Source organism: Mobula hypostoma, chromosome 4 (genome assembly GCF_963921235.1).
Source record: "Mobula hypostoma chromosome 4, sMobHyp1.1, whole genome shotgun sequence".
NCBI lineage: Eukaryota > Metazoa > Chordata > Chondrichthyes > Myliobatiformes > Myliobatidae > Mobula > Mobula hypostoma.
This window is the reverse complement of record NC_086100.1, coordinates 105,400,818-106,554,250: the sequence shown is the minus strand read 5'-3', so window position 1 is coordinate 106,554,250 and position 1,153,433 is coordinate 105,400,818. Positions and strand designations below refer to the sequence as shown.

Genomic DNA, 1,153,433 nt, shown 5'->3' with positions numbered 1-1,153,433 from the left:
GACGATGCTGGAGGCTGGAGGCAGGAGATGAGGCGAAGCGAGACTGGAGGCTGGAGACTTGTGGCGAGGCGAGGCTGGAGGCAGGAGTCTTGAGGCGAGGCTGGGGGCTGCAGGCAGGAGACTTGAGGCGAGGCTGGAGGCTGCAGGCAGGAGACTTGAGGCGAGGCGAGGCTGGAGGCAGGAGACTTGAGGCGAGGCGAGTCTGGAGGCTGGAGGCAGGAGTCGAGGCGAGACGAGGCTGGAGGCTGGAGGCAGGAGACTTGAGGCGAGGCGAGTCTGGAGGCTGGAGGCAGGAGACGAGGCGAAGCAAGGCTAGAGGCTGGAGACGTGGCGAGGCGAGGCTGGAGGCTAGAGACTTGAGACGAGGCGAGGCTGGAGGCTGGAGACAAGGCGAAGCAAGGCTGGAGGCTGGAGACGTGGCGAGGCAAGGCTGGAGGCTGGAGACTTGAGGCGAGGCGAGACTGGAGGCTGGAGACTGGAGGCTGGAGGATGGAGGCGAGCTGGAGGCTGGAGACTTGTGGCGAGGTGAGGCTGGAGGCTGGGGACTTGAGGCGAGGCGAGGCTGGAGGCTGGAGACTTGAGGCGAGGAGAGGCTGGAGGCTGGAGTCTTGAGGCGAGACGAGGCTGGAGGCTGGAAGAAGGAGACGGTGAGGCGAGGCTGGAGGCTGGAGGCAGGAGACGAGGTGAGGCTGGAGGCTGGATGCTGGAGACGTGGCGAGGCGAGGCTTGAGACTTGAGACATGAGGTGAGGCGAGACTGGAGTCTGGAGACTGGAGGCTGGAGGCTGAAGGCGAGGCTGGAAGCAGGAGGCAGCAGACTTGAGGCGAGGCGAGACTGGAGGCTGGAGACTGGAGGCTGGAGGCTGGAGGCGAGGCTGGAGGCTGGAGACTTGTGGCGTGGTGAGGCCTGAGGCTGGGGACATGAGGCGAGGCTGGAGGCAGGAGACTTGAGGCGAGGCTGGAGGCAGGAGACTTGAGGCGAGGCTGGAGGCTGGAGGCAGGAGATGAGGCGAAGTAAGGCTGGAGGCTGGAGACTTGTGGCGAGGCGAGACTGGAGGTAGGAGTCTTGAGGCGTGGCTGGAGGCTGGAGGCTGGAGACTTGAGGCGAGGCTGGAGGCTGGAGGCAGGTGACTTGAGGCGAGGCGAGGCTGGAGGCTGGAGACAGGAGACTTGAGCCGAAGCGAGGCTGGAGGTTGGAGACATATGACAAGGCGAGGCTGGAGGCGGGAGACTTGTGGCGAGGCGAGGCTGGAGGCTGGAGGCAGGAGACGAGGTGAGGTGAGGCTGGAGGCTGGAGGCAGGAGACTTGAGGCGAGGCGAGGCTGGAGGCTGGAGGCAGGAGACGAGGCGAATCAAGGCTGGAGGCTGGAACGTGGCGAGGCGAGGCTGGAGGCTGGAGACTTGAGGCGAGGCGAGGCTGGAGGCTGGAGGATGGAGGCGAGCTGGAGGCTGGAGACTTGTGGCGAGGTGAGGCTGGAGGCTGGGGACTTGAGGCGAGGCGAGGCTGGAGGCTGGAGACTTGAGGCGAGGAGAGGCTGGAGGCTGGAGTCTTGAGGCGAGACGAGGCTGGAGGCTGGAAGAAGGAGACGGTGAGGCGAGGCTGGAGGCTGGAGGCAGGAGACGAGGTGAGGCTGGAGGCTGGATGCTGGAGACGTGGCGAGGCGAGGCTTGAGACTTGAGACATGAGGTGAGGCGAGACTGGAGTCTGGAGACTGGAGGCTGGAGGCTGAAGGCGAGGCTGGAAGCAGGAGGCAGCAGACTTGAGGCGAGGCGAGACTGGAGGCTGGAGACTGGAGGCTGGAGGCTGGAGGCGAGGCTGGAGGCTGGAGACTTGTGGCGTGGTGAGGCCTGAGGCTGGGGACATGAGGCGAGGCTGGAGGCAGGAGACTTGAGGCGAGGCTGGAGGCAGGAGACTTGAGGCAAGGCTGGAGGCTGGAGGCAGGAGATGAGGCAAAGTAAGGCTGGAGGCTGGAGACTTGTGGCGAGGCGAGGATGGAGGCAGGAGGCAGGAGACTTGTGGCAAGGCTGGAGGCTGGAGGCAGGAGAATTGAGGCGAGGCTGGAGGCAGGAGGATGGAGACTTGAGGCGAGGCTGCAGGCTGGAGGTAGAAGGCTTGAGGCGAGGCTGGAGGCAGGAGACTTGAGGCGAGGCTGGAGGCTGCAGATAGGAGACTTGAGGTGAGGCTGGAGGCTGGAGGCAGGAGACTTGAGGCGAGGCGAGTCTGGAGACTGGAGGCAGGAGTCGAGGCGAGACGATGCTGGAGGCTGGAGGCAGGAGATGAGGCGAAGCGAGACTGGAGGCTGGAGACTTGTGGCGAGGCGAGGCTGGAGGCAGGAGTCTTGAGGCGAGGCTGGGGGCTGGAGGCAGGAGACTTGAGGCGAGGCTGGAGGCTGCAGGCAGGAGACTTGAGGCGAGGTGAGGCTGGAGGCAGGAGACTTGAGGCGAGGCGAGTCTGGAGGCTGGAGGCAGGAGTCGAGGCGAGACGAGGCTGGAGGCTGGAGGCAGGAGACTTGAGGCGAGGCGAGTCTGGAGGCTGGAGGCAGGAGACGAGGCGAAGCAAGGCTAGAGGCTGGAGACGTGGCGAGGCGACGCTGGAGGCTGGAGACTTGAGGTGAGGAGAGGCTGGAGGCTGGAGGCAGGAGATGAGGCAAGGCGAGGCTGGAGGCTGGAAGCAGGAGACTTGAGACGAGGCGAGGCTGGAGGCTGGAGACAAGGCGAAGCAAGGCTGGAGGCTGGAGACGTGGCGAGGCAAGGCTGGAGGCTGGAGACTTGAGGCGAGGCGAGACTGGAGGCTGGAGACTGGAGGCTGGAGGATGGAGGCGAGCTGGAGGCTGGAGACTTGTGGCGAGGTGAGGCTGGAGGCTGGGGACTTGAGGCGAGGCGAGGCTGGAGGCTGGAGACTTGAGGCGAGGAGAGGCTGGAGGCTGGAGTCTTGAGGCGAGACGAGGCTGGAGGCTGGAAGAAGGAGACGGTGAGGCGAGGCTGGAGGCTGGAGGCAGGAGACGAGGTGAGGCTGGAGGCTGGATGCTGGAGACGTGGCGAGGCGAGGCTTGAGACTTGAGACATGAGGTGAGGCGAGACTGGAGTCTGGAGACTGGAGGCTGGAGGCTGAAGGCGAGGCTGGAAGCAGGAGGCAGCAGACTTGAGGCGAGGCGAGACTGGAGGCTGGAGACTGGAGGCTGGAGGCTGGAGGCGAGGCTGGAGGCTGGAGACTTGTGGCGTGGTGAGGCCTGAGGCTGGGGACATGAGGCGAGGCTGGAGGCAGGAGACTTGAGGCGAGGCTGGAGGCAGGAGACTTGAGGCGAGGCTGGAGGCTGGAGGCAGGAGATGAGGCGAAGTAAGGCTGGAGGCTGGAGACTTGTGGCGAGGCGAGACTGGAGGTAGGAGTCTTGAGGCGTGGCTGGAGGCTGGAGGCTGGAGACTTGAGGCGAGGCTGGAGGCTGGAGGCAGGTGACTTGAGGCGAGGCGAGGCTGGAGGCTGGAGACAGGAGACTTGAGCCGAAGCGAGGCTGGAGGTTGGAGACATATGACGAGGCGAGGCTGGAGGCGGGAGACTTGTGGCGAGGCGAGGCTGGAGGCTGGAGGCAGGAGACGAGGCGAGGTGAGGCTGGAGGCTGGAGGCAGGAGACTTGAGGCGAGGCAAGGCTGGAGGCTGGAGGCAGGAGACGAGGCGAATCAAGGCTGGAGGCTGGAACGTGGCGAGGCGAGGCTGGAGGCTGGAGACTTGAGGCGAGGCGAGGCTGGAGGCAGGAGACGATGCGAGGTGAGGCTGGAAGCTGGAGGCAGGAGACTTTAGGCGAAGCGAGGCTGGAGGCTGGACGCAGGAGACGAGGCGAGGCGAGGCTGGAGGCTGTAGGCAGGGGAATTGAGGCGAAGCGAGACTGGAGGGTGGAGACTTGAGGCGAGGCTGGAGGCTGGAGCTAGGAGACTTGTGGCGAGGCGAGGCTGGAGGCAGGAGACTTGTGGCGAGGCAAGGCAGGAGGCAGGAGACGAGGCGAGGTGAGGCTGTAGGCTGGAGGCAGGAGAATTGAGGTGAAGCGAGGCTGGAGGCTGGAGACTTGTGCAAGGCGAGGCTGGAGGCTGGAGACTTGTGGCGAGGCTAGGCTGGAGGCTGGAAGCGGGAGACTTGATGCGAGGCTGGAGGCTGGAGGCAGGAGACTTGAGGTGAGGCTGGAGGCTGGAGGCAGGAGATGAAGCGAGGCTGGAGGCTAGAGGCAGGAGACTTGAGGCGAGGCTGGAGGCTGGGGGCAGGAGACTTGAGGCGAGGCTGGAGACTGGAGGCAGGAGACTTAAGGCGAGGCTGGAGGCTGGAGGCAGGAGACTTTGGGCGAGGCTGGATGCTGGATGCAGGAGACTTGAGGTGAGGCGAGGCTGGAGGCTGGAGGCAGGAGACTTGAGGAGAAGCGAGAGTGGAGGCTGGAGACTTGTGGCGAGGCGAGGATGGAGGCTGGAGACGTGTGGCGAGGTGAGGCTGGAGGCAGGAGATGAGGCGAGCCAAAGCGAGGCTGGAGGCTGGAGACTTGTGGCGAGGCTAGGCTGGAGGCTGGATGCGGGAGACGATGCGAGGCTGGAAGCTGGAGGCAGGAGACTTGAGGCGAGGCTGGAGGCTGGAGGTAGGAGATGAAGCGAGGCTGGAGGCTAGAGGCAGGAGACTTGAGGCGAGGCTGGAAGCTGGAGGCAGGAGACTTGAGGCGACTCTGGAGACTGGAGGCAGGAGACTTAAGGCGAGGCTGAAGGCTGGAGGCAGGAGACTTGGGGCGAGGCTGGATGCTGGATGCAGGAGACTTGAGGTGAGGCGAGGCTGGAGGCTGGAGGCAGGAGACTTGAGGCGAAGCGAGAGTGGAGGCTGGAGACTTGTGGTGAGGCGAGGATGGAGGCTGGAGACTTGTGGCGAGGTGAGGCTGGAGGCTGGAGACTTGAGGCGAGGTGAGGCTAGAGGCTGGAGACTTGAGGCGAGGTGAGGCTGGAGGCAGGAGACGAGGCGAGCCAAAGCGAGGCTGGAGGCTGGAGACTTGTGGCGAGGCTAGGCTGGAGGCTGGAAGCGGGAGACTTGAAGCGAGGCTGGAGTCTGGAGGCAGGAGACTTGAGGCGAGGCTGGAGGCTGGAGGCAGGAGACTTGAGGCGAGGCGAGGCTGGAGGCTGGAGGCAGGAGACGAGGCGAGGTGAGGCTGGAAGCTGGAGGCAGGAGACTTTAGGCGAAGCGAGGCTGGAGGCTGGACGCAGGAGACGAGGCGAGGCGAGGCTGGAGGCTGGAGGCAGGGGAATTGAGGCGAAGCGAGACTGGAGGATGGAGACTTGAGGCGAGGCTGGAGGCAGGAGACTTGTGGCGAGGCAAGGCAGGAGGCAGGAGACGAGGCGAGGTGAGGCTGTAGGCTGGAGGCAGGAGACTTGAGGTGAAGCGAGGCTGGAGGCTGGAGACTTGTGGCGAGGCGAGGCTGGAGGCTGGAGACTTGTGGCGAGGCTAGGCTGGAGGCTGGAAGCGGGAGACTTGATGCGAGGCTGGAGGCTGGAGGCAGGAGACTTGAGGCGAGGCTGGAGGCTGGAGGCTGGAGATGAAGCGAGGCTGGAGGCTAGAGGCAGGAGACTTGAGGCGAGGCTGGAGGATGGAGGCAGGAGACTTGCGGCGACTCTGGAGACTGGAGGCAGGAGGCTTAAGGCGAGGCTGGAGGCTGGAGGCAGGAGACTTGGGGCGAGGCAAGGCTGGAGGCTGGAGGCAGGAGACGAGGCGAGGTGAGGCTGGAGGCTGGAGGCAGGAGACTTGAGGCGAGGCGAGGCTGGAGGCTGGAGGCAGGAGACGAGGCGAATCAAGGCTGGAGGCTGGAGACGTGGCGAGGCGAGGCTGGAGGCTGGAGACTTGAGGCGAGGCGAGGCTGGAGGCAGGAGACGATGCGAGGTGAGGCTGGAAGCTGGAGGCAGGAGACTTTAGGCGAAGCGAGGCTGGAGGCTGGACGCAGGAGACGAGGCGAGGCGAGGCTGGAGGCTGGAGGCAGGGGAATTGAGGCAAAGCAAGACTGGAGGGTGGAGACTTGAGGCGAGGCTGGAGGCAGGAGACTTGAGGCGAGGCAGGAGGCTGGAGCTAGGAGACTTGTGGCGAGGCGAGGCTGGAGGCAGGAGACTTGTGGCGAGAAAAGGCAGGAGGCAGGAGACGAGGCGAGGTGAGGCTGTAGGCTGGAGGCAGGAGAATTGAGGTGAAGCGAGGCTGGAGTCTGGAGACTTGTGGCAAGGCGAGGCTGGAGGCTGGAGAATTGTGGCGAGGCTAGGCTGGAGGCTGGAAGCGGGAGACTTGATGCGAGGCTGGAGGCTGGAGGCAGGAGACTTGAGATGAGGCTGGAGGCTGGAGGCAGGAGATGAAGCGAGGGTGGAGGCTAGAGGCAGGAGACTTGAGGCGAGGCTGGAGGCTGGAGGCAGGAGACTTGAGGCGAGGCTGGAGACTGGAGGCAGGAGACTTAAGGCGAGGCTGGAGGCTGGAGGCAGGAGACTTGGGGCGAGGCTGGATGCTGGATGCAGGAGACTTGAGGTGAGGCGAGGCTGGAGGCTGGAGGCAGGAGACTTGAGGAGAAGCGAGAGTGGAGGCTGGAGACTTGTGGCGAGGCGAGGATGGAGGCTGGAGACTTGTGGCGAGGTGAGGCTGGAGGCAGGAGACGAGGCGAGCCAAAGCGAGGCTGGAGGCAGGAGACTTGAGGCGAGGCGAGTCTGGAGGCTGGAGGCAGGAGACGAGGCGAAGCAAGGCTAGAGGCTGGAGACGTGGCGAGGCGAGGCTGGAGGCTGGAGACTTGAGGCGAGGAGAGGCTGGAGGCTGGAGGCAGGAGATGAGGCGAGGCGAGGCTGGAGGCTGGAGACAAGGCGAAGCAAGGCTGGAGGCTGGAGACGTGGCGAGGCAAGGCTGGAGGCTGGAGACTTGAGGCGAGGCGAGACTGGAGGCTGGAGACTGGAGGCTGGAAGATGGAGGAGAGCTGGAGGCTGGAGACTTGTGGCGAGGTGAGGCTGGAGGCTGGGGACTTGAGGCGAGGCGAGGCTGGAGGCTGGAGACTTGAGGCGAGGAGAGGCTGGAGGCTGGAGGCAGGAGACGAGGCTAGGCGAGGTTGGAGGCTGGAGACGAGGCGAAGCAAGGCTGGAGGCTGGAGACGTGGCGAGGCAAGGCTGGAGGCTGGAGACTTGTGGCAAGGCGAGGCTGGAGGCTGGAGTCTTGAGGCGAGACGAGGCTGGAGGCTGGAAGAAGGAGACGGTGAGGCGAGGCTGGAGGCTGGAGGCAGGAGACAAGGTGAGGCTGGAGGCTGGATGCTGGAGACGTGGCGAGGCGAGGCTTGAGACTTGAGACATGAGGTGAGGCGAGACTGGAGTCTGGAGACTGGAGGCTGGAGGCTGAAGGCGAGGCTGGAAGCAGGAGGCAGCAGACTTGAGGCGAGGCGAGACTGGAGGCTGGAGACTGGAGGCTGGAGGCTGGAGGCGAGGCTGGAGGCTGGAGACTTGTGGCGTGGTGAGGCCTGAGGCTGGGGACTTGAGGCGAGGCTGGAGGCAGGAGACTTGAGGCGAGGCTGGAGGCAGGAGACTTGAGGCGAGGCTGGAGGCTGGAGGCAGGAGATGAGGCGAAGTAAGGCTGGAGGCTGGAGACTTGTGGCGAGGCGAGACTGGAGGTAGGAGTCTTGAGGCGTGGCTGGAGGCTGGAGGCTGGAGACTTGAGGCGAGGCTGGAGGCTGGAGGCAGGTGACTTGAGGCGAAGCGAGGCTGGAGGCTGGAGACAGGAGACTTGAGCCGAAGCGAGGCTGGAGGTTGGAGACATATGACGAGGCGAGGCTGGAGGCGGGAGACTTGTGGCGAGGCAAGGCTGGAGGCTGGAGGCAGGAGACGAGGCGAGGTGAGGCTGGAGGCTGGAGGCAGGAGACTTGAGGCGAGGCGAGGCTGGAGGCTGGAGGCAGGAGACGAGGCGAATCAAGGCTGGAGGCTGGAGACGTGGCGAGGCGAGGCTGGAAGCTGGAGACTTGAGGCGAGGCGAGGCTGGAGGCAGGAGACGATGCGAGGTGAGGCTGGAAGCTGGAGGCAGGAGACTTTAGGCGAAGCGAGGCTGGAGGCTGGACGCAGGAGACGAGGCGAGGCGAGGCTGGAGGCTGGAGGCAGGGGAATTGAGGCAAAGCAAGACTGGAGGGTGGAGACTTGAGGCGAGGCTGGAGGCAGGAGACTTGAGGCGAGGCAGGAGGCTGGAGCTAGGAGACTTGTGGCGAGGCGAGGCTGGAGGCAGGAGACTTGTGGCGAGAAAAGGCAGGAGGCAGGAGACGAGGCGAGGTGAGGCTGTAGGCTGGAGGCAGGAGAATTGAGGTGAAGCGAGGCTGGAGGCTGGAGACTTGTGGCAAGGCGAGGCTGGAGGCTGGAGAATTGTGGCGAGGCTAGGCTGGAGGCTGGAAGCGGGAGACTTGATGCGAGGCTGGAGGCTGGAGGCAGGAGACTTGAGGTGAGGCTGGAGGCTGGAGGCAGGAGATGAAGCGAGGGTGGAGGCTAGAGGCAGGAGACTTGAGGCGAGGCTGGAGGCTGGAGGCAGGAGACTTGAGGCGAGGCTGGAGACTGGAGGCAGGAGACTTAAGGCGAGGCTGGAGGCTGGAGGCAGGAGACTTGGGGCGAGGCTGGATGCTGGATGCAGGAGACTTGAGGTGAGGCGAGGCTGGAGGCTGGAGGCAGGAGACTTGAGGAGAAGCGAGAGTGGAGGCTGGAGACTTGTGGCGAGGCGAGGATGGAGGCTGGAGACTTGTGGCGAGGTGAGGCTGGAGGCAGGAGACGAGGCGAGCCAAAGCGAGGCTGGAGGCTGGAGACTTGTGGCGAGGCTTGGCTGGAGGCTGGATGCGGGAGACGATGCGAGGCTGGAAGCTGGAGGCAGGAGATGAAGTGAGGCTGGAGGCTAGAGGCAGGAGACTTGAGGCGAGGCTGGAGGCTGGAGGCAGGAGACTTGAGGCGACTCTGGAGACTGGAGGCAGGAGACTTAAGGCGAGGCTGAAGGCTGGAGGCAGGAGACTTGGGGCGAGGCTGGATGCTGGATGCAGGAGACTTGAGGTGAGGCGAGGCTGGAGGCTGGAGGCAGGAGACTTGAGGCGAAGCGAGAGTGGAGGCTGGAGACTTGTGGTGAGGCGAGGATGGAGGCTGGAGACTTGTGGCGAGGTGAGGCTGGAGGCTGGAGACTTGAGGCGAGGTGAGGCTAGAGGCTGGAGACTTGAGGCGAGGTGAGGCTGGAGGCAGGAGACGAGGCGAGCCAAAGCGAGGCTGGAGGCTGGAGACTTGTGGCGAGGCTAGGCTGGAGGCTGGAAGCGGGAGACTTGATGCGAGGCTGGAGTCTGGAGGCAGGAGACTTGAGGCGAGGCTGGAGGCTGGAGGCAGGAGACTTGAGGCGAGGCGAGGCTGGAGGCTGGAGGCAGGAGACGAGGCGAGGTGAGGCTGGAAGCTGGAGGCAGGAGACTTTAGGCGAAGCGAGGCTGGAGGCTGGACGCAGGAGACGAGGCGAGGCAAGGCTGGAGGCTGGAGGCAGGGGAATTGAGGCGAAGCGAGACTGGAGGATGGAGACTTGAGGCGAGGCTGGAGGCAGGAGACTTGAGGCGAGGCTGGAGGCTGGAGGTAGGAGACTTGTGGCGAGGCGAGGCTGGAGGCAGGAGACTTGTGGCGAGGCAAGGCAGGAGGCAGGAGACGAGGCGAGGTGAGGCTGTAGGCTGGAGGCAGGAGACTTGAGGTGAGGCGAGGCTGGAGGCTGGAGACTTGTGGCGAGGCGAGGCTGGAGGCTGGAGACTTGTGGCGAGGCTAGGCTGGAGGCTGGAAGCGGGAGACTTGATGCGAGGCTGGAGGCTGGAGGCAGGAGACTTGAGGCGAGGCTGGAGGCTGGAGGCTGGAGATGAAGCGAGGCTGGAGGCTAGAGGCAGGAGACTTGAGGCGAGGCTGGAGGCTGGAGGCAGGAGACTTGAGGCGACTCTGGAGACTGGAGGCAGGAGACTTAAGGCGAGGCTGGAGGCTGGAGGCAGGAGACTTGGGGCGAGGCTGGATGCTGGATGCAGGAGACTTGAGGTGAGGCGAGGCTGGAGGCTGGAGGCAGGAGTCTTGAGGCGAGGTGAGGCTGGAGGTAGGAGACGAGGCGAGCCAATGCGAGGCTGGAGGCTGGAGACTTGTGGCGAGGCTAGGCTGGAGGCTGGAAGCGGGTGACTTGATGCGAGGCTGGAGGCTGGAGGCAGGAGACTTGAGGCGAGGCTGGAGGCTGGATGCAGGAGATGAGGCGAGGCGAGGCTGGAGGCTGGAGGCAGGAGACTTGAGGCGAAGTGAGGCTGGATGGTGGAGACTTGAGGCGAGGCTGGAGGCAGGAGACTTGAGGCGAGGCTGGAGGCTGGAGGTAGGAGACTTGTGGCGAGGTGAGGCTGGAGGCAGGAGACGAGGCGAGGTGAGGCTGGAGGCTGGAGGCAGGAGACTTGAGGTGAAGCGAGGCTGGAGGGTGGAGATTTGAGGCGAGGCTGGAGGTAGGAGACTTGTGGCAAGGCGAGACTGGAGGCAGGAGACTTGAGTCGAGGTGAGGCTAGAGGCTGGAGACTTGTGGCGAGGCGAGGATGGAGGCTGGAGACTTGTGGCGAGGTGACGCTGGAGGCTGGAGACTTGTGGCGAGGCTGGAGGCTTAAGGCAGGAGACTTGAGGCGAGGCTGGAGGCTGGAGGCAGGAGACTTGAGGCGAGGCTGGAGACTGGAGGCAGGAGACTTAAGGCGAGGCTGGAGGCTGGAGGCAGGAGACTTGGGGCGAGGCTGGATGCTGGATGCAGGAGACTTGAGGTGAGGCGAGGCTGGAGGCTGGAGGCAGGAGACTTGAGGAGAAGCGAGAGTGGAGGCTGGAGACTTGTGGCGAGGCGAGGATGGAGGCTGGAGACTTGAGGCGAGGTGAGGCTAGAGGCTGGAGACTTGAGGCGAGGTGTGGCTAGAGGCTGAAGACTTGAGGCGAGGTGAGGCTGGAGGCAGGAGACGAGGCGAGCCAAAGCGAGGCTGGAGGCTGGAGACTTGTGGCGAGGCTAGGCTGGAGGCTGGAAGTGGGAGACTTGATGCGAGGCTGGAGGCTGGAGCTAGGAGACTTGTGGCGAGGCGAGGCTGGAGGCAGGAGACTTCTGGCGAGGCAAGGCAGGAGGCAGGAGACGAGGCGAGGTGAGGCTGTAGGCTGGAGGCAGGAGACTTGAGGTGAAGCGAGGCTGGAGGCTGGAGACTTGTGGCGAGGCGAGGCTGGAGGCTGGAGACTTGTGGCGAGGCTAGGCTGGAGGCTGGAAGCAGGAGACTTGATGCGAGGATGGAGGCTGGAGGCAGGAGACTTGAGGCGAGGCTGGAGGCTGGAGGCAGGAGATGAAGCGAGGCTGGAGGCTAGAGGCTGGAGACTTGAGGCGAGGCGAGGCGAGGCTGGAGGCTGGAGACTTGTGGCGAGGTGAGGCTGGAGGCAGGAGACTTGAGGCGAGGCTGGAGGCTGGAGGCAGGAGACTTGAGGTGAGGCGAGGCTGGAGGCTGGAGGCAGGAGAAGAGACAAGGCGAGGCTGGAGGCTGGAGGCAGGAGACTTGAGATGAAGTGAGACTGGAGGCTGGAGACTTGTGGCGAGGCGAGGATGGAGGCTGGAGACTTGTGGCGAGGTGAGGCTGGAGGCTGGAGACTTGTGGCGAGGTGAGGCTGGAGGCTGGAGACTTGAGGCGAGGTGAGGCTAGAGGCTGGAGACTTGAGGCGAGGTGAGGCTGGAGGCAGGAGACGAGGCGAGCCAAAGCGAGGCTGGAGGCTGGAGACTTGTGGCGAGGCTAGGCTGGAGGCTGGAAGTGGGAGACTTGATGCGAGGCTGGAGGCTGGAGCTAGGAGACTTGTGGCGAGGCGAGGCTGGAGGCAGGAGACTTGTGGCGAGGCAAGGCAGGAGGCAGGAGACGAGGCGAGGTGAGGCTGTAGGCTGGAGGCAGGAGACTTGAGGTGAAGCGAGGCTGGAGGCTGGAGACTTGAGGCGAGGCGAGGCTGGAGGCTGGAGACTTGTGGCGAGGCTAGGCTGGAGGCTGGAAGCGGGAGACTTGATGCGAGGCTGGAGGCTGGAGGCAGGAGACTTGAGGCGAGGTGAGGCTGGAGGCTGGAGGCAGGAGACTTGAGGTTAAGCGAGGCTGGAGGCTGGAGACTTGTGGCGAGGCGAGGCAAGGCTGGAGGCTGGAGACTTGTGGCGAGGTGAGGCTGGAGGCAGGAGACTTGAGGCGAGGCTGGAGGCTGGAGGCAGGAGACTTGAGGTGAGGCGAGGCTGGAGGCTGGAGGCAGGAGACTTGAGATGAAGTGAGACTGGAGGCTGGAGACTTGTGGCGAGGCGAGGATGGAGGCTGGAGACTTGTGGCGAGGTGAGGCTGGAGGCTGGAGACTTGAGGCGAGGTGAGGCTAGAGGCTGGAGACTTGAGGCGAGGTGAGGCTGGAGGCAGGAGACGAGGAGAGCCAAAGCGAGGCTGGAGGCTGGAGACTGGAAGCGGGAGACTTGATGCGAGGCTGGAGGCTGGAGGCAGGAGACTTGAGGCGAGGCTGGAGGCTGGAGGCAGGAGATGAGGCGAGGCGAGGCTGGAGGCTGGAGGCAGGAGACTTGAGGCGAAGTGAGGCTGGATGGTGGAGACTTGAGGCGAGGCTGGAGGCAGGAGACTTGAGGCGAGGCTGGAGGCTGGAGGTAGGAGACTTGTGGCGAGGCGAGGCTGGAGGCAGGAGACTTGTGGCGAGGCAAGGCTGGAGGCAGGAGACGAGGCGAGGTGAGGCTGGAGGCTGGAGGCAGGAGACTTGAGGTGAAGCGAGGCAGGAGGTTGGAGATTTGAGGCGAGGCTGGAGGCTGGAGGCAGGAGACTTGAGGTGAGGCGAGGCTGGAGGCTGGAGGCAGGAGAAGAGACAAGGCGAGGCTGGAGGCTGGAGGCAGGAGACTTGAGATGAAGTGAGACTGGAGGCTGGAGACTTGTGGCGAGGCGAGGATGGAGGCTGGAGACTTGTGGCGAGGTGAGGCTGGAGGCTGGAGACTTGTGGCGAGGTGAGGCTGGAGGCTGGAGACTTGAGGCGAGGTGAGGCTAGAGGCTGGAGACTTGAGGCGAGGTGAGGCTGGAGGCAGGAGACGAGGCGAGCCAAAGCGAGGCTGGAGGCTGGAGACTTGTGGCGAGGCTAGGCTGGAGGCTGGAAGTGGGAGACTTGATGCGAGGCTGGAGGCTGGAGCTAGGAGACTTGTGGCGAGGCGAGGCTGGAGGCAGGAGACTTGTGGCGAGGCAAGGCAGGAGGCAGGAGACGAGGCGAGGTGAGGCTGTAGGCTGGAGGCAGGAGACTTGAGGTGAAGCGAGGCTGGAGGCTGGAGACTTGAGGCGAGGCGAGGCTGGAGGCTGGAGACTTGTGGCGAGGCTAGGCTGGAGGCTGGAAGCGGGAGACTTGATGCGAGGCTGGAGGCTGGAGGCAGGAGACTTGAGGCGAGGTGAGGCTGGAGGCTGGAGGCAGGAGACTTGAGGTTAAGCGAGGCTGGAGGCTGGAGACTTGTGGCGAGGCGAGGCAAGGCTGGAGGCTGGAGACTTGTGGCGAGGTGAGGCTGGAGGCAGGAGACTTGAGGCGAGGCTGGAGGCTGGAGGCAGGAGACTTGAGGTGAGGCGAGGCTGGAGGCTGGAGGCAGGAGACTTGAGATGAAGTGAGACTGGAGGCTGGAGACTTGTGGCGAGGCGAGGATGGAGGCTGGAGACTTGTGGCGAGGTGAGGCTGGAGGCTGGAGACTTGAGGCGAGGTGAGGCTAGAGGCTGGAGACTTGAGGCGAGGTGAGGCTGGAGGCAGGAGACGAGGAGAGCCAAAGCGAGGCTGGAGGCTGGAGACTGGAAGCGGGAGACTTGATGCGAGGCTGGAGGCTGGAGGCAGGAGACTTGAGGCGAGGCTGGAGGCTGGAGGCAGGAGATGAGGCGAGGCGAGGCTGGAGGCTGGAGGCAGGAGACTTGAGGCGAAGTGAGGCTGGATGGTGGAGACTTGAGGCGAGGCTGGAGGCAGGAGACTTGAGGCGAGGCTGGAGGCTGGAGGTAGGAGACTTGTGGCGAGGCGAGGCTGGAGGCAGGAGACTTGTGGCGAGGCAAGGCTGGAGGCAGGAGACGAGGCGAGGTGAGGCTGGAGGCTGGAGGCAGGAGACTTGAGGTGAAGCGAGGCAGGAGGTTGGAGATTTGAGGCGAGGCTGGAGGCTGGAGGTAGGAGACTTGTGGTGAGGCGAGACTGGAGGCAGGAGACTTGTGGCGAGGCGAGGCTGGAGGCAGGAGACGAGGCGAGGTGAGGCTGGAGGCTGGAGGCAGGAGGCTTGAGGTTAAGCAAGGCTGGAGGCTGGAGACTTGTGGCGAGGCGAGGCGAGGCTGGAGGCTGGAGACTTGTGGCGAGGTGAGGCTGGAGGCAGGAGACTTGAGGCGAGGCTGGAGGCTGGAGGCAGGAGACTTGAGGTGAGGCGAGGTTGGATGCTGGAGGCAGGAGAAGAGGCAAGGCGAGGCTGGAGGCTGGAGGCAGGAGAAGAGGCAAGGCGAGGCTGGAGGCTGGAGGCAGGAGACTTGAGATGAAGTGAGACTGGAGGCTGGAGACTTGTGGCGAGGCGAGGATGGAGGCTGGAGACTTGAGGCGAGGTGAGGCTAGAGCCTGGAGACTTGAGGCAAGGCGAGGCTGGAGGCAGGAGACTAGGCGAGGCAAAGCGAGGCTGGAGGCTGGAGACTTGTGGCGAGGTGAGGCTGCAGGCTGGAAGCAGGAGCCTTGATGCGAGGCTGGAGGCTGGAGGCATGAGACTTGAGGCGAAGCGAGGCTGGAGGCTGGAGACTTGTTTCAAGGCGAGGCTGGAGGCTGGATACTTGAGGCGAGGCTGGAGGCAGGAGACTTGAGGCGAGGCTGGAGGCAGGAGACTTGAGGCGAGGTGAGGCTGGAAGCAGGAGACTTGAGGCGAGGCGAGGCTGGAGGCAGGAGACTTGAGGTGAGGCGAGGCTGGAGGCAGGAGACTTGAGGCGAGGCGAGGCTGGAGGAAGGAGACTTGAGGCGAGGCGAGGCTGGAGGCTGGAGGCAGGAGACTAGGCAAAGCGAGGCTGGAGGCTGGAGACTTGTGGCGAGGCGAGGCTGGAGACTTGAGGCGAGGCGAGGCTGGAGGCTGGAGACTTGAGGCGAGGCTTGGCTCCTCCTGGGCAGGATGAGGTTCACCTGGGTCGGGCGCGGATCACCACCCGACGGAGGGAAGGGACAGGAAGGGACAGAACCAACCCCAGGAAATGGCAAGATGGCCTGGCTCACCTGGGCAGGGGCAAGGGACAGGAAGGGACAGAACTAACCCCAGGTAATGGCAAGACGTCCTGGCTTACCTGCGCGGAGGCAAGGGACAGGAAGGGAGCTAGGTACAGGGCGGCTCCAGGACAAGACAGCAAAACGAGGCAAGATTTCAGGCATAGCAAGGCAAGACAGAACTTCAGGCGAGGCGAGAGTTACTGGCAAGACAAGGCAGGACTTCAGGCGAGGAAACAGAAGGCATGGAAGGGATACAGGAGTAAGGACAAGAACAATCCAGCAGCCACGCCCTGGTCTCTGAAGGTATTTATGCAGCCAGCCCCAACGAGCATCAGCTGCCTCAATTAGTTCAACAAGAACAGAAATAGGGTACATAGGAAAACCTGGAGCAAGGGTCGTTGGACCGGACCGTGAACTGGAATACGGACTTCAAGGACCGAACCATGACAGTTCCCACTCTGTTTCCTGCCAATCAGCCAATGCCCTATCCATGTGTGTAACTTTCCCGTAATTCCATGGGCTCTTATCTTGTTAAGCAGCCTCATGTGTGGCACCTTGTCAAAGGCCTTCTGAAAATCCAAATATACAACACCCACTGAAATCTCCCTTGTCTAGCCTACTTGTAATTTCCTCAAAAACTTGCAATGGGAAACCATGCTGAGTTCTGCCTATTTGTCATATGCCTCCAGGTACTCCATAACCTCATCCTTGACAATTGACTCCAACAATGTCAAGCTAACTGGTCTATAATTTCCTTTTTGTTTCCTTGCCCCCTTCTTAAATAGCGGAGTGACATTTTCAATCTTCCAGTCCTCCGGAACCATGCCAGAATCTAATAACTTTTGAAAGATCATTGCTAATGTCTCCGCAATCTCCACAGCTACTTCCTTCAGAACATAAGGTTGCATTCCATCTGGTCCGGGAGATTTATCTACCCTTAGACTATTCAGCTTCCTGAGTACTTTCTCTGTCGTAATTGTGACTGCACACGCTTCTCTTCCCTGACACCCTTGAGTGTCCGGTATACTGCTGATGTCATCCTCAGTGAAGACTGATGCAAAATACTCGTTCAGTTCCTCCGCCATCTCCTTATCTGCCATTACAATTTCTCCAGCATCATTTTCTATCGGTCCTATATCTACTCTCACCTGTCTTTTACTCTTTATGATAAATCAGCTGTAAAAGTAGATCACCTATGCCATATTTTCATGAAACTTCTGAGCCAGTGCAATAGTATAGATCCAAGTCAAGTCAAGTCACTTTTTATTGTCATTTCAACCATAACTGCTGGTACAGAACATAGTAAAAATGAGACAAAGTTTTCCAGGACCATGGTGCTGCATGAAACAATACAAAAATTACACTGAACTACGTAAGGAAAAAACACAAAAACTACACTGGACTACAGAGCAACACACATCAAAGTTGCTGGTGAACGCAGCAGGCCAGGCAGCATCTCTAGGAAGAGGTACAGTCGACGTTTCGGGCCGAGACCCTTCGTCAGGACTAACTGAAGGAAGAGCTAGTAAAAGATTTGAAAGTGGGAGGGGGAGGGGGAGATCCAAAATGATAGGAGAAGGGCTCCTGTCCCATGATCCTCTCATATCCCTTTTGCCAATCATCTGTCCAGCTCTTGGCTCCATCCCTCCCCTCCTGCCTTCTCCTATCATTTTGGATCTCCCCCTCCCCCTCCCACTTTCAAATCTCTTACTAACTCTTCCTTCAGTTAGTCCTGACGAAGGGTCTCGGCCCAAAACGTCAACTGTACCTCTTCCTAGAGATGCTGCCTGGCCTGCTGCGTTCACCAGCAACTTTGATGTGTGTTGCTTGAATTTCCAACATCTGCAGAATTCCTCGTGTTTGCGTTTTTAAACTAGACTACAGACCTATCCAGGACTGCATAAAGTGCACAAAACAGTGCAGGCACTACAATAAATAATAATAAATAAAAAACAAGACAGTAGGCACAGTAGAGGGTATAGTAGGTTGGTGTCAAGCTAGGCTCTGGGTATTGAGGAGTCTGACGGCTTGGGGGAAGAAACAAGGAACATAGAACATAGACGATAGAATATTATAGCACATTACAGGCCCTTCGGCCATGATGTTGCATGGAGCTTTTAACATACTCTAAGATTGAGCTAACCCATCCCTCCTACATTACCCTCCATTATTTTCTATCATTCAGGTGCCTTTCCAAGAGTTTCTTAATTGTCTCTAATCCATCTTCCTCTGCCTCCAGCTGGCAGGATGTTTCACATACCCACCATACTTTGTGTAAATTACTTACTGAGATTCCAGTAAATTCTGCATTATAAACTCATCAAATCCAGAATTAGAATGGAAAATGGAAAAAAAATACCTCCATTTTATACCATGCTAACCGACAACTTCCTCAACATTGCAAACTTTGTAGATAGGTGCTTAGTAAACTGAGCCATTGCATGGATGATTGTTAATCCCATCTGAGGTAGCCAACAGATCACTCAATTGTGAAATCTCTTTAGAGTAAAATACTAGGCTGGTATTGCAGCCTAAGCATGTTCCAAGGACAGAACAAATGAGCAATTTGGCATACAAATTAAATAATATTGAAAAATACAATTTACCTCAATCATATCATTAAGGACATCAGCAACAACATTACAATTTGTAGTAAGCCGTACAAACAATTACAGCTGTAAATCAGTAAATCAGTTGTAAATATAGTTCCAGTTGGTTAAAAGACTGGGTTCATAAACCAGGCAGCATTAACAATTGAAAACCTTGTGTTCAAATCCCACCTTAGCAGCTGTGGATTTTAAATTAATTTAATTAATTTATCTGGCATTGAAAAAAAACCTGTTTTGATAATGATCATGAAACTGCTGGATTATCAAAACAGCTATCTGATTCCTCAAGAAAAGAAATCAGTTGTCCTTATCTGGTCCAGTTTACAATATTTAAAGTCTGTCACGAGCCTTGTGGCCTATCAGGCTGGTGCTTATGCCGGTTTCCGTGGTGTGAAGTGACTGAGAGTACGAGACTCCCCCCTCCCCCCCCAGATAGGACGCCAATCTATCGCGAGGTTAACCCCCAGCATTTTTGCCCATACCCATTCTCAGCTGGATAGACTGGAGCACAACCTTCAGATCGCTCGTCCAATACCCCAACCATTTGGCCACGTGCCACATGGTTTACGATATGATATGCTACAATTACATTGTTTGCAGCAATATGAATTACAACATGAATTGTCCTCTGAAATGGTCCAGAAAACAGCCACTCAGATATGGCACTTGCAATTGAATAAATTTAGTACGCATCTGGCAACTCTAAGTAAGGTCTCCATGAGACTCTTGAAACCATCAACATTGGCAACAATAGAATAGCTTTCCACCACAATCGAAATTATAATGGCCTGGCATACCTTCAGTCTATCATTGCAACTAAACTGATTGGGAGGGATGAATCAATGTGGAGTATAGGTCATGTTAGGATCAGAACATCCCATACATGATAATGAGGTGAGAGCCTGACAAAAATATAGTACATAATGTAATTGGCAAGAAGTAGACAGACTTAAGCACAATGATGGATTAGATCAAATTCTACAGCTTTGTAGTATTGGATCATGAATGGAAATCCATAATTAAATAACTAACAAAAGGAGGAATGTTCAAGAACAATAACATCCTTAAAAATGGTGGAACATAAGTATGGGGAACATAAGTCAATGCTGTAACATTTGCCACTACGTTTAGCCGGAGTGGATATTCCCATCCTGAGATCTGCACCAAGGGAGAAACCACTTCTTCACTCAATTTTAGTCACCTCATGTGAATTTGAGAAGCATTAGGGTTATAGAGTCAGACAACAGACTGCCACAGATACTAAAAAAAACCTAAATGCTGGAAGAACTCAACAGGTCTCACAATGTAATTCATTATGATCCTTAACGTTATTGCTTACCCACACTGTACTTCCTCTGTAGCTGTTACACTTTGTTCTTTGTTGAGCAAAGGAACACGTACAAAAATGCTGGAGAAACAGGCTGGTATTTCTAACAAAATGGTAAATATCCTTGGAATGCTTAGAAACATTTTAAAGGAAACATTGAAAGAAGGAAATACATATGAACTATTATAAAGTGTATATGCAATTTTGCAAAAGCATTGCAATTAATAAGACTGCAATGCAGATTCATCACATAATTAATATATTTTGATGTAATGAAAACCACCATGGTATCTAAGTCAATTAAAAGGCCCATGGTTTGCTCTCACTAGTAAAACCAAACTGAAAATGTCACATCTGGTTAATCTGAATTTACTGACAGCTTCTAATGATCTCCCTTGGGCTGTATGGTATTTATTCACTTCACAGCTCATCTTATTTAGTATAACTCAGACAGTTTTATAATGCAGATAATAAGTATGTTTCAACAAATTGCAAATGATTCATATGAGAAAAAAAACGAGTATTTAAGCAAGGTGCTTTGGTAAAGTAAAAGTATGCACAGCAGCATCAGTATTCTTCCTACAATACTGAAGATTTCATTTGGATTTAAATTATTTTCTGCACATGGCTGAACAATTATGTACTTCGAGTAACTTGTGAAACAAACTTGTGTAAAGTATTATTATGCTGGCATGGAATTTCCTACACAAAATAATTTTTACTGTCTTGAATAATATTCTCAGAGATGAGAATTGACTCCAATATTTAAAGGATCTTAATTTAAATGAGCCACAGGGTGGATGTAAATGAGTCTGAGTCATTACAGCTAACAACTAAAATACTTTCAGGAATACAATGCAATAAAACAGATCAAAATACCTGATGCTCATCTCTTACTTGTGTTTAATTATGAACTGAGCTCTTGTGATTAAAATGAGGGTTGTGATTCTATCTGGACTATTCTGATTTTCCTGATTTCAGATGTGCTGCAAAGTCTTGAGAAATGTGAATAGTTTTGCTGACCCACAAATGTAGTTCAAAGTTTCCAATCTCTTGTCTTTTTAATTCTCCACCCACTCGGACTTGCTGGCTTTGATCATCCACACTACTGAATGTCAGCCTAATTATAAAAGGAGAACCTCATTTTCCATTCATTTTATTATCTTCCCATAAAATACAAGGCCCATGAATAGTAAAGCCTACATAATGTAGTGGCCACGGACCATTACATCATGGGTAAAGCCTCCTACTCCAACACCATTGAGCAAATCTACATGGAGCACTGTTGCAGGAAAGAAGCATCCACCATCCAGGACATGCTCTCCTCTCAGTGATGCCATCAGGACGAAGGTACAGGAGCCTCAGGACACACACCACCAGGTTCAGGAACGGTTATTACCCCTCAACCATCGGGCTCCTGAACCACAGGGCATAACTTCACTCAAGTTCACTCAATTTTCCCACAACCTATGGACTCACTTTCAAGGACTTTTCATAAAATGTTCTCGATATTTGTTGCTTATTTATTATTATTATTACCATTATTATTAATCCTTCTTTCCTTTTCTATTTGCACAGTTTGTTCTCTTTTGCACACTGATTGTCCATTATGTTGGGCATCATTCTTTTATTGATTCTATTGTGTTTCTTGGATTTACTGTAAATGCCTGCAAAAAAATGAATCTCAGGGTGACACCTATGCACTTTGATAATAAATTTACTTTGAACTTTCCAAGATCAACACTGAGTCTAATATTTCCAGGCCCATCTCTTGTTCTTTGCTTGCTCCCCTTTGCTTTGATCAGTTATCATCAATATTATTTAATCTCTCCTGTCTTCCATCTATGTAACTTCCTTTTCAGTTTTTCATCTCTTACTGAGTTCCTGTTTAAAAATTGATTTACCTTTAATTCTGATGAACTTCAATGTATTTTAAACTCTAGTTTGAACTCCAGAGATGCTGACTGACCTGTTGAGCAGTTGGAGAATTTTCTATTTCTATTTCGGGTATTCCTTTCAGTTGAGAAGGTGCCTGGTTAGTACAGGTTCAGATTAAAGGATGTTGCTGAGTCAGGTTCCATCTATTAGCTTAATCTGTGTTGATGCCTGAGCATGTCTAAACATGTTTCTGTTCTTGTACAAATTGTCCTCTGATAAGTAAGCTGACTGTGCCAAGCAAATGATGCCCTTCAGTACCAAAGTAACAACTTTCATATTATGCCAGCCATTTTCATAGACATATAGAACTTTACAATACATAAAGAGCCCATTCATCCCATTAGATTTGACTGCCATGGAATAACTATTCTGCCTCATCTCATTTTCCATCTGTGGTTTATAACCTTTCAATTTATTTATTGTATTCAAATACCTTTTAATTAAGTTTTCCATTCACCACCTTCAAGCAGTAATCTCTATTCTGCCAGGTCCTTTCGATGAAAAAACATCTTCATTTTCATTCTAATCTTTGCCCCAATTACTTTAAATATAAATCCCCTGTTACTAATCTCTCTGTTTAGGAATATGGGTTCTTTCTGTGTACATACATCTATTGATGCTTCTGGACACATCTTCAGTGATGTTCCTGGAATCATCCAGTGTTTCGGGTCTTTCAACATCATACAACCTCCTCCAGGTGACCCAGTTGGGGCTGATCAGACCCCAGCTTGTGTCCAGATGGCTAGCTACTTATGACTGCATGGCTCCCTTCTTTTGAGCCACAGCCATCTTGAGGCCCTCTCTGCTGCATCGGTGGTACTGCGGATGGCTCTCCTCTTCCTCTCTCCCTCGATGCCCAAAATGCTGAATGCTCTAACGAAAGAACGGGCTATTAATACCCTACAACCAACCTCCACTGGGAGACACCTCGCTCTCCATCCAGCCTGCTGACAGTTGCTGACCAGTTTTGCATACTTGGAGAGCTTCCTTTCAAAGGCCTCCTCCAAGCTATCTTCCCATGGGACTGTCAGCTCCAGCAGCACCACTTGCTGAGTAGACTCAGACACTAGGACAGTGTCTGGTCGCAGGATGGTGGCTGTGATATGGTTGGGGAACTTCAGCTGCCGTTCGAGGGCCACCAACAACTGCCAGTCCCTTGCAGAGGTCAGAATGCCTGCAGATGTCCTTTTGGCAGGTATTGGCTGCTCCCCAGCTCTGACAAAGGCAATGGTCTGCTTGGAGGGTCGGGACCGCTTCGCCCACTCAACTCCTGCGCTGACGGCTTCAGCGATGGTCTTCAGGACTTGATCATGCCTCACCTGTACCGTCCCTCACCAAGTGCCCTTGCACAGCCGCTGAGGATGTGCTCCAAGGTTCCTCGCTTGGAGCACAGTGGGCACGCAGATGACTCTGCTTTGCCCCATGTGTGCAGGTTTGATGGGCTTGGAAGCACATCATACACTGCCTGGATGAGAAATTGGATGCGTTGTGGTTCGACTTTCCAAAGATCAGCCCAGGTCACTTTCCTCTCAATCGCATTCTCCCATCTTGTCCAAGCTCCCTGTTGCTTCATTCCCACCGCCTTGCAGGCTCTCATGTCCTCCACTACTGCCCTCACCTCCTCCTGAACTAGACAACGCCTTTCCTTCCCTCTGGTGTCCATTTGGGGAGTTGGAAAAGATCCTAGCCCAGCTCGGCCTTGTGTGACCACTCCCACCAGCCTCCTGTGATGCAGCCTCGCCTCTGCCTCCTGAACAGCTTCCTCCGCCCTCCACTTCCTGCCAGTACTTACTTGGATTCCTGCTCTAGCCACCTTCAGGTCACTTGAGTCCCTATACTGTAGCACTTCTCTGACTCTTGTTACCTTGAATTCTTCCTCCAAGGATTTGAAGGGCAGTTGCAGTTTGTTGTGGTGTACATAGAGTGCGATGCTGCTCAGGCTCTTTGGCAGCCCCAGCCATCTCCTGAGGTGGTTGCTAACCCTCCTCTCTAAGGTTTCAACTGTCGAGATCGGAACTGCATAGACGAGGAGGGGCCACAGGATTCTGGGAAGAATGCCATGCTGATACACCCAGGCTTTAAACTTCCCAGGTAGGCCAGACCTGTCCACAGATTTCAGCCAGCCATCCACCTCGGTGCAGGTTGCCTGAATGGATGTTGGGTCCCTTAAAGAGCTGTCAAAAACTTTGCCTAAGCTCTTGACTGGCTTTTCTGTGATGGATGGGATGGCTGTGCCTGCGATGCTGAACCGGAACTTGTTCTCCACCTTCCCTTTCCTCAGCACTATCGATCTTGATTTGGCAGGTTTGAAACACATCCAGGCCCACTCCACCAGCTTTTAGAGCCCTTGCAGAATCCTCCGGCAGCCTGGGACTGATCCTGTGGTGACTGTGAGGTCATCCATGAGTGCCCTGATAGGTGGTTGCCGTTGAGCGGATTTCATTCTGGGCCCTCTGCACTCTGGTTCAGCAGACTTAGTGAGCATGTTCATGGCTAGGGAGAACAGTGTCACTGAGATAGTGCACCCTGTGATGATGCCGACCTCCACCTTGTGCCAGGTTGATGTAATTGCTCCTGAAGAGACCCTCATCCTGAAGTTGCTGTAATAATCAGCGATAAGGTCTCTGATTCTGCTGGGGTCGTGATATTTGGTCAGTGTGAGCTGCACCAGCTTGTGCGGAATGGAGCCATATGCATTTGCCAGGTCCAGCCACAACACTGACAGGTTGCCCTTGTTCTCTCTGGCCTCCCTGATGAGCTGTGTCACCACACCGATGTGCTCCAGACAGCCCGGCATCCCTGAAATGCCACCCATCTGGACTGATGTATCAATATAGGTGTTCTTTGCTAGGTAGGTGCACAGCCGGTTGGAAACTGCACTGAAGAAGATCTTCGCCTCGACACACAGCAGGGAGATGATGCAAAACTGATCTATCTGGGTGGCATTTTCCTCCTTCAGGATCCACACCCCTTCAGCCACTCTCCACTGTTCTGGGATCTTCCCCCTTCTCCAGAAGGTTCTCAGGATCTTCCACAGACGCAGCAGGAGTTTGGGGCAGTTCTTGTACACTTTGTACGAGGTGTTGCTTGGTCCTGGAGCCGAGCTTGCCCTTGCTTTGCAGACGACCTCTCTGACTTCCTTTAGTTGCAGCTCTGACGTGTCGAACTGCACATCCGGTTCAGGTGGGTCTATTACGATGTCGCACTCTCCCACTCCTGCTCTCTTTCAGGATCATTATATATCTTCTTCAGATGTTGGTCTATGTCTTCCTGCGAACAGGCCAGTTTCCCACTGCGCTTCTCCCCCAGCAACTCCTTGGTGAACTTGAAGGGGTTGGCGATAAAGGCAGCACGTTTTCGGGCCCTTTCACGCCGCCACCTCCGATGCCACTCTGCCCGGCGGAGGACCCTGATCTTCTTTCGTAGTATGCACATCAGCCTGGCCAAGCCAATGCGCTCCTCTTCTCCTGCCTCCTTGTATTGGGACTTCAGCGCTTTCATCTCCTGCCTGATGTTGTGGATCCTCGATGCTCTTTGGTTCTTCGAGTAAGATGTTTTGGAGCCTTCCTTCTCCTCTTCTCCGAACCGTTCAGCTGCGATACTGACAATAATTGTTATCATGGTTTGCAGCTTCCTATCAACCCCTCCCTTTGCCGTTGCCTCCAGAATTTGGTTAACATCTTCATCAAACTGCCTCCACAGTGAAGTCATGTTAGCTGCAGGCCATTTGATCCGCCTCCTGTTAGACTTCATGTTAGAGGGATTAGTTTGCAACACTTGGAGGTTCCGGGCACTATGGGGTGACTCCGGGCCTGGCCCCTCCTTCATCTCACCAGGTTGGACACCTGCGCATTGTGCTGCTCCTGCTCCCGCCAAACACTTCATCCTCGCTTGGTGCATCTTCAAGCCGCGATCGTTCTTGCAGATTTTGCCACATGCACACTGCTTCCTCATCATCGTTTGTTCATTGCCTGGGTCTGATGTCGTTGTGTCCATCCAACTGGGGTGCTCATCCTCTCCCCCCTCTTGAGCACCCCTGGGGGTATCTTTTCCTTAGATTCTTTGTGGCTTTTGTGGGGGTCCTCCTCTCAGAGGACGCAGATTGGGTTGCCAGCCCGTTCTGCCCTGGTTGCCGTCTCTCCGAGCTGTCACTGACTCTCCAGTCATCATCACTCTTTTTGTGGTTGTCACCCAGTCTTTCCTGGTTGTCACTGATTAACTCAGGGTGTAAGCTGTGTACATACATCTATTGATGCTTCTGGACACATCTTCACTGATGTTCCTGGAATCATCGGGTGTTTCGGGTCTTTCAACATCATACAACCTCCTCCAGGTGAGCCAGCCGGGGTTGATCAGACCCCAGCTTGTGTCCAGATGGCTAGCTACTTATGACTCCATGGCTCCCCTCTTTTGAGTCACAGCCATCTTGAGGCCCTCTCTGCCGCATCAGTGGTACTGCGGATGGCTCTCCTCTTCCTCTCTCCCTCGATGCCCAAAATGCTGAAGGCTCTAACTAAAGAACGGGCTATGAATACCCTACAACCAACCTCCACTGGGAGACACCTCACTCTCCATCCAGCCTGCTGACAGTTGCTGACCAGTCCTGCGTACTTGGAGAGCTTCCTTTCAAAGGCCTCCTCCAAGCTATCTTCCCACGGGACTGTCAGCTCCAGCAGCACCACTTGCTTAGTAGACTCAGACACTAGGACAATGTCTGGTCGCGGGGTGGTGGCTGCGATATGGTTGGGGAACTTCAGCTGCCCTTCGAGGTCCACCAACAGCTGCCAGCCCCTTGCAGAGGTCAGAATGCCTGCAGATGTTCTTTTGGCGGGTATTGGCTGCTCCCCAGCTCTGACAAAGGCAATGGTCTGCTTGGAGGGTCGGGACCGCTTCACCCACTCAACTCCTGCGCTGACGGCTTCAGTGATGGTCTTCAGGACTTGATCATGCCTCACCTGTACCGTCCCTCACCAAGTGCCCTTGCACAGCCGCTGAGGATGTGCTCCAGGGTTCCTCGCTTCAATACATACTGTGCAAAGAAGTTAAGTCTTCCTTGACCGCCTTTGTCGAAAGAAATGTGGTATTTTCAATCTTTCTTCACTACTGTTTTTAAATATTTTCATAAATTTCCTTTGAAGCATTCCCAGTAACACCATATCATTTCTGCAAAGCAGTTGTCAGAATTATGCATAACACCTTCCTTTGGCCTTCTCCTTGCTCTTATTGTCTGTACTTTGACGGTTCCTCAAAGAGTGTTGGAAGCTGAATAATTTTAAGGCCCAGAGGTCCAAATGGCCTAATCCTGTAAACAATTTGGATGTTTATATGCTCCCATCTAATTATTAGGCAGACTCAGCTTTCAATTAATGAAATTCTGCGTACATTGCTTGATTAATAACAATAAATACTAATCCTCAGAAGATTTTCAAACAATTATACCACCATCGATGTCTAATATTACTTACTTTATTCCAGTCATTCTTCTTCAGCAAAACTATGATATCAGCCAGAGAGAATTAGAAAATGCTAATCAGAAATATTGCTATATCTTAAACACAAGAAATTCTGCAGATGCTGGAAATCCAAAGCAACACACGCAAAATGTTGGAGGAACTCAGCAGGACAGGCCGAATCTATGGAAATGAATGTTTCGGGCCGAGACCCTTATTCAGGACTAGAAAGGAAGGGTGAAGAGACCAGAATAAAAAAGGTGGGGGGAGCGGGAGGAGGATAGATAAAAGGAGATTGGTGGGTAGGAAACATTAAGGGCTGGAGAGGAAGTGGTCTATAGGAGAAAGGGAAGGAGGAGGGGACCCATGGGGAAGTAAAAAGAGGTAAAAGATCAGAGTGAGGAATAATGTGGGGTGGGGAGAGAGTTGTTTACCGGATGGAGAAATCAATATTCATGCCATCAGTTTGGAGGCTACCCAGATGGAATATAAGGTGTTTCTCCCCCACCCTGCAGGGTGAGTGCTTCAGATTGTGGCAGAGCTAGTTTAGCCTTTTTAAAAGCCTCTGCACAGCAATTTGTCCTTTACCAGTGTGCGGATTTATTTAAAAGCTCAAAACGTGGTTTCAGCTGGCTAGGTCAGTAACAAACTTTACGTATTATTTTGGTAGTCCTAAGAAAGATCTTAATTGACTTACATTCTGCAGTGGTAGAGCCTCCATGATTGTCTTCATCTCTGATTGTACCACGTGTTGTGTTGATCACATGGCCCAAACCTTCAATTGAACGTTGAAAAGACCACACACTTGGCCTTCCAGACCCTTAGCCCATATTTCTTGAGTCTTTGTAATGTTGTATCCAAGTTTTGTGGGTGCTCATGCTCACTTTTCTCAGTCATTCAAATACCATTGCATCCCTGTCAACCCACTCAGGATCGATCCAAGCCTTAAAACCCATCCCTTTTTAGGACAGCAATGACTGGAGTTGCTCATTTACTTACACACACAGGTTCCAGTACCTTACTGTGGATTTGTCTTTCCAATATTGCTATTTTTGGTTTGAGGGAATATGGAGCAGGGCTTGCCTTAGGCATCTGGGTTTTTTTGTTGGGCATAACTGCCCAATTCTATGTTGAATACTTGCACGTGTTTCTTCAATACCCTGTAGACCACTTCTCCCACCAGTCAAGTGAGTTTGAACTGCTCCAGCCACAGGCAGTCCAAAAGTGATGGATAATTACCTTTAACAATGTGCAGTGGAAGCTTCTTTCTCAATTCATTAATCTCCACTGTAACATGCTACTCCCCTCACTGGAACAACCTCACGATTGTAAGTCTTTAAACTGAGGTGAGATACTTCAATTTCTCCTTGCAACCTGCCTTTGATGCCAGCAATACACATCATCCGTGTCCACCTGCATACTTACTGTGGCCCCATGCAACCGTGGGGTCACCCAATAACTGTCTCTTTGTCCTGAAACAGATAAAGCAGGCAAAGCTAATTCAACCTCAGAATAAGAGTTACTCAGTCTGTCCTTGTTATGTTCCATCTTATTCACATGTTTCTTTTTGTTTTTCCAAATATTATTTTTCTTTATTGCAGTATTTTAGTTTACAGTATCTTTTTACTTTTATGGTCATGTTCATTATGTTCCTTTTTGCCACAGCTTTGGCAAACTAAAACCTTATACCAATGTTCTTTTGCTGAATACCCAGTTTTGTTACAATGGTAATATTGATTGCCAATACAGAAGGTGCCTTATTCTTTTTTTTGTAATATAATTTTTATTGAGTTTTCAAAAAGAATACATGAAAAGATAAAATCTACCCTCCCCCTCCCCTTAACCCTCCCCCCCCATATATATAGTCCTACCTAAAAAGAAAGAAAGAGAGAAAAAAGAAAAGAACCGCCTGGGTATTGGAAGGTTTCCACATGCTCCATGGGATTCAAAATAAATTTGGTATAATTATTCGTTACTTTCCCCAAGGGACCACGGTCTTTATCGGAGCACTTAAATATGCCATCCTATCTTTTGTAAATAAGGGCACCAAATATTCAAAAATGTTACATACTTATCTCTTAAATTATAAGTAATTTTTTTGAGTGGAATAGAACTAGCCATTTCATTATTCCAACGATCCATACTTAAATACGAATCAGATTTCCAAGTAACTGCTATAGTCTTCTTAGCTACTGCCAATGCAATTTTTATAAATTCCTTCTGATATTTATTCAATTTAAGTTTCGGTTTTATCCCTTCAATATCACCTAATAGAAATAATACAGGGTTATGTGGAAGTTGAGTTCCAGTAATTTGTTCCAAAAAGACTCTTAAATTTATCCAAAAGGGTTGAATTTTAAAACAAGACCAAGTAGAATGTAAAAAAGTACCAATTTCTTGATTACACCGAAAGCATTTATCAGATAGATTTGAATTTAATCTATTTATTTTTTGTGGTGTAATATATAATTGGTGTAAAAAATTATATTGTACTAATCTAAGTCGAACATTTATTGTATTTGTCATACTGTCAAGACAGAGTCTTGACCAATTTGTTTCATCAATATTAATATTCAAATCTGTTTCCCATTTTTGCTTTGACTTATGGATTCCTTGTTTAATTGTCTGTTCTTGAATCAAATTATACATACAAGAAATAAATTTTTTAATTTTCCCTTTTTGAATTAAAATTTCAATTTCATTAGGTTTTGGCAAAAACATTGTTTGACCCAGCTTACCTTTTAAGTAAGCCCTTAATTGAAAGTAACAAAAGAAAGTATTATTAGATATTTTATATTTATCCTTTAATTGTTCAAATGACATCAATATACCTCGTTCAAAACAATCTCCTATAAATTTAATCCCTTTTTGGTACCAATTATATAAAAGTTGATTGTCCATTGTAAAAGGAATAAGTCTGTTTTAGAACAAAGGTCTCCTTGCTAATAGAGATTTCTGTGTTTCATTATCAACATTTATCTCATTCCATAAATCAGTCAAATGTGTTAATATAGGAGATTCTTTCTTTTCCCGTATCCATTTAGATTCCCATTTATATATAAAATCTTCAGGTCTATTTTCTCCAGGTGCCTTATTCTTAAAGTCAGTAGAAACTTTATGAACTTGTGAGATGCACTTAATAGCTGTGCTTCTTTAGCTGCCATCTCCAGAGATGTACTAATCTCACTTGCCCTCTGTAAAGTTAGTCTGTCATCTGTAAGCAAATATTTCTGAATTGCCTCACTACACAGAACATATGTCTCTATCGCGTAACATGTCATTCAACAAATGCCCAAAATCACAGAGTTCAGACAATTGTTTCAACGCCACCACAAACTGTGAAATAGACTCACCTTCCTCTTGAATCCTTTTATGAAATCTGAACCTCAGCAACAGTTAAAAGCTTAGGTGTATAGTGGCCCTTTAACACTTTAACTGTGTCCTCATAAGGCTTATCACCAGGCTTAGCAGGTTGCACGAGATTGCGTAATAAATTAAATGTTTTTGCACCCATCACAGTCAGAAAAGTTGGAACACAAATACCATCTGAAATTTCCAGAATCTCAAGGCTTTCCCCTGTTTATCATCTGAAATTCAATTTTCCAGTGCAAAATATTTTAATCCTTCAGTATATGAACTCCATTGTGTTGTTGTTTTGTCAAAAAGCCCCATATTTCCAAACATTGGCACCACCTTCAAATTCAATCACATTCCAGAAAAGTTAACTAGTCTTATCCGTCTCTCCCTCCCTCTCTTATTTGTTTCATTTAACCTTCCTATTCTGGTTCCCTCCCCTCGGATTTTTCACTCACCTCACTTCCTGTGGCCATTTGTTTTTCAAGTGTGGCATCTTCATTTTGTTCACCTACATTATCCAGCGGTACACTACCAGCAATGCACACAGATTTTATTTTTGCTGAATGGAGCAAAACAGTAAATACTGCATGAGGACTTGTCACCTCATTGTCAGTTGTTACACTTGTGGTACTGGGAAGCTGGATGGCCCTGAACAACACACACAAGAGACAGAGAGGTGAGGAAAAAAATGTGCTGCTGTTTATTTTACTTGTAACTTACCTGCCCAAAATGTCCTCACAATATGTTCAGTACATAACACACAGGGAAGCTGGAAAGCAACCTGTAATGGTCAAAATATAGATGACTACATAACAGATACCTCTTCAAAAAACTCCACAAGGTTTGTTAGATATGACATCCCACACACAAAACCATGCTGACTCTTCCGTATGATGGAATATTTTGTCCCTCAGAATTCCCTCTAACAATTTAACTACAAAAGAATTCATGATCATGGCCTCAGATCTAGTGCTTTCCTGGAGTAAATGATAAATAGTCTTCTCAGGCTTCCAACCAAGTACAGGTATTGATTATAACCGACATTTTGATGAGAAACTCTGTCACCTTCTAGAGTTTGTCATTGGAACGTTGATTATACTGTAATCAATACCTGTACCCAGCTGGAAGACTGAGAGGGGTTTATTCATTGTGGCCTTGTGGTTCCTCAGTCTTTGATTGAAATACAGTGGAAACACAGTAGAAACATCCCCATGCAAGTCCGGCAAAGGACTTTAAAAAACAGATAGTTTTTCAACAGGAGTCTTTGATTGGAGCATGGTACAGATGCAGTAGAAACATTCCTGTGGATGCCTGGCGTAGAGCTTTAAAAACCCAATCTCCATAAAAGAGAGGTACGTCCAGGGGGAGCAGTCATCAGCCGAATGGTCTGAGTCAGAGCAGTAAGGCTTTGGCTCAGAAGGTGTCAGTGAGATCAGGCAGAGGCAAGATAAGTAGGTAAGTTCATTCCTTATTTCTTATTTCCTTTTTCTAATTTAACTCTTGAGAGAATAGGGGGTATGTCTACAGGGCCAGTGTTCTGTTCTGGGTTTCAGATGTGGGATTTCTGGAGACTACCAGCTTCTGTTATGGTCTGCACCAGGAGCACTGAGAAACAGCTCCTAAGAGACTGTGTTAAGGAACTGGAGCTGCAACTCAATGACCTTCAGCTTGTTAAGGAAAGTGAAGAAGTTCTAGACAGGAGCTACAGGGAGGTAGTCACCCCAAGACTATAGGAGACAGATAAATAGGTGGCTATCAGGAGAGGGAAGGGAGAACATCAGATAGTAGAAACTGTCCTCTCCAACAATAAGTACTCCATTCTGAGTACTATTGGAGGGGGGGATGACCCACACGGGGAAAACAGCACCGGTTGTGCCTCTGGCACTGAGTCTGGCCCTGTGGCTCGGAAGGATAGGGAATTGAAAACAATAGCAGCAGTAATGGGGGACTCTATAGTTAGGGGGACAGATAGGAGATTCTGTGGATATGAAAAAGAAACATAGATGACAGTTTGCCTCCCAGGTGTCACGGTCCGCAATGCTTCTGAACGCGTTCACAATATCCTGAAAAGGGAGTGTTAGCAGCCAGTACATGTGCTACATATTGGTAGTAACTACATAGGCAAAAAAAGGAGGAGATCCTGAAAACAGAATACAGGGAGTTAGGAAGGAAGCTGAGAAGCAGGACCTCAAGGGATTGCTGCTTGTGCGAATCAACAGTGAGGATAGGAATAGAATGAGGTGGCAGATAAATGAGTGGCTGAAGAATTGGAGCAGGGGGCAGGGATTCAGATTTCTGGGTAATTGGGACCTCTTCTGGGGCAGGTGTGACCTGTACAAAAGGGATGGGTTGCACTTGAATCTGAGAGGACCAATATTCTTGTGGACATGTTTACTAGAGCTATTGGGAGTGGTTTAAACTAATATGACAAGAAAATGGGAAACAGTATGATAGAACTGAGGATGAGCCAGCAGGTTTACAAGTAGATGATGGATGTAACATGAATGCAAGGAAGGACAAGCCAGTGATTGGGTACAAATGCAGACAGAGCAAGAGTTAAATTGTTCCACAGGGGCAAAATTCAAAAGGGTAAAGAATGTAGGACTCAAAGTGTTGTATTTAAATCCATTTAGCAATTGGAATAAGTTAAACAAACTCATGGTGCAATTAGAGATTGGTCAGTATAATATTGTGAGCACTGAAAGACTTACTCAGTGGTGTAGCTGTGGTAGTAAGAGATGGAATTACATCTTTAGAAAGAGGTGATATAGGGTCAGAGAATGCTGAATCTTTGTAGGTGGAGTTAAGAAATTGCAAGGGTACAAAAAACTTTATGGGAATCATATATAGGCCTCCAAATGGTAGACAAGATATAGGGTTAAGATTGCAAAGGGAGCTGGAAAAGTCAGGTAATATGGGTAATATCACAATTGCAATGGGGGACGTCAATATGCAAGGAGATTGGGAAAATTAGGTTGGTGTCAGATCGCAAGACTGGGAATTTGTTGAATGCCTATGAGGCCTTTTAGAGTAAAGGCTATCTTTAGATTGGGTGTTGTGATCTTATTAGTGAGCTTAATGTAAAGGAACCTTTAGGATGCAGTGCTTGTAATATGATTGAATTCATACTGCAATTGGAGAGGGAGAAGCATAAGTCACATGTATCAGTATAACAATGGAATAAAGGGAATTAAAGAGGCATGAGAGAGGAGCTTGACCAGGTGGATTGGAGGAGGAAACTGGCGGGGATGACGGCAGAGCAGAGGTGGCTGGAGCTTCTGGGAGTAGTTCATAAGGCCAGAGTAGATATGTCCCACAGAAGTAGTTGTTCTCAAATGGCAGAGGTGGGCAACTGTGACTGACAAGGGAAGTTAAGGACTGCATAAAAGCCAAGGAAAGGACATATAAGATAGCAAAAGTGAGTGGGAAGTTGGACGACTGGGAAGTTTTTAAAATCCAACAAAAAGCAATTAAAACAGCTGTAAGAAGGAAAAGATAAAATATGAGGGTGAAATAACCAATAATATAAAACGGGATACCAAAAGCTTTTTCCAGTTATATGAAGAGTAAAATGGAGGTGAGAGTTGATAGTGGACCACTGGAAAATGATGCTGGTGAGTGTGTAATGGGGGACAAAGAAATGATAGATGAATTAAATGATCTACTTTGCATTAGTCTTCGCTATGGAAAACACTAGCAGTTTGCCAGAGGTTCATGAGTGTCAGGGAGCAGGAGTAAGTATCATTGCTATTACAAAGGAAAAAGTGCTAAGCAAACTGAAAGGTCTTAAGGTGGATCCCAGAGTTCTGAGAGAGGCTGCTGAAGAGATAACGGATGTATTGGTCATGATCTTTCAAGAATCACTTGATTCTGACATGGTCCCGGAGGACTAGGAAATTGCAAATATCATTCCATTCCTCAAGAAGGGAGGAAGGCCAATGAAAGACAATTATAGACCAGTTTGCTTAACCTCAGTGGTTGGGAAAGTGTTGGAGTCTATTATTATAGATGAGGTTTCGGGGTACTTGGAGACTAATTATAAAATAAGTCAAAGTCAGCATGATTTCTGTAAAGGGAAATCTTGCCTGACAAATATGCTACAGTTCTTTGAGGAATTAACAAGCAGGGTGGATGATGGAGAGGCAGTGAATTTCATTTACTTGGATTTTCAGAAGGCACTTGATATGAAGCTGCTGAACAAGATAAAATCCTGTGGCATTACAGGAAAGACACTGGCATGGATAGAGAAATGGCTGACAGGCAGGAGGCAGTGAGTGGGAATAAAGGGGGCCTTTTCTGGTTGGCTGCCAGTAACTAGTGGTGTTCCTCAGAAGTGTGTGATTAAATACAATAAGGGTCCTGTTTCAGTGCTTTACCACTCTGTGACTGTCTTTGAATTTATGACTCTAAAACAAAGTGGCATAATCTCACAATAATGGATTGGCCATTTAGGATGGCAATGAATAGAAATGTCTTTGCTAAAATGTTTGGAATTTTTTCAGTCTTTATTCCAGATCACTGTAGATAATAACTCAGAGTATGTGCAATATGGAAATTAATGTATTATTGAACGCTAAGGAAATCAAAGGCAATCAGACGGCAGAGATAGTGTAAGAATCAATGGTGATTTATCTGAATAGCAGAGTTGTCTTGAAGGAATAAATGGTCTACTGCAATTCCTTGTTATTATGTTCTTTCATGAAAAATATAAATGATTTTGGACCCATTCAGATAGTCAGCCTGGGGAGCTATTTCAAACTCAATGACTTTGGGTGTAGTGTCCCCTTGGGGTTCCTATTTACAGATTATATTGAAATTATTCCATCTGTAATCAATGTTCTTCACACAGTTGTGTTATCTACACTGTCAAAGCCTGTACATTTGGAATACTATTTGCAATGAAGCAAGGTGAGTCAAAATTGCAAACTTATGATTGCCATCACTTATGGTGAATACTTCCAGAAGTTCCCCCATGAAATATAATAATTTAACTCTTGCTAGAATTATCACCAGATGCTGAAATTCAAAGTTGTGATGTCACCTTTTAATTTGAAAATGCAGTGCAAGACCAGCAAATCAATTGCCTCCACTCAGATTCTGTGATTATTTTTTAATCCAAATCCTTAATAATGGATCTGATAAAGTGCCTTTTCTTTCTTTATTCAACCCAAAGGGTTAGATAATATATTAACCTTTTTGAATCAGTCAAATGTTTGGTCTATTCAACAAAGTACCAGTTATAGATTGAACTACATAGAGTCTGTTAATTCAACGAGCCCTGCCACAAAAGAACACCCAGTATCAGACAATTCTATGTGTTATTTTTAATTTTATTCAACTCGTAGATCAGATTTCAATCTCATTCAGCAAGATCAAAGTGGGATCAGCTTGGTTGCCAGTATTAAACACCATTCAATTTTACATTCCCTTTAAGTTAATGAAGCGCAAAATCAGATGTAGTGCAAAACAGAGATCGAAGATGAGTGTGTCTTATACAGTTATATTGGTTAGATTGAAACCGGACCTTATATGCCTGTAGAATTATTTTTGCTAGCACAATGAGCATATGCCTCTTGTTGACTGTGGAAATAAGTATGCTGAATATATGCATTGCATAAACTAAAGCCTTATTGTCTCAAGTATGAATCTGCAAAGTGACAGATTAGAAATGTATCTCCTTCCAAAGAGGGGTATTGAAGCAGCATTGTATGTTGTCCTTGTGATGACTTTAAATAGAGCCTAACTCAATAGTTTTTGTTCAAACATTTCCTCTTTGGCAGATCTTCAGCTGAATTTTGTGCAGCTGTCAGCTCTTAGACCCACAGCTGTGACTTCGGGGCTCCAGCCGTTCAAGTGGCGGCACTACAAATCAAACATCATTCTGCAAGTGGTAATTATCCACAAAGAGTCCAGAAGAGTCAGGAGATGGGAGGGAGAGAACCCACGCTTCACTGATTTAATGGAGGCAATGCACACAAGCCAAGGGGTCCTTTAGTGTCTGGGCAGAGGTACAGAGCCATCTGGGGCAACAGCTACAAGAAAGTTGCAGGAGTGATGGTTTCCTAGAGCAGCACACCCGACAGATGGAGCAATGTAGAAATAGAAGGAAGATATGTGATGGTGAGAGCGCTACATAACAAAATCACATCAGAAATCAGCTCTTACATTTTCACTCTCGCTTACACCCAGACAAAGCCACAAGCTTCTTCTCTCCCCTTTATGCACTGACAATCCAGAGAAGAACATATTCAATAAGTAAGCCACTTCACTAATTCTCCCCACCTTTGCATAAAGTATAAACTTGCAAGAAATCAGAGCTTTTCACTCCAGAGAGGAACAGAAAGCATCACCTCAAACATCAACACTCACCCCAGCTCCCGGCCCTGGGTCTGGTTACTCTGCAACCACTGGGCCACGTGCCCTGGAAAACAAACAGTCTCTATTGCCACATCACTCCCTCCCAAACTGAAGTGAAATCAGCTGGCTACTCTCCATCCAGAAATAAAGCATGCATGCACGTTGCTCTGTCGAATTGTGGTGGAGTGGGGTGGTTACTCCTTTCAATAACAATGGTGGGTGGACCACACATGTACTGTATACTTTGTAAAGCCTTTTTCCAAGTTCTGAACTACAGCTGATTAACAACTGGTTTTAAGAATGAGCAAGCAGCCGTCAAGCAGACTGGAGAAGTGGAACATGAGAGTTCTTTGTAAATCTACTTTTCAAGATTTAGGCCACAAGAGCAGATAGAGCAGAAACAGGCTATTCAGCTCTGTCATTCAACTACAGCTGATTTATTTTTCCTCTTAACCCCACTCTCCTGTCCTTTCCCCATAACCTTGGATGCCCTTACTGAGCAAGAAGCTACCAAACTCCCCTTTAAGTATACCCAAAGACATGGCCTCCACAGTTGTCTGTGACAATGAATTCTACAGATTCAAACCCTTTTGCTAAAGATATGCCTCCTCATCTCTGGTCTAAAGAGATGACCTTCTATTCTGAGGCTATGCCCTCCAGTCCTAGCCTCCCCCACTATTGGAAAAATATTCTGTAAATCCACTTTTTGTAGGTCTTTCAACATTCAGTAAATTTCAATAAGGTCCTCCCAACTTCACTCTTCTAAATTCTAGCAAATACTATCCCAGAGTCATCTAACACTCCTAATAGATTAACCCTTTCATTCCTGGGATCTTTGTTGTAAATCTCCTTTTGACTCTCTCCAATGCCAGCACTTACTTTCTTATATAAGGGCCCCAAAATTGCTCACAATACTCCAAATATGTTCTAACCAAATGCCTTATAAAGCCTCAGCATTACATCCTTGATTCTATAATCTGGTCCTCTGGAAATGAATGCTAACATTGCATTTGTCTTCCTTACTACTGACTCAACCTGCACATTAAAGTTTAGGGAATCTTGCACTGGGACTCCCAATGCTCTTTGCAAGTAAACACCACCCACTGACACTCTTTGGGCTATCCTGCCTTTTATTTTATTTTACTTTTAAAATTTTATTTTATGTTATTTTTCTTCAAAGAATTCCTGCATGTTTGTCAAGCAAGATTTCCCCATAAGAAAATCATATGACTTTGACCTATTTTATCATATGGTTCCATGTGTCCTGAAATGTCATCCATAATAATGGACTCCAACATCATGTCAATGATTGAAATCAGGTAACTGGCCTATAATTTTCTGTCTTTTGCCATTCCCCCTTCTGAAAGAGTAGAGTTGCATTTGCGATTTTCCAGTCTTCCAGAAAAATTCCAGAATTTAGTGATTCTTGAAAGAGGATGGGCTGAGTGTCTCTCTCTCCGTGGTTGATGAAGCTTTATGATGTTTTATCTGTTTCAGGACAAAAAGACCGCTACTGGGTGACCCCACGCTTGGATGGGGCCACAGAGAGGATACAGGTGGACACGGGTGCTGCAGTATCACTGATGTCAGACAATTTACAAGGAGAAATTGCAGCAACACACTCCGGAAGTGGAAAGGTTGACTTTAAAGACACACACTGGTGAGGTTGTTCCAGTGAGAGGAGTTGCACATGATAGAGTGGAGATTACAAGCAGAAAGAAACTTCCACTCTGCACTGTTAAAGGTAGTTGGGCTGCTCGTGCGATGGGAGTTCTTGATGAAGATGGCTTGAACCCAAGTGCTGGAGTATCCGAGGCTGGAATCAAGACACAATATCAAACGGGATGAAGAAACTGAGCACAAAACAAGTGTAGACGAAATCATTGATAAACCTACAACTGAGCACTGAACCGATATTCAGATACTCCTTAAGTACTCAATTCTTGGTGCCCTAAACATGATTATTAATTAATGGGAACATCTTCTGGAGGGAAGGCCTCAAAATCCCTGGCTTTGCCTGCTGTTGGCGCCTGAGATTGAGATCAAATCGTTTGGACAGAGATGGCGCTCAGTATTCGGTGTCAGAGAGCTGAATCGGAGGCTCGAAGTTTTCGGACGACTCAGAGTAGGACTGTGGTCGGCACGGCAGGGAGAGTTTTTCTTCCTTCTCCTGTCTGTGTGCGATGTGGGACATTTGAGGAGCTTTGAACTTTTTACTGTGCTCTGGACTTCTTCATCAAGTTATGGTATTGTTGCACTGTTGTAACTATAAGTTATAATTATGTGGTTTTGTTAGTTTTTTCAGTCTTGGTCTGTCCTGTGTTTTGTGATATCACACCGGAGGAAATATTGTATCATTTCTTAATGCATGCATTACTAAATGACAATAAAAGAGGACTGCATGTCTTCATAATCTAAATCTAAATCCTAAACCCTTAAAGAGGCCACGCCAGCTTTCTGTACTCCGGAGAGTTAGAGTGTTAAAATCTTGGAACCTGGTACGGTTGGGAACGTCTCATAACAGGACCCCCTTGCCCATGGCCGACACCTGACGGCCCTGGTTGCTCAGAGAGGCAGTAATGTTAATTGTGGATGACAGCCAGATCCAGGATGTCTCTTTACAGCACTCAGCACCTTTCCTCCAGTCCAAATCCTCCCCAGTCAAATAGGTATAGCCGAACACCTCGAACAGCGTGTGAGTCAGAAAGTATTTTTCACCATGAAGACCTGTTCCCCCTTGTTAAACCTGATGGTGGTGGGGATAAAGGGATGGTGCAGGGAAATTTTATGTTAGAGATGTGTTAGGTGGGGTTCAAATGTAGGGACTTGGGGAGCTGCAAAGTGTAAGCCACTGGGTTTACTTTCCTCAGGATCTTAAAGGGACAAATTAACTTGGGGCCAACTTTCTAGATCCCACTCAGAGAGGCAATTCATGAGTGGCCAGCTAGACCTGTTACGTGCATCCCCGGTTTCTCCTTCAGTTGCCTTGGTCTCCACTCTCTGAGTAGAGGCCAGCAAAATCTCTCTTGCCCTCATCCATTTCTCCTTGTAGCATTGTATCTTCTGCCACAGGGACCTCAACCTCAGCTTCTTGTTCTGGAAAGAGAGGTGGAGGATAACCAAACTGGCACTCGAGTGGTGACATCCCATGTGCCGAATGCTGTAAAGTGTTGTCAGTGACCTCTGCCCACACCACTCAATGAGGTCTTTCCAAGGCCAGGCATCTCAGGGTTCATTCTAAATCTTGATTGGTCAGCACATTCTGGCCATTGGACTGTGGATGAATCCCAGAGGAAATGTTTGCTGGTGCCCTTATCAGTTTACGGAACGCCTTCCAGGAATGTGATGAGAATTATGGACCACGATCTGAGACCATGCCCACCAGGAATCCATGGACCTTGAAGATTTAGTCCAGGACAATCTTGGCCACCTCTACTATGAAATGCAACTTCTCCAAGGTAATGAAACCGATTGATAACCGCCATGATGACCAACTTCCCCATGGATGACGGGAGACCCGTGACAAAGTCTATGGAACAGGTAGGGGTGAGGAGCCCTTGAGATTGCAAATGGGGCTCCTTGTTGCAGGCACACACCTCGCATGTTTGCTCATACTGCCAAACTTCTCTCAGCATTCCGTGCCATCAATACCTCTTCTTGATAAACTCGAGGGTCCTGGCAATTGCTAAGTCATTCTATAACTCAGCATTTAATACCATCATTCTCACAATCCTGAATGAGAAGTTGCAGAACCTGGGTCTCTGTACTTTCCTCTGCAATTGGATCCTCGACTTCCTAACTGGAAAACCACAATCTGTGCGAATTGGTGATAATATATCCTCCATGCTGACAATCAACACTGGCGCAACTCAGGAGTGTGTGCTTAGCCCACTGCTCTACTCTCTGTATATACATGAGTGTGTGGCTAGCCATAGCTCAAATACCATCTATAACTTTGTTAGTGATACAACCATTGTTGGTGGAATCTCAGGTGGTGGCAAGAGGATGTACAAGAGTGAGATATGCCAACTAGTGGAATGGTGCCGCAGCAACAACCTGGCACTCAATGTCAGTAAGATGAAAGAGCTGACTGTGGACTTCAGGAAGGGTAAGACGAAGGAACATATACCAATCCTCATAGAGGGATCAGAAGGGGAGAGAGTGAGCAGCTTCAAGTTCCTGGGTGTCAAGATCTCTGAGGACCTAACTGGTCTGAACATATCAATGTAGTTATAAAGAAGGCAAGACAGTGGCTATGCTTTATTAGGAGTTTGAAGAGATTTGGCATGTCAACAAATACACTCAATAATTTCTATAGTTGTACCGTGGAGAGCATTCTGACAGGCTGCATCACTGTCTGGTATGGAGGAGCTACTGCACAGGACCGAAAGAAGCTGCAGAAGGTTGTTGTAAATCTAGTCAGCTCCACCTTGGGCACTAGCCTACAAAGTACCCAGGACATCTTTAGGGAGTGGTGTCTCAGAAAAGCAGCGTCCATTATTAAAGACCTCCACCACTCAGGGCATGCCCTTTTCTCACTGTTACCATCAGGTAGGAGGTATAGGAGCCTAAAGGCACACACTCAGCTATTCAGGAACAGCTTCTTCTCCTCTGCCATCCGATTGCTAAATGGATATTGAATCTTTGGACACTACTTCACTTTTTTTAAATATACAGTATTACTGTTTTTGCACATTTTTAAAAATCTATTCAATATATGTGATTGATTTACTTGTTTATTATGATTATTACTTGTATTTTATTAATTATTATTATTTTTTTATTTTATTTTTTTTTCTCCTCTGTTAGATTATGTGTTGCATTGAACTGCTGCTGTTAAGTTAACAAATTTCACGTCACATGCCAGTGATAATAAACCTGATTCTGATTTATTCTTGATGAATGTCCCCATTGCAGTACCTGGGACTAGACGGAACATGGTACAAACAGCTGACCTGGAGGACCATTCTCAGGAATCTCTCCTTGTGTTTGGGCCTTGTGAACAAGCACATCGATTCTCCAATGAATTGGTGCTCTCACCCTGGCTTGGAGCAAAATGCTGGTAGGCTGTTCCTTTCATTCTGGTTCGTCAAACTGACGGGATGGGGCACTTGGCTTCTGGTTCTTGGATCCCGGTCAATAGGTGACGATGAAATTAAACCGGTTAAAGAACAAAGACCACCTTGTCTGCCTGGAATTTAGCCCCTTGGCCTCCTGAATGTAGGCTAGGTTCTTATGGTCAGTCCAAATGCTCACAGGGTTCTTGGCCAGTGACACCATTCCTCCAAAGCTAACTTAACCGCAAGAAGCTCCTGATTCCCACCGTCGCAGTTTCTCTCTGCCAGAGACAGCCGCCTGGAGAAGAATGCACCCAGGTGCAGTTTACTGCCTGAAGGTATCCTTTGGGACAATATTGCACCCACTTCGATGTCTGAGACATGCAGCTCCACAATAAAGGGGAGGACCAGGTTAGGAAAAACCAAGATGGGAGCTGTAGTAACTGCTGTTTAAACTCTGCAAAAGCAGCCTCCGCTTCAGTAGTCCAGACAAAAGGGCTCGTGGATTTCTTAATTATGGCATCAGTGGAGCTGCCATTGAGTTGAAGTTCCTGATGAACTTCCGGTAGAAGTTTGCAAACACAGGAATTATTTGATATTGGATGGTGGTGGCCAGTCTCTGTGTGCCTGGGTCTTGGTAGGGTCCATCTTGAGATCACCATTGGAGATGATGAAACCCAAAAATGAAACAGTCGTCACATGAAACTCGGGCTTCTCCAACTTGACATAAAGTCCATGGCATAGTAGCCTCTTTAAAATATCCCTAATGTGAGCGATATGCTCCTCCATGGACTTCAAGAAGATCAGGATATCATCCAGGTGGATGGAGTCATACTTATGGAGAGTATCCTAGAGTATGTCATTTATAAATGCTTGGAAAACTTGCAAGGCTAAAGGGCATAACCTGGTGCTCATAGGGCCTGCTGGTGTATTGAATGCAGTCTCCCACTGATCCTCTGATACAGACCAGATTGTCGGCATTCCAGAGGTCTAATTTTGTGAATACCCTCACCCTTTGGAGCATCTCGAAAACCATATTCATGAGGAAGGGGGTCACAATCTCTCGTAATCAATGCACAGCCAGGGACTCCCATCTTTCTTTTGTATGAAGAAGCAACCTGCCCAGGTGGGTGAGGTGGAGGGCTGAATGAAGCCTGTGGCAAGAGCTTCCTTTACGTACTCCTCCATGTTGCTTCTCTCTGGGCCTGAGAGCACATACAAATGCCCCCGTGCAGGACAAGTACCAAGCAGCAGGTCTATGGTACAGTTGTAGGGTCGGTGAGTTGGAATTGTCGAGGCCTTTCCCTTGCTGAAGACCTCCTATAAGTCCTTGTAAGCAGAGGAGATTTTGATCAGTTTGGGTGTTGCTAACTCCTCCAGACCTTCCTTTGAGGTCAGCTTCTGAGAATTCTTTGGTGACAAGGGTGATTCGATGGGCTTCAGAGTCCTCTCTCTGAGCTCAGAAAGTTCATCCATGGGAACAGAGTCCGACTCCCCGTCTGTATCCACAGGTAGTGGCAGCGAGGTATTACAGAGGGTTCTTGCATCCCCGGGAAAAGGCTTCAAGGATCAGCATAAAGGAGTCTTTCCCTTCCTTGAGAACCGGTGGCTGTTTCCCTTCAGCTTAGTGGCAAATCTTCCTGACTGCTCGGGCATCCCCATGGTCTTCGCCTGACCTAGAAATTCCCTCTCTCTTGTTCCTGTGTGATTCTGACTAGACTGTGTTGGGAGTTGCCCTGTCCTGTTAACCAGAATTGGCATGTCCACTTTTGAGGACTGCACTAGGTCTCCAGAAGGTCTCAGGTTCCTTTGCACTGAAGCCTGCCTTCTTAGAGGATATTGGTCACTAGGAAATCTGGGTGTTGGAACATTATGCTGGAAACAAAGCCTCTTACAATGACTGGACCAAGCAATAATTCTCCCCTCTCTCCAGTCTCCAGATGTGTTACACTGGGACAGTCAAGGGTACTCAAGGAACAGGGGTATGAGTGGTGAGTCAATGATATAGAAACTAATGTCTTCCATATGATCCCCTGTCCTCATCTGCAATTCCACAGTCTATTGCTGGATCAGCTCGGACCCTAACGGGCAGCTGTCCAAAATAGTTGCGGGCAAGAACTGGCTCAACTTTCGTGGTGGTATGTTGTACCAACAGGCGGTTTCTAAATCCAGAAAATTAGCCGCTGCACCCAAGACCACAAAAGCCTTTACCTGCCTCAAGTTCTTACACCAGGTAAACTTCGCATTCGACTGGAACGTGAGCAGGTGGCAGGCTGGTCATGGCTCGAGGTTGGAGGGTGGAACTGCGATGTGTAGGGACTGGGCTCTGATCAGCTCTCTTTGACCTTCTAAAGTGGTTCCATATTTGCTCTGCCAGATGAATATCGAGACGGATGGACTGGTTGATGAGAACCTCTAAGTTCTCTGCTGGCTCTCTCAAGGCGAGGGCATCCTTCAGTTCATCTCGGAGTCTGTGGTGGTATAGCATAGCCAAGGCCTCCCCATTCCAATCACTCTCCTGGCTCAAGGTCTGAAATTTAATTGCCTAGTCATCCAGTGACTGTCCCCCTGTTGAAACTTCATCAGGCAGTCTGAAGCTCAGCTGACCCCAGTGGGTTGATAAAGCACCTTCCTCATGACTGCCATTAACTCCTCCAAATCCACATCGAACTCTGACCTACATTCCCCAATGCGCTGTGGCCAAGGCCAGGCCTCTTCCAGTGAGGAGAGAGATAATGAAGACCACTTTTCCACGCTCTGAAGGAGACTGGGACAGCTGAATTTCAAATACTAATGAGCATTGAATGAGGAGGTCATGCTAGAACACAGGCTACCGTTGAATCTCTCCGGGGTTAGAAGATAGACTGGTTCCAGAGCGGGAGCAACTGGTACCCCCAAGCAACTCTGTCTTCCTCCTTGGAAAAGTTGACCAATACCTACCTGAAGGTCATGAATCTCCAGGCTCTATCTGGAAATATCTTCGCTGTGGCTGGTCATAGCGGACCATAGACTCTGATACTCCACTAGGTCCATGTTGGCGCAATCGTACTGTGATGGGAGTTCTTGATGAGGATGACTTGGACCCAATTGCTGGAGTATCCGTGGCAGGGATCAAGACACGGTCTCAAATGAAATCAAGAAACTGAACACAAAGCAAATCACTGGTAGGCTTACAATTGAACACTTAACCTATGGTCAGGTGTTCCTTAAATACTCAATTTTTGGTGCCCAAAACATGACTATCAATTAACAGGAACATCCTAAGCCCTTAAAGAGGCCTCGCCAGCTAGCCATGCTCCTCAGAGTTAGAGCATTTAAATCTCGAAAGCTGGTGTGTTTGGGAGCATCTTATAACAGCTCGTGGTTGGAGCAGCTCAAACTCATCTGGCATGAGGTGCATTTGATTAATGGAAGCCCTGGTCGACAAGAAGTATTGAAGAAACATCCAGAAGTATTCAACGGAGAATTGGACAGTATGAAAGGAATCACTGTTAAGCCTGGATTCTTAGCGGAGTGGTAGAGGTGGGCGCTGAGCCTCAGGGGCAGCATGGAAAAAAAGGATGCATTGAAGAAAATATCAATTAAATGATACAATAAAAATGTGTGACATGAAGAAACCATATAGCTATTCCAAGGAAAATCTGCTGAAAATCAAGGAGTACCCATATGCAAAGCATAGACCAGCATGTCATGTGGTAAAATATGACTGGCAGGAGTCTGACATTGAATGGAACTAAGAAAGGCTATGCTTTAGATTTGGTGACAGCAGTTCTCAAGCGAGGAATTGCAGATCCACAAGAGAGAATAAAGGAAGATGTTCCTGGTATTGTACCCAGTCCTCAGCACCAAAGCTTTGGGGTGGCTGTCACTTATCCAACATCTTCAATATTCGATGATCTGGAAGCCCATTGGAAAATAAAGAGAATGAAAATATTCGTGGGGGGGGGGAGAGGTTTGTCAGTGGAGAATTAGAAGTGAGCACGTAATAACATCAAGAACCTTTGATCAGCATGGCAGAGACAAAGACTCGCATGACAGAGATGCTAGAGAAGGAAGGGAAAGAGACTACAAGGAAACATGCTTCAGGTGCCCAAGACCTACTGTTTCTGTATCGGATGCTAACCAAGAAGCTCCTCAGGAAGCAGTCCTGCCTGAACCCTCATTGACGGACTTTGACTTCATTAAGTTCTTCAACATGGAGAGAAGTATACGTGGACTAGCATCGATGATTGAAGAGGTGCTTGGTGAAGGATCAGTGTCACCCAGGCAGTTCAGTAAGTGGCTGTCAAGTAACCTATGTAGACCAGATAGTCGCTCCAGTACCCAGAGGTCTACCTCACATGAAGAACTTGAAAGACATCTTGTCTATTGCAGAGGATTGCAACCCCTGTTCTGCAACTTGAAAATTACTTTGCTCCCATTCCATCATGAGAAGATAATAAGGGGATTAATAAAAAGGCTGATATGTTAGAAATATTGCAAAAAGCAAATATGGATGTGAAACCACTGCTATCCAATCTCACTGCCAACAATGAGAAACTAAAGGAGAGTTCGCAGACTGGAGTGGTTTTGTCTGTGGAAGAGATCCAAGCAGAAGTGAAAAATCTCAAACAAGAGAAAGTCTGCAGATACTGGAAATCCAAGCAACACACTCAGCAGTCCAGGCAGCATCAATAGAAAAGAGTACAGTCAACGTTTTGGGCTGAGAGCCTTAATCAGGACCAGGGGCAAAAAAGAGATGAGGAGTCAGAGAAAGAAAGTGTGAGGAGGAGAGGAAGAGCCACGGGTGATAGGTGAAACCAGCAGATGGGGGGAGGGGTGAAGTAAAGAGCTGGGAAGTTGATTGATGAAAGAGATACAGGGCTGGAGAAGGGGGAGAGGATAGAAAGCCATGGAAGAAGGAAAAAGGGGAGGAACACCAGAGGGAGGTGATAAGGTGAGAGAGGGAATGGGAATGGGGAATGGTGAAGGGCAGTGGGGGAGGGGTGCTTTACTGGAAGTTTGAAAAATCAATGTTCCTGCCATCAGGCTGGAGTGTGAAAGGAAGTTTGCCACCCTGTTCCTGGTGGAATATCTACAACATACTGTAACTGCATCAATTTGTCCAAAACAGATACAAAAATAATAACACCAATATGACTGCTTTCAATAAGCCAGTTAACAGTATGAAGTGGAACCTTGCCTTTGAAATCAAAACACCCAGAAATTCTACCACCCTCTGTAATGTGGCCTCCATCCCCAGATATTCTAGGTGATCTGCTTGGCAGTCATAATCAGCAAGACCTTTCATCCCTTATCACCTGTGTTTTCTGAGGTTCTCCCTACAAATAATGCAAGATCTATACACACTGCACACCACCAAGTGATAAAATGACTTTGGCGTCACCTCCAGGTCATTGGCACCTCCACAGGAACAGAAAGCCTCTCAACAGATTGAATCTCTAGTTTCGTAAGAACTTAAGAAATAGGAGCAGGAGTTGGCCATCTGGTCTGTCAAGCCTGCTTCACCATTCAATATGATCGTAGCTGATCTGACCATGGACTCATCTCCATCTACCTACTTTTTCCCTATAACCTTGAATTCTCCTATTATGCAAAAATCTATCCAACCTTGCCTTAAATATATATACTGAGGTTGCCTCTACTGCTTCATTGGGCAGAGAATTCCACAGATTCACCACTCGTTGAGAAAAGCAGTTCCTCCTCATCTCTGTCCTAAACTTATTCCCCCAAATCTTGAGGCTATGTCCCCTATGTCCCCTACCAGTGGAAACAGCTTTCCTGCTTCTATCTTATCTATCCCTTTCATAATTGTATGTTTTTGTACGATCTCCTCTCATTTTCTTTCATGACTAACCCTTAGCCGATGGGGCAGAAAAATCCCTGGGGTTATGCCTGGGAATAGAGGCAGTCTAATGTCTTTCCCTAGTTTAGAAAAAAAATGTTTTTTGTTGTTGGTTGAATTGGATGTTTACTCCATTAAATATTAATAGCTCAGCAGCTGATCTGTGTGTGGGAAAGGAAAGAAACCTTTAAAATAAGGGAAGTTGCTGCATGGCATGTTTGCTGTTTGACTGATTTAAGCGCTGAGCCAGATTGTAAAAGTCAGGGTGTTGAGCCTTGAAGGCAAGGGCTGGGCTGGTGTTCAGCTCACCATTCATGAGGTTTACTCATCTCTGCGCTGAACTGAGGCTGTGGATTGCAACCAATGGACTTCAGGATCGGCTATGACTGGCTTCGTGGCTGTGGATTCACTTTCGTGAACTTCAGTTTTAAATGTTGTTTTCTTACTTTAATTGTTTGCACAATCCTTTTTTTTGCGTATTGGGTGTTTGACAATCCCTGTTTGCTTGTAAGGAGACAAGTCTCAAGGTTGTATATGATATATGTACTTTGATAATAAATGTACTTTGATCTTTATATATGGTTGAATGAGAATGTACATGAACTTAAACTTCTTGCAAACACAGAACTCTAACTTTGATCATGGAACCTGCCAATGACTTGCTAACTGGTGGAGAGGGTGTTGGGGCCATCAGCTTGCATTCTCATCAGTCTGCTGGGCCAACCACACTTCACCTTGAATTCAGCTGCATGGTAAAATGGAAACTCTGCATAAGTGAGCAGAATATTAAAGATTCAGTGGCATTTGATAGAACTGTTAATGACATATTCCAGCTCTTTACTGATGACTGAAGGTTGATTGATTGGCCAGTAATTAACCTGACTGGATAGGTCCTGCTTTAGCAAAGTGTTGAGTTGTCATGTTGAGTGAATCTAATTAACTCAAGATTGACTTCATGCACACTGAGTGTTATGAGAGAAAACTGCAGTGGATTATTCCCTCAATGGTTGTGAACGCATCATCCGTGTTGTAGGAACCATGTATCTGTTCTTCATCCACTTTGTAGTCTGCACTGTGGTGCTTGTTATAGTAGATTGCCACATTGTAGGGTGACGTAATAGAATTCACAACCACTGACATTGGGTTGGCATTCACTTTAAGAGGCTGGTCTGTCGTGAGGAGGAAATTATGTAAAGGACTTCTAGCACGCTTTGTGTTCAGGGTTTAGAGTTTAACAAGCGTGTTGTTACAGTCTTCTTGAATTTAAAATACCTCACATCAGGTTGTTTACAAAAACCTGCATTGGTGACCTCGATGCTCTAGGACGATTCCAGAGTTAATAACCATATTGGCCAATATAGTCACTTTGAAACTGCTGGAGCTTTGGGAGCAAAATGCTTGGTTTCTGCAAGACGAGGCCCAATTCAGGCTGTGAGAAATCACTGCTGGTGACACCAGTTTCTACTGTATGGTAGCATTACTCAGAAACTTCACAGCTGCGAGAGTAATGAATCTACTAGAGCACCCAATTGAACATGATAAATACCGATTGCTGAAAACTCACCTGCTACAGACTTCTGGACTATCGAGTCCAAGCACACCAAACAACTGCTCTCCTTGCCCAGCCTTGGTGATGGCAAGCCTCCGGAGCTAAGGGGTCACATGCTATCTCTCCTGAGAAATCACCATAAAGAGCTCTTCGTTGAGCAAATGTCTAATCAAGTTTGCATACACCTCACTAATGCACCCATGATGGACTATAGGGAGCTTACTAAAATGGTTGGTAGTCTGCATGCAGAGGTGCTTAATTCCTCCTCTTTTCCTTGCCTCAACAAGCCTGGTCAGCAAGGACCCCAATGTAAGTTTGCCCTCGCCTATGAAACAGACAATGCCAGGGCTGTGTTTTTACCACGCTCGCTTTGGTATGAACATTAGGAAGTGCTGATGGCCTTGCAGCTTCGACAGTGCCAGCACATCAGGACATCAGAGGTCTGTGAACACCATTGGTTCCAGCTGTCAGGGTCATCTACCATTCATTATGGACACCTTTTCAGGGCGATGCTTTCCTGTGTGACACGGGTGCTCAAGTGAGTGTGCTGCCAGCATCACCTATTGATGAGAACGCAGAGAGCAATGAAACCTCACTGGAGGCTGCCAATGACAGCGGGATCCAGAACTACGGGACAGGATGAGTGATGTTCTGCTTCAGTGTGTGACTTTACGCATGGGACTTCCTCCTGGCTAAAGTGGCTCACCCGCAGATCAGTGCAGATTTACTGTGTGCCCAAGGACTGTTGATCTTAAGATCTGCTGGATTTGGGTTATTACACTGCTCTACCAGTAAGTTCCCCATAATGACTCTGTCAAGAACGTGCACCTCCGCATGTGAGTTTACACGAATGCTGGGTGAATTCCCAAATCTCACCAAGCCCACATTCTCCACTACAGTCACAAAACATAGCAACAAGCATCATATTTCTACAATTTGCTTACGACTTATTGACTCCGAGGATCTCCCATCCACCACCACCAACCTCGTAGTCCCTGCACCCTACATCTCCCGTTTCTACCTCCTACCTAAAATCCACAAACATGCTTGCCCAGGTAGACACATTGTTTCAGCTTGTTCCTGCCCCACTGAACTAATATCTGCATACCTCGACTCTGTTTTATCTCCCCTGATTCAGCCCTTCCCACCTGCACCCATGACACATCACATGCTCTCGATCTTTTCAAGGATTTCAACTTCCCTGGGCCCCATCATTTTACTTTTGCTATCGACTTCCAGTCCCTATACATCTCCATCCCCCACCAGGAAGGCCTCAAAGCTCTCCATCTTTTTCTGGACACCAGAATTAACCAGTTCCCCTCCACCACCACTCTCCTCTGCCTCAGTCTTAATAATTTCTCCTTTAGCCCCTCCCACTTCCTTCAAACAAAATGGGCACTCGCATGGGTCCCAGCTATGCCTGCCTGTTTGTCAACTATGTGGAACAGTCAATATTCCAAGCCTACACTGGTGACCGTCCCTCACTTTTCCTACGCTACATCGACGACTGCATTGGTGCTGCTTCCTACACCCATGCTGAACTTATGGATTTCATCCACCTTGCCCTCAACTTCATGTGGTCCATTTCTAACACCTCCCTTCCTTTTCTTGATCTCTCTGTCTCTATCTCTGGAGACAATTTATCGACCAACGTCTATTACAAACCCAAGGACTCTCACAGCTACGTGGACTATACCTCATCCAACCCTGTTACTTGTAAAAACACCACCCCCTTATCTTAATTCCTTTGTCTCTGCCGCATCTGTTCTCAGGATGAGGCTTTTCGTTCTAGAATAAAGGAGATGTCCTCCTTTTTAAAAGAAAGAGGCTTCCTTTTTTCCACCATTAATGCTGCCCTCAACCGCATCTCTTCCATTTCACACATGTCTGCTCTTACCCCATCCTCCTGCCACCCTACCAAGGGTAGGGTCCTTCTTGTCGTCACCTACCACCTCACCAGTCTCCACGTCCATCACATAATTCTCCGAAACTTCCGCAAGCTCCAATGGGAACCCACCACCAAGCTTTCTGCAAGGATTGCTCCCGACATGAATCCCTTGTCTGTTCATCCCTCCCAACTGATATCCCTCCTGGCACTTATGCTTGCAAGTGGAACAATTGCTACACCTGCCCCTACACCTTCTCCCTCACTACCATTCAGGGTCCTAAACAGTCCTTCCAGTTGAGGCAACACTTCATCTGTGAGTCTGTTTGGGTCATATACTGTGTTTGGTGCTCCCGGTGTGGCCTCCTGTATATTGGTGAGACCCGATGCAGATTGGGAGACTGCTTCACCAAGCATCTCCGTCCAACAGAAAAAACAAGATCTCCCAGTGGTTACCCATTTTCGTTCCACTTTCCAGTCCCATTCCAATATGTCCATCCATGGCCTCCTACGCTGTTGTGATGTGGCCACACTTAAGTTGGAGGAACAACACTTAATATTCCGTTTGGGTAGCCTCCAATCTGATGGCTTGAACATCGATTTCTCATCTTCGATAATGCCTCCCATCCCCCCACTTCATAATTTCCCATTCCCTTTTAACTTCCTCCCTTATCTCCCTGCCTGCCCATCACTTCCCTCTGGTGCTTCTACCCCCTTTTTCTTACTTCCATGGCCTTCTGTCTCTTTCACCAATCAACTTCCCAGCTCTTTACATCATCCCTCCCCCTCCAAGTTTCACCTATCACCTGGCATTTCTCTCTCACTTCCCCCACCTTTAAAATTTACTCCTCAGCTTTTTTTCTCCAGTCCTGCTGAAGGGTTTCGGCCTGAAACATCGACTGTTCTATTTTCTCATAGATGCTGCCAGGCCTGCTGAGTTCCTCCAGCATTTTGTGTTTGTTGATTGGCAACCACAAAGGCTGAGTTTGCCAACATGGAAAGTCTTGGCATTGTATGCCTGTCAAATAGCTACAAGCTTTGCACCTCCAGATGGTCCCTAAGCCCAGTGGCTGTTGCCACCTGTGTGGTGATTTCCGACACCTTAACAAGGCCACCACCCCGATCATTACCCGATCCCACACATCCAAGACTTATCGGCACAACTGGCCAGGACGTAAATTTTTTCCGAAGTCGATCTAGTTAGAAAATACCATCAGGTACCTGTGTGTACTGAGGACATTCCCAAAACGGCTGTGGTAACTGTTTGGCCTCTGAATTTCTGAGCATGCTATTTGGGCTGAAGAATGCAGCACAGAATTTCTGACAGCTGACGCACTCTGTATTAAAAGACTTAGATTTTCTTTTTTTTTAACCTGGATGACACACTTGTCACCAAAGCATCCAAATCCAAATACATATCTCATCTCCACTAACTTTTTGAGTGCTTAAGCCAACACAAGTCGATTGTTAACCCTACTAGATGTCAGTTTGGGTTGTCAACCATTGACTTGGCCATCGCATTTCTGCAAAAGGTTTGAAAGCCCCTCCATCAAAGGTACCACTATTATGGATTTCCCACTGCCTTGCATGACAAAAAACTAAAGGAGTTTGTGAATTTCTATTGCTGTTTCATTCTGCAAGCTACTGAACTTATGCTTTCCCTGTATAGTGCACTTAAAGGCCATACCACTAATCATATGCTTGACTGGTCAGCAGATATAAGCAGGACATTTGATGATACCAAATGAGCTCTTTCTAGCACAAACCTACTGGCACACCTGCTCCCCAATGCACCCGTAGCCATTACTACTCAAGTTTCATTCCATGCTGTGGGTGCAGTGCAAGCACTTGCCTTCTTCAGCTAGCTTCTCCTTCCCCCTAAAAGGAAATGCAGCACATTAGACCATGAGCTCTCGGTCTCTATCTGGCTGTCCACTACTTTTGTTTTCTTATAGAGGGTCACCATTTCACAGCGTTTGTTAACCACAAACCCCTTGTGCAGATGATGACCAAAGTACCAGACCCTTGGTTTGCACGGCATGTATGCCAACTGGCCTACATATTAGAGTTCACAACTGATTGTACAACATATCAAGGGGAAAAATAATGCTGTGGCTGATTGCCTCACACAGCAGGCTGGTGAGGCCTTATACATAGGGGTTGACAGAGGGCATGGCGGCGAACCAAGCTACTGACCCAGAGGTCCAGGCTTACTGAATAGCAGTCACAAACCTGCAGTTGGCTGACATTAAGTTTGGGCAAGTAGGGTTTCTCTCCTGGGCGATGTCTCAACCGGTCAGCCTCTTGCCACAGTGCCTGCAAACTGGAGGCTGAATGTTTTTGACTCCAGACATGGCTTCTTGCATCCGGGACAGAAGCCTCACAGAAACTGGTTGCAGTAAAGTTTGTTTGGCATGACTCAGAAAGGGCTGCGTGATTAGACTGCAACCTGTGTGGAATGCCAATGGGCAAAATTAACCGTCATGCCTAGGTGCTATTGGCACCTTTTGAGGTTCCTGAGCAACAGCTTGACCATGTCAGTGTAGACCTTGTTGATCCTCTTCCTGTGATTTCACGCACCTCCTTACCATGGTGGATTGTACCACCAGATGGTCAGAGGACGAACCTCTAGCGGCGATGACAGCTGCAGATGTGTTTCAGGCATTCATCAGCACCTGAGTTGCTCAGTTTGGCACCCCATCTGATATTCCCTCTGACTGTGCTCCCCCAATTATATCAGACCTCTGGGCTGTGATGGCCCAGAACTGTGGCTTTAGGCTACATCACACCCACAGTCCAATGGCCTAATCGAGTAGTTCCTTAAAGACTGCTCTGAGGGCTTCCCTGACCGAGGAGTTTTGGCACAACTGTGTCCTCTGGGTCCTGCTGGGGCTCAGTAAAGGAGAAGGGGTATACTTCATGGTCAACAATGCTTGGTGAGACCCCCAGAATGTTCACGTTTTCAAATCTTTTTGTTCCCCAGAACTGGAATACCTGGGGCTGCTGTGCAAACCCTACTGGCTGCCTAGGGAGTTCACAGCTGTTATCATCATAACGGTGTACATTCTGCCACAGGCTCATACTGACCTGGCTCTCAAGGAACTGTACGAGACCATCAACACGCTGGAGACTGCACACCCGGAGGCTGCCTTCATCATCACCGGTGACTTTAATCAAACGTCACTGACGAAAATCTTTCTGAAGTTTACTCAGCACATGCAGGTGAGCACTCGTGGAGATAAGATACTTGACCACTGTTACACTCCCTTCCACAATGCTTACAAAGCTATCCTTATGCCAGCTTTTGGAAAATCAGATCACTCTTCGATCCTACTTTTGCCGACGTACAGGCAGAAGCTGAAACAAGAGGCGGCCATAGTTAAAACCGTCCACTGTTGGTCCGACCAATCAGCCTCCGTGCTGAAGGTCTGCTTCAATGACATCGACTGGAATGTCTTCCATGATCAGGATGTCTCCGAGTTCACGGATGGAGTCACGTGCTTCATCCGGAAGTGCATCAACAATGTTGTCCCCCAGAAATTGGTCAGAGTCTTCCTGAACCAGAAACCCTGGATTATTATTTCCGTGCGAGCGACACTTACTGCACGATAGAGAGCTTACATTGCCGGCAGTCATCTGGAGCTCAAGAACACCAGCTACGATCTAGCAAAGCTATCAAGGCTGCGAAACATCAATAAGGGGACAAGGTTGAGTCAAGATTCACTACAAATAGCACACGTGACTTGGGGCGAGGGTTGCATACCATCGCAGACTTCAAAACCAAACGTTGTTGAGCCGCCAACAATGCAACCTCTCTCCCCAATGAGCTCAATCGCTTTTATGCTCGGTTTGATGTTGCCAATTCTGAGCCTCCAAGGAAAGCCACCACTACAACCTGCAGCCTGGTCATCTCTGAGGCTGATGTACGCAGATGTTTGCAATGAGTGGACAGTCGCAATGCGGGACCGGACGGCATACTTAGGATGTGCGTAACACATCTGGCGGGTGTGTTTACAGACATTTTTTAATCTCTCCCTCTCCCAGTGTAGAGTGGTCTCCTGCTTCAAATCATCCACCATTGTCCCTGTACCAAAAAGACCAAGGTAGCATGTCTGAACGACTGGCGTCCTATCGCACTCACCTCAATAATAAGCAAATGCCTTGAAAGCCTGGTCAAGGATTACATCTGCAGCTTGCTATCACCCAAACTGGACCCCCTACAACTTGCCTACTGGCACAACCCACTGCTCTACACACTGTTCTTACACAGACGGAGAAGAAGGATGCTTGTGTGAGAATGCTGTTCTTGGATTACAGTTCAGCAATCGGCACATTAATTCCATCCAGGCGCAACAGGAAGTTTAGAGACCTTGGCCTTGACCCTGTCTTGTGCAGCTGGATCCTGGACTTCCTGTCAGGTCGCCAGCAGGTGGAAAGAGTGGACTCCCTCACCTCCATCCCTCTGACTCTCAACACAGGACACCCTCGGGGCTGAGTACTAAGTCCCCTCCTTTACTCCCTGTATACTCATGACTGTGTCACCACCTACAGCTCTAATCTGCTAATTGAATTTGTTGATGACACTACACTGATTGGCCTAATCTCAAACAATAATGAGGTGGCCTACAGGGAAGAGGTCATATCTCTGACACAGTGGTGTCAAGAAAACAGCCTCTCCATCAATGTCACAAAAACAAAGGAGCTGGTTGTGGATTACAGGAAGAATGGAGACAGGCTAACCTCTATTGATATCAATGGATCTGGGGTTGAGAGGGTAAACAGCATCACCGAGGACCTCATGTACTCTATACACACCAGCTATATGGTGAAAAACGCACAACAGCGCCTCTTTCACCTCAGACGGTTGAGGAAGTTTGGTATGGGCCCCCAAATCCTAAGAACTTTCTATAGGGGCACAATTGAGAGCATCCTGACTGGCTGCATCACTGCCTGGTATGGGAACTGTACCTCTGTATGAGTGGTGCAGACAGCCCAGTGCATCTGAAGTTGTGAACTTCCCATGATTCAGGACATTTACAAAGACGGGTGTGTAAAAAGGGCTTGAAGGATCACTGGGGACCCGAGTCACCCCAACCACAATCTATTCCAGCTGCTACCATCCGGGAAATGGTTCCGCAGCATTAAAGACAGGACCAACAGGCTCCTAGTACAGCTTCTTCCACCAGACCATCAGACTGATTACCTCACACCGATTTGAGTGTATTTCTATGTTACATTGACTGTTCTGTTTATTATAAATTATTATAAATTACTATGATTGCACATTGCACATCTAGATGGAGACATATCGTAATAATTTTTGCTCCTCATGTACTTGAAGGATGTAAGAAATAAAGTCAATTCAATTCAACAGCTCCAAAAGAGGACCGGCAGTCATCCGTGGCTGAATTGGCATTCAGGCAGCCATTATGATTGCCAGATGATTCTATTCCAGAAGCCATGACCGCCTGGTTAGTCTCTCAACAGTGTTCCACCCTCCGCAAGAAATTCAATTCCTTTACACATATTCCTACCTCCCATCATGGCGTACAGCGCACTTGGATTCTTGTTGACATACGTTCAACCTCGTTTGTTTTCATCCACCACGATGCACAGAAAAATCCCCTTAGGCTCCCTTATGAAGGACTGTTCTGAATTTTGGAATGGAGAGAAAAGACTTTTATCATAGATGAGGGGTAAATCTGTATGTGTTTTGGAAGATCAGCTTAAACTGGTCCACCGAGGTTTGGAGGATTCCACTACCATGCCCCTGCCATCAAGACATGACCATAAGTGTGTCAACGCACCTCTGGATGAACCAGAGGCACCTGCTGTCCTGCTGGTCCTCCACCCGTGGAACGTAGTGTCTGAGCTAGGCAGCTCGTCCAAGCTCCAGCCAGGATCACAATGCCATTTTCAGTGAATCCTGGGGGGGGGGGGGACAATGTGGTGGGGTAATGTAATTGGTAGAAACGTACAGAATTCACACCACCAACTTTTGGGGGTGGGGTATGCTAAAGATGAAGGGAATAAATTATGTATTCTTGCTTATTTCATGGCAGTTTGTGGCTTGGGATCAGCAGAGGTTGAATCTTTGCTAACCACTTAATATTGCCTCAAAATTGTATGTTTGCTAATTGCTATTAAAGGTTCGACTAAAGGATGTGACTCTTTTGGACCATAATTTCCTTGGAGTTGAGGATGCGTCATGCAAGTGTAACAACCCTGTGGCGGTTGCGGGCTAGCGGCAATCGTTTTGTTGTGATTTATGGGCTAGTTTTGCTGCGACACATCTACTTAGCACACGTATGTCGGGACTGCCATCACCAAGAATGCAAATGTATTGGGAGCTTGCTCTTCCTGTTCAACAGCACTCAGAACTGGAGCTTTGCACAGCAGAGCAGAAAGGGCAGTCTTCCATTCCTTGAGGAGCACCTTAGAACAAAATAGTTGTTTGTAATATTCATTACTTACAATGAGATTATTTTTTTCAATTTTAGACTGCTAACTGAATTCCAATTCCACAGCTGCTACTGTGGGATTTGAACTAATGTCTCTAGCTTATTAGCTCAGGCTTCTGATAATTTAATAGCTACACCATCACAATACCTAAAAGTGTCAAAGTCTCAGAGTATGATTGCACTCGCAGAGCAATCATATTATGGAATTTGATTAGCTGGTGGGCGGCTGACAACAGGCTAGTTTTGGAAGATATCAAGCTGCATTAAAGATCAGCATTTCAAATGGGCTGGTATCACTAGGGGAACAACTGATATGACGACAGCTTCACTCCCAAAGTGCAACTCACACTAGAAAGAGCCCAAATAAAATTCTGTAGTGACTTGAAACATTAAGAAATGGTGATGATTATGCTTTACTCTGGGAAAAGCAATTTCATTTAAGTAGAGAAATAAACAAACCTTCCTGAAGAGATTTATAAAGCAAATTCTTAATTGTCATCCTTTGATATGGGGTAACTCTGAATGAACTGTTAGCCTTAGCCTGTTTTTGAAATCTGCACTGGTCCAAGTGACTTGGTTTTTTTAAAGCAGGTGTATGGGTTTTGACCCCCTTTGTTCACTCTACACAATTGCATATTAGAAATATCCAAAGCCTGCAATGGTTCTACTTTGGGTGAATGCCAATATCCTTTTAGCTTCAGTGTCACAGGCCAACATGTGGTTTTTTTTGTAAGCTTTGGATTGAACACTTTCTCCCAGATATCAGAAACAGTGCAGATGCTTCCCACTTTGATACTAAACATCTAATCAAGAGGAAAAGAGAAGCATACTTAAGGATTAGGAAGCAAGAATCAGGCAGGGCTCTTGATAGTTGCAAGGAAGCCAGGAAGGTGTTTAAGAATGGATTTAGGAGAGCTAGAAGGGGTCATGAGAAGGTCTTGGTGAATAGGATTAAGCAAACCCTAAGGTGTTCCACATGTTCGTGAAAAACAAGATGATGACCAGAGTCAATGTAGGTCTGATCAGGAATGAAAGAGGAAACATGTGCCTGCAGTCGGAGGAGATAGGGGAGGTCCTTAGTTAATACTTTGCTTCAGTATTCACCTGTGAGAGAGAGCTTGATGAATATGAGGTCAGCGTAGAACAGGCTGATATGCTGGAACATTTCAATGTTAAGAAAGAGGATGTGCTGGAACTTATCAGGATAGATAACTCCCTGGGGCGGATGGGATATACCCCAGCTTACTACGGGAAGCAAGGGAAGAGATTGCTGCACCCTTGGTAATGATCTTTGCATCCTTACAGGTCACAGGAGTCGGAGTAGTACCAGATGATTGAGGAGCGGCAAATGTATTCCTGTGTTCAAGAAAGGGACTAGGGATAACCCTGAGAATTATAGACCAGTGAGTCTTACATCAGTGGTGGGCAAATTATTGACAGGATCTACTATACAAGCATTTGGAGAAGCATAGTCTGGGTAGAATAGTCAACCTGGCTTTCTGAGTGGCAGGTTGTCCCTCATGAGCCTGATTGGATTCTTTGAGGTAGTGACAAAACATTGATGAGGGCAGAGCAGTGCATGTGGTGTATATGGATTTTAGTAAGATATCTGGCAAAATTCCCCATGGCAGACTCATTCAGAAAGTCAGGATTCATGGGATGCAGGGAAACATGGTCGCATGGCTTGCCCACAATATGCAGGGGTGATAGTAGACGGAGCTTTTTCTGCCTGGAGGTCAGTGACTAGTGGTGATCTGCGGCTATCTGGTTTGGGACCCCTGCTCTTTGAGATTTTTATAAATGACTAAGATGAAGAAGTAGAAGGATGGATTAGTATATTTGCAGATGATATGAAAGTTAGTTGTGCTGTGGATAGTCTAGAAAGTTGTCATAGTTTACCAAAGGACATTGATAGAATGCAGAGCTGAGAAGAGACAAGGGAGTGGAATTCAATCCAGAAAAAAGTGAAATGATCTACATTGGAAGGTCAAAATTGATGGAAGAATACAGGGTTAATGGCAGGATTCTTAACAACGTTGAGGAACAGTAGGATCTTGGGGTTCATGTCCATAATCCCTGAAGGTTGCAATGCAATTTGATAGGATGGTTAAAAAGGTATGTGCTGTATTGGACTTCATTAGTCAAAGGATTGAGTTCAAACTCTTGACATAATGCTGCAGCTATAAGAAACTTGTTAGACCACAGGGAGTATTCTAAACTCAAGAGATTCGGTAGATGGTCGAAATCCAGAGCAACACACAAAAAAAATTCTACACAAACTCAGAAGGTCAGGCAGCATCAATAAAAATAAGTAAGTAGATGTTTTGGGCTAATACTCTTCATCAGGACTGGAAAGGAAAGGGGATGATACCAGAATTAGAAGATGCGGAGAGGGAAAGGAGGACAAGCTAGAAGATGGTAGGTGAAGCCAAGTGCATGGGAAAGACAGAGGGCTGGAGAAGACGGAATCTGATAGGAGAGGAGAATGGACAATGGGAGAAAGTGAAGAAGGAGGGGCACTGGGGGAAGTGACAGACAAGTGAGGAGGAGAGTGAAGAGGCTAGACTGGGGAATGGACGAAGAGGGAAGGGGGAGGGGAAACAATTTTAAATTGCAGGAGAAATCGATGTTTATGCCATCAGGTTAGATACTACCTAGACAGAATATAAGCTATTGCTCCTCCACTCTGAGAACTGCCTCTACACGGCAAAAGATGAGGCCATGGACAGACATGTTGGAATGAGGATGGGGTTAAGAATTTAAATGGTTGAGCACCAGGAAATTCCACTTCTGTTGGTGGAGTGGGGATGCTCGACAATGTGGTCCTCCAAATTACATTGTGTCTCACTAGTGTAGAGGAGGCCTCTACCTGAGCACTGAATACCATAGACGACCACAACAGATTCACAGGTGAAGCGTTGCCTCACTTGGAAAGGCTATTTGTGGCCCTGAATGGAGGTGAAGGAAGAGGTGATTGGGCTGGTGTAGCACTTCTGCCACTTCCAGGGATATGTTCCAGATTAGTGGAGAGGGATGAATGAATAAAGGAATCACAGAGGGAATGATTCCTGCAAAAAGTAGAGAGTGGGGGGAAACTAAAGGTGTGTTTGGTTGTAGAATGCCATTGTAGATGCCGGAAGTTGTAAGAAATGATGTGTTGGATGTGAAGGATCATGGTGTGGTAGGTGAGGACAAGAGGAACTCTATCCTTGTTAAGGCAGCAGGAAGAAGGGATGAGCGCAGATGTCCAGAGAATGGAGGAAATGTGGGTGAGGGTGCATTAGTGGTGGAAGAAGGGAAACCCCATTCTTTGAAGAAGAAAGCCTTATCCTGGGAACAGATATGGTGGAGACAAGGGAACTGAGAAAAGGGAACAGCATTTTTACGGGAGACAGGGTGGGAAGAGGTACAGTGAAGATAGCTGTGGGAATTGTCAGGTTTATAAAAGTTCTCAGTAAACATTTTGTCTCCAGAGATGGAGACTGTGAGATTGTGAAAGGAGAGAGAGGTGTCAGAAATAGACCAAGTAAATTTAAGGGCAGGGTGGAAATTGGAAGCATAGTAGATGAAATTGATTAGCTCAGCATGGGTGCATGAAACAGCACCAATGCATTCTACAGTGTAGCACAGTAAGAGTTACCAAGGAAGGCTTGGAACATGGACTGTTCCACACAGTCAATGAAAAGGCAGGAATAGCTGGGGCAAATGCAGTTGTCTATGGCTACCCCTTGAGTTTAGAGAAAATGGGACAAGCCAAAGTACAAATTGTTGAGGGTGAGGTCCAGTTCTGCCAGATGGAGGAGGGGAACTGGTTGGGCCTTTTGTTAAGAAAGAATCAGAGGGCTTTAAGGTCTTTTTGATGGGGGATATAATTTTATAGGAACTGGACATCCATGGTGATAGTTAGGTGGTCAGTGCCAGGGAATTGAAAGTTTTTGAGGAGCTTGAGAGCATGTGAAGTGTTGCGGATGTAGGTCGGGAGGGATTGAACCGTTAGATTCTGGGTAGGTGGATACGGGTTCAGTGGGGTTGGATTAGGCAGAGACAATGGGTCTACATGGGCAGTCAGGTTTGTGGATCTTGAGTGGAGGTAGAAACAAGCAGTGTGGAGTATTGTATTCATTTCTGGTTGCCATATTATAGGAAGGTAGTCAAAGCTTTAGAAAGGGTGCAGAGGAGATTTACTGCATTGGAATACTGCATTTAATGAGGATAGGCTGAACAAGCTAGGACTTCCCTCGGCGGAGCGAAGCAGGATGATCTGTGAATTGTTAGAGGTGTACAAGATGATGAGGGGCATAGATGGAGTGAACAGCTAGAGACCTATTCCTAGTGTGGAAACGGCTAGTACAAGAGGGCATAACTTTATGGTGTCTGAAGGATGTCAGAGTCAGTTTTTTTAACACAGAGAGTGGCAGGTGTGTGGACTGCACTGCCAAGGGTGGTGGTACAAGCAGATACATTAGAACAGTTAAGAAACTCCTTGATAGGCACAGGGATGAAAGAATAATGGAAGGCTATGTGGGAGGGAAGGGAGAGATTGATGTAAGAGAAGGTTAAAGGGTCAGCATAACATCATGGGCTGAAGGGCCCGTACTGTGTTGTTCCAAATATCCATTCCAGCTGAGAAAGCCAAGGAATGCCTCAGGACTGGAACACTTTACAACATTTGTCACTCTGTGTCAGTATCAAGGATTCCTCTTCTGTACAGCAGAGATTAGATAGACCAATAACCTCGGATGACTCTCAAGATCATAATGTAATGTTTTCTTGACTTCCATACCACATAGATTGTTGAAGTAATTTTTTTTACTGTATTGGATGAAGTCCAAAATCCCAGCATCCAATGGTTTTATTGGGAATTCAAACTGGACAATGCCTATCCAGTACTTACTAGTACCAGGTTAGTTTGTTGATGGACTGCAAACACATCAGTCTCTCTCAGAACTGGGCACATCACCCATCTGCATCTCAAACTGAAAGCATCTTTTTGCTGGAAAAATACCAGTTACGTAACACTATTACAACAGCAGTGATCATGAAAGGTTTGATCCCTCCACTGTATGTAAGGAGTTTGTAACCATGTGGGTTTCCCTCAGGTGCTCCAGTTTCTTCCAATTTCCAAAGATGTACCGTTAGGGTTAGTGAGCGGAGGACGTGCTATGTTAGCGTTGTAAGTATGGTGACACTTGTCTGCTGCCCAGCGCAGTCATCATTGATTTGATTTGATGCAAACAATGCGTTTCACTGTTTGTTTTGATGTACATGTGACAAATAAAACTAATCTACAATCTAATGCTAAACCTACTCTGTCAGATAGATTTAAAAGAGAGCACCTTTTGAAGGAGGAGTAGGGAGTTGCCTAGGTGATCAGAAGGTAGATTGTGGGTAAGTACATTTGTATTATCAAAATAGATTATTTGGTTATTTGCCTAATTGCTCTTAGTGGGATCTCTTCTTAGCCAATCAACTACAGAATTTAAGTATGAAACACTAAATAATTTCTGTTGACAGTAAACAAGGAGCTCATGTGGGTTCATCATATGTCCCAGTTCGTTGTTAAATTATGGCAATTTAAACAAATTGCTGTTATTATTTTTCCCTATTAAATGTCAAAAATACATCATGGTTTTAGAGAGGGTACAGAAAAGATTTATTTGAATGGTTTTGAAAATGTAAGAATTTAGTTACATGGAGAAGATAGAGTAGAAGTGTTATCTTTAGAGCAGCAAAATTTAAAGTATTTTGAATGAAAACATTTCAATCATGAATGATTTTGATGGATCATTACAGTGGCCAAGCTGGCAGTTAATGGAAGACACACAAAATGCTGGAGGAAATCAGCAGGTGAGACAGCATCTATGGAAGAGAATAAACAGTCGACATTTTGGGCTGAAGAAGAGTCTCGGCCTGAAACGTCGACTGTTTATTCATTTCCATGGATGCTGTCTGATCTGCTGGGTTCCTCCAGCACTTTGGATTTCCAGCATCTGCAAGAGTTGCTTGTGCTTATAGTTAATGGAAGAAACTGATTTAAGAAGATCAAGCAAAAGTCTGAATGTTACACTTAGATTGTTTTCGTAAACATCAGATTGAATATTTTGCCCCGTTTTATCAAAAAACTGTGTGGAGACTTTCCACCTTGATGCTAAATGACTAATCTAGCTTAGAAAGCCATAGGAGTTTTAGTACCTGAGTGAATGCTTGTGATCTGGATGCACTGGATGAAAGGGTAGAAGCAGATTTAATTGTAATACTTATAGCAGAAATTGAGTGAGGCCAGAAGTAATAAGGGGACTAATTAAAAAGCTTCTACAGGAAGCCAATACAGTCATGAAGGATTAATGGTCCCCTTCTGCGTTGTGTCATTCTACAGATGACTCTGCAGAGCATTACAATATATGAAAATTTCACTCAGTATTAAACTTATTGTTTTATGTAAATGCAAACAACATGCCCTTACACTTCCTCCCTTACCACCATTCAGGGCCCCAAACAGTCCTTCCAGGTGAGGCGACACTTCACCTGTGAGTCGGCTGGGGTGATATACTGCGTCCGGTACTCCCAATGTGGCCTTTTATATATTGGCGAGACCCGACGCAGACTGGGAGACCGCTTTGCTAAACACCTACACTCTGTCCGCTAGAGAAAGCAGGATCTCCCAGTGGCCACACATTTTAATTCCACATCCCATTCCCATTCTGACATGTCTATCCACGGCCTCCTCTACTGTAAAGATGAAGCCACACTCAGGTTGGAGGAACAACACCTTATATTCCGTCTGGGTAGCCTCCAACCTGATGGCATGAACATCGACTTCTCTAACTTCCGCTAATGCCCCACCTCCCCCTCGTACCCCATCTGTTACTTATTTTTATTCACACATTCTTTCTCTCACTCTCCTTTTTCTTCCTCTGTCCCTCTGAATATACCCCTTGCCCATCCTCTGGGTTCCCCCCCCGCTTGTCTTTCTTCCCGGACCTCCTGTCCCATGATCCTCTCGTATCCCTTTTGCCAATCACCTGTCCAGCTCTTGGCTCCATCCCCCCCCCCCCGACTTCTCCTATCATTTTGGACCTCCCCCTCCCTCTCCCACTTTCAAATCTCTTACTCTTCCTTCAGTTAGTCCTAACGAAGGGTCTCGGCCTGAAACGTCGACTGCACCTCTTCCTAGAGATGCTGCCTGGCCTTCTGCGTTCACCAGCAACTTTGGTGTGTGTTGTTTTATATAAATTCTCCTTTTCATATTCATAAAGTGAAAAATCATTACTGTTAATAATTGTTTGTTGTCTCCCTTTAACTTTTCACTGTTCTTCTAACACCGTAAATTGCTTCTTGGATCTAGAGATTTGAGTGACGCAAACACAAAATGCTGGAGAAACTCGGCAGGAAAGGCAGCATCTATGGAGAGGAATAATGAGTCAATGTTCCATGCTGATAGCCTTCATTAGGACTGGAAAGGAAGGCTTCCAGGATCTAGGACAGGTCCTGTGAAATAGTAACACCAAGTAATTGAGAGTTGCTAACCCTCTCTGCGTCTGAGCATCCAATGAGAACTGGCTCATGGACCTCTGGTTTCCCTCTCCTGAAGTCTATAATTAGTCCTTTGGCCTTGCTGACATTGAGTGAGAGGTCATTGTTATGACACCACTCAGTCAGATTTTCAATCTCCCTCCTATATGCTAATTCATCACCACCTTCGATTTGTCTTATGACAGTGGTGTGGTCAGCAAACTTGAATATGGCATTGAAACTGTGTTTAGCCACACAGTCATAAGTATAAAGTGAGCAGAGCAGGGGGCTAAGCACACAGCTTTGTGGTGTACCTGTGCTGAAAATATTGCTGCCAATCCAAACTGACTGAGGTCTACAAATGAAGAAATCCTGGATCCAATTGCACAAAGAGGTATTGAAGCCAAGGTCTTAGAACTTATTGTTCAGTTTTGAGTGGGGATGATGGTATTGAATGTTGAGTTGTAGTCGACTTTATCTTTATCGACTATGCATCTTTGCTGTCCAGATATTCCAGGATTGAGGAAAGAACCAGTGAGGTGGCACCTGCTGCGGACCCTTTTGCTCCAGTAGGCAAATTGGAGTGGATTCAAGTTGCCTCTCATACGGGAGCCAATATATTTCATCACCAACCTCTCAAAACACTTAATCACTGTGAATGTAAGTACAACTGGGTGATCGTCATTGAGACATGTCATCACACTCTTCTTGGGCACCAGCATAATTGACGTCTACTTGAAGCAGATGGGTACACACACTGCTGAAGTGAGAGGGTGAAGACCTCAGTGAAGACACAAGCCAGTTCGTCAGTGCAGGTCTTTAGCATGTGACTAGGTACCCCATCTGGTCCAGATGCTCTCCATGGATTCATTCTCCTGAAGGCAGCCCATATGTCAGTTTCAGACACTCAAATCATGGGATCATGGGGGATGTGTCAGTTTGTGATGGCTCCTCCATGTTCTGATGGTCAAGGCAAGCAGAGCTCATCTGGAAGCAAAGCCCTGTTGTCTCCCACATCGCTTGATTTAACTTTATATGCAGTGATAGCATTCAAGCCCTGCCTCAGCTGTCAAGCTGTCATTGATTCAAGTTTGGTCCGGAATTTCCACTTCACCTGTGAGACGGCTTTCCGGAGATCATACCAGCATCTCTCGTAGCTTTCTTGATCTCTAGACTTGAATGCCTCTAATCTGGTCCTCACCAGATTTCAGACTTCATGGTTCATCCAGGGCTTCTGACTGGGGAAGACTCTGAATGATTTTGTGGGAACACACTTGTGTACAGTTGTTTTAATAAAGTCCGTGACAACCATCATCTATTCATTCAGATCCCCAGTTGAGTTCTTGAACACGGCCCAGTTCACTGACTTAAAGTAGTCCTGTAATAACTCCTATGCCTCCTGCGAACACCTCTTTGTTGCTCTAATCTTTGAAGCTTTGTTTTTTTTTCAGCCTCTCCCTATATGCAGAGTGGAGAAGGGCAGCCAAAGGTTCAAAGATTCATTTATCATAAAAATATATAACTCTGAAATTATTCCTCTCCAGATAGCCACAGAACCAAGAAAGAAAAGAACAGTAGCACAATCATCAACCCCCAAGTCTTCCCTCCTCGCACAAAAAAGAGAGCTAAAACAGAACAGGTACTTTAACCCCCAAATCTCCCTCCCCCACATACAAAAAAAAAGATCGGTCAAAAAACACAGAATATAAAAAACTACAAGCCACATGATTTGATTTACCTAAATGTGGTCTGGGCAAGGAATGATAGGCATTCCTTATCTTGGAGTAACAGTAGTCTAATGTGTTGGGACCTCTATTGCTACAGGTTATGTGCTGGTGGTAATTGGGCTGGGATTACTTCAAACAAGCTTGGTAAAGTCTTTGACTATAATTTGAAATGCATCAGGATGGTCTGTTTCTCATTTGCAGATGTCATCATGCAGTGTCACAAGCGCTTGATTATAGTCAGGATAGCACAGGAGAAATCCTGATGTAAATCAAATGGCTGCATTTGACCGTCAGATGTCCCAAGTCAGGGGAACACGAGTTTGACAGAACCACCACGTCGGACCACCAACAAGATTTAACCATAAAACACACACATCCTGCATTTGCCATTTCTTAAAACTAAGTATATTGCACATGTATGCATAAGCATTATTGTTGCATATGATAATACAAAAATGAAGATTTGTGATTTTTTGGAGCTGCTTTTAAATGCTAATTTATATTCGGCAAGATATATCAAATAAAGAGAAATCTAGTGAGCTTTGTCTTAGATTTTCCTCCAGCACATCTAATTGTTTAACATCGGAACCAAAAATACATATGCCTTCATATGCAGCTAAGATAAGTCTAAAGGGTCCAGTATAACTGAAGTCACTCTGTCCTGGCCTTGTTCGCTGAATAGTTGTTCATTAAATCGAAGTCAAATCTGAGGTCATTGTCATACACATGTCTACATAAGTGTGACAAACACTTGCAGCAGCATCACAGACACATACTGTAGCAACAAGTATACAATATTCACAAGAAAAACATAAACTAAACATCAATTATGTACTTGTTTTTACAAGAAAGGTCACAATTAGAGCAAAACAACAAAGTTCATTGGAGTGTAACTTGGTCATAGTGTTGTTATAATGAGCTAGAGATCAGGGTTGTGTTGGTTAGTCCAAAAAAACATTTGGTTGAAGGGAAGTAGCTGTTCCTGAAGCTGTTGGTGTGGTCTTCAGGCTTCTGCTCCTCCTGCCTGTGGGTGGCAGCAAGAAGACAGCATAGCCTAGATAGTGGGGATATTTGATGACAGATGTTGTCATGTTGGGGCAGTTCCTCACATAAATGCTACCAGTGATGGGGAGGGATCTACATATGATGTATTGGGCTGAGCTTTGTACTCTCTGCAGCTTCTTACGTTCCTGAGCATTCTAACTGTCATACTAGAGCATGATGCATCCGGTCAGGAGTCTTTCAACAGTACATTTGCAGAAGTTTGTTAGAGTTCTTCGTGACATGCTGAATCTTCTTAACTGTCCAAGAAAATAAAGATGCTAGCACACCTTCCTTGTAATTACGTCTATGTGCTGGGCCCAGTTCAGGTCACCCAGGAATTTAAAGCTCCATTGGCAATCCCCCAATATAGATGGACAGATGTTCACCCTCCTTTCCCTTCCTGAAGTCACCAGTCAGCTCTTTCATATTACCAACAATGAGCCAAAGATTGTCATTTCATTACCACTCAACCAGGTGACCTGCCTCACTGTTATTCATTGACTGATCACCACCTGCAATTCATCTAGCTGTGGTGTTGCCAGCAGTTAAAATTTGTATATGACTAACTGTGCTAGTGTATGATAGGTGGAGAAGGAGGCTATACCATGTAACGTGTGGTTTCAGTACAAATTATTTGATCTGTTACTATATGAAGGTGAGATATAGGAGCATCCAGAGAAAACATGTTAGACATAAAATATCCCTTGTTGAATTCCTCTGTATCGCTAAAAACTGAAATTTTTATACAGTTGTGAAGGTGGTAAGTGAATGTAAATTCAAAGACAAAATTTTCGGAAGAAACTGGGTGAGATATAGGGTTACATTGCATGACATTAGCAAGAGATTATCCAGTGACATGATTCTCTGGAAGCTCCAGGCAGTTCAGCTTGATAGCCATCTCATCTACTGACCTTATCTGCAACCCCTGAATGCCTATGCATGCTAATGACTCGATGTAAAGTACATGATTTGTTACCACAGAGCTGTATAGAGTAGGACATCCTAAATAATCGAGGTGCTGAAATCTCTACTTTGTAGTGCCATGGTTTCCCTCAATGTTTATTTCTGTTGGAAGTGTGCATTGCTTCTGTCCGCTATTGAATGCAAAAGTTAACGCCATGCTATAGGACAAAGTTGAAAATATTGACAGAGTAAAGTCTAAATTTGTTAACAAGTTTCCTGGCACAGGAAAATATACTGTACATGAAGGAAGACTTGCAAAATATGAGATTTATTTTCATTTAGGTGGAAATGATGACATAATTTTACATTTTCTTCTAATTATAAAATGACTGAACAGCGTGGTATAAATTGTATCCAATGAATTTGGGAACTGGAGTAGATGGTACAAATAGTTCTGAAGGTGTAAAATATCCCACCACAGTCCATAATTGAAACAGATGTTATGTCAACATTTAAGAATATAGGTGTTACAAGGAAATGAAACTCGACCATGGTGCTCGTTTGAATATCCCAAATGACTGAGAGGCTGAAATCTCAGCCATGATTTTGGGAGTTAACTGCAAATGAAGCTAATTCTGGCTAGTTTTTAAATTACCCAAGGCCTGGAAATCAAAGGAACACGCTCAAAATGCTGATGTCATAAGGAGGTGGCTGGGAACGGACCCAAGAGCAAGACACAGACACTGAAGGACTAGGGACAGGACTAGGATACAGGGTGAGGGCTAGGACATGGACAAGGAAAACAGGGAACCTTGAACAGGACTGGACAAGAGAGCTAGGAGCCAGGGCTTGGACTCCAAGCTAGAGACTGGACAAGGACCCAGAACCTGGGTCTTGCCTCTGGCTCGGACCCCAGAGCTAGGCAAGGACATGACTTGGCAGGCAGGCAAGACAAGGCTGGAGACTTCAGACTTGAGGCCAGGCTTGGCTAGAGACCAGATACTTGAGGCAAGGCTGGAGACAGAGACTTGAGGCGAGGCTGGAGACCAGAGACTTGAGACAAGGTGGGAGACCAGAAACTTGAGGCGAGGCGGGAGACTAGAGACTTGAGACTCGAGGCTCAAGGTCTTGAAGCTTGGCTTGGAGCAAGGCTCGGCTAGAGATTTGAAGCGAGCTGAGGCTAGAGATTTGAGGCAAGGCATGGCTAGAGACTTGAGGCAAGGTGAGGCTAGAGATTTGAGGCGAGGCTTGGCTAGAGGCTTGGGTTCTTGAAGCTCCTCCTGGGCAGGGCGCGGATCTCCACCCGACAGAGGCAAGGAACAGGAAGGGACAGAACCCACCGTAGGGTAACAGCAATCTGGCCTGACTTACCCAACGGAGGCAAGGGACAGGAAGGGAGCTAGGTACAGGGTGGCTCCAAGACAAGACTTCAGGCAAGACGAAGCGAGAGTTACCAGCAAGACAAGGCAAGGCTTCAGGCAATGCAAGGCGAGACAAGAACTTCAGGCGAGGTTAGAGTTACCGGCAAGACAAGGCAAGGCTTCAGGCAATGCAAGGCAAGACAAGACAAGAACTTCAGGCGAGGCGAGAGTTACTGGCAAGACAAGGCTAGGCTCCAGGTGAGGAAACAGAAGGCAGGGGAAGGGATACAAGGAGTAAGGACAAGAACAATCCAGCAGCCACACACTGGTCTCTGGAGGTATTTATGCAGCCAGCCCCAATGAGAATCAGCTGCCTCAATTAGTGCTCAACAGGAACAGCAACAGGGTAGACAAGAAAACCTGGAGCGAGGGTCGATGGACTGGACCATGAACCGGAATGCGGACTTCACGGACCGGACCATGACAGTTGGATGAACTCAGCAAGCAGCATCTATGGAAAAGAGTTAGTCAATGCTTCATGCCAAAACCCTTCATCAGGACTGGAAAGAAAGAGAAGTCAGAGTAAGAATGTGGGGTGGGGGGACTTCACTGCAATGAATGGTGGCAAATCGGGAAAATAGGTTCAACTCTCTGACAGCCACCTGGCAAGTATGACCATTTAAGCAACTCCTAGTTGCTTAAATCCAGCAGTGTACATCATGACCAAACTCGGCATTCAGCTGTGTTCTACATGTTGGTTCTCTCTACTTTAAAAAAACTTCCATTGAAAAATATTGCTGTTCTACATCTTTCTGCTCCTTTCTCCTGACAGCATGAGTAAAATAAAACCAAAAATAGATTCCTGTCCTGAAGCTTCCATGGTGATCTCACATGCTTGTGGTTACCCCACCAACATATTTTTCTCAGCTGCAATGTCAGTAGTTTCTTTATGAGTGGAAGATAAAAGAGCTGGTAGTGAGCATACATGGACCCCTGGCAAACCGCAAGAGTAATTGCAGAACTAGGAGGAGCATTTCTGCTTTAGCTAGTTCCACAAACAGATCTATTGTAAAGGAGAAGCTTAACATTTTATTGGCACCCGGAAGGCATCATTAGTTAAGTAGCAAGAAATACCAGAAAGCCTGAAATCTTTTGTGTCTTCTGTCTGAAGATTTTCTTGCATGCTCTGCTCAGCATTAGCCAATTTCTAGAAAATGTCCTTAGCTGACTGATAGCTGCTAATTGAAGTGGCTGCCACAAACTCTTATAGTCAAAATGTGAAATGGAACAATTTATCCCTTACTCCACACACAGCAGGGAGGAACATTGAGGTCTGATTTTTTTTACTACTATAAAACACAAAAGTATGAATTGTTTTGGGACATATGTAAAAAATGTGCCATGTCTTACTAACTTGACTGAATATTTTGAGGAGTTGGCAACGGAGATTGATGAGGGTAGAGCTGTGGATGTTGTCAATATAGATTTTAATAAGGCATTTGACAAGGCACCTCAAGGGAGGCTCATTCAGAAGATTAAGATGCAGAGGATCTATCGTAAATTGGCTGCCTGAATTCAGAACTGGATTCACATAGATGACAGACATGTGGTTGATGTGACTTATTCTGCATCAAAGACTGGTGTTCTGAAGAGATCCATATTGCTGTTTGTGATATATGTATAAGTTATCTAGATGAAACCATAGATGTGTGGGTTAGCAAGTTTGCATATGATACAAAGATTGGTGGTGTTGTGGATTGGGTAGATGACTGACAACAGATACAGGGGGATACAGGGCAGATATGGGTGGAGGCAGATGGAGTTTAACCCCACCAAAAATGAAAGGTTGCAGTTTGGGAGATCAAATGTAAAGAAACAGAACATGATTAAAGGCAATATCCTTAACAGTGCTGATGTGTAGAGAGATGTTGGGTTCATAGCACCCTGGAACTGGTTACACAGGTTGCTAGGATGGCAAATGTGTATAACATGAATTGAGTTCAAGAATTGGGAAGTCCTGTTGCGGCTTCATAAAACAGTAGTTAAGCTGAATCTTGAGATTTGCTTCATTTCTGGTTGCCTATTAGCCGGCTGCTCGACCATAGTTTTTGGTCGGGCGCCAGACACTCAGTGAAATTCAGCGGGGGCCGGGGGCCGGGCGCCCGGCGCTCGGCCGGAGGCCATGGTTGAGTGGTCAGCGACTTGGGCTGGCTCCCCCACCAGACTTAGTCTGCTGAGGAGGGTGTGAGGACACCCAGCAGGACTAAAAAAAAACAAGACCTGACAAAGGGTGGATGAGCTCCTTGTGAGCCAACGGCCATCTTCAGTGGAAAAGATTAAAGCCTCACCACGTATCTACAAATTGTATGCTATGCACTTAGTTAGAAGAGACATGATGAACATGATTAGCCTCTTCATGGCAGTAGAGGAGGCCGTGTATGGACATATCTGAATGAGAGTGGGAAGCCGAGTTGAAGTGGGTGGCTACTGGGAGATCCTGTCCTCTCTTGCCACGATTCAGGGCCCCAAACAGTCCTTACAAGTGAGGCAACACTTCACTTGTGAGTCTGCTGGGGTCATCTATTGCATCTGGTGCTCCCGGTGCGGCCTCCTCTACATCAGTGAAACCCGACGCAAATTGGGGGAACACTTCGTCGAGCACCTCCGTTCCATCTGCCAAAACAGACAGGATCTAAACTCAGGCTAAACTCAGGTTGGAGGAGCAACACCTCATATACCGTCTAGGTAGTCTCCGGCCCCTTGGTATGAACATAGAATTCTCCAACTTCCGGTAATTCCCTCCCCCTCCCTTCCCCTATCCCTATGTCACTCTGCCCCCTCCCCCAGCTGCCTATCACCTCCCTCATGGTTCTGCCTCTTTCTACTTCCCATTATGTTTTCCCCTATTCTTTCTTCACCTTTCCTGCCTGTCACCTCCCTGCTTCCCCTCCCCCACCCCTTTATCTTTCCCCTTACTGGTTTTTCACCTGGAACCTACCAGCCTTCTCCTTCCCACCCTCCCCCAACCTTCTTTATAGGGCTTCTGCCCCTTCCCTCTTCAGTCCTGACGAAGGTTTCCGGCCCAAAACATCAACTGATCTTTTCCACGGATGCTGCCCAACCTGCTGAGTTCCTCCAGCGTGCTCTGAGTGGTACAGTCTGTCATTTGACTTGAACTTCAGCCCCTGATGTGATAGCACAGGTCTGCATGTGAGCCAAGTGTCTACTTCAAATTCTAATCTATTTCATGATAACTTATCACTTCTTGATAATCAAATATCAGCCTTCCTCAGCCTTGAAAACACTCAACATCTCTGTATCCCCAACACCTTAGAGAAGATTTCCAATGACTCACAGCCAACTGAGAGAAAAAAAGGATCTATGTCTTAAATAGGCAACATCTTATTTTTAAACAGATTCTCCCACTTGAGGAAATATCCTTTCCACATCCACCCTTTCAAGACTCTTCAATTTCTGATATATTGCAATCAACTCCTGCTATCCACCCCACTACCCTATCCTATCTGTTCTTTCCTTATTAAATAATCCAACTATTCCAACTGCTGCTCCCGTGGCATCAACAGATTTTGTTAACCAAGAAGATTTATACAATAATCTGATCTGAAGCCACTGAAGCACACATTGCTTCTTCTTTGAAATCTTCAATAAATTGGATGACAGAACTTCCCGCTCACAAAACCATGTTAATTTTGCATGACAGCCATGCTGTCATGCTAAATATGTACAGCTATAGAAGTCTGTTGAATGTGAGAAAGAGAAGCTAGTGATGCTCCAGGATTGAATTTGCCCTTTGGTGCTAAAGTTCAGATCCCTTTTAAGGGATCTATGGTGACCATGCAGAATAAGTTGATCTGAACTGGTGCTTGTAACCTTACTGATACACTGTGCTGATGAAAATATAGCTAGTATTGGCTGAGTGTGAAAGTTATGATGTTAATTAGGCAGGGCAAAATTTGTTGTGCTGCCTGTTTCCAGTCAGAAGACAATAATTCAATGTTGTATCACAAAACCTATGAACATTTTCAAAGATTATCCAATTAAACCCCATAATCTTTTTTAAATCTGTAGCTCAGCTGAGCATTGCATCCAATCCGTTATTGAGGAAACTTAGTTGCAATCTGAAGTTCATCCAATGCAGGAAGATTAAATTAATGAGTATTAAAAACCATTATATTCACTTATCTGTACAAATGACAGTAGAGGAAATTTCTAGCTCAATAATAATCTGGGTTTGCATAGAATCACTGGGAATACTTCTATTAAAAACAATCTCAAATCAGTCTTGCTTGTTTTGCACAGTGATCACTTCAATTCATATATCCAAACAAGCTACTGCAAAGTGATTGAAGGAATTTCAATCACCGAATGTTGCCTTCTCATGTGCCAAGACGAGGCCACCCTCAGGGTGGAGGAACAACACTTTATATTCCATCTGCGTAGCCTCCAATCTGATGGGACGAATATCAATTTCTCCTTCCAGTTAAAAAAATCCCCCCCCCCATTCCTTACTCCTTTCTTTTACCTCCTCTCACCTGCCTATCACTTCTCCTTGGGTCCCCTCCTCCATCCCTTTCTGCAATGGTTCACTCTCTTCTCCTATCAGATTCCTTCTTCTTCAGCCCTTGACTCTTCCCACCTACCTGGCTTCACCTATAACCTTTCAGCTGGCCTCCTTCCCTCCCCACCAACTTTTTATTCTGGCATCTTTCCCCTTCCTTCTCAGTCCTGAAGAAGGGTCTTGGCCTGAAACATTGAGTGTTTATTCATTTCCATAATGCTGCCTGATCTGCTGAGTTCCTCCAGCATTTTGTGTGTGTTGTGAAGGAACTTTATGTTGTGCAAACCATAGTTCAGCATTTATAAACACTTAAGTTGTTGTATCTCAAATTCACTTTCCCTGAGTATATTACAGTAACTCTGCATAGTAGCTTTCATGTGCACTTGAGCTAACCTTTACTTTTGAAACCTGCATGTGTAGTAGCATATACGAAGTTAGCTTTAGATTTAATACTGAGATCACATCTGTAACAGTGCTGATGGTAGCTTCATTTGGATAATAAATACATTTTTCTTCCCAATGTCAGGGCTGCGACTGAAATGGTGTACATTACTGCAGGATTGGGAACTGAAGGTAGATGATGAATAACAAGTTTTATGCCTCTGGCAGAGACAAATAATTTGTGTACTCTGAATTCAATCTCCTATTGCAAGCTCTGTGCAGACAGCATTCAAAAATCAAGCCAAGCACGAACCATGTGGATTTAAGATATCTAGTAGCCCTCGCAATGTTTTGTGCTGTCACAGTTAGAGGGAGGTAAGGAGTGCCATCTGGGCCATCTGATAAAATGATACAACACTCCTTAGACCTCATTTCTAAAATGACTATTTTGTGCTGCTGACAGACTAGACTCAGACTTGGAAATCAGTTTCATGTAAGCTAACACAAATGCAGCCCTATAGTCAAGACATAAGCATTCCAAAGCCAATGACCAATGCTGTACCCTTGTCTCTGCCTTAATTTATTTTAGCCAAGCAATTACAGTCGATGTTATTGTACAACTTTTTAACATGAGAGAAGTTTGGATAGGTACATATCTGGATGGGAGGGGTAGGGAGGGATATGGTCTGGGAGCAGGTCGATGGGATTAGGCAGTTAAATGGTTCAACATGGACTAGATGGGCAGAAGGGCCTGTTTCTGTGCTGTACTGTGCTGGTTAAACTTCCAATTTAAGATGGCACTACCGAAGGTGTGTGTCAGCTTGCTAGTAGTTTGGACGACAGGAGATCTGACTAAAAACTTCAATTATAACATTGATCCTGAAGCAAATTGTGAAGAACATCTGCCGCAGAGAGCGAGGAGGCAGTCGGAGCTGAGGCTAGTTTGGGGAATGAGCCATGCGAGGTGCAATGTGTTCGAGCTGGAGTCGTAGACGGAGTTGGTATTGCTGCCGGAGAGGAGTTAATTAAGAAGAGTTTCGGTGCCCATTCACCAAACTCGGGTGCAAGGTTGGATTGCCCAGGCACTGAACCAATTTGGTGAGATCAAGAATGGCTTCAGGTTGGGCGGCCCAAGCGTGTCGTAGTGCCGGCGTCCGGGTCCTGGAGTGAGGCACTACCCCGTACTTGGACACTTTAAAGACCAAGCCAGACAGACTGAAATCCCGAGTGCCGGGAACAGGGAAGAGGGTTGGGCTGGTTTTGCTCACCCTCTCACAAATGTTCATTCTTTTCCTACGGCACTGAGGCCGTGTACTGATCCGGCTGCTCTGCGTTTTTACCATGTTGGTGTGATGAACTGAGACCAAGGCTTGGCCCTATTCCGACTGCTCTGTGAGTGGATCTGGGAACTCGGTGTGGTTCGAACTGTTGTTAGCTTGCCTCTATTGTTTGCATGATTTGTGTTTTTTTTCTCTCTTTCTCTGCGCAGTGGTGTTTGGTCTTTCTTTTTTTAATGAAGTTATTCAGGTTTCTTGCTTTGTGGCTGCTTGTAGGCAGACAAATCCCAAGGTGTATAATTTATACATTCCTCGATAATAAATGTGCTTTGAATCTGCTGTTCTATGACTCTCTGACTCTATATTCATATCTTATTCCTTTTCTTCTCTATGATTAATTGAAGGACAAAGACTACTTGGTTCGTGCCTCCAGTTGGAAAATGATCTTACTATGTTTGCATTCTCCAACCCTTCTAGTCAATAAGCACTGCTAGGCAGCTTGGGGATATTGATAGATGGCACAGTAGCATAGTGGTTAGCACACTGCTTTACAGTAACAACGACCCAGGTTCAATTCGCCCTGCTGCCTGTAAGGAGTTTGTACATTCTCTCTGTGACTGCATGAGTTTCTTCCGGGTGCTCCAGTTTCCTGCCACAGTTCCAAGACATACTGGTTTGATATGTGAATTGATCATTGTAAATTGTCCCATGATTAACCTATGGTTTCTGGGTAGCGTGGTTCGAAGGGCCAGAAGGGCCTATACTGTGCTGTACCCCAGGAAATAAATAAATAAATAAAATCTAATGCACACCAAGTTCAACCAGGTCCCAATGCGGGAGATTGACAATTTGGCTGAGTTGTGTAATAACAACAACCTCTCACTCAATGTCAACAAGACCAAGAAACTGATTGTAGACTTCAGGAGAGGGAAACCAGAGGCCCATGAGCCAGTACTCATCAGAGGATCAGAGGTGGAGAAGATCTGTAACTTTAAATATTGGGTGTCACTATCTCAGAGGACCTGTCGTGAACACATCACTTAAGGATTGAAGGGCGCCCATTCAGAACAGAGATGCAAAGACATTTTTTTAGCCAGACGGTGGTGAATCTATGGAATTTGTTGCCACGGGCGACAGTGGAGGCCAAGTCATTGAGTGTATTTAAGGCAGAGATTGATAGGTATCTGAGTAGCCAGGGCATCAAGGGTTATGGTGAGAAGGCGGGGGAGTGGGACTAAATGGGAGAATGGATCAGCTCATGATAAAATGGCGGAGCAGACTCAATGGACCGAATGGCCGACTTCTGCTCCTTTGTCTTATGGTCTTAAATGTAATTGCAAAGAAAGCACACAAGTACTTCTACTTCCTCAGGAGTCTGCGAAGATTTGACACGTCATCAAAAACCTTGGCAAACTTCGATAGATGTGTGGTAGAAAGTGTGCTGACTGGCTGCATTATGGTCCAGTATGGGAACACCATTGCCTTTGAATGGAAAAAGCAGTGGATTCAGCCCAGTACATCCCTGGTAAAGCCCTCCCAACCATTGAGCACATCCACCGAAACATTAATGTAGAAAAGCAGCATCCATTACCAAAGATTCTCACCACCCAAGCCATGCTTTTTGCTCACTGCTGCCATCAGGTTGAAGGTAAAGGAGCCTTAGGACTCATACTGCCAGGTTCAAGAAAAGTTACTACCCCACAACCATCAGGCTCTAGAACAAAAGGGAATAAATGCACTCCTATTTCTGGTGTTGCCACAATCAGTGGTCTTACTTTAAGGACTCTTGTTACTTCATGCTCTTTCATTTCATGTTATTTCATTGCTGTTTATAGATATTTGCATTTGCACAGTTTGTTATTCATTGATCCTGTTTACAGTTACTCTTCTATAGATTTGCTAAGTATGCCTGCAGGAAAATGAATCTCAGGGTTGTATGTACTCTGATAATAAATTTTACTTTGAACTTTCATTTGAACACTCATTCACTCCAATTGTTGTATTAATGGCAAATTTAATGTAATTCTTCAGTCTGGGAAACATGGTATTGGAAAATTGCAATTGTTTTTGACTGCAACATCCCGGATACATTTCTGGTAAAGCCTTGGAAGGTGGAAATAGGTGCCTCTTTGACAGTCACTTGTAAAGCCACCAATATACCAGCTTATGGTAGATTATAATATGCTGAAAAATACCTTTCTTTCATACTGACTTGGTTTGATATTGCTTACAGACATGTATAGGATGCACAGCTGCAGGTAGCTGAGAGCAGCTTGCTGCTGCTGAAGATTTCCTGTGATGCTGGACTAATATGGAATCCATCTGACCAGTCACAAGGTGAATACTCTCGTATCGAATTCAATGGAGATGAAAGGTTGCTGGGGATTAAGATGTTAGTATTCTCTGATTTATATTAACAGTTTAAGTCTTTTTCAATGCTTTAAGGTGCTTTAATTTGTTTCAGTTATTCCTACTTCAATATTAAATGTGTTACAATTACTCAATCTTTTAAAATAGTTTAATTAATTTTAAGTTCAGCCATTTTTTAGCAAAATACGACTAATAGTTATTTCCAAATTTGGCTGCCAATTCAATACTCAGTTTTGAGCCCAGAAGGCAGTAATGTGCCCAGTTAATAATGAAGTCTTATTCCCTGACGTATATTGATCTTCACTGAAACATGTAGTGGCCAAGGATAGAAGTGTTGGAATAACATAGAGTGGCAGTAACAAACTACTATGCTAAAGGTCCAAGCTGCTGAATATTGTTTCTGTTGAAATTATGCTTCCTTGATTTATCAGACCGAACTTGACAGACTTTGCAGATTTGTACTCTCAATGATTTGTGTACTAATAACTTGTGCTTTTGCTGTGAGAGTCAGATCACTTCACAGGAATTTTAATTTTGACTTTTGTCTACCCACCAGTGAATGTTGAATCTTGAATGTTGCAGCTGCCAGGACACACCACCAAAACTATTTAAGAAGATAGTTCACAATTACAGGTTAATTGCTGATTGATACATCAGGCAATTGCTGCAACTCTTTGTGGTACTTTGTTCTTCCTTTTATTGATTCAAGTTTTAAAATTTACGTTTTAAAAATGGCGTTTGTAGACATTGAAGTTCTTTAAGTCCTCTGCAGTAATCTATCCTTTACAGAGTGAGTCCAATACTGTTTTCCCTTACAACATGAAGACAAAGGAATCTAGAGGAGGAGAGAAGAGGAGAAAAAAGGAGGTATGGGAGGCTATCTTTGCTCCAGGTGATGAGGAAGAAATTCTTCAACAAGGAACTGTATGGAATTGTGTGAAGTCAACAGTTTCTGCAGCCATAACTGTAACCTCATAGCAGGAAAAGGACCATTGCAACTAGCAAGCATCAAAGCAATATGCCAGTGCATTTTTTGGTACTTGACTTGTTTGCGTGGTACTAGAGATGTTCACAGCATTTAATTGTTTGTATCATAACAAACAGTTAACGATAACCGGGTTAGGTGCTTGTCCACCTAACCCAAGTGCAAGGTTAGATTGCTCTAAGCACTGAGCCAATTTGGAGAGGTGGAGAACAGCTTTGGGCTGGGTGGTGAGGTCTAGGACCAGAGTTTATTGCTGTGCCAAGGCCCAGGTCCATGAGCGCGGCACAATCCATCATTTTGATACTCTAAATGGTGGCCCAGATAGACTGGAAATGCAGGGTGTCGGGACTGGAAGCAAGGGTCATGTTGATCTCACTCACTCTCCCGCGAGGTTCATTCCTCTCTCTGTGGCGCTGAGGTAGTGAACTGCCATGCTTCGTGTCTGCAAGCTTTACGGTGATTTGTCCCACCATATGATGAATTTGGGCCTACTCCAGCTGCTCCAGGGAATCGGACCCATGGACTTAATTTAGTTTGGAATGCCATTGCTTGCTCCTACTGTCTGCGTGATTTGTGTTTTTTTCTCTTCCTCTGCACATTGGGTGTTGGTCTTCCTTGTTTTAATTGGGTTCTTTCGGATTCCTTGCTTTGTGCCTGTCTATAAGCAGGCAAATCTCAATGTTGTCTAATTTATACATACTTTGATAATAAATGTACTTTGAATCCTTTGAATCGTAATAAAATTCACCAATGATTTCTGTGCTGGAAGAGCTGACTAAATTTTGTTTTTCTGTCTTGCCCGAAACCAATAAGTGAAGAAAGCACATGACTTTATAGGCTTCCCCTCAGTACAGGGTGCCATTAACTGTGTGTACGCCATTCTGTGGGCACCATCTCTCATGTACTCAACACAAGCCTATCCCAATCTGTCAATGTCCACCTAGTGCATAGTTATAGGAAACAAACACTCCAGATCAAAGCACTGTATTCTGGATACAGTGCAATATACTAGTTGCATTTACTGTTAGCTTACAAGAGCAGTCAAGAAATCACATGACTAATAACACCAGTGGCTAACTCAACCTACATGGATACAATAAGCCATTCTACGGAACAAAATCTGAGAATGCAAACACGGGCATGGTGACACAATGCATCTGTACCTGAGTCTCATTAGAGGTGATAGTAATACTTGGCAGAATAGCAGGCAAGATTCATGGTGACCTGCTGCCTTCTGAACAGCCTTATTGTAATGTGAACATAATTGTTACCAGCATCTATATGAGAAGGATCAGGAGAATGAGAAGAGGAGGAGGTGGGTTCTCAAGAAGAATGCAAATAGGCATGCTAGATAGCCTTGTTATGCTTCATATGCCTTAAAGATCTCATCCAAGCGGCATATCAATAATTGTAAACCTAGTTTCCCAGCAGTCTCTCACCATTGTCCTTGACCACAACTTGGCAACAATGTAAAAAAAAAGGCAACTCACAATAAATAATTCAAACTATAATTAGAAGCATCTTGCCGCATATACCAGCCAGGTAATTTCATTCTTGCATCTGCTTCCCAGCCTATCTCCTGCGTGCTTATGCCAGTCCTAATTCTCCCACACATTGGTTGCAACTTGTCTACTAGAACACTGCTGAATTTCAGTGGAGGGCACTTCAGGTAGCCCTGAAGAGTGACCCAGAGCAGACCTGCATCTACAGGATCTTGTAGACCATCTTCAGGCTGTGACAACTCATGGGGGAGACTATAATCTCTGTTGGCTGGCTGAGATGCAACAGCTAAGTCATCTCTAAAATGAGGAAAGGTCTTCTGTGGACTGTTTCTTTTTCAATGCCTGCTGTCTGACATGTTGAGTCTTTTCAGCATTTTCTGTTTTTGTAGTCGTAAACTCTGCACTGAGAATAATGAAAGGTGATCTTATAAGAGCATAATTGATCGAAAAATGTAGGATAGGTGCTAAAAGAACCTAGACAGCACAATTACAAGATAAGGAGTTTCCCATTTAAGCTGGAGGTGGAAGTGATGGGCAGATGGATGTGAGGCCATAATCAGATCCATATCATCTTATTGAGCAGGCTTGAGAGGCCATTTGGCCTACTTCTGTTTCTCCTGTTATTTTCTTATGTTCTTATTGATCAAGAGATAATGGCAGGAAGAGCAATATTGTGTTTCCATTAAATGGTGTGCTCCAAGTGGCTGCTGGCCCTTCTCCCTGGATGGTGTCTCAGGGGTGCTTGTATGTCGCATGATGACAGATGGTGGACTGTTGTGATAACGTATATCATTTTGCAGACTTCAGCCAGTTCATCTGGTTAGAATATCTGGGCCTGCACTCGCTGGGATTTAGAAAAATGAGGGCTAGCTCATTGAAACCTACCAAATATTGAAAGTCCTATGTAGAATGGACATGAAGAGGATGTTTCCAATAATGGGAGAGTCTAGACCAGAAGGTATTTACTCTGAGTAGAGTCTTCTCTTTAGAGTTGATATGAAGAGAAAGATCTTTATCCAGAAGCAAGTGAATCTGTGGAATAAATTGCCACAGATGGCCATGGAGATTGACAGATTTTTGATTAGTCACTGCATCAAAGGTTAGGGTAGAAGGCAGGAAATTGAGGTTGGGAGGGAAAGCAAATAAACCATGAATGAATGACGGAGCCAGCTCAAAGGGACAAATAGCCTAATTCCGTTCCGTTATCATATGGTCTTACTATGCACCGATCACTCACTGGACCTTCATCAGTATGTGGAATAAAGATTCTTAATGCTTAAAATTCTCAATGTTCATCAGTGCCTTGGGTTATAAAGGGAGTGTTAGTAGTATCTTCCAGATAAACATGCAAACTGATGAATGATTTGTTTTATCAGAATCTGTTAACAAATACACACCACTCTGAATGCTGTCAGATTAGTCAGCCTTGTACCATAGAATCATCAAACTTTTCACATACAAAAGGTTATTTATAATCTACATACAGAAGGTCACTTGATCCAAATGATCCAAATTCACTCCTCCGCTCCATTGAAGATACCTCTCACCTTTATCTAACCTGTCAAGATAACCTTATATTTATTTCTCCCTCATGTGTTTATCTTGCCTCCTCTTAAATGTACTCTATATAATCTTTCTCTGACTTACTATGATTCCCTGAACTCTATTATTCCCTTTAGCTTATGTTCAACTCCCTCACAGCACTAGCGATGGTATTGAACCCATGAGCCTCATCTGTTTTGCAAACACAAAGTCAATGAGATAGATGTAGACAAGTAATTGCATTGGCAACACCAAAACATGCAACAGAAACAAATTATTTTTAATAATGTAGCTTATTATTTTAAATGACACTTATGTTTTCAGTATTTAAAATTAGAATGAGCAGCAGAAATACAGAAATCAGTAAATAAAGCTATTTGACAAATCGATTGTGTTCTCCAGTCCTGCGGAAAGGTTTCGGCCCGAAATGTCAACTGTACTTCTTTCCATAGATGCTGTCTGGCCTGCTGAGTTCCTCCAGCATTTTGTGTGTGTTGCTTTGATTATGTTGGTGTATTTAACCGAATGAGAAAGTTCCTTCCCTCTGCTTCCACTATAAAAAAGCAAGATGGGGCATGACATATGTGTATTGTCCTTCTTTCCCTTTCTCCTACAACTGTTTTTCAGAGTTGTCACCTATAAGTTAACAGCTATGCCATGCAGCTGTTGCCAAATCTTTGTCTGTCCTGGGACCTGCCTTCTGAAGACATTGTTGTCTGCTTTGCATGAATGAACTTTTGACGTTCTTCATTGGTTCTTCTGTTCTTCCAGAAACAGATCTGCCACTCTGGGTCCTCTGGGACTCTTCTTTCTCCAGTTGTGGACACTCTTTTTATTACAGGCACCCCAAAATGTTTACTTGTATTGCATTCCACAGAAAATAACAAAAGAGAGTGTTTTGTGTTTGACCGTGTTGATCACAAATGAACCCTAATTAAGAACAATGAATTAGGCTTACGATGGACACAGATGTGTAAACCAGTAGAAGATATAAAGGACTGCAGATGTTGGGATCTAGATCAAAAAAATGAATACTGAGAGATCTCAGCAGATCAAGTAGCAGCTGTGGTGGTAAATGACGCAAGTCAGCATTTTGGGTGAAGACCCTGTATCAGAACATCCGGGTGAATCAGTATACTTTTCTGCAGGAAGTCCACACTGAAGAGGAGAACCATGTCTTTATAGTACCTAGGTCCACACGCGGAGTAATCTGAAACTAATCTCACACTTCTGCTCTTAGTCTTTTTCCTTTACTTTACATCTCACCTGCATCTGCTTCTCACAGTTGTTATGTGAAATTGGCAGCTTTGTCGCAAAACAATGCATTTTCCAACAATGCCCTCTGCAAATATATTTCTCCAAATCCCTTTCATCTCCACATCCACTTAAAGTCAGTCTTTTCCTTTTTGTTGGAAATAGTTTCTGGAAAACCTGAAGCAACAAACAATCTTCTGGCGAAGCTCAGCAGGTCGAAGGTTCAGAGGAAGTAAGGTTAGAATGGGCTAGGAGAATGGAGAAATTGATTCACTGATGACACAGTAGCAACCAAAGTTGAAAATATCAAGAGAAGGTAAAAGGCCTGGAGGGTGTGTCAAAGAGTAAGGGGTATTTGGAGAAAATCAGCACCCAGGCCATGCTCTTTTCTCACTGCTGCCATTGGGTAGAAGGTAAAGGTCCCTCAGGACTCACATCACCAGGTTCAAGAATAGTTGCTACCTCTCAACCATCAGGCTCTTGAACAAAAGAGGATAACTACATTCACCTATTGAGATGTTCCCATAGCCAATGATCTCACTTTAAGAACTCTTTATCTTATTATTTAATGCTCTCGTTATTTATTGCTATTTATTTATATTTGCATTTGCACAGTTTGTTATCTTCTATGTTCCACATGCTCTTCCAATGATCCTGTTTAAATTTACTATTCCATAGATTTACTGAGTACACCGACCAGAATAAGAATCTCAGGGTATTATGTATGTGCTGACATGCATGTACTCTGATAATAAATTTTAATTTGAACTTTGAAGATGAAATTGGAGCCAGCCAGGGAGTGGAGAAGCAGTTGATGTCATACCTGCAATTGGATATGAGAGCATCAAAAGAGGATACAAAACCTAGAAGGGGTGTCCAAGAGGAATTCTGATTCTTTCCTACTTCATAGACTCTGCTTATTCATAATTTTTGGATACTCACCAACTTAAACATTTTATTCCCATATCCAACATTTGCAAGCTCTACTCACTCTGTCAAAATTTGCTGATGGAAATCAATACTTTCCTCTGGCAGACCCAAGAGATTGCCGGTGTTGAAAATCTAGAGCATCACACAGGTGAGCTGAAAGAACTCAGCAGGCCAGGCAGCATCTAGGGAGGGAAATAGACAGCTGTTGTTCCAAGTTAAGACCCTTCATTAGGACTGGAAACAAAGAAGAGGGATAGCCAATAGAAAAAGGTAAAAGGAAGGAAGGCAGTTGATAAGTGGATCCAGGAGATGTGAGGGAGCTGATAACAGGCAAGTAAAGGGAAGAGTGGGAATTATGTAAGAAGCTGAGAGGTGATAGTCTGAAGTGACAAAGGACTGAAGAAAATGGAATCTGATAAGAGGAGACAGTCAAATATGGAATAAAGGGAAGGAGATAGAAGAGGAAAGAGTGGCAGGGATGTGTAGGTGATAGCCAGATTGAGAGAGCAGGGAAGTGTAAAGAGATGGGATGTGGGGGCAGGTGGAATAAAGAAAGAGAAAGGGGCAGAGGAGACTGGTTACTGGAAGTTAGAGAAGTTGATGCTCAAGGCATCATGTTGGAGGGTACCAAGGCAGAACATGAAGTGTTGTTCTTCAAATTTGCATCTGGCCTCAACTTTGTAGACTCTGGCATTTCTCCAAATATTCCAATATCCCAAAAATGCCCTGTTTGCTTATTTACTTTATTCAGAATCACATAATATTTTTAACTGAATGCCTCGCATGGTCTTCATGATGTTACTGTATGCTAATCTAAATTTCAGACCATCCAGGATGTGAACTCCAATTTCCTAAACCTGGATAAAGATTTACCAAACCAGCCTTTCCCCAAGTGGAGTTGAGCAATGTTACCCAAAATCACTGAATTTATTCAATGCCTTTGGTGTGTTGCATAATTTCTCTTGGAGCTCTAAGTATCAGCAAACTGATATTAAGCAGCTCAAAAATTTAACAGAGTCAGAAATCAATGGGTACTTTTGCTCCATGGTAGTTTGACCACTTGGCACATGACAGGATGGGTGGACAGTACAACACACTACTCTGCTTTGATTCTGCAATCTTTTACTGGATTGGGAAGGATGAGAGGAGATCTATGGCAATGATGTCCAAAAACCTGGAAACAGCCATTCTTAAGTAAAGCTATGTGGAAATATTGACAAGAAGATACAACTCTCTGTGGCATTGTTACTATCAGTCAGCAGCAAAGGAATTAAAACAAATATTGTTATTTCTGGAATCCTTATTTTTTTTGCTTCTGTTGTGAAACCAATAGCCTGGCCTTCATTACTCAGGGAATTGAGTATAGGAATTGGGACATTATGCTGCAGTTGTGTATGACATTGGTGAGACTGCTCTTGGCATATTGTGCACAGTGCTGATCTTCCACTTATAGGAAAGTCACCAATAAACTGGAAAGCAACACCCACAAAATGCTAGAGGAACTCAGTAGGCCACGCAACATGTATGGAATAAAGTACAGTCGCGTTTAAGGCCGAGACCCTTCAGCAGGATTGGAGAAAAAATGGTGAGAGGTAGATTTAAAAGGTGTGGGGAGGGTAGAGAGAAACACAAGGTGATAGGTGAAACCAGGAGGGGGAGGGATGAAGTAAAGAGCTGAGAAGTTGATAGGTGAAAGAGATACAGATTTGTAGAAGGGGGAGTCTCCTAGAAGAGGACAGAAGGCCAATGAAGAAAGAAAAGGGGTGAGAAGCACCAAAGGGAAATGATGCGCAGGCAAGGAGGTAAGGTGAGAGAGGGAAAAGAGTATGGGGAATGGTGAAGTGTGGGGCATTACCAGAAGTTCAAGAGATCGATGATTATGCCATCAGATTGGAGGTTACCCAGACAGAATATAGAGTGTTGTTTCTCCAACGTGAGTGTGGTCTCATCGCAACAATGGAGGAGACCATAGACTGACATATCAGAATGGAAATGGGAAGTGAAAATAAAATGGGTGGACACTGGGAGATCCCACTTGTTCTGGTGGACGGAGGGTAACTACTTGACGAAGCGGTCTCCCAATCTACCTGATATACATGGTCTTACTGATATAGAGGAGACCACACTGGGAGCACCCAATACAGTAGATGACCCCAATAGACTCACAGGTGAAGTGTCACCTCACCTGAAAACACGGTTTGGGGCCCTGAATGTAGGACCGTGTTGTCTCCATCCTCAGTTTTTAATGCCAGATAGGGGCGGCCGTTGATAATTGGTGAGCACTATACTGCGTGGAGGGGAGGACAGTAGGCTGACAATTGGCAAGCACTGTATTTCACAAAGGAGAAGACGGTAGGGTGATAATTGGGGAGCACTGTACTGCGTGGAGCAGAGGACAGTAGGCTGATAATTGGTGAGTGATGTTTTGCACAGGGAGAGGATGGTTGGCTGATAATTGGAGAGTGCTATATTGCATGGAGCAGAGGAAGGGAGGCTGATAACTGTTGAGCACTATATTGCATAGGGGAAGGACGGTAGGCGTGAAGTGTTTTCCAAGCATTGAATGGATTTGCGCCACTTGGGCTATGACATCAACCTCTCCCTCCCAAATTACCTCCCCCCACTTCCCCTTACATACCACCGACTGACTTATGGGAACGAAAAAACATTCGGTTTATTAGAAAATTGGAGGGAAATTTTCAGTTTAAAGACAGTCCAGTGTGGCGATTTTTGAAGAGGAGGATTCAATGCTTAGGCTTTTGGACAATTCTGATAAGGTTAACAATGAAGAATTGCAAAATTCTGAGTCATTTCACTGCACTAGTGCAACAACGGACACAAAAATTCCGTCTTTTTTTTACAAAACGATAGAAGTTTATTTACCAACAAATACACAAAATACAAACATTAAGTTTTTACAAGAGTGAATAAATTCAAATTAAAATATGATTCTTCTTCTTCATGTGCCATGAGCGTTGCACGCTTGGGCGATCATGGCTCTCCACATTGAACCATCCCGCGCAACGTCAATGATATCTCGCAAACTTAGATCTGTCAGTTCTTTCACAGTGTCTATATATTTTCTTCTTTGCCTTCCTCTTCCTTGTTTCCCAGGCATATGGCCTTGTAAAGTAAGGCATTCTATTTCTCCCTTTCTGATGACATGGCCCAGGAATTTAAGTTTCCTCTTATTTAATGCTCTCATTAAAGATTTTTTTGTATGGGCACATTGGAATACTGTCTCATTCGTCCCCTGTCTCTATATGATATTTTCAGCATTCTTCTAAGAAACCACATTTCTGTTGCTTCAAAATATGATTATTATTGTTTATAAAGCAGTCAATTCCCCGGGGGCCCACCGCTCTCGGAAATCCCCCACCGTACCTTTGTGACTGCAGGCTCCCTCTCCAAGGGTAGCCAGGCATGGACGTATCGTTGGAAGAGGGGAAGGCAGTCGGCCTGCTGGAACCCTTGACTATCTGCTGCCTAGCCCGTGAATGGCCATATTGGCCGAGCCCACCAGGCGCTCCAACTTGCGACCCGCCCCCTTCCGTACTGTGCCCCCAATTATAAGGAGCACAGGGCCGAAATGAAACCAGAACCTGAGTATTAGCTCCTACAGATACACAAACAAGGGATCTGCAGGGGATGCATCCCCAGGTCCCCAGTGTACAGGGGATGTATGCCCCTCCATAAAGAGATTTCTACTGGGGACCTCCTTCACTGCCAGATGGTAAAACAGACCGCCAAGGCGAGTCTGCTTGGCAGACGGAGGTAAGGAAATGAAAGGTCTGCAGGAGCAGCCCGTACAAGAACCGCTTTGGAGCATCATGGATAGGCATTGTCGCCATCCCTGTGAGACAACTCACGTTATGTGGGACCTTCTCCTGAGTGGTATCCTGAGGCCTGGGTCAAACGAGCACCTCCCCCGCAACTGGAACCCCTCTACTTCTCCAAGCCTCCTCGATACGCACCGTGATAGGATGGGGACCAGTCCCCTCACAGCTAGAGTACCGTCCCCCACCAGCGCAGGAGCACCCAGTTGGGATGAGACTAGACCCATACCCTCAAAATCTCTCGGTAAAAGCGAGACAGTTCTCTCAAAGCAGAGTGGCTGCCCTTTTCTCACTGTTACCATCAGGTAGGAGGTACAGAAGCCTGAAGGCACACACTCAGTGATTCAGGCACAGCTTCTTTCCCTCTGCCATCGATTCTTAAATGACATTGAACTCGTGAACACTACTTCACTTTTTTAACATATATTATTTCTGTTTTTGCATGATTTTTAATCTATTCAATATACGTATACTGTTGCTTATTTATTTAATTATTATTAATATTATTTAACTTTTTTCCTCTTCTTCTATATTATGTATTGCATTGTACTGCTGCTGCTAAGTTAACAAATTTCACGACACATGCCGATGTTAATAAACCTGATTCTGATTCTCATTGATACCATCAGGAAGGAGGTAAAGAAACCTGAAGGCACACCCTCAACGATTCAGGCACAGCTTCTTTCCGTCTGCCTTCCAGTTTCTGAATGAACATTGAACCCATGAACACCACCTCACTATATTTTTTTATTTCCATTTTGCACTACTAATTTAAATGTAGCCTGGGGAAAAGTACACACTCAGGACAACAAAGACTTTTTCAAGTTTTAATTCCTTTGTCGGTTTTCGATGCTTAAGTGCCAGAAGAGGGTCGCAAAACAAAGCGAATGAATTTACAACCAGTTCTTGCCGTTACAATCTTGGCTTAACTTTCGATCCACACCCTTGTGTATGGACAGAATTGCATATGATATAAAAATACCAGAACTAATACGGTACTAATACGAGAATGGCAAATCTACTTGGCCAGTGAGGAACTTTGCCCAAGCCACGCAATCCAGCGTTGAGTCACTTACTCGAGAAAATCTTTCCTCACCATGCCCAGCACACTCTGGGTAAAACCCAGTTCCAACGCCTTATCACGTCTTCAGCAGAAAGCAAAATGTTCTCCCCACTATCCCGCGCGTGCGTAATGTCATCACCGTCTCCCTTAAAGGCAATGGCATCTATTTTAGCATTACCCGGATGGATGCCTAAGTACACTTTTAACGATATTGAATATGATCCGACGGTCACCCGGTTAAATGAATATATAATATTTAATATATACTTACTATAAATCAGTTTTTTTCTATTTTACCATGTATTGCTTTGTACTGCTGCAGCAAAGTAAGCATATTTCACGACATATGCCGGTGATATTAAACCTGATTCTGACTCTGACCTTGATACTGTCTGCTGGAAGCCCCATACCCTCCTGCAGGCAGTGTTCCCCAAGGAGAAAGTGTGTTGCCAGTGCTTGCGATCTCAGAAGGTGGTCGCCTTACAGATACAGTGCTTGCAATCTCAGAAGGTGGTCGCCTTACAGATACAGTGCTTGCAATCTCAGAAGGTGGTCGCCTTATAGATACCTCTGCAGGGTCCTGGGACAGAGAGCCACCAGATGGGTGTGCCTGCGCGCGCGCACGCGCGCACACACACACACACACACACACACCAATGACTGACTGCTCTCTGCAATCAGAACACTCAGGACCACAGTAGTGACCCAGTGCCTCCTGTTGCCCCAGAAGAAGCCAACATCCTCTTCTGATTCGTGGAGACAAAAGCAATGGGTGGGAGTAAAGTAATCAGCTGGTATCATATCATTACAATGAAAGCTACTTATCAATGGGTTTTACATGGACTGGTGATCCAAGTTGTCCTATTCCATTGTGCCAAGACTGTGGCAAACAACTTACAAATGTAGCAATGGCTCCCGGAAAATTAAAAAGACACTTAACTACATATCACAGATTATGACATGTAAAAGTGCTGATTATTTTAAGACTGTTGGAATCTGAAAACAAACAGATTAAGGCTTTTGAAAATAAAGTCACAGTCAGTAAAAATATTCAGGAAACAAATTTAAGACCAGTTTACTCGAGAGTGTTTAAAAACTGTGCGAAAACCTGGACAAAGAGCACACCAGTCTCCTGTAGAGAAATTCGGTGGCTTAGCAGAGGAAGAGTTCTCAACAGGGTGTTTGAGCTGAAAGGTGGTAGCGATATTCTCATCAGGCTGGCAGCTGAGACTTTGAACATGGACCAGTCTACCAATTTAAAACAGTCATATGGAATCTCATGTTTCCTCAGACCAGCACTGTACAACTCTCTGTTCTGAATTCTCTCATTTCAGCTCTGTATGCAGAGTGTAGGAGCACAGCCTGGTGGTCTGATTTCCAAAGTGGGGATGAAGGAGGGCTCAGGAGGCATCTTTGATGGTTGCATAGCAATGGTCAAGGGTGTTTGGACCCCTGGTGAGACAGAAGTGTTCTGGACCTATTGTGGTAATACACTCTTGAGATTGGTCTGGCTGAATTCACCAGCAAAGTTTAAAAGGGCCTTTTGGTATTCCTTTTCTAAGCTGTTGATCACAGAGTAGAGTTTGTTGAGTGTAGGCTTCATTTCAGTCTGAGGTGGGATGTAGACTGCCATCAGGATAGCTGAAGAGAACTCCCGTGGCAGGTGGGTATGGATGACACTGCAGCGTTTGATATTCCAAGTTAGGTGAGCAGGAGCTTGGCAGAACTATCACCTCCAAGCACAACAAGGAGAAGACCACTCTGCCACTAACTTTGCCTGAGAATGCTGCACAGTTTATCTGGTGAATTGAGAAGCTCTCAGGTTGAATGGCACAGTCAGCTGAAGCAGGTGTAAGCCATATTTCAGTGAGACATAACGCGTGACAGTCCTAGTTCTCTGAGCTGCCCAAACAAAGAGAAAGTAAATATTTCTTAAAGTAAGAAAAATATAACTAAGCTGATTTGTTATACATTGAAATATTTTGAAATAAATAGTTGTGCTACAATAAGGAGTCATAAAGACTCAGGAAGAGTTGTTGGAAGTGACGGAATGAGTAGAGATGAGAAGGAAATTAAAGTCTTAAAGGGAACATCTGAAGATAATCTGGGTGTCAAAGTTATCAGTGGTGATGGATTAGATAAGTTATACAAACATGAACTGCACAGACCTCATCCTATTAAACAAGCTCACATCCCAGAATAGGCTTACTTCAGGATCCATTTAATTTGGCCAGGAGAAAGCCTCCTGCTGGGTGTAACCTATATTTGCCATATTTACTTAAAATGCTTTGAAGCACACATGGCCTTACATGGACAGAAATATTTTAGATGATTAATATCCAAATGTACATGGGACATTCTTTGACACCATTCTGCAAGTCCAGGTGCTAATACACAGAAAAAAGTCCCATAAATACAACACCCAAAACCATTGCAAGCAATATAGTTAGAATCTATTGTATTTACCAGTCAGAGTTTTCATAAAATTCGATAACATATTGCATGGAAATATTGAACTATATGAAAGAATCTCCCAGCGAATGTCTTTGTTATACAAAAACATCTTAAGATAATTTGTAGGTGCTTTATGAGGAGGCAATAAGATAATGAGGACAAGGGAGGTGGAGAAGTGGAAAATGTGCTGGGGGAGGGGGGATTCCAAAATAGAGCCATGACAGATTTATGCCCAGCTACAAGTGTTGAGGTAAAAGTATTCAAGAATGTTGCACTGGAAGATTTTTACCACATTAATTATGTCCACTTTCAACTGATCCCACAACCTATGGATGAACTTTCAAGGAAACTACAACTCGTGTTCTCATTATTATTATTATTATTTATTTACCTTTTTCACAATTTGCCTTCTTCTGCTGCTTGTCAGTCTTTCTTTGTGTGTAGTTATTCATTGATTCAATTGTATTTCTTTGCTCTACTGTGACTGCCTGCAAAGAAATAAAACTCAAGGCAGTATACAGTACATATCCTAGGGGGACCAATATCCTGGCAGGGAGATCAGCGAGGGCTACTGAGGTGACTTTAAACTAGAATGGTTGGGGGGTGGGAATCAAATTAAAGAGGCCAGGCGTGAGGAGGTTAGTTCACAACAGGGGGATGGGAACCAGTGCAGAGAGACAGAGGGGTGTAAAGTGAGGGTAGAAGCAAAAAGTACTAAGGAGAAAAGTAAAAGTGGCAGGCCGACAAATCCAGGGCAAGCATTAAGAAGGGCCACTTTTCAACATAATTGTATAAGGGCTAAGAGAGTTGTAAAAGAGCGCCTGAAGGCTTTGTGTGTCAATGCAAGGAGCATTCATAATAAGGTGGATGAATTGAAAGTGCAGATTATTATTAATGATTATGATATAGTTGGGATCACAGAGACATGGCTCCAGGGTGGCCAGGGATGGGAGCTCAACGTTCAGGGATATTCAATATTCAGGAGGGATAGACATGAAGGAAGGGGAGGTGGGGTGGTGTTGCTGGTTGAAGGGGAGATTAACGCAATGGAAAGGAAGGACATAAGCCGGGAAGATGTGGAATCGATATGGGTAGAGCTGCGTAACACTAAGGGGCAGAAGACGCTGGTGGGAGTTGTGTACAGGCCACCTAACAGTAGTAGTGAGGTCGGAGATGGTATTAAACAGGAAATTAGAAATGTGTGCAATAAAGGAACAGCAGTTATAATGGGTGACTTCAATCTACATGTAGATTGGGTGAACCAAATTGGTAAAGGTGCTGAGGAAGAGGATTTCTTGGAATGTATGCGGGATGGTTTTTTGAACCAACATGTCGAGGAACCAACTAGAGAGCAGGCTATTCTGGACTGGGTTTTGAGCAATGAGGAAGGGTTAATTAGCGATCTTGTCGTGAGAGGCCCCTTGGGTAAGAGTGACCATAATATGGTGGAATTCTTCATTAAGATGGAGAGTGACATAGTTAATTCAGAAACAAAGGTTCTGAACTTAAAGAGGGATAACTTTGAAGGTATGAGACGTGAATTAGCTAAGATAGACAGGCAAATGACACTTAAAGGATTGACGGTGGATATGCAATGGCAAGCATTTAAAGGTTGCATGGATGAACTACAACAATTGTTCATCCCAGTTTGGCAAAAGAATAAATCAAGGAAGGTAGTGCACCCGTGGCTGACAAGAGAAATTAGGGATAGTATCAATTCCAAAGAAGAAGCATACAAATTAGCCAGAGAAAGTGGCTCACCTGAGGACTGGGAGAAATTCAGAGTTCAGCAGAGGAGGACAAAGGGCTTAATTAGGAAGGGGAAAAAAGATTATGAGAGAAAACTGGCAGGGAACATAAAAATGGACTGTAAAAGCTTTTATACATATGTAAAAAGGAAAAGACTGGTAAAGACAAATGTAGGTCCTCTGCAGACAGAAACAGGTGAATTGATTATGGGGAGCAAGGACATGGCAGACCAATTGAACAATTACTTTGGTTCTGTCTTCACTAAGGAGGACATAAATAATCTTCCAGAAATAGTAGGGGACAGAGGGTCCAGTGAGATGGAGGAACTGAGCGAAATACATGTTAGTAGGGAAGTGGTGTTAGGTAAATTGAAGGGATTGAAGGCAGATAAATCCCCCGGGCCAGATGGTCTGCATCCAAGAGTGCTTAAGGAAGTAGCCCAAGAAATAGTGGATGCATTAGTGATAATTTTTCAAAACTCGTTAGATTCTGGACTAGTTCCTGAGGATTGGAGGGTGGCTAATGTAACTCCACTTTTTAAAAAAGGAGGGAGAGAGAAACCGGGGAATTATAGACCGGTTAGCCTAACGTCGGTGGTGGGGAAACTGCTGGAGTCAGTTATCAAGGATGTGATAACAGCACATTTGGAAAGCGGTGAAATCATCGGACAAAGTCAGCATGGATTTGTGAAAGGAAAATCATGTCTGACGAATCTCATAGAATTTTTTGAGGATGTAACTAGTAGAGTGGATAGGGGAGAACCAGTGGATGTGGTATATTTGGATTTTCAAAAGGCTTTTGACAAGGTCCCACACAGGAGATTAGTGTGCAAACTTAAAGCACACGGTATTGGGGGTAAGGTATTGGTGTGGGTGGAGAATTGGTTAGCAGACAGGAAGCAAAGAGTGGGAATAAACGGGACCTTTTCAGAATGGCAGGCGGTGACTAGTGGGGTACTGCAAGGCTCAGTGCTGGGACCCCAGTTGTTTACAATATATATTAATGACTTGGATGAGGGAATTAAATGCAGCATCTCCAAGTTTGCGGATGACACGAAGCTGGGTGGCGTGTTAGCTGTGAGGAGGATGCTAAGAGGATGCAGGGTGACTTGGAGAGGTTGGGTGAGTGGGCAAATTCATGGCAGATGCAATTTAATGTGGATAAATGTGAAGTTATCCACTTTGGTGGCAAAAATAGGAAAACAGATTATTATCTGAATGGTGGCCGATTAGGAAAAGGGGAGGTACAACGAGACCTGGGTGTCATTATACACCAGTCATTGAAAGTGGGCATGCAGGTACAGCAGGCAGTGAAAAAGGCGAATGGTATGCTGGCATTTATAGCGAGAGGATTCGAGTACAGGAGCAGGGAGGTACTACTGCAGTTGTACAAGGCCTTGGTGAGACCACACCTGGAGTATTGTGTGCAGTTTTGGTCCCCTAATCTGAGGAAAGACATCCTTGCCTTAGAGGGAGTACAAAGAAGGTTCACCAGATTGATTCCTGGGATGGCAGGACTTTCATATGAAGAAAGACTGGATGAACTGGGCTTGTACTCGTTGGAATTTAGAAGATTGAGGGGGCGATCTGATTGAAACATATAAGATCCTAAAGGGATTGGACAGGCTAGATGCAGGAAGATTGTTCCCGATGTTGGGGAAATCTGGAACGAGGGGCCACAGTTTGAGGATAGAGCGGAAGCCTTTTAGGACCGAGATTAGGAAAAACTTCTTCACACAGAGAGTGGTGAATCTGTGGAATTCTCTGCCACAGGAAACAGTTGAGGCCAGTTCATTGGCTATATTTAAGAGGGAGTTAGATATGGCCCTTGTGGCTACAGGGGTCAGGGGGTGTGGAGGGAAGGCTGGGGCGGGGTTCTGAGTTGGATGATCAGCCATGATCATAATAAATGGCGGTGCAGGCTCGAAGGGCTGAATGGCTTACTCCTGCACCTATTTTCTATGTTTCTATGTTTCTATATCTTAATAATAAATTTATGTAGAACTTTGAACTTTGAACCATTAAACTGGTGATCAGATAGCTCATTAGTCAATCGTTTAGGAAAGCTATGCTCCTTTAGCTTGAAAAGTCATTTGAATTCATTAATTAATTGATGGCTTTGTGGCCAGATTTGTGGACAATACGAAGATATGGTGGAGGGGCAGGTAGTGTTTAGGAAGCAGGGAGGCTGAAGAAGGACTTAGACAGGTTAGGAGAATGTGTAAAGAAGTGGCAGATGGAATGCAGTGTTGGGAGTGTATGGTCATGCATTTTGGCAGAAGGGATAAAAACGTACAATATTTTCTAAATGGGGTGAAAATTCAAAAATAAGAGGTGCAAAGTGACTTGGAGTTCTTCGTGCTGGATTCCGTAAGGGTTAATCTGTATGTTCAGTCAGTGGTGAGGATGGCAAATGCAATGAAAACATTTATTTCTCGAGGACTAGCATATAAAACAAGGATTTAATGCTGCGGCTTTAAAAGACACTTGCGAGGCCTCACTTGGAGTATTGTGAGCAGTTTTGGGCCCCTTATCTAAGAAAGGTTGTTCTGACATTGGAGTGGGTTCAAAGGAGGTTCACAAAAATGATTCTGGGAATGAAAGGCTCGTCATATGAGGAGCGTTTGCTGGCCCTGGGCCTATAATCACTGAAATTTAGAAATATGAAGGGGGATCTCATTGAAATCTACCAAATATTGAAAAGCCAAGGTAGAATGGACTTGCAGAGGATTCTTCCAATAGTGGGAGTCTGGGACCACAGCGCACAACTTCAGAATGAAGGGACGTCCATTTAGAACAGAGATGAGAAGGAATTTCTTTAGCCAGAGAGTGGCGAATTGATGGAATTTGTTGTCACAGAGAGCTGTGGCAGCCAGGTCATAGGGTGGAGGTTGATAGGTTCTTGATTAGTCAGGGTGTGAAACATTACCGGGAGAAGGCAGGAGAGGGAAATGAACCAGCCATAGTGAAATGATGAAGCAGACTCAATAGGTCTAATGGCCTAATTCTGCTCCTATATTTTATGGTCTTGATTCATTTGAAGCCCAGTCAAATTAACATAGATTCAGAAATCAGGTATTTATAAAGTATACATTCATAACATAAAACCCAAAAAGGTCAGAAATCCTGATTTGGGTTTAATTCAGAGAAAGAAGTCTGAGAATCAGAGCAGAAGTGCGGTGCGAGCCATTTTGATTTTTTCTTCTTATCATTGGAGTTCAGAGAGGCGGGACTGCGCAGGCATGTGACGTCGGGCAGTGAAGCGCGGAAGATTTAAAAGGAACACAGCCTTATACAGCGAGCAGCATCGTTTTGTGGGCAGCAGAGTGAGCCGGGAGCAGAGTGAAGGCTTAAGGGCTTTGGCTCAATGAGCTTAGGCGGAAACGGGCAAGGCAAAGTAGGTTTGGTTTTCAATTTTTACTGTTATTTGAGGAAAGCGGGAAGTATGAGTGTGAGGGCAGCTTGCTGTTCTCGGTGTCAGGTGTGGGATGTCCTGGCATCTCCTAGCCTCCCGGATGTCCACATCTGCGCCAGGTACACTGAGCTGCAGCTCCTAAGGGACCGTGTTAAGGAACAGGAGCTGCAGCTCAATGACCTTTGTCTGGTCAGGGAGACTGAGGAGTTGATAGAGAGGAGTTACAGGCAGGTGGTCACACCAGGGCCATGGGAGGCAGACAAGAGGATCACGGTTAGGAGGGGGAAGGGGAAGTGTCAGGTACTAGAGTACTGAGTACTGTTTGAGTACTGTTGGGGGCACAGCTTACCTGGGGGAATCAACAGTGGCCGTGCCTCCGGCACAGAGTCTGGTCCTGTACCTCAGAAGGGTAGGGAAAGGAGGAGGAGGGCAGTAGTAATAGGGGACTCGATAGTAAGGGGGTCAGATAGACAATTCTGTGGACGTAGTCCAGAGACCCGTATGGTAGTTTGCCTCCCTGGTGCCAGGGTCCGGAATGTTTCTGATCGCGTCCAAGATATCCTGAAGTGGGAGGGTGAGGAGCCAGAAGTCATGGTACATATAGGTACCAAAGACATAGGTAGGAAAAGGGGAGAGGTCCTGAAAGGAGAATATAGGGAGTTAGGAAGGGAGTTGAGAAGGACCGCAAAGGTAGTAATCTCGTGATTACTGCCTGTGCTACGCAACAGTGAGAGTAGGAATGGAATGAGGTGGAGGAGAAATGTGTGGCTGAGGGATTGGAGCAGGGGGCAGGGATTCAAGTATTTGGATTATCAGGACCTCTTTTGGTGCAGGTGTGACCTGTACAAAAAGGATGGGTTGCACTTGAATCCTAGGGGGACCAATATCCTGGCGGGGAGATTTGCGAAGGCTACTGGGGAGACTTTAAACTAGAATGGTTGGGGGGTGGGAATCAAATTGAAGAGACTAGGAGAGAGGAGGTTAGTTCACAAATAGAGAAAGCTAGTAGACAGTGTGTGAGGGAGGATAGGCAAGGGACAGAGAACGGGAGCATATAAACCGAAGATGTAGGGGAGAAGGAAGAAAAAGATAACAAAGTTATTTGCACCATAAGGGATAAACAGAAGGTAAGAGGTGGAGAGTTTCTTTAATGCATCTATTTTAATGCTAGGAGCATTGTAAGAAAGCTGGATGAGCTTAGAGCATGGATTGATACCTGGAAATATGATGTTGCAGCTATTAGTGAAACATGGTTGCAGGAGGGGTGTGATTGGCAACTAAATATTCCTGGATTTCGTTGCTTCAGGTGTGATAGAATCGAAGGGGCAGGAGGGGGAGGTGTTGCATTGCTCATTAGAGAAAATATTACAGAAGTACTTTGGCACCATAGATGAGAGGACTCGTCTAGGAGGCTATTTGGGTGGAATTGAGGAATGGGAAAGGTGTAGTAACGCTTATAGGGGTGTATTATAGACCACCTAATGTGGAGCGAGAATTGGAGGAGCAAATTTGTAAGGAGATAGCAGATATTTGTAGTAAGCAGAAGGTTGTGACTGTGGGAGATTTTAATTATCCACACATTGACTGGGAATCTCATTCTGTAAAAGGGCTGGATGGTTTGGAGTTTGTAAAATGTGTCCAAGGTAGTTTTTTGCAGCAATATATAAAGGTACCAACTAGAGAAGGGGCAGTGTTGGATTTCCTGTTAGGGAATGAGATAGTCAGGTGATGGAGCTTTGTGTTGGAGAGCACTTCGGGTCCAGTGATCACAATACCATTAGTTTCAATATAATTATGGAGAAGGACAGGACTGGACCCAGGGTTGAGATTTTTGATTGGAGAAAGGCTAACTTTGAGGAGGTGTGAAAGGATTTAGAAGGAGTGGATTGGGACAATTTGTTTTATGGGGAAGATGTAATAGAGAAATGGAGATCATTTAAAGGTGAAATTTTGAGGGTACAGAATCTTTATGTTCTTATTAGGTTGAAAGGAAAGCTTAAAAGTTTGAGAGAGCCATGGTTTTCAAGGGATATTGGAAACTTGGTTCAGAAAAGGAGAAGGATCTACAATAAATATAGGCAGCTTGGAGTAAATGAGGTTCTCGAGGAATATAAAGAATTTAAAAAGAATCTTAAGAAAGAAATTAGAAAAGCTAAAAGAAGATATGAGGTTGCTTTGGCAAGTAAGGTCAAAATAAATCCAAAGGGTTTCTACAGTTATATTAATAGCAAAAGGATAGTGAGGGATAAAATTGGTCCCTTAGAGAATCAGAGTGGATGGCTATGTGCAGAGCCAAAAGAGATGGGGGAGATTTTGAACAATTTCTTTTCTTCTGTATTCACTAAGGAGAAGGATATTTAATTGTGTAAGGTAAGGGAAACAAGTAGAGTAGTTATGGAAACTATGATGATTAAAGAAGAGGAAGTACTGGTGCTTTTAAGGAATATAAAAGTGGATAAGTATCCATGTCCTGACAGGATATTCCCTAGGACCTTGAGAGAAGTTAGTGTAGAAATAGCAGGGGCTCTGACAGAAATATTTCAAATGTCATTGGAAACGGGGATGGTGCCGCAGGATTGGCGTATTGCTCATGTGGTTCCATTGTTTAAAAAGGGTTCTAAGAGTAAACCTAGCGATTATCGGCCTGTGAGTTTAACATCAGTGGTGGGTAAATTGATGGAAAATAATCTTAGAGATGGTATATATAATTATCTGGATAGATACGGTCTGATTAGGAACAGTCAACATGGATTTGTGCGTGGAAATTCATGACTGACAAATCTTATTGAATTTTTTGAAGAGGTTACTAGGAAAGTTGATGAGGGTAAAGCGGTGGATGTTGTCTATTTGGACTTCACTAAGGCCTTTAACAAGGTTCCACACAGAAGGTTAGTTGGGAATGTTCAATCGTTAGGTATTAATATTGAAGTCGTAAAATGGATTCAGCAGTGGCTAGATGGGAGACGCCAGAGAGTGGTGGTGGATAACTGTTTGTCAGATTGGAGGTCGGTGACTAGAGATGTGCCTCAGGGATCTGTACTGGGTCCAATGTTGTTTGTCATCTATATTAATGATCTGGATGATGGGGTGGTAAATTGGATCAGTAAGTATGCAGATGATACTAAGATAGGTGGCATTGTGGATAATGAAGTAGGTCTTCAAAGCTTGCAGAGAGATTTAGGCCAGTTAGAAGACTGGGCTGAAAGATGGCAGATGGAGTTTAACGCTGATAAATGTGAGGTGCTACATTTTGGTAGGACGAATCAAAATAGGACATTCATGGTAAATGGTAGGGCATTGAAGAATGTAGTAGAACAGAGGGATCTAGGAATAATGGTGCATAGTTCCCTGAAGTTGGAATCTCATGTGGATACGGTGGTGAAGAAAGCTTTCGGTATGCTGGTCTTTATAAATCAGAGCATTGAGTACAGGAGTTGGGATGTAACGTTGAAATTGTACAAGGCATTGGTAAGGCCAAATTTGGAGTATTGTGTGCAGTTCTGGTCACCGAATTATAGGAAAGATGTCAAAAAAATAGAGAGAGTACAGAGAAGATTTACTAGAATGTTACCTGGGTTTCATCTCCTAAGTTACAGAGAAAGGTTGAACAAGTTGGGTCTTTATTCTTTGGAGTGTAGAAGGTTGAGGGGGGGACTTGATAGAGGTATTTAAAATTATGAGGGGGATAGATAGAGTTGACGTGGGTAGGCTTTTTTCATTGAGAGTGGGGGAGATTCAAACAAGAGGACATGAGTTGAGAGTTAAAGGGCAAAAGTTTAGGGGTAACATGAGGTGGATCTTCTTTACTCAGAGAGTGGTAGCTGTGTGGAACGAGCTTCCAGCAGAAGTGGTTGAGGCAGGTTCAATGTTGTCATTTAAAGTTAAATTGGATGATATATGGACAGGAAAGGAATGGAGGGTTATGGGCTGAGTGCAGGTCGGTGGGATGAGGTGAGAGTAAGAGTTCGGCACGGACTATAAAGGCCGAGATGGCCTATTTCCGTACCATGATTGGTATATGGTTAACATATAATTGATTATAACTGAAACCTCAATGTACAGCAAACTGAATGATGATAAACTAATTTTAAAATTGAGCACACGGCATTCACAGTTAGACCTGAAATTTTCTTCAGCCAATTTATCACCGTGATCAAAAAACAAAATGGTTGCTTTCAGAATAATGGTTATCAGTGCAAATATATTTATTATTGCTCGTCTTTTACATGAAAGAGAAGAGGAGCTATATAAATGTCTGCAGCTTTAAATGAAAGAACAGAGTGATGCTACGATGCTTATTTGCTCTGGGAAGATCTGCAGACTTGAAACTATTGAAAATTTTCATCTCTATAAGAGCCCTTTTACCAGTAAGATAAAATGAAAGGATTTACTATAATATCCTGTAATGCTGCATCTTTGGTATTATGGTCAACCTGCCCCCTTGACTCCCAAGGGGAAAGTTTTCTGTTCAACAAAACCAAACAGAAAATGTTAAAACGAACCTCTTCTCACATTTAGTTACCACATAGAAACTGGAATCTCAAGAAGTAAATTTGGACATAGCTTTTAATGATTACATAGATTTTACAACAGATTTTAGTAAACTGGAATGGGAATGTAGATCCACAGTTAACGAGGCAGATCATCCTTTCTGTAATCCGTGACCTCATATGAACAGCTGCTTTTCATCTATTCCATGGAAGTAAATGCCAGACTTTTGCAGCAATGAGACCATAAGATATAGGAGCAGAAATGGGCCATTTGGCCCATCGAGTCTGCTCCACCATTTCATCATGGCTGATCCATTTTCTCTCTCAGCCACAATCTCCTGCCTTCTCCTGATATCCCTTCAAGTCCTGACTAATCAAGAATCTATCAACCTCTGCCTTAAATATACTCAATAATTTGGCCTCCACACATGCCTGTCACAATGAATTGCACAAATTCACTACTCTCTGGTGAAAGAAATTCTTCCTCCCCTCTGTTCTAAAGGGACATCCCATTATTCAGGAGGCTGTGCCTCCTGGTCCTAGACTCCCACAGTCATAGGAAACATCCTCTTCACATCCACTCTATCTAGGCCTTTCAATATTCGATAGATTTTGAAAGGATTTACTATAATATCCTGTAATGCTGCATCTTTGTCATTATGGTCAACCTGCCCCCTTGACTCCCAAGGGGAAAGTTTTGTGTTCAACAAAACTAAACAGTAAAAGTTAAAACAAACTTCTTCTCACATTTAGTCACCACATAGAAATTGGAATCTCAAGAAGTAAATTTTGGACATAGTTTTTAATGTTTGCATAGATTTTACATTGATTATAGGCCCAGTGCTTTCAATCACTGCTCATATGATAACCCTTCCAAGTAGTCCAGTGTCAGAATGAATTCTCCAACATTATGATGAGATGTTACCTTTCTCATCTGAACCCAGTCGTTGGATTGGAGATCCCATTCATTTCAAAGAGATTTCTCAACTTGCAGATTAAGAAACAAATAACTTTCTTATGTTACTTATTTTAACGTTATCATTTATTTCAATATATTTCAATGTATTCCAAATCAGCTTAATTATATTTTTTTACTTAACTTTGTTTAAAAATATATTTACATTTACTCTGCAGCCCCAGAATCCAGGGTGGTATATGCTACTTGCAAAGTGGTGGAACATATACCATTCTGGAAGTAATAGAAGGCATCACATGAAAGAATGTAAGCTGATTAAGAGAGACAAAAATAAAATAGGAAACAATTAGTGTTCATTGGAATAAAAAATTGAGAACGTGTTGTTGTAAAACAAGGGAGATAGAAGGGGAAGTATGATTATGTAGTCTTTGCTGTTTGGAGAAGGAAAATGCACTCATCAACCATTTTATTACGTACCTGCCGTACCTAATAAAGTGGCCACTGAGTGTATGTTTGTGGTCTTCTGCTGCTGTAGCCCATCCACTTCAAGGTTCGGTGTGTTGTGTATTCAGAGATGCTGTTCTGCACACCACTGTTCTAACTCATGGTTATTTGAATTACTGCTGTCTTCCTGTCAGTTTGAACCAGTTTGGCCATTCTTCTCTGACCCCTCTCATTAACAGGTATTTTCCCCCACAGAACTACAACTCACTGGATATTTTTTTTGTTAATTGCACCATTCTTTGTAACCTCTAGAAACATTGTGCATGAAAATCCCAGGAGATCAGCCATTTCTAAGATACTCAAACCACCCCATCTTGCATCCATCAATGAACATTACATGGTCAAAGTCACTTAGAGCACATCTCTTCCCCCTCTGATGTTTGGTCTGAACAACAGCTGAACTTCTTGACCATGTCTGTATGCTTTTATGCATTGAGTTGCTGCCATATGATTGAATGATCAGAAATTATATTAAAGAGGAGGTAACACACATCAAAGTTGCTGGTGAACGCAGCAGGCCAGGCAGCATCTATAGGAAGAGGTGCAGTCGACGTTTCAGGCCGAGACCCTTCGTCGAGGTATACTGGTGTACCTAATAAAGTGTTCACTGAGTATATAACCCCTCTATTTTAAAACAAGGAAGATAAAGTAACGAAGATTGGTCAGTAGTCTGGGAAATGCTGGAATCCATTGTAAAAGATGCAAGAAGAGGCCACATGGGAAATATTGATATCCTCATGCAAGTCAGTAGGTACTTATGAAAGGAAAATCATGTTTGGCAGACTAACTGGGATTCTTTAAGGGGATAACTGGTAGAGAAGATTTGGATTTTCAAAAAGCCTTTGACAATTTTCTAAATAAGATTAAATTAAAGCAAACAGGGTTGGGGCAATGTAATGGCATGGATTGAAAATAAGTTGACAGACAGGAAACAGAGAGTAAAGGTAAAAGTTTTTTTTTGGTAGGGGTGGGGGGACGGCAGGTAGTTATTCATGGGATATCGCAGGGGTCATCACTTGAGTGCCAGCATTCCAGTAACACATCAATGATTTGGATGCATGTACCGAACATAAAATTTCAAAGCTGGCCGATAATATGAAAGTGGATGGGATTATGACTAGAGAGGATGCCAAAAGAATTCAAGGTGATTTAGACAAGTTAGATGAATAGGGAAGTACACAGTGGATGTAGTGTAATCTGGATAAATATGAAGTTATTCTTTTTAGCAGGACAAGGAAAACTGTGGAATATTACCTAAGTAATGATAGATTGATGAAAAATGGGTTTTGTGTGCTCTCAAACAAAGGTTTCTGAATACAAATATGCAGATATTGCAAATGTTTAAGATTAGTGATATGTGAAGTTTTCACTGCAATAAGATTTAAGTACAGGAGCAAAGTTTTCCTATAATAATCACTCGTGATGCATTGTGTGCAGTTTCGATCTCCATACCTAAGAAAAGTGATGTTTGGCATAGAAAGGCTGGATGGAGATTCACCAGACTGATCCCTGTTCTGGGAGGACTGTCATAAGAGGAAGACTTGTTAGTGATTATACACACTTCAGTTTAGAAGAATGGGAGGAGATCTAACTGAAACATAAATTTGTGGAAGGGTGCAGCAGGCCAAATAAAGACAGAATACTTACTCTAGTTGGATAGCTCTACAATCAGGAATCACAGTCTCAGGACAAAGGGTAAAACATGGGAAGAGGGGAAAATTTCTTATTGCAAAGGATGGTGGACCTGTGGAATACTTTGCTAAACTGGAAAAAGACCGAAATATATGGCTTTCTATCCACACAGGACATCAAGGGATATGTGGAGAGGTGGCGAATATGATATTGAGATACGGAGGTGAAATATTTTGCCTGCTGTCAAAACTTTCAGTGGAATTCCAAGGAGCTGAGGGGTTGTTTTGCATTAGATTATGAAGACACGTAGTCCCCTTTTATTGTCATTTAGTAATGCATGCATTAAGAAATGATACAATATTTCCTCCGGTGTGATATCACAAAACACAGGACAGACCAAGACTGAAAAAACTGACAAAACCACATAATTATTACATATAGTTACAACAGTGCAACAATACCATCACTTGATGAAGAAATCCATGAGCATAGTAAAGTTCAAAGTCACTCAAATGTCCCACATCTCACGCAGACGGGAGAAGGAAGAAAAACTCTCCCTGCCATGCCGACCACAATCAGACTCTGAGTCATCCGAAAACTTCAAGCTCTGATCAGCTCTCCAACACCTAGTACTGAGCGCCATTTCTGTCCGAACGATTTGACCTCCTCCTCGGTCGCCAAAAGCAGGCAAGCCCAGGGATTTTGAGGCCTTCCCTCCGAAAGATTCCCGACCATGCAGTAACGACAGCAGCGAACGGGCGTTTCAGAAATTTCTCCAGATGTTCCTCTGTGCTTTCACATCCATTGTTTTACATTTAAAAACATTACATTGTTTTAACAAAAGATCATAGGAACTAGGAACAGGGAAAGGCCATTTGGCCTGGTGAATGTGTTAATAAGATTACATCTGATCTTCTGCTTGAATGCCATTTTCATGCACAATCCTCATTTTCCTTGATTCCCATAATATCTGGAAATTATTTGATATGCATTCAGAATGAACTCAGTCACTGAAGTATCACAGCGCCCCAAGGTAGAGAATCCTAAAGATTCACCATGTACAGCGTGACAAAGTTTCTCAGCATCTCAAGTTTTAAACGGCCTATCCCTTATTCTGAGAATGTGCTGCACACTCCTCTGCCAAAGGAAACATATTCCCGGCACTGGTACCATTCAAGTCTTGATATTGGATTTTAGAGTCTCCGCCTTGCAAGGCACAGTTGAAGTCAGAAGTTTACATACACCTTAGCCAAATACATTTAAACTCAGTTTTTCACAATTCCTGATATTTAATCCTAGAAAACATTCCCTGTCCTTGGTCAGTTAGGATCACTACTTTATTTTAAGAATGTGAAATGTCAGAATAATATTAGAGAGAATGATTTATTTCAGCTTTTATTTCTTTCATCACTTTCCCAGTGGGTCAGAAGTTTACATACACTTTGTTAGTATTTGGTAGCATTGCCTTTAAATTGTTTAACTTGGGTCAACATTTTGGGTGACTTCCACAAGCTTCTCACAGTAAGTTGCTGGAATTGTGTTCCATTCCTCCAGACAGAACTGGTGTAATTGAGTCAGGTTTGTAGGCCTCCTTGCTTGCACACACTTAGTCAGTTCTGCCCACAGATTTTCTATCGGATTGAGGTCAGAAAATGATGTCAAGTCTGGTCTGCTTGGAAGCAATTTCCAAACGCCTGAAGGTACCACGTTCATCCGTACAAACAATATGGTACGCAAGTATAAACACCATGGGACCACACAGCCGTCATACCGCTCAGGAAGGAGGAAAGAGACGCATTCTCTCTCCTAGAGATGAACGTACTTTGGCGCAAAAAGAGTGAATCAATCCCAGAACAACAGCAAAGGATCTTGTGAAGATGCTGGAGGAAACAAGTAGACAAGTATCTATATCCAGAGTAAAACGAGTCCTATATTGACATAACCTGAAAGGCTGCTCAGCAAGGAAGAAGCCATTGCTCCAGAATCACCATAAAAAGGCCAGACTACCGTTTGCAACTGAACATGGGCACAAAGATCTTACTGTTCGGAGAAATGTCCTCTGGTCTGATGAAACAAAAATTGAACTGTTTGGCCATAAATGTTTGGAGGAAAAAAAGTGAGGCTTGCAAGCCGAAGAAGACCATCCCAACCACAAAGCATGGGGGTGGCAGCATCATGTTGTGGGGGTGCTTTGCTGCAGGAGGGGCTGGTGCACTTCACAAGATAGATGGCATCATGAGGAAGGAAAATTATGTGGATATGTTGAAGCAATATCTCAAGACATCAGCCAAGAAGTTAAAGCTCGGTCGCAAATGGGTCTTCCAAATGGACAATGACCCCCAAGCATACCTCCAAAGTTGTGGCAAAATTGCTTAAGGTCAACAAAGTCAAGGTATTGGAGTGGGCATCGCAAAGCCCTGACCTCAATCCAATAGAAAATTTGTGGGCAGAACTGAAAAAGCATGTGCGAGCAAGGAGGCCTACAAACCTGATTCAGTTACACCAGTTCTGTCTGGAGGAATGGAACAGAATTCCAGCAATTTATTGTGAGTAGCTTGTGGAAAGCTACCCAAAAAGTTTGACCCAAGTTAAACAACTTAAAGGCAATGCTACCAAATACTAAGAAAGTGTATGTAAACTTCTGACCCACTGGGAAAGTGATGAAAGAAGTAAAAGCTGAAATAAATCATTCTCTCTATTATTATTCTGACATTTCATATTTTTAAAATAAAATAGTGATCCTAACTGATCTTATACAGGGAATGTTTTCAAGGATTAAATGCCAGGAATTGTGAAAAACTGAGTTTAAATGTATTTGGCTAAGGTGTATGTAAACTTCTGACTTTAACTGTAGATCCTGCAAGTATGGATTTGGTGAACTTGGATAAGTATTGAAGATAGACCACCAGGGCATGTGGTGGGCACTTACAAATGAAATCCAAGTGATTGTAATGAAACATATCAGCCACCAATAAACTTTGTGTTACATCATTATTAACACCCGATTAAAATTGGCTAAGGTAACAAGGCAAAATTTTGTGGGAAATCGGTATTAAAATGGGTTGAGTCTCATGCTTTAAAGGAAAGCAAGATTCTTGAAGTTAATATCAACAAACTATTTTAATTTGGTCCATGACCCCAACATAATGAAGATACAAGGAAACTAGACAGAACAGAAAAAGAAAATCAAAATAAGAATACAGAAATATAAAATGACAGTCCTGATTTTGGCAAACTGTGACTCTGTCTGCACAAGGGAGTTGAAATATACTTCAGCATTGCCATGAAGTAGCTAACAACAGGCTACAAGTTATTTCACAACTATTAGGAGTGGCAGAACACCTGGGTTTGAGTTCTGTCAAAGTAACTTAGAATGTACAAGATAGCAGATGAAGTACAAATCCTCCAGCACAGATGAAATTGCAGCAGCATTTCTGAGCTCTTAACTGTATAGTATGAATGTGAAACCAAGGAGGACAAAATTGATGTGATTAGTCGGGTGGAATTTAAACCATAACACTTTTTTAACACTTTGAAAGCACAACATCATTTCAATTGGTTACTTGCTGAAAATTTTAGGAAAGGAATTTAATGGTCAGAGGCAGATATTCAATGTGCTTTTCCATTAACTTCATGTGGGAGTTTCTGCATTAAATTTATTGTAAAGTAACCAGACATAAATAATTCACCCTTAAAAATGAACCTGGGAGCTACGTAAGCAACTCTATATCTCTTTAACTAATCTGACTGAAAAACTGCTATTAAATAGCATTGAGTGAACCAGTATATGTCAGAATACAGAAAAAATACTTTTACCTTTTACTTACACCTCAAACAATAATAAATTTCAGTAGGAATAAGGCACTATGCTGAAATCTATTAGTTTTCAATGCCAAAGGGTTTGTCAGTAAGTACTCTTCCAAATCATTGAATAGATACCTAGGCGAGAATAGATTTGCCCCAAATTAGTGTACTAAATTTAATCTCTATTTCAGAAGTAATTCTGGAAACGTAATGTTGTTGAATATATTAACATGGAATAATGTGATGTTCAGAATCTTTTCCAGGAATGTTGCAGCTGAGGCAGTAATTTCAGATTTCCTCCTTTAATTGAATAGTTCCTTTTGCCAGAAGCTGCTGTTAGATTTCCACTTGGTGTTAGTCTACATGTCACTTCTATGAGCCAATATTTTGTTGGGAGATGCTTGTTAAAATATAAGAATAAATTTCTATTCTCCTATTTCCTCAAAGCTGCCAGTTTTGATTCTTATCTACAGAGAACCGTGGAAACCCTCAGCAGATCTGTCTTCCTGTTAACACATTCTTTTCCCACAGATGCCGCTAGGCTGAGGAGTGTTTTAGAACTTTCTGTTTTATTTCAGACATCAGCAGTTTGTTTTAATTTTAGTTCTGGCCTCTCCAGTTGTACTAGAGAATCACAACAAATGATTCTTCATTTCACTTCCACCCCTCCCTCCCCACCACCCGCCCTGTCCCTAGTGCCTGTTAATTCATTGACAAACTATCTCTTGGCACTTCTCCATGGATTGTCAACTTGTCGCGGTGGAGAAGCATGTGTGGTCCTGAGATCCCGAGAGCGATGCCGTCCGGAGCTATGCTCCTGGTAGGGTCACCCGTGGTGGTAAGGTTGAGGGTGAGGTCCCTGCCGAAGAACAATCCAACCAAGACTTCAACGGTGGAAGTCTTCGAACTCAAAGACTGTGAAGGCGGACGAAGGCTGCAACAAATCCATCGGCTCCAATCGTCATGGTCTCCATGCCATTGGAATCAGTTGGTTGATTTGTGAAGTATCGTGTGCTTCTTAGAGTGCAACATCAAGTACACTTCAAATAAATACATGCACAGGCATCTTCGCTCTGTGATCAATGGAACGAAGACCATCATCCTCAACCTCAAGGGATAGCCACAACGATCACGATCTCTTGGCAACATTATTTAAAGCACCACTGCAGTTTCTACATGACTGGTGAACTTTCTCACCACCAGTTCTCTGGATCATTCCATAGATTCTATATTGCCTAACTTTGATATCTAGTAGTCAGCAATTTAAAGTTTTGTTTTTAAACAGTTGAAAGATTGAACCCATCATTCAGAGTCTCCATCATTAACAATCAACTTGTTAAAGATCTGCCCCTTAATAATAATCATCAGAGAGGCATGGAGAGAATCTGCATTTACTGACAAGTAACATCTATTGTCTCAGCTAAAACACACGTGGGTTCATGAACTAACTGCCTGCGCATAACCACTAGGATTCCCTGACCTTCTACGAACAGTCAATGAAGAGAAAACGTATTACCCAGGAAAGGAGTATGGCTGGCCAGGTGTTCCTCATGGTCCTGCTCCAATCTCCACATGTCTGTGAAATACTCCACGATGGTCGGTCTTTGGAGAGATGTCGATCCCTTGCATTCAAAGCTCAACAATCTCCATTCCTATTTTTGGCAACTGCCTGAAACCATTGACAACCTCATTGACCTGAACATAGAATGCATTGATTTTGAATGTATTTTCCTCTCTCTTGCAGGACACTCTGGCATACAATGAGCATTGGCAACAACAAGCTGCTGAATGAAATGTGTGTCCTGCACAAAATGTATCTCACACAGAGATGGAGTGGTGGAAAGGAATTCTATACAGAAAGAGAAAGGACTTGAGAAAGACTGAGGTATGGGTAAAGAAAGCTGGAAATGGGCTAATAAAGATAGAATGGGGAAAGAGAATTGATAGCAATCTACTTGAGCCTTAATAGACCCGAGGAGGCAAATGTCTGCCAAGACTATCTCCAGTCTCCTCCACTGGCTTGATGCAGACGGTGTGGAAACACTGCAGAGATCAGGGTCAGGCAAAGCTATGTTGGCCAGTCACTAAGGAATAGGAAGGGATCATATTTGTTATTTGTATGCTTCCTGTCATGATTTGGTGCACAGATGTGGTTTAAAATGTTGATCTGCTGTTGGCTTTTAGTTTTGAGTTGTTGTCAAGTCATTACAGGAAAGAGTAAATAATGTAATCTCACATGCAATTGTGGTTGTTGTGTACATCCCTCCCTCTGCCAACCCGATGTCGGCATGTAACATCATTTACACCGTCATAGCCAGATTATAAACCCAGCACCCGAGTGCCCTCACTACCATCTCAGGTGACTTCAGCCAGGTTACCATGGCTAGAACACTGCCCAACTTCACGCACTATGCGAGCTGTACAACCAGAGGGGAGAGGACTCTGGATTTGATGTACGCTAACGTTAAGGATGCATACAGCTCCTCTCCCCTCCCCCCACTGGGAGGTCAGATCACAACCTGGTACATCTAAAACCCAGCTACGTGCCTCTGGTGAAGAGTAAACCTGCAACCTCGAGGACAGTGAGGAAATGGTCAGAGGAGGCTTATGAGGCGCTCCAGGATTGTTTTAAGATGACAGACGGGCAGGCATTCTGTGAGTCACATGGAGAGGATATTGATGGGCTCACAGAGTGCATTATTGACTACATCAATTTCTGTGTGGACTGCAATGTTCCGACAAGAACTGCCCTTCGTTATTCAAATAACAGCTATGGGTAACAAAGGACATTAAGGACATCCTGAACGCTAAAAAGAGGGCGTTTAGAGGTGGAAATAGGGAGGAGCTGAGGGCAAAACAGAGGGACCTGAAAGCCAGGATCAGGGAGGCTAAAGACAGGTATAGGAGGAAGCTTGAGTGGAAACTCCAGCAGAACAACATGAGAGCAGTCTGGGGGAGGATGAGGACCATCACTGGTTTCCGGAAAACTAGGAACAGAGGAGCTGAAGGCAGTGTGGACAGGGCCAACGAACTTAACCTGTTCTTTAACAGATTTGACATTGTGGCCCCTGCCCATCCCCCACATGAGTCATCTGTTGTTGGCCCCCAACCAACACATATTCCACTCTCCCCTCCTACCCCTCCTCACAGTCCACCACCCTGCTCTCATGACTATGACCAAACAAGGCTGCAGGACAAGATGGTGTCAGTACCAGGGTGCTCAAAGCCTGTGCCCCTCAGCTATGTGGAGTACTTCGCCATGTATTCAACCTGAGCCTGAGGCTCCAGAGGGTTCCTGTGCTGTGGAAGATGTCCTGCCTCGTCCCTGTGCCGAAGATGCCGCACCCCAGCGGCCTCAATGACTACAGACCAGTGGCATTGACCTCCCACATCATGAAGACCCTGGAGAGACTTGTTCTGGAGCTGCTCCGGCCTATGGTTAGGCCACACTTAGATCCCCTCCAGTTCGACTACCAGCCCCGACTAGGAGTTGAAGATGCCATCATCTACCTGCTGAATCATGTCTACGCCCACCTGGACAAGCCAGCGAGCACTGTGAGGGTCATGCTTTTTGACTTCTCCAGTGCGTTCAACACCATCCACCCTGCTCTGCTGGGGGAGAAGCTGACAGCGATGCAGGTGGATGCTTTCCTGGTGTCATGGATTCTTGATTACCTGATTGGCAGACCACAGTATGTGTGCTTGCAACACTGTGTGTCCGACAGAGTGATCAGCAGCACTGGGGCTCCACAGGGGACTGTCTTGTCTCCCTTTCTCTTCACCATTTACACCTCAGACTTCAACTGCTGCACAGAGTCTTGTCATCTTCAGAAGTTTTCTGATGACTCTGCCATAGTTGGATGCATCAGCAAGGGAGGTGAGGCTGACTACAGGGCTACAGTAGGAAAATTTGTCACATGCTGTGAGCAGAATTATCTGCAGCTTAATGTGAAAAAGACTAAGGAACTTGTGGTAGACCTGAGGAGAGCTAAGGCACCAGTGACCCCTGTTTCCATCCAGGGTGTCAGTGTGGACATGGTGGAGGATTACAAATATCTGGGGGTACAAATTGACAAGAAACTGGACTGGTCAAAGAACACTGAAGCTATCTACAAGAAGGGTCAGAGCCGTCTCTATTTCCTGAGGAGACTGAGGTCCTTTAACATCTGCCGGCCGATGCTGAGGATGTTTTACGAGTCTGTGGTGGGCAGTGCTATCATGTTTGCTGTTGTGTGCTGGGGCAGCAGGCTGAGGGTAGCAGAATCAACAGAGTCAATAAACTCATTCGTAAGGCCAGTGATGTTGTGGGGATGGAACTGGACTCTCTGATGGTGGTGTCTGAAATGAGGATGCTGTCCAAGTTGAATGCCATCTTGGACAATGTCTCCCTTCCACTACATAATGTACTGATTGGGCACAGGAGTACATTCAGCCAGAGACTCATTCCACCAAGATACAACACAGAGCATCATAGGAAGTCATTCTTGCCTGTGGCCATCAAACTTTACAACTCCTCCCTTGGAGGGTCAGACACCTGAGCCAATAGGCTGGTCTTGGACTTATTTCCTGGCATAATTTACATACTGTATTACTATTTAATTATATATGGTTTTATTACTATTTAATTATTTATGGTGCAACTGTAACAAAAACCACTTTCCCCCGGGATCAATAAAGTATGACTATGACAATGACTATGACTGTGAAGAACTGCTGTGGAATTGGGACTGTGCTTAATGAAAGTGTAGTCTGATAAATTGTTTGTCGATCCTACCGTCATCTGCTAATGGGGAGAGAATACCAGCCATAATATGAAGGATTATGAAAAGTTCATGCCCAGTGTTGGAATAAAACCATTGAAGATGACAGTATGCTTTGACCTAATCTTCTGACCAGCATCATCCCAAATCCAATTATCCCACACTCAATGTTGATTTACAAGTTACAGATGATTTAAGCATGTGCTTCCCATTAACAAATCTCCCCACCACCCTTCTCACTCAACATAACACCACCCTTGAGTATTCACCTTCAGACACCCAAGAAACCTAACATGGCCTTGACTAAAGAACAGACAGTAAAAGTTGAGGGTCACTGTGAGTTGAAGTGATGCTTAGAGCTACCAGCACCAGCAGGGAAAGGGTGTTCTAGTTTACTGTGGTGATTAGCTTAGAGGTGGTGACTAATCGAGAACCTTATGGCCTACTGCATCCGAGCAGAGAGGAAAAAAATAATTTTGCCGTGCTGATCCCTGAAGGGCAAGATATGTGACATTATCTGCCAAAGTGCCTAACTAGGAACATTAATCAGTCACCCTATTGAAGGTAGATGCCGGATGTCTGAAACCTATGGAAGTAAAAACATGTAATGCCAAGCAGTGATCGGAAACATGAGAAGACGTGGCTCACTCAGCTTTGCAGATTGAGTACATAGGGTATTAATTTGCAGCAGTTTGGTGTTTTGAGCAGCAGCCAATCAGCAATCAGGATTGATTGATGAGAACAAGCCTAAGGGGTGAGTGGAGCGGCCATTACTGAAGTGGACAAAGTTACAGTGGTATTTGAAGCTTTAGCTCTTCGAAGTTTCAGGGAGGAGGGGTTTGAGTAAGAGAGGCAATAAAGCTGTAGGTGGATTTCTTTCCCCCAGTTTATTTATTATTTCCCTTCTTTATATTTGCACAGAAGGGATGCCGGGCAGGATAGTTGAATGCTTCTTTGCAGGATGTAGGAGTGCAGGAAGACAACGGACAACTCACCTGCAAGAAGTGCATCCAGCTGCAGCTTCTAACACTGCAGTAAGGAGCTGGAGCTGAAACTGGGCGGACTCTGGATCATTTGGAAGGCTGAGAGGGTGACAGTCAGGAAGGGAAAAAGAGGATAAGGAGCCAGTGCAGAGTACCCCTGTAGCTATACCCCTCAACAACAGGTAAACAACTTTGGATACTGTTAGGGGAATGACCTAGCAGAGGAAAATTACATCAGTAGGGTTCTTGGCAATGAGTCTGGCTCTAACCAATTTCCCCCGGGATTAATAAAGTATGACTATGACTATGACCGTGACTATGTGACTCAGGAGGAAAGTGGGGAGAAGAGATGTGGCGATAGGGAATTCGTTAGTTAGTCGAACAGAAAGGAGGTCCTGTGGATGAGAATGACATTCCTGGAAGGTGTGCTGCTTCCCAGGGTATGGGCCATTTTGGATTGAGTCTGCAGCATCCTTAAGTGGGAAGTTGAGCAGCCAGAGGTCGTGGTCCATGTAGGTACTAATGACAGAGGTAGGCAGAGTGACGAGGTTCTGCAAAGTGATTTCAGCTAGATAGATAACGCACACAAAATGCTGGAGGAACTCAGCAGACCAGGCAGCATCTATGGAAAAGACTAAACAGTCGACGTTTCAGGCTGAGACCCTTCATCAGGGAGTTAGATGTTAAGTTAAAGGACAGGACCTCCAGGGTTGTGATCTCAGGATCGCTACCCGTGCCACCTGCTAGTGAGGCCAGAGGTAGGAAGATCGTAAGTTTAACATGTGGCTAAGGAGTTGGTGTAGGAAGGAGGCCATCAGATTTTTGGATCTTTGGGCTCTCTTCTATGGAAGGTGGGACCTGTACAGAAGGGGCTGTTTGCACCTGAACTGGATGGAGACTGATATCCTAGCAGAAAGATTTGCTAGTGCTACTGCATAGAGAGGTGGTTGTGGGTTAAACTAGAGTTTCAGGGGGATGGGAACCAGAGTGTCAGAACAGATAGTGGAGAGGTTGTGGAGACAGATGTTGTTAAAACCGCAGACAAGTCATGAATCAAAAGGTTGAGCATGGTGTGACCATGTCCTGTGCTTCATAAATTTCAATGCAAGAAGTATTGTAAGAAAGACAGATGAGCTCAGGGAATGGATCAACGCATGGAATTATGATATTGTAGCCATTAGTGATGTTCAGTTGCAGGAGGGGCAGGATTGGCAGCTCAGTATTCCAGGATCTGTTTGTTTTAGACATGACAGGGTGGAAAGGATTAAAGGACGAGTGGTGATGTTACAAGTCAGGAAAAATGTCACACCAGTGCTCAGTCAGGACAGACAGGAGAACATGTCTACTGAGGCTTTATGGGTGGAACTGAAATATAAGAAAGGTTTGACCACGTTAATAAGGCTGTATTATAGACCACCCAATAGTCCACAGGATTTAGGGGAACAAATTTTTTGAGATCGCAAGACTGTTGCAATAAACATAAGGCTTCTTATAGTAGGTGATTTTAACTTTCCACATTTTGACTGGGACTTCCATACCATAAAAGGACTAGACGCGATAGTGTTTGTCAAATGTGTTCAGAAAAGTTTCCTTAATCAATAAGTGGAAGTCCCAACAAAAGAATGAGCGATACCTGATGCTCTATGAAGGAATGAAACAACCAAGTGACAGAAGATTGTGTAGGGGAACACATTGCAGCAAGTGATCATAATGCTACTATCTTTAACGTAAATATGGGAAAAGATTGGTCTGGTCCATGGGTTGAGATTCTAAATTTGAGAAAGGCCAATTTGGAAGGTATCAGAAAGGATCTGGCAAGTAAGGATTGGGAGAGGCTGTTTCTGGCAAAGGAGTACTTGGTAAGTGGAAGGCCTTCAAAACTGAAATTTTGAGAGTAGAATGTTTGTGTCTGTCTGTCAGAATAAAAGATAAAGATAACAGGTTTAGGGAACCTCGGTTTTCAAGATATATTGAGGCCCTGGTTAGGAATAAAGGGAGATGTCTAGCAGGTAGGAACAAATAAGGCTACAATGCAGTATAAGAAATACAAGAGAACACTTAAAAAAAATCAAGAGAGCTAAAAGAAGGCATGAGCTTGCCCTAGCAGACAAGATGAAGGAAAATCCTAAGGGATTATACAGATATGTAAAGAGTGAAAGGATTGCAAGGGGCAAAATTGGTCCTCTGGAAGATCAAAATGGTAATCTATGTGTGGAGCCAAAAGAGATGGGTGAGATCTTAAATGCTTTTTTTGCATCTGTATTTACTCAGGGGATGGACACAGTGTCTATAGAAGTGAGGCAAAGCAGCAACGAGGCCATGGACCCTACACAGATTGAAGAGGAGGAGGTGTTTGCTGTTTTGATGCAAATTAGGGTGGATAAATCCCCAGGGCCTGATAAGGTGCAAAAATTGCAGGAGCCCTAGCAGAGATATTTAAATCTTCAGTAACAGGTGAGGTACCGGAGGATTGGAGGATAGCCAATGTTGTTCAGCTGTTTAACAGAGGCTCTAACAATAAGCCAGGAAATTATAGGCTGGTGAGCCCAACATCAAGTTTCCATCGAACTCAATATATAAGTTTGCTGATGACACCACAATTGTAGGCCATATCTCGGGTAATGATGAGTTTGAGTACAGAGAGCAAATTAAGAAACCGAAGACAATAACCTATCCCTCAACGTCAGCAAGACGAAGGAATTGGTTGTTGACTTCAGAAGGAGTAGCAGACCACACAATCCCATTTACATCGGTGGTGCACAAGTGGAACAGGTCAAAAGCTTTAAGTTCCTCAGAGTCAATATCACAAATGACCTGACTTGGTCCAACCAAGCAGAGTCCACTGCCAAGAAGGCCCACCAGTGCCTTTACTTCCTGAGAAAGCTAAAGAAATTTGGCCTGTCCCCTAAAACCCTCACTAATTTTTATAAATGCACCGTAGAAAGCATTCTTCTAGGATGCATCATAACCTGGTATGGAGGTTGTCCTGTCCAAGATTGGAAGAAGCTGCAGAAGATCGTGAACACAGTGCAGCACATCACACAAACCAATCTTCCGTCCTTGGATTCACTTTATACCACACGCTGTCGGAGCAGTGCTGCCAGGATAATCAAGGATACAACCCACCCAGCCAACACACTTTTCATCCCTCTTCCCTCCGGGAGAAGGCTCAGGAGCTTGAAGACTCATATGGCAAAATTTGGGAACAGCTTCTTTCCAACTGTGATAAGACTGCTGAACAGATCCTGACCCGGATCTGGGCCGTACCCTCCAAATATCCGGACCTGCTTCTCGTTTTTTTTGCACTACCTTACTTTACCTTTTCTATTTTCTATTTATGATTTATAATTTTTTTTTTAATATTTACTATGGATTTGTACTCCAGGGAATGTGAAGTGCAGAATCAAATATCACTGTGATGATTGTACGCTCTAGTATCAATTGTTTGGTGACAATAAAGTATAAAGTATAAGGTAGTGGGAAAGACTTGGAAGGTATTCTAAGGGACCAGATTTATGAGTATTTGGATAGATAAGGACTGATTAGGGATAGTCAGCATGGCTTTGTACATGGTAGGTCATGCCTACCAAATCTTATAGAGTTTTACAAGGAAGTTACCAGAAAGCTGATGAAAGCAAGGCAGTGGATGTTGTCTACATGAACTTTAGAAAGGTATTTGACAAAGTCCTGCTGGAAGGTTGATCAGGAAGGTTCATTCACTTGGCAGCCAAGAATTGGATTAGACCTGGGATTTCATCTTTTTTTATGCAATGGACCAATACCATTAAGCAAGAGGTCAGAGGACCTAGGCTTGAGAACCCCTGGTTTAGATATTGGCTTTTGGGAGGAGCCAGAGTGTGGTAGTAGATGGTTGCTTCTCTGACTGGAGGGCTGTCATTAGTGGAGTGCCTCAGGGATCAATGCTGTTCCATTGTTTTTAGTCATCTATATTAATGATCTGGATAACAATATGGTTAACTCATAGAAACACAGAAAACCTACAGCACAATACAGGCCCTTCGGCCCACAAAGCTGTACCAAACATGTCCTTACCTCAGAACTACCTAGGCTTTACCCATAGCCCGCTACTTTTCTGCGCTCCATGTACCTATCCAGGAGTCTGTTAAAAGACACTAACATTTCCGCCTCCACCATCGCTGCCGGCAGCCCATTCCACCACGCATTCACCATTCTCTGCCTAAAAAACTTACTCCTGACATCTGCTCTGTACCTACTTCCAAGCACCTTAAAAATATGACCTCTCGTGCTAGCCATTTCAGCCCTGGGGAAAACCTTCTGACTATCCACACGATCAATGCCTCTCATCCTTCGTTGCTCCAAGGAGAAAAGACCGACTTCTCTCAACCTATGCTCATAAGGCGGGAGGAGAGAGAGAAGCGCCCCACGCATGCACAGCCCTCCAATGAAAAATGATATCGTATCTGTTAAATTGGGGCCGTGGACAATTCTGATTTGATGGAGACGGACATGAAAGCACAGAGGAACATCTGGAAAAATTTCTGAAACACTCGTTCGCTGATGTCGTTACTGCGCGGTTCGGGAATCTTTCGGAGGGAAGCCCTCAAAATCCCCGGCCTTGCCTGCTTTTGATGACCAAGAAGGAGGTCGAATCGTTGAGACAGAGATGGCGCTTAGTACTCGGTGTCGGACAGCTGATCAGAGCTCGAAGTTTTCAGATGACTCAGAGTCAGACCGTGGTCGGGTATGGCAGGGAGAGTTTTTCTTCCTTCTCTCCGTCTGCGTGAGATGTGGGACATTTGAGAGACTTTGAACTTTACTGTGCTCATGGACTTCTTCAGCAAGTTATGGTATTTTTGCACTGTTGTAACTATATGTTATAATTATGTGGTTTTGTTAGTTTTCTTCAGTCTTGGTCTGTCCTGTGTTTTGTGATATCACACCAGAGGAAATATTGTATCATTTCTTAATGCATGCATTACTAAATGACAATAAAAGAAGACTGCGTGTCTTCATAATCTAACCTAAGGCATGCTGCCCCATCCAGGCGATATCCTTGCAAATCTCTTCTGCACCCTATCTATGGTTTCCACGTCCTTCCTGTAGTGAGGCGACCAGAACTGAGTACAGAACTCCAAATGGGGTCAGACCAGGGTCCTACATAGCTGCAACATTAGCTCTCTGGTCCTAAACTCAATCCCACGATTGATGAAGGCCAATACACTGTATGCCTTCTTAACCACAGAGTCAGCCTGCACAGCAGCTTTGAGTGTCCTATAGATTCGGACCCCAAGACCCCTCGGATCCACCACACTGCCAAGAGTCTTACCATTAATACTATATTCTGTCATTATATTTGATCTACCAAAATGAACCACCTCATGCTTATCTGGGTTGAACTTCATCTGCCACTTCTCAGCCCAATTTTGCATCCTATCAATGTTCCACTGTGAACTCTAAAAGCCCTCCACACTATCCACAACACCCCAACCTTTGTGTTATCAGCAAATTTACTAACCTATCTCTCCACTTCCTCATCCAGGTCATTTATAAAAATCATGAAGAGTAGGGGCCCCAGAACAGATCTCTGAGGCACACCACTGGTCACCGGCCTCCATGCAGAATATGACCCATCTACAACTACTCTTTGCCTTCTGTGGGCAAGCCAGTTCTGGAACTACAAAGTAATGTCCCCTTGGATCCCATGCCTCCTTACTTTCTCACTAAGCCTTGCATGGGGTACCTCATCAAATGCCTTGCTAAAATCCATATACACCACATCTACGGCTCTACCTTCATCAATGTGTCTAGTCATGTCCTCAAAAAATTCAATCAGACTCATTAGGCACGACCTGCCTTTGAGAAAGCCATGCTGACTATTCCTAATCATATTACATCTCCCCAAATGTCCATAAATCCTGCCTCTCAGGATCTCCTCCATCAACTTACCAACCACTGAAGTAAGACTCACTGGTCTATAATTTCCTGGGCTATCCTTATTCCCTTTCATGAATAAGGGAACAATATCCGCAACCCTCCAATCGTCAGGACCTCTCCCATCCTCATTGATGATGCAAAGATCATTGCCAGAGGCTCAGCAATTTCCTCCCTCCCACAGTAGACTGGGGTACATCCCGGCTCGTCCCGGTGACTTAGCCAAACTTGATGCTTTCCAAAAGCTCCAGAACCTTAATATCCACATGCTCAAGCTTTTTAGTCTGCTGCAAGACATCTCTATGAACGCCAAGGTCCTTTCCCGTAGTGAATACTGAAGCAAAGTATTCATTAAGTACCTCTGCTATTTCCTCCGGTTCCATACACACTTTTCCACTGTCACACTTCATTGGTCCTATTCCCTCACGTCTTAACCTCTTGCTCTTCACATACTTGTAGAATTCCTTGGGGTTATCCTTAATCCTATCCGCCAAGTCCTTCTCATGGCCCCTTCTGGCTCTCCTAATTTCATTCTTAAACTCCTTCCTGCCTTCCTTATAATCTTCTAGATCTCTATCATTACCTAGTTTTTTGAACCTTTCATAAGGTCTTCTTTTCCTCTTGACTAGATTTACAACAGCCTTTGTACACCACAGTTTCTGTACCCTACCATCCTTTCCCTGTCTCATTGGAACGTACCTACGCAGAACCCCACACAAATATCCCCTGAACATTTGCCACATTTCTTCCGTACATTTCCCTGAGAACATCTGTTTCCAAGTTCCTGCCTGATAGCCTCGTATTTCCCCTTATTCGAATTAAATGTTTCCCTAACTTCTCTGTTCCTATCCCTCTCCAATGCTGTGGTAAAGGAGACAGAATTGTGTCACTGTCTCCAAAATGCTCTTCCACTGAGAGATCTGATACCTGACCAGGTTCATTTCCCAATACCAGATCAAATACTGCCTCTTCCTCCATCTCTTCCCCAATAGCCTTAGTAAACCTCCCCACCAGGATATTGGTACCCCTGGGATTCAAGTGCAACCCATACTTTTTGTACAGGTCACACCAGCCCCAAAGGAGGTCCTAATCATCCAGAAATCTGAATCCCTGCCCCCTGCTCCAATCCCTTAGCTAGGCATTTATCCTCCACCTCATTCTATTCCTATACTCACTGTCACGTGGTACAGGCATTAATCCCGAGATGACTACCTTTGAGGTCCTGCTTCTCAACTTCCTTCCTAACTCCCTGTAGTCTGTTTTCAGGACCTTCTCCCTTTTCCTGCCTATGTCTTTGGTACCAATATGTACCATGACCTCTGGCTGTTCTCCTTCCCGCTTCAAGATATCGTGGACGTGATCAGAAACATCCCGGACCCTGGCACCTGGGAGATAAACTACCATCCATATTTCTTTCTTGCATCCACAGAATCACCTGTCCGATACCCTAATTATAGAGTCACCTATCACTGCTGCCATCCTCTTCCTTTCCCTACCCTTCTGAGCCACAGGGCCAGACAGCGCCAGAGGTGCAACCAGGTAGGTTGCCTCCCCCAACAGTACTCAAACAAGAGTAAAGGGGACAGCCACTGTGGTACTCTCTAGTATCTGACCCTTGCCCTTCCATCTCATGACTGTCACCCATTTATCTGTCTCCCGAGTCCCCGTTGTGACTACTTGCCTATAGCTCCTCTCTATCATCTCCTCACTTTCCCTGACCAGGCGAAGGTCATCAAGCTTCACCTCCAGTTCCCGGAGCTGCAGCTCAACACACTGTGAATGACACCAAGTTTGGATAGGTACAAGGACGGCAAGTGTTCGGAGGGCCATAGTCTGGGTGCAGGTCGATGGGAGTAGGCAGTTTAAATCATTTGGCACAGAGCAGATGGTCAAATGTCATGCCCTCTCCTGCTCTCCCCCCACCTCCCTCCCTCTCCCCTAATTTGTTTCATTGCCGTTGCCGACAAAGTCCCATTTGGTTGAAAGGCCATTCAACATACAGCACTTAAGTTTGCAAATAATTTTCATTTCTGCTCTACAAGGCAATATTTCCACTGGAATGTTTGTTTAGTCTGAGGTATAACATTATGGGAGATGGAACAAAATTTGCTGTATACATATTGTCCTCACACACATAAATGACACAGTAGTATTAAGTGTATATATTATTTGCAAACCTTAGGTTCAAGTTTGGAAGATAGGATAGTGGTTTTTGATGCAATAGGTAATGGCTGTTTCCTGGATACCAGACAACATGAGATGTGGTCGTATATCATGTCCTGTGAAGAGAGACACCTTTGAGTTCACATATTCTACAAAAGGTGATGGCCATATTAACTTTAGCAACTATTGGCAATACAGTTCTGGTTTTGCTGGGTTTTGCTTCTGCCTTATCATTCCCTGAACCAGAGTCTAGAAACTGCAAATTGCACCTCATTGCAAACTTCATAAATCAATCACAAGTAATCTGCAACGAGTTAATGCTAATGTTAAGTAGCTTAGTTATGTGTATCCATTTCCTGCCTATGAGTGGAACTCAGTGTTAATATTCAATTTGGTAACTCTGGAAATAATACTGTGACAGTGCCAGCGATCCAGGTTCAATTCTGCAGCCGTATGTAAGGAGTTTGTTCTCCCCACGACAGCATAGATTTCCTCTGGGTGCTCCAGTTTCCTCCCACACTCCAAAAATATATGGGTTGGTAGGTTCATTGATCACATGGGTGTAATTGGGCAGCACAAGCTCATTGGTCTGGAAGGATCTGTAATGGTGCTGGATCTCTAAAAATAAAAATATAATTAAATCAAAATTGTACATGGCTTTGAATGTGCATTCTTGCATCTCAAACTAATTTGGAACCAATTCCCCGCAGGGTGCTCAAACAACAGACAGCACATGGCAGAATTTTTTGTCCATTATTGCATCCGGCATGAGACAGATAGTTACACTTGTCTCATCATACAAATATTGACCCAGCAAATATCAGGAGGAGAGATACAATTCTGGCATGTCAGTGTGGATTATGCCTTTGGATGATTGTTCATTGAAACAGGATGAAAAATCATACTTGACAAAGTACTGTTGTCACTGATTGAATATCTGACTAAGTTCTAATATATTGAACGTGTAATTGTACTGCACTGGAAGCCCAACAAAAGAGAAACACAATCCACACCATACTAGGGATCTTAGGTCTGAATTAACTTAATCTTCTTCGACAGCAAGTGTATGTTGTGCATCTGTCCAATCAAATGTCACATTCCGCTGTGTGAGGTCTTTGTTTTTTTTTCCATATAAGGTACATTTTAGTAATGTATCATAGCTGGAACACAGTATAAAAGTTTCCTTGGGGGAGGTTTCCTAATACGACATTGATGGAATATTTGATTTGCAGTACTACAACAGTTAATGCATTAATAATCATAACCACCTTTTCCTGCAATCCAGCAACAATAATTCTGAAAGAATGAAGAACCTTTCATCCATCATTTTCCAATATCTTTTACCCATGTCGTGAGTCTGAAAGCAAAATATTGCAAATGTTAAATATCTGAAATCAAAATAGAATAGTAAGACAAAACCAGGCAAGGCAGAGGAAGGATTATGAATAAGGTATCAGTAAAGGAAGAATGAATAAGCAGACAGAGTCTCAGCTGATGAGCACCAGTGAAAAGGGATAAAGTGTTCCCATTCACCTTGCTGCTCTCGTTGGGATAGTAAGATGTCCTCCAGCACAATTCCAGGAGATCTGAGATATGGCAAATGTTTAGGGAAACCCTCTTCAGTTTACAAAAGACAACAATCCCATACTTAATATTTACCTCATGACATAGAATGAGGCCTTTTGGACCATCGTGTTTGTGCCAGCTTACAAAGCAATCACAATACCTGCATTTTCATTGGTTTTCTTCCAGATTCTCCCTCTTATCTACACTCTAGGGACAATTTACGATGGCCAGTGGCCACCAACTTGCACACCTATGGGATGTGGGATGAGTACCTGGGGGAGTTCCCCATTGTCACAGAGAGAAAAGGGTAAGGTCCCAGAAGTGTGCTTGCTAGAGTTGTTTGTTTTAAATCTCCAATCAACCTCAGTTTATGCTGGACCTTGACTATTCTATGCCCGTGTTGCAGACTTAGCAGGACATATAATTATGAGCAACATACATCAAAGTTGCTGGTGAACGCAGCAGGCCAAGCAGCATCTATAGGAAGAGGCGCAGTCGACGTTTCAGGCCGAGACTCTTCCTTCAGTTAGTCCTGACGAAGGGTCTCGGCCTGAAACGTCGACTGCGCCTCTTCCTATAGATGCTGCTTGGCCTGCTGCGTTCACCAGCAACTTTGATGTATGTTGCTTGAATTTCCAGCATCTGCAGAATTCCTGTTGTTTGCATATAATTATGAGAATGGGTTACATAAGCCTGGTTTGCAATGAATTTAGAAAGCTGAGTATGAACAAACTGAAGCCATTGAAGTGATTTAACTTCAGAGTCAGAGGGAAAACATTCAGCCACTCACGCCAGGATAAGAGTTTTCAATCTTAAAATCAAAGTAGGCTATCATGAAGTTAGGGAAATCTGGAAGAATTCCTGATATTTATTCTTAGATTTTAAGCACGTTTTCTTTCACATCATTAATCCACTGATTAGGCCACTAGCTTGAGGATAATATGGGATATAGACAGCCCATCGTACTTTATTAGAGACAGGCCACTCTTGTACCCTAGAACCTGAAAAGTGTTAAGCATTTTTGGACAGAATTTCAACAGGATTGCCATATGCAGAAACAAGATGTTCTAATCCTTGAAGTGTACCATCCTGATTAACTTTAACAGAAGGGATTGCCATCGATATGTCTACCATAGTGAAGAGGTACTGGAATCACTTCTACTTCTTCGGCGGTTCAACAGGGCACGATTGTGCAAGCACGTGAAAATCAGACCGTGAGGCAGCGGGAGAGTTAAAAAGTGAGCAGATTAATGGAGCGGGCGATGTTGTAGCAGGTGACAGAGTAGTGGGAGACAGAGTAGGAAGGCTTTGGCTCGAGATGTTTCGGCGAGCAGAGGCTGAGGACGAGCTTCACTCCAAGTGAGGTAAGGCCAGGTAAGTTCCTTTAATTAATTTAATTACCTTAAGAGTAGGTAATGGAGGCAGCAGTTAGGGCAGTTGAGTGCTCTGTTTGCAGGATGTGGGAAATCAGGGTGAGCATGATTGTCCCTGATGACTACACCTGCGAAAGGTGCATCCAGCTGCAGCTCCGGACAAACCGAGTTAGGGAACTGGAGCTGGAGCTGGATGAACTTCAAATATTTTGGGAGGCAGAGGCAGAAATAGAGAGGAGTTACAGAGAGATAGTCACCCCTAAGAGTCAGGAGACAGGTAGCTGGGTGATTGTCAGGAGAGGGAAGGGGTATAGACAGAATAAGTAGAGCACCCCTGTGGCTGTTCCCACCAATAACAAGAATATCATTTTGGATACTGTTGATAGCGATGACCTACCAGGGACAAGTTGCAATGGTTACATCTCTGGTACTGAGACTGGACCCTCAGCTCAGAAAGGAAGGAGGGAAAAGAGCAGACCAGTAGTGATAGGGGATTCGATAGTTAGGGGGACAGATAAGAGGTTCTGTGGAAGAGATTGAGAATTCCAGATGGTCTGTTGACTCCCTGGTGCCAAGGTCCGCGATATCTCGGATCGAGTTCTCAGTATTCTCAAGAGGGAGGGTGAGCAGCCGGATGTCATGGTCCAAGTAGGGACCAATGACGTGGGTAGGAAGAGTTTGGAGGTCCTGAAGGGTGAGTTTAGGGAGTTAGGTGGCAAGTTAAAGAACAGGACCTTCAGGATAGCAATCTTAGAATTGCTACCAGTGCCACATGCAGGTGGGTTTAGAAATAGTAAGACCACGCAGATCAACAGGTGGCTGAAGACATGGTGCAGGAGGGAGAGCTTCAGATTAATAGATAATTGGGCAGTTTTCCAGGGAAGGTGGGATCTGTTCCGGCGGGACGGTTTACATCTGAACCAGAGGGGGACAAATATTCTTGCAGGTAGGTTTGCTGGAGAGGCTCCAGTGGATTTAAACTAGATATAAGGGAGGAGGGGAACCAGAGTGTAGGAACAGATGTAGGGGAGAAGGAAGAAAAAGGAGATGGTAAAGTTGTTTGCACCGTCAGTGATAAACAAAGAGGAAGAGGTGGAAAATTTCTTAAATGCATTTATTTTAATGCTAGGAGCATTGTAAGAAAGGTGGATGAGCTTAGAGCATGGATTGATACCTGGAAGTATGAAGTTGTAGCTATTAGTGAAACGTGGTTGCAGGAGGGGTGTGATTGGCAACTAAATATTCCTGGATTTCATTGCTTCAGATGTGATAGAATTAAAGGGACAGGAGGGGGAGGTGTTGCATTGCTTGTCAGAGAAAATATTACAGTGGTGCTCTGGCAGGATAGATTAGAGGGCTCGACTAGGGAGGCTATTTGGGTGGAATTGAGGAATGGGAAAGGTATAGTAACACTTATAGGGGTGTATTATAGACCACCTAATGGGGAGCAAGAATTGGAGGAGCAAATTTGTAAGGAGATAGCAGATATTTGTAGTAAGCAGAAGGTTGTGACTGTGGGAGATTTTAATTTTCCACACGTAGACTGGGAAGCCCATACTGTAAAAGGGCTGGATGGTTTGGAGTTTGTAAAATGTGTGCAGGATAGTTTTTGCAGCAATACATAGAGGTACCAACTAGAGAAAGGGAAGTGTTGGATCTCCTGTTAGGGAATGAGATAGGTCAGGTGAAGGAGGTTTGTGTTGGGGAGCACTTCGGGTCCAGTGATCACAATGCCATTAGTTTCAATATAATTATGGAGAAGGATAGTCTAGACCCAGGGTTGAGATTTTTGATTGCAGAAAGGCTAACTTTAAGGAGATGCGAAAGGATTTAGGAGTGGATTGGGACAAACTGTGTTATGGGAAAGATGTAATAGAGAAATGGAGGTCATTTAAAGGTGAAATTTTAAGGGTACAGAATCTTTATGTTCCTGTTAGGTTGAAAGGAAAGGTTAAAAGTTTGAGAGAGCCATGGTTTTCAAGGAATATTGGAAACTTGGTTCCGAAAAAGAGGGATATCTACAATAAATATAGGCAGCATGGAGTAAATGAGCTGCTCGAGGAATATAAAGAATGTAAAAAGAATCTTAAGAAAGAAATTAGAAAAGCTAAAAGAAGTTATGAGGTTGCTTTGGCAAGTAAGGTCAAAATAAATCCAAAGGGCTTCTACAGTTATATTAATAGCAAAAGGATAGTGAGGGATAGAATTGGTCCCTTAGAGAATCACAGTGGACAGCTATGTGTGGAACCAAAAGAGATGGGGGAGATTTTGAACAATTTCTTTTCTTCGGTATTCACTAAGAAGGATATTGAATTGTGTAAGGTAAGGGAAACAGATAGGGAAGTTATGGAAACTATGATGATTAAAAAAGAGGAAGTATTGGTGCTTTTAAGGACTATAAAAGAGGATAAGTCTCCAGGTCCTGAAGGGATATTCCCTAGGACCTTGAGGAAAGTTAGTGTAGAAATAGCAGGGGTTCTGACAGAAATATTTCAAATGTCATTAGAAATGGGGATAGTGCCGGAGGATTGGCATATTGCTTATGTTGTTAGAGTGTTTAAAAAGGGTTCTAAGAGTAAACCTAGCAATTTTCGGCCTGGGAGTTTGACGTCAGTGGTGGGTAAATTAATGGAAAGTATTCTTAGAGATGATATATATAATTATCTGGATAGACAAGATCTGATTAGCAACAATCAACATGGATTTATTCGTGGAAGGTGTTGTTTGACAAATCTTACTGATTTTTTTGAAGAGGTTACTAGGAAAGTTGACAAGGGTAAAGCGGTGGATGTTGTCTATATGGACTTCAGTAAGGCCTTTGACAAAGTTCCACATGGAAGGTTAGTTAGGAAGGTTCAATCATTAGGTATTAATCTTGTCATCGTAAAATGGATTCAATAGTGGCTGGATGGGAGACACCAGAGAGTAGTGGTGGATAACTGTTTGTCAGGTTGGAGGCCGGTGACTAGTGGTTTGCCTCAGGGATCTGTACTGGGTCCAAAGTTGTTTCTCATGTACATTAATGATCTGGATGATGGGGTGGTAAATTGGATTAGTAAGTAAGCAGATGATACTAAGATAGGTGGCGTTGAGGATAATGAAGTAGGCTTTCAAAGCTTGCAGAGAGATTTAGGCCAGTTAGAAGTGTGGGCTAAAAGATGGCAGATGGAGTTTAATGCTGATAAGTGTGAGGTGCTAAATTTTGGTAGGACTAATCAAAATAGGACATACATGGTAAATGGTAGGGCATTAAAGAATGCAGTAGGATAGAGGGACCTAGGAATAAAGGTGCATAGTTCCCTGAAGGTGGAATCTCATGTGGATAGGGTGGTGAAGAAAGCTTTTGGTATGCTGGCCTTTATAAATCAGAGCATTGAGTATAGGAGTTGGGATGTAATGTTAAAATTGTACAAGGCATTCTTAAGGCCAAATTTGGAGTTTCGTGTACAGTTCTGGTCACCGAATTATAGAAAAGATGTCAATAAAATAGAGAGAGTACAGAGAAAATTTACTGGAATGTTACCTGGGTTTCAGCACCTAAGCTACAGAGAAAGGTTGAACAATTTAGATCTTTATTCTTTGGAGCATAGAAGGTTGAGGGGGAACTTGATAGAGGTATTTAAAATTATGAGGGGGATAGATAAAGTTGACGTGGATAGGCTTTTTCCATTGAGAGTAGGGGAGATTCAAACAAGAGGACATGAGTTGAGAGTTAGGGGGCAAAAGTTTAGGGGTAACATGAGGGGGAACTTCTTTGCTCAGACAGTGATAGCTGTGTGGAACAAGCTTCCAGTAGAAGTGGTAGAGGCAGGCTTGATATTGTCATTTAAAGTAAGATTGGATAGATATATGGACAGGAAAGGAATGGAGGGTTATGGGCTGAGTGCAGTTTGGTGGGACTAGGTGAGAGTAGGCATTCGGCACGGACTAGAAGGGCCAAGATGGCCTGTTTCCGCGCTGTAATTGTTATATGTTTATATTAAGAAAGGGACCAACATAATCTGTTTGCCAAACCTGAGTAGTGGCACTCTCTCGGCAAGTGGCAGCCAAGGGTCATTTTAAAAGCTGTCGGTCCTTAATTTCTAAACAAAGCCTACAATTCCCTACCGCTGTATGAGCTGTATCAGAGGGAAGGAATAATCCCCAGTGCCTAGACCACCCATGATATTCTGTACCCCCAAATGCTCAGGAGACTTCCTTCTTTAGAACTTCTTGGGTAAGAGGGTTAAAGGCAGCAGCCTTCCAACAACAATGACCATTAGAACCAGAGAACCATAGAACATTACAGCACAGAAACAGGCCTTTCGGCCCTTCTTGGCTGTGCCAAACCATTTTTCTGCCTAGTCCCACCGACCTGCACCTGGACCATATTTCTCCATATACTTCTCGTCCATGTACCTATCCAAGTTTTATTAAATGTTAAAAGTGAGCCCGCATTTACCACTTCATCTGGCAGCTCATTCCATACTCTCACCATTCTCTGTGTGAGGAAGCCCCCTCAATGCTCCCTTTGAACATTTCCCCCTTCACCCTTAACCCATGTCCTCTGGGTTTTTTTCTCCCTTAGCCTCAGTACCCATCATAATTTTATATACCTCTATCAAATCTCCCCTCATTCTTCTACGCTCCAGGGAATAAACTCCTAACCTATTCAACCTTTCTCTGTAACTCAGTTTCTCAAGTCCTGGCAACATGCTTGTAAACCTTCTCTGCACTCTTTCAACCTTATTAATATCCTTCCTGTAATTTGGTGACCAAACTCCAAATTCGGCCTCACCAATGCCTTATACAACCTCACCATAGCCTTCCAACTCTTATACTCAATACTTTGATTTATAAAGGCCAATGTACCAAAAGCTCTCTTTACGACCCTATCTACCTGTGACGCCACTTTTAGGGAATTTTATATCTGTATTCCCAGATCCCTCTGTTCTACTACACTCCTCAGTGTTCTACCATTTATCTTGTATGTTCTATCTTGGTTTGTCCTTCCAAAGTGCAATACCTCACACTTGTCTGTATTAAATTCCATCTGCCATTTTTCAGCCCATTTTTCCAGCTGATCCAAATCCCTCTGCAAGCTTTGAAAACCTTCCTCACTACACCTCCAATCTTTGTATCATCAACAAACTTGCTGATCCAATTTACCATATTATCATCCAGATCATTGATATAGATGACAAATAACAATGGACCCAGCACTGATCCCTGTGGCACACCACTAGTCACAGGAACAACTCAGAGAAGCAATCCTCCACTGCCACTCTCTGGCTTCTTCCATTGAACTAATGTCTAATCCAATTTACCACCTCTCCATATATACCTAACGACGAAATCTTCCTAACTAACCTCCCATGCGGGACCTTGTCAAAGGCCTTACTGAAGTCCATGTAGACAACATCCACCGCCTTCTCTTCATCCACTTTACCAGCAACCTCCTCGAAAAAATCTGATAGATTGGTTAAACATGATCTACCATGCACGAAGCCATGTTGACTCTCCCTGATAAGCCCCTGTCTATCCAAATACTTGTAGATCCTATCTCTCAGTACTCCTTCCAATAATTTACCTACTACTGACGTCAAACTTACCGGCCTATAATTTCCCGGATTACTTTTAGAGCCTTTTTAAAATAACAGAACAAAATGAGCCACTCTCCACTCCTCTGGCACCTCACCCATAGATACAGACATTTTTAATACATCTGCCAGGGCCCCTGCAATTTCAACACTAGTCTCCTTCAAGGTCCGAGGGAATACCCTGTCACGTCCTGGGGATTTATCTACTCTGATTTGCATCAAGATAGCAAGCACCTCCTCCTTCTCAATCTGTATAGATTCCATGACCTCACTACTTGTTTGCCTTATTTCCATTGACTCCATGCCAGTTTCCTTAGTTAATACAGATGCAAAAAATCTATTTAAGATCTCCCCCATTTCTTTTGGCTCCATACATAGCCTACCACTCTGATCTTCAAGAGGACCAATTTTATCCCTTACTATTCTTTTGCTCTTTATCTACCTGTAGAAACTCTTTGGATTATCCTTCACCTTGACTGCCAAAGCAACCACATGTCTTCTTTTAGCCCTCACAGTTTGAGGATAAAGGGGAAGCCTTTTAGGACCGAGATTAGGAAAAACTTCTTCACACAGAGAGTGGTGAATCTGTGGAATTCTCTGCCACAGGAAACAGTTGAGGCCAGTTCATTGGCTATATTTAAGAGGGAGTTAGATATGACCCTTGTGGCTCAAGGGATCAGGGGGTATGGGAGGAAGCCTGGTACAGGGTTCTGAGCTGGATGATCAGCCATGATCATACTGAATGGCGGTGCAGGCTCGAAGGGCCAAATGGCCTATTCCTGCACCTATTTTATATGTAGCCCTCCTGATTTCTTTCTTAAGTATTTTTTGCACTTTTATACTCCTCAAGCACCTTATTTGCTCCTGTTTCCTATACATGTCATTCATCTCTCTCTTCTTCTTGATCAGAGTTCCAATATCCCTTGAGAACCAAGGTTCCTTATTCTTATTCACTTTGGCTTTAATCCTGACAGGAACATACAAACTCTGCACTTTCAAAATTTCGCCTTTGAAGGCCTTCCATTTACCAATCATATCCTTGCCAGAGAACAACCTGTCCCAATCCACGCTTTTTAGATCCTTAAACAAGAGGAATTCTGCAGATGCTGTAAATTCAAGCAACACACATCAAAGTTGCTGGTGAATGCAGCAGGCTAGGCAGCGTCTCTAGGAAGAAGTACAGTCAATGTATCAGGCCGGGACCCATCCTGACGAAGGGTCCCGGCCTGAAACGTCAACTGTACCTCTTCCTAGAGATGCTGCCTGGCCTGCTGCGTTCACCAGCAACTTTGATGTATGTTGCTTTTTAGATCCTTCTCATTTCATCAAGTTTGGCCTTTTTCCAGTTTAGAACCTCAACTCGAAGACCAGATCTATCTTTATCCATGATCAAGTTGAAACTAATGGTGTTATGATCACTAGAACCAAAGTGTTCCCCTATACACACTTCTGTCACCTGTCCTAACTCGTTTCCTAATAGGAGATCTAATATTGCATCCTCCTTAGTTGGTACCTCTACATATTGATCTAGAAAACTTTTCTGAACACATTTTATAAACTCTAATCTGTCTAGACCTTTAACAGTATGGGAATCCCAATCAATATGTGTAAAATTAAAATCCCCTCCTATTGCAACTTCATGTTTCCTGCAGTTGTCTGCTATCTTTCTGTAGATTTGCTCCTCCAATTCTCGCTGACTATTGGGTGGTCTATAATACAACCTCATTAATGTGGTCATACCTTTCCTGTTTCTCAGCTCCACACATATGGCCTCGGTAGACAAGGCCTCATCAGTCCTGCCTGAGCACTGCTGTAACATTTTCCATGACTAGCAATGCAACCACCCCCCCCCCACCCTTCATTCCTCTGCATCTATCACGTCTGAAACATCAGAACCCTGGAACATTAAGTTGCCAGTCCTGCCCCTCCTACAGCCAAGTTTCACTAATGGCTATAATCTCGTAATTCCGTGTGTCAATCCACACCCTCAGCTCATCAGCCTTCCCCACAATTCTCCTTTCATTGAAATAGACACACCTCAGAAGATTATTACCACCACACACAGCCCTTCTATTTGTGACTTTGCATGAACTTTTAACATCATTTATTTTCACCTCCGCTCAACTATCTGTTCTGGCACTCTGGTTCCCATCCCCTTCCAAATCTAGTTTAAACTCTCCCCAAAAGCACTAACAAACCTCCCTGCAAGGATATTTGTCCCCTTGTAGTTCAGGTGTAACCCATCTCTCTTGTACAGGTCCCACCTGCCCCAGAAGAGGTCCCAATGATCCTAAAGTCTGAAACCCTGCCCCTACACCAGTTCCCCAGCCATTCTTCCATATCACAGAACCATTGTTGAACCATGGGCGCTGCTGCTGAGCAGGAGTCAGAAGATCAAAGGGAACGTCCCACACGCCGGGCGAGACTTCGACCGGTGTAGCTTCAGGTGTGGGTGACGGAGCCTGAGGGGACTCAGCAACCGGTTCATGTATTTTACTAATTCTGTCCGGTACCTTTATGTTTGTTCAGAAATATACCACTTCCACTTGACAATTGAAACACAGTGTATCTGGTGCCAGCATCAGGAAACTTTCGGGATCAGAAATCCAGAGGCATATCCTTTCCTCCATGCTTCTGCCAAAGGTTCCAGACAATCACATAATCCTTAACATAAACTTGCAGTTCAAAGGGGAAGCCCTCTCAATGAGGAGATGGATAAGGTCACAGCAACTGCCCCCTTTGCAGCCTCAAAAGCTGATTGTTCTTGTGGCCCCATACAACACTAAATTTCATTCTGGTCACAGCATACAGGGACTCGTAGAAGCATAGACAAATGGGTATGTAGTGCCACCAGCATCCCAAAAGGCCTACAAAGCTTTGAGCTTCCTGTTTTGTCATAGGGGTGCTATGTCCAGGATCTTATTTCTGACCTTATCTGGAATTACCCTGTCATCCTTAGCCCATTGTATTTCCAGAAAATCAACAGTTGTAGCTGGGCACTGTACTTCATTGTGGCTAACTTCCCACCCCCTCAATTGAACGCAATCAACCAAAGTATTAAGGGCTTCGGAAAATTCCTCTTTAGAGGATCCCTGCAATAGCTCATCATCTGTATAGTGAGCTACTTTAATATTGATGATAAGACACCTTCACCCAGATCCCTTGCCTCCACACTATGGTAGAACTGTGGACATATTCCTGTGGAAGCCAAGTAAAGATGTACTGAAAGCCGTTTCATGTAAAAGCAAACTGATCTTGAAACTGCTCAGCAACAGGATGGAGAAGAAAGCATTTGCCAAATCAATAACACTGTAATAACTGTCGGTCCTACTTGAAAGTTCCTCAATCAGGGTCACAACATCAGGAACAGCTGCAGCCAGCAGAGGGTCAAATCGATTTAACTGGTGATAATCAATGGTCATATGCCATGAACCATTAGGTTTCTGAACTATCAGATAGGGCTATTGGAGGGGATGAGGCAGAATGAAGAACCCCCAGGTTTATGAGAGACTCAACTGTCTCATCGATTTCCTTATGCCCTTCCAGGATACAATATTGCTTAGCAACTACTATTTGTGGTTGCAAAGGTATAAAGACAGGTTCCCATTTTGCCTTTCCAACCAGAATAGAACCCTTCCTAATCCCAAAAGTGAATTTGCCAAACTGTGTTGTGATAGAAGTTCCTGTTAACGAACCAATTAACAAAAATTTCTCAAGTGCCTGAGAGATGATCATGGGGACAGAGCCAATAGCGAGACAGATATTTCTTTGTACAGCATCCGTAACCACTCCCTCATATCCCTGAATATGCACTTGTTCCATTGTAATTAGATCTGGATTCCCATGTAATAAGGTAACCTCGGCCTCTCTGTCTAGCCACTGCTTATTACAGTGTGACAATCGAAGTGTAATAGGTACATACGGCCTCATGTCTCCCACAGGCATGCCAGAAATATGAGTTGCCATAGGAACTACAACAGTCCCAGAGCCCTGGCCACATCACTAGGCAATGAGTTGAGTATTCTGCCATCCAGTGTCCAATTAACCCAAGTCCATATATAATTGGAGAATGCCCTGTCTTTCGGGATTAACATTACATTCCAGTGTAGGGGCCAGAAGACAAACCAATCCCTTTGTCTGGGCTATAGAATGCAAACCACCTATGACACAATGCTCATGGTACAACACATGAAGAGGTCCAGTAGGTACACTGTAAATTTTTCCTTATCTAGCCCTGCCTTCAGCATGGACCAAAACATTTCCTTTCTACTAAGATAGGAAGAGAGATGTTGTATATTTAATACCTCTGTAATATTTGAGTTATATTGCAAATATATTGTATGATTAAGCATTCTTTGTTTAAATAATCCATTACAGTTATATGTAGAAGTATGTGAATGGTATACATCATTGTGCCACCATGTCATGAGGGTGCACCTCACTAAAGTAAAATGAAACTAAGGCATTTTATTCATGGCTCCATGCTTTTCTATCAATTAGTTTTAAGTTTTGGAGTTACAAAACATAACATTGCCAATCAGGCAGTTCAAAATGAACCTGAGACAATGAGAGTACCTACCTATTGAAGCGCAGCAAGATGTTTTAAAAAAATCACAGAGAGATATACTAATTTTTTAAAAAGTACAGTAGGTGTTTTGTCTGGAAGGGACAGAGATGTTCAAGTTTAAAAAAAGGCACTAAACAGCCAAAATCCATGGGGTCATAAACAATAATAATAAAAATAAATGTAAAAAAAACAGAAATGTCTGGCTACATGAGAAAGATTGACGTGTTCGATTGCACAAGAAATAACTGGTTGATTTGACCAGTACATTGAAGCAAATTAAATAGCCAATGAAAAGCGAGTTATACTTAGTACATTGAATGAGAGAGCATACAGCTTGCTTAAGTGTATGACTGTTACAACCAAACCAGCCAAATTTATCTTTGCTGATATGATGAAATGAATACATGAACACTTTGAACTGAAACCATGTCTGATTGCAGAATGCTTTTGTGGAATCAAAAAGGAGGACAGTTCATTTCAGCTTACGTGGCTGAATTGAGAAGATTGAGCATTGTCAGTTCAGTAATGGGCTTAATGATACACGAAGAGATCATTTAGTTTGTGGAATCTTGCAAGAAAGCATTCAAAATGAGCTCCTAACTGAAGCAAAACTTACATTTAAAAGAGCAGTTGAAATTGCTGTATCAATGGAAAGAGCATTGAGTTGCAGTCAGGAATGAAAATAAGCGTGAACTAAATTGCAATGTCTAACAGAAATTGGCCTGTCCAAAAGAATTGTTACTGTTGCGGCAGGGGCTCACATACACCAGATCAATCCATATTTAAAGGCTAAACTTACAGAAAATTCAACAAAATACAACATATACGAAGAGCATGTCATGCAGACAAAAATAAATGGATTGTATAGGGAAGAGAAGAAGATTTTAAAAAAAGTCAAGTTGTAGTATCAAAAAGACCATAAGGTATAGGAGCAGAATTAGGCCATTTGGCCCATCGAGTCTGCAATTTTATTGTGGATGATCCAGTTTTCCTCTCAGTCCCAATCTCCTGTCTTCTTCCCATATCCTTTCATGCCCTGACCAATCAAGGATCTATCAACCTCTGCCTTAAATATACATAAATACGCCTCCACAGCTGCCTGTGGCAAAGAATTGCATAGATTCACCACTCCGGCTAAAGAAATTCCTCCTCATCTCCATTCTAAGAGGACGCCCCTCTATTCTGACGCTGTGTCCTTTGGTCCTGGACTCTCCCACCATTGGAAGCATCCTCTCCAGTTTCCACTCTATCAAAGCCTTTCACCATTTGATAGGTATCAATTAGGTCATCCCTCTTTCTTCTGAATTCCAGTGAATTTAACAATTTATTTAACAAGGCATTTGATCCTGGAATTATTTTTGTGAACCTTCTTTGAATGCTCTACAGTTTCAGCACATCCCTTCTCAGGTAAGCAGCCCAAAACTGCTCACAATACTCCAAGTGAGGCATCATCCTAAGTCCTTCTGTAGCTTCTCTACTTGCACAAAATTATGTTCCCTTCCACCTTTCTTCATATTGTCTGCAAACTTTGCAACAAAGCCATCAAATCCATCATTGAAATATAACGTAAAAAGAATTGGTCCCAAAACCAACCCTTGTGGAACACCACTCATCACTGACAACCAACCAGATACGGCTCCATTTATTCCCACTCTTTGCCTCCAGCCAATCAGCTACTGCTTTATCCATTCTAGAATATTTGCTGTAATACCACGGGCTTCTAGCATGTTAAGCAGCCTCGTGTGGCACCTTGTCAAAGGCCTACTGAAAATCCAAGTTCACAACGTCAACCGATTCACCTTTGTCTATCCTGCTTGTTATTACTTCCCAAGAATTCCAACAGATTTGTCAGGCAAGATTTTTCCTTTCTGGCCATGCTGGCTATGGCCGATTTTATCATGTACCTCCAAGTTCCCAGAAATGGCATCCTTAGTAATTGACTCCAACATCTTCCCAGCCACCGAGGTTGAACTAAGTGGCCTATAATTTCTTTTCTTCTGTCTCTTTCCCTTTTTGAAGTGTGGAGAGACATTTGTAATTTTCCAATCTTCTAGAACCATTCCAGAATCTAGTGATTCTTAAAAGATCATTACTAAGTCCTCTATGATCTCTTCGGCTACCTCTTTTAGAACTCTTGGGGTGTACACCATCTGGTCCAGGTGACCTATCTACACCAGTTTGTACATTTAGACCGTTCAGTTTCCAAAAAACCTTCTCTCTAGTTATGGTAACTTCACACACTTCATGTCCCCGACACCTGGAATTTCTACCAGACTGCTAGTGTCTTTCACAGCGAAGACTGTCGCAAAATACTTATTCAGTTCATCTGCCATTTTGTTGTCCCCCATTACAACCTCTCCTGCATCGTCTTCCATTGGTTTGATATACAGTCTCACTTCTCCTTTACACCTTATGTATCTGAAGAAACATTTGGTATCCTTTTCAATATTATAGGCTCGCTTGCATTTATATTCCATCTTTACCTTCTTAATGACTTTTTGTTTGCTTTCTGTTGGTTTTTAAAAGATTCCCAATCCTCTAAATTCCCACTAATTTTTGCTCTATTATATGCCCTCTTTGGCTTTTATGTTGGCTTTGACTTTTCTTATTATCCTCAGTTGTGCAATCTTTCATTCAGAATTATTCTTCCTCTTTGGGATGTATATATCCTGTGTCTTCTGAATTACTTCCAAAAATTCCAGCCATTGCTGTTCTGCCGTCATCCTTGCCAGTGTTATTTTCCATTCAATTCTGGCTAACTCCTCTTCATACCTTTGTAATTCCCGTTATTCCACTATAACGTTGATGGCCCTTGTGGCTACAGGGGTCAGGGGGTATGGAGGGAAGGCTGGGTTCTGAGTTGGATGATCAGCCATGATCATAATAAATGGCGGTGCAGGCTCGAAGGGCCGAATGGCCTACTCCTGCACCTATTTTCTATGTTTCTATGTTTCTATGTTTAGCTTCTCCTTCTCAAAATTTCAGGGTGAATTTGATCATATTATGACCACTTGTCCAGCTTTAATTACCTTGGTAGCTTTATATCACAAGATGCTAGAAGTAAAGTAGAAATACCAAGAAGAATTGCTACTGCCAAAACCAACTTCCAAAAAAATGAAACCCATTTTTACCAACAGACACATTTCGATGACAACAAGGCTTAGGCTACAAAAATTTTATATCTGGTCAATCTTGCTGTATGCTTCCGAAACATGGACTGTAACACTAGAATTCCAAAGAAACTTAAGAAGCAACAGAAATGTGGTTTCTTAGAAAAATGCTGAAAATATCATATAGAGATACGGTAACTAATGAGACAGTACTGCAACGTGCCCATACAAAAAGATCTTTAATGAGAACATTAAATGAGAGGAAACTTAAATTCCTGGGCCATATCATCAGAAAGGGAGAAATAAAATGTCTTACATTACAAGGCCGTATGCCTGGGAAATGCGGTAGAGGAAGGAAAAGAAGAAAATATATGGACACTGTGAAAGAACTAACAGATCTAAGTGTGCGAGATATCATTGACGCTGCATGGGATCATTCGATGTGGAAAGCCATGATCGGCTAAGCGTATAACGCACAAGGCACATGAAGAAGAAGATGATCACTTGTCCCTAGGGGTCTTGAGCACTTGTCAGGAAACATATTATCCCACAAGAGTAAGATATCCTCCACAGTGACTAAATCTTTAGGCCTGATTGGAACAATTTAAACCTGTACTATGTCGTGGATGTTGATGTTGTAGTTGTATGATACAGTTGTCACTACGTTCGGATATGGACTAAGTGCATAGCGAGAGACACTGAAGCAGGTCGATAGTTCACAGACTTTAATGCGAACAGAGTTAGAGGGAAAAGAAAACAATAAACGCTAGGCTAAACAGGACCATTAACTAAGACTCTCAAATGTAAAATAAAGCCAACACTGCTGTTGAAATGAAAAACTAGATATAAGACAAACACCGCTAGTCTTCAGAGCCAGTTGATTGAACAGTCCAATTTCTCAGGCAAGGCCGAATGGAAGCAGGCAGCGAAACATTACTGTGCTTTGCTCGTCTTGACTAGCACTACGACAAAAAGAATGGAGTTAAATACCATCACAATGAAATAATAGTTAGTTGACACATACATATTCACGAGCTGAATTGCTCTATCTGCTGCGCTGCCGAATCTGTGGTTGTGACAATAGCATAGGGTGCATATAGTTGAGATGCATTCTATATTCAGTTGGAGTTCATTGCTAAGCAGGAAGAAGAATTTCAGTAATATTTGAGCCATATTGTAAACATATTGTTTGATTAACCTTCTATGTTCATTTAAATTATTCATTATGGGTTATTTGTAAAAGTATGTGAATGGCTTTCATCATAAGGGCACGCCTCACTAAATAAAATAAGACACACGTTATTCCCATCTCCGCACTTTTCCTTCAATTAGTTTCATGGTGAGGAGTTTCAGACATAATGAAGGGCTCTTTGATACTGATAGTAGAGGCACAGTTGTTGGCTGCTTTGGGGCATTTCTACTTCCATTCTGCATGTACTCAGGCCACTCCTGCTGTTGTGGCCATGATTTAAAAGTAGCTCTAAGCTGCTTCTGACCCTTCAGCTAGCAAGATGTCTCTCCATCAACGGTCCCATTTCATCCATTGAGTGCACATACCAAGGGGAAAGGGGACAGTCTCAGGGCTGGTAAAGGATTTATTCTTAGAAATGGCAGATTCTGCTGCCATATCATGGAGGCGAGAAATAACTTCCAGTGGGGTTTTCCAGGGATGAGGAGACACATCATAATCCAAAGGAGATATATCATAATCTAAATGAGCAGGATAGTGAGCACGGACAGCTCATATGACCACTGCCCCAGGGGGAGCATTCAGCTCCACCACCCTGACCAGCCCGCAATGCAGTCAGGACCAATGGGTCTGTCATTAATGACCCAAACTGACTCAATTCATGCTCATTAAACAACAGTTGGGAGGCTCCTAAATCCCATAAGTGGGTGAGTCAGCTGGCAAGGATTCCTCTGGTTGCTGGGCTAAATCCTGTATCTCGGTGTTCGTGTACTTACAGATAATTGTCCTGGCAGTGGGGACAGCCGCTGCAGCGTGATTGTGTTCATCAGCTTCGTATTCCTGCTTATGACAGGTGGGGCGTGTCTCAATTCCACTGTCTTCATCCCCATTGAATCACCATCATACCAGTCTGCTTTGGCTCAGAGCATTTAGTGTGCTCCTACTCCCTCAGTGGCATGTTACATTAAATATATTCTGAGAGCTCAAAGAGGCCAACTCGAGCTGCAGTCATTTCATTTCCTCAGAGAAGCCAGTTGTTACAATACTCACCTGTCACAATAGAGTCATAAAAACCCACCCTACTTGAGGCAGAGAATCCCACTTAGAGGGAAACACCATGTGCTTAAGTCATTGTGATACTACACATGGAAACATAACATCAGAAAATCCAGCAAATACCTTCTCCCAACATCTGGAAGGATCCCATTTACTCAGAACATTAACCAGTGGTCTAAAGCATCAAAGTTATCTGTCCATCCAGCGACAGTATTGCTCAACTTGTTTGTCCACTTCCACATTTTCCTGAACCCTGCTCTCAATGCTGATAGGCTCGGTAGATCAGACCCAACCAGTCACATGTCCAGGAGAAGTGTACAAGCACAATAAAGTAACTTAAGCCTAATTTATTATCATAAAAAAGAAAGTACAAATAAATGACATTAATACTACATGGCGAGTCATAATGATTCCACAAAGATTTCTGCCAGCCACAAAGATTTCAGGGCTCACATTCTTAGTCACCACTTGATTGTTGCTGTTATTGGGGGCACTCTGAATGTCAATTCACTCAGGAAACCAGCCATCAGTTAAAGTTCAACAAAGCTAGAAAAGGCACACCCATAAATAGGAGTTTCACAAATGCAGAGACACAGAGACAGACAAGCTCTTTGATCTTTTGTCTCAATGCAGCCTGTTTTTTTCTCGAACACATCCCGTATCCATTAACACAATTTTCAGTATACTCTCCTAAATCAATTAGACATTGTAATGGTCACTCCTCATTCATTATCCACCAATGTTTTGGACGCAGTATTCCTTTGGACTTACAAAAGTATATTAATGGTTACATATGAGCGAGAAGACTGAATTCAAAAAGGATCCATCAAACCAACTATCAAATCATCTGACAGACATCTATATTTTACCCAGCAAGCGTCCTGTAGACATTAACAGACCTACAATGTTTAACTTGTACAGACACTTCATAAACATTACTCATTAACAGACTCCACATGCTAACATAACACAATAGTGATAATTATAAAAACAGTCTCCGATATTCAGCGATGTTATAAATTTTTAAAACAGAATTATTCTATAAATTGAAAATGATTAAAACTAATGTTGACAAAGTGAATTAAACATATAAAGCATTTCTTAATAACTAAAATATTAAACTAAAGAAAAATATATTTACAAACAAATTTACCATCCTCCTTGCCACCTAAATTTTTGCTCTAAACTCAATATTTAAATCCAAAGGGAATTGAATCCTGGGCATTCAGGAAACCCAGCAATGTTCATCTCAAAATCAAAGGCCTGTTCCTGTTCTGTATCGTGCTCTATATTCTATGCTTCAAGTTGGGTCATATTTGACTGCTTCTGGAATACAGCGATGAAGCAAACAGATTGATGTAGTTATCAAATATGTTGGCAAATCTTGAACTTCAGTGATTCACAGGTCATATGAATATATAGGACAATTCAAATCCAGTGACTGAATCAGCATGATCTTGCTCTTCGATTACGGCAACGTTGGTGGCAATATTTGGTCTCACCTGAGCTCTATACTGTACCAGTGGCTATTGACACTCCCTACAAAATCAATAAACCCCACTGATTATACCTAAAGTCTTTCTTGACAGGCATTCTTTTGTACAACTCATAACTTGTTTTCTAGTTTAATAACAACGCCATGCTGTTACCAAGTCACATCAGGGAGACTTTCAGAATAATGTGCATAATAGAGAAGTACATTACTCACAAGGGATAATGTAAAACATCATGGAAAAACAGATTGCCAGCTACCAGCAGATGCACACAAATTCAGCGAGCATTTCTTCACTCAATAATATTGCCAGCATGAATATATCAAGTAGTTTTTCATTCTTTTATTTTAAAGAAAATGGAACATCTTTGCACAGTTTGCACCATTATTACATAGCTTTCAGTACTCAGTCTCTAAATAATAGCAGATAATCAGGAAAACTGGGATAACTTATTTTCTTTGTTCAGTGGTTATGTAGAATTTTGTAATGGGCACTTTAGGGATAATGTTACATCATTTAAAATATTCAGTAAATTGAGTACACACATTTCTGATGTGTCTCCTAGGAGACAAAGCACTTCACTGCTCACAGACAGGCAAACAATTATCCAGACAGAATTGTTTAGCTGGTTGTAAAAGAAACAATCTCTATGACTCCTTTCAGAATATCTGTAATACTGCTTGACCAATGCTATACGTTGCTGTGCAAGCAACTACATAATAAGTCCTTGCAAATATAATTGAAATTAACGGCCAGATAATCTTTTCTATCAATAGAAAGACAAATGCTGGAATCACTCAGCAGGTCAGACTGCATCTGAGGGAAAAGAAGACAAGTTAGTTTTACAGGGCAGAGTAGTAAAGTTTGTCAACTATGAACAGCAGTAGATGAAGTGAAGTGGACATTCACTAAACAGATAATGACATTGTTAATCTATGAAGAGTCTGAAAGATTTAAGCCATGTCAAAATGTGCAAAGACCATTTGGATTGACAAGAGGCACATGTTCTGTCCTCCATTCCCAACACTTCCTTTCACCCCACACACCCTGCCTCAGTCTAAGCTCTGCTAAAATCTGGGAGAATTGTTTTTTTCTTTAACAACACCCCAAGTATTATTTTATCCATCTTTTTTTCCTACTACATCACACAACTACATGCCCATATCTTGATTATGTTGTAATAATGTATCTCATGGTCCTTAACGTGCAATATCCATAAAGACCATGTTCAATCAGTATTGAAAACATGCATTTTGATCTTGGTGCATGATAAGCTCTTGTCTTTTTACCATTAACCTTCTTGATTGCTTTATACTGTATATGGTCGTGTCTAGCTTGTGACAAGATGCCCAACATCACGTCACCCTGATTACAACAAATGCTTAAAATTAGTTTGCACCTCCTAAAAGGAGGGGCAGCTGCTCTGCAAATGAAAGTGGCCTGACAAAGAACATTTAAACATGTGAGAGGGCAGGCTCCAGGTAGGTGGGTGTTCCAGTCAAGGCCAAGGAACATAGAAATGGAAGCAAATCAACAGCTTGTTCAATGACCTTGCACTTTGTCATATGAATGCATTTTCGAATACCATTTTTGACTACCTGTACAACTAGCCTCAATCCATTGCACCCCCATGGCTCACCCACCAATAGTGTCCAAGAACCAATATTGATATCCTTCCTTACTTCATTACATGAATGTGTGGCATGGTGCAAGCCTCATACCCACAATTCACCACTTACAAACACCACCAGATATTCACCATTAGCCACTAGGTCAGTCAAACATTATAGGACACACATCACTCTCTCTTGCAGATCCTGCATTAGCAGGAGCAGATCGAAGAATCAGAGTAACACGCACAAAATGTGGAGGAATGCATCAAGTCAGGCAGTATGTGTTGAAAGGAATAAAGAGTCGACATTTTGGGCTGAAACCCTTCATCAGGACTGGAAAATAAGGGGGAAGAAGCCAGAATAGGAAGGCAGGGAGAGGGAAAACAGTACTAGCTAGAAGGTGATAGGTGGAGCCAATAGAGGGGGAAAATAGATGTGTGGAGGAGGAGAGATGAATTGAGAAGTTGGGAAGTGATGGGTGAAAAGGTTAATGGGATGAAGAAGAAGGAATCTGATAGGAGAGGAGAGTGGACCATGGGAGAAAGGGAAGGAGAAAGGGCACCAGATGAAGATGATAGGCAAGTAAGGAGAAGTGGTAAGAGGGGAGCCAGGATGGAGAATGGAACGAAAGAGGAAAGATGAGAAGTTACCTGAAGATAGAGAAATTGATATTCATGCTCTCAGATGGTATATGAGGTGTTGATCCTCCAACCAGAGTTTGATCTCATCTTGACAATAGAGAAGGCCATCAATCAACATATCAGAATGGGAATGGGGATTGGAATAAAATGGTTGGCCACTGGGAAATCCTGCTTGTTGCAGACAGAGTGAAAGGGCTCGACAGAAAGATCCCCCTTACCTCTGTCAGGTCTCACTTTTGTAAGAGGGATGCACTGGGAGCACTGGACACAGTAGATGACCCCAACAGACTCGCAGGTGAAGTGTTGCTTCATGTGGAAGGACTGTTTGGGGCCCTGAATGGAGGTGAAGGAGGAGATGAATGAGCAGGGATGAGTGCCAAGAGGGAGATCAGTGGGGAGGGATGAATGGAGTTTTCAGAGATGTCAGTGACATATCAAATCTCCTCAAACTTGTAATGAACTATAGCTGCTGGCATGATTATATCAATGTGTTGGGCCGAGGATAGGTCCTCTGAGAAGATGACACCCAGGAACTTGGAGATGCTCACCCTTTCCACTGCTGACCACTCAATGAGGATTAGTGTGTGTTCTCCCAACCTTCCCTTCCTGAAGTTGACATTCAATTCCTTCGTCTTGCTAATACTGAGTGCAAGGCTGTGATTGCAAGACCACTCAACCACCCAATATATCTCCCTGTATGCTGCCTCATGGCCACCTGAGATTCTACCAGAACAGTGGAGTAATTGGTGAATTTATAGATGGTGTTTGATCTGTGCCTAGCTACACAGTCATGAGTGTAGATGGGCTAAGCATACATCCTTGAGGTGTGCCTGTGTTAATTGTCAGCAAGGTGGAGATGTTATTTCCTGTCTGCACTGACTGTGGTGTCCTGATGAGAAAATCAAGAATCTAATTGCAGAGGGAGTTAGAGGTTTTGAAGTTTGCTGATTAGTACTGATGGGATGAGGATGTTGAATACTGAGCTAATTTTAATAAACAGCAGCCTGATGTAGATTTTGCTGCTGTCTAGGTGGTCCAAAGCCCAGTGGAGAGTTAAATTGTGGCAGGTACTGGTCCTTGCTCAATCAGAGATAATTCTAGTCATAATCACCCTCTCAAATCACTTCATCACAGCAACAGAACAACAGTTTCATCAAAAATTAAAGGAGAGCAAGAATAAAGTTGAAACATTGAAACTGCTATTCACAAATTTGCAGACAACCATGGCCAAAATGACATTAAAAAGGTTATTGCTGAAGAGGGAATAAGTACAGTGTAAATAAAAACAAGATTCAGGATTACTTACTTTCATTTTCAGTACACAAGCATAAAGGAAATGAAATAATTGTTACTCTGGATCAATAAAGAACACAATAATAGAAACACACAACTATAAGATAACTTATATACATAGAATGATTGTATGTACTGTACATAATGCGACACTAGCTACAGGGGTGTCTGTAAATTAGGCGACTCTGACAGGAAATGATAAAGTCGTTGTGGTGGGGGGAGGTATGGTGGGGTGGGTTAGTTGGTGGAGCCTTATTCCTTGGGGAGAGTAACTGTTTTTGAGTCTGGTGGTCCTGGCCTGAATCTGTAGCCTCCTCTCTGATAGAAGTGGGACAAACTGTTCTTGAACAGGGTGGGTGGGATCCTTCATGATGTTGTTCACATTTTTCCATCACTTTTCTGTATATATATATATTTTTGATAGTGGGTAGGCTGGTGTTCCTATTACAAAACTGAATTGGACTTGTTGAGTGCAAATTAAAAGTCTATTTATCAGACTGTAATTCAAAATACAGAATATATGAATATGAATGTGCCTTTTAAGAAGTGTGAATACCACGTGGTAACGCTTTTGATACAATATTATTTCAGCTATTGCTGTTAGTTAAGAACTGATTGCCTATAGTAAAGAATATTTTTATCGGTAGCTCAATTCTTATTACTATTCTTACTGAAGAGCAATGCCAAAGATCTTGCCGACACTACTTTTTCAACAAGTTTGAGATATTGCTGCTTCAGAGACAGCAGGACATTATATAGTGTGAGGTAATAGAGAACAGGATTCTCAAGACAAAGCATTTGTCATAGCCGACAGTGGATTTGTTGCATATTATGTGAGCTTGTGAAATGCAAGAAGTCATAGGTGAATATCCTGTACATGTTGCAAGGAGGCATTGGAAGCAGACCCAAATGGAAGGCACAGACACTGAAGTACTAAACATGGGGACACAAAGAGATAGTTCCGAACTCAACAATAGATAGCTCCTTATCTTGGCATGACAAGGCTCCGGTCTCACTCCAGCAGTTGAACTTGACAGGGATGCAGGCAAGGCTTCAGAAGGAAGGGGAAGGGAGCAGTCCAGCAGGGAATCCTTGGTTTGTAGAGGTATTTATGTGCCAGCCCAAAACGAGAATCCAGTGCCTCAATTAAGGCACCCAATAGAACAATGGCAAACAGGAAAACCCGGAATAAGGAATCGGTGGACCAGACCATGAACCGGAATGTGGAGTTCACGGACCGGACCATGATAGTACATGAAATGGGCAGAAATATTCCTGGAGAAAATTATATGATCAAACAGAGGCTCAAACAATATTAAGGAAAAAGAGGGAGGCACACCTATGCGTTAGCAATTGATAACTAGTAAACCTCTGCATGACTACCAGAAGCATGAGAGTGCACTTTAGAGACTAATTAAGAGGACAAAAGAAGGTATGGATACGAGGATGATCTGACAGATAAGGTGAAACAAAACCTCAGGTTCTATCTGTATATTAAGGGTAAAAATATGGTTATGGAGAAAATAGGTTCCCTTAAAGAACAGCATAGCCAACTGTGTGTGGAACCAAAGGAAATAATGAATATTTCTGTCTGTTTTTACTGTGGAGAAAATTAAGGAAGCTACAGAAATGGCAGAAATGAGTGGTGCTGTCTTGGATCATGTGCACAATAGCAGGGAGATGGGATTGGAGGCCCTAAAGTGCATTAATCTTGAAACTTGTGGGAAGCTAGAGAAGAAATTGCAGAGGCGCTTGCAAATATTTTTGCTTCATCTCTGGCCATACTTGAGGTTATGGAGGATTGGAGAATGGACATTGTTTAAAATGGGTAGCAAGAAACAAACCAGAAAACTTCAGGTTGTTGAGTCTGACACCAATAGTGGGTAAGTTTCTGGATGATATTCTAAGGGATAGGATCTACTAACTTTGGAGAGACAGGGTTTGTCTGTGAGAAGCTATGCTTCACAAATTTTTGGAGCCTTTCAAGGAGGTAACTAAAAGGGTAGATGCGGATAGGGAAGTGGATGTGGTCCACATGGATTTCTGCAAGCCTTAACAAAGTTTCTCATGGCAGGCTAGTCTGGAAAGTTATATCACATGGGATCCAGGGGGAGAAAATGGATTGGATTCATAGTTGGCTTAGTGCTAGGGGGCAGAGGGTAATGGTTAAGTGTTCTTTCTTAGACTGGAGGTCAGTGTCAAGTAGTGGTGAGACTTTGCTGTTTGTAGTTTAAACAACTTGAATGTGAATGTACAAAGCACGGTTAGTAAATCTGTAGATTGTACTAAAATAGTTGGTGTTGTAGGTAACGTAGAAAGTTATGAAAAATTACTGGGAGATCTCTCTCATCTAGGTATGTGGTCTGAGGATTGGCAAATGACTTTCAGACCAGATAAAAGTGAGGCATTCCATTTTGGGAGATGTAACCAGGGTAGGACTTACACAGGGAATGTATAGTGGGGAGTATTACCAAAAAGAAGAACCTAGGAATTCAAGTGCATGGCTTGCTGATAGCACCTCTATGGAAGACATGATTAAGGGTCTTGGCCCAAAACATCAACTGCTGATTCCCTTCCATAGATGCTGCTTGGCCTGCTAAGCTCCTCTAACATTTTGTGTGTGTTGATCAGTCAAGACACTGAGTATAGGAGCTGGGAAGTTATGTTGCAGTTATATAAAATGTTGGCATGAGACCACGATTGAAGTATCATGTACACTTTTGGTCACTCTGTTTAGTGAAAGATGTCATTAAAATAGAAAGAGTGCAGAAAAGATTTACCAGGACATTGCCAAGATTTGGGGGCTTGAGTTACAAGGAGAGGTTGTATTGACAAGGACTTTATCTCCTGGAATGTAGGAGATTGATAGAAGTATTTAACATAATGAACATCAGAGGCAGGGTGAAAGCACATAGTGTTCTTTCCAGGAAGAGGATGTTAGGAACAAGTGGTATGGGTTTGAAGTCAGAGGTGACGGATTTATATAGGATATCAGGTACAGTTTCTTCAGGCAAAGGGTGGTCCTTATTTGGAGTAAGCTGCCAGAAACAATGATTGAGGTGGACATTGCAACTGTTAAAGTTTCAAAGGTACATTTAATTTCAGGGTAGGTATACGTATATAATTTGAACTTCATCCTCTTTTCAAACATTCATAAAACAAAAAAAAAACAGAATGATAAACATCAAAGCCCCAAGGCCCCCTCCCCCTCGCTTCTCACAAGCAGAAGCAAAAAGATCAACACCCCACTACCCCACCCCCCAACCACCCACACCAGCAGAAACCCCATCCCCTCCCACCATGGAAGAAACAACAAAAACCCCAAAGAGTGCTTGATCCAGAGTCCATCAAACAACAATCTATCCAGGTAAGTACATGGATAGGTGAAGTGCAGAGAGTTATGGGCTAAATGCGGGCAAATGGGGCTGCTTCATTGGGCAACACAGTTGGTATGGATGGGATGGGCTGGAAGGCCTGCTTGCTGGTTGCATGACCCTGTGATACTCTATGTGAACGTAATGGCGTGATAGTCATTGAGGCAGCTCCCCTATTCTTTTGGGCACCAGTATGATTGATGACTTTTGAAGCAGGTGGGAATCTCCGACTGCAGCAGTGAGAGGGCAAAGATGTCCTTGAACACTCCATCCAGTTGATCAGCACAGGTTTACAGCACCCTGCCAGGTACACCATTGGGACCTGACAGCTTGAGAGCGTTCACCCTCTTGAAGGATGTCAGCCTTTGAGACAGAGATCAGAGTCACCAGATGCTGTGCTGATTTGCACAGATGTAGCTTCATCCTCCCTTAAAAAGTGTGTATAAAGGCATTTATGTTTCATCCATGACCTGTGGTTTGGTATGTTCGGTATGTTCTTAAAAGCACATACTCATCCTTGCAAGTCTTGTTGTTTGGTTATGACTGTGGCACGTTCATTCAGGTCTGAAGATGAATCCCTGAATATGAGATGGACAAACAGTACCACATGTCGCCCGCTTCCGCCATTTTGGGAAGGAGGGGAGGAGAAGATGGCGGCGCGATGCAGTGCGCGGGGTCGCTCTGAAATGATATCGTATTTGTAAGTAGGTACCGTTCAAAATCCTGATTTGATGGAGACAGACGTGAGACGCACCGAAGAACAACTGGAGAAACTTCTGAAATGCCCGCTTCGCTGTCGCTGCTATTGTATGATCAAGAATCTCCAGAGCGGAAGGCCCCAGATCCTCGGCTTTTCCTATTGCCTGTTACCAGGGCCAGGATCAAAGCACTCGGGAGGGATTGTGTTTGGTGCTCAGTGTTGGAGGGCTGGTCAGAGGCTCGAAGTTTTCGGACGGACTCAAGAGTCGGCTGTGGTCAGGATGCTTCCAGGGTGCTGCATCGGCAAGTTTGCGGCGCAGGAAGCTCATGGCAGGAAGAGTTTTTCTTCCTTCTACTGTCTGCGTGAGATGATGGGACTTTCGAGAGACTTTTAGACTTTCTTTACTGTGCCCATGGTCTGTTCTTTATCAAATTATGGTATTGCTTTGCACTCTTGTAACTATATGTTATAGTTATGTGGTTTTTGTCAGTTTTTCAGTCTTGATTTGTCTTGTGTTTCTGTGATATCATTCTGGAGGAACATTGTATCACTTCTTAATGCATGCATTACTAAATGACAATAAAAGAGGACCACGTGTCCTCATAATCTAATCTAATCTAATCTAATTTTCAGACCTCTGAGGTTTGCCAAGGCAGTGCGAGGGGGCTGAAAGTATCAGGGATTTCCCTTCTCATGTGCCAAATCTTATACTGCAGTTCTTCTTTAAACCAACCTGTTTACAAGCCGCAGGAGATAACCCATGCACTTCTCCCTTTCATGCTCTCTCAGAAGAATAGTCTTATTTCAGGGATCCAGGAGTTTCTTGTAGCCAGATGGGGCAGAAGCAGCCAGGAGATATGATGATGAAAACTTGCAAACCTTCGGTTTCACATCTGCAAGCATCATCTTAAACAGGGACAAATTATAGACGAGGAGACAGGCTAGACCTTTGTGTGATGTGCCAGGACAGAGGACCAGAGGATAGCACAAGCATCAGTGCATCAGAAGTCCCATATAATCTCAGCATAAAGCATTTGGATGAAGAAATTAATTGCAGGAAGAGGTGATGTGAGAGAAAATGGTTGAATCTTTTCTTACCCATTCAGTTTTCAAGATCAGAGTAATGGCAAGACCAGCAGCTGTTGCAAGTTTTTAGTTGGCTTTTAGAAGGTGCTGGTGAGTTGTGGCATCTACACTAATTTGTCTTCGGCCCACAAAACACATGAACACTACCTCATTATTCCTGCTTTCACAAACAACAAATTTCACAACATATAAATTGGTGATAGTAAATCTAATTCACATTCTGATTCAGCTCCTGTAGCCATATAGTTATGGGACTAATCTAGTTGAGTTTCAGGTCAATGGTGATCCCCGGATGTTGATGATAAAAGATTTAGTCATGGTAATGCGTGGGACGACAAGGACAAGTGTAAAAATTCTCTTCATTTTCAGAGGGGTTTTGCTTTGTATTTTTATGGGGTAAATGTTAATCAATACTTACTTCCCATGCCTCTTCGTTGTCTGCGTCTTGTTGGGTGCAGCTATGTGCTGCATAATTTTCTGAGGAATTACAAGTGGAACAGAATATTCTCAGCAAGTATTGCTGCTACTGACCGTATAATAGAATTAAGGCAATTGACTTTGCAGTTAAACCTAGTTGAGCCTGTGATATTGATCTGGGAAACTCCTGAAGTGATGCCCTGAGGTTGAGATAGGTGAGAGAAAGCAACCATTACTATCTGCAGTAACACACACAATGCTGGAGGAACTCAGCAGGTCAGGCAGCATCTATGGAAATGAACAAACAGTCAACAATTTGGGCTGAGACCCTTCTTCAGGACTGCAAAGGAAGGGGGAAGACGCCAGAATAAAAAGGTTGGAGAAAGGGAAGGGGAATAGCTAGAAAGTGATTGGTGAGCCAGGTGGCTGGGAATGGTCAGGGGCTGGAGAAAAAGGAATCAGATAGGAGAGGAGAGTGGACCATAAGCCAAAGGGTAGGTGGAGGGACACTGGTGGGGTGATAGGCAGGTGAGAAGAGGTAAGAGGCAAGAAGAGGGAATAGGAAAAAAGGAGAGGGCAAGAAAAAACTTTTACTGGAAGGAGAAATCGAAACTCATGCCATCAGGTTGGAGGCTAACCAGATGGAATATAATGCGCTGCTCCGCCACCCTGAGGGTGACCTCATCTTGGTACAAGAAAATGCAATGGACCAACATTTTGGAATGGGAATGGGAATCAGAGTTAAAATGTTTGGCCACTGGGAAGTTCCACTTTTGCTGGATGGAGCAGAGGTGCTCAACAAAGCAGTCTCCCAATTTACAATAGGTCTAACCAATGTAGAAGAAGCTGCATCGGGAGGACTGGACACAATACATGACCGTAGCAGATTTTCGGGTGAAGTGTTGCCTTGTCTGGAAGGACTGTTTGGGGCCCTGAATGGCAGTGACAGAGTAGGTGAGTGAGCAAGTGTAGCACTTAGGCTGCTTGCAGGGTTACGCGCCGGGAGGGATGAATGGACAAGGGAATTGTGGAGAGAGCAATCCCCGTGGAAAGCAAGATGGGGGTGGGAGAGGTTACACTTCAGAGAAGGCAGAAGTTGTGGAGGATAACTTGTTGGATGCGGAAGCCCATCAAGCGGTAGGCAAAGAGAAAAGGAACTATCACTGTTAAGGTGACGGAAAGATAGGGTGAGCGCAGATATTTGGGAAATGGAGAAGATGCAGATGAGGGCAGCATCAATAGTGCAGGAAGGGAAACCCATGTTCTTTGAGGACAGAAGACGTCCCTGATGTCCAGGAAAGGAAAGCTGCTTCCTGAGAACAGGTGCAGTGGAGGCAGAGGAACTGGCTATCCCTCGAGTCTGGAGAAAGTGGGAGGAACTGAAGGAAAAATTGCTGAGTGTGAAGACTAGTTCTTCTAGACGAAGCAGGGTGTTGATGGAGAGGAACTGGTTAGTTCATTTGTTGAGAAAGAAGTGGAGGGATTTGAGACCTTCTTGATGGGGGTGGGGTAGAAATGAAGAGGAGCTGAATATTTATGAGGTGGTCAGGCCAGGGAATTGAAGATTACTGAGGAGATTGAGAGCATGAAAAGTGTTGCAGATTTAGGTGGAAGGGACTGAACCAAAGGGTATAGAATGGACTCAAAGTATGAGGACACGAGTTCAGTGGGGCAAGAGCAGGTAGAGACAATAGGCCTACCTTGACAATTTTGTATGTGAATCTTGGTTAGGAGGTAGAAGCAGCAGCGCAGGGTAAGGGAACTATAAGCTTAGTGGCAATGGGTGGGGGTTCTCCAGAGTTTTGATGAGGACCACTACTATCTCCCTTTGTAGAGAGATGGTCCAGCAGGTAGATCCTTTTCTCCTTGATGTCCATTGACTTCACGTTTACCATAGCACCGTGGTACCATAATCATTCAAATGCTGCCTTGATGAGAGCTGTCACTCTCAATTTACTTCCAAAATTCATCTATTTAGACTACAATGCACAGGCGATTGGCGAGACAGTGCAACAACTTTAGTCTCCCCACCCACCAAACCCAATCACACAGTTTCTGAGAGCTACAGTGGAAGCTTGGACTATTACTATGGTGACATACTGTGTGTCATTGGACAAGGACTGTAATGGTCAGTAACCATTAACATTCCTTTCTTGCTGAATGGAAAATTAAGGTTTGTGTTACAGGAATTAGTCCCAGGTGATTTCCATAATAGGAAGCTCATATATAATGTAGTAATTACTGTAGTAATTTTATATATTGCACTGTACTGCTACCACCAATTAAAAAAAACAAATTTCATGTCATATGTAATGATGATAAATGTGATTTTGATACGGGTATCTATTGTGGACTGAGAGTGGGAAGGGGGCAAGGAGTCATGTGGAATCATGGCTGGGAAAAGTAGAAGAGAGAGGGGTGGAAGCAGGAAACAACAGAGAGACATTCTGTAATGATCAATAAACCAATTGTTTGGAATCAAATGACTTTGCCTGGTGTCTCAGGTCTGTGTGCATATGTCTGCACCCACGCCGTCCCAACACCCCGGGCACTCTTTCAGCTGCCCCATGCCATTAGGCACCCATCCTAGCTATAGGCACGTACCTAAGATGTTTGCACAGTACTGTGCCTATTTTAACATTTTGAGTGCAGACAGATAATTTTTGCAGAATAACATATTTACAATGGCAAGGAATCCCAACTGGATTAGTACATATAATTTCACCCCCCCAGAATAACCCCTAACATGTTCTATCATTTCATTAAAAGCCAATATTTTCAAAGCAAGGTATGTGACTTACACATCAGATGAATGCAAGAAATTAGGACCACAGGTAGGCGTAACACATTATCTTGTTGATCTAAACCAGGTTTCAATTCCTGCCCTCTACCAGATTCTCTTGGCCCTCAGGAACCCAAACTTCCAAAACTGTATCTACCTCCAATTTTAAAGAGATGGCCACTTTTTTAATGAGTTATGCCAAATACTCTTCACTAAGCTCAGAAATCCTATCAGCTATTCATTTTTGTGGCTGAGGAGGAGAATTATTCGCTTAATAGTCTAGACACATCTCAGGCTCCAGATGAGAGTTCATCTCTCCCTCCTCTTAATCCCCCTTTTAGCAGGCTGCCCTGCTCTTCTCTTCACACTATTATGCAACCATAACTTACAGCTGAAGCTTTGTGCAGAAGCTTCCAATTCAGTGGAGAAATACCAGCACTCACTACACAACCTCCCGGAGACCAGGGGTTCTTAACCATTTTTATGCCATGGACCACTTTGGTAGTCCAGGGAAGCCTATGGACCCCTTCAGTAGTCCAGTGAAGCCTATGGACCCCTTCTCAGGGTAATGCACTTAATTATAGAAAATAAAATGCGTAGGATTATAAAAGAATCAATTCCATCGAAATACAGGTATCAAAATATTAAAAAAACAGATTTGTAATATGGCAATATATGTACTTCTTTATCAATTTTTTTAAAAGAACAAGACTATACATTTAAAATATAGGCAAATTAACACTAAATTTTAATTTTTAAAGGCATATCAGTGTGAAGGCTGTTGTTGCTTAGCAAAGTCATCAGTACTGCTAATACCACTGTGGTTTGTTGTCTACATGTATAATTGAAGAAAATGCAATATTTCATTTAGAGGGTAGTGAAAATAAAGATGTAATATTTTTCTCATTTAAGTTCACAAACCCCTTGGAATCTATCAATGTACCTGAGAGGGGTGGCCCTGCCATAGACAATTGCAACTTGATGAAAAACAAGTGAGAACACCAAACACATATGGAAATGTAAAAAAAACTTGAAAAGTATTCCAACAGCTAAATGCTAATCAGCTAAATCCACTAAAATAGTGAAGGTCACCCTGTTAATAGATAAGACTTACTCATGTTGATTCAAGTGATGATGTCAGCTGAGTGTGTAGATTCAAAATGGTTGGCCATGATGCCAAGCCTCATGCTAAATATTTTGTGAGGACTTGCCTGCTCTGGAAATTTCAGTCAAGCTCAAAACCCTTTAACTTTGAAAGGCATCCATTAGTCTTGCGAGGTCATGGATCTGCGTCTGGAAAGTCTTCACTCTCCATGGGCAAGGTTGTATGGAAGACCGGCAGTTGCCCATGCTGCAAGTCTCCCCTCTCCGTGACACCGATGTTGTCCAAGGGAAGGGCATTAGGACCCATAAGCTTAGCACCAGTGTCATCGCAGAGCACTGTGTGATTAAGTGCCTTGCTCAAGGAAACAACACGCTGCCTTGGCTGGGGCCTGAACTCACGACCTTCAGATCGCTAGTCGAATGTCTTAACCACTTGGCCATGTGCCCACACCTTTTAACTTTATTGGCTTCTTATTGATACTACATTTTGCTTTTTTGGAAATGGTGTTAATAACTTACAGCTGGAAATGAAAGTAAAGACTAATTCACTCATCTTACCTAATCTCTTCTGGACATTTTATTTCAAGAGGTTGTTTGTTTTCTGTATATTATCTGCTCCCTGCTCTGGCCCTGATGTTACAGCATTCCTTTGCTCACAGAAACTTGGCTCTGGAAATGGATTGTGAACAGAGATATGACTCTCTCAGAAAAGAAGAAAAGGTCTCCTTTTGCATAGAGCATATCTGTAGCAGGGAATATAAATTTAATTCAAACAAGAGTGTTGGAGCTCTTCCATGAAAATGTTAGTCGTCTTTAATGATCACTGGCATCCATGTTCAATTGAGTGTGAGTAGATAAAGCAGGAATTCAAGCTGAGGATCCCCTGCAAATTGTTTTGCAGGAGTGAAACGTACCAAGTGAAAATGATCCCTGGAGCAAAGCATCTCTAATGCCAGAACAAGTATTGAATATTTACTGTCACAGCCTCAGCTGTTTGCAATTTAGATTGTTATTTTTGAATCACATTTCTGTCATATCATACCCAAACAATGAATACATTTCATTGCTCATTTCAGATGGTTTGTAATAAATATTCAGTAGCTTATAAAAATCTTCAAGAAATAATTGTATAATACTAGATTATTTATCTTATAGAGTATTCAAACTTTATAAAGGAAGCAGAGATAATAGCCACTCATTTGATCCTTGTTATATATTTGAATAATTTGTTATATATTTGTATATTTTGTTGCTATTTTGGGTGATTTTGAATCAGGTTGGCCTGCAGATAACAAACTCTGAGATGAACTGAATATGCTTGGACTCTTCCAATTTTGTATTTTATCTTCTGTGTTTTTCACTCTTTTTTTGTTGCCATTTGCACGACTTGTTGTTTTTGCACATTGGGAGGGGGATTCGATGTTTTTCTTTGAACGGGCTCCATGGTTTTCTTTGTTTTGTGGCTGTTTGTGGGGCAGATGAATCTCAGAGTTGTACACTGCATATGTACTTTGATAATAAGTGTACATTGAATCTTTGAACCTTAAAAACTCAAACAAAGATCATTGTGAATTTTGGTCAGTTTTGAATTGTGGAATTTAGAACTATATGGCACAGCAGAATGTAATCTGGACCATCTTGATTTTGCCTGTCTTTCTACAGGTCTACATTCATGCACTCTTTTCCCTAAATTTTGCAGGCTTTATCTTTCCACTCTCTTTTGCAGGTCAAAGTTGAATTAGTTTCTGCAACACTTACAGATGACACTTATAGATTTAAAGTGAGTGGGGAAAATTTTGAAAGGGTCCTGGGAGGCAACTTTGTCACACAAAAGGTTTTGGGTGTAGGGAATGAGATGCCAGAGGAAGCTGTACAGGGCTCAATTGAAATATTTAAAACATTTGGACAAGTACAGAGACAGGATAGGTTTAGACAGATATGGGCCAAACGCAGGCAAATGGAATTAGCTCAGGTAGAGTACTTGTTCAGTACAGACAGGTTGGGTTAACTATTAATGCAGTATTGATCATAACAGCTCACTGCATAAAAATCCATTTCTTTAGCTAATACTTCTGCCAGGCACCTTAAATACTTGTTCCTTAGTTATTAACCTATAATAATGCATCAATTAAAAGTAGAGCTGGAATTGCTATAAACACATTATATAAGAACACAATGAATTGATAGAAATAATTTCATCTATGAAATGGTTAAGAAATGGCAGAGCAGACTCGATGGGCCAAATGGTCGTGTTCTGCTCTCTATATCTTGTGATCTTACGGCCTTAATAAATATAAGTACCTCTCTCTGTCTGGCTCTTAACTCTGTCTGCCCAATCCATGACTTTTTTTTTGCTTGGTCTCATTGCAGATGCTTCTATTAATTTCTGCTGTGTGATGTATGAAGTACTTGAAGAGATGACAAGGAACCAAAAACACTTTTCCAGTGATATTTCTGGTGATGTATTGGCTTAAACTGGCAACTTCAGTGTTGTGTCTGAAAAAGAAGAAGCTACAATGTCTTAATACTGTACTGGAGAACTTGAGTTTCATTCAAGTTAATGTCTCAGATCGGGTCCAGAGTATTCTGATGAGAGAGGGCGAGCAGCCAGAAGTCTTGGTACATGTTGGTACCAATGACATAGACAGAAAAAAAGAGGAGGTCCTGAAGAAAGATTACTGGGAGCTAGGAAGAAAATTGAAAAGCCGGACCTCCAGAGTAATAATCTCAGGATTATTGCCTGAGCCACATGCTAATGAGGGTAAGAATAGCAGAATTAAGCAGATGAATGTGTGGCTAAGTAACTGGTGCAGGGAGAAGGGCTTCAAATTCTTGGACCATTGGGATCTATTTTGGGGGAGGTATGACTTATACAGAAACAATGGGTTACACCTGAACTCAAAAGGGTACTAATATCCTGGTGGGATTGTTTAATATAGCGGTTAGGGAGGGTTTAAACTAAGTTGGCAGGGGGAAGGAAACCAGGGCGTTAGGGTCGAGGAAGAGGAAAATAGAAATAAGTCAAAGACACTGTGCAGCAAAGATGGCAAGAAGGACAGGCAGGTGAATAGACAGGATAATTTGCTGTGTGATAGAAATATAGCAAAATTAGTAACAGATACTGATTTAAATGTACTGTACTTAAACGCATGCAGCATTAGAAATAAAGTGGATGACCTTGTTGTACAGCTACAGGTTAAAAGATATGACACTGTGACCATCACCGAGTCATGGCTAAATGATGGATGTGATTGGGAGCTGAATGTCCAAGGATACACAGTGTATAGGAAAGATAGGAAGGTAGGTAAAGGGGGTGGCGTGGCCCTGATAGTAAGCATCAATATCAAATCACTAGAAAGAAGAGATATAGGATCAGAAGGGGTAGAATCCTTATGGGTCGAGGTAAGAAACGGCAAGGGTAAAAAGATACTAATCGCAGTTATATACAGGCCTCCAAACAGCATCCGGGATGTGGACTACATGTTACAGCTGGAAATAGAAAAAGCGTGTCAGAAGGAAAATGTCAAGATAACTATGGGGGATTTTAATATGAAAGTGGATTGGGAAAGTCAGGAAGGTACTGAATCTCAGGAGAGGGAGTTTGTAGAATGCCTATGGGATGGCTTTTTGGAGCAGCTTGTCCATAAGCCCACCAGGGGACCGGCTGTTTTGGATTGGGTGCTGTGCAATGAACCTGAGGCGATTAAGGAGCTGGAGGTAATGGAACTCCTTGGAAGTAGTGATCATAATATGTTTGAGTTCAGTTTCAAATTTGAAAAGGAGAAGATAGTATCAGGTGTATCGATATTTCAGTGGAACAGGGGAAATTACAGTGGTATGAGAGAGGAACTGGCCCAAGTCGATTGGAAAAGTAAGCTAGATGGAGGGACAGTAGAGCAGAATTGGATGAAATTCCTACAAGAAATAAGGAAAGTGCAGGAAAAATATATCCCAAGAAAAAAGAAAATCATGAATGGAAAAATGGCACAAACGTGGCTAATGAGAGAGGTTAAGACTAAAATAAAAGCAAAAGAGACGGCGTACAAGGAAGTAAAAATTAGTGGGAAAATTGAGGACTGGATGACTTTTTAAATCTTACAGAAGGAAACTAAGAAAGTCATTAGGAAAGAAAAGATGAACTATGAAGGGAAGTTGGCAATTAACACAAAAAGGGATACTAACAGTTTTTTTTAAATATATGAAGAGTAAAAGTGTGATACAGGTAGATACAGGACCAATTGAAAATGATGCTGGAGAAATTATAATGAGTAACAAAGAGATGGCAGAGGAACTAAATGAATATTTTGCATCAGTCTTCACAGTGGAAGACATTAGCAACATACCTGATCGCCAGAGGTCTCAGGGAATAGAATTAAGTACAGTCAAGATTACTAGAGAGAAAATGTTTGGGAAGCTAAATGGACTAAGATGAGGTGCACCCATGGGTTCTGAAGGAGATGGCTTTGGAGATTGTGGAGGCATTGGAAATGATTTTCCAGGAATCAATAGACACTGGCATGGTTCCAGAGGACTGGAAGGTTGCAAATGTAGTTCCGCTGTTTAAGAAAGTAGGGAGGCATCAAAAAGAAAATTACAGACCTATTAGTCTGACATTGGTAGTTGGAAAGTTATTGGAGTCAATCCTCAAGGACGAGGTTATGAAATACCTCGAGGTGTATGACAAGATAGGCCCAAGCCAGCATGGTTTCATGAAAGGAAGATCCTGCCTCACCAACCTATTGGAATTTTTTGAGGTAATCTCAAATAAGATTGACAAGGGAGAGGCTGTGGATGTTGTGTATTTGGATTTTCAAAAGGCCTTCGATAAGGTGCCGCATAAGAGGCTGATTAATAAGTTGAGAGCCCATGGAATTACAGGAAAGATATTGGAATGGGCGGAGCATTGGCTGATAGGCAGAAAGCAAAGGGTGGGAATAAAGGGATCCAATTCTGATTGGTTGCCAGTTACTAGTGGCGTTCAGCAGGGGTCAGTGTTGGGACCGCTTCTTTTTACAATGTATATCCATGATTTAGATTATGGATTAAATGGTTTTGTGGCTAAGTTTGCAGATGACACCAAAATAGGTGGAGGAGCAGGAAGTGTTGAAGAAATGGAAAGGTTGCAGAGAGATTTGGTCAGTTTAGGAGAGTGGGCAAAGAAATGGCAGATGAGATACAATGCCCAGAAATGTGTGGTTGTACATTTTGGAAGAAGAAATAATCCGGCAGACTATTATTTAGATGGGGAGAAAATTCAAAAATTGGAAGTGCAAAGGGACTTGGAGGTCCTCATGCAGGATACCCTAAAGGTTAACCACCAAGTTGGATCGGCAGTGAGGAAAGCGAATGCTATGTTGGCATTCATTTCAAGAGGAATAGTGTATAAGAGTAAGGAGGTGTTGATGAGGCTCTATGGGGCACTGGTGAGAACTCATTTGGAATACTGTTTGCAAATCTGGGCCCCCTATCTTAGAAGGGATGTACTGATGTTGGAGAGAGTTTAGAGAAAATTTATGAGGATGATTCCTGGAATGCAGGGGCTAACATATGAGGAGCGTTTGTCGGCTCTTGGACTGTATTCATTAAAGTATAGAAGAATGAGAGGGGATCTGATAAAAACATTTTGAATGTTGAAAGGGCTGGACAGAGTAGTTGTGGAAAGGTTTGTTCCCTTGGAGGGTGAGTCCAGGACAAGCGGCCACATTCTTAGAATTAGAGGGTACCCATTTAAAACAGAGATGAGGAGAATTTTTTTTAGTCAGAGGGTTGTGGATTTAAGGAATATGTTGCCACATACAGCTGTGGAGACTCGATCATTGAGGACGTTTAAGGAGGAGATTGATAGTTACCTAATTAGTCAGGGTATCAAGGGATATGGGGAAAAAGCCAGAAATTGGAACTAGATGGGAGAATAGTTTAGCTCATGGTGGAGTGGCGGAGCAGACTCAATGGGCCGAATGGTCTACTTTTGCTCCTTTGTCTTGTGATCTTGTGATTCCCATCCTCCAAACAAAGTTTCAGCAGGTGGGAAGAATCCTCTCATTCTCATGTGTTCCATCCTGCCTTTATTTATTTAAAAACAAGCTAGAAATGGGCAATAATAAGGTAAATCCCAAGAACAGCATTGAAATGATAGCTTAATTTTTCTCTCATTCTCTGCCACATCATAATTATGGAAAAAAATCCACTGTTGAGTTTTTTGATTTTATACATTGAAAGGTCGAATTACTTTTGTTACTGCTTATAGGCTGCCCGGGGAAATCAATGCTGACTGAAATTATACAGTGAATCAAGGACATTGTGAGGTGGGCAACATGTGATTGGTTTTGTAATAGGCAGTATGAGGGTTGATTTCTCAGATGCACAGTGAGGTGTTAGTGGTGGTGCTGTCACTTAATGTTCTTTTATAAGAAGCAGTGTGCTTTTGCAGTGGGCAATAAATGATGGGAAGTTTGATTTAGCAGGTCATCTGACAACTTTAAATGATAGGCAGATGAAGGAAGGAGTGTGGCAGCAGAAGCTGGAAGATAATAGGTGGAAGTGACAAAGAGCTGAAGATAATGGAATCTGATAGGAGAGGAAGGTGGAGAATGGAATAAAGGGAGGGTTATGAGAGGGCAGATATAAGCAGTGGGGAAGAGGAGACTGTGGGAGCAGTGTGTAGGTGATGGGCAGATGGAGCAAGTGGAGGAGGAAAAAGAGACAGTGATGGGGCTAGTTGGTTCAGGAAGAGAGAGAAAGGGATGGAAAGGTGCAGTTACTGGACTTAGAAGAATAGCATGTGTTATATTCTGTATCAAATGACTTTTCTATGAGAAGCATTCTTCCATGACATTCCCCTAAAAAGGAAATAAATCCACACTATAATTACTTATTTATATAATAAAACCATATACCTAGCATTAATCTAGACACCAAATATAGAAAGAGCAAAGTCACTTCCAACTGAGTTTGCCTTGCTAAGTTGTCTTCACCAACATTTGGTCGTTGCTGCTTGAATTGGGAGAGTTGTCTTATAATCCAGTCAAGCAACAACCTGATACCAATGCATTCAGAGAATCAGCTCCTAGCTCACAAGGTCTTGGGTATGCAGAGCAGACCCACCAGAGTTGGTGGAACAGTGGCAGACATAGAAAGAAGTTGGCCTTGGAGTTCCCAATATTGATACAGATCCCATGAAATGTTATGGCACCTGGCTTAAAATGGACAAGGAAACCCCCTTATTTCCATTCTCTGTCTTTTCTCTATTGATGAAGCAGAGTTTCATGTTCAATACCTTCAATGCCAAAAAAAAAAGAGTTCTTGTAAGGTCAGTATTCTGAATGCTAAGGACATAGTTGCCAGGCTATGACTAAGGGATACATCTACTTGACTATAACCCTGTAGCAGAGACATTTGTTCAAAGTAGCATCGATAGAAGTGATCCCTTCACAGGTGGAATGGAGACAAGGTTGCTTGAGGATACTAGCCATCAAGTGTGGTGCTAAAATAATGCTGAATGGAATTGAATCACTGAGTCACAGAGCTGTTGTGTTCTGCAGCACAGAAATAACTCATCATATCAGGCCAACCTTTCTGCGCTAATCCCATTTGCCCATATCCTTCTATTCCTTGCCTATTTAACTGACCATCTAAAGGTTTTTTTCAGTGTAGTTGTAACGCTCAGGGCTATCGGCTTGTGTTTATCTAGGGGAAACACCGTCAGCCCGCCAAACCGTGTCTCACGTTTACATAGTTACTGTGTAATGCACCCTGGCACAAACTCACACATCAAATATCAGAAAGCACACAATGAACGATTTACAGATTACATTTTATAGATCTTACTGGAACTATGTAATTAATAGAGATACAATATAAAAGGAAAGTAAAAGCTGCCAAATTTATCAGAGTTCAACCATTTCGTGCACAACCATTGGAGCTCAATTAACGGGGTCCTCTTTCCACCATTCGATCTCCTCCGATCTCCTCAACCCGCCGCCTGGGACCACCCACGGTGGTCAGCCAGAGCGCATCCAGCACGTCCTTCCTCTTCGGCTCTCCTCCTGAGAAAACCCCGCACTCACACATACAGATAGAATAACACAGCTTCCATTGGTTAGTTCCTCCGTTATCTATAACTATAACCCAAACGTTTCAGCTACAGCGAACATTACCTTATAGGTAACAGTGCAAAGAAGCCATTTCATTACTGCACTTCAGAGGAGCCATTTTATAATTAGCTGTTAACAGTTAACATTACAGTTGCTATTACTGAGAACGCTACATTCTCCTCCCACCGAATTAAGTCATGCCCTCATGACTTTCAGATAATTCGCCAACCCTTCCTGCAGAACACACAGCCCAATCCAAGTGCAGAAAGCAGTGATATAACTCCCCAAAACAGTAGCGATTACACCCTGCTCCCCAGGTGCTACATAGGCCAACTTCTCTGGGGGGTTCCTAATCCTCTAAGACCTCTGTACCCCCTCTTCTAGCTCCTCCAGCTCAGCCACTACTGGGGACGCTTTGGGGCTACCTGGCAAAATCTCTCGCGATCGGTCACTCAAACCCCTCTGAACCTCGGAGGCCCCTGCCTCAGGTTCAGGCCTCCCTCCCTCTCCTCCAGAGTCTGGCTGCACTCCCTGTTACACACTAATTGCCCCCTCACCTCCCCTGACGCAGTGGGAGAAGGGCCTGGAGTCTCTTCCTCTGTCATGGGGGAGTTAGCGAACGGCAGCACGTACCACACATCTGAATCCTCGTCCTCTGATTCAGTATCCCTTTCCGGGGCTGGGCCCAGCCCTGCCTCTTTCAGGGTGGGCTCCTCTCTTGCCCTGTGCCTCCACAGAGTCCTCGTACTAGATGTAAACTCCAATTCGGGCTCTTGATCCACCTGCACCTCTTGGCCCAGGGGCAATAGGTGGTTCCGATGGAGTATCTTGACAGGCCCCTTCCCGTCCTCTGGCCTCACCCAGAAAACCAGTAGGTTGGGCATCTGACTTTCCAACACATAGGGTGTGGCTGCCCAGTGGTTAGCCAACTTGTGCTTTCCAGGTAAACCCAAATTCCTTATAAGGACTCGGTCTCCCTGCAGGAGTTGGAAGAACCTCATTTTCTGGTCATACCTCCTCTTATTTCCCCAATTCTGCCTGGCAGCCGCCACCCCAGCCAACTCATAAGCCCTTTTCAGCTCTCTACTCATATCAGACACATACTTCAGATAAGGCTTCGGCTGTACGTCACCCGCGTCAGTCCCCAAACAGAGGTCAATGGGCAACCTCGCTTCACGCACAAACATCGGATAATAGGGCAAATACCCAGTAGCTTCATTGCGTGTACAGTTGTAACAGTGAATCAGATGCCCAATATGTTGACTCCATCTGCTCTTTTTGCTGATCTCTAGAGTCCCGAGCATGTCTAGTGTTACGTGGTCGGCAACAATGAATATAGAATTGAGTCAGGCTTTATAAACAAACATAAACATTTATTAAACTCTGCTCAACTATAGTGAAAAGTAAACAAACGACTAACTTAACCAGAAGTTAACTGCTATACGACAATTTAACAAACAGCCAATCTCAGGAATAGTTCTTAAAGTGGTAAATTTGAACACAGTCTTAAAGTGGTAAATTCGAAAGTCCAAGTGATTTACACAGTCAGTAAGGAGAGACTTCCCTGAAAACTGATTTCTTCGAAGACGTAACGTTACTGCTGATCCCAGCCGAGAAGTGCCTTGTCCAAAGGTTTCATGACGAAGGAAATAAAACGGCTTAAAGGAACTGACCTTTTTGCTGGAGGATGAACACTGCACAAACCTTCTTGATCTTGCAGGGGTTATCTCAGATGCAAGCCACTATTCCTGAACGAAGATTCAATAAGGTTGATCTTTTATAAGACCACTGAACGACACCAACTTTACTCAATCCTTCGGGTTCCTGTAGTTTGGTAAGGTCTTCACTCTCCAATACTAGACTGTAAAGGTGCAGCAAACAAAAACTGGCGAAACTGCCGGCAACAACCTTTGCACCTTAAAATGGAAAGTAAAACTCCACATTAAAATGAAACTGCATCATGAGATGAATATGCAGCAAAACTAACTAACGAACTATCTAATAAACTTACTGCATGACAGCAGGGGTTTCCCCTTACATACCTGTTGGAACATGCCATCAAGTGACCTCACACCAGCAGGAAAATTACATCATGTCACCTCACACTGGTGGGAAAATTACATCACTCCACCATCACAAGACAATTACATCATGGTCATAAGACAGTCACAAGATACCCACGGGGTATGTAATACCAGCAAGGTCCAATTAAACCTCTCTGGCTGGGGATCGCCCTGCGGATTATAGGGTGTGGTCTTCGATTTCTCAATTCCCAGCATGCCCAGTAACTCATAGATGAGTTTGCTCTCAAAGTCCTGTCCCTGATCACTATGTATCCGCCAGGGAAGGCCATAATGCACGAAATACTTCTTCCAAAACACTTTTGCCACTGTAGTCGCCCTCTGGTCTTTGGAAGGAAAAGCCTGAGCATATCTAGTGTAGTGGTCCGTGATGACTAAGACATTCGCCGTGTTGCTGACATTGGGTTCTATGGGCAAAAAATCCATACATACTATGTTCAGGGGTCCTGCACTCTGCAGGTGTGACAAAGGAGCAGCCTTCACAGGCAGTGTCTTCCGGCGTATGCAGCAAATGCATGACTTGCAGTACTCTTCAACCTCCGACTTCATTGGGGGCCAGTAAAACCTATTTTGAGCAATCCATAGGTCTTCTCCACCCCCAAATGTCCAGACACGTTGCACAGTGACTTCAACACAATCTTCCCGTACTTATCAGGCAGGACCAACTGCCAACACCGAGGTCGGTCCAGGGGTGACATGACCCGGTATAAAATCTGTTTCCTCAACTTCAACCGAGGCCATTCCCTCAGTAACGGATGCACCAAAGCGTGTTTCATCTTCTCCGCCCACGCCACATCCCCCTTTTCTACCGCGTACCAAAAGGTGCCAATGCCCAGGTCATCTCGCTGAGCAGCTGCCACTTCCCCCGGACTCAATTCCAGCAGCTGCTTGGTCTTCAGAGCAGTCAAGTCACAGTAAACTGGGGATAGGGCATTGTCGGAAGCCCCCAATGGGTCCACTGCACGATCCGGCATCTCCTTTTCCTCAGCCTTCACAGTGACAGAAAACTGACATATGGCCTTCACCCCAGAGGCAGGAATGCTCTCCCACTCCTGGTCCCTCTCCAGTTCCTCATGTGCCTGTCGGGACAAAGCATCTACACTGACGTTCCGGCTTCCCGGCCGGTACCTCAGGCTGAAATCATACACCGACAAGGCCGCCAACCACCGATGGCCTGTAGCATCCAGTTTTGCCAACGTCAGGATATAAGTAAGTGGGTTGTTGTCTGTGCTCACCTCAAACTTGGCCCTATAGAAATAGTCACTCAGCTTATCCACCACCGCCCATTTCAATGCCAGGAACTCCAACTTGTGTGTGGTATAGTTCCTCTCGGAGGGCGACAAACTCCGGCTGACAAACGCTACAGGTCTCAACCCAGCACCCTGATCTTGTTACAAGACAGCCCCTAATCTCTCTCGGCTGGATTGGTGTGTAGTACATAGGGTAACCAGGGGTCTGCAAAAGCCAGCACCGGTGCCTGGGTCAGCAACTCCTTCAGCGATTTAAAAGCCTCCCCACATTTTGCATCCCACCTCTGTCCGAAGGGCGCCAACGGGTTGAGATAGTCTCCAGTCTTCTGTCCCCTTTCACTTTCTGCCCCAGGGGGGAAGGAGGGTAACCCCACAGAAGCTGGTTCAAGGGGTGACTCACTTTGGCGTAGCCCTTCACGAATCTCCAATAATTACCACAGAACCCCAAGAACGAGCGCAGAGCGCTCACAGCCTGGGGCCTCAGCCACCTGGTCACTGCTTCTATCTTAGCCGGGTCTGTACCCACTCCATTCCGCGAGATTATGTGCCCAATATAGCTAATAGACGTCTTGCAGAACTGGCATTTGTCCAGGGAGAGTTTCCGTTCTTCTTCCAGGCCACTACTAATAATAATCCCAGCCTCCTTTAACTTTCACAGGTGCTGGTGCACATCTTCCGCATCTGCAGAGGCCAGTCACCGTGACTTCTCTCTGAACGGTGTGTCCTCAGTCACCCGGATGGTGTGGCGAGTGCTCTTGGAACAACCCACATCAAACTCGCCAAGGGAAAAAACATCTTCCAGCTTCAACATCTTCTCCACCAGCCTCTTCTTCCAAGCCAGTGGCACCAGCGAGTCCCCAAAGTTAAAGGCCTCAGCAGTCAGCTTTCCTCTGTTTTCCAATCATCCCCCCCAGCAGGCCTCACAGGGGCGCTCGACATTAGACTCACCAGGAACAAATGCACCAGCGGCATCCCTCTCTTAAAGGTGATTTCTCTCGTCGTGGTGTTCCTGACAGTCACAGCTATCCTGCTCGCCTGTACCACCAAGGGCCTCTGCATTTCGGGCCTCACCAGCACCCCAGCCAGAAATCGTGACTCCCCCCAAGGTCCACTAAAAGGGCCTCGTCATCAAGCATGCCGGGAAATCTGGGGGTTCCCATCACACTCGTTACTTCCCCAGACCTTATTACCTTAGGCTTCGACAGTCCCTCGCTTACATTCAGTATCTGGCCCAGGGTGGCTCCACACTGCATCAAAAGCAGCTGGAAACACTGGGTGCACAGCCTGCATCTCCAAAAAGTTCTCACCCGCCCTCTCCTGACAGGCCCCCATGAGCCTCCGCACCACAGGGGTGCTGGTCCCCACCAGAACCGAAACACCCCACATCTCAACCGGGGCTGGATAAACCAGCACTAACGTCTCCAGAACTTTGGACACTCCCACATTGGCTTCTGAAAACTCCAGTCTCACTGACAAATACCCGTCATACGGATAATCACCAGCACTGACGCCCCAAATCTCCAGTGCACTGAATGGAGACAAGAGTAAATGCTTTAAATACCGGTTGTAAAACAAATGGTATAGTAACGTGACCTGTGACCCAGTGTCGAGTATGGCTTTAGCATAGATTCCCTCTATCTGTAGCAACACGCAGGATCGGGGTCTCACTAATCCTTCCGGAATCGGGTCTTTTGCTTTCGGGAGTTCCTTGGTACATCGCTGGGAACGTGTTCCTCTAGAGACACCAGGCGGTTCCCTCACTGGGTCTCCTCTAGGTTTCCCCACCTCTCCCTGCTTAGTCGCCCACGGGCTTGCCCTCCACGGGCATCTTGTCTCTCACAATCCCTCTGGAAGTGTCCCTCTTCCTCACAGCTGTAGCACACCCCCTGCCGCTCACATTGCCACTGGAAATGCCCCTCTTTCCCACAGTTATAGCACACGCTACCCGCTGCCCTTCTCCTCCCGGGACACCCGCCATTCCCAGCCCATTGCGCAGCCCACCCCCTGAAGGGGGTGCTCTCCCTGTCAATCCACTCATGCGAGGGATCCCTACCCACCTGGGACCCCTTGGGTCACTCAGTTCTTAACCCTGCCACCACCTCCTGTACTGCTGAGGGTCGTCCCCGGTGGCTAGAGTCCTCTTTCCGGCCCAACGCACTCTCATTCTCCCGCACCTCTCTAATCAGCTGAATGAATGATGGAAGGGGGGGGGGGCCTTTTATAGGACTGCCGGAGACTCCAAGCCACCTTGTCCTCTCCCAGGGAACCCCTAAAAATCCGATTCATCCTCAACTTCGCCACCTCGTCCGCCTTCACTACCCCTCGGTGCAGCAACCCAATAAGCTTTATCTCCAGCCGATAAATGTATTCTGTGAGCTTTTCCCCTCTTCCCTGCTGCATGTTTTGAAACTCCCCTAAGAGCTCCCAGGAACCTCCCGTCAATCCAAACACGCCCTCCAAAGCTACCAGATACTCTGCCAGGGAAGCCGAGGGCTGTTCAGCTTTCAGCCCCTGGACGACACCAGCCGCCACTCCCCGCAAACTTTCCACCAATCGCCGTCTCTTTTCCTCATCCGAGCCTGGACACTCCCCTAACAACTGGGATGTGTTTTCAATCTACGTCTCATAACCGTCCTCCCCTTCTGGGATGGGCGTGGCTCCTGAGAAAATTCTCAGCTTCAGGCGGGGCCCCTCGGCCCTTCTCGTCAGGAAGGTAATGGCAGCTGCCAGCTCAGAGGTCTCACCTCTAGATGGGAGACGGGGCCTGACCAATCCTTCCCACTCTGACCCCTCTTGCCCCTCCTCCCTCATTACCCTGAGAACTCATTCCCTCGCAAATTCCTTCAGCTCTCCACCACTGGCTACTGGCACCTCCCCTGGTGCCTCATCAAACTCTTCCTTTGGTGTCCCCTCACATTCGTCCTCTGGGAGGGTGTGAAGGCCCCACAGCCCCGCCTCCCCTGGGATGCTGACTGTCGCTGGCAGTTCCAACATCATGACGTCAGCACTTATACAAACCAACACCAAGCTGGATTCTACTACTTTACTGTACCTTCTAGTTATCAGTTCTACCTTGCTGATAGCTTTCATCAGACTCAACCCTCACACTAGCACTTCTTCCAAAGTGCGAAAATCCACCCCACTTAACATGCACGCATAATTAACTGGTACTTCCTCGGACTCACACCAGCTTGCAACCTTATCCACGTCCATCTCCGCACTAACTTAACTTGGCGATTTACACAGCTTCCACAGAATTCAATCCCAGACAGAAATAACTCATCATATCAGGTCAACCTTTCTGCCCTAATCCCATTTGCCCGTATCCTTCTAATCCTTGTTTATTTAACTGCCCATCTAAAGGTTTTTTCAACGTAACGCTCAGGGATATCGGTTCGTGTTTATCTAGGGGAAACCCCGTCCGCCCGTCAAACTGTGTCTCACGTTTGCGTAGTTGCTGTGTAATACACCCTGGTACAAACTCACACATCAAATATCAGACAGCACACAATGAACGATTTACAGATTACACTTTATAGATCTTACTGGAACTATGTAATTAATAGAGATACAGTATAAGAGGAAAGTAAAAGGCACCAAAGTTATCAGAGTTCAACCACTTTGTGCACAACCATTGGAGCTCAATTAACGGGGTCCTCTGTCCACTACTTGATCTCCTCCGACCTCCTCGACCCGCCGCCTGGGACCACCCACTGTGGTCGATCAGAGTGTGACCAGCACGTCCTTCCTCTTCAGTTCTCCTCCCGAGAAAACCCCCGCACTCACCCAGGTTCTCACACATACAGATAGAATTACATAGCTTCCACTGGTTAGTCCCTCCGTTATCTATAGCTATAGCCCGAACATTTCAGCTACAGCAAACATTACCTCATAGTTAACAGTGCAAAGAAGCCAGGTCATTATTACACTTCAGAGGAGCCATTTTATAATTAGCAGTTAACAGTTAACATTACAGTTCATATTACTGAGAACCCTACATAGTGAACGTATCTGATGCTATCACCTCCTCCGACAGTAAGTTGCAGATGACAACCACTCTGTAAAAAATAGAACTTGCTACTTAAATCCCCTTTAGAATTCCTACCTCTCAGCTCAAGCTCAGGGCAGATCACTTGTGTGGTTTCAATGTTACTTGCCACTACTTGCCTTGTCCAGATGTTGCACAGACCATATTTATTCAAGCACAGATATTTTTATATCAGAATCATTTTAATGAAACTGAACACTTTGCAATTATCCTCATAAATACCTTTATATCTAACCTTATAATAGACAGAGCTGGGTCACTTTCTACTTTGTAAAGTTATTGCCAGAGTTGTCACTGTATTGAAATAGTCCTGAAGCATTAAATGTTTACTCTTTTCCATAAATGCTTCTGACTGCTGAGTTCCTCCAGCATTTTGTGTATGTTGCTTTGGATCTCCAGCATCTGCAGATTTTCTCATGATTGTAATAGTTTGCTTAGAAGCAAGCCTTGTTCTGAATCATAACTTCAGCAAAATAGTCAAAATGTCTATGCAACCCTTTGCTATTTCAGTACACATGTGGAGTGAATCAACTTGTCTAAAGAGTAGCATCTAAAATAGTCATGTTCTTATGAGGTAGATGCAAAATGGTGCCAAGATCTCAATCTCAGCTTTGGGACTACAGTGGACTAACCATAACTAAAAGTGCCACTGACAATGAAGTTTTGTGCTTCTACAGACAGAGTAGGTTCACTAAAGTCCATTACCAAGAAAACATGTTGCTTTTAATCAGTCCTGTTTATAAATGATTCCAGATGAACTGCAATGCCGTTGATTTTTCCTGCCCTTTAAAAATGTTTCAATCTACTTTGAAGGTTACAACAAGAAGTAAACTAGACAACCCATCTGTCACCAACCTAGCCATCAATTCAGGTACATGAATACCACTGTTCCTGCTAAGCTATACATGTGTATGGCTGCACACTATCTAAAATACTCCCATGCACATAGCCTTTGTGGCCTTAACAGCTGGAATTTTCTTTTATCATCATCATCAGGCGCCGTGCCCAGTTTGAGCTTTGACTGCCATGGCCCATGCACTCTTGTTTCAGATCACTTCATTGGTATTCATTTCCAGTTCTCTGTCTGCTGTCTCCATCATCATTTGTCTTTGTCTTCCCTTCAATCTTTCCCATAATTACCGTGCATTCTAACTCCTCTTTCCTAATTACATGTCCAATGAAGTTACATTGCCTTTTCATGATCTCATACATTATTTCTCTTTTTGTGCTTGCTCTGTTCATGACATCCTTGTTGTATATTTGTTTTGTCCATGATATTCTTTGCATCCTCCTCAAAAACCACATCTCTGTTGCTTCAATTTGTTTCCTCATGTTACTAGATATTGTCCAAAATTTTGAGCCATATAACATAACTGGATAAACGCAACGTTTCAGTGCTCTGAGGTGGGTTGTCATGCCTAGTGTAGTTTAAAAACGCAGACACGAGGAAATCTACAGATGCTGGAAATTCAAGCAACGCGCACAAAAGATGCTGGTGAACGCAGCAGGCCAGGCAGCACCTATAGGAAGAGGTACTTCTTCCTATAGATGCTGCCTGGCCTGCTGTGTTCACCGGCAATTTTTGTGCGTGATGCCTAGTTTAGTGTTCATTCTCATAATTTCTTTTATATAATGTTAATATAGTTGTGAAATACCCTGTGATTAATTATGTGTTCATGAATAGAATCCATAAAGTTTCTAAATAATAAACATCCTACAACCTTTACTTTGAAACATTTTGGAGCTTTAATTGTCAGTATTTCAAATTACAATATTACAAATTCTAACAATAAACCTCAGAATGGAAGTCGGTAGCTCAATGTTAATAAGTAGACTCCAGCCTGCTGAACACCAACATTGTCTAGTCAATATTCATAGTGTGCATATTACAAAAGAAAAATCATTTAAAGGGCCATGCAGTTTTCAGGCCGTGTAAAATTCCTTGCACAGAACAATAGTTGGTCTGCGCAGCTGTAAAACAAATTAGAGCAAACGTCAATACCACACCTAACTACATAGCCCTCTTGAGCACCTAGGGACATGTCGCACAATTGCTGCCAAGAATCCGCGCACCAAGGAGAAATTGAACTATGTGAGAATGAGGGTTCTATATGGCCATATAATTATGTGTTTGCAAAAGTAAATCATATATAATTTTAACATATTAGCTTTGCAGATCTTTTTAATCAGTGCTACAAAGATTCAACATAGCCAACAGTAAATTTCATACAATTATGTTATAAGTAATGTATAAGTGTTCAAATTATAATGAGTTAAGGTTACTTAAACCCTTAATTTCCATTGATGCCTTTTTTATGTGCATTGATAATTTTAATTATGCTTCATTTGGACTCAAGAGACCATAACTGTATTCAGCATCAAATCATTTTATTTTCGTTATCTATCAATGTCATAGTTAATTGGTTGAAATAAGCCAAGAAATTCATCACCACAGGATAGCTCCTCAAGTATCTGTAGGATCTTATATACTTTAAAAGGAAGAAAAGAAAGAAATTTCTACAATTAATCCAGTGTCTGAATGTACTGTTTATTAAAAATTTGTAGCCTTTTTAATCATATTGCCAATACAAATGTTTTGCACTTTTACCTGACATTGACAGAGAAATTAGGAACTACTCTGTTGCTGAAAACCTGGGGATATGATGTAAGCACATGTAATCTTCTTTTTCTTGGTCTTATCCGAATTGTAAACAAACAAACATAAATTAATCCTCTAACCAATGATAGGAAAAACTATGGGGTTTCTACCTTTAGTAGTTGCATGATAGAGATATTACACATATTTAGGTGGACACATCTTTGGGTCCTGGTTCAATCTTTCCCAGGATCTTACAAAAGCAAGGTAAGAGAATGCCTGTGCTCTGACACAATATGCATCACCTGTAGCTGTGGGTGAGGTACCAGAAAACTGGAAAGTAGCTACTGTTCCCATGTTCAACAAGGACAGTAGAGATAAGCCAAGTAACTTCAGGCTGGTGAACCCTTTCATAGATCTGCTGGAGAGGGTTGAAACTAATCTGGCCAGAGGATGGGAACTAGAGTGATAGGGCTGAGGATGGGGCAGTTGGTATACAAGCAGAGGCTGTGCGTTGCAAGGCTATGAGGAAGGATAGGCAAATGGTTGGGAAAAATTGCAGTCAGTGGGATGAGTTGAAGTGTAACATGGGGAAAAATATCAAAAGGTGATGAATACAGGACTGAAGGTTTATACGGATGGAATTGTACAGTTGAAGATTGGCAGGGATGATTTTGTGGGCATCATTGAATCATGGCTGAAAGGAGATCATATCTGGGAGCTTAACATACACGGATACACTTTGTATCGAAAGGACAAGTGGTAGGCAGAGGAGGTGAGGTTGCTCTGTTGGTAAAAAATGAAATCAAATCATTAGAAAGAAGTGACATAGTTTTGGAAGGTGTAGAATCCTTGTGGGCAGAGTTAAGAAACTGCAAGGGAAAAAGACCCCGAATGGAGTTATATACAAACTTCTGAACGGTAGCCAGGATATCAGGTACAAATTATAATGGGAGATTGAAAAAGTATGCAATAAGAGCAATGTTATGATAGTCATGGGAGATTTCAATATGTAGGTAGAGTGAGAAAAATCAGGTTGGTGTTGGATCCCAAGAGAGGGAATTTGTAAAATGCCTACATGATTACTTTTTAGAGCCACTTGTGGTTGAGCCCATTAGGGGAAAGGTAATGCTGAACTGGGTGCTGTGTAATGAACCAGATTTGATTAGGGAGCTGAAAGTAAAGGGCTGCTTAGAAGGCAGTGATCATAATATGATAAAATTCAACCTGCAGTTTAAGAGAGAGAAGCTAAAATATTATGGTCATGCACTTCGGTCGAGGAATGAAGGCATAGACTGTTTTCTAAATGGAGAGAAAATTCAAAAATTAGAGCTGGAAAGGGACTTGGGAGCCCTCGTGCAGGATTTCCTTAAGGTTACCTTACAACTTGAGACATTCATTTTGAGATGACTAGAATATAAAAGCGAGGATTTAATGCTGAGCCTTTATAAGCCATTGGTCAGACCAGACTTGGAGTATTGTGAGTAGTTTCAGGCCCTTTATCTGAGAAAAAATGTGCTGGCATTGAAGAGAGACCAAAAGAATGATTCTGGGAATGAAGGGCTAACGTATGAAGAATGTTTGATGACTCTAGGCCTGTGCTCGCTGGGGTGAACAAGAATGAGTGGAGTTCTCATTAAAACTATTGAATATTGAAAGGCATAGATAGAGTGGACCTGGAGAGGATGTTTCCTCTGAGGGGTCTATGACTATAGGGCACAGCCTCAGGTGCAAAGATAGAGATGAGGAGGGTGGTGAATCTGTACAATTCTTTGTCGCAAACAGCTGTAGAGGCCATGATGGAAAGGCAGAGCAGACTTGATGGGGCAAAAGGCCTAATTCTCTCATAATCCTTATGGTCTTTAGCAAGTAGTAGAGAAATTACTGGAAAAAAGCTTAGGGATATTGGTATTGGTATTAATTTATGGTTGTCACATGCACCAAGTTACAGTGAAAAACTTCTCTTGCATAGCGTTCATACAGATTAAATCATTACAGATCACATTGAGTTAGATGGAGGTAGAACAATAACAATGCAGAATAAAGCGTGAAAGCTGCAGTACAGAGTGCAAGATCACAATGAGGAAGATTGCAAGGTCAAGAGTTCATCTTCTTATACACTAGATCCATTCATGGGTCTGATTACAGTGGGATACTAGTGGTCCTTGAGCCTAGTGGAATGTGTTTTCAGACTTCTGTGTCTTCTTGTGAATGGGAGAGAGGAGAAGAGAGAATGTCTGGAATGGGTGGGTCTTTGATTATGCAGAGCTCGTAGAGGGGAGGCTTGTTTCCATGATGTGCTGAGCTGTGGCCATAACTGCAGTTTCTTGCAGTCAAGTGCAGGGTGGTTACCACATCAAGTTGTTATGTGTTCAGATGAAATGCTTTCTATTATGCACCAATAAAAATTGATAAGCATAAAGAGGACATGCCAAATTTCTTAAGCCTCTTGTGGAAGTAGAGGCATTGGTGAGCTATCTTAGCAATGATGCCAATGTGGTTGAACCAGGGCAGGGTATTGGGGATGTTCACATCTAGAAACTTGAAGTTCTCCTCCTTCTCAACCTCAACACCGTTGACAGGAGTGTGTGCATCTTTTTGAAGACAATGACAAGATCTTTTGTCTTGTACTTTAATAATATAAGGCAGAGTTTCTCAACCGAGGTTCCGTAGAACCCTTGGGTTCTGCGAGAGGTCATGATTAATACAGAAATAAACACCATTTTTTGAACTTTGCATAACACGCGATGCAAGTGCTCGCAGTGGTGGGCAGTGACCAAGCAGCCATTTAGCAGTCTCGCTAGAGGTCACCCAGCCCAGTGTGACAGGGTGCAGTTAGACCGTGTTTATTTGTTTGAATCCATTCTTAGTTTTTAATGCGAGATAGGAGTGGCTGTTGATAATTGGTGAGCACTATACTGCGTGGAGGGGAGGACGGCAGGCTGATAATTGGTGAGCGCTGTACTGCATGGAAGTGAGGATGATCGGCTGATAATTGGTGAGTGTTGTATTGCACGGAGAGAATGATGGATGGTAAGCTGATAATTGGTGAGTGTTGTATTGCACGGAGGGGGGGACTGTTGGCTGATAATTTATGAGCGATTTATTGCTTGGAGATTAGGAAGGTAGGCTGATAATTGTTGAGCACTATATTACACGGAGGGGAGGGCCGTAGGCTGATTATTTGTGAGTGTTATATTGTATGGGGGAGGACGGTAGTTTGATCATTTGTGAGCACTATATTGCACTGAGGGAGGACAGTAGGCCTATGAGTAGCACTGTATTGCACGGAGCGGAGGTCGACAGGCTGCTAATTGGTGAGTGTTGTATTGCACAGAGGGGAGGACAGTAGGTTGATAATTGCTGAGCGCTATATTGCACAGAGTGGAGGACGGTGGGCTGATGAGGAGCATGGAGTGCATTTTCTGAGCATTTTATGGACTCCCCAACTCGGGGTGTGACATCAGCCTCTCCCTCCCGAATTACCTCCCCCAACTTTGCCTTACCTACTGTTGTTTGACTTATGGGAGTGAGCAGATCCTGGGGGGCTCACAGCTCTAGAAAGCCCCCAGTGTACCAATTGGGACTGCATGCTCCCTCTCCAAAGACAGCTGGTCACAAATGCACCCTCAGAAAAGAGGCAGGCTGTTGGCCTGGACAAAGCCCTTCACTTTCCACTGCCTAGACCAGCGAACGTCCATCTTGGCCACCCTCAGGAGCAAGCCCACCAGTAAATCCTCCTTGCGATCTGCCCCCTTCCATACTGGGTGCCCGTATATGAGGAGTGCAGGGCTGAAGGCAACCAGAACCTGAGCAGCAGCCCCTTCAGGTACTCAAACAGGGGCTTCAACCTCTCACAATCCATATACGTGTGGTATACTGACTCCTCCTGGGCACAGAATAGACAAGTGGATGGGGTGTCAGTGAAGGCCTGTTGCAAGGTACTACTCTATACAACACCTTCCACCCCAGGTCCCCAATGTACAGGGAAGGACCCCACATAAAGAGATTTCCACTGGGGACCTCCTCTGCTGCCAAATGGTAAAACAGACCGCCAAAGCAAGTCTGCTCGGCAGACGAAGGCAAATAAGTGAAAGGTTTTTAAGAGCAGCCAGTACAAGAACCACTTTGGCGTGTCACAGAAGTGCACGGTTAGCATCTTGTGAGACAGCGCACTTTATGTGGCAATGGCTACAGCAAAATTGAAAAGACACTATAAATCACTGCCATATGACATGTAAATGATAATCATGTGGAAGAATTGCAGAACAAAATTGAACACCATTTTTCCTCCCTTTCAACATAACTGCATGATTGGGTTGACAGACCCTTTCTCTGAATCTTCTGCTTAACCTGAGAACTTGACTTCAAGAGAAGAAGAACTTTGTGAGCTGCACTCTGATCATGTACTCCTGCCCCTGGACAAGTTCTGGATTTCTGTGAATGAAGACAACCTGCTACTGATAGGAAAGCAATGAACATTTTGCTGTGTTTTCAATTTCTTACATTGTGAGCAAGCATTTTCTTGTTTACTAAGCATCAAGAACCAGGATAGAAATCATCTCATTTCAGTTAAAGGTGAATTCCTTGAGTGCTTATCTCAAGTTTGACCCAGAACTGAGAAATTTATTATGTTTGCTATATGAGTTTTTAAAATTAATGAAAGATAGAGAAAGAATAATTTCAAGAAAGGTAAGCTAATCTTAGCTATCCGAATTTTTTCAAGAAAGGTTGGATAAAATTCATTCTCTACTCAAAAGAACATTGACAATTATTTTTGGACTATTATCTCTACAACTTCCTGATCATGCTAACGTACCGTGAGCTTTAGGTTGAATAATTTTTATGCAGATAAAAATTTTAAGGGTTTCCTCAGTACAAAAAGGTTGAGAAAGTTTGATATGTGGATTAATAAACTCTTGGATGGGCAAGGATATGTTAGGGGGTGTATGACTTGGAACATTAGTAATCATGCCATGAGGACCATTGCTATTTGAAATATCCATAAATGATTTGAATATTTATGTTGGTGATCTGATAAGTAATTTAGTAGGTAATGAGGATGGTTGCCTAAGGATACAGAAGGATAAAGATCAACTGGAAAGTTGGGGCGAGTGCTAGCAAATGGAATTTAACCCAGACTATTGTGAGGAAATGCATTTTGAGTCATCTATACAGTATATAGCATGGACCTCAGAAGGACCTGCTTCTGTGCAGTATTATCTATAATTCTATGACATTATACATATCCGCTGATATTTGCAATCCAATTGACATTTCCCATTCATCACTGTCGATCTATAAAGTCAACCTGCTGACACTTACAAGCATTCACAACAAGATAGTAACATTGTGCTTCCTCTTTGCTGTCATCCACAGTCATCAACACAATTAAATACATGACAGCACAGGATAATGACAATGACGCTTCTAGTTTGTGAAATCAATGTGGCAAAGTCATATCTTTCTCATGTTGTCATATGTGGAAAAGGTGCTTGAAAATATTAAAAGAGCTGAATACATTACCCTTTCTTTGGATGTATTTGGACAATAAATTGGTCAATGCAAGTTGAGAGAAGTAGATAATCTTGACAGACACTGCCTGTTATGTTTTGTAACTTCAAAACATTGAACTAATTCAAAGGAAGACATAGCAGTCCAAAACGTGGGTCTGACTTTGTGTTTACTTTAAGTGAGGCTTGCCTATATCACGTGGTAGTGGGATGACGTATGCAATTCTTGTATTTTACCTATAACTTGTAATGAATTACGTAAATAAACAAGAATACTTTATCAAGCAATATATACAAGATTACTCAAATATTACTAAATTACTAAATACTCAACACTGTCCAACATTTCAATCAAGAGCATATGCAGGCCTCCTGAAAGTAGACAGATTTGTTTAGGAATAATCAGATAGAAACCAGTGCCGAAATTAGCCCAGGGCTCTCAGTTGTTGCTGAGTGTCATGTTAAATATGTGTAATCTGAATCTGTTTACTACTTACTACCTGTACACTGCTGGTGTTTAGGGCACCAATGAAGGTCCTCCTTTTCTGGTAGTGCTCAGGGCTTCCTTTGTTATGTCAGTAGAGTCCTCTCAGATTTACTACGTCAGTCATACCAGTCCTGCATGGAGACTCAGGAATACCATCGCACTCAGAAAGATTCATCACTGCTGTTTCCATAACAGTTTTGTTTTACCACTCAGGATTGTTAGCACTGAGCTGAACTGCGCCCCCTCCCCCCGCCCAATCCTGGAGGATCGATGGCCCACACTTAGTCTGGTCTCTGACCTTTGGCATGTTTGGCATGGGTGATCCTACCAAGAGCCAAAGCATAAAGCCCTGACTCAAGCCAACATAGTGCTCCAGGTCATTGAGATATACAGCCCTCCAACCACAATGAGGTTGTGGACCTCCTGGAGGAATCTGAATCTGGCACAGCTGTAATCCCTTTACTTCTAAATTGAGAACCTTTCATGTTTACATGTTTGTTTTCAATTTTCTATCAAGGACAGCATGGTTAACATGAACATTTTGCATAGAATAAGGATTTGCAACTTGGAGTCAGAGTCAGACAACTTGGAAACAAACTGTTTAGCTTAGCACGCCCATATCAACTATCAAGCAACTAACTGTGTGCATTATGCCCATTTTCCTCTCACAACCCAACTCATCACGCAGCCTCTTCTCATAAAGCTATTGCCACCCATCAAGACAACAACAAGGGCAATTTACAGTAATAACTTAATCAGTATGTCTTTGGCATAGAGAAGAAAATGGAGCCACCAGGAGGGGAGCTACATACAAGATATTACAACTTGAGCAAATTGATAGCACCAGTTTTGAATTTTTTAAAAAACGTAATCTGCTGTGTGGAAGGAATGTATTGGACCAGGAGATGAAATGGATAAGGCCCTTATTTTTGCATCTATTCGGCAATATGATTGACATAAAAAATAGAAACAAACAGAAGTTAAACTCACTGTACAATCTAAAAATCTGATCATCTAAATGATAAGGTAGATCTGTGCAGATTCTAAATGTTGTAGATGTAAGTAAACAGCAGCAAATTGCAGAAGAGTCGATTTGCTGTTTGTCACTTTGGGAGCATGAGAATCATTAAAAGAGACAGCTGTTTCAAGCTTGTAAATCTTTATTCAGCAATTTATCTAAGGCATTCTGTTAAATGGGTCTGATAGAATTTTGTTAATTATCTACTTAATATAGTTCCTAACAGTGTTTTGTTGGACTTCAATTAGTGAAGTAATATATCAAACTGACAGCATAAGAGTTAATTAGTGCATTAAACTTAACAAGAACAATCACAAAATGAGTCCCCTATTTAAACTTATCAGCTGTTTTTTAAAACCATTTTTTTCTCCAATATATTTTCTATAAATGGAACATTTGAGTGCCATATTTCCCTTTATTTAAATTTGGAAGATAGTTTAATGATTCGTTTTAAGATCTTATGATTGACAAAGGAAAGTGCAAAGAGCCACTTTTAAAAATTACACGCTTTGAGTCATCATCCCTGCTACATAAAATGTCAGAAAGTATAAATGTCAAGAATTTGTTAATGGGGTATATGCAATTTAGACAGATAAATGAACAGTTCAGAAAAGCAACAGTCTTTGCGCATTATACTCTCTTCATTTGGAGACAGATTATAGAGAGACAAGAAAAAACAATTTGCATTGAATTGGAGAACCACTTCATCACACACCTCTGCACCATCTGCCACAAGCAGGACTTCCCAGTGTCCAAATGTTTTAATTTTGTTTCCCGTTCCCATTCGAATGTGCCGATACATGGCCTACTCTTGTGCCAAGGTGAGGCCTCCCTCAGGGTGGAGGAGCAACATTTTATATTTCATCTGGGTAGCTTCCAATCTGATGTCAGGAATATCGATTTCTCCTTCCAGTAAACAAATTTCCCCCCCCCCCCCATTCCTCTATTCCCACTCTAACCTTTTACCTCTTCTGATTTTTGGCTTGTGCTGGGCTCATGTGTTGTTTATTTTGTGCCTATAAGCTGTGTGTCTTGTTGTTTATAACTGTGTTTCTTGTATTTGTGATTTTAGCTACCTGTTATGGTTTGTATAGCACTACAGTCAACATGGGTTGTTTTTAAATGTGCTTGACAAATAAATTTGACTTGACTTGTCACCTGCCTATTACTTCCCCATAGTGCCCCCACTTCTCTTTCTCCTATGGTCCACTCTCTTCTCCTATCAGATTCTTTCTTCTCCAGCCCTTGACCTTTTCTACCCATCTGGCTTCATTTATCACCTTCCAGCTAGCCTCTTTCCTCTCTCTCCCCCACCTTTTTATTTTGGTATCTTTACCTTCCTTCTCAGTTCTGAAGAAAGGCGTCAGCTCAAAACATCAACTATCTATTCATTTCCATAGATGTTACCTGATATGCTGAGCTCCTCGAGCGTTGGATGTGTGTGTTGCTTTGGATTTCCAACATCTGCAGATATTCTCATGTTTATGCATTGACATAGTGCCTGTTTTTTCAATCCCAATCAACCAATGAAGAACTTTGGAATCCAATGGCTGCAGAGTAGCTAATGCATATGCAGTGGCAATGGTGCAACTAGTATAACTACTGGTTCATAACTCCTCTCCTCAACACTAACTGTATTGAGCTTGATGGATGTTCCAGTTTCCCCCAACACCCTAAAGGCATACTAATTGTTAAGTTAGTTGGTAAATAATGGTAAAATCTGGGGAAATTGGTGGGAATGTGAGGGGAATACATTGATAGAGAATGACTTAATCAAAAGCTTGCAAACAGTAATGCGAAGATGATAAAACAGCATTTTTTAAAAATCCATACTAAACACAGGAAATGGGCATTGTTGAGTAGCCCAGCATTTACCGCTTATCACAATTGCCCTTAAGAAAATTATGGTCTGTCAATGCAGCTTCCAAAGCAAAGTAGGGAAGGAATTCCAGCAGTTAATGAAGATGAAACAATGGAATAATATACAATAGAAGGTGCTTTGTGCAGGAGGAGAGCTGAGGTGTAAAAGTTCCCATGAACTTCATGCACTCCTACTTCTAGATGGTGCAAATCCCATTTAGCAGGTGCTGTGGAAGGAACCTTCAGCAGTGAATGGTGCACAATACAGCTCTGGTATGAGAGAGTGGTATGGGAGGGCAGACCATTCATCCCAATTATTTTGTTCTGGATAGAGTCCAGTTTCTAGATGCTGGAGCATGAATATCCAGATAAGTGTTAAGTTTTACACCAGATGCCTGACTTGCTTCTTGAAGATGCTGAATATGGTGGTCACGGCTACTTATGCATCTGATGTGAATATCACTTGCCATCATAATGCTATGCTTGGATGATGTGGAGATTATCCTGCACATGGGCATGAAGTAGACTTTTGCGCCGCTGGTAGAGGGAAAATATTTGAATACTGAGGATAGCTTCTTTTCTTCTTCAAGAATATTGTTATGTGATTGTTCATATCTACCCGAGAGAGTAAATAGGACCATGTTTTAATTTCCCACATGAAAGATCGCCTACAGATTTGCCAAGGACACAACAAACTTGCTTTATTTTAATTTATTCATGTTTTGGGATGTGGCAATCACTGGCAAGACATTAGCTTCACATCTCAAGGATTTGATTGAAGTTGCTATTGAGATAATACATGCATTGGTTGACGATGGTCTCAGAGACTGGACAATTGTAAAAAGTCATTTCACTATTTAAGAAAGGAATCAGAAAGAAAATGGAAAATGACAGAGCAATTAACCTGACATCAGCAACAGGAAGGAGCAGAGTCATCCTGGACTTACAAAAGGAAAATCAAATTTGACAATTTGTCAGGGCCATGAGACCATATGACTATAAGACATAGGAGCAGAATGAGGTTATTTGACCCATCCAGTCTGTTCTGCCATTCCATCCTGGCTGATTTATTATCCCTCTCAACCCTACCATCCTGCCTTCTCCCTTTAGCCTTTGATGTCCCTACTAATCAAGAACTATCAATCTGTGTTTCAAATATACCCATTGACTTGGCCTCCATTACGGTCTGTGGCAATAATTTCCACAGATTCACCACCCTCTGGCTAAAGAAATTCCTTCCCATCTCTTCTAGAGGGACGTCCTTCTGAGGCTGTGTCCTCTGATCCTAAGCTCCCCGACTAGGTGAAACATCCTTTTCATGTCCACTCTATCAAGGTCTTTCAATATTCAATAGATTTCAATGAGAAATCCTCCTCATTCTTAAAAAACTCCAGTGCATACAGGCCCAGAGAAGGCGGCCTTCATTCTCACTCTTTGCCTCCTGCCAGTGGCCAATCTTCTACCCACACTAGTATCTTTCCTGTAATACAATGAGTTTTTTGACATCTGTAACAATATGGGGTGGGGTAGCGACCAAGAGATGGGTGGTGTATTTGGGTTTTTTAGAGGCTTTCAATGAAATGCATACAAAACCTATAAACAAATTTAGAGCAGATGAGATTTGGATAGTATATTGGCATAGATTGTATGTTGGTTAAGAGGCATACAGTAAATGGGTTATTTTCAGGCTGCAGTGAGTGAGATGTTGTAGGCATCAGTGCTGGGGCAGAAATGTTTACAATGTCTGAGAGAACCAAGTATACGATATCCAAGTTTGCTATTTGGGAGCAGTGCAAATTGTGAGATGATGCAAAAATACTTCAGGAGGTAGGAACATGTGAAGTGTTAGACAGAATATAAGATGATAAAATGTGAACTCCTTGGCTTTGGTTAAAGAAAATACAAAAGCACAACTTCTACATGACAGGAAATTGAAGAAAAAGAATTTGAATAAATTATTTAAACCTACTTACTGAAATTATTTCAAGCTGTTTTAGGGTCCATACCTTAAAATATTGTGCAATATTCTGATCCCCCACTTGGGAAGAATGTAGTTGTGATAAAAGGATTGTCATAAAGCTTTACAAAATTATCTCTAGGTTGAGAGATCTCTTTGAGAGATCTGAGTAATTCAGCAGCAGGGATCCATAGCAAGGGAACATCTGAATCAGAATCAGGTTTATTATCACCAGCATGTGTCATGAACTTTATTAACTTAGCAGCAGCAGTTCAATGCAATACACAATGAATATATAAAAGAACATAAATGAATCAATTACAGTAAGTATATTAAATACTTAAGTTAAAAAAAGTGAGGTAACGTTCATGGGTTCAAAGTCCATTTAGAAATCGGATGGCAGAGGGGAAGAAACTGCTCCTGAATCACTGAGTGTGTGCTTTCAGGATTCTGTATCTCTTTCCTGATGAGAAGAGCACATGTTCTGGGTGGTCGGGGTCCTTACTGTTGGATGTACCTTTCTGACGCACTGCTTCTTGAAGGTGTCTTGGATACTAACACAGGCTAGTACCCATGATGGAGCTTCTTATGGTCATGTGCAATCGCCCCCATCCCATGCCAGACAGTGAAGCAGCCTGACAGAATGCTCTCCAGGGTTTTCGAGTGTTTTAGGTGACAAACCAAATCTCTTCAGACTCCTAATGAATTATAGCTGCAGTCTTGCCATCTTTATAGCTGCATTGATATGTTGAGACCAGGTCAGATCCTCAGAGATATTGACACCCAGGAAGAAATTGTTCACTCCCTCTGCTTCTGATCCCTCTGTGAGGTTTCGTTTGTGTTCCCTCACCTTAAACTTTCTGAAGTCCACTATCAGCTCTTTAGTCTTACTGACATTGAATGCAAGGTTGCTGCTGCTACACCACTCAGCTAGATGGTTTATCTTACTCCCGTACGCCCTCTCGTCTCCATCTGAGATTCTATCAGCAATGGTTGTTTCATCAGAAAATTAACAGATGGCATTTGAGCTATCCTAGCCACACAGTCATGGAATAGAGGGAATCAAGCAGTGGGTTAAGCACACATCCCTGAGGTGCGCCAGTGTTGATCATCAGCAACGAGGAGATGTTATTACCATCTATAGGAACAATGGTGTTAAATGCTGAGCTGCAGTCAATGAACAGGCATTCTGACATAGGTGTCTGTGTTGTCTAGGTGACCTAAAGCCCTGTGAAGAGTCCTTGAGATTGCATCTGCCATAGACCTATTGTGGTGATAATCAAATCGCAGTGGGTCCAGGTGCTTACTGAAGCAGGAGTTGATTCTAGCCATGACCAACCTTTAAAAGCATTTCCTCACCATAGATGTAAATGTCACTGGACAATAGTCATTAAGGCAGCTCACACTATTCCTCTTGGGCACTGATACAGTTGTTGTCCTTTTGAAGCAGTTGGGAACTTCTGACTGTAGCAGTGAGAGGTTGAAAATTTCTTTGAATACACCCACCAGTTGGTTAGCGTAGGTTTCATTTGTGCACAATATCACTGAAGCACATACAGTTTTTATTGGCTTTTACTTTGTGTCTAGAACCAAGTATCACAGTTTAAAAATAATAGATGAACTACTCAGAACTAAAGAAAGTAGAAATTCCTTTAAATTCTAATGAGAGCGTTAAAGGCACAGCTGCTGAGCAAATGCACTTCAGAAGTCAATAGAAATTTGGACATGAGGAGAATCAAGTGATATAGGTCTAAAACTGAAAAGTGACACTGAGATAACAGATCAGACATGATCAGATTGAATAGTGAAGAGGTAAATTGGTAAACTGTTTTTTTTAAAATATACCAGTAAAATGAAAAACTAGTCTTGCATTTAAATACATTCGTTACAAAAGTGCATTGAGATAGCACAAGGTAAAACAAAACTGAGTGCAGGATTAAAGTGTTACCATTACAGAGAAAGTACAGTGCAGGCAGACAATAAGGTACAAGGACATGATGATGTAGACAACCACTGATGTAAGGCTCACTTCTTCAGGCTGTGAGGTAAGAGTCCATCCTATCATGTCAGGGCATTATTCAATAATCTTATATCAGTGGGATAGAAGCTATCCTGTAGCCCGATGGTACATGATTTCAAGCTTTTGTATCTTCTACCTGATGAAAGAGGGGATACGAGAGAACATCCAGGGTGAGTGGGTGGACTAGGTTATGAAAAAAAGTCAAATTACTTTGACAAATGTCTCTGTAACCTCTTTAGCCACAGAAGTCCTACAGAACTGGAGAAATGGTTCCTCCATTTAAAAAGAGCAAATAAACAACCAAGTGAGCCTTACATCAGCGGTGGTGAAAGTATTGGAAAAGCATAGACTTATTAGGGATAGTCAGCATGGCTTTGTACAGGGGAGATCATGACTTACAAGCTTGATTGTGTTTTTTGAGGAAGTGATGAAAACAATTGATGAGGATAGGGTAGTGGATGTTGTATACATGGACTTTAATCCATGTATACATTGATAAAAATTGTTGATAAATTAAAAGGACATGCCTCCTGAGGAAGCAGAGTTGCTGGTGAGCTTCTTTAGCCATGGTGTCAATGTGGTTTGACTAGGACAGGCTATTGGCTATTGACTGAATATCGATTTCTCAAATTTCCAGTAATTGTGCACCCCCCCCCAGATTCACCATTCCTGTTTCCCTCTCTCACCTCATCTCCTTACCTGCCTATCACCTCCCTCTGATGCTCTGCCTCCTTCCCTTTCTTCCATGATCTTCTGTCCTCTCCTATCTGATTCCCCCTTCTCCAGCCCTTTATCTCTTTTACCTATCACTTTGTCCCTCCCCTTCTCCCAATTTCACCTATCACCTACCACCTTGTACTTCTTCCTCCCCTCCCCACACCTTCTTGCTCCAACTTCTCATCTTTCTTTTCCAGTCCTGATGAAGGGGCTTGGCACAAAACATTGACTGTTTACTCTTTTCCATTGATACTGCCTGGCCTGCGGAGTTCCTCCAGCATTTTGTGCGTGTTGCCAGGCTATTGGTAATGTTCTTTTCTAGCAAGTTGAATTGTAGAGTCATCTATCATTTAGGTAGGAGGTACACAAGCCTGAAGGCACACACTCAGCGACTCAGGAGCAGCTTCTCCCCCTCTGCCATCCAATTCCTAAATGGATATTGATCCCATGAAGACCACCTCACTTTTTGAATATATATTATTTATGTTCTTGCATGATTTTTAATTTATTCAATAATGTATACTGTAACTGATTTATTTATTTATTTGTTTGTTTTTCCTTCTATATTATGTATTGCATTGAACTGCTGCCATGTTAACAAATTTCATGACACACGCTGATGATAATAAACCTGATTCTGATTCCGATCCCTAAGTTAGTTGAATAGGCTAATTCTTGCTTTTACTTGTAATGTTTTTGTATTTTTATTTGAATGTCAATGTGCTAAACATCAATGCAGAAGATGCATTCTATTTAATTTTATTATGTAAACATTCTCCAAATGTTAATATCAATGTTCGTCAGTCTCTCATGATATCTCTACCATTACCTGGTAATCCTGTCAATTGACCATCTGATCTGGATTTGACATGTGTTTGGACTGGAAACAGATATTAATAAATTCATAAAACCCACAGTTCAGATCTTTTGAAAATTACTTATGAGATCCCTATAAGAACTATACTATGTCATTCTGCCACATACTAAAAGGATGAAAATATTTAATTAACTACTACACATTCTTCACCTCCTTTCCTGCCTTATCACCAAGTAATCATGAACTCATTATTATCCAGCAGACGGTCACTTACATATTCTGTTGCTGATGTGTCTGTTTCTTTGTCTGCAGTAGTTTATTGTTGAGTCCAGTATTTTGCTATTAATTTTCATGGAGAAAGTTTTGCCCTGGAAGGGAACGATGGATTTCTCATTGGGGATACTTCTACTTCAATGTTAAAAGACGATGGAAGTGAAGACTGGAAAGGACCAGAAAAGGCTCGGCCCGGCTCTCTGAATCATCAAAGCTTGCTCATCTCATATGAGGATTTATTCAACAGTAAGCTTTAGGCAAGTTATTCTTAGCATCACTTTTTTAAATATTTTAATGTAAATGCATGGAATTAATAATAAATTGCTTTACTTAACATTTAAAAGTTGCAGACTTGCACTGAAGATGGGACTGGGGGTGGTAAGGGGGGCACATTGGAGTGAAGTGATGCTGAAAAAGTTATACAATCATGGAAAACTAACAATGCAGAAGGAATCAATTCAGCTCACTGTGTCTTTGCCCACCAAAAGGAAAACTCAACGTAATCCCACCTTCCAGTACGCAGTATTTAGCCCTGCAGGTGAAAGTTCTTCAAATACTCATCAGTTACTTTTCACATGTGGCAGGTTTTTCATCTCTTCCACCCTTTCAAGGCTTCCAGGAAAAAAAGAATTTCAGAAGCATGCTTTTATTCTGTGCTCCCTGGTTTTTGACCTCTCTGCTGAGGTGAAAATAGTCCTTCCTTTTTACTGTAGATGGCTCTCTCATTATTCTATCCAGCTCAATGAAGCCCTCACTCAGAGGCTTCTGTAGAAAAGAAAACACAGCCTTTTCTCTTGACTACCTATTCCAGTCCTGAAAACATTTTCATTCATTCTCTTTAGATACAACTAACACTTTATATGTGACTGGCAAAATAAGAAAGAGATAAGACCATAAGATATAGGAGCAGAGTAAGGCCTTTGGCCCATTGCATCTGCTCCGCCATTTCATCATGGCTGATCTCATTTTCCTCTCAGTCCCAATCTCCAGCATCCCTTCATGCCCTGACCGATCAAAACCCCATCAACCTCTTCCTTGAATATACATGAAGTCTTGGCCTCCCCAGCTGCCTGTGGCAAAGAATTCCACAGATTCACCACTTTCTAGCTAAAGAGACTCCTCCTCACCTCCATTCTAAAAGGATGCCCCTCTAATCTATGGCTGTGTCCTCTGGTCTTAGACATCCCCACCACAGGATACATCTTCTCCACATCCACTCTTTCAAAGATTTTCACCATTCGATAGGTTTTAATGAGTTCACCCCTCGTTCTTCTGAATTCTAGTGAATAATGACAAGCCATTCAATCCTGGAACCATTTCTGTGAACCTCCTTTGAACCCTCTCTAGTGTCAGTACATCTATTCTAAGATAAGGGGCCTAAACCTGCTCGCAATATTCCAAGTGAGGCCTCACCAGTGCTTTACTAAGTGCCAACATTATGTTTCAACAAATAACGAGGTCGAAAATACCCTAACCCTCGAAATTACATGACTTTCATTATCTTGCTCCACAAGGAAAAACACAAGCTGATCAACCCTGGTTGGGTCGCCTGGGTGAGGGAGTCTAGTGTTCAAAGACCCAAAAGCCCAAATACCCCAAGTTACATTAACGATGATGTGTCCCAGTGCACACTTGGTTATTAAGCCAAGTAGTGCTGAACCAGGATAATGAAAGGCATGGGCCGAGTCAAAGTGGCAGGATCAAGTGTCACTGAAATTTCTATAACGAGATCAAGAAAAACAAGATGGATAATTTTCCACCTGCCCACATAATTACACCCTAATCCTATGCTTAAGCCTAAATCTAAAACTAGCCATCACGCTCCCATCAACCCTTGCCTAGACACCTCAACACCTAAGCATTCATTCCCTACAATACAATATCATCTCTCCGACACCAATCATGTCAGAAACCCATTACGGTAGCATATTCATAATCATAAACCTTAAAATTTGTGTAAGGAGAACGAAGATCCCAATAAAGGCAAGTGTTGGACCCTGGTTAACGAAGGCTTAGTAACAAGATCATGACCAACAAAAGGGGCAATTTTCCCACTGCCCACATAATACATTCATAGAAACATAGAAACATAGAAAATAGGTGCAGGAGTAGGCCATTCGGCCCTTCATGCCTGCACCGCCATTCAGTATGATCATGGCTGATCATCCAACTCAGAACCCTGTACCTGCCTTCTCTCCATACCCCCTGATCCCTTTAGCCACAAGGGCCATATCTAACAATTCTTTTCCATATCTAACATATCTATTCAGAAGGCTGGCTGGTCATTCAGGTCCCCAGGAAGAATTGTTGTAGTCAAGATATTAATGAGATCCATACACTGTCATTCATGAATTTTGAATTTTGGATTACTGCTGCCCCATTACTTTCAGTCCCAATGAATCAGCAGCTTCACTGTTTTTAGTTTAAGAGAAGCCATTTTAAGCAAAGCAGTCTGCATTGACACAAAATATAGAAAACAAAGTAACAGAAGATAAACCACCAGGATTACTCTAACCATAACATTCTGGGTTTTATGTTTTTTCTTTGATTTGGTATCACATCATTTGAGTTGAATTTATGACCCAATAATTCCCTTGCATACCACAGCATTTTAAAAAGTCATGCATATAAATGCTCTCAAAAGGCTGATAACTAAAGCTTTCTGGTACTTTGTGTGCACCCAGCACACTCTCAGATATTCAGTTCAAACCTTCAGTGCATGTGCATAGATTCTTCAGAAGCAATTATGCATAGGCAGTTCCAGATCTTATCTTGCTTCTGCTAGGTTAAAGCATTTGTCTTCTTTTCAAGCTTAGTGATTACCCCAACCCTCCTGAACCACCACCTCCACACACACAAATCTTCTCAAAGCCCCAATTCTAACCATCTTCTCATTGCTGTCCAGTTTTCTTTCTCTATGACCTTCTGTTTCTGTAATTGTAGAATCTTATGGATGAAAGGCATTTGTGCCTATTTATGCAAGAAAGGATTATTTTGGCTTGGGCACAATCAGGATATGCTGGAGATACTCAACATATCTTTGGGAACAGAAACAGAATCAATGTTTTAGGTTGGAGAACCTTAATCCTAACTGACAATATAGACCCAATGGAGGTACTACCAATGCCCAATGGCTTCAAGGGCCTATGTGGATCAGCACTGAAGTCTTAAGTTGAATATCTGATAGTGAGCTGCATACTCTCAGAGTATCTGAAACTATTTAGTGATTTGACTTTTGATAACATTTCCATACAAAGCTTATTGAAATGATGTGGTATGAAAGAGAGGAATGGAAGATGGGATTTAACTCAGACAAATGTCAAATGATACATTTTAGGCAGGACATACCGTATATAGTAGTGGGCATGTGGCCAAGTGGTTAAGGCATTGGACTAGTGACCTGAAGGTCATGAGTTCGAGCCCCAGCCAAGACAACGTATTGTATCCTTGAGCAAGGCACTTAATCACACATTGCTCTGCGACGACACTGGTGCCAAGCTGTATGGGTCCTAATGCCCTTCCCTTGGACAACATTGGTATCGTGAAGAGGGGTGACTTGCAGCATGGGCAACTGCTGGTCTTCCATACAACCTTGCCCAGGCCTGCTCCCTGGAGAGTGAAGGCTTTCCAGGCGCAGATCCATGGTCTCGCAAGACTAACGGATGCCTTTACTTTTACTGTGTACAGTGAATGACAGGCCCCTGGAGTGTCTTGTAGAACAGAGAGACTTAGGTTTACAAGTATATCACTCCCTGAAATTGACAACATACAGTAGTTAGAGTAGTGAAGAAGATATATGGTATGCTTGCCTTTATCGGGCAGGACATTGAGTACAAGAGTTGGGACATCATGCTACAGCTGTACAAGTTATTAGTGAGATAGCACTTGTAATATTGCATGCTGCTGTGATTGCTATAAAGTAGAAAGGATATGATTAAACTAGAGAGAGTAGTGAAAAGTTTCACAAGGATGTTGCCAGAAATGGAGGGCTTATAAGGAGATACCAGAAGATACCTGAATTCCGTAAAAGGGGCTTAGGGATGACCTAGTGGAAGTTCATAAAATCAAGAGGAGCATAGATGGTCACAGTTTAATTTAAGGTAAGAGAGAGAAAGAATTTAAAGGGGACCTGACGGGCACCTTTTTCACAGAAGGTAGTGGGTCTGTGGAACAAGCTGTGGAAGTGTAAAGAATACTGGAAGAGACTTGTGCATTCACTAGGAGAATGTGCAAGGTCCGCACTAACAGTTCCTGAGCTCAGATTGAAACCTGAGCTGCTGGAGCTAATAGACAACTGTCTCACTTTGTCTCACTGCTGGCTGGTGACAACATTAAATTGTAGGAAAACATTAATAGAGCTTGGAGAAATTACCTGTGAGGGTCGGCATGAAGGAACTGAGACTGCACTGTTGCTGATTGTGGCAAATTCTGTCCCTTCTTTCATTATGTCAGGGACTGGCTACACAAATTTTGCAAGGACATGAAAAAGATGGTTGCGCGCCTAGATGCAGCGGCCCAGCGCTCTTCGAGTTTTGGCAGCTATTTTATTTTCACAGTGTTTCTATGTGTTTTTATTTGTGTAATAGCACATGTACATTGCAATAGGGCCGAGATTCTAGCGATGGCGGACTACTGCACACCAGACTTTAACAGCTGGAGCTTTATTCCTCCGGAGATACGGTGCTACCCCACGAGCGAAGGAATCAATATCCCCCCGCTGAGGTGGTGCAGACGCCGGCGACACAGGAAGCAGAAAAGGGGTAAAAGAGGAGGCCTACAGGCTAGGCTAAAAGCTAATCCCTATAAACCGGCCATCCCAAGCCTTTTTCTCGCCAACACCCGGTCACTAAATAATAAGGTGGACGAGCTACGACTGTGGATTACTTTGCACAGTTTGATTCATTGTGTGATGATAATAACGGAGACGTGGCTCAACCAGTATATTCTGGATGCGGCTATCGAGTTGGCGGGCCGCGCCGTTTTCAGGGCGGACAGGGCTAGTCACTCCGGCAAGATCCAAGGAGGGGGACTTTGTATTTATATACATAACAGTTGGTGTACAGAGTTACAGTTATAGATACTCACTGTTCCCCGGACACTGAATACCTGATGTTGCAGTGCAGACCTTTTTACTTGCCGAGAGAGTTTACATCGGTTGTTATAGCAGCTGCTTACATACCACCGCAGGCTAACGCTAAGCTAGCTATGGAGAAGTTACATCACTCCATTAGCCAGTGTCCATCCGCACAACCAGACAGCATTGTTATAGCAGCTGGGGACTTCAAACATACCAACTTGAGTCTGTTTTACCTGAATTCCATCAGTATGTGAACTTCCCGACAAGGAAAAAGAACACTTTGGATCAAGTCTACTGCAATCTTCCTCATGCACATAAAGCCAGCCCTCTGCCACATTTGGGACTCTCAGACCATCTGTCTCTGTCCCTGACCCCGGCATATAAACCACTCAGCTGTAGACAAAGACCATATATGAAGACAGTCAAAGTATGGACTAAGGAGGCTACCTCTGCCCTACAAGACTGCTTCAATAACACAGACTGTGAAGTTTTTGATGAAGGGGGAGATCTGGAAGGACGCACATCAGCTGTTCTTTCGTATATAAACTTTTGTGCTGAGAATGTCATGAACACAAAGTCTGTTAAGGTGTTCCCCAACCAAAAACCTTGGTTCAATAGCATGGTGAGGACCTTGCTGAGAACACGGGATGCTGCTTTTAAACCTGGGGATCTACAGGCCTATGGGCAGGCAAGAAGAGCCCTGAAAAGCAGCATCAGAGAGACCAAGCGCAGATAGAAACAGCGTATAGAGGAGCACTTTACCAATAACAGCTCCAGATGTATGTGGCAGGGAATAAAGACTCTTACTGGCTACAAGGACAGCTGTACAGTCACAAACTCCTCAGATAGGACACTGCCAGACAATCTGAACCAGTTCTTTTCTCGCTTTGACAGTCAGAATGCAGAAGTTGGCATCCAGTCAGCACTTACAGAGAAGGATGACCCTATATAATTACACCAACACCAGGTCAGATCGGCCCTGCACGGAGTCAATGCGAAGAAAGCAGCTGGCCCAGATGGAGTCACTGGGAGGATTCTTAAGGACTGCGCAGATCAACTAGCGGGAGTATTTACTACCATCTTCAACCTCTCGCTACTACAGTCTGTAGTCCCCACCTGCTTTAAGCCAGCCACAATAATACCCATACCAAAGCAAAGTACAGTGAACTGCCTTAATGACTATCGCCCAGTTGCTCTAACTCCTATCATCATGAAATGTTTTGAGAGACTCATACTGTCTTATATTAAGTCTGCCATACCTGCTGACCTTGATAAATACCAGTTTGCGTATCGTGCAAACAGATCGACAGAGGATGCAGTCATCACAGCTCTCCACACAGCTCTTACAAACCTGGATCAGGATAACACCTATGTAAGAATGCTGTTTGTGGACTACAGCTCAGCTTTTAATACAGTCATCCCTTACAAACTGGTGCAGAAATTGAGCAACCCGGGCCTTGGCAGCTCACTGTGCTCATGGATACTGGATTTTCTGAGTAACAGACCCCAAAGTGTCAGGATGGGAGAACACACATCATCTACTCTCATCCTGAACACCGGTACACCACAGGGGTGTGTTCTCAGCCCCATCCTCTATTCTCTTTTCACCCATGACTGCTCTACCATTCACTCCACTAACACCATTGTCAAATTTGCTGACGATACCACCCTAATAGGTATCATATCAGACTGTGATGAGACAGCCTACAGGGAGGAGGTACAGCATTTGACAGAATGGTGTTGTCATAATAACCTGGACTTGAACATCACAAAAACCAAGGAGCTGATAATAGACTTCAGGAAATCAAAACGCATCGAGCACTCTGCCCTGCACATATACGGGAAAGAGGTGGAGAGAGTAGAGAGTTTCAAGTTCCTCGGCGTCCACATCTCGGCTGACCTCACCTGGACTGCCCATATCTCTTATCAGGTGGGGAAGGCCCAACAGAGGCTCTACTTCCTAAGGAAGCTAAAGCACGCTCTCCTCCCTCATCACCTGCTGATCAACTTCTATTGGACAACTACAGAGAGCCTCCTGACGTATTGCTGTGCAGTGTGGTTTGCCAGCTGCATAGAACAGAACAGGAAGGACTTGCAGCGGGTGGTGAGGGTAGCAGAGCGGGTTATTGACACAACATTACCCTCCCTCAGAGACATTTATACTGGCAGACTTCAAAAGAAGGCTACTTGTATTTCAAAGGATCCTACTCATCCTGGACATCACCTGTTTTCCCCTCTACCTTCTGGGAAGAGATACAGAGCATTAAGGATGAAAACAAAGAGTCTCCTTAACAGCTTCTACCCACAAGCAGTGAAATGTATATCATCCCTTTCCCTTTTCCTGCCCCCCTCCTAAGAGAGCGGCAGCTAAATGCATCACACTTCCAGGAATGGCAGGTGTGCAATAGTCCTACCCCACCACCCCCCCATCCATATATTATTAATTTTGGACTGCACTCCTGAGGTTTTAGAGTTTATTTTATGTATTTATTCTTTGTCATGCTGCAAAACGTTGAGCTGCTAAACTGTGTTTCATTGTTCCACAACAATGGCAATAAAGATATTCTTCTTCTTCTTCTTCTTCTTCCTAAGTTTTTAGTTAAATACAACACCCTCAGGATCAGATGAGTTTTAAAAATGGTATTCAAAAGTAATCTGAATATAGTGGCTTTACTAGCCATAATGGTAACATGTAAGTCAACCAGGATTTCAAGCCATTTGTGCCAGCCTTGGCTTGTGCCTTATGCTCTTCAAACAAATGTGAAAAGATAGATTTGATAAACAAGTTAGCTTTAGTTGTCACGTGACAGAAAAAAACCAGTTAAATGCCTTGTTTGCATCAATAACCAACGCAGTCTGATGATTATGTTGGAGGCAGCCTGCGATTATCATATGCCTCCAGTGTCAATTTAGCATGCCCACAACTTACCAGCCTAAACCTATACACCTTTGGACTATAGAAGCAAACCAGAGCACCCAGACGAAACCTACATGGTTATGGTGAGAATGTACAAACTAGGTTAAGGATCAGCATATAGATGGTTTTAAGATCAGGAAAAAAAACACAGAATTTTGAGATGATTGCAAGTTCACCTGAGACAAAACTATTGACAGTGAGCAATTCCGATTGCCTGCATCTCAGCACTATCTTGAGGGGCTGGCAGGAGACAATGTTTCTATGAAGCTGAATCTATTTATGTGCCTTTAGTCAGAACAGGCTAGTAGGGCAGTTGGCGCTATTTGTGTGATGTTACTCAATAAGACCAAATCTGTTGTAATATCTTGTGTAACTGGAACACACTGTAAGGTTTCACTGCCAAGGTAATGGCCTCTCTGTAATGTTTCACTGCTAAGGTAATAGTTTCTCTGTAGCAGCAATGTTTGGGTTATGATTAGAGATAACGGGGGCTTTGGAATGTATGCTAGGCAATGAGAGGCATGTTGTTCTTTCCTGTGGGTCTGGGAGCAGGGATTTTGCAGTCTTTTGTCAGTGAGAGATGAAGAGGGAAGACGCGAGTGGAGAGAGTTGGTAGACCACCAGATGGAGTGGACTAGGAGCGAGGGTCCAAAGGTCAGTGATGCTCGGAGGAGGTCGATGGGTGTTGAATGGACGATTCCGTGAGCTCCAATGTGCACAGTAGGCTGTTTCATTAAAATGGGCCCTTCTTCTTTTTATCTCCTTTACTAACCCTGTAGTCAGATTAAGATTTATAAAGATCAATCATTTCATTGTATATGGTGTAATAGACAATATCCTGCGGTTCAGATTTGTAACCAGGCAACACATCATGCAGCATCCACACAAACGAGATTTCTCAGTTTGGCTGGGCCAGAGGCTGTCTTCCCCTAGACAAACGTATGCTGGCCAAACCTGAGGGTGACACACCAAATACATCATGCTAATGTTAATGGAGAATAAGGACAAATACAAAATGCTCTGGACAAATGTTGGAAGAATCTATACCATACACTCTGCCTCTAGAGGTGCTGTCCATTTTGTATGTAGTCTATTTTGGATGAGTACACTTCCTGTTTGTAAGCTATTCTTTACATAATTTCCTGTGCAGATAATTTGGATTTCATTTTGAAGCACAAGGTGAAAAGACATCTCTATCTATAAAACAGCAATATTGGTGAGTCTTAAGCTTTCTTACTATTGGTAAACATTTAGTGGATGTACTTTGAAGGAAGTATTATGTTTATCGTTCATTGCTGTTAAGCTATCCTTGCACCTTGAGTTCACTCTAGTCCACGGCATAGCTATATAATGTGGTGTGTGTTTTAACTTGTTTAATGCTAATCATGAGAATAGTCAATAATATTAGTATATTTAGGAATGCAATGATTTTGTATTGAATCTAATATGTGTTTTACTTAATTTTCTGCAATTTCAAAAAGCTTTCTCATTAAAACCCCTGAAGGATGCTTCTGGCTTGGGTGATTTTTGAGAAAGTGTTTTAACACCTTGCCCAACTTTGTACTCATGCACTGCAAGGGTAGTAGAGTGAAAAGGTAACCCTTCTTCAAAAGCATTCAAAGGATTGGAGATGCATCTGAACACCGCCTGCTACAATGTCAGCTTCCGACCCTTGCAAAATCTATCACCAGGCTCTGGAAATTAGGGAATTGATTTTGTCTTTGTGACACTCAAACAGAACCACAATTAGCATAGCTGCAGTGCAAGCCCACACCAGAGCTGTAGTGGCAAAAATTAGAACAGTGTATGCTAAGCAGGAAACTGAAATGCTAGTTGAAAAGGCTTATGTAAATGTGGAGAAAGAATCCACAGACATGCTGAAAGCATGCACAGATTTAGTGAAAGCTTGTGTAGAAGCAATATTAAACACACACAATGAAGAGTGAAACTGAGGCTGCCTTAACAGAGGCAAAGGTGTATGACACAGCAACTGATGTAGACAGTGGTCGTCATCTCTCCAGGAACGTGACTGAAGAGTGGACCATTGTTGTAAGAGCTTTAATAAGACATGGTTGCCCAACAGAGAATGAAATCAAAGCAGCAGTAAAGACAGGAACCAGCTTCCCATCTTGCTTCACTACAATCTTTTCCCAGTTCTCCTCCTGAACCTACCTCCTCTGCTTCTGATTCAAACCCAAAGATAGATGAATCCTTATTTAAAGTAGAAAGTGAGAAGATCCAAGGTCACCTGACTTGGAAGCACATGGATGTTCACCACTCAATCAGAGCACACCAGGACTGAACAGTTCACCAGTGCATCAGTGGCTCACCCTTCCACAGGAGCTATGGCAGAACCAACTGCACAGCTGTCATTCGCTGCACCAGGCTGTGGTGATAAATCACCACTGGACAGCAGTTTGAGTGAGATGCTGAGAGTGGCCAGAGAAGCCCAGAGGCAGTCATTTTGAATGTGGACAAGGCAGTCATCTAGAGAGAGGTGGGGCGTGTGGGGAAGAGTAGCAAGGAGAACTGGAAAAGCAGTAACTATATATTGCAGAACACAGATGGGCACATGGTGCAGCAAGCACCAGTGAACTCCAGAAAACTGAGCCCAGAACCTATTGACACTTCAGAAGAATTAGACCCAGCACCTTGGGCTACTGATTACAGCACCCATGACAGAGCACGACAGGGAGTCAGCTGATGTACCCCAGACACTCTGAAGACATATTCTGGAGCATCAGAAGTTTCTGGAAGCAGAGCCATTGGATTTGTTACAGAGTCAATAGGAGGGAAGGTCTGCTTAATCCTGCCAATGCTCATTGACTCAGACATATTCAGAACAAAAGAGATGAAATCCCAAATCCTGAAGCAGCATACGATCGTTCACATCTTAAGAACATAGCTGACAAGATTCCCCCCCTTCCCCACTTTTCAGCTGAGATTCTCCTGTTGCTTAGCAGAGGCATCATCCATACACATAAGGTATGTGAACAGCACATTGGTTGGTACAGTACACCTTATGCCCTATTACTAGACCTGGGTTGGGTCATAGTGGCTGAAGTCTGTCTCGATGCTGCTTGTCAGCCAACTGTCAGTGCATTTAAGACTAATATCCTGGACAATGTGCATCCAAGTCATTTCAGACCCTATGAGACTAGAATCCATATGAAAAAGAACACTGTGGCATAGCTAAAGACAGCCTTTGCAGTGAGTGACACATTTGCAAACAATCCTTCAGTGCATAGCAACACTCACAAAATGCTGGAGGAACTCAGCAGGCCAGGTAGCACTTATGGAAAAGAGTAAACAGTCAACATTTGGGGATTCTGATGCTCCAGAATATGTCTTTAGAGTGTTTGAGGTAGTAAATACATCAGCTGGCTCCCTGCTGTGCTTTGCCGTGGGTAGCCCAAGATGCTGGGTCTAATTCTTCTGAAGTGTCAATAGGTTCTGGGCTCAGTTTTCTGGAGTTCTTTCATAGCAAAGAAAGCCCAGCAACGTCCTACTTTCTACGAAGGCTGAGAAAAATCCATCTCCCACCCCCCATCCTCACCACATTCTACAGAGGTTGTATTGAGAGCATCCTGAGCAGCTGCATCACTGCCTGGTTCGGAAATTGCACCATCTTGGATCACAAGACCCTGCAGCGGATAGTGAGGTCAGCTGAGAAGATCATTGGGGTCTCTCTTCCCGCCATTATAGACATTTACACCACACGCTGCATCCGTAAAGCAAACAGCATCATGAAGGACCCCACACACCCCTCATACAAACTCCTCCCCCTCCGGCCATCTGGCAAAAGGCACTGAAGTACTTGAGCTCTCACGACAAGACTATGTAACAGTTTCTTCCCCCAAGCTATCAGACTCCTCAATACCCAGAGCCTGGACTGACACCAGCCTTCTTCCCTCTATTGTGCATATTGTCCTGTTTATTATTTATTGTAATGCCTGCACTGTTCTATGCACTTTATGCAGTCCTGGGTAGGTCTGTAGTCTAGTGTGGTTTTGTGTTGTTTTACATAGTTCAGTGTAGTTTTTGTATTGTTCATGTAGAACTATGGTCCGGAAAAATGTTGTCTCGTTTTTACTGTGTACTGTACCAGCAGTTATGGTCGAAATGACAATAAAAAGTGACTTGACTTGACTTGACCTTGAGGCTCTTCTTCATGACCAGAGAGAAAGGGGGAAGGAGTCAGAATAAGAAGGAGTGGGTAGGGGAGTAAGAAGTACCAGGTGGCAGGTGATGGGTGAAACTAGGAGAGGGGGAAAGACCTGGGAAGCTGATTAGTGAAAGAGATAAAGGGCTGGAGGAAGGGGAATCTTATAGTAGAGGATATCAGACCACGGAAGAAAGCGAAGGTGGAGGAGCACCAAATGGAAGTGATGGGCAGGTAAGGAGATAAGATGAGAGAGGAAAACAGAAATGGGGAAACCTTCTCCTAGTTTCCAGTTCACACACCAGCCTGAACTTATTCCTCCTCTCCCCCCAATTTCTCCCCTTTATTTCTAGTCCTGAAGAAGAGTTTCGACCCAAAACATTGACTGTTTACTATTTTTCATAGATGTTGCCTGGCTGGCTGAGTTCATTCACCATTTTGTGTGTGTTGCTTTGGATCTTCAGCATCTGCAGATTTTCTTGTGTTTGTGAATCAGACCAAGGTTAGGTCTTGTAACTTCAAAACATTAAACTAATTCAAAGTAAAATACTTTAGAAGTCATGAAACCTAACGGTGGCAATGAGGTATTTTTTAAAATGAACTCGAGAAGACTACATACCCACTGAAGCATTGAAATGTTTGAGTTTTTAAAAAAGCAGCATAGTGAGAAAGGGTTGAATAAAAACTAAACAGCACAGCATTTGCAGAGATAGTCAAGTTTTAAAAAAACAGAAGTATTCATGGGTTCATAAACAGTGAGTACTGGGTGATAATAATTATTTAAAAAAGAGCAGAAATGGCTAGCTACATTGGAAAGATAGACATGTTTGATTGCTCAACGGGTAACTGGCTTATGTGTACTGAGTTAATTGAACAGTATTTTGAAGTAAGTGGAATAGTTAATGAGAAATGAGTGCCAATTTTGCTCAGTGCATTGCGTTTAAAGACATACTGTTTGCTTTGAAGCTTAACGGCTCCAATCAAGCCAGCGGAAATGAGATTGCTGATATTATTTTAACCTGAATGGGACAATCTAAAATTTACATAAAATGGAGTTTATAGCTAAGCAAAGAGAAGTGTTGTGTAGTTAATTTTTCAGTAATATTTGAGTAATATTGTGAATATGCTGTTGATTAAGCCTTCCTTATTTGTTTAAATAATTCATTATGAGATCGATGTAAAAACATGTGAATCACATATGTCATGATGCTACCAAGTGATACATGCGTGCCTTACTTAAAGACAAATTTAGACTCACACCTCTCAGCTCTCATTTTCCTTTGAATAAGTTTATTGTTTTAAAGTTGCAAAACATAGCAGTTATAATCCTTGTTGTTTTTCAAAGACAGGTGAATGCAGAAGGTATGCAGTGCATCACAAAGCAGGAACCTCACCCAATACAAAATTACCTGAGTGAATTCTGTCCCTTTCTTAATTCTGAGGCACTACAGCAAGTTGCAGGGCATATTAAGAGAACACAACTTATTTCAGAGGTACGTCACTCAATTGTCATTCTGGGTGAGCACCGTGTCACCACTCCGATGTTACCACATACAAGTATGTCATCAAGGCCCACATTTTCAAAGCGAGAACAGTTAAAGGCTGTGTGGTAAAACTGTTTCAAGACCAGTCTTTCAGACTATCAAGTCTTTTGCTTAAGACTTAATGAAATGATCATTTGACTTACAGTTTCAGTAGTTAAGTTTGACATCATGGATGTCATAAGGCAGGGAGTGTTCTGCCTCAAGAATTCATTTTGTGTGCAGTTTATTTTGTACAAACATCACTGCTGTCTGTAAGCTGTTTTTACATCATTTCCTGCGCAGGTTAATTTGGATTTTGATTTGAAGCAAACACGGTAGAAAGATATCCATCTCCATCCATTCTCTTGAAACAATATCTGTGAAACTTAAGCTTTCTCAATATTTGTAAACATTCAGTCGATATACTTTGAAGGAAGTATTATGTTTATCATTCATCACTATTAAGGTATCATTGTGCCACAAGTTTGCTCTAGTCCACAGCATAGCCGTAGAATGCTTGTATTACCTTGTTTAATGTTAAACACGAGAATAATTGATAGTATTAGTATATTCAGGCATCTGACGATTCTGTATTGCACCTAATATGTATTTTACTTAACTTTCTGCAGGTTCAAAATACTTTCTCATTAAAAACTCTGAAGAAAGCTATTGGTTTCGGTAATTGTTGAGAAGGTGTTTAACACCCTGCCCAGCTTTGTACTCATGCACTGCGAAGGTAGTAGAGTGAAAAGATAACTCTTCTTCAAATGCATTCATGAAGAAATTTATACAGAAGACACCTTAATAAAACAGTGAAAGCAGGAAACACTTAGCTGGTGGTGCAACATCTATGGAAAGATACCTGGAGTTAATATTTCAGGTTGGAGACCCTTCATCAGAGCTGGAGGGTGAATAGCACAATGGGAATATTTCTGGTAGGATGAAGCCAGGATTGTCCAGATGATCCCTGGATTTACAGTGCTAATTTGTTAATAGATCACTGGAGCCACTGAAAGACAAGGTTGGGGTGGGGTGGGGGGAGAGAGAACATTTTGTAGGTGTGAAGAGAGAAAAGTTGATTTAGTTTTACAAATTAACAGCTTTGCAGCAGAACTGGCCCAGCCACCCAAATCTCTAATACAGACATGAAGATGTTTTACCATGATAATTTCAGCAGTTACACATTGACTATTTTTACCAAGTCTCCATTATTTCTCCATCACTATTGCCAGTCACTCCAAGTGAATCTGACCCATCTTACAGCAACTCACCTCTGCATTGACTAAATAGCTGAGCAATTTTTGCTATTAACAGTCTATCAGAGGTGATTTCAGCCATTAGTCGACAGTTCCATTCAACACATTTTAAGACATCCAATGGCATTCAGTAAATACCTGTATCCAACATCAGGTGCTCTCCAAAGTCTGAATCCTCAGTTTGGACTGCCATCTAAATTTGAAGAAATAAATGCCGAACGTTAGGTCCAATCTGTTCATGAAATACAGAATTGCAGTGTTAGACAAAAGCAGAGGACAACCCTTCACTTCAGATAGCATACATGAAATACACCGACAGCAAAGATACTTGGGAATACAAAGGCATTAGAGAGGTCAAAAAAGTAATCAGGAAGACACAGAGCAACTCTGAAATCAAATTATCAAGCAAGTTAAAGCAAAGTAGTAAAATACAGAGACATCAATAAAAAGGTAGGTTAGGATCAGTATACGGCCATTAATGAATAGACAGAATAATATCACAGGTAACAATAGGGAGATAGCAGAAATCCTAAATCATTATTTTGAATTAACATTTAGCTGGAAGATAGAACAGTTGGTCACGACATTGGATGATGAGATAGGTAATGAAATACATGCATTTAAGTAGATTTTAAATGTATTTATTTCATTAAGTGGATATAGTAAATAAATGAGTAAAAGGTTTAAGACCTTGGCTTGAATATATTGATTACCACTTTTTCCAAAGAATCTGAGAAGAGGGATCATTGTTCATTCATTTATTCATTTTTAATATGCAATACTTCACCATACATGCAAAATATTATTTAGGTGTTATTATGTGAATATAGCAGATGTTAATTCAAACAAGAACCAGGCTTCATTTCTTATTGCAAATGTAAGTAAGTTCAGGAAGCTTGCAATTAGCCTGCAGTTTTTTTTTTGATGATTGCAAGCAGTAATTTGAAGACAAAAGCACAGGCTGCTCCACAGACTAAGAGATTGCATATGGAAGAGCCAAAAATTAAGACAATGGGAGTTTTATTAATTGGCTTGTATCAAGCCAGGCAACATGGCTAAGTTATTTACACCATTGTGACTTGAGTGCAAACTGGCAGGCAGAAGTTTGTTGTCACTTAGCACATCAAGCATGGTCACAGGTATAGGCAATCAATCGTTTTTGGATACTTATCATATTTATGTACTCAGAGACAGCCCTGACAACATTAATTTTTGGTGTATGGCTCTCCGTCATCAAAAAGCTTTAGAATGTTTGTGTTAATTAGTTTCTCCCAAAGATGTTTGGACCTTCAGAAGTGCCATATTGCCATATTGCTTCATCAATTGCCATATTCTTCTACGGTATTTCAAAGGAACCATTTATCAACCCAAAGTATTGAAATAAACAATGTCATTGTAACTATTGAATTTGTGTTGAATCACCTACTGTTGCCTTTGATTTCAAGGTATAAACATGTAATGTACTTTTGGGTTTGTGAACCTCTACCCAGAGTATCTCCATGAGAATGCCTGCTTGTTGTGATGAATAAGCTTCAGTGTCTCTCTGGTGACTTTGTTCAGTTATTTGGGGGCTTCTCCGGGATAAGTTGATGATCCACTGTGTGGCTAACGACTTAAGCAGTCCAAGGAGGTAAGTACATTTAAGAGTAGCACCAACACATAGGTCTGTTCAGGTTAATGACCACTGGATCACAAAGTATCAAGGAATACAGCAGAGAGCTGAACTAGTTCATATAAAAGTGTGGTGTCTGTGTACGTGTGCTTGTGTAAGGGACCAGAATTTGTTTTGGGTAGCTTGATGAAACAGCTGCAAAAGATGATTGACTGACAATTTGGAGTGCCAGAAGGGTGTGTGTATATTCATTCAGAGGAATGATATAGTAGCATATTTGTTTTTGAGTGTAGTTGTGTGTTTTAGAATAAGTTTGTAAAAAGAGTTTTAAATGAAAGGAAATACAAAAGGCATCATGAGTTCAGTGGCACTAATTGGTGTCATGGTCTGGTCCGTGAAGTCCACATTCCAGTTCACAGTCCAGTCCGTGGACTCAGGACTCCGGGTCTTCCAGCTGTCCCTCGTTTGGTTGAGTTAATCATAGCACCTGATTCCCATCTTTGGGCTTGGAATATAAGTAGCCTTGGGGTTGAGTGTGGGCTGCTGGTTTGTCTTGTCAGTCTCCCTTGGAGCAACCTGCTGATGGAAGGCTAGTGAAACCATTTGTAATGTCTAGGTCTGGTTGGAGGACCACTGCTTTGTGGAGCTGTTTTGCTACTTGTTGGAGTAGTCTTTGTGGTATGGATTTGGCTGTTTCCTGGGCCAGTTGAGTGGTCATCAGCCACTCTGAGCTAGGTAGGGCTCTGGCTGTTTTTGTAGCCAGCTGAGGTTGCTGGTTGAACTGAGACTTGGAGCTACCCCAGAGCAGAGATGGAACTGTCTGTCATCCTTTGGTGTTGTCTCTTCTTGTCCTTGCCTCCATGGGGTAAGCCAGGCTGTTTTGCTGTTGCCCTGTGGGTGGTCTTGTCTTGTCCTTGCCTCTGTGGGGTAAGTCAGATGTTCTGCTGTTGCCCTGTGGGGGAATCTCTCTTGTTTTGTCTTTGTCTCTGTTGGGTACATCTGGCTGTTCTGCTGTTACCTGACAGATGGTCCTGTCCTAGCTTGGTGTGGAAAAGAAGTTGAGTCCTGGCTTGTTTAAGTATAAGTCCTGGCTCTATGTCTATGTACTGCCCTGTCTCATGTTGGTGCTGTGTTAAAGATGAGTCCCAGTCTTTTGAAGGTTAAGTCCTGGCTCTGTGTTAATGTATAGATCCCAGTCTGTCTCTGAGTTCCAGCCTCCAAGTTATCAGCCTCTGCATTCCAAGACCCCAGCTCCCAGCCTGCAGCCTCAAGATCCAAGACCCCAACCCGTGGCCAAGTTCAAGATCCAGGACCCCAGCCCGTGGCCAAGCTCAAGATCCAGGAACACAAGCCTTGAAGACCCCAGCCTGTCACCAAGCTCTGGCCTTTAGACCCCAGCCACGTCCTGTCCTGAAGCCATGTCATGTCCTTGCCTGGTTCTGGGGTCCGAGCCTGAGGCAAGACCCAGGTTCTGGGTCCTTGTCCAGTCTCGGGCTTGGAGTCGAAGCCTTGTCTCCTAGTCCATGGTTTCTAGTCCTGGTCCCGCTTTCCCTAGCCCAAGTCTGTGTTCTTGTCCCTGCTCCTGGTCTGAATCCTGTCACGTCCCTACTCTAATCAAGTCCTGTTCCTTGTACTTCAGTGTCTGTGTCTTGCATTTGTCTGTTACCAGCACCCCATTGTGACAAGTGGAAGATTACAGTACATACTCAGTGGTTTTAAGCCTGTACTGTATAATTTATATCAATCCTTTATATTATGCTTAGTATGGAATTTAGTGTGGAGATATTTGAGGGAGAGGTTCTACCCAGGTATAACACCAAGGGATCAATTCTTGGCCCTCAATTACTTACCATTTATATTAATGACTTGGAGGAGAAATAAGACCGTAAGGTTCCCAGGTACCTGAAGACATGAAAACAGACGGGAAGGCATATGGCAGTGAGGATGTAGATAGCTGAATGATTGGATAAAATGGAGCTTACATTGTAACACCACTGTACCATATTTCCAGTTTCAGTTAAGTTCTTACTGTCGCAATAAACAGATGTTTCCTTCCTTTATTAGTCTGAGATACGAAATGCTACATAATGACACCAGCAAAACAAATGTGCTACATCCCCCTCAAACCTATATGGTTCATCTCCAGCTGTTTTAATTAGTCCTCTCTTAAGCGGGAGTCTACTGACAGCATAAGCTTATGACTTGCACAATTATGTTGATAATACTTCACTGAAAACGACTTAGACCATAAGACTATACGTCACAGGAGTTGAATTAGGCCATCTGGCCCACGTCTTTTCCACCATTCAATCATAGCTGATTCTTCTCCCCCCTCTGCAGCCTCACTCCCTGCCTTCTCTCCGTAACCTTTGATGCCATGTCCAATCAAGAACCTATCAATCTCTGCCTTAAATACACCCAATGACCTGGCATCCACAGCTGCCTGTGGTAATAAATTCCACAAATTCACCATCTTCTGCCTAAAGAAATTCCTCCATATCTTTGTTTGGAATGGATGCCCCTTTATCCAGAGGCTGTGCCGCCTTGTCCCAGATTCCCCCACCATGGGAAATGTCCTTTCCACATCTATTCTGTCTAGGCCTTTCAACATTCAAAAAATTCCCCCTCATCCTTCAAAATTCCAGCCAGTGCAGACCCAGAGCTATCAAACTTTCCTCGTATGATAAACCTTTCATTCCCAGAATCATTCTTTTGAACCACCTCTGAACCCTCTCCAATGCCAGCACATCTTTTCTTAGATGAGGAGCCCAAAACTGTTCACAATACTCAAGTTGAGGCCTCACCAGTGCCTTGGAAAGCCTCAGTATCACATCCCAGCTCTTGTATTCTAGACCCCTTGAAATTAATGCTAACATTGCATTGCATTTCCCTTCCTTACCAATGACTCAACCAGCAAGTCCACCTTCAGGGTGTTCTGCACAAGGACTCCCAGGTCCTTTGCATCTCAGAGTTTTGGAGTTTCTCCTTGTTTAGAAAATAGTTCACACATTTATTTCTACTACCAAAGTGCATAACTATGCACTTTTCAACATTGTATTTCATTTGTCACTCCCTTGCCCATTCTCCTAATCTGTCTAACTCTTTCCTCAACACTACCTGTTCCGCAACCAATCTTTGTATCATCTGCAAACTTGGCAACAAATCTATCTATTCCATAATCTAAATTATTGATACAGAGCATAAAAAGAAGCATTTCCAACACCGACTGCTGCGAAGCACCACTAGTCACTGGCAGCCAGCCAGAAAAGGATCCTTTTATTCCCTTTTGCTGCCTCCTACCAATCAGCCAATGCCTTACCCATGCCAGTAACTTTCCCCTAATGCCATGGGCTTTTAACTTGGTAAGCAGCCTCATGTGTGACACCTTGTCAAAGGCATTATGAAAGTCCAAATATACAAGATCCACTGTATGGCATACCATTTGGGTGTCCCGCTCACATCCACAGAATCTAATAAATAGCTAGGGTACCTAAGACTTTTGCACAGTACGGTAATTGCCAAAATGGAGTAGAGAGAGAGTTTGTAAATATGGAGGGAGCAAAAGATGTTGGGAATAATGAGGGTGGAGTGCTGTGGGATAGGTGTGGGACAGGTGGCAGAGGAGTGCCAGGGTAGAGAGAGGCATGGGTTCAGAAACACCCAGCACTGATATACCAGGCAAGATCATTAGCTTCCAAACAACCAGTTTATTGACCGTTACAGAATGTCTCTCTGATGCTTCCCACTCTCTTCCCACTCCCATCCCCTTTTCCCAACCGCGATTCCTCTCTCCCTACTCCCTTCCCATCCTCACTCCACAATAGAGACGCAGATCAGAATCAGGTCTATCATCACTCACATATGTCAGTTTTTTCTTGTGGCAGCAGTACAGTGCGATACATAAAATTACTATAGTTATGTGTAAAAGTCTTCTAGGAAATCTACTTTTCCATTTGATGGTGTATTCCCCTCCAGCATATTTGCTCTATCCCTTTTCCTGCACGTCAGTCTCCCTTGAAGGATCACAACAAAGTTGCCTTTGATTTCATCCTTTTTCTTACCAGTTTCTGCTTTCAAATAATCACCTTTCATCATTTCCATAACCTCAGGCATTTTGGCATCATCACTCAATCCACCAACTATAAACTCCTTTCAGCTAAAGCATTGACACCTTCATTCAAGTTAAAATACGGTAATCTTTACTTAACCCATTACTATCCATTTTTAATTTGCAATATTTGCAGCATTTAATTACTTATGCCTTCCCACCATATCATGATTTTTCTTCCTTTCCTTGCATCTTTAACCTTATTAAAGTAAGGCCATAATGTCAAGACTTTATAAGGCATTGGTGAGGCCTCACTTGGAGTGTTCTGAGCAGTTTTGGGTCCCTTATCTAAGAAAGGATGTGCTGACATTGGAGAGGATCCAAAGGAGGTTCACAAGAATGATTTCAGGAATGAGTTACCATATGAGGAGTGTTCGATGGCTCTGGGCCTGTACTCATTGGAATTTAGAAGAATGAGGGGGGGATCTGTTTGAAATTTATTGAATGTTGAAAAGCCTCAGTGGAGTGGATGTGGAGTGGATGTTTCCTATGGTAGGAGAGTCTAAGACTAAAGAACACAATCTCAGAACAGAGGGCCATCTATTTAGAAAAGAAATAAGGAGGAATTCCTTTAGCCAAAGAGTGGTGAATCTGTGGAGTTCATTGCAACAGGTAGCTGTTGAGACCAAGTCTATTTAAAGTAGAGGTATATTGAAGGTAGAGGTTGATAGATTCTTGATTAGTCATGGCATAGAGGGATATGGGGAGAAGGCAGGAGATTGGGGCTGAGAGAGAAATGGATCAACCATGATGAAATGGCGGAGCAGACGCGCTGGCCAAGTGGCCTAGTTCTATCTAATGGTTTTTACTAGTTCTGACTGAAAGACAAGCCCTGAAAAGCTAACACTTCTTTCTCTCTATACAAACATCCCTGACAAGTTAAGCTGTGGGATAATGGAATGAATGTTCAAGATTATTTATGAAAGTATAAACTATCTCAATATTCATGAATAGATTGGCTATAGGAATGGTAAAAGAGGGATTAAAGGAATATTGAAATAGGGTAGGTAATGTGTTTGGGACTATTTTCTTAAGTAGATGGAAAATGCCAATATGGGCTAATTAATCTAATTTACTGAAAAGGCCTGTTCCTTGCTGAAACTACTTTGTATTCCTTGGAGAATTCTTCCACCAACACATACAATGTTAATGTGCAGGAGACAATTCAATCAATGTGAATATCTTCCAATAAAAGGAAAATTGGTGAATGATCCATCACAGCACATACATAGAAATTTTGAAGGTGCAGTAACTTATAACATGCACTATTGGTCCTTGCTTCCTTAAACTCAGAATGCTTGCATAAATTTCAGAAGGTCCAGACCACTCATGGAGAACCATATCTTTGTTATAGATGGGAGTATTTTTAGGTTACATCATCCCCATTGCTGTCAATCTACACACCAGAGCCCCAAACCTCCACCCAATGTAACCCTATCAAATCAACTGCGTAACTGAAATCCCCATCCCACAGCTGTTGAAACTTCTTGATGTCACAAATGAACAACATCTGCCCCAGCAATATCCACCTCTCTGCCCTGCTGGCAGTCTCTCTATTCCACATTTCTTTCATAACCTTCAAACCAGACCAGCACACTTGGTTTCCATCCCACAAATGGCAACGGCAGAGAATCAGATTGTCAGTGCATTAACTATCAGTGACTGTCCTATGGTATGGTGTATTTATTTCTAAAATCAGTTCACTATGCACTGCAAATTAAATACTCCCTTGGAGTGTTAAAGCACTTCTAGGTCACAGCTTTTGCCAGAATTATATATTTTAATATCAGATCTGCTGCCTTTGTTTATTCTTACCACCCCCTTCTAAATCACTGGATTGCATCTCTCCATTGCCTCCATGATAATCCTTGACAGCAGGATGAATCATGTTCAGTATGACCACTAACTCACCCTCATCAGCATTAGACCCTACTCTGACCTCCTGTAGACACATGCCTCTCAACAATCTCTGCAACCATCTGTAGCACCTGTGTAGCACCAGTCTTATCGTGTGCGACTAGTTGTCGCGCTCATTTGAGAAAATCAAATTACACTGGGTGCATGTAGGCCATCAGAAGGTTCTAGATTACTCCAAGTTCTCAAACTAATTAGATCTAGTGTTACTCTCTATTTCAAAGTTTACAGACTGAGCTTCCCTTTTTACTTATCCCTAGTTGGTTAGAAACCAAATTCCTATTCTCAAATAACTTCAGTTTCAGTTCCAGACAGTATATCTACAAGTGTAAACTGAAGTTCAAAGATTGTATATCTATACAGTTTAACTCCTTTCTCAACATTTTCCCAACATCACAACTTTTAAACACAGTAAATCTCATTCAGTAACTTAATGTTCTCGCAAAAATAATCAGTTCTTGCAGAAAATCAAATTCATATTCTTTGAATAAAAATAAACTTACACATCCAACCATATTAAATCCTCTGCGTCATTTACACATTTCATTCCTATGCTGGTTCACCGTCTTGGGTGGCTCGCCATCTTGTTTCTTGGTTCATTAGATGAAATAATTGATCATCCACAGTAAGTTAGTTCACAAATTTGTACAAATCTTGACCAAATGCCTTGGTATGATTTTGCAGAACTAATTCCCAACTACACAGTGGGGATATGGACACTGGTCCCTGTCGATATAGTCTCATAAAAGCTGCTGCATGTCATAACTGTAGCTTCAATAAATCATTTATCACTATTGTCTCTCCTCCAGGGGTTTCACCCTGAGGTTTTCAAGTCAGTGGGGTAAAGATACTTACTACTAATTCCACTCTTAACAGTTCATGTCTTTTAGCTTCTAATCGTTGCTGCGTTTCTCTCTTTGTCCGTCCTGTGTCCAGTCTGCCCCGCCCTCGCATAATGTTTTTTTCAAATTCTCTTTTTTTTTTAAGTCAATAAACCTTGTTTTCATCCCTCCACAGGTGACACTTTCTAACATTACAACTCCAGGTTTAATTAACCTGGGTTACACATCATTATGGTAAGAAGACCAAGGATGGTCAATAGACCTCTAAGTGTTATATCTTGAGATCCTGGACAACTGCCCTTCATTTTCAAAGACATAAAAAATACTGTTAAGTAAGAAAAGATAAACAAAAGAATTAACTTTTTTTTTGATTTAATGACTTTCCCAGGTAGACGTACCAGCTACAGCTGGTGTAGTACAAGATGCATTTTGTTCCTCAGATGACTCATCGATTCAATGGTGATTGAAGCTGGAGGTTAAATACGTCCATATCTGATCTCCACCACGTTACGTGCTACTTTGCTAGAGTATATGGGTGCTGAAATATGGAATGAGCTGAAGTGTACAGGATTTATAGAACTAATTGGCCAGCAACCCAAACCAGTCCATTATATTCTGCTTTCTATTCATCACTCAAGCCATTCCCTCATGCCTGTGATTAATATATCTGTCCTTGGCTGCTCCCCTTTCAATTGTGCTTTCCTAATGCAGTCACGCACATGCTTACGTTCTACTAGTCAGTTCCAAGAAAAAGTGCATAATCAATATGCCATAAATTGTGAGTCTTTTTATAGGTGCTGCCAAGTCTGCAAATACTTACATTATCTTCTGATTTTAATGCTTCCTGCATATTAGCTGCTCTATTAGGTACTTAGGTGCTGAAAGACACATAAATATTACTCTACATGCATGCAAAATCAGACTTTGGCATGTTACATCTCTGAGTTAGGGGAGACTGAAGTTGATAGATTAAAAAGTTTTGAATTCATCATGACAAACAAGCATTCTCTTTGAGTTCCTTTAAGCAGAATCTTCCTGAAATCAAAGTACAGAAAATTTTTTATACTTCTCAGAACTAACTCAGAACTAGGTGAATAATCTCATCTTGGACTTCCAGCTCTGTACAGGTATCAGTTATAACCAACATTTCAATGACAAACTCTGCCATCTTCATCAGATTGCAACCATGCCTTATGCCAGAAGCCCGAGACGAGTTTATTTGTCTCTGCATACACAAGTATTTCAATAATTGATAGACAGGAAAAATATGCCCATGACCATGTTTGACATGCTAAGTGCCAGAGATCAAGGTTGGCCTGGAACCTTCTTTGATCTCTGACACAATGATGCCTATTTAGATGTAGCCCAGTTAACATAACTCCTTGTCTTACATTTGGTTGATGCATCTGATGACCATGGTGGTTTACAAACCATATCTCTTGACCAGCCTATTAGATTTAGATTATGAGGACACAGTCATCTTTTATTGTCATTTAGTAATGCATGCATTAAGAAATGATACAATGTTTCTCCAGAATGATATCACAGAAAACACAAGACAAATCAAGACTGAAAAACTGACAAAAACCACATAATTATAACATATAGTTATAACAGTGCAAAGCAATACCGTAACTTGATAAAGAACAGACCATGGACACGGTTAAAAAAAAGTCTCAAAGTCTCGAAAGTCCCATCATCTCACGCAGATGGTAGAAGGATGAAAAAATAAACTCTCCCTGCCATGAGCTTCCAGCACAGCAAACTTCCCAATGCAGCACCCTGTAATCACCCGACCACAGCTGACTCTTGTGTCTGTCCAAAAACTTCGAGCCTCCGACCAGCCCTCCGACACCGAGCAACGAGCACCATCTCTGCCGAACGCTTCAACCCCAGCCCCGGTAACAGGAAATAGGCAAAGCCGAGGATTTGGGGCTTTCCCGTCCGGAGATTCTTGATCATACAGTAGTAGCAGCAGTGAAGCGGGCATTTCAGAAGTTTTCTCCAGATGTTCTGTGCTTCTCACATCTGCCTCCATCAAATCAGGATTGTGCACGGCCCCCACTTAATAAATACGATATCATTTCGGAGAGGCCGCGTGTGCTGCGTCGCGCCGCCATCTTCTCCTCCCCTCCTAGTACTGTTTATCTGCAAAGCTATCCTTTAAATTTCAAAACTGATAGCAGTTTGGAACTGACATTTACTCAGGTTTTTATTTGATGACTGGCTCTCATTTTACCGGCTATACACAATATTCCATAATTATTAATTATCCATAACACACCATTGAGTGAAATGGGTGACAACAGATATTGGTTAATACTCTTTCATGAGGAAACGCAGGTGAATGCACTACTGTGTGGGAGTTGTCCGTCATGTCCACTGATGACAGGAAACCTATGTGGGAGAGTTTTTAAGGTAGAAAGGCCGTGGCACTGAGGCAGCTCCTCTTGCTTGACCTTAGAACTCCAAATCCAGTGGTTCAAACAAAAGTCATACAACTGGGGTCTTCCTTGGTTGCAGTGGATGACCATGACATCTTCTGTGCCTTCTCCTGCCCTTTGCTCTCCACGGAGTGTTGCAGTATCACCTGCCTGGCCGTTGGATCTCACTGGAGATCTCATCTGCCCTGTCTGCTGGAGATGACTTTGCAGGCAGGGACAGGCCAGTCCCTAACTCATTGGGGTATGAGACCCCCGGCTACATTCATCTGGTTTAGCTCGCCTGTTGAAGCAATGTACGAGGTGAGAGCTGAGTGTCTGGTGGGGACCAAAGGTGAGTGAGCTGCCCCAGAATGAACCCTTCACAAGAGGTGCTTTCCCTCCTGGACACCCCATCTGTACCATAGAGCCATATTAAATATCAACAAATGGAATGCACGGTACAGGTCATCTGTCAAAACAGCACTTAGACTCCACAGTAGCCCCATTGCACCCTTCTTTGTTGAATCCTATTTCTGCATCATTTATTTTCCTTGCTGCTTTTGCCCATTATGCTCCGGCATTTAGGGTAGCAATGAAGTCCTCCATCTCTGGTGGCATCACAGTTTACTTCATCATGTCAGTAGCTTCCTCTCTGTTTACTGTCAGTCATGCAAGTCCTGGGTGGAGACTCAGGAATACTGTCATGCACTGATGTAGAAGGATTCTTTATTGCTGTATCTGTAACAGGTTTGTTTGGCTAGTCAGGATTGTTAGCCGGGACCTGAACAGCGCCCCCCCCCATCCCCCGAACCTGGAGGAACAGTGGACCACTCTTAATTTGGCCTCTACCCTTTGACCTGTTTGGTATGAGTCACTTTACCAAGAGCCAATGCATGAAGTTCTGACTCCAGCATACAAGCCTCCAAACCACAACAAGATTGTGGTCCTCTTGGAGGGTTCAGTTTCCTTGCCTCTGGGATATTCATCTGGAATCCCTTAAGATAAACCACACTATTTGCTGCAGTTTCTCCTTGTGGCAGTGAATTCCAAGTTTTAGTCTATCAGTGACCAGAGGGAGACAGAAATTCAGTTATAGTTTAGGAAGAATTATTAATGCAATAAATGTGCACTGGCCTTTAGCCAAACTACAACTGCTTTGTTTTTCGTTATTAGGACAGCAATAATATAAAATAACCAAGGGGCATTATGAAATGAAAACGAGATTTGCTGGAAACACTCAGGAGATCAGGCAACATCTCTAAAAAAGAAACAAAGTTAATGACAAACACAAAAAAATCTTCAGATGCTGGAAATCCAAGCAAACAAACACAAAATGCTGGAGGAACTCAGTAGGTCAGGCAGCATCTATGGAAAAAAGTAAACAGTTGATGTTTCAGGCCAAGACCCTTCATCAGGATTGAAGGAAAGTTAATGGTTCAGGTCGAAGATTCTTCATTATAAATATTGTCACACTATCAACCCCTGGTTATTAGCTTCCACCCCACAAACCTTCACATTCATTCTTGACAATTTTGCCAACTTCATCAATATGTCACCAGAAGACCCACCTTACTCTCTCTTTTCCCATCAGCATTTTGCAAGGACCATTCACTTTCATCCCTTCCTGATCCGATCTTCCACCTGCACTAACATTCTTCAAACATTCAGAGATTCAAAGTACAATTGTTATCAAAGTATGTATACAGAATACAACTCTGAGATTCACCCTCCCACAGGCAGCCACACAACGAAAAAATACCATGGAACCTGTTCAAGAAAACATTGAACACCCAAGGCGTGATAAAAAGAACAAAGTACACAAATGGCAAAAAAACATGCAAACAACACATGGAATATCAAACATCAAACCAGGAGACCAGTAGTACACAATTTCATTCAGCACCATGCCTCTAGCCGGCTGCAATCTGTGGGGCCATTCTTCGCTGAAACTCTCCAGTCCGCATTGATCAAACTGTTCAAAAACAGCAAAAAAAAGTCACAAACATAAGAAAATATGCAGATGCCGGAAATGCAAAGCAACACACACAAGATACTTGAGGAACTCAGCAGGCCAGGCAACATCTATGGAAATGAGCAAACAGTCGTCATTTTGGGCAGAGACCCTTCATCAGGATGTGATGAAGGGTCTTGGCCCGAAACATCGACTGTTTACTCTTTTCCATAGATGCTGCCTGGTCTGCTGAATTCCTCAAGCATTAGACCATAAGACCACAATAAGCAGAATCAGACCATTTGGCCCATCAAGTGTGCTCTGCCATTTCATCATGGCTGATCTAATTTTCCTTCTCAACCCAAAATCTCCTGCCTTCTCCCCATATCTTTTCATGCCCTGACTAATCAAGAATCAATCAGCTTCTGCCTTAAACATAGCCAGTGATTTGACCTCCACAGCTACCCATGGCAACAATTTCCACAGATTCACCACTGTTAAGAAACTCAATAGCGATCGTTATCTGGAAGTCCCACATGTACTTTAGTTGCTTCCTTCCTATTTACATATCCATAAAGAGTGAGTTTTGATATTATGTGTGGCATCCGTGAATAATGCCTCCATTGATGCTGCTTGTCTCGCTGAGCTCCTCCTGCATTTTACATTTAGTGTGCTGCTCTGCAAAAAAATAAAGAGTAACCAGAATCGAGGAATGCATGCAACATGAACATCAAAGTCCCCCAAAATGAGTCCACAGCCTTGTTGATCAATCCTTGCAATGTGGATTCCAAGACTCCTGCAATTTTCCTCGAAAGCAGAGAGAGAGAGGGACACCAGTCAGATGTCACCAAACACCTGCCCGTCTTCTACTTTTGTACTTGTCAACTTCAACCTTGCTTGACACCTCAATCAGAGAGAAGCAATGGAGTCAGCCATGGGTTCATGCTTGTCTGCAGGCTTCCAGGCTACACACTTGACTCCAAACCTCACTGAACTCCCTCAGAAACAACAATTCCCCATATTGCCCAATCGGCCCAAAAATACACCATCAGAATGTAAATCACAGGTTCCAATTGCACGCAACTTAGTAGCAGAATCATATTTGAAAGAAGAAGAATTTGTTTCATGAATTGTCTGCAGCACTCTTGATTTAAATCCCTGACTCTGAGGGTAGATTAATCCTATCCCCCAGAATGTTTGCTGATACTTTACCTACCAGTGATGATGGATTCACTGTTCCTATAATTACCAATGGCAATTTGTTCCCTCCCTAAATTCTCTAACTTTATGTTCTTCTCTGTATCAATATACAATTCACAGATTGTCTCATTTGTACCTAATGGGCCTTATTCTTTCCCTGGTTACTTTCTTCCATTTAATCTAACTGCTGAATGTGTTGGGAATGTTTTGAGATAGTTCTTAATCTTGTCTATCAGTGCTACCCATCCTTCACCCAACTCTACTAATTACTATTCTTTAATAGCTCTTTCTATAGACCCTCTCTTGTAAGAGTTTTCCTTTTATCTAATGCTGAATATCATTTTAATATCCATGGATCTAGGTTTTCTAGGATCTGTTGATCTTATCTTTCACCTTTATTGGAATGGATGGCCCTGAAATATCAATATTGTTTGCTCCTACTACTATCAACCCCTCCTCACCTGAATCCACCTATCACCTGCCAGTACCTGCCTCACCACTTTATACTGACCACCACCCCTTTACACACTCTGTCCTGGGTTTTGACCTGAAACATCAACTACCCCTTTGCCTCTACAAATGCAGCTTGACCCATTCCTTTCCTCCAGCAATTTGTTTCTTTGCTGTCGGTCCCAGCATCTACTGGCACCTGTGTCTTCTGTTTACCACTATTACTTGGAAGTTGCTGTTCACTTTTCAAGATCTTGTCTTACTTACCATGCTGAAATCAATGTTTCCTCTAGTGCAGGACTATAATTTCCTGTTCATCTTTTTCCTTAGAGAGGTATTGGATCATAAAATTAAACAGTCTGTGAGAAGGTCTTTCTGCCCATCTAGTCCATGCAAGCCAAAATACCTATCTAAGCTACTCCCATTTACTTGCATTTGGTGCAGATCCTACCAAATCTTTCCTATCCATCTACTTGCCCAAATGTATTTTAAATGTTGTAATTGTATGACAACAGCTATATTTCATTAGGAGTTTGAGGCCATTTGGCATGTTACCAAAAACACTTACAAATTTCTACAGAGCATTCTAACTGGCTATATCACTGTCTGGTATGGGGGAAGGTGGCTCAAAATAAGCTGCACAGATTTGCAAGCTTAGTCAGCTCTATCATGGGCACTAGCCTCTGTCGTAACCTGGACATCTTCAAGGAGTAATGCCTCAAAAAGGCAGCATCCAACATTAAGAACCCCATCACCCAGATCATGCCCTGTTCTCAACTGGAAGGAGATACAGAAGCCTGAAGGCACAGACTCAACGACTCAGGAACAGCTTCTTCTCCTCTGCCACCCGACTTCCAAATGGATATTGAACCTGTGAACACTATCTCATTACTTCTCTTATTTCTATTTTTACACAACTTGTTTAATTTAACTAGTTTAAAATAAATTATATATATATATATATAGAGAGAGAGAGAGAGAGAGAGAGAGAGAGAGAGACACACACACACACACACACACACACACACAGTATACAGGTTTCCCCCGCTATCCGAAGGTAGAGCTTTCCTGTGAAACGGTTTGTAAGCCAGAATGTCATAAAGTGAATAAGCAATTGCCATTTATTAATATGAGAAAAAATTTTAAGCGTTCCCAGACCCAAAAAAATAACCTGCAAAATCATGCCAAATATCACATAAAACCTAAAATAACAGTGACATATAGTAAAAGCAGGAATGATATGTTAAATACACAGCCTATATAATGTAGAAATACTTTTCTGCAGCACTGTCTAGCGCAGCGAAAATCTCACGGCAGCACTCTCGGCGGAAACACGGCGCAAGCGCTCTCGGCAGAAACACTCTCTCCAGTAACCATTCAGCTATTAAGTTGGCAGATCATGCCAAATAACACATAAAAATACACAGCCTATATAAAGTAGAAATAATGTATGTACAGTGTAGTTTCAATTACCAGAGTCGGGAAGACTCCAATAAATTGCAGTTTTGTCACAGTTAAACACTTGCTTATACGAGTAACCTGTAATCTGTAATTATTTTCTTCAGTTCTGCTGGGAACTTTTCGGCAGCTTCAGTATCAGCTGAAGCACCCTCTCCAGTAAACGTTAAACTATGAAGCTGCCCTCGCCTCAGAAACCTATCAAACCACCCATCACTACCTTTAAATTCCACTTTCGCAACACTTTCATCACCATCATCCAGTGCTTTCTGTTTTAGCTTATTAAAAGGACTGACTGATTTCTCCTTAAGTATAAGAAAACTTAACGGAACACCACGCTTCATACACCCATCAATCCACTCAAGCAATAGACTTTCCATTTTATCCATTATTGGATGCCAACTAAGAGAGACCACTTTGCTACGAACACCACCAACAGTAACATCGGCAGCTTTCAAACTTCTTTCTCTCTGTGCATTAATAGTGTGAATGGTGGATGCAGGCAAGTTCAATGCCTGGACAACGTCCTTACGTCATTCACCATGATCAAAACGCTTAATTATGTCTAGTTTTACGCTAAGTGTAACACCCCTACGAGCTCTTTTAGGTACTTCCGATACCTTAGAACTGTTCGGGCGCACGCTGCCTTTTTTCCTAACAGTGAAAACACTTCCTGTTAGCGAACACAGGTAACTAATATAGGTCTTTCGTAACAGCGAGGTATCGTAAAGCGGATGTTCGGAAAACGGGGGCCACCTGAATACTTACTGTAATTCACAGATCTTTTCTCAATTATGTATTGTATTGTAGTACTGCCACAAGGGCAGCAAATTTCACAACATATGCTAGTGATATTATACCTGATTCTGATTCCTCTGGCAGCTTGTTCCATATACCCGCCACCCTCTATATGAAAAAGCTACCCACAGATCTTTATTAAATCTTTCTCCTCACATCTTACAACTAAGCCTTTGGTTTTAGACTGGAAAAAGACTGGCGATCCATCTTGTCCATGCTGCTTGTGATTTTATCAGCCTCCATAGGATCACTCCTCAGCTTCCTTCATTCCAGTGCCAACAACATCCTTCTGAATATTTTATGTACCTTCCCTATCTTAATTACACCCTATGGTGACCAGAACTGCATACAGTATCCTCGGGGCAGTCTCCCTAATGTCTTGTATAGATATAACATGACATCCTAACTCTTGTATTTAGTGTTCCATCCGATGAAGACAAACTTTCCACATGCCCTCTTCACCACTGACTAACCGTGTAACCAATTTTAGGAAACAAAGTACCCAGGGTCTCTGTTCACTACACTGGTTGGCCTAATCTCAAATAATAGTGAGGCAGCCTACAGGGAAGAAGTCATCACCCTGACACAGTGATGTCAAGAAAGCAACCTCTCCATCAATGTTGCAAAAACAAAGGAGCTGGTTGTGGATTACAGGAGGAATGGAAATGGCTAACCCCTATTGACATCAATGGATCTGGGGTTGAGAGGGTGAACAGCTTTAAGTTCCTTGGCATAAACATCACCGAGAACCTCACATGGTCTGTACGTACTGGTTGTGTGGTGAAAAGGACACAACAGCGTCTCCTTCACCTCAGACAGTTGAAGAAGTTTGGTGTAGGCCCCCAAATCTTAAGAACTTTCTATAGGGGCACAAATGAGAGCATCATGACTGGCTGAATCACTGCCTGGTATGGGAACTGTACTTTCCACAATCACAGGACAGCCCAGCATTTCTGTAGATGTGAACTTCCCACTATTCAGGACATTTACAAAGGCAGGTGTGTAAAAAGGTACTGAAGGATCATTGGGGACTCGAGTCACCCAACCACAAACTGTTCCAGCTGCTACCATCTAGGAAACAGTACCGCAGCATAAAAGCCAGGACCGACAGGCTCCGGGACAGCTTCCTCCACCAGGCCATCAGACTGATTAATTCATGCTGACACAATTGTATTTCTATGTTATATTGACTACCCTGTTGTACGTACTATTTATTCTAAATTACTATAAATTGCACATTACACATTTAGACTGAGATGTAACATAAAGATTTTTACTCCTAATGTTTATGAATGATATAAGTAATCAATTCAATTCAATTTTACAACAAGACCCTGCCATTTACTGTATAGGCCCTGCCTTGACGGAACTTCCCAAAGCTTCCCACTTGTCAGGCTAAATTCCACCTGCCATTCCTTGTCCCACTTCCTCAGTTGGTACAGATCCAGTTGAAGCCTGAGGCACCCTTCACTGTCTACTATACCACCAGTTTTGGTGTTATCTGCAAACCATGCCACCTACGTTATCATCCAGGTTATATATATATATATATATATGTATATTTGCCACTAGCAACCCCCAATTTAACCCTAGTCTAATCATGGGACAACTTCCGATGACCAATTAACCTCCTAACCAGTACACATTTGGATTATGGGAGGAAACAGGAGCACCTGGAGAAAACTCACACATTCCTTGAGAAGGACATATAGACTCCTTACAGAGGTCACCAGGATTGAATTCCAAACTCCAGTGCCCTGAGGTGCAATAGCGTCGCACTGACCGCTACACTGCCGTGGTGCCCACAGATTCCTGAAGCTCACCAGTTGTCACACGCCTCTAATCCAAAAAAAACAATCTCCATTATCGTAAACACAAAATAATCTGCAGATGCTGCGGTCAAAGCAACACTCTCCACATGCCGGAGGAACTCAGCAGGTCTGGCAGCATCCGTGGAAACGATGACTCGACGTTTCGGGCCGGAACCCTTCGTCAGGACTGAAGAGGGAAGGGGCAGAGGCCCTATAAAGAAGATGGGGGGAGGGTGGGAAGGAGAAGGCTGGTAGGTTCCAGGTGAAAAACCAGTAAGGGGAAAGATAAAGGGGTGGGGGAAGGGAGGCAGGGAGGTGATAGGCAGGAAAGGTGAAAAAAGAATAGGGGAAAGCACAATGGGTGGTAGAAGGAGGTAGAACCATGAGGGAGGTGATAGGCAGCTGGGGGAGGGGGCAGAGTGACATAGGGATCGGGGAAGAGAGGGGGAGGGAATTACCGAAAGTTGGCGAATTCTATGGTCATACCAAGGGGCTGGAGACTACCTAGGCGGTATATGGGATGGGAAGAGGTATAGTTGAGGTAATTATGAGAGTCAGTGGGCTTGTAGAAGATGTCAATGGACAGTCTGTCTCCAGAGATGGAGACTGAGAGACCGAGAGAGTCCCGTACCATCACCGCCCTTATCTCCCGTACCATCACCGCCCTTATCTCCCGTACCATCACCGCCCTTATCTCCCGTACCATCACCGCCCTTATCAACCGTACCATCACCACCCTTATCAACCGTACCATCACCGCCCTTATCTCCCGTACCATCACCGCCCTTATCTCCCGTACCATCACCACCCTTATCAACCGTACCATCACCACCCTTATCTCCCGTACCATCACCACCCTTATCAACCGTACCATCACCACCCTTATCTCCCGTACCATCACCACCCTTATCTCCCGTACCATCACCACCCTTATCAACCGTACCATCACCACCCTTATCTCCCGTACCATCACCGCCCTTATCTCCCGTACCATCACCGCCCTTATCAACCGTACCATCACCGCCCTTATCTCCCGTACCATCACCGCCCTTATCTCCCGTACCATCACCGCCCTTGTCTCCCGTACCATCACCGCCCTTATCTCCCGTACCATCACCACCCTTATCAACTCCAGAGACCTTCCATCCTCAGCCACTAATCTCATAATTCCCACACCCCGTACCGCTCGGTTTTACCTCCTCCCCAAGATCCACAAGCTTGACTGTCCCAGCAGACCCATATTTTCTGCCTGCTCCTGTCCCACCAAACTTGTATCTGCCTACCTGGACTCCATTTTGTCACCCATAGTTCAGTCTCTCCCCACCTACATCCCGGATAAATCCCATGCCCTCCACCTCTTCAATAACTTCCAGTTCCCCAGTCCCGACTGCTTCATTTTCATTATGGATGTCCAATCCCTATACACCTCCATTCCCCATGAAGAAGGCCTCAAAGCCCTGCGCAACTTTCTGGATAATAGACCTCACCAGTTCCCCACCACCACTACCCTCCTCCGGTTGGCAGAACTGGTTCTCACACTCAATAACTTCTCTGTTGACTCTTCCCACTTTCTTCAGACCAAAGGTGTAGCTATGGGAACTCGCATGGGCCCTAGCTATGCCTGCCTCTTTGTTGGTTATGTGGAACAGTCTGTGCTCCAAACCTATTCTGCTACTGCTCCCCAACTTTTCCTTCAGTACATTGACGACTACATTGGTGCTGCTTCCTGCACCCATGCTGAGCTCGTCAATTTCATCGACTTTACTTCTAACTTCGACCCAGCCTTCAAATTCACTTGGTCTATCTCGGACACTTCTCTCCCCTTTCTCGATCTCTCGGTCTCCATCTCTGGAGACAGACTGTCCACTGACATCTTCTACAAGCCCACTGACTCTCATAACTACCTCAACTATACCTCTTCCCACCCCACCACATGCAAAACTGCCATTCCCTATTCCCAGTTCCTCCGTCTCCGCCGCATCTGCTCCGAGGATGAGGTTTTCCATTCCAGGACATCTCAATTGTCCTCTTTCTTTAAGGATCGTGGTTTCCCTTCTGCTGTCATCAATGATGCCCTCACCTGCATCTCCTCCATTTCCCGCACTTCGGCTCTCACCCCATCCTCCCACCACCACAACAGGGACAGAGTTCCCCTTGTCCTCACCTACCACCCCACTAGCCTCCGGATCCAACACATTATCCTCCGCAACTTCCGCCACCTTCAACAGGACCCCACCACTAAGCACATCTTTCCCTCTCCACCCCTCTCTGCCTTCCGCAGGGATCGGTCCCTCCGCGACTCCCTGGTCCACACGTCCCTCCCCACAGATCTCCCACCCGGCACTTATCCCTGTAAGCATAAGTGCTACACCTGTCCCTACACTTCCTCTCTTGCCACCATTCAGGGCCCCAAACAGTACTTCCAAGTGAGGCAACACTTCACTTGTGAGTCTGTTGGGGTCATCTATTGCATCCGGTGCTCCCAGTGCGGCCTCCTCTACATTGGTGAAACCCGATGCAGATTGGGGGACCGCTTCGTCGAGCACCTCCGCTCCGTCCGCCAAAACAGACAGGATCTCCCAGTAGCCACCCACTTCAACTCTGCTTCCCACTCCCATTCAGATATGTACATACATGGCCTCCTCTACTGCCATGATGAGGCTAAACTCAGGTTAGAGGAGCAACACCTCATATACCATCTAGGTAGTCTCCAGCCCCTTGGTATGAACATAGAATTCTCCATCTTCCGGTAATTCCCTCCCCCTCCCTTCCCTATCCCTATGTCACTCTGCCCCCTCCCCCAGCTGACTACCACCTCCCTCATGGTCCTGCCTCCTTCTACCATCTATTGTGTTTTCCCCTATTCTTTCTTCACCTTTCCTGCCTATCACCTCCCTGCCTCCCTTACCCCACTCCTTTATCTTTCCACTTACTGGTTTTTCACCTGGAACCTACCAGCCTTCTCCTTCCCACCCTCCCCCCACCTTCTTTATAGGGCCTCTGCCCCTTCCCCCTACAGTCCTGACGAAGGGTTCCGGCCCGAAATGTCGACTCATCGTTTCCACAGATGCTGCCTTACCTACTGAGTTCCTCCAGCATGTTGTGAGTGTTGCAATCTCCATTATCACACTTTGATTACTTGCAACAAAAAATAGATCAGCAGGAGATGGTAAAGTTGAATTTTTCAAAGAGGCCCAGAGAGCCTGATGTCGGTTGAGTTGGTAGGTATAGATATGAGACTCTTGTGGTCAGTCCAGGTCAGGAAGGGCTCAGTGTTTCCCATCAGACAATGTCTCCATTCCGCCAAGGCCCAGTCAATAGTGAGTATTTTCCTATTTCCTACTCCATAACAGTGTTATGCAGGGTTGAACTTGTTCAAAATGAAGGTTCAAAGGTGTGTCTTCCAATCCAGTCCTTGCTGGGAGAGGATGAATTTGGCAACCACATCAGATGCATCCACCTCTGCCACAAAAGGTCCAGAGAGCTTCCAATGGAGGAGACTGGGAGTAGCGGTGAAGCGTCTCTTGAGCTCCTTAAAACCATGGTGAGGAGCAGCAAGCCAGGTTATCTGTGAGGTAGGTGACTGGGTGAGGGAAGTGAGAACAGTGGCAATTTGGCTGTAGTTTCTGATGAAATGGTGGCAGAAGCTGAAGAAGCCCAAGGTGGATGAACAGATACCTGTGTAGCATGTCTCAGAAGATCTTGCTTATGATGACTTGAAAAACGGCTGGACTGTTGGAATGTCCGAAAGGCATCACCAGATATTCGTAGGGGGCAGTGGGTATTATAGGCGACATCTTCCAGTCATCCCTCTGGCAGATGCAGTTTGATGAAGGTTCCTTTGTTTTGTTAAGTCCCTAGTAGTCAATGCAGGTAGAAGGACCCCTATCTTTCTTCTTGACAAGTACTGGCCCAGGTCAAAGCTTACATAGCTGAGAGGTGAAGAATGCGATCTTGGCCTGGTCCACAGGAGACAGAGATGTCTGCAGCGTGAAGTGCTGGGACAGGTAGTTGCAGTATCAGGTTGGGGATCTATCAAAGCATTTGGACACGCGAATCTGGGGCTCACAGGAAGGAGATTGAATGGCACAGAGTTGATACAGCAAGGTGGACAGTTGTCTGCCAACACAAGAACATGATCCAAATGGGCAATGGTTTCTTGCTGCTTTTGGATCATGTTTCCTGTGTCAGCAGACAACTTCCTTGAAGTGAGCATACTCTGCTGGGTCAATCGATGGTTCACTCAACCTGTCAGGGAATTTAAAGGAAGTTTGTCACAAAAGCAGAGCAACAGAGACAGTTTAGCAGCAAATGGTACTTTACTGATTGACCACAAAGTAACAAGCCATGTTGGGACACAAAACAAGAGAGGACAAAAATTAAACACAACAGGCAACAAAGCTAGGAGCAACTGGTTATGGGCAGCAGATTCAAAGAATGAACAAGGACTGTGGATGAGAACTGGAGCTAAACAGGCTGCAGGTGATGAGTCTGGAACAAGTGGCAGGTGAATCCTGTTAACTGGGTGGAGACTGGGAGATGCCTGCATGTACAAACTGTGAGGTGTCAGCAGGAGGAGGCCTGACACTGAATACTGAAAGGCCTGGATAGAGTGGACATGGAGAGTATATTTCCAGTAGTGGGAAAGCCTAGGTAGGACCAGAGGGCACAGCCTCAGATTGGAAGGATGATGAGGGGGAACTTCTTTAGCCAGAGGGTGGTGAATCTGTAGAATTCATTGCATTGGTCAGCTGTTGAGGTAACTCATCGGGTATATTTAAAGTAGCGGTTGATATGGTCATCTAAGATTATGGGGAGAAGGCAGGAAAAGAGGTTTGAGAAGGAAAATAAATCAGCCATGATCAAATGGCAAAGAAGTGTCAATGGGCCAAATGGCCAAGTTCTGCCCCCATATTTTATTATGATCTTATGATTTGCCCAGTTATCTGCTTCTTTATTTCCTACTGAGTGTGTTGGCCTTAAGAGTTAATGAGTGTCTGTGTGAAGGTCCTAAAGAAGACATCGACATAATGATTGATGTGTTCAATAGCAAGACAATGGCCAAAATTGTTTAATATATAAACAGTATATGCTGGACTTACTCAGAAGGTCATGCCACATCTGTGGCAAGAGCAAATGAGTTAATGTTTCAGGTGAAAGGCCATTTATCAGGGTTGTTTTTTGGAGTCTAGAGTAAATAACAAAGCAGTAAAGGTAATTGAAGTCACCGCAGAGATGAGACACCATATTAATAAAACTGGAGCATCAGCAAGATAGATGGCATCAAGCAGATTAACAGCAGCATTAGGAGAAACTTGATTTCTGTACAGGATGAAAGAATTACGGTATCTGTGAAGAATAGAGTGGAACATTTCCTGCTGGAGTGGAAGCACATCAGCAACAGGCTAACAATAACCAGAGTGAAAGGGTAAAACAACAGCATTAGTGTGATTCAGTGCTTTGATCTGACAAATCAAAGTGATGAAGATACAATGGACAAGTTCTATCTCATATAGAGGGCTTATCACGCTCTTACCAGCTATCATAATAGGAGAACTGAGGGGTTGTAAGAACAACACAAATACTGACAGAAATCAGGGATAATGTGTGGGACAACAATAAGAAAAAAAAACAAAGAGTTGTGTTGACGTCTACAACATGAACGATTCAGTCATGCGCAAACCCAATGAACCATCATTTTAACACAGTGAAATTCACAAATTCACATGGTGTTGCCCAGATGACAGATAAAAGGTAGCACCAAAAATAATCACTGGAAAATGGCTCGTTTGCTAACAGGTGTAAAAATGAAAAGAGGAGTCACTGTTGGCAGTGACCACCACTTTGCAACAGCCTCCTCAAGCTAAAAATGAGAAGTGTAGTTTCACCAGATAAGTAACGTAGACATTCTGATGTTAACTATTCCCCCAACATTATAGAAAGCCTCTATTCTGCTGTTAAAGGTTTCATGCACTTGTATACCTTGACAAAGGAGGAAGACACAGATAATACGATCAGCAAGAACTCAAAATAGTTTCAAAAACCCATCAACAGATCAGTGAAATGTGTTTAGGCTACAGGCGAAAGAAATTACTAGATTTCATCAAGTTAATAGATGCTACATGGAAACAAATCTGGAAGGAAAAGATTCTTGGCACAAAATCCCAGAGGTTAAAGGACAAGTATCACAAACAATATTACAAGGTACACAGGGAGATCAATTGACAGCATCATAATACCCAACTACGTATATTAGCAGACAATGCAGTTGTCCCTATGGCAAACAAGAAAACATTTATAAATTGATATAGTTGAACTGTGTAAAAAGCAGCCATCAGAGGGCGAAACAGCAATAAAATAACAAGAAAGTAACTGGATTAGTGTTACGTGTCCACAGTTTCATTTTCCTGGGAGTCCATAGATTTGTTTACTGAGGGCATCACGCGTCCCCAGTTTTGTTTTACTTTGAGTCCATAGTTTCATTTCTGTGAGCATTACCTTATGACGTATGCCAACGGTATTAAAGAAATGTGGTCAAAGTGATGAGGAGAAGTCAAAGGAAAGGGAGAGAGAGAGTGAAGATCGCAGGCTTCAAGCTATCCGGGAACAGCTCACAATCGAGAAGGGTAAAATCTAATGCTTACCCAAACCCAAAGGATTGGGTTAATCAACAGCACACTGTGCATTGTGGAGATGTGTCTGTCTTTCGTTTGATCCATTCGTGTGGATTTCATGACAGACACTTTGTGAAATCACTCTTCATGGACTTTGGAACAGTATTCCTTGGCTGGGATCTTCGGTAACCATTTCTTCGTTTGCTAGCCATGGAATCTTTGGAATTCATTGTAATTGCCTAGTTGCTGCATTGTGAATCCACAAGTCTCTCCTCACACCTGTTTTGTGAATTACTGGGACTCTCTGAACTGCCACTTTATGACTATGCTTGAGTAAAATTTGTTAAGAACAGGTTCTAAGTTTGACCGTAAGGGAGCTATAGACGCATAACACTGTTACCTTCTGTTTAAGAAAGTAGTTCATTTAATTTTTCTATATTTTTGAGTAGATGTAAATAAATATAGTGATTTTAGTATTAAAACCCGACTCAATTTGCTGCTGGTATGTCACAAAATTGTGAAAAAATTGGGGGCTCGTCCGTGAAATGAACAAAATTTGGAACTTATTTATTGATTGATTGTCGATCTCATTGGCTACTACACTTTTGATTGACTTGTGTGGGGAAACCAGCAGTAATGGATATTGCAGCATTTCTGGCTTCTCCAGACCATAAGGCATTAGGGGATGCCAGAAAGGACGACTTGATAAAGTGCCAGTAGGGTATTATTTCAAAGATGGAGTGTTAATGAGGAAGTGGAGACCACCTGATGTTCCTGCAAGTGAGGAATGGGCAATTGTTCACCAGGTTGTAGTTCCTAAAGCCTATAGGAATGAGATTTTAACTTTGGCGTATAGTAAACCCTTGGGTGTCCATCGAGGTGTGAAACAAAGTTTTAAAACAATTCTTCTGGCCTAGTTTGAGGAAAGATGTTGCAACATTTTGCAGGACTTGTCACACTTGTCAGGTTGTGGGCAAACCTAACCAGGTCACCCCAGTGGCCCCACTGCAGCCTATTCCTGCATTTGGTGAACCCTTTTCTAAAGTTATTGTGGATTGTGTTGGCCCATTGCCAAAGACTAAAGCTGGTCATCAGTATTTGCTAACTATCATGTTTACAGCATCCAGCTTTCCAGAAGCAATACCTCTCAGAAATATAAAAGCCAAGACTGTGTTGAAGGCTCTCTTAAAATTTTTTACTTTATTTGGTTTGCCTAAAGAAATTCAATCTGATCAAAGGAGTAATTTTATGTCAGGGTTATTCCAGCAAGTAGTTTATAGACTGGGAGACAAACAAATTACATTGTCTGCGTATCATCCAGAATCCCAAGGAACCTTAGAGAGATTCCATTCTATCCTCAAAACCATGATTAAGACATTCTGTACTGAAAATAAGAAGGATTGGGATGAGGGAGTTCATTTGCTTTTATTTGCAGTAAGGGAGTCAGCACAAGAGTCCCTAGCCTTTAGTCCCTTTGAACTTGTGTTTGGTCACCAGTTCCGAGGACCTTTGGCATTGTTAAAGGAACAGTGGGTTAACAATGACCTGCATGTTAATTTGCTAGATTATGTTTTAAAGTTTAAGGACAAATTGCAAAGGGCTTGCAACCTAGCAAAGGAAAATTTAAAATCAGCCCAGAAAAGAATGAAAACTTGGTATGATAAACAAGCCAGAATGAGGTCATTCAAGCTGGGAAATAAAGTGCTTGTTTTGTTTCCTGTGCAAACAAGCCCTGTACAAGCTAAGTTTCTTACAAAGATTGATCTCTTAAAAGGATATTGGTGTGTTCCATTAACGGGGAATGACACCTGAGAAACCCATATCTCTGCAATGGAAAAGCTGTTTGAAAGGCTCTCAAGAGCCAACCTTACAATTAACCTAGCTCAGAATGAATTTGGCCATGTCGCCGTGACTTATTTTGGTTATGTTGTAGGTCAAGGCAGGTTGGCTCCTGTTCAGGCAGAAGTTCAGGCAATTTCTGAGGTTCCCATTCCAACCAGGAAAAGGGCTCGTAGAAGATTTCTGGGAATAACCGGATATTATCACAAGTTCTGTAAGAGGGCGGGAGGGAGGCGGGGAAGTTCCCCTCTCCCTCCCCTCCTCCTCCTCCCTCTGTAAGAACTTTGCTGATATTGTCCTCCCATTAACTAACCTCCTGAAGAAGGGTGAAAAGTTTGTTTGGACAGAGCCTTGTCAGGAGGCATTTGATAAAATGAAAGCTATCTTATGTCACCAACGTGTGCTCAGGTCACCAGATATTGCCAAGTCATTCTCCATAGCTGTGGATGCCAGTGATGTAGCTGCAGGAGCAGTGTTACTACAAGGGGATGATTACGATGATGCTGACCATCCTGTGGCTTACCTTTCAAAGAAATTCGATGAGCATCATCATCAATGAGTATATTATTCCACCGTAGAAAAGGAATTATTATCACTTACTTTGGCTTTGCAGCATTTTGATGTGTATGGTTGCACAGTTCAGAAACCACTTGTGGTTTATACAGATCATAGTCCATTGGTGTTCTTGAGTAAGCTGAAAAACAAAAATAGAAGGTTGCTAAATTGGTGTTTGATTTTGCAAGAGTATGTTCTCATAATAATTCACATTAAAGGCAAAGATAATGTAATTGTCGATTGTCTTTCCAGATGTTAAACTTGCAATGCAGTTTTAATAATGGAGTGGAACTTAATATTTGTATATGCTCCTGCAATATGTTGTATTAGTTTGTAGTGTGCTGTATGATAACTGTATATGTATTGTGCCACATATTGTAGATTGTAGTTAAAAGTTTTCTCTTACAGATCAAACTTTTCTCTTCTTGGGGGGAGGTGTTATGTGTCCACAGTTTCGTTTTCCTGGGAGTGCATAGTTTCATTTACTGAGGGCATCACGTGTCCCCAGTTTCGTTTTACTTTGAGTCCACAGTTTTGTTTCTGTGAACGTTACCTTATGACGTATGCTGATGGTATAAAAGAAATGTGGTCAAAGTATTGAGGAGGAGTCAAAGGATAGAGAGAGAGAGTGTGAAGATTGCAGGCTTTGAGCTATCCAGGAACAGCTTGCGATCAAGAAGGGTAAAGTCTAATGCTTATCCAAACCCAAAGGATTGGGTTAATCAGCGGCACACTGTGCATTGTGGAGACGTATCTGTCTTTTGTTTGATCCATGGGTGTGGATTTCGTGACAGTCACTTTGTAAAATTGCTCTTCGTGGACATCGGAATAGTATTCCTTGGCTGGGATCTTCGGTAACTGTCTCTTCGTTCACTAGCCGTGGAATCTTTTGAATTCATCATGATCGCCTCATCACTGCATTGTGAATCCACAAGTCTCTCCTCTCAACTATTTTGTGAATTACTGGGACTCTGAACTGCCACTATACGACTGTGCTTGAGTAAGATTTGTTAAGAACGGGTTCTATGTTTGACTGTAAGGGAGCTATAGATGCATAACACTGTTAACTTCTGTTTAAGAAAGTAGTTCATTTAATTTTCTATATTTTTGAGTAGGTGTAGATAAATATAGTGGTTTTAATATTAAACCTCGACTCAATTTGCTGCTGGTATGTTATGAAGTTGTAACATTAGGTACTTCAGACATTGATGAATTGAGAGACACCTGAAGAAAAACCTAATATGTTGGAGAAAGAATATTGTGATACCTACAGAAACACTCCAAAAAAGAAAAACATCGTCAAGAGCATTAAATATTTTAAAAATAGGAAAGCTCCATACAAGAATGCAAATCTGTTCAGGATAAATCATGAATTACTAGCATTGATCCTGCCACCCTTAAACACATCACTCCAGAAAAATGAGAAAGTGCCAGCTGAGTGTAGCAATAGGTTTATAGTTTATAGGTCAATGATTACAATCACTGGTATGATATTACAGCTTTACTTGTGCCTAGCATGATATTGTAAGAAATACTAATCTAGTGCATAACAATGGCCATTGATAACAGTTTTAGTAAATTGGAGCCTGTTTTTAATAATCAATGTGATGTGCTGGCTAACTCTTTATGAAGGACAATATAATGATGCTAATGTAACAGCCTGGGTAAAGTTTCACTGCTAACATAATAGTCTTCCTGTAGAAGCAATCTCTGAGTAATGGTTAGAGATAATGAGTGCTTTGGCATGTGAGCTGTCCAATGCAGGGAGTAAGTTTTTTCGTGTTGTGTGCCTGACACCGGAGTGAGATCAGTCTTTTGTTCAGCGGCAGATAAAGGGAGAAGACGCCGGAGAGAAGAGGTCATAGGACTCGACCCGGAGCGAGGCCATGATTCAATGAAGTCCAGGGAGGTCAAAGGAGGATTGGCGAAGGGGAAACCGTGAGCTCCAACTTGTGCACATTAGACTGTTTCATTAAAGTGGGCCCTTTTCTTTTTTTTTGCTTTTCCTTTACTAACTCTTTAGCCAAATGAAGAATTATAAAGGTAAATTGTTTAATTGTATGTGGTGTACTGTCTGTTATTTCATGGTACTGATTTGTAACAGGATAACAAATCACACAACATCCACACAAAACAGGGAGTTTCAGGGTGGGCACGCACCTCAACCACACACGTTTGGCTGGGCCAGAGATTGTCTTCCCTGGACTTACACAGCCAATGGAAACCAGAATGTTTCACTTGGAATAGCAGTGACAATCCTACATAACCTTCCAAAGCTTTCAGAAGGTTTTGACAGTATTCATAGGACTTAACTATGCTGCATTCTGTAGGGATACATGGAATCACCCACCATGTAACCAATGTCAGTTAAAGCTTCTGGTCCAGCTTGAGCTCCCACTTGCATGCTATGTCAATTTGTCTTCTCATTCCCATATCAATTTTTCTCTCTTCAGTCTACTCCACTGCCAAATATAAACTAAAAGAACAATACCTCATATTTTGCCCTAGTTGTCTACAACCAAATGAAATGAACATGTTAATTTTCAGTTTCAGGTGACCCACATCCCATGTGGTTCTCCCTCTCTTGTGATCCACACGAGGTTCTCTTTCTTCCCTTTTTCCAACCTGACCCCCAACCCCAAGCACCTTTTTCCCAGCTTCATTTTCTTCCCCTGCCTGGTTACATCACCCTACCACTTAACCCACTGTCTCGTTTGTCCACTCCCTCAACAAGTTCCATCTTCCAATCACAGTTTCTTTATCAGGATCCATTTATCACCTTCCTTACTTACCAGATTCCAGCATATATAGACTTTTGTGTTGCGATGGTATTAGGTTCACTAATCATTAAGTTTGAAACTCAAACAAAGCCCTTTCAAATATAAATAGCCATGAGTACTCTCACCAAAGAGAGATTATACGTAACTACCCAATCTTCAAAAGTTAGTTCGCTTCCCTGTTATTTCTCCATAGTAAGCTTAGCTGCTAACACCCACTATTTGAGTGGTATTTCCCTCCTCCCTACCAAGGAGAAGATACGTTCAGCCAACAAAATAGTTTAAAACACAGCTCACAAACTTTAGAAGATCTGTAGATGCATTTATGTTCAGTGACACACATATAAATCCAAATATTCTCACAAAAGATTTCTATCTTAAACATTTCAAAGTTGTAAACCGTTTCTAAAATATAAAGCACAAGGGATTTCCATAACACAGCTACAAATCCTACAAACTAAAAAGACATACCAACAATGCAGACAAATAAATCAAAGCCAGAGGAATGGGTTCTAGTTCACTGCATGTTTCTAATATGCTTCTTAATGTCCCTTACCCAATTTCTAATAAACTTGAACTGTAGTTTAGATTGAAAATCTTTTTCATCAACTTGGGTAACTACACACACATATGATATTCCTTCAGATACCAATTTTACACCAAAGGACAACAAGCTTTTTTGAAGATATGGTTCACAATTAATGTCATAAAGCTAACTTTCTTGAGTACATAAAACTCCAAACATTAATAGATAAGTTATTGATATGCTAAATGATATTATCCATCCGGTTTGCAAGCTCTCTTGAACTAAACAGCTTAGTCAGTTTCTCTGTTTTGAAAGAAGGCAAGTTATGTAACCCATTATCTCATATTGAATCTCTTGAGCAATAAGAAATGAGTTATGAGCCAATAAGTCTGAGCTATAAACACAGCTTGTTTCCAAAGCTGTTTTTAACTCCAAGCTGATTACTACTTTCGATCTTACATTTTAAGAACTGAATACTCACTCTCATTTTAAGCCCAGAAGCTAAACAAATCAGTATCAGTTGGATGTCTACTCACAATTGTTTCATCCTACAAGTGGCAGCTGCTGTGTTTAGAAAAAAAAACTTAGAAAACATGAGCAAGTGGCCTAGTAAGCAAATATCTGTCACAATGTCACCAGCAGAGATGTCCCAGATGTTGGTGAGGTGGTGAAGTTTATCCAAATGGATGTGAACATCAGGCATGTAAAAAAAATGTGGCACTTCACTGTTAGCTGTCTTCTTCACAATCAATGAAACTTAATGAATCAATTATGTTTTTCTACATTTTACAGAATATCATCATCATGGAAAATGAGTACTTGGTGAAAAATGTATTAGTTTAATTGAATTTTAAAATTTACATTTCACAAAGCTCAATTAAAATGAAGGGTAACATGGGAAAAGTTGTAAACCATTTTTACATTGATTTCTACATAAGAATAAGGGATTAGTTAATTATAATAGATACCCAAGGATAAAAAAAAAACAGATTTTGTGTAAGAAATAATGAGAGTAATTTGATGTTTCCTCATAGTAATAAATCATGAGCCAACCAAAATGTTTGTAACAGATGTAATTCATGCAATATAAAACTAAACTGTTGAATAAAGTTTTACACCAACATTTACAATAATTACAACACCGATCTGAATATATGCTTTTTCCAAATACACTGAGAAACAGAAAATATTTATCCAATACCAATCATTTTCCAGGCAGCACACTAACTATTTACCTGGGAGCTATTGCGACAAAAATAAATATGTATGAAACTATTGCCTTGTATGAGAAGAAGGCACAGCACATGACCCTGCTGCCTGATTAGATCACAATGTGAACCTACACATTGAGATAAACATAAACAGCAAGTTCAATGTTTAAATATAATTTACAACATCGTATCATTTAGGAAAAATGAGTTTTGACAATTCCCAACTTCCTACCCTCTCACTTTTCTCAAGGCAAGATTTCTTGTAGCACTTTCTCAAGCTAGAAAGGGTAAGAAGTATACATTTTACCTTCTTCCTTTTCCTCCATTCAGGGTTCAAACTGTTCTTCGAAGTGAAACAGAAATATTATGGTGTATATGTCATTCAATGTTCACAATATGTTTTCCTCTACTATGGAGTAACAAACATAGAAATCTACAGCACATTACAGGCCCTTCGGCCCACAATGTTGTGCCAACCATGTAACCTACTCTAGAAACTGCCTAGAATTTCCCCACTGCAAAGCCCTCTATTTTTCTAAGCTCCACGTACCTATCAAAGAAGCTCTTTAAAGACCCTGTTGTATCCACCTCTGCTATTGTTCACTGGCAGTGCCTTCCACACACCCACCACTCCCTGTGTGAAAAACTTACCTCCGACATCCCCCTTGTACCTATTTTCAAGCACCTTAAAATTATGCCCCCTCATATTAGCCATTCAAGCCCTGGGAAAAAGGCTCTGGCTATCCATACGCTAATGTCTCTCATCATCTTATACAACTCTATCAAGTCACCTCTCATTCTCCATTGCTCCAAGGAGAAAAGGCCAAGCTCAACCAACCTATTCTCATAAGACATGCTCTCCAATCCAGTCAACATCTGCCTTGTAAATTTCCTCTGCACTCTCTCTATAGCATTGACATCCTTCCTGTAATGAGGTGACCAGAACTGAAAACAATACTCCAAGTGGGGTCTAACTAAATTCTTATATAGCTGTAACATTACCTCACAGCTCTTGAACTCAATCCCACAGTTGATGATGGCCAACATACCAGACGCCTTCTTAATGACACTGTCAACCTACACGGCAGGTTTGACTGTCCTATGGACATGGACTCCAAGATCTCGCTGATCCTCCACACTGCCAAGAGTCTTACTATTAATATTACATTCTATCTTCAAATTTGACCTACCGAAATGATTTACTTCACACTTAACTGGGTTGAAGTCCATCTGCCACTTCTCAGCCCAGTTCTGCATCCTATCGATGTCCGCTGTAACCTTTGACAACTCTCCTGACTAGCCACAACAACCCCAACCTTTGTGTCATCAGCAAAATTACTAACCCACCCTTCATCCAGGTAATTTACAAAAATAACAAAGAGGAGAGGTCCCGGAACACTATTGGGCATCGTCCTCCATGCGGAATACAAACCATCCACAACCACCCTTCACCTTCTGTGGTCAAGCCAATTCTGGATCCACAAAGCACGGTCTCCTTGGATCCCATGCCTCATTACTTTCTGGATGAGTCGCGTATAGGGAATCTTATTAAATGCCTTACTGAAATCCACATACACTACATCCACTGCTCTACCTTCATCAATCTGATTTGTTACATCCTCAAGGAATTCAATCAGGTTTGTGAGGCATGACCTGCCCTTGACAAAGCCATGCTGACTATCAGATGATGTCTCTCCGAATGCTCATAAATCCTGCCTCTCAGGATCTTCTCCAACTACGTGCCCACCACTGAAGTAAGACTTACCAGTCTATAATTTCCTGGGTGAACTCTACTCCCTTTTTGAACAAGGGAACAACTTTTGCAACCTTCCAATCCTCTGGTACTTCTCCCATCCCTATTAATGATGCAAAGATCATCACCAGAGACTCAGCAATCTCCTCCCTCACTTTCCACAGTAGCCTGGGTATATTTCATCCGGTCCCAGCGACTTATCTAACTTAATATCTTTCAAAAGATCCAGCACATCCTCTTTCTTAATATTTATACACTCAAGCATTTCAGTCCATTTTAAGTTATCCCCACAATTGCCGAGGTCCTTTTCACCAGTGAATACTGAAACAAAGTATTCATGAAGAAGTCATTGCGGGGGTGGGGGTGGGGCACAAGCCAGTGTTTGACCCCATTTCACTGAGAAGTGCTTCCATTCTTCACTGATTAAATAGATGAGAGAAATTGAAACATCACGGCAAATGCAGAGGGTGGGAGACAGCTGCCTGCTTCTCGATTTTTGGTGGGATCACTCTGCCACCAGAGAGGAGAGACTGCCTTTTGATCACTGGTGGGATCACTCTGCTGCTGGAGACAGGAGACTGCCCTTTGAGCATGGATGGGATTGTTCTGCTGCTGGAGAGAGGAGACTGACTTTTGATCGCTGGTGGGATCACTCTGCTGCCAGAGAGGGGAGACTGCTTTTCGATCGCTGATGGGATCATTCCACTGCCGGAGAGGGAAAGGCTTTTTGCATTTTGGATATAGTTATTAATAGGGAACTGGACTATGGACTTCTTTTCAGTCTTATAGTTTTTTATATTCTGTGTTTTTCACCTGTTCTTTCTTGCTTTTTTGTATGCAGGGGAGGGGGATTTGGAGGAGTGTCAATGTGCCTATTCCATTTTTGTTCATCTTTTTTTGTGCAGAGAGTGGGGATTTGGGGGTTGATATCCAGCCATCATTTGCTGCCATCCTCTTCGTTCTTGGTCTCATGACAACCTGGAGAAAAAGAGTTGTATACTTTGATACCAAGTGAAACTTTGTAAAGGGGTAGGGATAGTATCAGAAATGAAGAGGAGGACATCCTACAGGCATTGTTTAATGAGTGTGGATAGAAGTCAGAAACAGAAAGGGTGTAATCATTCTACTGGGAGTCTTATAGACAACTCTGAGGGACAGATCAGGAGGCAAATTTTGGAAAGATGCAAAAATAGTCATAGTCATACTTCATTGATCCCGGGGGAAATTGGTTTTCGTTACAGTTGCACCATAAATAATTAAATAGTAATAAAATCATAAATAGTTAAATAGTAATATGTAAATTATGCCAGGAAATAAGACCAGGACCAGCCTATTGGCTCAGGGTGTCCGACCCTCCAAGGGAGGAGTTGTAAAGTTTGATGGCCACAGGCGGGAATGACTTCCTATGACTCTCTGTGTTGAATCTCGGTAGAATGAGTCTCTGGCTGAGTGTACTCCTCTGCCCACCCAGTACATTATGTAGTGGATGGGAGACATTGTCCAAGATGGCATGCAACTGGACAGCATCCTCTTTTCAGACACCACTGTCAGAGAGTCCAGTTCCATCCCCACAACATCACTGGCCTTACAAATGAGTTTGTTGATTCTGTTGTTGTCTGCTACCCTCAGTCTGTTGCCCCAGCACACAACAGCAAACATGATCGCACTGGCCATCACAGACTTGTAGAACATCCTCAGCATCGTCCGGCAGATGTTAAAGGACCTCAGTCTCCTCAGGAAATAGAGACGGCTCTGACCCTTCTTGTAGACAGCCTCAGTGTTCTTTGACCAGTCCAGTTTATTGTCAATTCGTATCCCCAGGTATTTGTAATACTCCACCATGTCCACACTGACCACCTGGATGGAAATAGGGGTCACCGGTACCTTAGCTCTCCTCAGGTCTACCACCAGCTCCTTAGTCTTTTTCACATTAAGCTGCAGATAATTCTGCTCACACCACGTGACAAAGTTTCCTACCGTAGCCCTGTACTCAGCCTCATCTCCCTTGCTGATGCATCCAACTATGGCAGAGTCAATCAGAAAACTTCTGAAGATGACAAGACTCAGTGCAGTAGTTGAAGTCCAAGGTGTAAATGGTGAAGAGAAAGGGAGACAAGACAGTCCCCTGTGGAGCCCCAGTGCTGCTGATCACTCTGTTGGACACACAGTGTTGCAAGCACACGTACTGTGGTCTGCCAGTCAGGTAATCAATGATCCATGACACCAGGAAAGCATCCACCTGCATCGCTGTCAGCTTCTCCCCCAGGAGAGCAAGGTGGAAGGTGTTGAACGCACTGGAGAATTCAAAAAACATGACCCTCACAGCGCTCGCTGGCTTGTCCAGGTGGGCGTAGTCACGGTTCAGCAGGTAGACGATGGCATCCTCAACTCCTAGTTGGGGCTGGTAGGTGAACAGGAGGGGATCTAAGTGTGGCCTGACCATAGGCTGGAGCAGCTCCAGAACAAGTCTCTCCAATAACATGGGTGACTTCAACTTCCCTAATTGTATTCATGGGGATGTTTTTAGGGACAAAAAGGGGAGAAGGGACAGCAATGTGGGGGAAATCAGAGGATAAGCTAGAGCAGATTGATCTTGGAATAAGTTAAAATGTCAGCACAACACATGGGCCTGTATGGAAGAGCCTGTAATATGCAATGCTGTTCTATTTCAAGGATAAGCATCTTAACTTCCATCTGCATAGGTTATGATACTTTGGACTCCTTTATTGAATTTAACATTTTCAAGTAACCTTTGCAGTTCTCTCCTTTCATAGATATGCCTGTATCTTTCAGTTTTTTTCGCGGCCAGTGCCACTTTTCAGAATAAATACTGACTTGACAGTTTTGATCTGTGCCCTATCACAGGCACCTGCACTGTTCCCTCCCCCTTTCTGCATATTAAAATAAACTTGTCTTCTCACTTCTCCAGCTCCGATGAAGGGTCCTTGACCTGAAATGTCACCTTTGATTCTTTCCCAAGTGATGTTGCTTGCCCTGCTGAGTGCTCCCTGGATTTTCTGATTTGATTTTGTAACTCCAGCCTGCAGTTTTTCTCTCCAAGAAAAGTTGGTAGACTTCGTTTGTTGTGCTTCTTATTTAATTTGAGTCTACGGTGCTATATTGAAAGGAAATTTTAAAATTCTTCTGTCGTATGGCATGTTATTTGTCAGTTGATAAATAATGATGAAAAAAGTTCTTAGCTCTTGTGTCATTAGCATAATTTGTCAGATTCCTAACGTTGTTTGTCACAAAGTACGAAATATCATGCTAAGTCTGTCACGTTTGTAACGGTGTCTGACCCTGATCCACTGTTTACTACCAGCGTGATTCACTCAGTGTCTTGGGTTTTCTAAGTCTTTGGTGAGAGTACATAAGAAATCATAGTTCACAGTCAGATTTTATTAACATCAGAAAGAAGATTTTAATAGCTGATCTGAAAATTATATTGTGTCAGTGACAGAAAATATGGGAGTTAGAGCTGTTTGTATATAATGGCTGAGCATTCCCCACGTCACAAGCATTCATTCACTTCACATTCTCATGAAGATGATATTTGTAAGTCAGATTCCATTTTCCATAGATATCCTCAGATTTAAACATCTTAAATTATTAACCTAATGTAGGTAAATCATAAATATATTTTGAAAAATGCACTGCTACAGTACCTATTTCAGATTATGAGATTGGGCCATGGTACTGACCTCACCTCAGAATCAGAATCAGTTTTAATATCACTGGCAGGAGTCATGAAATTTGTTGTGTTGCAGCAGCTGTACCTTTATTTTAGATTATGAGGACACTCAGACCTCGTTTATTGTCATTTAGAAATGCATGCATTAAAAAATGATGCAACATTTCTCCAGAATGATATCACAAGAAAACACAGGACAAACCAAGCCTAAAACTGACAAAACCACATAATTATAACATACAGTTACAACAGTGCAAAGCAGTACCATAATTTGATAAAGAGCAGACCATGGGCACGGTAAAAAAATGTCTCAAAGTCCCGATAGACTCATCATCTGACACAAGCGGCAGAGAGGAGAAGCTCTCCCTGCCATGAACTTCCAAGCGCCGCCAACTTGCCGATGCAGTACCATTGGAAGCATCCGAACGCAGCGGACTTTGAGTCTGTCCAAAAACTTCGAGCCTCTGACCAGCCCCTCCGACACAGCCTCTCCAAGCACCATCCTCTGCTGAGCACTTTGACCCCGCCCCAGCCGCCGAGAAACAAGCAAAGCCAAGGACTCGGGGCCTTTTCCTCAGGAAATTCTGGACCACACAGTAGTAGCAGCAGCGAAGCAGGCATTTCAGAAGTTTCACCAGATGTTCCTCCGTGTTCTCATGTCTGTCTCCATCAAATCAGGATTGTGCACGGCACCCTACTTGACAAATAACAAATATCACCACCGGAGCGGCCGCTGCGAGCTGCGTCTCGCCACCATCTTCTCCTCCCTTGCAATAAAAACTGCAAATTACGGTAAGAAGTGTGCCTGTACATTCTCCCCTTACTGTGTGGGTTTCCTCTGGGTGCTCTGGTTTTCTCCTACAGCAGTTGGTAGGTGAATTGATCATTGTAAATTGTCCCGTGATCAGGCCAGGATTAAACTGCGGGGTTGCTGGGCAGTGTGGCTAAAAGGGTCAGAAGGGTCTTTTTACCCTTTTTTCCTCTTTTTCAAGGTACCAGACAAGGTTGTCCTCTTAGTCCTTTATTATTTGATATAGCATTAGAACCTCTTGCAATTGCTATTCGAGAATCTCCTAACATTATTGGTATAACTCGTGGTTTAAAGTCTCATAAAGTATCACTTTATGCTGATGACTTACTTTTATATATTTCTAATCCTCAAAAATCTATTCCTGCAGCTTTAGATTTATTAGCACAATTTAGTCTTTTTTCAGGTTATAAGTTAAATCTCAATAAAAGTGAACTTTTCCCGATTAATAAGCAAGCTCCCTTATATCGGAACCTGCCGTGTAAATTGGTTAATAATCATTTTTCATATCTTAGGATTAAAATTACCTGTAAACATAGGGATTTATTTTAGGCTAATTTCCTACCCTTAATTGACCTCATTACACAACTTTCATTAAAATGGTCTCCACTTAATCTAACTTTGATTGGTCATATTAATGCTATTAAGATGTTTATTCTGCCAAAATTTCTATATATATTTTAGGCATTACTGATTTTTGTTCCAAAATCCTTTTTTGACAAAGTTGACTCTAAAATTTCTTCATTTATTTGGCAAAATAAAAACCCGAGACTGGGTAGAATACATCTACAGAAAGTTAAGAGAGATGGAGGTTTGGCATTACCTAATTTTAGATTCTATTATTGGGCAATTAATATTCGACACATGAAATTTTGGTTACTTGATCAAGATACACTATCCATTCCTAAATGGGTAGTATTGGAATTACAATCTGCTCAAGGTTATGCACTTGGCTCCATTTTAGGTTCTTCTTTTCCTTTCAATTTGAAACGCCATAAAACAGGTTTGTAACCCGATAGTTAAACATACCTTACGTATTTGGTTTCAATTCCGAAAATTTTTCGATCTTAATCAATTTGGGCTAGTGATTCCTATTTTAGGCAACATATTCTTTCCCCCCTCTTCCACGGACCGTGCCTTTCAAATTTGGAAGACCAATGGTATATCACGGTTTTTGGATTTATTTTGGGATGGCTCCCTTATGTCTTTTGAACAATTATCTAACAAATATAACATACCAAGAATACATTTTTTTAGATATCTCCAAGTTAGAAATGTCCTAAGTACCACACTTTCTTCCTTTCCGGCGTTACCCCCTACATATATTTTAGATACTATAATTAACCTTAACCCATGTCAGAAAGGTGTAACGGCTATTATTTATAATACTGTCATGAAACATAGGATAGCTCTATTCGAAAAGATTAGGTCCCATTGGGAAAAGGAATTGGGCTTTACTATTTTGGCAGATGACTGGGCGCATATTTTACAACTAGTCAATACCTCCTCTATCTGTTCCAAACATTCCCTAATTCAATTTAAAGTTGTTCATAGAGCACATATGTCTAAAGATAAATTAGCTCATTTTTACTCTCATACTAACCCTCTTTGCGATAGATGTTATGGGGAGATAGCTTCCTTAACTCATATGTTTTGGTCCTGTCCTACTCTGGAAACTTTTTGGAAAGACATTTTTAATATTATCTCAAAGGTATTGAATATAGATATTTCTCCCCATCCTATTACTGCTATCTTTGGATTACCTAAAACTTCCAGTAATCTTTCCCCTTCAGCCCGTAGAATGATTGCATTTCTTACTTTAATGGTGAAAAGATGTATTTTACAACATTGGAAGGAGATTAATGCCCCAACTACATTCTTTTGGTTTTCTCAGATGATACTATGTTTAAATTTGGAAAAAATCAGAAGTAATCTTTATGATATTTCAGTTAAATTTGAACAGACCTGGAGATCTTTTATTCAACATTTTCATTTAATGTAACTTTTTTTTCTCTTTGATCATATTTACATTCCCTTCTTGGTTTTTAACTGTTTTTAATGGAGGTTGGGTTTGAGGACGTGATTGTTTAAGTTGTTTAAGTCTACTTGATACCTAGGTAGCCCACTGTTTCGCTTTGCTTTTTTAGGTTAGTTGCACAGTGGGTTTTTTTTGGGGCGGTCTTTTTTTGGGCTATTTCTTCTCTTTATTGATATATATGGAAAATTAGTATAGTACTATATTACCTCGTTATTTTATAACTAAACCGCACTGTTTGTACTTTTTTTATGTATTAATATCTCTTGTAAATTTATATCGCAACAGTGTATTAGTTTCTATATGTTCTACCTTTTGTGTACTAATTCAATAAAAAGATTTAAAAAGAAGGGTCTATTCTGTGCTGTAGCTCAATAAATAAATACATATATAAAGTTAAATTAAATACTGTATGTACTGCGTAAGAAGTGCAAAAAGAGCAACAACCTTAAACATAAGTATTAAAATAAAATTCTTCTACACATTGTCAATAACATCATTGACATGTAACAGTGCTGGAAAATGACACCTGATAATAATGGGACACTGTAGTTAAGAGTAATAAATAGGCAATAATTTAGGACGTTCATTTAAAGTGTAAAGCTGTGCCATTTTGTTTGTGCTTCCATGAGGTTTGAGCTATTGCAAATTCAGGGATTTATTTGATGAGAAAATGGAGAGAAACAATGAAGTACAAAGAAGAAATTTTGTAAAAGTGAACTTTCAAAAGTTGCCACAATTAAAGGCACAGATGTAATGTGGAAACATAATTGTCTATGGGATGGAAATAATTAACATAAGCTAACCAATACTTTTTAGACTCCTGACGTGTGTGTAGTGGGTTCTGCCAGAGACCAAAATTAAAATTTTAAACTTTGGATCTTGCTGGTTAATGACAGTGGTTCCAAAACCGAAATGTCAGCATTGATCCTTTTCAATGGAAGCAAGTTCAGGGTGTCTGCACCTGCAATACATTGTCAAAAGCAGAAATACTAAATTTACTGATAAATCTGGACCACTAAATCTATCAGTTTATCCACAAGGAAATCAGCAGCAGAGCTGTGTCTTGGAGAGATTCTCTGATAGTTACACTGGGGAATTATCTGTTGGATTCTGTGTCAGAACATGAAGAAGGCTAGAGCTATATCAGAATCTGTTACCCCATTAATTCCATTGGACTGCTATACCTTCTTATAAGGTAAAGGGGAAAGTTAGCTCCTCTAATAATCTCAGTCTAGTAGCATTAATAATTTGTGTTTTTAGTTTTAGTTTGTTTAATTTCCACAGAAGGAGCAAAATGAAGATTTACCAGACTAAATTATGATATGGTGGAACTGCTGTGTAAGGAAAACTTAAATGAAATGGAGCTTAGAATAATAAGGGAAGAACCCATTGAAACTTGTACAGTTCTGACAAAGCTAGACAGACTGGATGAAAGAGGTGACAGTTGTAACAGAACTAGACAGACTGCATGAGGGAGGAAGTTTTTACCTGTGTCTGAGGTGTCTAGAATGAATGGTCAGTTTCTGGTTACAAGATAGGATATTTAGGACAGAGATGAGGCAAACTGTTAGCACAGATTGCCATAGAATTAAATTGCTGGACAGTTTCCAAAAAAGAGATGTGCTTATAGATAGAAAAGACATCGAAAAGTAAAAGAGAGAGTTGGAATAAAGTATTGAGCCATGATGGTATTGTATGGCGGAGCAGCCTTGAAGATCTAAATGGTCTACTTCAGCATTTATTTTCTATTGTTCTGGGTTGGAAGTCACCTTGGCTTGAAAATACAATTTGAAAGTTTGCTGACATATAGAACTACAATGTGATGAACATTGAGACAGCTTCAGAAGGACAATAACAGACTGGGTGTTAATGAATTATTGCAGTTAAGGGCAGCATGGTGTACTTCTGAGGAATTATATGAGAAGGAACTACAATCTAAGGTGTGCTATTTTGGGGGTGCTCATGAAGGTGGGAATCCAACTCATTAAATTTGAAGCTATCAAAGGAGTAGACAATAAGCTTAAGAAAGCGTATGAGATACTAAGTTTTGTAAAGTAGAGGATGTAATGCCATAACTACCACAGCTTAAGGTTCAGCCGAAGACATGTTTGCAACTATCGCCATTGTATTTTAAGAAGGATGTCAAAGTCCTGGTGATGACACAGAAGAGTTTTACCAAGAGAAAAGCAGTAATTAAGAATTTTTATTTGTTTTTCATGTCCTTGTTGATCTGGAGAAGTAGATGATCTCTGATCCCCAAAACAAGCTTCAGGAACCCTCTCTGGACAGTGATCAGAACCTGCAGTAGAAGTAGCTCTCATTCCATGCCTTGCTAAACTCTCCCTAATCTTGAATGCTTCCACATGGTTTCTGTTTTAAACTGAACTCTTCCACTGTCTCCAATCTTAACACCTCTGACAAGTGGCTGACAACCTGAGATCCACAAAATAATCAGCAGAATTAATGGAAATGAGGAGAACTAAATTGATACTGAAGTTTGAAGGAAGAATGGTTAGTCATTTTTGAGGATAGTTCATTCAAATACCTTAAGAACCTTCAAAAGGCTATTTGACATCTACTTATAGAGGGCTAATTTTCAAATTAAAGTGGTAAAAGCTAGGAGATGGGGACTAAACTAGTCAATAAGTTCAACAAGAAAACCCCCTTCTGTGCAATAATATTTTACTATACATGTATTTGTAATGAGGCTAAAACCCAAACAATCCATAGTTCATGGACATTTTGCTTTTTTGTTTCAAGAGACCATGGTTAGAACCTAAGAAAATAACTGTCTTGGACTGGAAGTTCCAGAGCAGAATTTCACCACTACTGTCAGTGTTCCTGAGGAACTTGAGACCAGACTGGAGCAAACTCCCAACTCACTCAGAATTCTCAAGAATATTTCCTTCCTTCCCTCTGTCAGATTGCCAGCAAAGTCTAATGTGTTCACAGAATGAGGCCACTTGGCCCATTAAATCATTGCCAACTGCATATCAGAGCATTTCAGAAAGTCTCAATCCCCCATCCCCTGTCCATTTCTTTTCCTTTCAGATGCTTATCTAGTTCCTTATTGAATTCTATGATTAGACCTGTATTCACAACTGTCAGTGTATTCCAGACCCTGGCCACTCACTCTGCAATAAAAATAACTCATGATATTTTTGGCTGTTTTACTTGCATTTGCTGCCACCTACTTCCTGACCTCTCTGCCCATAGAAACCATTTTTTTCTCTCTCCCTTGTTTGAGTTGTACCCATTGCTTGAATATTCCTGACTTTCTTACCTGTGGTAAGAGTCTCAAGAGTGTTGAAACCCTAATTTAAGATGGTGGCAGAAAGGTGGATTAGCCAATACTGGGATACTGGCATCTCAGTGATTTCAACATGCCAATTAAATGCAGAATTGATAACAATATAAAACATATAAAATCATATAATTATATGCCACAAACTGACATCACTGAAACAATATGTTGCAGGCTAACCCTCTGAGCAATGTATGTCATTGAATATTTCTTAATAGCAAAATAAATTAGTTTCATGAAGCAGGAAACAAGCAGCCACAAGGATTATTTTTTTCATGTTCACTTCTTTATTTGTTTATGTAAATCTGAAGAGAGAACATCTGATGACATGCTAAATTAGCAGACGAGTAACCAAGGTGATATTGTGATTGAATAGGGAAGGTTTCTTAGGGAGGAAACTGCAGAGTTTACATCAGAAAACTTGACTGCTTGGATTTCTCTGGATCCTGTGAAGTTTTCTGTGCAGGCATGGATTGCATCTCCACCTGAAAATCATCCTGATTCAGTGTCAGCTGGTAGCAAGTACTGCACCACAGAACATAACCACAGTTATGTCAGGAGGAGTTGGGATGGGTTGGAGGGAGAGATTCTAAAACCATCAGGAACTGCAGTAGAAGTTCTGAACTGGAGAGGTGTTGTGGGCACTCTAATGATATGAGGCTGTGGAGCAGAAAAGCATTTATAACTTCACACCAAAAGAGTTTTCACCTCCTTTCAGTGTGCTACACAGATTAATTTAAATATTGACAAATCCCATTAAAATGCTGCCTGCCTGCTTGACTGCCTACTCTTTCACCAAGTGCAGTTAAGCCTGGATGTGACTTGGAGATGGATTAGGTTTGGATTTGCAATAGTTTTCTTTAGCAACTTTCCAAATCACAAATCACCTTGTTTTGAGATCACATCATGTTCAAGTGCAATCATTAATTCTTGCTTCTTCCTGCTGTGGAGCATAAATTTACTGTCCTTGACCATTTCATACCAGAGAAAAGAAAAACACAGAGCTCACAAGAAAAAAATAAAGGAGACTCTGATGGAAATGTTCAACAATTTGAAGAAAATTTTAGATTAGATTATGAGAACACTCAGTCCTCTTTTATTGTCATTTAGAAATGCATACATTCATTAAGAAATGAAACAATGTTCCTCCAGAGTGATATCACAGAAAAACAAGACAAACCAAAGACTAACACTGACAGAACCACATAATTATAACATATAGTTACAGCAGTGCAAAGCAATACCATAATTTGATAAAGAACAGACCATGGGCACGGTAAAAAAAGTCTCAAGTCCGAATCGATCCTTGAGTCCCCAATAGCAGGTGACAAAAGGAAGAAACTTCCTGCCATAAACATCCAGACACAGACAACTGTCGATGCATTGGAAGCACCCGACCACAGCCGACACTGAGTCCGTCCATCCAAAAACTTCAAGCCTCCGACCAGCCCCTCTGATACAGCTTCCCGAGTGCCATCCTCTGCCGAGCGCCTTCAACCTAGCCCCGGCCGCCGAAACAAGCAAAGTTGAGGACTCGGGGCCTTCTGCTCCGGAGATTCCGGTTACCACACAGTAGCAGCGGCAGCAAAGCGGGCATTTCAGAAGTTTCTCCAGATGTTCCTCCGTACTCTCACATCTGTCTCCATCAAATCAGAATTGTGCATGGTACCCTACTTGACAGATTACAGATATCATTCACTGGAGAGGCCGCGCGCACTGCGTCGCACTGCCATCTTCTCCTCCTCTTTCAAATCGGTGACCAAATCGGAGAGCATGATCGGGTGGCTGACAGTCTCTGACTGTGACTGAAATATGGTGGAAAGGGTTGACCAATGAGGGAGAGGGGAAAGCCAAAGATAATGTAGTTACTTAAAGTTCAATTGCATCACATAAATAAACTATCATTGACTCGGTAATCAGAAGTTACCATACTTCCTGACAGAGCCCATCTGTCTGTGTCAAACATGGTCAAATGGGGAAAATCTTTAACAGTTCACTGAACTGATAACCTTCTAACCAATCACTCCCCATTCCCTAATCAGCTGCCATCTGGAGGAATTGAGATTGGTTGAGGTGGGGAGAGACTTCTCCCTGTGTTTCAGAGAAAGAATCAGAAGAACTAGATGGGTAGATGAACAGAAAGGTTTGTAGAGGTTGGACAGATCACTGGAAGCCATAGCTGTGAACATCATGATGGTTACAATGAGGAGATCTCTAGCTGAGTAAGACCACAGGAACAATTGGGTTTCCTAGAGAAGACTTGAATTTTGCAATATTTGTGAGCCACAACTTAATCGATAATTGCTGGCGTTGGCAGTTCACGACCAATGTTGTTTCCAGATCAATCTCAGTCAAACCAACCTTCATTGCTTCATAGCTGGCTTTGTTTGTATTGAAATTTTGAGTTGAAAAATGAACCACATCTTTTCAAACCTAATGTAAAATTCTACCATCCTATTGTCACGCTTTCCAAGGGGTCCTTATATTTAGCCTGATTATTAATTATATACAGCTAATATGACAGCAAATATGAATGAAGTGATGCTGTGATGGACACCAGTCTCTGCCCTGGGCTCCTCCATTTGCACTGTGAACACACCTCTTAACAACACTCACCTCTCATACACAGAGACATGGTGTATAACAGCCAACTCCATGGCCTAATGCCAAATGCTTTTTGCTGAAGGAAATTGATCACACTCCACCACTACTTCTAAGTTGAGATAGTTTTTGTTTACAAAGTTAAATGTGCATGAAGACACTTTAGGAATTTTAAATCTGCAGAACTAGTAGCAGAGTGAATAGAATTGCATATTGGGCATGTTCTCGCCAAAAGCAAGCCTCATCAATTCCCTGGGAAGATTGAAAAGTTTAATGTTATCAACAAAACAGGAACTTTGCTGAAACAAAACAAAACCATATTCAAACCTCATTAAAAAAAATAATTACTCCAGAAATCAGAAAGTAATCAACATAAGTTATTAGGTTTAATATAGAACAGAATTCTCTGCATTATATTCATAAAGTAGGACATAAAATAATTTGCTGTTTCATAAAATTAGCAATAAAGTAATTCCCAGGGAGGAAACTTTCATCCCAGTTCCTCAGTATTCTTAATAATAAATATCATAAAATCAGAGACTCATAGATTACCTAGCATGGAAACAAGCCTTTCGGTCTATGCCAGCCAAAATTCCCATCAAAGCTATTTGCCATTTGCCTGCATTTGGCTCAAATCCCTCTAAATTTTCCTATCCATGTGCCTGCCCAAGTGTTTATTAAATCTTGTTAATGTACCTGCCTCAGCTCATTCAATATCCAGACCACACTCTGTGTAAAATAATTGCCCCACAGGTTCCCATTAATTCATTTGCCATGCGCTCTAAACCTATCCCCTCTAGTTTTTGATTTCCTAACCCTGGGGAAAAGCTGCTCACATTTACCCTATCTCTCTGTTGGTCAGGATTGATCCGGGATGTTGCACCCCAGCTGTCTAGATACGCAAGCCAGGGTAGCACAATATGGAGAGCAGGTTATTGCCCGTGCAGCAGGCTCCCCCCTTCGCGCTTCTGATGAACCCAAAGGAACATCAGAAACCAATATAGTCTGACACCAGCAGTGTCACAGAAGCTTCCAGTTAGTGTTGAACTCAACATAAGACTGTCTCAGGGACTCCAGCTCCAAGTTTTTCCCTTGACGTTTACTCCTGAAGCCTTCCCCATGAGTGGGATAGCCACAAGGCAGTGGAGTTTTGCAATCAGAATTTTCCTTCTCCTAGGTGAGATGCCAACCACGGCTGATAAACCCTATTTGCCCAAAGCACCTGGTTTTAAGGCACCAGTAACCCACTTTTACCCCTTCTCCTGACAGTAGAAATGGTGCTGCTGGGCTTAGTAGCTAAGCCACACATGAAGGCCAGGAGCTGGTCTTGAGGTGCACACCATTAGCAGCATATAATAGGAAGTGGGAGTTGGTACCTCTTACCACCCCTGGCTATAACAACCTTAAGGAACTAGCCTTACAATTTATAATTTTATATACTGTACCCCTATAAGATCATCACTTATTCCCTTACACTCCAGTGTATAAAATCCCAGCCTGCTCAATCTCTCCATATAACTCAGCAACTCAAGTCCAGGCAACATCCTCGTAAAACTGCTCTGCATTCCAGCTTAATAACACCTTTCCTATAGCACGGGACAAAAACTGACACAATATTCCAAAGTGCCCCCTCATTTATGTTGTGTACAACAGCAACATAACATCCTAACTTCTATATCCAATACCCTGACTGATGGCCAGAGTGCTACAAGCCTTCTTCAGCGCCATTTCTGCCTGTAGTGCCACTTTCAGAGAACCACGCACTTGTATTTCTAGGTTCCCCTGTTCTATTACACGATTCAAGTCCCTACCAATCACTGTGAAAGTCCTACCCTTATTTATCTTCTCAAAATGCAGCATCTCTCAATATCCCAACTAATCTCCATCTACAATTCCTTAAAACCCACTTTACAAGCTGATTAAAATCCCTCCATAACCATCTTCACTGTCTACGATACCACCTATCTGCAAGCTCACTAGCAATGCCTTGTACACTCTCATCCAACTGATTGATACAGATGACAAATAGCCACAGGCCTAGCTCCTGGAGAACATTACGAGTCATGGGCCTTCAGTCTAGAAAACAACCTTCCATCATCACACTCTGCTTCCTACCATCAAGCCATTTCTGTATCCACTTAGTTAGCTCTCCCTGAATTTCATGTGATCTAATTTTCCATAGCAGCCTGCCATACGGACCATATCAAAAGCCTTGCAGATGTCCATATAGACTATATAAACCTTATCAAAAGCCTTGCAGATGTCCATATAGACGACATCTGCTACTCTGCCCTCATTGACCTTCTTGGTTGCTTCTTCAAAAAACTCAAACAAATTTGTGAGATATTGTCATCCAAGTACGTAGCCATGTTGAGCATTCATAATTAACCCCTGTTTTCCCAAATGTTTATATATTGTATCCATCAGAATCCCGTCAAGTTACTTACCTACAACAGATGTTTGGTTTGCTAGTCTACATGTAGGGTTCTCAGTAATACTAGATGGACTGTTACCTGTTAATTGCCTATTACAAAATGGCTTCTCTGAAAATAAAATGGTTTCTCGTACTGTTAACTGCTGAGTAAGAAGTTCTCTGTGACAGCATGTTTGGGTTATACTTGGTGATAATGGAAATTGTATTCATTTGCTAGCCAATGAAAGTCATGTTATGCTATTTTGCATTTGTGCACTGAGCTGAGGTTTGCGGGCTTTTCGGGAGGAGAACCGAAGAGGAAGGACGTGCTGGATGCGCTCTGGTCAACTACCGTGGTTGGTCCCAGGTAGTGGGTCGAGGAGGTTGGCGGGGATTGAATGGTGGAACGAAGACCCTGTAAATTGAGCTCCAACGGTTGTGCACGAAGTGGTTGAACTCTGATAAGTTTGGCGCCTTTTACTTTCCTTTTATATTGTATCTCTATTAATTACATAGTTCCAGTAAGATCTATAAAGTGTAATCTGTAAATCATACATTGTGTGCTGTCTGTTATTTGATGTGTGAGTTTGTACCAGGTGGTGTTACACAGCAACTACGCAAACGTGAGACACGGCTTGCCGGGCAGACGGGGTTTCCCCAGATAAATACGAGCGGATAGCCCTGAGTGTTACATACGGTCCCCAGGATTTTCTTAACAGCCCTTCTTAATTAAAAGCACAACATAAGCAACCCTCCTGTCTTCTAGCACCTCACCTGTCACTAACGATGGTGCATATCTCAGACAGGGCTCCCATAATCTCTTCTCTTGCTTCCCATAGCAACCAAGTGTACATGTATATAGCTCCACCATTGAAGTGTCAGAGCATTGCAATAAGAGCAGGATAACAACCGAGTGTTTGAAGGAATCTGGCAGGTAGCAGTGATAGAAGTGGGACAGTCCTTCAGTAAGAGCCAGTGAGTATCCCCAGAATGATAGCTCTGTGCTGCAGGCTGGACAACGTTGTGCAACAGAGGTGGCAAAGAGCAAGGCAACACATTACTCTTTCTTTTAGGTGGAATGGGAGGAAGAAAAAATTACCCCTACTTCTCCAGATGCATTTATAGTGCTCCTAGGGCTCCTTGTTTTCTATAGAATCTTTCCTCATCTGTCTCAAACCCCTGGGTTTTCTGAGATGTGATACTTGGTTTAAAACTGTAAAACAGGCTCCTAATTTCAGTACAATTTTTAAATGGTCTACCCATCAGAATCAGAATCAATTTAGTATCACCGGCATATGTCATGAAATCTGTTGTTTTGCGGAGGCAGTACAATACAATACATAATAATAGAAAACTGTAAATTACAGTAAGTATATTTTTTAAAGTTAAATTAAATAAATAGTGAAAAAAGAGAAGAAAGGTAGTGATGTAGTGTTTATGAGTTCAGTGTCCATTCAGAAATCTGACGGCAGAAGGGAAGAATCTAATCCTGAATCATTGACTGTGTGCCTTCAGGCTCCTGTACCATCTCCCTGATGGTAATAATGAGAAGAGGGCATGTCCTGGCTGACGAGGGTCCTTAATGATGAATGCCTCCTTTTTAAGGCATTGCTCCTTGAAGATGTCATGGATGCTGTGGAGGCTAGTGTCCACGATGGAGCTGACTGAGTTCACAACTTCCTGTAGCTTATTTCCATCCTCCATACCAGACGAGGATACTGCCAGTTAGGATGCTCTCCATGGTACATTTGTAGAGATTTACAAGTATCTTTGGTAACATAACAAATTTCCTCAAACTCCTGCTGGGCCCAGGATAGATCCTCAGAGGTGTTAAGACCCAAGAACTGGAAATTGCTCACCCTTTCTACTGCTGATCCCTCGATGAAGACTGGGGTGTGTGTCCTCATCTTACCCTTTCTGAAGTCCAAAAATCAATTCTTTGGTCTTACTGATGATGAGGGTAAGCTTATTGATGCAAGACCACTCAACCAGATGATCTAGCTCACTCCTGTGTATGTCTTCTCATCTCCATCTGAAATCCTGCCAATAATAGTTGTGCCATCAGCAAATTTATCATCCTCAGAAAATGTTTTCTTGCTGGGAAACATGGGCTCCTCCCTTATATGAATGGTGGAAAACAATGAATCCAGGGAGGCCAGTAAATTTGGGTGCTGCCCTTCCTCTGTGTGCAGCCTCCATTGGGAACAACTCATTCCTCTTTCAATTTCTGTTGGTGCTTTGACTCATTAAATCCAGCAAGATTATATTATGTAATTACATCAACACTGCTGCTCCTAGAAGCAAAATTGACCAATCTTCATTTGCTTTAAATGTGCCGGACTTACAAATTCTGACCCATTAAACTGGCTTCCAATTTTCCGGCCTGTCCTGGCCGACCTATTGTCTCAGCTTGCTCCTGCCCCACCGAACTCGTTTCTGCATACCTCGACACTGTTTTATCACCCCTTGTTCAATCCCTTCCGACCTATGTTCGTGACACTTCTCACGCTCTTAAACTTTTCGATGATTTTAAGTTCCCTGGCCCCCACCGCTTTATTTTCACCATGGATGTCCAGTCCCTATATACTTCCATCCCCCATCAGGAAGGTCTCAAAGCTCTACGCTTCTTTTTGGATTCCAGACCTAATCAGTTCCCCTCTACCACCACTCTGCTCCGTCTAGCAGAATTAGTCCTTACTCTTAATAATTTCTCCTTTTGCTCCTCCCATTTCCTCCAAACTAAAGGTGTAGCTATGGGCACCCGTATGGGTCCTAGCTATGCCTGCCTTTTTGTTGGGTTTGTGGAACAATCTATGTTCCGTGCCTATTCTGCTATCTGTCCCCCACTTTTCCTTCGCTACATCGACGACTGCATTGGCGCTGCTTCCTGCACGCATGCAGAACTCGTTAACTTTACTAACTTTGCCTCCAACTTTCACCCTGCCCTCAAGTTTACCTGGTCCATTTCTGACACCTCCCTCCCCTTTCTAGATCTTTCTGTCTCTGTCTCTGGAGACAGCTTATCCACTGATGTCTACTATAAGCCTACTGACTCTCACAACTATCTGGACTATTCCTCTTCTCACCCTGTCTCTTGCAAAAACGCCATCCCCTTCTCGCAATTCCTCCGTCTCCGCCGCATCTGCTCTCAGGATGAGGCTTTTCATTCTAGGACGAGGGAGATGTCTTCATTTTTTAAAGAAAGGGGCTTCCCTTCCTCCACTATCAACTCTGCTCTTAAACGCATCTCCCCCATTTCACGTACATCTGCTCTCACTCCATCCTCCCACCACCCCACTAGGAATAGGGTTCCCCTGGTCCTCACCTACCACCCCACCAGCCTCCGGGTCCAACATATTATTCTCCGTAACTTCCGCCACCTCCAACGGGATCCCACCACTAAGCATATCTTTCCCTCCCCGCCTCTCTCTGCATTCCGCAGGGATCGCTCCCTACACAACTCCCTTGTCCATTCGTCCCCCCCATCCCACCCCACTGATCTCCCTGCTGGCACTTATCCGTGTAAGCGGAACAAGTGCTACACATGCCCTTACACTTCCTCCCTTACCACCATTCAGGGCCCCAAACAGTCCTTCCAGGTGAGGCATCACTTCACCTGTGAGTCGACTGGGGTGATATACTGCGTCCGGTGCTCCCGATGTGGCCTTTTATATATTGGTGAGACCCGACGCAGACTGGGAGACCGCTTTGCTGAACATCTACGCTCTGTCCGCCAGAGAAACCAGGATCTCCCAGTGGCCACACATTTTAATTCCACATCCCATTCCCATTCTGACATGTCTATCCACGGCCTCCTCTACTGTAAAGATGAAGCCACACTCAGGTTGGAGGAACAACACCTTATATTCCGTCTGGGTAGCCTCCAACCTGATGGCATGAACATTGACTTCTCTAACTTCCGCTAGGCCCCACCTCCCCCTCGTACCCCATCTGTTACTCTTTTTAATGCACACATTCTTTCTCTCACTCTCCTTTTTCTCCCTCTGTCCCTCTGAATATACCTCTTGCCCATCCTCTGGGTCACCCCCCCCCCGTCTTTCTTCCCGGACCTCCTGTCCCATGATCCTCTCGTATCCCCTTCTGCCTATCACCTGTCCAGCTCTCGGCTCCATCCCTCCCCCTCCTGTCTTCTCCTATCATTTTGCATCTCCCCCTCCCCCTCCAGCTTTCAAATCCCTTACTCACTCTTCCTTCAGTTAGTCCTGACGAAGGGTCTCGGCCTGAAACGTCGACTGCGCCTCTTCCAATAGATGCTGCCTGGCCTGCTGCGTTCACCAGCAACTTTGATGTATGTTGCTCCAATTTTCATAGCAGGGTTAATATGCAAACTAGAAGAACTGTGGCTCTCAAGCCTGCCCAATAAGATCACCACTGACCCTTGTCTGCTGGAAACAGGTCTAGCAGTGTATGTGGAAAGAAAAACAGAGTAAACATTTCAGGTTAATGACTCCACTCAGTGTTGGTAAAAAGAGGAAGCTAGATAGTTTTAAGTTGAGGAGGTGGGGAGAATGGATAGAACATTGGAATTATTTCTGATAGGGTGACGGCAGAGTTGCCATGTGGAGAGATATTAATGAAGTTACCTGCCCTCATTTCAAAGTTTCTGCATTCCTCAGTCCCTTTTATCTCTCTCTAACTGTTCTCATCAAGCTATTAACCAGACAACTTCAACATATTTCCCTCCTGCACCTTTAGCCTCACCCTCATCTCAGTCCTAACTAGCCAAAAGTTATTAGACTATTATTATTATTAAAGCTATACATCTAGCACCACTCTCTGGACAGTCAAAACAATCTCTCAGGAGCCACTCTATCAGTTACTTATAATAATTACTGCATCATATGCTTCAATTAGGTCACTTCTCAATTTCTGAAAATGCAAAGATTTTAGGCCATTCTATTCAATATCCTCTCGGGACAAACACCTTCCTCCCAGGAATGAATTTAATAAGCCTTCATCCCACTGTTGCTAATTACAGCTGTCATTCAGTAAGGAGGCTAAAATAATCTAATATCCCATGCATCTTTCATTATGCCCACAAATTCCCTCTCTCTTTCTTGGAAACTATTTTCATTTTAAAAACTGAACTCTTGCTTCCCATGGTTGAACTGAGCAGAACTAGAGCTCTGCCATGTATAAGACTAATAACACTGGACACAAAAGATTTTGCTTCATGGATACTTTCGAGTGTACCTTATGGAATTTGGGTTGCTGATCATGAAAATCACCATGAAATTCCCCTATCATGCACCATTTTTTTGAAATTGCCTATATTTGTTAATTCAATTCATAATTCAGGTCACTTAAAATGCTGCCCACAATATAAACTGCAAAGTTTTCTATCTTGTCCAGACACGCCTGGGCATGTTTAGGCAGGAAGGATACTGCATGACTGGACAGGTTTTAGAAAGCCTTTAAAAGCATCACACACACCATTCTATGCATTGCGTTGACAGGTATATCCGTTTGCGATCCTGTTGATGTGCATGCTCTACATGCGTAGCACTTTGTGTGCACTCATTATAATAAAGTAAATGTTTTTTCAGGAATTGTTGTGATAGAAAAATATCTCACCAATGTTGAAACAGCCACGATATTTGTGATGAGTATACACTTAAATCTCAAAGAGGCATGATTCTTCGTATTAAGAAAGCCTATGAGCTCCATTCTGGGTGTAAAACTAGCAACCACGACAAAGCCTGGCCTCCTCACCTTTGTTACGTAACATGCGCTGTCGATCTTTGAGGTACCCAGAAGTCAATGCCCTTCACTGTCCCGATGATATGGCATGAGCAGAAGGATCACGTGACAGACTACTACTCCTGCCTGACCAGTCTGACTGGTTTCTCTGTTAATAACAAGAGATCTATTGAATACCCCAATCTCCCTTCAGCCATGAGATCTGTACCGCATGATGATAGTCTTCCAGTACTGAAGCCCCCACCGCCCCGAGACATGGAGGCTAGAGGAGACAAACGAAGCTGCCATGATGCACGAGCCAGGAATGCAAAACAAAACTGATATACAGTTGATATACAACATCTGCTAATGCCCCACCTCCCCCTCGTACCCCATCCGTTATTTATTTATTTATATACACACATTCTTTTTCTCTCGCTCCTTTTTCTCTCTCTGTCCCTCTCACTACACCCCTTGTCCATCCTCTGGGCTTCCTGTCCCATGATCCTCTCATATCCCTTTTGCCAATCAACTGTCCAGCTCTTGGCTCCATCCCTCCCCCTCCTGTCTTCTCCTAACATTTCGGATCTCCCCCTCCCCCTCCCACTTTCAAATCTTTTACTAGCTCTTCTTTCAGTTAGTCCTGACGAAGGGTCTCGGCCCGAAACGTCGACTGTACCTCTTCCTAGAGATGCTGCCTGGCCTGCTGCGTTCACCAGCGACTTTGATGTGTGTTGACTGATATACAGATTTTGATCCCTTTATGTCAAGTGAGCCTCATCTGATAACTCAATCTGAGTTAAATGACCTGGTCAGAGACATGGATTCATCAAAGGCAAAAGCAGAATTACTGGGTTCAAGATACCATATACAAAAGACACCAGAGACATTGATAGGATGCAGAAGTGGGCTGAGAAGTAGCAGATGGAGTACAACCTGGAGAAGTGTGAGGTGGTACATTTTGGAAGGACAAACTCCAAGGCAGAGTACAAAGTAAATGGCAGGATACTTGGTAGTGTGGAGGAGCAGAGGGATCTGGGGGTACATGTCCATAGATCCCTGAAAGTTGCCTCACAGGTAGATAGGGTAGTTAAGAAAGCTTATGGGGTGTTAGCTTTCATAAGCCGAGGGATAGAGTTTGAGTTGTGAGGTAATGATGCAGCTCTATAAAACTCTGGTTAGGCCACACTTGGAGTACTGTGTCCAGATCTGGTCAGCTCACTATAGGAAGGATGTGGAAGCATTGGAAAGGGTACAGAGGAGATTTACCAGGATGCTGCCTGGTTTAGAGAGTATGGATTATGTTCAGAGATTAAGGGAGCTAGGGCATTACTCTTTGGAGAGAAGGAGGATGAGAGGAGACATGATAGAGGTATAAAAGATATTAAGAGGAATAGATAGAGTGGACAGCCAGCGCCTCTTCCCCAGGGCACCACTGCTCAATACAAGAGGACATGGCTTTAAGGTGAGGGGTGTAAAGCTCAAGGGGGATATTAGAGGAAGGTTTTTTACTCAGAGAGTGGTTGGTGTGTGGAATGCACTGCCTGAATCAGTGGTGGAGACAGACAGACTAGTGAAATCTAAGAGACTACTAGACAGGTATATGGAGGAATTTAAGGTGGAGGGTTATCTGGGAGGCAGGGTTTGAGGGTCAGCACAACATTATGGGCTGAAGGGCCTGTGTTGGCCGCAAATCAAACTAGAACTTCTTGTGGGACAGGAGAAAATCACATGGAAGGCATTCAAGGATGTTGGCTGAAAATTTTCCTGGCAACTATAGATCACCAAACTACATGCATCTGGTTGACAACATGCTTCCAACATACAACACCATGAAGTGCAATATATCACTAAAGTTTAATTTTCTACATTCCCATTTACACTTCTTCCCTGCAAATCTTGGTCCTGTCAGTGATGAGCAAGGTGAAAGGTTTCACCAGGACATTACGGTCATGGAGAAACGGTATCCGGGCAACTGGAATCCATCAATGCTGGGTGATTATTTTTGGACACTTAAGCTAGAAGCTTCAGACACTGAGTACAAATGAAAGTCATCAATAAAACATTTTTGCCTTAATTAAACTTTTGCACAGTGGCAGCACTGTTATGGAATTAAACACATTACATTCAATAAAAGCTATTTTCTTGTTTCTCCAAATTCCTACATGATACGAGTAGTCTGAAATTATATTTGTGTTCAGCTTCAAGCAGTTTATCATAAAAAAAATTCTGAGGAAGCAACATTTCAAAAAAATTTGCTATTTAGTGGTGGTCAGTGAGGTCATGGACCATATACAGATTACAGAGGAGGAGACGTTTACTGTCTTGAGGCAAATTAGGGTGGATAATTCCCCAGGGCCTGACAAGCTGTTCCCTCAGACCCTGTGGGAGGCTAGTACAAAAATTGCAGGGGCCCTAGCAGTGATATTTAAAACAACCTTAGCCACAGGTGAAGTGCCAGAGGATTGAAGGATAGCTAATATTGTTCCATTGTTTAAGAAAGGCTCTAAGAATAAGCCGAGAAATTATAGGCTAATGCATCTGACATCGGTAGTGGGTAAGTTATTGGAAGGTATTCTAAGGGATCAGATATATAAGCATTTGGATAGGCAGGGCTGATTTGGGGTATTCAGCATCCGGTGTAATGAGAGCATCAAAAAAAGACAGGGAGAGTTACTTGTCATACACAAATGATCAAGCATGCCACAGTGATTTTGGATTGATATGATAAGGAAGTTTAGACAGCTCAATTGTCTTAATATCATCACCTTTTTAGACAATATAGTGAGGAGTGACAAAGGGAGAGTTGCAATAGAAATTAATATTTGGCAGATGGTCAAATTTGACCAGTGGGGCAGAATTGGTCATCACGGGAATTAGGGTTCGTTACTTTCATTACGATCCCAATCTAGTAAGGAATAATTTTATAAACAGCCTGCTTCTCCAGTCAAACCTGTATCCTGTTAAAAACATCCTTGCACTGGCCAGACCTACTATGTCTGGAGAATGTAGGTGGTGGGGACTGGCCAGGGAAACCATTAGCTACATTTCAGGTGCATGCCCTTTGTGAAGCGGCCAAGAAGGATTTATTGTCACAACAAGATCATGGAAATGCTTTGTGAGAAAGGATCCTCAATGGGATTCACGATTAACAGAGATGGGAACACAGATAGGGTCACTGTTCTTGATGTTTCTGTTCATTTTAAGAACAATGACAGCTTGCTGGGAGGCCAGATTTTTTAGAAAAGTCAACTAAATACAGTCATCTCGACCCAATCTTAAAGGACAATTTTAAAATTGCCAGGGTTGAGAACCAATAATGTCTCTGCAAAATCCTTCATATTCACTAGAAGGATTGGCAAATCACACTCACCGTCTGTTCTCAGGCTACCATCCTCACAATGAAGTGCTGGTTACACCCAGTAGACTATTTTAGACAGGTCACATCATTAGATGCCTGATACCAGACATCCAAAGCAGACACTTTCATCCAAGCCTTGCCATGTAAAGAGATTACAAGGCAGACAGAGAAAGAGATTCAAAGACATGCTCAAAGCCACCTTAAGGTAATACAGCAGGAGTCTAAAGTCCCCAGATTGATCCAATCAGTCACCACAGAATCTACAAAACCATAGCCAAATAATTGTTTCAACCATGCACTTTTATTGTCCTAGCCTACATTAAAATCTTTACCCATTTTCAGCATGGCCTCTCCCTTATTACTGTCCTTTTTCTAACTTTTTTTTGTTCAGGGAGTGGAGACGTGAAAACCTACAGAGCTCAGGTTTTTATTTGGATACTTTCTATTGCACCTGTCTGAAGCAAATCCAGGTGAATATCAGTCTGATTTTTCACCACTGGCTTATCTAATATTAGATGTGTGCACATGGAACATAGAGCACGGGACATAGGACATAGAACACAGAACACAGGACAGTACAGCACAGGAACAGGCCATTCAGCCTGAACCAACTATAAAGCAAATCAAAAACACCCAAACACTAATCCTTCCTACCTACACCATGTTCATACCCCTCCATTTTCCTTACATCCATGTGCCTATCCAATCATCTCTTAAAAGCCTCTAATGCATCTACCACCGCACCGGGCCGTGCATTCCAAGCATTCGCCATTCCCTGAGTAAAAATCTTACCCCTCACATTCTCTTCGAATGTACCCCTTTCACTTTCAATGCATGCACTCTGGTATTCAACATTTCAACCCTGTGCAACAGATCCTCTCTGTCCACTCTATCTCTGCCTCTCACAATCTTATAAACCTCTATCAGATCTCCCCTCAGCCTCCGGCACTCCAGAGACAACAACCCAAGTTTATCCAGCCTCTTGTGATAGCACATGTCCTCTAAACCAGGCAGCATCCTGGTCAACCTCTTCTGCACCCTCTCCAAAGCCTCTACATCCTTCCTATAGTGGGGCAACCAGAAATGTATGCAATAATCCAGATGTGGCCTAACCAGAGTTTTATAAATTTGCAATATAACCTTCTGACTTTTGAACTTAATGCCTCAACTAATAAAAGCAAGCATTCCATAAGCCTTCACAACCACCTTATGAACCTGTGTAGCCACTTTCAAGGAGCCATAAACTTCACTCCCAAGATCTCTCAGCTCAGCAACACTGTTAAGGATCTTGCCTTAAAGGACAGTGTACCTTTAAGAATGTTATCATGTGATCTCTATGTGTATTCTGTTATATTGCAGGTCTTGAAATGTCTTGAACTGATTGATTGTCGAGCAATGGCACAAAGTGTATCACAGATGCTCATCTGATTCTTCCTGACAGTACCTCCCAAAGTCATGACCTGTATCATCAGAAAGGACAAAGGTAGCAGACACATGGGAAAAGCAGCATCAACACACAGCCATCCAAGTTAAACATATCCTGACTTGGAAATATATTGCTATTCATTATTTATTACTGGGAGTAAATCCTGCTGCTCTGTAACCAAAATCATTGCGACAGCAGTTTTTCCAGAAACTCTGTTGTGGCTCAAGGTGTCTGAGTTCAAGGTGCTCTTCCCAAGAACAATTAGAAACAGGCAATGAATGCTGGCTCATCAATGATATCTCTGCTACCTGAAAAGTGAATTAAATAAAGCACAGCAAAGAAAATGCTCTGTCCTCTGCTGTAAATTATTTTGTTTAATAAAACAATTTGTTTGTTTAACTTCTTGGCAATCTTCCAAAATCTTCATCAGTGATTCTGATGTATGGTGCCTGAAGTGGTAGTTAATGAAACTTTGAGATTTAGACACCATGCTTGAAAATTGCTCAGATGACATAGGTGTGCAGAGAGAAAGAGTGTTGTGTGTGATTGAAGTGAGATACTGCATCATGGAATAAAAAGGATTTCCAGGCAAGTTACCTGTCTACAGCATGGCAACAGTGAAGAGAAGACTTTGCATTATATTGAAATAAATGAGACAGACCAAAATGAATGTGCTATTATACACAATATGTATTTTAGTGGTTACAAGCTCAGAGAGCTGTATGATACCATAAAGCACTGAAATGAGAGTGAAGAATGCATTAGATGTATTACAAACACTTCACGACCCACCCAGTTGATCATCACTTGTTGCTAAGTCTGGGTGAAAAAGCCATTGGTTGCCTTTGCACCAGCATCATAATGCAATCAGAAGCAGAATGCACCTTTTGATCCTTTCCTAACTGAGTTAAATCTGCTGGCATATAATTGCAGTTGTGTAGATTTGCCCGCTCACTGTGGAACTCAGATTGTTTGTGGAATCTGGGACTCAAAGTCTGAGGAGCAACTACTGTGTGAAATAAGATAAACTCTAGAAAGGGGCATTCAGACAACCAGAGCCACATCCTTTCCAAAGCCTGGACAGAGATATAGGAGGTCAACCAGAAGAAGGAAAATGTGATGAAGAGTGAGGTGAAAAGCAGAATGGTGGCATACTGTAGATGCTCAGGAATTGCAAATGGCAGCCTGAACGTTAAAGAAAGAATCACCTGAATATAAGAAAATGTATGCAGCAAAATTATTTCTACAAATATATATCAATAAATATGATTTTGAGGCTCAAAATTCCTTGGGGTGGATGAGTTGAGCTGTGTATGGAAAGTCTGTCAGATTCAATTGTACACAGTGTACCTGCTGACAACAGAAATTTTTTTTTGGGAAGAACACCTATCACAATGGCGTTAATGCAATAACAAGCATTTATAGAAAGAACATAGAAAACCTACAGCACAATACAGGCCTTCGGCCCACAATGCAGTGCCGAACATGTACTTACTTTAGAAATTACCTCGGGTTACCTATAGCCCTCTATTTTCCTAAGCTCCATGTACTTATCCAAGAGTCTCTTAAAAGACCCTATTGTATCTGCTTCCACCACCGTCATTGGAAGCCCATTCGACACACTCACCACTCGCTGCTTAAAAAACTTACCCCTGACATCTCCTCTGTATCTACTTCCAAGCACCTTAAAAGTGTGCCCTCTCGTTTTAGCCACTTCAGCCCCGGGAAAAAGCCTCCAGCTATCCACACAAACAATGCCTCTCATCATCTTATACATTTTTATCAGGTATCCTCTCCTCCTCCTTTGCTGCAAGGAGAAAAGGCTGAGTTTGCTCAACCTATTCTCATATGACATGTTCCCCAATCCAGGCAACATCCTTATAAATCTCTTCTGCATCCTTTCTATGGTTTCCACGTCCTTCCTGTAGTGAAGCAACCAGAATTGAACACAGGACTCCAAGCGGGGTCTGACCAGAGTCCTATATAGTTGTAACATTACCTCTCGGCTGTTGAACCTAATCTCACGGTTAATGAAGGCCAGTAAACCATATACCTTCTTATCCACACAGTCAACGTGCACAGCAGCTTTGAGTGTCCTATTGACTGAGACTCCAAGATCCCTCTGATCCTTCACACTGCCAAGAATCTTACCATTGATATGATATCCTGCCATCACATTTGACCTATCAAAATGAACTACATCACACTTATCTGGGTTGAACTCCATCTGCCACTTCTCAGCCCAGTTTTGCATCCTATCGATGTCCCACTGTAACCTGACTGCCCTCCACACTATCCACAACACCCCCAACCATTGTGTCATCAGCAAATTTACTAACTCATCCCTCCACTTCCTCATCCAGGTCATTTATAAAAATCACGTAGAGTAGGGGTCCCAGAACAGATCCCTGAGGCACACCACTGGTCACCAACCTCCATTCAGAATATGACCCGTCTGCAACCTCTCTTTGCTTTCTGTGGGCAAACTAAGTCTGGATCCACAAAGCAAAGTCCCCTTGGATCCCATGCCTCCTTACTTTCTCAATAAACTTTGCATGGGGTACCTTGTCAAATGCCTTGCTAAAATCCATATACACTACATCTACGGCTCTACCTTCATCAATGTGTCTAGTCACATCCTCAAAAAAATCAATCAAGCTCGTAATGCATGACTTGCCTTTGACAAAACCATGCTAACTATTCCTAATCATATTATACCTTTATACTTTATACATTATTGTCGCCAAACAATTGATACTAGAGCATACAATCATCACAGCGATATTTGATTCTGCGCTTCGCACTCCCTGGAGTACAAATCGATAGTAAATATTAAAAATTTAAATTATAAATCATAAATAGAAAATAGAAAAGGGAAAGTAAGGTAGTGCAAAAAAACCGAGAGGCAGGTCCGGATATTTTAAGGGTACGGCCCAGATCTGGGTCGTACAAATGTTCATAAATTCTGCCTCTCAGAATCTTCTCCATCAACTTATCAACCACTGAAGTAAGATTCACTGGTCTATAACTTCCTGGACTATCTCTACTCCCATTCTTGAATAAGGGAGCAACATTTGTAACCCTCTAATCCTCCAGAACCTCTCCTGTCCCCATTGATGATGCAAAGATCATCGCCAGAGGCTCAGCAATCTCCTCCCTCATCTCCCACAGTAGCCTGGGGTATATCTCATCCAGTCCTGGTGACCTCTCCAACTTGATATTTTCCAAATGCTCCAGCATAACCTCTTTCTTAATGTCTATATGCTCAAGCTTTTCAGTCCGCTGTAAGTCATCTCTACAATCGCCAAGGTCTTTTTCTGTAATGAATACTAAAGCTAAGTATTCGTTAAGTACCTCTGCTATCTCCTTCGGTTCCATACACACTTTTCCACTGTCACACTTGATTAGTCCTATTCTCTCACGTCTTATCCTCTTGCCCTTCATATACTTGTAGAATGCCTTGGGGTTTTCCTTAATCCTGTCTGCCAAGGCCTTCTCATGGCCCCTTTTGACTCTCCTAATTCCATTCTTAAATTCCTTCCTGCTAGCCTTATAATTTTCTGGATCTTTACCATTATCTAGTTTTTTGAACTTTTCGTAAGCTTTTCTTTTCTTGTTGACTAGCTTTTCTGCAACCTTTGCACACCATGGTTCCTGTATCCCACCAACCTTTCCCTGTCTCGTTGGAACATACCTATGCAGTGTGCCATGCAAATATCCCCTAAACATTTGCCACATTTCTGGGTACATTTCCCTGAGAATATCTGCTCCCAATTTATGCTTCTGTTCCTGTCTGATAGCTTCATATTTCCCCTTACTCCACTTAAACAATTTCTTAACTTGTCTGTTCCTACCCCTCTCCAATGCAATGGTAAAGGAGATAAAATTGTGATCACTATCTCCAAAATACTCTTCCACTGAGAGACCTGACACTTGACCAGGTTCATTTCCAAATACCAGATCAAGTACAGCCTCACCTCTTGTAGGATAATCTACTTATTGTGTCAGAAAACCTTCTGGAACACACCTGACAAACCTCTTACTCTAGGGAGATCCCAATTAATATTGGGGAAATTAAAATCTCCCATCACGACAACCCTGTTATTAATGCACCGTTCCAGAATCTGTCTCCCTATCTGCTCCTCAATGTCCCTGTTACTATTGGGTGGTTATATAAAACACCCAGTGGAATTATTGACCTCTTCCTGTTTCTAACTTCCACCCACAGAGACCCTGTAGACAATCCCTCAATGACTTCCTCCTTTTCTGCAGCCATGACACTACCTCTAACCAGCAATGCCACGCCCCCACCCCTTTTGCCTCCATCCCTGTCCTTACTGAAATATCTAAAACCTGGCACTCCAAGTAGCCATTTTTGCCCCTGAGCCACCCAAGTCTCTGTAATGGCCACAACATCATAGTTCCAAGAACTGATCCACACTATAAGCTCTTCCACTTTGTTCAAGATACTCCTTGCATTAAAACAGACACATCTCAAACCATCAGTCTGAGCGCATCCCTTCTCTATCACCTGCCTATCCTCCCTCTCACACTGTCTCCAAGCTTTCTCTGTTTGTGAGCCAACCGCCCCTTCCTCTGTCTCTTCAGTTTGGTTCCCACACCTCAGAAATTCTAGTCTAAACTCTCCCCAATAGCCTGAGCAAAACTCCCAGCCAAGATATTGGTCCCCCTAGGATTCAAGTGCAACTCATCCTTATTGTACAGGTCATGCTTACCCCAAAAGAGGTCCCAATGATCCAGAAATCTGAATCCCTGCCCCCTGCTCCAATCCCTCAACCATACATTTATCCTCCACCCCACTATATTCCTATACTTAATGTCGTGTGGCACAGGCAGAAATCCCGAGATTACTACCCTTGTGGTCCTGCTTCTCAGCTTCTTTCCCAACTCCCTGTAGTCTGTTTTAAGGACCTCCTCCTTTTTCCTATCTATGTCGTTGGTACCAATATGTACCATGACCTCTGGCTGTTCACCTTCTCACTTCAACATATTGTGGATGCGATCAGAAACATCCGGACCCTGGCAATTGGGAGGCAAGCTACCATCTGCGTTTCTTTCCTGCGTCCGCAGAATCAGCTGTCTGACCCCCTAACTATAGAGTCCCCTATCACTGCTGCCATCCTCTTTCTTTCTCAACTCTTCTGAGCCACAGGGCCAGACTCTGTGCCAGAGGCGTGGCCACTATTGCTTTCCCCAGGTAGGTTGTCCCCCCTAACAGTACTCAAATAGGAGTACTTATTGTTAACAGGGACAACCACAGAGGTGCTCTCAAGTATCTGACTCCTGCCCTTCCCTCTCCTGACTGTTACCCACTTATCTGTCTCCCAAGGCCGAATGCAACTACTTGCCTATAGGTCCTCTCTATCCACTCCTCACTTTCCCTGACCAGATGAAGGTCATTGAGCTGCATCTCCTGTTCCCTGACCCAGTCTCTAAGGAGCTGCAGCCCGATGCACTTCGCTCAACGAATTTTGTGAAATTTCTTCCTTAAATAAGTCATCAGTTTTGTGGTACAGCTGGTGCAGTCGCGTCCGACAGGTCATGTACTTTCTATATACAATAAGACCACACTGAAGCTGACTGGGAGATGCACTCTGAAGGTGATGAAGCCAAGTATTTAAGTGCAGTGCTGTGGATTTCATTATAGGAAATGAGAAAGGTGTCATCCCAGGACTTGGAAGTATTACAGTACAGTAGTTGGGGTTGATAAAGCTGCACCATGTCAACAGCATGATTAATTGAATCCAGACAATTATCTTAAGGAAATGAGTAAGCAAATAACTTCTAGTCCTACATGAAATTAAGCTGCTAATTAAATATAAACAAAGGCACATTCCACCAGCTTTCATGGAGAAAATAAAAGCCAGGCTTTTTTTCAGTTACCCCAGGTATCCAGTTTGGCATGCATTGAAAAATCAAGTAAAAATCTGAGAACTAGTCCATATCCAAGAGACGTGAATGGGGTTTTGCAAGTGGGTCTCAATAAAGACAACTGAAAATATTTTGCAACACCTGTGTAAAGTGAAAGTTTCCAGTGTGCTGAATACATAGATTGGGCCTTGCCATGTTAATGTTGATGAGATCTGCTTTAACTCATCACTTGGGAAAAACTGTTGGAGAAGACCTAGGTCTACATCTCCACTATGTCCCATCCAGTCCTTAAGTTATCAGATAATTTGTCCAACCTCCATCTTTCTCAAGAACACTCTCGTAGGCCAAATCAAAAGAGGTGATGAATCAGCATATAGGAGGGAGATTGAAAATCTGGCTGAGTGGTGTCATAACATTAATCTCTCACTCAATGTCAGCAAGACCATGGGACAGATCATTGACTTCAGGAGGAGGAAACCAGAGGTCAATGAGCCAGTCCTCATTGGGGGATCAGAGTTGGAGAGGGTCAGCAACTTTAAATTCCTCTGTGTTAGTATTTCAGAAGACTTTTGTGAGCCTGGCAGGCAAGTGCAATTATGAGTAAAGCACAGCAATGTCTCTACTTCCTTAGAAGTTTATGAAGATTCAGCGTGACATCTAAATCTTTGATAAACTTCCATAGATGTGTGGTGCAGTGTATATTGACTGGCTTCATCAGCAGCCTAGTATGGAAACACCAATACTCTTAAATGGAAAATACTACAAAACATAGTGGAAGTGGCCCAGTCCATCACAGGTAAATCCCTCCCAACCATTGAGAACATCTACAGGAAATGCTGTCGCAGAAAAGCAGCATCCATCATCAGAGATCCTCATCACTCAGGCTGTGCTCTCTTCTCACTGCTGCCATCAGTAATAAGGTACAGAAGCCTTAGGACCCATACCCACCGGATTCAGGATCAGTTGTTACCCCTCAACCATCAGGTTCTTGAACCAGAGGTGATAACTTCATTCAATTTCATTTGCCCCATCACTGAACTGTTCCCACAATCTATGCATTCACCTTCAAAAACTCTTCATCTCATGTTATCAGTATTTATTGCTTATTTATATATTAATATTATTGCTTTTTTTTCCTTTTGTATTTGCAGTTTGTTGTCTTTTCCAAATCCCTTGTTTTTTTGTCCTGTTAGGTGCTATCTTTCTTTGATTCTGTTATATTACTTGGATTTTCTGTGTATGCTCACAAAATGAGTCTCAGGATTATATGTGGTAACATATATGTACTTTGATAATAAATTTACATTAAATTTTGAAAGCATCTTCTCAGAGATTTACAATTGGGATTAAGCAGATTACACACAAGCTACTATCATCTTTGATCTCAAGATGACTTTTTGGCATTTATGTTTAGCATCACTAAATCCACACTTATTCGGTCTCATTCTTGCTCATCTAAATACTTCCAAAGACTTTGTTTTGACTTTATTACCACTAGACTTGATTATTATAACACATTCATGCCTATCCTCCATCTTTGAGCTCCCTATAAATCTCAACGTATCCAGACCCCAGTGTTTCTGTCTTCACCCATACCAAGTCTCCGGATAATTAACTGACAGCTACAATATTTAGAAAACTTGATTTTAAAGTACTCATCCTTGGCTTCGAACTGCTCCATAATCATGTCTCATCATATTCTTGTAATCTCTTCCATCACTTGAACCATCTTAGATATTTGCATTCCTCTAACCCTTAAGGCTCAGCCCTTCTCAATTTCAACTGCATCAGTACTGACAGCAATCCCTGCAGCTGCCAAGATCTTGGAATCCACTCACTAACACCTTTCCTCTTCTCTACCTTTCTTTCTTCCTTTAAACTGTTCTTTATAGTCTGTTTCTTTGAAACCAAGCCTTTGATTATCTTCTCTCATATCTTCTGAAATGTCTAGCGGGTTCCATTTAACTCTGTGATATGCAGCATTGTAGATGCTGTATCAATAATGTTTATAGGTGTTTATCTGCCATATCAAAGCTTCATAATTTAACTGACCCTTATTATGTCACCTCTCCACATTTCCTGTTCTGTCCAGTAGCTTTTCAGTTCTTCCTGTTAAGTACAAACTGCATCAGGCAAACATAAGAATGTGACAGACCTGAAGAGCAATCAGTACCTGCATGGAGAATAAACTGTCAGCGAAGACTAGCCCAACAATTCTTGTTCCACCTTTTCTTTTAATTCATCAACTTTTTCAAGGAAACCTTTCCAAGAGATTTATAACTACAGATAACTCCACGCTCTATAGTTCAGGAAAAAAAAACCCTTAGATAAATCTTGATATATGTACCCTTTCAGTTCTGGTATCAGCATTAGAAATCTATTTTTACAACTTTACAAGCAACACACACACAAAATGGAGGAATCAGCAGACCAGACAGCATCTGTGGAAGAGTACAGTCGACATTTCGGGCTGAGACCTTTCAGCAGGACTGGAGAAAAAAAAACTGAGGAGTAGATTTAAAAGATGGGGGAGGAGAGAGAGAAACACAAAGTGATAGGTGAAACCTGAAGGAGGAGGGATGAAGTAAAGAGCTGGTAATTTGATTGGTGAAGGAGATACATGGCTGGAGAAAGGGGAGTCTGAGAGTAAAGGACAGAAAGCTATGGAAGGAAGGAAATGGGAGAAGGAGCACGAGTGAGAGGTGATGGTCAGGCAAGGAGATAAGGTGAAAGAAGGAAATGGGGATGGGGAATGGTGAAGGTGAGGGGGGGGTGGGGGGCGTCATTACTGGAAGTTCAAGAAACCTATGTTCATGCCATCAGGTTGGAGGCTACCCAGGCGGAAGATAAGGTGTTGTTCCACCAACCTAAGTGTGGTCTCATCGCAACAGTGGAGGAAGCCATGGATAGACATATCAGAATGGGAATAAGAAGTGGAATTAAAGTGGGTGGCCACTGGGAGATCCCACTTTTTTTGGATTTTCAGCATCTGCAGACTTTCTCTTGTTTACAATTTTACCTACACTCTTCTTACTCCATAATACTGAAAAGAACAGTGTGCAGTACCAAGATTTTCACAAAATATTCGAGGGAAAAAATAAATGTTGAAAATATGAGGCATATTCGTGAATTAAAACAGTGAAAATAAATGATCAGCAAGTTCTGCAACATATCACTGATGAATATACCGCAATGGGAACAAAATTGAAGATAATCCAAAGGTGAATCACAGGGTATAGAAACATAGAAAACCTATAGCACAATACAGGCACTTGGGCCCACAAAGCTGTGCTGAACATGTCCCTACCTTACAACTAGCTCGGCTTTACCCATAGCCCTCTATTTCTCTAAGCATCATAGAAACATAGAAACATAGAAAATAGGTGCAGGAGTAGGCCATTCGGCCCTTCGAGCCTGCACCGCCATTTATTATGATCATGGCTGATCGTCCAACTCAGAACCCCGCCCCAGCCTTCCCTCCATACCCCCTGACCCCTGTAGCCACAAGGGCCATATCTAACTCCCTCTTAAATATAGCCAATGAACTGGCCTCAACTGTTTCCTGTGGCAGAAAATTCCACAGATTCACCATTCTCTGTGTGAAGAAGTTTTTCCTAATCTCGGTCCTAAAAGGCTTCCCCTCTATCCTCAAACTGTAGCCCTTCGTTCTGGACTTCCCCAACATCGGGAACAATCTTCCTGCATCTAGCCTGTCCAATCCCTTTAGGATCTTATACGTTTCAATCAGATCCCCCCTCAATCTTCTAAATTCCAATGAGTACAAGCCCAGTTCATCCAGTCTTTCTTCATATGAAAGTCCTGCCATCCCAGGAATCAATCTGGTGAACTTTCTTTGTACTCCCTCTAAGGCAAGGATGTCTTTCCTCAGATTAGGGGACCAAAACTGCACACAATACTCCAGGTGTGGTCTCACCAAGGACTTGTACAACTGCAGTAGTACCTCCCTGCTCCTGTACTCGAATCCTCTCGCTATAAATGCCAGCATACCATTCGCCTTTTTCACCGCCTGCTGTACCTGCATGCCCACTTTCAATGACTGGTGTATAATGACACTCAGGTCTCGTTTCACCTCCCCTTTTCCTAATCGGCCACCATTCAGATAATAATCTGTTTTCCTATTTTTGCCACCAAAGTGGATAACTTCACATTTATCCACATTAAATTGCATCTGCCATGAATCTGCCTCCACCACCACCACCGGCAGTCCATTCCACGTATTCACCACTCTCTGTGTAAAAAACTTACCCCTGACACCTCCTCTGTATTTCCAAGCACCTTAAAACTATGCCCTCACATGCTAGCTGTTTCAGCCCTGGGGAAAAACCTCTGACTATCCACCTAATCAATGCCTCTCATTATCTTAAACACCTCTATCAGTTCACCTCTCATCCTCCATCGCTCCAAGGAGAAAAGGCTAAGTTCACTCAACCTATGCTCGTAAGCCATGCTCCCCAATCCAGGCAACATCCTTGTAAATCTCCTCTGCACCCTTTCTATGGTTTCCACGTCCTTCCTGTAGTGTGCTGACCAGAAATGAGCACAGTACTCCAAGTGGGGTCTGACCAAGGTTCTATATAGCTGCAACATTACCTCTCGGCTCTTAAACTCAATCCCACAATTGATGAAGCCCAATGCACCATATGCCTTCTTAACCACAAAGTCTACCTGCGTAGCAGTTTTGATTGTCCAATGGACTCGGACCCCAAGATCCCTCTGATCCGACACACTGCCATTAATACTGCATTCTGCCATCATATTTGACCTACCAAAATGAACCATCTCACACTCATCTGGGTTAAACTCCATCTGCCACTTCTCATCCCAGTTTTGCATCCTATCAATGTCCCGTTGTAACCTCTGACAGCCCTCCGCACTATCCACAACAACCCCAACTTTTGTGTCATCAACAAATTTACTAACCTAGCCCTCCACTTCCTCATCCAGGTCATTTATAAAAATCACAAAGAGTAGGGATCCTAGAACAGATCCTGAGGCACACCACTGGTTACCGGCCTCCATGCAGAATCTGACCCGTCTACAACTGCTCTTTGCCTTCTGTGGGCAAGCCAGGTCTGGATCCACAAAGCAATGTCCCCTTGGATCCCATGTCTCCATAATTTCTCAAAAAACTTTGCATGGGGTAACTTATCAAATGCCTTGCTAAAATCCATATACACTACATCTATGGCCCTACCTTCATCAATGTGTTTAGTCACATTATCAAAAAATTCGATCAGGCTCATAAGGCACAACCTGCCTTTGACAAAGTCATGCTGACTATTCCTAATCATATTATGCCACTCCAAATGTTCATAAATCCTGCCTCTCAGGATCTTCTCCATCAAATTACTAACCACTGAAGTAAGATTCTCTGGACTATAATTTCCTGGACCATCCCTACTCCCTTTCTTGAATAAGGGAACAACATCCGGGACCCTCCAATCCTCCGGAACCTCCCTCATCCCCATTGATGATGCAAAGATCATTGTCAGAGGCTCAGCCATCTCCTCCCCTGCGTCCCACAGTAGTCTGGGGTACATCTCGTCCAGTCCCGGTGACTTATCCAATTAATGCTTTCCAAAAGCTCCAGCACATCCTCTTCCTTAATATCTACATTTTCAAGCTTTTCAGTCCACTGCAAGTCATCCTTACAATCGCCAAGATCCTTTTCCATAGTGAATACTGAAGCAAAGTATACATTAAGTACCTCCACTATTTCCTCCGGTTCCAAGCACACTTTTCCAGTGTCACACTTGATTGGTCCTATTCTCTCACATCTTATCCTCTTGCACTTCACATACTTGTAGAACACCTTGGGGTTTTCTTTAATCCTGTCCACCAAGGCCTTCTCATGGCCCCTTCTGGCTCTCCTAATATCATTCTTAAGCTCCTTCCTGCTTTGAGATTCCTATCACTACCTAGTTTCTTTTTCGTAAGCTCTTCTTTTCTTCCTGACTAGATTTTCAACAGCCTTTGTTCACCAGGGATCTTGTACCCTATCACCCTTTCCATGTCTCATTGGAAAATACCTACTCAGAACCCCACGCAAATATCCCCTGAATATTTGCCACATTTCTTCCGTACATTTCCCTGAGAGCATCTGTTTCCAATTTATGCTTCCAAGTTCCTGCCTGATATCCTCATATTTCCCCTTACTCCAATTAAACGTTTCCCTAACTTGTCTGTTCCTATCTCTCTCCAATGCTATGGTAAAGGAGATAGAATTGTGATCACTATCTCAAAATGCTCTCTCACTGAGAGACATGACATCTGACCAGGTTCATTTCCCAATACCAGATCAAGTACAGCCTCTCTTCTTGTAGGCTTATCTACATATTGTGTCAATAAACCATCCTGAACACACCTATCAAACTCAACCCCATCTAAACCCCTTGGTCTAAGGAGATACCAATCAATATTTGGGTAATTAAAATCTTCCACCACAACAATCCTGTTATTATTACTCCTTTCCAGAATCTGTCTCCCCTTCTGTTCCTCGATGTCCCCGTTATTATTGGGTGGTCTATAAAAAACACCCAGTAGAGTTATTGACCCTTTCCTATTCCTAACATCCACCCACAGAGACCCTGTAGACAACCCTTCCATGACTTCCTCCTTTTCTGCAGCTGTGACACTATCTCCGATCAACAGTGCCATGCCCCCATTTTGCCTCCCTCCCTATCCTTTCTGAAACATCCAAAGCCTGGCACTTGAATTAGCCATTCCTGCCCCTGCACCATCCAAGTCTCTGTAATGGGTACAACATCATAGCTCCAAGTGCTGATTAACGCTCTAAGCTCATCCACTTTATTGATGATACTCCTCTCATTAAAATAGACATATCTCAAACCATTTGACTGAACGTGTCCATTCTCTATCACTTGCCTATCCACCTTTTCTCACTGTCTCCAAACTTCCTCTATTTGTGATCCAACCTCCCTTTCCTCTGTCACTTCGGATCTGTTCCCACCCCCCCAGCAATTCTAGTTTAAACTCTCCGCAATAGCCTTAGCAAACCTTCCCGCCAGGATATTGGTCTCCCTGGGATTCAAGTGAAACCTGTTCTTTTTGTACAGGTCACACCTGCCTCAGAAGAGGTCCCAATGATCCAGAAATCTGAATCCCTGTCCCCTGCTCCAATCCCTCAGCCACACATTTATCCTCCACCTCATTCTATTCCTATACTCACTGTCATGTGGCACAGGCAGTAATCCCAAGATTACTACCTTTGAGGTCCTGCTTCTCAACTTCTTTCCTAACTTCCTGTTGTCTGTTTTCAGGACCTCCTCCCTTTTCCAGCCTATATCATTGGTGCCAATATGTACCACGACCTCTGGCTGTTCTCCTTCCCACTTCAAGATATCGTGGACACAATCAGAAACATCCCGGATCCTGGCACCTGGGAGGCAAATTACCATCCATGTTTCCTTCCTGAGTCCACAGAGTCACCTACCTGACCCCCTAACTATAGAGTCGCCTATCACTGCTGCCATCCTCTTCCTTTCCCTACCCTTCTGAGCCACAAGGCCAGACTCTGTGCCAGAGGTGCGACCACTGTTGCTTCCCCCAGGTAGGCCATCCCCCCTCCCCCAACAGTACTCAAACAGGAATACATATTGTTAAGGGGGACAGCCACTGGGGTACTCTCTAGCACCTGCTTCTTGCCCTCCCTCTCCTGACTGTTACCCACTTCTCTGTCTCCTGTGGTCCCAGGCTGACTACCTGCCTATAGCTCCTCTCTATCACCTCCTCACTCTCCCTGACCAGACCAGGATGTCACAATTCTGAAATAAAATCAGAAACTGCTGGAAACATTCAGCAGATAAAGCAGCATCTATGGAGAGAGAAATAGATTTAATATCTCTTGTTGATGAACTTTCATTAGACAATAGATAAACTTTCACAATAGAATTCTGACCCTTTCTAACTTTGCAACCATAAAAAGGTGAAGTGTATTATTACATTTTCTTTTATAAATCGGAGGATACTGATGTCAGCCAGAAGACACACATCATTATCTGCTCATTTGCTTAACTCAAACTGTCAGATGATAGTTTTTTTTCAGGCAGTCACACTGATGAAATATTGATGATCTTGCCAGTTAGAAAATGGAACACATCACTGGGCTAATTAGCACTCTGTCACAGATGCCCAACATGTTAATATATCACTTGTGTGCTTTAGGTTGGAGGCTTTCTGTGTATTTAAATAATTGGCATTACCTTGTTAAGTCAATTTATGTATTCAGGCTGACAAAACTAGTACAATCCATTCACCAGTGGTTCTACTGAAAAGTAGAATGCACTTGAAGTGTCCGTAATGGTGAAATAATTCATTTGTGAAAAATGCTAAAAGCTACTGTATTTGATACAAGAATTACCAAGTTTACTTTGTGTGTGTGTGTGTATATCTGTGTTTGCGTGTGTATGTGTGTGTGTGTGTGTGTGTGTGTGTGTGTGTGTGTGTGTGTATCTGTGTGTGTGTGGAGTGTGTGCGTGTGTGTGTGTGTGTGTGTGCGTGTGTGTGAGTGTGTGTGTGTGTGTGTGTATCTGTGTGTGTGGTGTGTGTGCGTGTGTGTGTGTGTGTGTGTGTGTGTGTGTGTGTGTGTGTGTGTGTGTGTGTCTGTGTGTGTGTGGTGTGTGTGTGTGGTGTGTGTGTGTGTAGACAAACATTAAGCTCATTGGGAAATACTCTAATCCAAGAGACAGAGAATAGTAAAGCAAGTATCACTTATTGGCTTGGTGATTTGTAATAACTATATTGTTTTGATATACGATGTAGATTGTTGATATGTTACATTGTATTGAAATAAGTGCTTTGAGATCAAATGTGTGATGAACCCATACTGATTTGATGAAATTTGTTTTACCATCGCATTATTGTAATTTAAATGGCTGTAGCTATGTTCCCATTCAATATGTACTGAATAATTGTATTCAAGGTGTGACTCTAATGAACAGACCCAATCACAGTATAGACTGGGATCAAAGAGGGCTGTGTTACCAATTCAAATCTTTTCTCATCTTCTTTTACCATAGTCTTGCAGCTGACATCTAACAAACTTCCTGTTTGAGTGGACAAGACAAATTTGAATCCACTAAGTTTATGTTACTTTCACATCAGAATGAGGGTCTGTCCAACCTCCGTCATGAGCCACGGTATGATTTTGATCTCCAAGTCACTATCAATTCATTCCCCCAGGTTTATGACCCTTAACAACTACATAGTAAGGGTTCTCTATCTGTCCCCACAGTGAATCCAAAGACTGACAAGAAGCGTTTTCTGCAACTTCAGAGCCAGTTCTCAGCGGAGGCAGGCATTTCTGATGAGATCCACAAATGCATAATTTCAGTGCACCAGCACAACATTAGCAATTCTGAAGACGAATATACTAAGGTAAGGACCTCAACTGAGCCCAAAGCTCATGAGCTACCAGGGAGCATTGATCACTGACACTTAGCATCTGAGACCTAGAAAACCTACATCAGGCAATTTAGAGAACAGGAGAGATACCGCCAATCATCCCTTTTCAGAATAATTTGAATCCATTGCAGAATAAACAAAAAGTGTTTGTAGGCTGCTGGCCAACATTCCCAGTATTGAGGACCAGGATATACTCCATTAGTCCTGTTGGGCAGGAAATATTGTTCGCATATTCAGCACTGGGCTTATGAAACAGATTCTTCACTCTGAATCCATCACAAGAGATTATACAGAGGAAAATGAAAACACTCAACAATGTCCCTAAAGTGTTTTTGAAAAAATTGCAACACACACTCGCACACAGCTGCCCAATAACAGTGGCCCAGCTTCACACCATCTACCTGACTACCAAATAACCAGCTGTCCTGCCTATGGCAGAGGCTTCAACAGCCTGGAAAGAATTGTTGCTTGGAAAATTAAATTGACTGATACTTTGATACTGATTGGCCCTTCTAGAGAGCGTGCAACATTGGACCTCCTATTAGGAAAATAAGCCAAGGCATGTGACTGAGGAGTCAGTGTCGCAGCACTTTCAGATCAGTGGCCATAATTCAATGAGTTTAAAAATATTTATGGAAAACAATAGGACTGCTTATAGACATAAAGCATAACATTGAGATAGGTTAATTTTGGCATGATAATGGCATTAGAGAAGAACTCGCAAAGGGTAACTGGGGGAGTCACTTTGCAGGTAAAAGCAAGTGGGAGGTTGTTAAAGTTGAGGTAGCATGTTCCTATTAGAGTAAAGGACAAGGCTGGCAGGTTTAGGGAATATGAGCTCCTGAGGAACATCGAGGTTCTGATCTGGAAAAAGAAGGAGCCACATGTCAAGAATAGGCACTGGGATTAAATAAATCATTTAAACATAGCAGATGTAGCAATACACTTAAGAGACCAAAAAGCAATCATGAGAAAACTTCAGCAAATGAATTGAATTGAATTGACTTTATTTCTTACATCCTTCATATACATGAGGAGTAAAAATCTTTATGTTACATCTCTGTCAAAATGTACAATATGCAACTTATAGTAATTTATAATAAATAGAATGTGCAACAGGACAGTCAACATAACATAGAAATACAATTGTATCAGCGTGAATTAATCAGTCTGATGGCCTGGTGGAAGAAGCTGTCCTGGAGCCTGCTGGTCCTGGCTTTTATGCTGCAATACTGTTTCGTGGATGGTAGCAGCTGGAGCAGTTTGTGGTTGGGATGACTTGGGTCCCCAGTGATCTTCCGGGCCCTTTTTACACACCTGTCTCTATACAGGTCCTGAACAGTGGGAAGTTTACATCTACAGATGTACCAGGCTGTCCACACCACTCTCTGCAGAACCCTGCGATTGAGAGAAGTACAGTTCCCATACCAGGCAGTGATGCAGCCAGTCAGGATGTTCTCAATTGTTCCCCTGTAGAAAATCCATCAGATCTGGGGGCCCATACCAAACTTCTTCAATCATCTGAGGTGAAAGAGTTGGTGATGTGTATGCCGAGGAACTTAAAGCTGTTTGCCCTCTCAACCCCAGGTCCACTGATGTCAATAGGGTTTAGCCTGTCTGCATACCTCCTGTAGTCCACAACCAGCTCCTTTGTTTTGTGACATTGAGGGAGGGATTGTTTTCTTGACCCACTGTGTCAGGGTGATAATTTCTTCTCTGTAGGCTGCCTCATTATTATTTGAGATTAGGCAAATCAGTGTAGTGTCATCAGGAAATTTAACTAGCAGATTGGAGCTGTGGGTGGCGACACTGTCATGGGAATACAGAGAGTAAAGGAGGGGGCTTTTGACACAGCCCTGAGGGGCACCTGTGTTGATGGTCAGAGGGGCAGAGGTGAGGGAGCCCATTCTTACTACCCGCCAGCAATTTGACAGGAAGTCTAGGATCCAGCTGCATAAGGCAGGGTGAGGGCCAAGGTCTCTGAGCTTCTTGTCGAGCCTGCAGGGAATGATGGTGTTGAATGCTGAACTGTAGTCCAAGAACAGCATTCTCACATAAGCATCCCTTTCTCCAGATGTGTAATGGCAGTGTATAGAGCTGTGGTAATTGTGTCATCTGTCCATTGGTTGTGTCTCTGTAGGCAATTTGTAGGGGGTCCAGTGTGGGTGATAGCAAGCTGCAGATGTAGTCCTTGACCAGCCTCTCAAAGCATTTGCTTATTATTGAGGTGAGTGCAACAGGATGCCAGTCATTCAGACATGTTACTTTGTTCTTTTTAGGTACAGGGACAATGGTGGATATTTTGAAGCACTCGCACTCTACACTGGGAGAGGAAGAGATTAAAAATGTCTGTAAACACACCTGCCAGTTGTGCTGTGCACATCCTAAATACCAGCCCTGGGATGCCAACTGGTCCCACAGCCTTGCGACTGTCCACTCATTGGAAAAATGCGCGTACTTCAGCCTCAGAGATGACCGAGCTACAGTTCACCTCAGCAGATCCCCTCAGGGGCTCAGTATTAGCAACATCGAACCGAGCATAAAAAAGATTTAGCTCATCTGGGAGAGAGGCAGCGATGTTGGAACTCCACTGCACTTAGCTTTGAAGTCTGCGATGAAGTGCAGACCTTGCCATAAGCTGCGTGTGGTAAAGGAAAATCATTCAGTTAATATGAGTATATTAAGTGTAAAAGGTTACTAGGGAGATAATAAATTTCTTTTAGGATCAATGTTGATGATAGGTGAGGATTCACAGAAGATGGGCAAGGCCTTAAATGAGCATTTCTTGTCTATACTTACTGTAGAGAATTTCATATAAGCTAGGGAATTCAGCGAAGAAAATTGGAAGTCCTGAATCATACCCATATTACAAAAGAGGAGGTGCTGAGGCCTTAGCCTGACCAGGAATATCCTAGAATATTGTGGAATGCTAGGGTTCAAACTGTTGGTCCCCTGGCAGAGATACTTGAATCATTATTATCCCTGGGTGAGGTACTGGAAGACTGGAGGATGGCTAATACCTGTATTGTGCTTTTATTTGAGAAGGGTTTTGAGGATAATCCATGGTCAGTGACCCTAACAGTGTGACAAAGTTTCTGCAGGTGACTATGAGATATAGGATTTATCTGCATTTGGAAAGGCAAAACTTGTTCATGGATATTCAGCAGTGCTTTGTGCATGGGTAATCAAATCTTCTGAACTTGGTTGTTTTTTGAAGAGACATGAAGAGGATTGCAAAGGTAAGGCAGGAAGTGTTGTCAGTGTGGACTTTTGTAATGCTTTTGACAAGGTCCTGCATTGCAGGCTGGTCTGAAAGTATAGATCACGTGAGATTCATGAAGAACAAGCTATTGGAGATAAGAATGGTTTGGTGGTAGAAGTCAAAGTGTGGTAAGACTCAGTAGTTGCTAGAAGGATGATTATTGGGTCCACTGTTGTTGTCATCTATATTAATGATTTTGATGAGTATACAGTAAGTTTGCAGGTGACCCCAAAGTTGGTGATACCGTAGACAGTGCAGAAGGTTATCCCAAATGGGAAAGAGGGCTGAAGAATAAAAGATGAAATTTAACTTGGACGACTGTTCAAATGTTACGATTTGGGAAATTAAGCAAGGGCAGCAAATGACTGTACCCCGAAGAATGTCGGATAGCAGAGAAAACTAGGGATACAAGTACATAGTGCCTGAAAATGTTAACAAAAGTAAACAGAATGGTCAACAAGTCTGTCTTCATCAGTCAGGACCTTCAGCCCAGAAATTGGACAGAATATTACAAGGTTGCACATTTGAAATACTGCATACAGTTCTAGTCACCTAGATATAAAACCATAAGACATAGGAGCAGAATTAGCCATTTAGCCCACTGAGTCTCATTCAACCCCATACACCTGTTCTCTCACCATATCCCTTAATGGCCCAACCAATTAGGAATCTATCAACTTCCGCTTTAAATATAACAGCAGTCTGTGGCAGAGCATTTCACGGATTCACCACTCTTTGGCTAACAAAATTCATCCTGTTCTAAAGGTTACCCCTCAATTTTGAGGTTGTACCTTCTAGTTCCAGATAATCCCATCCTCTCCATTTCCACCCTATCTAGTCCTTTCAATATTCGGTAGGCTTCAATGAGATCTTCCTGCATTCTTCTAAATTCCAGTGAATACAAGCCCAAAGCTGCCAAATGCTCCACATGTGTTAACCCCTTCATTCCCAGAATCATCCTCGTTAACCTCCTCTGGCTTCTCTCTAATGACAATATGTTCTTTCTGAGATTAGGGGTCCAAAACTGTTGACAATACTCCCAAGTGTGGCCTGACTAGTACCTTATAAAGCTTCAGCATTATCTCCTTGTTCTTATACTCTGTTTCCCTTGAAATAAATGCCAAAATTACATTTGCCTTCTTTACCACAGACTCAACCTGTAAATTAACCTTCTGGGAGTTTTGCACCAGGACTCCAAGTCCAATTGCACCTCTGATGTTTGAATTTTCTCCCCGTTTTGATAATAGTCCACACTATTGTTCCTTTTCCCAAAATGCATTATCATACATTTCCCAACACTGTATTCCATCTGCCACTTTTTGCCCATTCTTCCAATATAGAAAATAGAACATAGAATAGTACAGCACAGTACAGACCCTTCGGCCCACAGTGTTGTGCCGACTCTCAAACCCTGCCTCCCATATAACCCCCCCACCTTAAATTCCTCCATATACTTGTCTAGTAGTCTCTTAAATTTCACTAGTGTATCTGCCTCCACCACTGACTCAGGCAGTGCATTCTACGCACCAACCACTCTCTGAGTAAAAAACCTTCCTCTAATATCCCCCTTGAACTTCCCACCCCTTACCTTAAAGCCATGTCCTCTTGCGTTGAGCAGTGGTGCCCTGGGGAAGAGGCGCTGACTATCAAAGACGGGAGGAGAAGATGATGGTGCACCTGCGAGTGAGCAGCCCCCCGGTGAAAAATGATATCGTATCTGTTAAATAGGGGCCGTGGACAATTCTGATTTGATGGAGAATGGACATGAAAGCACAGAGAAACATCTGGAGGAATTTCTGAAACACCCGTTCGCTGCTGTCGTTACTGTGTGGTCAGGAATCTTTCGGAGGGTAGGCCTCAAAATCCTCGGGCTTGCCTGCTTTTGGCGACCGCGAAGGAGGTCGAATTGTTCGGACAAAGATGGCGCTCAGTACTCGGTGTCAGAGAGCTGATCAGAGCTCGAAGTTTTCGGATGACTCAGAGTCGGATTGTGGTCGGCATGGCAGGGAGAGTTTTTCTTCCTTCTCCCGTCTGCATGAGATGTGGGACATTTGAGAAACTTTGAACTTTACTGTGCTCATGGACTTCTTCATCAAGTTATGGTATTGTTGCACTGTTGTAATTATATGTTATAATTATGTGGTTTTGTCAGTTTTTTCAGTCTTGGTCTGTCCTGTGTTTGTGATAGCACACCTTAGGAAATATTGTATCATTTCTTAATGCATGCATTACTAAATGACAATAAAAGAGGACTACGTGTCTTCATAATCATAATCATAATCATAATCCACTCTATCTATTCCTCTTATTATCTTGTACACCTCTGTCATGTCTCCTCTCATCCTCCTTCTCTCCAAAGAGTAAAGCCCTAGCTCCCTTAATCTCTGATCATAATCCATACTCTCTAAACCAGGCAGCATCCTGGTAAATTTCCTCCGTACTCTTTCTAATGCTTTCACATCCTTCCTATAGTGAGGTGACCAGAACTGGAATCAGTACTCCAAGTGTGGCCTAACCAGAGTTTTACAGAGCTGCATCATTACGTCGCGACTCTTAAACTCTATCCCTCGACTTATGAAAGCTAACACCCCATAAGCTTTCATAACTATCCTATCCACCTGTGAGGCAACTTTCAGTGATCTGTGGACATGTACCCCCAGATCCCTCTGCTCCTCCACACTTCCAAGTATCCTGCCATTTACTTTGTACTCTGCCGTGGAGTTTGTCCTTCCAAAGTCTAAGCCTTGCCTCAATCACATTGCCTCCTCTGCACCACCTACCCCTCCACATACCTTCCTATCATCCACAAACTTTGCCACATAGCTATCAATTCCACTATTTAAATTGTTAACAAACAATGTGAAAGGTAGCAGTCCCAATACTGACCCCTGAGGAACACCACTAGTCACTGGCAGTCAAACAGAAAAGGCCCCCTTTTTTCCCATTCACTGCCTCCTGCCTGTCAGCCATTCTGCTATCCATGCCAGTATCTTTCCTGTAACACCATAGGATTTCATCTTGTTAAGCAGCCTCATGTAAGAGACCTTATCTAATGCCTTCTGAACATCTAAGTAAATGATATCCACTGCCTCTCCTTTGTCTACCCTGCTTGTTACTTCTGCAAAGAATTCTAACAGATTTGTCTGGCAAGATTTCCTTTTACAGAAACTATGCTGACTTTGACTTATCTTATCATTAGTCTCCAAGTACTCTGAAATCTCATCCTTAATAATGGACTCCAACACTTTCCCAACTACTGAGGTTAGCCTAACTGGCCTATAATTTCCTGTCTTTTATCTTTCTCCCTTCTTAAGAGTGGAGTGACATTTGCAATTTTCTAGTCCTTCGGGAACATGCCAGAATCAAGTGATTCTTGAAACAGCATGACCAATACATCCATTATCTCTTTAGTAACCTCTTTCAGGACCCTGGGACGTAGTCAATCTGGTGCAGGTGACTTATCCACCTTAAGCCATTTCAGTTTGCCTCACACTTTTCCTTTGTAATAGCAATGACAGTCACTGCTGCTCCCTGACAGGTAGAGACCTCAGGGATACAGCAAGTGTAAAGAATGAAGCAAAGTACTTATTAAATTCATCTGCCAGTTCTTTGAATCCCATTACTACCTCACCAGTATCATTTTCCATTTTCCAGTGGTCCAATATTAACTCTCACCTAAAATAGCCTAAAGTAGGCTCGAGCACAAGCTGTTCTAAAAAACCATCTCATAGGCATTTAACAAATTCTTGAGATCCGACACCAACCTGATTTTCCCAAACCCCTTGTATATCAAAGTCCCCCAATTACAACTGTGACATTACCCTTATTACATGCCTCTTCCTGCTCCCTTTGCAATCTCAACTCCACATCTTGGCTATTATTTTGAGGCATATATACAAAATCCCATAATTTTTCCCCCTTGCAGTTTCTTAACTCCACCCATAAAAATTCAACATACTCTGACCCTATATCACCTCTTTCTGAAGATGTATTCCTTCTCTTATCAACAGAGCCACAACAGTGCCTATGCTTTCCTGTGTGTCCTTTTAATACGAAGTGTTTCCTTTGATGTTAAACTACTAACTATGACCTTCTTTCAGCCATGACTCAATGATGCCTGCAACGTTATACCGACCAATCTCTAATTGGGTCACAAGTTTGTTCTTCTTATTCCGAATGCTACGTGCATTTAAATACAGCACTTTCAGTCCTGCATTCTTTGCCCTTATGAATTTTGCCTCTGTGGTACAACTTAACACTTTGCTCTATCTGCTGTTGTACCCAATCACTGGCTTCTCCTTCCTTACATTAATATTGCATATTACATATTACATCACCTACTTGCAAACCTGCTTGTAAATCAGTTCTATTCTATTGGCTCCCATCCCCCTACCATATCAGTTTAAACCACTCCCAATGATGTCATTAAGCTGGAATGGGTGCACAAGTCTCACAAAAAATAATTGCTCAAGACTAAAACTAAAATCTAAGTTAAAGAATTAAAGATTAACATCCATAGAACCAAAAGAAACAATGGTGTGGCAATGCATTTTACATTGGTCAGTATGTGAAATTTGTAAACATAGGAACTTAACTGTTTCTGTTTTTATTTTGAGTATGAAGTTTTGTGTTCCTGTGGATTATGTCAAACATATAATAATAGGTCTGTCCACGGACCACAATATGTTAATTTTATTTGAAAAGCATTATATAAAGATATTTTGGACAGCTATTTATGGATTCACAGAGTAACCAGTCCTCTTATTTATAACTTAGAAGCAACTGAGTGTTATTGAACCATACAAAATTCATAGAGGACTCAATGTGAAGGAATTTTTCCCTGACTGAGGAAGCTAGAACTAGGGATCTTGGGCCTCTGTTAGTCAGGGTCAGCCATGGTTGTTGTATCCTAGCTGTCTAGATATGCAAGACAGGGCAGTACAAAATGGAGATAAGCTGTCGCCATGTAGCAACTCCCACTCTCCACACATCTGATGAACCCAAAGGAACAGCAAAGGAACCAACATAGTCTGGCACCAGCAGCATCACAGGAATTGCCGGTCAGCATTGAACTTAACATGGAACAGCCTTAGGGAATCCAGCTCCAGTTTTTTTTCCATCAGGGGTTACTCCTGAAGCCTTCTTCGTGTGTGGGTATAGCCGCAAAGCAGCAGGGGTTTCAGATCAGAATTTTCCTTCTTCTAGATGAGCTATGAACCATAGCTGATTTGTTCCATCTGCCCAAAGCAATTGGTTTCAAGGTGCCAGTAACCCACCTTTGCCCCTTTTCCTGTCAATGGAAATGGTTCCGCAGGGCTTGGTAGCTAAGCCATAGGTGAAGGCCTTAGACTGGTCTTTGTTTTCAGAGGCTACTTGAGATGCATGCCATTGAGAGCATTTAATATCGCCACTACCAACCCTGGCTATGACAACCTTAAGGAAACAAACTAGGGATCACAGTATTAAAATAACTGATAGTCATTTACGAGTGAAATGAAGGGAAATTTCTTTTCTCAAAACATGCTGAATCTTTGTAATTTTCTAACCTGGATTGATTTCATTCCAACCTAATTGATAGATTTCTGAAATTAAAGGAATGTGTGGCTAAGGCGGGTAAAAGAGATTGAGTTAGAAGATCAGCATTGCTTGTACTGAATTACAGAGCAGGGTCCAGAAGTTGTGTAGTTTTCCTCTATTCCTATTTCTTATACTTTTTGATTAAGTGTTGATAAAATGATCTTTTATTCATTTCACTTTCAGCCGTGGAGGAATTGAAATTTTACTCATAAACTTGCACTTCCAGACAAATGTAAATCAAGCTCCTGAGCCAAATTGCTGATAATTCAATGGACATTAAAGAAACCTACCTATTCTTTTAAAGAATATTTAGAGTAATAACAACATATAGGTAAATGATAAAAGCTAGTGTAGAAGCCAATCATCTGTTCTGTATCTGCATTGTATTCTGTGTTGTGTGTTTATTATGGTAACTGGTCACATGGGTGCATGGTAAAAGCGAAGGAATAAGTTACGTATTCACGCTTTTTCTCATGGCAGATGCGGCTGAGGACTGGTGCACGTCGAATCTTTTGTTGACCGCTCAATTACACTTCATTTCACTTAGATACATCATTTCAAGTTTGTATGTTTGCTAATTGGCAATAAGGGATTGAATACATACTCTCAACTTTGGAACAATCATATTGGAGGTGAAGGTGCATCATACAAGTAAGGGCCACCAGCAGCGGCAATTGATTTGGTTAGAATTGGCCACTATAGCTAGCAAAAGGTGTCAGCAGTTGTTCTCCCATAATAGTTATGATGCAAACATTGGCAAATGATCCTTGTGTGCGTTTATGTTCCAAATGTAAGCTCATCACCTTGTGACTGGAAGCTAACTAGCTGATCCCGATAAATAAATCAATTAAAATGCATTCAGATTTTTGATAATGGAGATAAGTGGTTGCACGGGAAAGAAAGTATACATGGGTGGAGTGCAAAGACAGTGGTGTAAAGATAACATAGCTGGAGTAATTATCAGAACAAAATTAAAGCAGATAGATGTATCATGATGAACACAAGATAGAGACACAGTGCTTGAAAATGGTAGAAAATATATTGCAGTAGTAGTTAATGCAGGTGAGAAATGTGAAGATTGGATTATCTATCTCAAAAATTTAGATAAAGTGCTTAACATATCTCATTGCCCGAAGGAACTTCTATTTAAAGATATTTTTATGAAGAACTTCATCATTGCCAAAGTCAAGGGATTACAAAAAAGGGAGAAAGCTTTCAGGAATGGTTATCAATCCCCCAATTAAATTATTTACAGTAAAAAGCACTGGATGTACATGTCACCTTCTGTGAATTGGAAGATTTAGAGCCTATGAACAGGAACGTTACCATGGGCTAATGAGCGTTGAGTCAAATTCTGTTGACATTTTCTTTCCCTTCTAAAAATACTGATGTCAAAAATCTTTCATGGGTGGTATGCTTTTCAGTTTAATGCCATCAAGTAGAATTTCACTGTCAGCTTGCTTTAAAGTAGCTGTCACAGTCACATCGGATAATCAGACATTGATCTTCATTTGTCCATGAGGATCCAAAACTTAGTGAATAACTTCGCCTTGCTTCCAGAAGTCTGGTTCAAAATCACATATATCATGATCCTGACTGTGGCACCCTAACTGCTCAGCTATTCAGACAGTGCCTGATAGGTTGGAATGAAACTGCATCCCCAATTTCAGGTGTTAAATGCTCTTTTGAAGATCTTTAAATATTGATAAAAAAAAGGATTACAATGATTCGCAAAACAGTTCGAGTGGACAGGCTGAAGGTAAAATAACTGTCTGCCTGTAACCCTACTTATTTATGTAAAATATACAACTATATGGTTACAACATAATTTAGCTCATTAAAAAAATTAGTAGAGCATATTTTATTCCGAAATCATTGTGGGAATGTGCTTTATAATTATTATAATATCTGAGCTGTAACATTACCAGGAAGAACATTTCACAATATTGTTCTGTAGTGTCAAGTAAGACCAAGGATTGTAAATTATGTCTTAGTAAAATAATGAAGGATTGATTCAAACCAACTTCATGCTCTTCCAAGGTAAAGCTTTTAAGAACAATTTAACCAGATGTTAACAAATAAATGATGAAGGCAATCAAATTACATTCACATGACAAAAGCTGTCTGTTCACCCAAGGTATCTGTGCCTGGCTCTACTGAAGCAATTCAAAAATGACATGACAAGAAACATAAAATTACACTGATGTTGAATGTAGAAATAAAAACAGAGAACTCAGCAGGCCAAGCAGCATCTAAGGCACATTCATATTTACAAACAATAACCTGATGTCACAACTAATCCCAACACACTGTACACTTCTTACAATTAACAGTATTTAATACCATCATAAGACCTGGGCCTAAGTATCTCCTTGTGCAATTGGATCCTGGATTTCCTCACTTGCAGACCCCAGTCAGTTCAGATCAGCAATAACATCTCCACCATCTCCTTCGGCACAGGTGCATCACAGGGCTGTGTGCTTAGCCCTCTGCTCTACCCATTTTACACCTGTGACTGTGTGGCCAAGCACAGTTCTAACACCAAATACAAGTTTGCTGTTGACACCACTGTTGTGGGCCATATCAAAGGTGGTAATGAATCAGCATAAAGGAAGGAGATTGAAAATTTGGCTGGTGTCACAACAACAACCTTACTCAATGTCAGCAAGACCAAGGAACTGATAGAGTTCAGGAGAGGGAAACCAGAGGTCCAAGAGCCAGCTCTCATCAAAGGATCTCAGGTGGAGAGGGTGAGTAACTTTAAATTCCTGGGTGTTACTATCTCAGAGGACCTGTCCTGGACTCATCATATAAACGTAATTGCAAAGAAAGCACAGCAGTGCCTCTACTTCCTTAAGAGTTTGCGGATATTCAGAATGACATCAAAAACTTTCACAAACTTCTATAGATGTGTGGTGAAGAGTGCAATACATCACAAGTAAAGCCCTTCCAACTATTGAGCATATCCACATGAAATGCTGTCGTAGGATCCATCATCAAAGATCTTCACCACCCAAGCCATGCTCTTTTCTTGCTACTGCTTTCAGGTAGAAGGTACAAGATCCTCAAGACTCACACCAATAGGTTCAAGAGTAGTTACTAGCCCTCAAACATCCAGCTCTGGAACAAAAGAGGATAACTACACTCATCTATTGAGATGTTCCCACAACCAATGATCTTACTTTGAAGACTCTTTATCTTTTCATTTCATGCTCTCATTATTTATTGCTATTTTAATAGTATTTGCATTTGCACAGTTTGTTGTCTTGTACGCCCTATGTGATCTTTCATTGATCCTGTTATCATTACTAATCCACAGATTTACTGAGTGTGCCAGCAGGAAAAAGAACCTCAGAGTTGAATGTTGCATGTGGTGGCACATATATACTCTGATCATAAAGTTTACTTTCAACTTTGAACTTTAATATATATTATTGGACCAAATTTTGAATAAGCAAGACTAAACTTGGCAGCTTTTCAGCAAGCTGTCACATATGGGAGTAGAGCTTAACCATCTGGTTTAAAAATGGCAGGAGTGGATTAGCTGTACAGCTTGATTTCAATGGAATGGATAATCGGCTCTATGTCTAATTGGAAACTGATCCTCAACGGCCAGTCTGCCAAACAGTGAAGGCAAAACAAGCCAGTGATGGAAAAGGTATGGAGAGCTTTATTCCGATGTTAATACGAATATTAAAATATGGTTCTGTATTATTGGTTTCTAAGGGCTACTTATCCTTCATATACGGTATAGACTGTACCACATGAGGATAGGAGTCACAAGCCTTTTCAATTTAGAAACCATAGAAACCATAGAAAAACTACAGCACAGAAACAGACCTTTTGACCCTTCTTGGCTGTGCCAAACCATTTTCTGCCTAGTCCCACTGACCTGCACACGGACCATATCCCTCCATACACCTCCCATCCATGTATCTGTCCAATTCATTCTTAAATGTTAAAAAAGAACCCGCATTTACCACCTCGTCTGGCAGCTCATTCCACACTCCCACCACTCTCTGTGTGAAGAAGCCCCCCCTAATGTTCACTTTAAACTTTTCCCCCTTCACCCTTAACCCATGTCCTCTGTTTTTTTTCTCCCCTTTCCTCAGTGGAAAAAGCCTGCTTGCATTCACTCTATCTATACCCATCATAACTTTATATACCTCTATCAAATCTCCCCTCATTCTTCTACATTCCAGGGAATAAAGTCCTAACCTATTCAACCTTTCTCTGTAACTGAGTTTTTCATGTCCCGGCAACATCCTTGTAAACCTTCTCTGCACTCTTTCAACCTTATTTATATCCTTCCTGTAATTTGGTGACCAAAACTGAACACAATACTCCAGATTCGGCCTCACCAATGCCTTATACAACCTCATCATAACATTCCAGCTCTTATACTCAATACTTTGATTAATAAAGGCTAATGTACATGTGCATGTTCTATGTGCATCAAATATGTGATGTGTATTTAAGGGTTCAGATTTGATGATAACAAATGAAGTTAGAGCATAAAACATAACTTCAAATTGCTACACTGCTTCCCTAACCTGCTAGTTCATGGAAGCGTATTCTCTACGTACTTAATTTGACTTTTACAACAACATATTCTATATATATAATGATGGCATGAAGGCAAATTTCCACACAACAATGCTAATACACACAATGCCTTAACAATCCCACTGACACTGTGCTGAGACCTTATAATCAGCCCTCACATTCTTTGAGGTATTACACCGCGTTTGGAAGAGTTCAGATAAAACTAATACAGGACTGAGCTCCATTTGCATATTTTCAGGCCAATTATGTTTGGAAGTGCCTGCAGTCCTACTGACTCTGACATCTCAATAACATTTATTAGCATAACGTAACATATTCATACTCAACATTTTGTGTCAAATGCCAAGGTATTAAAAGCATAGAAATTCTGACAGAACTCAACAATTACTTTTGCTGTTCAACTAACATTAGTTCCTTTTTTGTTGCTTATCTGATTAAATGGCAAGCTTCCTGAAATTAAGATATTCCTAAGGAGGTTATTATTATTATGTTCAGGCAGTAGTACAGATTTTAAAAGCTTTTTACCCTACATTTGTTAGGTTTAAGTGGGAGCAGATCTTTAAAAAGCTATGGCACACCTAATTCCCTTTGAAAGCTGGTGAAGAGGCAGCATGACTGGGAGCTCTCCATAGAAGATAACAAGGAGTCCATTGAGATCAGAGTAGGGAAAGGTGCACAAATTCTTGGGTTATTGTACTTCTTCTGGGGCTGGGGCCACCTGTACAAGAGGGACTAGTTGCATCTTAACTGGAGGAGACCCAATATACTGGTCATGGGTTAGGGACTACTCTGGGAGGTGTGCATGGGGAAATGAACCAGAGAACAAGGTCAAAATATGGAGGGATTGAGATGAATTTAGATGTCATACCAGTAAGCAAGGTAATGGGTGGAAGAATGGATAGGTTGAAGTGTGTGTGCTTTAATGCTAGAAGTATTATGAACTTACAGCATGGATCTGGGATGAGAGTTCTTGGCAAGGATGGTTTGGACCCAAGTGCTGGAGTACCTGAAGTAAGGATTGAGACATGGTATCAAATTGGATCGAGACTGAGCACAAAACAAATACTGGACGATATCACTATTAGGCTTATGACTGAGCACTGAGGCTCTGTTCAGGTGCTCTTTAAATAATCCATTCTTGGTGTGCAAAACATGATTGCCAATTAGTGGGACAGTCCTGAATATTTAAAAAAGGGTATGCCAGCTATCCATACGCTGGAGAGTTAGAGTGTTGAAACCCCAGAAGTTGGTGCACTTGGGCGCATGCGGTAACAGAATCTCCTCTCCCATTGATGACTCCTGACGGTCCTGACTGCTCAGAGAGGTGATGGTTGTAGTCATGGATTACAGTCAGATCCAAGATGTCCCTTTCAGGAGCCCAGCACTGTTCCTCAGGTCTGAATCCTTCCCAGTCTATGAGGAATTGTCGATCACCATGAACAGTTTGTGAATCCAAAATTGTTCTCACTGTGAAGGCCTGTTCCCCATCAACAAACCTGGGTGACAGTGGGACTGATGGTGGTGGTGCTGAAGGGCTGGTGTTCACAGGTTTTAAGTGGGAAATGTGGGAAGTGGATGGATCTTAATGATCTTGGGAATCTCCAAGGTGTAGGTCACTGGGTTTACTTTCCTGAGAATCTTGAAGGGTCCAATGAACTTGGGTGCCAATTTCCTGGACTCTACTCAGAGAGGCAAATCCTGAGTAGACAGGCAGACCTGGTGTCCAGGCTGCAAAATTGGTCCCTGTCTTCTCTTGTGGTTAGCCTTTATTTCAGCCTACTTGGTAGAGGCTACCAAAATCTCCCTTGCTCTAGTCCATTTCTCCTTGCAGTGTCCGAGAAGATCTTTGGCCACAGGAACCCAATTTTGGCCTCCTGCTCGGGGAAGAGTGGGGAAAATACCTAAATTAGCACTCAATAGGGGACATCCCATACGCCGAATGCTGTGGGAAACCTCTGCCCCATCAAATGGTCACACCACTCGTCCGGTCTTTCAGAGGCCAGGCACCTTAGAGTTCATACCAAATCTTGGTTAACCCGCTCCGTCTGGCCATTCAACTGTGGGTGAAACCCTGAGGAGAGACTCACTGTTACCCCAATTAGCTTACAGAATGCCCTCCTAAAACGTGAGACAGATTGCAGACCACAATCTGACACAATGTCCACCAGAAAACCATGGATTTTCAACATCTGGTGCAGGACAATTTCGGCCATCTCCGCTATAGATGGTAGATTTCCAGGGCAATGAATTTTCAGTCCTTCAAAAAACAATCCACAATTACCATGATAATGGCCTTCCTGTTGGAAGGAGAAAGACCCATGACAAAGTCTACGGAGATGTGCGCCCAAGGTCTGTCCAGAACAGGCAAAGGGAGAAGAAGCCCTCAAGTCTGGGTGTGGGGGTCCTTGTTTCAGGTGCACACCGCATATCGATGAACCTCCATCACCATTCCAGGCCACAAATATGTTTCTCAATGAACTTGAGAGTCCTGGCAATCCCTGGGTGAGTGGTCATCTTCAATGCATTGAAGAACCTGAAACCGACAGGTGTAGGAATGAACAGCCAACCTGAAGGGCCATTCTGAGGTATCTCTCCTTGCTCCTGGGCCTTGCAAACAATGAATTGACTCTGTCACCTGGCTTGGGGCAAAATGGTGGTAGGCTGCTTTACTCATTCTGGTTTGTCAAATTGATGGGACAAGGCATCTGGCTTTTGGTTCTTTGACCCTGGTGGATAGGCCAGGATGAAATTAAGACAGTTAAAGAAAAGACACCATTCGGCCTGTCTGGAATTCAGTCTCCGAGCCTCCTAAGTATAAGCCAAGTTCTTGTGGTCCGTCCATATGATAAAAGGATTCTTGGCCCCCTCAAGCCAGTGACACCATTCCTCTGGAGCCAACTTGACCACGAACAGCTCTCTATTACCAATGTTGTAATTCACCTCTGCCGGGGATAGTCGCCTGGAAAAGAACACACGTGGGTGCAGTTTATTGTCTGACAGTGTCTGTTGAGACAACACTGCACTCACTCTGACATCCGAGGCAGCCATTTCCGCATGAAGGGAAGGTCCTATCAAGGTGCAACCAAAATGAAAGTTGTTGTGAACATAGAAACATAGAAACATAAAAAATAGGTGCAGGAGTAGGCCATTCGGCCCTACAAGCCTGCACCGCCATTCAGTATGATCATGGCTGATCATCCAACTCAGAACCCTATACCAGCCTTCCCTCCATACCCCCTGATCCCTTTAGCCACAAGGGCCATATCTAACTCCCTCTTAAATATAGCCAATGAACTGGCCTCAACTGTTTCCTGTGGCAGAGAATTCCACAGATTCACCACTCTCTGTGTGAAGAAGTTTTTCCTCATCTCGGTCCTAAAAGGCTTCCCCTTTATCCTCAAACTGTGACCCCTTGTTCTGGACTTTCCCAACATCGGAAACAATCTTCCTGCATCTAGCCTGTCCAATCCCTTTAGGATTTTATACGTTTCAATCGGATCCCCCCTCAATCTTCTAAATTCCAACGAGTATAAGCCTAGTCGATCCAGTCTTTCATCATATGAAAGTCCTGCCATCCCAGGAATCAATCTGGTGAACCTTCTTTGTACTCCCTCTATGGCAAGGATGTCTTTCCTCAGATTAGGGGAGCAAAACTGCACACAATACTCCAGGTGTGGTCTCAACAAAGCCTTGTACAACTGCAGTAGTACCTCCCTGCTCCTGTACTCGAATCCTCTCGCTATGAGGTGTAAGCTCTGTGAAAGCAGCTTCCACTTCAGTAGTTCAAACAAAAGGGCCCGTGGATCTCCTGGCTAGTACTGAGAGTGGAGCTGTCATTGAGCTGAAGTCTCTGATGAATTTTCAATAAAAGTTGACAAATCCCAGGAATCATTGGATTTGTTTCACATCGGATTGTTGTGGCCCATCTCCAGATGCCTGTGTGTTACTAGGGTCCATCCTGAGATTGCCATTTGATGATGAAACCCAAAAATAAAATGGTGGCTACATGAAATTCGGACTTGTCCAGCTTGACGTAAAGTCCATGATCAACAAGCCCCTTCAGAATATCTCTGACATGAGCAACGTGCTCCTTCATGGAAAATCAGGATGTCATCCAAGCGGACAAAGGTGTACCAGTGGAGAACATCTTGAAGCATATTCTTTATAAAGGCTAGAAGTGCACTGGCCTTCACAAGGCTGAAGGGCATGCCCAGATACTCATATTGCCCTGTCAGTGTGTTGAATTTTGTCTTCCACTCATCACCCTCCTTTATGCGAACCAGACTGTGTGCACTCCACAAATCCAGCTTCGAAAATACTCTTGCCCCTTGGAGAATCTTGAAGGCAGTGTTCATGAAGGTAACAATTCTTGACCGTTATACAATTCAGCCTTCTATCATCAACAGGGCTCCAGCCCATTTTCTGTACAAAGAAGGCAGCACTGGTTGGAGAAGTGGAGAGCCCAATAAATCCCAGGGCAAGAGCCTCCTCCATAGCGCCTCTCTCTGGGCCTGAGATCACAAATAACTGACCCCATGGAAGACAAGTACCAGGCAGTGGATCTATTGCACAGTCATAGGGTCGGTGCGGAGGAAGAGTTGCGGTCTTACCCTTGCTGGAGAACTCTTCCAAATCCTTGTAGATAGAAGGGATTTCTACCAGCTTGGGTGCTGCAATTACATACAAACCTTCCTCTGACGATGACGCCTGAGGCTCCTCAAGTAGGGGGGGAGATCCAGCAGAACCCAAAGTCTCCTCCATAGGTTCATAGAATTTTTCATGGAAACACAGGCCAAATTATAGTCCAAATCCTTGCCTGTATCCTCAGACATCAGTGAAGTGCGACAAATGGCCCCTGTGCTCCTGGGACTGGGCTCCAAGGGTCTCTGTTTTGGAGCCTTCCCCTTTGATAGGACCTGGCAACAGGAACCTTTTGGCTTAGTTGCTGGAGTTCCAGACTGCATTCACCTCTCGCTAGTTCATACCCCAGGAGATCGCCACCCTCAGCGTGACACCAAAATCCATGAGGCTGGGATGTAGTGGCTGCTATCATCACTGTCCTCCCAATTCCAGATGGTCTTAACAGTTCACCCGAAAGCTTCTGACATTCGGCCCACAGGTAATCTGCTTCCCCACAGTAATTGTAATGACTTTGACTCAAATGCCGGAATTCTCTTCGACGGATATTCTTATCCAGTTTGCATGGGCTCAATAGGATTCTGAGTTGAAGACAGGCTGGTCATGGTCCAAGATCTGGGGGTGGAATTACAATGCTTTGAGGCCAGACTTGGGTTAGCCCTCTTTGACCTCTTGATGTAGGCCCTCTTACACTTTGACAAATGAATTGGTTGATCAGCACCTCTGTCCTCTGTTGGCTCTTCCGAGGCAAGTGCATCCTTCAGTTCATCTCAGAATCTCTGGCAGTATAAAGTGTCCAACCTCTCTCTTGGGCCATGGTTCAAAACTCAATAGCAAAGTTGGCCCTGTCAAATCTTCATGAGACAGTCCAAGGCTCGGCTGGTTCTGGCAGGGTGGTGGAACACCTTCCTCATGACAGGCCTGAATTCCTCTGAATCCGAGCAAATCTCCGACCGTTGTTCCCAATGTTTGGTGCCCAGGCCAGGGTTCTTCCAATCAGAAGAGAAATAATGAAGTCAATCTTTCCAAGCTCTGAAGGGGACTGGGATGGCCAGAGTTCGAACACTAACGAGCATTGAATAAGGAAGTCTTGGCAAGAGCCCGGGTCACATCTCTCAGATGTACTGGCTCCGTAGTGGGACCAACTGGTTCTCCCAAGCAACTCTGGCCTCCTCGTTGCAAAAATTGACCAATGGTTAACTGGAAGTCATGTATCTCCAGGCTCTGTCTAGAAATATTTTCACTGTGGCTGGCCACAGTGGTGAAAAGACTCTGATACCCTCCTGGGTCCATACCGACTCAATCGTACTGTACCAAGAGTCCTTGTCGAGGATGGTTTGGACCCAAATGCTGGAGTATCCAAAGCAAAGCTCAAGACACAGTATGAAACTGGATCGAGAACTGAGTACAAAACGAAACTAGATGATATTACTAAGGCACTGTTCAGATGCCCTTAAAATACTCAATTCCTGACACCCAAAGCATGATTGGCAACTAGCAGGACAGTTCTAAATCTTTAAAGAGGCCACACCAGCTATCCATACTCTGGAAAGCTGGAGCATCTAAATCCCGGAAGCTGGTGCGTTTAAGTGTGTGGCCTAACAGTATCAGCATATTGAACCATGATGTTATGGCCATGACAAAGGCTTGGTTGAAGTAGAGACAGGAAAGGAAGCTTATTGTTCCAGGATTTTGATGTTTTAGGAAAAATACAGAAGGAGGTAAAAGTTAGGGTGGGGAATCACACTGTTAATCAAGGACAATGTCAAACTGCAGTCAAAGGGGACACAATAAAAGGCCTTATAATCAGTCTATATTACAAATAGTAATCAAAATTAAGAAAGATGCAATCACTCTGGAAGACAGAGGGAAGTAGTGAATTGGACTTATTCTGACTGGAATTCTGTGACCAATGGTGTTCTACAGGGATCCGTACTAGGACTTCTGCTGTTTGTGGTATGTACAAATGACCTGAATGAAAATGTAGATGGGCAGGTTAGTATGTTAGCAGACAACTGGTGGTGCTGTGGATAGAGTAGAAGATTATTAAAGGATACAGTGGGATAGAAACATAGAAAACCTACAGCATAATACAGGCATTTCGGCCCACAAAGCTGTGCCGAACATATCCTTACCTTAGAAATTACCAAGGGTTACCCATAGCCCTCTATTTTTTCTGAACTCCATGTACCTATCCAGGAGTCTCTTAAAAGACCCTATCATATCCGTCTCCACTACCATCACCAGCAGCCTATTCCACGCACTCACCACTCTCTGCATAAAAAAACTTAACCCTGACATCTCCTCTGTACCTACTTCAAAGCACCTTAAAACTGTGCCTTCTCGTGCTAGCCATAAATCCATTGCAAATATGGGCAGAGAAATGGAAGATGGCAATTAACCTGGCCAAATACGAGGCACTGACTTATGGAAATCAAATGTAAGGAGACGGTGCACTGTTAAAAGCAAGCCCCTTAGTAGTGTTCATGTGCAGAGAGATCTTGTGGTCCGAGTACACAGCTCCATGAAGATGGCTACACAGGTTTTAGAGTTGGAAAGAAAGCATCTGGTATGCTTGCCATTATTAGTTGAGCAATTGAGTTGAAGTGTCACGAACTTATTTTGCAGCTTTATAACACTCTACTTAGGCTGCTCCTGGAGTATTGCATACATTTCTGGTTCTCTCGTGATAACAAGAATGGGGAGGCTTTGAAGAGGTTTACCAAGGCTCTTCCTGGATTAGAGAGCATGTGCTATAAAGAGAGTTTGGACAAACTTGGGTTGGTTTTCTGGAGCAGCAGATGATGGGGGGAGTTCTCACAGAAGTTTACAAGATGATGAGAAGTATAGGTGGAGTAGACTGCCGAGATCTTTTTCCCAGGGTTGAAATCTCTAACATCAGAGGGCATACATTTCAGGTGAGAGGGGGTAAATTCAAAGGAGATTTTTTTACATATGTAAATAAGATTTCTGTTTGTGTGGTATCTATTCATCCAAAGTTTCTTCAATAATTATTGTCTCATATTTTTCAAAGATATCAGTATGGGCAAAATATTGAAATTAATAACAAATGATTAAATAAAACACATTATTCCAGAAACATCTTGCTGGAGTCTCTAAGTTGTCTTGAATATCATTGGGGGGTGGTTAGCAGTGCAGTGGTTGGTGAGGAACCAACAGTGGGGGGACAATAATCAGAAGTAGACAACCAGATTTAAGTGTTCAGAGGCTTTGGTAGAGAAAAGACTTGAGTATACTTTGAGGTGTTTTAAAACTTGATCAAAAAAGGCTCAGTCAAAATGATATGCAAATATAGACGTACTGTGTAGCTGTATGATTTTACCAATACTGAGTTCCTTAAGTTCTTTCATATCTGACTAACTGAATATGCACGACTCTGTTAAATGGAATTTTATTTTTGATTTGTGAACTATTCAGGTTACAATAAGTTCTCAGAAAAAGAAACCTGACATAAAATTGGGTGGAACCCTATGCTAGAGTTGATACTTAGTGGGTACAGGAGCACATTACCAAGCTTAAATGAAACAAACACACATTTACGTAGCCAGAGTTTGTGTTTCTGCAATTAAGTATCAACAGGGATGAGCAGTGACCTGCCCTGGATAAAGTAGCAGTGATGAATGCAAAAGAATGGTACTAGAGTTTACTCCTTCCTTGGAATGTTTCACTCTTAAAAGTTTCTATGAACTTAGCTACCACATTGAATCACCTTCACAGGTTATTGAACGAAAGGAAGCCCTAGCTTTTGCATGAATGACTTTCTTGTCCTGTGATGAAAAATGAAAACCATTACAGTAGCTGCCACTTGATGCCTCCAGCATCTGGATGAATGCAGTTATTACCTTTGTAATGGAATCAGACTAATAGCAAATGCTTTCTTCATTGTCATTTCCAGTTGGAACAGGATGTGAAGTTTGAAATAAAAGGTCTGCCTGGCACTTCTGGAATTGTTGATTTGACAGGCACTTCTGTCTGGTGGTGTACCATAAATCACTATCAAGAAGGAGCAAATTGGAATTGGGAAATGAGAGAGCAGCATGAACTGTCAGTGATTCAAGGTTGCATGAATTGGAGCAGGAGTGGTGACTCCAAAGGTTTTACGGGTGCAGATTCTGAAGGATCTGCTCAGTACATGGGAATAGTTCACCTGACTGTGGTAGCCAGAGACAAAGAAGTCTCTTTGCTCTTGTCAGGACCAGAGGTCACAACTGTTTGGAGGCTGCTGGTTCATTCTTTCATTTGGGTGCACTTTGATTTTCTTTTAGTTGGGACAAATTATTTCCTCCAGCTAATTGTTGGGTAGCCTAAGCTAATTGAACGGTTGCTCTTCAAGTTATGTAACCCTACACAACAGATCACAGAGACTTTGAGGTCAATCTTTACAATGTTGTTCATCATTGAGGAGTTTGTTTTCTAAAAAAAAATGGTCCACAGTTCACATTGGTACAATTTGTCACTTTCTTCTAGTCAAAAGGAACCTGACACCTTTTTGGTCCCCTTTTCATCCAATATCTAATGGGGAAATTGGAAGATCAATCTGAACTGTGAATGAAGCAATGATATGGGTACTTACTAGACAAAGAATCGTTGGATTGCAATGTTACTGAATATGTGCAATGATCTTCCTCTTAAATTGTCTCTTGGGATCAAGGCTTCCATTCTGCTTCTGCAGACTTTCAGGTGCATTCTACAAAGCACGAGACAAACATGCAAAAGAACACTTCTGCAATACATCAAATAAAATTAGTAGTTGTTCAACAGTGTCTGAGATGTTGAAACAACCATATAGATCAGGGGTTCCTAACCTGTGGCCCACAGACCTATTGATTAATAGTAAGGTTCCATGGCATAAAACTGGTTGGGAACCCCTGATCTAGAACATCTACAATGTCACATTCCTCCTATCACTGACAAAAGCTGCTCTATTCCCACTGCCAGGTAGATTTTGCACTGGTGCAGGCAAGTTAAACAACCAACAATATTAAAAGCAGACAACCTGGCCACTTACACCACACTGTTTGTGGATCCTTACAAGTCAGACTTGGACTAAAATCAACCAGTAAATATAATTGTTGGATATATCCCACTTTGGAACAACATAATAAAATCAAAAACCTTTATCAATCTGTTCTTTATTCTTCATCCTTTGTGACTACCATTTTTTCTGAATCATTTCATTCTCTGAGTTTGAGATAAGGACATGTGGTCCCAGTCCGGCCATCACCACAATCTAGGGACCCTTGGAGTGATTAGACAAACTGACCAACTACAGATATTTAAATCTGATTTTTACAATGTTGATAGAATGGTGACATGACTTTAATACTTTGAAAATCAGCTGCCACTGAAAGGCTGCCCACAATATATTAGTCACTTTGCCCTAAGCATGCAAAATGGTAGATATGTATGTTGTTCTCCACTTTGGCGTGTAGTCCATCTGGTCCAGGAAACATATCTACCTTCAGATCTTTCAGTTTCCCAAGCATCTTCCCCTTAGTAATAGTGACTACTCGCTCCTCTGACTTCAGAAGCTCTAGAATTTCTGGAGTATTGCTGGTGTCTTCTGCAGTAAAGACTGACAGAAAATATTTGTTCAGTTTTTTCACTATTTCTTTGTTCCATCAACTATCTCAAAAATCTTACAGTATTTTCTTATTATTGTACACTTTTATAATGCTGTCTTGCTGTCATAGTCCCTTCTGGCAATCCCTCACCTTGCCATTTGCCTCAAGAATTGGGCCTCAATCACCGTTTGTGTTGTGGACTGATCATAAGAACCTGGGGTAAATTCAGACCACCAAACGATTGAACTCCCACCAGGCACGTTGGGCGTTGTTTTTTGGTCGGTCCAAGTTTACCCTCACATACCATCCAGGGTCCAAGAACGGGAAGCCGGACGCACTATCCCGCCAGCATGACTCCAAGGAGGACACCTCCAGTCCTGAGACTATCCTCCCACCATCCTGCGTGGTTGCCACCCTCATTTGGGAGATAGAGGCTAAAGTAAAGGAAGCCCAGCAGGATGACTCCAACCTGGGCATTGGACCCGGCGATCACCTGCACGTGCCCGTCTCCGTCAGGTCCCAGGGTCTCTAATGGGGGCACACATCCTGGTTCGCCTGCCACCCCAGGAGTGATCGGACCCTGGCTCTGCTGAGGAAGCACTTTTGGTGGCCGTCCATGGAAGGGGACACGCGTTCTTATGTCTCAGTTTGTTCCATCTGTGCCCGGGGAAAAGTCTCTCATCGACCACCTGCAGGGCTACCTCGTCCTCTACCTGTCCCTGGTTGCCCCTGGTCACACATCGCCTTGGACTTTGTCACCGGTCTACCCCCTTCCCACAGAAACACCACAGTCCTCACTGTGGCAGACCAATTCTCCAAGGCGGTGCACTTTGTGGCCCTCCTTAAACCCCCTTCCTCTCAGGAAACCACAGATTTTCTCATCCGCCATGTCTTCCGCCTCCACGGAATCCCCGCGAACATCGTCTCCAATCGAGGTTCTCAGTTTGAGTCACAAGTATGGAAGGCCTTCTGCCAAGCCTTGGGCGCATCGGTCAGCCTGTCTTCCGGCTTCTACCCCCAGACAAACGGGCAGACGGAACGGGCAAACCAAGACCTTGAGGTGACGCTTCATTGCGTAACGGCAAACAACCCATCGACCTGGAGCGACCATCTCCCGTGGGTTGAGTATGCCCACAACTCTCTGGTGAGCTCTGCCTTTGGGAGGTCTCCGTACCAGTGCTCCTTTGGGTACCAACCCCCGCTGTTCCCCGTGCAAGACGAGATTGCAGTACTATCGGTTCAGGACCATATTAGTCGGTGCCTTAAGATTTGGAAGGAGATGCGCATGGCCCTACTCAAATCAACAAATCGAAATAAGAAGACAGCCAACCGACACCACATCCCGGCGCCGGAGTACCAACCTGGGCAGATGGTGTGGCTGGCCTCCAAGGACATCCCACTCAAACACAAACATAGGAAACTCGCCCCTCGCTTCCTGGGACCATTCAAGGTTGAAAGGGTAATCAATCCCACAGTGGTCTGCCTAAAGCTGCCTAGATCCATGCGCATCCACCCAACCTTTCATGTATCTCAGTTAAAGCCAGTTTCCATCTCCGTAACTTCCACCACCTCCAGCGGGATCCCACCACTAAGCACATCTTTCCCTCCCCCCCCCGCTTTCCGCAGGGATCGCTCCGTACGCGACTCCCTTGTCTATTCGTCCCCCCCATCCCTCCCCACTGATCTCCCTCCTGGCACTTATCCTTGTAAGTGGAACAAGTGCTACACATGCCCTTACACTTCCTCCCTCACCACCATTCAGGGCCCCAGACAGTCCTTCCAGGTGAGGCAACACTTCACCTGTGAGTCGGCTGGGGTGATATACTGTGTTCAGTGCTCCCGATGTGGTCTTCTGTATATTGGCGAGACCCGACGCAGACTGGGAGACCGCTTTGCTGAACACCTGCGCTCTGTTCGCCAGAGAAAGCAGGATCTTCCAGTGGCCACACATTTTAATTCCACATCCCATTCCCATTCTGACGTATCTATCCACGGCCTCCTCTACTGTAAAGATGAAGCCACACTCAGGTTGGAGGAACAACACCTTATATTCCGTCTGGGTAGCCTCCAACCTGATGGCATGAACATCGACTTCTCTAACTTCCGCTAATGCCCCACCTCCCCCTCGTACCCCATCCGTTATTTATTTATATACACACATTCTTTCTCTCACTCTCCTTTTTCTCCCTCTGTCCCTCTGACTATACCCCTTGCCCATCCTCTGGTTCCCGCTCCTTGTCTTTCTCCCCAACCTCCTGTCCCATGATCCTCTCATATCCCCTTTGCCAATCACCTGTCCAGCTCTTGGCTCCATCCCTCCCCCTCCTGTCTTCTCCTATCATTTTGGATCTCCCCCTCCCCCCCACTTTCAAATCTCTTACTAACTCTTCCTTCAGTTAGTCCTGACGAAGGGTCTCGGCCTGAAACGTCGACTGTACCTCTTCCTGGAGATGCTGCCTGGCCTGCTGCGTTCACCAGCAAATTTGATGCGTGTTGCTTGAATTTCCAGCATCTGCAGAATTCCTGTTGTTTGCAACGTTTCATGTGTCTCAGTTAAAGCCAGTTTCCATCAGCCCTCTGTGTCCCCCAGCCAAGACTCCCCCACCTGCCCGTATCATCAACAACCATCCGGCGTACACCGTCCGACGACTACTAGATGTGCGCCATCGGGGCAGGGGTTTCCAATACCTGGTAGACTGGGAAGGGTACGGTGCAGAAGAGCGTTCCTGGGTTCCTCGCTCCTTCATCCTAGACCCTTCCCTCATCCAGGATTTTCATCAGGACCATCCAAACAGGCTGGGAAGATCGCCTGGAGGCTCCCATTGAGGGGGTGTACTGTCATGGTCCCTTCTGGCAATCTCCCACCTTGCCAATTGCCTCAAGAATTGGGCCTCAGTCACCTCATTTGGATTCCAGTCATTCCCAGGTTCCACTAACTACCCGCACCTGCTTCCCATCAGAAACGGCAGGATAAAAACCCTGTGACCACAGCAAGAAGCCGCCAGTTCGGTGGTTGACTCTTGTGGCAGTAAACCTTGTTTCCTATTCCAGAGAACTGTTAGCTCTAAGCTTCGCATCGTCTCCTGGATTTCGGCTCCCCGTTCGCTGAGGTGCTACGCCTAACGACTCTGCCTCAGCATCTGTGTCCTGCACCTGGGTTCGTCCCCAGCCACGTCCTTGCAACACTTGCTTACCTTTGTGTTTCATCTTTCTCTCCTTGCTGATTTAGTTGCCTTCTGTTTATTTTTAAAGGCTTCCCGATCCTCCAACTTCCCACTAATTATAAGTATGTCATCTTTTTTGCTTTTATGCAGTTTTTGATTTCCCTTAACAGTCACAACTGTCTCACCTTACTTTAGAATGCTTCTTCATCTGTGGGATGAAATGACTGTGCATCTTCCAAGTTACTTCCAGTAACTCCAGCCATTGCTGTTCTAACATCATCCCTGCTAGCGTCCTTTTCCAATCAACTTTTGGCCAGTTGTTCTCAAACCTCTGTAATTATCGGCAATCGCCTCTGATCTGGGCCGACATTTACGTGCTGGGTGGTACCTAATTAATTAGTTTGTTTATTTCGGCTTTTTTCTTAAAGATGTGCTGGGTGCGTTCTGACTACCGCTGCACCACTGCATTCTTCGCAGCAATGTATCGGTCCGTGGCCCGGAGGTTGGGGACCACTGGCATAGAGTACTGAAAACTGAGAAGTGATCTTATAGAGGTGTGTACAATCATGAAGCACATAGACAGGGCAAATGCACTCAGCCTTTTCCGCAAGGTTGGGGAATCAAGAACTAGAGAGCATAGTTTCAGGTGAGTGGGAAAGACTTTATGAGAAACATAAGGGACAATTTTTAACACAAAGTGTGGTATCCTTGTGGAGTTTCCAGAGGAAGTAGTTGAGGCAGATACAATAACAGCTTTTAAGTGGCAGACAGGCACATGGATAGGAAAGGTTATGAATGAAAGCAGGAAAATGTGACTACCTTTTAAGTGGCATCTTGGTCGGAATGAAGCAGTTGGGCCAAAGGGCAGGGGTGTCGTATGACTCTATCTTTGTGGGCCTTATTCTATCCAAAATTACTCTTTTACTATTAATACGCAGGTATAATCTCTGGATTCTCATTTCCCTTATCTACTAAAGCTACCTTCCTCCACCCACCCCACTCCCTCCCCTACCCTTTTTCTTTCCTGCTTGCCTCCTTAAAAACGCATTTACACTCTGTATACTCCTTCAAGGTTTCACTTGATTCCAGCTGCCCAATCTAACATTTGCCTCTTTTTCACTACAGCCTAAAGATGTCTTGTCATAGAGGATTCTCCACTCCTACCAGCTTCGTCCTTCACTCTGACAAGAACATTCTGGCCTTGAACTTTCACTATCTCATTTTTAAAAGCCTCCCACATTCCAAATGTCACATTTTTTTCAGTCTTCCTCGATCAACATTTAAAAGTTTCTCTTGTTATTTTACAGTTTATTAGTAAAATAACACTTACTGCTAAATTGTCTCCACTGTTCTGCTTTTGGGTTAACCCTCTTCTGCATTTCCTGACAGAACCAGCCAGCCACAACCAGTTGCTCTTAGCCTGTTGCCTATTGTATTTAATACCATCAAAATTGGCCTTGCCCTAATTTAGGACTTTAACTTATGGACCAATTCTATTATTTTCCATAACTATTTTAAAATAACTAAAATAGTGATATCCCAAAGTGCTCCCCACTAACACTTCAGTTACTTGTCCCGCCTTATTTCACAACAGGTCAAGTTCTGCCTGTTCTCCAGTAGAGCATTCTACGTTTTGTTCAAGACAATTTTCCTGAAAAGACTTCAACAAATTATTCACCATCAAAGCTCTGAGCATGAGGGTAGCCCAAGACAACGTCTGGAGTATTAAAATCCCCAACTGTTACAACTGATATTATTCTTAGTTATCTCCCACATAATTTGCTCCTCTAATTCCCACTGACTATTGGGTGAGCTAACGTACAATCCAACAAAGTGATCATCCCCTTCATCTCCACCTATATTGCCGAACTGATGATTCCCCAAGGATGTTGTTGTTGTTGTTGTTGTTGTTCGTCCTTCGTAGTCGAAGATGACCATGGCTTCAAAGTCAAATGGGAGATTGGTGGCTGTGGGTCCGGAGGTGACTGATGAGGCCAATCCGGGCCCTGAAGGCTCGCCCACATGTGGGACACAAGTGGGTGGGTGCTGTCATGGCAGTGGATGCTGCTCGGGCCTTGTGCACAGCACGCTTTCGTTGCGCCTCGATGATGCGCCTGACTTCAGCTGCACGGGCTCCTGTGGTGATCTTGCTGCGCCAAGCTGGACGGTCGAGGGCAAGCGTCTCCCACGTGTTGATGTCGACACTCAGGCCTTTGAGGGACACTTTGAGGCAGTCTTTGTAACGTTTCTTCTGCCCCCCGACTGAGCACTTGCCCTGACACAGTTCTCCGTACAGCAGCTGCTTAGGCAATCGGCTGTCTGGCATTCTGACCACATGTCCAGCCCACCTGGCTTGGGCTTTCAGCAGGAGGGTGTAGACGCTGCAGAGCCCAGCTCGTTCCAGGATTTCCGTGTCGGGGACTTTGTCCTGCCACCTGATGTGGAGGAGTCTGTGGAGACAGCTCAGGTGAAAGTGGTTGAGCTGTTTGGCGTGTCTGCTGTAGACAGTCCAGGTCTCGCTGGCGTAAAGGAGGGTGGTAAGGACCACTGCACAGTAGACCTTCAGCTTGGTGGTAAGGCTGAGTCCTCTCCGCTCCCAGACGTTCTTACGGAGTCTCCCAAAGGCGGCGCTGGCTTTGGCAATCCTGTTGTTGACCTCAGCGTCTATATTCACTGCGCGAGAGAGTATGCTGCCCAGGTAGGTGAAGTTGTCGACTGCCTGGAGGTTCTGGTCCTTCACCATGATGCGCGGCTCCTGGTATGGCTTTCCTGGGGCAGGCTGGTACATAACTTTGGTCTTTTTGGTGCTGATAGTGAGTCTGAAGTTGTCGCAGGCTTGTGAGAAGCAGTCCATTTCACGCTGCATCTCCTGCTCTGTGCTGGTGTTGAGTGCGCAGTCGTCAGCAAACAAGAAGTCTCTGATGACAGTCTCTCGCACCTTTGTAACTGCCTGCAGGCGCCTAAGGTTGAACAACCTGCCGTCAGCCCTGTACCTGACATGGATTCCTTCTTCGTAGTTACAGAAGGCATCTGTCAGCATGGCAGAGAATACCATACTGAACAGAGTCGAGGCAAGAATGCAGCCTTGTTTGACGCCATTTGTCACTGGGAAGGCCTCCGACTCGTCGCCGTCATCCAGAACTTTCACCATCATACCGTCGTGGAACTGCCGGACGATTGTGATGAACTTGCTGGGGCAGCCAAACTTCTCCATGATCTTCCACAAGCCTTCTCTGCTGACCGTATCGAAAGCCTTGGTTAGATCGACAAAGGTCACGAAGAGGTCACTGTGTTGCTCCTGGCATTTTTCCTGGAGTTGGCGCGCAGCAAAAATCATGTCCGTGGTCCCACGTTCAGCACGGAAGCCGCACTGGCTTTCTGGGAGCAGACCTTGCTCAAGATGTTGGAGAAGGTGGTTGAGCAGGATGCGGGCCAGAATCTTCCCCGCAATGGACAAGAGGGAGATGCCTCGGTGGTTGTCGCAAGACTGGCGGTTGCCTTTCCTCTTGTAGATGTGGACTATGCTGGCATCTTTCAGCTGTTGCGGGACCTGTCCCTTTTTCCACATGGACTGGAAGAGTACAGTCAGCTTTTGCATCATGACAGGGCCTCCTGCTTTGTATACCTCAGCAGGGATTGCATCGGGTCCTGGCGCTTTGCCACAGGAGAGTTGCTTCACTGCCTTCCTGACTTCATCTACTGTGGGGAGGGTGTCGAGGTTCTTGTTGATCTCTACCTGAGGCAGGCGGGCAATGGCCTCGTCGTTGATGTCGGCAGGGCGGTTAAGGACGTTGTTAAAGTGCTCAGCCCACCGATCCAGAATCTGCTTCTTCTCTGTCAGCAGCTGTGTCTCATCTGCGTTGAGGAGGGGTGAGGAGCCGGAGGACTGGGGTCCGTATACAGCCTTAAGCGCATCGTAGAAGCGCTTTATGTCGTGGCTGTCTGCATAGCCCTGGATTTCATCGGCCTTCTTGCTGAACCAGCTGTCCTGCATCTCGCGAAGTTTTTTCTGCACCTTTCTTCTTGCGTTGGTAAAGGCATCTTTCTTGGCTAGCGACATGGGGTCGTTCTGATGCGCTCTGTAATGTTGATGTTTCTCCGTTAGTAGTGCCTGTATTTCTTCATCATTCTCATCGAACCAGTCTTGGTTTCTTCAGGTTGCTGGTCCGAGATGTTCGAGGGCGGTAGTGTAGACAGCGTCTCTGAAGGCCGTCCACTGTTCCTCAACGCTGGTCCCATCATCCTGTGGTGTGTCTGGCAGTCTGCCTTCAAGGTCATCGACGAGTTCTTCTGCAACCCTGCTGCTTTTCAGCTTGGAGACATTCAGTCTCTTTGCAGTCTTCTGCCCTTGGGGTCTTCTCATGGCCAGAATGCGAAGCCTGAACTTGGACACAATGAGGCGGTGGTCGGTCCAGCAGTCGGCACCACACATGGCTCTCGTCACTCTGACATCCATCCTGTCCCTCTTCCTGGTGATGATGTAGTCAATCAGACGCCAGTGCTTCGAGCGTGGGTGCATCCATGACGTCTTCTTACGGGTGGGTAGGCGGAACAGGGTGTTGGTGATGACAAGGTCGTGTGTGGCACATGTCTTGAGGAGCAGAAGGCCGTTGTTGTTACACTTGCCAGTGCCGTGTCTTCCAATGATCCCTTCCCAGGTTTGGTAGTCTGTCCCTACTCTGGCATTGAAGTCCCTGAGAACGATGAGCTTCTCTGACTGTGGGATTGCTGAGATGAGGGTGTCGAGTTCTTCATAGAACTTGTCTTTAATGTCATCTGGGTTGGTCATGGTGGGAGCGTAGGCACTAATCAGCGTAGCACTCTTCTTGTTTGCAAGTGGGAGCTGAAGTGTCATCAGGCGGTCGTTGATGCTCTCTGGGTGCTTGGTGAGTTTACGGGCGAGGTTAGAATTGATGGCAAATCTCACGCCTGCTTTTCATCGTTCAGCACTGCTGTGACTGCTCCAGAAGAACGTGTATCCACCACTACGTTCTGTCAGCTGGCCCTTGTCTGCTAGGTGTGTTTCGCTGAGAGCTGCTATGTCCACGTTGTAGCGAGCTAGCTCTTTTGCAACCAGTGCAGTTCTTCTCTCTGGTCTGTCTGCCTTGACGTTATCTCGCAGAGTTCTCACGTTCCATGTGCCAAGGTTGAGCACCATCACTTTCTTCTTCACTGTTGTAGGTCGACCGCTATGAGGTGATCCCCACCAGCCGCGGTAAGCTGGCCGGGGTGAAGTGAAGCAGACTATGTTGGAGGCACCTTTTCCAGCCCCTTCCTCCATGGAGGTGAGCAGAGCCATCCTAAAGAGGGCTGCTCAGACACCCAGGGGGCTGCCGAACTCAACTGCTGCTTCGGTCCAGTAGAGAGCGACCCTATGCCCTGGGCCGCCTGTGTGCAGGTTTGTGACTACAGCTTCCAGTGTCTCCGTACCTGCTGCTTCGCCACTCCCCCATCGCCACAGGACTTTAGGTTGCGCGTTGGGTGTGAAGTCATGACTTGCGCTTGACTTGGATTAAAGTGAGGGAGAGTTGCGCATGTCGTCAGCCTCACTCTCTCGTCCCGGCCTATCTGGACCCAGTGGCAAGACATAGTCGAGACGGCTGGAGATAGGTCAGGATGCAGTGGATGGCCAGCAGTGTTCTATGTGTGTCTCACTGAGCCCTCTTAGTGCTCCACGATGCATTGCTGAGAATCACCTTTCTGCCCGTTGAACCAGTGATGGTTTCTTCCGCGCAGTCTGTCGAATCCAGGCTTCACATGCTAGGTAGACAAGCCCTGAGTGTTGTGGGTCTACGGCAGTTCTTGCGGTGTGCTCGCAAGCCTCCCTACCCATTGTTGCGCGTCCTCATCCGCCTTTGCAGCCGTTGGGAGATGACTCCTCTTCCACCTGCTCCGCCGTTGGGATGATCACCTTGGTTACTGGCCTATGGAAGTGGGCTCGCAGCTGGCCACTGCACTGGCCGTACCAGGCGGCGGGGGCGGGCAGCAGCGGTCACTACGAGCGGCAGGCCAGCTCCAGGCCTCGGGCCTCGAGCCTCGCCCTCTCCGCCTGCCGCCGCCTCGCACTGGCTGCAGGCCGCCGACGGTGCGGTGGCGGTGGGCGGCCCAGGGCTGGGTCCCAGCCTCGGCCTCACCAAGAGGCGGCATCAGGGTACGCACCTGCTGGGCCCACAGCTGCTGAAGGACAGCGCCCATGTGGTCCACCTCCAGGCAAATGTGGTGGATGCCGCCGCCAGGGTTCTTGCGGAGGAAGCCGAGGATCAGGCTGCGCTCGCCCAGCGGCTCCAGCAGTTCCAAGGATACGCTCTCCAACTAAAACCACATTGTCACCCTAAGATGGAACACTACAATTGTACAGTTTTTGGATCAGTTTTCTCTGAATTCTGTATGGATTTTAGAAGGATATAATGTACTTATAAGGATATATGTAAGCATATCTTTAAGAACTTAATGTACATTATACCGATGAAAGACAAGCACTTTCATTTCTGTGCCTACATCTTTGGCAAGGACTCTCTATCTGCACAGCTGAAAGACAAGTCACTCCACCATTCCTGGACAACACAACCCTCCCCTCTCCTCTGACACTAGCAACCTTCTTTCCCACCCCGCGCCCCCCCCCCCGATCCCAGATCTCATCCATTCCAGGTCTTCACCATACCTTCTGACTTACCTCTCTCTGAGACAGAACATTCCATCCTCAGTAAGGGCCTCACCTTTGCCAACCATCCCCTCCAACCTTCCCTTCTTTGAGGCAAAATGTTCTGTCCTCAGTAAAGGCCTCACCTTTGTCATCCTGCGCCCACACCTCAGTGAGTTCCACGTCCACCACGACACTGAGCTCTTCTTCTGCCACCTCCATCTCGATGCCTACTTCTTTGGCAAGGACTCTCCATCCCGCACCAATGACCTCTTTTCCCGTCTTCAACCTTCCTCCTCTACCTGGATACCATACCCTGGTCTTCTGCCTACTCTGGAACTTCTCATTGACAACTGCCAATGGTACATTAACCATCTAGACGTCAACACTCCTCTCTCCAATTCCAACCTCACTCCTTCCAAATGCTCTGCTCTTTACTCTCTCCGCAATAATCTTAAACTCACCATCAAACCCACAGATAAGGGTGGGTGCTGTAGTAGTCTGTCGTACTGACCTCCACCTTGCTGAGGCCCAGTAACAACTGGAAGACACTTCCTCTTAGTTACCCATTGAGCAGAATCCTATTAAGGAGCACCAGGCCATTGTCTTGCACACCATCACCAACCTTATTAACCCTGGGGATCTCCCATCCACTGCCATCAACCTCATAGTTCCCTCACCCCACACCTCCTGTTTCTACCTCCTACCCAAGATCCACAAACCTGCCTGACCAGCTATACCCATTTTTTCAGCTTGTTCCTGCCACAATTAACTCATATCTGCATACCTCAACTCTGTTTTATCTCCCCTTGTTCAGTCCCTCCCTACCTATATTGGTGATAATCCTCAAGCATTTGCCATGTGTTGCTCAGATTTCTAGCATCTGCAGATTTTCTCTGGTCACCTTGTAGATTGACCTGGATATATTCTTGTACCTGACACAGCTGTTCAGCTAAGAATTACTGCCTTCAGTGAAGGATGTTCTGTTTATAGTTCTAATTCTGTTTATTTGCTTAAGCAAGCAGGAATGCAAACAGTCAGGGGACAATATTTTTAAAAATACCTGTTGTGTACATACATCTGTTGATGCTTCTGGACACATCTTCAGTGATGTTCCTGGAATCATCGGGTGTTTCGGGTCTTTCAACATCATACAACCTCCTCCAGGTGAGCCAGCCGGGGCTGATCAGACCCCAGCTTGTGTCCAGATGGCTAGCTACTTATGACTCCATGGCTCTCCTCTTTTGAGCCACAGCCATCTTGAGGCCCTCTCTGCCGCATCGGTGGTACTGCAGATGGCTCTCCCTCGATGCCCAAAATGCTGAAGGCTCTGGCTAAAGAACGGGCTATGAATCCCCTACAACCAAACTCCACTGGGAGACACCTCGCTCTCCATCCAGCCTGCTGACAGTTGCTGACCAGTCCTGCGTACTTGGAGAGCTTCCTTTCAAAGGCCTCCTCCAAGCTATCTTCCCATAGGACTGTCAGCTCCAGCAACACCACTTGCTTAGTAGACTCAGACACTAGGACAATGTCTGGTCGCAGGGTGGTGGCTGCGATATGGTTGGGGAACTTCAGCTGCCCTTCGAGGTCCACCAACAGCTGCCAGTCCCTTGCAGAGGTCAGAATGCCTGCAGATGTTCTTTTGGCCGGTATTGGCTGCTCCCCAGCTCTGACAAAGGCAATGGTCTGCTTGGAGGGTCGGGACCGCTTCGCCCACTCAACTCCTGCGCTGATGGCTTCAGCGATGGTTAACAGACTTTAAAAAACCTTATCAGAGTTTTTCTTAAGCTGTGTTTATTACGTAAAGAATAAGAGTCCTGTTGAGAGTATCTTCATATAGTGAAATTTGTCATAAAGATGAGACAAAGTATTATTCTTCCACTAGTTCATTGCACCCTTCACTACAAGCTGCACTTGACACCTCTGAAGAGTGCGCTCCAGGCACTAGTCATTCCCATGGACTACTTCCTCACAAGTTCCTCACACACATCTGGCTTCACATCCTCTTGTACTTTGTTGTCTCAATGTAATTGTCTTCAAGATGTCAAGCCTGCTCCTGCTGACACCTCCCAACCTCCACATGCAAGGACCTCCCAATCACCACCCAGCTGATAGGATTCACCTGCTGCTTGTTCCAGACTCATCACCTGCAACCTACTTAACCACAGTGCTCATCCACAGTCCTTGTCCACCCTTCGAACCCGTCAGGCCCCCCCAGTCTCCACTCAGCTAACAGGAGAAATCTGCCACTCAATTCGTCACCTGCAGCCTATTTAAACCCAACTCTCATTCACAATCCTGGTTTACTCACATGAACCATCCAGCTGCACCCTGTTGCTCTTAGCCTTCAGTTACCCTGCTGCCTTGTAATGTTAAGTATCTGTTCTCTCTTGCGACCCCTTGTGGCTTGTTATTTTGAAGTTTGTTGGGCGCGTGGCCAAGTGGTTAACGTGTTTGTCTAGTGATCTGAAGATCGCTTGTTCAAGCCTCAGCTGTGGCAGTGTGTTTGTGTCCTTGAGCAAGGCACTTAACCACACATTGCTCTAGTGTCTGTGCGAGGAGTGGTGCCCCACACAGGCTTCCAATCTGCGCCTCGTAAGGCATGAAAATGCCCGACGCAGGCCTCTCATGGTCTGAGTCGATATTCCCTCCCCTCGACATTCCCTCCCTTATTAAAATATTGCTTACTGCTAATTCATCTCCACTGCTCTACTTTTGGGTGAACCCTCTTCTACATTTCTTGACAGAACCAGCCAACCACAACCAGTCGCTCCTAGCCTCATTGTCTGTTGTGTCTAGTTTCAGTCCTCTCTCGTTTTATGGCTCCTCGTGGCTTGTTACTTTATAGACTAATAGTAAATAATTGTTTGCTGCTGAAATATCTCTGCTGCTCTACTTTTGAATCACGCCTCCTCTACACTTCCTCAGAGTTTGAGTGAGCCATCAATTGACACAACAGAGTCTGTTCACCTGAAGGAAGTTATCCGCCGACACGAGCAGGCAATCCAGAAATAGCTCAAAACCATTGACCATCTGCCTACCACTCCTAACCAACTCTCCACCTCAGTGCAGTGACTCCATCCTCCCCCGAGCCTCAGATTCCCATGCCCGAATACCTCGACAGGTTCCTCAACCAATGCCCCAAATCCCCGTCCCAGTGGATCTTACAATTCGAGCTCTGTCTATCGCTGTATCCCATGGACCAGGCAGTGACTCTCCTCATCTCTCTCCTGACTCAGCGAGCTCCAACTTGGCCTACTGCTAACTGGGATAACAGGGCCACCACTTGCCACAAATATAAGCTGAGATGTGCCGGGTTTTCAACCAGCTGAGAAGTGGAAGGGAGGAAGGGAGGCATTAGGATCTGATGCTTTGCCTATGTCAGGGCTCCCGATCTGTACTGTGGAATTCGGAAGTCACAATGGAGTGCCACTGGAATATGGAAGTGTTCCTGGCCAAATACCATTATGGCCAGTCAGTGCTAGAAAGCTCTCGAGCCAGGGAGATGCCCAGCAACCTCGAAAGCTCGTCACTCTGGACCTCCATATTGACAAGCATCTTATGGAATGAACTTCCAGGTCATCAGTCAGACCCCTAGTTTCATTCCCAGAACCATTTCAGGTTAAAGGAATCTCATCACTAACACCTCCAACACACAGGGACAGTTAGGGAGATCTTCCTTCGCACCCACCCACACAAGTGCAAGCTTCGGTGGAGAAACAACTTGGCCCACCTGGACAAGCCAGCGAGCGCTGTCAGGGTCATGTTTTTTGACTTCTCCAGTGCATTCAACACCATGCATCCTGCTCTCCTGGGGGAGAAGCTGACAGCGATGCAGGTGGATGCTTTCCTGGTGTCATGGATTCTTGATTACCTGACTGGCAGACCACAGTACGTGTGCTTGCAACATTGTGTGTCAGACAGAGTGATCAGCAGCACTGGGGCTCCACAGTGGACTGTCTTGTCTCCCTTTCTCTTCACCATTTACACCTTGGACTTCAACTACTGCACTGAGTCTTGTCATCTTCAGAAGTTTTCGGATGACTCTGCCATAGCTGGATGCATCAGGAAGGGAGATGAGGCTGAGTACAGGGCTACGGTAGGAAACTTTGTCACGTGGTGTGAGCAGAATTATCTGCAGCTTAATGTGAAAAAGACTAAGGAGCTGGTGGTAGACCTGAGGAGAGCTAAGGCACCGGTGACCCCTGTTTCCATCCAGGGGGTCAGTGTGGACATGGTGGAGGATTACAAATACCTGGGGATACGAATTGACAATAAACTGGATTGGTCAAAAAACACTGAAGCTGTCTACAAGAAGGATCAGAGCCGTCTCTATTTCCTGAGGAGACTGAGGTCCTTTAACATCTGCCGGACCATGCTGAGGATGTTCTACGAGTCTGTGGTGGCCAGTACGATCATGTTTGCTGTTGTGTGCTGGGGCAGCAGGCTGAGGGTAGCAGACACCAACAGAATCAACAAACTCATTTGTAAGGCCAGTGATGTTGTGGGGATGGAACTGGACTCTCTGACGGTGGTGTTTGAAAAGAGGATGCTGTCCAAGTTGCATGCCATCTTGGACAATGTCTCCCATCCACTACATAATGTACTGGTTGGGCACAGGAGTACATTCAGCCAGAGACTCATTCCACCGAGATGCAACACAGAGCGTCATAGGAAGTCATTCCTGCCTGTGGCCATCAAACTTTACAACTCCTCCCTTGGAGGGTCAGACACCCTGAACCAATAGGCTGGTCCTGGACTTATTTCCTGGCATAATTTACATATTACTATTTAATTATTTATGGTTTTATTACTATTTAATTATTTATGGTGCAACTGTAATGAAAACCAATTTCCCCCGGGATCAATAAAGTATGACTATGACTATGACTAACTTGTGCACCTAATGCAGAACAGCCGATCGAATGCCCACTGTGTCCACGACAGCACCTCCAGGTAGCGTTGAGGAGCCTCCTATCTGCCAAGCTCTCTTTGGTCCCTCTTTCCAGCACCATAGACCACCTCACTCACTCTGTCCTCCTCCACACTCTGTCTGCTCTACTCACACAGGAGGCTCTGGTAGCTTCTAGCACAGCATCCAACTCTTTGGATCGAAACCTATGTATGCAGCTTGGATTCCCTACAGAACATATCTCTCTCCTCTTCACCTTCATGCCCATTGACAGATGTCCTTTGTGATCTAGGACCATCAGAGCGTGCACACGGTCTGTACACAGGAGCATTGGAGAGCACCGCAAGTCCATCCATTTCCTCCTGATCGACTCACTCTGTACTCCTTTCCTCATGGGTCACTCCTGACTCTTCTCACTTCACCTGGTCATCCAGCTCACTGCTGAGTTGAGGACCTATCTGCCTGACCACCTGCCTGCAAGCTCATCTTGGAAACTTCCGGTTTAAGATGGCGCTACCGAAGATTTGCAACAACTTACTGGTCGATTGAAAGCAAAGTAATTTGATTAAGAACATCATTAATAACATTGTTTGGAGTAAATTGTGGTGAACTATCACCATAAGCAATGAAGAGGCAAGCATTCGCAAGATGTGCCTTGCTGGTGCGCTGCAATATCGACACACTTGGAGTTGAAGCCGTGCTGGCTGGAGTAAATGATTCAGAGAGGAGAAGACAGTACAGAGGTGTTCCAATCCCATCCAGCGGGCTTGGGTACGAGGGTGGATCATTCTAAACGCCAAACTAATTTGGAGAGGTCAGGAACGGCTTCTTCGGCATCAAAATCCAGGTCCGAAGCGAATCACTGGGTGCCATGTTGTAGGCCCGGAGCAAATCGCCATGGCGAGGCCCAGGTCCTAATGTGATGTATAATCTGTGGTTTGGACAACCTAAATGCCAACCCAAGTAGACTGGAAGGCAGGGTGTCTGGCGAGGGTGGATTGTTCTGGATGCCGAGCCGATTTGGAGAGGTTGACAACAGTTTCTCCAGCATCAAAATCTAGGCCTGGAGCCATCACAGGGCTGGCCCCTAGTATGAGGTTTGGACAATTTAAGCACCGGCCCAGATAGTCTGGGGGCTACTCTCTCCACACCACTGAGGCTGCGACGTCTGCTGTGCCTTGCATCTGCAAACATTGCAGTGATTTGCCCACTAACATGATGAACTGAATACCAAGGCTTCGGGCCTAACCCGGGCTGCTTTGGGGATTTGGATCGAAGGACTCAATTTGGTATGGAGTTCTGTTGTTGTTGCTTCTATAGTTTGCATGATTTGCTTTGTGTTCTTTTTTTCCCCTCTTTCACTGTGGGCACTGCAGGCTAGCCTTATTTTTCTTTTAATTGGGTCCTTCGGGGTCCTTGCTTTTTTACTGCCTGTAAGCAAACAAGTCTCAAGGTTGTATAATTTATATATTATTTGATAATAACTGCATTTGGAATCTTTAAATCTGACCACCATGTAAATCTGTGGAAAGAGAGGAAATCTTTGACCTCACCAAACTCCCATATGAGTATCACAACTTAGTCATTGCCTTTAGCAGAAGGGAAGCCAGCACCCTATTGTCTCACAGACTACATGACTACACGATCAACCTCCTCCCAGGCACCACCCCTCCCCAGGGTCAACTGTTCCCCTTCCTTGTACTGACACCCCAGTGATGAATGACTACACCGTCAAAGCCCTACAGCACAGCTTCATTCACCCATCCCTGTACCCAGCCAGTACAGGATGCTTCCTGGTCAAAAAAAAGACATGGGTTTTTATCTCTGCATTGACAACAGTGGACTCAATTAAGAATCGTTACCTTCTCCACTTGATGGATAGCCCATCAAAAACACTCTGTGGTGACCGGATCTGCACCAAACTGGATCGACGGAGTGTGTACAACCTATGCACATCCACCAGCGTTATGAGTGGAAGATGGCATTCATAACACCTACTGGGCACTACAAATACTTGGTGATGTCTTTTGGACTCTCTAACAGTCCAGCCATTTTCCAAACCTTCTTTAATAACGATGGACCTGGTTTTCCAACATGTAATTCACCTGCATGGTTTCCCTTAGGATATTGTCTCAGACCAGGGTCCACAATTCATCTACCACTTCTGGCGAGCCTTCTGCTTCCTCCTCCACACCTCAGTGAGTTTGTCCTCGGGCTATCAGCTGCAAACCAATGGTCAGTCAGAAAGATCCAATCAACAAGTGAAGCAATCCTTGCGATGGTTTGCTGCATCTAACCCTTCCACATGGAAGACGTATCATCTCTGGGCTGAGTTGTCCCACAATCTACACACCTCCTCAGCTACAGGTATGTCAGCCTTTGAAATGCTTCATGGTCCATCCACCAAGGCCGTGGATTGTCAATGTCAGAGTGCTTGGAGGAGGGACATCCTTACAGCCCAATTTCTGTCCCCGTGCACCAACTCCCACAAGCTCATGTCTCGCCTCATTGATCCCTTCAAGATCACCCATCACACCAACATAGGCACGTATCCAGCTGCCTCTGTCCCTCAGGATCACAACTAGCATCCACATGTCCTGCCTCAAGTCCCTCTATGGACCATTCAACCAATATGAGCTGGCACCTCCAGAACCTAGGACGATAGAAGGTGGTCCAGTGTACCCGGTTTGCCTGTTGATAGATTCCTGATGCTCTGGACAGGAGTGTCTGGTTGACCAGTGGAGGGATATTAGGTGCTGTCCAGTTACATTCTGGATCCATTGCTCACCAACGAGTTCCACCACATTAATGGTAAGACTCTTGGCAGTGTGGAGGGTCAGAGGGATCTTGGGGTCTGAGTCCATAGGACACTCAAAGCTGCTGCGCAGGTTGACTCGGTGCATAAGAAGGCAGACAGTGCATTGGCCTTCATCAATCATAGGACTGAGTTTAAGAGTTGAGAGATAATGTTGCAGCTATACAAGACCCTGGTCAGACCACACCTGGAGTACTGCGCGCAATTCTGGTCACGTCACTACAGGAAGGATGTAGAAACCACCATAGAAAGGGTGCAGAGGAGATTTACAAGGATGTTGCCTGGATTGGGGAGCATGCCTTATGAGAATAGGTTGAGTGAACTCAGCCTTTTCTCCTTGGAGTGACAGAAGATGTGAGATGACCTGACAGAGGTGTATAAGATGATGAGAGGTATTGATCGTGTGGATAGTCAGAGGCTTTTTCCCAGGGCTGAAATGGCTAACACAACAGGGCACAGTCTTAAGGTGCTTGGGAGTAGGTACAAAAGAGATGTCAGGGCTAAGTTTTTTATGTGGCGATTGCGTGGAATGGGCTGCCTGAGATGGTGGTGGAGGCGGATACAATAGGGTCTTTTAAGAGACTCTGGATAGGTATGTGGAGCTTAGAAAATTAGAGGGCTATGGGTAAGCCTAAGTAATTTCTGAAGTAAGTACATGTTCAACACAGCATTGTGGTCTGAAGGGCCTGTATTGTGCTGTAGGTTTTCTATGTTTCATCCTGTTGGTCCTGAGTCGTTGGGGGTTGGCTGTAGAAGGGATGGTCCTATCAAGTCTTCTCCTGTTGGCATCTTCCCATCTGCACATGAAACACCTCCCAGTCTTCACCCAGCTAATAGCTTTCACCTGCTGCTCATTCCAGACTCCTCACCAGCAGCCTATTTAACCCCAGTTGTTATCCACAGTCCTTGTTCACTCACTGAACCAGCAGGCCACAACCAGACACTCTTGGGCTTCACTCTTCCTGCCTATTATTGTTAGTTTCTGTTCTCTTGTTTTGTGGGCTCTCTTTACTTATTATTTGTGGTCTATTAGTAAAGTTATCTATTATACCAAATTACCTTTGCTGCTCTGCTTTTGGGTCAAGTTTCCTCCACATTGCCTGACTCGTGAATTTGAATACATTGTTTTCAATTCTCTCCTTCTTCATCTCCTTGCCGTCATCTGGGTACATTCAACTGTGCATGCAAAACTTAACTAAGAGGCTAATAACTTTTACAAATGATGACATTGTTCACAATCATACATAGTATCCAGTAATTTACCAAATACGATGAACTCAGTTGCAAAAGTCTCAAGATTGGAATGACCTTTAAATGTTTTTATGGAATTCTAGTATGAAATTCCATCTGTAGTTTGTGGTTTGGTAAACCACCATCTCAGTCACCTCTGTCACTGTCAGCAGCAACAGTATCAATTTCTTCTCTTCATGTATCACAGCACATTAGCAAAATTGTTTGTCTTTAGAGATTCTATTACTTGTTCTATATACAGGTGAATTGCTAAGCCTGTCCGTATCTCTCAGATAACTGACACATCCAGTACCTAACAACATCACCAGAATCAGAATTCTGTTCATTCTTTTATTTGCCCTGGTCACTATCCTGTTACTTCCTCAAATATCGACGTACTGTCCTCTTGTCACTGTAGAATCTGCAGGTGCTTTGGTGTGACTGTTTCAAGTTCAAGGTTCAAAGTACATTTATTATCAAAGTATGCATGCAGTACTCTGCAAGGCTGAAATTCATCTTCCCAATAGACAGTCACAAAACAAACATACATATCAGGCCCTTATTATATGTCTCAGATTAAAATGGAAAATGTTGGAAAGGCTTAGAAAGCATGTAGCGTCTGTAGTTACAGAATAATGTTTGCTTATTGGATGGATATGGGAGAGTTTTAAAATGCAGTGGAAGGAAGTGGGAAGGAAAAGAACAAAGAATTAGATTGGTGATACAGTAGGTGGATGGCTTGGAGATTAAATAATAAAAGGAAATGATCCCCAATCACTAGTTCATTTTAGAAGTTATATATCAAATTCATAGTGAGATTGAAAGAAACTATAAAATTACATTTCCTGTAATATCATTAATAAGAAAAACACTTACAAATGGGAGATGACCATTGAGTTTCTGGAGCTTTTTCTGCAAGGAGACCAAAGCCTCCATATTCCTTACTATAATTTACTTGTCTCATTCCTTGAAACTTTTATCTAACACAAATCTATTGATCTCAATATTCAAAATTTCAAAGGATCAATTGATCACAGCCGTTCATCAGGGAAAAGAATTCCAGATTTCCACCTACTCTGCATTCAGAAGTACTTCTATATTTCACTCCTAAATAGATTTGGTCTAGTATTGTACCCCCTTTTCAGAAGACCTTAATTGTTAGAAATTGAGTCAGAGTCATAGAACACTACAACACAGAACCAGGCTCTTTGGCCTATCTAGTCCATGCTGAACTATTAATCAGCCTAGTCCCATTGACCTGCACCCAGACCATAACCTTCCATACCCTTCCATTCTATGTGCCTATCGAAATTTCTCTTAAATATTGAAATCAAACCCACGCCTTCTACTTGTGATGGCAGCTCGTTCCACACACTCACCACCTGCTGAGTGAAAAAGTTTCCCCATCTATCCTTAAACCTGTCACCTTTCACTCTTGACCCATGATCTCTAGTTCTAGTATCACTCAACCTCAGTGCATTTACACTAACTATACCCCTCATAATTTTGTATACCTCTATCAAATCTCCCCTCATTCTTCTGCACACTGGGGAATAAAGTCCGAACCTATTCAATCATTCTCGATAAGTCAGGTCCTCAAAATTCTTGTAAAACTCTCTGTCCTGAAGAAGAGTCTCAGGCCGAAACATTGACTGTTTATTAATTTCCATAGATGCTGCCCGATCTGCTGAGTTCCTCCAGCATTTTGTATGTGTTGCTCATCCTTGCAGTTTTCTCTACAATCTTTCAATCTTATTTACATCTTTCCTGTAGATAGGTGACTAAAACTGCACACAATACTCCAAGTTAGGCCTCACCAATGTCTTGTACAACTTCACCATAACATCCCCAACACCTGTACGCAATACTTTGATTTATGAAGGGAAAATGTGCCAAAAGCTCTCTTTACAACCCTGTCTACCTGTGACACCACTTCAGAATCAGAATCAGATTTAATATCACTGGCATATGTTGTGAAATTTGTTGTTTTGCAGCAGCTGTACGTTGCAATATGTAATAATAAAAAACTGCAAATCATGGTAAGAAGTGTATATATTAGATAAATTAAATACGTAGTGCAAAAACAGAAAAACAAATAGTAAGTGTACATGGGTTCAATGTCCATTCAGAAACTTGATGGCAGAGGGGAAGGAGCTGTTCCTAAATGATTGAGGTGTGCCTTCAGGCTTCTGTACCTCCTCCCTGATGGTAGCCATGAGAACAGGGCGTGTCCTTGGTGATGGGGGTCCTTAATGATGGAAGCCGCCTTTTCGAGGCACCACTTCTTGAAGATGTCGTGGATGCTGGGGAGGCTAGTGACCATGATGGATCTGACCAAGTTCACAACTTTCTGCAGCTTATTTCACTCCTATGCAGTGCACCCAACACACACTCCACCCCAGTCCAGATGTGATGCAGCCAGTTAGAATGCTCACCATGGTCCATCTGTAGAAATTTGCATATGACTTTAGTGATATACTGAATCTCCTCAAACTCCTAATGAAATATAGCTGTTGTTGTGCCTCCTTTGAAACTGCATCAAGATATTGGACGCAGGATAGATGCTCAGAGATGCTGACACTCAGGAACTTGAAATTGTTCATCCTTTTCACTTTCAATAAATTATGAATCTGTATTCCCAGATCCCTCTGTTCTACCACACTCCTCAGGCCCCTACTGCACACCATATAAGTCCTACTTTGGTTTGTCCTCCCAAAGTGCAACACCTCACACTTGACTGCATTTAATTCCATCTGCCATTTTTCAGCCCATTTTCAGCTGGTCCAGATCTCATTGCAAGTTGTGATAGCTTTTATAGCTGTCCACTACACCCCCCAATCTTGCTATCATCTGCAAACGTGCTGATCCAATTTACCACATTATCATCCAACTTGTTCATATAGATGACAGGTAACAATGGACCCAGCATCGATCCCTGCCGCACACTACTAGGCACAGATCTCTCATCAGAGAGTCAACTATCTAGTATCACTCTCTGGCTTCTCCTTGAAAGCCAATGTCTAATCCTGAATGCCAACCTCCTATGCAGTTGGTTGGTCAAAGGCCTTGCTAAGGTCTGTGTAGATGACATCCACTGTCTTGCCTTCATCAATTTTCCTAGTAAGTTCTTTGAAAAAGTCGACGCTGTTACAATTTGAGGTGTTGGAGTTCAGAGTTTAGTCCTGGCAACCCCTGTAGGGAACTTGTACATCTTTCCCATGGAGTACGTTCAGGTTCCTGCGGATACTCTGGTTTCCTCCCACAGTCTAAAGGTGCACCCGTTAGTGAGTTAATTGGTCATTATAAATTGTCTCGTGATTAGGCTGGGGTTAAATCGTAGATTGCTGGCAGTGTGGTACAAAGTACCAGAAGGGCCTATTTTCAGTGCCTCTCCAAATGAATAAATAAATAATTGCCTGGCTTATTCTTAGAGCCTTTCTTAAACAACAGAGCAATATTTGCTATCCTCCAATCCTCCAGCACCTCACTTGTGTCTACGGATGGTTTAAATATCTCTGCTGGGGCCCCTGAAATTTTTGCACTGACTCCCACAGGGTCTGAGGAAACACCTGGTCAGGGCTTGGGGGTTAATCCACCCTAATTTGCCTCAAGACAGCAAATACCTCCCCTTCTGTAATCTGTCTATTGTCCATAAATTTACTACCGCTTTGCCTCTCTTCTATAGACTCTGTGTCTATCTGCTGAGTGAAGACAGATGCAAAAAAAATCAATTTAAGATCTCCCCCATCTCTTTTGTCATTCTTAGCTGCCCTATCAAATACCGTTAACATTTCAAAAACTTCAATTAGGCTGCTTTTAGACACTAAAAATTAAAATTACATTCATCAGCTCACTTCTCACAAGTCTTTGCAGCTCTCAGAATAGTTGCAGCAATCCCATTTTGCACTGACAGCTTTGCTGCTTTATTTATCCAAGACATTAAAAAAATCAGTTCAGAGGCTTAGATTATTTTAAAACAAACAAATATAAAAATAAGGAGTACTTTGAGATTAGATAAAGTAAATGAAATTGACATTTCCCTGGACGTCAATTTTCAATCAAGGTAGCAACCCCATTTATTTGAATGCATTAGGTACAGTGGTGGAGCAGGACATCTAGTGCACCGGCAACTGACCTTTGGCTCACTTCTGACTTCTGCTTTGCAATGTTCAGGCATGGAAGTTACACATAGCAATTGGCCCACCATTCTCAACAGAACCACTAGCTAAAGATCAGTACACTCGAGATAGGCATCTCTCCCGAAGTGGTTGATAGGATGACAGGTGGGGACAAGGGGAACTCAATCTCTACTCTATCAGCAAGTGCAGTGAATTGTGAGAAGTGTGGGAAATGAAGGAAATGTGAACGAGGGCTCCATTAATCAGTGTAGAGGGAAGCTATGTTTCCTTAATAAAGAGAACATTTCCGATCTCCTGGAACAGAAAGCCTCATCTTGAAAAGGAGAATATTATCCTTCCGATCCACCCAAGTTCTCTGACACCTCCTTTTTTCCACTTCTGCCTCCCCACCACCACCACCCAAGCCTCTGACTACCCAGTTTCTTTGTCTTCCATAACCTTGTTATGTTTGCCCTTCAACCCTTCCTTACCTGGTTCAGTGTCACATTATTTATCTATTAGATTCCGTAATCAATTGTCCCTTCTCATTTTTGCATCACCTTCCAGCCTCTACCTCACCTAGCTCCACCCGCTCTCACCTGGTTCCACCTATTACCTGCGAAATCCTGGCTCCTCTCTCCTGCTCAGTCCCGATGCAGCATCTCAATGCAAAATGTCAACCTCCTTTGTTTCCCTAAGTGCTGTATCACCCACTAAATTCCTCCATAGCTTTTATTTTGCACCACATTCCAGCACCTGCAGTCTCATGTGTCTCTCTTGTATGATGTACATTTTTCTCTTGTGACGACAAACCAAGTTATCAGACGATTGATGCTAATGAGAGAGATAAGGGAGACAATGGAGAAACGTTCAAAATGTTAATGAGAGAGGAGAGAGAGATAATGGAAAAGAAATACAATTCAGAATATTGACAGACTGGTTGCTTTGAACCTGAACTGTTTGAAGTTTGATGGACAGGCGATACCCCAGCAGGGAGATAAAAAGAACAGGTTTGCTAAGGCACACACACACACCACAAGATCACGAGATAACGGTGTGCCCTCACAAGTTTGTGGAGTTTGGAGGTCTGGTTCGTGGGAACGGACCATAGACGCACGGGCTGCAAGGGTACGATCGGTGAGAACCTGGTGTGTGTGTGTCCGCCCTTGCCTGGGTGCCGGGTTCACCGCGGAAGAACGGTCGTATTCGGAACGGAGGGGTCACAGTTGGTGACCACAGCGGGATAGAAGACATAAAAGGGTCCGCCCGAAACCAGCTGCAAAGAACATCAAAGGTCTGCCTGAATCAAATTAGAATCTCTCTCTCTGTCTCTCCAACAGCACAACAGCGATCACTGCGAACTGCAGTAAGCTGAACTGAACTCTGCATCACTTAAGACTGATCATTTTACCCCTAGACTGCGATAGAGCTTGGTTGATTCCTATTACCCTAGTTCTGTGTACATGTGTGTTTTATCATTGCTAACCTGTTGCATTTGTAGCCTTATGATTACTTATTTCTTCAATAACACCTTATTAGTTTCTAGTAATCCAGACTACAACTAGCGGTCCATTTCTGCTGGTTTGGCAACCCAGTTACGGGGTACGTAACACTCTAGAGAGTCTTTTTTTGTGTTAGTGGGCCACATAATAACTCTAGAAGTATTCCCCTCTGGCCTGCTCATCTACCCCGAAGTTCAGTGCTCTCTTTTCTAACAAAAGGTAAAAAAAAATGCAATGGGTAACTGATACACCTGATTGCTGCTATGTTAGGACACTGTGAATCATATGCATTTCTTTGCATAAGGACTCAGAAAAGCATTAATGCTCATGGGCAGACATGCTCCCTGTGCTATTCCTTTTGATTAAGTATACCTTACTTCGGCTCTGGTTTCCTGGTTTCTGAGGTGTCCGATCAGGATCAGTAGAGTGCCTCTACTTTCTGATGAGTTTGTCAAGATGTGGCATGTCATCTAAAACTTTTACAAACTTTTATAGGTGTGTGGTAGAAAGTATACTGACTGGATGTAATATGACCAGGTATGGAGCACCAATGCCCTTGCTTGGAAAAGCCTACCAAAAGTATTCCACTATCCAGGCCAGGCAGTCTTCTCACTGCTGCCGTCAGGAAGAGGAGTCAGGAGCCTCAGGACACACACCACCAGGTTCAAGAACAGTTAATACCCCTTAACTATCAGGCTCATGAAGTAGGGCAGATCACTTCACTCAACTTCACGTCCTATGACTGAACTGTTCCCATAACCAGCTGGTCCTCTATTGCCACAAGGATCCCCTCTATTTCTGGGTGGAGTCTAGAACTCTGAGTCAGGCGTTCGAAGCTTCCTTGTTGACATCTAGTCTGCTCAGATTGTAGTGATCTCTTCCATGGAGGGTCATGCTCTTCCACTGGTAAACATTTTCGCCTATAGTGATGATTTTTTAAATTTTTCTGTGTTGTGCTTTCCTTTAATTTTAATGGTGTGTAGTTCTGATTAGAATTGCATATGCTTGCATGAAGTGCTGAATCCTACTTTCATTGACTGTTGGGTGGATTTTAATATTTGTTATTCCTCTTCTTCCTTCTGCCCTAGGTAGTGTTAATCTAAGTGCATTCAAATGTACATCGTGTTTTCTATAATTTGCCATTTCAGGTCTTATTTTTCCTTTGCAAGTTTTCCAGACGGTTTTGGACCAAGATATTTATTGCCTTTATTATATTTTTACTACTGAGCTCTATTTGGCAATTTTTCTTCAGCCTTTATCACACTATGATCTATTTTCTTTGCTTGTTGATATCCCAGATACTTACGTGTTTATATTCATCGATCAGTTGTATTGAATCCTGCTGCTCTGTTTTGTATTCTATTAACTCTATTGCACCTTTCTTTATGTTTAATGTTCTGCACTTATCTAGTCCAAAGTTCATGTTTATTTCTTTCAAAAATATTTCTACTAATTGAATTAATTGCTTTAGCTTTTCTAATGAAGGAACATATAATTTAAAATTGTCCATGTATAGAAGATATAATTTGTTCGATTGTTTCTGATTTAATACCTATTTTTGTTCAATTCAGCAAATTAGAGAGCAGTTTAAAGCTATATCTTAATTTTTTTTTCAGCTCAAGCTGGTAAAATCTGATGCACGGGCATACGCTTTTCTCAATTGCTCAGAAATTTCAGACTATTCTGGTGGTGTTTAATATTGTGGCTTTCTGAAGATTTACATAGATATTGCTATGTTGCCCTAATTATTTAATGCTATTGTGCAGTGACTTTGGGATGATACCAGTTTTAAATATTAAAACTATTGGGACAACATAGACCCTGTTCATATTCCATATTCTTTCAATTTCCTCTTTTAATTTGGCATGTTATTGGTGCTTCTCACTTTGATTTCTGTATATTGTGTGTGTTTGGAGTGGCTACAACTATTAAATCAGTTGTTCTTGCTTGTTTATACTGCAATAGTACATCTGTATGGTTATTTTGAATTGTCCTACCTATAATAACAGATCACTCATAATATAATTTGTACTACTCTAGCTCTAAAACTGGATCAGGCTTCTACATATAGTAGGGTATGCTGTCTTTTATGAATTTGTATCTTAAAGCAAGAATTTGGTGAATAATCATCATCATTATATTTATTATTATATTATTATTTCTTTTGTTTATAGAAACATAAAAAACCTACAGCACAATACAGGCACTTCGGCCCATATAGTTGTGCTGAACATGTTCCTACCTTAGAAATTACTAGGCTTACATATAGCCCTCTACTTTTCTAAGCTACATGTACCTATCCAAAAGACCCTATCGTATTTGCCTCCACTGTTGCCATCAGCCCATTCCACACACTCACCACTCTCTGAGTAAAAAACACCCCTGAGGTCTCCTCTGTACCTACTCCCCAGCAGCTTAAATCTGTGTCCTCTTGTGGCAACCATTTCAACCCTGGGAAAAAGCCTCTGACTATCCACACGATCAATGCCTCTCATCATCTTATACACCTCTATCAGGTCACCTCTCATCCTCCGTCGCTCCAAGGAGAAAAGGCCAAATTCACACAACCTATTCTCATAAGGCATGCACCCCGATCCAGGCAACATCCTTGTAGATCTCCTCGGCACCCTTTCTATGGCTTCCACATCCTTCCTGTAGTGAGGCGACCAGAACTGAGCACAGTACTCCAAGTGGGGTCTGACCAGGGTCCTATATAGCTGCAACATTACCTCTCGGCTCCTAACTTCAATTCCACGACTGATGAAAGCCAATACACCATACGCCTTATTAACCACAGAGTCAACCTGCGCAGCTGATTTGAGTGTCCTATGGACTCAGATCCCAAGATCTCTCTGATCCTCCACACTGCTAAGAGTCTTACCATTAATACTATATTCTGCCGTCATATTTGACCTACCAAAATGAACCACTTCACGCTTATCTGGTTTGACTCCATCTGCCACTTCTCAGCCCAGTTTTGCATCCTATCAATGACCCACTGTAACCTCTGACAGCCCTCCACACTATCGGCAACACCTCCAACATTTGTGTCATCAGCAAACTTACTAACCCATCCCTCCACTTCCTCATCCAGGTCATTTATAAAAATCACGAAGAGTAAGGGTCCCAGAACAGATCCATGAGGCCGACTGGTGACTGACCTCCATGCAGAATATGACCCGCCTACAACCACTCTTTGCCTTATGTGGGCAAACTAGTTCTGGATCCACAAAGCAATGTCCCATTGGATCCAATGCCTCCTTACTTTCTCAATAAGCCTTGCTTGGGTACCTTATCAAATGCCTTGCTGAAATCCATATACACTGCGTCTACAGCTCTTCCTTCATCAATGTGTTTAGTCACATCCTCAAAAACTTCAGTCAGGCTCGTACGGCATGGTCTTCCCTTGACAAAGCCATGCTGACTATTCCTAATCATATTATACCTCTCTAAATGTTCATAGGTCCTGCCTCTCAGGATCTTCTCCATCAACTTACCAACCCCTGAGGTAAGACTCACTGGTCTATAATTTCCTGGGCTATCTTTACTCCCTTTCTCGAATAAAAGAACAACATCTGCAACCCTCCAATCCTCCGGAACCTCTCCTGTCCTCATTGATGATGCAAAGATCATAGCCAGATCTCCTCCCTCACTTCGCACAGTAGCCTGGGATACATCTCATCCAGTCCTGATGACTTATCCAACTTGATGCTTTCCAAAAGCTCCAGCACATCCTCTTTTTTAATATCTACATGCTCAAGCTTTTCAGTCTGCTGCAAGTCATCCCTACAATCACCAAGATCCTTTTCCATAGTGAATACTGAAGTAAAGTATTCATTAAGTACCTCTGTTATTTCCTTTGGTTCCATATATACTTTCCCACTGTCACACTTGATAGGTCCTATTCTTTCACATCTTATCCTCTTGTTCTTCACATACTTGTAGAATGCCTTGGGGTTTTCCTTAATCCTGCCCTCCAAGGCCTTCTCATTGCCCCTTCTGTCTCTCCTAATTTCCTTCTTAAGCTCCTTCCTATTAGCTTTATAAACTTCTAGATCTTTAACATTACCTAGCTCTCTGAGCCTTTTGCAAGCTTTTCTTTTCTTCTTGACTAGATTTATTACAGCCTTTGTACACCACGATTTCTGTACCCTACCATAACTTCCCTGTCTCATTGGAACGTACCTATACAGAACACCACACAAATATCCCTTGAACATTTGCCACATTTCTTCCGTACCTTTCCCTGAGAACATCTGTTTCCAATTTAAGCTTCCAATTTCCTGCCTAATAGCCTCGTAATTCCCCTTACTTCAATTAAACGCTTTTCTAACTTGTCTGTTCCAATCTGTCTCCAATGCTATTGTAAAGGAGATAGAATTATGATCACTATCTCCAAAATGCTCTCCCACTGAGAGATCTGACACCAAATCGGGTTCATTTCCCAATACCAAATCAAGTACAGCCTCTCCTCTTGTAGGGTTATCTAAATATTGTGTCAAGAAACTTTCCTGAACACACCTAACAAACTCCACCCCATCTAATCCCCAGCTCTAGGGAGATGCCAATCAATATTTGGGAAATTAAAATCTTCCATCACGACAGCTCTGTTATTATTACACCTTTCCAGAACTGTCTCCCTATCTGCTCCTCAGTATCCCTGTTGCTACTGGGCAGTCTGTAAAAAACACCCAGTAAAGATATTGACCCCTTCCTGTTCTTAATCTCTACCCATAGAGACTCTGTAGACCTTCCCTCCATGGCGCCCACCTTTTCTGCAGTGGTGACACTATCTCAGATCAACAATGCCACACCCCCACCTCTTTTGCCTCCCTCCCTGTCCTTTCTGAAACATCTAAAACCCGGCACTTGAAGGAACCATTCCTGTCTCTGAGCCATTCAAATCTCTGTGATGGCCACCACATCATTATCTCCAAGTACTGATCCATGCTCTAAGCTCATCTGCTTTGTTCACAACACTCCTTGCATTAAAATAGTTGCATCTCAAACCTTCGGTATGAGCACGTCTCTTCTCTGTCACCTGCCTATCCTCCCTCTTGCACTGTCTACAAGCTTTCTCTATTTGTGAGCCAACTGCCTCTTCCCCAGTCTCTTCAGTTTGGTTCCCACCCCCCAACAATTCTAGTTTAATCTCTCCTCAGCAGCCTTAGCGAACCTCCCCGCCAGGATATTGGTGCCCCTGCGATTCAAGTGCAACCCGTCCTTTTTGTACAGGTCATACCTGCCCCAGAAGAGGTCCCAATGATCCAGAAATCTGAATCCCTGCCATCTGCTCCAATCCCTCAGCCACGCATTTATCCTCCACCTCATTCTATTCCTATTCTCACTGTCGTGTGGCACAGGCAGTAATCCTGAGATTACTATCTTTGCGGTCCTGCTTCTCAACTTCCTTCCTAACTCCCTGTAGTCTTTTTTCAGGACCTCTTCCCTTTTCCTACCTATGTCATTGGTACCAATATGTACCACGACCTCTGGCTATTCTCCCTCCCTCTGCAGGATATCTTGGACGCAATCTGAAACATCCCGGACCCTGGCACCTAGGTGGCAAACTACCATCCAAGTTTCTTCCCTGCGTCCACAGAATCGCCTGTCTGACCCCCTAACTATAGAGTCCCCTATCACTACTGCCTTCCTCTTCCTTTCCCTACCCTTCTGAGCCACAAGGCCAGACTCTGTGCCAGAGGCATGACCACTGTTGCTTCTCCCAGGTCGGCTGTCCCCCCCAACAGTACTCAAACAGGAGTACTTATTGTCAAAGGGTACAGCCACAGAAGTACTCTCTAGTACCTGACTCTTCCCCTTCCCTCTCCTGACTGTGACCCACTTGTCTGTCTCCCGTGGTCCCGGTGTGACCCCCTGCCTATAACTCCTTTCTATCACCTCCTCGCTCTCCCTGATCAGACGAAGGTCATCGAGCTGCATCTCCAGTTCAATAACTCGGTCCCTTAGAAGCTGCAGCTCAACACACCTGGTGCAGGTATGGCCGTCCAGGAGGCTGGGAGACTCCAGGACCTCCCACATCTGACACCGAGCACAGATAACTGGCCTCACACACATACTTCTCCTTTCCACAAATAACACTGGTAAACTTAACTCGCCTCATCCTGTTACTGCCTAAGCCCTATCACTCTGCTGCCTCTCACCTTGCTACCCACTCCGAACACTGCCCGCTGGGTATGGCAATCTTCTTTTTAAACCTTTCGCGCTCTACTGGCTGACGTCACGTGCTGCGCAGTCTTGCCTCTCTTTTATCCCGAGTGGTAAAAACTGCCTTGGCTCTGAAAAACAGCTGTTCACTTGCAGCCTTCGTTTTGTATTGGTGCAGTTTATTGTCTTTCGTACATTGATTGTCTACCTGTCCTGTTGGAGTCATTCTTTCATTGTTTCCAGTGTGTTTCTCATATTTACTGTGAATGCTGGCAAGAAAATTAATCTCAAGTTTGTACATAGTGACACATATACTTAGATAATAAATTTACTTTGAACTTGCAAAATGGAACAAACTCAGATCTTCCACAGGAGGGCAAGAGGTGCCTCACAGATTGAGCGGGTGGATGTTTGTTAGGTGGCATGTTCCTTCTGCCACTTACAGAGCTTCAGTGTTGTCCAACGTGATGGAGGAGATGAAATGCATTGAAATTGAAGGTTATTGGCGCTGTGGTTATGGAGAGTCATGAATGTTGAAAAGACAAAATGAAAGGATGTGGCCTTAATGTGTGGGATATGCTGTATCACCAAATATGTTTTCTTATTCTCATTTGATTATATCATTAAACCGTTCTTGTATTGTATTCATGATCTGGGAACACTCTGGCTGCTAATCTGATTATCTACTTCCAATCATATCTTCTCCACAGATTTTCTCTCCCATATCTGTGAAGAATATCCTTTATTCTTGTAACTACATCAGGCAGTAATTCCAATAAGGCATCATTAAATCTTATAATATCCGTGTGTTGTGTCTTTCACTCTTCAGCAGTGTCAGAACTTCAAATGAAACTGAGTCACTCGGGGAATCATTTTGGCAGCTTCACTGAGTCACAAACTATGGAAATCAAAAGCAATTAGTATGGTTAACAGGAGATTTCAGGTTCAACCAATTCTGCTAACTTTCTGTTTTGTGTAAGAATAATTGCTTGCTATCTATTCAGAAGCCATCAGATAAACTTGAACTACAAGGGGACCAATATCCTTTCAGGGAGGGTTGTTAGTGCTTTTGGGGAGGCTTTAAACTAGATCTGTAGAGGGATGGGAACCAGAGTGTCAGAGCTGACAGTGGGGCTGGGGTGAAAATAAATGATGTTAAAAGTTCAAGCAAAGCCGCTAATAGAAAGGTTGTGAGTGGTGGTAAAAATCTTCTGAGGTGTATATATTTCAATGCTAGGAGTATTGCCGGGAAGGCGGATGAGTTGAGGGTGTGGATTGACATGTGGAATTATGACGTTATAGCAATTAGTGAAACTTGGCTACAGGAGGGGCAGGACTAGCAGCTTAATATTCCAGGGTTCCGATGTTTCAGATGTGATCGAGGCAGAGGAATGAAAGGTGGGGCGGGGGGTAGCATTGCTTGTCAGGGAAAATGTTACAGCACTGCTCAGGCAGGACAGATTAGAGGGCTTGTCTCCTGAGTCCTTATGGATGGAGCTGAGAAACAGGAAAGGTATGGCCACATTAGTAGGGTTGTATTAAAGACCACCCAATAGTCAGCGAGAATTGGAAGAGCAAATCTGCAGAGAGATACCAGGCAAATGCATGAAACACAAAGTTGTGGTGGTAGGGGATTTTAATTTTCCACATATTGATTGGGACTCCCATACTGTTAGGGGTCTAGATGGGTTAGAGTTTGTAAAATGTGTTCAGGAAAGTTTTCTAAATCAATATATAGAGGTACCAACTAGACAGGATGCAATATTAGATCTCCTATTAGGAAACAAGTTAGGACAAGTGACAGAAGTGTGTGTAGGGGAGCACTTTGGTTCCAGTGATCATAACACCATTAGTTTCAACTTGATCATGGATAAAGATAGATCTGGTACTAGGGTTGAGGTTCTAAACTGGAAGAAGGCCAAATTTGAAGAAATGAGAAAGGATCTAAAAAGCATGGATTGGGACAGGTTGTTCTCTGGCAAGGATGTGATTGGTAAGTGAGAAACCTTCAAAGGAGAAATTTTGAGAGTGCAGAGCTTGTATGTTCCCGTCAGGATTAAAGGCAAAGTGAATAGGAATAGGGAACCTTGGTTCTCAAGGGATATTGCAACTCTGATAAAGAAGAAGAGAGAGTTGTATGACATGTATAGGAAATAGAGAGTAAATAAGGTACTTGAGAAGTATAAAAAGTGCAAGAAAATACTTAAGAAGGAAATCAGGAGGGTTAAAAGAAGGCATGAGGTTGCCTTGGCAGCCAAAGTGAAGGATAATCCAAAGAGCTTTTACAGGTATACTAAGAGTAAAGGGATTGTAAGGGATAAAATTGGTCCTCTTGAAGATCAGAGTGGTCGGCTATGTGCGGAACCGAAAGAAATGGGGGAGACCTTAAATGGGTTATTTTGCGTCTGTATTTACTAAGGAAACTGGCATGAAGTCTATGGAATTAAGGGAAACAAGTCGTGAGATCATGGAGACTGTACAGATTGAAAAGGAGGAGGTGCTTGCTATTTTGAGACAAATTAAAGTGGCTAAATCCCCAGGACCTGACAGGGTATTCCCTCGGACCTTGAAGGAGACTAGTGTTGAAATTACAGGGACCCTGGCAGATATATTTAAAATGTTGGTGTCTACAGGTGAGGTGACAGAGGACTGGAGAATGGCTCATGTTGTTCTGTTCTATATGGAGAACATAGGGAGCTAGGAAGGGAGTTGAGAAAAAGGACCGCAAAGGTAGTAATCTCGAGATTACTGCCTGTGCCACGCGACAGTGAGAGTAGGAATGCGATGAGGTGGAGGATAAATGCGTGGCTGAGGGATTGGAGCAGGGGGCAGGGATTCAAGTTTTTGGATCATTGGGACCTCTTTTGGCACAGGCATGACCTGTACAAAAAGGACGGGTTACACTTGAATCCTAGGGGGACAAATATCCTGGCAGGGAGATTAGCGAGGGCTACTGAGGTGACTTTAAACTAGAATGGTTGGGGGTTGGGAATCAAATTAAAGAGGCCAGGCGAGAGGAGGTTAGTTCACAACAGGGGGATGGGAACCAGTGCAGAGAGACAGAGGGGTATAAAATGGGGGTAGAAACAAAAAGCGGTAAGGTGAAAAGTAAAAGTGGCAGGCCGACAAATCCAGGGCAAGCATCAAAAAGGGCCACTTTTCTACATAATTGTATAAGGGCTAAGAGAGTTGTAAAAGAGCGCCTGAAGGCTTTGTGTGTCAATACAAGGAGCATTTGTAACAAGGTGGATGAATTGAAAGTGCAGATTGTTATTAATGATTATGATATAGTTGGCATCACAGAGACATGGCTCCAGGGTGACCAAGGATGGGAGCTCAACGTTCAGAGATATTCAATATTCAGGAGGGATAGACATGAAAGAAAAGGAGGTGGGGTGGAATTGCTGGTTAAAGAAGAGATTAGCTCAATAGAAAGGAAGGACATAAGCCGGGAAGATGTGGAATCGATATGGGTAGAGCTGCGTAACACTAAGGGGCAGAAAACGCTGCTGGGAGTTGTGTACAGGCCACCTAACAGTAGTAGTGAGGTCGGAGATGGTATTAAACAGGAAATTAGAAACGTGTGCAATAAAGGAACAGCAGTTATAATGGGTGACTTCAATCTACATGTAGATTGGGTGAACCAAATTGGTAAAGGTGCTGAGGAAGAGGATTTCTTGGAATATATGCGGGATGGTTTTTTGAACCAACATGTCGAGGAACCAACTAGAGAGCAGACTATTCTAGACTGGGTTTTGAGCAATGAGGAAGGGTTAATTAGCAATCTTGTCGTGAGAGACCCCTTGGGTAAGAGTGACTATAATATGGTGGAATTCTTCATTAAGATGGAGAGTGACATAGTTAATTCAGAAACAAAGGTTCTGAACTTAAAGAGGGGTAACTTTGAAGGTATGAGACATGAATTAGCTAAGATAGACTGGCAAAAGACACTTAAAGGATTGACGGTGGATATGCAATGGCAAGCATTTAAGGATTGCATGGATGAACTACAACAATTGTTCATCCCAATTTGGCAAAAGGATAAATCAAGGAAGGGAGTGCACCCATGGCTGACAAGAGAAATTAGGGATAGTATCAATTCCAAAGAAGAAGCATACAAATTAGCCAGAAAAAGTGGCTCACCTGAGGACTGGGAGAAATTCAGAGTTCAGCAGAGGAGGACAAAGGGCTTAATTAGGAAGGGGAAAAAAGATTATGAGAGAAAACTGGCAGGGAACATAAAAACTGACTGTAAAAGCATTTATAGATATGTAAAAAGGAAAAGACTGGTAAAGACAAATGTAGGTCCCCTGAAGACAGAAACAGGTGAATTGATTATGGGGAGCAAGGACATGGCAGACCAATTGAATAATTACTTTGGTTCTGTCTTCACTAAGGAGGACATAAATAATCTTCCAGAAATAGTAGGGGATAGAGGGTCCAGTGAGATGGAGGAACTGAGCGAAATACATGTTAGTAGGGAAGTGGTGTTGGGTAAATTGAAGAGATTAAAGGAAGATAAATCCCCAGGGCCAGATGGTCTGCATCCCAGAGTGCTTAAGGAAGTAGCCCAAGAAATAGTGGATGCATTAGTGATAATTTTTCAAAACTCGTTAGATTCTGGACTGGTTCCTGAGGATTGGAGGGTGGCTAATGTAACCCCACTTTTTAAAAAAGGAGGGAGAGAGAAACCGGGGAATTATAGACCGGTTAGCCTAATGTCGGTGGTGGGGAAACTGCTGGAGTCAGTTATCAAAGATGTGATAACAGCACATTTGGAAAGCGGTGAAATCATCAGACAAAGTCAGCATGGATTTGTGAAAGGAAAATCATGTCTGATGACTCTCATAGAATTTTTTGAGAATGTAACTAGTAGAGTGGATAGGGGAGAACCAGTGGATGTGGTATATTTGGATTTTCAAAAGGCTTTTGACAAGGTCCCACACAGGAGATTAGTGTGCAAACTTAAAGCACACGGTATTGGGGGTAAGGTATTGATGTGGATAGAGAATTGGTTAGCAGACAGGAAGCAAAGAGTGGGAATAAACGGGACCTTTTCAGAATGGCAGGCAGTGACTAGTGGGGTACCGCAAGGCTCAGTGCTGGGACCCCAGCTGTTTACAATATATATTAATGACTTGGATGAGGGAATTAAATGCAGCATCTCCAAGTTTGCGGATGACACGAAGCTGGGTGGCAGTGTTAGCAGTGAGGAGGATGCTAAGAGGATGCGGGGTGACTTGGATAGGTTGGGTGAGTGGGCAAATTCATGGCAGATGCAATTTAATGTGGATAAATGTGAAGTTATCCACTTTGGTGGCAAAAATAGGAAAACAGATTATTATCTGAATGGTGGCCGATTAGGAAAAGGGGAAGTGCAACGAGACCTGGGTGTCATTATACACCAGTCATTGAAAGTGGGCATGCAGGTACAGCAGGCGGTGAAAAAGGCAAATGGTATGCTGGCATTTATAGCGAGAGGATTCGAGTACAGGAGCAGGGAGGTACTACTGCAGTTGTACAAGTCCTTGGTGAGACCACACCTGGAGTATTGTGTGCAGTTTTGGTCCCCTAATCTGAGGAAAGACATCCTTGCCATAGAGGGAGTATAAAGAAGGTTCACCAGATTGATTCCTGGGTGGCAGGACTTTCATATGAAGAAAGACTGGATGAACTGGGCTTGTACTCGTTGGAATTTAGAAGATTGAGGGAGGATCTGATTGAAACGTGTAAAATCCTAAAGGGATTGGACAGGCTAGATGCATGAAGATTGTTCCCGATGTTGGGGAAGTCCAGAATGAAGGGTCACAGTTTGAGGATAAAAGGGAAGCCTTTTAGGACTGAGATTAGGAAAAACTTCTTCACACAGAGAGTGGTGAATCTGTGGAATTCTCTGCCACAGGAAACAGTTGAGGCCAGTTCATTGGCTATATTTAAGAGGGAGTTAAATATGGCCCTTGTGGCTACAGGGGTCAGGGGGTATGGAGGGAAGGCTGGTGCAGGGTTCTGAGTTGGATGATCAGCCATGATCATAATAAATGGCGGTGCAGGCTCGAAGGGCCGAATGGTCTACTCCTGCACCTATTTTCTATGTTTCTATGTTTCTATGTTTAAAAAAGGATCGAAAAGTAATCTGGGAAATTATAGGCCAGTAAGTTTGACGTCAGTAGTGGGTAAGTTATTGGAGGGAGCACTAAGAGACAGAATCTACAAGCATTTGGATAGACAGGGACTTATTAGGGAGAGTCAACATGGCTTTGTGCGTGGTAGGTCGTGTTTGACCAATCTATTGGAGTTTTTCGAGGAGGTTACCAGGAAAGTGGATGAAGGGAAGGCAGTGGATGTTGTCTACATGGACTTCAGTAAGGCCTTTGACAAGGTCCCGCATGGGAGGTTAGTTAGGAAAATTCAGTCACTAGGTATACATGGAGAGGTGGTAAATTGGATTGGACATTGGTTCAATGGAAGAAGCCAAAGAGTGGTAGTAGAGCATAGCTTCTCAGAGTGGAGGCCTGTGACTAGTGGTGTGCCACAGGGATCAGTGTTGGGTCCATTGTTATTTGTCATCTATATCAATGATCTGGATGAAAATGTGGTAATTTGGATCAGCAAATTTGCTGATGATACAAAGATTGGAGGTGTAGTGGATAGTGAGGAATGTTTTCAAAGTTTGCAGATGGATTTGGACCAGGTGGAAAAATGGGAGATGGAGTTTAATACAGACAAGGGTGAGGTATTGCATTTTGAAAGGACAAACCAAGGTAGAACATACAGGGTAAATGGTAAGGCACTGAGGAGTGCAGTAGAACACAGGGATCTGGGAATACAGATACAAAATTTCCTAAAAGTGGCGTCACAGGTAGATAGGGTCATAAAGAGAGCTTTTGGTACATTGGCCTTTATTAATCAAAGTATTGAGTATAAGAGCTGGAATGTTATGATGAGGTTGTATAAGGCATTGGTGAGGCCGAATCTGGAGTATTGTGTTCAGTTTTGGTCACCAAATTACAGGAAGTATATTAATAAGGTTGAAAGAGTGCAGAGAAGGTTTACAAGGATGTTGCCGGGACTTGAGAAACTGAGTTACAGAGAAAGCTTGAATAGGTTAGGACTTCATTCCCTGGAGCGTAGAAGAATGAGAGGAGATTTGATAGAGGTATATAAAATTATGATGGGTATAGATACAGTGAATGCAAGCAGGCTTTTTCCTCTGAAGCAAGGGGAGAAAAAAACCAGAGGACATGGGTTAAGGGTGAGGGGGGGAAAGTTTAAAGGGAACATTAGGGGGAAGCTTCTTCACACAGAGAGTGGTGGGAGTATGGAATGAGCTGCCAGACAAGATGGTAAATGTGGGTTCTTTTTTTAACATTTAAGAATAAATTGGACAGGTACATGGATAGGAGGTGTATGGAGGGATATGGTCCATGTGCAGGTCAATGCGACTAGGCAGAAAATGGTTTGGCACACCCAAGGGCCAAAAGGCCTGTTTCTGTGCTGTAGTTTTTCTATGGTTTCTATGGTTTCTATAAATACTGGACTCTTGGTCTTTGACTTGCATGATGACAAAGATCAGAATTTCAGTGATTCATGGTATGAGGTATCCCAGCAGTTTACATCCTAAAACTATTAGCTATCAGCACTACAATGCAATATACTCTGTTGCTGGATACAAAAATAATGTTTTTCAATAAAGGGTTGACAATGAAATAATAGATTAACTCTTTATTTTCATCAACATGTTTAAAACATAGCAGTTCCTTTTTATTCAAATATTTTCCTATGCACCGCAATAAATTTTTCTTTGTGTATGTTTTCTGTTTAATCCTACAATAAAATTAATGGCTGTGATATCCTGGTTACTTGATGACTGAAAAGGGGATCAGGAACATTAGATTGATAAAGCCACCACTAAGCTTCTGTAAAGTGGATAACCATAGCTGATCCGACATTATAAATTTTGATATCAATTTGATGGCTATTCTCTATCCTTTTACTTCCATAGCTAATTTTTTGAGCTATACTCCAAAATAGTCCTACGATATTTATATGACTGTTTCATTCACACTTTCAATAAATTATTATTTATTGCACACTGGTACAAAATATTTTTAAAAAATATAGCCAATTTTCCCAAGGCTGATAATGGTTTTTTAAAATCTAAAAACACTTTTAAAGATAGATTAGCCCTGGAAAATGATAGATTAAAATTTATCATTTTGAAAACACATTTGCAACATGATGGAAACATACTTTTTTTCATTTTAAATATACATTATAATACAATATATTTTGGATCAAAAATATTAAATTTGAAAGTAGCATATGTTCAACATGATGAATTTAGATGCAAACTATACACTTTGAAAATCTTTATATTGTTATTAAACATTTTATGGTTCCCCTTCACTTCTCTTTTAGATCTTTCTTGTAAAATGTTTTACTATTGAAAAATCCATTGAAAATCAATAACAATGGAAGATTTTTTAAGTTAGATCAAATATAACCTGACAATCTTATCAGTTAATGTTATCATTTATAAAGATGATACAAACAACACCATTTAGGAGAGCAGATCTTCCAAATTGCTGCCATAGCGGCAAAGCTATGAAATTTGAAATATGCTTTCAGTATCGGCCAGGAGAATTGCAAAAAGTTGTAAACCTTCACAATTAAATCGTGTGTCAAACAAATAGAATAGGAGATCTGCGAATTTAATAACACGGCATCAAAATGTATTTTCTTAACCAATGTTCTAACAGAGTGGCAGTTAGTAAATCCACTCATCACAAATGTCTCAAATTTAAATTTTATTTCAATAATACCAGAACAAAGAGATACACTGAGATCTATGAGGGAAGTGGCTTCAATGCTCAAATCTTAACAATAAAGGGACTAATGACACTAACACCACTAAACACCACAAAGGTGTTTCTTGCCCTTGATTAGACCATGTTGTGGTAATGATAACACCATGAATTCACATCTATTCCATGATCCACTGAAACATTAATCCTTTGTTTTTAAATTTCAGTATATGGGAGAGCCGGAGATTCAGAACAATGCAATAGATATTACCAATTCAGACTGCCAGTATAAAGCTTTATCACCAGAAACAATTCCAAAATTAAAAGTCAGTGGATTCTGCAATTTTTTTTATTCATTATCTTTCAGGGCTTCCTGACTTTCACATTCCATTTGCCAGAATGTATCCCTAGTGCTCAAACTTCTGCTCTATAAAAATGAATTTGTACAAATGACATATCTGTGCTTGGAGAGAACTGCACCATGTAGTTTTATAGATTTGTGATTTATTAAAAATAACTGAGTCAGAGCAGGAGATGGCGAACCAGAACATAGCATCTCAAGACATACCTCCATGCCTCTTTTGTTGTATATATTTAGGCTGGTGGGCTACCTGAGATTTCAATGAATTGCCAGATGATCGTGGGCCGTTGGTGTTCAATGCAAGCTCTGTGTGCTGAAGGACAAGCTTCCCCACTGTATCCCTCTGTGACTCTATGAATGGAATATCTCCTCAGCCACAACAATTGAGAGTAAAGAAACAAAGGACGGCAATAAAAGAAACAAAAAGGATGAACTGGGATGAAATTGTACGCAGTGGTCCAGTGGGGGGGGGGGGGAAGGGTGATATGGAGTAAGCTGGGAAATCAGGTAGAAAGGTCATCACTCAGGATAGAATGGTGCTGAGGTGAGTGCAGAGTCAAGCTGATGGTCGGAGCCAAGCAATGTGAGGGAAAAGGGAGACATGAAAGATCAGAGGAGTGGAGGAAAGAAAATGGCCCTTGTGAAATGAGACTGGTGGTTGGAGAATGGGAGAAATGGGTTAACTGTAGAAATAAGGATAGCTTGTCATTGGCTGCAGAAAATTTGAAGGATTGTTCGAGAAACTGGACAAACACTCCAACGACTCCTGCAACAAAGAGCCTCAGCATCACCATCTGCTTCACTGCAGCAGAATTCAGCTCCAAGGAGAAATCAGAATCCATCTCGGCCGGTGTGTGTTGAGATAGAGTAACTGCCTGTTGTAGCACAACTTCAGACCTTTAAATTACAGCACCATTAACTCCATAAGTGGTGGTTTGTGAGATTGTATGGCCAAGAGAGCCCTGTTGTTTTAGCAGAGTGCAGTTTACTGCTTTGCAGCAAATAATGAGAGTGTTCATGGGAAATCTACATTGTCCAAAGCCAATGGTTGCCATTTCCCCTCCCAAGATATTGTGCTGCTGCAAGGCAGGTTCACCATTACTGAAACAATGCTTCAACTGTATCATTGCTGCAGCCCGATAAGCCTGCAGATTGGAAGGTGAACTGGATACCACCTCCAGACTCCTGATTAAAATATTAATGGCTGTCAGTCTTACAATGTGTTCAGCATTTAACCCATACATAGGTGTGACATAAAGTATCAGAGGGAAGATGATTGGCATGCAAAAGCAATTTACAAGGGGTGATTGATAAGTTTGTGACCAAAGGCAGAAGGAGTCAATTTTAGAAAACTTAGCACATTTATTTTTCAACATAGTCCCCTCCTACATTGACATACTTAGTCCAGCGGTCGTGGAGCACACGGATCCCTTCTTTGTAGAAGTCGGCGTCTTGGGCCTCCAGAAAGTGGTCCACAGCCGAAGGTAGAAGGAGATGAGTTACTAACTTCAAACTTTCTGCATAATCACTCAAAGAGTTGAACTGCACATGCATGTAACGAGAGCTGTATAACTCATCTCCTTCTACCTTAGGCCACCAACTTATCAATCACCCCTTGAACATAGTGTCTTGACTGTTCTAGTGAAGGCCCTAGAGTACATGATCACGGTCCGGGACAGACGATTGTCGATTTTTGGGCCCAGACCCTTCATCAGGACTGGTGAAGGATCTCTGCCAAAATATCAACTGTACTTTTTTCCATAGATGCTGCCTGGCCTGCTGAGTTCCTCCAATACTTTGTGCGTGTTGCTTGGATATCCAGCATCTGCAGATTTTCTCTTGTTTCATGGAAGCAGGTTAGCTTGACATCATGCTAATTAGCTTTGACAGATGCTCTCCACTCATAACATTGTTCGCTTGCCAAAACATTTAGCCATTGAGTAGCAAAGATGTAACATTACCTCCGTCTCTCTCGATGGGTGTAGGTGAATCGTATATCAGAATCCATGTTCACACCCTCATCATTGAAGTTAGTAATTTTATTTTGTACACATGGATTCATGAAATTAAGTGTTATTTTGCCAAAGGATTTCATTTAGTTCTTACAGAACTGTGGAAATTAGAGAAAAAAATACACCTACTATATATTTGAATTAAAAGTTTCAAAGTTCAAAGTCAATTTATTATCAAAGTATATATACATTATACAACCTTGAGATTCATCTCCTAGCAGGCAGCCACAAAAGAAATAAACCTAAGAGAACCTAAGAAAACCTAAAAGAATCCAAAAAGAAGACCGTCAAGCACTCAATGTGCAAAAAGAAATCACGGAAGTAATAAAGGAAGCAAACCACGTTCTGAACTGAAGTGCACAGAGCATCCATCCACTGACCTTTGTCCAACACAGAGCAGTAAGCTGAACTCTCCCGACCCTCGCTTCAGGCCCTGACACAACGACCACCTATTCAATGTGGCCCAGCCCCTCACTCATTGTCCAGGCATTGGGTTTAGCAGCCTTGATACGCTCTGGGGACTGGACCTCGCCTCCTTGATTCAGCCTGTACCCAGCCTGTCAGATTCGGCACGGCACTTAAATCGATTGAATCTCGGGTCTCCTCACTCTCGGTGACGGGCGCACTGCCTCGGCTTGTCATCTCAGTTCTGCCACATCAAATTGCCTCAAAGTCCAAAGGGTAGTCACAGACTATTGCATGCGGTGATCATTTGCTAAAAGAAGAGTGATTGACGAAGTATTTAGTTATTTTCTTTGTTTCATTAGCCACCAGCTAGAAGTCGCTGAGATTACCAGTGCCATCTTAAACCAGGATATTTTTCTTACATAGCAGATGTCATGCAAGGTTGATCTTAATCTATTACTGATGCATTCATTATTTTTTAACAAATTGTGTCACTAGAAGAACATTATAGAAGCTGGATGTGAGACAAAAGAAATGAACTGCAAACCGCTGTTGCAAATTTGTAACTCCGTAGATATATTTATATGAGCTAATAAGATGTGATAAAATTCAGTAAATTTTGACATAATTAAAAACCACAGATTGTAAAAAGAAATCACAAAAATGAGTCATTACTTCAGAACTGAAGCTGTGCCAGCAATTTTCCCCAGACAGTATTGTGTTTGCTTGCAATGCACAATTTTCATTTCTATCACAGAACCAAGAATACCCCTGCCAAGAACCTTGTTCTTCAACTACTTTGCAGCTGTATAATCAGACAGTCCAAATTGCTGAGGATATGCATTTTAAATGACAGTCATGACATCTGAGGTAGCAGTCAACTAAATTGATGTAAATTCTCCTGTACATAATCTCATTTTCATCTTCCTTCACCTGCAACTAGCCAGCCAATAAAACAGAAGCAAAAACAATTCAAATTTGTACTTGTCTTATAACTGCAACACAGTTAAGCTGATTATAATTTATACAATGGAACATGAGATTCAAATTATATACATGCAGCTTATTATTGCATAAATATGCAAATTTAAACTTTTTAGTGAAAAGTGGTTTGGAGTTTTAAGAAACATCTTGTTATGTGCTGTTCTTTCAATGGGCCGAATGCTACTGACACCAGCCAAAGGAGTTGTCATATTCCCTACCCACCTGTACTCACTCAAACTCAAATGTGCAGGGTCAATTTTTGGGCCTCCTAACCTCCTGGTCAGATGGCAAGGTTCATTGGGCATTGGGCAGTGAGACTCTCCCACTGGATGGACTTTGGTAAAAGTCAAAACTTGGGGTGAAGCTTTGACCTCTATCAAAGCTGTGAGGCTGTTTACATCAGTGGTCCCCAACCACCGGGCCACGGACCGGTACCGGGCCGCAAAGCATGCGCTACCGGGCCACGAGGAAATGATTTGATTTGGCAATAGGAGTCAGCTGCACCTTTCCCCATTCCCTGTCACGCCCACTGTTGAGCTTGAACGCACGCGAGGTCATTACCTGCGTGTCATCCACATCAGTGCGGGAAGGAGATCAACTCCTCGAGCTTGCAAATGACGGCGGGCTGAAAAGTATGTTTGACATAACACTCTGCCGGCATTCCAGATCAAAGTCAAGGCTGACTATCTTGAGATAGCCACGAAAGCACTGAAAATGATGCTTCCATTTCCAACATATCTCTGCAATGAATGCAACGAAAACTAAACTGCCGAGTAGACTGGACATAAGGAACCCCTTCGAGTATCGCTGTCTCCCATCACCCCTCGATGGGACCGTCTTGTTACAGGAAAACAAGCCCAGGGCTCCCACTGATTCAGCGATATTGGTGTGTTGCAATGATTTTATATGTTCATATGGGCAAATTATGTGCTGTGTGTTTAATATCCAAACGTTACTTAAAATGTTATGATGCTATTGACTTATATAACCATATAACAATTACAGCACGGAAACAGGCGATCTCGGCCCTTCTCGTCCGTGCCGAACATTACACTCACCTAGTCCCACCGACCTGCACTCAGCCCATAACCCTCCATTCTTTTCCTGTCTATATACCTATCTAATTTTTCATTAAATGATAATATCGAACCTGCCTCTACCACTTCTACTGGAAGTTCGGTCAACACTTACTTCAAGCTCTCCTGTCCTCCCCTGATAATTGACTTATCGCTATATTCATGCGAGGAAAATATGCACTGTTTGTTTAATATTAAATTTGATAGATAAACCCTTTGAGAAACGAAATTGAGTGTATTAGTCACTTATCACCTATATTGCGGTCATGATTAACACCGCACCCCCCCGAACAGAATCGCCAAAAACAATTTGCAGAAAAGAAATTGGCACAAACACGGATGCGCAAGTCACGCATGCGCACTGGCACCCGCGCAAGGCTTCATGGTCATTGTAGTCTTTCTGGGGTAACCCCAACATTTTGACTGCTACTCTTGTCCATTGGCAAACCTACCCCCCAACCCTCGGCCCGCCCCCCCGGTCGGCCGGTCCACTAGAATTTTGTCAATATGAAACCAGTCCGCAGTGCAAAAAAGGCTGGGGACCCCTGGTTTATATTATGATATTTAAAAGTGATTAAAATTAAAGTAAATATTGACGCATTCTTTCAGGAGCTTCATGGAGGAGCAATAGTAAGAAACTCCAGTGAGGGAAGAAATTCTAGTGAGGTTCTGCAGGCCTTATGACTGAAATATGGTGGAAGGAGGAGGATCTGGAGACTCATTGTCAAGTGATATGTGTGAGACTGTAACACACAAGGTCAACACAGTGATACAGTGAAAGTTTTGTAATCCGATACATGTGGGATTTGACAGCAGCCAGTTAATCAGATATCAAGAATCGAGATTGTTTAAAGTCATTTCTCGTACACAAGTGTAAAAGAGAACAAAATAATTTTTACTCCAGATCTGAAGCAGCACAAAAAGAAAGACAATAAGATAAGGACCACAGTATTAAAAAATAGACAATCAATATAAATGCATAAATGCTTACAGATTGATTGTATGTCCATAAAGTGATGCTTGGCACAGGAATATCTGTACATAAGGTGGCGGACAGGAAATGATAAAGTAGTGGTGGTGGGGGCTGTAGAGGGTTGGGTTATTGGGTGGAGGTGTTGATCAGCCTTACTGCTTGGGGAAAAGTAACTGTTGTGGAAAGTTTGGTGGTCCAGCGTGAATCCTTCCTGATGGAAGTGGGACATACAGATCATGAGCAGATTGGGTGGGATCCTTCATGATGTTACAAGCCCTTTTCCAGCACCTTTCTGTACATACAACGTGTGTTCATCCATTGGCGGCGTCGATGAGGACCTCGACACCATTATGATGGTGTCGAGACCAGTGCGTGATTTGGATTTAAGTGAGGGAGAGTTGCGCAGCGTCAGCCTCACTCTCTCTTCCCAATTCCCATCTGGATCCAGTGGCAAGACAGAGGCGAGACGGCTGGAGATGGGACTCGGCGCAGTGGATGACCAGGATGTCTTCTATATCTTGTCCTGCTCTATACGTTCCACTATGCTTGCAGAGACTGCCTTCTTGACCGTTGGACCTTCCATTGGTCTCATCTGCTCAATCTGCCAGAGTTTGTCTTCACATGCTGGGATAGTCATCTCCCTATCTCACCGAGGGTTTGAGACCCATCGGCTACCCTCACCTGGTTTAGCTGGCTTGTCGAAGTCGTTGCCCGGGGTGTGGCCGCTGTCGCATGCAAACTGAGACACTGGCCCGAAACATCGCCTGTTCTCTTTTCCATAGATGCTGCCTGGCCTGCTGAGCTCTTCCAGCATTTTGTGTGTGTTGCTTGAATGAACTACACACACTTTGAACATATTCTGCTTAATACGTCATGCATATGCATTCAGCAATGTCCTACCATTGAGGTTAAGGACACAATGAGCACACATTCATAAGATGGAGTGAGGTGGGGTAGGGGTAGGGGGGAGGGTTATGAAGTTTGGAGACAGCTGCTAGAAGAAGGTAGTCAGAAACACAAAGGGAAACTAGTACTGTATTCAGTTACATAAAAGAGGTGAGATTGGGAACCATTAGGGAAGAGGTGAATTACAGAGAGAACCAGAACCAAAGAGGAGAGAGGCGGGAGGAGTCTGTGGATGAACTGTGGGTGTACTGAGAGGACAGACCCAAGACGGGAAAGGGGATAAAGATGGAAATTGCTATGCAAAATGTGCTCTTCCTTCTCACTCAGATAACGAGATAATCCATTGTTTTTCTTTATTCTAAAGAAATCTTCCAGCCTGACCAATCTCTCATCGTTCTAATTCCCAATCTTTATAAATTTCCTTATACCTTTTCCTATGCTGTCACATATTTCCGGTACAATCATGAGTCAAACTAGAACATTGAGCAGTACAGCACAGCAATGGGCTTACTGACCAGTGAAGCTAGACTCCAGCCATCACCTTTATGCAGTTCTATCTTGACCTTGATGAGGTGAAGTGTGTTGCACTACTAGAGCACAAACGCCACCCCACCCAGGCAACACTGCAAGCGCTAAGGACAGCAAGAAGCAAGCCCCAGGAAACAGCCGGACGCTGTGCAAGTGACTACTGGCTACAACTATGCGAAAGCATTCAGTCATCTTTTGACAACATCCGTGGAAAGTACAAGGGGATCAAGAAAGCCACTGGGCCAACCCAGAGTAAGACAGCACCATTGAAAACCATAACAGGCGAGACCATCAATGACAAAGGCAAGCAGATGGAGAGATGGGTGGAGCATTACTCTGAACTCTCCTCCAGAGAAAATAGCATTTCGGTCAGCGCGCTGGCCGCCGTGGAATGCCTGCCTATCATGGAGGAACTGGATGCATTGCCGACTGCCGAAGAGCTGAGTAAAGCCGTTGAGAGCCTGCCCACTGGGAAGGCACCAGGACTGGATGGCATTCCACCAGAGGCCATCATACGCACAAAGGGCATCCTGCTAAACCACCTGCATGAACTACTGTGCCAGTGCTGGACAGAGGGAGCAGTGCCGCAAGACATGAGAGACTGCAACATTGTCACCCTACATAAGAACAAAGGGGAGAAAAGCGACTGTAACAACTTCAGGGGAATGTCCTTGCTGACCATCGTTGGGAAGGTCTTCACCAGTGTGGTCCTGAACAGACTGCAGAAAATAGCTGAAATGGTATATCCCAGGTCTCAGTGCAGTTTCAGGTCGGAATGCTCCACAATCGACATTATCTTCTCCCTTCGACAGCTACAAGAGAAATGCAGAGAGCATAGACAACCACTGTATGACCTCGTGAGCAGAGACGACCTGTTCAAAATCCTCGCCAGGATTCGTTGTCCCCCAAGGTTCCTCAGGATAGTTCAGTCATTCCACACAGACATGAAGGGCGTCGTTCAGTTCGACGGCTCTTCTTTGGAGGCCTTCAACATCGGCAGCGGTGTGAAGCAGGGCCGTGTGCTTGCCCTCACCCTGTTTGGCATCTTCTTCACAGTCATGTTGAAGCACGCCTTTGGAACATCAACTGATGGTGTCTACCTCCACACCAGATTGGACGGGAGGCTGTTCAGTCTGTCCCGGCTGAGGGCAAAAACCAAGGTTTGTGAAGTACTCATCAGGGACATGTTGTTTGCAGACGATGCAGCACTGGCAACACATTCTGAAGAACAACGGCAACGCCTCATGGACAGCTTCTCTACAGCCTGCCAGGACTTCAGCTTGACCATCAGCCTGAAGAAAACCAACGTGTTGGGCCAAGGCGTTGAGCACCCCCCCTGCCATTATCATCAACAACTACGAGCTGGAGGTAGTTCATGAGTTTACATACCTTGTCCCCACCATCACGGACAGCCTCTCCCTAGACCCCGAGATCAACAGATGGATCGGACGAGCAGCCTCAACATTCGCCAGGCTGACAAAGAGAGTCTGGGAGAAGAGAAAGCTGACGACACACACCAAAGTTGCAGACTACAGGGCCTGCGTCCTCAGCACACTGCTTTACGGCAGTGAGACCTGGAGCCCCTACTACAGACAAGAGCAGCATCTCAACGCCTTCCACCTTCACAGCCTGAGACGCATCCTGGACATCAAGTGGACTGACCAAGTCACCAACAATGAGGTGCTGGCCCGTGCCCAGATACCCAGCCTCTTCACCCTGCTTCAACAACGCTCTCTCCGTTGGCTGGGCCATGTACACCGCATGTCAGATGGGAGGATCCCGAAAGACCTGCTATACGGGGAACTGGCCTCTAGCAAGAGAGCACAAGGGCTCAAAGACTTTCCAGATGCAAATCCATGGTCTCCCAAGACTAACAGATGCCACCTAGAATCTTGACCTCTCTGCTCTTAGACCCTGTGAAAACTGATAAACAATGATCAATTTCAAGAAAGTCCATTTATTTTGGCACTATTACCACTGAATTCCCCACTCTCATATCCTGGGGTTGGAACAACTGAATTGGCCATATTGGACTGCAAGAGTGAGTCAGAGTTTGGGTAACCCAAACTGAGCAACTCACTTCGTAGCACCTCCACATTTTCCACAATCAATAAGGCACATCATGAAAAATGGGAATACTCTTTACTTGCCTAGATGACTGCTTGTTTGTTATTTGCATGTTGTGTGACAGAGGCAATCATGGCCTTTCCATGACCATTATTGTTCTTGGAATATTTTCTACAGAAGTGGTTTGCCATTGCCTTCTTCTGGGTAGTGTCTTTACAAGACGGGTGAATCCAGGCATTATCAACACTCTGCCTGGCAGCCCGGTGTCAGTGGTCACATAACCAGGACTTGTGATATGCTGCTCTTATGATCATCCAGCTCCTGCTCCCATGACCTTATGAACCCCCAATCAGGGGGCCAAGCAGACGCTACATCTTACCCAAGGGTGCCCCGCAGGGTAGAGGAGGGAAGGAGTGCCTTCCACCTCCTTTGGTGGAGACCTGTCTCCATACTCCCACCCAACAACTGCAGCTTCAACAAAACACAAGAAGCTTGAAACAAATGATGGCAAAGTGACCTGTTTGAATGACACAGCATCCACCCCCTAAAACATTCTCTCTCCAGCACAGAGAATGCAATATGTACCTCTCCCAAACTAGAAATAAAAGGCTATCACTGGTTGAGTGCACAGTCACCTCACTCTTGATTCTGTTAGATGGTGGAGCGGACTGGAGGGATGTATGTGTAGTCTTGTAGGTACACTGCAGTCGCTCACCAAAGCCACTGTAGCACTACTTTTCTAACCTTCAGTCTCTATCAAGATTGAAGAGGAAGGCAAGCACATGGGAACACCAACACTTCTAGTTTCCTTCTAACTTGCACACTGCCCTGATTTGGAAATAGATCACCATTCTTTCATCTTCACTGAGTCAAAACTCTTGCACTGCCGACCCTATGGGAATGGTTACACCAGGAGATTTGTAGCTGATCATGAAGTCAGTTCATCAGCACTGGTTTAAGTGCTGATTGTGTTTGTTTGGTGGCAGTGTGAAAGAATAATATGTAGAATAAAGGTAGTGTTCTTTATGCCTTCTTATCCACGGTACCTGCCCTATTCTAGGGGATTCATCGACGTTCATTTCCATGATCCTTTACACTGAGATCCAACCATTTTTTGTATATTTTCCTTGCCATGTTTGCCTTGATCAAATATTTTGCCTCAAACGTTACTTCTTTTTGCCAGCTTTGTGCCCATTTAACCAGCTAGTGATATATCACCCTATGCAAAACCTTCTTGCTTTCCACATGTCACCCTATAAGGTTTGGTATAATATACAGATTTTTAATTATGCTGCAAGATTTTAAGTCCAATTATATGTCGCAGAATATAAAAGTCCTAGTACTGAGCAACACACACAAAAAGTTGCAGGCAGCATCAATAGAAATGAACAAACAATTAATGTTTCAGGCCAAGACATTTCTTCAGGACTGGAAAGGAAAGGAAAGGGGAAGATGCCAGAACAAAACGGTGGGGGGAGAGGAAGGATGATAGCTGGATGGTGATAGGTGAAGCCAGGTGAGTAGAAAAGAGGAAGGGCTGGAGAGGAAAGTGGATCACAAAAGAAAGGGAAGGAGGAGGGGACACAGGCAGAGGTGATAGAGTGGTGAGAGGAGGAAAGAGGCCAGAGAGGAGAATGGAAGAAGAGGAGAGAGGGTGGGAATATTTTTTACCAGTAGGAGAAATCTATATTCATGCCATCAGGTTGGAGGCTACCGAGATGGAATATAATGTGTTGCTCCTCCACCCTGAGGGTGGCCTCATCTTAAATTGAATTGGATTGACTTTATTACTTACATGTTTCACATACCTGAGGAGTAAAAATCTTTATGTTACGCCTCCATCTAAATGTGCAACGTGCAATTTATAGTAATTTGTAATAAATAGTAGGTACAGCAGGCCAGTCAATATTACATAGAAATACGTCAGTGTGAATTAATCAGTCTGATGGCCTGGTGGAAGAAGCTCAAGAGGAGGCCATCGACTGAATGTCAGAATGGGAATGGAAATCGGAATTAAAATGTTTGGCCACCGGGAAGTTCCGCTTTTGGCGGATGGAGTGGATATGCTCAAAAAAGCATTTGTTGTCCTACTGCACATAGCAACTCCAGTTCCTCAACCGTCTGTTGACTAGAACATTTTGCCTTCTCCCACTAAATTTATTTTTAAATCCAACTTGCCATTTCCCTCAGATCCCATGGCCTTTTACTTTTCTGACCAATTTGAATTGTATGGTTTTGTCAAGAGTCACCCTAAAATCCATGTGGACACATATGTGTTATTTTATTGAAATTCCTCATTACCTCCTCAAAAAGATTAAAGTTATTCATAGACAGTATTCCTTTAACGAGTCTAGACAACTGTCCTTGATTATCTAGAGTATAAATGCTGATTGTGCTGTTTTGTTAGAATTTTTTTTCCATGATTTGTCCTATCCCCCATGTTAGTCTGGCCAACCTGAAATTCCTCAGTCTTCCCCTCTCTTTACAGCACCATATTAGTAAACTTCTTGTCCTGTACAGTACAATCATGCCAGTAATCAAAGAAAATTCAAAATTAAAAGCCTGAATTTTCTGTTTTTGACCCTAGTTTCTTCTATAAGCCTGTAATAGACTTTATTCAGTTCCACTAAACAAACCAAGTCTTTGCCTTCACATATTTATAAACATATGTGTATTTTCTTTGATTTCAGCTCCAAATACATTTCATTCTGGGCCTTGATCTCTAAGTTTCCCATCTACATTGACTCCTTCACCTTCTATAGGTTTCTCCAGAATTGAGCTCTAGATTTTTCATGTTTCCCCTTTTCCAACTTCTCCTCCCCCCTCCTTTTTACTTTTGATTTATGAGGAAAGAATTTGATCTGAGCCCTCACTATTCTCCCCCCCTTAAATACCCCTAACACTAAGGAAGTTACTGCATTGTATGACACTGAAATCCAACATTCAACAGGAACATCTTAAAGCATCCTTTGTAACATACTGGAAGGTACTACCAACACAAACAAGAAACAGTACATTAAGAACTGAAAGATTGCTTTATTGCAATTTCTGACATTTGCCTACTATGAAGAGCTAGGTTTTGGGATTAACCAATCCCATTTAGTCTACAAAAATGGGTTAAAAACATACAATTTGTAGATAAACAATTATTGACTGCTTCTAAGGTATTGGGATTTGACTACCAAAACATTGTGCAAATGGTCATAGACCAGTTCTCAATACCTCCTTGCGCAATTCTTGATTTCCTCACTTGCAAACCTCAGCCAGTTTGGAATGGCACCAGCATCTCCTCCACCCTCAGCTCCAGTGTCATATTCAAGTTGATGACATCACTGTCGTTGGCTGAATCAAAGGTGGTGATGAATCAGCATATAGGAGGAAAAATGGAAATCTGGCTGAGTGGTACCACAACACCAACCTCTTACTCATCATCAGCAAGACCAAGGAGCTGATTATTGACCTCAGGAGGAGGAAGCCAGAAGTCCATCAGCCAGCCCTCATCAGAGGATCAGAAATGGAGAGGGTCAGCAACTTTAAATTCCTCGATGTTGTCATTTCAGAGGACCTATCCTGGGCCCAGCACTTAAGTGCAATGGCAAACAAAGCATGGCAGCACCTCTTCTTCCTTAGAAGTTTGCGAAGATTCAGCGTGACATCTAGAACTTTGACAAACTTTTATAGATGTGTGGTGAAGAGTATATTGACTGGCTGCATCACTGCATGGTATGGAAACATTAATGCCCTTTAATGGAAAATCCCACAAAAAGTAGTGAATATGACCTAATCCATCACAGGTGAAGCACTCTTCAACATTGAGCGCATCTACTTGGAGCATTGTTGCTGGAAAGGAGCATCCATCAACAGGGACCCCACCATCCACACTAAGCTCTCTTCTCACTGCTGCCATCAGGGAGAAGGTACAGGAGCCTCAGGACTCACGCCACCAAGATCAGAAACAGTTGGTTACCCCTCAACTATTGAGCTCTAAAACCAAAGGAAATAGCTTCACTTTCCCCAACACTGAACTGTTCCCACAACCTATGGACTCACTTTAAAAGACTCTTCATCTCATGTTCTCAATATTTATTACTTATTTATTTATTATTATTATTTCTTGTTTTTCTTTTTTGTATTTGCACCATCTGTTGTCTTCTGCACATGGATTGTCCGTCCTATTGCGTGCAGTCTTTCATTGATGCTATTATGGTTATTGGATTTATTGAGTATGCCTACAAGAAAATACATCTCAGGGTTTTATGTACATGATGACAAATATGTACTTTGATAATAAATTTGCTTTGAAATTTGAACTTTGTAGTTCTGCCCTATTTTCTGGCTGCATTTCTGGTCGATCTTTGTGAGATCCCTCCTTGATCAGTTGAGTCTCCTCTTCATTCCTAAGCTCTCCTAGGCCTTTTCTCTCCTAGGGCATATGTGCTCAGTACCTCTTAGTGAAAGTGTGGCTTCTCCCTTTCTCTATTCTGCAGGTAGTCTATTCCACGGGACCTCTTGACATTCATCCTATTGCATTACTTTCTTATTGAACTCCCAGATGAATAGTCACCAGTCTCCATGTGAGGTAGTAAGCTTAGTTTCAGTTTCTTCAGCCACGACACTATCTGAAAACTGCTAATACCAAGCACCAGCAAATCTAATTAACCAATTCTCCTTGCAATTATAAAATTGTGAGCAATCAATAATCCCGCTAAAGAATGCTGCCTGACTTGTGTTTGCAGAATGTGTGGAGTCGGTCAGGTACCATTGACCGTGATTAACGTTCTGGGATTGCTGTTTAAAAACCAAGTGATAGCTGGATTATCAAGGCCCAATTGTTGTTAAAATAGTATCACATGAGGATTAATACCCTGGTAACTTTGTTTCTGGTTGCATGGGCAATGCACAAACCGCCACGTTCCTAGGTGTGATGGACTCAGAAGACAACAAGTGCTGAAAACATGTTTGTACATATCATACATATAATTCAAGCCAAATTAACAAAGGGTTTCAAAACCCTATTCCAGTTTATGGAATCAGAATCAGAATCAGGCATATATCATGAAATTTGTTAACTTTACAGCAGCAGTACAATGAAATACATGATAAATAAATATAGAGGAAAAAAAGCTGAACTACAGTAAGTATATCTGTCTATTAAATAGTTAAGGTAAAATAAGTAGTGCAAAAAAAGAAAAATGTAGCGAGGTAGCGTTCACAGGTTCAATGTCCATTCAGAAATCAGATGGCAGAGGGGAGTAGCTATTCCCGAATTGCTGAGTGTGTGCCTTCACACTTCATGCTTTTGTACCTCCCTCCCAATGGTAACAATGAGAAGATGTGCTAGATTTCAGCTTTTTTTAATTGATGAATAAATACTATAAAGCAAACATCTTTTACATCAATAAAAACAGGAAATCCATTATTCACACCAACTGCAAATCAGTTCATATCATAAGTGACAGGTCAGCCAGTTTTATGAGAGACTGAGAACATGGTCTGGTCTAGTCATTTTTTCTAATGACTTCAGCACATTCTGCTCTTCAAGTGGAAACAAACCAAAAACAGAACACACTGATTCATTAGGGAAAATTGGTGCAATGCAATAAACATTGAGCCTCAGGTGTGAGTGTTTTTGTTTTCCTCAGAATATTAATAAGGTAAAAGGTACAGGTGGTTAAGCAGGGAAAAAAGTGATAAGAGTGTGACAGCAGAATTTGTTATCTTTGTATTGCCATCTCTTAAAATCTGTTAATGAAGCTTAGCAGAAAAAGAGAACAAAAAGAAGTGTTAAGTGCTATTAAAATCCTATTAAAGATTGGTCATGGGATTTCATACATTATTACAAAGGGGAATAGAGACAAAAACTGATTTCTGAATGCAAAACTGATATTAGTCAGATAAAAGAAGGAAAATATTTTACAATGTCGTTGTACTGACATATGAAAAGTGCAGAAGAGCTTTCAGCACTAACCTCTGTGTAATGGCTATTGTTGTTTGCTGCAGTAGAAGAAGAATTGAGAATTATTGGAGTCATTCAAGATAGTTCGTTTTCAAATAATCTATATGAGGCTCAGCTGGTGGAGCATAAGATTCAGCAATGGATAACCAGTATCATGGATGGCAGGGAATTCACTTTTAGATAATCTACAGTCATTGTGAACCTGTTATTATATCACAGCTACGGCTGCCCTTCTGTCCATAGAATGCTGCAACAAAAACAACAAATTTCACGGAATATGTGTCTGATACTGAACCTGATTCTTATTCTGCGATTGTCAACCATCTACACTGAACCAAGATCACCACGGCCATCAGCATTGTAACAAAATTACTTTCAATTTTTCTCATTTAAAGGAATAATAGGGAGAACTTAACCTCTCTTCCAGAAAGGTGGCAATTATGCCCGTTCTTTTTTAATTTTAATGTCACTTTCTTCATTATTTCAATAACATGATGTCAAATTAAATTAAATAAGAAATTTAAGGACTGTCAGATTTAAATAATAGTTGTGCCATTACATCACAGTTTTACAGTGGAAGAGTTTTAATAATTGTTATAAAAATACTTACTTAATTCCCAGAAGTATCTATTTGCAGGCACATTTATTGAGCCCAATATTTAGCTTCATGCAATGTCACATGAACACATGAAACAGAATATTAGATATATTACGCAGGACTGGTCAGCAACTGTCAGCAGGCTGGATGGAGAGCGAGGTGTCTCCCAGTGGAGGTTGGTTGTAGGGGATTCATAGCCCGTTCTTTAGTTAGAGCCCTCAACATTCTGGGCATCGAGGGAGAGAGGAAGAGGAGAGCCATCCGCAGTACCACCGATGCGGCAGAGAGGGCCTCAAGATGGCTGTGGCTCAAAAGAGGGGAGCCATGGAGTCATAAGTAGCTAGCCATCTGGACACAAGCTGGGGTCTGATCAGCCCCGGCTGGGTCACCTGGAGGAGGTTGTATGATGTTGAAAGACCTGAAACACCTGATGATTCCAGGAACATCACTGAAGATGTGTCCAGAAGCATCAATAGATGTATGTACACAGAGCCCAATATTTAGCTCCATGCAATGTCACATGAAACAGAATATTAGATATATTTCTTTGCAAATGTGGAATAAAGATTCTACCTCTTTCCAATTACTGTTTTATGATTGTTCTGTCAGAAACATGAGAAGATAATGGGCCAAAATATACTTGCCTTTTGACAGCAATTAAGACTAGACCTGTCAGCATGGATTTCATGGTTCAACAAATTCCTGTGCATTGCACAGGAACTTAGTATGTTCAGGAACATACTAAGGATCAAATGCCTGTGCATTCAATCTCCCATTCAGTCTCGATGCCAAATCCAGGTGAAAATTGCAAACAAGCTGAATTAAGGGGTCATTGATTTCATTGCAGACATATGAATGAAGAGCAGGAATAGGTCATTCAAAACTTCTAGCCTGCTTCTTCACCATTTAATAATATTATGGCTGATTTGATTGTAACCTCAGCTCTTAATTCCCTTCTACTCATGGAAACCTTTCACTTCTAGCTACTTCTGCCTTAAAGACAGTCTGCTTTCCCTTTGAGGAAGAAGCTTTTAAGTTTTCCACAGTACTTTTGATGTAACATCTTATTAATTGCCTTCTGGAAATATTAAGTATGCTATATCCACAGCAGATTACTTCTTCAAAGAAATACAAAAAATTGATCAAACATGATGTTCCTTTAACAAACTACATTCAGCTTGCCTGATTACCCCTTGAGTTTTTTGAAGGACCCTTTAGAAATTCTTTAATAATAGCTTCCAACATTCTTCCCATTACTGATGTTAAACTAACTGGCCTGTAGTTTATTGCATTTTGCGCTCCATTTTTTTTGAACATTTGGTATTTTCCTATCTAATAGAAACTTACTCATATCTCAACAGTTTCAGAAAATTCAGATCAATATATGAAATATCTCTCTCACGTCAGACCAGAGGATAAATTTAATTGCTCAGGGCTCCGACAATTTGCACAGCACGTGTCTAGTGACTATAAATTTCTTGCGTGTTTCACTTCAGTTTAATTCTCAGTGTACAGCTATTTCTAGAATGTTACCTATATCCTCTGTACTAACGACTGATAGAAAATACATATTTAATTTATCTGCTATCTCCTTGTTTTTAAAGATTAACTCCCCGGACTTACTTTCTTTCGGAGCAATGTTCACTTTGCCAACTCTTTAAATATTAATAGAAATCATTGCAGTATATCTGTCCAAACTTTTTCTGGCTTGCTGTACTCTGACTTTTACTCTCTTAATTTTGATTAGGCGCATCTGATCTCCCAATGTGAATTTGGACTAGATTGAGCATAATCTGGTCCGTCGTCTCATCTCAAAGAGATTAAAAGATTAAAGATTAGTTTTATCTCTCACATGTATATTGAAACATCAAAACATACAGTGAAATGTGTCATTTGCACCTGAAGAAAATTTATGCAGTCATGGGGACAATGTATAATCTCCTTACAGTCAGCAGCGTGAATTGAACCTCGATCAGTGACCAGTGTTGTTGTAAAGTAATGCACTAACACACTATGCGGTGTATGTTTACTAACATTATGAACTCTGTTCAAGGACAGCAGCAGGAATTGAACATGGATAGCTGGTACCGTAAAGCGTATGGTAACCACTACACTACTGTGCCACGCAAGGATGATATAGGAATCTGAATGCACATGGAATTGATCCTAAAATCAAAAGGGATGGAACTAGACACACATATAAATGTGCCTAGGATCTCATATCCTCAAACATCTGAGTTGAGGCCATTTCATGAGCAGCAAATAGAAAAGAGGCGTTGCAGATGGGGTTACTCTCTTCATTGCTGAATCTACAAAAGAGTGGCATGAGCGGGGGACCCACAAGGCATGGGTGATGGCTGTGATCATGTGGGTTAGCGGCTGGGGTCAGAAGAGCAGGAGTCAGATTGGTAAAGTGATAGTGGGAATAAGGAAATTAGCAGTCCCAATAAATGGAGCTAAGGGTGTAAATGGACAAGATGGAAAAAACAAGGAGTAACTAGTGGCTCCCAGTAATAAGCGAAGTTTTTGAACAGTGGAATAAGATGTGAAGTTTACTGGCGGGGTAGAGATGCATCTCTACCAAAGGAGGTGTAAGAGGCTTCTTCCCTTTGCTAGTTTGCAGGTTACCCTTGGGCAAGGTGTAGCACCTGCCTAGCAACAACCCCTCCCCCGCCCAGGATCAGGATCATGTGAAGCCTTGGGAGCAGGTGGTGAATGATCATATTAGCAGCTGGTGTATATCACAAGTCCTGGTTATGTGACCACTGATACCAGGCAGACAATCTCTGCAGAGTATTGATAATGGCCAGAGTCACCCGACTTCTGTAGAAAAATTTGCCAAGGACAATCACGGCCATGGAATGATTGCCCACGTCATACGACATGGCACACAACGAACAAACAAATTTGATTCGCCTGTCTTTATATTTAGGTAAATATATTTTACAGGTCTTTTCCAGCTTACATAAGATTAATAACCTTGACAATCCACAAATCGGGAATGTAACTACAGATTGAGTTCCGAGGCATTTGAAGATGCCTGCAGCCTTGCAACAAATCTATCCCTCCTGTCTCCCAAATATTTGCTCAGACATATAGACTCTACAGAAGCTGGATGTTCATAACCTAGGGACAACTGTAAACACAACATTTTGATTATAACTTTATGGACCACTTGTAAGCAGAACCAACTGGATGTCTGAAGCATTCAAGGCACTTGGGTGGTACGGCGTAGACCACAACATTTTTCAAGTCCCCCTTTTTTATGCCAAGGATGCAATGTCTATTTTAGGCAAAGTCAGAGATATTTTTGCTATCTATACTATTATGGAAAATTACATGCTTTTCATTTGCAATGCCATTCCCTTTCTTCCCACTTTAACCACCTGCTTGGATCAGCTAGACTTGGAGCATTGTTGTAAGGAATCAAATATCAAAATTATCAATCCATTTATACACCAACTCTCTGATGGAGAGACGAAAGTACAAAGAACAATCTGTATAATTTTCAGATGTGATAGACTGGATTAAATTGCCTCAAGCAGAATACAGCACACTCCCTAAGATATCAATTGGAGAAGGAGGTAGCTACAATTCTAGCCATCAAACATTATAAGTAGTACACATCTAGATTTAGATAGTTTGGGTCTATATCTTTAAGAAATGAAATGGAAATGGTAATTTAGTGAACGTGGAAAGGAGCATTCTATGCATGCTAATACCTTCCCCATGTATGCAAGCAGTGAGCAAGCTCTTCTACATTAAATTGGAGCACACCGGGGTGGATTGACGCAAGATTTCCAATTGTGCTTGCTCCGAGTGACATGAAAGCCAATTAGGAGATTGCAAAGTACAGATAATAACAATGACTGATCTGCTTAATACCTCCTACAAGTTAACCATGAGCACATGATGGAAACAAGTATGTTGTTTAAAATTACAGCACAACTTTTCCTTCATTAATTAAGTAATGAATTATAGACAGAACGATCACAGCTGCATTTGAGAAAATTAATCCCTACTATTCATAATTAAATTAACCTTTCTCAAGCAGCTAAACCTACATAATTCATGACATGCCAATAGTAAATCTGATAATTTATTAACTTTAAATTTTCACTGGAACAATTACGATCAGCATTTCAATATTCAGAGATTTGATAGGGCACCATAATTCAGCTGTGAATTTTTCAGTTACAAGTTTTATTACAAACTTGAACTCTACCTTTTAGCTCAGTTCTTAACATGCTTGCATCTGCTCAGAAGGTGGCTCTTTTGTTGCTCACACTAAGACTGCTTATGTTACTTTTTGAGAAGGTAGTAGAGTTAATGTTCAGATTCACCTGTAGAATCCTTTAGCATTTTCAGCTTTTAGTCAGATTTCCATCCTTTGCAAACTTTTGCAATTTGATGCTGGATGACTTTCCAGTGCAGCATTGAAGGAAATGTCATCCCTCTAATAAGGTCCCAGGATACATTCATTGGTCACAACATTGACCATGGGTAGACCGTTCTTACCTCCACTGATTAAGATCTACTGATGACAAGATGCAAAAGCTATGGAGGTGAACATAATCAGAAGCCAGTTCCAACTCACATACTTGCAACCAAAGGTGGATTTTGCAATTGATTTACTTATTTATTATTATTATTATTATTATTATTATTATATTTTGTTCTTTTCTTCTAGATTATGTATTGCATTGAACTGCTGCTGTTAAGTTAACAAATTTCGCGTCACGTGCTGATGATAATAAACCTGGTTCTGATTCTAATTCTGATTTTTTTCCTGCCTGTCTCTACTGTTCCCCACTTATTCAGATGAATGTACAATTCCACACCACTATTATAATACATAGACAAAATATTTCCACTTGCCAAGTGGTTGTTATTACTGCAACCAATAAAAGATATGGATTAGCCAGTCACTTAACCTATTGCTGTATGTGCTACTGAAGACTACTATATTCACTTAATGATGACTATTACACTTTCAAATTCCTTCATTATGTATGAATTGTTCTAATCTAATGAGGTGTCTGATCAACATAAATGTTATAATTTGTACTACAACTTCAACTCATTTCAGGATTGCCATACAATTCCTTGTGCAGTCTTTGTTCAAATTTATCCCAACTCCAAAGCAACCTACTCTCATCAGATTAGGATTTTACGGCTTCACTTAATTCCTATGAGATCTTGTTACAGAAACACACATCAGACACCACACTAACTTGAAAACACATTGCTATTTCTATATTGTCATTTTGAAGTAATCCTTTCATGAATTAAAAAGACACAATCAGTTATTCTCAAAGTTAATACCTTTCTGGAATATGAAGTACCAGATCATCAGTGTAGAATTTCTCGTTACATCCCCAAGAGTGCTGTTCAGAGCTCTACAGTAATAAAAGATGAGATATCAGTAGTTCCGATGCAGAGCCCGGTAAGAGGAACCTTTGTGACTATTCAGTTGGCTGGTATAAATATTGCTAGTTTTGTATTTTTCAGTATCCATATGGTATGAGAAAGAGCTTCACGATCTCCCTTGTGAACTAATGTCTTCTAAGTGGATATATTGATGAAGATCCCTCAATTGGGAATGACATGGCTTTGACTGAAGTACTGTATACAGTACGTATCAGACAAGGTACAGTGTACAAGGTACACAGGATGGACCGGACTGCTGATTCGCAGAAGGCAAAAGGTAGCCGTCTATGCTTCATGATGAACTTTTTGTGGTGCACAGACACAGCAGTTTTGTCACACTCTCATTCACCTGACCTGGAACATCGAACAATTAAGTGACAACCATTCTACTTACCAAGAGAGTTCTCCTCCATGATCCTGACTGTAGTTTGCATACCTCCAAAGGTAGATGTTAAACAAGCACTTGAAGTATTGAATGCTGCCAGCAGCAAACAAGAAACAGCCTACTCTGACACTTTTCAAATCCTTGTCATGGACTTCTGTCAGGCTTGTTTGAAGAAATCTCTGCCCAATTATCATCAGCATATAACCTGCAGCACCAGGGGTCCCAACACACTCAAACTCAGCTATATTATAATTAGGAATGCCTACCATTCCATCCCTAGACTGCATTTCAGGAAATCAGATCACTTGGCTATCCTCCTCCAACCTGAATGCAGGAAGAGGCTAAAGAGCAAGGTTCCCGGAATAAGGACAACCAAGGGGTAGTCACGGGAGGTGGAGGAGCAGCTACGGGATTGCTTTGAGTTGGTAAATTGAGCTATGTTAGGACTCATCAGAGAATCTGAACGAATACACCACAGTTATCATGGACTTTATAAAAGCTACTCGTAGTGTTCTATGTGCAGTCTTATAAAGCCTCAGCATTACATCCTTGCTTTTATATTCTAATCCTCTCAAAATGGATGCTAAAATTTCATTTGACTTCCTTACCACTGACTCAAGCTGCAAATTAACCTTTCCAGAATCCTACACAAGGATTCCCAAGTTCCTTCCCACCTCTGATTTTTGAATTTTCTCCCCAATTACAAATAGCCCACGTCTTTATTCCTTCTACCAAAGTGCATGACAATGTACTCCCCTACACTATATTCCAAGCACCATTTTTGGCCCATTTTGCTCATTATGCCCATTCTCCCAATATGTCTAAGCCCTTTTGAAGACACCCTGCTTCCTTAGCTCTAGATGCCCATCAATCTATTTTTATATTGTCCACAAAATTGGCCACAAAGCCATCACTTCTGTTATCCAAATCATTGGCATATAAAGTGAAAAGTAGCACTAACCCCTGTGGAACACCAATATTCATGATAAGCCAACCAGAAAAGTTCCCCCTTATTGCTACCCTTTGCCCCTTGCCAGTGAGCCAATCTTCTATCCATTTTAATATCTTTCCTGTAATACTATGATCTTTTATCTTGTTAAGCAGTCTCATGTGCAGCACCTTGTCAAAAGCCTTCTGACTATAAGGTAAATGATATCTGCTCCTTTGTCTAGCCTGCCTGCTATTTCCTTAACAAGTGCCAACAGATTTGTCGGGCAAGATATCTCCTTAAGGAAACCCACCTGATTTTGGTCTATGTTGTCACATGCTTTCAAGTACCCCAAAATCTCATCCTTAGTAATAGACTCCAGCATCTTTCCAGCCACTGAAGCCAGGCTAAATTTCCTATAGCTTCCTTTCTTCTGCCTCCTTCCCTTGTAAAGAGTGGAGTGACATCAGTCTTCTGGAATCATTTCAGAATCTTGTGATTCTTGAAAGATCATTACTAATGCCTACACAATCTTTTCAGCTACGTTTTTCAGAAACTTGGGGTATAGTTCTTCTAGTCCAGGTGATTTTTGTCTGCCTTCAGACTTTTCAGCTTGCCAAGCACCTTCTCCTTATTAGTAGCAATGGCACTCACTTCTGCCCCCTGACACTCTCAAATTGCTGGCATTCTGCTCCTGTCTTCCACAGTGAAGATGAACACAAAATACTTAATAAGTTTGTCTGCCATTTCTTGGACCCTCACTACTAACCTCTCCAGCATCATTCCGTCAGTCCAATATCCTCCTTCATCTCTCAATTACTATTTATATAAATATCTGACAAACCGCCTTGTATCCTCCTTTATATTATTGGCTAGCTTAACTTCATATTTCATCATTCTTGTCTTTATAGATTTTTAGTTGCATTCTGTTGGTTTTTAAAAACTTCATAATCATCTACCTTCCCACTAATTTTTGCTACAGTTTTTGCTGCTGACATCAGGAAGAAAGTACAGGAGCCACAGGACCACAAGGTTCAGGAACAATTATTACCCCTCAAACATCAGGCTCTTGAAGCAGAAAAGATAACTTCACTCAATTTCACTTGTTCTATTACTGAACTGTTCTCGTAACCTATGGATTCACTTTCAAGGACTCTTTATCTCATATTCTCAATATTTACTGCTTATTTTTTTTTCTCAGCAAAAGTTGGTGAAACCTGAGGTGCTGGCATAGCCAAGCATGTTCTTTTGTCAATTGTTAGGAACTTTCAAACTATTCTAGTGCTGTTTTTTATTGTGGTTTTCTGAAGATTTAAGTAGATATTACTGTGCAGCACTAAATGCTATTGTGTAGTGCCTTTGGGATGATGCCAGTTGTAGATATTACTATCCGGACAACGTATACCTTGTTCAAGTTCCAAAGTCTTTTAATTCAGCATATTTCTGCTGTTTTTCATTTATTAATTTCTGTAAGTTATGTGTGTTTGGAATGGCTAATGGCTATATCAATTAAATAAGTTGTTCTTGCTTGTTTATCCTGTATTATTATATCCAAATGGTTATTATGGATTGACCTATAATAATCTATCAGTCGTAATTTTTTGAGGATGTAACTAGTAGAGTGGATAGGGGAGAACCAGTGGATGTGGTATATTTGGATTTTCAAAAGGCTTTTGACAAGGTCCCACACAGGAGATTAGTCTGCAAACTTAAAGCACATGGTATTGGGGGTAAGGTATTGGTGTGGGTGAAGAATTGGTTAGCAGACAGGAAGCAAAGAGTGGGAATAAACGGGACCTTTTCAGAATGGCAGGCGGTGACTAGTGGGGTACCGCAAGGCTCAGTGCTGGGACCCCAGTTGTTTACAATATATATTTATGACTTGGATGAGGGAATTAAATGCAGCATCTCCAAGTTTGCGGATGATACGAAGCTGGGTGGCAGTGTTAGCTGTGAGGAGGATGCTAAGAGGATGCAGGGTGACTTGGATAGGTTGGGTGAGTGGGCAAATTCATGGCAGATGCAATTTAATGTGGATAAATGTGAAGTTATCCACTTTGGTGGCAAAAACAGGAAAACAGATTATTATCTGAATGGTGGCCGATTAGGAAAAGGGGAGGTGCAACGAGACCTGGGTGTCATTATACACCAGTCATTGAAAGTGGGCATGCAGGTACAGCAGGCGGTGAAAAAGGCGAATGGTATGCTGGCATTTATAGCGAGAGGATTCGAGTACAGGAGCAGGGAGGTACTACTGCAGTTGTACAAGGCCTTGGTGAGACCACACCTGGAGTATTGTGTGCAGTTTTGGTCCCCTAATCTGAGGAAAGACATCCTTGCCATAGAGGGAGTACAAAGAAGGTTCACCAGATTGATTCCTGGGATGGCAGGACTTTCATATGAAGAAAGACTGGATGAACTGGGCTTCTACTGGTTGGAATTTAGAAGATTGAGGGGGGATCTGATTGAAACGTATAAGATCCTAAAGGGATTGGACAGGCTAAATGCAGGAAGATTGTTCCCAATGTTGGGGAAGTCCAGAACGAGGGGCCACAGTTTGAGGATAGAGGGGAAGCCTTTTAGGACCGAGATTAGGAAAAACTTCTTCACACAGAGAGTGGTGAATCTGTGGAATTCTCTGCCACAGGAAACAGTTGAGGCCAGTTCATTGGCTATATTTAAGAGGGAGTTAGATATGGCCTTCATGGCTACGGGGGTCAGGGGATATGGAGGGAAGGCTGGGGCGGGGTTCTGAGTTGGAGGATCAGCCATGATCATAATAAATGGCGGTGCAGGCTCGAAGGGCCGAATGGCCTACTCCTGCACCTATTTTCTATGCTTCTATTTTCTATGTAACATAATTTGTTGGACTTTGACTCCAAAACTGGATTAGGCTTGTACTTATAATAATGTATGGTGATTTTATGAGTTTCTATTTTCAAGCAAGATTTTGGTGAATGATGTTTGCAACTTGATTGTGACTGTGCAAGTAATCAGATTGAGTTAAATTGCTGCAGGATCCTGTAATGTGTTGGATTGTTTCTGGTTTCTCTTGGAATTTTCAACATATATTATCTTGAATTTGTTGGTCTTTTACTATGCATTTTTGATTTTTTTTGTGTGCTAACCACCTGGTCCTGTATTGCCACAATGATGCTCTCTGTTTCTGATAGGAGGTCTCAAACTCTGAACTAAGTGTTCAGTGCTTCCTTGTCGACATGTAATCTGTTCAGACCATGCAGATGTCTTCCATGGAGGGTCATGCAACTCCAGTAGTCACCTTTTACTTCTGTAGCAATTAGTTCTTCAATTGTCTGGGTTGTGCTTTCATTTAAGTTTAGTAGTGTGTACTTCTTATCAGAATTGCATATGCTCAAGTGGAGTGCTGAATCCTACTTTCATTGACAAAAATAGAAACTTAATCTGACTGTTGTGTAAATTTTTTATGTCTGTTGTTCATCTTCCTCCTCCTGTCCTCGTTAGTGTAAATCTAAGTGCATTGAGTGTACATAGTGTTTTCTAAAAATTGTCATTTCAGTTCTTATTTGTAAATTTTCCAAGTCATTTTTGAACCAAGATATTATGCCAATAGAATACGTTAATAAGGGTATAGCAAAAGTATTCATTGACTATGTTATACTTTCACTAATGAGTTCTGTTTGGTAGATTTTCTTAAGCCTTCAAGTACATTTCTGTCCAAAGTTTTTCCCTTACCATGCTGATTTTTTTTCCTTTGCTTGTTGAGATCCCAGATACTTATATGTTTCATATTCATCCATCAGTTGTATTGAATCCTGCTGCTCTGTTTTGTATTCTATTAGCTCTATTGCACCTTTCTTTATGTTTAATGTTCTGCACTTATCTAGTCCAAAGTTCATGTTTATTTCTTTGGAAAATAGTTCTACTAATTGAATTAGTTGCTACAGCTTTACTTATGAAGGAGCATATAATTTCAAACTGTCCATGTATAGAAGGTGTGTTAAGGTATATTCTCCCTGGTTGTCTCTGATTTGATATCCAGTTTTCATCTGATACATTAAATGATAATGTGGGTTTAAAGCTAACAAGCATAGTATTCGTATTTTTTTTTACATTTTTTCTCTACTCAGGCTGGTAAAACCTGAGGTACAGGCATAGCCAAGCACACTCATTTCTCAATTGCTAGGAACTTTTGGACTATTCTAGTGGTGTTTAGTATTGTGGCTTTCTGAAGATTTACATAGATGTTACTGTGTAGCCTTATTGTTTAATGATATTGTGTAGTGTCTTTGGGATGATACCAGTTGTAGATGCTACTATCGGGACAACCCTGTTCATGTTCCAAAATCTTTCGATTTCCTCTTTTAATTCAGCAAATTTTTGGTGTTTTTCGGTTTATGATTTTTGTAAGTTATGTGTGTTTAGAATGGCTATACTTATTAAGTTGATCTTGCTTGTTTATCCTGTATTGTTATATCTTGATAGTTATTATGGATTGTCCTATCCGTAATAACTGAGAGTTTGTAATATGATTTGAGGTATTCCAACTCTAGAAGTAAATCAGGCTTATATTTATAGCAAGGTATGATTTATTTTATGAGTTTGTATGTTAAAGCAAGATTTTGTATGAATGATGTTTTTGCCACTTGATTGTGCCAGTGTAAGTAATCAGATTGAGTTAAACTGCGACAGGACCCTGTATGGATATGTTGAATTGTTTCTGGTTTTTATTGGTATTTTCTTCATTTATCATCTTGTATTTATGGGCTTTTGTTTGGTATTTTCATAATGTATTGTGTGTTAACCACCTGGTCCTGTATTGTTACAAGGAACCCTTCTGTTTTTGGGAAGAGGTCTCCAACTCTGAGCCAGGAGTTTGACACTTCCTTGTCAACATCTAGTCTGCTCAGATTGTGGCGAAGTCTTCCATGGAGGGTCATGCTCTTCCATTGGTTAAGTTTTCCTTCAATTATGGTAATATCTTCATTTTTCTGGGTTGTGCTCTCATTTACATTTAGTGGTGTTTATTTCTTATCAGAATTGGATATGCTCATGTGGAATGCTGAATCCTGTTTTCGTTATGAAAGTACATCCTCAGAAGTTTTATCTGACTGTTATGTAAATTTTTAGTGCTTGTTATTCCTCTTCCTCCTTCTTTCCTAGGTCGTGTTAATCTAAGTACATCTGAGTGTGCATAATGTTTTCTGAAATTTATCATTCCAGTTTTTATTTTTCTTTGTAAGTTGTCCAGATAAGTTTTGGACCAAGATATTATGCCAAAAGAATACATTAAAAAAGGTATAGTGAATCTGTTTATTGCCTTTGTTATATTTTTACTGTTGAGCTGTTTATGGCAGATGTTCTTAAGCCTTGAAGTAAATTCTATCAAAAGATTTTCCTTGATTGTGCTATAATCTATGTTCTTTGCTTGATGATATTCCAGATACTTATGTTTCATATTCATTCATCAGTTGTATTGTATTGTTTTGTATTCTATTATCTCTATTGCACCTTGTTTTATGTTTAATGTTCTGTACTTATCTCGTCCAAAGTTCATGTTTATATCTTTCAAAAACAGTTCTATTGTTTGAATTAATTGCTTTAGCTTTACTGATGAAGGAGCATATAATTTCAAATCATCCATATATAGAAGGTATAGGTCATTTTGTTGTTTCAGATTTGATACCTAATTTTTGTCTGGTTCAGTAAATTAGAGAGTGGGTTTAAAACTAGACAGAACCATAGTGGGCATAGAGAGTCTCCTTAGAAAATGCCTCGGTTAATTTTCATAATGGTGGTTGTTCTTTTTAGGTTGTTAATAGATATGGTGACTATAGGATGCCAGTACTTCATTGCCTGTTGCAGGAATTTCACAGGTATTGGGTGGAGTTTATAGATATTAAGAACTTCTACTGACCATGAGTGTGGGATAGAGTCAAATGCCTTTTGGTAGTCAATATAGCAACATGAGAGATTTCTGCTTTTCCACTGAGCTTGATTTAAAATTACAGAATCTATTAATCAGTTGTTCTTTATGTGCTTTCATATCCTTACACCACCTTTCTGCTCTTCTGTAAGTATATTGTGGTTATCCAATTGAGTGGTAATTAGTTGTGAGATGCTTGATGTTACAATATTATATATAGTTTGTCAACAAGTAATAGGACAATATTTCGATGAATTTTTTGTGATTTCCCCTTTAGACAAAAAATATGTTTTATCTTCTATCAAATATTCAGGCAGATTTTCAGGATTTCTAAGAAAATTGTTGGTATGCATTAATGGGTACAGATGAAGGCAAGCAAATTTTTATACCAGTAATTATGAATATTATAACTGTCAGTACTTTTCCATTTGTGAGTATTTTTTATAACCTCTTTCAGCATAAACATTGTAACTTCAGGTACTCGCATTTCTTTAGTTGTGTGCTTGTGTTCTTTGTCCTCCCTAATCCAGCTTGCTTCTTGATTGTGTGTCACCTTGTTTGACCAGGTATTAAAGCAAAAGTTCATTATCTCTGTGTTCGTTGTTAATTATGTGTTGGGGTTGGTGACATTTTGGTCCATTGAATTTAGTTCCTATGTCCTGTATAACCCCTTTTTATTGCTTCTGAACTGATAATTCTGTTTTCTTTGTCTGGTGCATTTCATGTATCTATTTAGTCTGGCTTTTTACACACCAAGCTTTTATTTTGGTGTATCTATAAACTCTACAGTGCTGTTAGGCTGATCATGTCTTGTGTGGACCTTATACTTCCTTAGTATTTCCTCAGCTTTTCTCTTAATTCTCTTGTTCGGGTTATCCATTTTATACTCCAACAGGTGGGCTATTTCTGCTCTTAAGGATTCAATTTCTGCTCTTAAGGATTGGAAGGATGAATTTTCCAATCTCTGCTCCTGTTGCCAGAGCTGCGGCTGTCGTTTCATCCCGTCTGCAGTGGTGCTGCTACTGGCCGCCCCTGGTTCTAGTGCTGCTATTATTATTAGTAGTAATAATAGTAGTATTTTATTATTTTCTTTTTGTATTTGCACAGTTTGTTGCTTTTTTGCACATTGGTTGTCTGCTTATCTCGTCTGCTCATCTGGTCTTTCACTGATTTCATTGTGTTTCTTGGATTTACTGTGTATGCCCGCAAGAAAATGAATCTTAGGGTTGTATATGATGATATATCAGACTTTAATAATAAGTTAACTTTGAACTTTGAAGGGTTATCTCTCATGTTTCATAATCACTACTTATTCCTATGCTGTACAGACCTCCCCCCACAGAACTATTTAAAAGGACTTTACCACCTTCAGGTAACTTCCTGATTGATTTTGTTTGGTTGTTATTACAAATCCATGTTTGCTTGCCACTATCCAGGATTCAGTTAGATTCGAAATATATTCAGGGAGCAGTGTACCATGTTCTGCAGAACAAACAAATTCTGATTTCAAAGCCTTTGCACGAATCAATTTCTCTGAGACACACAGAACGGAGGCAGGAGGAGAGTGGTAGAATTAGCAAACATTCCAAATGGAATTCAGTGTAACGGAAGAGGAGAAAGGGCAGGCAGAACTGGAAAATCTGCTGGAAGATGGAGCAGAATAACAAAAAAAGACTCTCAGAATAAGGCTACATCTGCACAGTATGTTCAGGAAGCAGTCCCACTAGTTGACCTCCAATGAAAAATGTGGGACATAAATATCTTTCAGCAAAGCCTTATTCACTTAAATCTGAAACCAGCTGTAGCCACAACTGCAATTCAGCAGGTGCAGACCACTCTGTCACGGGCTCACATCATTGACCGGCTGGCAGAGGTGAAATATGTAGCAGTGAAAATATTGTAACTTGTGATACAGCACATAAGTTTGCTACAAATCCTGCTTGATAGTCATTGTTGATGGATTGTTGCCTTTTAAGAATTATGCACTCAGATGCCAACATCCTTCAGCAACATACGACGGGTGATTGATAGGTTTGTGGCCTAGGGTAGAAGGAGTCAATTTTAGAAAACCTAGCATATTTATTTTTCCTACATTTACACAATTAATCCAGCAGTCGTGGAGCATACAGATCCCTTCTTTGCAGAAGTCGGCATTTTGGACCTCCAGAATGGTCCACAGCAGGGGTGATTGATAAGTTTGTGGCCTAAGTTAGAGGGAGATGAGTTATTAACTTCAAACTTTCTGCATTTTCACTCAAACAGTTGAATTGCATGTTCATGTAAGAAGAGCTGTATAATTCATCTCCTTTTACCCAAGGCCACGAACTTATCAATCACCCCTGCTGTGGACCACCTGGAGGTCCAAGACGCTCTCATTACATGCACGTGCAGTTCAACTCTCTGAGTGATAATGCAGAAAGTTTGAGGTTAATAACTCATCTCCTTCTACCTTAGGCCACGAACTTATCAATCACCCCTGCTGTGGACCACTTCTACAAAGAAGGGATCCGAATAATCCACAACCGCTGGACTATGTGTGTAAATGTGGGAGAGGACTATGTTGAAAAATAAATGTGCTAGGTTTTCTAAAATAGACTCCTTCTACCTTAGGCCATGAACATATCAATCACCCCTCGTATTGATAGATGCAAAAAATTGAGCTGCATACAAAGAGCTAGAGGAACTCAGCAGGTCAGGTAACATCTATGGAAGGAAATGGACAGTTGATATTTGAATGGAGATCCTTCATCTGGACTAGTTTTTGTTGAAACTTGTTTTGGTAAATTGGATGGCACACTTTCAACATTACTGCAATGAGTCAACTTCAAATTTATTTTCTTGTTAGAAAAGCAATGTAGAACAAACTAATGACATGAGAGACAGATAATTAGAGAGTTTTAAAAATCAAAGAATGATTGGATAGAAACAGTATAGTTTTATGAAGGAAAGATGATGTTTGAAAACTTAGGAGAGCTCTTTTGAGGATATATTCAATGTGGTAGATCAAGGAAACCTGTGGTTGAAGTCTATTGGATTTTCAAAAGACATTTGATAAGGTGCTGCGTAAAAGGCTGTTAAATTTAAAAAAGGCATATCGGTTAAGATATAGGAAAAGAAAGAGTTTGGTTAAAAAAAACACTGAGGAAAAACTAATGTTCTTTTCTAGCGATGTGCCAAAGGATTCAGTATTGGTCTCCCAGATATGCGTAATTTATATAAATGAATTAGATAAAGAAGCAGAATATATCATCCACAAATATAAACAGATTACAATAGTAAGCAAAGAGGTAGATGGAGAAACAGGTTTAGTAGCCTATTCTTGTTTCTGTTATGAAAGTAAGGAGATGGAATGAAATCTGTGAGCTACTTCTAGTGCAATTAATGGTATGTAATATTTGCACAAAACGTCCTTTTGACTCAATAACCTAGAAATTGGAAATGGTATGGCACATGTTTCTTAAGCTCCGTGAAATCCAAAATAGATTTTACTTGGAGGAAATCATATTAGTGATTATCCTCCAGTTAAATTATGCTAATCACAAGATTGGAACAGGTTCTTCTGGTCTTGATCTTTGCTGGTGACATGCATAAAGTATCTAATTATATCATTAATTGCACAGTGCTCTTTCAACCATACTGATATGACCTGGATTTCAAAACTCCATAACGTGACCATTGTGGAACAGTTTCACTTTAACCACGAGTAGCTTTACAGTACATGCAACCCAGGTTCAATTCCCGCAGCTGCCTGTAAGGAGGTAGTACGTTCTCCCTGTGACCATGTGGGTTTCCTCCAGGTGCTCTGGTTTCCTCCCAGGGTCCAAATATCTACCAGTTGTTTGGGTGATTGGTCATTGTCAATTGTCCCATGATTAGGCTCAGATTAAATCAGGGGATTGCGAGGTGGAGAGGCTCGAAGGGCCAAAAGGGCCGATTCCACGATGTATCACAATAAATAAATATTGACTAGTTTGTTGCTTTAGTCACTATTTAAAGGGACTCTCTGAGGTTCCCACAAAGTCAGCCGAGTTGTGATTAAAAGATCACATTTGGTAGCTGAACATCCAAGGACAAGCAGGAGGGCAGAAAGCGTGGGGTGGCTATGTTAGCAAAAATTTAAATAGAATTCTTAGAAAGAGCTGGCATAGGATCTGAAGATGTAGAATCCTTGTGGCTAGAGCTGAGGAACTGCAAAGGTAAAAAGACCCTGACTGGGAGTTATATACAGGCTTCCAAAAATAGCAAAGATGTGGTGTACAAAGAACAATGGGAGATAGAAAAGGCATGTAAAAAAGGCAATGTTGCAATATTCATGAGGAATTTCAACATGCATATAGTTTGGGAAAATCATATTGGTGCTGTATCCCAAGACAGGGAATTTGTGGAATGCCTACAAGATGGATTTTTAGAGCAGCTCATGCTGGAGCCCATGAGGGGAAAGACAATTCCGGATTAGGTGTTGTGTAATGAACCAGATTTAATTAGGGAATATAAGGTAAGTAAACCCTTATGAGGCAGTGATCATAATATGATAGAATTCACCCTGCCATTTGAGAGGGAGAAGTTAAAATTGGATGTATCCGTATTATAGTGGAGTAAAATGAGAGAGAGGCCAGCCAAAGTTGATTGCAATGGGCCACTGGCAGGGATGACGGTAGAGCAGCAATGGGTGAATTTCTGGGAGTAGTAGAGAAGACACATGATCAGTTCATCTCAAAAAGGAGAAGCATTATAAAGGAAGGAAGAGACAACTGTGGCTGGCAAGGAAAATAAAAAAGAGGGCTTACAATATAGCAAAAATTAATAGGAAGATAGTGGATTGGGAGGCTTGTAAAATCAACAGAAGCCAGCTAAAAAACAATAAGAAGGAAAAAAGATGAAATATGAAGTAAGTTAGCCGATACTGTAAAAGAGGATACCAAAATATTTTTTTCATTATTAATAAGGAGAAGATGCTTAGGAAGCTGAAAGACCTGAAGATACACAAGTCATCTGGACCAGTTGGACTACACCCCAAGGTCCTGAACATGGTAGGTGAAGAGATTGTGGAGGACTCAATAGTGACCTTTCAACAAGAATCACTAGATTAGGGAATGATTCTTGAGCACTGGAGAATTGCAAATGTCACTTCACTCTTTTAGAAGGGGGAGTGGAATGCAAAAGACAGGAAATTATAGGCCATTTAGCATGACTTCAGTGGATAGCAAGATGTTGTAGACTATTATTAAGTTTTGGGGTACTTGGAGACACACAGTCAAATAGGCTAAAGTCAGCATAGTTTCCTTAAGTAGAAATCTTGCCTGACAAGTCTGTTGAAATACTTTGAGGAATTGACAGGCAGGATAGAAAAAGGAGTGTTAATAAATGTTCTTTACTTGGATTTTCTGAAGGGCTTTGACAAGGTGCAGCACATGAGGCCAATAAACAAGATAAAAGTCTATGGTACCACAGAAAAGGTGCTAGCATGGATAGAATATTGGCTAAAAAGCAAAAAGCAGAGTGGGAATAAAGGGGGCCTTTTCCATTTGGACGCTGCTGACTCATGGCATGTATCAGTGCTATGTCTGCTATAGTTCTCATTAATGACCTGGATGACGGAATTGATGGCTTTGTTAGTAAGTTTGCAGGTGATACAAAGATAGATAGAGGGGCAGGTAGCTTTGAAGAAGCAGTAAGTCTACAGAAGGTGTTGGACAGGTTAAGAGAACAGACAGAGAAGTGGAGGATGGAATGCAGTGTAGAGAAGTGTATGATCATGCACTTTGGTAAATGGAATAAAGGAGTAGACTATTTTCTAAATGGGGAGAAAACTCAAAAGTCTGAGGTGTAGATGGAGTACCCAAGCAGGATTCAGTAAAGATTAAATTGCAGGTTGAGATGGTAGTAAAGAAGGCAAAGGAAAAGTTAGCATTCATTTCCAGAGGTCTAAAAGCAAGGATATAATGCAGAGGCTTTTTAAGGCAGTGGTCAGACCACATTAGGAGTATTGTGAGCAGCTTTGGGCCCTATGTATAAAAAAGGATGTGCTGGTATTGGAGAGAAAGTTTACATGAATGATTCTGGGAATGAAAGAGTTAATGTTTGAGATCTGTCTGATGCCTTTGGGCCTATACTTACTGGAGTTTGAGAAGAATGAGGGGAGAATCTCTTTGAAACCTATCAAATATTGAAAGGTCCAGATAAAATGCACGCAGAGAGGATGTTTCCAATAATGAGAGAGCCCAGTACCAGAAGCCTCAAACTCAGAATAGAAAGACGTACCTTGTTACATACCTCATGGATATCTTGTGACTGTCTAATGACCATGATGTAATTGAGTAGCTGATGAGCATGATGTAACGGTCTTGAGGAGGTCACATGATGTAAATTTTCCCACCGATGTGAGGTCACGTGATGACCTGTTCTCACCAGGTATATAAGGGTGGACCCCTGGTGACGCAGTTAGTTTCAGTTTAAATCGTCAGTCAAATACTCTGCAATGTTGTGCATTTGGTCCCATGATGCAGTTTAGTTTTAGAACAGAGTTTTACTGACTATTGTAAGGTACGGAAGTGTTGGGCCTGCAGTTTCACCAATAGCTGCCAGATTTGTTGATGTACCTTTTCAGTAGTATTGGAGAGTGAAGAGGGGAACCTGAAGGAGTCGTTCAGCAGTTTTGGAGAGGATCGACCATTATTGAATTTGTTCAAGAAAGAGTGATCTGCATGAGATAACCTCTGCTAAAGCAGAAAAGGTTGTGCAGTATCTAGACTATTCTACAGAGAAAAATGTCAGTGCCTTTAAACCATTTTATTTCCGTCGTCGTGAATCCTGCGGACAAGGCAGATTCTGACTGGGATCGACAGTAACATCAAGACTTCGAGGAATTCTTTACTTCAAGAAAGTCTCTCCTAATGACTGTATAAATCTCCTGGACTTTCAAATTTACCATTCTAAGAACTGTGTTCTAATTTACCACTTTAAGACTGTGTTCGCATTTACCGCTTTCAGAACTAGTACTGAGTTTAGTGGTTTGTTAATTGGCCGCATAGCAGTTTACTTCCAGTTAAGGTTTTGGTTTGTTTGTCTTTTCACTAATATTGAGCAGAGTTTAATAAATGTTTATTTGTTTATAAAACCTGACTCATTTCTATATTCATTGTTGCAACCTTCAGAAACTAGATGATAAGGAATTTCTTTAGCTAGAGAGTGGTGAATCTGTTGAAATAATTGCTACAGATGGCTGTGGGAGCCAAGTCATTTGAAAGAAAGGTTGATAGGTTCTTGATTAGTAGGGGTGTCAAAGTTTTCAGGGAGAAGGCCAGAGAATGGGATTGAAAGGATTACAAAATCAGGCATGATTGAATGGCAGAGCAGACTCGATGGGCTGAATAGCCTAATTCTACTCCTCTGCCTTATGGTTGTATGATTGACTTAACAGTTTAACAACCAAGTACAGACAGCTTAAACACTTTCTAAAATCTATGATAAGTACTTAATCTTGCAGCAAATGCTTTGTCCAGTCAATTAGACTAAGAGATATTAATTCAATGGGTGTCTAAGTTATGACAATGCTGGCAGTGCTCCATTACTAGAGTTATTATGCACATGCTTGGCTGTTTAGTGTCCTATGAGTAGAAAGTAAATGCCCACCACCCAAGAGCTCCCTCCAGAGACTGTTGCTCAGTGACAACACATTGTGCCTACCTGGCCCCCTACAGTAATCATGACAGGCTCAGGTTTTCCAAATCTTTTATCACATATCTATTGAGCATTCTGCAGGAGACCTTTGACTGCACTGGCCTTTTACTTTTCTCTTACAGGGGTCCAGCTTACCTAACTCTTAGCATCTTTGCCAAAAGCTCTTTCTAACCACTTGTAGCTTGCAGCAGATGTTTGCCATGTCCCCCAATTTGCAGTCCATTGCAGCATGAGAACAGTCATCCCAGGTATTGTACTCTTGAGGAAATGATTTCATCTAGTTTGACTTCAGTTGCAAGCAGGTTGACATCACAGGCTTTTCAGCTTTCCAGTACATTTGGGTTTCACAAGTGTAGGCAGGCACTATAAACACCTATTAAGAAAATGGATCATTTTATGAATATGAAAGGTTTCCTTATCCTTAACATAAAGGTTGTTTGTGGATGATAAAGAATAATTTCCCAGCGGTGAATAGCCACAGTTCCATGCAGCACATAAGTTCCTTCACTCTGAGGGAGTAGGCAGTCCTTGGCAGTTTTCAGTAGCTAGCATTGCTTAAATGGATGGGTCTGGGGAACAAAGTCTACCTTCTACATTGCATCTCTAGTTCCTCACCCCAATGCACTAACCATGCACGACAGTGAAGTGAAGAAACAATAATTACAAGTACCATGGACCGCATGGTAGCATACCGGATAGCACAACACTTCACGGCACCAGCGGTAAGATCGACATTCAATGCCTTCCACTGTCTGTAAGGAGTTTGTTCCTTCCCCCATGACTGTGTTGGTTTCCTTTGGGTGCTCTGGTTTCCATTCACTCTCCAAAGACATATGGCTATGATTAGTCAGTTGTATGCATGCTGTGTTGGCAACAGAAGTGTGGTAACACCTGCAAGCTACTCAGCACAATCCTCACTGGCTTGATTTGAAGCAAGTGACACATTTCATCGTAAATTTCAATGTACAATGACAAACAAAGCTAATCTCTCTTCTTTAGGATCATAATGGAAAAGGCCATAGTTGTTTTGAAGTTGAGATTTAATTGCCTGGATTAGTCTGTGAGCATCCAGGAGTACACACTGTGCAGAAATGAAGCCTTCATCAAAGTCCACTGCATGCAGTACCATCTTGCAGTTGGTGTCAGAGAAAAGGAAGTAAGGATTCAAGGACAATTTCAATCTCTCACTGCTACAGGCAGAAGTTCCCACTTGCTTCAAAAGGGCAACAATTCTACCAGTGCCTAAAAGGAATAATGTGGGCTGTCTTAATGACTATCGCCCGGTAGCACTCAGATCTACAGTGATGAAATGCTTTGAGAGATTGGTCATGACCAAACTGAACTCCTGCCTCAGCAAGGAACTGGACTCATTGCAATTTGCCTATCGCCACAATAGTTCAACAGCAGATGCAATCTCAATGGCTCTCCACATGGCTTTAACCACTTAGATGACACAAACACCTACATCAGGATGCTATTCATCAACTATAGCTCAGCATTTAATATCATCATTCCCTCAATCCTGATTGAGAAGTTGCAGAACCTGGGCCTCTGTACCTCCCTCTGCAATTGGATCCTCGACTTCCTAACCGAAAGACCACAGTCTGTGTGGATTGGTGATAACATCTCCTCCTCGCTGACGATCAACACTGGCGCACCTCAGGAGTGTGTGCTTAGCCCACTGCTCTACTCTCTCTATACTCATGACTGTGTGGCTAGGCATAGCTCAAATACCATCTATAAATTTGCTGATGATACAACCATTGTTGGTAGAATCCCAGGTGGTGACGAGAGGGCGTACAGGAGTGAGATATGCCAACTAGTGGAATGGTGCCGCAGTAACAACCTGGCACTCAACGTCAGCAAGAAAAAAGAGCTGATTGTGGACTTCAGGAAGGGTAAGATAAAGGAACACATACCAATCCTCATAAAGGGATCAGAAATGGAGAGAGTGAGCAACTTCAAGTTCCTGAGTGTCAAGATCTCTGAGGATCTAACCTGGTCGCAACATATCGATGTAGTTATAAAGAAGGCAAGACAGTGGCTATAATTTATTAGGAGTCTGAAGAGATTTACCTTGTCAACAAATACACTAAAAAACTTCTATAGTTGTACCGTGGAGGGCATTCTGACAGGCTGCATCACTGTCTGGTATGGAGGGGTTACTGCTCAGGACCATAAGAAGCTGCAGAAGGTTGTAAATCTAGTCAGCTCTATCTTGGGCACTAGCTTACAAAGTACCCAGTTCATTTTTAGGGAGCAGTGTCTCAGAAAGGCAGCGTCCATTATTAAGGACGTCCAGCACCCAGGGCATGCCCTTTTCTCACTGTCACCATCAGGTAAGAGATACAGAAGCCTGAAGGCACACACTCAGCGATTCAAGAACAGCTTCTTCCCCTCTGCCATCCGATTCCTAAATGGACATTGAAACTTCGGACACTACCTCACTTTTTTAATACACAGCATTTCTGTTTTTGCACATTTTAAAACATTTATTCAATATACATAAATGATTTACTTGTTCCTTTATTATTATGTTTTATCTTATTTTTTTTTCTCTCTCTCTGCTATATTATGTATTGCATTGAACTGCTGCTGCTAAGTTAACAAATTTCACATCACATGCCGGTGATAATAAACCTGATTCTGATTCTGATACCTGCTTCCCATAAGCAACAAGCCTAAGGCTGGAAAATAAGAAGAAGAGCAGGTGGTATAGGAAGCCCATCGATGTGTCCCAGCTCTGCATCCATGGCTTCATCTTAAAGCTGGCCATGTATTTGCTACATGAGAAATAAAGGACCTTCTAATACAATTATAATTTTCATAAGAAATCAGCTAAATCTGTCCACAGTGCAAACTCAATGACACCTTGATCTTTGGGACCAATGTGCTTCAAAATAATCAGCCAAGAAGCCCAGATGATGGATGCAGTCCCTTCATATCCTGCTGTGTGTGTCGACTTTCAGTGAATATATCAGCTGATCTTATAAATAAAATGTATTTCTACATGATGTCCGTATTTCCTAATGGGCGTACTTGCTTAATCAACTATAACCTCTGCAGAAAATAGACTTTTGCTGAATCAGCTAGCCACTCCGCAGATCCAGACATGGACGCAAGTTTCAACCCTGTGGACTGCTACTTAACTGCAATATCACCATAAAGGCTGAGATCAATGACTGTAGTTACGTATTGGTTAGATTGGCATTCAATACATGAGAAGCTCTGAGAAGCAACCATTTCAAGCCAGTGAAGTTCACGATCATTCAGTAAGGAGAAATTATGATGAAACTCCAGTTATGGTTTCTCTTAAGCAATTGCTCCAATTGACCATTTGGTTCTACGCGGTGGGGCAGAACTAATGCAGTATGAGCGGGAGAAGCATTGAAATTCACTGAGACTGCAACAATCCAATCTGATCTGATCGCTACTTACTAATGGCTGCTTACCTGATTAAGGCACTTCCAACCTCTCCATACAGAGACTCTCCTAGGGAAGTGGCAACTCAGAGCAGATGACCCTTGTTGGAGTTCCTTCCTCGGAGTTAGTCACAATACTGTTAGAACAGAATACATAGCTCAGCTCATCCTCTTCCACCATCTTACTGTAGTTCCAGTGCCACTGAGCCTTGACAGATCAGCAACATACAACTCATGGCACTTCCAAAGCAAGTTTTATTAACGTAGGTGTCACTGGAGAATGGATGAAAGATAACATTTGCATCTGATGGCTTTCACAGATTGAATGTTCAACATTTACTCAGGGAGTGCCACTAACTCATAAGGCTGTGATATTCACCTGAAGCTTACTCTGCTCACAGTGATCCTCCATGTGCATTACCTTGTGTAGACAATTGACTCATCAAAGGATTATATCACATGTCAGTGCTGTTACAGTCACTGGCCTAAATCAAAAGTTATGGGGAAAAAAAAGTTTGTATCTCCCTGTGGTTCATATGACTCCAACTTAACCTGCCCATCTCCCACAGTGCCAGTCTCTGGGCTACCAGTTCTTTTCATCACCATCTCCCTCATCCATCTCTCCCTCTGGTCTTCTCTGCTGCTTCGACTAATGGGACCTCTCCTGATGCGCTGCAAAAGCAAAATAGAAGACAGCCCCACACAAAAGCTGTGCCCCAAAACACCTTCATGTCAACATGACAGTGCACAATGGAATACTGCTGTTGATGAAAGCAAAGTGGACTTAGCAATCATAATGAGTTACTGAGCACACTAGCACATGTGGCAGATTCATGGAATCATAGAGAGATACAGGATGGACGCAGGTCCCTCAGTATCATCTCCTCCTCCAAGTCCATTCTGACCATCAGCCACCCTTTACACTCATTCTATACTAATCTTAGCAACACACACAAAATACTGGAGGAACTCAGCAGTCTGGGCAGCATCTATGGAAAAGAGCTCAGTCGACATTTCAGGCCGAGACCCTTCATTAGGACCTGAGAAGCTACTTAGATCCTCTGCAATTTGCCTACTGGAGCAACAGGTCCACAGCAGATACCATTTCATTGGCTCTTCAATCAACCCAGGAATATCTGGACAGCAAAGATGCATACATCAGGATGTTCGTCATCAACAACAGATCAGCATTCAATATCATCATCCCCTCAAAACTAATCAATAAGCTTTAAGACGGAGAAGGAAATCGCAGGTCCTCATCAGAGGATCAGAGATGAAGAGGGCTAACAACTTTAAATTCTTAGGTGTTATTATTTTGAAGGACCAGTAAATCCAATTACGGCAGCTCCTCTGCTTCCTTAGGAGTTTGCGGAGACTTGGCATGACATCTAAAACTTCGATGAACTTTTATAGATGCGTAGAGGGGAGTATATTGTCTGGCTGCATCACTACCTGGCATTGTAACACCAATGCCCTTGAACAGAAAATACTACAAAATATAATAGATATGGCACTGCCCATCACAGGTAAAGCCCTCCCAACCACTGAGCACATCTACATGAGAAGCTGTCGCAGGGAAGCAGTATCCATCGACAGGATCCTACCACCCAGGTGATGCTTCCTTCTCACTGCTGCCATCAGCTAGAAGGATCAAGAGCCTCTGGACACACACATCCAGGTTCAAGAACGGTTACTCCCCTCCACCATCAGGCTCTTAAAGCAAAGGAGATAACTTCACTCAATTTAGAAACATAGAACATAGAAAACCTACAGCACAATTCAGGCCGTTCGGCCCACATGCAGGGCTGAACATGTCCTTACCTTAGAAATTACCTTGGGTTACCCATAGACCTCTATTTTTCTGAGCTCCATGTATCTGTCCAGGAGTCTGTTAAAAGACCCTATCATATCCGCTTCCACCACCATCAGCGGGAGCCCATTCCACGCACTCACCACTCTCTGCGTAAAAAAATTACCTCTGACATCTCCTCTGTACCTACTTCCAAGCACGTTAAAGCTATGCCCTCTTGTGCTAGCCATTTCATCCCAGGGAAAAACCCTCTGACCATCCACATGATCAATGCCTCTCATCATCTTATACACCTCTATCAGGTCAGCTCTCATCCTCCGTCACTCCAAGGAGAAAAGGACGAGTTCATTCAACCTATTCTCACAATGCTCCCCAGTCCAGGCAACATCCCTGTAAATCTCGTCCGCACTCTTTCTATGATTTCCACATCCTTCCTGTAGTGAGGCGACCAGAACTGAGCACAGTACTCCAAGTGGGGTCTGACCAGGGTCCTATATAGCTATAACATTGCCTCTCGGCTCTTAAACTCAATCCCACGATTGATGAAGGCCAATGTACTGTATGCTTTCTTAAACACAGTCAACCTGCGCAGCAGCTTTGACTGTTCTATGGACTGGGACGCCAAGATCCCTCTGACCCGCCACACTGCCAAGAGTCTTACCATTAATACTATATCCCATCATCATATTTAACCTACCAAAATGAACCACCTCACACATCTGGGTTGAACTCCATCTGCCACTTCTCAGCCCAGTTTTGCATCCTATTAATATATTTCTGTAACCTTTGACAGCCCTCCACACTATCCACTACACCTCCAACCTTTATGTCATCAACATATTTTCTAATCCATCACTCCGCTTCTTCATCCAGGTCATTTATAAAAATCACAAACAGTAGGGATCCCAGAACAGATCCCTGAGACACACCACTGGTCACTGACCTCCATGCAGAATATCACCTGTCTACTCTTTGTCTTCTGTGGGCAAGCCATTTCTGGATCCACAAAGCAATGTCCCCTTGGAGCACATGCCTCCTTACTTTCTCAATAAGCCTTGCATGGGGTACCTTATCAAATACCTTGCTGAAATCCATATACACTACATCTACAGCTCTTCCTTCATCAACGTGTTTAATCACATCCTCAAAAAATTCAACCAGGCTCATAAGGCACGACCAGCCTTTCACAAAGCCATGCTGACTATTCCTAATCATATTATGCCTCTCCAAATGTTCCTAAATCCTGCCTCTCAGGGTCTTCTCCATCAACTTACCAACCACTGAAGTAAGACTCACTGGTCTATAATTTCCTGGGCTATCTCTACTCCTTTTCTTGTATAATGGAGCAACATCCACAACCCTCCAATCCTCCGGAACCTCTCCTATCCCCATTGATGATACAAAGATCATTGCCAGAGGCTCAGCAATCTCCTCCCTCGCCTCCCACAGTAGCCTGGGGTACATCTCATCTGGTCCTGGTGACTTTTCCAACTTGATGCTTTCCAAAAGCTCTAGCATATCCTCTTTCTCAATATCTGCATGCTCAAACTTTTCAATCTGCTGTAAGTCATACCTACAATCGCCAAGATCCTTTTCCATAGTGAATACTGAAGCAAAGTATACATTAAATACCTCAGCAATCTCCTCTGGCTCCATACACACTTTCCCACTGTCACACTTGATTGGTTCTGTTTGCTCACATCTTATCCTCTTGCTCTTCATGTACTTGTAGAATGCCTTGGGGTTTTCCTTATTCCTGTTCACCAAGGCCTTCTCATGGCCTCTTCTGGCTTTCCTAATTTCTTTCCTAAGTTCCTTTCTGCTCACTTCTGGATCTCTATCATTACCTCATTTTTTGAACCTTTTATAAGCTCTTCTTTTCTTCTTGACTAGATTTACAGCAGCCTTTGTACACCACGGTTCCTGTACCCTACCATCCTTTCCCTGTCCCATTGGAATGTATCTATGCAGAACTCCACACAAATCTCTCCTGAACATTTACCACATTTCTTCTGTGCACTTCCCTGAGAACATCTGTTCTCAATTTATGCTTCAAAGTTCCTGCCTTATTGCCTCATATTTCCCCTTATTCTATTTAAACACTTTCTTAATTTATCTGTTCCTATCCCTCTCCAATGCACTGGTAAAGGAGATAAAATTGTGATCAGTATCTGCAAAATGCTCTCCCACTGAAAGATGTGACACCTGACCAGGTTCATTTCCCAATTCCAGATCAAGTACAGCCTCTCCTCTTGTAGGCTTATCTACATATTGTGTCAAGAAACCTTCTTGAACACACCTAACAAATTCCACCCCATCTAAACCTCTCGCTCTAGGGACATGCCAATCGATATTCGGGAAATTAAAATCTCCCACCACGACAACCCTGTTATTATTACACCTTTCCAGAATCTGTCTCCCTATCTGCTCCTTGATGTCCCTGTTACTATTGGGTGGTGTATAAAAAATGCCCAGTAGAGTTATTGAACCCTCCCTATTCCTAACTTCCACCCACAGAGACTCCATAGACAATTCCTCCATGTCTTCCTCCTTTTCTGCAGCCGTGACACTATCTCTGATCAGCAGTGCCATGCCCCCACCTCTTTTGCCCCCCTCCCTGTCCTTTCTGAAACATCTAAAGCCTGGCAGTCGAAGTAGCCACTCCTGCCTGTGAGCCATCCAAGTTTCTGTAATGGCCACAACATCATAGCTCCAAGTACTGATCCATGCTCTAAGCTCATCCACTTTGTTCATAATACTCTTTGCATTAAAATACAGGTATGCATCGCTTAATGTCCACAATACTTTCTGTGAAATCGGACGTTATGTGGTTTGAACGTTGTGTGAACACCATATCATATACTTAACAAAATAAATCCATGCCATGAGCAATTTCTCCATATCCGACATAGGTCCCTCTCACATTTTCGTAGCTTTGTAGTTTTCAGTGAAGCCAGTCTTTTAGCAGCTTCGAGAATTTTTTCTTTGTTTTTCAGGATCCTGGTGATTGTCGAGTGCACAATGCCTAAATCCCGAGCAACAGCATTCACTGGTTTTCCACCTTCATATTGTTTAGTAACCTTTTGTTTCACTTCTAAATCAAAACTTTTCCTCTGCCTCTTGCTGCTGCTATTACTAGGAGTGGTTTTGCTGTGTTTGGAAGCCAAGATGCACTTTACGGTAATATTTTCGAAAGAAAACTAAACAGAGAGATAACGCTACTACACTCAAGAGACGCACGATACACGAGATAGGTTACGTCCACTATGTCACGTTCTCCGATCAGGACTATGGACGTATATGTGATCGGATGTTAAGTGGCGCACACCTGTAGACACAGCTCAACCAATCAGTCTGAGCATGTCGCTTCTCTATCACCTGCCTATCCTCCCTCTCGCACCGTCTCCAAGCTTTCTCTATTTGTGAGCCAACCACTTCCTCCTCCATCTCTTCAGTTTGCATCCCACCCCTCAGAAGTCCTAATTTAAACTCTCCCCAGTAGCCTTAGCAAACCTCCCCGCCAGGATATTGGTCTCATGGGATTCAAGTGCAACCTGTCCTTTTTGTACAAGTCACTCCAGCCCCAAAAGAGATCCCAATATTTCAGAAATCTGAATCTCTGTCCCCTGCTCCAATTTTTCAGCCACATATTTCCACCTCATTCTATTCCTATACTCACTGTCATGTGGCACGGGCAGTAATCCTGAGATGACTACCTTTGTGGTCCTGCATCTCAATTTCCTTTTTAACTCCCTGTAGTCTGCTTTCAGGTCCACCTCCCTTTTCCTGCTTATGTCTTTGGTACCAATATGTACCATGATCTCTGGCTGTTCCCCTTCCCACTTTAAGATATCGTGGATGCAATCAGAAACATCCTGAACCCCGGGATCTGGGAGGCAAACTACCGTCCATGCTTCTTTCCTGCGTCCACAGAATCGCCTGTCTGACCCCCTAACTATAGAGTCCCCTGTCACTGCTGCCATCCTCTTTCTTTCCCTACCCTCCTGAGCCACAGGGCCAGACTCTGTGCCAGAGGCACGACCACTGTTGCTTCCCCCAGGTAGGTCGTTTCCCCCCCCCAACAGTACTCAAGCAGGAGTACTTATTGTCAAGGGATACAGCCACAAGGGTGATCTCTTGCCTCTGACTCCTGCCCTTCCACCTCCTGACTGTTACCGACTAATCTGTCTCCCCAGGCCCTGGTGTGACTACCTGCCTATTTGCTCCACCATTGCAATGTTCCCACAACCAATGGACCCACTTTCAAGGACTCCATTTGTTCTCAATATTTAATGCTTATTTATTTATTATTATTAATCTTTCTGTTTGTATTTGCACAGTTTATTGTCTTCTGCACTCTAGCTGAGTGCCCTAATTGGGCAGTCTTTCATTGATTCCATTATGGTTATTATTCTATCTATTTATTTGGTATGACTGCATGAAAATGAATCTCAGGGTTGTATATGGTGACATATACTGTATGTACCTTGATATTAAATTTACTTTGAACTTTGATGGTGATCCTGTCTCTTGCTCCATGGCACACATGCCTCATTTTTAGCAGCTATCTTAGTCCAAAATGTCCGTTTGAGTGAAGCTGGAACTGTCTCCCTTTCCCACGGAGTCCTCCTCTCCTCCTGGCACAAATAACGTGTGTTGCTGCAGTCCCGTTGTCAGGGAAAGGTGTTTAAGCCCTCTGGTTTTGCCATCCCTATGAGAAAGCAGACTCAAAATTTTCTTGAACAAGGTGGCCCAGTGCCACACGATCATACTGTTAAATGCATTGTTTCCTGCCCTTTGGAATAACCTTGTATGCAATACGAGGTGAAAGCAGTGGACATCAAAACAAGAAATTCATGAAATAGCCTGTAATTTGCTTGTGCAACCTATTGGAGGGATTTGTCAGATTCTGTCCAGTACTGCCCAAAGTCTTAGTTATTATTTCTTTTTTATCCTTCTTTTTCCTATTTCAAATGATTGTGAATACTTGCAATAATCTCTATTTCATACATGTATTTGGAAGATAAAATAAATGAGTTTAATTCTCAGCATGTAAGATATATTTGGCTTTTAATCTGCATTTGAAATAGCCAGATTATTGCATCAGAGGTGTTGGTGAAGCAAATGAGAAAATTGTGGACTTCCATTGACTAGTGTTCATGAGCATCTTTGAACCAATAATAAAGCAAGTTCACAACCTTTGTGAGAAGCTGCAACACCATAATGTAACCCTAATCACAAGTTTTTAGGACTGCACACGGCAGGCATGAGGAACGAGGTCAGGAACGTACAAAATGACTGTCCCCACCTGCATGATTTCCAGCGGTGCAGGAAATTAAGGGAAAAAAGCAATTTCCAGGCTATAAAGAGACCTGCAGTATACGAAGGTGAATCTATACCAACTATCTTACATTAATTTAGTTCCAAGAAGAATATCTGCCTGTGCAGCCAAGACTAGAATATTAAAAAAAGGCTTTTTTCTCAGATATTTGATTTATTTTTGCTCTATTTAACTTTAATATTTATCAAGTACACTGGGAATAGTACCTCATGTGTAGCATAGACTAATTTGATGAAACATAACTAATATACAACGTGCACTAGTTTCTGCTTAAAACAGATAATAATCAGTCATCAATCAGCAACTCATCTGTGTGATAAAGCAATATTTAAAAAGTAATACATATTGACATAACAGAATAATTTAATCTATCATTGGAATATAACCAGCAATATAAACCATTTACAGAGCGAGAGTCTTTTATCATTATATGAAAAAACTTGCCATAAATGATTAGATAGAGTAGACTTTCATTCTGACTCTCAGGCAGTAGTACTGAGATTATTAGGAATCTCAATGGCTAGAAATTGCACCAGATTCTTCAAGGTGATATGTGATTTCTTACTTGTCAAATATTAACTGTTCTCTACTTAAATAGATTGAAAACGATTGAAATGGAATTTTGAGTGGGATTGGGCTCAAAGTGCAACAAAGTGCATATAACCTGAGGCAATAGCAACTGCCTCCACCAGCAATGCAAGAAAATAAAGAACAGGAATATGAAGAGCAGGATTTGGAAGAAGGAGAGGATTGGGAACAGAAAGACCTGAATTAGGGGAAGAAAATATCAATGCAACTGAGCCAATTCTCAACAGCCCCCCCCCCCCACCGTTGAGAACCACTTCAAGAGTGATACAAGTAACCTTACAAGCCCCTCCCCACCCCCGTTGAGAACACCTTCAAGAGTGATATCAAGCAACTCTGATAAAGAAGAAGAGGGAGTTGTATGAAATGTATAGGAAACAAGGAGTAAATCAGGTGCTTGAGGAGTATAAGAAGTGCAAGAAAATAATCAGGAGGGCTAAAAGAAGACATGAGGTTGCCTTGGCAGTCAAAGTGAACGATAATCCAAAGAGCTTTTACAGGTATATTAAGAGTAAAAGGATTGTAAGGGATAAAATTGGTCCTCTTGAAGATCAGAGTGGTTGGCTACGTGCGGAACCAAAGGAAATGGGGGAGATCTTAAATAGGTTTCTGGCGTCTGTATTTACTAAGGAAACTGGCATGAAGTCTATGGAATTGAGGGAATCAAGTAGTGAGATCATGGAAACTGTACAGATTGAAAAGGAGGAGGTGCTTGCTGTCTTGAGGAAAATTAAAGTGGATAAATCCCTGGGACCTGACAGGGTGTTCCCTTGGACCTTGAAGGAGATTGGTGTTGAAATTGCAGGGGCCCTGGCAGAAATATTTAAAATGTCGCTGTCTACAGGTGAGGTGCCGAAGGATTGGAGAGTGGCTCATGTTGTTCCGTTGTTTAAAAAAGGATCGAAAAGTAATCCTGGAAATTATAGGCCAGTGAGTTTAACGTCGGTAGTAGGTAAGTTATTGGAGGGAGGACTAAGAGACAGAATCTACAAGCATTTGGACAGGGAGAGTCGACATGGCTTTGTGCGTGGTAGGTCATGTTTGACCAATCTATTGGAGTTTTTCGAGGAGGTTACCAGGAAAGTGGATGAAGGGAAGGCAGTGGATGTTGTCTACATGGACTTCAGTAAGGCCTTTGACAAGGTCCCGCATGGGAGGTTAGTTAGGAAAATTCAGTCGCTAGGTATACATGGAGAGGTGGTAAATTGGATTAGACATTGGCTCAATGGAAGAAGCCAAAGAGTGGTGGTAGAGAATTGCTTCTCTGAGTGGAGGCCTGTGACTAGTGGTGTGCCACAGGGATCAGTGCTGGGTCCATTGTTATTTGTCATCTATGTCAATGATCTGGATGATAATGTGGTAAATTGGGTCAGCAAATTTGCTGATGATACAAAGATTGGAGGTGTAGTGGACAGTGAGGAAGGTTTTCAGAGCCTGCAGAGGGACTTGGACCAGCTGGAAAAATGGGCTGAAAAATGGCAGATGGAGTTTAATACAGACAAGTGTGAGGTATTGCACGTTGGAAGGTCAAACCAAGGTAGAACATACAGGGTAAATGGTAAGGCACTGAGGAGTGCAGTAGAACACAGGGATCTGGGAATACAGATACAAAATTCCCTAAAAGTGGCGTCACAAGTAGATAGAGTCGTAAAGAGAGCTTTTGGTACATTGGCCTTTATTAATCAAAGTATTGAGTATAAGAGCTGGAATGTTATGATGAGGTTGTATAAGGCATTGGTGAGGCCGAATCTGGAGTATTGTGTTCAGTTTTGGTCACCAAATTACAGGAAGGATATAAATAAGGTTGAAAGAGTGCAGAGAAGGTTTACAAAGATGTTGCCGGAACTTGAGAAACTCAGTTACAGAGAAAGGTTGAATAGGTTAGGACTTTATTCCCTGGAGTGTAGAAGAATGAGGGGAGATTTGATAGAGGTATATAAAGTTATGATGAGTATAGATAGAGTGAATGCAAGCAGGCTTTTTCCACTGAGGCAAGAGGAGAAAGAAACCAGAGGACATGGGTTAAGGGTGAGGTGGGGGGAGTTTAAAGGGAACGTTAGGGGGGGCTTCTTCACACAGAGAGTGGTGGGAGTATGGAATGAGCTGCCAGATGAGGTGGTCAATGCGGGTTCTTTTTTAACATTTAAGAATAAATTGGACAGATACATGGATGGGAAGTGTATGGAGGGATATGGTCCGTGTGCAGGTCAGTGGGACTAGGCAGAAAATGGTTCGGCACAGCCAAGAAGGGCCAAAAGGCCTGTTTCTGAGTTGTAGTTTCTATGGTTTCTATGATTTCTATGGTCATCAGTTTTCAATTCACTTATTAAATATAAAAATGAACTAATCATTTTTGTTTGGTCCACTAGAGTCTGTCTTTCAGCTTTCATCACACAGGATACCACCCTGATAGTTGGTGCAGAATTTGTATGCAAACTCACCGTCTGGCACATGGGGCTTGGCTGAAGTACCTTTATACCCAGGTCTAATGTCCTTATGGATGTACAAACTCCTTACCTGAAACACAGACTGCAGATGTAAATGAAATGACCAATCTGCCTGCAGCAGCTCTCTCTTTCCCATCTATTGGCACTGTCTGGGGAGGTTGTGCCACCTCAATATCCAAAATTACTCAGAGATAGATCATGTTGAAGAGAGTTGGGGTAGAAAAATGTTCATGTTCACACTTTCAGCTACTTATTAGGGATCTGAAGAAAATGAAAGGAAAGAAGGGATACAAATTGCGGAAACAATAGGGTCTTTTAAGAGACTCCTGGATAGGTACATGGAGCTTAGAAAAATAGAGGGCTATGGGTAACCCTAGGTAATTTCTAAAGTTCGGCACACCAATGTGGGCCAAATGGCCTGTATCGTGCTGTAGGTTTTCTATGTTCTTTGTTCTATGCTCAAATTGTTGGCATTTAGTCATCTTCATTGGATTTAGTGATGCCAAAGGCTACAACTTCAGCATGGCCTGGACTGCCTCCTGCAGGGCCAGAACATATTGGGACTCCCCTCTTGTCATTGGTTAGTTCCTACTTTCTTCAGTTATGCAGAGTTTTCTTCTGCAAGAGAAGGTATGAGAAGTTCGAACATGGAACATAGAACAGTATAGCACAGAAAGAGACCCACATTGTCAAGTGCCATGATGCAAAGTTAAACTAAAACAACCTGCCTTCACATGGAAAACACACAAAATTCTGGTAGAACACAGCAGGCCAGACAGCATCTACAGGACGAGGTACAGTCGATGTTTCAGGCTGAGACCCTTCCTCAGGAAGGATGAGTCCTGATGAAGGATCTCGTCCCGAAACATCGACTGTACCTCATCCTATAGATGCTGCCTGCATTTTGTGGTGTTGCTTGAATTTCCAGCATCTGCAGATTTTCTTCTGTTCACATGGAAAATATCCTTCCAATCTCTGCGTGTTCACGAGCTTGATTAAATACCTCTTAAATATGCCCATCATGTCTGCTTCAATTATAACACTTAGTAGTGCATACCAGACACCCCCACACACGTGCATATACGCACCTTTCTGTGTGAAAAAAAAACTTATCCTCAAACCCTCCCGGACGTCGGGTCAGTAGAGACCCTAAGGTCAAACCCATGATTGACAAGCCCTGGGGTCGAGGCTCAAAGGTAAATCCCATGATTGGCAATTCCTGGGCGTGATATCCTGAGGTCAATGAAGTCCAGAGTGCAAAGCTTGAAGGTCAAAGCCTAAAGCTCTGTGAGTCTGGACATAGAAAGCTTGGCAGGTTGAAAACAAAGCCAGCAAGTCTGGAGGTAGAGGGCAAGTCTGGGCCAGGGACAGGAGGTTGCAGGCCCAGTTTTGAGAGTCTGGGACCAAGGACTGGAAGCCCTGAGGTGTCTTGTCCTGGCGTTGGAGGGTTACATGTGTGAGGGGTGGGAGAGTGGCAAAGGGGCTTGCAGTGCTGTTGGCTTGGCTTGTTCTATTGTTGCTGTTGCTGTTTGTGTTGATCTGTCTGATGTGTTCTTGCTGTATTCAACATTGTAGACGTGATATGTTGGCACCAGAATGTGTTGTAACACTTGCAGGCTGCCTTCAGCACTTCCTTGGGTGTGTTGGTTGTTAATGCAAAGGACACATTTCATTGTATGTTTCAATGTACATGTGATAAATAAATTGAATCTGAATCTGACTCTTAAATCCTTTAAATTTCCCCACTTTCAATTTCAAGGTACGCTCTCTAGTATTTGATGTTTCTACTCTGGGAAAAGGACTGGCTATCAGCCCTCTCTATGCCTCTCATAATTTTATAAACCTCTATCAGGTCTCCACTCAGCCTCCAATGATTCAGAGAAAATAATCTAAGTTTGTCCATTCTCTCCTTTTAGCTCTCCTCTCTAATCCAGGCAGCATCAGAGTGAGCCACTTCTGCACAAACTCCAAAAGTTATCCTTTCTGTAATGAAGTGACCAGAACCACAATCAATACCCCAAATGCAACCTAACCATAGTTTTATGCAGCTGCAACGTGACTCCGCTGTCCTTGACACTGAGGCTGAGGCTGTAAGAATGCTCAGCCTGCTACGTGCTTCATGTCTGTGAACTTCGCAGGGATTTACCCCACTATATGATGAACCGAGAATGAGGCTTTCCGCCTACTGCAGCTGCTCTGGGATTCAGGTCTATTGTCTCAATTTGGTTCAGAATGCTGTTGCTCGTTTTTCTTTTCTTTTACGATCTTTTATTAGTTTCATAATGATAAACATACCGTTATATTGATACAGAGTTGTTGGGATTACATTGTTAGGATTAACATAGTTAAATATAAACTCATTTAACACATGGGTATTAAATCTCCAAATCATACAGGATGCAAATGTAATAAACAAAAAAAAATTTTAAAAATCATGAAAAAGGAAAAAAAAATAAAAATATACCCCAAAAGGAAAAGTAACCTAAACAGAGTTACTCAACTAAACTAAGAGAGGAAAAAAAAGCCATTGGCTGTTATATAACATCAAAGAAAAAGGAACCACCGGTGTAGTTGACTCCGCTCCTCTCAACATATATTAAATAGGAATAGAATAAGTTTGGAAAGGTCAAATTACATCACATGAAAATGTTGAATGAATGGCCTCTAAGTCTTTTTGAATTTAATAGAGGGATCAAAATTAACACTTTTATTTTTTTTCTAAGTTTAAACACAACATAGTTTGAGAGAACCAATGAAATGTGATGGGAGGATTAATCTCTTTCCAGTTCAGCAAAATGGATCTTCTAGCCATAAATGTAAGAAATGCAATCAACCGACGAGCTGAAGAGGTTAAATGACTTGGTTCTGTCATTGGTAACCCAAAAATTGCAGTAACTGGGTGAGGTTGTAAGTCAATATTCAGAACAATTGAAATAATATCTAAAATACCTTTCCAATATTTTTTCAAAAAAGGACATGACCAAAACATAGGAGTTAAAGAAGCTATCTCAAAGTGGCATCTATCACATACAGGATTTGTATGAGAATAGTAACAAGCTAATTTATCCTTAGACTTATGAGTCCAGGGCACTACTTTAAACTGTATCAATAATGCATGTTCAGCACATATAGAGGATGAGTTAACTAATTGAAGAATTTTTTCCCATTTTTCAAACAGTAAAGTGATCTTAAGTTCCCTTTCCCAATCAGTCTTAACTTTATTAAATACATCTGGATGTATTTTCATAATTATATTATAAATAATTGTTATTACTCCTTTCTGAAAAGGATTTAAATCTAAAATTTTTTCCAGAATATCCATTGAATATAAATTCGGGAAGGTAGGAGAAACAGTATTTAAAAAGTTTCTAATCTGTAAATATCTAAAAAAATGGAATCTAGGCAAGTTATATTTATTAGTTTATTGTTCAAAAGACATGAAACAATTATCCAAAAATAGATCAGAAAATCGTACTATACCTTTAGTTTTCCAAGCCAGATATGCTTGATCCATAGTAGAGGGTTGAAAGAAGAAAATAGATATAATAGGACTTGCTAAAATGAATTGATTCAACCCAAAAAATTTTCGAAATTGAAACCATATACGTAAAGTATATTTAACTATTGGGTTATCCATTCATTTATACAATTTAGAAAGAGTAAAGTGAAGCAAGGTCCCTAAAATCAAACCCAATGAAAACCCTTGTAAAGAATTACATTCAAGATTAACCCAATGTGGACTTGAAGTTACGTCCAAGTTCCAAAACCAAAATTTTAAATATCGAATATTAATTGCCCAGTAGTAAAATCTAAAATTCGGCAAAGTTAAACCCCCCTCCTTTTTAGATTTCTGGAAATGTTTTTTACCTAACCTAGGATTTTTGTTCTGCCATATATATGAAGAAATTTTGGAATCAACATTATCAAAAAAGGATTTTGGAATAAAAATTGGCACCGCTTGAAATAAATATAAAAATTTAGGCAAAATGATCATCTTGATAGCATTGATCCGTCCAATCAATGACATAGACATTGGTGACCATTTAGTAAACAAAAGTTTAATCTGATCGATTAAAGGTAAAAAATTAGCCTTAACTAAATACTTATGCCTTTCCGTAATTTTAACCCCTAAATATGTAAAAAAGTCAGTAACTAATTTAAATGGTAAACATCCATAAACAGGAACCTGCATATTTAGGGGAAATAGTTCACTCTTATTAAGGTTCAATTTATAACCAGAAAAATTACTAAACTGAGCCAGCAAAGATAAAATAGCAGGAATGGATTTCCCAGAATTAGAAATATGCAATAACAAATCATCTGCATATAATGATAACTTGTGTATTTCATTTCCATGGGTAATACCAAAAATGTTAGTTGAGTCTCGGATAGCAATTGCTAAAGGTTCAAGGGCAATATCAAATAATAATGGACTAAGAGGGCATCCCTGCCTAGTACCCTGATATAAGCGAAAAAGGATCTGACTATTAGTACAAACCAAAGTTACAGGGGCATGGTATATCAATTTAATCCAAGATATAAATACCGGACTAAAACTAAATTTCTCAAGCACACTAAACAAATATGGCCATTCAACTCTATCAAAAGCTTTCTCAGCATCTAATGAAATAACACATTCCGGAATAGTAAGTGAAGGCCTATAAACAATATTCATTAACCTTCTAATATTAAAAGAAGAATAACGATTTTTAATAAATCCAGTTTGGTCCACAGAGATAATTTGAGGTAATACCTTTCCGAACCTAGTTGCTAATACTTTAGAAAAAAATTTTGAATCTATATTCAAAAGAGATATTGATCTGTAAGATACACAATCAGTAGGATCTTTATTCTTTTTAAGAATTAAAGAAATAGAAGTTCCATAGAATGATTGTAGTAATTTACCTAATCTGATTGCTTCTTTAAAAACTCTAGACAACCAAGGAGAAAGAGTAGAAGAAAAAACTTTAAAAATTCCACTGTAAAACCATCCGGACCAGGTGCTTTGAAGAGCTCATTGAAGAAATAACAGCTGTTATTTCTTCATCCTTAATAGGAGTTTCTAATGTTAAACATTCTTCGGGTGATAACTTCGGAAAATTCAATTTCCTTAAAAGCCATGCATGGTATTGGGATCATAAGGAAAATCAGATTGGTATAAGGAAGTATAAAATTCTTGAAAAGATTTGTTTATCTTGTCATGATTAACTATCAAGGTGTCATCATGTTTGCGAATCTTGATAATTTGACGTTTAACCGAATCAGTTTTCAATTGATTAACTAATAATTTACCTGATTTGTCACTATGAATATAAAACTCATTTCTAGTTTTCATTAATTGATTTTCAATCGAGGATGTTAAAAATAAGCTGTGTTCCATTTGAAGTTCATCTCTCTGTTTATAAAGCTCCTTACTAGGAGCAATACAATATTTCTTATCAATTTCTTTAATTTTATCAACCAACAAATGTGTTTCATTCTTAATACGTTTTTTCGAACCAACAGAATAAGAAATAATCTGTCTGTGGATATAAGCTTTAAAAGTGTCCCATACTATCCTGTTGGAGATTTCTTCTGTAATATTGGTTGAAAAAGAGATCAATCTGTTCTTTTATAAATTTGACAAAATCCAGGTCTTGAAGCAAATTAGAATTAAATCACCATTGTCTAATAGTAGAAGCAGTATCCATTAACTTGATAGAAAGCTTCATTGGAGCATGATCAGAAATGGCAATAATGTCATAATTGCAGTCATTAACAGATGGAATTAAACGAGAGTAAATTAAAAAGTAGTCAATTCAAGAATAAGAATGATAAACATGTGAAAAGAATGAAAACTCTTTATCCTGAGGGTATAAAAATCTCCAAATTTCTGAAATTCCAGAGTCAATCATAAAAGAGTTAATAAGAGTAGCCGACTTATTCCATAAAGCCTGACTAGATATGGCTCTATCTATTAGGGGATTTAAAGAACAATTAAAATCACCACCCATTATTGACATATACTAGTTTAAGTTAGGAAAAGAAGTGAATAAGTGCTTAAAAATTCAGGATAATCCACATTTGGAGCATAAACATTAACCATAGCAACTTTTTTGTTAAAAAGTAACCCAGTAATTAGCAAAAATCTACCATTCGGATCAGAAACAATGTCTTGATGAGTGAATGTAATTGAGGAACCTATAAAAATTGAAACTCCTTTAACTTTATCCATAAGACCATAAGACAAAGGAGCTATTCGGCCCATCGAGTCTGGGAGTTCGAGTGGTCCTGTTATTCCTTCCAAAACCTAAAGAAACGTTGATTATCCTCTTTCCTCACATGAGTTCATTGTACAAAAATAATGTGAGCATTCAGTCTTTGGAATACTTTAAAAATCTTTTTCCATTTTATTGGATGATTTAAGCCATTTGTATTCCAAGAGACAAAATTAATAATCTGAGCCATAATTTAATGTCAACTCTTTGGTACATAAAGAGTTAACCATAATGTAAACACATGGAATTGGAAGAGGAATATATATTCAGAGCGGAACCGGAAGTCACAACACCGCAGTCACCTTTGTAGGACTGAATCAGCCCAATAGAAAAAATTAATAAAAAAAGTAAAGACACCCCCCCACCCTCCACCCTTAAAGTCCCGAAACTAAGCCAGAAAAGGCTACAAAGAGAACTAATAACAAACACTAAATCTACCCCCATTTCTCCAGAAGGCAACTCCAATGATAAATGTTAAAAAGAGAACCCCCCAAATTCATAAAAAAAAATTAAACGCTATGCTGTAGTGGTGTGCTACACACAGCGCTAGAATAACGACACGTAGTCGGTGAGTTGGAGTTGCGATAAAAGAGATTTATTCAAACTTCGCGGCCTCCTTTAAAGCCTTCCTCTTCCTGCCCTCCCTGGGCGGGACTGCCATGGGGGAAGCATATTTGCAGACCCTTCCTGCGCGCGGGATTTTCCCCCTGCTGGTGAAGATAGCCTGGCGCCCTTTTTAGGGCCAGCCTCTCTGCTGGCGCGCGCCGGTTCGTGTGTGCTAGAAAGTGGGTCGCCACATAACCCCCTCCCAGAACCGTCGATACATCCCCCAATGTCCACAGTCTGGATCGGCCTCTGTTTGGGAGGTCTGCCCCTGCGGCGCGGTGCCTGAGCCTGGACCGGCTGCGCCAAGTCCACATGGGCCGGTTTGAGTCGGTCCACCGTGAAAACCTCCTCTCTCCCCCCAATGTCCAGCACGAACGTGGACCCGTTGTTCCTGATCACCTTAAACGGCCCCTCGTAGGGCCGCTGTAACAGTGCCCGGTGTCCGCCCCGTCGTACATAAAGAAACTTACAGTTCTGCAGGTCTTTGGGTACGCAGATAGGGCTCTGTCCATGCTGTGAAGTGGGTATGGAGGCCAGGTTACCACGTCTCTCATGTAGTCTGTCCAGGACTGCTGTGGGTTCCTCCTCTTGCTCCCTTGGGGCTGGTATGAACTCTGCTGGGACGACCAGGGGTGCGCCGTACACCAACTCGGCCGACTAGGTGTGCAGATCCTCCTTGGGCACCATGCAGATTCCGAGCAGGACCCAGAGAAGTTCATCCACACAGTTAGGCCCCTCCAGGCGGGCCATGAGAGCCAACTTCAGATGATGGTGGAAACGCTCCACTAGTCCGTTCGACTGTGGGTGGTAGGCAGTTGTGTGGTGTAGCTGTGTTCCCAAAAGGCTGGCCATAGCCGACCACAGGCTGGAGGTGAACTGGGCGCCTCTGTCGGAGGTAATGTGGGCCGGTACCCCGAAGCGTGTTACCCAGGTTGCGATCAGTGCTCGGGCGCAGGATTCGGAGGTGGTGTCGCTGAGCGGGACTGCCTCTGGCCATCTGGTGAACCGGTCTACCATAGTTAGGAGGTACCGCGCTCCTCGCGACACTGGCAGGAGCCCCACGATATCCACATGAATGTGGTCAAACCTCCGGTGGGTGGATTCGAACCGCTGCGGCGGAGCCTTGGTGTGCCGCTGCACCTTGGCCGTTTGGCACTGCATGCACGTTTTGGCCCGTTCACAGACCTGTTTACGAAGTCCATGCCACACGAACCCGTTGGAGACCAGCCGGACGGTTGTCCTGATGGAGGGATGCGCTAAGTTGTGAATGGACTTGAAAACTTGCTGCCGCCAGGCTGCCGGGATGACGGGGCGGGTTTGGCCGGTAGCTACGTCACATAGTAGGGTCCTCTCACCTGGGCCTACGGGGAGGTCTTGAAGCTGTAAACCGGAGACTGCAGTCCTGTAACTGGGGATCTCAGTGTCTGCCTGCTGTGCCTCTGCCAGCCCTGCATAGTCCGCCCCCTGGGACAGGGCCTGTATGGTAGGTCTGGAAAGTGCGTCCATCACGATGTTGTCCTTTCCCAAGACATGTCAGATGTCCGTCGTGTACTCGGAGATGTAGGACAGATGTCGCTGCTGGCAGGACGACCAGGGGTCGGAAACCTTAGTGAACGCAAAGGTAAGCGGTTTGTGGTCTGTGAACGCGGTGAAGGGCCTACCTTCTAAGAAGTATCTGAAATGCTGGATTGCCAGGTATAGTGCCAATAGCTCCCGGCGGAAAGCACTGTACTTAAGTTTGGGTGGCCGTAGGTGTTTGCTGAAGAATGCCAGGGGTTGCCAGCGACCCTCGATGAGTTGCTCCAGCACTTCACTGACTGCTGTGTTGGATGCGTCCACCGTGAGGGCAGTAGGAACGTCCGTTCTGGGGTGCACTAGCATCGCGGCGTTTGCCAAGGCTTCTTTGGTTTCTTTGAAAGCATCTGCGGCCTCTTCATCCCAGGTAACGTCCTTGTCCTTACCCAACATTAGAGTGAACAGGGGGCGCATGGTTCGGGCTGCTGAGGGGAGGAAACGGTGGTAGAAATTCACCATACCCACGAATTCCTGCAGGCCTTTGACTGTGTTGGGTCGGGGGAAGTGGTGGACCGCGTCTACCTTGGCGGGCAGCGGGGTTGCCCCGTCTTTAGTAACCTTGCGGCCCCGGAAGTCGATGGTGTCGAGTCCAAACTGGCATTTGGCTGGGTTGATTGTAAGGCCGAATTCGCTCAGGCGGAGTAGAGCTGGTGGAGGTGGGACAGATGCTCCTGATGACTACTGCTAGCTATGAAGATGTCGTCCAAATAGATGAACGCAAAGTCCAGGTCGCGTCCCACCGCATCCATTAGCCGCTGGAAAGTCTGTGCGGCATTCTTTAGGCCGATCGGCATTCGGAGGAATTGAAAAGGCTGAACGGGGTGATGAGTGCTGTTTTGGGGATGTCGTCCGGATGTACCGGGATTTGATGGTATCCCCAGACAAGATCTACCTTGGAAAAAATCCTTGCGCCGTGTAGGTTTGCTGCGAAGTCTTGAATGTGCTGCACAGGGTAGCGGTCTGGCATTGTAGCCTCGTTCAGTCTGTGGTAGTCGCCGCATGGCCTCCACCCCCCCCCCCGTTGCCTTGGGCACCATGTGCAGGGGGGAGGCCCATGGGCTGTCGGACCGTCGTATGATCCCCAATTCCTCTATCTTCTTGAACTCCTCCTTCGCCAGTCGGAGCTTGTCCAGGGGGAGCCTTCGAGCACGAGTGTGGAGGGGTGGTCCCTGGGTCGGGATGTGGTGCTGTACTCCGTGTCTGGGCATGGCTGCCGTGAACTGCGGTGTCAGTACTGATGGGAAATCCACCAGGACCCTGGTGAATTCGTCGTCGGACAGCTTGATGGAGTCCAGGTGTGGGGCTGGCAACTTGGCTTCACCCAGGGAGAACGTTTGAAAAGTCTTGGTGTGGACTAGTCACTTCCCTTGCAGGTCGACCAGCAGGCTGAGGGCTTGAAGAAAATCCGCCCCCAGCAGTGGTTGGGCCACGGCGGCCAGTGTGAAGTCCCACGTGAACCGGCTAGAGCTGAACTGTAGCCGCACCGTGCCGGGGCCGTAGGTCCGTATTGTGCTGCCATTTGCAGCCCTCAGGGTGGGTCCCGGTTCTCTGTTGCGGGTGTTGTAACTCGTTGGAGGTAAGACGCTGATCTCCGCTCCGGTGTCGACCAAAAAACGGTGTCCCGACTGCTTGTCCCAGATGTACAGGAGGCTGTCCTGATAACCAGCCGCCGTAGCGATTGGCGGCGGCTGGGCCTTGGCGTTTCCCGGGAATTTGCAGGGTGGTCTACAGCGGCGGGCCTCTGTGCCCCACCGCTGGTGGTAGAAGCACCATTGTTCGTTGGGCTTTGCTGCCGGGCCTGGTCTGGTCTGTCGTTGGGCATGCAGCTTGGTGATCTGTGTGACGGATGCCCCTCTCTCCTTCTTGGCATTCCACAGCACATCTGCCCGGGCCGCCACCTCCCGGGGGTCGCTGAAATCTGCATCGGACAGCAGCAGGCGTATGTCCTCCGGCAGTTGCTCTAGGAACACCTGCTCAAACATGAGGCAGGGTTTGTGTCCTTCAGCCAGGGCCAGCATTTTGTTCATTAATGCCGACAGCGGCCTGTCTCCCAAACCATCTAGGTGCAGTAAGCGGGCAGCTCGTTCGTGCCGTGAGAGTCCAAAAGTCCTTATGAGCAGGGCTTTGAATGCTGCGTATTTACCGTCCTCTGGGGGCGACTATATAAACTCCTCAACTTGTGCAGCTGTCTCCTGGTCGAGTGAGCTCAGCACGTAGTAGTAGCGAGTGGACTCCGAGGTTATCTGCCGAATGTGGAATTGGGCTTCTGCTTGTTCGAACCATAATTGAGATCGCAGCGTCCAGAAGCTTGGCAGTTTTAATGAAACTGCATGAACAGATGCAGCATCGGTCATCTCTGGTCCAAATATCGTTTGGGCCATCGGGGTCACCAATTGTAGCGGTGTGCTACACACAGCGCTAGAATAACCACACATAGTCGGTGAGTTGGAGTTGCGATAAAAGAGATTTATTCAAACTTCGCGGCCTGCTTTAAAGCCTTCCCGTTCCTGTTTTCCCTGGGCATGACTACTGTGGGGAAAGCATACTTGCAGACCCTTCCCGCGCGTGGGATTATCCCCCTGCTGGCGCGCGCCGGTGCGTGTGTGTTAGAAAGTGGGTCGCCACAATGCTATAATAATCTTTATATTGAGATTTCTAAAATGAATGAACAAAAACGAAAGCACCTATGCATATTATTAATCAATTACAAACATGAATAATTGACAATGGCACTTCTAAAAAACAAGAAAGAAATTATGGGAAGAAGGAACCTGAGAAGATGGCATATTCAAAAAGAACAAAAGATATTACGAAAGAAGAAAAACAAACCGCCATCTTAATTATACGAAGCGAAAAATAAACAAGATGTTCCTCCATACAGTATAAATTTACCATCAAATCATTAATGAAAATCAAGTAATTAAAAATTAGCAGAGTAAAGAAAAGTGAAATCATCAACAGGAGAAAAGGACTTTAATTGAGATGTGAAAAATACCTACACTACTAACCAAAAACGAAAATCTTGAACTTATAAAAGACCTTCTTCATATGATAATTATAGGCCTAAAGAAAAAGCACATAAAAACAAAGCCGATACTGCGACAGCTAGACATTAATTAGAATGAAGTATCCGAAACAGTTGAATAGTGCTCATCCAAAAAACTTCAAGCCACACTTGTGGAATGGAAGGCACGACATGATCCCTCTGAAAGAGAAATTCTTAAACGTGCGGGATACAAAGGGGCTGGTCTGAGTCCTTTTTGGTAACATTCCGACATCAGAGGTTTAAAAGCCAGCTGCACCTTCATCACTTCAGGAGAGTAGTCTTCCACTAAACGGAACTGATATTGTCAAAGTTTAATCATACTTTGCAGATGGGCGATTCGAATGAGATGCCCTTTAACGTGAACATAATGGAAACAGAGGATCACTGCCCTCGGTTTAAATTTGGAGGCCAATTTAGGACGCAATGTATAGTGAACACAGTCAAGCAATGGAGGATCGTCAGGGAATACAGAACTAAACGCATCCTTTAAAAGTTGAGAGAAGAATTCTAAAGGGTCTCGTTCCTCGACATCCTCAGGGAGACCAATTATACGTAAGTTCTGTCTGCTAGATTGGTTTTCAAGATCATTAATCTTGGATTTAAAATGTTCCAGTTGTTTCGTTGTCAAAGATAGTTTCTGCTCCAAATTTTCAATTTTCAAATCTCTCTTCTGAGATTCAATGTCTAATTCAGTAATTTTACTTTGATGTTCCTTAACTTCACAATCAAGCGATTTCAAAGAGTCCGTGATTGACTTTAAATCTTCTTTAAAACTTTGATGTTGTTGTTCAAATTTTTCAGTTAAACTTCGACATTGCTCATCAAATTTTTCGTTTAAGAGATTCAACAGAATATCATAAGTTAGTTCAATTTGCTTGGATTCACCTTTTTTTTACTGTTCCCATCGGAATCCTTCCCAATTTTAGGATCTCGTCCTTTAGATCTTGTACTACTTCTTTGCTCATTTCTTCGAATTTCACAGTTACTGTTCAAGAAAAAATCAATAGTATAGAATACATCTTCTAGTGTAGGTAAACATAAATTAAATAAGGGAGATCATAAGTTAAAGAAAGTACTGGTAATGGAGCAAAGCCAGAAACAACTTCACTCCATGAGCGCCTCCTGGAGAATCTGTTGCTCGCTTTTATTGTTTGTATGATTTGTGCTTTTTTTATCTTCATTTTCTGTGCACGGGGTGTTGGTCTTTTATTGTTTTCTTGGGAGGGTTTCTTGCCGTGGCTGCCTGTAAGCAGGCAAATCCCAAAGTTGTATAATTAATACATAGTTAGATAATAAATGTACTTTGAAATTCCTGACGCTTAAATTCAATGCATTGGTGTTATGACATGCACCCAACCGTGCCAGCTTCATAGTCATAGTCATACTTTATTGATCCCGGGGGAAATTGGTTTTCGTTAGTTGCACCATAAATAATTAAATAGTAACGAAACCATAAATAATTGAATAGTAATATGTAAATTATGCTAGGAAATAAGTCCAGGACCAGCCTATTGGCTCAGGGTGTCTGACCCTCCAAGGGAGGAGTTGTAAAGTTTGATGGCCACAGGCGGGAATGACTTCCTATGACGCTCTGTGTTGCATCTCGGTGGAATGAGTCTCTGGCTGAATGTACTCCTGTGCCCAACCAGTACATTATGTAGTGGATGGGAGACATTGTCCAAGATGGCATGCAACTTGGACAGCATCCTCTTTTCAAACACCACCGTCAGAGAGTCCAGTTCCATCCCTACAACATCACTGGCCTTACGAATGAGTTTGTTGATTCTGTTGGTGTCTGCCACCCTCAGCCTGCTGCCCCAGCACACAACAGCAAACATGATTGCACTGGCCACCACAGACTCGTAGAACATCCTCAGCATCGTCCGGCAGCTGTTAAAGGACCTCAGTCTCCTCAGGAAATAGAGACGGCTCTGACCCTTCTTGTAGACAGCATCTAAACCTTCTGGGGTTTAGATGCTTCTGACTCTCCGGAATATGGATCACTGACACAGTTCCTTTAATGACTCAGGACTGTCCTGCTAGTTGACAATCATGTATCATAACTGAATAGTTAAAGAGCACCTGAACAGAGTCTCAGGGCTCAATTGTAAGCCTAATTAGTGATGTCATCTAGAATTCGTCTTGTGTGAAGTTTTTGATTCAGTTTGATACTGTGTCTCGATCCTTGCTTCGGATATGCCAGCATTTGGATCCAAACCATCCCAGTCAAGGACTCTCACAGTACGATTGAGCCAGTATCGACCCAATGGGGTATCAGAGTCTTTTGTCCACTGTGACAAGCCACAGTGAGAAGATTTCCAGACAGAGCCTGCAGATACATGACTCCCAGGAAGCCATTTGTCAGCTTTCACAAGGAGGAAGCTGGAGATGCATGGGAGAACCAGCTCTTCTTTCAAAGCTGGAGAGATTCAACGGTGAGCCAAGTTCTTGTCTCAGCTTCCTCATTCAATGTTCATTACTGTTTGAACTCCACCTGCCCCGGTTCCCTTCAGAGCATGGAAGGGTAGTCTTCATTATCTCTCTACTGACTGGAAGAGCCCTGGCCTGGATCACCACGCATTGAGAACAAAGGCTGGATGTTTGCTCAGATTTGGAGGAATTCAAGGTGGCCATGAAGAAGGTGTTCCGTCACCCTGCCACAGCTAGCTGAGCCTCGGACTGTCTGATGAGGATTTGACAGTGTGGATGCTCAGCAGACGACTACGCTATCAAGTTTAGAACCTTGGACCAAGAGAGTGGCTGCAATGGGGAGGCCTTGGTCTATAATGAACTGAAGGATACCCTCACCTTAAGAGAGCTAACGGAGGACTTCGAGGTTCTGATCGACCAGTCATTCACCGCGATAATTGTCTTCAGAGCGTAACTGGGACAACATGAAAAGGTCGAAGAGGGTGAGCCTGAGCCCATCATAGTTCCATGCCCTGATCTTGAACCATAACCAACTCATCTCCCACTCAAAATCCTGTCAAGCTCATACAAATCGGTCGCATAAGAATCTCCGCAAATGTAAGGTTCCACTTCGGTGTCAAGGTTGCTGCCATTACAGTGGGGAAGCAGGTCACCTGTGGGCCGAACGTCCAAAGCTGCAGCTGTGGGAGAGCTGCTACGACCATCCAGTGTCGAGAGGACTGTGACAGCAACAGCTATTACCACCAGCCTCATGGATTTTGGTGACATGCTGAGGGCAGAGATCTCCTGGGGCATGAACCGATGAGTACTGAATGATTTTTTGGACTCTGGGGCAGCTGGAAATTTCCTGGACTGGGGACTGCCTGTCGGTTCAACCTATCACTAGAGGAGTTGAGTCAGCCCATGCCTGCAACTGTCCTGAACGACCATCCGCTTGGTTCCGGGCAGATCTGGCTGCAGACATTGGTCTTGCAGGTGATGATAGAGAATCATGTGGAGGACATTAGTTTCTATATCATTGAGTCTTCTCACATACTCGGGCACCTTTGGCTGTCCCAGCATAACCTTCCATGACCTGGATGAAAGGGAGGATCACTACATGGTCCAGACCCTGCAAGAAGGTATGTTTGTGAATCCCAACGCTGTCCAGTCAGGGGTGTGATGGAATTAGATCTGTAGTTCAGGAGCAAACCAAGGATGTGCCCAAGCATTAGGGAACTCCAGCAGCTAAACCAAAGAGATCCGGTTGCCAGGTCCCGTCGAAGGGGAAGGTTCCAAAACAAAGACCCTTGGAGACTAGTCCTGAGAGTACAGGGACGACTTGATGCACCTTGCTGATGTCTGAGGATACAGGCAAGGATTTGGACTATGATTTGACCTATGTTTCCATGAAAATTTCTTGTGAAACTATGGAGGAGACTCGGGGTTCTGCCAAATCACCCCAGCTACCTCAAAAGCCTCAGGAGTCATCTTCAGAGGAAGATTCAGGGGTAATTGCAGCATGCAAGCCAGTAGAAATCCCTTTGGTCTACAAAAATTTGGAAGAGGTCTTCAGCAAGGGAAAGGCCTTAACTGTTGCACGGCACCGAACCTATGACTGTGACATAGCTCTACTGCCTGGTCCTTGTCCTTGTCCTCCACTGGGTCAATAATACGTGCTCACAGGCCTGGATAGAAGCACTATAGATGAGTATGTAAAGGAGGCTATTGCCCTGGGATTCATTTGGCCCTCCACCTCTTCAGCTGGTGCTGGCTTCTTCTTTGTAGAGATAAAGGACAGAAGCCTGCAGCCTTGCCTTGATTATAGAGAGTTGGATAACAGTCTAGAACTGTTACCCTCTTCCACTCATGAACACTGCCTTCAAGATTCTCCAAGGGGCAAGAGTGTTCTTGAAGCTACACTTGCGGAGTGTGTACATCTTGGTTCAGATAAAGGAGGGTGATGAGTGAGTGATGGCATTCAACAAACCGACAGGGCACTATGAGTATCCGGTCATGTCCTTCGGCCTTGAAAACACGCCAGAGGTTTTCCAGGCCTTTATAAACAACATGCTTCAGGATACTCTCCATAAGTACGTCTTTGTCTACTTGGATAACATCCTAATTTTCTCGAAGTCTGTGGAAGAACACATTGGTCTCATCAGAGATATTCTAAACAGATTTCTTGATCATGGACTTTACGTCAAGCTGGAGTAGTCTGAATTTCACGTAGCCACCATTTCAGTTTTGGGTTTCATCACCTCAAATGGCAATGTCAAGATGGGCCCTAGTAAAATGCTGGTAGTCAGATCTTGGCCACAACCATCCAATGTGAAACAAGTCCAACAATTCCTGGGATTTGTCAACTTTTACCAAAAGTTCATCAGAAACTTCAGCTCAGTGTTGGCTCTGCTGACAGTACTAAGAGATCCATGGGCCCTTTTGTTTGGACTCCTAAAGTGGAGGCTGCTTTCACAGAGCTCAAACAGTGGTTCACAACAGCTCCCATTTACGTTGCACCTAACCCGGAGCTTCCTTTCAGCATGGAGGTAGACGCCTTAGACGTCAGAGTGGGCGCAATGTTGTCTCAACAGGCAGCTTCAGACAATAAACTGCACCCGTGTGCCTTCTTTTCCAGGTGGCTGTCCGCAACAGAGGTGGACTACGACATTGGAAATAAAGAACTGCCTGTCGTCCAGTTAGCTCTGGAGGAATGGCTTGAAGGGGCAAGAACCCTTTTATCATATGGACAGACCACAAGAACTGGCTTTTATTCAGGAGGCCAAAAGACTGAATTCCAGACAGGCCAGGTGGTCTCTTTTCTTTAATGGCTTTAATTTCATCCTGATCTTATCAACTGGGGTCAAAGAACCAGAAGTGAAATGCCTCGTCCCAGCAGTTTGACGAACCTGAAGGAGAGGAGCAGCCTAGCTCCATTTTGCCCCAAGCCGAGGTGAATAGCACCATATCAATGGGGAATTGACACACTTGTTTCCAAGGCCCAGGTGCAAGGAGAGATTCCTCAGAGTGACCCTCCGGGTCAACTGTTCGTTCCTAGTCCCGTCCAGTCTCAGGCTCTTCAATGGGGACATGCGTCGAGAATGACCGCTCATCCAGGGATTGCCAGGACCCTGAGAAGAGAAGATATTGGTAACCTAGTATGATGAATGAGGTCCGTCAATATATGCAAGGTGTGCACCTGGAACAAGGAGCCTAGCACCCAATCTCAAGGGCTCCTTCACCCTCTGCCTGTTCTGGACAGTCCATGGATGCACATCTCCATGGGCTTTGTCACGGGTCTTCCTCCTTCCAAGGGGAAGACTGTTATCATGGTAATTGTGGATCATTTTTCAAGGGGCTGCAAATTCATTGCCTTGGACAGACCACCATCTGCTACAGAGACAGCCAAAATTGTCCTGCAATTTTTGCTGTCTTCAGGATCCATGGTTTATCAGTGGGTATTGTGTGAGGTACTGGTCCACAATTTGTGTCATGTTTTTGGAAAGCGTTTTACAAGCTGATTGTGGCAACAGTGAGTCTTTCCTCTGGGTTTCACCCACAGTCGAAAGGCCAGGCAGAGCGGGTGAACCAAGATTTGGAACAAACCCGAAGATGCCTGGCCTCTGAAAGACCGGACGAGTGGTGTGACCATTTGATGTGGGAAGAGGTTACCCATAACACTTTGCAGCATTCGTTACATGGGATGTCCCCTCTCGAGTGCTAATTTGGGTATTCTCCCCACTCTTCCCTGAGCAGGAAGCTGAGGTTGGTGTTACTGTGTCTGAGGATCTAGTTCAATGCCACAAGGAGAAATGGACTAGGGCAAGAGAGATGTGTTAGCTTATACTCAGAAGGCTGAAATAAATGCTAACTGAAAGAGAAGACAGGGACCAATTTTGCAGCCTGGGCAACGGGTCTGGCTGTTGGCTCAAGATTTACCTCTCCAAGTGGAATGCAGGAAACTAGCTCCTAAGTTCATTGGACCCTTCGAGATTCTAAGGAAAGTAAACTTGGTAGCTTACACCTTGCAGCTCCCCAAGACCCTCAAGGTCATCCCACTTTCCACATTCCCAAGTTAAAACCTGTGAACACCAGCCCTTTAGCCCCACCACCATCAGTCCCACTGCCACCAAGCTTTGTCAATAGGGAACAGGCTTTCATGAACTGTTCGGGTGATGGACAGTTCCTTGTGGACTGGGAAGGATTTTTACCCGAGGAACGGTGCTGGGTTCCTGAAAGGGAGATCTTGGATCCGGCACTCATCCATGACTACAATCATTGTCTCTCAGAGCAGGCAGTGCTGTCAGGAGTCGGCCATAGGGGAGGGGGTTGTGTTACAACACACAGCCAACTGTGCCATCTTCCGGCGTTTAGATGCTCTAATTCTCCAGAATATGGATAGCTATTGTGGCCCTTTTAAGATTTCAGGAAGGTCTTGCTAATTGGCGATCATGTTTTGGGCACCAAGAATTGAGTATTTAAAGAGCAGCTGAACTGAGGTTTGGCACTCAATCATCAGTTCTGTGACTGATATTGTCTAGTGTTTGTTTTGTGCTCAGCTCTCGATTCAGTTTGATACCGTGTCTTGATCCTTGCTTCGGATACTCTAGTACTGGGATGCAAACCATCCTTGTCCAGGACTCTTGTTGCAGTTGGCTGATGAAGGCAGTCATGCCACAAGCCCCCTTCACCACCCTATCTACTTCTGCTGCCACTTTAAGGGAGTTTATGTTCCTAAGGGTCCTGCCATTTATTGTAAACACCTGACCACCTGAAGTGCAATATCTCACAGTTGCCCGGATTAAACTCCATCTGCCATTTGTCCACACATATCTGCAAATGATCTATATCTTGTTGTATACTTTGACAACCTTTGTTCACCATCCACAGCTCCAAAATTTCAGTGTCATCCATAGACTTACTAATCAGGCCATCAACACTTTAATTCAAGTTATTTATTTATATCACAAACAACACTGATCCTTACAACAATGCACACTGATTTTTTTTACCGTTTTTACTAAACATGCAACATCTCTTTTCATCCAAAGTTTCCATCTTCATCATTCCTCCTTAGTGGAACATGCCAGTGCTAAATTCTGATCATGTAGTCTTTAAACAACTCCCACACGGCAGGTTTGGATAGCCAACAACAACTACTATCAATCTACTCTCCCTAGTTCCTGCCTAATAACATTGTAATTTTCTTTCTCCCAATTTAGAGCATTCCCTAAGGCCCCAATTTATCCTTGTTCAAATTATCTTAAAACTTAAAGAGTTATGATCACTGTCCCCAAAATGCTCTCTCACTGAAACCCCTCTCTCACATCAAATGTCCAGAATCGATTCCCAATACGTGATCTAATACCATCTCTTCTTTAGTTGGACTACCTACTGTATATACTGTTTCAAGAAACCCTCTTGGATGTACCTAAAAATATTGTCCATTTTAAGCCTGATGCTTACAAATAGTTCAATATGTAGAGTCCTCAATACGTGGAGTATACAGGCTGTGAGGTGTGAGTGAAAAGCTTAAAATACTATGCCATGAATCAATCTGATTAATCTTCACTGTCATAAGTACAAGGATATCCTTTGTTAGTTTGACAGGCTAGACCAGTACACAATATTTGAGCTCCAGTCTTATCAGGGTTATATATAATTGTAGCAAGATGTTTACTTTTACACTTGAAGCTTTGTGCAATACTGCTTGCTTCTTAATTGCTACCTGTACATGCACATTAATTTTCAGTCATTTATGTGCCAAAATATTTAAGTTCCTCTGAACATCATACCTTTCAAACTTGATTACTTAAAAAAAATCTTCCTTTCTATTTGATTCATAATTTTTCATCTTATATTATATTTGCTGCATCCTTGTCTATTTATTTAAGCTGACCACATCTCTCTGAAGCCTCCCTGGATTCTCTTCATGATCCACAATGCTACCCAGTACCCAGGCATCATCAACATACATGAAGATATTACACTTGATGCACATCCAAAGCATTGACGCAGATGTTCAATATCTGGAACCTCAGTTCTGCTTTCTGTAGTACTCTCAAATAATGAATCTTCTATTCCATTAAGCGATCCTCATTCCACATCAGTATATAATCCCATGGCCAGGTGTTCTAATTTTGTTCACTAAATCCTTGTGCTGCAGCTTACTGAAGTCCTGCATAAAATCCAACTGTACCATATTAACAGATTTTCCTCATCCATTCTTCTGGTCAGAAATACAAAAAATTCCAAGCTAATTTATCAAACATGATTCCATAAATCCATGTTGATTATGCCCAACCCTATTATTTTTTTCTAAATTCTGTATTAGCTTTCTTTTAGTATTAGATTCTAGCATTTTTCCTATTAGTGATGTCAGGCTGCTAACAATATTATACCCCAGCTGATGTATGAATCCAATGAACTGCAACACTAAGCACTGACTGTGTGCAGAATTATTGTAATAATCAGGCAACGCAAAGTCTGTCCATTATCTGTATACCTCTGCATGTGCTTGAGTTAATTGCACATCATAATTTTCATGAAAATATTCTATTTAATCCCCTTGGGTTTATTTGACATTTAGTACAAATGATCATGTTTGGTAAATTTGAAAATCGTGTACTCCTGGATTGGTAAAACAAAAATGTGAGACAAGCATTGAGGGAGTATGGAATATACAGTAGCTCCCAGAAGCCAAATAATACACCATTCTATTAACAAACAGATTCATCACACTCAGGTTTTTTGCATGGTCAGTTCAAAGATTCCCTTTGGGAATACAAGCAGCTACTTTTGAATTGTAGGAATCATGGAATTTCCATGGGAAAGGCCATTCTGCCCATTGTATCTAAGTCAATTAAAAGTTACAGCTATTGAGATTACTCCAACTTCCCAGCTCTTGCTCCATACCATTATAGATTTTAGTTCTTCAAATCCTCATAGAGCACTATGGCACAGAAAAAAACCCTTTGGCCCATCTTGTCCATGCCAGCCTGGTCCAACCTACCTTCACCTGGATCATAACCCTCCATACCTCCCTCATCCACATACAATTGAATATTATTTAAATGTTACAATTCAACCCACATCTACAGCTTCCACTAGCAGTTCTTTCCACGTCTGCTATGCCCTTTGAATGGAGTTCCCATTACATCTTTCACTTTTCATCCTAAACAAATGACTTCTAGTTCTAGTGTCACCCAGTTATTTCCTATAGTACAGGATTCTAGGACAAGAGGGCACATCTTCAGGACTGAAGGACATTCATTTAGAACAGATAGGCGGAGAAGTTACCTTAGTCAGAGGGTGGTAAATCCGTGGAATTTCTTGCCACGAGCAGTTGTGGAAGACAAGTCATTGGGTGTATTTAAGGCAAAGATAGATAGGTTCTTGATTATCCAGGGCATCAAAGGGTATGAGGTGAAAGTAGGGGAGTGGGGAGGACTGGAAGAATTGGATCAGCCCATGATTGAATTGCGAAGCAGTCTTGATGGGCCGAATAGCCTACTTCTGCTCCTATATCTTATGGTCTAATCTGAGGAGAAAAAGTCTGAATGCATTCACTCTACCCTTCATAATGCATACCCTTCATAATTTTGTATATCTCTGTAAGATCTCCTCTTATTCTCCTGCACTCCAGGAAATGAAGTCCTAACATATTCAATTGTTTCCTGTAACGTACATCCTCAAGTCCTGAGGACAGTCTTGTAAATTTTCTCTGCATTCTTTCAAGCTTATTGGTAGTTTTGCTATATGGAGATGGCCAGAACTGCACCCAATACACTAAATTTGGCACTAATGTCTTATACAACTTCAATATAACAACTCCTGTACTCATAGTCCTGATTAATGAAGGCCAATGCATCAAAAGTTCTCTTTATGACCCTATCTACTCACGAGGCAGCTTCCAAGGAATAATGATTTGTATTCCCAGGTCCCTTTGTTCTATTGCACACCTCAGTGCCCTAATGTTCTCTGTGTAAGTCCTACCTCCCAAACTGTAACACTTTACACTTGTTGGCATTAAATTCCATCAGCAATTTTTCAACTCATTTTCTCAGCTGGTTCAAATCACTTTGCAAGCTTTGATAGTCTTATTCATTTTCCACTATGCCTTCAATCTTGCTGTCATCTTCAAATTTTCTGATCTAGTTTACCACATTATTATGTTAATCATTAATATAGATGACAGATGTGACGAATACACATAGATAAGATGTTAGCTGTCCTGTGTGATCAGCAGTTGGTCTGCCACCTGTCTTCAAGAGAGAGATAAGGGACACAATGAAACAGCACCTGGGGATGTGTAGAGAGCTGTCTGGAGCGGCTCCCCCTTTGAACCCTGAACTGTTTGAAGTGATGGACAGGCGATACCCCAGCAGGGGGATAAAAAGGGACCGGTTCGCTAAGGCAGGACACACACGCCACCCGAGGTAACGAGACCCTGGAAGCGGTACGCCTCTCACGAGTCGGTGGGAAGTACTAGACAACGGCCAGGGTGGAAAGGTACGATCAGCGGGAACCCGGTGTGTGTCCGCCCTTGCCTGGATGCCGGGTTCACTGCAGAGGATCGACCGCATCTGGAGGAGGGGTCACAGTCGGTGACCTCAGGTGACATCACCAAGGACCTGCCCAAAAGCTGCTTGTGAGCCATATCGCCGGTCTGTGAGTGAAGCCGTGTCTGAATGATCAGTTGTTCCTGTTCTCTCTCTCTCCCCCCCCCACGTTGTCCATCGCCATGGCAACGATTACTGCGAACTGAACTACTAAACTGGACTGAACTTTGAGTCACTTTGAAATTTGGTCATTTACCTCTAGACAACGATAGAGCTTGATTGATGCTGTTATCTTAATTCTGTGCACATGTGTGTTTATCATCGCTGAACTGTTGCATTTATTATCCTTTCGATTACTGTGTTGCTTGTTTCTTTAATAAAACTTCCTTAGTTCTAGTACTCCAGACTCCAACTGAGTGATCCATTTCTGCTGGTTTGGCAACCCAGTTACGGGGTACGTAACACAGGCAACAAAAGAATCAGCACTGATGATCCCTGTTGCACTCCACTAGTCACAGAAATACAATCATCTACCACTGCTCTTTGAATTCTCCCGCTTCACTTACTTTAAATTCATCCGATTTCTTCATCCAAAATCCTGAATGTCAAGCAACTTAACCTTCTGAACAAGACTCCAATGCAAAAGATTGTCAAATGCCTTGCATGTAAACGATTTCCACTGGCTTCGCTTCTTGGTAACTTCCTTCAACATTTCTAGAAAACTGGTTACACGTAACCTGCCATGCACAAAGCCATGTTGACTATCTTTAATCAAGTCGAGTCAAGTCACTTCTTATTGTCATTTCAACCATAACTACTGGTACAGTACACAGTGAAAACGAGACAATGCTTGTCAGGACTATGGGGCTACATGAAACAATACAAAAACTACACTGAACTATGTAAAAACAACACAAAAACTACGCTAGACTACAGACCTACCCAGGACTGCATAAAGTGCACAAAACAGTGCAGGCATTACAATAAATAATAAACAAGACAATAGGCACAGTAGGGGGCGGTAGGTTGGTGTCAGTCCAGGCTCTGGGTATTGAGGAGTCTGATGGCTTGGGGGAAGAAACTGTTACATAGTCTGGTCGTGAGAGCCCGAATACTTTGGTACCTTTTGTCAGATGGCCGGAGGGAGAAGAGTTTATATGAGGGGTGTGTGGGGTCCTTCATAATGCTGTTTGCTTTACGGATGCAACATGTGGTGTAAATGTCTGTAATGGTGGGAAGAGAGACCCCGATGATCTTCTCAGCTTACCTCACTGTCCACTGCAGGGTCTTGCGATCCGAGATGGTGCAATTTCCGAACCAGGCAGTGATGCAGCTGCTCAGAATGCTCTCAATAAAACCTCTGTAGAATGTGGTGAGGGTGGGGGGGGGGGGGCGCTGGAAGATGGACTTTTCTCAGCCTTCACAGAAAGTGGAGACACTGCTGGGTTTTCTTTGCTACGGAGCTGGTGTTGAGGGACCAGGTGAGATTCTCTGCCAGGTGAACACCAAGAAATTTGATGCTCTTAACGATCTCTACGGAGGAGTCGTCAATGTTCAGTGGAGATTGGTCATTCCATGTCCTCCTGAAGTCAACAACCATCTCTTTTGTTTTGTTCACATTCAGGTTGTTGGCTCTGCACCAGTCCATTAGCCGCTGCACCTCCTCTCTGTATGCTGACTCATCATTCTTGCTGATGAGACCCACCACGGTCGTGTCATCGGCAAACTTGATGATGTGGTTCGAGCTGTGTGTTGCAGCACAGTCGTGGGTCAGCAGAGTGAACAGCAGTGGACTGAGCACACAGCGCTGGGGAGCTCCCGTGCTCAGTGAGATGGTGTTGGAGATGCTGCTTCCAATCCCAACTGACTGAGGTCTCCCAGTCAGAAAGTCTAGGATCCATTTGCAGAGGGAGGTGTTCAGGCCCAGTAGGCTCAGCTTTCCAATCAGTTTCTGAGGAATGATTGTGTTGAATGCTGAACTGAAGTCTATGAACAGCATTCGAACATATGTGTCTTTTTTGTCCAGGTGGGTTAGGACCAGGTGGAGGGTGATGGCAATGGCATCGTCTGTTGAACGGTTGATGCCATATCTATCCAAATACAATCCATTTTACTGTCCGAAATTCAATACATTCCAAGGTAATTTATTGGACATGATTGAGCAGTTCCACAGATGCCATAAATCCATGTTGATTTTACCCAATCCTTTTATAATCTTCCAAACTCTGTATTGCCTTTTTTTGTATTAGGTTCCAGTATTTTCCCTTCTAGTGATGTCAGGGCTGCTAACAATGTTAAGTTCCAGCTGATGTATGAATCCAATAAACTGTAACACAACAACTTTATTCCTGTACTCAAAACTATATATCCTGGCCCTTCTAATAATTTATCCACAACTGATATCAGGTTCACACGCATAAGCACACAAGAAATAGGAACAGGAATTAGTCACCTGGCCTGTCCAGCCTGCTCCACTATTCATTAAGATCTCCCTCTAAACTTTGAATCAAGGACCTACCAATCTCTGTCTTAAATACACCCAATGACTTGGCCTCCACAGCCACCTGCAGCAAGAAGTTACACAGATTCACCACCCTCTGGCTAAAGAAATACCTCCTCATCCGCATTCTAAACAGACATCCTTCTATTCTGAGGCTGTGCCCTCTGGTCTAGCACTAGAGGAAACTTCCTTGCCACATCCACTCTATCTAGGTGTTTCAACATTCTATAGTTTTCAATGAGATTCCCCCCTCATTCTTCTCAATTCAAGCAGGTAAAAGCCCAGAGCTATCAATCATTCCTCTTATGATAAGCTTTTCAGTCCTGGAGTCATTCTTCGGAGTCTCCTCTGAACCCTCTTTAATGTCAATACATCCTTTCTTAAATAAGGGGCCCAAAACTTCTGAATAGGTTTCAATAGGTACATTTAATGTCAGAGAAATGTAGACAATATACAGCTCAAAATTCTCCTTCTTCTTCGCAAACATCCACAAAACTAGAGGAGTACCCCAAAGAATGAATGACAGTTAAATGTTAGAACTCCAAAGCCCCCCCGAACTCCCCCTCCCATGCATAAGCAGCAGCAAAGCAACCCCCCCACAAGAAAAAAAGCATCGGTGGCCCCCTCTGAGCACTCAAATGTGCAGCAAAGCATCAAATAAGGCGCAGACTCGCTGTAACTGAAAATCTACTCGTTCACCCGGTTTTCGACATATCACAGGCTCTCTCTGTCCCTAATAAGGGAAAAAGAGGTGTCCCCATTTCACAGCGAGAGGGGAGACATAACAAAGCATCTCGCTGATTTATGGTGTTAAAAGTCTGTTGTTTCACTTCTTCCGAACTCTGTGCCCAAAGAACTTGAGTCTCTGGGCACACAGCCAGCAGCCAGCTTGCTGCTTTCGTTCTTCCATATACTCCCACGACACATCAGGTGGCAGCAGCAGCCTTGAACCAGCTCGTCTCCAGAGCCACAGGAATCCGGCACCCTGAAGGCGTGCTTGTCTTCCAGGCTGCATCCTCAGCATATCAAAAGGGAGCCGGTCAGGAGTCCCCGAGTGTGGGTTTCATTTCCACAAAGAACCAAAGTCAGCATGTAATTCCAGGTCAGGATCTTCAAAAGAACCTTGAAAAGGAAAAAAAGTAAATATCGAAGATAGAAACAGAGCTGTTTCGGAAGATGCAAGCAAAAGAGTCGCCGTTACGTGCCATCGTCCTCCTAAGCTCTGCCTAAAAGGCTCACAATACTCTGAAAGAGGCCTCACCAGTACCTTATAAAATCTCAGCATTACATCCTTGCTTTTATATTCTAGTCCTCTTGAAATGAATGCTAACATTTTACTTGCCTTCCTCAACACCAACTCAACCTGCAAATTAACCTTTAGGAAATCCTGCACAAGGATTCTCAAGTCCTTTTCCCCTCGGGTTTTTGGATTTTCTCCCCATTTAGTAAATAGTAAGCCTTAATTCCTTCTATCAAAGTGCATGACCATAAAATTCCTGACACTGTATTCCATTTGTCACTTCTTTACCCATTCTCCTAATGTGTCTAAATCCTTCTGTAGCCTCTACTTCCTCAACATTACCTACCCCTTCACCTGTGTTCGTATCATCTGCAAACTTTGCCACAAAGCCATCAATTCCCTCATCTAAATCATTGACGTACAATGTTAAAAGAAGCGGTCCCAACTCTGACCCCTGCAGTACACCACTAGTCACAGGCAGCCAATCAGAAAAGGCTCCCTTTATTCCCACTCTTGTTGGCGCGTGGCCAAGTGGTTATGGGGTTTGTCTAGTCATTCGAAGGTCGCTAGTTCAAGCCTTGGCTAAGACAGCATGGTGCGTCCTTGAGCAAGGCACTTAACCACACATTGCTCTGTGACGACACCAGCGTCAAGCTGTATGAGTCCTAATGCCCTTCCCTTGGACAACATTGGTGGTGTGGAGAGGGGAGACTTGCAGCATGGGCAACTGCTGGTCTTCCATACAACCTTGCCCAGGCCTGCACCCTGGAAACCTTCCAAGGCGCAAATCTGTGGTCTCATGAGACTAACAGATGCCTATATTCCCACTCTGCCTACTGTCAATCAGCCACTGCTTTATCCATGCTGGCATCTATCTTGTAATAACATGGCTCTTATCTTGGGAAGCACCTTGTCAAAGCCTTCCTTTCATAATTTTATATTTTTCTACAAGGTCCCCTCTCCTTATGAATTCTGGCTTCACCAGTACCCTATACAGTTGGAGTATATTCAGTTATTTTTTAAATGTGATCAGGGTTTCTGCCTCCTCCACCCTGACAGTCAGTTCTAGGCACTCGTCATTCTTTGGCTGAAAATATTTTGAATCAACTTACTTCTAAACCTTCTGCTAATTAACTTAAGCCTACATCCAAAGTAATCTCTCTCTACGAAGGGAAATAGATCCTCCTTGTTTTTCCTCTCTAGGCTTCAAATAATTTTGTCTACCTCCATTTAATGTTCCTTCATCATCTCTTTTCTAAAGAAAACAATCTTCACCGGCTCAGGGGCAGGGATGTTTACTTCGAGTGCGGAACTTTAGATGTTTCAGAAAGGACAGGGAGGGAGGCAAAAGAGGTGGGGGCATGGCACTGTTGATCAGAGATAGTGTCACGGCTGCAGAAAAGGAGGAAGACATGGAGGGATTGTCTATGGAGTCTCTGTGGGTGGAAGTTAGGAACAGGAAGGGGTCAATAACTCTACTGGGTGTTTTTTATAGACCACCCAATAGTAACAGGGACGTCAAGGAGCAGATAGAGAGACAGATTCTGGAAAAGTGTAATAATAACATGTCATGGTCCCGTCTGGCAATTCTCCATCTTGCTACTACCTCTTTAATTGGGCCTTAATCCCCACGTCTGATTTCCAATCATTCCAGTTCCACTAATTACGGCACACCTGGCTCCTATTAGCGAACGTAGGATAAAACTCGGGCAGTACAGCCATGCTTTGCCAGTTCGTTGGTTGACTCTAGTGTGAGTAAACCTTGTTTCCTAATTCCTTGGGACTGTCAGTTCTAAGGTCTGCATCATTTCCTGGATACTCTATGTAAACCTTGTCTCCATGTAAAGGCCCTCCTGGATACCGGTTGCCTGTTTGCGGTGGTGTTAATGCCTCACGACTCTGCCTGCGCGCCTGTGTCCTGCACTTGGGTTCGTCCTCAGCCTCGTCCTTGCAACAGAACAAACTGGCCAGGAATGAACCCAGTGGACATGGACCCCGTGCAACAGGCCCTCGCCGGTCAGGGCTACCTACTGGGTGCCCATGACCAACTGCTCAGAGAAGTCACGGAAAACCTTCATATTATAATGCTCTTTGGTCTTTGAGCAACAGCCACGTATGTACACCCCGGATAGATCAAAGATTGCATACATAATGGGGTTGTTATAAGAGGATGCCTTGGCATAGGCCACTGCGATCTGAGATAACCGACTAGACATCTGTTCCTCCTTCCCCTCCTTTGTCTCTGAAATGAGAAAGGTCTTTGAACAGCCCATCTGCGGTAAGGATGCTGCTAAGCACTTGCTAACTCTCTATCAGGGTTCGCAAAGCCTAGCAAAATGCTCCATCGAGTTCCGAACATTAGCGGCCAACTCCCAGTGGAATGACGAGGCACTACGGGAAGTGTTCCAACAGGGCCTCTCAGATAAGATTAAAGATGAACTGGCAGCGAGGGATAACACGGACAGCCTGGACTCTCTGATCTCTCTAGCCCCCAGGCTAGATAATCGACTTCAAGGGCGTCTGAGAGAAAAGACCAGTCGCCCCGCTCCTCGGGTCAGCCCACGTCCCAGCTTACCATCTTCAGCCAGCCTCCCTTCCCCAGCTACTCCAAGTGTAGCTCCTGCTCTGACCGACCCGCTACCCTGGGGGAGGAACCGATGCAGCTGGGACGGAACCGTCTCTTCCCTGCCGAACGACTCCGGAGGCAGAGAGCTAGGGATTGTTACTACTGCTGCCAGTCGGGTCATTTCCAGGATACCTGCCCTCTGCAGCCAAAAGGGAGGGCACACCAGTAGAACAGGGGACCCTGGTGAGCCGGATGACACACACTGCAGTCCCCCCAGACCCAGATGCAGATCCTGGCCACCGTGAATTATCAACAACTGTCCCTATCCCTATCTGCCTTGGTGGATTCCAATGCCGAGGGAAATCTGCTGGACGAGAACATAGCCTCTCAGTCTGGAGTACCTCGGGAGCCATTAAGTACCCCTCTGGAGGCCCGGGAGCTGGATGGAAAACTGCTGGCTTGGGTTACCCACTGTACGCCACCCCTGACCTTGATTCTGTCTGGAAACCATTGAGACGAGGTATGATTTAATCTCATCCATTCTCCGCAAGCCCCTGTAATTCTAGGATATCCCTGGCTGAACCATCACACCCACTACATTGAGGACAGCCAGCTGGAGCCTGTTTTGCCACGCCACCTGTCTGCGGTTGGCTCCATCCCCTAGGGAGGCTACTGTGACCCCGCCCGTCTTGGAACCCCTCGACTTGTCCGGAGTCCCTGCAGAATACCATGACCTGGGACAGGTATTCAGCACGCAACACTCTTTCCCTGCCTCTGCATCGCCCGTATGATTACGCTATTGACCTTCTCCCTGGGGCCTCGTTACTCAGCAGTCGTCTTTATAACTTATCCCGACTGGAGAGAGAGACCATGGAAAAATACATTAGTGAGTCCCTCGCGGTGGGCATTATTAGACCTTCATCCTCCCCAGTGGGCACTTGGGGTTACCACCAATTTATTAGGGATTACGGTTGGGTGGCGGCACCCCTTACCCGACTTACCTAACCTACCACACCTTTTTGTTGGGACTCCGAGGCTGATTTGGCATTCACTGACCTGAAGAGGCCGTTCTGAACCACTCCCATCCTGGTCCAACCGGACCCCTTCTGTCAATTCATTGTTGAGGCTGACACATCCGACTCTGGGGTAGGAGTAGTCCTATCCCAAAGATCAAGTCCGGATGAAAAGCTTCATCCCTGTGCCTTCTACTCGCCGACTGTCCCCCGCCGAGCAGAATTACGACGTGGGGAATCGGGAACTACTGGCTGTCCAGCTAGAATTGGAGGAATGGAGGGACGGAACACCTGTTTATTGTTTGGACTGATCATAAGAACCTGGGATATATTCAGACCGCCAAACATTTGAACTCCCGCCAGGCCCATTGGGCATTATTTTTTGGACGGTTCAAGTTTTCCCTGACATACCGTCCAGGGTCCAAGAACAGGAAACTGGATGCGCTCTCCCGCCAATACGACTCCAGGAAGGACACTTCCAGCCCAGGGACTACCCTCCCACCATTCTGTGTGGTGGCAACCCTCACTTGGGAGATTGAGTCCATAGTAAAGGAAGCCCAACGGTATGTCCCTGACCCCGGCAATGGACCCGCCGATCGCCTTTTTGTGCCTGATTCCGTCAGATCTCACGTTCTCTGGTGGGGGCACTCATCTTGGTTCACCTGCCACCCCAGGAGTGATCAGACACTGGCTCTCCTGAAAAGACACTTTTGGTGGCCGTCCATGGAGGCAGATACCAGTTCCTATGTCTCTACATGTTCTGTTTGTGCCTGTGGAAAAGCCTCCCATCAGCCACCCGCAGGATACTTCATTCCCTACCTGTCCCTGGTCCTCCTTGGTCCCACATCGCCCTAGATTCCATCACCGGTCTACCCCCTTCACACGGAAACACCACCGTACTCATCATGGTAAACCGGTTCTCCAAGATGATGCACTTTGTAGACCTCCCTAAACTCCCTTCTGCTCAGGAAACTGCAGACCTTGTCCGCCATGTCTTCCGACTCCACAGAATCCACGCGGACATCATCTCTGATCAAAGTCCCCAATTCATTTCACAGGTATGGAAGGCCTTCTGTCAAGCCTCAGGAGCCTCGGTCAGCCTGTCATCCGGCTTCCACCCACAGACAAACGGGCAAATAGAATGGGTCAACCAGGACTTGGAGGCGATGCTATGTTGTATTACAACCAACAACTCGTCCACCTGGAGTGACCACCTCGTGTGGGTTGGGTATGCCTACAACTCTCTGGTTAGTACTGCCATCGGAAGGTCTCCCTTCGAGTGCTCCCTTGGGTACCAACCACCACTGTTCCACATGCAAGAAGAGGAGATTGCAGTGCCGTCTATTCAGGCCGATATCGATCTGTGCTGCAAGGTTTGGGAGGACACACGGACGGCCCTGCTCAGATCAGCCGACCGCAATAGGAGGATTGCCAATCGACACCGGATGCCTGCGCCTGAGTATCAACCTGGGCAGATGGTGTGGCTTTCATCCAATGATATCCCTCTCAAAAACAAGCCTAAGGAACTCGCCCCTTGCTTCCTGGGACCTTTCAAGGTCAATAGTATCAGCAACCCCACAGCAGTCCAACTTAAACTACCAAGGTCGATACATATCCACCCTACTTTTCATGTTTCCCAATTGAAAGCACTTTCTGTCAGCCCTTTGTGTCCTCCGACCAAAACCCCTCCACCTGCCCGGATCATCGACAACCATCCAGCATACACCGTGCGGCGGCTACTAGATGTGCACCGTCAGGGCAGGGGCCTCCAGTACCTGGTCGACTGGGAAGGGTACAGCCCAGAGGAACGTTACTGGGTTCCCTGCTCCTTCAGCCTGGACCCCTCCCTCATCCGAGACTTCCATCGGGACCATCTAGACAACACTGGAGGATTGCCTGGAAGCTCCTGTTGAGGGAGGGTATTGTCATGGTCCCGTCTGGCAATTCCCCATCTTGCTACTACCTCCTTAATTGGGCCTTAATCCCCGCATCTGATTTCCAATCATTCTAGTTCCACTAATTACAGCACACCTGGCTCCTATTAGCGAACATAGGATAAAACTCGGGCAGTACAGCCATGCTTTGCCAGTTCGTTGGTCGACTCTAGTGTGAGTAAACCTTGTTTCCTGATTCCTTGGGACCGTCAGTTCTAAGCTCCGCATCATTTCCTGGATACTCTATGTAAACCTTGTCTCCATGTAAAGACCCTCCTGGATACTGGTTGCCCATTTGCGGTGGTGCTAATGCCTCACGACTCTGCCTGCGCGCCTGTGTCCTGCACTTGGGTTCGTCCTCAGCCTCCTCCTTGCAACATAACAGGGTTGTCGTGAAGGGAAATTTTAATTTGTCAAATATCGATTGGCATGTCCCTAGAGTGAGGGGTTTAGATGGGGTGGAGTTTGTTAGGTGTGTTCAGGAAGGTTTCTTGACACAATATGTAGTTAAACCTACAAGAGGAGAGACTGTACTTGATCTGGTATTGGGAAATGAACCTGGTCAGGTGTCAGATCTCTTAGTGGGAGAGCATTTTGGAGATACTGATCACAATTCTGTTTCCTTTACCATAACATTAGAAAGGGATAGGAGCAGACAAGTCAGGAAAGCATATAATTGGAGTAAGTGGAAATATGAGGCTATCAGGCAGGAACTTGGAAGCATAAATTGGGAACACATGTTCTCAGGGACATGTACAGAAAAAATGTGGTAAATGTTCAGGGGAGTTCTGCATAGGTACGTTCCAATGAGATAGGGAAAGGATGGTAGGGCACAGGAACTGCGGTGTACAAAGGCTGTTGTAAATCTAGTCAAGAAGAAAAGGAGAGCTTACAAAAGGTTCAAAAATCTTGGTAATGATAGAGATCTAGAAGATCATAAGGCTAGCAGGAAGGAGCTTAAGAAAGAAATTATGAAAGCCAGAAGGGGCCATGAGAAGGCTTTGGTGGACAGGATTAAGGAAAACCCTAAGGCATTCTACAAGTATGTGAAGAGCAAGAAGATAAGATGTGAGAGAATAGGACCAATCAAGTGTGACAGTGGAAGAGTGTGTATGAAACTGGAGGAGATAGCAGAGGTGCAGTACTTAATGAGTACTTTGCTTTAGTACTACCCATGGAAAAGGATCTTGATGATTGTAGTAGGGATGACTTATAGTGGACTGAAAAGCTTGAGCATGTAGATATTAAAAAAGAGGCTGTGTTGGAGCTTTGGGAAAGCATCAATTTGGTAAGTCACAGGGACCAGATGAGATGCACCCCAGGCTACTGTGGGAGGTGAGGGAAGAGATTGCTGAACCTCTGCTTCATCAATAGGGACAGGAGAGGTTCCGGAGGATTGACAGGTAGTAGATGTTATTCTATTATTCAAGGAACTGAGTATAGATAACCCTGAAAGTTATAGGCCAGTGAGCCTTACTTCAGTGGTTGGTAAGTTGATGTAGAAGAACCTGAGAGGCAGGATTTATGAACATTTGGAGAGGCATAATATGATTAGGAATAGTCAGCGTGCCTTACGAGCCTGATTGAATTTTTTGAGGATATGACTAAACACATTGATGAAGGTAGAGCAGTAGATGTAGAGTATATGGATTTCAGCAAGGCATGTGACAAGGTACCCCATGCAAGGCTTATTGAGAAAGTAAGGAGGCATGGAATCCAAGGGGACATTGCTTTATGGATCCAGAACTGGCTTGCCCACAGAAGGCAAAGAGTGGTTGTAGGTGGGTCATATTCTGCATAGAGGTTGGTGGCCAGTGGTGTGCCTCAGGGATCCGTTCTGGGACCCCTACTCTTTGTTATGTTACGTACCCCGTAACTGGGTTGCCAAACCAGCAGAAATGGATCACTCAGTTGGAGTCTGGAGTACTAGAACTAAGAAAGTTTTATTAAAGAAACAAGCAACACAGTAATCGAAAGGATAATAAATGCAACAGTTCAGCGATGATAAACACACATGTGCACAGAATTAAGATAACAGCATCAATCAAGCTCTATCGTTGTCTAGGGGTAAATGACCAAATTTCAAAGTGACTCAAAGTTCAGTCGAGTTTAGTAGTTCAGTTCGCAATAATTGTTGCCATGGCGATGGACAACGTGGGGGGAGAGAGAGAGGGAATAGGAACAACTGATCATTCAGACACGGCTTCACTCACAGACCGGCGATATGGCTCACAAGCAGCTTTCGAGCAGGTCCTTGGTGATGTCACCTGAGGTCACCGACTGTGACCCCTCCTCCAGATGCGGTCGATCCTCTGCAGTGAACCCGGCACCCAGGCAAGGGCGGACACACACCGGGTTCCCGCTGATCGTACCTTTCCACCCTGGCTGTTGTCTGATACTTCCCACCGACTCGTGAGAGGCGTACCGCTTCCAGGGTCTCGTTACCTCGGGTAGCGTGTGTGTGCCTTAGCGAACCGGTCCTTTTTTATCCCCCTGCTGGGGTATCGCCTGTCCATCACTTCAAACAGTTCAGGGTTCAAAGAGGGGAGCCGCTCCAGACAGCTCTCTCTCCCCCGTCCCTTCATTACACATCTCCAGACGCTGTTTCATTGTGTCCCTTATCTCTCTCTTGAAGACAGGTGGCAGACCAACTGCTGATCACACAGGACAGCGAACATCTTATCTATGTGTATTCGTCACAGTGATTTTTATAAATGACAGAACATGGATGAAGAAATGGAGGGATGGGTTAGTAAATTTGCTGATGACACAAAGGTTGGAGGTGTTGTAGGTAGTGTGGAGGGCTGTCAGAGGTTACAGTGGGACATTGATAGGATGCAAAACTGGGCTGAGAAGTGGTGATGGAGTTAAACCCAGATAAGTGTGAGGTGGTTCATTTTGGTAGGTCAAATATGATGACAGAATATAGTATTAATGGTAAGGCTCTAGGCAGTGTAGAGGATCAGACTCTACTTGGAGTACTGTGCTCAGTTCTGGACGCCTCACTATAGGAAGGATGTGGAAACCATTGAAAGGATGCAGAGGAGACTTACAAGGATGTTGCCTGGATTGGGGAGCATGCCTTATGAGAATAGGTTGAGTGAACTCAGCCTTTATTCCTTGGAGTGCGGAGGATGAGAGGTGACCTGATAGAGGTGTATAAGATGAGGAGAGGCATTGAACATGTGGATAGTCAGAGGCTTTTTTGCAGGGCTGAAATGGCTAACACAAGAAGGCACAGTTTTAAGGTGCTTGCAAGTCAGTACAGAGGAGATGTCAGAGTTAAGTATTTTACGCAGAGAGTGGTGAATACGTGGAATGGGCTGCCGGTGACACTGATGGAGGCGAATACAATAGGGTCTTTTAAGGGTCTCCAGGACAGGTACATGGAACACAGAAAAAGAGGGCTATGGGTAACCCTAGGTAATTTCTAAGGTAAGGACATGTTCAGCACAGCTTTGTGTGCTGAAGGGCCTGAATTGTGCTGTAGGTTTTCTATGTTTCTATATTCTATAAATGGTCTTGCTTTCTAAGTATTATTCTCCAAAATCTCCTCAATATACTATTAATAGGTGAAAATGACATTATATGTGTAATGTGCTAATAATGACTGCTTATTCAAAAGTCTGATTATAACCTATGATTTTGGCACTAAGTGATAATAACTACAATTTGAATGTTCTTGGAAGAGGTAAAACAGACAAATTTAGCACTTATAATGATTAGGAGAAATTGTTGTTGAACTACTTAATGTAAGTCTTATACTCAGTTCCACTGAAGAGGTGGAGTCACTGACTGATTTATAGCAAAAGTCTTTGGAATGAGTAAGAGACTAAACCGAAGAGAAATCTTGAAAGAGAAAATGGACGTCCTGGTGCATGATGTCCAACAAAAGAGGTATGTGCTGTACGCACAAGGAAAAATAAGTCCACATTATCATCATTCCCTCTCCCTGCAGAAGCTGGCACTACTTCACAGTTTTGAGTCCTGTTCCTTGTACAGATCCAGTTGTACATGCTCTTAATAAGATATCCATGACCAACTATTTCCCTTGTCTTAATATAAATTATTCATTGTATTATATTAGTATAACATCCACTATCTTAAGAGAAGATTCATTGAGTAGAATTTTCATGGAAATAATGTTAAAATATCAATGTTATTACATGTGGTGAATCATCTATACTGAATATAGATAGAAAAAGCTATTAGCTTAAATATTATGAATGCATCTGCATTCTCAATCTCATGATATATTTCTTGGAAATCCAATCATCATTGATAATTCTACTTATTGGACTTTTGTCAATTTAAGCTATAGATCTACAGTTATTTCAAATTCCTTTCTTCCTGCTGTTACTTCCTTCCACTTTTCTAGAGCCCTTCATTCACCTTTGAAGTTTTCCTCATCTTTTTCTCTGTAACAAAATGGGATACAGATATTTGGTAGTGAGTCATTCTATCACTGTAAAGCTTTTTCAACAACTAAGATGCTGGACAAGTCCTCACAGTGCAGTGTAAAAATACATCATATTGAAGGTAGAGTCATGTGCTGGCCAGTCCAGGGACAGACTGCAGATTTTATTTGTTAAAGGACATTCGTGATTTCATTATTAGCACACTGCCCATATGGTGTCATTCGCACTTATTAATAGTATATCGAGGAGATTCTGGAGAGTAATACTTATGAAGCAAGACCATTTATGTTGAAGATTGTTGTCTTTAGAAAAGAGATGCTGAAGAAACATTTACTGGAGGTGAACAAAATTATTTGAAGCCTAGAGAGAATACTAGACATGGATTTGTGCCTTGGAAGGTTTCCAGGGCACAGGCCTGGGCAAGGTTGTATGGAAGATTGGCAGTTGCCCATGCTACAAGTCTCCCCTCTCCACACCACCGATGTTGTCCATGGGAAGCGCACTAGGGCCGATACAGTTTGGCACCGGTGTTGTCGCAGAGCAATGTGTGGTTAAGTGCCTTCCTCAAGGACACAACGAGCTGCCTCAGCTGAGGCTCGAACTGGTGACCTTCAGATTGCTAGACCAACGCCTTAACCACTTGGCCACACGCTAACACAACTACTTGTATATTGAAGATCTATTTAATGAATGAGCTTCAAATATTCCAGCTGCTTTGATGTGATTTGTATTCATACTGCAGGGGGTGGGTATAGTACAATAATATCTATATTGTTGGTCTGTCAGTCATAATTTGGATCAGTAACCCAAGTACAAGAGGTCAAGTCATGTCATGGTTAAAACAGAATCTGAGGTTGAACTAAAGCCTGGTCTCAATAATGCTAGTAAAATAAACTACCAGATTATCTTTAAAAACCTCACTTGGTTCAGAAAAAATCTTCAAAGAATCCAGTTTGGCACATAAATAATTCCAGACACATCAAATTATTGACTTTTTAATGCCTCATCAGTTCAGGGGTAATTACCGATGGATAATGAATGCCGGCATTGTCAATATTCAAGATTCAAGATACAGTAGTTTAATGTAATTTCCTGTAGACAAGTTTAAGGAGAACAAAATAATCTTCAATCTGGATCTGATGCAGCACAAAAGAAAGACACAAGACATAAAGAACACAATAATAATAATTTTTAAACTCGCAAACAAATATAAATATGTAAGATAGTTTCTATACATCCATTAACTGTCTATAAAGTGACACCGGGCTCTACATAAAGTAATAGATGGGAAATAAATAAGTAGTGATGGAGTTAGTGGGTGGAGGTGTTGATTAGCATTGCTGCTTGGGGAAGGTAAATGCTTTTGAGTCTAGTGGTCCTGGCATGGATGCTATGTACCCTCCTCCCTGATGGGAATGTCGTAAAGCGAAGAAGCAATTACCTTTTATTTATAGGGAAAATTTTGTGAGGGTTCGCAGACCCAAAAATAACCTACCAAATCATGCCAAATAACACATAAAACCTAAAATAACAGTAACATATAGTAAAAGCAGGAATGATATGATAAATGCTCAGCTTATATAAAGTAGAAATACTTTTCCACAATCATTGCCTGAACTGTTCCCCATAGTGAAAATCTCACGCAAGCGCCGTCGGCAAAAACACAACGCAAGCGCTCTCCAGTAAACTTTAAGCTAAGAAGCTGCCAAATCATACCAAATAACACGTAAGAATACACAGCCGATATAAAGTAGAAATAATGTATGTACAGTGTAGTATCACTTACCAGAATTGGGAAAGCGCGGAGCACACTGATGATAGTGTGTTAGACTGAGTCATCAGAGTTTGGGTGGTGCAATGGCCCCCACCCCCCGGGCAGCGAACAGATACCGATCCGTAAAGCAAGCAGGGGTCCAGCGGTAGCCGAGAGGCACACAGCACATCTTTTAAAAAAAAGCCGAAATAAACATGCTAATTAATTAGGTGCCGCTCGGCACGTAATTGTCGGCCCAGATCAGTGCCGACTACCGATTGCATCACCTCTGATCTGGGCTGACAATTACGTGTCGGGCGGCACCTAATTAATTAGCATGTTTATTCCACTTTTTCAAGGTGGAGGTCGGCATCATCACAGGGTGCACTATCTCAGTGACACTGTTCTCCCTAGCCATGAACATGCTCACTAAGTCTGCTGAGCCAGAGTGCAGAGGGCCCAGAATGAATTCCGCTCAATGGCAACCACCTATCAGGGCATTCATGGATGACCTTACAGTCACCACAGGATCAGTCCCAGGCTGCCGGAGGATTCTGCAGGGGCTCGAAAAGCTGGTGGAGTGGGCCTGGATGTGTTTCAAACCTGCCAAATCAAGGTCGATGGTGCTGAGGAAAGGGAAGGTGGAGAACAAGTTCTGGTTCAGCATCGCAGGCACAGCCATCCCAACCATCACAGAAAAGCCAGTCAAGAGCTTAGGCAAAGTTTTTGACAGCTCTTTAAGGGACACAACATCCATTCAGGCAACCTGCACCGAGTTGGATGGCTGGCTGAAATCTGTGGACAAGCCTGGCCTACCTGGGAAGTTTAAAGCCTGGGTGTATCAGCATGGCATTCTTCCCAGAATCCTGTGGCCCCTCCTCGTCTATGCAGTTCCGATCTTGACAGTCGAAACCTTAGAGAGGAGGGTTAGCAACCACCTCAGGAGATGGCTGGGGCTGCCAAAGAGCCTGAGCAGCATCGCACTCTATGGACACCACAACAAACTGCAACTGCCCTTCAAATCCCTGGAGGAAGAATTCAAGGTAACAAGAGTCAGAGAAGTGCTACAGTATAGGGACTCAAGTGATCCGAAGGTGGCTAGAGCAGGGATCCAAGTAAGTACTGGCAGGAAGTGGACGACAGAGGAAGCTGTTCAGGAGGCAGAGGCGAGGCTGCGTCACAGGAGGCTGGTGGGAGTGGTCATACGATGCCGAACTGGGCTAGGATCCTTTCCAACTCCCCAAATGGACACCAGAGGGAAGGAAAGGCGTTGTCTAGTTCAGGAGGAGGTGAAAGCAGTAGTGGAGGAGATGAGAGCCTGCAAGGCGGTGGGAATGAAGCAACAGGGAGCTTGGACAAGATGGGAGAATGCGGTTGAGAGGAAAGTGACCTGGGCTGATCTTTGGAAAGCCGAACCACACCGCATCCAATTTCTCATCCAGGCAGTGTACGATGTGCTTCCAAGCCCATCAAACCTGCACACATGGGGCAAGACAGAGTCATCTGCGAGCCCACTGTGCTCCAAGCGAGGAACCCTGGAGCACATCCTCAGCGGCTGTGCAAGGGCACTTGGTGAGGGACGGTACAGGTGGAGGCATGATCAGGTCCTGAAGACCATCGCTGAAGCCGTCAGCGCAGGAGTTGAGTGGGCGAAGCGGTCCCGACCCTCCAAGCAGACCATTGCATTTGTCAGAGCTGGGGAGCAGCCAATACCCGCCAAAAGAACATCTGCAGGCATTCTGACCTCTGCAAGGGACTGGCAGCTGTTGGTAGACCTCGAAGGGCAGCTGAAGTTCCCCAACCATATCGCAGCCACCACCCTGAGACCAGACATTGTCCTAGTGTCTGAGTCTACTAAGCAAGTGGTGCTGCTGGAGCTGACAGTCCCATGGGAAGATAGCTTGGAGGAGGCCTTTGAAAGGAAGCTCTCCAAGTACGCAGGACTGGTCAGCAACTGTCAGCAGGCTGGATGGAGAGCGAGGTGTCTCCCAGTGGAGGTTGGTTGTAGGGGATTCATAGCCCATTCTTTAGTTAGAGCCTTCAGCATTTTGGGCATCGAGGGAGAGAGGAAGAGGAGAGCCATCCGCAGTACCACCGACATGGCAGAGAGGGCATCAAGATGGCTGTGGCTCAAAAGAGGGGAGCCATGGAGTCATAAGTAGCTAGCCATCTGGACACAAGCTGGGGTCTGATCAGCCCCGGCTGGCTCACCTGGAGGGGGTTGTATGATGTTGAAAGACCCGAAACACCCGATGATTCCAGGAACATCACTGAAGATGTGTCCAGAAGCATCAATAGATGTATGTACACAGCTTAAAGATGTGCTGTGTGTCTCCCAGCGACCGCTGCATTCTCCGCGAATCGGTATCTGTCCGCGGCCTGGGTGTTGGGGTGGTGGGACACTGGGGTGTCATCTCATCATCTATTTCCATTAGAGCAGGCAGCTCATCTTCTCCTATGACTGCCCGCCTCGATGTCAAGGTCAAGGTTCGTCGTCTGCTGTGGCTGATGTGGAAGGCTTGCTTGACTGCTCAGCCGCACGCATTTTTCTGTTATACGGTTCTTTGTAAGCACTCAAACCATCCTGCAAATATCCCCGAAACTGACGTACTCTTTCAAAATTAAAGTCGTACTTTATCATTACTCATTCCGTTTCGATTGTTATCCTTTCCTCTTCCAATTGCATCAGCTCTTCATCTATCAGTTCTTGGTCATGGGATGCCAAAATCTTTTCAACATCATCTTCGTCAGCTTCCACAAGCCAAACTCACTTAGTCCTTACTTCGTTCACCACGATCAAAACACTGAATTATGTCTAGTTTTACACTAAGGGTAACACCCTTATGAGCTCTTTCAGGCTTTTCCCATACCTTAGAACTCATCTTGCAAATGACTGCCCACAGGCACGAGTTTAAGCAATGCTGGCGAGATTGCAGTTCCGAATCCGAGGGTGAGCGGCTACTCAGGGCAGGCGCTGCCTTTTATCACGCGCTGACTTTTTTCGCGCGCTGCTTTTTTTGTAACAGTGAAAACACCTTCTGTTAGTGAAAACAGGGTACTAATGTAGTTCTTTCATAACAGTGAGGTTTCATAAAGCCAACGTTCAAAAAGCGGGGGCCACCTGTGTCCTGTGTGTGTGTATGTATATATAAATGATGGTGTGTAGGCTGGTGCCAGTGATGCATTGGACAATTTTGACTATCCATTGCAGAGCCTTTCCTGTCCACCTCAGTGTAGTTTCTATGCAGCTTGTTTCAATGCTTTTGACTGCACATCTGTAGTGTGGCATGAGTATGGATGTGTAAAGTCTAGCTCTCTTCATCCTTCTGAGAAAGTAGAGGTGTTGGTAAGATTTCCTGGCTGTGTAGGATGTGTTCTGAGACCATGAGAGTTTGTGCGAGACATGCACTCCCAGGAATTTGAAACTCCTTGCGGTTCCCACTGCTCTGCTGCCAATGTGTCAGTGGTGCAAGTTCTCCTGAAGATGATAACCATCACCTTTCTCTTGTTGACATTAATCAAGAGGTTTCTTGCCTGGCATCAGGCCTCGAGCTCTTCCACCGCCTCTCTGTTGGCCATTTCATTGTTGATGATGATGCACTGTTGTCTCATCTGCAAACTTGACAATGTGATTGCTTGGATATTTGGCCATGCAGTCATGTATGAGGAGAGTATACGGTCATGGGCACAGCACACAGCTCTGGAGGGGGATACCCATGTTGAAGATAATGGGAGAGGGAGAAGCAGACGTGCATCTTGACTACCTGAGGACTGTTCATTGGAAGTCGAATAACCAGTTGCATGGGTGGTGTATTTAGACGGAGGAGAAGGAGTTTGTTCACCAAGGTCTGTGGGACAATAGTGCTGAATGCCAAACTGAAATCTAGGAACAGCATCCTGACATAGTGTCATTGTTTACTAGGTGTGCCAGGGCCAGGTGCATGACAGATGCTATGGTATTTATCACAGAGCAGTTTGTTGGTAAGCATGATGGCGAGTGTCCAATGGGGCAGGAATGGGGATTTTGATATGTGCCATTACCAGTTGTTTAAAGCACTGCATGATTAGTGTCAGTGCCACCGGACAGTAGTCGTTTCATTCTGAAGCTGTAAAGTTCTTTGGAACAAGGAGGATGGTGGCTGATTTGAAGCATGTGGAGGCAGTAGCCTGGATTCATGAAGTATTGAAGATAGGTGAGCTGATGTGTACACGCACTGTGTACTTGGCCTGGCCGCCTTATGAGGGTTGACTCTCTGGAGGACCCTTATCACATCTGATGCTGTTACAGATAATGGCTGTTCACCTGGAAGGGCGGGGGGGGGTGGTTAGATTTCTTGGCTGGTGTTGTGTTGCATCCTTGAAGTGTAAATAAAAGTTGTTTAAAGCGTCAGAGAGGAGTGCATCACTGGCACAGTGACACTGTTTTTCTTTGCATAGTTAGTAACGCCCTTGACTCCCATCGACATAGGCTGGAGAACATATTCAGACAGATGTTTGTGAATTTTTTGTGTGTAAGTGGTCTTTGCCCTCTTGAAAACTAAGAATGAGGTTTCTCCTAGCCAGACAGAGAGCAGTTCTATCACTGGATTTGAAGGCAATGTTCTGGGCTTTTAGTATGGAGCGCACCTCTGTGTTCAGCCAGGGTTTCTGGTTGGGCCCTGAAATAACCGGTCTTGAGATACAAATTGTCATCTACACACTCTCTTGTAGCCAATGATTGATGTCTTTCCTCAGTTATTGAACAAAAACAATTATCAGCAACATAACCATTGTAGGAAGCAAGGCAGAAGGTTTTCTATCTTTGTTAGCCACAGATGAAGTACCAGAAGACTAGGATGGCTAATGTTGTAACTTTAGTTCAGAAGATCTGGTAGGAACATTACTAAAAGGGTTTCTGAGAGGCAGGATTTATTTATATTTGTAAAGGCAAGAACTTACTAGGAATATTCAGCATGTCTTTCAGATTCTAAGGAGGTGACCAAGAGAAATGATGGGGGCTAAATAGTAGATGTTGTCTATAATAAAAGCCTTTGACAGCTTTCTGCTTTGTAGCCTTGTCCAGAATATTAAAATACATAGAAAGACATGTTACTACAAATGCTGGAACCTGGAGTACAATACCAGCTGCTGGAGGAATTCAGCGAGTCAGGTAACATTGGTAGAGACAAAGGGATGGATCACATTCAGATATGCAGGAGTTTGACACGAAACATCAACTATCTCTTTGCCTGCAAGGATGGTGCATGCTCTGTAGAATTTCTCCAGCCCCACTGAATTCCTCCAGCACTTGGTTTTAGCTCCAGAATACATGGGATCTAGGATGAGGCAGCACATTGGGTACAAAGGAGGCCTGGTGGTAAGAGGCATACAGTGTGGTGGAAAGGTTTCTTTCACAAAGGAAGCCTGAAACCAGTGGTGTGCCATAAGGATTGGCGCTGGATCCTTTATTGTTCATTGTATATATTGATGATTTGGGGGAGTATGTAGACATGATCACGAAATTTGCAGATGGCAACAATACTGGTGGCATGGTGACAGAACGAGTTAAACCTTAGACTTCATTCTTCAGTGAAATGAAGTTTACAGTCACAAGGTGAAGTCAATAAATCAGTATCATTGTATGTAGTGAGTGGACTAGAAGCACTTGGAACTTCCATGCCTACTCATTATCTTCTCAAGTGGCTATGCTTGTACTGTATGGTTCTGTAAATCCTATGCCCTAGGCACAATTTCAAATAAAACTGTGGAAGTTTCCCCTGTTCTAAAAGGCCACACCTTTGAGTACTCAATATAATTTTGGTCTTCCTATTTAAGGGCGGGTTTACTTGAACTGGGTGCAGTTCAAAGAAGATCCACAAAATTTTATTTAGTCAAGATTAGAAGAGCAAGTGGTGATCTTATTGAAACATACAACACTCCGATGGGTTATGATTGCCGTGATATTCAGAATAAGTTTCCTTCCTTGGGGAATTTGGAACAAGGGGGACATAGCTTTAGAATAAATAGACGCGCAATTAAGATGACTGATTGGAATTTTGTATCCCAGAGAGCTATGGAAATTTAATTTGATTTATCAAAGTAAAAGACAGACCAATTTTTGGTCCAAAGGAGAGTCAAGGGTTTAGGGAAAATGAAATGGGATCAATAAGTGCAGTAGTGAGTCACCAGCTCGGAAGCCATCAAATATTGGAATCTACATAAAGCAGATGGGTAAACATGCCTGGTAGATATCAACAGCAATAAATATAAATGAGCACTGAAATTTATTTTTGCAGTTACTTTGACCATAATAAGCAGAAGTGTCCCTGTGTTTAACACAATATAAGGATCAGGATCTAAGAGTTATTACTACAAGGCAATGCCATCCAACAACATTTAGAATTTGAAATTCAGCATTCAAAAGGCAAATCATACTAAAATGGTAGCCTAGCTTTATGTTCTGGAGTGACAGTTTGTGTACTTTCCAGCAAATTAGAACCCATGGTGCAGGATAGCACAAGGAAATGGCTGTAGGGCCAGTTTTCATCAATTTAAATAATTCTTTCAGATCTAATGAGGCCAACACATTCGATGTCTCTGAGTGGCTGCAGGACATTCTGGAGTGGGAGGGTGAACAGCCAGTGGTCATGGTGCACATGGGTACCTACGATATAGGTAAAAAAAGGGATGAGGTCCTACAAGGTGAATTTAGGGAGTTAGGAGATAAACTAAAAAGTCGGGCCACAAAGGTAATAATCTCTGAATTACTACCAGTGCCACGTGCTAATCAGAGTAGAAATAGGAGGATATTTCAGATGAATACGTGGCTTGAAAAATGGTGCAAGGGGGAGGGATTCAAATTTCTGGGGCATTGGAACCAGTTCTGGAGGAGGTGGGACCAGTACAAACAGGATGGTCTGCACCTGGGCTGGACTGGAACCAATGTCCTAGGGGGAGCATTTCCTACTGTTGTTCAGGAGGATGGGAACAAGTGCAGAGAGACAGAGGGGTGCAAAATGAGGGTAGAAGCAAAAAGTAAAAGTGGCAGGCCGGCAAATCCAGGGCAAAAATCAAACACGGCCACTTCTCAACATAATTGTATAAGGGCTAAGAGTGTTGTAAAGGCAAGCCTGAAGGCTTTGTGTGTCAATGCAAGGAGCATTCGTAACATGGTGGATGAATTGAATGTGCAGATTGTTATTAATGAATATGATATAGTTGGGATCACAGAGACATGGCTCCAGGGTGACCAAGGATGGGAGTTCAACATTCAAGGATATTCAATATTCAGGAGGGATAGACCTGAAAGAAAAGGAGGTGGGTGGCATTGCTAGTTAGAGAGGAGATTAATGCAAAAGAAAGAAAAGACATTAGCCAGGAGGATGTGGAATTGTTATGGGTAGAGCTGCATAACACTAAGGGGCAGAAAACGCTGGTGGGAGTTGTGTACAGGCCACCTAACAGTAGTAGTGAGGTTGGGGATCGCATTAAACAGGAAATTAGAAATGTGTGCAATAAAGGAACAGCAGTTATAATGGATGACTTCAATCTACATGTAGATTGGGTGAACCAAATTGGTAAGGGTGCTGAGGAAGAGGATTTCTTGGAATGTACGCGGGATAGTTTTCTGAACCAACATGTCGAGGAACTAACTAGAGAGCAGGCCATTCTGGACTGGGTATTGAGCAATGAGGAAGGGTTAATTAGCAATCTTGTCGTGCGAGGCTCCTTGGGTAAGAATGACCATAATATGGTGGAATTCTTCATTAAGATGGAGAGTCATATAGTTAATTCAGAAACAAAGGTTCTGAACTTAAAGAAGGTTAACTTTGAAGGTATGAGACATGAATTAGCTAAGATAGACTGGCAAATGATACATAAAGAGTTGACGGTGGATATGCAATGGCAAGCATTTAAAGATCACCTGGATGAACTACAACAATTGTTTATCCCAGTGTGGCAAAAGAATAAATCAGGGAAGGTAGTGCACCCGTGGCTGACAAGAGAAATTAGGGATAGTATCAATTCCAAAGAAGAAACATACAAATAGCCAGAAAAAGCAGCACACCTGAGGACTGGGAGAAATTCAGAGTCCAGCAGAGGAGGACAAAGGGCTTAATTAGGAAAGGGAAAAAAGATTATGAAAGAAAGCTGGCAGGGAACATAAAAACTGACTGTAAAAGCTTTTATAGATATGTGAAAAGAAAAAGATTGATTAAGACAAATGTAGGTCCCTTACAGTCAGAAACAGGCGAATTGATCAAGGGGAACAAGGACGTGGCAGACCAAATGAATAACTACTTTTGTTCTGTCTTCACTAAGGAGGATATAAATAACCTTCCAGAAATAGTAGGGGACCAAGGGTCTAGTGAGATGGAGGAACTGAGGGAAATACATGTTAGTAGGGAAGTGGTGTTAGGTAAATTGAAGGGATTGAAGGCAGATAAATCCTCAGGGCCAGATAGTCTGCATCCCAGAGTGCTTAAGGAAATAGCCCAAGAAATAGTGGACGCATTAGTGATAATTTTTCAAAACTGTTTAGATTCTGAATTAGTTCCTGAGGATTGGAGGGTGGCTAATGTAACCCCGCTTTTTAAAAAAGGAGGGAGAGAGAAACCGGGGAATTATAGACCGGTTAGCCTAACATCGGTGGTGGGGAAAATACTGGAGTCAGTTATCAAAAATGTGATAACAACACATTTGGAAAGTGGTGAAATCATCGGACAAAGTCAGCAGGGATTCGTGAAAGGAAAATCATGTCTGACGAATCTCATAGAATTTTTTGAGGATGTAACTAGTAGAGTGGATAGGGGAGAACCAGTGGATGTGGTATATTTGGATTTTCAAAAGGCTTTTGACAAAGTCCCACACAGGAGATTAGTGTGCAAATTTAAAGCACACGGTATTGGGGGTATGGTATTGATGTGGATAGAGAATTGGTTGGCAGACAGGAAGCAAAGAGTGGGAATAAACAGGACCTTTTCAGAATGGCAGGCAGTGACTAGTGGGGTACCGCAAGGCTCAGTGCTGGGACCCCAGTTGTTTACAAGATATATTAATGACTTAGACGAGGGAATTAAATGCGGCATCTCTAAGTTTGCAGATTACACGAAGCTGGGCAGCAGTGTTAGCTGTGAGGAGGATGCTAAGAGGATGCAGGGTGACTTGGATAGGTTAGGTGAGTGGGCAAGTTCATGGCAGATGCAATTTAATGTGGATAAATGTGAAGTTATCCACTTTGGTGGCAAGAACAGGAAAACAGATTATTATCTGAATGGTGGCCAACTAGGAAAAGGGGAGGTGCAACGAGACCTGGGTGTCATTGTACACCAGTCATTGAAAGTTGGCATGCAGGTACAGCAGGCGGTGAAAAAGACGAATGGGATGCTGGCATTCATAGCAAGAGGATTCGAGTACAGGAGCAGGGAGGTGCTACTGCATTTGTACAAGGCCTTGGTGAGACCACATCTAGAGTATTGTGTGCAGTTTTGGAAAGACATTCTTGCCATAGAGGGGGTACAAAGAAGGTTCACCAGGTTGATTCCTGGGATGGCAGGATTTTCATATGATGAAAGACTGGATCGACTAGGCCTATACTCTCTGGAATTTTGAAGATTGAGGGGGGATTTGATTGAAACGTATGAAGTTCTAAAGGGATTGGACAGGCTAGATGCAGGAAGATTGTTCCCGATGTTGGGGAAGTCCAGAACGAGGGGTCATAGTTTGAGGATAAAGGGGAAGCCTTTTAGGACGGAGATGAGGAAAAACTTCTTCACACAGAGAGTGGTGAATCTGTGGAATTCTCTGCCACAGGAAACAGTTGAGGCCAGTTCATTGGCTATATTTAAGAGGGAGTTAGATAAGGCCCTTGTGGCTAAAGGGATCAGTGGGTATGGAGGGAAGGCTGGTGCAGGGTTCTGAGTCGGATGATCAGCCATGGTCGTACTGAATGGTGGTGCAGGCTTGAAGGGCCGAATGGCTTACTCCTGCACCTATTTTATATGTTTCTATGTAACACACTCATGAACATCATAAGGCTAGAAAGAAAATTATGTCATGAAATAGGGGGTTCCATGCCATGCAAAATGTGCTTTGCCTTATTTTCCAGATTCTGCAAGATATAAGGGATCTTTAACAGGCATCCGCTATTTAATCTGGCAGAGAATCAGTCCGAAGAACTCCCACAATGTTCTGAAATCCACATCATCTAGAGGCCTGGAGATTAACAAATAAGATATATTTGTGGCAATGAATGTCAGAACTTGTTGGCTGGAAATCTGACCCATTTTCAGTCCTATGATGATGAAAATAATTGAGAACACAAAGCTTTATGAAAAATGTTAAGAAATTGAAATGATACTTGACCAAATGTTATTTTCTCAAAGAATGAAGATGTAAAGCAAAGCTAAATCAACAGTTTCCTCATATACAGTATTTATTCTGATAATTGAAAATCAACAATTGTTCATATACACAGCTGGCACCTTTGAGAAGGACTGCATGTTCCTTACAACAGTACAAATGTTGTCCTGACTTTAGAACATTTATTGAAATTTGCTGTGTCTATACATTTCTATTGCAGATGTTTGTTAGAAAAAGAAAATGCAAACATGACATATTTAAATCCTTAAGAATTATAAAGCAAAGAATGGTTTGTCCATTTTACATCCAGAATCGTTTTGCATAGTTGGGATATTTACCACCTTATGATCATTGGTAAGGAACCATTATGGGGTCTAAATAAAAAATGCTCCTAAAACAGCAAGGAGACTGTTATGTAAAATAAATCCATGTCTATTACTGTGGGAAGAATATGAACTTCAGGTTGCCACCAATCCTCGTGATAACTTCTGTACATGAACCAAGTACTAACTGCACGATTTTGGTTGCTGATATTATATGTGACAAGCCTGCACCGCTGAAACCTGACACCTATCTCAACTCAACACCTTTTACATAATCTAATACTATTCAACAGTGAGAGGTATGTTAGCCAAATACTTTATCTGAATCTAACACATTCCTGTAATTAGCAGAAAAGGAGGAATACAAGAAGAGGCCATAACAGCTCATTAGCTAATTAATCCACCAATGCCATTGCAGGTGTAATCCTCCTCATCTCCCCAATCAATTATATCCTCTTACCACATCTGCATTAAGACTTCCTCTTTTCAAACAGACAGGAGCTCTAAAGTGTTCAGGAACTGGTTAAAGACCAACAGATAAGAGATTATGATGAATGTAATGATAGGGCCATGCTGTCATCTGATTTCATTATACTCACCAGAAGTTAGGTTAGAGATGAGATCTGCTGATGTCCATGTCCTGCAACAAGCAACTGCTTTTGGAAAGAGAAAAGGGAAGTGCAGGTGCCAGGTCACTCATGAATTCCACAGTACTTTGAAAGACTCTGCTGAGGCAGACTCTGGGCAGCCTACAGAAGAAAGTTGATGGATATGGACAATGAAATACTTGAATTATCAGTGGGACTAAAGGACAGACCAGATAAAAGGAGCATGAAATTTGGAAGAGTCTGCCATCAACCTTTTTGAAAGCCTTTGCACGGAACTTGGAACCACGTTATACAATAAAAGTGATGAATAATTCCATTAGCATGCCAGTGCATGACACAGATTCTTATGGCCTATATCTCAACCCTCAGCACAACACAGGCAGAAGCTTCCCAAAATTGGGATAATCCATCTTCCAGTTTCAATATGTTTAGATTCAGATTAGTTTATTGTTATCTACACCACTGTGCAATGAAGTTCCTTGTTTGTATGAAGCTCACATGGTAAGAATAAATACCATAAAACAACAGAATGGTATGAAGTAGTGCAGAAAGGTAAGAAGCGGTAGCATAATAACACGGCAGCACCAGCGGCTGTTCTTGATTCTGGTTGTCATGGTTTTGAAGTTCCTGTATATTCTCCAGGAAGGCAAAAGAGAGAAAAGGAGATTGCTAGGGTGGCAAGCATCCTTGACAATACAATTAGTATTCCGGTTGCCAAGGCATCATGAAGATGGAGTGACTGACAGGAAGTGACAAATCTATAATGGGCTGGCAGTTTTGTATTTGTCTGCAGGTTCCATTGTTCCAAGATGAGATGCAACTTATCAGTATGTTTTCTATAGTGCATCTGTAGAAGTTCAAAAGAATCCTTGATCTTCTCAGATGCCTAAGGAAGTACATATACCTGCACTCAGTAGCCACTTTATTAGGTACCTCCTGTACCTAATTACATGGCCATGGAGTACATGTTCATGGTCTTCTGCTGTTGTGACCCATCCACTTCAAGGTTCATCATGTTGTGTGTTCAGAGATGTTCTTCTGCATGTCACTGTTGTAACGATCGCCTTCCTGTCAGCTTAAACCAGTCTGGCCATTCTCCTCTGACCTCTCTCATTAACAAGGTATTTTCACTCACAGAACTGTCACTCAGTGAAGGTTTTTTTTTTGTTTTTCACACCATTCTTTGTCATCTCTAGAGACTGTTGTGTGTGAAAATCCCAAGAGATCAGCAGTTTCTGAGATACTCAAACTACCCTGTTTGGCACCAACAATCATTCCATAGTCAGAGTCACTTGGATCACACTTTTTCCCCATTTTGATGCTCGGTCTGATCAACAACTGAACCTCTTGACCATGTCTGCGTTGAATTGCTGCCACATGATTAGCTGATTAGATATTTGCATTAATAAAGCGGCCACCAAGTTATATGTTTTCTTGATTACCACATCAGTATGAAAGGACCAGGAGCGGTTTCTAGTGATAAAGATGCTTAGAATTTTGAGGCTATTGACCAACTCTACAGCAGCTCTGTTAAGTACAGGATTAAGTTCAGCTCCCATTTCCTTAGGTCAACAGACATTGTTGACATTAAAGACTAGATTGTACAAAGATACAAAGTTTGTAATCTCTTTCCTATTCTCCATTTCATCTTTGCTGTTGATCAGGCCGATGGCAGTGGTATCATCAAAAACTTAAAAAATTGACTTGGTATTGTATTTGTTCACACAGTCATGGACTTACATAGGGTACAGCAGGGGACTGAGTACACAGCCCTAGAAGAGTCCCAGTGTTTATGGTTAGCTTGAAAGAAGTTTTATTGCCAATTTTAAGCAACTGAGGTCTGCCAATCATAAAGTCTAGAAACTATATGAGGACTCTAAGGCCAAGGTCCAAGAGTTTGGAGGTGATCTTATTAGGCATTATGTTGTAAATGGCCGAGGTATAATCAATGTATAACATCCTGACAAATGTATTCTTATTGGTCAAAATTCAAAGTAAAATTTATTATCAGAGTACATACATCTCATCGTATGTAACCCTGAGATTCTTCTTCCTGCGGGAATACACAGCAAATCTATAGAACAGTAATTGTTAACAGGATCAATGAACAACAAACTGTGCAAATGCAAATATAAATAAATAGCAATTGTAAGGGGGTTTCGACTTTTATGTCACTGCGGAGGCTAATTAAAATGGCTTCTTTGTTATGTTAATCTGGGGAATGCGGCTTTGTTGTGTTAAACGTTGAGAAAGTTTGCGCTAGCAGCTTGTTTTTGATTTAGAGTGTGATAAGAGAGTGCTATTAACCAATTGGGATAGCTGTTAATGGTTTTGCTGTATTTAAAGATACTGTATGCGCGGGGTTTTGGGGGAGAAGGCGGGAGAGTGAGACAGAGGATGGATGAGGTGCTGTGATGTCCGCTAGCGGAGTCGGACCCCGAGGAGGGCGTTCGGCGAGGAGATGGAGACAGACTCGTGTGGAGCGTCTGGTCAACCACCGTTGTTGGTCCCAGGCGGCCGTTCGAGGTGGTCTGAGGGGGTCGAAGGGTGAAGAAGAAGGTCCTTGAGCTCCAACGGTTTTTGTGCACGAAGAGATTGAACTTTGATAAGTGTGGCACCTTTTATTTTCCTTTTATATTTTATTCTCTCTTAATTATATAGTTCCAGTAATATCTATAAACTGTAAATCATTTAATTGCATCTGGTGTATTGTCTGTTATTTGGGCGGGGTGGGGTACCTCACACAGTATCCACACAAACGAATTACCCAGTTTGCCGGGGCCGAGCCTGTTTCCCTAGGCGACAGCAAGCCGAGCGACCCTGAGGGTGGCCGGGGGGGCTACACAATAAATAATGAGTGAATGAGGTAACACAATCAAGAGTCCTTAAAGTGAGACTATCAGTTGTGGGAACACCAGAAGTAGAATCAGTGTAGTTATCCCCTTTTGTTAAAGAGCAGTAACAGTTCTTGAACCTGATGGTGCGAACCCTGAGTCACTTGTACCTTCTAAATGAGGCAGCAGCGAGAAAAGAGCATGAGAAGAGTGAATGGTGAGGATCTTTGGTGATGGATGCTGCTTTTCTACGGCAATGTTTTATGTACTGTAGATGTGCTCAATGGATGGGAGGGCTTTACCCAAGATGTACTGGGCTAAATCCATTACCTTTTGTAGGTACTTAGCCACACAGTCATTGGTGTAAAGTGAGTAGAGAAGGGCTAAGCACAGAGCACTGTGGTGCTCTTGTAAAGATAGAGATTGTGGAGGAGATGTTTTTGTCAATCTGAACTGACTGGTTACTGCAAGTGAGTAAATCCAGGATCCAGCACAAGGTGCTATAGAGCCCCAAGTCTTGGGCACCGGTACGATTGAAGCCTGCTTGAAGCAGGTGGGTACCACAAACTGCCAGAGCGAGAGGTTGAAGGTATCCGTGAACACATTAGCCGGTTGGTCAGCACAGGTCTTCAATACTGGGCCAGGTACTCTGTCTGGACCAAATGCTTTCCTTGGACTCACTCTCTTGAAGACAACCTGCATATCATCTTCAGATACAGAGGCCAAAAATCGTTTGGAGGAATGAGGTTACGCAATGGTTCCTTCCTGTTCTGATGGTCAGAACAAGCATAGAAGGCATTGAGCTCATCGGGAAGTGAAGCTCTACTGTCCTCTATGTCAGAAGATTTAACTTTGTAAGAGGTTATGACATTCAACCCCTGCCATAGCTTTTGAACATCCCCCAGTGATTCTACTCTAGTCCGGAATCTCCACTTTGCCATTGGGATAGCTTCCTGAAGATCATACCTCTTGTAACAGTATTGAACTCCAGACTTGAACATCTCTGATCTGGCTCTCAACAAATTCTGGATTTCATGGCTCATCCAGTGTATCTGACTGGGGTAAACCCTGAATGATTTTATCAGTGTGATCCAGAGCTGTATGTATGTATGCAAGGGAGATGGAATCCTCCTTGGACTTCTCTTTCCTGAATGAAAAGTGCAGGAAGTCCAGATTGTTTGAGAGGTTTGAGCTGACGTAAGTCATTCTCAACCTCTCAATGTACTTCATTATGGTCAATGTTAGAACTACTGATCGATGATCACTGAGACAGGGCACTATTGGGTGGGGGTGTAAAAGGGAATGATGGATACTTCCTTGAAGCAGACAGGGACAGTAGACCAGTGACGTTGGAGGTCAATGATATCAGCAAAGACAATAGTCAATTACCTAAGGCAAACTCAAGCTGCACCATCATGGATGCAGATATTAGACTTTTTAGGTGTCATTACCATATAGCATTGCATCCTCCAGCACATTATTGGGAAAGCTAAGCTCTCTTGCTGGAGGAGCTCTTCAGTCACTGTGACAACATTTTGTCTATTCACCTCTTCCATCCCACCAATGTTCTTTCTGTTAGCATTCAGATAGTGAACTTAAACAGATCCTTTTCACGTCGTGCTAGACATAGAGCTGTTCATATCTATTCAACGATTTGTAATTATTCCATTAAATCTTAGCAGCCAATCAGAAGCCATTCTGCCGTAATGGTGTAACATTACATAGGATCACAGGTCAGTCGAAGGTAGAGAGAAGAAGAAAATGTATTTATGCTAATTTATAAATTTTGGCGAATTGCTAATTGGTGACAGAAGAAGGTAAAGTGTAGGACTTTGGGGAATATGAAACTGGACTGCTTTTATTTTAATGCCTATACCTTATGTCTACACTCAATGGCCACTTTATTATGTCACCCGTCCACCTGCATGTTAATGCAAGTACTGTATTTAATTAGCCAATCATGTGGCACCAACTCAATGCATGAAGCCATACAGACATGGCCAAGAGGTTCAGTTATTGTTCAGGCTAAACTACAGAATGGGGAAAAAAATGTAGTCTAAGTAATTTTGACCATGGAATGATTGCTGGTGCCAGATGGGGTGGTTTGAGCATCTCAGAAACTGCTGATCTCCTGAGATTTTTACACAGAACAGTCTCTAGAACTTACAGAGAATAGTGCAAAAACATACAGTGAGCAGCAGTTCTGAGGGCAAAAACACCTTGTTACTAAGAGAGATCAGAGAAGAATGGCCAGAATGGTTCAAGCTGACAGGAAGACAACAGTAACTCAAATAATGTGATGTTACAACAGTGGTGTGCAGAATAGCATCTCTGAATAAACAACACATTGAACCTTGAAAAGGATGTTCTACATCAGCAAAAAACCCACAAATATACACTCAGCGGCCACTTTATTGAGTATAGAAAGTACGTACTAAGGTAGCTAGTGAGTGTATACTCATATTTGGTTGAAATGTAGAAGAAAAGCATTTAGCCAATGAAATCTATGCTGGCTTCCAGTGCATTCCTGATACTCCCATTTCCCCACTTTATTTTCCTGTACCTATTCTCTCTCATGTTCCCATCAGCTCTCTCCTTATTCTCTTGTCAGCCACTTACAATAGGGGTAACTTACAGTAACCATTTAACCTATGGACCCCACATCTTTGGAATGTGACAGAAAGTAGAGCACCTGGATGAATCAGACACATACTGATTCTTTGTTCAAAACACAGACTTTGTTTAAAATTTAAACAAAGTTACGACGTTTGAAACTAAGTGGGGAGCTGACAACATAAGCAGAGATTCAATGAAAAGAAAAGACAAAGAAAGCAAAGGTGGTGCCTCCAAAAAATCCATCACCTTCATTATCCAGATAACAGGAATAGCTTAGATAAGAATAAACCAATTAACAGCTGCACCATTACATCACAGGTCATGTGCTAATGCTTAGCCAATGAAAAATGAGAAAAGTGAAAAACCATTATGTGACTGCTCTACTGCTTCCTGCCATTAAGTGGGGATGAAGCACACATATGATGAAAAATAGATGAGTTTGTTAAAAAAAAGTACAAATTATGATTAAACTATGACTTTAGTCTTACATTAATTCACCAAATACCTTATAAAACGTATTTTAAAAAACAGTGGATTCCAACACAATGAAGCACTCATTAGATCATGAGATCTTGGTACATCACAATGGTGAATACTGTTGGATCCCTCCAGAAAACTCCAGGCAGCAGGATGTGCATTGCATCAGCATCTAATGGCATACTCCATCAAAATTCATGCAGCACGGTGACATTTGTTACTTGTCCATAGATATTATCAGGATTTATTTCAATGGCCAGACCTTGATACCCATTTCATTGATGACTTAAATCCATGAAATGCAACTGTGGTAGGCAGAATTCTGGAGACTGATCGCTATAATGAAGCCTTTGTGGTCTCAGGTCAGGTGGGCACTGGAAGAACAAAATCTTCTTTGATTGCAATACTCCACAAAGCTGACACGTAGAATCTGTCAAAAGAGAATGAAGCAAAGTCAGCCTTCTATGAAAAGAATGCATCAATGAATTTATTTGTGCAGTGTGATATGATAGACTATGAGATGTAAATATATTTATCTCTTCTCCAGAAGTAACATACACATATAAATAACACACATCAAAGTTGCTGGTGAACGCAGCAGGCCAGGCAGCATCTATAGGAAGAGGCGCAGTCGACGTTTCAGGCCGAGACCCTTCGTCAGGACTAACTAAAGGAAGAGTGAGTAAGGGATTTGAAAGCTGGAGGGGGAGGGGGAGATCCAAAATGATAGGAGAAGACAGGAGGGGGAGGGATGGAGCCGAGAGCTGGACAGGTGATAGGCAGAAGGGGATACGAGAGGATCATGGGACAGGAGGTCCGGGAAGAAAGACGGGGGGGGGTGACCCAGAGGATGGGCAAGAGGTATATTCAGAGGGACAGAGGGAGAAAAAGGAGAGTGAGAGAAAGAATGTGTGCATAAAAATGAGTAACAGATGGGGTACGAGGGGGAGGTGGGGCCTAGCGGAAGTTAGAGAAGTCAATGTTCATGCCATCAGGTTGGAGGCTACCCATACGGAATATAAGGTGTTGTTCCTCCAACCTGAGTGTGGCTTCATCTTTCCAGTAGAGGAGGCCGTGAATAGACATGTCAGAATGGGAATGGGATGTGGAATTAAAATGTGTGGCCACTGGGAGATCCTGCTTTCTCTGGCGGACAGAGCGTAGATGTTCAGCGAAGCGGTCTCCCAGTCTGCGTCGGGTCTCACCAATATATAAAAGGCCACATCGGGAGCACCTGACGCAGTATATCACCCCAGTCGACTCACAGGTGAAGTGATGCCTCACCTGGAAGGACTGTTTGGGGCCCTGAATGGTGGTAAGGGAGGAAGTGTAAGGGCATGTGTAGCACTTGTTCCGCTTACACGGATAAGTGCCAGGAGGGAGATCAGTGGGGAGGGATGGGGGGGACGAATGGACAAGGGAGTTGTGTAGGGAGCGATCCCTGCAGAATGCAGAGAGAGTGGGGGAGGGAAAGATATGCTTAGTGGTGGGATCCCGTTGGAGGTGGCGGAAGTTACGGAGAATAATATGTTGGACCCGGAGGCTGGTGGGGTGGTAGGTGAAGACCAGGGGAACCCTATTCCTAGTGGGGTGGTGGGAGGATGGAGTGAGAGCAGATGTACGTGAAATGGGGGAGATGCGTTTAAGAGCAGAGTTGATAGTGGAGGAAGGGAAGCCCCTTTCTTTAAAAAATGAAGACATCTCCCTCGTCCTAGAATGAAAAGCCTCATCCTGAGAGCAGATGCGGCGGAGACGGAGGAATTGCGAGAAGGGGATGGCGTTTTTGCAAGAGACAGGGTGAGAAGAGGAATAGTCCAGATAGCTGTGAGAGTCAGTAGGCTTATAGTAGACATCAGTGGATAAGCTGTCTTCAGAGACAGAGACAGAAAGATCTAGAAAGGGGAGGGAGGTGTCGGAAATGGACCAGGTAAACTTGAGGGCAGGGTGAAAGTTGGAGGCAAAGTTAATAAAGTCAACAAGTTCTGCATGCGTGCAGGAAGCAGCGCCAATGCAGTCGTCGATGTAGCGAAGGAAAAGTGGGGGACAGATACCAGAATAGGCACGGAACATAGATTGTTCCACAAACCCAACAAAAAGGCAGGCATAGCTAGGACCCATACGGGTGCCTATAGCTACACCTTTAGTTTGGAGGAAATGGGAGGAGCAAAAGGAGAAATTATTAAGAGTAAGGACTAATTCTGCTAGACGGAGCAGAGTGGTGGTAGAGGGGAACTGATTAGGTCTGGAATCCAAAAAGAAGCGTAGAGCTTTGAGACCTTCCTGATGGGGGATGGAAGTATATAGGGACTGGACATCCATGGTGAAAATAAAGCGGTGGGGGCCAGGGAACTTAAAATCATCGAAAAGTTTAAGAGCGTGAGAAGTGTCACGAACATAGGTCGGAAGGGATTGAACAAGGGGTGATAAAACAGTGTCGAGGTATGCAGAAACGAGTTCGGTGGGGCAGGAGCAAGCTGAGACAATAGGTCGGCCAGGACAGGCAGGTTTGTGGATCTTGGGTAGGAGGTAGAAACGGGAAGTGCGGGGTGCTGCCTGGCCTGCTGCGTTCACCAGCAACTTTGATGTGTGTTGCTTGAATTTCCAGCATCTGCAGAATTCCTGTTGTATACACATATAAATGTTCATTGTTGTACTCATCTGGACAGGCATTGGGAATGAGGATATTTTCCTGCACTGAGTTTATAGATCCACTACAGAAGTCAATAATCAGTCAAATTTCAGTGAGAACATGTTTACTGAAGCATAGAGTTCTAATATATCATTCATTACTCGGATTAACCTAGGGAAGTGCTAGCTGAATATCCCTGGCAGACAAGGCCTTCCCTCAAAAGACTTTTCCCCCAGCCTGCCCCATTCCTTTGATAAGTTTGTCCTCCTCTGCTCGCCCACTGCTCATTCTCCCTCATGCACCAGATTCAAATTTCTCATAATGTTTTTATAACTGAGAGTAACAAACTTTGAAAAAAGCTTGGAGTCAGAGCAATGCATTCCTGCACTTGCCACACATCACTCCCTGTAAACTTTAACACATATGAAGAATTCTACATCGCACCAAAGGGTTTTAGAATCAAGGTACTTGCAACAGCAATCAATCAGCAATTAGGTTAAAGGCATTTGCCAATTCATTTAAATACCAATTTTCTGCTGCTGAACATGTGTTAAGCTGTTCAAGGTTATAAAAATGCAGGAAGTGAAATGCTAAGTGTGAACGTAACTGTGTCAGTGTTAGGTCAGTGCTATATGAGCATTGACATCATTACCTGGTGACCATTAGCTGTTCATGCACTACCACTTTTACAAAAAGTACAACATATTCCACAAATATCTGCGTACATTGTATATAGTTTTAAATTGTTAATAATGCTTATGTAGCCCCCCTGGCCATCCTCAGGGTCGCTCGGCTCGCTGTCGTCTAGGGAAACAGCCCTTGACCCCGCCAAACTGGGTAATTAGTTCGTGTGGATGCTGTGTGATGTACCCCACCCCGCCCAAATAACAGACAATACACCAGATACGATTAAATGATTTACAGTTTATAGATATTACTGGAACTATATAATTAATAGAGAATAAAATATAAAAGGAAAATAAAAGGCGCCACATTTATCAAAGTTCAATCTCTTCGTACACAAACAGTTAGAGCTCAGGACTCTTTTTCTTCACCCTGCAACCCCTCGGACCACCTCAACCAGCTGCCTGGGACCAACAACGGTGGTCGACCAGACGCTCCACACGAGTCCGTCTCCGTCTCCTCTCCTCACTGAGCGCCCCGCTCAGGGTCCGACCCTGTTAGTGGACTCACAGCACCTGGTCCATCCTCTGTCTCTCTCTCCCGCCTTCTCCCCCAAAACCCCGCGCATACAATATCTTCAAATACACCAAAAACATAACAACTATCCTAATTGGTTCGTAACATATTCTTATCACACTCTAACCCAAAACAAGCTACTAGCGCAAGAACTTTTTCAGCGTTTAACATAACAAAGAAGCATTCCCAAGTATAACATAACAAAGAAGCCATTTTAATTAGCCTACGCAGTGACATAAAAGACGAAACCCCCTTACACTTATAACTCCCAATGCTATTGAATTACATTTGCCTTCTGACCCTACTTTTATTTTTAAAGTATATTAAAACATTTAAGCCCAGAAATTAATGCACCTAAATCTGTGCCTTGTTTTGAAAAGAAATTCCTTTCCTGCAGTTACATCTAACATTTATTCAATATCATCGTTGGAATGCACTTTTTAGTCTCATCCATCACAATTTCTAAAAAGTGATGATAATGAAATAATGACAAGAAAGTTTTTATGTATATTTATTTACTGAGATTCAGTGCAGAGTAGTCCTTCTACCTCTTCAGGCCATGCCTCCTAGCAATCCCCCATTTAACCTTAGCCAAATCACAGGACAAACCACGAAGACAAATTAACCTACCAACTTGTACATCTTTGGACTGTGGGAGGAAACTGCAGCACCCAGAGGAAACCCATGCGGTCACAGGGAGAATGTGCAGATAGTGGCAGGAATTGAACCTGGGTTGCTGGTACCATAAAAGTGTCATGCTAACCGCTACACTACACCTATAGTCACCAGTGCTAAGCACCTGGAAGAGAATTGGTATCACTTATGCAATTTGTACAAATCTGAATTGAGTGCATGAGTGAGGGAACAGCCAACACATGTTCCTATAAACTGCACTTGCTATGTACCCCATGGTTTTGTTTGGTATTACTCATTCAGTGACGGCCACAATGTGTGAAGGTACATAATAAGACACAGCGCAGTCTTGCTGAGGTTTACCCAGTAATAACTGAAACATAACTTCCATTCCTTAATGATCTTACCCTGCACCTCATATTCAAGTTAACATTAAACCAGCTTTTTTAAATTACTTCTGTCTGTGCACTAACAAATTTCTTTAGATTGTCTTGGTTTTACATTTCTTGCATTTCTTTGTTTGCTCTGCATCAACTTCAAGATCAAGATTCAAGTGTATTTATCCCATGTACATCAAAACATATGGTGAAATGTGCCATTTGCATTAAATCCAACACACCTAAGGTGCCAGTGCCACCACACATACAGGTGCCAACATAGCGTGTGCAAACTGCTTGACAGAATAACACAGAACTCAACCAAACAGAACACAACCAACAAAACAACAACAGCAAAACGAAGCCCCATTCCCCACTCCCACCCACGCACATATACAGTCCTCCAAACCCAGGACATGCCGTCTTCAGTCTCCAGCGGACTTACAGACACTGGGCTTTGACTTCCCCAGCAGACTTACAGACATTGGGCTTCAACTTCCCCAGCAGACTAGGAGAGTTTCGTAGACTCAGGGCTCTAGCAATGGGACTGGACAACCACTCGGCTCTCGGCACTTGATCCTTGGCATCGACCTCAGGACCCACTACACACGGAACACTAGACCTCAAATTCTACACTTGATGACACTGGGACCTGAACACTAGGCGTCAAACTACTGCGTCACTGATTCGCACAGCCAGGGGATCGTTAGACTTTGTTCCTCCTGCCTGCAGAGAACTCTATCTCTGGAACCCACTGACAACTCACTCACTCTGAGGGGCTACAGCCCTCATACATGCTGGTCTGTCAACTACCGATGTCCCATATCTGTGTTGCTAGATTGTGAACATGACTCTGGCCTCACCTCTAAATCCTTCACAACCCTGACAATAACCCTAACTCCCCTCTCTGTTTCTGAAATCATCCCTACAAACCTATAAAAATCTATTAAAAACAAACAATTAATTCTGAGATGCAAGCTCGATGAAGGCTGCAGCTCAGCACCATCTTGATTACGAGAATAATTAAGATCAATGATTCCATGAGGTGATACGATATATTGCTACATTAATATGAACATAAGAAATAGAGCAGAACTATGCTCTCTGGCCTGTTGTGTCTGCTCCACTGTTCAATGAATTCATGGCCGATCTACTCCATCTATAGTAGCACAAGACTTTACAATTCCCGCTGCAGCCTGTAAGGAATCTGTGTGCTCTCACCATGAACATGAGCTTCCTCCAGCTGCTCTTGTTTCCTCCTACAGTCCAAGGACCGACTGGTTGGTAGGTTGATAGGTCATTGTAAATTGTCCCGTGATTAGGCCAGGGTTGCTGAGCAACGTGGCTTGAAGAGCCTGTTCAGCTGTATCTCAATAAAATAAAAAATACCTGCTTTTTTCATCTTAACCCTTGTTCAAGTCAAGTTAAGTCGCTTTTATTGTTGTTTCAATTATAACTGCTGGTACAGTACACAGTAAAAATGAAACAACAATCCCCAAGGACCATGGTGCTACAGGAAACAACACAAAACTACACTAGACTACATGAAACAACACAAACTACACCAGACTACGTGAAACAACACAAAACTACACTAGACTACCTGAAACAAATCAAAACTACACTAGACTACGTGAAACAACACAAAACTACACTAGACTACCTGAAACAAATCAAAACTACACTAGACTATGTGAAACAACACAAAACTACACTAGACTACCTGAAACGAATCAAAACTACACTAGACTATGTGAAACAACATGAAACTACACTAGACTACGTGAAACAACACGAAACTACACTAGACTACGTGAAACAACACAAAACTACGCTAGACTACCTGAAACAACACAAAACTACGCTAGACTACCTGAAACAACACAAAACTACACTAGACTACGTGAAACAACACAAAACTACACTAGACTACCTGAAGCAACACAAGACTACACTAGACTACGTGAAACAACACAAAACTACACTAGACTACCTGAAACAACACAAAACTACACTAGACTACGTGAAACAACACAAAACTACACTAAACTACCTGAAACAACACAAAACTACACTAGACTACGTGAAACAACACAAAACTACACTAGACTACCTGAAGCAACACAAGACTACACTAGACTACGTGAAACAACACAAAACTACACTAGACTACCTGAAACAACACAAAACTACACTAGACTACGTGAAACAACACAAAACTACACTAAACTACCTGAAACAACACAAAACTACACTAGACTACGTGAAACAACACAAAACTACACTAAACTACCTGAAACAACACAAAACTACACTAGACTATGTGAAACAACACAAAACTACATTAGACTTCAGATTTACACGGGTCTACAAGAAGTGCACAAAACAGTGCAAGACAGTAATTAATAAACAAGACAATAGGCACAGTAAAGGACAAATTACAATATAATAATAAATGATGTAAATGTAAATGTAAATGTGAACAATGTTTTAACAGGAATTGAAAAAGAAATGAACAGAAATTGCGAAGGGAGGGGAGTTGTGTGTGTGTGTGTGTGTGTGTGTGTAGGTTGGTGTCAGACTAGACTCTGGGAATTGAGGAGTCTAATGGCTTGGGGGAAGAAACTGTTACACAGTCTCAGCCAAATCACAGTCTCATGCGATTCATGCACAAGTACTCCCAAGTCCCTCTGCAGAAAAGTATACTGCAATCTTTCACCATTTAAATAATCTGCTCTATTTTCCTTTCAAAGCAGATGACCTCACATTTAACATTACTGCATCATCTGCTGATGCTTCCCACTCATTTAACCTACCTACATCTCTCTGCATCCGCTGCACAATTTGCTTTTCCATTGAATTTACCATTGTCAGCAAGCCTAATTATGTTACACTCTGTCCCCTCTTCCAAACTGTTCATGTATATAGTAATGAGTTGTATGCCCAGCATCGATCCCTGTAGCGCTCCATTTACCATTGATTGCCAGTCAGAGATAGAGGATTGGTTAACCTTTAGAAGGCAGAGAGATCTATCCTCACTTTCTAGCTTCTAATCATTAACAAATCCTCTATCCATGCTAATACATTACCCTCAACTCCATGCACCTTTCTATTATGAATAAGTCTTTCATACAGCACTTATTGAACACCTTTTGGAAATTCAAGTATTCTACATCCACTTGTCCCCTCCATCCACTGTGCTCAATATACCCTCAAAGAACCCCAGTAAGTTTGTCAAAAAGATCCGGCCTTCCTGAATCCATGCTGCGTCTGCCTGATGGAACCACTTCTATCCATAGCTCTCACTATTCCTTAATGACAGCTTCCTGCAATTTTCCAGTTACAGATATTAAGCTAACTGGCCTATAATTATTGCCTTTTGCCAGCATCCTTTTTTTAAACGGGGGCGACATTCATTGTCTTCCAATCAGCTGGACCTGCTCAAAGTTCAGAGAATTCTGGGAAATTATCACCAATACCTCTATAACTTTTGCCATTTATTTCAGTATCCTGGTATGCATTCTTTTAGGTCCACTAGTTTGCTCAGCACTACCTCTTTAGTGATAGTCCTTATATCCCCTCGCATCCATAACATCTCTTTTTGGCATGTTAAATGTGTCCTCCACTCTGAAGACAGATACAAAAGTTATTCAAAGCTTTGGCTATTTCCATATTGCCCAATATTATTTTCCTCTTCTCATCTTCTAAGAACCTAGGTTCACTTTAGCTACACTTTTCTGATTTATATATGTATGAAGAACTTCACCCTTTTTAATTTTGTGTTAGTTTTCATAATCTATCTCCTCTTTCCCTATTTCTGTGCAAAATACCAATCTGGCTGCAGTGAAGTTAATATAAATAAATTGTTAATTTACCTCTATATTTCAAGATGGAATTCTGAGCATTTTCCTGCAACACTTTTGCAAATACAAATATAAAGATAGTTCCATGCACTACAATATAGTTAAAATAGCATCCATGCAATTCTTAAACTTCTTCATCTTCTGCTCCATCTAACCAGTCCCTTATAGTTAAGGATAATTTGTTATCACTCCAATGTTGTGATTTTGAGGTGTCCTGTGAGATCAATGTGGCCTGGTAGACTGTGTCAAGGTAGGTAAGTGGGATGACAAGGCGGTTGGATGCTTAGAAATGAAAGTGATATACACTTTCTATTGTTTCACTAAGTACCTACTTACAGTATTTCAGATGAAGAGACTCAAACTTCAATGCTAGTCCATTTACCATTCTCAATTTTGATTGGCTGTGGGTCAGAGATTCTGAAAGTCAATGTGGTTCTTACATTTTTAAGAAATGCTATGAATTATTTCTAATAGAGTATTTCCTCTGTCCACCTGACAATGCTCTTGCAATGATGTATCTCAGAGTAGACTTCCCAATTCAGAAGTCCAGTGTCAGGTATTGTAATGATGTGGCATGCCTGTCAGTGCCAGCTGAGTGCAATTGGAACCCTGGAAGCCTTGGGCAGGGGAGGCTGGCCTAACAAAAAACACTGACTTCACCCATGATGGTTTTTGACCTTACAAAACTGCTTGTCTTGTCAACTGGAAAGTACTGTGAATACTTTCCTCAAACTCAATGGCCTCAGAAATTTTCCTCCATTCTAAGTCCACAACATAAAAGCCAAAGCCAACATAAAAGTCAAAGAGTGGGTATATAGTAGAGAAAAGATCAGTGAGAAGTTAGAGGATTGGGAAGCATTTAAAAACCAACAGAAAGGCAACTAAAAAAAAACATTAAGAAGGTAAAGATAGAATATAAAAATAAGCTAGACAATAATATTAAAGAAGATACCAAAAGTTTGTTCAGATACATCAAGTATAAAAGAGAGGCGAAAGTGGATATTGGACCACTGGAAAATGATACTGGAGAGGTAGTAATGGGGGACAACAAAACAGTGGATGAACTGACAAAGAATTTTGCATCAGTTTTCACTGTGGAGACTATCTGTTGGATGGAAGTGACCAACAAATCTGATAGAGGCAGATGCCAAGCTTTTAAGCTCACCAGTGGGAAGTAGTGCTTTAGCACTGCTGGCCCACCACCTCGAAGGATTCTTGATCATAAGCAGGCCGAAACTTCTGAAGACAGGTGGCAGATCAACTGATGATCCGACTGGGGATAGCACAGGACAGTTAACATCTTAGCCCACGTGTATTTTTAATTCTTTTGTTCTGGACACCAGTGACTACCAGGAATAGTCTGATTGGCAACTGGAAATAGTCCGGTGACAGCGTGGAGAGACAGCGGACAGCCAGGAAAGACTGGCACTGGGGGTGTCAGGATTGGCAGTCTGGGCACCAGCTCAAAAGAGCACCGACCTCTTGAAGCTTCTAGTTTACACGAAGAAACATACCCTCGGGGTCATCCGAGAGGGAGGGAGAATGATGGACCCAATCAGACGGATACAGTTAATTACAGGGAACAACTACGACCAAGAGCTAGGATAAGAGGCTCTGAGTGTCCAGTGTGTTGGTGTGGGAGAGCATTTTCCAGCATTAAAGGTGTACGAGTCCACCAAGCAAAGTTGAAGTGCTATTCCATCCCAGTGGATGAAGATGAGATTACTTCACCAAGCACAGATGATGTGGTCTTTTCAACCATTGATTCACAAGCCACAGCGATAGCTCTGACCTGGAAAGAGTCATCATACTCCAGGTCAGAGCAGAGATAACCCAGGTCAGGTCAGGTTTCAGACCACAGTCCCCAGGTAGATCCTTCGCATGATGGCGGTGGTGAGGAGGTAGAGAAGAAGAGGAAGGTCAAGTGTTCACCAATGGCAGATGAGAAGGCTTGCCGTGTGTTTGATGAGGATATCAGTATGATGTTGGAGAACACTCTCAGGGGAACATCAAAGAGAAAGTTGGAAGTGATAGACGATATGATTAATGATGTTGGAAAGTATAGGTTTGGTTTGGTTGAGCTGAAGAAAGCAAAGCCTACACAGCAACCACGCAGGAAGCAGAAGTAGATTAGTAAGTTGAGGAGAGAGCTTAGATCGTTGAGACAGAGGTGGAAGGTAGCAAGTGAGGGAGACAAGCCAGTGCTTGCTGATCTCCGAGAGCATTTTCGAATAAAGTTAGCATCACTCCATCATGCAGAGTCATAACATAAGAAGAGAAAGAAGAGAGAGAAGGCAAGAAAGTCGTTCTTTGAGAACCCTCACGAGTTCACAAAAAAACTGTTAGAACAAAGTAAGAGCGGGCAGCTTAACATCTCTCAACAAGAACTTGAGGATCACCTGGCAAGCACTTACTCTAACGAACAGCGGGAGGCTCCTTTGCTTGACATTTCAGAGCTTGTGAAACCTACCAAGCCAGGAGTGAATTTCAATCTGTCAGAACCTGAATTGGCAGAAGTCGACCGGTTCATCAGAAAGGCAAGGTCAGGCTCAGTGCCAGGACCTAATGGAGTGCCATACAAAGTGTTGAAGAAGTGTGAAGAGCTGAGGAAATACTTGTGGAGATTGTTAAGGGTGGTGTGGAGACAAAGTGTTGTTCCTTTGTCATAGAGTGAGGTTGAAGGAGTATACATCCCGAAGGAAGAGAATTCTTCTACATTGAATCAATTCCGACCAATTTCACTCCTGAATGTAGAGGGGAAGATTATGTTTGGCATTCTAGCAGAAAGAATATCTTCATTTGTGATAGAGAATAGATTTGTAAATACATCTGTGCAGGAGGCAGGAATACTAGGCTTCCCTGGATGCTTTGAACATTCTGGTATGATATGGCATACCATCCAGGAGTCGAAAAGTTTGAGAAGAAATCTGGCTGTAGTTTGGCTTGATCTGGCAAATGCGTGTGGTTCTGTTCCCCATTTCCTGATTGAGTTTGCGATGGAATTCCTATGGATTCCTGCTAAGGTGAGGAAATTTATTATGTAGTACTACAACTATTTCCGGATGAGGTTTTCCACTCAGCAGTTTACAACTAGGTGGCAGAGCTTGGATGTTGGAATCCCAATGGGATGTATGATTTCACCCATCCTTTTTGTGTCAGCCATGGAGGTTATTGTGAGGGCTGTAGAATCAGTGGGTTCAGGTGTCGCACTTGATGGTGGAGGGGAGTTACCACCAATACGAGTGTTCATGGACGATCTCACCCTTTTGGGTCCCTGCACGGAGGCAGTGGAAAATGTACTATCTCGACTCGAGGAGCTAATGGATTGGGGAAGAATGAAGTTCAAGACCATGAAGTCAAGGAGCTTAGTTCTTAGGAACAAAGGTTGACTTTCATTTCACCCTTTGTGGAGAAGAGATTCCATCCATTCAGGACCAACCAGTTAAGAGCTTCAGGCGATGGTACACAGAGGAGCTGAGAGACACCAAGAGGGTTCAAGTGACAGGAGAACAGATCAGCAGAGGTCTGATGTCTGTTGACAAGTGTGGCTTGCCTGGCAAGTTGAAGTTGTGGTGCTTGCAGTGCGGACTGATGCCACAGATAATGTGGCCACTAACTGTCTATGAAGTGACAATGTCCCATGTTGAGGCAATGGAACGGAAGATCAACAAGTAGGTGAAGAAGTGGCTTGGAGTACCGAGCAGCCTCACCAATGTTGCAATCCACAGTAGCCAGACAAAGCTTACCATCCCAGTGCAATCCCTTGTTGAGGAGGTCAAGGTAGCCAAGGTAAGATCATTCTTGATGCTTTGAGGCTCAAAAGACCCTGTCATCAAGAATACCCAGCCGGATGTGAGATCAGGCAAGAAGTGGTCAGCCGGTGTAACAGTTGATGAGGCAGAGTCTAGATTGAAGCACAAGGAGACGGTTGGTCATCTTCTACAGGTGAGGAGCGCTGTGAGCTTGTAATGCAAGAAATACCAGAGGTAGAAGAGGAGAAGAGGTTAGTTAAAACAGCTGGCCTGGCCAAACAAGGGGTTTGGAGCTGGTGGGAAAGTGTTGAACAATGACAGCTATCCTGGAATGTTCTGTGGCAGATGGAACCGCTCCGCATTTCTTTTCTATGCAGAGCAGCGTACAACCTGCTCCCAACACCTGCCAACCTCAGCACCTGGTATGAAGATAAGACAGACAGGTGATTTGTTTGTGGGTGAGAAGGGAACACTTCAACATATTTTGAGTGCATGCTGAGTCAACCTTTCCAGCGGCATGTACACTTGGAGACATAACGTTCACAAAGTTGTAACAGGAGCGGTTGAGCAGAGAGTACTGCAGCACAATTTATCTCATGCCCCATGTTGCCCAGAACATCGCATATCATTTGTGAAAGAAGGCTCCAAGTCAAGGGTCTACAGCACAAGACCACGATCAAGCATACTTTCTTCAGCCAATAATTGGTGTGTCAAGGCTGACCTGGACGGGAAAGGCAGTTTCCTGGAGCAAATAGCTTTCACCACATTGCGTCCAGATATAATCGTATGGTCTGACACCAGTAGAGAAGTCGTTATTGGTGAACTCACAGTCCTCTGGGAAGACAACATCGATGAAGCCCACAAGCGAAAGTTAACCAAGTATGCAGAATTAAGATCAGAGAGCAGAGACAGAAGGTGGAAGGTCTCTTGCTATCCATTCGAAGTAGGCTGCCGTGGGTTTATTGTGTTCACTTTCCAGAAGTGGCTGCATGACCTTGGCTTCACTAGAAGAGAGATCAAGTCAACCAGCAGGGCTGCAGCTGAAGCAGCAGAGACAGGATCAACATGGGTGTGGACCAAGTATGTCCGGAGGGGCAGATAGACAGTGTTTACGTACTTTGCAAACCCTTCAGTAGTTGCATAGACACCTGAAGAGCAGACTATCTGTTGGATGGAAGTGACCAACAACTCTGACAGAGGCAGCTGCCAAGTTTTTAAGCTCACCAGTGGGAGGGGGTGCTTTAGCACTGCTGGCCCACCACCTTGAGGGAGTCTTGATCATAAGCGGGCCGAAACTCCTGAAGACAGGTGGCAGAGCAACTGATGATCCCACTGGTGATAGCACAGGACAGTTAACATCTTAGTCCACGTGTATTTTTAATTCTTAATTCTGGAAGCAGTATGGTAGAATTTCCAGGTGTCAGGGGCAAGGAGTGTGTGAAGTTACCATAACTAGAGGGAAGGTTCTTGGGAAACTGAAAGGTCTGAAGGTAGAAAAGTCACCCAGACCAGATGGTGTATATCACAGAGTTCTAAATGTGGTGGGTGAAGAGATCATGGACGCATTAGTAATGATCTTTCAAGAATCTCCAGATTCTGGAATGGTCCCAGAAGACTGGACAATTTTCAAATGTCACTCCACTCTTCAAGAAGGGAGAGAGGGCAGAAGAATGGCGATTATTGGCCAGTTAGTCTGACCTCAATGGTTGGGAAGATATTGGAGTTGATTATTAAAGATGAGGTCTCTGGGTACTTGGAGGGACATGATAAAATAGGCTGTAGTTCGTGTGATTTCCTCAAGGGAAAATCATGTCTGACAAATCTGTTGGAATTCTTTGAAGAAGTAACAAAAAGGATAGACAAAGGAGAATCAGTTGATGCTGTGTACTTGGATTTTCAAAAGGCCTTTGACAAGGTGCCACACATGAGGCCACAAGCCCTTGGTAATACAGGAAAGATTCTAGCATGGATAAAGCAGTGGCTGATTGACAGGAGGCAAAGAGTGGGAATAAAAGGGGCCTTCTTTGACTGACTGTCGATGACAGTGTTCCACAAGGGTCTGTACTGTAACCAATACTTTTTACTTTTTATGTCAATGCTTTAGATGCTGGAATTAATGGCTTTGCTGCAAAGTTTGCAGATGATATGAAGATGGTGGAGGGGTAGGTAGTAGAGAGGCTACAGAAGGACTTACACAGATTAGGAGAATGGGCAAAGAAATGGCAGATGAAATACAGTGCCCGGAAGTGTATGGTCATGCACTTTGATAGAAGAAAGGATTGTCTCTTTTCTAAGTGGAGAGAAATTTCAAAAAACTGAGGAGCAAAGGGACTTGTGAGTCCTTAATGGTTAATTGGCAAGTTGGGTCTGTGGTGAGGAAGGCAAATGTAATGTTAGCATTTATTTCAAGAGGACTAGAATATAAAAACAAGTTGAAACTTTATAAAGCACTAGTGAGGCCTCACTTGGAGTATTGTGAGCAGGTTTAGGCCCCTTATCTGACACTGGAGCTGGTTCAAAGGAGGTTCACAAAAATGATTCCAGGATTGAATGGCTTGTCATATGAAGAACTTCTGATGGCTTTGGGCCAGTACTCACTGGAATTCAGAAAAATGAGAGGTAACCTTTTTGAAATCTTTGAATGATGAAAGGCCTTGATAGAGTGAATGTGGAGAGAATATTTCCTATGTTTGGAGAATCTAAGACCAGAGGACATAGCCTCAGAATAGAAGGACATGCTTTTAGGATGGAGTTGAGGAGGAATTTCTTTAGCCAGTGAGTGATGAATCTGTGGAATGTTTTGTCACAGGCAGCTGTGGAGGCCAGGTCTTTATGTATATTAAGGGAGAGATTGATAGATTCTTGATTGGCCAGTGCATGAAGGGATACGGGAGAAATAAAGAGATTGGAGCTGAGAGGAAAATTGGATCAGCCATGATGAAATGATGGAGCAGACTTGATGGGCTAAATGGCCTAATTCTGCTCCTATATCTTATGGTCTTAAATGACGCAATAGAAGACATGATGCCACCAATGAACCAATGTATTCACCAGAGACCCCATGCCAGTGCAGATTATATGAGGCAAAAATATACCATCTCTCCCACCCTAAATCAGGACAAGCAGGAGGTGGTTCAACATCTATCACCTATATCTGTGCTTGCTGTTCTAAGTTCTATGTTCATTAACTGGAGTGTGTAAGAGAATACACCCTGCATCCAAATCCAGTTGTAGATATTAAGCTCTTGAAAAAGGCAAATGGGTACTGATTTTGCTGGAATGTCTACAAAGCAAATCGTAACAACACAATATATAAAGCTTTATTTTTCATCCAACCATATCAATTAGTGAAAGTTCTATCAATGGATTCATGAAATATTGTAAAACTAAATTGTTTAAAATAAAATCCATTAAGGAATGAATTTCAAGTATTAACTTCTGGAATATAGTTCAGCAAAGTGAAATTCACAAATTACTGACCATCTGAATCAGACATGTTGTCACCTTTCTCCACCGGGTTACCAGTCTGGAGAAGGGATTGCAGTCAACATGATGATCAGAAGTGTCTAATACTATCCATTTTGAATTCAATAAATTCATCCCCTTTCAACTGCTGTAAACAACAATGAAACAATGCTTGAGCCAGCATAAATAGAAAATTACGTTTAAATGACGGTTCAGTCTGAAGTGACATTTACCACTTCTGAAGATTTCTAAGCAATAATTCAATTTGATCTTTGCCTTGGTGTAAAAGATTAGTTGAGTAGCATTGATCCTCTTTAATGTCACAACCCAAGTTGAATTTGAATGAAGAGGTTGTTTATTGCAACCAGCTTTTTCCCACATTGTCATGGTGAATGCAATAAAAATAAAATACCTCTTGTCAATCAAACACTCTTGGACATCTTACATCATTAAAGGTTGCAAATAATTGTGCTCTTCTCACAGCACACAATATTTTTGAGTTATAAACATAAAAAGTAAATATTTAATTTGAATCAATGCAAAGTTCATAAGATAAAATTTAACAGTACAACCAATTTGAGTGCACATTTACTTAAAATTTTACAGCTCATGTTATTTATTTAATATGCTAATGAAATGTTAATCGGCTGCTTGCCATGTCATATATTGATAATTAAAAATATTGTTCCTGTTCCATTTTGGTTAGCTTAAATTATGAATGTATTGAATTCAATGCAATGCAATGTGTATTTTTGTGCAAATAGCAATCACCTTATGTAAACCATTTTTGAGGTTTACTTATTTTATTTTTATTTATTTATTGATATTCAGCGTGGAATAGGCCCTTCCAGCCTTTTGAGCTGCACCACCCAGCAATCTCCCAATTTAATCCTTGTCTAATCACAAGACAATTTACAAAAACCAAATAACCTACTAGCCAGTATAGCTTTGGAAACCCACATGGTCATGGAGAGAAAGTGCAAACTGCTTACAGGCAGTGCTGGGAATTGAACCCAGGTCACCTGTACTGTAAGGCATTGTGCTAACCACTACACCACTACACTACCAGGCCGCCACTTTTGTTTTGAAAAGTGAAGTTTTGTAAAGCTTAATATTGAACAGTATAATGTTATCAAGGTGTTGATGGTGCTATCAAGGGCACTTTCTGCAGTTATCTGGTAAGGTCCTGTTCGAAAGCAATTAATGACTGCTATTGTTGTTGGATTACTGGAAAAACTAGAAGAATTAAAGTAACTCTCCAAGGTAGCATTCAGTAGATATTTATGAATCCCTGAATAGATTATATCATTTTGAATATTGTTGCATAGTAAATACTAAATTATCTTCCTTGGTACATACAGTTTTCATATGCTTATTACTTTTCCCCTAATACCCTCTCCCTTTATATTCACCTATCCGATTTGTTCTGCTTCTCCTCACTCAAAATGAAGGCTTCACAATTGAAAGGAAATATAATCAACAAAAACCTAGAAATGTAGCTTTTAGTTCCCCGGAAATAAAATAAAAATCTGCTTGGGCTATAATTGAACTGCTACTGAATAAACGTTTTAAAATATCAGAAATCAACAGAATAACACATCTTTGTGACTTTCTCTTTCATCTGAAATCGTATATTGCCATTTACACTACAAACTGAAAATAGAGGTTATACTGCTAAAAGTAAATACACCACTAAAAAAAAATATTTTCACAGCAGCTTTGTGAATGCTATGCTTACCAACATACCAAAGACTCCCTTTCCAAAACACTTAAAAGTTATGAAGGATTATTTTCATGGATACCACAGCTTCAGCAAATGTCACAATATCCTTGTGCAAAAAAATCACTTTAGTTTTAATAAACGTGTAAACTTATTACTACTGGGCAAATAATCAATTAAACTAAAGCTGAAAGAAAATATGGGAGCCTACATTTCAGAATATCTGATTCTGTTATGAATAATCCTAGTTTCAGATATTCAGAACACACATTTAGTACTTAACAAATTTTGTTCTTCTGTTAGAAATTCAGTTTACAACTGTGACTGGGCTCAAAACCAGTCCACTTCAAGCAACTTGATTTTCATAATAGTTGAAGGAAAATTGGTTTAAAGACTAGTTTTGTTCATCACATGTACATCAGAACATACAGTGAAATCCATTATTTTCGTCAATGACCAACACAGTCTAAAGCAACAGTCCCCAACCACTGGGCCACAAAGCATGTGCTACTGGGCCGCGAGGAAACGGTATGAGTCAGCTGCACCTTTCCTCATTCCCTGTCACGCACTGTTGAACTTGAACATAGGGTTGTCAACTGTCCCGTATTTGCCGGGACATCCCGTATATCGGGCTAAATTCGTTTGTCCCATATGGGACCACCTTTGTCCCGTATTTCCCCGCTAAGGTAGAGCGTTCCTGTGAAACCTTTCATGCCGAAATGGCATAAAGCGAAGAAGTAATTACTATTAATTTATATGGGAAAAATTTTTGAATGTTCCCAGACCCAAAACATAACCTATCAAATCATACCAAATAACGCATAAAACCCATAATAACGCTAACATATAGTAAAAGCAGGAATGATATGATAAATACATAGCCTATATAAAGTAGAAATAATGTATGTACAGTATAGTTGGGAAGATTAAGCCAAAACCGATCTATGGAAAAGAAATCGGCACAAAAACGCATGCACACGTCACACATGCACACATAGGTGCCCACGCAAGGCTTCATGATCATGGTAGTCTTTCCTGGGGTAAACACAAGTGTCCAGGGATTTGACTGCTACTTTTGTCCCTTATTTGGGAGTGAGAAAGTTGGCAACCCTAACTGTAAAAGATATGTTGAGGTGAGTTTAACCCTACTTGAACACCCCCCACCCCACCCCCCCAAGGTCAGCCAGTCCACAAGAATAATACCAGTCTGCAGTGCAAAAATGGTCTAAGGATATACTGGTGGAAGCCCACAACTGTCATATACTTAGCATGCCTACAACTTACTAACCCTTACTAATCCATTTATCTTTGGAATAAGGAAGGAAACCCACATATCCTTGGAAAGAACATGCAGACTCCTTATAGACAGTGGTGGGAAATGAACTCTGTTAACAAGTGGTTGTTAATGATTATTGGCTTTAGAGTGATTGTTTAAGTGTGATAGATTTGCACTGAGCCCTACAATTTTACACCTCATTTTTTTTAGTATGGCAGGAAAATAATAAATATTTGAGAAATTTATTTGATGCAAAATCAAGCTTGAAACAAGAACAGTTAACAATAGAAATATTTTTAGCATCCAAGACACAAGTGCCATGTACCGTTCAGCTAGATCTTCTAATATACAGTAACAAACTACAACAAATTCAGAGTGGACCAAATTATAAACATGTTTATTACTTGCAAGAGAAGATATACCTCTAATTGTTTAATCTTTGGAAGGTGGCTTCAGTCTTGCAGCTCAGTGCAAACTATTTTCATACTTTTACAAAGTAATTCATCAACTTTCATGTCTTTGAGGTCACTCCATCTCATAATAACATCCTTTCCTTATCTGGCTCCATCTCTGGTGCCTGGTATCTGTTCTTTAATCAGTCCATTTGTCTTTTGAGGCTTCTTCCTCCATAACAGCTGTGTCCTATTTTTCTATGTTGTCAAAACATTCCTTATCATAAATACACCCCGTACCAGATAACACACACACACTTCTTGTAAGCTTCTGTCCAAACCAGCAAAACACTCTGGGATCACAGCAGTTCCTTTTTGTTACATTACAGTTTATAAAGGTTATAAATGCATAAATACTTCAGAATTACTGATATATTCCCACACAAGTAATGGTTTAAACATATTAATTCCACTTCTACTCAGTGATCATTTGTGGACTAGTTTTTCTCTGCGATTTGATTATGATTACATATCTAACTTTATTATACCATGAAATGTTATTTCTAATCACTGAATAAAGATTTTAAGCTTTAATAAACCCTTAAATTGTAGAAGATTATCCTTGAGCAGACTCCCGTTGAGAGCATTTCAAAATCTAGTTTTTTATCACTGCTAGTAAGGAAGTAGTTTATTGTGGAATACATTGTCCATTTTTATTAATTACCCATATTCGTGCCATCAAATTTCAGGTGTCATAGTTATCTTTATAATGCACATTTCAATTATCTACAGATCACACAACAGTTCCAAAAGTATAAGTAATTATCTTTCGATGAATATGAGTGCAATATTATGAGGAATTTGTGAATTAATCATTTTGCGTGTGCCACTCTAAAGTTAAAATCAGTTCAGATACACTATAATTTTATCTCACTATTCTTTTGTTGTGCTGTAATAACAATAATGGGCTTTTTGCTGTGTAGAACCTTCACAATGTAACCTGGTTCACTGTCAGTTAATCCCTCTTAGGAAGTATGCATTGCTTTCTGCAGGCTTTGGTGCCCGGAGGAAATTAACAATTAAATTCCATTTTTGTCCTTTTATAATGTAGCTTTCAAGCTTAAATTGATTACACGTGACAAAAGGAACATAAGAAATTGTAGCAATAGTCGATCTATCAGTACTTTGAGCCAAGCAATGAAAGCATGCTGATCATTTACTACAGCTGTCTTCCTGCACAAAAGTCACATCGCTTAATTCCCTTATAATCTGAGAATTTTGAAGGTACTCTATAACTGAGCATTCTTATCCCTCTGAAGTAAAACCTTCCAAAGAATTGTAACACAATGGAAAATTTTCTCCTCATCTCTACTTTAAATTGGCTATATTTAAGGCAAAGGTTGATAGATTCTGGTTGAAAGGCCTTGACAGAGTGGATGTGGAGAGGATATCTCCTATGGTGGGGGACTCTAAGACTATAGGACTCAGCCTCAGAATAGAGTGATGTCCATTTAGAACAGAAATGAGGAGGTATTTCAGCCAGAGAGTGGTGAATTTGTGGAAGCTGTGGAGGCCAAGGCATTGGGAATATTTAAGGCAGTGGTTGATAGATTCTTGATTAGTCAGGGCATGAAGGGATAAGGGGAGAAGGCAGGAGATTAGAGCTGAGAGGGAAATGGATCAGCCATGGTGAAATGATGGAGCAGACTGGATGGGCCAAATGGCCTAACTCTGCTCCTATATCTTATGATCTTATGGTTGAAATGAGTGAGTGAGGGCCTCTGTTGGTCAGAGTTGACCATGAATATTTCATCCTAGCTGTCTAGATATGCAAGCCTGAGCAGTACGATATGGGGAGCAAGTAGCAAGCTCCCCTCTCCAAGCATCTGATGAACCCAAAGGATCATCAGAGACAGGTACAGTTTGGTACCAGCGGCATTGCAGGAGTTGCCAGTCGGCATTGTCTCACTGTAGAACTCCCTCAGGGACTCCAGCTCTGGATTTTTCCCTCGGGGTTTACTCCCGAAGCTTTCCCCATGAGTGGGTATAGTTGCAAGGCAGCAGAGGTTTGAGATCAAAGTTTTCTTTCTCCTAGATGAGCTGCCAACCATGGCTGGTGAGCCCCATCTGCCTGAAGCGACTGGTTTTAATGTTCCAGTAATCCACCTATGCCCCTGCTCCTGACAGTAAAAATGGTTCCACCAGGCTTAGTAGCTAAGACACATCTGAAGGCCAGGAGCTGGACTTGGTTGTCAGAGACTATTTGAGGCACATCCTATTGAGAGCATTTAACTGATAGTGGGATCTTGTCCCCGATAACACCCTTGGCTATAACAACCTTAAGGAACCTTAGTTGAAATAGGCAACCCCAAATTGTAGATGAAGAATTCAGTAGTATAGCTAGAAATTTAAGTTAATAATCAGAGGCAAAATGTGGTTACAACAAGGAAGCATTGAAACTTGGCACAGTATTCAATGGGAAAAGTACATTGTTCTTTAACTACTGAAATTTGAGAGGCAATGTAATAACCTCTCAAGTTTATTGCTGACAGAATGCTTCATAATGAAATTTGATGCAATGCTGACCATGTAGATATTCTAATTAAATGTAGTATGTTTGATACAATGAATGAAGACAATGCAATATTCTGTACATACCATGAATAGAATATACTTCAGTACAGTATATAAAAACAAAGAAAGCAGAATATACACATCAAAATATGGTTGTAGGAGTCATCTCTCTGTTCTCTAACCACTTTGTATTCTGTGTTGCTCATTTATCATGTTTATTATGATAACTTATCACATGAATGGAGTGTCATAAAGGCAAAGGGAATACGTTACATATTCTTGCTTATTTCAGGACAGTTTGTAGCTTGGGACCAGTGGAGGGCGTATCTTTTGCTGACTGCTGAGATAACGCTGAATAATGCTGAGCTGACATTTGGTTACACTTAAATTCATCACTTCAAGATTGTATGTTTGCTAATTGTTAATAAAGGATGTGCTTCTGGAGGAATCATTGGGGTGTGTTATGCAAATATAACAAAAAAGAGTGGTCACAGCCAGCTGCAATGGTTTCATTTTGGTTTTGGTTTAGTTTTGCCAATACGACGACTACAATGAGCACTGCAATAAGGTGTTCCAAGTCTCAATAGCGAATCAGAAATTGATTAAGCTGGAACAGATTGTAATGCAACGGATGGGTTAACTGGAAATATAAACTCACAGAAACTGGTACTGAATTACAAAAAATGCCCAGAGCAACAGAACAAATGAAACTTTGTCTAGAGGATGACAACGCCAGGATAATACAGAGAACACAGAAATTATTGATGTAATGTTTGTAATTTGTTTTGATGGGCCTTTGTTTAAATATATGCTATTTTATTAAGTGCATTGAATATGGCTTTGATCGTAAATTCTCATATGGTTTTCATTTTATGATGATTTCTGAAACCAAGGGAATTTCAAAGCTGTTCAAAAGTCATTTTCTTTTTGTGGAATGACGGTAATGGTTTTAATTTTTTCTATTTCTTATGTCAGTTTATACATTAAACAGGACAGCTGTGAGACAAGAATCCATTTCTTAACTCCACTATTACAGATCGTAGAAGATAGAACATAGAACAGTACAGCACAGGAACAGGCTCTTTGCCCCACAACATTATGCTGAACCAGCTAAAAAGTAACTCAAGAAACCTCCTACTTACACCATGTCCATGTGCCTGTCTAATTGTCTCTTAAAAGCCTCTAATGTATTTGCCTCTCCCACCATAGCAGGCAGCATATTCCAGGCATCCACCACTCTCTGAGTAAAAAACTTACCCCTCACTTTCTGTTTGAACCTACCCTCTCTCACCTTCAATGCATGCCCTCTGGTATTAGAATTTTATTCTTTCAACTTTCCTCCAATCCTTTGGTTAATAAACATAAACTTATGTCATCTAAACTATCAGCTTCTCACTAAAAGGATATAGGCCTTCTATGCTCATACTACTGAAATCTGTCATAGTTTTGTTCCTATTTATGATATCTCTTCTCAGTTACCCTTTTCTCTACCAGAACAGTCATAACTAAATTTCTCTGACCTTGGCACATCTTGGTTAATCTCCTCTGCACCCTTTCAGCAGCTGGCACATCCTTTCAATAACGTGCTGGTTTCAACTGTGGACAGTACTCTAGCTAGGACCTGACAATTTGGCGTGGTTTGATGCCAGACAAACAGATTTTCTTGACCATTGGATGTCATTTCTAATAAAAGCCAATACATTTTAAACTGGTCTTTTTTTCAAATATTACATAATATTGTAATGAATATGGTGCAATCAGGGTAGTTTACATGCTGAGTGTGCACAGGAACCCAGTGAATGGAAATGGAGCATGGGTACTCAGGCCCCAATGACGGGGCAGCACATGAACTAGGCTCTGATGAGTGGGAACAAAACAAGGCAAATGTCACTTTGTAATCGAGAAGCCAAACCACTGCGGTTTCTGAATCATCAGCGATCTGACTTTTACTGAATCCTACTGTTCTTAGTATATTCCCATGTTTTGATTGTTCTCTTGAAAGGTATTATCTCACACTTTGCCAAACTGAATTCCATGGGCCACATTTATGACTCTGCTGGACAGTCCTTTGATAACTTCCTTCATTTCTAGAACTTTGGACCTTTTTCATGTTGGCCCCAGAGGAGCAGTGTTTCATTTGGCTGTATTCGTGTATGGGTGAATGATAATTAAACTTGAATTTGATCAATAGCACTTTTATTAGTACTTGCAAAGTTCTTAATCATATTTAAATCCATTTTTATTTACTTCTTTAAAACTCACAACAAGCATTTTTATCATTGTGCCAATTTTTAATAGAGATTGCTACTTTCCTTTGGATCCAACAAACTTTTACTTTCCTAATCATTTGGCATGTAGGAAAGTCCTTTATGAAATCTGCTTTGATTCCATCAAATGCAAAGGATTAGTCAATCCCTACCTCTTTGAAAAATTCAGTTGATAGTCAGACATGACCTTTCCTCGATAAATTCATGCTGACTGTTCTTGATTAACCTGTGCCTCTAAGTGCTGATTTATGCTGTTGCTCACGATACATTTTAGGCTCAGAGCTGAAATTGCAGAAGGGTTTGCCAATATATTCTAGCCATCTCATCATTCAAGGGAGTTGCTAGAGACTAGGAAAGCACAAATATAGCAACCTTGTTCATAAAGGTGTGTGAGGTCATATCCAGCAACCCCCAGGCCAGTCGGGTTTACCTCAGATGGAAACTAACAAAAATAATTACCAGAAGAAAAAAAATAGGAAATTGGAAAATTTGGAAAATTTTGCATAAATAATTGAGACACTTATTTTTCACTTAGGTTTTTTTGGAATTTGGGCATTGCTGGTAGAACTATCAGTTATTGCCCACCCCCCATATGTAATTGAAATGACAGTAGTCAGTCACCTTCTTCTACAGTTGTAGTCCTCTTGATGGACGAGCCTCCAGAATAATGTTGAGTGGGAAGTCCAAAGTGTAGACTCAGGGATGATGAAGGACCAGCAATATGCTTCCAAGTCAGGGTGGTTGGTGAATTGGAGTGAAATCTGAACGTTCTTGCTGTCCTGTTTCTGTTTGGCAGCAGACATTGTGGATTGGGAGATGCAGTCATAGTTAAGGCAAGTAAATACAGTGCATCCTGTAGATGGTACGTATCTTAACCCCTGTGAGCCAGTGAAAAAGAGAATGAATATATACAATGAAGTAAGGGGTATCAATCTAAGGACTGCTTTATCCTGGACAGTGCCAAGGTGCTTGAGATTTATTGGAGCTACACTAATCCAGGCAAGTGTAAAATATTTCATCATAATATTGAATTTTCCACATAGTTGATGGAAAGGCTTTGGCGTGGTCAACTCATCAAGTGATATCCAGTCTTGAACCTGCTCTTGCAGACAGTGTCGATGTCTTCTTCTTCTTGAGTCCTTAGCTCCCAGTGGAGCATAGGCCATTGATGACTCCTTTAGAGTTCAATGTTTCTGTGATCCATTCTATCCTATATACAGGGGATTGGACTGTAAAAATTTGCCAGAGCCCCTGTTGGCTGCCCTTACCCATTTCCACCTCTCGCAACAGGGATGTAGGGTTGGACTTTGAGAGATAGAGGTTTAATGTAGCTGTTCTAAATGAGTTGCAGTCAATAGAGAAACCCAAGATATTGATGGTGGTGGTGGTGGGTGAGATTTATGATGTTGATAATTACATGAAACATCAAGGGGAGGTGGTCAAACTCTCTCTTGCTGGAGATAAGTCATTGTCTGGCATGTCATTTGTCACTTACTAAGCAATGCCTGAATGCTGTCTTCATTTGTAGATGAATGGTAAAAATAGAACTGAACATTATGTGATTATTAGTGAACATCTCCAGTTTTGAACTTATGATAGAAGGATGGCCAATGATGATGCAGCCAGATATCATTGGGCATTAGACACTGCTCTGAAGAACTCCAGCAGGCAGTTATATCCTGAAACTGATACAACTAATCTTCAAACACCATAACCATTTCCCTGGCCGTGTGTTATGACTCCGACCATTAATGTGATCTCCCTTTAATGTCCATTGCCTTTCATTTGATTGGACTCTTTGGTACCACACTTGGTCAAATGCTGCCTTGATGTTGAGTCAATCACTCTTTTCACATTTACAGAGTGCATCTGATGATGCATGTTTACACTACGGCTGTAATTAGGTGGGCAAAAAGGGACGATAGAAGTTACCTTAGCAAGTAAGTAAAGGAAAATATCAAATGTGTCACATTAGAAGAGATCCCTTCACTGACTAGAGGGGTAATCTATGTGTGGAATCAGAGGAAATGAGAAATATCCTAAATGAATACTCCTCGTTAGTATTCACCAGAGAGAAGGACATTGGCCTGGAGAATTAAGGGGGAAATGCACTAATGTTATGGAGTATGTCTGTATCAGTAAGGAGGAAGTGCTAGAAATATTGGAGCACATTAGAGTGGAGAAATACCTTAGTTGGATGAAATCTATCCTTGGACGCTAAAGGAAGTAAGGATGAAAATTACTGGGGTGCTAACATGGTCATTAGCCATTGGTAAGATACCAGAAGATGGCAAGATAACTAATGTAATCCTGTTATTCAAAAAGATCATCGGTGATAGCCTGGAAACAATAGCTGGTGAACCTTAAACCACTGGTAGGAAAGTTGTTAGAAAAGACTGCGAGGGACAGGACTTAAGTTCACTTGAAAAGGCTGGGCCTGATTAGGAGGAGTCAGCATGGATTTGTGCAGCGAGACAATGTCTCACAAATAGTTTTATGGGGATGTGTTGAGGACAATTGATGAGAACACCAGGGTCAGTGAGGTTTACATAGACTTTAGTAAGGCTTCTGCAAAGCAAGGCCTGATATGGTATGCTTACCTAAAAGGTTAAGGGACATGGAATCTGAAATATATTGAAAAACTTCACCCAAAATTGGGAAAGTGACAGGAAGTAGAGAGTACAGATGAGTGGTGCTTTTCTGACTGGAAACCTGTAACAAATGGTGTAGCACAGATATCAGTGCTAGGATCTTTATTGTTGGTTTTATATAAATATTAGATGAGTAGGTAAGGATATGGTAACTAAGTCTGCATGCAATATGAACATTGGTAGAGTGGTAGATAATGAAGAAAGTTGTTTGGGGATCTAGTGGGACATAGATCAGCAGGAAAGCTGAGTGGAGTAGTGACAGATGGAATTGTATCTAGACAAATGTGAGTTAATGCACTCTGGGTGGTAAAAATTCTGGTAAGACATGAACAGTAAATGGCAAGGACTTTAGGAATGTTGATGGATAGAGAGGCACTGGTGTTCAAGCCTACAGCTCTATGGAAGTGGTGACTTTTGAGTAGTGAAAAAGACATATGGTATTCTTACCTTCATAGGCAAAAGATTTGCGTATAAGTGTTGGAATATCATATTATGTGCAGACTGATAAACTACCGGTTCAACTGAGCGTTAACTGCCTCTAATCACCAAAGTTGAGGGACATGGGAAAACAGGGAATCAACGGTCCAGATTGTAACATAAGCAAGCTAAATTTAAAGGGACCCCGATCCGGACCATGACAATATGGGCCTAAACAGGCACATAGGGCGATTCAAGATTCAAGATTGTTTAATGTCATTTTCTGTACACGAGTGTAAAGGAGAATGAAATAATTTAAGAACACTATGTACACTCAAACACTATGTCACTTGTACAGAAGGAGGAAGATGAATAACAGACATAAAAAAAAATTTACACAACTGTCAGATAAAACTTCCAAAATATATTTTCATCAATGAACATGGATATGACCATGGAAATCATTGTAGACATCAGGAAGGTGCAGATAAACCATCCCCCTCTGCGAATATATGGCTCCTTCGTAGAGAGAGTTAAGTGTAGCAAGTTCCTGGGAGTTCCTGTAGTGAGGTGACCAGAACTGAACACAGGGCTCCAAGTGGGGTCTAAGGTCATATATAGCTGTAACATTACCTCATGGCTCTTGAACTCAATCCCACGGTTGATAAAGGCCAACACACCATATGCCTTCTTAACAACACTGTCAACCCATGCAGCAGCTTTGAGTGTCCTATGGACACACACCCCAAGATCTCTCTGACTCTCACCATTAATATTATATTCTGTACCATTATATTATATACCAAAATGAACCACATCACACTTATCTGGGTTGAACTCTATCTGCCACTGTAACCTCTGACAACCTCCACACTATCAACAACACCCACAATCTTTGTGTCATCAGCAAACTTACTAACCCACCCTTTTACTTCTTCATCGAGGTCATTTATAAAAGTCACAAAGAGGAAGGATCTCAGAACTGAACCCTGCGGAACACCATGGTCACAGAACTCCATGCAAAATTCGAACCATCTACAACCACCCTTTGCCTTGTATAGGCAAGCCAAACTGGATCCACAAAACAAGGTCTCTTGGATCCCATGCCTTCTTACTTTCTGAATGAGCCTTATCAAATGCTTTACTGAAATCCATATACAGTACATCCACTGCTCTACCTTCATTAATGTGTTTTGTTATATCCTAAAAGAATTCAGTCAGGCTCACAAGGCATGACCTGCCCTTGGCAAAGCCATGCTGACTACCCCTAATCAGATTATTAGATTAGATTATGAGGACATGCAGTCCTCTTTTATTGGCATTTAGTAATGCATGCATTAAGAAATGATACAATGTTTTTCCAGAATGATATCACAGAAACACATGACAAACCAAGACTGAAAAACTGACAAAACCACATAATTATAACATATAGTTACAACTGTGCAAAGCAATACCGTAATTTGATAAGAACAGACCATAGGCACGGTAAAGTCTCAAAGTCTCTCAAAAGTCCCATCATCTCACGCAGACGGTAAACCTCCAGCGCTGCAAACTTGCCGATGCAGCATCCCGGAAGCATCTGACCACAGTCCGACTCCGAGTCCGTCCGAAAACTTCAAGCCTCCGACCAGCTCTCCGACACCGAGCACCGAGCACCAAATCTGCCGAGCGTTTCGACCCTGGCCCCGGCAACAGGCAAAAGGCAAGGCCGAGGATTTGGGGCCTTCCTCTCCGGAGATTCTCGATCGCGCAGTAGCAGCGGCAGCGACGAAGGCATTTCAGAAGATGCTCCAGTTGTTCCTCCGTGCTTCTTCACGTTTGTCTCCATCAAATCAAGATTGTGCATGGCATCCTACTTCACAGCTACGATATCATTCGGAACAGCGTGTGCGCTGCGTCGCGCTGCCATCTTCTCCTCCCTTCCTGATTCTCCAAATGCTCATAAATCCTTCTTCTCCAACAACTTGCCCACCACTGAAGTAACACTCACTGGTCTATAATTTCCTGGGTTATCTCATATTAGTTTTTCATGTTTTTCAATTTTCCCTATTTTGGGGCTCTACTGTGAAAAGGAGCATGTGATTCACAAATAAAAATTCTTAGTTAAATTCATCAAAATACCTGGTTATAATACTCATTTACATTTTGGGTCGTGGTGAGTATTGGTAGCTTGGGTTGAGGCATTCGATGTTTCCCTACAGCTGGGGGAAAGTAACTGTTTTTGAGTCTGGTGATCCTGACGTGGATACTGTGTAACCTTCTCCCTGATGGGAGTAGGACAAACAGTCCGTGAGTAGGGTGCCCTCATGATGTCACTGGCCCTTTTCTGGCACCTTTCTGCATATACGTCAGAGATGGTGGGCAGGCTGCTGCTGGTAGTGCATTGGGCAGTTTTGACTCCCTGTTATAGAGTCTTCTTGTTCGCCATAGTACAGTTTCTGTACCAAGCAGTGATGCAGCTTGTTAGGATCTCTCTTTTGTGCATCTGTAGAATGGCATGAGTATGGATGTGCAAAGCCAAGCACTCTTCAGCCTTGTTACAAAGTAGAGACATTGCAGTTGGCAAGGAATAGGTGAGCCAATATTCCTTTTTCTGTGCTGTGTTTCTAAAAATCTATGGGCTTGGAGCCTTCTATCAAAATCTAAGCTGGGCATTGGTGGGATGAATATTGCTGTTTGTTAATGTTATTGATGACACCTGTCTTTTCTATGCTGATCAGGCAATAATAAGCCCGATTGAATCTGTCCTCTTTTTTTGTTCATTTTAGTAATTTGTAATCTGAAAAACCTGAGCAAACATTTTTTAATCAGTGGCAGAGAAAGTGATTGAAAGGATGTTATTCATATTGAAAAGTGTTTATTCAACTCATACACTCAAAGTTGGTTTGCAAAGTGGAGACACATGGATTTAAAGAGTCGGTAGCAACAGCGAAAGGAAATTAATTTATAGGCAGTCAGTAGAGCACAGAGAGAAATGGCAGAAAGTAACTTTCCACAGGGCTTAGAGCTGGAAGCACCACCATGATGTCTTAGATATAGGTATACAACAAAAATTAGCAGATGACACAAATCTTGAAAGTATAGTGTACAATGTTGACAATAGTAATAGACTGCAAGAAGACATGGGCAAATTGTGAGAATGGTATAAGATAAATGGCAGGTGACATTTAATAAAAGTAAGTGTAAAGTGATAGACTGTTGGAGAAAAGTACTGAGAGGCAAAGTAGACCAACAAAACAGTTCTGAATGGTATGTAGGAACAGCAGGGACCTCTGTAAAGATATACATGTGAGTGAAGGGTTAGCAAGGCATAGAAATCTGGGTTTGATAAATAGAAGCAACAATTTTTAAAAACTAACTTGATGGGGTTCTGAGTCCAACTCAGATCATTGGACTTCATATGATGTGAATGTTCTAGAGAGGACGCAGAAGAAAAAGTTACAAATGGTCTAGGATGTAAAGTATAGGGTTAGACTAGAGAAACTAGATGGGTTCCTCCTTGAAGTAAAGATGATCAAGTTCGAGAAGAGATTTAATAGAAGTGCACGAGGTCATGACAGATTTAGAAAGAGTGTATGGAGGAAATTAACTTTCACATAGCAGTTCAAGGGTCAGGACCAAAATATTAAAGTTTTGGACAAAAGATACACAGATGTTATGCTTTACTCAGAATAAGGTTATGCTTTGTAATTATTTGTCTAGAGAGGTAATATATGCACTGAGATACTGAGCATTAAATATTACCTGATTCAGAAGAGATTGACATAGAAACATAGAAAACCTACAGCACAATACAGGCCTTTCAGCCCACAAAGCTGTGCCGAACATGTCATTATTTTAGAAATTACCTAGGGTTACCCATAGCCCTCTATTATTCTAAGCTCCACGTACCTATCCAAGCACCTTAAAACTGTGCCCTCTCGTGCTAGCCATTTCAGCCCTGGGAAAAAGCCTCTGACTATCCATACAATCAATGCTATCTATCTCAAATTAGATGGGCACTTGAGTAAAGAATAACTTCCAAGGTGATGAGGAAAGAATGGGGTTATGGGACTGATGGGATCCCTGGTCTTTGTGATTTTTCTGAATGACTTGGATGATGAGGAGGAAGGCTGAGCTAAGCGTCAGGCCTCCTCCTGCAGGCACCTCCCAGAATCCACCCAGCTGACAGTATTCACCTGCCACTCGTTGCAGACTCATCACCTGCAGCCTACTTAACGCCGCTTCTCATCCACAGTTCTTCTTCATTGAGCTAGCCAGCCACCCATTCTGTTTAGTTTATGTGCTGTCTTGGTTTGTGGCCCCTTGAGACTTGTTACTTTGTTGTCTAGCATTGAAGTTATCAGTGACTGCTGACTTGTCTTTGCTGCTCTGCTTTTGGGACAAGGCCTATCTCCACACCTCCAAACAGTATCAGTGAACCATCAATTGACTCAGCAGAGTATGCTCACCTAAAGGAAGTTATTCACTGACAGAATACATGATCCAGAATCAGCAGGAAGCCATTGACCATCTGCCCACCATGGTCTTCCAACTAACCACCTCAGTGTAGGAACTCTCCACCGGTGACCCTCCTCCCTCTGAGCCCCGGATTGCTGTGCCCAAATGCCTCAATGGATCTCCAACCCAATGCCACAGCTTCCTGTCCCAGTGCTTCTTACATTTCCAACTCCAGCTGTCTCAGTATTCTATGAATTGGACCAAGATCACCTTCCTCATCTTTCTCTTGACAGGGTGAGCTCTGACTTGGGTCACCATTAACTGGGCCAATAAAACACCCATTTTCAACAAATATGAGGTTTTCACCACTAAGTTGTACCAGGCTTTCAACAACCCAGGAAGTGGAAGGGAGGCAGTGGATCTGTTACCTATGTCAAGGTTCATGCTCTGTGCTGGATTACACCATAGAATTTATGACCTTTGTGGCAAAGTGCAACTGGAATGCGGAAGTGCTGTTGGCCTATTACCTTTGTGACCTCTTGAAGTGCTTGGAGGATGAGCTGTTCAACCTCGAAAGTCTTATTGTTCTAGTACTCCATATTGACAAGCCTCTTATGGAACTACCCTCAAGATCATTAGCCAGACATTAAGTTTCATTCCCAGAACAGGCTCCTCAGCAATACCTGCAGAACCCAATCACAAATAAGAGAAACTACTGGAAATCCGATCAACGCACACAAAACGCTGGAGGAACTCAGCAGGTCATGCAGAAGCTATGGAAAAGGGAACAATTGACATTTCAGGCCGAAACGCTCCGGCAGCGAGGGCATGAGCATTGGTGGAGAAGCAACTTAAGCACCTTCCGCAGAACAGCTGAACACCAATGCATCAAATTCTCAATGCAACTGCCAAAGGTGCCTCCTGGTAGAGACGGGCCTCTTACCTGGCAAGCTCACCCTAGCTCCTTGTTCCAGCAACAGGCCCATCTTACTCTCTCTGTCCAACTGCATACTCCAGCTCTATACAGACAGGAGGCTCTGGTGGATTCTAGAGCAGCAGAAAACTTTCTTCATCCCACTCATTACCAAACCTCAAACCTTTCTTCACTCCTTCAATATCATGGCCATTGGTGGATGACTCTAGAGGTCTGGAAGAGTCAGAACACATACAACACCTGTGCGCATGAATGTCAGAGAGCACTCGAGTCCATCCAATTCTTCCTGATCAACTCGCCAAAAACTCCTCTCATCTTGGGTTACTCCTGGCTTTCCACTCACGGATCCTCACTTCATTGGTGTTCTGGTCACCTGCTGAGTTGGGGACCCACCTGCAACCTCATTTGATTTCACCCTGTAAATCCATGAAGATGGAGGAAACCCTCAACATCACCAAGCTCCCACAGAAGTATCATGACTTAGCCATCACCTTCAGTAAAAGGGGAGCCAACACTCTGCCACCTCACAGACCATATGACCGCATGACCCATCACCTCCCAGGTACCACCCCCCCCCCCAAGGCTGTCTGTTCCTCTTTTCCCCTCCTCAGACCAAAGTCATGAATGACTACACCGCCAAAGTACTCTAACGTGGCTTCATTCACCCACTTCCAACCCCAGCCGGTGCAGAGTTCTTCTTCGTTAAGAGGAAAGGTGGGGGTCCTCATCCTTGCATGGACTACCGTGGACTCAAAAAAATCACCAGTAAAGAACAGCGAACCTCTCCCCTTGATGGACAGCACATCTGAAACACAGAACACCAGATCTTCTCCAGACTGGATCAACAGAGTCCATACGAATGATCCGAATCCACCAGGGGATGAGTGGAAGATGGCATTTGTAACATCCACTGGCCACTACTACTACTTGATGCCTTTCAGATTTTCCAAAAGTGCTGTTATTTTCCAGATCTCTAAGGCATGCACGGGTTTGTGTACATTTACCTTGATGATTTCCTCGTCTTCTCCAAGGATTTCAAAACCACATTTATCATGTACATTCAGTCCTTCAGCATCTCCTTGAAAACCGGCTGTGCTGTAGGATAGAAAAATTCCAGTTCTACAGCCCAGAGTGTTCCTTCCTGGGTTATGTCCTTTCACACCAAGGCACAACTATGGACCCAGAGAAAGTGCACACTGTCGTTGAATGGCCTCGACCACACTCCTTCAAATGGCTACAGTGTTTCTTAGGCTTCCTCAACTTCTATTGCTGTTTCATCAGGAACTATAGCTAAATCATCACTCCTCGCGCCTGCCTCATGGATAACCTTGTCTGCAGTCACAGACCATGCTTTCAAGGAAATCAAGAGACGCTTCAGCACGGCTCCCATTCTCCACTATCCAATCCCCTCTGGACCATTTGTGGTAGAGGTAGACACATCTGACTTGGCTACCGGGGCCATCTTCTTCCAGCAAGAACTGGACAGGAAGACACGTCATTGTGCCTTCTTCTCACACAAGGTCAACTCTACTCAGTGCCGTTATGGAATAGGAGACAGGCAGTTTTGAGCTATTAAACGAGCCTTGGAGAATAGAGACATTGAGTGGTTGAAAACACTGAGCTCTTCCTGAGCTGGACTGACCACTAGGACCTCGTATCCATACAACAAAACCGTCAGCTCAATGCACATCAGGATCGCTGGTCCCTCTTCATCAAGCAATTCAACTTCACCATCTCCTACCGACCTTCTGCCAAGAACACTAAGTTGGATGCCCTATCTTGAGAGTTCAACCCAGCTGAAATAGAGACTGACCTTCAGCCCATCATTTTGCCCTCCCGGATCCTCACCCTGCTTGACTGGGATCTTGAGAACCAGGTTGCCCTACAACACAACCCTGCTCTGTCTGACACATCCAACAACCATGTTTACGTGCTGGTGGCCGTGCTCTCTGAAGCCATCCAGCAAGCCCACTCCTCACTGCTCTCTGGCCATCCAGGTGCATGACTGGCTCTGTAACACCAGTTCTCAAAGCCTACCATGATTGCAGATTTGCCACTTCTTGCCATGGTCCCACATCACCATGAATTTCATTACAGATTTAAGATCACCATGATCTTAACAGTTGTGGACTGGTTCTCCAAGTCCCTCACTGAGCTTTCAACAGCCACTGAGATGGCAGAGCTGGTTCTGCAACATATAGTTAGCCTCTGCATATTTAATATTTCAGTAATATTTGAGTAATATTGTAAATACATTGTTTGATAAAGCATTCTTTGTTGTTCATATAATTCATTCTGGGTTATATGTAATAGTACTTCAATGGCGCATGTTATTACATCATATCATATGTGCACGGCTTGCTTAAATTTAAAGGAAAACTAAGAAATACACGAGTTATCCTCCTGTCTCCTGTGTTCTTCTTTCAATTAGTTTTGGAGTTACAAAAACAACACAGTGGTGACGAGGAAGATCTAAAATGAACTCGAGGTGCTGCTGAGGTGCAGCGAGGTGTTTGAGTTAAAACAAAAGCGCAGCATGTCTTTGTTCTTCAGAAGCAGAGAGAGAGACATATAAACTTTTTAAAAAGAGGCAAACAGAATGAAGTTTACGTGTTCATAAACAGTGAGTGCTGAATGATAATCATAGATTTTATAAAGAGCAGAAATGTTTGGCTACATTGGAAAAATAGATGCTTTCGATTGTATAAGAGATAACTGAATATTGTACTGTGTGTGAATCGAGCAGTATTTTGAAGCAAATGAAAATGAAAAGCAAGTGCCAGTTTTACTACGTGCCTAAGGTAGAAAAACATATAGTTTCCTTCGAAGTTGAACTGTTCCAACCAAACCAGACTAAATTAGTATTGCTGGTTTTGTGAAAGTAACATTTAGGACTGAAACCATTGTTGATTGCAGAAAGATTTAGGTTTCATAAGCAAAATCAAAAGAAAGGAGAGTCTATTTTGGTGTACATGGCTGAATTGAAGAGATTGTCTGAGCATTGTGAGTTCAGTAATGGGCCTAATGATACAATGAGAAACTATTTAGTTTGTGAAATCTTACAAGAAAGCGTTAAAAAAGGCACTTAACTGAAGCACAACTCACATTTATAAGAGCAGTTTAAATCGTGGTATCAATGGAAACAGCTGCCAGAAACACAATTGAGTTGTAATCAGGAATGGAAGTGAGCATGAACAGAATTACTTCATCTAAAGAGAAACCTGTCTGGCCACACAAATTGTGTTAGCTTTGTGGAAAGCAATCACATACACCAGACCAATGCAGATTTAAAGGTGAAACATGCAGAAAATGCAACAAAGTAGGGGACATACAAAGAGCATATTAGGCAGACAAAAATAAATGGACTGCTCAGGGAAGGGAAAAGATACAAAGTCAGGTTGCCGTTTCAAAATGAGCACTAATCTGCATGCTGTTAATGGAAAAATCTCATACTAATGAGACTGACAAAGGACTGTGTAGCCTTGAGATTTACAATGTGAATACTGACAATAAACAAGCAATATGGCTTACACCAGAAGTGGACAGCAAATTAATTAAAATGCAATTGGACACTGACTCAGCTGTTTCAGTCATTCCACAAAATTTCAAAAATACTTAACTAAAAACTTGCACTGGCGAAAAAGATAACTCCTGTGGGAATGACATCTATAATAGTGAAATACAACAACCAATAAGCCACATTGGGCTTGTATGTGGTTAAAACAAGCAGGCCCAGCACTGTGTGGATGTGATTAGCTGAGACAACCTCAACTTGATTTGAGATTGCCACCTGCGTGCCGCATCGTCTGAAATATAGTCAGCTGAAAATGAATAAAGAAAGGTACTGGATGATGCCACAGCTCTGTTCAAGATAGCACTGGAAAACTGAAACATATCAAGGGTAAAATAGTATTAGATGAAAATGCTACAACCAGGTTTTACAAAGCCCATCTGGTTCCTTATACCATCCATGATAATGTACCAAGTGAGCTAGATCACATGGAGGCTTAAAGAATTCTTTCCAAGGTTGAGTGGAGCTTAAAGGCAACACCAGTGGTCCCAGTAGTCAAGATTAATGTGTCTGTCAGGATCTGTGATGATTTTAAGGTCAACTTCAACTCAGTACTGAAAGTAGATCAATACTCTCTGCCCAGGATACAGGATGTCATTGCGAACCTTTCTGGAGGAAATACTTCAGCAAAGTGGATTTAGCTGAGGCATACGCATGGATGGAAATGGAAGAGGATTCCAAAGTGTTTCTCTCCACGAATGTTCACAAAGGGCTTTATTGCTACAATAGGCTCATTTTTGGAGTAGGACCTACAGCTACACTCTGGCAGACAGCCATGGAGCAGGTGCTGCAGGGCTGCCCAGACACTCAGTGTTACCTGGATGACATCTTTGTTACCAGTAAGGATGACAAGGAACATCTCCAAAATCTCAAAGCAATGTTAAAAAGATTAAAAGATTATGGGGTCAGAGCACAGTGCAACAAGTGTGAAATCTTTAAACCAAGCATCACTTACTGTGGTCATGCCATTGATGCATAAAGCTTACACAAGTGTGCTGAGAAAGTTTAAGCAGTGGTGCATGACACAAGGTCAAAAGACATGTCACAGTTTTGGTCCTTTTTAGGATTTGTCATTCAGTATAACAGGTTCCTGCTACACATTGTTACTGTGTTCCATCCCTTGAACTACAGATTGGGAAGAAATAGGAATGGACAAAGCAGTGTGAAGTGGCTTTCAAAAAGATAAAGGGAATGGTGACATCAGAAACTGTATTCACGTATTATAAATCATGTCATCCAGTGAAGCTTGCCTGTGTTTCCTTGCCTTACGGTAAAGGTGCAGTCATGTCATATGTTATGAGTAAATGGAAGTGAACACCCCATAGCCTTTGCATTGCACTTCCTTACTGCTGCAGAAAAAAATTCTGTACATACAGATTGACAGAGAGGCCTTGAGTCTGATTTGGGTTGTAAAGAGTTTCAACCAGTACTTGTATGGGAGAGAATTGCTGATCGTCAACCACTAGTGTTCATTTTCAATCCACGGAAAAGTATTCCACTGACAGCAGCAGCATGAATCCAGAGATGTGCTCTGTTTCTTCGAGGGCATAGTTAAAAGACCTAATTCAAGGAGAACACTAATCATGGAAGTACTGATGGATTGTCCTATTTACACTTGGCAAAGGTAACACCTGAAAAATTTGCAGAAGAGTAATCTCCTCCTGACGTATTCTCCCTAACACAAATCGAAAGCCACCCTATTACAGCAGAGGTGATCCAAAGGGTAAGCAGAAAAAACTCCACACTGTCTCAGGTCTACATGGCAACCCAAATGGCTGGAATGTGCAGCAGAAATTTCAGTCCCCCTGCTTGTGTCAGTGCCAAAATGAACTTGCCCTTTACAGGACTCCTCTTATGTGGGGATTGGGAGATGTTGTACCATCCAAACTGAGAGCTAAAGTGTTTGTGGAGCTACATGCTGGTCATCTATGTCTGATCAAAATGAAAGCGTTGGCTTAAAGTTTTGTCCAGTAGCCTGGGATAGGTCGGCAGATCGTACAGCATGGCATGCCCTTTCCAGGATGCCAACACATCCAGAAGAAAGGTGTCCAGAGCTGATAGAACAATTTCCTGCAGTCCCAAAGTCAACTCCTACAACCACCATAGAAGAGGCCCCAGAACCTGATATTGTTTCATGACTACAATCTCACCTGTCAAGTAGAGCAAATCACCACCCTGTCAGGAAAGACATTGTCCCACATGAGTGAAAAAAAACCTTCACAGTGATTAAATCTTTAGGCCTGAGTGAAACAATTTAAAATTTATTGTGCTGTGGGTGTCCATATAGTATTTGTATTCTATTATGTACCATGTATATTATATACACACACCTATTGTAATTTATAGTTTTTATTGTGTATTGCAATGTACTGCTACTGCAAAACAATAAATTTCCTGGCGTATGTCAATGATATTAAATCTGATTCTGACATTCCCTGACAGTAAACTTGCAAATTACACTGAAGTTGGTGGAGTTGTGGATAGTGTAGAAGTTTGTCATAGAGACATTGACAGGATGCAGAGCTGGACGAAGAAGTTGAAGATAGAGTTAAACTTGGCAAAGTGTGAAGTGATTTACTTTGGAAGCTCAAATCTGAAGGCAGAATACAGAGTTAATGGCTGGATCCTTAGCTCTGTGAAGGAATTGTTGGGACCCACATCCATGGCTCCTTCATAGCTGTTGCATAGGTTGCTAAGAAGGCTTATGGCGTGTTGACCTTTATTAGTCGGGGGATTGAGATAAATTGTGCCCAGTAAAGCCGCTGTCTGACTAGAATCGTTACATTCTGATAGCCCAATCAGTGGCAGGAACAGTGCACAGCGGGGAGATTACTCACAGGTTGGCAGCACTGGTTTAAAAGGAGAGCTTAGTGGGTGATCGGTGTCATTGCAAAAGCCCAATTAGTGGTGGAAGCAGTGCAGAGAGAAGTAAATAACAGTACAGAAGAGCAAGCGGAGCGGCCATTGTTGGGAGTGGTCCTGCGGTGAGAGTGGGAGTGTCAGGCTTTGACTCAAAGGAGACTTCAGCTTGGAAGAGGTGTTGCCCCTGGGTAAGTTGTCCAGATAAATTTCTGTTAAGTTTCCCTTTTTTCTTACCGTGTCAGGGGTACTGAGTGTAAGTTAAATGGACATTGTGTGTTCTTCCTGCAGATGTTGGAGTCCTAGGAGACCCAGAGTTTCCCAGGGAACTACATCTGCATGAAGTGCATCCAGCTGCAGCTCCTTGAAAACCGGGTTAGGGATCTGGAGCAGCAGCTGGATGACCTTTGGCTTTTATGGGAGAGTGAAGAGATCATTGATTGGAGTTATAAGGAAGTAGTCACCCCTAAGTTGCAGGAGGCGGGTAGCTGGGTGACTATCAAGAGAAGAAATGGGAAGGTGAACAGCTAGTTAGTGTAGGGCAGCCCTGAGGCCATTCCCCGCAATAATAAGTATTCCATTTTGGATGCTGTTGTGGGGGATGACTTCCCAGGGGAATGCCATGGAGACCAGGTTACTGGCACTAAGCATAGGTCATGGTGCAAAAGGTAAAGAGGAGAGGAGGGGACCGGTAGTGATAGGGGATTCAATAGTCAGAGGAACAGACAGAAGATTCTGTGGATGTGAATGAGACACCTGAATGGTATGTTGCCTCCCAAGTACCAGGGTCAGGGACATCTCTGATCACGTCCATAGTATTTTGGAGGGGGAAGGAGAGCAGCCAAATGTTTTGGTACATATTGGTACCAATGACATTGGACAGAAAAGCAATGAGGTCCTGTAGAGAGTATTTAGAGAGCTTGCCAGAAAGCTGAGAAGCAGGGCCTCCAGGGTAGTAATTTCTGGATTGCTACCTGTACCACGTGCCAGTGAGGGTAGAAACAGGATGATCTGGCAGATTCGTGTGTGACTGAAAAGCTGGTGCAGGGGCAGGGCTTCAGGTTCTCAGATCATTGGGATCTCCTCTGCGGGAGGTATAATCTGTACAAAGGGGATGGGTTGCACCTGAACCCAAGGGGGACCAATATTATCGCCGACAGGTTTATTAGAGCGGTTGGAGAGGATTCAAACAAATTTGGCAGGGGGATGGGAACCAGAGTGAAGGGACTTAGGATAGGATGAATGGTTAAAAAAAACAGTCAGAAGATAGCGTGCTGTCAGAATATCAGGAAGGGCAGGCAGATAATAGGACAAAATTGCAGCCAGCAGTGTGCAATTTCATTACGGATGCAGAATCAAAAAGGGTAGCATATACAGTATTCTAAGTGTTTTATCTCAATGCACAGGATATAAGAAATAAGGTGGTAATCTGGTTGCACTTCTACAGATTGTTGGGTATGATGTTGTGGCTAACACCGAAGGATGGTTATAGATGGGCACTGTATGTCCCAAGGTTATACACTGCATTGGGGGGATAGGAAGGTAGGCAGAGGGCGTGGTGTGGCTTTGCTGATAAAGAATGTCATCAAATAAATAGAAAGATGTGACATAGAATCAAAAGGTTTTGAATCCTTGTGGGTTGAGTTTAGCAACTGCAAAGCTAAAATGACCCTCATGACAGTTATATACAGGCTTCCCAACAGTACCTAGGATATTGACTGCAGATTACAATGGGAAATAGAAAAGGTGTGGCAAAAAGGCTATGCTATTATAGTCGTGGGAGATTTTAACAAGCAGGTTGTTATGGTCCGGTCCATGAAGTCCACATTCTGGTTCACAGTCTGGTCCGTCGAATCTTATTCCAGGATTTCTGGTTTTCCCTTCCCTTCCCTTCCCTTCACCGCACCTTCTGCCTGAAGACTTGGCTGCAACCTCGCCTGTGTCCTTGCCTATATCACTGTCAAGTTCTACCGCCGGAGCAAGACCGGAGCCTTGCTGTGTCTAGATAAGGAACTTTCTAGCATTGTTTGGAACTGTCTCTGTGTCCATGTCTTTGCTAGGTAGGTCCAGCCATTTGCCACTACCTTGTGTTGAGAACTGTCTCTCTGTGTTCTGTGTATGAGTCCCGGCCCTATGTCCTGCTCCCTAGGAGGGGTCCTGACTCTGTTTAGAGCCCCGGCCCCAAGTCCTGTTCCCATGGAGGGGTTCTGGCTCTGTGTTCCATGTTCCTGTCCTCCCCGGCCAAGGCTCTGCGTTCTCTTCCTGTCCAAGCCAAGGCTCTGCGTTCTTGTCCTGTTCTGTGGCCATGTCCTGTCCTTGCCAAAGTCCTAGTCCTGAGTCCTAGCTAGACCTGGGTTCTGGTTCCGAGTCAAGACCCGGGTTCTGAGTCCCAACCAAGATCCGGGCTCTGGTTCCGGAGTTCCATGTTACTAGTCCAGGCTCCTTGTTCCTATTTCCTTGTCCGGGTTCTGTGTTTCTTATCTATGTCCCAGCCCAGGCCCTGCATCTTAGTCTCATCCAGGGCCTGTGTCAATGTCCAGCGTCCTTTCTTCCCCACTTCCCTTGCTTTCTTGACACTCCGAATCCTGTTCCTAGTACTTCAGAGTTTGCGTCTTGCATCTGGGTCTGCTCCCAGTGCCCCCCCCCCCACCTGCCTTAGGACACAGGTAAATCAGGTTGGTAATGGATCTCAAGAGAGTGAGTTTGTTGAATGCCTACAAGTTGACTTTTTAGAGCAGTTTGTCATTGAGCCAGCAAAGGGATCAGCTACACTGGATTAGGTGTTATGTAATAAAACTGAATCAGTTAGAGAGCTTAAGGTAAAGGAACGCTTAGGAGACAGGTTTCACAATATGATTAAGCTCAAATTGAAGTTTGACAGGAAAAAAATAAAGTCTGTCATAGCAGTATTTCAGTGGAGTAAAGGAAATTACAGAGTTTTGAGAGAGGGGTTGGCCAAAGTAAGTTAGATGGAGATGCTGGCAGGAATAACAGCAAAGCAGCAATGGCTTGAGTTTCTGGGGAAAAATGAGTAAGGTGCAGGATAGATATAATTCAAAAACAAAGAAATACTCAAATAGCAAAATAGTACAATCTCATGGCTGATAAGAGAAGTCAAAGCTAATGAAAAAGCAAGAGAGGGCATAGAACAAAGCTAAAGTTAGTGAGAAGATAGAGAATTGGAAAATTTTTAAAAACCTACAGAAAGCAACGCAAAGAATCATTAGGAGGGAAAAGATAAAATATCAAAACAAGCTAGCAAACAGTATCAAGGTGGATAGAAGAAGGATCTTCAAGTATATAAAAAATAAAAGAGAGATGAGAGTAGATATACGGCCACTAGAATATGAGGCCAGATAAATAATAACGGGGGTCAAGGAGATGGCAGATGAACTAAATGAATATTTTGCAACAGTCTTCACTGTGGAAAATACCAGCAGTGTGCTAGGTGTTGAATGCAGGTTGTCAGGGAAGGTAAGTGAGTGCGGCTACTATTACAAAGAAGAAGGTGCTCAAAAAGTTGAAAAGCCTAAAGGTACATAGGTCACACGGGCCAGATAAACTGCACCCTAGGGTTCTGAAAGAGGTAGCGGTAGGGTTTATAAAGGCATTAGTAATGATCTTTCAAGAATCATTAGACCAATGGTTCCAAAGGACTAGAAAATTACAAATGTCACTCCACTCTTTAAGAAAGGAGGAAGCAGCAGAAAGGAAGTTATAGGCTGACCTCAGTGGTTCAAAGATGTTAGGGTCAGTTCTTAAGGATAGGTTGTGGAGTACTTGGTGACATGGGACAAGACAAGACAAAGTCAGCATGGTTTCCTTAAGAGAAAATCTTGCCTGGTTGGAATTCTTTGAGGAGATTGCATGAAGGATAGATAAAGGGGATGCAGTGGATGCTGTATGTTTGGATTGTCAGAAGGCCTTTGACAAGGTGCCACACATGAGGCTGCTTACCAAGTTAAGAGCCCATTGTATTACAGGTAAGTTATTAGCATGGTTAGGGCATTGGCTGATTGGTAGGAGGCAGCGAGTGGGAATAAAAGGATCCTTTTCTGGTTGGCTACCAGTGACTAGTGGTTTTCCACAGGGGTCGGTGTTGGGACCGTTTCTTTTTATGCTGCATATCAATGATTTAGGTGGCTTTGTTGTCAAGTTTGCAGATGATATGAAGATTGTTGGAGAGGCAGGTAGTGTTGAGGAAACCGGAGGGCTGCAGAAGGACTTTGACAGATTAGGAGAACAGGCAAGAAATTGGCAAACAAAAAAAAATAGTAAATACTTTATTGATCCCAAGTGGGACGTTCTTTCATTTCAGTAGCAACATTTAAAAACACACTTAGCCGTGTGCAGACTTAACTAATAATAAAGTACAGAATAATACACAATAATAATTTTCCAATGTCCAATAATTTATGAAATAATGAAACAGAAACTATTGTACTATGATGTGTGTTCTCCATTGCACGGAGATAAACTGTTGTATATGCTTATTGCATTTGGTAGGAAAGATTTTCTGTAATGATCCTTGTGACAGTGGAATTGAATTAGCCTGTTCAAAAGGGTGCTCCACTGCTTATTCAGTAGGTCATGGAGAAGATGTATCAGATTGTCTATAAGGGATAACAGTTTGTTTATTCACCTCCTCCCCACCACTAACTCAAAGGAGTCCAGGTTGTAGTCAAGAACAGATCCAGCCTTTCTAATGAGTTTATTTAGCCTTTTTGCATCACCAGCACCGATATTGCTCCCCCAACATAAAGCCGCAAAGAAGACTGCACTCGCTAGAAAACAGACTGGAAAAAGATCTCCAACATCTTGCAGCACACATTGAAGGATTTCAGTATCCTTAGAAAATAGTCTGTTCATTCCCTTCTTGTATACAGCCTTGGTGTTACTTTTCCAATCAAGTCTGTTGTCGAGGTGCACACCCAAGTACGTTCATATTTGTACTCCACCACCGCAAATGAAATACAATGTTGGAAAATGCATGGTCATGCACTTAGGTAGAAGAAATAAATGTGCAGATTATTTTCTAAATGGGCAGAAAATACAAAAATCTGTGATGCAAAGGAACTTGACAGAACACCCTGAAGGCTAACTTGCACGTTGAGTCATTGGTGAGGAGGTAAATGTAATGTTAGCATTCATTTCAAGAGAAAAGGGATGTGATGCTGAGGCTTTATAAGACACAGGTAAGGCCTCATCTTGAGTATTGTGAACAGTTTTGGGCTCCACATCTAAGATGTGCTGGCATTGGAGAGGGTTCTGAGAAGGTTCGCAAGGATGATTCTAGGAATGAAAGGGTTATCATATCAGGAAAGTTTGATGGTTCTGGGTCTGTAGTCAGTGGAATTCAGAAGGATGGGGGTTGGATCTCATTGAAACCTTTTGAATGTTGAAAGGCCTAGACAGAGTAGATGTGGAAAGGATGTTTCCCATGGCTGGGGAGTCTAGGAAAAGAGGGCACAGCCTCAGGATAGAGGGATATCCATTTAAAACAGAGATGCAGAGAAACTGCTTTAGCCAGAAGGTGGAGAATTTGTGGAATGTTATTACCACAAGCACCTGTGGAGGACATGTCATTGGGTGTATTTAAAGTGGAAATTAATACATTCTTGAATAGCACGGACAGCATCAAAAATTACTGAGGGAAGGCCGGGGAGTGGAGCGGAGGAGGGGAAAAAAGGATCAGCCATGATTGAATGGCAGAGCAGACTCAATGGGGCAAATGACCTTATTCTGCTCCAATGTCTTATGGTTTATAGTCTATACTGATTAAAAGAGTTGTTCTGAGAGCAATTCAAGAATTCTGTGCCTTCAATGTCTTTTAAGCCACTGTCCTGATCCATGTTAGACTGCTTGAACTCCTCTACCATTACTGCCTTGATATCGTCTTCTGAGTAATAGTCTTAAATATTTGCTCATCTAGCTTTGTCCAGTTGTTCAGTGCCTGCAATATATTCCCAGCAATGTGACTGCCCCAGTTCAACCTATATTGTCCCTTTGTTGATCTTTTCCCCTTATAGCGGTAATTGTTACTTTGCTAATATTGCTACACAATTTTTTCACTGTTTTCCTTATCTAGAATGGAAAGCTTGTAATCAGGAATGGCAAGCTACCACTCCTTTTCTCAAAATCAGAATCAGAATCACTAGCATATATCATGAAATTTGTTGTCATTGTGGTAGCAATTTATAATAACAGAAAAAAAACAAATTACATTAAGTATTTATGTTGAAAAGTTAAATTAAATAAGTCATGCAAACATAGAAATAAAAATGTAGTGAGGTGCTGGTCATGCCATGTCCGTTTAGAAATCAGATGGCAGAGGGGAAGAGGCTGTTCCTGAATTGTTGACTGTGTACCTTCAGGCTTCTGTCCCTCTTCCCTGACGGTAACAATGAGAACAGGGCATGACCTGGTGATGAGGATCCTTAATGATGAATGCTATCTTTTTGAAGCATCACTCCTTGAAGATGTTCTGGATGCTTCAGAGGCTCATGTTGGAGCTGACTAAGTTTACAACTCTCTGCATCTTATTTCAATCCTGTGCAATAGCTTCCCCCAAACCAGACATTGATGCAGCCAGTTAAAATGCTCTTTAATGAGCCATATTTCAATAATGGTACAATATCATACTCCTACATATCTCTGTGCCCTTTGTTAATCACATTTATTTCTAAGACTTCTTCCATTGGAATATAACCACTTTGACACGATCAATTATCTTTTCCTTTCTCATCTGGCCTTCGCCTCCTCCACTCGCAAATTTTAATATTTTGCTTTCCAGACTCTTTAGAATCTACATCCAGTCTTGACTCTCTCACTTCTAAAACTACTGTCAGACTCCCATTCCCCTGTCAAGATAGTTTGAACTCTGTCTGATATACCATTTAACCTTCCTACAAGGATATTGGTCCTGGTTCTATTGAGCAATGAAGGTTCAGCAAATTATTATAACAGGGGTGGAATAAATAAGGAAAAACATGATCTAGTGATAGAAACATTTGTAACCAAAGACAATAGTTTTAAGGTAATTAGAACAGAACCACATGACAGGAAGAAAACTTATTTAATAAGTTGCAGAAGCCTGGCTGGTATTTCATAAACCATGACAGGATGCTTATGAAAAAAATATTTAATTAGTGCTATATATTGTTGCTGGTTAATTTGTAGAGTATTTTTCATTAGTCAGGATTTAAATTTATATATGCTTTCTTTCTTGGTTTCCTCTGCTATGTATTTTTATTAAATGACATCTATGATTGCTTTTTTAAAAATTATCTTTTCCTTGGGGTGGTGCAGAATGGGGGAATGGTGACTGTATTTTACTCTTGGGCATAGAGCTATAACAACAGTCCTATAGCTTCAGGCTTTGGCAGGGATCCCAGCGAACTTAAATTAGAGCTCAGGGGAATGGCTTCACTCTGCCGCACACAGCACCTCATTGGCTTTGCCTGTGCTTATTTCATGTTTGTTTCAAATAGTGACAAATGTGGGAAAATTTTGCAACCAAGGATTTTGCAATTCCATAGTTGTTCAGTTGTCCACAAGATAAATAACATTGTCCATGCATCAGCACTAGCTGTCCATGCAGCATATCTTTTATTTTCCTAGAAAAGTAGCAATTGATTACCACATTTTACATTGTACTATAAAATTGTATTGATGTGACTACTTTCTAGGTACATAGAGAACTTGCCAAATTTCCTGCTGTCCTAAAGTCTGGATGTTTTTCTATAAACACCAAGTTATAGAAATTATACCAAAATACTAATTAAGTAACTGTATTTTAAGGAATATAAAATGCAAGGGCAGAATGGTATAGAGTGAATTCCAGGACCTTGGGAAAAGACGTGGCCACAAAAGGCAGAGCAATGAAATGTAAGGGTGCAGGAGAAGCCCAGATCAGAGGTGTAGAGATGCAAGTTGTAGGTCATGGAAGTTCTGAGGATGAACACCAGAGCTTGATAACAATACTGAAACATTCTAAGTGGAGGTGTTACTGGAATGACTTAGTGGATTAGGTTAATAAGCATAGGGTTGATAGGTGAATGGCCATGATATGAGTTGGGATATAGATTGTAAAATTTAGAAAACCTCCAGTTTTGGAGGAGGCACAGGTACAAGAGCAATGTTAAAAGTTAAGCTGAGAAGTAACAAAGGCATAAATCATTAGCAAGAGATGAAATAGATCCCTTAAGTATACCCAAATGACAAATCAGTGTTAAGATCAAGTGTACATGAATCAAATGGACGATACAGCTTCAGAGGCAGTGATGAGGGTTCAATCCTGACATCTGGTGTTGTCTGTAAGAAGTCTGCATGTTCCCCATGTAACCACATGGGCTTCCTCTGAGATGCACCAATTTTCTGCCCTACTCCAATGATGGGTAGTGTCTAAATGGCAGAACCCGGCAAGAGTTGAAGGGAATGTGAGAAAAGAAAAGGATTAGTGTAAATGGGTGTCTTATGGATGTCATGAGGTCTATGCCTATTCCATGTTGTATTAATTTATGAAAATTCATTAGTAAATAGTTTTCTTTCTTTGTAAAATTACCTGTCAGCAACTGTTCTGATGTTGCAAACCGTCACGCTAATGAATAAATTACTAAATTAAAATACAATTATATCATTAGCTACAAATAAGGGAAAAATCTGCAGATACTGTACTGGAAATGCAAATAACACACACAAAACGCGGGAGGAACTCAGCAGGCCAGGCAGCATAAATTGAAAAGAGTTGGCTGAGACCAATCACGTAGACTGTACTCTTTTCCACAGATGTCGCCCGGCCTGCCGAGTTGTTCTAGCATTTTGTATAGTGTATATCATTAGCTTTAATACGTGAATGTAGAATGTATGTGTATAGTTAGGAAGGGTTACCAAAGAGTTACAGTATGCTTTAGCCTTCATATCTCCAGCAATCTTATATTGGCTATTTGTATACAGTATCTTAGGAATTCAAACAATTTAACTCTGTCGGGGTAAGGGTTCACGGATCGCCGAAACACAACAAAATTGTCACTTCTAACAGATTTCAGAACACTTCTGTTGAAACATCAAGCTGTTTAACTCGGAAGTAAATAGGATATCCACGTGGTATTAAAAATTGAATAAAAACATGGGTATGCTGGTTCTGAATTCATGAATAGAAACTTCATTTCACCCGGCCCACGAAAGGTCACCATGAGAAACACGTGTTACAGCCGTTTGCACATATTAAGCAAAGTTCATGTCATACAGCTTAAAAATAGAAAATAAAAAAAATCGAACCGTCCTGAAATCCCGCTGGAGACCTGAAAGAGCCGCAGTTTTGGTAAGGAGGTAAATGCCGCAGGGAGGCGCTCATAGACCTCGGCGCCGCCGCCGTGGTGATTCCGAAGTGCACCAAGTGCCTTGCGAAGTCAGGTAGCCTCGTCCTTCTGTTCCATCAGATAGTTTAGGCATTACCGTTCTTTGGAGCGTGTAAGTGTTGAGCATCAATTTGGGAAACAAAGTGGCAGTCGCTGATTTTGACCTCATGTCTAATCATTTAAGTTGTAGCTGTTGTGTATTGCTAAGCATAGTTCGGAAAACAGCGGGGCTCGCTGTTGGGCGGGTTTCCTATACCTGCTGTGATCGCTGTGTCCGAATGACCAGCGGGAAGCTATCATTACGCCGATTGCACAATTTGGGAGGCTGATTGTTGTGGCTGGGGTATTGAGTGTGAACAAATACTCCCTGTCACGAACGGATTTCGAGCGAGTCTTTAACATTTGAGAGGGCAACACGCCTTTGCAAGCTTTGGACGTTAGCGAAAGACTGTACTGTATATTTTTAAAACAGCTCCTTTGTACCGTAAGTGTTAGCAATCTCTAAGTGCGACCATTCGGAAACTGCACACTCATTTTAGTTCATCGCACTGTTAAGGTTAGGGAATTTAATTTCTCGGGCAAACGCGTATTATTAATTATTTTAGGTGGATTCATCGCATTCCTGAGGTTTGTGGAGTTGATACAGACACTGATTCGCATTAGAAATTCCAAGAGAGATTTTATTGCTGTCTGACGTCAGTCACTGCGCATTTGCTGTTACCTTCTATTTATCCATCAACAGGTTTCACTCCCAGAAATCTGCAACACACTCCCCAGCGTGAAATCATGGCACCAACAGTATTCAGTTCGTGCTTTGAAATCACTACGATTTATTTTAACACGGTAATACGCCAGCGTTTTAGGTACACATATTTTTAAAGTCAGATTAAGATCTCAAGATTGAGATGAGATGAATTTATATTGTTTAGACTCCAGCAAAATGTCACCTGCATTAATGCACAGAATTTGAAACAAATTTCAGGTAGTTTAACTCAGAACATGCTTCACATTCGTATTCCTTGGGAGATTCTAGAACATTGTTGCTGAATGAGGGATCGTCTGTGTGGGATGGATTTCTCCAAAGGATTATGAAATTCACTGTGGAACTGCAAACGAACACATCCAAAGCGGAAATCGCCACATTAGTGGAGGGTTAGAGGAAAGTGGAGCGGAGGCTAAGAGCGGATCAGCTATGGTTTTGTTGAATGTCGAAGTAGGCTTAAAAGACTTCACCGGCCTATTCCTGATCACAATGCTTACGCTATTATCTGCCACTGGAAAGTTGTGGCGACGGATTCCTTTCTTTGCGCGTCTTGTCGATCTTGTAGGGAAGCGGGAGTGAGCAATGCCGCTTTGTAAAATGGGCCAAGCTGCAGCTGGTCGCAAATCCGCAACTACAGTCAAAGTAACCGCCGAACTGCATCGTCAAAGGGAACAGCCCAGCACCAATCTTGTGATTACTTACGTTGAACGTTTTAGTTAGCAAACCAAATTGCAAGAATAACAAATTCAGCATCAGCGACAATAATTAAATGTTACAGTAAAACGTTAATAGTTATTATTTAAGATGAGTTCAGTGAGTGTGATGCAGGACATTTTAGCAAAGACAGTTTCGTACATATGAGTGTAACCATAAAATTGACTCGTGACTTAACGGGAATATCGAGATATGCTTAATTCCTCCTGGACCTCAACAGACGACCGCATATGCTCGACCTATCCCAACATCCCAACTCAAAATCCCAACATTCGCAACTTTGTACAATTAATTTTGAATCAATTGAAGAACATGCGCGACAATTAAAAAGTAGTACATTGTATTAGAAACTGGAACGTATTACACCTTTGTAGTGACTTTCTTTGGGTTCCTCCAGTGATTAATCTTAACGGATATTGTCAAGCGGTGGGAGTGAAACGGAGATGTTATTTTCTGCACTTATTGAAATTAATTTAAAATTCCTAACATTGCAGAGGATGCTTGAGCAGAGCAGTCAAGATGGTTTTGCAGTAAATGATACTTTGCCAATAAAATGCAGGAGAGGCCAAAAAAAAGAGAACATGTACTGATCACAACAGGCAACAAAGTAACTGAAAGCTAGGAGCAACTAGTGAAGCTTGGTTGGTTTGATTAGTGAACAAATTCTGTGTCTGAGAGTGGGTTCAAGTAGGTCATGAGTTGGAAATGAGTGGCATTTAGTTGACTACTCTCCCCCGGGTAGAGACTGGGAGGACGATGCATGTGCAGGCCTAACAGGACCAGCACCAGTACCTACGGCCGGCTCCTTACAACCCAGGATGATCTAGATGGCCCAGTGGAATGCCTTAATGAGTGATAGATCCAACATGTATCTACAGCACCCAAGATCTCTCCTCCAGGCCGTTCCCTTTAAGTTGACCAGGTACTGGACAGTCTGTCTACAGTGAGGTGAATCCATCAACGGGCAAAATATGTTCCCCAGACCACCTTCCACCATCAGGTCCCAGAGGTGCCAGCTCAGGTAGGGTGTGTGGTCCCTGAACAACGGGCTTGAGGCAGTATATGGAAGGTAGGTATGATCCTAAGGTGATGGCTGGAGATGGTAAGTGGCTGGATTGAAGTGATGGGTAACCAATGAACCAGGGTTAGAGCTGGTGGGAGTTGATGTGCAGGGACAGATCTCAGGTGGACAGCTAGACACAGACTCTAGGATGGCATAGTCTGGCTGGGTACCACCAGCGGTTGGCCTGGTGGCAGTAGGTGCAGTTGACAGCTAGGATGAACCTCCACACCCTCTCCCCAGCATTCTGGCAGCAGTGAACCAGGGCTCTGGTGGATGGGGTCCCAATGGGAAACAATGGTGATTGGTAGCTATGAAGCACTTCAAAGGGTGACATAGCCGTGACAGAAGATGTGTGTCAATTGTGGGATAGATAAACCCAGAGCAGAAGCCTCTTCCATGTGAAAATAGGACCAATCAGGTGCAATAGTAGGAATGTGTGCATGGAGTTGGAGGAGATAGTGGAGGTATTTAATGAATACTTTGCTTCATTATTCACCAGAGAAAAGGATCTTGGCAATTGTTTCTGGCTGCTGATTTGGAAGGTTGTTCCATAATATGCTTATCAGTTCAGTGATGTGGATTTCGACATTAGTAGGCATATTTGGATAGATGGCTAGTCTTTCAAGCACTCTAAGAGGCAGTGATGCTACTGGGCCAGCAACGCTTCTGCCAAATTCCATGGATTAATCCAGCACTGAGTTTGAGCCTTGATGCGGGTGATGTATAAGACCGGCTGCACCCTTTCACTTCCCAGATGGTCAAAACCCCGGATCATCTCAGCATGGAGTTGGAGAATCCGGGCCTCTGAGGGAGGAGGGTGACTGTAATTGGGGTTGCTGTTTCAAAGCTGACAACTCTGTTGGGTCAATTGTTGGTTCATTCATCCTGTCAGAAAACATAGAGGAGGCTTGAACAAACAGCAGTGCTGCAGAGACCTTTAGAAGTAAACTATATTTTACTAATAAACTACAAAATAACAAGCTGTGGGGGGGGGCACAAAACAAGAGAGAACAGAAACTGATTACAACAGGCAACAAGGTAACTGAAACCATCTGGTTGAGGCTACCTGGTTCAATGAGTGAACTAGAATTGTGGATGAGAGCTGGGGTTTAAATAGGCTGCAGGTGATGAGTTGGGAATAAGTGGCAGGTGGAGACTAGGAGGAGCCTGCATGTGCAGGTGTGACACTATATGCCCTTAGTGGGTCAAGTAACAACATTTGGAGATCAAATTGGTTTGATCTCACTTTGGTTAGCTTGTTTAAACTCATAACCGATCAACAACACAATAAGACTGAAAAATCTGTCCATATCCCTTTGCACAGGGAAGAAAGATATTTTAAGAAATTTAACAAAAAATTTAAATAGCCACATTATTTCATTCACTAAGAAGGATGCTGCAATTTCCTCCTACCCTTAGTCTCAGGAAATTTACTAAATGTTCTCTAGCCTGAGTGGAGTCCGTGTCCATGAGCAGAGTTTGAAAATTGCAATTCAATGGCTAGTACAAACAGGTATTGTTCCAGCCAATTATTATATACAAACACATGATGGTTAATTGACTGCCTTGAAGCAATGTGTTGCATTGTTGCATTCTGAAAATATTAATTTTCATTGTAACATTTGTGATTGTCGATACCTTCAAATTATTTGTAGGTCCTAACTTGTTGGAACTAGTGAAATGGTTTCATTTTCACTCCCGACATTGACTGGTATTTCCATGCCTGAATGCTTGAAACAGCAGCGAACGAAACAGTTCTGAATTACTGCTTTATCAGTTCTTTATTACTTTCCATCAGTGACAAAATCCCTGCTTTTTGAACACAAACACGCAAGTGACGCTGTTTAAAAACTGATTGCTGTAAGCAATGTTGCGTCTAACGGCCTCACGACGAGGACGCGAATGACCCTAGTTCGATAATGTTTAGCAACAGTTAATTAAGCGGAATGGTGTTCCAAATAAAATAGATGTTTTTCTTCTTGAAGACTTATGCCAAATACTTGGCTGTCCCGATGAAGTGAAGGCCCAAATAACCATTCATCCAGTGTATCTGGAACAGCGAGCCTATCCTCGTCCCCGCACTATTCCAGGTTGTGCTCGCATCCTTGTTGGGAACGCGCCGGCTCGCCAGTGCACCCGCACAAGAGGCGCGCGCCCGTCGGTCGCGTGCGCATCGAGAGAAGCTTGAGGCTGTACCGAGCTCACAGCAGCTGCAGCGAAAGGCAAGGTGAAGCTCGCACATCTTTTCCTCAACATTCACTGGTTTTTTTTAAAGAACACGAACACTATTATATTTTTTATAGTTGCACTCTCACGAAAACGTCCTCTCTCCACCTCCCGAACTGATGTATTTTTTTAAAAACAAATTCTCTCCTCGTTTGCAGATGCTAAAGGTCTTGCTCTGTGTTGTTGCTGTAGCCTTTCTGCAAATAGAAGGCAGACAGCGAGCTACAGCGGACAACGGCAATTTTCTGGATGATAAACAATGGCTGACCACCGTCTCACAGTATGACAAGGAGCCAGGGCATTGGAACAAATTTCGAGACGTAGGTACCTGTTTACTGTTGTTGCTTTCCGAGTGCAGCCTTGTGTTGTTGCCCGGGGTGGTTGGAGCAGGAGAGAGGTGCGTGAGCGAGCGGTTCCGAGCGCCCTCCCGCCGAGCCCAGGCTAAACTCGGGGCGGTCGGTTTAGCACGCTCACTCCCTTCACCTGGCTGCGGTGTTTGCAAACTCCATACATAGCGGGGGCGTCGGAGTGTGGGGATGAGGCGCTGAATGCATTTTCTTTCATGCAACTTTACCTTCTGTAGGAGTGAACGCGTTCGAAAGTGACTTTGCTGGATATCGAAATCTGAAGGGTTTCGCGAATAGTTTGTGGTACAGTTAACTTAACCTGTAAACATAAGTCTGTGTGTATTCGGAGCCCGGATTGATGTTGGTAGAGGTTTCTTAGACGGCACTGTGCTCGATTTGAGCAAGTAGGCAAAGTGAAAATCCAGATGGAAGTATTGGGACTGGTGGGACCAAGGCCGTTTGAAATCGCCAGTGTTTGGCATCACTTGACCCTGGGCACCTTGGGTTAGTTTCAGTCGATTGTTGGGGCACTCATCAGTTTTTACTCGACATTTGGATTGAAATGAATAAACGAGGCTAAGTGGTATGGGAAGCTCTTTGCTAAAGTAACTGGATTATTGGTGTGGTGTTCGCTACTGTACAAGAGAATGAAAGAAATTCAGGTACGGCGTGACGATCTGACTAAACATATTAGCTACTTAAGAGAGGTGCGTGCGGATTTGCTTTTGCAGATGTGTTATGAGTCAGTGGAAAGCAATAAACAACAGAAAATAATTGCGTACGAGGGAGATGAGCATTTCCTCCGGCTAAGTAGCACACATTTCTGAGCACCACTTTTGTGGGAAAACTGCAACAATTTCTTGGGTGCAGCATAGATGTGTGTAAATACAAGCATTCGTTTGTTGGTGTGATGCATGTAAGTGGGTGGACAATAATCAGTACATTGCAATTAGGGACGTGCAGCAAGATCCAAGACTGCCCACATCCACAACCGGATTCAATCTGTATTCAATCGGTGCTTTTGTATTCTGATGAGGTAGATCGCTTGAATTTACTGACTAAATATATTATCTGTCAAGATCGAGGTTACTTGGATAGAAAAAAAAATGTTTTTCCCAAGTAAAATAATTGCAGAAGTTCATACTTACCTCCAGCAAAAAAAACAAACACTTGATTTTCAATGTCTTTGTTTATTATTTTTGTTAAATATCAAGCAATACCAAGGCTAATAAACTGGTGAAAATATACAATCAAACAAATCAAAACACCATGAATGTGAAAAACACAAAAATAACCCTGAAAATGTTCACAAAATAAACTCAGAAGGTTAGCATGTATGTGCAGGAAGAACAATTCAATGTTTCTGAACTGAAAAACTGATACATTATCTGTATTACTGACATTATTGTGATTTTTAAAACCATCAAATATGAGTGCACAAATAATTATAGCCTGCTATTGGTAACACACAAAATGCTGGAGGAACTCAGCAGGCAAGGCAGCCTCTATAGAGAAGAGCACAGTTGATGTTTTGGGCTAAGACTCTTAATCAGGACTGGAAAGGAAGGGGAGAATTCAGAGTAAGAAGGTGGAGGGAGGGAAGAATTCAGAGTAAGAAGGTGGAGGGAGGGAAGGAAGAAGTACAAGAAGATAGGAGATGTAGAGATCGGGGATAGAGATAAAGGGCTGGAGAAGGGAGAATCTGATAAGAGAGGACAGAAGACCGTGGAAGAAAGGGAAGAGAGAAACACCAGAGAGAGCTGATGGTAGGTATTACTGGTATAGTGTTTGTCCATTATCAAATTTGATTAGCTGAGCATTGAGGGACTTAAATCTATGCAAAGGCTGGAGAACCAGCAATGTTGAGGAAAAATTGCTGAAACATATACTGGATGGATTTCTATATCAACATACTAGGGAGCAAGCTATTTGCCATCTTGAATTAAGCAACAAAAAGAGTTAATTAATCACGTGAAAGAACTAAAGTAGTTAATATGAAAGCAGGATTTTCAATCAAAAATGAAACTTAAATCTGGGAAGGTTGGCTGAGAAAATACACTTAAAAAGTATGACAAGCGGTGGCTAGCATGTGAAGAAATAATGCATGATTTACAGCAAATATACTTGTAGGCAAAAGGAAAAACTGGAAAATTTAGAATATGCGAGTGAACATATCTCAGTGTCAGATTTTATATTTCCAATATTTTCTCAAAATGTAAGGAAAATCAAAACTGACACTAAAGGATTATATGTATAAAGCTGAAAAGAAGGCACGTCGGTGGAATTAAAGATTCTTTACAGAGAATGCAAAGGGAATAAGGATGAAACAGAAAGACTAAACAAAAACTTTGTTACTGTCTTCACAAAAGATGTGAGAAATGCCCTAGAAGCACTGGAGAAGCAAGGGTCCAGTAAAGACAAGGAAATGAAATATAAGTTAATAAAATCTGCCTGGCATGTCAATAAAGCTGAAAAATCTCAAGGACCTGATGATTTGCCTCCCAAAATTGTAAAGGTAATTGATGCTGTAGATATGGAAATAGTTATATCTTCAAAAATATTATAATTATGGAATCCTTCCTGCAGAATGGGAAGGAGCAAACATGACCCTTAGAAGGGAGAGAGAATTCAGAGAACTACTGACCAGATAATCTTACATCAGTAGTTGGAAAAATGCTGGAATCAATTATGAAGATCTCTTGTGAAAGCACTTAAAACACAGTAACGTGATTTAAAACATCATAATATGAACACCCACCTGCTTGTGAACTATTTGTCCACTCGCATTAAGGGGCAGACTATGTAGCATCCATGCCTGGACAATTACTTTCCCCAAGCAAAATGGCTGATCAACACCTCCACCCACTAACCCACCCCTCCACACTCCCAACCACCACTACTTTATTATTTCTTGTCAAGACACCTTATGTACAGACACTCCTTTGCCAAACATTACTTTATGGACATACAATCAATCTATGTATATAAGCTACATTATGTATATATATTTATTGTGTTTTTTTATTATTATTGTGTTCTTTATCTTTAGTATTTTGTTTTTGTGTGTATCGGACCTGGAGTAACAGTGATTTTGTTCTCCTTTACTCTTGTGTACAGGAAATTATAAACATTAAATATAATGCGATTAGGCAAAGTCAGGAAGGAATTCTGAAAGGGGAATATAATTGAATTTTAGAGATCTCAAGGGATGTAACAAATAGAGTAGATGAGGAGGAGCCAGTAGGTATTATATATTCTGATTTTTGGAAGTCTTTTGATAAATTCCTGGAGCGATGGATGGGATAAACAAGCATATGAAATTTGTGATACCACACAAGTATGAATTGAAAATCGGGTAGAAAACAAAGAGTAGTAAAAAATAGGACCTTTGCAGGCTGGGACTAGTAGCCTTGTAGGTTTTTGCAAATAAAACAAAGTGAGGTGTTTTATTTTTAATGAAACCCGTAACACATTTTATTGAACTCCAAAACCTAAACACAAAAGTGTGCTAAAAACCTTTCTGTAACAACAACATCATCATGTCTGACCAGCCTGTAGAAGTGAAATCACAACTCAGTGTTGGTGGTTGTTAATTATGTACATTTCTCCCAGTTACATTACCCAGCAACCCCCGAAGTTAGCATTACAAATTAACTTTTCACCTCCATTTTGTTTCCATGTTCTGTTTTTTTTGATTTTTTTCTTAAGACTTTTCATTAGGCGAAGCAAATTCATTTGCAGATGTATGAAAGAACATTGTCAATGTCACCTCTAATGGCTCTCCCAGTTACATTGCCCTTGGGAGAAGTGCAAGAGTGTGTATCTTAAAATTCTACTTCAGGCCAAACCAGACCGATATCTTAAAATATAACAACACAGATATTTGGAATTTATTTTTTTTTCAGTTGCTGTAAATGCAACAACTTGCTTTGCATATAATGGTTAAGCAGTTTTTAAAAAATTTGCTCATGGAATTCAAGGAATGGTTTCCATTGAAGGTATCTCCACAATGTTGTTTAGATGGTTCTAGGATTTAGCCAATACCAATGAAAGACAAGAGATATTTTCAAATACTTGAAGAATAATCCATAGGTGGTGGAGTTCCTACGCTGCCTTTGTTATTGGTAAAGCTCTTGGGTATAGAAAGCACAACTGAGAAGCCCTCTAGTCTGGGGCAGGCCACGATCCCAGTCTTCTCCAGCATGACACAATCTCTTGTTCAGGCAGTGGTGGGATCCACGTGTTCATATCACATGTGTCATGGTGTCTACTTCACCCGTCTCCTTTTCCCCTAAATACATCATTTTGCTTGAGCATGAAGTGAAAGGGGTGGAGATTAGGAAGGGAATTGTATTATAACTTTTAACATTTACCCAATCACTATGGCATGAACTCCTCCTTCCTTCAGAAGATATTACTTTTACCTTTCTGGATGCCATTTTAAGACCACCATTCAGGAAAATAATTTCAAGTGTCACTTTATGGCCTTCTCAGGGGGTCGGGAACAGGAAGTTTTGATTAGAAACTCAGTCGTGATTTTATTGAATTGCAGAGGAAACATGAAGAGGTGAATGGTCTAATTCTTCTCCTTGAATTTCGGTTCTGGTGTAGTTTTGAGAATCTTTCCTGATTATGTGATGTCTTTATGCTGGACAAGCAGAAATCCAACCTATTACCTACAGGAATTTCCTAATAAAAGTTTGACCTGATTCCTGACCTCTGTTGCAAGTAGTTTCCATCAGTTTACCAATGGAGTTATGGTTTGACCCCACTTGCTTTTATAGCACCTGCAATTATGTCAGCATTCTGCTGACTTTCACATTGTGAATTCAAACACCACCCCAGGGAACTGAATACATCATTTATAGAGGCTTCAGCGCAGAAACTAGATATGCATCATTGTCAAAGAAGCCTTTTTTACCCAAGGTTTGCTACCAGGGGTACAATTGTTTGTTCAACTGGGTGTAAAACAAATCCTTTTCAATATTCAAGGTGGAGCTGGGAAATCTCAAGCAGCTCTCCTAAACTAGAATATCTGGTCGAATTAACTTACTGTTTGTGGAACTTTGTGAATAAATTGGCCCCTTTAGCGGCTACCGGCAATTTATGAACGATCCATCACCTTTAAGTATACCTCTTGACTGTACATTTTTTAAAGTTTATTTTTTCTTCATTGTTTATTGCCTCAAAGTTTTCTTTTGCATCAACTAACCTAGAGACGTTTGTGATATACATATTCAGAACATTTATTTATCTTACGGGTGGTGCAGTGAAGTGCTGTTTAACACAGTGCTTTACAGTACAGGTGACCCAGGTTCAATTCCTGCTGCTACCTGTATGTTCTCTCTGTGACCAGGTGGTTTTTTTTTTAGGTGTTCTTGTTTCCTCCCACAGCCCAAAGATGTACCAGTTACTGGATTAATTGATCATTGTAAATTGTCCTGTGATTAGGATTAAATTGGGTGATTGCTGGGAAGTGTGGCTCGAAGGGCCTATTCTGTCCTGTATATCAGCAAACCAATTAAATAAGTAAATTTTACCATGATAGTTCTCTTTCCCCCAATCCCCCCCCCCTTCACCCCGCCCAGCTCTTAATTTTCTCTTATTCTGGCACTTTATACATTCATTGTTTGCTCTATGTCATGATCCCACGCCCTCTTCACCACCTAAACCTAGCCTGGTGGCTTTGACACTGCATTTTTCAGAAGGGAACATCGACTGTTTATTCCCCGCCCCCCCCCCCCCAATAGATGCTGGCTGATCTGTGTTCTCCAGCATTTTGTGTGTGTTGCTCTGAAGAGGAAAAGAAGTCTGGGCAAGACTGGAGCAAAATTCTGCTTGGAATCCGGAGAGGAGAGGTAGTGCAGTAAACCTAATGTCAGAGGTTAGGAGGAATTAGAACCAGTCAAGTTTTCCCCTTGTAGAAGTTTTTCCTCTGACGTGTCCTCAGAATTGAGGACAATGTGCTCTGTTTTTATGGTCTGTGTGTTTTTTTTTTGCTTTTCTTGCTTCTTGATAGAACTTTAGTGACTCAGTATTCAAATGCTTCTTAGAAATGTATAAGAACCATTAGACGTATGCAGACAGATTCAAAATGAAAAGAATACTATCCAGAATAAGGAATCCCAGAAGGCATTTGAGGATCTGACACACAAACAAGCAAAAATACCTTTGTGCCATTTGAATAAAATATCTTAATAGCACAAACGTCTTAGTACTATATATTTTTATTTGCAGTTTGTCATCTTTTGCACATTAGTTGTTTGTCTTTGTTTATTTAGTTTTCATAAATTCTATTTTCTTTCTTTGCCTGTAAATGCCTGCAAGAAAATGAAACTTGGGGTAGAATATGGTAACGTATGTATATGTGTATATATACACAATAAATTTACTATGACATAAATTGATTGTAGTTTTGATAGGAAGATAGTCGTAAATTATTGATTAATACTGATCAACTGCTACCTTGATCAAGACAATGACATAAAGCCACAAGCACTTATTTATATTCATCCCATTTATCAGCTCTTGGTGGGTTACCTTGCCGTGCCAATTCAGGTGTTCAGTGAGATGCTGTTCAATGTTGTGAGAGCTGCCTCCATCACTTCTCCGATGCAATCGAGATTGCTTTGAGCCTCTAGGTAAAAAAATATCTTTCTTGGATTCCTCTTAACCACTTAATCCTCACCTTAAAAGTACACTGGTGTTTAATACCTCTGACACAAGGAAGTGTTTCCTCATAGGTATGAGACGAGGCTGAGAAAATGTAGAAGAGGAGGACATGTACCACCGTTAGCAGGGTCCTAGGGAGTATTCAGGACAAGCAGGCATTGGGGTAAAGAACAAAGATTGCTGAAGTTGACAACACAAGAAGACAGAAGAAGCCATATTGGATGGTGATCTTCACTAACTGGAGAATAGAGTATAAATGCAGGGAGATTTTGGTACAGCACTACGAAGCATTGATCAGGCTACAACTGATTGTGTGTAGTTCTGGTCTGCACACTAAAAGAAGGATGTGATTGCACCGTAGAGGATGCAAAGGAGATTGACTAGGATGGTGGTATATTTTTGCTGCAGAGGAGGACGTGGCGGCAGTGAAGGGAGCTGATTAGAGATGCGCAAAATTATGAAAGGCATGGATAGTACGTAATAAACATTTCTTGTCAGAGCTGTCAAAGGCTGAAGGACATAGTTGTAAAGTAGGGCTAAAAGGTTTAGAGAAAATCGGAAGAATTTCTTTTCACCTAGGTGTTGGTTGCAATTTGGAACGCATTATCAGAGAAGCTGCTCTCATAATGTTTAAGAGGATCCAGATGAGCACTTGAATTACCAAGGTAAAGTAAACATGAATTAAGTGTTCGTGAGTGGGATTAATATAAATAAGTACTTGAAGAATGTCATCGGCCAAAAGAATCTTTTCTGTGCTGTTTGTCTCTGACTCCATGAAAATGTAAGAGTGAAATAGCTATTCAGTGTTATTTCTGTCCATCAGTAATGCCAGCATGCATTAAATATAATGAATGCATTATCAAAATAGTACAGAATTATATTTCTAAAAAAATTACATCAACAGTCTTGCCTTCATGTTTTTGAAATCTTCATTCTGTCCCTGCCCCCAGTGTTCTGATTTTTAAAGATTTCCCTTGAATCCTGCAATCCCTGATCTTGATTTGTAGGTGGTGCTGTTCTCTATCTTAGTTTGGAAACAGTTTTGTTTTTCCTACTACAGTGGCATGGGTATGGGATCAATTTGCGGAACTCGGTTAGGTTTAAAAGGATTATTTATGTAAATAGTTTTAAACTTTTTGCTTGGTCTTGTCAATTGGGGGGGTGGAGGTTGCAAGCAATCAGATAATACATCCATATCTTGAATCTCCATGGAAGTTGCCTTTGAGATTATTATGAAACAAATTTTTGCTTTATTGCTTGACTGCCTATCAGAGGCTTGTTCCCAGTCTAGAAAAGATCCGATGATCAGAAGGGAACAGTTCTCACTCCCCACTGACTGCCTGACTGCAGCAATACACAAACTTACTTCCGAATGTCCCTCCTTTTGGGGACACTTTGGAACAACCAGTGGCTTCTTACGTTGTGAGCCACCTGACCATCTACTACCAGTTTCTTTCACAAGCAGTGGCTGGGTGAGAGTTTGGTAAAGACTGAAGTTTAGCAACTGTATGCTCTTGCTCCAAGGGTATGAGAGGTGGAAGGATTTATAATTATCCTATCCCAGGTTAGTATTGAGCCAAATAACCCTGGGACAGTACTTGTTCCATATTCAATTTAAAGATTAAATCAAATCAAGAAATTATAGTCAATGGAAATCCTTCTTGCTGCAAAGGACAGGCCATAGATACTAATTTTTTAAAGAAAATTTTGGCAATATTAGTGAAGGACCTACTAGGAACTAGTAGGTCACTAGTATTAGTGACCTACTTGGACACCATTCGGCTTGCACTGTCACTTCTGCTGAAATAGTGTTGACATTTCACAAATAATAAACCTTATGTGACAAATCTTTCCAAATTAACTTGAAGCAGCTTAAAATCAGTGCATTTTTTCCCAATCATACATTTCTATTTTTCAACGCAATGTGTAATCTAGTTTTAAATATTCATTTCCTGTTCCTTTAGTCAAAACTATTAGGGATGTACTCAGTGTTCTAGATTTCAAAGTAGTGAGGTGGGCGGAACAAGGTTGTAAATTTAGAGAAAGATGCAGTTATTGAAATAAATAGCTTTTAATCCTGGTTTTTAATTAGCTACCATGGGGTTGCATGGAAGGGCAGAGTGAAAAAAGTGTTTGAGTGTCTGCCATGTATTACAATAGATTTTTGTTTCACCACTTAACACTTTCTGGAGTTGCATGGTGATGGAATCACTCATTAATTTGGAGTCAGTTGTTACATTACAATATATTGTAGTGCAATGTTAGATAAAGAAGGAAGAAGTTGGTTTACAAATAATAGGACCACTGGGAACAGAGTCCATGGTAACGCTAGGGAAGTGATCTCTCCTTTACACAGCAACACTACATTAGTATTTCTTTTGCAAATGGTAAGTTTTGTGCCTGATTTTAAAAAAAAGTACATGACAACTCTGAATTCTTTAAACTGAGCCTCACTTTCTGTGGTCACACCATTGATGCAGAAAAATTACCCAAGTGGCTGTGAAAATTCAAACAGTGTGGATGCCCCAAGGCCAAAGGCTATGTCAAAGTTGTGGTCCTTTTTAGTATTCATCAATCACTAAAACAGGTTCCTGCCAAACCTGGCCACTGTGCTCCACCCCTTGAACTCATAACTACAGAGCAGGATGAAATGGCAATGGACAAAGTAGTGTGAGGTGGCTATCCAAAGGGTAAAGGAAATGGTGGTGTCCAACACTGTACTCACACATTATGATCCACTTCATCTCGTGAAGCTTTCCTGTGATGCCTCGCCTTATGGTATGGCTGCAATCATGTCACATGTTATGAGGGATGGAAGAGAACACCCCGTAGCCTTTACATCATGTTCCCTTACTGCTGCTGAGAAAAATTATGCACAGATTGAGAGAGGGGCCTTTGGTCTGCTTTGGTATGTAAAACATTTCAACCAGTACTTGTATGGGAGAGAGTTTACCGTTATTACTCATCATCAGCCAATGGTGTCCATTTTCAATCCACAGAAGGGTGTTCCACTGATGGTAGCAGTACAAGTTCAGAGATGAGCTGTTTCTTGAAGGGGACAATTACAGGATTGAATTCCAGAGGACAGCTAGTCATGGAAATGTTGGGCGATTATCCTCTTCACTCTTGGAAAAGGAAATACCTGAAAAGTTGACAAAAGTGCACAATCCTCTTGATGTATTTTCCCCAATGCAAGTCAGAAGCCTTCCTATTACTTCTCCCTGTTAAATGGCAAGCCAAAATGGCAAGGATGTGCAGCAGAAATTCCAGTTCTATCAGCAATGGAATGAACTTGCCTTGTGTGGAGATTGAGAGTTATTGTGCCATCCAAGCTGGGAGCTAAAGTGTTGGAGGAGCTACATACATGCTGGTCATCTAGGCATGCGCAAAATGAAAGTGTTGGCTTGACGCTTTGCCTGGTGGATTGGGATAGTTCAGCAGATTGAGCAGTTTGCCATGCACTGTTCAGGATGCCAACATATCTAGAGACGCTAAGAGCAAGCAGTGCCTGTTCATCCCTGGGAATAGCCCGCATTGCCTTGTTAGGAGTTAATTGTTAGAGAAGGAAAGTGTTCAGAGCTGTCAGAACCACTTTCTGCAGTTCCAAAGTTGAACCCTACATCTGCAGTGGAGGAGGCCCGAAAACCTAAGATTGTTTCATACCCACAGGTCTCACCTGCCAAGCAGAGTGTCCTTCCTAGTCAGGAAAGACATTATACCACAAGAATAAGAAATTCTCCACATTGATTGAATCGTTAGGCCTGAATGAGATAATCTAACATTTACTATACCGTGGATGTTCATATAGTATGTGTAGTATGGTGTACTTTATGTGTGTGTTGAGATGCATTCTATATTGAGTTGGTGTTTATTGCTAAGCAGGGAGGAGTGTTGTGTATTTAATATTTCTGTAATATTTGGGTAATATAGTAAATATATTTGGTTAAGCATTCTTATTCATTTAAATATTTCATTATGGGTCTTGTGTAAAAGTAGGTGAATGGTATCACACCACACCACTGTGTCATAAGTGCATGTCCCGCTAAAAGTAAAAACGAAACTAAGACAGGCATTTCTGGCTCCATGCTTTTGCTTTGATTTAGTTTTATGTTACGGAGTTACAAAACATAGCAGTTTTCGGTACAGAAAAAAAGCAGTAGTATAGTGAAATGATGACCAATACATGCTTAAAATATGTAATACAGAATCTTTGCAAATGTAGTTGGGTATTTATAGCTTAAATTTACATAATTTAAAGACAAGCTCACAGCTGAAGAGCAATTTTTAATGTTTATTCAGCATAAGTTCATACATTCAGCATTTACCTCAAGAATGGATGCAGGGATGTATTGTGCTACAGCCACATTATCACAGTCTTAATTGTGATAATATACTAGAGCACAGTGCCATCTACAGACATCCGGTGTAAAATATTACAGGATTGACAGTGACTACATTAAATAAGACAAAACTGCAGCGCAACCACTGACATGCAAATGTCACAGAAAGATAACCAGGCAAATTTGTCTGGAAATTCATTTATGTAATGTAAGCTCTTGCACGTTGTAATTAACTTGGAATCTAAAACTGTCTTTGAAAAATGAAGTTCTCTGCCAAATTGGGAGCAAAATGCACATTTGAATTGTGTGCTGCTGAACATGAGCTCATAGATGTACAACAGTGATACCAATCAGAATGCAGTGCTGTCGATATTGCTGCAGCAAGATTGTGCAACTCAATAGTAATGTAAGCTTTGGCCAGAAAAAATGAATTCCAATGGAAGGATGCTGTCCTTCTTATCACTTGTATCTGTCTGCACCATTATTGGAGAGTATGCCACAGAATGTGAATTCTAATTCAACGCAGCACATTGAGCACCAAGATTTCATGGTTTTGTAGGTGGCAGGAAGGGTATAAGTATTCTGGACCTTTCTCCAGACATTTACCACAGCACTGCTATTACAACTGAGCATCAGAAAAGCAGGAAATTCATTTTAATGCCCATGCTAGCATTCTCAACTGCATTACTACTTCCCATAGGGATTCCAATCAACAACCATCACTTTACAAATGAATAGCCTAAGTTTGCTCCGATACTCAAAGTAAATTTTATTATCAGAGTACATATATGTCACCATATACAATCCTGGGATTCATTTTCATGTGGGCATACTCAATAAATCCATAGAATAATAACCATACAAAATCAGTGAAAGCCCACCCAACTCAGGCATTCAACCCGAGTGCAGAAGACAACAAACTTGCAAATACAAAAAGAGGAAATAATAATATATAAATAAATAAGCAATAAATATTCAGAACATGAGATGAAGAGTCCGTGAAAGTAAATTCATTGGTTGTGGGAACATTTCAGAGATGGACCAAGTGAAATTATCCCCTGATGGTTGAGGGGTAGTAACTGTTCCTAATCCTGGTGGCTTGAGACCTGAGGCTCTTTCTTTTACATTCTTTCTGATGGCAGCAGTGAGAAGGGAGCATGTCCTGGGTGGTGGGGTTCCTGATGATGGATGCTGCTTTCCTACAACAGCATTTCATGCAGAAGTGCTCGCTGGTTGGGAGGGCTTTACCTGTGATGAACTGAGCCGTATCCACTGCTTTTTGTAGGATTTTCTGCTGAAGGGCATTGGTGTTTCCATACCAAACTGTGATGCAGCCAGTCATATACCTTCCACAACACATCTATAGAAGTTTGTGAAAGTTTTAGATGTCATGCCAAATCTTCACAAACTCCTAAGGAAGTAGAGGCACTGCTGTGCTTTCTTCATAATTGCACTTGTGTACTGAGCTCAGGACAGGTCCTCTAAAATAATAACACCCCGGAATTTAAAATTGCTAGTCTCTCCTCCTCTGATCTTCTGACTAGGACTGGCTCATAGACCTCTAGTTTCCTTCTCGTAAAGTCTATAAACAGTCAGCTCCTTGGTCTTGCTGACGTTGAGTAAAATGTTGTTATGGCATCACTCAGTCAGATTTTTACTCTCCCTCCTATACTGATTCATCATCGTCTTTGATTCAGCCTAAGACAGTGGTGTCATCAGCAGACTTGAATATGGCATTGGAGTTGTGCTTGGCCTCACTGTCATAAGGGTAAAGCAAGTAGAGCAGGGGACCAAGCACACAGCCTTGTGATACAGCTGTGCTGATGGAGATCGTGGGGTCTGCCAGTGAGGAAATCCAGGATCCAGTTGCACAAGGTCTTAAAACTTATTTTCAAAACGCAAACAACAGGAATTCTGCAGATGCTGGAAATTCAAGCAACACACATCAAAGTTGCTGGTGAACGCAGCAGGCCAAGCAGCATCTGTAGCAAGAGGTGCAGTCGACGTTTCAGGCCGAGACCCTTCGTCAGGACTAACTGAAGGAAGAGTGAGTAAGGGATTTGAAAGTTGGAGGGGGAGGGGGAGATCCAAAATGATAGGAGAAGACAGGAGGGGGAGGGATGGAGCCAAGAGCTGGACAGGTGATTGGCAAAAGGGGATACGAGAGGATCATGGGACAGGAGGTCCGGGAAGAAAGACAAGGAGGCGGGAGGGGGGGGACCCAGAGGATGGGCAAGAGGTATATTCAGAGGGACAGAGGGAGAAAAAGGAGAGTGAGAGAAAGAATGTGTGCATAAAAATAAGTAACAGATGGGGTACCAGGGGGAGGTGGGGCCTAGCGGAAGTTAGAGAAGTCAATGTTCGTGCCATCAGGTTGGAGGCTACCCAGACGGAATATAAGGTGTTGTTCCTCCAACCTGAGTGTGGCTTCATCTTTACAGTAGAGGAGGCCGTGGACAGACATGTCAGAATGGGAATGGGATGTGGAATTAAAATGTGTGGCCACTGGGAGATCCTGCTTTCTCTGGCGGACAGAGCGCAGATGTTCAGCAAAGCGGTCTCCCAGTCTGCGTCAGGTCTTGCCAATATATAAAAGGCCACATCGGGAGCACCAGACGCAGTATATCACCCTAGTCGACTCACAGGTGAAGTGTTGCCTCACTTGGAAGGACTGTTTGGGGCCCTGAATGGTGGTAAGGGAGGAAGTGTAAGGGCACGTGTAACACTTGTTCCACTTACATGGATAAGTGCCAGGAGGGAGATCAGTGGGGAGGGATGGGGGAGACGAATGGACAAGGGAGTTGTGTAGGGAGCGATCCCTGCGGAATGCAGAGAGAGTGGGGGAGGGAAAGATGTGCTTAGTGGTGGGATCCCGTTGGAGGTGGCGGAAAATACGGAGAATAATATGTTGGACCCGGAGGCTCCAACATGTTCCATCCCCCATCAGGAAGGTCTCAAAGCTCTACGCTTTTTGGATTCCAGACCTAATCAGTTCCCCTCTACCACCACTCTGCTCCGTCTAGCGGAATTAGTCCTTACTCTTAATAATTTCTCCTTTGGCTCCTCCCACTTCCCCCAAACTAAAGGTGTAGCTATGGGCACCCGTATGGGTCCTAGCTATGCCTGCCTTTTTGTTGGGTTTGTGGAACAATCTATGTTCCGTGCCTATTCTGGTATCTGTCTCCCACTTTTCATTTGCTACATCGACGACTGCATTGGCGCTGCTTCCTGCACACATGCAGAACTCGTTGACTTTATTAACTTTGCCTCCAACTTTCACCCTGCCCTCAAGTTTACCTGGTCCATTTCCGACACCTCCCTCTCCTTTCTAGATCTTTCTGTCTCTGTCTCTGGAGACAGCTTATCCACTGATGTCTACTATAAGCCTACTGACTCTCACAGCTATCTGGACTATTCCTCTTCTCACCCTGTCTCTTGCAAAAACGCCATCCCTTTCTCGCAATCCCTCCGTCTCTGCCACATCTGCTCTCAGGATGAGGCTTTTCATTCTAGGACGAGGGAGATGTCTTCCTTTTTTAAAGAAAGGGGCTTCCCTTCCTCCACTATCAACTCTGCTCTTAAACGCATCTCCCCCATTTCACGTACATCTGCTCTCACTCCATCCTCCCGCCATCCCACTAGGAGTAGGGTTCCCCTGGTCCTCACCTACCACCCCACCAGCCTCCGGGTCCAACATATTATTCTCCGTAACTTCCGCCACCTCCAACGGGATCCCACCACTAAGCACATCTTTCCCTCCCCCCCTCTCTCTGCATTCCGCAGGGATCGCTCCCTACACAACTCCCTTGTCCATTCGTCCCCCCCATCCCTCCCCACTGATCTCCCTCCTGGCACTTATCCGTGTAAGCGGAACAAGTGCTACACATGCCCTTACACTTCCTCCCTTACCACCATTCAGGGCCCCAAGCAGTCCTTCCAGGTGAGGCAGCACTTCACCTGTGAGTCGACTGGGGTGATATACTGCATCCGGTGCTCCCGATGTGGCCTTTTATATATTGGCGAGACCCGACGCAGACTGGGAGACCGCGTTGCTGAACATCTACGCTCTGTCCGCCAGAGAAAGCAGGATCTCCCAGTGGCCACACATTTTAATTCCACATCCCATTCCCATTCTGACATGTCTATCCACAGCCTCCTCTACAGTAAAGATGAAGCCACACTCAGGTTGGAGGAACAACACCTTATATTCCGTCTGGGTAGCCTCCAATCTGATGGCATGAATATCGACTTCTCTAACTTCCGCTAGGCCCCACCTCCCCCTGGTACCCCATCTGTTACTTATTTTTATGCACACATTCTTTCTCTCACTCTCCTTTTTCTCCCTCTGTCCCTCTGAATATACCTCTTGCCCATCCTCTGGGTTCCCCCCCCCCGTCTTTCTTCCCGGACCTCCTGTCCCATGATCCTCTCGTATCCCCTTTTGCCTATCACCTGTCCAGCTCTCGGCTCTATCCCTCCCCCTCCTGTCTTCTCCTATCATTTTGGATCTCCCCCTCCCCCTCCAACTTTCAAATCCCTTACTCACTCTTCCTTCAGTTAGTTCTGACGAAGGGTCTCGGCCTGAAACGTCGACTGCACCTTTTCCTACAGATGCTGCTTGGCCTGCTGCGTTCACCAGCAACTTTGATGTGTGTTGCTTAAAACTTATTGATTAGTTTTGGGGGTATGATGGTATTGAATGCTGAACTGTAGTCGATAGCATCCTGATATATGTATCTTTGGTGTTCAGATGTTTCAGGGTTGTGGTCTTTAGTTAATCATAAAACATTGCGTGGGTAATTTCATGCTTTATACTCGACTTCTAAACTAAGTTACATGTAGTTAAGATGTATAACCATGCAAAATATTGGTAAATCATGTACCCTGGCATGGAAGTGGCACAGAACACTGAAGCACCATGTTCACAAGCAAGATACAATTTTCAAATTGCTGTGAAGTGAAATTGAATGCACAGTTTAGTCATTTGTTGGTCTGCAGGATTTATTTCTGAATTATTTCGTTATCTGTGTGTTTATGACAGTGGAATTATTAACTTCATCCTACCTGAGGGTAGTTTTGCATGTACATTTAATTATATTGTGAGCAATGAGGGATGTGTAGCTACACCCAGTCCAACCTATCATTATTTTAAATTTTAGTGTTGGAAGCATCGTAGATGGGCTACAGTAGTTAAAATTGTTCAAAATACTTTCTGTAGATACTTTAATAGCTCATTAGCAATAGTTTCAGAATATTATTGATTCTATTTGTGATTTGTGTCAGTTCTGGGTGACGCGTTTTCAATCTAAGCTGCTTGCTTGTAGAAAGTGTGCTAAAGAATAGAAAAATGCTTTAAATCTCAATTGAAAATGCAATGTAGTATCAGCATGGTGAAGTCATAATGTGGAGTTACTCAGATATACAATCATTTTATCATCTTTAGAACATGTTCTGTTTGTATTTCTGAATCCAGATTCTGGTGTTGTACTCTGCTCTCATTATGTGGTCTTTCCTCTCAAATAGAGTTTGTGTTGCACTAACTCTTTTAATAGCTTACATTGCTCCCTTTCGATTTCCTTTGTATCTTTGATTTTATTAGAAAGTAAAACTATAGTTAACTGTTCTCTCTTAAAATAAATATTCAGTAGTAATCAAAACTGCAGATTTAGGTTTTGCACGAAGATTTACATTGTTAAGCAATTTGATATTGGATTATTATTCACATTCCTATTGATCTCTTCTTACTGCTGCCATCAGGTAGAAGGTACAAGATCCTCAGGACTTGCACCACCGGGTTCAAGAATGGTCAGTACCCCCCAAATATCAGGCTCTTGGGAAAAAAAGAGGATAACTATACTCGCTTGGCCTATCATTGAAATGTTCCTACAACCAATTATCCCACTTTAAGGACTGTATCTCATTTTCGCATGTTCTTTATTTATTTGTATTTGCACTTGCACAGTCCATTGTCTTCTGCACTCTGGTTGATCTTTCATTGATCGTGTTATAGTTGCTATTCTGTAAGTTTGTTGAGTATGTCAAAAGGACAATGAATCTCAGGGTTGTATATGGTCACAAATATGCACTTTGGTAATAAAATTTACTTTGAACTTCAAAATAAAGAAAATGTTTAAGTTGTTTTACCAGTAGCTTTTGTAATATTTAACATTCATAACAAATCAGGACAATTAAAGAGAAAATCCATGGGACATTCAAGATACTTACTGTCAGGATATTCACCCACACGTAATAGTGCAGTTGTAATATAAAAACAGAAAATGCTGGAATTATTCAGCAGGTCAGGCCATAATTTAGGAAAGGAGTTAATGTTTCAGTTTGAAGGTCATTTTTCAGAACAGTAGAACAGTTATTCTAGCTCTTCAGCATTTGCTGTTTTATTTTCATTTAACAGTGCAGTTATGTGGTTTGCAGTTCACCACGAGGTCATTTTCTGTCTCACAAAAATAGGTAGCTTAACAAGTTGAAGGGAAATAAAGAGCCTGTAAAGGGATAGATTAAGGAAATGGGTAAGAAGTTAGTGGCTAATGCATAATATGGGAAAATATGACTTCATCCAGTTGTGAAGGAAGAATGAAATAGAAAATTATTATGGAAATGAAGCAAGACTGCAAATCTTCCTATACACAGGTGTTTGAGGGCCTTGGTGCCTGAAACAGAAAGTTGGCATGTATGATGAGAAATAAGCAAGGTTAATGAAATGTGGCTTGTAAGCAGTGTCCTACAAATTAGATTTTTTTTTGATACATCTTAGCAGGACATTGAGAATGCACATGCAACACCATGGGTATTTTTGACCTCAGAATTTAAGGAAGGATCCCTTGCTTTGGCAGTAGTGCTGGGATGCTTCAATGGAATGACTTACAGGGTCCCATGTTCAATAGCTGAGCTAGTTGGGCCTGTGCTTACTGGAATTTAAAAGAATAAGAGGTGATATTATTGAAATCTGAAGACAATTTATGGATGGGTGTAACGTTGAAGTCTGGAAAGTGATGGATTTGGCTGTTAAGAAATGTAATTTGTTGTGGAATCCTAAAGCAATCGCTTCTGTCTTCCATGTATTTTGCTGGAGGAAGGTTCTACTAGTCCAGACTGAGATGTCGGTCAAACAACATGGAAATGGTGGATTGTGGAAATAGACAAGGTTGCTAGTGAAGAGGAACTGCAGTTCTTCAGCTCAGACATAGAGTCCGACGTTGTGAATTCGGATGATGATATTGAGAGACACTGTATATATGAGAAATAGGGATGGTTGACATTAATTCGTTTGGAGCACTGGGGGGCACAGTGGCTCAGCACTGTCTTGCAGTTCCATTAACCTTGGTTCAGTCCTGACCTCCAATACTGTTTATTGTGATCATCTCTGGGTTTTTTCCAGATACCTTTTTTTTCTAACACTGTAAAACAGTGTCAATTAGTAGGTTAGTTGGCCACTATAGTTCAAATTCAAGTTTAATTATCATTTAACCATACATGAATACAGCAGAATAGAACACTGTTTTCTGGCACCAAGGTGCAAAACACAGCACACTCAAGATAATGTGCGCACACACAATCATGCAAAAAAAAATGTCTAGCCCAAGTCCCTGAGTGACATGTCCTGCAAATGATGCTCCAGTTTGCAGACAAACAGCATGCAATCCAGCTTGTCTTTCCACTGCTCGAACACTGGAGGGCAGCACCAATAGAGCGGTCAGTCCCCAACTGAGCACGGTCATCACACTACACCCCCTCCTGCGTCTCCTTTCCAGGACTGCAGTAGCAGGCAAGCCTGCGGCTTAAGGCCTACTCCTCACTATAACTGAAATCACACAGCTCCCCTGCCATCTGACACGTCGCCAAACAAGGGAAATAGGCCTGGGACATCTGACATTATCAGTGTCCAGCAGGGTCTTGTGATTACAGGAGAAATATCCAAGACAATCTTTCGTGGTTAGACTGCACACTGCCTATAGTTTATTCCTAATTTGCTGATAGATGTAGAATTGTAGATGATTTGATGGGAATGTAGGAAATTATAAAATGAGATTAGTGTAGGAATACAAACAACAGGCATCATCTGCTCAGGATGAGGCTTTTCATTCTAGGACGAGGGAGATGTCCTCGTTTTTTTAAAGAAAGGGGCTTCCCTTCCTCCACTATCAACTCTGCTCTTAAACGCATCTCCCCCATTTCACGTACATCTGCTCTCATTCCATCCACCCCACTAGGAATAGGGTTCCCCTGGTCCTCACCTACCACCCCACCAGCCTCCGGGTCCAACATATTATTTTCCGTAACTTCCGCCACCTCCAACGGGATCCCACCACTAAGCACATCTTTCCCTCCCCCCCCCCCGCTTTCCGCAGGGATCGCTCCCTACGCGACTCCCTTGTCCATTTGTCCCCCCCATCCCTCCCCACTGATCTCCTTCCTGGCACTTATCCGTGTAAGCGGAACAAGTGCTACACATGCCCTTACACTTCCTCCCTTACCACTATTCAGGGCCCCAAACAGTCCCTTCCAGGTGAGGCAACACTTCACCTGTGAGTCGGCTGGGGTGATATACTGCGTCCGGTGCTCCCGATGTGGCCTTTTATATATTGGCGAGACCCGACGCAGACTGGGAGACCGCTTTGCTGAACACCTATGCTCTGTCTGCCAGAGAAAGCAGGATCTCCCAGTGGCCACACATTTTAATTCCACATCCCATTCCCATTCTGACATGTCTATCCACGGCCTCCTCTACTGTAAAGATGAAGCCACACTCAGGTTGGAGGAACAACACCTTATATTCCATCTGGGTAGGCTCCAACCTAATGGCATGAACATCGACTTCTCTAACTTCCGCTAATGCCCCACCTCCCCCTCGTACCCCATCTGTTACTTAATTTTATACACACATTCTTTCTCTCACTCTCCTTTTTCTCCCTCTGTCCCTCTGAATATACCCCTTGCCCATCCTCTGGGTTCCCCCCCCCCCCGTCATTCTTCCTGGACCTCCTGTCCCATGATCCTCTCGTATCCCTTTTGCCAATCACCTGTCCAGCTCTTGGCTCCATCCCTCCCCCTCCTGTCTTCTCCTATCATTTTGGATCTCCCCCTCCCCCTCCAACTTTCAATCCCTTACTCACTCTTCCTTCAGTTAGTCCTGACGAAGGGTCTCGGCCTGAAACGTCGACTGTACCTCTTCCTAGAGATGCTGCCTGGCCTGCTGTGTTCACCAGCAACTTTGATGTGTGTTGTTAGTGTAGGAATAGTATAAATGGAAACTTGATGGTCAGTACAAACTTGATGAGCTGAATGACCCTGAGTTTAGGTACCACTGGGTGAATGACTGGTAAAGGTGGGACTTGAGCAAAACTTCCTGAGGTTTCATGTTGGTACTGGCAACAGTTGAGTTATTTAAATTGTTGATTGCCTTTAAAGCATTAAAGCTTGTTGCAGACCCACACCAGAAGTTCTGCTTGTTCTCAGTTATCTAAAAATTTCAAAATATCTGCTAACTACATCACAGGTGGTTTTGACAGAGAAATAGTTGAGGGTAAATCCCTGCAGAATGATAACAGGGGTATGGAAAGGATACCCTTGAACAGCAGTCAATCAGCAATCAGGAGGATGAGAAGACATAGCTCACACAGGCTCACCCATTGAGTACAGAAGGCATTGATTTGTGGCAGTTTGGCATTTGAACAGCAGCCAGTCAGCGATTGGGAGTGTTAAAAGGCTTAGCTCACATAGGTTCGCCGATTGAGTGCAGTCTCATCAACTTGTGGCAGTTTGGTGTTTGAGCAACAGCCAATCAGCAATTGGGAATTATTGGCAAGAAAGAACAAATAGAATTAAGGGCAAATGGAGCAGCCATTGTTGGAGTGGACTGTGTTAGAGTGGATATTTGAGGCTTTAGCTCTCCGAGGTTTCAGCCAGTGAGAGAAGGCGAAAAAGCTGTAGGTAGATTTTTTCCTCAGTTTATTTATTGTTTCCTTATATTTGCACAGTAAGGACAGTAGAGATGCAGGCTGGGTAATTGAATGCTCCTCTTGTGGGATGTGGGAAGGCAGGGGGGACCTCCAGTAACCCGAATGACTTTGGCTGCAAAAAGTTCATCCAGCTGCAGCTTCTAACACTGCACATTAAGCAGTCAGAGCTGGAACTAGATGAACTCTGGATCATTCAGCAGACTGAGGAAGATAGGAATAGAGATATAGATTCACCCAAGATGCAGGACACAGGAGAATCAGTGACAGTCAGGAAGGAGAATCAAAATCAGGTTTATTATTACCGGCATGTGACGTGAAATTTGTTAACTTAGCAGCAGAAGCAGTTCAATGCAATACATAATCTAGCAGAGGGAAAAAAAAATAACAATAAATAAACAAGTAAATCAATTACATATATTGAACAGATTTTTAAGAAGTGCAAAAACAGAAATACTGTATTTTTTTTTTAAAAAAGTGAGGTAGTGTCCAAAGCTTCAATGTCCATTTAGGGATCAGATGGCAGAGGGGAAGAAGCTGTTCCTGAATCGCTGAGTGTGTGCCTTCAGGCTTCTGTAACTCCTACCTGATGGTAACAGTGGGAAAAGTGCATGCCCTGGGTGCTGGAGGTCCTTAATAATGGATGCTATCTTTCTGAGACAGCGCTCCCTGAAGATTTCTTGGGTACTTTGTAGGCTAGTACCCAAGATGGAGCTGACTAGTTTTACAACCTTCTGCAGCTTCTTTTGGTCCTGTGCAGTAGCCCCTCCATACCAGACAGTGATACAGCCTGTCAGAATGCTCTCCACAGTACAACTATAGAAGTTTTTGAATATATTTGTTGACATGCCAAATCTCTTCAAATTCCTAATAAAGTATAGCCGTTGTCTTGTCTTCTTTATGTCTACATCGATATGATGGGACCAGGTTGGATCCTCAGAGATCTTGACACCCAGGAACTTGAAGCTGCTCACTCCCTCCACTTCTGATCGCTCTATGAGGATTGGTATGTGTTCCTTCGTCGTACCCTTCCTGAAGTCCGCAATCAGCTCTTTCGTCTTACTGAAGTTGAGTGCCAGGTTGTTGCTGTGGCACCACTCCACTAGTTGGCATATCACACTCCTGTACGCCCTCTCGTCACCACCTGAGATTCTATTAACAATGACTGTATCATCAGCAAATTTATAGATGGTGTTTGAGCTATGCCTGGCCACACAGTCACGTGTATATAGAGAGTAGAGCAGTGGGCTAACCACACACACCTGAGGTGCGCCAGTGTTGATCATCAGCGAGGGGGATATGTTATCACCAATCCGTACAGATTGTGGCCTTATGGTTAGGAAGTCAAGGATCCAAGAGGTACAGAGGCCCAGGTTCTGCAACTTCTCAATCAGGTTTGTGTGAATGATGGTGTTAAATGCTGAGCTGTAGTCGATGAACAGGATCCTGACGTGGGTGTTTGTTGTCTAGGTGGTCTAAAGCCGTGTGGCGAGCCATTGTAATTGCGTCTGCCATTGACCTATTGTGGTGATAGGCAAATTGCAATGGGTCCAGGTCCTTGCTGAGGCAGGAGTTCAGTCTAGTCATGATTAACTTCTCAAAGCATTTCATCACTGTAGATGTGAGTGCTACCGGGTGATAGTCATTAAGATAGCCCACATTATTCTTCTTAGGCACTGGTTGCCTTTTTGAAGCAAGTGGGAACTTCCGCCCGTAACAATGAGGAGTTGAAAATGTCCTGGAGTACTCCCGCTAGTTGGTTGGCACAGGTTTTCAGAGCCTTACCAGGTACTCCTTCGGAACCTTGCGCCTTGTGAGGGTTCACTCTCTTTAAAGACAGCCTAGCATCGCTTCTGAGACAGAGATCACAGGGTCATCAGGTGCAGCAGGGATCTTCACACCTGTAGTTGTGTTCTCCCTTTCAAAGTGTGCATTGAAGGCGTTGAGTTCATCTGGTAGTGAAGCATCGCTGCCATTCATGCTGTTGGATTTCACTTTGTAGGAAGTAGACCCTGCCAGCGTGGCTGTGCATCTGATGTCGCCTCCAACCTCATTCGAAATTGTCTCTTCACCCTTGAAATAGCCCTCTGCAAATCATACCTGGTTTTCTGATACAGGGCTGGGTTGCCAGACTTGAATGCCACAGCTCTAACCTTCAGCAGACGATGTACCTCCTGGTTCATTCGTGGCTTTTGGTTTGGGAATGTACAGTAAGTCTTTGTAGGCACTCACTCATCCACACAGGTTTTAATGAAGTCAGTAGCATAGTCATCCAGATTCAAAGATGAATTCCTGAATACAGTCCAGTCCACCGATTCAAAGCAGTCCTGTAGCTGCTCCTGTGCTTCCCTTGTCCATACCTTCTTGGTCCTCACTACTGGTGCTGCAGTCTTCAGTCTCTGCCTATACTCAGAGAGTAGAAGTACTGCTGGGTGATCAGGCTTCCCGAAGTGAGGGTATGGAATAAGACAGTAGGTATTCTTGATGGTGGTGTGCAATGATCCAGTGTGTTGTTTTCTCCGGTATTGCAAGTAATCTGTTGATGGTAGTTGCTTAGTGATTTTTTTTCAGATTGGCCTGGTTAAAATCCCCCAAAACGATGGTGAAGGTGCCAGAGTGTGCTGTTCTGTGCATGTTGATCCCATTGCTCAGATCATCTAAAGCCTGCTTGACCTTGGCCTGAGGTGGAATATAAACTGCCACCAAAATGACCCCAGAGAACTCCCGTGGTAGATGAAAAGGACAGCACTTTAATGCTAGATATTCCAGAAAGAGGTTAAACAGCAGGTGAAATATAGCCCTGTAGTCATCCCCCTCTACAACAAGTATGCTGGATATTGTTTGGGGAGGGTGGGGGGGGAAATGACCTAGCAGTGGGAAGTCACAGCGGTCAGGTCTCTGGCTCTGAGTCTGGCTCTGTGAATCAGAACTGAGGAGGTGAGAAGGAGAGAATTGTGGTGGTAGGAGATTTGTTAGGGGAACAGAAAGGAGATTCCGTGGACAAGAACAAGGTTCCTGGATGTTATGTTGCCTCCTGAGTCCTTAGTATTCTTAAGTAGGAGGGTGAGTAGTCCGAGGTTGTGGTCTTTGTAGGTACTAACGACATAGGTAGGAGGAATGACAAGTTTCTGCAAAGTGAGTTCACGGAATTAAATGCTAAGTTAAAGGACAGGACCTCTAGGGTTGTGATCTGAGGACTGCTACCTTTGCCATGTGTTAGTGAGGACAGAACTAGGAGGATCATATTTCACGTAGTTAAGGAGTTGGTGTGGGAGGGAGAGCGCCAGATTTTTGGATCATTGGGCTCTCTTCCAGGAAAGGTGTGATCTGCACAACAGAGATGGTTTGCACCTGAACTGGAAGGGGGATTAATATTCTAGCAGGAATAATTGCTGGTGCTGTGCTGGATGGGGGGGCGGGGAAGTATTTAACCGAGAGTTGCAAGGCCATTGGAACCAGAGTGCCAGAACATATAGTGGAGAAATTGTGGAGGCAGATGTTGTGATTATGTCAGACAAGTCAGGAGTCAAAAGGATGAGCATGGTAGAACTAATGTTTGGAGCTGAACATATTTCAATGCCGGAAATATAATAGAAAAAGCAGATTTTCTTGGGGCATGAATCAGCACATGGAATTATGATGTTGTAGCCATAGTTGAGACTTGGTTTGAGGAAGGGCAGGACTGGCAGATCAATATTCTGGAGTTGTTCTGTTTTAGATGCAACAGAACAGGAGGGATTAAAAGGGGAGAAGTGACATTACTAGTCAGGGCAAATGTCATGGCAGTGCTCAGTCAAGACAGACTGGAAAACTTTATGATTAGGTTTTATGGGTGGAACTGAGAAATAAGATGGGTATGACTGTGTCAATGTGGTTATATTATAGACCACCCAACGATCCGCAGGATTTAGAGGAACTAATTTGTAGAGCGACCCAAGACTGTTGCAGTAAAATAAGAACATAAAAAATAGGAGAAGGAGTAGGCCATCTGGCCTGTTGAACCTGCTCTGCCATTTGATAAGATCAAGACTGATCTGGCCATGGTCACATCTCCACCTGCCTGCCTTTTCCCCAAACCCTTAATTCTCCTACTATGCAAAAATCTATCTAACCTTGTCTTAAGTATATTTACTGAGGTAGCCTCCAGTGCTTCATTGGGCAGAGAATTCCACAGATTCATCACTCTTTGGAAAAGCCTCATTTCTGTCCTAAACCTACTCCCCTGAATCTTAATGCTATGTCCCCTAGTTCTAGTCTCAAGAAACATAAGGTTGTTATAGCTGGTGATTTTAACTTTCCACATATTGACTAGGACTCCCGTACTGTAAAAGGACTAGATGGGGTAGTGTTTCTCAAATGTGTTCAGGAAAGTTTCCTTAATCAATACATAGAAGTCCTAATGAGCGATCATGTGAGATAGGGCAGTTGACAGAATTTTTTGTAGAGATACATTTTGCATCTAGTGATCATAGTGACTTTAGTTTCAAAGTAAATATGGAACAAGATAGGTCTGGTCCACAGGTTGAGATCCTAAATTGGAGAAAGGCCGATTTTAATGCTATCAGAAAGGGTCTGGCCAGTGTAGACTGGAACAGGCTGTTTTCTAGCAAAGGTGTACCTGGTAAGATGGAGGCCTTCAAAAGTGAAATCTTGAGAGGACAAAGCCTATCAAAATAAAAGACAGGGACAGTAGGTTTAGGGAACCTTGGTTTTTCAAGAGATTTTGAGACCCTGTTTAGGGGAGAGAAAAGGAGGTGCATAGCGTGTTATAGACAAGTAGGAGCAAATGAAGTACTTATAGAGTATAAGAAATGCAAGAGACCCTTAAGAATGAAATCAGGAGGGCTAAAAGAAGGCATGAGGTTGTCCTAGCAGGAAAGGCAAAGGAGAATCCTAAAGGATTCTTCAGATATGTTAAAAACGAAAGGACTGCAAGGGACGAAATTGGTCCTCTGGAAGATCAGAATGGTAATCTATGAATGGAGCCAGAAAACATGGGGAAGACCTTAAATGGATTGTTTTGCATCTTTATTTACTCGGGAGACGGACACAAAATCTATAGAAGTGAGGCAAAACATCAGTGAAGTCATGGATTCTATGTAGATTACAGAGGAGGAGGTATTTGCTGTCTTGAGGCAAATTAGGGTGGATGAAACCCCGGGGCCCGACAAGCTTTTCCCTTGGAATTTGTGGGAGGCAAGTGCAGAAATTGTAGGGTCGCTGGCGGAGATATTTACATCATCCTTAGTAACAGGTAAGGTACCGAAGAGTTGGAGGATAGCAAATGTTGTCCCCCTGTTTAAGAAAGGCTGTAAGTATAAATTAGGAAATTATAGGCCAGTAAGCCTGACATAATTTTGTGGGAAAGTTATTGGAAGGTATTCTAAGGGACCAGATATGAGTATTTGGATAGACGTGGACTGATTAGGACAGTCTTCACGGCTTTGTGTGTGGTAAGTCGTACCTAACCAATCTTAGAGAGTTTTTTGAGGAAGTTACTAGGAAAGTTGATGAAGGCAAGGCAATGGATGTTGTCTACATGGACTTTTGCAAGGCATTTGACAAGGTCTTGCATGCTCAGAACAGTTCAGCCACTTGGCATTCAGGTTGAGGTAGCTAATTGGATTAGACAGTGGCTCTGTGGGAGAAGCCAAAGAGTAGTTTTAAATGGTTGAGGGCCTGTGGCTAGTGGAGTGCTGGAGGGATTGGTGCTGGGTCCTTTGTTGTTTGTGAACTGTATCAATGATTTGGATGATAATGTGGACAGAGAGGAAGACTATCAGCTTGCAGCGGTATATCAACTAGTTGGAAAAATGGCAGATGGAATTTAATACAGACAAGTGAGAATTGTTGTTCTTTGGTCGGACCAACCAGGTAGGGCACTGGGCAATGTGGTAGAATGTGGACCAATCAGGTAGGGTTCCGAGCAATGTGGTAGAATATGGACCAATCAGGTAGGGCACTGAGCAATGTGGCAGAATGTGGACCAACCAGGTAGGGCACTGAGCAATGTGGCAGAATGTGGACCGACCTGGTAGGGCACTGAACAATGTGGTAGAATATGGACCAATCAGGTAGGGCACTGAGCAATGTGGCAGAATATAGACCAATCAGGTAGGGCACTGAGCAATGTGGCAGAATATAGACCAATCAGGTAGGGCACTGAGCAATGTGGCAGAATGTCGACCAAAAAGGTAGGGCATTGAGCAATGTGGCAGAATATGGACCAACCTGGTAGGGCATTGAGCAGTGTGGCAGAATGTGGGCCAACCAGACAGGGTACTGAGCAATGTGGCAGAATGTGGACCAACCTGATAGGGCATTGAGCAGTGTGGCAGAATGTAGGCCAACCAGACAGGGTACTGAGCAATGTGGCAGAATATGGACCAATCAGGTAGGGCTCTGGGCAATGTGGCAGAATGTGGACCAATCGGGTAGAGCACTGAGCAGTGTGACCAAACAAAGGGGATCTGGGAATTCTGGTCTATCATTCATTGAAAGTGCTGGTATAGGTAGATAGGGTCATAAAGCTTTTGGTGTATTGACTTTCATAAATCAAAGTATTTAGTACAGGAGATAATGTTTTATTGAAGTTGTACAAGATGTTAGTGAGGCCTATTTTGGAGTATTGTGTGCAATTTTGGTCACCTACCTACAGAAAAGATGTAAGCAAGGTTGAAAGAATGCGATCATGGTTCAGATTTATTCCCCATATACATTTACATGTTTGAGGAATTTACTGTTGAGGGTTGGTTAGGGCATAACATGCAACAAAAACAAAATTCGCCAATGATAAGAATTGTATAAAAATAAAGTTAGAGGTTAAAATACAGATATGGATTGAATGTGTACAGTATAGGTACAGTGTGTACAATATCTACATTGTAAGCAATATAAAATGTGATTTATATTGTTTACAGTGCTGTGATAGAGGGAATACAGGGTGCTGAGGGTGGGGGTGGCTAACTAGAATGGTTGATCAGACCAGCTGCCTAGAGGGAAGAAACTTAAGGCATGAAGTTTTTGTTCTCATAGACCTATTGCACTTTCCTGATGGGAACTTTTGGTAAAAGTATTTGCAGGGTGGGTAGTGTCTGTAATGATTCTTTTCTGCTCACATCTTCATCCTGGACACATACAAGTCCTGCAGTGATGGTAAAGCACAGCTGATGACCCTTTCTGCTGACCTGACATTTCACTATAGTTTACGTACTTTGTGGGAGGATGCTGCACCAAATTAGACAATAATGGCTGATGTCAGGAAGCCTCTATGATGGCAATGTAGAATTGCCCTAGTATATTCTGTGAAAGATGAAATTTTATCAACTACCTTAAGACTTTTACTTTGAACTTTGAAATTTAGAACTTTGAAGTACCCCCTCTGCCCAAACATTGTGTTAATGAAGGAACTATGGCTCTCCCACATGAGGTCCTGTGAATCAATGGTGCCCAGGAACTTGAACGTTGAGTTTGATGAGTGGGTGGAGATGAGGAAAGAGAATTCTTTTGAAGAACATAGAAGTAGAAACATAGAAACATAGAAAATAGGTGCAGGAGTAGGCCATTCGGCCCTTCGAGCCTGCACCGCCATTTATTATGATCATGGCTGATCATCCAACTCAGAACCCAGCCTTCCCTCCATACCCCCTGACCCCTGTAGCCACAAGGGCCATATCTAACTTCCTTTTAAACATAGCTAATGAACTGGCCTCAACAGTTTGCTGTGGCAGAGAATTCCACAGATTCACCACTCTCTGTGTGAAGAAGTTTTTCCTAACCTCGGTCCTAAAAGGCTTCCCCTCTGTCCTCAAACTGTGACCCCTCGTTCTAGACCTCCCCAACATCGGGAACAATCTTCCCGCATCTAGCCTGTCCAATCCCTTTAGGATCTTATACGTTTCAATCAGATCCCCCCTCAATCTTCTAAATTCCAACGAGTACAAGCCCAGTTCATCCAGTCTTTCTTCATATGAAAGACCTGCCATCCCAGGAATCAATCTGGTGAACCTTCTTTGTACTCCCTCTATGGCAAAGATGTCTTTCCTCAGATTAGGGGACCAAAACTGCACACAATACTCCAGGTGTGGTCTCACCAAGGCCTTGTACAACTGCAGTAGTACCTCCCTGCTCCTGTACTCGAATCCTCTCGCTATAAATGCCAGCATACCGTTCGCCTTTTTCACCGCCTGCTGTACCTGCATGCCCACTTTCAATGACTGGTGTATAATGACACCCAGGTCTCGTTGCACCTCCCCTTTTCCTAATCGGCCACCATTCAGATAATAATCTGTTTTCCTATTTTTGCCACCAAAGTGGATAACTTCACATTTATCCACATTAAATTGCATCTGCCATGAGTTTGCCCACTCACCCAACCTATCCAAGTCACCCTGCATCCTCTTAGCATCCTCCTCACTGCTAACACTGCCAACCAGCTTCGTGTCATCCGCAAACTTGGAGATGCTGCATTTAATTCCCTCATCCAAGTCATTAATATATATTGTAAACAACTGGGGTCCCAGCACTGAGCCTTGCGGTGCCCCACTAGTCACCGCCTGCCATTCTGAAAAGGTCCCGTTTATTCCCACTCTTTGCTTCCTGTCTGCTAACCAATTCTCCACCCACACCAATACCTTACCCCCAATACCGTGTGCTTTAAGTTTGCACACTAATCTCCTGTGTGGGACCTTGTCAAAAGCCTTTTGAAAATCCAAATATACCACATCCACTGGTTCTCCCCTATCCACTCTACTAGTTACATCCTCAAAAAATTCTATGAGATTCGTCAGACATGATTTTCCTTTCACAAATCCATGCTGACTTTGTCCGATCATTTCACCGCTTTCCAAATGTGCTGTTATCACATCCTTGATAACTGACTCCAGCAGTTTCTCCACCACCAACGTTAGGCTAACCGGCCTATAATTCCCCGGTTTCTCTCTCCCTCCTTTTTTAAAAAGTGGGGTTACATTAGCCACCCTCCAATCCTCAGGAACTAGTCCAGAATCTAACGAGTTTTGAAAAATTATCACTAATGCATCCACTATTTCTTGGGCCACTTCCTTCAGCACTCTGGGATGCAGACCATCTGGCCCTGGGGATTTATCTGCCTTCAATCCCTTCAATTTACCTAACACCACTTCCCTACTAACATGTATTTCGCTCAGTTCCTCCATCTCACTGGACCCTCTGTCCCTTACTATTTCTGGAAGATTATTTATGTCCTCCTTAGTGAAGACAGAACCAAAGTAATTATTCAATTGGTCTGCCATGTCCTTGCTCCCCATAATCAATTCACCTGTTTCTGTTTGCAGGGGACCTACATTTGTCTTTATCAGTCTTTTCCTTTTTACATATCTATAAAAGCTTTTACAGTCCGTTGTTATGTTCTCTGCCAGTTTTCTCTCATAATCTTTTTTCCCCTTCCTAATTAAGCCCTTTGTCCTCCTCTGCTGAACTCTGAATTTCTCCCAGTCCTCAGGTGAGCCACTTTCTCTGGCTAATTTGTATGCTACTTCTTTGGAATTGATACTATCCCTAATTTCTCTTGTCAGCCACGGGTGCACTACCTTCCTTGATTTATTCTTTTGCCAAACTGGGATGAACAATTGTTGTAGTTCATCCATGCAACCTTTAAATGCCTGCTATTGCATATCCACCGTCAATCCTTGAAGTGTCATTTGCCAGTCTATCTTAGCTAATTCACGTCTCATACCTTCAAAGTTACCCCTCTTTAAGTTCAGAACCTTTGTTTCTGAATTAACTACGTCACTCTCCATGTTAATGAAGAATTCCACCATATTATGGTCACTCTTACCCAAGGGGCCTCTCACGACAAGATCGCTAATTAACCCTTCCTCATTGCTCAAAACCCAGTCCAGAATAGCCTGCTCTCTAGTCGGTTCCTCGACATGTTGGTTCAAAAAACCATCCCGCATACATTCCAAGAAATCCTCTTCCTCAGCACCTTTACCAATTTGGTTCACCCAGTCTACATGTAGATTGAAGTCACCCATTATAACTGCTGTTCCTTTATTGCACACATTTCTAATTTCCTGTTTAATACCATCTCCGACCTCACTACTACTGTTAGGTGGCCTGTACACAACTCCCACCAGCGTCTTCTGCCCCTTAGTGTTACGCAGCTCTACCCATATCGATTCCACATCTTCCCGGCTTATGTCCTTCTGGATGATACTGGAGGTTGGTGTAGCCATCAGTTGGAACGCCTGTAAGTAGGTGAAGAAGTACAATGAGGCACAGATTATCTTTGCCAGAATCACATTGAATTCTACGGTATGGTGTTATTAAGCATTTGGCTCTGGCAGGCATTTGGAACTTGGAGAAGTATTGGAAGGAGCATTCACCTTGTACAGCCAGCTCTACTTCAAATCTGGATTAATCATTATGTTGGGGTCTGGATTACATTGTTGTTAATTAAACTTCAGTTATATGTTATTTGTGCCTGAAAGTTGTTGCATACAGCACTCTTCATCTGACATGTCATGCATTGTTGTTACACTGTAACAGATGAATGGAACTCCAATCCAGCAAAATGCAAATGTGAAGAGCGGAAGAAACCTAGTGAGAAAATGTTGCTTTTTAGTTAATCCAGTTGATTTCAGAATATCAGAAATGATGAAAAAATCACATTGCTAAAAGAGAAATCTAGCCTTTCTTCAGCAGTTTTTCTCAATAATTAACATTCTAATTGTTTGAAAAATATTTTATATTATAATATGCACTCATTAGCCACTTTATTAGGTACACCTGCACACCTATCATTAATGCAAATATTTAAGCCCCTAATCATGTGGCAGCAATTCTATGTATAAAAGCATGCAGGCATCGTGAAGAGGTTCAGTTGTTGTTCAGGCCAAACATCAGAAAGCGAAAGAAATGCAATATAAGTGACTTTGTCTGCAGAATGATTGTTGGTGCCACATGGGTGGTCTGAGTATCTCAAAAACTGCTTATCTCCTTGGATTCTGACACGCTGTTTCTTAGAGTCTACAAAGAATGGTGCAAAACAAAAATCCAGTGAGCAGCAAATCTGTGCGTGAAAATGCCCTGTTAATGAGAGAGGTGAAAGAAAATGGCCAGACTCGTTCAATCTGCCAGGAAGGCGACATCAACGCAAATAACCACACTTTACAACATTGGTGTGCAGAAGAGCATCTCTGAATGCACAACATGTCGAAACTTGAAGTAGATGGGCAGCAGGTGACCATGAACATACTCAGTGGACACATTATTAGGTACAGGATGTACCTGATAAAGTGCTCATTAAGTCTATATATAATGTAAATGTAAGAAAATATAATCATTCTGAAGCATTAACTGTTTTTCCCTCTACACATTTTTGTTTGACCTGTTGACTAATACTATTTTGTAAGATATCCAGCACCTGTAGCTTTTTTTTCATTTCTTTTTGTCTTATGGTTTCTGTAATGTTTTTCGTTCAAGACCTTGAGGTTAGCTCAAAGTCTGATCTTGTACTCAATTGTAGTTTACATATTTTGCCAAAAATTCCCAAGCTGATAGAGGTTAAACATGGGTTGAAGTTTTTAAACTTGTGTTAGGTGGATTCTTCGATTGTACAACACAAAATTTGTCCTCTTTATTATATATTTTTGTTATAAAATAAATTTCAATTTCTAGTGGCTCAGAGTTATTAGAATGAATTTTACTTGACACAGACAATCAGGATGAAGAGGTGACAATCAGCCATAAATAGTTAAGGAACCACAGAAGTCAGTGTGGGGTCTCAACTATTTATAGCCTATATTATTAAATTGGATGAAGAGTATGTGTGCACTTAAGAGGCAAAGACAGGTGGATTAGTGTTCGGTGAGGACTTAAAAACTCTGCGGTGGAATATGGATAGGTTAGGTGAGTGGGCAAAAATTGACTGATGGAGTACAATGTGGGAAAAAGGGATATTATCTGCTCTGGAAGAAAGAATTAAAAAGCAAATTGTTATTTATGAGTAGTAAGGCTACAATATGCTGTGGTATAAAGGAGTCTGCGATCCAAGTGTTCGAAACACAAAGGGTCAACACATAGGTAAAGACGGAAACTATTGGAATTGTGGCTTTTATTGCAAGAGACTTGAAATATAAATCTGGAACGATTTATTGCAACATTATACATAAAGCTGAAACCACACCTGGTGTACAGCAGATATTTGTGTCTTCATATTTGAGGAGTGATAGAGCTTTGGAAACTGTGCAGAGAAGTTTCACTGAGATCATTTCTTTGTTGGATAGGCTGACATGAGAAGCTGTTGAATAGATTTGACGTGTACTGTTTAGAGGAATGAGAAATGATCTATGATGTAAGATATAAGATCCTCAATGGAGTGACAGGTTGGATGATGAGAAGATAGTTTAGTGGGGCTATCAAGAACAAAAGAATATAATTTCACAATATGGTGCTGTCCATTTGAAACTAAGATGAGGAATTCCTTCTCCTGGGTGATCAATATTCTTTTGAAATTCTCTACCGCTTGGAACTGTGGAAGGAGTTTCTAATAGGATGTTGGAATTCCTGGTTGTTTAGGGCAGTTAAACTTTTGGCGTATAGCCTTGTAATAGGGGCCTTTGAAAAACTAGTTTAAATTCTGCTATTCATTCCAAATACAGGTGTCCCCCGCTTTTCGAACATTCCCTTTACGAAACCTCACTGTTACGAAAGACCTACATTAGTTACCTGTTTTCGCTAATGAAGGTGTTTTCACTGATACGGAAAAAGGCAGCGTGTGAAAAAAGGCAGCACATGCCCCGAGCAGCCACTCTCCGCGGGAATGGCATTCTCGCCGGCATTGCTTAAACACGTGCCTGTGAGCAGCCGTTAGCAAGATGAGTTCTAAGGTATCGGAAAAGCCTAAAAGAGCTCGTAAGGGTGTTGCACTTAGCGTAAAACTAGACATAATTAAGCATTTTGATTGTGGTGAATGAAGTAAGGACAAGGTGAATTTGGCTTGTGGAAGTTGACGAAGATGATGTTGAAGGGGTTTTGGCATCCCATGACCAAGAACTGATAGATCTGATAGATGAAGAGCTGATGCAATTGGAAGAGGAAAGGATAACAATCGAAACCGAATGCAGTAGCGAACGGACGGAAAGTGAAGTTGTCCAAGAACTGAATATGAAGCAAATGCATGAGATTTTCGATGCAATGATAAAGTATGACTTTAATTTTGAAAGGGTACGTCGGCTTAGGGCATGTTTGCAAGATGGTTTGAGTGCTTACTAAGAACTCTATGATAGAAAAATGTGCGAGGCTCAGCAGTCAAGCATACTGTTGTTTTAAAAGCCTTCCACAGCAGCCACAGTAGACGACAAACCTCGACCTTCGACATCGAGGCAAGTAGACATAGAAGAAGATGAGCTGCCTGCCCTAATGGAAACAGACGATGATGAGATGACACCCCAGTGTCCCACCACCCCAACCCCCAGGCCACGGTCAGATACCGATTTGCGGAGAGTGCAGCTGTAGCCGGGAGGCACACAGCACATCTTTAAGAAAAATGTCGAAATAAACATGCTAATTAATTAGGTGCCACCCGGCACGTAATTGTCGGCCCAGATCAGAGGCAATTGCTAATTAATTAGCATGTTTATTTTGGATTTTTTCTTAAAGATGTGCTGGGTGCGTCCCGGCTACCACTGTACCCCTGTACGCTTCGCAGATTGGTATCGGTCGGCGGCCCAGAGGGTGGCGGCCACTGCACCACCCCAACCTCCGACGACTCAACCTAACACACCATCATCAGTGTGCTTGGCGCTGTCTTCCCGATTCCTGTAAGTGATACTACACTGTACATACATTATTTCTACTTTATATTGGCCGTGTATTTTTACATGGTATTTGGTATGATTTGGCAGCTTCATAGCTTAAATATTACCGGAGAGCGCTTGTGATGTGTTTTTGCCAACAGCGCTTGCGTGAGATTTTCTGCCGAGAGCGCTTGCGCTGTGTTTTTGCCGACGGTGCTTGCGTGAGATTTTCACTACGTAGAACACTGCAGGCAATGATTGTGGAAAAGTATTTCTACTTTATATAGGCTGTGTATTTATCATATCATTCCTGCTTTTACTATATGTTACTGTTATTTTAGATTTTATGTGTTATTTGGCATGATTTGGTAGGTTATTTTTGGGTCTGCGAATGCTCACAAATTTTTCCCATATAAATAAATGGTAATTCCTTCTTTGCTTTACGACATTCCGGCTTACGAACCGTTTCATAGGAACGCTCTACCTTTGGATGGCAGGGAAACCTGTAAGGTGTATTTATTCATATTTTGGATTACTGATGTACTTTATTCCAAATGCTCTTGTTTACTTTCATCACAAAACAAGATTTTTTAATTGAATACATCAATTTTATTTCCTCTCTCATTATGGTGAACTTTACCAGGATGGTCTAGAGTCCTGCATTTCATGGGACTTTCTCTATCTGAAAGGAAAGTTGCTAGTTCCAAACGTTATTGATACAGGGCTTGAGCTTTCTCATAAAACCAACAGAAGCAAATGAATAGGTTCTCTAGTTCCCTGCAGAAGTAAAAAAAATTGGCAATATCATCACAACGTTTACCCAAAGGTGCAGGAGGAGCCTTGTGGAGAACGTCCGAAGACTTGAGAACTCAATTCTTACAACTATTACCCTTGTCTCAGGTCTCATTAGGCTCAGCATTAAGAGGCAGTCTAGATCTTTACACTAGAGATTGGGTATAGTACCACGGGCTAGGCTGGCCATGTCTCTTGCTGGCTCTGAATGTGGTTTGAAAGAACTTTGTAAATAGCTATTACAGGCATAATGAGATGTAAGATTCTTTGAATGACCAACACTTCTGCGACCTGCCTCTGGACTTGACTCAATTAAGATGTACATTAATCTCTAGGTTACAGAAACAGCCATGGTTAAGGTGGACCAGGAAGAATTCTGCCAAGCTTCTGGATGCGGTGAAGTGTGCATGTTTGCTCTCTGTTGATGTCTGATTTAAAATTTTGTCTTGACAAAAACATTTTGATTTTATACTTGAATAAAATCCTCTATTGTTGACCTTTGAGTTTAATAATTTCTGAAATGGATAACAGATAATATATGATATGTTTTCCATTTCCTCTCTTTACTTTTTTTAATATGATTTCAGGCAATATCCACAATTATATCAGCCAGTCTGGCTACTCAGAATCATCTGTTAAATATTGGGGCTTGTTCTAACATTGCCGAAAACAAGCCCATCCTGAACATGCTCCTTATTGTTTGAGCAGAATGTAGGCATCGCAGCCTTCCATTTTCTGTTGGGAGTCTACCAGATTTACTTAATGGGTTCACATAATCTAATCATTCCTTTGTTGTTACTCTGTATCTGTTCAGTTGCTACAATTCCTTCGATGAATGTACAGTTCAGGACTCTGCACAGTATTCTAAAAGCAACTGAACCAGTTGTAATGCCCTGGTTAAGATGTTTACCGCTGTGCAGTAGGCATTCCATTTTAGCAGTTCTGTAAGAGCAATCTGCTCTGCTTTTAGCATGTTTGGGTTTGAGCTAAAGATAAGGGGCTATGTTGTTCAACTTAGGAATGTTGTGTCAGCCAATCAGGACAGTGGAATTGGGAGAAAGTTCTAGAGAATGCTGGATGGGAAGTCTTTGGTGACACACAGACACTGGTGTGGTTTGAGGTCTTTTTGATGGGAGCTGGGAGAAGACGGGAGGGAAGATGGCTGAGGATGCCATCTTTCTGGCACGTGGTGCTTTGTTACAGGTGAATGGCTTCAAGGAGAAAGACCAATACTCCCGGGGGCGGGGGGGGGGGCGATTGTGGAGCCTATTTGTCCGAGATGGAGTTTGAGCAACATTTGGAAAGTGGAGTGTGCTTTCACGCAACCGTGGGTCCAGCACGTGAGTTTAAGACAACTTCAAGATGAGCTCCAACTTGTGTGCACATTTGGGCTGGGTAAACTATAATGAGCCCTTTTAAATTTTTTTCTTCTTTTTCCTACTAACTGTTTGATAAAGCTGAAATTTGTAAGTATACATTCTTTATAATTGCATGCTGTGTATGATCTGTTATTTCTTGCGGTCAGTTTATTGCCTGGGGGCAGTATTTACACAGTATTCACAGTCATCAGGGTTCAGGTGGTTGAGAGGTCCCAACTTCCAGGTTTTGGTGTTACCCAAGATTACTGACCATAGACATATGGAGCTTGAGAAAGGTGGTTTTCTCACTGCTGAGTCCAGTGGCTGTTAACCAGGACTAACAACCATGTCTCTAGTTTAGTGATGCGCGGTAAAAAGGGGGCTTCATTGTGGGGACTCATCTTGGGCTTGATTCCCTGAATGCTATGTACTTGCTGTAGGAAATGATTAAGTGGTTTGTGTGTTTAAGCCTGTGTTTAAACTAGTGTCCAGGAAAGTAATTAAGATACTTGATTTTCTACACTGCAGAGATTATGCTTTGGTGTGATTCAACGAGATTACGCACAACTAATGCTTGTGTTTTGAGCGGGGTGGATATCCATTTACCAGATGAATTGTTGATTAACATTTTAAGTACTATTAAAGTATGAGGGAAAGCTACCCTCATTGAATGGCGTTTTGATCAATTGGCTGGTAAGAATGTTGTGTTAGTCCAGACTAGCAACGTGATGAAAGTGGGTCTACCTGGTACGATTGGGGTGCCAGAAAGGCGGGGCAATAGGCCATCCATCTAGAAAAGGGTGCGGTGTCGGCTGGGGTGAAGAATTGGGAGATAAGTTTCCCATAGCTGAGGATGGAGACTTTAAAGAAAAGTTGCTTTTGTTTTTGTGGAGTGAGGAGAAGGAGCTGTCTGATGTGAAAGGTCCAATGAGTCCTTTAGCGGTTGATTTAAATTCTGAGTTTGTCTTGGCTATTACATCACTGGCTGATAAATGCAGAAGTATTTCCGCAGAGTGGCAAAGTTATTGTTAGTTAGGAGTGTTCTCTGGGGTCATGGCCACACACCTGGTCTCTGACGCTTTTACCATTGATGCCACTCAGTGCCCTTGAGATTCGGGGGTCAGTACTGATGAGTACTCATGTGATGGTTGCTCCTCATTGAAGCTGGAGTTTTCTGAAGCGGATGTTGGAGTAACTGAGACTATTGACATGCCAGTGTTGGTCTGCCCTGATCCAGTTACAAAGGGCAGAGCTTCTATTTGTAACCCCCAGGTTCAGGTAGCAGCTTAATCTAGGGGAAGACAGCCTGCGGCCCGGCCACACTGAAGAAATCTTGTTTGGGTGAACAAAAGACCGTGAAACCTTCTCTCAGGCACACAGGAAAGTAAAACATCTCACCCTCACTGGATGCCACACATTCCAAAGCCCCTGTTATCTGTAGTCATAACCCAAACACTGCGCTACAGAGAAACCATCACATTAGCAGGGAAACCTTCCCCAGGTAGTTACACATTCTTGTGGGAACAAATGCTTCTATTGTGTGAAGGCTCTTGGGAGCATGCAAGGAGAGAAATGGAGAGAACTTGTTGAAAACCTTGTCCATTCACCCTGTGTTCAGAGCTCTTTCTGAGAAGGTGCACGTCCCCCTAAGCAGGATGGTGAGCAGAAACAAGGAACCATGTGGTACACCCAATCTAAACCTGTCATGTTATGTCCTGGCGGAGTAGCTAGAGTGACAGGAACTCTTAAACTTGCCAGAATGTCTGAGGAATGGAAAAGGGGATTAACTGAGAATATGTTGGGATGCAAAGTTGTGTTTTCTACAGATGAGTCTGATGTTGGTTACTCCAAGAGTTCTTGCCACACTATTAGAGCAACCAAGAACACCCCTTTCTAGGAGGGGTATAGGTGCTGTCATCTCGCATGTTATGAGTGATGGAAATGAATGCCCTGTAGCCTCTTACCATTGCAGAGAAGAATTATGCACGGACTGACAGAGGCCTTGATTGTGGTGTAAAAGATTTCAACCAGTACTTCTATGGGACAGAATTTACCTTTGTTGCTGATCATTGACCACTAGTCTCCATTTTCGATCCACAGAAGTGTGTTCCACTAACAACAACAGCATGGATGCAGAGGTGGGGTCTGTTTCGTGGAGGACAATTGCAAAATTGAATTCAGGAGGATGACTAATCATAGAAATGCTGATGGATCATCCCATTTACCCCTAGAAAAGGAAGTAAAAAAACGCACAACTCTTGTTGACTAATGCAAATTGAAAGACTCCCTATTGTGGCAGAAATGATCCAAAGACCCCACACAGTCTCATTCCCTTGATGGAGGTTGCTTTACGTGAGGATTGAGAGTTATTGTACCAGCCAAGCTGAGAGCTAAAATGTTGGAGGAGCTGCATGCCAGTCATCTAGGCATGGTTAAAAGGAACGCATTGTCTCGATGCTTTGCCTGGTGATCAGCAGAACATGCAGCTTGTCATGCACTGTATGAGCTGCCAACATGTCCAAAAGAATCCAAGAGCAACGCCTTTCCATCCCTAGGAATGCCTATAGTGCCCTGGAAGAAGATTCACATGGATTTTGCTGGACTGTTCATGGGTACAAATTTCTTGGTGGTATTGGATTCAGCTACAAAATGGCCCGAAGTGCTCCCAATAGCCTCCACTACAGCCCCACACAATGTTAATCTATTGGGTAGTCTCTTCATAAGGACTGGTGTCCAGAACACTTACTCGGTGACAGTGGACCACAGTTTGTGGGGGAACAGTTTCAATTATTTCTAAAAATGAGTGGCATACAACATGTTAAGTCTGTACCATACCACCCAGCTCCAAATGGCTTGGCGGAAAGACTTGTCCAGAGTCTAAAGAATGCACTGCGAGCAATGTCAGCAGAACGCACTACACTAGCACCGAACCAGAAGCTTGGCAATTTTCTCCTTGCATATCGCAATGAGCACACCTCACAAGTTACAACTCACCAGCTATGCTGTTCCTGGGTCGTCCCTTGTGTTCATGCTTGGATCTCCTCAAACTCAAATCTCAGAAGGAGTATGTAGGGCAAATAGCTGAAACAAACTGAGGGCTCCTCAAACAAAGAGGTTCAATGTTTCACTCTTGGACAAACAGAGTTGATCAAACGTGGTTGCTCGGAAGGGTTAAAGACAGAACTGGTCCACTCTTTAACACAGTAGAGATTGAGTCTGATATCACCAAGAGACAAGACATATTGATCATTTGAGAGCAGATTCAATTAATGGAGAATAAAGTTGGCTACTGCTCCCAGAACCACTTTCTGCGGAATCAGAGTTAACTCCTGCAAATGCGTCCATAAGCCGAGATTGTTTCTCAGCCACGTATTTCACCTGCCAAGCAGAGTGACTCTCCTTTGTCAGGAAAGATGTAATTCCTCAAGAGTACGAAATCCTCCACAGCAATGAAACCTTTAGGCTTGAATGGATGATTTAAAATTTACTATGCTATGAATATTTGTATATAGTACTTATATAATATACTGTGTATATAGTTGAGATGCGTTCTATATTGAGTTGGAGTTTATAGCTAAACAGGAAGGAATCTTGTGTATTTAATATTTCAATAGTATTTGAGTAATCTTGTGTGTGTATGTATATATATTATGCATTCTTGTTCATTTTGTTCATTTAAATAATTCATTATGGATTATATGTAAAATACATTCATTGCATACACCATCACATTACCAGGTGATATGTGTGCACCGTGCTTAAAGTAAACCCATAGTTAGACTCGCGTTTCAGACTCCCATGTTTCCCTTTGAATCAGTTTTATGTTTTGAGGTTAGAACGCATAACAGGACCTACTCTTCTATGTTCCAATGGCAGCAGTTTCCAAGAGAACCTTAACTGGCAATCAAAATGTGTAATTTCTGGTCTCCAATGCAGGCTGATGATTGTAGCAAAAGCATTTAACCTTTCTTTAAAGCTGGAGCTTGCTTTATAATTTTGATGGTAACAGATAAAAATAGTATTTGTACTCTGAGGCAAAGGGTGCTTTGTTTAAAAAAATATTATCACCATTGTTCTGCAATCAGTGTTCAGTGTTTTGATTCAAGTTTTTAATGGGAATATGCACTTTAATTGATTTAAGCATGGAATTGAATAGAGAATTTTGTCCATTAATGTTCCATAAAAGAGGTATTCTGCATGAGTGCTCACAAGAAGTAATTGGAAAAATGTCCTCTTTCTTAATTACTGTAGTCTAAGTAGAAAATAACATAGATACAGTTGGCATCTTTGTGTTCTGAGTTTTCTGTGTTCTTGAAATGAACTCAGCTGTGTAGATGTATGCCTTTATTGTCGACCGTTGAGTATTACAAACACACTATCTCCTTTCTAATCCTTGGGGCAAATAGTTCACCATGGTGAGCAACAACTGCCGTGTATGCGTAGTGCACACTAAGGCAAGCAAACTTAGTGAACCACAACCAGCAAAAGCTGAACTTGCGTTCATTCAAGTTTTAAAGGTTTCTAATTTAAAATGATTTCAGCTGTTGCTTGTATGACATTGAATGAAAATCTTACAATAAAAGAGTGTCTAGCAATCAGGGTTTTCAAATAATTACTAATGAGAGTCTGGTTTCTAGGATGGTACTCTACAGAAAAGTTGTAGGTCATTTGGCCATGATTTAAAGTGGATTTACAGTGGTGAATGGAAACCCTGTCATCTGTTGGAATGAATGTGGCCAGTCAGATCCTTAAGTCTGTGCCAGCTCTTGGGCAGTCCCTTCAGTCCTATCTCCTGATTTCCCTACCCCACACCCAGCAACCTGTCCCCTCACAACTGTCCATCAGCTCCATCACTCTTGTCACCAAGCACCATAAAGGGTAATTTATAGCAGTCATACAACATTACATCCGTAGGTAGAAATTAGAGCTTCCAAGTGATATCTGTGAGGTTACTGGGAGAACATGCCAACTCCACACAGAGCACCCAAAGTTAGGATTAAACTCCAGTCCCTACAACTGTGAGGCCATAATGTCACCCCATTCATTTGGATTTCAGAGAAAACCTTTAAGAACTTATAGGTTGATAACCTATTTTACTTTCTGTTTCCCCATCACACCTTCCTAGATTAAAAAATTATACAATAAACATTTACAGTGGATAACTAGTTCATCTGTACCATATGATTCTTAATAAATATACTTTGATGACAATTCCATTAAAAATTCAGCTACAGCAGACAAAATGCTAGAGGAACTCTGGGCCACATCAGTGAAACCGGATGCAAACTGAGTGATGAACACTAACACTCCATCTGCCATGGCCAGCTAGATCTCCCAGTTTCTAGCCATTCTCATTCTCCTCTCCATTCCTAAATGTGAACCAGAGGTTCATCACTTCATTTATCATACTCTGCCAGCGTAGTCTACATTGAATTCTCCAGCTTCTGATAACTGCTACATCTTTTCTCTCTCCTTGATCCACCATCTGGCCTCCATCTCTGTCTCCTTCACCTTCCCTAGCCTCTACATCTGCCACTCAACTACACATTCCCACACTTGTTCCCCTTGTTCACTACTCCTCTCTGCTGTCCCCACCTTCCATGCTTTATTCCGTGTTCTATTCTCCTTGTCAATTTTCATCATCTTTGGCTTGAAGCTAATCCACCCTTCACTGGATCCATGAGTCACCAGCCAGCTTTTGCTGGTACTATTCTCACTCTCCCCTTTGGATCCACCAGTCACCAGCTAGCTGTTGCTCCACACTTTGCAATTTTATTTTTACTGACCTTTTCCTCTCTATCTTTCACTCTCACTCTGAAATTTTGACTGTCTGTTTCCCTCTGTAGACCCTACCTGACCCACTGAGCCCCTGCAGCATCTTATATAGTTGTTGCAGGTTCCAACAGTTTCTTGTGTGTCCGTTGCAGCAACTGTTCTGTTAAAATTTGGAGTCTAGGGAATCACAGTATTATGATTGTTGTGAGTAAATTATTATTAAATCTGTCTTTGGAGAACTTGGACATGGGGATGATTAAGTTATGTTCTCTTAAATCCCATGGTTTCATGTTAATAGATCTATTTTCCAATTTGAGGCCACGCTCAAGGTGGAGGAGCAGCACCTTATATTCCACATGAGTAGCTTCCAACCTGATAGCATGAATATCGATTTCTCCTTCTGGTTTAAAAAAAAATCTCCCTCCTTCCTCCTCTTCTTCTATTCCCCACTCTGGCCTTTCACCTCTTTGCCCCTACCTATTACCTCTCCCCCGGGTCCCCCCTGTGTGTGTGTGTGTGTGTGTGTGTGTGTGTGTGTGTGTGTGTGTGTGCGCTAGCAGGCTTGAGAGCACGTTGTGTCCCAGAGTTCAGGTAAGAGACCGAGTGTTCCTGTCATGGATGAGCTAAGTTCTCCTGCACCTATGCAGTTTACTGGCAGTCTAACAGATAAGCAGAAATGCTTCGAACAGCAATTCAGTAAATATTTAGCGGCTAGCGGAGCAGGAGGGCTGATGAAAAATTTTAAGCGGTTATTTTCCTGTGTGTAATCGGTGAAGATGCTCTGGACATCTGCAACAGCGTTCAAATTGATTAGACAGCTTTGACATCAGACATTCTGATGATAAAATGAGTATTTTGTCCGAAGTAAAAATGTTATGTTTGAGAGATACAGGTTTTTTTTTCCCTCTTTGACCTGAAACAAGGTGTAGCTGAGCTTCACCCACTGAGCAAGTTCTGTGAATCTGGAGATCTGAGAAACTCACTAGTTAGAGGCAGAATAGTTTGCTGAATCCCAGATAATGGGCTCATTAAAAGATTGCTGTGTGAAAAAGGTTTGATGCTGAAAAAGCCTGTGGATGTGTGTTGGGCAGTGGAAGCCACACAAGCAGAAGCTAAGGAGCTGGATAGGGCAAACACGGCAAAACGTGGGGGGTGGGGTGGGGATGCAGTGCACAAGGCATTTCCCAAAGCAACAGCAAAGCACAGAGGCAGGCTCAAACAGCAAATGTGGAGGTAGTCACATTCAAAGGACATGCCTTCCTTATGCAAAGTCCTGCAATAATTGGGGGAAGAAGAATCATTTTGCAAAGTGCTGCAAAGCTGGGGCTACCAACAGAAAGCTGCACATGGTTGATAAGGAAATCAAGGAGGTCTTTGTGGATTCTCTGCAGGCTGCTAGTGCCGGCAGTATAGAATGGATTGTTCCAATGACTGTGAATGAGACAGTAATTCCATTCAAGCTTGACACCAGTACCCAGGCGACTCTGTTATCCATGGATGATTGCAAGGCTCTCCCAATAAAGAGCAGGGTAAACCCAGTGAAGTTAGAAGTGACAGGTTATATTGGAGAGAACATACTGTAGCCCCCTGGTAAGCCTCCGGCTCGCTCAGCTCACTTTCGTCTCGGGGGAGCAGCCTTCAGCCCCGCCAAACTGGGTAATCAAGTTTGTGTGGATGCTGTGTGATGTACCCCACCCCGCCAAATAATAGATAATGCACCATATGCGATTAAATGACTACACTTTATAGATCTTACTGGAATGTATAATTAATAGAGATACAATATAAAAGGAAAGTAAAAAGTACCAATCTTATCAAAGTTCAACCACATCGTGCACAACAGTTGGAGCTCAATTAACGGAGTTTTCTTTCCACCATTCGATCCCCTCCGACCCCCTCAACCCATCGCCTGGGACCAGCCACGGTGGTCGACCAGACGCTCCACATGAGTCTGTCTTCATCCCCTCTCCTTGCCGAAGACCCTGGTCCTCGGACACCAGCTTGGGGTCCGTTCCGTCGGCCAGCTTACAACATTGCGTCTCTTCTCTCTGTCCCCAACGCGCCTTCTGCCCCAAAGCCTGAAAAAACAATAGCTTACAGACACACAAGAAGGAATAACATCTGTCCCAATTGGTTAGCAAATGAATACAATTCTCATATCAGTAATTATAACCCAAACAAGCTGCGAGAGAGAAGCACTTTCTCAGCAGTTAACATAACAAAGAAGCCATTTTATTAGCCTTAGCAGTAACATAAAAGAAGAAACTGCTTACACTCTTCCCCCCCCCCCACCAAATTTAGTTATGACTTCTAAATAACTTGCCCACCCTTCCTGTAGACACAAAAACTCAATCCAGGTACGAACAGTGACATTGTTCCCCAAACAGTAGACCTTACGCCCTGTTCCTCGGGCGCTTCATAGGCCAAACTATCTGGGAGTTTCCTAATCCTCCAAGACCTCTGTATCTCCTCACCTAAACCCTTCAGGCTTGGACACTACTGGGGATACCTCGGGTCTGCTTGCCAACTCCTCTCTCAATCTCTCACTCATGCCGCCACTGCAACTCAGAGCCCCCTGTCCCGTGTCTGGGGTCCCGCTTCTTTACCTTCAGGGTCCTGCAGTAACCCAGGCTGCCCACAGCTAGCCCACCCCGCTACACCTGACTCAGTGGGAGAAGGGCCAAAAGTCTCTTCCTCAATCAAGGGGAAGTTAGCGAAAGGCAGCATGTACCACATATCCAGCACATCATCCTTCGAATCCGTATTCTTCCCCATTTCCTCAATCGATAGCTGCTGTTTGATTTTCTCCAAAATGAAGCACTTAGGCCGGGCTGCTTCTGCAGCCTCTTCAGCCTCCTGCAATCGAGATGTCAGCTTCTTCTCTGACTCTTCCAACTCTCGTCCAGTCTCAGCAGTTCTGACTCACGCTTCGTGTCCATCTCCATCAGGGACGCAATTACACCACCAGCTTCTTCCAATCTGTTCTGGATTGATTTCTTGAGTTTCTGCTCATCCTTTCAAAGGCTGGTCATTGTTTCGTCTCTCTGGATTAATTCATCAGTAAATATCAGTAAATGACCGCAGTTTCGGCTTGGAATTCCATTTCCCCGTCTCCACTTTGACGAGTGTGAACTCCAATTCTTCAATGGTTGCCCCAAAATTGCAGCACTCAGTCTCCAGCCTGCATTTCTGAATGTTCAGTTCAGCGGTGCAAATCTCCTCACTCAGGAGCTGCATCTTTCTCCAGACCTGGCACTCACCTCACATCACATCATAGTCCCCCAAGGCAAATCCAAACCCTAGGCGATCATACACATATACCAAAACTTCAAACACTTCTATATCCCCCATGGTCTTCCTCATGCCCCACAGGAAGGTTGCAGGGGCTCCGGATATGCCCTGTGGCATCTTTTCGGACTGGAAAAATCCTAGGGGACCTATAACGGCCGTCTTCTCCTTGTCAGCCTCACTCACCGGGATCTGGCAACATCCACTCCTCAGACCCAGCACATTAAACCACGTCGCACTACTCAGACAGACCGTCGTGTCTTCGGCCCTCAGGACCATATTCTGGTCAATGACAGTGCACCTGTTCAGACTCCTATAATCCACACACACGCTGCCTACGTCTTCCACGGCTACAGGGTCCAGTTGCCGCAACCTCTCTCTCACCAAAGTGTCTTCAGCGGTCAACTCCCCTCCCTCATGGTATTTTGGAGCATCCACTAAGAGGGTCTCACCCTCAGATATGTCCCCCAGGCCATACCACAATCGGCTCTCATTTAAATTCGGTACTGGCCCAAGGCTGCTACACACGTCCTCACAAGCAGCTCGAAACACTGAGTGCACTGATAATGCCCCCATGAACTCCACTTTTACTGACCAATAATCGTCTTCTGGATAATCACTAGCACTGGTACCCCAAACCTCCAGCCTTTAATGTTGTCAAGGGTAAATGTTTCAGAAATCAGTTGTAAAATGAACTGTACAACAACTTGACCTGCATCCTGGTGTTGAGGATGGCTTTGGCATAGCTTCCATCTATCTGTAATGACACCCGAGGATGTGGTCCCTCTAAGCTTTCAGGAATAGGGTTTTTCCTTTTGGAAGTTCCTTGCACATTGCTGGGAACGTGCTCCCCAAGAGACACAAGCCATTTCCCCACTGGGCCTCCACTAAGTTTCCTGACATCTCTCTGATCAGCTGAACAACTGAGGGAGGGGCTGAGTCCCTTAAATGATCCCCCTGGCACTGCAAGCAATTTAGCTACCCTCCTAGCCAGAGAAAATATACTGAAAGCTTTTCCCCAATCTCCTAACACAGGTATGGAAAGCCCCCGCAAGGCACTGCATTTTACTTCCAGTCGAACCAGATGCATTGTCCCCCGCTTTCAGATAACTGGCAGCTGTCACTACAGGATAATTGAACCTGACAGTTCTAGCACCGTCAACAGCCCGCCTACTCAAACTTTCAATCAATCCGTGTTGCTCTCCCTCAACCGAGCACTGCCACTCATCTAACAACTGAGAGATCCGCTCTGCCCACGTCTCGTATGCCTCCGCCCCTTTAGGGATGGACATTATCGCAAAAACCAGGCGGGGCCTGCCGTAGCTGGAACATTTATTCGCAGACACTACCTCCGAATCAGACCACTCTTTGTTTTCTCTCCTAACAGTTTGGTCAGCCCATGGTCCCGGCTCACCTGGGGCACCAGTAGACACTGGCAGTCCCACCACCAACTCATCAGCGCTAGTCTGAACTGGAACCAAGAACTCCGGGGTACCAACAGCCACCCCACCCAACACACATGCCGTAACAACCAGCAATTCCACCGAGGCACACCAGCTTTCCGTCCCCGCAGCATGCATAATTTAGAGAGGGTGATCACACAGCTTCCTCCAAAAATCCATATCCCGGATGAGCCCCCACAATGCAGCCCCCGGTAAGCCTCAGGCTCGCTCAGCTTGCTTTCGTCTAGGGGGAGCAGCCTTCGGCCCCGCCAAACTGGGTAATCAAGTTTGTGTGGATGCTGTGTGATGTACCCCACCCCACCAAATAACAGACAATACACCATATGCGATTAAATGATTACACTTTATAGATCTTAGTGGAACTATGTAATTAATAGAGATAAAATATAAAAGAAAAAGAAAAGGCGCCAAACTTATCAAAGTTCAACCACTTGGTGCACACAGTTGGAGTTCAATTAACGGAGTCTTCTTTCCACCATTCGATCCCCTCCAACTCCCTCGATCTGCCGACTAGGACTAACCATTGGGGTCGACCAGATGCTCCACATGAGTCTGTCTTCGTCTCCTCTCCTCGCCGAAGACACTGCGCCTTGGACTCCTGCTTGGGGTCCATTCTGTCGGCCAGCTTACAGCATTGCGTCTCCTCTCTCTGTCCCCATCGGGTCTTTAGCCCCAAAGCCCACGAAAAATAGTTTACGGACACACAAGAAAGAATAACATCTATCCCAATTGGTTAGCAAATGAATACAGTTCTCTTATCAGTAGTTATAACCCAAACAAGCTGCGAGAGAGAAGCAATTTCTAAGCAGTTAACATAACAAAGTAGCCATTTTATTAGCCTTAGCAGTAACATAAAAGAAAGATGGCGCCGGTAACTGGCGACTTTGTGCGTGCTCTCCCGCGCAAACTGCCCTCTCCACTATCCTATACCCAAGAAATCCTTCTAAACCTCCAATCTAGCAAGATCAAGATCAACAACACCCTGGCGAAGCTACTGACCCAGCCGGAGACCACCGCGCCAGAATGGCTTCTTAAACTCCGGACCGCATCTGGACCCACCCAGCGAGGCCCACCACGTTCCCGCGGACTCGCGGTCTGCTACCGTGCCAGAGCGCATGGTCCATTCTGACCAGCACCTCTCTGGAGCAGATCACCACACAGAAGTGACGGCGGAGAACTCAAGGTGCCCCAGACACTCCCCTGGAGCGACCACTGTAAAGCCCCGTTGGTGGACATCCACAGCTGCCGGAAGGGAGGCCTCCGCCACCGACCTCAGAAATCGAGCCCGAGGCTTGGCTAGAGTGGAGGCCTCCGCAACCGTGACTCGGCTTACGGACATGTTTCAGCCAGGAGCCCGGCCATCTGGGATTAAGTGTCGGCTTTGGGACCCGACCCAATCGACAGCCCGGGCCCCCAGCAGCTGGAAGTGGCAGCGGAGCCTCCCCCGTTACTTGGCCCAACCCGGAGCGTCCGATGATGCGATCCACTGTCGATCCCTGCGGGATGCGTCCACCAACCTAAAAGAGCTGACAACAACACACTGCATCGATGGAAACCTGGAAAGATGCACTATTTGCAGAGGAAGTGTGGGCGAAGAGCTGGGCTGCTGGTCAGATTGAAGCTGAGAGGCTTCAGGGTCCCTATGCCCATCATCCTACTAGATAATGTGCAAGCCATAGAGAACAAGGTGGATGATCTTAAAGGGTGACTCACCTACTACAGGGAGATGCAGAACTGCTGTGTATTCTGTTTCACCAGGACCTGGCTGTCCCCTGCCACCCCCGACTGTGCCATCCATCCGGAGGGATTTTCGATCCATCGGATAGACCACACGGTGTCTTCGGGCAAGACGAGGGGAGGTGGTGTCTGCCTACTGATAAACACTGCGTGGTGCTCGGACACAGTGGCACTGACAAGCTCCTGCAGCCCGGACCTGGAACACTGGTCGGTGAAGTGTCGTCCCTACTATCTGCCACGGGAATTCACCTCAGTCAACTGACAGCGGTCTACATTCCCCCCCCCCCCCCCCAGGTGGACGTGGAGTGCGCTCCAAATGTACTGTATGCCAACATCAGTGAATTTGAGACCAGGTATCCGGAGGCTTTGCTCATTACAGCTGGGGAATTTAACCAGGCCAACCTCAGAAAGGCACTGCCAAAGTTATACCAACATGTCTCCTGCCCCACTAGAGCCCGTATATACTTGACCACTGCTACACAGCAGTCAAGGATGCCTACCGTTCCGTCCCATGACTTCATTCGGAAAATCGGACCATCAGGTCGTACTCCTCCTCCCGGCTTACAAACAGAAACTGACGCGGAAGGTCACGGTGTCAAAAGTAATGTCGCGTTGGATGGAGGAAACGGATGAGGTCCTCCGTGACTGCTTTGAATCGGTGGACTGGTTAGTATTCAAGGACTCGGCAACTAACCTCGATGAGGATGCCTCAGCTGTCACGGACTTTATTTGGAAATGCATGGAGGACTGTGTGTCTCGCAAGACGATCCAGATATTCCCTAACCAGAAACCTTGGATGAATTATGAGGTCAAGTCCCTTTTAAAGGCTAGAGCTGCAGCTTTTAGGTCTGGGGATACCCGTCGCTACACGGAATCCAGGCGTGAACTCCGGAAAGCCATTAAGGGCACCAAGAGGCAATATCGAGCCAAGTTGGAAGCCCAGGCTAACCAGAGGGATGCCTGTAGACTATGGCAGGGTCTAAGTGAGATCAGTGGGTGCAAGGAAAAGGCTGAGAATATCAATACTGTGGCGCTTCTCTTCCTGACGAACTTAACGTATTCTACCCAAGATTCAAACAGAAGAGGAGCGTCCCACTCCCTCTGGATGAACAGGACCTGGTGGCATCGAGATTCATCGTCACCGAGGAGGACGTTAGAAGGGCCTTCCTGAAGATAAATCCAAGGAAGGCGATGGGCCCAGATGGCGTCCCAGGACGGGTTTTCCGGGCCTGTGCAAGCAAGCTAGCTGGAGTGTTTGCTGACATCTTCAGCTGCTCCTTGATTCAGTCTAAGATCCCCTCGTGTTTTAAGAAGGCAATGATAATCCCAGTGCCGAAGAAGAGCAAGGTGGCATGCCTGAATGACTATCGACCAGTGGCTCTGACATCAATTGCTATGAAGTGCTTTGAGAGATTGGTTATGGCACACATCAACCACAGCCTACTGGTCAACCTCGACGCTTTGCAATTCGCCTACTAGAGCAACAGGTCAACGGCAGATGCCATCTCTCTGGCCCTGTATTCCTCCTTAGAACACCTGGAGAATAAAGGCTCATACATAAGGCTCCTTTTCATTGACTACAGCTCTGCCTTTAATACCATCATTCCAAATAAACTGTTTCCTAAGCTCCAGAACCTGGGCCTTAGCACTCAGATCTGCAGCTGGATCTTCAACTCCCTCACAGAGAGGACCCAGGCTGTAAAAACAGGGGACAAGTTCTCCTGTACAATCACTCTGAGCACCGATGTCCCACAAGGCTGTGTACTCAGCCCCCTGCTGTACTCACTGTACACCCATGATTGTGTAGCAAAGTTTCCATCAAACTCAATATACAAGTTTGCTGATGACACAACAATTGTAGGCCGTATCTCGGGTAATGATGAGTTTGAGTACAGAGAGGAAATTAAGAACCAGGTGGCATGGTGCGAAGACAATAACCTATCCCTCAACGTCTGCAAGACGAAGGAATTAGTTGTTGACTTCAGAAGGAGTAGCGGACCGCACGACCCAATTTACATCGGTGGTGCGCAAGTGGAGCAGGTCAAAAGCTTTAAGTTCCTCTGGGGCCAATATCACAAATTACCTGACTTGGTTCAACCAAGCAGAGTTCACTGCCAAGAAGGCCCACCAGCGCCTTTACTTCCTGAGAAAACAAAAGAAATTTGGCCTGTCCCTTAAAACCCTCACTAATTTTTATAGGTGCACTGTAGAAAGCATTCTTCTAGGGTGCATCACAACCTGGTATGGAAGTTGTCCTGTCCAAGACTGAAAGAAGCTGCAGAAGATCGTGAACACGGCGCAGCACATCACACAAACCGATCTTCCGTCCTTGGACTCACTTCACACCGCACGCTGTCGGAGCAGTGCTGCCAGGATAATCAAGGACACGACCCACCCAGCCACCACACTTTTTGCCCCTCTTCCCTCCGGGAGAAGGCTCAGGAGCTTGAAGACTCCTACAGCCAGATTTGGGAATAGCTTCTTTCCAATTGTGATAAGACTGCTGAATGGATCCTGACCCAGATCTGGGCTGTACCCTCTAAATATCCGGACCTGCCTCTCAGTTTTTTTGAGCTACCTTGCTTTCAACTTTTCTATTTTCTAATTATGCTTTATAATTTAAATTTTTAATATTTACTAATTTTTACTATTTTTAATATTTTTAATATTTGTAATCCAGGGAGCAGGAAGCGCAGAATCAAATATCGCTGTGATGGTTGTACGTTCTAGTATCAATTGTTTGGCGACAATAAAGTATAAAGTATAAGTATAAAGTATAACCCCTTACAGTAGTAAAAGGAGGCTGTATAGTGACCTTCAGGCATGAGGGGCAGCACCTAAAGGCGCTGCTACTGATTGTAGAAAAGTGAGTACAGCCAGTATTAGATTTGAGTGGATGTGAAAAGCTCAATCTGATGAAAGGAGTTTTCGTAGTGGCTTCACAGACCAAAGATAATCACACTTTGCTCATGGAAGAGTATGCAGATGTCTTTGAGGGGCTTGGATGCCTACAGGTGTACACTAAAGTCATGTAGATTAGACAGTAGTTCTTGATGTCCATTCATGCAGAAAAGTTCCGTTTGCACTTAGAAACAAACTTAGTCAAGAACTGACAAGCATGGGACCGATAAATATCATACAGAAAATTGAAGAAGCAACAGATTGGGTGAGCTCACTGTCATTGTTCAAAGGAAAAATGGAGTATTACTGATATGTATAGACCCAGGTGATCTCAATAAAGCCATTAAAAGAGAGCATTTTAAATTGCCAACATGGGAGATGATCATGCCCAGGTTTGCAGGTGCATAGTGGCTTAGCATGTTTGATATGTCATCTGGGTTTTGGCAGATGAAGCTTGATAAGGCAAATTCGAGACTACTTTTAACACACCACAGGGTACATATTGCTCTCTTCGGCTACTGTATGGAATTTTGTCTATACCAGAAGTCTACCATAAAACGATACACATGATCTTTGAGGGCATACCAAGCATCGAGACCACGATGGATGACATCGTTGTCTGGGGTTCCACAACGATGAGCATGATGCATGACTGAGACAGGTGCTTGACATGATCTAAGATATGTTTTGAAAAGGAATAAATTCAGTAGTTATTCTGTCTGGTGTATAGATTTAGTTATGTTCATAAGTCTTATGGTAATTGGTAGCTTTTCTAACTACCTTTTTGTTTTTCAATTATGTTTTCTTTAGCTGATGTGGGGCTGTGCTGATCAACAAAGTGTGATGACGTAAAGTAAGCACGACAAAATGTAAGGGGAAATTTATCGTAAGATCACCAATGATTTTCATCTTTGCTGTATAAGATTAAATGGGGGAAAAAATTGAAGCAGTTATTGCTGTAACAAGCTGAGAAATGTAATAGCTGGCACTATTTCAGGATCAAACAGAGTACTTTGCAGCAGACAGGAACACAGTACCTCGAAGACCATTTATATTGTTGTCAATTATAGTGCAATCTGTTGACTTCAGTGGGCAAGCATGAGACATAGCTATTACCAATGTCATAAAAGGTTTATCGCATTGTGGCAGCAAACACCAAAGTTTGAAGCATGAAATGTTTTCCCTAAATAAGCTAGCTAGAGTCTGAGAATGTTGTACTTTTTTTTTAAATTGAGCAATATCTTGAAGTTATTCTAGGCTTTAGAAATATTGGCACATTGCTTAAACATTTTATTGTACCAGAGAGAAGTTGAACAAGAAAGTACCTTAATACCGTAATCAAGTTTTACTGCTGATAACGTGATAGAGTGACGGGTAAGGATATATTATTCACCAAATGTATTCTTTTAGATTTTTTTCCCCCCCAAAGTATGTCATCCTGGTACTGGTCTTGTCTCTGTTGCATTGAGATTCTAATGTTTCTCCAGGGAGGAAGCAGCATTGTATTGCCTAAGGCCGACATAAGAATTCAAATTGGATTTAAATGAGGTCAGACACATCTGGTGCCTTGTATTTCTGCCCCAGAACTAGAAGAGAAGCACACTAGAATGAATGATTTGAAGGAGTGGAATTGAACCTCAGGTACTGAGCAAGCCATTAACTATCACTACAATCAGTGGGCTGTAACTTCCCTTTCAGAGTTGAGCATTTGAACTGCCTGTAAGAATTGGCATTTTTGCAGTGTGAACTTAAGTCTCGAAAGTACAGGACAGTTGTAATATGCAGAGGGCCTGGGCCTGAGAACAAGGAACGAACGAATGTTTGGCCACTGCTGGAGCGGACTTGGAGCTGATTTAAAGTGGCAGATCTGAGGCAGCGAGGCCCAAGCCCGAGCCCAAGAGCAAAGATTGAGCTGTTGTTCGGCCAATTTAAGCGCTGGGTCAGATTGAAAAGGTCAGGGTGTTGGGGCCAGCTGCAAGGGATGAGCCAGTGTTTAGCTCACTGCTTAGCGACGTTAGCTCATCTCTGCACAGAGCAGAGGCTGTGCCCTGAAACTTGACAGGCTCCTGCACCGGCTGTAGTGATGGCTGGCTTGCTGTGAACTTTAGTTCTGAGTGTTATTTGCTTACTTTTTAATCTTTGCAGGTTTTGTTCATTTTTTACATATTGGGTGTAACAGACTCTTTTAATGGGTTCCATTGTTTTGTAGCTGCCTGTAAGGAGATGAATCTTGAGGTTGTATATCATATACATACTTTTATAATAAAGCATTTTGAATAAACCTCTGTTATATATATAAAAATCTACCATATTCAACAATGTTTTTCAATTCAGAATGATTGTAAGAAGAACAGACTACTTTTTAAATGTGCTTCATAGAAAATCTGGACTCCCATTTTTCACATTATGTATTGAATTATCACTTTTCCTGTGAATTGTTTAAACTGTGACAAGTAGTACTAATCTTAATAATGACTTAAATGCTTCATTGTGTCCTGATTATCAAATTGCCAAGTGTGAAATCAGATGCCTGGCTTCCGAGGTAATGTTGTTATTGAATTTTCAGCTTTCATATCAATGTAGTAAACAGTCAATAAAGTGAGAGACTGCAGTGCATCTTGATGATGCATTCCCCTCCTGGCAAGTTCCCTTGATTTATTTTGCAGGTACCTTCCTATTCACCAACTCAAGGGTACCATAAAGTCATTTAGTGCATTTGAATATCAATAGTTGTAGTTTAATGGTAAGACAGAGTAGTAAATGTGAATTGCAGTTAAGTAAATTGCAGCTCCACCAATCTGCTATTTCCTCATAACCCTTAATTCTTTTACTGTACAAAAATCTATTGAACGGTGTTTTAAATGTAATTTTATTTTATTGAGATGCCTTTTTAGCCCGATGATGTAGTCTCTACAGCCTCCTGGCAGAGAATTCCACAGATTGGCTGCTGTCTGGGAAAAGCAGTCCTTCTTTGTTTCCATCCTAAATCTACTCTCCAGAATATTGAGGCTATGTTCTTTAGTTCTAGTCCCACCTACCAGTGAAAACAACTTTCCTGCCTCTATCTTATCAATCCTTGTCATAATTCTTTATCTTTCTATAAGCAAGTATAGTCCCAGCCAACTCTCTCTCCTCATAGACAAGCCCACTCATCCCCAAAGTTAACCTGGTTAATCTCTACTCAACCTGAGATAAACTGGTTTCAGAGGTGGTGCATCAGAAGCCACACCTGAAGTAACTACATACAGAATTAGTCCATCTGGCCCAATAAATTGACTCTGCCATTTAATAATGGCGGATATATTTTCCCTCTCAACCCTGTTTACCCACCTTCTCCACATAACCTTTGAGATCCTTACTAATCAAGAATTTATCAACCTCCACTTTAAATATACACAATGATTTGGCTTCTATGGATGCCTGTGGCAACAAATGCCACAAATTCACCGTCCTTTGCTAGAGAAATTCCTTTTCATCTGTTTTAAAGTGACGTCCTTTACAAGGATTCCAGCATTAGAGTATGGTCAAGGAAAGAGCAATAAATTGCTGACTACAACTATAATTTTTGGCGGAATATTTGTGCAGAAAGCCAAAGTTGCTTATTGTTTTGGGGAAATGTTATCAGTTACTTAGGTTAATCAATGTTGTCCTCAAAATCTCAGATGTAGGAGAAAACATACACCTTAATGAATTGGACAGGCATGCAACAGATTAAAAATAATGCAAAGAAGTGCAGTTATTTGTTTAGGCTGGAAACTGAAGAGAGACAATATAGATAAAAAAGAAACTAATGGGACAGCAAGAATGAAGAATGACAGAGAACTAAGATGTGGTCTTTTGAAGATGGCAAAAAACACTGAAGCTGTTTAAAAATGGACTTGTATAGGATATAAGGAAGGATGTATGCTGAACATTTGTAAATAATTGCAAGATGAAGGATATTGAGATGAATTTAAAGGGAGCGTGAGAAAAGACACCCTGTTAGTTTAAAGGGAGTGTGGGAATTGAGCTGCACTAAATTGAAAGGCAGTGTGGGAATGAGGCCGCACTGCAGTTTAAATGGAGTGTGGAAATCAGGTCGCACTATATTTAAAGGGAATGTGGGAAACAGGTCGAACTGAACTTAAAGGGAATGTGGGATTCAGGCTGCGGTGAATTCAAAGGGAGTGTGGGAATTGGGCCCAGGTGAATTTAAAGGAAGTGTGGGAATCTGGTCTCAGTGAATTTAAAAGGAGTGTGGGAATCTGGTCGCACTGAATTTAAAGGGCGTGTGGGAATCCGGTCGCACTGAATTTAAAGGGAGTGTGGAAATCTGGGCCAGGTGAATTTAAACAGAATGTGAGAATCTGGTCGCACTGAATTTAAAGGGAGTGTGGGAATCGGGCTGTGGTGAAGTGTGGGAATCAGCCTCCATTGAATTTAAGGAAATTGTCAATATGTCCCAGTAAAGTTATAGGGAATGTGGAAAACGACATCTGCTTGAGTTTAAAGGGAGTACAGGAATTGAGGCTGCCGAGTTTAAAAGAGTGTGCAGGAAATAGAACTCTGTGAGCCAGCAGCTGAACCATTGGTACGGCTGACTAAATCAGTAGAGAATAACAAGATTTATGGCATAGTATTTCTATGACAATGTATTTTAATTACTCTAACTCAATTCTGGCATTGCAATAATGTAAGTTATGTTACTCAAGCTTGCACCTCACAGGTTGACATTGCTGATGCCTGTTAAGCATGTTTCGTACTGGGTAGCATGTTCCACTCCTCTGCATGAATATTATTTCGCTTTGTGCCTTAGGCAAATAATTCTGGCAAATTACTCAATTATTTTATAGTGAAACATTAATTCACTGAACCTCGTGCTGCAGATGGCTTATCAGAACTTAGCAAGTCTGTACCCTGATAAATGTTTATACATACAGACTTTTAGAATCAGTTGTTTAAATCCAAGGTTCTTTTAGCATTCAGGGACGATGTATAAAACTTCTTGTTTCATGATTGTTTTATTTAGATTTGATAGAACAGAGAGAACAGGAACAGTGATGGGGGGTTTCTGCTAAACTGAGAAAAGAGGAACCAAAGATGGCACCTAACATATAACAGTTACTTTGAGACCCAAAGGATAAAAAATTCCATGGACAAGAGACAACCAATGAGAAAATACTTAATAATACTGTAAAGTTAACCAGTGAGAAATACTCATTCATGAACCAAGAAGCTAATATGCTTCCAGAATTACACTTCATGCAGCCACTAGAGGCATATTAAACTGTTCTGTATGTAAAGGCTACTTTAAATACAAGCAGGTAATTGATTGTCAACTACAAAGAAAGTGACAATTAAAATTAAATGGTCGTATCCAACCGGCCTTTGAGGTGGGGGGGGGGAAGATCTGCAATTTTTATAGCCATATTTTTGTAATTACTTTCCCTTAATTGCTTTTAAATAGGAACACTGGCCTTTATGGTTTTCTGAAGCATGTGGTGTTCCACCGTTCATCCATCCTTCACTCGAGCAAATACTCTCGAACACAATCCAATTTTTGTGCATATAAAACTCTATCGACAGAACTATCATCAGTGAGCTTTTCCTGTGATGTATCTTAGTTAAGGACAGCAAGTTCTAGGAAATGCTGGCCTATTTCATCCTTTATCTCTTGCTTGAGTTTTCTCATTTCTCCCTGCTTTTGTTAAAAATGTTCCTGGTAGAATTGCCAGTATATTGAGCAGCAGCAGAGAACGCATGATGATTCTCCATTCAAAACTCCCAGAGTATAACATTAACATCCAACTGATTGGACAAAGCCTTATTTCTGATCTGATCTTTCGGTTGTTGTCAATGCTGTCACCACCTGATATCTCTTCACTTTGGAGTGTGTGTTACCAATTGAAAACCCAACACTCTGTTCGGTTAGTCCCAAGTGCATCATGGGTTGGTACATAGTTAAGCCAGAGTACTGCCACTATGTATCTTTAGAGAGATTTGAGCTTCTCTGTGGAATTATCATCTGCAGCCTCCAGTAATTGCTGTTTATGTGTCAGTGATAAAAGTACTGGCATCATAAGAAAGTTGCAACTTATTATTATGAAAGCAGTCATATTTACTCAATATTGAACTTAGGTTAGCGGGACATTGAAACTTGACTTGTTGGTAGCTTGTACTTAACAGAAAGAATCCATATAACGTTTGGTAGTCAAGGCTATTGATACTCCAGTAATCTTTAGCACTACCTGATCGCCTGTCAGCTGTCATTATCTTCCTCTTCCACACCACCCATGTATTAAAAACAGTGGAGGTCCTAGTACGATCCCTGAAGAACACGACTAGTCCTGGTTCTCCAGCCCCATCAACCACAATGCTCTGTCTTTTATAGGCAAGCGATACTAAATCCAAATGGCCAGTCACCATTAGATCCCATGCATTTTAATCTGGATGAACCTACCATGAGAGACTTTGTCTTATGCAGAAGCTAGTTTTATACTGAGGGGTAAATTCTAACTAGATGATAAACTTAAAAAAGATTTCCAAATCAAAATACAATTGTTCCAAACTAGAAAAACATACAAATGACTCACATACATATAAATTTTCCACTGCAGAAAGAAGGCTTTAGGGTAGGCAAAAATCTTTCTTCTCTGTAACTCCTAACAACTCCTACTAATATTTATACTGTTTTTACTTGTCAATATCACCTGCATGTGATATGTTGCAATTACTTTGATCTTGTTTCTCTTAGATCAAATCAAGAGAATGTACTGCAACACACACAAAATGCTGGAGGAACTCAGCAGGCCAGACAGCATCTATGGAAAAGAGTAGATGAACTGTCTTAATTAGGTCAGTGTGGACAATATTGTTTATCTTGATCAGATTAAGTGGATGAGATATCATAGCCTTAATTCGGTCAACATGAACAAAACTGTTGTATTGATCATGTCAAGAATATGGGCAAAGTGTACAAGTTAGAAGCTTAAACTACTTAATATTAAGCTTCTTGAACTTTGGACTGTTTCTACTGTGGTGCTGAAAAAGCTGAGGTTAGCAATAATCATTTTGGACTTGGGCAGTAATGCCCATCACAGATTAAGCTAAAAAGATTCAGAAGGATGTTTTGAGAACTGTAGCGTTTGAGTTATAAGGAGAGACTGAATATAGAATGATTGTTTTCTATGGAGATAAGGATGGTGAGAAGTGACCTTAGAGGATAATAAAATCATGAGCATGAATAAAGTGGATAGTCATTCTTTTTCCCTAGGGTAGGTGAGTCCAAAACTAAAGGGTAGTAATTGTAAATGTGAAAGAAGAAAAATTTAAAGCGGATCAGAGGGGCAGTTTTTTCTTAGCGTGTATATGAAAGGAGATGCCAGTGAAAGTGATAGTGGGATACAGTTATTTTTAAGACATTGGACAGATACAATGATAGGATGGCTTTAGAAGGATATGTGCCAAACTTGTAAGCAAATGAGACAGGTTCAGGAAGGCACTGTGGCATGGATGAGTTGGGTCCCAATGCCTATTTCTTTGTTGTGTAATTCTTTGATCCAACTGGGGGCCCAGACCCAAGCCCAGTTTCGACAGGGTTTTTCGCAAAATTAAATGGTATGAAATGCCGGAAGAGAGCATGCATATGTTTGTCCAAACAGAAGTAATAAATAGAAACTGGAGAAAGACATGTCTAAAGAGGTGGCACAAAAATCTTCTTCATCACTAGTCTGTTCAAAGTAAACTTATTATCAAAGTACGTATGTGTCAAAATATATTACCTTGAAATTCATTTTCTTGCAGGCATTCCCAGTAGAACAAAGAAATACAATAGAAGTACAATAATTGTTAAAAGAAAAGTGCACACATACAAAGCTTGAGAAACAGCCAATGTGCAAAAGAAGACAAACATAAATAGTAATAATAAAAAAGAAATAATTCGGATATTATGGGTTATGGAGTCCTTGAAAGCAAGTCCATAGGTTTTGGAATCAGTTGAAGCGTTATAACTGTTCTTGAACCTCATGGTGTGGGTCATATGGCTCTTCCTCCTTCCTTTATTTTTTGGCGTGTGTGTCTGCGTGTGCATGCGTGCGTGTGCGATGTTGGCAGGACGATGTCTTTTTTCATGCCTTTAGAAGGCGCGGAATGAGAGGGGTACTGTGTGGCACCCCACACTTCACACAGACATTTCGCAGTATTTTCCCCTTTATTTTATGAGGTTGAGTTGCGATCTCGACACTCAACCCGGCACGGATGGAAAGCATACTCAGGAGCGGCCCCAACTGGATTCGAACCCGGGAACCTTCGTTCCAGAGTCCGGCGCTGATGTCATTGCGCCACCAGCCGGCCCTCTTCCTCCTTCCTAATGGCAGCAGTGAGAAGAAAGCATGGTCTGGATGCTGAAGGTCCTTGATGATGGATGCTGTCATGTGGCAGCACTCTTTGGAGATTTGCTTAATGTGGGAAGGGCTCTTCCTGCGATTCGACTGGACTGTATCCTTTTTTTATAGGCTTTTCTGTTCTTGAGCATTGAATTCCGGAATCGTCCCCCGTAACGGATCTCTGCACAATGCCATCAATATTTTCTGTCTTTCTTGAGATTTGTTTTTGACATAGAGCGACAAGTATTCACAAACAGGTGTTTGAGACGAGTGCTCTCAAACTCAAAGTTAGGTTCACTTGACTTTACTCTTAGAAATCTTGTTTCAAGTTATTTGTAGGCTGTCTTGGCTGATGTGTGACATATGTATCGTGTTGCTGTGCACTGATGCAGTGCAGGGGGACAAAAAGCTCAAAGTGCAGGACCTCCAGTTATCGGTGAATGCAAGTTGTACATTTATATCTCTAGGAGGTTGTACTGGAAGGCTGCCAAAAGTGCAGAGAAGACCATGTACCTTTTAGACACATCCCTGGGAATTTCCTGTCAAGAGTTTCTTTTTCCTCAGGAAGTGCTTCAGAGGCCTGTACAATTTCTGTCCAACTGGGAGGACCCTGCCCCTCTCTATCTATCCCAGCACTACATCATGCACTCTATCTTCACCAATGGTTATGTAGTCCTTGAGGGCTATTACTTGAGGTCAGAGCTGAGAGGAACAGTATTGCAAGCCTGAGAAATATGATTGCTACTGTATGTTATTCTGGAAACAGTATTTAAAAGGAATTGTCTCAACTATACTCCCCGCCCCCCACCCCCCACTGACCATGCCACTATGCTGCTTTAAAAGTAGAGCTAATGAATTACTCAATTTTTGTTGGAACTTTTTAAAAATTGTTAAGAAAATGACTTGTGTCTTTTTTAAGGAATTTGTCCTTAGTGTTAAACACATGTATACCCTTTGACTGCCTGTTGTACCAACCTCAGTATATTCACTTGGCAGTTTAACCTCCTGGTGGAAGTACTGCTGGAAAGGAAGAAACATGAATAATAGGATAGCAAAAATATTTCAATCAAGTTTCACTGGTCTGGTGCACCAACAAGAGCACTGCAATAACTTATGCCTCAGGTGTTGTTATAATATTACAAATTTGGTAGCCATTTTATTAGATATACCTGCACACTTACTCGTTACTGCAACTATCCAGTCAGTCAATCATGTGGCACCATCTCCATGCATAAAAGCCATGTAGACGTAGTCAGTTGTTTACACCAAACATCAGAATGTAAATGACTGACTGTGGAATGATTGTTGGTGCCAGACCAATAATATTGAGTGATTGTTGTTGGTGCCAGGTTTGAGTATCTCAGAAAATGCTGGCCTCTTGATGTTTTCATGCACAACAGTGTCATGAGTTTACAGAGAATGGTGTGGAAAAAACAAAAAAAACTTACAGTAAGTTGCTGTTCTGTAAGTGAAAATGTTTTGTTACTGAGAGAGGTGAGAAATTTTAATTTTTTTCATTTTATTTATTTTAAGAATGGCAGTATTGGTTCAAGTTGACAGGAAGGCAACAGTAACTCAAAAAATCATGCTTTACAACAGTAGTGTGCAGAAGAGCATCTCTGAATACACAGCACATTGAATCTTGAAGAGGATGGGCTACCACAGCAGAGACCACAAACAAATGCTCAGTGGCCACTTTATTAGGTACAGGAGGTAGCTGATGTTGTGGCCACTGTGTTACATGTTGATGTAGTAATAGTATTTTAGACCTGTGGATTCCATGGAAATCTGTTCCTCAAGAAATAATACAAACTGTGAAGTATAATGAAGATCACTGGTTGTTTGAAAATGACTGGACCTACCTGAGAAGGGAAAATGAGCTGAACAAATGTTTTTAAGTAAAAAGAACGCTGATTGACCATTCAGTGAATGCACTAAGCAGAAATAATTTCCCTGAAGTGCAGATACTTTGAGATAGACTGACAAATACAGGTTTCCCCCGCCATCCGATGGTAGAGTGTTCCTATGAAACCGTTCGTAAGCCGGAATGTCGTAAAGCAAAGAAACAATTACCATTAATTTATATGGGAAAAATTTGTGAGCGTTCGCAAACCCAAAAATAACCTACCAAATCATGTCAAATAACACATAAAACCTAAAATAACAGTAATGTATAGTAAAAGCAGGAATGATATGATGAATACACAGCCTATATAAAGTAGAAATACTTTTCCACAATCATTGCTGCACTGTTCTCCGTAGCAAAAATTTCATGCAGCGCTCTTGGCAAAAACACTGTCTCCAGTAACCTTTAAGCTGCCAAATCACACCAAATAACACGTAAAAATACACAGCCGATATAAAGTAGAAATAATGTATGTACAGTGTAGTATCACGGGAATCGGGAAGACATCGAGCACAACTGATGATGGTGTGTTAGGCAAAGTCGTCGGAGGTTGGGGTGGTGCCGTGGCCTCCACCCTCCAGGCTGCAGACCGATATCGATCCGCGAAGCATGCAGTGCTACAGCGGTAGCCGGGACGCACCCAGTACACCTTTTAAGAAAAAAGCCGAAATAAACAAGCTAATTAATTAGGTGCCGCCCGGCACATAAATGTTGGCCCAGATCTGAGGTGACATAATCGGCAATCGCCTCTGATCTGGGCCGACATTTACGTGCTGGGCAGCACCTAATTAATTAGCTTGTTTATTTCGGCTTTTTTTCTTAAAAATGTGCTGGGTACGTCCTGGCTACAGCTGCATTCTCCACGAATCGGTATCTGTCCGCAGCCCGGGTGTTGGGATGGTGGGACACTGAGGTGTCGTCTGTTTCCATCAGGGCAAGCAGGTCATCTTCTTCTAAGTCTGCCTGCCTCTATGTCAAAGGTCGAGGTTCGTTGTCTGCTGTGGCTGATGTGAAAGGCTTGCTTGACTGCTTAGCCTCGCGTATTTTTCTACCGTACAGTTCTTTGTAAGCACTCAAACCATCCTGAAAATAGGCCCTAAACCGACGTACCCTTTCAAAATTAAAGTCTTACTTTATCATTGCACCAAAAATCTCACGCAGTTGCCTCACGTTCAGTTCCTCGATGACTTCACTTTCGGTCCGTTCGCTGCTGCATTTGGTTTTGATTGTTATCCTTTCCTCCTCCAATTGCATCAGCTCTTCATCTATCAGTTCTTGGTCATGGGATGCCAAAACCTCTTCAACATCATCTTCATCAACTTCCACAAGCCAAACTCACTTAGTCCTTACTTAGTTCACCACGATCAAAACACTGAATTATGTCTAGATTTACACTAAGGGTAACACTCTTACGAGCTCTTTCAGGCTTTTCCGATACCTTCGAACTCCTCTTGCAAACGGATGCTCACAGACTCGTGGTTAAGCAATACCAGCGAGAATGCCGTTCCGAATGTGGGGGAGAGCGGCTGCTCGGGGCGCGCGCTGCTTATTTTCGCACGCTGCCTTTTTTTGTAACAGTGAAAACTCCTTCTGTTAGTGAAAACAGGTAACTAATGTAGGTCTATTGTAACAGTGAGGTTTCGTAAAGCGAACGTTCGAAAAGCAGGGGACACCTGTATTTGGTAGAAATGTAGTGGGTGAAACTGCATGAATGGTAGAAAAATTATTTTGCCCTCAGAACCTTGACTTGCGTTGTCACACTTTTGAGGCTATCCAGTCTCTTCTAGTACCTTGTAATTACATTGGCAACAGATGAAAAATTGTCTGTAATCCACTTAAGGCTGTTACATATTCCATTTACAGAATAGTTATAGAAAAATATGTAGAAATTGAAACAATTTTACACTTTCTGATTTAAATGAACACTGTAAGATTGGGGGTCAGTACTGATTTCATCAGAGTATAAAGGTGTTAATTCTACTGACCATAAAGATTAAGAGCTGTTACTAATTTCATCATGGCGTTACTGTGTTAATTGTATTGACATTTTTAGGGTCACTTAATCTATATTCTTAATGAAATATTATGTATTTTCCATGACCCAAGAACAGTAGGAAGCACTTCAGAGTGGGTAAAGTACGGTACATCGAGCACTTTAAATGTACGAATGTGCAGTGAGCTGCTATGGGTAACTGTAAGATACATAGGTTTATGTGGGGAACCTGGTTGGATAAATATCGACCAAATCGTTGATGAACTCTTCAAGTCTTTTACCTTCTTCTGGGAAAGGTAAGACCTGTACAACAAGACGTGTTAAACTTGAGCCCAAGGAGGACCTTGTGGGCAGGTTTGCTGGAGCTGTTGGGGAGAATTTGAACTAATCTGGCAGGGGATGGGCCTGAAGATGGGGCATTTGGTGTACAAATAGATGCAGTGTGTAGCAACACTGAGAAAGGACAGGCAGATGACAGGGTGAAATTTCAGTCAGTAGGATGAGCTGAAGTGTAACATAGGAGCAGAATCGAAAAGGTGATGAATACAGAGCTGAAGGTGATATATTTGCATATATACAGTATACGGAATAAGCTAAAGGTCTTGTGGCACATTTAAAGATGGGCAGGAATGACGTGGCAATCACTGAGTTGTGACTGAAAGAAGATCATTGTTAGGAGCTCAATGTTGAGTGCAAGAGTGGATATTGAACTTCTGGAATGTGAAGCTGGAGAGGTAGCAACAGGGGACAAAGACATCGTGGATGGAATTAGCAATTATGGAAAACACTAACAGAATGCCAGAAATATGAGAATGCCAGGGAGCAGAAGTGAGCTATTAATAAGGAGAATGTGCTTGGGCAGCTGAAAAGTCTGAAGGTAGGTAAGCCATGTGGATGAGATGCACTGCACCCCAGGGTTCTAAAATAGGTAGCTGAACAGGTTGTGGAGGCATTTGTAATGAACCTGTTGGAATTCTTTGAGGAGATTGTAACTAAGATAGATAATGGGGATGCAGTGGATATTGTATATTTGAACTTTTGAAGGCTTTTGACGAGATACCACACACGAGGTTGCTTACCAAGTGAAGAGCCAATGGTATTACAGGAAAGTTACTGGCATGGTGAGTCATTGGCTGATTGGTAGGAGGCAGTGAGAGGAGTAAAAGGATCCTTTTCTGGTTGGCTGCCAGTGACTAGTAGTGTTCCACAGGGGTCAGTGTTGGGACTGCTTTTTATGCTATAAATGATGGAATAGGTTGCTTTGTTGCCAGGTTTGCAGGTGATATGAAGATTAGCAGGTAGTATTGAGGAAATGGGTAGGCTGCAGAAGGACTTTGACAGATTGGTAGAATGAGCAACAAAGTTGCAAATGAAATGCAATGTTAGAAAATGTATGGTCATGCATTTTGGTAGTAGAAATAAATGTGCGGATTATTTTCTAAATGGGGAAAAGATCTGAGATGCAAGGGGACTTCGAAGTCCTTGTGCAGATCACCCTAAAGGTTAACTTGCAGATTGAGTCACTGGTGAGGAAGGCAAAAGCAATGTTAGCATTTATTTCAAGAGGTCTAGAATACAAGAGCAGGCTTGTAATGCCATGTGATGCTGAGACTTTATAAGACACTGGTGAGGCCTCACCTTGAGTATTGTATACCGTTTTGGGCTCCTCATCGGAGAAGAGATGTACTGGCAGAGGAGGTTCAGGAATGAAAGGATTTTCATAAGAGGAATGTGTGATAGCTCTGGGTCTGTACTCACGGGAATTTAGAAGGATTGAGGGGGGAGGGTGATACCTTCCAAATGTTGAAGGGCCTAGACAGAGTAGATTTGGAAAGTGTGTTTCCCATGATGGGGGAATCTAGGACTAGAGGGCACAGCCTCAGAATAGAGAGGCATTCATTTAAAACAGCAGAGAAATTTATTTAGCCAGAGGGTAGTGAATTTGTGAAATTTGTTACCACTGGCAGCTGTGGAGGCCAGGTGTATGGGTGCATTTAAGACTGAGATTGATTGGGCACAGCATCAGAGGGTATGGGGAGAAGGCCAGGAAGTGGAGATGAGGAGGGGGAGAAGGATTAACCATGATTGAATGGCAGAGCAAACTCAATGGGCTAAATGGCTTAATTCTTGTCCCATGTATTATGGCCTTGTGATCTACGATGTTGGAATCCATTATTAAGGATGAGGTTTTGGGGTACTTGGAGGCATATGATAAAATAGGCCAAAGTCAGCATGGTTTTCTTGAGGGGAAGTCTTGCCTGACAAATCTTTTGTAATTCTTTGAGAAAATAAGATAGACAAAGCAGAGTCAATGGATGCTATTTATTTGGATTTTTAGAAGGCCTTTGACAAGGTCCACATATGAGATTGCTTAACAAGATAGGAACAATGCTAGCACGGTTAGAAAATTGGCTAGGAGGAGGTAAAGACTGGAAATAAATGGAGCCTATTCTGATTGGCTGCTTGTGATTAGTTGTGTTCTGCAGGGTTTTTTTGTTGGGAGCGCTTCTTTTCAGGTTATATGTCAATGATTTGGGTGACGGAGTTGATGACTTTATGGCTAATTTCATGATGATGTAAAGTTAGGTAAAGGGACTGATAGCATTGATGAAGCATGCAGTCTCCAGAAGGATTTAGACAGATTAGGATAGCGGTCCCCAACCACTGGGCCGCGGACTGGTACCGAGCCGCGAGGAAACGATATGAGTCAGCTGCACCTTTCCTCATTCCCTGTCACGTACTGTTGAACTTGAACATAGGGTTGCTAACTGTCCCATATTTGCCGGGACATCCCGTATATTGGGCTAAATTGGTTTGTCCCATATGGGACTGCCCTTGTCCCGTACTTCCCCGCTAAGGTAGAGCGTTCCTGTGAAACCTTTTGTGCCGAAATGGTGTGAAGCGAAGAAGCAATTACCATTAATTGATCTGGGAAAAATATTTGAGCGTTCCCAGACCCAAAAAATAACCTAACAAATCATACCAAATAACACATAAAACCTAAAATAAATAACACTACATGTAGTAAAAGCAGGAATGATATGATAAATACACAGTAGAAATAATGTATGTACAGTATAGTCGGGAAGATGAATGCAAAACCGATTTGTGGGAGAAGGAAAAAAATTGGCATGTACACGCATGCGCACATCACATGCGCACGTCATGCATGTGCACACAGGAGTCCACGCAAGGCTTCATGGTCCTAGTAGTCTTTCCTGGGGTAAGGTGTCCCGGGATTTGACTGCTACTTTTGTCCCTTATTTGGGAGTGAGAAAGTTGGCAACCCTAACTGTAAAAGACATTTTGAGGTGAGTTTAACCCTACTTGAACACCCACCCCCCGGTTGGCTGGTCCGCAAGAATATTGTCAATATTAAACCGGTCCGCGGTGCAAAAAAGGTTGGGGACCCCCGGATTAGGAGAATGGGCTAAGAGGTGGCAGATGAAACATAGTGTCAGGAACTGTATGGTCATGCCTTTGGTAGAAGAAATAAGGTGTTGAGTGTTTTCTAAACGGGGAAAAAAATTAAAAATTAGAGGAGCAAAAAAGCCTAGGAGTGCTTGTACAGGATTCCCTAAAGGATAACTTGTAGGTAGAGTTGATAGTAAGGAAGCAAATGCAATACCAATATTTATTTCAAGAATATTAAAATATTAAAACAAGGATGTAATGCTGAGGCTTTATAAGGCATTGGTTGGACTGGACTTGGAGGATTGTGAGCATTTTTGGGCCCTTATCTATAAAAAGATGTGCTGGCATTGGAGAGGGTCCACAGAAGGATTGAGAAGAATTCCAGAAATGAAGGTTGTTTGATTGCTCTGGGCCTGTTTAAGAGAATCAGGGAGGAAATCTCATTGAAACGATTCGAATATTAAAATACCTAGATCAGTGTTTCCCAAACTAGGCAACATTGTCCCCCACCCCTTCCCCTCCACTGGGGTGGTGGAGTTTCTGAGGCAGTGATAAATGTAAAGTGGGCAGTGTGGAGGGGTTCTCAGTTTCAGGGGGAGCAGAAAAGTGATTACAGGTTTAATTTAAGAAGCAAGTTATTTATTCTAAATACTTGATCCTCAGTGCCTCATAATTGATTACAATAGTTACGTATTCACTTCATTGCTAACCTACCATTCTCTTAGTCTTTGCCTGAAGTACGTTATAGTTGTTGAAAAGCGATGTGACAAAACTGGCCTGAAGAAACCGTGCTATTTCCAGGTCCAGCCTATATATTAGTTCTTTTAACTACTGTAGTTGTGTCAGCTAGTACGATCCCCATACTCTGATCTCACAGTGACTCAATTCCTGTGAATTAAGATACGACTATCAAAGGATTAGAGTTCAGAATCTGTCCTTTCGCATGGTCTTGACCACATTGCTCTATCTCATGGCCCACTTTATGTGCCTTTAGGTAGAGAATCAGGTTTCGTCTGAGCTATTATGACATAACTCTCCCCTTAAATGATTGCAGTGCTTGAGGTTGGACTTATACAGTAGGCAATAAACTGTATCATTAATCCAAAATGAAAGTGACAAGAACAGACCAAACAACAACGAATTGTATTCAGTATAGTGTGGAGTATCTGAAATATGGATTAATACCAGCACCAAGCAACCAACAGCAACCAATATATCTGTTGTGTGTGAAAGTTTTTTTCAAATGAGGCAATGAAACCATCTAACCTCTTTGGACATTTGAAGAGAATACACTCTGATAAAGCAAACGAGAACTTGGCTTATTTTCAGTCACTTTGTAAATCCTTTGTGTACTAATTTGAGATTTTTGTATTGAGAATGATGAATGGTTTGAAAATTTGTTGTTGCACACAGAAGTCAGATGGCTCTTAAAAGGAATCTGCCTGAGACCCTTTTATATGCTTTTTGAAATGGTGCTTACATTCTTTGAAGACCCAAATACTTCATTCAGTAATTAACTCCAATATTAGGTATGACATTGCTTTATTTATCAGTATTATTCGCAAAGTTTAATGACATCAGTCTTCATTTGCAAAGAAATTATTTTAATATTATCAAAGTCAAATCAGTCATCTCCACATTACTGTCCAAGTTAACTCTATTTAAGTGCAACATTGACTGCCACAAATGTTTCCAATTTCTGAACCCCTCTGAGTTGTATGAGAAAGAAAGAATACCAGATGAAGGTTTGCAATTATACTGTACCCACCTGGGTGAGCTGTATAAAGACATGTCAGAGAGATTTCAGGATATTCTCAATCCAAATTCCAGATTGGGTAATAAATCCATTCCTGAAAACTTTTAACGACGCATCAACAGGAAGGATGGAAGAAGAACTGATCTCATGACAAAATGACTGAGCTGAAGCTGAGATTCAAAAAATAATCATATCAAGACTTCAGTTGCAGAGACAAATCAGTGAACACTATCCTGCACTGTAGAAAAAGGTCAAGATGTTCTTTATTGCCTTTCTGACATCATATTTAGTAAAGCACAGTTTCATTGTGGTCTTTCAAAATAATGAAACAGACTTCAAATTACTGAACGTGGGAATCTGAGACACCTGAGTGACATTCAGCCTGATATTGAGAAGCTGATATCATTGCACCATGCCCATCCATCTCATTGAAAGGTGAAGAAACAATAAAGTAGTGAGGAGTTGGACTACCTATGTATGTTCTAAAATTGTTGATGAAAATTGTGTATATTGTAATTAAAGAAGTAATTTTATTTGTAGTTTTAAATGGATTTGAATATTTTTGCAGTTATTTGTCACTGCTTTGAATTTGCAGTTACTATCTTTCACTGTGCATCATAAATCAAAATTCTTTATAGTTTTTATGTAATGGTTGGAAAGGGAAAGGGGTTGCAGGGATGTCGTCTGGGGAAATGAGGTTGTAACCCAAAGACATTTGGGAACCACTGGGCGAGAGGATTTGATGAGAGGAGTTTCCTATGGTGGGGGAACTCGAGGACCAGAGGGCACAGCCTCCAAATAGGGGGACATTCATTTAGTAGAGAGATGAGGAGGAATTCTCCTGTCCCATGATCCTCTCGTATCCCCTTTTGCCTATCACCTGTCCAGCTCTCGGCTCTATCCCTCCCCCTCCTGTCTTCTCCTATCATTTTGCATCTCCCCCTCCCCCTCCAGCTTTCAAATCCCTTACTCACTCTTCCTTCAGTTAGTCCTGACGAAGGGTCTCGGCCTGAAACGTCGACTGCGCCTCTTCCTATAGATGCTGCTTGGCCTGCTGCGTTCACCAGCAACTTTGATGTATGTTGCAGGAATTTCTTTAGCTAGAGTGTAGTGGATCTGTGCAATTCATTGCCATGGATGACTGTGGAGGCCAAGTCAGTGAGTATAGTTAAAGCGGAGGTTGATAAGTTCTGGATTAGTCAAACTGTTAAAGGTTATGGGGAGCAGGCAAAAGAAAGGGGTGGAGAGGGATAATAAATAGCCACGATGGAATAGCAGAGCAGGATCAATGGTTCGAATGGCCTAATTCTGCAGTGTTTTATGGTATTTATGGTCTAAGTAGTGTCATGGGGGGTCTTGCATAACTATTTGATGTGTTGATAAAGAATTGAGTTAGCCAAAAGATAAATAATTGATTAATTCATCTGGAGAGTTTATTGGTTGAAGCAACCACACAATGGGATGGGCAAATTTAATGCAACTACAAGGTGTCACTGCAAGTGAAGCAGAAGTTCAGTCTTCAACATACTAGAAATAATAAGCATTTTTAAAATTTTATTTCAGGCACAGTTTACACAAAATTTAATTCAGTAAGGAGTATATAAAACTAGTTAGGTTGTAAATGTTGTTACATTCATCGGATTTAATCATCACATATAAATTGCTATTTTCAATCAATTTCTTATAGTGTACTTTTGTGTAACATCGCTGGAATCCCAGCAATATGTTATATCAGTTGAAGGGCACCTTGAATCTTAACAACTGACGAAAAAGTTAAGTAAAAAGTGTGTGAGAATAAGTTTCACTTCAAATTCTTGAGTGGTTAAATTATTGCAGTGATTGTACCTTTAGTTATAAAACTTGGTTTGATTTTCATTCAACCCTGTGATTTTGAAAGTTAAATTAATTTAGACATTTTTTTGACTTGTAATTTTCTAGTGTCTTCTTCCTACATTTGGGTCCAGAAGCATTTATAAATTGAGTTCAAATTTCATATGTAACTGTGTGGCTTTTCTGGAGGAGATCATTATCTCAAAAATATTGTTATTGAATTTGTATTGTTGGTAGGTTGTTCTGATATTGTCTATTGAATGGCAAATGGGAAGCACAGTAGAAAATACATTTTGTGGAGCGGACATTACCCTTAAAGGTGACATGAGATGACAGTGGTTCAGCAGCCTGTTTTTCTCATTTGCATTGGAAATGCGAACAACACTTTGGGGTGTTTTGTATAGATGCTTCATTTAGTTCAGGAGATAATACGTTCTTCAGTGCAGAGAATGTATTCAGGAATGAAATTACGTAAGATTTTTATAGATAAATGTTTATATTTCCTGCAAAATCCTTTATAGTGATGTTGAAATTTGCCATAACAACTCTTAACTGCAGCTCTAAGGCCATATAGATTGATTTGAAGAACTATAAATAATTGGGGAATAGGAATTGTGCATAACAGCAATTATAGTAAACAAAGCCTTTTGTATAGGAGAAATGTACAGGGCATCAAAAATGTATTAAAACCCATTCAGGGGTCTATATCACATAATTCTTATTGTCCTGTTTAATGTGGTTATGTGGATTTCCATTATGAATGGAACCTGTGACGTACCAAATTGTAATATTGAACATTTAGTTTATTGAGGAGAATGCACTGTTGTGAAAGATTCATTGTTCAGTATATTTCCTTTTATAAGATTCAGCAGAATGAAAAATGGTTATTCTGTGTAAGTAAGTGAATGTATTTTTTAAAATGCATGTTGGTCTGGAGATGAATTCTAATTTAAACAAAATAAATCCTAGTGATACACTTGACTTTTAATGATATTATTTCCTTTTATTCTTTGCTTACATTAATTTCTGCTTAATGAAAATGTGTTGGTGCAGGTAATCTCCCATTTTTCCAAGAGCACCTATGGAAATCTCCATGCAAGACATGGGTGTATTTGACACATTTTAATTATTAATTGTATCAACTTGGTTATAAGAGAATAAACTGTATATTAGAATATGTTATGATTATAAGTACCTAATGAAAATGTCAGTAAGCACCTTGAGTTTAATTTTGTTCTTGGAATTATAGCAAACATTAAAGAATGCTTCATTACCATTACCATGAACAGCTCCAGTGCTTATTCTACCTGATGTGGTACCTCAATGCAATTATCAAGGATAACTTCACTTTTAACAAAGAGCATCAGGGCCTCATGACTTGCATGGTTGTTGGTTCTTAGACTTAAGTAATACAAGCAAACAATAAACAAACTATAAACACAAATTTTACAGATGCTGAAATTTCAAAGCAACACACACAAAATGCTAGAGGAACTCAGCAAGTCAGGCAGCATCTGTGGAAATGAATAAACAGTTGACATTTCTGGCTGAGACCCTTCATCAGGATTGAGAGGAAGGGGGAGGATGCCAGAATAAAAACTTGGGGGGGGAGGGGAAGGAGAATAAGGAGAATCACTATTAAGGTGATAGGTGAAGCTATGTGGGTAGAAAAGGTCAAGGGCTGGAGAGGAAGGAATCTGATAGGAGAGGAGAGTGGACCATAGGAGAAAGATGAAGAGGAGTGACACGAGAGGGATGTGATAGACAAGTGAGGAGATGTAAAAGGCCAGAGTGGGGAATAAAAGAAGAGGGGAAAGGGATGAAATTATTTTTTATTGAAAGGAAAAATTGATATTCTTGCCATCAGGTTGGAGGCTACCCAGACATAATATATGGTGTTGCTATTCCACCCTGAGGGTGGCCTCATGTTGGCATAAGAGGAGGCTGTGGACAGACGTGTTGAAATTGAACTGGAATTTGGAATTAAAATATTTGGCCACTGGGAAGTTCCACTTTTGCCTGAAGGAGTGGAGGCGCTTGAAGAACTGGTCCCCTGATTTACAATGGGACTCACTATTGTAGAAGAAGCCACACCTGGAGCAATAGACAACTCCAGCAGACGTAGAGGACTGTTTGGGGCCCTGAATGAAGATATAAACTAACATTTTTGTTAGCTACTTCTGATCATCATATATTTTAACATAACATTTCTTTTCTCTAATACCCCAGTTGATGCAGCCATCATGATGTGTTTCGAGAGGCCAATCATACTATGCGTTAACTTCAGGCCTCAATCCACTGCATTTTGCCTACTACCAAAACGGGCCAATGGCAGTTGCCATTTCCCTGGCCCTGCACTCATCTCTGGAGCATCTGGACAGTAAAAGCACCTATGTTAGACTACAGCTTCGCCTTCAATTGTATAATTCCAAGCAAACTCATTACTAAAGAAATTCCAATCTGACCTGTAGATCTATTGTGTACTGGTCCATATTTAATGACTCACCAGTCAACCTAAATGAGTATATCACAGATGGCAGAATTCATCAGCATGTGCATAGAGAACTGCAAGCTAAAGAAATCAGTCCAAATGTTCTCCAACCACAAACCATGGACGAACCGAGAGATTCACTCCCTGCTGAAGCCTGGATCTGAGGAGTTCAAATTGTGTGACCTTGGCCTGTAAAAATGGACATGACCTCAGGGAAAGCAGTCAAAATAATTGTGGACACCCCCCCCCCCATTCTGGTTATTTTCTGCTCCCCCCCACCCTTTTCCATGAGCTAGAAAATACAAACCCCATTTCTAGAAAAGTTAGGATATTTTCCAAAATGCAATAAAAAGACAAATCTGTGATATGTTAATTCATGTGAACCTTCATTTAACTGACAAAAGTACAAAGAAAAGATTTTCAATAGTTTTACTGACCAACTTAATAGTATTTTGTAAACATACACAAATTTAGAATTTGATGGCTGCAACACACTCAACAAAAGTTGGGACAGAGGCATGTTTACCATTGTGTTACCTCACCTTTCCTTTCAATAACACTTTTTAATCGTTTTGGAACTGAGGATACTAATTGTAGTAGATTTGCAATTGGAAATTTTGTCCATTCTTGCTTGATATAAGACTTCAGCTACTCAACGGTCCGTGGTCTCCGTTGTCTGATTCTCCTCTTCATGATGCGCCATACATTTTCAATAGGAGATAGATCTGGACTGGCAGCAGGCCAGTCAAGCACACACACTCTGTGTCTACAAAGCCACGCTGTTGTAGCCCGTGCAGAATGTGGTCTGGCATTGTCCTGCTGAAATAAGCATGGACGTCCCGGGAAGAGACGTCGCCTTGATGGCAACATATGTCTCTCTAAAATCCTAATATACACCTCAGAGTCAATGGTACCTTCACATACATGCAACTCACCCATGCCGTGGGTACTGATGCACCCCCATACCATCACAGATGCTGGCTTTTGCACCTTTCACTGATAACAATCTGGATGGTCGTTTTCATCTTTGGTACGGAGAACTCGACGCCTGTTTTTTCCGAAAACTAGCTAAAATGTGGACTCATCTGACCATAGCACACGGTTCCACAGTCTTTCAGTCCATCTGAGATGAGCTCGGGCCCAGAGAACTCGCCGGCGTTTCTGCATAGAGTTGATGTATGGCTTCCTCCTTGCGTAATACAGTTTCAAGTTTCATTTCTGGATGCAGCGACGGACTGTGTTGAGTGACAATGGTTTGATGGAGGCTACTTTTATACCCAGTCATGATACCTCACCTGCTACCAATTAGCCTGCTTAATGTGGAGTCTTCCAAACTGGTGTTACTTGAATATTCTGTGCACTTTTCAATCTTATTTTAACTCTGTCCCAACTTTTGTTGAGTGTGTTGCAGCCATCAAATTCTAAATCTGTGTATATTTATAAAATACAATTAAGTTGGTCAGTAAAACTATTGAAAATCTTTGTACTTTTGTCAGCTAAATAAAGGTTCACGTGAATTAACATATAAATTTTTGTTTCTATTGCATTTTGGAAAATATCCCAACTTTTCTGGAAATGGGGTTTGTACAAAAATTTGGGAAAAACATACCACCAGACAGTTAGTAGCCCACTTTTATAAGACTCAGCATACATGAATGTTGTCATAACAACAACCTCTCAATAAATGTCAGCAAAACCAAGGAACTGGTTGTAGACTTCAGGAGAGGGAAAGCAGAGGTCCATGAGCCAGCGCATGTTCTTTATTCACTGTTATCATCAGGTAGAAGGTAAAAATGCCTCAGGACTCACACCACCTGGTTCAAGAACAGTTACTACCCCTCAACCATCAGGCTTTTGAACAAAAGAAGATAACTACACTCATTCCATTGCTGGTGTTCCCACAACCAATAATCTCACTTTAAGGGCTCTTTATTTTGTTATTTCATGCTCTCATTATTTATTGCTATTTATTAATATTTCCATTTACACAGTTTATTGTTCATTGATCCTGTTTACAGTTACTGTTCTATAGATTTGCTGAGTACGTCTGCAGGAAAAAGAATCCCAGGGTTATATGTGATGACATGTAGGTACTCTAATAATAAATTTTACTTTCAACTTGAAAGGACTTATAATGTGATAAAGGTAGTCTTGATCTACCTGACCATACCGTTTACACTTGTTGGCATGCTCTGCACATTCTTCGTAACACTAGAGTGAGCATTGATTTTTCCCTTTTGAATGAGCTCTTCAAGGCTTCACTCAGAGAAAGCAAGGAAAAGAAAAGCTCAAGTTTCTTTCCTTCTCTTTATATCAGATGAGAGTGAGATTACCGGGTATTACATTTCCTCCTGGGTGCCAGGGTCTGGTATATTTCGGATGGAGTTCTCAGCATAATTAAGAAGGAGGATGATCAGCCGGAGTTGTGGACCATGCGGTACCAATGACACAGATAGGATGAGTGATGAGGTTCTGCATAGGGAGTTAAGGGCTAAGTCAAAGGGCAGGATCTCCAGGGTTATGATCTTAACATTGCTACCTGTGCCACATGCTAGTGAGTATAGAATTAGGAAGATTATACAGTTTAATACTTGGCTAAGGAGTTGGTGTAGGAGAGAGGGCATAAGATTTCTGGATCATTGGGCTGCCTTCCAGGGAAAATGGGACCTGTACAGAAGGGATGGTTTGTACATGAACTGGAAGGAGACTAATATCCTAGCAGGAAGGTTGGTTAATGCTGTATGGTGGGGTTTAAACAGGATTTACGGGGGGATAGGAACCAGAGTGCTAGAGCAGTTAGTGGAGAGGTGGTGGAAGCAGATGTTGAGACACAGTTGGGAATCAAAAGGTTGAGCATGGTGTGACAAAATCAGAAAGGGCGAAGACAGGACTGAAAGTGTTGTATTTGAATGTGTGCGGTACATGTAATGAGGTAGATGAACCTGCAGCGCAGTCGCAGATCAGCAGGGATGATGTTGTAGGCATCATTGAATCATGGCTGAAAGATTATAGATGGGAACTTCATGTCAAAGGATACATATTGTAACAAAAGCACATAGACAGGAAAGCAGAGGGGGTGGCATTGCTGTGTTAGTAAAAATTGAAATTACATCAGTAGAAAGAGGTGACATAGGGTTGGAAGGTATTGAATCATTGTGGATAGAGCAAAGGGACTGCAAGGGTAAAAAGACCTTGATGGGAGTTGTATACAGACCCCCAAACATTAGTAAGGATGTGACCTACAAATTACAATGTGTGATAGAAAATGCATTCCAAATGGGCAGTGTTACAATTATAGTCATGGGGTTCTTCAGTATGCGATAAAATGTGAAAATCAGGTTATTGCTGGATTCCAGGAGGGGGAATTTCTAGAGTGCCTACGAGATGGCTTTTTGGAGCAGTTGTGGTTGAGCCCACTAGGGGATTGGCTACTCTGGATTGGGTGTTGTGCAATGAACCAGAATTGATTAGAAAGCTTAAAGTAAAAGAACCCTTAGGAGCAAGTGATCATAATATGATTGAATTCATCCTGAAGTCTGAGAGGAAGCTGGCATCAGATCAATCAGTATTACTGTGGAGAAAAGGGGATTACAGAAGTATGACTGAGGAGTCGGCTAGAATTGATTGAACAACATAGGAATAGAGTATAGGAGCAGGGATGTAACATTGAGGCTCTATAAGGCGCTGGTGAGACCTCACTTGGAGTACTGTGGGCAGTTTTGGTCTCCTTATTTAAGAAAGGATGTGCTGACACTGGAGAGGGTACAGAGAAGGTTCACTAGAATGATTCTGGGAATGAGAAGGTTAACACATGAGGAATGTTTGTCCACTCTTGGACTGTATTCCTTGGAGTTTAGAAGAATAAGGGGAGACCTCAGAAACATCTGGAATGTTGAAAGGCATGGACAGAGTGGACGTGGCAAAGTTGTTTCCCATGATGGGGGAGTCTAGTACGAGAGGGCATGACTTAAGGATTGAAGGGCGCCCATTCAGAACAGAAATGTGAAGAAATGTTTTTAGCCAGAGGGTGGTGAATCTATGGAATTTGTTGCCAAGGGTGGCAGTGGAGGCCAAGTCACTGGGTGTATTTAAGGCAGAGATTGATAGGTATCTTAGTAGCCAGGGCATCAAAAGTTATGGTGAGAAGGCGGGGGATTGGGACTAAATGGGAGAATGGATCAGCTCATGATAAAATGGTGGAGCAGACTCAGTGGGCCGAATGGCCGACTTCTGCTCCTTTGTCTTATGGTCTAACAAAGACACTGGCAGGAATGACAGCAGGGCAGCAATGGAGGAATTTCAGGAAGCAATTTGGAAGGCACAGGATATATACATCCCAAGGAGGAAGAAGTATTCTAAAGGAAAGATGACACAACCGTGGCTAACAAGAGAAGTCAAATCCAGCATAAAAGCCAAAGAAAGGGCATATAATAGAACAAAAATTAGTGGGAAGTTAAAGGATTGGGAAGCTTTTAAAAACCAACAGAAGGTAAGCAAAAAAAGTCATTAAGGAGGTTGAGATGGAATATCAAAGAAGGCTAGCCAATAATATTAAAGAGGATATCAAATGCATCTTCAGATACATAAAGTGTAAACAAGAGGCGAGGTGGATATTGGACTGCTGGAAAATAATGCTGGAGAGACAGTAATGGTGGAAAAGGAAATGGTGGACAAAGCGTATAAATATTTTGCATCAGTCTTCACGATGGAAGACACTAGCAGTATGGTGGAATTTCCAGGTGCCAGGGAGCATGAAGTGTGTGAAGTTACCATAAGTAGACAGAAAGTTCTTGGGAAATTGAAAGGTCTGGAGGTAGATAAGTCACCTGGATCAGATGGTGTACACCCCAGAGTTCTGAAAAAGGTGGTTGAAGAAAGTGATCAGGGAGGTTCCTTCAAGAATCATTAAATTCTGGAATAGTTCCAGCAGACTGGAAAAAAATGCAAATACTACCCCACTCTTCAAGAAGGGAGAGAGGAAGAAGAAAGGAAACCAGAGGCCAGTTAGTCTAACCTCAGATGGTTGGGAAGATGTTGGAGTCGATTACTAAGGATAAGATCTCGGGGTATTTAGAGGCACATGGTTTCCTCAAGGGAAAATCATGCTGGAATTCTTTAAAGAAATAAAAAGCAGGATAGACAAAGAAAAATTACTTTATGTTGTGTACTTGGCTTTTCAGAAGGCCTTTGACAAAGTGCCACACATGAGGCTGCATAACAAGCTACGAGGCCTTGGTGTTACAGGAAAGATTCTAGCATGGATAAAGCAGTGGATAATTAGCAGGAGGCAAAAGGGAATAAAGGGTGCCTTTTCTGGCTGGCTGCCGGTGACTGCTGGTGTTCCACAAGGGTCTGTGTTGGAACTAATTCTCTTTAGTTTGTATGTCAGTGGTTTAGATAATGGATTTGATGGTTTTACTGCAAGGTTTGCAGATGACATGAGGATAGGTAAAAGGGCAGGTAGTTTTGAGGAAGTAGGCTATAGAAGGTCTTGGATTAAGAGAATGGGAAAAAATGCCAGATGGAACATAATGTTGAGAAGTGTATGGTCATGCAATTTGGTAGAAGAAATGAAAGGATTTACTATTTTCTAAATGGTGGGAAAGTACAAAAAAACTGAGGTGCAAAGGGACTTGGGAGTCCTTATGCAGGATTCCCTAAAGGTTACTTTGCAGGTTCAGTCAGTGGTGAGAATGGCAAATGCAATGTTACCATTCATTTCAACAGGATTAGAACATAAAATCTGGGATGTAATGTTGAGACTTTATAAGGCACTGGTGAGGCCTCACTTGGAGTATTCTGAGCAGGTTTGACCCCTTTAGAATGGATGGCTGAACCTGGAGACGGTTCGGAGGAGGTTCACGAAAATTATTTCAGGATTGAATGGCTTGTGATATGAAGAGCGTTTGATGGCTCTGGGCCCGTATTCAGTAGAATTTAGGAAAATGAGGAGTGACCTCATTGAAACTTATTGAATGGTGAAAGGACTGGATGGAGTGGATGTGGAGAGGATGGTTCCTATGGTGGGAGAGTCTAAGACCAGAGGACATAGCCTCAAAATAGAGGGGTGTTCTTTTAGAACAGAGATGGGGAGGAATTTCTTTAGCCAGAGGGTGGTGAATCTGTGGAATTCTTTGCCACAGTCAGCGGTGTGTGTCCAAGTCTTTATGTATTTAAGGAAGAGGTTGCTAAATTCTTGATTGGTTATGGCATGTAGGGGTATGGGTAGAAGACAGGAGATTGGGGCTGAGAGGAAAATTAGATTAGCCATGATAAAATTGCAGAGCAGACTAGCTGGGCCAAATGACCTACTTCTGCTCCTGTATCTTATGGTCTTACCCTGCTGTGCCTAAGCATAAAATGATTTGACTGGACATCATGCAAGCAAAACTTTTTGCTGTATCTTGGTACGTGTTGCAATAATAAACCAGTTACCATTTACCAATATGCTGCCATTGCAGCATCATTTAAAAATAGTTTTGATTGTCTCATTGTGTGGAAGCTACTTGAAGTCCTTTTTGTTCAGAAAATTACGACTTGCTGGGAAATTCTCATATGGGGAAAGAAATAGCTGGATCTCCATGGTGTTCCCAGAAGATCTGGTTTAGACCCTCGTGATGTGTCCAAAGATCTTCGTCATGTAGGTTAAAAAAATCAAGCAGTATAGTTCTTATAAGTATTCTTTCTGGCTGTCAAGCAAAAAGATGAAAGAAATGATATTGATAGGAAATGGTGTTTTTGGCTTCAAAAAACAGCAAAATAAATCTTCTATACTTTTTGGCTGTCGAGCAAAAAGATGAGTGAGAGGATATCGAAGGGAAGTCGTGCCCCATTATTGGGCATTGTGCTTGGTTTCAGTTGATGACATCATTGCTTGTGTATTGCAATGTTTTGGGGTTCAAATTGATGTCCTATGAATGGAGCAAAAAATTGTAAGGCTGGTGTTTAGGTGCAGTCTTGAAGGAGTGCTTATCTTGGAGATGTATTTTTAGATGAGATGCTAATAAAGGTCCTACAGTATCTTTTAAATCACCAAAGGAAAATACAGTACTTCATTAATGGAAAGTGCTGTGGGACATGCTGTGGTAGTGAAAGATGCAAATTATGTATAATTTTGTTCTGCTTTTTTACTGCTTATTATCTATGCAACTGCATTTTCAGATCCACATATTTCTGGTAACATCTGAAGATCGCTGTCACCCCATATGATTTCATTAGGGACCTCGTGATCAATTTGCACCATCTGCTGCAATCTGGTTTGTAAGTACTTCCACAGTGGTGACAGCACTCTCAATGGCAGTAAAGGTCACTGCTTTTCTTAACTTCAGTGGCTCCTTCCAAATTACCAAAGGTAATCATCAGCTCATACAGAGGGCATGTGTGTAAAGAAAATTAGTGATATTTCTTCATTAGATAAAATCTCTAGCAGTTTTTAATTCTAGCCTTATCATGGGGCAACTTATGACAACCAATTAACCTACCAACTGGTACATTTTTGGACTGTGGGAGGAAACTGGAGCATCCAGAGTAAACCCATGCATGCCACAGGGAGGATGTACAGACTCCTTACAGGTGACGGTGGGATTGAACAGCGAACTCTACCCGTGCTGTGATAGTGTCACACTAACAGCTACACTATCATTGTGTCCTAATTACCATTAAATCTACCAAAGCTGTCCATCTTGAACACATGTTCTGCTGCATGGGATAGTTGTTGGTGCATGTTGCAAGAAATGTCTATCAATTGAGTTGTGTTTCCTGGTGTTTGATCTGAAGATGATAATGTCTGGGAAGTTGTTCAGAAGTCAAGAATGAGTCACAAATATTGAGGTTTCAGTCACCCTATGAGATGCTTATTACAAAAAGAGTAAAATACAGCAGCAGGCAGCCAACCCCAACTACAATCAATTGACTGCACCACTAGTAAGGAGAAAAGAGAGAACAAAAAAAAAGAAAAAAAGAACTGGACAAAGAAAAGCAGGGACAGAACAAAGAACCTTGATTTGTGCTTTTCTTTATATCAAAAGCTAGCTCAAACTGGACAGATAAGAAACTTTATTTGATAAGAACAGCCTTTGAGACAAGGACAGCCTGATTTATGCTGCCATGATACAGTAATAGACAAAGAAACTGTTAAAAATAAAGAACCAGTTATACAACAAGTTACTGAAAATTCACTGAATGTTTATAATCAGCTGATTATACAAATATATAAGCAATCATAAAGAAGGGAAGACTACAAGAAAAATGACAATGTACACTCTAATCCTACCATCGATATTAGGGAAAATTATTTTCTTTTATTTTGAGATAAAGTGTGGAATAGGCCCTTTTGTCCTTTTGAACTGCACTACCCAGCAACCCCCAACAAACCTGATTCAACTCTAACTTATTTGCAAAGCAAACTACAGTGTCAGTTAACCTACACAGTATTTCTACAGTGAGTAGAAATTGGAGGACCTGGGGGAAACCCATACAGTCCATGGAGCGGATGTATGGACTTCTTATAGAGGACGCCAAGATTGAACTCTGACTTCCAACACCCTGAGTTGTAATAGTGTTGTATTAATCACTCTGCTACTGTGGCGCCTTCTCAAACTGCAGGGTGAGTTCTACCTTACTATAATCACTGGCTCCTAAGGGTTCCTTTACCTTAAGCCTCCCTAATCAAATCTGCTTCATTACACAACACCTAATCCAGAATTGCCCTTTTCTTTAGTGGGGCACAAGCTGCTGTAAAAAAAAATCTCATAAGCATTCTACAAATTCCTGATTTTCCCAACCTACAAGCGTCGTGGTGTGAGGTTTCCTCTTCCATGCATCCACCTAGCTAATGTAGCTAATGTGGAATTCATCGGGTCTTTGTCACTTTCTAGCTCAGTAATTTTATCTGTTTGATGGATTCCCTTTTCCCCTGTAACCCTACAATGTCTCTTTCTACTCTCTTCATGTGCCTTGCATGTTCCACGCTTGCACACTTAGATCTGTTAGTTCTTTCACAGTGTCCATAAATTTTCTTCTTTGCCTTCCTCTATCGCATTTCCCAGGCATACGGCCTTGTAATGTAAGGCATTCTATTTCTCCCTTTCTGAATTTAAGTTTCCTCTCATTTAATGTTCTCATTATAGATTATTTATATGGGCATGTTGGAGTACTGTCTCATTAGTTACCCTATCTCTATATGATATTTTCTGCATTCTTCTAAGAAACCACATTTCTGTTGCTTCTAAATTTCTTTGGAGTTCTGGTGTTATAGTCTATATTTCAGAAGCATACAGCAAGATTGACCAGATGTAACATTTTAGTAGCCTAAGCCTTGTTGTCATAGAAATGTGTCTGTTGGTAAAAATGGGTTTCAATTTTTGGAAGTTGGTTCTGGCAATGGCAATTCTTCTATTTACAAATGTATTCACTCTCGTATGCCAATCAACTCCAATTTAGTTCTTATGCTTCCTACCTGAACCCTGTAGCTACGACCAATGAATGCAATGCTGGAGGAACTCAGTAGGTCCAGCATCATCTGTGAAGGTAAGTAAGTGAACAGTCGCTGTTTTGGGTTGAGACCATACATCTGGGCCGCGTTAATCTACCAGCATGTTTTTGTGACCAGTTGTACCACAGGCATTCTCTCAGAAAGTTCAATCAATAAAATAGAAATGCAGAAGATGCTTTTATTTAATTTGTACTACTATAGGTTTTTATTCCCAGTGGGCAGATCTCACTGAAAAAAATCAATCTCCTAAACATTATTTTATGATGATCAAACCTGGAAGTTAAATATACTAATGTGATTTTAAAAAATGGTGCAATTTAAGAACTAAATAATCATCACATAATATAGTCTGACATTTTAAAATTACCCTCACAGCATGATATTCACATTTGTGTAAAAACGTAAATTTGTCTCAAAAACCTCACGATAAGCTTTCAGTTCCTGATTGAAACTTCATATTTGATGAGTTGTATTAAATTTTCAGCTGGCAGCCAAGTAAGATGCCTCACTAGAGGTAGGACAGCCAATCTGTTAATTTTATTCCATGGAGAGTATGCTTTCTGCCAGCAATTATAGGACACCTTAGATGTTGGTAACTACTCCCAGCTTCCAAAGGTTTTGCCATTTAGATTATTAAATCTGGTTAAATCTGAAGTCTGTTCTAAGAACTGTTCTTTAACTTACTTGCCAACTTCAGTAATTTTAAAGCATCTACAAATCTTCAGCCATATAACATCTTATGGTTGTTATTGCCGAGGGGGGGTGCAGTGGAAATGGGGATAAGCTCTCACTACCTCTTTAATGCTTCCAGTGGTGTGCCTCTTAATTAGCCTCTGACAAACAAGTCCTTCACATGTGGCTTAGCTATTAAACCCGGTAGAACCGTTTCTACTGACAAGACAAGGAGCAAGAGTGGGTTACAGGCACCTTAAACCAGCCGCTTCGAGCAGATAGGGCTCGTCAGCCATGGATGGTGGCTCATCTTGGAGAAGCCAAACTCTGATCTCAAACCTCCGCGGCCTTGCAGCTATATACACTGAGGGAAAAGTCCGGAGCTTGAGTGCCTAAGGCAGTCCTATGTTGAGTTCAATGCTGTCTGGCATCTCCTGTGATGCTACTGGTGCCAAACTGTATCAGTCTGTGCAGTTCCTTTGGGTTCATGAGATGTGTGGAGAGGGGGAGCCTGCTACATGGGCAGCAGTTTGCTCTCTATATTGTACTGCTCAGGTTTGCATATGCAACATCCATGATCAACCGTGACCAACACTCACTCACTCACTCAGTTACTTTATACATTTTTATATGATAGTGGCAATAGGAGGAAATTTGTATTCCCAATGTGAGCATAAATGCTGCACTTGCACTAAGTCTTCCTTGATGCTGTTCTGATAGGTGTTGAACCCATGATCCATGGTCTATGAAGTTCATTAGGCTGTTGACAGTGATACCACTCAAGATATTGTGTCACTGGAATTGTTTCTCATGTTGGTATTGATTTGGAAATAAAACTAGGTTTATAAATAACACACACACACACAAAATGCTGGTGGAATGCAGCAGGCCAGGCAGCATCTATAGGAAGAAGTACAGTCGACGTTTCGGGCCGAGACCCTTCGTCAGGACTAACTGAAAGAAGAGATAGTAAGCAATTTGAAAGTGGGTGGGGGAGGGGGAGATCTGAAATGATAGGGGAAGACCGGATGGGGAGGGAAGAAGCTAAGAGCTGGAAAGTTGATTGACAAAAGAAATAACAGGCTGGAGAAGGGAGAGGATCATGGGACGGGAGGCCTAGGGAGAAAGAAAGAAAGGCACTTCCCTCGACAAGGCCGCTCCCTTAGAGCAAACCATGATTATATTGGCTGATATTTTGACTAATTCATTTCACTTGTCGCACCTTGTCTGACCTTGAACGTTTGTGTTGCAGGATAGTCCCGACTGGTTTTTAAATGAACCGCTCCTTCTCATCCAATCCCCTCATTCACTCCTTCACTAGAGGGTCCACACTAGCCTAATAAATACCCTATCCACTTCGCCTGATAAATGCAATTGAGAAACATCACATACAGATAGTCAACTAGTAGATAGACAGTATAAATATTAGGAGACAGAATTGGGAGGAGAAAGAGAAGACACAAAATATTCGGTGTCAATTTCTACAAGGAATGACTTACTTATCTGCAACCCATCGGTATGTCTTTATAGTTTGTAAGAACTACACTTGTGTTTTGGAAATCCTTTTTCAGTCATAAATCTCTGTCAAGAATCACTCTTCAACATTCAATATGCTTCACTTAAAAATAAATTGTGCTTTATCTCTTCATTAGCTGGAAGTACTTCCTATTTGGTTCGGAAAGGGAACCCACCACTTAAAATAGGTCTTAATGACAGGTAGACCCCTTCAGGAAGAGACTGAAGTAGCGTAGTAATTAGTCCTTGTAGTGTAGGTCGATACAGTTAAATCTTCCTAAAGTAAGGGAAGTATACACTTATACCAGTTGGGCATAATCTATTGATTTCATTTCATGCTCTCAAACAGGTGCACTCAATGTCATCATAGCTATACTCAGTTGTTTCTTGACATTTCCATTATTTCAGTGAGTAGATTATATGTAATCCCTTGGAATATAATTGAGCACTTTTATGATTAATGTGCCCATTTGTAAGAAGAATTTGATTTTAGGGTTGTATGATATTGACATGCCATGAACACAATGACATATTTTTGCATAAACTGCGTTACTCAATAAATAGTAAAACAAGAAAAAAGATGCTAGAAATAGAAAATCAAAACAGAAATCATGTCAAGCAGCAAATGTGGGGAGAGAAGCAGATTTAATGTTTCAGGATAATGACTTTTCAACAGAATTCTTTCACATAGCACAATGATTTTGAGAGTAATACAGAAGAACTTATTTATAAACCTAAACACGAGAAAATCTGCAGAGGCTGGAAATTCAAGCAGCACGCACAAAATGCTGGTGGAACGTAGCAGGCCAGGCAGCATCTATAGGAAGAGGTACAGTCGACATTTCGGGCCGAGACCCTTCGTCAGGACTAACTGAAAGAAGTAGTAAGAGATTTGAAAGTGGGAGGGGGAGGGGGAAATCCGAAATGATTGGAGAAGACAGGAGGGGGAGGGAAAAGTGCGAGTCTTTGTCTCGAGAGACTTCAGTGAGGAGGCTGAGGGAGCAGACTACGCCACCCTTGGAGAGGGTGAGAAGTGGTGAAGAAATGACAGGTCGACTGATTCAGTGTGCTGCTTGCATGGTGTGGGAGGTCAGGGACGTTGATGGTGCCTCTGGCTGCTACAAATGTGGAAAGTGTATCCAGGTTCAGCTCCTGAAGGACTGTGTTGGGGCACTGGAGAAGCAAGTGGATGACCTCAGATTCATCCAGGAAATGGAGAGTTTTCTGGACAGATTGTTACACCTGAGATACCGGAAGAGAGAAGGGGGCGACGATGAGGAAGGGATGGATGTTTGGAGTACAGGAGACCTCAGGGGATGTGCCTCTTGAAAACAGATTCACCCTCTTGGAAGCTGTCGGGACAGAAGACATCACCAGTCTGAGAGGCGGACGGGTCTGCGAGTCAAAAATAGGCGCTGAAGCAAAGCTGAGGAGACAGAGGTCAGGCAGAGCCATGGTACTAAGGGACTCCATAGTGAGAGGTATAGAAAGGCAACAAGCAAGATTTAAGGATAGTGTGTTGCCTCCCTGGTGCCAGGATCCAGGGCATCACAGACTGATTGCAGGGCATCCTCAAGGGTGAAGGTGAACAGCTGGAAGTGGTGGTGCATGTCAGCACAAATAACATTGGGAGGATGAGGAAAGAAATTCTGCAGCGTGACTTCAGACAACTTGGGAGAAGGCTGAAAAGCAGGAACTCCAGGGTGGTTATCTCCGGTTTGCTTCCAGTTCCTTGTGCTGGAGAGGACAGGAACAGGGAGATAAGGGATTGTATGTGTGGCTGAGGAGCTGGTGGGGGAGGCAGGGGTTTAGATTCTTGGACCACTGGGAACTGTTTTGGGGTAAGGATGAATTGTACAGAAGGGACGGGTCGCATCTTAACAGACGGGGGAACCAGTGTTCTGGCAGGCAGGTTTGCCACTGCTACATGGGTGTGGTTAAACTAAGTAGTGGGGGGAGGGGACGAACCGAAGTTAAAGGGAAAGAGAGAATAAGAAAAGTTAAGAAAGACAACAGAATTAACGGGGCAGAAAGCTCAGGAAAGGATCAGAGAGTATGGCCAAGTGCAATAGGAATTGATGTGAAAGGTGAGGAGAGTAAAAGTATTATTTTAAATGGATTAAAAGTATTATATATGAATGCGCGAATTATAAGAAATAAAGTGGATGAGCTTGAGGCTCAATTGGAAATTGGCAAGTATGATGTTGTGGGAATAACAGAGACATGGCTGCAAGAGGACCAGGACTGGGAAATGAATATTCAGGGGTATACATCCTATAAAAAGTTCAGACAAATTGGCAGAGGGGGTGGGGTGGCTCTGTTGGTAAGGAATGAAATTCAGTCACTTGCGAGGGGGGGGCTTAGAATCAGGAGATGTAGAGTCAGTATGGATAGAACTGAGAAACTGTAAGGGCAAAAAGACCCTAATAGGAGTTACCTACAGGCCCCCAAACAGTAGCCTGGATATAGGGTGCAAGTTAAATCAAGAGTTAAAATTGGCATGTCACAAAGATAATACCACAGTTGTTATTGGGGATTTCAACATGCGGGTAGACTGGGAAAATTAGGTTGGTACTGGACTCCAAGAACGGGAGTTTGTGGAGAGCCTCAGAGATGGATTCTTAAAGCAGCTTGTGTTAGAACCTACCAGGGAGAAGGCAATTCTGGATTTAGTGTTATGTTATGAGCCAGATTTGATAAGGGAACTCGAGGTAAAGAAGCCATTAGGAGGTAGTGACCATAATATGGTAAGTTTTAATCCACAATTTGAGAGGGAGAAGGGAAAATTGGAAGTGTCAGTATTACAGTTGAACAAAGGGGACTATGGACCCATGAGAGAGGAGCTGGCTAAAGTTGACTGGAAAGATACCCTAGCAGGGATGAGAGTGGAACAACAATGGCAAGTGTTTCTGGGAATAATACAGAAGGTGCAGGATCGGTTTATTCCAAAGAGGAAGAAAGACTCTAAGGGGAGTAAGGGGCGACTGTGGGTGATAAGGGAAGTGGAAGGATGTTGCTCCGCCTACTCATGCTCAATGGTTAAGCGATGTTATGTCACGCTTAAATTTAGAGAAGGTTCATTGTTCAATTTCTGAATCTAGATGACTTTCTAACATTGTGAGGACCGCTTTTGAATTATTTTCAAAATCTTTGATTTGTTATTATGTACAGATGTATGTTGTGTTACGAGAATACACATAAAATTAAGATGTTTGCTGGCCTGGGCTAGCATCAGTGGCATCAGCAGTTGGTCTGCCACCTGCCCTCAGGGGAAGGAGAGATAAGGAACAATGGAGCAGCGTCTGGAGATGTGTAATGAAGGGATGTGGGAGGAAGAGCTGTCTGGAGCGGCTCCCCCCTTTGAACCCTGAACTGTTTGAAGTGATGGACAGGCGATACCCCAGCAGGGGGATAAAAAGGGACAGGTTCGCTAAGACAGGGACACACGCCACCCGAGGTAACGAGACCCTGGAAGCGGTGCGCCTCTCACGAGTGGTGAGAAGTACCGGACAACGCACAGGGTGGAAAGGTACGATCAGCGGGAACCCGGTGTGTGTCCGCCCTTGCCTGGGTGCCGGGTTCACTGCAGAGGATCGACCGCATCTGGAGGAGGGGTCACAGTCGGTGACCTCAGGTGACATCACCAAGGACCTGCCCAAATGCTGTTTGTGAGCCATCCCGCTGGTCTGTGAGTGAAGCAGTGTTCTGAATGATCAGTTGTTCCTATTCTGTCTCTCTTCCCCCACCTTGTCCATCGCCATGGCAACGATTACTGCGAACTGAACTACAAACTGGACTGAACTTTGAGTCATTTTGAAATTGGTCATTTACCCCTAGACAACGATAGAGCTTGATTGATGCTGTTATCTTAATTCTGTGCACATGTGTGGTTATCATTGTTGAATTGTTGCATTTATTATCCTTTCGATTACTGTGTTGCTTGTTTCTTTAATAAAACTTTCTTAGTTCTAGTACTCCAGACTCCAACTGAGTGATCCATTTCTGCTGGTTTGGCAACCCAGTTACGGGGTACGTAACATAAGTATAATATGTTTTACTATATGATAAGGATTTCTTCCTTTTTTTCTTTCTTTACCAAACAGCTTTTCTTGGTACTGGGTTTAGATTTTTTTTGTATAATAAAATTATTGCTTTTCATTACTACGATTCAATTTAATTTACATGAATATTGGGTAATGAGACTATAAATGTGATTTAAATATATTGTAATTGATATATAGTATATACCCTCCTGTACTCTGTATTCTTTTATGTAAGAAATGAATAAAAATATTGAAAAAGAAATTTAAATTAGTGAACAAGTACAGGTTTCCCCCGCCATCCGAAGGTAGAGCATTGCTATGAAACGGTTCGTATGCCGGAATATCGTAAAGCGAAGAAGCAATTACCATTTATTTATATGGGAAAATTTTGTGAGCTTTCGCAGAACCAAAAATAACCTACCAAATCATGCCAAATAACACATAAAACCTAAACTAACAGTAACATGTAGTAAAAGCAGGAATGATATGATAAATACACAGCCTATATAAAGTAGAAATACTTTTCCACAATCATTGCCGGCACTGTTCTCCATAGCGAAAATCTCACGCAAGCTCTCTCGGCAGAAAATCTCACATAAGCACTGTTGGCAAAAACACTCTCTCCAGTAACCTTTAAGCTATGAAGCTGCCAAATCATACCAAATGACATGTAACGATACACAGCCTATATAAAGTAGAAATAATGTATGTACAGTGTAGTATCACTTACGGGAATCGGGAAGACAGCTTGCCGAGCACACTGATGATGGTTTGTTAGACTGAGTCATTGGACTTTGGGTGGTGCCGTGGCCCCCACCCTCTGGACCACCGACTGATACCGATCCGCAAAGCCTGCAGGGGTACAGTGGTAACCGGGAGGCATACAGCACATCTTCAAGAGAAAAGCCGAAATAAACATGCTAATTAATCAGGTGCCGCCCGGCATGTAAATGTTGGCCCAGATCAGAGGTGACGCAATCGGCAATTGCCTCCTGGGTGCCTCCTGGCTACCGCTGCATTCTCCGTGAATCGGTATCTGTCTGCAGCCCTGGGGGTTGGGGTGCTGGAACAGTGAGGAGTCATCATCATCTTCTCATCTTCTCCTATGACTGCCCGCCTCGATGTCGAAGGTCGAAGTTCATCGTCTGCTGTGGCTGATGTGGAAGGCTTGCTTGACTGCTGAGCCTATCATACAGTTCTTTGTAAGCAGTCAAAGCATCTTGCAATTATGCCCCAAACCGACGCACCTTTTCAAAGTTAAAGTCGTACTTTATCATTGCAGCGAAAATCTCACGCAGTTGCTTCACGTTCAGTTCCTGGACGACTTCATTTTCGCTACTGAATTCGGTTTCAATTGTTATCCTTTCCTCTTCCAATTGCATCAGCTCTTCATCTATCAGTTCTCGGTCATGGTATGTCAAAACCGCCAACATCATCTTTGTCAACTTCCACAAGCCAAACTCACTTTGTCCTTACTTTGTTCACCACGATTGAAACGCTTAATTATGTCTAGTTTTACGCTAAGTATAACACCTTTACAAGCTCTTTTAGGCTTTTCCAATACCTTACAACTTATCTTGCTAACGGATGCTCACAGGCATGTGTTTACGCAATGCCGGCTAGAATGCCGTTCTGAATCCAGGGGGAGAGTGTCTGCTCAGGGCGCACGCTGCCTTTTATCGGGCGCTGTTTTTTTTGCACGCTGCTTTTTTTCCGCGCGCTGCCTTTCTTCGTAACAGTGAAAACACCTTCTGTTAGCGAAAACAGGTAACTAATGTAGGTCCTCCGTAACAGTGAGGTTTCATAAAGCGAACGTTTGAAAAGTGGGGGACACCTGTAGTATCTTGATTCTTGGACAGTTTCTGCTGCTGTGCTAAAAATGCTGAGGTTGACAATGAGGCTTTTGGTCTAGAAAGTGAATGTCCATTAAATAGCCCGGCTTGTGGTGTTGCACATGGGCACAGAATACAGGTGTGCCCCGCTTTTCGAACGTTCGCTTTACGAAACCTTACTGTTACGAAAGACCTATGTTAGTACCCTGTTTTCACTTTCAGAAGGTGTTTTCGCTGTTACAAAGAAAAAGCAGCGCGCGGGGAAAATCAGCGCATGCCCCAAGCAACCGCTCTCCCCAGGATTCGAAATGGCATTCTCGTCGGCATTGCTTAATCAAGTGCCTGTGAGCAGCCGTTTGCAAGATGAGTTCTAAGGTATTGGAAAAGCCTAAACGAGCTTGTAAGGGTGTTACACTTAGCACAAAACTAGACATAATTAAGCATTTCGATCGTGGTGAACGAAGTAAGGACTAAGTGAGTTTGGCTTGTGGAAACTGATGAAGATGATGTTGAAGAGGTTTAGGCATCCCATGACCAAGAACTGATAAATGAAGAGCTGATGCAATTGGAAAAGGAAAGGATAACAATTGAAACTGAATGCAGTAGCGAACGGATCGAAAGTGAAGTCGTCCAGGAACTGAACGTGAAGCAAATGCAAGAGATTTTCGCTGCAATGATAAAGTACAACATTAATTTTGAAAGGGTACGTAGGTTTAGGGGATATTTGCAGGATCGTTTGAGTCTTTACAAAGAACTGTATGATAGAAAAATACGCGAGGCTCAGCAGTCAAGCAAGCCTTCTACATCAGCCACAGCAGACGATGAACCTCGACCTTCGACATCGAGGCAGGCAGTCATAGGAGGAGATGAGCTGCCTGCTCTAATGGAAACAGATGACAAGATGACACCCCAGTGTCCCACTACCCCGCGATTCGCGGAGAATTTAGCGGTAATCAGGAGGCACACAGCACATTTTTAAGAAAAAAGCCGAAATAAACAAGCTAATTAATAGGTGCTGCCCGACATGTAATTGTTGGCCCAGATCAGAGACGACGCAATCGGAAATCGGCACTGATCTGGGCTGACAAATACATGCTAGGCGGCACCTAATTAATTAGGAAGTTTATTTCGGCTTTTTTCGTAAAGATATGCTGTGTGCTTCCCGGCTACCGCTGCACTCCTGCATGCTTCGTGGCTATGTATCGGTCGGCGTCATGGAGGGTGGGGCCACTGCACCACTCAACCTGCAACAACTCAGCCTAACACACCATCATCAGTGTGCTCGGTGCTGGCTTCCTGATTCCGGTAAGTGATACTGCACTGTACATACATTATTTCTACTTTATATAGGCTGTGAATTTTCACGTGTTATTTGGTGTGATTTGGCAGCTTCATAGCTTTAAGGTTACTGGAGAGCACTTGCGCCGTGTTTTTGCCAACAGCGCTTGCGTGAGATTTTCTGCCGACGGCGCTTGCGTGAGATTTTCGCTACGGAGAACAGTTCAGTAATGATTGTGGAAAAGTATTTCTACTTCATATGGGCTGTGTATTTATCATATCATTCCTGCTTTTACTATATGTTACTGTTATTTTAGGTTTTATGTGTTATTTGGCATGATTTGGTAGGTTATTTTTGGGTCTGCGAATACTCACAAATTTTTCCCATATAAATGTAATTGTTTCTTCGCTTTACGACATTTTGGCTTACAAACAATTTTATAGGAACGCTCTACCCTCGGATGGTGGGGGAAACCTGTATCTCCAAATTGTTGAATTATTATTTGTGCTTTGTTAGAATTTGAAATTATCTTTAGTGAGAAGCGTTATGTTGTCAAAATTGTTAAGATAGGAGGAAAATTCAGGCATTTCTGTTGTCTTATACTGCACCCAAAATAACAGATTGAAGTTTCAAACTGTAATAAATAGCATTACATTTGTTAATGGGAGGATGAGGTAATTCACCGTCTACTCAATCTTTTATTTGTAGTGAGTACTATTTTCAATTCTTCTGAAAGTATCATTCTGCTACTTTGTTTTTGTGTTCAAAATTAAAGGCAGAGAACTATTAGAGCCTGTTTTGCTGGCTGCATTAGGCAGTGCTTTCGCTGATACTCATGAAGTGACAAATTAAATATTACTGTTAGCTGGCTTTGCAATTGAAGAAGTGGTGCAAAACCTCTGTCCATTGATTATAAATCTTGTAGAAAGTCCTGATATAAGCAAATTTGATATTTTTACCCTTGTCAGTTTGGCTGGAATAAGGAATTTGACCAGGAAGTGGTGGTGATAGTTAAGTCAGGAGGAAGAGCAAAGGAAACTACACCACTGTCATAGAACTAGTAAATTAATTAGTTTAAAGGATAATGTTTGGTCGGTTGGTGACGCAGTGACATTAGCACTGGACTCCGGAACGGAGGTTCCCGGCTTCAAATCCAGTCAGGCTGCTCCCAAGTACGCTTTCCATCCGTGCCGGGTTGACTGTTGAGCTCGCAACTCGACCTCGTAAAAATAAAGAAAAATACTGCGAAATTTCTGTACGAGGAGTGGCGCCCCACACAGCCTTCCGATCCACGCCTTGTAAGGCATGAAAATGCCCGATGCTGGCCTCTCAGGTCTGAGTCGATGTCATTTTTATTTGAAGGCCCTAACATAAGAACAATCAGGTTTTGAATAATTTTGAAAAATAACACAAAAAGAAAGACCCTGCAGGATGAAGTTTTACTCCAAACCCTCTTTGCCCCACTGCTCAAATATGAATGCAGGTAAATCACCAAATTTGGGTTCTTGCCTATTAAGTGATTATTGTTTACACTTGTCAGTTTCAAAGTAAATTGCTGAATAAATTTTTTAATGTCATCTGAAACACCTGATGTTACAAAGAAGAGCTTGTGTAGCATATAAAAAAAAGCTTGCATGAGTAAGATTATTTGTCATGTGAGATATCAATTTGGCATTTTGACAGTTAACAGCCTAATTATTAGCTGTGCATATTTCTACGTTCTCTTTTAGAAGTTGAAGCTTCAGGATTATGAAATTATTAGATCATTCATGTAATGAAAATGACACATGATTGAGTTCATTAATATTACAGATGATGCTCAGTGATGCAATATGCTTTGCATTACTTTGTTAATAGTGTCATTTGTACCTTGATTGAAATACTTTATGGATATTTAATTACACTTGTTTTGATGAAGGTTGACATATACTCACTCCAATGGAAAGTGACTATTATTTCCTCTGCAACTTTAGGAGAGGATCAGAAAGATGGTGAAAGGACCATTGAATTGCTATGGTATCAATGAAGGACATTGGCCCCATTAAATTTATGCCAACATCTAAAATAAGAATCTCAAAAGTCCCATTTCCCTGCTCTTTCCCCAAAGCCCTTAAAGTCCTATGTAACTACCTTGAAGTTCTTTCTTGAACTTCTTGAAGGCACTTGGTGATTCTGTATTTTGCTTCTCCGTCAACATTTCGGGCTGAGACTCTTTAGCAGGACCGTTGAAGGGTCTCAGCCTAAAATGTTGACTGTTGTCTTTTCCAGATGCTGCCTGGTCTGCTGATTTCCTCCCGCATTTTGTGTGTGTTGCTCAGTTTCTTATAACTCTATCTCTGAGAAGGTTTAGATCAGTCCCATTTTGAACTTGACTGTGCTATTTGCTCCAGCCTCTTCTAATCATTCCATATATTCCCTCTAACATTACTCTTCCTTTCGTACTATGTTTTTGGTTGGCATTTCTGTTTTCACATGAGAGGTGGGTAAGTAACAGCTTACAGCTATTTTGTTCCATATTCAGTTGGTAGGATTTGATACCTCAAGGTCATATTTACCTTTTTAGATGTGTCTCAAACCCTCTGATTGCATTTTATGCTTCACTGTTGCTGGTGAAAAGCAAGCATAATGGTCAAATTAAATGTTAAAGTACTGTGGTCAGACATGAATGATTTCAAGATAAAATGAACAAAGCAGTGTCAGGCAACAGAGATTTAGCTAAATTTTTTTCTTGTTCTGATATAGTTAGAGTTCTGCACATGCATTTTAAATGAATGGACTGAACTCATTTAATCAATATTTTTATGCCAGGGTAAGACTTGATTCTCAGTGGACACTAACATTCTTTCTCAAACTCTCAGCAGTAAGCTAGATTTAGTAGAAGGTACCCCCAATTCAACTAAAGTTGAGAGTGATCCTCAACTATTTATAAATTAATTTCTGGTTAAATTGTTCCAAGTGTCTTTCATGATTTTGTTGCTCTCTATTGTTGCTCTAAAAGGCTGTTAGGAGTAGTATGAGAAGTTTTGAACGAAACAAGCTTGTTTATTCGAGACATGTTGCATTTTATAGATCTTCTTGGAATTTGCACAACTGTGAGTGTGAGCTTACTAGGATGACGTAGTAGAAGAGGGAACATGAAGAGCAGGGCTTACCCACCTAACCTGCCTGGGTGTCCATGAGTAGCAATCTCTGAAAGGACTGATATTGATTAAACATTATTAAACTTCGGCCACAGTTGTTGTCCTGGTCTCTAAAGGTGCTGTTCGTTTTGTATGCAGTTCTTTTTGAATGAATTTACTTCCTGTATGCTGGCTGCCTTTTACATAATTTCCTGCACAGGCAATTCAGAGTTGCTTTTGAAACACATGGAGGAAAGTCATCTCTTTTGATCAATTTTTTATAGACCCTTAAAACTGCAATATCTGTGAGTGTTGAACTTTCTTACTATTGGCAAACATTTAGTAGATGTACTTTGAAGGAAATATTACGTTTATCACTGTGCCACGAGTTCACCCTGGTCTACACAGCACAGTTATGGAATGTTGCATTTGTTGGTTAACCTTGGATAACACAGATAGTGCGAATCATTGTTGGCATTAGTGTCTTAAGGTGCCGATGATTTTGTATTGAATTTAATACATATTTTACTTAGCTCTCTGCAGTTTTACAAGTGTTTCTCATTAGAATCCCTGAAGACAGGTATTTTTTCAGGCATTTGTACGCGTGCATTGCAAGGACAGTAAAGTGAAAAGGTAACTCGTCTTCAAAGGCATTGCCTGTGGACTGGAGACGCATTTGAATGCCGTATGCTACAATATCAGCATCTGATTAGAGCGACGTTGATTGTCAAGCCCCGGAAGTCAGGTCAGATTGTGGCACATCAATCGCATCTTTGAAATGCTCAAGCAAACCTACAATTGGCATAGCTGAAGCACAAGCCCACGCCAGAGCTAAGTGGCAAGAGTGAGAGCAGAATATGCTAAGTGTGGTGGAAATGTGAATGGACAACGCTTGTGTAGAGGCAACATTAAGTGAATTCAAGGAGAAGCATGAAGCTGATATTGCTTTACCAGAGGCAAAGGTATATGAAGCAGCAGCTGGCTTAGATGGTGGCAGTCTCTCTGGAATGTGACTAAAGAACCAACCATCGTTGTAAGCCCTCTGATAAGACGTGGTTGATCAGCAGAGGATGAAATCAAAGCAGCAGTAAAGATAGGAGCCAGTGTCCTGTCTTGCTTTTCTACAAATTTTTCCCAGTCCTCATCCTGGACTTGCATCCTCTGCTTCAGATTCAAACCCAAAGAAAGATGAACCTTCATCTAAGTTAGAAAGTAAGAAGCACATGGATGTTCACCACTCAATCAGAGCACACCAGGGCTGAACAGTTCACCAGTGCATCAGTGGCTCACCCTTCCGCAGGAGCTATGGTAGAACCAACTGCACAGCTGTCATTCGCTGCACCAGGCTGTGGTGATAAATCACCACTGGACAGCAGTTTGAGTGAGATGCTGAGAGTGGCCAGAGAAGCCCAGAGGCAGTCATTTTGACTGTGGACAAGACAGTCATCTGGAGAGGTGGAGAAACTAGAGAGTAGCAAGGAGAACTGGAGAAACAGTAACAATATATTGCAGAACATGGCTGAACACACGGTGCAGCAAGCACTAGTGGTCTCCAGGAAACTGTGCCAATAACCAATTGACACTTCAGAAGAATTAGACCCAGATACGGCTGTAAATTCAGGGCCAGTACCTTGGCTACTGGTTCTAGTACACCTGCAGCAGAGCATGGCATGGAGCCAGCTGAGCATCCATCTGATGTAACTGCTTCGTTATGAACTCTAACGATATGTTCTGGAATATCAGTAGTTGCTGGAAGGAGAGTTAGTGAATTTGGCATGGAGTCAATAAGTGGGGAGATTAGCTTACCCCTGCCATCTTTCATTGAGTGCAACCATATTCCCAGCAACAGAATGAACTCCTGAAGCTACACGTGCTGACAAGACTTCCTACTTGACTCTTCAGCTGGGATTCTCCTGTTGCTTGGCAGAGACACCATCTGTGTCCATAAGGCACGTGAACAGCACAGTGCCTGGCACGATATACATTATGCTTAGCTTTGTATATACACACACACACGCAGACACATACAGCGAGAGCAATAAAGTTGTAATCATAGAAAGCAAAGGGTTTCCCTTCACTGGTAGCAAAGGGCACTATGGCTGTAACCTTGTGGGTCTGGCTAATTTCTGGGTGATGTTGAACAGTATTTGCAAGACCTTTAAGTTTCTTAACCAGAAAAGATTTCCTTTTCACAGTGGGCCTTCATTTTGTCCTGGCAAATCTTAGCTGGATATCTGAACCCAATGTCTTGCTCTAATTTTAAGCTTCATTGTGATGCAGGCCACCATTGTAATTAATGATGGGGTGTGGAGAAAAGGAGAGCCCACTCTTTCCATATACAACTGGCATGGCCCTATGTAGGTCAATACCAGTAACCTGATGGTAGACTTCATTTTGTAGAAGTTCTCTGTGGCAGTTATTTTTTTTCAAACATTTCCATCTTTTCAAAATATTTATGAAGCAAAGCATGTTTTGTAGCTTTATTAACTTGTCATATTATATGTATGAACCCCAATCTCTGTTTTTGCATCCTCTTATGACAATGCTAAAATGTAATCGTTTTATCACCCCATTCTTTCGTACAAGATGAATCACTTTGAATCATAAAATAGATAGCACAAACAAGGAGAGGTAGAGCGGTTGAGTGTCATGAAATGCAGAGGTGGTATTTAGCAGTAGAATAGCCTCCCAGTCAGAATGACATATTGATGAGGTTGCTGAAGGAAGGAAACATTAAGAATTTTGGTTGCAATCCTCCTTTAGCTGGACTATAAATCTTAAAATCTGTTCAAAACCCAGGGAGAGGACCGGGGGACAAATGGTTCTTGGACTGGACAAGCCTCTGCAATTCTGGCATAATGTGCTGTTCTTGTCCAGAAGAGTGGAAGGACATGGGTGCGTGGTGGTGCCCGTGGGGAAAATGAAATGGGGTAACTGTAGGATTAGTGCGCAAATGATTACTGCTGAGCACTGACAAGGTGAACCAAAAGCGACTGCTTGTATGACTCTGTGACTCAAATTTCAACATTTCCAAATGACACAGAACTTGGAAATGTGAGTAACGTTGTGCAGAACAGTAAGATGCCACACGTCATTGAGATAATCTCCAAAATGTTGTGCTCAAGAAGGTGGCATCCATCATTAAGGACCCTCACCATCTGGAAATGCCTCTTCTCATTATTTCCACCAGGGAGGAGGTACAGGTCCTGAAGTCCCATACTCAATATTTTAGGAACAGCTTCTTCACATTCTGCCATCAGATTTTTGAGCAGTTAATGAACACATGAACACTATCTCACTATTGCTCTCATCCCCATGCTCATCAAGTCAACTCTCACTCGCCTTCACTCCAAAGAAGTCCTAGCTCACTCAACCTATCATCATAAGACATGCCCTTTGTTTTGTTTCAGACAATGATAGATTGAAAACAATATAAGGACAGTCTGTTCCTCCTTCTATCACTTCTAAAAAAAACACTTCTATTAGATTGTGGAACAAGAAAATGTAGAAAAAAAGACACAAGACGAACAAATGCTCCTTTGATTGGACCCAGAATGGCCGTTGCATCTGAGCACACTGTCATCTTACTGGATACTTACAGTTATAAGTATTTGCTTTTAGAATGGAGAGTGCTGCCCGATGGTGTGTGAATGACAGCTTTGTAGTGAAGCTAAATGCAATATGAAAGAAGTATGAGAATGATGGAAAGACAAATGTGCTTCTCTATATGAGTTACACAGTATAATATTAGACAACCATCTAAACAGATGTGCGACAAACAGAGCCAGCATATACATATATACATTCAGCATCAATTATTTGCCATGTCTTCCAGCCTTTCTGTACATTGATTTGCACGCACAGAATAAATAATTTATTTTTTTCTGTGACAAACAACTCTCAGTCAGATGCTCAAATACAGTTGTATATTATGAACTCTTCCTCTTCTCTCAGCAGTCCCCTTGGCATCTAGCCTGATTTGCTTCTCTAGTTTTATGACTTTTGAAGTGGCTGTTAACTCATGTTCCAATGACCAAGCATTAAAAGTTCCAGTAAACAATCATCACATAAAACATACAGACACAAAAAGTTAATTCTAAAACATAAAATATGATAAGTAATGATAAAACCATGCTTCATTGCCTGATCTGCTCTGGCAGAGCCTTCCCAGATCCAACCTCAAGGCAAACAAGATTCCTGAGTGGCAAAATCTTTCTGTCATGAGCAGACATTATTTAGCACCAGCTTGACAAGCAGGAAAAAGAGGAACCAATGTTTGTAAGTAAGACATCAGTAACCTCTTGGTCAGCAGCCATATTAGCTACTTTCCCTTTGTTGTTGGAAGCTTATTTGACGAAATGCTATAATAAAAAAAACTGACACAAAATGAAACGTATTTACATATCAGTGTAAATGATATTACAGGTCCACAATCCCATATCCGAAATTCTTGGGGCCAGTTGCATTTCAGAATTCAGAATTTTTTGGATTTCAGAAAATTGATAATTAACCTGTTTCAGTGCCGGTGGACCTTAGGACCTGGGGGAGCTCTGGAGCTATGCGCATCCTACTGTGTACTTTAAATCATCTCTAGGTTACTTATAATACCTAACACAATGTAAATGCTATGTAAATAGTGGTTATACTGCATTGTTTAGTGAATAATGACAAGAAAAAGGTCTGTACATGCTCAAACAACGAGTGCTGGAGAGAGAACTTCTGGGTTTTGCTGATCCACGCACTTTTATGAATACTATTACAGTTTATTTATGGAGTAATATACTGATAAATGTAATAGTGGGATAATTATAGATCATAAATGCACCAGTACATTTTATTTCCAACAAAAACATTCAATAAAACATAAAAATACACAGCTTCAAACGAACCAAATCAAACACATGGTATATGACTTATTGGAATAAGTGTAGAACGTAAATACTCTAGGACGTATACAGGTTCAAACTAAGCTAATTACGTACAGGTACCTCTAGTTAAGTTGCATTACAGCAGACAAAGCTCAATACTCTACAAATGCCTGATAGGCCTGGAACAGGGTTCTCAAATTATGACAAAAGTGTTTTTGAAGACTTCTTCAAGTGTTATCTGTCTTATTAACATAGGTTTATGTCTAAGGGTACGTCCACACTATGCCGGATAATTTTGAAACAAAGCTTTTTCTCTTTGTTTTGCCCACCTGTCCACACTGACCCGGCGTTTTCAGCCCTTGAAAACGGAGATTTTCAAAAACACTCTCCAGAGTGAATAAATCTGAAAACGCTTAATATCCGGCGTAGTGTGTATGGGATAACCGGAGAGATTTGAAAACGTTGTCATGACAACACAACAACAATGCTTTTTTCTGCTTCTGCTTGGTACTGCACAAGCACTGCCGTACTGCTGTTATAACGCGCAGTCGGTGTGAACGGCGTGAGAGTTAAATTGTAAAGTGAGCTTTTTTGACTATTTAAAAACTCTGTCATGACGTGCCAGAACAGATGGTCGTTGTTTTAACAACGAAGTGAAGAAGTGAATAAGAATGCTCACTTTGCACTGTTTTCTGTCCTTGCTTGTATGAAGGTGGTTTACCTATTTATGCAAGTACTTCTCTGACAATAGATGTGTAACAGCCTAATGTAACATTGTATGGAAATACAAGATAATGCTGATGCAGATGTTTTATACATTTAACAAGGTGCTTTATTAATACAACAGAGTTAGTCAGTTTTTCAATGTTCGTCGTCAGCTGGGTTATACTGCCCGTGAACTCCCTGTCGGTTGCCTCCATATGCTCCAGTATTTGTTTTTTTTAAGTTTTAAGTCCTCCTGCGCGACAACCAAGAGCAATTCCTTTAAAGTTTTTCTACTCTGTAACTGGACAAACGCGCACTAAGTATATAGTTTGCAAAAAAAAGGAATTCTGCAGATGCTGGAAATTCAAGCAACACACATCAAAGTTGCTGGTGAACGCAGCAGGCCAGGCAGCATCTGTAGGAAGAGGTGCAGTTGACGTTTCAGGCCGAGACCCTTCATCAGGACTAACTGAAGGAAGAGTGAGTAAGGGATTTGAAAGTTGGAGGGGGAGGGGGAGATCCAAAATGATAGGAGAAGACAGGAGGGGGAGGGATAGAGCCAAGAGCTGGACAGGTGATAGGCAAAAGGGGATACGAGAGGATCATGGGACAGGAGGTCTGGGAAGAAAGACAAGGAGGCGGGGGGGGGACCCAGAGGATGGGCAAGAGGTATATTCAGAGGGACAGAGGGAGAAAAAGGAGAGTGAGAGAAAGAATGTGTGCATAAAAATAAGTAACAGATGGGGTACCGGGGGAGGTGGGGCCTTAGCAGAAGTTAGAGAAGTCGATGTTCATGCCATCAGGTTGGAGGCTACCCAGACGGAATATAAGGTGTTGTTCCTCCAACCTGAGTGTGACTTCATCTTTGCAGTAGAGGAGGCCGTGGATAGACATGTCGGAATGGGATGTGGAATTAAAATGTGTGGCCACTGGGAGATCCTACTTTCTCTGGCGGACAGAGCGTAGATGTTCAGCAAAGCAGTCTCCCAGTCTGTGTCGGGTCTCGCCAATATATAAAAGGCCACATCGGGAGCACCGGATGCAGTATATCACCCCAGTCGACTCACAGGTGAAGTGTTGCCTCACCTGGAAGGACTGTTTGGGGCCCTGAATGGTGGTAAGGGACGAAGTGTAAGGGCATGTGTAGCATCTGTCCCCCACTTTTCCTTCGCTACATCGACGACTGCATTGGCGCTGCTTCCTGCACGCATGCAGAACTCGTTGACTTTATTAATTTTGCCTCCAACTTTCACTCTGCCCTCAAGTTTACCTGGTCCATTTCCGACACCTCCCTCCCCTTTCTAGATCTTTCTGTCTCTGTCTCTGGAGACAGCTTATCCACTGATGTCTACTATAAGCCTACTGACTCTCACAGCTATCTGGACTATTCCTCTTCTCACCCTGTCTCTTGCGAAAACGCCATTCCCTTCTCGCAATCCCTCCGTCTCCGCCGCATCTGCTCTCAGGATGAGGCTTTTCATTCTAGGACGAGGGAGATGTCTTCCTTTTTTTAAAGAAAGGGGCTTCCCTTCCTCCACTATCAACTCTGCTCTTAAACGCATCTCCCCCATTTCACGTACATCTGCTCCCACTCCATCCTCCCGCCACCCCACTAGGAATAGGGTTCCCCTGGTCCTCACCTACCACCCCACCGGCCTCCGGGTCCAACATATTATTCTCCGTAACTTCTGCCACCTCCAACAGGATCCCACCACTAAACACATCTTTCCCTCACTCACTCTCTCTGCATTCCGCAGTGATCGCTCCCTACGCAACTCCCTTGTCCATTCGTCCACCCATCCCTCCCCACTGATCTCCCTCCTGGCACTTATCCGTGTAAGCGGAACAAGTGCTACACATGCCCTTACACTTCCTCCCTTACCACCATTCAGGGCCCCAAACAGTCCTTCCAGGTGAGGCAACACTTCACCTGTGAGTCGACTGGGGTGATATACTGCGTCCGGTGCTCCCGGTGTGGCCTTTTATATATTGGCGAGACCCGATGCAGACTGGGAGACCGCTTTGCTGACCATCTACGCTCTGTCCGCCAGAGAAAGCAGGATCTCCCGGTGGCCACACATTTTAATTCCACATCCCATTCCCATTCTGACATGTCTATCCACGGCCTCCTCTACTGTAAAGATGAAGCCACACTCAGGTTGGAGGAACAACACCTTATATTCCGTATGGGTAGCCTCCAACCTGATGGCATGAACATCGACTTCTCTAACTTCCGCTAAGGCCCCACCTCCCCCTGGTACCCCATCTGTTACTTATTTTTATGCACACATTCTTTCTCTCACTCTCCTTTTTCTCCCTCTGTCCCTCTGAATATACCTCTTGCCCATCCTCTGGGTCCCCCCCCTTGTCTTTCTTCCCGGACCTCCTGTCCCATGATCCTCTCGTATCCTCTTTTGCCTATCACCTGTCCAGCTCTTGGCTCTATCCCTCCCCCCCTGTCTTCTCCTATCATTTTGCATCTCCCCCTCCCCCTCCAACTTTCAAATCCCTTACTCACTCTTCCTTCAGTTAGTCCTGACAAAGGGTCTCGGCCTGAAACGTCGACTGCACCTCTTCCTATAGATGCCTGGCCTGCTGCATTCACCAGCAACTTTGATGTGTGTTGCTAAGTATACCGTTTCCTCTTCGCTTGTTTTCTGTGTGTCCTGCGCATGCCCAGTAGGAGGAGATTCGCTCAAATATCCGCCTAATGTGGATGGAGATATTTTGAAAAACGCTTAGTGTGGACGCCTGTCGTTTTTACTCGAAACCAGCGTTTTCAAAATTATCCGGCATAGTGTGGATGTAGCCTAAGCAATCTCTCTTTAACTGAGTAAACTGCTGTGATATCTTGCTCACTGATAAATGCACGTTGTTCAAGGCCAGCAATTAACTTGAATTGAGTGACGTCAGCCTTGTTACGACATGCTCCACACTCCACGAAAAGAACTTCGCTTTTCGGAGCTTTTTGGTTTTCAGAATTTCGGATAAGGGATTGTGGACCTGTACACGCAAATATAAATATAATGTTCTTGGCCATTCCATTAGTACAAGTGTTCTATCTGCCTGTGTCATTTATTGTGTTACCTCCTGGTGGTGGATTCTGTGGGTGGTCATAAAAGGCAGGTTCATCTAACCTGACTCACCTTTGATTGGTATCTCGGCATGGCAGACACATTCTGCACTGACTTGCTGATAGACAAAGGGGCTGGTAGAGTGCCAGTGATGGGGGGATGAATGCTAACACTTTGATAAAGGATAGCAGATTTGTCATTGCCACATCTGCAAAATTGTAATACTCTTAGCAATTCTAACAGTAGTTGGAGAACACTATGCAAGCCTGTCTGTTCCACAACCAAATGACAGGAGCTCAGCTAGATAACAGCAGCTGGAGTTGCCATAAATTTTTGTTCCACTACAATATTCAGACTTCAGTTGGCACTGTTCGCAAGTTACTATATAATGGTGAGATTTCAGTGTATTCCAATAGAATTGCTCACCGTGTGGGCTTGAAGAAAACAACCTCCTTCAGTATGCTGACACTTTTGTGACTTCTGTGACACAAATTATGAGCAGCTGCTTCCTCTTTTTTTTCAGAGTTGTGTGCATGCACATTTGGTCCACCACAATATGCTCCATTAATTAGCAGGTGGAATAAAGTTGGAAGTTGATGTACAGCTTACAGTGGGAACAACAGACAGGTGATAATGAGGCTACTGAACTTTACCTGCTATGTTAGAGATAATTGAACTGCATGGTTTGCTGCGTGTACTGTAAGTATTTCATACAGTTTGTGTCATCCACAGTGAAGGTTGATGCAAAATACTTAACCTAGTTCATCTGCCATTTCCTTGTCGTCCCATTACTACCTCTCCAGCATAATTTTCCAGCAGTCTGATATCTACTCTTGCCTCTCTTTTACACTTTATGTATCTGAAGAAACTTTTGGTATCCTCTTTAATATTATTCTGCAGCTTACCTTTGTATTCCATCTTCTCCTTCTTTGACTTTATTGTCTTCTGTTGGTTTTTAAAAGCTTCCCAATGGCCTAACCCCACCCCACTTTTTTCTCTATTATATGCTTTCTCTTTGGCTTTTATGTTGGTTCTGACTTCCCTTTGTGTCATCCTGCCTTTGGAATACTTCTTTGGGATGTATATATGATGTGCCTTCTGAATTGCTCCCAGAAATTCCAGTCATCACTGTTCTACCATCATCCCTGCTGGTGTTCCCTTACAACCAATTTTGGCCAGCTCCCCTTTCATGCTTCTAAAATTCACTTTATTGTACTGTAATGTTCATACACCTGATTTTTCGCTTCTCCTTCTCAAATTGCAAGGTGAACACTAGCATGTTATGATCACTGATCCCCTAAGCATTCCTTTACCTTAAGCTTGCTAACCAATTCCAGTTCATTGCACAACACCCAACCGAGAATAGCTGATCCCCTAGTGGGCTCAACTATAAGTTGCTCTAAAAAGCCATCTCCTAGGCATTTGAAAAATTTCCCCTCTTGGGATCCAGTACCAATCTGATTTTTCCAATCTACCTGCATATTGAAATTCTCTATGACATTGCCCTTTTGGCATGCATTTTCTTTCTCCCATTGTAATTTGTAGTCCGCCTCTTTACTACTGTTTGGGTGTCAGTATGTAACTCCCATCATGGTCCTTTTACACTTACAGTTTCTTAGCTCTACCCACAACGATTCTACATCTTCCAACTCTGTCACCTCTTTCTAATGACTTGATTTCATTATTTTACCAATAGAGCCTCGCCACCCCCTCTGCCTAGCTGCCTGTCCTTTCAATACAAAGTGTGTGCTCAGCTGTTATGCTTTCAGCTATATTCTTCTTTCAGCCATGATTCCGTGAAGCCCACAACATCATACATGCTAATCTGTAACTGTGCTACAAGTTCATCTACCTTGTTCCATATACTGTATGCATTCAGGTATTAGCACTTTCATTCCTGTATGCACCCTTTTCGATTTTGCTCACCTTTTACATTACAGCCTATCCATCAACTGCAATTTTGCCCTATCATCAGCCTCTCTTTGCTAGCGGTCTCACTACACACTGCCTCTGTTTGTAAACCAACTACCCAGTCTTCAGCACTATCACTCCAGTTCCCAACCCCTTGCCAAATTAGTTTAAACCCACCCTAACAGCTCTAGCAAACCTGCCTGCAAGGATATTGGTCCTCTTTGGGTTCATGTGTAACTCGTACTTTTTGTGCAGGTTGTACCTTCGCCAGAGGAGATCCCGATGATCTATAAATCTGAAACCCTGCTTCCTACATCAATTCCTCAGCCATGCATTCATTTGCCAAATCATTCTATTTTTGCCCTCACTGGCGCATGGCACAGGCAGCAATCCAGAGATTTCTACCTAGCTCCCTAAAGTCTCTCTTCAGGACGTCCTCCCCTTTCCTACTATGTCGATGGTACCCATATGTACCAAGACTTCCAACTGCTCACCCTCCCCCTTTTGAATGCCATGACCTGATCCGAGACTTCCCTGACCCTGGCACATGGGGAGGCAACAGAGCATCCAAGTGTCTCTATCACACACACACAATCTGTTCCTCTGACTATACTATCTCCCTGCATTTCTGCAGACCTCTTCATCACTCTCAGCCACCGAACTGATTGCTCTGGCTCCCCCCCACCACCCCAACCCCGGTACCTCGTCCCCTCAGCAGCATCAAAAGCGATATACTTATTATTGAGGGGAACGACCATAGCAGTACTCTGCACTGGCTGCCCATTTCCCTTTCTTCTTCTTACTGCCACAGTTACCTGCCTCCTGCTATCTAGGGGTGACTACCTCCTTGTAGCTGCTGTTTATCACTTTCCCAGTCCCCTGTATGAGACAAAGGTCATGGTGCCAGTTACTTACCATGTTTTCCCAGGATCTGCAGCTTGCTGCACTTGGTTTAGATGTGGTTATCCGGGAGACTTAGACATGACCCAGTCCCCAGTTCATCAACTCAGAACAGTTCCATAGCAGCTCCCCTGTCTTCCCATAACCATCTCTTTGTTGTCCTTTCCTCTGGTGCCTTGCTCTTTAGTCTCTGCCTACATGAAGGTAGGGGAAGAATATACAGATGATCAGACTTCCTGAAATGCGGTCAAGGGATGGAATGGCAGTATTCTTGATGGAAGTGTAGCAGTGGTTAAGTACGTTGGGTCCTGTGGTCTGCAGGTGATGGTAATTGGGCAGAGATTCTTTTCAAGCTAGCCTAATTGAAGTCTCTGGCAAGGATGTGAAAGTCAACAGAGTTATCCGTTTCTTGTTTATTAATTATGTCACCCAGTTCATCGAGTGCTAGAGCGTCATCTGCTTTTGGCGACATGCGAACTGCAGTCAGTGTCATAGCCGTGAACTCTCTTGGTAAGTAGAATGCGTTGGCACTTAATCACTAGATGCTCCAAGTCAGGAGGAATCAGTGAGACAAGACCACTGTTTCCGAGTACCATAATGAGTCTGTTGTGAAACAGACACTGCTCAGAATCAGAATCACGTTTATTAGCACTGGACAACACACATCAAAGTTGCTGGTGAACGCAGCAGGCCAGGTAGCATCTCTAGGAAGAGGTATAGTCAACGTTTCAGGCCAAGACCCTTCCTCAAGGTGTATTGCTTGAATTTCCAGCATCTGCAGAATTCCTCATGTTTATGTTTCTATCACTGACATGTGTTGTGAAATTTGTTAACTTAGCAGCAGCAGTTCAATGCAATACATAAAATAGAAGAAGAAAAAAATAAGTAAATCAATTGTAGTATACATATATTGAATAGATTTAAAAATCGTATAAAAACAGAAATAATATATATTAAAAAAGTGAGGTAGTGTTCACGGCTTCAATGTCCATTTAGGAATCGGATGGCAGAGGGGGAGAAGCCGTTCCTGAATTGCTGAGTGTGTGTTTTCAGGCTTCTGTATCTCCTATCTGATGGCGACTGCCCTTTCCTAATGCCACCTGGTGGAGTCCATCTGTTGGCGTGTACTTTTAGTTTTATAATTTGTTTCAACAAATTCAGACAACAGAGTAATTTAATTTCTGTAGTTACTGGGAGCCTAGTTTTTTTTAGGTAAGGGTTTGTGCTATTTGTATTCATTATGTTCTTCAAAATTAATAATTGAGTGAAGATTTGGTTCTGGCTGTGCAGTTTGAAATGACTTCCCATGGTAAAAATTTTATTCCTGACTGCTGGTTATTATTTTGTTCTATCCCCTTTGATTTCACTAGATCTTATTTTACCTGCATGCCATCTTTTTTTTAGTAATGTAAGTTTTTAAGAGGAACAGTTAGCCTGTTTTCTTCAATTGATGCTTGGTACAGTAACCATGCTGCTATTGTTCACATTCTGCTACATAATTTGTTAGTGCACATAGGAGCAATCTTGTGATGTTTTTCTAACATACCATTGAGAGAGTAATTTTGGTAGCAATTGTACATTTTCATTTCCTCTAACTTTTTCAAAGAGATTTATTTTCCATGAACATGACATCGCTTTTTGGATTGGTCAGGAAAACCATAGTGGAAAATAAAATGAATGATTTAGTTTTACAGTGCTTTGACAAAAGTATTCAGGTCAGTTTGAGCTATTTTGCAAGGAGGAATGGGCAAATCTTGCTCCATCATGTTGACCACAGCCAACAGAGATCTAGCTAAAAGGACTACTGACTTTAATAGTGGTGAGAGGTGGTTCAACTAAGTACTAAGCAAAGGGGGATGAGTACTTTTGAACTATCATTTCATTTTTGTATTTTTACAATTTTCCCTGTTTTGGGGGCTCTGCTATGGGGGTAAAAAAGGAGCATGTGATTCACAAATAAAAATTCTCAATTAAATTGATCAAAATCCCTGGTTGTAGTAGTCATTTATATCAACAAAGAGTTGGGGGCTGAATACTTTTTTAATGCACTGTATGTTTGATGGAAATTTGAATGGGATCTCTGACTCCATCTTGTGAGAACATTAAAAGGCACTGATAGCATGTATAAAGAAGTTCTTTAACATGGGTGCGGAACGATTTAAATCAGATTATGCCCTTGTGATATAAGATATAAAGAGCATTGGGGAAGTCCAAATCGTTTAGTCCAGCATCTAGTCTGTGTGAAATAATGCTGTTGGTCAATGGAGTAAACCTCAGGACTATCTGTGTAATAAAAGTTGGGATTTCGATTTGTTTGAAGAAGTAACACCTCGTGTGGACTATGCGATTACAGATTTCAGTATGTTGCTCTTGAAATCCCATTAGTGAAACTCGACCTAGGGAAACAAGGAAAAAACCTTGATGGTATTTGATCTTTTAGAGAACTCCCAGTCTTTGTAGCTTCCAGCAAACCACTGGAACTCACCTGTAGGCTCAAAAATTCCAAGGAATATATTAATTAACTTATGGAGCCTTGAAGAGTAGGCATACCATAATTTTCATTTCCTTTCATGCTGTGAGATTGTGAATGGAGGAGTTCTACAGGAATCAGTATATCAGTGATTTTGATGAGGGATTTAGTGCTATATTTCCAGGTTACCTGATGATACAAAGCTAGATGACTATGTTGGCTGTTAGACGGTTAGGGATGTGTATGTGGACACATGAAGTTAATAGGTGGGTACACAGGGAATGAAATAATGTTGAATAATGTGAGGTTATCAAACTTGGTAGGAAGAATAAAGCAGATATTTTGTTAGTGGTGAAAATTGAAAGATGTCATGGTTAGAGTAATCTGGGTATGCATGTAGATGAATTACTGGAAGCTAATGTGTGTATAAAGGAAGCAATTAGGAAGTCAATTTTAGTGTTGGCATTTATTGCAAGATGATTTGCCTTGAACATGAGCCAAAATGTAGTCTGTGTTATTTGAAGCAAAATTATGTCAATTGACACAAATTAAAAAAAAATGAAAACAATGTTTGGAAGGCACAAGTGGAGATAGATGTGGTAGAAATGACTGAATACTGGTGAATTTCATGTTTAAAACACTCATTTCAAGCCAATGCAGAAAAGTACAGATATTTTCATATTACAAAGTATTTTTCATAGCAAATCTATTGCTAATGTTCCTAGCTGCTATTGTCTCTAAGGGATTTGTATGTTCTCCCCGTGACCACGTGGGTTTTCTCTGGTACTCTCAGTTTCCTCCTACAGTCCAAAAATGTACCTGTTGGTAGTTGACTTGCTCATTGTAAATTATCCCGTGATTACGCTAGGGTTAAATTCAAAGATTCAAAGTGCATTTATTATCAAAGAATGTATAAATTATACAACCTTGAGATTTATTTGTTACTGACATCTTCTACAAGCCCACTGACTCTCATAACTACCTCAACTATACCTCTTTCCACCCCGCCACATGCAAAAATGCCATTCCCTATTCCCAGTTCCTCTGTGTCCGCCGCATCTGCTCCCAGGATGAGGTTTTCCGTTCCAGGACATCTCAAATGTCCTCTTTCTTTAAGGATCGTGGTTTCCCTTCTACGGTGATCAATGATGCCCTCACCCACATCTCCTCCATTTCCCGCACTTCGGCCCTCACCCCATCCTCCCGCAACCATAACAGGGACAGAGTTCCCCTTGTCCTCACCTACCACCCCACCAGCCTCCGGATCCAGCACATTATCCTCCGCAACTTCCGCCACCTTCAACAGGACCCCACCACTAAGCACATCTTTCCCTCTCCACCCCTCTCTGCTTTCCGCAGGGATCGATCCCTCCGTGACTCACTTATCCACATGTCCATCCCCACGGATCTCCCACCCGGCACTTATCCCTGTAAGTGTAAGTGCTACACCTGTCCCTACACCTCCTCTCTTGCCACCATTCAGGGCCTCAAACAGTTCTTCCAGGTGAGGCAACACTTCACTTGTGAGTCTGTTGGGGTCATCTATTACATCCGGTGCTCCCGGTGCGGCCTCCTCTACATCGGTGAAACACGATGCAGATTGGGGGACCGCTTCGTCGAGCACCTCCGCTCCGTCCGCCACAACAGACAAGATCTCCCAGTAGCCACCCACTTCATCTCTGCTTCCCATTCCCATTCAGATATGTTCATACATGGCCTCCTCTACTGCCATGATGAGGCCAAACTCAGGTTGGAGGAGCAACACCTCATATACCGTCTAGGTAGTCTCCAACCCCTTGGTATGAACATAGAATTCTCCAATTTACGGTAATTCCCTCCCCCTCCCTTCCTCTATCCCTATTTCACATCACCTCCCTCATAGTTCAACCTCCTTCCACTACTGCGCATTGTTCTCCTGCCAATCACCTCCCTACTTCCCCTCCCCCACCCCTTGGTCTTTCAAATTACTGTTTTCTTCAACTACCAGCATTCTTCAAACCCTCCCCAAAGTTCTTCCTTCAGTCCTGACAAAGGGTTTCGGCCCAAAACGTCGACTAATCTTTTCAACTGGTGCTGACTGACCTGCTGAGTTCCTCCAGCGCATTGTGAGTGTTCCTTTGACAACAGCATCTGCAGATTATTTTGTGTTTGAGATTTATTTGTTTACAGGCAGTCGCAAAGCAAGAAACCTGAAAGAATCCAATTTAAAATATATTAATCCAAACCTCAGAGCCCACAGAGAAAGAGGAGGATAAAAAATGCAAAGCAACTCATGCAAAGAATAGAAGCGAGCAAAAACAACAGCACTCCGAACCAAATTGCGTCCTTAGATCCAAATCCTCAGAGTAGCCCATAGTAGGCCCAAAGCCACAGTATTCGGTTCATCCTATCAGTGGGGCAGACGCAAGGTACAGCTGCTGGGGGCAGTCTCACCACCTTAGCTTCATGGAGAGAGGGGCCCCCAGACTATCTGAGCTGGTGTTTAAGTTGTCCAAACCTCGCACTAGGACCTGGCCTAGCTGCGGCAAATCACTTCAGGCCTGGATATCGCTGCGGGAGAGTCATTCTCGACCGCTCCAAATTAGCTCAGCGCCCAGAATAATCCAACCACGCATGACATCCTGCCTTCCAGTCTATCTGGGCCAGCATTTAGATTGTCCAAACAGCGCCTTGTACCTTGCATTAGGACCCAGGCCCCGTCATGGCAAATCACTCTGGGCCAAAAACACATCGCCCAGTGATTCACTCCGGACCTGGATTTTGCTGCCATTCTTGACCTCACCAAATCGGCTCAGCACTCCCACACCCTGGCCAGTTGAATGGGAAGTGGAACACCTCTGACCCATCTTCTCCTCTCTGAATCATTCACTCTAACCAGCATGGCTCCAACTCCAAGTGCGTCAATTTTGCGGCGCACCCAGCAGGTCACGTCTCGCGAATTCACTTTGCCTTCACTCGCCTCTTCATTGTTTGTGGTGATAGTTCATCACAATTTACTTCAAAAAAAGGTTATTAATAATGTTTTTAATCAAATTCCTTTGCTTTTGAGCAGTAAGGTGGCACATGTCTTCGGTAGTGTCATCTTAAACCAGAACCTTAAATTGGGGATTGCTGGTTGGCGTGGCTGAAGGGGTGGGAAGGGCCTGTTCTGGGCTGTATTTCAATCAATAGATAGATAGCATTACATATCAAATAATGTTGAATTAAACTAAGTTAATGCAAGAGGGAAAATGAAAATGGCAATTGCTATTTGCAATAACAGAGCACATTAAAAGCCAGTTCTGTATTTGCAGGCAACAGCAATCACACAGTGTGTTGTGGGATGTCGCAGGTATGCAGCACATGTATTTTCTGCTGATTAAAATTGATCGTTATAGGCACAAAAGAGCATTGAATAAGTTAGTGTTTTTTTTTCAGGATATAATGATTTTACCATTGCAGGGTACTTATTTCAAAAGGACATACAACCTTGCATTTGGATCAGTTAGAGGTATATTTTTAACTATTCATCATGCAGAAATATGTCGTTGGGAGTAGATTGCATTAACAATTGGTTGAAATTGCACTTGGAATTTATATGAATGATTCACACTAGTGCATCTGACCTTCAAAGTTCAAAGTAAATTTATTATCAAAGTACATATGTCATCATATACAACCCTGAGATTCATTTACTTGCAGGCGTACACCATAAATCTAAAAACACAATAGAATCAATGAAAGGCCGCACCCAACGGGATGGACAAACAACCAATGTGCAAAAGATAACAAATTATAAATACAGAAAAAGAAAGTAATAAATACAAAACAATAAGTACAAGTGGTTTCTTCTTTCATATTACTTGCTGAGGCTAATCAAATGGCTTCTCTGTAGTGTAATAATAAAATGGCTTCTTTGTAATGTTAACTGCTGAGGTATGGGGTTTTCTATAGCAGCATGTTTGGGTTATAATTATTGATAACGGGACTTGTATTCATTTGCTAACCAATGGGATGGATGTTATTCTCTCTTGTGTGTCTGAAAGCCATTGTTTGTGTGGGATTTGGGGAGATCGCGCCATGGGGATGAAGAGAGAAGGCGCACATGGAGAGATGCTGTGAGCTGGCTAGCAGAGCGGACCCCGAGCGGGGGCTTGGGACCCGCTGGAGATCGGACGAAATCAAATGGTGGTCCGAGGATATTGCGTGAGCTCCAACGTTGTGCACAAACTAATTATAATTCTTGATGCCTTTTAGTTTATATTTTGGTTCTCTACTAATTCTATAGTTCAAATAAGAGTTATAAAATCTTAATTATTTAACTGCATACTGTGTACGGCTTGTCATTTCAGGGCACTAATTTGAAACGGGACACAATGCACAGCATCCACCCAAACGGGAATTCTAAGGTTTGGCCAGGCAGGGGGTTATCGCCCTGCGATCATGCCACTAGGTAAAGCGAGGGTTACATAAGTACCGAGAACATGAAATTAACGGTCCTTCAGAGTGAGTGCACAGGTTATGAAAACAGTTCAGTGATGAGGCAAGTGAAATTGAGTGAAGTTATCCACACTGGTTCAAGAGCCTGCTTGGTTGAAGGATAATAACTGTTCCTGAGCCTGGTTGTGTGGGTCCTGAGGTAACAGAGAGAAGAGAGCATGGCCTGGGTGGTGAGTGCCTTTCAGGATGGATGCTGCTTTCCTGCAACAACACTCTGTGTGCATGTACTCAACAGTGAAGAGAGCTTTACCTGTGATAGACTTGGCAGTATGCATTATTTTTGTAAACTTTCTGTTCAAGAGCATTGGTGTTTCCATATCAGTCTGTGATAAAGCCAGTCAATGTACACTCTACCACACATCTATTGAAGTTTGTCAAAGTTTTAGTTGTTATGCTTAATCTTTGCAAACTCCTAAGGAAGTAGAGATACTGCCGTGCTCCCTCTCCACCTCTGATCCCCTGATGAGGACTGGCTCAACGACCTCCAGTTTCCTGCTCCTGAAGTCAATAATCAGCTCCTTGGTCTTGCTGACATTGAGTGAGAGGTTGTTGTTGTGGCATCACTCAGTCGTATTTTCAGTCTCCCTCCTATATGCTGGTTTGTCACCAGTTTTGATTCTGCCAATGACAGTGGTGTCATCAGCAAACTTGAATATGGCATTGGAGCTGTGCTGAGCCACACAGACTTGAGTATAAAGGGAGTAGAGCAGGGGGCTAAGCACACAACTTTGTGGTGCACCTGTGCTGATGGAGATTGTGGAGGAGATGTTGTAGCCAGTCTGAACTGACTAGGGTCTGCAAGTGAGGAAATTGAAGACCTTGGCCTCAGATGTGCAAATAGTAATGATGCTATTGACACAACTTTCATTTCCAGAGTTCTTGATATGAGTTGCAGCTTAGAACTACAATGTATGATCGTTTTTGAACAGCTTCTGTAGGACCAGGACATCATTGTGAGAGATTGTAACTCTCCTTTCCAAAGAGACTTGTTGCTGATATTAGGGGACATCATATCACAGGCTTTCTCCTTTATTCATGTAATCACTATGTGACTGTAGTCCTTTGTCCTTCCACATACTGTAGCACCCAAGACCTTTTCTTTACATCTCATGCCCAACACATGAGATAAACCAGCGGTCCCCAACCACGGAGCCGTGGACCGGTACCGGGCCGCAAAGCATGTGCTACCAGGCCGCGAGGAAATGATATGATTTGGCGATATGAGTCAGCTGGGCCTTTTCTCATTCCCGGTCATGGCCACTGTTGAGCCATTACGCATGCGAGGTCATTATCCGCGCGTCATCCATGTCAGCGCCGGAAGGAGATCATCTCCTCGAGCTTGCAAATGACGACAGGCTGAAAAGTATGTTTGACATAACATCTCTGTCAGCATTCTGGATCAAAGTCAAGGCTAAATATTCTGAGATAGCCACAAAAGCACTGAAAACGTTGCTTCCATGTCCAACATTTTTCTGCGAAGCGGAGTTTTCTGCAATGAATGCAACGAAAACTAAATTGCGGAATAGACTGGACATAAGGAACTCCCTTCGAGTATCTCTGTCTCCCATCACCCCTCGACGGGACCGTCTTGTTGCAGGGAAACAAGCCCAGGGCTCCCACTGATTCAACGATATTGGCGTGTTGCAATGATTTTATATGTTCATATGGGGAAAATATCCGCTGTGTGTTTGATATCCAAACGTTACTTAAAATGTTATGATGCTATTGACTTACTTATATAACCATATAACAATTACAGCACGGAAACAGGCCATCTCTGCCCTTCTAGTTCATGCCGAACGCTACTCTCACCTAGTCTCGCCGACCTGCACTCAGCCCATAACCCTTTCCTCTCCATTCCTTTCCTGTCCATATACCTATCCAATTTTTCTTTAAATGATAATGTCGAACCTGCTTCTGCCACTTCTACTGGAAGTTCGTTCAACACTTACTTCAAGCTCCCGTGATAATTGATTTATCACTATATTCATGGGAGGAAAATATGCGCTGTGTGTTTAATATTAAATTTGTTAGATTAAACCCTTTTAGAAATGAAATTGAATGCATTAGCCACTTAGGAACTATATTCCAGCCGTGATTAATACCACCCGCCCCCCCTGAACAGAATTGCCAAAAAAGGATTTGCTGGGAAAAAAAATCGGCAGGTCACGACGCGCATGCGCACTGATGCCTGCACAAGGCTTCATGGTCATTGTAGTCTTTCGGGGTAAACAAAACGTATTTGACTGCTACTCTTGTCTGTCGGCAACCTCTGCAAGAATATTGTCAATATTAAACAGGTCCGCAGTGCAAAAAAGGTTAGGGACCCCTGGAATAAACAATTTCAAAGAGACACACAGGAGCAAAATCGTGATATAAGATGTTTCAAGTTAAAGGTAGTAGCACTGCTGGAAGGAGAGCAGGGAGAAGACTTGTAGCCTGATTGTCATCAGCACCTGAAGTAGAGCAAGAGAAAGAAGATTTGGATGAAGACTGAAGAACTGCTTAGAGGATGTCCCTGGTCAACAAGCACAGCTTCATCTCCCTTTGTGGTATCCAAGGGACTCACTGATGGAGATGATTCTCACAAGGATCCTGTCAAATTATAACTCCAAAGAAGACAAGTAGAACTCTTCCAAACTCTAGTCGTTACTAACAACAGACCATTATCAGGTGAAGGCCCCAATGATACACAGAAACATAGAAAACCTACAGCACAATACAGGCCCTTTGGCCCACAAAGCTGTGCTGAACGTATCCTTACCTGAGAAATTACTTAGGGTTACACATAGCCTTCTATTTTTCTGAGCTCCGTATACCTGTCCAGGAGTCTCTTAAAAGACACTATCGTATCAGCCTCCACCACCGTTGCCGGCAGCCCATTCCATGCACTCACCACCCTCTGTGTAAAAAAAAAACTTACCCCTGACATCTCCTCTGTACCTACTTCCAAGCACCTAAAAACTGCCCTCTCGTGCTGGCCATTTCAACCCTGGGGAAAAGCCTCTGACTATCCACATGATCAATGCCTCTCATTGTCTTGTACACCTCTATCAGGTCACTTCTCATCCTCCATCGCTCCAAGCAGAAAAAGCAGAATTCACTCAACCTGTTCTCATAAGGCATACTCCCCAATCCAGGCAACATCCTTGTAAATCTCCTCTGCACCCTTTCTATGGTTTCCACATCCTTCCTATAATGAGGCGACCAGAACTTAGCACAGTAACTTCTTGTCTACTGCTTTGCAGATCTGACTGCACTGATGGACATGAATTATTTACTGAAAATGCTTGTTGCATCTAGTTCCACTGCCTTGTAGTTCTCCTTGACATTTTTCATAGGAATGTGAAATATATTTTTGCATTGCTTCAATGAATGACGATCCTCACAACTCTTAAGAAATAACTGTAATCGTCTTCTGCCAGGCTGTTATGGTATCCTTGGTGTCTTTCCTGGTTGACCTCTGATACACCTAACTAAAGCTGTAGTTGCAAATCTCTTAATTCAATTTAGCCTGGTCCCCAACATATTACAGACTTTCTGCTGTATTTCTGTTATCACTCTGCCACTGTATTCCCATGTCCTTCCACATACCACCCGTGTCCCTTCCTTTGAAACTTGCATTTTGTTCAAGTTGAAGCATTTTATTATTCATACTGCCTAACCATGGTTTTTCGGTCGGGTGCTCGGTGAGATTCAGCGGGGGGCCGTGGTTGAGTGGTCGGCGACTTGGGCCGGCTCCCCCACCGGACTTAATCTGGTGAGGAAGGTGTGAGGACACCCAGCAGGACTAAAAATAAACAAGACCTGACAAAGGGCAGATGAGCTCCTTAGTGAGCCAATGACCATCTTCTGTGGAAGAGATTAAAGCCACACCATGTATATATGAATCGTATGCCATGCACTTAGAAGAGACATGATGAACTTGGGCACTGCACCGTGTGCCTGGACCTGCCCAAGGCCTCCGCCTAAGGAAGGGCCGAGCTCGGAAGAAGCGGCCGCGGCTGGAGGCTGACACGGGCTCGGGCTCGAGTTCAGTGGGGGTGGCGGTGGGTGGTGCCAAGGTGGTCAGCGAGAAAAAACTGGAGGAGAGGCTGTACTCGGTGCTGTCGCAAGATCAAAGAAGATGGAGGTGCATAGCCGCCAACCCTGGATTTGGGATGGCACCCACTGAATGACTGACTGCCTAACATGCTGAGTATTTCTAATTTTCTCTTTCTTTTTACTGATAGAGTTCTCACAGGGTTCTGTAACCTCTGTAGCTTTAATTCCAGACTTGCAACACACTAGGATTAACCTGGTGATCAAAGGTTACGATCATAATAAAATTCAACTTGCTGGTCTTTGGATCATTCTAGGCCTGAAGATAATCTGTGCCGTAATGCCCAGTTTGTGGTTCACATCTGCATTCGGTAAAACACCAGCAAGGGAACAGCACTATTCCTGTATCCACTATTCCACTATTCCCTAATCTATATGGGACTCCATACACATGCTAAATTTTTAACCCTTTAAATATATTTTCTTTGAAATGGCTGCTCAGTTGTAACACCTTTGCAAGCAGTAAATAGAATGGTCAATAAATCTGGTCTCTCCAGCAGCACTGAGATGCTAAGAAATACTGTAACAGAATAATACAGCAGCACACATAAAATGCTGGAGGAAGTCAGCAGGTCAGGCACCATCAATAGAGAGGAATAAATAGTAATAAATAGATGTTTTGGGACATGACCCTTCAGCATGACTTGAAAGGGGGGAGGAGGAGGAAGCCAGAATAAAGTGGTGTGGGGAGGGTGAAAGTTGAAACTGTGAGGTGGAAGATGAGTGAGGGAGGGGAATGATGTGAGAAGCTGGGGGCTGATAGGTGAAGGGGGTAAAGAACTGAAGAAGGAATGTGATAGGAGATGAGCGTGGACAATGGGAAGGAGAAGGGGCACTGGAAGGAGGAGATAAGCAGGTGGGAAGGGGTAAGAGGTGAGCTCGAATGGGGAATGGAAAAAGAAGGGGATGGGGGAGAAATTACAGGAAGTTATAGAAGACAATTTTCATGTCCTCAGATCCGAGTCTGCCCAGACAGAACATAAGGTATGCTCCTCCAACCTGTGAATGGCCTCATTGGGCTATCACTGGTTTGAGAGTTCATTTTCTGTGCAGCAGCACATACATTTTATCTTGCCTTCCATCTTGGTTGCAGAACCTGCCTGTAAATTCCCCTCTAGTTCTATTGGGCACTGCCTGCCTGGACCCAGGTATCAGGTGCAGTAACCTAGCATTTCCTTCATTTTGTTAATGACTTCTGCATTTCTTGTTACCATGTTCTATCTTGTGGTGTATATTCCAAAGAAAGGCAGAATGTATGCCACAAGTGAGAAGAGTAGGCAAGTTTAGAAGTACCTGTTTGAATCACTTGGAAATTATGAAGCAGGAACGCATGGTTTGAGGGAGAACTGGACACAAGGAAAATTGTTAAGAACCTATCATAATTTTTCATGGTGGCCACGAGCTGCAATGCCATGAAATCTGAATATTTTCTCAACCTAATGAGCGAGCCTTTCAGCACAATTGGGTCTCCCTCCAAGTCTGCTGCTCCAGTTTTCAATTGTAAGCATCCTCTTTAATATAAGAGATTGGGAAGCATTGAGATCCTTGCGAGGTGTGTAAATGATATGGCTACTGTGATTGAATATAGGTAGGGATGCAATGTGTGTTTGTCAGAGTAATGTGTAGAACACAGATGTGAGATCACTCGGCTTTATTGTAGGAGTTAGTAGAACCAAATCCTTGAGCATGACTTCTGGCATTGACCAAACTGGCCACCTTGTCCTACAGAAGCATCATTCTACAGATGAGCTTCCTCTACAGATACCCATCTCTTCAATGAGGACTTCCAAACTTGCATCATGAGGCAAGGTGTCCCCTGTAAGGACTTCTGCAGTGAATGTTCTTTACCCAAGTTGCACCATGGACCCTAGCAACGGTTGTATTCTATGGGCACGTTACTTTGATGAAACAGAAACACGATAGCATTTAACACTGCTGAGATTCAGCGGGTGCATTGCTGAAATTAGTCGTGCTTAATGTGTGCTAATGGAAACAGAGTGACTGCTTTCTCAGGAGTGTACACGTGCTTGCGTTAGGTTTGTGCATATAAATCATCCGCTAATGGTACAGGGACAAACAGCATTGTCTTTTCCTGAGCATCATTTTAACTCACTAATGCACTAGTAATCTATAATCTATCTGTACCCTTGCATTTCTTTTGCTCTTCTTTGTGATGGTCAGTATTTTTTACTGCTTTTATAATGATCTGCACTTTTAGCAATACTGCACTTTATTTCCATCAGGAGCTCTGTGGTTAGGAACATGTACTCTCAGGCTGAATACATTCAGACATTGTGGCACCTTACTATGCTATTAAGCTGTTATACTGCTGAATATTTAATTGGTCCTTTCAGTGACATGATAGCTAATGCAAAATTACACCAGGTGCAATTCATTTATTGTAACTCCTAGAAAAACTAACAAATGCAAACAAGAGATATCCTTTGTGCAATAACCCTGTAAGAGTTCCCCATGTGTTGTTCCCCATAACACATAGATACAACTGATTTGAGATGCACTAAATGATAGTTCCTGGATTTGCTGAGATGTAACTGACTTACACAAATTGCTGGGAAAATATGTGCAGATTTTTAAATACAGTTGACCCCATCTCATGGCTGTTCGATTAACAGAAATTCACCTTTGTAGAATTCACATATAATACACAAGAAATTGAGGCATGGAATAAAATTCATTCTCATGGAATTTATATTAATATAAAGAAATAAACACTAAATTTACATTTGTCAACTTGCCCATTTGCCAAGAGGCAAGTTTGTTGAACAATCTATGTTCCGTGCCTATTCTGGTATCTGTCCCCCACTTTTCCTTCACTACATCGACAACTGCATTGGCGCTGCTTCCTGCACGCATGCAGAACTCGTTGACTTTATTAACTTTGCCTCCAACTTTCACCCTGATCTCAAGTTTACCTGGTCCATTTCCGACACCTCCCTCCCCTTTCTAGATCTTTCTGTCTCTGTCTCTGGAGACAGCTGATCCACTGATGTCTATTATAAGCCTACTGACTCTCACAGCTATCTGGACTATTCCTCTTCTCACCCTGTCTCTTGCAAAAACGCCATCCCCTTCTCGCAATTCCTCCGTCTCCGCCGCATCTGCTCTCAGGATGAGGCTATTCATTCTAGGACGAGGGAGATGTCTTCCTTTTTTAAAGAAAGGGGCTTCCCGTCCTCCACTATCAACTCTGCTCTTAAACGCATCTCCCCCATTTCACGTACATCTGCTCTCACTCCATCCTCCCACCACCCCACTAGGAATAGGGTTCCCCTGGTCCTCACCTACCACCCCACCAGCCTCCGGGTCCAACATATTATTCTCCGTAACTTCCGCCACCTCCAACGGGATCCCACCACTAAGCACATCGTTCCCTCCCCCCCCCTGCATTCCGCAGGGATCGCTCCCTACGCAACTCCCTTGTCCATTCGTCCCTCCCATCCCCCCCCACTGATCTCCCTCCTGGCACTTATCCGTGTAAGCAGAACAAGTGCTACAGATGCCCTTACACTTCCTCCCTTACCACCATTCAGGGCTCCAAACAGTCCTTCCAGGTGAGGCAACACTTCACCTGTGAGTCAACTGGGGTGATATACTGCGTCCAGTGCTCCCGATGTGGGCTTTTATATATTGGCGAGACCCGACGCAGACTGGGAGACCGCTTTGCTGATCATCTACGCTCTGTCTGCCAGAGAAAGCAGGATCTCCCAGTGGCCACACATTTTAATTCCACATCCCATTCCCATTCTGACATGTCTATCCACGGCTTCCTCTACTGTAAAGATGAAGCCACACTCAGGTTGGAGGAATAACACCTTATATTCCGTCTGGGTAGCCTCCAACCTGATGGCATGAACATTGACTTCTCTAACTTCCGCTAGGCCCCACCTCCCCCTGGTACCCCATCTGTTACTTATTTTTATGCACACATTCTTTCTCTCACTCTCCTTTTTCTCCCTCTGTCCCTCTGAATATGCCTCTTGCCCATCCTCTGGGTTCCTCCCCCCCCCCGTCTTTCTTCCCGGACCTCCTGTCCCATGATCCTCTTGTATCCCCTTTTGCCTATCACCTGTCCAGCTCTTGGCTCTATCCCTCCCCCTCCTGTCTTCTCCTATCATTTTGGATCTCCCCCTCCCCCTCCAACTTTCAAATCTTACTCACTCTTCCTTCAGTTAGTCCTGACGAAGGGTCTCGGCCTGAAGCGTCGACTGCACCCCTTCCTACAGATGCTGCCTGGCCTGCTGCGTTCACCAGCAACTTTGATGTGTGTTGCTTGAATTTCCAGCATCTGCAGAATTCCTGTTGTTTGCATTTACATTTGTCACCTGGATTTCTTAACACATGCTTTGCATCATGAAAATTCAGGGCCGTTTTCTAGGAAGAAGAATGCTCCTCTAATGTAAAGGTTGCTTGTGATTACTATTCAAAACCATCTGCTAAAACAAACGTCATAGGATTATAAATCAAAATATGTAATTGTAAATTTAATTTGGATAAGTGCCAGATGTGGCATTTTAGGTTAGATGAGGAAAGCAACACACACACAGAATGCTGGAGGAACTCAGCAGGTTAGGCAGCATCTATGAATGAACAGCCAAGACCCTTCCCCAGGACTGATTGGAAAGGAAGGAGGAAGATGCCAGAATAAAAAGATGGAGGGATGGGAAGGAGGATAACAAGAAGGTGATAGGGGAAGCCAGGTGGATTGGAAAGGTCAAGGGCTGGAGATGAAGGAATCTGATAGGAGAGGCAAGTGGATCATAGAAGAAAGGGAAAGAGGAGGTGACCGCGGGGAGTAATAGGCAGGTGAGAAGAGGTGAAAAGCCAGAGTAGGGAATGGAGGAGGGGAGGGAGAAATTGATATTCATGTCATCAGGTTGGAGGGTACCCAGATTCAATAGAAGTTGTTGCTCCTCCACCTTGAAGGTGGCCTCTTCTTGGCACAAGAGGAGGCCATGGATTGACATGTCGGAATGGGAATCGGAATTAAAATGCTTGGTCTCTGTGACGTTGCACTTTTGGTGGATTGAGCCGGAGTGCTCAGCGAAGGGGTCCTCCGAATGAGGAACGGAATTTCACAGTGAACAATAGGATCTGAGGAGTGTTGTAGAACAGGGAGGTCTAGGAGTACAAGTACATAGTTCCCTGATGGTGATTTTGCATGTAGACAGGGTGATGAAGCAGACTTTTAGCATGTTATTCTTCGTCAGTTTGGGCATTGGGTATAGAAGTTGGGATGTTATGTTGCATTTGTACAGGATGTTGCTGAGGCCACATTTGGAATATGGTGTTGCATTTTGATCACCTTGCTAGAGGAAGGATGACATTAAGTTGGAAAGAGTTTAAAGGAGAGTTACAAGGATTTTGCCAGGATGCAAATATCTGAATTATGGTGAGAAGTTGAGTAGGTTGAGACTTTTTTTCTTTGTTGAAATGTTGGAGGGATGGGTGATCTTGTAGAGGTATATAAAATAATAGAGTGAATGCACTGTTTTATTTCAGGATTGGGGATTCAGGAACTAAAGGGCATTAGTGTAAGGGGAGAAGAGAGAAATTTAGTAGGAATTTAAGGGACAACTTTCTCCACTCAGAGTGGTCATTATATGGAATGAGCTGCCAGAGAAAGTGGTTGAGGCAGGTATGTTAGCAGTATTTAACACGTACTTAGACAGGTACATGGATGCAAAATGTGAGAGTGATATTGGCCAAACATGGGCATATAGGACCAATTTAGATGGGAATCTGAGTCAGCATAGACCAGTTGGGCTGAAGGGCCATTTTCCATGCTGTATGATTCTGTGACTAAGAGATACAACTACTGTATATAAAAATAGCTAGTTTGTAAAATACATTATGTAAATTTGTACTATAAAATTTAGCACATTTTTGGTCAGATTGATTTTATCTGGATCTTTTGCACTTGCCAGTTCTCTATCTAAATTTTTCAGTGAATTTTTGCAGTGGATGAATCTCCTGGTTTGCACAAGGTGAGATTCTCTATCCACATGTAACCTATATCTAAGATGTTATAACATAAAATCTTGCACATTTTTAGCTAGAATGATATCATCTGCTTCTTTTCCACATGCTGGTTTCCCATCCAATTTGTAAGGTAACTTCTGCAGTCCAACTGTTCCTTATCTGTCCAAGTGCATTTTAAATGTTGAAAGAAGATGGTACCAGTGAACAACATGACCAAAGGTTACACCCTTCAGCCAGTTCATGCAACTGCTACTTTTACTTTTGCTTATTCTTTCAAATATGATTCTGCTACTGTTAGAACCTGTGACTTGCATGTTGATGGTGTGTTTTTGGGCTAATGGAGCGATCTGACGCTTTGCTGTCTCCGAGGGAGTTCAGTCAGGTTTCAATCAAAGTGCGCAGCAAGAGGCCAAGAAACCTGGAAGAGGGACACAAGCCAATCATCAACTCCATTTCTCATCACTCTTGCCGATTAAAGTGTCGAGCAAGATTGAAATCAATGAGGATGAGTGCGCAAGGCTGCGTTTGACTGGTCTCTCTCTCCCTCTCACTCGCTGCTGCTGGGGGATGGTGCCTGCATTAGACCAGTCGGTCGGTCTGTCCCCCCCTCCCCCTCCCGCTCACTGCGGCTGGAGGGAGGTGTCTGCGTTTGACCTGTGTGTCTCGCTTTCACTCAATGCTGCCAGAGGATGGTGCTGGCTCCTGGGCAATGCTTAATCACATGGTTTTTGGACTGCACGCTGTGGTTCATGTTTTATGTGTTTCTGATTTCTGGTTACTCTTTTTTATTGCTATTTTGTGCATTTTTGATCAATGCAGGCTGGCTCTACGGCCTGCAGTCAATGAATGACACAGTGCACATTTGAAATGAACTAACCTGAACGCTCCTAGACTATTTCAATAACTCTTTGTCTTGATGTTCTAGATTCTGTGTTTTTTTTGCTGTTTGCATGATTTGTTCTTTTTTGTGCTTTGGGTGTTTGATTTCATTGAGCAGGTGTCATAGTGTTTCTTTGTTTCATGGCTGTCTGGGGGAAGATGAAACTCAGGGTTGTATACTGCTACATAATTTGATAATGTACTTTGATCTCTTTTACACAGGGTATACATTTTATGAGAGGCTTTAATGTGTACATATAAGCCTCAAATATAATAACATATCAAATATTGTGGTCGCTATTATATTACTTCTGGATGGGACAATTTGATTGATAAACCTAATGATGACCACTTCATAACAAAAAGCTGGATTTTGGAGAAGTTTTATGTGGAACACTAGCAATATAGGAAAGCATGTCCTGATTCTGCTAATACATATTTACTACATCTCTTACCTTACCAATGGCTGGTTACATTTTTCTCTTTTTCATAAAGGCAAGAGCTTCCATCTGTTTGAGTTGTGGCAGTGGAACAGCCAGACAACAAAAGTGTCAGTCCGTCACTTGATCTGACACTCACCTACTGACGTATTGCAAATAATAGAGGTTAACTCATTGCACATAATGAGCTAGGGCAGCAGTGGTAGATAATCCAGGGCACATTCTGATGCAGAGTAATTAGATTTCGGCTGCTTTCACTATATGTAAGCAATGGTTACTTCTGACTGCCCAGCTGAAAAAGGACTTGTAATGTTATTTCCCCTTTTCCTCCTCATTCACTTCTCTTTGTTCCTCCACCATCTCCTGCACTTTACTTATGGCAAACTCTCTCTGCGTAATTTATGAGGCACAACACCCATCTGTTCTCAGCTGTACCAAAAACCACTTCCAGAACAATCCAGGCAACAAAAGGATATGAGGACTCGATATCTGCTTCATTTTCAGTATGTGACGACAAACCAAGTTATCAGAAGATTGATGCTGATGAGAGAGATAAGAGAGACAATGGAGAAACATTCAAAATGCTAATAAGAGAGAAGAGAGAGATTAACGAGAAAGAAACACACTTCAGAATATGGACAGACCAGTTGCTTTGAACCTGAACTGTTTGAAGTTTGATGGACAGGCGATACCCCAGCAGGGGGATAAAAAGAACAGGTTCGCTAAGGCACGACACACATCACGAGATAACGATACCCTGGAAGAGCGGTGTGCCCCCACAAGTTGGTGGGAGTTGGAGGTCTGGTCGCGGGAACCGACCATAGACACACAGGGTGAAAAGGGTACGATCGGTGGGAACCTGGTGTATGTATCCGCCCTAGCCTGGGTGCCGAGTTCACCGCGGAAGAACGGTCGTATCCGGAGCGGAGGGGTCACAGTCGGTGACCACAGAAGACATAACAAAGGGTCCACCCGAGAGCTAACTGCGAAGAACATTAAAGGTCTGCTGAATCAGATTTGAATATTCCCCCCTCTCTCTCTCTTTCCAATGGCACAACAGCGATTACTGCGAACTGTTGTACTAAGCTGAACTGAACTCTGCGTCACTTGAGACTGATCATTTTACCCCTAGACTGCAATAGAGCTTGTTTGGTTCCTATTACCCTAGTTCTGTGTACACGTGTGTATTATCATTGCTAACCTGTTGCATTTATATCCTTACGATTAGAGTACTGTGTTGCTTATTTTTTTAATAAAACTTTATTAGTTTCTGTAAACCAGACTCCAACTAAGTGGTCCATTTCTGCTGGTTTGGCAACCCAGTTACGGGGTACATAACAAGTATAATCGTGTTCTTGTGAAAGAGACTCAAACCAATGTGAAGAACTGAATGTGGAGCAGATGGCACTTGACTTTAATTTGGTCAGGTGACTCAAAGATACCAGACTCTGAAGATTTGTTCATGTAATGGGGATAAGCCATCATTGGGTTTGGGAATGGGCACGCTGTGAATTTGTTGATGTTGTCAGTGCAACCTTTCAACTCAACTGGACACCATTTTCTGGGCTCCTTTTTAAAGCTACTGAGTCCTCTGGAAACTTACCATACTATTGGGTGTTATGTTTTAAAAGAAAGTGAAACAGATGTTCCTTTAAGTATTAAGTGAAGTAATACTCCAGAAAACCTGCTTATCTGACACTACCCAAATCCCAATGTGTCAGATTATTAAAGCTTTACTAAGTTGTTCTAGATGCTTACCCTGCCAGGAAATAATCTTCTGCAATATTGAGTGACTTCTCTGACAATACCTTGAAAAGAGCTAGAGTTAGAAATTTATAGAGTACTATTTAGATTACAAATTTCTCCAATTCTGACAGGTAGTCCTCTTTACTGAACACTTTTCTTTATTCTTCCTGCGATGTTTGACAAATTGATTTATGCAAAATGTTTCAACAGCCACAACACTCTTAAGCCTACTCAGATGACAATGCTTGCAATCAATTACCAAGAAATATATAATTGACAATCCTTTTAAATATTGTGGACTGGGATGAAGACCAATACTTCAGTGAAATTTCTTGTTCTTATATGCTACGTTCTGTGAATCACTGTTGCCCAAATTGGTAGTATAGCGTTCAAATCTGAAGTACACAAAGTTTGATCTAATCATCTGGCGCCTTCTGAATTTTCATTCTTTGCAAGAGATTGTCCTATCAGCTGCATTTTTTTTTGATGTCACGAACAACATTTCAAAATATTCACTCATTCTTCCTGCAATCAATTCTAACAATCTGAATACAAAAGGAACCTAATTCTAGGACTTCAATCTTTTACTTTGGTTATTGAGCATGTAGTGAATGTTTTTGTAGGCACAGGAGGTTCATCAAGTCATTTCAACTTCCAAATACCATTCCATGGGAAATCCTCCCCACCATTAAGCACATCTACGAGAAGTACTAACACAAGAAAGTAGCATCTGTCTGCAGTAAATTCCACCATTTAGGCCATATGCTCTTGTTGCTTGCCACAAAGCAGAGTTTACAACTTACTGCTGTATATATGCTGTCAAGGATGCTCTCTATTCAGAGAAAGAAGAGTCATCTTTCAGAACTGAATGTGATCAATAGATCAAAGACAAAGGTAACGCAAGACTAGGGGCAAAGGTTGTGCAAGTCTGTTTAGCGGCTTTGCTTCTCTCTGATTTTCCTTGAGGAGAGACTAACAAAAATCATGGAAACGTGGATTTGCCAGGATCAGAGATATCTGAAGATTCAAGAAATAAACAGATACCCCAGAAGGCACAGTGTGTTCCATGTCAATGCTATTCTCTGTGATCACACCCTGAATGTCATTTATGAGTAGCCACAAAAAAAAGCTTAATGTCTTGCTTCCATGAAAATCATGTAATATATTCATCCTGAGGCAGTCCATGCTCACCATATTTCAGCCACTGCACTGAACGGACCTGTGGCTCAGGGCTGAATGGTAACTCCTCAATGGCAATACACTGTTAGCGCAAAACTTGTATGTCTGCAATTCACTTTATGATCTCACTGTTCTAGCTCAATTCCAAAACAGAGAAGCAGCTTATGCTCAAATGAAACAATGTTCTGTCATCAGCCAGATCTGCAAACATAACTGGCTTGTTACCATATATCACTATCATGTGATATATGGTAACAAGCATGTGATTTGCACAAATCTTACTGTTTACCATGTGCAGGTGCCACTCACCTGTTCTGTGTTGCATGTCTGTTATGGTAACTAGTGACATGAATGGGGGGGGGCATGGGAAAAGTGAAGGGAATAAGTCATGTATTCATGCTTTATTCATCATAGTTTGTAGTAGCTGGAGACCTGTGGATGTCGTATCTTTTACTGACCACTCAATAAAGCTCACAGATAGCTTACCCTTGGGTTACACAAGAACATAAATTTCATCGCTTCAAGATTGGAAGTTTGCTAATTGCTAATAAAGGATCGAATATATATCCTCAATTTTTGGAGCAACTAATTTTGGAATGAGGGCACGTCATGCAAGCAGAATTGCCGGTAGTGGCAATTGTTTCGGTTTTGGTTTGGTCTGGTCACTACACCATGAATATCCGAAAACATTCCCACTACACTTTTTAAAAAAAAAAGAAGTTTGTTCTGTATATTATGAATGACCAAAATAATTAGTTAAGTCAGACACTTAAATAGTATGGCAGCAAGAGAATTCTAAAGATCTTAGACAACACTCCGATGTATTCAGTTCCTTCCCTGTGAGCCATCCATCTCCAAAATACTTAAAGCAGAATTGCTGGACAAGTCATCTCCTGTTCCATAGACATCAAGAACAAAATCTATGACCGAGAATTTCTTTGGAGCATTGAATATTCCATAATCACCATTAAGTTGACACTTAGCTACAACAGATCTTTCAAAGGCAAATTGGACCTTCAAGCTACCTGAATTTGTACTTGTCTCTACAGTTAAATAGTTACCGATCTATTTTAGCATGAAACAGCTGGCCACAGTGGCAGCTACTTAAACCACCCTAACCTTAACTGCAGCTAAACGTTAATGTAGATGCTGGGGTGTACCTGTTTCATTCAAGAAGCCTGACACCAGCACAACATCAAAGTTGATAGTTGAAGGAAACATCACAAATCAATGTCTCTCCACAAATTGCACACCAACCTGACTTGGAAACACAATGATAACGGCATCGTTATGGCATCAATTTCCCCCAAATTTTCTTCTAACAGCAATGGGATGCTGCAGCAGTTACGCCACCACCTTCTCAACAGCAATTATAGATTAGAAAAAATGAACACATAATAAAATAATTACAGAATATTGTGTGAACTTTATGGCTACACCAAATACAGCTATTCATCTGTAATACCAGGTGGTTTTCATTTAGATACTTCAAGGACAAGTAGAACTCCAAGTACATAATATTTCTTTCCTTTCCCAAATGCTAATTTCTTTACTAGTCTTCAACTGCCTCTAATGAAGCAAAATTTCACACATAAAATGCTGGAGGAGCTCAAAGTTAGGCAGTGTCTAAGGAGATGAACGAACAGTGGACATTTTGGGCTGACACCCTTCATCAGGGCTGGAAAGGAAGGAGGAAGAAGCCAGAATAAGAAAACCGGAGGGAAGGGAAAGAGTACTGTTACGTACCCCGTGACAGGAATAAAGAACCAGCAGAAATAGAAAACACTTTGGAGTCCAGTATTGCTATTAACTAACACAATACAGTAATATAAATGTAGATAAATCAAACAGGTTAGCAATGATTATATATATAAGTATATCAGTAAGTGTGGAAATATATGTATGAAAAACCAAGCTTCTTTAAGTCCAGGGGTAAAAAGATACAGTCTTATGATGATGAGTAAAGTTCACTTCAGTTCATTTCATGGTATTGAGTTGAGTAGTGATGGCAGAGAGAGTGAGAGAGATTTGCGTCTTCAGGTGAGCTGACGCCATCGATCTTCGTGTTGTCCTCCGAAATCCTTTAAAAGTCACCGACTGTGACTTCAGCAAAGGGGACCGTTTTTCTGTGATGGAGCTATCACCCAGGCAAGGGTGGACACATGGACAACTCCCCACCAGTCACTACCTTTTCTTTTCACTGCAAGAGCCACTGATTGATCCGTCTAATCGATCCTCCAAAAAAAAACCCATTGTTTCTGCGGGCACAACAAAGCTCATTCCGTGTCCAAAACATGTGTCTGAGGTCTATATCATCTGAACTCCTACTTATCTCACCGTACTGGATACCAGCTATCATTCAGGTCTTAGGTCCTTAGGTCCCACACCACAGGTTCAGGAACAGTTATTGTATTTCAACCATCAGGCTCTTGAAGCAAATCAAATCAAGTTTAACTATTATTCAAGCCATACATAGATACAACTAAACGAGACAGTGCTCCTCTGGGGCCAAGGTGCAAAACATTCAAAATAAATCGAGCGCCCATGTCCAGCAAACGATGGTACAGACTACCGGAAGTGTACAGCTGTGTGCAATCCCATCTGACATTCCACAGGTCAAACACAGGCGGACAGCACAGATGGGCAAGGTCAGGCCCCAGCCAAACTCTACCATACTGTAGTGCTTCCATGTGTCTCACCTGCTGTGCAGCAGCAGGAAAGCCTGAAGCTTGTGGCCTAGTTCTCACTACAACTGAGGCTACAGAGCTCCCATGTTGACTGTCCCTCCACTGGACAAGGCTTAAAGGCCTGTGGCAACTTACATTTTCACTGTCCAACAGAGTCCTGAAATTGCAAGTGAAGTATCTGAGACGATCTCCCATGGTTATACTACACCAACTTCGAGGCTTCTGAGTAGAGGGTAGTACAGTCTACTGCCAGGGCAGCTACTCCATATACAAACTGGCTCCTCTGATGCAGTAGTGGGTTCGTCCCATATCCCAAGTGTCACCTTGGTCGGCTCCTCCTCCAACATCCCGGCCTCAGCCGGCCCCTTTGATGCATTGGCCAGCTCTACCAACGACACCAGTTCAGCGTGGATAATTCCATTCACCTCAACTCTGAACTAATTCCACAATATGAACGAGCTTTCAAAGACTTTACAACTCATATTCTCAGTAATCTATCTATCTGTCTGTCTCTTTTCTCAGTTCCTTTGTCTCTGCCGCATCTGTACCAAGGTTGAGGCTTTCCTTTCCAGTACATCAGCGATGTCCTCTTTCTTCAAATAAAGGAATTTCCCTTGCTCTGTCGTTGATGCTGCCCTCCCTCCTTCTTCCCACAGTCTGAACAGGGGTAGAGTAGGGTTCCTGTTGTCCTCACCTACCACCCCATTTTGCCTCTACATGCACCACATCACTCTCTGCAACTTCTGCCACCTTCAATGGGACCCTACTATCAAACACATCTTTACTCCCTCCTCCCCCTCTGTCCGCTTTCCACTGGGATCATTCCCTCCGTCTGTTGTGTTCAGTATGAGGGAGAGTACCGAGCACACCAGGACACCAACATGCAGGCAATGCAACTGAACTTTATTCATAACACTGCTTGTACAGAATGTCAACTCCTCCATGTGGGAGAATCTAACTGAGTGGCGGAGGATTAACCCATTGACAACTTCAACACAGATTCCTTGTCCATTCACCCCTCCCCACTAATCTCCTTCTGGGCACTTGCCTCTGTAAGAGGAAGCAGTGCTACAGCTCCACATTCAACTCCCCCCTCACCTCTGTTCAGGTGAGGCAACACCACCTGTGAATCTGTTGGGGTCCTTTACTGTGTCTGGTGCTTCTAATGCTGCTTCCTTTACATTAGTGAGACCTGATGTAGGTTGGGAGACTGTTTTGTTGAGTACCTTCACTCCATCACAAAAAGCAAGATTTCCTGATGGCCTACCACTTAATTCCAGTACCTATTCCCATTCTGACATGTCTGTCCTTGGCCTTCTTTGCTGCCATGATGAGGCCACTCTCAGGTTGGAAGAGCAACACCTTGTATTCCATCTTTGTAGCCTCCAACCTAATGGCATGAATATCAATTTCTCGAATTTCCGGTAATTGTTCCCCCCTTACCTCTTCTTCCATTCCCCACTCTGGCCCCTTACCTTTTCTCTTCTAATCTGCCTATCATCTCTCCCTGGTGTTCTTCCTCCTTTGCCTTTCTCCCGTGGTCCGTTCTCCTCTCTATCAGATTCCTTCTTCTCCTTCCTCTACCTTACCTATCACTTCCCTGCTTCTTACTTCATTCCCCTTACCCCACCCACGTTGCTTCACCTATGTTGCATTCTAGTTTGTACTGTGACGGGGTCCTGAATTACCCCTATGAACTGTGCTTTTGGAGAGAGAGAGAGAGAGTTATTTAACACTGACATGTTGTTTTGAAAGAGAGAGAGAGAGAGAGAGAGAGACGAAGACTAACTGTTGGACTGTCACTTTAAGGCACGAGAAAGAACTGGCTAACTTTTGGATTTCTGCTGAGTTGGAGATGGCACCGAGCAGCTTGTAAGTTGCTACGGTGACGGAAGGCAGCCTTTTTGGCAGCGTGTTGATACTTCTCAAGGACATTTGCCTGCTTGTGCATTTCTTACACAGAGAGAGGAAAGAGGAGTTCTTTGAATGATAGCTGGTATCCAGTACGGTGAGATAAATAAGGTAGCCTTCTCCACCAAACCAGCTCCACTTGCCACTTAACCATCTAGATGCCTAGCCGGATCATTAAAATAACAATAGAGTAAATTAACAATAATAAGCTGCTCTGCCCTCATTTAGACTTACTGGAAAATGTCTTCCAGTTGTGTTCAGTGTCATGAAATGCAACAAGGCTTCCATCATGATAATCACCGACATGCTTATAAGTAAGGCACTGTACTTTTGTTTCCTTATCTGGAAAACAAGATATATTTGCTATAGGAGGAGTATTTCAAACATTCACTAGACTGGTTACTTTAATATTGTGTCTGTCACACAAGGATAGATTGATTGGGCTTGGCCCCTAGTCTCTAGAATTTAGAAAACAGGTTTCCCCCGCCATCCGAAGGTAGAGCATTCCCATGAAACGGTTCATAAGCCAGAATGTTGTAAAGTGAAGAAGCAATTACCATTTATTTATATGGGAAAAATTTGTGAGCGTTCGCAGACCCAAAAATAACCGACCAAATCATGCCAAGTAATACATAACACCTAAAATAACGGTAACATATAGTAAAAGGAATGATATGATAAATACACAGCTTATATAAATTAGAAATACTTCTCTACAATGATTGCCTGCACTGTTCTCCGTAGCGAAAATCTCACGCAAGCGCCGTCGGCAAAACACTCTCTCCAGTAACCTTTAGGTTATGAAGCTGCCAAATCATACCAAATAACACGTAAAAATACACAGCCTATATAAAGTAGAAATAATGTATGTACAGTGTAGTATCACTTACCGGAATTGGGACAGCGCAGAGCACACTGATGATGGTGTGTTAGGCTGAGTCGTCGCAGGTTGGGGTGGTGCAATGGCCCCCCACCCTCCGGGCAGCGAACCGATACCGATCCGTAAAGAATGCAGGGTGCAGCGGTAGCCGGGATGCATCCAGCATATCTTTAAGAAAAAAGCTGAAATAAACATGCTAATTAATTTGGAGCTGCCCAAGCTCTTTTAGGCTTTTCCGACACCTCAGAACTCATCTTGCAAACGGCTGCTCACAGGCATGTGTTTAAGCAATGCCAGCGAGAATGTCGTTCCGAATCCCGGGGAGAGCGGCTGCTCGGGGCGCGCGCTGCCTTTTATCGCGCGCTGATTTTTTTTTGTGCGTTGCTTTTTTCGCGCACTGCCTTTTTTCATAACAGTGAAAACAGCTTCTGTTAGCGAAAACAGGGAACTAATGTAGGTCTTTTGTAACAGTGAGGTTTCGTAAAGCGAAGGTTCAAAAAGCGGGGGACACCTGTGTTGAAATGTGAGCTTATTGAAACATGCAAAGTTTTCAGGGTGATTTGACTGGGTAGATACGGGGAGAATCTTCCCATTGGTTAAGGAATTTTGAACTAAGGGTCATAGTCTCAAAATAAAGGTTAAATTTAAGAGAACAATTTAGAGAAATTTCTTCACACAGGCTGGGAATTTCTTGGAATTCTGTATCTCAGGCTGGCTGTGGAAAATGAGTCTTTGATTACATTTAAAAAAACAGGCATGGGGATTGTGCAAAATTTGGTGTTGAGGTTGAAGGTGACTCATGACCTTGGTGAATATTGGTGCAAACTCAAGGTTGAGTGACTACAGCTCACACTGCTTACGTTTCAGTTACAACATTTTATTTGTTCGGTTTTATGTTATAATCAACCATAGAATGATTCCCTACATTGGTAATGAATGACAAGAAAATGTGTTACAAAATTCATCAAACTAATATCATAAGCTGTGCTTCAAACTTTAATTGTGATTAACTAATGTTACAGAAGCATTGTTTATCATGCATTGGGTTTCACAGCTCTGTTCAGAAGCAGTACTTTTTAAAATGGGATCATGGGTCAGATATCAGGGAATAGCCACCTACCAAAGAACTGAGCTAACTTCAAGGACTCACCAGGTTTGACATTACATTTAAACATTTGCATCTCTTGTAAAAGTTACTTCTAGTAACTTGAAGCACATTTAAAAAAAATAAAATTCAGTATTGGTTTTGGCACCATGTCATCTCCAGCGTTTCCAACATGTGTGTACCTCAATGCAAGAAACATCAGGAACAAAGGTGATGAACTGAGAGCTTGGATACATACATGGTCATTACAGAGACTTGGCTGGCACCAGGGCAGGAATGGATTCTCAATATTCCTGGATTTCAGTGCTTTAAAAGGGATAGAGAGGGCGGAAAAAGGGGAGGAGGGGTGGCGTTACTGGTCAGGGATACTATTACAGCTACAGAAAGGGTGGGTAATGTAACAGGATCCTCTTTTGAGTCAATATGGGTGGAAGTCAGGAACAGGAAGGGAGCAGTTACTCTATTGGGGGTATTCTGTAGGCCCCCTGGTAGCAGCAGAGATACAGAGGAGCAGATTGGGAGGCAGATTTTGGAAAGGTGCAAAAATAACAGGGTTGTTATCATGGATGACTTTAACTTCCCTAATATTGATTGACGCCTGATTAGTTCCAAGGGTTTAGATGGGGCAGAGTTTGTTAAGTGTGTCCAGGACGGATTCCTGTCACAGTATGTGGACAGGCCGACTGGGGGAATCCCATACTAGATCTAGTGCTAGGTAATGAACCGGGTCAGGTCACAGATCTCTCAGTAGGTGAGCATCTGGGGGACAGTGACCACCGCTCCCTGGCCTTTAGCATTATCATGGAAAAGGATAGAATCAGAGAGGACAGGAAAATATTTAATTGGGGAAACGCAAATTATGAGGCTATAAGGCTAGAACTTGCAGGTGTGAATTGGGATGATGTTTTTGCGGGGAGATGTACTATGGACATGTGGTCGATGTTTAGAGATCTCTTGCGGGATGTTAGGGATTAATTTGTCCCGCTGAGGAAGATAAAGAATGGTAAGGTGAAGGAACCATGGGTGACAAGTGAGGTGGAAAATCTAGTCAGGTGGAAGAAGGCAGCATACACGAGGTTTAGGAAGCAAGGATCAGATGGGTCTATTGAGGAATATAGAGAAGCAATAAAGAAGCTTAAGAAGGGGCTGAGAAGAGCAAGAAGGAGGCATGAGAAGACCTTGGTGAGTAGGGTAAAGGAAAACCCCAAGGCATTCTTCAATTATGTGAAGAAAAAAAAGATGACAGGAGTGAAGGTAGGGCCGATTAGAGATAAAGGTGGGAAGATGTGCCTGGAGGCTGTGGAAGTGAGCGAGGTCCTCAATGAATACTTCTCTTTGGTATTCACCAATGAGAGGGAACTTGATGATGGTGAGGACAATATGAGTGAGGTTGATGTTCTGCAGCATGTTGATATTAAGGGAGAGGAGGTGTTGGAGTTGTTAAAATACATTAGGACAGCTAAGTCCCCAGGGCCTGATGGAATATTCCCCAGGCTGCTCCACAAGGCGAAAGAAGAGATTGCTGAGCCTCTGGCTAGGATCTTTATGTCCTCGTTGTCCACGGGAATGGTACCGGAGGATTGGAGGGAGGCAAATGTTGTCCCCTTGTTCAAAAAAGGTAGTAGGGATAGTCCGGGTAATTATAGACCAGTGAGCCTTACATCTGTGGTGGGAAAGCTGTTGGAAAAGATTCTTAGAGATAGGATCTATAGGCATTTAGAGAATCATGGTCTGATCAAGGACAGTCAGCATGGCTTTGTGAAGGGCAGATCATGTCTAACAAGCCTGATAGAGTTCTTTGAGGAGGTGACCAGGCATATAGATGAGGGTAGTGCAGTGGATGTGATCTATATGGATTTTAGTAAGGCATTTGACAAGGCTCCACATGGTAGGCTTATTCAGAAAGTTAGAAGGCATGGGATCCAGGGAAGTTTGGCCAGGTGGGTTCAGAATTGGCTTGCCTGCAGAAGGCAGAGGGTGGTGGTGGAGGGAGTACATTCAGATTGGAGGATTGTGACTAGAGGTGTCCCACAAGGACCTGTTCTGGGACCTCTACTTTTCGTGATTTTTATTAACGACCTGGATGTGGGTATGTAGGTGTAGAAGGGTGGGTTGGCAAGTTTGCAGACGACACCAAGGTTGGTGGTGTTGTAGATAGTGTAGAGGGTTGTCAAAGATGGCAGAGAGACATTGATAGGATGCAGATGTGGGCTGAGAAGTGGCAGATGGAGTTCAACCTAGAGAAGTGTGAGGTGGTACACTTTGGAAGGACAAACTCCAAGGCAGAGTACAAAGTAAATGGCAGGATACTTGGTAGTGTGGAGGAGCAGAGGGATCTCGGGGTACATGTCCACAGATCCCTGAAAGTTGCCTCACAGGTGGATAGGGTAGTTAAGAAAGCTTATGGGGTGTTAGCTTTCATAAGTCGAGGGATAGAGTTTAAGAGTCGCGATGTAATGATGCAGCTCTATAAAACTCTGGTTAGGCCACACTTGGCGTACTGTGTCCAGTTCTGGTCACCTCACTATAGGAAGGATGCGGAAGCATTGGAAAGAGGTCAGAGGAGATTTACCGGGATGCTGCCTGGTTTAGAAAATATGCATTATGATCAGAGATTAAGGGAGTTAGGGCTTTATTCTTTGGAGAGAAGGAGGATGAGAGGAGACATGATAGAGGTGTAGAAGATAATAAGAGGAATAGATAGAGTGGATAGCCGGTGCCTCTTCCCCAGGGCACCACTGCTCAATACAAGAGGACATGGCTTTAAGGTAAGGGGTTGGAAGTTCAAGGGGGATATTAGAGGAAGGTTTTTTTACTCAGAGATTGGTTGGTGCGTGGAATGCACTGCCTGAGTCAGTGGTGGAGGCAGATACACTAGTGAAGTTTAAGAGACTACTGGACAGGTATATGGAGGAATTTAAGGTGGGGGCTTATATGGGAGGCAGGGTTTGAGGGTCGGCACAACATTGTGGGCCGAAGGGCCTATACTGTGCTGTACTATTCTATGTTCTATGATCTCATGTAATTGTGTAACGTGGAATTGGCTTTATAGAACTTTTGTTAAAGAAAGAATGGAAACTGAGATGATCTTGATAGAAGCAATTCAGTCCAAGAATATATTTCAGACTTCTGGTCCCCTTAGTATGTCTTTATCAAAGACTATATACTACACTCATGAAATATTCATGAAGGACCACAGGAGTCTTTGCAGCCAGTTCTTCTTTTGTAAATATTCTTACATTGGTATATAGAGAATGTAGAAAAATGTTTCCTTGTATCCTGTAACTGCTATGTTCTTAATTAAACAATAGTTTCTGACATCCAAGTTAAAATTCATATAATTACAGGTACTTCTCTACTCTGCTGCCTTTCGTCAGGAGAGTGATTGACAACCACAGATCACAGTTTTCAGTTTTCCCAGATAACTTTTACTTATCATCTATGGCAGGAGCTAAAGTTTTTTTAAAAAAGTGAAACTGAAGACATTGATCAGTGATTATGGACTGATTTCATCTTTCACAAAACCTTTGCAACTTGTGAAAGGAGAGATGGCGATACTTCTGAACTGCCTTAAATTTGGAGCACGATTTGTAAACAACAAAATAAATCATGAGAATGAAAAGCCATAGAAAAGTAAAATAGTATTTTTGTTAAGATCCTGTATTAATTTACTTAATATTGAGCAACAAGCCAGCTTTTGCATTTTCTTCTTTCACTTTGATTGGAAGCTTCCTCAGATCCTCCTCACCTTCAGCCATTAGAGTAGTATCATCTGCATATCTGAGGTTAATATTTTGTTTGGCAATTTTGATTCCAACATTGGTGTCGTCTAGGTCAGCATTCCTCATCATGCATTCAGCATGTAGATTAAATAAGTAGGGTGACAGTATGCAGCCTTGTCATACTCCTTCCCCAATCTTGAACCAGTTTGTTGTTCCGTGTTCAGTTCGAACTGTTGCTTCTTGATCTTTGTACAAGTTTCTCATAGTCAAGTGTATGGTATTTCCAGTTGTGATGTAAGGCTGAACACAAAAGAATCGATGCCTTTGAACTTAGATGCTGGAGCAAAGTGTTAAGAATTTCTTGGACAACAAGAAGATCCAACAAGTCAATACTTGAAGAAATACAGCCAGACTGCTCACGAGGAGGTTTGATTATGATACAAAAGCTCAAATATTTTGGACACATCATGAGAAGACAGGATTCCTTGGAGAAGATTCTCATGTTATGTAAAACAGAAGTTATGTAAACAGGAGGAAAGAATGACATGCTACGATGGATGGATAATATTACTCAGACAATGCGTATGACCTTGGGGGATCTTAGAGAGGCAGTTTCCAACAAGAAGGCTTGGTGTGCAGGAATCCCTGAGGTCACGAAGAGTTGGACTTGACTTAACGACTGAACAACAACAGAATTAATTAACCGGAGATGTAACAAGATGGAGGAATTCCTGCAATAAAATTCCAGGATAAAGTTATCCTAAAATGAAGTTTGGCTAACCGCTGACCATAGCGCCACTCTGTGCCTTTGTATTGGATCCTCAACTTCTCAGGGCATGTTCGTCCATCGTTGACATCGATGAGGACCTTGACACCATTGTGATGGCGTCGAGACTAGCGTGTGATTTGTATTTAAGTGAGGGAGAGTTGCGCAGCATCTGCCTCACTCTCTCTTCCTAATTCCCATCTGGATCCAGTGGCAAAACAGAGTCGAGACGGCTGGAGATGGGACTAGGCGCAGTGGATGACCAGGACGTCTTCTGTGTCTTGTCCTGCTCTACATGTTCCATGACGCCTGCAGAGACCGTCTTCTTGACTGTTGGACCTTCCATTGTTCTCGTCCGCTCAATCCACCGGAGTCTGTCTTCACATGCTGGGATAGACATCTCCCTATCTCACCGAGGGTTTGAGACCTGTCGGCTACCCTCACCTGGTTTAGCCGGCTTGTCGAAGCTGTTGCCCGGGGTGTGGCCGCTGTTGCATGCAAACAGCTACAGGGAGCCACAGGTGAGAACTGAGTGCCAGGTGGGGACCAAAGGTGGACAGACTGCCTTGAAAAGGATGTGACATGTCTCCCCACCAGAGGTGCTACCCCTCCCTGACACCCCATCTCAGGACATCAGCTTTTAATCAATGACCAGTTATAGTCCATTTATAATCAATGAGCTTTGTGTTCATTCTTACAACCCATGCTCTTGCTCAGAATGGCTCAGTGCCATGAATGGAGTGTGCATACGTGAGACCGTACAGTAAATTTTATTTCAGAAGAGAACAAAGGTAATTGTAGCAAGACTAATATTAATGATGTGACAGCCATACAGCCACTTAACGGAAAATCACAAGACGTTCCACTGCAAATTTTCTCCATTTTTAAATGTGTTCTTACTTTGCAAGGCATAACTATAGTTTCACTTGTGATGACAAACCAAGTTATCAGAAGATTGGTGCTGATGAGAGAGATAAGGGAGACAATGGAGAAATATTCAAAATGCTCATAAGAGAGAAGAGAGAGATTAACGAGAAAGAAACACATTTCAGATATTGACAGACCGATTGCTTTGAACCTGAACTGTTTGAAGTTTGATGGACAGGCTATACCCCAGCAGGGGGATAAAAAGAACAGGTTCGCTAAGGCACGACACACACCACGAAATCACGAGATAACGAGACATAGAAACATAGAAAATAAGTGCAGGAGTAGGCCATTCGGCCCTTCAAGCCTGCACCGCCATTCAGTATGGTCATGTCTGATCATCCAACTCAGAAACCTGCACCAGCCTTCCCTCCATACCTCCTGATCCCTTTAGCCACAAGGGCCATATCTAACTCCCTCTTAAATATAGCTAATGAACTGGCCTCAACTGTTTCCTGTGGCAGAGAATTCCACAGATTCACCACTCTCTGTGTGAAGAAGTTTTTCCTAATCTTGGTCCTAAAAGGCTTCCCCTTTATCCTCAAACTGTGACCCCTCGTTCTGGACTTACCCAACATTGGGAACAATCTTCCTGCATCTAGCCTGTCCAATCCCTTTAGGATTTTATACGTTTCAATAAGATCCCCCCTCAATCTTCTAAATTCCAACGAGTATAAGCCTAGTTCATCCAGTCTTTCATCATATGAAAGTCCTGCCATCCCAGGAATCAATCTGGTGAACCTTCTTTGTACTCCCTCTATGGCAAGGGTGTCTTTCCTCAGATTAGGGGACCAAAACTGCGCACAATACTCCAGATGTGGTCTCACCAAGGCCTTGTACAACTGCAGTAGTACCTCCCTGCTCCTGTACTCGAATCCTCTCGCTATAAATGCCAGCATACAATTCGCCTTTTTCACCGCCTGCTGTACCTGCATGCCCACTTTCAATGACTGGTGTATAATGACACCCAGGTCTCGTTGCACCTCCCCTTTTCCTAATCGGCCACCATTCAGATAATAATCTGTTTTCCTGTTTTTGCCACCAAAGTGGATAACTTCACATTTATCCACATTAAATTGCATCTGCCATGAATTTGCTCACTCACCTAACCTATCCAAGTCACCCTGCATCCTCATAGCATCCTCCTCACAGCTAACACTGCCGCCCAGCTTCGTGTCATCCACAAACTTGGAGATGCTGCATTTAATTCCCTCATCCAAGTCATTAATATGTATTGTAAACAACTGGGGTCCCAGCACTGAGCCTTGCGGTACCCCACTAGTCACTGCCTGCCATTCTGAGAAGGTCCCGTTTATTCCCACTCTTTGCTTCCTGTCTGCCAACCAGTTCTCTATCCACATCAATACTTTACCCCCAATACCTTGTGCTTTAAGTTTGCACACTAATCTCCTGTGTGGGACCTTGTCAAAAGCCTTTTGAAAATCCAAATATACCACATCCACTGGTTCTCCCCTATCCACTCTACTAGTTACATCCTCAAAAAATTCTATGAGATTCGTCAGACATGATTTTCCTTTCACAAATCCATGCTGAATTTGTCCGATGATTTCACTGCTTTCCAAATGTGCTGTTATCACATCTTTGATAACTGACTCTAGCAGTTTCCCCACCACTGACGTTAGGCTAAGTGGTCTATAATTCCCTGGTTTCTCTCTCCCTCCTTTTTTAAAAAGTGGGGTTACATTAGCCACCCTCCAATCCTCAGGAACTAGTCCAGAATCTAAAGAGTTTTGAAAAATTTTCACTAATGCATCCACTATTTCTTGGGCTACTTCCTTCAGCACTCTGGGATGCAGACCATCTGGCCCTGGGGATTTATCTGCTTTTAATCCCTTCAATTTACCTAACACCAATTCCCTACTAACATGTATTTCCCTCAGTTCCTCCATCTCACTGGACCCTCTGTCCTCTACTATTTCCGGAAGATTATTTATGTCCTCCTTAATGAAGACAGAACCAAAGTAATTATTCAATTGGTCTGCCATGTCCTTGCTCCCCATAATCAATTCACCTTTTCCTGTCTGTAGGGGACCTACATTTGTCTTAACCAATCTTCTTCTTTTCACATATCTATAAAAGCTTTTACAGTCAGTTTTTATGTTCCCTGCCAGTTTTCTCTCATAATCTTTTTTCCCCTTCCTACTTAAGCCCTTTGTCCTCCTCTGCTGAACTCTGAATTTCTCCCAGTCCTCAGGTGAGCCGCTTTTTCTGGCTAATTTGTATGCTTCTTCTTTGGAATTGATACTATCCCTAATTTCCCTTGTCAGCCACGGGTGCACTACCTTCCTTGATTTATTCTTTTGCCAAACTGGGATGAACAATTGTTGTAGTTCATCCATGCGATTTTTAAATGCTTGCCATTGCATATCCACCGTCAACCATTTAAGTGTCATTTGCCAGTCCCTGGAAGAGCGGTGTGCCCCCACAAGTTGGTGCGAGTTTGGAGGTCTGGTCGCGGGAACCAACCATAGACGCACAGGGTGAAAGGGTACGATCGGCGGGAACCTGGTGTGTGTGTCCGCCCTTGCCTGGGTGCCGGGTTCACCGCGGACGAACGGTTGTATCCGGAGCGGAGGGGTCACAGTCAGTGACCACAGAAGACATAACAAAGGGTCTGCCCGAGAGCTAACTGCGAAGAACATCAAAGGTCTGCTGAATCAGATTTGAATATCTCTATCTCTCTCTCTCTCTCTCTCTCCAATGGCCAACAGCGATTACTGCGAACTGACCTAAGCTGAACTGAAGTCTGCGTCACTTGAGACTGATCATTTTATCCCTAGACTGCGATAGAACTTGGTTGATTCCTATTACCCTAGTTCTGTGTACATGTGTGTTTCATCATTGCTAACCTGTTGCATTTATATCCTTATGATTAGAGTACTGTGTACTTATTTCTTTAATAAAACTCTATTAGCTTCTGTTAAACCAGACTCCAACTAAGTGGTCTATTTCTGCTGGTTTGGCAACCCAGTTACGGGGTATGTAACACACTAAACTCATTGATCATAAATTAGGAGGCTGAGGAAAGAAGGAATTCCAGGGGATTGATAATTAAATATTAAATGAAAATCATGCATTTTGTTGCTTTACAAAATCTGTGGCCTAGTAAGTAGAAATTTCACCTAGTTGGTAAATATTAATATGCATTTATCATGTCCTGTTTCATCCAAATACTATCTGACTTATCTTGAGGGTCAGTCCTACTGATCAAACAGTAGGCAGTAGCCTGAAGTGCAAATCCGTTAAGTAACTTGTCCTTTGATAACACTAATGTTAATTGGGGTTAATATTGTGACACTCTGGGGGGACATTGTCAACAGCCCGCCCCTGCATTTCTAATGACCAGTACTGTTTATTTTTCTTGTGTTAAAATGCTTTTGTGGGATTATGGTGGGAAGTTCCAGTTCATTTATTGTTACATTTCAGTTTGGGTTATACAGTTATTTGCATGTATATCACCATAACTGTAACTGGGGCGTGTGATGGTCACCTCCCTCCGTCTGTGTGAGACTGGTTGGTTCACTCTCCGGGTCATGGTGTCCAGTCTGTTTTGTGTTTATCACAATAAAATGGTTGTTGAGTTAAAGAGCTTCCTCGTCTGTCATTATGGACCAAATGCTCGCCACAATATGTTATTTTTAAAATTATTTCACTGTTTGGAATTTTATTTCCAACTGGATCTTTTATAACTTAATATACAGTCAATTTTCAGTTAAATGGGTTATCAGTTAATTGGGGCAGCCACTTACTTTGGGCAGCTTTTAAAGTATAAAAACTCATAGAGGAAAAAAAATGGGAATCCCTTCATTATTCTGAGACACTGTGCCGCTGAATTGGTTCAGGAGACTTTTGGAAGTAGCATCAGTTGTGTGCACTTGCATGGCTATTAGACACTACAATATAGCTAGAGTGGACAGTTCTTAAATAGCATCAGTTGTATGTGCTTATGTTATGTTATCCATTTGGGTTGATAAATGGAGATTTTAAAAAGCAGTGATTTTCGATAATTTTATTTTATTTTATTTCGACCTTAAGTTTTAGACCCTTGCCAGAATGCCACTAATAAATTTGACACTACCTTAAAAAAATTACCCTTGGTGTCTGTGCTGATTTTGTTCATTTACAGTCAATGAGGGAACATAGCAGTGTACACTGGATGAATCCTCCAAGTATAAATATTAGGAACTAATACACAGTTTTATAGTACTGTAGTAGTATTGGTAGTATTCTAATTTGTTCTATATTTCAATTAAGTACATAATTTGTTACTCAGTTAAATGGTAGTTCGTCTTTTTTATGCCTTTTAAACTGTTCCCATGAAACTTTGGCTGTTTGGGGCAGCTGCTTATCATCAGGCCAAAATGTACTGGCCCCGTTGTTTCTCATTAACTGTAATCCACTGTAACTAGAAACTTGTATCCCAGGACATTGGTACGAATGAAACAACATTTAACAGGATTTTTAAAGCAATTTTGATGATATGTCAAAATGTTATCTGGTTAAGTTTCACTATGTGCACTGTTTCTGTTTATGACAGATCATTCCTAATAATAGTAAAAATGGAGTTTCCAAATCTGTGTGTGTCAATTGTACGTTACAATAGATTGTTGAGGAAATCACAAGGTCACAGCATTTTGAGAGTCTGATCCATATACAGGCTGTCTCCGGGTTAGATCTATGTTTCTGAGAACTGTTTATAAACTGATTTTTTCTCTTCGGAGGTCATAAGCATCCATTTTCTGTAGCTTTTCATGTATCAGTCTACTTACACCTCTTGGGATTCTTTCATTACATTGAATATCTTCCATGTTAACCATATCACTCTCCATAATTAAACTAATGTGACATACACTGTACACAGCTGTCAATGATGAGCATTAAATATTTTACGATTGCTATTTCAACAATGTCTTTAGAACTTATAGGAGTATTTGCACAAGATCAGATTTCCATAATTCCTATCTTTGGTAACCAGGGAAGCACTAGTATTTACTTAATTGTGTGATATTTCAGTCTGTTAATAAATAGAGCTAACCTACTTTGTTGCTGAAAGATAACAATAGCCACCAGGCATAGGTTCTCCTTTGAGAAGAGATAATTATTTATCCATTGTTAAGATTTTAATACACTTTTTGTTATGAATATTTTGGTGCTTTCTTTTTTGCAACTGGTGATACATTTGCCAAAGGATTTGCATCAGAAGCCATGAAGATGAGGGTTTTAATATCCAAATGATGAAGGCTATCAAGCAATTTTATCGATCAGTGTACATAGCTCATTTGACTCTGTGTTCTTATCTTGTCTATGTCCTGGCTCTAAGCTATTCTGTAAATTATAAGGAAGAAGTAAGTATCTGGGCTAGTGGTTTTGAATGCAGAATTAGTGAGTGTTCCTTCTTTCTAATGATCAGCTTGCTGTTCCAGATTGTTTGGCCAGGTTGTAGCTCTTGCAAAAAGGGGATTGAAGAAAAAAAATAGATTCAAGGGATACAAGGTATTTTCCGTTTGAACACAGTACGTCGCTTCAGCACTGGATGCTGGTTGATGGCAAAATTGTCTCATCTATGGAGGCAAGTTCATGAAGCCACACAAGTTCCCTTTGATTAGCCCTTGCGGTATGCTTGGGTGATGTTTTTTTGTGCTTGAATATCTGAAACTCCATGTAGTTGGAAGTGTGTGAATACTGGGGATGAGGTGGACCCATGAATGCCGGGTATGAATCCTGATTGGTAAATATTGTGGTGGGTAAGATAGTTCTGAGCATTGCTTGACTGTAGTTGGTGGGCTTTGGAATTGGATACTGCCTTCACTGAAATTTGTTACTTTTACAAATCATTGTCCATTAGACATTGAATTCAAGCGCTTGGAACGTGACTTGCAGCGTTGGTCAACTTCATATTTTAATCCCATTGCCCTCATAGTCTTTACCTGTGAGGGAATGTTGGCACACTATGCATATTGTACTTTGCCACTTTCCTGCACATCCAGTACCAATGTGGAAATCTTGATGTTCATCTTCTCCCATGTTGTGCCATTATTTTCCAGAAATAAACAATGGCTACCTGGACTATACCTCTTCCCACCCGGTTACCTGTGAAAATTCCATCCCCCTTCTCAGTTCCTCCGTCTCTGCCTCATTTGCTCTCAGGATGAGGCTTTCCATTCCAGGACTAAGAGGATGTCCTTCAAAGAAAGGGGCTTTCCTTCCTCCACCATTAACGCTGCACTCACCCGCATCTCTTTCATTTCGAGCATGTTCACCCTTCTGCCACCCCACCAGGAACAGAGTTCTTCTTGTCCTCACCTACCACTCCACTAGCCTCCATGTCCAGCACATAATTCTCTGTAACTTCCATCATCACCAATGGGATCCCACCACCAAGCATACAGTTGAAGGTAGAAGTTTACATACACCTTAGCCAAATACATTGAAACTCAGTTTTTCACAATTCCTGACATTTAATCCTAGAAAGCATTCCCTGTCTTCGGTCACTTAGAATCACTACTTTATTTTAAGAATGTGAAATGTCAGAATAATAGTAGAGAGAATGATTTATTTCAGCTTTAATTTCTTTCATCACTTTCCCAGTGGGTCAGAAGTTTGCATACACCTTGTTAGTATTTGGTAGCTTTGCCTTTAAATTGTTTAACTTGGGTCAAACGTTTTGGGTGGTCTTCCACAAACTTCTTATAGTAAGTTGCTGGAATTTTGTTCCATTCCTCGAGACAGAACTAGTCTAACTGTGTCAGGTTTGTAGGCCTCCTTGCTTGCACATGCTTTTTCAGTTCTGCCCACAAATTTTCTATTGGATTGAGGTCAGGGCTTTGTGATGGTGTTACGTAACGGGCAACAATGAATATCAATCGAGTCAGGTTATATAAAAACAACCAAGCATTTATTAAACATGGATAAACAATAAAAAAAACCGAAAACCTTTACTGGAAGTTAACCGCTATGTGGCCATTCAACAAATCGCCACTCGGTACTGGTTCTTAAAGCGATAAATGCGGAAGCAGTTCTTAAAGCGGTAAAGTCAAACAAAGTTCTTAAAATGGTAAATTCGAAAGTCCAACAGATTTATACATTCAATTGGGAGAGACTTCTCTGGAGAAGGATTTCTTCATAGATGCGACTTTCCTGCTGGTTCTGTCCAAAAAGATTCAAGATGAAGGAAATAAATGGCTTAAAACAACTGACCTTTCTTTTGGCGAGCAAATCCTGCATGAACTATCTTGCTCTTTTGGCAGGAGTTATCTCGATGCAGGTCACTACTTCTTCAACGAAGACTCAATAAGGTCGATCCTTTATTAAACTGCCGAATATTACTGACTTCTCTTAATTCTTCAGGTCCTGTACTTCGATGAAGTCTCCACTCTCCAATACTACTGAAAAGGTACGTCAACAAACCTGGCAGAAATTGTCAGTCCAGCACTATTGTACCTTACAATAGAACGTAACACTCCGTTTTAAAAATGAAACTGTGTCATAGTGCAAATACACAGCGGAGCGGAGTATGTCATTGATGTAGTAACTGGAAAACCAACTGCGTCATCAGAAGTCTTCCCTTTTATACTTGTGGTGAACACGTCATCACGTGACCTCACATCGGCGGGAAAATTACATCAGATGACCTCCAAAAGACTATTACATCGTTCTCACAAGAAAGTCACGAGATATGTAACATATGTCCTTGAGGTATGTAACAATGGCCACTCCAATACCTTGACTTTGTTGTCCTTAAGCAATTTTGCCACAACTTTGGAGGTATGCTTGGAGTCATTGTCCCATTTGAAGATCCATTTGCGACTGAGCTTTAACTTCCTGGCTGATGTCTTCGGATGTTGCTTCAATATATCCATATAGTTTTCCTTCCTCATGATGCCTTCTATTTTGTGAAGTGCACCAGTCCCTCCTGCAGCAAAGCACCCCCATAACATGATGCTGCCACCCCCATGCTTCATGGTTGGGATGGTGTTCTTCAGCTTGCAAGCCTCACCCTTTTTCCTCCAAACATAACAATGGTCATTATGGCCAAACAGTTCAATGTTTGTTTCATCAGACAAAAGGGCATTTCTCCAAAAATTATTATCTTTGTCCCCATGTAAGCTCTCGTCTGGCTTTTTTATCGCAGTTTTGGAGCAGTGGCTTCTTCCTTGCTGAGCAGCCTTTTAGGTTATGTCGATTTAGGACTCGTTTTACTCTGGATATAGATACTTGTCTACCTGTTTCCTCTAGCATCTTCACAAGGTCCTTTGCTGTTGTTCTGGGATTGATTTACTTTTCGCGCCAAAGTACGTTCATCCCTGGGAGACAGAATGTGTCTCCTTCCTGAGTGGTATGAAGGCTGCGTGGTCCCATGGTGTTTACAGTTGCGTACTATTGTTTGTACAGATGAACGTGGTACCTCAGGCGTCTGGAAATTGCTCCCAAGGATGAACCAGACTTGACATCATTTTCTGACCTTAATCTGATAGAAAATTTGTGGGCAGAACTGAAAAAGCGTGTATGAGCAAGGAGGCCTACAATCCTGACTCAGTTACACCAGTTCCGTCTGGAGGAATGGAAGAAAATTCCAGCAACTCACTGTGAGAAGCTTTTGGAAAGCCACCCAAAACGATTAAATGTCAGGAATTGTGAAAAACTGAGTTTAAGTGTATTTGGCTAAGGTGTGTGTAAACTTCTGACTTCAACTGTATCTTTGTCTTTCCCTTTCCCCCACTTTCTGCTTTCTGTAGTGATCGCTCACTGTGTGACTCCCTGGTTCATTTGTTCTTCTCCACTGATCTCTCTCATTGTACTTACCATTGTAAGCAGAATAAGTGCCTTACCTGCCCCTTCACCACCTCCCTCACTACCTATTAGAACCCCAAGCAATCCTTCCAGGTGAGGCAACACTTCACCTGGGATTCTTCTGGGGCATCTACTGTAAACATAGACTTTTCTTTTGATTCCATTAATGGTTGAAAAAAAAAATCCATGTTATAAAGTAATGATGCTGTACTGTTTTAAACTTTGGTGAAATATTCAGAATTCTTTGCCACATGCAGCTGCGGAGGCCAAGTATTTATGCATACTTAAGGCAGAGGTTGATAGATTCTTGATTGGTCAGGGCATGAAGGGATATGGGGTGAAGGCCAGAGATTGGGGCTGTGAGGAAAATTGGATTAGCCATGATGAAATGGCGGAGCAGACTCAATGGGCCAAATGGCCTAATTCTGCTCCATTGTATCTTATGGTCTGGTTCTGGTGCTTCTGATGTGCTTTCCTGTATATCAGTGAGACCCAATGTAGATTAGTTGACTGAGCATCTATGCATCACCCACCATAAAATGCGGGCTCTCCTGGTAGCCACCTATTTAAATTCTACTTTCCATTCGCATTCTAACATGTTAGTCCATTGCCTCCTCTACTATCGTGATGAGGCCACATTCGGATTGGAGGAGCAATACCTTATATTCTGTCTAGGTAGCCTCCAACCTGATGGCTTGGATATCGTTTTCTTAAACTTATGGTAATTGGCCTCCCTTCACCATTCCCCATCCCCGTTTCCCTCTGTCACCTTATTTCCTTACCTGTCCATCACCTCCCTCTGGTGCTGCTACCCCTTCCCTTTCTTCCATAGTCTTCTATGCTCTCCTATCAGATTCCCCCTTCTCCAAACCTCTTTCACCAATCATCTCCCCAGTTCCTTAATTCACCCTTCCCCTTCTCCCAGTTTCACCTATCACCTACCATCTTGTACTTCTTCCTCCCCTCCTCCCACCTTCTTGCTCTGACTTCCCATCGTTTATCCAGTCCTGATGAAGGATCTGGGCCTGAAACATCGACTGTTTACTCTTTTCCATCGATGCTGCCTGGCCTGTTGAGTTCCCCCAGCATTTTGTGCGTGTTGCTTTGGATTTCCAAAATCTGGAGATTTTCTCGAAGCTGTTGGAGGAACTTCGTGGGCCAGCAGCATCTATAAAGACGGAAATGGACAGTTGACATTCGTATCTCCATTATTTTCTAGGTTTCCTTTATCACACCTATTACTATCTGATACTGCCACAGTGTAGTACTGTTGGGTGTCAGTTAGCTTTAAATCTAGACTAAATTCTTGTGCAGCTAAGCATTTGTGACAATGAAGTCCTGCTTGAGACATTTGCTGGCTTAATTGTTCAAGCTGATTTGGAAGCATTGGTAGTAGGCTAATTATGCATTGCTATCTCTATGTCCATTTTCAGAGATTTTCAGATTTAACTCTGTTGGAATTCTGATGGCTGTTCTCAGAAAATTAAAAGTGAGACATAATTGCATTCTGTGAAGCTGATGGCTCTGAAAAAAAGTCTTAAAGAAAATGTAGGTTAATCAGTACAATCAGAACCAATTAGTTAGTTAGATAGTGTTTGACTTAAATAGTTTGATTTCTAATAAATTGGAAGTTTGCTTGGGCTACTTTAGGTGTATGTATGGACTATCATAATTAGAATAGGAACAGCATGAAGGTCGTATTAATAAAATTGAAGCCCACAGGATGACAGCTCATGTAGGAATAAAGCAATGGGCTGAGATGCAGAGAGCTCAAAGTAGCGATGAATTATATGCATAGAGGTAATTGATATGAGGACCACTGCTCTTTTCAGTATATGTTAATGAATTGGGTGTTGGGGACAAGTTTAAAGGTTGGATAGGATGCAGTAAAATGGGTTTGAAGAGAATGGTAAGTAACTTCAGGAATATATAGAGAGGATTACAGCATATTCAAATGCATTGCCAATAATTTAAATTAAGGTGTATTTTTGAAGGAAAAATAAGTGGAGACAAGATCAATGGAATATCACGGTTACATAGGAGGAGCAGGAAGAGACTAAATGTTCACAAAGATCTAAGTGTTTCTGTCAGGTTTATATAGTCATTAAAGTGTACTTGGTGTCACCACTGATAATAAAATAAAATAACTGGATCCAGAACACACTGTTATCATTCAGCCACACTTTATTTTACTTGTGCACAATGAGAACAATATGACCCCTGACCCCTGTCTATATGACCCCTGAAGCCAGGACTGAAAACTGCTACTTTTATACAGAATTGGCTTAGCAGTTAGATATTGACCATCTGGTAGATTGTATATGTTTTTACATGTAAAATCAATCACCATTCACATTAGAGGTGTTAAAAGTCAATAGAAACTACAGGCTGACAACCAAAGCTACTTTGAAGTTGGTAAAGCAATTGTCCCTTGGTTGTTGGGTGCATTTCACATCCTTCCATTAATCCTATCTCGATTGTCTCTGGCACCCCCTACCGTGTAGGGGAAGCTGTGTTCTAGTTTGAATACACATCTCTGCAGTCACCCTCCCTGATCTTCTCTGTAGTGAGCAGTACTGACTCTGGCGGTTTCATTTCAAAGCTCTGGGAACGCTACAACTGCACCGAGCTATCCTTGCCTGGACATTGTCTTTAACTGTTGCTTTACCACAAATTCTACAATTATATCATCAACTTTATAAATAGAGCTTCTAACTAATACTTTAAGAATTTAAATCTTTGTAAGACCCTGATTAGGTGCCAGCTGGAGCATGAGCAGGCTCATACTGCATCCTGAAATTGCATTGTGAGGCATTAGTAGTGACTCAGCATCAAATGGTTTCAGGGTTACTGACAGGATTCTTAAAAGTGTAGAGGAATGGAGGGATCTTAAGGTTCCTGTCTTTAGATCGCTCAAAGTTGCAGCACAAGTTGATAGGGTGTTTAAGAAGGCATATGGTGTGTTGGCCTTCATTAGTTGTGAGTGACATTGCAGCTCTATAAAATCTGGGTTAGGCCACATTTGGAATATTGCCTTCAGTTCTGGGCACCTCATTATAGGAAGGATGTGGAAACTTTGGAGAGAGTGCAGAGATTTACTAGGTTGATTCCTGTATTAGAAAACATATGAGGAAATACTGAGTGAGCCTAGGCTTCTCTCTTTGGAGAGAGGGAGGATGGGAGGTGGCTTGATAGAGGTGTACAAGATGATCAAGTGGGTGGCCAGAGACTTTTTCCGAATATACAGTAGAAATGGGTAATACAAGACAACATAACTTTAAGGCATTGGGAGGAGAGTGTGGGGGGATATCAGAGGCAGTTTTTTTTTAAACACAAAGAGTAGTATGGAATGTGATGCCAGGGGTGGTGATAGAGGCAGATATATTAGGGACTTTTAAGAGGCTCTTATCAAACACATGTTTGATAGAAAAATGGAGGTCTATGTAGAAGGCAAGAATTAGGTTGATCTTGGAGTAAATTAAAGGGTCGGTGCAGCACTGTTGCTGAAGGGCCTGTACTATGCTGTGCTGTTCTTTGTTCTACCATGGATCTCTCCCGAGGGCCCACCTCTTAAACACCTTTATAGCTGTCAAAAGCCTGTAAATGTTCTTAATTGTCAAATAGGTGTAAATGTTCACAAAGAGGAAACTTGCATTATTAGAAATTAAATTCTAAAACTTTACAACTTTGAAAATGAATAAAATAATCCACCGTCCTAGATTACCTTTTCAATCTGTACAGTCACACTTCTATGTGGTGTCAAACAAGGGGCCAGGTGTGAAATGTTTCCAGCTCCTTGGCTGGGTACTTCAGTTGTCTATCTCTTTCATGTATGGAAGATAGAGGTGTGATGATCTGTGAGGAAGATGTCACCTACACTTCTGTACAAAGCTGCAATCTATCTGAGTTTATCTAATTCAATACACTACACTTTTAGGAAAAATGTCAAAGCCTTGCTAAGAGTGCAGGAAAGTTTACTAAACTTGTATCAGTGCTCAGGAGCTTCTGTTAAGTGGAGGGGCTATAGGAATCAAGATTTTATTTTTCTTCACAGTGGGTGAAATAGTGTGTGTATTAGTATTTTTCAGTAACTTGTTTTTAAGTATGACATACGATAAATTTTCCAATGCTCAGCAGAGGGCCACAGGTGCAGTGTGCATAATTGGAGAGTCAGAGCCTTGTATATGATGAGTGATTGTCGCACACAAACATATCTACATGATTGTACCTGGCATTAACAGTAACATTGCATTTGGTTATGTTGTTATGTTTCATGTGTTGTAATTTTCTTTAGTCTAAGTAGTAGAAAATGGGCTTGGAGACTAGGGTGCACAAATAACATGCACTCGCTTTACTTGGTGCAGCCAGAAGCAGAGAGTAGTTACAGCGCGACAGGGGACCATTATGCCCATTGAGTTCATACAGCATTACGCAACAGCGATTTATCTGGACCAATTCCCCCATCATCTCCCCATAGCTCTGCAAATTCACATTGCAACAACATCATACTGTGCTCGCTTCATCAAGCACTTCTGCACCACCCACGACAAACGAGAATTCCTGGTGGCCAAACATTTTAATTATGATTCCCATTCCTTCTACAATGTGTTGCTCCATGACCTCCTCTTGTGTCAAGATGAGGCCATCCTCAGGGTGAAGGAGCAACACCTTTTGTTCCATCTGGGTACCCTCCAACCTGATGGCATGTATATCGATTTCTCCTTCCGGTAAACAAATTCCCCGCCACTCTGACATTTTACCTCTTCTCACCTGCCTATTACTTCCCCTTGGTCGTCTCCTCCATCGCATTCTTCTGTGGTCCACTCTCCTCTTTAATCAGATTCCTTCGTCTCAAACCCTTGACCATTCCAATCCACCTGGCTTCAACTGTCACCTTCCAGCTACCCTCCTTCCCCGTTCCCCCCCCCCCCACCTTTTATTCCGGCACCTTCCTCTGTCCTTCTCGGTCCTGAACAAGGGACTTGGCTCGAAATGCTCAACTATCTAAATTTCCATAGGTGCTGCCTGGCCTCCTGAGTTCCTCCAGCATTTTGTGTGTGACACTGTTTATGAATTTTCTTGATTTCAGGAACTAAGCAAAATCAACTGTACTGTTGATTGGCATCTCATCAGAAGGAGTAGCATTTTTTTTAGTCACCAGTGATAAATAAACGTAGCTAACATTGATCAGTCTGGAAGAACTGCAGGTGCCGTATAGTTGCAGCAGATGGTGGAAACTAATTTCAAATTGATTACAACTTAATAAAAGACATAGAGTGAATACTACTTGTTTTGGGAGTGTGTAGCTTAGAATTGAAATTGTCCAAGACTCTGCAGCCAGCCATGCTAGAAACATTCAGGACAAAGGCAGGCAAATTGCAGAGGATACATTGTATATAGATAGCTTAATGTACACACTCTCTGTGAAGTACAGGTTCACAATCCCTTATCCGAGATCCTTGGGGCCAGTTGCATTTCAGAATTCAGAATTTTTTGGATTTCAGACCCCCCCCCATACCAAAAAACACGTATGCTCAAGTCCCTTATTTAACCTGTTTCAGTGCGGTGAACTTTAAGACCCAGCGACGCGCCAAACCTACGCACATCCTCTGGTATACTTTAAATCATCTCTAGATTACTTAAAATACCTAGTACAAGTTAAATACTATGTAAATAGTTGTTATACTGTATTGTTTAGGGAATAATGACAAGACATTTTTTTATTTCCAACAAAAACATTCAATAAAACATAAAAATATACAGCTTCAAACGTACCGAATCAAACACATGGTAAATGACTTATTGGAATAAATGTAGAACATCTTTGTCACTGTCACTATAAAACTTCAGTGACTTGCCTTTCTGTTTATTTAAATCATATACAGTGGTAGTTCCGACACAGTGAAATTAAACACAAAGTCAACAATAAACGCAAAATATCAGCAAACAGCAAATGCACGTGTAACCAGTACGAGCGCTGAGCCACAACTGGCATCTGGCGGCCTCTGCTAGTGCTGCCACGTCACACCTGAGTGAAACCATGGCGAAAAACACTTTGGTTTTCAGAGCTTTTTGGATTTCAGGATTTCGGATAAAGGAATGTGCACCTGTATTCACCTGTGTATATTTTAAAACTGTACTCAAGCAGATGACAGTTAATATTGGCAATGTGTTTGAAATTGGAGGACTTGTAGAGTAAGGATATCTGGTTTCACGGTGATAGGCTGCATGACCGGAAAGGTTGCTCCTTTTCCGCTGATCATTTGTTTCAAACTTGTCACTGCTGCTCCACAAACGTTGCTCCGTTTAGTTGTTGACAAGAACTAGGCTCCAGTGATGAGATGATGCAGTAGACAAGGATTACGATAAATTCTGAGACTGAATATTATAAGCTGCTACTGAGTAAACAAGTTACCTTCAAAACAGCCTTGGTAAACCATAATTTTGTTGCCCAGCAGTCGTTCTTTCATTTGTTAGAGATTCAGATCCATATAGTATGGCATACAGTAGTTGTAGGCACCAATATATGTGGTACACTTGTTATAGTTACACAACAACATTACTAGACAGTTGTTATGCATCGCTGAGTGTAGATGTGCCATCATGTGGTAAGCAGACTGAATAAACAGTACCATCAAGTGCAATGATTATAAAACATATCCTTTTCTTTCAGTTACAAAAGATTTCACTTCTTGGAATAGAAAGGGCTGAGATCTCTCGAGGGGGAATAGGTTGAGGCGGTGGGGTAGGTAGTTTGGGTGATACTGGGATCAGCACATTTACAGTCTTGTGCACAAATGCTTTGCAGAATAGGCATCATCTGAGCCATGCTGCAATCCTTTATCTGGTGGGCTTCCTGGAAAACCTGGTTGGCTTGCATCAAAGCTGGAACAAGGACAAACAATATCTGATTGGGCTGCCTCATTAAAATACTTAAACAACAAGCCTCCTGAGAATGGTTTATTTTTCTGCTATCTATACCATCTCTGTTGGAATGGAATTTTAGTGTAAAAACATTTACAATAGTGTTAACAGCGTTGACACGATTTTAAGCAGTGATGTTTGCTCTGGTCTTCACTGTGCTGAGGCTGTAGGCCAGCTCTACTGCTCTAGGCTTCATGTTTACAGACATCCTACCTCTCCCGGAAGTTCCGGGAGTCTCCCGCATATTAATAGTGGCTCCCTGATGCCCGCAAATTATATACAATGTCCTGGAAATTGATTTTTCTGAGAGGAGCATGAGAGAATATGCGAGAAAGAGCGAGACAGCGAGCGTGAATGAGAGAGCATGAGAGCAAGAGAGAGAGAGCGAGAGCAAGAAAGCAAGCACGAGTGAGAGCGACCACGAGAGAGAGAGCGCGAGAGCGAGAGCAAGAAAGCAAGCGCGAGAGACCGAGCACGAGTGAGTGACCACGAGAGAGAGCGAGAGAGTTCCAAAAAAAGAAAATATGAAACGTACGTCACCCCAGACTACACTAAAGTGTACCCCTGCCTAATGGGGGTCAAAAATAATGACAGTGTTGCTCGCTGCACTGTTTGCAACAGTGACTTTTCTATTGCCGTGGTGGGTTAAGACTGTAAAAGACATGTTGAGGCGAGTTTAGCAGCTGTCATTCATTCATTAGCATAGCTAATGTTATTTAAACTAGTTGGCTAGCTGCTAAGGAGCTGCTCTGTTGTAGACATCCCATCTCTCCCGGAAGTGTCCTGCAAATTGACGGTGCTACCTCCCTGAAATGAGTTTTTGCAGGGTGGGATGTCTGTGTTTATGGACTCTCTCTTGTTCTGAATGCTGTAGCTTGCTGTTATTGGTAGCACAACTTCTGTTTCTTTTCCCCTATCTCTACTCATGGGTGTTGGTCTTTTTTTTTCAAATGCATTCTTTTGGTTTTCTTGTTTTGTGGCTGCCTATAAGGAGGTAAATCTCAAGGTTGTATAATATATACATACTTTGATAATAAATGTACTTTGAACTTTGAAATTGGAGATTTTCTCATGCAACATTAGGTCGATCAATTTTAAAATATGAACATAAAACCACTTACAAGTGAGTGCACTTTACAGCCTATTTAGCTTGGACTTTAAAAGGAAACAAATTGAGTTTTCTGATTAGCTCAGCAATGTACATTTACAATTTCCGGGCTCTGGCTGTGTGTAAAGCAAACAAAAGCTAGACTAGATGCGTGGATTGTTACGTTATTTGTGCTCAAATAAACTTTGAATGCACTTTAACTGACAAGACTATCTTACAAATTGCAACCAGATGCAGTTCCTGTTAATAACCTTCAATATAGACTATATTTTGATGAAAATAAATATCATTCTGGCAGTATGATGGTATTGTTTGTTTAATTATGTATGGTTGTTTGTTTAATTATGTATGGTACAACCTAGCCCCCTCTCAACATCTGTTGTTTTAATAACCATAACGTTGTAGAGCCATAGGTGTTCTTTCTATTCAGCCAATGGGAGATGTCAATATTACACTAACCATCCTTCTGACTTTCCTGCACTTACTGTGTTACTTTTAAATAATGCATAAGTTTACATTGCACGTTTCTGTACTTTGGAAATTGAATCTAGGTGTTTTGTTCAATTAATACAAATGGTTGCATTTGAACTCAGACAACTGAATGAGAGGAACTAGTGAAGAAGAAAATGCACTGAAAGTGATTATAATATGTTTTGGACAGATTAGAATTTTCACTCATTAGAATATCCTTGCTGAGAAGGAGGAAATGAACGTATTATAGAGCACATGGAATGCAATGTTAGGGAATGGTGAGATAAGTGCATTGAAATTAGGAATTAAAGTCATCCTTAAAATCTTTAGATATCATTTGATAAAATCATGACTGAAGATCTATATCAGTATTTCTTGCCCTGTCTCCAGAGCTCTCATTTCCTTCATTCTCAAAAATGTGTAAATTCTGGCTTTCAATAAATTACTCACTTTTGGCATATATATTCTCAGCATTGGTTGTGTATGCTTAACTAATAATAGTGTTTCATCAGTTGTATCAAACTATTGTCTGGCCTGGCCTAGACTGTTGTGTTTTGTAATTCCAGAACATAAAAACTAATAGTAATAAAAGCGAGAGAGTCCAGAATAATGAATCTAACTTTGTGTTTACTTTCAGCGAGGCGTGTACACATCGAGTAGTAACGTGATGATGTAAACAATTCACATATTTTTATATAACCCATTGTGAATTATTTAAATGAAAAAGAAAGCTTGATCGAACAATATGTTTACAATATTATTCAAATACGATTGAAATATTAAATACACATGTTGTGTTGAGTTCTAGTTGCCTCATTATTAGAACAACTTGCAGGCATTAGAGAATGTGCAGAAAAGATGTCCAAGAATAGTTTCTGGAATGAATAACTATGGTTACATGGTAATTTGGGGGTGGAGGTGGGGGGTGGTTGGTGGGGGGGGTGTGTAGAGAAAAGAAAAGTGAGGGGAGATAATGATAATGCATCTAGATCAGAGGTTCCCAAACTTACTCTTTATGTCATGGACCCCTACGATTCACTGAGGGGTTGGGAACCCCTGATCTAGATGGAGCAGTTAAAATGTGGCTGGTTCTATGAGGAGTGGAGGGGTTTTAATAGATGCAAAATTTCTATGCAGTGTGTGCCTGAAATCCAACATGCATATTTGCAGAGGTAATAAAGAGAGATTTCATTGTGGCTTTCAATGCAAAGTAGATAAATAACTTGTGACATAATTGACAAGGCTATGGAGAATTAGGTGGGATAATAAAGTTGGTGAGTTTTTATGGTGGAAAGCTATTGGGGACATAATGGTCTTTTCTTGTGCTGTAACCTTTCTATAATTCCCAACATCATCAGTTGCCAAATTTGCAAGTGCATGTGGTGATAGAAACCACTATTTTTTGTACATCTGGATTATGCATATATGAGTAATTTCCCATTCTTTAAGAGTATTAGTCTGTACATATTATGCATTATAGACAATACAGTTTTTGTGCAACTGAGACCCCTGTTTTTCATTTAGTCATTTGAAACATTCCTTTCAGGCTCACAACTTCTTTTTCTTGATCTGTAGAAGTATGTCCATCTGAAGTATGAGTGCAAAAATCGAGTATATACAGGCTTGGCAAGTTAAGAACGTCAGTGTAAAAGGAACACGTTAAGGGCAGCACTCATCAGATCTTCCATAAAGATACATTATACCAGATTTTTAATGCTAATGGGGTACTACTTTCATATTCACAAGTTCTACAGATAAGATGCACAGTTATAGGGTCTAATTTTCACCGAGGTACACTGCTTTACTGGAAATGCCAAATTTGACATCTAAATATCCACCTTGAAAACGAGTTTTGCAGATGCTGGAAAGATGTCGGCACATTTGATCACAGCGGCTTCTACAGAGTCAGCAGAGAGTGTTACCTCTTCTCTTCAAACATCAGCGAGTTGCTTGTTGGTGGAGAAAGTGAAGGAGCCGGACTTGGTGCAGATTGTGCTGTTGCTTGCATCAGGGAGGCTTGGAGGAGTTGGTGCGTTAAGGATGCGTGCAGTCTAATAGTGAGTGACTGACTTAGTTGCTTTTCTTGTGATCGCAAGAACCTTTTGGACATTGTTCATGTGCAATGCTGCAAGTCTGATTCACTGATTTATTAGCAGGCAGCAGGAGTGCTGCTGGGCCTCGGCTGCACTAGGCCTCAAGCCATGGTGTCGCCTGTTTACAGCCGCCAGGAGAGAGGTGGTGTGGCACAGGCAGGAGTTAGTACTGCCCCCCTCCTCCCCTCCTCAAGAATTCGCTCAGCAAAAGACATGTTACATTGTGGTCGACTGCAGATTACTGCAGCGTTCATGGACTCAGGGCCTCAAGCCACAGTGTTGCCTGTTTACAGCCACCAGGAGAGAGGTGTCTGAGCTGGTGCACTCCACTGGGGGCCATGTAGCACAGCGACCAGGCTGGAGTCAGTGCTGTTTCCAGTGTTCGCTTGGCTGAAGACAAGCTGTATTGTGATCAACTGCAGATTTTAGCTGCATTCATTGACTCAGGGACTGGACTTCTTTTGTGTGGATGTATTTTACAGATATCTACATGTACTTGCCACCTTGTATATGCTACATGTGTTTTGTGCTGTCTGTGACTGTTGGTACTGTTTTCCACCTTGGCCCAGAGTAACACTGTCTCATTTGGTGGTATTCGTATATGGTTCAGTGACAATTAAACTTGAATTGAAATCTGCAGCAACACACTCGAGATGCTGGAGGAACTCAGCAAGTGGAGAAGAATAAATAGTCGACGTTTCATGCCAAGACCTGTGCTTGACCTGCTGAGTTCCTTCAACATGTTATGTGTGAACAGTTATGTCTTGAATATTGATCTCTGACATTCTTCTAAACTCCAGTACGCATAGGATGACTTCTTTCTGGGATAATAGCTTCATAGAACCATAGAACACTATAGCACAGAAAACAGGCCATTCAGCCCTTCTAGTCTGTGCCGAAACATTATTCCGCTAGTCCCAATGCATCCAGTCCATAACCCTCCAGACCTCTCCCATCCATGTATCTATCCAATTTATTCTTAAAACTTGAGAGTGAGCCTGCATTTACCACGTCAGATGGCAGCTCGTTCCACACTTCCACCACTCTCTGAGTGAAGAAGTTCCCCCAATGTTCCCCGTAAACCTTTCCCCTTTCACCCTAAAGTCATGTCCTCTCGTATTTAGCTCTCCTAATCTAAGTAGAAAGAGCCTATTCACATTTACTCTGTCTATACCCCTCATAATTTTGTAAGCCTCTATCAAATCTCCCCTCATTCTTCTACGAAAGTCCTATCGCTTCATGACTGTACTTCGCTGACACTAAGTTATTAAGACCCTGAGACCAAAACTATGGTTAATACTTCAAGTGGAGATATCACTGAACTAGGTATGGTTGCAACAAGAGCTGTTTTTGTCCTTCAACTCCTTATTAAGATGTAAATAGATAACCAAATACGATTCCTGCTGTAATCATGCTATTCATAAATTGACAATTTGAAAACTAGCTTATGTTGGATATTTTCAAATTTAAGTTACTATTGGAATAGTGTAATACTTGTCCTGAATTAAATTCAGATTAGAAGTTCCTGTAGATTGGTATATTTATTCGAGCTTACCTATCAAGGAAATTTATAGGGAGTGGGATCTAATCAATTGCAAAACACAACTTACAGTGATATTTTTAATATCCTTTTTAAATTCTGAGCAATTATTTGATTCAATAATCAGAGCAGATTCCGGTATGGGGAATTGCAGGAAAAATCTAATGTCTAACACAGAGTACCATCCAGTGAGTTAGCTGTGCATCGTGATTATGTAATTCCACTACTCTAATGTCATAGAAAGATAGAGCCCAGAAACAGGCCATTCAATCCACTGAGTTCATGCAAACCATCAACCGTCCATTTACACTAATCCTGCATTAATCTAATTTTTATGCTGCTCATATTTTTTCAGCTCCACCCCCCCCCCCCCCGATTCTAAATGGCCAGTTAACCTCCCAACCCACATATCTTTGGAATGAGGGAGGAAACTGGAGAACCCAGAGCAGCACATGCAGTCACAGAGAGAACCTGCAAACCCCAAACAAACTACACACAGACAGGATTGAATCCTGTGAGTTCTACTACTGTTTCTGGGCTGCAGCTGATATGTATCATCTGCCATACACAGCTCCTTTGTTCAGTGTCCACACTGTGAAGGGAGCACTTGCTTCTAACTGAGGTCTGAAGTGGTCAAAAGCAGAGGAAATAGGACACACTGATTGTGGGGTAGAAGGGAAGGAAATGAAGCGCGTGGAGATGAGAGTAATGGAGGCAGTTAGGGATTGGGAGGGATACGTGCAGAATAGCAGAGACATGAAAATGCCACAAAGGAAACGGAGAAGGTGAAACAAAAATGTAGTTTGTATTGGTAAGAGAATGTTAGTGTGATTTGAGATGAAATGTCTCAATCAGGGTCTGCTTTTCTCCCGTACCCATTGGAAATACATCTGTAAGTTTGTCTCCCTCAGTATCGATGTCCCTGTCCTCTCTTCTATTGTTCTGTCCTGGCCCAGGACATTTCCCACGGGTTATATTGTCCACCATCTTCCCTTTGACCTATTCCTAAATCTGGGTTCACAGCCCTTCCCCTCAAGAACGAGACCTGCTGCTATTGGAAATGAATCACCAGCAGGAAGGCTGCCAATAGTGTGATACTTGCGTCTTTAAGGACTGCCCGATGAGGTTGCAGCTGTATGACAAACTGCTGGCAGCTGTGAGATACTGCGTTAGTAATTTTAAGCTGCATGCACTGAAACAGCAGGAGCACATTCTAACATGGGAACCCAACAAAAGCTGTCTTTTAAAATTTGCAATGAAACATTGTGCCCTTTTATGAGATTTCAAAGTAGTATTCAGGCACTGTACATGCTATCTCAATGCATGAAAAGAACAGTTTTAGCCATTGTGTATAATCGATCAATGGAAACTGCTGAGAGTATTGGATATAGAAAATATTGGGGACTAGACAACACTCTGGCAGTAGTACTGAAGATGAAAGTCAAAAATCGTATACAGGTGTGGTAAACCTGAAATAAAAACAGAAGCAGTTGGAATCTCTCAGCAGTTCAGGGAGGTTGTCACCCTCTTGTGATTAAGTGGGTTTCTGTCAGGTGCTTCAGTGTACTCCCACATTGTAAAGAGGTGTTGTTTGATTGGCTAGTATAAATAGCAATAAGTAGAGCTGGATGGTAGAAGCACTGGGAGGGGAATTGTTGGGGATATAAGACACAAGATGAATAGAGATGGAGAATAGTTGGGGATGTGAGGTACGGGATGAATGAAGATGGGGGAGAATTGTTGGGGATGTATGACTTGGGATGAATGGAGATGGAGAATTGTTGGGGATGTGAGGTACGGGATGAATGGAGATGGGGAGAATTGTTGGGGATGTGAGACTTGGGATAAATGGAGATGGAGAATAGTTGGGGATGCGAGACTTGGGATGAATGGAGATGGAGAATTGTTGGGGATGCGAGACTTGGGATGAATGGAGATGGAGAATAGTTGGGGATGTGAGGTACGGGATGAATGGAGATGGGGGAGAATTGTTGGGGATGTGAGACTTGGGATGAATGGAGATGGAGAATTGTTGGGGATGTGAGACATACCTCTTGACTTGTGTGCCATGCACCACAATGTTTCATGCCCCCCAGCTGCTCTGTATACCATCGACAAATGCACTGCAGTTACTTGCCTAGGTTATTCTGACAGCAAGCTCCAAATCTGCAACCACCAACATCGCAGTGGCAGTTGGTACATGCAGGTTCCTTTCAAACTCAAAGAACATCCTGAATTGGAAATATTTTGCCATTCCTTAATTGTTGTTAGATCAGAAGGGTTGTAATGGTTCCAGAGCAGTGGTCCCCAACCACCGGCCCAGGAGCATGTGCTATCGGGCCATGCGGAAACGATATGCAGTGACGATATGAAATGATACGAGTCAGCTGCACCTTTCCTCATTCCCTGTCACGCACTGTTGAACTTGAACACCCCCCCACCGCCCCGCCGGCCAGTCCGTAAGAATATCGTCAATATTAAATTGGTCTGTGGTGCGCGAAAGGTTGGGGACCCCTGTTCTAGAGGACTTTTCCAGCTGCATCTCGAAGGCAGTAAGGGATAAATGCTACAGAAGCTGTACTGAGGATCCCTACCACCCATCCCACAATCCCTTTGAGTCATTACCATCAAGGAGATGGTAAAGGAGCATCAGGACTAGGACTGCCAGACTAGATAACAGCTTCTTCCCTCAGGCTCTGAGACTAATGAATACCTTGCCACCATTGAGGTCTTGTCACTGGGTGCATTTTGAATCATATTTTAGTAACTTGGAGTATATTTTGGTTTATGTGCTGTGTGTGATATTTGTAAAGGAGACAAATCTCAAGGTTATAAAAAGTATACATTCTTTGATAATAAATGTACTTTGATATTGTGTGGGTGCCACCATGGTCTGAAGGAACATTGTTTCATTTAGTTCTGTATATGTACAGTCAGATGACAATGAACTTGAGCTTTCTGGCAATGCTAATGATACCCAGATCCTGAAAAATACATTAAATAAACACGTTGGAAAACTGTAAAGAACTGCATCTTAATATATCCAGTACTGAACTGTATCATTCACTAATTTAAGCGGTGTGATTTACAGGGTGGTAATGAATGGAAATGCTCATCTTTCAAGTGATTTATAAAAGATTTCTATGCGGGAGAATGTAGATACTACTGTTTTAATATTCCTTTTCAAGCGGGTTATCGATTATTCTGTTAATATTTATGTGTACATAGTGTGATAATATAGGAATACAATTAGATTGCAGTTTAAATAACAAAATCCTACTCATAGATATCTTTTGAGAAATATTTTCTCACTCGCTCATTTCATGTCAGGACAAGTTCTGGAGGAAATTCCTTGCATGTTGCAACAACACTCTCTGTTTGCATTTCCTGCATTTAATGCTTAGCAACTGCTGTATCCTAAGAGATTTATTGATAAAAGATTGCTTTATAGTTTAAAGACTCAGTTTAAAATAATATCCTGCTAATAATACTTCAATAGTATATACCCTGGTCCAATATCCGAAAAAAAGCAAAAATTTCCAAGGCAATTATTCTTGTTTGGTATAATCATTGTAATTCCCGATTGGCATTGTCTATTTGACAGAGGAACAATTCTCAAATCTCTACTGGAAAGATTACACATGTACAATAATGTCTGCACTTGTTTTTTTTTTAACTGCTTTTAACCTATTTGTTACTTAGGCATATGCTTCTATTTTAGTTCCTTTCTTCACAGTCCTGTAACTATGGAAGTGACAAATCTGCAGTTACTTTCATCAACCAGCCAATGAGAAATATTCTTTCAAAGTTTTTGTTTGTTTGATCTGTCGAGATTATAGAAGGATCACACAGTTTTGTTAAATGCCTGAAAGCTTGGCTGCATTTCAGATTCCTTTGCCTCGTTTGTATGCAATCAGAAAGATTCTTCCTTTGACCTGCTTGTTGAACTGCTCAACCCTTCCTCCAAATAGATTATAAGTGCTAGAAATTAGCAATGCAAAAAACTGTTTATCAAAACAGGATGCAAAGGAAGTGCTTAAGACTAATATATTAAAACACATTTCCTCTTTCTTAATTAAGGCCATGTAATCTACCAATATTTAAATAAGGATAATATAATTTTCTGAAGCAGTTTGTATACAATTATGCAAAGTGATGTGCAGATTTCAGTGTTGGATATACACGATTTTGCACATATCTTTAATCTGTTGCTTTACTATATTTGTTTAATTTATTTATTTTCTGTGCCATGCACCTCCTTGTTTAGAACAAGAGGGTTTCAGTATGTCAATGTATGTGTGACAGACCTTTAATCTTTAGAATAAAGAACGATAAATGTTCTCTCAGGCCTTTGGTATTCTGGAATCAGCAATTAAGTCTGCTGACTTTGGTAATGAATTTTTGTCTCTAGTTTTCATTGTTCACTCCATCTGCTAGGTCCCATGATGATATACTTCAGATTATTTCATTACTGCACGTAGAGATCAAAGTTCAAAGTAAAAGTTATTATCGGAGTACATACACATCACCGCATACAACCTTGAGATTTTTTTTCTGTGGGCATACTTGGCAAATTTATAGAACAGTAACTGTAAACAGCAAACAAACTGTGCAAATGCAGATAATAAATAAAAAGCATGAAATAACAATATAACAGAGTCCTTACATGAGTGTAGTTATCCCCTTTTGTTCAAGAGCCTGATCGTTGAGGGGTAGTAGTAAATGTTCTTGAATCTGGCAGTGTGAGTCCTGAGGCCCTTGTACCTTCTACCTGATGGCAGTACTGAGAAAAGAGCATGGCCTGGGTAGTGAGGATCTTTGACAGATACTGCTTTTCTACAGCAATGTTTCATGTAGACATGCTCAATGGTTGGGAGGGTTTTACCCGTGATGTACTGGGCAGAATCCATTACCTTTTGTAGGATTTTCCACTCAAAGGCACTGGTGTTCCCGTACCAGGCTGTAACGCAGCCAATCAGCACACTTTCCACCACTCATCCAGAGAAGCTTGCCAAGGTTTGACCTGCTGAATCTCTGCAGACTTCTGAGGAAGTAGAGGCGCTGTCATGCTTTTCTTTATAATTATCCTTATATGATGGGTCCAGGACAGGTCCTCTGAATTTAAAATTACTGACACTCTCCACTTCTGATCCTCTGATTACTGGCTCATGGACCTCTGGTTCCCCTCTCCTGAAGTTTACCATCAGTTTGTTTGTCTTACTGACTTTGAGTGAGAGGTTGCTGTTGCACCACTCAGTCAGATTTTCAATCTGCCTCCTATGTGCTGACTCGTAACTACCTTTGATACAACCCACAACACTGGTGTCGTCAGCAAACTTGTGTATAATGTTGGAGCTGTACTTTGCCACACAGTCGTAGGTGTCAAGCAAGTAGAGCAGGGAGCTACGTACACATCCCTGTGGTGCTCCTGCACTGATGGAGATTGCCAAGTTTTTGCCAATCCGAACTGACTGGAGCCAACAAGTGAGGAGATCCAGGATCCAATTTCTCAATGGGTATTGAGGCCCAGATCATGCAGTCTGCTGATTAGTTTTCAGGGGATGATGGTGTTAAATGCTGAGCTGTAATCAATAAAGAACAACCTGATGTAAGCATCTTCACATTCTTGATGTTCCAGGGTTGTGTGAAGAGCCAGTGAGGTAGAATCTACTGTAGACTTGCTGCTTTTTAGATGAATTGGAGTGGATGCAGGTCGCCAGTCAGACAGGAGTTGATGTGTTTCAAACCAGACTCTCAAAGCACTTCATCACTGGGTGCAAGTGCCACTGGGCGCTAGTCATTTAGACAGGTTACTACACTCTTCATGGGCACCAATACAATTGAAGCCTGCTTGAAGCAGGGGGTACCACACACTGCCAAAGTGTGAGGTTGAAGATATAGAGCCATAGAACCATATAAACTACAGCACAGAAACAGGCCTTTTGGCCCTTCTTGGCTGTGCCGAACCATTTTCTGCCTAGTCCCACTGACCTGCACACGGACCATATCCTTCCATACACCTCCCATCCATGTATCTTTCCAATTTATTCTTAAATGTTAGTAAAGAACCCGCATTTACTACCTCATCTGGCAGTTCATTCCATACTCCCACCACTCTCTGTGTGAAGAAGCCCCCCCAAATGTTCCCTTTAAACTTTTCTCCCCTCACCCTTAACCCATGTCCTCTGGTTTTTTCTCCCCTTGCCTCAGTGGAAAAAGCCTGCTTGCATTCACTCTGTCTATACCCATCATAATTTTATATACCTCTGTCAAATCTCCCCTCATTCTTCTACGCTCCAGGGAATAAAGTCCTAACCTATTCAACCTTTCTCTGTAACTGAGTTTCTCAAGACCTGGCAACATCCTTGTAAACCTTCTGTGCACTCTTTCAACCTTATTAATATCCTTCCTGTAATTTGGTGGCCAAAACTGAACACAATACTCCAGATTCGGCCTCACCAATGCCTTATACAACCTCATCATAACATTCCAGCTCTTATACTCAATACTTTGATTAATAAAGGCCAATGTACCAAAAGCTCTCTTTACGACCCTATCTACCTGTGACGCCACTTTTAGGGAATTTTGTATCTGTATTCCCAGATCCCTGTGTTCTACTGCACTCCTCAGTGCCTTACCATTAACCCTGTATGTTCTACCTTGGTTTGTCCTTCCAACGTGCAATACCTCACACTTGTCTGTATTAAACTCCATCTGCCATTTTTCAGCCCATTTTTCCAGCTGGTCCAAGTCCCTCTGCAGGCTCTGAAAACCTTCCTCACTGTCTACTACACCTCCAATCTTTGTATCATCAGCAAATTTGCTGATCCAATTTACCACATTATCATCCAGATCACTGATATAGATAACAAATAACAATGGACCCAGCACTGATCCCTGTGGCACACCACTAGTCACAGGCCTCCACTCAGAGAAGCAATTCTCTACCAACACTCTTTGGCTTCTTCCATTGAGCCAATGTCTAATCCAATTTACCACCTCTCCATGTATACCTAGCGACTGAATTTTCCTAACTAACCTCCCATGCGGGACCTTGTCAAAGGCCTTACTGAAATCCATGTAGACAATATCCACTGCCTTCCCTTCATCCACTTTCCTGGTAACCTCCTCGAAAAACTCCAATAGACTGGTCAGACATGATCTACCACGCACAAAGCCATGTTGACTCTCCCTAATAAGTCCCTGTCTATCCAAATGCTTGTAGATTCTGTCTCTTAGTACTCCCTCCAATAACTTACCTACTACTGACGTTAAACTCACCGGCCTATAATTTCCCGGATTACTTTTCAATCCTTTTTTAAACAACAGAACAACATGAGCCACTCTCCAATCTACCGGCACCTTGCCCGTAGACAGCGACATTTTAAATGTTTCTGCCAGGGCCCCCGCAATTTCAACACTAGTCTTCTTCAAGGTCCGAGGGAACTCTCTGTCAGGTCCTGGGGATTTATCCACTTTAATTTTCCTCAAGACAGCAAGCGCCTCCTCCTTTTCAATCTGTACAGTTTCCATGATCTCACTACTTGATTCCCTCAATTCCATAGACTTCATGTCGGTTTCCTTAGTAAATACAGATGCAAAAAACCTATTTAAGATCTCCCCCATTTCCTTTGGTTCCACACATAGCTGACCACTCTGATCTTCAAGAGGACCAATTTTATCCCTTACAATCCTTTTGCTCTTAATATACCTGTAAAAGCTCTTTGGATTATCGTTCACTTTGACTGCCAAGGCAACCTCATGTCTTCTTTTAGCCCTCCTGATTTCTTTCTTAAGTATTTACTTGCACTTCTTATACTCCTCAAGCACCTGATTTACTCCCTGTTTCCTATACATTTCATACAACTCCCTCTTCTTCTTTATCAGAGTTGCAATATCCCTTGAGAACCAAGGTTCCTTATTCCTATTCAATTTGCCTTTAATCCTGACAGGAACATACAAACTCTGCACTCTCAAAATTTCCCCTTTGAAGGCTTCCCACCTACCAATCACATCTTTGCCAGAGAACAACCTGTCCCAATCCACGCTTTTTAGATCCTTTCTCATTTCTTCAGATTTGGCCTTCTTCCAGTTCAGAACCTCAACCCTAGGACCAGATCTATCCTTGTCCATGATCAAATTGAAACTAATGGTGTTATGATCACTGGAACCAAAGTGCTCCCCTACACAGATTTCCGTCACTTGTCCTAACTCGTTTCCTAACAGGAGATCCAATATTGCATCCCCTCTAGTTGGTCCCTCTATATATTGATTTAGAAAACTTTCCTGAACACATTTTACAAACTCTAAACCATCTAGACCCCTAACAGTATGGGAGTCCCAATCAATGTATGGAAAATTAAAATCCCCTACCACCACAACTTTATGTTTCCTGCAGTTGCCTGCTATCTCTCTGCAGATTTGCTCTTCCAAGTCTCGTTGACTGTTGGGTGGTCTGTAATACAATCCCACTAATGTGGCCATACCTTTCCTGTTTCTCAGCTCCACACATAAGGACTCAGTAGACAAGCCCTCTGATCTGTCCTGCCTGAGCACTGCTGTAATATTTTCCCTAACAAGCAATGCTACTCCCCCACCTTTCATTCCTCTGCCTCAATCACATCTGAAACATTGGAACCCTGGAATATTAAGCTGCCAGTCCTGCCCCTCCTGTAGCCAAGTTTCACTAATTGCTATAACGTCATAATTCCACGTGTCAATCCACGCCCTCAACTCATCCGCCTTCCCCGCAATACTCCTAGCATTGCAATATATACACCTCAGAAGATTTTTACCACCACTCACAACCTTTCTATCAGCGGATTTGCTTGAACTTTCAACATTTATTTTCACCCCGGCCACACTGTCAGCTCTGGCACTCTGGTTCCCATCCCCCTGCAAATCTAGTTTAAAGCCTCCCCAATAGCACTGCCAAACCTCCCTGAAAGGATATTGGTTCCCCTGTAGTTGAAGTGTAACCCATCTCTCTTGTACAGGTCCCACCTGCCCCAGAAGAGGTCCCAATGATCCTGAAATCTGAAACCCTGCCCCTTACACCAGTTCCTCAGCCACTTGTTCATCCTCCAGCACATCCTATTCTTACCCTCACTGGCACGTAGCACAGGTAGCAATCCTGAGATTACCACCCTTGAGGTCCTGCTTTTCAGCTTCCTACCAAGCTCTCTATACTCACTCTCCAGGACCTCCTCACTCTTCCTTGCTATGTCATTGGTACCGATGTGCACCACGACATCTGGCTGATCACCCTCCCACTTCAGAATGTCATGCAATCGATCAGAGACATCCTTGACCCTGGCACCTGGGAGGCAACAAACCATCCTGGATTCTCTGTCCATGAATATCCATGAATACATCATAGAGTTAGTCGGCACAGGTCTTCAGTATTCAACTATGTACTCCATCTGGACCGGATGTTTTTCTTAGATACTCTATCTTGAAGACAAACCGCACATCATCTTCAGATACTGAGACCAAACAATCATCAGGAGACACAGCCTCCCTGTTCTGGTGATCAAAGCAAGCATAGAAGGCATTGCCCATTGACCTCATCTGGAAGTAAAGTTCTGCTGTCCCCTATGTCACAAGTGTAAGGAGTTTCTTCTAAGGGGTTCTTCTTTTATGTTACTGCTAAGGCTAATGAAAATGGCTTCTTTGTTATGTTAGAATAAAATGGCTTCTTTGTTATGTTAACTGCTGAGAAAGTGCTTCTCTTTCGCAGCTTGTTCGGGTTATATTACTGATAAGAGCAATGTATTCATTTGCTACCCAATTAGGATAGATGTTATTCTTTCTTGTGTGTCTGTAAGCTATTGCTTTTCATGGGCTTTGGGGCAGACGGCGATGGGGACAGAGAGAGGAGACGCGATGCTGTAAGCTGGGCGGCGGGACGGACCCCGAGCAGGAGTCCGAGGCCTAGGGTCTTTGGCGAGGAGAGGAGATGAAGAGAAACTCGTGTGGAACATCTTGTCGACCACCGTGGTTGGTCCCAGGCGGCAGGTCGAGGTGGTCGGAGGGGATCGAATGGTAGAAAGAAGACTCTGTTAATTGAGCTCCAACTGTTGTGCATGAAGTGGTTGAACTTTGATAAGTTTGGTGCCTTTTACTTTCCTTTTATATCTTATCTCTATTAATTACATAGTTCCAGTAAGATCTACAAAGTGTAATCATTTAATCACATATGGTGTATTGTCTGTTATTTGGCGGAGTGGGGTACATCACACAGCATCCATACAAACTTGATTTCCCAGTTTGGCGGGGCCAGAGGCTGCTCTCCCCTAGATGAAAGTGAGCTGAGCGAGCCTGAGGCTTACCGGGGGCTATACAGGATTTAACTTTGCAGGAGGTTATGGCCTTCAATTCCTGCCACAGCTGTTGAACATCCTTTGTTGATTGCAGTCTAGTCTGGAATCAGCACTTTGAGAGATGGCTTTCCAGAGAACACTCCTGAACCTCTTGTAGCATTCTTGATCTTGAGACTTGAATACCTCTGATCTGGCTGTTAGCAGATTCCAGATTTCATTGTTCATCCAGGGCTTCCGATTGTGGAAACCCTTACATGATTTCATGGAGACACACTCATCCACGGCTGCTTTAACAAAGAATTGTTGTGTCTGTCTCAGCTTAACATTTCATGTCTCTAGACATAGCCACAATATTTATTTTTCTTGATCTCCACACTGAAGTGGTATTAAAGTTGATCGATGAGAACAACTACATTTAGATTATGCTGTAATTGTTATTAGGAATGTTTAAGAAAGTACTTTGAAAAATTGAGACAAAAATATGCTCTTAATATAGCCTCTTGAGATTTTATAAATATAAATGTAGACTATTTGAAAGGTCACTGGAATATCCTTATTGGATGGACAAAAGGCTAGATTGTCTGATTCTCTAACCTTCAGTTACAGTTGTAGCCATTACGGTTGGAGGGTGGATGGTTGGCTGAAGGTATTTGCCAATGACCTTTCAGTCTCTCCAGTATCTAGTCTATCACCATGTAACCAAGCTCCCATACAAATATAAATCTTCCAGCATTCACAAGAGCAGACAGGCTCTGATCCTGATGATCCAAGCATTACTAACATCTTATTTGTGCCCTTGATTATTGAATCTGACTGGGGTCCCTGACTTTGAGAGATGCCAAGTACAGAGTCTCTTGCTCATAATAGTGTGTGTGGAAAGCTTAAGAACTATACCCTTGATTTCAGATTACACCGTTTAACAGCCTGCTGTCAAAACTTAAGCTTTTATTTTCATCTATCTGCTAAAATCATTCAATGCTTTTTTTTACTGATTCCTCAACCAGCCCTTGACATTACTCATGTAATACTTCATCTCTGAATACAACGTAAGGCTAGATAATCTATTTTATGTCTTTACATTATCATATGGGATAATGTCAATGTATACATATCACAGAATGGAATATTTGGTAGATTGTTCTTCACTGTCAACAATACCATAGTCTTCCAAATGCGGACATACTAACTTGAGAAAAATGAGCTGTTCGACTGGAAAGGCAGTGTGTTTTGCTTTGGATATGGTGGTAATACTCAGGAAGAAGTTTGTGCCACACAGGGAAATATTTTGGCAGTAAGGAAGTGTATTACTAAACTTGTTGGCTTCTCTCCCTCAGTTCTGTCTGTATAAGCTTTGAAATATAAATGATCAGTGAGTATGAGGATTGATCACCTGTTCTTCAGTGAAAGTCTGATATTCGTAGTATTCACCAGATAAGCTGACTGCTTGGTGGTTGGGTAAGGACAAGGAGGGTGTAAGAGTGGGTTAGCTAATCTGGCCCGATTTCTCATTTTCTAATTTGCAGTTATGAGGCTTCTGCAGCTGCTTTACCAATTGTGTAAATTGTTTTGCACTTTTATTGAGTGAACTGATGTTTGGTGATGGATGAATAAGAAAACATATATGTTTAGAGCGGATTGTCTCCAGGGTTTTTGCACACCCTCTGATGTAGTAATATTTTCTTTGTAGATAAAGAATGAAATCACCTTTTTAGATTTAATTGCTACTCAAAGTAATGTTCCTCTGAATGATTTTGTGAGACATGGCCCATTCTATTGAAGAAAGCATGATTGACCAACAATTCAACCCTCATTACGTTCTTTTCATACCTCAGAACCAGCTAAAATTACCTCTTCAGTCTTATGAATGTTCAGAAGTCTAGTTTTGGTATTGACAATACAGACTTAATGACTGCTCAAAAGTATCGATTTTATTACGATGTTCTGTATCATCATCAGAGTCCTGAGCAAAACAATATTTGTACATAATACTTTGACACCTGTGTTGTAGATGAAGCATGAAGTTCAGGAGTGGTGAAACCCTTGTTTTTGAAGTGTGCAGAAGTTTCATCAGAATGTCTCACAATTGAATAATTAATCAAACATTAATGTTTCTTGCATTTTAATAGTGACTACACTGTAAGTTACTCTGCCAAGTGGGTGGAGAGATCTTGAGGTCATGAAAGGGGTGATATAAATATAAGTCAAACTCTTTATTCATGATATTCTCATAAATTTAAGCACTCGTAAGCTAGGTTTGAGTTTCTGGGGTGTTGTGAGCATTACTTAATCTTTCTGGAAAAAGATTGGTATCTAGCATTAAAACTAGTGAAATAATTTCAAATTTGACAAAATAGTGCATCGTTTATTCATAGGCTAATTTATATGTATTAAATGGTAGGTGTTGTAGTGACATCTGCACCAGACTTCCAGGCGAGTGGTCCTGGGTTTGAATCTGGCCAGCTCCTTGCACGCTTTCTGTCCATGCTGGGTTGAGCATCGAGCTAGCAACTTAGCCTCATAAAACAAAACAGTCAAAAGTGCTAAAGAAACAGCAAAATTGCTGCCAGGTGTGCCACGGAGCATGGAAAGGAACAACATCAACAATCAATGTATTGCATTTAGATTTTTAACAATTAACTAAGAAATAAACATGAAGGTTAAATATATTTGAATTGTGATGTCAGACCTATTGTTTAACATATTTCAGCTGGCAATATATCCATCTGTACTTGCAACACCATGTTGCCCACACTACTGTTTGCTCTCCTCTATCTCATCTGACTACTTGCCATGCTAACTGTCCAAGGTGAAATGTGGGATTTGCTGTTGGCTCTGGAAGATGCAAATGCCCCAAAGTTAACATTGCTATTTAGATTGGTTTTAAGAATGTCTTTTTTCTCAGTCAGATGGAGACATCAGTACCATGAAACTGAAGCGCTCAAGCCATGGTCTGAAATGAATAACCCAGGAAAGCCATTATAATGCTGATATGGTCACTCATTTGCACCATGTTGACATTACTGAAGAGTAACCATTTAAATCCTATTCTAGGTTCTAATCTTGATAAGGTAGCAACAAGTTGCTGCCTTCAACCGCAACAATCCCGGAGTCAGCACTCTTGAATTGCTATTACTGTATATAAGGAGCTCTAGGATTAAGACAGAGTACCAAAACAAAGTTGGTAAATTTCCTCCTCAGGATGGTCTGCAACCTGAAGAGCTGGCGGCATCCCTGTGCTCTCCTTATTGTTAATGTTTTGATTTGGAGGGTGCTGTAGCAGTAATCTTGGCAAGTAACTTTGCGTAGCTTCTACTGGTAAACACGACTGGTGCAGTTCACTTGAAATGCAGGGAATGCAAGTTTATGGTTGTAATTGGGGTGTCAATTGTGAGAGCAACTTTATCCTGGGTGCTTTTGCGTGTTGTAGAATTACCCTCATTCAAGCAAGTGTTCTGTGATAGTGCCAGTTCAAATAGTTCCATTTAATATCAGAGTATGTATACAATATACAACCTGAAATTCTTGCTCTTCGCAGAAATCCACAAAAACAGAAGGGTATCCCAAAGAAAAATCAATAGTAAAAACGCCAGAACCCCAAAGCCCTCTTCTCCTCCCTCCCATGCACAAGCAACAGCAAAGCATTCAACTTCCCCCTCCCACACTTATTTCAGCAGGAAACATCAGCACCCAACACCAACCAGGCAAGCAACAGCAAATCCCCCAAAGAGAGACCATCATCTGCCGTACAACAAAGGCAACCATTCACCCAACTTAAACTGCCAGAGGCTCTCTCTATCCCCCTAATAAAGGGACAGAGAGGTGTCACACCACGAGGGGAAACTAACAAACCAAAAAAAAAACAGTTTGTTGGTTGCAACGTTAAAGTCTGGCACATTGCTGTTTCCACACCCCCCCCCCCACCGAGTTCTGACTCGAGAATCTACAGCAACAAACTCTCCCCCACCATATGTGTGCATGTGTATATCTATGTATGTGTATATGCACACCCCCCCCCCCCCGCCCTGCCGGTACCATCTTAACTCCGCCAGTGACTCACTTACTGCAAGATGTATCTAACTTAGTTATATATTCATAGCATCTCTGGTTTATCCACTCGACTCTGTCCTCATTGATGAATGATAAGGTATTGCGGAAGGGAACTCAGTGATGGTAATACTGTCGAATATCAAAGGTTGGTGGGTAGATTCTCTTGCTGGAGCTGATCATTACCTGGCACTTGTGTTTTGTAACTTTTACATACATGGAAGAGTGTGTTAATGTGACTGTATCCTGTTCACTCTGGTTACTGCAGCAATCTACAGCAGAAATTGAAAACCGTCAACTACAGATGCTGGAAGTCAGAAATAAAAGCAAAGTGCTCAAAAGACAGCAAGTCAGACAACATCTATGGAAAGGAAAGATAATTCATCTTTCAGATTGAAGAAGGGCTTCCTGCTCTGCTGAGAGTTGCCTGTTGTTTTGATATGTAACAGGGTAGCTGACTTACCAGCTTTGAATTGTCAAGTCATAGAATACTACAGCAAAGTAACATACATTTTGGCCCATCTGGTCCATGCCAAATTAATTCTGCCAAAATAAAAAGGTAAACAAACGGGCAAAGAATTTGTTGTATACCAGTGACGAGACTTCTAGAGAGGGAAAATTCCTCAAGCCGTTCGGGAAGCAGTATGGACTGTGGATCTGTTCTGGATTGATGAAAATGGAAGATTTTCTCATTTCTATTCTTTTACTAGTCACATATAAAAAAAATTTGTAATAAGTATGCACGGAATGCATTGTGATATTGGTAGTCATTTGATCTTGGTTTTAAACAAAATACCTTCTTTAAAATTATCTGGCTCAAATGAGATTTCAAGGAACAAGAAGACTCCATTTCAACTGTTTATTATTAGTTTTTGTGAAAATAGTATTCAAATAGGTTTTCTCTAATTTATTCATGAAATGTGGCATTACTAGCCAAAAACCAAATCCCCATCTATAATTGCCCTTGAAAGGATGGTAGTAAACTACCTTGTTGAACTTCTGGCGTTCGAAGGTTGTCTCAAAGTATCATTAGAAAGGGAGTTTGATGGATTTGACCTAGTTTGATGCCTGGTATGTTGAAGCACTTTCCAAACTGGTTTGACTGCTATTTAATTTGCATAAAATTCATTCCATTGTATTTATTCACTGGGAACCTCTGCATGCATTTTAAAAGCCAGTTTCACTTGGAGAAGAGATGTTGTATAGGTGGAATTTATACTGAATATTATTCCTTTTGTAGTTCAGTATAATTTCTCGAGCATTTGACTTAAATAATTACACTACAGGGAGCAGAAAGGCCTAATGCCAACTGACCTGTGCCAGAATAAAAGTATTACAATTTCATTTGGGAGTACAATTTAGGAATGGTTTATCTTCTCCAATAACTTCAAAAAGTTATCCTGGATTTTTGATAAGAACAAGATCATATCATACTTTGATTTTTGTCCCTGATACCTGATTAAGCAGCACATTTGAAAAAAACTACAGAAAAAAAAACTGAAATCAACAAACACCCTTGGAGAATGCCTTTAGGATAGTAGTTAAAAAAAATACAGAGAAGGACAAATGCATAGTTTGTTTACTTTTAAAAGAAAAAATATGTTATAAATATTGGCAACACACACACAAAATGTTGGTGGAGCGCAGCAGGCCAGGCAGCATCTATAGAAAGAGGTACAGTCGACGTTTCGGGTCGAGACCCTTTGTCAGGACTAACTGAAAGAAGAGATAGTAAGAGATTTGAAAGTGGGAGGGATGAAGAGTCTCGGCCGGAAACATCGACTCTACCTCTTCCAATAGATGCTGCCTGGCCTGCTACGTTCCACCAGCATTTTGTGTGTGTTGCTTGAATTTCCAGCATTTGCAGATTTTCTCGTGTTTGTGTTTATAAATATTGGGGATGGAGGCTTGCTATTCATCATGAAAATAGGACTTGCCTATCAGTTTCTTTTTATATAATCTATATTAATAAAAAAGTCAGAACTCTTAATCTCAAATTCTTATTGCTTGCTTACTTAAAGCAAATGACCATAGTGTGATAATTTTTTTAAAAAATGAGTTTAATTGGAAAGACCGTCCTAACTAATTTCAAAATAAGACATTAAGTATGTAAGTAAGTAAAAAAAGGAATAATGAAATATCAGTCATACAAACAATTCAAATTATTTGTGCCCTTATTGCTGAGTTGTTTTACTTTTCATTGATCTAAAAACATTGGTTATGAAATTGGAGAATAAGTTAGTCTGGCAACTTAATGTTTTTCTGTGCTGCGTCTAAAGTCATGGAATAGTGTGTGCTTAAGATATAGTGGTATTTCTGTGACTTGTAAATGACATTGATGTGAAATTTTAGAATGGAACTCAGACATAATTATGTTTTGTTTATATTTTTGACCAAGTTTATTTTCAAGTTTATTATTTAATTCTTTCTCTCTTGTTTCTCATGCTTGCCTTTGTAGGAAGTTGAGGTTTGTACTTCTTTTAAATTGTACTTGTCATTATTTAATCACAAGCTTAAAACATTATTAACCCAGAAACAGATTGAAGTATTGTAATCACTCTTCTTTTTTCAGGATGACTATTTCAGGAACTGGAACACTGGCCGACACATGGACCAAGGTACTATTTCAATTATGAAAATGGGGCTTTTATATTTGAAAAAAAATGTTATGTTGGCATGATCTGAAAAAATCATTGTTTTCCCAATAGGTTTTTAAAATAGCATGAATGATTAAAAATTTTAAAGCTGGATGCAGTTGTTTATTAATATTGTTCTAATGAGATCATGTTGGGTGAGTAGCCAATTCACTTATAGGAGAATTTTACTTGAATATTGTATTTAAAACATAAATAAAGATAAAGACATCTGTTGGTCTTGCAAGACCATGGATCTGCACCTGGAAAGTCTTCACTCTCGTAGGCCTGGGCAAGGTTGTATGGAAGACCAGCAGTTTCCCATGCTGAAGTTTCCCCTCTCCACGACACCCATGTTGTCCAAGGGAAGAGCATTAGGACGTATACAGCTTGGCATCAGTGTCGTCGCAGAGTAATGTGTGATTAAGTGCCTTACTCAAGGACACAACATGTTCCCTCGGCTGGGACTCAAACTCACGATCTTCAGGTCGCTAGTCCAATGCCTTAACCACTTGGCCACGTGCCCAGCATTTAAAACATCTACCTTCATTTTACTGGTCTTTGACCTGAAATTTTTGAGCGGAGTGAAGATATAACTTTATCAGAAAATCCCTCATGAAGTATGAACTGATGGTGCATGTTCAGATGAGAGGTCATCAACTTGAAACATTAACTCTGTTTCTTTCTTAACAGATGCTGCCCTGCTCTGCTAAGTATTTCCAGCATTATCTTGTTACTATTGCAATTTATCTAGTACCTGTAGTTTTTCTTTACTCTTGGATGACCTGGAATCTAATGGGCCATCCACAAAATCCATAATTTTCATTCTTTGTCCTCCATATACCTAACATAAAGAGAGCAGCAGTATCTAATGTTATATGTACACTTCTGGTTGCTATTTGTCTAGTTTTTATGCATGTGTGTGCCCTGTGGACAGTGTTTGGCACTCATGCAGAAATAAGCTTTTGCAGTGAAGATTCATTATAATTTAGAAGACCTGTCTGAGCAGGTAACAGCATATGGAGTTTGGCCTGGGAACCTGCTTCAGGTAGATTCACTGAAGTGAAATACTTATTCTTAGTGGCAGGTATCTCCCACCTGACCTACCTCTTCTGAACTTTAACTGGAGTGGAACCAATATCCTGATGGGGAGAGATTGTTTGACATGGGGATGGGAACCAGAGCACCAGGTCAGAAAGCAGAGAGCAAGATAAGTATCATAAGGAAGAAGAGGCATGAACAATGATGAGACAAATGGGTTAAAGTGTGTTTATTTCCGTGCTAGGAGTATGAAAGATGAAGAACTGAGAGTATGAAAGGTGAAGAACTAAGAGAATGAATTAGTACATGGAACTATGATGTTGTGGCCATTACAGAGACTTGATTGAGAGAGGGGCAGCACGGGATGCTTGATCTTCCAGGGTTTTGGTGTTTTAGAAAAGGTGGGGAGAGAATTAAAAGGTGGGAGGGAGTTATACAATTAACCAGGGGCGGTGTCACATCTGCACTCAGAAGATGTAGAAACAGAAATGAGTAGAAACAGAAATAAATGCATGCACTCTGAAACATTACGTTGTAAAGATGCATTATATTACAGACCTCAATAGCCACTGGGACGTGAAGCAACAGATACGCAGGCTGATTAGGGAAAGAGCAAAACCAGCAGGCTTCTTGTTGTGGGTGGCTTCAACTTCTCCATTACAGACAGATTTTTAAGTTAATCCAGGATGTTTCTTAAATCTGTATGTAGAAAATTCATTGAGAAGAGGGGCCATACTGGATCTGGTATTGAAAAATGAGTCTAGCCAGCTGACTGAGCTTTCAGTGAGGTGAATCTAGGAAACATGATCATAGCTCCTTTGTTTTAAGATAGCTATAACCCAAATGAATATGAGCCTTGCGCAAGAGTACTGATTTAGGACCAAACAAATTACAAGAGTATTAAGCAGGAACTAGGGAGAGTTAATTGAGAGCAACTGTATTTGGGCAAATCTGCATCTGACATGTGGAGATTGCACAAATTATATGTTTCAGTTAGAAGGAAGAACAAGGATGGAAAGGCAAGAAAAATGAGAGGTGGTGAATTTAGTCAAGAACAGAAATGGTATGCAAGATTGAGGAAGCTAAAATCAAACAAAACCCTTGAGAATTATAAAGAAGGTAGAAAAGAACTTAAGAAGTATTTACCAAGGAAAAGGCTATGGAGGACCAGTAGGTCAGTACTGAGTGTATAACTATGTTAGGGTATTTAGAAGTCAAGGAGGAGGAAGTGTTGGGCCTCCTAATGAGTATTAAGGTGGATAATTCCTAAGGCCTGATGGGATTTATCTCAGGTTATTGAAGGAGACAAGAGACAAGACCGCTGGGCCCTTGCCCAGTATCTCTGTGCCCTCTCTAGCCGCAGACGAGGTCTCCGAGGACTGGTGAGTAGCTGATGTTGTACCTCTAATTAAGAAGGGAACAAGGGAAAATCTCTGGAACTATAGCCCAGTGAATCTCATGTCAGTTGCAGGGAAATTGCTGGAGAAAACTCTTCGGGATAATATGTATGAGCATTTGGAAGCCCGTGGCCTAATTAGGGAGAGCCAGCACGGCTTTGTGCATGACAGGTCATTCCTTACCAACTTGATTGAGTTTTTTTTAACAAGGTGACAAGAGAGATCAATGAGAGTAGAGCATTGGATGTTGTCTACATGGATTTTAGTAAGGCATTTGACAAAGTTCCTCATCGGATGCTAGTCCAGAAGCTGAAGATGCATGGAGTCTGCAGTGAATTGGCTGTTTGATTCAGAACTGGCTTGTGCTTAAAAGACAGAGGGTAGAGATTGAAGGGACTTACTCAAGCTGGAGGTCTATAATTAGTGGAGTTCCACAGGGATCTGTGCTGGGACCTCTGCGGTCTGTGATGTAAATAAATGACCTGGATGAAAATGTAGAAGGGTGGGTTAGTAAGTTTGTGGATGATACCAAGGTTGGTGGAGCTATGGATAGTGTAGAAGACTGGCAAATAATATAGCATGATATAGGTTCGTTGTAGATGTGGGTTGAGAAATGGCAGATGGCATTTAACCCAGATAAGTATGAGGTGTTGCACTTTGGTAGTGCAAAGGCAAGGAGACAGTATACTGTAATGGGCAAGTTCCTTAACAGTGTTGCTGAGCAGAGAGATCTTGGGATCCAAGTTCACAGCTCCTTGAAAGTGACTACACAGGTTGATAAGGTGGTTAAAAAGGCTTATGGAATGCTTGCTTTTATTAGTCGATGCATTGAGTTCAAAAGTTATGAAGTTATGTTGCAACCTTATAAAACTCTGGTTAGGCCACCTCTGGAGTATTGTATACAGCTTTCGTTGGCCTACCATAGGAAGGATGTTCAAGCTTTGGAGAGGGTGCAGAAGAGGTTTACCAAGATGTTGCCTGGTTTGAAGGGCATGTTCTATCATGAGAGGCTGGATAAGCTTGAGTTGCTTTCTCTAGAGCGTCAGAGGCTGAGGGGAGATCTGATGAGGTTTACAAGACTATAAAGAGGTGTAGATAGTGGACAAGGAGTATCTGTTATGCAGGGTTGAAATTTCTCAAACCAGAGGGCAAGCATTGAAGGTGAGATGGGTTGGGTTCAAATGGGATGTGAGGGTTAAGTTTTGTTACTCAGAGACTCCTGGATGCCTAGAATGTGCTTCCAGGTATGGTGGTGGAGAAAAATATATTAGAGGCTTTTGAGAGACGTTACGTACCCCGTGACTGGGTTGCCAAACCAGCAGAAATGGATCACTCAGTTGGAGTCTGGATTACTAGAACTAAGAAAGTTTTATTAAAGAAACAAGCAACACAGTACTCTAATCAAAAGGATAATAAATGCAGCAGTTCAGCAATGATAAACACACATGTACACAGAATTAAGATAACAGGATCAATCAAGCTCTGTCGTTGTCTAGGGGTAAATGGCCAGTTTCAAAGTGACGCAAAGTTCAGTTCAATTTAGTTCAGTTCAGTTCGCAGTAATTGCTGCCGTGGGAGATGGACAGTGGGGGGGGGGGGGAAGAGAGAGAGAGCAAAACGAATGAATATTCAAAACGGCTTCCACACAGACCTTCGATATTCTTCGCAGTCAGCTTTCATGCGAGCCGTTTGTGATGTCATCTGAGGTCACCGACTGTGACCCCTCCGTTTCCAGATACGATCGTTTCTCTGCGGTGAACCTGGCACCCAGGCAAGGGTAGACACACACCAGGTTCCCGCCGATCGTGCCTTTCCACCCTGTGCGTCTATGGCCTGGTCCCGCAACTGGCCTTCCAAAACTTCCCACCGACTTGTGGGAGATGCACCGCTTCCAGAGTCTCGTTACCTCGGGTGTCGTGTGTGTCCTGCCTTAGCGAACCTGTCCCTTTTTTATCCCCCTGCTGGGGTATCGCCTGTCCATCACTTCAAACAGTTCAGGGTTCAAAGGGGGAGCCGATCTTGACAGCTGTCCTTCCGTTACTCTCTCCTGTCCCTTCATTAACATCTCCAAATGCTGCTCCATTGTTTTCCTTATCTCTCTTTCTCCTGAAGACAAGTGGCAGACCAACTGCTGATCCCACTGGTGCCAGCCCGGGCCAGCTAACATCTTAATTTATGTGTATTCTTGTCACACTTCCCACCTTTAAGGATTTTTACCGGGGTAAAAATTACAAACATGAATACATTATTTGATACACACAAATATACATCTTTATCAGCTATTTGGCTAATACAGCGAATTTGAAGTTGTCAACACCTGACAGACAGTCAGCCATCACATTTTCTGTTCCTTTTATATGTGTTATTAATAATCCCTTAGACCAGGCTCCAACTTAGCAAACTTCATAGTGGCCAAAAACACTGATGAATTGCGATCAATGTAACCTCTCACTGGGTTTCGTCCCGGACCACAATAACAAGGGTCGTCCCATTCCGACTTAGTTTTCTCTCGCAAGGGCTCAGTAGGAGGGAGAGGGGTAGTAACGGCTGAGTTATTGCAAAACTTCCTATAGTACCCCACCATCTCCAAGAGCCTTCTGAGGGCCCTCTTGTCTGTCGGGGTTGGGATGTCAGAGATAGCCCGCACTTTAACTTGCATCGCTGCCAGCTGCCCCTGTGTCACCACAATTCCCAGGTAAGTGACCTTCGTGTGGCCGAACTCATTTTTTTCAAGATTCGCTATCAAGCTGGCTTCAGACAGCCGTATTACATCGCCAATACACACCTCTGTGTTCGTCAGCCCTTTCGTCACTGAATTACTCATTCTTTTGGGATGTTGCTTGCTAGGCTGGCCTAGTGTAACAAACACCACCCAATGTCCCAGTTCTTTGCATCGCCTCGGGACAATCAAACACACGTGTGCGAGTTGTTTAATTACTTCTCCTAAAGAGTTGCTTTGTTCGGGGATTGAGGGAGAGACTTTATCAGCAGAGCTGGCCAAAACAATAGCCTTCTCCCATCTGGTCGATACCATACTCATCTTTTCAAAATGGTTTTTTTCTCTTATCAGGAGGACCCTAGCTTCATTGATTTCCGCGCTAACACCGACTAGGTTTGTTAGCATATCTAAAGCCTGTGACCGTCTCAGTTCGCTTCGGCCATAATCAATAACATCCTTCCTCCAGTGCAGCCAGTAAACCTCTTTCATGATTCCACCAACTGTTTCCTCCAGCACCTCAACATGTCCACCGGGGGGTACCTTGTGGGCTAGGTTAAAAATCTCATCCCCATAACTCTTTTGCACCACCCCCCATTCCTCATCTGTGGGTACGGTACTTGGTTTCCCTTTCTTCCTTAGCACTTCCTCCTCCACACAATAGTCTACTGGTTCCCTTGTTAATTCTGTGTCAGAGAGAGCTGTCTCTGCCAAAACCATCAGCCCCTCGTCTCGCTCCTGCGTCTGCACAAATTCCTTCCTGGCTAATGCTAAGTCTGTCTCAGCTCCCTCACTACCTCTTGTTTCACTACACTCCTTCTTTTCACTTTCTACCCCCTTCTCGTACAAGGCTAGCAGAAACGTCTCAGCTAAATTTACTACCGCAGTCCCGTGATGAACCTATGAGTCCATGGGCGGGGCCTCAATGCTGGCAGGCTGACCTGTCAATCTCACTGCTTCGAACACGATTCCCCCGGCGAGGTCATTACCAAGCAAGACTTCCACGCCTTTCATCAGTAATTCGGACCTCACCCCGATCGTGACTAGTCCAGAGACCAGGTTGCTTTGTAAGTGTATCTGGTGCAAAGGGACTGCCTCTGTCCCTTCCCCAATACCTTTGACCTTGACCTCCCCAGTCTGGGTCTCTGAGCTAAACTCTAATACACTCTTCAGTATCAGTGACTGACACGATCCCGTGTCTCTCCAAATCCGCACTGGAACTGGTTTTAACCCCTCCTTCACTGACACCAATCCGGCCGAGATAAACCTCTCGCGCCCTTTCCTGAACTTTGGCAGACCTGTCCTCTCCTAGCGGTTCGTTTACCAGCTCGATACAGCCAGTCAAAATCGCCGTTTTTCCTTTTCCCGTCTCCTTCTTTGGGGCAAAGCACCTGGACGCAAAGTGTCCGACTATCCCGCAATTATAACAGACGACCCCAGGAGACTTCCTACCAGACTGCTCCTGGTCTACCTTATCCTTCTGACTAGTCCCCGGCTTACTTTCTGACTTTTTTGGCGGACTCTCCCCGCCATCCTGACTACCCTTCTGGTAGCCTTTACTCGGGGCAAACTACATTTTATGCGCCAACGCATACTCATCCGCTAACTTAGCAGTTGGGGCTAATGTGGCTGCCTCTTTCTCATCTAGGTAGGGTCTCATACCCTCAGGGACACAACCTTTAAACTGCTCAATCAGGATCAGCTGTAGCAGTCTGTCATAATCCACCTCTACCCCCTTCGAGGCGCACCAACGCTCACAATATGTCTGCATCTCACGGGCAAACTCCAAATACGTGCGGTCCCACCGCTTCCTCGCATTCCGGAACCTCTGCCGGTATGCCTCCGGGACCAACTCATAAATCCTGAGGATGGCTTATTTCACCACCTCATACCTCTGGGCATCTTCTGCGGACAAAGCTGAGTAAGCTTGTTGGGCTTTCTCTTTCAGTACACTCTGAAGCAAAACAGCCCACTTATCCCTTGGCCAGTCCTGACTTGTAGCAACTTTTTCGAAATGGAGAAAGTACCGATCCACGTCGGTATCGTCAAATGGGGGAACCAGCCTAACCTCCAGGGTCGCCCGGAACCCTCCACCTTGGTTCGGCACGAGCCCCTGCTCTGCCCTTATCCTTAACTTCCCCAGCTCGAATTCCCTTTCCCTCTGTCTCTCCTCTCGCTCCAACTGTCTCTCTCTCTCTCTCTCCTGCCTTTCTAACTCTTTCTCTTTCTCCTGCCTTTCTAACTGTTTCTCTTTCTCCTGCCTTTCTAACTGCTTCTCTTCGTGTTCTAACTGCCGTACCCAGAACTCGTGCTCGAGTCTCAAGTTTTTCAAGCTGCACCTGTACCGCGTCTCCAGCAGGTTTTTCAATAGACACCACCTCCAGCTCGCCTTGGGGAAACACACCTTTAGATACATAGTGCTCTACGATAGCTCTGTGTATCTCCTCTCTCCTCATTGTCGACTTCCCCTTAGCAAGATTCAACCGTTTGGCCACAGCTATCAATTCCGATTTCCTGGCATCCTCTAATGCCTCCTAGGTCGGCGCCTTTATAAATTCCTCAGCCTCCATTTCTGCTGTTTGTCTTTTCTTTCTTTCGTGAATTTTAACCCAATCAATTTACTCCGTCCCAAATTTAGCGTTCAAAATCGCGGATGAGAACCCCACTTATGTTACGTACCCCGTAACTGGGTTGCCAAACCAGCAGAAATGGATCACTCAGTTGGAGTCTGGATTACTAGAACTAAGAAAGTTTTATTAAAGAAACAAGCAACACAGTACTCTAATCAAAAGGATAATAAATGCAACAGTTCAGCAATGATAAACACACATGTACATAGAATTAAGATAACAGAATCAATCAAGCTCTATCGTTGTCTAGGGGTAAATGACCAGTTTCAAAGTGACGCAAAGTTTAGTTCAATTTAGTTCAGTTCAGTTCGCAGTAATCGCTGCCATGGGAGATGGACAGTGGGGGGGAGGAGAGAGAGAGCAAAACGAATGAATATTCAAAACGGCTTCCACACAGACCTTCGATATTCTTTGCAGTCAGCTTTCGTGCGAGCCCTTTGTGATGTCATCTGAGGTCACCGACCGTGACCCCTCTGTTTCCAGATACGATCGTTTCTCTGTGGCGAACCTGGCACCCAGGCAAGGGCGGACACACACCAGGTTCCTGCCGATCGTGCCTTCCCACCCTGTGCATCTATGACCTGGTCCCGCAACTGGCCTTCCAAAACTTCCCACCGACTTGTGGGAGACGCACCGCTTCCAGGGTCTCATTACCTCCGGTGTCGTGTGTGTTGCCTTAGCGAACCTGTCCCTTTTTATCCCCCTGCTGAGGTATCGCCTGTCCATCACTTCAAACAGTTCAGGGTTCAAAGGGGGAGCCGATCTTGACAGCTGTCCTTCCGTTACTCTCTCCCATCCCTTCATTAACATCTCCAAATGCTGCTCCATTGTTTTCCTTATCTCTCTTTCTCCTGAAGACAAGTGGCAGACCAACTGCTGATCCCACTGGTGCCAGCCCAGGCCAGCTAACATCTTTATTCACGTCACAGAGATGTTTGGATAGGCACATGGATGTAAGGAAGACAGAAGGATATGGACATGGTGTAGGTAAGAGGATTAGTGTTTGGGTGTTTTTGATTTGCCTTTTAGATGGTTTAGCACAACATTGTGGGCTGAGTGGCCTGTTCCTGTGCTGTACTGTTCTATGTTCTATTAAGGGAATTAGGAGAGCCAGAGTAGGCCATGAAAAGTCTTCAGCAGGTAGGATTGCAGAGAGTGCTAAGACATTCTCTGCATACATCAAGAGCAAGAGGATAACTTGGGAGAGGGTAGGGCCACTCAAGGATAAAGGGACAAACATGTGCTTGGAGGTGGAAAATGTGATCAAGGCCTTAAATACATACTTTGTGACAATATTTACCAAGGAGAAGTGAATGGAGGACAGAGAAATTGGGGTAGAGCATGCCAATATGCTAGAGCATTTTGAAATGAAGGAAGAGATTGTTTTGTGTCTCTTGCAGAATGCTGAATTTGATGCCCCAAGGGTTTGATGGAATATACCCCAAGTTTATTGAGATAGACAGGAAATGAGTTTTCTAGAGGCATAATGAGATGGTTTGATCTGAACCCATCCTCATGGAGATGTCGGGGTACTGGAGATACTTCTGGCATGCTGGGCCTTGCTGTGAATGGTGGAGTACCTTTTCCAAACTAGTTTGCATTGGAGAATTTGCTAAATTACTTGCTTTAGAAGTCCGAAGTATGTATTGACATCTTCATTGGATATAAACTGTGAACCAAAGGAGACTGCAGGTCAGATAGTATTCTGGGATGATTAATCACTGCACTGGGGTAAAATCTTAATTATTATGACTGCCCCAATGATGGTCATATTTCTGCTGCTTCCCTGAAACCAAACATAACATTCCCTCCCTTGCCCTAATCTTTGAGATTATGGTCATTGCTCTTGATTCTTCCCCATCTCCTCTTGTGTCTTTCTGCAATCTACCCAACACCTCTAAGTAGTGAACCAGAAAAATGAGGCTTTCTTCCATTACTTTACATTTCTGAACATTACGAGCATTTTGCTTCCATGTTTGGAGACGTCTTTCTCCATCCAATACTCCCCTTAGTTTTCTTTTAGATTGTATTCCCTCACTGTGCCTACTTGATCTTCCTAGCTCCAGTTTCCCACTTGAGATGTCTCCATTTCCTTCACTTAAATCACAATTAAAAGTTGCAATTTCTGAAATATATTCAGAACCTATCTGCAACAGTCCCTGTGTTACTTGTGCAGATACTTTGCTAAATTACAACATGCTGGAGAAGATTTTAATTGCAACACATGCAAGTATCCAAATTAAATCTACGATTAAGAAAGCTTATTGAAAAATTTAATCAAATTCTCTTTCTGAAAACTATAAATTTTGAAACCACTTTGAAAATATTCCCTTCCTTGTTACTTTAAGGCACAACACAACTTATGAACCACATGTTTGTGAACAATTAGGCAAGCACTCAAACATGCTTATTATTTTAGAACAATACTAGTTTTTCCATAAACTTTTCATGAATCTTAACAGTGAAGTCTATAATGCACACTGTATCCACCAAAAAACAAATTTGTCTTCATGCTTTTTCCCCTTGCTTACAAGGATAAGTGCCAGGAGGGAGATCGGTGGGGAGGGATGGGGGGAACGAATGGTCAAGGGAATTGCGTAGGGAGTGATCCCAGCGGAAAGCGGGGGGGGGAGGGAAAGATGTGCTTAGCGGTGGGATCCCGTTGGAGGGGGCGGCACTTATCCTTGTAAGCGGAACAAGTGCTACACATGCCCTTACACTTCCTCCCTTACCACCATTCAGGGCCCCAAACAGTCCTTCCAGGTGAGGCGACACTTCACCTGTGAGTTGGCTGGGGTAATATACTGCGTCCGGTGCTCCTGATGTGGCCTTTTATATATTGGCGAGACCCGACGCAGACTGGGAGATCGTTTCGCTGAACACCTAAGCTCTGTCCGCCAGAGAAAGCAGGATCTCCCAGTGGCCACACATTTTACTTCCACGCCCCATTCCCATTCTGATATGTCTATCTACAGCCTCCTCTACTGTAAAGATGAAGCCACACTCAGGTTGGAGGAACAACACCTTATATTCCGTCTGGGTAGCCTCCAACTTGATGGCATGAACGTTGACTTCCTAAACTTCTGCTAATGCCCCACCTCCCCCTCATACCCCACCTCCCCCTCGTACCCCACCTCCCCCTCGTACCCCATCCGTTACTTATTTATATACACACATTCTTTTTCTCTCTCTCCTTTTTCTCTCTCTGTCCCTCTCACTATACCCCTTGCCCATCCTCTGGGTTTTCCCCCCTCCCCCTTTTCTTTCTCCCTAGGCCTCCTATCCCATTATCCTCTCATATCCCCTTTGCCAATCAACTGTCCAGCTCTTGGCTCCATCCCTCCCCCTCCTGTGTTCTCCTATCATTTTGGATCTTCCCCTCTCCTCCCACTTTCAAATCTCTTACTAGCTCTTCTTTCAATTAGTCCTGATGAAGGGTCTCAGCCCGAACCGTCGACCGTACCTCTTCCTAGAGATGCTGCCTGGCCTGCTGCGTTCACCAGCAACTTTGATGTGTGTTGCTTGAATTTCCAGCATCTGCAGATTTCCTCATGTTTATGTATGAGGTTTGTTTTTCTGCCGAGAAACAGTAAAACTTGTAATTTACTCGCACAGTACATTCCTATATTAATAACTTTAAAAATGAATTCTTAATTTGTGAAGAGAAATACTGAGTAAATATTACAGATCGATCACCTTTTGAGACCTTGTCCATTCTGTTACAAACAAAGAAGGCAAGTTACCTGAAGGTGTTGAATTCCGAGTGGTTTGGAAGGCTGATTGAAGATGATGTTTCTCTAGTTTATGTTAGTCTTCCATTGAACAGTGCAGTAAATTGATTGTGTTGATTTAAAGTGGTGGACAGTTGGAAACTCAGTGGTGCCTGGCAGTCTGCATGGAGTTGGTGACGTAATCTGCATTTGATTTTTAACGGTGTGGAGGAAGCCCCGTTGTAAACACTGACTGCTTCATGTGGAATGACTAATCCATGAACCCTCTATGTGAATCCTGATGTGGAAGTCCTCTGCCTTGCTTTGTGCTACTTCCTTTCAACATCCAAAATCCAGTAATTCTAAATACAGGAAATCCATTCTGTTAGGATTACCGCCTGTTTATCATTTTCCTTTGAAGTAGTGGTGAGAAACTACATCAGAAAGTATCCTCCAAGAAATGGTAAAGTTCCTGTCAAAACTCATGGTGCAAAATTCATGGACCCACCAAAAAGCTCTGGTCCACTAAGTTTTTAAATATGCATCAGACCTGTGTACATTTTTATGAACAATTCATGAATTGTATCATGCTTGTTGTTCAATGTAGCAATCATTGTAAGTCCATTATCTAAATAATGTATTACTACATTTGAGATTTTGTAGATATCTGCACCGAAGTTGAAGTATTCTGGAAGTACAATTGATTAGGTGGTGATTGGCTGGTTCCATTTTATCAAGTGTTAAGTTAAGAAGTGCAGTGGTTCCCAGTGCAGTTGCCTGTTTTTTCTGTCTACTGAAAGCACACCATTAACTTGCACGTGGTATATTTTTCTAGTACACACACACACATGAAATTTCCCGTTGAGGCTATTAGTATTATTGTTTTTACCAAATGGGATTTACATACAAGATTAGCAACATCAGTGCTGGTTGAAATATTTTAGACGTTATGCAGTGGAAGCAGTCAGCAATTTCCTGAGCAATTTTCATTTTATGATAGTTTGTTGAAACAATCCCGTAGTCTTATCTTGTGATGAAGGATATTTGTGAATTACATTAATTATGTAGTACTGGACACTGTTTCCCCTTACCACTAAAGCGTACAGAGAAGGGACAGAAAATAATGGAAATAATTTCAGCATCAATACTTTTGCTGGTCGTGGATAAAGTTCTGATAAAGGATATAAAATATTGACACTAGTTTCTGACTGGCTAATGAGTTTTTGCAACTTTTCCTGTTATTGTTTGATATGCTTTGTGTTGGGAGCTTCATGATAATATAGCAGCAAAGCTTTATAGTGCCAGCAAACAGCAATCTTCAAATGGGGTTCAATTCTTACCGTAGCCTGTGAGGAGTTAGTACATTCCTCCCGTGACGCTTGGGTTCCTTCTTGGAGCTCTGGCTTCTTCCCGCATGCGGTAGATGTATGGGCAAGTAAGGGTCAGTAAACAGTTGGCGTGCTATGTTGGCAGCAGAACCATTACCACACTTGCGGGCTGCCTCCAGCACATCCTTAGACGCTGTTGGTTACTGATGCAAGTGACACATTTCAATGTATGTTTCATTGTTTCTGTTGTTACAGACCATAACCAAGCCAGAAATCTTGGTGTTGTGATGGACTCAGACTTAAATTTTAATGGTCACGTTAATACAATTACAAAGTCAGCCTACAACCATCTTAGAAATATAGTGAGATTTAAAGAGGTTATGTCTCAGCAAGATCCAGAAGAACTCGTCCATGCGTTTATCTTTTGTAGGCTTGACTACTGTAATGGCGTTTTCCCAGGTCTTGTAAACAGCTGCTGCTCATTCAGAATGCTGCTTCTAGAGTCCTCACTAAGACCAAGAAAGTAGATCTCAGATTGCTGCACTGGCTTCCTGTCCATCAGAGGATTGACTTTAAAATATTACACTTGTTTATAAACCACTGAATGGTCTAGGGCCAAGATGCGTCTCCGATCTTTTACTGCATTATGAACCTTCCCGAACGCTCAGGTTGCCTAGGGGCAGGTCTGCTTACCGACCCCAAGGTCAAAACTAAATGTGGTGAAGCAGCGTTTAGTTCCTATGCTCCACATATCTGGAAAAACCTTCCAGAGGATCTGAAGTCTGCCCCAACTTTAAGCTCTTTTAAATGGAGGCTTAAAACTTTTCTTTTTGCTTTAACTTTTAATTAGACTCTCCTGCACTGTAACTTCTATTTATCATATCTATTTTTGTGTGATTTTATTCTTGTATATTTTCTGAGATTTGTTTGATTTTTATACCTTGTTCTATATACTTTGAACTGCCTTGTGTTTGGAAAGTGCTACACCAATAAACTTGCTTGCTATACATGTGACAAGTAAAATTAATCTCTAATCAGTTGACCGTATGACATTCAAGTAGCACTGGAACCATAATATGTTAATAAAAAGAGAGGAGCACTGTAAAAGTAATTCACGTTACGCAGAAGCAGATTAGATAGAAAGAGATAGCCTTCCATGTTAGACCATAAGGCCATAAGTAATGGGGGCAGAAATAGCCAATTTGGCCATTCAATTCTGCTGTGCCATTTCAACATGGCTGATCCATTTCCCTCTCAACTGCATTCTCCTGCTTTTTCCCTGTAACCTTTTACACCCACTGAGTAAGAACTTACCAACCTCTGCCTTTGATACATCCAATGACATGGCCTCCACAGCCATTCTGTGGCAACGAATTCCACAGATTCACCACCCTCTGCCTAAAGAAATTCTTCCTTACCCCTGTTCTAAATGTACATCCCTTTATTCTAAGGCTTGACTCTCTGGTCCTAGACTTCCCCACTATAGGAAACATCTTTTCCACATCCACCTTTATCTCGGCCTTTCAACATAGGATAACTTTCAAGGAGATTCTGTTAAATTCCAGCAAGTATAGGCCCTGAACCATTAAACGGTTCTCATACAACAATTGTTTAATTCCCAGAATCATTCTAGTGAACCTCCTCTGAACTCTCTCCAATGTCAGCACATCTTTTCTTAGATGAGGAGCCGAACATTGCACACGATACTCCGAGTGAGGCCTCAATGGTGCCTTAAAGCGCAAGCATTAAATCCTTGCTTTTATATTCTAGTCCCTTCAAAATGAATGCCAACATTGCATTTGCCTTCCTTGCCACGACTCAGTCTGCAAGTTAACCTTAAGGGAATCCTGCATAAGGACTCTCAAGACCCTTTCCACCTCGGATTTTTAAAAAATTTTCTGCCTGTTTAGAAAATCGTCTATGCTTTTGTCGCTTCTATCAAGGGTCTATGACTATAGACACTCTACGCTGTATTCCATCTGCCACTTCTTTGCCAGGTCAGGACTGGATGATGATCTGGTTTAATAGAAAAGAATAGGGAAAAATGCAGAAAGAACTAAAGGGAAGATTTGTGACATGGTGGAAGGCTGGACAAATTCAAGGAGGTCATTATGGAACAGGAACAGAAACAAAGTGAGTCAAAAATCGGTTTGGTGGGGAGGCAACATTGATGATTGTAAATTGTTGAAATGAAGTCCAGAAGGCTGCCTTGTATGTAAAGATACCTCATAATAAGGAGATATGTATGTTAAAATACTGCAATGCAGTGGCCATATATGCCAATCATGATTGCTTTAAGATGAGAATGTTTCAAAGAAATTAGGTATTTTCCTCGTCAACCAATCAGATGATTGGATTGAAGGCTGTCAAAACACATCAGATTATTTTAAGATTTGGATTGCAGCTTGTCAGAATCAATCCTGTTGTTTGGAGAATGAGACTAAAGTTGGTCAGAACCAATCAGTCAGATTGGTTGAAGTGTGTTACTGGGTCCTGTCAGCAGCAATCATTCACACATTCTTTTCTGCCACTGTTGACACAAATAATTTTGAGTCAGAAGGACGTGAAGGTAATCTGATGCCAGTTAACGATGTGCTTTTTCACTGTTTCCCCAGAAAAATTATACATTAAAATATAATTTTCTGGTAGCTTATTGTGAGATTTGTGGTGTCGAGTGGGATGGAGATGGGCAGTATTCTACTTACCATGGGTGCACAGTGGATGGAACCGTCAAAGTTTGCAAGCACAATATCAGAGACTTTTTGAAGCAGTATTTAAAAGCCAGCAGAAATGTTTGAGTGTAAGCTGCATTTTGCGGATAGTGAGGGGGCATTGACCTGCATTCTCTGAGCAACCTTACGGCAGTTTGCAGATGGGCATGTTCATGGACAAGTAGCCTCACCGCCATTGATCATGGCAATTGCATGCCGGCATCTGAGTCGTGGTTTAAAGACCCACTTGTGTAACTCAGCATGTCCTGGGAGAATTCTACACTTCCAATTATGCCTCCATCCAAATGATAGATTAAATCAGGGCACCGTCTCTCCATTTAGGAAGATGTAGATGATATGATGATGCTATTCAAGGAGTGGCAAAGGAACTCTTCTGGCTTCCTGACTGATAGATATGTTTCAATCATCTTCACTAAGCTCTTTAATTTCATTACAGTACTTGGGATCTTAACTTCAACAATTCCCATTACTTTAAATGCACAATATTGGCAATAAAACATTTGGAGAGCCTAAAGTCATGAATGATAGCTTTTTATTTTATAATCTTTAACTCCTCTCAAATATCATATGTATTTTTCTCCTGAATTAGAAGATCCTTCTAGCTATTTAAGAGATGATTTTATGACATAAGCAACAATTGGAGAGATCAGCATTTGGATTTTTACAACATTGTGTTTTGTATAGTATTGGCTGTTCATTTGATTGCAGGTGAGGTGTAGTTATTATTAGTGGTCTGGAACCTTGAAATCGATTTCATTTAATTTAGTTTATGGATGTGCGATAGAAGATTGCCTTTTACTATTCAGTGACCCTTTGGTAGAGCTCTCACTATTTTTAGTGAAGTCGCCAACCTTCTGTGGGAATATCTCAACAATTACACGAATAAATTATAGCAGAAAATGTTCACAATAGAAATATGGTTGGAGTCATTCATGTTCATCTGTTTGAAAGGTGGGAGTCATTTTGTTCATCCTGTGTCTGTTTCCACAAACCATGGTTGTACATGAAGGTTTCTGGTTTTAATAAATAATGATTTTTGTGTCAGATGTTGAAACTAAAGATCTGTGAGAGTTTCAGAACAGAAAAATACAGACAATTGTAGTTGTTGACCATTGTGAAGCATATTTAATGGAATTCAAAGATCTATATAGTATTCTTTAGACAGGAGTATTTTTCTTTAATCGTAGAGACTGGAATGTCATGCAGAAGAATAATAATTGCGAAATTCATTAACAATTTTTAGTCTGATTTTACTGAATGTTTTAAAAGCACAAAATACTTAAAATGCATGGAGTGATCAGGTTATAAAAGGGTAAATTTTAATTAAAAACTGACTAGTCGATCTCATGATGCCTGTATGAGGAAACGGTTTTAGTCATCCCTTAAAAGTTTTGAAATTTAAGAAGGTGACTTTTATTTTCAAACTACATTTTCATATTGATAATTTTTGTTTATTTATAATAAACAATAGCTATGTGATCTCATATCTATAATAAACATCATTAATTATGCACAACAGAAGATATTTTAATTTGAAAATAGAAATACAGGAGATTGCGCAGATGATGGAAATCCAGAGTAGCACATACAAAATGCTGGAGTCGTTTAGGGCCAAGACACTTCATTATGACCTGTCCTGAAGAAGGGTCTCAGCCTACAACATTGACTCTTTATTCCTTTCCATAGATGCTACCTGATCTGCTGAGTTTCTCCAGCATTTTGTATGTGTTATTTTAAATTTAACATTACATCCCTAAACATGATCAAATCTGTTGCAGTGCATTTCAATACATTTGTTCTGAATTCATAATGGTACTGACTTTGTCTTTTTCCTCCATTCCTGTTTTCTTATCTGTGTTCTGTTAAATTCTTCTCTCTGCTAATCCCTTGCCTCCAAGTATCTTCACCCTCAACGTCCTCTTCCCACATTTTCTCTGCTCCTTCCCTACTGCTGCTTTAGTATTTTCTCTTCTAGCTACATAACCAGGTTCCTTATACAGTACATGCTTCCTGCTTTCTTTCTCTGATAAACTGAAGTCTTGATTCCTTGTTCCTTCCGTTTCCCATGTTACCACCACGAGCTTCATCTTCCTCACACTGCCTTTCTCTCTGGGTTCTGTTTCTCATGCCCTTTTTTGTCCACATTTAACCCTTCCATTCTCAAGCCTCCCTTCTATTATCTCCCATTCACAGTATATTCTTAGATGTTGTATTTGAATATAAATAAAGACATAGGTCCTCTATCAGCCGTCACCCAACCAGCCATTTATCCAGCTCTCCCTAAAAGTTGATGATATTGCCCTTGAAAATATTTTCCACTTTCCCTACCTTGACATCATTCTCTCCTCAAAAGCAGACATCAACTCTGAGATCAACCATTGCCTGAGTAGCAATAGTGGAGCCTATGTAAAATTCAGTAAAAGAGCCTTTGAAGAAGTGGTACCCCAGGGCACCACTGCTCAATACAAGAGGACATGGCTTTAAGGTAAGGGGTAGGAAGTTCAAGGGGGATATTAGAGGAAGGTTTTTTACTCAAGAGAGTGGTTGGTGTGTGGAATGATCTGCCTGAATCAGTGGTGGAGGCAGATACACTAGTGAAGTTTAAGAGACTACTAGACAGGTATATGGAGGAATTTAAGGTGGGAGCTTATATGGGGGGCAGGGCTTGAGGGTCGGCACAACATTGTGGGCCAAAGGGCCTGTACTGTGCTGTACTATTCTATGTTCTATGAAGACCACAACCCACAGATCCAAACAAACCTTTTGGTCTATAGAGCAGACATTACTAAATGGAGCTGAATCATGGACCACCTTCAGAAGACACCTGAACGCCCTGGAGCAAAGCACCAAAGAACCTTACAAAAGATCTTGAGGATCATTTGAAAGGACAGGCACACTAACACCAGCATACTGGAGGAAACCAACATCAACAGCATCTCCACTATGATAAAGCAATACCAACTCCAAAGGATATGTCATGCCATTTGGATGCCTAACTCGCATCTCCACAAACAGATTCTTTACTCCCAGAAGAAGGAAGGTCAGTGAGCCCCTGGTGGGCAAAGGAAGCACATCAAAATCAGCATGAAGGAATTCAACATTGCATCTAAAAACTGGGAAGACATTGCACTCATTAGATGTACAGAGAGGAAATTTGTTCAAGAGGGAGCTGTGCTACATGAGGGCGATCTCTGCTGTGCCACAGAGAACAAACGGCAGTTGTGAAAGGAGAAAATGACCACCAAAAGACCCAATCACTAACCATAGCCACCGCTTCCCTCATATCCACACAGCACCAGAATATATGGATCCCAGATCGGCCTCTGGAGTCGCTGAGGACCCGCCATAAACAAACCCTTAGAAGAGCAGCTTACCCAACCTAAGTGTTCACACTACTACTACTCCATTCTTCCCGTCATGATCATCCCTCTGACCTATACTTTCTTGATTATGGAAGAATCTTACTGAAATGTTCCAAAGAAATTAGTCAGGGTAGATATGCGGAAGTGGGGAAGATGTTTTCCTTGGCTTAGCTTTGTAGAAGTGTGAGTCTTAAAGAAAAGTTCAGCCATTCCAAGCAGAACTTAGAAGAAGATTTTTAATTCAATGTTAGGAAGGTTTTGGAATTCTTTGTCCAAAAAGATCTGTGGAGGCTCAGTTGTGAGTATATTCAGGACAGAGTCTGATTACTTGTGAGAATTTAAGGGAGCCAAAAGGTAGAGTTGAGGTGTTACACAGAATGTACTATAAATGTGCAGAGTATCTCAACAGGTTGAGCACTTATCAATCTGTATGCATCTTGAATATGCTACAAGCCAGGGAATCATCGGGCAATATGTGTGTTGAAGATAATTCACTTTTTGTCGACTAAGTACAGGTGAAACTTCACAGTTTCTGGGAAAGAAAGAATGTTGAGTTGTGAATAGTTGTAGATGGGTTATTGGCTCTGATTGCCTTTTGTAGTGAAGGGCCAGTGCAGTGCATTTGGAGTCATTGCCATTGGTTGGATTAAGTCACTTGAATTAAGTGGTTGTATATTTTAAAGTACAGCTTTGAACAGTGAAGTTGGCTTGGAGCAACCTGATCTGTGCACTGGCTGCCCTATAAAGCCTCCGTGCTGGTGGTGTCAAAGTATGTAAGAAGGCTAAAGCTTCACAAAATGGATGCACCAGACCCAGTAGCCATAACTTTAACACAGTAGTCATGGAGAATGAGAAATGGATTACACTTCCGCCATCTGGTAGAGAAAGAGCAAGTACACCTGGGGAAGGGAACATCGAAAGGACATAGACACGAGGAAATCTGCAGATGCTGGAAATTCAAGCAGCACACATTAAAAGTGCTGGTGAACACAGCAGGCCTGGCAGCATCTCTAGGAAGAGGTACAGTTGATGTTTCGGGCCGGGACCCTTCGTCAGGACTAACTGAAGGGAGATAATAAGAGATTTGAAAGTGGGAGGGGGAGGGGGAGATCCGAAATGATAGAAGACAGGAGGTGAGTGGTAGATCTAAGAGAGGACAGGTGACACTTTCAGCAGAGGAGCATCTGGTGATTGATGCTTAGGTGTTGATGTACCTGCACCTCTGAGCACCAGTCAGAAGAGGAGATTCACAAGGTAAAGGAAATTTGTGTGCAAGCAATTGCTGGAAAATCTGGTGCTGTGGGCTATAATAGAATTGTACAATAGTACATGGAGAGATGATGGAAAGAATTAGAAGGCCCTTTGATTTGAATTTTTCTGGAACTGTCATAATGGTGGGGGGGGGGCATTGGGAGCAAGGATGGACCTGAATGCAAGACACATCTTGTGAGGTTAATTAGATTTAGTTTATTGTTTGATACCAGGAGAGCAAAGCAGGAGCAGGAATAGTGAACTGGGCAAGGACTCAGGACTACGACTAGGCTGGGACTAGGGGTCTGGGCTGGGACTCGGAATCGGCTCCCAGAACCAGAGGAGAAATGAAGAGGCTAGGGTATGGACTCCGAGCCAGAGACTGGGCAAGGACCCAGTACCTGGATCTTGCCTCGGGCTCGGACCCCAGAACCAGGCATGGACGTGACATGGGCTAGGGAGAGGAGGAACATGGGAACACAGAGCCTCGGTATCGGGAGAGCAGGTACATGGAACTATGGACACATACACAGAACAGAGAGCCGGGACCCCTCCTTGGGTACAGGACGTAGGGCCGGGACTCATGACCCCCCCGCGGGGCAACAGCAAGGCGGCCTGACTTACCCCACGGAGGCGAGGACAAGACAAGACAAGACATGACCCCCTGCGGGGCAACAGCAAGGCAGCCTGACTTACCCCACGGAGGCGAGGACAAGACAAGACCAACACGAAAGAACACCAGACAGTACCTATCTAGCTTCAGTGATAGAACTAGACCGAAGTGCAGCTGAGGACTAGAGGCGAGAGAGGCAGAGAAGGGACTCAGACAGGGGGTAGGACAGGAATCACCGACCACCAGGGCCAGGACTTGACTCGGATCTTGGAAGCCACCAAGGCCAGGACTTGACTTGGAACTTGGATGCCGCCAGGGCCGGGACTCGACTCGGAACTTGGATGCCGCCTGGATCGGGACTCGACTCGGAACTTGGATGCCGCCAGGGACGGGACTTGTCTCCGTACGTGGATGCGCCAGGGCCAGGACTTGACTTGGTACGTGAATGCTGCCAGGGAAAGGACTTGACTTGGTACTTGGATGCCGCCAGAGCCAGGACTTGACTTGGTACTTGAATGCCCCCGGGGCCAGGACTTGACATGGAGCTTCCGGGTTTGGCGAGCTCTCGACTCGGCCGGGGAACAGTAGACAGCGGTTCTTGATTCCCTCCTGCGGGTTAACTGATGGACCCACCTCGGTGAGGAAACTTTGCAGGCTCGCTTTGGCGAGGTAACTTGACAGGGTTGCTCCGGTGAGGAGGGGCGAATTACCGGCGCTCGCTTCGGGCAGAGACTAGGCTTGCTCCGGCCAGATGACATTGTCACGCCATACCTTAGTGACTTTGCAAACGCTGTCGCGCCAAACGGCTGAAAGCCAGAGACTATAAACTACCGGTTCAGCCGAGAGTAAATTGCCTCTAATCACCAAGGCCGAGGGACACAGGAAAACAGGGAACCAAAGGGAAACAGGGAGTCAACGGTCCGGATCGTAACATAAACAAAGTAAATTTAAAGAGACTCCAATCCGAACCATGACAGGAACATGTCTACCACCTACGGTGACTGCTCTGCCAGGCATACATGCTTGCATTTTCAGGGCTCTGAATGGTGGTAGGGCTTCGGACATCAAAATGATTCAATAGTTCAGAGAATGTATACAGTATACAATCTGAAATCCTTACTGTTTGGAAGCAAAACACAACCAAAACCCCGAAGAATGAATGACAGAAAACCTTAGGACACCAAAGCCTTCTGCTCCCCCCACCCCACACACACAAGCAGCAGCAGAAGCATGAACCTCCCTTCCCACAACTTGCTCCGGTAAAAGCATCAGCCCCCACTACCCACCATGCAAGAATTTGCAAAGTCCCTAGAAACCATGATCTAGAATCCCTCACAAGCTGTTGTCCATCCCAACATTTCGTCGTCACTAGCAAGGGAGAGAGAGATATTGCTCCTGCAACAAACAAGAGACGAGACCAACAGCTCGCTGTTTCGATGTTACAATCTGTGGCATCATTTATTCGAGTTTTTCTGACTCAAGCACCAGCAGACTCTCACTCACCATTGAGATCAATAGAGGGAGAGATTGCCTGAGTGCCTTCTTTTTGTCTTCCTGGCCGTGCCTAAAGATATCGAAACACCAGGCCACTTGGCGAGTTGTGAGAGCAATAATGCATCGCTCTTGGAGAACTGTAGTTTGAGCTGAAGCTGTACATCATGGACTCTTAACAGGACCCCAGACACCTTGAAAAGGAAAAAAGAGACATGAGAAGAGAAAAAATTAAACTGTTTCACAGATGTGCTGGAAGAAGTCGTACAGGTCCGCAAAAACCTTTGGCACCATCTTTAGACAAGACCCACAATTAAAACTCCCCTGAAGAGAAGAGTGCTAATCATAGATTTACCAACTTTACCAGTAGCTGCTTCGAAATTCATAAACATCTCAAAAATAGTTTAAAAATATAGAGCTAACCCTGATTTTAAAGCATTAGCACTTAGTAAATTGAAAGAAATCAGATCACCTTCTCTTTCTTTTTGACTACCCTATAATAGTTATGGATATGAAAAAAGTTTGCAGATTCCCTGGTGCAGGATCAGTCAGACAATTTTCCTAGCTATGGAAGATCAGCAGGCTGGCCTTCCTGGAGAGTGGAATGATGGAGAGCTTTAAGAGATCAGTGCCAGCTCTAAATGAGTAAACTTATAAACTTCTCTGATTATGCAAGTGCAGATGCCACTAACATGCTGCCGTTTATTACTAATATATAGGCCAATACAAACTGAATAGCACACCATGGTCTGGTTGTGAAATAATAAGTGAAATTTTTGGAAGTACTCATTTGTTGGGGAGCACCTGCTTAGAACTGGGAAAAGCAGAGAAAGCAATTTCTCCTTCCACGAGTGATGCCTGATTTGCTGACCAATTCCACTATTTCCTGTTGTATTTCAAATTTCTAACAAAGTTTTGTTGCATTTTCGGGACTCAGATGCTCAAAATATTTTTAAGGTTTTAAAATTTTATGAGACAGGCCTCAAGTGGAGAAGCCTGTTTCATTCTGTTTTAGGAAGAATATCAAGCACAGGTTTCCCCCACCATCCGAAGGTAGAGCGTTCCTATGAAACGGTTCATAAGCTGGAAGGTCGTAAAGCGAAGACGCAATTACCATTTATTTATATGGGAAAAATTTGTGAGCATTCGCAGACCCAAAAATAACCTACCAAATCATGCCAAATAACACCTAAAACCTAAAATAACAGTAACATATAGTAAAAGCAGGAATGATGTGATAAATACACAGCCTATATAAAGTAGAAATACTTTTCCAGAATCATTGCCGCACTGTTCTCCGTAGCGAAAATCTCACGCAAACGCACTCGGCAGAAACACGGCGCAAGGGCCACCGGCAGAAAATTTTACACAAGCGCTCTCAGCAGAAACACTCTCTCCAGTAACCTTTAAGCTATGAAGCTGCCAAATCATACAAAATAACACATAAAAATACACAGCCGATATAAAGTAGAAATAATGTATGTACAGTGTAGTATCACTTACGGGAATCGGGAAGACAGCGTCGAACACACTGATGATGGTGTGTTAGGCTGAGTCGTCACAGGTTGGGGTGGTGCAGTGGCCCCCACCCTCCGGGACACTGACTGGTACCGATCCCCGAAGCATTCAGGGGTACAGCAGTAGCCGGGACGCACCCAGCACATCTTTAAGAAAAAAGCCGAAATAAACATGCTAATTAATTAGGTGCTGCCCAGCACGTAAATGTCCGCCCAGATCAGAGGCAATTGCCAATTGTGTCGCCTCTGATTTGGGCCAACAATTACGTGCTGGGCGGCACCCAATTAATTAGCATGTTTATTTTGGCTTTTTTCTTAAAGATGTGCTGGGTGCCTCCGGGCTACCGCTGCATTCTCCGCGAATTGGTGTCTGTCCGCAGCCTGTTCGCTACTGCATTCGGTTTCGATTGTTATCCTTTCCTCTTCCAATTGCATCAGCTCTTCATCTATCAGTTCTTGGTCATGGGATGCCAAAACCTCTTCAACATCATCTTCATCAGCTTCCACAAGCCAAACTCACTTTGTCCTTACTTCGTTCACCACGATCGAAACGCTGAATTATGTCTAGTTTAAACTAAGCATAACACCCTTATGAGCTCTTTTAGGATTTTCTGATACCTTAGAACTCATCTTGCTAACGGCAGCTCACTGGCATGTGTTTAAGCAATGCCGGCGAGATTGCAGTTCTGAATCCAGGGAATGCGGCTGCTCGGGACGCGTGCTGATTTTTATCGCTGGCAGTTTTTTTTGCGTGCTGCCTTTTTTCGTAACAGTGAGGTTTCATAAAGCGAACGTTCGAAAAGCGGGGGACACCTGTACTTGAGTTAGAGCTGTAGAGATTTACAGGTTAGTGCAAATGATGGTGATATGCAGTATTTGGAAGGTAGAGTTGCTTTTAAAGCAGATAAGATGTTTAAAAGATTTGATTAAAAGGTTAAAATTATGAATGGCTTTCCTATGGTAAATTGGGAACAATTGTGCTAATTAGCGGAAGAATCAGTAGCAAATGGACACAAACTTAAGGTGGCTGAGTAAGAAACAACCATTGAGATAACAACATCCTACAAATTCTTGCCTGAAAGGGTGGCAGTATAGGGTCAGTCACAAAGTAATTAGATAAATACATAATGAAAAACTTCACAAGACATTGCAGAAAGTGCAAAGGATTAATAATTTCTCTGTCAAAGAGCCAATTTATGCATGATAGGCTAGATGGCCTCCTTCTGTGGTGTATGACAGAAGTTTGATATAAAGATTCTTCAGTTTTTATGAGTTCAACCTCTTGAATCTTCTCTGTTTATTAGATCACTGTTAAATACCTAATCAAGAATATGTATTTTGAATATTAATATGTTTTAGTAATTATTTTTTAAATTGATTTTGACCGATAACCTTTGCCACCTTCATTTGGTCTTGTATCTATTGAAATTGATGAATGTAGCATCTTTTAAAATAATTAAGTCTTCTTTAGTTTGAGATGGGACATAATGTTAGATAGACCAGTAAATGAGAATTACGATATTCAAAACCTAAATTAGGAAAAGCTGGAAATACTTAGCAAAATAGACTGAATCTAAGGGAGAGAAAGAGTTAACATTTCAAGTTAAAGACTCTTCATCAGAGCTAGTAAAGAAGAGAAAGAACCTTGTTAAATTGGGAGAGGGAGGGAATGGAGCTGTATAAAACCAGGTGACCTTGGAGATAAGCTGAAACTTGCAGTCTTATTTTTCCCTGATAGCTTGATTTGTTGCTGTTAAGCTTGATAGCCTGGAAATGACAGTGTTTTAGCTCCAAGTGGCATCTCTAGGTTCTGCAAATCGACATGTCATTGAAGAATTAGGGATTGGATGACATTGTGCTATCAGGCTGCATAATAACCTTAGTGTTTAAAGGCTGTACAGAACACATTTCTTTCTTCTGCACAACAGCAAATACAGTTATCATTGTGCACTTCGAAATCAATTTTATTGCATGCTTCTTCAAATTTCTCTGAAAGATTGCAGAAATATTAGAGTCTACATTGTGAGAATATCAAGAACCTTTGAAGCAAACTATTAAAAAAACATAAAGCATTATCTTTTAGAATTTGGGGAGTGTAATCCCTTGGCTCCCTATTTCTTATGCTGCTTGATTTTTGCTTCTTGGAACAAGTAAATATTTGATGATCACACTGTATCAGAATTCAAGATTTGTCAGGCTTATAGCAAAGTGTACTTGGAGGATTTTTAATGCATGACGATTGTACTGAAAAAAAAATCCTAGCATGGCTGAAGTAGATGTAACACCCCTTTAGGAAATGCCTTCATGCTGATATCCTGTATGCTGTCTGCTTTCCTTGATTGCTCGGCAGTCTCTAAGAGCTGGACATTGCTCTGAGCAACCTTTGAAAAAGGTCATTTAGCTGTTTAATGAAAGATGGAAACAATGTTTTTGACTGAGCCAATTAAGTAGCACAGGTTATTTTCCATTTGGTAATGTACTATATAGATGCACATGTTGGGTGACTAATGATGTTGAGCAGTTCAAAGTGAAGAGTTGTGTACAAATTTGCAAAACATCTCTAATATTTTGCTATGATAGGAGTACTGATATTTTTGAAGAAAACACAGGATGCATGTTAAGAATTTTACTGATTACAGGAACACAAAGATCCATTGAAGTATAACTGTGATAATTAATGTAATAGTCAAATCCTTCTCTCCTCATAGCACTGCTCATTAGTACTTCCAACAGCTTATATTTATTCTTGACCACTCATGAATATTCATTTCACCTCGAAACTCAAATTCATTTACCGCTCTGCGTCTCATTTCCGATTTTATGTATCAAAACAGAGAAATGCGCCATTTGCATAAACAAACAGGACAACCTAAGGATGTGCTGGAGGCACCCCGCGTCGTCACACAATCCAGCATCAACATAACATGTCCACAATGTTCAGCAGAACAACACAAGAACAGCAAAACAAGATTTCTCTCCCACTCCCCCCACTCCACCCCATCCCCTTCCCCCCCTTCCCCTTCCCCCCCTTCCCCTTCCCCCCTCTTCCCCTCCCTTTTCTCTCCCCCTCCAACCCCTCACCCCTTACATACCCTCACCCCTTTTATCCCACCCCAATCCTCCTTCCACCCTCCCCATCCCTCACAACCTTTCCCCTCCTGCCCCACCATCCCCTTGCCGCTTTCATCCCACGCAACTCCCCTCTTTCCCTCCTCCCCTTCCCCTTCCCATCTTCCCCTCCCCTCTCCCTTTCCCCCTCCATCCCCTCACCCCTTTCACCCTCCTCCTCCCCTTTCCTCCTCCCCCTTTCCTCCTCCCCCTTTCCTCCTCCCCCTTTCCTCCTCCCCCTTTCCTCCTCCCCTTTCCTCCTCCCCTTCCCTCGCCCCTTCCCACTCCCCTCCCCCTCCCCTTTCCCCTCTGCCCTCCCCCTCCACCCTCCCCCTCCTCTGCTCCTCCTCCTCCTCCTCCCTCTCCCCTCCTCCCTCACCCCTTCCACCCTCCACCCCCTCACATCCCCTCGTTCCTCTCCCTTCCTCCCTGCACTTTATGCACACACACACACACACACACACACACACAGAGGACAGGCCATCTGCAGCCTTCACAGGACTTGCGTCTTTGCATTTTGCAGACGCGCAGGCATGGGGCCTCCGACTTCCCTAGTGGACTTGCAGACCCAGGGCTTCACCATTGCTCATTGATGTCCAGATTCATCGATGTCGATCTTTGGTATTGACCACAGGACTCGTAGGTGATGAGACCCCGAACTCCAAGCTTCAGTTTGCCGACCTAGGGGTTCACCCACACTTGTGTCTCTCGCCTGCAGGATCCACTGGCCTAAGGGGTTTCTATCCTCTGTCTTCGCGGGTCTCTGCCCACAACATTTGCCGGCTGATATCTGTCCATGAGCATGATCATGGAGTACTCGGTCTTGAGCTCTAACTCCTCCTTATCCTTTCCTTGTCTTGTAACCTGACTTCTAACTCCCCTCTTCGTCAATTGAGCCACTTTTCTTCTTAATTCATCAGAAATGACACTGCCAGGCAGCTGATACAAACCAGACTTCCAACCGTCCAGTCTTTAATGATTCATCTTGTCTCCCAATGATTCAATTTCAATTATTATTCTTTAAATCCAGGAATGATCTTGTTCTTCTCAGAGCTTTACCTCCCTCCCGTTTTCAGATCTTCATCCAGTGATGTGAGAACAAGTAACTTGCAAGTTTTCTAACTCAACTACTTTGCCTCTGCACCTCTCGTATATTAATTAAAAACTTGCTGGAAAATTTCCGCTTAGTTTCTTGATCCTCCTTCATTGATTTACATGCTTTGACCCAGCATCAATATACAGGTATTTCCACTTCTGACTAATCAACTGTAGTGCATTCAGTATTTCAGTAATATCAGATTAATATTGTAACTATATTGCTTGATTAAGCATTCTTTGTACCTTTACATAATTCATTATGGGTTACATGTAAGAGGTACGCGAACAGCATATCTTGTTTTGCTGTGCGACATATGTGAACACCTCACTGAAAACAAACGAAGTAGACAAATCTCCCGGCTGCCGTGCTTTTCTTTCATTTAGTTTCTGGAGTTACAAAACATAACAGTGATGAAGCTTTAAAACGAATTTACGATGACCACCTACCCGTTGAAATGCAGCACGTTTTTCTTCGGAAAGGGAGAGAGAGAAGTTTGTGCTATGCGTTCTTTTTCTTTGAAAGGAGAGAGAGAGACTTCTGAGTTTCAAAAAAAGGAAGAAAATGGACAAAATTAACAAGCAACATATTGATAAACAATGAGTATCAGGTGATGATAATTTAAAAACATAAAAAACAGAAACGGCTAGCTGCATCGGATGGAGAGATACATTTGATGACACAACAGGTAACTGGATGATGTATACTGAATGAATTGAGCAGTATTTTGAAGCAATTGAAACAGCCAATGAAAATGTGTAACACTGTTGCTGAGTGCAGTGGGTGGAAAAGCATATAGTTTATTTAGTAGTTTAACTGCTCCAAACAAACCAGCCAACGTGATCTTTGCTGATATCATGAACGTAATGTAGGAATAATTAAAACCAAAACCATTGTTGATTGCTGACACTTTAGGTTTCATGAGTGGAATCAAAAGGAAAAAGCCTATTTCAGCTTATATGGTTGAATTGAAGAAATTGTCCGAGCATTGCTAGTTCAGTGATAGACTTAATGATGTACTGAGAGATTGTTTCATTTGTGGAATCTTACAAAAAGCATTCAAAATGGTTCCTATCTGAAGCACAGCTCACATTTAAAAGAGCAGTTGAATTCACTGTGTCAGTGGTAGAGATGCAACTGAGTTGCAGTCAGGAATGAAAGTGAGCGTGAACAAAATTGCAACGTCTGAACAGGAGCCTACCTGGCCAAACAAATTTCGTACCGTTGTGACAGGGGCTCACATACACCAGACAAATACAGATTTAAATGTGAAACTTGCAGAAAATGCAAAAAAAAAGGGATTGCACAGAGAAGGGATAATAGATAAAAAGTCAAGTTGTAGATTCAAAGAGAGCACTAATCTGCATGCTGTTAATAATAAAATCTTTAATGAAAAGAGTGACACAGTACTGGGTAGACTTGAGATTTACAGTGTGAAGACTAACAAGAGACCAGCAATACAAGCAGTATCAGAAATGAGCTGGACACTGCTCTAGTTGAGCTGTTTCAGTCATTCTATAAAATGAGCTTGAGTGGCATTTCAAAGATACTGAACTGAAGCCTGCAGATATCCAACTAAGACCTTGTACTGGAGAAAAGAATACTCCAGTGGGATCACCATTCGTAACAGTGAAATACAACAATCAACAAGTCACAGTGGGTTTATATATGGGGAGAAAACAAGAGGGCCAACATTGTCAAACCATTGTCAATCTATAACTTGATTGGAGATCCATCCACCATTTGCATGCCACATCTCCTGCAACGGAATCAACGGAAAACAAATTAAGAAAGGTACTGCGTGATGCCACAGCTGTGTTCAAGGATGGCATTGGTAAATCTCAAATATATCAAAGGTAAAGTAATGTTAAATGAAAATGCCACACCCAAGTTTCACAAAGCCCATCCATTTCTTTATAACATACATGATAAAGTAGCCAGTGAACTAGATTTCATAGAGGCTGAAGGAATTCCTTCCAATGTTGAGTGGAGCCTATCATTGGTCCCAGTAGCAAAGAAGAATGTGTCAGTCAGGATCTGTGTGATTTTAAGGTCATCAACCAGTACTGAAATTATACCAATACCCTCTGCCCTTGAGGGAAACACTGAAGTAATGTGGACTTAGCTAAGATCTACAAGCAGATGGAGTTGAATGAAGAGTCCAAAGCGTTTTTCACCATAAGCACTCACAAGAGGCTTTATTGTTATATAGGCTTATTTTTGGAGTTGCATCTGCAATCTGGTGGAAAGATGTGGTACTTTGAAAATGGACACTAGTGATTGATGGTCAGTAATGAGGGTATGCTGATATACTCTCCCATATAGGTAATGGTTGAAATATTTTACACCCAAATCAGACTCAAGGCCTCTCTGTCGATCTGTGTGTAATTTTTATCTGCAGCGGCAAGGGAGCATGATTGATGTAGTGATTGCTATTGATTGCGGTAATTGATTTCCAGAAAAAAATTGATTAATGAAGTAGTTAATAGCTGTTTTTGCTACCAGCAGGCCATCACTGTGCTTCAGCAATGTCATCTTAATACTTCGGATCGTCTCTCCCTAGTAAGGCAGACGCAATCAAGAGGGAAACTAGTAAAGACCCTACCTACACTCTCTCAGGTCTACATGGCAAGCCAAAATGGCTGGAATGTGTGGCAGAAATTCCAGTTCCCCCATTTTTATCAGGATGAACTTGCCCTTGATGGGGGTTTGCTCATGTGAGAAATGAGAGTTGTTGTATTATCCAAGCCGAAAATTTAAGTGTTGGAGGAGCTACATGCTCGTCACCTAGGCATGGTCAAAATTAAAGCATTAGCTTGAAGCTTTGTCTGGTGGCCTGGAATAAATCAGAAGATCGAGGAGTTCGCCATGCACTGTTCAAGATGCCAACATTTCCAGAAGATGCCAAGACCAACTCATCTTCATCCCTGGGAATAGCCTGCATTGCCTTTGCAGAAGATTCGTGGGGATTTTGCCAGACCATGTATGGGCACAAATTTCTTGATAGTAGTGGATGCAGCTACAAAGTGGCCAGATGTGTTCACAATAGCCTCCATTACAGCCACGCACACTGTTAATGTGTTGAGAAGCCTCTTCTCAAGGACTGGTGTTCCATAACTCTTCATGACGATTAACCGTAGTTTGTGGGGGAACAGTTTAATTCGTTCTTGTAAATGAATGGAATAAGACATTTTACAACTGCGCTGCACCACCCACCCAGCTATAAATGGCTCAGCGGAAAGGTTCGTCCAGAGTCTAAAGAACTCATTGTGAGCAGCGTCAGCAGAGCACTCTGTACTGAGACGGATCCAGAAGCTTGCCAGCTTCTTCCTTGCATATCACAATACAACACACTTCACGGCAACAACTCACCAGCTATGGGTCATCCCTTGTGATCACGCTTGGATCTCCTCAAACCCAATCTCAGAAGGAGCATGCAGGACAAACAGCCGAAACATATTGAGGACTTCTCAAACAAGGAGGTTTGATGATTCACTCCTTGTTGAGCAGTCCTGGTGAGGGACTACAACGGTGATCAAAGCTGGGTACTAGGAAAGCTTAAGGACACAATGGACCACCGTCCTCCACAGTGGAGATGTCATCTGATGTCATCTCAAGATAACACATCAATCACTTGAGGACAGCAGTGTCAATTGTTAGAGAAGAAAAATGTCTAGAGCTGTCAGAACCTCTTCCTGCAGTCCCCAAGTGAACTTCTACAACCACCCCGGAGAAGGTAAAAGGATCCCAAACCTGAGATTGCTTAGCAGCCCCAATTCTGATCTTCCATGTAGAGTGACCCCGCGCCCCTCCCCCCTGCCCCGGTCAGGAAAGACGTTATCCCACAAGAGTAAGAAATATTCCACAGTGATTAAATCTTTAGGCCTGAATGGGATAATTTAAAATGTACTACACTGTAGATGGCTACATAGTAATTGTATTATATAGTATACTATGTTTGCGTGTAATAATACGTTGCATATTTGAGTTGAGATGCATTCTATATTGTGTTTGAGTTTATAGGTAAGCAGGAAGGAATGTAGTGTATTCAATATTTCAGTAATATTTGAGTAATATTGTAAATATTGATTAATTAGGCATTCTTTATATGTTTACATGGATCATTACAAGTTCTATGTAGGAACAATGTGAATGGCATAATATCATTACACCATCGTGTCACGTGTGAGTGTCTCACCAAAGAAAATCTCCCGACTCCCGTGTTCTTCTTCCAGTAATTTCTGAAGTTACAAAACATAAACACCAACTATTGTTGGCAGTTGAAGATTAGTGAGTGTGTATGTGGTAAACAAATTGGTCAGTTTGTTGCACCCAAAGGCTGCCTCGTACAAATATCAGGTGGGCTGATAATAATCAGGATTATGCACCTTGTACACTCCACCTAATTGTAACAAATATCACATGACCAAATAAGTGGATGAGAAGTCATTCCAAGATTAAAAGTACATTAATTAGCAAAGTATGCACTTTACAACCCTAAGATTTTGTCTCCCTCACAAATAGTCGTGAAACTAAGAACAACCATGGAACCAACCCAATCAAAGAAAAACATCATACTCCCCTCCCCCCACGCACAGAAAAGTCATGCAAACAGTAAGAAGAAAAATGAGCGAAAATGCAGAATATAAAACACAAAATCAAGAGGGAATTCTCAGTTCAGTTCAGCTCATTATCTGCAGTCCAGCCTGAATCAAAAATCACCCAAAAGTATTAACAGAAAAAAGTGACCAGGACTAGAATTATAAGCTAGAACACATCATAAATCATTCTTTTATTCTCTGTTCATTCAGTGCAATACAGTTCATTCAGGATACCCTCCCTGTCGTGACATGATCACTTTCACCACTGATTATTGTGGTTGGGTGCACTTTTGATGCTCTGTATCATTTATGCACAGACTACTCATAAAGATGTTTGAGGTAGCACAAATGAAAGGGTGGAAACTTCAATACAAGGCTGACATCATGTCAAAACAATATTAGCCATCAATTAAACAAAATGTCACTTACTGACATCCACTAAGTTACTTTGTTTAAAAGATCCTGTGCGTCATTAAGGCTGGTGGTTGCATAGAATTACCTTCTTTATAATAGGTCTATTGTCAGTAACCTGTCCTTTGTGTGACCAGAAATGGCTCGTAAAATGCAATGTACCTAAACCTAAGAATAGTGGAATTGGGTATTTCCTTGTTGCACACTTCCAAAACACTCCTCACCTTTTATAGTAGAGTACATGGTTAATGAGGACTATATTGACTTATAACTTTAGTTTACTCTACTGCATCAGAATACAGGATAGGAATATTATCCTTCAACAATTTTAAGATGATTTTGATACCAATATTACAAAGAAAAATGGACCAAATGTTCTCAGGCAGCATTCACAGCTGTTTATGCCATTCAATGTGTGTAGTTTGCTTCATAAGTAGGTATATTAGAATAAAGTTTTCATTTGAAACCTCCAGCTGTTTTGTGTCTTCAGCAACTACTGCAAAACTTATAAAGAGTTGTTGGAAGATTAATATTCAGCAGAATTGTAAGCAGCTCTGAAAATTGGTTGTGATCATTCATTTTGGAATTCACTTGAATCAGTTGGGATCTTCATCATTGCAGAGTGTGTAGCTGAAGTCTCATGACAATATGTTTATTGCACATTGCAGAAAACATATCTTTGTCTTAGATGACTTGATTTCTGCTTAGAATATCGAAACCATTAATTGATGAATTGAGTGAAATATTTGTAATTCACTTTAACTATAATTACCATTTTTAGCACATTTTGCTGTATTTGTAAGATACATTTGAACTACGATATGGCTAGGTTAAAATACATGTGTAACTGAGTTGGAGCCTTGCATGACTGGTATACACTTCCAAATTAATCTAGATCTTGTATGAGGATTAATCACACAATTAGGCCAAATATTACTTTATTTGATGGCAATTCCTGGTGGTGCAATCCTGTGATTCTAAAAATAGGCTGGAGAAGTGTAAAGGAATATATATTTGCATAATTTATAACGTTATTTGAGACTGCTGTGGAAGTTCTATTGATGCTGTGTTGAATAAAGCACAACCCACTGATAAATTTGCCTCAGTCACTTGGATATCATGGAGCTGACAGAACTTCCATTTGACGAAGCAATTCTTTTCCAATGTCTGTATGCCTGGTTTTGAAGCCAATGGACCAAACCACAATTTTTACTAGACAGCCCGAGTGCTAGTAAAAATGAAATCCTATAAGACCAGACATTGGGACTTAAAGTGAACCAAAATTGTTTTCTTTCTCACTTTCCTTCCTGAGCTTGGGTGAGCAAGTCTGCAGGTAATATTGCCAGTCCCATGTTGCAGTGGATTGCATAGGATAGTTCCAAGTTGATTTGCCACAAAATCTGACAAAAATAGGCAGCTACTTTTCACTAACCTCCTGCTTGGAACAGATTGAAAGGATTAGCAGTTTCCTTTCCCTAATCCTGCCTCATTAAAAGATGAGGAAGGATTAGGTGAGAGCATTTTAAAAAATAATTATGCATAATACACATGAAAATTAATTGTTTTACTGTATTGGGAGGAATGTAAATAGAGTAGTACCCTAAAACACATTTCAGACGGTAATTTCAAAGGCACTCCCAAAAGTTGTTGCAGATGAAATGTGCTATTACAGGCAGTCTCCAAGTTACATAAAGATTCCACTTTTGAGAACTGTCCCTAACACCAATTAAACTACACAGATTATATCGCTTTATGTACACTTGCCATAGTTCTTTTATTTCATTGAATAATAACATTATCCATAATTAAGCTGATGGGACATGTACTCAGTGGCCACTTTATTAGGAACACCTACATGTTAGTGCAAATATATAATCAGCCAATCATTGCCGTGTATTTAATACTTCATTAAAATTTGAGTAATGTTGTAAATATATTGTTGATATAGCATTTGTTGGTTGTTTAAATCATTATGATTATATGTATGAATTACATGAATTGCATATGTCATCATATCATGTCATATGCATGCACCTCACTTAAAGTAAAAACAAAATTAGACTTGCACTCCTGACTCTCGTGTTTGTCTTTCAATTAGTTTTTATGTTTCAGAGTTAAAAACATAATGCATAAAATGTATGCAAATGTATGTGTTCAAGAGGATCAGTTGTTCAGATCAAACATCAGAATGGGGAAGAAATGTGATTAAAGTGACTTTGACCATGGATTGATTGTTAGTGCCTGACTGGGATATTTCAGAAACTGCTGATCTCCTGGTGTTATCATGCACAACAGTCTCTAGAGTTTACAGAGAATGGTGCAAAAATGTGTAAGCAAAGACATCTTGTTAATGAGAGCAGTCAGAGAAGATTGGCCAGACTGGTTCAAACTCATGGAAAGGCAGCAGTAATTCAAATAACCATGCATTACAACAGTGGTGTGCAGAAGACATCAAACCTTGACGTGGATGGGCTACAGCTGCCTCGAATATACACTCAATGGCCACTTTCTTAGATACGGGAGGTACCTAATAAGGTGGCCATGGAGTATATTGTTCGGTTATTACTTACCATGATAATTTATCATTGTTGTTACTATCTTGAAAAAAGCTTTTAAAATTGTGGTGGAGGGAGTACATTCAGATTGGAGGATTGTGACTAGTGGTGTCCCACAAGGATCTGTTCTGGGACCTCTACTGTTCGTGATTTTTATTAACGACCTGGATGTGGGGGTAGAAGGGTGGGTTGGCAAGTCTACAGACGACACAAAGGTTGGTGGTGTTGTAGATAGTGTAGAGGATTGTCGAAGATTGCAGAGAGACATTGATAGGATGCAGAAGTGGGCTGAGAAGTGGCAGATGGAGTTCAACCTGGAGAAGTGTGAGGTGGTACACTTTGGAAGGACAAACTCCAAGGCAGAGTACAAAGTAAATGGCAGGATACTTGGTAGTGTGGAGGAGCAGAAGGATCTGGGGGTACATGTCCACAGATCCCTGAAAGTTGCCTCACAGGTAGATAGGGTAGTTAAGAAAACTTATGGGGTGTTAGCTATCATAAGTCGAGGGATAGAGTTTGAGAGTCACGATGTAATGATGCAGCTCTATAAAACTCTGGTTAGGCCACACTTGGAATACCGTGTCCAGTTCTGGTCACGTCACTACAGGAAGGATGTGGAAGCATTGGAAAGGGTACAGAGGAGATTTACTAGGATGCTGCCTGGTTTAGAGAGTATGGATTATGATCAGAGATTAAGGGAGTTAGGGCTTTACTCTTTGGAGAGAAGGAGGATGAAAGGAGACATGATAGAGGTGTACAATATAATAAGAGGATTAGATAGAGTGAATAGCCAGCGCCTCTTCCCCAGGGCACCACTGCTCAATACAAGAGGACATGGCTTTAAGGTGAGGGGTGGGAAGTTCAAGGGGGGATATTAGAGGAAGGTTTTTTACTCAGAGTGGTTGGTGCGTGGAATGCACTGCCTGAGTCAGTGATGGAGGCAGAAACTCGTGAAGTTTAAGAGACTACTGGACAGGTATATGGAGGAATTTAAGGTGGGGGGTTATTTAAGAGGCAGGGTTTGAGGGTCGACACAACATTGTGGGCCGAAGGGCCTGTACTGTGCTGTACTATTCTATGTACTATGTTCTATAAAATGTCTGGGAGAATTTGTTTGAAGTTGGATTTCTAAAAGTCAAGTAATGTGTAACCTGTGTGTCCCCTGGGATTGTGCCCAGTTAAGACAATATGACAAGCATTTTATCGAAACACTGATATATGAGGCTGACCACCTGTTGGACAGAAATGATTGTATTTTAATGGTGAACTCAGGAACCTATTAATGGTTTATTACTTTACTTTGTACTTTACACTTTATTGCCGCCAAACAATTGGTACTAGAACGTACAATCATCACAGCGATATTTGATCCTGAGCTTCACACTCCCTGGATTACAAATATTAAATACTAAAAATATTAAAAATAGTTAAAATTAGTAAATATTAAAAATTTAAATTATAAATCATAAATAGGAAATTGAAAAATGGGGAGTATGGTAGTGCAAAAAAACCAAGAGGCAGGTCCGGATATTTGGAGGGTACGGCCCAGATCCAGGTCAGGATCCGTTCAGCAGTCTGTCACAGTTGGAAAGAAGCTGTACCCAGATCTGGCTGTACAAGTCTTCAAGATCCTGAACCTTCTCCGGGAGGGGAGAGGAATGAAAAGTGTGTTGGCTGGGTGGGTCGTGTCCTTGATTATCCTGGCAGCACTGCTCCGACAGCGTGCGGTGTAAAGTGAGTCCACGGAGGGGAGATTGGTTTGTGTGATGTGCTGGGCCGTGTTCACGATCTTCTGCAGCTTCTTTCGGTCTTGGACAGGACAACTTCCATACCAGGTTGTGATGCACCCTAGAAGAATGCTTTCTACGGTGCATCTATAAAAATTAGTGAGGATTTTAGGGGACAGGCCAAATTTCTTTAGTTTTCTCAGGAAGTAAAGGCGCTGGTGGGCCTTCTTGGCAGTGAACTCTGCTTGGTTGAACCAAGTCAGGTCATTTGTGATATTGACCCTGAGGAACTTAAAGCTTTTGACCTGTTCCACTTGCGCACCACCAATGTAAATTGGGTTGTGCAGTCCGCTACTCCTTCTGAAGTCAACAACTAATTCCTTCGTCTTGCTGACGTTAAGGGATAGGTTATTGTCTTTGCACCATGCCACCAGGTTCTTAATTTCCTCTCTGTACTCAAACTCATCATTACCTGAGATATGGCCTACAATTTTTTTGTCATCAACAAACTTATATATTGAGTTTGATGGAATCTTGGTTACACAATCATGGGTGTACAGTGAGTACAGCAGGGGGCAGAGTACACAACCTTGTGGGGCACTGGTGCTCAGAGTGATTGTAGAGGAGAGCTTGTCCCCTATTTTTACAGCCTGTGTCCTGTCTGTGAGGAAGTTGAAGATCTAGCTGCAGATCTGAGTGCTAAGGCCCAGGTTCTGGAGCTTAGGAATCAGTTTATTTGGAATGATGGTATTAAAGGCAGAGCTGTAGTCAATGAAAAGGAGCCTTACATATGCGTCTTTATTCTCCAGGTGTTCTAAGGAGGAATATAGGGCCAGAGAGATGGCATCTGCCGTTGACCTGTTGCTCTGGTAGACGAATTGCAAAGCGTCGAGGTTGACCGGTAGGCTGTGGTTGATGTGTGCCATAAATGATCTCATTTAGACCCTGTCATAGTCTACTGGCATCCCTTTGGTTAGCCTGGGCTTCCAGCTTGGCTCGATATTGCCCCTTAGCACCCTTAATGGCTTTCCAGAGTTCACGGCTGGATTCCGAGTAGCGTATGGTATCCCTGGACCTAAAAGCCGCAGCTCTAGTCCTTAAAAGGGACTTGACCTCATAATTCATCCAAGGTTTCCGGTTAGGGAATACCCGGATTGTCTTGCGAGACACACAGTCCTCCGTGCATTTCCAAATAAAGTCTGTGACAGCTGAGGCATACTCAATCGAGGTTAGCTGCCGAGTCCTGGAATACTAACCTGTCCACCGATTCAAAGCAGTCACGGAGGACCTCATCCATTTCCTCCGTCCAACGCGACACTACTTTTGTCATCATGACCTCCCACTTCAGTTTCTGTTTGTAAGCCGGGAGGAGGAGTACGGCCTGATGGTCCGATTTTCCGAAGTGAGGTCGTGGGACAGAACAGTAGGCGTCCTTGACTGCTGTGTAGCAGTGGCCAAGTATATTCGGCCTCTAGTGGGGCAGGAGACATGTTGGTATAACTTTGGCAGCGTCTTTCTGAGGTTGGCCTCGTTAAAGTCCCCGACTAATGAGCAAAGCCTCCAGATACCTAGTCTCAAGTTCACTGATGTTTGCATACAGTATGTTCAGAGCACACTCCACGTCTGCCTGGGGGGGAATGTTGACAGGTGTCAGTATGACCGAGGTGAATTCCCGTGGCAGATAGTAGGGACGACACTTCACCAACAGGTGTTCCAGGTCTGGGCTGCAGGAGCTTGTCAGTGCCACTGTGTCCGAGCATCACCCAGTGTTGATCAGTAAGCAGACACCATCTCCCCTTGTCTTGCCTGAAGACGCTGTGCGAAATATTGTATGAAATATTGTAATTTACTGGGTCCTGTTTGAACAATAAGATAAGGTAGCTGTTGATGGGAGTATGTAACACTTGGCTGCTTCGCAAATGCATGTAGGAAAATTGAAGCGGAAGAGAGAGAAAAGGTAATGCTCCCCTGAATCTTTAACAGAAGGTATTTGATTATTTTTTTATTGCTTGATGTAAAGTAACATTCAAGACTGTATGAGAATGGGACTGTATCAGACATGTACCCAATTGAGGTTTAGCTACCAAACTGGGAAACTACTCAACTAAAATCCACTCTTTGTGGTATTGACCTTCTCTACGTTTCGTGACCTGATTCTTTGCCTCGCCAAATTCCCCTGTTCTTGAGGCCACAAACCCAGACATCCCACCCTGCAAAAACTCATTTCAGGGACATAGCGACATTAATTTGCAGGAGACTCCCAGAACTTCCAGGAGAGGTGGGATGTCTGCAACCCTCTCATCATCTGGTCCCTCTGGTCCTTCCTCATGAAGGCCCAGTCCTCATTGCTGACTATACCCTTCTGATGGCACACTGAATTATCCTCCAGACTTCTCCCTTCACAGATCTTGAAGACTGGGCATCTCTGGAACTTCTCACCCTCCACTGCCCGCATTGGAAAGGAAAAGAATTAATGTCTGTTTTGCAGGCCTTCCGTCCGGCCTCGGTATGCCATATGAATGCACTGTGAATCATATCTTTTCTGTATTATAGGGAATATTCATCATGACCTTGTAGCATCAAAAGCAGGGCATACTTTCCCTCAAGTCTGTTTTATAGTTTTCACTGTTAAATTATGTTTACCATTTTCTGTCTTCTTGATCAGTCTATTCATCTCCTTGCAGTCTGTAGCATTACTTCCTCGCTGTCAATAAATTTGCTAAATTTGTATCATCTGAAAAATTCTTAATTGTCCTAGCTTTATGCCTGTCATTGATATATACTGCAGAGAGCAAGCTACCTGACACTAATCCCCAAAGATCCTCACTGAAAACAAACTTGCACTCAACAAACCAACTGGCATCCATTACCTTTTAGTTCCTGCTTTAAGCTGGTTTCAAATCCAACTTCCTATACATTGGTGAGTCTATGGGTAGACTAAATCAGGGGTTCCCAACCTTTTTTGCACAGCGGACTGGTTTAATATTGACAATATTCTTGCGGACCGGCCGACCGGGGATGGGAGGAGTGGTGTTCAAGTAAGGCTAAACTCACCTCAACATGTCTTTTACAGTTAGGGTTGCCAACTTTCTCACTCCCAAATAAGGGACAAACGTAGCAGTCAAATACGGGACACTTGTGTTTACCCCGAGAAGACTACCACGACCATGAAACCTTGCATATGTGTACGCATGCGTGTCGATTTTTTTTCTCCACAAATCAGTTTTGGCTTATTCTTCCTGACTGCACTGTACATACATTATTTCTACTTTATATAGGCTATGTATTTATCATATCATTCCTGCTTTTACTATATGTTAGTGTTATTTGGTAAGTTATTTTTTGGGTCTGAGAACGCTCAAAAATTTTTCCATATAAATTAATGGTAGTTGCTTTTTCGCTTTACACCATTTCAGCACGAAAGGTTTCGTAGGAACGCTCTACCTTAGTGGGAAAAATATGGGACCAGGGCGGTCCCATATGGGACAAACCAATTGAGCCCAATACACGGGATGTCCCGGCAAATACGGGACAGTTGGCAAACCTATATTCAAGTTCAACAATGCATGACGGGGAATAAGGAAAGGTGCAGCTGACTCATATCGTTTCCTCATGGCCTGGTAGTGCATGCTTTGTGGCCCGGTATCGGTCCACGGCCTGGTGGTTGGGGACCGCTGGACTAAATGACTGATTTGCAGAAATCCTACACTCAGTCCACAGAGACCATGTGACCTCTCAGTCCCCTTCCCCTTCCCATTCCCATACTGACCTATCTATCTTTGACCTCTCTACTGCCAGAGTAAAGCAAAATGCAAATCAGAAGAGCAGCACTTCATTCTTGTTCTGGGTAATCTGCAACCCAACTGCAGAAACAATGAAGTTTTCAACTTCAAGTAACCCACACTACCTGTTCTCCTTTATCTGTCCAAATGACCACGGGACGTAGGAGCAGAATTAGCCCATTCAGCCCATTGAGTTTGCTCCACCATTCCATCATGGATGATTTATTATCCCTTTCAAACCTGTTCTCCTGCCTTTGATACCCTGACTAACCATGAGCCTGTCAACGCCTGCTTTAAATGTACTTATTGACTTGGCCTCCACAGCCATATGTGACAATGAATTCCCGCAGATTTACCACCCTCTGGCTAAAGAAATTTCTTCTCATTTCTGTTCAAAATGGATGTCCCTCTATTCTTCCCTCTAGAAAGAAGTTGAGCTCTCTGGTCCTGGACTCCCCTGTTATAGGAAATGTTCTCCCCACATTAACTCTATCTGGGCCTTTCAGTATTTGATAGGTTTCAATTAGATTCCCCCCTTGTTCTTCTCAACTCCAGCAAGCACAGGCCCAGAGCCCTCAAGGACTCCTCATATGTGTTCATCCTTTCATTCCCTGGAATTAATTTCATGAACCTCCTGTGGATCCTCTCCAATGCCAGCACGTCTTAGATAAGGGCCCCAAAACTTCTCACAATACTCCAAGTGCAGTCTGAAGAATGCCTTACAAAGCCTCAGCATCACATCCTTGCTTTTATATTCTAGTCCTCTCAAAACAAAAACTACATTACATTTACCTTCCTTACTGCTGACTCAATCTTCATGTTAACCCTGAGGGAATCCTGCATAAGGACCCCAAGTCCCTTTGCACCTCTTGAGTTTTGAATTTTCTCCCTGTTCTGAAAATAATATACTTTTATTCTTCTACTGAAGTGCGTGACCATACACCTCCCTACACTATATTCCATCTGCCACTTTCTTGACCATTCTCCTAATCTGTCTAAGTCCTTTTGCAGACTCCCTGCTTCCTGAACCTACCTGCCCCTCCACCTATCTTTGTTTTGTCTGCAAATGGCGGGAGGGGAATATGGTGGCGCGACGCAGCGTGCGCAGCTTCTCCGGTGAAATGATATCGTATTTGTTAAATGGGGGCCGTGCACAATTCTGATTTGATGGAGACAGACGTGAGAAGCACAGAGGAACATCTGGAGAAACTTCTGAAATGCCCAGTTCAATGCCGCTGCTACTATGCGATCGACAATCTCCGGAGGGTTGGCCCCAAATCCTGGGCTTCGCCTGTTGCTGGCGGCTGGGGCTGGGGTCGAAGCGCTCGGCAGAGATGGTGCTCAGTGCTTGGTGTCGGAGGCTCGAAGTTTTCGGACGACTTGAAGTCGGACTGTGGTCGAGTGCTTCCAGGATGCAGCATCGGCATGTTTGCGGCACTGGAAGCATGGCAGGGAGCGTTTTCTTCCTTCTCCTGTCTGCGTGAGATCATGGGACTTTCAAGAGACTTTGAACTTTTTTACCATGCTCATGGCCTGTTCTTCATCAAGTTACGGTATTGCTTACACTGTTGGAACTATATGTTATAATTATGTGGTTTTTGTCAGTTTTTTGGTCTTGGTCTGTCTTGTGTTTCTGTGATATCACACCGGAGGAACATTGTATCATTTCTTAATGCATGCATTACTAAATGACAATAAAAGAGGATTGCGTGTCTTCATAATCTACTCTAATCTAAATGTGGCCACAAAGCCATCAATTCCGTCATCCAAATTTTTGATGTAAAATGTGAAAAAAATGGTCCCGATACCCATCACTGTGGAACGCCACTTGTCACTGGCAGCAACCAGAATGGGCCCCCTTTATCCCCGCTCTACATATTCTCTCTCTTAGGATCTAACACCAACAGGATTTTCCCCAATCTATCTGCATATTGAAATCCCCCATGATTATCACAACATTGCAATCTGTATAAAACTCTTGTCAGGGTGTTTTTATCCTTTTAGTTCTTAACTCTACCACAAGGACTCTACATCTTCCAATCCTGTGTCACCTCATTTTAAGGATTTGATTTCACATTTTACCAACAGAACCACCTCCGCATATCTGCCTGTTCTTTTGATACAAGATACACAGGTGTCCCCCGCTTTTTGAACATTCGCTTTATGAAACCTCACTGTTACGAAAGACCTACATTAGTTCCCTGTTTTCGCTTTCAGAAGGTGTTTTCACTGTTATGAAGAAAAAGCAGTGCGCGATAAATAATCAGCGCGCGCCCCGAGCAGCTGCTCTCCCCCGAATTCGGAACTGCATTCTCGCCGGCATTGCTTAAACACATGCCTGTGAGCAGCCGTTTGTAAGATGACTTCTAAGGTATCGGAAAAGCCTGAAAGAGCTCATAAGGGTGTTACACTTAGCATAAAACTAGACATAATTAATCGTTAAGATCGTGATGAATGAAGTAAGGACAAAGTTGAGTTTGGCTTGTGGAAGCTGACGAAGATGATGTTGAAGAGGTTTTGGCATCCCATGACCAAGAACTGATAGATGAAGAGCTGATGCAGTTGGACGAGGAAAGGATAAAAATCGAGACCGAATGCAGTAATGAACTGAACATGAAGCAACTGCATGAGATTTTCGCTGCAATGATAATGTACGACTTTAATTTTGAAAGGGTACGTCAGTTTAGGGGATATTTGCAAGATGGTTTGAGTCCTTACAAAGAACTGTATGATAGAAAAATGTGTGAGGCTCAGCAGTCAAGCAAGGCTTCCACATCAGCCACAGCAGACGAACCTCGACCTTCGACATCGAGGCAGCAGACATCGAAGAAGATGACCTGCCTGCCCTGATGGAAACAGACGACACCCCAGTGTCCCACCACCCCAACCCCAGGCCGCGGACAGATACCAATTCGCGGAGAATGCAGTGGTAGCCGGGAGGCACACAGCGCATCTTTAAGAAAAAAGCCGAAATAAACATACTAATTAGTTAGGTGCCGCCGGCACGTAATTGTCGGCCCAGATCAGAAGCGATGCAATTCGGCTTTTTTCTTAAAGATGTGCTGTGTGCCTCCCGGCTACCGCTGTACCCTTCCCAATTCCAGTAAGTGATACTACACTGTACATAAATTATTTCTACTTTATATCGGCTGTCTATTTTTACGTGTTACTTGGTATGATTTGGCAGCTTCATAGCTTAAAGGTTACTGGAGAGCACTTGCACCGTGTTTTTGCCAATGGCGCTTGCGTGAGATTTTTGCTACGGAGAACAGTTCAGGCAATGATTGTGGAAAAGTATTTCTACTTTGTATAAGCTGTGTATTTATCATATCATTCCTGCTTTTACAATATGTTACTGTTATTTTAGGTTTTATGTCTTATTTAGCATGATTTGGTAGGTTATTTTTGGGTTTGCGAACGCTCACAAAATTTTCCCTATAAATAAATGGTAATTTCTTCTTCGCCTTACGGCATTCCGGCTACCTTCGGATGGTGGGGAAACCTGTATATGTATATGTGCGCGCGCGTGTGTGTATATATATACTGTCGGCTCAGATCAGAGGCGATTGCCGATTGTGTCGTCTCTGATCTCGACCGACAATTACATGCCGGGCGGTACCTAATTAATTAGCTTATTTATTTTGGCTTGTTTATTTAAAGATGTGCTGTGTGTCTCCCAGCTACCACTGCATTCTTCGTGAATTGGTATCTGTCCGCGGCCTGGGGGTTGAGGTGGTGGGTCACTGGGGTGTCATCCCATCGTCATCTGTTTCTAATAGAGCAGGAAGCTCATCTTCTCCTATGACTGCCCGCCTCAATGTTGAAGGTCGAGGTTTGTCGTCTGCTGTGGCTGATGTGGAAGGCTTGCTTGATTGCTGAGCCTCGCGCATTTTTCTGTCATACAGTTCTTTCTAAGCACTCAAACCACCCTGCAAATATCCCTTAAACCTACGTACCCTTTCAAAATTAAAGTCGTACTTCATCATTACTCATTCGGTTTCGATTGTTATCCTTTCCTCTTCCAATTGCATCAGCTCTTCATCTCTTCATCTATCAGTTCCTGGTCATGGGATGCCAAAACCTCTTCAACATCATCTTCGTCAGCTTCCACAAGCCAAACTCACTTAGTCCTTACTTCGTTCACCACGATCAAAACACTTAATTATGTCTAGTTTTGCGCTAAGTGTAACACCCTTACGAGCTCTTTTAGTCTCCTCTGACACCTTAGAACTCATCTTGCAAATGGCTGCTCACAGGCACATGTTTAAGCAAGGCTGGCGAGAATGCTGTTCTGAATCCCGGGGAGAGCTTGGCTGCTCAGGGCGCGTGCTGCCTTTTATCGCGCGCTGCTTTTTTCGTAACAGTGAAAACACCTTCTGTTAGTGAAAACAGGTAACTAATGTGGGTCTTTCGTAACAGTGAGGTTTCGTAAAATAAACGTTCGAAAAGCGGGAGACACCTGTACATACATTATTTCTACTTTATATAGGCTGTGTATTTTTACATGTTATTTGGTATGATTTGGCAGCTTCATAGCTTAAAGGTTACTGGAGTGAGTGTTTTGCCGGGAGCGCGCATGAGATTTTCTGCTGAGAGCGCTTGCACCGTGATAGATACCAATTCATGGAGAATGCAGTGGTAGCCGGGAGGCACACAGCACATCTTTAAGAAAAAAGCCGAAATAAACAAGCTAATTAATTAGGTGCCGCCCGGCACGTAATTGTAGGCCCAGATCGGCTTTTTTCTTAAGGATGTGCTGTGTGCCTCCCAGCTACTGCTGTTCTCCTGCATGCTTCGCGGATCGGTATCGGGTCGCTGCCCGGAGAGTGGGGGCCACTGCACCACCCAAATCCTGACAACTCAGACTAACACACCATCATAAGTCTGCTCAATGTCTTCCAATTTCCCATAAGTGATACTACACTGTACTTACATTATTTCTACTTTATATAGGCTGTGTATTTTTACGTGTTATTTGGCATGATTTGGCAGCTTCATAGCTTAAAGGTTACTGGAGAGCGCTTGCGCCGTATTTTTGCCGACCGTGCTTGCGTGAGATTTTTGCTACAGAGAACAGTTCAGGCAATGATTGTGGAAAAGTATTTCTACTTTATATAGGCTGTGTATTTATCATATCATTCCTGCTTTTACTATATGTTACTGTTATTTTAGGTTTTATGCGTTATTTGGCATGATTTGGAAGGTTATTTTTTGGGTCTGCGAACGCTCACAAGTTTTTCCCATATAAATAAATGGTAATTGCTTCTTCGCTTTACGACTTTCCGGCATACAAACCGTTTCATAGGAATGCTTTACCTTCGGATGGTGGGGAAAACCTATATCCAACTGTGATGTTAAGCTTCCAACCATGATCTTTCACCCACATCTCAATGACGTCCACAATTTCATACCTGCCATTTTCCAACTGAACAACAAAATCATCTGCCATATTTCATACACTGCATACATTCAAACATAGCATCTTCAGTCCTGTATTTATCATCCTTTTTGATTGTGGCCCCATGTTGCATTTCACCTCATCCCACTGACTTGCAATTTTGCCTCGACAACTGCCTGTTCTTCCTCCCAGTCTTACTACATGTTGCATCAACTTGCTACCAACTCCTCCATCCTCAGCCCTATCACTCCTGTTCCCAGCCCTCTGCCAACTTAGTTTAAAGCCTCACCAACTGCTTTTGCAAGCCCGCCTGCAAGGATGTTGGTTCCGCTCTGGTTTAGGTGTAATTCATCCTTTTTGCACAGATCATACCTTCCACAGAAGAGATCCAAGTGTTCCAGAATTTGGAAATCCTGCTTCCTCTACTATTTCCTCAGCCACTCATTTACCTGTTCCATCACCCTATTCCTGGCCAAATCAGCATGTAGCACTTTTTAAGTGTGTTGTACCAGACATTCAGCCATTCTGGCATGTGGTGTCAGGATTAACTGGGTCACGTTATGAACGTTCATGGCTCGACCCTTGTATTTTTTATGAGGCCGAGTGGCTAGCTCGACACTGAACCTGGCACGGATGGAAAGCATGCCCGGGGGTGGCCTGACTTGGATTCGAACTCAGGAACCTTCGCTCCGGAGTCTGGCGCTGATCTCACTGCGCCACCAGCCGGCCAAGCAAGTAGCACTGGGAGTAATTCAGAGATTACTACCTTGGAAGTCCTATTCTTCAGCTGTTTCCCTCACTCCATATACTCAGAATGCAGGACCTCTTCCCCTTTCTACCTCTGTCATTGTGAACTACTGTCCAACTCATGTAGTTTATTCTCCTCACCCATCTGCTTCCATCGGCCTATTACCATACACCTTCATGTTCTCTTCTGCCTTCCTCACATTAGTTGCATTTGCCCAACATCCCTTCATTAATTGGTTTCACATTTCAAAGTTCAAAGTATATACGCTCAGTGGCCACCCACTTTATTAGGTACACCTGTATGTCTGCTCATTTTTGCATATATCTAATCAGCCAATCATGTGGCAGCAACTCAGTGCATAAACCATGCAGACATCGTCAAGAGGTTCAGTTGTTGTTCAGATCGATGAATTGAACGCAGGAAGAAATGTGATCTAAATGACTTTGACCGTGGAACATTTGTCAGTGCCAGACAGGGTAGTTTGAGTATCTCAGAATCTGCTGATCTCCTGGGATTTTCATTCATAACAGTCTCCAGTGTTTACAGAGATGGTACAAATAAAAACATCTGGTGAGCAGTAGAATGTGTGGATGAAAATGCTTTGCTAATGAGAGAGGTCAGAGGAGAATGGCTACACTGGGTCAAGCTGATAGGAAGGCGACAGTAACTCAAATAACCAAACATTATAACAGTGATGTGCAGAAGAGCATCTCTGAAAGCACAACACATAGAACTTTGAAGTGGATGGGCTACAGCATCAGAAGACAACATGCGTGCACTCAATGGTTACTTTATTAGGTATTTGTCACTTTGAGATTCAGGCAAATATAGAAACACAATAGAATTTATGAAGATCTATGACTGACAAACAACCAATGTGCAAACGAAGAAAAACAAAAATAATTAAGTAAATAATATTGAGTTTTTGAATCCTTGAAATTCTGCAGGTTGTGGAGACAGTTCAGCATTGAAATGAGTCAATTTATCCATGCTGGTTCAGGATCCTGATGGTTGTGTAGTAATAGCTGTTCCTGACCTTGCTGGGATGGTACTTAGGGCCTCTGTAAAGATGAGCAAAAAAGCGGTATTCAAGTAATGAATCAAAACAATTTAAATCTGACCTTCTTAAAATCTGTACCATTGACCTCATGCAAGGATAGAATTGAATACATTAAATTCTTCACATTCTGGACCAGAAAATTTGATTGACATGCAATTAATAATCATCACATTGTAAAAAGTACCTACAGAATAATTGCCTTAGTAAACCTTGTGTGGTGAGTTTGTTGTGCAATTAATATGCAAATTCATCAAGTTGTCAAAGATAATGAGGAGCTACCATTATGTGAGACACTCATTCAGTAGGAGTTTAAATTGATCAGTGAAATTTGGGGCATGCAGCTCATGCTGTATATCTTGATTCTCTGAACTTTGTGGCCAACTTGCACATCAATAACAATATGCTTTGATAACAATATTATCTTCCAGAAAGATCTAGTCTATCCATTGTATTTGCAGTGTAAAGCCCTTTGTGTATTTAATATTTCAGTAATATTTGAGTAATCTTGTTTATTTAAATAATTCATATCGAGTTAGACTCACATTTCAGATTCCCATTTCTTCCGTTGAATTAATTTAATGTTTTGAAGTTACAAAAGTGACGTTTTTAAAATGCACCCAAAACCTGTTGACCTGTTGGTGCATAACGAGATGTTTGTACTGAAAAAAAAATGCAGGTTCTTCAGAAGAGAAGACATGATCAAGTTTTTAAGAAAGGCAGTAAATGGAGAAATCCATGGGTTCATAAAGAGTGAATATTGAGTGATAATCATAGAAACAAGGCAGAACTGGCTGGCTACATCAAAAAGATAGACTTGTTTGATTAACAAACTATAACTTGATTTAATATACTCAACAGATTGAGTGGTATTTTGAAGCAAATGAGATAGCCAATGAGAAACAAGTACCATTTTGCTGAGTGCGTGGGGTTTAAGGCGTACAGTTTGCTTCAAAGTTTAGCTGTTCAGACCAAACCAGTAGAAATGAGCTTTCCTAATATTGTCAAATTAATGCAGGAACATTTAGAACCAAAGCCATTTAGGTTTCATAAGCAAAATCAAAAAGAAGGGGAGTCCATTTCAGCATACGTGGCTGAACTGAAGAGATTGAGCATTGTCAGTTCGGTAAAGCACTTGATTCACTGAGAAATTGTTTAGTTTGTGGAATCTTACAAGAAAGCATGCAAAAGCATTTAATTGAGGCATGGTTTCCATTTAAAACAACAGTTGAAATCACTATTTCAATGGAAACCGCAGACAGAGGCACAATTGAGTTGCCGTCAGGATGAAAGAGAGCATGAACAAAGTTGCAGCATCTACACAGAAACCAGCCTGGTGGCCAAACAGATTGCATTGCCATTGTGGCAGGGCTCTAAAGAGCATGTCAGGCAGACAAAAGTAAATGGTCTGCAGAGAGAAGGAAAAAAGATAAAAAGTTAAGTTGTAGTTTCAAAAAGAGCACTCTGATGAAAAATCTGATAATGATGAGAGTGACACAGGACTGTGTAGCTTTGAGATTCACTGTGTGAAAATCAACAATGGACAACATGCAGCTTGTCATTCCACAAAATTAGGTTCCATGGCATTTTTTTTTTGCGTGTGCCTGCGTGCGTGCGAGTCTGTGCGTCCGCGTGTTCATGCGTGCGTCCGTGATGATGTCTTTTTCATGGCTTTTTACAAGGCGCTGAGCGAGAGAGAGACTGTGTGGCTTGCCACTCCTCACAAGACATTTTCGCAGTATTTTCCGTTTTATTTTATGAGGTCGAGTTGCAATCTCGACACTCTACCCGACACGGATGGAAGGCGTACTCGGGGGCGGGCCCGACTAGTTTCGAACCCAGGAACCTCCGCTTCCGGGTCAGGTGCTGATGTCGTTGCACCACCAGCCAGCCCCGGTTCTGTGGCATTTCAAAGATACAAAACTGAAGCCTCCAGATATTCAACTAAGAACTTATACTGGAGAAGAGGTACCTCCTGTGGGAATGACATTCGTAACTGAAATGCAACAACCAATAAGCCACATTGAGCTTGTATGTGGTAAGAACAGGAGAACCAGCGTTGTGCCACATAATTGTCTGAGACAACTACAACTAGATTGGAGATCTATTCACTATTTGCATGACACAACTGTCTCCATGCTATACACCGTGAATTGTTGCCCAGCAGAGGATAAACAGGTGTTGGTGCTAACCTCATGTGCCTCCGGTTGGAAAGCACTTTGGAGCAAGGAAGGGCCATGCTGCTCAGAGGAAGCATGAAAATGACGAAAGCAGTGCTCTGACCACAAAAGTGCTTGTAGGCCACATATCTGAAAAAGCTTCTGATATGTTAATCAGGCAGTTACCTATGAAATGGTTAAAGCTGGAAGAGTTCAATGAACTTCCTGAAAGTTTTAAGCATTTGGCTTTTTTAAGTATAAAGAACTAGAAATCTACTCTGTGTGCGTTAAGGCTATAGCATGAACTTCAAGTGGGAGACAAAAATATATTGTGGAAGTAATGCAAAGACCAAAGCCCAGCTGGATGATGTTAGGCCAAAAGAGAGGAGTATTGATATTTTTCTTATTGTACTGTGTATTCTTATATGTAAAATTAATAATAAAAATATTGGAAATGAAAAGAGAGGAGTATGAAAACAGAGGATTTGTCAGATGTTGTGGATGAGGAATCTAAGAGGAGAGATCAGATCATAAAGGGGGCAATAGAAGGAATAATAAGAAAATAAGCCAGTGATTAACTGCACCTTCCCAAGATCGGGATGCACATCCTGGGAAGAAGAAAAAGGAAAGTGAGGAAAGGAGAGGCAACATGTTGAAAAGGAGAGATGAAACAGAGAGAAAGAATGTGAGCAAGAAGAAAAGAGATGCGAATGAGAGAAGGAACATGAGAAAGAAACAGGGAAAAGCCAAGAAAAGGGGAAGAAAGGTGACTGCTGCTGTCAGAACTATTTTCTGCAGTTTCAGAGTCAATTCCTTCAGCAACTACGGAGGAGAATCCAGAACATGAGATTGTTTCACAGCCACAAGTCTCACCTGCCGAGCAGAGTGACACCCTTTGTAAGGAAAGACATTATCTCACAAGAGTAAGTAGGCCTCCGCAGCAGTTAAATCTTTAGGCCTGAAGGGGTCGCTTTAAAAATTTACTGCGCTGAAGATGTTGACATGTATTCTACATTGAATTGAAGTTTATAGTTATGTATTTAATATTTGAGTAATCTTGTGTAAAATATATATTGGTTGATAAAGCATTCTTCATTTGAATAATTCATTGCAGGTTATATGTATAAGTACGTGAATTACATGCATGCCACGCTTAAAGTAAACCCAAAGTTAGACTCATATTTTGGACTCCCATGTCTTCCTTTGAATTAATTTATTGTTTCGAAGTTACAAAATGTAACAAGCTGTATGTTGCGATGCCAAGCTATAATTGCAGTTTAAAAGAGCAAATCATTCTCTAGCAGTGTAATTTTTATTTCCGTTGCTCATGCCAGAGTAAAATCCTCCTGATTACTAAGTGTAGTGGCATTGTAAATATATCTGTAGAGATTTGCTGTTTGCTTTACTCAGTAAATTCTTAAGTACATTGTGGTAATAAATCAAGGAAATTTTCATAAATGCATTTAAGCTGTTGTCATACATTGACATTCTATTCACATAATGGCTTCTGTGAATGAGACTGTCACCTAGTCCCGATCTTCAAGATAATCCAGAAGTTTGAGAAATGAAAAACTTATTTTTTGCATTAAATGTAAGGTTTGACAACTTGCTCTTTTTCCCACCTTGATTTCTTGTTCTGAGATACTTTATCTCTATCAACAAAATGAATGTAAAGATATGATCGTTTCTAGTGAGTTTTGTTTTATATGTTTGTGCATTTCAAGTAATTTCATTGATCTGATATGCAATGAAATCTTCATGAAATGTATGATAAAGCACAAAATAATCACAAATTTTTTTTAGTGTATTGCAAAGCGTGTTTTGGTAGATTTGTATTATAATTTTAATACAATAATATCACATGAAACCTTTGTATTCATAACAAGTATTTTAGGTGATAAGACATTGGAGCAGAATTCGGCCATTCAGCTCATAGAGTGTTTCACCCATTCCATCGTGGCTGATTCTTCCACCTATTCTCCGTAATTTTGATGCCCTTAATAATTAAGAACCTATTAGCTTCTGCTTTAAATATATCCAATTTCTTGGTCTTCACAGCCATCTGTGGTGATGAATTCCACAGATTCTCCACCCTTGGGCTAAAAAAAAGTTCCTCTTCATCTCTATCCTAAAGGGAATTTACATCTGAAGACTTAAAATTTTCATTTATCCATGTGCCGTGATGTCAATCAAAGTGAAATACACATTTTGACTTCCCTTGAAGAGAATGTGCAGACATGCATAATGCAGGCCAAGATATGCTTCACAGGTAGATCATAATTTAAGCCGTTTGATGTTTGCTTCTAAAATATGATGGGGTGATTGATAAGGTCGTAGCCTAAGGTAGAAGGAGTCAATTTTAGAAAACCTAACACATTTATTTTTCAATATAGTCCCCTCCTACATTTACACACTTAGTCCAATGGTCTTGGAGCATACGGATCTTGGACCTCCAGAAAGTGTCCACAGCAGGGGTGATTGATAAGTTCATGGCCTAAGGTAGAAGGAGGTGAGTTATACAGCTCTCATTACATGCACATGCCCCTCAACACTTTGTGTGATTATGCAGAAAGTTTGAAGTTAATAACTCATCAGGGGTGATTGATTAAGTTTGTGGCCTAAGGTAGGAGGAGGTGAGTTATTAACTTCAGATCTTCTGCATAATCACTCAGAGAGTTGACCTGCATGTGCATGTAACGAGAGCTGTATAACTCATCTCCTTCTATCTTAGGCCACAAACTTATCAATCACCCCTGCTGTGGACACTTTCTGGAGGTCCAAGATCTGTATACTCCACGACCACTGGACTAAGTGTGTAAATGTCTTCTACCTTAGGCCACGAACTTATCAATCACCCTCGTATACTCACCTCTCTATGCCAATGTATACAGGTACCACATGTCTGGTCAACAACCCTCCCAGTCCCTTGTCATTTGGACAATCCCCTAGATTCTGGTGTGAATTTACAAACTCACATCAAAAGAAAGTTGAGCTTCCATGGAGAGTCATTTTATTAATGTACAGAAGCAAACATCAAACTGTTTAAGTTATGATCTGTTCAAGTGAAGTCAAGATGTATATTCCACTTTGCCTGACATCGCTGCACACTGCAGCCTCCAAGTATGTGACTGGCAATTACATGTTACCCCACTCCTTAAGACGGGAGGAAGGCAGATAATGGAAATTATGGTCCTTAAATTCAGTTTATGTGGATGCACATGATAAGGAGGAGAATGACAGCACGATTTCCTTACGAGGAAACCTTGCCTGACGCATCTGTTGGAATTCCTTGAGGAAATAACAGGCAGGATAGAAAAAGGAGAATCAGTAGCTGTTGATTACTTGATTTTCAGAAGACCTTTGACAAGGTGCCACATGTGAGGCATGCCACCTACTGCCATGGCAGACTGTGGGTGAGCTGAACCAATGGTTTTGTCTCATGGAGCACTCTAGGAGTGTATGCAGAGAGGCTCTCTTAATGCATGGTGATTTGCTGTGCCTTCCACAGCCCTCTTCAGTAGTGGTAAAAACAGGAAGAGGAGTGATTTTAAACGTAAACAACAGGAATTCTGCAGATGCTGGAAATTCAAGCAACATACATCAAAGTTGCTGGTGAACGCAGCAGGCCAAGCAGCATCTATAGGAAGAGGTGCAGTCGACGTTTCAGGCCAAGACCCTTCGTCAGGACTTGGAGAGTTATTCTCTTGCTATGCAATCCTGAAGTGATTGATTGCAGTAAGAATTGTGACATAAATTGCTGGCATTAAGAGAATGAAACTCACCATGACTACAAGCAGCAAAACTGAGATAACATTTAGGCCTATTAGAAACTTAGAATAAGAGTAGCAACATTCAGAACACTGAAGCTATCAGCTCACCTCATAGACGGGAAGGTGCGTGACTTAAAGTTCCTTATCTAGTAAGCTGTAAGTGCACACTGCAGCAGCTCATAAAGCATAATGCTGGCTCCCCACCATCTGATCAGCAGTAATGAGTGATCACTAAATGTTGGGCTGTCAACAGTACCCACATTTCATGAGTGAGTAAAATTAAACAAGTATTTCACATACCAGAACCAGGATCTGGTTTATTATTATTGCCATATATCATGAAATTCCTTGTTTTGTGGCAGCAGTGAAATATATTAAGTATTACTATAAATTACAATAAGATATGTATAAATAAATATTGCAAAAAGAGTGAAAAGTGAGGTAGTGTTCGTGGTCTGTTTGTACATCGAATGCAGAGGGCAAGAAGCTTTTCCTAAGATGTTGAGTGTGGGTGTCTTCGTACTCCTATATCTCCTTCCTGATGAGAAGAGGATATTCCTGGATGGTGAAGGTCTTTAACGATGGATATTGCCGCCTTGAACCTTCACTTATAGAAGATGTCTTTGATGGCTGACTTTACAAGCCTCTGCAGCTTTTTCTTCCCATCTTGTGCATTGGCACCTCCATACCAAATGGTAATAAAACCAGTTCGAGTGTCCTCCTTTGTACAGCTGTAGAAATTTGCTAGAGACTTTAATGACATACCAAATTTTCTCAAACTCCTAATAAATGTATTTTTGTAATTGCATCAATGTGTTAGTCACAGAGTAGATTTTCAGAGATGTTGACACACCATGAACTTGAAGCTGCTCACCCGTCCCCTTGCTGGTCTCTCAGTGAACGTTTGTGTGGATTTTCCTGGCTTCTCTTTCCTGAAGACCATAATCAATTCCTTGGTCTTACTGATGGGTTTAGTGCGAGGTGATTGTTGCAACACCGTTCAGCCCTGTATGCTGCTTTTTCAGCGTAGGAGATCCTGCCAGCAACTGTTGTGCCATCGCCAAATTTACAGAGGGCATTTGAGGAGTGCCTGGCCACGCAATGATAACTGTAGAGAGTAGAGTAGTAGACAAAGCATGCATCCTTGTGGTGTGCCTGTGTTGGTTGTCAGTAACGAGGAGTGTTCTTTCCAGTCTGCACAGATTGTGGTCTCTCGATGAGGAAGTCAAGGAAGCAATTGCAAAGGGAGGTACAAAGGCCCAGGTTTTGAAGCTTGTTGGTTAGTATAATGCTGTTGAATGCCTTGCTGTAATTAATTTCCACGTGTCCTATGGTTCCCACCTTTCCTCCCACTGCTTCTTGTCATTCTACTATTTGCTTAATTGATAGAAGCATGATTGAACCAAATTTTGATATACATTATTTAACTTGTAGTTAACCCTCTCAGTGTCAGCCTTTCACTTATCTTTATACTTGTGCAGTGTTCTTACACTGACTATGTTATAGTTAGTGGAATGTTTCATATCTGTTGGAGAAAACTGCATTTGGCCAAAAAAGATGGCACTAAGCAGCAGTATACTAAAATAGCTCACTTTCGGATTGCACTGATTTACCTTGAGTGACAGCACTCTGACCTAGCTGGCAGTCAAGACAATTGTGAAAGGACTGAGATAGTGGCATGTATGGTATCTCAAATGCTGACCTACAGAGAGAAAACACCTATTGTTGCTGCATGGATCCAGTGCTATAGAGCTAGAGGATATGCCATGAAACCCTTGGAGCCCCATTGAAGATTATTTTCCAGAACATAAGCATCTGTGATTTGAATTTGCATCATAAACATCTGAGCTTGAACAACATGTGAATAAAGGTCCATTGCAGAATAGATATTAAGTTGCTCAGCTGTCGCCTTTGCTGTAGTGGAATATGAGTCACGATCTTAGTGCTTAGGGTCACATGGCCAGAACAGAAGTAGGTGCCACTTCATGCTGGAAAGGATAATGTCTAACCTCCATTCAAGCCTTCTGGAAGTTGGTGAGTATCAGTACCCAAGCCGGCGGCTTTGAATGTCATATCAAATGAGTTTTGCCTGGAAATTTGTCCCAGTGGGATAGCACTAAGCATGCTGCACAGATACATCATGCATTGTTCTCTGTTCTGATGTGACACTGACAGAGGATGAATTTCAAATTAGCTGTACCTTTATCACACTTCTCTTCATGAACAACTACATCTTGGCCAGGTGGGAGTTCTTCATTTTCTAAAAGAGAAATCATGCCAAGATAGGGTCTGGAAAGAAGTGGCTCTTTACATTGTCTGCAGCTTATTTGTCAGAAGAATGTAATGTGAAAGGAAAGTGTGGTGTGAAGAATTAAATGAATTAGAATGCTGCCATCTGCAGCAGTATCAGCTTCTGGCAGACTCTCTAGTTAACAAAAGCATGATAGGCTGTTTTGCTCAGGCTTGTCTCTCCACTTGTCTGCATTTTCCAGCTCAGAATATTTATTAAATTTCATACCGACAGGAGGTAGAGGGCCGGTAGAATGGGATGAGCACCACAACTTGAATCTCAAAGTGGTCAAGACCAAAGAAATGACTGTAGAAAGTGCAGGCTGACCACTTCTCACTGCACATCAATGATTCTCTGTGCAGTGTGTTCGGAGCACCAAGCTTCAGGCAGCCCTCATAATGGATGACCTTACTTGATCCCTCTCACCACCTCTTTGGTCAAGAAGGCACAGTTGCATCTCCACTTCCTGAGGCGACTGAGGTGGGCAATGCTCTCTTCTCCCCTCCCCTCACCCATTCTAACCACATTACAGGAGCACCACCAAGAGTATCCTGACCAGTTGCATCACTGACTGGTACAGGAATGGCAAGGATTATGACCGCAAGTCCACCCTCCCATTCTAACCACTTATTACAGGAGCACCATCGAGAGTGCCCTGACCATTTGTGTCACTGTATGGTACAGGATTTGCGAGGCATCTGACTGCAAGTCCCTACAAAGGATGTTGAAGACCACTGAGAGGATCTTTTGGGTCTCTCTTCCACCCATCTGAGACATTTATCCCTAAGCACTCCATACTCAGGATATGGAGCATTGTCAGTGATCTCAGCCATCCATCCAACGAGTCCTTTGATCCCCTACCACAGGCAGGAGGTACTGTAGCACTAGGACAAGAACTGATAGGATGGGAAACAGCTTCTCCCCCCCAGGCCATGAGACTACTGAACTCCCTACCACTACCCAGCGGATCTTGTTATGTGTGAAACACCATTGCCGTTATACTGTTTACTTTTTGACTTATGTTGTAAATGCACCTTGTTATTTATTGATTTATCTATGATAATTTTACTTTGTGTGTGGTGTGTATGAGTTCTGTATTCCATGTTGTGCTCCTTGGTCTGCAGGATGTTTTGTTTGGCAGTATACATGTGTACAGTTGAATGACAATAAACTGAGCTTGAACTTCAACTTGATCCCTCCAAATGTGGGAGTGGTTGGCGTTCCCAGTTACCCTTGAACAAATGTTAAGGAACTCCAGGATTTAGACTCGGCAACGTGAGCAAATATAATATTCTTCAAAGCCTCTATAGCATAGGTCATAAAGCTGGTCTTTTGCTCTTTCCCTTCTAAATAATAGAGGATAGGTTTCAGGAGGTGCTGTTGCTGTAGCCTTGCTTAGTAAATGTAGTGGTTAGTTTGCATTATAACCACAATATAGATAATTGCTGATGGGTGATAGCTAGATATGTTTTGTCTTTTATAGGATGCACTGACTTGGACAATTTTCCATGTTGTTGAGTCAATGTCCATGTGTTATCTATGCGATAACAGAGATACAGTAAATTGTGGAACACACAGTGCAGCTATGTTGCCTGGTACTTGAGGCTGATAACACTGAGTCCATTCAGCCATTGACTAATATTGAAGTGAATTGAATTGACTGGAGAGGCTTTTGTAGTGGTGAAGATTTCAGGAGGAAATTGCTTTTGGTACTTCTTGCTAGAGATGTTTGTAAAGTTCCAGCTTTACCTTTGTCTGTGTGCTGTGTTCTACAGGAAAGGAAGATATTTTAAGGTTGTACTGTTTCTGGGTTAAGTGTCATCCATTATTAAATAATGTACAGTGCATGTATTTGAGCTATGGGGCACAGTAATGTGATTTTACAGGACAGACCTGGTAAAAAAAAACTAAATGACGGAGATAGACATAGAAACATAGAAAACCTACAGCACAAAACAGGCTCTTCGGCCCACAAAGCTGTGCCGAACACGTCCTTACCTTAGAAACTACCTAGGGTTACCCATAGCCCTCTATTTTTCTAAGCTCCATGTACCTATCCAGGAGTCTCTTAAAAGACCCTATTGTGTCCGCCTCCACCACCGTCGCCGGCAGCCCATTCCACAAATTTACCACTCTCTGCATAAAAAAAACTTATCCCTGACATCTTGTCAGTACCTGCTTCCAAGCACCTTAAAACTGTGCCCTCTCATGCTAGCCATTTCAGCCCTGGGAAAAAGCCTCTGACTATCTACATGATCAAAGCCTCTCGTCATCTTATACTCCTCAATCAGGTCACATCTTATCCTCCGTTGCTCCAAGGAGAAAAGGCTGAGTTCACTCAACCTATTCTCATAAGGCAGGCTCCCCAGTGCAGGCAACATCCTTGTAAGTCTCCTCTGCATCCTTTCTATGGTTTCCACCTCCTTCCTGTAGTGAGGTGACCAGAATTGAACACAGTACTCCAAGTGGGGTCTGACCAGGGTCCTATATAGATGCAACATTACCTCTCAGCTCCTAAACTCAATCCCACGATTGAGGAAGGCCAATGCACAGTATGCTTTCTTAACCACAGGATCAACCTGCGTAGCAGCTTTGAGTGTCCTATGGACTTAGACCCCAAGATCCCTCTGATCCTCAACACTGCCAAGAGACTTACTATTAATACTATATTCTGCCAACATATTTGACCTACCAAAATGAACCACCTCACACTTATCTGAGGTGAACTCCGTCTGCCACTTCTCAGCCCAGTATTGCATCCTATCAATGTCCCGCTGTAACCTCTGACAGCCCTCCACACTATCCACAACACCCCCAACCTTTGTGTCATCAGCAGATTTACTAACCGATCCCTCCACTTCCTCATCCAGACATTTATAAAAATCACATAGAGTAGGGGTCCCAGAACAGATCCCTGAGGCACATCGACCTCCATGCAGAATATGACCTGTCTACAACCACTCTTTGACTTCTGTGGGCAAGCCAGTTCTGGATCCACAAAGCAATGTCCCCTTGGATCCCATGCCTCCTTACTTTCTCAATAAGCCCTGCATGGGGTACCTTATCAAATGCCTTGCTGAAATCCATATACACGACATCTATGGCTCTACCTTCAACAATTTGTTTAGTAACATTCTCAAAAAAATTCAATCAGGCTTGCAAGGCGCAACCTGCCTTTCTATTCCTGATCATATTATGCCTCTCCAAATGTTCCTAAATCCTGCCCCTCAGGATCTTCTCCATCAGCTTACCAACCACTGAAGTAAGACTCACTGGTCTGTAATTTCCTGGGCTATTTCTACTCCGTTTCTTGTGTATGGGGTCTTTCCTTTTTTGTTAAATTTAAAATGGCTTCTTTTGTTAGGTTATACTGGGGAATGCTGAGAAAGTCTCTAACTAGACAGTGGCTTGGGTTATTAGAGATAGCAGGGTGCTATTAACCAGTGGGTGGTCTAGTATCGTTTTGTTTTCGGATACCATGCTGTATCATATGACGGTGGATGGGGTTTTGACGGGGAGTCGGAGGAGAGACAAGGTGTTGGAGGAGAGATGAGGAGGACGGTGGACGTGTGGGGGTTTTTGGGGGGGAGTCGGAGGAGAGACGGGGAGGATGGCGGACGGGGGTTTTTGGGGGGGAGTCGGAGGAGAGACGGGGAGGATGGTGGACGTGCGGAGAGGCTCCGGGTGGTCCCGAGCCGTGAGTCGACAGGATTTGGGTGGTCGTCTGGAATCGATTGAGCTCCAACGGTTGCGCGCGAAGAACTTGGACTTTGATAAGTCTTGGCGCATTTTTTTTCCCATTACTTCCCTTTCTGTATCGAATTTATATTAATGTCATAGAATTAGTAATATCTATAAAGTGTACTTGTTAAAATTTACTGGGTGAGCTGGCTGATGATTGATGTTTGGGCTTGATTCGGGTGGTGACCGACCCTGTGGGGAGTGTTGAGGCAGGTGCTGGGCGGGATGTCCCCTAGACATATACGAGCCAATATAACGGAACGTTACAAGTGGGGGCTACCGTCCTGGATTTGGATTTTCGGTAAAGCTGTAATAGTCGTCGTGTTAAGTGGTGTGAAGATGGATCGAGATAAGATTGTAAGTTGGTGTGAATTGGAGGAGGTACCGGTGAATCATGCGTGTGTGTTAAGTGGGGTCGATTATTGCATTCCGGCAGATGTACAGGTGCGAGGGTTGAGTTTGATTAAAGGTATCGGGCAGGTAGAACTTATAGCTAGAAGGGGTGGGAAACAACTGGAGTCCAGCTGGATGTTGGTGCGGACGAGTGCCGACGTCATGACGTTGGAACTACCAGCGACAGTCCACGTCCAGGAGGAGGCAGGGCCATGGGGTCTCCACACCCTCCCAGAGGACGAAATGGGAGTTTCGCCTAGTACGAGGACTCTGCGAGGGCGCGGGGTGAGGGAAGAGCCGCTGTGAAGAAGACGGGGCCGGTCCCCACCTCGAGAAGGGATACGTCATCGGAAGATGATGATTCGGAAGTGTGGTACCTGTTTCCGTTCGCTGATTCCCCGGTGCCGGGAGAAGAGACTCCTGGCCCTTCCATCACTGAGTTAGGGGAACCAAGGGAGGGTGTTGCAGAGCCGCCTGTATTACAGCCGGAATTGGGGGAGGGTGTTGCAGAGCCGCCTGTATTACAGCCGGGATTGGGGGAGGGTGTTGCAGAGCCGCCTGTATTACAGCCGGGACTGGGGGAGGGTGTTGCAGAGCCGCCTGTATTACAGCCGGGATTGGGAGAGGGTGTTGCAGAGCTGCCTGTATTCCAGCCGGGATTGGGGGAGGGTGTTGCAGAGCCGCCTGTATTACAGCCGGAATTGGGGGAGGGTGTTGCAGAGCCGCCTGTATTACAGCCGGGATTGGGGGAGGGTGTTGCAGAGCCACCTGTATTACAGCCGGGATTGGGGGAGGAGAGGGTGTTGCAGAGCCGCCTGTATTACAGCCGGGATTGGGGGAGGGTGTTGCAGAGCCGCCTGTATTACAGCCGGGATTGGGGGAGGGTGTTGCAGAGCCGCCTGTATTACAGCCGGGATTGGGGGAGGGTGTTGCAGAGCCGCCTGTATTACAGCCGGGATTGGGGGAGGGTGTTGCAGAGCCGCCTGTATTACAGCCGGGATTGGGGGAGGGTGTTGCAGAGCTGCCTGTATTACAGCTGGGATTGGGGGAGGGTGTTGCAGAGCCGTCTGTATTACAGCCGGGATTGGGAGAGGGAGTTGCAGAGCTGCCTGTATTACAGCCGGGATTGGGGGAGGAGAGGGTGGAGGCAGAACCCAAGCCAGAGGGCTCACAGGGGCTGAGGGGTCCCGGTGAGGGGGAGGGTCCGACAGATAGGCCCGGGGGGTCACCTGCGGTGTCTCAACAGGGAGAGTCAGTGGAGGAAGTACAGAGGCCTCAGAGGAGTAGGCATCCCTCGGAGAGACTAACTTATACAGCGCCAGGAGAACAGGGTGTGATCTCTACTGCCCTGGAAAGTTATGTCACTGCTTTATGCACCTGGGTTGGGTTTTGTGTTTTCCAAGGAGCACTGGTGAACTCTGTTAACGTCTTGAGGGCATGACTTTTTGTGGTGGGGGGAGAGTGTATGGGGTCTTTCTTTTTTGTTAAATTTAAAATGGCTTCTTTTGTTATGTTATACTGGGGAATGCTGAGACAGTCTCTAACTAGACAGTTGCTTGGGTTATTAGAGATAGCAGGGTGCTATTAACCAATGGGTGGTCATGTATCGTTTTGTTTTCGAATACAATGCTGTATCATATGACTGTGGACGGGGTTTTTGGGGGGAGTCGGAGGAGAGACGAGGAGTCAGAGGAGAGATGGGGAGGACGGTGGACGGGGTTTTTTGCTGGGAGTCGGAGGAGAGACGAGGAGGACGGCGGACGTGCGGAAAGGCTCCAGTCGATCACTCCGGGTGGTCCCGAGCCTTAAGTCGACAGGATTCGGGTGGTTGTCCGGATTCGATTGAGCTCCAACAGTAGCGCGCGAAGAACTTGGACTTTGATAAGTCTTGGCGCCTTTTTTTTCCATTACTTCCCTTTCTGTATCGAATTTATATTAATGTCATAGCATTAGTAATATCTATAAAGTGTATTTGTTAAAATTTACTGGGTGTGCTGGCTGATGATTGATGTTTGGGCTTGATTCGGGTGGCGACCGACCCTGTGGGGAGTGTTGAGGCAGGTGCTGGGTGGGATTTCCCCTAGACATATACGAGCCAATATAGCGGAACGTTACACTTGAATAAGGGAACAACATCTGCTGTAAGTCATCCCTACAATCACCAAGGTCCTTTTCCATAGTGAATGCAGGAGCAAAGTATTCATTAAGTACCTCCGCTATATCCTGCAGTTCCATACACACTTTTCCACTGTCACACTTGATTGGTCCTATTCTGTCACGTCTTATCCTCTTGCTCTTCACATTCTTGTAGAATGCCTTGGAGCTTTCCTTAATCCTGTCCGCCAAGGCCTTCTCATGGCTCCTTCTGACTCTCCTAATTTCATTCTTAAAGGTCCTTCCTGCTAGCCTATTCTTCTAGATCTCTATCATTACCTAGTTTTTTGAACCTTTCTTAAGCTTTTCTTCTTGACTAGATTTACAACAGTCTTTGTACATCATGGTTCCTGTACCCTACCATCCTTCTTTTAAACTGTCTTTTAAGCTGTCTTCTTTTAAACTCTTCTCGCTGTTCTAACTGGCTGATGTCCAGAAGCTTGTGCAGTCATGCCTCGATCTGAAATAAAAGCAAAAAATGCTAAAAAAAAATACTTCTCAATCACCTTCAACAAAAGTGAAATCCAAGTATTGTTACTACAATGGGTCTTCCTGCTCTCTGCTGCAGGGAAAGTTATCACCTTGGCCCCTCCTGATCTATCATTTCCCAATGGCTGTACAACTGCTTCTGGAATAGGTGTGGTTTCAGTACTTCAAAAGGTGAGGTGGCCAGTCTATTCACCAGGCAACAGTTCCATGAAAAATGCAAGGAGCAATGTCACAATACTTTTTGGGATTTTATTTTCAGAAATCATAGAGCATCTTTTTGAAATTTGATCTCCTGCAGAAATTTGTGCCCAATTTTTGTATGCTTCATGATGGCATGCAAGCCCTACAGATCCACAACATCCCAATTTTCAATGCAGGCTTCATCATTACCCCAACACTGCAATGCTGTACCTTCCCTCCAAAGAGCTTTGCTCTTGAATGGAGCTGCTTAACAGGCTAAGGAGAACACTGTTCAATCACTTCTTTATGAATGAATCTGTTCAATCCACTCCAGAATTAATGCCGTTCCCATTTATGACATAAGATAGAGATATGCAAATTACTTTTACATAATCAATTGTTTTGAGCCTGAGTTACAAGTCCTTGCCAACTTATGTGCTGACGTGTATTTGAGATTTTTTTTATTTAACACCTGCTAATCAAAGTTCTCAACCAGCCTCCCTGTGTTGCACAACGGTGCCCTCTGATAGTTCTACAAGATACTAGAACACATTGACTACATCCCAAATTGCAGGAGCCCTGTGTGAGTGAAAATGGAGATCAATAATTATCTGCAAATTTCAGTGTAGCCTTTGGCTGATTGAGGAAATGAATATTACAGACCTCAGATATGGGAAAAGTTTTGTTATCCTCTGAGTATTTGTGACTCCTCTCCTTGTGTATACTTTTGAAATGTGGCGTACACTCTTCTTCCTCAAGAGGATAGAGAAATTCGACATTCCCCATTGACTTACCAATTTTTAGTGATGCACCACAGAAAACATTCTGTCTGAACACAGAACAGCTTGGTATGGCAACTGCTATGCAAGTGACCTCAGGAAACTGCAGAGTGGCAGACAGCTCAGCATATCATGGGAACCCACCTCCCTTACATGGAACACACATCAAAGTTGCTGGTGAACGCAGCAGGCCAGACAGCATCTCTAGGAAGAGGTACAGTTGACGTTTCAGGCCGAGACCCTTCGTCAGGACTAACTGAAGGAAGAGTTAGTAAGAGATTTGAAAGTGGGAGGGGGAGGGGGAGATCGAAAATGATAGCAGAAGACAGGAGGGGGAGGGATGGAGCCAAGAGCTGGACAGGTGATTGGCAAAGGGGATATGAGAGGATCATGGGGCAAGAGGTCTGGGGAGAAAGACGGGGGGGGGGAACCAGAGGATGGGCAAGGGGTATAGTCGGAGGGACAGAGGGAGAAAAAGGAGAGTGAGAGAAAGAATGTGTGTATAAAAATAAGTAACAGATGGGGTACGAGGGGGAGGTGGGGCATTAGCGGAAGTTAGAGAAGTCGATGTTCATGCCATCAGGTTGGAGACTACCCAGACAGAATATAAGGTGTTGTTCCTCCAACCTGAGTGTGGCCTCATCTTTACAGTAGAGGACGCCATGAATAGACATGTCAGAATGGGAATGGGATGTGGAATTAAAATGTGTGGCCACTGGGAGATCCTGCTTTCTCTGGCAGACAGAGCGTAGGTGTTCAGCAAAGCGGTCTCCCAGTCTACGTCGGGTCTCGCCAATACATAGAAGGCCACATCGGGAGCACCGGACGCAGTACATCACCCCAGCTGACTCACAGGTGAAGTGTCGCCTCACCTGGAAGTACTGACTGGGGCCCTGAATGGTGGTAAGGGAGGAAGTGTAAGGGCATGTGTAGCACTTGTTACGCTTACAAGGATAGGTGCCAGGAGGGAGATCAGTGGGGAGGGATGGGGGGGCGAATGGACAAGGAAGTCGCATAGGGAGCGATCCCTGCAGAAAGTGGGGGGCGGGGGGAGGGAAAGATGTGCTTAGTGGTGGGATCCCGTTGGAGGTTGTGGAAGTTACGGAGGTATGGACCCGGAGGCTGGTGGGGTGGTAGGTGAGGACCATGGGAACCCTATTCCTAGTGGGGTGGCGGGAGGATGGAGTAAGAACAGATGTACGTGAAATGGGGGAGATGCGTTTGAGAGCAGAGTTGATAGTGGAGGAAAGGAAGCCCCTTTCTTTAAAAAAGGAGGGCATCGCTCTCATCCTGGAATGAAAAGCCTCATCCTGAGAGCAGATGCGGCGGAGACGAAGGAATTGCAAGAAGGGGATGGCATTTTTTCAAGAGACAAGGTGAGAAGAGGAATAGTCCAGATAGCTGTGAGAGTCAGTAGGCTTATAGTAGACATCAGTGGATAAGCTGCCTCCAGAGACAGAGACAGAAAGATCTAGAAAGGGGAGGGAGGTGTCGGAAATGGACCAGGTAAACTTGAGGGCAGGGTGAAAGTTGGAGGCAAAGTTAATAAAGTCAATGTGTTCAGCATGCGTGCAGGAAGCAGCGCCAATGCAGTCGTCGATGTAACGAAGGAAAAGTGGGGGACAGATACCAGAATAGGCACGGAACATAGATTGTTCCACAAAGCCAACGAAAAGGCAGGCATAGCTAGGACCCATACGGGTGCCCATAGCTACACCTTTAGTTTGAAGGAAGTGGGAGGAGCCAAAGGAGAAATTATTAAGAGTAAGGACTAATTCCGCTAGACGGAGCAGAGTGGTGGTAGAGGGGAACTGATTAGGTCTGGAATCCAAAAAGAAGCGGAGGGCTTTGAGACCTTCCTGATGGGGGATGGAAGTATATAGGGACTGGACATCCATGGTGAAAATAAAGCGGTGGGGGCCAGGGAACTTAAAATCATCGAAAAGTTTAAGAGCATGAGAAGTGTCACGAACTTAGGTAGGAAGGGATTGAACAAGGGGGGATAAAACAGTGTCGAGGTATGCAGAAACGAGTTCAGTGGGGCAGGAGCAAGCTGAGACAATAGGTCGGCCAGGACAGGCAGGTTTGTGGATCTTGGGTAGGAGGTAGAAACGGGAAGTGCGAGGTGTGGGAACTATAAGGTTGGTAGCAGTGGATGGGAGATCCCCTAAGCGGATAAAATCAGTGATGGTGTGGGAGACAATGGCCTGGTGCTCCTTAGTGGGGTCACGATCGAGGGATAAATAAGAGGAGGTATCCGCGAGTTGTCGCTGTGCCTCAGCAAGGTAGAGGTCAGTACGCCAGACTACAACAGCACCCCCCTTATCGGCGGGTTTAATAATAAGGTTAGGATTAGTGCGGGGGGGAGTGGAGAGCAGAGCGTTCCGAAGGAGTGAGGTTGGAATGGGGACAAGGTGCGGTGAAGTCGAGACGATTGTTGTGCCGTCGGCAGTTAGCGATAAAGAGATCTAGGGCAGACAGAAGACCAGAGCGGGGTGTCCATGAAGAAGAGGAGGGTTGAAGACGGGAGAAAGGGTCATCGGTGGGGGTGGAAGAGTCCTTGCCGAAGGAGTAGGCTCGGAGACGGAGACGGCGGAAGGCAAGTTCCGCATCATGGCGAACACGGAACTCGCTGAGGTGTGGGCGAAGGGGGACAAAGGTGAGGCCCTTACTGAGGACAGAGCGTTCTGCCTCCGACAGTTGAAGGTCGGAGGGGATGGTAAAGACCCGGACAGAGCGTTCTGCCTCCCACAGTTGAAGGTCGGAGGGGATGGTAAAGACCTGGTCAGAGCGTTCTGCCTCCGACAGTTGAAGGTCCATCCTCCCGCCACCCCACGAGGAATAGGGTTCCCCTGGTCCTCACCTACCACCCCACCAGCCTCCGGGTCCAACATATTATTCTCCGTAACTTCCGCCACCTCCAACAGGATCCCACCACTAAGCACATCTTTCCCTCCCCCCCTCTCTCTGCATTCCGCAGGGATCGCTCCCTACACAACTCCCTTGTCCATTCGTCCCCCCCATCCCTCCCCACTGATCTCCCTCCTGGCACTTATCCTTGTAAGCGGAACAAGTGCTACACATGCCCTTACACTTCCTCCCTTACCACCATTCAGGGCCCGAAACAGTCCTTCCAGGTGAGGCGACACGTCACCTGTGAGTCGGCTGGGGTGATATACTGCGTCTGGTGCTCCCGGTGTGGCCTTCTATATATTGGCGAGACCCGACGCAGACTGGGAGATCATTTTGCTGAACACCTACGCTCTGTCCGCCAGAGAAAGCAGGATCTCCTAGTGGCCACACATTTTAATTCCACATCCCATTCCCATTCTGACATGTCTATCCACGGCCTCCTCTACTGTAAAGATGAAGCCACACTCAGGTTGAAGGAACAACACCTTATATTCCGTCTGCATAGCCTCCAACCTGATGGCATGAACATCGACTTCTCTAACTTCCGCTAATGTCCCACCTCCCCCTCGTACCCCATCCGTTATTTATTTTTATACACACATTCTTTCTCTCACTCTCCTTTTTCTCCCTCTGACCCTCTGACTATACCCCTTGCCCATCCTCTGGGTTCCCCTCCCCCTTGTCTTTCTCCCCAGACCTCCTGTCCCATGATCCTCTCATATCCCCTTTGCCAATCACCTGTCCAGCTCTTGGCTCCATCCCTCCCCCTCCTGTCTTCTCCTATCATTTTGGATCTCCCTCTCCCCCTCCCACTTTCAAATCTCTTACGAACTCTTCCTTCAGTTAGTCCTGACGAAGGGTCTCGGCCTGAAACGTCGACTGTACCTCTTCCTAGAGATACTGCCTGGCCTACTGCGTTCACCAGCAACTTTGATGTGTGTTGCTTGAATTTCCAGCATCTGCAGAATTCTTGTGGTTTCCCTTACATGGACTCTGTCTATAATTCTCACTATCTCAGTAAAGCAGTCAGCATAATCAAAGACTCCACATACCCTGAATATTCTCTCTTCCCTTTCCCATCTGGCAGAAGGTATGAAGTCTGTAAACATGTACCCCCAGGACAGCTTAAGGACAGCTTCTGCCCTACTGTTACCAGACTCTTGTACAGTAAGTTGGGTTCTTGGCCTCGCAATATACCTTATTATGATCTTGCACTTTATCATCATCTGTACTGCAGTTTCTTTTCTTTTTAAATCTTTTTATTATTTATTATTGAAAATCAACAACAGAAGAAATACATCAAAATAATCAAGGTAACATATCCATATGTAGAGTAAAAGTTAAACATCAACCAGGCTAAACAGTATATCAATAATAATCAAAAAACAAAGTATTAAAGCTTTTTTTTTATGGAAAAAAGGAAAGAAGGGAAAAAAAGAACCCCTACTAACTAAAACAGAGAAAAACCCCTAATAACTAAAAGAAAAAGGGGAAAAATAAACAACCCATTTGGAGCACAAACCAAGCAACAGGAATTCTGCAGATGCTGGAAATTCAAGCAACATACATCAAAGTTGCTGGTGAACGCAGCTGGCCAAGCAGCATCTATAGGAAGAGGTGCAGTCGCCGTTTCAGGCCGAGACCTTTCGTCAGGACTAACTGAAGGAAGAGTGAGTAAGATATTTGAAAGTGGGAGGGGGAGATGCAAAATGATAGGAGAAGACAGGAGGGGGAGGGATAGAGCCGAGAGCTGGACAGGTGATAGGCAAAAGGGGATACGAGAGGATCATGGGACAGGAGGTCCGGGAAGAAAGACTGGGGGGGGGGGTGACCCAGAGGATGGGCAAGAGGTATATTCAGAGGGACAGAGGGAGAAAAAGGAGAGTGAGAGAAAGAATGTGTGTATAAAAATGAGTAACAGATGGGGTACGAGGGGGAGGTGGGACCTAGCGGAAGTTAGAGAAGTCAATGTTCATGCCATCAGGTTGGAGGCTACCCAGACGGGATATAAGGTGTTGTTCCTCCAACCTGAGTGTGGCTTCATCTTTACAGTAGAGGAGGCCGTGGATAGACATGTCAGAATGGGAATGGGATGTGGAATTAAAATGTGTGGCCACTGGGAGATCCTGCTTTCTCTAGCGGACAGAGTGTAGGTGTTTAGCAAAGCGGTCTCCCAGTCTGCGTCGGGTCTCCCATCCACTGCTACCAACCTTATAGTTCCCACACCCCGCACTTCCCGTTTCTACCTCCTACCCAAGATCCACAAACCTGCCTGTCCTGGCCGACCTATTGTCTCAGCTTGCTCCTGCCCCACTGAACTCGTTTCTGCATACCTCGACACTGTTTTATCACCCCTTGTTCAATCCCTTCCGACCTATGTTCGTGACACTTCTCACGCTCTTAAACTTTTCGATGATCTTAAGTTCCCTGGCCCCCACTGCTTTATTTTCACCATGGATGTCCAGTCCTTATATACTTCCATCCCCATCAGGAAGGTCTCAAAGCTCTACGCTTCTTTTTGGATTCCAGACCTAATCAGTTCCCCTCTACCACCACTCTGCTCCGTCTAGCGGAATTAGTCCTTACTCTTAATAATTTCTCCTTTTGCTCCTCCCATTTCCTCCAAACTAAAGGTGTAACTATGGGCACCCGTATGGGTCCTAGCTATGCCTGCCTTTTTGTTGGGTTTGTGGAACAATCTATGTTCCGTGCCTATTCTGGTATCTGTCCCCCACTTTTCCTTCGCTACATCGACGACTGCATTGGCGCTGCTTCCTGCATGCATGCAGAACTCGTTGACTTTATTAACTTTGCCTCCAACTTTCACCCTGCCCTCAAGTTTACCTGGTCCATTTCCGACACCTCCCTCCCCTTTCTAGATCTTTCTGTCTCTGTCTCTGGAGACAGCTTATCCACTGATGTCTACTATAAGCCTACTGACTCTCACAGCTATCTGGACTATTCCTCTTCTCACCCTGTCTCTTGCAAAAACGCCATCCCCTTCTCGCAATTCCTCCGTCTCCGCCGCATCTGCTCTCAGGATGAGGCATTTCATTCTAGGACGAGGGAGATGTCTTCATTTTTTAAAGAAAGGGGCTTCCCTTCCTCCACTATCAACTCTGCTCTTAAACGCATCTCTCCCATTTCACGTACATCTGCTCTCACTCCATCCTCCCACCACCCCACTAGGAATAGGGTTCCCCTGGTCCTCACCTACCACCCCACCAGCCTCCGGGTCCAACATATTATTCTCCGTAACTTCCGCCACCTCCAACGGGATCCCACCACTAAGCACATCTTTCCCTCCCCCCCCCCTCTGCATTCCGCAGGGATCGCTCCCTACACAACTCCCTTGTCCATTCGTCCCCCCCATCCCTCCCCACTGATCTCCCTCCTGGCACTTAGCCGTGTAAGCGGAACCAGTGCTACACATGCCCTTACACTTCCTCCCTTACCACCATTCAGGGCCCCAAACAGTCCTTCCAGGTGAGGCATCACTTCACCTGTGAGTCAACTGCTGTGATATACTGCGTCCGGTGCTCCCGATGTGGCCTTTTATATATTGGTGAGACCCGACGCAGACTGGGAGACCGCGTTGCTGAACATCTACGCTCTGTCCGCCAGAGAAAGCAGGATCTCCCAGTGGCCACACATTTTAATTCCACATCCCATTCCCATTCTGACATGTCTATCCACGGCCCCCTCTACTGTAAAGATGAAGCCACACTCAGGTTGGAGGAATAACACCTTATATTCCGTCTGGGTAGCCTCCAACCTGATGGCATGAACATTGACTTCTCTAACTTCCGCTAGGTCCCACCTCCCCCCCGTACCCCATCTGTTACTCATTTTTATACACACATTCTTTCTCTCACTCTCCTTTTTCTCCCTCTGTCCCTCTGAATATACCTCTTGCCCATCCTCTGGGTCACCCCCCCCCCCGTCTTTCTTCCCGGACCTCCTGTCCCATGATCCTCTCGTATCCCCTTTTGCCTATCACCTGTCCAGCTCTCGGCTCTATCCCTCCCCCTCCTGTCTTCTCCTATCATTTTGCATGTCCCCCTCCCCCTCCAGCTTTCAAATCCCTTAGTCACTCTTCCTTCAGTTAGTCCTGACAAAGGGTCTCGGCCTGAAACGTCGACTGCACCTCTTCCTATAGATGCTGCTTGGCCTGCTGCATTCATCAGCAACTTTGATGTATGTTGCTTGGAGCACAAACCCGGAGCTAGGTGCCATACAAGCTTCCATAAAAAAAAGACATCAAACCACCAACCAAATTCATATAACCAAGCATCAGAAAAGGACCATCTTAATTAACTCAAGTCAAATGATAATAATGGGCAAAAGAGCCCCACCTTTTCTCAAAGTCAAATTTAGGATCAAAAGCAAACAACAGGAATTCTGCAGATGCTGGAAATTCAAGCAACACACATCAAAGTTGCTGGTGAACGCAGCAGGCCAGGCAGCATCTCTAGGAAGAGGTGCAGTCGACGTTTCAGGCCGAGACACTTCGTCAGGACTAGACGAAGGGTCTCGGCCTGAAACGTCGACTGCACCTCTTCCTAGAGATGCTGCCTGGCCTTCTGCATTCACCAGCAACTTTGATGTGTTAGACGAAGGGTCTCGGCCTGAAACATCGACTGCACCTCTTCCTAGAGATGCTGCCTGGCCTGCTGCGTTCACCAGCAACTTTGATGTGTTTAGGATCAAAAGTTTGACTTCTAATTTTTTCCAAACTAAGACATAACATCACCTGAGAGAACCATTGTATCAAAGTGGGAGCAGAGGCATCTTTCCATTTTAATAAAATAGCCTTTCTAGCCAATAATGTGACAAATGCAATTACATATTGGTCAGATATAGAAATACTGTGAATATGTTGAGGAATTATACCAAACAAAACTATCAATTTATTAGGGTGTAAATTGATTCTTAAAGCTTTAGAGATTATAGAAAAATAGATTTCCAAAATTGTTTCAATACAGAACCCAACCAAAACGTCTGTGTCAATGTAGCTGTCTTAATTTTGCATCTATCACACTGATTATTTACATTAGAAAAAATTTTAGACAATCTCTCCTTCGTCAAATAATAACGATGTACAATTTTAAATTGAATTCGAGAATGACTGGCACAAATCGATTAAGAGTTAACCAGCTTCAAAATTCGCAACCAATCCTCTGTTATCAAGGTCATATTAAGCTCTCTTTCCCAATCTTGCTTGATCTTAAGTAAAGGATAATTGTCCTGTTGTAATAGTAAGTTATAATTTTTCCCAATAAAGCCTTTCACTAAAGGGTTCATTTTTAAAATAATGTCTAACAGGTCAGAATCTTGTATATATGGAAAATTGCTTAAATATTCTTGTAAAAAATATCTGACCTGAAGATGTTGCAAAAAATGTGAATATGAGAGAGTATTTAGTTACTAATTTTTCAAAGCACGTCAATCGACCTTCTTGAAACAAGTCCATAAAGGAAAAAAATTCCTTTATTCCTCCAAAGAGAAAAGGTAGGATCATTAAGTGAAGGTTTAAATAAATAATTTCGATAAATTAAACTAAGAAGGTTAATTTTTTTGAGATTAAAAAACTTATGAAACTGATACCAAATTCGTAGTGATTGATTAATCATAGGATTTATATTTAGAATAGAAATTTTGGCTAATTGTACAGGTAAAGGAGCTCCTAATAACGAAGCTAAATGAAATTGTTTCACAGTTTTCAATTCCAAGTCAACCCAAGATGGTTGTTCCTTTTTATCGGTCCAATACAACCAAGAACACGCATAATGTATATTAACCGCCTAATAATACATTCTGAAATTAGGCAAAGTAAGACCACCATCCTTTTTTAATTTTCGTAAATGACATTTTCTAATTCTTGGTCTTTTATTATTCCAAACAAAAGATGAAATAATAGAGTCAACTTGATCAAAAAACTTCTTAGTTAGAAAAATAGGAATGTTTTGAAAGACATATAAAAATTTTGGTAAAATCATCATTTTAACTGCATGAATTCGACCTACTAAGGAAAGTGTAAGTGGATTCCATCTAGAAAAAAATTGCTTCATAAAATCCACTAAGGGAACTAAATTAGCTCTATAAAGGTCTCCATAATTTTTGGTAATGATAATACCTAAATATTTAAAACAATCTGTAACTTTTAATGGAATGTTATCGTATATAGAAGCAAAATCATTTAAAGGAAATAATTCACTTTTATGCAGGTTTAATTTATATCTTGAAAACAATCCAAATTCGTTTAATAATTTCAATAAGCTAGGAATAGATTCTTTGGGATTCGACATATAAACCAAAAGATCATCTGCATAAAGGGAGATCTTATGAATAGTCCCATTTATAGAAGTTCCTTGAATATTTTTAGCTTCACGAAGTGCAATAGCCAAGGGTTCCAACATCAAATTAAATAACAGAGGACTTAACGAACATCCTTGTCTCGTACCCCGAGAAAGTTGGAAAAAGGGGGATCTACAGTTATTAGTGATAACCGTGGCAACAGGGCTTTTATATATCAATCTAATCCATTTATTAAAATTAGTACCAAAGCCAAATTTCTCTAAGACTTTAGATAGATATTCCCATTCAACTCTATCAAATGCCTTTTCAGCATCTAGAGAAACAACACATTGGGGAGTTTTAGAGAGGGATGAGTATATAATATTTAACAATCTCCGAGTATTAGAAAAAGAATAACGGCCTTTTATAAAACCCATTTGATCCTGAGAGATAATTTTTGCTAGTATATTCTCCATCCAATTAGCCATTATTTTTGAAAGAATTTTGGCATCCACATTTAATAATGAAATAGGTCTCTATGAAGCACGATCAGTAGGATCTTTATCTTTCTTAAGGATTAAAGAAATAGAAGCTTCATAAAATGTGTAAGGTAACTCTCCTGACATAAAAGAATCTTTAAGCATTTCTAACATATAAGGAGTAAGGGAAAGTTCAAATTTTTTATAAAATCCTACAGTAAAACCATCCAATCCAGGATGCATTGAAAGAATAGCTTTCTGACTTTCTCTTTCAGTAAAAGGAGCATCAAGAATTTGCTGATCTTCAACAGATATTCTAGGAAAATCAATCTTTTGTAAAAAGGCATACATGTTAGAAGGGTCAGCTGGAAACTGAGATTTATAAAGTTCACTGTAATAGTCTTGAAAGATGTTATTAATATCTTCATAATTACAAGCTAAACTACCATCTCTCTTACGAGGCAAGTTTACATTACTAACATCATTTAACTCAAATTTAAACTTAAAGGCGCATGATCCGAGACTGCAATAGCATCATATTCACATTTCTGAACTTTGGGCAAAAATCGGAAATCAGCTATAAAATAATCAGTTTTCGAATATTTATTATGAACATGTGAATAAAAAGAATACTCTCTGTCATTAGGATGTAAATTTCTCCAGATTTCTTTCAAACCATAATCAGTTAAAAAGGAATTATTAAGTGTTGCTGAATGACCAGAGGCTGCTGATTGGTTGAACTTTTGTCAATCAAAGGATTTTAACAACAGTTGAAGTCACCTCCTATCAGCAGCATATATTCATTTAAGTCTGGTAATAAACCAAATGCATTTTTTAAAAAAGAAGGATCATCTACATTAGGTCCATATAGATTAACCAGGATAATTTTTCTATTACAAATAGTTCCTTTAATAATTAAAAATCTACCATTATTATCTGAAACAATGTCTTCTTGAATAAATAAAATACTAGATTTAATAAAAATAGATACTCCCTTTGTTTTATTATGACAAGTAGCATGTTATTGAAGGCCCTTTTGAAAATCTATTTTGATCGCCCATTCTGATATGCGTTTCTTGAGCAAAAATTATATCGGGCTGGAATCGATTAATAACTTTAAACCTCACCTACCACCCCACCAGCCTCCGGGTCCAACATATTATTCTCCGTAACTTCCGCCACCTCCAACGGGGTCCCACCACTAAGCACATCTTTCCCTCCCCCCCTCTCTCTGCATTCCGCAGGGATCGCTCCCTACACAACTCCCTTGTCCATTCGTCCCCCCCATCCCTCCCCACTGATCTCCCTCCTGGCACTTATCCGTGTAAGCGGAACAAGTGCTACACATGCCCTTACACTTCCTCCCTTACCACCATTCAGGGCCCCAAACAGTCCTTCCAGGTGAGGCATCACTTCACCTGTGAGTCGACTGGGGTGATATACTGCGTCCGGTGCTCCCGATGTGGCCTTTTATATATTGGTGAGACCCGACGCAGACTGGGAGACCGCTTTGCTGAACATCTACGCTCTGTCCGCCAGAGAAAGCAGGATCTCCCAGTGGCCACACATTTTAATTCCACATCCCATTCCCATTCTGACATGTCTATCCACGGCCTCCTCTACTGTAAAGATGAAGCCACACTCAGGTTGGAGGAACAACACCTTATATTCCGTCTGGGTAGCCTCCAACCTGATGGCATGAACATTGACTTCTCTAACTTCCGCTAGGCCCCACCTTCCCCTCGTACCCCAGCTGTTACTCCTTTTTATGCACACATTCTTTCTCTCACTCTCCTTTTTCTCCCTCTGCCCCTCTGAATATACCTCTTGCCCATCCTCTGGGTCACCCCCCCCCATCTTTCTCCCTAGGCCTCCTGTCCCATGATCCTCTCGTATCCCCTTTTGCCTATCACCTGTCCAGCTCTCGGCTCTATCCCTCCCCCTCCTGTCTTCTCCTATCATTTTGGATCTCCCCCTCCCCCTCCAGCTTTCAAATCCCTTACTCACTCTTCCTTCAGTTAGTCCTGACGAAGGGTCTCGGCCTGAAACGTCGACTGCGCCTCTTCCTATAGATGCTGCTTGGCCTGCTGCGTTCACCAGCAACTTTGATGTATGTTGTTTAATAACTTTAAACGTCTTCCTTCGTTTAATAGGGTGATTCCAGCCACGTACATTCCAACTAATAAAGTTTATCTGTTTAAAAACCATTGGATATTATTCTGAACATGACAATACAGGCTAATCAAAGATGGCGGTGACGAATATAACCAAATAGAAAATGCGCATGCTCCGGAACTCCATAATGGGGAAAAAATACAAGGTGTGAAACAAAAATCCCACAATAAACCCCAAGAAACAAAAAACCCCCAGACATCCCACCATCCCCAAGGAAGAAAATCTGGCGAAAGATAGAAAGAGCCAGAACGCATCCCCCAAAAAAGACATAAGAACGGGGTTCTGCATGCCGCTCAGTTTAAATAATGATTAAAAGTTTTTTTCTCCCAATTCCCCCCTACCCCTTACAAAGAAAATACGTAACCTTAAGATAAAAAAAGCCCAGCAAAGAAAAAAATGTTTATATTTAATAAACAAAAGCTAAAAGAATGCAACGACAGTCTCCAAAGGTGCCAAAACAATACTATTAACCCAAACAGTTTAATCTCTAAAGAGAGAATAGCTGCGATATTATTCTTTAACTTACTACCTTATTTAACGAAAGAATTAAAGCTAATTATCTATTACTAAACACTCCAAAAAATAAAAAAAAGATCTCTATAAACTGCAAGCAACCTATCACTTAATAAAGAAAAAGGAAAATAGAAACAGATAATCAAACCAGTTCACAATCTATCCGCTGTATTATTTCACTTGGTGTACTAAACAGTCTTCAAAAAAAAAGTCATTCTTTAATCAAACCAAGAAGAGCAAAAGATATCTTCAGCATACCGAGATCTTCAAAAGCCTGTTTTGTTTCAGAGAATTATTCAGAGACTCTAATATCTTTCATACATCAGATGATTCCACAACAGAATTGACAAAATCCAGTGCCGCTTGGGGATCCAAAAATACAAGAGGAGTAGAGTCTTTAGGGAATAGCTTTAATTTCGCTGGGTATCTCAGGGATGGAAACTGAGCTTTTTTGTAAGCAATCTTCATGACCAGTTTGAATTTAACCAGTTGTTGCATAACTTCCCGAGGATAATCTTCATAAAAACGGATCTCGGAATCGTTAAATTTAAAAACTTTCTGTTTTCTTGCACATTTTATAATTTGGTCTTTAGCTTTAAAGCGAAGAAAGTTGACTAAAATTGGTCGAGCTTTACCTGACGCAGTGAAAATTCTGTGAGCTCTTTCAATATCGGGAGGCTGAGATAGAATATCCGGGAACAGAGATTGAAACATATTGGCAAAATAATCCAATAGATCTCCAGATTATGAACCTTCCGAAAGACCTAAAATACGACTGTTGTTTCTTCGAGACTTTGCCTCTAAATCGACAATTTTGCATTGAGCCTGTTCCAGTCGGGTTGAAATATCCTCAATCTGACATTTGGATTCTTTAAGCTCAGTATTCAGGGAAAGAATATTTTCCTCAATAGGCTGTAAACTCTGTTGGAACGACTTCAACTCAGAAGTGTTGTTATCTGTTTTATTATCGGGATCCATCAACATACTTTCCAAACGCTCAGCCCAGACAGGCATGTCTTCTGATTTTTCTTTCAAAGTTTTTCCCTTTCCATTGCTGGGTTCAAAAGGCTGTTTTCCACTTCTTAAAGGATACGACATAATAACCTCTATTTGCCTCCAAGATCCAGAAAATAAAAATTGAATAATTCAAGGATTAAACTGGGGAGGAGGAGGAATTAAAGGCAGCCACAGGATTTGTATGTTACTCCATTGAGCAGCAGGCGGAACTCCCGTACTGCAGTTTATTGGTAAATTTATTCTGCTTTGCTGTTGTTTTACTTTATCGTAGCGCAATGCACTGTATAATATTTGATCTGTAAAATAATATGCAAAACAAGTTTTACACTATCTCGGTTCTTGTGACAGTAATAACCAAAACCAAAACCAAAATCCAGAACCTACAGACAGCATCTTAAGGCCCTGATAAGCTACAGTCAATGCTGTCCCTGTAAAATCTGCCAAATACACTTGCAGAATAAACAAATCATTGCCATTGTCCATACTCAGGCTAATGTACTCAGTATTGAGGCTCTAATTTTCATTTCACTCCATGGGGAATTCCATGCTTTTTCTATACCTGCCAACACAGATACCTGAAATAAATACTATTCTCTGGTCTGATGGCGAAAGTGGACAGAGGAGGTCTCCATGAAAAAGTATGGCATTGTCGCTGTTCCCTGGGAAACACAGCAAACTGGAGCAATGCACATAGAAGCTTGGGGAACTCAGTGGGCCAGACAGCATCTATGGAGGAAAATGATGGACAGTTCACGTTTTAAGTTAAGACTCTTCATCAGCACTAGAAAGAAAGACAGGACATAACAGTGTCAAAAGGTGTGTGGGGATGGGTGGAGCAGAAGCTGGCAGGTCGAAAGGTGAATCTGGGTAAGAGGGTGATTGGAAATGATGTAGGAACCTGGGAGGTGATAAATGACTGAATAAGGTGATAAGTGATCTGATAAGAAAGGACAATGGAGCAGGAGATAGAGGAAAGGAGGTGAGGAGGTAACCGGTGGGAGGAACATGTGGGTGATGGACAGCTGGAAGAAGGGGAAAGAGACGGGATGGTGAGGGTCAGTGTGATCAGGAGAAAAAGGGGGAAGGAACTGAGAGGGAGCGGCTATGAGAAGTTAGAGAAATCAGTGTTCAAGCTGGAGACCATGAAGCTGGAATATGAATTGCTGTTTCTATATCTAACTGCGCTCAGCCGCGGAGGAGATAGAGGTCTGGCATATCAGAGTGGAAATGGGAAGTGGAATTAAAATCGCTGGCCTCTAGGGGAACCCTGGCTGCTGTACGGATGGAGTGAAGGTACTCACCAAAATTATCCCACATTCTGCATTGGGCCTCGGAACTCCATTATGATAACTAACGTTGACGGATTCGCATGTCAAGGACTATTTAGGGCACTGAATGGTGATGAGGGAGGAGGTATGGGGCTGGGTGTAACACTTAGTGCCGTTGCAGAGATAAGTGCCTGGAGGTGGTTTGGTGGGGTGGGATGACCAGACGAGAGAGTCATGGAAGGACTTTCCCTGTGGAAAGTGTAGAGAGGAGAAGTGGGCAAGATGTTCCTGGTAGTGAGATTGCATTTGAGGCAGTGAATGCTATGTAAAATGAGGTATTGGTGTGTAGGCTGCTGGGTGGTAGGTGTGAACTATGGAAACTCTGTCCCTGTTATGCCTCGGGGTGATGGGGCAGGTATACGGGCAAGGGAAGAGATGCGAGTGAGGGCTCCATCAATAGCAGTGCCAGGGAGCTCCACTTTCAGAAAATGGAGGACATCTCAGATGTCATGGAGTGAAAAGCCTTGTCATGAGAATAGTTGCAGCTGAGGCAGAGGAACTAAGTAAAGGAAATTGCCTCCTTGCAGATGACAGGTGGGAAGAGGTATAGACAAAGTAACTCTGGGAATCAGTTGGTTTGTAGAAGATATTAGTAGATGGTCTGCCTCCTGAAATGGAAGCAGCTGGATCAAGAAAGGAGAGAAAAGTGCCAGAGGTGAACCAGTTGAATTTGAGGGTAGGGTGGGAGACAGTATAGAAGGTGATGGAATTGGTGAGCTTTGCATGTTGCAGGAGGCAGCACCAATCCAAGTTCAAGTTCAAATTCAAATTCAGGTTTAATTGTCATTCAACCATACATGTGTGCGTAGCTGAACAAAATATCATTCCTCTGCGGCCAAGGTGCAAAACACAGTATATGCCAGTCACGCACAGCACACAGCACATACAGTTATGATAGCATATATAGTCACAATATAATATCGGGCTGAGTCAGCCACAGATGAAAGCAATCCAGCCTGTCTTCCAGGGAGTGAACACTGGAGAGCAGCATCAACAGGGGAGCCAGCCTACAGGGACCAGATCCCAACACAGCACAGATTTCAGTGTGCTTACCACGTCTCTGTCCTGCCCCAAATCGCCAGGAATGTAATCATTAATATTTAGAGAAAGAGTTTGGAACATGGATTGCTTCATGTAGTCAATGAAAAGGCAGTCCTCATTCAGGCCCATCCAAGTGCCTATGGCTTCATCACGGCCCACGACAGCTCAATTAGAGAACGATCATGAGCCTTAAGCCACTAGAGAAAACAAATACCTGGCATACGTGATGGATTGAGTGCACCATTTCACAGACTACACTCTCATCTGCCATATTGAGCATATCTCCATCTGGAATACTCAGATCCAGACTTGAATATTTGGGCTTTTTGCTCTGAATTTGCTTTGACTATATTTACATGGCTTTCAGAACAACTTGTGCCACTGATTGTAAGCAAGTTATTCATCTTGATAAGGTTCAATTGGTGTGATATTTATAACTGTTGTGGCTACTCTGGAAGTTTGGCTTACAAATGTACTTTAAAGCAATATCAGCGTTGTTAACATTACCAGGACAGAGAGATTATGCAAATTAGATGTAGCACAAACTTTATGTGCACCCTGTACCAGGTTAGTTGGGCACAGATGATCTGATTACTTGTGTTCCTTTGTGATCTAATTTCTCCCTCGTAGAAATGGCAGTATTGGGGTTTTGGGATGTTCAGGCATTGGAAGAGCATTCCTAGTGTTTATTGAGCTATTAGGAACTGGTGCCAAGCTGTATTGGCCCTTGCCCTTCCCTTGGACAACATTGGTGTCGTGGAGAGGGGAGACTTGCAGCATGGGCAATTGCTGGTCTTCCATACAACCTTGCCCAGGCCCGCACCCTGGAGAGTGAAGACTTTCCAGATGCAGATCCATGGTCTCGTAAGACTAACGGATGCTTTATATATAGGAACTGAAAGATGCCCAAGAATGTTACTTTGATTTTGTTGTGATATAGCAGAGAAGTGCCTGTCCGGCCCTTCGAGACAGGCAATCCCCTGATTTAATCCTAGCCTCAACAATTAACCTACCAACTGGTACAGTTGTGGACTGTAGAAGGAAACTAGAGCACCCAGGGGAAACCCACACGGTCACAGGGAGGACATACAAACTCCTTGCGGGCAGTGGCAGTAAGGGACATGATCGATTGGCAGCGCAGACTCCATGGGTCAAATGGCCTATTTCTGCACCATGTCTTATGTGACTGATGTAAAGTTTTACTCACTGAACGTACTAGAAAAGGATATAAATGAAGAATGTAAAAGTGAGTCTGGAAGCTAGGAGCATAAAGTACTATGTCTTGAGTGATGGCAATACTGAAGAAAAATACATGGTTTAGGAGCTCATTTATGAGATGCTGAATATCATTTGGGAGACCCCAGTTCTGGCAACAGAGAGGAATGTTGGAGTGGAATAACATTGAGAGGATTTTAGGATCTCAGACAATTAGCAAAGGCTGGGATCAAATAGCTGCTGACAGAATGATTGCTTGGACTTTATTGGGCATAGAGGGGGTTTTGCGGCAGAATAGGAAAGGAACGTAAATGTTCTGGCTATTTAAAGTTGGTGCTGAGGGTATTTAACGTCAATAAAATTAGTTTTTGATTCCTATTAGATTATACAAATTAGCTTCAATGTTTCCCAATATATCAGTAACTAGACAACAAATGTAGTTCGTTACCAGCAAAGATCCTTGGGATGTTTTGAGGTCATTAAAAGGCCTTTAGAAATTAATGTTTCTCTTTTCCTTTGTTTCCAACCCTATGGGAATACTGTGTCCTTGTGTTGCTAATCAGTTCCTGGCTTGAAGTCAGTTATGAACATAAACACTTAAATATTGTTATATTTAACTTATATTTATTCTACAACAAATAGATATAATTAGAGGGAATGCATATACTGTATTTCATAACAGAATGTTATAATTAGCCTGCTGTGCCTTGCAGATAAGCTTTCAGAATTCACTCAGTTGATCTTCCAAAAATAAGGTAGTTCAGTTTATACCATGGCAGGCTTGGAAGCAAGCAGTAAGTGAGATGGGCTCTAATGATGACAGGTCATAAGTTATTTTTTGAATTATGGCATCTTTTGTCATTGACACCTAAGTAAGGCTTGATGTGAATATTGGGGTAGAAACTCTTCATTGGTTGCTTGTGCTAAATTAGTACTAAGTGATGATGCTGGAAGTATGGGACAGGAGTATCACATTAACAAGATCACTCATCAATATTTATTTAGCTATATTTAGAGACTGAGCATATTAACGGGCCCTTATGACCCAACGAGCCCCCACAGCCAAATTTATATCGATTTGACCAATTAGCATTAGAATTAAAACCGTGTTGCCAGGTCTGTAATAGCATTACGCCAAACGCTATGTGACTAAGCTGCCAGCTGTGATGTTTTTTAGTACAATTCAATTGGTCGGGTATTGTAGGTATTAATACTATGAGAACTGCAAGCTTGATCACTATAAATGCTACTAATGCCAGTTTTTATGCTACAGTTTCATTTCTAGCTATCTCAGGATATTATAAGTAACAACACCCAATTGAGTGAATAATATAGTAACTGGTGAATATTTGATTTTTTAACATATTTTCCTCGGGAGAAACATTACAACACCATGCTAGGGTCACCAATTTCTTGAGTTCCATGATTGCCCAAAGTAAAAGGAGTGAGTACAGTTGGGTGGCACTGGTTCACAGCAAGTGGAGCTGTTGCCTGATAGCTCCAGCAACCTAGGATCAGTCTGGGTCTCCAGTGTTGTCTAATCACAAACAAGAGAAAAACTGCAAGTGCTGGAAATCTGCTGATTCCAGTGTGTTGTGTATGTGGAATTTGCAAATTCTCCCTGTGATCGTGTGGGATTTCCTCCAGGTGCTCCTGTTTCTTCCCCAAAGAAGTGTGGTTTAGTTGGTTAATCAGCCACTAAATTGTCACTAATGTGTAGATGGGTGGTAAAATCAAAGGAAAGATAATGAGAGTGTAAGAAGAGCAAAATGGGATTTATATAAATAGGGGCTTGCTGGTTGACCCAGACTCATTGAGTCAGAATGTCTGTTTCTATTCCCAGCCTTTATCCTCAAATTTAACTCATTGTGTGTTGGAGATGTTTAAAATTGTTGTTGGGAACTGCGGTGGCGTATTCAAAGGCATGCCAAAATAATTAGCCAAAAGAAATATAATTAATTAACGAGGCACCTTGGTTAAGTAACTTCTACAGGACCAAATGATAGCAATGGTAATATGCAGTAGCACAGATTTAACTCAGTCATGTATGATCAGTTATACAGGAACAAACTGGAAAATCAGATACAAATGGTAGCTCATAGACTCACTGTCATTTTATAGGGGAGAGAGTTGTATCATTCACTGAATGAATCAGGAGGGTCTGAAGTTTTCAGATCAGTTGTGTTTTTTGCCCTAACCTGCTACTTCTGATTGGTCTTTTCTGAAAGGAGGAAGAATAGATTTGAAGTGATGGTCAATCTATCTCAGATAGAAAACTAAGTGAGATTAGTAAAATGTACTGCATAATTTTACAGCCAGTGAGATGTATTTGGAAGTTTGACCTATAACTGTAGAGTTATGGAGTAAGCTGCTAGTGGAGCTGTGAGATTGTAGCTCCACAAGCTGTACCACTGTACCACCTATCTCATTGACACTGATTGAGGATACAGTATTGACCAAGGCACTGTAGATAATTCGCCAGCTCTTCATCATTCACTTTTACATCTTGTAAGTTCATTCTTGTGTAGTCAGTTGTTATTCTGAGCAAAACTGAGAGGAAAAAATTATAATCTACACACGGCACTTCCCTGATACTTCCTGCTTCTATTGGTCTGTCAAATCAGGTTATGTTATAGGATAATGTTATGTGTGACAGATGACATGTACTGTTCTACATAATTCACAAATACCATCACTGAGTCGTTGTGTTCGCTTTAACAGGCAGTGAGGTCAGTATAAGGCAACTGGTTTTGGTTTGTTTGTAATGGAAGAAAAGGACTGCAGCTTTTGTTAAAGCTCATAAAACAAGCCTTACATGTCTTATTCACAAAATCGCACAAAGTAGGTACATGGTGGAAATGCCATTAATCTTAATAAGTATTTGCATGGCACAGGAAAGCTAATTTTCTTTGGAGAATAACCAAAGAAGAAAAATTGTAGACTTCCTCACAAGTGCAGAGTTCAGTGTTGAATAACATTTGTCATTGTGCTTTACTGAATTAGCATTAAATTAAAAATAATACATTCATATTTTGTGCCAGGTTGTAAGGATGTTTAATTAAGATATATTTGCAAAGGTCCTAGCGTGTCTAGTAGTTAAGACCAATATTCAGAATAATTTTTCATGGTTTTCAGTATTGTCTATATAAATATGTCACTAAAGTTCAATTATAATGGACATCGTGTGTGATGGTTTCTTACGCTAGAAAGATATATACTATATAGCAAAGACCAATATAAGTGTACTCCTATCACTCAAATCCATCAAGCAGATAGCACCATAAAAAACTTAAAATTTGTGTAGCTAAATTGTTGTGTTAGTGGCTCATATCTTTAGGTACTTAACACGTTCTTGTGTCTATTTATATGAAATCCAAAAACAGTAGAGCAGAAACTGACAAGTTATCAAAATGAGTCTTTACCAGTATCAACTACCTAGATTAAATCCAAATAACATTGCAAATAGCTTTTAATCAGGATTTACTATGCAATGATGTATGCAATCATCAGATTTCTTTGTAAAAGCTTATTCTTGCTGCCTCAACTGCAATTTTGGTAAAACGTTTCACTGTTCAAATCATCTTGTAACTGAAAAGAAAAATGGCAAATACATTTAGGTCTGGAATTAACAGCTGTTGTGCAAACAAATTAGTTTCAATTTTGTAGCCATTACGAGTACAATCTGGAACCACAAATATATTAACTTCTTTCTAATTACTTTCTCCAAAATTAGATGCTGCTAAAGATCCCTGTCTAAATGTGAAATGCAGCCGGCATAAAGTGTGCATTGCTCAAGACAACCATCGAGTGGTTTGCATTAGTCACAGAAGACTAACGCACAGGTAAATTACTAATACCACATATTCACTACTTTTCACCTGCTAATTAATTTTGTCCTCATCAAAGCTACAAGGCTTATATGATTTGCTAATGTTAAACAATTAACTGCTAAATAATGAGGTCATTTATATATTTCGCACATAATAGAGCTTTTATTTCTGATCTCCTTTTTTTCCATTATACTATGCAGTTGATCTTTACCAAATGGTAAATCCTTTCTGAGGCAAATGTTGCTTTAATTAATTCTCAAATCATTCAAGGTGAATTAAACAGAAAATGTTCTCAAAGTCATTGATATATTAGAACTGTTCTGCATACTTTGTTCCATTGTCGTCATAGATTCTCCTCTGGAGCATTGTTTGGGATCCCATGGAATTTCTGCCCTGTGAACTGCTATGTAACCTAAGAGGATTTAACATAGTGTTCTACAGCATCATATTAATTATTGTGTTTCTGATTGGTTTAAAGTGGGTAGGTGTAATTTCCCAAGAGCTACACTTTTGACTGAATAACAAAAAATATGTGCAGCATACTTTTTAAAACTCATGATCTATCAAAAAACCACCAGATAACACTGCAAATTGTTCAAAAAGATATACACGGGTATATGATACTACATTTGTGTCTAATTTTGAGCACAGGTGATAGCTTGATTATATAAGTGATTTACAGGGTTACACTAGGCTTGTCTAGACTAATAAGGAGAAGAAAAATAAACTTACAGACCGTTAGAGACATTCTTTTATATGCTTGATAGATAATATGGCAAAGGTTCAGCAGACATTAAAAACCAAATAATCAGTGATCCTGTTTTATTAGCTATCCATGGAACTGTCATTTACTCACCACATTTGTCTTCAGTATGATCTTTTGATTAAAATATATATTTGGATCAGTACGTAGCTAAGTAGCAGAATAACCTAACAAATGTTTGAGTTTAAATTCACACTTTTTTTCTGAGGTTGAACTCCTGAGTACAGGTTTCCCCCGCCATCCGAAGGTAGAGCGTTCCTATGAAACGGTTCATAAGCTGGAAGGTCGTAAAGCGAAGACGCAATTACCATTTATTTATATGGGAAAAATTTGTGAGCGTTCGCAGACCCCAAAATAACCTACCAAATCATGCCAAATAACACATAAAACCTAAAATGACAGTAACATATAGTAAAAGCAGGAATGATATGATAAATACACAGCTTATACAAAGTAGAAATACTTTTCCACAATCATTGCCTGAACTGTTCTCCGTAGCGAAAATCTCACGCAAGCGCTCTCGGCAGAAAATCTCACGCAAGCGCTGTTGGCAAAAACACTCTCTCCAGTAACCTTTAAGCTATGAAGCTGTCAAATCATACCAAATGACATGTAAAAGTACACAGCCTATATAAAGTAGAAATAATGTATGTACAGTGTAGTATCACTTACGGGAATCTGGAAGACATCGAGCACACTGACAGTGGTGTGTTAGGCTGAGTCGTCGGAGGTTGGGGTGGTGCAGTGGCCCCCACCCTCCGGGCCGCCGACCGATACCGATCTGCGAAGCATGCAGGGGTAGCTGGGATGTACCCAGCACATCTTTAAGAAAAAAGCCGAAATAAACAAGCTAATTAATTAGGTGCTGCCCGGCACATAAATGTCGGCCCAGATCAGAGGCGACGCAATCGGCAATTGGCTCTGATCTGGGCCAACAATTACATGCCGGGCAGCACCTAATTAATAAGCTTGTTTATTTCGGCTTTTTTCTTAAAGATGTGCTGGGTGCATCCCAGCTACCCCTGCATTCTTCGCGGATCAGTATCTGTCCGCGGCCCGGGGATTGGGACCACTGGGGTGGTGGGACACGGGGATGTCATCTCATCGTCGATCAGGGCAGGCAGATCATCTTCTTCTATGTCTGTCTGCCTCGACGTCCAAGGTCGAGGTTCGTCGTCTGCTGTGGCTGATGTAGAAGGCTTGCTTGACTGCTTAGCCTTGTGCATTTTTCTATCATACAGTTCTTTGTAAGGACTTAAACCATCCTGCAAATATACCCTAAACTGTCGTACCCTTTCGTTGCTTTATCATTGCAGTGAAAATCTCGCGCAGTTGCTTCACGTTCAGTTCCAGGACAACTTCACTTTCGGTCCGTTCGCTACTGCATTCAGTTTTGATTGTTATCCTTCCCTTCCAATTGCATCAGCTCTTCATCTATCAGTTCTTGGTCATGGGATGCGAAAACTTCTTCAACATCATCTTCGTCAACTTCCACAAGCCAAACTCACTTTGTCCTTACTTCGTTCACCACGATCGAAACGCTTAATTATGTCTAGTTTTACACTAAGTGTAACAAGCTCTTTTAGCCTTTTCCGATACCTTAGAACTCATCTTGCAAGCAGCTGCTCACAGGCACGTGTTTAAGCAATGCCGGCGAGAATGCAGTTCCATATCTGGGGGAGAGCAGTTGCTCGGTGCGCACGCAGCTTTTTTTCATAACAGTGAAAACACCTTCTGTTAGTGAAAACAGGGAACTAATGTAGGTCTTTTGTAACAACGAGGTGTCATAAAGCGAATGCTCGAAAAGCGGGGGACACCAGTATCTACTTTCTAAAAGAGGCTAAAAATCAACTGCAACGTCATGTACTTTGTACCCTCACATGAGAATTTTTAGAAAAAGGCTTAAGTACAATAGCCAAAAATGACTGTGAAATATAACAAAGGAAATTTTCAGCCTAGCTTAAAGGCTAGCTGATCAAAGTGCAGAGAGCTTTCTGTATTTCTTTGGAAGATACTAATACAAGTTCTAATTTGTCTGTTTAGCCTGCCTTAGATCCCATTTCATGATTCAAGTTTGTTCTACTTCACTTCTTGCTCAAGGCTTTTTAAATAACCAAAGCAAAACATTTAAACAAAGCCTTTCATAACCTCAAGGCATCTAAAAACACTTTGCATATAATAGAGAACGTATAGAAATGTAACCACTACTGTAATATTGAAAGCAAACTTCCATAAATACGATGTGAGAAGAGTCATTTTTAACAACGTTGATTGAGGGATATTGTTTAGGACACAAGATAAATCAACCTCGCTATTTTTCAAATAGTGCCATTGAATGTTCTATATTTATAACCTGAGAGAACATCTGAAAGACAGCACCTCCAACAATGCAGCCATTTCTGTACTGCATAAAAGGTTTAGTACACACTCTTGCTCACGTCTCTTGAACATGATTTGAAACCACAACCTCAATTTCAGTATCAAGTTTGCACCAATTAACCTATGACTAATACTTCATAACCAAGTTCCTTTAACTGATTATTTGCCACCTTACTGGTTGTAAAATCTCTTCATCTGCACATTAGCTAAGAAAAACAATTACCATGTTTAGAAAGAAATTCCTTGACTCTGATTTTCACGCTGTTGTGACTGTCAATGAAAGCCACTGGAGAGACGTAGCTGGTAGTATAAAAGTCTTTATTCACACACACAAGCTAACAACAGATGGAGTCACTCTGATTAGAGGCTCTCTGGTGCAACATTACATCACATTTATATGCGAAAGGGCAAATTCTATATTTATATGGAACAATTCTATATTTATATAAGACAGTTTCTATATTCATAATGCTTCTCTGAGTTACATATAATTTTCAAACACCTTGAACTTCACACCAACACACGCTGGATAAATGTTAATGACCTCTGTCTGAGCTACATTTATACGCATGCAAACATCTCAGGTCAATGGGGTGCTTCCTAGTTTGCAATCAACCCCAATCTGCAGCTCCAGGAAGACCACTGTTCTGAACTGCATTTTAAATCCAATCTAAAATCTATATTCAGATCTGAAGACTGGTTGCTGTTGAAATTAATAGGTATGGAGATAGTCCATATCTCCAGAATATGCCCTAACAGTGCAAAATGCCAACAATTCCACATGGAATTGATGGCCTGTTTTTACCTTTTACATATGTGCCAGGAAGTTCAGAATTCCCAAGCAAATACAAAAGTGCTAATGTTATAAACCACCTTTCGCCCCAGTCTCAAATATTCAAAGTAGGCCAAATTGCCTGATGAACCTACACCAGGTAAACTTTATAGTTTGAAGTGTGTCTGGTTTAATGCTATGAGTATTATAGGTAAAGGTGAGGAACTCATGCCATGTAACAATACATGAAAATATGATGTGGGTATTGCAGAGACTTGGTTGAGAGAGGGGCAGGAATGAGTGTTTAATGTCCTGTGGTTTTGATGTTTTAGAAAAGATAGAGTGGGAGGTACAAGAGGAGGGGAGAGTTGCATTACAATCAGGAACAGTATCACAGCTGCGCTCAGGAGGGGGATAATGGGGGGTTGGTTCACTGAATCCATATGGGTAAATTAGTGTAAGGGAAATTATGAGAGAGTTTGGCAGGAACTGAGGAGAGTTAATTGGGAACTACTGTTTTTGGACAAGTCCACACCCAGCATGTGAAGTGTGTTTAAGCACCAACTGCACAGAATAATGGACAAGTACTGTAGCTTCCAGGCAGAAAGAAGGACAGGGATGGCAAGGTATGAGAAGCTTGGATGTTGAGACAGGTAAAGAATTTGGTCAAGAAGAAAAAGGAAAATTGGAAAGCTTAGGAAGCTAGAATCATACAGAGTTCTTACGGATTATAAAGAAATCAGAAACTAACTCAATAAGGGAATTAGGAAAGCCAGGAGGGCCCATGAAGAGCGTTTGGCAAGTAGGATTAAAGAGAATCCCAGGGAATTGTACCTATAACTCAGGAGCAAGAGGATAACTTGTTTAGAAACTCGTCCAGAAACATAGAAAATAGGTGCAGGAGTAGGCCATTCGGCCCTTCGAGCCTGCACCGCCATTCAGTATGATCATGGCTGATCATCCAACTCAGAACCCTGTACCAGCCTTCCCTCCATACCCCCTGATCCCTTTAGCCACAAGGGATTTCCAGGCTTCATGTCTGTGGACTCACTTTCATTCTGAATGCTACTTCTTACTTCTACAGTTTGCACATTTTGCTTTTTCCTCTCTCTCTGCATTAGGTGTTTGACAGTCTTCTATTTTACTGTGTTCTTTTGGGTTTCTTTGCTTTGTGGCTGCCTGTCAGGAGACGAATCGCAAGGTTGTATAATGTACATGTACTTTGAAGTTTGAAAAGCATCTCTGAAAACACATACATTGAACCATGAAGTGGATGGGCTACAGCAGCAGACAACCATGGACCTGCACTCTTTGACTGCTTCATTAGGTACAGGAGGTACCTAATAAAGTCACCACTCAGTGTACATCTGAAGCTGTGTGAGACTTGGGGTGTTAATTTATTTTTAATGTTTAGTGCTCTGTAAATTCTTTGAAAATATCCTCATTAGCTATAGAGAGGATAGGAAATTTTGGCCTGTTACTGAAACAGAAGGTTTCAAAATGAGAATCTTTCCATTATGTTCTGAGGAGGAATGAAAACAGAAAGGAATAGGGTTGAAAGATGGCAGAAGACATTTATATCTAACAGTTAACAGTAAAATGCAGTCAATAGTGTTTGCAGACCAAAGAGGTCATTGTTAAAAGTCTTTCTACTAGTTCTTTAGTATTCCCTTGTCAGACTTCCATCTCTCAGAGACAATTACTTTGTTATGACAGCTTCTGGGTAAATATCTCCAGACTGCTTCAAAAAGTAAACTAGTATTGACTGAAGTAGAAATGGTGAGTGCTTTGAACACATTGTCTCTGAATGTTTCCAGCTGATGTGTTGTGACTTACATTCTGTATATTCTACAGTTAAGCAGCTGCTCAATATTCTACACAATTTGCCAGTGATGCTCTGTTCATTCAACCATCAACAAGGAACTTTCCGCTAATGCCCCACCTCCCCCTCGTACCCCATCCGTTATTTATTTATATACACACATTATTTCTCTCTCTCTCCTTTTTCTCCCTCTGTCCCTCTGACTATACCCCTTGCCCATCCTCTGGGTTCCCCCCCACCCATCTTTCTCCCCGGACCTCCTGTCCCATGATCCTCTCATATCCCCTTTGCCAATCACCTGTCCAGCTCTTGGCTCCATCCCTCCCCCTCCTGTCTTCTCCTATCATTTTGGATCTCCCCCTCCCCCTCCCACTTTCAAATCTCTTACTAACTCTTCCTTCAGTTAGTCCTGATGAAGGGTCTCGGCCTGAAACGTCGACTGTACCTCTTCCTAGAGATGCTGCCTGGCCTGCTGCATTCACCAGCAATTTTTTATGTGCGTTGTGTGAAACAGAGAGCAAGCTTTCCATTTCTATACATTCCTACTGCTTTCATAAGTGCAAGGAACATACTTGGTTTTGGAAGTTACATATGTAACAGCTCAATTTTATTCATACCTTTAATTCTTTAGTTTATCAGGTAAAAAAAAATAATAATCACCTTACTCTTTATGTTATGTATGTCAACAAGGTAGCTATTAGTGAATTTCTAACATCCAGGCAGAATGGCAACATTGCCACAAGTCTCATATTACAACAACTTAAATTTAATGAAAAGATTCATGAGAGTAGAGAATATGTACATATAAACAACACTCACAACACGCTGGAGGAACTCAGCAGGTCGGGCAGCATTCGGTGCATATATCCTGCTGTTGAATTTATTATGCACATTACTGTTGCTATCCTGCAAGTTGATGTGATATTTGCATTGTGTGGCACTAACTCCCTTTAACTTGAAGCTTCTGGTCAAAATGGCGTCAATGAACAACGTTACCTAGGCAACATCTACCACAAAACTGTTTCTTTCACTTCATTTACATTTAAAATAAAAAGAAGTTGTGTGTCCAGTACTGTTGGAGTCTGTGATCTACAGTTTAAAGGTGGGTTTTCGGGTTGATTGAGTAACCTGCTGCTCTGCAGTCTCCGAGAAGATTCCAGAAGGGGAGCATACTTGAGTCAAGAAGCTTTGAGATGGGGCACAAGCCCATGATCGATTCTATTTATTGCCGATCTCACTGATTAAGGCATCAAAGAAGATTGAAACATTAAGGCGAGCAAGTGTTCAGTCTATCTACTATCCTGTCAGAGGGAATGCTTCTGCATTCGAATGGTCTCTCCCTCGATACTGTCAGAGGATGGTGCAAAAGTTCTGGGTCTGCAGTTTATGTTTTTATATTGTGTCACGTGACCGGCAACAATGAATATCAATTGAGTCAGGTTTTATAAAAACAAACAAACATTTATTAAATTCTGCTCAACAATAGCGAAAAAAATATTCAAACGACTAATTTAACCAGAAGTTAACTGCTATATGGCAACTCTGGAACAGTTCTTAAAAGGGTAAATGCGAAAACAGTTCTTAAAGTGGTAAATTCGAACACAGTTCTTAGAATGGTAAATTCAAAAGTCCAAGAGACTTATACAGTCAATTAGGAGAGACTTTCCTGGAGTAAAGAATTCCTCGAAGACGTGAGGTTACTACTGATCCCAGCTGGAACCTGCCTTGTCCGCAGGATTCACGACGACGGAAATCAAACGGGTTAAAGGAACTGACCTTTTCCTCTGGAGAATAGCCACTGCACAATCCTTCCTGCTTTAGCAGAGGATATCTCATGCAGGTCACTATTTCTTGAACGAAGTTTCAATAAAGGTCGATCCTCTCCAAAACGGCCGAACAACATCCGCATTACTCGACTCTGCGAGTTCCTGTACTTTAGTAAGGTCTTCACTGTGCAACACTACTTACAATAGAAAGTAGAACTCCACTTTAAAACGAAACTGCATCATAAGATGAATACGCAGTACAACGGAGTACCTAACAAATTAAATAGCGAACTAAACTTAAACCTCAACTGGAAGAACTAACTGCATCACAGCAGGGGTCTCCCTTTATATACCTGGTGAGAACATGTCATCATGTGACCTCATCGGCGGGAAAATTACATCATGTGATCTCTACAACCATTACATCATGCTCATCAGATACTCAATTACATCATGGTCATAAGTCAGTCACAAGGTACCCATGAGGCATGTAACAATTGAGTTTTCACCTCTTCTCTCTTGTGGCCATTTGCACAATTTGTTTTGTTTTGTGCGCGAGGGACAGGGCTGGGGTTGGTGTTCCTGTTGCTGTTTGTGTGATTTGTTTTTTTTTCTGCGTGCAGGGTGGGGTTGAGGTTCTTGTTGCCATTTGCATGGTTTGTTTTTTTGTGCATGCAGGGTGGGGTTGATGTTCTCATTGCCATTTGCACGATATGTATTTTTTTCGTGTGAGTGGGGTGGGGGTGATGATTTTGTTGCCATTTGCAAGATTTGACTTTTTTGTGCATGTAAGATTGATGTTCTTGTTGTTGTTTCCTTTATTTGTTTATTGCACAGGGGGCTGTGATGTTCTTCTTGATATTTGTGCAATTTGTTTATTTTTGCGCGTGCGAGGCAGGGTGGGGTTTTTGAGTTCTTGTCGTTTCCATGATTTGTTTTTTTTTGCACATGAGCGTTTGATGTTCTTGTTGCCATTTGTGCGATTTGTTTTTTTGTGCATTGGGTGGTTTGAAGTTCTTTTGCCTTTTGCGCACTGGTGTGTTGATGTTCTTATTGCTGATTGCGTGACTTGAATTTTTGCGCGGGGGTTGTTAGTGTTCTGTTGATGTTCTTTTTGCCCTATGTGCGATTTGTTTTTCTTTGCACATGTGGATTTTGATGTTCTAGTTGCCATTTGTGCCATTTTGGGTTTTTTGTGTGTTGGGGTGTTGATGCTTTTCTTTTGAACGGCTTCCATGGTGTTGGATGTATATCGGGGGTGCATACTGCATAATACTTTGATAATAAATGTACCTTGAACCTTCTAGTAGAGTGTTTAATTGTCTTAGTGAATGGAAGTGGTGATCTATTGGTGAGACCATACCTGAAGTTGCTAATATGAAATATAGAAGGGAATGTCAGAGGTAAAGTTTTTTTTTTGCACATTCAGTGATGGGAGTATGAAACAGCCTTCGAGAGGTAGTGGTAAAGGTGGATACATTATGGACATTTAAGAAACTCTTGGATAGGCATGTGGATGATAGAAAAATGGAGAGCTCTGAAGAAAGGAAGAATTAGATTGATTGTAGAGTAGGTTAAAAGATTAGCTGAACATTGTGGGCTGAAGGGATTTTAGAGTACTGATATGTTTATTTCTGTTTTGGCCTTCCTATTTAAGGAAGAATGCATTTATGTTTGAGACAGGTTAAAGAATGTGTACTGAATAGATTTCTTGCATGAAGGGATTGAAATATTGAGAGAGATTGAGCAGGTTGAGCCTCCAAATATTTGGCTTTTAGATTAATCAGAGGTAATGTTACTGAACCATGTAAGGTTATGAGAAAGATTGGCAAGATTAATGCTGAGAGGATGTCTCCCGTTGCAAGGCTATCCAGAGCCAGGGGCCATCCCGTTTAGATAGTTATAAGGGTAACCTTCTCTCGGAGGCTGTAGAAACTTTGGATTGCTCTGTCACAGAATGTCGGGGGGCAGACTCATTGAATGTATTCAAGGCAAAGATTGACAGACCTGATAGCAGTTCTTAAAAATTATGAGAGCTGTAGATAGGGTAGACAGTGAGAGCCTTTGCTCCACAGTAGAAGTGGCAAAAGTTGAGGGCATACATTCAAGATTAGAGGGGTGAACACTAATGGAGATGTGAGTGGCAAGTTTTTACTTGAGTGGGAGGTGCCGGGAATATCTTACCAGAGAAAAATTGATGCAAGGCAGTCTGTGAATTTTAAGAGGGTTTTAGATAAACACAAAAATATGAAAAGAAAGGAGAGCTACAGAAGGAGAACATTTATAAAAATTAGCGTCAAGATCAGCACAACAGCTCATGGGCCAAATGGCTGGTTCAAATGCTGTATGGTTCTGCGTTCTCTGACAGGCATTTAAACTACAAGGGGATCAAGTGGTAAGGGGAAAGAGTGAAAGTAGTGTTAAGCCAAAAGTTATTCAGCTATGATTCTGTTGAATTGCAGGGCAACCTGAAGGGGTGACACCTGGTCTTGTTTTGTAATGCTGAGGTATACACAGCCTCAAATTTGGATATCCAGTTTGTCAGCTAAGTAAGCAGTCTCCTGAGATCCTAAGTGAAAAAATGAGGCATGACAGATCTTAATGTGTAGGTTGACATTGGATACTCCATGACTATAGATTTTCAAATTCTGGGCCTTCCAATACCTACCATTTGTGGAGCACATACAGTGGATACATCCTTGAATCTGTACAGAAGATTGCCCACTGATGGCAGGGGAAGATGAACCTGGAGATCTCTGCTGCAGGCTCAGTGGAGAGTTGTTCAGATATACAGAAAACACAAAGAAAAAAACAAATTTACCAAAATGAAGGCCTTAGTGCTCCATCTTTTTAAATTGCAGTTTATGGCTACAAGGTTGAACATGTTTTTCTACAGCTTCTTACATCTTTGTGTAATGTTCCGTTATATTGGCTCGTGTATGTCTAGGGGAAATCCCGCCCAGCACCCGCTTCAACACTCACCTCAGGGTCAGTCGCCACCCGAATCAATCACAAACATCAATCATCAGCCAGCGTACCCAGTAAATTTTAACAAATACACTTTATAGATATTACTAATTCTATGACATTAATATGCATTTGATACAGAGAGGAAAGTAATGGGAAAAAAGGCACCAACACTTATCGAAGTCCAAGTTCTTCGCGTGCTACTGTTGGAGCTCAATTCGACGTCAAATGACCACCCGAATTCCGTCGACTCACGGCTCGGGACCACCCTGAGTGATCGACCGGAGCCTCTCCAGACGTCCGCGGTCCTCCTCGTCTCTCCTCCGACTCCCCGCCAAAACCCCGTCCACAGTCATATCATACAGCATGGTATCCGAAAACAAAATGATACATAACCACCCATTGGCTGATAGAAGGCTGCTATCTCAATTTAAAGTAAAACAAACTGTTAGCGCAAACTCTCTGCAGCGTTAAAACACAACAAAGCCGCATTCCCCAGATTAACATAACAAAATCGCCATTTTAAATGTGACAAAAGAAAGACCCTGTACACTCTCCCCCCCACCTCAAAAAGTCATGCCCTCATGACGTTAACAGAGTTCACCAGTGCTCCTTGTAAAACACAAAACCCAACCCAGGTGCATAAAGCAGTGACATAACTTTGCAGGGCAGTAGAGATCACACCCTGCTCTCCTGGCGCTATATAAGTGAGTCTTTCCGGGGGATGCCTACTCCTCTGAGACCTCTGTACTTCCTCTGCTGACTCTCCCTGTTCAGACACCCCAGGTGACCCCCCGGGCCTATCTGTCGGACCTTCCGCTTCACCGGGATCCCTCTGCCCCTGTGAGCCCTCTGGCTCGGGTTCTGCCTCCACCCTCTCCTCCCCCAATCCCGGCTGTAATACAGGCAGCTCTGCAACACCCTCCCCCAATCCCGGCTGTAATACAGACGGCTCTGCAACTCCCTCCCCCAATCCCGGCTGTAATACAGGCGGCTCTGCAACACCCTGCCCCAATCCCGGCTGTAATACAGGCGGCTCTGCAACACCCTCCCCCAATCCCGGCTGTAATACAGGCGGCTCTGCAACACCCTCCCCCAATCCCGGCTGTAATACAGGCGGCTCTGCAACACCCTCTCCTCCCCCAATCCCGGCTGTAATACAGGCGGCTCTGCAACACCCTCCCCCAATCCCAGCTGTAATAGAGGCGGCTCTGCAACACCCTCCCCCAATCCCGGCTGTAATACAGGCGGCTCTGCAACACCCTCTCCTCCCCCAATCCCGGCTGTAATACAGGCGGCTCTGCAACACCCTCTCCTCCCCCAATCCCAGCTGTAATACAGGCGGCTCTGCAACACCCTCCCCCAATCCCGGCTGTAATACAGGCGGCTCTGCAACACCCTCCCCCAATCCCGGCTGTAATACAGGCGGCTCTGCAACACCCTCCTCCAATCCCGGCTGTAATACAGGCGGCTCTGCAACACCCTCCCCCAATCCCGGCTGTAATACAGGCGGCTCTGCAACACCCTCTCCTCCCCCAATCCCGGCTGTAATACAGGCGGCTCTGCAACACCCTCTCCTCCCCCAATCCCGGCTGTAATACAGGCGGCTCTGCAACACCCTCCCCCAATCCCGGCTGTAATACAGGCGGATCTGCAACACCCTCTCCTCCCCCAATCCCGGCTGTAATACAGGCGGCTCTGCAACACCCTCTCCTCCCCCAATCCTGGCTGTAATACAGGCGGCTCTGCAACACCCTCCCCCAATCCCGGCTGTAATACAGTCGGCTCTGCAACACCCTCCCCCAATCCCGGCTGTAATACAGGCGGCTCTGCAACACCCTCCCCCAATCCTGGCTGTAATACAGGCGGCTCTGCAACACCCTCCCCCAATCCCGGCTGTAATACAGACGGCTCTGCAGCACCCTGCCCCAATCCCGGCTGTAATACAGGCGGCTCTGCAACACCCTCCCCCAATCCCGGCTGTAATACAGGCGGCTCTGCAACACCCTCCCCCAATCCCGGCTGTAATACAGGCGGCTCTGCAACTCCCTCCCCCAATCCCGGCTGTAATACAGGCGGCTCTGCAACTCCCTCCCCCAATCCCGGCTGTAATACAGGCGGCTCTGCAACTCCCTCCCCCAATCCCGGCTGTAATACAGGCGGCTCTGCAACACCCTCCCCCAATCCCGGCTGTAATACAGGCGGCTCTGCAACACCCTCCCTCGGTTCCCCTGACTCAGTGATGGAAGGACCAGGAGTCTCTTCTCCCGGCACCGGGGAATCAGCGAACGGAAGCAGGTACCACATGTCCGAATCATCATCTTCCGATGACGTATCCCTTTTCGAGGTGGGGACCAGCCCCATCTCCTTCGCAGCGGGCTCTTCCCGTGCCCCGCGCCCTTGCAAAGTCCTCATAATAGGAGTAAATTCCCATTCGGGCTCTGGGTCCATCTTCACCTCTCGACCCAGAGGCAACAGCTGGTTCCGATGGAGTACCTTGACAGGCCCCTGCCCGCCCTCAGGTCTCACCCGGTAAACCGGGAGATTTGGCATCTGACTCTCCACCACATATGGGGTGGCTGCCCAATGATCTGCCAACTTGTGCCTACCCTGTAGTCCTAAATTCCGGATAAGGACTCGGTCTCCTGGCAATAGCTGGACGAACTTTACCTTCTGAACATACCTCCTTTTATTCCGCTGGTTCTGCTTGGTGGCTGCCACCTCAGCCAACTCGTACGCCCTTTTCAACTCTCTCCTCATATCGGACACGTACTTCAGACATGGCTTCGAAGGTATTTCCCCCGCTTCAGTCCCAAAACACAGATCAATGGGCAACCTCGCTTCCCGTCCGAACATCAGATAGTAGGGCGAGTACCCCGTAGCATCATTGCGAGTACAATTGTAACAATGAACTAAATGGGCAATGTGCCGACTCCACTTACTCTTCTGTCCAATCTCCAAGGTGCCGAGCATATCCAGCAGGGTCCGGTTAAACCTCTTGGGCTGAGGATCACCCTGCGCGTGATAGGGGGTGGTTCTGGACTTTTCAACCCCAAGCATATCCAGTAATTCATGGATAAGCCTGCTCTCGAAGTCCCGTCCCTGATCACTGTGGATCGGCCAGGGAAGGCCATAATGAACGAAGTACTTCTCCCATAACCCCTTCGCCACTGTAGTCACTTTCTGGTCCTTAGTGGGAAAAGCCTGCGCATATCTAGCGTAGTGATGCGTGAGGACCAAGACATTCGCGGTATTGCTGGTGTCTGGCTCAATAGACAGGAAATCCATACACACCAGGTCCAGGGGTCCCGCACTCTGCAAGTGGGATAACGGGGCCGCCTGCGCAGGCAGGGTCTTCCTCCTGACGCAACAGCTACAGGTCTTACAGTATCCTTCCACCTCCCCCCTCATCCGGGGCCAGTAAAACCGGTCCTTGACTAATCCATAGTCTTCTCTACCCCTAAGTGCCCGGAATCATCATGTAGTGCCTGGAGCACAGTCTTCTGATACTTCTCAGGCATGACCAGCTGCCAGCGCCAGGAGTGGTCCGGAGGCGACGTGACTCGGTACAGGACGTGGTTCTTCAGCTTCAACCGGGGCCACTCCTTCAGTAGTAGAGGAACGGAGGCGTGTTTCGCCTTCTCCACCTGCCCCATATCACCCCGGCTAACCGCGTACCAGATCGTGCCAATGCTCGGGTCATCACGCTGAGCCGCCTCCACTTCCTGGGGACTCAACTCCGGCAGCTGCCTGTTCCTCAGAGCAGTCAAATTACAGTAAACAGTGGGTAGCGCGTCATCGTCAGCCCCCAGTTGATCCACTGCCCGATCCGGCCCCATCAGTGCTCCTACTTCCCCGTTGCTCCCAATTTGACACATGGCCTTTACTCCCTGGGCAGGGACACTCTTCCACTCCTCGGACATGCCCGACTTGTCGTGCGCCTGACGAGACAGGGCATCTGCATCGATGTTCCGACTCCCCGGGCGGTGCTTCAGGCTGAACTCATAGGCAGACAAGGCTGCTAACCACCGGTGCCCAGTAGCGTCCAGCTTCGCCGAGGTCAGGATATAAGTGAGGGGGTTGTTATCAGTTCTCACCTCAAACTGGGCCCCGTATAGGTAGTCACTTAACTTGTCCACCACCGCCCATTTCAACGCCAAGAACTCCAGCTTGTGAGTGGGATAGTTTCTCTCAGATGGCGACAAGCTCCGGCTGACAAACGCCACCGGCCTCAATCTGTTGCCCTGTTCCTGGTACAGAACAGCCCCCAGACCCTCGTGACTGGCATCAGTGTGTAGAACATATGGCTTCCGGGGATCAGCAAAAACCAACACCGGGGCCTGTGTCAGCACCCTTTTCGGAGATTGGAATGCCTCCTCACACTGAGCATCCCACCTCAATCCAAAAGGCTCTCCCGGGTTCAAGTATCCTCCTACCTGGGGCCCTCGGTCTCCCTTCCTCCTCCTCCCCACAGGTGGATAGCCACACAGCAGCTGGTTCAATGGATGACTCATTTTCGCATATCCTTTCACGAACCGCCGGTAATATCTGCAAAACCCCAAAAACGAGCGTAAGGCGCTCACCTTCTGAGGTCTCGGCCAGGTGGTGACTGCGGCTATCTTACCCGGATCCGTGGCCACTCCATTTCGCGAGATTATGTGTCCGACATAACTGACCGACGTCTTGCAGGACTGACATTTATCCAGGGAAAGTTTTAATCCTTCCTCCTTCAGTCAACTCAGCACCTTCAGCAGCTGCTCCTCATGTTCTTCCAACGTAGATCCAAACACTATCTGGTCGACCAGGTACACCAATACCTCCAGCAGGTTCATGTCCCCCACTGTCCGCTCCATGATCCGCTGGAAGGTGGCTGGGGCCCCCAAGATACCTTGGGGCATTCGTTCGAACTGGAAAAACCCCAGGGGGCAGATAAAGGCTGTCTTCTCCTTATCAGTCTCGCTCATCGGAATCTGGTAATAACCACTCCGCAAATCCAATACACTGAACCACTGTGCACCACTCAGACAGGCCAAGGCATCTTCCACCCTCGGGACCGTATATTGGTCGGGAACAGTGCGACGGTTCAGGGTCCTATAGTCCACGCACATGCGTACCTTCCCATTTTTCTTCCTTGCCACCACTATGGGGGACGCCGCGATAATCGCTGCATCTTTCAACTACCGCACATCTTCCACATCTGCTGGGGCCAACCGCCACGACCTCTCCCTAAACGGGGTGTCATTTGTCATCCGAATGGTGCGCCGAGTGCTCTTGGAACATCCCACATCAAACTCGTCCTGAGAAAAGACACCCCCTAACTTCAGCATCTTCTCCACCAGCCTGCTCTTATACGCCGGCGGTACAGGGGAGTTTTCAAAATTAAAGGCCTCCTCGGTCAGCCACCCCCCGTTTCCCAATAGTTTCCCTCCAGTGGGCTTCACGGGGGCGCTGGACATCACCGTCACCGAGAACAAGTGCGCGAGGGGCATCCCGCGCTTAAAGGTGATCTCCCTCTCCGTTATGTTCCTTACCATCACCCCCATCCGCCGTACCTGTACAGCTGAGGGCCTCTGCAATTCAGGTCTCACCAGCACCCCAGCCGGGAACCGGGACTCCCTTTCCAGGTCGTCGGGGGCGTCTACTAGCAGGGCCTCGCCCGGTGGTAATCCGGGGAATCTGGGGGTCCCCATCACTAATGCCACCTCCCCTGGCCGTATCACCGTAGGCCTCGCCTGAGTGCACCACACCATCCCTCATTTGCACTCAGGATCCAGCCCCTGGGGGTCACCCACTCCTTCGTACACTGCTCGGAACACGGGGTGGACCGAGAGGGTCTCCAGAAAGTTCTCTCCCCCCTTCTTCTTACAGGCTCCCAAGAGCCGTCGCCCCATAGGGGAGTTAGTCCCCACCAACAGGGCAGCACCACCGGTCTCCACCGGGTCCGGACAAACCAACACCAGCGTCTCAAAGGCTTCCGATACTCCCACATCTCCCTCTGAAAATTCCAATCTCACTGACAAGTATCCATCGTACGGGTAATCACCATCACTTATGCCCCAAATCTCCAATGCATTAAACGGAGTTACTGCCAAATGCTTCAGATATTTGTTGTAGAACGACCGGTACAGTAAGGTAACCTGCGACCCGGTGTCAAGGATGGCTTTCGCAAAGATTCCCTCTATCCGTAGGGACACGCTGGAACAGGGTCCCACCAGTCCATCAGGAATTTGGGTTTGTTCTTTCCGGGGTTCCATAACGGTTTTCTGGGAACGTGTTCCTCCCGAGACTCAGTCCGTTCCCTCACTGAGCCTCTCCTAAGTTTCCCGACACCTCTCCCTTCTTGGTGGCCCGGGGGCCCTCCCCCCTTGGCGCATCTCGTCTCTCACAATCCTTCCGCAAGTGGCCAGCTTCCCCACAGCGGTAGCACGCCCCCGGCCACTCAAATTCCCGGCGGAAATGCCCCTCTCTCCCACAGTTATAGCACCCACTACTCGCCGCCTCTCTCCTCCCGAAACGGCCCCCCGGAGACCCCTTGGATTTCTCTGGTCTCACCCCGGCTACCACCTCCTGAACCGCTGAAGACCGTCCCTGAGGGTCCAAGCCCCCTGGTCGGCCCAAAGCACACTCCTCGGCCCGTACCTCTCGGATCAGCTGTCTGAATGATGGAGGGGAGCTCCGCTTAAATGACTGCCGTACACTCCAAGCCACCCTGTCATCCTCCCGGGAACCGCTACATATCTGGCTCATCCTTAACTTCGCCACTTCGTCCTCCCTCACTATCCCTTGTCGCAGCAACCCCGTAAGCTTTCCTTCCAGCCTGAAAGCATAGTCTGAGAGCTTTTCCCCTCTTCTCTGCCCCATCCGTTGAAACTCTGCTAAATGCTGCCAGGGATCCCCTGACAGTCCAAACACTTCCTCCAAAGCGTCCAAACACTCCGATAGGGAAGCCAAGGGGCATGCCGCTCTCAGATCGCGGGCCGCCCCGCCCCTTAAGCTTTCCACCAATCGCTGTCTCTTTTCCTCATCCGAAACTGGCCACACCTCTAACAATTGGGATGTATCTTCAACCCAGCTATCATAGTCATCCTCCCCTTTCGGGGTGGGCTTGGCTCCCGAGAAAATTCTCAGCTTCGGGCAGTGCCTCTCAACCCTTCTCGCCAGGGAGGTAATGGCAGCCATTAACTCTGCAGTCTCCTCAAGCCCATGGGGGCCGGGCCTGGCCAAACCTTCCCACTCCACACCTCCACCTCTTGCTACGGGCACCCGGCCGGGGGCCTCATCTAGCTCCTCCTCCTCCGGCACCTCCTCACTTGCGTCCTTGGGGAGGGTATAGAGACCCCACAGCCCCGCCTCCCCCTGGACGTGGACTGTCGCTGGTAATTCTAAAGTCATGACGTCGGCACTCGTCCGCACCAACATCCAGCTGGACTCCAGTTCTTTCCCACACCTTCTAGCTACAAGTTCTACCTGCCCGATACCTTTAATCAAACTCAACCCTCGTGCCAGTACCTCTGCCGAAATGCGATAATCGACCCCGCTTACCACACACGCATGATTCACCGGTACCTCCTCCAATTCACACCAACTTACAATCTTATCTCGATCCATCTTCACACCACTTACCACAACAACAAGTACAACTTTCCCGAAAAAGTCCAAATCCAGGACGGTGGCCCCCACTTGTAACGTTCCGTTATATTGGCTCGTGTATGTCTAGGGGAAATCCCGCCCAGCACCTGCTTCAACACTCCCCTCAGGGTCAGTCGCCGCCTGAATCAATCACAAACATCAATCATCAGCCAGCATACCCAGTAAATTTTAACAAATACACTTTATAGATATTACTAATTCTATGACATTAATATGCATTTGATACAGAGAGGAAAGTAATGGGAAGAAAAAGGCGCCAACACTTATCAAAGTCCAAGTTCTTCGCGCGCTACCATTGGAGCTCAATTCGACGTCAGACGACCACCCGAATTCCATCGACTCACGGCTCGGGATCACCCTGAGTGATCGACCGGAGCCTCTCCAGACGTCCGCGGTCCTCCTCGTCTCTCCTCCAACTCCCCGCCAAAACCCCGTCCACAGTCATATCATACAGCATGGTATCCGAAAACAAAACGATACATAACCACCCATTGGCTAATAGAAGGCTGCTATCTCAATTTAAAGTAAAACAAACTGTTAGCGCAAACTCTCTGCAGCGTTAAAACACAACAAAGCCGCATTCCCCAGATTAACATAACAAAATCGCCATTTTAAATGTAACAAAAGAAAGACCCTGTACATTTGTATTTTTTTTTACTGTGGCGGAAATATTAAATCCTTTTTGGTGTTTTTGCAAAGACTTGGTACTGTGATTTTTTTTCTCTCTCATCTTTCAGTAAGTGTAGGAATTGTGGTTAATAACAGACAGGACTGAGAGTGTCAGCGCAGTCTGGATGGACTTCACTTTTAATATCTATCATCATCATTATCAGATGCTGTGCCCAGTTTGAGCTTTGACTGCCATGGCCCACACACTGCTGTTTCAGGTCAAGTGGATCAATTCATTGGTATTCATTTCCAGTTCTCTGGCTGCTGTCTCCATCATCATTTGTCTTTGTCTTCCTCTTGCTTTCTTCCCTTCAATCTTTCCCATAATAACCGTGCATTCTAACTCCTCTTTCCTAATCACATGTCCAATGAAATTAGATTAGATTCGATTATGAGGACACGCAGTCCTCTTTTATTGTCATTTAGTAATGCATGCATTAAGAAATGATACAATGTTTTTTCCAGAATGATATCATAGAAACACATGACAAACCACATAATTATAACATATAGTTACAACTGTGTAAAGCAATACCGTAATTTGATAAGAACAGACCATGGGCACGGGAAAAGTCTCAAAGTCTCTCGAAAGTCCCATCATCTCACGCAGACATTGAACCTGCAGCGTCACAAACCTGCCGATGCAGCACCCTGGAAACATCCGACCACAGTCCGACTCCGAGTCCGTCCGAAAATTCCAAGCCTCCGACCAGTTCCCCGACACCGAGCACCGAGCACCATCTCTGCCGAGCGCTTTGACCCCAGCCCCGGCAACGGGCAATAGGCAAAGCCGAGGATTTGGGGCCATCCCCTCCGGAGACTCTCGATCGCACAGTAGCAGCGGCAGCGAAGCGGGCATTTCAGAAGTTTCTCCAGATGTTCTTCCGTGCTTCTCACGGCTGTCTCCATCAAATCAGGATTGTGCACAGCCCCCTAGTTAACATATTTCAATATCGATCAGTTACGTTGCCTTTTCATGATCTCATACATTATTTCTCTTTTTATGCTTGCTCTGTTCATGACATCCTTGTTAGAGATGCGTTTCGTCCATGATATTCTTTGCATCCTCCTCAAAAACCACATCTCTGCTGCTTCAATTCATTTCCTCATGTTACTAGATATTGTCCAACATTCTGAGCCATATAACATAACTGGATAAATATAACATATCAGTACTCTGAGGCGGGTTGTCATGCCTAATTTAGTATTGGTCAGTATACTCTTCATTCTCATAGAGGTGTCTTTCGCCATCCCTATTCTTCTTTTGATGTCCATGTCACACCTGCCATCTGATGTCACCCAGCTTCCTAAGTAGCAAAAGTTTTGTAATTGTTTTATGTCTTCCCCGTTTATTCTCAGCCTGTAGATAGGATTCTCCTTTTTGGATATCACCATACATTCTGTCTTTTTGCAATTGATAGATAGACCCATTTTTGTACTTTCTTCAACAACTGTATCAATTAAGTTTTGTAGTTGTTCCTCCGTACTTGCAATTAACATAGTGTCGTCCGCATATCTGAAATTATTGATGTTTTCACTGCCAACTTTGATTCCCAAGATGTCTCTTATTTTTTTGTAATATTGTTTCACTCTACACATGAAATAAATCAGAGGAGAAAACACACCCTTGTCAAACACCTCTCTTGATTTTCGTAAACTGACTCACTTCTCCATCTATTCTTATAGTGGCAGTTTGTTCCCAGTACAGATTTCTGATTAGGTGGAGGTCTTTCGAATCTACATCTAGAGTTTCCTGTAATATTTCAAATAACTTATTGTGCTTCACTTTATCAAATGCTTTTGTGTAGTTGATAAAACAAACACATCTTTTTGCGTTTGAATAGCTCGTTCTGGTGGTATCCTTAATATCAATATTGTGTTTCTTGTAACTTTGTCTTTCATAAAACCACATTGTTCTTTTACCTGTTTCAGCTTGTATCTTGATTTTAGCTCTTGTCATCAAAATTCTTAGAAGTATTCCTAAATGGGTAGTATTGGAATTACAATCTGCTCAAGGTTATGCACTTGGCTCCATTTTAGGTTCTTCTCTTCCTTTTGATTTGAAACACTGTAAACTGGTTTGTAACCCGATAGTTAAATATACCTTAAGTATTTGGTTTCAATTCCGAAAATTTTTCGATCTTAATCAATTTGGGCTTGGGATTCCTATTTTAGGTTTCATATTCTTCCCTCCCTCTTCCACGGACCGTGCCTTTCAAATTTGGAAGACTAATGGTATTTCACGGTTTTTGGATTTATTTTTAGATGGTTCCCTTATGTCTTTTGAACAATTATCTGACAAATATAACTTACCAAGAATACATTTTTTTAGATATCTCCAAGTTAGAAATTTCCTAAGTACTATACTCTCTTCCTTTCCAACGCTACCTCCTACATATATTTTAGATACTATAATTAACCTAAATCCATGTCAGAAAGGTGTAACGGCTATTATTTATAATACTATTATGAAACTTAGGAAAGCTGTATTTGATAAGATTAGGTCAGATTGGGAAAAGAAATTGGGTCTTATTATTCCGGGGGATGACTGGGCTCATATTTTACAACTAGTCAATACTTCCTCTATCTGTTTTAAACACTCCCTAATTCAATTTAAAGTTGTCCGTAGAGCACATATATCTAAAGATAAATTAGCTCGTTTTTATTCTCATATTAACCCTTCTTGTGACAGATGTCATGGGGAGATAGCTTCCTTAACTCATAGGTTTTGGGCCTGTCCTACTTCGGAAGCTTTTTGGAAAGACATTTTAAATATTATTTCAAAGGTATTGAATATAGATATTTCTCCCCATCCTATTACTGCTATCTTTGGATTACCTAAAATTTCCAGTAATCTCTCCCCTTCAGCTCGTAGATTGATTGCATTTCTTACTTTAGTGGCGAAAAGATATATTTTACAACATTGGAAGGAGATTAATGCTCCAACTACATTCTTTTGGTTTTCCCAGACAATACTATGTTTAAATTTGGAGAAAATTAGAAGTAATCTTTATGATTCTTCAGTTAAATTTGAACAGACTTGGAGATCTTTTATTCAATATTTTCATTTAATGTAACTTTTTTCCTTTCTCTGGCCATATAGACATTCCCTTCTTGCTTTTTAACTGTTTTTAATGGAGGTCGGGTTTGAGGACGTGATTGTTTTAAGTTGTTTAACTCTACTTGATACTTACTTAGCCCATTGCTTTGCTTTGCTTTTTAGATTAGTTGCACGGTGGTTTTTTTGGGTATTTTTTTCCTTTTCCTTATTGGCATGTTTGAAAATTAGTATACCTTGTTGTATTACCTTGATATTTTATATCTAAACTGCACTGTTTGTACTAACTTTTTTTTGTGTATTAATATCTCTTGTAAAGTTATATTGCAACTGTGTATCAGTGCCTATATGGTTTACCTTTTGTGTACTAATTTAATAAAAAGATTTTAAAAGAAAAAGGAAGTATCTTGGTGATATGACTCATTAAACTTATGCTCCTATGTAATTCACATTCGATTGCTGCAGGTTTCTTGGGAAGAGTGATAAATGCTGATTTTTTTTCATCTCTTCTGGTATCATTCTAGTCTCATAAATGTCATTGATTAAATCAGTAAGTTTTTCAATTCCATAATCTTCAAGGGTGATAATTTGTCCTATTTCATCTTATTTATTGCATTACAAACTTCAGATTTTAAAATACTTGGACCTTCAATGTTTTTCTTAATTTTTAGTTTTTCGCCTCGATCGTCTTCAAACAATTCCTGAATATACTCAGTCCATCTGTTCATAATCTCATCTTTTTCTATGAAAATAGTACCGTCCTTTGCTTTCAAGCATCCTCCTGAAGAACAGAGGAGCTTTTTACCAGTGGTATTCTTGATTTGTTGATGTAACCTTTTTGGATCTGTAATAGGCATTCTTTCTATTTACTCATATTCCTGGTTTAACCATTCTTCTTTGGCTTTTTGACATAACCTTTTAACTTTTTTATCTAAGGACTTATATTCTATAGGATTTGCTTTCTTCCGTCTCCTTTCTTCCATTAGATTTTTGATTTCATCTGTCATCCATTTATTCCTTGTGCTTTTTTCTTTTTTAGGAATCACTGACTTTGCTGATTCTACCAAGGCATCCTTCAGATGGTGAATATCTATATGGTGGCATTTATTTGTTAATTTGTGTTGGAGTTATGATATTGGGGAATATACTGCAACAGCAAATGGGGACTAGTGACACACCATGTGCCCAGATGTGATGGTAGATTTCATTACAATGTCATCTTAGTTATTCTTACTTTTACTGATCAGTACATAAAATCTAATCTAGTATGATATCCTAATATTCAGGCTGATGCTCATGGGTAGACAGCTTTATACAGAAAGAACTCAACTTTTTCCCAGCAACTTTATTGTTCAACCATAGCATTGACACTGTTGCTTTAGTTATGTTGAACCAGATGCATCAGCTTTGGAAATACCATTTTGAAAGCTGTAATTCCTCCAGAACTGATGTAAATGTCATTAGTGCAACGTAGTCAGCATAAATATGATTCTGGGATTTGCTGTGACATATGGCCAGCCACTATGTCCATGTTGGAAAGGGCTGGTGCAAGCACGGATCACCATGTCAGGCTGTTGTGTACTTTTTGTGTTTATCTGATCCGGCCAGCAGGATTGGATTTTAACTTTTTCAACACAATAGTATTAATCTTAGGAGCTTTACAGCACTGAATAATTCCTGAGGTTTTTGTAACGGGTCTCGGTGTCAGGGTGTTGGCAAAAGATAAGAAACGTGGGAAACTGCAACCTGATCTGGCATTCAGTATAATCATGGCTGATTATACATTTCAGTACCAGATTCCTTTTTGCCAACTACTCTCATTAATGTTTTATGCATCTAGAAATTTATCTACTCCTTGTATATTCTGTGACTTAGACTATAACCCTTTGTGACAAATTCCACACGTTCTCCAGAATGGAAAAGTTTCGCATCTCAGTTCTAAATCTCTTGCCCTGCAACCTAAAACTGTGATCTATGCACTCAGGTGGAAATATGTCTTCCTACTTCCAGCCCTATCTAGCTCTATTAAAACTTTCAACTAGACTCAATCATATTCCCTCTTATTTTACTAAAATCTAAGGATACAAATATGGTTGATTTTATCTTTCCTCCCAAGGCAATTCTGCCATCTCGGGGATCAATCTGGTAATTCTTGGCTATATTGTCTGTATATTCCCCAGGGCAGTTTTCCTGTAAGGTCATCCTGTTCAAACTGATCTTGAAACCAAAGAAGAAGTAACAACTGCCACTTTGAAAGCTATCTATTTGTTTAGAACAGACCCCTGCATCCTGATGTTCACAAATTGCCTGCACCACCATAGTTTCCAAGACTTGTCTTACTACAATTATACATAGTATTAAAGCATCTACTCGTAGTGTTTCTTGCATTTTTCATCTTTTTTTTGAGAAAGTGTATATTTGTCATGGGGAGTACTTTAAAAGTTAAACCAGACTAATTTGGATGGGGAAATATTGTAGAAAGGGATATTGGGTCAATGTGGCCTGGAGTTTAGAGGAATGTGAAATGTCATTGAAATGTGCAAAGTCTGAGAGGACTAGACAGGCTGTGGAGAGGGGGTTACTACCTAAACTGGGGTCAAAAGTCTCAGGGTATAGAGTATATAGTTTTAAGGCCAGATAGGGTGTTTAAAGTAGCACAGTGGCCAGCTAGTGGAGCTGCTCCTTCACTGTTCCAGGCACTGGGTCCGAACGTGATCTTGGGAGTTTTCTGTATGAAGTCTGCATGCTCTATCCATGACTGCATGTGTACTCTCATTTCTTCCCATATTCCACAGATATGCTAGTTGGTAGGTTAGGTAATGTAGAATAGTGCAACTCTCATTCACGGGTTCAATGGCAGGGCAGCTGTGTTGCCTCTGATGTTGCACGGACCAGGCCTTGCCGCCACGGTGTTGCTTGTAGCGGCCACCCAAAAGAGGAGATGCCAGAAGCAGTGTGGGAGAGAGCAAAGCCCTCTGTGGGCACACTGGAGTCGGTACTGGATTGGGACTTACCCCTCCCATCAATGCTGCCCTCCAGGGTTCACTACCAGAAGACGAGCTAGGTGTTCACTGCAGCAGCATTAGCTTGTGATAAGGAACTGCTGGGTACTTGTTCTTGCAGAAACATGGCTCCGGGAGAACATTCCATCCATAGGTTATTGCAGACAGGGACCTGGGTTATGTCATTTTATATAATTTTTTTCTGCTTTCATAACTATATGTGCTGTACAGCACTGTGCAAATTCCTTAGGCAACCTAGATTTTTTATATGCTTTCAGATGATATGATCTCCACAGAGCCCTGATCTCAACAACTTCAAGGCTGTCTGTGATTACATGGAGAAACAGAAGCAAGTGAGACAGCCAAAGTCTGCAGAAGAGCAATGTATTTACCATATGACTCAAATAGTACTAAAATATTAGCTGCACCACACTCTTCCCTGCTTAGCTATAAATTCAAACTCAAAATAGAATGCATCTCAACTATATACACTGTATACCATATAATACAACTACTGTATCAACTTCCTTGGTTGGCAGGGTGGAGATAAATCTCTACCAAAGGAGGTGCAAGGTGGTCCTTCATTCTGCTAGCCTGTAGGTCACCCTTGGGCAAGGTATAGCACCCACTTAGAACCCCGATCAGGGTCACGTGAATCCATGGAAGCAGGTGGTGGATGGTTGTATGAGCAACTGTTACATATGCAAGTCCTGTTGTGCGACCAATGATGCCAGGCAGGCAAGCTCTGAAGAGTATTGATAATGGCTGGGGTCACCTGTCTCATAAAGAACCTGTCCAGAAGAAGGCAATGGCAAACCACTCTGTGAAAAAATTTGCCAAGAAATAGTCTTACAGCATGGCACATGATGATGATATAGATATCCATAGCATAATACATTTTAAATTGTCCCAATCAGGCCTAAAAATTTGATTGCTGTGGAGGATTTCTTACTCTTGTGGGATAACATTTTTCCTGACTAGGGGGATCACACTGCTTGGCAGGTGACTGAAACAATCTCAGATTCTGGAGCTTCCTCTGTGGTGGTTGTAGGAGTTGACTCTGGGACTGGAGAAAATGGTTCTGACAGCTCTGTATACCCAAGTATCCACTTTTGATCAGTGCTGTAATCCCTTGCATGACTGTTTGTCCAGAAGTGAAACATTGAACTTCCTTTTTTGAAGAGCCCTCAATTTGTCTCAGCTGTTTGTCCTGTATACTTCTCCTGAGATTGGGTGTGAGGAGATATAGGTGTGATCACAAGGGATGACCCAGGAACGTCGTTGCTGGTGAGTTGTTGGTTGTGGAGTGTAGTGCATTGTGATGTGCAAGGAGAAAATTGGCAAGCTTCTGGATCAGTGCTCGTGTAGTGTGTTCTGCTGACATTGCTTACAGTGCATCCTTTGAACTTCAGGCAAACCATTCTGCTAAGCCAATTTGTAGCCGGGTTGTACAGTGCAGGTCCATGCATTTTCAGGAATGACTGAAATTGTTCTGCAATAAACTGTAGTTAATTGTCACTGACTATGTGTTCTGGAACACTAGTCCTTGGGGAGAGACTTCTCAACACATCAACAGGATGCGACACTGTAGTGGAGACTATGAAGAGCACTTCTGGCTACTTTGTAGCTGCATCTAGTACAACCAAGAAATTTGTGCCTATGAATGGTCCGGCAAAATCCGCATGAATCCTCTGCCGGGGTAATACAGGCCATTCTCAGTGATGGAGAGGCACCACTGCTCTTCGCATCTTCTAGACGTGCTGGCATCCCGAACAGTGCGTGACAAGCTATCCAATCTGCTGATCTGTCCCAGGCCACCAGACAGAGATTTGGGCTAAAGCTTTTATTTTGACCACACCTAGATGACTGTCATGTTGTTCCTCCCAGCTCTTTAGCTCTCAATCCTCACATAAGGCAACACCCGCCAAGGGCAAGTTCACCCTGACGCTGGTAAAAATGGAGGAACCAATATTTCTGCTGCACATTCCAGCCATTTCAAGTGGCCATGTAGACCTGAAACAGCTTGGTGTCTTTTCTCGTTTCCCTTTCAGTCATCTCTGCCGTATAACGAGGAGACTTTGAATGTGCATTAGGGAGAATATGTGAAGAGGAGTGTCCTCTTCTGTACATTTTTTGTCGGGTATTTCCTTTTCCAAGTGTGAACTGGACAATCCCAGCATTTCCATGGTTAGTTGTCATCCTAAATTCAATCCTTTAAGTATGACCTCCAAGAAACAGAGACCATCTCTGCATTTGTGCTGCTGCTGTTAGTGTAACACCCTTCTGTGGACTGAAAACGGGCACTAGTGGTTGATGATCAGTAACGAGGGTAAACTCTTTCCCATACAAGTACTGGTTGAAACATTTATACCCCAAACCAGACACAAGGCCTTACTGTCAATCTGTACATATTTTTTCTCTGCAGCAGCAAAGGAATGTGATAAGTGATGTTCAATCCATCACTCTTAACATGTGACACCTATACCATAAGGCAAGTTTCACTGGATGTTGTGGACCATAATGCGTGAGTTCAGTGTCTGACATCACCATTTCCTTTATCTTTCGGAAAGCCACCTGACACTGCTTTGTCCATTGACATTTCTTGTTGATCTGCAGTAATGACTTCAAGGGCTGGAGCACAGTAGCCAAGTTTGGCGGGAACCTGTAATAGTAATAGACAAATCCTGAAAAAGACCGCAAATGTGACCCGACCTTTGGTTTTGGGGCATCCACCACTGCTTGAATTTTCTCATCACACTGGTGTAATCCTTGTGTGTCAATGCTGTGACTACACTAAGTGATGCTTGGTTTAAAGAATTCACATCTGTCTCGATGTGCTCTGAGCCCATAATCTTGTGATCCTTTTTTACACTGTCTTGAGATTTTGGAGGTGTTCCTTGTCATCCTCACTAGTAACAGCGATGTCCTCCAGATAACACTGAGTGCCTGGTCAGCCTTGCAGCACCTAGTCCATAGCTCTCTGCCAGAGTGTCGGTGCAGACGCCACTCCAAAAACTGTGATAAAACCCTTTGAGTATTAAAATCACCACAAATCCTGACAGACCTATTTTTCTTGGCTACTGGGACCACTGGCATTGCCCATAGGCTCCACTTAATCTTGAAAAGAATTGCTTCAGTCTCTTTTTTATTAACCACATACATCCCAGTGTGTATTGTTGGTTGTTGTATTTTACTGTTATGAATATCATTCCCATGGGAGTTTTCTCCAGTATAACTTCTTATTTGGATATCTGCAAGTATCAGTATCTTTGAAATACTGTTCAAACTTATTTTGTGGAATGACTGAAACAATTAAGCAAGTGTCCAATTCCATTTTAATTAATTTGCTGTTCACTTCTGCTGTGAGCCATATTACTTGTCTGTTGTTAGGTTTCACATTGTAAATCTCAAGGCGACTAAGTCCGAAGTCACTCACCATTATCAGTTTTTCATTAACAGTATGCAATTTACTGTTCTTTTCGAAACTGCAAGTTAACTTTTTTTCTTTTTCTCTTCCTTGTGCAGTCCTATTTGTGGCTGCTGACATGCATTGGTCTGGTGTATGTGAGTCCCTACCACAATGGTAATATAGTTTGTTTGGCCAGGCCAGTTTCTGTTTACATGTAGCAATTTTGTTCACACTCACTTTCATTCTTGACTACAACTCAATTGTGTGACCGTCTGCTGTTTCCATTGATACAGCAATTTCAACTGCTCTTTTAAATGTGAGTTGTGCTTCAGTTGGGAGCTATTTATTACTTTCTTGTAAGATTCCACAAACTAAACAGTCTCTCAGTGCATCATTAAGCCCATCACTGAACTGACAACACTTGGACAATCTCTTCATTTCAGCCACATATGCTGAAATGGACTCCCATTCATTTGATTCCACTCATGGGTTTTAAAATCAGCAATGGTTTCAGTTCTTTTTAAGTTATTATTATCACTGTTTTTGAACTGGTAAATTTGTTTTCTGCCTTTTTTAAAAACTTGATTTCTTTTTCTTCTTGTGAAGAAACAGCCATGTTTCACTTTTTTTAAATCTTGAAAATTCTTCAGTGTGTAGGTAGTCATCTCGGCTTTGTCTAAAACTTCCTCATCATCACTGTCATGTTTTGTAACTTCAAAACATAAAAGTAATTTGAAAAAAAAAATCATGGGAGCTCAGGAGAATGTGCCTTAGCTTCATTTTTACTTTAGTGATGCATGCACATATAACATGGGGGCGTAATGACATATGCCATTCATAAACTTTAACATAGAACCTATCATGAGTTCTTTAAACAAAGAAAGAGTGCTTAATTAAACAACATATTGACAATATGACTCAAGTATTACTGAAATATTAAATACACAATGAGGGGGAGTTGATAGGACTGTGGGAAGAGTAAAATATTTAGTTTTGGATTAGTGTAAGTGGGTGCTAAATGGTCAGCACAGCCATGCTGGGCTCTGGGTTTGGTTTCTGTGCCATTGGAATCTGTGATTGACTTTTTTTTACTAGCCATGGGAAATGCACTGTCCAGATACTTGGGGGATCCTTCTAGGTGTTTCATTAACTAAGCACAGAACCTAAAGTACTTTGAAAAAAATTTAGTTCCACAATTATTTTCACATTTTTCTGTCCCGTTTTCTGAATTTAAAATATGTTGAAGTAGAGTTTTTTTTTTAGCTAACCTACAAAACATTGTGCATCATGTCAGGTCAAAAGAAAAGTTCCAAAACCTGTAAACAATTTACTAAAAATTAAACACCAAAATTTTGATGCTGCAAAAGTATTCATCTCCTTTGTAATTAATATGTTAATTTTCTTCAGGCACATTACTGTATATTACCTTAAGAACTCACCCAATTTGTATATGTATGCAATTGGAGGATCACCCATTTTCAAAGAATTCTTCCAATTGTATAGCAGATTTTCAACAAACCCAACCAAAATGAAGACAATTCAAGACAAGTCAGGAAAATGATAATAGAGAAGCACAAATCTGGGAAGGGTACAAGACCATCCTAAAGGCACTGAACATATAACCGTATATAACTATGTAACAATTACAGCACGGAAACAGGGCATCTCGGCCCTTCTAGTCCATGCCGAACTCTTATTCTCACCTAGCCCAACCGACCCATATCTGGGAGCTCAGTGTGGTCCGTCGTTAAAAATGGGAAAAAAATGAACTGACAACCTCATTACCTAGGTTGGGCTGCTCCTCTAAACTTAGTTGCCGGAGAAGAATGACACTTGTAAGAGAGGCTACTGTGATACCAACAATCACCCTGAGTGAGATGAAGAAGTCAGCGGCTGCAGCAATCAAGGCTCCACAATCTCACTAAGACCTTGCACAAAAAGTGTATTAATGGAAGAGTGTCAAGTAGCCCCAGCTAAAAAAAACATATCCTTGTCTGTAACGACTTTTCAAAGCGTCACTTAGAAGATATTGTAAAGGTGTGGAAGGACGTGTGGCCGGATGGGACTAAAGTGGAACTTTCTGGTCTGAATGCTAAGCGATATGTGTGGTGTATATCTAACACTGCGCATCAGCCAGGTAATGCCATCCTTACTATAAGGTACGATGGAAGTAGTATCATTCTATGTGGATGCTTTTTAGCAGCAGGGACTGGAAATCTGGTGAGGATTGCTTGGAAAATAAACGCTGCTCAATACAGAGAGATCCTGGATTAAAAAAAAGCTTAAACTGGGGAGGAAATTCATTTTTTTAGCAGGACAGTGACCCAAAGCACACTGTTAGAGCAACCATAGAGTGGTTTCAAATGAAGAAATTTGATGCCCTTGAGTGGCCCAGAGACCTGAGAACCCAATTGAATATCTTTGGCATACCCTCAAGATTGCTGTCGGCCGCTGCTTCACAGTCAACCAAGAACAGCTTGAGCAATTTTGCAAGGAGGAATTGGCAAATCTTGAACCAGGACATTGTGCAAAATTAACAGATGTATTCAAAAAGGCTACTGATTGTAATAGCTGTGAAAGGAGGTTTAACTAAGTACTGAGCAAAAAGGGATGAATATTTTTAAACTGACATTTCAGTTTTTGAATCTTTCAGTTTTTCATGCTTTATAAATTTCCCTGTGTTTTCGGCTCTAATCTGAAAAAAATGAGCATGTGATTCACAAATAAATATTCTCAGTTAAATTGATCAAAATTGCTGATTGTAATACTCATTTATGTGAGCAAACGGTTTGCGGCTGAGTACTTTTACAAGGCACTGTATTTATACTGTTTACATTTGAGGTTGAAACCTTGAAGTTCTGTTGTCTTGAAGGCTGGACTTCTGAGGTATGAGACCCCAGGTTTCTCAGATGAAATCACTTGTCCGTCTACTATTCAGGGAATCCCTAGAATTCCATGGAAGTGGCTAGAATCAGTGTTACAGGAGTAGCTCTCACACAAGGTTAATTGATCATGATATTTTTCTTCTCAGTATTTAACTATAGAAACTTGATACTGGGACAAGTTGTCCTGACAACTTGGAGTCAAAAGAGTGATTGCAAGGCTGAATGTCATTGGCAACATGGTAAAATTGTCAGTGTCTCCAAGCAAGAAACATCCATTCCAACACATTTCAAATCATAGGTGGGGACTTCAACCAAGCTTGTTTGATTTAAAAGGATACCCTGTCCAATTACAATCAGCATATAATCTGTAAAACCAGAGGTCTAACGTGCTAGACCACTGTTAACCTAAATTAAGGAATGCCTACCGTTCCATGCACAGACTGCATTTCAGGAAATCTGAGGGAGATTGAAAATCTGGCTGAGTAGTGACATATCAACAACCTCTTACTCGATGTCATCAAGAACTGGGGCTGATTAGTGACTTCTGGAAGAGAAACCCAGAGGTGCATGAACCAGTCATCTTTGGAGGATCAGAGGTGGAGAGGGTCAGCAACTTTAAATTGCTCAGTTGTATCATTTCGGAGGACCTGTCCTGGGCCCGGAACTTAAGAGCAATTATGATGAAAGCACAGCAGCATATCTATGTCCTTGAGAGCTGGCAAAGATTCTGCATCTTTGCCAACTCTCAAACTCAGACATCTAAAACTTTGGAAAAGCTACTATAGATGGGTGGTGGAGAGTATATTGACTGGCTGCATCATAGCCTGATATAGAAATGGCAATGCTCTTGAATGGGAAATCCTACAAAAAGTAGTGGATATGGCCCAGTCCATTATTAATAAAACCGTCCCCACCAATGAGCATATCTACAAGAAGTGCTGTCGCAGGAAAGCAGCATCCATCATTAAGTATCCCCACTACCAGGTCATGTTCTCTTCTCACTGATGCCATCAGGAAGAAGGTAGAGAAGTCTCAACACATTCACCATCAGGTTCAGGAACAATTATTACCCCTCAATCATCAGGCACTTGAAACAAATGGGATAACTTCACGCAACTTCACTTGCGTCATCATTGAAATGTTCCTACAACCTATGGACTCATGTTCAAGGACTCTTCATCTCATGTTCTCAATATTTATTGTGTGTGTGTGTGTGTTTGTTTGTTTATTTATTTATTTTTGTATTTTCGCCGTTTTTTGTCTTTTGCATATTGTTGTTCGTCCATCGTCATCATAGATGAAAACCTCGACACCATTAGTCAATGATGATGATGGTGTCGAGACTAGCGCGTGGTTTGGATTTAAATGAAGGAGAGTTGCGCAGCGTCAGCCTCGCTCTCTCTTCCCAATTCCCATCTGGAAACAGTGGCAAGACAAGAATCGAGACAGCTCGAGATGGGACTAGGCACGGTGGATGACCAGGATGTCTTCTGTGTCTTGTCGTGCTCTACATGTTCCACGACACTTGCAGAGATTGCCTTCTTGACCGTTGGACCTTCCATTGGTCTCATCCGCTCAATCCGCCGGAGTCTGTCTTCACATGCTGGGATAGACAACTCCCTATCTCACCGAGGGTTTGAGACCCATCAGCTACCTTCACCTGGTTTAGCCGGCTTGTCGAAGCCGTTGCCCGGGGTGTGGCCGCTGTCGCATGCAAACAGCTACAAGGAGCCACAGGTGAGAGCTGAGTGCCAGGTGGGGACCAAAGGTGGACTAACCATCTTGAAAAGGACGCGACATGTTACCCCACCAGAGGTCCTACCCCTCCCTGACACCCCATACACCCCAAACATTGTGCCAACCCCAAGTTGGCGGGGTCTTTCACTGGCTCTAATATGATTATTCAATTTATTGAGTATGCCCATAAGTAAATGAATTTCAGGGTTGTACATGGTAAAATATATGTACTTTGATAATAAATTTATTTTGAACCTTGATAACATTTGAACTACTTAAGTTAAAAGATGTTGCACCTGAAGTTGGATTTCTTTATCCATAGTGTTTCTCCATGGATTATTGAATGGTAATATTGGCCCTTTAAGTATGTACCAGCCTTCTGCAAGCGCAGTGAATTCTGCTACCCTTAATTATAGATTTTTTGTCCTAAAGTACTGATCAAATTCCCTGCTGAAAAACCATATTGAAACTGTCACCATCACGTTATCAGGTGGTAACAAGTTAGACGTAACAAGTTATGACTGGCCCGAGTATGATGTAAGCTTAATATTCTTATCAGACAACATGCTGTGAGTTCTGTATGAACTACTTGCTAAGACTATCAAGACCGATTGTGAATATGACTTGTAGAAAGCCTTGATGTTGTCAAAGCTGCTCTTTGGTTAGATCAGCATTCATGTTGCCTAATTAATAACGTTGTTGGAAGGTTAGGATGTGACCCATTCCTGCAGCATTCATGGATCTCCTTGAACACCTTGGCTAAATTTGTGAAGGTAGTGCATTTCTTTGGCATTCAGACAATTTATGGGATGATGGAAATTAAAACAATTAAAATGTATTTTCACCGGATGTACTTTGGGTTATATTCGGCAAACCTGTCTTTTCGTTCAAATGGAGTAATTATTAGAGATGTTTATTATTTCAGTAGATACTTGCTGTGGTGTATTACTGCTGAAATCATCTTACTGTGTGTTAGGTTTGAGCCAGGCCATCATAGAACTTCCTTCCCTTTTGTCACAGGGAGCACAACCCCTCTAAATGTTTTTACTGGAATGATGACCACTACATGAACTTTAACTCTCTGAGCTCCTTCTGATGTAAACTCTGAGCCATGGAGGCTACTGCTTTCTGATCCTCGCAAAGAACTCTCATCACTTTAATTTGCATTAAAGTGCAAATTGATGAGCGGATCATGGGACGGGAGGCCTAGAGAGAAAGAAAGGTGGAGGGGAGAAGCCCAGAGAATGGTCAAGGAGTATAGTGAGAGAGACAGAGGGAGAAAAAGAAAAGAGAGAAAAAGAAAGAATATATATATAAAATTAACGGATGGGGTACGAGGGGGAGGTGGGGCATTAACAGAAGTTAGAGAAGTCAATGTTCATGCCATCAGGTTGGAGGCTACCCAGACGGAATATAAGGTGTTGTTCCTCCAACCTGAGTGTGGCTTCATCTTGACAGTAGAGGAGGCTGTGGGTAGACATATCAGAATGCAGACATCCCACCCTGCAAAAACTCATTTCAGGGAGGTAGCACCATCAATGTGCGGGAGACTCCCGGAACTTCCAGGAGAGGTGGGATATCTGCAATAGAGTAGCTCCTTAGCAGTTAGTCAGCTAGTTTAAATAACGTTAGCTATACTAATGAACGAATGACACCTGTTAAACTCACTTCAACATACCTTTTACAGTCATTTAACCCACCATGGGCAATAGAAAAGTCACTGTTGCAAACAGCACAGCAAGCAACACTGTCATTATTTTTGACCCCTATTAGGCAGGGATACACTTTAGGGTAGTCTGGGGTGACGTACTTTTTATATTTTCTTTTTTTGGAACACTCTGCCATGTCTCACTGTCTCTCTCTTGCAGTCGCTCATGCTCTCTCTTGCTTTCTCTCTCTCGCTCTCGAAAAAATTGATTTCTGTGATATTGTATATAATTTGCGGGCGTCAGGGAGCAACTATTAATATGCGGGAGACTCCTGGAACTTCCAGGAGAGGTGGTATGTCTGAGAATGGGAATGGGATGTGGAATTAAAATGTGTGGCCACTGGGAGATCTGCTTTCTCTGGCGGACAGAGCGTAGGTGTTCAGCGAAACGGTCTCCTAGTCTGCGCCAGGTCTCACCAAATATAGAAGGCCGCATCGGGAGCACTGGACGCTGTATATCACCCCAACCGACTCTCAGGTGAAGTGTTGCCTCATCTGGAAGACTGTCTGGGGCCCTGAATGGTAGTGAGGGAGGATACATTTTTTTTTCTCTCTCTCTCTCTCCTTTTTTCTCCCTCTGTCCCTCTCACTATACTCCTTGCCATTCCTCTGGGCTTCACTCCTCCCCCTTTCTTCCTCCCTCGGCCTCCCGTCCCATGATCTTCTCATATCCCTTTTGGCCAATCAGCTGTCCAGCTCTTGGCTCCATCCCTCCCCCTCCTGTCTTCTCCTATCATTTTGGATCTCCTCCTCCCCCTCCCACTTTCAAATCTCTTACTAGCTCTTCTTTCAGTTAGTCCTGACGAAGGGTCTCAGCTTGAAACGTCAACTGTACCTCTTCCTAGAGATGCTGCCTGGCCTGCTGCATTCGCCAGCAACTTTGATGTGTGTTGCTTGAAATTCAAGCATCTGCAGATTGCCTCGTGTTTGCATTTTTAAAAAACAGGATATTTAGTTGTGTCGTGGAATAAAAACACCTGAGGTAATATAACTATTGATTTTAAAAGATAGCAGGATAAGTTAATACAGAGTCAGTGGTTAAAAACATACAGGAGACAGTGGAATAATTCAGAATAACAATATCCCTAAAACTAAACTGGATTCAACACTACTTAAGCCACAGTCTGACTACTGTAGAGTTTATATCACTATATTATGGAAAACTTGTGAAGGAGCTGCGGAAGTGATTAATAAGAGCATGACCAGAATTGAAAATTAATAACTGTGGCAAGCATTGGGGAAAGCTAAGGCTATTTTCTTTGAAACAGGGGACATAATTGGGGTATATAGAACCATAAAGGGTATTGCTAGTTTAAATAAGAAGGTCCCATTTTCCTCAGGAGAAGATTTTTTTTTTTTGAAACAGCCAGTTTTATTACCAGTTTTTAGAAAAAGCATGGAACACATTGACTGGAAAAACAAATTGGATTAAATTTTCTAGTCTTGTCACATTGTGTGACACAGAACAAAAATAGTTCTCATCACTCAAGGTTAGATTCAAATCCAAAACTTTGAAAATGAAACAGCATTAAGTGTTACACAGTGAATTCATATCCCACTTCATAAATGGGCCAAGGTGCTGAATTTATAACTCAAGTCCACTTGCCAGCAGTAACCAGACCCAGGTATGGCGAGCCTATAGAGCATCTGTATCTAAGCCCCAACCCAGGTATAGAGGGCCTACAGAGTGTAGTTGTCTGTATCCAAGCCGTGACCCAGGTTGGAGGGACTAAGGAGTGTAATTGTCTGTATCCAAGACATGATCCAGGTATGTAGGGCCTACAGAGTGATGTTGTCTATATCCAAGCTCTAACCCAGGTATAGAGGGCCCATAGAGTGTAATCGTCTGTATCCAACCCCTGACCCAGGTATAAAGGAACTACGGAGTCCAAGCGTCCCAATGACACAGAACATATCAGAAGAAGCAGCTCAGCCTAGCAGATTCCTAGGTTTCGCTTCTCTCAAAAATATGTCTGATGATCAATCAGTTAAGAATAGTTTAAAAAGGCTTAGGTAAATTAAAATTAATTAATTTATATACTGTCAACTAATTGAACTTAATTACAGAGATTTTTTTCTTGTGGGCAAACTCAATAAATCTATAGAATAATAACTATAACAGAGTCAGTGTAAGATCTCCTAACCAGAGTGCAGCAGAGAACAAACTGCACATGCAGAAGGAAGAATCAATAATGACAAAGTCTTAACTCCATGTAACATCGTACTCAAAGACAGTGGTGTGTAAGATGAAATGCATGGCAATCTGATCTTCAGCTCATGTAGGACTTAAACTTTTCAGTGTTCAGGGAATTCAGAAATGAGTTCACTTGCATGGGGTACTTTGCCAGCTGCCCTTTACAAAAGGTTAGCTGGAGGTAAATATGATTAAGCCCATCAAACTATCCTGGCACTTAAACACAGTGTTTAACTGTGGAGCTTCGCACTGTTGGAGATACTATCCTGGATGTTCAGTCGCATGTGAAAACATGTTCTAAAATAGTCGTGCTGTGATGCAATCCTTTCAAATTTGTTTGAATACTTTTGTTGAAAGTTTGCCTTTCTGGGTAGCAAGCTCATACATCATTCCTGCGCCGGAGGAGTTAATGACCCCTATAATGAGGCAGCCTATATTGTGAATCCTTGCGTGCACGCAGATAGAGATGCTTGTGAGAATGCCTGCCTGAAAACCTGTGTAATATGTCCCAGAACATGGGGAAGACCATTCCACCTTTGCTGATGGTTATTTCATAATGCTTTCCCGCATGAAAGTGGTGCCCGGCTTCACGTGGAACCAACCATGAGAAGTATCATAAGGCTGGTGTTACAGCTTCTTTTGCAGCACAGGCACAAACATGTGACAGTGGAAACTGATGTGCCATGCAAGGTCATCTGGCTGCCAATATATTCTAGTTTCCAGTGTTTGCAGGAGCTTTGTGGATTCTGTGGTACACCAGCAATCCCTCTTCTGAAAACAATATTAGGATTGTTCATTCTGATCATGAGGCATTCTGTGAAATATTAATTAGCTTCCGCTCTCAGGATCACATTATTCATTGCCCAACACTGTTAGATGCCCTCGGCCAACTGCCTTTCCTGGCCAAACTCAGGACTTTCAAGGTCACCTATAGGCTCGCTACAGTTCAGGGAATGACACTGAGAGTTGGCTGCTTCACACTTACTGTGAAAGCATTTTTGTGTGAATTTGGATCTGAGCATAGAGGCAATATTTCTCTGTGGCAGCCATGACTTGTTTTCTTGATGCAGGCAAGGAACTGAGTGCCCCACTGAGCAAACACAGCCTCCATTATGTTTTACACCCACAGAAACTGTCTTCAATACACTAATTCCCAACCGTTAATGATTTCCAGGGTATCGCTAGCGAGGGACTGGAATTGGTAGAGGTAAAAGGAACAATGTTGAGATTTCATCTTACATCTTTGTTATGTAGTAGAAGTTATTTCAATGCATTGAGTCTATTGCTGTTCTTAGAGCTATTGCATTAATACCATTCCCTCCCACTCCTCCCCCACTAAATTCACAGTTACATATTCTCTCTCTCACATTCTCATTAAACCCCCTCCAATTCTTCAGCTGCAGACCAATACTGAGTGGTATCTTACAGTAAACAATTAACATACCAGTTGCACACCATACCAGTATATACCTGCACTGAGTGGTATCTTACAGCGAACTGTCAACCTACCAGTAGCATACCATACCATTAGACACCGACACTGGGTGGTATCTTACAGTGAACAGCACGCCTTTGGTATATGGGAGAAAATCTGAGATTCCAATGGGAAACCCATGTAGGTACAAGACAAACATGCAAAATCTGCGCAGCCCATGCCAGAGTTAAGGATTGATTCCATGTGGCTGTTGCTGTAAGACAGCAGCTTTATCTGCTATGCCACTGTGCTGCCCTTCTAATGTGTCTTGATTAACTTATCAATTATTATTCTGGATAGTGTGAAACCCCTGTGCATTCAACCTTACTGACGTGTCTTGTTGAATTGCCTGTTCTATGAGAAGCCTCAGCAAATGGAGGTCGAATAATCAGCTGACCCTTATAGGCTTCAGCTATGCTACTACATCAACAAGAACTTAACTTTGTTTCATCGGACTCTGTACTGAACATAATGAATTCTAGGAGTGATAACATTTCTGACTGACTCACAGTTTGAAATGCACCTGGAGACTTGTTAGTGTAATATGTATGTCCACTATAAATTCTTAGAATTTCCTGAAAGCATACAAGCTGGACTCAGCTGTTCACCTGCTCTGACCTTACTGCTTTTCTCAGAAAGAAGGAAATACATCACCGCTTAAGGTAAGTGTCTTAATGATTTTGAGCATTTAACACAGAGCAATCTAGAACACCAGTCCCAGCAGTGGAAAGGCTGAGCAGTTTCGAGTTCCTGGGTGTCAACGTCTCTGAAGATTTATCCTGGGCCCAACCTATTCATGTAAATACGATGAAGACAGGTCAGCAGCTATATTTCATTAGGAGTTTGAAGAGATTTCAGTAAATTCCTACATATGTACCATGGAGAACATTCTAACTGGTTACATCACCGCCTGGTATAGAGGCACCAAGGAACAGGAGCAGAAAAAGCCACAGAGGGTTGTAAACTCAGCCAGCTCTTTCATGGTATCAGTCTCCCCGGCATCAAGGACATCTTCAAAAGGTGATGGCTAGGAAAGGCTCCATTCATCATTAGAGACACCCAACATCCAGGAAATGTTCTCTTCTCATTCCTACCATCAGTGAGGAGGTCCAGGAGCGTAAGGACATAACTTGATGCTTTAGAGACCGCTTCTTCAGCTCCGCTATTAACTTTCTGAACTGTTCATGGACACTACCTCAATCTTTCACTCTATTATTTATTTATACATTGCCATTTATGTTTTTATATGTAATACAGTGAAATGCAATGTTGGAAAATGCATGGTCATGCACTTTAATGGTAGAAATAAATGTGCAGAGTACTTTCTAAATGGGAGAAAATCCAAAAATCTGAGATGCAAAGGGACTTGGGAGTCCTTGTGCAGATCACCTTAAAGGTTAACTTGCAGGTAGAATCAGTGGTGAGGAAGGCAAATGCAATGTTAGCATTCATTTCAAGATGTCTCGAATACAAGAGCAGGGATGTAATACTGAGGCTTTATAAGGTACTGGTGAGGCCTCACCTTGAGTATTGTGAAAGTTTTGGGCTCCTTATCGAAGAAAATATGTACTGGCATTGGAGAAGTTTCAAAGGAGATTGACGGGATGATTCCATCCCGGTTTATCATATGAAGAACATCTGATAGCTCTGAGTCTGTACTCACTGGAATTTATAAGGATGAGGGGGGAACTCATTGAAACCTTTCAAATTTTGAAAGGCCTGGAGAGAGTAAATGTGGAAAGGATGTTTCCCATGGTGGGGGAGTCTAGGACAAGAGGACACAGCCTTAGGATAGGGGGGTGTTTATTTAAAACCAACACGAAAAACATTTCTTTAGCCAGAAGGTGGTGAATTTATGATATTTGTTACCACAGGCATTGTAGAGGCCAGGTTGTTGGGTGTATTTAAGGCAGCTTGATAAGTTCTTGATTTGATACGCATCAAAGGTTATGGGGAGAAGGCCAGGGAGTGCACTATCTTTAAAATGCCTGCTTCTCAAAATATATATTTTTCCTTTATGATGAAACGCAATCTATTCTTTATTCTTCTCCTTGGAAGCAAAATAAAATCTGCTATCTCACACATTCATTCTTGCAAAAGGAGATGCAATTCAGAGCCCTAGGATGCTTGTCTCAGCCTGCAGTACTTGAGAAAGTACGAGTGTCACAGGAACATAATTTAATGGAATGTCCAAGGCACTGAGTATATTGCAGTACTTGATAAGTGGCTGCCTCCTTCAGCATTCACTGGTCTTCAAAAGCAACAGCCTTTTACTTCCTAATGATCATTGTCTGGAAATCACTTTTGTCTGTAAATCAGACTGATAGCCAGCAAAACAAGATGCCCCATCCTTTTTATTAAACTTTACATATCCGTACAAAATGTGTATCATACTACATCTTCTATTTTTATCTTAGTCAGAATTGAACAGCTTTGCTGCCACAGATTAACTAGATCTGAACTTTGTGTGGAAGTCTTGTTCAACAAACGACCGTGAAGAGCCACTCCAACAATTATTTTGATGGACGTTGACTGACTGTTTCACAGTCTGACCTTTGCAGGCCTACATTCTAGGATCTTTAAAATCTGTTTCAGGGGGATGAGAGGGATAATTAACATACAGCAGTAATCTACTGCATGGAAGCAGGTCTATCTGGCCTAACCAGCCCACACCGCCCAATTACATCCATGTAAGCTACAAACCCGTATGCATTTGGAATGTAGGAGGAAGGCCGTGCACCTGGAGGAAACCCACATGGTTCCAAATGCATACGGGTTTGTAGGTTATTTCGTCACACGGATGTCATTGGGCAGTGTGGGCTGGTTCATTTGTCCCCCCACCACAGATCTCCCTCCTGGCACTTAATAGCTATTGTTATTTTTGATGTTCCATAATTGATTTGCAAGCAGATTATATGTGAATTTCAGTCTGCTGAGAGGGTACTCAGACATTCTCTGAACACAAATAAGGCATAGATTAGTACATTTTATTTGCATAAGTTTATAACAGATGATTCAAAATTATAATTTTGATCCTTCCACATAGGAATGCACCACTACCAGTTTTGTTTTGATTACTACCAAATGTACAACTGACTAAAGCAAGTGCTTAACGCTTAGTTGTTTATTCTGAAAAATGCATTTTCATCTTGAACATTTCAATAATCTTCTCAACTAGAATTCTTCATACTACAGTTAACATGCAAGTTTCAGTGTCGCTGATCTACTACTATTCCGTGCCACAAAAACGTATACCAGGCCAGACCTCTCTGCTAGTTTTGATTGCACGCAAACTTGTGTCATGAATTGCCATTGGGAGTTTCAGATGCTCCAGGAGTGTGTGTTAGGCATTCCTGAATCATCTTCATTCTGAAAAGGCCTCTTCTTCACATGCACTTGGATAAGTTGGTGACCCAAGTCGGGGATTTCAGAAGGGAAACAGTAGAGGTGGGAGGAGATGAGTAGTGGGTAGATCCAAGTGAGGGAGTGCAGGATTAGAATAGGTGGCAGAAATTTTTGTTGACGTGGCTAGCAAGCATTCGTCAGTGTTAGGACAGTGATGTGAGAGTCCGTGACTGTGATGGGGAGGCTTGGTGAACAGTGGGATGAGGAGACTCAAACTAAGAGATGAAGTTTTTGTATATGGGGAAAGACTTGTGTTTGAGGGTGCGTGTTTTAGGACACACTGACAGCGCCGTTAGTACAGTAATTTGATGAGAATGAGGAGCTAAGGGATCTGGAGATTTGTACTATGTGTGGGGTGGAGAGGGACCTGAAGAAGAGCTGGTAATTAAATAACCTTAGATATATAATTTGAGTCAATTTTCCATGGCCATCCTAGGTCCTGCTCAGGAAGATGCTCTGCAATCACACAGATTTAGAGCAAGTTGCTTGGAGCCTAGTTATAAGTGACTAACATCAGGCATGCTTTAGTTCAGTATGACATAGTTTCCCTTCGGCACATTCTAAATGCTATGCTAGCAATATTATCCCAATATGTACATCTAATGCAGAAAACATTCAATTTGGAAACATTAATTTTCATATGTGTGGTGCTATATATAGTGTACAAACAAATCCTTAGCCCGTATTCCATGTTCTCTGATTTTAATCTGATTTGAACTGGCAATGTTCCAGACATCACTTCTAAATCGTCTTCCATGTTCCTCAGCCAAGGTGCCACATTTCACTAGCACCATCCGGTTTTAGATGGTGCTAGTGAGTCTCAGCGACTTCTAGCTGGTGGCAAATGAAACAAGAAAAACAACTAAATATTTTATTAATCACACTTGTCCTGGCAAGCAGTGATTACAAGTAATAGTCTGTAACTTCCCTTTGGACTTGGTGGCAACTTGATGTGGTGGAACCAAGGTGAGCTGGCTGAGAGCAAGGAAGACCGAGGTTTGATCGATTTAAATGCCATGCCAAATTGGAAAGGTTGGGTGCAGGTTGATTGAGGTGTCAGAGTCCAGACCCCAGACCATATCAAGGGTGTTGAACTTGATGTTTGGGCGTTGATTTAGTCGCTAGGCAAGTTTGAAAAGGTCAGGGTATCGGGGCTTGAAGCGAGGAAAGGGCTGTTTCAGCTCGCTGCTCCACCACGTTTACTCAACTCTGCACTGAATTATGGATTTTGGATTCTCTTTGTGGACATCAGTTCAGATTATTATTTGCTTGTAGTTATTGTCTGTGCGATTTGTGTTTTTTTGTCTCTGCACATTTGGTGTTCAACGGTCTTTTTTATAGGCTTTTTGGATTTCTTTGTTTTGTGGCTGCCTGTTAAGAGCAGAATCTCAAAGTTGTACATTGATGATAAATGTACTTTTTACTTTGAACACTGGGCAGGTACTTCCACTCCCATAATTTTAATGGGATTTCATTTACTTGACTGTCTATCTATCTCACCAGCCTGCATATTCAGCAGGTCACTATTCACAGTTTTGGAAACTTCCACCTAATGCATTTTAACTTTCTGCCACTTCAGCTTTCCAAAAAGTCTTTTCCCTTCACAGCTCCTGTTCACTCCAAAGTTATTAATACCTCTTTTACTCTTCCTCTTGAACTTTTCTTTGCTAAAGGAAGGAATGTATTTTATTTTGCTCTCCTTTTGTTTTATTGTATTTCATTCACTCCCAACACTCAGAACTGGACACTTTTTTCAGTATAAAAGGAGTTTATGTTCCCGTAAGTTTCTGAATTTATTTGGAGTGGGAAGGCAGCTGATTAGCGTAAACAAAGGTGTTTCAAGTTAATTGTTTCTGATGGATATTCAAAAACAGTAAAGTAACGCTGATTCGAGGAAATCTGCAGATGCTGGTAACGCTGATGTCTGCATAAAGGTTATGGTGAGAAACTGGTATTTTCAATTGCAAACAGGCTTCAGTAAAAACTAAGTTTCAGCATTCCCAGATCACCGATCAAGAAGTGTTTGCTATTCAACATGTTAGATATGTTCTCTTGTCCTTTCTGAATGATTTTCTGTAAACCAAAGTATATACCTTGGACTATTTAAAATGTAAACTTTATAACTTCCATATCACTTGTCTTCTGCTCAACAGTGCTGAACATCTATTATTATCTCTCCAATAGAACATGTATTTCAAAACACATAGGTGCAATCTTTGATATCTGTAGCACACATGTAGACCTGATTGCAATAACATGGCTAGTGAATCCAACTTACATTCAAGTGTTTCATTGTAATTTTAAGATCAAGTCCTAGGGGATGGCACGTTATTGGAACGAATAGTCAACACGCCACAGCCACCCTAAGAAAAAGTGTTGAATGGAGTTTAGCAGTATCTTCATGCTTCAATCATGTTTTATTTTCTAGTTTACATTAATGACCTGTAAAATGAAACAAAATGGAACTGTTAAGTTTTCAGTAGTTTAAAATAACTGGAAAAAATATGGAAGGACTGTAAAAGTGTTTAGATTGGTCATGAAACTGGCAGCCAGTTGACAAATGAGACAATCTTAATAAAAATGTAATATTATGCGCTTGTCAAATGTTTATACATCATATATACATAGTAAATGAAAATTAATTGGAATATGGAGACATTAAAATGATGCCAGCGATTGAAGGCAAAGCAATTAAAATAGAATGTTGTGGTATTAAGCCAAAGTCTGTAGCATCATGGTGTTACGAGAATACACATAAAATTAAGATGTTTGCTGGCCTGGGCTAGCATCAGTGGCATCAGCAGTTGGTCTGCCACCTGCCCTCAGGGGAAGGAGAGATAAGGAACAATGGAGCAGCGTCTGGAGATGTGTAATGAAGGGATGTGGGAGAGAGAGCTGTCTGGAGCGGCTCCCCCCTTTGAACCCTGAACTGTTTGAAGTGATGGACAGGCGATACCCCAGCAGGGGGATAAAAAGGGACAGGTTCGCTAAGGCAGACACACACGCCACCCGAGGTAACGAGACCCTGGAAGCGGTGCGCCTCTCACGAGTGGGTGAGAAGTGCCAGACAACGACAAGGGTGAAAAGGTACGATCAGCGGGAACCCGGTGTGTGTCCGCCCTTGCCTGGGTGCCGGGTTCACTGCAGAGGATCGACCGCATCTGGAGGAGGGGTCACAGTCGGTGACCTCAGGTGACATCACCAAGGACCCGCCCAAATGCTGTTTGTGAGCCATCTCGCTGGTCTGTGAGTGAAGCCGTTCTGAATGATCAGTTGTTCCTATTCTATGTCTCTCTTCCCCCACCTTGTCCATCGCCATGGCAACGATTACTGCGAACTGAACTACTAACTGGACTGAACTTTGAGTCATTTTGAAATTGGTCATTTACCCCTAGACAACGATAGAGCTTGATTGATGCTGTTATCTTAATTCTGTGCACATGTGTGGTTATCATTGTTGAATTGTTGCATTTATTATCCTTTCGATTACTGTGTTGCTTGTTTCTTTAATAAAACTTTCTTAGTTCTAGTACTCCAGACTCCAACTGAGTGATCCATTTCTGCTGGTTTGGCAACCCAGTTACGGGGTACGTAACAATGGTTAAATATTCAAGGACAGCAGTCTGTATATTTTTTTCTGGCATTTAAATGCCATCCTCTAAACCTAAATTTGTAGAATTTTGTTGTTTCTGTACAGAACAAGAAAACTCTGAACTGGGGTGCATATATTTATAATTTTTATCACTTTTAGTAAGGAATTCTTCAAACTATGTAAAATATTGCATACTGGAAATCTAGAGTATTACTTCAATATACTAAAATATTCATAAATTTAAAACTGCAAAAAGTAAATATGAAATTGAATTAGGAGAATAGTTGATGTTATAAGGATTTGGATTCATATTCCAGGTAAATACGCAGCAATGATATACATTATAGTTACTTAAATTAAATTAGATATTTAGAATAAAGTTAAAAGCACAATTGGGCGATTGTACAAATTCCACTGAACATCACGACTGACCTTAGATAGGCAGAGATGTGAAGCAGCAGCTCTGTCCACTGCGCTGTTCTTCCACATAAATTCTGCATTAGGTTACCTGTTTGGGATCAGTTGTGAAACTCCACGTCATGGGTATTGTTTGTTTGTAATAAAAAAATAAGAAGAATATTAAAAAAGTACCAAAAATTTATGGTGAAAAACTTTCAGAATTACAAACACGTGCATGGATTCTTTGAGTCAACTTTAAGCAACCATTTTTAGGTCTCTGTCAGAATTTGCAATCATTTTTCATTGGTCATATTGGACACAGATGGTAGCGTTATCTTAGAAGTGCATTCTGTTGCGAGCTGTATTAAATTATTAAATTCTGTGCATTGTTTTGTATAATAAACTTGGTTGATTGCGTAGACCTTTTAGAAAAAAAGCACGAGTTTCAGATGTGTTGATTTTTTGTCTTAATTTTTGCTATGAATGCAAATGTTGCTGTATTTCCACTTGATGTTTATTATTTAAATACAACATCATTTTAAGGTGAGGAAATTACCTTTTTATACCTTATATTTTGTGCAGTATGAAAGTAACCAATATGGCCCACAAGCAACGGAAAGGATCAAACTGCAAACCGTGTCCAGTAGTTCATCCTCATCCTGTATGTGGAACTGATGGCCACATCTACTCATCTCCGGTAAGGACAAATTGACATAGAAAACATAAAGACACTTTCTGAATTGTGTGACTTGAAAAATAAGTGATTATTTGACTATATAAAAATAAGTGAAATATTTATGTTTATAAAAATCTTAAGATAAATCACAAGATTATAGTTGTTATTAAGGAAAATCACATTGCCTTGTAATTCTTAATTTTTAACAAACCCCTTTCCAGAAGGCAGTTTATGAGAGAGGCACAACTGAGGATTGTACAACAGCACTTCTTGATCTCGGCTAAAAACTTTTAAACATTAAGTGTTAATAATAATGGACTCTTAATGGAATTATTCTACAGTTTTAGATTAACTGATAATCAATAAATTCAGCAGTCTTTTCCAAGACATAAAAGCTGATCAAATTTGCAGATTTCTGTATCACTATCAAGGTGAATGGACATTTTAGTATACATGAGGTTACTGTAGCTTTCGCTGGAAACAAATTCTACTCAACTAATATGTACGTATATAAAACTTTGCATAATGGAATGTGATAAACTCAAAATTAATTCAAGATAAGAAAATGGCATCACAAAACATGAATTCAAAAACATTTTTAAAAGAATATTGTCAAATAGGTTCTTTAACAAGCTTTATAAAGATTGAGCTGCATCTAAATATAGTTATTTAAACACTATCCTAATCTCTTCAGCTAACCATCTCATTTGAGCTTTATATATTGTACAAGAAAAATGTTTTCAGAAACATGTGACCTTGCATGCCTCTATAATGCTGGTTGACTTATTATTCCTTCAGTGTTATAACTACTGTGGTATATTCAAGTATTTCAGTAGCTAATTTTGAAATAGACCATTTCTTGTTTTAGGCATTTATGATGGTTATGAAAATTCAACCTTTTCCAAATTGACATTGTTGTTCATACTCCCCCTTTTGTATAGCTGGATTAAATCTGGTTCAATAACCATAATGTTTCGAAGGCCCCCTGTCCACACATGTGAGTAGCTAGTTTCAGGCAGTGTCATTTTTATAAATTACTCTTCTCTGCATGGAATATCCACATCTCCCTTGGTTAGTTGGAATACTGTTTTGAATCCCCATGAGTAAAGTTTGAGCTCAATGGCAATGATGTAAGTGCAAATTGGTGCACTATTTATGAAGTAAAATAGGGGTAACACATACATAATGAATTGCGGGACCCTGGGGAATAAGGAGGAACAGAGAGACCTTGGTGTACAAATCCAAAGATCTGTGAATGATCTAATGTTGGCAGCACAGGTAGATAAGGTGATAAATAAGACACACCAGATGCTAGTCTTCATTATCATGAGTTTAGAATATGAAATCGGGGTGTTACCATACAGCCTTATTAAATGTTCTTTGAGATCTCATATAGAATTAGCATGGAATTACTATAGATAGATACTTGATGATTAGTATAGTCAGGTGGGCTGTGTAATTGCTTGACAGGCCTTTGACCTTCTGCGTGCACATCAACCATTTAGCAACCGGTTGTTACTGATTGTACTTTACTCTCCTTGAGTACTCGTCAACGCCTCACACTGCCATACCCCCATCCCACAGATCCTACAACTAGGGGCAATTTAAAATTTCCAGTTAATCTACCACTTGGCACGCCATTGGGATGTGGGACGAAATACACTTGCTCTCTGGGCGGTTGTGCAAATCCCACTGAAAATCACGACTGACCTTAGATAGGCAGAGATGTGAAGCAGCAGCTCTGTCCACTGCGCTGTTCTTCCACATAAATTCTGTGTTAGGTTACCTAAAGGATACCTATTTGCAATCAGTTGTGAAACTCCATGTCATGGGTATTGAAAATGGTGGCTTGCAGAGACAAGGCAGCTTCTCCTGCTCCCAGTAATAGTTTTAGATAATGTTTCCAAGTTTTCAGTCAACCAAAGCTCCATGAATACAGCGCTGCTGAACTCTTGGACAAAAGTACTGTTCAGCAGAGTCAATAGCAGTGCTCAGTGGACTAGGCACCAGACCAAGCAACAGTGACCTGCACTAGGTGGCTCAGCCGAGGGAACAGCAGGCTCAAGAGACACAAGAGGAAGCAGAAATGTGGAAAGAGAGCCGGGGCACTAGCTAGGATCAAAGTTAACATGACCAGGCTAGCGGTGTCATCTGATTTCCTGGTCAATGTCTGATCACTAGATATTAAAGTGGATTCATTGAGACTGAAGAGGAATGCACAGAAAGATAAGAAACTGCTGCATTCTGGTTCACTGAAACGTGGCTAAACAACAACATGCCTGACTTGGCGTTCCAATTCAACAGGATGACTCTGTTCCCCACAAACAGAAACTCTGCAAGGGAAATCCAAAGGGGTGGAATCTGTGCGTACATTAACAAAGGTTGGTGCACAAATTCATCTGTAGTTATTTGGGGCAATTGAACATCTTACAATTAAATGCCGACCACATTACCTGCTCAGGGAGTTTATTGTTGTGTTCATCACCACTATATATTACCTGCACTGGACACGAGCACCAAAGACACCTTAGAGAGCTTCATAGTATCATCATCTCTATCTGTCCCACACTCTCATCTTGGCCTCTCTGACAATATCTCCATAATCTTAATCCCAACCACTACTGAAAATGGAGAATCCAGTCAAGAAGACCATCATTGTGTGGTCTAATGAGGCAATCTATGCTTCAGGACTGTTTTGAATAGACTAACAGGCAGATGTTCAAGGAAGCTGCCACAACTGGAGAAGACACCGACCTCAAGGAATATGCATCATCTGTCACGGGCTACAGCAGTAAGTGTGTAGGCGACATTGGTACCTCAAAAACAGTCATCTCACAGCCCAACTAGAAAGCCCTGGCTGATTGAAGGGGTGCGATCCCTATTAAAACTGCTGGATGCTGCCTTCATGTCTGGTGATAGAACACCTCTCAGAACAGCCAGCAGAAACCTCATCTAAGGAATCGAGAAAGCAAAGGTTGCCTATGCATTAAAAATTCAAGAACATATGTTTGATAATGATCCCTGGTATATGTGACTGGATATCAATGGAATTACTGACTATGCAAGGGAAAAACGGTGTTGACTGTACCAGTGAGGCCTCCCTCTCTGCACTCTAAACAACTTATATGCCCTCTTCAAGGATGCAACACAACGCTGGCCACAAAAGCTACCCCCTCCCAGGTGAGTAGCCACTGCCTGTAACAGCATCAGATGTGGGAAGAACTCTGCAGAGAGTCAACAGGTAAGGCAGCTGAATCAGACAACATCCCAGGCTGAGTACTCGGGGAGTGTGCACACCAGCTCACTGATGTCTCCATGGTCATCTTCAACACCTCACTCATCCAGGCTGCTTTCTCCACATGCTTCAAATCAGTTTCCATCACACCTGTATCAAAAAATTTTACAGGTTCGGAGCTAAATGACTACTGCCTGGTGGCACTGATGCCAATCATCATGCAGTACTTTGAACAGCCAGTGATGCCACACATCAAAAACTGCATTTCTGCCACACTCACCATTATGCTTACTGATAGAACTGCTCTACGACAGATGCCATAGCATCTGTTATGCACATGGCCCTGACACACCTAGAAAACAAGAACACTTGTATCAGAATGCTAGTTCTGTATTTCAGTGTGGCATTCAACACTATTCTCTCAGAGACTTTGGTGAACAGACTCCTGCTCCTCGGTCTAAGTACACCACTGTGTACCTGGGTGTTGGACTTCCTAACCAGCGCACCTCAGATAGTCAGAATGTATAGCCACTCCTCCCTCCCTGTCATCCTTAATACGGGTGTCCCACAGAGCTGTGTGCTGAGTCCCTCGCTGTACACCTTGCTCACACTTGACTGCATGACTAAGCACTCGAGTGATCAACATTGTCAGATTCACCGATGACACAACAGTGGTGGGGCTCAATGATGAGACAGCCTACAGAGAGGAGGTGGAAGAGCTCATGGCCTGGTTACAGGTAAATAACCTCTTCCTTAATGTGAAAAAGTCAAAGATGGTTATCGACTTCAAGAGAATTTACACAACAGATACCTCCCTTTTTAAATTGGGAGTGCACATCTCACACAACCTCTCATAGGCCCAGAAAACAAAATGCACAATCAAGAAGGCTCATCAACACCTCTACTTTCTGAGGAGGCGGAAGAGAGCTGGACTATGCACATCTACATTCACATCACTCTACTGATGCGCAGTAGAAAGCATCCTAACAAACAGCATCATTGCTTGGTGCAGAAACCGCACTGCAGTAGACAGAAAAGCTCCACACCAGGTACTCAAAGCTGTCTACGCATCACTGGCACCAGCCTACCCACTAACAAGGACATACTCTATATACAGGAAGGTACTGAAAAAGGGCCGAGTAACATCAGGAAGGAACCCCCCACCCCCACCCTGCTCATGGTCTGTTAGTCCCACTCTCGTCAGGGAGCAGGCTGTATAGCATCCATGCCAGGACCAAAAGTAGTTATTTTCCCCAAAAAGGAAGACTGATCTACCCATTAACCCACCCCTCCATGCTCCTAACCACCACTACTTTATCATTTTCTGTCAGTCACCTTATGAGCCTAGTGTCACTTTATGGACAGACAATCAATCCATGTATATAAGCTATCTTATGTAATTACATTTATTTTCATTTTTATTATGGTGTTCTTTATCTAATTATTTTTTGTAATGCATCGGATCTGGAGTAATAATTATTTTATTCTACTTTACACTTGTGTACAGGAAATTACATTAAACAACCTTGAATCTTGATTTTCCAAGCTACTTTGTTGCAGATGAAGTGTAAGGGTCCAGAAGGACCAATGTAACATCAGCCTTTGTAGGGAGCTTTGCCCAGCCCTGGGAGTGGTCAGTTCTCAATGTGCAGTGTTTCCTTTTGGGTTGCTGCTTTACTTATATGGAGACATGACTTATTGTTGTTTTTCATTTTTCATCCTGGTTAACAGCTCAAAGCAAAACACATTATGATGCGTGACCATTTGAAGTACTGAATAGTATTCTAGTTGTCATGTTGTCCATAACTCATAAGATTCTCTCTCTACCGTAAACACCGTTGCCTTTTTTTTTGTGAATATTTCTTTTGGCAGTGTTTCCTTTAGTTTCTGATAGGCTGGAAGTATGTTCAGTGTCCTACTTTTCATCTCACCATGACAAGAATTGCATATGTACAGGCATTTCCTTTCATTATTTCCACAAACCTTAACCTGTTTAATTCCATTCCATCCATAACTCTTGAAATAATCTGACTTATACTAATCTACTGCCTGAAACATCAAGCATTGCTTTGCCACCACAGATTCTGCTTGACTCACAGAAACTCCCTCCTATCTCCATTTTGAAATTTGGTTTTCTCTGTGGTATCCTTTGCCTTCAAGAAATAGACACATTAAAATTATAGATTTGTTACAGGACAGAGAAAGCATTTAGCTCCTCCAGTCTTTTGTAGAGAAATTCAGTCCTTCCCAATCTTCTGTTCTCTCTTACAGCCTACTATTTATTTCTCTGCAAATATTTATCCATTTCTGCTTTTAGTGCCACAATTCAATCTGCATCCATGCATCTTTAGGCAACTTTATCCAGATCATACCAACCTGCCAGATAAAATGGCTATTTATCACATCGCCCTTTTATCAATTATTTCAACTCTGTGCCTTCTGATCTTTGATCTGTCCGTCAGAGTTAATGTATAATTGTATTCTACCATCTTGCTTGTTTAAGCTTTGCCACAGTGCAATGCTCCTAAACACTTAGCTTACGAAATCAAATGAATCTTACTGAACACTGCATTCGTGCAGTCAGTTCGGTATTCAGGATGGTATTGAAATCGCAGATAGACAACAGAAGACCCTGGGGGGGGGGCGCGGGGTGCACTACCCTATCAGCTGGCCACATTGTCAGCCACATCTTGCCACATTTTTGGGAGAGTCTACAATTCCGACAGTGACCTTATCAGCCACCTGAAAACTCACAAACCTGAATGGATCCAAGAGAAGCACATAGACAATGAGTAATTGGTGTGACTTTATATTACTTTAGTGAAACTCAGCCTCAAGCATAAGACCTTGAATGATGTGGGTTTTGAACATTGCTTTCTTCACTAGCCCCCACCACCCAATTACACCTATATGACTAATTAACCTACTAACCCATATGTCTTTGGAACGTGAGAGGAAGCTGGTGCACCTGCAGAAAACCCACACAGTCATGGGGAGAAGATGCAAGCTCCTGGCAGACAGCGATGGAATTTAATCCAGTCACTGGCAGTGCTAAGCTACTATGCCATCCCTTAACTTAGAACTAAAGGATAATCAAATTCAGAATGGTCGATTAAAAATGGAGAAAAGTTCCTTTTGCCTTATAGCAATTTAAAGTCAGAGCAAGATTGCTTTTGAAATAATATTGCAGGCTTGAAATATTAAATTTTACAGATATGGCCAGTTTTTGTAGAAGAGAACTTGTCACACAAGCCGTAAGGTTGTTTACAACTTAATAGCTTTACCTGGAAGTTGGTTGGTGCTGGTGAAGCTGCTAAAAGTTGGTAGTTAGCTAATCATTTCTTTGTTTTAAGCTCTGTTATTTTGATATTCCGTAGCGCACAAAGTCCCAGAAATCAAGCTTCAGCAAATAGGCATTGTACACCAAAAGGTCTTAATTCCATGCACCTTACATTGGTCAAGCTCATAACAGAAATCAGGTTAATTGGTGTTGAGCCTTATGGCAAAGAGTTGCTTACAGTATGTGTTTGTTGGCACTGAAACCATTGCCAATGATTGGGTATCTCCATGCATTAGCACAGCAGAGAATCCAGAAGGAAAAAGCACAAAACTTTTTTGAAATTTATAGTTAGTGCCCATTTACTATTATGTTTTATTTTTCATTGAAATGATGGAAAGTACCTCACCCTTGCTACAACATGGCACAATTTTAGGTGCTTGTTATTGCTTGAATTTATTGATACATCAGTGATTATGCACTGGAAGATAGAGTTCATGCTTTGGACTGTATCTGAAGGCTGGATGTTAGTGGTGCTTACGTTGCATCATTTTCCCACAGTCCAGGTCTCTGTCTAAAGTGATTTATCTTCCTTTTGTAGCAACATAATGGAACGGTGTGAAATGTAATCATTCATTTATTGCTCCTGTAAAAATATTGGTAACTGCCAGTGTCATTAATTAATGTGAAAATTACATTGTTTTGCAAAAAGTTACATTTTGAATGCAGCAATCCATTAACCAGAAGTGATAAAAATGATATGAACAAAATTATTTCGAAACATTAATAGGTTTATTTTCGCTAGACATTTTCTGATTAGTTAGCTAATTAAGCACTTAGTATGCAAATACATCTAGACTATAACTGCAAGAGCTCCTCAAACTAAACTAAGTGATGTGGGGATACACTGTATTTCTCCAAATTTCTTGTTTCTCCAAATTTCTAATGATACACTATTCTGGAATTATATCTGTGTCCAGCTTCAAGCGGTCTATCATAAACAACAAAAATTGCTGAGGAAGCAACACTTTTTGAAAAAAATATTGTTGTCCATTGTATTTAATTCAACAATGTACAGTTTGGATCTCAGCAGGATTACCAGCTTCAAATCCATCACACCCATGAATGGAAGAGCTGAATTCCAAAGGTGAGGTTAGGTAACTCCTTTTGATGTCAAGGCAGCATTTGACTGTGTGCAGCATCAAACGTGCCCTGGTGAAACTGAGATGAAAGCATCGAAATAGGAAAACGCTTCCACAGAAAAAGACAGTAGATCATCACAACCTTTCAAAGGTTTCAAAGGTACATTTAATGTCAGAGAAATGTATACAATGTACATCGTGAAATGCTTTTACTTCGCAACCATCCACAAAAAACAGAGAAATGCCCCCAAAGAATGAATGACAGTTAAATGTTAGAACCCGAAAGTTTCCCCCAGCTCCCTTCCCTCCCACGTGTAAGCGGCAGCAAGCATTGATTCCCACCCCCCCCCACCAACAAAAGGAATGCATCGGCACCCACCACGGAGCACTCAAGCGTGAGCAAAGCAACTGCAAAGACTACTTGTTCACCCAGTATTCAATATACCGCAGGTTCTCTCTCTCTCTCCCTAATAAGGGAGGAAGAGATGTCTGCATTTCACAGCGAGAGGGAAGATATAACAAACAACTCGCAGGGTTACGGTGTTAAAAGTCCATTGCGTTGCTTTACCCGAGCTCTGTGCCCAAAGATTTCAGGTCTCTGGGCACACAGCCTTAGAACTTCCACCTCCCATGACACACCGATCTCCTGCCTGGACACCGACCTTCGATCCGCCAGTCTCCAGAGCCACGAAATCTGGAACCTTCAAAGGCCAGCAAAGCTCTTGGCGTGCCGAACAACGGCCAGTTGTGAAACCCCGAGAGCGGGTCCCATTCCCGCAAAGAACCGTAGTCAGCATGTAATTCTGGGCCAGGGTCTTCAAAAGAACCCTGAAAGGGAAAAATAAAGATATTAAAGATGGAAATAGAGTTGTTTCAGATAACATCTAAACAACGTTCAGGTGTTCTCTGATAAGCAGCTTGCAATATTTGTGCCAGGCAATAACCACCCAGACCAAAAATGAATCTGACTACTCATCTTTGGTATTCAGTGACATTACAGTTGCCGAGTCCCCACAATCAATACACTGCCTGTTGTTATCAATTAGAAACTCAAATGCGCTGGCTAAATGTAATGGTTCCAAGAGCAGGCCAGAATGGACATTCTACAGTGTGTGATTCACATTTTCACTCCCCTAGATATCCCCACCATTTATAATGCTAAAGTCAGGATTGTGCTAGAATATTCTCCCTTTTCTGAATACATATTCTTCTGCTTTGGAGGGAAAATGTTTTCAGAGTCTCTGAACACTGAGTAGAAACTATCGTTTTACTCTGTGTGTTAGAGGACAATAGAAAGAAATATCACTATGGATCAGTAACTAACCCTGCTTCATAAACGCTGCCGTATTGCTTGAGTGGAGAGGAGGGTTAACAGGAACTTTTAGTTTGGTTATTCCAGTAAAAGTATTTTGGGAATTCTCTCACTCTCAGTACATTCTTTCCTCTTGTGTGTGTGGGTGAATTTTTGTTTCAACTTCTTTTGGGACTCTACAAAGCAAGAGTTAGCTTGGAGATTATTGACAGTGAGCTACGGATTATGGCTTGTTAGCTGATTGTGTTAGCTGAAGTGAATAAGTTTAGCAAACCTTTTGAAAGACTGAGGCACCGTGGTAGCATAGCAGTGAGATGCTATCCTTTTGCTTTATATATGTAGAATGCCTTGGGATTCTCCTTCACCTTGACTGCTAGACCAACCTCATGCCTTCCTTTAACCCTCCTTTGCACTACTTGTACTCCTCTAGTACCCTCATTTGTTCCTGCCTGCCTACACCTGCTATGCACCTCCTTCTCTTTCTTAACTGGGGCCTCTATATCTCTCAAAAAGTAAGGTTCCCTAGGCCTGTTATCTTTGCCTTTTATTCTGATGGGAACTCACGAACTGTACTCTCAAAATTTCACTTTTAAAGACCGCTCACTTTCCAAGTACACCTTTGACAATCTTCACTTGTCAGATCCTTTCTGCTGCCATCAAAATTGGCCTTTCTCCAATTTGGAATCTCAACCCAAGGACCAGACCTATCCTTCTCCATAATTATCATTAAATTAATGGCATTATGGTTATTAGATGCAAAGTGTCCCCTTATACAGACTTCTGTCACCTATCCTGTCTAATAAGAGATCTACTATCACACTTTTTCCAGTTTGGACTTCTATTTGGACATTAAGAAAACTTTTTTTTAAACACATTGGACAAACTATCCCATCCAACCATTTTACAGTTTGGGAGTCCCAGTCAAGGAAAGTTAAAATCACTTTACTGTCACAACTTGGTGTTTCTCGCAATAGTCTGCGATCTCTCTAAATATTTGTTCCTCAATATCCCACTGACTGCTTGGGTGGTCGATATATAATGCCATTAATGTGGTCATCTGATCCTATTCCTCAGCTCTACCCCTATAGCCTCAGTAGACAAGCTCTCCAGCCTGTCCTGTCTGAGCACTGCAATGACATTAGTAATGTACCCCTCCCCTCCACTCCCCCTCAATCCCTCCTGCTCTGTCTTGTCTAGAACAATGGAACCATGGAACATTGAGCTGCCAGTCCTGTCCCTCTTGCAACCAAATCTCACTATTAGGTACAATATCATGATTCCACATACTGATCCATACCCTGAACTCATCTGCCTTTTCTACGATATTCCTTGCATTGAACTATACACAACTCAGAACATTCTTTTAATTACTGACTTTGTGTGTAGGTTTAACATCTTTCCCCTTAACTGCCCAACTATCTGCTTTGGTGTTCTGATTCCCATCACACTACAACTCTAGTGTAAACTCCCTCTCCCCACCCCCCCCCCGCCCCCGCCCCCACCATGTAACACTAGCAAACCATCTCACAAGGATATCAATCTCCCTCCAGTTGGGGTGCAAACTGTCCCTTCTGTACAGGTCCCTACTTCCCTGGAAGAGAGCCCAATGATCCAAACATCTAAAGCCTTCCCTCCTACACCAACTCCTTAGCCATGTATTAAACTGTATGATCTTCCTCTTTCTGGCCTTACTAGCCCATGGCAAGGCTAGTAATCCTGAAATCTCAACACAAAAGGTCCTTTTCCTGTAACTTGGCATCTAACTCACTGAACTCATCTTGCAGAACTTCTTCACTCTTCCTACCACTGTCATTGGTACTGATGTGGACCACAACCTCTGGCTGTTCATCCTCCCACATAACACTTCTGTGGACTCGATCCAAGATGTCTCTGACCCTGGCACCCAGGAAGCACCATAGCATGTGTAATTCTAGTTCTTGTGCACGGAACCTCCTGTCTTTTCCCCTAACCAATGAATTCCCTATCAGTATAGTTTGCCTCTTCTTCCCCCTTCCCCACCTCTCTCTTGAGCCACAGAAGCAGACTCAGTGTCAGGGACCAGACCACTGTACCCCCCCCCCCCACCATATCCAAAGTAGAATATCTGTTATCGAGGGGAATGGGCGCATGAGTACTCCGGTTGTCTTTCCTCCTCTTCTCCTCCTGATGGTCACCCACTTACCTCTGTCCTTCACTTTTTGTGTAACTACCTCCCTGTATCACTTGTCAATCAACTCTTTAGCCTCCCGAATGATCCAGAGTTCATTCAGTTCCAGCTCCTCACCTGTATTGGGTGGGATTGGGGAAAATAGGGGAGGATGAAATGAACAAAAGGTCTGTGATAGGGTGAAGACCATGAGAAAGTGAATAACCATATAACAGTTACAGCACGGAAACAGGCCATCTCGGCCCTTCTAGTCCATGCCGAACTCTTACCCTATCCTATTCCCACCGACCTGCACTCAGCCCATAACCCTCCATTCCTTTCCTGTCCATATATCTACTCAACTTAACTTTAAACGACAACATGGAACCTGCCTCAACCACTTCTGCTGGAAGCTCGTTCCACACAGCTACCACTCTCTGAGTAAAGAAGTGCCCCCTCATGTTACCCCTAAACTTTTGTCCTCTAATTCTCAACCCATGCCCTCTTGTTTGAATCTTCCCCACTCTCAATGGAAAAAGTCTAACCATGTCAACTCTATGAATCCCCCTCATAATTTTAAACACCTCTATCAAGTCCCCCCTCAACCTTCTACGCTCCAAAGAATAAAGACCTAACTTGTTCAACCTTTCTCTGTAACTTAGGAGATGAAACCCAGGCAACATTTTAGTAAATCTCCTCTGTACTCTATCAATTTTATTGACATCTTTCCTATAATTCAGTGACCAGAACTGTACACAATACTCCAAATTTGGCCTTACCAATGCCTTATACAATTTCAACATTACATCCCAACTCCTATACTCAATGTTCTGATTAATAAAGGCCAGCATACCAAAAGCTTTCTTCACCACCCTATCCACATGAGATTCCATCTTTCAGGGAACTATGCACCATTATTCCTAGATCCCTCTGTTCTACAGTATTCTTCAATGCCCTACCATTTACCATGTATGTCCTATTTTGATTAGTTCTACCAAAATGTAGCACCTCACATCTTTCAGCATTAAACTCCATCTGCCATCTTTCAGCCCACTCTTCTAACTGTCTGTACGGGGTCTTTTTTTTGTATGTTAAATTTAAAATAGCTTCTTTGTTATGTTATACTCAGGAATGCTACTATGTTATGTTAAATGCTGAGAAAGTCTCCAGCTAGACATTTGCTTGGGTTAATACAGACAGCAGGGTGCTATTTGCCAATGGGTGTTCATGTATCGGTTTTTTTGGATGATAATGCTGTCTCATATGACTGGGGACGGGGTTTTTGGCGGGGAGTCGGAGGAGAGACGGGGAGGACGACGCACGTGCACGAAGAACTTGGACTTTGATAAGTCTGGCGCCTTTTTTTTTCTAATACTTCCTTTTCCATATTGAATTTATTTTAATGTCATAGACAGTAATACCTATAAGGTGTACTTGGTAAAACGTACTGGGTGTGCTGGCTGATGATTGATGTTTGGGATTGATTCGGGCAGCTGTGGTGCAGCAACCGACTCCGTGGGAAGCGTTGAGGCCGGTGCTGGGTGGGATTTCCCCTGGACATATACAAGCCTATATAACTGAGCGTTGCTAGTCCTAAATCTCTCTGCAAGTTTTGAAAACCTAATTCATCATCCACAACACCATTTATCTTAGTATCATCTTCATACTTACTAATCCAATTTACCACCCCATCTTCTAGATAATTAATATATATTACAAACAACATTGGACCCAGTACAGATCTTTGCACACCGCTACACACCGTCCTCCAATCTGACACAGAGTTATCCACTACTACTCTCTGTCATCTCCCATCTAGCCACTGCTGAATCCATTTTATTACTTCCATATTAATGCCTAACGATTGAACCTTCCTAACTAACCTTCTGTGTGGAACCTTGTCAAAGGCCTTACTGAAGTCCATAAAGACAACATCCACCATTTTACCGTTGTCAACTTTCTTAGTAACCTCATCAAAAAATTCAATAAGATTTGTCAAACATGACCTTCCAAGCACAAATGCATGTTGACTGTTCCTAATCAGACCCTGTCTATCCAGAAAATTATATATACCATCTCTAAGAATACTTTCCATCAATTTACCACCACTGACGTCAAACTCACAGGCCAATAATTGCCAGGTTTACTCTTCAAACACTTTTTAAATAATGGAACCACATGAGCAATATGCCAATCCTCCGGCACCATCCCCATTTCTAACGACATTTGAAATATTTCTGTCAGAGCCCCTGTTATTTCTACACTAACTTCCCTCAAAGTCCTAGGGAATATCTTGTCCGGACCCGGAGACTTATCCACTTTTATATTCCTTAAAAGTGTCAGTACTTCCTCTTCTTTAATTGTCGTACTTTCCATAACTACCCTTCTTGTTTCCTTTACCTTACACAATTCAATATCCTTCTCCTTAGTGAATACCGAAGAAAAGAAATTGTTCAAAATCTCCCCCATCTCTTTTGGCTCCGCACATAGCCGTCCACTCTGATTCTCTAAGGGACCAATTTTATCCCTTACTATCCTTTTGCTATTAATATAACTGTAGAAACCCTTTGGATTTATTTTCACCTTACTTGCCAAAGCAGCCTCGTATCTTCTTTCAGCTTTTCTAATTTCTTTCTTAAGATTCTTTTTACATTCTTTATATTCCTCGATAATATAATAATACAAACGATACCAGTTTAGGCTGATGCTGGATGAGTAAATAGAAGCCAATAAATTTATGACATTGGTTAAAGAGTAGAGATTGGAAAAACAGCATAGAAATAATGCTGGAGGAACTCAGCAGGTCAGGAAGCTGTTGGCATTTCAGGCTGAGATCATTCATCAGAATTCAATCATTGGAATCGAAATTTTCAGAATCTCTTGTGTTTGAGATTTAAAAAAACAACATTATGTGGGATGCAAGACTGGCATGGTTGATCAGCTGCAATGTTTGAATTCTTTGTGCAGTAATTTATTTAGTCAAAGATGAGGTGTTATGCCTCAACCTTACATGGTAGTTTGTTGGATCTGTATGTTAGAACGTGAACGAAATGGAGAGTTAAGGTAACTGACGCTCACTCTAGCAGTGTCTAACAGAGATGTTCTACAAAGTGATCACCCAATCTCCATTAGAGAGTCGACCTCCTTGTAAGCAGTGAGTATACAATAGTCAATTAGAAAAGGTACAAGTAAGATGCTTCTTCACCTGGATAGAGTGTTTGGATAGAGAAGAAAGTACCAGAAGTTACAAAGGGTGATCCATGTTTGAGTGTCTATCAGTTTTATGCAGAGGTGATATTTTGTAACTAGAATCCCCTAGATTGTTAAAACGTTCTACCTAATAGTAATGTACAAAGCAGCATCCATATTTTTTCTGTCTATAGCAGTTGGACATCTGGTCCGTTATATTATCATTTTGTTCATAATAGATTATGTGGTGTTCATGCTTTCATTGGAATTGTACTATTCACAAGCACTGATACTTTTAATAATATTGAAAGGCCTAATTGTACAAGTTCTCAAAAAAAACAACCCATTTCAAAGGGAAACATCTTCGAGAAAAGCTGATAGATGAGTTGTAATCACTCAAAATAGGCTGTGTAACACTTGATAAAATATCTGCTCCAATGCTTATAATCTTTCTTTTTCAATCTTTTTATTAATTTCAAAATATAGAAACAAAACATAGCAATAATACAAATAGTAGGAGATATATTGTTACACTTAAAAAAAGTAATTGCAAAACCAAGTAGTGTAAATTAACAAAGCTCCCAAACATGTAGAACTAACCATGGATAATACAAAGCAAAAAAAAAACTGGAAAAAAAAATCATGAAAAAAAGGAAAAAAAACAAAACAAAAAAAAGCAAACCCCATCCCCAAAGAAAAACAAAATTAATCAACTAAACTAAAAGACTTGGGCAAAACTAACAACTTAAAAATGGAAAAGAAGAAAACCTTAGTGTCGACGACTCCATTCCCCTCCAACAACGGTACAGAGAGATAAAACAAGTTTGGAAATGATCAAATTACATCAAATGAAAATGCTGAATGAATGGCCTCCAAGATTTTTCAAACTTAATGGAAGGGTCATAAACTGCACTTCTAATTTTCTCCAAATTCAAACACACCATAGTTTGTGAAAACCAATAAAATACAGTAGGAGGATTAATCTCTTTTCAATTCAACAAAATGGACCTTCTAGCTATTAAAGTAAGAAATGCAATCATCCTTTGTGATGAAGAGGTTAAATTATTTAAGTCTATCATTGGTAGTCCAAAGATAGCAGTAATTGGATGAGGTTGTAAGTCTATATTTAGGACCGTTGAAATAATATCAAAAATATCTTTCCAATATTTTTCCAACAAGGGACATGACCAGAACATGTGGGTTAAAGAAGCTATCTCGGAATGACATCTGTCACATATTGGATTAATATAAGAGTAATAACGAGATAGTTTATCTTTGGACATATGAACCCTCTGCACTACTTCAAACTGTATCAACCTTTGCTTAGCACATACAGAGGATGAATTCACCAACTGAAGAATTTTTTCCCATTTTTCAGTTGGTATATTAATCTCAAGTTCTCTTTCCCAGTCAGCTTTAATTTTATTAGAAGCATCAGGACATAAATTCATAATTATATTATATATAATTGCTACTACACTTTTCTGAGAGAGATTTTTTCCAATGTGTCCATTGGATATGGGTGTGGAAAATTAGGGGAGACAGTAATTAAAAAGTTTCTAATCTGTAGATATCTAAAAAAGTGAGATCTGGGTAAGTTATATTTATTAGAGAGTTGATCAAAAGACATAAAACAATTATCCAAAAATAAATCGCGAAAAGATATTATACCTTTGGTTTCCCAATCAAAGTAAGCTTGATCCATCGTAGAAGGTTGAAAAAGAAAATTTGATATAATGGGACTTGCTAGAATAAATTGATTAAACCCAAAAAATCTTTGGAATTGAAACCATATACGTAAAGTATGCTTAACTATTGGATTGTTCATTTGTTTATATGATTTAAAAGAAGTGAAAGGAAGTAAAGTTCCTAAAATCGAACCCAAGGAAAACCCTTGTAATGAATTAGATTCAAGATTTACCCAATGAGGGTTTAAAGATGCGTCCAAATCTTGTAACCAAAATTTTAAATATCGAATATTAATTGCCCAATAATAGAATCTAAAATTCGGGAGGGCGAGCCCCCCCCCCTCCTTTTTAGATTTCTGTAGATACCTTTCACCTAACCTAGGATTTTTATTCTGCCAAATATATTAGGAAATTTTTGAATCTACGTTACGAAAAATGATTTTTGGATATAAATTGGAACCGATTGGAATATATACAAAAATTTGGGCAAAATTATCATCTTAATAGCATTAATCCGACCAATCAAAGACAAAGAGATTGGGGACCATTTGGTAAATAAAAGTTTAATCTGATCAATTAAAGGTAAAAAATTAGCTTTAAATAAATCTTCATATTTTTTCATAATTGTTATCCCTAAATATATAAATGAATCAGTAACCAAATTAAATGGTAAGCATCCATAAATAGGTACATGCTTATTTAAAGGGAATAATTCACTCTTACTAAGATTCAATTGTAACCAGAGAAGTTACTAAACTGAGCTAACAGATCTAGGATAGCAGGAACCAATGCTTATAATCTAATCTATTGGTTGTTATGGTGAGTATAACAACCAATGCTTATAATGCTTATAATGAGTATAACAACCAATGCTTATAATTTAATCTATTGGTTGTTATGGTGAGTATATGAAAGAAAACAACATGTTGTGGTTGTCTCTAAGTAACATACAACCTGCATCTACACAACCAAGCATTTTACGATGAGGGTTCCAGAAACATGACCTGGAAAACAAAACTGTCTGTTATTTTGTAGCAGGATGTAACATTATTTTTAAGACAAGCAATTCAATTCTGATTTATCTCCGATGAAATAAAAACAGGTCTATGACTGGACAGTTGTACACCATGTCACAAATAATATTTCATCTGAATTAACTATAGTACATGTAACGCCCAGGTAGAGATTTCACTGCTAACATAATGGTCTTTCTGTAGAAACAGTGTTTGGGTTGTGGTTAGAGATAACAGGTGCTTCGTAATGCGAGCTATTTAATCAGGGGTGCGGGGGTTTTTTTGTGTGCTTGACTCCAGTATGAGTTGAGGTCTTTGTTTGGCAGGAGATGAAGTTGGAAGACGTTGGAGAGAACAGATGTAGGGTTTGACCTGATGGGGACCATGATTCAATGGAGCAAGGTGCAGGAGTCTACTGGGGATCAGTGAATATGAGTTTTGGAAGAGCTGAGCTCCAACCTGTGCACGTTTGACTGTTTAATTATAATGGACCCTTTTTGCTATTTTTTTCTTTCTTTCCTTTACTAACCCTTTTGTTAAGTTATTATTCATAAATATAATTCCTTTAATCGTATGCAGTGTGCTGTCCAGTATTTCTTGGCACCGAGTTGTAACAGAATAGCCGATTGCACTGCATTCACACAAACCTTGGGACTGGCATGAGAGAGCCGTCCCAATCTCATGGATTTGGTGGGACCAGAGTATGTATTCCCTAGATTTACGCAGCCCAAGGAAATCAAGGTTTCGAGGGACTTCCGGTAGCGCTCATGGAGTGAAGTCGCGTTCTTGACTCGCTCCATTACCTCTGAGTTTTTTTTCTTATGATCAGCTATATTTTAATTAACCATTAAGGCATCAACTTTTACAATACTTTGAAATAAATTGGGCTCTCCGATAATTTGGATGCGTTTAAGGTCTGCTATGTCTAAGAATGGAAAAAAACGGGAAGGATGGCAAACCTCCGGTTAAACCGAAAGGTACTGATTTCCCTCCGACTGAACCACCGGTGACTTTGAAAGCTATATCGGAGCTAATTCGGGAGGAAATTTCAACTAGTCTCCAGAAAATTGCCGATTCAATTGAGAAGATACAAATATCTATTACGGAACATCGGTCGGCTATATCTGATCTTCAAAAATCCACGCAACAAAGTGAGCTCAAGATGGAGAAAATCGAAGAAATAATTAATGTAATGAAGAAGAAACTTGACTTTCTGACCTTTAAAAACTCTGACTTAGAATCTAGAATACGACAGCAGAATCTTCGAATGATTGGGGTGCGTGCAGCTGTTGAAACCGATAACCCTATAAAGTATTTTTCTCAACTTTTAAAAGATGCATTTCCTACTGTATTTCCTGACCAACCACCGTTATTGGATCGTGTTCACAGAGTTCCATCATACTTGCCTAGGTCAGATAAACCTAGACATGTCATTTTACGTTTTCATTACTTTCAAGACAAGGAGAAACTGTTTCGATTCGTTCGATCTAAAGGTTTCATTGATTTTTTGGATCTTAAGTTCCGATTCGTGGAGGATTTCAGTAAACCAATCCGGGATCAACGGGTTCGTTACAGATCTGTGATGTCAGAACTCTACAAGATGGATTTAAAACCAGCGCTGCTTTACCCTGCACGTCTAAGGATTCGCACGTTGGATGGAGCCCTCCGTTTTTTTGACTCTCCATCGGATGCCCAGAGTTATCTGGATCAATTTTCACCTTCAACATCTTAATCGTAATATTTTAACTATCTCCGTTGATCAGAGGCTGTGAATTTGTCGGTCTTAATTTTTTTTTTGCCCTATTTGGGCAGAAAAGTTTATTTTTGATTACTTAATATGGTTGCTAAACTTTCTTTTTAACTGCGTCATTCCTTTCTTTTTCCCAGGGGATTCTGGGTGGTTACTTCCTTATAGTCATTTTACGTATTTCCTTTCTGGCCTTAAATTTTGTAGTTCTTTTAAAATCTATTTTGTTTTGTAGGTTTTTATAACTAGTTTATGTTAATAATCTCTTTTTTTTGTTGTTTTGTTTACTCATGGGTCTGGGGTTTATTGCGGTTTTTTTTATATTTTCTGGCTTTTATTCTGTTATGTGTTTATTTTAATTGAGTTATCTTTTTTTTATTCTTTTACTGTTTTATAATCAGCTGATCTTTTTTATGTTTACACTTTTTTTTAGGGAGCGTATACCGGAAGTCATGGGGGTAGTTTTAATGCTTGCTTCTTTCGGGCTGGTCTGCATTAGATTTAGCCTTGGGGTCATGGGGTGGGGGTGTAGGGAGGGGCTTCACGTTTTAGTTTCTTTCTTCTTGGGCTATGTACATTATTGAAGTATTGGTTGCGTTCTTTTTTCCGGTATCTCTTGTATGTTCTGTTCCCTTTCCGGGTTCGTGGGTCGAGCCTATCGTCAATCCTCCTTGTTGCGGGTTGACTTTAGGGTTTATGGAGTCTATTATTAATTTTGTCTCCTGGAATACTAATGGTCTTAATCATCCTATTAAAAGGAAAAAAGTTTTTAAAGTGTTCCGGAGACTTAAAGCGCAAATTTTATTTTTACAAGAGACCCATGTGCGGAGGGGGGACAGACTACGTTTTTTTTAAATTCTGGAAGGAACAACAGTTTCATTCGAACTCCAATGCTAAGATTCGAGGCGTCTCTATTTTTATAGACTCCTCAGTTACTTTTATACAACATGATATTATTTCTGATCCGAATGGTAGATTTCTATTGGTTAGTGGTTTACTATTTAATGAAAAAGTAGTTTTGGTTAATGTTTATGCTCCTAATATGGACTGTCGGGAATTTTATAAATCATTATTTAATCAGTTTCCGAATTTGAATGAGTTTTCATTGATCTGGGGCGGAGATCTTAATACCTGTTTGTCTCCAGCTTTGGACCGTTTGGCTCCTTTACGGACCTTACCTAATAAATCTGCAAATTTGATTAATTCATTCCTTTCTGATTCTGGGTCGACGGACATTTGGCGTTTTTTGCATCCTCAGGAAAAAGATTTTTCTTTTTTTTCACATGTTCATCATTCCTATTCAAGAATTGATTATTTCTTTATTGATTCTCATCTTATTCCTTCAGTGATTAAATGTGATTATGATTCTATAACCATTTCGGATCATGCTCCACTTAAGCTTTCTATTAAAATTCTGGCCAATATACAAAATAATAGACAATGGCGTTTTAATTCGCTGTTGCTTCAGGACTCGGACTTTGTTAACTTTATGAATGAACAGATTGATCTTTTTTTTTACAATTAACTATACAGAGGATATTTCTGTCAACATTCTTTGGGACACTTTTAAAGCTTATATTCGTGGTCAGATTATCTCGTATTCTGCTGCTTTGAGGAAGAAGCTGAAGCAGGAAGAGTTGGTACTTGTGGACAAGATTAAGGAAATTGATAAGAAATATGATATAGCTCCTTCTGAGGAGAACTGAACTTCATTGGAACACAGTTTATTACTCTCGTCCTCGATTGTAAACCAATTAAAGAAAACAAGAAGTGAATTTTATGTACACAGTGACAAAATTGGCAAACTGTTGGCTAATCAATTGAAGTCTAATTATGCTAAATCTCAAATTAATCAGATTTATAACCAAAATGATGGATTGATACTTGATCATGTGGGGATTAATCAAACCTACTGTGATTTTTACTCTTCCTTATATCAATCAGAGTCTCCTCGAGATTCTAAACATATGAATGATTTTTTAGATAATTTAGACTTCCCTGAGATTTCACAGGATATGTCTTCTATGTTAGATACTCCCATTACCATGGATGAGATTAAGAATGTTATTTTCTCTATGAATTTGGGGAAAGCTCCTGGCCCTGATGGGTTTACCGTAGAATTTTATAAATGTTTTGCTCCTTCGTTAATCCCTTGGCTCTGTAGGGTTTTTGAGGCTTCATTGAAACTTGGTAAACTTCCTGAATCTTTCAATAGAGCATCAATTTCTCTAATATTAAAGAAGGATAAAGATCCTGCTCAATGTGCATCTTATAGACCAATATCTTTATTAAATGTTGATTCTAAAGCTTTTTCTAAGTTATTAGCAAATAGATTAGAAAAAATACTTCCTTCTGTTATTTCGGAAGACCAAACGTGTTTTATTAAAGGTCGTTACTCTTTTTATAATATTCGCACACTGTTAAATATCGTTTATACTCCATCACAAAATGTTCCTGAGTGTGTTATCTCTTTAGATGCTGAGAAAGCTATTGATAGAGTAGAATGGCCTTATTTATTTAAGGTGCTTGAAATGTTTAATTTTAGCTCGAAATTTATATCCTGGATTAAACTGTTAGATCATTCTCCTGTGGCCTCGGTCCGTACTAACTCTTTAAATTCACCTTTTTTCCCTCTTTTTCGAGGTACTCGACAAGGTTGTCCTCTTAGTCCCTTATTATTTGATATTGCATTAGAACCTCTTGCAATTGCCATTCGAGAATCTCCAAATATTACTGGGATAACTCGGGGCTTAAAGTCCCATAAATTATCACTCTATGCTGATGATTTACTTTTATATATTTCTAATCCTCAGAAATCCATCCTGGCTGTTTTAGAGCTATTAGCACAATTTGGTCTTTTTTCAGGTTATAAATTAAATCTTAGTAAGAGTGAACTCTTTCCGATTAATAAACAACTTCCCTTATATTATAAATTTCCATTTAAATTGATTAATAATTATTTTTCATATCTTAGGATTAAAATTACTTGTAAATACAAAGATTTATTTAAGACTAACTTTTTACCATTAATAGACCATATTATTCAACTTTCATCTAAATGGTTTCCTTTATATTTAACTTTGATTGGTCGTATTAATGCAGTTAAGATGTTTTTTTTGCCAAAATTTTTATATATATTTCAGGCATTACCAATCTTTGTTCCAAAATCTTTTTTTGACAAAGTTGACTCTAAAATTTCTTCATTTATTTGGCAGAATAAAAACCCGAGACTGGGTAAGGTACATTTACAGAAAGCTAAGAGAAATAGAGGCTTAGCATTACCTAACTTTAGATTTTATTATTGGGCAATTAATATTCGACATATGAAATTCTAGTTACTTGACCAGGATATACTATTCATTCCTAAATGGGTAGCATTGGAATTACAATCTGTTCAGGGTTTTACACTTGGTTCTATTTTAGGTTCCTCTCTTCCTTTTGATTTGAAACGCCTTAAACAGGTGTCTAACCCGATAGTTATATACCTTACGTATTTGGTTTCAATTCAGAAAATTTTTTGATCTTAATCAATTTGGGTTAGCGATTCCTATTTTAGGTAACATATTTTTTCCTCCCTCTTTTATGGATCGTGCTTTTCAAATTTGGAAGACTAAGGGTATTTCACGGTTTTTGGATTTATTTTTAGATGGTTCCCTTATGTCTTTTGAACAATTATCTAATAAATATAACTTATCAAGAATACATTTTTTTAGATATCTACAAGTTAGAAATTTCCTAAGTACTATACTTTCTTCTTTTCCAATGCTTCCTCCTACATACATTTTAGATACTATAATCAACCTTAATCCATGTCAGAAAGGTGCATCGGCTATGATTTATAATATTATTATGAAACTTAGGAAAGCTCCATTTGATAAGATTAGGGTAGATTGGGAACAGGAATTGGGGTTTACCATTTCCGTGGATGACTGGGGGCAGATTTTACAATTAGTCAATACTTCCTCTATCTGTGCTAAACATTCCCTAATTCAATTTAAAGTTGTTCATAGAGCACATATGTCCAAAGATAAGTTAGCGCGCTTTTATTCTCATATTAGTCCTTTTTGTGATAGATGTCTGGGGCAGATAGCCTCTTTAACTCATATGTTTTGGTCTTGCCCTACTTTGGAAACTTTTTGGAGAGACATTTTTAATATTATCTCCAAGGTATTGAATATAGATATCTCTCCTCACCCTATTACTGCTATCTTTGGACTACCTAAAATTTCCAGTAATCTTTCCCCTTCAGCCCGTAGAATGATTGCATTTCTTACTTTAATGGCGAAAAGATGCATCTTACAACATTGGAAAGAGGTTAATGCTCCAACTACCTTTTTTTGGTTTTCTCAGATGATATTATGCTTGAATCTGGAGAAAATTAGAAGCAATCTTTATGACTCCTCATTTAAATTTGAACAGACTTGGAGATCTTTTATTCAATATTTTCATTTAATGTAATATATACCCTTCTTGTTTTTTTTACTGTTTTTAATGGAGGTCGGGATTGAGGACGTGATTTTAAGTTTAACTCTGTTTGGTTTCTAGTTAGCCCATTGCTTTGCTTTGCTTTTAGTTAGTTGCATGGTGGGGTTTTTTTGGGGGGGGGTTTCCTTTTCTCTATTGATATATATATAAAATTAGTATACTATTATGTTACCTTGGTATGTTATGTTTAAATTACATTGTTTGTAGTATTTTCTTTGCATTAATATCTTCTGTAATTTTATTATAGTCTAACAGTGTATTAGTGTCTATATGGCTTACCTTTTTGTATACTTATTCAATAAAAAGATTTAAAAAGAAAGAAAAAGAAATCAAGGTTTCATTGTGGGGGCTTGACCAGGATGGATTTCGTTGGATGCTGTGTGACTGCCCTTAGCATTGATCCAGTGGGTTGTGCGTTTGAGAATGCGTTAAACTATTGTTCAGTGAAGTAATTAAGATACATGGTTATGGACGCTGCAGGGATTGAGCAGTGGTGCAAATCAATGGAATTACCAGTAACGAATGTGTGTGAATTGAGTGAGGTGAACACTCATAGCCCCAATGAATTGTTAATTAGGACTCTTAAGTACCATTAAAGCATTGGGAACAGTTATGATCATGGAGCAGAGGATTGACAAAATGGTGGGCATAGACTTCATTTTAGTTCAGATTAGGACTGACGTAACGGCAGTGGATCTGCCTGGTACTATTGGGGGGGGGTGCATGGGCTGTCCGTACTCTGCGGGAGGCGGGGAGTGTGGAGAAGGGTGCTGATGTGCAAGCCGAATTTCCCGTAACTGGGGGCGGGGACTTTAAAGACAAGTTGCTCTCGTTTCTGCGGAGCAAGGAGTGGTCTGATTTGGAAGATCTAATGAGTCCTCCAGCAAGGGGTGAGCATTCTGTGTTGGTATCGGCCCTTTCTTCCCTGGCAAATCAGTGGCCAAGTGCCCAGGTGGAGAGTCCCAGATTTCATAGGTTCAGAGTGTTCTCAGGGATAAAGCCCACCCCTGATGGGGAAGAGGAATATGAGACTTGGACGGAGCAGATCTCTGAGATGCTGGATGAGTCGCAGTGCTCTGATAATGTGAAAAGGCAGCGATTGGTAGAGAGTCTGAGAGGTCCAGCTGCTGATGTAGTGAGATCCTTAAGGGCACAGAGCCTTTTGGCTGCTTCACACAAGCACTAGAAAATGTTTTTGGTGCGATGGGAAGCCCAGTGGAGCTTATGATGGGGTTTCAGAACATGTTTCAGAAGAAGGGGGAGAAACATTCCGCCTACATTTTCCGGCTAGAGAGACAGCTGAGTTGCCTGTGGCGTAAGGCAGAGTTCCCCAACCGTTTTTGTACTGTGGACCGGTTTAATATTGACAATATTCTTGTGGACCGGCCGAGAGGAGGTGGGTGTTCAAGTTCAACAGTGCATGATAAGGAATGAGGAAAGGTGCAGCTGACTCATATCATTTCATATTGCCAAATCATACTGTTTCCTCGCGGCCCGGTAGCATATGCTTTGCGGCCCGCAGCCCGGTGGTTGGGGACCACTGGTATAAAGAAGTCATTCAAATGGCCCAGGTGAATCAGTAAAGAATGGACCAAGTGGCGAAAGGCGCACAGGACATGATCACTTGGGACTCCAAATGTTTTGGAAAATCTGTTTCCCTCCCTCATGTATCGAGCTGATCAGAGAATTACGAGAGTAGGAGAATGCAGCTCAGTACAGTCCTCGGTCGTAGCCCCTGTTGCTGAAGTGATCGCCCACCCCCAGGAGTGTTAAAGGAGTTTGTGGCAGAGTTCAGAACGGAGATGTCCCGGTTGTTATCAGCGGGTGTATCCACCCACAAGACAAAGCTGATAGAGAGTAGGACCCACTGAGGGGAGGACAGGATGATGAGCATAAACAAAAGACTATGTGCTACACTCAGCTCAAACCAATCATGTTATAGCCTGTGCAAGTAGCTAGAGTGACGGGAAACTTCAGATTTCCTGAAATGCCTGATGCCAAGGCTCTCTTGGTGGATGCTCCAGAAGACCATGAAGAGAAGTCACGCTTAACCTGCTGGGGTGCTGGTGAGGCCCTCGGTTGTACAGGATGATAGTGATTGTCAGGAATACCTCTGAGAGAGAGGTCACTCTCAGGTCGGGGATGCCAATGACACACCTCTTTCTGGTGATGGTAATGTTTAGTGTTCCTGGGAGACAAGCTGGGGAAAAACCCTCCGGAAAAGGGAAAGTTGACATCCAAGTCATTCAACCTTAGGGACTCCCCGGTACCTAGAGGTTGATAGAGACAACGGTGAAGCTAGAAGGTGTCTTTTCTACTGATGAGTTTGATCTGGGTTGTTCCAAGAGCACTCGCCACACCGTCTGGGTGACAGATGACACCCCGTTGAGAGAAAGCTCATGGCAACTGACAACCCGCAGAGGTGGAGGATGTTCAGCAGCATCTGAGTAAGCTGATGGAAGCCGGAATCATCATTGAGTCCAGGAGCTCCTATGCATCCCCAGTAGTGGTGATCAGGAAGAAGAATGGGAAGAAGGTACGGATGTGTGTGAACTATTGGACTCTGAACAGGGGTACAGTCCCCAACCAGTATACGGTCCAGAGAATTGAGGACACATTGGCATGCCTGAGTGGTGTGAAGTAGTTCAGTGTGCTGGACTTGAGTAGGTATTATCAGATACCATGAGTAAGTCTGACAAAGAGAAGATGGCACTTGTATGACCACTTGTATTCTTCCAGTTTGAAAGGATGACCCCGGCAAATCAGGAGCCCCAACTACTTTCCAGCAAGTCATGGAGAAAACTGTGGGGAATATGAACTTGCTTGAGGTACTGGTGTACTGGGACAATCTCGTACTGTTCGAGAACATGAAGCAAGGCTACTGAAGGTGCTGGGCTACCTGAGAACTGAAGGGTTAAAACTTTTGCTGGGCAAGTGGCAGTTCTGCAAGATGTCTGTCAACTATGTTGTGCACATAGTCCCATAAAATGGAGTAGGTGCGGATCCGTCTAAGATAGAGGCGATGACCATATGGCCAAGGCCCCAGACTGTGAGTTCTTTGTGCTTGTTCCTTGGAATCTGTGGGTGCTATTGGAGGTTCGTGAAGGACGACTCTAAAGTGAGTCACCCTTTGAATCAGGTTTTGTGTGGTTACCCTCCCTTAGTCAAGAAAGGGAGGAGGACAAAAGGAGAGGAGGGTAAAGAGTATTTTAGCCCTTGAGAGGGTTTTGGAGCAAGATGGGATGCAAAATGTGAAGAGACCTTTCAGTTGCTGTTGACAAAAGCGCCAGTGCTGGCTTTTGCAGACCCCTGATTGCCATATGTACTGCATATGGATGTCAGCAGAAAAGGCTTAGGGGGTGTTCTGTATCAGGATTAGGGCACAGGATTGGGACCTGTTGCATTTGTCAGCCGGAGTCTGTCACCTTTTGAGCAAAACTACCCCACGTACAAATTGGAGTTCCTGGTGTTGAAATGGGCTGTTGTTGATAAGCTAAGGGACTATCTATATGCTGCCAAGTTCGAAGTGAGGAAGGACAACAACCCATTAACTTATATCCTAACCTCAGCAAAATTGGATGCCACAGGCCATTGGCGGTTGGTTGCGTGGTCTGCCTATGATTTCAGCCTGAAGTACCAGCCGGGGAACTGGAATATTGATGCTGATGCTTTATCCCAACGTGTGCATGAAGGGCTGGACAGGGACAGAGAGTGGGACCTGGAGTTAAAGTAATATGCTGGTTTTCCATCATTGGGAAGGCAGAGGCAAGGCAAGGGCAGAATCAAATGGTAGATCATTTGGGAGCCTTTGGTTGTGCCATTCCTCAACCTGACTGCTCTGAAAACACAGCAGTTGCTTGAGTTAAGTCCTGGGAAAGTGGCTGCTGCTCAGCGAGATGACCCCTGCATAGGTACCATTTGGTCAGTGGCTGGGAAAGGGGACATGGCCCAAGTAGACGAGATGAAACACTCTGCGGTATCTCTACTACTGAGAGAATGGCCCAGATTGGAGTTGAAGAACCAGATTCTACACCGGGTCACATTGCCTCCAGACTAGCCTCGCCATTCCCAGCTGGTTCTGCCTGAGGAGTACAGTATTCAAGGATTGTGTTGAAGTTACATCATAGTGATTCAGGTCACTTGGGGGTTGGCAAAACCTATGGACTGGCCAAAGATCAGTTTTACTGGCCCCGAATGAAGCTGGAAGTCGAAGAGTACTGCAAGTTGTGCATTCAGTGTGTACGGAGGAAGACGCTGCCTACGAGGGCGCTCTGTCATCCCGTTTGCAGAGTGTGAGGCCAATTTATCTGGTGTGTATGGATTTCCTATCAATAGAGCCCAATGCCAGCAACATGGCGAAAGTTTTGGTTATTACGGATCACCACACCAGATGTGCATAAGCCTTCCCTACAAAGGATCAGAGGGCAAAAGTATTATGGGAAAAATATTTCATCCCCAGGTGGATACACAGCAATCAGGGAAGGAATTTTGAGAGTCGGCTAACACATGAGTTACTGAGCGTGTGTGTGTATGTATATGTATAATATATATATATATATATAATACACACACACACACACACACGCACGCACGCACATACACACACACTGACAGACTGGCATTTTCCAGGGAGGGAGATATTATGAATAATTTAACTTCCTTGTTTAAATGTGTTGCTTCAGGGTAAATGTAAACCACAATATCAGGACTCTTCTAAATAGTACTTCAACAAGCAGAAGGATTTAGCTCAACATATGGCAGGGAATAACTCCAAGAACATAGTTCCTCAATGTTCAACTGAACTGTAATCTTCTTGGAATGGTGATGGGCCAATAATTTTGGTTTCCAAAGCAAGGCTTCAAGAGAAACTCAGCCTTGTCGCAGTTGATCCAGAGAGCTGTGTTGGCTGGAATCAGGGCTTTATGCTTTGGATCTTGGTAGGGTCACCTATGCCAAACAGGTCAAAGAGTAAAGGACAGACAGAGTAGTCCATCAGTCCTCCAGGTTCGCTGGTTCAGCTCAGGACTAACAACCCTGACTGGTTAAAAAAAATTGTTATGGAAACAGCAATGAAAAATCCTTTTACATCTGAGTGCTTCCCTAAATGCCAGCGGCATAATGGGCAGTAATTTTTTAAAAAGGCAAGAATTGTACCATGGAACCAGGCCATCGGTTATTGAATTATTTGATATGTTGTTCCTAATGGGTGTACAATTCAACATTGACCCCAGCAGCTAGAATGTAGTTTCATCTTCAGGAATTAATTATGGATTATATATATTTTTAAAAAGGTTGACAAAGCCATTGTATTGTTGTCTGCACTTGCTTTAATTGTAATATGGTAAGAGTACTGGTTATGCCAAGCATTGTAAAACATGATGGACATGAATCAGATTAGCATTTATTCAAGTGTTATAACATTTCAAATCAACTTTCCTTATTATCATCAAACAACAGGAATTCTGCAGATGCTGGAAATTCAAGCAACATACATCAAAGTTGCTGGTGAACGCAGCAGGCCAAGCAGCATCTGTAGGAAGAGGTGCAGTCGACGTTTCAGAACAGTTGTTTTAATTAGAATGTCTGTTCATGTTAAGTGTAGCGGGATCAGAGTCAGACCGGGACCCTTCATCAGGACGAACTGAAAGAAAGAATAGTAAGAGATTAGGAAGTGGGAGGGGGAGGGGGAGATCCAAAATGTTAGGAGAAGACAGGAGGGGGAGGAATAGAGCTAAGAGCCTGAAAGTTGATTGGCAAAAGGGATACAAGGCTGGAGAAGGGAGATGATCATGGGACGGGACGCCTAGGGAGAAAGGAAGGGGAAGGGGTATTGCGTCCGGTGCTCCTGATGTGGACTTCTATATATTGGCGGGACCCGACACTGGCTGGGAGACCATGTTGCTGAACACCTACGCTCTGTCCGCCAGAGAAAGCGGGATCTCCCAGTGGCCACACATTTTTATTCCACGTCCCATTCCCATTCTGATATGTCTATTCACGGCTGCCTTTACTGTCAAGATGAAGCCACACTCAGGTTGGAGGAACAACACCTTATATTCCGTCTGGGTAGCCTCCATCCAACCTGATGGTATGAACATTGACTTCTCTAACTTCCGCTAATGCCCCACCTCCCCCCGTACCCCATCCTTTTTTTTTTCTTTTCTCCTTTTTTTCTCTCTTTTCTCTCCCTCTGTCCCTCTCACTATAACTCCTTACCCATCCTCTGGGCTTCCTCCCCTTTCTTTCTCCCTAGGCTAATCAACTTTCCAGCTCTTAGCTCCATCTCTTCCCCCTCCTGTCTTCTCCTATCATTTTGGATCTCCCCCTTCCCCCTCCCACTTTCAAATCTCTTACTACCTCTTCTTTCAGTTAGTACTGACGAAGATTCTGGGCCCGAAACGTTGACTGTACCTCTTCCTATAGATGTTGCCTGGCCTGCTGCGTTCACCAGCGTTTTTTGTGTATGTTGCTGGAATTTCCAGCATCTACAGATTTCCTCGTGTTTGCGTTAATCAATCAAGCACTAGTTTTAGTATAACATTACAATTGAGTTAGTAGACTATGCGGTAAATTCCAATATTTTAAGATTAGTGTCAAGAACTGTATGAAGAAATGTTTTAGACTTAAAAGACATGAATATTTTATTTTCATATTTGCTCAACTGAGTGCCCTGTGAAACCTTTTTCAAAATAAGGCCTAGACTGCAGAAGATGAAATTTATTACACATTATTTTCACAGACTCATTTGAAGTAGAATATCAAATTAACTAAACCGATGATGACCAGGACAGAACACTGTAGAGAAGAGAATTTCCTGAAGAAGGATAAGGCCCTAGCCAATCATAGAAGCATTTTGTACAGCTTGTAAATTACTTTCTTAGGATCACACGTTCACTGTTTAGCAGATTTTCAGTTATTTATGGAACACACAAGTGGTTCAATTGTTCAGATTAACGGGAACCCATAATATCTGTTGAAGGTCAGAGCAAAGTAGCTTCATTGTCCAAACATTGGTCAACTGAACAACTACTTCAAACACATTATTACAAGGGTTTCACTTGATTCATATCTCATCAGGTTTATTCACAGCAAATATTAAAAGAGGTAGAAGCAGTAAATTTTAACCTACATTTTTATTCTGGCAATGTGAGCTTGCATTAGATTCTTGAATTCAAAGTTCACTACTAAAATTAAACTAAGTACAGCAGTTTGTTACAGAAGTGTCTTGTTTTAGACACAGAAAGAACACCACAGTTTGTAGATTGTTTCATTTCCAACCTTAGCAGTATGGGCACAAAAGCAGGTTCATGTTAACTGGGTATATTCCAAAAGTGAAAATGGTGCAGCGGTGAAAAGATAACAAAAGAGCTGAGTATAAAATTAAACTGGAAACTACAGTGCATGGTCCTAATGGTGCCGTTAGTATTGTTTAAAAGTGTAATGGCACTCAGAGGAACAATTGTAAAACAAAATTAAAACTAGGACATGCAAGAGTAGAGAAGTTTTAAGGAAGAACTTCTGGTGGGGGGGGTAAGATGGGGGGCAACAAACTCAGGTACAGAATTACAAAATTGAGGACAACGGTAGCTGACAGCATGACTGCTAATAATAATGAAAATTTCCAGGCTACATATTGAAGAGTTGCAGGACTTAGAGGAAGTTGTAAAAATAGGGAAAGGCAAGACCATTGACATATATTGAAAACTTAAACTGGGAGAAGAGTTTAACATTCCTCAACAAGGGCTAAATGCCAGTTGAATTGTAAATGGAGAGAGTGAGAGATAATGCAACGTGAACGTGCGGTGGCAGCTAACAGAGCAAACTTGCAGAAGGATTATTTTTCCAAAGTCACCATTTTGTTACTTACCCTTTCTTGTAGGGATTGCTTCTTGGATTTATAAATGAATTTGCAATTTTTCTAGTTCTACCCAAATCAATGAAGTTGAACATGAAACTAAGATGTTGGAGTAGTATGGAAATTGTATGGGCCACATCTCAAATAAAGGATTAAGTATCACTGAATTCCGTTAAATATCATTCAAGTACTATAATAGTACAAAGAAATATGCACAGAACACCTGTATTTGAAAAGTTTTTGTGAAACTATGAATAAGTACATTGAAACTGAGACAAAATTAACCTAGAAACAACGGTTCAAAATAATGAGGGAATCGGAATGGAGATAAACATTTTCAAGCATAGTGCGTGTTCCGGAAGACTTTAAAAAGGCGGAGGAAGCAGATAAAATCTGACTTTAAGTACAACAGCAATTTGTATTTATAAACCTCTCAAATAGCAAAACTGCTTGACACCATTTCACAGCAGAGCAATTAAACAAAATTTGACACAATGCTGCAGAGGAAGGTCAAGGCACAGATCAAAAGCTTGGATAGAGAGATAGGAGGGCTGTACAATGGGTAACACAACTGCTCATCTACCCGCCATCAAGGGCACATAGACAGAAAGCTGCCAGTAAAAGGCCAGCAATATCATGAAGGATCCCACCCACCCTGCTTATAGACTGTTTGTCCCACCCCTATCAGAGAAGAAGCTACACAGCATCCACACCAGGACCACCAGACTCAAAATCATTTACTTCCTCCAAGCCATCAGGTGATCAACACATTCACCTATTAACCCACCCCACCTCCACAGGTTTCATAAGCCCTACTGCTACCAAGAAAAGCTCCTTTTGCCTAGATTCGTTTTCTCACCTGTTAATTTCTTGTCAGAGTCGCGTTATGTTCAGAACATCACTTTATGTACATGCAATCAGTCTATATAAGCTAATCTTATGTATATACGGCCATGCTCACCAATTGTAGAGTATATTTTATAGGATTGCTTTTATATTTATCGTGAATTTTTATGTTTATTTTATGCTGCATCAGATCTGGAGTAAACTATTTTGTTCTTTGCACTTGTGTACTGAAAATGACAATAAACAATCTTGAATCTTAAAGGTTGATATGCAGTTTGGGGAGGAAAATTAAGATAGAATCAGAAATGATTGACTGAAGTACTTAAAAACTACATTTAGAGTCAGTCAGATATCTTGGATCTTGTTGGGTTGAAGGGGTTTATATATAGAAAGAAACGTGGGAAAACATTGTAGAGTTATGGAAATAGATCAACAGGTGGAGAATGAGGTCTTTCTGCAAAGGTATTTTAGACTGATGAATGACATCCTTGTGTTCCCTGGAGGATAGAATCTGGTCTGAAGTAAAAACAGATAAGAGGGAATCTGTGGAATTTCAGATGATTTTGTAATGCAAAAAGAGCATTTCATTCTAACAGTACTGCTAGTACAAAAGATCACAACTAGAAGCAGTTTAATAAAAGGCAACTTGAATAAATTATTTATCATAGAAAGGAAAATGCATTTAAAACTGTAACTGGTTCATTGACTTCAACTGATGATCTTGCAAGAGTTCTAAATGATGTTCCTCAAATGTTAGAAAATTCTGCATGATTTGTTACTATATTTCTAAGAGATGTTAGTTTACTTGCAAATAGACTCTGCATATTGATTGTACTGATACTACATGAAGTGTGTTTCATTAACTTACATAATTATGGAAAATACTGTACATTAAAAAGGTATGCAATAAAGTATTTAGTGAACAGTTTGTCTCTGATTTAATAATTCTTCACTGTCCTTCCTTCATTTCCTCATAGTGCAAACTGGAATATCAAGCTTGTGTTTCAGGGAAGCAGATATCAGTCAAATGTGAAGGACAATGCCCTTGTTCAACAGATAAATTGTCAATCGAAGGAAAAAGTCAACCAAAAGGTAAGTCGTAAAAGTCTTATTGCTTTACGTGTTTATGTTTCAAAGCATTGATTTCTCTGGTGGACAATACATTTTCTCCTATATGTTGTAAATAGAGCATATATGTAAAATTACACATTGAAGAAACGTTCTAATGCTGCTATTTCAGTTACTTTGATTCGGAATTATTCATGTTCCAGTACTGCAAAACTAACATCCTAGATTGTAGAGTTCTGAAAGAGTCAACAGCAAAAGAGAGAGCTAAATGCTTGTAAGAGGCATGGTGGAGTAGTGGTTAGCACGATGGTATTACAGTGACAGCAACCTGAGTTCAATTCCACCACTGTCTTAAGGTGTTTCTGTGTTTTGCCATGAACACTTGGGTTTCCTCCGGGTGCTCTGGTTTCCTCCCACATTGCAAAGATGTACAGGTTAGTAGGCTGATTGGTCACATGGAGGTAATTGGGTGGCATGACTCATCGGTCAAGAACTGCCTGTAGGCTGTACCTCTAAATGCAATAAAATAAGAAATAAATGGGAAATTCCAAAATGACCAAGGCTGATATATTTCTGGACGCTTAAGGAAAAGTCCAGAATCTATTATTAAGAATGTGCTAGCAGGGTATTTTAACATGGCAGGAAAATTGTGCCTGACAAATCTAAAGGATGCAATTAACAGGATATTTAAAGGATACCAATGAATAATTATATTGGAATGTTCACTGCTATTTGTTCAGGCCCCGCATAAAAGATAAAGGCTTATGGGATTGGGGGTAAATAATTAACATGGACAGGAATGGGAGACAGAGTAGTGTAGTGTCACCTGGCCTCTAGCTATTTAGATCTATATTAATGACTTGGTGGAAACGGGCAAAAAATATTATCCAAGTTTGATTATAATATGAAACTAGATAGGAATGTGAAATGGAAGGAAAAACTCTGCAAAGGAATTGGGCAAGAGTAGGAAATCTTGCAAAAATATATATGACTTTAATAAGAACCAATATAGAGTACTGCAGGCAGATTTGTGGAATGATATATTTGCCAAGAAGCTATTGATAAGGAGGTTGAGTAAGATTTCGTGTACTGTTCTGAGCTTAGAAAGTAAGATTCTAAATGAGGGGTAGGTGTGAGGAATGTCTTTTTTAAACTAGAGAGCCAGGAGCTTAGGATAATCATTTCTGTGTAAGGTCTGTTCAGGACTGAGACGAGAAAATCCTTACACTCAGCAAGTTGTTGATCTTCACAATTCTCTGCCCCAAAGAACTGTGAATGCTCAATCATTCATGATCAAGGCTAGTAAATTTCCGGACACTTAAGGAAATAGGAATCAAATGCAAAATAGACTTGAGCTACAAAATTAACCATAATTCTATTGAATTGTGGGGAAAATAACTTGAAATATCTTCTTATATCCTCAAATAATTTTGAAGTATTTCTTGTCATTTACATTGAAATTTAACAAATGTGAATTTATTTTTAATTCATAACAGCCTGAAAATCAATTAAAGTCTCTTATAGAATTTCTGCACAAATTATTTTAAGCTTTTTATGTAGTAATGGGCAATTTTCAGGGCTGTACTTCCTGGTGGGAGCTGCATTGATAGCAGATTATTGTCACAGAATCTTAATATTCCCATCCAATAAATCTAATCAGCAGAAACCTAATTAATGTACTTGAGTTGTCTGCAGAGACTGTTTCCCACTGGAGGCAATGGATAGCAGAAATGGTCGTCCAATTGACAGGCAGTGTTAGATTTAGATGCAACTGACCCAAGCGTTAGCCTTTTCTCATCAATTAGATCCAGACAAAAGTAAAGTCATTGGGTAAATGGGAACATCTAATACATACTTGAGGATTCCCTTCTTAATATCAGACTCTTCAAGTATATTAATAAATGCGGCATTTATGGATATGATTGATACTTTTCTCAATTCTTTCTCAATGAATCCAATTACTTCATGTCACTTCACATTTTCAAGTTATGATTCTTTAAGTGACGAAAGTATATGGACATTCATTGTAGATATAAAATTCTGTGGGGGAAATATTCCTTGAATCTTGTGGTATCACTCTTGAGTATATTTATTTGTTCTGTGTGTGATAATAATTAACAGTGTTACTGTAGAAAATGGCACTTCCAACACTGTGTCAGAGATCAGAATCAAAAACTGTTCTCTCTTCAGTATTGTATATATTCTTTAGCAATAAAAGTCATACCTTGTGTGAAAAATTCTGTATATAAGCATGCCACTTCGACTTTTAGTTGCGATACATTGACAGGAATTCTGTTTGGCAACTTCTCAAAGGAGCAGTGCAGTAATTCAAGACCTTATTTAGTTCCCAAAATTAGTTAACATTAATGAATGTTATTATTGTGTCTCTAGTTGAAGATTGATTATGGAACCACTACAATCACCCTGTACAAAAAACCTGGCAATGTATGAGCGTGTAAAGAAAAGCAAATGGTTGAGATTCACAGTGTTCCAGTATACTCCCATGGTAACTGATTAGAATGCTCTGATGGAGCCAGAAAATCAGATAAATCATTAAACTGAAAATGACAATAGCACCAAAGCAGAGCTCGTGTGTCTTCTTCAAGTAATAGTGTCAAAACTACAACTAGGAATCTACATCTAAAAATGTGCATTTGAGAACTCTCAAAATTGTAAGGCTTCTCCTGTTCCTCCACAATGCTAGCCTGGTTTGAGCTAAGGAATTATTCTGCCCCCATGTAAAGTCACTAGTTGTCTGGCATAGTAGAGTAGTAGGCAACCGTTGATCCCAGGGGATCATAGGTTTGCTCCTCTGGTGGACTGTGTACTCTCCAGGGCACAAGCCTGGATGGGAAGATTTGAAGAACTGGCTGTTGCCCATTCAGCGGGTTTCCCCTCTCCACGTCACTGATGTAGTCCAAGGGAAGGGCAAGCAGCAATACAGCTTGGCACCAGTGTAGTCGCAGATGTTGCCAGAATGAAGACGTAAACAACATCAAATTGCCTTAGGGACCCCGGCTCCAGATTTCTTCCTTGGGGTTTACCCCTGAAGCATTCCCCATGGGTGGAGGTTTAAAATAGAGTCTGATATATGGGAGCTGAATTTAAAACTCTGAAGTTCTATGGAACCAAACTTCAGAAATGGGCTTCAACATGCATTACATTTTTGGTGCATATGACAAAGGATGGGTTTATGCTTCATAATATTTAAATGTGAGATTCCAGATTGGATTCAAGATCGTTTAATGCAATTTCCAGTACGCAAGTGTAAAGGTGAACAAAATAGTTGTTACTCCGGATCCAGTACAACACAAAAAAAACACAAAAAGATAAAAACACTAATAATATTCATAAAAAATAACTATAAATATGTAAGATAGCTTCTATACATTGTTTGTATGTCCATTGAGAGATGTTGGAAACAGGAGTGTCTGTACATAAGGCGACTGGCAGGAAATGATAATGTCATGGTGGCTGGGAGTGTGGAGGGATGGGTTAGTGGGTGGATGTGTTGATTAGTCTTGCTGCTTGGGGAAAGTAACTGTTTTTGAGTCTGGTGGTTCTGGCGTAAATGCTACGTAGCCTCCTCTGTGATCGGAGTGGGCCAAACAGTCCATGAGCAGGATGTGAAGGAAACTGGCCCTTTATTGGCACCTTTCTGTATGTATGTCCTTGGATGGTGATTAGGCTTATGCCAGTGATGCGCTGGGCATTCTGACTACTCATTGTCCGCCTCAGTGCAGTTTCCATACCAAGCAATGACGTGGTTTGTTAGGGCGCTTTCGAATGATGTGATTGTGGATGCACATACTCCAGCTCTCGTCAGCCTCCTCAGAAAGTAGAAGCATTGGTGAGCATTCCTGACTACATAGGACCATGAGAGATTGTGCGAGATGAGTACTCCTAGGTGCCTAAAACTGCTTGCAGTTTCCACTGTTGTGCCACTGATGTAACGAGAGGCGCGAGTTCTCCTTGTTAGTGCCTTCATGTGCTAGTGGGTTTAGCTGGGTAGTTCAGGGTTAAGGGTTTGGAAGTGGTTGTGCATTCCTTTTGGTACTTTTCGGTGGTTAAGTATTGAAGTTCAAATGGTGTCGTATGCCCTTGTACTTAAAACACTGAAAGTCAATATCTAGTGCAGCAAGTTGTTAGGAAGATGAATGGTATTTTTCTTCTTTTTTTCAAGAGTGTTTGAGTACAAGGGTAAAGATGTACGAGGGTTGCAGTTTTATAGGTCTTTAGTAAGACCATAGCTGGAAGCAATGTGTACAGTTTACCTCAAAAGGGTGAAAAAAGGACATGACTGCATTGGGGAGACTGCACTGAAAATCTACTAGTCTGCTTCCCATGATAGTCAGCGCATCACTAGTAAAGAGATGTGTAGACTGGACCTCAGTTCTTTAGTAATAATGAAAACGTGACATCGTGGAAATGTACCGGAAAATTAGAGAATTCAATGAAATAGCTAAAGAGAGAGTGCTGCCCCTAGCTGAAGAGTCTTCTACTAGGGGTTATGGTCTCAAAATTAGGAGCAGACTAGCTAGAAATGAAGTGAGAAATGTCTTCATTCAGAGGGAGGCTCATTATTCTGGACAGTTGTGGAGGCATGGTTATTGATTGCATACTAAGCTAAGATCAATAGGGTTGACCTGGCAGATTGAATAACAGACAACAAATAGAAAATATATACACAGGAAATGCAAAAGCATCATAAACAGTCTACAAAATGTGCACAGCTGCAGCTATTAGCTATGCCTTTGTCGATTAGCTGCCTGTCAGAATTTTTGGGTTTAAGTCCTGTTCCAGAGATTTACACAAATAGCAGTTCAGGATGATAAGAAAGGCTACTGCACTCTGAGGTGTTGTTTTTCAGCTAACAGGTCAAACTGAGACTTCTAGATGGAGATAATAGATTCAAAGGCATTACTTTGAGAAAGAGTAGTAGCCTTATCCCTAGTAACTGCTAAATTTTTATCTCCCTTTGGCATCATAAAGTAATTATCTTATCATTGCTGTTTAAAAGACTATGCTCTGTACAATAGACCAGGGAATGATAGAGTCATTCATTACTGAAGCAGTGCCTTTTGCCTGCTGAGTCCATGCCAACCATCAAATACTAATCAACACACGCAACGTGCTGGAGGAGCTCAGCAGGCCAGGCAACATCTATGGAAAAGAGTACAGTTGACATTTTGGGCCGAGACTTCCTGAAGGGTCTCGGTCCGAAACGTCAAATGCACTCTTCTCCACAGGTGCTGCCTGGCCTGCTGAGTTCCTCCAGTATTTTGTGTGTGTGTTGTTTAGATTTCCAGCACCTGCAGATCTTCTCTTGTTTGTGACCAAACAACAATCTTTATTCTCCGTACATTCCCATTAACTCCACCCGGATTCTAACATGCTAGGGACAACTTACATTGACAAATTAATCTACAAGCTTAGGTGCAAACTGTCCCATTTGTACAGGTCCGAGCTTCCTTGGAAGAGTGCCTAATGATCCATAAATCTGAAGCACTCCCTCCTGCATCATCTCCTTAGCCGAATGTTAAACAGTATTATTCAAAGTACATTTATTTTCAAGGTATATATGCAATATACAACTTCCTATCTTCCTATTTGTAACATAGCATGGGTAGCAATCCTGAGATCACCATCCTGGAGGTCCTGTCCTTTAACTTGGCACCTTGTTGTTCCTTTTTGCGCCTTGTGACACACCGGGCATGAACCTTGCCATTTCTTTAGCATTTGTGTCTGTTTTTTATGAGGCCAAGTTGTTAGGTCAACACCCAACCCAGCCCAGTGGAAAGTACGCAAGGAGCCGGCTGGATTCAAACCCAGAACTCCTCGCCTTGAAGTCCAGTGCAATTGACACTACACCACCGGCTGGCTAATTTGGCACGTTGAACTCTGAACTCACTTTGCAGGATGCTGTCACCCTTCCTACCTATGTCATTAGTACTGACGCGGACCATGACCTCTAGCTGCTCACGCTTCCTGTTAACAATGCTAGGGACTCAATCCAAGATGTCTCTGACCCTGGCACCTGGGAGGCAATACAGCATCTGGGAATCTCCTTCGCATCCACAGAACCTCCAGTCTGTTCCCCTAATCAATTAATCCCCTATTACTACTGCTCATCTCTTCCCCCGGCTGAATTATAGAGCTAGACTCAGTGTCAGAGACCTGACTGCTGTGGTTTCCTCTGCTAGATTGCCCGCTATAGTATCCAAAACAATGTACTTGTTATTGTGGGGAACAGCCACAGGGAGACCCTCTACTGGCTCTCCATCCCCTTTCCCTTTCCTGTGTCCTGCACCTTAGGTATAACCAGCTTCCTGTATCTCCTGCCAGTCAACCATTCCATTTCCCAAATATGCTGAAGGTCCTCTAGCTCCAGCTGCGGTTCCCTAGCGTGGTCTCTAAAAAGATGCACTTAGTTCATGTGTTGTCATCAGGGAAATTGGAGGGAACCTTGTCTTCCCACATCCTGCCAGGGGAGCACGTCACTATCCTGACTCTCATTCCTACTGCTCTAACTGTGCAATAAGACAGAAACAAATAAAGAAACTTATCAGAAACTTAGCTTAACCTCTGCCTCTTGCAAAAGCCTTTTGAACCAAAGCCTCAGCCCCCCACGCTAACACTGACCCATGCACATTATGGCTGCTTCCACAATAATAATAATTACTTTATTGATCCCAAATGGGAAATTATTTTGTTACAGCAGCAACATTTAAAAACGCACTTAGCAGTAGTAATTAATAATAATAAATATAATATTAACTAATAGAAAAGTACAGAATAATAATATACACAATAATAATTTACCAATGTGCAATACTCTGCAATAATAATGCATGAAATAATAAAACTGAAACTATTGTACTGTGATGTGTTCTGCTGATGCACAGAGATGAACTGTTGTATTGCCAAGTGCCAAGTAAAGCAAATGATTTCAAGCTCCACAGAAAGTCCTGACAGGTCTTACTCATTTGTTAAACCTGGTGCTTACCACAAGCAATAGCTCACGTTATCTGAAGCTCTGATTGAAGTCCTGACAGGCCTTGCTCTCTTTTTCAATCTAGCACATACTCACTATGCATAATCTAAAGCTCCGCAATTGTGCATTTAAAATGAGTGATTGGATTTAGTTGCACTTTCTTGCTATACTATATGAGTAAAATAAGACCATAAGACAAAGGAGCAGAAGTAGGCCATTCGGCCCATCGAGTCTGCTCTGCCATTTTATCATGAGCTGATCCATTTTATCCTATTTAGTCCCACTGCCCCGCCTTCTCACCATAACCTTTGATGCCCTGGCTACTCAGATACCTATCAATCTCTGCCTTAAATACATCCAATGACTTGGCCTCCACTGCTGCCCGTGGCAACAAATTCCATAGATTCACCAGCCTCTGACTAAAAAAATTTCTTCGCATTTCTGTTCTGAATGGGCGCCCTTCAATCCTGAAGTCATGCCCTCTCGCACTAGACTCCCCCATCATGGGAAACAACTTTGCCACATCCACTCTGTCCATGCCTTTTAACATTCGAAATGTTTCTATGAGGTCTCCCCTCATTCTTCTAAACTCCAAGGAATACAGTCCAAGAGCGGACAAACGTTCCTTATATGTTAACCCTCTCATTCCCGGAATCATTCCAGTGAATCTTCTCTGTACCCTCTCCAACGTCAGCACATCCTTTCTTAAATAAGGAGACCAAAACTGCCCACAGTACTCCAAGTGAGATCTCACCAGCGCCTTATAGAGCCTCAACATCACATCCCTGCTCCTATACTCTATTCCTCTAGAAATGAATGCCAACATTGCATTCGCCTTCTTCACTACTGACTCAACCTGGAGGTTAACTTTAAGGGAATCCTGTACGAGGACTCCCAAGTCCCGCTGCATCTCAGAACTTTGAATTCTTTCCCCATTTAAATAATAGTCTGCCCGTTTATTTTTTCTGCCAAAGTGCATAACTTTCCAACATTGTACTTCATTTGCCACTTCTCTGCCCATTCTTCCAATCTATCCAAGTCTCTCTGCAGACTCTCCGTTTCCTCAGCACTACCGGCCCCTCCACCTATCTTCGTATCGTCAGCAAACTTAGCCACAAAGCCATCTATTCCATACTCCAAATCGTTGATGTACAATGTAAAAAGAAGCGGCCCCAACACTGATCCCTGTGGAACACCACTGGTAACCAGCAGCCAACCAGAATAGGATCCCTTTATTCCTACTCTCTGTTTCCTGCCAATCAGCCAACGCTCTATCCACGTATGTAATAGAAAGAGTAAATAAATTTGATGTGTTTATTTTAGATTGTGAACTGGGCTAGTTTCTTGTGAAGTGTAATCATTAGGCCTAAAGTTAGCTCAGTAATACATATTATCCAAGAAGTGCCCAAAGAGTGGGTTATTGAATATGATTTGTCCTTACTACTTCTGTATGCTAATTGTGAAGCATTTGCCGAAAAAGGATCTAGTGCTTTCTCGGTTTATATGACGAATAAACTCTTCTCGGGCTTCATGCAGGTACGGGTATTGATTTTAACTGACTTTCTGATGACAGACTCTGCCATCTTCATCAGGGATAATGCCTAAATATGTCTAGTCCAGTGGTATATGTACCCCCCTCGTCTGCCCAACCCCCCGCTTGGATTGTCCTCATTCAATCAGGTTTCCACAGTCCCACCTTGTTTACAATTGATTTCCAGTTCTTATTTAGAATGAGACTTTCCTCTTTGTTAAATTTCTTTTCCTCTAGTTTTATTTCATTGGCCTCCTTCACCAGACGGTCCCAAAAGCCACTGGCGTGGCACAGTACTTTTCGTGCCGTAGAAGTCAATCCTATGGCTATTGCAAATGCAGTGTTTTGCTACTGCTAATTTCTCTGGGTAACCCAAATGGATATACCTCCTGTGCTCTTTGATGCAGGTTTCCACCGTGCATCCCTATCTGGCTGATTACGCTGCTCCGCATTTACAGAAAATCTTGTAAACGTCAGTTGTCCTGAGATTCTTACATTGACATACTTCCTCTATTAGGGGAACTACTGTGAACAAACGGACAGAGTGGCCATGGGATCGCCCTTGTCACCGGCGATTGCTAATTTCTATATAGAGGACATTGAGGAGAGGGCTCTGATTTCATCACCCTTACACCCAATTGCTTCTTCAGATATGTCGATGACACCTTCGTAGTGTGGCCTCATGGACTCCAGGCACTCTAACAGTTCCAGGACCATCTGAACAGTATACATCCAAACATTTAAGTTATGATGGAGATGGAGATGAATGATTGCCTCCCGTTCCTGGATATTCTCATATGATGGGGACCTGACGGTAGCCTCAGATGTGGCGTCTATTGGAAACCCACTCACACGGACTTGTATCTCAACAACAACAGCTACCATCACGCCTCCCAACGTAGAGTGGTTCGTTCCACTTTGATTAACCATGCGGAAACTATTTTGGTCCTGGAAAGTCTCCATAAAGAAATAAGGTGATTATATACAACATTCCCAAAGAATGGCCACAAGGTGAACACCAGGAAACCCATCGGCAAGGAGGAGCCTGCCCCTACCACCTGTCTTCCCTATATTTCCATGGTCTCTGGAAGGATCGTCAGGATTCTGACGAAATACCATCCACAAACCCATAACAAAGCTCAGATTGCAGCTTATGCAGGTCAAAGGTGACCATGGATTCAGAACAGCTGGCATTTACAGGATTCCCTGTGAATGTGAAGTTACATATATCAGTCAGACGGAATAAATGGTGGAAACCTGCATCAAAGAGCATAAGGGGTACATCCGTTTGGGTTACCCAGAGAAATCAGCGCTAACAGAACATTGTATCCGCAATGTCCATAGGATTGACTTCAACAGCACAAAACTTCTGTGCAGCACCAATGGCTTTTGGGACCACCCAGTGAAGGAAGCCATTGAAATAAAACTTAGGAAAATAACTTCAACAAAGACGAAGGTCTTGTTGCAAGTAAGAACTGGAATTCGATTGTAAACAAGGTGGAACAGTGGAAACAGTTGGGTGAGGGCCATCCAATTAGGAGAGAGAGACATTGGGGGTATGAATACCACTGAACTAGACATGCCCAGGCACCATACCTGATGAAGAAGAGAGAGAAAAACAATGTGTGTGTATAAATAAATAACGGATGGGGTACGAGGGGGAGGTGGGGCATCAGTGGAAGTTTGAGAAGTCAATGTTCATGCCATCAGGTTGGAGGCTACCCAGACGGAATATAAGGTGTTGTTCCTCCAACCTGAGTGTGGCTTCATCTTTACAGTAGAGGAGGCTATGGATAGACATATCAGAATGGGAATGGGATGTGGAATTAAAATGTGTGGCCACTGGGAGATCCTGCTTTCTCTGGGGGACAGAGTGTAGGTGTTCAGCAAAGCGATCTCCCAGTCTGCGCTGGACTCTGGCCAATATATAGAAGGCCACATTGGGAGCACCGGACGCAGTATATCACCCCAGCCGACTCACAGGTGAAGTGTCGCCTCACCTGGAAGGACTGTCTGGGGCCCTGAATGGTGGTAAGGGAGGAAGTGTAAGGGCATGTGTAGCACTTGTTCCGCAACATTGCTTGTGGACTGAGTACAGGAACATTCTACCTCCTTCAAGGACTATCCCAGAATAACATAGATATGTGGTCACCCCAAGGTATAAGATCTTTTGATCGGTGGTGAGGTGCAGTTTATCCCAAAGTCCTGTTGCCCAGATAAATTTCATAAATGACCAAAAGCTTGTTAATATTTCTGCAGTTTTTGCTCTCAATTGACCTTAATTGATTTTCAATGATTATCGACCTAGATGCTTAACCAGGAAATGAACGATGAAACAGAGCATGCAGCAAATGCTGAGCTGTCAGATAGCTTCTGTATAGAGAGGGAGAGGGAGAGAGGGAGGGAGAGGGAGAGGGGGAGGGAGAGAGAGGGAGGGAGAGGGGGAGGGAGAGAGAGAGAGGGAGAGGGGGAGGGGGAGAGAGAGAGAGGGAGAGGGGGAGGGAGAGAGAGAGAGGGAGAGAGGGAGGGAGAGGGAGAGGGGAGGGAGAGAGGGAGAGGGGGGAGAGAGGGAGAGGGAGAGGGGGAGGGGGAGAGAGAGAGAGGGAGAGAGAGGGGGAGGGAGAGGGAGAGGTAGAGAGAGGGGGAGGGAGAGGGAGAGGGAGAGAGAGAGGGAGGGAGAGAGGGAGAGGGGGAGAGAGAGAGAGAGGGAGAGGGGGAGAGGGAGGGAGAGGGAGAGGGGGAGAGGGAGAGAGAGGGAGGGAGAGAGGGAGAGGGGGAGGGGGAGAGGGAGGGAGAGAGGGAGAGGGAGAGGGGGAGAGAGAGAGGGAGAGGGAGAGAGAGAGGGGGAGGGACAGGGAGAGGGGGAGAGAGAGGGAGAGGGAGAGGGAGAGAGAGAGGGGGAGGGAGAGAGAGAGGGAGAGAGAGGGAGAGGGAGAGAGAGGGAGGGAGAGAGGGAGAGGGAGGGGGGAGAGGGAGAGAGAGAGGGAGAGGGAGAGAGAGAGAGGGGGAGGGAGAGGGAGAGAGAGAGGGAGGGAGAGGGAGAGGGGGAGAGAGAGGGAGAGGGGGAGAGGGGGAGGGGGAGAGGGAGAGAGAAAAACAGAATTAACATTTCAGGTTGACAACCTAAGTCATCAAATCTGATGAAAAATCATCAACCTAAAACACTAACTTTAATGTTATCTCTATCTGGGCTAACCGCTCTTAAATCAGAACAAGTTATTCTGAGACAATATATAAATACATCAGTGATGAAATTCTCTTCTGATTTTGTATTTCTTTCCCTTCCATAATATATCCAGTTTGACAACCCAGTAAAATACTGGATTTAATTTTACCAGGAGGAGCATGAAAAAGAACTTAACAAGGTGTATTTCATTAGTTACTCATATTCTGTGCAACACAACTATTTTGTTGATCATGTTCCCTGCAATTAAGCAATTTTTATTGTTTATTTATTTAATTTTAATTTTTGCATAACTTATTTAAATTACCTAATATATATTCTTACTGTTATTCACATTTTTCCTCTATTATTGTGTATTGCATTGAACTGCTGCTGCAAGGACAACAAATTTCATGACACATGCTGGTGATATTAAACCTGATTCTGATCTTGATAGACTTTATTACAGCCAACAAGTTTTATTTCTGTCCCTTGTTCGATTTCTCTTAAATATCAACTGTTAAAGAAACTTTCATCCACCAATCTATCTTGACTACAATAATATCTCCCTCTGCTACAGTCGAGCTCACTGGCACCAGTCTTCCCCAGTACTATAACCGACAACCTCCCGCTAGTTGGTCACCCTGTTCTGATGGTCAATCTTCTCAGAGCCGTCACAGCTATCCTGTCTCCAATTTGCCTCATCCACGTCAATTCTGATGGCCAAACGCGCATGAGTTTGTGCCAGAGGTCTCCACCACAGCCACCTTACGCTGTTTTTTTTTTCCTTCTGGCTGCTGACAACAGCTTAAGGTGATTTTTGGTTTGTTGATGCCTTAAAATAAAGTCACTATTATACATTCATTCATTTGAAGAGTGGGCCTGAAAGCTGCCAGAGCAACTTCAATTATGCTTTTTCCAGCAGTTAGCTACATATATAAGACGCTTTGAGAAGAGGAGCAGAGTTAGTGTTCTGCTTGTAGAGGTCATAACGAGATGAGTACCTTAAAATTAAAAGAATTATATAATAACTACTTTATACAAATCCCAAATAATTTGTAGATAAAACAAACAGAATTTCAAAAATGAAACGTTACAATTTCACAGGCCCAGAAACTCTACAAGGCAGTAGAATGTTCTTGTGATCTGTGATAACCTCTTGTAAAACAAAATGCTCAAGAACTTATGTCCAATTTTAAGGAAATTAGAGTTTATTGTTCTAAGCTTACGTCTATCAAGTACAGAGAGCATGCTGGGCACGTGCAGGGATGTCAAATGACCTGCAGAAGCCCTTTTGACATCACTTACATTATTCTTCTATGCCTATGTTACACTTGTATTCTGCAATCATCAAACACTGAAACAGGTCATCACAAATAGGGCCATTGGCAGATAATATGTAGTTTCTGTTTTCTTTTTGAATTTTGTGTTTATTGATTACCCCACTAATTTTGCATTGGCTACCATTACTACTTTGCACATTATCTGTGCAAACAAAATTCCCCCTTTAACTAGTTATCTTAGTGACTCAACCCTGACAGTGTACCTATTCACTCTTACTCCCTCCAGTAATCTCAACAGTAGCTCTCGAACCCTTCCACCTATCCCCTTTCCTGGCATTTCACCCACGCTTAACTTTTCTTCATCCCAGCCCCCAATCTGTTCTCCAAATCACTTTCTGCTCTCCACCTTCCACAATTACAGGACCTTTGTATTGGTTTAATTTTGTAAGGCAGACAACATCCAGCATCTCATGCAGTTAAAACAGCTTGAGCCCAGAAATCTTCCAGAAAACTGATAGATAACAATTTAACATGCATTTTTAGAATGCTGTTTTCTGGGACACTTATTTTTGTAGAAGTTTTCTTGTCTCTGCCCAATTCTTACCCTCAATTAATGGTTTACTTTTCCCACCAGTAGTTGGAGTATTTTAGTAAAATGTTAAACCTTCATGATATTCATTAACTCCTATTTTTTTCGATCTGGCTGTACACTTTAAGCATTGTCAGAGCATGGTAATAAAATGAGTTCAAGATGTGAAGTAGGTTTGAATTGTGTATAATAGCATCAAGATTGTTGTATTTAGAGTTTTGCTGCAGTGTACATCGGTGATGTGTTTTGAAAAATATCTTGCTAGTTCTGCTTGATTACAAAGGTTACGCGCAATGACCTTGATAATTTTCAATTGCTTACTCTTTGGGGAAATACATTTGGCAGCAGGATAACAGGTATTGTCTATGTTTGCCTCATCAACACTAAGGAAAGTGTGAACAGTGATGTACATAATTCATAACAGTAAAATCAATCTTAAAGTCCAATCTCAAGTTAAGAAGTCAGATTCACCAGAGAGTACAAAAAATTGATTTGCTGTCCTGTTTTTACAAGCCATATTGTGGTGCACTCCCATTAACAATTGCAGCGGTGTTTTTATTTCTAAAAAAGCAACCAATTTTTCATTGAGCTATTATTGGGCCTTGCTGTGTACAAATTAGCTGCATGATTTTCAGTTGTATCACACATTGGCGGTGATGTTTTAGCAACGTCCTTAGGCTTGAAGGAGGTTACATAAATGCAGGCTCTTTTTTATTTTTCTGTATGCTTACTATCAATGCTTATGTGGTACCTGATTTAAGTAATAAGAATTTAAACTTTATTGCATTTTTCATATTAAAATATCTCATGGTTTTTCATCATATTATCAAAATACATCAAAGCACATGGGCATATGTGATAGGCAGATAACAAAATAGGTTTTAAAGTTTGCCTCTAGAATAGAAAAATGAGGTAGAGGATCAGAAAGATTTAGGGGTGGGGAATGGTGAAGAGGGAGGGGTCTCCCTAAATCGCTAAATCCAGATTCAAAAATTGAGATCTTGGCAGTTGTCTACAATGTTCTAATTCAAGGTATTTTCAGGAATGTTCAATGGATCTAATTTCAGAGAAAGCCAAGATTCACAGTGAATAATATTAATAAGGATTGACTGTCTCCGAGGACCTCACCTGTGACACTGCACCTGTACTTGTGGGGTCATATACTGTGTCCAGTACTCCCACTGTGGCCTCCTGGATATAGGTGAGACCTGACATAGATTGGGAGACCGCTTCACCGAGCACCTATGCTCCATCCACCAGAAAAAGCGAGATCTCCCAGTGGCCACCCTTTTTAATTTCACTTCCCATTCCAATATGTCTATCCATGGCCTCCTCCACTGTTGCGATAAGGCCACACTCAGACTAGAGGAACAACGCCTTATATTCCATATGGGTAGCCTCCAACCTGATGGTATAAACATCAATTTTTCAAACTTCCAGTAATACCCCTCCCTCTTCACCATTCCCCATCCCCTATTCCTTCTCTCAACTTATCTCCTTGCCTGCCCATTTCCTCCCTCTGGTGCACCACTACTCCAGCCACTTTTCCACTTTTCTTTCTTCCATGGCCTTCTGTCCTTTCCCAGCCCTGTATCTCTTTTACCAATGAACTTCCCAGCTCTTGACTTCACCCCCCCACCCCAGTTTCACTTATCGCCTAATGGTTCTACCTCCCCGTCCTCCACTTTTTAACTCTACTCTTCATCTTTTTTCTCCATTCCTGCTGAAGGGTCTCTGCTCGAGGTGTTGACTGTACTCTTGTCCATAGATAGTCCCTGGCCTGCTGAGTTCCTCCAGCATTTTGTGTATGTTACTTAACAAGGAGTGGTTCAGTATATCAAACTCAGATATTCTTCTCATATTCTGATAAAAAGCCTTGATGTCAGGGACATATTTTCAACAGTAGTTTTTTTCCTTGTGATTGTAGAAGCATGTTGTCTGCTGGAACTTTTGTCAGATTGCACTGCAAAGTGTTTCAATTCACAGATTAACTCAATGTATCTGAAGACCATGGACCAATAATAGAAACTTTGTTTTGAAGACTGGCTATTTTTCTTCAGCATTTTTTATAATTTTGCAAAAGAATTAAAGAAGGCGTATGGTGTATTGGCATTCATCAACCATGGGATTGAGTTCAAGAGCCGGGAGGTAATGTTACAGCTATACAAGACCTTGGTTAGACCCCACTTGGAGTGTTGCGTTCAGTTCTGGTCACCTCACTACAGGAAGGATGTGGATACTATAGAGAGAGTGCAGAGGAGATTTACATAGATGTTGCCTGAATTGGAGAGTGTGCTTTGTGAGAATAGGTTGAATGAACTTGGCCTTTTCTCCTTGGAGCGATGGAGGATCAGAGGTGACCTGATAGAGTTGCATAAGATGATGTGAGACATTGATCATGTGGATAGCCAGAAACGTTTTCCCAGGGCTGAAATGGCTAACATGAGAGGGCATAGTTTTAAGGTGCTTGGAAGTCGGTACAAGGGGGATATCAGAGGTAAGTTTTTCACACACAGAAGTGGTGGGTGTGTGGAATGCACTGCCAGTGAAGGTGGTAGAGGTGGATACAGTAGGGTCTTTTAAGAGACTCCTAGGTACATAGAGCTTAGAAAAATAGAGGGCTATGCAGTATGGTAATTCTAGGCAGTTTCTAGGCTAGGTTATATGGTCAGCACAACATTGAGGGCTGAAGGGCCTGTAATGTGCTGTAGATTACTATGTTCTATGTGTTCTATGAGAACTTATTTTCGGTTTGGAAAGGAAATTATTATGAAAAGTTATAGAACACTGTGTCACTTTTTCAAGACGTGCAGTTATTGTTAATAATATAAATTCAAATCCTGCCAATAGCAGAAAACTGAAATGAAAACTATGAATTATGCGAATTATCTGCATGCCAGCCTGAATCAACAGAGAGAAAAGCAATTAATACTTCACTCTGATGATCTTGCATCACTGTTCAAAAGGATTTGCTCAGAATTTGTTGAAAAATTAAGAAATTCATGAAAGAAGTGATTCTTCCATTGCAAAGAGTATGAAGATTGTGTTATACTAAAAGAAATTTGTATCATTAGGAAAAATAGAAAATTCTAGAAATGTACAACAGTGTAGCCTGAATCTATGGTGAGAGGAACGGAGTTCACTTTAGGCTTCTATGATTCCTAGTAGCAAGCAGTCAACCTGAGAACAGAGCAAATTTTAGGAACCAGCAATGAATTATTAAAATGTGATAAAATGGGAAGAGAATTGCAAAGTAAATGAGCATGAAATACGTTTTAAAATTTAAAAGATGTTGAACAAATATGAAAATGACTGAGAAATAAATCTGGATCCCATGGAGGCAATGGCAAGAGAAATTGCTTTTGGGAATGAATGGATGACTGGGGTACTAAGGAAATATTTTGGAACTATTTCTAATGCAGAAGGTGCAACAAAGGGGAACCAGTGATGGAAGGAACTTAATGCAGGCTGTCAAGTAATTAAAGAATAAAATATCAAAACTTTAGACTGATCTGAAGATAAATCATGTGCCCTAATAACCAGAAATGATATGATTTAAATTTCCATTGTATTCAAATTTCCTCTATGGCCCTGCCTCTCCAGATCTAATACCTTCATTCTCTTGTCCAATTCTGCACTCTTGTGCATCCTTTGCCCCTCACCATTATTAGCCATGAAAGACAGGTGACCCAAGATAATTCTCCTCAAAGATCTCTGGTATGAGCACCTCCTTTCCCGTTGATGGCAGGTGCCCAGCACCTGAGCTTTCATTATGCTGGTTAGCAAATCAGCATTTGCAGATCAAAAATGTGCAGCAACAGCAGACCAAAAAAAGTACAGTTTTTGTTTATTGTAAACATTATTTGAAGTGTTAAATAAGGAACATGCTTTATTTTTGTATATTATTATATGCTGTAATACCTGAAATAGGCTTTAGAAATTAACAGGAGTGTTATTTTTAAATCTATTTTTGAACAATTCATATGATGAAATCAGACTGCAAGAATTGCAAATAAATGCCTTTAGGCCTGATGGTTTACTTAGCAATAACTATGGCCATTGAAACTACGAGTATAGATAAGTTGCCCTAATTTGCAATATTTGTAGAGTGTGCTGAAAGATTAATAATGCCTGCTGTATCAGAAGTGTTTGCCACTTTTCTCGAAATGGATACCAGTATTTTAAAATCAGTTCCTCTGAGTAATCACGCTATAGCTCATCATGTTGACAAAATGAATGAAGACATTGAGCAACAACTATGCATAGAACTACAAAAAGCAGAATTTGGGATACAAATGGATGAGTCAACTGTGCATGACAACAAGGATGGCATATTATAGTTTGTCAAAAGTGGAGAAGTTTATGAAGAGATTCAAAACAAATATCAGCAGAGAAACAATTCAAAATGTATGTTGAGGAGAAAAGTATTCTGATTAGGAGAACGATTTCTTGTGCAACAGATCAAACACCATATATGACAGGTCGCCATGCTGGTTTAGTGGCATTTATGAAAAAAGAAATTCCAAATCTGTTTGCAATCCATTGTGTAATTCATTGTCAACATCTCATAGCGAAAAACCTCATCCAGTGACTTTCTTCGAGCATGACTCTTGTAATATCTGCTATGAACAAAATTAAAACTCATCCATTAAATAGACTATTTCACCAGTTATGCCAACAAAGAGTTTGAACACTTGCTTCTTCACACTGAAATATGTTGGCTAACAAAAGACTGCTCCTTAAAACACTTCTTTAACCTTTTTCATGCTGTGGTTAAATTTTTGCTGAAAATGGACAAGAGCTTGGGAAACAAGATTTACAGTGCCTATAAAAAGCATTCACCCCCCCCCCCCGGAGATTTTCAAGTTTTATTGTTTTACAACATTGAATCACAATGGATTTAATTTGGCTTTTTTGACACTGATCAACAGAAAAAGACATCTTTGTGTACAAAATGAAAATAAATCTCTACAAAGTGATCTAAAATAATTACAAATATAAAACACAAACTACTTGATAGCGTAAGTATTCACGCCCCTTTAGTATTACACGCCAGTTCATCACTGGTGCAGTCACTTGGTTCTAGATGTCACATAATTAGTTAAATGGAGACATGAGGAAATCTGCAGATGCTGGAAATTCAAGCAGCACACACAAATGCTGGTGGAACGCAGCAGGCCAGACATCATCTATAGGAAGAAGTACACTCAATGTTTCAGGCCAGGACCCTTTGTCCAAGGATCCCAGCCCGAAATGTCGACTGTACTTCTTCCTATAGATGCTGCTTTGCCTGCTGCATTTCACCAGCATTTTGTGTCTGTTAGTTAAATGGAGGTCTGTTTTTGAGAACCTGTGGACAGTCGAATTGTTTCAATCGATGTAGTTTAAATACACCTGTACACATAGAAGGTCCAACTGCTGGTGAGTCAATATACTGGCAAAAACTAGACCATGAAGACAAAAGAACACTCCAAGCAACTCCACAAAAAGGTTATTTAAAAGCACAATTCAGGAGATGGATACAAGAACATTTCCAAGTCACTAAATATCCCTTGGAGTACAGTTAAGTCAATCATCAAGAAATAGAAAGAATATGGCACAGCTGTAAACCTGCTGAGAGCAGGCCGTCCTCAAAAACTGAGTGACCATGCAAGGTTGTGGTGAGTGAGGGAGGCCACTAAGTGACCTAAGACAACTCTGGAGGAATTACAATCTTCAGTGGCACATACAACAACTGTTGCATGGGTACTTCACCAGTCGCAGCTTTATAGGAGAGTGGCAAAGAGAATGCCACTGTTGAAAAGAACTCTTGAAATCTTGGCTAGAGTTTGCTAGAAGGCATGTGGGAGACTCTAAAGTCAGCTGAAAGGATGTTCTATAGTCTGATGAAACCAAAATTGAGCGTTTTGGCCATCAGACTAAACACGATGTTTGGTGTAAGCCAAACACCGCACGTCATCAAAAAATGCACCATCCCTACTATGAAGCATGGTGGTGGCTGCGTCATGCTGTTGGGATGCTTCGCTGCAGCAGGTCCTGGAAGGCTTGTGAAGGTAGAGTGTAAAATGAATGCAACAAAATATGAGGGAATCCTGGAGGAAAACCTGATGCAGTCTGCAAGAGAACTGCAACTTGGGAGAAGATTTCTTTTCCAGCAAGACAATGACCCCAAGCATAAAGCCAAAGCTACACAGCAGCATCTTAAAAACAACAAAGTTACTGTCCTGGAGTGGCCAATTCAGGGTCCAGACCTCAATCCAATTGAGAATTTGTGGTTGAACTTGATAAGAGTTGTTCACTCATGATCCCCATGTAAACTTGACAGAGCCTGAGCAGTTTTGTAAAGAAGAATGGGGAAAAATTATAAAGCCCAGATATGCAAAGCTGATAGAGACCTACCCACACACTCAAGGCTGTAATTGCTGCCAAAGGTAAATCTACTGAATATTGACTTGAAGGTGTTGACTCAATCAATTATTTTGTGTTTTATATTTGTAATTAATTTAGATCACATTGTCGAGATGTGTTTTCACTTTGACATGAAAGAGTCTTTTTCTTTCGATCAGTGTCAATAAATCCACTGTGATTCAATGTTGTAAAACAATAAAACATGAAAACTTCCGGGAGGTGAATACTTTTTATAGGCACTGTAGCTACTACGTGGAGATGTGGCATACTTGGCTGATCTATATGACAAAGTGAATATTCTAAATATGAAACTGAGAATTTAAATTTAATGCAGGCAAAATGTGCAGTGTCCAGTTTTATTGGAAAACTGGAAATATATAAGTAAAACATTGGGAGAAGAATTTTCTCTCGGTTTCCCTTCATAGAAACTATGGCACTCTCTTTCACAGATGGTGATTTGCAAGAGTACTGCTTACACCTGCGGTCACCGAAGAAGGATTTTTAGAATCAATTTAAGGATTTAAACGATCTGGAAATTCCAGACTGGGTAATTAACCCATTTCTTTACAAGGTCGAGGAACAGGAAGAGAGCTTGCAAGCGAAAATGATCGAAATTGAGAATGCTGAAGAAACAAAAATGTTTTTCAAAAATGTCAATTTTTGTGTTATGTGGCTACACTGTCATACAAAGTTTCCTAATTTTTGGAGAAGAGCCAAACTGCTCTTCATTGTATTTTTTCATCCTTCTGCCTTATTGAAAGAGGCTTCAGCACAGTGAATCAGATACTCACAAAAAACAGAAATCTCTTGGACATTGTTACACGTGGGGACTTAAGGATTTTTCTGTCACAACTTGAACCAGATATTTCAACTCTTGCTAAAAACCATCAAGCTCAAGGATCACGTTAATATCGAAGCTGCTGTACAGCGCACAGGTACTGTGTAAGCTAGGTTTAAAGAGAAATAAACTTTTAAAGCAGAATCATTTTTCTCATGTTAGCATATAGTAGACATGTTTTTTATACTATGGGGGCACTGAAAGTGTTTTGTGCCTAAGAGGAGCATTGGTAAGTATGAAGGTGCATCAGGGGGTCGTTGGCAAATATGCAAGTGCTTAGGGGGTGTTGGACTAATTAAGGTTAGGAAACACTGTGCTAGAATATTCCTTAGAAGAGAAAGTGTTTCCATCTGTTTCCATCCAGGGGGTCAGTGTGGACATGGTGGAGGATAACAAATACCTGGGGATACGAATTGACAATAAACTGGACTGGTCAAAGAACACTGAGACTGTCTACAAAAAGGGTCAGAGCCGACTCTATTTCCTGAGGAGACTGAGGTCTTTTATCATCTGCCGGACGTTGCTGAGGATGTTCTACGAGTCTGTGGTGGCCAGTGCTATCATGTTTGCTGTTGTGTGCTGGAGCAGCAGGCTGAGGGTAGCAGCTACCAACAGAATTAACAAGCTCATTCATAAAGCCAGTGATGTTGTGGGGATAGAACTGGACTCTCTGACAGTGGTGTCTGAAAAGAGGATGCTGTCCAAGTTGCATGCTATCTTGGACAATGTCTCCCATCCACTACATAATGTACTGGGTGGGCACAGGAGTACATTCAACCAGAGATTCATTCCACCGAGATGCAACACAGAGCGTCATAGGAAGTCATTCCTGCCTGTGGCCATCAAACTTTACAACTCCTCCCTTGGAGGGTCAGACACCCTATGCCGATAGGCTGGTCCTGGACTTATTTCATAATTTACTGGCATATTTTACACATTACTATCTAACTATTTATGGTTCTATTACTATTTATTATTTATGGTGCAACTGTAACGAAAACCAATTTCCCCCTGGGATCAATAAAGTATGACTATGACTATTTATCCACATCAAATTGCATCTGCCATGAATTTGCCTACTCACCTAACCTATCCAAGTCACCCTGCATCCTCTTAGCATCCTCCTCACAGCTAACACTGCCACCCAGCTTCATGTCATCCGCAAACTTGGGGATGCTGCATTTAATTCCCTCATCTAAGTCATTAATATATATTGTAAACAACTGTGGTCCCAGCACTGAGCCTTGCGGTACCCCACTAGTCACTGCCTGCCATTCTGAAAAGGTCCCGTTTATTCCTACTCTTTGCTTCCTGTCTGCCAACCAATTCTCTATCCACATCAATACCATACCCCCAATACCATGTGCTTTAAGTTTGCACATTAATCTCCTGTGTGGGACCTTGTCAAAAGCCTTTTGAAAATCCAAATATACCACATCCACTGGTTCTCCCCATCTGCTCTACTAGTTACATCCTCAAAAAATTCTATGAAATTCGTCAGACATGATTTTTCTTTCACAAATCCATGCTGACTTTGTCTGATGATTTCACCGCTTTCCAAATGTGCTGTTATTACATCTTTGATAACTGACCCTAGCATTTTCCTCACCACCGATGTTAGGCTAACCGGTCTATAATTCCCCGGTTTCTCTCTCCCTCCTTTTTTAAAAAGTCGGGTTACATTAGCCACCCTCCAATCCTCAGGAACTAGTCCAGAACCTAAAGAGTTTTGAAAAATGATCACTAATGCATCCACTATTTCTTGGGCTACTTCCTTAAGCACTCTGGGATGCAGACTGTCTGGCCCTGTGGATTTATCTGCCTTTAATTCCTTCAATTTCCCCTGGGATCAATAAAGTATGACTATGACTAAAGTAAGATTCCATGGTCCTGGTAGAACAGCCCAGTTTCGTTCCATTCACACAGATGCACAACTGAACTGTGAAGGTTCTGAAGTGGAGGTTTAAAATTATCAAGTTTTATTAGGAAGCATTAGAAAAAGATGTCTTTTTAATTATGATTTCCTTTTAAATATGGTGACTGTCAATTTAATACTACCACTAACATAGTAAGGATTTTGGAGCACGAAGAGATCAGTCATGGGGACTGGGTGAAAGACTGCTCCATCTTTCAAGAGGAAGTTGGGTAAATATTTGAGTCAGTAAATGGAGAGAGAGCAGGTTGATAGAATTACTTTGGGGTTCTCATGACCAACAACCAATTGAAAGGCATAGTTCTGAAGGGAAGCACATGAGTTCTACTTGACTAGCTTGACTAATACTTGTCTCTCAGTCAATGTAATTAATATAGACCTGCCTTGAAATTGGAATGAAAGTATACATTTATCTTCGTCAACTGTATGTAACTGAGACATAAGTGTTTAGATGTAGAAATTGTAGATGGTCGGGATATGGAGGGCTCTGATCCTGGTGCAGGAAGATGGGAGTAGGCAGTTTAAATGATCTAGCATGGACTAGCTGGGCCAAAGGGCCTTTTGCTTTGCTGTAGTTTTCTATGATTACAGAAAAATTGTATTGAGTATTTCTGTTCTGATGCTCCTCATTTTAAGAGTCGCCTCATCATATTTTACACATATCATGACATCATCAATATGTGCAGCACTCTTTACTTTCCCTGACAAAAGCTGGATCGAAAGGTCATACTTAACATCCTCATTTATAACTCTCAGTAAAACAAGGAGTATATCATGCTGGAGGTAGTGAATCGTGTGTGATTTAATATGTTCCAGCCTAAACATTGTGTTCATGTTTTATAAATCCTGTGCCGCCGGTCATTTCAATGTATAAAAATATGATTGCTGATAGCACAGAGCTCATGTTGAAGTGTCTGTGCTCTGATATCTTCAGTTCATTAATGCCTCGATCTGAAGTCCCATGCTGCTGCTGCCTATGGTGCCTTTTTGATAACTTGACGTGTGCCATGATCGGCTCATCTCATTGTGGGAGGAAGGGGTTTGGGAGGTGACACCCTTGCAAATTTCCAACTCTTTCCTCCTCTAATCCATTTTCTGCAGTTCACTGTTACTTGCTCTGATTCTACGCCAGTCCCCTCCCCTGGTTTCTCCTGAGTACCATGGAATGAACTCTGTAATTACCCCAATCACTTCCCATGTGTCAGAATGTGAATAATGTAGCAGTGGACTTCTCAGCCCTCAGGTTGTACTTCATCGTTTCTTTGAGGGATGAGAACATCACACAATGTGGCATTAGAGCAAAATTAACATGACAAAATGAAGTGAAATCCATGTTGCTACCATTGTAATGGTAATCATATTTAAAAGATTCTTCATTAACTTCCTTATACCCTGAGTTTGTAGCCACAAAGTGTTCCAAGGTTCATTTATTATCAAAGTATGTATGCAGCATACAACTCTTGGGATTATTCTTCTCCAGATAGCCAGGAGTTCAGACAGAAACGGCAAACACACCCCAACCCTGCACAAAAAAGAACAGGAACACAATCATCAACCTCCGTCCCCTGCACAAATTGCAACAAGAATATTGACCCCCTAGACCCCCTCCCCCCCACAAAACGGAACAAGAATAGCGAGTTTCAAATTCTCTTCCCCCACCCAATAAAACTAAAAAGAATGGGCAAAGACACAGATTTTTAAAAAACTATAAGACTGGAAAAAGTCCATAGTCTGAATCCACATCCATTAACATAGAAAACCTCGGTAACATCCTCCAGGCACAATGGGAGGCCACAAATGCTCCTTTCTCCAGCACTGGAGCTATGCCACCAGCAATCAGAAGGCAGGCAGACTGCGCTCACCCTTCACGTTCTCCGTGATGTTTCAACCTCCCTTGACAAACAATCGAAGTTTTAGTCGGCGGAATGGAATAGAGCCTTGGTTCGCGCCACTGGCGGCGCCAGGGATTTTTTTCTTGCTGGTGCTACAGTGGGGCTGTATTATTCAGTGATGGTGCTGAGGGATATACTGTATGGTAAATATGTACTTGCAAGGCCAGACGCGTGGCGTTCGAAAGTCAGTTTCAAGCATTATGTGCCTAGTATAAATGCCTCTGTTGATTCACAAGCAACAGCAATTGATGGACCTAATATAGAAGTGAACTGTGACAGTGTCAACAGCATCGGAGACAACCCGGTCTACACAGAGCATAAACAAACAAACCAACAGAGCATCCGACCCACAGCGCACAACGTGAATCACGCACCAATCCCGGAATCAGCGTCAAATGCGTGCTTTTCAACTGAAAAAACACAACAATGTCCACTGCTATTCGCATTACATAGACAGACAATGCCAAAAGATACACCGTTATTAAAGACAAATAAGGCAAACAACAGATGCAAGGCTTTACCAGGAGTTGAACAATTCGTACTCTGACCATGCAATACCTCAATTAAAAATTCGGCTACTGAATTTAAAACAAAAATCAACAGAATCACCACTTGGAAGTCTAAGCAAAACCAGTAGGCTTAATAGCAGTAAATGTAATATTTTAGGATTTGCAGGAAACATAAGGACAATGGGGTATCCACCACAAAATAGTAATTACAATTCTTGTCTAAGAAGAACTTGTGTTTGGGACTCAATGCTGAAACTCCAGTCAGAACACCCCCAGGCTCAATTAAGAACCATCATTTCATTTCAGTCAGAAGTCTGTCTTTAACCAGATAGAAACAGTGTTTGCGAGGGTCATCAGAGGATGTGACAGGTGTGCGTTCAGTTTGGGCCTCAACAACAAAATCATGTAGGCGGCGGGGTGGCTGAGCCTGTCTCCTTTCATGTGGTCTGCTCTGTATATCAGCCTTGACACACAGGTCCCGAGCTCTTGCCTGAATTTCACTCCATGATTCCTCTCCCCATTTTGCTGAGAGTGCATCGATAACAGACTGAGCCAAGTCCACAGCGGATGAAAGCTCCAAACTGGGAGATTGTAGCTGGTCTGACATGAACTTGGTGACTCAGAATAAATCCTCAAACAGAGTAAGAAATAAAGCAAACTGCTCATCAATCAGTCCATTTACAGCTCTGGCCTCCGTTTTCCTCCGTGCATTTGGTTGACCCCTAATATCCTGTAGTGTAGCTAGAATGGCAGGGAGTGATTTCCTTAAAGCCCACAAAGCTGTAAACTGCCATGCCCAGCGTGTATCTGATAATTTCTTCAACTCCACGGACTGTGCAGTTGATTCCAGTTCTCTCTGTTTCTTCATGAAAAGATTGTGGGCAACAGAGTTTGAAAAGAAGTTGTAAAGCAGCTGCACAATTTTAAAAAAACTCACCCGCTTGTTGTACATTACTCACAACATTCACTAAAACAAGGTTAAGTCTGTGAGCATGGCAGTGTATAAATAATGCCTGTGGGACCACTTTCCTGAACCTCTCTTGTACCCCGTTATTGCACTCGGACATCACTGCCACCCCGTCATAACACTGACCTATACACGCGTTCTTATCAATAACACACTGGGCGAGTGTCTGTTCAATGCTTTTAAGAAGCGACTCTGTCCAACCCTTCTGCTGGAGTGAAGTGCAAGAATTCTTCAAGCACTGTTTCATTATTCAAATACCGCACCACCACTGATATTTGCTCCTTTTTACTCAAGTCTTTACTTTCATCCACCATGATGGCAAACTGTCCAGCCTCCTTGATTTCTGCACTTGTTTGACGTCTGACCATATCTGCCATTAATACCCATAATTTCATTTTGGATATCGTGATGGGTGTTTCTTGCGTTTCCAGGATGGATTGTCCTCTTTTTTTTTTAGCTACTGTCTTATCAAACTGCCCAATTACACTGAGCAACTCAACAAAGTCTCCCCTATTGCCAGATCCATCATCTCCCCGGTGTCCTCGCTGGGCAATGCCTTGGCACGCAGTATAGCGTAGAGACTCAACCACTGCTCTCATATACTCATGATTTTCTTGGACAACTCTGCATGTCTTTTATCAAGCATATTTCCCAATCTTGTTTTCTCAATCTGAATTTGGCCCATGCCTCCATAGCAAACTTATGAGCTGCACTTACATGGTAGGTTTTGAAAGCTGTTGTAGCTTTCCGCCAGTTGGGGTAACCGGTGACAGTGAAGGTAGACTCAGAATGGAGCTCATGTCCTCCACACAGGAAATGCCCGCATGCGAAGCGGAACATAGTATCTTTTTTGATCGAATATTCCAGCCAGTCAAACCAGCCACGAATAAAACTCCTTTGCTGATTGCCAAACTGTTGTGAGCAGCGAAGGGTACTTTTTCCATGCTGGCCGACGGGGTCCTTCCTCAAGCTGCTGGCTAACATCGCTAACAGTATTCCCACTAGCACTAAGAGCAGCTTCATCCACGTTCTCTTCCGAATCCCGCTCCATTTCTTGTTCGCCTTCACACTCCTTCGATGAACTGCTGTCGTACTCATCCTCACTTACTTCTTTCTGCATATCACTTTCAATTAAGACAGGCTCAGGCTGAGACACCACTGATTCCTCTGGATGAGGTCGTTTTCTGACTAAAAATAGATTCATTTTTCACGCAGGCCAAAATAATGCATGTGCCAGGCCCACGCTAGCTTGTAAAAGCACAATGTGTGTGTGGCATCCTTTAGTCTCGCGAGACCATGGATCTGCGCCTGGATCCTGCACAATGTATGTATATTATCAATCTCTCACGTAAGTGACATCACCACCTTAAGTGATCTTAGATCAGTTTAACTGATCTGAGGACAGCAACGGCAAGACATCGACAATGAACGAATAAGCAGAAATGTAGAGTGGATCTGACAGAGTTTATAACTTTATTTCTGCGTGGGTGCTATGGTAATTGGGGACGTTGTTTCACTAGATCAACTGGAGAAACAAGCTGTATTCAAAACTATACAGAGAAAGCAAAACAGCTGCAATTTGTATGTGAAATTTCAGTTAATTTCTTGGTGGTGCTATTGAAATTTCCACTGGTGCTATAGCACTGGCAAGCACCACCTCAGCGCCGCCAATGGTTTGCACACCCCCGCAGCCTCCTTACCTCAAGGCTCGCGCTTGCTGCTTCCTGAAATCTTCTCGGAGACAGCAAAGCGCTGGATCAGTCAAATGATCTCCAAACTGCAAATTACAGGCTCCAACAGTTCCAGAAACACATTCAAGAAGAAAAACAGACTTAAAAGAAGTGAAATAAATAGTTTTGTGCTCCATCCAGAAGATGTTGACTGAGGGAGCATTGTGTTAATGGTCCCCAAATACTTATGCTCAAATTCCTGTAAGGTGTTTTTCTTAATTTCCAAGTAATACTGAGAGCAGTTTTGAAACATGTTTCAGCTGAAAATGAAGTTACCCTGTCCATTTGCAAGCATGTAGTGGAGGAAACGTGCAAGTAGTTGAAGAATGTTGAAATGAGATGTGACTGTGATCAAAAGACAACAGTTTGTGCAGCTGCCAAGAACTCACCAGGCACATCTGTAACCATGCTGCAGCTTTATTGGCAAACGGTTTTACAAATCTGCTGGTTTGTGGCCCCATCTGTTATATAGAGACAGTTGGCCTGTACAATGTACTGAGAATTACAAGGGCAACATTGTACTCCAGCGGTTAGCATAACACTATTACAATGCTGGCAATCAGGGTTTCATTCCTGCCGCTATCTATAAAGAGTTGGTATGTTTTCCTTGTGACTGTGGGCCTTTTCCCACATTTTAAAGATGGATGAGTTAGGGTTAGTAAGTTGTCGGCATACTGTATTGGTGCTGGAAGCACGTGCAGGGTGCCCCCAGCACTTACTCGAACTGTGATGGTCACTTAACTCAAATGACGCATTTCACTGTATGTTTTGATGTACATGACAAATAAAGCTAATCTTTCTCTTTAATGTTTAGCTTTGAAATGTTGCTTGTGGATTCAGCTTCCCTGGACTATAGCTGTTTTGAGTCTGTCAGAAACTTCCTCTGAAGATTCAGTACAAATAAATGAAATGATTGACAGATGCATGCATCAGCTTTTAGCCAATTATTCCATCTCTTTCATAATGTGTACCAGCATAATTACGAACAGAATCAGTGCCACATTTCATGAAGCAGAGGAGATGTTAATAGCTTCTGGAATCTCGTTTCTCCTTGACTGTCCTCACTTACTTACGCTCATCCATGTTTTGTTTAACTTAAGCTCATTAACCATGTGTATATAAGACACAAGAGCTTCATAACACTTAGTTTGACAAGGCCACCACTATCACCCAATCCCACTGTCTTGATCTTCTTAAGGACTCAGTAAATTACAGGCTAGATCTCAGGAGAATTAGAGGCATAATTTCTGAGCAATTCACACTTGTTATATTTTATTAGGTACTACAAAGGTTGAACAGAGTTGTTGGGGCAAATGTACACAAAGCTTGATCCCAAGAATAGAAATTCAGGCATAGACTTTCTTTCAGTTAGTTGTGTAAGTATATTATGCACTGTCCTTCATACTTTGCTTGTAAATTTAAGTCCATTTGTGGACAACACATCTACAATCTGCAGCTGTCACGTTGCGATGCACTTAGTGCAAATGACGGAGGATAATTTCTTCCCCTTCTTTCTTTAGAAAACTATGCTGGTGATTCTTAAATTTTGGCCTATATGTGACTTTTAATCATAGCAATACATATGGGTGGACCAAACAGTTCATTGATATGAAACATTTTAAGACCAGGCTCCTCATCCTCCTCTCAAATCAATAATGGTCGGACAATAAATCCTGCCTTTGTTAAGAATGCTCATATCTGAAGAATGATTTCAAAGGAAAACCTGATGGCAAGCACTCCGTATCTGAGACAACAGCAATACCTGTGTTAGGCTGCTGTTCACTGAAAGAAAGTTCAGCATTCCTCATCATCATCCCCTCAATACTAATAATAAGCTTCATACCCTGGCCTCTGTGCCTCTCTCTACAACTAGATCCTTAACTTCCGTAACAGTGTGGATCAGTAATAATATGTCCCCTTCACTGACGATCAGCACAGGCATATCTCAATGATGTGTGCTTAGCCTGCTGCTTTATTCTTTACTGTACTCATGACTGTGTGCTGGGCTCAGCTCAAACATCACCTATAAATTCACCAGTAACACAACTCCCGGCTGGCAGAATCTCTGATGGCAGCAATGAGACACACAGGACTGAGACATATTGGCTGCTTGAGTGGTTTCACATCAACAACCTCGCGCTCAGTGTTAGTGAGACCAAGGAATTGATTGTGGACTTCTGGAAAGGGAAACTGGGAGAATGGGTAGAAGGGGGGAGTATTTTCAATTTCCTGGTGTCAACATCTCTGAAGATCTATCATGGGCCCAACATATTGATATAATTACAAAGATGGCATGCCAGCAGCTATATTTCATTACAAGTTTGTGGAGATTTGTTACTGTATGTCACCAAAGACCAGCAAATTGCTGTAGATGTACTTTGACTGGTTGCATCACTTTCCGCTATGGAGGATGTTACGTTACACCAAAAGGTTCTTGAAACCAGCTTGTTAAGGCAGAAAGACACAAACTCTACTTACCAACTTAGAACTACAAAACCTTGTTTGTTAGGACAGAACAGAGCAAACATTAAAGCAATTATCTAGGTGTGTGCAGGCCCTTCTCACTCAAGCACACCTCCCTCCTGATTTGCAGCGCTATCAATGACCAGCCCATTGATAAACCAAGCCACACCCCCACCCCATCCGCTTCATTTTTATATGCGTTCAAAGTACATTTGTACTATATACAACCTTGAGATTTGTGTCCTTACAGGCAGCCACAAAGCAGAGAAACCCAATAGAACCCATTTATATAAAAAGACCTCAAACATCCTATCTGCAAAGATAGACGAATGTGCAAAACATAAAAAGTAAGCAAATAACATTAAAAACTAAAGTTCATGAAAGTGAGTTCACAGCCATGAACCAGTCACAGTCAATCCAGGAGCCTGTTAGTTGCAGGCTACAGCCTCAGTTCGTTGCAGAGATGGTTAAACCTCGCAAAGCATCTAACTGAACTCCAGCCTGTCTCCCATCTCCAAGCCCAGTACCCTGAACTTTTCAGTCTGACTCAGCACTTAAATCAGCCAAACTTTGTCTTGTTCCTCACTCTCAGACCCACTCCCTGATGCTTCAATATGCTCTCAGGCCTGGGCCCTGTCGACACGATTTGGCCTGTACCATGACAGTTCCAATATGACCCAGCATTTAAATGAGTTAAACACTGCCTCATTCAGAAAGATTCAAGATTCAAAAAACTTTATTGTCATTCTATCTGTACATCAGCTCTGCAGGGCAGAATGAGACAGCTTTTCCCAGGAGCAGTGCAGTCATAACCTAACAAACGCAACACTAAATAATAAACGTAACAATAAATAGTAAAACACAACAGCCACATGTCAGTTAAAATCAAGTTATAAGTGTCCAGTGCAAGTTAAAAGTGTCCAAAGCAGAGTCAGGTGGAGCAGCTATTTAGCAGTCTGACTGCCTGTGGGAGGAAGCTGTTTAGTAGCCTTGTGGTTTTAGTTTTGATGCTCCTGTAACGTTGGCCTGATGGCAGAAGAACAAACAGTTCATGGAGAGGGTGTGAGGGATCTCTCAGACACAGGCCACACTGCCTTGGCTCGCCTCACCTTGGATCCATCTCTTCGAATCAGCTCCAAGTCAGCTCTAGCAATGACCATACATTGGCTTATTCCTTGCTCTCAGGTCCATACCCCACGGCCTCAATTCAGCTTGTCAATGCCACGCCACAACCATCCTTCACCTTCACCTTTGAGATTTCAGTTCACACCGCAAAAATGCCAGGTCATGCAAGCGGTTCAAAATCTCAATTCCAAAGGGAAATTACAGACTATTGATTGCAGTGATCATTTTCCAGAGAATGTGTGCTTAATAAAGTAGTTAGTAGTTTTGTTTGCTGCCAGTAAGTCGTCACTGTGATTCACCAGTGCCATATTAAACTGCTGATGTGTAATGCTGCAGTAAATTACCAATACATAGCACCAGCTGAAATCACCGAATCAGAGCTAATTATTATCTGTCACTACTTTTCACGAGAGCACCCCCGTATTCACCTAACTTTAATGTCCCCACGGTTGTTCCCATAGTCGTATTGCATTCTCCAAGCTCCTGCAACTAATTCTGTTATGTTCAAGGTGAAACATTCAACAAGCATGACGATCAACCCTTAACAATACATTTTGACCCTCAAATGTCACAACCCAATTACTTCTGGCCCACAGACATTAATACAACCCCACAAATGCCCCATAATATTACAAGCAAATTGCAATCCTACCAAGCAAAAAACAAAATGGCTGTAGTAACACACCAGTGTATTAGAGTAGCCCACCAGCCTCCTGGCACTCCAAAGGGCCATAAATGCACTCCTGGGGTATAATAGTTATGGAGCTGATATCCTACACTACGTATCTTATCTACTGACTGTTGGATGTGTTCAGCCAAATCTGTTATATTCTCTGACTCATCAGTGATGTACATACAACATTCCTGGCTTATAATGGCACAGTTGCCTCTGTTCCTTGCAAGAAGCTAATCCATTGCCATTTTATTCTTAGGCCCTGATGGTGTACCTGGTAGGGCACTGAAAACCCGTGTCATCCAATTGGCAGAATTAAACAATGACATCTTCAATCTCTCACTGCAACAGGTGCAAAATGCTGGAGGAACTCAGCAGGTCGGGCAACATCTAGTGGCTTGCAAGCCCTGCCAGAGCTGATGTGAATCCAATTCTGACTCTTAACTTCAATCATAATTGTTTTATTTTCACTCTTAAAATAGCCTTCCGTAGGTTGTACCTGAACTTTTTGTATAGTTCTCAATCACCCGTCTTGAATGAAAAAATATAGCCCTCACCAAACCATGAATCTCCTGGTTCAATGACCCTTTTAGCTTGGGCATGTCCTGTATGTTCTCAAAGGCACACACTCATCCACATAGGTCTGCATGAAATCAGTGACAACTGTGGCTTTCGCATTCTGATTTGAAGAGAGATCCCTGAATAGGGTCCAGTCCACTGACAAAGAAGTCCTGTAAGCATTCCTCCACCTGCCTTGATCATACCTACTTAGTCCTCACCACTGGTCATACGGTCTTTAATCTCTGCCTATGTGCTGGGAGTAGAGATACAGTGGATGATCAGATTTTCTAAAGTGTAGGTGTGGGATGACACAGTCAGTGTTCCTGATGGTGGTGTAACAGTGGTCAAGTCTGTTGGCTCCTCTGGAGAGGTGATATGTTGGTACTAGTGGTTCAGAGACTGCTTCAAGCAGGCCTGCTTGAAATATCCCGCACTGATGGGGAAGGCATCCGGTTGCGCTGTTTGGTGACTGCTGACCAGCTCCTCCAATCTCTACTTGTCACTGGATGGAGGTGGAATTTACACCATTACCAGGATGATGGCGGAAAACTCCGCTGGCTGATAAAATGGACAACAGATGCTAGGTGTTCTAGGTCAAGAGACCAGAACCACTATGTCTGTGCACCATGATGAGTTAAGCATAAAGCATACTCCAGTCCTCTACCTTTAACTGACTGAGCTGTCCTGTCTTTGCGGAGAATGGTGAAGCTACTGAGCTGCCGTGCTTCATCCGAAATTGAGGTGGTCAGCCTTGTTTTTGTGAAACAACGTACATAGCAGTCCCTGATGTCCCTCTGATACAGCAATCTTGCGATCTTGCTCTTAGGTCTTCAGTTTTATTTTCAAGGGACGGTACATTTGCCAGAAGTATAGTCCAAAGTAGTGGATGGTTTATGGCCCCTAAGAACCCAGCAAGTCTTTTCTGCTTCTGTTTTCTTAAAGGGGAACTGCCCTCACGACCCTAGTCTGCAGTCCGGGATCCACCAATTGTGAGTTTCAATACATTTCTTAAAAGTCTTAAAACGATTCCACGTACTTAAGTACCCATATTATTGCCTGTGGAGTCTGCTGTACACGTCCTAAACGAGAAATTTTCAATTCCAGTCGGAGCTGCCACTTATCAGCACCGTCTTAATTGACCATCTTGTATTTCTCCATTTTATATAAAGAAGTGAAAGGGAAATTAACATAACAAAACTAAACAAAACTAATCATATTTCCTATGCCATTTACTCAAACAGTGGAATCCTGTTTTACTGAATCCTATGCCACATACATCTTTACATATGATTTTATTACTATTTTTCAAGTCATGAATATGCCAAGGCTTCCAATGTATTGCAGCAATTCACACCCCAAAATGTAATGAATATACTAAATTACCCAAAACTGTGTAATAAGAAAGGAGTTCAGTTGCCTTTAGTTTGGAGTTTTATGTGGATCTATTTTTTTCACAATATTACAGAGAAAATGTTCTAAAGGTAGAGGAATGTTTCAAAGCTACAAACCTACCTGCAAATTCACAATCCAACAGACTCTTCTCCTTGTGACATATCTAGGTTACAAATCTTTAAATAGAACTTGTCAATGTTATTTAACATTTTGTGGTGCCGTGTAACTGCTGCTGTGATGGGCTTTCGCCATGGATCACACTGCAGAACAAATCCTTTATCATTGCAATCTTAATTAGTTCTTCCCTTGGTTTAATTAATCAGAATTGAATGAGAAACACAAAGTTCATTTGTTTCATTGCTGTTTGTAATTTAACTGTCGTGCATCAGACATCCTACTTTAAAGAAAGTGCATTCATGTAGAGCTGCACTTTGAAATGTACTGAGGTTATGAATTGTGTTATATAAAATCATTTTACTAAATAATTTCTTAAGTTCTTATCACTGCATTGACATGTGAACATCTTATTGATGGGGTAGGAATTTTTCTGGCTACTTTTACCATAAGTTATCCATCTCTATAGGCTCAGCTTTTTCTCCTTAACCACTGCCTGGCCTGACCATGTCTGAAAATTCTGCATTTCAGTTTTCACATTCCTTTATTTATGTTGCCTGCACCTGACTTCATTACATAATTTTTATGTATCTTTGCTTAATAAGCTCTGCTATTTACCCTCCAACTGGATAACTTTACCTGCAGCTTTTCCCTTGTCAAACATTGGCACATCTTCAGAGATGCCTTTGTCCCATCTTCTGTGCCAATTACTTTTCCTTTCATTACAGATCCATTGAAGGGTCTTCAACTTGAAGCAATAACTTTGTTTCTCCCTCTACAGATTACACTTTTCTCTGAAATTATTTTAATGAGCTATAATTTCAGACTGTCACTGCCTAACCATTCATTTTCTTTTCATCTTGGTGCTTCAGTTGTGAGTTTGTTCAACTATTCCTTCACTTTCATTTTTCATGGCTTGTCTCTAGAAAGCCATTGCTCTTTACATTCTGTGAATATTATTCCTATTTTATACTCTGTCCCGTATAACTGTCTAACTTAGACATCCATCCCTTCACGGTCAGGCCCCTCTGCAGAAAATGAGCAGTAGTTCATGATGCATAAATTCATTTTTCATTATCTGCCCTTGTTAGGAGAACTTGACAAATATTTTAAATAGATTTTAAACATCATAATGATTGATGTGTTTATTGTCAAATGCAGCAGTTTATTTTAAAATATCCATTTGAGTTTTAATTCATTATTAAAATTATTAATATAAGTAATTATAATTATGATTATAAATTTATCATTTGTACAGCTCCCTTCAGAAAATAAAGCTGCATAAGCAACAATGAATAAGTATTGAAATGAGCTGATGATGAAAATTTTTGGCAATCTGCTCACCATGCTTATTATGAGTTTTACTTCTGACATTCTGTCTGACATTCAGGCCTGAATGACTGAAAAGGTAATCCAAATAAACTTGAGAAAGATCAGCTCTATTGTCTCATAGCTTCTCCGTGAGTTCTGCATCTTTAGCAAATATTCCATTTTGTTTCCTGGTGGTTATCTCAAGCAGAAGAAGTATGCTTACAACCCATTTGACCCAAACAAGTTTCTGATCCAATAATTACTCAAATGCTAAGTATGCCCACTTGTTCTTTTGTGAATTTACCACTTGGTTTTCTGTTTCTCTATCAAATGTGAACGTACTGTAACTATGCTAAAGCTCACCCAGCAGACATTTGTTCATCTTTCATAAATTTGAGTCCATTCAAAAGTGACTTAACAGAATCTCATGTTCATCCCTTATCCTTGCACTCGCTGACTCATCATCAGCTTGCATTCCCAGCCCAATTACATTGCCTTCCTCTAATACTGGGATCGTGTGTGTGTCAGTTTGCACAGCCATATCTTGTAAGCCAGTATTTTTGTTTAAAGAGCACATACCATTATACATTTGTTCACATAACTCTCATAATACTGAGATGTGCTTTGGTTATCAGTACAGAGTAGACTAATTTTGCATATTTTAAATCTCAAAAAAATAACAGTTCCTCAAGAAAGGGGCATCTATCACTAAGGGCACTCCTCATTCATGACATGCCCTCCTTTCATTACTACCATCAGGGAGAGGTACATTAGCCTAAAGATCCAAAGTCAGTGATTCAAAAATAGCTTCTTCTCTACTATTGGATTTCTGAATGGCCAATAAACACTATCTTCTACTGCTTTTATTTTTCACTGTCTTTATTTTTGGTAATTTATATTCATTCTTATTTGCCCTGTATTTCTGCCACAAAAAAAACCAAATTTCAGCTCATAAATCAGTAATAATAAGTCTGATTCTGATTCTGACTTTGAGGTACTTGCAGGGGGTGTCCCTGCAATCTTCCAGCAGAGGCACTCAAGTCTCTGTAGTTCAATGGTACAAAAAAAAAACCACCTTCGATTCCAGCTAAGGCAACTAATTGCAAAAATTGCGTGATCTGCTTTTGCTAACCATAGCTCCCAGAAATAGTCTACAGCCTGATCTTCTCTGGGTTAAATCAAAATTAGACTATATTAGCACCCCACACTTTAGAGTTTCTGCCCTTTGGATATTATTAAATGATTGGAACTGCAAAATATTTTTATTCGGGCCCCTGAACAACACTCTCTCCAGCCATAGTGTTAGTTTTGATTTGCACTTAAAACATTTTGATACCATAATCCTTTACTATACTTCATTCCCATCTTGTTGCAACTGAGCAGTTATTTTTTTAACAACTTTCCCAAACATGCAGCTGTATTATTATTTCACTTTTTCTCAAGAGGGCAAAAATTTCCTTTGCCATTAGGATGAGAAAAATAGGTCCCCATTTCACAAACAATTTTATTCAACACCCAATTTTCTTTTCCATTGAAATTTTTCACAATCCCAATACATGTTCTGGAAAAGGTATTTTTACTCCATGGCCCCTTTTTTGCAGGCCAGCTTTTTAACTTTGATAATTGTAAAATTAAATCTGCTGGAGCACATAACACAAAGTAGCTCACGCCTTGTCTACAATTTTCCACTCATTAACATGAAGGAACTGAAAATGATGGACTGCGGCAAGAGATTTGTGTACTGCGCTCTCAGTAAGTTTCGAGAAGTATTGGAATAGAAAATCTCTCCTTTAGTTTCTTCTTTCCATACTAATTATTTAACACTTGTACTTATTGAATGATAATTTCTACTTGCCCAGGCTTCTTGCAACTGAATATCCCATTCATCATATCAACAGTCTTGTTGAAATCTGGGGTTACTAAATGAGAGGTCTGTGAAATGATGCAATTGAATGAAAAGTGGGTGGAAGATATAAATAGGTACTGGTGCTATGACTGAGTTTCATATTTCCCTATTTTATCCAGGTTCTTGCACATCTGCAGCTGGTTTCGTTGAATGGTTTCATGGACTTTGTATAAAGATTTTATCCAAGTTAAGATTCAAGATGTGCCCTCCTGTGTCATGACAGCAATTTGTTTAATCTTGTACACTAAAGGAGTACATGCATGATCATAGATAACTACCTAATCAGTGTGCTCTCATTAGGGAAGCTTTCCATGCATGACTAAAACTACATGAGCTCATTATTTGTTATGTAAGTAGGCTGATTTGAAAAAATCTAGGTGGGTAAATTCATTGCACAGTTAGCCTACTTTGTACTGGCAGCTAATCCACTGCTACATGTTGCTTAATCAGAACTACAAACTCATCCCTTTAGACCTTTATGAATCTGTCTGCATTCTTCCCCTGCTGCTGAATATTTATATGTGGCTTATTTTGACTACATATAGCACGTTTGTTGGTATAACCTCCAGTTCCTGTACCATATTGAATGGTCCACCCCGCTTTTAATGTGGAAGGGGAAGTGAGGAAGAGAATGGGCAGAAGAAAAAGAGGATGTGAAAAAGCAATGGAGAGAGAAGAGAAAGAGCAGGCAGACAATTAAATGCCTCTCCCCTCCTTTTTATTCTGACATGTTCCCCCTTCCTTCTCAACCCGGAAAAGGGTCTTCGTCTGAAACATTAACTGTTTCTTCATTCCCATAGTGTTGCCTGACCTGAAATCCTCCAGCAATTTGTGTGTAATACAGAACAAAGAGCCTTATTTTCCTTGTGTGTTTTTTTTAAAATGTGCCATGCAACCTATAATAGGCTGGGAAAAGAAATTAAAAAGGACTTTGTTTACTTAGCAGTGTACAGTTTTGGCTTACCACAGACCACAGAATGATACTTAAAGTTACCTCGCAGTGATACTCCAAAATGGGATGAGGAAGGGTGGGAGATGAGTTGAGGTGGGAAATGTTCCCAGAATTGCTAAGGGGATTCATTCCAGGAAAATATAATAAGCCCCATCCACCATAACTTCACAGCAATAAAGGTTGGAAAAAAAATGATGCAGGAGGGTGTAGGAGAAATGAAGACCAGAGAGGGAGAATGAAGAGCAAGAAAGAGAAGAATAACATGCAAGGAGATGCAGGGCAAACAGAAAGATTTGAGGAAAGGAAGAGACAGGCAGTGAGATGGAAGGAGAGGAGAGGGAAAGAGAGTGTGAGGAAAGGCTGTGGCAGGAGAAAGAAGAGGGTGAAAGAATGATGGAATAAAGGAAAGAAGAGAAATGGAAAAGGAGTTAGAGGCAAAGAATAGGTGAGCATGGCATAGAGGGGCAAGGAGGAAAGGAGAGGAAGAAGAGAGAGAGAATGAGAACAGGAGTTATAGACACAAACATGAGAAAATCTGTAGATACTGGAAATTCAAGCAACACACACAAAGTGCTGGTGGAACGCAGCAGGCCAGGCAGCATCTATAGGAAGAAGTACAGTCAACATTTCGGGTCGAGATCCTTCATCAGGACTAATGGAAAAAAGAGATGGTAAAAAATTTGAAAGTGGGAAGGGGAGACCCAAAATGATAGGAAAAGACAGGAGGGGGAGGGACGAAACCAAGAGCTGGGAAGTTGATTGGCAAAAGGGATAGATGCCAGTTCTCCTGTTGTGGATAAACCCATTTCCTGCCTGGTCCTGAGTGGAGTGTCTGTGATTAATTTGTCTTGGAGATTTGTGGAAGACCCTGGGTTTTGTAGCCATCCCAACTGACTTGTTGCCAGCTGTTGAAATAAATTGACACTTAACCTTGGAATGATCTTCCCATCAGTAATCTCTAGGAACTGCGAATATCCTTTTGCACAAAGAAATAACAATACTTTTAATAACCATAAGACCTAAAGACTTAGGAGCAGAACTGAGCTATTCAGCCCACTGAGTCTGCTCTGCTATTCCATCATGGCTGATCCAAGTTCCCACTCAAACCCATATACCTGCCTTCTTGCTATGTCCTTTGATGCCCTGACCAATCAAGAAACTATAAACTTATGCTTTAAATATACCCATGGACTTGGCCTCCACCGCAGTCTGTGGCTAAAAAATAAAAATCCCTCCTTACCTCTATCCTAAAAGCTGGCCCCTCAATTTTGAAGTGGTGCCCTCTAGTTCTAGATACCTCCACCATCCTCTCCACATCCACCTAATGTAGTCCTTTCAACATTTGGGAAGTTTCAATGAGATCCCATCACATTCTTCTAAATTCCAGTGAATACCCACCCAAAGCTGCCAAACGCGTCTCATATGTTAACCCTGTTATTCCCAGAGTCATACTCATGAACCTCTTCTGGACTCTCTCCAATGACAGCACATCCTTCCTGACAATACTCCAAGTGCAGCCTGACTAGTATCTTATAAAACCTCAGCATTATCTCCTTGCTTTTATATTCTATTCCCCTTGAAATAAATGCCAACTTTGCACTTTCCTTCTTTGCCACAGACTCAACCTCTAAATTAACCTTCTGGGAGTCTTGCATGAGGACTTCTAAGTCCGTCTGCACCACTGATGTTTGAACCTTCTCCCCATTTAGATAATCGTCTGCACTATTGTTAATTTTACCAAAATGTATTATCGTACATTTCCTCACACTGTATTCCATCTGCCACATTTTTGCCCATTCTTCCAATTTGTCTAAGTCTTGCTGCAATTGCTTTGCTTCCTCGGCACTACCTACTCCTCCACCTTTCTTTGTATCATCCACAAACTTTGCCGCAAAGCCATCAATTCCAATATCTAAATCATTGACAAACAATGTGAAAAGTAGTGGTCCCAATACTGACCCCTGAGGAACACCAGTACTCACTGGCAGCCAACCAGAAAAGGCCCCCTTTATTCCCACTCACTGCCTCCTGCTTGTCAGCCATTCCTCTATCCCTGGCAGTACTTTTCCTGTAACGCCATAGGATTTTATCTTGTTAAGCAGCCTCATTTGTGGCACCTTATCAAATGCCTTTTGAAAATCCAAGTGAATGACATACACTGCCTCTCCTTTATCCGCTCTGCTTGTTACTTCCTCAAAGAATTTGAACAGATTTGTCAGGCAAGATATCCCTTCACAGAAACCATGCTGACTTTGACTTATTTTATCATTAGTCTCCAAGTACCCCAAAACTTCATCCTCGATAATAGGCTCCAACATTTTCCCAGACACTGAGATTAGGCTAACTGGCCTATAATATCCTCTCTTTTGTCTTTCTCACTTCTTAAAGAGCTGAGTGACATTTGCAATTTTCCAGACCTCTGGGACCATGCCAGAATCAAGTAATTCTTGAAAGATCATGACCCAACACATCCATTATCTCTTCAGCAACCTCTTTCAGATCTCTGGGATGTAGTTCATCTGGTCTGGGTGATTTATTCACCCTAAGATCAGTTTGCCTAGCACTTTTCATTTGTAGTAGCAATGGCACTCATTCCTGCTCCCTGACACTCAGGGACCTCTGGCAGACTGCTATTGTCTTCCACAGTGAAGACTGAAGCAAAGTACTCATTAAGTTCATCTGTTATTTCTTTGACCCATTACCAGCATCATTTTCTGGTGGTCCAGTATCAACTGTCAACTCCCTTTTTGGGTATCCTTCTTTATATTATTGATAATTTGCCCTCGTATTTCATATTTCCCCTTATAGCTTTTTAATTGCCTTTTTGTTGAATTTTAAAAGCTTCCCTATCATCCAAATTTTCACTCACTTATGTGAGTGAAAAGCCTTTTCCTTGGCTTTTAGGCAGCTGTTAACTTCTTTTGTCAGCCACGATTGCCTGCTCCTGCCATTTGAGTACATCTTCTTCTGTAGGACATATCTATCCTGCACCTTGTGAACTATTCTCAGAAACTTCAGCCACGACTGCTCTGCCATCAGCCCCGCCGGTATGCTGATCCAATCCTGCTGGGCAAGCTTCTCTCTCTCGGGCCTCTGTACTTCCCTTTATTCCACTGCGATACTGATACATGTGACTTGTGCTTCTACCTCTCAAATTGAATTCAATCATATTATGATCACTGCCTCCTAAGAGTTGTTTTACCTTAACCTCCTTAATAAAATCTGGATTATTACACAACATCCACTCTAATATAGCCTTTACCTGAGTAGGGCCAAGCACAAGCTGCTCTAGAAAGCCATCTCATAGGCATTCAACAAATTCCCTCTCTCACAATCCGACACTAACCTGATTTTCCCAATCCCCTTGCCTATTGAAGTCCTCCATTATAATTGTAACATAACCTTTATTACATGCGATTTCCAGCTCTCTTTGCAATCTTAACCCCACATCTTGGCTACTATTTGGAGGCCTATATATGATTCCCATAATTTTTTTTCCCTTGCAATTTCTTAACTCCTCCAACAAAGATTCGACATTCTTTGACCCTATGTCACCTCTTTCTAAGGATGTAATTCCATCATCCACTGGCAGAGCCACATCACTGCCTATGCCTTCCTGCCTGTCCTTTCGATACAAAGTATATTCTTTGATATTAAGCTCCCTACCATGGCTTTCTTTCACCCATGACTCAGTGATGCCCACAACATCATACTGACCAATCTCTAATTGCACCATGAGGTTGTCCACTTTATTCCGAATGCTACTTTGCATTTAACTGCAGCACCTTCAGTCCTGCATTCTTCGCCCTTCTCAATTTTTCTTCCATGATACGATGAAAGTCTTTGCTCTGTCTACATTTGTACCCAATCATCCTTCCTTACATTCATGTTAAATCTATCATCTGCTTGTAAACCTCAGCCCTGTCATATTGATTCCCATCCTCCTGCCATATTAGTTTAAACCACTCCCCACAACTCTAGTAAATCTGCCTACAAGAATATTGGTCCCCATTGGATTCAAGTGCAATGCGTTCCTTTTAAACAGGTCACACCTGCCACGGAAGAGGTCCCAATGATCCACAGATCTGAACCCCTGCTCTCTACTCGAATTCTTCGGCCACACGTTTATCTGCCACCCCGTTCTATTCCTGTTCTCCTTGTCACATGTCACAAGCAGCAATCCCAAGATTACTACCCTTGGGGTCCTTCTTCTCAACTTCCTTCCTAATTCCATGGATTCTTTTTTGAAGACCTCCTCCCTTTTTCTGCCTATGCCATTGGTACCAGTATGTACCACGACTTATGGCTGCTCACTCTCCCTTTTCAGGATATTATGGACACGTTCAAAAACATCGCTGATCCTGGCACCTGAGAGGCAAACTACCACCTATGTGTCTTTTTTGTGTCCACAGAATCGCCTGTCTGTCCCCCTAACTATTGAGTGCCCTATTACAGCGGCCATGCTCTTTAGTTCCCTACCCTGCTGTTGTTGCTTCCACCAGCTAGCTCCCCTACAACAGTACTCAAAATGGAGTACCTATTATTGAGAGGGACGGCTACAATGGTGCTCTCCACTATCAGACATTCTCCCTTCCCTCTCCTGACAGGGTCTCCTGTAGCCTTGGGGTGACTACCTCCCTGTAGCTCTTGTCTATCACCTAACGTTAGCATTAAACTTAAAATGGAGTGTTGTAAAGATCAGTTGGTATCAAGGAACTGCTCAGTCCTTTTAGACCTACTTTCAGAAAAATAGCTAAGAAATAAAATACAAAAGGTGTCACATTTGTTGTTGCACTGAAGCCACGGCTTCCAGCAAAACTATCAGTCACACAGGCAAAGTGTTGATTTCATCAATAAAGGCTAAATCTGTCTTTGTTCTTGCTTGAATTTTTAAAACCATGTGGAATATACACAACAATTACAGTCAGTACTCACTCCACATTTCGATTTTGCAGCAGTATTTGACTGCTAAATCAAGAATGAAAATAGTGTGCATGTAATCAAATGTTAATATATGTAACCAGGATAATATTTTGGTTTCTGTATTATCAGATCTTTTTTAGTTAGGTTTTATATTATCTCCACCCAAAGTTTTTGTTTGTACTGTATTGAAAAGAAGCATCAGTAGTCTAATTCCCATTTGTGTGTTTTATGTTAAGTAAGGGAGATGATTATTCTTTTGCTTCACTTATTTTCTCTGGTAATGTTTTGGAAAATGAAACAATTAGAGTGGTAATTTAAAAAATGGGAGTATTTCATATCTCATGCTGTTACGTTTCTGATGGTAAGATTATTAGAACAAATAATATAAACCTTGAAATCCAGTTATTCATGCATGTATATCATATTTACTTTGACAGTTTTGTTTATTAATCATGGCATGCCAATGATTGAAAATTATTATTTTTCCAGTTAATCAGGATTACCAGGTAAATTTGGGTATACAAGACCTTTCAGCCCCCATAAATCCTCCATTCCAGAATATAATTATTTTCTTAAATGACTATCTTTATCCGTCGACTATCTTTATCCGTCAACCATCCTTATCAATTTCGTCCAGCCTCTGATTATTTTGTATCAGTGTGAGTACTCTTCACAGGCCTTAATCTACATCTTGCTTTGCAGAATCTAATTTACTATTTGGGAATTGTTTATTTACTTGTCCGCCTTTGGTCCCCATGTGGCGCTCAGCTCTCACCTGTGGCTCCAAGTGGCTGTAACACGCGCAGCGGTCACACCCCGGTAAACCAGCTCGGCAGACGGGCCAAACCAGGTGAGGGTAGCTGACGGGTTTTCGACCCTCGGTGAGGTAGGAGGTCTGACTATCCCAGCGTGTGAAGTCTGGCCCTGGCGGATTGAGCGGAGGAGACCAATTACTGGTCCAACGGTCAAGAAGGCAGGCCCAGCAGGCGTTGTGGAGCGCTAAGAGCACGACAAGGCACTTAGACGTCCAGGTCATCCACTGCAGCAGGAGAGGTCTCCAGCCATAACCGTTGTCCATGCCACTGGATCAAGGTCTCTTCTGCACAAGAGAGTGAGATTGCCCCTGTGCAATGGCTGTGCCATTTAAAACTCCATCACGCACAGGTTGTGTCGTCTGCGAGTCCGAAGGTCTACCACTATTTACTCTGGCCAGGAACATCTTCCATGGTCAGAAACAGCAAGTACAGTTTAAGGAGATATCCTCCTTTTTCAAAGAAAGGGCTACCCTTCTTCCACCATCAACACTGTCCTCAATCACATCTTTTCCATCTCTTACCCCATCCTCCCACCACACTAACAGGTTCAGGGTTCCCCTTGTTCTTACCTACACTCCACCAGCCTCCGCATTCAGCACATAATTCTCCGAAACTTCTGCCATCTCAAATTGGATCCCCCCACCAAGCACATCTTTCCCTCCCCCCCACTAACTTTCTGCTTTCCGCAGGGATTGCTCACACATGACTCCCTTGTCCATTTGTCCTTCCCCATTGATCTGCCTCCTGGAATTTATCCTTGCAAGTGGAACAAGTTCTACAGCTCCTCCCTCACTATCATTCAGGGCCCCAAACAGTCCTTCCAGGTGAGGCAGCACTTCACCTGTGAATCTGTTGGGGTCATCTACTGTGTACGGTGCTCCCGGTGCGGTGTGAACTCTTCTATATCGGTGAGACCCAACGTCGTTTGAGAGGCCACTTCATGGAGCATCTACGCTCCATCCGCCAGAACAAGCAGGGTCTCCTAGTGACCACACATTTTAATTCCACTTCCTATTCCCATTCCAATATTTTCATCCATGAGCACCTCCACTTTCGGGATAAGGCCACACTTAGGTTGGAGGAACAACACCTTATGTCTTGGGTACCCTCAACCTGATGACATAAACATCGAATTCTTAAACTTGCAGTAATGCCTTACCTGCCCCCCACCGTTTCCCATCCCCTTGTCCCTGTCTCCTGTTATCTCCTTGCCTACCCATCACCTTCCTCTGGTGTTCCAACCACTCCCACCACATTTTTTCTTTCTTCCAATGCCTTCTGTCTCTTTCACCAATCAACTTCCTAGCTCTTTGCTTCATCCCTCCTCCTCCAAGTTTCACCTATCTCCTGGCATTTCTCTGTCTCCCCCCACCTTTCAGATCTACTCCCCTGCTTTTTTTCTCCAGTCCTGTTGAAGTATTTCAGCCTGAAACGTGAACTGTACTTTTTTCCATAGATGCTGCCTGGCCTGCTGAGTTCCTTCAGCATTTTGTGTGTGTTGCTCAGATTTCCAGCATCTGCAGATTTTCATGTTTTGATTTGAAGTACTGTTTAATGTTTGGCCACATGGTGAGCTGTGCTTCCAAAAGTTACTTCTGTTGCTTCCGGTTCCTTGGAAAGATTTTTTTTAGGAAAATCAAGAGTCCTGTCTTATAACTATTTTCCTTTAAGAATTTACTTACTGCCCTTTATATCACTTGGCGTCTTAGGCAGCAGTGAATGTGTGAATGTATGAATGTGTCATCTACCTGCCTGACTCTTAAGGATATGGTCAATTATAGCAGTGGTGGCTTTTGGTAGTGCAATGAAGAAATTGTTTTCTCAGACAAGAACCTTAGCATTCAGAAGCTATGAATTTAAAATAATTAGCAAGATAAAAGAAAAATATGAAACAAAAAGAATATCTTTCATACTTAGAATCCTGGAACACTGAAGCAATGTAACAAGGCAGAGGTTAGGGCCACTCAAGCATAAAGGAGGAAATTAATGCCTGAAACCAAATGTACTCATAGTCATAGTCATACTTTATTAATCCCAGGGGAAATTGATTTTTGTTACAGTTGTTTCATAAATAATAAATAGTAATAGAACCATAAATAGTTAAATAGTAATATGTAAATTATGCCAGTAAATTATGAAATAAGTCCAGGACCAGCCTATTGGCTCAGGGTGTCTGACCCTCCACGGGAGGAGTTGTAAAGTTTGATGGCCACAGGCAGGAATGACTTCCTATGACGCTCAGTACTGCATCTCGGTGGGATGAGTCTCTGGCTGAATGTACTCCTATGCCCACCAGTACATTATGTAGTGAATGGGAGACATTGTCCAAGATGGCATGCAACTTAGACAGCATCCTCTTTTCAGACACCACCGTGAGAGAGTCCAGTTCCATCCCCACAACATCACTGGCCTTGCGAATGAGTTTGTTGATTCTGTTGGTATCTGCTACCCTCAGCCTGCTGCCCCAGCACACAACAGCAAACATGAGAGCACTGGCCACCACAGACTCGTAGAACATCCTCAGCATCGTCCGGCAGATGTTAAAGGACCGCAGTCTCCTCAGGAAATAGAGACGGCTCGGACCCTTCTTGTAGACAGCCTCAGTGTTCTTTGACCAGTCCAGTTTATTGTCAATTCGTATCCCCAGGTATTTGTAATCCTCCACCATGTCCACACTGACCCCTTGGATGGAAACAGGGGTCACCGGTACCTTAGCTCTCCTCAGGTCTACCACCAGCTCCTTAGTCTTTTTCACATTAAGCTGCAGATAATTCTGCTCACACCATGTGACGAAGTTTCCTACCGTAGCCCTGTACTCAGCCTCATCTCCCTTGCTAATGCATCCAACTATGGCAGAGTCATCCAAAAACTTCTGAAGATGACAAGACTCTGTGCAGTAGTTGAAGTCCAAGGTGTAAATGGTGAAGAGAAAGGGAGACAAGACAGTCCCCTGTGGAGTCCCAGTGCTGCTGATCACTCTGTCGGACAAACAGTGTTGCAAGCCAACGTACTGTGGTCTGCCAGTCAGGTAATCAAGAATCCATGATACCAGGGAAGCATCCACCTGCATCGCTGTCAGCTTCTCCCCCAGCAGAGCAGGGCGGATGGTGATGAACGCACTACAGAAGTCAAAAAACATGACCCTCACAGTGTTCGGTGGCTTGTCCAGGTGGGCGTAGACATGGTTCAGCAGGAAGACGATGGCATCCTCAACTCCTAGTCGGGGCTGGTAGGCAAGCTGGAGGGGATCTAAGTGTGGCCTAACCATAGGCCGGAGCAGCTCCAGAACAAGTCTCTCCAGGGTCTTCATGATGTGGGAGGTCAATGCCACCGGTCTGTAGTCATTGAGGCCGCTGGGGCACGGCGTCTTCGGCACAGGGACGAGGCAGGACGTCTTCCACAGTACAGGAACCCTCCCGAGCCTCAGGCTCAGGTTGGATACATGGCGAAGTACTCCACATAGCTGAGGGGCACAGGCTTTGAGCACCCTGGTCCTGACACCATCTGGTCCTGCAGCCTTGCTTGGGTTGAGACGTTTCAGCTGTCTTCTCACCTGTTCGGCTGTGAAGCCTACCGTGGTGGTTTCGTGTGGGGAAGGGGTATAGTCATGAGAGCAGGGTGAGGGACTGTGAGGAGGGGTAGGACGGGAGAGTGGAATATGTGGGGGCCGACAACAGAAGGCTCATGTGGGATGGCAGGGGCCACAATGTCAAATCTGTTAAAGAACAGGTTAAGTTCATTGGCCCTGTCCACACTGCCTTCCGCTCCTCTGTTGCTAGCTTGCCGGAACCCAGTGATGGTCCTCATCTCCCTCCAGACCTCTCTCATGTTGTTCTGCTGGAGTTTCCGCTCAAGCTTCCTCCTGTACCTGCCTTTAGCCTCCCTGATCCTGGCTTTCAGGTCACTCTGTATTGCCCTCAGCTCCTCCCTATTTCCATCTCTAAATGCCCTCTTTTTAGCGTTCAGGATGTCCTTAATGTCCTTTGTCACCCATGGCTTGTTATTTGAATAACAAAGGACAGTTTTTGTCGGAACATTGCAGTCCACACAGAAGTTGATGTAATCAGTGATGCACTCTGTGAGCCCATCAATATCCTCCCCATGTGGCTCACAGAGTGCCTGCCAGTCTGTCACCTCAAAACAATCCTGGAGCGCCTCATAAGTCTCCTCCGACCATTTCCTCACTGTCCTCGAGGTTGCAGGTTTACTCTTCACCAGAGGCACGTAGGAAGGCTTTAGATGCACCAGGTTGTGATCTCACCTTCCCAGTGGGGGGAGGGGAGGCGTACATCAAATCCAGAGTCATCTCCCCTCTGGTTGTACAGCCTGGTTGAAGTCACCCGAGATGGAAATGAGGGCACTCGGGTGCTGGGTTTGTAATCTGGCTATGACGGTGTAAATGATGTTACATGCTGACGTCTGGTTGACAGAGGGAGGGATGTACACAACAACCACAATTGCATGCGAGATTTCCCTTGGCAAATAATATGGCCGGAGTCCAACAGCAAAAAGTTCAGTATCAGGGCTACAGACACGTTCCTTGATCGTAATATGCCCAGGATTGCACCATCTGTTATTTACCAGAACCGCCAGTCCCCCTCCTTTACGCTTACCGGTCTCAGTGCAATTCCGGTCAGCTCGAACGGTCTGGAAGCCCTCTATGGAAACGCTTTGATCGGGTATGTCCTCGTGCAGCCACGTCTCAGTGAAGCACATGACACTGCTCTCCCGAAATGTTCTCTGACTCCTGACAAGCGCAGTCAGTTCGTCCATTTTATTCCCCAGCGATCTCACATTTCCCATGATAAGAGAGGGGAGACCCGACTTATAACTTCTCTTCTCCAGAAGCCTCTGTTGTCTCGACCCGGTCCTCTTCCCTCGCCTTTTTGATCCCCCTCTGCATCCTCTGTGTGTTTTCCTCCAGATTTCAGCAGGGGTGTCCGCTGCTCTGCTCGCTAAACTGGCGGGCATGAGCACAATCAATTGGTCCCTGGAATACACAATGTGGCCATCCTGCTGCCACGCTAACGAGACGTGTCCGAATGTAACTAACTCCAGCGCTAAAAAAACAAGTAAAACTCTCTCCACCAGCATGTTAGAGAGGGTGCAGCTTCAACGTGTTACCGTGAGAAAAAAAATACAACAAATAACTAAGTTAAAAAGTTTAAAAGTAAGAAACTACGGAGCAACTGTAACCAGCTGCATGCACGACCGGCGCATGCGCAATGTAGTGTAGTGAACAAGGTATGAAACAAATACTTTGCATCAGGTTTCATTAGGGAGAAGGACATGGAAAATCATGAGGTCAGGGAGAAATATGCGGATATTCCTCACTGATCTCACTATTCTCCATATCAAGAAGGAGGAATGTCAGGGCACTTCAAGAATATTAAGATAGGTTTGCTTAATATCATATCAGATCAACTTAGTAGATCATATTAGAGCCAGAGAAATTTGCTAGGGCCCTGATGGAAATCTTTGTCTCCTCTGCAGCCCCAAGCAAAATCCCAAGTGAATGGAGAATAGCTCTGTTCAATGCACACAAAATATTAGAGGAACTCAGCAAGTCACGCAACACCTATGGAGGGGAATAACACTTCCAGCATCTACAGAACCTCTTAAGTTAATGAACAGCTAATGTTATTCCTTTTTGAGCCATGGTAGTGCTATTACAGTTCAGGATGTTGGATTTCAGTTCCGGCATCCTCTGTAAGAAAGTTTGCACATTCTTCCCGTGAGCATGTTGGTTTCCTCCCTCACTCCAGCAGTGTACCATTTAGTAAGTTAGTTGGTCATTGTAAATTGGCTTGTCATTAGGCTGAGAATTCTCCAACTTCCGGTAATTCCCTCCCCCTCCCTTCCTCTATCCCTATTTCACATCACCTCCCTCATAGTTCCACCTCCTTCTACTACTGCGCATTGTTCTCCTGCCAATCACCTCCCTACTTCCCCTCCCCCACCCCTTTGTCTTTCAAATTACTGTGTTTTTTTCAACTACCAGCATTCTTCAAACCCTCCCCAAAGTTCTTCCTTCAGTCCTGACGAAGGGTTTCGGCCCGAAACGTTGACTGATCTTTTCAACTGATGCTGACTGACCTGCTGAGTTCCTCCAGCGCATTGTGAATGTTCCTTTGTGAGGGAGATATCGTGTCTTAGGAATTTGAGGCTTTTGAGTTGGTGATGTAATGATTGATGAGATTAGGGCATTAGAGCGATGTATATGTGGATTTTGGTAAAGTATTCAGCAGTTCCTCGTTGTAGGCTAATGGAGACTTCTTAGGTTAGATTCAAAAGTGACTTAGCCACAGAAGACAGATGGTAGTGTTAGGAGTGTGCTATCTGATTGGAGGCCCATGACCAGTGATGTACCAGTGATCCATTCTGGGACCACTGTTGTTTGTATTGTACATAAATGATTCAGATGAAAATGCAGATGGACTGATTGATAAGTTTGTGGATGTTACAAAAATTGGTGGAGTGTGGATTAGTAAGGAAGGTTGAAAAAAATTCAACAGCATATAGACCAGTGCGACATGGGAATAGAAAACTGCGAGATGGAGAGTAACCCAGGTAAGTGTGAGGTGGTGCACTTCGGGAGGGCAAATTTAAGAGAACAATATTTAATTAAAAAAAAGGAATCAGGAGCATTGATGTGCAGTGAAATCTTGGGATGCAAGTCGTCAGGGCTGTGTATCAGACATTGCTATAAGCAGCACTGTGGCCTCACAGGTGACTATATTGGCTCCCTTTGTGTTTACCCTGTATACCTCGGACTTTAGCTACAACACTGAGTCATGTCATCTGCAGAAATTTTATCATGGCTCAGCAATAGTTGGGTGTATAAAGGGAGGATAGGATGATGAATACAGGGTTCTAGTTAAGGACTTTATCAAATGGTGCAAGCTGAATCATCTGCAGCTCAACATCAGTAAGACGAAGGAGATGGTGATGGACTTTAGGAAGGTTAAGCATACACTACTCCCTGTTACAATTGATGGTGAGGACATACAAGTACCTGGGGGTGCACCTGGATGACAGACTTGAGTAGAGCACCAACACAGAGGCTGCGTAAGAGGAGGACCAGAGTTGCCTCTACTTCCTGAGGAGACTGAAGTCCTTTGGAGAATGCAGGCCTGTCCTTTGCATGTTCTACCAGTCTGTTGCTGCCCGTACGATCTTCTATGCAGTGATGTGCTGGGACAATGGTATCGACATGGGGATGCCAACAGGCTTAATAAACTAATTAGAAAGGCTGTCTCTGTTATAGCAGTCAAACTGGACACACTGGAGGCTGCGGTAGAACAAAGGACCCTCCGGAAAATTCTGGCAGTTCTGGACAATGTTTCTGATCCTCTGCAAGCCAGCATGGCTGAATACTTTTGGTAATAGACTAAGTCGACTGCACTGTTCCAAAGAGTGCTATATGAGGTCATTCTTACCCTCTGTTACGTACAGGCAACAGGTTTAAAAGGATCGGCAGCAGTACAGCACACCTGGAGTCTGGCTTTAATGCTAAGAACCACTATTTATTAGTAACTACTTAATATAGTAATTTAAACCAGGTAAATCAAAGGTTAGCAGTGTTATGCATGCATATCTGTGTAAATATAATTCCCAAACTCGGTCAAGCTCAGGTGACAAGATTCAAAGTCTTACGATGGTAATGTAAGAAAGTGCAGTTCAACGCTCGGAGTTGGTGGGGGGGAGAGAGGTGTTTGTAATCCACAATAGGAGAAGAACGAATAAACAGGTGCTGTTGGTCTTCCATCGTCAGACTCCAAATCCGCTCTTGAGTTAACCAAACGTAGCTAATCACAAAGGGTACCGTCTTTGAGGGAAAACTACCACCCAGGCTAGGGTAAACACACCGGCAGAATCCACAGGGTCACCCTAATACGCACCATGATAGCCACTGATCGATCCTCAACCCACCCTTGTGTGCACTCAAAAGTTCCTTTCGCTGACCCGGTCCTTAACAGTTGCTCTACTTTGTTTATGAGAATCACTCATCAATACCCTGGATCGATACTCGACTCACCCCTTGTGGACTACTGAAAGTTTTAACCAGCGACCCCCTGTCACTGGTGTTCTTCCCTGATCGATGCCCACTCAGATTCTGACTGTGAAAACGAGTGTGTCCTTGTAAAAGTCCAAACACGCTGCAGAGAAATGTAAACAGGCTGCCAGCGAAGAATGGCTCCGCCCCCCCTCTCTCTCTCTCTCTCTCTCAGTAGAAAGCAAACAGAATCCAAAAAAAACAGCTGACACTCAGCACTCTTTCTCTTTTGCATCTTAAAGTGACAGTCCACAGCAAAGTGAACCCTAGGGGTTCATAATACCCTCCACCATTAGGCTCCATAACGAGTCAACCTATAGCCAGGGAAGTGATGACCCCTTCCGTTAGACTGTTTGAAGTAACTTTCTTAAAATTTTTTCTTACTTCTTTTCTAATATTTGTATATCTGTGCACTTGTAATGCTACTATGATGCTGTAATTTCCTTTTGGATCCATAAAGTATCTATCTATCTATCTATAATTCTTGAAAAGTAGCAACAAGGTGGTGGTAAAGTATACTTGCCTTCATTTGTCAGGATGTTGAGTGTACAAGTGGGAAGTCATGTTGCATCTGGATAATACTTCGGTTAGGCCACTCCTAAGATGTAGTGTACATTGCCAACGCCGCACTGTGGGAATGATATGGAGGCTTTGGAGAAGGTGCAGTGACTCACCAAGTGTTTGCTAGATTAGAGGGAATGAGCCATAAGGAAAGGTTAGATAGATTTGGACTGTCTTGTCTGGAGCATCAGAGGCTAAGGGGTGATCCGATAGATCTGTATAAAATTACGAGAAGCATAGTTAGGATAGATGTCAGAGTCTTTTTCCCAGGGTGGAAATATTAAATATTAGAAAAGGTATAGCTAAAAGGAGAGAGCAATAAAGTTTAAAGGACATTTATGAGATGGAGATTGCTAGGTGCCTGGAACATGTTGCCAGGGGAAGAGGGGGAAGCAAATGTGATAACAATATTTAAGAGACATTTAGGCAAGCAGATGAATAGACCATGTATGGGAAGGGGGAATTTATCCAAATTGGAGTCATATTCAGCACAGACATCCAGGATCAATGGGCTTGCTCCTGTACTGTTATATGTTCAATGAAAGAAACAGTTTCTGTAGGACATGTGGTGTATACTTATAAAGAACTTATATGCACAAGCTTTGGGTAGAAGTTTGAGCTGAAGGACTAATTTGGAATGCTTCTTCCAAAATCCACAGTAGCACAATTATAAAATAGCTTCTGCTTGGCCCTGACCTTAAGGTTCTGTTTTCACAATCGTGCAGATTTTTGCAAAGTTGACCAGAAAAGCATCGGAACAAGTCATTGACCAAATGTTATAATGTGGTATTTAACACAGACATGAATGGATTGTCTTCTCTGGAGCATCAGAGGGTGAGGGTTTTATTCCCCAGTCCTAATGAAGGGTCTGGGCCTGAAATGTCAATTGTTTATTCCCTTCCCTAGATGCTGTCTGGCCTGTTGAATTCCTCCAGCATTTTGTATGTGTTGCCAGGTAATATTTTTGTTCCATTTGACCCCTACATCATCCCAGCTGATTAACATACTCTTTTATATTGTTTCCCCAGATTCCCCTTAAATATAGCTGTGCATTTGTTTCCCCCGGAACACGTTCCATTTAATATTTCCCTCTTTTAAATTGTGTTTACCATTTGTCAACCCAGGTGTTGATTCCACACAGGATTTTGTAGGCTTTCTCTGAATCCTTCAGCTTGGTGTCAACAGAAAATCTAATGAAGTACATGTGATTGTTCCAGGTCTCACATTTACTGATCATCCTGCCTGGTAGAAATTCCTATTTCAAATTTCTACTGACACTTCAATCTCTGATGAAATTTCAGTGCTTTATTCATAAAGTGAAGAAAGTTACTAATGATCTCTAACTAGTGTTTCAATTTTCAGTTAATTTAGTGATGATGGATTTTTATCTCAACTTCCCGTAAATGCAGGTACACATATAATAACTTAAGACAAAGCCACCATTATGTACAAACAAGAGAAAATCTGCAGATGCTGGAAATCCAAGCAACGCGTACAAAATGCTGGAGGAACTCAGCAGGCCAGGCAGCATCTCTAGGAAGAGGTTAAGTCGATGTTCAGGCCGAGACCCTTTGTCAGGACTCAGGCCCGAAACGTTGACTGTACCTCTTCCTAGAGATGCTGCCTGGCCTGCTGCGTTCACCAGCGACTTTGATGTGTGTTGCTTGAATTTCCAGCATCTGCAGAACTCCTCATGTTTACATCTATGGAAGAGTACAGTTGCCATTTCGGGCCGAGAGCCTTCATCAGGACTGCAGAACAAAAGATGAGGAGCACTCCTCCCATCTTCTAACTCTGACTGCTCATCTTTTTTTCTCCAGTCCTGATGAAGGGTTTTGGCCCAAAACGTCGACTGTACTCTTTTCCGTAGGTGCTGCCTGGCCAGCTGAGTTCCTCACCACTATGTATATTTGAACTTGACTAGCTGATTTAAAAAAACTTTGAATTACTGGTTGATCTTCTCAGAAATATTGACTAATCATATTGTATACCAGATCCAAGACCCTATGAAACATTGTTTTTTAGCAACTCTCTTTTGGGATTAATATGAAGGCCATATGGAAGTGCAAGATCCATATCTTTTTTGATATATCAGAACTGGAGTTGAGAATAGAAACATCACTTGCAGCAATCGTCAATCTGAACTTTATTCTTTTGTCTTGCATCTTTCATCCATGCTTTAGTTAGCTTCTTTTCCTTGAGACCCATCTCAGCCCTGTATTCTATCATCTTTCGTGTACTGGAAGTTTTAGGCTGCATGGTGCTGCAGTATTATCACACACACACCTTACTTACTTAAGCCTGGTTTATACTTCTGCGTTAACTGGACGCCGTAACCTACGCAAGTGGCCTACGCGCATTGTGAGCATTTATACTTGAGCGTTGGTGTGTCTGCATCGGCATTTCGCTCACGTCACGCATGCGCACTCACCTGCCTGCACAAGGCTTCATGGTCAGGGTAGTCTCGGGGTAAACAAGATGCGAGCGTCTTTTCTCGTGCAAAATGTGTCCTCCATAATTTCGGAGGTCTGTGTGGCTTTATGGAAAGCATTGCAGCCAGAGTTCCTTCCCTGCCCTTCAGTCGCCCAAAGGGAAGCTATTACAGCGTAGGATGACATGCGATGCTACCAAGTGGACCAATCACAGTTGTTGCGCTCTGCGTTGCCACAATGCGAGGTTACATTTTGGGAGAGGTGCGCATCGCAGCAACGCTAGCTGTCGTGTAGGGTTCCGCGTCGGCTTTGCGTAGGATTTGCGGCGACGCAGACCTTACGGTGACGCGTTGATGCAGAAGTATAAACCAGGCTTTACTGAGATACAGTGTGGAAGAGGCCCTTCTGGCCCCTCAAGCCTCGCCACCCTGCAATCCCCTGATTTAACCCTAGCCTAATCATTGGACAATTTACAATGACCAGTTAACCTACCAGCCTGTACATTATTGGACTGTGGGAGAAAACTGGAGTACCTGGAGGAAACTAACGTACAAACTCCTTACAGGCAGTGGCAGAAATTGAACCCAGGTCATCTGTACAGTAAAGTGTTGTGCTAAGGTGTGTATATATTTTCCAAATCAGGATGAGGCATTTATCTTTAATGTGATTTCCTAAATACTAAACATATGGGTAAAGTATTTAATTTACCTTTGTTAATAGATAGTTATTCTGTCCATCCACACTACATTAAGTCCATCTAGGGAAAAAAAATTAACAAATTTTGATTCTTCTTGAGTGCCTAACAGCACAACTGCATTTTTGACACCAGGCTCTGTCATATATTGTATGTCAAGCAGTGTGGCTTCCAGTGATTTCCCTGGACTAGGAGTCCCCAACCTTTTATAGTCCCCTCACATTAACCAAGGTTGCAAATCCCCTGCTCCAGACTGATGACTGCCCCATCTATCAAGGTTTGCAATTAAATTATAACTGAACTACTGCTGGCTTTGAAAACGTTGTGACAATGATTCTGGTAAATACAGAATTCAGTACTCTGTGGTAAAATACCTTTACATGACCTTGAAAGAACACTGTAACCTTAAGGGACTGTTTTGATTCTATGCATGTCCTTCCCTTTTTCTGTATCCTTTATGCTCAGTCCCGAATCTCACTTATGGCCATCTTCAGAGTCAATATGATGATGATCCAAATGAGACAGACTCCTCTGCTGTTACAATAAGATCATTCTCAGGTTGGAGGAGCAACACATTATATTTTATCTGGGTAGCCTCCAACCTTTATACTTTATACTTATATATACTTTATACTTATGCCTGTGAGGCCCAGCACAGCTCCAGTTTAAGTGTACTGATGACACCACTGTCATTGGCCAAATCAAAGGTGGTGATGAATCAGCATCTAGGAGGGAGATTGAAAATCTGGCTGATGTGCCATAACAACAACCTCTCAGTCAGTGTCAGCAGACCAAGGAGCTGATTATAGAGGTTCGCGAGCGATTTTCATCATGGAATCAGAGGTGGAAAGAGTCAGACTTGGCAGTGCCTCTACTTTCTTAGAAGTTAGTGAAGATTCAGTATGTCATCTAAACCTTTGGCAAACTTGTATAGATGTGTGTGTGGTGGAGAGTATATTGACTGAATGTATCATGGCCTGGTATGGAAATACTAATACCCTTGAACAGAAAGGCCTAAAAACAATAGTGGATACAGTTCAGTCCATCATGGATAAAGCCCTCCCACCATTAAGCACACCTACGTGGAGTGCTGTCACAGGAAAGCAGCATCCATCATCAAGGACCCCCACCACCCAGGACATATGCTCTTCTGACTGCCGCCATCAGGAAGGAGGTGCAAGAGCCTCAGAGCTTACACTTCAAGGTTCAGGAGCAGTCATTACCCCTCAACCATCATCCTCTTGAACTGCCAAAGGGTTTCAGCGTGAATCATCAACTGTACTTTTTTCCATAGATGCTACCTGGCCTGCTGAGTTCCTCTTGCATGTTGTGTGTGTTGCTTGGATTTCCAGCATCTGCAGATGTTCCCTTGTTTGTGCTCTAGAACTAGTGGGGATAACTTCACCCACCCCATCACTGAACTGTTCCCATAACCTATGTTCCCATCACTTTCATCTGATGTTCTTGATATAGTAAGTTTGTTCATTTATTTGTTTTTTTTATTTCTGTATTTGCACGGTTTGTTGTCTTTTGCACATTTGTCGTTTGTCTGCCCTGTTGGGTGTGGTCTTTCGTTAATTCTATTGTCTTTCTTGTATTTACTGTAAATGCCAAAAGAAAATGAATTGCAGGATAGTCTATGGTGACACATATATACTTTGATAATAAATTTACTTTGAATTTTCAACCTGATGCCGTGAACATCAATTTCTCTAACTTACAGTAATTTCTAACCCCCTCTCCTTCCTCTCCTTTTCATTCCCCATTTTTACTCCTCTTCCCACATCTGATCTCCTCACCTGCTGGTGACCCCCCCTTCTTCTTTTCTCCCTTGGTCCACCTCCTCTACTATTAGATTCCTTCTTCTTCAGCCCTACACCTATTCCACCCATCCCCTCCAGCTTCTCACTTCATCCTTCATCCCCCACCCACTTACCTTCCCCCTCACCTGGTTTCACCTATCATCTAGCTTGTACTCCTTCTCCTCACTCTATCTTCTCATTCTGACTTCTTCCCCCTTCCTTCCCAGTCCTGATGAAGGGCCTCAGCCTGAAATGCTGGTTCTTTATTTGTCACTATTGACGCTGCCTGACCTGCTGAGATCCATCAGCATTTTGTGTGTGTGCTACAACAATACACCACTTATTTTTCCTCTCCTGCCTGGTGTTTGTGTCAGCTGTTTAATGCAAACTAAAATGGCACAAAACCACAAATTTGAATTATATTCCAGATGGCTAAACAGTTTCATTAGTTACAGTGTGACACTTTAGTAAGATTTCACTTGTGAGGCCTATTGGAATGGAATTACGCATACTCACAATGGGATACAGTTTGCCTGGGGAAAGTAAATGTTTTAAAAATTTCCAGCAGCCAAGCTAACTCCATATTGATATCAAACTGATTATATTTACAAAAGCTTAGCCTATGTTACAACAATATTGTGAATACTCAACTCTTTGGAACATCATGGTCAGACACAGTAAACCTGTCTAACAGTGCATGTGCAGATATCTTGGATTTTCAGCCATTTGAATAGCTAAAGGTAGTTTTGTGGTAGTTCTGCTCCATTCCAGTTAAAACTAACAGCAGTAGACATTGAGAACCAGGCCACATCTGGCAGTAATATACTCAGAGGCATAATCATGAATCATCTGATTGTCAATTATTATATTCAGGGTTTTCAGTTTCTGACTAAATACCATAAAAATCCATCTGGTTCACTAATGACTTTGAGACACATCTGCCACCCTTCAACAATCTGATCTATAAATGACCCCAGGCTTATGGTAATATGGTTAACTTTCAACTGGACTCTCATTGGTGTGGTACGAGTAGTGATGTTATTATTGTCATGATTCTCATTAAATATTAGATTCTCTAGAAAAACCCCATCTTGTGGAAAAATATATATATCGAAAAGCCAATAGAAAAATCTTCCTTGAAGAAAGTGAATTATGAGGTGCCTGTTGAATTAATTTTCAGTCTTACCAAGTAAGTTGAAATCTGATCAGAAATAATCCATCAATTTGTTGACCCTTTACAAACCTACCTTGTAGGCTGTCTACCAATGAGGTTACCAATGAATTGAAAGTTCACCATGTACAACATTCAGACATTAATATGTTCATTTCTGTTTGTTAGATGAGGTAAAAATTGGTGACCATGAATTTTTCTTTTTAATTGTGTACCAGTCATATCATTTAAGCTGTCTACTTGCTCCCAGATCATAAGACAATGGAGCAGAGCTAGTCCATTCTGCCCATTGCATCCTCTGCCATTCCAGCATAGTTGATATATTATCCCTCTCAACTATATTCTCCTATCTTCTCCCTGTAACCTTTGATATCCTGACTAATCAAGAAACATTCAACCTCTGCTTTAAATATACTTAATGAGTTGAGCTTCACAGCCATCTGTGGCAATAAATGCCACAGTTTGACCACCCTCTAAATAAAGAAATTCCTCCTCATCTCTGTTCTGAATGGATGTCCCTCTATTCTAAAGCTCTGACCTATGGTCCTAGACTTGCCCATTATATGAAACATCCTCTCCACATCCACTCTATCTAGCCCTTTCAATGTTCAGCAAGTACAGGCCCAGAACCATCATACGCTTCTCATACATCAACCCTTTCATTCCCGGAACAAATCTCACTTCTAAGATAGGGAATGTCGACTCAGACCTTGAGGCCTGCGTCAGGCATTTTCATGCCTTACAAGGCGCAGATTGGAAGTCTGTGTGGGGCGCCACTCCTCGCAGAGACACTAGAGCAATGTGTGATTAAGTGCCTTGCTCAAGGACACAAACACGCTGCCACAGGCTCGAACTAGCGACCTTGAAATCACTAGACGAATGCTTTAACCACTTGTCCACGTGCCTACCACTTCTAAGATAAAAGGCCTAAAACTGCTCACAATACTCCCAAGTGCAGTCTGACCAATGCCTTATAAAGCCTCAGCATTACATTCTTGCTCTTATATTCTAGTCCTCCCAAAATGAATGCTAAAAGTGCATTTGCCTTCCTTATCACCAACTCAACCTGCAAGTTAAGCTTTAGGGAATTCTGTCCAAGAACTCCCAAGTCCCTTTGCACCACTGATTTCTGAAATTCCTCCCCATTTAGTAAATAGTGTACGTACTGGTCCAGGAACACCACTGGGATTGTGAAACGGGCCCAGCAGAGATTGCACTTTCTGAGGAAGCTTAAACAAGCATCTCTCCCCACTAACATCTTAACTACATTCTACAGAGGCGTGGTTGAGAGTGTGCTGACCTTTTGCATCACAACCTGGTACTCCAGCTGCAGTGCTGTCAACAAAAAAGCCTTGCAAGAGGGTGGTTAGGGGAGCAGAGAAGGTTATTGGGATCTCCCAACCTTCTGTCCAAGACCTCCAGAAGACACAGTACATCATTAAAGACCCCTCATACCCTCTCCATGAACTGTTTGTTCTTCTGCCATCAGGCAAACGTTACAGGAGCATCAAAACTAAAACCACAAGGCTACTAAACAGCTTCCTCCCACAGGCAGTCAGACTGCTAAATAGCTGCTCCACCTGACTCTACTTTGGACACTTTTAACTTGCACTGGACACTTATATCTGATTTAACTGACATGTGGCTGTTGTGTTTTACTATTTATTGTTATGTTTATTATTTAGTGTTGCATTTGTTATGTTATGATTGCACTGCCCCTGAGGAACGCTGTCTCATTCTGCCCTGCAGAGCTGATGTATGGTTAGAATGACAATAAAGTTTTTAGAATCTTTTGAATCTTGAATCTTTGAATCTAATTCCTTCTACCAAAGTACATGACCATACACTTCCCTACACTAATTCCATCTACCACTTCTTTGCCTATTTTCCCAATCTGTCTAAGCCCTTCTGCAGACTCCGTTTCCTCAACAGAATGTATCCCTCTACTATCTTTGCATCATCTGCACACTTTGCCAAAAAGCCATCAATTCTGTCATCCAAATCATTGACATATAATGTGAAACAAAGTGGTGCCAACACCAACCCATGTGGAACTTCACTGGTCACCAGCAACCAACCAGAAAAGGCTCCCTTTATTCCCAGTCTTTGCCCCCTATGTCACTCAATCTTCTATCTATTCTAGTATCTTTCCTTTAATACTATCTTGTTAAGCAGTCTAATGTGTGGCACCTTGTCAAAGGCCTTCTGAAACTCCAAGTAAACAACATCCACTGACTCTCTTTTGTCTATCCTGCCTGTTATTTTGCAATGGGACAAGTGCTACACCTGCCTCCACACTTCCTCACTCACTACCGTTCAAGATCCCAAACAGTCCTTCCAGCTGAGGCAACACTTCACCTCTGAGTCTGTCGGGGTCGTCTACTGTATCTGGCATCCTTAATGTGACCTCCAGTACATCAGTGAGGCCCAACACACCTTTGCTCTGTCCACGAAAAGCAGATTTCCTGGTGACCACTAATTTGAATTTGTCTTCCCAATTCCTATTTCGACATGTTGAATGAGAATCAGGCTTAAAGTTAGTGGTGTACATCAGGCAGTACATTGCAATACATAATTGTTTTAAAAAGCAATAAATATATAGCTTATAGAAATATATATGTACTGTATATAAAAATTATCTTAAATAAGCCATTCAAAAAGACAGCAAAACAATAGTGAGGTAGTATACATGGAGTCATTATCCATTCAGCATTCTGATGGTGGAGGGGAAGAAACTGTTCTTAAAACAATGAATGTGGGTATTCAGGCTCCTGTGACTCCTCCTCAATGGCAGCAATGAGAAGAGGGTATGTCCTGGGTGATGGGGGTCCTTAAAGATAGGTGCTCCCTGTTTGAGACATCGCCTTTTGAAGATGTCATTGATGCTGGGGAGGTTAATGCCCATGATGGAGCTGACTTGAGTTTGAAACCTTCGGTAACTTTTTCTGATCTTATGCAGTGGCCTCTCGATATCAGATCCCCTCTACTGGTGTCAGCCTCCTCTACTGACAAGAAGAGGCCACACTTAGGTTAGAGAAGCAATACATCATAGTCTGTCCAGGTAGCCTCCAACCTGATGGCATGAACATTGATTTCTCTAGCTTCCAGTAATTTCTCCCCCCTTCCTCCTTTTCTCTCTTCCATTCCCCATTCTGGCTCCCCCCACACCCTTCCTCCTCACCTGCCCATCACCTCCCTCTAGTGCCCTTTCTCCTTCCCTTTCTTCAATGGTCCGCTGACCCCTTCTATTAGATAACTTCTTCGGCCCCTTACCTCTTCTACCTATCACCTTCCATCTTCTCAAATCATCTTCCCTCCCCACCACCCTCCTTACCCTACACCTGGTTTCACATATCACCTACAAGTATGTACTCCTTCCTCTTCCCCCATCATTTTATTCTAACTTCTATCCCCTTCTATTACTGTCCTGATGAAGGGTCTAGGTTCCAAATGTCAACCAGTTAAATTCCTCTATAGATGTTGCCTGACCTGCTGAGTTCATCGAGCATTTTGTGTACCTTGCTGTCAATGATATAATATAAATAGCTCCAGTTAAATTTGCCAACTGTTGCAGTTATAGTTATGGCTCAGCGCAGCCCAGGCATTGTTTTCCTAGAAGCTCAAAAAGGTGGACACAGCAATTTTTGTGTCGTTAACTCTTTCTAAGCTGGAGCTGGTGCTGATGGAGCTTGGCATTCAGGATGTGAACACAACACCACTCACTTCTTGCACATTCCTTCTCTGCCTGACCTTATTGCAGTTTGTGGATATTTGAGATGAAAATGTACTGCAGAAAACAGTGTTGGAATGCTTGTTGTTTGTGATAAATTTTAATGACATGGATGTGAGCGTAGAGGTATAATTAGTAAGTTTGCAGATGGCATGACTGTTGTTGGTGTGTCTCAGGCTACAGCAGAATACAAGTCAGATGGAAAGCTGGGTATAACACTGGCAGTTGAAGTTTAATACTAACAAGTGCAAGGTTCTGCATTTTGGGATCTCAGACAGCGATAGGATATGTATAGTAAATGACAGAGCACTAAGGAGCATTGATGAATGGAGAGACCTGTGGTTCAAGTCCTACAATCCATGGTCAGAGCAATTCTGGTAGATAGAGTGGTGAAGACGGCATATGGCATGCTCACCTTCATAGGCTAAGTCATTGATTATGAGTCAGGATAGCAGAGGAGATTGACCAGGTGGGTGTCTGTTTTGGAGGACCTTAGTTATGGGGAGAGACGGGATATGTAAGGCTTGTTTTCTTGAAGCAAAGGTAACTAAGCGGTGACCTGATAAAGCTTTATAAAATATGGTGGGGAGTCACAGTAAAGATTTGTTGGAATCTTTTCTCATGGTAGGTATCAAAAACAAGAAGGCGCAAGTTTAACACACACAAAATGCTGGAGGAACTTAGCAGGTCAGGCAGCATTTGTGGAGGCAAACACGAGGAATTCTGCAGATGCTAGAAATTCAAGCAACACATATCAAAGTTGCTGGTGAACGCAGCAGGCCAGGCAGCATCTCTAGGAAGAGGTGCAGTCGATGTTTCGGGCCAAGACCCTTCATCAGAACTAACTGAAAGAAGAGCTAGTAAGAGATTTGAAAGTGGGAGGGGGAAGGGGAGATCCAAAATGATAGGAGAAGACAGGAGGGGGAGGGATGGAGCCAAGAGCTGGACAGTTGGTTGGCAAAAGGGATATGAGAGGATCATGGGACAGGAGGCCCAGGGAGAAAGAAAAGGGGGACGGGGGAAAAACCCAGAGGATGGGCAAGGGGTATAGTGAGAGGGACAGAGAGAGAAAAAGGAGAGAGAGAAAAAGAATGTGTGTATATAAATAAATAACGGATGGGGTACGAAGGGGAGGTGGGGCATTAGCGGAAGTTTGAGAAGTCAATCTTCATGCCATCAGGTTGGAGGCTACCCAGGCGGAATATAAGGTGTTGTTCCTCCAACCTGAGTGTAGCTTCATCTTTACAGTAGAGGAGGCCATGGATAGACATATCAGAATGGGAATGGGACGTGGAGAATTTCTGGAGAATAGTTTTGAGGTGAGAAGAAGGAATCTTAAAGAGAATATTTAGTGTCTAGACTATGCTGCCCAGAACTAGGTAGATTCTGATGCAATCACTGCTTAAGTATTTGGACAGCCACTCTAACAGGAAGAATACGGACCGAATGCTGGTAAATGGGTTTAACGTAGAAGGACAAAGTAACTTGGATGTGATAAGTCAGAGCTGTGCTGTACAACTCTAATTCTATGAAAATGTGTAAAATTGAGAGGGGAACTGTAAAAAGTGCCTGCTTCATGATACTTGCAGACCATACATCGGGAAGTTTTGAGTTAAATGTGAGAAGAATTAGGTATGAAGATTCCAATACCTTAAAATGTTTTGTGTCTTCTGATTGCCATGACCTAATGCATTAAAGATGATGACAACCTCCCCTATTCAAGTAGTATATCTATCATTCTGAGACCTCTCATTAGTTCCTGCTGTAAGAAGTTGTGTTGGCTACATTACAACTATTGGTCAAACTGTGCTTCAGGTAGCAGGGACAGTGGTGGTTAGCGTTTGGCATTCTGTTCAGATGAAGTAGTGGCTCAATAAGTTATGGGATGTAAATCTGACACTTGCAAATTGTGCTAACTGTACTGAGGATGAGATTAAACAGATGTCCTGAATGAGAAAATAAATTGGTAGGTGACTGAAGGGATGGGGTGAATTGAGCAGTTCATTAGGTCACCATTACATTTGATATGGTATAGGAAGATATAATAATTCTCCTTAATCACTATAGTGAAAATCAGAATCAGGTGTGTTATGCTGATAATTGACGAAATATTTGCTGTTTGTGGCAGCAGTACAGTTGAAAGACAAAAATCTAAGTTACAGAAATAATTAGTGCAAAACAAGAATAATGATGTTGTCTTCCTGAGTTCCTGGGCTGTTCAGAAATCTGATGGTGGAGGGGCAGAAGCTGCTTCTGAACCTTTGAGCTTGCAGTGCTGTATCCAGGTCCATTGATTGGGCAGCATGCTGTTGCAGTAATCAACATTGCTTGTTTGCAGTTCCAGTTCTCAAGACCTTGGTTGCTATCTTCTGGGATTTGTATGTTCTAGCTCTGCCTGTGGGTGCACTAGCTGTTCTGGTTACTTCTCACTTCCCAAGGACATGAAATAGATTCTTTCCTTAAAGTCATTACATTGCAACCCCACGTCTTTTTTTTGCTTTAGCAATACAGCACCTTCCAGCCCTTCGAGCCACATCACCCCAGCGACTCCACAGCCCCTATTTAACTCTAACCTAATCACAGGTCAATTTACAATGACCAGTTAACCTATTTGGCACATCTTTGGACTGTGGAAGGAAACTGGAGGAGCCGCGGAAAGCCCATGCATTCCACAGGGAGGACATCCAAAGACTTCTTACAGAACGGAGATAGAATTGAACTCCAGCTCCAGAATGCCCAGAGATGTTATAGCATTGTGCTAATAGCTATGCCCTATGGGGTGTGAATTTGGCCACAATGATTTCAATATATGCAAGCTACTGTGTATTTAGATTGAGCTGGGGCTAATAGTTTTTATTTTATGAATAGAGAAAAGTAGAACCTTCCATTAGGGACACTTTTATATTAATCAGCTTCAATTGATGCTCATTGGTTTCTTAAGTTCCACACAAAAAATAGATTAAATTTATTTTATGCAAAAGCACTTTAAATGAAATCATTCCATATTTTCTGAGACATTAATCAGAAGAAGTCTGATGCACAGAACATTAATTTTGTGGCAGTATGAAAAAGCAGCTGTACTTTCCTGATATCATATCTTGGGTTTTTATTAATTATGCTTTACCACATGATAACTGAAGTAGAAAATTCATTATGTTTTGCTAAGTACTTAAGAAATCAAGCTACAGTCCCTTATTGCCTTTTCAATGGATAGCAACTCCTCAAAAAATCTCAACTTATTGTTTCAGCACTAAGTCAACTATTATTTTCAGATCTCTTATTATGTTGCACCTTGCTTTGGCTAGACAAATGGAATGTAAAGGGCCTCTTGGTACATAATCAACTCTGATATTAAAAATATAATAAATGTACTTCAACATCTATGGTGAAAAATAGGCAAGATGTTTCACATCTGGGTTATTCATAGAACCCATATAGTACAGGACTTTCAGCCCTTGATATCTGTACTAAACATGGCATCGAATTAAACTGAAATATTTCTGCCTCTTCCAGATCCCTGTCTCTCCAATTCCTGCATATTCACTTTTCTATCTGACTACCTGTTAAAGACCACTATCACATCTGCTCCCACCGCTATTCCTGGCAGCCTATTCAAGCTACCAGTCACTCTCGGTGTAAAACATAAAACTTGCCCTGCATATCTCCTTTAAACTTTCCCCTTTGCATTTTAAATATATGCTCCAGTGCTTGACATTTATGCCCTGCAATAAAGATTATGGCTGTCTTACCCTTTCTCTGCCTCTCAGAATTTTATAAGCATCTATCCCGGCCAATTCCCCCCCCCCCCACCCAGTTCCTGACTCTCCAGAGCAAACTTTCCAGAGCCTCCACATCCTTAATGTAATGCACCTTGACCTTTCAAGCATTATTAGGAAACTATCTCTTTTTACGCTGACATTGTGAGTATAATATTGGCAGCCTTTATTTCGACAGTTACAAAATCTGTGAAATGGAACTATTCAGTTTAAAAGCCAGTAGTTATATATCTCACACATGTTTATACGTATGTCTGAAGGAAGAAATGAAATGTAGAAAATTTGATACCATTCTGGCATTAATGTTACTTGATCATATTGGTGTCATGGTTTACACTTGAAATTTGTGAAAATCTAATTTGCATTTGATTAAACATTTAAAATATTGGCACTTGTAAAAATGCTATTCCTGTCTCTCAGATGCAGCCACTGCCACATCTGTTATCAGGTTGAGGCTTTTTATTCCAGCATATACAAGATGTTTTCTTTCTTTTTCAGAAAATGGTGTTTTCCTTCCACTACTGTCGATGCTGCCTCACTGTATCTTTTCCATTACCCGCACATCTGCCCTCACTTCTCTTCACTGATCTCCTTCCCGGCACTTATCTCTGCAACCATGTTAAATGTTCCACCTGCCCCCTACCTCCTCCCTCACCACCGTTCAGGACCTTAAACAGTCCTTCCAGGTGAGGCAGTGCTTCAACTACGAGTCTTTTGGGGTATTTCATTGCATCTGATGCTACCGGTGTGATCCCTGCTGCATAGGAGTGTCCTGAGACAGATTGTGGGACCACCTTCGTCGAGCACCTTCGTTCCATCTAACACAACAGGCATGGTCACCCACTGCCCATCCATTTCATTTCCACTTCCCATTCCTACACTGACATGCCCACCTGTAGTTGCTTCTGCTACCACAATGAGGCTAGATGCACATTGGAAGAGCAACACCTCATTCTATCTTGGTAGTGTCCAACCTAATAGCCTGAACATTAATTATCTCTAACTTACTGTAACCACTCCCCTCTATCCCCATTGTTTTTCCTCATTCTGGTTGTCTCTCTCCACTTCTCTCCTTCTATGCATTATGACCTACCTGTCACCTCCCTCCCTCTATTTTCTCCCATCAGATTCATCATTCTTTGGCTCTTTACTGCTCTTCCCATTCCCCAGTCATCTGCATTTCCCCTCACATGGAATCATTTATCACCTGTCAACTTGTGCTTCTCCCCCTTTTATCCTGGCTCATTCCCTGATGAAGGGTCTTGGCCTGAGATGTCAACAGTTCATATCCTTCTGTAGATGCTGCCTGACCTGCCGAGTTCCTCCAGCACTTTGTGTGTGTTGCTCAACATTTTAGCCGGTCACCTTAAAGCAAAATTTCTTAGCCCAATTTTATTCATTTAAAATGTTGTTATTCATTCCATAACAACCTCTGTACCATGATTCAAGAAGGACATGATTTTCATTTCTTCATCAGAAACTTGTATTCCTTGCCTACATTTTTAGCTAATCAGTCCTCAGATCCATAGCAGCCATTTAAAAATGAGATTCAGAGTAAGGTGTTTTTTATTGTTCTCTAGGGACAGAAAGAAATCTTGTGTGTATAACTGCCATTCTAATTCTTCATTCATTATCCCTGCAACACTCATAGCTCTTCCTGTCACACATGCACCATTTTCCCAGTTTAGTTTACAGGACAGCAGTTACCAGTAGTTTGAGAAATCAATGTTCATGCCATCAGCTTGGAGGCTACCCAGACGACTGTATACCTTTTTCCATAGATGCTGCCTGACCTGCTGAATTCCTCCAGTAATTTATGTGTGGTGCTTGGGTTTCCAGCATCTGCGGATTTTCTCATCTTTATGATACTCTGTATCTTACTGCTTTCTTATTTCCTTAGCAAACCTGAATCGATCAATTTGTATGAAAGGTCTGACAGAGAAATATCATTCCCAAAGTTTCTTGAGAAACTTTCCCAAAGTTTCTTGAGAAACTTTTTAAACTTGTATCCCCCAGCTTTCAGCAGTTGTCTTAGTCAATGATGGTTTTCAGTCCCTCAGTTTAATTCTGATGAGAAGGCAGAATCCAGCAAGATCCTGTTTCAGCTTAAAGTGCTACAGCTAACATTCCCCCCCCCAAAAAAAGTCTATATTTTTATGTAATTTGTTTTGGAATGTTCATTATTAATTAAGGCTGAAACCACATCAAATCATATATATAAAAAGCACAACAACAGAATACCAACATAGCCAAGAAAGCCAAATATGACTTACTGATAAAATCAGAAATAATAATACATGGTGTAATAATAAAATCTTAATTGTCTAATTTTTGTAGGTTCTATCATTATTCCAGTTATTGGGTATTTCCGGATATGTATTAGCAGCTCAAACCACTTGCGATGTAAATCTTTTACGTCAGCAAATTTACTGATCTACCGAAGTGAGCTGTACAGCATAATGCTAATTGGGTGAGATTTGCACAACACTTTTAAACCCAGTGGGAGCTAGAGTTAGACAAACTTCTGACTAAAAATTTAGAGCGATAGACTTGCCCATCATCAATTTATGCCATATCAACAGAAGTGAATGTTAATATAGCAACCTAATAAACCATCATGTCCCTAGTGTAATTACTAATTTCACTTGTCTTACAGATGAACAAAGTTATTTCATGTATACATTATACTTGTAGATGAAGTAAAACGCGTGTGTGTGTGCATTTTAATAATCTACCCAAATAACATTTGCACTGAAGGATTTATTATTTTTATGGTATTAGTGAAAATATACAAATTGTCAGTTTTCTAGTGCTTGGCAAAATGAGGGTAATTAAGATCTAAGGGGATTCAGGAATGTCAATGACAGTTGAAGAGTTCTTTATTCTGGTCTTTTTTTTAGACAAGTTAACTGAATTGCTGTTGATTTTCCATTATGTCTTGTTAATCATTTGATAGAGTAGTCATGCTACTCGCCATTTCTTATTGTGCAGGCTTACTGCTAAATACTGCTCCAATTCCATTCAGCCAAATGTCCAGAGCCCAAATCATATTAATAACCCTGATATCAGAAGATTAGCCATGGTAATGGGAACTTCAACAAATAGCCTAAAATGATAAGAGAGGAAGATCTAGTCCGAGGGTGGTGAACCAATGGTATGCATACCCAAGATAGCACATGCAAAAGTTTTATTGGCATACAGCATGCAATTCTGCCCATCAATTCTTTAAACCCCACCCACAATGTAAAGGTATATAATGGTTTATCTTTACTGCCAAATGAGGCAGTGAATTATTCTTTTTACAACCCAAGACCAGTGAGATGTTTTCACAGGAAATGTCTCATGCCAGCTATGGTTGTGTGAGCATGTGACTTCAGATAACACTTTTTGAAAACCTCACTGACTTGGTGTGCGCATTGGTAATTCACTAATAAGGGGTTGAGCCAATTGGAATTGGCTTCGATCTGCTTATATTTTTACTTCTGTCATTTGTATATCAACACTGAATATTCAGTGATAATGAAGGTAAATACTATTCACTTTAGTGCCTCCATGAATATTTTTCACAGTAAATATTTTGTATTAGTAAAACTATTTTTCTTACATTTATTGGTGAGATATTTTTAAATTGTTTGCCCTTTTAAGCTTGTTCAGAATAAAAGATACAACAGCAAAGAAACAAAAAAAATAAGAGAAGCAGCAGAGATTTTCAAGACTGGTGGAGTGAAAAATTTGACATGATTAACAAAAAATGATAAAGCATTATGCAGATTATGTTGCGAAGCAGTGATATGCAAGACTTCCTCTGTAAAGTGGCATTATGAAACTGTTTATAAATGACTGTGAGAAAATAAATCAACAACAAGAAAATATAGTCAAATACTTCAACAGTTATTTCAGGTATTTACAGCTTAAGTTTGTGCCAGATATAAAGTTTCAAAAAAAAACCACTCATGTTTCTGTTTTTGCCTTTTTTTTTGGTGTGTGGATTATGTTGATGTTCTTGTTGTTTGCACGATTTGTTTACTGCATGGGAGAGACTTGATGGTCTTGTTGTCATTTGAATTATTTGTTCTTTTGTGCATGAGGGGGTTTGTTGTTCTTATTGCCATTTGTGTGAATTATTTTTTGTATATGAGGGGTTAATGCTTTTCTTTCTTTCTTTCTTTTTAAATCTTTTTATTGAGTAAGTATACAAAAAAGGTAAGCCATATAAACATTAATACAATGTTAAAGTACAATAAAATTCCAAAAGATAACAATACCAAAAAGAAAATACTACAAACAATGTAATTTAAGCATAAGAAACCAAGATAACATAATAGTATACTAGATTTTATATATATCAATGGAAAAAAAAAGAAAAAAAAACCCCCCAAAAAAAAACCCACCGTGCAACTACCTAAAAGCAAAGCAAAGCAATGGGCTAACTTGAAACCAAATGCTTTTCTTTGAATGGCTGCCATGTTTTTGTTTTGTGTCTTTCTGGGGAAGACAAATCTCAGAGTTGTATACTGCATACATACTTATATAATGAATGTACTTTAAACCTTTTATATATTTGCTACAGTGTGTTCCTTTCCTTTTTGATGGTCTTCCAGAAAAAGATAAAATTATTTAGCACATTCAGGGTTTATCAGTGAGCAGAACCACAGTAAAAGATAGAATACTAACAAACATAGCAGAACAGCTAACAAAAGACAACAGTTCATGTAAATTTCTCTCCATTTTTCTTGATGGTAGTGCTGATATTACATCATCAGCTAGGCTTAGCCATTATTGCTTGATTTTATAGGGATGATGAAATATAGAAAGTGCTGGTTAACTTGGTAATGTTACCTGAACACACCACAAGGGTTGAAATATGTAAGGCAGTAGTAAAATAATTGCCTGGTCAACAAATTAACTTTTCGAAAATAGTTTACTTGACAAGTGATGGTGCACTCAGCATGACTGGTAAAAAAAACAGGTTTCATCAATCTGCTTGCAAAATTTGTTAGAGGACAACTCATAAAACTTTCATGGTGTGGTAAACAGGAAGGCTTTGGGTACAAAAGCTGGTCTTAAGGAACTTGAAGTGATGAAAATTTTACCTAAGGTAATTCTATGGCATGCTTTGAAAACAAGACATCTTCAGTATTTACTGAGCAAGGGTTCAGCATCTATGGAAAAGGGTCACGGCCCGAAATGTCGACTGTACTCTTATCCATAGGTGCTGCCTGGCCTGCTGAGTTCCTCCAGCATTTTGTGTGTGTTGCCTCATTTATTCAAGTTTGGTCTGCAATCTCCATTTTGCCCCTTGAAGATGGTTTTACCTGCAACTCTTGTTGCATTCTTGGTGAATGGAGTCATGTATCTGGAAAAGCCTGATGATGCTGGTTAACAGGACAGCACCTTGTCTGAAGGTAAGTCTTATAACCAAAGCTCAATATAAGGAGGATGAACTATACAATAAATACAGAGAAGCCTGTTATGTGAAAGAAAATCAGTAAATAATATAGCTGGCAATATAAGTAGGGCATATCCAAAATATTCTCCAGCAATGTTAATATAAAAAGAATTAATGAAGAGCAGATTGAAAACAAGTATTAGAAAAGTTATATTAAACCTCTAATTCTGACAAATCTGGGGAAATGTGGGCTTCTGCCCTCCTTGTCCAATAATGTTGGTGAAAAGCCTAACCTTTTCTGGTGCCAGACCATATTTTAATATGAGAATCAAGCTATCTGCAGAGAGAAACCAAAGTAGCTAACAACAATGCTTTACAAAGCTAGTGATAAAACATAGGTTTGGGGAGATGGGATGATTGGTGGGTATGGTGTTAATGGTATGGTTATAATTGTTAATGGATCAGCTGATTCAAGAGAACAGTAAAAATTACATGGAGCAGAAAGCTTTTCAAATTATAGCAAGTTTAACCTTATTAGTTCTAAAAGGATTAAAAATATAGGAAACAATGAGATTCATAAACTTGGTAAAAGTGTATCAAGAAGTTAGTTGACCAGTTTCAAATATTGCGCTAATTAAGAGCTGGCCAGTTGCTTTTATAAACAGAAGTTTGCCTTGACATCACTGACAAGCAAATTAAACTAATATTTCTATTAAACATTTCTACATGAGGTCATCTGAATGACCTGTGTCATCTTCTGACTGGAAGTGGTCCAAGGCTACAAGCAGTATTGTTTTATGGCTCTCCCTTCATCTTTGTATCTTATGTTATTTGTTTTATTCTGTTCAGCTCAGACTGGTTCAAACCAGTCTAACCAGTCACCCAAAAACTGGACCCAGTCTGCCAACTCACAGGCAGTTCGTTCTGCAAACCTTCCATTTTACATAACAAACAGCATCTTATCTAAGAATGGTCTCAGCTTTAGCAGAACCTCTTTGTGCCCATGTTCAACTGCCCTGACGAAGTTATCCCAGAGCAAGAATCAGCTCACCAAACCAGTCACAAAATGGTCACCTTCATTCCTGTCATCACATGGCAAAAACAAAGACTTTTACTTCATCTGCTTCCACTGCCCTTGGCTCATCACTGTTCACTGATTTATAGATTGTAGTTCTTTCTGTCCAGCACAACGGAACAACATTAGCTACATTATAGTCTTCAGAAACTTTGCCAGTGACTAATGATGAAGCAAATATCTCTGGAAGGGCCTCCACTGTTTCTTCACTAGACTCCCACAAAGATCAATATTGCACTTGGTCTGAGCCTGGGGACCTATCCACCTTAAAATACCTCCTCGAAAGTAATATGAATATTCTCCAAAACATTTTCCTTTTTGCCCTTGTCTCCTGAGTCAACATGATTTTATCCTCTGTAAATACAAGGAGAATTATTCATTAAAATTAACACCCAACTGCTGTGGATTAAGACATGCTAGTCTCTAAGATGACTTATTCTCTCCCTGGCCACGTTTTTAATTCATCGGTATGATTTTGAAAAGAAGCTGATAAGTAGACAAGGTTGTATACAAGAATGAAGATTAAAGCAATTTAACAGAACTGTAAAATAAGCAGAACTAAAGTAATTAAGAAATGGGCTACCAATCTATTTGATGTACTGATGAATAAAACTTAAATGGAAAAGACAAAGCTTAGAAATTAATTTAAAAAATGTATAAAAATCAAATTCCGTGATATCAGTTGTTTTAGATCAGACTCTGTGCGAGCTCAAGTTACCCTTGGAATTACCGGTTTGAAGTTCAAAGTACATTTATTATCAAAGTATGTAAGCAGTATATAACCCTGAGATTCATCTTCCCCACAGACAGCTATGAAACAAAGAAAACCATGGAGCCTGTTCAAAGAAAAATATCAAAACCCCCCAAGTGTAAAGAAAAAAAACAAATCACACAAACAGCAACAAAACACAGACCATAAAACACAAAATCGAAAGAGTCTAGGCATATTCAGTTCAGTTCACTTCATTATCTGCAGTCCATGCTGATTCAAAAATCGCCCAAAATTGTAACAGGAAAAGGAGTGACTGGAAACCAGAAACACATCATAATTAGAACTGCAGAGTCCAATCCAGAAACATGTAATCTTTTAGTCAGTAATGATTAGATAGGAGTAAAGTTAGGTTGACAGCTTCAAAACTATCTTACTTTAGACGTCATCAAAAAAATAAAATTACTTTACAAGTTAACAAATCAAATCAAATTTTACAAATCAAATAACCCAGTTCTCAGTTCTGCCCTAGGAACTAGATGTTCTAATGGTTACACACTACACCAGATTTAAGTATAGATGGATTTTCTACAATATAACATATGATAATAATATAGAAACTGATGAGGAAAGGAAGATGTTCCATCAAAGCTTGTGGTGTAGTTTAATAGTGCACCAGGGATTGCCCAGCAATGTGAGGCAGAAATCTGCTACAGCAAAGACGTCATGGCTGGAAATAACTGACAAAGTCAACTTAACGTGCATTGTGTTATGGTTTAATACAGTAAGAGTATAAGATATAAAATGTTACTGACATTCTAAGCGATCAGCATCTCCATGTTCTTGCCTCTGTATACCATTTGATACAACTCTGGACCTAGGAGGCATTCAACCTGAAGTGTGTTCTATCAGAAATCTTCCTGATGAAACCAATGATTTATAACAACACTGAGATTTCCAGTCACTTTACAGAATTTATGAGATACTTTACAATGTCTTTGCATGGGACTTAGTACACATAAAATTGTAAGAACTTGGAGAAAAACTGTAGCTCACTGTCATGTTTGTTGAAAGTAATTTTAATGAAAAGGAATTTGAAAACTTTAATATTCAACATCAGTAATCAACCATAGCAGGAATTGTTAACATTATAATGAATGTTCTTTTCATAACCCAAGTGGAACATTTATATGATAGCGTTATAGATGAGTATTTGAAATAGAGAAAACAATTGAAGTATACTTGTGTTAATTGTTGCAGAAATGATAAACAAGGTAATGAATCTGAGGTACTGAAAAAAGTGTAATTAAAATTCTGAGCATGATTTTTTTGAAGGAGGCAAAATAACCTAGGGTAGTGCTACCGCTGAATTTAATATTATCCTCCAATCCGTTGAATCACAGCCTTGGTATTCAGCACTGCTCATTATGTATGCTACTGTAATGCAAAAGAGACAAAAATCAACAAAAAGTGTTGATATTCGTGATTTATTCAGGGAAATTGCTAGGACTTGTTATATGATTTGAGATGACTGCTGCTGCACTCCATGTGACAAGATCATTTGTAACAGCAACAGGACGGTCTAGATTTCAATCATCTTCATTAGACATTTGATTCGTCAGAGATATAGCACTTCAATGGGCTCTTCCAGCCCAAGCGCACGTCACCCAATTTGCACCCATATGACTAATTAAGCCACTAACGCATACGTCATTGGAAGGTGGGAGGAAACCGGAGCATCCGGAGGAAATCTACATGGTTATGGTCGTTTAAATTCATTACAGACAGTGGAGGGATTGAACATGCATCATGGCACTATAATAACATTGTGCTAACCGCTATGCTACTGTGTCAGCTTGGTAAATCAAATCAAACCCTGATTTGATTAACTAGCATATTTTATTGAACTAGACACACTAAGAACTGCATGTGTCAGATAACAGATTTCCCTGTCATGGGAAACAGACTAAGGAATACTAATCACCACACTTACATTAGGGCTAATTTGGCAACATTATCAGTCATGCTTGCAAGTATAATGGTAAAGGGCTGAGCTGAATAGATGACCTGAAATTTTAACCCAAGCTATTCTATCTCCTGAAAATTCAGACACATGGCCAGAAGAACAGCAAAATTTAAGAGCTTTCTTATTGTATGTTGATTCCACCAGTTGGACTAATATCCTGAGAGTATTATTGAGTCAGGTATAACGTGTCATTGAAAACTTCTACCTTGGCTAAGCTTTATGCTAACTATAAAACTCTTGATGCTGTGTGTACAATATACTTTTGAGTACCTTATTAGCTAAACTTCACATTCTATGGGACATTATTAATGCTGTATCTGTCACCCTACACACTGATAACAGGCAATGTTTATTAACAAGTTGTAATGAACTTAAACTGTTTTCTTAGACCCAGGATTTAATTTGTGCAGGTGCTCTCATCACTATTAGCAGAAATATTCCAACAGACAGCTCTACAGTATCTTCCCAGGTATTTCCACAGGCACCCCAAACCTCTTCTCAGACTCCCAACATCCAAAATGCATGCGGATCCTAACACGTCTGATAATGATCCCAGATCTGTGAATCTCTCAAAGTGCTCCTAGATTACCATTACGTACAGTGCCTAAAAAAAGTATTCACCCACCCTGGGAAATTTTGTGTTTTATTGTCTTACAACATTGAATCACAGTTGATTTAATGTGGCTTTATTGACACTAATAAAGAGAAAAGACTCTTTCAAATTTCTACAAATTGCTCTAAATGTATTACAGTTATTAAACACAAAATAATTGATTGCATAATTATTCACCCCCTTCAAGTCACTATTTATAGATGCACCTTTGACAGGAATTACAGCCTTGACAGTGTGGATAGGTCTTTATCAGCTTTGCACATCTGGGCTCTGCAGTTTTTCCCTATTCTTCTCTACAAAACTAATGAAGCTCTATCAGATTGCATGGGGATCTTGAGTGAGCCAATTCCAGCCACAAGTTCTCAGTTGGATTGTGGTCTAGACTGTGACTTGGCCATTCAAGGCCATTAACTTTGTAGTGTTTAAGCCATTCCTGTGTAGCTTTGGCTTTCTGCTCAGGGTCATTGTCTTGCTGGAAAACAAATCATCTTCCAAGTTGCAGTTCTCTTGCAGATTGCATCAGATTTTCCCCCAGGATTTCCTGTATTTTTCTACACTTATTCTACCCTGTACCTTCACAAGACTTCCAGAGCCTTCTCTTCATGCTTGGGATGGTGTGTTTTTGATTATATGCAGTTAGTTTGATGGCCAAAATGTTCAATTTTGGTTTAATCAGACCATAGAAGCTTCTTCCAGTGACTTCAGAATTTCCCACATGCCTTCTGGCAAACTCTAGCCAAGATTTGATGTGAGTTTTCTTTTCAACAGTGGCTTTCTCTTTGCCACTCTCCCATAAACCTGCGACTACTGAAGTACCCGGACAACAGTTGTTGTATGCACAGTCTCTCCCATCTCAGCCACTGAAGCTTGTAACTCCTCCAGAGCTGCCATAGGTGGCTTGGTGGCCTCCCTCACTAGTTCCCTTTTTTTTGCATGGTCACTCAGTTTTTGAGAACGGCCTGCTCCAGGCAGATTTACAGCTGTGCCATGTTCTTTTCATCTCTTGATGGTTGACTTAACTGTACTCCAAAGGATATTCAGTAACTCGGAAAATTTCTGGCATCCATCTCCTGATTTGTGCTTTTCAATAACCTTTGTTCTTTTGTCTTCATGGTGTAGTTTTTGCCAGGATACTGACTTACCAGCAGTTGGACCTTCCAGATACAGGTGTATTTTTACTGCAATCAGTTGAAACACCTTGAATGCACATAGCTCTCCAAAAGCAGATCTCCATTTAACTAATTATGTGATTTCTAAAACCAATTAGCTGCACAGAGGTGATTTGGCATGACATATTAAAGGGGGTGAACACTTATGTAGTCAATTATTTTGTGTTTTATATTTGTAATTAATTTAGTTCACTTTGTAGAGATCTGTTTTCGCTCTTCTGAGGCTCAGTGTCAAAAAAGTGCCAAATTAAATCCACTGAGATTCAATATTGTAAAACAATAAAACATGAAAACAAGGGGGTGAATTCTTTTTATAGGCACTGTACACTCTAAATCGCAGTGCTCATTTTTTGGGCTGCAAACAATTCAATACAAATATATTCCTGATTGTAATAGCTTAATTAATTAATCGGGATACAGTGTGGTATTGGCCTTCTGGCCCTTTGAGCCAAGCTGCCCAGCAATCCCCTGACTTAATCCAAGCCTAATCACAAGGCCGTTACCCTACCAACAGGCACATCTTTGGATTGTGGGAGGGAACTGCAGCACTTGGAGGAAACCCATGCACTCACAGGGAGGATGTACAAACTTCTTACAGACAGAGGCGGGAATTGAACCCTGGTAGTGTATACCATAAAAGTGTTGTACTAATCACTGTGCTACCATGCCATCTTTTATATTCTTTAATATTATATCCTTACTCATGTTAAAACTTTCAACACATTGTGAGGAATTCCAGGAATTAGCAAGTATTCAAAAAGAGAAAAGCTGTTTTTATACATAATCTGTGTATTTTTCTGTTTTATACTAAAACAAACTGCAGGGAGCACACGTTAAACAAGCACATATATACTTGCATGTCTGTCCAATTCTAAGACCTCCGTTGGTCAGAATTGACCATGGATATTGCATCCTAGCTGTCGAGATACGCAAGCCTGGGCAGTATGATACGGTGAGCAAGCTGTTGCCCATGTAGCAAGCTCCCCTCTCCATGCAACTGATGAATTGAACCCAAAGGAAATGCAGAGACTGATACAGTTTGGTACCATCGGTGTCGCAGGAGTTGCCAGTTAGAATTGACCTCAATGTAGGACTGCCTTAGGGACTCCAGCTCCAGATTTTTCCCTCAGTGTTTACACACACAGACTTCCCCATGGGCGTGTATAGCCACACGGCAGCGGATATTTGATGTCAGAGCTTTGCTTCTTCTAGATGAGCTGCCAACCACTGCTGACAAGCCTCATCTCCCTAGTTTTAAGGCGCCAGTAAACAAGGTTGCCCCTTCTCCTGTCTGTAGAAACAGTTCCACCAGGCTTAGTAGCTAAGTTACACATGAAGGCAGTGAGCTGGACTTGGTTGTCAGAGGCTTTTTGAAGCGCACACCAGTAGGAGCATTCAATAGTTAATGGGAGCTTGTCCCCATTACCACTCCCAGCTATAAAAACCTTAAGGAACTTGCATGTAAATTAATCATTAATATAGATGTGTACTTATCATCCTTTGAGAAGTTGTTATAACAAAAAGAAATTACATAAGCTTACTTAAGTAAAGTGTAGCCCACAATGACCTATTTTACACACTGTATGTTAAAACAGTGTAGGCTAGATCAGGGTGGGGAACCTTTTTGAGAGTATGTGCCTAAAAACAAACCTCTCACCTGTCATGGTAATGCTGAGTAGTTGTTATCACTGATTAATGAATTAGCATCAGTGATTATGGACTTTGAGGAAAAAGGTTGTATCCTATTGCTTATTTATGTGTATTCATTGCTTTCCTAATAATAAAATTATAACAAAACAGATTGAAATAAGTGTAGCATTTTTGAAAACCTGTTCAAAAATTAACATTTTTTTAAAAGACATCTAAAAATAACACCACTTCTAAATAGTTTAGTTGTTGTAGCTCATATATAACAAGCAATGAGAATGCAAAATTATAATCTTTGGTGCATATTTATAAAAGATCAGGGAATAGAAAATAAACCTTATTCTCAGTACAACATTTGTTGCTGCTTTAACAATGACAAATATTTTACATAAAATTTGTATTTGGTTGTTTTGAGAGTTATGCATTGTAGCACTAGTTCCTTTAGTAAGTCTACTATAATTAGATTTGACTAAGTTTGTCACTGAAAATAATGACTCACAAGAATATATACAGTAGATGAAATACTGTTAATATTGCCAATGCAAGATTTTCCAGGCATTTAAAAGCTTCAGAAATGAAAGTTTCAGAATTACATTGTCTGGATTTTCATGCCTTCATCCAGTCACTAATTAACCTCTTTCAGTATTTTCTAGTTCAGTTCTTAAGTTGACGAAACATTTGTCTCCAAATTGTAAATCAGTCAATTGCACTCCAAACTGATCTAAATAACTACTGATTACCACTGTAACATTTCCAAATTTAGTTTGTCTGTTACACTAGCTGCATTACTTATGGATTTTGCAGTTTCTTCAAATGACCTGAACTTAGTGAATCTTAAAGAACTTGTTCAATAGTTGAACCAATGATGTTTTGGATGTCTGGCTTTTCAGAAATTATAATCTATCTCATTTTTTTAGGTTTAGGAGATATTTTCAGTATCACAGTTTGATTTCAAAGGCTTTTAAATGATCAAACAAGACATCAAGCATCTTTCCCAGATCCCTGTAACTCTGTGATCAAATTATTTAAATGTGAAGAGAAATCTTCAAAATACTTCAATCTACAAATCCACACGTCAAATAATTTTTGATAAGAAGATTTTTCATTCGTCACATCAGATTAATTTCATTCAAACCTCAACAAGTCATGTAACGACAGAGTGTCTAATGGGCCAGCAAACATTGTTGTACATATTGCAAACAAGAGGAAATCTGCAGATGCTGGAAATCCAAGCAACACACACAAAATGCAGGTCACGCAGTATCGATGGAAAAGAGTAAACAGTTGCAGTTTAGGGCTGAGACCCTTCTTCAGGACTGGAGCGAAAAGATGAGGTTAGATGTTTCTCATAGAACTTCAGGCCATCAAGATTTTATGCACGTGGCAACCTCCTGTGATGGTTGTTTGAACCCTCTGACTACCACAATCTCTTCTGTTGGTTCTTCCATATGCTGGCCTGGAAAACTGCATCACGTAAACTCCAAGATTACTTTCTCAACATGATTGACAAATAAGTAGATTAGCCCAATCAATATGTAACTGAAAGTTACTCATGAATACAGTTGTGCTCTTGTTCTACACATCACTCATTTCCTATTTTATACCAACCCCAACATCACCACCACTGTTGGGAGATCTATGTACAGCTTGCACTAATGTTTTCTACCCTTGGTATTTTTGAATGCACACCAAGAAATTTCACATCATCCAAGGTAATACGCTTCCTTTCCAACACTATACCTGCTCATTTTTCAGTCCTTCCTAAATATAGATTATCCATGTTTACTCAGTTCTCATCCTTGATCTCCTTGCAGCTATAATTCCACGACCCCAGATACAGTATACCATACTATTTACATATGCTTGTGTGATAAATTCATTGATATTATTGTGAATGCTCCACATATGAAAACCATAAGTCTAAGATATTGGAGAAGAATTAGGTCTGCTCCAGCATTCCATCATGGCTGAACTAATATCCCTCTCGCCCCATTTACCTGCTTTCTCCCCTTAACCTTTGATGCCCTGACTAATCAAGAACCTGCCAACCTCTGCTTTAAGTATTCTTGGTGACTTGGCCTCCACAGCCATCTATAGCAATGAATTGCACAGATTTACGTCTCTCTGGCTAAAGAAATTCCTTCTCCTCTCTGTTCGAAATGAATGTCCCTCTACTCTGAGGCTGTGCCCTCTGCTCCTAGACTCCCCACACTATAGGAAATATCCTCTCCACATCCAGGCCTTTCAATATTTGAGAGGTTTCAATGCGATCTCCCCTCATTCTTCTAAACTTCAGCGAGTCTAACCCAGAGCCAGCAAACATTCCTCTTATGCTAAACCTTTCATTTCAAGAATCATTCTTATGAATCTCTTCTGGACACTTTATAATGCTGGCACATCTTTTCTTAGGTAAGGAGCCCAAAGCTGCTCAGAATACTCCACAAGTGAGGTCTGACCAATGCCTTATAAAGCCTCGATATTACATCCTTGCTCTTATATTCTAATCCTCTCAAAATTAATACCAACATTGCATTTGCCTTCCTTACCACCAACTCAACCTGAAAATTAACCTTAAGGGGATCCTGCACGAGGACTCTCAAGTCCCTTTGCATCTCGGATTTTTGAATGTTCTGCCCACTTAGAAAGTAATCTACACTTTTGTTCCTTCTATCAAAGTGCATGACCATACACTTCCCGACACTGTATTCCATCTGCCACTTCTTTGCCCATTCTCCTAATCTGTCTAAATATCAGTTCTGTGATCGTCTAGTCACCAACAGCTGACCCAAAAAGGCCCCCTTTGTTCCCACTGTTTGCTTCCTGCAAGTCATCCAATTTCCTCTCCACGCTGGTATCTTTCCTGTAAAACTATGGACTGTTGTTAAGCAGCTCGTGTGGCAGCTTTTCAAAGGCCTTCTTAAAATCGGAGTAAACAACATTTGCTGACTCTCCTTTGTCTGTACTGCCTATTATTTCCTCAGATTTATCAGGCAAGATTTGCCCCCCAAAGAAACCATGCTCCCCTCTCTGCTTTCCACAGGAATTGCTCCCTCCGTGAGTCCCTTGTCCATTCATCCCTCCCACTAATCGCCGTCCTGGCACATATCCCTGAAAGTGACAGTAATGCTACACCTGCCTGTTCACCTCCTCCCTTACCTCCATTCAGAGCTCCAAACAGTCCTTCCAGGTGAAGCAACACTTCAATCTGCCTGCCTGCTGTATCTGGTGCTCCCCACGTGGCCTCCTCTCCACTGGTGAGACCCAATGTAAATTGGGGAGAAATTCTACTCCATTTGCCAAAAGCTGAATTTCCCAGTGAGCAACCATTTTAATTCCTATCCTCATTCCCATTACGACATATCAGTTCATGGTCTCCTCTTTTGCAAGGATGAGGCAACTCTCAGGATAGAGGAGCAACACCTCATATTCTGTCTGGGTAGCTTTCCAACCTGATGGCATGAACATTGATTTCACTAACTTCCAGTGAAAAAATCATTGTTCCCTCCCTGTTCTTCTACTCCCCACTCTGACCTCTTACCACTTTTCACCTGCCTGTCACCTCCCCCTGATGCTCTTTCTTTCATGGTCCACTCTTTTCTCCTATCGAATTCCTTACTGTCCAGGCTTTTACCTCCTTCCCTTCCCCTCCCCTCCCCTGACCTTTTTATTTGGGCATCTTTCCCCTTTCCTTCCAGTTCTGAAGAAGGGTCTCATCCCAAAACGTCGAACTGTTTATTCTTTTCCATAGTTGCTGCCTGACCTGCTGAGTTCCTCCAGCAGTTTGTACATGTTCCTCTGGATTTCCAGCATTTCAGAACCTCTTATCTGAATGGTCCCTGTCCTCCTCTGTTCCTCTGAGATATAGCATACAGTTTAAACCCCGAAGGGCCATCACCAACGCTGTCTCTACAAAACCTTCCCAATCCACTGATGGCATATAAGCATATTCAAATGCCAGTGCCTTCTCCCAGACCAGCATTCCCAGCATTGGGACCATTATTGCAATAATTGGTCACTAATGAGTAGTTCTCATCATTTGTACTACTCAACCTCTGTCATGGCAAGGTATTTAAAGGTAGATAGAAGAAATACTCACAAAACCTCAATGGGAAAGTGTCATATCTGCCAATTCTTCAGAACCTTCGATGCATAATTGCTCGAAATAGAGAAGAAATATTCAGAATGGTGCATAAACCCTTCTCAGGCCCAGCAGGGTTTGGATGTCTTTGACCCGCATAAACTGGGATTTGAGCTTCCTTCCTAACAACAAGAAGGAACCTGTCTTCCTTATAGTTCAAACAACAGGAATTCTGCAGATGCTGGAAATTCAAGCAACATACATCAAAGTTGCTGGTGAACGCAGCAGGCCAAGCAGCATCTATAGGAAGAGGTGCAGTCGACGTTTCAGGCCGAGACCCTTCGTCCTGAAACGTCGACTGCACCTCTTCCTATAGATGCTGCTTGGCCTGCTGCGTTCACCAGCAACTTTGATGTATGTTCCTTATAGTTCAATTATTTTCTGGACGTAACACCAGGATCCTGAAGAAATACCATCCTCAAACGCGTAAGGAAGCTCAAATCCCAGCTTATGTGGGTCAGGGATGACCTGGGACTCAGGACGGCTGGAGTTTATAGGATTCCCTGTGAATGCAGAGCAGTTTATATCAGTCAGATGAGGCGTATGGTGGAAACCCGCATCAAGGAGCATAGGAAATGTATCGGTTTAGGTTACCCAGAGAAATTGGCAATAGCAAAACATTACATACACAAAGATCAGAGGATTAACTTCGGCACAAACTACTGTGCTGCGCTGCCGGTACCTTTTTGGACTGCTTGGTGAAAGAAGCCATTGAAGTAGGACTAGAGGACAAGAATTTCAACAAAGATGAAGGTCTCACTCTAAGTAAGAAATGGAATGCGATTTTGAACAAGATGGGTTAGCAAAAACCTGATTGATTGAGAACTAACAAATCAGGAGGAATGGACGGTGCGAGTTGAGCTTATGTAGTATACCTCTGGACTAGACATGCCGAAGCATCATCCCTAATGAAGGTGCTGGAGTCTGTTACCAAAACGTCTGTTAAAATCAACCCCTCAATCAGTCTGGAAGCCCAAGAAGACTTTATGTGTCATATATGCCGGGAAAGCACTAGATCCTTTTTCACTCAAAATGGCATTAAAAGCTTCATTCAAGAGTACACAGCAGCCCCGTTTAAACAGCAGAAAGAGTGTACCGTCCCATGCCTAGACCGCACTTTGGGAAATCTGATCACTTATCTGTCCTCCACATCCTCCTACCCGCACACGGACAGAGGCTAAAGCACAAGGCTCCACAAAGAGGTGGTCACAGGAGGCTGAGGAACAGCTATGGGATTGCTTTGAGTCAGTATACTGGGCTGCATTCCAGAACTCATCAGAGAATTGGAACAAATACACCGCAGTTGTCACGGACCTTATAATTTATAACAGGCATAGAAAAGTGTGTCCCCACAAAATCATTCAGAGTCTTCCCTATCCAAAAGTCCTGGATGAACAATGAGATCTGCCAGATCTGTGGCATTCAGGTCTGGTGATCGTAAGATACAGAAGTCTAGGTACAACCTCTGGAAAGCCATCTGATGTGCAAAGTGGCGATTTTGGACCAAACTTGAATCAGTGAAGAATGCTCGACAACTGTGGCAGGGCTTAAATGCTATCACCTCCTACAAAGTAACACCAAGCGAAATAGGTGCCAAAAAGGCTTTGCTCCCAGATGAGCTCAATGCCTTTTATGCTCGCTTTGACCATCAAAACTTGGATCAGCCTTCACGAAGGCCCACTACTCCCAATGACCCTGTGATTTCATTCTCTGAGGCCGATGTGAGCACCCTTCAGGAGGGTGAACCGACAGAAAGCATCCAGCTCAGACGGGCTACCTGGTCGAGTATTAAAGACCTGTGCTGATTAACTGGGTGGAGTGTTCACCGGTATCTTTAATCTCTTGCTTTAGGCAGTCTGACGTACCCACCTGCTTCAAGCATGCTTCAGTTACATCAGTGTCTTAAGAAAAATGTAGTAACCTGCCTCAGTAACTATAGCACTAGCACCTTTGTGACAAAGTGCTTTGAGAGGTTGATGATGAAACATATCAACTCCTGCCGGAGAAGCAACTTGGATCCACTCCAATTTGCCCGCTATCACAGCAGGTCCACAACAGATGCTATTTCACTGACTCTTCACTCAAACCTGGATCATCTGGACAGCAAAGGCAGGTGCATACATCAGGAAGTTCTTCATTGGCTACAACTCAGCGTCCCCTCAAAACTAATCAATAAGCTTCAAATCCTAGGCCTCAGTACCTCCTCGTGCAATGGGATCCTGGATTTCCTCACTCACAGGCCCCAGTCAGTTCAGATCGGCAACAACGTCTCCTCCACAATCTCCATCAGCACAGGTGCCCCCTGCTCTAACTGTTTTACACTTATGATTGTGAGGCCAAGCACAGCTCCAATACCATTTTTAAGTTGCCAATGGCATCACTGCCATTGCTAGAATCAATGGTGGTGACAAATCAGCATATAGGAAGAGGTTGAAAATCCGCTTGAGTGGTGCCACAGCAGCAGCCTCTCACTGAGTGTCCACGGAGATGATTATTGACCACAGGGGGAGGAAATTAGAGGTCCATGATCCCGTCCTTGTCAGGTTATCAGAGGTGGAGAGGGTCAGCAACTTTAAACTCCTCGGTGTTATCATTTCAGAGGATCTGTCCTGGGCCTAGCACGTAGGTGCTATTATGAAGAAAGCAGAGCAGCACCTCTACTTTCCTAGAAGTTTGCATGTCATCTAAAACTTTGACAACTTCTATATATGTGTGTGGAGAGTATATTGACTAGTTACACCATGGCTTGGTATGGAAACACCAATGCCCGTGAATGGAAAAGGCTAATAAAAGCAGTGAATATGGCCCAGTCCATCACAGATAAAGCCCTCCCCTCCACTGAGTGGCATCCATCATCAAAGATCCCCACATCCAGCCCAGGCTCTCTTCTCACTACTGCCATCAGGAAGAAGGCACAGGAACCTCAGGACTCACAACGCAAGGTTCAAAGACAGTTATTACCCCTTGACCATCAGGCTCTTGAGCCAGGGAGATAGCTTTACTCAACTTCACTCACCCATAGCTCAAATATTCCCATCATCTATGGAGTCTTCATCACACGGTCTCAATATTTATTGCTTTTTTTATGCTTATTATTTCTTTTTTTTCTAATTTACCTCATGGCCGTTCCTCTCAACAATATGTATATGGTTTTGGATACCGTTGAGGGGAATGAATTACTGGGGGAAGCCGCACTGACTGGGCCTCTGGAATTGAGTCTGGTGTTGTGGCTCAGAAGAATGGGAGCAGAGGACGACATTAGCAACGGGGGATTCTAAGGTTAGAAAAGTACTCATAAGATTCTGTGGATGTGATAGAGACACCTGGATGGCTTCACAGGTGCCAGGGTCAGGGACGTCTCAGATTGGGTCCACAATATTCTAAAGGGGTAGAGTGGGCAGCCAGAAGTCTTGGTACATTTTGGCACCAATGACGTAAGTAAAAAAAGCAAGGCGGTCTGGAAGGAAAATTTAGGGAGCTAAGTAGACTGCTGATAAGTAGGACCTCCAGGGCAGCTGTCTCAGCATTGCTGCCTTTGTCACGCGTCAGTGAGGGTAGGAATAAGATTATTTGGCAGATGAATGTGTGGCTGAGAAACTGGTGCAGGAGGCAGGCATCATGTTTTATAATTTCAAAACATTAATTAGAAAAACAAGGGAGTCTGAAATGATGCGACTATTGGTTTGTTCTTTATTTTAAGCGAGGCGAGTACTTATCATGAGGTAGCGTGATGATGTATGTAATTCATGTATTTTTACATGGAATCATAATGGATATATGGAAAACTCCTCCCTGCTTAGCTATAAACTCTAACTCAATATCGAGTGCATTTCAACTAGATACAAAATATACAATATAATACAACCACAATGCAGACATCCACAGCATAGTCAATTTTTAAATTGTTCCATTCAGACCTAAAGATTTACTCGCAGCAGAGGCTTTCTTACTCTTGTGCTTGGCAGGTGAGGCTTGAGGCTGTAAAACAATCTCAGATTCCGAGACCTCCTCTGTGACTCTGAGACTACAGCAAGTGGTTCTGACACCTCTGGACACTGTTCTTTTCCTTCCTTCTAGTTTGTGCATGTTGATCTTGGGAAGGTCCACATAGTCCACTGCAGTAATCTCTGATTAATCCTTCTATTGCTCCCTTTATGATCTGATCTCTCCTCTTGGTTTCCTCATCCATGACATCATCTGATGTGTATACTGTTTTTGTGTGCTTAGCCCACTGCTCTACTCTCTCTATACCAATGACTGTGTAGCTAGGCATAGCTCAAATATCATCTGTAAATTTGCTGATGATACAACCATTGTTGGTGGAATTTCATATGGAGATGAGAGGGCGTACAGGAGTGAGAAATACCAACTAGTGGAGTGGAGTCGCAGCAACAACCTGGCATTCAACATCAGTAAGATGAAAGAGCAGATTGTGGACTTCAGGAAGGGTAAGACGAAGGAACACATACCAGTTCTCATAGAGCGATCAGAGGTAAAGAGAGTGAGCAGTTTCAAGTTCCCGAGTGTCAAGATCTCTGAGGACCTAACCTGCTCCCAACATATTAATGAAGTTATAAAGAAGGCAAGGACAGTGACTATACTTCATTATGAGTTTGAAGAGATTTGGCATGTCAACAAATACACTCAAAAACGTCTATAGATGTACTGTGGAGGGCATTCTGACAGGCTGAATCACTGTCTGGTATGGAGGGGCTACTGCACAGGACCGAAAGAAGCTGCAGAGGGTTGTAAATTTAGTCAGCTTCATCTTGGGTATAGCCTGCAAAGTACCCAGGACATCTTCAAGGAATGGTGTCTCAGAAAGGCAGCACCCATTATTAAGGACCCCTATCAACCAAGGCATGCCCTTTTCTCATTGTTACCATCAGATAGTCGGTTCGGAAGCCTGAAGGCACACATTCAGCAATTCAGGAACAGCTTCTTCCTCTGTCATCTGATTCTTAAATGGGCATTGAAGCCATGACCACTAACTCACTTTTCTAATATATATTATTTCTGTTTTTGTATGATATTTAATCTATTCAGTATACATATACTGTAATTGATTTATTTATTTTTACTTTTTTTCTTCTATATTATGTATTGCATTGAACTACTACTGCTAAGTTAACAAATTTCATGGCACGTGCCGGTGATAATAAACCCGATTCTGATTCTGATTTTGATTCAATGACTCCTTTCTCTTTGGCCTTCCATTCGTCCAGCTGGGCTTTGGTCGTTGCATCTACTTTTACAAGCAGCTTTTTGTCTCCCACTGGAACTGCATGCAATAACCTTAATGCACACAGAGTAAATTCTGGTTCTTTATACTCACAAAAGTTGAATGTGTGCAACATTCTCTAAGCTCCTTGAACTCTCTTCCAGCTTAAAACCAAGCCACATTTCACAAGTAACTTGCCTGATTAACATATCAGAAGCATTCTTAGATATGATGCTTACAAAAACTGTTGTAGTCGGACTACAGTTTTCATCACTTTCACAATTCCTCAGAGCAGCATGGTCCTTCCTTGGTCCAATATACTTTCCAACCAGAGGCACAGAGATTGGCACCAACACTTGTTTGTTCTTGGCTCCATCCCTCCCCCTCCTGTCTTCTCCTATCATTTTGGATCTCCCCCCTCCCTCTCCCACTTTCAAATCTCTTACTAACTCTTCCTTCAGTTAGTCCTGACGGAGGGTCTCGGCCTGAAACGTCGACTGTACCTCTTCCTGGAGATGCTGCCTGGCCTGCTGCGTTCACCAGCAACTTTGATGTGTGTTGCTTGTTTGTTCTCTGTTAGGCAATGGTTCATAGTGTGCAACAAGGAGACAGTTGTGGCATCATCTAGTACTTTTCTTAATTCGCGTTCAGTTGGCTTAATTGCAGGGGATGTGGCATGCAAATAGTGAATGGATATCCAAGGTATTTGTAGTTGTCTCAGCCAATCACATCCCCGTAGTGCTGGTCCTTCTGTTTTTACCACATGCGAGGTCAATGCGGCTTGTTGGTTGTTATATTTCACTGTTAAAAATGCCATTCCCACAGGAGATATCTTTTCACTTCAATATAAGTTCTTAATTGGATATCTGCAGGCTTCAGTTCAGTACCTTTGAAATGCCATTCAAACTCATTTTATAGTATGACTGAAACAGCCAAGCCACTGTCCAATTAATTTGCCCTTCATTTCTGGTGTAAGCCATATTGCTTGTATATTGCTAGTTTTCACGTTGTAACTCTCAAGGCTATTTAGTCCTGTGTAACTCTTATCATTATCAGAAGTTTCATCATCAGCATGCGGATTAGTGCTCTTTTTAAAACTGCAACTTTTTTTTTTAGCTTTTTCACTTCTCTGTACAGTCCACTTAATTTTGTCTACCCAACATGTTATTTATATGTGTCCTATTTTGTTGCATTTCTTCAAGTCTAACCTTTAAACGTTTATTAGTCTGGTGTATGTGAGCCCCTGTCACAACAGTAACAAAATTTGTTCTGCCAGCCAGTTTCTGTTTAGACTTTGCAATTTTGTTCACACTCACTTTCATTCCTGACTGCAACTCAATTGCATCTCTGTCATTAATAGAGCAATTTCAACTGCTCTTTTAAATGTAAACTGTGCTTAATTAGGAACCATTTTTGAATGCTTTCTTGTAAGATTCCATGAACTAACCATCTCTCAGTGCATCATTAAGCCTTATACCAAGCTGACAATTCTCAGACCATCTCTTCAATTCAGCTATGTAAGCTGAAAGGGACTCCCCTTCCTTTTGATTCCACTTATGAAACCTAAAGCATTCTGCAATCAACAATGGTTTTGGTTCTAAATGTTCCTGCATTGCTTTCACAATAGGAGAAAGGCTCATTTCAGCTGGTTCAGTTGGAGCAGTTAAACTTTGAAGCAAACTGAGTGCCTTTAAAGCAGGGGTCCCCAACCTTTTTTGCAACGCGGACCGGTTTATTATTGACAATATTCTTGCGGACCGGCCGCCCCGGGGGGGACGGGCGGGGTAGGGTCGCCAATGGACAAGAGTAGCAGTCAAATACGTTTTTTACCTCAGGAAAAACTACAATGACCATGAAGCATTGCGCGGGCACCAGTGTGCATGCATGTACATGCGGATTTTTTTCTGCAAATCTGTTTTTGACGAATCTGTTCGGGGGGTGGGGGTGGTGATAATCATGACCGGAATATAGGTGATAAGTGGCTAATACACTCAATTTCGTTTCTAAAAGGGTTTATCTAACGAATTTAATATTAAACACACAGCGCATATTTTCCTCGCATGAATATAGTGATAAGTCAATTATCGGGGGAGGACAGGGGAGATTGACGTAAGTGTTGAACGATCTTCCAGTAGAAGTGGTAGAGGCAGGTTCCATATTATAATTTAAAGAAAAATTGGATAGGTATATGTACAGAAAAGGAATGGAGGGTTATGGGCTGAGTGCAGGTCGGTGGGACTAGGAGAGAGTAGCGTTCGGCACGGACTAGAAGGGCAGAGATGGCCTGTTTCCGTGCTGTAATTGTTATATGGTTTTATAAGTCAATAGCATCATAACATTTTAAGTAATGTTTGGATATTAAACACACAGCACATATTTTCCCCGTATGAACATATAATGTCATTGCAACACACCAATATCGCTGAATCAGTGAGAGCCCTGGGCTGAATACTTGTTCCCTGCAACAAGATGGTGCCATCGAGGGGTGATGGGAGACAGCGATACTCGAAGGGGGTTCCTTATGTCCAGTTTAGTTTTCGTTGCATTCATTGCAGAGATATATTGGAAATGGAAGCAACATTTTCAGTACTTTTGTGGCTACCTCAGGATATTTAGCCTTGACTTTGATCCAGAATGCCAGCAGAGATGTTATGTCAAACTTACTTTTCAGCCCGCCATCATTTGCAAGCTCGAGGAGTTGATCTCCTTTCCGCGCTGACATGGATGACACGTGCGTAATGACCTCACGTGCGTTCAAGCTCAACAGTGCGTGACGGGGAATGAGGAAAGGTGCAGCTGACTTATATCGCCAGTCATATTGTTTCCTTGCGGCCCGGTACCGGTCCGCAGCCCAGTGGTTGGGGACCGCCGCTTTAAACCCAATGCACTATTTTATTTGGCTGTTTTATTTGCTTCAAAATATTGCTCAATTTGCTCAGATTACATGAGCCAGTTACCTGTTGAGCAGTCAAGTATATTTGTCTTTCCAATGCAGGTAGCCACTTCTGATTTTTTTTTTGGTATTATCACTTGGTACTCACTGTTTATGAACCCATGAATTTGTTTGTTTTGTGCCTTCTTTAAAAAAAAATCTTGGCTGTCTCTGCATGTGCTGCTCTGACTTTTTGCTCACCGTTCCTCGCTGTGCTTTTCTTTTAACTCAAACATCTTGTTGCACTTCAACAGATCGTTAGATGTTTCAGGCTCCTTTTTAAAATACCTCATTACTACTGTTATGTTTTGTAACTTCAAAACGTTAAACTAATTAGAAGAAAACAAGCGAGGCACGCACTTATCAAATGGTAACGTAATGACCTATGCAATTCACATATTTTTACATATAACCATAATGAATTATATAAACAACAAAGAATGATTAATCAAACAATATATTTACAAGATTACTCAAAATATTACTGAAATATTAAATATGCAACAGTAGGGTATTAGAATTCTGGATCATTGGATCTTTTCTAGGGAAGGTATGACTGGTACAACCAGGACCTGAACCTGTCTGTCTGTATCTTGTTTTACGGCGGTTGGCATCCAGCTTAATGGTGCATTACCGCCACCCTCTGCTCGGGAATGTGCACTAAACGTACATTCTAAACCCCTTCACCCAATCGTGCGCGCGCGCGCACACACACACACATACAAACCTACACTACACCCTCCCATCTTTGACCATCCTAGTATCCTATTCCTGTTTATTCGTCATATCCTATAAAAAAAACCCCTGTACCCCTTAAAAACGCTTAAAAATACCCGGACTTGTACTCTCTCACCCATGCCCAGCAACCCTTTTAATGTAAATTCCTGCATCCCAAACTCCCTTAATTTATTTCTCATCATCTCTCTCTGTATCCCATACTTCCTGCAACACAAAACTACATGTTCTACTGACTCCTCTTCCTGACATTCCTCACACAATCCTGTCTGGTGGTTCCCTATCATTTTCAGTGTTTTGTTTAATGCACAATGCCCCAGCCTTAACCTAGTCCACACAGTTTCCTCTCTTTTGTTTCCATTACCTACCCTAGTAACTGCAACACTCTTTTGTATTTGATATAAATGCCTCCCTTTCCCCTCCCTGTCCCATCTTTCTTGCCACATTCGGTTGACTTTTTCCCAGATTACACACTTAACCTCTGCTTTACTGATACTAATGTGCATTTCCACATTTTCTTTCTTTAACGCCCTCTTTGCCAACTCATCCACCCTCTCATTCCTCTTCACCCCCTACATGTGCTGGAACCCATAGAAATTTTACCTGACCTCCCTGATTTGCAATTCTTGTAACTGACTGAAGGACTTCATAAAGTACATCTTGCCGACTGTTTGTGTGAAAAGACCTTAAACTTGCTAGAACTGAGGATGAATCTGAACATATCAAAGCTTTGGCTTGTCTGGCTTTCTGCACCCATTGCAACGCAACCAACACTGCCAGCATCTCCACTGTAAACACCCCTGACTTATTAGATGTTCTTCTGCTGATTCCAATTTCTTTTGCTGGTATTACCACCCCAAACCCTGTCACTCCTGTTTCAGGTTCCTTCGCACCATCCGTATAAATGTGCGTATAATCACTATACTTTTCCATCACATGACAGTTAAATGCATTTACCAAATCTGTTTTATATCTTTCTTTCCTTTTTACCTCTAACAAATGCCAGTCTATGTCAGGCCATACAAGCTTCCATGGAGCTACAACCGGATAAACTACTGAAGGACTTATCCTTAGATCAAATACTCCACATTCTTTCGCGATATCATTCCCTACCCGACTAAAGGTATCCCTCTGAAACCTCCCATTTTCCCAGCACTCCTGCAACACTCCTTTAGTAGGGTGAGAATCATTGTGCCCCTGCAAGTTAGCCCAGTAGTTTGCCATCAGTTGCATCCTTCTTAGTTCCAAAGGCATTATTCCCATTTCTACCTGTAGGGCTGACACTGGTGACGTTTTAAAAGCCCCACTGCACACTCTCAAGGCCTGAGCCTAAATCACATCCAGTTTCCTTATAAGAGACCTAGCTGCTGATCCATATGCTATATTTCCATAATCCAATACAGATCTCACTAAAGCCATATACATTCTCTTCAAACCTGAACAACTTACTCCCCATTCCCTACCAGTCAAACATCTCATCACATTTATTACTTTTTTACATTTCTCCTCAACTTTCCTGATATGGTCTGCCCATGTTAATCGTGAATCAAATATAACTCCCAGAAATTTAAATGATGCAACCCTTTCTAATTCAACCCCATACATCCTTAACTTCTTCCCTACCTCAACTCTTTTCCTGGTAAAAAATACAGTCTGAGTTTTATCTACTGAAAATCTACATCCCCAATCATAACCCCACTCCACCACTTCATCAATTGCTTCTTGTAGTTTCCTGATTATATTGTCCATGTTCCTGCCTCTTTTCCACAAGGCCCCATCATCTGCAAACAGTGACCTACCTATATCCACTGGTACCTTTGTGAAGACATCATTGATCATAATGATGAAAAGTAACGGGCTAATCACACTACCTTGAGGTGTGCCATTTTCCACTATGTCCTGTTTTGATATTTCTGATCCATTCCGAACTTGAATTTTTCTACCAAACGAAAAATCTTTAATCCAATTAAAAACTCTCCCACCAACCCCCATCTTGTGCAGTTTAATTGATAATCCTTTCTTCCACATCATATCATAGGCTTTTTCAATGTCAAAGAACACTGCCACTACTGACTCTCTATTTGCCTGGGCCTTCCTTATTTCAGTCTCTAACATAATCACTGAGTCCATGGAATTCCTTCCCTTTCTAAATCCACTCTGATAACTTGCCAGCATTCCCCTTTTCTCAAGCTCATATGATAACCTTTCTGTTATCATCCTTTCCATTATCTTACATATACTTGATGTTAATGCAATTGGTCTGTAGCTAGTGGGTTTTGACAGATCCTTGCCAGGCTTCCTTATTGGAATTACTACTACTTCTTCCCATGCACTTGGTAATCTTCCCTCCTCCCACACTCTGTTATAAAAATGCAGCAACTTCAAGAGCACTCCTTCTCCTAGATTTTTTAGCATCACAGAGCATATCAGATCTTTCCCTGGGGAGGTTGGTCTCGATCTCTTTATTGCTCTCACCATTTCTGCTAATGTAAATGGATCATCAATTATATCATCTGTTCCTTCCCTCCTGCTTAACACACCTGCGTGTTGGCTCATTATTCTTTCCCTTCTTCTTCTCCCTTCTTCAGACAAATTTTTGACCTGAACCTGAGGGGGACCAGTATCTTCCAGACAGGTTTTGCTGGGGCTTAAATTAACCTAGCAGAGGGAAGTGAAGTGACTGGGCTGTTGGTTTACAAGCAGAGGTGGTGTGTAGTGGGACTGTCAGGAAGGACAGGCAAGACGATAGGGCAAAATTGCAGTCAGTGAGATGAGTTGCAGTGAGGAAGGGGGGGGGGACAAAACTAAAAAAGGTGTTGAATTGACTTTATTACTTACATCCTTCATATAAATGAGTAAAAATCTTTATGTTTACATCTCCTTCTAAATGTACAATATGCAATTTATAGTAATTTATAATAATATATACAACAGGGCAGTCAAAATAACATAGGAATACAATTGTATCAGCATGAATTAATCAGTCTGATGGCCTGGTGGAAGAAGCTGTCCCAGAGCCTGTTGGTCCTGGTTTTTATGCTGCGATACTGTTTCGTGGATGGTAGCAGCTGGAACAGTTTGTGGTTGGGGTGACTCTAGTCCCCAATGCTCCTTTGGGCTCTTTTTACACACCTGTCTTTGTAAATATCCTGAATAGTAGGAAGTTCATATCTACAGATGTGCTGGGCTGTCCACATCACTGTCTGCAGAGCCCTGCGATTGAGGTAAGTACAGTTCCCCATACCAAGCAGTGATGCAGCCAGTCAGGAAGCTCCCAATTGTGCCCCTGTAGAAAGTTCTTAGGATTTGGGGTTCCATACTAAACTTATTCAACTGTCTGATACAGGGTTGAAGGTCTTATACAGAATAAAGTAGATGATCTTGTCGTGCACTTAGAGATTGGCGGGTATGACGTTGTGGGCTCATTGAGTTGTGGATGAAAGACGATAACAGTTGGTAGCTTAACATCCAAGGATACACATGGTATCACAAGGACAGGCAGGTAGGCAGAGGGGGTGGGGTGGCTCTCTTGGTAAAAAAGAATGAAATCAAGTCCTTAGAAAGAGTTGCCATAGGATCGGTAGAAATAGAATCCTTGTGGGTAGAGTTATGAAACTGCAGGGATAAAACAACCCTGATGGGAGTAATATACAGGCTTCTGACAGTAGCCAGGATGTGGTCTACAAATTACAATGTGAGACAGAAAGAGCTTGTCAGAAGGGCAATGGTATGATAGTCATGGGGGATTTCAATATGTAGCTGGATCAAAGCAAAAGAGAGGGTATATTATGGGTCAAAAATTAGTCGGAAGTTAGAGGATTAAGAAACTTTAAAATCAACAAAAGGCAAAGAAAAAGCCATAAGGGGGTAAAAGATGAAATGTGAAGGTAAGCTAACCAACAATATCAAAGAGGATTCAAAAAGTTTTTTTTTCAGATTTATAAAGAGTAAAAGAGAGGTGAGAGTAGATATTGGATGACTGGAAAATGACGCTGCAGAGGTGGTAATGGGGAACAAGGAAATGGCAGACGACCTGAATAAGTACTTTGTATCAGTCTGCACCGTGGAAGACACTAGCAGACTGCCAGGAATTTGAGAATGTCAGGTGACTGAAGTGAGTGCAGTTGGTATTACCAGAGAGAAGGTGCTTGAACTGAAAGGTCTGAAGGTCAGTGGCGGCGCCAGAGATTTTTTCTTGCTGGTGCTACAGTGGGGCTGAATTATTCAGTGATGGTGCTGAGGGATGTACTTGGGATGTATTCGCAAGGCTAGACGCGTGGCGTTCAAAAGTCAGTTTCAAGCATTATGTGCCTACTATAAATGCCTCTGTTGATTCACAAGCAACAGCAATTGATAACTATAATATGGAAATGAACTGTGACAGTGTCAACAGCATCAGAGAAAACCTGGGTATAAACAAACAAACCAACAGAGCATCCGAACCACAGCGCACAATGTGAATCATGCATAAATCCTGCAATCAGTGTCAAATGCGTGCTTTTCAACTGAAAAACACAACACTAACCCACAATGTCTACGGCTATTTGCATTACATAGACAGACAATGCCAAAAGATACACCGTTATTAAAGTCAAATAAGGCAAACAACAGATGCAAGGTTTTACCAGGAGTTGGACAAATCATACTCGGACCATGCAATACCTCAATTAGTTCGACTACTGAATTTAAAATAAAAATCAACAGAATCACTGCTTGGAAGTCTATGCAAAAATTAAGCAAGTTTAATAGCAGTAAATGCAATATTTTAGGATTTACAGGAAAGATAAGGACTATGGGGTATCCACCACAAAATAATAATAATAATCGGCATTTGTTTTGGCCCAATTTTAAAAAACTCAACTGCACTCGCCATTGATATTTTCAGAGAAGCACAATCCATCTGTTGTTGTGATTGGTGGTGAAAGCATCAATGATTTTCTGGATGTCAAGTGCTTTGGTCCTCCGGCTGTTTATGGCCAACAGGGGCAAGTTGCTGTTCTGAGCATCGCCGCTGCTATTCCTTAGGTAGTTTTTGAGGCGTCTCAGGCAAGAGAAACTCCGTTTGCATGAGGCAGATGTCACAGGTAGAGTATGCAGATTAGTTTGTACAAACGTATAAATCTATAAATATATCACGGTAGGGTCTCATTAGAGCTAGAAATTCCGCTGTGTCATTCACTGTCTGTCCCTGCTTTTGTTTTATTTCCAGCAGACACCGAACCTGATGTAGCTCTGCAGTCAGGTTCACTTCAGTCACTCCATAGTATTGGGCCATTGGCCAAAGCCAATTCTTGTCTAAGAAGAACTTGTGTTTGGGACTCAATGCTGAAACTCCAGTCAGAACACCCCCAGTCTCAATTACGAACCATCATTTCATTTCTGTCAGAAGTCTGTCTATAACCAGATAGAAACAGTGTTTGCGAGGGTCATCAGAGGATGTGACAGGTGTGCGTTCAGTTTGGGCCTCAACAACAAAATCATGTAGGCGGCGGGGTGGCTGAGCCTGTCTCCTTTCATGTGGTCTGCCTTGACGCACAGGTCCCGAGCTCTTGTCTGAATTTCACTCCATGATTCCTCTCCCCATTTTGCTGAGAGTGCATCGATAACAGACTGAGCCATGTCCACAGCGGATGAAAGCTCCAAACTGGGAGATTGTAGCTGGTCTGACATGAACTTGGTGACTCGGAATAAATTCTCAGACAGAGTAAGAAATAAAGCAACTGCTCGTCAATCAGTCCATTTACAGCTCTGGCCTCCGTTTTCCTCCGTGCATTTGGTTGACCCCTAATATCCTGTAGTGTAGCTAGAATGGCAGGGAGTGATTTCCTTAAAGCCCACAAAGCTGTATACTGCCATGCCCAGCGTGTATCTGATAATTTCTTCAACTCCACGGGCTATGCAGTTGATTCCAGTTCTCTCTGTTTCTTCATGAAAAGATTGTGGGCAACAGAGTTTGAAAAGAAGTTGTAAAGCAGCTGCACAATTTTAAAAAAACTCACCCGCTTGTTGTACATTTCTCACAACATCCACTAAAACAAGGTTAAGTCTGTGAGCATGGCAGTGTATAAATAATGCCTGTGGGACCTCTTTCCTGAACCTCTCTTGCACCCCGTTATTGCACTCGGACATCACTGCCACCCCGTCATAACACTGACCTATACACGCGTTCTTATCAATAACACACTGGGTGAGTGTCTGTTCAATGCTTTTAAGAAGCGACTCTGTCCAACCCTTCTGCTGGAGTGAAGTGCAAGAATTCTTCAAGCACTGTTTCATTATTCAAATACCGCACCACCACTGATATTTGCTCCTTTTTACTCAAGTCTTTACTTTCATCCACCATGATGGCAAAATATCCAGCCTGCTTGATTTCTGCTCTTATTTGACGTCTGACCATATCTGCCATAATACCCATAATTTCAATTTGGATATCGTGATGGGTGTTTTTGCATTTCCAGAATTGTCCTCTTTTTTTTTTAGCTACAGTCTTATCAAACTGTCCAATTACACTGAGCAATTCAACAAAGTTTCCCCTATTGCCAGATCTGTCATCCCCCCGGTGTCCTCGCTGGGCAATGCCTTGGCACGCAGAATAGCGTAGAGACTCAACCACTGCTCTCATATACTCACGATTTTCTTGGACAATCTTTGCATGTCCTTGGTCAAGCATATTTCCCAATCTTGAACCATCTTATTTTCTCAATCTGAATTCAGCCCATGCTTCCATAGCAAACTTATGAGCTGCACTTACACGGTGGGTTATGAAAGCTGTTGTAACTTTCCGCCAGTTGGGGTAACCGCTGACAGTGAAGGTAGACTCAGAATGGAACCCATATCCTCCTCACAGGAAATGCCTGCATGCGAAGCAAAACGTAGTATCTTTCGTGATCGAATATTCCAGCCAGTCAAACTAGCCATGAATAAAACTCCTTTGCTGATTGCCAAACTGTTGCAAGCAGCGAAGGGTACTTTTTCAATGCTGGCCGACGGGGCCTTTCCTCAGGCTGCTGGCTAACATCGCTAACAGTATTCCCACTAGCACTAACAGCAGCTTCATCCACATTCTCTTCCGAATCCCGCTCCATTTCTTGTTCCCCTACTTCGCCCTCACACTCCTTCGATGAACTGTTGTTGTCCTCATCCCCACTTATTTCTTTCTGCATGTCACTTCCAATTAAGACAGGCCTTGGCTGAGACACCACTGATTCCATGAGGTCATTTTCTCACTAAAAATCGATCCATTTTTCACGCCAGCCAAAATATTGCACGTGCCAGGCCCACGCTAGCTTGTAAAAGCACTATGTGTGTATGTGGGGCATCCGTTATTCTCGCGAGACCATGGATCTGCGCCTGGATGTATACTATCGATCTCTTGCGTGAGTGAGAGTGAGTGACATCACCACCTTCGGTGCCCTTAGATCAGCTTAACTGATCTGAGGACAGCAACGGCAAGACATTGACAACGAACAAATAAGCAGAAGTGTAGAGTGGATCTGACAGAGTTTACAACTTTATTGCTGCGTGGGTACTATAGTAATTGGGGACGTTGTTTCACTAGATCAACTGGAGAAACAAGCTGTATTCAAAACTGTACAGAGAAAGCAAAACAGCTGCAATTAGTATGTGAAATTTCAGTTAATTTCTTGGTGGTGCTACGCTGGTGCTGTTGCAATTTTTGCTGGGGCTATAGCACCAGCTAGCACCACCTTAGCGCTGCCCCTGCTGAAGGTAGATAAGTCCTTTTACATTGTATGTCAGTGATTTGGAGGACAGAATTAATGGCGCTGCAGCAAAGCTTGTGGATGATACAAAGATAGATGGAGACACACATAGTGTTGAGAAAGCAGGGACGCTGCAGAAGGACTTGGACAGATTAGGAGAATGGGCAAAAAAGTGGCAAATAGAGTACAGTATCAGGAAGTGTATGGTCATACAGTTTAGCAGAAGGAATAAATGCATAGACTATTTTCTAAATGGGAAAAAAATTAAAAATCTGATGTGCAAAGGGTCTTGGAAATCTTTGTGCAGGTTAATTTGCTGGCTGAGTTGGTAATAGGGAAGGCAAATTCAATGTTAGCGTTCATTCTGAGAGGACTAGAATATAAAAGCATGGATGTAATGTTGAGACTTTATAAAGCACTGGTGAGGTCTTACTTGGAGTATTGTGAGCAGTTTTGGGCCACTTATCTAAGAAAAGGTGTGCTGACATCGGAGAGGATTCAGAGGAGTTTTACAGGATGGATGTCTGTGGGCCTTTACTCACTGGAATTTAGAAGAATGAAGGGGGATTTCATTGAAACCTATGGGATGTGGAAATACCTTGATACAAGTAGACGTGGAGAGGATGTTCCCTATGGTGGGGAGTTTAGGACCAAAGGCATCTCTCAGAATAGAGGTACATTGCTTTACAATGGAGATGAGGAGGAATTTCTTTAGCCAGAAGGTGATGAGTCTGTGGAATTCATTGCCACAGGCATCTGTGGAGGCCAGATCATTGGGTGTATCTAAGACAGAGGCTGATAAGTTCTTGATTAGTCAGAGCCCACAAGGTTACAGACAGAAGGCAGGAGAATGGGATTGAGAGGGAAATGGGTCAGCCATGATCAATGGTGGAAAATACTCATGGGCCAAATGGCCTGATTCTGCTCCTATGTCTTATGGCTTTACTGTCTCTTTGCTTTTGTACTTGTAGAGTTTAGTTTTGTTTTGCATATTGATTGTGTCCGCCCTGTTGTATGTGGTCTTTCACTGATCCTGTTTTGTTTCTTGTACTCACTGTGATTGATTGCCTGCAAGAAAATGAATCTCAGGGTTGTATATGGTGACGTATATGTACTTCGATAATAAATTTACTTTGAAATTTGAACATCTAACTTTGTTCGGTTTTTCTAACTACCTCTTGATTGACTCTGCCAGTCACTGTCCCCATATGTAGCTGAGTCTCTGGGCCCCACAGCAATATCATCAGCTACCTCAGAAACAAGACTGAATCTGAGATAAGTCATTCTTAACCCTAGAGTAATGCCTTTGAAGAATATTTTTTAACAGCCAATTGTTTGTTGGTCAGTTTAAATTACTAGTTTTACTTTTTGGGATAGAAGTGTCGTGATTCATTTTGAAATAGTCTGAACTTGTATTATTTACCCTTACATTAGAATTGTCTCAACATCATATTCCAGCGTAGAACCTGATGGTTACTCTCATGGAGTTGCATAGTGGAAATGTGCTTCACCTGGCCAACATTAGTAACAGATAACACAACCACTACTCAAGCCTATTTCCAGTATTCATGGGAAGCTATTGATGCTGTTTGCTAAATAGCATATCAGTGGAGGAATTAGATGGAGTTGGCATTGTTAAAAATGGCTAATCATTTTAACTCAAGGATTCTAGGCAGCTCCATAGTTCGAGGGGAATCCACTTCAACTAAGGCATTTGCTCAAGTTAAGTCTGTCAAGCTTCTGACCCAGCTTTGACAGACACCTGTAACCCAGTGAGACATAAAAATCTATTCCTGCGGAAGCAGTAAGACGGCTTTTCTAATTGGAAAAAATTTCAGTCATTTTATTCTTCCCACATTTATTCCCTCTAGTTCTCGCTCTGGAAATAGGTTTGAGAGTCAGGCCAGTCAGACAGTGTCCAAAATTAGTTTCCATTATTTCACATTGGAATAACCCAGCCGCTTAAGCCAAGTTTCAGTCCTGAGGACCAATTTCCATTGATCATCGTGCTTTTCATTTGGAGAGGCACAGTAGCGTAGGGGATAGCACAACACTTTACAGTACAGGCGATCTGAGTTTAATTCCCACCACTGCCTGTAAGGAGTTTATTCATTCTCTCTGAGACCGTCTGGGTTTCCTCTGGGTGTTCCAGTTTTCTCTCAAAGATGTAGCGGCTGGTATGTTAATTAGTCGTTGTAAATTGTCCCACGATTAGGCTAGGATTAAATTGGGGGGTTGCTGGGAGGCACAGCTCAAAGGGCTAGAATGGCCTACTCCATGATATATCTCAATAAATAAATAAATAAAATTAGGATGTACACCTATTGTATATCATCCCAAAGACAAGCCAAAGTTTCCGAGTCAACACAGTATTATGGTTCCCAAAATGCAACAAAGCATACCTAAAACAAATAATTCAGATTAACTCAATGTGCAATGTACAGAAGTTCTGTAGATTGCATACAACTTCCATTTTAATACAATCATATTGTAGGCAAAAAAGTGTGTAGTCTGACATTCTGACTTGCACTTAGGTAAAAACATCAACCCCTTGTGCACAAAAGGAGATTTGAAATAAGGTTGTTATAACTAGTTTCAACTGCAATGCCAGCTACTACTATTGATACAGTATCTTAGGGGACATCTTAGGGAGTTCAAAAAAGTTGTTTGGTATGCTGATTTTTAGTAATACCTTACAAGAAGAACTCAACATGTTGCTTTAATATACTTGAGACTGTAATTTTGATATTCAGCAGAAGAGTTGCAGATCTTTGCATTCCCTGTTTAACTCTACTATACACTGGAAACAGCCCATCCAAGAAGAAATATGACTTCATTCAACAATGCTGCTCACATCTAAGAATATCAAATATGCAGCCAGTGCATTTCATTTTGTATATTTTTGATTTTCAAATAATATAAGAATTGATTCTGAAACAATATGTGTTTATGTTAACGTGTTAAAAATGTGTTCTAAGAATATATTTAATGCATCACTGTTTTAAGTATGATTGAGATTTTGGAAAAATATATGTGAATTGCCAAACACCTTTAAATCACTATATTAAATATCTGCCATGTGAAAGATCCCCTCTACTCTCAAGCCTCCAGAGTGCAGTGTCTTTCGTGAGCTTTCTACCTGCTGTGGAAGAGATTAAGGCGAGACACCAGACTGCCAGGTCACCCATAAGAACCAAAAGTCTTTGGTAATTTCATAACTTAGTGAAAAGTCCATGTAAATTCTGAAGCAAGTTATCCATATACTAATGTTTTTTAACCTTACTTTCAGGACATTCCATGTATAAGTTTACCTCATTAATGGAAACCTTACAAAATTATTCTTAAGCTATTTACAAGCCCCTAAACAGGCTAAGTTTATAAACAGCAGTCAGCATAAATCTACCCATTCAATTTTAAGCAGTGGAATGCAGAAGAATGCTCAAAATTATCAAAATGAAATGCAATTTCAGATGCAAATATTCTTATAGTTTACAGTCAGAATTTAAGAGCTTCATTAAACCATGGAAAAGAAAAGCAAGTTGTATCCATGGTAGTCAAAGTTGGGTAGAGCATGTCACAAAATGCACAAAATTATATTCTGTGGATCGCGCACTATTTATTTAATATAAATATTCAATGTGAAGTTTGGCTGGTTAGCTTAGTAATGCCCTTGGTAATTGGTTTACTTAATGTTTTAGTTACTATGTGTTAATTCATTAAGCCATGCTTAATTAATTGTGAGAAATTCCAACTGACAGTAATTATTCAGGAAGTAGGATTACTTCTAAAAGAATTACACTGCTAAAGCAGTGTCTGGGTGGTAAAGCTTCCACACACAGGATGATCCTGGCCTACTTCTTTACATCTGACTACAGATTTCTGTAAAACCTATTAGCACTTCCAGCGCTAGACCCATAGGGTTATCTGGAGAGCTGGGCTGTATTAGTTCACAAAAAATATTATGTCTGTTTCAGACCTGTATGAGAATGAAATAATAAAATGTCTTGAATTTGGAAATAACTCGAAAAATGTGTAGCTTGGGTGGGTGGTGGCCATGTGACCCCTTCCCTATGTCACAATTTCGTTTCCATAGTGACGACCAATCAGCTGATTAATAAGTATATAAAGGCCAAACGTTGTAAAACAGCAAGAAGAAGAAGAAGATACACCACAAATGAGCATTGCTCTGATAATGTTTCCTTGTATGGTGATGAAATGTTGCAAATGGATTGCCAAGATCGAAGAGTAACTCAACCCAACCATGTCTTGATTTTGTTGAAAATCACTTGTTCATTGTTTCATATGCTTGAATGGAATTAAATTTATATCGTAAACACACTGTTAAAACTTATACTTCTAAACCCCAGCTAAGTACATAGAGCGGTGTACAGTACAGAAGGTATATAGTCAGTGTGAAAGTTACATAAATATGCATCCGTTCATCTCTTGAGACCATGGATTTGTGCCTTGGAAGGTTTTCCAGGGCGCAGGCTGAGCAAGGTTGTATGGAAGACCGGCAGTGCCTATGCTGCAAGTCTCCCCTCTCCACGCCACCGATGTTGTCCAAGGGAAGGGCACTAGGACCGATACAGCTTGGCACCGGTGTTGTCGCAGAGCAATGAGTGGTTTAAGTGCCTTGCTCGAGGACACAACTTGAGGCTCGAACTAGCGACCTTCAGATCACTAGACCAACGCCTTAACCACTTGGCCATGTGCCAACACTGAAGTTACATACAGCTATAATATATTGTCAGAATAATCATAGGTAGTTGTTATAGAGTACTACAGCATAAACATGTTCTTTAGCCCATCTAGTCAGTGCTGAACTGTTATTTTGCCTAGTCTCACCGACCTTCACCTGGACCATACCCCGCCATTCCCCTCACATCCATGTACTTATCCAAACCTAAATGTTGAAATAAAGCCCTCATCTACTACAGTTGTATCCACAGTTGTACTACACCTACAAGAGCTGAAGTTCCTCCTTTTAGCAGTAAACTCGGGGGGGGGCTGGGAGGGGGTTGTGTTTCAGTTTATTGACAACTCCTTGGAATAGAGATTTTTAAAAATTAATTCAAAGTGCTAAATTTCAGAAACAGTGGTTTATGCCTTTTGTACTTCACTTCCAAAAGTTGAGTTGGTATACTCACTTCAAAGAATTTGGAGCACCCACAGGAAATGAGGAAATTAGAATGTTTCATGCTCTTCGGTCACTTTTTTAAATAACTGATCTAATGTTATTTCTATAGCAGAATGCAGTGAGAAAGAGTTCAGAGAAGTTGTATCAAGGCTAAAAGACTGGTTCAAAGTGTTACATGAAAATGGAAACCACAACAAAAAGACTCACGCGTTTCAGAGGCAGGACAAGGACCGAGTTAGTAAGTGCTTTTTCATTATGTTTTCTTTATTTAATATTCTATTTTTCTTAAGCAAGATGTAATATAAAGCCTTTCACTTATAACCAGTTGTCATGTGAATGTTTTATTTTGTACAAGTTAACTTCCTGGTCTTTAATCTAGCGCAGAAGGTTAAGGAACAATTGATCTGAGGAGTGCTGGAACTGGATCCAAAATGACATGGTGATAGAAGGCAGAGGATAGTCTTTCTGTATGGAACTCTGTACTGCAGGGATCAGTTCTGGGGTCTTTGTTGTTTGTAATAGATATAAATGACTTGGAAAGAATGGAAGTGATCTGATTAGTAATTTTTTGTATGATGGAGTCATAGCAAAGAAGGCTGCCTTAGGATACAGCAGCACAAAGAACAGATGAAAAGTTGGGCAAGGCAGTGGCAGATGGAATTTAATCCTGGCAAGAGGTAGGTATATTTTGTGAAGCCAAGTTCTGGAAGTAATTGGCAGTGACCTGAGGGAATATTGATGAACAGGTGGACCTTGTGATGCAAGTCCATAACTCAATGAAAGTGGTGACATAGCTGAATAGAGTAGTGAAGAAGGCAATTGGTAGCTGTACAAAATAATTAGTTAGACCACGTTTAGAGTATTAGAATCAGAATCAGGTTTATCAACATGTGACGTGAAATTTGTTAATTTAGCAGCAGCAGTTCAATGCAATACATAATCTAGCGGAGAGAAAAAATAATAATAAATACAATAAAAATAATAATAATAAATAAACAGGTTGATCAATTATATATATTGAATAGATTTAAAAAGTGTGCAAAAACAGAAATACTGTATATTAAAATAAAAGTGAGGTAGTATTCAAAGATTCAATGTCCATTTAAACATCGGATGGCAGATTGGAAGAAGCTGTTCCTGAATCGCTGAGTGTGTGCCTTCAGGCTTCTGTACCTCCTACCTGATGGTAACAGTGAGAAAAGGGCATGCCCTGGGTGCTGGAGGTCTTTAATAATGAACGCTGCCTTTATGAGACACCGCTCCCTGAAGATGTCCTGGATAATTTGTAGGCTAGTACCCAAAATGAAGCTGACTAGATTTACAACCTTCTGCAGCTGTATATAGTTCTAATTGACACACTACAGGAAGGACATGGTAGCAATAATGAGACTGCGGAAGAAATTTGCAAGATTGTTGCTTGGGATGAAGGACTGTAGTTCCAAGGAGAGTTGAATTGAATTGACTTTATTTCTTACATCCTTCACATACATGAGGAGGGTAAATCTTTACATTATGTCTTCGTCTAAATGTGCAATGTGCAATCTTAGTAATTTATAATAAATAGAACAGTCAATGTAACATAGAATACATTCAAATCAGCGTGAGTTAATCAGTCTGATGGCCTGATGGAAGAAGCTGCCCGGAGCCTATTGGTCTGGCTTTTATGCTACGGTACCATTTCCCAGATGGTAGCAGCTGGAATAGATTGTGGTTCCCCAATGAACCTACAGGCCCTTTTTACACACCTGTCTTTTTTAATGTCTTGAATCATGGGAAGTTCACAATTACAGATGCACTGGGCTGTCCACACCACCCTCTGCAGAGTCCTGCGATTAAGGAAGGTACAGTTTCCATAGCAGGCAGTGAGTGATGCAGCCAGTCAGGATGCTCTCAATTGTGCCCCTGTAGAAAGTTCTTAGGATTTGGGGGCCCATACCAAACTTCCTCAACTGTCTGAGGTGAAAGAGGCGCTGTTGTGCCTTTTTCACCACACAGCTGGTGTGTACAGACCACATGAGGTCCTCGGTGATGCCGAGGAACTTAAAAGCTTAAACTTAAAGAGATTGAATGGGCCAGCTTTATTCCCACCAGACAAGGGATAAACATTGGATAGATTTTTTTTCCCCTCAGAGTTGGAGAATCTAGCACTCAAGGGCACAGGTGTACCTAGAGACAGGAAAAATTTAAGGAGATCAGAGAAGTAAGCTTCTCATACAGTTTGGTAGTTTTCTGGAACAAGTTATCAGAGGAAGTGACAGAAGCACAAACAATTACACTGTTTAAAATGAAATACTTAGAAAGGGAGATACTAAATAGAAAGGCCTAGAGGAATATAGATTTAATGCAGGAAATAGGCTTCGCATTAGGAGGCATTATGGTAGGTATGAATAAGCTGGGTTGAAAGGAACTGATTCTATCTTCATAAAATGCTGGAGGAACTCAGCAGCCCAGGCAGCATCTACGGATAAGTGTAAACAGTTGATGTTTCAGGCCAAGACCCTCCTCTGGATTTCTTTAGTTTCTGTTTCTGTACTGTTCAATTCCGTAATTCTGTGATTTAATATGTGGCGGTGATGCCAAAATACAAACAAAGAGGCAGAGAAAAAAGATTATGAATCTGCCTTATTTTGCATTTTAAGATATATTACAACTTGCAAGCCCTAATTCCAAATCCTTTCCCAGTTTCCAAAACCTTCATTTATTAGTCTCCTGAGTCACTGTATCCATCTCTATCTGAGCCCAGCACTAAGCATCATAAAGCCTCATTCCCCAGACAGTCAATCCTTCAGAGCCCCCATTCCAGTCTCCCACCTCCAGAACTAATTTCCCAGTCTCAATCTTCATTTTCCATTATCAGTTTCTTGTCACATTGTCTACTCCCTTTCACTCTTGTTCTCTAATCCCTATTATCGGTATCTACTCATCCACATATTTCCCATTTTCCTGTCATCTGATCAAATATTCTAGAGTTTGTCATTCCTAGTATGATTCTAAATTCAGTGGTCTCTTAGCCCCTGGTTATTAGTCTCCCAAGCCCTAGATATATGCCTGTGGAATATACCATTTATGAATCAGTATCTTTTAGAACTCAATCCAAAAGTCTTAAGAAAAATAATGTTTGCACTTAGAGTGTAATAATATTAGACCATAAGACATTTTAAGTACAACGAGGCCATCTGGCCCATTGAGTCTGTGCCACCATTCAATCATGGCTGATCCTTTTTTTTAATCTCCTCTTCAACCCCAGTTCCCAGCCTTCTCCCCATAACCTTTGATGACATGTCCAATCAAGAACCTGTCAATCTCTGCCTTAATTACACCCATCGACCTGGCCTCTATAGCTGTATGTGGCAAAAATTCCACAAATTCACCACCCTTTGGCTAAAGAAATTTCTTGGCATCTCTGTTTTGAAAGGGTGCCCCTCTTTCCTGAGGCTGTGCCCTCTTCCCGCAGACTCTTCCACCATGGGAAACATCCTTTCCACAACTTCTCTGTCTAGGCCTTTCAACGTTTGAGAGGTTTCAATGAGATCCCCCTCTCATCCTTTTGAATTCCAGCGAGTACAGACCCAGAGCCATCAAACGTTGCTTGTATGATAACCCTTTCTTTCCTGGAATCATCCTTGTGAACCTACGCTGGACTCTCTCCAATACCAGCACATCTTTTCTAAGATGGGGGGCCCAAAACTGTTCACAGTACTCAAGGTGAGGCCTCACCAGTGCCTTATAAAGCCTCAGCATCACGTTCTTGCCCTTGTATTCTAGACCTTTTGAAATGAATACTAACATGCCATTTGCCTTCTTCGCCACTGACTCAATCTGCAAGTTAATCTTTAGGGTATTGTTGTGTATTTGTTGGTGGTGGCATTTTTGAGTTATCTGGGACAAGTTGTCAGAGGAAGTAACAGAAGCACAAGCACTTACACTGATTTCTTATCAATATCATGGAATGCCCTACGGTTTTGTAGCAGTTAGCGTATTTCTATTGCAATATCAACAACTCGGGTTCAATTCCACCGCTGTCTGTAAGGAATTCGTATGTTCTCCCAGTGGCCCCGTGGGTTTCTTTTAACGGTTGCTCTGGTTTCCTTGTACATTCAAAAGACATATGTATTAGTAGATTAACTAGTGGATTACACATAGTGTAATCGGATACTGCAGGCTTGTTTCGTTGAGCCACTTGTTACTGTGTTATATCTCTAAATAAATAAAAAAGCAATTTTAAAAAATCATGCAAAGCCCTTAATGACATAATGGAGATTAGAAAAATATTTGACTATGTAACCTGTCAATATTAATTAAATAGCACGAATTAGTTTAGATTAGAATATTTTGTATTTAAGAACAATCTTTGATATTCAGTTTTTGCAGTGTTTCTTCAAGGCTTAGCTTGTCATTCATTCAGAAGAATATCTCTTGTTAAAATCATGCTTACCCACACTTGTAGAATTATCAATATGTTTTCAATAAGATGAAAACTATTTACAGTGAAAATTGTATATCGTGAGCTGTAGATGGCTATAGATTAGAAGTGATGAAGAAATCTCAATTTTGATTTTGGTCTACCATGTTTATATACAATTAAAACTCCTTATTTTTCACTCTTTAAACAAACTTAATATGGTAATCTGATTTTTTTCATAATATTCTCTTGAAAAACTAATCAACATGTCTAAAATCATTCTTTAAGACTATTCCTTGTTTGTACATAGACATTCGAGAAGAACTCCGAGTTTGAAAAGGTCCATATTTGTTTTGATGATCAATACAAAATCTTTAGAAGTATAGTTTTAAATATGTAAGTTAGCTGTTCTATCAGTGACACAGAGAAAAGTTGCTAACATTCTTTACATAAAACATACCTGTATTTGATTACACTGTATGATGCTGAGGTACATCCTAAGATGCACTGGGACATGTCATCACTGATGATCATTGGGTGTTTTGTGTCTTTTAACACTAGACACCCTCATCTAAACGTCCTATCCAGAGTTGATAAGGCCACGGCTTGTGTCCGAGCAGCATTGGTCCACAGGTCACAGCATTTGATCCATAGCATCTGGAGGCTCACTCAGCAGCCTTGGTGACAGTCCTGATGATTCTTCATTGCAGTCCCGTAATGCCAAGGAGAGAGTAGGTTCTACAGAGCGAATAGCAGCAAAACCCCGACACACATCCTCCATCAGCTCACATCATGTTCTCTATCCCTGTCTCTGGCACTGCTCCACTAGCTCCTGGTATTTGGCTTTCTTGCACTCGAAAGTCTCCTCACTCTAGTCTTCCCACACTACTGTCAGTTCTACCATGACCACCTGCTTTGGGGTTTCTGACAGGATGACTGTGTCAGGCCTGAGTGAACTTTAATTGCTTAAGATTGATTTACAGTTGCCAGTCAGACTCCGTGGTGAGCAAACCTGCTAGTGATCTGGGCTGAGGCTGTGGTTGGTCTCCAGCTTTGACAGAGGCTATGGGCATTCTGATTTGGCGGAAGTGCTTTCTGTTGTTAATGGCCAAGGAGATATTTTCTGCCTCAGGTTGGAGGAACAACACCTTATATTCCGTCTGGGTAGCCTCCAACCTGATGGCAAGAACATTGACTTCTCAAACTTCCGCTAATGCCCACCTTCCCCTCGTACCCCATCTGTTATTTATTTATATACACACATCCTTTCTCTCTCTCTCTCTCTCTCTCTCCTTTTTCTCCCTCTGTCCCTCTGACTATACCCCTTGCCCATCCTCTGGGTTTTTTCTCCCCCTCCCCCTTTCTCTCTGGGCCTCCTGTCCCATGATCCTCTCATATCCCTTTTGTCAATCACCTGTCCAGCTCTTGGCTCCATCCCTCCCCCTCCTGTCTTCTCCTATCATTTTGGATCTCCCCCTCCCCCTCCCACTTTCAAATCTCTTACTATCTCTTCCTTCAGTTAGTCCTGATGAAGGGTCTCGGCCTGAAACGTCCACTGTACCTCTTCCTAGAGATGCTGCCTGGCCTGCTGCGTTCATCAGCAACTTTGATGTGTGTTGCTATTTTCTGCCTCTGCCTTCAGCACCTGGTTATGGCGCCAGCAGAAGAGGCCTTCTCGCAAAGCTTTTGAGCAGCTCCTGAGGATGTGTTCCACGGTCCATCTGCCAGGGCAGAGATTACATGATAGTGCCTCACTTTTTCTCCAAGTAGAATGGTTTGTTGAACTAAGCAGGTCATCATACACAGTCTGGATCATGAACTTGATGCATTGGAATTCTTTATAGATGAAATGATAATGAATTAAGCTTGGAGCTACACTCAGTGGCCACTTTATTAGGTACACCTGTACACCTTATTAATGCAAACATCTAATCAGTCAATCATGACAGCAACTCACTGCATAAAATAACACAGACTTGGTCAAGAGATACAGTTGTTGTTCAGACCAAACATCCGAATGGGTAAGAAATGTGACCTAGGTGACGTTGACCATGGAATGATTGTTGGTGCCAGATGGGGTGATTTGAAACTGGTGCTCCCCTGGGATTTTCACATAGAACAGTCCAGAATTTACAGAGAATGGTGCAAAAAAGAAACACATCCAGGGAGTGGCAATTCTTGTTAATGAGAAAGGTCAGAGGAGAATGGCCAGACTGGTTCAGGCTAACAGGAAGAGAACAGAAATTCAGATAACCATGCCTTACAACATTTGTGTGCAGAAGAACATCTCTGAACACACAACATGCCGAACCTCAAAATGGATGAGCTGCAGCAGCAAAAGAACTCACCAGGTTCTACTTTAGTGGCCCTTTGTTAGGTACACTTCTGTACCTGATCCAGTGGCCACTGATTGCACATTTAATGGACTTAAATTATTACGTTTCTCAAATAAAATCTCCATAGTAGACTTAAAGCCATCATAATTTCTAAAGCAATTAATCGCACTGGTAGCATCTACAACCACAGGGTTCAGTTACTGTTGAATATTATTTTACACTACATGTGTTAAAGACCGTTAAAGATGGCGCTGGTAACTGGCGACTTTGTGCGTGCTCTCCCAAGCAAACTGCCCTCTCCACTATCCTATACCCGAGAAACCCTTCTAAACCTCCAATCTAGCAAGATCAAGATCAACAGCACCCTGGCGAAGCTACTGATCCAGCTGGAGACCACTGCGCCAGAACTGCGTCTTAAACTCCGGACCGCACCTGGACCAGACCAACAAGGTGCACCACATTCCTGAAGACCCGCGATCTACTACCGTGCCGGAGTGCTTGGAGACACGGCCCATTCCGACCAGCACCTCTCCGGAGCAGACGACCACACAGGAGGGACGGCGGAGAACTCAAGGTGCCACAGACACTTCCCTGGAGCGACCACTGTAAAGCCCTGTTAGTGGCCATCCACAGTTATCGGAAGTGAGGCCTCCGCCGCCGACCTCAGAAATCGAGCCTGAGGCTCGGCTGGAGCGGAGGCCTCCGCCACCGTGACTCGGTTTACGGACTTGTTTCAGCAAGGAGCCCGGCCATCCGGGATTAAGTGTCAGCTTCAGGGCCCGACCCAATCGACAGCCAGGACTCCTGGCAGCTGGAAGTGGCAGCAGAGCCTTCCTCATCACTCTGCTCGACCCGGAGTGCCCAACGACGCGACTCGCCGATCGATTCCCACGGGACACGTCCACCAACATCAAAGAGCTGACAACAACACATTGCATCGATGGAGACCTGGAAAAATGCACTACTTACGGAGGAAGTGTGGGAGAAGAGCTGGGCTGCTGGTCAGATTGAAGCTGAAGGGCTTCAGGGTCCCTATGCCCACCATCCTACTAGCTAATGTGCAAGTCATAGAGAACAAGGTGGATGATCTTAAAGGGAGACTCACCTACTGCAGGGAGATGTAGAACTGCTGTGTATTCTGTTTCACCGAGACCTGGTTCTCCCCTGCCACCCCCGACTGTGCCATCCGACCGGATGGATTTTCGATCCATCGGATGGACCGCACGGCGTCTTTGGGCAAGACGAAGGGAGGTCATGTCTGCCTACTGATCAACACTGGCTGGTGCTCGGACACAGTGGCACTGACAACCTCCTGCAGCCTGGACCTGGAACACCGGTCGGTGAAGTGTTGTCCCTACTATCTGCCACAGGAATTCACCTTGGTTATACTGACAGCGGTCTACATTCCCCCCCAGGCGGACGTGGAGTGTGCTCTGAACATACTGTATACCAACATCAGTGAACTTGAGACCAGGTATCCGGAGGCTTTGCTCATTACAGCCGGGGACTTTAACCAGGCCAACCTCAGAAAGGTGCTGCCAAAGTTATACCAACATGTCTCCTGCCCTACTAGAACCAGAATATACTTGACCACTGCTACACAGCAGTCAGGGATGCCTATCATTCCGTCCCACGACCTCACTTCGGAAAATCGGACCATCAGGCCGTACTCCTCCTCCTGGCTTACAAACAGAAACTGAAGCAGGAGGTCACGGTGTCAAAAGTAGTGTCGCGTTGGACTGAGGAAACGGATGAGGTCCTCCATGACTGCTTTGAATCGGTGGACTGGTTAGTATTCAAGGACTCGGCAGCTAACCTCGATTGAGTATGCCTCAGCTGTCACGAACTTTATTTGGAAATGCACAGAGGACTGTGTGTCTCGCAAGATGATCCAGGTATTCCCTAACTGGAAACCTTGGATGAATTATGAGGTCAAGTCCCTTTTAAAGGCTAGAGCTGCGGCTTTTAGATCCGGGAATACCAGTCACTACACGCAATCCAGGCGTGAACTCCGGGAAGCCATTAAGGGCACCAAGAGACAATATCGAGCCAAGTTGGAAGCCCAGGCTAGTTTTAAGAAGGCAACGATAATCCCAGTGCCGAAGAAGAGCAAGGTGGCATGCCTGAATGACTATCGACGCGTGGCTCTGACATCAATTGCTATGAAGTGCTTCGAGAGATTGGTTATGGCGCACATCAACCACAGCCTACCGGTCAACCTGGACGCTTTGCAATTCGCCTACCGGAGCAACAGGTCAACAGCAGATACCATCTCTCTGGCCCTACATTCCTCCTTAGAACACCTGGAGAATAAAGGCACATATGTAAGGCTCCTTTTCATTGACTACAGCTCTGCCTTTAACACCATCATTCGAAATAAACTGATTCCTAAGCTCCGGAACTTGGGCCTTAGCACTCAGATCTGCAGCTGGATCTTCAACTTCCTCACAGACAGGACTCAGGCCGTAAAAATAGGGGACAAACTCTCCTCTACAATCACTCTGAGCACCGGTGCCCCATAAAGCTGTGTACTCAGCCCCCTGCTGTACTCACTGTACACCCATGATTGTGTAGCCGAGTTTCCATCAAACTCAATATATAAGTTTGCTGATGACACAACAATTGTAGGCCGTATCTTGGGTAATGATGAGTTTGAGTACAGAGAGGAAATTAAGAACCTGGTGGCATGGTGCAAAGACAATAACCTATCCCTCAACGTCAGCAAGACAAAGGAATTGGTTGTTGACTTCAGAAGGAGTAGCGGACCGCACGACCCAATTTACATTGGTGGTGCGCAAGTGGAACAGGTTAAAAGTTTTAAGTTCCTCGGGTTCAATATCACAAAGACCTGACTTGGTCCATCCAAGCAGAGTTCACTGCCAGCGCCTTTACTTCCTGAGAAAACTAAAGAAACTTGGCCTGTCCCCTAAAACCCTCACTAATTTTTATAGATGCAGGGTAGAAAGCATTCTTCTAGGGTGCATCACAACCTGGTATGGAAGTTGTCCTGTCCAAGACCAAAAGAAGCTGCAGAAGATCGTGAACACGGCACAGCACATCACACAATCCAATCCTCCATCCTTGAACTCACTTTACACCGCACGCTGTCGGAGCAGTGCTGCCAGGATAATCAAGGACACGACCCACCCAGTCAACACACTTTTCGTCCCTCTTCCCTCCGGGAGAAGGTTCAGGAGCTTGAAGACTCGTACGGCCAGATTTGGGAACAGCTTCTTTCCAACTGTGATAAGACTGCTGAACGGTTCCTGACCCAAATCTGGGCCATACCCTCCAAATATCCGGACCTGCCTCTCGGTTTTTTTGCACTAACTTACTTCCCATTTTTCTATTCTCTATTTATGATTTATAATTTAAATGTTTAATATTTACTATTTTTAACTGTTTTTAATATTTTTCATGTTTACTATTTGTAATCCAGGGAGTGTGAAGTGCAGAATCAAATATCGCTGTGATGATTGTACATTCTAGTACCAATTGTTTGGCGACAATAAAGTATAAAGTTATCGTAACCTTTGAATTCTTTGACCTAAATTTTTATTATGGTGGAGTATCTTTACTCTCGGTTTCATAGGGGTTCTTGTTCTTTCTAGAATCAATTTTTGGATTAAGTGAAATTGGGGGTATAAGTTGGCCAAGTAATGTAATCACCTCAGTTGTTTCATTTTGACTGAGAACATTTAATCTTGAATCTGTGATGTTATATGCTCAGGTGAGGAGCATTTTAATGCTCCCTGTTTTTTTGGTGGGCTCAAACCTGAATGTGCTTTTGTGATCCTGGCTCTGTCTTGTTCCTTCACTGTCTGAGCTTTTGTAGTGATAGAGTATTTGTCTTTACATACAGTAAGTAAGTAAGCTTAGCACACATTATCAGACCCTCATATTTGGAGTCTTGAGTGAAGCCACACACTAGCCCATCAGGATTCCTGATTTCACGTTAACAGAGACAGACTCCACAACATTTGATATTTAGACTATCTGGACTTCTTCAGATTTGTGTTTGAACATAATGTAGTTGGAGTTTTGAGAACAAATATTGCATGGATGTCCTTGATTCAACATGTCTGCTGCTTTTATGGACCCCGTACCTCTCCCCATCCATTTCTCCGATTATCATCTGCATTCCCTGCAAACAACCTTACAATCATGCTGCCTTTTCCAACAGATAAGAGTCAACTGTTTTCTGTATCTCTGAGGCTACTATGTCTAATCAAGCAAATGACTCCATTAAATGGTAGGTACGTTTGACTTGAAGATTGGACTCATAAGCCACTTGAGAGCCTATACGTAGATCAACAGAATGAAGACCATCATCCTCGACCTTGAGGGATAGCCAGGACAATGACAATTGACTTGGAAGCATTTGTTGCGGTTCCCTCTTACCCTAGATAATTTTATTCAGTATTTTTTCTATCTGAGTACTTGCAATTCAGTGAGATGAGTTTGATTTAATACTCAAGTTGTGCCTCTCCCTGCCTTGTTCATTCCTGACATTATCCCCTTTGATTCCACATTGCCTCTTTGGATTCCCACTTTCTTTCCACATTCATTCAGTTCTGGGAATGACCATTCTAGAAGCTACCCCTAAAGCAATCCACTCATGCAGTCTTCTCCATCTTAGCCTTCCTTGCCTGTTGATCCCCTTCATCCAGTTTTCCCTGTTTCTGAGCGGTGCCATAACAACAACCTCTCACTCAATGTCAATAAGACCAAGGAGCTTGATTATTGACTTCAGAAGAAGGAAACCGAAGATCCTTGAGTTGGTCTTCATTGGCCTTATTGACAGTAGTAGTAGTCGTCGTCATTGGAGGATCATAGGTGGAGAGAGTCAGCAATTTTAATTTCCTTACAGTTAATATTTCAGAGGACCTGTCCTGGGCTTGGCACTTAAGTGTACTTATGAAGAAAGCACAGAAGCATCTCTACTTTCTTAGGAGTTTGTAAATATCTGGCATGGTATCTAAAACTCTGACAAACTTCTATAGTTGTGTGGTGGAGGGTATAGTGACTGGTTACATCACAGCTTGGTGCGGAAACACGAATGCCCTTGACAGAAAATCATCCAAAAAGTGGTGGACATGGCCCAATCTATCACAGGTAAAGCTCTCCCCACCACTGAGCGCATCTACACAAAGCAGCATCCATCATCAAGGACTTCCACCACACAGGCCATGCTCTCTTCTCACTGCTGCCATCAGGAACCTCAGAACCCACGCCACCAGGCTGCAGAACAGTTATTACCCCTCAATCATCAGGCTCTCGAACCAGAGGGTATAACTTCACTCAACTTCACTTGCCCCATCACTGAACTGTTCCCACAACCCGTGGTCTCTCACTTTCAAAGACTTTTCATCTCAGGTTCTTGATATTTATTGCTTATTTGATATTATTATTGTAACCTCCTGGTAAGCCTCAGGCTCGCTCAGCTCGCTTTCGTCTAGGGGGAGCAGCCTTCGGCCCCACCAAACTGGGTAATCAAGTTTGTGTGGATGCTGTGTGATGTACCCCACCACGCCAAATAACAGACAGTACACCGTATGCGATTAAATTATTATGCTTTATAGATCCTACTGGAACTATGTAATTAATAGAGATACAATATAAAAGGAAAGTAAAAGGTACCAAACTTATCAAAGTTCAACCACTTCGTGCACAACCGTTGGAGCTCAATTAATGGAGTCTTCTTTCCACCATTCGATCCCCTCCGATCTTCTCGACCGGCCACCTGGGACCAACCACGATGGTCGACCGGAGCACGTCCAGCACGTCCTTCCTCTTCGGTTCTCCTCCCGAAAAGCCCTGGGCGTTGGACTCCCTCTTGGGTCCGATCCTCGCCCAGCTTACAGCATCTCTCATCACGGCTGCTCTCCCTGTCCCCATCGCGCCCCCTGCCCCAAAGCCCGTGAAAACAAAAGCTTACAGACACACAAGAAAGAATAACATCTATCCCAATTGGTTAGCAAATGAGTACAATTCTTGTTATCAGTAATTATAACCCAAACATGCTGCTACTGTTAACTCAGAGAAGCCATTTTATTATAACATAACAAAGAAGCCATTTTATTAGCCTTAACAGTAACATAAAAGAAGAAACCCCTTATATTATTATTATTATTATTGTTATTACTGGTATTATTATTTGTTTTGTATTTGCACTTTGTGGTCTCATGGACATTGGTTGTTTGTCCATCCTATTAGTTGAGGTCTTTCATTGATTCTATTGTGTTCCAGTATAACAAACCATTGACAACGAAATGTTAAAGCACGTAGCAAATGCAGTGGATACGGTCAAATGCAACACATCAGGACCAGTACATTTTGGCCCAAATAAGTAGCTGCCCTAATTAGTGGAAGTTGTGTGGAAATTGTTGAAATAAAAAACGTACAAACTACTGTTTAATCGAGTAATAATTTATGTATTTATATGAAATGCCAAACAAATTAGAACACTACCATTACCTCTACAGTATTCAAACTGTATTCATTTCTAATCATTATTGACAGAGGTATTCATCTGCTGTGTTCTTCTGATTGACTGTAAATGAGCAAAAACAGCACAGATACCTCATGCAGATAATAGACTGCCTTCATACAATGTTTTAGATAATTGCATTTTCCAAATCTACATTTTTATTGTAACATTCAAGATGATTGTAGATCCCTTTGTAATTCCTAACTCGTTGAAGTAGTTGAAATCATTTCACTTTCACTCCCAGCCATTTCTGGCATCTCCAAGCCTGAATGCTTGTAATCGCAGTGAGTGAAACATTTCCTAATTACCTTGCTGCTTATTTCGTGCCAACTATCAGTGACAAAAATCACTGCTTTTTGAACACAAACACATGCAACTGATGCTATTTTTTTAAAAAAATGATCACTCTAAGCATGGAGTTGTGTCCGACGCAAGTGCACACGACTGATGCAAGTTAGAAACTGCTCACAACAGTCTTCTGTGCCAGTTTAGTAGCACAGTGTTCCAAATAAACAAAGGGAAACCCAGCTATTTTCTCAATTTAGTTTTTGTTCTGATATCATATAAGTTGCTGCCCTGATTAACCAATGTCCTAATAAAAGGGAAACCACTTGTTTATGCACATTCAGTTGTCTGCATGTCATACTGAATGTGTTGAAAGTGCTATAGATTAAAACAAGCTATCAAAATATGCTTTTCATGCATGACTTTGGTTTAGCAATTATCATTTGTAACCTGTTCAGAGAAATCAGTAAGTGTGATGAGAACTTATTCTTCAGCACGAGAATGTACAGAAAAGCATATTAACAATTCAGTGAGTATCCTGTCATTAATTGTATAACACTAACAATACCCTGCAAAGGACTTGTAGAAAGGAAGCTCCTGGTACTGTCGAGTGCATCAACAGAGTTTACAGAAACTGGAAGCTCATCTTGTTCAAACCTGTTAAAGTGACTCAATACTGTTATTTGCTTAGCTAGCAAAGTCTTAAGATTGAGGTGTGTATGTGAATGGTGCACAGGGTAGAATCTTCTAAAACCCTACCATGCAGATAAGGCATGATTTTCATTGGAAAACCAGAGTCAGTTTGTCCATTGAAACAATATAGCCACAATGCCTATTCAGGAATATGAAATATAAGTTTATTCAATGAACATGTTCCACCTAATTTAACTACTTCACTTCTGATGGATCAGGTCATTTCCATGTGTTTAGGTACTGAAAAGAAAGGAATACCTATGCCAAAAGTGGTAGGATAACGATCATTCATCATCATTTTAGAACAAATAAAACAATTAGCAGTGTTATAATTTAAAACTTGTTTGGAAGATGATGTTCCGAAGCTGTAACCATGTGAGCTGCTCAACATGTGAGGTGACAGTGGTGAATGCGACCTGCTTGATTACTGGGGTGTGTGATACGTTTGAACAGATATGGGCCAAACACAGACAAATGGCCCTAGCTTGTATGAAAGACCTGGCTCTATACTCTATGATTGTGCAGATCTCCGTGGAGCAGGAGTACTCAGTAATCATGAGCTATATATTTTAATGTCAGATTGGTAGCAGCTGCCATTACTCTAGTGGGTTTGCCACCCTTACAGGCTTTCCAAAGGTTCTAGCTGTCAACATGCTGCAGACTTCCATTCACAACCTGAAGTACTTCATTAATTGCAATGAATTCCATCTTTTGGGGTGCAGTTGAGGGGTGATGTGATTCCTTTGTTTACAGTCAATCACAGCTGTAACTTTCAGGGACAACATTGAACAGATGAATGGATATTGTGGGGTGATGGCAAACTTCTGACTTCCATATACATGTTTTGTCCAGCCTCTGCAGCTGAGTGTAAGCACAGTGAAGGCACAGTGCTATCACAGTTGGTCGCTGAGATGGGCTGCTATTTTCACCCAACAGGTTATCCTGTTTCATTAGCTGCTTACTGTCTAGTTTAATAAAGAGGCAAGCAGAGCCTTTGCCAGAGGGCCCCGGCAAGAGGAGGAGCAGGAAGCAAAGGGAGGGTAAATAATCATTAGTGCACACTGTCAACAGACCCAACACCAACGGAAAAAACAAAAGGGAGGCCTTCCTGAGCACTCTGTTAGAGACAATTTAATAGTCCACAGATTCTCAAGATAAATATGCACTGAATCCCAGACCACCCTCAGACTTTGTAAGATACCAGATAGGAGAGAAGATACAATTGCGTTACAGGCAAGGGTTATTTATACCATCTTAAAGAATCTTCAGTGTTGTTCTGTTTTCTCCCACAGACCTTGTTTGCACTGACTATTGAGAAATGTCCTTGAAAGTGCAGGGACACTCATTAAATGAACACAAGAGATTTCTATCCAAGTGTGCAATCTTGTAGTTGAAGATCTGGACAGGTGAAAATGACAGCACATCTCAGAGTGGTGTAGGCTGCAAAAATCGCATTTTGAGGAGACCAACCGTGGTAGTTCATTATGGTATACTTGTATCTGGCTTAAGGATTTAGACGCAAACATTGCAAGAATGTTTTCATAATGCTATTAGTTTCAGCTTGATATCAACCCCTTTTGATTCCTTCTCTAATGGCTCCATTAATGCTCCTAACTTTCCAGGCAGACTGGGCACATCACACCTGCTGTTCTTAATGGACTCTCCGAACATTATCAATATCTCGTGGCAAACACCTTTTAGTATAAGCTACTCTTGCTTTCAATAGCCCAGTATTCTTAGAGGCTTGTGGTTAACAGTCAATTTCACGACTTAATTCACAGCCAATAAGATGTGACCTAACTGCATTATCAACGTTCTGTTAGATTAAATGACACAATGATTAAATGGTGATACTTTTAGTTGTAGAATGTGAATCAGTGTGTGGTATCTGAAGCTTCTGCTTCTCAAGGTTGTGTTTAAAAGGTCATCTCTGGTCGGTTCTGCTTATAGCATATAACCGATAACTGAGTGCCTGACCCTTTTATGAGGAGAGCCCCTGAATGATGAAACTGAGGGTGAAGACACTCTTGTCAGTCATGGATTATTAATTTTAAGAATTTAAGTTCCATTACTAAACAATACAAATACCCTCTGAGAATGGGATGTGAACCTTCATGACTTTTATTTCTCTTGATGTCAAAATTGATCTTCAAGGTTCTTTTCTGTTTTAGGATACTCTCTGCTTTAATATTAGGTATCTATTGCTACCTTAATATTGGTACATTGTTTCTATTACACAAACTGCAAAGAAACATTTACTGATGGGAACATACATCAAAGTTGCTGGTGAACGCAGCAGGTCAAGCAGCATCTGTAGGAAGAGGTGCAGTCGACGTTTCAGGCCGAGACGGGAGTTTCTTTGTCCATTGGAGACAAAGGGTTAGATCCAGCATAGAAGAGTTTACATTTCTGTGTCATGCAATTGAAAACAGTTTTGCCTCTCCCAGTTACTGGGCGTGGCTACTCTAGACATGGCCTTGATTTTGATTATCACAAAAGCATATGGGACCTGTCTGTCAATGATTAATCACTTCTATCCATAATTATACTTTATCGCAGGTGCTGCGCCTCATATTTTGTGTTAAAATCCACATAAACAGTGAATTAGTCCATTTCTTTTGAGCATCTCCATACATTGTTCTGTAATTGTTTCCTATTCTTAGTGCTGTTTAAGTAAGTGTTTTATTCAGAGTAAACATGAACTATTATTTATTATAATGTGAACATATATGGCTTTACATTTAAATCAACATTAAATAAAACTTAATGTGTGAATTTATTTTGTGAAGCATAGTGCTTCCTTGCTGTGCTTACCATTCATTTTAGGCTTTGATGTTCTAGGGCTATTGTTATGATGCACTCCCAGTGGTTGGAATCCGGTTGTTTATGGTAAAGGAAGCTGTTATCTTTATTATATGTCCATGATGAGCTTTTTCTCCCTGGGAGGACCAGGTTCTGTCACTGAATCTAAAAGATGCTGCATGTTGACAGTGACTCACACAGAACTACATATCAGCAGAGTAGTAATAACACACTCCTGGCTTGGCACAGCCTTCTATGAGGCATGAGAGAAACACCTATTTATTCTTAGTTATCCTGTCCATTTGCCCTGACAGGCAACAGGTTTCACTGTATTCACAAGCTTTATAGTTTTCTTTCTCCTACTGTCATACTCTAGCCCACTATTGCCAGATGCCTCCCTGGTGAAATATTTATCTCAGATACGTGTTCTGTCCTTCAACTCAGTAGGAAATGTTGTAGAATGATCTCCATTGTCACAGCAGCTACAGTTTCTTCATCCTCAATGTCCTCCTCCATCTCCAGCTACTTCTCCCCCTCCTCGTTACTCCCTGTACAGTGACAATAGCCTGCCAGTACTCTGTACCTGGTCCCGTTGTGAAGCGTACTTTCGACAGAGAGGTAATTTCATCAGGAGAAAGGGAGTGAGCAGTGTGGACAGATGAAGAGACTTGCATACCATAATTCTTCAGCTAAGAGCAAATTCCATAGAAACACAAGAGATTCTGCATATGCTGAAAACCTTGAGCAACACACAATATGCTAGAGAAACTTAAGTCAGGCAGCATTTATGAGGGAAATAAACAGTCAATGTTTCAAGTCCAGCCCCTTCATCAAAAATAGATGAAGGTATGAGTTGTAGAGCTGTCTGCCATTTGAGGTCTTGTTTTGAAGATGGGTGCTCCTGCATAAGAGTTGCCTACTCTCCTAGCAGCTAATGTCCTAGACAGCTTCCTGCATCTTCACTCCCACCCTTTCGTCAGCCTTCTGCCAGCATCACCATCCCAGCACAAAGAATGCCAGTATATACCACGAGAAAGATTTTAAGTCCGAGAAATGGCTTCACTGTCTTACCTCTAATTTCACACACACACCAGTTATTAATAAGTAATGTGTATAGTCAATCCAGATGAAGGGTTTCAAACCAAAACACCCGCCATCCCTTTCCTTCGTATATGCTGCCTGACTCAGAGTATATACTTTATAATTTATACTTTATTGTCGCCAAACAATTGGTACTAGAACGTACAATCATCACAGCGATATTTGATTCTGCGCTTCCTGCTCCCTAGATTACAAATATTAAATATTAAAAATGTTTAAAATAGTTTAAATTAGTAAATATTAAAAATTTAAATTATAAATCATAAATAGAAAATAGAAAACTGGAAAGTAAGTTAGTGCAAAAAAACCGAGAGGCAGGTCCGGATATTTGGAGAGTACAGCCCAGGTCCAGGTCAGGATCCGTTCAGCAGTCTTATCACAGTTGGAAAGAAGCTGTTCCCAAATCTGGCCGTACGAGTCTTCAAGCTCCTGAGCCTTCTCCCAGAGGGAAGAGGGATGAAAAGTGTGTTGGCTGGGTGGGTCGTGTTCTTGATTATCCTGGCAGCACTGCTCCGACAACGTGCGGTGTAAAGTGAGTCCGTGGATGGAAGATTGGTTTGTGTGATCTGCTGTGCTGTGTTCATGATCTTCTGCAGCTTCTTTCCATCTTGGACAGGACAGCTTCCATACCAGGTTGTGATGCACCCTAGAAGAATGCTTTCTATGGTGCATCTATAAAAATTAGTGAGGGTTTTAGGGGACGGGCCAAATTTCTTTAGTTTTTTCGGGAAGTAAAGGCGCTGGTGGGCCCTCTTGGCAGTGAACTCTGCTTGGTTGGACCAAGTCAGGTCATTTGTGATATTGACCTGGAGGAACTTAAAGCTTTTAACCTGTTCCACTTGCGCACCACCAATGTAAATTGGGTTGTGCAGTCCGCTACTCCTTCTGAAGTCAACAACCAATTCCTTTATCTTGCTGACATTGAGGGATAGGTTATTGTCTTTGCACCATGCCACCAGGTTCTTAATTTCCTCTCTGTACTCAAACTCATCATTACCCGAGATACAGCCTACAATTGTTGTGTCATCAGCAAACTTATATATTGAGTTTGATGGAAACTTGGTTACACAATCATGGGTGTACAGTGAGTACAGCAGGGGGCTGAGTACACAGCCTTGTGGGGCACCGGTGCTCAGAGTGATTGTAGAGGAGAGTTTGTCCCCTATTGTTACAGCCTGGGTCCTGTCTGTGAGGAAGTTGAAGGTCCAGCTGCAGATCTGAGTGCTAAGGCCCAGGTTCTGGAGCTTAGGAATCACTTTATTTGGGATGATGGTATTAAAGGCAAAGCTGTAGTCAGTGAAAAGGCCTTACGTATGCGTCTTTATTCTCCAGGTGTTCTAAGGAGGAATGTAGGGCCAGAGAGATGGCATCTGCCGTTGACCTGTTGCTCCGGTAGGCGAATTGCAAAGCGTCGAGGTTGACCAGTAGGCTTTGGTTGATGTGTGCCAAAACCAATCTCTCGAACCACTTCATAGCAATTGATGTCAGAGCCACAGGTTGATAGTCATTCAGGTATGCCACCTTGCTCTTCTTCGGCATTGGGATTATCGTTGCCTTCTTAAAACAGAGGGGATCTTAGACTGAAGCACGGAGCAGTTGAAGATGTCAGCAAGCGCTCTAACTAGCTCACTTGCACAGGCCTGGAGAACCCGTCCTGGGACGCCATCTGGGCCCGTCGCCTTCTTTGGATTTATTTTCAGGACGGCCCTTCTGAAGTCCTCCTCAGTGACGATGAATCTCGATGCCACCAGGTCCGGTTCATCCAGAGGGAGCGGGACGCTCCTCTTCTGTTCGAATCTTGCATAGAGTACGTTAACTTCGTCAGGAAGAGAAAGCGCCACAGTTATTGATATTCCCAGCCTTTTCTTTGCGCCCAGTGATCTCATTGAGACCCTGCCATAGTCTACTGCAGCGCTCCCCAACCACCGGGCCGCGGACCGGTACCAGGCCGCAGAGCATGCGTTACTGGGCCGCGAGGAAATGATATGATTTGGCGATATGAGTCAGCTGCACCTTTCCTCATTCCCTGTCACGCCCACTGTTGAGCTACTATGCACGCAGGGTCATTACGCATGAATCATCTATGTCAGTGCGGGAAGGAGATCAACTCCTCGAGCTTGCAAATGACAGCGGGCTGCAAGGTATGTTTGACATAACATCTCTGCTGGCATTCTGGATCAAAGTCAAGGCTAAATATCCTGAGATAGCCATGAAAGCACCGAAAACTTTGCTTCCATTTCTAACATATCTCTGCAATGAATGCAACGAAAACTAAACTGGACATAAGGAACCCCCTTCAAGTATCGCTGTCTCCTGCCACCCCTCGATAGGACCATTTTGAGCCCAGGGCTCCCACTGATTCAGCGATATTGGTGCGTTGCAATGATTTTATATGTTCATACGGGGAAAATATGTGCTGTGTGTTCAATATCCAAACATTACTTAAAATGTTATGATGCTATTGACTTATATAACCATATAACAATTACAGCACGGAAACAGGCCATCTCTGCCCTTCTAGTCCGTGCCGAACGCTACTCTCACCTCATCCCACTGACTTGCACTCAGCCCAGAACCCTCCATTCCTTTCCTGTCCATATACCTATCCAATTTAACTTTAAATGATAATATCAAAACTGCTTCTGCCACTTCTACTGGAAGTTTGTTCAACACTTACTTGAAGCTCCCCTGTCCTCCCCTGATAATTGACTGATCACTGTATTCATGCGAGGAAAATATGCGCTGTGTGTTTAATATTAAATTTGTTAGATAAACCCTTTTAGAAACGAAATTGAGTGTATTAGTCACTTATCGCCTATATTCCGGTCGCGTTTAACATTCCCCCACCCCCCGAACAGAATCGGCAAAAACAATTTGTAGCAAAAGAATCGGCACGTGTGTGTATGCGCAAGTCACACATGCGCACTGGTGCCCGCGCAAGGCTTCATGGTCATTGTAGTCTTTCAGGGGGTAAACCCAACGTATTGGACTGCTACTCTTGTCCGTTGGCAACCCTACCCACGCACCCCCCCCCCCCCCGGGTCGGCCTGTCCGCAAGAATATTGTCAATATGAAACCGGTCCGCAGTGCAAAAAAGGTTGGGGACCCCTGGTCTACTGGTGGCATCCCTTTGGTTAGCTTGGGCTTCCAACTTGGCTCGATATTGCCTCTTGGCGCCCTTAATGGCTTTCCGGAGTTCACACCTGGATTCCGCCTAGCAACTGGTATCCCCGGACTTAAAAGCCGCAGCTCTAGCCTTTAAAAGGGACTTGACCTCATAATTCATCCAAGGTTTCCGGTTAGGGAATACCCAGATCGTCTTGCGAGACACACAGTCCTCCGTGCATTTCCAAATAAAGTCCGTGACAGCTGAGGCATACTCATTGAGATTAGCTGCCGAGTCCTTGAATTACTAACCAGTCTACCGATTCGAAGTAGTCACGGAGGACCTCATCCATTTCATCCATCCAACGTGACACTACTTTTGACACTGTGACCTCCTGCTTCAGTTGCTGTTTGTAAGCCAGGAGGATGGTCTGATTTTCCAGAGTGAGGTCGTGGGATGGAACGGTAGGCATCCTTGACTGCTATGTAGCAGTGGTCAAGTATATTCGGGCTTCTAGTGGGGCAGGAGACATGTTGGTATAACTTTGGCAGCACCTTTCTGAGGTTGGCCTGGTTAAAGTCCCCAGCTGTAATGAGCAAAGCCTCCGGATACCTGGTCTCAAGTTCACTGATGTTGGCATACAGTATGTTCAGAGCACACTCCACGTCTGCCTGGGGGGGAAATGTAGACCGCTGTCAGTATGACCGAGGTGAATTCCCGTGGCAGTTAGTAGGGACGACACTTCACCAACCGGTGTTCCAGGTCCAGGCTGCAGTAGGTTGTCAGTGCTACTGTGTCCGAGCACTAGCCAGTGTTGATCAGTAGGCAGACATGACCTCCCTTCGTCTTGCCCAAAGACGCCGTGCGGTCCATCCGATGGATCAAAAATCCATCTGGTCGGATGGCAGAGTCGGGGGTGGCAGGGGAGAACCAGGTCTCGGTGAAACAGAATACACAGCAGTTCTACATCTCCCTGCAGTAGGTGAGTCTCCCTTTAAGATCATCCACCTTGTTCTCTATGGGTTGCACATTAGCTCGTAGGATGGTGGGCATAGGGACCCTGAAGCCCCTCAGCTTCAATCTGAGCAGCAGCCCAGCTCTTCTCCCACACTTCCTCCGTAAGTAGTGCATCTTTCCAGGTCTCCATCGATGCAATGTGTTGTTGTCAGCTCTTTGATGTTGGTGGACGTGTCCCGCAGGAATCGATCGGCTGGTCGCGTTGTCATGTGCTCCGGGTCGGGCCGAGTAACGGGGGAGGCTCCGCTGCCACTTCCAGCTGCCAGGGGCCCGGGCTGTCAGTTGGGTGGTGCCCCGAAGCCGACACTTAATCCCGGATGGCCGGGCTCCTTACTGAAACAATATACACTCAATGGCCACTTTATTAGGTACACCTACTCGTTAATGCAAATATCTAATCAGCCAATCACGTAGCAAATACTTTATATATTAAAGCATGCAGACATGGTCAAGAGGATCAATTGTTTTCAGACCAAACATCAGAATGGGGAAGAAATGTATTCCAAGTAACTTTGACCGTGGAATGCTTATTGGTTCCAGACAGAGTAGTTTGAGTATCTCAGAAACTTCTGATCTCCTGGGATTTTCATGCACAGCAGCCTCTAGAGTTTACAGAGAATGGTGCGATAAACATCCAGTTCTGTGGGAAAAAGTGCCTTGTTAATGAGAGAGGTCAGAGGAGAATGGCCATTCTGGTTCAAGCTGATAGGAAGATAACAATAATTCAAATAACCACACGTTACAACAAAGAAGAGAAAATGTGCAGATGCTGGAAATCCAAGCAACACACACAAAATGCTGGAGAAATTTTCAGCAGGCCAGTTAGCATCTATGGAAAAGAGTACTATGGATGGGCTAAAATCAGCAGAGGACCACAAACATACACTCAGTGATCATTTTATTAGGTACAAGAGTTAACCTAAAAAAGTGGCCACAGAGTGTATATGTTGGGCAGTTTTGCTTAAAGCCTCAAGCTCTAGTCTCAATGCTGAGTGACTAAATGCTGTCAAATGTAAAATAAGAAGGAAATGTCATGTACAAAGGCCTCAGCATTGAAAAAGAGACTGCCAGCCAACATGGAGAAGATTGTTTACCAACACAAAATAATCCTTCTCTTCCCTAAAGCTCATAGAAAGAAAATTATAGCTAGCAGAATTTGGGGCCTTCCTTATCTGATGAATGAGGTGATGGGTATTTCTGCTCTTTGCCTAGATGAGAATAGAAAAAAATTTACTAGAATTAGAACATGATCCCAAAGAAAGTAGTTGAATCTATTTATCCTTTTAGAATGTAGCTATGGTTGATTAAAAAATATGATTGTACATCGAAGAACAAATAATCCATGAATTTGGAGATTCCTAGGAAAGTAAGTGAAGAAAATAGAGGCAGAATACCTACCAGCTGCTTAAGCTTACTTCATGATTGAAGAATATATTGTCTGATCCTGTTCCTTGTCAATTTTACTAATTCCTGTCTTGATCCTCTTCATGTCCAAATTTGTCTATTTCAGCCTTGAAATATGCACAACTGAAAGCCAAGATTTTGAGGCTTTTGTCTTTTCATAGGACAAGCTGGAAGTCAATATATTGAATTTTAATTCTCTGGCTCCAAGCCAAGTATTCATCCAGATTATGGAGATCTTAAAATGCATCCGTACTGCAAATAAGAGAGCATGAAACTCAGCAAGATTATCTTAGTTTTGTATTCTAGCCTTTATACAGGGGTTGACATACCATGTAATTTCAAATTGCTTGATTAAACGCCATTTTCCCAGTCCTTGCTCAGTTCTTTACTGTTACGAAGAGAGGCAAGGTAACTGTTGGGTATTGGAAGGAAGGAGGTAAAGATTACAAGGGGTGGGGGGTATGGAAGCAAGGATTGATGTTTTGTTGAATGTTTCCTCCTTTAAGGGAATAAATAAGGAATTTATCTAATCTCACTGCAGGTTTGGTGAACCAATTTTGGGCTAAGGAAAAATGGTTTCTGAAAGAGAATTTGCCTAATCTTCCATCCCATAATTTTAATCCCATCTCCACAGATTACTACATCACACTTTAAATTTGGGTCACAGCACTGTTCAAGGTTTAAAAGGTCAAAATTGAAAGTAAAATTTATTATCAGAGTACATGTTACCATATACAATTTTGAGATTCTTATTCTGCAGGCATCAAATCTATAGAAAGTAACTGTAAATAGGATCTGTAAATTGTAAACAAACTGTGCAAAGGTAGAGAATAAATAAATAGCAATAAATAATGATCATAAAATAACGAGATAAAAGAGTTCTTATATGATAGTAGTTACCCTCTTTTGTTCAAAAGCCTGATAGTTGAAGGGTTGTAATTGTTCTTGAACCTGGTGATGTGAGTCCTGAGGTATCTGTACCTTCTGCCTGATGGCAGCAGTGAGAAAAGAGCATGGCCTGGATAGTGAGGATATTTCAGACGTCCCACCCTGCAAAAACTCATTTCAGGGAGGTCTCAACTTCATAGCAGTCTGTGTCAATGAATTTGTTAATTTTGCAAGACATCAGATTCACAGAGACAGCTGACCTCTGAATTCTGTCTTAATGTGCCATGTTCACAATAGCTGCTGTCTTGGTTGACAAGCAGGCATAGTTTTTTGCTATTTCTGAATCGGGAAACATTTTCCTGAATAGCTTGCCTGTGTGCTTACACACCTGGAATGGCAGGTTATGCTCAACGTTGAAAGATGTAAAGTACACCTCAGCTCTAGTGACCTTCTCTGTCAGACTTTGGTTTTCTGCTGAAAAGAACTGTGAAATACTTGAGCAGCCTTCCCTGTGCTTAGCCTCCCTAATATGTTGTGTTCCTAAAAGAAATAAAGGCATAAGGTGTATCCTTATTACTGGTGTGCGCCGCTTAACGTCCATTCGGACAACGTCTGATCGCATATACGTCCGTAGTCACACACACATATTGCCTGCAATAGTCGGGATCAGAACTTACTTTTTTACATCGAAATGGGGGATTTTAAATGAATGCTTTAGAAGTTCTATATCTTCAGGTTCAAGTTTATTGTCATCTGTTGATTGTCCACAAACAAAACAACCTTTGTCTGGACCACCGGCGTAGCCACAATACATATATCATGCACACCACTTAAAACAATATATTACCACATTATTTAATAAATTGTAATTCAAAACACATATAAAGTGTGCAGCACAGGTAAACAGTTCGCTGTCCTAATGACGAGAACTCGGTGGTGGATGGGTATTTATTAAAATCTGTTTTTCTTCTGAAAACGGCTATGCTTAAACCCAGCCCATTGCGGACTTCGATGTACCTGTAAGTGGAAGTATTTCAGGGGAAAAACCACGAAAAATTTGCTTTCTGCGATCGCGTTTTTAAAAATGTCTTTGCGGACCTTTTTGGAATTTCACTCCAATTTAAACCCCGCTCTAATCCCCTTTAAATCGACTGTAAAGCCCGCCCACAGAGAAAACTGATAGGTCTACTTAGCGCAAAGGGAGACCAATCAGGATGCTCTCTCTGTCACTCACGCTCTCTTTCTCCCTCCCTCCCTCTCCCTCTCCCCCTCCCTCCCTCCCCTTCTCTTCCTCTCACTCACTCATTTTCAAAAAAATCGATTTCTGGGATATTGTATATAATTTGCGGGCATCAGGGAGCCACTGTCGATATGCAGGAGACTCCTGAAACTTCCGGGAGAGGTGGGATGTCTGATATTTGATGATGGATGCTGCTTTTTTAGGCAACATTTCACGTAGATGTTCTCAATGGTTGGGAAGGTCTTACCCGTGATGTACTGGGCCAAATCCACTACCTTTTGTAGGATTTTCTGCTCAGAGGCATTGGTGTTCCCATACCAGGCCATAATGCAGCCAGTCAGCATATTTTCCACCTCACATCTATAGAAGTTTGTCAAGGTTTTGGATGACATGCCAAATCTCTGCAGATTCCCAAGGAAGTAGAGACACTGTCATGTTTTCTTCGCAATTATATTTATATAATGGGTCCAGGACAGGTCTTCTGCAATAGTGACAACCAGGAATTTAAAGTTACTGACCCTCTCCATCTCTAATCCTCTGATGATTACTGGCTAATGGACCAAGGAAGGCTACAGTCAGTTCCTTGGTCTTATTGACATTGAGTAAGAGGTATTGTTAGATATTGTGCTCCTAAATTTCATCATCTTGGAAAGTACTTGAAAACAAGTTACATATAAGTAGCATATTTTAAAACTAAGCAATGGTTTGATATTAATTATATCTCTTTGTATATTACAAGGGATCATTTGAATATTTTAATTGATACATAATTGTCATTAATGTGAATATAATATTAATTCCAAAATAATAACTCTTTCACTAAACATTGCTTGCCTTTCCTGTTCTTTAGGATTTGACACTAGCATTCTTCCCATTTGCAAGGACTCACTTGGGTGGATGTTTAACAGACTGGACACAAACTATGACCTATTACTTGATCAGTCAGAGCTGGGAAGCATTTACTTTGATAACCATGACTTATGCATGAAACCATTTTTCAACTCATGTGACACATACAGAGATGGTCGCATTTCCAACAATGAGTGGTGCTACTGCTTTCAGAGACATCAAGGTAAGCTCTGGCAAAGTTCTTAGTGTAATGGTGGTAACCATAGTTTCTCAAGCCCTGCTGAATTTGTAAATGAACTTTTATTATTTTGTCTCCATTAAGAGCAAAGCTTTTCATGTTTCTCTCATTTTGATTTCCCTGTTGTTATCGCTCAATGTTGCAATTTAATTGCTCATTGTTGATGGATATTTTTAGTAATTAGTTACAAAATTTTGTAAAAATTTTGTCTTTGGTGATAATTTCCAATTTAAAATTGTAAATAATTTGATGTTTTTCCTTTGTTTTATGTATGATATAGAAGCTTTGCTTATATCACTGTTTAATTGGCTGCTCTGTGAAGGATAATCATCCATTAAATTAAAATCACAGTGCACAGTTCCCATTATACAGTAAAATTAAGATTAATAGTAAATAACAAAATTGCATGAATGAAGTTAATTACTTTTGAGTTTTTTATTGTTCTGAGGAATCTTGTTTTTCGTGAAAGTTCCTGTGATGAGATTTGATTAAAATGGGTGTGCTATATGCACATACTGCATGTTAACTATTTTATCTATATATTGTACATTCTGAGGAATGCTCATGAGATCTGAAAATTTTAGGTGTCTCAGTTTTTCTTCTCCACAGATGCTGACGAACCTCTTGATCTTTTCTGTTCTGCTAAATAATCCTTCATTTTATTATGTAACTACTCTGTACTCATCGAATGTTAATTTTAAAGGAAGGAAAATTGATTACCATTCTCTTCATACAATGCACAGATTTAGCAAATTTGTTCAAAAGAAGAATTGTTACAAAAATGAGAAGTATGAACTTGGGCCAAGGGTTTACCGTGAGCAGCAAAACAATAACACTTGCTAGTAATGTCAGAAGTCCTTCAAGTCCTGACAACTACTCTGCAAAAAAAAATCTATGTTCCTGATTCTGTTTAGTGTTAAGTGTCATTCGAAGTGATCCTTGATGTCCAGCAGCTGATACAACTTCAAGTGGGATGAAAACTGATCACATTAAAAAAAATCCCATGACTGAAAAATGAAGAAGCAATTTCTAATTAAATGTTAAATCATTACACCAATTGCAATTATAACAATTACATACATTTGATTAAAATAGAAGCAGAAATGAATATTTAAAAAGAAATGCTGTATATAGTGAAATATGTAAAGAAATCATCACTACATACGTTAATTGTTTGTCAGATTATTAGCTAAGCAGTAATTATGACTTAATATGTTGTTAATAAGTCACATAACTGAAGCCCATATCTCAGAGTGACTTCTTTGCTAGGACAGAAATTGATGGTAAAATTTACCCCACATTCTGGGCTGTCCCAGCACAGCCTTTGCTTGGTTGAGGAGGCGGCTATTTTCAGATCAGGACACAGAACCTATTAAAAAACTAATGGTCTACCAAATAACAGAGAACTTTCTCCCATGTGGTACAGAGGAGGCATCTCAAAACTTTGGAAAAATACTGCCAGTGTTATTCATGGACAAACTTCAAATTCACAAGAAAGACAAGTGAACCAAAGACATTATTTTTTTAATCCAAAGCCAATATTCTCAGTGTCAAAGTCCTGGTTCCAATATGTTGGACGAGTCATGTTGTTTGCATACGCACTATCACGCTTCTGTAATAAATGTTCCATTCCAAGCTCTGTCATGATAAGAGATAACCAGGCAGATGGAGGAAAAGATTCAAGGATGTACTCAGTCTCCTTGAAGAACTGCAGCACCCCTACTTGCTCCTGGGAACCTGTGGAACATTCGAAGTATTGAAGGAGCACTCAGGATGATATGACGAACTCCAGGTCATGCAGACAAAAGTCCTGTAAGGCAACTAAAGAAGTGCACTGTCTCTTAAACTACCCTCCATATCACCCACCTCCCGTCCATTTATAGGGTACAATATTTGGCTCATTAGCAACCTCAACCCTACCAATTCAGAGTGGAAGCTGGTTATCATTGATCTTGAGGGACTGTCTAAGAAGAAGAGTGCATGCAGCACAGCACGAAGAAGAGTTGAATAGCTGAGGGCAACTGAGATTTCTGAGTGAAGCTAGTGTCTTGAAATCCTGAAGTTACACTTTGTTTCACCGAATCATGCAGACAAACACTAATCATTTTCTCATCAGCCTTACTGTAGAATCTGGGCGAAGATATCAAGGTGGTCAAAACTTGAGATTAAATAACAAATAAGCCGGAGCAGATTGGTTAATTGTTACCTGTGCTTATTGTTTCATTGAATTCCCAGCAAGGAATATACAACTCACTTTCTCAAAATATAAACATCATCTATATTCCATAAATGGAACTCTATGGAGCTTATTTCACCAGCCAGAAGAAAAGTAAATTGCTACAGGCCTTGGGAAAGTCATCCTGGAGGAGTGAATTGTTGGTAATTCTGGAATAGTTATGTACAGGTCTCCAATGCCATATAAAGGATTTCCTCTAAGCTTACAGGATGAATTTATTATCCAGAACCAATCCATTATGGGGGAAAATCTGGCTGTTTGTATAGTGAAAAGGGTGTGTTGCATGTTGCCGTAGCTTGTGAAAAATATATCAAAATGTTAAATACTTCAGCCTAGATATTTAGATATGTAGTTTTGAGCACCAAGCTTTTGAAGTGGATATATTACCAAGCATGGAACAGGATTGTAGTATTTGTTTCCAGGTCACACTCTCTAAACATTCCACTGAGCAGCCTTGATGAGAATTTACCTGAAGACCATAGGACATAGAAGCAGAATTAGAGCATTCAGCCTATCGAGTCTACTCTGTCATTCCATCAGACACCACTCAACTCCATACACCTTCCTTCTCGCCCTGTCCTTTGATGCCCTGACCAATCAGGAAACAATCAACTTCCTCCTTCAATATACGCACAGACTTTGGCATCAACCGCTATCTGCAGCAGATCATTCCCCAGATTTACAACTCTCTGGCTAAAAAAAGTTATTACTTACCACTGATCTGAAGGGTCTCCCCAGAATTTTGAGTTTTAGATACCCCCATCACAGGAAACATTCTCTCCACATCAACCTTATCTTGTCCTTTCAACATTTGGTAGGTTTCAATGAGATCCCCTCGTGTTCTTCTAAATTCCAGTGAGTACATTCCTGGAATCTTCCTCATGAATCTCCTCTGGACTCCTTAAAATGACAACACATCCTTTATGAGATATGGGCCCAAAACTTTTCGCAATACTTCAAGTACAGCCTGACGAGTGTCTTATAAAGTCTCAACATTATCTCCTTATTTTTATGTTCTATTTCCCAGAAATAAATGCCGGCATTGCATTTGCCTTCTTTACCACAGACTCAAGCAGTAAATTAAACTTCTGGGAGTCTTGCATGAGGACTCCCAAGTCCTTCTGCACCTCTGATATTTGAATTTTCTCCCCACTTTGATAAAGTTCGCAATGGGAGGAGAAGATGGCGGCGCAACGCAGCTTGCAGCAGCCACTCCAGTGGTGATATCGGTTATCTGTCAAGTAGGGTGCCGTGCACAATCCTGATTTGATGGAGACAGATGTGAGAGCACGGAAGAACATCTGATGAAACCTCTGAAATGCCTGCTTTGCTGCCACTGCTACTGTGTGATCCAGAATCTCCGGAGAGGAAGGCCCCGAGTGCTCGGCTTTGCTAGTCGCTCAGCGGCCCGGGCGGGGTCAAAGCGCTCGGCAGAGGATGGTGCTTGGTGCTTGGTGCTCGGTGTCGGAGGGCTGTTCGGAGGCTCGAAGTTTTTGGACGGACTCAGAGTCGGCTGCGGTCTGGTGTTTCCAATGCATTGGCAAGTTTCCGGTGCTGGAAGTTCATGGCAGGGAGAGTTTCTCCCTTCTACCGTCTGCGTGAGATGATGGGGCAATCGGGACTTGAGACTTCTTTTTAACAGTGCCCATGGTCTGCTCTTTATCAACTTACGGTATTGCTTTGCACTGTTGTAACTACAGGTTTCCCCCGCCATGCGATGGTAGAGCGTTCCTATGAAATGGTTCGTAAGCCGGAATGTCGTAAAGCGAAGAAGCAATTATCGTTAATTTATATGGGAAAAATTTGTGAGCATTCGCAGACCCAAAAATTACCTACCAGATCATGCTAAATAACACATAAAACCTAAAATAACAGTAACATATAGTAAAAGCAGGAATGATATGATGAAAACACAGCCTATATAAAGTAGAAATACTTGTCCATAATTATTGCGCACTGTTCTCCGTAGCGAAAATCTCACGCAAGCGCTCTCGGCAGAAACATGGTGCAAGCGCTCTCCAGTAACCTTTAAGCTATGAACCTGCCAAATCATACCAAATAACACGTAAAAATACACAGCAAATATTAAGTAGAAATAATGTATGTACAGGGTAGTATCACTTACGGGAATCGTGAAGACATCGAGCATGCTGATGATGGTGAGTTAGACTGAGTTCGGGTGGTGCAGTGGCCCCCACCCTCCGGGCAGCAAACCGATACCAATCCGCGAAGAATGCAGGGGTACAGCGGTGGCTAGAACGTACTCAGCACATCTTTAAGAAAAAAGCCGAAATAAACAAGCTAATTAATTAGGTGCCGCCCGGCACGTAAATGTCGGCCCAGATCAGAGGCGACGCAATCGGCAATCGTCTCTGATCTGGGCTGACATTTATGTGTCGGGCGGCACCTAATTATTAGCTTGTTTATTTCGGCTTTTTTCTTAAAGATGTGCTGAGTGCGTTCCAGCTACCGCTGCATTCTCCGCGAATCGGTATCTGTCCAGGGCCAGGGGGTTGGGGTGGTAGGACACTGGGGTGTCACCTCATTGTCGATCAGGGCAGAAGAGTCATCTTTTTCTATGTCTGCCTGCCTTGGTGGCGAAGGTCGAGGTTCATTGCTGTGGTTGATGTGGATGGCTTGCTTAACTGCTTAGCCTTGCACATTTTTCTATCATACAGTTCTTTGTAAGCACTCAAACCATCCTGCAATAAACCGACGTACCTTTTCAAAATTAAAGTCGTACTTTATCATTGCAGCAAAAATCTCATGCAGTTGCCTCACGTTCAGTTCCTGGATGACTTCACTTTCGCTATCGCATTTGGTTTTGATTGTTATCCTTTCCTCTTCCAATTGCATCAGCTCTTCATCTATCAGTTCTTGGTCATGGGATGCCAAAACCTCTTACAACATCATCTTCGTTAACTTCCACAAGCCAAACTCACTTTGTCCTTACTTCGTTCACGATCGAAACGCTTAATTATATGTCTAGTTTTATGCTAAGTGTAACACCCTTACGAGCTCTTTTAGGCTTTTCTGATACCTTAGAACTCATCCTGCAAGCGGCTGCTCACAGGCACGTGTTTAAGCAATGCCGGTGAGAATGTAGTTCCGAATCTAGGGCAGAGCGGCTGCTCGGGACGCGCACTGATTTTTTTCGCGCGCTGCCTTTCTTCGTAACAGTAAAAACACCTTCTGTTAGCGAAAACAGGGAACTAATGTAGGTCTTTCGTATAGTGAGGTTTCGTAAAGCGAACGTTCGAAAAGTGGGGGCCACCTGTATATGTTATAATTATGTGGTTTTGTCAGTTTTAGTCTTGGTTTTTCCTGTGTTTCTGTGATACCTTTCTGGAGGAACATTGTATCATTTTTTAATGCATGCATTTCTAAATGACAATAAATGAGGACTGAGTGTCCTCATAAACTAATCTAATTATTGTTCCTTTTACCAAAATGCATTGACATACATTTACCAACATTGTATTCTATCTGCCACTTCTTAACCCATTCTTCTAATTAGTGTTGGCGCATGGCCAAGTGGTTAAGTGCTCTGAAGGTCGCTAGTTCGAGCCTCAGCTGAGGCAGCGTGTTGTGTCCTTGAGCAAGGCACTTAACCACACATTGCTCTGCGATGACAAGCTGTATTGGCCTTAGTGCCCTTCCCTTGGACAACATTGATGGTGTGGAGAGGGGAGGCTTGCAGCATGGGCAACTGCTGGTCTTCCAGAAAACCTTCCCCAGGCCTGCGCCCTGGAGACCTTCCAAGGTGCAAATCCATGGTCTCACGAGACTAACGGATGCCTATTCTAATTTGTCTAAGTCCTGCAACAATCACATTGCTTCCTCAGCACTACCTACCACCTGTCTTTGTGTCATCTGCAAAATTTGCCTCACAGCCATTAATTTCATTATCAAAATCACTGACAAACAATGTGAATATTAGAGGTTCCAATACTGATCACTGGTCACTGGCAGCCAACCAGAAAAGGTCCCCTTTATTCCCCTTCACTTCCTCCTGCCTGTCAGTCATTCCTCTAACCATACCTGAATCTTTCCTGTAACACCAAAGTCTGATGTAGCAGTTTTTCAGTGGAGTAAGGGAAATTACAGTGGTATGAGAAAGCAGTTGGCTGAAGTAAATTGGAAGGAGCTGCTGGCAGGGATGTCAGCAGAGCAGCAATGGCATGAGTTCCTGGGGTAAATGAGAAAGGTGCAGGACGTATGTATTCCAAAAATGAAGAAATACTCAAATGGTAAAATAGTACAACCATGGCTGAAAAGGGAAGTCAAAGCTTTTGTAAAATCAAAAGAAAGGGCATACAACAAAGCAAAACTTAGTGGGAAGATAGAGGATTGGGAAGTTTTTAAAAAACCTGCAGAGAGCACCTAAGAAAAATCATTAGAAGGGAAAAGATGAAATGTGAAAGCAAACTAGCAAATAATATCAAAGTGGATAGTAAAAGTTTTTTCAAGTATGTTAAAAATAAAAGAGAAATGAGAGTGGATATAGGGCTGCTAGAAAATGAGGCAGGAGGAATAATAACGTTGGGACAAGGAGATGGCTGATGAGCTAAATGAGTATTTTGCGTCAGTCTTGACTGAGAAAGACACTAGCAGTATACCCGATGTTGTGTGTGAAGGATGAGAAGTGGGTGCAATGTCTTTCTTTCTTTTTAAATCTTTTTATTAATTTTTCAAAATTATAAACTCAATAACAAAGTTGGTACAAAGAGAAAGGAAAAATGTTCATCAACATATATAACATGAATTTGAAGTAACATAGATATAAAAGACTTCCAAACTCATAATGAGATTAAACATTAAAAAAGAAATAAAAAGAAAAAAAATATATAAACAAAAAAACCCAAAATAAAAAGAGAAAAAAAAACCCAAGAAAAAGAAACAGGGCTAGACCAACAGCTTGCATCGGATACGTTCAATAATGTCGTTAACTCCGCTCCTCTCATCATATAATTTAAGGTGCAATGTCTACTGAGTCCTTATGGGTGGAGCTAAGAAACAGGAAAGGTATGGCCACATTAGTGGGTTTATATAGTAGGGGATTTTAATTTTCCACATATTGATTGGGACTGCCATACTGTTAGGGGTCTAGATGGTTTAGAGTTTGTAAAATGTGTTCAGAAAAGTTTTCTGAATCAATATATAGAGATACCAACTAGAGGGAATGCAGTATTGGATCTCCTGTTAGGAAACGAGTTAGGACAAGTGACGGAAGTGTATGTAGGGGAGCACTTTGGTTCCAGTGATCATAACACCATTAGTTTCAACTTGATCATGGACAAGGATAGATCTGGTCCTAGTGTTGAGGTTCTGAACTGGAAGAAGGCCAAATTTGAAGAAATGAGAAAGGATCTAAAAAGCGTGGATTGGGACAAGTTGTTCTCTGGCAACGATGTGATCAGTAAGTGGGAAGCCTTCAAAGGAGAAATTTTGAGAGTGCAGAGCTTGTATATTCCTGTCAGGATTAAAGGCAAGGTGAATAGGAATAAGGAACCTTGATTCTCAAGGGATATTACAACTCTGATAAAGAAGAAGAGAGAGTTGTATGACATGTATAGGAAACAGGGAGTAAATAAGGTGCTTGAGGAGTATAAAAAGTGCAAGAAAATACTTAAGAAAGAAATCAGGAGGGCTAAAAGAAGACATGAGGTTGCCTTGGCAGTCAAAGTGAAGGATAATCCAAAGAGCTTTTACAGGTATATTAAGAGTAAAAGGATTGTAAGGGATAAAATTGGTCCTTTTGAAGATCAGAGTGGTCGGCTATGTGTGGAACCGAAAGAAATGGGGGAGATCTTAAATGGGTTTTTTGCGTCTGTACTTACTAAGGAAACTTGCATGAAGTCTATGGAATTAAGGAAAACAAGCAGTGAGATCCTGGAAACTGTACAGATTGAAAAGGAGGAGATGCTTGCTGTCTTGAGGAAAATTAAAGTGGATAAATCCCCGGGACCTGACAGGGTGTTCCCTCGGACCTTGAAGGAGACTAGTGTTGAAATTGCAGGGGCCCTGGCAGAAATATTTAAAATGTCGGTGTCTACGGGTGAGGTGCCAGAGGATTGGAGAGTGGCTCATGTTGTTCCGTTGTTTAAAAAAGGATCGAAAAGTAATCCGGGAAATTATAGGCCAATAAGTTTGACATCGGTACTGGGTAAGTTATTGGAGGGAGTACTAAGAGACAGAATCTACAAGCATTTGGATAGACAGGGACTTATTAGGGAAAGTCAACATGGCTTTGTGCGTGGTAGGTCATGTTTGACCAATCTTTTGGAGTTTTTCGAGGAAGTTACCAGGAAAGTGGATGAAGGGAAGGCAGTGGATATTGTCTACATGGACTTCAGTAAGGCCTTTGACAAGGTCCCGCATGGGAGGTTAGTTAGGAAAATTCAGTTGCTAGGTATACATAGAGAGGTGGTAAATTGGATTAGACATTGGCTCAATGGAAGAAGCCAAAGAGTGGTGGTAGAGAATTGCTTCTCAGACTGGAGGCCTGTGATTAGTGGTGTGCCATAAGGATCAGTGCTGGGTCCATTGTTATTTGTCATCTATATCAATGATCTGGATGATAATGTGGAAAACCGGATCAGCAAATTTGCTGATGATACAAAGATTGGAGGTGTAGTGGACAGTGAGGAAGGTTTTCAGAGCCTGCATAGGGACTTGGACCAGCTGGAAAAATGGGCTGCAAAAAATGGCAGATGGAGTTTAATACAGACAAGTGTGAGGTATTGCACTTTGGAAGGACAAACCAACATAGAACATACAGGGTTAATAGTAAGGCACTGAGGAGTGCAGTAGAACAGAGGGATCTGGGAATACAGATACAAAATTCCCTAAAAGTGGTGTCACATGTAGATAGGGTCGTAAAGAGATCTTTTGGTACATTGGCCTTCATTAATCAAAGTGTTGAGTGTAAGAGCTGGAATGTTATGATGAGGTTGTATAAGGCATTGGTGAAGCCGAATCTGGAGTATTGTGTTCAATTTTGGTCACCAAATTACAGGAAGGATATTAATAAGGTTGAAAGAGTGCAGAGAAGGTTTACAAGGATGTTGCCGGGACTTCAGAAACTCAGTTACAGAGAAAGGTTGAATAGGTTAGCACTTTATTCCCTGGAGCGTAGAAGAATGAGGGGAGATTTGATAGAGGTATATAAAATTATGACGGGTATAGATAGAGTGAATGCAAGCAGGCTTTTTCCACTGAGGCAAGGGGAGAAAAAAACCCGAGGACATGGGTTAAGGGTGAAGGGGGAAAAGTTTAAAGGGAACATTAGGGGGGGCTTCTTCACACAGAGAGTGGTGGGAGTATAGAATAAGCTGCCAGATGAGGTGGTAAATGCGGGTTCTTTTTTAACATTTAAGAATAAATTGGACAGATACATGGATGGGAGGTGTATGGAGGGATATGGTCCGTGTGCAGGTCAGTGGGACTAGGCAGAAAATAGTTCGGCACAGTCAGGTAGGGCCAAAAGGCCTGTTTCTGTGCTGTAGTTTTTCTATAGTTTCTATTACAAAAGAAAATGTGCTCAAAAAGCTGAAAGACCTAAAGGTACATAAGTCACCCGGACCAGATGAACTGCATTCTAGGGTTCTGAAAGAGGTAGCTTTAGAGATTGTGGTGGCATTAGAAATGATCTTTCAATTTTTGGACTCTGGCATGGTGCCAGTGGACTGTAAAATTGCATATGTCACTCCACTCTTTAAGAAAGGAGGAAGGCAGCGAAAAGGAAATGATAGACCTGTTAGCCTGACCTCAGTGGTCGGGAAGATGTTAGTCAATTGTTAAGGATGAGGTGACGGAGTACTTGGTGACACAGGACAAGATAGTACAAAGTCAGCATGGTTTCCTTTGGGGAAAATTGTGCCTAATGAACATGTAGTAATTCTTTGAGGAGATTGCAAGTAGGAAAGATAAAGGGGTACAGTGGATGTTGTATATTTGGACTTTTAGAAGGCCTTTGATAGAGTGCCACACATGAGACTGCTTACCAAGTTAAGAACCCATGGTATTACAGGAAAGTTACTAACATGGAAAGTCACCAACGTGGTCAGAGCACTGGCTGATTGGAAGGAGGCAGCAAGTGGGAATAAAAGGATCCTTTTCTGGTTGGCTGCCAGTGACTGGTGGTGTTCTGCAGGGGTCAGTGTTGGGACCAGTTCTTTTTAGGCTGTATATAAATGATTTAGATGATGGAATAGATGGCTAAGTTTGCAGATGATACAAGGATTGATGGAGGGGCAGGTAGTGTTGAGCAAACGGTTAGGATACAGAAGAACTTAGACATATTAGGATAATGGGCAAGAAAGTGGCAAATGAAATACAATATTGGAAAATGCATGGTCATGCGCTTTGGTAGTAGAAATAAATGAGCAGACTCTTTTCTAAACGGGGAGAAAATCCAAGAATCTGAGATGCAGAAGGACTTGGGAGTACTTGTTCAGAACACCCTGAAGGTAAAACTTGCAGGCTAAGTTGGTAGTGAGGAAGGCAAATGCCATGTTAGCATTCATTTCGAGAGGTCCAGAATACAAGAGCAAGGATGTGGTGCTGAGGCTTTATAAGGCCTCACCTTGAGTATTGTGAACAGTTTTGGGCCCCCCATCTTAGAAAAGATGTGCTGGCATTGGAGAGAGTCCAGAGGAGGTTCACAAGGATGATTCCAGGATTGAAAGGGTTATCATACGAGCAACATTTGATGGCTCTGGGTCTGTACTCGCTGGAATTCAAAAGGATGAGGGGGATCTCATTGAAACTTTTTGAATGTTGAAAGGCCTAGACAGAGTAGTTCTGGAAAGGATGTTTCCCATGATGGAAGAGTCAAGGACAAGAGAGCACAGCTTCAGGATAGAGGGCTGCCCTTTCAAATCAGAGATTTAGAGAAATTTCTTTAGTCAAAGGGTGGTGAATTTGTGGCCACATGCAGCTGTGGAGGCCAAGTTGTTGGGTGTATTTAAGGCAAAGATTGATAAGCTCTTGATTGGACATGGCATCAAAAGTTACGGGTAGAAGGCCGGGAACTGGGGTTGAGGAGGAAAAAAATAAAGGATCAACCATGATTGAATGGTGGAGCAGACTCGATGGGCCATATGGCCTAATTCTGCTCCTATGTCTTATGGTCTTATGGACTTTATCTTGTTAAGCAGCCTCACGTGTGGCACCTTATCAAATGCCTTCTGAAAATCCAAGTAAATGACATCCGCAGCCTCTTCTTTGTCCACTCTGCTTGTTATTTCCTCAAAAAACTCTAACTAATCTGTCAGGCAATATTTGTTTTGACAAACACGATACTAACTGTGACATATTTTATTATTAATCTCCAAGTACCCCGAAACCTCGACCTTAGTAATGGACTCCAAAATTTTCCAAACCTCTGAGGTTAGGCTAACTGGCCCGTAATTTCCTTTCTTTTGCTTTACTCCCTCCTTAAAGATTGGAGTAACTTTTGCAATTTTCCAGTCATAGAAACATAGGAAATCTACAGCACAATACAGGCCCTTCGGCGCACAAAGCTGCATATGTTCTTACGTTAGAACTACCTAGGCTTACGCATAGCCCTCTATTTTTCTAAGCTCCTTGTATCCATCCAGGAGTCTCTTAAAAGACCCTATCGTTTCTGCCTCCGCCACCGTTGCTGGCAGCCCATTCCACACACTCACCACTCTCTGCTTAAAAAAACTTACCCCTGACATCTCCTGTGTACCTTCTTCCAAGCACCTTAAAACTGTGCCCTCTTGTGCTATCCATTTCAGCCCTGGGAAAAATCCTTTGACAATTCACACAATCAATGCCTCTCATTAACTTGTACACTTCCATTAGGTCAGCTCTCATCCTCTGTCACTCCAAGGAGAAAAGGCCGTGTTCACTCAACCTATTCTCATAAGGTATGCTCCCCAATCCAGGCAACATCGGTGTAAATCTCCTTTGCACCCTTTCTACGGTTTCCACATCCTTCCTGTCGTGAGGCGACCAGAACTGAGCACAGTACTCCAGGTGGGGACTGACCAAGGTCCTATACAGCTGTAACATTACCTCGGCTCTTAAACTCAATCCCACAATTGATGGGGGCCAATGCACTGTATGCCTTCTTAACCACAGAGTCAACCTGCATAGCAGCTTTAAGTGTCCTATGGACTGGGAGCCCAAGATCCCTCTGATTCTCCACACTGTCAAGAGTCTTACCATTAATTCTACATTCTGTCATCATATTTGATCTACCAAAATAAACCACCTCACACTTATCTGGGTTGAACTCCACCTGCCACTTTCAGCCCAGTTTTGCATCCTATCAATGTCTCACTGTAACCTCTGACAGCCCTCCACACTATCCACAACATCCCCAACCTTTGTTTCATCAGCAAATTTACTAACCCATCCCTCCACTTCCTCATCCAAGTCATTTATAAAAATCACAGAGTGTAGGGATCCCAGAACAGATCCCTGATGCACACCACTGGTCACCAGCCTCCATGCAGAATATGACCTATCTACAACCACTCTTTGCCTTCTGTGGCCAAGCCAGTTCTGGATCCACAAAGCAATGTCCCCTTGGATCCCATGCCTCCTTACTTTCTCAATAAACCTTGCATGGGGTACCTTATCAAATGCCTTGCTAAAATCCATATACACTACATCTACGGCTCTACCTTCATCAATGTGTTTAGTCACATCCTCAAAAAAATTCTATCAGGCTCGTAAGGCACAGCCTGCCTTTGACAAAGCCATGCTGACTTCCTAATCATATTATGCCTCTCCAAATGTTCATAGATCCTGTCTCTCAGGATCTTCTCCATCAACTTACCAACCACTGAAGTATGACTCACTGGCCTATAATTACCTGGGCCATACCTACTCCCTTTCTTGAATAAGGGAACAACTTCCGCAACCCTCCAATCCTCCGGAACCTCTCCCTTCCTCATTGATGATGCAAAGATCATCACCAGAGGCTTAGCAACCTCCTCTCTTGTTCCCACAGTCGCCTGGGGTATATCTCGTCCAGTCCCGGTGACTTATCCAATTTGATGCTTTCCAGAATCTCCAGCGCATCCTCTTCCTTAATGTCTACATTCTCAAGCTTTTCAGTCCACTGCAAGTCATCCCTACAATCATCAAGATCCTTTTCCATAGTGAAATATGAAGCAAGGTATTCATTAAGTACCTCTGCTATTTCCTTCAGTTCTATACCCAATTTTCCAGTGTCACACTTGATTGATCCTGTTCTCTCACGTCTTATCCTCTTGCTCTTCACATACTTGTAGTATGCCTGGGGGTTTTCCTTAATCCTGTCCGCCAAGGCCTTCTCATTTCCCTGTCTGGCTCTCCTAATTTCATTCTAAAGCTCCTTCCTGCTAGCCTTATAATCTTCTAGATTCATATCATTACCTAGTTTTTTGAACCTTTCCTAACCTCTCCTTTTATTCTTGACTAGATTTACAACAGAAGGATCATGACCAATGCATCTGTTATCTCTTCAGCAACCTCTATCAGGACGATGCGATGTAGTCTACCTGTCTAGGTGACTTTTCCACCTTAAGACCTTTCAGTTTGCCTTGCACTTTTCCCTTTGTAATAGCAATGCCTCTCACTCCTGCTCCCTGACACTCCTCTGGCACACTGCTAGTGTCTTCCACAGTGAAGCCTGTTGTAAAGTACTTATTAAATGCATCTGCCATTTCTTTGTTCCCCTGTTACTGCCTTACCAGCATAATTTTCCAGTGGTCCAATTGCAACTCACCCCTCCCATTTACTCTTTGTATAACTGTAAAAACTTTTCGTATCCTACTCTATATTATTGGTTAGTTTGCCCTCTTATTTCATCTTTTCCCTTCTTAAAGCATTTTCAGTTGCCTTTTGTTGGATTTTAAAACCTTCCCAATCATCCAACTTCCCACTCAATTTTGCTACCTTATATGCCTTTCCTTGGCAGTCCTCAACTTCCCTTCACCCACGGTTGCCTACCCCTGCCATTTGAAAATAACTTCTTCTGTGGAGCGTATCCATCCTGCACCGTGAACTGTTCTCAGAAAATTCAGCCATCACTGCTCTGACATGATCCCACCAGTATCCTCCTCCAATCCATCTGGGCAAGCTCCTCTCTCATGCCTCTGTGATACTGATACATGTGACTTGTGCTTCTCCCTCTCAAATTGCAGTATGAAATCAATCATATTATGATCACTGCCTCCTTTGGGTTCCTTTACATTAAGCTACCTAATAAGATCTGAGTTATTACACAACACCCAATCTTAGATAGCCTTTCCCCTAGTAGGTTCAAGCACAAGCTGCTTTAAAATGCCATCTCACAGGCATTCAACAAATTCTTGTGATCCAACACCAATCTGATTTTCCCAATTCCCTTGCATATTGAAGTCCCCCATTACAATTGTGACATGACGTTAGCCTTACTACATGCCCTTTCCAGCAACCTTTGCAATCTCAACTCCACATCTTGGCTACTATTTGGAGGCCTAAATATGATTCCCATAACGTTTCTTTTTGCCCTTGCAATATCTTAACTCCACCCACAAAGGTTCTACATTCTCTGATCCCATGTCACCTCTTTCTAAAGATGAAGCTGTATTTCCATTTTTCCAACCAACAGAGCCACACCACTGCCTCTTGCCTTCCTGCCTGTCCTTACAATACAATGTATATTCTTTGATGTTAAGCTCCCAACTATGGCCTTCTTTCAGCCACAACTCAGTGATGCCCACAACATCATAAAGATCAATCTCTAATTGTGCCACGAGTTCATCCACCTTATTCTTCATGCTACATACATTTAAACACAGCACCTTCAGTCCTGCATTCTTCACCCTTATGAATTTTGCCTCTATGGTACAATTTAATTATTTGCTTTGTCTTTATATGTACACAATCATTGGCTTGTCCTTCCTTACATTCATGTTACACCTGTCATCTACTTGTGGACCTTCTGGCTCATCCTCGGCTCTATCAAACTGGCCCCCATCTACTCCCTGTCATCTTAGTTTAAACCACTCTCAACAGTTCTAGTAAATCTGCCCACAAGAATATTGGTCCCACTCAGGTTTGAGTGCAACCCGTCTCTTTTGTACAGGTCCCACCTGCCCCAGAAAAGGTTCCAATTGTCCAGAAATCTGAATCCCTGCCCCCACTCCAATTCTCCAACCTTGCATTTATCTGCCTCTTCATTCTGTTACTATCCTCACTGTTGCGTGGCACAGGAATCAATCCCAAGATTACTACTCTTGAGCTCCTGCTTCTCAGCTTCCTTCCTAACTCCTTGTATTCTTTTTTCAGGGCCTCCTCCCTTTTTTCTATCTATGTAGTTGGTACCAATATGTATCACAACTTCTGGCTGCTCACCTTCCCTTTTCAGGATAGTGTGGATGTATTTAGAAACATTGCAGATGCTGGCACCTGGGAGGCAAGTTACCATCTGTGTTTCTTCTTCACGGCCACAGAATTGCCTGTCTGTCCCCCTAACTATAGAGTCCCCTATTCTGCTAGCAACCTCTTCAGTTCCTTAACCTTCTGAGCAAAAGGGCCAAGCTCAGTGACAGAGGCATGGCTGTTGTTGCTTCCCCCAGCTAGGTTGTCTACCCAACAGTGCTCAAAATGGAGTACTTATTGTCGAGGGGGACAGCCACAGTGGTGCTTTCCACTATCTGATGTTTCCCTTTTCCTGTCCTGACAGACACCCACATTTTGCTTTTCTGATATAATTTCCATATTAGAGGTGCTCTAAATGTTGTAATTCCTCATGGAGTATCACAAGGGAAATTACTCCATGTTGCCTTGGGTGCAGCTGCCATTAGTCACTCCTAGGGCAAGTACTACATGAGGCTGGATGTAGTGCTTCTCCTGCAGCTGCTCTGATAAGACCCATTATTTATTTCCTCCTTTTTGAGCCCACCCATCACCTCTAGACCCCCATCCTCCACTGTTATACTAACTCTGTCCGAACCACACTTTCATCCAGTGTCAATGGCAAGTCATTCAAAGGTACAGGCCTTGGTTACTACTGGAGTCTGAAGGAGTAGCCAAAGGGCAAAATGATCATAAATATGTAATACCATAATCCTGTTGCAAACTTACTGAATCAGAGGCTTCTGTCCTGGTCTTCCTGCTGAATCAAAGCAAACAGCAGCTGTCTTACATTAGTGAGAAGCCAATTGCTTTTGCCAGAAGTTTTAAAAAGCATGAAGTGCTTCCTGGGGTTGCTTTTTATTTACTGAAAGAGTGATGCTACTGCTAGAGAACTCCTGACAATGTGCAGGAATACAGAGAGATCAAAAATTCAGGGCCGGAAGTCAAAGTTGTTGGATGAAGAAGTCCAACACAAGGGGAGGGTCACAGAATTCACAGCGAGTAAATTGGAGTTTTACTCGGAGACTTGAGAAGAATTCTAGAAGAAGAAGGAAGTCAACAAGTTATTTCATGCAATCTGCTGCAGCAAAGTGGAAGACAGTTGTTCTGCCACCTGGTTCCATCTCCTCCAAGCAATGGCCTGACAAGAATAGATGAAGTTTGTCTCAACAAGCTGAAAGAACAGAAACCTCTTTCTACTTATTATACATTACCACATCCCTAAAAGTTCCACTTCACTGTGATAGTATTTGTGCTCCAGGAGAATTATTTTGAAACAAATATCACACCAATTCTGTGAATTCAAGGGCTCCAGATATTTTAGCCATTCTGCTGTCATTCTGAACAGTAAATTTAACATTCCAAACACAATCTTTACTTTGACTGTGGAGAGATTAGGTTTTTACATCTTTTCAGAACATTATACTCATTATTTTAATAGTTTCTTTTCGGGACCTGAAGTTTTTCAGCTATCACTGATGTAATTTCCTGTGGATTAAAATGCTAAAGTATTACATATCTATGATTAGTATCCACTCCAGCTCTCTGAATTCGGCTACCCAATTACTTAATAAAAGAAGTGCTGATTTTCATATTTTAATATTATGCTGCATTGTGTACCTCAGATTTCTACAGTTTTAAATTTGACACTACCAATTGGTGAACCTGGGCCTCAGTAAATCAGGCAAGTGAAATATATCAAACACATTTGAATTCAATAAGCACTGTTCATCGTTCAAGATGAGCCACCCTAACAAGTGTGTCATGGTACGTTATTCCTGTGCCATCCAGTTAACCATGGGACGTGTTCACTTTCCATACAAGCAGGATTATCAATAAAGTTCAATTGAGTATCCTGCATGCTAGTGTCCTAGTGTGCTCTGCACTATCCCTCAATAACGAGCACAACATGGTGTCAGGAGTGGTTGATCATTAAATTGGTGCTACAAAGCAAGTGAGATCTTCAGCAAGAAAGAATTTATAGTAAGACTGTTTTTGTTCGCATATAAATATGAAAATTATCCAGAGACTTATCAACCTAAACTGCCTATGCTTGTTGCTAATCGTATGCACCATGAATAATGACCTGAGTAAGGGCCGGGGTTGCTTGGCAACACCTTCAAGCTACATCTAAAAGTGGATAGTTTGTAATAATCCGTGGTCCACTAGCCTGAGGAAGTGCACAGAGACACAGACACAGCAGTGATATCAGAGAAGTCAGTCCAACTATCAAGGAGTGAAAAGACATTTTGTAGCCCAAATAAATAAAATAATAAATAGACAAACAAACAGGAAAATGGAGCAAATTCCTCCAGTACCTACATCTACTTACCTAATAAAGCCCCCCCCCCCACCCCCTGGCAAGACATTTGATTTCTCTAATCTGGGGACCATGAGACATGGCTCAGATGCTTTGAGAGATTTGGGGTTGCAAGCAATCTCACTCAAGCTTGCAAAGAGCATCAAGTAAGCACACTGATACACTGTATGGGTGTCAAAGCAGATGTCATCATGGGTGGATTAGAATTGACAGGTGCTCAGAAAAAGGAATACTAAACGGTGCAGGACAAATTCAAACAATGTTTCATCGGAAAGCAAAATGTGATATATGCGAGAGCAAAGTTCAACTCCAGAAAACAGGAGCCCGATGAAAGTGTATCCCCTGTCAGACAACTGTGCATATGGAAATCTGAGAGATGAGCTTTTTAAGACAGGATTGTTGTTGGGCTACTGGACACCTAATTGTCAGTGTGATTTCATTTGCAGGCAATCTCTCACCAGAGAAAGCTATTAGTATGGTCAGGCAGTGAGAATGTTTGTCAGCAACAGGCAAAATTCAGGCATGAAAACAATGCTGAGGTAAAGCTGGAAGCTGTATAAAAAGAAAGGTACAAACAAGGTGCAGACAGAAAGAGTACAGGAAGATTTGACAGTAAAGCTCAGCTCAAACAAAACAGACAAGTGAAACAAAGAGCAGGTAAAATGTCCAACTGCAGGAGATGCAGTAAGTCTCCATTCCACATCAAAGAGCTCTGTCCAGCAGAGGAAGTGAAATGCCACCAGCGCAGTGGAGTTGGCCATTACAAAACCCGGTGTTACTCTAAAACAGTTCTTCAGGAGGTCATAGAAGACCATAATTCAGACAAAGAGAGAGCTTCCATTGGGGCTCTAGGTTCAAATTAATAAGGCTGGTGTACTACGGTTCAGTTGCAAAATAAGGCAGTGACGTTCAAAATGGACACTGGGGCAGATGTCACAGCCATCACAAAACTGGTGACAAACTAGGCATTATGCTAAACCCAACAAGGAAAGTGCTCCTGGAGGCAGGGAAACATAAGCTCAGTGTGAAAGAAATGTTTCCATTTATAAAAATGAGAAACAGTTGAAAGAGAATGTCTGCCTTGTTCAGAGTCTCTTTTCAATCCTACTGGGATGACATGGCATCAAGATGAGGAACCTCATTGCAAGATTAGATTTGCTAAACAATCTTCAGTGGCAGGAGAAGTAAACGGTGTCTGAACGATTCGACCTCAATCTCTGTCGCCAACAGCAGGCAAAGCCGGGGATTTTGAGGCCTTTCCTCCAGAAGATTCCCGACCGCGCAGTAACGACAGCAGCGAACGAGCATTTCAGAAATTTCTCTAGATGTTCCTCTGTGCTTTCACATCCTCCATCAAATCAGAATTGTCCACGGCCCCTATTTAACGGATACGATATCATTTTCCTTCAGGCCTGTGGGTACTGAAGGAAAAGTGCCCTATCCAATTGAGGCCAGGAGTGACACCCTGCTCTCTAACCACAGCAAGGTGTATACCGATCCCATTGATGAACAATCTCAAAGCTGAACTTGAGAGAATGGAGGCATTTGACATCATTACTAGCGCGAATGGACCTACTAACTGGTGTGTGGCCATGTTCCCAAACCAGATGGCACAGTGAGGATCTGTGTTGACCTAACAAAATTGAATAATGCAGTGAGTGAGGTGGGGGAAGTTTATTCTGCCCTCTATTGAGCACACATTGGGTATGCTGGGTGGAGCAAAGTTCTTCACCAAACTAGATGCAAACTCAGGGTTCTTGTAGATCTGTTTAAGTTCTTGAGTCACAGAAGCTCACACTCTTTTGGCATCTCATCAGCCTCTAAACTCTTCAGATGAGGATGAACAAAATTTTGGAGGGACTGGAAGGAGTAGACTCCCACATGGATGATATACTTTGGAGGCTCAAGTGAGGAACATGACGGAAGAGTGGAAGCTGCCTTGGAGCTAATGAAACAGGCTGGAATCACCCTGAACCAAAAGAAATGTGAATTTGCAAAGTTGGACATGAACGGCGGGAGGAGAGGGAGCAGCACGCCACGTGTGCGCAGCCCTCCGGTGAAAAATGATATCGTATCCGTTAAATAGGGGCCGTGGACAATTCTGATTTGATGGAGGATGTGAAAGCACAGAGGAACATCTAGAGAAATTTCTGAAATGCTCGTTCGCTGCTGTCGTTACTGCGCGGTCGGGAATCTTCTGGAGGAAAGGCCTCAAAATCCCCGGCTTTGCCTGCTGTTGGCGACAGAGATTGAGGTCGAATCGTTCAGACAGAGATGGCGCTCAGTACTCGCTGTCAGAGAGCTGATTCGGAGACTCAAGGTTTTCGGATGACTCAGAGATGGATTGTGATCGGGCATGGCAGGGAGAGTTTTTCTTTCTTCTTCCGTCTGCATGAGATGTGGGACATTTGAGAGACTTTGAACTTTTTACTGTGCTCATGGACTTCTTCATCAAGTTATGGTATTGTTGCACTGTTGTAACTATATGTTATAATTACGTGGTTTTGTCAGTTTTTTCAGTCTTGGTCTGTCCTGTGTTTTGTGATATCACACCAGAGGAAATATTGTATCATTTCTTAATGCATGCATTACTAAATGACAATAAAAGAGGACTGCGTGTCTTCATAATCTAATCTAATCTAAGTTCTTAGGCCACCAACTGTCCTCAGAATTAGTGCAACCAGATTCAGACAAATTGGCAGGAGTTCAGAACTACTGAAGTATCAGAGATCTTCAGTTTCCTTGTAAATCAGCTGGGAAAATTCCTTCCATATTTGGCAAAGAAAATAAAGCCATTAGGTGACCTTTTCTTTCAGAGAAATGTTTGGACCTGGGACGCATCACAGAGGAAGTCATTCCCATCACTTAAAGCAGAGCTTCTCTCTCCACCAGCACTGGCGTTGTTTGATCCGAGTAAAGCAACTTAGATCTCATCAGATGCCTCTTCCTTTGTCCCAGGGGGAGTGCTCATGCAAAACTGGTATGGTGTGTGGAAATTGGTGGCATATGCATCAAGAGCACTGATTCCAACTGAATAGCGTTACAGCTAAATCAGAAAGAAGACACTGGCTCTCGTGTGGGCTTGTGACTGCTTCAGCCACTGCTTGATGAGCTCACTTAAAACAGACCACAAGCCACTTGTCAGCCTCCTCAACTCAAAACACTTTGATGACTTACCTTCATGTTTGCAAAGATTCAGAATGAAGCTTATGTGATACTGTTATGACATTGAACATGACTGTGGCAAAAGTTTCACAACACTAGACACTGCCAAGGATGCCATGCAAAGGTGAGTGGACAGAAGCTGACTCCGCCTTCATGGAGGTTACTAACATCTACTTAGCTCAGGTACATGAAAGCTTTCCGGCATCACAGAGTAAACTGGATGAAATTTAAGCTGAGTTGAAAGAGGATTAAAACTACAGCAAGGTCATGCAATACTGTGAGCTTGGATGGCCAACTGTTCCAAAAGGAGCTCATGAACTCAGACCTTACTGGCTTGAAAGAGACACACTCACCGCTCTTGATGGTTTGCAGCTAAAGGGTTCCAGACCTATCATTCCTGCTTCTATGCGCACCAAAATCATCAGTCAAATCCAACAAGGACATCAAGGCATCGAAAGATGTCACCTACGAATAATGCAATCTGTATGGTGGCCTGATCTAAGCACACAGCTAGGAGATTATGTGAAGTTTGCAGAAAACTGTCCAAAAACCATGGTGAACCTCTCTGTCCCACAAAATACCCCGATTTTCCATGGCTAATTGCAGGCAAGAATACTTTCGAGCTGAAAAGAGATGAAGCCTTCTCACTGTGGATCACTACTCACAGAATATTGAGCTGTCCAGACTGTCCTCGACACTGTCAGCAACAGTTATACAGCACCTGAAAGCTGTACTTGCTCACCGTGGAATACCAGAGATACTTGTGTCAGACAACTGTCCACAATTCAGCTGCTCACAATTCAGAGCCTTTACCAGGGACTGTGAGTTCAAACAGCTGACCAGCAGTCCAGCATACCCATAGGCAAAAGGAAAAGCAGAAACGCAGTGCAAACTGTTAAGAGTCTCCTACCTAAGGTGAAAGACCCCTACAAAGCACTGCTAGCTTATCGCTCCACACCTCTTGCGAATGGCTGCAGTCCATCAGAGCTGTTGGTGGGCCAGAGACTGAGAGAACAAGCCTGCCCATTTTTTCTTCCCTTCTCCAGTCTCACTTACCGGACTCAGACAAAACAAGAAGTTTTGAGTCAACACAGCATGAGAAAATGAAGAGCATGCATGATCTCAGACATAGAGCAGAATTTTTGTTGTGCTCAGGAGTGGTGAAGCTGTTTGGGTTTCAGACCAATTCACCAAAGGAACAATAGTCTGGCAGCATGCACCATGATAGTTCGTGATCAGAACATCACAAGGTGAACTCAGGCGGAAGAGGCATGTGCACTTGTGCCTTCAGAATCCGTGAAATGTAGCTAAAGTAATAGAGTGTCCTGACCCTTCAGATGAGAATCACTTACCTCAGGTGGATGCATCTGCTCAAGAATCTCCCATCTGCTCCAACACTTCCAGGAAACTATACCAGATTGGGTCATTTATCTGGCCCACCACAGATGTATACTCCATCACCTAATTGCTTATGGCAAGTGACTAAAGAGGCAAAACAATACTCTCACTCTGCCAGAGTGTTCAGGTAGTCTACCCTGACCTCCATTAGGGAACTATTTTCTGAAATATATGAAAATATTTCAGAAAATGAGACTACTCTTTAAAAAAAAGAGGGAAACAAAGAGTGAGAGACCATTGAAAACAAAGAGAAAGACAGTTACAATGTGGTAATTCTTTTTGCTGGTTATATAAGGAGCATAAGTTGCGTACTATGAGTAAAGTGAATTGAATGGCTCAGCTTCAGTGACTACAATTATAATGCAGTTCTCTTATAAACCAGTGTTTTTTACAGGAAGGGGAGATGTTGTAATAGTTAATAGTGTTATTCCCAGGCCACTCAGTTAGCCACTCATACATGGGAGGAGTTCATATATTGTACAAACAGGATTATCAATTAAGTTCAGTTATGTACCCTACATGCTGGTGTCCTGGTGTGCTCTGAACTATCCCTCAGTAATGAACACAACAAAGTGCAGTTCCCGATTTCACCAAGCTAACCTAGTTCACAATAGCTGCATCACAATGGGACCCCTCTCCCTAGACCATAAAGCCATAAGACATAGGAGTAGAATTAGGGTATTCAGCCCATCCAGTCTGCTCTGCTCCACCATGCCATCATGACTGATTTATTGTCTCTGATAGCCCATTTCTCCTGCCTATTTTCCTTTGACCTTTGACACCCTTACTAATCAAAAACCCTATCAACCTCTGCTTTAAATATACCCAGTGACTTGGCCTCCACAGCTGTCTGTAACAATGAATTCCATAGATTCACCACCATCTGGCTCAGGAAATTTCTCCTCATCTCTATTCTAAAAGGATGTCCTTCTATTCTGAAGCTCTGCCCTCTGCTCCTAGACATCCCCACTATGGGCCGAAGGGGTTAGTTTCGACACCCCCACTATGGGCCGAAGAGGTTAGTTTAGACACCCCCACTATGGGCCGAAGGGATTAGTTTAGACACCCCCACTATGGGCCGAAGGGGTTAGTTTCGACACCCCCACTATGGGCCGAAGGGGTTAGTTTCAAAGTTCAAAGTAAATTTATTATCAATATACATATATGTCACCATATACAACCCTAAGATTCATTTTCTTATGGGCATACTCAATAAATCCATAACAGAATCAATGAAAGACTGCACCAACTTGGGCATTCAAATACTGTGTAAATGCAAAATGAAAGGCATAATAATGATAGATAGATAGATAGATAAGCAAGCAGCAAGTATCAAGAACATGAGGTGAAGAGTCCTAGAAAGTCAGTCCATAGGCTGTGGCAACATTTCAATTATGGGGCAGGTGATGTTGAGTGAAGTTATCCCCTTTGGTTGAGGTGTAATAACTGTTCTGAAACTGGATGCTCTGAGTTGTGAGGCTCTTGTACCTTCTTCATGATGGGAGCAGCCAGAAGAGAGCACATCCAGGGTGGTGGAGAACCCTGACAATGGACGCTGCTTTCCTGTGACAGCGCTCCGTGTAGATGTGCTCGATGGTGGGGAGGGCTTTACCCATGATGGACTGGGCTGTATTCACTACTTTTAGTAGGATTGTCCATTCAAGGGCTCTGGTGCTTCCATACCAGGCTGTGACGGAACCACTCAATATATTCTCCACCACACATCTATAGTAGTTTGTCAACATTTTAGATGTCATACTGAATCTTCGCAAACTCACAAGGAAGTAGAGATGCTGCTGTGCTTTCTTCCTAATTGCACTTATGTGCTGGGCCCTTGACAGTTCCGAAATCTGACCCCTGCTGAACACCACTAGTCACCAGCAGCTAACTAGAAAAGGCCTCTTTTATTCCCACTCTTCACCTCCTGCCAGTCAGTTAATCTTCTATCCACACTAGTATCTTTCCTGTAATACTTGTTTAGCAGTTGATGTGAGGCACCTTGTCAAAAGCCTTCTGAAAGTCCAAGTAAATTCTAAAAAAAACCTCCTTTGTTAATATGCCAACCTTCAATTGTCTACCTGTCACTGCGCCTAATTCTGAAGTCTGCAATTTCCCATTCATTCTCGGTTTACCACATACCATCTCCCATCATCTCTGATCTCCTGCAATGAACACCTGAAATGGGTTCTAATTGGTCTAAATTCCAGACTTAAATGAATTATCAAAGCTTAATTTATGTCCATTCACCTAGCTGATCCAAAGACTTGAAGAACTCCATAGAAGAAGGTTGAATTAGCAGTAAACATGTAATGAATGTTGAATTAGCCCAATGCTGCAATTGAAGGTCCTAGAGAAGAAGAGCTGTCAAGCGGAGTACCCTACTATCTGCAAAGAAAAGGAGAATAACATGAAGATTTTATAAATAGAAGGCAGGAAATCAGTAATGAATGTTCAATTGGAATTAATGGCCATTAAGCTGCGATGAATCTGAATTACAGTGTGCTGTCTCTTGAAATCAGTCACATAAGTAAAAAAGTGCTCTAATTTGAATTGATTGCCAATTCTGAGGGAGCACTTTATTGGGCCTGTGCCCAGGCAAACTAAATTGCTTGGCACAGTGAGCGTCAGAAAATCAGCTGGGTTTGAGTGCATGCCTGTTCGGAACATTCTTCACTTTCCTTTCATTTAATTCTATGAATGGAAAATCAGACATGTTTCTTAAAGAGCTCTACTTTCTTAGCCACAGAATTATGCCATGTTCAGTACACCTGGATACTCAAAAGCTGCTTGAGTATATGTAATATGATATCATGTATCTCACATCTGCTATATCACCTCAATCTAGCCCCTATTCCTTGCTATATCAAAATGGATTCCTTAGTTTGAACAAATCCCATTTAATAGCCAAATCTCACAGCAGAAAAATGTTGCACTTACATACACCCCTAATCTCTACATGTAAATGTCTAACCTCGTAACAACAATTTAAAAGTCATTTATTGAGACAAAACAAAAGTTATCTCTATTACCGAACTGAAGTATAATGAATGCCTACTAGTAAAAGCACAGGCCAAGAAATTATACCAAAAGTTAGCACAACCACAGAGCTGATTTCTGGATTTGGGTCTGAGTGTTAATCGCAGCTTCTGAAAAATTAATTAACTAGCTGATGAAATGAATCTAAAATTCATGTGCATCATTGAAAGCAGTAAAGCTTTTACTAGATTATTGTTCATGAGAACATTCAAAATGCATATTTCAAATCTATTTTCCTTGGAGATTTTGTTGGCAGGTACAATGGAGAACTATGATTTATTGGCTATCTTTCAAAATGTACCCCATTGTGTATCTATAGGAAACAGAAATTCCTTTCTGTATTCCTATAAATAATGTATACAGAACATCAAACGTAGAACTATACAGCAACAGAGCACGATATTGTGCTCATTTAATTAAAGAAGTAATTAAAAACCTCATAAGCTAGCTAATTCCGTCTAAGATCCATATTATGTCCATATGTCCATATCCCTCCATTCTCTGTAGATTCATGTGCCTGTTTAAGAGTCTCTTAAATGCATCTGTCATATTTGCCTCCACTACCATGATGCCTTCCATGCACCCTCTCTCTTAAAACAAAACAACTTGCTCTGCTCTAGCTATGCTCCTCATATTCTTATAAAGATCTATCAAGTCTCCCCTCAGCTTCTGTGCTCCAGAGAAATAGATCAAGTTTATTCAAACTCTTCTCGTAGCACATCCGCCTCTAATCCAGACAGCATCTTGATAAACCTCTTCAGCAACCTCTCCAAAGCCTCCACCTCCTTCCTGTAATGGGAAACCAGAACTGAATGCAATATTTAATGTTATGGTTGTTATTTGTTTCTTGTTAAGCCTTTGCGTGCTGATTTTAAATTGGAAAACATTATCGCTAGAAATGAGCAATGCCATCTGTCATTTACTTGCCTCTTCAAGTTGTAAGTTCTCTGATGTGATCCTATATTTATCTTTCACATTGGCTTTGTTCAACTGGAGCACATCGTGTTCTTTTGAAGTAACATAATATTACTTGAAAGATTTTTCATTTGATCTCTCATTGAAGTATCTGCAGAAACAAAAAAAAATGGTTTATAGTACATACAGTGAAGCTCTGCTTGAGCAAAGTCCTTAATAAGAACAGCATAAAAACATCTCAAGGAAGTTTTATCCCTAAGGATGCCAGTGAATAAATTATAATCTTGGCCTAGTAAGTAGTTCAACAGTGATAACAAAATCTACCACATTTTTGTAACCCATCTGCCTCATCAATCTCCTTTAGGGGAGGAAATCTGCCTTCCTTATCAAATCTGGCCTATACCATTGTGTTTGGTGGATTCTTAAATACTCTCTGAAATGGCCTCTCGGCAATTCATTTGTTTTATTATGTGCAAATACTTTATTCAAATGGAGAAAAAATTAACCAGACAGGCCACTAGCGTGATTACAGGATCCAAAACTTGGACATGGTAAAATTATTACCAGCCCAGTAGGTTCACCAGTGTCTGCTCACCCACATCTGGGAATTAATGAGTAGTTTGAAGAGTTAACCCCAGACTTGTGAAGAAACAGCCTGACCTATCTGTGCCAAATTCATCCATCACTATCCCTGGGTACATTGTCCTATTGGCAGGATATGCCCACAAGAGGCAGCACAATGGTATACAGACTGCAGGATTCAAAATTGTTTAATGGCAGTCCAGTACCCAAGTATAAAGTGGAACAAAATTTTTGTTACTCCAGATCTGACGCAGCACAAAAAACACAATAATAATAAAAAAGCAATAAATATTAGCTGATATAAATGGATTGATTTTATGTCCATAAGATGATGTTAGGCACAGGAGTATTTGTACATAAGGTGACTCTGTCAGGAAATGATAAAGTAGTGGTGGTTGGGAGTGTGGTGGGGTGGGTTAGTGGGTAGAGGTGTTGATCAGCCTAACTGCTTGGGGAAAATAACAGTTTTTAGACCGGTGGTCCTGGTGTGGATGCTACATAACCTCCTCCCTACTGGGAGCGGGACAAACAGCCCATCAGCAGGCCGGGTGGGATCCTTTATGATGTTACTGGTCCTTTTCTAGCACCTTTCTGTATATATGTCCTTGATGTTGGGTCAGCTGGTGTTGGTAATGCGTTTAGCAGCTTTGACTACACATTGTAGAAGTATTCTCGCCTGCCACAGTTGAAAACCATCTCCTTTGTCTTGTTGACATTGAAGAAGAGGTTATTTGCCTGGCATCAGGCCTCGAGCTCTTCCACTTCCTCTCTGCGGTTTGTTTCATCGTTGATGGTGATGAGCCCCTCCACTGTCGTGGCATCGGCGAACTTGACTATGTGATTACTGGTGTTTTTGGCCATGCAACCATGTGTGAGCAGAGTGTACAGCAGTGGGCTTAGCACACAGCCCTGGGGGGCAAGTATGTTGAGAATGATGGGGAGGGAGGAGCAGTTGTACATCCTGACTAACTGAGGTCTGCTGATTAGGAAATCCAACATCCCATTGCATAGTGGTGTAATTAGGCCGAGGAGTAGAAGTTTATCAGAGTCATCAATATTGCCTGAAGTTTTGCGGCATAAGGTCAAATGTAGGCAAGGAAACATCCTCTTGACCATCGCCTACTATCTTTACTCAGCCGATGAAGATACTCTTCTTCATTTGAACAACATTTCGAAGAAACGCAGAATGTAGCAAGAAAATTGGATGCTGACCGGACAAGGGCTTAACTGCACATCATTCATCCTGAGCAACCTGCCGATAAAGAAACCAGTCTTTTATGTGTGATATTTAAAAAGTGACTGAAAGCAATGGAAATTGCAAAGGCAGTAAGACCACATAACATCCCAGTTGCAATATGAGGGGTGATTGATAGGTTTGTGGCCTAAGGTAGAAGGAGTCAATTTTAGAAAACCTAGCACATTTATTTTTCAAGCAACCCACATAAGAGTTGCTGGTGAACGCAGCAGGCCAGGCAGCATCTCTAGGAAGAGGTGCAGTCGACATTTCAGGCTGAGACCCTTCGTCAGGACTAACTGAAGGAAGAGTGAGTAAGGGATTTGAAAGTTGGAGGGGGAGATTGAACATGATAGGAGAAGACAGGAGGGGGAGGGATGGAGCCGAGAGCTGGACTGGTGATAGGCAAAAGGGATATGAGAGGATCATGCGACAGGAGGTCCGGGAAGAAAGACAAGTGGGAGGGGAACCCAGAGGATGGGCAAGGGGTATTTTCAGAGGGACAGAGGGAGAAAAAGAGTGAGAGAAAGAATGTGTGTATAAAAATAAGTAACAGATGGGGTACGAGGGGGAGGTGGGGCATTAGGGGAAGTTAGAGAAGTCAATGTTTATGCCATCAGGTTGGAGGCTACCCAGACGGAATATAAGGTGTTGTTCCTCCAACCTGAGTGTGGCTTCATCTTTACAGTAGAGGAGGCCATGGATAGACATGTCAGAATGAGAATGGGATGTGGAATTAAAATGTGTGGCCACTGGGAGATCCTGCTTTCTCTGGTGGACAGAGCGTAGGTGTTCAGCAAAGCAGTCTCCCAGTCTGCGTCGGGTCTGGCCAATATATAAAAGGCCACATCGGGAGCACCGGACGCAGTATATCACCCCAGCCGACTCACAGGTGAAGTGATGCCTCACCTGGAAGGACTGTTTGGGGCCCTGAATGGTGGTAAGGGAGGAAGTGTAAGGGCATGTGTAGCACTTGTTCCGCTTACACGGATAAGTGCCAGGAGGGAGATCAGTGGGGAGGGATGGGGGGGGACGAATGGACAAGGGAGTCGCATAGGGAGCAATCCCTGCGGAATGCAGAGAGAGCGGGGGAGGGAAAGATGTGCTTAGTGTGGGACCCCGTTGGAGGTGGCGGAAGTTACGGAGAATAATATGTTGGACCCGGAGGCGGGTAGGGTGGTAGGTGAGGACCAGGGGAACCCTATTCCGAGTGGGGTGGTGGGAGGATGGAGTGAGAGCAGATGTACGTGAAATGGGGGAGATGCGTTTAAGAGCAGAGTTGATAGTGGAGGAAGGGAAGCCCCTTTCTTTAAAAAAGGAAGACATCTCCCTCGTCCTAGAATGAAAAGCCTCATCCTGAGAGCAGATGCGGCGGAGTCAGAGGAATTGCGAGAAGGGGATGGCATTTTTGCAAGAGACAGGGTGAGAAGAGGAATAGTCCAGATAGCTGTGAGAGTCAGTAGGCTTATAGTAGACATCAATGGATAAGCTGTCTCCAGAGACAGAGACAGAAAGATCTAGAAAGGGGAGGGAGGTGTCGGAAATGGACCAGGTAAACTTGAAGGCAGGGTGAAAGTTGGAGGCAAAGTTAATAAAGTCAGCGAGCTCTGCATGCGTGCAGGAAGCAGCGCCAATGCAGTCGTCGATGTAGCGAAGGAAAAGTGGGGGACAGATACCAGAATAGGCACGGAACATAGATTGTTCCACAAAGCCAACAAAAAGGCAGGCATAGCTAGGACCCATACGGGTGCCCATAGCTATACCTTCAGTGTGGAGGAAGTGGGAGGAGCCAAAGGAGAAATTATTAAGAGTAAGTACTAATCCCGCTAGACGGAGCAGAGTGGTGGTAGAGGGGAACTGATTAGGTCTGGAATCCAAAAAGAAGCGTAGAGCTTTGAGACCTTCCTGATGGGGGATGGAAGTATATAGGGACTGGACATCCATGGTGAAGATAAAGTGGTGGGGACCAGGGAACTTAAAATCATCGAAAAGTTTAAGAGCGTGAGAAGTGTCATGAACATAGGTAGGAAGGGATTGAACAAGGGGGGATAAAACCGTGTCGAGGTATGCAGAAACAAGTTCGGTGGGGCAGGAGCAAGCTGAGATAATAGGTCTGCCAGGACAGGCAGGTTTGTGGATCTTGGGTAGGAGGTAGAAACGGGAAGTGCGAGGTGTGGAAACTATAAGGTCAGTAGCAGTGGATGGGAGATCCCCTGAGCGGATAAAGTCGGTGATGGTGTGGGAGACAATGGCCTGGTGCTCCTTAGTGGGGTCACGATCGAGGGGTAAATAAGAGGAGTTATCCGCAAGTTGTCGCTGTGCCTCGGCAAGGTAGAGGTCAGTACGCCAGACTACAACAGCACCCCTCTTATCGGCGGGTTTAATAATAAGGTTAGGATTAGTGCGGAGGGAGTGGAGAGCAGAGCATTCCGAAGGAGTGAGGTTGGAATGGGGACAAGGTACAGTGAAGTCGAGACGGTTGATGTCCCGTCAGCAGTTAGCGATAAAGAGATCCAGAGCAGGCAGAAGACCAGAGCGGGGTGTCCATGAAGAAGAGGAGGGTTGAAGACGGGAGAAGGGGTCATCGATGGGGGTGGAAGAGTCCTTGCCGAAGAAGTAGGCTTGGAGACGGAGACTGCGGAAGAAAAGTTCCGCATCATGGCGAATGCGGAACTCGCTGAGGTGTGGGCAAAGGGGGACAAACGTGAGTCCCTTACTGAGAACAGAGCGTTCTGCCTCCGACAGTTGAAGGTCGGAGGGGATTGTAAAGACCCGGCATGGATGAGAGCTGGGATCAGAGGGGGGAGGGGGGAGGCTGGGGTGTCAATGGAGAGGGGAGGGTTGGGATGAGAGGAAGATGGAGCCTCTGAGGGCCCAGGAGCTGACGGTGGGATCTGAAGGAGATGGGATTGCAGAGTGGTGGTGGGGTAAGGGGAGACGGGAGTCACAATAGCAGCACATAAAGACTCGGCCTGGAGTTCAAGGCTGGAATCTTGAGAGCTCGGATCAGAGGCGGGAGGGGGGAGGCTGGGGGTGTCAGTGGAGAGGGGATGGTTGGGGTGAGAGGAAGATGGAGCCTCTGAGGGCTCAGGAGCTGACGGTGGGATCTGAGGGAGACGGGGTTGCAGAGTGGTGGTGGGGGAAGAGGAGACGGGAGTCACAATAGCAGCACATAAAGACCCGGCCTGGAGTTCAAGGCTGGAGTCAATTTATTTTTCCTACATTTACACACTTAGTCCAGCGGTTGTGGAGCATACGGATCACTTCTTTGTAGAAGTCGGCATCTTGGACTCCAGAAAGGGTCCACAGCAGGGGTGATTGATAAGTTTGTGGCCTAAAGTAGTAGGAGATGAGTTACTAATTTCAAACTTTCTGCATAATCACTCAAAGAGTTGAACTGCACTTGCACGTAACGAGAGCTGTATAACTCGTCGCCCTCTACCTTAGGCCATGAACTTATCAATCACCCCTTGTACTGCAGGTCTGCGTTCAGGAACAAGCTGCACCTCTGCCCAGGCGTTTCAAGTACTGTTACAATGCCAACAACTACTCAATAGTATTACCCAGGTATGCCTTGTTCAGAAAAACCAGATCAAGTCCAATCCAGCTAATTATCACACTATCAGTTTAGTCTTAGGACAGAACAAAAAGCATGGCAAAGTAATGATAGGTATAGTGGACAATTCTTTCCATCAATGATTTACTCACTAGTGATCAGCAAGGAAATGGTGAGCTAAACGCTATGTCTGTTGGATCCTCAGGGTTCTCCGCCAGTCAAAAATGACGAGCAGTCTCAATTCCGAGATTTCAGTTTTAAAGTACAAATACTAAGCAAGCCAAATAAAGAGCTAAGAAACGTTGCTAAGAGGTGTATAGATAAAAGAATAAAGGTAGTTCTTCTGAAAAATATATCACTTTTATGGATAAGATAAAGAAATTCCTTCGATAGTGGTCAATTAGTTAATAAGCTACATAATTAAAACAGTATGTGGGTAATGTGCTAATACATAACCAATGAAAAATGGGAAAGGTAATAAACCATTAGTTTAGCTGCCATACTGCTTTCTGCAGTGAGTGTGAAGAGTAGATGAGTTTGTTAAAAAGTACAAATCTTATAAAAATATTATTTAATAAAAACAGTGGTTTCCAACAAGGCTTATAACATGTTGAACTCGTTGCAGATCCTCCCTGCCTGATGCAGCTGACCAGTACTCAAAGGCAGCTAAGTGGAAAGAAGCCACTTGGTAAGCTCAATTATTGTTTCAAACTGGCATTAAAATGGAAATACCATGAAAAAGTAAATCAGCATCATAAGATAATTTGAAAACCATTTGAAGGTATTCTTAAGTTTATTTTTCAGTGTGCTCTGAACTATATGCTGATCAAATAAAGCTCTCTGCTGTACATTTAAATAGAGATATGCATTTAATCTAAATACTAAGCAAGTACTCTTCAGTTCATGGTAATATTTGGAACAAATATAATATTGATTTATTTGTGCTCATTGTTGCCATTGTAATACATTGGATCTGCGATAGCAGTCTCTTTGGAAATATTTTAATAATTGAGTTTTATAACTGGCAATAATATAGGTCAAAATTCCAATCTATTTAACTTTTCCTGACGGAATAATAACCATAATTCCAGGGTTTATGCCTGTTAACTTCTGGTCTGTCTAAATATCTTTCCATAAATAGAATAACCAAACTGCTTGCAGTACTGAGGTCCCGCAAGTGCAGCTACGGTATGACTTCCCTTCTATTGCATTCCAATTGACTGAATAATGGCCAACATTTTATCAACTTTCCCTATTACCTTCACTATTTTTATCCAATTTCATTTGAAGTTTAATCAAAAGCTCACGTCTGTCTTTGTTTCTACTCTTTCAAATTACTTTTTGATGTTCAGTTTCCAATTACAATTTGTGGGAACAGAAATCTGATGCAACCTGGACATGAATTGTTTATTTTAAATTGTTTTTTATTCAGCTAGGGCAATCTGTCATAAGCCTATGCCATCCGTTTTTAACTGAGTTGGAAAATGAAAATGCTGCTCAAAATGCTGTATGCTAAACTGATTGAGATGTATAAGACATTCTTGTTGATATCATGATTAATCGTATGGCCTTAAGTCAGCTAAGGCTGTGCCACCAGGAGTCTCAGTAATTGCCAAGGGATCGTTCTATTTTGTCTCTGTAGATGACAGTATGTTACTTCCAGGGATAAACCTGCTCCATAACTATATAACTAGTAGTACTTGTGGAAGCCACTAGATAAGCTACTTAAATATTCTACCAGTGATTTGTGTTTAAACAAATGTTAAGAATGACTGGAAGAGTTTATCACTGCTGTTTTTAGACAATAGACAAATAGGGAACTGTCAAAGGATAGGGTTGTCTCAGAGATTTAGATGTTTCAACATATATGATGACTTGAATTTGGTTCCTACAGGTATTTTTCTTCCCACTTGTGATGAAGATGGATATTATAAAGCCACTCAGTGCCATGGCAGTGTGGGTCAATGCTGGTGTGTTGACCGATACGGGAATGAACTGGGAGGATCTAGATCAAATGGACATTCTGATTGTGGTATGTTTTACATTTCCTTATAGCATAGCCATTTGTTATATGAAGTGTTGAGTTGTATGCCAGTTCAGAAAGCAATCCCTTTGTTCCCTCATTCGGGCAGCTGAGGGGTTGATCGACAGGACGTACATCTAAGCTGCAAGGCACAAGTAACTGATTACCCATTAAAAGGAGGAAAGGGAATAGACAGCCAGGGTGTACTCCTCAACAACAGGTTTAGATGCATTGGGATGTGGGGCGTGGGGGGTGACCTAGCAAAGGATAACCACAGTGGTCAGATCTCTGGCACGGAGTCTGGCTCTGTGCCTCAGAAGGGAATGGGGGGAAAAGAAGCAAACTGTGGTGATAGGGGATTCATTGGTTAGGAAAACAGACAGGGATGTGTTGTGGACTAAAACGTGATTCCTAGGTGGTTTGTTACCAACCAGGTGCCAGGGTCAGGGACATCTCAGATTGAGTCCAAAGCATTCCTATGTGGGAGTGTGAGCAGTCGGAGGTCGTGGTCCACATCAGTAGCAATGACAAGGGTAGTAAGAGTGATGGTGGCCTGCAAAGTGAATTCAGGGAGATTGTGCTAAGTTAAAGGGCAGGACATCCAGGGTTGTGATTTCAGGACTGTTACTCATGCCCCGTGCTAGTGAAGCCAGAAGTAGGAAGATCTTTCAGTTTAATACATGGCTAAGATGTTGGTGTAGCAGAGAAGGCTTCAGATTTTCAGATCGTTGGACAATCTTCCAGAGGAAGGTGGGACCTGTACAGAAGGGATGATTTGCACCTGGATGGGCTGGGAGGGTGGATGTTAAACTAGAGTTGCAGGGGGGTGGGAACGAGAGCAGCAGGGCAAATAGTGGAGTGGTTGTAGGGAAAAGTGTTAAGCCTGTACACAAAGTCAGGAATTGAATGGATGAGCGTGGTGGGACTAATATTCTGAATTGTGTATTTCAATGCAAGGAATATTGTAGGAATGGCAGATGAGCTTCTGGCATGGATCAGCACATGGAATTATTGCATTGTAGCCATTAGTGATATTTGATTGCAGGAGGGGTAGGACTTAGCAGTTCAATATTCCAGGGTTCTGTTGTTTTATATGTGATAAAGTGGGAGGGATTAAAGGGTGAGTGGTGGCATCACTAATCAGGAGAAATGTCACTGCAGTGCTCAGTCAGCACAGACTGGAGAACTAATCTACTGAGGCTTTATGGGTGGAACTGAGGAATAAGAAAGGGATGACCACATTAATGTGGCTACATTGTAGACCAGCCAACTGTCCATAGGATTTAGAGAAGCAAATTTGTAGAGAGATCACAGACTGTTGCAGGAAACAGTGATGGGTGATTTTCACATTCCACATATTGACTGGGACTCCCATATAGTAAAAGGGCTGGATGGGATAAAGATGGTCTGTTATGTGCAGGAAAATGCCCTTAATTGGCACATAGAGGCCCTAGCTAGAGAGAGTGTTATTCTAGATCTTCTATTAGGAAATGAGACTGATTACTGCTATCTTTGGACTACCTAAAATTTCTAGTAATCTTTCCCCTTCAGCCCGTAGAATGATTGCATTTCTTACTTTAATGGCGAAAAGATGTATTTTACAACATTGGAAACAGCTTAATGCTCCAACTACCTTTTTTTGGTTTTCTCAGACGATTTTATGTTTGAATTTGGAGAAAATTAGAAGTAACCTTTATGATTCTTCATTTAAATTTGAACAGATTTGGGGACCTTTTATTCGATATTTTCATTTAATGTAATATTTACCCTTCTTGTTTTTTTTTCACTGTTTTTAATGGAGGTCGGGATTGAGGACGTGATTTTAAGTTTAACTCTGTTTGGTTTCAAGTTAGCCCATTGCTTTGCCTTGCTTTTAGTTAGCTGCACAGTGGGTTTTTTTTTGGGGTTTTTTTTTCTTTTTTTTCCATTGATATATATAAAATTTAGTATACTATTATGTTATCTTGGTTTCTTATGTTTAAATTACATTGTTTGTAGTAATTTCTTTTTGGTATTGATATCTTTTGGAATTTTATTATACTTTAACATTGTATTAATGTTTATATGGCTTACCTTTTTGTATACTTAATAAAAAGATTTAAAAAGAAAGGAAATGAGACTGGGCAGCTGACATAAAGGGAGCGCTTTTCATTTTGTGATCATCATGCCATTAGTTTCAAGATAATTATAGAGAAGGTCTTTGGGTTAGATTCTAAATTGGAGAAATGCTAGTTTTGATGGTATCAGAAAGGATCTGGCAAGTGTGGAGTGGAACAGGTTGTTTTCTGGCAAAGATGTAGTTGGGAAGTGGGTGGCCTTCAGAAGTGAAATTTTGAGAGTACAGAGTTTTTATGTTCCTATCCGAATTAAAGAGAGGGATAACAGGTTTAGGGAACTTTGGTTTTGAAGAGCTATTGAGCCCTTGGTTAAGAAAAGGAAGGAGGTATATAACAGGTATAGACAGGAAGGAGTAAAAGAGGTGCTTTAAGAATATAAGAAATAAAAATAACACAAGAAAGAAATCAGAAAGGCTAAAAGAAGGCGTGGGGTTGCTCTAGCAGACAGTGTAATGGAGAATCCCAATGGATTCTACAGATATAATAAGAGCAAAAGGATAGCAAAGGATGATCTTGGTGCTGTGGAAGATCAGAGTGGTTATCTATGCATGGAGCCAAAAGAGATGAGGAGATCGTAAATGGTCTTTTTGCATCTGTCAGCACACACAAAATGCTGGTGGAGCGCAGCAGGCCAGGCAGCATCTATAGGAAGAGGCCTGAAATGTCGACTGTACCTCTTCCTATAGATGCTACCTGGCCCGCTGCATTCCACCAGCATTTTGTGTGTGTTGCTTGAATGTCCAGCATCTGCAGATTTCCTCGTGTTTGTGTTTTTGCAACTGTATTTACTTGTGAGGTGGACATTGAGTCTATAGAAGTGAGGCAAATCAGCAGTAAGGTCGTGGACTTTGTACAGATTATAGAGGAGAAAGTGTTTGCTGTTTTGAGGCAAATTATTTTGAATAAATCCCTGGGCCTTGACAATGTATTCCCTCCAGGAGAATGCAGAAATTGCGGGGGCCTGAGCAGAGATGTTTGAAATGTCCTTAGCTATGGATGAGATGCCAGAGAATTAGAGGATAGCTAATGTTGCTTGGTTATTTTAGAAAGGTTCTAAGATTAAGTCAGGAAATTATAGGCTGACATCAGGAGCGGGTATATTATTGGAAGGTATTCTAAAAAATGGGATATATAAATATTTGGATACTGATTAGGGATAGTTCATATGTCTTTCTGCATGGTATGTCATGTCTAACCAATCTTATAGTTTTTCGAGGAAGTTATCCGGAAATTAACTTGAAGGCAAAACTGTGGCCGTTGTCTACATGGACTTTTGAAAAGACTTTGACAAGGACTTTTGGGACGTTAGTCGAGGTAGTAAATTGGATTAGACCTTGGCTTTGTGGGAGAAGTGGTTGTAGCTGGTTGCCTCTCAGACTGGAGGCCTGTTACTAATAGTGTGCCGCAGGGTATGGTGTTGAGACGATATTGTTTATCAACAATCTATATGGTAATGGGGTAAACTGGATCAGCAGATTTGTGGATAACAGCAAGATTGGGAGTCTAGTGGACAGCGAGGAAGACTATCAAAGTTTCCAGCAGAATCTGCATCAGCTGGAAAAATGGCAAATGGAATTTAATGCAGACAAGTGTGAGGTGCTGCATTTTAGGAGGACAAAGCAGCGTAGGACTAAACATGGTGAGTGGTAGGACACTAAAGTGTACATAGAATAGAGGGATCTGGGAATACCGATCCATAATTCCCTAAATGTGGTATCACAGGTAGATAGAGTTGTAGAGAATGGTTTTGGCACATTGGTCTTCATAAATCAAAGTATTGAGTACAGGAGTTGGGGTGTTGAAGTTGTATAAGATGTATAATTTGAAGTACTGTGGGCTGCTTTGATCACTTACCTACAGGATAGATGCCAATAAGATTGAAAGAGTGCACAGAAGATTTACAAAGATGTTGCCAAGAGTTGAGGACTTGAGTTATAGGGAAAGGTTGGATAGTTTATGACTTTAGTCCCTAGAGTGTAGAAGAATGAGGGGAGATTTGGTAGAGGTATACAAAATTATGTGAGGTATATTTAGGGTAAATGCAAGCTGGCTTTCCCCACTGAGGTTGGGTAAGTCTAGGAATAGACATCATTGTGAAGGGTGAAAGGGGAACATGTGAGGGAACTCCTTCACTCAGAGGGTGGTGAGAGTGGAGCGAGCTGCCAGCAGAATTTGTGGATGTGGGTTTGATTTCAATATTTAAGAGAAATTGGATAGGTACATGGATGGGAGGGGCATGGAGGACTATAGTCCTGGTGCAAGTCGGTGGGACTAGGTAGATTTGGCACGGGCTGGATGAGGCAACAGGCCGGGTTCTGTATTGTAGTGTTCTATGGCTCCATGACACTAATTCTCTCTGCAACCTGTACCCTTCACAACGTAGCTGTACACCTAGGGGCAAATTTTACGAAATGGAGGGGAAGTTCATCACCCAGAGGAAACCTGTGCAATCACACGGAAAATGTTCAAACCCCATGCTTTTTTAAGGATTGAAGTTATGTGCTGGCGCTATAAGTTAGCAACTCTATTAACTGAACCTCTGTGACATCCCACAGCAAATCCTCTGACTCATTAACATGTCCCTCCTCTCCCCCATATTCCTTGATGCCATTTTGTATCACAACATCTGTCCATTTTCTTAAATATATGCAGTGACATGGCCTCACAGCATTCTGTGGAAGGTTGATCACTTCTGATTGATGAGGTATGTTATCATCAAAAGTTCTACATTACTTGCCCTGTAGCCCAATAATGTGATCCCTTTCATCAGCATAGGCAATTCTCTACATCTCTGGCTGCCCAAATCTGCTCGCTCAAAATCCATCACTGTAATTATTATATTTATAATAATACTTCAAAAATGTGATTTATATATTAAAAACTTATAAATCACATATATGCTTTATTTACATTTTGCCTAAATTTGCATGTAAGGGCCAAATTATTGTTCCATTTTGGATAAAGCAAAAACTCTCAGAACAGCAGTTCTAAATGTTTGTAATCATTTCTAAATATTTCTAGTCACTAATAGCAAGTTTTATTTATTGAATTCCTATCTAGTTTAATCTTTTTTGGTACTTTTAATAAATGTCCAAAGAATTGGCTAGCCAACGGATAGCCAATAAAAAACAATATATCGATTAGTGGTAATGAAATTTCTTTAAAGAATAATTCTATAGAAGTTGAATTGCCCAGTTTTTGGGATATAAAGATGTGTTTGTGTTTCACACTAAAGCCCAATCGATTCTCCACAAAGATATCACAAAATTAATTATGACAACACATCATGGTGTGTTATGCCATAAGATCTGTGAGATTGCCAGTGGCACCTCACCTAATTTTGCAAATCTTCCAACTTATTGCGGCGCAGCAGGCGAAGAGGGTGTCTGCCTTTAAAAGCACACTTCCTGTGAAAACCAGGTAGTAGTAACATGCATTTTGGCTGACAAGGAGAGCATGAAGACTGCAGTTGATCCTTCCCATGCAAGTCGTGGTGAACAAGATACATTCTCGATGAAGGGTTCTGTTCACCGCCACAGGGACTGAGAGGCAGCCTAGACTCATGATTTAACACGCTTCATAATTCTGTAGGCTTGGAGTTAGAGGAGAAAACTTACAGGGTAAATTATTCTTGGGCAATTCCTCAGAGTTAAGGTAGCCTGAGGTGATTGATGAGGCTGGGGTGCAATTTACAGAATCTTCTAAAATGGGAAAGGAGTGTCAGACTGCTGGACAGTTGTGAGGTGGTGAACCCATTCCATTGTTTATGCAGGTCTTCTGTGAGCTCTTGCTGCTTGGATTTAGGATTGTCAGTACCATCCTGATGTTCCTTCTCTCCTCTGAATGATGGAGCACGTGTGAGTAGGGATTTTGCATTTATCCAAGGAGGCTCTGGACATGGCCATAAATTTGTTTCTCCGTTCACCTGCTAATCCTTTTCCTTGACAGTGTGTCTGTTACAGCAGTCTGGTGCGACACAAACAACATGCCATGCCTATTTGAGCCAACTGAGCGTAATCGGTGCATTAGTGCTGGGGATGTTGACATCCTCCAAATCCATTGATTGATTCACGTCCTGTCAATTGAAGGGTTTTTTTTAATCGAGCACTGCTTGCATTCATTGACTTCAAGCACATTCTGGAAGTGGTCCAGTTCTCAGATGCACATGGGAGTTCAAGAATCAGCAGACCATGAGGTTTGTGCTGGCTCTGAGATCTTGATCTTTGAACACCCTTTTCCTTCACTGACCAAAGACCGAGATGAGACATCATCAGTATCCGCTTTCACTGAGAATGGCTCCAAGCACATGTGTTCATATTTTTAAGTATCACTGTGAATGATTGCTGTCGGAAGACAGGGCTGTATAGCAGGGGAAGTTTGTCTTGTGCATGTTGAGAATAAGGCCCATCCTCTTGTATGCTTTAGTGAGCAAGCTAACAATGGCTTGGAGTTTACCTACTACGTGACAACAACCTTAAGAGACATCTTCATGCTGCAGCTTGGCTACATGTATTCAGTTAACCTTGGTTCTTGTGTGCAGTCAGCAGAGGTTAATGACTTTCCTATTGGCTGTGAGCATTAGCTTCACTCTCTTCGGAAGTTTACTGCAGGTGCATTAGAGCATTGCAGTGAGAAAGATTTTAAAACGGTGTTAGAGATTGAACCAAATTGGTTTGACGTTGGTCCTCACTTTTTTATTGATTCTCTGTTTGCAAGATTACAGAAATATGCAGGAACTTAGAAAGTATCAATATTTGTGCTCTTTAAATGGCCAAATTGGACTGAAAAAAAATTGGCTTTGAGAACCAAAAACAGAAAACCCTGGTAAATGCTTGTTTCTTGGGCACATGGAACTTCTCAGTGTTACAACCACTGGTTTTCATATAAGTGGAAGTAAATTTCATATTGGAAACCAGAATTGCTAACAATTACAAAATCTGAAGATGTAATTGGTGGGGTGTGACTGTAACAGGGCCAAATTAGATCATGGAACAAGTGGCAGGTGGAATTTAATATATTCAAATGCATGATGATGCATTATGGCAGAAGTAGTGGAGAGAGTTGAAGAGACTTGATACCACAGTTCTTAGAAGTGTCTTTGTAGATGACAGGACATACTGAGAAGGTAGTTGCATAACACCCTGTGCGATCATGAGCTTCCTAAATGGAGGGATTGAGCACAAAGTACGATGGCTACTGCTGAACAATTATGAAGATCTCTTTAGCTACAGACAGTATTTTATTCAATTCTAGTCACCATAATGTCAGAGAGTGATGAAAGAGCTTTGAGAAGGTGTAGAGGAGATTTACTGGCATAGTTCCCAGGAATGAGGGATTTTAGCTACAACCTTCAGTTGAATAAAGTGAAATTGTCTTGGATTAGAGGAGGCTTAGAGAAAGCTTAATCAAGTTATACAAGGTGATGTCAGGCATAGATAAGTTAGACAGAGGAAAGCTATTATCTGATGATACCTCATAAGCAGACCCATTAACTGATGGTACAACAAGTGGAGGATACAGACTAGGTTTGGGGGAAATCAAAGACCAGAGGACACGACCTCAAAATTGAGAGTCGTCCATTTAGAACAGACATGAGGAGGAATTTCTTTAGCCAGAGAGTGTTGAATCTTTGGAATTTTTTGCCACAGGTGGCTGTGGAGGACATGTCATTGGAGACAGAGGTTGATAGATTCCTGATTAGACAGGGCATGGATGGATCTCGGGAGAAGGCAGGAGATTGGGACTGAGAGGAAATGGATCAGGCATTTTGAAATGGCAAAACAGAGTCAGTGGTCTTATTTGCCTGATTCTGTTTCTGATCTAATAATTTAGGCAAGAGATTTCAGACAAAGAGCGTTTCACACAGAAAATAAGAATGGCTTAGGACTTGCAGACAAAAGGAGTGATAGAATTAGAGATAATGATTTTAAGAAGAAATTGGACCTTTTGAAAGGAAGTGAAGTTGCAAGTAGATACCATAGAGTGAATGCAGAGGAGATTTATAAAGATGTTCCCTGGATCGGAGGGTGTACCTTATGAGAATAAGTTGAGTGTACTTGGTCTTTTTTCCTTGGAGCATCAAAGGATGAGAGGTGACCTGATAGAGGTGTAGAAGATGATGAGAGGCATTGATCGTGTGGATAGCCAGAGGCTTTTTCCCAGGGCTGAAATGGCTAACGCGAGGGGGCATAGTTTTAAGGTGCTTGGAACTAGGTACTAAGGGGATGTCAGGAGCAAGTTTTTCATACAGAGAGTGGTGGGTATGTGCAATGGACTGCCGGTGGCGGTGGTGGAAGCGGATACAACGGTCATTTAACAGCCTCTTAGATAGGTACATGGAGCTTAGAAAAGTAGAGATAGGGACATTCTAGGCAGTCTCTAGAGTAGGTTACATGGTCAGCACAACATTGTCGGCCAAAGGGCCTGTAATGTGCTGTAAAATTTCTATGTTCTATGTTACAAAAAATGAATAGGGTAATGGTACTGCTTGGATTGCTTTCAGCAAAGCTGGCATGGACTGTGTGGGCTGATTATGCTGTAAAGGTTCTATGGTACAAAGGCAGCCATTCCTGCCACAGAACTGTGGCTGTTTCACAGGGAATTGTTTAAATACTGACTCAGTTCCTAACTCCCAGAGGTCCCAAAGGGAATGCCAAATCCCATTTTACCTCAGAAATCATGATACCAATTATTTTGCTAGCATTGCAGCTTTCTTAAAAGTGCAAACATTAACACAGTATACTAGTGTGGAATTAATTTCCATAGAAACTTCCCTGGCAACCTTGCTTGGAGTGGTTGTCCTGAGTGGCTTCCCAGCTTCAGGGCTTCCAGAGGCAGCTGGGAAACCTTGCAACAGGTTGAAGTAAGTAGTACAGCTAACAGTACATCAGTACATAGAAAGCTGACAATGTTCTAAGAAGCTTAAAAGTGAAGCTTGCAGTCTTTAGTAGAACTTGCGGAAATAGTGCTGTTTTTGAACGGAAAAACAATCGCCTTGCTTGTGACTCAGTCACTTGGCTTGGCACTACATTGATGTATTTGATCACTGAGCAACAGTAAGTTGCCAATTGATCTATATTTAGGCTCTGTAAAACACAACAAATATCGCTACATTTAGATTACTGATATGATGACAATGAACCTAAGACACTAACACTAAGATTAGCTTTGCATTTTAACAAAGTAAACACAGAAATAAAAACATTGGAGCATATGTTTTCAAAATTATATTCTTGGTTTATTTTCTTGAAGGTGAACAAGAGAGTTCAGGTGACTTTGGCAGTGCTGACTTTCATGAATGGTCAGATGATGAAGATGATGAGGAAGATATCATTGATGAAGAAGTTGATGCTGTTGACAATGAAGATGATGAAGATGATGATGATGAATATGATGCAGGTGGTGACATATGGTAGTCTGGAAATGTCAAGAACTTTAATATTTTGCACGTTTCTATAGTCAGATTTCATGAGTTACTAGTCATATTAAAAAGATCAAAAATATTTCGGTCAGCGTGTATATTTTGTACAATTATACTCTCAAACAAGGACACTCCAGAAAGAAGTCAGCATCCCTTAAAAATTGTTGCAGTTCTTTACACTGTATCATTTTGGAAACAAAATTGTAATTCTTTTAAATGAGAAATATTACAATAAGCAAGAAATCTTTTTTTGTTCAAAGATCAGTTTCCTTTAAGCCATGTTTTGTCATTATGCTTAGTTTTAACGTGACGCAGTAAATTGAGGCGCACTAACCATGTCTGTCCCAGGCTGCTCATTAGTTCTGAAATTGCAAACATCGATGAGAGTTTGTTTCCAAAACTTTTGGCTGGCTAGGTAAAAATTAAAATAAACTTGTTGCATCAAATAGAAATTTGACTTTGGACAGCAGTTAATAAGCTTTTCCATATGAACAAGTGATATTTCTCAAGAGTTATTGTTGCAGCTAACAGCCAATAAAATGCTTTTTTAGACAGCAGTTGTTGATGTCAAAACATTCTTGCCTCCACCTGAATATTGCTAAAGAACATGGATGCCTTGACTACCTGAGAGATTTGTTTTTCTTAAAACAAAAATTAGTTATCTTTTTAAAAGTATATATGATTTCAACCACTAGTTCAAACTAAATAGAAGTCACATGGTGATGTGCCTTTCAAATTAAAAATAGAAATATTTTTTTTTGTGTATTAAAGATAGGAGTTCAGGTAATACTTAAGCACACCTGATCACAGCATTAGTACTTCAGCTGCAAACTTCGCATAAGTGAAAAATAATTTTAAATTAATTTTCAATAGTTATGGCAGTCATCATAAGGACTGTAAGTATATACAAGTAACGTGTAGCAGTAGCATTTAACAATTTTGCCTAGACTAAATTGCCCTGTATTTATGTTAGCATGTTAATTGATTGAATGGACATATTGAAATTCCACCGCCTTGATGCATACTGGAGTTAAGACTTTTAAGTCCTTTATCAATGAAGCTCAACATTGTTTGTAGTAACTAACATAACTTTACACTGTTGTGTGCTGTTTATTTAGAGCATAAGGTTGTTGGTCTTAAGTGTTTCTCCTAAAATCTGAGCTAAAGGAAAATTGTGAACACTGTAACTTATTCTAATTAATTTTCCTTTATAGACTGGATTTAAGTTACAAAATGAAAACGCTATGCTGCATTTTTTTTTACTGTTTCTGTATAGTTTACAATAATAAAGGACTCCTGTAACCAATTATGCTGATTAGAATATTTGACTTGGCATAATATTGATCTTTTGATTAAAAGAAAATGATTATTGCTTTGCTTATTTTTTGACATGGCAAAATCAAAAATATATATACTGTACATAGCAGTATCAGCAGCTCGTTACTGTTTTCTGTTTACTCATTGTCAAAAAATACAATCTGCTGCATATATTGTATACATGTAAATATTTCCACTCACTAGCTTACAAATGCTATTAGTATATCTGCTTCCACCACCATTTTAGTTGTGCTTTCCCAAGTATTCACCATTACTCAATCTTTCCATTTTAATTGCCAGTTATCTTATTACCATTAACTAATTGTTATCAATCAGTACATACTAAATTAATATTCATCCTTGAAAAATAGGAGTTTCAGATATGCTAGTATTTATTAGCAACCTGCCAATCATAGTACAGTCAGTGGCACAAAAGCATTCAGTTCTTTGAGTCTGTGTTGAATTCTGATAATACAATGCAATCAGTCCCCTCCCCCCACTTACCTCATAGTCCTGCAAATTGACTTTCTTTGAGTTCCTATTTATTTCCTATTGAAAGCCATGCTTTATTTTGTTTTTACTAGCAATGTGTTTTGGTTCATATCCACCCTCTATTTAAAAAAATTTTCACATATTCCTGATATGTTTTGCTTAAAAATCTAAACTTATGCTGCTAATCCTTGAACCGTCTGTTAGTGGAAATAGATTTCTGCTGTTTCTGATATCTTAAACACTTGTTTATCTTCATCAAATCTCCCTTATCCCAGACACTATTGAAGTCACCTTGCACCTTCTGCTAGACATTCACATCTTGGTTCATTTGTTATTGTCACCAAATATCAGAGTGGGGGAAGAAATGTGATCTAACTGAACTTGACCGTGGAATAATTATTTGTGCCAGACAGGGTGGTTCGAGTATCTCAGAAACTACTGATCTTCTGGGATTTTCACACACAACAGTGTCTAGAATATATAGAAAATGGTGCAAAAAAACATCCAGTGAGCAGCTGTTCTGTAAGCAAAAAGCCTTGTTAATGAGAGGGGTCAGACAATAGCCAGACTGGTTTAACGCTGACAGGAAGGCAACAGTAACTCAAATAACCATATGTTAGAGCAGTGGTGTACTGAAGAGCATCTCCGAAGGCACAAGACATCGAACCTTCAAGTGGATGAGCTACGGCAGCAGAAGACCACACCGGGTTCCTCTCCTGTGGCCAGTTTAGAAACATTGAAAACCTACAGCACAATACAGGCCCTTCGGCCCACCTCTGCTGAACATGTACTTAGTTTAGAAATTACCTAGTGTTACCCACAGCCCTCTGTTTTTCTAAGCTCCATGTACCTAGCCAGGAGTCTCTTAAAAGACTCTATCGTATCCACCTCCACCACCGTCGCTGGCAGCCCATTCCACGCACTCAGCACTCTCTGCATAAAAAAAAACTTATCCCTGATATCTCCTCTGTACCTACTTCCAAGCACCTTAAAACTCTGCCGTCTCATGCTAGCCATTTCAGCCCTGGGGAAAAAACCTCTGAATTTATTAAGTACTCCTGTAAGGTGGCCTCTGAGTGGATATTTAGCATTTTATTTTGTTTCAGACTCCCAGCATTTGCAATTTTCCTGATACTATGACAAATGATTCAGGAGGAACATTTCTATCATACTAATAATCATCAGATAAAGTTGTACCAACAAATGTAGGATGTTCAACAGACTACTTGTGAATCTTCACCATGTCTACAGAGAGATAAATAGTAAACATCATTTTGATCTTTACCTCCACCAATAACTGAAACTACTGCAGGAGGTCAGGAAGATCACACAGCAATTTCCCCTGGTGTATTAGAAACCTATGAAATACAACTGATGGTATTACTAGATGGCATCAAGAATAGATGAAGTGAGATCTGTTGAGTGTTTTCCTACTGGAACGTCCAAGAGCATATATGAGAATTTAAAAGACTATGAAAATGGGCAAGAAAATCAAATTAAACTAAAATTGCTATGAGTATTTTCTGCTTCAAGAGATACAGGATAAGGGAAATCAAAGTTCCTGGTGCAGATGTTAGAGGAGTGTATTGCTTGAAATGGACAAGTGAGTTCATATCTACAAGGGGTGATTGATAAGTTTGTGGCCCAAGGTAGAAGGAGTCTATTTTAGAAAACCTAGCACATTTATTTTTCAACATAGTCCCCTCCTACATTTACACACTTAGTCCAGCAGTCGTGGATCATACGGATCCCTTCTTTGTCGAAGTCGGCGTCTTGGATCTCCAGTAAGTGGTCCACAGCAGGGTTGATTGATAAGTTTGTGGCCTAAGGTAGAAGAAGATGAGTTATTAACTTCAAACTTTCTGCATAATCACTCAAAGAGTTGAACTGCACGTGCATGTAACGAGAGCTGTATAACTCATCTCCTTCTACCTTAGGCCACGAACTTATCAATTGCCCCTGCTGTGGACACTTTCTGGAGGTCCAAGATGCCAACTTCTACAAAGAAGGGATCCATATGCTCCACGACCGCTGGACTAAGTGAGTAAGTATAGGAGGGGACTTTGCTGAAAAATAAATGTGCTGGGATTTCTAAAATTGACCCCTTCTACCTTAGGCCACAAACTTATCAATCACCCCTCGTATTTTGCCAATGTTTAACCTGATCATTTAGTACATTTCAAGGGTGAGGTGGAGAGCTGGAAACATGAGATGAAAGTGATGCAATTCAGACAGCGACATTTACCAGTGAGGCTGCTTCTTGCCACATCTTTCACCAGTCATCCACAAATAACAGTCACTGACAAACATTATTTTCAAAACAAAATTTAATACTTTTTGGAGAAAATCTTTTGGTTTAAATGCACCTGGAAAAATATCAGGCTTCAAAATCAAGTCACTTCACAATATCATCACAGGACTGCCTTTGTACAAATCAAATAATTAAAATTATACAACGCTCCAGCATTTAGTTTAAGTTAATTAGCTTTGAGGTATTTTAACCACAGCACAAACTAAATATAATGAAATATTTCCTTGCTTTCAAATGAAAAATTGCATATCTTCTTTACAAATCATTAAACATGCAGTTTCAGAAGTTTTCTGCATATTTTACAAGCAACTTCTTTGTCACTCCAAGGAGGACAAAGCTTTCGTGTATTGGCCCATTTAACAAAGGGAAAGAGCTGTAAAGCAGAAGTCTGAAGTGGACCAGGGAACAATATTTACTGTGGAATACCAGGAAGACTTAGTAGGTGCAACCAGGGAAATCAAGGAGAAACAGGATATCAATAATGCAGCAGTAGTAGATGGAAATAAGAGATCATAATGGAATGCTCAAGAATTTAGTAGAAATTACCAGTATTAAATGCTATCTAGATCATTTTATAAGGGGATCTTCATGGAATGGACCATAGAATAGTACAGTACAGTACAGGCCCTTCGGCCCACAATGTTGTGCCAACCCTTAAACCCTGCCTCCCATATAACACCCCCACCTTAAATTCCTCCATATACCTGTCTAGTAGTCTCTTAAATTTCATTAGTGATCAGCAGTTAACGCAAATGCTACTTCCTAGTTGTGAAAGCTTATTAAGCACTTTATGGAGGAAGGTAGCAAAAAATGTTAGGGTCCTAGAAAGTCTAGTAAAGGAAAATGAGATCAGTATAGTAGTGGATTTGCAAGAAGCATTGCATAGAGTGTGGTGAATGTACTCGAAAGGAAGTGATGAAAATTTCCATCTGCACACTTGGGGCCCAAACATAATGCCATACACGATGGCCATTAAAGCCCAGACAACTGTTTGGGCATTGGGATGGAAGTTCAAAGTGCTGCAAGGGAGGCACACACTGCTAGCATGCCTGTGGTTTATGAAATGTACAATGTACTAGACTACTGGGATTGTGAAGATGCTTCCCAAAGATAGCGATGGTAGTTTCATTCAAAATTCAAAGTAAATTTATCAAAATATGAATATATTACCATATACTACCTTTTGAGATTCACTTTCTTGCAGGCATTTACAGGGGAATAAAAGAAATACAATAAAAATGTATGAAAAAAAATGATACGTAGACAAAGACCGATAAACATCAATGTGCAAAAGAAGACTAACTGCACAAATAAAAAGTAATACTGAGGACAGAAATTGTAAAGAAATTTTAAAGGTGAGTCTGTAGATCATAAGAATCAGTTTCAGCGTAGTGATCGAAGGTATCCATTCCAATTCGGGGGACTGATTTATCTGTTCTCGAATCTGGTGGTCTGGGTGTTGGGGATTATTTGGAGGGTGAACAGTACTGGATAGCACAATTATGGATTCACTAAAATGAAAGCCAGTCTTCAGGAAATAGAACATGTACATAGTTTAACTTTCAACTGATACTCTGTGGCTAGCAAAACCGTCATTGGCTGTTGGCCATTCTGATTCTGTCTGATTGAAACTGCATAGGACAAGACAATAGATGAATGTTCCTTCTTTTAGCACATTGTTAGTGGTGTATCCCTGTCACACCATGAACAGTCCAGGAGAAATCTGTTTTTGTCACTTAACCTTCCGGTTAGTTGTATATTTATGGAGCCATTCTCCATCACTATAACAAAAGGGGTCTCCAGCTTTTGGAACACACACCAGCATTCAAAAGGGTTCTGCTATTTGGGATGTGTTCCTATTGTAAATATAGTTGCGTAAATTTACCTGTGTCTAAGGGCATCAAAAGGTATGGGGAGAAGGCAGTGGAGTGGGGACGACTGGAAGAATTGGATCAGCCCATGATTGAATAGCGGAGCAGACTCAATGGCTGAATGGCCTACTTCTGCTCCTATGTGTTATGGTCTTATGGACTATATTTCAAATGTTTAGGTTAAGTTGGTGATTATAGTAATTGAAACTGTAGTTAATCACTTAAAGTTATCTCTGTGTTGAAGAAGTAAAAAATTGTGTCAGCAAAGTGAGATTCTCTTGGACTCTGCTGGACTTTCTCTGTCCTGGAGATTTGCTGTGTGAATATAGATGTTTATACTTCCCAGTTACAGCTATGTGTGGCTCAGTTTTAGTCAGTCTCAAAGTGGGACCTAAAGCCTCTTGCCCGATGGTAGAAATCAGAGGAGGGCTTAGCCTGATTGGTGGAGGTCTTTGATGACCCCACCGACCCTTACAATCCAGGCAATGCTTTGCTGCGCAACACTGCTGTTGTTTCTCAGCGCGACAACGCTTATCCTTCCAACATCGTCATTTCAACGGTTCCGTGATACTCCCCTCTCCGACAGCCAGTCTAGACTGTGATTACAATGCCGGTAAGATGCAGTGTGATGCTGACCAATCTTCAGCTGTGGCTACTTGAGATCATCTTCCAAGACCTACCCCACACATTAGCTGCTTTCACAAACCAATCCAGTGTGAAATTACATGGCAGCACAGATGAAAAGATGCAGAAGAATGGGCACTGAAAAGAAATGTCCAAGTGTGTTTAGCTTACATTTGGTATGCCATGATTTGGAACTTTTAATTGCAATGGTAACTTTAAGTCACCTTTACTGTTGCTTTGCAGCAAAATTGATGTTGTGATCACAACAGAAGGAAGCTGGTGTGCAGTATATTTAGTGAACGGGAAACTGAGGTGATGCTTTTGAGTTGTTTGTGAATAACCCAGCCACATTATGTGTGTTTCGGTTGTGACCTCCCCTCCTCCATTCCTCCTCGTACAATTACATTTGAACTACCAAACACTGTTTTAAAAATTCGGATCTCAACCACCAGGGGAAATAGTAGCTACGTGAGCATAATAAATAAACAAATCACTTGAAAAAACTTTGCATGAGTGGAGTTCATCAGCAGAGAGCAGTGAACTCTGCAGGATGTCATTTCGCCAATGTTTAAAATACCAAAATCAGTCAAGGGTTTCTGCCTTCGGTTCCGAATCTCTAAAATAAATGCCTTTTTCTCGCAAAGATCATTAATTTGTAAAATCTATTCCAATAAACATTAATTAATTGCACAGAAGCAAAACAGAATATCACAAGATTTATTGGAATAAAGTGTGAGCTAGTAAAATGCCAAAGAATGTGGGAGACCTGAAGACGTTCACAAATGAGGAAAACAATGGCCAAAACAAAGCTAAATTCATGCATATGAGAGTGAAATCATAGCAAACCAAAAGTACGCTGAACATTGAAAAAAAAGCACTTCCATTAATATATGCTGCTGCTCATGACCTTTAATATCCCAAACTTTTTTCATACAAGGGAATAGTGTGAAATAGATGTTATATTAGTAAACTAAGCAGATTATCTTGCATACATCAACCTCACAGGAACACAGGAACAAGGAAGAAAATAACTAGATAATTGGTTGTGTAGTAATTGAAAAGCAAAAAATAAACTGCAAGTGTAAGAGATCTGGAATAAAATTAGAAAATGCTAAAAATATTTAACAGGTCACTCAGGATCTAGATGAAAGAACAGAGTTCAGTTTCGGGATGATAAGATGGAGCAGAAATTGACATTAGAATTGTTGAATTTCCACTCTTTTGCAGATCTTTCTGTCCCTTCACTTTCCCCTGACCACATCCCTTGAACTGATCTGACCTCAGCCATGTTTTCACTACTCTTTTCAATCTTACCCTCTCAGATTCCAAATCGTCAATCCTCATAAGAGGCCTCAGCTTTATCTTCATTTCAATTATTTCCAAGCTTAGCAGATGTTTTGAGTTCTTTCACCACCTTCACCTCTACTCTCATCTTCAAAAACCTGACCCACATGGATTCCTCCCCTGATCTTTTATCCTTTCTAGACCTTCTGATTGCTAGATTAATCTTATTGGTTGATTCGGTCAGAATTTCAGACTAATACCAGAAGGAAAAAGGGACAATCAGAATTTATTCACCAAAATTATTATGATACATAGTTAAATTGTTTATATTTCAGGCAGGATTGGATAATATGAAAATAAAAAAATACATGGCAACCCTCAACAAAATTAGTGTGTGTTAACAAAGCTGTAGACAGGATTGGTGTGACCTTCTGTTTGTGCAGACCTTTGCTTTGTTCCCAGTTAACTATATGGCAATCAGTTTAGTTCACAAGAGATGGGTGAAAAGGAAATACTTCAGTTGCTTGGAACACTCAAATGTTCAGTAGAATCGTTGAAGTGAGAAAGTTTCATAGACAAAAAAAAAGATAATTTTGTCTTTCTCCATCGATGTTGTCTGACCTTGTGAGTATTGTCAGGTTTGCTTTAATTCCATGAAACGTGGGGACAGCTTTGTGAATAGGGTTCTGTCTGAATGGTGATGCACATCTCAGCAAATAATACCATACTTTCTTTTCATTTGCTGGGCGCCAGCTAGATGTGATTACTGCAGAATCTGAAGAATAAATACTGCATCTAAAAAGTGAGCAATTTAGCTTTAATCTAATTTTAATTAGGGTAACAAAATGGAGTTTTACCATAGCAATAAAACAAGTGAATTGATTTCAACACAAATTAGATGTGGGCCAGAGTATAAATAAATTAGCACAGTGATTAAACAGATTGCTGTAAAAAGAAACAGTGAAAATTATTATTTGTAAACTTTCACCGAACTGTTCAAGCATTTTAACGATGTTTAAATGAATAATTTGACCTGCACATTATCAAACACTTTTATGACTGGCCAACTTTCTGTTCGATTTTCAAATGATTATCACCTCAAAGTCAGTAACACCCTTGGCTCCTTAAGATGGAAGAATATGATTTTACCTTTGATACTAGAATGCCTGGAAATATTTGTTATGCTCTTCAGCAGAGACAAGCCCAATAGTCAACATTGCTTATTTTAATAGAATATACACACCCTTGCTGTTTTATGATTCTATTAATTATGTCATAATCATTAATCTTTTTATGTGGGTGATATTATGCATTAATAACAGAGAGGCTATTGTTCCCATGACAGTAATGAACTGTTTGAGTTACAGTCTCAAGACATATCATCAGACCAAGCTCATTTGATGCTGATAACCATTTGTATCTGATATATGATACTCCTGGATAAATTACTTTCCATGTAATGTTGATATAGATACTTTGATATGTAAGTCATTGTGTTCTAATGGAGTAAACTTAATTCTAGTTCAGATTATCATCATAAATAATAATCCCATGCAAAATCTAAAACGCTTAAGTAAGTTAGATACCCTGTAGAATTAATCATATACACCGTGCCTAATTTTACACTTCACTGAAGTGTACAAGCCACTCAAGCAAAAATATCATCTCTGTGCTACCCAAGCAATTATTTCATCTCATAACATTATTCATCCTAATAGAGAAATATCCATCCGGTGTTTTCTTTTAAATAATTATTGCCACACACTCATCACACTTCTCTACAATCACCTGTCCCCTAAAATATAAATAATGTAAAAAGCACTTTTTTTTCTTTCTAAGAAAACCCATCATGTCTTTTTGTCACCACTCCTTTTCCATTCTTTAATTTTTTACAAGTGTTTAAAAACATCTGCTATTTCTCCCTCTTTGGGCTGGTTGTGCTCATTCATATACCTGCATTTTATTTTATATAGAATTATGATTTCCATATTATTCCTTGCTTAATTATTATTAAAACCTTATTTTTTTCTCTATAATTTATTCTTGTGGTGAGAATATACTTCACTATATAGATCTATTTCAGATTTAAATATCTCTTACGCATAGATTTCTCAGTTTATTTGATTCAATTAATCTTAGACACTCTCCTTGTCCACTAAAGTGAGCTAATTTCAAGTCAAAATCCTTTGACTTTTTTTTTCCCCACTCTGAAAGATAAGATTTCAGTTCAATTCGAAAGGCAGGGATTGGTGGAGTCAGCGTGCATTTGTGCAGAAGTCTCATAAACTTGATTGAGTTTTCAGAGGAAGTGATGAAGAAAGTCGTTGAGGGGAGACCAGGCAAGGTGGTTTACTTAGATTTGGTAAGGCTTTGACAAGGTCCTGCATGGCAGTCTGGTCCAGAAGATTAAAGCACAAGGAAGGCAAGGTGTGTAGGTAACCTGGATTGTTATCAGTTGGGTAATACGAGACAGATGGATGTTTCTCTGAATGAAAATCTTAACCATAAGATATAGGAGCAGAATTAGGCTATTTGGCCTATTGAGTCTGCTCTGCCATTTCATCATGGCTGATCCATTTCTCTTCTCAGCACCAGTCTCCCACCTTCTTCCCATATCCCTTCATGCACTAACTAATCAAGAACCTATCAACCTCTGCCTTAAATACATCCAACAACCTGGCCTTCACAGCTGCCTGTGGTAACAAGTTTCACAAATTCACCATCCTTTAGCTAAAGAAAATTCTCTGTATCTCTGTTTAAAATAGATGCCCCTCTATCCTGAGGCTGTGCCCTCTTGTCCTAGATTCCTCCACCATGGGAAATATCCTTTCCACATCTATTCTGTCTAGGCTTTTCAACATTTGAAAGGTTTTAATGAGATCCCAGTTCATCCTTCTAAATTCCAGTGAGTAGAACCAGAGCCACTAAACGTTCCTCATATGATAACCCCTTCATTCCCAGAACCATCCTTGTAAACCTCCACTGAACCCTCTCCAAAGCCAGCATATATTTTCTTCAATGAAGAGCCTAAAACAGTTCACAATATTCAAGGTGAGGTCTCACCAGTGCCTTATAAGGCCTCAGCATCACATCCCTGCACTTGTATGCAAGACCTCTTGAACTAAATGCTAATATTGCATTTGCCTTCCTCACCACTGACTCTACCTGCAAGTTAACCTTCAGAGTGTTCTGCACAAATCCCTTTGCATTTCAGATTTTTAGATTTTCTGTTCATTTAGAAAATAGTCTGCACATTTGTTTTTACTACCAAAGTGCATGATCATGCATTTTCCAACATTGTATTTCATTTGCCACTTTCTTGTCCATTCTCCTAATCTGTCTAAGTCGTTCTGCAGCCTGCCTGTTTCCTCAACAAACTACCTGCCTCTCCACCAATCTTTGTATCACCTGCAAACTTGGCAACAAAGCCACCTATTCCATCATCTAAATCATTGATATACAGCACAAAAAGAAGCAGTCCCAACTTTGACCAATGCAGAGCAGCACTAGTCACTGGCAGTCAACCAAAAAAGGATCCTTTTATTCCCACTCTCTGCCTCATACCAATCAGTCAACGTTCAAAACATGTCAGTAACTTTCCTATAATACCATGGGCTCTTAACTTGGTAAGCAGCCTCATGGGTGGCACCTTGTCAAATGCTTTCTGAAAGTCCAAATATACAACATCGGCTGTATCCCCTTTATCTATCCAACTTGTAACTTCTGTAAAGAATTGCAACAGGTTCATCAGGCAAGATTTTCCCTGAAGGAAACCATGCTAACTTTGTCCTATCTTGTCCTGTATTAGCAAGTACTCCATAACCTCATCTTTAATAATTGACTCCAACATGTTCCCAACCACTGAGGTCAGGCTAACTGGTCTCTAATTTCCTTTCGGCTGGTTTCCTTCTTTTTTAGTGAAGTGACATTTACAATTTTCCAGGCCTCTGGCACCATGCCAGAGTTCAATGATTCTTGAAAGATCATTTCTATTATTGCCTCCAGAATCTCTACCGCTACCTTTTTCAGAACCCTAGGATGCAGTTCATCTGGCCCAGGTGACTTATGTACCCTTCGGTCTTTTAGCATTTTGAGCATCTGCTCCCTTGTAATAGTAACTGCACCCACTTGTCTTCCCTCACACCCTTCAGCATCTGGGACATTGCTAGTGTCTTCCACAGTAAAGACTGATGCAAAATACTCATTTAGTTCATCTGCCATCGCCTTGTCCCCCATTATTATTTCTTCAGCCTCATTTTCTAATGGAACTATATCCACTCTCATCTCTCTTTTATTTTTTACATATTTGAAAATGCTTTTAATAACCACTTTGATATTGTTTGCTAGCTTGCTTTCATATTTCATCTTTTCCCTCCTAATGATTCTTCTGGTTGTTCTCCATAGATCTTTAAAAGCTTCCCAATCCACTGTCTTCCCATTCATTTGTGCTTTGTTGTATACTCTCTCTTTTCGAGCGACCTCGAAAACAATTATATAACTCCCTAAAAAGCAGTGACACAGGTGGGTAGGCTAGGGAAAAAAGGCTTTGGCACTTCATAGGCAAAAGCATCATTTATAAAAGTTGAGACACCAGGTTGCAGTATTTGTGATTAAACTATGATTAAACTGCTCATATTTAGATGCAGTAATACTTTTTCCGACACTGCAGTGATCATATCTAGCTAGTATCTGACAAATCAACAGCAAGAACTATTATCTGTTGAGGGAAGAAATCTCTCTAAATTCTGCAAACTAGAATGGATCATATTGATTGCCAGCTGCCAGGTCCGTGGAGGAGCATTTGACAAGCCGAAGTGTATGGGTCAGTCAGTGCATTCCTGATTTTTGTGCCTTCACTGTACTGGAATATAGAAGACAGGAAGGTGCTGCAGGTCAGATACCTGTGTATTTGTTGTCCTAACTTGCAGCCTTGTTCAGGGCCTCAGGATCAGCAACCTGAAGGATATTGTACAACTACAAGAACTGGTGGATGTTTTATTAAGTGCAATTCAATCTATTTTTTGTGTAATTTAAGCATCGTTATCAATGTCATTATAAAGTGATCTGCTGTTCATTTATATTCTATTCCTGCTGACATATATGAATAGATTGCATTCTTCCAGAAAGGAACAAACTATGAAAGAATAAAGAAAATATACATAATATTCTAGCTCAACATAATATTCTACACTCAATCAAAATCAGTCAGCAATCAAATCAAAACTAATTTGATTGCTATCAGCCTTCAAGAACAAGGAGCGTGATCCATCATCAAAATCTATCCTGAGATTTTCAGGAAAACGTAGCCTTCAGGAAATATTAGAACAATAGTACCTGTGATGGAGCTAGGCAAAAACATTCAATCTTCTATTTGTTGCGAGTTCATTTCAAGATACGTTCATCACTTTGGAAAGTTCCTGGATTAACCTGAATTAGTAAGGAGGCCGGGTTTATCCAGGATAAAATTTGAATATGCAAAATTTCAATGGTTCCATTTAATATCAGGGAGTGTATACAGTATAAATAAAGGCATCCGTTAGTCTTACGAGACCATGAATCTGTGCCTGGAAAGTCTTCACTCTCCAGGGTGCAGGCCTGGGCAAAGTTGTACGGAAGAGCGGCAGTTGCCCATGCTGCAAGTCTCCCCTCTCCATGACACCGATGTTGTCCAAGGGAAGGGCAAGGGCCAATACAGCTTGGCACCAGTGTCGTCGCAGAGCACTGTGTGATTAAGTGCCTTGCTCAAGGACACAATACGCTGCCTCGGCTGGGGCTCGAACTCGCAACCTTCAGGTCACTAGTCGAATGCCTTAACCACTTGGCCACGTGCCCACGTATACAGTATACAACCTGAAGATCATACTCTTTGCAGACGTTCATGAAACAGAAGAAAAATGCAAATGAATGACAGATACATCCCCCACCCCCTTCCCTTCCCAAGCAGAAGCAGCAACAACAGCATCCTCACCCTCTCTCTTCCCCCACTGGTTCCAGCAAATTTGCATGATTCTGTCTTCATTTTAAGGTGCCAGCAACTTAAAGTACTGATATAATAATGTAAACTGATCAAATTTGAACTTTATCAAAAAAAGCAATCCACAAACACATTTTCTAGTGTTTGTGGCCCTTTTCAGTCCAATAGCAAGTTCTAAGGATTGATGAAAATTGATCAGTGTTTTCACTCCAGGCTGTTAGTTCTGGTCACACTACCACAGGCAGTTTGCCAATACAAAGATGGCAATGTTAGATTTCCCAGTTCATCAACAGTGCCTCTCAAGCAGTTCTGTGTGCCGGGATTAGATTGGATCATCTAAGTGCTTCATCATCAATCACACTGATTTAGAGTTATGCCTGTTTCAAGGCTGTATAGCATTATTTTGTAAATAAACAGGTATTAATAATTGTTTTATGAGTAATTAAAAAAATAAAGTGAAACCTCTCATCGGGCATTATGTCCTAAATGATTTATTTAATAATGTCCTCTGTAATGAACATATTCAGCATCATGGGTTTATAGTAGAAGCATTTTACTTAAGATCAAATATTCGGGCTGGTCTAAGATTTTGAAGGAAACTTTGTGAATATAACAGTTTTGGCTTTTAAGGTTTATTATGGCTCTGTCTAGTCTCTGTTTTGGTCATTGAGCACATCCCTAACATCTATGGCTTCTTCTTGATATTTCTCTTTATTTTTCATTTCCTGTGAATCAACTTATGCTTTAATTTAGAATTTTTAATCTAATTTAGAAATAATTTGGATTTTTTTGTGTTTTGTAGCAGCATCAAAAGTCAAACTATTCAGCTTTTCTCTACAATTTCCCTTTTGCCTTAGCTTCTTATTTTCTTATGCAGGTCCTCTGCTTCAAGGATAACCTGTTTCTATTTGGTTTTATGGGTTCTAAAGTGACTGACGTAGCCAATGTAGTACAGCAGAGTCCATTGCATGTGTGAAAAGAAGCACCCTGATAAGGTAGGCAAGTAGGCAGTTACTCAATGATACACTCTTTCCAATGAACTCCCGGTACATGGACTTGAGATTATCAACACGATCCTGAACTCTCCTTCCTGCTTTGAGTGGTTAATGGTCAGAGATTCCAAAGTGTCAGCTGGATGTTGCATTTTTTTTCCAAAGAGACTTTAAGAACTTATCTAGGAATCTCTTCTCATAATAGAACTCAGAATTGAACTATTGTTTCACAAGTCTAGTGTCAGACATGCAAACTATGTGCCCAGCCCAATGGAGATGAATGAGTGAAATTACAATTCTGAGCTGTCACGCTGGGAGAAGACATTGCAATACATAATTACAGTGAATTACAGTGAGTATATATATACACACACACACACACACACACAAAATAATTAAATTAAATAAGTAATGCAATAAAAGTAGTGAGGTTGTGTTCATGGGTTCAATGTCCGTTCAGAAATTTGATGGCAGAGGGGAAGAAGCTCTTCCTGAATCATTGAATGTGTGTCTTCAGGCTCCTGTACCTCCTTCCTGATGGTAGCAATGAGAAGAGGGCATGTCCTGGGTGATGGGGGTCCTTAGTAGTGGCTATGTTGGAGAGAAAGCTTAGACTGTTGTGAGAGTAGGTTAAAATATTGGCACAACATTATGACCTGATGAGCCTGCACTGAGCTGTACTGTTTTATGTTCTATGTTCTATTAATATGACCAAATTACAAATAGATCAATTTCTTTGATGTTATGAAAGATTGGAATTATTATCAGAAATTCAGTGAGATGAGCCCTGACCTAACCACTGTAGGATTCTACTCTGTGGTGACTTGTTCCATCCTTGTGGAAATTTGCTGGTATCAGGAGCAGGATACAAACTTCAAAACTGGAAGTTTTGTGGAGTTTTATCCGGAAGCACAGCTTCCATCTCCCAGTCTCTAAGTGTCTTCAGTGGGGAGACTGTTGGGCCTTATAAGAGAGCTAAGAGTGGGCACTGAATATGGGTACTCACCACAAGGAACATAGATAAATAATGGAAGGGCATTATAGCCAGTTATAAGACCATAAGATATAGGAACAGAATTAGGTTATTTGGCCCATTGGGTCTGCTCCGCTATTTCATCATGGCTAATCCATTTCTGTCTCAACACCAATCTCTAGCCTTCTCCCTGTATCCCTTCATGCCCTGACTAATGAAGAATCTATCACCCTCTGCCTTAAATATACCAAATGACTTGGCCTCCACAGCAACCTAAATCAAAGAATTCCACAGATTCACCACTCTCCGGGTAAAGAAATTCCTCCTCATCTCCGTTCTATTCTGAGGCTGTGTCCTCTGTTCTTAGGCTTCCCCACCATAGGAAACACCCTCTTCACATCCACTCAGCTGAGGCCTTTCAACATTCGATATGCATCAATGAGATTCCCCTCAAATTCTTCTGAATTCCAGTGAGTAGAGGCCCGGAGGCATCAACCACTGCTTATATGACAAACCTTTCAATCCTAGAATCATTTTTGTGAACCTCCTTTGGACACTCTCCAATACCAGCGCATCCATTCTTAGATAAGTGACCCAAAACTGTTCACAATACTCCAAGTGAGGCCTTGCCACTGCTTTATAAAGCCTCAACATTGCACCCTTGCATTTATATCCTAGTCCTCTCAAAATGAATGCTATCTTTGCATCTGCACTGAATGAACCTGCAAATTAACTTTCAGGGAATCCTGTACAAGGAGTCTCAAGTCCCTTTGCACCTCAGATTTCTGAACCTCCTTCCCATTTAGAAAATAGTCTATACTTTTATTTCTTCCATCAAGGTGCATGACAATATACCTACTGACACAGTACTCCATCTGCCACTTCTTTACCGTTTGCCTAATCTATCTAAATTCTTCTGTAGCCTCATTACTTCCTCAAAACTATCTGCTCTTCCACTTATTATCAGCAAATTTGGCCACAATGCCATCAATTCCATCATCCAAATCATTGACACATAATGTAAAAAGCAGCATTGCCAACACATCAATAAGGATCTCAAAGCCAACATTAATTCAATGAGCACTTCAGTCCAACAAGGCTAAATGAAGCTGTAGCATGTCTTGTGTTGTATAATTATGGTTGCACCTAAACAACTCCTACAATTACTGCTTTAAGTACTCATCACCTCACTATTTGTTTGTCTACCAGCACAACAGGTCCATTTCATTGGCTCTTTACTCAGTCCTGGAACATCTGGACAACAAAGGTGCATACATCAGGATATTTTTAATTGACTACAACTCAGCATTTAATACTATCATCTCCTCAAAATTAATCAATAAGCTTCAGGATCTTAGCCTCAATACCTCTTTGCGCAATTGGATCCTCAATTTCCTTACTTGCAGACCCCAGTTAGTTCAGATTGGCAACATCTCCTCCACAATCTCTATCAGCACAGGTGCGCCACAAGGCTGTATATTTAGCCCCAATCTACCTGCTTTACACTTATGACTGTGTGGCTAACCACAAATCCAATGCCATATTTCGGTTTGCTGATGACACCACTGTCATTGGCTGAATCAAACATGGTGAAAAATCAATATGAAGGAGGGAGATTGAAAATCTGTCTGAGTTGTTTCATAACAGCAAACTCATTCAATTTCAGCAAGACAAAGGTGATGATCATTGACTTCAGGAGGAGGAAAGCAAAGGACAATGAGCCAGTCCTCATCAGGACGTCAAGGGTAGAGAGGGTCAGCAACTTTAAATTCCTTAGTGTTATTATTTCAGAGGACCTGTCCTGGGCCCAGCATGTAAATGCAATTAGAAAGAAAGCACAGCAGCGCCTCTGCTTCCTTAGAAGTTTGTGAAAGTTCAGCATGACAGCTAAAACTTTGACAAACTTCCATAGATGTGTAGTGGAGATAATATTGACTGGCTGCATCACTGCTTGGTATGGAGACACCAATTGCCCTTGAATGGAAAATCCTACAAAAAGTAATGGGTACAGCCTTTTCCACTATTGAGCATACCTACAAACATTTGTACAAGGAGCACTGTCACAGGAAAGCAGAGTCCATTACCAGGGACCCCACCACCCAGGTTATACTCTCTTCTTGCTGCTGCCATCAGGAAGAAGATGCAAGAGCCTCAGGACTCACATAACCAGGTTTAGGAACAGTTATTACCCGTCAACCATCATGCTCTTGAACCACTGGGGATAACTTCATTCAACTTCACTTACCCCATCACTGAAATGTTCTCACAACCTATAGACACTTTCAAGGAGTCTTCATCTTATGTTCTCAATATTTATTTTTCTTCAGCAGTTTGATCGAAGCATGACTGTGCAGATGCAAGGATGTCACAGAGTTAGACCGGTGGGAAGAATTTAAAAAGAAGATTGCTTTGTAGAGCAGGTGGAGGAGGGGGAGCAGGCGACAGAGTAGAGGGAGTCAGAGTAGGAGGGCTTTGGCTCAACGGGGTTTAGGCGATTAAAGGGTCAAGGTGAGGTAAGTTGTTTGTGAATAGGAATAAGAAACATGTCTGTGAGGCCGGTGTTCTGCACTGGGTGTCGGATGTGGGATGTCCGGGAGACTCCCAGCCTCCCAGATGGCTACATCTGCACCAGGTGTGTCAAGCTGCAGCTCCTTAAGGACCAGGTTAGGGAACTGGAGATGCAGCTCAATGACCTTCATCTGGTCAGGGAAGGTGAGGAGGTGATAGAGAGGGGCTATAGGCAGGTAGTCACACCGGGGCTGAGGGAGACAGATAAGTGGGTAACAGTCAGGAGAGGGAAGGGCAAGAGTGAGATACCAGAGAGCATCTCTGTGGCTGTCCCCCTTAACAATAAGTACTCCTGTTTGAGTACTGTTGGGGGGGACGACCTACCTGAGGGAAGCAAAAGTGCCCGCACCTTTGGCACAGAGTCTGACCCTGTGGCTCAAAAGGGTAGGGAAAGGAAGAAGGCAGCAGTAATAGGGGACTCTATAGTTAGGGGGTCAGACAGGTGATTCTGAGAACGCAGGAAAGAAACATGGATGGCAGTTTGCCTCCCAGATGCCAGGATCCAGGATTTATCTGATCGCATCCGTGATATCCTGAAGTGGGAAGGTGAGCAACCAGAGATCATGGTACATATTGGTACCAATGACATAGGTAGGAAAAGGGAGGAGGTCCAGAAAACAGACTACAGGGAGTTAGGAAGGAAGCTGAGAAGCAGGTCCTCAAAGGTAGTAATCTCGGGATTACTGCCTCTGCCATGCGGCAGTGAGTTAGGATTAGAATGAGGTGGAGGATAGATGTGTGGTTGAGGGATTGGAGCAGGGGGCAGGGATTCATATTTCTGGATCATTGGGACCACTTTTGGGGCAGGTGTGACCTGTACAAAAAGGACGGGTTGCACTTGAATCCCAGGGTTACCAATATCCTGGCAGGGAGGTTTGCGAAGGCTATTGGGGAGAGTTTAATCTAGAATTGCTGGGGACTGGGAACCAAACTGAGGAGACGGAGAAAGGGGTGGTTGGCTCACAAATCGGGAGAGCTTGCAGACAGTGGGAGAGGGAGGATAGGCAGGTGATAGAGAAGGGATATGCTCAGGCTGATGGTTTTAATGCAAGAAGTATCATGAACAAAGCAGATGAGCTTAGAGCATGGATCAGTACCTGAGGCTACGATGTTGTGGCTATTACAGAGACTTGGCTGGCTCAGGGACAGGAATGGCTACTTAGAGTACCAGGCTTTAGATGTTTCAGCAAGGATAGGGATGAAAGCAAAAGAGGTGGGGGTGTGGCACTGCTGATCAGAGACAGTGTCACTGCTGCAGAAAAGGAGGAAGTCATGGACGGATTGTCTACTGACACTCTGTTGGTGGAAGTTAGGAACAGGAAGGGGTCAATAACTCTACTGGGTGTTTTTTATAGATCATCCAATAGTAACATGGACATTGAGGAGCAGATAGGGAGACAGATTCTGGAAAGGTGCAATAATAACAGGGTTGTCTTGGTGGGAGATTTTAATTTCCCCAATATTGATTGGCATCTCCTTGGAGCAAGGGGTTTAGATGGGGTGGAGTTTGTTAGGTGTGCTCAGGAAGGTTTCCTGACACAATAGGTAGATAAGCCTACACGGGCAGAGGCTGTACTTGATCTGGTATTGGGAAAGGAACCTGGTCAGGTGTCAGGTCTCTCAGTGCGAGAACATTTTGGAGAAAGTGATCACAATTCTATCTCCTTTACCATAACATTGGAGAAGGATAGGAACAGGCAAATTAGGAAAGCATTTAATTGAAGTAAGGGGAAACATGAGGCTATCAGGCAGGAGCTTGGAAGCATAAATTGCGAACAGATGTTCTCATGGAAACATACAGCAGAAATGTGGCAAATGTTCAGGGGATACTTGCGTGGAGTTCTGCATAGGTACGTTCCAATAAGACAGAGAAAGGATGGTAGGGTACAGGAACCGTGGTGTACAAAGGCTGTTGAAAATTTAGTCAAGAAGAAAAGAAAAGCTTACAAAAGGTTCAAAAAACTAGAGAATGATAGAGATCTCAAAAATTATAAGACTAGCAGGAAGAAGCTTAAGAATGAAATTAGGAGAGCTAGAAGGGGCCCGAGAAGGCTTTGGCGAGCAGGAGTAAGGAAAACCCCAAGGCATTCAACAAGTATGTGAAGAGCAAGAGGATAAAACATGAGAGAATAGGACCAATCAAGTGTGACAGTGGAAAAGTCTGTATGGAACTAAAGGAGATAGCAGAGGTACTTAATGATAACTTTGCTTCAGTATTCACTATGGAAAAAAGCCTTGACAATCTTAGGGATGACTTACTGTGGATTGAAAAGCTTGAGCAAATAGACATTATAAAGAGGTTGTGCTGGTGCTTTTGGAAAGCATCAACTTGGATAAGTCACTGGGACCAGACGAGGTGGGGGTGTTGACTTCAGGAGGACACAGTGTGACCACTCTCCATTGAACTTCGACGACTTCTACGTAGAGATCATTAGGAGCACCAAATTTCTGGTGTTAACCTGGCGGAGAATCTCACCTGGTCCCTCAACACCAGTTCCATAGCAAAGAAAGCCCAGCAGCATCTCTACTTTCTGCAAAGGCTGAGAAAATTCCATCTCCCACCGCCCATCCTCACCACATTCTACAGAGGTTGTACTGAGAGCATCCTGAGCAGTTGCATCATTGCCTGGTTCAGAAATTACACCATCTCGGATCACAAGACCCTGCAGCGGATAGTGGGGTCAGCTGAGAAGATCATCGGGGTCTCTCTTCCTGCCATTATAGACATTTACACCACACGCTGCATCTGTAAAGCAAACAGCATTATGAAGGATCCCACGCACCCCTCATACAAACTCTTCTCCCTCCTGCCATCTGGCAAAAGGCACCGAAGCATTCGGGCTCTCACGCCCAGACTATGTAACAGTTTCTTCCCCCAAGCCATCAGACTCCTCAATACCCAGAGCCTGGACTGACACCAACCTACTGCCCTCTACTGTGCCTATTGCCTTGTTTATTATTTATTGTAATGCCTGCACTGTTTTGTGCACTTTATGCAGTCCTGGGTAGGTCTGTAGTCTAGTGTAGTTTTTGTGTTGTTTTTACGTACTTCAGTGTAGTTTTTGTATTGTTTCATGTAGCACCATGGTCCTGAAAAACGTTGTCTCATTTTTACTGTGTACTGTACCAGCAGTTATGGTCGAAATGACAATAAAAAGTGACTTGACTTGACTTGACTTGAGATACACCCCAGGCTATTGTGGGAGGCAAGGGAGGAGATTGCTGAGCCTCTGGCAATCATCTTTGCATAATTAGTGGGGATGCAAGAGGTACCAGAGGTCTGGAGGGTTGCAGATGTTGTTCCCTTATTCAAGGAAGGGAGTAGAGATAGCCCAAGAAATTATAGACCAGTGAGTCTTACTTCAGTGGTTGGTAAGTTGGTGGAGAAGATCCTGTGAGGCGGGATTTATGAATATTTGGAGAGGCATAATATGATTAGGAATAGACAGCATGGCTTTGTCAAAGGCAGGGCGTGCCTTATGAGCCTGATTGAATTTTTTGAGGATGTGACTAAACACATTGATGAAGGTAGAGCAGTAGATGTAGTGTGCATGGATTTCAGCAAGGCATTTGTTAAGGTAACCCACGCAAGGCTTATTGAGAAACTAAGGAAGAATGGGATCCAAGGGGACCTTGCATTGTGGATCCAGGATTGGCTTGCCCACAGAAGGCAAAGAGTGGTTGTAGATGGGTCATATTCTGCATGGAGGTTGGTGACCAGTGGTGTGCCTCAGGGATCTGTATTGGGACCCCTTCTCTTTGTGATTTTTATAAACAACCTGGATATGAAAGTGGAGGGATGGTTAGTAAATTTTCTGATGACACAAAAGTTGGTGTGTCATGGATAGGGTAGAGGGTGGTCAGAGGTTACAGTAGGATATTGATAGGAAGCAAAACTGGGCTGTGAAGGGACAGATGGAGTTCTTCCCAGATAAGTGTGAGGTGATTCATTGTGGTAGGTCAAATATGATGGCAGAATATCGTATTAATGGTAAGACTCTTGGCAGTGTGGAGGATCAGAGGAATCTTGGGGTCCGAGTCCATAGGACACTCAAAGCTACTATGCAGGTTGACTGTGTGGTTAACAAGGTATAGGGTACATTGGCCTTCATCAACCGTGGGATTGAGTTTAGGAGCCGAGAGGTAATGTTGCAGCTATATAGGACCCTGGGCAGACCCCATCTGGTATTCTCGTTGCTACCATCCGGGAAACGATACCGCAGCATAAAAGCCAGGACCAACAGGACAGCTTTTTCCATGTGGCAAAATCAGATCAGCTCCCTCCCAATGGTCATTTATATTTTAGATTAGATTATGAGAACACTCAGTCCTCATTTATTGTCATTTAGAAATGCATGCATGCATTAAGAAATGGTACAATGTTCCTTCAGAGTGATATCACAGAAAAACAGGACAAACCAAAGACAAACAGTGACAGAACCATATAATTATAACATGTAGTTACAGCAGTGCAAAACAATACCATAATTTGATAAAGACCAGACCATGGGCATGGTAAAAAAAAAAGTCTCAAAGTCTCAAGTCGAGTGACTCCCGAGTCCCCGATATCAGGCGGCAAAGGGAGAAACTCTCTGCCATAAACCTCCAGGCACCGACAACTTTCGATGCATTGGAAGCACTCGACAACAGCCGACACTGAGTCCATCTATCTGAAAATTTCGAGCCTCCGACCAGCCCCTCTGATACAGCTTCCCGAGTGCCATCCTCTGCTGAGCACCTTCGATCTTGCCCGGCTGCCAAAACAAGCAAAGCTGAGGACTCGGGGCCTTCTGCTCCAGAGATTCCGGTTACCGCACAGTAGCAGCGGCAGCGAAGCGGGCATTTCAGAAGTTTCTCCAGATGTTCCTCTGTACCCTCACGTCTGTCTCCATCAAATCAGAATTGTGCACAGTCCCCTACTTGACAAATAACAGACAACACCACCGAAATGGCCGCACGCGCTACGTCGCGCCGCCATCTTTTCCTCCTCATTTTTATCACCAATTGAGCACTGTGCTCAGTTCTGGTCACCTCACTACAGGAAGGATGTCAAAGCCATAGAAAGGGTGCAGAGGAGATTTACAAGGATGTTGCCTGGATTGGGGAGCATGCCTTATGAGAATAGGTTGAGTGAACTTGACCCTTTCTCCTTGGAGCAACAGAAGATGAGAGGTGACCTGATAGAGGTGTAGAAGATGATGAGAGGCATTAATCGTGTGGATAGTCAGAGGCTTTTTCCCAGGGCTGAAATGGCTAACAGGAGAAGGCACATTTTTAGGGTGCTTGGAAATAAGTATGGGGGGGATTTCAGGGGTAAGTTTTTTACGTAGAGAGTGGTGAGTGTGTGGAATGGGCTGCCGGCAACGGTGGTGGAGGCGGATACAACATGGCCTTTTAACAGACTCCTATATAGGTACATGGAGCCTAGAAAAATACATGTTTGGCACAGCAATGTGGGTCGAAGGGCCTGTATTGTGCTGTAGGTTTTCTATGTTTCTATATTAACTTTCTACAGGGGCACAATTGAGAGCATCCTAACTGGCTGTGTCACTGCCTGCTATGGGAACTGTACGTCCCTTACTCACAGGACTCTGCAGAGAGTGGTGTGGACAGCCCAGCTCATCTGTAGTTGTGGACTTCCCATGATTCAGGACATTTACAGAGTCAGGTGTGAAAAAAAGGGCCCGAAGGATCATTGGGGACCTGAGTCACCCCAACCACAATCTATTCCAGCTGCTAACATCCGGGAAACGGTACCGCAGCATAAAAGGCAGGACCAATAGGCTCCAGGACAACTTTTTCCAAGTGGCAAAATCAGATCAGCTCTCTCCTAATGTTCATTTATATTTTATTACCAATGTTTGTCTACCACAGTTCAATCAATCTATAGGAGGCAAACTGAGGAGGGCAGTGCTGATTATTTTGGCAAAGCATCAATCCATTAGCTTCAGCCTATAGCATTCATTGGCTGCCCCTTCCTTATTTATGCATTTATTACTGCCAGGAAGAGGAATAAACCCTTGAAAAATTGGGGATTCTGTTCAAAATTACCATTCCCCTCACACCTCACTTTTAAATGACAACCCCTTATCTTGTAATTATGTCAAAGTTGCTGGTGAACGCAGCAGGCCAGGCAGCATCTCTAGGAAGAGGTACAGTCGACGTTTCAGGCCGAGACCCTTCGTCAGAACTCATTATTATGTCCTCTCATTCAAGATTCTCGCACTAATGCAAATATCTCTGTATCTATCACTTCATGCATCTTATATCTTTCAATAAGATCACCCCTCATTCTTTTAAACTCCAAAAATTGCTAAGGATTAATTTTGTGATAAGATAGCATTCAGTATTTTCTATGCATTCGCAGTGCTCCAGCATCCTCTCACATATCAAAAATGTATGGGTTAGAAGGTTCACATGGGTGTAGTTGGATGGCATGGGCTCATTGGGCTGGAAGGGCCTGTGTCTCTAAAGAAATAAATAAAAAGTGTTCAGTTATTGGCACCCTGACCTTAAATTTTCTTGTCCAATTTGCCCTCTGCCCTTAAATTCAATTGAACGTATTCTCCAACTTTCACCCTGCCCTTAAATTCACTTGCTCCATTTCTGACACCTCCCTCCCCTTTCTCGATCTCTCTGTCTCCATTTCTGAAGTCAACTGTTGACCAACATCTTTTATAAACCCACTGATTCCTGTGGTTGTATTAACCATATCTCTTCCCACTCCGTCTCCTGTAAAAATGCTATTCTCAGTTCCTTCATCTCCACTACATCGCTTTCCAGGATGCGGTTTTCCTTTCGGGACATCAGAGGTGTCCTCCTTCAAAGAACGGGGAAGTGGGCATTGATTCTGCCCTCTTCCACATCTCCACCATTTCCTGAGCATCTATGCTCACCCCATCTTCCAGCCACTTTAACAGTGACAGAGTTCATTTTGTCCTTACCTATCACCCAGTGAGCCTCCACATCCAACATATCATTCTCCACAACTTCTGCCACCTTTAAAGGAATCCTAGCATCAAACGTATCTCTACCTCCCTTCCACCCACTCTCCACTTTCCCTTATTCATTCGTCGCTCCCCACTACTCTGCCTCACGGCACCTTTCCCTGCAGGAGACTGCAGTGCTCTACCTGCCCAATGACCTCATCCTTCACCTCCATTCAGGGTCGTAAACAGTCCTTTAAGGTGAGGCAACACTTCACCTACGGATCTGCTGTGGATGTCTATTATGTCCGGTTCTCTCGATGTGGCTTTCTTGACATTGGTGAGATCCATCACTAATTGGGGGACCGCTTCATCAAGCACCTCTGACCCATCTGCCAAAAGTCGAAAATCACGGTGGCCAAACATTTTAATTCCAATTCCTATTCACATTCAACATGTCTGTCCATGGCTTCACTTGCACCACGATGCAGCCACCCTCAGGGAGGACAAGCAAAACCATATATTCCATCTGGGTAGCCTCCAGTCTGATGGCATGAATATAGATTTCTCCTTCCATTAAAAAAATCATCCCCTCTCCTCTTCTTCTATTCCCAACTCTTGGCCATTTACCCCTTCTTGCCCACCTATGTCCTCCTCCTTCCCTTTCTCCTATAGTCAACCCTCCTATCCTATCAAATTCCTTCCTCTCCAGCCCTTTATCTTTCTTACTCACTTGACTTCACCTATCAACTTCTTGCTATCCTCCTTTCCCTCCCCCCACCCTTTTATTCTATCGTCTTCCCCTTTCCTTTCCAGTCCTGAAGAAGGATCTCAGCCTGAGAGAGCGACTGTTCCTTCATTTCCGTAGATGCTTCCTGACCTGCTGAGTTCCTTCAGCTTTTTGTGTGTGTTGCTTGAGTAATTGGTGATAGGGCAATTATTTTATCCCTGGACTTCATCCGCTGAAACTTTTTTGTGTGCTGTCACGTACCCCGTGACGGGTTAAAGAACCAGCAGAAATGGCAAACACTTTGGAGTCCAGTATTGTTATTAACTAATAGTATTTATTAGTAACTACGCAATACAGTAATATTAGTGTAGATAAATCAAACAGGTTAGCAATGATTATATATAAGTGTGGAAATATATGAAAACCAAGCTTCTTCAAGTCTAGGGGTAAATAGATAGTCTTATGATGATGAGTAAAGTTCAGTTCAGTTCATGATATTTAGTCGAGTAGTGATGGAGAGAGAGAGAGGGAGAGATTTGATTCTTCAAGTAAGATGACGCCATCAATCTTTCCGTTGTCCTCCGAAATCCTTTAGAAGTCACTGACTGTGACCACAACAAAAGGGACCGTTCTTCTGTGGTGGAATTATCAACCCAGGTGAGGGTTGGCCACACGAATAACTCCCCACTAGTCACACACTTTTCACACTGTGAGAGCCACTGATTGATCCGCCTGATCGATCCTCAAAAACCCACTTTTTCTGTGGGCACAACAAAGCTCATTCAGTGTCCAAAACCATGTGCCTGTAGGTCTATCATCTGACCTTCTATTTATCTCACCATGCTGAATACCAACTGTCTCTCAAACAGCTCTTCCCTTCTCTCTCTGTAAGAATTTCCAAGCAGGCAGTGTCCTTGTAGAAAGTATAAACAAGCTGTGAGCAGTCTTCAATTCTCTCTCTTTCTTTCTCTCTCTTTTTAACAAGGTGTTTGTGTTGGGCACCTCTCTCCCTCTCTTTTCAAAAGCACAGTTCATATGGGAAATTCAGGACCCCCATCACACGCCCTTCCTTCAAAAAAAATTTTGACAAAGGCAAAATTTTTGTTTATCTGGAAATTTTAGAGTTTGAAACAATACATGTACAGGTTTCCCCCGCTATCTGAAGGTAGAGTATTCCTATGAAATGGTTCATAAGCCGGAATGTCGTAAAGTGAAGAAACAATTACCATTACAATATGGGAAAAATTTGTGAGCGTTCACAGACCCAAAAAATAATCTACCAAATCATGCCAAATAACACATAAAATCTAAAATAACAGTAACTTATAGTAAAAGCAGGAATGGTATGATAAATACACAACCTATATAAAGTGGAAAAACTTTTCTACAATCATTGCCGCACTATTCTCTGTAGCGAAAATCTCACATGAGCGCTCTCGGCAGCAACACTCTCTCCAGTAAACTTTAAGCTATGAAGCTGCCAAATCATACCAAATAACAATACACAGTCTATATAAAGCAGAAATAGTGTATGTACTGTATAGTATCACTTACCGGAATCGGGAGCACAGCGCCAAGCACACTGATGATGGTGTGTTAGGATAAGTCGTCAGAGGTTGGGGTGGTGCAGTGGTCTCCAAGCTCTAGGCAGCGAACCGATACCAATCTGCGAAGCATGCAGTGGGTAGCCAGTATGCATCCAGCACATCTTTAACAGAAAAGCCGAAATAAACAAGCTAATTAATTAGGTGCCGCCTGGCACGTAAATGTCGGCCCAGATCAGAGGCGACGCAATTGGAAATCGCCTCTGATCTGGGCTGACATTTACATGCCGGGTGGCACCTAATTAATTAGCATGTTTATTTCGGCTTTTTTTCTTAAAGATGTGTTGGGTGCATCCCGGCTACCGCTGCATTCTCCGTGGCAATGTATCAGTCCGTGGCCCGGGGGTTCTGGCGGTGGGACACTGGGGTGTCATCTCATTGTCGTCTGTTTCCATCAGGGCAGGCAGGTCATTTTCTTCTAGCTCTGCCTGCCTCGATGTCGAAGGTCGAGTTTCATCGTCTGCTGTGGCTGATGTGGAAGGCTTAAAAAATGACAGTATGCATGACTGCTGAGCTTCGCACATTTTCCTATCATACAGTTCTTTGTAAGCACTCAAACCATCTTGCAAATATGCCCTAAACCTACCTACCCTTTCAAAATTAAAGTCGTACTTTTCTACAATCATTGCAGTGAAAATCTCGTGCAGTTGCTTTACGTTCAGTTCCTGGCTGACTTCACTTTCGATCCGTTTGCTACTGCATTCAGTTTCGATTGTTATTCTTTCTTCTTCCAATTGCATCAGCTCTTCATCTATCAGTTCTTGGTCATGGGATGCCAAAACCTCTTCAACATCATCTTCATCAACTTCCACAAGCCAAACTCACTTTGTCCTTACTTCGTTCACCACAATCGAAACGCTTAATTATGTCTAGTTTTACACTAAGTGTAACACCCTTATGAGCTTTTTTAAGGCTTTTCTGATACCTTAGAACTCATCTTGCTAACGGCTGCTCAATGGCTAGAATACAGTTCCGGGGGAGGAGCTTGGCTGCTCGGGGCCCATGCTGCCTTTTCTCGCATGCTGCTTTTCTCGTAACAGTGAAAACACCTTCTGTTAGTGAAAACAGGTAACTAACGAAGGTCTTTCATAACAACGAGGTTTCGTAAGGCGAACATTCGAAAAGCGGGGACACCTGTATAATCATTAGATGATAGAGCAAAAACGTGTACAATTTTTAACTTAACATCTGGATAAACAATCAGCTATAATATTGTCAGTACCTTTCACATGTTTGATTTTTAAGTCATATTCTTGCAATATCTGACTCCAATTTAATAACTGTCTATTCTTATCCTTCATCTTAGTTAGAAACACCAACGGATTGTGATCCATGTAAACCACAAGTGGTCTCCGGGCATGACAAACATAGACTTCAAAATGTTATAAAGCCAGAATAAGTGCTAGCAGTTCCTTTTCAACAGTGGAATAATTTTTCTGGTGCACATTAAATTTCGTTGAGAAATAGGCTACTGGTTGTTCAATATCATCCACTCCCTTCTGTAAAAGTACTGCCCCAGCAGCTTCGTCACTAGCATCTGTTGCTATAGAAAATGGCTTGGAAAAATTAGGTGCTTTGAACACAGGATGTTTTTCAGGCGTTCAAATGCCTCCTGGCAAAAATCACTCCATGTAAGTCTTTCTCTCTTCCCTAGAAGTTTTGGTAGGGCGAGAGCGATGTCAGCAAAGTTCTTACAAAACTTACCATGATACCCAACCATTCCCAAAAATCTTCTTAAAACTGTCTTGCCTGTCAGAACAGGAACCTCAGCAATAGCTTGAACCTTGGCCTGTGCAGGAGCCAGTTGGCCCTGGCCTACTACATAGCCCAGATATGTAACTGTGGCATGATCAAACTCTCTTTTAGCAAGGTTCACAGTAAGATTGGCCTTGGAAAGTCTGTCAAATAGTTTTTCTACCACTGCAATATGCTCTTCCCATGTGTCATTCCAGACCTCTAAATCATCAATAAAAGCCCCTGTGTTTTCTAAACCTCTAATCACAGAATTGATCATTCTTTGAAACGTCCCTGGAGCATTTTTCATCCTGAAAGGTAAAACATTATACTCGTACAGCCCAGAAGCTGTGACAAACACTGAGATTTCTCTGGCCCTGTTGGTCAAAGGAACACGCCTTTTGGCAAGTCAATTTTTGTGAGGTACTTAGCCTTTCCCACTTTATCAATACAGTCATCCACTCTCGGGATAGAATAAGCATCTGTCTTGGTTATTGCATTGATTTTCCTGTAGTCAGTACAGAATCTTATGCTACCGTCCGGTTTTGGCAAAAGAACACCGGGTGATGCCCAGTCTGAGGTAGATTGCCTAATGATACCGGTTGCTAGCATGTAGCCAATTACTTTTTCAACCCCTTTGCTTTGCTCAAGGTTCATTCTGTAAGGATGTTGTTTAATGGGCTGGGCTGAATTTATAATGATGTCATGCACTGCACTGGTGCACCGTCTTGGAATGTCAGGAAATAAATCTTTATGCTTGCTAATTAGTTCTTGCAATTGCTCACTTTGTGCAGGCTCTAGATGACAGACTTTATCAGTAAGGTCTTTCAAAATAGTGGAATTCTCAAGTCTTGTTGATACAATATTCAGTTTGGTAAAATGCTCTTGTACCTCATTATCAAATTCCTCAGCCCCATTTGTTTTCAGAACAGTACTTATTGGTACCGTCTCAGGATCATAATAGGGCTTCAGTATATTTACATGTACCAATTGGGTCACCTTCCTTCTGTTGGGAGTTTCGATAACATAATTCAAAGAATCAATTTTCTTAATTATGTGGTATGGTCCATGGAATTGTGCTTGGAGGGGGTTGGTCACAAGAGGGAGCAGCACCAGCACTTTATTTCCAACCTCAAACACTTGCTCCCTTGGTCTCTTATGAAACCAATGTTTCATTTAAATTTGGGAATTTTGCAGATTCTTCTTGGCAAGGTCACAAGCTTTGTTAAGTCTTTTGTGAAATTTTAAAACATAATCTAACACGCTGACACGCACTTTTCAGTTAGACCATTGCTCCCTGAGCAAGGTCAGAGCTCCTTTGGGCCTATGGCTGAAAATGAGCTCAAATGGGTTGAACCCCAGGGACTCTTGAATGGTGTCTCTCACGGCAAAAAGTAATATGTGTATTCCTGCATCCCAGTCCCTGTCATTCTCATAACAGTAGGTTTTAATCATGGTCTTGAAAGTGGAATGAAACGGCTCCAAAGCCTCTTGAGACTCCAGGTGGTAGGCAGATAACACAATTTGTTTAGCCCCCAGCTCAGAGACTATTTGCTGGAATGTTCTTGAAGTAAAGTTACTACCCTTTTCAGTTTGAATTTCTTTAGGTAAACCTACCAGTGTGAAAAACTTGCTGAGTGGCTTTACCACAGTCTTGGCCCGGATGTTTCTGAGAGGCACGACTTCAGGGAACCTAGATGCAGCACACATAATTGTTAACAAGTACTGATGACCAGCTGCAGTCTTTGGCAATGGGCCTACACAATCCACTATGACACTAGAAAAAGGTTCACCAAAAGCAGGTATTGGCCGAAGTGGTGCCTTTGGGATGGCCTGGTTAGGTTTTCCCACCACCTGGGACGTATGACACCCTCTGCAGTAATTGACAATATCTTTCCTCACATTAGGCCAATAAAATTCCCTCATAATCCTGTGTACTGTCTTCTTTACTCCACAATGTCCACCTAGAGGCACCTTGTGGGCCAGGTTTAAAATTTCAGCCCTGTAAACCTTTGGAACCACTACCTGATGCACAATAGCCCAATCCTCACTTACAGGCACAGTGGCTGGTCTCCACTTCCTCATCAACACCCCATCTTTAAGGTAATATCCCACCGACTCATTCTGAATTTCATCCTCAGAGAGAGCTGTCACTCTTAAAGCCACAATTTCAGGATCTTTATTCTGTTCCACTATAAATTCCTTCCTTGTTAAGGACGAGTCTTTCCCTTTCTCCTCGCTGTCCTCAACCTTACTACTCTGTTAGTCCTGTTGGTATAGGGACGGTAGGAAAGTCTCGAATAAATCAACATTATCATCAGCAGCCTTTTTGGACATGCTTCCAGTCATTGCGCATGCGGAATACACAGCAGCATCTATGGGCGGGTCCTCAGCATCAGCAAGCTTACTTGTGAGCTGAACTGCTGGGTAAACATCTCCACCTGCAAGGGCATTACCGAGTAACACATCAACAGTGTCTATCGGTAGCTCAGATCGTACCCCTATTGTGACTGGTCTGGATACCAAGTCGCATTCCAAAATTATCTTTTGCAAAGGCATGGCCTCAGTTCCCTTTCCAATGCCTTTGATAATATTTGCTTCACCAGTCTCTGTCTCAGCACCAAATTCCAAAACACTCTTTAATATCAGTGACTGAAAAGCTCCAGTATCTCTCCAGATTCTCACTGGAACTGGGGTTGACCCCTCCTTCACACACACAAACCCATTTGAAATAAATCTCTCGATTCCCTCTTGAACTTGGTCAGAGCCTTCCTTCTTCAGTGGTGTTTTAACCGTCTGAACACAGGCATTTGGGGTTTTCTCTTTCTCTTTTCCTCTTTCCCTTTTCATAGCAAAACAATTGGATGCCACATGACCAGGTTTCCCACAAAAGTAACACTTGAAACTGGGAAATTTTCCCCCCGACTGCTTTTCTTCCTCCTTACTTTTGTCACTAGTCCCCAGTTTACTTTCTGGTTTAGCCAGTGGATTATCTCTATTACCCTTTTCGTAATTCCTAATGGGAAAAAACCTAACTTTATGAGTTAAGACATACTTGTCTGCTAACTTAGCAGACTCTGACAGTGTCGCTGCCTCTTTCTCATATAAATACGTCCTTATACCATCAGGAACGCAACCTTTAATCTGTTCAATCAATATTAGCACCTTCAGGTTGTCAATATCTTCAATTGCCTCTTTCGAGGTACAGCAACGATCAAAGTACACCTGCATCTCACGGGCAAACTCTAAATACATGCAGTCCCAAGGCTTCCTCAAATTTCGGAAACTTTGTCTGTATGCCTCTGGAACCAACTCATAAACTTTAAGTACAGCACTTTTCACTACATTCTAATCATTTGTGTCTACAACAGACAATGCCGAACACACTCGTTAGGCCTTCCCCTTAATCACAATTTGTAATAAAACAGCCCACTGATCTGTCGGCTAGTTCCAACTTATGGCCACTTTTTCAAAATGTAGGAAATACCTATCAACTTCTGTTTCCTCAAATGAAGGTACCATCTTAATTTCCTGACTAATATTAAATGGTACAACTGGCTCTCTGCTATGGCTTGACACTGGAACACCTTGCCGCACCAACTCCCTCTCAAACTGTCTCTGTCTTTCTGCCTCTTCTGTTTGTCTGCCTCTCTAGCCTCATGAACCCTCTGCTTTTCTGCTTCATCAGCCTCGAGCTGTTTTAATTTCAATTTCAATTGCAATTGAACCTCAGCCTCAGTAAGTACCTTACCTTCAACAAGTAACTCTAACACTTCCTCATCAAACTTTCCCTTAGCTATATAATGCTGAGCTATTACCATCTGCATCTGAACTTTCCTCATTTTAGTGGTCACCTTTAGTCTTAACTTTTGAGCAACTGCCAACAACACATCCCTTTTAGCATCATCCAATCCCTCAGGGGTTGGTTCTGCCACAAACTTAATAACCTCAAACTCATTTCTGCTGCCATTCCACACAAGCAAATCAAAAGGGATTTTCCCCAATCAATTCAAACAAGCCTCCCCCAACCAACTTGTTCATATCCCGGATGAGCCCCCAATTTTGCCACCTACCCCGTGACGGGTTAAAGAACCAGCAGAAATAGCAAACACTTTGGAGTCCAGTATTGCTATTAACTAATGGTATTTATTAGTAATTATGCAATACAGTAATATAAATGCAGATAAATCAAACAGGTTAGTAATGATTATATATCAGTAAGTGTGGAAATATATGAAAACCAAACTTCTTCAAGTCTAGGGGTAAATAGATAGTCTTACGATGATGAGTAAAGTTCAGTTCAGTTCATGATATTTAGTCGAGTAGTGATGGAGAGAAAGAGAGGGAGAGATTTGAGTCTTCAAGTGAGCTGACGCCGTCGATCTTTCCGTTGTCCTCTGAAATCCTTTAGAAGTCACCGACTGTGACCACAACAAAAGGGACCGTTCTTCTGTGGTGGAATTATCAACCCAGGTGAGGGTTGGCCACATGAATAACTCCTCACCGGTCACACCCTTTTCACACTGCGAGAGCCACTGTTCGATCTGCCTGATTGAACCTCCAAAACCCACTTTTTCTGTGGGCACAACAAAGCTCATTCAGTGTCCAAAACCATGTGCCTGTAGGTCTATCATCTGACCTTCTATTTATCTCACCATGCTGAATACCAACTGTCCATCAAGCAGCTCCGCCCTTCTCTCTCTGTAAGAATATCCAAGCAGGCAGTGTCCTTGTAGAAAGTATAAACAAGCTGTGAGCAGTCTTTGCCTCTGTGTCTCTTTCTTTCTCTCTCTTTTTAACAAGGTGTTTGTGTTGGGCACCTCTCTCTCTCTTCAAAAGCACAGTTCATAGGGATAATTCAGGACCCCGTCACAGTGCTAGTTTACCATTTCACAAATAAGGAGACCAAAACAGTACCCAGTATTTCATGTGCAAGTTTATCAACACTCTGTTCAGTTGAAACAACTTTTGAAACTCTGGCTCCCTTACAATCAAGGACCACCCGTTTGATTTCTGTGATGCTTAATCAAACAATATATATCCAGGATTGCTCAAATATTACTGAAATATTAAATGCACAACACTCCTCCCTGCTTTGCTATAAACTCTAACTCAATAGAAAATGCATCTCAACTATATACACAGTATATTATATATTGCAAATTATATACACAAACATCCACAACCTAGAAAATTTTCAATGACCCCACTCAGACCTAAAGATTTAATCGCCTTGGAAGATTTCTTACTCTTGTGGGATAATGTCATTCCTTACAAGGGAGGTCACTCTGCCTCGCAGGTGAGACTTGTGGCTGTGAAAACAATCTCAGGTTCTGAAGCCTCCTCCGTGGTGGTTATACAAGTTGATTCTGAGACTGCAGGAATTGGTTCTGACATCTCTGGTCACCATTCTTTTCCTTCCATTTTCTTCTTCTTGTTTGTGCATCTTGATCTTGGGAATGTAGGTTTGGTTCACTGGAATATTCTCTTATTAATCCTTCTATTACTCCCTTTATGATCTGATCATATAGGATCCTGGTCAGACCCCATGGAGTACTGTGCTCAACTCTGGTCAACTCACTACAGGAAGGATGTTGAAACCATAGAAAGGGTGCACAGGAAATTTACGAGGATGTTGCCTGGATTGGGGAGCGTGCCTTCTGAGAACAGGTCGAGTGAACTCGGCCTTTTCTCCTTGGAGTGATGGAGGATGAGAAGTGCCCTGATAGAGATGTACAAGATAATGAGAGACATTGATCATGTGGATAGTCGGAGGCTTTTCCCCAGGGCTGAAATGGCGAGCACAAGAGGGCATAGTTTTAAGGTGCTTGGAAGCAGGTACAGAGGAGATGTCAGAGGTAAGCTTTTTACACAGAGAGTGATGGGTGTGTGGAATGGGCTGCTGGCGACGGTGGTGGAGGTGGAAACGATAGGGTCTTTTAAGAGACCCCTGGGGAAGTACATGGAGCTTAGAAAAATAGAGGGCTATGGGTAAGCCTAGGTACTTCTAAGGTAAGGACATCTTCAGCACAGCTTCGTGGGCCAAAGGGCCTGTACTGTGCTGTAAGTTTTCTATGTTTCTATGTTTCTATCTCTCCTCTTAGTTTTCTCAGCCACAACATCATCTGATGAATCGTCTGTTTTTGTGTCACCATTGACTCTTTTGAGACCATAAGGCATAGGAGCAGAAGTAGGCCATTCAATTCATCAAGTCCGCTCCACCATTTCATCATGGCTGATCCTGGATCCCATTCCATCCCATACAGCTGCCCTCTCACCATATCCCTTGATGCCGTGACCAAATTCTGCTTTGAATATACCCACAGACTTGGCCTCCACCGCAGTCTGTGCAGAATATTCCACAGATTCACCACTTTTTGGCTAAAGAAATTTCTCCTTACCTCTGTTCAAAAAGGCCGCCCTCAGTTTTTGAGACTGTGCCTTTTAGTTCTGGATACCCTCCCCAGAAGAAACATCCATCCTTTCTAGTCCTTTCAACATCTGGTAGGTTTCAATGAGATCCTCAGGCATTCTTCTAAATTCCTGTGAGTACAGATCCAAAGCTGCCAAAAGCAGCTCATACGTTAACCCCTTTATTCCCAGATTCATCCTTGTGAGCCTCTTCCAGACTCTCTCCAATGACAATACATCCTTTCTGAGATAAGGGGCACAAAACTGTTGACAATACTCCAAGTGTGGCCTGACTGGTGTCTTATAAATCTTCAGCATTATCTCCTTGTTTTTATACTTTATTTCACTTGAAATAAATGCTAACATTGCATTTGCCTTCTTTACTACAGATTCAATGCTGTGAATTAACCTTATGGGAGTCTTGCATGAAGACTTCTAAGCCCCTCTGCATCTCTGATGTTTGAATTTTCTCTCCATTTAGATAATAGTCTACACTATGTTCATTTTACCAAAATGCATTATCATACATTATCAACAATGCATTATCAACACTGTATTCCATCTGCCACTTTTTTGCCCATTCTTCCAATTTGTCTAAGTCCTGCTGCAATCGCTTTGCTTCCTCAGTGCTAACTATCTTCGTATCATCGGCAAACTTTACCCCAAAGCCATCAATTCCACTACCTAAATCATTGACAAACAATGTGAAAAGTAGCGGTCCCAATACTGAACCCTGAGGAAATGAAAACCCTAATAAATGACATCCACTGCCGTCTATTTCTCTACCCTGCTTGTTACATCCCCGAAGAACAGATTTGTCAGGCAATATTTCCCTTCACAGGAACCATACTGACTTTGAGTTATTTTCTTTTCAAATCTTTTTATTATTTTTTTCCAAAATAAACATGAGTACATGGAAGTAAACAACACTTACAATGTCTCAAGAAAAAAAAGCACTATATAAAGATTGAAAAAAATTTGTGATGGAAAAATATCCCTACTAAGTAAGAAAAGTTGGAAAAAAGAAATTCCCATTAGGTGTTCAACCCCAGAGCCATGCATCAAACATAAAGCTTCTAAAGATAAACATCAAACCGCCAGCAAAAAGTACCAAAAAAATTTACAATTAGGTTGTGGAGAATCCATCAATTAACTCAAATGATAATAATGAGCAAATGAACCCCATCTTTTCTCAAAATCAAACATAGATTCAGAGGTTCGACTTCTAATTTTCTCCAAACTAAGACATAGCATCACTTGAGAGGACCGTTGTGACAAAGTGGGAGCCGTTGTATCCTTCCACTTCAACAAAATGGCCCTCCTAGCTATCAATGTAACAAATGTAATAACATGTTGGTCAGACACAGAGATACCATGGGTATTTTGAGGAATTATTCCAAAAAGCACAGTTAATTTGTTAGGTTGTAAATTAATTTTAAGTGCTTTAGAAATTGTCGAAAAAACTGACTTCCAGAACGGTTCCAGTATAGACCAAGACCAAAACATATGTGTCACTGTAGCTGTCTCAGTTTTACATCTATCACAATAATTATCAACATTAGAGAACATTTTAGACAGTCTCTCGTTCATCAAATGGTAACGATGTACAATTTTAAATTGAATCAGTGAATGGCTAGCACAGATCGAAGAAGAGTTAACCAACTTCAGAATCCGTGTCTGGTCTTCCATCATAAAAGTCAAATTAAGTTCCTTTTCTCAACCTTGTTTAACCTTAAATAAAGGACGCTTATCGCATTGTAATAGTAAATTATAAGTTCTTCCAATGGAACCCTTCATCGAAGGATTCATACTCATAATAGTATCTAACAGGTCAGCATCCAATGTGTAAGGAAAATTACTGATATATTTTTGTATGAAATGTCTAAGTTGGAGATATTGTAAAAAGTGTGAGTATGAAAGAAAATATTTATCAACTAATTTTTCAAAGGATATTGGTCTACCTTCTTTAAATAAATCCAAAAAAGAATTAATACCTTTATTTTTTCAAAGTAAAAAAATTGGACCACTCAAAGAAGGCTTAACGAAGTAGTTTTGATAAATTAAACTACAAAGTTTAAATTTTTTAAGATTTAAAAAATTGCAGAATTGAAGCCAAGTTTGTAAAGAATGCTTAATCTTACAAAAATAATTTAAAGTTTAAATTAGCAACTTTAGCTAATTGTATAGGCAAAGCAGCTCCCAATAACGAGTTAAATACAACTGTTTCACAGCTTTCAATTCCAAATCTACCCAGATAGGCTGATCCTTCTTATCAACCCAATATAACCAAGAGGACATGTATTGCACATTAACAGCCCAGTAATACATTCTTAAATTAGGCAAAGCGAGTCCTCCAAGCCTTTTCAACTTTTGTAAATGACATTTACTAATTCTTGGTCTTTATTATTCCAGATAAAAGATAAAATAATAGAATCAATCTCATCAAAAAACGTCTTAGTCAAAAAAAAACAGGGATATTCTGAAATAGATTTAAACATTTTGGTAGAATCATCATTTTGACTATATGGATGCGACCAACAAGTGAAAATGTAAGTGGACTCCATCTACTAAATAAATACTTCATAGAGTCTAGCAAAGGAACAAAATTGGCTTTATAAAGATCCTTATATTTTTTAGTGATTGTGACACCTAAATAACTAAAAGAATCTGTGACTTTGAAAGGAGTATTGTCATACATAGAAACGGATTCATTTATAGGAAACAATTCACTTTTGCTAAAATTTATTTTATATCCTGAAAACTCTCCAAATTCATTAACTAATTTTAACAAGGCAGAAATAGATTCCTCAGGAAAAAGAAATCTTATGAATGGTCTCATTCACAGAAATCCCATAAATATTTTTAGCTTCACAGACAGCAATAGCAAAGGGTTCTAATATTAATTTAAATAACAAAGGACTTAATGGACAGCCTTGTCTTGTGCCCCGTGAAAGCTGAAAAAAAGGAGACCTACAGTTATTAGTAATAACAGTAGCAATAGGAGCTTTATATATCATTCTAATCCAATTATTAAAACTAACATCAAAGCCAGATTTCTCTAAAACATTAAATAGATATTTCTATTTGACTCGATCAAATGCTTTTTCAGCATCCAAAGAGATGACGCATTGGTGTTTTAAAAGAGGACGAATATATAATGTTAAATAGTCTCCAAACATTTGAAAAAGAATAACGACCCTTTATGAAACCAGTCTGATCTTTAAAAATAATTTTTCCCAAAATATTCTCCAACCAATTGGCCATTATCTTTGACAGAATCTTAACATCAATGTTCAATAGTGAAATAGGTCTATATGAGGCACAATCAGTAGAATCTTTATCCTTTTTAAGAATTAAAGAGATAGAAGCCTCATTAAAAAGTAGAGAGTAAATCACCTTTCTCAAAAGAATCCTTGAACATTTCCAACATATACGGAGAAAGCAATTTTCCAAATTTTTTATAAAATTCTACAGGATAACCATCAAGTCCAGGGGCTTTACCAGACTGCATCAAAAAAATAGCTTTATGAATTTTGGCTTCAGTAATTTGGGCATCAAGAGTTTTTTGATCTTCAACAGAGATTTTGGGAAAAGCAATCTTCCATAAGAAAGCATCCATTTTGGAAGAATCTACTGGACATTGAGATTTATAAAGCTCAGTATAGAAGTCTTGAAAAATCCTATTAATTTCTTCACCTTCCCAAGCCAAAGTCCCATCTTTCCTACGAATTTTCAATATTTGCCTTTTGGCTCTAGCTGTTTTTAATTGAGATGCAAGCAGTTTATTATTTTTATCTCCAAACATATAAAATTGACTCTTTAACTAAAGCAAATAGCCTTCAATAGGATGAGTTAATAATAGGTTATATTGTGATTGAAGTTGCACCCTTTGTTTGAATAAATCTATATTAGGGGAAACTGCATAAATATTATCTAAGTCTTCAATTTGTTTTGAAATTTTATCTAACTCTACCTTAGTCTGTTTTTTAAGCTTAGCTGAATAAGAAATGATTTGACCACATAAAAATGCTTTATATGTATCCATTATAATTAATTTAGACATACCCCTATATCATTAAAAAGAAAAAAAATTCTTTTACCTGATTTTTAATAAAACTTACAAAGTCAGAATTTTGCAATAATATCTGAGACATGCACCATGGTGGACGAGCCGGAATGACATCATCAAATTCAAAAGTCAAACTCAAAGGCGCATGATCAGAGATAGCAATAGCATCATATTTGCAATTTTTAACACTAGGCAAGAAGCGAGGATCAATTATAATATAATCGATCCTCGAATTTTTTTATGAACATGTGAAAAGAAAGAATATTCTCTGTTATCAGGGTGTAGTTAGCTCCATAATTCAATCAATCCAAAATTGGTCATAAAGGAGTTAATAAGTGACACAGAACGATTTGGAAGTCGTTGATTGGTTAAGCTCTTATCCATCAAAGGATTTAAACAACAGTTAATATCCCCACCCATTAACAACATATATTCATTTAAATCAGGCAGTAAAGCAAATACCCCTTTCTTTAAAAAAAGCTTTTAATATATCCCCTAAATATATAAAAAATCCCCATTATTACGAAAAACTAATGGTAATTGGGTAATTAAGAAAGAAACAAAAAAAAGACATCAAACCAAATATTGGGTTAAAGGGACAAGTCCCTTTATTTTCTTTTTCTCAGTCGAATGTCTGAGTAACCATTTAAACAGTCATATTTGAACCATAAATCTTCTTTCAAAAAAAAACAATAATATGAAATAACGAACGACTCTCCTTATCTTCTTCCATTAGTCTCTCAATAAAATATCCAAGTCACCTTCATAAATCTTCTTTCCGAAATGCCAAGAATATACGAATAACCAATTTCAGCCAATTTATTTGGTAATGGCGGCAGATATAGTTTGAACGAACTCCAATGCAGCTTTTGGATCAAAAAATGTACGAGGAATAGAGTTAGAAGGAAAAACTTTAATTCTTGTTGGGTAATGCAAAGGAAACAGTTTCTTATCATATGCCTGTTTCATTACAAGAGCAAATCTTGATCTTTGTTCCATTACCTCCCTCGGATAGTCATCATAAAAATGGAGCTCGGATTCCATAAATCTAAAAACTCTTTGTTTTCTGGCCTGTCACTTTATTTGATCTTTAATTTTAAAATGATGAAAACAGACCAAAACAGACCTTCGTCTATTTGATCTTTAAATTTCGACATAAAAGCTCTTTCTATAGTAGGCGGCTTTGATAATATAGTAGGAAATAAAGCATGAAAAAGCTTACTAAAGCAAGCAGTTAAATCTCCATTTTCAACTCCTTCTTGGAGTCCAACAATTTGTATATTTCTCCAGCGAGATCTAGTTTCCAGGCTTATAATCTTATTTTGATATCTTTCCAAACGAGTTGTAGCTTCAGACAATTTTTGCTTAGTAATCTTCAATTCCTCTTCGTGTGTAACAATTTGAGATTCCAAGTCTTTAAGTTTTCCCAGAAATGACTTCATTTCATTACTATTCTTTTCCAGTTGATCTTTAATTGATCCATTCTGATCTTTAATGGAATTCAGTGTCCATACCATATCTTCAGCCCTTGGTGGCATTTCATCAGATCTTTCCTTTGGCATCTTTCCTTTCCCATTACCTTTATCACTAAGTTCAGACAACTTCTTCCCACTCCTTGTAGATATAGACATATAGACAAGAATCAGCAATTAAAAATTTTAAATTTGAAGTTTAAACTGCCATCAATTGCTATGAAGTGCTTCGAGAGATAGGTTATGGAACACATCAACCATAGCCTACTGGTCAACCTCGACTCTTTGCAATTCACCTACTGGAGCAACAGGTCAATGGCAGATGCCATCTCTCTGGCCCTACATTCCTCCTTAGAACACCTGGAGAATAAAGACGCATACATAAGGCTCCTTTTCATTGACTACAGCTCTGCCTTTAATACCATCATTCCAAATAATCTGATTCCTAAGCTCTGGTACCTGGGCCTTAGCACTCAGATTTGCAGCCGAATCTTCAGTTTCCTCACGGACAGGACACAGGCTGTAAAAATAGGGGACAAGCTCTCCTCTACAATCACTCTGAGCACCGGTGCCCCACAAGGCTGTGTACCCAGCCCCCTGCTGTACTCACTGTACATCCATGATTGTGTAGCCAAGTTTCCATCAAACTCAATATATAAGTTTGCTGATGACACAACAATTGTAGGCCATATCTCGGGTAATGATGAGTTTGAGTACAGAGAGGAAATTAAGAACCTGGTGGCATGGTGCGAAGACAATAACCTATCCCTCAACGTCAGCAAGACGAAGGAATTGGTTGTTGACTTCAGAAGGAGCAGCGGACTGCATGACCCAATTTACATCAGTGGTGCGCAAGTGGAACAGGTCAAAAGCTTTAAGTTCCTCGGAGTCAATATCACAAATGACCTGACTTGGTCCAACCAAGCAGAGTCCACTGCCAAGGAGGCCCACCAGCGCCTTTACTTCCTGAGAAAACTAAAGAAATTTGGCCTGTCCCCTAAAACCCTCACTAATTTTTATAGATGCACCGTAGAAAGCATTCTTCTAGGGTACATCACAACCTGGTATGGAAGTTGTCCTGTCCAAGACTGAAAGAAGCTGCAGAAGATGGTGAACACGGCGCAGCACATCACACAAACCAATCTCCCCTCCGTGGACTCGCTTTACACCGCACGCTGTCGGAGCAGTGCTGCCAGGATAATCAAGGACGCGACCCACCCAGCCAACACACTTTTCGTCCCTCTTCCCTCGGGGAGAAGGCTCAGGAGCTTGAAGACTCGAACAGCTTCTTTCCAACTGTGATAAGACTGCTGAACAGATCCTGACCCGGGTCTGGGCCGTACCCTCCAAATATCCGGACCTGCCTCTCGGTTTTTTTGCACTACCTTACTTCCCATTTTTCTATTTTCTATTTATGATTTATAATTTAATTTTTTAATATTTACTAATTTTAACTATTTTTAATATTTAATATTTGTAACCCAGGTAGTGTGAAGCGCAGAATCAAATATCGATGTGATGATTGTACGTTCTAGTACCAATTGTTTGGCGACAATAAAGTGTAAAGTATAAACTAGGGGGAGAGAAACGAAACTAAGAGCAGCACAATATTGCAGTTACTCCATTAACAGACAGGCGCAGTCTCTGACTTTGACTTATTTTATCATTAGTCTCCAAGTACCCCAAAACCTCGTTCTTAATAATGGAATACAACACTTTCCCAATTGCTGAGGTTAGGCTATCTGGCTTATAATTCCCTCCCTTTTGTCTTCCTCCCTTCTTAAATAGTGGAGTGACATTTGCAATTTTCCAGACCTCCGGAACCATGCCAGAATCAAGTGATTCTTGAAAGATCATAACCAATGCAACTGTTCCCTCTTCAGCAACCTCTCTTAGGACTCTAGATGCATTCCATCTGGTCCAGATGATGTATCTCCCTTAAGACCTTTCAGTTTGCTTAGCACTTTTTCCTTTGTAATAGTAATGGCACTCACTCCAGCTCCCTGACGCTCACGGACCTCTGGCATATAGCTAGGGTCTTCCACAGTAAAGACTAAAGCAACGTACTTATTAAGTTCATCTGCTATTTCTTTGTCCTCTATTACTACCTCACCAGCATCATTTTCCAGTGGTCCAATATCGACTCTCACCTCCCTTTTATTCTTTATATAACTGATAAAACTTTTAGTATCCTGCTTTATATTATTGGCTAGTTTGCCCTTATATTTCATCTTTTCCCTCCTTATAGCTTTTTAGTTGTCTTTTGATGGAATTGAAAAACTCCCCAATCATCCATCTTCCCACTTTTGCTACCTTATATACCCTTTCCTTGGCTTTTATGCAGTCGTCAACTTCCCTTGTCAGCCACGATTGCCTACCACTGCCATTTGAGAAAAACTTCTTCTGTGGGACATATCTATCCTGTGCCCTGTGAACTATTCCCAGAAACTTCAGCCACCTCTGTTTTGCCATCATCCCCGCGAATATCCCCCTCCAAACAACCTGGTCAAGCTCCTCTCTCATGCCTCTGTAATTCCCTTTATTCCACTGTGAAACTGATACATGTGACTTATGCTTCTCCCTCTCAAGCTACAGTATGAATTCAATCACATTATGATTTATTTTTGGCCTTCCCATTCATCCAGCTGGACTTTGGTCTATGCATCTACGTTTATAAGCAGTTTCTTGTCTCCCACTTGAAGTTCATGCAATAATCTTAATGGATGCACCATGGATCTGACCAATGTACCAGAAGCTTTCTCAGATATGTTGCCTACAAAAACTGTTGTAGTTGGACCACTGCTTTCATCACTTTCATGATTCTTTTGAGCACCATGGTCCTTCCCTTGTTCAATATGCTTTCCAGCATGAGGCAGAGAGTGTAGTACCAACACCTGTTTGTCTTCTGTTGAGCAATGTTTCATGGTGTTTGGCATGAAGACAGTTGTGGAATCATACAGTACCTTTCTTAATTCACGTTCATATGGCTTCATTGCAGGGGATATGACATGCAAGTAGTGGATGGATCTCCAATCACGTTGTAGTTGTCTCAGCCAATCACATCCCCACAATGCTGCTCCTCCTGTTTTTACCACATACAAGCCCAATGTGGCTCGTTGGTTGTTGCATTCCACTATTACGGATGTCATTCACATAGGAGTTATCTTTTTTCCAGTCAAAGTTCTTAGTTGGATACACTTTAGTATCTTTGAAATAGCATTTAAACTCGTTTTGTGGAATGACTGAAATGGCTTTACCAGTGTCCAATCCACTTCAATTCTGTGGAACTCTCTGCCACAGGAAACAGTTGAGGCTAGTTCATTGGCTATATTTAAGAGGGAGGTAGATATGGCCCTTGTGGCTAAAGGGATCAGGGGGTATGGAGAGAAGGCAGGTACAGGGTTCTGAGCTGGATGAATGGCGGTGCAGGCTCAAAGGGCCAAATGGCCCATTCCTGCACCTATTTTCTATGTTTCTAATTAATTTGCCGTTCACTTCTGGTGTAAGCCATATTGCTTGTCTCCTGTTAGTTTCCGAATTGTAAATCTCAAGAGCACCTAGTCCTGTTTCACTCCCATCGTCAGATTTTTCATCAATATCATGTTTCTCTTTTCTCTTTTCAAAACTGTAACTTGACTTTTTATCTTTTACTCTTCCCTCTGCAGTCCATTTATTTTTGTTTGCTCAACATGCTCTATGTATGTGTCCTACTTTGTTGTATTTTCTGTAAGTTTCACCTTTCAACCTGCATTGATTTGGCGAATGTGAGCCCCTGCCACAACGGTAACACAACTTTTTCTTCCAGGCCAGTTTCTGTTTAGAAGTTGCAATTTTGTTTCCACTCACTTTCATTCCTGACTGCAAATCAATTGTGTCTCCGTCTGTTTTTCCCATTGAAACAGAGATTTCAACTGCTCCAGAAGAAGGTGGCACCAGCAAACAATGCTACCAAAGTCAACATTCTCTAGATGGGTCATGAACCAATTCCTTTCACTTCTTTTTTTCATCTTCCTTTTTATTTCAGGTATGGTTCTGCTACTGCTGGAGCCTGTAATCTACACCCTGGTGGTGTGACCTCGGGCCAGTCAGGTGACCTGTTCCTTTGCTGTCTCTGAGAGTGTTCCTCAAGGCTGCGAAAAAAGTGCACAACATGGGGGCCAGGAAGCGAGGAGATGGAGTGTAAGCCCATGTTCGACTCCATCTTTTGGCACTCTTGCCTATTAAAGTGCTGTGGAAGTGAAAAATTATCAAGGCGGTTATGGAAGGCGAGCAAGTGTTCAGTGCCGTATACCAGCCTCCCACAAGCTGCTGCCGGAGATGTCTATGTATGTGGTCTCTTGCTCTCTGCTCCTGAGTGAAGGTCCTGGTGAATCTCTCTGTCCCTTGACAATGTGGGCCGATGGTGCCAGAGCAAGGTTTAATCAATGTGGTCTGGGGGTTGGATTCTACTTCATGTTATGATGTGTTTCTAGTTCTGGTCGCTCCTTTTTGTTACTACTTTTGGGCGATTATTGAATTGGGGAAGCCTGCAGATGATAAACACTTTGCTAACCATACTAAAAGTGCCTTTTGATTTTGTATTTTATATTCTGTGTTGTCAGTTGTTGTTTTGTTGCTGTTTGTACAATTTTTTTACATGTTGGGGGTGCGATGCTTGGTGTTTGATGTTTTTCTTTGAATGGATTTGTTCCAAGGTTGTTCTTTGTTTTGTGACTGTCTGTGGGGAAGACGAATTTCAGGGCTGTATACTGGATACATATTGAACATCGATAATAAATGTATTTTGAATTTTCAAATCTTTGAATGTAAATTGTGCATTTGAATGCTTTCTTGTAAGGTTCAAAAACTAAACAATCTCTCAGTGTAGCATTAAGCCCATTACTGAACTGACAATGCTCAGGCAATCACTTCAATTCAGCCACGTACACTGAAAAGGACTCCCCTTCTCAGCAATGGCTTCAGTTCCAAATGTTCTTGCATTACTCTTATAATGGCAGCAAAGCTCATTTCTGCTGGTTTGGTTGGAGCCATCAAACTTTGAAGCAAACTGTATGCCTTTAAACCTAATGCACTCAGCGAAATTGCTACTTGTTTCTCATTGGCTATCTCATATGCTTCAAAATATTGCTGAATTAGCTCAGTATGCATATTCCAGTTATGTTTTGTGTAATTTCTCCGATGTAGTCAGCTACTTGTGCTTTTTTATTATTAACTGATACTTACTCTTTATGAGCCCATGAATTCCTCTGTTTAATACCTTTTTTAACTCAACCATACCTTCCTTTCTGAAGAATATGCACTGTGCTGCAATTTTTAACTCAACAGTCTACGTGTGCTGAGCTGAATATTTTACTCAATGTTCCTTACTGCTTTTTTTTTAGTTTGAACATCTTGCTGTGCTTTTACAAGTCAGTAGTCGTTTTGGGTCCATTTTAAAAATACCTCATCTCCAATGGTATGCTTTGTAAATGTAAAACATTAAACTAATTCAGAAGAAAACATGAGAGTCCAAAATGTGGGTCTAACTTCGAGTTTACTTTAAACAAGACGTGCAGCTATCACGTGGTATCATGATAATGTATGCAATTCACATTCTTATACATATGATCCGTAACGTATTATTTAAATGAACATGTATGTTTAATCAACAAATTATATATATACAAGATTACTCAAGTATTATTGTAATATTTATATACATCAGTTTCCCTGCAAAATGTCATGAGATTGACAAAAATGATGGTTGATAACCTACAATAAATTATGCTAAATCACAAGATAAACTAAATGGCCAGTTCATTAGATACACCTGCTTGTTAATGCAAATATCCAATCAGCAAATCATCTGGAAGCAACTATGTAGATATAGTCAAGAAGCTTAGAACATCAGAATAGGGAAAAAATGTAATCTAAGTATCTTTTCCCATGGAATGATTGTTGGTGCCAGAATGGCTAGTTTGAGTATCTCAGAATCTGCTGATCTCCTGGGATTCATGCTGAACAGTCTCCAGAGATTACAGAGAATAGTGCAAAAAACAAAACACCATCCAGTGAGTAGCTGTACTGTAGGCAAAAGAAAGCTTGTTAATGAGAGAGGTCAACAGAGAATGGCCAGATTGGTTCAAGCTGACAGGAAGGCGTCAGTAATTCAAGTAACTATGCGTGTAAACAGTCATATGCAGAACAGCGTCTCTGAATGCACCATACATCAAACTGTAAAGTGCTTGGGTGCAGCAGCAGAAGACCATACCAAGTTCCACGTCTGTACCTACTAAAGTAACCACTGAGTGTATATTTTTAAAAAATGGATAGGAAGACTTTAGAGAAGCATATTATAGACAAGATGTATGAATGTAATTTTTCATGGATGACTTAATGGAGAGTGCTCCAGGAGGGATTACAGAGTTACTAAATGTGTAAGTAGAACTTGAGTTAATTTATCTTGAGAATAATTCATTAAGAAAAGTGTTATATCATTGATCCCAGTTCTAGGGTAATTTAATGAGGGAGATAAATATAAATAGTGAAGGGTGGAACTGTGACAACTCATTAATTAGACTGACCAAGTCATTGAATACTGTTCAACACAACTGTAAAGAAGAAAATTGAATTAATATTAATCAGCGTTAATGGCTGCAAATCTACGTTCAACTAATTTATTTTGGTTTATTTATTTTTTGCCAGATTTTTAAGCCAAAGTCATTCACTCACAAGGGTTGTTTATTGTAATGTAACACTTAGAACAAGTCCTGAGATAAGTGATTAAAAACTCCAGTTTACCTGGGTAAACTCTACAATGATAAATAGACAAAAATTATGGACACTCATCTCAGGCAAAGTACATCTTTGATTTCAGGAAAAATATTAGGGGGCCACACAACAGTACAGGATGTAGAGCCACTGCCTCACAACACGAGAGACCTTGCCGAAATCCTGTCCATGTAGATTTTGCACATTCTCTCTGTGACTGCATGGGTTTCCTTTGTATGCTCAGTTTCCCCCTACATCACAAAGACTTACAGGGTGCTAGGTTAATTGGCTGCTGAAAATAGCCCCTGGTGTATAAGTGAGTGGCAGGTTCTGGGTTGGTGTGGGGGAGGTAATGAGAATATGGGATGCATGCAACGTGGGATTAACGTTAGGGTGGTGTAAATGTCATTGATGGATGGCACAGACTCAGTGGGCCATAGAGTCTGCTTCCATACTATATCTCTCCATGACTCTAATATTCTTATAACTATCTTCATAAAACATTCTTATCTATGTAAATCAGAAATCATAAGCTATGAAAAGGACTCACAGAGATATGTGGGTACTGAGATCCTTACTATTGAGACAGCCAGGCCAAAGTGAACCATTGCAACAAACACGTAAAGACTGCTACAGCCAATCTCTAATAATCCAAATCTCATGGGACTTCAGTGGTGCCCGACCAACAGATTTCATGGACTATTGGATCAAACTGTTATTAACCCCTACTTTTAATTTTTTTTTACATACTTCATGATAGTATAATATACAGTATTTTCCAGACATACACCCTTGTGTGCGTGTCAATAAAGTAACTCTGAACATAGGAGTGTTGCTCCCAGTTAACTTTTGGGACAAACCATCCTTGCTAATTGCTTATAGTTAGCCTGTGTTATTTTACAACCCACCGCTTCACTTCCTGGTCACACTGGGGGAGCAGCTCTTCTGTATCCAAGGCTTCCCAGCCTCATTGAAAATAATGAATAGAGTGATTAATGTTCTCCATGTCTATTTTTCTGCCTTCTACTTTTAATCCTTTTTTTTGATTAACAGAACAGTATTAGGAGAGGCACAGTGCTTTTTGTATCTTGTTGAGTTAGAAAACAGATTCATCTTTTTTGGCAAGGGTTATGAAATTGGCTCCTACTAGTCTGCAAAAGAGTCAGTGTGGTTTATGCAGCTGGAAGTGTGTTAAACCACCACTGAGTGATTCCCTGTGAAAATTTAGTGACCTTGCTGCTGCTTTGTATCAGGGAAGAGGTTCATCTTCTGAGAGCACTTTCCTCATTGTAGCTGGGTAGTAGCAACATACTACACCTGATAGTGGGAAGAGAAATATTGTAGGTGAGAGACAGCAAGTCCATAATTTGCATTTAGCAATGCAATATTTTCATTATTCATTTACGGGATGTGGGCATCACCAGCTAAGCCGGCATTTATTGCCCACCCCTAGTTGCCCTTGAGAAGGTGGTGATGAGCTGCCTTCTTGAACCACTGCAGTCCCTGAGGTGTAGATACACTCACAGGGTCTGGAAGTGCTGCCTTAGGAACGTTGGTGTGTTGTTGTACTGCATCTTGTAGATAGTACACACTGCTGCAACTCTTCTTCAATGGTGGAGGGATAGGATGCTTGTGGAAGGGGACCGTTCAAGTGGGATGCCTTGTACTGGATGGTGTCAAGCTTCTGAGTGTTGATGGAGCTGCACTCATCCAGGCAAGTGGCAAGTATTCCATTACACTCCTGAATTGGGTCTTGTAGATGGTGGACAGGTTTTGGGGACTCAGGAGGTATGTTACACACCAGGATTCCTAGCCTTTGACCTAGTTAGCCACAATGTTTATATGGCTATACCAGTTTAGTTTCATGTCAATGGTAACCCTCAGGATGCTGATAGTAGGGGATTTTGTGATGGTAATACTACTGAATGTCAAAGGACAACGGTTAGAGCTTCTCTGGTTGGAGATGGTCATTTCCTAGCACTCGCGTGGCTCGAATGTAACTTGCCACTTGTCGGCCCAAGACTGGATATTGCCCAGGTCCTGCTGCATTTGGGTAAAAACTGCTTCACTATCTGAGGAGTCACAAGTGGTGCAGAGCATTATGCAGTCATCTGCAAACATCTCCACTTCTGACCTTATGACAGAAGGAAGGTCATTGAAAAAGGTCATGAAGCAGCTAAAGATGGTTGTTTCAAGGACTCTTTCCTGAGGAACTACTGCAGTGATGTCCTGAGAATGAGATGATTGACCTCCAACCACCACAACCATCTTCCTTTGTGTCAGGTATGATTCCAACCAGTGGAAGGATTTCCCCCTAATTCCCATTAACTCCTTTTTAGCTAGGGCATCTTGATGCCACAGTTGGTCAAATGCTTCCTTGACGTTGAAGGTTATCACTCTCACCTCATGAGGCAGGAGCACATTAGATGGAGGTTCCTACATGCCCAGGAAGGCAAAGGGTGAGGGGAATGGGGTGTGGGGGTGTGACAAATGAAATACCAGCACCACCATAGAAATGCCAGGCAGGAAGAGACTGAGGTCATCCCTGCTTGGATATAAAGCTGTTCTGCTATAGTAAAGCGCTGGGGGGAAAATCATTACTTCCTGAATGCAAAATAGGGTCTACACTATCGATTTCATTCATTCTAACAATTGCATGTACGCTCACACACCAGGGGAAATTCTCATATTCCCCAACCCTTCCTGGGCCGAACTCCACACATCAAGCCCATCTGTCCATCTCCTCCTGCATCTGCACGTTGTTACCCATCAACTATTTCCCCTTCCACTGAAAGGAAGACAGTAGATTTAGGGTAACAGGAATGTAATTGACTCTATGGTTTTTCTCCCCCATTTGGTCAGAACAGCCAGGGATAAGGACGGGATACCTCGAGAGAAGTGCAGCACCTCAGAAGATTGGAGGAGACCATTTCACTCCTCATGAGTAGAGGAGACATCAAATCCTCAAAACATCTGCTGGGTATGCTGCTCAGTAACAATGCCTGGGCTGTCCACTTTGAATAGTAAACATCTTTACCTTCATGTGTACGGTTCCATTCCCGTAAAGGTAGCTTGATCATAGCTTGTATGTTCACCTCAGTGAAAGTGAGAAGAGAAGTTCCCTGTCATTCCCAATTAAATTTAGTTGAAGTAAATGGACGAAATGGAAGAGAAGGAGCAACTAGTGATGAAGCAGTTGGTGATAAATCAGAGCACAATGTCTCACTGTGTTTGGAATACCCAGTCCATTTCAGAGCTTGGAAGAGCAAAGTGCGTTAGAGGGAACCTTTCTGTGTAGAGCTGCATGGCATTACATGGCTGAAATCTTGCACAAAGTTAGGGGTGCATTTTTGTTGGTACTGTGGTGGAGAGGAGTGGTATGATATTATCTCTGCCTTATCTGAAAGGGACTAAAACAATGAGAAAGATTGGGATGTTTTCTTGGTGAGTCTGATGAATGCACTCAGAGAAGTGAGGCACGATCAGATCTGCCCGGCTGGAAGTAAAGGGTGACAAGGATATTGAAGGAGTCTATTCTTGAAACAGTTTAAGTGGTTTGAGGAGACTCAAACACAAGAGATTCTGAAGATGCTGGAAACCTAAATCAATCCATTAATGTGAAATATTTGTGTTCTCTGCCATGTTGTCATTTAGACAATGAGTGAATGTGATCTCTGAACTTAAATAAATCCTTCTTTCAGAATTCTTCTACCCTTTTGGTAGCTCCACTGACTTTAAATGGCAATCTCTGAATCAGAAATGTCTGTGAGAAGATAAGTAATATGAACAAGGCATTGTGGTCAGATATAGCATCTACTCACAGATCTGATTTTGCACTCTGTTTAAAATAGCTTGAACAAATCAGACTCCATAAGTCAAAAGTGATCCCTTCACCAGTAATGTCTGATAATGGGAATCATCACATTTGATCGATTTGAATAAATGAACTGTGATTGTTCTTCTCTCCAGCCTCTGCTATTAGCTGTCCGTTGTGTATCTTACACTGGTCAACTGGTTCAGCTGAATGTCATGGAGCAAAGTCAGTTCTACAAGAATCCTTGCATTCCTGATTGAGGCTGGACTTCACTGAATTTCAATGTTAACTCTGGAGGGCATCTTTTTAATCTCTGCATACAAGTTTACAGAAAATATTACAAGGTTCCTTACTCTCAGTGGCATAGGAAACAATATTGGAATTGATTTATTATTAGCTAGGCATAGCACAATAAATTTGCAGACAATACAACCATTGTTGGTAGAGTCTCAGATGGAGACGCGAGGGCGTACAGGAGTGAGATATCCTTCTTCTATTCCTCTGCTCCTCCTCCTTGTCTCATTCTCTCCCTGTTTCTCCTCCTTATCCTCCCCCTCTCCTCTTGCACCACCTCCTTCTCCTCCCCTTCACCTCCTTCTTTTCCTCCTCTCATCCTCCTCCTCCCCCTCTCCTCTTCCTTCCTCTTCTCTCCTCCTTCTCTTCCTTCTTCTCCTGCTTCTCCCCTTCTCCTCCTTTTCCTCCTATCTTTTTTCTTCCCCTCCTCCTCCTTCTATTCCTCCTCCTCCTACTACTTCTTTCTTTTCCACCTCTCCTGCTCTTCCCTACTCCCTCTCCTCCTTCTTTTCATCATCTCCTCCTCCTTTTCCTCTTCTCCTCCTCCTCCTCACCCCTTCTCCCCCCTCATCTTCCTCCTCTCCTCTTCAGCCTCCTCTCCTTCTCCTCCTCACCACCTCTCCTCTCCTCATCCTTCTCCTTTCCTCTTTCTCCATCTCCTCCACTCCCATCCCCCTCCTCTCCCCTCCCCTTGACCTCCTCCTTCTCATCCTCCTGCTCGTCCCCTCCTCCTCTTCCTCTTTCTCATTCTTCTCATTTCCTTATTTTCCTCTCCTTTTCCTCCTCACCTCCTCCCCTTCTCCTCCTCCTCACCCTGCTGTGCTCCTCATCCACTTCCTCTCCTCCTCCCCACCTTCTTCTGTTCCTCCTCTCATCTTCCTCCTTCTTCTCCTCCTCTTCCTGCTTCTTTTCCTCTTCTCCTCCTCTCTTCCTCTTCCTCCTCTTCCTCTTCCTTCTCTTCCTCCTCCCCTCCTTCTTCTTCTCCTCGCCTACTCCTTTCTTCTCTAGCTCTCCTGCTTTTCCTACTCATTCTTCTCTTTGTCCTCTTTCTTCTCTTCCTCTCCTCCTCCTGCTTCTCTACTCTTCCTCCTCCTCCTTGTCCTCCTTTCCTTTCCTTTTTTCCACCTATTTCTCCTCTTCTCCTCCTCCTGCTCCTCCATTCTTCCTCCTCTTCTCCTTCTTCACCTTATCCTCTTCTACCTTCTCCTCAGCTCCTCCACCTCCTCCTCTTCCTCCTCTCATTTGTCCTCTTTTCTTCCTCTCATCTTCCTTCTCTTCCTCTTCCCTCTCCTCCTCCAATTTCTCCTCCTTCTTTTCCTTCTCATTCTCCTCTTATCCTCCTCCTTTTTCTTTTCTCCTGCTCCTCACCCTGCTTCCCCTCCTCCTCTTCTTCTCCTCTCCACATTCTTCTTTTCCTCCTGTTTCCCCTCCTCCCCTTCTTTTCCTTCTTTCCACCTCCTCTTCCTTCTCCGCCTTTCCTTCTCCTTCTCCACCTCCTCCTCCTTTTTTCCTCCTCTCCTTGTCCTTTTTTTCCTTCTGGCCTCTTCCTTGCCCTGCTTCTCCTCTTCCTAACTCTGCTCCCCCTCCTACTTTTCCTCCTCTCCATCTCATTCTTGCTCTCCTTTTCCTCCTCTCCTCCTCCGCCTCCCCTTCTTCCCTTTCCTTCTCTCCCACCTTCTTCTCTTCCTCCTCCTTCACCTTCTCCTCCTCCTCCTACTCCTCTTTCTTTTCCACCTCTCCTGCACTTCCTACTCCTCCTTTTCCTCTTCTCTTCTTCCTTCTCCTCTTTGCCCTCTCTTTCCCTCCTTCTTTTCCTCTCCGCCCCCTTCTTCTCCTTCTCCTCCTCCTCCTGTAGGTTTTCTCACATAAAACAGCATGAGGTATTTTATGTGTAAGAAAAACCATAGCAACTCAATTATTGTAATCAAAACACCGAACACAACATACGGTAACAGTACTTCATGTAAATACGTCATCACATTAGACCAGCCTCTTAAATTGAACCCCAACTCAGTGTTGGTGGCTGTAAATCATGTACATTTCCACCAATTACATTACCCTACACAGGCACCCCAGGATTCACAAAAACCAGCATTGTCAGCCTGTCCGGAGCTCGGCCAAGCTACCCAGCTCAGCTCTTGAGTCCCATGGGTGGAGGAACAGCAGGTGCCTTCGGCATATCCCGAGGTGTGTTGACATGCTCATGGTCATGTCGTGATGGCAGGGGATTGGTAATGGGATCCTCCAAATTTTGGTGGGCTGGTTTAAGGTGATCTACTGAAATACATTCAGGTTTATGCAACTTATCAATGATGGAAGTCTTTTCTCTCTTTTCCAAATGTTGGTGTCCATCAACAAAAATAAATGTAGGTCAGCAGAAACCCATGATGGCAGGTAGGAATAGGTGCAAAGGAGTTGAATTTACTGACTAAGGTGGAATTCTGTTGAGCTGGCTGTTGCATCTGGAATAAAATCACCTGGCATTCATAACGGCTGCCCACATACCAACTCAGCCGCGGACAACTGTAGGTCCTCTTTTGGAGCGGTTCAGAGCACGAGCAGGACCCACAGGAGACAATCATGCCAACACTCACCCATCAGGGAAGCCCTCAGAGCAGCCTTTAAGGAAACCGTGAAACCACTCACATAGGCCATTGGACTGCAGGTGATACATCATGGTATGATGTAGCCTAATGCAAAGGTTCTAGGCAATCGCAGCCCAGAGGTCGGATATGAACTGGGGACTGCAGTCAGAGGAAATTTCAGATGGGGTGCCAAACTGAGCAACCCAGGTGCCGATGAACACCCGACCTACATCTGCAGCTGTTGTTGATGCTAGATGGATCTCTAGTCACCTGGTGGTACAGTCCACCATGGTAAGACAGTGTGTAAAACCATGGGAGGGGTGAAGAGGACCAACAAGGCCCACATTGACATGGTCAAGCCATTGCTCAGGGACCTCAAAAGGGGCCAATGGCACCTGGACATGAAGATTAGTTTTTGCCCCCTTGCATTCCACACAGGCTGCAGTCCAATCACGGATGTCTTTTCTAAGGCTGTGCCATACAGCTCTTAGTGCAACCAGTTTCTGTGAGGCCTTCCAGCCTGGATGCAAGAGGTCATGGATGGAGTCAAAAACAGTCTGTCTCCAGTCTGCGAGCACTATGGGGTGAAGGCAACAAGCTGAGACATTGTAGAGACATGGAGAGAGTTGCCAGCTTTCCCAAACTTAATGTCAGTCAACTGCAGGCCTGTGACTGATGTTTGGCAAGCCTGGACCTCTGGGTCAGTAGCTGGGTCAGTTGCCATGGCAGTATAGTCAACCTCTATGTGTAAGGCCTCAATGGCTGACCATGAGAGGGAATAGCCACAGCTCTACACACCAACTTACCAACCTGGAAAAGAGGGATGCTGATGTGAAAATGCTTTTCGTGGACTACAGTTCAGCATTCAACACCATAATTCCTTCCAGGCTTGACAAGAAGATCAGAGACCTCGGCCTTCACCCTGCCTTGTGCAGCTGGATCCTGGACTTCTTGTTAGGTCACCAGCAGGTGGTAACAGTGGGCTCTCTCACCTCTGCCCCTCTGACCCTCGACACAGGAGCTGTGTCCTGAGCCCCCTCCTTCTCTTTACTCTCTGTATACCCATGACTATGTCGCCACCCACAGCTCCAAGCTGTAATTAATCTTGTTGATGACACTACATTGATTGGCCTACTCTCAAATAATAATGAGGCAGCCTACAGAGACGAAGTCATCAAGTCATCACCCTGACACAGTGGTGTCAAGAAAACAACCTCTCCCTCAATGTTGCAAAAGCAAAGGGGCTGGTTGTGGACTACAGGTGGAATGGAGGCAGGCTAACCCTTATTGACATCAATGGATCTGGGGTTGAGAGGGTAAGCAGCTGTAAGTTCCTCGGCATACACATCACCGAGGATCTCACTTGGTCTGTACGTACTGAATGTGTGGTGTAAAAAGCACAACAGCGCCTCTTTCACCTCAGATGGTTGAAGAAGTTTGGCATGAGTTCCCAAATCCTAATAACTTTCTATAGGGGCGCAATTGAGATCATCCTGGCTGGCTGTATCACTGCCTGGTATGGGAACTGTACTTCCCTCAGTCACAGGACTTTGCAGAGAGTGTTGCGGACAGCCCAGTGCATCCATAGATGTGAACTTCCTGCTATTCAGGACATTTACAGAGACAGGTGCATAAAGAGGGCCAGAAGGATCACTGGGGATCAGAGTCACCCCAATCACAAACTGTTCCAGCTGCTACCATCTGGAAAACGGTACCGCAGCATAAAAGCCAGGACCAACAGGCTCCGGGCAGCTTCTTCCACCAGACCATCAGACTGATTAACTCACACTGATATAATTGTATTTCTATGTTAAGTTGACTGTCCTGTTGTACATACTATTTATTACAAATTACTATAAATTGCACATTGCACATTCAGACAGAGATGTATTGTAGATTTTTACTCCTCACGTATGTGAAGGATGTAAGAAATAAAGTTAATTCAATTCAGCTTACTATTTTTCCCCTTGATATGTTGTATATCCATTGTGAACACTAATAGGTAAGCCAGATGGCACTGATGCTGTGTAGACCAAGGGTCTTTTATTTTGGCCATCACTTGCATCGTTGAGGTGGGGCAAGAAGAGCACTCAGACTCCAATAGTCCAAATGTCTGCAAAAGGAGAGTTTTCAGTGATGGAAATTTATTGTGTTCAGGCAGTTGCTCTAATAGAATCACCACTCTCAATGCTATGGAACTGCTGAGCAACGCCACCACGTAGTAGAATTTGGTGTGGTTTGCCGTGATTTCTGGCAGCACAAATTGGGCCTCGGCTTGTAAAAACCGGACAATGGCATTTTGCTCCCCAAATTCTGGCAATTTCAAAGTGGCTGTGTTGGTTGACACGTTGAATAACTCTGGAATCATCTTGGAACTTTGGGGTCACCAATATAGGTCTTCACAAATAAAAAGGCATGAGGCGTTTTATATTTAAGAAAAACCATAACAACTTATTTATTGTAATCAAAACTCTGAAAACAAAGCATGGTAACAGTACTTCATGTAATTATATCATCACACTGGACCAGTCTCTTAAGTGAACCCCAACTCAATGTTGGTGGTTGTGAATTATGTATGTCTCCACTAATTACATTACCCTTCACTCCTCCTTCTCCTTCTTCTTCTCTCTAGAAGAATGTCTCGCCTACAATTTGAAGTATGCTTCTTGTTCCAGATCTCAGCCTGTTAAGTCCAACAAAGTGATTGCCTATTTTATATACTTCTAATCTCTACCCATAAGGCAAGATTTGAAAGGTCTTCTGGGATCTGTTTCAGTGAAGGACTCCGTAATGATCATTGCAATGCTCTGTTATTATACAGCCCCTCCCCCACCAACCCAATTCACGCCTGATGATTCCATATCCAGGAACACTGAGACGCCAGACCTCCAGACCTGCCCATCTTAGCAGCTCTCTTACACTGCACTTCCCAAAAATAGTAAAACCATATCCTGTATTCTGTTCTTACTTTCTTTTATCCTACCTCATTGTACTGTTGTAATGAAATAATCTGTATGCCTGGCATGCAAAAGAAAGTTTTTCACTCTACATGTGACTATTAAAAACCAATTTACCAATTTACTTTCATTTACCTTCAACAATATCTGCAATATTGTAATCCCATGTGTGAATCAACATTGATGCTATACACATCAAACTCCTTAAATTAAATTTGATGCAATCAACTTGTGCAATCTCCCACATACCTTACTATGCCCAGGTGTACTATGCCAACTGGAATGTCTTAATATTTCTTCAAGGACAGTGGGCCAAGTAATGACAGATAGAATTTAATTTGGGCTCATGTGAAGTGCCGCATTTTGGTAGGAAAAACCAAGGCAGGACTTATGCAGTCAATGGCAGGTCAATTGAGAGTGTTGCAGAACAGAAAGACTTAAGGATACAAGTATATACTTCTCTGAAAGTGGTGACACGGGTAGACAGTGGTGGTGATGAGGATGTTTGGTAAACTTGCTTTTATCCATTGAGTACAAGAGTTGGGATGTCATGAAACAGTTGTACAAGGCACTGGTGAGACCACATCTGGAGAATTGTTTGCAGTCCCCTTTGCCTAGCTATATGAAGGCTGCCATTAAGTTGAAAAGGGTGCAGAAGAGATTTACAAGGATGTTAATGAAACTTCTTCACACAGAGAGTGGTGGGAGTATGGAATGAGCTGCCAGACGAGGTGGTAAATGCGGGTTCTTTTTTAACATTTAAGAATAAATTGGACAGATACATGGATGGGAGGTGTATGGAGGGATATGGTCCGTGTGCAGGTCAGTGGGACTAGGCAGAAAATGGTTCAGCACAGCCAAGAAGGCCCAAAAGGCCTGTTTCTGTGCTGTAGTTTCTATGGTTCTATGGTTCTATATCACTTGAATCATAAGGAAACCTTAGATAGGCTGGGATTTTCTCCCCCTGGAAAATAAGAGGAAAACAGGTGACATTGTAAAGGGCATAGATTAGGAGAATGGTCACAAACCTTTTCCCAGGATAGGGGAGTCTAAAGATAGAGGGGATAGGTTTTAATTGAGTGAGTAAAAGTTTAAAGGCAGTATGAGAGCTAACTTTGTCACAAATAGTATGGTTGGTAAGTGCACATCGTTGCCACAGGAAGTGGTAGAGGTGGGTACAATTAAATTTAAAGACATTTAGACAGGTAGATGAATAGGAAAGGTTTAGAGCAGGGGTACCCAATCTGGGATCCATGGACACTTTGCTTAATGGTATTGGTCCATGACATAAAAAATGTTGGGAACCCCTGGTTTAGAGGAATAAAGGCCAAATGCAGGCGAAAAGGACTCGCTCAGGTAGACATCTTGGTTGGCATGAACAACTTGGGCTGAATGGCCTGCTTCTGTGCTGTCTAGCTTGTTTTGATAGTCTCTATATCAGACTGTACATCCCTCACACAGTACATTTCATCCTGCTAAATCACTGTAGACTGCCCTCAATAGCAGCAACTAATCTCACCGCAAATATATTGGACCTGCTTCAGTTTGGATGGAATCTCTTATGCTTGTACACATCCCACCTAGCCCCAGTGATCCAACCCAGCACCCTATTCCCAGCGTTTGGCACTAGAAGTAATCCAGAGATTATGGTTTTCAAGGTCTTGCTTGTTAATCTGCTACCTGATCCCTAAATTCGTGTTGCAGGACTCTCTGCCTATGTCATTGGTGCTGCAACATACCACAACCACTGGCTTTAGATGGTCCTGCCGCCATTCTGAGAGATTGCAGGGGCAAGATACCATTTGAGAGTCTGGTTTGTGCCACAGAAATGCCTACCTGCTCCTCTTACTGTCAAATCCCCAATTACTATTGCTTCTTGCATCTTTTTCCTTCCCTCTTGTGTAGCAGAGTCAACTGTGATGACACAACCTTGGCCACTACGGCTTTCTCCTGAAGGGTCATTCCCCCCCCACAGTATCCAATATGACATATGTGTTAGAGGTAGGAATAGCCATAGGGAACTCCTGTACTACTTCCCTGTGCCTACTGTTCTCCACACCTCTACCTGAGCAGCCATTATCTCTGGGGTGACCATTTCACTAAAGCTGCTATCCACAATGTCGTCAGCACTGTGGACACTTCCTCCTGAGCTCATATGCAGCTCCTGCTGTGCAATGTGGTCAATGAGGAACTGCAGCAGGACACACTTGCTGCACACATCCCCACCAAGGACAATAGAAATCACCTGGTTTCCCATATACTTCAGGAGGATCATTCCACAGGTTCAAACCCTCCACAATGAATTACCTGTGAATTACTTCAAATCAAATTAGAATTAAAATATCAACTTATGCATAGTCAGTTCCTGAAAACAAAAATAAGATTCTAAGTCGACTGTTTGCGATCTTTGGATGAGGGTTGGTGTGATCTTCAGGGAATACTGGCACGGGATCTACTGAGAGTGCTGGTCGGGGTCACTTAACGCCTTAACTGTAAGAGTAATTAAAACAGCTTTTCATTGTAAAAGTATTCAGCCAACTAGATTCAGAGGTCTATGATAATGCAGGTACATGAAAGGTTAATGAAAATAACAGTCTAGAAGTGTATTATAATGAAGAAGATATCATTCATAATCTAAGTACTGTATTCCTTAGCAGGCCTCTTGTGAGTCATTTGTAACAGAATAAAACTAAACTCCACACTTGAATACATTCAGTTGATTGTTTGCTGCTGTCGAACTCCTGACTGGTTATGTCCACTCCCTATCTTCTCATATTATGAGTGGAAAGTAAGCTTATTACCACATATGTTATAGTCACAAGCATTCTTCCATCTCAATTATGTCTGCATATATAAACTTGGTATGATGGTAAGATTTGGCAGGAATTGCGGTTCACAATTTTCTTTGCTATTGTCAAAACATAATGTCTAGCTTCAAACTAGCTTTCAGGGTGCATAGACAATTTATTCAGTATAATTTGTCACTCAGATGAACTTGACCTTCAGCAAATAGTGACTTTCAGGAGGTTTGCAAACAGAAGTTAATGACATGGTAATGTGATATTTTTGGACTAATTAAAGAGGTGTCCACAGATATAAAATGCAATACCTTTTGCTACTAAATTAGGATGAGTAACTGTTGTTTTTATGCTTCAGCTTCCAGTTTGTTATTGCTCATAGAGAATTCTTTCAATTGAAAATCTGATCTTAATCAGCGTTATCTTGCTCTTTTTCTCACCCATGCTTTTGCAGTGAAGGCCGGTGGTTAAAGTGCACATGAATGTTGTAATGTCTCACAGTCAATGCATGGATATCTCAGTTGTCTGGTGCTGGAGTGAGTAAAATTGCAGCTCCTCAATTACCATAGAAATTGAGGTTAACTGGGATTCATATGTCCTTTGAGTCAGTTTACCCTTATTTAAATGACTTCCTAATAACATAATCATACTAAATGCTGTAAGGTCGGTGTAGTGCTATCAGAATTAACTACGAAAACAGGAATCCAGCAACAACTTATAATGAAACTAGGCTTATTTGTTTAGATCATGGGCCTCGAAACCAGTCACTGTATAATTAAAAAATGCGTGATGAATATTGACCTTCCCAGGAGTGAAATGCCACAGTGATTCTCTCCAGGTTGTCTTATATTATTCCAGAATGCTGATCAGGCACTTAAATCTCATTTGTGTAGGTGAATTTTTCTGGGGCCAGATATGCAACAGAATAGATCAGTTGTCGTGTACTGCCAGTTTTTAGTGCTCATGTGTAAAATCTGTGATTTTCTCCCCCTAATCTCATCATCACTCTTCATTCGCAAACCAACCAAATGTTCTGATTCCCATTTCTGCTGTAGCTGTGCAACTTAAACAATCTCCCTTGCGATTCCTGCATTCGGCAGTGGAACACTCATCGGGCTGCCTACACAATCTAAAACCTGCTCCAAATCACAACTGAGATTTCCACTGAGCTCCACAGCTATTTCAGAACTTGGAAACTCCTTACAATGTGAGTGTGGATGGTACTTCTATTGTTTCTTCTTGAAGACAGGCAGCTGAACCATAGTCACTGGATGGGCCACACCAAGGATGGAGAATCCAAGGGAAGATCTATAGAAGGGCTCACTATTAAAGACTGTATTTCTTGCAGAGCCTGCAGAGACCCTATTCCACCAACTCCATCTCTCTGGGAAGCAAAGTCCCTGAAGGTTAATCGATTACCCATGAAAGTCATGGACGTCTGTGACCTTGTGTGGTGTGAACTCCTGTCTGGGACTGCCGAACTGTCTAGGTAGATGTGATTGCTACATTCAGCTTCCATACCCGCATTTTGCTGTTTACTACCCATTGCAGTTTGACTGAGCTTACTGATTCTTCATACCGCTGAAGAAGAGATCTGTCTTACATTCCGTTCAACAAAAAAAGGCTGAAGCCGAGCAGGCAGATGGACTTGATAGGGTTGTTGGTTTGCCCAAGCTTCAGAACATAATTGACTGCAGCCATGTAGGGCTTTTGCCTCACCCTCAAAGCTCAGAGCTCTCCATGTATTGTATTGTCTTCCACCTACTTAGTCTCATGCTCTGAGAGCTCACATATTTCACATTGTACTCTGTAAGCGGAATCCTACTGTGTGTTTGGTGGAATGATTTATCTCACGGTGTCACTTGGTTGTGCCTCCAATGCTCTACGTCTAACCTCGTGTTTCTGTTTCTTCACAGGGATTCTGCCGTTGCTCCACACTTGGGTTGAGTCGGTGTCAGCGACCACCGTGACAGAGAGATTCTGCCGTTGCTCCACACTTGGGTTGAGTCCTGCAAACGTGAAGCATGACACGTTCGTGTCACTATAATGAAATCAAAGCAATACAAAGAACATTCTGGAGAACTCATAAAGATGAGCACCTAGGTAAGCATCTCTCCAGAAGATGTTTTCTGCTGTTAAGGGCACAATTTCATATTATTTCAGATTCCTAGTATTTGCAAATTCTTTTTCAAGGAGATACCTTTATTTCACTAATACAAAATTTGAGGCCTTTCATTCAAATAAGTTAAGGGTCCAATCCAGGGCAGCGTCTGGTTGGTGTAGTTTCCCTAGTATTATGCTTATGATAGCATTGCATAATTCTTCTGTAGTGCCCTGGTTCACATCTTTACTGTTGTGCTGTAGGTATTTCATTTAGCAATTCTGTGAAGAGCTGTTTGTTCTGCTGTCAGCCTGTATGGGTTATTGCTGAAGATAAGGGATGATGTGGAGTGTGGGCCATCCAATTAACGGGAGGTTTTCTTGGTGAGGGACATTAAGGTTGGTCTTGGGCTTTTGTTCAAGAGGAGAAGAAGAGAGAAGACACTGGGGAGAACCGATCGGAGCATACAATCCGGTGGTTGACCTGTTTGTTCAAGATGGATTGCGAGTGACGTTTGGAAGGTGGTGTGTGCTTTCACGTTGACCAAGGGCCCAGCGCGTGAGTGACGGAGAAGTTCAAGGTGAGCTCCAACCTGAGCATATTTGACTGTTTAATTAGAATGGGCCCTTTTCTTTTTGTTGTTCTTTACTAGCCCTTTAGTTAAGATTCATAAATATCATTCCTTTAATCATATGCAGTGTACAGTCTGTTATTATGTGGTATTAATTTGTAACAGGGTATTAGGTTGCACAGCATTCACGCAAACAGGGAGTTGGGGGGTGGGCTCGCACCTCAATCTCACAAGTTTGACAAGGCTGGAGATTGTTTTCCTTAGACTTACGCAGCCAAGGAAACCAGAGTGTTTCACTTGGATATACAAACCTGCATGCTACAGAACAAAGACCATTCTTCTTACGATCCACCAAATGAAGTCAGATCAATTCCAGCATTGCTATGTCCTCTGATCAATGAATGCCCCTAAGACCTGTGACACTAACATAACCTGTACTGTGACGTATTGTATTCTGATGAAGGATGTCAGTCAGAAATGTCATCCACTTATTCTCCTTCATGACCTGCGGATTTTCTCCAGCATTTTGCATGTGTTGCTGGAAATTGCACTTTTTTTGCCAATGACTTCAACCTGACCACATTCAACACTGGTATTCACTGCATCTGCAAAACTTGCATCTCTCAACGGTCTTTGACGGCACCAGATGAAAGTGCCTATTCAAGGTTTTTAATGTGTCTTCATTTCAGATCACTTCCTCACACGATCCCATCATATACACAGTATTTCAGCCCTATCACTTACAAGAATAATTCCTCGTCTCACGTATCTTATCTTCTCACATATGTAGCCCTTTGGCCCATGATGTTGCACCAACCCACGTAAACCTGGTCCACAATTAATCTAACCCTTCCCTCCTATATCAGAACATCTATTAATGAAGAAAGTATTCAATTAACATCAGTGATTGGTACAATAATAGATCAGAACTTATGCACTCATTTTGTTAGAGGTACATTTATAGTTCATATATAGTTTTGTTATATATAGTTATATATTAGGTTCATAAGAATGATCCAGGAGTGAAAGGGTAAAAATATAAGGAGAGTTTCATGGTCCTGGGCCTGTACTTGCTGGAGTTTAGAAGAATAAGGGGTGGGAGGGAAAACTCATTGAGACCTTTCGAATATTGAAAGGTCTATATAGAGCGGACATGGATTGAATGTTTCCTATCGATGCGGAGTCTAGGAGGAGAGGGCAGAGGCTCAACACAGAAGAACGTCCTTTTAGAACAGAGATGTGGAGAAATTCCTTTACCCAGAGGATGTTGAATCTGTCAAATTTATTGATGATTATGGAGGGCAATCATTGTGTATATTTAAAGCAGAATCTGATCCGTTCTTGATTAGTAAGGGCATTAAATGTTATGGGAAGAAGTTAGGTGAATGGGGTTGAGAGGGATAATAAATCAACCATGATCAAATGGCAGAGCAGACTCAATAGACCAAATTACCTAATTCTGTTCCTATGTCATATGGTCTTATTTCAATCTATTGCAAGTTCCCATGTTGCCCTGTGTAAGCACAGGAACATTTTTTTTCAAAAGCTCCTAAGAATGGTTAAGTGGCAGTTCCCAAGATAATCTCCAACTGAACTTTTCTCTTCTGCTGGCATTTTGTCAAGCAGCTGTGTAGTTGAGAGTTATAGTCCTTAATGGGACTTTCACATCTCTCAGAGACCATAGAACAGTTACAAATGATGTAATAATAAAAACACGGACAGCAAGATGCAGGAAGGAGGGAGTCAGTAACATTTGCTCTCCTGTGACATCCAACTGAAAGTCTCTCAACAGACTCCTTGTGCCATGTAGCTGTCTGGCAATGTGAACCAGGTATGCCTAGAGTAGGTGGCTGAGAATTGACATCCAAGAGCGAAAAAATCCCAAAGCATTGTGCAGTGCAAGAAGTATCATGGCCTCTGAAGATATGTGATGGAGTTGTCATTGAATACTGCACTTGGTACCATGTTGGTTCTGCCTTCAAGTGGGTACTGTGGTTGCTATGACCTGAGATTACCTGTGACTCCATGACAGCCAAAGATGCAAACATTCACCAAGTAAGCCAATAATAGCATGGGCTCAACTCCCTAATGGTTGATCAGGCCAATGTGGGAACGGCAGCTTTTTCCGGACGGATCAGAGTGCTGTGGGGTGGGTGGACAGATGGGTCAATTGTGAAGTGCTGCATTCGTTCCTCCACCTATACGTGACCCCTGTGTGTTCCTAAAGCCAGTAAGCCTGACCATAAGACTGTAAGAAGTAGGAGATGAATCAGGTCATTCATCCCAACAAGTGCGCTCCACTATTTAATCATTGCTAATTTATTATTCCCTCTCAACCCAATTCTCCTGCCTTCTCCATATAACATTTGACAGCCTCGTTAATCAAGAACCTATCAACTTCCCCTCTAAATATACCTAAATATTTTGGCTCCACAGCCACCTGTGACAATAATACTTCCTCATCTCTGTTTTGAAAGGATGCTCTTTTATTCTGAGCCTGTGCTCTCTGGTCTGGACTCTCCCAACACTGGACTGACTCTTCCCTCCATATCTGTCTATTCAGACCTTGGAAGTTCTCAATGCCATCCTGAATGCTCCTTCTTCTTTTTGAGTAGCAAGTGCCAGTGATTTTCAAGACTTAGTGGCGATGCCTTCAAGAAAACTCTGAGGATATCCTTGAATCTCTTTTTATGTCCTTTTCTTGTAATTTCTTGTGCTTGAGCTCAAAATAACCTGTTTGTTTGAGGAGTTTGGTGTTGGGCATACGAGCTTTGCTTCTTGCCTAGTGGAGATGACTGAGTGTAGCAAGGTCACTGATGCTGGGGATGTTGACGAGGGAAAGCACACTGACAGTGACTAGTTTGTCCTTCCAATGGATTTGAAGAATTTTGTGGAGACTGCATTAGTGATATATTTCATGTTTAGGCATTCCAGGTCTCAAAAGGGCAGGATTAACACTGCCTGGTAGATCGTAAGTCTTGGTAATGTAGTGGTTAGTGCAGTGCTATTATAGCTCGGGGAGTTCGGAGTTCAATCCCCGTACCTTCTGTAAGAATTTGTAGTCCTCCCACAGTCCAAAAACATACAGGATAGTTGGTAACTGTAAATTGTCCCGTTAAATCAGGGGTTGCTGGGTGGCGTGGCTCAAAGGGTCAGAAGGGTCTGTCCCACATTGTCTCTCCAAATAAATAACTCAATCTTCTAATATATTTTCCTCAATCGACCAAAGGATGTGCTGACATTTTGAAGGCAGTGATTATTTTCATTAAAGGTCGGCTCCCAGATGTAGGAAGTGGTTCATACGTTCCCAAGAACACTGGTAGAAAGCCATGTTGTGCCACTGGGGATGGACCCACCCACTAGTTAGTAGCATAATTGGCAACTGTAAATTGTCCCATCATTAGGCTAGGGTTAAATCAGGGGTTTCTGGGTGGCAGGGCTCAAAGGATTGGTAAAAGTCATTGGTCTCTTGATGTTGATTATAAGGATCATCCTCTGATACAGTATGTTTTACTGAATAAGTTGATACTAGCTTGGAACTCCATCTCTGAACATGTGCAGGTGTCAGTTTTATCCACCTATTGTAGCTAAAGCCTGATTGACCTTTGATCTTGACCAGCATCTCCGACCTTTTTTATGCCATGGACCAATACCATTAAACAAGGTGTCTGTGAAACCCAGGTTAGGAACCCCTGTGATAGATCATGGTGATGGCAGGTTGAATTTTGCCAATTAATTCTGAAGATCAGCTACAATTCTATAAGAAGTTTGTTCACCATTGTGGTAAAATAGGTTGAGAAGGATGTTGTGCTGAAAGAAAGATGATGTCAAAAACATCTCAAACACGAGGAATTCTGCAGATGCTAGAAATTCAAGCAACACACATCAAAGTTGCTGGTGAACGCAACAGGCCAGGCAGCATCTCTAGGAAGAGGTACAGTCGACGTTTCAGGCCGAGACCCTTCGTCAGGACTCCTGACAAAGGGTCTCGGCCTGAAACGTCGACTGTACCTCTTCCTGGAGATGCTGCCTGGCCTGCTGTGTTCACCAGCAACTTTGATGTCAAAAACATCTATTTGATTCTGTTTTTCACTGAAATTGCAGGAGATGTGTTGCCTCACCTGAAGGTGATGCCGAGGGAGGAGGTGTAGGGGTAACTTGATATGTTTGTAAGGATAAGTGCCTGGAGGGAGCGACTAGTTGTCACGTAGAGGACGATCCCTATGGGATGTGGATAGGGGAGATAGAAGGAAATATGTGTTTAGTGGTTGGATCCTGTAGGAATTGGCAGAAGTTACAGAAAATGAAATACAGGTTATGGAAACCTGTGGGGGGTTAAGTAAGGACAAGGGAAGCTGTTATGGCAGCATGCGAATGGGGTGAGGGCAGGAGAATGGGGTTTGAGTAGGTGTGTGGGAAATTGTGGAGCTGAGGGTGAGGGAAGGATCAACGATGGTGGAATGGAAGGTTCATTATTGGTGACACTTCGCTTGTGAGTCTATTGGGTCATCTACTGTACTTGGAGCTCCCGGTAGGGCCTTCTCTACATTGGCGAGATCTGGCACTGATTGGGGATGACCTTTGTCAAGGACCTTTGCTCTGTCCATCACAAAAGACAGGACACCAGCAGCTCTACTTCATTAGGTGTTTAGAGAGGTTTGATACGCCTCCAAAGACAGTTGCAAATTTCTGCAAGTGTACGGTGGACAGCATTCTGAACTGGTCACATGATAGCCTGTTATGGAGGCTCCAATGCACAGGATTGGAGGCTGCAGAGCAGGAGTTCACAATTTGTTATGCCAATGAGCCCTGCCATTAACTGAAGGGTCTGGAGTCTCTAGACTGGGAACCCCTGTTGTAGGGGGTTATAGACTTGGCCAGACAATCCCCACCATCGAGGAAATTGTCAAGAGGAATTTCCTCAAGAAGGCGGCATCCATCATTAAAGTCCCTCACTATCTGGGATATAACCTCTTTACATTGCTACCATCAGGGAGGAAGTACAGGAGCCAGAAAACCCATACTCGATGTTTTAAGAACAGCTTCTTCTCCTCTGCCATCAGATTTCTAAAAAGTCCATGAACACGACCTCATTATTCATTTTTAGCATTATTTATTTGATTTTGTAACTATAGTAATTTAAGACATAGGAGCAGAATTAGGCCAATCAGCCCATCACATCTGCTTCGCCATTCTATCATGTCTAATTTATTATCCCTCTCAATCCTTCCAGCCCAATGAGCCATGCCTCTCAGCAACCCACCTATTTAACCCTAGCCGAACCACAGGACAATTACAACGACCAAGTAACCTACTAACCAGAATGACTTTGGACTGTGGGAGAGAACTGGAGCACCTGGAAGAATCCCATGCAGTCATGGGGAGAAATGTACAAACTCCTTTGGCACTGGAATTGAACTCTGAACTCCACTGTAACAGTGTTGTGTTGTGCTAACTGCTGTGCCACTGTGGCTACCATGCTGCCTTCTCCTGATAACCTTTGACAGCCTTACCAATCAAAGAACCTATCAACCTCAGCACTACATATACCCAGTTACTTGGGCTCTGTCTGTTTTCATGATTTCCACAGATTCATAATCCTCTGGTGAAAGAAATTCCTCCTCATTAAGGGACATCCTTCTATTCTGGGGCTATGGCCTCTGGTTCTAGAACTCACCCACTATAGAAAACATCCTCTGCACACCCAAATAGGAAACATCTTCTCCATGTCTATTTATTTGTACAGCTACACAAAACAACACATTTCATGACATGTGTCAGTGCTAATAAACTTGATTCTGATTCTAATACTGTACTCTTAGTCTTCCAAACTTACCTATAAATTTCACCTAAACTTAGGAAATAACATCTTGTTCCAGGCCACATTTCAGCCTTCCGCATTCAGTTCCACAGTAAGTTCAGGTAATAATTCTTCCTCCAGACTAACACTTTGTCCCTTTTCTTGTCCTATAAAACCATCTTCTATTATCCGTGCTTTCACTCTTTTTAAAATTTAATCTCTTCTGCTTTCTACACCACTATCGATCTTCCCTATTGTTCTCTCGACTGTTCTGCTTCCTCTACGTTAAAATCTGTTTTACCTTTTTCACTTCTTATGAAATGTCATTGACCTGAAAGCTTGACAATTGTTTCTGTCTGCATGGATGCTTCTGACATGTTTTGTTATTTATTTCAGTACATAGTCCTCAAAGAAAGCACTAGGAAACTAAACAGTAAAATACACGTCACACAGTTGATTGTGTGCAACTGATCAGTATGAATAGATAGTCTTTGTGGAAAGATACAGCCACCACGAGTGGGAGAGTAATGATATGTGGAGGTGGAAGCAAAAATGTGCAAAGATGTAGGCAGGAATATTAATGCACTTGGGACATTTTCCAGTTAAAAGGTTTCCTGTGTGAGAGTTTGATAAATGGTCCACCGCCTTATCAAGCTGCTTGTGATCTTCCGCGTGAGTCGCTCACAGAAAAAGACAGGTTTCATGCTCTGTAATATGATTCTATAGAGGGTACCATTGCACAATATGAAACATATTGCCATTATCTGTGAAACTGAATTGCAGGATGCCACCAAATCTGCCCAACCATCTGACGCTTTATAACTCCATTGATTGTTAACAATCCTTTGGCTGACGGTTTGCATGTTCAATTGCATGTTTCAAGATCTATGCTTCAAAAGCAAAATGCTATGGATGTGCAACGTATTAAATGAAAAATGGAAATGCCAAAGAAACCTCTAGAATTAATGTGAGGTCATTAATTGCAAACATTAACTCTGCCTCTGTATCCATGGATGCTGCCTGATTTGGGTATTTCCAGCATTGTCTGTTTTTATAACTTATGTTACGATTACCTTGGTGGATTGTACCCTTGCATCTGCCATTGTCTCATGATATAGAGATATGGAAGGAAATTCCATTCCCTCATCATACTGAGGCTTTTCATCACAAGTATTTTTTAAATCTGGAGACACAGCAGAGTAAGAGGCCCTTCCGGCCCCAATGAGCCTGCTCTGCCCAATTCTACTTGTAAATAATTAACCTACTAACCCCTAGGTCCTTGGAGTGTGGGAGGAAACAGAAGGAAGCTTGTGCAGTCATGGGGAGTGCATACAAACACCTCACGATCATGCACCTACTCAGACATCTTCTACTCCCTTTCCCGGTCCCATATTGGCTTCATTAACAATAATCTGAACCACAAAACTGAAGGAAAGTCATGCTTAGTCCCAAGGAGCTGCCTAAGAATACTGGTAATCACCAATCTGTCAGAGAAGGTAGGATAAAATAGGATCTAGTGCTTTCTGGGTGTACTGTATATGACGAATAAACTCTTCTTGGTTTTCCAGCTGGATACAGTTATTGATTATAGCCGACGTTCAATAACAAGCAGGTCTGATGGTATTTATAGTCCCGTTGTCTAACCCTCCTGATTGGTTAGTCCTTATTCAATCAGGTTTCCACTGTCCCACCTTACTTACAATCAAATTCCAGTTCTTACTTTGTTAAAATTCTTTTCATCTAGTTTTATTGCAATGGCTTCCTTCACCAGGAGTCCCAAAAGTCACTGGTGTGGCACAATAGTTTTGTGCCATCGAAGTCAATCCTATGGTCATTGTGAATGCAATGTTCTGCTACCACCAATTTCTCTGGGTAACCTAAATGGATACACTTCCTGTCCTCCTTGATGTAGGTTTACACTGTGCATCCTGTCTGGGCGATATATGCAGCTCCGCTTTCAAAGGGAATCCTGTAAGTGACAGCTGTCCTGAGTCCCGGGTCACCTTTGACCCACATAAGCTGTGATTTGAGCTTCCTATGGGTTTGTGGATGGCATTAATCCGGTATTTTTTCAGGATCCTGGACATCCTTCCAGAAACCGTGGAAATCTAGGGAAGACAGGTGGTAGTGACAGGTTCTTCCTCATTGTAAGGTTTCTTGGTTTTTCCATTGGCCTTTTAAGTGCCTGTTTGATTTCCTTCACCTTGAAACCATTCTGTAGGAATGTAGCATAACTGTCTTATTTCCTCGTGGAGACTCTCGGAGTCAGAAAAAGTTTTTGCATGGTTAATTACAGTAAGAAGGACTGCTCTACATTGGGAAGCATGATGGTGGCTGCTATTGCTGAGATGCAAGTCCATGAGAGTGGGTTTCTGATAGACACCATGTCTGAGGCCTAACCAGTCAGGAGGGACAGATGACGGGGTATACTCTAAATGCAACCAGACGAGACACCCAGGCATCAGCCCTGATGAAGGTGGCAGAGTTTGTCATGGAAATGTCAGTTAAAATCAATACCTGTACCCAGCTGGAAGCCCGAGAAGAGTTTATTTGTAAAATAACATAGTTACACTGTTAATATTTCAGTGATATTTTAGTATTCACTCAAAGTAATACTTATATGTGCTTACATATGAGTTACCTTTAAAAATAGAAACATAGAAAATAGGTGCAGGAGTAGGCCATTCGGCCCTTCGAGCCTGCACCGCCATTTATTATGATCATGGCTGATCATCCAACTCAGAACCCCGCCCCAGCCTTCCCTCCATACCCCCTGACCCTTGTAGCCACAAGGGCCATATCTAACTCCTTCTTAAACATAGCCAATGAACTGGCCTCAACAGTTTGCTGTGGCAGAGAATTCCACAGATTCACCACTCTCTGTGTGAAGAAGTTTTTCCTAATCTCGGTCCTAAAAGGCTTCCCCTCTATCCTCAAACTGTGACCCCTCGTTCTGGACTTCCCCAACATCGGGAACAATCTTCCTGGATCTAGCCTGTCCAATCCCTTTAGGAACTTATACGTTTCAATCAGATCCCCCCTCAATCTTCTAAATTCCAACGAGTACAATCCCAGTTCATCCAGTCTTTCTTCATATGAAAGTCCTGCCATCCCAGGAATCAATCTGGTGAACCTTCTTTGTACTCCCTCTATGGCAAAGATGTCTTTCCTCAGATTAGGGGACCAAAACTGCACACAATACTCCAGGTGTGGTCTCACCAAGGCCTTGTACAACTGCAGTAGTACGTCCCTGCTCCTGTACTCGAATCCTCTCGCTATAAATGCCAGCATACCATTCGCCTTTTTCACCGCCTGCTGTACCTGCATGCCCACTTTCAATGACTGGTGTATAATGACACCCAGGTCTCGTTGCACCTCCCCTTTTCCTAATCGGCCACCATTCAGATAATAATCTGTTTTCCTATTTTTGCCACCAAAGTGGATAACTTCACATTTATCCACATTAAATTGCATCTGCCATGAGTTTGCCCACTCACCCAACCTATCCAAGTCACCCTGCATCCTCTTAGCATCCTCCTCACTGCTAACACTGCCACCCAGCTTCGTGTCATCCGCAAACTTGGAGATGCTGCATTTAATTCCCTCATCCAAGTCATTAATATATATTGTAAACAACTGGGGTCCCAGCACTGAGCCTTGTGGTACCCCACTAGTCACCGCCTGCCATTCTGAAAAGGTCCCGTTTATTCCCATTCTTTGCTTCCTGTCTGCTAACCAATTCTCCACCCACACCAATACCCTACCCCCAATACCGTGTGCTTTAAGTTTGCACACTAATCTCCTGTGTGGGACCTTGTCAAAAGCCTTTTGAAAATCCAAATATACCACATCCACTGGTTCTCCCCTATCCACTCTACTAGTTACATCCTCAAAAAATTCTATGAGATTCGTCAGACATGATTTTCCTTTCACAAATCCATGCTGACTTTGTCCGATCATTTCACCGCTTTCCAAATGTGCTATTATCACATCCTTGATAACTGACTCCAGCAGTTTCCCCACCACTGACGTTAGGCTAACCGGTCTATAGTTCCCCGGTTTCTCTCTCCCTCCTTTTTTAAAAAGTGGGGTTACATTAGCCACCCTCCAATCCTCAGGAACTAGTCCAGAGTCTAACGAGTTTGGATAAATTATCACTAGTTAAACTGTTTAAGTATTTTTGGTTGGTAATTTCTTTTTTTGAAACATTTATATTAGTTTTGAGTGCTTTGGATTATTTACCTCATCTTCAATAAATTATGAATGCTTCTTTGAAACTTATATTTAAACTTCATGTCTGATGAAAACTCTTCAGAAGTGAAACATTCATGTGAACGATGGAGGCTGTATTTAGAAGTAAGAGACTCTAATCAGTTGTAGGTGACATTTCAGAATCATTAGTATTTTTTCAAGTGTTTGTTAGGTTGGTACTAATTGGGCTATGGTCTCCGTGCATACACAAGGTATTAGATTTTATTGCCTTTTTCTAAATCAGCAAAAGCCCAACAGTGGCTGAAAGCAGCATTGACACTAATAGATCCTTCAAGACTGTATCACTCTGTTACACCCATTGGTAAGTAAGGCACATGCTTCAGGTCATTAACCTGTCATATTCACTGCTTCTTCACAGTGTACCATGCTGATAAAGGTGCATCCCATGAATGCCTAGTATTTTGTTTGGGTAGCTACATGTCACCCAATAATCTTTCTTATACAGTGCTCACTAAAAGTTGATGACCAAATGACATTTCTCTGTAGTAGTTTCACACTTGGATAAGAATAACAATAAAGATTAGTCAGGATGAACACTTAACCAGAATCATGGAGCATGTTGCCCCACTGCATTTTTATTCAGAACTGTTTGCTGCCTGACAACGTCGAGTTACCAGTAACAACAAACTGGAGCAGAATTCAGATGTAAATTGTAGATTTCTTGTAGAGTGCTGTAATGCAAATCGCTAGTGTATCACAGATGAAGTGACCCCAGTTTTGATTTGATATTCACAACTCCAGTTGCTAGAAAGAGAAGGAATATATAAACAATAAGCTGGTGAGGTTTTTGGAAAAGCAGCGCATATAACCAGGAATCAGAGCACGGACACCACACTCGACAAGAACCCTTTGCATTTTTTTATTATAATAGATGATGCTGTCAGAAACCAGAGAAATATTACGTCCTGGTGAAGGGTCTCGTCCCCAAGTGTCAACTGTTTACTCTTCTCCATAGGTGCTGCCTGGCCTGCTGAGGTCCCCCAACGTTTTGTATGTGTATGTGTGTATTGAGAAAAATTATCTAATTCCTTCTCCCACCCATACTCACCTAATACTAGGTTTCGATATTATAGAACTTGAATGGTCAGAGATTGATGGCCTCTAAAGCCTCAAATATACATAAACTTCAGCTTAACAATCACCAGTGCCATTGTAACCCAAATCAGTGCCTTCCCTTCTGCAGAATTACTCTTATGTTGCATGTCTGCTGTTGCGATACCACAATTAACATAATTGATTGTTTGTCTAAGGAGCATCTTCAGCTCCAACTTGTTGGAAATATTTGGTATGCCCCGGACCTTACAATGCCCTTATGGGACTTCAATGGGAGGATATTGTAAGTCAGTTACCTATTCACTTTCTCCCATTTAGCAAGGTTGCACAAAGTCAAGGGGAATATTGATCTGCCCAATAGTTTCACTATGGGCTGGATTATTGCAAAAGTAATGCTGTATGGTCTACATTATATGCAAATTGTTAAGCAATTGGCATTCAGGATGAAATACCCTGTGAGCAGCATGGTCCCAGAAATTACTGTCCAATTTATGCTAATTCCACATAAGCTTTGTAAATATTGAATCCTTTCCTTGACCTTTTGGTAACTTTAAACAAGCTGCTTGATTGTTATGTGCATTGCCCTTAAAGACATCGCAGAAAATAAAGTCCAGTAACAAGTAGTGAGACTGGCATTTTTAAGATGCAATAACGTTTAATGTTGTGTATTTAATATTTCAGTCATACCTGAGTAATATTGTAGATATAATGTTTGAATAAGCATTCTTTATTTGCTTAAATAATTCATTATGGGTGAATATGTAAAATTACATGAATTACATACATTAAGATGCTACCATGTGATAAGTATGCACCTTCCTTAAAAGTAAAAATGGAACTAAGACACACATTCCTGGCTCCATGATTTAATTCAATTAATTTTATGTTTTGGAGTGACAAAACTTATTAGTGGTGATGAACCCGAGATGACAACCTACCTGTTGAAGCACAGTGTGACGTTCAAGTTCCAACAGCACAGCAAGAAACAACAAAGCACATGTCTCTTTGTAAGGGAGCGAGAGAAGACAGTCCAGTTTAAAAAAAAGTAGGAAATAAACAAATTCATTGGTTCATAAACAGTGAGTACCAGATGATAATAATTGTAAATAAAAAAGCAGAAATGGCTGGCTATCAGAATGATAGACACATTCAATTGCACAGCAGGTAACAGCTCACATATAGTGAGCAAGTTGAGCAGTATTTTGAAGCAAATCAAATAACCAATGAGAAGTGTTGCCAGTTTTGCTGGGTGCATTGGGGTTAAAGACATACAGTTTGTTTGGAAGTTTAACTACTCCAACTAAACTAGCTGAAAGGAACTTTGCTGATATTGTGAAAGTAATGCAGGAACATTTAGAATTGAAACCGTTGTTGATTGCAGAACAGTTTAGGTTTCATAAGCAGAATCAAAAGAAAGTGGAGTCTGTTTCAGTGTACATAGCTGAATTGAAGAACTTAATCTGAGCATTATCAGTTCAGTGATGATACTCTGTGAATAATAATACACTGAGATATAGAAACATAGAAAATAGGTGCAGAAGTTGGCCATTCGGCCCTTCAAGCCTGCACCGCCATTCAGTATGATCATGGCTGATCATCCAACTCAGAACCCTGTACCAGCCTTCCCTCCATACCCCCGATCCCTTTAGCCACCAGGGCCATATCTAACTCCCTCTTAAATATAGCCAATGAACTGGCCTCAACTGTTTCCTGTGGCAGAGAATTCCACAGATTCACCACTCTCTGTGTGAAGAAGTTTTTCCTAATCTCGGTCCTAAAAGGCTTCCCCTTTATCTTCAAACTGTGACCCCTCGTTCTGGACTTCCCCAACATCGGGAACAATCTTCCTGCATCTAGCCTGTCCAATCCCTTTAGGATTTTATACATTTCAATCGGATCCCCCCTCAATCTTCTAAATTCCAACGAGTATAAGCCTAGTTCATCCAGTCTTTCATCATATGAAAGTCCTGCCATCCCAGGAATCAATCAATCATTTAGTTTGTGGAATCTTACAAGAAAGCATTCGGAAACAGCTAAGTGAAACTCAACATACATTTAAAAGAGCAGGTGAGATAGCTGTATCAATAGAAATATTTCAAATGTCATTAGAAACAGGGATGGTGCCGGAGGATTGGCGTATTGCTCATGTTGTTCCATTGCTTAAGTAGGGTTCTAAGAGTAAACCTGGCAATTATTGGCCTGTGATTTTGATGTCAGTGGTGGGTAAATTGATGGAAAGTATTCTTAGAGATGGCATATATAATTATCTGGATAGACAAGGTCTGATTAGGAAGAGTCAACATGGATTTGTGCGTGGAAGGTCATGTTTGACAAATCTTATTGAATTTTTTGACGAGGTTACTAGGAAAATTGATGAGAGTAAAGCGGTGGTTGTTGTCTATATGGACTTCAGCAAGGCCTTTGACAAGGTCCCACACGGAAGGTTGGTTAGGAAGGTTCAATCGTTAGGTATTAATATAAGTAGTGAAATGGTTTCAGCAGTGGCTGGATGGGAGACGCCAGAGCGTAGTGGTGGATAACTGTGTGTCAGATCAGAGGACGGTGTCTGGTGGTGTGCCTTAGGGATCTGTACAGGGTCCAATGTTGTTTGTCATATATATTAATGATATGGATGATGGGGTGGTAAATTGGATGAGTAAGTATGCAGATGATACTAAGATAGGTGGAGTTGTGGATAATGAAGTATGTTTTCAAAGCTTGCAGAGAGATTTATGCCGGTTAGAAGAGTGGGCTGAAAGATGGCAGATGGAGTTTAATGCTGATGAATGTGAGGTGCTACATTTTGGTAGGACTAATCAAAATAGGACATACATGGTAAATGGTAGGGCATTGAAGTATGCAGTAGAACAGAGGGATCTAGGAATAATGGTGCATAGTTCCCTGAAGGTGGAATCTCATGTGGATAGGGTGGTGAAGAAAGCTTTTGGCATGCTGGCCTTTATTAATCAGAGCATTAAGTATAGGAGTTGGAATGTAATGTTGAAATTGTATAAGGCACTGGTAAGGCCAAATTCGGAGTATTGTGTGCAGTTCTGGTCACTGAATTATAGGAGAGATGTCAATAAAATTGAGAGAGTACAGAGGAGATTTACTAGAATGTTGCCTGGGCTTCATCTCCTAAGTTACAGAGAAAGGTTGAACAACTTGGGTCTTTATTCTTTGGAGCGTAGAAGGTTGAGCGGGGACTTGATAGAGGTATTTAAAATTATGAGGGGGATTGATAGAGTTAACGTGGATAGGCTTTTTCCACTGAGAGTGGGGGAGATTCAAACAAGAGGACATGAGTTGAGAGTTAAAGGGCAAAAATTTAGGGTTAACATGAGGGGGAACTTCTTTACTCAGAGAGTGGTAGCTGTGTGGAATGAGCTTCCAGCAGAAGTGGTTGAAGCAGGTTCGATGTTGTCGTGTAAAGTTAAATTGGACAGCTATATGGACAGGAAAGGAATGGAGGGTTATGGGCTGAGTGCAGGTCAGTGGGACTAGGTGAGAGTAAGAGTTCAGCACGGACTACAAGGACCAAGATGGCCTGTTTCCGTGCTGTAATTGTTATATGGTTAGTAGGAACTGCAGACAGGGACACAATTCATAGCAGTCAGAAATGAAAGTGAATGTGAACAAAATTTCAATGTTAAAACAGAAACCAGCCTGGCTGAACAAATTGTGTTACCATAGTGGAAGGGGCTCACAGGCAAAGGACCAATGTAGGATTAAAGATGAAACTTGCAGAAAAATGTATGAAATTAGTACAAATACAAAGAACATGTTGGGCAGTCAAAAGTAAATGGACTGCATGGGGAAGACAAAAAAATGAAAAGTCAAGTTGCAGTTTCAAAATGAGCACTAATCTGCATACTGTTGATGAAAAATCTGTCAATGATGCGTGTGAAGCAAGACTGGGTAACCCTTAAGATTCACAATTTAGAAACTAACTGGAGACAAACAATATGGTTTACACCAGAAGTGAATGGAAAAATTAAAATGGAATTGTACATTGGTTCAGCTGTTTTAGTAATTCCACAAAGTGACTTTGAATGACATTTCAAAGATACAGAACTGAAGCCTGCAGATATCCAACTAAGAACTTATACTAGAGAAAAGGATAACACCTGTGGAATGACAGTGAAATACAACAACCAACAAACTACATTGGGCTTGTGTATGGTAAAAACAGGAGGGCCAGCATTGTGGGGTCGTGATTGGCTGAGACAATTACAACTTGATTGGAGATCCATCCACAATTTGCATGCCACATCCCCTGCAATAGAGTCAACTGAAAGCAAGTTAAGGGAAGTATTGAATGGTGACACATTGTTCAAGGATGGCATTGGAAAACTCCAACATATTAAGGGCAAAATAGTGTTAAATGAAAACACCACACCCAAGTTTTACAAAGCCCATGCACTTCCTTATACCAGCGGTCCCCAACCACCGGGCCGCGGACCGGTACCGGGCTGCAAAGCATGTACTACCGGGCCGCAAGGAAACAATATGAGTCAGCTGCACCTTTCCTCATTCCCTGTCACGCCCTCTGTTGAGCTTGAACGCACACGAGGTCATTACCCACGTGTCATTCATGTCAGCGAGGGAAGGAGATCAACTCCTGGAGCTTGCAGATGACGGCGGGCTGAAAACTATGTTTGAAATAACATCTCTGCTGGCATTCTGGATCAAAGTCAAGGCTAAATATCCTGAGATAGCCACAAAAGCACTGAAACCATTGCTTCCATTTCCAACATATCTCTGCAATGAATGCAACGAAAACTAAACTGCCAAGTAGACTGGACATAAGGAACCCCCTTCGAGTATCGCTGTCTCCCATCACCCCTCGATAGGGCCGTGTTGTTGCAGGGAAACAAGCCCAGGGCTCCCACTGATTCAGCGATATTGGTGTGTTGCAATGATTTTATATGTTCATACGGGGGAAAAATGTGCTGTGTGTTTAACATCCAAACATCACTTAAAATGTTATGATGCTATTGACTTATTTATATAACCATATAACAATTACAGCACGGAAACAGGCCATCTCTGCCCTTCTAGTCCGTGCCAAATGCTACTCTCTTCTAGTCCCACCGAACTGCACTCAGCCCATAACCTTGCATTCTTTTCCTGTCTATGTACCTATCCAATTTTTCTTTAAATAATAATATTGAACCTGCCTATACCACTTCTACTGGAAGTTCGTTCAACACTTACTTCAAGCTCCCCTGATAATTGACTTATCACTATATTCATGCGAGGAAAATATGCGCTGTGTGTTTAATATTAAATTAGTTAGATAAACCCTTTTAGAAACGAAATTGAGTGTATTAGCTAATTATCATCTATATTCCAGTCATGATTAATACCGTGCCCCCCCCACCCAGAACAGAATTGCCAAAAATGATTTGTAGAAAGAAATATCGGCACATACATGCATGCGCACTGGTGCCTGCGCAAGGCTTCATGGTCATTGTAGTCTTTCTCGGGGTAAACACAAAGTATTTGACTGCTAATCTTGTCTGTTGGCAACCCTACCCCCCCTGCCCCCGGGTCGGCCGGTCCGCAAGAATATTGTCAATATTAAACTAGTCCTCAGTGCAAAAAAGTTTGGGGACCCCTGCCTTATACCATCCATGGTAAAGTAGCCAGTGAGCTGGATTGCATGGAGGCTGAAGGAATTCTTTCCAAGATTGAGTAGAGCCAATGGGCAATGCTGGTCATCTCAGTGACCAAGAAAGAATGATCTGTCAGGATCTGTGGTGATTTAATATCACCATCAACCCAGTACTGAAAATAGATCAGTACCCTCTGCCCAGCATAGAGGATATCTTTGCAAACCTTTCTGGAGGAAAACAATTCGGCAAAGTAGACTTAGCTGAGGCCTACCTACAGTTGGAGTTGGAAGAAAAATCCAAGGCATTTCTTACCATAAACACTCACAAAGGGCTTTATCACTATAATTGGTTTACTTTTGGAATAGGATCTATAGCTACACTCTGGCAGGAAGCTATGGAGCAGGTGCTGCAAGGATAGCCAGGTACTCAGTGTTACCTGGATGACATCTTCATTACTGGTAAGGATGACAAGGAACATCTCCAAAATCTCAAAACTATTAAGATTAGAAGATTATGGGCTTAGAGCTCAGTGCAACAAGTGTGCATTCTTTAACCAAGCATCACTTGCTCTGGTTGACATAGAAGGATTATAAAACTGTGCTGAGAAGATTTAATCAGTCATGGATGCCCCAAGGCCAAAGGATGTCACAGTTACTGTTCTTTTTAGGATTTGTCCATTACTACAACAGTTTCCTGCCAAACCTGGCCTCTCTACTCTACACCTTGAACTCATTACTACAGATTGGGAAGAAATGGCAATGGACAAAGCAGTGTGAGGTGACTTTCCAAAAGGTGAAGAGCAAGAGGATGAGATGTGAGAGAATAGGACCAACACAGTATGACAGTGGAAAAGTGTGTATGGAACCGGAGGAGACAGCAGAGGTACTTAATGAATACTTTGCTTCAGTATTCACTACGGAAAAGGATCTTGGTGATTGTAGGGATTACTTGCAGCAGATTGAAAAGCATGAGCATGTAGATATCAAGGAAGAGGATATGCTGGAGCTTTTGGAAAGCATCAAGTTGGATAAGTCACCAGGACCGGACGGGATATACCCCAGGCCACTGTGGGAAGCAAGGGAGGAGATTGCTGAGCCTCTGGCAATGATCTTTGCATCATCAATGAGGATGGGAGAGATTCTGGAGGATTGGAGGGTTGCGGATGTTGTTCCCTTATTCAAGAAAGGGAGTAGAAATAGGCCAGTGAGTCTTACTTCAGTGGTTGGCAATTTGATAGAGAAGATCCTGAGAGGCAGGATTTATGAACATTTGGAGAGGTACAATATGATTAGGAATAGTCAGCATGGCTTTGTCAAAGTCAAGTTGTGCCTTACGAGCCTGACTGAATTTTTTGAGGATGTGACTAAACACATTGCTGAAGGTAGAGCTGTAGATGTAGTGTATATGGATTTCAGCAAGGTTTATTGAGAAAGTACAGAGGCATGGAATGCAAGGGGACATTGCTTTGTGGATGCAGAACTGGCTTGCCTACAGAAGGCAAAGAGTGGTTGTAGATGGGTCATATTCTGCATGGAGGTCAGTGACCAGTGGTGTGCCTCAGGGATCTGTTCTTGGACCCCTACTCTTCCTGATTTTTATAAATGACCTGGATGAGGAACTGGAGGGATGGGTTGGTAAATTTGCTGATGACACAAAGGTACGGGTGTTGTGGATAGAGTGGAGGGCTTTTAGAGGTTACAGTGGAACATTGATAGGATGCAAAATTGGGCTGAGAAGTGGCAGACAGAGTTCAATCCAGATAAGTTGCCCCTGACACCTCCTTTGTACCTACTTCCAAGCACCTTAAAGGTATGTCCTCTCATGCTAGCCATTTCAGCCCTGGGAAAAAGCCTCTAACCACCAACATGATCGATGCCTCTCATTATCTTGTACACCTCTATCAGGTCACCTCTCATTCTCCATCACTCCAAGGAGAAAAGGTGTTCATTTGGTAGGTCAAATATGATGGCAGAATATAGTGTTAATGGTGAGACTCTTGGCAGTGTGGAGGATCAGAAGGATCTTGCGGTCTGAGTCCATAGGACACTCAAAGCTGCTACGCAGGTTGACTCTGTGGTTAAGGCATATGGTGCATTGGCCTTCATCAACCATTGGATTGAGATTAAGAGCCAAGAGGTAATGTTGCAGCTGTACAGGAGCTGTATAAGTGGTCAGACCCCACTTGGAGAACCGTGCTCAATTTTGGTCGCTTCACTGCAGAAAGGACGTGGAAACCATAGAAAGGGTGCAGAGGAGATTTACAAGGATGTTGCTTGGACTGGGGAGCATGCCTTATGAGAATAGGTTGAGTGAACTCAGCCTTTTCTCCTTGGAGTGACAGAGGATGAGAGGTGACCTGATATAAGTGTACAAGATAATGAGAGGGATTGGTCGTGTGGGTGGTCAGAGGCTTTTTCTCAGGGCTGAAATAGCTAGCATTAGAAGATTGAGCTTTAAGGTGCTTGGAAGAAGCTACAAAGGAGATGTCAGGGACAATAAAAAAAAACGCAAAGTGTAGTGAGTGCGCGGAATGGGCTGCCGGCAGCAGTGGTGGAGGTGGAAACGATAGGGTCTTTTAAGAGACTCCTGGAAGGATACATGGAGCTTAGAAAAATAGAGGGCTATGGGTAAGCCTAGGTAGTCCTAGGCTTACCCATAGGGTATGGACATGTTCAGCACAGCTTTGTGGGCCTTTGGGCCTGTAGTTTGCTGTAGGGTTTCTATGTAAATAAAATGGTGACATCAGACACTGTACTCACACATTATGATCCACACCATCCAGTGAAGCCTGCCATGCACTGCTCGGGAGACCCATATGTCCAGACAAAAGGTGTCCCGAGCTGTCAGAACCACTTCCTGCAATCGCAGACTAACCACCAGAGGAGGCCTCAGAACCCAAGATTGTTTCACAACCACAAGTCTCACCTGTCAGGCATAGTGATTCCACCCCTCGACCCTGTCAAGAATGATGTTATCCCACTAGAGGCAACCACGGCTGACAAGGAAAGTCAAAGACAGCATAAAAGCACAAGAGAAGGCATATAATATAGCAAACATTAGTGGGAAGCTGGAGAATTGCAAAGCTTTTAAAAATGAACAGAAGGCAACTAAAAGTCATAAGGAGAGAAAAGTTGAAATATGAAGGTAAGCTAGTGTAAGGGGTTTCTTTTTTTATGCTACCGCGAAGGCTCATTAAATGGCTTTTCTGTAATAATAGCTGCGATGTAAGGAGGTCTTGCTCTCCCTCTCTGCTTGTTTGGGTTATATTATTAAGGGAGGGAACGAACCAATTGGGATAGATATTATCCTTTCTTGTGTGTCTGTAAGCTATTGTTTTTCTCGCGGGCTGAGAGGCAGAAGGCGATGGGGACAGAGAGAGGAGGCGCGATGCTGTGACCCTGAGTGGTGGGACCAACCCTGAGCGGGTGTTCATGGCCCAGGGTTTTCGGCAAGGAGAGGAGACGAAGACAGACTCGTGTGGAGCGTCTGGTCGACCACAGTGATTGGTCCCAGGCGGCGGGTTGAGGGGGTCGGAGGGGATCGAATGGTGGAAAGAAGACTCTGTTAATTGAGCTCCAACTGTTCAACTGAAGTTGCTGAACTTTGATAAGTTTGGCGCTTTTTACTTTCCTTTTATATTTTATCTATTAATTACATAGTTCTAGCAAGATCTATAAAGTGTAATCATTTAATCACATATGGTGTATTGTCTGTTACTGTCTGGGGTGGGGTACATCACACAGCATCCACACAAACTTGATTACCCAGTCTGGCAGGGCCAAAGGCTGCTCCCCCTAGAAAAAAGCAAGCTGAGCGAGCCTGAGGCTTACCGGGGGCTATATTTGGGGGCTTCGTCCAAGATTTGATTCAGTGAGGTGCTGCGTGATTGCCCTGTTTAAATTAGTGCTACTGTGTCTCTGTGGGATTGCAGTTAGTAACGTGTGTCTCTGTGGGATTGCGGTTAGTAACGTGTGTCTCTGTGGGATTGCGGTTAGTAACGTGTGTCTCTGTGGGATTGCGGTTAGTAATGTGTGTCTCTGTGGGATTGCTGGTTATTACTGCATACGTGTTGGGTGGGGTGGCTGTTGGTACCTCAGAGGTCTTTGTTCGAGTTCAGACTAGCGCTGATGAGTTGGTGATGGGACTGCCAGTGTCTATCGATGTCACAAGTGAGGTGGGACCATGGGCTGTCAATACTGTTGGGAGAGAGAGGAAAGAGTGGTCTGATTCGGAGGTAGTGTCTGGAAATAAATGTTCCAGCTATGGCAGGCTCTGCCTGGCTTTTGGGATAATGTCCATCCCTAAAGGGGCGGAGGCGTACGAGACGTGGGCGGAGCGGATCTCTCAGTTGTTAGATGAGTGACAGTGCTCGGTTGAGGGAGAGCGACACGGATTGATTGAAAGTTTGAGTAGGCGGGCTGTTGACGGTGTTAGAACTGTCAGGTTCAATTACACCGTAGTGACAGTTGCCAGTTATCTGAAAGCGGGGGAAAATGTATCTGCTTCAACTGGAAGTAAAAGGCAGCGCCTGGGGGGATTTCCATACTTGTGTCAGGAGATTGGGGAAAAGCTTTCAGTGTATCTTCTCTGGCTAGGAGGGGAGCTAAATTACTTGCATTGCCAGGGGGATCATTTAAGGGGATCAGTCCCTCCCTCAGTAGTTCAGTCGATCAGAGGGGTGTTGGGAAAGTTATTAGAGGTCCAGTGGGGGAATGGCTTGGTGTCCCTGGGGGAGCACGTTCCCAGCAATGTACCAAGGAACTTCCGAAAGGAAAATACCCTATTCCTGAAGGCTTAGAGGGACCACACCCCCGTGTGTCATTACAGATAGATGGAAGCCATGCTAAAGCCATCCTTGACACTGGGGCGCTGGTTAAGTTGCTGTACTGTTCGTTTTACAACCGGTTTCTGAAGCACTTACCCTTGACAACATTAAGGGCACTGGGGATTTGGGGTACCGGTGCTGTGATTATCCAGAAGATGATTATTGGTCAGTGAAACTGGAGTTCATGGGGCCGTTGTCTGTGCACCCAGTGTTTCGAGCTGCTTGTAAGAACGTACGTAGCAGTCTTGGGCCGGTACCGAATTTAAACGAGAGCCGATTGTGGTACAGCCTGGGGGAAGTATCTGAGGGTGAGACCCTCTTAGTAGACGCTCTGAAATACCACGAGGGAAGGGAGTTGACAGCTGAAGATACCTCGGTGAGAGCTAATGTTTTGTTCCGGGTGTCAGATGTGGGATTTCCAGTTTCCCCGATGGCCACATCTGCACCTCGGTGAGAGAGAGAGGTCGCGGCGACTGGACCCTGGAGCCGTGGAAGACGTAGGCAGCGTGTGTGTGGACTCTGAACAGGTGCACTGTCATTGACCAGAATATGGTCCTGAGGGCCGAAGACGCGACGAGTAGTGCGACGTGGTTTAATGTGCTGGATCTGAGGAGTGGATGTTGCCAGGTCCAGATGAGCAAGGCCGACAAGGAGAACATGGCCGTTATAGGACCCCTAGGATTCTTCTGGTCCAAAAAGTTGCCACAAGGCATATCCGGATGCCCTGCAACCTTCCCACGGGGCATGGGGAAGACCATGGGGGATGTGGAGGTGTTTGGAGTTTTGGCATATGTGGATGATCGCCTAGGGTTTGGATTTGCCTTGGGGGACGATGATGCGAGGCGAGTGCCAGAGCCCGGGACAAGCATTGAAGAATTGGAGTTCACGCTTGTCAAAGTGGAGACGGGGAAACGGAATTCCGAGCCGAAACTGGGGTCATTTACTGATGAATTAATCCAGAGAGACGAAACAATGACCAGCCTTCGAAAAGATCAGCAGAAACTCAAGAAATCGATTCAGAACAGATTGGAAGAAGCTGGTGGTGTAATTGTGTCCCTGCTGGAGATAGACAGGAAGCGTGAGTCAGAACTCCTGAGACTGGGACGAGAATTGGAGGAGTCGAAGAAGAAGCTGACGAGGCTGTAGAGGCAGCCCGGGCTGAGTGCTTCAGTTTGGAGAAAGTCAAACAGTAGCTACCGATCGAGGGAATGTGGAAGAATACGGATTTGAAGGATGATGTGCTGGATGTGTGGTACATGCTGCCTTTGCTAACTTCCCCTTGATTGAAGCCCCACTCCCATTGAGTCAGGTGTAGTGGGGAGGGCTAGCTGTGGGCAGCCTGGGTCACTGCAGGACCTGGAAGGAAAAGAAGTGGGGCCCTGGACACGGGACAGGGAGCTCTGATTTGCAGTGGGGTCATGAGTGAGAGATTGAGAGAGGAGTTGGCAAGTAGACCTGAGGTATCCCCAGTAGTGCCTGAGCCTGAAGGGTTTAGGTAAGGGGGTACGGAGGTTTCAGAAACTCCCAGATAGGTTGGCCAAGGTAGTGCCCGTGGAACAGGGTGTAAGGTCTACTGTTTGGGGAGCCATGTAACTGTTTGTACCTGGATTGGGTTTTTGAGTCCGCAGGAATGGTTGGTGAGTTATTTAGCAGTCATGAGGACATGACTTTATTTGGTGGGGGGAGAGTGTAAGGGGTTTCTTCTTTTATGTTACTACGAAGGCTAACAAAATGGCTTCTTTATTATGTTACAATTAAAATGGCTTTTCTGTAAATAATAAGTACGATGTAAGGAGTTCTCTCTCTTTCTGCTTGTTTGGGTTATATTATTGATATGAGAGAGAACGAACCAATTGGGATAGATGTTATCCTTTCTTGTGTGTCTGTAAGCTATTGTTTTTTTCATGGGCTGAGAGGCAGAAGGCGCGATGGGGACAGAGAGAGGAGACGCGATGCTGTGACCCTGGGTGGTGGGACCGACCCTGAGCAGGTGTTCAAGGCCCAGGGTCTTCGGCGAAGAGAGGAGATGAAGACAGACTCGTGTGGAGTGTCTGGTCGACCACAGTGGTTGGTCCCAGGCAGCGGGTCGAGGTGGTCGGAGGGGATCGAATGGTGGAAGGAAGATCCCGTTAATTGAGCTCCAACTGTTCAACTGAAGTTGCTGAATTTTGATAAGTTTGGCGCTTTTTACTTTCCTTTTATATTTTATCTCTATTAATTACATAGTTCCAGCAAGATCTATAAAGTGTAATCATTTAATCACATATGGTGTATTGTCTGTTATTTGGCGGGGTGGGGTACATCACACAGCATCCACACAAACTTGATTACCCAGTTTGGTGGGGCCGAAGGCTGCTCCCCCTAGACGAAAGTGAGTTGAGTGAGCCTGAGGCTTACCAGGGGACTACACTAGCTAAGCAAAAAAGATAGTAAAAGCATTTTCAGCTACAGTACTGTGCGAAAGTCTTAGGCACATAGTTAGCTAGAATGCCTAAGACTTTTGCACAGTACCATATATAAAGAATAAAATGGATGAGAGTGCATATCGGACCACTGGAAAACCAATGCTCGAGAGACAGTAATAGGGGAAACAAAGAAATGGCAGACAAATTCAGTAAGTATTTTGCATCACTCTTCACTAAGGAAGATACTAGCTGTATGCCACAAATTTGAGTGTCACAGGGTAGAAGTGAGTGTTGTTGCTATTACTAAGAAGGGTTCAAAGGTACAATTTAATGTCAGAGAAATGTATACAGTATACATCCTGAAATGCTTTTTCTTCACAAACATCCACGAAAACAGAGAAATGCCCTACCAGCAAAACAAAAAGCACACCTGCTACTGAGCACAGTGTGGGCTAAGCAATACCAAAGACAAAGACCTTGCAGTTACCCCAAAGACTATTGCAATTCATCTAGCATTCAGCAACCCACAGGTTCTCTCTCTCCCTAGTAAGGGAGATATCCCCCATTTTCACAGCGAGTAGGAGACATACAATTCGCTGGTTTGTGATGTTTAAAAAGTCCGTTTTATCGCTTTTTATGAGCTCTGTGCCCAAAGATTGCAAAGATCTTGGGTCTTTGGGCCCATAGCAAAAGATTTTCCGGTCTCCCTGATGACACGCGAGTTTCCTGTCATGACACCAACCCTCGATCTGCCCGTCTCCAGAGCCCCAAGATCTTAGGCTTCCAAACAGTAGGCCCCCCTCAGGCTGACCCCTTGGCATGCCAAATAACAGCCGGTCCTGAAACCCCAAGAATGGGTCCCATTCCCGCAAAGAACTGAAGTCAGCATGCAACTCAGGTCAGGGTCTTCAAAAGAACCCTGAAAGGGAAAAATAAAGATATTAAAGATGGAAATAGAGCTGTTTCTGAAGATACAAGCAAAGGAGTCACTGTTTAGAGCCATCTTAACTCCACCTCCATCTCCATGGTGTTTGGGAAGCTGAGAGGTCAGAAGTTAGATAAGTCACATGGACCACATGGACTGCTCCCCAGGATTCTGAAGAAGGTAGATGAAGAGATGTGAATGAATTATTGTGATAATTCAAGAATGGCTAGATTCTGGAATAGTTCTGGAGGACTGGAAAACTGCACCTGTCACTCCACTATTTTAACAAGGGAGGGAGGCAAAAAAGAAAGGAAATGATAGGTCAGTTAGCATAACACCAGTGGTTGGGAAAGTGGTGGAGTCCATTACTAAAGATGAGGTTTTGGGGTACTTGGAGGCATGTGATAAAAGTCAACATGGTTTTCTCAAGGGGAAAATATTGTCTGACAAATCTGCTGGAATTCTTTGAGAAAATAACAGGCAGAATAGACAAAATGTGTGTCAGTGGATGTTGTTTACCTGGATTTTCAGGTGGCCTTTGACAAGGTACAACACAAGACAAGAGCCCGTGATTTTAACTTGTTTGTTTAAACTATTAACTTCTTTACCTTTTAGCTAGGCCAGCATTTCTAACTTGTCTTTGAGATGATAAAGATGAGAAACCTGCTTAAACAGTATTAGGAAGTGTTGATGGAATGTAAATTTTATGTCCCCCCCGCCCCAGTAACAATGAAAGAACTCAAATATTTCCAAGTCAGATTCATGTGTTACCTCAAAGGAAAATTTCATTTATTACCCTTGACCCTCCAGACCATGGGTTTGGGAGGAGCTGGTTCAAATGCCTTGGGACATGGCTGCTATGTGTTTAGTGGACTGTGCACCTGGCAGCAGTGATGGGTTATTGGGGGAGTGAATTGAGCTTAGAATGATTAATGCCATACTATAAGCTTAGTTTGGGTGTTGAGATTCTTGTGTACTGCTTTAGTTACACTCATTCAAAAATTGGAGCAAATTTTTCTTGCTTCTGACTTGAGACTCAAGTTTCTACACATCCACAAATCTTTGATTCTACAAATATTCTGGGTGGAGTCAGGTGACGAGTGATTCACCACAGGGTACTCGGCCTCTTGCTTGCTTTTGTGAGGCTAACTGAATTTCTAGTCAAGGACAAGAATGCCAATCCATGAAGGAGAGGTTGTTCGTTCTCACTCATTGGGAAATGGTTATTGCCGGCACTTACGTCATGTGAATCACCTGTGCCTGAACATTCACGCGGGCTTGCTGTATAAAACCCTGACTGCTTCCTTTCCTGAGGAACAAATGGAAATGAAGATTCTTTTATTTTGTTTATTCACCAATGAGAGATAAGCTATTGGTGAAGCAACTGAAGATGGTTGGAACACCAGAACTCTTGCAGCAAATCTTGGGGCTGAGATGCTCAATTTCCAGTAAGAATATTCACCATTCTTTGCATAGGGTATGACTCCAATCATTTTTCAAGTCACCTTAAAGGCAAGGCATTCACTGCAGTTTTTGCTCTCCCACACATCTCCACATGTCCAGCACATTCAGCTGCCCCTTTATTCACCAGCATTCCTCACCAAAAAATGTTCTCAATGTTGCATTACTTTAACTGTCAGTATATCACCTTCCTTCTCTCCACATAGAAAGAGGCATAGTACCCATAATTATGCCAGAGAATCGGAAGTTTATTTCTTTAGAAATAGTGTGAAGCAGGCTTCTCCTTCCCACTGAGCTATATCACCCTGCAACCCACTATTTAACTCCAGTCTAATCACAGGATAATTTATAATAAGTAATCATCCTACTGACCAGTAAATCTTTGAACTGTAGGAGGAAACCAGAGCACCAAGAGGAAACCCATGCGCACATGGGAAGAAGGTACAAACTTTTTATAGAAGATGCAGGATCTGAACTTTAAACTCTGACTCCGAGCTATAATAGCATCATGCTAACCACTGATCTTTATCACAATACTTATGTCTGCAGATCTGAAGACCCTAGAAATAATAGGGTGTTTAAGCATGAGGACTTAAGTAATGGATGATTGTGGCTTCACAGCCAACCAGTGAGAGAATTTAATGTTAGCCAGCTATTACTGCATACAGCACTCACTGATTGAATTTCAAGTCAGGTTAAATGTAAAACAATTGGGCACTTTGATAACTTTAATCATAGTGGTGCAGGTGGGCTAGCAAAGATAGATATCAAAGGAGTCTTCGATTTGAGTACTGCACAGACACAACAGAAGTGTTCCCACACAGGTCTAGTGAAGAGCTTTATAAACTCAGTCTCTATAAAAGAGAGGTACCATCTAGCAGAGTGATCAGAGTAGTAAGGCTTTGGCTCAACAGGGCTTTGGCAAGAACAGGTGGAGGCAAGGTAAGCAGGTAAGTTCATTCTTCATATCTTTGTCTATTTATAGAACAAATAGACCTCCTCACTTTTTCTACCCATGTTATTGGTACCAATATGTACCACAATTTCTGGAGCTCACCCTCCTTTTTCAAGATATTGTGGACATGTTCAGAAACTTCATGGACCCTGGCACTTGGGAGGCAAACTACCATCTATGTTTCCTTTTCGCACCCACAGAATCACCAATCTGTCCCCCTAACTTTCGAGTCTCCTATTATTGCTACCATCCTCTTCAGTCCCCTACCCTTCTGAGCCACAGGGTCAGACTCAGTGCCAGAGACACAGCCACTGTTGCTTCCCCCTACCAACAATACTCTAAATGGAGTACTTATTGTTGAGGAGGATGGCCATGGGTGCTCTCCACTCTGACGTTCTCCTTTCCCTCTCTTGACAGTCATCCATTTATCTGTCTCTTCTAGCCTTGGGGTGACTACCTCTCTGTAGCTCCTGTCTATCACTGCTTCACTTTCTCCAACAGGTCATCGAACTGCAGCTCCAGTTCCCTAATAGTCTTTAAGGAGCTGCATCTTGATGTAGCCATCGGGGAAACTGGAAATCCCACGTCTGACACCCAGAACAGAACACTAGCTCTGTAAACATATCCCCTATTCTCTCAAGAGAAAGAAAAAAAAAGAAATAAACCTACCTACTTACCTTGCCTCTGCCTGTTCTCGCCAAAGCCTTACTACTCTGACAATGACCATTCTGCTAGGCAGTACCTCTCTTTTAGAGAGACTGCGTTTTTAACGCTCTTCATCAGACCTGCATGGGAACACTCCTTTGTGCAGTACTCCAATCAAAGACCTCTTTGACATGTTTCTTTGCTCACCCACCTGCAGTAACTATAATGAATCAAGGATTGAATCTCTGATGCAGTTACTGAAGTGGTTTGCTATGATGATTTTTAGTAGCAAGCACCTTACCTCTTATGCAAGGACTTGAAAGATATTTCTGCATTGCTTGGCTAAGCAGGATAAAATAGTAGGAAGCACCTCCCTCCAGGCTTTTCCTATGGTGACTCATGGTTATTCTACTCCTATCCCTCCTGCTCCACCTTGGCTGCAAACCTTCATATCATTGATGAGAAGGCCATGGTTCTTTTACTAAATCACCTTCCCCCTCTCCTGCAGCTTCTAGCTTGACATGACAGGCGAGGCTGTGTTACTGGTGTGGAGGGGATTCTGACTTTAGGGCTGACTCCTTGCTCAGATTGGTATGCTGCAAAATCCTAGAAGCTCTGATACATTTCCCCCCTTTATTTCAGGGGTTCTAACCTCTTATGCCATGGAGTTCTGGCGTTAACCGATGGGTCCATGCAGCTCCTCCTTTATTTCAACTTCAGGGTTCAAAAACACTATCCCTCCCCAATACCAGATAACCCTTAATTATTACAGTGGTTTAATCTGGTGGAAATCTTTGTTCAGCTTTTCTGAAGCACTTAGTTCCCAAACCACTAAACTGAATCAAGTTAAAGGAAATGGAAATAGCCAATTAGCAAGGAATTGGAATCAATGGATATTGTAAGTATGATAACACAATCCTATGCCCACTTTCAGGCTTTTGACTCTCCCATCAATTTAATAGTTAGAGATATGGAAAATCAATTTACATTCATGTCAACTAGAAGAGCAGCTCACTGGTGGTTATCAAGCAAAGCAAAAAAAAACCTTTATAATCAATATTTGCCAGAGTCTCATAAAATAGATACAGCATATTTAGTTACTTAATTGCCTTTGGATGTGCTTGAGGAAAGTAACCTCAAGTTTCAACCCACGCAAAGCAGCTTCTGTGGTGCTCTGTCACACTGCATCTGCCCATCAGCCCAGTTCATACACACAGCCTCTCCACTGCCTATCAGATTCCTGTGTCTGTCTACACCTTGCTGGGATGCATGGCTGAACAATCCCCTCAGATAACTACACCTGACCATTCCCCTTCTCACCCTGATTGACACAGCTTACTAGGCAAGTTCAGTTTTAACTTCCCTCACAATGAATAGTGGTGAACCCAACACAAAGAAAAATCACTCAAAATTATAGGAAAAAATTCAACAAAGTTCTATTGGATTCCTTAGCAGATAAGGTACAGGCAGAGGGTCCAAAGAACTAACAGGGAAAGTCAAAATCCAAAAATCTTCAACTAAAGTTTCAGAAACCAAGTATTTTTACAAACCAAGACCAAGCTTCACTTACAAAAGATGATACCAAGACAGAAATTCACTTACAAAAGTTGATTCCAAATTAAAGCAAATAAACCAGCGTCACATAACTTATACAGGGCTACAAACAAGACACAGGTGATAGCAAAGAACTAATAATTAGCCTAACAGGCAGATGAGCAGGAATGGATCGGTCTTGTCATCTTTGCCTCCCTTTGGTGGCCGGTTCGAGGTATGACACAGATCCTATCAGCACCTGATCCAACTTCATCTTTTATACAGCCCCACCTGTTACATAGACCTATAACTCAAATGTAATAAATTGCTTTGACTTTATTATGGTCAGAAAATATGATACAATCAATGTGATATATCCTCAGTACAGCTGAAAATTATATCCAATAATGTTCTGGAGAAGAATAACCTGAATTGCAAATTATCAAAATTCCCTACATAAACCCTAAATTTAGAGAATTTAGGAATTCCCTAAATTCCCTACAAAATTCCCTACTTAATGGTCTACATTAAATAGACCAGAGAATGGCAAATGGATTTCAATACAGATTAGTGTAAAGTTCAACACACACAAAATGTTGGAGGAACTCAGTCGGTCAGGCAGCAGCTATGGAAGAAAGTGAACATTCACATTTCTGGCTGAAGTTCTTCTTTAGCTAGAGAGTGCTGAATCATTGCCACAGACAGCTGTGGAGGCCAAGTCATTGGGACAAAGGCTGATAGATTCTTGATTAGTCAGGGCATGAAGGGCAGTGAGGAGAAGACAGGAGATTGGAGCTGAGAGGAAATATCGATCAGCAACAAATATATCTCTTTGGATACTGTTGGGGGAGGATGACCCATCAGATCATGTCAGCAGCAGCCAGGCTGCTGGCACTGAGAATTGATCCGAGTCTTTACAGGGAAGAGTAAAGCTGGGCATTGCAGTAGTTATAGGGTACTTGATAGGTAGGGGGACAGAAAGGAGGTCCTGTGACTGCAACCGAGACACCAGGGTGGTGTATTGGCTCCTGAGTCCAATGGTACATAATGTATCAGAGCAGCTGCAAGATATCCTCAAAGGGGAGGGTGAACAGCCAGAGGTCCTAGTGTATATTGGCACCAATGACATAGGCAGAAAAGAGAAAGAGGTCCTACATGGTGTATATATACTATAGAGTTAGGAAAGAGACTGAAAAGAAGGACCTCCAAGGTTGTAATCTTCGAATTACTCCCTGTGCCATGGGCTGGTGCAGGTAGGAATGGTAGCAGAGATGAATGAGTGGCTGAGGAGATGGTGCAGGGAACATGGTGTCAAGTTCTTCAATCATTAGAACCTTTTCTGGGGAGGGACAGATTGCACCAGAACTGGAGGGGGATAAAGATCCTGGCTGAGTGGTTTGCTGATGCTACTCAGAGAGTTTAAACTAGTTTTGCAGGGGGCTGAGAACTGGAGTCCCAGGTCAGTAAGGGAAGGATCAGGCCAGAAGGTAAATGTCAGGGAAAATACTGAAAGGCAAAATTTAAATAACATATATGATGGGTTGGATAGTTTCAAGTGTGTATATTTTAATGCTAGGAGTATTATGGGTAAGAGTGATGAACTTGGGGCATGGATCAGTACATGGAGCTATGATGTTGTAGCCATTACAGAAACTTGGTTGAGAGAGGAGCAGGAATGGGTGATTAATGTACCAGGTTTTCCAAGTTTTAGAAAAGATAGAGGATGAGGTAAAAGAGGTGGGAAAAGCTGCACTACTACTCAGGGACAATATCACAGCTGCACTCTGGAGGGGTCAGACACCGAGTCCATTTGGGGGGAACTCAGGACTAAGAAGAGTGCAATCACACTGATAGGATTGTACTACAGGTTCACTAATAGCTACCAGAACGTTGAGGAACTGATACGTAATCAGATTAAGGAAATGTGTAAAATAATAATTGGGTAGTTGTCATGGGGATTTCAACTTCCCTAATATAAACTGGGACTTTCTTAGTGTAAGGGGTTTAGATGGGGCAGAATTTGTTAAATGTATCCAGGAAGGCTTCTTAATTCAGTATGTGGATGGTCCAATGAGAAGAGGGGCCGTACTGGATCTGGTGTTGGGGAATGAGCCTGGCCAAATAACTGACATGACCTTTCAGTGGGTGAACAGTGAGGGAACAGCTCCTTAAGTTTCCGGATAGCTATAGATAAGGATACGTATGGTCCTTGTGGATGAGTTTTAATTTGGTGTAGGGCAAATTACAAGGGCATTAGGCAGGAACTAAGAAGCATTCATTGGAAGCACCTTTTTTCTGACAAGTCCACATCAGACGTGTGGAGGGTGCTTAAATATCAATTGCACAGAGTACAGGAATGGTATGTTCTCGGTGGAAGGAAGGACGGGGATGGAAAAATAAGAGAACCTTGGATGTCCAGAGAAGTGATGAATTTAGTCAAGAAGAAAAAGGAAAAATATGTAAAGCTTCAGAAGTTAGGATCAAGTGAAGCACATGAGGAGTATAAAGAACCCAACAAATAACTAAAAAACTGGAATTAGGAAAACCAAGAGTGCTCATGGAAAGACCTTGGCAAATAGGAATGCTGGGTGGTGGGAACTGAACTGAAGAGATGGATGAAGAGGCGGTTGGCTCATAAAAAGAGAAAGCTTGTAGACAGTGCGAGAGGGAGGATAGACAGGTGATAGAGAAGGGACGCGCTCAGACCAACGGTTTGAGATATGTCTATTTTAATGCAAGTAGTGTCATGAACAAAGCAGATGAGCTTGGAGCGTGGATCAGTACTTGGAACTATGATGTTGTGGCCATTACAGAGAGTTGGATGGTTCAGGGGCAGGAAGGGTTATTTAGAGTGCCAGGCTATAGATGTTTCAGAAAGGACAGGGAAGGAGGCAAAAGAGGTGGGGGTATGGCACTGCTGATCAAACATACAGTCACAGCTGCAGAAAAGGAGGAAGTCATGGAGGGATTGTCTACTGAGTTTCTGTGGGTGGAGGTCAGAAACAGGAAGGGGGTCAATATCTCTGCTGGGTGATTTTTTATAGACTACCCAATAGTAACAGGCACATAGAGGAACAGATAGGGAGACAGATTCTGGAAAGGTGTCGTGGTGGGAGATTTTAATTTCCCAAATTTTGATTAGCATCTCCCTAGAGCAAAGAGTTTAGATGAGGTGGAATTTGTTAGGTGTGTTCAGGAAGATTTCCTGACACAATATGTAGTTAAGCCTACAAGAGGAGACGCTGTACTTGATCTGGTTTTGGGAAATGAACCTGGTCAGGTGTCAGATCTTTCAGTGGGAGAGCATTTTGGAGATAGTGATCACAATTCTGTCTCATTTACCATAGCATTGGAGAGGGATACGAACAGGCAAGTTAGGAAAACATTTAATTGGAGTAAGGGGAAACATGAGGCTATCAGGCAGGAACTTGGAAGCATAAATTGGGAGCAGATGTTCTCAGGGAAATGTACAGCAGAAACGTGGCAAATGTTCAAGGGATATTTGTGTGGTGTTCTGCATAGGCACGTTCCAATGAGACAGGGAAAGGATGGTAGGGTACAGGAACCGTGGTGTACAAAGGCTGTTGAAAATCTAGTCAAGAAGAAAAGAAAAGCTTACGAAAGGTTCAAAAAAACAGGTCATGATAGAGATCTGGAAGATTATAAGTCTAGCAGGAAGGAGTATTAGAATGAAATTAGGAGAGCCAGAAGGGGCCATGAGAAGGCCTTGGCGAGCAGGATTAAGGAAAACCCCAAGGCATTCTTCAAGTACGTGAAGAGCAAGTGGATAAGACGTGAGAGAACAGAACCAATACAGTGTGACAGGGGAAAGGTGTGTATGGAACTGGAGGAGATAGAAGAGATCCTTAATGAATACTTTGCTTCAATATTTACTACAGAAAAGGACCTTGGCGATTGTAGGGGTGACTTACAGCAGAATGAAAAGCTTGAGCATATAGACATTAAGGAAGAGGATGTGCTGGAACTTTTAGAAAGCATCAAGTTGGATAAGTCTCTGGGAATGGTTGAGATGTACCCCGGGCTACTGCGAGGGAGGAGATTGCTGAGCCTTTGGCAATGATCTTCGCATTATCAATGAGGATGGGAGAGGTTCCAGAGGATTAGAGGGTTACAGAGGTTGTTACCTTATTCATGAAAGGGAGTAGAGATAGCCCAGGAAATTATAGGCCAGTGAGTCTTACTTCAGTGGTTGGTAAGTTGATGGAGAAGATCCTGAGAGGCAGGATTTATGAACATTTGGAGAGGTATAATATGATTAGGAATAGTCAGCATGGCTTTGTCAAAGGCAGGTCGTGCCTTACTAGCCAAATTAAATTTTTTGAGGATATGACTAAACACATTGATAAAGGTAGAGCAGTAGATGTAGTGTATATGAATTTCAGCAAGGCATTTGACAAGGTACCCTATGCGAGGCTTATTGAGAAAGTAAGGAGGTATGGGATCCAAGGAGATCTTGATTTGTGGATCCAGAATTGGCTTGCCCACAGAAGGCAAAGAATAGTTGTAGACGGGTCATATTCTGAATGGAGGTTGGTGACCAGTGGTGTGCCTCAGGGATATGTTCTGGGACCCCTACTCTTTGTGATTTTTATAAATGACCTGGATGAGGAAGTGGAGGGATGGGTTAGTAAATTTGCTGATGACACAAAAGTTGGAGGTGTTGTGGGTAGTCTGGAGGGCTGTCAGAGGTTACAGTGGGACATTGATAGGATGCAAAACTGCGCTGAGAAGTGGCAGATGGAGTTCAATCCAGGTAAGTGCAAACTGGTTCATTTTAGTAAGTCAAATATGATGGCAGAATATCGTATTAATGGTAAGACCCTGGGCAGTGTGGTGAATCAGAGGGATCTTGGGGTCCAAGTTCATAGGACACTCAAAGTTGTGCAAGTTGACTGTGTGGTTAAGAAGGTATACGGTGCATTGGCTTTCATAAACCAGGGGATTGAGTTTAAGAGCCAAGAGGTAATATTGCAGCTATATAGGCCCCTTGTCAGGCCCATTTAGAGTACTGTGCTCAGTTCTGGTCCCCTCACTATAGGAAGGATGTGGAAACTATAGAAAGGGTGCAGAGGAGGTTTACAAGGATGTTGCCTGGATTGGGTAGCGTGCCTTATGAGAATAGGTTGAGTGAACTCGGCCTTTTCTCCTTGGAGCGACAGAGGACGTGAGGTGACCTGATAGAGGTATATAAGATGATGAGACGCATTGATCATGTGGATAGTCAGAGGATTTTTCCCAGGGCTGAAATGACTTGCATGAGAGGGCACAGTTTTAAGGTGCTTGGAAGTAGGTACAGAGGAGATGTCAGGGGTAAGTTTTTTTTACACAGAGAGTGGTGAGTGCGTAGAATGGGCTGCCGGCGACAGTAGTGGAAGTGGATACGATAGGGTCTTTTAACAGATTCCTGGATAGGTACATGGGGCTTAGAAAAATAGAAGGTTATGGGTAACCTTAGGTAATTTCTAAGTAAGTGCACCTTCAACACGGCATTGTGGACCAAAGGGCCTGTATTGTGTTGTAGATTTTCTATGTTTCTAAGTAGGATTAAGGTGAAACCCAAGGGATTCTATACATACATAAAGAGTTCGAGGATAACTCGGGAGAGGGTGGAACCACTCAAGGATAAAGGGGGAGTATATGCTTGCATGTAGAGTATGTGAGTGAGGTACTTAATGAGTACTTTGCTTCAGTATTTACCAAGGAAAAGGATATTGAGGACCAGGAGATCAGTGCTGAGTGTCTAGGGTGTTCGTAGGTCAAGGAGGACGAAGTGTTGACCCTCCTATTAACTATTAAGATGAATAAGTCCCCAAGGCCTAATGAGATTTACCCCAGGTTATTGAAGGAGGGAAGAGTTGAGATTTCTGGAACCTTTGTTGTCCTCCCTAGGCACAGGTGAGGTCCCAGAGGACTAGCAAGTGGCTAATGTTGTACCTTTGTTTAAGATGGGAACAAGGGAAAATCCTGGGAACTATCAGTCAGTGAGTCTCACGTCAGTTGAAGGAAAATTGCTGAAGAAAATTTTTAGGGATAGGCTATATGAGCTTTTGGAAACCCATGGCCTAATTAGGGAGAGCTAGCATGTCTTTATGCCCGACAGGTTGTGCCTTACCAGCTTGATTTTTTCTGATTAGGTGATGAGTGAGATAGAGGAGGGTAGGGCAACAGATGTTGCCACGTGAATTTTACTAAGGCGTTTGACAAAGTCCTTCATGGGAGACTCTTCCAAAAGATTAAGATATATGGGATTCGTGGCAAATTGGCAGTTTGGTTGCAAAACTGACTTGTGCATAGAAGATAGAGGGTAGTGGTTGATTGAGCTGGAGGTCTGTAATTAGTGGAGTTCTGCAGGGATCTGTCCAGGGACCTCTATATATAAATGACCTGGATCAAAGTGTAGATGGGTTGGTTAGTAAATTTGCGGATGATACCAAGACTGGTGGAGTTCTGGATGGTGTAGAAGACTGGCAAAGTATACAGCACGATATAGAACAGCTGCAGATATGGGCTGAGAAATAGAAGATGGAGCTCAATCCAGATAAATGTGAGGTGTTGCTCCTTAGTAGGGCAAATGTAAAGGGAGAGTACACTGTCAAGGGCAAGGTCCTTGTCAGCATTGCTGGGCAGAGAGATTTTGGGATCCAAGATCTTGAAAATGGCTGCACAAGTTGATAAGGTGGTTAATAAGGCTTATACAATGTTTGCTTTTATTAGTCGAGGCACTGAGTGCAAAAATCAAGAGGTTTTGTTGCAGTTTTATAACACTCTGGTTAGGCCACATCTGGAGTATTGCGTGCCAGTCTGGTCACCCCACTATAGGAAGGAAGATGAGGGTGCAGAAGAGGTTTAGAGGGTATGTGCTGTCATGAGAGGCTGAACAGACTTGGGTTGTTTTCTCTGGAGTGGTGGAGGCTGACGGAGATCTGATAGATGTTTACAAGATTATAAAAAGGCATAGATAGAGTGGACAGAGAGTATCTGTTACCCAGGGTAGAAATGTCAAATACCAGAGGGCAAACATTGAAGGTGACATGGTTAAGTTCAAATGGGATGTGAGGGGTAACTTTTTTACTGCGAGAGGCATGGATGCCTGGAATGCACTTCCAGGTATGTTGGCAGAGGCAAATACGTTAGAGGCTTTTATGAGACGATTGGATAGGCACATGGATGTAAGGAAGATAGAATCTATGGACATGGTATAGGTAGGATGGTTTAGTGTTTGGGTATTTTTGATTTGCTTTTTGGCTGGTTCCTGTGCCGTGCTACGTACCATGTTCCGTGATGAAATGACAGAGGAGACTCAATGGGACAAATGGCTTAATTCTACTCCTATATCTTATGGTCTTATGGTTTTATGAGTCCTAATACAGGGTCTTGGCCTGAAACACTGACTGTCCATTTCTCTCCACACAGTAGCTGCTGCTTCACCCACTGGGTTCCTTCTGCATTTTGTGTTTGTTGATCCAGATTCCCAGCACCTGCAATCTCTCTTGTGCTTCTAATAAGTGTGAAGAGATGCATTTTGGCAAGTCACACAGCATCAGGCATGCAATACTCTGAATGGTAACAGATGAGAGAAGATAATGTAACAGAAGGGTCCAGAAGTACAAGTGCATAACCTCTTGAAAGCAGCATCACAGGTAGTCAGGGCGGTGAGAAAAACATTTAGCCTGCTGCCCTACATCAGTCAGAGCAATGTGTATTGAAGTTGGGACTTCATGTTGCAGTTGTATTAGTCAATGGTGAAGTTGTACTTGGAGTACTGCAACTGTTTTGTTAACCCTGTTATATTCAGACTTCGTTAAACTGGAAAAAGGGCAGAAAATACTTTATGAGGATGTTGTCAGCACTAGCGGTTGGCCAGATTAGGACTTTATTCCTTGGCATATAGGAGAACGAGGCCTTATTGAAGTGTTTAAAATTATGAGAGGCATAGATAACGTAGGTGGTAATGGTCTTTTCCCCAGGGTAGGTGAATCCAAAACTAGGGAGAATAATGTAGGATGAGAGGGGGAAGTTTTAAAAGGGACCCGGGGGAGAACATTTAAATGTAGAGAATTTTCTGTACTTGGAACAAGCTGCCAGTGGTAGAGGTTCAAGTAGGTATAATTGTATCATTCAAGAAGCAGTTACATTCATAAGTACATAAAGGGCTGGAGCTTTGCTGATGGGCTGGATACAGGAAATTGGGACTAGCTAGGTAGGAACAGTGCTTAGTATGGACTGGTTGGGCTGAAAGGCTTTTATCCGCGCTGATTTATTTTCTTTTTTATTTTATTGAAATACAGCACGGAACAGGCCCCTCTACCCAGCAATGTCTGATTCAATCCTGGCCTAATCATCGGACAAATTACAATGACCAGTAAGTCTTCTAACCCGTTCACTTGTGGACTCTGGGAGGAAACTGGAGCACCGAGAGTAAACCCACGTGGTCACGTGCAGAATGTACAAACTCGTTACAGACAGTGGCGGGAAATTAACCCGAGTCACTGGTACTGTAACGCATTGTGCAAACCACTAAGACTCTATGATAATTGATATAAATTCCCAGAATTGTCCTTGTTCTACAGAAATCAATGCAGCCTTGTAAAATGGGTACACAAGAATTCCACCGCAAGTTCTTGGTCTAATTATAATAAGAGAGCTGGAGTAGTTTAGGTTAACACCCCTGCCATTGTAAGTAAGGAAAGATTAAAAGCTTTTGATTTGCCTTCTTTTCCATCAATCTTCAAGTGCCAAAGTTCAGGCCAGTCTGAAGCAGATGGTTAAAGCCCACCATAAGCCAGTTAAAGTTGTTAACGATCCCAGAAAGTACTTTGTAAGAGTGTCAGAAGGTATATTAGGTCCTTCAGAAAATGATTAGTAGCCATGTGCTTGGGAGTGCGGAGTCATGCTGCCATCTGTTCACTCCCATGTAGGAGCTTGTTAGCCTTTACCAGAGGTTAGCATTGTTCTCTAGTGACTGAGAAATAGCCCTGAAACTGTTCTAGCAGAACAGCACAAAATGTTTATGTTTCTGCTTATTATGTTTGTAGGCAACTTTTAAGTGACTCAATTACCAGATCATTTATATTTTGAATGGGATTAGATTTCTTTCTAAACTGCACATACTTACTTATGCAAAATATTACAATTGTTATTGCATTTTACTTATATGGAATTATGTTTTAATTGCTCACTTTTTGGAAGCTGCGTTTTGCTTGCCAGCATTAATCACCCATCCTTAATTGCCCCTGAGAAGGTGATGAGCTGCCCTCTTGAATTGACACAATCCTTCTGTAAAGACACTCCCACAATGCCAGGGTTGTTCCAGATAAGCTGCAGTGAGGATGTTTGCTTTCGTAATGAAATGATTATGCTTCTAAAGAATTTCTTTATTATTTATCAGTGCAAATGCTTTTGAAATTGTTACCTCTTCACTTGAGGAGTGAAGCTGTTGTGACTGTGAACTGAGTCACTTGGAGTCCAAAACTGAGAATTATAAAATAATTTTATTCAACAAAAATGGGCCTTCTGAAGAATTTATTTCTTCTCTCCTAACACATAAAAGTACTGTGATGTCTCACACCTTTTAAATAATAAGGAACTGATATTTAATTAACTACAGTTTCAATGGCTATAATTATCTGACATACTGCAACTTAATATTTTGAAGGCAACTTTTGCAGAATTACATGGTTAGAATAGGAGCACATCCCACCAAGCAGAATCTCTTTGAATTTTCAAATCCTGGCAGCTGGTTTATAAAACACCAGACTTTCAGAACACACTCTTCCATTGTAGTGTGGATGGATGGCTCCCTGAATATGCAAATCACTAGTAGTTTTTTTAGATTATGAAGACACGCAGTCCTCTTTTATTGTCATTTATTGTCATTAAGAAATGATACAATATTTCCTCCGGTGTGATATCACAAAACACAGGACAGACCAAGACTGAAAAAACTAACAAAACCACATAATTATAACATATAGTTACAACAGTGCAACAATACCATAACTTGATGAAGAAGTCCATGAACACAGTAAAAAGTTCAAAGTCTCTCAAACGTCCCACATCTCACGCAGACGGGAGAAGGAAGAAAAACTCTCCCTGCCATGCCCGACCACTGTCCGACTCTGAGTCATCCGAAAACTTCGAGCCTCCAATCAGCTCTCCGACACCGAGTACTGAGCGCCATCTCTGTCTGAATGATTCGACCTCAATCTCGGTTGCCAACAGCAGACAAAGCCGGGGATTTTGAGGCCTTCCCTCCGGAAGATTCCCGAACGCGCAGTAACAACAGCAGCAAACTGGCATTCCAGAAATTTCTCCAGATGTTCCTCTGTGCTTTCACATCTGTCTCCATCAAATCAGAATTGTCCACGGCCCCTATTTAACGGATATGATATCATTTTTCACCGGAGGGCTGCGAGCGTCCGGTGTGCTGCTCTCTCTCCTCCCGCTTTAAGTGACAATAAACAATCCTCTGGATAAACTCAGCAGGTTAGGCAGCACCTCTGAAGGGAAAGGAATTGTTGAGATTTCAGGTTGGAAGGGTTCTTGCAACACATTGTGACTTGCTATTGAGGAGTTTTGTTAAACCAAAGCTGTCATGCGCAAAGAAAGCCGGAAACTGGAAACTGAGAGGTGGTTGGGGCAACAGAGGGGGAGCTCCAGAGTGATCAGCAAAGGAGGAAGTGTGATAACAGAAGTGGACTCACGGCAATTGCTGCTGAGGTTAAGGGTAAAGCAGGACGGGGGGAGCAGCTGCCCAGCAGAACTTTGTAAAACAGGCCAGGGAAAGAGTTGTAGAGACTGGATTAATATAGCAATGAGGGGACTTGTTGACAAATCTAACTCCGGATTTGTCAAGGATTGAATTTTTCACTGAGTTGGCACATTTCAAAATCAGAAAATTGAAAATCAGTATTGCTTAATAAAAAGACCAGTTGTTTCATTCTTCTCACATTACTAATTGTTGGAGTTTGCGGTACAAAATTTGTCTGCTACAGTTACTATTACAAAGGTGATGATAATTTCCAACTACTACATTGCATGTAAAGCATTATGGAACGTTCTGAAAGGCAAATTAATAATGACGTATAAATGAAAATATTCCTTTTTTAAATCTATTGAATACATTTACACTCAGTCATCAGTTTATTAGGTACACCTGTACACCTGCTCTCAATGCAAATATCACCCAATTCTGTGACAGCAAGTCAGTGCATAAAGGAAATGGTCAAGAGAATCAGTTGTTGTTCAGACCAAACACTGGAATGGCAAAGAAATGTGATCTAGGTGACTTTGCCTGTGGAATGACTGTTAGTGCCAGTTGGGTTAGTTTGACTATTTCAGAAACTGCTGATCACCTGGGATTTTCACACACAAAAGTGTCCAGAGTTTACAGAGAACACGAAATATCCCGAGAATCAGAATCAGAATCAGAATCAAGTTTATTATCATCTGCATATTACATGAAATTCGTTAACTTAGCAGCAGCAGTTCAATGTAATACATAATATAGAAGAGAAAATAAAATAATAAATAAAATAAAAAAAATAAATATATCAATTACAGTATACTTATATTGAATATATTTAAAACACATGCAAAAAACAGAAATATTGTATATTTTAAAAAGTGAGATAGTGTCCAAAGCTTCAACGTCCATTTAGGAATCGGATGGCGGAGGGGAAGAAGCCTTTCCTGAATCGCTGAGTGTGTGCCTTCAGGCTCCTGTATCTCCTATCTGATGGTAGCAGCGAGTAAAGGGTGCTGGAGGTCCTTAATAATGGACGCTGCCTTTCTCAGACACCGCTCCCTGAAGATGTCCTGGGTACTTTGTAGGCTAGTACCCAAGATGGAGCGGACTAGATTTACAGCCCTCTGCAGCTTCTTTCGGTCCTGTGCAGTAGCCACCCCCCCCACCCCACTTTCTGCCCAATACTAGACAGTGATGCAGCCTGTCAGAATGCTCTCCACGGTACATCTATAGAAGTTTATGAATGTATTTGTTGACATGCCAAATCACGTCAGACTGCTAATGAAGTACAGCCACTGTCTTGCCTTCTTTATAAGTACATCAGTATGTTGGGACCAGGTTAGATCCTCAGAGATCTTGACACCCAGGAACTTGAAGCTGTCCCTCCATGAGGATTGGTATGTGTTCCTTCGTCTTACCCTTCCTGAAGTCCACAATCAGCTCTTTTGTCTTACTGACATTGAGTGCCAGGTTGTTGCTGTGGCACCACTCCACTAGTTGGCATATCTCACTCCTGAACGCCCTCTTGCCACCACCTGAGATTCTACCAACAATGGATGTATCATCAGCAAATTTATAGATGGTATTTGAGCTATGCCTAGCCACACAGTCATGGGTATATAGAGAGTAGAGCAGTGGGCTAAGCACACACCGCTGAGGTGCGCCAGTGTTGATCATCAGCGAGGAGGATATGTTATCACCAATCTGCACATATTGTGATCTTCCGGTTAGGAAGTCGAAGATCCAATTGCAGAGGGAGATACAGAGGCCCAGGTTCTGCAACTTCTCAATCAGGATTGTGGGAGTGATGGTATTAAATGCTGAGCTATAGTCAATGAACAGCATCCTGACATGTGTTTGTGTTGTCTAGGTAGTCTAAAGCTGTGTGGGAGCTACTGAGATTGCGTCTGCCGTTGACCTATTGTGGCAATAGGCAAATTGCAATGGGTCCAGGTCCTTGCTGAGGCAGGAGTTCAGTCTAGTCATGACCAACCTCTCAAACCATTTCATCACTGTCGATGTGAGTGCTACCAGGAAATAGTCATTAAGGCATTTCTTCTTAGGCACTGGTATAATTGTTGCCTTTTTGAAGCAAGTGGGAGCTTCTGCCCATAGTAGTGAGAGGTTGAAAATGTCCTTGAATACTCCTGCTAGTTGGTTGGAACAAGTTTTCAGAGCCTTACCAGGTACTCCATCTGGATCTTCCGCCTTACATGAGTTCACTCTCTTTAAAGACAGCCTAACATCGGCCTCTGAGACAGAGATCACAGGGTTATCAGGTGCAGCAGGTAGTTGTGTTCTCTCTTTCAAAGTGGGCCCAGAAAGCGTTGAGATTCATCTGGTAGTGAAGCATCTTGCAAACCCTGCCAGAGTTGCTGTGCATCCGATGTCACCTCCAACTTTTACATTCGCCTTTCTTACCACCAGCTCAATCTTTGTTAACCTTTAGGGAATCCTGCACGAGGACTCTCAAATCCCTTTTTTTCCCTGATTCCTGAAATTGTTCCTTGTTTAGAATATAGTTTCTGCAACTTTATTCCTTCTACCAAAGTGCTTGACCATTTGTAACCATATACTATATTCCATCTGACACTTTTTTGCCCATTCTCCTACATTGTCCAAGTCTTTCTGCAGATGACCTGCTTATCAACAGTACCTACCCCTTCAGCTATCGTATCATCTGTAAAAGGAGGATTGCAAATAGTTTTTTTTCTCCCAGAAATGTAATTGGGATAAATAAGAGAATTACAGACAGTGGTGGGCAAACTACTGGAGAGGATTCTTAAAGACAAGAGTTATCAGAATTTGAAGAATCATAGCCTGATTGGGAATAGTCAGCATGGCTTTGTGAGGAGCAGGTTGTTTGACATTTTTGTGGAAGTGATAAAACAAGTTGATGAAGTTGGAGCAGTGGATGTATGCGTTTTACCAAGGCATTTGACATAGTTCTCCATAGTAGGTTCATTCAGAAAGTCATGAGTCACAGGAGCCATGGATACCTGGCTACATGGATTTAGAGTTCAATTGCTCACAGAAGATAGAGGGTGATAGTAGATGGAGCATATTCTGCCTGAAGGATGGTGGCTAATGGTGTTCCACAGGGCTCTGTTCTAGAAGCCCTGCTCTTTGTCATTTTTATAAATGACTTGGATGAGGAAGTGGAAGGGTGGGTTAGTAAGTTTGCAGGTGACACAAATGTTGGTGGTATTGTGGTTAGTGTCATAAAATCAGAGTCATAGAACACTACAGCACAGAAACAGGCCCCTTGGCCCATCTAGACCATGCCAAATTATTACTGTGCCAAGCGCCATCAACCTGCACCCAGAACATAGCCCTCCATACTGATCCCATTCATGTACTTATCCAAATTTCTCTTAATTATTGAAATTGAACCCACATCCATTACTCCTGCTGGCAGCTTGTTTCACACTTGCACCAGCCTCTGAACGAAGAAATTCCACCTCATATTCCCCTTAAACATTTCACTTCTCACCTTTAATCAATAAGCTCTAGATCTAGTCTCATCCAACTTCAGTGGAAAAAGCTTGCTTGCTTTTGACCTATTTATACCCCTCATAATTTTGTATATTTCTATCCAGTCCTGCTCCCCTCCTCCATTCTCCTACACTCTAGGGAATAAATATCTAACCTATTCAACCATTCTCTAGAACTCAGGTCTTCAAGTTATTGCAATTTCTCTCTGCACTCTTTCAATATCATTGATCTTTCCTGTAGGTAGGTGTGCAGAACTGGGCACAATACTCCAATACTCCTTACACAACTTCAATGTAACAACACAACTCCTGTACTCTGTTCCTTTGAATTATGGAGTCCAATGTGCTAAGAGCTCTTTTTATGACATTGTCAACTTGTGACACCACTTTCAAGGAACTATGGATCTGTATTCCCAGATTCTTCAGTTCTGCCGCAGTGCAGTCTGACTTGTTGTATAAGTCCTACGCTAGTTTATCCTACTAAAGTGCAACACCTCATACTTGTCTGCTTAAATTCCATCTTACGTTTTTCAGGCCACTTTTCCAGTTGGTCCAATCCTTCTGCAACCTTTGACACTCTTCCTTGCTGTCCACTACATCCCAATCTTGGTATTGTCCACAAATTTGCTGATCCAGTTTACCAAAGGTAGGTTCAAAGGTTCAAAGGTACAATTTAATGTCAGAGAAATGTATACACTATACATCCTGAAATGCTTTTTCTTCACAACCATCCATGAAAACAAAGGAGTGCCCCAAAGAATGAACAACAGTTAAACATTAGAACGCCAAAGTCCCCCCCCGTTCCCCCCCAAAGGGTAAGCGACAGAGAGCACCAATCCTCCCTCCCCCCACCGACAACTAAAAGCATCGGCACTGCCACTGAGCACTCAAGCGTGAGCAAAGCAATAGAGAAGACACAGACTTGCAGTTACCCCAAAGACTTTGCGTTTCACCCGGTATTCAACATACCACAGGCTCTCTCTCTCCCTGAAAAGGGAGAAAGAGGTGTCTCCATTTTCCCAGTGAGCGGGGAGACATAACAAACAACTCGCTGGTTTACCATGTTAAAAGTCTGTTATGTCGCTTTTTTGAGCTCTGTGCCTGAAGATCGCAAAGATCCCGGGTCTTCAGGCACACGGCGGATATCCCGACTCTCCCGTCGACACACGGGTCTCCTGTCGTGACACCGATCCTTGATCCGCCCGTCTCCAGAGCCACAAGATCCTAGGCTTCTGAATTCGAGTCGGACTCTTAGGGCAAGCCTTTGGTGTGCCAAACAACGACCTGCTATGGAACCCTGAGAGCGGGTCCCATTCACGCAAAGAACCGCAGTCAGCGTGTTACTCCAGGTCAGGGTCTTCAAAAGAACCCTGAAAGGGAAAAATAGAGATATTAAAGATGGAAATAGAGCTCTTTCCAATGATGTAAGCAAAGGAGTCAGCATTAGCTCCGCCATTCCACATTAACATCCAGATCGTTGATATAGATGACAAACAACAGTGGACCCAACATCTATCCCAGTACATACCACCAGTCACAGGCCTCTAGAAAGAGAGTCAACCATCTGATACCATTCTCTATCTTCTTCTGCAAAGCCAATGTTGAATCCTATTTACTGCCTCATTCCGATCGGCAAACGGCTGAACCTTCTTGACTAAGCTGCCATGTGGGACATTATCAAAGGCCTTGCTGAAGTCCACGTAAACAATATACATGGCCTTTCCTTCACCAACTTTCATGGTAACTTCCTCAAAAAATTCTATATGATTGGTTAGATATGACCTACCATGCACAAAGCCATGTAGACTATGCCTAATCAATCCCTGTCTATCAAAATACTTAAATATCTGATCCCTTAGAATACTTTCCAATATCTTGCCCATTATCTTCGACAGTTGAACAGGGCACAACTGCGCAAACGCGTGTAAGTCGGACCGTGAGGCAGTGGGAGTGTTTAAAAGCGAGAAGATTAATGGAGCGGGTGATGGAGTAGAGGGAGACAGAGTAGGAAGGCTTTGGCTCCTGAGGCTTCGGCGAGCAGAGACTGAGGAAGAGCTTCACTCCAAGTGAGGTAAAGCCGGGTAAGTTCCTTTAATAAATCTAATTATCTTAGGAGTAGGTAATGGAGGCAGCAGTTAGGGCAGTTGAGTGCTCTGTTTGCAGGATGTGGGAAGTCAGGGTGAGCACAATTGTCCCTGATGACTACACCTGCGAAAGGTGCATCCAGCTGCAGCTCCTGACAAACCGAGTTAGGGAACTGGAGCTGGAGCTGGACGAACTTCGGATCATTCGGGAGGCAGAGGCAGAAATAGAGAGGAGTTACAGAGAGATAGTCACGCCTAAGAGTCAAGAGACAGGTAGCTGGGTGACTGTCAAGAGCAGGAAGGGGAATAGACAGGATGAGCAGAGCACCCCTGTGGCCGTTCCCACCAATAACAAGTACATAGTTCTGGATACTGTTGATGGAGATGACCTACCAGGGACAAGTTGCAGTGGTTGCGTCTCTGGCATCGAGATGGGACCCTCAACTCAGAAGGGAAGGAGGGAAAAGAGGAGAGCAGTAGTGATAGGGGATTCAATAGTTAGGGGGACAGATAAGAGGTTCTGTGGAAGAGATCGAGAATCCCGGATGGTCTGTTGACTCCCTGGTGCCAAGGTCCGCGATATCTCGGATCGAGTTCTCGGTATTCTTAAGAGGGAGGGTGAGCAGCCGGATGATGTGGTCCATGTAGGGACCAATGACGTGGGTAGGAAGAGTGTGGAGGTCCTGAAGGGTGAGTTTAGGGAGTTAGGTGGCAAGTTAAAGGACAGGACCTCCAGGATAGCAATCTCAGGATTGCTACCAGTGCCACGTGCAGGCGGGTTTAGAAATAGTAAGATAGCACAGATCAAAATGTGGCTGAAGACATGGTGCAGGAGGGAGGGCTTCAGATTTATAGATAATTGGGCAGTTTTCCAGGGAAGGTGGGACCTGTTCCGGCAGGATGGTCCACATCTGAACTGGAGGGGAACAAATATTCTTGCAGGTAGGTTTGCTAGAGAGGCTCCGGTGGATTTAAACTAGATACGAGGGGGGAGGGGAACCAGAGTGTAGGAACAGATGTAGGGAAGAAGGAAGAAAAAGAAAATAGTAAAGTTGTTTGCACCATTAGTGATAAACAGAGAGTAAGAGGTGGAAAGTTTCTCAAATGCATTTATTTTAATACTAGGAGTGTTATAAGAAAGGTGGATGAGCTTAAAGCATGGATTGATACCTGGAAGTATTATGTGGTAACTATTAGCGAAACATGGTTACAGGAGGAGTGTGATGGGCAACTAAATATTCCTGGATTTAATTGGTTCAGGTGTGATAGAATCGGAGGGACAAGAGGGGAAGGTGTTGCATTGCTTGTCAGAGAAAATATTATGGCTGTGCTCTGGCAGGATAGATAGGAAGGTTCATCTAGGGAGGCTATTTGGGTGGAATTGAGGAATGGGAAAGGTGCAGTAACTCTTATGGGGATATATTATAGACCAACAAATGGGGAGCAAGAATTGGAGGAGCAAATTTGTAAGGAGATAGCAGATATTTGTAGTAAGCACAAGGCTGTGATTGTGGGAGATTTTAATTTTCCACACATAGACTGGGAAGCCCAGACTGTAAAAGGGCTGGATGGTTTGGAGTTTTTAAAATGTGTGCAGGATAGTTTTTTGTAGCAATACATAGAGGTACCAACTAGAGAAGGGGCAGTGTTGGATCTCCTGTTAGGGAATGAGATAGGTCAGGTGACAGAAGTTTGTCTTGGGGAGCACTTCGGGTCCAGTGATCACAATACCATTAGTTTCAATATATTTATGGAGAAGGATAGGTCTGGACCCAGGGTTGAGATTTTTGATTGGAGAAAGGCTAACTTTGAGGAGATATGAAAGGATTTAGAAGGAGTGGACTGGGACAATTTGTTTTATGGGAAGAATGTAATACAGAAATGGAGGTCATTTAAAGGTGAAATTTTGAGAGTACAGAATCTTTATGTTCCTGTTAGGTTGAAAGGAAGGGTTAAACGTTTGAGAGAGTCACGGTTTTCAAGGGATATTGGAAACTTGGTTTGGAAAAAGAGAGATATCTACAATAAATATAGGCAGCATGGAGTAAGTGAGGTGCTCGAGGAATATAAAGAATGGAAAAAGAATCGTAAGAAAGAAATTAGAAAAGCAAAAAGAAGATATGAGGTTGCTTTGGCAAGTAAGGTGAAAATAAATCCAAAGGGTTTCTACCCTTATATTAATAGCAAAGGGATAGTGAGGAATGAAATTGGTCCCTTAGAGAATCAGAGTGGACAGCTATGTGTGGAGCCAAAAGAAATGGGGGAGATTCTGAACAACTTCTTTTCTTCGGTATTCACTAAGGAGAAAGATATTGAATTGTGTAAGATAAGGGAAACAGGTAGGGAAATTATAGAAACTATGATGATTAAAGAAGAGGAATATAAAAGTGGATAAGTGTCTGGGTCCTGACAGGATATTCCCTAGGACCTTGAGGGAAGTTAGTGTGGAAATAGCAAGGTCTCTGACAGAAATATTTCAAATGTCATTAGAAATGGGGATGGTGCCGGAGGATTGGCATATTGCTCATGTTGTTCCATTGTTTAAAAAGGGTTCTAAGAGTAAACCTAGCAATTATCGGCCTGTGAGTTTGACGTCAGTGGTAGGTAAATTGATGGAAAGTATTCTTAGAGATGGTATATATAATTACCTGGATAGACAGGGTCTGATTAGGAACAGTCAACATGGATTTGTGTGTTGAAGGTCATGTTTGACAAATCTTATTGAATTTTTTGATGAGGTTACTAGGAAAACTGACAAGGGTAAAGCAGTGGATGTTGTCTATATGGACTTCAGTAAGGCCTTTGATAAGGTCCCACATGGAAGGTTGGTTAGGAAGGTTCAATTGTTAGGTATTAATACTGAAGTAGTAAAATGGATTCAGCAGTGGCTGGATGGGAGACGCCAGAGAGTAGTGGTGGATAACTATTTGTCAGATTGGAGGCCGCTGACTAGTGGTGTGCCTCAGGGATCTGTACTGGATCCAATGTTATTTGTCATATACATTAATGATCTGGATGATGGGGTGGTAAATTGGATGAGTAAGTATGCAGATGATACTAAGATAGGTGGAGTTGTGGATAATGAAGTATGTTTTCAAAGCTTGCAGAGAGATTTATGCCGGTTAGAAGAGTGGGCTGAAAGATGGCAGATGGAGTTTAATGCTGATGAATGTGAGGTGCTACATTTTGGTAGGACTAATCAAAATAAGACATACATGGTAAATGGTAGGGCATTGAAGTATGCAGTAGAACAGAGGGATCTAGGAATAATGGTGCATAGTTCCCTGAAGGTGGAATCTCATGTGGATAGGGTGGTGAAGAAAGCTTTTGGCATGCTGGCCTTTATTAATCAGAGCATTAAGTATAGGAGTTGGAATGTAATGTTGAAATTGTATAAGGCACTGGTAAGGCCAAATTTGGAGTATTGTGTGCAGTTCTGCTCACCGAATTATAGGAAAGATGTCAACAAAATAGAGAGAGTACAGAGAAAATTTACTGGAATGTTACCTGGGTTTCATCACCTAAGTCACAGAGAAAGGGAAAACAAGTTGGGTCTTTATTCTTTGGAATGTAGAAGGTTGAGGGGTGACTTGATAGAGGTATTTAAAATTATGAGGGGGATAGATAGAGTTGACGTTGTTAGGCTTTTTCCATTGAGAGTGGGGGAGATTCAAACAAGAGGACGAGTTGAGAATTAAAAGGTGAAACTTTAGGGGTAACATGAGGGGGAACTTCTTTACTCAGAGAGTGGTAGCTGTGTGGAATGAGCTTCCAGCAGAAGTGGTTAAGGCAGGTTCGATGTTGTCACTTAAAGTTAAATTGGACGGCTATATGGACAGGAATGGAATGGAGGGTTATGGGCTGAGTGCAGGTCGGTGGGACTAGGTGAGAGTAAGAGTTCGGCAAGGAATAGAAGGGCTGAGATGGCCTGTTTCTGTGCTGTAGTTGTTATATGTTTATATGGTTATATACTGATGTCAGGTTCACTGGCCTATAATTTCCAGACTTATTGTTACAGCCTTTTTCAAGCAATGGATTTAAATTCGCTATGCTCCAAATCCTCTGGCACCTCACCCGCAGATAGGGGCATTTTAAATATCTCTGGTAAGGCCCCTGTAATTTCTGCACTTGTCTCCCACAAGGTTTGAGGACACACCTCGTCAGGCCCTGGGGAGCTAGCCACCCTAATTTGACTCAAGACAGCAGACACCTCATCTTCTAGGCAACCTACTGTCATAGGTTAGAACAGGACATTGACAAGATGCAGAGCTGGGTGGAGAAGTGGCAGATGGAGTTCAATCTGGAAGTTTGAATGTGATTTCAGAAAACAAAGTTAATGGCATTCCTAGCAATGTGGAGGAGCAAAGAGAACCTGCAGTCCAAGTCCATAGATCCCTCAAGTTACTGTGCAGGTTGACAGGATGATTAAGAAGACATATAGTGTGTTGGTCTTTGTTAGCCGGGGGATTTAATTCAAGAGCCATGAGGTAATGTTGCAGCTTTATAAACTTCTGGTTAGACCACGCTTGTAATATTGTGTTTTGTCTCATTATAGGAAGGATTGGAAGCTTTCGAGAGGGTGCAGAGGAGATTTAGCAGGATGCTGCCAGATGAGAGAATGTCTTATGTGGAAAGATTGAATGAGGTAGAACTTTTCTGTTTAGAGTGAAGGGCTATGAAAGGAGATGATAGAGCTGTACAAGATGATAAGGCATAAATAGAGAGGTCAGCCAGTACATTATCCCTCAGGTACAGCTGAGGTTGAATTATTGTATGTAGTCTAAATGAAATCAATTTTGGTATCAGTGGCTAAAGGAAATAAGGGATTTGGGCAGAAAACTGAACTTTGGATGATCGCAACGGCTGCATAGAATGGTGGAGCAGAATTAATAATAGGATGAATGGTCTCCTTCTGTTCCCAGTACTGAGCTTCTGTGTTAGCTCAATAACTCCACGCAGTCAGCCATTGCTAAACTGAGTTTAATTTTCTCCCACACAACCACTGCCTTTCCCTCATTGGCACCTCCTCCACCCTTTCTGCCCGTTTGTTCTTCCATCACTGACTCCAGCCTACCCCCATTCCTCTACACTGCAATGGGCTTTGCTCTGACTTTCCCTGGTGCTGATCCAACTCAATATCACCTCGTCTTACTGCACAGATGCTGACCAATCTGCTCAGTATTGTCTGCCAACAAGTTCCTTTTGCTGGAAACATAGAGAAAGGGAGGGACACTGACTGGGAGTCTAGAGAAAAGTGGTCTTGAGAGGTCAGGTGTGACCGGTTTGATGTCCTATCCTTGGATCAGCCTGGCAGTACCTCCAGCTGAACTCTGTCGTTTCGTGTGTTTCCCACAGTCATCAGTCTGTGGTTTTGTATTGCCATGTTCTCTTGTTTGTTTTCATACCCCATGTGCTCCTGCCCCCACCTCTGGTCTACTCCAGCCCCTGTATCACTGAGTACTCTGCCCCTCACCTGTTTCCCATTATTACCTGTATTGCTCCACCTATCATCTGCCTCTGTTTATTGCTCAGTGTATTTCAGTCCTGTGTTTTCACCTGTGTTTTACCAGATTGTGCCAGTGTGTTTTCCTGAGCCTTTCCAGCATTCATATCTACACTCTGTCCTTCTGAGTATCGACCCTGCCTGTTTGCTGACCCTGATTTCGCCTGTTTATCTTGATTGTTCTGGTTTTTGACTCTGCCTATTTCCTGATTCTGAGTTTTGGATTTTTCTGGATTTTTTGATCTCCGCCTGAACTTTAATACTGACTTTGTTGCCCCTCTGGATTTGTTACTCAATAAATATCACAGTGTGCTCAGTTCTTGCTCTGCAATTAGGTCCCCGCTCCAGCACCCTAACACAGCCCTCCAACAGTGCAGACCTGGTGTCAAGGTTTGATCTTAAACTCATAGCCTGAGATTTGTGTGCTGAGGCTGAGATTGGGGGACCAAGAGGTGAGACTCCTGTATTATAGAGCAGAGTCTGGTCAGGGGGTGGTGGGGACCAGCTCTTTGCTCCTTCTAGGGAAGTTCAGGGACTCTGAGAGGAATCTAATAAAACCATTTCAGGAACTGCAGGTATCTGGAAAGATGCTCTCCTGGAAGCAGATAAGGTGAAGGGAAAATTTCACCAAGTGCTGAAAATTCCAAGGGCCAAGGGGTTTCTCATGAGGGAACAACTGGAAAACAATGGGCAAAAACAAATGCTGGAAGCAGTCAGCAGACCAGGTAGTGACAGTGAAGGGAGAGAGATGGAGCTAACGTCTATGACAGCTGAGAAAAGTCGTGAATGAGACAGTAGGGAATGAAAAGGGGTAGAGTTTCAGTGACGCATGCTGGTGGTGCCTGGCTGAGTGGTGGCGTAGTGGTTAGTGAAACACTTCCCTGTACCAGTGATTGGAAACTTGAGGTTCAATTCCTACCGCTATATGTGGGGAGATTTCACATTCTCCCTGCGGCCTTCCTCTGCTTTACTCCTGCATTCTAAAAGGAAGTACTGGTTACGGTCAGTAAGCTGTGGGCGTGCTATGTTGGTAGTGGAAGCGTGGCGACACTTGTTGGCTGCCCCTGGCACATCTTGGGCTGTGTTGGTCATTGATGCAAACAGTGCATTTCACTGTTTTGATGTTCCTGTGCCAAGGAAAGATAATCTCTTTATGTCTTTTTTCCCAGGGTGGTACTGGCTAATGTGGGGGCGGGGGGGGGGGGGAAGGAATAACTGGAAGATGTTTAGAGGAAACTATAGGGAGAATATTGGAGTGCTCAGTGTATGGAATGTATTGTCATGGGTGGCAGTAGGGGCAGATATATTAGGGTATTTAAGAGACTCTTAGCGAGGTGCATGGATGACAGATAAATGGTGGGCTGTGTGGGAGGGAAGGGTTAGATAGTAGGTTAAAAGGTCGGCATAACAACCTGGGCCAAAGGGCCTGTATTTGCTGTACTGTCCTATGTTTTAATATGGTTCTAAGATATCAAAGGTGGTTGCCATTTTCGTCATGGCTATCCCTCAAGGTCAAGGATGATGGTCTTCGTTCTGAAGAAGTGGCCCACAGAGCGAAGATGCCTGTGCGTGTATTTGTTTTTTTTTAAATTTTATTTTTATTTGGATAAGGAGTTCACAATTATCATGTACTTTTTTCACACATATAACCTTTTCCATTTTTTTATATGTATAAAACTACAATTATTTATACATTCTTAAGTACACATTGAGATGATATAAAAGCAAAATAAACATTTAAATAGATAATTATGTACTGTGGTAAATCTAACCTATTAGGCTAAGTAATGAAATTAGTTGTTAAGAAAAATGGTAATAATAGTTTCCATACAACCCTTCTGGACCATTTCCACTGGTCCAAAATGTTGCATACAAGCCTATATACCAACCATTGTAGGTGTTTATATCCCAATTTGTTCGTGCTTGTTCCTGCCCGCAGACATAATTATCCAATCCCTATGTACTTATTTACTTAATGTTTTCATTTTTTTTTATCCTTTTCCCAAATCTTTCCCTTTACTTCTGTTAATTCTCTATTTTCCAAAAAAAAACAACAAACATTTAGACTAGGGGTGCTTACGTTAGCAATATTACTGTGTTGATGAGAAGAGCAATATAAATCATTAGGAGAGTCATCTAAAGTCTGCTCGCATTGGGGTTATATATTCAATCCATTTATTCCAGATTTGATAAAATGTTTCTTTTTGAGTTCTCAGGGAGCAGGTCAACTTTTCCATTTTAAATATTTCCAAGATAATTTCGTACCAATCTTCTAATGTAGGTGGTATTGGATTTAGCCATTTTCTAGTGATTGATTTCTTACTTGCCGCTAAGAGGGCCTGCAGCAACTTTATATCTTCCTTCTGTTCAAGGAACAATACATGCCCCAAATAGAGCGTCTCAAAGTTCAGAGGTATCTGGGACCTAAGTACCTTAACTAATGTTCTATGAATACCTTCCCAAAATAGACTTAATTTAGGGCAATCCCAGAAAATATGAAAATGATTTGCCTCCTTAGAGCCGCACCTTCTCCAACACATCACATTTGTATCTTTATATTTTTCCTGATATGGGGTCTTGAAGTATCTTATAATGTTTTTCCAACAATGATCTCTCCAAGTCAAAGAATTAGTCGAGGACCATTGAAAGCTGCAGATTTTCCCCCAAACCTCCTCTGAAAGTACCAACCCTGCTTCTTTCTCCCACTTCTCTTTAATATACAGTGTATTTACATTTTTAGCATGGGAGAGTGCATTATATAGGCGAGAAACTGATTTACTAGGTATTGAACTGCAAGCCGAATTCAGAATCTTGAAAAATTCTAATTCTACTGTTGATAGGTCTGTATATCTACAATTCTGGTTAACATAGTTTCGTATTTGAAGGTACCTAAAAAAGTCATTATGTTCTAGGCCATGTTTGTCCTGCAGGATTTGGAAACTTTGTAATACTCTTTTATCTATAAATGAGATGTAGGTTGTAAGACCTTTCTTTATCCATAGCTCAAATCTTTTATCTCCTCTGTTGGGAAGGAATTCGGTATCATATGCACACAATCTAAAGAGTTTTAGCATGTTATTAATTCCACATGAATTAACCACCTTCTGCCATACTTTTAATGTAAGATTTATCCAAGCATTATTAAATTTTTCCAACTGGGCCATCAATCCTTTGTCAGCTATTGAGGCCTGAAGAGGAAAACTGTCAACTAATCCAAATTCTATTTCCTTCCATCTAGCCTTATATTCCCTATTACACCAATATAACAGAGGGGTTATCTGTGAGGCATAAAAATAATTTCTCAGGCAAGGAAGAACCATACCTCCTCTTTCCTTCCCTAACTGTAAAGTGTTATATCGAATTCCAGGTTTCCTTCCTTGCCAAATGAAGCGGGAAATCCATTTGTCCCATTCCCTGAATTGATTATCATCCACCTCCACTGGTAAAGTACGGAAAAGATATAATAACCGAGGAAGAATATTGATTTTTATAGTATTTATCCTTGAATTTAAACTTAAAAAGGGGATAAGATTCCATCTATGCATATCTGCTTTTATCTCTGAGATTAATGGTCCATAATTTACCTGTGACAGTGTTGAAAGATCCTTCGGCAGCGTTATTCCTAAATATTTTAATGATTTAGCTTCCCACTTAAGATCGTATGTATCCTGCAATTTTTTGGATGGTGTATAATTTAGGGACATAACCTGCGTTTTCTTTACATTTATTTTATAACCTGATATTTTCCCAAAGTCATCCAACAGTGTAAACAATCCTATAAATGATTTTTCTGGTTCACTCAGATAGACCAAAACATCATCTGCGATTAACGCCACTTTCTGTTCAATCCCTGCCACCTTGATACCTTTTACGATTTCGCTCTGTCTTATTAATTGGGCAAGTGGTTCAATATATAGCGCAAAAAGGAGAGGAGAAATTGGGCATCCCTGTCTAGTGCCTCTCTCTAAAATGAAGGAGTCAGAGAGGTCCCCATTTATCCTAATTCGGGCTGTTGGGCTGTCATACAGAGTCTGAATTACTTTAATAAACCTTTCTTGAAAGCCGAATCTTCCTAACACTCTGTATAGGAATGCCCAACTAACCGAATCAAAAGCTTTCTCAGCGTCCAATCCTACTACCATTGTCTCTGTCTCGTTCTTATTAACCTGTTCTAATATGTGCAGAGTTCTCCTTATGTTGTCCTGTGTTTGTCTTTGTTGAATAAATCCAGTCTGGTCTAAATGGATTAGGCCAGGTAAAAGCTTTTCCAATCTGCGCGCTAATATAGATGTAAATAGTTTGTAATCTAAATTAAGAACACTAATTGGCCGATAATTGCCACATTCTAGTTTATCTTTACCCTCTTTAGGAATAACTGAAATAATCGCTTCTCTCCAGGAAGGTGGAGTTTCTCCTCTCTGCAAGATCCAATTAAAGGTGTTAAGTAGTAATGGGGCTAACTGTGTCTTCAGGGACTTGTACCACTCTGAGGTAAACCCATCAGAACCCGGGGACTTTCCAGCCTTTAACCTAGAGATGGCCACGTTCAGTTCTTTGACAGTTACTGGTTCTAATAAACTTTCATTTTGTAAATCTGTAAGTTTAGGTAGATCTAAAAAATTCAATACACTGTCTATATAGGGCTCATTGGGGGCCCGGGGTTGGGAGTACAGCTCTCGATAATACGTTTCAAAACTCTCTTGAATTTTCCCTATTGTACTCTCCACAAGCTTTGTCTTTGGATTCTTTATTTTATGAATTGTATTGTCTGCTTGTTGTTTTCGTAATTTATATGCTAATAATCTAGCTGATTTACCTCCTACTTCATAATTCTTTTGTCTCAGGTAAAGAAAATTTCTTTGAGTTTCCAACGTATAAATATCATCAATTTCACTTTGCAATTTCCTAATTTCCTGTTTTCGATTTGAATTACTTTTGTTGCTATCTCCAACTTGAAGTTGTTTTAATTTTCCTTGAAGGTCTGCTAATTTTTGTGCATTGATTTTTTTCATGTGAGTAGTAATGGAAATAATTTTCCCTCTCAGTACAGCTTTCAATGTATCCCATAAAATCACTGGTGATGTTTCTCCCGTGTCATTAAGGTCTAGATATTCTTTGATTTCTCCCCTTAATCTCTCCATTACTTTTGGGTTATTAAGTATATGTGAGTTTAGCCTCCATAGTGTTTTCCTCATTTTCCTTTCCAGGATTAGAGACATAGAGACTGGGCTATGATCCGACAGATCAATTGTTGCAATATTACAGTTTTTTATCCTGAGTCTATCTGTATTAAAGATAAAGAAATAGTCTATCCTTGAATAGGCTGAATGAGGGAAAGAGTAATATGTATAATCTTTACTAGTAGGGTGTAATTCCCTCCAGACATCTATAATTCCCAACTCCTCCATCAATGAATTCACTTTCCGAGTCAGAGGTTTATTCTGAGTAACTATTCTTGAAGAATCTAATATAGGATTTAATCTAATATTAAAATCCCCTCCACAAATTACTACCCCTCGAGAACTGACCATTAGGTCAAAAATGTGTCTATAAAATGACCATTCACTACCTGGAGGAGCATAAACATTCAGCAATGTTATTTCTGTACCTTCTATTCTTCCTGTGATTTTTACAAACCGTCCTTCTTTGTCTCTAGTCTCTGAAATATGTTCATAATTAAGAGTACTTGATATTAAAGTAGCTACCCCTCTTTTGTGACTCAATTTATATGATGAATAAAATACATGCTTAAAGCCCATTCTTTTTAATTTTCCATGTTCAGATTGGCTCATATGTGTTTCCTGGAGGAAAGCAATTTGTGCCCTCTCTTTTTTCAATTTAGACATAATCTTATTTCTTTTAATTGGATTCAAAACCCCATTAACATTATAGGAAATTATTTTTACCAATTCAGTTTGCATTTTTCTCTAGTAGAAAAAAAGCACTCTCCTTTTCTAACCAAACAGTAAGCAATCCCTTCTCAACAGTAAACCAAGACATATAACCACACCCTAGACATTTCTGAACGTATAACATTTGAAAATTTTCCCCGACTTCCCACAGTGAGGCCTGAGCACCGACCCGCCTCAGTTCAGAGGGATAACCTCTATCTTCACCCTGTGTTAGAGGGCCCTCAGCAGTTTGAATAATCATAGAGAATTTTCTCCTATTTATGTCTCGACCATATTGCTATCATTCAAGTTATTCCGCCTAGATTATTTTCAGTTACCAGTTTTCATTTTACTTTTAAGTCCGATTTACTCTTTTCAGTCATTTCTCTTAATTAATCTGTATTCTCTGTACATTCGCGTCTGAATATTTGCAGCTTTTCCTTGTAGTTTGACACTCTGGTTCGAGTGGAGCGTCCTCGCCCCACTAACTGCCACGACTTCTGCCGAATCCTCTCCAGTAGCGACTCCGGTTGGGTGATAACTCTAATAGGTAGTCCCCGGTCCGCCAGGTCCGACGTTGCCTCCTCCACCGTAGCGTAAGTTTTTGTCCCTTCGTCGTAAAAGACTCTCAGCCGAGCTGGATACAGGGTCTGGAATCTGATGTTGTTTTCCTTCAGGACTCTCCGTGTTTCCGTATATTCCTTCCGTCTGGCAAGAATCCCCGGTGTGTAGTCGTGGTCTAAACTGATTTTACAGTTGTTCCACATGAAACCTTTCTTTTGCCATGCTCTTTTAAGCACCTCTTCCTTCGTTCTGTAACTGAGAAATCTGATCAGAATCGATCTGGGCTGGGCGCCTGCCGGAGGCTGTGGTGCCAACGCGCGGTGAGCCCTTTCTATCTGTAGGTCTTTTGCGGCCGGTATATCAAGGTTCTCTCTAAGCAACTTCTCCACGAAGGGAATCATCAATCCGGGTTTACCTTCGGTTCCTTCGGGAACTCCGTAGATCCTCACATTTTCCCTTCTCGAGCGGCCTTCTTGATCTATTAGTTTCCACTGGAGTTGGTCTTGTAGCTTCAGCATTTCTGCTATCACTTCCTCGGCATTTTGTAGCTTCTCTTCAATTCCAACAATCCTTGCTTCGGCTTCATCTATCGGCGAGTTAGTTTTTACTATTTCTCCTTTAATATCTTCCAGCTGTTTGCTGTTATCTTGTCGGAACTCGCGAATCTCTCCGAGAATCAAAGACAGAGTCACCGATTCCCCCTCATTATCTCCCTCCTGGCTTGCCGTGGGAGATCTAGGCCCTTCGCCTTGCTGCATCTCTTTATGTTTATCAGCCTTCGAAGCGGACTTTTTATTCTTGTTCTTAGACATCATCCTTGCCCCTTTTATTAATATAGTTATGCAATATTAAGTATTTGTCTAAATTCGATTTTGGGGCAGTTTACCTTCTTTTTTGTCAAGAGACCTTTTCCTTACGCCGCCATTCCCTTGATGACCCGGAAGTCCCCGCGTGTATTTGTTCAATGTGTACTTGATGTTGCACTCCAAGAAGCACACGATACTTCACAAATCAACCAACTGATTCCAATGGCATGGAAACCACGACAATTGGAGCTGATGGATTTGTTGCAGCCTTCATCCGCCTTCACAGCCGTTGATTTCGAAGTAACTTCGTCCGTCTGTTCCACCGTTGAGGTCTTGGCTGGATTGTTATTTGTCAGGGACCTCACCCTCGACCTTACCGCCATGGGTGACCCTACCAGGAGCGTAGCTCCAGACGGCATTGCTCTCGGGATCTCAGGACCACACAAACTTCTCCACTGTGACAAGGTGACAATCCGTGGAGAAGCAAAGGTGGTGATGAATCAGCGTATGGGAGGGAGGTTCAAAATCTGGCTGTGTGGTGCCACGACACCAGCCTCTTACTCAATGTCAGCAAGACAACGGAGCTGATTATTGACTTCAGGAGGAGGAAACCTAAGGCCCGTAAGCCAGAGTTCATCAGAGGACCAGAGGTGGAGAGGGTCAGCAACTTTAAATTCCTAGGTGTTATCATATCCTGAGCCCAGCACGTGAGTGCAATTACATAAAAGCACTGCAGCGTCTCTCCTTTCAGAGGAGTTTGTAAAGATTTGGCATGACATCTAAAACTTCGACAAACTTCTATAGGTGTGTGGTAGAGATTATATCGACTGGCTGCATCACAGCCTGGTATGGAAACACCAATGCTCTTGGATGGAAAATCCTGCAAAAAATAGTGGATATGGCCCAGTCATCACGGGTAAAGCCTGCACTGTCATTGAATACGTCTACATGAAACATTGTCATAGGAAACCAGCATCCATCAACAAGACCCCTATCACCCAGGTCTTGCTCTCTTCCTGCTGCCGCCATCAGGAAGACGGTGCAGGAGTCTCAGAACCCACACAGCCAGGTTTAGGGACAGTTACTACCCCTCAACCATTAGGCTCTTGATCCAAAGAAAATAGCTTCACTTGCCCCATCATTGAAATGTTCTCACAAACTATGGGCTCACTTTCAAGGACCCTTCATATATATTGCTTATTTATTATTTCTTCTTCTTATTATTTTCTTTTTGTATTTGCACCGTTTGTTGTCTTTTGCAGACTGGTTGAACGCACTAGTTGGTACGGTCTTTCATTGATTCTATTATGGTTATTATTATATTATGGATTTACTGATCATGCCGCAAGAAAGTGAATCTCAGGGTTGTATATGCTGACATATATGCACTTTAATAATAAATTTACTTTGAATTTTGAACATTTTTTGATAGGGATAACTAGCCCACAAATCACACACATTCAAACTCCCAGAAATAGCAATGAGGTAAGTGGTCAGCTCATTAGTTTGAGAGATAAATCTGTTTCAGCAAAGAAGAGAAATCCACTGGTCTTCTTTAAACTGTGCCATGGGATCATCTACATCCATGTGAGAGGACAGATGGGTCATTGATTTTGCATTTTGTCCGAGAGACATCATTGACATTCCCTCTGCAGTGACTGGAATCTCAACCTACATTTTGCATTCAAGCCTGTGGAGTGGGGCTTAACCTTCTGTCTCAGAGGCTAGAATGATGACAGAAGAAGTCTTGTACTTTAAGCCCACCTGACAGAAATACATTCCTTGGAAAAACCACAGCAAGTAATACACTAATCACAGAAATAATTAAGTTAAGTAATAATTTTTTAAAACATCTAGTTTTAAAACAAAAGTCAAAGAGCACAGCTTGACGTTACGTGAACTAAATAGGGTGTTGTTTATTTATAATGGAGCAAATGAAGAGAAGATGTCAGAGCACAGATGACAATAACTTGCAAAATAAAAATTCCAAGCATCAGCAATATAATAGCCACTCAAATGTAAAATTAATATAATCCATTCTGAAGGCCTTTGTGGGCCTTTGGCCAAACAAAATATAAGCTGCATGAGTTAGCAGCCTATTAGTTGTCATATATTACATTTAGTGAACAATTTGATGAGTTTCCTGGCATATTCATGCACTTGGTACTGTAATGTTGAGTTTTCAATATGTTTTCATTGAAGTGAATCAATAGAGGTATTCCTCACAATTCTCTTTAAAAAGTGCTTGTAATAATTTAGAAGTATTTATTAAATAACAAATTTTCTAATAGACTCATTCATTTATTAATTCACAGTATTTCAAAGAAGTTTGATTTTTAAAATTTTACTTCCATTGACTACTTGATTCTGGACAAATGCTTGTCAGTCAGCTCCTAGATATAGAGACGGGATATTTAAAAAATCAAGGCATGGATAGCTGGTGGTCTGTCAGACAGTCCAGTGCTGTAGGAAAACCTAAAGAAGAGATATTCTACACTATATTGGTGGTGAAGGTGGATTGTTGTTTGGGGTGAGGGATTTCACCAGGCTGTGTGGCATCGGTTTGTGGGCACTGTGAAGCAGGTAAAGAATGGAAAGCTTATTTCCAATGGGACGTGCACACCAGATGATAGCAGGGAGTGGGGCAAGGGTGCTGCAAAATCCTGACACTGACTTATTCTCATATTCTCTTATAATGTAGCACCGAGTCCCATAACAACCTCACTGACCCCATTCCCCAGCTTATTCTCCACTCTGAGAATACACCCAGGGGAAATTTAATTAAACAATTCACTGGCAACCATAACATCTCCGTAATGTGAGAAGAAACCAGGAAACCCAAAGGAATCCCATTCCATTACTATGAGTATGTGCAGAAATTCTGTGTACATACTTTGATAATAAGATGAACCTTTGAACCCATATTATGTAAGAGAATTGTCCAACATTCACTGGTTTGTTGCTTGGCTATTTTGTCTGGGGGGTGTTGCTGATATAATTATAAATGTTTGAATAACTGAAGCAGAAATAGAATAATCTATAATGAGTCTACCACTTGAAATATGTAGGAGCAAATTGCTTCCCGATTAGGAGGTCTGCTAAGAGCTCCTTTGAGACAAGAAAGTAACTGAAGAATATATGGATGAGTTGGAGAGGAGGGCAAGCTGTATGAAGCAGAAGGAAAGGAGGAGTGGGAGAGGATTCACAGCAGGAGGCATATTTGTTGTCTCATCATCTCATCAAACCTTGAGCTGATATTGCTTTGCAGAAGAAGATAGAACTAAAATCACCAAATACTGCGTGCACTGTTGTAACAGTTATGTGGGGCAAGAACTACATTGCCTGTGGCTATTAAGACATTTGCAGATCTTAATAGCATCTGAAATTTCAAGGCTTCTGGTCAAATAGAATTAGCAAAATATTGCAATATATGTTGCCTGACCTTCTGAGTTCCTCCAGCATTTTGTGTGTGTTCAGCAGAATCTCTTGTGTTTGTACTTTCATATAATTCCGTTTAGCCGAGGCCAAACAGGCAGGACAACCATAAGGGATTGCAGAGTTGTTCAGCTTTCCCCCAGTTCAGGAAGATTTTACTTGGCATTCATCTTATGCTAATTCTGCCACTTTCATCAACCAAGAGATATTCCACTCTCTCAATGTGCAAGCGTAGGTGAACACGAAAATTGCGTCATGCAGGTGAAAACATTTTACAGTGGCATCAGTGTCAATTATTTCACCTTCTCTATCCCATTAGTTCTGTCCTGCATGTAGCAACTCCAGTGCTAGCTACTGGATGGCAAAATCATCCAACACATGAATTCCTGTATTTACAAATGGGTGTGCATAGAGAACCATTAATTTCATTCTTCAGAATAGCAAACATTGTGCGAACTGAAATGTAAAATCTAGAAAACATGGCAGTGTGATGTACACAACGCTATAAAATATCCCAGTGTATTCACAAAACTAGCATTTTGATCAGATCCAACTTGTTAGTGTTGTCATGAGGTTTCTCTATTTTGTTTCAATAAATAATAAGTTTACTGTCCTGGAGGGAATCAAGTAGTGAGACCATGGAAACTGTACAGATTGAAAAGGAGGAGGTGCTTGCTGTCTTGAGGAAAATTAAAGTGGATAAATCCCCGGGACCTGCCAGGGTATTCTCTCGGACCTTGAAGGAGACTAGTGTTGAAATTGTGGGGGCCCTGGCAGAAATATTTAAAATGTCGCTGTCTACGGGTGAAGTGCCGGAGGATTGGAGAGTGGCTCATGTTGTTTCGTTGTTTAAAAAAGGATCGAAAAGTAATCCGGGAAATTATAGGCCAGTGAGTTTAACGTCAGTAGTAGGTAAGTTATTGGAGGGAGTACTAAGAGACAGAATCTACAAGCATTTGGATAGACAGGGACTTATTAGGGAGAGTCAACATGGCTTTGTGCGTGGTAGGTCATGTTTGACCAATCTGTTGGAGTTTTTCGAGGAGGTTACCAGGAAAGTGGATGAAGGGAAGGCAGTGGATATTGTCTACATGGACTTCAGTAAGGCCTTTGACAAGGTCCCGCATGGGAGGTTAGTTAGGAAAATTCAGTCGCTAGGTATACATGGAGAGGTGGTAAATTGGATTAGACATTGGCTCAATGGAAAAGGCCAGAGAGTGGTGGTAGAGAATTGCTTCTCTGAGTGGAGGCCTGTGACTAGTGGTGTGCCACAGAGATCAGTGCTGGGTCCATTGTTATTTGTCATCTATATCAATGATCTGGATGATAATGTGGTAAATTGGATCAGCAAATTTGCTGATGATACAAAGATTAGAGGTGTAGTAGACAGTGAGGAAGGTTTTCAGAGCCTGCAAAGGGACTTGGACCAGCTGGAAAAATGGGCTGAAAAATGGCAGATGGAGTTTAATACTGACAAGTGTGAGGTATTGCACGTTGGAAGGACAAACCAACGTAGAACATACAGGGTTAATGGTAAGGCACTGAGGAGTGCAGTGGAACAGAGGGATCTGGGAATACAGATACAAAATTCCCTGTAAGGGTCGTCACAGGTAGATAGGGTTGTAAAGAGAGCTTTTGGTACATTGGCCTTTATTAATCAAAGTATTGAGTATAAGAGCTGGAATGTTATGATGAGGTTGTATAAGGCATTGGTGAGGCTGAATCTGGAGTATTGTGTTCAATTTTGGTCACCAAATTACAGGAAGGATATAAATAAGGTTGAAAGAGTGCAGAGAAGGTTTACAAGGATGTTGCCGGGACTTGAGAAAGTCAGTTACAGAGAAAGGTTGAATAGGTTAGGACTTTATTCCCTGGAGCGTAGAAGAATGAGGGGAGATTTGATAGAGGTATATAAAATTATGATAGGTATAGATAGAGTGAATGCAAGCAGGCTTTTTCCACTGAGGCAAGGGGAGAAAAAAACAGAGGACATGGGTTAAGGGTGAGGGGGGGAAAAGTTTAAAGGGAAGGTTAGGGGGGGCTTCTTCACACAGAGAGTGGTGGGAGTATGGAATGAGCTGCCAGACGAGGTGGTAAATGCGGGTTCTTTTTTAACATTTAAGAATAAATTGGACAGATACATGGATGGGAGGTGTATGGAGGGATATGGTCCGTGTGCAGGTCAGTGGGACTAGGCAGAAAATGGTTTGGCAAAGCCAAGAAGGGCCAAAGGGCCTGTTTTCTGTGCTGTAGTTTCTATGGTTTCTATGGATACTGTTGGCAGGGATGACCGACCAGGTGTGAGCCACGGTGGCAGGGCCTCCGGCACTGAGTCTGACCCTGTGGTGCAGAGGGATGTCTCTGACCGGGTGCACGACATCCTGGTACGAGAGGCAAAGCAACCAGAAGTCGTGATACATGTTGGGACCAACGACATAGGCAGGAAGAGGGATAAAGTCCTGAAGTGTGATTTTCAGGAGCTAGGCAGAAGGCTGAAGAACAGGACCTCAAGGGTGGCGTTCTCAGGATTGCTGCCAGTGCTACGTGACAGTGATGGTAAGAATTGGAGGAGATGCCAGTTGAATGTGTAGCTGAGGAGTTGGTGCAGGGAGCAGGGTTTTAGATTTTTAGATCATTGGGATCTCTTCTGGGGAAGGTGGGACCTGTACAGATTGGATGGGTTGCACCTGAACTCGAAGGGGAGCAATATCCTTGTAGGTAGGTTTGCTGGCATGGTTCGGGAGGGTTTAAACTAATTTGCAAGGGGGATGGGACCCAGAGCGATAGAGCAGTGAAAGAAGTGCATGGAGTAAAGCCGGATCTAACATACAGAGAGGCATTGAGGAAAGAGAAGCAGAATAAACGGTGTAAAGATAGTAAGGTAGAAGGGCTGAAGTGTGTGTACCTCAATGCAAGAAGCATCAGAAATAAAGATGATGAACTGAGAGCTTGGATACATACATGGAATTATGATGTAGTGGCCATTACAGAGACTTGGCTGGCACCAGGGCAGGAATGGATTATCAATATTCCTGGATTTCAGTGCTTTAAAAGGGATAGAGAGGGTGGAAAAAGGGGAGGAGGGTTACTGGTCAGGGATACTATTACAGCTACAGAAAGGGTGGGTAATGTGGTAGGATCCTCTTTTGAGTCAATATGGGTGGAAGTCAGGAACAGGAAGGGAGCAGTTACTGTATTGCGGGTATTCTATAGGCCCCATGGTAGCAGCAGAGATACAGAGGAGCAAATTGGGAGGCAGATTTTGGAAAGGTGCCAAAATAACAGGGTTGTTACCATGGGTGACTTTAACTTCCCTAATATTGATTGGCACCTAATTAGTTCCAAGGGCTTAGATGGGGCAGAGTTTGTTAAGTGTGTCCAGGACGGATTCCTGTCACAGTATGTGGACAGTCCGACCAGGGGGAATGCCATACTAGATCTAGTACTAGGTAATGAACTGGCTCAGGTCACAGATCTCTCAGTGGATGAGCACCTGGGGGACAGTGACCACTGCTCCCTGGCCTTTAGCATTATCATGGAAAAGGATAGAATCAGAGAGGACAGGAAAATTTTTAATTGGGGAAAGGCAAATTATGCGGCTATAAGGCTAGGCTTGCGGGTGTGAATTGGGATGATGTTTTTGCATGGAAATGTACTATGGACATGTGGTCGATGTTTAGAGATCTCTTGCGGGATGCTAGAGATAAATTTGTCCCTGTGAGGAAGATAAAGAATGGTAGGGTGAAGGAACCATGGGTGACAAGTGAGGTGGAAAATCTAGTCAGCTGGAAGAAGGCAGCATACATGAGGTTTAGGAAGCAAGGATCAGTTGGGTCTATTGAGGAATATAGGGAAGCAAGAAAGGAGCTTAAGAAGGGGCTGAGAAAAGCAAGAAGGGGGCATGAGAAGGCCTTGGCGAGTAGGGTAAAGGAAAACCCCAAGGCATTCTTCAATTATGTGAAGAACAAAAGGATGACAGGAGTGAAGGTAGGACCGATTAGAGATAAAGGTGGGCAGATGTGCCTGGAGGCTGTGGAAGTGAGCGAGGTCCTCAATGAATACTTCTCTTTGGTATTCACCAATGAGAGGAAACTTGATGATGGTGAGGACAATATGAGTGAGGTTGATGTTCTGGAGCATGTTGATATTAAGGGAGAGGAGGTTCTGGAGTTGTTAAAATACATTAGGACAGATAAGTCCCCGGGGCCTGATGGAATATTCCCCAGGCTGCTCTACGAGGTGAGGGAAGGGATTGCTGAACCTCTGGCTAGGACCTTTATGTCCTCGTTGTCCACGGGAATGGTACCGGAGGATTGGAGGGAGGCGAATGTTGTCCACTTGTTCAAAAGAAGTAGTAGGGATAGTCCGGTAATTATAGACCAGTGAGCCTTACGTCTGTGGTGGGAAAGCTGTTGGAAAAGATTCTTAGAGATAGGATCTATAGGCATTTAGAGAATCATGGTCTGATCAGGAACAGTCAGCATAGCTTTGTGAAGGGCAGATCATGTCTAACAAGCCTGATAGAGTTCTTTGAGGAGGTGACCAGGCATATAGATGAGGGTAGTGCAGTGGATCTATATGGATTTTAGTAAGGCATTTGACAAGGTTCCACACGGTAGGCTTATTCAGAAAGTTAGAAGGCATGGGATCCAGGGAAGTTTGGCCAGGTGGATTCAGAATTGGCTTGCCTGCAGAAGACAGAGGGTGGTGGTGGAGGGAGTACATTCAGATTGGAGGATTGTGACTAGTGGTGTCCCACAAGGATCTGTTCTGGGACCTCTACTTTTCATGATTTTTATTAACGACCTGGATGTGGGGGTAGAAGGGTGGGTTGGCAAGTTTGCAGACAACATAAAGATTGGTGGTGTTGTAGATAGTGTAGAGGATTGTCAAAGATTGCAGAGAGACATTGATAGGATGCAGGAGTGGGCTGAGAAGTGGCAGATGGAGTTCAACCTGGAGAAGTGTGAGGTGGTAAACTTTGGAAAGACAAACTCCAGGGCAGAGTACAAAGTAAATGGCAGGATACTTGGTAGTGTGGAGGAGCAGAGGGATCTCGGGGTACATGTCCACAGATCCCTGAAAGTTGCCTCACAGGTGGATAGGGTAGTTAAGAAAGCTCATGGGGTGTTAGCTTTCATAAGCCGAGGGATAGTGTTTAAGAGTCGCGATTTAATGATGCAGCTCGATAAAACTCTGGTTAGGCCACACTTGGAGTATTGTGTTCATTTCTGGTCACCTCACTATAGAAAGGATGTGGAAGCATTGGAAAGGGTACAGAGGAGATTTACCAGGATGCTGCCTGGTTTAGAAAGTATGCATTATGATCAGAGATTAAGGGAGCTAGGGCATTACTCTTTGGAGAGAAGGAAGATGAGAGGAGACATGATAGAGGTGTACAAGATAATAAGAGGAATAGATAGAGTGGACAGCCAGCACCTCTTCCCCAGGGCACCACTGCTCAATACAAGAGGACATGGCTTTAAGGTAAGGGGTGGGAAGTTCAAGGGGGTTATTAGAGGAAGGTTTTTTACTCAGAGAGTGGTTGGTGCGTGGAATGCACTGCCTGAGTCAGTGGTGGAGGCAGATACACTAGTGAAGTTTAAGAGACTACTAGACAGGTATATGGAGGAATTTAAGGTGGGGGCTTATATGTGAGGCAGGGTTTGAGGGTCGGTACAACATTGTGGGCCAAAGGGCCTGTACTGTGCTGTACTGTTCTATGTTCTATGTTCTATTACATTTACAACTCCAACCGTGTCAGACAGATATAGGTAGTAGAGGCTCTTATGAGAAAAGAGGTGGCATTAAATTGTAAATAAATAAAGAATACAATAAGGTTATATGAAGAAAGTCCAATGTGATAAGTTACTGAGCATATTTTATGGTCAAGCTATTTGATAGTTGAGACAATTATTAAAACTTTCTGATGAGCGAGCCAGCACTAGAATTGAAATGTAAATTGAATTGTAAAATTGCAGTACTTAGTAATTTTGTTATTTTATTTCATTTTTTATTTCCCCTATCAAATCTACACTGACTCCTACTGTAGTAGTCCTGTCATTAGCATTCCTCCTTATTTCTACATGCCCTCTCAAATGCCTACCAAATTCTCTTTTGAAAGCACTAATTTATTAGATTTGATTTATTTGATTACCTCCACCCTTACAGGTAGCAACCATTCTCTGGTTGAAGAGATTTTGGCTTATATTTCACTTTTTTCCAAAAATTTTAAATCTGTGTTTCCTTGGTCCTTGAACCATTCGTTAACAGGAACAATTTCCCTCTATTTATTCTGTCAAAACCTCTTGAAGTCCAACTCTACATCCCTGTCGTGAGAGGTTGATATGGTAAGTCTAGCCAACAGGGCTCTGGTGAAGCTGTATAGGCCAGTCCTCTGTACAGTGGATGCAATGGATTACAGAAATATTGATGAACTCCAACCATACCATTGAGGAGGCCATTGATGGCCTATGCTCCACTGGGAACTAAGGAACCAAGAAGAAGAAGAGGAGGAAGAAGAAGACAAAGAAGAAGAAGATCTGTTTTACTTCAAGCAGTCAGGTTTGGGAATGTCAGAAATGGCCTGAAATTATTTTGCTACTTCAGCATGTTAGGAATAATGAAAAATTTGAAGGTATTGGCAATCTTGAATGTTAGATTAGATTAGATTATGAGGACACACAGTCCTCTTATTATCATTTAGTAATGCATGCATTAAGAAATGATACAATGTTTCTCCAGAATGATATCACAGAAACACATGACAAACCGACTAAAAAACTGACAAAAACCATACAATTATAACATATAGTTACAGCAGTGCAAAGCAATAATGTAATTTAACAAAGAACAGACCATGGTACGGTTAAAAAGTCTCAAATGTTACAATGAAATTGAAGATACTTCAATTATGAAAGTCTCATTCATTTTTTAAAAATAATAGTTAAAATAATGGTTGGGGGTATTTTCTAACATGGATTTTATTTCACTCAATTCACTCTTGCATACTGAAGCTTGGTATCTGTGCCTTTTAGAGTGTCCACTCTGTAATGTAATTTTAACAGAAGGGCACTTCTAAACACAAAATCTGATTGTTACTGAATAAAATTCTATGATTTATTTCAAACATGGAGTGCCTCTCATAAAGAAATCTGCATAAAATATTGTCAGTTGGACAGTTTAAAAATGTGGTTATGGAGTGCTGCTCAACGCCTAAGGACCCCTAAAAGCAGTTCACAGCCAATGAATTAAGTTTTGAAATGTGGTGGTTTATAATAAAGGAACAACATCCATTAGTTTCTACAAACAGCAGCAAGATAATGAGTGGATAAATTACTTTTATGGTATTGACTGAGGATTAATTACTGGATAAGACAACAGGGGTACCTTGGATAACTGTCCTGTTCGACAAAATCGCACCAATGGATACCTCATATTCACCGAAGGGATTGCTTTGATGTCCCATCCAAAGGTTGGGGGTGTTATGGACAGTGTGGAGGGCTGTCAGAGGTTACAGTAGGACATTGATAGGATGCAAAACGGGGCTGAGAAGTGGTAGATGGTGTTCAACCCAGATAAGTGTGAAGTGGTTCATTTTGGTAGATCAAATATGATGGCAGAATATAGTGTTAATGGTAAGACTCTTGGCAGTGTGGAAGATCAGAGGGATCTTGGGGTCTGAGTCCATAAGACACTCAAAGTAGCTGCGCAGGTTGACTCTGTGGTTAAGAAGGTGTATGGTGTATTGACCTTCATCAATCGTGGAATTGAATTTAGGAGCTGAGAGGTAATGTTGCAGCTATATCGGACCCTAGTCAGACTACACTTGGAGTACTGTGCTCAGTTCTGGTCACCTCACTACAGGAAGGATTTGGAAGCCATAGAAAGGGTGCAGAGGAGATTTAAAAAGATGTTGCCTGGATTGGGGAGCATGCCTTATGAGAATAGGTTGAGTGAACTCGGCCTTTTCTTCTTGGAGTGACTGAGGATGAGAGGTGACCTGATAGAGGTGTATAAGATGATGAGAGGCATTGATCGTGTGGATAGTCAGAAGCTTTTTCCCAGGGCTGAAATGGTTGCCACAAGAGGACACAGGTTTAAGGTGCTGGGGAGTAGGTACAGAGGAGATGTCAGTGTACATGGAGCTTAGTAGTATAGAGGGCTATAGGTAAGCCTAGTAATTTCTAAGGTAGGGACATGTTCGGCACAACTCTGTGGGCTGAAGGGCCTGTATGTTTGTGGCAGTATCAAGATGATCCACACATCTGATTCCGGGGGCTGCATTCCCACTTCAGGACCAGCTTTTGTACCTATCCAAAAGTCTCTTAAAAGACCCTATCGTATCCACCTCCACCACCTTTGCCGGCAGCCCATTCCACACACTCACCACTCTCTGCATAAAAAACTTACCCCTGACATCTCCTCTGTACCTACACCCCAGCACCTTAAACCTGTGCCCCCTTGTTGCAGCCATTTCAGCCCCGGGACTATCCACACGATCAATACCTCTCATCATCTTATACACTTCTATCAGGTCATCTCTCATCTTCCGTCGCTCTAAGGAGAAAAGGCCGAGTTCACTCAACTTGTTTTTATAAGGCATGCTCCCCAATCCAGGCAACATTCTTGTAAATCTCCTCTGCACCCTTTCTATGGTTTCCACGTCCTTCCTGTAGTGAGGCGACCAGAGCTGAGCACAATACTCCAAATGGGGTCTGACCAGGGTCCTATATAGCTGCAACATTACCTCTCAGCTCCTAAATTCAATTCCATGATTGATGAAGGCCAATACACCGTATACCTTCTTAACCATAGAGTCAACCTGCGCAGCTGCTTTGGGTGTCCTATGGACTCAGACCCCAAGATCCCTCTGATCCTCCACACTGCCAAGAGTCTTACCATTAATTAGTCTTTTCAACATTCATTAGGTGTGAATGAGATCCCCACGCATTCTTCTAAATTCCAGTGAGTACAGGTCCAAAGCTGCCTAATGCTCCTCATATGTTAACTCCTTCATTCCCTGAATATTCGTTTTACAGGACCACTGTCCTGTTTCTAGCTATGTTTTTGGTGCCAATATGTGCCACAACCTCAGTCTGCTCAGCCTCCCTTTTCAGGATATTACGGGCGTGTTCAGAAACATCGTGGACCCTGGCATCAGAGAGGCAAACTACCATCCGTGTTTCCTTTTTGCGTTCTCGGAATCAACTATCTGTCCCCCTGACAATAGAGTCCCCTATCACTGCTTTCTGTGCTTGATACTAGAATCAAAAGATACACATCAAGGGCAGGAAAATGAGTTAGATCAGTCATAATCTTGTTGAGTGGTGGTGCAGACTTAAGAGTCTGAATAATTGACTTCTGCTCCTTTCTCTAATGTTGACATTCAACAGGTCAGGCAGCCTCTGTGGACAGAGAAACACGAATGGTGTTGTGAGTATTCCAGGCATTTTTTCCCTAATTCCATGACCTTATTAAGATGTAGATATGCTGAAATAATGAGGTTTGTATTCTTAGGTTTTTCTAGGACAGAGAAGGTCACGTCCCATTGAATCCATACCAGATCCCAGAATAATCCGATCCATTAAATTCCCCATTTAATTCTCTGTAACTCATTCCGTTTCACACACCTACTCAATCAAACCAACACCGTTTGGAGGCTAAGCACGGGCTGGGGAAGTTATTCTGTATGACGCACCTTCCATTCAATCCAAAACAAGGTTCCAAAGTCAAAGAATATTTTCAATCAATTATTAAGAAACTAGAAAAGCGAACAATCTTGAGGTGATAAAAACTAATGAAATTAAAGCTAACAATATAACAAAATAAACAGTCTTAGCACATTAAACGTACTTAAGCTTTCTTCAATGTAATTAAGTGATTTTAAATGTAAATACATGGTTTTAAATGATCAATAAAAAGATATCACCCCAGCTGCCTAGGCCTAGAACTAAAGACAAAAGCATGAACACGTAATGAAAACTCTTGGCTTCTACCACGGCCCCACTCATGTGACTAACCACCATAATAAACATAGTAAACGCACAACACAAAATACAATGCAAAGAGAAAACAGATATATAGCTCCTACAGGAGCATTCAGGGGAATCTATGTGGCCACAGGGAGAAAATGCAAACCCCAAGCAAACTGAGATCAGGATCATAGCCAGGTTGCTGTACTTGTGAATCAACAACACTACTTCTGTACCATGTCTGAAGGACAACATAACAAACATAGATGACTTTGTTGATACCTCCCTGCAAATTCTGTACCAAAATATAAAAAACTTATATAAATATAAATAAGTTAAGATGGAGCTAACAAAGTACTATCGTCCGTGTGGCTCAGTGGAAAGCAAATATATCATTGGCTAATCTGCTTCTATTCCACTACCTGGTTTTGAAAGGACATGAGTGTGCACTTTTAAAATTAAAGGCCAAATATGTGCACTTATGATCAAATCCTCATGTGATTCATAATTTTTAGTGTTGCTGCTTGCCTTCTCTTGTTCACAGCTCTGAGTATAGATAACAAATCAGATGGTCATATAGTTCTCACAGTCTATTTTTGCACAACCAAACTTATTAAATTAACCTCGTCCAAGTTACAATCTATAGCCATGGGAGTTTTATAGCAAAAAGTAATAAAGGTTGGAAGGTAAAATTCAACAGAGCAGAAAATATAGTGCAAATTCAGTTTGCACAAAAAAACAGTTGAAGAAATAGTCCTGCCTCATTTATCTAAGGGAAAAATTTTCATAAACAAGAGATGCAATGCACTTATGAAGGGAGCTGTGATTTTTGTCACAAGTAGAAATAAAAGGAGATCATTACAAATGTAGAAAATGTAAAATAAAGCAGGAAATATCAAAATATCCTCTTTCCCCATTCTGATGAAGGAACTTCACCCTGAAACATTACAGTGTCTATAAAAAGTATTCACCCCACCTTGGAAGTTTTAATGTTTTATTGTTTTACAACACTGAATAACGGTGGATTTAATTTGGCTTTCTTTGACACTGATCAGCAGAAAAAGAATCTTTCGTGTCAAAGTGAAAATAGATCTCTACAATGTGATCTAAATTAATTACAAATATATAAGACTAAATAATTGATGGTATAAGTGTTTGCCTGCTTCAGGTCAGTAATAATAGATGCACCTTTGACAGCAATTATAGCCTTCAGTCTGTGTGGTTAGGTCTATATCAGCTTTGCAAATCTGGACTCAGCAATTTTTCTCCATTGTTCTTTACAAAACTGCTCAAGCTCTGACAGATTGCATGAGGATCGTGAGTGAATAGCACTTTCCAAGTCCAGCCACAAGATTTCAATTGGATTGCGGTCCAGACTCAGATTTGGCCACTCCGGGACCTTCAGTTTGTTGTTTTTAAGCCATTCCTGTGTAACTTTGGCTTTATGCTTGGGGTCATTGTCTTGTTGGAAAACAAATTTTCTCCCAAGTCGCAGTTCTCTGACAGACTGTATCATATTTTCCTCCAGGATTTCCCTATATTTTGCTGCATTCATTTTACTCTCTACTTCACAAACCTTCTGGGGCCTGCTGCAGTGAAGCATCCCCATAGCATGATGCAGCCAGCACCATGCCTCACCATAGGGATCGTGTGTTTTTTATGATGTACGGCATTTGACTTACACCAAACATAACGCTCAGTCTGACGGCCAAAAAGCTCAA

The 1,153,433-nt window shown here is 42.5% G+C and overlaps 2 protein-coding genes and 1 pseudogene across 5 annotated transcripts; 2 read left to right on the top strand and 1 right to left on the bottom strand.

Annotated features, from left to right (window-relative positions):
• Positions 1-39,668: 39,668 nt before the first annotated feature.
• LOC134345974 (eukaryotic translation initiation factor 4E transporter-like) lies at positions 39,669-46,647 on the top strand (annotated as a pseudogene).
• A 451,508-nt stretch (positions 46,648-498,155) lies between these two features.
• Positions 498,156-1,017,038, top strand: spock3 (SPARC (osteonectin), cwcv and kazal like domains proteoglycan 3). 4 transcript variants are annotated; one of them, XM_063046338.1, is made up of 11 exons: positions 498,156-498,259; positions 498,417-498,578; positions 677,028-677,073; positions 762,026-762,134; positions 808,356-808,470; positions 841,362-841,476; positions 946,374-946,499; positions 972,876-973,097; positions 1,005,545-1,005,607; positions 1,006,814-1,006,951; positions 1,016,311-1,017,038. In XM_063046338.1, the coding sequence occupies exons 2-11, from the start codon at positions 498,417-498,419 to the stop codon at positions 1,016,472-1,016,474; spliced, it is 1,260 nt and encodes a 419-aa protein (XP_062902408.1). In that variant the 5' UTR covers positions 498,156-498,259; the 3' UTR covers positions 1,016,475-1,017,038. The 4 variants fall into 4 exon arrangements, with proteins under 4 accessions (XP_062902408.1, XP_062902406.1, XP_062902407.1 ...); XM_063046336.1 differs by having other exon boundaries at positions 946,371-946,499; XM_063046337.1 differs by having other exon boundaries at positions 498,189-498,254; positions 946,371-946,499.
• Positions 680,950-688,703, bottom strand: LOC134345539 (uncharacterized). Its single transcript, XM_063046341.1, has 3 exons — positions 688,616-688,703; positions 688,336-688,448; positions 680,950-686,541 (listed from the first exon to the last, which is right to left on the bottom strand). The coding sequence occupies exon 3, from the start codon at positions 682,960-682,962 to the stop codon at positions 681,892-681,894; it is 1,071 nt and encodes a 356-aa protein (XP_062902411.1). The 5' UTR covers positions 682,963-686,541; positions 688,336-688,448; positions 688,616-688,703; the 3' UTR covers positions 680,950-681,891.
• Positions 1,017,039-1,153,433: the final 136,395 nt, after the last annotated feature.

Coding starts and splice junctions, on each gene's coding strand:
- spock3 (XM_063046336.1), top strand. CDS start 498,417: ATGCTAAAGGTCTTGCTCTGTGTTGTTGCTGTAGCCTTTCTGCAAATA. Junction 498,579..677,027: donor ATTGGAACAAATTTCGAGAC/GTAGGTACCTGT, acceptor TTCTTTTTTCAG/GATGACTATTTCAGGAACTG. Junction 841,477..946,370: donor AGGAAAAAGTCAACCAAAAG/GTAAGTCGTAAA, acceptor TTATTTCTATAG/CAGAATGCAGTGAGAAAGAG.
- LOC134345539 (XM_063046341.1), bottom strand. CDS start 682,962: ATGGTTTTGGCAGAGACAGCTCTCTCTGACACAGAATTAACAAGGGAA.